Source organism: Rhineura floridana, chromosome 22 (assembly GCF_030035675.1).
Source record: "Rhineura floridana isolate rRhiFlo1 chromosome 22, rRhiFlo1.hap2, whole genome shotgun sequence".
Classification (NCBI taxonomy): Eukaryota; Metazoa; Chordata; class Lepidosauria; order Squamata; family Rhineuridae; genus Rhineura; species Rhineura floridana.
In genome coordinates, this window is record NC_084501.1 from 5,843,130 (window position 1) to 6,988,333 (window position 1,145,204).

The 1,145,204-nt window shown below is 47.7% G+C and overlaps 27 protein-coding genes, 1 long non-coding RNA gene and 2 other non-coding genes across 76 annotated transcripts in view; 12 read left to right on the plus strand and 18 right to left on the minus strand.

Annotated features, from left to right (window-relative positions):
- Positions 1-1,046: 1,046 nt before the first annotated feature.
- On the minus strand, positions 1,047-47,687 carry COPA (COPI coat complex subunit alpha). The gene is made up of 33 exons (XM_061606675.1): positions 47,510-47,687; positions 43,956-44,069; positions 40,669-40,742; positions 39,203-39,283; positions 38,885-38,961; positions 38,012-38,121; positions 34,426-34,535; positions 33,351-33,450; positions 31,675-31,810; positions 29,988-30,070; positions 28,285-28,435; positions 27,279-27,345; positions 25,384-25,459; positions 23,004-23,086; positions 21,987-22,126; positions 20,823-20,908; positions 18,726-18,864; positions 17,716-17,878; positions 15,834-15,980; positions 14,328-14,517; positions 13,652-13,747; positions 13,357-13,445; positions 12,525-12,648; positions 12,206-12,295; positions 11,331-11,440; positions 10,733-10,810; positions 9,963-10,031; positions 9,428-9,564; positions 6,443-6,629; positions 5,883-5,993; positions 4,728-4,889; positions 2,950-3,144; positions 1,047-1,712 (listed from the first exon to the last, which is right to left on the minus strand). The coding sequence occupies exons 1-33, from the start codon at positions 47,547-47,549 to the stop codon at positions 1,653-1,655; spliced, it is 3,675 nt and encodes a 1,224-aa protein (XP_061462659.1). The 5' UTR covers positions 47,550-47,687; the 3' UTR covers positions 1,047-1,652.
- Positions 47,688-47,836: 149 nt separating this feature from the next.
- On the plus strand, positions 47,837-80,650 carry NCSTN (nicastrin). Its single transcript, XM_061606676.1, has 17 exons — positions 47,837-48,043; positions 52,418-52,522; positions 53,406-53,529; positions 55,949-56,067; positions 56,755-56,900; positions 60,568-60,718; positions 61,678-61,784; positions 63,858-64,010; positions 68,622-68,726; positions 69,208-69,279; positions 70,381-70,556; positions 74,654-74,756; positions 75,004-75,099; positions 77,030-77,117; positions 77,873-78,027; positions 78,485-78,700; positions 79,935-80,650. The coding sequence occupies exons 1-17, from the start codon at positions 47,938-47,940 to the stop codon at positions 80,055-80,057; spliced, it is 2,145 nt and encodes a 714-aa protein (XP_061462660.1). The 5' UTR covers positions 47,837-47,937; the 3' UTR covers positions 80,058-80,650.
- Positions 80,651-118,575: 37,925 nt separating this feature from the next.
- On the plus strand, positions 118,576-118,983 carry NHLH1 (nescient helix-loop-helix 1). Its single transcript, XM_061606188.1, has one exon. The coding sequence runs from the start codon at positions 118,576-118,578 to the stop codon at positions 118,981-118,983; it is 408 nt and encodes a 135-aa protein (XP_061462172.1).
- Positions 118,984-171,584: 52,601 nt separating this feature from the next.
- VANGL2 (VANGL planar cell polarity protein 2) lies at positions 171,585-231,980 on the plus strand. 7 transcript variants are annotated; one of them, XM_061606312.1, is made up of 9 exons: positions 171,585-171,721; positions 201,354-201,560; positions 215,885-216,160; positions 218,588-218,708; positions 219,400-220,007; positions 221,513-221,649; positions 223,061-223,196; positions 224,827-225,058; positions 227,923-231,980. In XM_061606312.1, exons 3-9 carry the CDS (start codon positions 216,090-216,092, stop codon positions 228,181-228,183), a joined length of 1,566 nt encoding a protein of 521 aa, XP_061462296.1. In that variant the 5' UTR covers positions 171,585-171,721; positions 201,354-201,560; positions 215,885-216,089; the 3' UTR covers positions 228,184-231,980. The 7 variants fall into 7 exon arrangements, with proteins under 7 accessions (XP_061462296.1, XP_061462300.1, XP_061462297.1 ...); XM_061606313.1 differs by lacking the exon at positions 171,585-171,721 and adding an exon at positions 171,751-171,893; XM_061606311.1 differs by lacking the exon at positions 171,585-171,721 and adding an exon at positions 172,132-172,591.
- Positions 231,981-233,976: 1,996 nt separating this feature from the next.
- On the minus strand, positions 233,977-263,436 carry LOC133374800 (uncharacterized). 2 transcript variants are annotated; one of them, XR_009759983.1, is made up of 8 exons: positions 263,292-263,436; positions 245,987-246,202; positions 244,505-244,765; positions 241,432-241,554; positions 237,053-237,091; positions 236,142-236,194; positions 234,758-234,971; positions 233,977-234,311 (listed from the first exon to the last, which is right to left on the minus strand). XR_009759983.1 is itself a non-coding variant. In XM_061606017.1 (7 exons), the coding sequence occupies exons 1-7, from the start codon at positions 263,341-263,343 to the stop codon at positions 234,870-234,872; spliced, it is 846 nt and encodes a 281-aa protein (XP_061462001.1). In that variant the 5' UTR covers positions 263,344-263,436; the 3' UTR covers positions 233,977-234,869. The 2 variants fall into 2 exon arrangements, 1 of the variants encoding a protein (XP_061462001.1); XM_061606017.1 differs by having other exon boundaries at positions 233,977-234,971.
- Positions 263,437-265,429: 1,993 nt separating this feature from the next.
- On the minus strand, positions 265,430-313,455 carry LOC133374993 (SLAM family member 5-like). Of its 8 annotated transcripts, none has more exons than XM_061606408.1 (12): positions 313,254-313,411; positions 302,802-303,134; positions 299,957-300,223; positions 298,015-298,176; positions 295,211-295,255; positions 288,000-288,110; positions 285,712-285,747; positions 277,924-277,976; positions 275,412-275,504; positions 272,188-272,289; positions 268,506-268,612; positions 265,430-266,307 (listed from the first exon to the last, which is right to left on the minus strand). In XM_061606408.1, the coding sequence occupies exons 1-11, from the start codon at positions 313,300-313,302 to the stop codon at positions 268,526-268,528; spliced, it is 1,338 nt and encodes a 445-aa protein (XP_061462392.1). In that variant the 5' UTR covers positions 313,303-313,411; the 3' UTR covers positions 265,430-266,307; positions 268,506-268,525. The 8 variants fall into 8 exon arrangements, with proteins under 8 accessions (XP_061462392.1, XP_061462391.1, XP_061462394.1 ...); XM_061606407.1 differs by having other exon boundaries at positions 298,015-298,179; XM_061606410.1 differs by lacking the exon at positions 275,412-275,504 and having other exon boundaries at positions 298,015-298,179; positions 313,254-313,447.
- Positions 313,456-320,875: 7,420 nt separating this feature from the next.
- On the minus strand, positions 320,876-335,885 carry MEN1 (menin 1). Of its 2 annotated transcripts, XM_061606338.1 has the most exons (10): positions 335,776-335,885; positions 332,981-333,430; positions 331,819-332,027; positions 330,049-330,177; positions 329,858-329,898; positions 325,978-326,065; positions 324,643-324,779; positions 323,205-323,343; positions 322,847-323,017; positions 320,876-321,894 (listed from the first exon to the last, which is right to left on the minus strand). In XM_061606338.1, exons 2-10 carry the CDS (start codon positions 333,414-333,416, stop codon positions 321,460-321,462), a joined length of 1,785 nt encoding a protein of 594 aa, XP_061462322.1. In that variant the 5' UTR covers positions 333,417-333,430; positions 335,776-335,885; the 3' UTR covers positions 320,876-321,459. The 2 variants fall into 2 exon arrangements, with proteins under 2 accessions (XP_061462322.1, XP_061462323.1); XM_061606339.1 differs by lacking the exon at positions 330,049-330,177.
- Positions 335,886-339,032: 3,147 nt separating this feature from the next.
- Positions 339,033-407,544, minus strand: LTBP3 (latent transforming growth factor beta binding protein 3). 2 transcript variants are annotated; one of them, XM_061605685.1, is made up of 28 exons: positions 406,997-407,544; positions 392,485-392,787; positions 390,165-390,379; positions 388,314-388,419; positions 384,178-384,252; positions 383,531-383,653; positions 380,698-380,856; positions 379,500-379,691; positions 378,222-378,238; positions 375,725-375,803; positions 375,477-375,572; positions 373,599-373,724; positions 371,537-371,668; positions 371,301-371,429; positions 367,623-367,742; positions 365,792-365,914; positions 364,980-365,102; positions 364,281-364,400; positions 362,323-362,451; positions 361,468-361,629; positions 358,870-358,953; positions 352,889-353,017; positions 351,005-351,142; positions 350,417-350,557; positions 346,459-346,620; positions 345,594-345,671; positions 342,479-342,610; positions 339,033-339,563 (listed from the first exon to the last, which is right to left on the minus strand). In XM_061605685.1, exons 1-28 carry the CDS (start codon positions 407,280-407,282, stop codon positions 339,412-339,414), a joined length of 3,831 nt encoding a protein of 1,276 aa, XP_061461669.1. In that variant the 5' UTR covers positions 407,283-407,544; the 3' UTR covers positions 339,033-339,411. The 2 variants fall into 2 exon arrangements, with proteins under 2 accessions (XP_061461669.1, XP_061461670.1); XM_061605686.1 differs by lacking the exons at positions 345,594-345,671; positions 346,459-346,620 and having other exon boundaries at positions 406,997-407,543.
- A 9,722-nt stretch (positions 407,545-417,266) lies between these two features.
- On the plus strand, positions 417,267-419,098 carry LOC133374786 (insulinoma-associated protein 1a-like). The gene has a single exon (XM_061606001.1). The coding sequence runs from the start codon at positions 417,565-417,567 to the stop codon at positions 418,423-418,425; it is 861 nt and encodes a 286-aa protein (XP_061461985.1). The 5' UTR covers positions 417,267-417,564; the 3' UTR covers positions 418,426-419,098.
- Positions 419,099-420,687: 1,589 nt separating this feature from the next.
- SIPA1 (signal-induced proliferation-associated 1) lies at positions 420,688-479,676 on the minus strand. Of its 4 annotated transcripts, XM_061606656.1 has the most exons (17): positions 471,411-472,022; positions 460,438-461,738; positions 455,775-455,899; positions 454,002-454,190; positions 449,977-450,151; positions 449,141-449,244; positions 447,857-448,014; positions 443,648-444,245; positions 438,883-439,157; positions 436,770-436,997; positions 433,418-433,490; positions 432,360-432,528; positions 432,130-432,228; positions 430,272-430,353; positions 428,884-428,965; positions 424,057-424,161; positions 420,689-421,746 (listed from the first exon to the last, which is right to left on the minus strand). In XM_061606656.1, the coding sequence occupies exons 2-17, from the start codon at positions 461,351-461,353 to the stop codon at positions 421,717-421,719; spliced, it is 3,408 nt and encodes a 1,135-aa protein (XP_061462640.1). In that variant the 5' UTR covers positions 461,354-461,738; positions 471,411-472,022; the 3' UTR covers positions 420,689-421,716. The 4 variants fall into 4 exon arrangements, with proteins under 4 accessions (XP_061462638.1, XP_061462639.1, XP_061462637.1 ...); XM_061606654.1 differs by lacking the exon at positions 471,411-472,022 and adding an exon at positions 478,798-479,676 and having other exon boundaries at positions 420,688-424,161; XM_061606655.1 differs by lacking the exon at positions 471,411-472,022 and adding an exon at positions 476,974-477,028 and having other exon boundaries at positions 420,688-424,161.
- Positions 479,677-480,774: 1,098 nt separating this feature from the next.
- PCNX3 (pecanex 3) lies at positions 480,775-556,067 on the minus strand. Of its 4 annotated transcripts, none has more exons than XM_061606648.1 (35): positions 555,009-556,067; positions 548,402-548,595; positions 547,109-547,211; positions 546,563-546,602; positions 545,846-545,941; positions 541,513-542,814; positions 537,671-537,800; positions 537,391-537,560; positions 535,982-536,078; positions 533,091-533,226; positions 529,474-529,634; positions 527,886-528,039; positions 524,348-524,380; positions 523,511-523,682; positions 523,192-523,302; positions 522,069-522,160; positions 521,476-521,585; positions 521,118-521,223; positions 518,369-518,461; positions 517,029-517,179; positions 516,429-516,576; positions 515,084-515,261; positions 511,777-511,885; positions 508,979-509,108; positions 507,873-507,931; positions 504,778-504,993; positions 503,132-503,385; positions 496,730-496,960; positions 495,286-495,389; positions 494,351-494,498; positions 492,557-492,787; positions 490,230-490,504; positions 489,163-489,359; positions 486,705-487,177; positions 480,775-481,719 (listed from the first exon to the last, which is right to left on the minus strand). In XM_061606648.1, exons 1-35 carry the CDS (start codon positions 555,159-555,161, stop codon positions 481,525-481,527), a joined length of 6,552 nt encoding a protein of 2,183 aa, XP_061462632.1. In that variant the 5' UTR covers positions 555,162-556,067; the 3' UTR covers positions 480,775-481,524. The 4 variants fall into 4 exon arrangements, with proteins under 4 accessions (XP_061462632.1, XP_061462633.1, XP_061462636.1 ...); XM_061606649.1 differs by having other exon boundaries at positions 486,705-487,132; positions 555,009-556,066; XM_061606652.1 differs by lacking the exon at positions 480,775-481,719 and having other exon boundaries at positions 487,043-487,132; positions 489,167-489,359.
- Positions 556,068-564,515: 8,448 nt separating this feature from the next.
- MAP3K11 (mitogen-activated protein kinase kinase kinase 11) lies at positions 564,516-629,319 on the plus strand. The gene is made up of 10 exons (XM_061606216.1): positions 564,516-566,375; positions 600,785-600,965; positions 605,127-605,275; positions 608,458-608,633; positions 611,343-611,583; positions 614,050-614,163; positions 616,043-616,169; positions 616,533-616,624; positions 624,012-624,356; positions 627,535-629,319. The coding sequence occupies exons 1-10, from the start codon at positions 565,664-565,666 to the stop codon at positions 627,978-627,980; spliced, it is 2,583 nt and encodes an 860-aa protein (XP_061462200.1). The 5' UTR covers positions 564,516-565,663; the 3' UTR covers positions 627,981-629,319.
- Positions 608,899-609,017, plus strand: LOC133375279 (5S ribosomal RNA). Its single transcript, XR_009760126.1, has one exon. It is a non-coding gene; the product is annotated as a 5S ribosomal RNA (ribosomal RNA).
- Positions 629,320-634,011: 4,692 nt separating the features above from the next.
- On the plus strand, positions 634,012-648,435 carry KCNK7 (potassium two pore domain channel subfamily K member 7). The gene is made up of 3 exons (XM_061606590.1): positions 634,012-634,460; positions 644,563-644,958; positions 647,813-648,435. The coding sequence occupies exons 1-3, from the start codon at positions 634,127-634,129 to the stop codon at positions 648,028-648,030; spliced, it is 948 nt and encodes a 315-aa protein (XP_061462574.1). The 5' UTR covers positions 634,012-634,126; the 3' UTR covers positions 648,031-648,435.
- Positions 648,436-649,637: 1,202 nt separating this feature from the next.
- Positions 649,638-708,835, minus strand: EHBP1L1 (EH domain binding protein 1 like 1). Of its 5 annotated transcripts, none has more exons than XM_061606584.1 (20): positions 708,298-708,832; positions 688,889-688,946; positions 688,600-688,695; positions 687,231-687,284; positions 685,103-685,281; positions 683,901-684,055; positions 681,472-681,507; positions 679,667-679,780; positions 675,956-676,262; positions 669,238-670,948; positions 667,610-667,779; positions 664,899-664,947; positions 663,168-664,424; positions 661,268-661,331; positions 660,960-661,036; positions 658,290-658,410; positions 654,213-654,312; positions 653,975-654,048; positions 652,788-652,902; positions 649,638-650,500 (listed from the first exon to the last, which is right to left on the minus strand). In XM_061606584.1, exons 1-20 carry the CDS (start codon positions 708,399-708,401, stop codon positions 650,413-650,415), a joined length of 4,929 nt encoding a protein of 1,642 aa, XP_061462568.1. In that variant the 5' UTR covers positions 708,402-708,832; the 3' UTR covers positions 649,638-650,412. The 5 variants fall into 5 exon arrangements, with proteins under 5 accessions (XP_061462568.1, XP_061462571.1, XP_061462572.1 ...); XM_061606587.1 differs by having other exon boundaries at positions 670,012-670,948; positions 708,298-708,823; XM_061606588.1 differs by lacking the exon at positions 663,168-664,424 and having other exon boundaries at positions 708,298-708,835.
- A 13,258-nt stretch (positions 708,836-722,093) lies between these two features.
- On the minus strand, positions 722,094-734,630 carry FAM89B (family with sequence similarity 89 member B). Its single transcript, XM_061605985.1, has 2 exons — positions 734,357-734,630; positions 722,094-725,350 (listed from the first exon to the last, which is right to left on the minus strand). Exons 1-2 carry the CDS (start codon positions 734,615-734,617, stop codon positions 725,066-725,068), a joined length of 546 nt encoding a protein of 181 aa, XP_061461969.1. The 5' UTR covers positions 734,618-734,630; the 3' UTR covers positions 722,094-725,065.
- Positions 734,631-743,119: 8,489 nt separating this feature from the next.
- Positions 743,120-747,340, minus strand: ZNRD2 (zinc ribbon domain containing 2). Its single transcript, XM_061606456.1, has 4 exons — positions 747,160-747,340; positions 746,845-746,993; positions 744,140-744,224; positions 743,120-743,650 (listed from the first exon to the last, which is right to left on the minus strand). Exons 1-4 carry the CDS (start codon positions 747,176-747,178, stop codon positions 743,256-743,258), a joined length of 648 nt encoding a protein of 215 aa, XP_061462440.1. The 5' UTR covers positions 747,179-747,340; the 3' UTR covers positions 743,120-743,255.
- Positions 747,341-749,240: 1,900 nt separating this feature from the next.
- Positions 749,241-770,446, minus strand: LOC133375210 (RNA-binding protein 14-like). 9 transcript variants are annotated; one of them, XR_009760090.1, is made up of 5 exons: positions 769,744-770,446; positions 757,939-757,993; positions 753,589-754,639; positions 750,792-750,883; positions 749,241-749,557 (listed from the first exon to the last, which is right to left on the minus strand). XR_009760090.1 is itself a non-coding variant. In XM_061606828.1 (3 exons), the coding sequence occupies exons 1-3, from the start codon at positions 770,090-770,092 to the stop codon at positions 750,859-750,861; spliced, it is 429 nt and encodes a 142-aa protein (XP_061462812.1). In that variant the 5' UTR covers positions 770,093-770,415; the 3' UTR covers positions 749,241-750,858. The 9 variants fall into 9 exon arrangements, 5 of the variants coding, with proteins under 5 accessions (XP_061462812.1, XP_061462810.1, XP_061462809.1 ...); XR_009760089.1 differs by having other exon boundaries at positions 749,241-750,883; XR_009760091.1 differs by lacking the exons at positions 749,241-749,557; positions 750,792-750,883 and adding an exon at positions 752,043-752,081.
- A 962-nt stretch (positions 770,447-771,408) lies between these two features.
- Positions 771,409-782,167, minus strand: CCS (copper chaperone for superoxide dismutase). 2 transcript variants are annotated; one of them, XM_061606402.1, is made up of 9 exons: positions 782,023-782,167; positions 780,296-780,368; positions 779,591-779,728; positions 779,162-779,236; positions 778,182-778,362; positions 778,002-778,062; positions 775,367-775,444; positions 774,392-774,495; positions 771,409-773,070 (listed from the first exon to the last, which is right to left on the minus strand). In XM_061606402.1, the coding sequence occupies exons 1-9, from the start codon at positions 782,065-782,067 to the stop codon at positions 772,917-772,919; spliced, it is 909 nt and encodes a 302-aa protein (XP_061462386.1). In that variant the 5' UTR covers positions 782,068-782,167; the 3' UTR covers positions 771,409-772,916. The 2 variants fall into 2 exon arrangements, with proteins under 2 accessions (XP_061462386.1, XP_061462387.1); XM_061606403.1 differs by lacking the exon at positions 779,162-779,236 and having other exon boundaries at positions 782,023-782,163.
- Positions 782,168-782,329: 162 nt separating this feature from the next.
- Positions 782,330-786,939, plus strand: CCDC87 (coiled-coil domain containing 87). Its single transcript, XM_061605851.1, has one exon. It carries the CDS (start codon positions 782,423-782,425, stop codon positions 785,042-785,044), a length of 2,622 nt encoding a protein of 873 aa, XP_061461835.1. The 5' UTR covers positions 782,330-782,422; the 3' UTR covers positions 785,045-786,939.
- Positions 786,940-789,783: 2,844 nt separating this feature from the next.
- On the minus strand, positions 789,784-806,495 carry LOC133374701 (RNA-binding protein 4B-like). Of its 3 annotated transcripts, none has more exons than XM_061605878.1 (4): positions 806,235-806,495; positions 798,389-798,811; positions 793,151-793,808; positions 790,292-790,380 (listed from the first exon to the last, which is right to left on the minus strand). In XM_061605878.1, the coding sequence occupies exons 2-3, from the start codon at positions 798,798-798,800 to the stop codon at positions 793,159-793,161; spliced, it is 1,062 nt and encodes a 353-aa protein (XP_061461862.1). In that variant the 5' UTR covers positions 798,801-798,811; positions 806,235-806,495; the 3' UTR covers positions 790,292-790,380; positions 793,151-793,158. The 3 variants fall into 3 exon arrangements, with proteins under 3 accessions (XP_061461863.1, XP_061461862.1, XP_061461861.1); XM_061605877.1 differs by having other exon boundaries at positions 806,216-806,495; XM_061605879.1 differs by lacking the exon at positions 793,151-793,808 and having other exon boundaries at positions 789,784-790,380; positions 806,216-806,472.
- A 3,581-nt stretch (positions 806,496-810,076) lies between these two features.
- SPTBN2 (spectrin beta, non-erythrocytic 2) lies at positions 810,077-910,175 on the minus strand. Of its 3 annotated transcripts, XM_061606664.1 has the most exons (37): positions 909,980-910,151; positions 906,606-906,625; positions 899,249-899,342; positions 888,534-888,685; positions 879,522-879,695; positions 878,648-878,739; positions 878,073-878,153; positions 876,726-876,841; positions 874,859-874,971; positions 872,700-872,887; positions 869,780-869,897; positions 868,878-869,036; positions 865,221-865,523; positions 862,044-862,197; positions 860,081-860,951; positions 858,387-858,524; positions 854,756-855,512; positions 853,772-853,974; positions 852,821-852,911; positions 849,311-849,457; positions 847,972-848,235; positions 841,858-842,082; positions 841,193-841,282; positions 839,838-840,110; positions 838,426-838,556; positions 837,660-837,864; positions 836,335-836,709; positions 834,855-835,099; positions 834,522-834,660; positions 832,452-832,536; positions 829,994-830,190; positions 826,609-826,757; positions 823,831-823,906; positions 817,503-817,741; positions 816,029-816,202; positions 815,168-815,210; positions 810,077-813,843 (listed from the first exon to the last, which is right to left on the minus strand). In XM_061606664.1, exons 1-37 carry the CDS (start codon positions 910,134-910,136, stop codon positions 813,610-813,612), a joined length of 7,272 nt encoding a protein of 2,423 aa, XP_061462648.1. In that variant the 5' UTR covers positions 910,137-910,151; the 3' UTR covers positions 810,077-813,609. The 3 variants fall into 3 exon arrangements, with proteins under 3 accessions (XP_061462648.1, XP_061462646.1, XP_061462647.1); XM_061606662.1 differs by lacking the exons at positions 899,249-899,342; positions 906,606-906,625 and having other exon boundaries at positions 909,980-910,175; XM_061606663.1 differs by lacking the exons at positions 906,606-906,625; positions 909,980-910,151 and having other exon boundaries at positions 899,249-899,494.
- Positions 910,176-964,747: 54,572 nt separating this feature from the next.
- Positions 964,748-980,312, minus strand: LOC133374742 (acylphosphatase-2-like). 2 transcript variants are annotated; one of them, XM_061605938.1, is made up of 4 exons: positions 980,181-980,312; positions 972,278-972,294; positions 970,907-971,016; positions 964,748-965,381 (listed from the first exon to the last, which is right to left on the minus strand). In XM_061605938.1, the coding sequence occupies exons 1-4, from the start codon at positions 980,233-980,235 to the stop codon at positions 965,267-965,269; spliced, it is 297 nt and encodes a 98-aa protein (XP_061461922.1). In that variant the 5' UTR covers positions 980,236-980,312; the 3' UTR covers positions 964,748-965,266. The 2 variants fall into 2 exon arrangements, with proteins under 2 accessions (XP_061461922.1, XP_061461923.1); XM_061605939.1 differs by lacking the exon at positions 972,278-972,294 and having other exon boundaries at positions 980,181-980,296.
- Positions 980,313-982,774: 2,462 nt separating this feature from the next.
- On the plus strand, positions 982,775-1,018,858 carry TOP6BL (TOP6B like initiator of meiotic double strand breaks). Its single transcript, XM_061606716.1, has 13 exons — positions 982,775-982,829; positions 991,709-991,870; positions 993,296-993,349; positions 996,040-996,140; positions 997,574-997,657; positions 1,000,007-1,000,062; positions 1,005,369-1,005,440; positions 1,008,319-1,008,505; positions 1,011,735-1,011,888; positions 1,013,038-1,013,175; positions 1,016,979-1,017,100; positions 1,017,658-1,017,768; positions 1,018,742-1,018,858. The coding sequence occupies exons 1-13, from the start codon at positions 982,775-982,777 to the stop codon at positions 1,018,856-1,018,858; spliced, it is 1,413 nt and encodes a 470-aa protein (XP_061462700.1).
- Positions 1,018,859-1,031,245: 12,387 nt separating this feature from the next.
- On the plus strand, positions 1,031,246-1,041,502 carry RCE1 (Ras converting CAAX endopeptidase 1). Of its 2 annotated transcripts, XM_061605795.1 has the most exons (9): positions 1,031,246-1,031,600; positions 1,032,455-1,032,557; positions 1,034,415-1,034,498; positions 1,035,617-1,035,695; positions 1,035,873-1,035,967; positions 1,036,064-1,036,178; positions 1,037,319-1,037,390; positions 1,039,988-1,040,050; positions 1,040,911-1,041,502. In XM_061605795.1, exons 1-9 carry the CDS (start codon positions 1,031,464-1,031,466, stop codon positions 1,041,156-1,041,158), a joined length of 996 nt encoding a protein of 331 aa, XP_061461779.1. In that variant the 5' UTR covers positions 1,031,246-1,031,463; the 3' UTR covers positions 1,041,159-1,041,502. The 2 variants fall into 2 exon arrangements, with proteins under 2 accessions (XP_061461779.1, XP_061461780.1); XM_061605796.1 differs by lacking the exon at positions 1,035,873-1,035,967 and having other exon boundaries at positions 1,031,251-1,031,600; positions 1,036,011-1,036,178.
- A 1,213-nt stretch (positions 1,041,503-1,042,715) lies between these two features.
- On the minus strand, positions 1,042,716-1,097,466 carry ACTN3 (actinin alpha 3). The gene is made up of 21 exons (XM_061605792.1): positions 1,097,107-1,097,466; positions 1,071,167-1,071,281; positions 1,069,606-1,069,725; positions 1,066,320-1,066,406; positions 1,065,067-1,065,154; positions 1,062,134-1,062,212; positions 1,061,198-1,061,279; positions 1,060,807-1,060,892; positions 1,058,096-1,058,188; positions 1,055,743-1,055,973; positions 1,055,273-1,055,420; positions 1,054,446-1,054,596; positions 1,053,496-1,053,604; positions 1,053,226-1,053,366; positions 1,051,929-1,052,111; positions 1,049,407-1,049,541; positions 1,047,927-1,048,106; positions 1,047,652-1,047,798; positions 1,046,261-1,046,326; positions 1,044,819-1,044,977; positions 1,042,716-1,043,458 (listed from the first exon to the last, which is right to left on the minus strand). Exons 1-21 carry the CDS (start codon positions 1,097,254-1,097,256, stop codon positions 1,043,300-1,043,302), a joined length of 2,709 nt encoding a protein of 902 aa, XP_061461776.1. The 5' UTR covers positions 1,097,257-1,097,466; the 3' UTR covers positions 1,042,716-1,043,299.
- A 909-nt stretch (positions 1,097,467-1,098,375) lies between these two features.
- ZDHHC24 (zinc finger DHHC-type containing 24) lies at positions 1,098,376-1,126,155 on the plus strand. Of its 6 annotated transcripts, none has more exons than XM_061605800.1 (6): positions 1,098,376-1,098,527; positions 1,102,745-1,102,828; positions 1,109,501-1,109,618; positions 1,109,962-1,110,039; positions 1,117,070-1,117,347; positions 1,121,429-1,121,867. In XM_061605800.1, the coding sequence occupies exons 3-6, from the start codon at positions 1,109,587-1,109,589 to the stop codon at positions 1,121,737-1,121,739; spliced, it is 699 nt and encodes a 232-aa protein (XP_061461784.1). In that variant the 5' UTR covers positions 1,098,376-1,098,527; positions 1,102,745-1,102,828; positions 1,109,501-1,109,586; the 3' UTR covers positions 1,121,740-1,121,867. The 6 variants fall into 6 exon arrangements, with proteins under 6 accessions (XP_061461784.1, XP_061461785.1, XP_061461783.1 ...); XM_061605801.1 differs by having other exon boundaries at positions 1,098,377-1,098,527; positions 1,109,504-1,109,618; XM_061605799.1 differs by lacking the exons at positions 1,098,376-1,098,527; positions 1,102,745-1,102,828; positions 1,109,501-1,109,618; positions 1,109,962-1,110,039 and adding exons at positions 1,114,597-1,114,934; positions 1,125,237-1,126,155 and having other exon boundaries at positions 1,121,429-1,121,741.
- LOC133375257 (U2 spliceosomal RNA) lies at positions 1,105,673-1,105,863 on the minus strand. Its single transcript, XR_009760115.1, has one exon. It is a non-coding gene; the product is annotated as a U2 spliceosomal RNA (small nuclear RNA).
- Positions 1,107,533-1,112,392, minus strand: LOC133374657 (uncharacterized). The gene is made up of 2 exons (XR_009759933.1): positions 1,112,197-1,112,392; positions 1,107,533-1,107,869 (listed from the first exon to the last, which is right to left on the minus strand). It is a non-coding gene; the product is annotated as an uncharacterized LOC133374657 (long non-coding RNA).
- A 1,393-nt stretch (positions 1,126,156-1,127,548) lies between the features above and the next one.
- Positions 1,127,549-1,145,204, plus strand: part of TSGA10IP (testis specific 10 interacting protein) — a 19,156-nt gene continuing 1,500 nt past the window's right edge. The window contains exons 1-7 of the mRNA XM_061605803.1: positions 1,127,549-1,127,736; positions 1,129,030-1,129,213; positions 1,130,872-1,131,606; positions 1,135,306-1,135,525; positions 1,139,433-1,139,600; positions 1,141,645-1,141,744; positions 1,144,448-1,144,572. Coding sequence (XP_061461787.1) covers positions 1,127,587-1,127,736; positions 1,129,030-1,129,213; positions 1,130,872-1,131,606; positions 1,135,306-1,135,525; positions 1,139,433-1,139,600; positions 1,141,645-1,141,744; positions 1,144,448-1,144,572 — 1,682 coding nt within the window. The 5' untranslated portion in view covers positions 1,127,549-1,127,586. The remainder of the gene's footprint in view (positions 1,127,737-1,129,029; positions 1,129,214-1,130,871; positions 1,131,607-1,135,305; positions 1,135,526-1,139,432; positions 1,139,601-1,141,644; positions 1,141,745-1,144,447; positions 1,144,573-1,145,204) is intronic.

A 1,145,204-nucleotide genomic window follows, 5' to 3' on the forward strand; every position in this document is an offset into this window, starting at 1 on the left:
TGTTGAGATCAGGAATAACAGGCGTACACAGAGGAAGCACGGTTGCACTCAAGTCCTACTTGCAGGCTTCCCCCGTAGGCGTCTGGTGGGCCTCTGTGAGAACAGGATGTAGGATGCTGGACTAGGTGGACCGTTGACCTGATATAGGGGGGCTCTGATGTTCTATGTTTATAGGAAGTACAAATGCACGTTTTTGCCAACTTCCTTTTTTGCTAGTTGGTGGGTGGTTTGATGGAGTTTCATCTTCCCCGCCCACTGATGCTAAAATTCTCACACACATACACCAGTTACCAGATGCCTCTTTGCATCCCCAACAGCACCAGTCCTTCAACCTCCGCCCTCCATGGAGTGCAAAAGTGGTTGCACCAGAGCAAACAGCTCTGTGAACAGCTACCTCATGTGGACTGTCGAGACTGTACCTGTCTCTGGGGGTGGGTCATGCAGGCCTTGATGAGCATCATCACTGCTGCTTGTGTAGGGTCCAGATCTGGAGTGTCTCCTCACTTCCATTCCCCATGACAAACTTGAAGTGGTCTCTCTCTCCCCCTCAATGTGCCAAGGTGGTGGACCATTCCAAAGGAGCATCCATCAACTTCTGATGGATAAAAAACTTTCTAAAACAAGGAGCTAGGGCTTCAGGCTGCCTGGAAGGTACACACTGTCTCTTGGAACTGGTCTCCTTTCCATCACAATACCCTCCCATCTCACATCCTTCCCAACCCTCCCCTTTCCCAAAACAGGCCAGTTTCCACTGTAGAACAATGCAAGGCAAGCCAGAATGACATGAATGCAAGGCAAGCAGATGTCTTTGTGGATTTCCATATGATCAATCCCTCCCTAGACTAAGAATGGCTCAGGAAACCCTCATCCACTGTTGGTGTTAAGCCCCGTTTAGCCCCACAACTCTGGGCCTAATGAAGCACCATCACATGGGATTCATACTGTGCACCTCCTGGGAAGGATTCTTCTGCCACCCCCAATTTCTGTCAACAGCACATGCTGACTCATATCAACAGAATACTTCTGAAATCGCAGTGAATACAACATTCTCTTTTCCATCAGGTGACTTCACTTTATTACGTGTAATAAAGAAAACAAGGACATGGGGGGGGAGTAAGTATTTTTAGGGGGATGTGGAGAATACAAAAAGAAATGGAGTTCTGAGCCCACTCACAACGTTTTGCTCCGACACACAAGATGTAAAACCCCAAAGGCCTCTTTCAGTGAGCAGACTGCCCTGCCCTTACATGCAGTTCCTAAACTTTCCGCTCTCTGGGAACTTCTTCCAATCCAGAGAAGCTGATGGGATTATGGGAGTGGGGGATTCTCCTGGAAGCTACAGGTGGAAAGAGTGGAGGGAGACTCGGAGACCAAGCACTGCCTGCTGGTCATATCACAGGCAAGCTGACTGTGCCTGCGCACTTAAGACTCTCACCTGAACTGCTGCACACAGACAGCATGAGGAGGACAGGTGGAAGGGGGCATATTATTTATTTTATTTTATTTATTGTTTGAGTTATACCCCACCCTTCCTCCCAGTAGGAGCCCAGGGCGGCAATGGTAACAGAAAGGCAGCGGGGTCAGCAGTCAGAAGAAGAACGGGGAAAAGATGAACTGGTGTCTGTCTAAAGCTGCTTGGTCACAGGGCAACCTCAGCGGAATTGCAGAGGACTGATTCTCAAGCCAATGACGTCCTTGCCGATCTCCGTTACCTGGATGACCAAACGGGACATGGTTAATGCCCTCCAAGCGTAAAATCAAGGGCTCCTCCTTTTAATATGGCAAGAGGCACCTGCCCTTGTCAAGAAGAACTCCCACCCCCATTCCCCTGCTCCAGAGGTCATGCTAAACCCCAGAAACATTCAACCAGCGGGGAGATGTCTTGCTCCTCTCTGAGCACTTCCACATCAGGGACAGGCTCCCCAGAGTCATGCTGGCTTTGAGAGGCTGCTCCATGTGTCCCGCAAACCCAGGGTGAGGGCCAAGACAAGGCCAGGTTTGACAACCACATGATCACAACCAGTCAAGGTAGATCTACACAAAGATTCCTGCAAAGTGGAGGAGAGGTCTGGGCACCAAAAGTTCATTGCACAGCCTGGCAAGTGCGGGGATGCAGGGGCTCATGACAATGGGAGGATGCTATGGCCAAATGCTTTGATTTGGATCCCTGCATTGAGCAGGGGGGTGGACTTGATGGCCTCATAGGCCCCTTCCAACTCTACTATTCTATGATTCATTCCAAACCAGCAGTTCAGGCAAATCAAGACGTCTCCACGTTCAGGAGCAACTGCTCTCCAGAAATAGTTCCTCTTTGAAACTCTCCTAGCAGGGCCTTTATTTTCTATAGGCGAGATGGGGAACTTGTGGCCCTCAAGGGGTTCTGTTCGATCCCAGCGCCCATCAGCCCCAGCCAGCATGGCCAAGGGTCACAACATTTGGAGGGCCCAGGTTGGCCACCTCTGGCCTAGAGGATCTCTCCCATCTAGCAACAATTCATATGTAGCAAGAGAAAAAGGGAGACCGACATTCCCACCCAACAGGAGTAGGAATCTGATGCCTGATTTATACATGCAGCAAAATGAAATGGTAGAGTTCCGAGAAGGTAAACAGACTGTGCCATGTCAGGTTGCAGGGGAATGAACCTGGGACCCTCTTCGTGCAAGAGAGATGCTCTTCCATTCAGTGCCTATTCATAGAAGAATATTAAAGAGGTACACCCTCCCACAGTTGAAAGTGGTGCACTCCACCACCTCACTCTGTTGCATGTGCCCGGCTAGGCCTCATCCAGCTTCTGCCAAGCACAGCATCTAGCAACAGCCCTTGTGGTCCAGGGCTCATGGATGCCATGAGAGAGACTGCCAAGGGGCGACGCAAGAGGCTGCTGAAGAGTCCCCAAAGACAAAATTACTCCTAGTAGAGGTGGAGAGTGGGGGAAGAGGAGTTACTTACAGTTGTGACTCTGCAAATTTGACCGCGAAACTCAGGAGAGTAGCAAGCTCCACTGAGCGGACATTTCTCCACTGGCTTCCCCCGGTAGATGGGCCGGTATGAGGCGGCACAGATGTCAAAAGGGTTGTGCATGTCATAATTGAGCTGGTAGGCATCACTGGGGTTCTTCTCGCATGCAGTGAGGATCTTGCGTGTCTGGAACGGGGGGCAGAAGGGATAGAGAGAGGAAAAAACTAAGCAAGTGCAGGGAGAGACAGGATGGGCCTTGAGAAGAGAAGACAGAGGGGAGATATGGCAGCACTCTTCAAGTACAGGAAAGGTTGTCACATAGAGGAGGGCCGGGATCTCTTCTCGATCGTCCCAGAGTGCAGGACACAGAATGATGGGCTCAAGTTGCAGGAAGCCAGATTTCGACTGGACGTCGGGAAAAACGTCCTAACTGTCAGAGCCGTATGATAATGGAACTAATGACCTAGGGAGGTGGTGGGCTCTCCAACACTGGAGGCCTTCAAAAGGCAGCTAGACAGCCACCTGTTGGGGATGCTTCAAGTTGGATTCCTGCATTGAGCAGGGGGTTGGACTCGATGGCCTTATAGGCCCCTTCCAACTCTACCATTCTATGATTCTATGGGCGATAGGTGACCCTGAAATCCAAAGATAGCGTTTTCTGTTTGAACACTGATAGCATGCAATGCCAGCACTGTGCCCCATTCCCCACCAACTCTACAAGGATGCCACCTCTATGCAGAACTCCTTGTTTTCTATCCATGGACCACCACTCTGCCTACCTGCCCAGTCTCCAGTTTTTGGCATGGAGAGCGGGCCCATGACATGCTGCACTAAGGAAGCATTCCTCAGATTTGTGATCATGCCTTATCCTGGAATCTCAATGTGGGTTTACAATACTGCAAAATATAAAAGAATGGGAGCATTTCCAATCTGTTGGAAGTTTGGAAAAAGGACTGTTAAGCTTGGTCTTTCTTGCTGGATCAGGCTCAACGTCCCTCTTTGTCCAGCTGTTTGCAAGAGTATCCAGCCAGATGTTTTGGGGAAATCAGAAGTGGAGCATTAAGGCAACACCCCCACGCTTGTGCCTGGCATCTGCTATGAACAGGGTATAGTGCCCCTCGGTCTCACTGTAATAGTCATTGCCAGGTGTCTCCCTGTATCAATCCGTTGTGTAGTCATGGCCATAAATCCATGAGAGAGTGCTTCACAGTTTTAGCGTCTCCTGTGCGTGTGCTAACACAATATACAGTGTAAGTTGGGGCTGGGCTGAGACTTGCCCAAGGATTTGAACCTGGCTTCCCCAGATCTACGACTACCCCGGTATCCACGATATAGCCCTGAATCTTGTGGTACGCACATCCAAGAGAGCTCTCATAGCTGATATTAAGGATCTGCATCTGCTTTCTAACGAGTCCAACCTGGGTGCTGACTACTCCAGATGGCCCAAGGACAGTGATGTGGGAGCCGTGGCCCTCCAGATCTTGCTGGACTCCAGCTCCCATCACCCCTGACCATTGGCGATGCTGGCTGGGGCTGACTGGAGCTGGAGTCCAACAGCATCGAAGGGCCCCAGGCTGCCCACCGCTGCCCTAGGGTCTTGCACCTGGCTTTCCGCATTTCCCAGACCTCCAGGCCAAAGAACCTTGTATCCTTAGACGGCGGTTCTCCAGGGAACCAGCTTCTCTAGCTCCAATGCCATTTGCGTCTGGAGCCCTTTGGGGCCCATAAGACCACGGCTTTGGAGACGCTCCCCCCTCTGGGAAATCTACCTGCTGCGCCACTTCAGGTTTGGGGCCAAGCTCCAGGAGACGGCGAGCAAAGGTGGCGGCCGTCTTGAAGTTCTTCAGCTTGAAGAAGAGGTTGAGGGCAGTGCGAAGGACGAGGATCATGTGGACGGGCTGCAGGTTGGAGTGGGTGAAGTAGGCGGCCATCTGTTGGGCAGAAGAATGCAGTGCCAGGAAGGAGTTTGCTTTGGCGAAGGGGGTAGCACGGGGGCATTCCTCAGGCCTGTAGCTCAGTGACAGAGCAGCTGTTTTGCACGCAGGAGGCCCCAAGTGCAATCTCTGACGACATCTCCAAACAAAAGATTTCAGGTGCCGGAGCAGCGAACGACCTCTGCCTGAGGTCTTGGAGGGCTGCTCCCAGTTACGATAAGCTAGATAGACTCAGTCAGAGACAGCATCGTGCATAAGGTTGTATCCAACGCTACTCATACCCAGAGGAAATTTAATGGGCATGACTAATTTAGGTCCAGTAATTTCAGTGGGTTTACTCTGAGTAGAATTTAGTTGGATATCCCCCATAATCACACAGTGGCACTATCAGGGCCAGGCTTCAAGGAGGACTGTGCCCTTGCAGCCCATTGTGAGACCCCCTCCCCCCAATTAAACAATCTGGACTGAATTCAAGGGATGCATTTAGTGGCTAACCTTTGCTGGCCCAAGCGCCACATTCAGACCAACCCTCTCGGGGCTGCATGCCGGCGATGGGTATGGCCACCCCACAAACTCACACACGCCTCCTCCGCAGCTGATTCATGCATCTGGTTCAGCTGCGGGGACACGTCATCTCCTCTCTGTCCTTGTGACCCATCAAGATGATCGGGGAAGGAGTGGTTTGCATTCCCATCAGGGCTCTCAGCTCCACCCACTCCAGCACTGTTGCCTATTTTTTGCCACGGCTGCCCAAACTGGGTCTCTGGCCAGTTGCTTGGAGAAGTTGGATCAGGCCCCCGAACTGGGGATTAGCCACCCTTATTGATGGGATTATGTTAACAGGGTTCATTTCACCTCTTAGCCTGCTCTTTGTGCTCTTATTCCCATAGCGTGGCAAAAATCTTGCCTTTTGGAAGGCTGTAAGAGCTTAGGATGGCTTTTGCAACCCAAAATGTGCAGCCTCTGCGTGAGGCAGTGGAGATGGCCCACCTCGCAGATGCGCTTTTGTTCGTCCAGTGTCTCCTTGGGCAGCTTCTTCCTCTCGATCTCCATGGACAGCCCCACAATGTACTCCCGACAGATGGCAATCAGCTGCTGGGCCTGCCAAGGCAAAAGGACAAACTAGCCAGCAAGTTCCTAGTCCTTCGGGGCCACAAAGAGGAAACGTGTAAAAAAAAGGGGGGGGGAGATTTGCTTTGTACAGCTTAAAAAAAAAATTGGAAAGTGGGAGGGAGAGAGCAGGACTTCCGTTTGTTGGGGGTGGGACCTTTAGTATCCATGCAGAGGAGAATCCGGGGGGAGCGGGAGGATGCAATTCTTCTGCCAATGCACTTGATTTGTACATATGATTATTAGAATTGAGTTTGTCCCAGTGCAGAATTGGAGGGCTGGGCTTGATTTAATATAGTAAAGTGTATACAGGCCTGGACATACATCAATTCTGGAAAATGTGCAAGGACTCTCTTTTTACAGTCCTTTACTTGCACAGAGCAAGTGGGTTTAAGTCCACCTTGGACAATGCGAGGAACTGGGAAGGGGGGGGGGCTCACCTCTGCAATCTCCTGCTTGTTGTCCACGACCAGCAGCGGCACGCTCAAGAGAATGGAACGGAACTTCTCCACTGCCTCCTCAAACTTGCCACTTGTGGTGAGCTGGTAGCACAGCTGCAGGCGCTGGATCAGGTCATTCAGCTTCAGGCCAACAGCCGGGAGGGCATTTTTCAGCCCAGCATCCTTCCTGAGGTGGGGAAAACCAGGGGATTGTGCGAGGGCTGTCACACGGTACATGCTTAAACCTCAACCTTTCCCTAGCAGGTTCCAGAGCCACCTGCTAGGAGAATCTCAGCCCTTCTAGGTTCATGACACAAATCTTCCAACCAGCAGCTTCAGATTTTTCAGCTGGGATTCTCAAAACATTCTTGCTAATTCATTTAAAGAGACAGAAAGCCTGTCCAGACTGCATCAGTTTGTGGTGGTGTTGGGAGACATAAAACCTAGGGTCTCTGGCCCTAGTCTGACACTCTACCCTTGAGGTGGGGAACCTGGAGTCTCCAGAAGTTTCTAGACTACATCTCCCATCACCCCTAACTGCTGGTCATGCTGGCTGGGGCTGATGGGAGTCTAACACCATCTAAAGGCCCAAAGGTTAGTCATCTCTGCTCTAACCATTACACCTTACTGATTCCCAACTGGAGGCTGTTTGAGAGTAGACAAAAGGGGCAAACCATATTTTGCATGCAAAAGCATAAAATTAAGAGTCAGTGGGAACTTTTAAAGTGAAAAACAGCCTTGGATGCCTGTGATCTTGAGGATGGGAGTTCTGCTTAATTATTTCCAGGCTAGCTGAAGTTATTTTGCTCAGTCACCCATCCGGCAGAGTTTCAAATGCCAGTTTAGGGAACCTCAACATGGAGTAAAGCAGCTCAGAGCGGAGGGTCAGTGTAAGCAGAAAAGCATCACCTCTGGCCCACCCTCCACTCAATATCACAACATCCCTATGCTGTTCTCCTTGGTTTTTTTAACAATTGGTTCTTCATTACACACATCTGCTAACAACATAGCTTTTGCTCCAAAGATTTAAATGAATATTTCTATATTTATTTATTTAGAAAATTTATGAACTGCTTGCTCAATTCCCTCCCCCCCAAAGTGGTGTATAAGGGCATTTTTATATAAGACATGACTTACATCAATTCAAAACAAATACACCTGTTATTAAACATAGGGATAAAATCAATAAAACATTTAAAATTTATTTAACTTAGTCGTGTGTCTGGAGAGGCTTCCTGAAACAGGCAAGTTTTCAGCAAGCGTCGGAAGCCGCATAGGGAAGTCACCGGTCTAAAGTCAACAGGCACAAGCTGCCTCTTGCTACAGGGATGACTCCTCCCAAATGCAGCAACAAACATTTGCAAAACTGAAGGTTCCACAGACTGAAGTGACAGAATAGGCACATAGAGGGTAAGGTGATTCCTTAAGGAAACTTCAGCAGCCTGAACAGTGTCCCCCTGTTGGCCCAACTGGCCAGATCAGCTGTCCAGCCCACCAAGACCAGTGGAGCGCTCTCCTACCAGCAGAAACTCTCCAGTCTTGGCCACTTGGAACTGCCCAGAGGCAGGCAAAGGCTTTAGCATTTTCCTGAAAATCTGTTGCGCCAGCCTAAGCATCCTGTGACAGGTTTTAAAGATTTATGGGAGATGCTTTTATGGACTAGGGCCCACTCCATCAGACGCATGTGACAAAAAGGTCCAGAGAAAACATCTGCCCTACAGATGTTTTGGACTACAACTCCCATCATCCCAAGCCAGGACAGACACGCTGGCTGGGACAGATGGGAGTTGTGATCCAAAACATTCACAGGACACCAGGCTGGCTGAGGTGGCACAGGATTCTGATGTTTTTTGTTTCAGCAATTGTTTCAGACTGGGTTAGTGGCATTAAACAAAAGCTGTTAATGAGCGTTTTACCTCAGAATTTTCAGTTATCTGATGCATCCCAATACACTTAGCTCTATGTAGACTACCTCAGCAGGACTGAGGAGATTTATAAGTAGGGCCTGAGGGTGGCATTAATTACTCCCCTCCAAGTCCCCAGCTCCAGGTCACCAGAGGGGTGTCACCTTCAAGAACCACTGATGGCTCTTAACAGACCTGTCCCCCACGTTACTCATTCATGCCTCCTCCCACCAACCCCAAATCCTACTCTTTGTTTTCAGTGCAACATGATTACAACAAAATTGATATATATTATTGATAATATATCATTATTACGATTACTACATTTATAGCCCACTTTTCCTCCAAGGAGCTCAAGTTGGTGTAATAAACAGAGTTCTCCCCCTCCTGATTTTATTCTCAGAATGACCCTGTAAGGTAAGTTAGGCTGAGAGGCAGTGACTGGCCCCAGATCACCCAGTGAGCTTCATGGCTGAGTGGGGATTTGAACTCTGGCCTCTCAGGTCCCAGTCCGACACTCTTAACCACGACACCCCACTGGCTCTCCAAGGTAATTCCATCCAGCAATGGAGTGAAGAAAAAATACCCATACAATAGTAATCAGGGTAACAGCTAGATGTGGGCCACTAAAGGGCAGGACTGGTCAGCCATCAAGATAAAACTAGCTAGGCAAGGGAAGACCTTTTGGAAACATTTGCAGGGATGTTCAAAGACTTGTTTAATATTGGGTTGCATCCAGCTAAGTTTTACTCAGAGAAGATTCACTGAAATTAACAGGCCTAAGCTAGACATGGCCATATATTTCAACGGGTCTACTCGGAGTAAGACCAACACTGGATACAACCCATTATTTATTTATGAACTGCTTCTCCGATGAAGTATGGCGAGGCGGATCTTTGTTTTGAGTTCGGCGTCACAACGGGCAGCGCCTGGATTAACGGATGCAGGAGGCAGCCCGGGGCAGGCCCTGGCAAAGCCAATTTCCCGCCTCGCAACCGAGAAAGGCACACGGTAAGAGGCAGCCACTGGTCACAGCAGAAAGAACGCAGGCACCCAGCGCGGAGTCCGGCTTGCCACATACCAATTGCGATGGGGGTATCCATACATGGCAGGAAGGCTGGGCAGAGCCTGGTACGTAGTGCACCCCCGGGCGTAGGTCTGCAGGAATTGCTGCTTGTAGGGGGCAAAAGTGACCACCCCCACCTGGTCGTGGAGAAGCTGGAGAGAAAAGGCGGGAGGGGATGTCAGTGGGCGCAGCAAGACGCTTCCCAGCCAAGCCGTATTCCGCAGACCTCCCCCTTTTGCTCGTTCTTCCCCCCAGCTCTCAAAGTATCACTTGGCGTGCCACGTCCTTTGAGGGCCACAATACGTGTGGCTGCTCTTCTTGTCTGGGGAGAGCTTATCAGGATGAAGCCCCTCCTAGAAGAGCCATTTCCAAACAGAACTGCGTTCAAATTCACACAGGCAAGAGATCCTACACCTCCGGAGGGAAGCCCACGGGCAACTTTTTGTGACAACAAAGATGAGCCTCCGTTTCCCACCCAAGCCCAAGAGCTCAATGCACGGCATAAGGCACACACAGGTCAATGTGGATACATTTCCCACAGGCAACTCACCCTCATAGCTGTCTCAAAAGAGCCAGCCAGGATGTGATCAACAGGGAGCTGGGAATTGTTGCACCAGACCTAAGAGGAAGAGAGAAGTCCCCCGATTAGAACTGCAGAAATCAGGTGCGGGTGGAAGTGGTCTTATCCCACCCACCTCTGCAATGGGGCAGGATCCAGCCCAAGTGTGCTTTGGGAAGGGGCCGCAGCTCAGTGCAGAGCATCTGCTTTGCATGCGCAAGGTCCCAGGTACAGCCCCCAAGGGCATCTCCAGGGAGGGCAGGGAACGCCCCGTGCCTGAAGCCCTGAAGCCCATCCTGGGCTAGATGGGCCAGTGGGTTGAAGCTGGATAACGCAGCTCCCTACGTCCCTAAGCACCTATCGACCTGTTAAAAATAAGAATCTAAAAGTCTGGTGAACTGCTCCAATTGGCCTTCAGAAGTCAGCACCTGTTGTTTTCCTTGGTCTTGTATACTGTTTTAAGGAACAAGGGTGTCTTGTGGCACCCTAAAGACATACACATTTATCTCCCTTTAAGGTACCACAAGATTCTTTGGTTCTTTTTGCTGCTAACGTGACTACCCCGCTGGATTTCCCCCCCTTTAAAATGGAGTTTCAGTTGCATGTTTGTCACCACGGTTGGCTGCCTTGATCGCTTGGGGGATTTGGGGGGCAATGCAGAGAACTGCCAAGCCCCCCCCTCTGCCCTCTGGGCTCGCTACTACCTGCTTCCTCGATGCCCTCCTTGGAGGATCCTGCGCCAGGGAACCTGACCCTCGTACCTGTGCAGGGCTGGTGCCTTTGGTGGGCGGTACAAAGAAGCCATCTTCTGCTTCGCCGGCAGGACCAGCAGGGACATCCTAGCAGAAAGGGGGAGGGAAGGAAGGGGGCCAGTTAGGCAAAGGGACCGGAACAAGCTCCCACCGGTCAATGCTACGAGGCTGGCTTCCTGCCCATTGGGAAAACAAGCCACGCTCCAGTGGCTTTTCCCCATCGGTGGGCTATTCTGGCCTCCACATTCCAGTGCATGAGGCAGGCTGCATTTGCACACAAAGGTTTCAAGGAACTATCGCTGACAAACACAGCGATGGGGCCACAGCTCAGGCATGCAGCACACACTTGGCACCCACGAAGTCCATGGTTCCGTCTCTGGCCCTTCCAGTTAAAAGGATCTTGGGTAGTAGGCAATGGGGACAGGCCGCTCCCAGCCTGGGATCCTGGATAGCTGGTTGCCAGACAGGCCATACTGGGATCAATGGACCAAGTGCTTGAAGGGCAGCTTCATAGATATTTGCTTCTAGACCCTTTTTTTATGACCACTGCCAATCTTGCTGCAATAAATTCCACCAGTGAAGTTAACTCAAAACAATTCATAGTTACCAATTCAGGGGGCAGATCTAGGTCCTCTTCGATTTCCCATCCGCCTCCTTCCTCTTGGCCTTTAGCCAGGGCTTCCTCTCCAAAGCCTTCCCCAGCATCCACAAAGCCATCTGTAAGAAGGAAGTGGGGATAGGCGTGGTATATTAAAAAAAGAAGCAACAGGTACAGCAGTGCGCGCGCAGAGAGGCAGAACGACACAAAAACAGCAGGAAGCTGTGTTGCTTCGCTGGGGGGTTGGGGAGAGCATCCAAATATCAGTAATGGAGAAACGCCTTTTATGAAAACCAAGTAACACAAGGTGGGCAAGCTTTCTGAGTTCCACAGAACTCTTCTTCAGGCTGGATGTTAGGGAAAAACAAGGAGAATCATGTAGACCAGGGAGAGGAAAGGATGTTGTGGAAAAAGCCGGAAGTCGGCAGTTTGTGCTGCTCTGAAAATGAAAGTGCAGGAGGTGCTTTGCAGACTTGGGCCGTGCTGAGAAGCAGCAGTTTTTCAACTTGTGCTGTGGGGAAAATGAGTATCACAGTTGTGCCCCCTTTTTGAAAACATAAACATGAGCAGCCGTTTGAGTCACGCAGGAAAAGCAGTCCCCAAGGGTCTCAATGTTAAAAAGGGGCCATCTGGAGGCAAGAAAAAACACGGCACACGTGAGCACACAAGGCGCTTCTTGCTTCCACATCCCCGGTGTGTGCAGAGCTGCTCAGCGCAGAGAGAAATATACTCTGCACACGCTCAACACGCCGCATGCTCCTCCGCAGTACTTGCACAGAAAAAGAGTGGGGCTCGGACTGGGCCCTAGCTGGGATTTGTTTAGTCAAAGACGGGCCAAGGAAGCCCACGGGGGGCTCCCTGGGACTCGGCTGCTGAGCTCTCACCTGCGTCCAGTTGCAGTTCAGCATCTTCCCCCCAGCCATCGGTGCCTACAGTGTCGATATCGATGTCCGCAGCCAAGGCGCCTCCTTTGCCTGCGGGGAGGGACAAGCTCACTCATTCATCCCGTGCCGGGATTTTGCAAGCCTCAAGACACAGCATCAGGCAGCGAGCGACAGCTGCTGTTTCTGGTCTCCATTGTAGACAGCGGCAGCCACTGGTTAGGAGCTCCCCCACAGTATCTGGGAGCCCCCGCCTCTTCCCTCCCCCACCCCCTGCAAAACCCAAGGAAGATGGTCAGCAACCACAACCAGGTTTCCTTACCTTTGCTGGCAATTGTGCCTTCAAAGAAGCCCTTGGAGACAGTGAGCAGGGGCCAGTTGGTGTCCAGGGGCATGATGGGAGCTGGTGGCTGGAGCAATTGGGCATTGGGGTCAATGTCGGGGATCTGAAAGAAGAAGAGGAAACAAAAAATGTTAGATGCCTCGTAAAACCGTGGGACTCAACCACACTCCACAGGGACAAGAAACGAGATGACTGGGAATGATAAGGACACCCCAGGCGGATGAGGCACGGAGCAGCGATTTCAGCCCAGGGTCGGCCTGCCAGCTTGACTAAGGGGGCAGCACAGAGTTCAGCCTTTACAACGGAGAAAGGAGCTCCACGTTTCAAGGAGGTGAAGCACCACTGAATGCGGTTTTGCCCCCAGGGATTTCGGAGTGGTGACTAATAAGCTCACTTGTTGGACTAATAAGCCCACTGTGCTGCTCATCAGGGTAGGAGAGTTTGGGCAAAAGTCAAAGCTTTCTCAAAATGTTCTGCATCACAAGAAGGCTAGACAGCCATGCTTAGGGGGAGGCCCTTCTCAAGTCATGGAGCCAAGAAGGTGCCCTGATGGTTTTGTCCCAGGGGAGAGAAGACCACAGCAGCTGCAGCAGCATCTAGGACCCAGCTGCTTATGCACTCAAGAGATGGAGCCTGGGGCTCCTAACGGAACCCGAGAGGACTCGGGCCAATGCATCTAGAAAGCCACGGACTAGTCAGCTGCCATTCCCATCCCTTACGCTAAAGTTCTTCCACTCGTGTTAGTCAAAGAGAGGGGGGACGTCGACGAGTGTGCCAACCCAACCTGCCTTGCCCGTAGTCCTGCACTAACCGTTTCCTTCTCCGGGTCAAAGGTCTCTTTCAGGCTCTCGGCTTCCTCCTCCAAGCCGTGGGTTGCTGCGGTGAGATAGGCCAGGGACTCTGACAAGACAAAAGGGGAAGAGAGAGGAAGGGCAGGGTGATGGGAAGCTCTCCGGGACAGTCTTGTCAGGCTAACAGGAGCGACTCAAACAGCTGCTTGCCCAGGTATTCCTGGAACGGACTGGGGGGGGAGAAAAGGGCTGTATCTGTGGAAACCATGCCGAGGTTACTAGGAATCCCAGATCTGACACTGCCAGTTTACTCACTTTGCCCGCAGTTCTTCAGGATCCTCACCCTCTCGGCCACATCCCCAAGGTACAAGGCATTCTGGTAGTGGCCACTCATGTCCTTCCGGATCTCAGCTGCAAGAATGAAAAAGGAGTCACCCCCACACCCAACGCACGTTGAAGAGCAGCCGTTCTACCCCAATCATTAGCCAACTGCCTTTGGGGAAGGGCAGCATTCCTAGTGGCCGCTACACACGTCCCCTCTCTCAATCTGAAGCTGCCTCCCATCACTGTGCACTTCATCCTGCATTTTTTCCCTGCCTCAAGCTGGTGGTCACTTGACAGCTGACAAAGAACCCTCCAGATGTCCCATTCCATGAGGATTGCCTTATGCCACAATGGGAAGGAGGTGCCTGTTGTGAGGCTAATGCCATCTCCCAGTTCTTGACCATCAGAAGTAAACTTTGCTAACAGTCACAGTGTTTTGGGGATTTCCAAGTATCAGCAGCTTGGATAACCCTGCGAGAGTCTCTGTGGCTGCATTTGCACAGAAGTCAGAATTCCTGGCTTATCCTGGGTTCATCTGTGAGCGAGTAGCTTGTTAACTGGATGGTACTTTTTGTTATATAAATAAATAAATATAATTAAAATTCCTGGTCCATCAGACTTTCCGGCTCTGTATGGGCTGGAAGAGCCATTAATCGTAGAGACCAACCTATCTTCATCATCTTCCGCAGCTTCTCCAGATTGCCCGTGATCAGGTACAGGAAGGAGAGTTTGTCGAAGTTCTTGGTGCGCTGGTAGCACATCTCCACAATCTGGTGATTCCCTTGGAGCAAGGCGACTTCTCCCAGTTTCTCCCAGCAGTTCTTGTCATCCAAGGCCTTGGCTGCCTCCAGAGCAATCTACAGGACAAAGAAAATAGGCCTCAGGTGTATATATGTTGCCTGACTCCAAGACAGACCATCTAGACCGGGGATGGGCAACCTGTCGAGGGCCACATTCCTTTGAAGGTACTTTGCAGGGGACCATGTGCCAGTAGTGAGTACAGCCAGAGCTGCTGACAGGTGAAGCCACAGACAAAAGTATTCTGAACTGACTAATCTGGAATAAAGATCACTTGAATTTTCACAGCAGTTACCACAAGGGAGAATTCTATGCAGACTCAGAAGTAATCCCCACCGAGTCTGATGGGGTTAGTCTAAAAATATATATATATTTGCAAATGATAAGCGTAACAGACCAGTATTAAGTACTGTCCTGGAAAGGAAGTACGCAGCAGAAGCCCATCAATTTATTCTCAGACTGCTGGGGGAAAAACTCTTCCCAAGCCACACAAGCACAAAAAAAAGTTTGTTTTTTTTAAATTCATTTTTGTCAAACAAAATACCATCCCACCCAACTGTTCTGAAACGACATAGAACGAAGGGGAGGCACTTTTAAAAGCCAGAGAAAGCAAGTCTGATGGAATGGAAGAAACAGGCCATTTAAGGAAGCATCAGGTGGCGCATAAAATGAGGTCAAGGTCACATACAGCCCCTGATCTGCAGGCTGCCCGCTTGTGATCTAGACCCCAAGGTCTCAGGCCAAGAGGCCCTTCTGGGCCCTGCTTCTTGTGATCATGCAAATAAAGCTACCAAGGACTGAACCTGGGGCCTTTATGGTAAACATATGCTCTGCCACTGAACTATGGAGAGTGGAAGGTTGTGTTGTGGGCTAACAGATGGCAACTCCGTGCTTAAAACATAGTAATTGGACAATGCTGGAATTAAGGAATTGATCTGCCTAACTGAAGAACTGAAGACTGTTGGTGGAAAAACCAACAAGAAGAAATAAATATTTTAAAGATTTTTTGAAGGTGGCCTGTTTTTAAGACGTCTCTAGCATTTTATTGTTTGCTGCCCTGAGCTCCTTTTAGCAGGAAGGGCAGGATATAAATTTAATAATACATATAAATAAATAAATAAATAAGTAGCAGGGACCCTGGAAGCCCCCCGTTCCAATTCTATTATCCTCTTCCAATTTTACTGTTCGATGATTCTATCCACCTGCCGAGAATGCTTTAATTTGGATTCCTGCATTGAGTAGAGGGTTGGGCTCGATGGCCTTAGAGGCCCCCTTCCAACTCTACTATTCTATGATTCTAAGTCCCCTTTGGCTCTTAAACCTGCAGCCAAGTCGTCCTGGAGATGACTGGAGGATAGTAAGCCCATTGCCTCACCTCAATGTTGCCGCATTCGAGAGCCAAGCTGAACCGAGTCTTCTCATCTTTCACAAAATGTAGCGCAACTTCAGGGTAGCCCTTCTTCTGGAGGTAGGCGATGATGGACTGGCCCACAAGCTTGGCATTCCGCACCATGTGGAGTACCTGGAAAGGGAGAAAACAAGGGGCATCACTAAGTTAAGCCTTACTTCTACTTCTAGATTAGTGTAAGAACCATCAGGTGGCAGGCAGTAAAGAAGCCTCACCACCGCAACAGCTTAAGGAGAACAGACTCGTCTCATGGTGGCAGCGAATGAAGAAAACTCCATGTCATGGTTGTTAGAAAAGGGCATGAAAATGAAGGGCAAGTATTGTTATGACTTTTATAGAATCTAGAGTGCAGCCACATTTGAAATACTGTGCACCTCTCTGGACGTACCGTCTCAAAAAAAGGGTATCAGAGAGCAGGAAAAGCTGCAGAAGATGCAGCCCAAAAAGGTCAGGGTGCCGGGGACCCCGTCCCTTGGAGGAAAAGGCAGAAATATTGGGGGCTTTTCACTTTAGGGGAAAAAAAGTAACTAAATTATGTCTGGGACGGAGAAAGCAAATGAGAAACACTAAATCTTGGCGTTGCCCAATGAGGTTGAAGGGCAGCAGACTGAAGACAAAAAAATGACAAATTAAAAGGGGAATCTGACCCAAATAGGAGCAGAGAGAATCAGGAATGGCAATTCCTAAATAAAAGAAGATATACCATATTTCACTGAACGTGACAATAAAGAAAAATTGTTGTCATGGGTGGTATTCAATGATTATCCTACTAAGAGTAGATCATGGAGACAACTAAGTTAGGTTCACTAATTTTAATGAACTGAATTTTAACTCTGAGTAAGATTTAGCTGAATACAAGCCCATGTTATGTATCAAGGGTACTTTGCCCCTTTGAAAACTGACAGACGAGCTGTCTGCTTGAGATGCAAGTCTGAAGAGGCAGACTTTATACATGCTTGGCGAACCTGTAAATAAGATTTGATCGTTTTAGTCGACTGTGGAACAAAGGTTTTTAGGCAAAGGATCATTCTGATATCCAGAACGCCTTTATGAAAAGATATATGAAAATATATGACAGAAGAAAATGTTAAATTGTGTATGAACATTCTTACAGCAGCTAGAATATTAATAGCTAAATATTGGAAGGTGTGCAAAGTTCCATCTATGGAGAAGTGATACCAGTTAGGCTTGGAATAAAATTCCTGTTGTGATTTATTTTCAAATGGGAAACAAACATATAACTGGAATGCATTTATAAGAGAAAAAGAACTGTTTGTAAATGATGGGAAAATTCAATTTTCTTATGATGTTCGCAAACAACCTATGGTATTAATTCTACCCCACCCCTCCAGTTGTAATTAAATTTTAGGACTAAAAACATGCATAAGCAGAATCAAGTGCTGTCAGAAGGTTTAAAGCGTAAGGGAAATGGATAGAGTTATTTTTATAGGCAAATATTGTGTGCATTTGTCCATTTTGTACTATATATTTTATTGTATTTGAAAAAGAATTTAAAAAATGAGTAAGCCCTCCCTTGAGGCTGTGCTTCTGAGACCTCCTGGGAGCATCTGACAGGCTGATGCTGAGAAAATACTGGATCCCCCACTCCATCGAGTCTGGCCCAGCAGGGTTCTCATATTCTTAAGGGCAAGCAGTGACTTCCTCTCTGCTCATATCAAAGACAGGAAGGAGGTGATAGAGCGAGACAGTTGCCCTCAGCCCTCCCAGGTCCCTCTACAGAGATAGGAGATGGAGGCGCTGCAAGAGACAAGCAGTTTGAGAAGAGTCCTCTTCCCTCCACTTGGCACCGCTCTCAATCCCAGCTGGAAGGCAGGCAGGCGACACAGACCTCATCATATTTCCGGTTGATGAGGGCCAGCTTGAACTTGAACTCTGTCGGGTCAATGGTCAGGACACGGGGACGGCACTCGCGATCCAGGCAGTAGACGTTGTTCCCCTTCACCCGCGTCACGTAGATAGGCAAGTCCAGGGTGCGGATGATCCCATGATCGCTAGATGGAGGACGTGGAAATGGTGAATTGCAGGGGGATGGATGGGCAGAAGAGAGACAGTGGTACAATCCTGCTTTCTAAATTTTCAAGATTACAAAGCAGAGGGGAGGCACCTTCTAATGGATAAACTTTGCACCTTCATAGTAAAATGGACGAATGGCGTGACTGTGGTCATTCTGCTTCTACTGGGGCCCAGGGAGGGGCTGGGCACGAGCTCTGCACGGACGGCCTTGCTCCTTGGCAACCCCTTCCAAATCTCACCCTCTCCCATCCCTCCGTTCAGTAAGATGAGCCGTGTCTGTAAGCACCTTCAGCCCAGGGCTGTTATCTTGGCTTATGCGTTAGGGCAGTAGCCCTCAGATTGTTTTCCCCACGGACCACTTGAAAATTGCCCAAGGTCGTGGCAAACCACTTAACGGTTTTTCTGCCCGTTATAGCAATTGTAATGTGCTGCGCTAGATGCTGTATGATCTTTAACTGCATCTTTCTTGCCGCTCTTGTTTTTCATATATAATTAATTGCGTTACAATTTGAATTCTGTTGAATTCAAGCTGCAATGCAAGAAATAAAAGTAGCAATAAAAATGCAATTGAACATCAACGTGAATATTTAGTGCGACGGTTGTGCTGTCGCCTGTCTTCACCCGCATGCCCCGGACCGCTTGAATGAAGCTCGCAGACCACTGGTGGTCCACGGTCCGCAGTTCGGGAACCCCTGCCTTAGAGGGCAACGCACCTTGCTGGCACTGTATAAAGTAAGTGGCACTTTTACTTATAACGGCCCTGGACAACAACATTCTTTGCCAGCCTCTGCCGGATGCTGCAATCCGTTTGTGCTCCTCGCTTACCCTGTGGTGACGGCGTATTTGATATGGTTGCTTGTGGTGTAGATGAAGACCCCGCTCTCGTCCCAGGCGCCACTCTTGACCCGGATGTTCTCATGGATGTTGCAAAGCGACTCCAGCTTCCTGTTGCAGATCATGATGGCTGGAAAGGAGGGCAGAGAGAAGAGATGTAATTCACATGGTGGCTTACTCTTAAGTAGCCACAACGGAAACAACGCCGAAGGACGGTGGGTTGTATCCAACCATGTTATACTCACAGTAGACCCACTGAAATGAATGAACCTAAGTTAGTCATGTCTATGGACTTGAATGGGTCTACTCTGTGTATAAGAAGCACTGGATGCAACCCAATGTATGGGATAGTGTGGTGTAGAACAGCCTTTCCCAACCTTTGGGTGCCCAGATGTTGCTGAACTACAATTCCTGACCGTTGGCCATGCTGGCTGGGGCTGATGGGAGCTGTAGTCCAACAACTTCTGGGACCCTAAAGGTTGGGAAAGGCTGGTGTAGTGCTTAGACTGGTGTTGGGCCAGGACTGAGGAGGTCTAGATTCAAATCCCCACTTGGCCATGAAGCTCAGTGGGTGACCATGGGCCACTCAGTCTCTCTCCCTCTCACCTATCTCCAAAGGTTGCTGAGTGGATAATTCCCATAACTGCAGCACTGAGCTCTTTGGAAGAAAATGGGAATCATACTCTGATTCCTGTTAATGCCTCTCCACTTCCCTTTGTCAAAACGTACATTTGCAAGCTCCTCAGTGCTCCCTCCCACCCCTCAAAGTGACATGGACACTGAGAGCATCAACTAACTTAAGAACAGGAGAACACCACTGTCATTTTCTTCCAAATTTTCATCACAGCCCTTTGGTAGCATTTGCATTGTAGCTTCTGGGGCGGGGGGGGGGGAGGACATTGTTCCTCTTTGCTTCCTCAGAAGAGGTAAGGCAATGCTGCTTTCAAGGAGAACATTCCACCCAACAACGATTTGGGTTTAAGTTGTTTAGAGCTTTAAACACTAATGTGAACACCTTGAACTGGGCTCGGAAACCAGCAACCAATACATCTGTTTTAAATTGGGGTTATATAAGATCTATATGGAATCCCAGCTAGAAATCTGGCCGCTGCCCAGTTGTAGTTTCCAAATAGTCTTCAAGGGCAGCTCCACATAGAGTGCATTGCAGTAATCCAATATGAGATGGTTATAGATGTATTATCATTTCTCTACCTTCCAATAACAACTGATCTTCAACTTGGCAAGCAAGATGACTAACGGGTCAAAACGGCAAGACATATTCTGTAACAGTCTCAATTTTGTGTGCTACTGCAGTCCAAAAATCCCTCTTTTTTTAGGACCAAAATATGTGATAAGTATCTGCATTACTTGCTTTGCACCTCAAACAAAGATGATGAGAGCCAGTGTAGATATGATTAAGCCTTAGATGTCAAGTACCACCAAAAAAAATCGGTTTGTGATTTCCCCCCCTTTTTAAACTAGATCTAATTGTTTGTTGTGAAATATGTGTCCATAACAACTTTCAAGTACCCATTATTATTTCCCTCTGAGATCTCTTGATAACTATTGACTGAATCATTCTTATGGATTTAGATGATTCGCTCAATAATTTTGGGGTATGCTGTGGAAAAATTCTCCTTAAATGTTCCATCCATAAAAGAGTTCTATTAACCCATGAGTTTTCCATGAGCTCAACTAGGTTCATTAATTTCCAGTCTGCCTGCTCCGAATATGACTTTGTTGGCTATGACCCAGATAACGGGGGACAACCAGCTGCAAAAGAGGATGCAGCTCCTTTACTTTTCAACCATGACATGGAAAGGGGAATTCAACAGGGATGTCCCTGTGAGACAAACTTCATGTGCCAGAATGCCCTCCTTTGTATTTGGAGGGAGACAGACGATTAAAACAGGCCCCATGTGATTGCTTTGGTGGATCCCGAGTGTGAAGATTTGCTGATCTAGCAATAAATCCATTTGAAACTACAGTGGTGAAGAGAACAATGGAGCAAACCAGACTATGAAAGCCACTGAACAGAAGTCCGGCCTGGAGCCCGGTTGTCAAGCCACCTGCAAGGTCCCATCTTACCGTGCTTTGCCAAGAGAGCCACATGGGACATGTCGGCTGACCAGATGACGTACTTCACCTTGGAGATCTTTACGGAGGCCAGAGTCCTGCAAGGAGGGAACAACCCCCAGTCCATGAAGGCCTCCCTCAAGCCACTTCAGGGCATGTCACCTTCCCTTCACTCCCCCCCCTTTTGCTCTCTGCTTGGACCCAGGAGAAGCACCATTCAATGGTCTCTTGCTGCAGGTGGGGATAAAGCTGGTATCAGGGACAGAAAAGAAGGCTCTAGTCCACAGGCCTGTGCTAAGCCTCCTCCAGTAGGCCCACCAAAACCACTTCTTCTCCTTCTCCTCCTCTGGCTCCAGGGTACCTCTGCTACTCCCTGGTGGCTGAAAGTACCCAGCCATCACCGAAACCGTTTAACTTGCACATATTGCGGGGAGGGGTGTATCTTAAGAAAACCAGGCAGCTGAGGTTGAAGCGTTGGCCTTCACAGAAAGAACATGTAGCATTGGCTAAGGATCAGCAGCTGGAAGCTTCAGGGCCTAATCTGGCCAGCTGAGCACTGCTTCTCCTCTCCCTACTTGCACCAGCTCAGGGACAAGGAAAGAAGAGGGATAAGAATCATAGAATCATAGAGTTGGAAGGGGCCTTGTAGGCCATCGAGTCCAACCCCCTGCTCACAGCAGGAAATCCACAGCTAGAGCATCTCCCGCAGATAGCTGTCCAGCCTCTGCTTGAAGACATCCATAAGGACATAAGAAGAGCCTGCTGGATCAGGCCAATGGCCCGACTAGTCCAGCATCCTGTTCTCACAGTGGCCAACCAGATGTCCATGGGAAGCCCACAACCAGGACCTGAACGCAAGAGCGCTCTCTCCTCCTGTGGCTTCCAGCAACTGGTTTTCAGAAGCATACTGCCTATGGTGGCAGAGCATAACCATTACGGCTAGTAGCCACTGATAGCCTTATCCTCCATGAATCTGTCTTATCTTCTTTTAAAGCCGTCCAAGTTGCTGGTCATCACTGCCCGGTACCATCGCTGGTTGTAGGATTATAGCCTTGGCCTTCCATCTCAAAGTTACCAAGCTGACAAAACTAGTTGCAACCTGGAATTTAGGAGACTATCTGCATATCCACCCACCTCCAGCAAGGTCAGAGGTCACCTGTTGCTCAAGGCTCTTACCGTTTCTGCTGCACGTCAAAGAGGGTGATGGAGTCAGCATCCCTCAACAGCAGGTTCCCCGTTCCAGCATAGAAAATCTCGTCACAGTTGGGAACCTGAACCTTCTTTGTGATCTCATTTTTCAGGTTCTTGATCAGGATCTGTCATTTCAGCAGGTAGGAAGACCACAAGAGAAAGGAAAAGCAATCAGACGCATGCAAAGACGTGCTTGGCTTCTGCACCGTCAGAATCAAGTCCAGAAGAGTCAGAGTCTTTGGTGCCTCAGGACCTCACCCACAGGACAGAGTGGCTCAGCGCTCAGCTCTGTCTTCGCCTGCTGCTTGCCACTCCTTCTTTTGTTTTAAATCTACACTCTACCACACAACCTGAAAAGGGTTTGCAGAGGGAGCTTACGCACGGTGGCAGGGAGACAGTGAACTCTGGCACGGCAGCTGAGGGACTGACTGCGAAGTGGGATGTCCCCAGTCGGAATTAGCAATAAAAACATCCCTCTTGGCCTCCCTCCCTCCCATCTTATGAAGTGCATTAGTTTAATTGTAGCTGCCCGTATTCCTCTCCTTCACTCTCAGCAGTGGCTGGTGCCCATCGGGAACTGGTGGGGCGGAGGGCCGGGAGCCCAACAGTAGGCGGACTGGGAGCCAATGACAAGGCAGAGCCAACTCGTTCTAGTTTTCTCCGCTGCCGAGTTCTACAAGGGCAACATGGAGGCTAAGGGGGAGGAAGCTGACAGCCGGGGCCGCCCCCTGAGTGCAAGGTAAGCAAGAAAGCAGGCAGGTGGGGGCCGGCTGAGGTTGGTGGGGAGGTGCTCCGTTTGCCCTCATGCACTGTTTAGTCTTCTCGGAAGACTTGCTCAGTTTCCCTTCTCTCTTCCTAAATCAACGTTTCTCTGTGAGGATTTCTCTTGGGAGGTCCATGTTCAGGCAGGATAAGCTGGGACTAACACGAAGGAAAGATGTCGCTGCACCTCAGAAGCAGCTCCTGAGACAGACAGATGGAGCGTTCCTGTCTGGGGCTTACCGAGTGCATCCGGTCCAAGACCGCAAAGCGGTTCCGAGCTACCCACACGGCTGTCAGCCCGGAGGAGCGTTTCCCTTCAGGAGCTAGGAAAAAAAACAGGGGACAAGCATTACGTCAGAGCCCAATGGCTCACCTCCAGCTTTGCTCTTGTGGATCAGCTGCTCTCTTTTTCAACCCTCCCCCCGCAAATGTAACCTGAGGCTACATGCAAGATCCAGGCCCTCATCCTCTCTGTCTCTCACACACACTTTTGGATTCTCAGAGTAGCCCGTTGGAGAAGCCAAGCAGTTGCCTGGGGAACCAGAACCACTACTGGCTGGCACGGGAGGGAGCGGCCATCCCGGATGACATGCCACTATGTCATACTAATGAGCGATGCCTCTGCAGCCAAACTGAGCGAGCGATGAGGGTCCCATATCCAATGCAGGCCCCTCCCTGGCCTGCACTTCCAACAGCTGTTGCCTCGCATTGAAAGACAAAGCCATGAGCCCCACCGGAAAATAACATGCACGGAGGGAGCCGTTCTGGCAGCTTTTAACACACAGGCAAGGCCTCGCAAGTTGCAGGCCTCAGCGCCTCCCGCAGCCAAAGCCAAATGGAAGCAGCAACCAGAGTTATTGCTGGCCAAGGACGGTGCCCTGGAGGGGATCTGAGTCTGCGATGGAAGACCTGCTCCGGGTACCACCAGGTGCCCTGGAGGCCCTCTGCACTCAGTTCCTTAGGTGGATAGCAGGATCTCACCACATCGGGGCAACCTGGAATTTGCTGTGGCTAGTGCCATGGTACAGAGGGTGCTCCTTCCCCTTCCCCTGCTTTTTGGAAGGGGGAAAAAAAAAACCGAAAACTTGCTTATATTCACTACCTGCTTTCAAAAGGACCTAACAGCTTGTCCTCTCTTCCCCTCTGGAATGTTTATTTTTTTAAAGAAAGATTTGAAATGTGTGCACATTCAGTCCCGCACCTCCCTCCCCGGAATTGCCCCAGGCCAACTAGCTGAATAGAGGGTGTAAGGTGCTGCGCCATGTCATTTATCATCAACAGCCTTCCAGATGAGACGCAGGGAACCTCTGATGTTGCTGAACTACAATTCCCATCATCCCTAGCCATTAGGCAGGCTGGCTGAGGCTGATAGGAGTTGTAGAGAACTAAAAAACACCAGGAGCTGCCTCTTAGCATATCAAGTGCCGTGGTTAAGACTGACTGGGATGGCCCAAACCCAAATCTCACTCACGGGGTTACTTTTAGGCCACCCACTCTTAGCCTCAAGCCTTCCTATCCCATCTGGAGTGTGGGGACAAGCGGATCGGTCCACCTTACACGGTCGTCATAAGGATTACTGAGGAAGTGTGTGTGAAGTGCTCTGAATGCTTGATGGGGGTGGTGGTGAAGAGAAGTATCATCCAAACATTGGACATCCAAGTCTGCAAATTATTCGGCAGTTCTCCAGTTGACGATTTTGGTGGCAAATGTGCATCAGTGAAAAAGGAAAACCACTAGAATATAAATAAACCATCTCCACGTTTGGAAAGCACGGCAAGAGTCACATTTACTTCTCTCTGACGTCGCTCGCAAGGAAAAAGGAGAAGCTAGCATCCACCCTGTCTCAGCACTCTTGCCAGAAGCAAAATGGTCAGGAAACGGGTAGCCCAAAGATTTGCTTCACGACGGCCACCGTTCTCACAGGATAAAAGAGTGACTCAGCAGCACCCCTGCCCTGGTACCCGCAGGAGCCCAGCTCACAGCAAGACCAAAATGAAACCAGCAACATCTCTGTGCCCTGGAACAAGGAGATGTTCCACTGCCTTTGTAGCAAATGGCTCCTGGCAGCCATACAGAAACCGTAAATCTGCTAATGGTGGGGGGGCTGGAGACGGGCCTGACTCACGCATCACTAGAGCCCGTCGGGGGAACTTTTACTGCCATGACATCAGAGGCAGGGGAGACCCAGGTGGAACATCAACTCCCAAGTGGAACAAGAAACTAGGAAGGAAGACTCTCCAGCAACACATTTTGATGGGCAGATTCCACGTCCGATCTGGAATTTGCCAAGAGGGAGAGAAAATGAACACTGGGCACTTTTACAGCTACTTTGGAAGCTTCGAGGCCTGCTCAGGATAGAGCTGACTTGCTGGGAGATCCATCACGACCGGCAAGCCAATGAGGTGGCCTGCTGTGGGGAAGAGGCAGGATGGATAGTTTCTAATAACTGATGTATAAAATATATATTCGCAACTGTAAAACTGAGGGACAAACATGAATTTTTCAAGTCAAAAGACCTGCCAATAGCATGCAGGCTCCACAGGATCAGTGGAGGAAGGAACCCGATTGTCATGGAATGGGGGGACGGAGAGGAACAGATGGGCCACATTGCAAAGCTCACCGTCAGGATTCTGGGAGTCAGCATCCTTAGGGATGGTGTACAGGTCGTAGGTGCTGTTTTCCAGATTACTGGCTCTCTGTGGAGAATGGAGGACAAAATCAAGCTCTCTCAGGACTAGGATTTCTTTAAATGGTAGATGCTGGCCCACCCAAAGCCCAGCCACACATATGGAGCCTAAGAGACCCTGGATGGTGCTGAAACTCGTGGTATTTACAAGCTTTGATCACCTTTCTCAAAAGAAGCATCACAAAAAAAGTGGAGAAGGTGCAGAAAATGGAAGCTGGAATTATCAGGGGGCTGAAGCAGCTTTCCTAAGAGAAAGGTTGTATCTGGGGCTTTTTAGTTTGGGGAAGACAAATATGACTTTGGGAGCACAATAGGGAACTCCTGGGCAAATTCCACTCGGTCTACAGTGTCACCTGGACCGTGCAAGGCCTTTCCTGCCTCTCTGGACCACCCCTGCTCACAACATGCAGTTTCCTCTCTATGAGAGAGAGAGAGAGAGTGAGTGTGTGTGTGTGAGAGAGAGGGAGGGGCAATCCCTGAAGGATGGAAAGGTAGCGGTGGCAGAGCTGAAATAGGCCTACTGGAGAAAAAGGGATGCAGGGGTGGTAAAAGCAGGAAAGAATAACAGTGATTAAGTAAGGGGCAGATGTAGGGGTGTAGGGGGGGAGGCCCTCTTCAAGTGACAGGAATCAGGCTCAATGGGGGGAAACACCTCCAGAAGGGGGAGGGGGAGTAAAGAAATGGGATGACCCCTAACACCTTACAGTAAGCTACTGGGCATGGGAGGGGGCAGAAAGAGATATGGTGGCAGGACTCTCTTTGCAAATTTCCAAAGGAGGGAGCCAAAATAAATGAACCCCATTGCATTGCAGTGAGACAGACTGGGGGGTGCGTGAAAAACAGCCTCTGCCCTGTTGACAATGGAAAAAATGTTGTCAGCTAACCAGTACATCCGTTGTCTGTGTTAGATCGGTTGGTCACACTGGCAGACAAGAGGGACTCTGGACTACGTTGGCTCCACCCATCACCTGTTCCGGCCCCTAAGGGGCTCCCTCCCCCCGCGAGGGTCAACAGCCCTTCGGTGAAAAAGGATTTTCCACCCCAGATCCATACAATTATGCAAGGGGCAGAGAAAGCAAAGGGAAAGGTTTTCCTCCACCCTCTCATTACCTCAGAATTTGAAGTCGCCCAATGAATTTGGCAGTGAACCATGTAATGATGAAATGCATTGCCACTGGCTTCGACAGAGTTGGGGAAAAAAGGGTGAGACAAAGTCGTGGAAGAGAATTATCTCTCAATGGGTATTAGCCTTAATGATGATATGGATCCTCCATGTTCAGAGGTAGCATATCTCCTAATACTAGGCAAAAACAAGGGGGGGGAGAGGCTACTGCGTTCCCAGAGGCATCGAATTGGCTACCAATTCCCTGGATTAGATGGCCCCTTTGCTCTGAACCAGCACAGGGCAAGTCTCAGGTCCTCAGAGCAAGTCTCAGGTCCTCAGGGCAACTATTTTGGTCTGCCATTTTCCAAAAAGGTGGACAAGCAGATCAGCCCTGTGAACTGATCCCCACATATGGAAGACTATCAATGGCTACTAGCCACGATGGCTATGCTCTGCCTCCACAGTCAGAGGCAGTAGGCTTAGAATCATAGAATAGTAGAGTTGGAAGGGGCCTGTAAGGCCATCCAGTCCAACTCCCTGCTCAATGCCCCCAGTGTTTCTCAATACCAGCTGCTGGAAACCGCAGGAAGGGAGAATGCTCTTGCACTCAGGTCACTGGGAAGATGCATGACCAGACGGGCCACTGGCTGTTCTCAAAAGGGGCCCCCAAGTCATGGCCACCCAGCTGTTCTTGGAGAGCTCTGGGCGATGAGCTTCAACTGACCGTGCAGAGGAGGACGGCGTTCTCAGCAGGATTATAAGACATGTTGAACACGGGGAACTTGGAGCCGCTGTGGAGGAGAGAACAGGGAGTCACGCATTGGAGCTGCTCTGTGCCACAGCCCTGGTCAGGAGGAAAGACACTCCCAAAGTCCTGGGGAGGCCCGGAGTGCCGTCTGGCTGCAAGGGGCTGGAACTTTAGGCTCCATCCTTAGAGGTTCCACAGCTGGATCTGTCCCCTGCCCCCCCTCCCGGCCTGGAAAAGATCCCCGCGTTGCAGTCTCCACAGGCCATCCTGGAACCTTTTTCGACAGCTGCCTTGAGCTGGCATGAGGAGGCACACAGACCCGAGCACACTGCCCACACCGAGACTGGGAAGCGATGAGCGAGACTCAAGTCCTATGTTATGGAAGCACCGCTCTCCCACTTCCCCGCGGCTTCAGTTCCTGCTGTTCCAGCGAATCAAGAACGTGGATGCAAGAGGGCCAGAGGAGAGTCGCGTTATCGCGCTGCTTCCCACCCCTCACCCGCCTGGTCGGCGCACTCCTCCCAAGCGGCATGGGAGGGAACTACAGGGCGGCATGGCCAGGGTGTTCCAGCAGCGTCAGAATCTCACAGATGCCAAAACAACTCACTTTTTCACTCGGTCCCAGGACATGACGATGGCGCTACTGGCATCCCCTCATTCTAGCTTCACAACCACCCTGTGAGGTAGGTTTGGTTGAGACGGAGACTTGCCCAGAGCCACATCCAAACCCATCACTCTAACCACCACAGGCCACGCTGTCTCGCGAGCGCTGCCTAGAGCAGCACCGAAGGCAACGCTCGGGGCTTAGGATGGAGACGTCAGGGCCATGAGAAGCTCCTGCTCTTGCATCCCCTAAGCTGCAGAGCTTTAGATAAACAGGGCATAACACACAAGCAGCACATGTCTCCATCTCCCTCCCACAAGAAGGAACTGGACGGGGAGCCCAAACGAAACATCTCCAGTGGAAAGAGGACAGCCGCACCTCCTCAGCTGCATCACGGCAACATCTTTGGAGCTGCTGAAGTCCAGCTGGCGCAGGAAACGGTCCTTCACGTAGTAGAGCATGTTGCCGTGCACGGCATAGGCCGGCCGCTCGCGCTCCAGTTTGAAGACGATCATGCCGCCGTCGTGGCCTGGAAACAAGAGGGGCACCCATGTGAAGGCTGCTGCAGCAAACACAAGGAGCCTTGCGACACCTTAAAGGAGCAGCCGACTTCGCGCCCTCCAGGCAAAAGGGCCTGAAGCAAAAGCTTCAGGACCAATCCCTGGCATCTCAAAGTGGGGCTAGGAGATGCCCATGGGGCTGTCACCTCGGTGGTGGCCCCACACCTTTGAACTCCCTCCCATCTGAGGGAGGACTGGCATCTGCTTTGTTCAGCTTTCGGCACCAGCTGAACACCTGGCTATTTGGCCCAGGCCTCTTGTTGGCGTTTAGTACCAGGGTGGATTTTTATGCCTGCATGGCTAAAATTTATCAAGTATTTTTTTTATTTGGGGGAGAGTAGCTACAGAGCCCCAAGCTTCAACACGCTACCAATCCAGATGAGGCCCCTGTGCAGGCTTTCTGCTGAAAAACTGCCTACCTTGCTATTTGCTCCTGAAGGTGGTGTTTGCAGGAAGCAGAGCTTGCACAGCAAAGAGTAGTCAGAAGGGAGAGGGTTTTTTTAGCAGGAAACCAGAGCGGAGTCCCAATCTGGAGCGAGAGCCCTGAGCTGCTTTTTGTCTCCAAAATGAATGCGGCAAGGTTAACCACACTTATTTAAAGATGTGGCTCAGTGGTGGCTGGTGCCCATCGGGATTGGTGGGGCAGAAGGCAGAGGCCAGCCATAAGTGGATCCAGAGCCAATGACAAGCACAGCAAGCTAATTCTGGGTTTGTCCAAATGGTCCCCCCTGCTGAGCTCCACAAGGGGCAACATCAAGACCGAAGAGGAGGAAGCTGACAGCCAGGGCCACCACCGGCAGATCTGGCTAAGGACAGGGTAGCGCTAATGGGCCAGCCTCCACTGATGTGGACTGATGTCAGGAGTCGACTGGCCCAGATTTTGCACCTTGGCATGTTGCCATTTCTTTTGCCGTTTGCTTTGATGACGTTCAAACCGTTTTCGCAGTAGACCACAAGCCTGGGTTCACCACTGGATGGTCATGAGAAGTCACTCCGATTCCACCTACTCTCAGCATCTGTTGTCTGGGGTTAAAACCACTGCTGTGGGCTATTTGGAGGAAGGGCAACCAAGAGCAGAGGGGGAAAAGACCCAAATAAAAGCATCCAAAGAGGAAGCTGTATTAGAGGGTCATGGAAATCAGAAAAGAGGGTCTCGTGGCACTGTTAACATTTAACAGCTTTATTGTGGGACCAGCTTCCTTGGACTAGATAGTTAGATACATGAACTGTTATCTTCAGCACACTCTCGCTCTCTCCACTCCTTGCTGGTAATATCTCTTAAATTTCATGGCCTTTTGCCATGAACCCCCTTCCCCCCCAATTTTCTTTAAAATATACAGTATGTGGGTATATCTACAACTAAAGATCGCTTTGTCCATCTCCAGAAGTGGGCTCTAATTCACAAAAGTCAAAGCCACAATAAACCTGTCGGGTCTTTCAGGTGCCAGAGACATTTTTCGCGTGTGTTTGTAGCAAAACTCATCACTGAATGCACACGTCTCCAAGAACAGATCCCATTACCTGCGGCAAAGAGGTTGAGGTTGAGGTGAGCCGCCAACACCCAAAAGCGGTCGTGATCCCTGCGGAAAGTCTGGACGCCCGTGCTGGGGAGGGGGAGAACGAGAAAGGATGCAGAGGAATTAATACAAACCGCTAACCGGACTTTTTATTTATTTATGGAATCGATAGACCCAAAGGGGCTATTTTCATAATTACAGACAAAATAACAATTCCAACATTGAAACAAGCAGCAACACAAGCTACGATGAAGGTAAAACTCCACAGCAGATTCAAGTACAGCAGATTCTAAAGGCCTAGGTTTCTCAGCAGGCCATCCATGATGCGGCCATCTTTGTTTTCCAAGGAGGCAGCGACACAGCAAGATGAAAAAGGACAACACTTACCGGTGGGACAAGCAGAGCCTCCTCAGCCAATTAAGACCCCATACGACCCACTGTCTTACCTCCTCCTCCTCCTTCTCCTCCGTGAATTTGTCTGATCCCGTTAAAGCTTTGTATGCCAGTAGCCGTATCACCCCTGTCCTGTGGCAGTGGTGATGGCCACCATCCAGAACACAAGATGCAGCACCTTTCCCATGAATTATCAGCCTCGACTGACTCTAAGACAGTGGTTCTTAAACTGGGGTGCACACCCCCCCCGGGGGTGCATTACACTTCTTCCAGGGGTGCGAGGTGTCGTTCAAGAGATTTTAAAAATTCATTTAATCTTAGCTAAATGGAAATGGACTGCCTTCAAGTCGATTCCAACTTATGGTGACCCTATGAAGAGGGTTTTCATGGTAAGCGGTATTCAGAGGGGGGTTCCCATTGCCTCCCTCTGAGAGGCAGTGACTGAGCTTCATGGCTGTGTGGGGATTCGAACCCTGGTCTCCCAGGTCGTAGTCTGATACTCTAACCACTACACCACACTAACTTTAGCTAAGTTAGGCTAAAACACATATTAAAATAATTTTTTTAAAAATGAACGGTATTTTTTCAGGGGGTGCGAGAGCATATTTTGGAAATCTAAGGGGTGCTGGCAGTGGAACATGTTAAGAATCACTGCTCTAAGAGATATACTGGCCTGCATCCAGCATTGCTGAGACTAGACCCAGTGAAATTAATAGACATAACTAACTTCGGGCCACAAATGTCAGTGGGTCTACTTCAAATGGAACTTACTTGGATAGAACCCGTATTCATAGTATTCCATGCTAGCCCTACTCAGAGTAGATCCACTGAAGTTAATAGACATCGCTAACTTAGGCCCATTAATTTCAGTGGGTCTACTCTGAGTAGGGCTAAGCTGAACAGAAGCCACAACCCCTGAAGGAGGAGGTTCCATTTAGCCAGCATAGCAACGACAGGCCCATGAAGAGGGCTGTTCGCAGTGCTCAGATGAGCACTGGTAACAATAACGGTTCTGGTGTCATGTTGTCTCACTCAGTTCTGGAGGGAGTAGAGAAGGTGGAAGTCCGAAACATCCTGAGGGCACCAATTTGGGGGAAGTTGGAGTAAAAACACTGGACCAGCTGGACTTTTAACTGTCCTGACAGTATTTCCCCAATCCCCCCCTCCCCATCCAATCCCAAGATCTGGTGGCCCTCCATTTTGGACTCCATCATTCAGGCCAGGCACTTGGCACTCTTGGGTGTATCTTGGCCTAAGATCCAGAGATCAGGAAGCGCAGGCACTGACGGTGCACTTACCGTTTGGACATATCCCAGACCCGGATGCTCTTGTCCTCAGAGTTGCTGAGGATGAGCTCCTGGCGGGGGTGAAACACTGCGCAGGAGACGTTGTTGTAATGCCCACGGCAGGTGTCCACCTCCCAGGCTTTCGATTCTAAAAAGGAGGATCATAATCACAGACCACTCTCATGGCAAAGAGGTCAAGGAAACAGCAGCCACCCATGACCCCCTATGCTTTGGGGTGCAGGAAACAGAGCCCTCCCATGCCTCCCGGCTCCCAGCGGCTGGGACACAGCTCTGAAAGATCTTGTAGAAGGAATGACTCCCAAGACCTGCCCTCTGACTGCACTAGAGCAGCTCTGGCGCCTGGCCTTTCAAGGTGCTTACACAAGAGACGGCGAAAGTTTTAAGGGCACTGACCACTCCCATCTTCACACATTTCCAACCCTCTGCACAGTACTTCTGTTACCCAGATGAGTGACAGCCACTGGCTAAAGTGCTTTCAAGGGGGGGAAAAAAAGGGGGGGGAAGCCAAATTGAGGAGAAACAGCCATAACAGCTGGCTGTAACCTCCACATGTTTGGGTTGTATATGCAACTCAAAATAGTTCCACCAAAATCAATCACCATGGGACCACTGATTTCAATGGGTTCACTCTGTGTAGGGCTTAGCTGGATAAAAGCAACTGAGTAGCGTATGCTGGAGACAGAGAACAGCCAAAAGTCATCGCTGTCACACCTGCCTCTTTCCTAAGGATGTGGCTGGAAACAGACTCCTCAACCAGGTGGACCTTTGAGCTGAACCAGTTAGGCATTTCTGAGGCTTTTACATTCTTATACCACAGAAGTGAGCCTGCTTCCGATAAGCCTCCAGAAAAGCATTTTCTTCCAGTGCTTGATTCTCTTCTACAATTTCCAGTCCCAGATCAGATTCCCACCCGAATTTGTTCTGCTGTAGCCTCCTCTTAAGCCAGGAGCGGGGAACCTGATGCCACCCCACAAATTGCAGGTCTGCAACTCCCACCATTGGGCACGCTGGCAGTTCGGGCTGATGGGAGCTGGAGTCCAACAAGAACCGGAGGGCCAAAGGTCTGCCACTCCGTCTTGTGCCAATCAATGCATGCTTACAAAAACTAGAAAATAAAAATGCCTTACTTGGACCAATGCAGAAAGCCACACTATTACTGTTAAGACTTCTTACTGGCCCTCCATCATGAGGTCCCAGGGCGGGTTACAACCATTTAAAAATACAATATTAAAAATAGTTAAAACAGATTACAATTAAGAGAACAGGGTGGGTCCTAAAATATATATTCCAGGAGTGAAGGGCCAGGATAAAAAGGTGTGTCTTTAGCATCTGACAAAAACTACGTGATGAAGGTGCCTGGTGCATCTCTGCGGGGAAGGGAATTCAACAGGGGCTTCTACCAAGAAGGCCTGCTCTCAGGCTGAAGCCCTCCTGAACTTTTGAGGATGGTGGGCCTACCAAGAGGGCCCCGTCTTGTCGATCTTAACACCCAAAAGGGTGTGTAGGGGAGGAGGCAGTCCTTCAAACATCTGGAGCTGACCCATGGACTTTACTGAGAGGCAGAGTGGCTGAGCTCCGAATGGCCAGTAGGCCTCCTGGCAAGGGGCACTTGTGCCCATGTCTCATTACTCCTGCCACTCAGCTCCATGGAAAATGGCGCTGCTTACCATTCATTCGCCAAATCTTGACTTGCCGGTCGTCAGCCCCCGACACAATGAGGGGCATGGTGGGGTGGAAAGCGGCCCAGTTCACACCACGATCGTGTCCCTAAGAGGAGAATGGGACAATCTCAGGCCAAGGGAGCTGGAAACACACAGATCTCTATGCTGGCAAATCAGATACGATCAGCAGTTATCGCACCTGCTGCCACGTGCCTCTAATCCACAGGGATCCACTAATCACTACATTAACGTAGCCTTTCCTTTCCTCTTTGATCCCGCAGCAAAAAGATGAATTTAGGTGGCTGAATTCTGGACAAAGAGATGAGGGGGCTGAGGTGCGGCAGCAAGAGACCAGAGAAGAGGTGGTTGCAATAGTTCTCGCTCACCTTTGCTGAGAGCAAACCAGTTTCTCATTGCTGACGCTTTTAATGCCACGCACTGGGCTTTGTGTCTCATCCAGCACAAACACCTCTCCTCCAAAGCTCTCCAAGGGCATCTCTCCATTCTAGCATCTTGCCTCATTCTCACCTGCGGCTTCTGGTTGCCCCTCCCCCACGCAAAGGTCTCTCATCCCCCCAAACAACCCTGCCCTTTCTCCGTTGCTTCCTTTTACGCCTGGAACTCCTTCCAGAGGACCCCTTTGAGGCCACCAAATCCTTCCCTCAACCCCCTCCTTTAGCCTTCTTCTCGAAGCCATGGGCACAACTTCTCCATCTCCAAATCCGCCCTACTGTTAAGTACAAGCAATTGACATACAGGCAAGCTCTTTCCCTGCCTTCTCCCTGCTTCATCTCCCACCCCTTCCTGGATCACTCCCGAGTGTTGAATTTTAAACTGCAAGCTCCTCGTGGCAGGGACCTGTCCTCTACACACTAAACAACAGATTGCAATAGGCTGGATCCCCGAGGCAAGGATTTTTCTTGTAATCCAGCTCTGACAGTTGCAGATTTTGATGCTCCTTGTTGTGGAATTACTTGTGGCAGGTCAAAGGACCCTGTCAAAAGCTATTTGTGTTCTGAACAGTTTAAAAGAGCAGATATGCACGGGTGCTCTTTGCCCTGCCTGCCCAAGCCAGGAGTACCTCGAGGACGTGCTTCACCACCGCATCTGTTGTCCCAAAGAGATCCACTCCAGTGATTCCACGGACGTCCGACTCCACAGCTCCTGGGGAGAGGTTCTTCTTCCTGAGGCCTTCAAAAAGGCGAAAGGAAAAGAGCAAGGGCAGAGAAAGCAAAGATGAGGTTGGTGAGAGGATGCTGCAAAACTCAGGGATCGATCATTTATATAAATGTAGAAGAGACATGCATATGTGAATGACAACAGAGAGAAAAGGGATCACAGATTTGCTACAAACAATGCAGAATATTGCAGTTCACTAGGAAAACTGAGACTCCTTTGCAATCAGAAAGCAAAATTCATCAGGTTGGAAATGTTGCTGTTGAGTCGCTTGGAGCACGAGGCCAGAGGAGAAAGGGGAAAAAATGGGAAAAAAATGAATCAGTACCAATACTGGACCTTAAGCGTTCTGGCGTCTAACCTGTGGTGTTAAGAAAAAATAAACAGAAAGAGGATTTGGCTGTTAAAAGGAGCTATCACATGAGCATAACCAGGCAGACACTTTTAACAAAGAACTTAATGCAATGGACTAAGATCCAGGAAGATCCACGCTCAGGCAGGAACCTCTGCAAGTCCAGAGTGGCGAGAACAATCCGCACGCCGGGTTCAAAGGCTTTCAGGAGGTGGCGAAAGGAACTGAACGACAGATGGAAAATTTCTGGAGTGACCACACAGATCCAGAGGGAAAGGACACGTACAGAATGAACCAGCTTTTTAATGTTGTGGGAGAGAGTAAAGGAGGGGGGTGAGAGAGAAAGACAGATGTACAAGAGTTATGGGAATTAAGGTGCTGTGCAGAGCAGACTGGTCATGCGCAGGCTCTGGCCAACTCCTGGACAATTAGGTGCGGTTAAAGGGGACCCTGAAAGCTCAGGCAAGAACTAATGAATAAGCATCACTCTTGGAGAGTTCGGTCACCCTGGACACATCCCAAGATGCTCCCTACTCATTAGGGAGCCCGACTTGAGTTTGGTCTCCCTTTGTGAGCTGTGTCCATTGTGCTTCTAGAGCTTTTTCCAGAACCTCACCACTCTCAGCCTTTTGCTGCCTGGAACCTCAACAAGACCCCAACATTTTAAGAGCAAAGAGTGCCCCTGGCTAGGAGCTGTTAGGGTTAGTGGTTAACGAGGAAAGTAGTTTATAAGGTGCTGGGTTTTTTTTTTGGCAATATTAAGCCCGTTAATCCCTCCTTTCCACCATCCACATCAAGGAAAGGCTCAGCTTCAACTTGGATTAAAAAAGTGCATAGGAAAGAAAGGGAGTTATTTCATAAATACTCTTCAACAGGACATTGTTAGTTTCAAGAGCAGGGAGGCGTCACAGCTTTGAAGCAGCTTTTTCATGCATTTTAATTCAGCAACCAGAAGCCAGACCCAAACGGTCTCCCTTCGCGCACTCTCTCAGCAGGAACAAGGGGGACCCTGTACTCCGTTGCCCTTGAAATGGAGCAAAGCCCCCATGGGCAGCGAGGGTATCCTTCCATACGTTTGATATGGCTGCTGGCCTTCTGGTCTGGTTTCTCCAAGAAAAGCATCACAAGATTCCAGTAATAATCCCAGGAGGGTTCAGGATGAGATTTCAAATCACGCTGAACCCAGGATGAACTTTCCATTTGAGAAATAAAATAGCCTAAGGAATGAACAAGAGCTAGCTAGCACTGCGCAATGAGGCGATAGATTCCTGCTTCGAATTGCACTTAAGCCAGACACTCGCTAGGTGTACTTAAGGCAAGCTGTGGATTTATCTACAACATGGGGACGACAGGGCTCTATCTTACAGAGGAGTTGTACAGACAACACTTCCCTTATCGCACCCACCACCAGTCTACTCTTCAACTAACCTTTCAACAGTAATGACAACCAGCCATGGGAATTAACTCCAAATTTGTAAAGATGTTGTGAAAATTTAGGGGCCTTGCAAACCAATCTGGGGAGTTGGAATTCTGCTGAGAGAGTCTGTGACGGTAGCAGACAAGGGTGCTGGCGGAAGAGACAAGTTCTCCCTGTCAGTAGCCAGGAAGTAGAGATCCTCTCCCCCCCTCCGCCCCCTCCACAGCTGGGTCACGTCTGAATGTGTGCTACAAAACCCCAGCCGCCCACCCAGCCAAAAACTGCAATTGAGAAAGCGGCGAGCCTAATACATACTCACTGGTCCATGCTCCCACCCCCTCCGGATCCTTATCTTGCAAGCAGCGGCTGCTGAAGTACCTTCGACAGCTCCTTGGAAGTATGGACAGATTCCACTGAGCCAGCCGCCGCCACTGCTTGCAACCAGGACGTGGCTCTTCCTAGCTCAAAGAATTCTGCAAAGATTATGGGTGTTGTAGGTGCAAGAGATAGTGGGCCAGAGGCTCCCCCACACCTACTCTACAGGTTCGATTTCCAGAGGATGTTAACAGTCTTGCTTCCATCACTGATTTGCACCCCACAATCAAACAGCAAGCGTGGAGGTTGATAAGAAGTCAGACTCAAAAGGGGATGGGGCTTAGGAGGCCAGACCCCCCCGGCCAGTAGCACCACTGGACCTGGCTCCTTCCTCCATGAGCCTTTGCTCCTTTGCTTTGGCCCAATAAAAGTGATGGACAGGAGGCTCAGGAACGGCAAAAGAAAGTCCTTCCGAGAACACCCGAATTCACTGATGGAATTCACTGCCAAAAGATTGCTTTAAATAGGGATTCATAGAAGAGTAGAGTTGGAAGGGGCCTATAAGGCCATCAAGTCCAACCCCCTGCTCAATGCAGGAATCCAAATCAAAGCATTCCGACAGATGGCTGTCCAGCTGCCTCTTGAAGGCCTCCAGTGTCGGAGAGCCCACTACCTCTCTAGGTCATTGGTTCCATTGTCGTATGGCTCTAACAGTTAGGACGTTTTTTCCTGACATCCAGTCGATATCTGGCTTCCTGCAACTTGAGCCCATTATTCCACGTCCTGCACTCTGGGATTAGACACTCATGGTGAAAAATGACGGCTCAATCAGCAGCTATTGGCCACAGTAGCTAAACTGAACATCCAGGTTCAGAAGCAGTGAGCATCTGAATACCAGCTGCAAATGGAAGAGGGAAGCATACCCTGTTAGTGAGCTTCCGAGAGGCATCTGGCTGACTTCTGTGAGCAACTGGATGGTGAACTAGTCTGATCCAAGCAGGGCCCTCAGGTTCGTGGCTCCTTCCAGGCTGCAGTAATTGCCAGTTGCACATTTACACCCGACACAGGGGTTTGCTGCACTTCTCAACTGCTGTTAACACCTGAGAAGCCTCACACGGGCAAAGCATGCAAAGGGGCAAGTTTCTACCCAAAATGAAACGGTATCTGCCAAATCAAGAGGCAGCATAGCGCTCTGCTAGAGTTTCACAGCCCCTTCCACCAAACTGGTGCCGTGGGAGTGGGATCCAGGATGGGACGGGGACTGGACTCTTATTACTCCTCTGCCTTGCCCAGATGATCCACTGTTAAACTTTCCCTTCTCCTCCAGCTGTGATCCGCTTTCAACAACTGCAGTTTTGACTGCGGCGCTGCTGCTGCTGGACAGCCCCCTCGACCTGGGCAGCTCACCAGAAATATCCCAAACGCGCACAGTCTGATCCAAGCTGGCCGATACCACCAGGTCCTCCGAAGGGTGGAACTGGGCGCACATCACGTAATGGTTGTGTCCAGTCAGCACGCTGGAAGGAAGGCAGGGGAGAAAATACTCATGAGTACCTTCCTGAGCGATCACAGTCATTTGGCAAGAGTGCAGGGAGCAATTTATTTATTTATTGTAGAGATTTATCAGCAGAAATCTCTTGCAAAGCCTGAGACTTTCTGTACCTCAAACTGTACTCTCAAGAGCCCTGCACTCTTTGCAATAAACTAAGTCAGGAAACTCACAAGCACAAGCAGCAGATGTTAAAGATGATAACTGATACCTGTTGACTCAGATCATCTCCCCACCTCTTACCCACAAACTCTCAGGAGGATCATTCAAGAGAAGAGGCTTGGATGGTCTTAAAACAAGTCATGGTTGTTTAATCATCATCATCACCCATCTATTTGTGCCATTTTGAGCCCACCCTTTCACCAAGGAGCTTGAGGAAGCTGACACAGTCCACCTCCTCCATTTTACTCTTAAAAACCCTGCAATGTAGGTTAACCCAAAAGAGAACATGTTCAAAGGCACCCCACGGGACTTCATGGCCCTAGTCTGACTCTAACCACTGCACCTATCTTACAGGGCTGTTGTATTTCTGAGATGGTGTACCTGAAATCCTCTGAATGCTCAGAAAGCACTACATAAAAATGATGATTGCTATTTCTTTAATCAATTGTCCAATTTCACCTGCTGACTGAATAACGAGAGGGCAAGGGATTGCTTTCAATAAAAATATTTAGGGACCACAACAAAAGATGCATTTTCACATCTGAGTGAAGAAATCTTTTTTTGGTTACCAAACACAAGTTCTGGACTGCCAATTCCAAACCCGAATGGTCTGATCATCAGAAGCACTCAAGATCCAAGGATATTCCTACAAAAAAATTAAAGAAAAGTATAAATAATTTCTGCTTCATCTGACAACAGTTGCTATCTTTCTGTTATGCATAGTTTTCATGCAGACAGGCTGCTAAGGTGCTTTGCAGAGCAGCTGTCCTAGTGCTGTTCTAGAATCTCCAAACAGCAGCCCTGACAGGCTACACAGCTGCAAAAGCTCTGCTCCAAAAGGATCTTGGCAGGGATAAGCAAGACAGGCAGGACTGGGAGTGCCTTACGTGATGGAAAAAGGTGGTACGGATGTAATCCAGGTGCCCCAACAATGTGAAGAGACAGCGACGGAGCTTGTAATTCCAGACCTGACAGACAGACATGACAGGGTGAACATGTGGCAGCTAAACATTCCAGCTTCCCCCACCATCAGCCCACTTAAGAACAATTCTGAATGCTTTAATTATATTCATTCATCTTCGTTAAGGTTATTGTTAGAGAAGACTTCTCCTCACAAGTTCCCAGCTATAGGCCTGTCCTGTTTTTTGCAAGAAACAGAGAAGAATAATACAAACTCTTCAAAGATAACTGCATAATAGCAGCAGCTCTATAAGATCAGGCTAAAGATTCATCTACATCAGCATCCTACATCCAACTACTGCCAGTCAGATCCCTCTGTGAAGTCAACAGGTGGGGAATGAAGGCAACAGCTTGCTCCTGTTTGTCTTCAGCACCTGACAATCACAGCTATACTGCTACCGTCCCTGGAGGCTCCATTTAGTTACCGCACCTAATAGCTTTTGACATATTTCTCCTTCATGAATTTGGTGAAATCTCCAAGATATAGTGGTGAGATGGTATTCAACCAAGTTTTCCGCCAACTAGACCCACTGAAATTAATGAATATGACTACGTTAGGTCCATTAATTTTAATGGGTCTACTCTGAGTAAATCTTAGTTGAATACCACCCATGGCCACCAACTTAGCTGGCTTTAAAAGGGGGTTAAAAACAAAAACTTAGCGCATCGAAGCAAACCCAAGTAAAAAAGTGAAAAATCACAAGATGCTGCCAATGATTTCATTTTTTAAAAAGAAGCCCAATGCCTTTCAGCCTGCAGGTACTCTAGGCCTTCATCAGGGATCAATTCAAAATGAATGTGATAGAAGTAAGGATTGAACACATTGCCAGAGATCTCTGAAGTTTGTTTTCTCATTTTGAATTGACCCCTGATGAGGGCCTAGAATACAAACAGTGCAAAACCTGTTGGGTTTCTTTTTAAAAAATAAAATCATGGCCAGCATCTTGAGATTTAAAAGGGAGTTAGGCAAATCCATGAAGGATAAGGCTATCAGTGGCTACCAATCAGGATGGCCATATACTACTACCAGTGTCAGGCGTCGCATGGTTCTGACTACCAGTGCTGGGGACCACAAGCGGAGATGGCGCTGCTGCGCTCATGTCCCACTTGTTGGCTTCCCAGAGGCCACTGTAGGAAAAAGGATGCTGGAATAGATGGGCCTTTGATCTGATCCAGCAGCCAGGCTCTTCTGATGTTCTTAATTGGTTTAATTCCCTTTAAAAACCATCTAAGTCATTTATCATCACATCATTTGATACAGGAAACTACACGATGCATACCAACTGAAGCCTCCCTCTCCCTCTCTCTCAGATGGCTCCCTTCAGTGCCATTTCTCTTTCTGCCCTATTTCCTGCTAGATTCTTTTGCTAGGGAGCAAAGAGACCCTCATTACCTTAATTTTGTAGTCATCTCCTCCAGACACAAAGAGCGGCTGCTGTTTGTGGAAATCAATACCTCTGACAGGACCTAAAAACACACACACACACACACGAGACTCTGATGAGCCAGAGGGACACCCAATGGCCTTGTCAAATATTTGTGCCTTCCAAGTTTAAGCCCTGTCATCTCGTGTTTCAGAGGAGCGGAGTTAAGGCTTGAATGATTCCTTGAGGAGGACAGGAAACGTGCCTGGCTCATTGGTGTGGCAGGGAGTTCCTTTAGCTGTGATTGTTAATTGTTCTGTGATGCTCGTTGTTGGACCCTCCCCTTTCTTCCTGGTGCTTAAACAGGAGTGCCTAATGAATTTTGTCCATCACAATTGGCTACTCTAGTTTCTTCTCCTGGTCCCTTCCCAGGACCTCCTCCTGTAAGTAAGTAAGGGTTCTGCCCTGGCTCGCCACTGGAATTCAATAGCCCAGAGATGTAGTTTCTCCATCCCACTCTCAATTAATAATAATAATAATAATAATTTAATTTGTGGGTCGCCTATCTGGCCAATGGCCACTCTAGGCGACGTACAATTTAACAACAATACATTACATCATAATAAAATACATCATAAAATACAATATAACAATAAAACAATAAAACAGTTCCAGTACAGAGTAGTAGGCTATTCGTCGTAAAAATTTAACCCTCCCCGTAAGTCCCAAAGGCCTGTCTGAAGAGCCAGGTCTTCAAAGCTTGGCGGAATACATTCAGGGAAGGGGCATGTCGAAGGTCGTACGGGAGGGAGTTCCAGAGAGTGGGGGCCGCCACTGAGAAGGCCCTCTCTCTTGTCCCCGCCAACCTAGCTGTTTTAGTTGGCGGGATTGAGAGAAGGTCCTGTGTGGCTGATCTTGTTGGGCAATTCATTTGGAGGCAACAGCAGCAGCAGCAAGACCCCACAGTGGCTCTCCTCTGCTCCACACACACACCCCTGCCCTGTATCTGAGACCTTGCTGGGGGAGTATGAAGTTGATGGGCTGCCACTGGACCACTTCTAGCTAGAGATGTAAAATTTCCAGAAATTCTGAAGCAATGAAAAAAATTCTTTTCAGAAAAAAAACAGAAATTTTGGGAAAAATTGCAAAAATGCAATATTAGCACTTTTTACAGATTGAAAGTCACTTTGTTACTTCAGGAACATCAAATGTAATTATGTACAAGTTGGTTTGGCATAAAACTATCACATTTGGTATATTAAAAGTACGTTTTATTCAAACAATTACTACAAACTGAATTTACTTTTTTAATATATTTTTTGTAACAAATGGATCTACAAGATCCTGAACTGTAAGGAACCTCTGAACTGTAAGGAACCTCTTTTGTTTTGCCAGTTTATGAAGAGCAGGCAAAAAACCATTTTTAATAACAAAGAAAATTATTTATGTCTCTGCTAGTCCTCCACAGTGTCAAACAGACAAAAAACATCCATTCCCATAAAAAGAACTGAGGGGGGGGGAAGGGGGGAGGAACCAAGATTCACTGAAACATTTTATTCATCATGCTAAAATAAAACATTCCATAATCCATTTTTTCTTCATTTTTTTTCAGAAAAAAAAGGCTTCGGAAAAACCCGTCCCCCCCCCCCGAATTTTTCTGAGTTTTTTCCATGCCTTCACATCTCTACTTCTAGCACAACTTTATTCACTTCCAATTGGGCCAGTTGCTCATGACAAGCTTCAACAGAAAACCCAGTCAACCATACCTTTAAACTACACTAACAGTTCAAAAGCCTTTTACAGTTGAAATGATACAAACTGGGATTATCAAGCATCGGTTTTCTCGTAAAAGCGGCAGCTGGTACCACTACCCTAACAGGAATGAGATGGTGAAGGAGCAAGTCCTTACCATGTCCAGGTCTTCAGTTTGTAGGGGGAGGGGGTGGCTTGTTCTGTTTTCTGATGCTAGTTCTAGGTTTTGATTGCACGGCGCTTTTAGCTCCTATTCTGTATATAAGTTTGGGAGGAGCAGCAGCTAAAAAGAAGTTTATGAATTCGGTCAAGAAAAAATAAATCATGGCTGTTCCTTATAGGAAAGAGGCTGCTGGTGAGAACAGCAAGAAGCTCTTGGAATTCAAAGGGGGGCATGAATGCAGGGGGGGAACTGTGGGGAGGGGCCAAAGAGGAGGAGGAGGGAGAACACACACGAGACTGCCAAGATTATTTAAGATGTAACTCTGAGTGCCTCAGAACATAAATATCTTCCTAGCTCTGCTAAGAAAGCTTAAAGATAAAGATGTCCCCGCACTTGTAGTGCGAGTCGTTTCCGACTTTTAGGGTGACGTCTTCCCCGGCCTTACTTTACCCCCCAGCGTATGCCGGGTACTCACTTTACCGACCAAGGATGGATGGGAGGCTGAGTGGACCTCGACCCCTTTTACCAGAGATTCGACTTCCTCCTTCCGTTGGAATCGAACTCCGGCCGTGAGCAGAGCTTCGGCTGCGTTACCGCCGCTTACCACTCTGCGCCACGGAGGGTCTTATAAGAAAGCTTATGCTTTACTTAATCCTAAAACAATAGACGCTGCTTGTAGAATTTGAAGTATTTTTCTTTTGCAGCTGTGGGAAAGATTTGAGACTAAAAATACCCAATTAAGAACATTTCAGATTCCCAGCCAGCCCCCTGTATTAAAGTTTTTGCACATCTGATGTCCTCTGGCACTTGGCCTTTGTCACTAATAAACATTTAAACTAATATATCATGCCACTAAACATTCATGACTTATTCCAAAGAATCCTGGAAGCTGTAGTTGTTAAGGGTGCTGAGAGTTGTTAGGAGATCTCTGTTCCCCTCACAGAGCAACAATTCTCTGAGTTCCCTGGCAAGAGGGACCGACTGTTAAACCGCTCTGGGGATTGTAGCTCCATGAGAGGAACAGGAGTCTCCTAGAAATTTTCCACACCTTTTACAAACTACAGTACTGTGCATAAAAGGTTTTAAAATAATACTGTTCCTAGCATAGCATGGAGCAGAAGAAAAACCAAAAAAGTTAATTCAGACCATAAGCCTCTCTACCTATACCAAAGTGGTAGTGAAAACCCTCTACAGTTTCAAATTAAGTCTGCTTTGGAGTCTTGCAGCTGAACATGCCAGAAAACTCTCCCCAAACACAGCAACTCCCTTGTCCATTTGAGATTACTGGATCCACTGGCATTTGTGCTTTCAGTGGCATCATCCAACTATGCAATAAGGCACGACATTTTAGTGTCAAAAGACCCTGCATACATGTGCCCAGTGTAAGTGAGCTCCACTCACCATCGTGTTCATCAAATTTGTCAATGAGTGTGCACATCCGATAGTCCCAGAGCTGGATCACTCCATTGTGCAGGCTTGTTAGGATCCAAGGCCGCTTAGGGTGAAAGCTGAGCCCTGGAGAAGAAGGGAGTTTTCCAGTTAACGTGTTTGTTTCTTGCAGAACTACCACTATTTCTGTTCTCTCTGTTGCACACAGCCAACCAGCAAAGCATTTAACACCCTTTTTGTAAAGGGCACAAGCCAACTGCCATCCAAACTAAATTGTGCCCCCCAGAATAATGCCAACCTACCAGAGCCTCCCATTTGCAGCACCAAAACCTGCCTGCATAGGCAACGCAATGAGAGGGAATAGTTTGCCTTCCATTGCATGCATGTATCCATTTCACTGCAGTGAATGTGGTGCATATCAGGGCTGTGGAGTCGGAGTTGTGGAGTCGGAAGCAATTTTGGGTGGAGTCTGAGTCGGTAGAAATGTACCGACTCCAGCTTCAAAATAAATTTTGATTGACAATTTTTTTAAAATATAAATTAAAAATGTCAAAGAAGCTTCCCGTGAAGTCAGCTGTAGTTGAGCATTTCACCATAACTCAAGATGGAAAACATTTTGTGTGTCAGTGTATGACACAGGACCCAGATGAAGACAGATGCTGTGATGCCAAGATCAGCGCATATTCAGGCAGCGATAAAAATGCTCCTACAAGAGCTTCCAATTTAAAAAGACATTTACAGCCCTTTCCAGGGCTGTGGAGTCGGAAGCAATTTTGGGTGGAGTCGGAGTTGGACAGTAGAAAAATAGAGGAGTCGGAGGTTTGGCATACCGACTCCACAGCCCTGGTGCATGTACACTGTGATCACTTGGGTCCCCTATCATCAGGAAAGTGTGCAATTCCCCTTTAAAGCCATTACGACACCTTGGGGCAGCAAATCCTCTAAAGTAATTAGGTATCGTCTGAAGGAGGACTTGCTTGTTTGTCCACAGCTGCCCATCAATTCTACTGGGGAACCCTGGAGTTCTAGCCCTTACTGAGAGAGGAGGAGAAAAAGTTCTAACGTGGAGCCACTATTAGTCAGTTGCGACAGGAGCGTGCCTTATGACTATGCCTCCCAGGCTTTATTTCAGCAAAAAAGGTATGCAATCCTAGGCAAACCTACCTAGGATTAAGCCTCAAAGAATGCAGCGGAACTTACTCCCGAGTAAACATGTTTAGAATGTTTTAAACTGTTTTAGGGATGTTTTTCTTTTTCTCATTAAATAGTTTTGCTGATACGTTTGCCCTCCAGGGCTCCTTCAGGAGAAAAGACAGCATATAATTTCACTAAATGATATTAATAATAATAACTGGTTTCTTAAATATGTTTATTTATAAAGGTAACCCAAGGAGTTCTGGCTTCTAATTGCTGTGACATTCTAAAATAAGTATCACTCTGGACTCTCCAGATGCATATTTTATCATGCTCCCTCCCTCTTGCCCTTAAGCTGTCTTTTAAAAAAAAATAATAATGAAGATCTCCCCACAAGCTAAAGATTACCTCTTCTACATTTATACAGATATCATTGAGTATCTACACATACACAAATGTAAAAGCAAGGTATCTAAGTATCTATTTGTATATCAGGCAATCACTGCCAGTAAAACCGTTGGGCTTAACATTTCCTTTACAAAACCTTGGAATCTCAGCTCCATTTATCCAAATAAATATGATATTTAGTTACCAGATTTAACAAAATGTATATATTGCTTACTAGAACAAAAGATCTTTTGTTCTATCCATTCAGACACATACGGAGCATATAGGGATTTACGTTACCTATCAGTCTATGAAGAAAACAGATGCTCCTCTTTCGCAGCAAGGAACATCACAAATTGCTCTACAGAGTCAGGCCATCGATCCATCTAGCTCTGTACTGTCTCTGCGGACAGGCAGTGCCTCTCAAGAGTTTCAGGCAGGAGTCTCACCCAGCCCTACATGAAGACGCCAGGGATTGAACTTGGGTCTGTCTATATGCAAAGTGGATGCTCCACCACTGAGCTGTGGCTGTTCCCCTATATATTAGTAGATAATTCCTGTTCACGTACAATCCATTTAACATACTCACTATATGCAAATATATACACGTATATGTATGCATTTGTGTTTCTACAACAAAGGCTCTTACCATATATGGAGCAAGACGTGCCAGATGTCCAAGCTGGATTTAGAAAGCGAAGTGGTACCAGAGATCATATCACTAACATACACTAGATAATGAAACGGACCAAGGAATTTCAAAAGGAGATCGCCCTAACTCGAATCCTGTGCTTTATAGACTACAGCAAAGCCTTTGATTGTGTAGATCATGAAAAACTATGGAATGCTTTAAAAGAAATGGGGGTGCCACAGCATCTGATTGTCCTGATGCGCAAGCTATACCCTGGACAGGAGGCTACTGCAAGGACAGAATATGGAGAAACCGATTGGTTCCCCATCGGAAAGGATGTGAGACAGGGGTGTATTTAATTACCCTACTTGTTTAATCTATACACAGAACATATCATACGGAAAGCAGGATTAGACCGAGATGAAGGAGAGTGAAAATTGGAGGGAGAAACATCAATAATTTCAGATATGCAGATGATATCATACTACTAGCAGAAACCAGTAATGATTTGAAACAAATGATGATGAAAGTTAAAGAGGAAAGCACAAAAGCAGGACTACAGCTGAACATCAAAAAGACTAAAGTAATGACAACAGAAGATTTATGCAACTTTACAGTTGACAATGAGGACACTGAACTTGTCAAGGATTATCAATACCTTGGCACAGTTGTTAACCAAAATGGAGACAATAGTCAAGAAATCAGAAGAAAGCTAGGACTGGGGAGGGCAGCTGTGAGAGAACTGGAAAAGATCCTCAAATGCAAAGATGTATCACTGAACACCAAAGTCGGGGTCATTCAGACCATGGTATTCCCAATCTCTATGTATGGATGTGAAAGTTGGACAGTGAAAAAGGCAGATAAGAGAAAAATCGTTTAATGTGCTGGATGCACCATCTCCCGTCTTCGACCACAAATCTGTAGACATGCCACAGACCTCCTGAATGAAGCTCACGGACCACTTTGTGAACCCCCTCATCTATGTTATTGAAGAAGGTGTGCTTGTAACCTTCATAATGTGGTCTTTCTTGCTTGCTGATTCCATGATGTGGAGAAACCCTCCTCTCCACAGCCTAATCCTTAACACATCCTCGTCTTCACCATAGAACTGTAGAGTTGGGAGGGTCCTGTAAGGCCATCGAGTCCAGCCCCCTGTTCCATGCAGGAACCCAAGATCAGCGCTTAACCCACCCATAGCCTAAAATGCTGAACGCAGCAATCCTCTTCAGGTCTACTCAGGAGCAAGTCCCGTTGCGTTCAACGAGGATCAGCTTACATGTAAAAAGAAGGCACGGGGGGAGGCAGTCTCGGGGCTGCAATCCTGCGCACGCTGACCTGACAGCAAGTCCCGCTGAAAGCAGCAGGTCTTACTCCCGAGTAGACCCCCTCTCCTCCCCTCCCCTCCCCAGGGTACCTTTGACACGGGCCGACTTGGTCTCAAACTTGGTGAGCATCCTCGGGCCTGGCAGCCTCAGCACTCCCAAAAGCACCCAGCGGGACCAAAAGCCGCCGCAGCCTCCACGTCACCGCCGCCGGGCCTCCACTCAGCCACCTCAGCACTTCCTCTTCCGGCCAAGAAAACATAGACTACAGGCGGAAGGACAGGAAGAGAGGCAGGCCTCCTTGGAAGGGGCGCCCCCTGGAGGTGGCGGAGGAGCCGTCCACGCCGAACCAGGAAGAGAAAGAAACGAGGGGAGAGAGGCCGCCGCCGCCCTCAGACCATAGAGGTGCAGGCGCCGGCTGGCCGGAGCGCCCCTGTTCCTGCCGCTGGCGGAGGAGCGGGTGGCCAGAGCGTCACCCGGGAGCCTCCACAAGGGCAGGAAGCGGAAGCCGCCGGCAAAGATGGCAGCGGTCGAGGAGGAGGAAGCGGGGAGCAGCTGCGGGCGGAGGATGAGGGGAGCGGGAAGGTGGCTCCTTCGGGGGATCCTTCTTTGCGCCTTGGCGGCGGGTGAGGCAGCATCGCACGGAGCGGCTGGGCCTCCTCTGTTAAAGGGGGCTGCGGGGGTTCTCTCGGGGGGCAGTCAGTCGCCTCTCTGGAGGTTCTCCAAAGCCCGAACCTGACCATAGCGGGTTGGGGAGGGGAGAGTACAGGTCTCGGCTTCTGTGGTAGGCAGAAATCCAACAGGCGCGTATTTTTGGCGGTGTCATTGTGGGTCACTCTCATAATGGGGGGAGGGGAGATCAAAGGCAGCTGATTGGTCCATGGTGGGGCGCGCGCTATAAAATGCTTAGTTCGGTAATCGCTTTATTAGGGCCCATCAAAATGTCCCAAGGACGTAGCAAGCTTTCGAGCAGGGGTAGAGCTTGTGCTTTGCATGCAGAAGGTCGCAGGTTCAATCCCCGGCATCTCCAGGTAGGGCTGGGGAAAGGATCCTCGCCTGGAACCTTGGGGGAGCCCCTGCCGGTCGGTGTCGACAATACTGGGCTAGGGGAGCCAATGGTATGACTCCGTATAAAGTAGTTTACTGTGTTCCTAGAGCAGTCTTCATCAGGCACGAAGTTACACCAAAGGCTTTTTTAAAAAAAAATCAAGCACAAAAATTAGGCTGGATGTTGTAGCTATGAGGTCAGCTTGTGGACTTTGTTCCAAAATGGAGATTATCTCTGAAGAACCTCCTCCCACTTACTACAGATACCAGGATACACACCTGGGATTCTGGGATGAAGATGCAATGGCTTTCCCCCGTCGCTGAAATATTGAAGTCTGGTTTGTAGTGCAGATCAGGTTTCCCATAAATGAGGGTCGGCCATTGCTTCCTCATCCCAGATTTCCTAGGTGTGTAACTTGATATCTCCAACACCTGGGAGGGACTTATTCAGCCTGCAGCCTCCACCTTGGAGCTGAGTCCATAAGTTGATGGCCTCATGGGTACAATGTCCAGCCTAAATTTTTTACTGCTTTGCTTTTCCTCGCTCCCCTGCTCCCTGTTTTTTGTAACCTCTTTGCTAATGAAGACTGCTGGAAGGCTCAAAAGATTGCCATGCTTCATGGTATTTTGTTTGGTATATCCTTTTTTTAACAAATGAAAATATTTATATGCCACCAACTTGTAACACACTACCTACTCATAAAAGAGGTGAAAGATGGAGAAAGTAGGTACAGGCAAGTTCTTCTCCCTCTCTCATAACACTAGAACTCATGGGCATCAAGTGAAGCTGAATGCTGGAAGATTCAGGAGAGACAAAAGAAAGGGCTTCTCCACACATCACACAGTTCAGCTATAGAATTTGCTCCCACAGGAGGCTGTGATGGCCACCAACTTGGATGGTTTTAAAAGAGAATTAGACAAATTCATGAAGGATAAGATTATCAGTGGAGATGATGGTTGTGCTTTGCCTCCATAGTCAGAGGCAGTATGCTTCTGAATACCAGTTGCTTGAAACCACAGAAGAAAGGAATGGTTTTGCCCTGAGGTCCTGCCTGTCTGGAGTCAATTTAAGAGTTAGATATGGGGGTTAACAAGCTGAAACTTAATCCATACCATACCAGATGGGAGTACAAGGGGGGGGACTGGAGAGATGGTTCAACCTGTTCTGGGTGGGGATGCCAACCCCTTGAAAGAGCAGGTACAGTAGGGCCCCGCTTACCAGCGCTTCACTTTCTGGCATTCCACTAATGCGGCGGCGGGAAATTCCCTGTTTTAAAGCTGCTTTTGCGGCATTTTCGTGTGACGCTCCCCATTATACTCAATGGGTTCCGCTTTACGGTGATTTCTGCTTTACGGCGGCAGTCCGGAACGGAACTTGCCGTATAAGCGGGGCCCGCCTGTATATGGCATGGGGTACTCCTTGATCCATTGCTTTTCCTGGATCCTGGTGGTAGCGATTGCTAGGAGTGCCTTTTTATCCGCTGTGGTTGAAACACCAGCTGTGCCCTTTCTTTGAGAAGGCGGACTTGGTTTCAGTCATTTGTGCTTCACCTATCTCTGGATTGGATTTTTGTAATGCACTCTTTGGCTATGAAGACGATAACGGAAAACCATTCAACTATTTGACTTTCTGTGTCATGCAGCTGTTGAAAATAAAAGAGCAGTGTCTGTACACAGAGGTGACAACCCTTAACAGCTTTTCTCTGTCCTGATCATCTTAGGTGAGGAGTCTGTTTCATAGGATGGGGTGAATTTGTGTAAATGTGAATCTAATCTCTGAAGGGAAAGTCAATCCAGTGGAGATTTTTCTAGCCTCAGCCCTCTAGAGAAGCATCAGAAAACTTTTCTGCCTTGATGGGGGAAAGCAAAGAGAGAGAAGTTGGCGAACAAAAGATTTGGCTGAAATTCGACAAGTATAGTTTATTCAATTGGGAGATGCCCTTAATAAATAGGAAGGCAGGGTGTTATAGCAAATGAGTGATTAGAAGATGGATACAGCATCTGTGTGTGTGGATGGGGCGATACTGCTGGTCACGTGCTCTTGATGAATGTGGCATTTGTATGGTGGTTAATGTTAGGCGCGTGTTTCCTTACTGCTTCAATTCTTTTACACGCAGTGATGTGGGGCAGAACATTTTCTTGTTCATAAGTACGTTAGTAGCAATGAATAGATGTTAATTACAAATCCGATATTCAGCAAGCTTGGCAGTTTCAAAGCTTTTACATTTTGTTTGCTATGTATAAGTAAAATAAATATGGTAAATTAGACCATTCTCTAGGCTAGGGCATCAGAACATGTTCTAATGCAAACTGAACTTTTTCTAACACAAATAGGGAAAAAATCCAATTCAGAATTTTCTAGAAAAATCACATCAATGAGGCATGCTTTACAATACTTTGAGAATCTGTTGGTTGTGTGATTAGAAGGATTGTGAAACAGGGCTTCCTGTTTCCATAAATGCAGTCTCTTTGACCACTGGGCCTGAGTCATCATTGAGATGAAGCAAGAAAGCCTCCTGTTGTGCACATTTCTTTGTCCCCCCCCCCCCGCTCAACAACCCTGTTAGGCAGATTACACAAGCTTTCTATTTGACAAACTAACTTGGTTGCCACAGGTGATCAGGAATTCCATACAGGTGGGTAAGGAGACTGGTGGTAGATGGATCTCTGAGTTTTACTTGTGACTTTGCTGGCTCCAAGTCCTGTTGTTCGGCCATCTTCATCTCTAACGCCAAGTTGCGGGTTGAAGGGGAGACTTCTACCCATTCTGTAAGATTTTTAATATTTTCCATTCATTTGGACTTTGAGAGTTCTGGCTCTCAGAATGTTCAGGTAGATTACGTGAAAGTGGCTGGAAGAACTGAGTTATTTTTGGCTGGTTTCCAGCTTCTTTGTTATCAAGAGCTGTAGACTGAGCCTGCAGGGCTTTTTTTTCCTGGCCATTTTGAGCTGCTTGTGTTGCTTTAAATATTAAGCTTGCTTCTTGTATTTTCCGTGCTCTCCTTGTCAGTACCATTTGCTGATTATTTATATTTGTGTGTTTATTGCACCTGTTTTGTACAGGCTGTTATCTCTCTTCCGGGGTAGATCTCTTTTCTTTTCAGAGTGATATTTTGTTCGTTCTGTTATTCCAAGCGTAACGTTGATAACAGCTTAGTCCTTTTCCTGCTTGTTACTGCTCGTTACTATCAGCTCTCCTTTAACTTTTTGTTGCCCCCCCTCAGGAAGCAACTGTTTATTCTAATATTCCTGGCTTGTTATTGTAGGTGAATTTTTAATTGGGTTTGTTATATGGACAGGAGAGGGCTTAGATAAAGAGAAACTGCTCACCCTTCACCGGAACCGGAACCCCTTATACAGTTAAGCGGAAAGCTTTGGTCAGCATTGGTGGGGGAGTTTCCCCCCCAACTTTCTGATTCTGTGGGCACTGCCAAAGGGTCGATGATGCTCCAGTACTTTTGTCCACCTCAGTTAGTCATCCTTCCACCTGTAGGGCTGTTTCACACTTGCATGATGCTACCTTGGGATTGTACCAATGACGGCAGAATTGCAGATGTGGCACAGTCCAAACAAAACAAGATCAAGCACAGAAAATCAGTCTAGGCCCAAACATGAGTCAGAGAGAAAATCACTATCACGGAGTTCAGACAAGGTACAACACAGGAAGGGTTTTACTTGACAACGTCTGGAGGGCACCACCTTCGTTACCCCTGAGCCATAATTTTTCAGCATGCTGGCAAGAGACACCCTTCAGTGGGGGCTCCAGAGAGGTTTCCAATTGGATCGCCTCCAATCAGGGATGCTGTAGCAATGAGTTTCCTGCATCAGCATGGCGTTGGACTAGCTGGCCTCTGACATCCGTTCCAATTCTATGATTAGGCCTGCATAGCCAAGGCCAAAGCTGAACAGTCCTGCCTGGAGCGAGACCTTTAAATCCACCTTTTTCTTTGCAGGCACAGGCTGGTGTAACTCCGTTGAGAGAAAGATCTACATTCCACTGAACAGGACGGCTTCATGTGTGCGCCTCCTGAATGCCACTCACCAAATAGGCTGCCAGTGTGAGTATATCCCGTTGAATGGATTTTTCGCTCAGGGGAGAAAGGAGAGCTGCAGCAGAGGAAAGGCTGAAGGAACTTGGCATGTTCAGTCTGATGAAGAGAAGGCTGAGGGGCAACATGATGGCACTCTTTTAAGTACCTGAAGGGCTGTCACATAGAGGAGGGTACAGATTTGTTCACTGCTGCCCCAGAGGGTAGGACTAGGTCTAATGGTTTTAAGTTGCAGGAGCGTAGATTCAGATTGGACATTAGAAGGAACTTCTTGACAGTAAGGGCAGTTCGGCAATGGAACCGACTGCCTAGGGAGGTGGTGGGATCCCCTTCGCTGGATGTCTGCAAGCAGAGGCTGGACAGCTATCTGCGGGAGATGCTCTAGCTGTGGATTTCCTGCTGTGAGCAGGGGGTTGGACTCGATGGCCTACAAGGCCCCTTCCAACTCTGATTCTATGTGAGGGAGTGAACGCTTCCAAAATTAGCCAAAGAGCAGATGCCATTTTACCTATAAGCCGATTGATGAGTGTGGTGCTTTAAGAGTTTATTTGTTTATTATTTGATGTATATCCCGCCCTTCCAGCAGAAGCCCAGAGCTCAAAAGTTCAAGAGGGCAGTCTCTGCTTTGGGAGGCTTGCAATCTAAAATTCACCTTTGGATGAACAGCAGGGGAAGGCAACACAGGAGTAGGCTGGGGGAAAAGGTTTGGTTATTTCTGAAACATATTCTTGGGAGTTATTTACAGCAGAGCACAGAGGGTGTTTGGGGGGTGGTGACCCCAGTGCCAGTGCCAAGCTGTGGAAAATGGAACATCCAAAGGAACTGGAAGGGGCTACCTCCGGAGAATATTTATATGTTGCATCGGAGACCTCTGTCTTCTCTCTCGTTGCAGCTTCCATGAACGGGGACACTGGAGTCATCCACTTTGTAGAGAAGGAATCTGATCTGAAGTGGGTGCTGACAGATGGGCCTCATTCCCCTTACATGGTGCTGCTAGATGGAGATCTTTTCACCAGGTAACAAATCATTCCCTGCCCCACAAGGGCATAACTTGTTTCTCGGGCACCTATATCTTGTTTCTGTTGGAAGCGCTTAGAGACTCTCCCAAGCCATCCTCCTTCAGGGGCTGAGGCATGTGCTTGGCTTTAGCAGTGCTGTGGTCTTGTGTGCCTCCCACCTCTTAGAAACATAAGAGTGCTGGAAGCGGCCATATACCGAGTCAGACCAATTGGTCCCTCTACCTCAGCATTGTCTACACTGACTGGCAGCGTCTCTCCAGGGTTTCAGACAGAGAGTTGCTCCCGGCTGCCAGGGATTGAACCTGGGACTTTCTACATGCAAAGCAGATGCTCTGCCACTGAGCTGCGGCCCTTCCCGGAACTACCGCCCTGTTCTTGAGTTGACCTTTGATAGCTCGATGTGCCGGCAGAGAGTGAGGCATTTGTCTTGCGTACAAAACGTTTTGCTTATTTATTTATTTATTTATACAAATATTTGTGTACCACTATTTCATTATCAATATCAAAGCAATTTACAACATGTTTAAAACAACCATATGTAAAAACCATTAAAAATAGAATTCAAACAAAGGTCAGTTGTTGCCAAAAAAAAAAAAAGCATGTTCTTAATTGCTTGCATAAGCCTGGCGGAACAGAAACGTTTTCAACTGGCGCTTAAAAGTTAAAAGAGAAGGTGCCTGCTGAATCTCTGTTAGCAGAGCATCCCAGAGAACTGGGCTATTGACACGAAAGGCTTGATTTTGTGTCGATGTCAAATGAGCCTTGCCAGCTCTGGGGACAGCCAGAGCTGCTGCTGCAGAAGATCTCAGGGATCAAGGTGAGATATAAGGGTTCAGGCGGTCCCTAAGATACCCTGGAACTTGAACCTGGCTCAGTAGCAAATAGGCACCCAGTGCAGATGTTTTAAAAGTGGTGTCGCATGTTGTCGGCCATGTGCTTCCATCAGCAATCTGGCCGCCTCATTTCGCACCAGCTGGAGCTTCTGAACGAGGACCAAGGTCAGCCCCACACAGAGTGCGTTGCAGTAATCCAGCCTCAAGGTTACCACTTCTTAGGAAGTTCTCTTCTTCTGTGGCTTCTGCCACTCTGTACTTTTTGTGGCTTAACATCTCCTATTTTCAATTTTCCTTATACTCCATCCGTTACGTGTTGAGTCTATTTTAAACTTGTCCGTGTATGATAAGTGATAGCGGGTCCCAACTGGACCTTATCTCATTGAATAATGAGAGTTTGGGACCACCTGAAAGTTTGGGACCACCTGAATAGGCAGACTGAAGATCACGTTGCTTCTCCGTGGTGAGCCACAAAGCTGTTCAGTCTAAGCTGTAGTTCAGTGGTAGAGCATTCGCTCTGCATGCGAAAGGTCCTCGGTTTCATGGGTTGCCAAATGCATGTTTGTTTTAAAGGTGTGTCCTGGGTCTGAAATGGCTGAAGACAAAAATGGTTGATTAGACAAATATATGGAGGGCAAGGCTAGCAGTCATGATGGCTAGGCTCTTCCTCCATGGTCGGAGGTCGTATGCTTCTGAATACCAGATGCAGGAAACTGTAGGAGGGCAGAATGCTCTTGCACTCAGGTCCTGCTTGTGGGCTTCCCAGAGCCATCTGGTTGGCCACTGGACTAGATGCTGGACTAAATGGGCCGTTGACCTGATCTAGCAGAACCCGTCTTCTTACCGGGCTAGATGGGCTGATGAGACTGACTCAGTATAAAGCAGCTTCCTGTGGTGTTCCTGAGCTCTGCATCGATGATTACGCTTGTGCGACTATCCCGTGAGCTGCTGCATGGTACAGCAAGCAAGCACAGAATATCTTTTTCACAGCATGCTCCCTTTAGACTGGAACAGATCCCGTGGATGTGGGCAAGAGTTTGCACGAGAGAGTGAGGGGTGGCCACACCCACTGCTGGCACGCTGCCCCCAGAGAGTTGGCCCGTGGGCCAAAAGCAATTGGCCACCCCTGCTGTAGAGAAAGCAGAAGAGGGTGGGGTGGCTTGAAGGCTTCATGCTGCTGTGGGTGAAGGGGAGAGCTAATGGTTACACCTTTCTTCATTAGGAGAAAAAGAAATGGTGAAGATGATTAGTCCCGACCTGATGGCATTCAACACCTGAGCATTCCCTTCCTTTGCTATCCTTTTGAAAAGTGAGAGATATATAAGGGGAAAGCGACACTTTCTAGTTCCTCAAAGTTGCTGCTCGACGGAGAAGTGGAAGGAAAAATACAGCATGTGCCTAAATCCTTCCTCTATGATTTATGCCTCCTTTCCATAGGAACAATTGTATTTTTGTTTGAAATCTTCCCGTTTGTCTTTGGCTGTCTAACTGCTGTAGGTGGTTGACAGTGAGCTATAAAAAGTCTAAAAAAGCCCCCAGGAAGGTCTGTTTCTCTTTTGTTTTTGTTGTGGCTCTCTCAACAGGAACATAATGCAGACGCTGAAAGGCAGCTCTCGGGTCTCTGGGCTGGCGGTGGCCATCTCCAAGCCCAGCCCCTCCAAAGGGTTCTCTCCTGGCCTACAGTGCCCCAACGATGGCTTTGGTAAGGACTTTTGGTCACGTTCCTTGATAAGGGTTACTTAATGTGAACGCAGTGGGGCTTTTGTTGTTGTAGACCAGCCTTTGCCAACCCGGTGCCCTCCAGATGTTTTGGACTGAAATTCCCATCAGCCTCAGCCAGAACAGCCATCTGATGCTGAGGCTGATGGGACTTGTAATCCCAAACATCTGGAGGGCAGCGGCATCACAGCAGATGTGAGGAGTGTGAGAGGGGAGTGACTTGCCCCTAAGGCCAGCCAGGGAGTTCACAGCAGTGGTAAGATCCAAGCCAAGGATTTCTTGCTTCAAGGCTGAGCTCCTTACCTGCTATGGTACTTCAGCTGCATCCTCTCTGTCTTTTCTCTCACCCTACATTTCCTCCTTTCCTTTCCTCTCCTCATCTTGTCATTCAGTCCCTCTTTTCCCAAGTTCACTACCTTTCTCTTACCCCTCTCCTAACTCACTGTGCCTTGTTTGAGGAGCAGTCTGGCCAGTGGCAGCCAGGTACCCTTCTGTGACATCAGGGCAGCTTTGCCAATCACTGCAAGAGGCTTACCAACCATTAACCAGAAAACATCCTGGTGCATTGCTGTACAGATGGCCGTTTACTAGAGACCATCGTTTTCCAGGGTGATGGAGATGTCTTTCCTTCTGAGCGAGATGGGCTCATTTCTGCCTCCTTGTTCTTCAGGCATCTACAATGGCAGCTACGGTCCTGAATATGCTCACTGCAACGTGACCTTGTGGAACCCTCTTGGCAGCGGCCTTTCCTACATGGACTTTGGTTTCCCCATCTTCCTTCTACAAGATGAGAATGAAACTGAGGTTATTAAGAAGGTACTGCCAGGTGGATTGTTTGTCAGTTTTATCCCACTCCATGGCGCAGAGTGGCAAGCGGCGGTAACGCAGCCAAAGCTCTGCTCATGGCCAGAGTTCGATTCCAACCGAAGGAGGAAGTCGAATCTCCATTAAAAGGGGTCGAGGTCCACTCAGCCTTCCATCCATCCATGGTCAGTAAAGTGAGTACCCGGCATACGCTGGGGGGTAAAGAAAGGCCAGGGAAGGAACTGGCAATCCCACCCCATATATACGGTCTGCCTAGTAAACGTCGCAAGACATCACCCTAAGAGCCGGAAACAACTCGCACTACAAGTGTGGGGACACCTTTACCTTTTTTATAAAATGGTAGCCAAAGGAGGGTGAGGTGGGGCTTCAAGCATGTCTAAACTTGGCATAAAATGTCACAATCAATGAAATCACAATTTACACAAAAGTATGTTTGTGATTTTAAGTTGTCTTTATGATGTGTTTTAAACTGTAACCCGCCCTGGGACCTCAGGGTGAAAGGTGGATAATCAATTAAAATAATAGTCGTCATCATAAGCAAATACCAAACTGAGACCAGCATTAGCATAAATCAGTTTAACGCTTCAGAAGCAGCAACCGGTGACAATCAAAAGCCTGCTTGAAACAAGCACATCTTATGTGCCTGTGTAAATGTCAGGAGAGGAGGGGCCTGGCAGATTTAACTAATTTATTTATTACCCTTATGTCCCACCTTTTCCCTAAGGACCTCCAGCTGGCATACGTGGTTCTCCCAGTTCCCATGTTATCCTCATAACAACCCTGTGAGGTAGGTTAGGCTAAGAGATGGCGACTGGCCCCAAGGTCACTCAGTGAGCTACATGGCTGAATGGGGAGTTGAGCCCTGGTCTCTCAGGTCCTAGTCCAACACTTGAACTATATACACCATGCTGTCCAGATCTCCCCAAGGAAGATGCGGCACAGTAATAGAAAGGGCCCTGTTTCTTGCGCCCGTCTGCCCTAATGCCAACAGGGCACAGATCAGGGCCTGGAGATGTAGAGAAAGGAGAAGGCAGCTAAGACACTTTAGGCCATGCAAGATACCTTAGGTCATTAAGGGCTTTCATGAGCCAGAAACGAACAAATAGCTAGCAAAGGTGGAATAATATCAGGGATAGATTATCTAGCTTCCACGTCCCGTAAAAAACCTTGGCAGCTGCATACATAGGCCACAAGAATAAGTAAAAGAGCTGTGTAGATAACCGTAGCTTAAAAAGTTATAGATTCTAAACCAACTGTAAGTTCATAAGATAAAAGCCTTTAAGTTAGGGAAATGCAGCCCCAAATAACAGGTTTTTAAAACGTACAGATTTGCAGTGTTGAAGCTACCCACTGTTCCACGCAGTCCTCTTTTGCCACAAGGCTGTTTGTTGGGAAGGGCAACCTGAGCAGCCAGCCTTACAAGGAAAGGCTAAAGTTTTGGGAGGCCTTTTAGGTGCAAAGAAAGGCAGCTAACAGTGGATGTAGTAGAGGTTTGTGAAATGAAACATGGGGCAGAAACGATGGGGGGGAAGTTGTTTTTTCTTCCACTCCTGTAATTGTAGTCTCACTTGGGTTCACACATTGGAATTGACGGGAAGTCAATTCAGAACAGACCGAAGAACAGCATTGTGGCATTAATTTTTGGAGCTTGCAAAGTGGCCATTACCTTGGGTGGCTTTTTTAAAAAGGGAGAGAGAGAGACTTTTAGGGAGGAGAGAGCCTATGAACAACTATTAGCCCAGAATATTAGTAGTAGCAGTATTAATATTATGCTTGTTAGTTGCTTGTTATCCAAAGATATCCAAGTTATTTGAAATGTTAAAAATATAAATACTGTAAAGGTAGAACAGGCATCCCCCCAACAGCCACAGGAAGCTTTGGCAGCATACTACTAATAAAACAGCCTTGTCTCGTTCAAATGACTGGGAGGAGAAGGTAATTCTTGACCTGACTTCGAAAAGATGTCAACGAAGGTGCCTGGTGGACCTGGCTGGAGAGAGCATTCCACAGACGGGGATCCACAACCAAAAAGGCTGTCTCACTTGTCACCAGCCTCTGTCAGAGGCAGGGACCTGGAGAGGGCCTTGGAAAGTACCTTCATGTTCACAGCAGTCTACCTCTGGGGACAAGCAAGGCAGGGGGAGCATTCCTCTTTGGGGGCTTCCTGGGGGCCTCTGGCTGTTGGCCACTGTGGGAAGCTGGATGCTAGCTAGGTGGCCCTTTGATCTGACCCAACAAGAGGCTTACACTTCTGATTGCTCTTTCTGCGACAGGCTGACTCAGCCACCCTTTTTGGACAGGAATAAACTGACCATCTTCAAATGACCCCACGGTTATTCATCACTAAACACACTGGATGATCAGGCAGTAAATACTCATTCAAGGAATTATTCATGTGGCTGTAGGCTGCTGCTCAGATTTCCGTTGCTCAAAAATGGAAGACATTACGTGACTAGCAGTTGTCTTTGGCGTATAATGATGTTTGAAATCTGCCGATATCTGAGAAAATCACACATAATCTAGAAGTCATTGTTTATTTATTTATTGGATTTATATGCCGCCCTTCCTCCCAGTAGGAGCTTGAAATATCCTTACAACCTGGAATATTTCCATGCCATTACAGGGAGGGGGGAATTTATCATTTGTTCCGGCGCAAATGGTCTGCAAAATTCATTGCTCGTACCAGTGTGTGGAATTTGGCCGTCAGGATAGTGATTTATAAAAATTATATTACTCTATTAATCTCATTTAACTGTTAATATTAGATGAGTGGCTCAAAAAAAGAAAAGAAAAGAAAATTATATCTTAAAGCGTGACTGCCTAACCTAGAGATGTGAGTTTTCTTAATCAAAAAATGTTCTGTTGTCCTCAGTTGATGGAGATCTGATTTTAGCATGTTCATTTGACTTGCTTTTAGTAAGCAAAACTAAAAAAAAAAGTTTGCCATGTTAGTTTTAAGTGCTGTGTAATTTGATTATAAAGAAATAGCTTTAGTGTGGTTTTAATACTGTGTTCAGATAAATTCAAACCTTTGAAGTTTTTTTGGGGGGGATATTTGTATGTAAAGATGTGACAACTCAATAGCATTAATCTCCTTTGCGTTCTTTAGATTTTAAGAAACAAAATGGTGGCACTGAAAACTGTTCTACCTTTAACACTCTTGAAGAGCTGTGTGCATAAATGAATATATGTGCTTTCTAGGGAGAGTTGCCTGAAAACGTTATCTACAACTTTGATTTTGACTAGTATTGTGTCTTACCCGAGTTGCCGTTTGACCGGTGCAGTAACATAGGGTTGCATCCAGTTTTGTTCCTTGTCTCACAAAAGGCTCATCTATCCAGCGGAGATTTCCGTAAAGTGATTTTTGCTCGTTTCCCTCTTCCTTCTGTAGTTCACCGTGCTTCCCCCAGGCCAAAGATTGAAGCACTTTGGAACAGCACGGGAGTTAGCACGGAGGCAGGGTGAAGGAGACGTTTACTAAAATCACCTCCCGCTCCCATCCACAGAAGCCTCTGCTGGAGCAAATCATCCCCCATGAGCACAGGGACACCGCTGGATGCAGTTGTAATGAACGCATACAAATGAGTGTTATGAAACGATGCCTGTCTTAACGTGGGCAACTTGCCCACCTTTCCCCTTTCTCCTCCTCCTCCTTCAGTGCTTTGAAGCCTACAACCTCCCTGCCAATGGCTCCGTCCCGCAGTACCCGCTGTGTGCCATGCAGCTGTCCTCCCACATGCACGCCGTGACGAGCACAGTCACCTGCATGCGGCGCAGTGCCATCCAAAGTACCTTCAGCCTCAACCCAGGTGAGACGGCAGGGCTGGTGCCGGGAATTGCCCCCAGATGAGGCAGGAGACTGTCGGGCTAGCCCCAGGGCTTAGAAACCAAGCTGGGCATTGGGATATTCTGGGCCCTGCAGTTTAAGGGGGATATCAGCAGACTGAAAGGCGTCCTGAGGAGGGTGATGAAGACGATGGAGGGCCTGGAGACCAAGGGCAGGTCCACACCATACATTTAAGCACCTCCGACGCACATGTAAAGCGCATGACTTTCCCCAAAGAATAATGGGAACACTAGTTTCTTACGCATGCTGGGAATTTGTAGCTCTGTGAGGGGAAAACTGCAATAGACTGGGAGAGTCCTGAGGCGCTGCAGAGGTGCTGGCCGTTAGGAGACAATATTGGGCATGGTGGGCTAATTCTCCAGAGGACAGCTTCACGCGCTGCCATAGCTCAGTGGTAGAATGCATATTTGGCATGTGGAACAGCCTTGGCCAAGCTGATGCCCTCCAGGTCTTTTGGACTACAGCTCCCATTAACGCCAGCCAACGTAGCTGTGCTGGTTGGGCTGATGGCAGTTAGAGTTCAAAGGATCTGGAGGGATCCATGTTGGAGATGGGAAGGCCTGGAAAAAATTGAGGATTGGGGGAAGCAGGTTTCCCCCCCAAATTTTCTTGTTTTTTTTCCTGGGCCTTCACATCTCTACGCCAGGTTGGAGAGCACTTCTGTAGAAGATTCTAGTTTCAGTCTCTGTTATTTCCAGTTCCCAAAAGGCTTGTGGGTAGCTAGGCTGCGAAGGGCTTTGGTCTCCTTTCTCCCAGCTAGATGCCAAACATAGTTTTAAAAATACCACATTGCTATTTCAAAGCTGCCTTGAGGAGTGGCAAAGGCAAGCAGCCACACGTGGTGGGGTCAGTCATTCTTCCCAGGCCAAGAAATGGCCAGTTGGTCAGTTTTGCCAAGGCTGCCTTTTCTCCCCCCTCCAGAGGTTGTCTGCGACCCTCTCAAAGATCACAACGTGTGGACTTCGGTAAAGCCCATCAATGAGTCTGAAAAGCTGGACCCTGATAGTGTCATTATCGCTTCTGCTCGGGTAGGTCTTCTACTCCTGCCTTTGGGCATGCGACGGTGAGAAATGTTCTTGTGTAGAGCAGAAGCCATCTTTGCACAGCACTGATTGGTTGGCCTTTGTGTCGACTGTGAGTCAAGTCCCCCCTCCCCCTCACTTTCTCAGAACTCACTGATTGGTAGGTGGTAGCAGGATTCTATCACATGACCATAGACTGCAACTGCATGAAAATATAAGTTATATAAAACATATAAAGCAAATCATGTAGATTTGGCTAAGTTTGCAGTTTGTAGTTGTTAAACATTATAGTTTAACAGAAATGTTAAACTAGAGCCAGTGTGGCGTAGTGGTTAGAGTGTTGGACTACGACCTGGGAGACCTGGGTTCGAATCCCCACACAGCCATGAAGCTCGCTGGATGACCTTGGGCCAGTCACTGCCTCTCAGCCTCGGAGGAAGGCAATGGTAAACCACCTCTGAATACCGCTTACCATGAAAACCCTCTTCACGGGGTCGCCATAAGTCGGGATCGACTTGAAGGCCGTCCGTTTCCATTTTTTAAATGTTAAACATTGTTAAACACTATACAAACAATATCTGTTAAAATGATTTAAAGGGACCATCTTGAGTTTAAAATTGGAGGATAAAACTGACATTAATTTTTAAAAATTGCATCACCGTGGCAATCCAGTGTGACCTTTTTAAAAAGGTTTCCTTACAAATTTAAGTGCAGATGTAAAATATCTGCCGCCTTCCATAAAATTGTCATCCGGTTTCAAGTATTTTTAGGCCACCTTTCAGAGCATAATCTTTTTGCATGGTGTGCTTCCGAGTGCCACTTGCTGGCAAGCACAGGAGCGGTGAGTTGGCATGTGCTTCGGTCCAGCTTGTGGGCCTCCAGAATGGGCATCTGGTTGGCCACAGTGAGAACAGGGTGGCGAGCTAGAGGGGCTTCTGTCCTGACCCAGCAGGCTGTTTGTATCTTCTTATGTTCATTTCATTACATTTCCAGCTAAATGCAGACAAAGATTATACTTGATAATAAGACAGCAAATTAATAAACGTTGCATAAAATGTCGATGTACTGCCTTTGATTCCGACTTATGGCGACCCTATGAAGAGGGTTTTCACGAGGCTGAGAGGCAGTGACTGGCGCAAGGTCACCCAGTGGGCTTCATGGCTATGTGGGGATTCGAACCCTGGTCTCCCAGGTCGTAGTCCAGCACCTTAACCACTACGCCACACTGGCTGTAAACATTGCATAGGACATAATTAAAACTGCTCTGAATCGCAGCAACCGGCAGTATAAAACAATGTTGCACGAATGGCTATCTACGCACACAGTGGGGTTTCTTCTAACTCTCTGTGCACCCCCAAAACCTGCTCTGAATCTGAGAAGCTGACTAGTGGGCAGCGAAGAGTGTTGCGTTGGGAGAGCAGGGGTGGTCTGGTCTCCAGAAGCACCTGGAAGGCCACATTTGGCCCCCAGGCCTGAGGTTCCCTACAATGTTAATTACGGGATCCAATCAGGGTCCGCGCACACCATGCTAAATTCTGGCCTATGCATCAGTCTTCATCGGATCCTTCCAATCCTGGCTCAGTTTGCTGAGCAGCAGCCCAGTGGAACGAGGAGCAAAGCGTGACCATGGAAAAACCACAAACTCAAAACTAACTGTAATGAGTACCCCCATTTATTGAGGTACAAAGCTTTTATGGTATTATGAGATAACGAGTTGATAGAAAATAAAGCAAAGGTATTTGAAATGACAGCAACCTAAAGTAACTTAGAAAATATCTTGAAGCAGTGTGATACATATTTGCATAAGCTCATCGATGACCAATGATGATATCAATCAACAGCAGAATAATGAAAATATGAATTAATGGCATTGAAAAGTTGATTATAGATTGCACTGACAAAGCACAGATTCTAGATACAGTACATGATCAACACCCCCTGCTTTTAAAGGTTAATGCCAGCACTTTTGAGTTCTCAGAAACCAAAAACCGACGTGCTTGCAGGCAGGGCGATGTGAGTGCTAGCAGATTCTCAGCACTCCCTGGGCTGCCTTGACTCTTTTTCTCTTGCTCCTGGCAGATGGACAGCCACTCTTTCTTCTGGAATGTGGCCCCCGGGGCAGAGAGTGCTGTTGCGTCTTTTGTAACCCTCTTAGCTGCGGCCGAAGCCATCCACAAAATCCCCGATGTTCATTCATTGCCGAAAAACATCCTGTTTGTTTTCTTCCAGGGGGTAAGGCCTCACTTTTTCATGGGAAGGAGAGGAAGGGCTGTGGCATGCAAGAGCTCCCAGGTCCAGTCTCCAGCATCTCAAGGCAGAGCTGGGAAACGCCTCTCTGTCTAAGACCTTGGAGAGCTGCTGCCACTCAGCGTTGACAATACTGAGCTAGGCATACCAAGGGTCATCTGACTCCAGATAAGATAGCTTCCAATGTACTTTGGGCTGGGAGAGTTGCCAGCTTCTGCACTGGTAACAGGAATTGCATTGGTCGGGTTTGTTATTCTCAGCTGGAAAATGTTGCCATTGAGCCCTAGAATAAGTATGTTTACCCTTAGGGAAATGGAGTTATCAGGAAAGCAGATGTACCCAATCCCAGTCCCTCCAGGGAATTAGCCAGTGACGTGGATTTTATAGAAAATTTTCTGATGCCCTCCATCTGTTGGGATCTGATTTAGCATGTTTGTTTTGACTAATATTTAGTAAGCAAGCATTAAAAAGTATGCCATCTTAATTTTAAGCATGGCATAAATGTCTCCATAAAAGTTTTTTCCAATAGCTAAACTTATTTTAGCTACTTGATTAGGAAAAAAAGTTTCAATAAAGATTGATTGTGGCTTAAATCTTATATTCAGAGGTTGATATTCAGTGTCAGTCATGCTCAGTGGGCCCATTGAAATTGGTGAGTCTGTTAATTTCAATCGGTCTACTCTGAGTTCTATCACCTAAAGAGTTTTACTTGGACGTGATTCTTAATTGGAATCCTCGTTAGTGTTTTAGGGCATTAAAATGGCATTTAAAACTGGGGGCAAACTTAATTTTTGGATTATATATGCAGGCGTGTTTCCTAGAGATTGTTTTCTAGATCCATCCATTTTGTTGAATCCATCCATTTTGTTAATAATTTTATGTATAGTCACAGGAAAATTTCTGTTATGGAATCTTTCCCTCCCCACATCACCAGAAACAGCACGAATACATTCCCCAGAGTTGCACTAATTGCTCTGCTGGATTCATGCAGCATGTTGGGGCTGAAGTTGAGATGCTGATGTTTTCTAAGTCCAGCGCCTTGCGCAACCCAGGAATCTTGCAGGCATGGATAAGCTGGGGGCATTTTGCTCTAATGGACTGAATCAGTTCAGGAGCGATTCTCACAATCAGCTCCTCTCTAGGCTCAGAGCTCACAAAACTCACCTGTGGTTCATCCTGCTTTTACATCTGGTAAACCCTAGAGCAGGAACTTACTGTGCTTTTGTTTATCTGGGTGCACAAACGTACGCCGGAAATAGATATTTTTTCCACACCACCACCACCTTGCCAACTTTAATGTTCTTCAGAACATGTTTCAGGCTGTTGGTCTCCAGGTTTCTGGGAAATAATTAACCCCATTCCCGTTAAAAACCACAAAGCCAGGGTTTTGGCACACCATGGAGCTTTCCCATACTTTACTTATTGTTATGTTTGTCTACCCTACCCTTCCTCTTGTAAGAACCCAGGGTGGTTTGCAATCAGAAAAAAAAGATCAAACACCAAAAGCACAAGTGCTTGCTGTGTCACCTCTGGATCCCTGGTTGAGAACTAGGACGAGAAGTGGAAGGTCAAGGCTCCCTGCTTGCCCATCAGTTCAGCTCCTTGCCCCCCCCCCAAAGGCCTGCTGCCTTGTCCCATCGCTAGAGATGCTGTCTGGCCACACTCCTTGCTCTTTTGATATTGGGGGTGAGGCTGCCAGTTTCTGACCCCTACTCCTGGAGCAGCCTCCCTTCTGCCAAGTTGCATGCAAGTGGTCCCTGTTGCCACCCATGCTCCAGTGACAGGCATCCTATATCTGTATAGGATACAGGGTGCCCTGGGCAGGAGCCCAGGGTGGCAAACAAAAGCACTAAAAACACTTCAAAACATCACAAAAACAGACTTTAAAATATATTAAGACAAAAACATCTTTAAAAACATATTAAAACAAAACATCATCAAAACATTTTTAAAAGCTTTTAAAACATCTTTTAAAAAAAAGATTTTAGAACGTCTTAAAAAGCAATTCCAACACAGACGCGGACTGGGATGTCTCTGCTGAAAAGGCTTGTTGAAAGAGGAAGGTCTTCAGTAGGCGCCAAAAAGATAACGGAGATGGCACCTGTCTAATATGTAAGGGGAGGGGGTTCCAAAGGGTACTAAAGGTCCACTTCCTATGTTGTGCAGAATGAACCCCCTGATAAGATGGTACCTGCAGGTGGCCCTCACCTGCAGAGCACAGTGATTGACTGGGTATATAAGGGGTAAGACAGTCTTCCAGGTATCCTGGTCCCAAGCTGTATAGGGCTTTATACACCAAAATTAGAACCTTGAACTTAGCCCGGTAGCTAATAGGTAGCCAGTGCAATTCTTTCAGCAGTGGAGTAACATATTGGCGATACCCTGCCCCAGTGAGCAATCTCGCCACCACATTTTGCACCAGCTGCAGCTTCCGGACCAACCTCAAGGGCAGCCCCACATAGAGCGCATTACAGTAATCTAGCCTGGAGATTACCAGTGCATGGACAACAGCGGTCAGGCTATCTCGGTCCAAAAACGGCCACAGCTGTCTTACCAGCTGAAGCTGGTAAAAGGCACTCCTAGCCACTGAGGTCACCTCGGCCTCTAGTGACAAAGACGAATCCAGGAGCACCCCATACTACGGACCTGCTCTTTCAGAGGGAGTACAACCCCATCCAAAGCAGGCAACTGACCAGTTATCTGAACTCGGGAACCACCAACCCACAGCGCCTCCGTCTTGCTAGGATTCAGACTCCGTTTATTGGCCCTCATCCAGCCCACCACCTAGTCCAGGCAGAGGTCCAGGGCTTGCACGGCCTCTCCCGATCCAGATGTTATAGAGAAATAGAGCTGGGTATCATCAGCATACTGTTGACACCTTGCCCCAAATCTCCTGATGACCACTCCCAACAGCTTCATATAGATGTTAAACAGCATGGGGGACAAGATGGTACCCTGTGGCACCCCACAGCACAACTGTCAGGGGGCTGAAAGACAATCACCTAATGCTATTCTCTGAATACGACTCTGGAGATAGGATCGGAACCACTGTAAAACAGTGCCTCCGATACCCATCTCACCAAGTCAGCCCCAGAAGGATAGCGTGGTCAGTGGTATCAAAAGCTGCTGAGAGATGAAGTAAAAACAGAGTTGCACTCCCCCTGTCCTTCTTCTGATAAAGGCCATCCATCAGGGTGACCAAGGCCGATTCAGTCCCATGACCAGGCCTGAACCCAGACTGGAATGGGTCAAGATAATCTGTTTCATCTAAAACTACTTGCAATTTTTGCAAGTATTGGGATGTGACACCCAAATAGCAGGGTCTGAGGGAAGGGCTCATCAAGCAGTGGAAGAGGGAAGGGTCTAAACGAGCTACTGATATGGCAGTCTTAGTGGGATACATTTCTGCTGCCTCGGACAGCTCCTTCAAAATTCAGACTAAAACTCGGAGTGGATTCATTGCCCCACTGACATCAGGGCCCACACTCTCCACTGCAATGAAGGCATCCTGACCTGCTGCTTTTCCCAAGTACACTGTTACAGCCTTCTCCTCCCTGTACACTCGAGGAGGGAAGCCTTTTCCCTTTCCCTCGGCTGGGATTTAGCTGGCCAAAAGCAGCGGGTGCTGGTTGGGATAATATGTCGGCGCATGTCAAAAGCGTAAGAGGATGAGCCCCAGTGGGTCTGGCTTGGGGGGTGGGCATTGGGGGAGGTCCATCTACCCCGGCCTATTGTTGCCAGCAGCAGATGCCCCTGGGGAGGAGCAAGAAGGCAGCGGCTCTCAGCAGCTCTTTCCCCTCCCTCCCCCAGCAACTGTTAACGCAAAGGCCCGCTGCCTCTGAAAGTAAATCATTGTGGAGAGGATTAAAAATATATGCGCGCTCTGGAGCAAATGAGTTTTAATTTCTGAGAGCTGGCGGCTGTGTGAAGCCAAGAGGATATTTGGAAGCGGTGGGTGGGTGGGAATGGGAGGGGAGGGAAACGGTGGTTACCAGCTGATGTTCCCCTCCAGGCATCAGCACGGAAGGGCCTCGTTTGCTTAACGCCGTCAACTTTGTGGTGGCCTCCAAAGTCCTGTGATATCGCCATATGATCTCTCCCCCCCTTAGGAAGTGGGGTGGATTGGGGGGGAGGAAGGGGGAGACGCTGCAGTCAGGACCGCCCTTAGAAGGCTGCAGAATTAGCCGCTGGGAAACTGGTGGTCGTAATGCTAGATATGGCACTTTTAGGGCGTTCAAAATGCTTTGTACATCTGTGACCCTGTAAGGTGGGGGGGGGAGCGTTACCTGCTGTGGTTGTATGTGGGGGAGAACTGCAGCCTGCTTCAGACGAGCTGGTGTGAAATTGCGGTTAAGAGACTGAGCTGTGAACTGGCAAACCCTGGTTCAGACCTCTTTTCTGCCATGGAAGCGCTAGCCTCTGGCCTCAGGTAAGCCTCCCCTCCCTCCCCCTTGTCTAACTTTCAGAGTTGTTGTAAGGGTTGCTGCAGTAATTGCACAGGCCAGATATAAATCATTGCAGTTGTGGTTCCTAGCTGAGGCTAGATGGCCAAAGTCTGTCTGCTCACTTTTTCCGTGTTGGCCTTCCCCTCTCAAGGAGGCCTTTGATTACATCGGCAGCTCCCGAATGGTGTACGACATGCAGAACGGCAACTTCCCGTTCAAGGTGGAGAACATCCATTCCTTCCTGGAGCTGAGTCAGGTAGGGAAGGGTCGTTAAGACATGACAAACCAGTGCTAATTGACCCTGCGTGTGTTCTCTTGCTCGGTCCGGTGTGGCTCTTAAGCGCTCCTAGTCCAAAGTTCTTCACAATCGGCGGCTGCTGGGTAGGCTTCTGGAATTGGCCAGTAGCCCCCAGTTTACTTCTCCCGCTCCTGAGTTTAGAAAAACCAAATCTCTTTGCCTGCCCAGACCGCAGATCTCCCTGATCACATTTCCAAGCAGCGCAGTCTCCCAGTAGATGCCGTTCCTGCTCCTGTTGCTCATGTGAGCAGACACCTTGCTTCCTGTTTCTCAAAGTGCCCTCCCTGATTGCATTTCTAACTTTCAGTAGATCTCCGTGGGTCTCTCAGTAGACCCCCTTGCTGCCCCTGTCGCTCTTGCTGCCTGTTTTCCAGAGAGCCTAGATTGCCCCCCCCCATGCTGCCATCAAGCGGGATGACGGGAGCTCCTTCTGTTGCAGGTTGCGTTAAGGAATAGCTCTGATCTCTGGGTGCACACAGATCCCATATCGCGGAAGAACCAGTCTGCCCAGGTAATGAGGAAACGTGCCTTTTTGCTGCTGCTGTTCCAAAGCAGTGCTGAGTGGCAAGGTGGTCGGGAGGGCTGGCTGGTGCTCCAGCTGAGCTGGCAGATGTTTCCCTCAGCGATGGTCCTTACCGGCAAATCTGGCAAACAAAGAAGCCATGCCCACTCTGCTCTTGATATCTGTGTGGGCATGTTGGTTAAAGGGCAAAAACTTGTGCTCTGGTTGTCTCTCCCCTGGACTCCTGAAGTCTTCTTCTTTCTGGTCTTCCATTGCCTCACCGTGACCCTCCTGCCTGGCCCTTCGCCCTCCTGCCCTACCCCTATCTCTCTCGGCCCTTTTCCCCTGGCGTATCCCTGCCTGTGACCTTTGCACCTTCAGCCCTGCCGCCCTTAGCTGTCCACAGGTCCCCTGCTTCCTGAAAAGACTCCCCCTTTTCTTCCTTGCTCCCCCTTGAGCTTGGAGCTGCCTCCCAGGATAGCTGCATGATGCCCTTTCTCTTGTTCCCCCAAATCCCTTTTCCCCGGAAGCCTTAGACGCAACCCGTTAGTCCTCCCCACCTACTGAAACAATCCCGAAATCTCTGCAGCTGAGCTGAATGCCTTTTCTTCACCTCTTGACCCCACCTCCAGCTTCTGCCCCTCTCTCTATTATCTCCCCTGTGTCCAGAGTACAGACTGCAAGCGCTTAGGGGCAGGGACCTTTCCTTTCAGACTCAGTAGACCTCCATGAGTGGACGGTGCTGTGTTAATGACAGTGCCTTGAGGGAGTGGCAGAGATTAGCCCAGGGCTTGAGAGCATTTCTGGATATAGGGGTGTGGTTCGTGGGAGGTGAGGAGCTTGGAGAATATTAGATGATATGGCTGCAGCCTCGCCTAGCGCCGTGTCTGTTTTTAAAGTCAAATGGCCAGCTTGGTGAGTAGAGGCTCTTTTCTCCGAGCACCTGCCGCAAAGGACAGCTTGCGTTCGCCTTGCTAATGTTGTCAAGTCAGGTTTGTTTATCTACCCCTTTCCCTGTAAACACGGCACTTGGAAGTGGGCAGGTGCAAGGTAATAATTAGCCTCATTACACAAATGACAGTCGTTACTGCTGTCGTCCTTGCTTCTTAGGAGAGCATTGAAAACATGGTGGAGGCCTTGAAAAACAGCAGCGCTAATACCAGCGTCACCGTGCAAGAGATCGGCGTCTCCCAGCCCCTCCCACCGTCCTCGTTCCAGCGGTTCCTGAGGGCCAGGCAGATCCCTGGGGTGGTGCTAGCTGACCATCGCTCCGCTTTCCACAATAGGTAAGTGGCCCAATGACCCCTGCCCCTCAGGTTGGCTGGGAAATGCTTCCAAGTGAGGTAACACCTGCTACTGAGTGCCAGAGATGTCCTTTGGAAGGTGCTCCCCCTCCCCACATTCCCAGTGTGTTTGGAGCCCTTCAGTTAGAAATCCAATTGGCTAATTCAGGTTTCCAGCCCTCAAGACACTCCTGCTCTCTTTACAGGCTGCCTTGCCGAGAACCTTAGGCGGTCCGTCAAACCTCCATTTGTGGGGCATTTTCACAGCTTAAGAGGGCTTCTGATCCAGAGGACCCAGTCCTGATGGCTCATGCAGATGCCCCTTTCTTCCCCAGTATGAGCAAGCCACTTCCTGTGAGCTATTTGCTTTTTCCATATGACGGCCTAGTACTAGCCTCTGGTAACCTCACGTTTAGACTACTGCAATGTGCTGTACTTGGAGGTGTCCTTGGAGACAGTCCGGAGGCTGCATCTAGTCCAGGATGCCAGATGGTTGATTGGCTCTGCAAAATGGGATCATGTTACATGGGAAGGGCTGCAGCTCATGCTTTTTGTGCAGAGGATCACAGGTTCAATCCTCAGCATCTCCAGGCTGGGAATATCCCCTGCCTGAAATCCCGGAGAGCGGCTTCCAGTCACCGTCGACAGGACTGAGCTGGATGGACCAGTGATTCAGATAAGGCAGCTAGTCCTGCCTTCCTGCACTCATCCCTGAGAAGAGCTGCGCTGCCTGCCTGTTCACTACCAGACCCAATTTAAGGTGCTGACCCTGGCATGTAAAGCCCTGTGTGGCTTAGGACCAGCCTGGGCTTGAAGATCTATGAGGGAGGCCCAGCTGGTCGTTCCGTTGACAACTCTGGCTCATGAAATGACAGCCCAGAGCGGGGCCTTCTCTGTTAGGGCTACGGAAATGTCCCCCATGCCACCACACTTGAGGGCATGTGGGTTTTCCCCCGTCCCTTCAGGTCTTTGGAGACAAATGAGCTGATGAACTGATCTTTTGCGGCCAGATGGTTATTGGTTTTATGTTACTTTGATACGTAGCGTATTTCCGTCATGTTGAGTACCGCCCTGAGAGCCTTTGGGTTGAAAGGCGAGTTAGAAATACAATTGATGATGATGATGATCCACTCAGTCTGCAGGGAAGGGCAGTTCCAGAATAAAGTCGAAGGCAACAGCTCAGGCAGACCTGGGGCATGTCATGCAAGATCCAAAGGGGTCCTTCCTTCCTTCCTTCCCAGTGAAGCCTGCAGGCTTCTTTACAGTGCCCTGCCCCTCCAAATTCTCATAGGGCCACCATGGGAAATTGGGGCAGGGCCCAGGCTTTCAGGCAGCCCTGTTCTGCGGAAGGCGCTGGTCTCTGACATGGTCTCTGACACTCAGGAACGCCACAGAGCTTCAGCTGAAGAAGCAGCTCCTTGCAGAACCCTTTCTGGCAGTTGACAGCAGGGGGAGTTCTGGCCACCCCTTTGCGCAAAGATGCGAGGGGAGGGGGAGATGCTGGCCAGAGCATTGCAGCTCTGTGTTGTGGGGCAGGGGGGGAGGAAGGCAGAGGGAAGCAGACGTGTGCCATGTAATTAAAGAGGCGCAGCATAATTGTCCTGACAGCCACGAGAAATCCAGTTTTGTTCCAAGAATGTTTTCCCCGCAGCTGGCTAGCAGCCAGAGGTTAGCAAACAGCAATGGAGCGTACAGGGAGGGACTCATCTGTTCTTCAAGGACTGCTTTCAAACGAAAACAAACATGGGAAAAGTGTGTTTGTGGTGGCCCGGGGAAATCCAGGTGTTGGAGCAACAGGGCTCTTCCCTTGGCCCTCCAGCCGCGGCGCCTGTGCTGTGCATGTGCGCACGCACGCAGGCGCACCATATGGACCTTAGGAAGCTTCCTTATACTGGAATCAGACCATTCCATCTAGCTCAGTGTTGCCTTCACTGACTGGCAGCAGCTCTCCCGGACTTCAGACTGGGGAGTCTCTCTGCCACCCTACCTCCAGCTGCCTGGAATTGGACCTGGGGCCTTTAGCGTGCAAAACAGACGCTCGACCACAGCGCTCCCTCCCTCCCCCTCCCCATAAATATGTTCTTTGGCAACCCATAACCAGAGATTCCTGGGCAGCCCCGTTCTCTTGGCTCTGCTGCTGTTCCGACAAGCAGGGGCAGGACACTCAGGTTTGAGCCACACCTGTCTGACATCTGTGCTCTTTGGCTGCCTTGCGTTTCTGGCATTGCCCAGGACTGAGACTCCGGAGGCAAGGCTCTTGTTGCCGCCGGCGTGAAGCGAGACCCAGACTCTGGTGGCGCGTCGCCCTAGTTCAAGAAACAAATGGGATGCGGGAAAGGGCCGGTTTCCTTTTGAAGACCTTCTGCAAAGGTGGCCTGTGTGTGAGGAAATGCTTCGTGGCTGTGCCTTGGGACACAGGCTTCCCAGAGGCCTGCTCAGCTCTCGGGCTCCAGCTGCCCAGTGCAGAGAGCCCCGCGGGCCGTCTGCTGCCTGGCTGCGCGTTGAAACGTTGTGCGATTGCTGCCGCCGCCTTGGCTGTGCTCTCTGACTTGACCACACCCTGGATCCAGCTAGTTTGTCCTGAGAGCCGTGGAAGACTGATAGACACCCCCCCCCATGCCCAGCAGGCCTAGCCAGGAATTTGCTTGTTGGCCTTTGAGCAAGCCACTCTCTCGCAGCCTCTGTCCCCCTTCTGTAAAATGGGGAGGGGGTTTAAGTTATTGATTTGTTTGTTTTTATTTGTTTATATCCTGCCTCTTCCCCAGAACGGGACTCAAGGCAGCTTATAAAAAGGGAAACAAATACAATTAAAAGCATATAAATAGATTGTACAGAAGACAGAATTAAAATGTAATTAAACTATAAAATTAAAACCATTTAAAGCACAGCGATGTTTTTAAAAAAACTACAAATCAGTAAAAACAGCACCCTATTTAATAGCTCTTGCAGTCGGTTCCCAAAAGCCTGTCGGAACAGAAAAGTCTTCACCTGCTGATGGAAACTAGTCTATCTTCCCCAGGAAGGGTCCAGAGCCTGGGGGTAGCCACCGAGGAGGCTCTTTCCTGTGCTCCCACTAGACCAGTATTCTTCAACCGTGGGTCCCCAGATGTTGTTGGACTACAACTCCCATCATCCCCAGCCAGCTTAGCCGATGGTCAGGGACGATGGATGTTGTAGCCCAGCAACATCTGGGGACCCAGGGTTGAAGAACACTGCACTAGACATTTAAAGGTTTGAACAAGAGGATGTGGCCAGGTGTGTTTTTGCAGGACTTCACCTGCTGAGTCCATTCCTGGAGAAGAGGGAGATGTAGCCATTGTGATGCCGATGAGAATTGCCAGCAATCACAGGAGTTTAAAGGAAGTTCTTTGGTTCCCTTGAAGTGCAAATTTCACTTGTTTGTGTGTCCCCCCCCCAATAGCATACTCTTAGCTTCTCTGTTTACCAGTTTCTGTCAAAACTTCGGCAAACTAAACAGCCATTTGATTTCTGTAAAATGGTCGTGGAATCCTTGACCTGGAATCCTGCTATATCTGCCTTATTTCTCTATTACTTTTGCCTTGGCACAGCAGGTGATCCAGCCTGACTTGTGCCAAGGTGGCTCAACTCAGAAAGGGTTGTCCTTCCTGCTAGAATGTCACATCAGTGGCCCCAGCGCCGCTTGTTGCCGGCAGCTGATGCTGCGCCCCGCTAGGTCTGACCTCTTGAAATTGCGTGATTTTGGTGGTGATTGGGGGGGGGGGAACCTCTTGCCCGTGGTGTCTTGGCAATGGCGGGAGCCCTTCACTCATATGGGTTGGGTTGCATTCCAAAACAGATTGGTGGGACTTTCTTCTGCGTACATTTTTGGTGTTAGTGGCGAGGGTTTCGCTTCTCCCTCTGCCTTCCGACGAACGGCCTTGAGGAGAAGCTGCAGAAGGGCCAAGTTAATTATAAAGCCTCATTAAAAGCTTTGAGGTGGAGGGGGGAGAAGGCGGCTGGATTTCCCCCTCCCCCCGTTCCCAGGGGAAGCTTCCCAGCACCTGCTCCAAGCATGGCCTGTTTGCGACTGCCTTGCCACACCCTCACCAGGCCATCCTCTCCTTCTCCTCTTCTTTCAGCTACTACCAGAGCGTCTACGACACGGCGGAGAACATCCTGATGAAATACCCCAAGGGGCTGAGCCCCGAGGAGATGCTGAATTACGAGACGGACACAGCTAAGGTTCCGTGTGCTGTGATATTGGTGGTGGTGGGGGGCTTCCATCTGTCCTTCCCCAAGACTTGTGGGGTGGGGGGGGGAGAGTGGTTCCAACTCAGTATTGTCCTGCGCGCTCAGTTGTCATAGAGACGTGCCGGCAGCCGGCACACAGTCAGGCACGGGAGGGCTGTTGGCGTGCACTCTCTGCGTGTCGCGCAGGCCCTGCCTGTCTCGATTAACGCGGAGCCACCTCTTTCCTTTTCTCCTGCAGTCCCTGGCAGGAGTGGCCACCGTGGTTGCCCGTGCGCTCTACCAGCTTGCAGGGGGAAATGGCAGCACCTTGGCTATTCGGGCAGATCCAGCGACGGTACGAACAGATGGGGTCCAGGGGCCTGGTGCCAGGCCTGAGCTCTTGTGTATTTCCCTTCTGTCTAGATACGTGCGTCTGTCTCTCCCTGTCCGTGTTGTGCCAACATAACACGTCTTGCTTCGTCCCCCTGAACCACCCGCCTTCCCTATCACCATCACCTTTTTCCTTTTCAGCTTGAGGTCCTTTCCCCTCACCCTAACTGAAGCTGAGTTAATGATTCTCTGACCGCCAACCGCTAGCTCGGAGCAGGAAGCCTTTCCCCCTCCTCTGACTTAGATCACACAAATCAAAGTTGTTTCTGATCGGAACTGTGTGTTTGGTGGGATTTATTCTGCTAGTTAGGCAGAGGGGCCAGGGACCTACCTCTCCCCCCGCCCCCGGCATCCCAGTCGCTAGAGCTCCCCTTACTGCGAGGCCATCAGTCAAGCATTGCTTTCCAAGCCACCCTCTATAGCTATCAGAAGGGCTGGAAACTTCCTTTTTGAAAATGTGGAGGGGTGCTAAGTTCTGTGCCCAGTTCCACAATCTCCTCTCCAGGAGTGGAATCCTGTAAAAGTCCTTGGTATCCTACCAGGCTGACTCAGTGGGTGGGTATGGGGGGACACACTATATGTGTGGTTCTGTTCTTACCTTCAGGGCCTTGTTCAGAGGGTAGGACTGGGTGAGCACTCCTCAGCCCCCTGGCATTTGCGCTGTGGGGTTCCACAGGGTACTATCATTTCCCCAGTCATTAACATCTATCTGAAGTCATTGGGGGCGGTCAGTAAGTTTTGGAGCAAGGGGTCATCAATATTTCTCCATAATGCCAGAATCTGTGAAAGCTCTGGATCTATGTGTCTGAATGCAGTGGGCAACTGGACGAGGGCCAATAAACTGTGCTTGAATCCGGGAAAGATGGAGGCACTTTGGGTGGGTGGTTCCCACGTCCAGGAGATAGGCAAGTTACCTGTTCTGCATGGGGTTGCACTCCCTCTGAAGAAGCAGGTCCATAGCTTGGGGGTACTCCTGGATAAATCTCTGTCCTAGAGGCTCAAATGTCCTCTGTGGCTAAGAGTGCCTTTTACCAGCTTTGCCTGGTTCTCCAACTGCAGCAGTTCCTGGACCCAGGATAGCCTAACCACTGTTGTCCGCGTGCTAGTAATCTCAAGGCTGGATTACTGCAGTGCCCTCTGTGTGGGGCTGCCCTTGGGCCTAGTTCAGAAGCTTGCAACTGGTGCGGTAGCCAGACTGCTGATGGGGGCACATGGTCGACAACATGTGACACCATTGTTAAAACGTGTGCAGTGGTTACCCATCTGCTACTAAGCCAGGTTCAAGGTCCTTGTATTGATTTACAAAGCCCTGAACAACTTAGGTTCAGGGTACGTTAGGGACCACCAGTACCCTTATATCCCAGCTCGATCACTGAGATCATCTGCCAGAAGATCAATGGTCATTCCCTAAGTTGGCGAGGCTCATCTGACAACAAGAAATTGAGCCTCCTGTGTCATCGCCCCGGGCTGTGGAATGCTCTGCTAACGGCTCAGCGGGCGCCTTCTATTCTGGTTTTTAAACACCTGCTGAAAACGTTTCTGTATCACCAGGCTTGTGCAGGCAATTGAGAGAATATCGTTCTACAGTAGTTAGTTCCTTGATTTCTGATTTTAAATGTCTCTGTTTTTATTCATTGTTTACGTTGCAATGTAAACCGCTTTGTGCAGTCTACCTGAAAAGTGGTATATAAATGCCTTAAATAAACGACAGAAAAACAATAAAACCGGTGACCCCTGGTTAGGCAAAGAGTGGCTCCCCAGAGACCACGTGGTTGAGCGTGGCGGAGCCCGGGTCTCTCAGTGGGACAGTCCAGCCCTTTCGGCCCGCTGCCAGGTGACCCTCGCTCGACGTTTTGCTCTTGTAGCTCCGACTTGATCCATCACCCTCTTTCCAGGTCTCGCGCATGCTGTATGGCTTCCTGATCCAAGCTGACAATCCCTGGTTCCAGGCCATCATTAAGCCAGAGCTCAAAGTATATCTGGGTAAGGCTTAGTACCGCGAAAGGCATTTTTCTCCCTCATAGTACTAAAACTTGGGGCCATCCTGAGAAGCTGCACGTTGGGGGATTCGGGATGAAAGAAAGTGCTTCTTCACGCGGTACAGAGTTAAGTGCCGAGGGGTTTAGCGATGGCTTTTAAAAGATATAGGCAAATTCATGGAGGATAAAGCTGTCACTGGCTGCTAGCCGTGAGAGTGGTGTGCTTGCTCCAATATTGGAAGTGGTTTGCCTCTGAATACCAGCTGCCGGGAATCACAGGTGGGGAGAGTGCTGTTGCATTTTGGGCCTGTTTGCGGGCTTCCCAGAGGTATCTCTGTATTTATTATTTTACTTATGATTGCATTTATATCCCACTTTTCCTCCAAAGGAGCTCACAGTGCCGTACATGGTTCTCCCCCTCCTAATTTAATCCCCGCAACAACCCTGTGAGGTAGGTTAGGCTGAGAGGCAATGACTGGCTCAAGGTCACCCAGTGTGCTTCGTGGCTGAATTGAGGATTTGAACCTTGGTCTCCCAGGTCCTAGTCCAACACTCTAACCACTACACCACACTGGCTCTTATTTAGCCGTCGTGAAAAAAGGATGCTGGTCTAGATGAGCCTTTGCTCTGATCCGTCAGGGCTCGTATGCCTTGGGGAGTGGGGATGCTGGGCTGGCAAAACTGACTTGTAGAGCCTGGTGTCTCTACCTAACCAGCTGCACTTGGAACCTTTCTCTCCCTCCCTCCTTCCCTGACCAGGAAATGGACCCCTCCAGTACTACATTGCTGTTAATCACCCTGTGAACTCAACTTACGTCGTCCAGTACGTCTTGGCCAACCTCACGGGCACCAGGCTTGATGACAACACTACCAAGGAACAGTGCATGGACCTTAGCAAAGCTTCCAAGGGACAAGTGAGTATGCTCTTCCTACACTTCCCCCCCCAAAAAAAACCCCCGTCTTATTCTGCTGTTTTTTGTGCATTTAATTTTATTGTAAATTTCCTAGATTTATATCCCAGCCTTGTTGCTGAAGTTAACTTTATTGTAATCCACCGCTTTCCTGGAGACATGGGGTATAAATGGTTTTTTAAAAAACACACATCCACATATCCCAAATCAGTGGTTTTTCAGAACTCCTGTAAGCAACGAGCCAAGAGATGAGGCTTCCAGGAAAAGTAATCTTGATAGTTCAAAATCGCCCTCCGTTCGTAGTACAAAAGTTTTCCACAAATGCACAAACAGCAGTACGCAGCTTCCTCGGGAAGCCCCCAGACAAGGATCACATCACTGTCTGTCAGCTTTGGCCAAAACTCGCACCTGGGTCAGGCGAGCCATCTCTGTGTCCATTGCCGCTGTGTTCTCGCTGCAGCTGTATGACTACACGTGGGTGCAGGGTTCGCCGTCCCCAAATGCCACGTCCCCCCGCAAGCCGTACTGTGTCCGGTCAATGGTCCGCCTCAGCCAGGCTTCCTCCCCAGCCTTTGAGCTCCAGCAATGGGGCTCCACTGAGTACTCCACGTGGACAGAGAGCCGCTGGAAGGAGCTCCACGCCCGGATCTTCCTCGTAGCCAGCAAGCAGCTTGAGGTGAGTCCCTGTCCCCATGTGGTACCGGAGTGGTTCTTTGCTGCAGCACAAAAGGCAGAGCTTGGATCCAGGCCCCTCGGTGCAGTTTGAGGGCCAGCTTGAAAGTTTTGGGCCCTATGAGAGTCCCGGCACAGCAGCTGGTTTCAGGCTGAGAGCCCGGGTTGCGTATTTGTACAGAGAAGTGCCATCGCTCACTGGAGTGTTTTGTATGCAGAAGAGTTCCGTCTCTGACTTCCCAAATTAAAGGGATCTCTGGGGCAGGAAAGACCCTCCTCAGCCTGAGATCCCGAAGAGCCGCTGCCAGTTAAGAGTAGGATGGATGAACAATGGGTTGACTCTCTCTAAGGACCGTAGCTCAGCGGTAAAGGATCTGCCTTGCATGCAGAAGGTCCTGGGTGCAACCCCCAGTCGCACCTCCAGGTAGGCTGGGAATGTCCCCGGTTTGGAATTCTGGAGAGCCACTGCCAGCCAGCCAGTGCTGAGCTAGATGTGAACCAAGGATCTGATTCCGTCCAAGTAGCGTCCCACGTTCCTAAGGTAGCTCCATGTGATATTTGGGGAAGGACTATAGCTCAGTGGTAGCACACATGCAGAAGGTCCTGAGGGCAGTCCCTGGCATTTCTAGCGAAACTCACCTGGAGCAACACGGTTGGGTAAGGCTTCAGCCTGAGACTTTGGAGAGCTGGTCAAGACAGCCAGTCCTGGGCTAGATGGACTGGTGTTTATAGACCCTGAATGAGGCAGCTTCGTATGTTATTGGTCCAACTGAGCTTGTGATCTCCAGAGACCGCCTACAGAGTAACTCTGAAGCTGGGGCAACCTGGATTTCTGCAGTCAGAGACAAAATTGTGCCAATATGCATACTTTTCTCTGCTTTTGCATAATTCATTATGGGTTTTGCTGATTGGAATCTTGCCCAGGTGCCCCTCTGGCTTCTGAGATTTCAGCAGGCTTGGCCTCTTTTCAGTCCGTGAGGGCTAGCAACTTAATTTAAAACAAAAACAAATATGAGCCTTTCAGGGAATCAAATCCAGCTATTCTGTGGAATTCTGTGTGTCCCCTCCCAATAGGTTTATCACCTTTGTGTCTAATAGGTGCACCCCCAGTTTCAAAGTTGCTTTTCCTTCAAGACTGCAGGGTTGCTCTGGGCACTTTGGGACTGTTGTAGTCTCCAGCGCTGCGGTCGCCTTCCTTTCTTCTAACAGCTGTTCTTGCGTTTTAATCCTCTCCGCAGATCGTCACGCTGATCGTGGGCATCACTATCCTGATTGTCTCATTTGTTGTTACATACTTCATCAATGCCAAAGCGGACGTGCTTTTCACGACCCCGGGAGACTCTGGAGCTGTGGCATATTGAAGCCGGGCTAGTGAAGTCCTAGTGCTCAGAACTAGGGACGTGTGAGCGAGTGAGCGAGAAATTTGAAATTGCTGGTAGAACAACACTGGACACTCTTCTGTGATTTGATGCGACTGTGGCACTGGAAGGAATCTCTCTTCTCCCCCCCCCCCCAGCCTTTCCGCAAACAATCTTGTACTGCAAGAGGAAACTGGCAACGGAGGGATTGATTTTTGGGGTGGGGGGAAGGGATTCGGCCAGGCCTTTTTTGACCTTCAGAAAAGATGCCTTGTCCGTGGGCCACGTACCTCTGAGAATATGAGGCCAGATAACTAGAGAAATCGTCTCCTGTGTTCTGTGCAGATGGGGGCTTTTTTCCCGTCTCTTTGGTTCTGCTTTTTCCATTTGTTTTTTTTTAAGATCCAGGTTACCTAAAGATATTCTCAAATCCTTTGATCTGTGTGTATCAAGATGCAAATAAAGAAGGACATCAGGAGGCTAGAAAGGGGGAACTGGGTGTAAAATATTCCTTTTTTAAAACAAATTTGGAATTTTTTGTACATATTATATAAATAGCTTTGGTTTAATTAAAAAAAAGTACTAAACAAATTAAATACACTGATCCCATTGACTTTAATATCTTCCTTCCTTGGATGACCAAGGAATCAAGGGGTTTGTGTCTCGGGGCGCAGAGCTGGGAACAGAGCGCTCTTCTCCGTAAGTGCTGTAGATCGAGATCAGTTGAAAGAGCGAGCGACTTGCATGTAGCCACCAACAGGAGCCGAGGGGATATTCCGAGATGACCGCTGTGCCTTGTGAAGGTGAAGGAACAGTTGACTGTATTTGCTATAAACAGGGCTGTGTGTAAACACAGCAAAATGGTGCTTTATGTAGAATTTGGCTTCCTGAAAAATTCTGGTTTGATACTCATTTTGTTTCTTAAAAAAGGGAAGAAAACTAGCCTTCGTAGCTGACGCGCGCAGATGGCACCTGGTAAAATCGCATCGGCACAGAGCAGCAGAGTATAGAGCAGGTCGGGGTCGGGAACCCATATAAGCCCAAGGGCCGCATTCCTTGCTGTGCAGTCTTCCAGGGGGCATATGCGAGTGGTGGACGTGGCGGAGCCACAAATGCCGTTGCACAATAGATTAGTTTCTACACTTAACGCCCGTCTCTATCCTTCATCCGAGCGAGCAAGAGGCGTTATCAGATAGTTCAGCCAGGCAAAACCACTCAAGAAAGGGTGTGAATTGGGCCCAGCAATGGGTGTAGCTGGAAAAAGTCCCAGATAAGAGAGACCTGTTCGGTGCCCCCGGCCTGAACCAGAGAAGAGCTGCAGTAGACCCTGGTGTGATGGAGAGTGAGGCTTAAATCTCCATCCAGGCCCGTCCCTCATCTGGATTTGAGAATTTAGCAAGCATTCTGGGTGCATGTACTAAGGTTGGCTTTGCTACAGCGCAGGACTGAAGCCTTTGCTATGGCACCAGAGTCCAGCTTGTGGCGCCACGAGAAGACAAGCTACTCCTTGGCCTAAAGGGCAAATTCCAGGCCTGACTGAACGTGATGGTGGCAGCCTGTTTTGTTCAAAACCTGGGTCCTCCCCACTCATTTCTCAAGCAGGAATGGGGCAGTCCAACACCTTAGAGCAGCCTTTCCCAACCGGTGTGCCTCCAGATGTTGTTGGACCACAACTCCCATCAGCCTCGCTGGCTGAGGCTGATGGGAGTTGTGGTCCAACAACATCTGGAGGCACACTGGTTGGGAAAGGCTGCCTCAGAGTCCCTCAAGGATCGGTATTGGGACCTGTACTTTTCAACTTGTTCATTAATGACCTAGAATTAGGAGTGAGCAGTGAAGTGGCCAAGTTTGCTGACGACACTAAATTGTTCAGGGTTGTTAAAACAAAAAGGGATTGCGAAGAGCTCCAAAAAGACCTCTCCAAACTGAGTGAATGGGCGGAAAAATGGCAAATGCAATTCAATATAAACAAGTGTAAAATTATGCATATTGGAGCAAAAAATCTGAATTTCACATATACGCTCATGGGGTCTGAACTGGCGGTGACCGACCAGCAGAGAGACCTCGGGGTTGTAGTGGACAGCACAATGAAAATGTCAACCCAGTGTGCGGCAGCTGTGAAAAAGGCAAATTCCATGCTAGCAATAATTAGGAAAGGTATTGAAAATAAAACAGCCGATATAATGCCGTTGTATAAATCTATGGTGCGGCCGCATTTGGAATACTGTGTACAGTTCTGGTCGCCTCATCTCAAAAAGGATATTATAGAGTTGGAAAAGGTTCAGAAGAGGGCAACCAGAATGATCAAGGGGATGGAGCGACTCCCTTACGAGGAAAGGTTGCAGCATTTGGGGCTTTTTAGTTTAGAGAAAAGGCGGGTCAGAGGAGACATGATAGAAGTGTATAAAATTATGCATGGCATTGAGAAAGTGGATAGAGAAAAGTTCTTCTCCCTCTCTCATAATACTAGAACTCGTGGACATTCAAAGAAGCTGAATTTTGGAAGATTCAGGACAGACAAAAGGAAGTACTTCTTTACTCAGCGCATAGTCAAACTATGGAATTTGCTCCCACAAGATGCAGTAATGGCCACCAGCTTGGATGGCTTTAAAAGAAGATTAGACAGTTGCCGGAAGCCTCAGGAGGGGAGAGTGTCCTTGCACTCGGGTCCTGCTTGCGGGCTTCCCCCAGGCACCTGGTTGGCCACTGAGAGAACAGGATGCTGGACTGGATGGGCCACTGGCCTGATCCAGCAGGCTCTTCTTATGTTCTTATGCCTTAGAGCAAAAAGGGGAAGAGCTCTCTGCCTGCCCTCAGCTGCCCTCCCCACCCCCTGCCCTCTGAAGCAGTTTTTATATGCAGCCAAGCGCTGATGTGAGCTTGGCTGGCAGAGGAAAGGCTGCCAGGAGTGGCCAGTTCCTCCTTAGCCTTTATGCTAATCTTGCTCTAAGACTGAACTCCCAACACACACCCATTTTTTGGGCAGACCTGGGTTTTATCACAAGCCTGCTGCTGCCCTGGCATCTACCTTGGTCATTTATGTTGTGATTTATTATATGAAACCCCACTGTGTGGAGAGAGTTTCTTCGCCTTCGTTTGAAAGGAGGCTTGAAGAACATAAGAGGAGTCTTGCTGGTTCAAACCACTATCCTGTTGATCCCCACAGTGGCCACTTGGTTCCCTTCATAATTTGCTGGTGGGCATCCTGGAACTTAAGAAGCTCCGCCATTGGTCCATCTCACTCGGCATAGTCTTCAACTTTGGGTCCCCAGTTGCTGCTGGAGAATTGCTCCCATGATCCCTTGACCACAGTGGCAAAGCTGGCTGGAGATGATGGGAGTTGTAGTCCGACAACTTCTGGGGCCCAAGGTTGGCGCACAGTGCAGGGGCCTTTTGTGTGCAAAGCAGATGTTCGACGGCTGAGCTATAGCCTTTCCTGCAGTCTCTGTTTCTGCTGATGCTGTGCTGAAAATTTCTTCCAACTATCTTCCATCAATTAAGGAAGTGAAAAATGTGTTTGAAAGTTATTAAAGGGGAGAGAAAATGTTGGTGAAATTCTCACAAGTGGGATGTTTTGTTGCATTTACTTAGGTAGCCAAGGGGTGTTCATAAGTCTCCTTTCTTTCATTCTGCAAATCATCTGTCTGTTGGTCTTCACTCTGCAGCCTTCCCAAGTGCTTGTGCTGTCTGAGATGTTCATGAAGTCATTGACTGCGCTTTCCTGCAAGCCAGAGAGGCTGCCTACAGTGCACTGCTGAGGATTTTTTTTTTTGAGTGAATTCTTTACTTTTTAATCCATGTAGAAAGATGCTTTTTTAAAAGGTATGAGGAAAGACGTCTTCCTTTAAAATCAGTGAGAGCTCCAATCACAGGTATTACGTAGCCATCCCAGGGTAAGACATCATGAGGTAACTCCTCCCATGGGGCTTTTTCGATCAAGAAGTAAGGGAATCAAAAGGCTGTAGACATGTTTAAATGGAAAGAAAAACCCTCCATCTTCGACCACCTTACGAATAAGCTCAGCTGTGCAGCTACCAAAATGAGGGAAAAATTCTAAAGTGACCTGCAAATGAGGAAGAAGGAAGCTGCTTTTGCAAGCTTGGAGGGCAGATTTTGGCACGGCACTAGTTTCTTTTTATTTCCTAGAGTCTCGACTATGTCCTGCCTAAAAAGCCTTTAGAACTGATGTGAATCTTCATTAACATAGCTAATTTTTTTTAAATTCAGGTCAGTTTAAGAAGTGCCTGAACGATAGCAGGAGTCCAGCAACCTCTCTCTATGAATCTTGTGTTAACCTTTTAACAATTTGTTTTCTCATCCGGTCCCATATTAATCTTTTGCGGGAAGAGAGGTAACGAAACTGCCTTATGCCACGTCAAGTTCAGCCTTATCTATTTATTTTCTCAATTTCATTTGTGAAAGTTATTAACTTCTTCCAAGGCAGAATGTCTCTTGAACAATAAAATCATTCATATATACTTAACATACAGGAATCCTTTGCACGTTTACATGACCTTGTCAACTGTAATCCATCAAGATAACAAACAGTTCATCATCTGGTAAAACAAATCCATCTGCACCGACTGCGTGCAAGGGTCCGCTCTAGATGCTGACAATTGCTCATAGCCCTTGACTGGGCTTGAGGTTTCTGTGGATTTTGCTGGGGAAATGAGATCTACCAATCAGCCATGGTGATGTGGACCTGCCTGGTCACAGCCCTGGGGTCAGTGCCGTGACATCTGCAGCACGCTATGTTCAGCCTATAGACAGCATCTTGACAAGGGGAACAGGAGACGCAGCTTTGGCAGAGGTAATTACAGGACATTTCCTGGCAGGGGTGCGCGCATCGTGTAAGCGATATGAGGCAGGAGAGTATGAAATGGCGCAACTCAGCCATTCACATGGGTAAAGATTTTTTAAAAGTTGTTCATTCTCAGAGGTCTTTTTCTCCATGGCTTGCTCCGTGTGTTTGTCTAATCCCCTGTTAACACCATTTCAGCGAGTGGCCCTTGTCACATTCTCTGACACCAGATTCCATAGCTGAGTTGTGCAGGATGTGAAGAGATGTTTCCTTTTTGTCTGTCGTGAATCTTCTGTCGGATCAATTTCACTGGACTGGTGAAGTGCTAGTTCAAGTGCGACTGCAGTCCAGTGTGATGAGAGGGGCCAAACCTCGGCACCATCCGTCTTCTTATAAAACCTTCTCACGTTCCCTTCCACTTAGTTGCCTTTCCCCCATAAACTAAAAAGCCTGTTGGAAAGTGCTCTAGCTCCCATCCTCCAATCAATTTTAGTTGCTGGAGATTTTTTTTCCTGCATCTTTTCCAGATCATTGGGGCTGAGGTGACCATCTAAAATATCCAAAATGGGGTCATCGGGTAGATTACATCCAATTTGGATGGGGATTTTTGTCAACCTCCTTTTGTGATTTCTCCCTTTTGAAGAGCTCTCCTCTCCCTTCCCAGCCCTTGGATCTGATGGCTGGCAAAGCTATAAAGCAGCTGCCGCTGAAGTCTATGCCTCCAAACACTCCACTCAACGGGTCTCCCTGTGGATGGCACAGAACACCCTCCCCTCCCCACCCTGACTTTCTGGCTGCTGAAACCCCAGCAACAAAGGGACCAGCGGTAACTCCCGGGCCAGCCAGACCAGGAGCCACCAAGCCTTGAAAAGACCAGCTCTTGTTACTGTGGCTCCCTCGGCACTGCATCTTCTGACCACCTCCGAAAGTGAGGAAGGGTCATAGCTCAGTGGTAGAGCATCTGCTTTACATAAAGAAGGTCCCAGCGTCAGAGCTTGGTGTGTCCCAATAGGCCTGGGAGAGACTCGTGACTTGATCCCTGGACAGCTACTGCTAGTCAGTGTAGACAGTATTAAGCTAGATGGACCAATGGTCTGTGTGATTGTGTTTAACCAGTTTTGATCTTATTTTGCTCCAGATGGATATTACGGGTTTTTGTGATTTTGGGGCATTGTATTTCTTTATAACATTTGCATGTCTTAAACTCTGCACCACCACCCCATTTTTAGTAAATGTCTGTTCATGTTTCAGAAACCTGGGGGGTCTATGAGCTCATCTCACCCCTTGTATACCCACTGGATCACTGTGCTCTCCAGCTGAGGGCCTCTTGCAGGCAGCATCTCATCTGGAGGTCTGTTCTGCATGACATAGGAAGTGGACTTTTAGTGTGGTGGCACCTACCCTTTGGAATTCCCTCCACTACAATCTTAAAGCTGTCTCTGTTGTCTTTTTGGTGCCTGTTGAAGATCTTTGTCTTTCAACAAGCCTTTTAAGTACAGACCTTATCCCAGTCTGTGTCTGTGTTGGAATTGTTTTTTAAGTTTACTTTTTAAGATGTTTTGGCTTGGACAAGAGGCTACTGTAAGGACAGAATATGGAGAAACTGACTGGTTTCCAACTGGAAAGGGTTGAGAGAGGGGTGTATTTTGTCACCCTAGTTGTTTAATCCTACACAGAACATATCATACGGAAAGCAGGATTGGACCAAGATGAAGGAGGTGTGAAAACTGGAGGGAGAAATATCAATCATTTAATATATGCAGATGATACCATACTACTAGCAGAAACCAGTAATGATTTGAAACGAATGCTGATGAAAGTTAAAGAGGAAAGCACAAAAGCAGGAGCACAGCTGAATGTCAAGAAGACTAAAGTAATGACAACAGAAGATTTTAGTAACTTTAAAGTTGACAACAAGGACAATGAACTTGTCAAGGATTATCAATACCTCAGCACAATCATTAACCAAAATGGAGACAATAGTCAAGAAATCAGAAGGCTAGGACTGGGAAGGGCAGTTATGAGAGAACTAGAAAAGGTCCTCAAGTGCAAAGATGTATCACTGAACACCAAAGTCAGGATCATCCAGACCATGGTATTCCCAATCTCTATGTACGGATGTGAAAGTTGGACGGTGAAAAAAGCAGATAAGAGAAAAATCAACTCCTTTGAAATGTGGTGTTGGAGGAGAGCTTTACCTGAGTGCCCTATTGTAAGGTAGCAGGGCAGGATAGAAATATTTTAAATAAATAAATGAATAATAAAGCAACAGTGGGTGAATATTGCTTCCTTAGGATCTGCTTGTTCTGCTTCCGTCTCTGTGTGCTGTTGATAGTGAAGTGGGTTTGATCAGACACACCCACCACATCAAATTAAGAAGATCTGCTGGTGGTGGTGGTGGTGGAGAAGGCCCAGGAGGACCCATCTAGCCCACCATCAGAACTTACTGGATCAGGCCAATGGCCACTGGAGACCAGTGGCCCTGAAGTCAATGGGGTAGTGTATCCTCTCCATAGCACTTTGGACATTTCCTTGAAAGTTTGGACTAAAACCTAGAGCGGATTCACTACCCCACTGACATCAGGGCCACTAGTCTCTACTGCGCATGGCCCGTCTAGTTCCGCATTCTGTTCACACAGTGGCTAACCAGGTGCCTACGGGAAGCCTGCAAGCAGGACCTGAGTGCAAAAGCACTCCTCCCTTCTGTGGTTTCCAGCAACTGGTATTCAAAAGCATGCTGCTTCTGACGGTAGAGGCAGATCATAGCCATCACAGCTAGTAGCCACTGATAGCCATATCCTTCATGAATAATTCTCTTTTAAAGCCATCCAAGTTGGTGGCCATCACTGTCTCCTGTGGGAGCCAATTGCACGGTTCAACTATGCGCTGGGTGAAGAAGTACTTCCTTTTGCCTGAATCTTCCAGCATTTAGCTTTCGATGTCCACCAGTTCTAGTGTTATGAGAGGGGTCAGCTCATTTCTCCACACCATGCAAAACCTTCTGCACCTCTGTTATGTCCTCCCAATCTCTTTGCCTTTTTTTTCTAAATTGAAACATATGGAGGTAACTAGAGCTGTGCACAGCCCCCCCCCCCAAATCTGGGATGGCCCAAGGCCCAGAGACATCCAACTTGGATCCAGGACCAAATCAATTTGTGGGCATAGTGGTTAGAGTGTTGGACTATGACCTGGGAGACCAGGGTTCGAATCCCCACCCAGCCATGAAGCTCACTGGGTGACCTTGGGCCAGTCACTGCCTCTCAGCCTCAGAGGAAGGCAATGGTAAACCCCCTCTGAATACCGCTTACCACGAAAACCCTATTCGTAGGGTCGCCATAAGTCAGAATTGACTTGAAGGCAGTCCATTTCATTTTTTCAGAGTTGAATCTGGGTTTTCCTGTGGGGATGATGCTTGCAAAGCACCTTAGCTCACAGGATTGGATCCTCTTCTGCCTTTCCGTCTTCCGTACTGCTGCCCTGACCCCTGACAGCCCTGGATCGCTCCAGGCATCCTGACCCGAATCACAGAAATCCGAGGCTGTCTCTGCCCAATTCAGCCAAAGTTCAGATTCAGCAGAACGTGTTGCCTATAGGTAACCTGCCTCTGAACACGGAGGTTCTGGATAGATATCATGGATGACAGCTACTAACAGATCTCTTCATTGTCAGTTTATCTGATCTTTTATAGTTAGGCGTGCCAGGGTTCCTTACCTGGCCCAGGAGGCTGTTTTGGTAAAGCCATGCCCACCTGACTACCACTTGCTATCATGCGATTGATGGAGCTGCAACATCAATTCCAATGGAAAAAACAGGGTGAGCACTCTGAAATGCCCTCCTGATTTTACCTTTCCAGCTGCTGCTTGAATCTGATGCATTTAAAAATTGGACTCCTTTTCTGTTGCTGAATTCAAGCTGGAAAAGGAGAAAGGGCAACACCCTTAGAGGAGCGTCAGAGAGAGTCGCCTTGACCCAGCCTGGCCCACTGCAGCTGAAATGAGGCTTCCTCTTCATGGAAGTTTCTTCCTTGAAGTAGAGCATGGGGTGGTGGCCAGTGCCAATGGCCCATGTTTCCTAGTGGCAAGCCAGATGCCCATTATGGGACACCCACAAGCGGGACCTTTCCCCACCTGCAATCCCCAGGAACTGGTATTTAGAGGCACACTACCTCTTGAGAGTGGAGGTAGAACATAGATATTGGGTTGATAGCCATTCATAGCCTCATCCTCCATGAATCTAATCCTGTTTTAAAGCCATCCAAGTTGGTGGCCATCCCTGTCTCTTGCGGGAGCCAATTCTATCGTTTCTCTATGTGCTACTTGAAGAAGTGCACTTTTTTTGTCTGTCCTGAATCTTCCAGCATTCAGCTTCTCTGGATATCCGCCAGTTCTAGTGTCATGAGAGAGGGAGAAAAAGTTTTCTCTGTCCACTTTCTCTGTGCCATGCAGAATTTGATACCCCTTTATCATGTCCCCTCTTATTCGCCTTGCCCATCTAATTACTGATAATTAAATTCATTTGCCACCCTGGGCTCCTTTTGGAGGAAAAGGGGGGGGATACAAATGTAATTGATGATGATGATTGATGATGATGTTCTGTTTTAGCTTTCAATATGCATCAGTTACATTGCCTTGCTGTAATGATCGCAACAGCCATAAGTCCAATAACGTTCCCGTTTCTGGATTTAGGCTTTTGTTGTCGCTGCTGTTGTTCTCTGGGACCTACATAGAATTGTGTGTGTCAGCCGCACCTAGCAAACAACTGCTAAATCCGCCAAGACATGCACCGAGAGCATCACACACACACACACACACACACACACTCCAATTTAGCCTGCTTTCCACACAAAGCTTCGGCTCTCCGTCTCGCCCATCTCTTACAATTCTGTGACCCGGTATTTGGGCTCACGGGAGAATTCCCTTCATCCAAGCTTGCTTTGCTTTGGTAATTAGTGGTGGCAGCAGGGGAAATCACAGAAAACCAGGCAGAAAGTCAACAATTTTCTTTGCGGTGGGGCTGCAGCTTTGGAAGCTGCTCTTGCAGTTTTCAAAATATGCGCCTGCTCTGGCTTAGTGAAAGAAAGAGCCAGCATCTCTTTGAGACAAAGTGTGGGTCGACAGCCTGACTCCCGCCGCCTCTCCTTTTGGCACACTCAGGACCCTCCAGCCTGGCAGTTTTTTGCAGGTCTGTTCTGCAACGTGTTCTTGACACAATAGTGGTGGATTTATACTGGGATGAATGCACATCTTTCCATTTTATCTGTTGTTCTGCGCGCTTCCCCAATGCTACCACATTATTGCTGCCTGGAGGGTTAAGGCAACAAATGCGCAGGGCCAAAACAATCACAAAACGAAAAAGCCAGGACGCTTGTGATATGGAAAGTTTTGGGGTTCCCACAGGCAGTTACAGGATATGCACTGACTGGAAAAGAAGCTGGTTGACGGTCCCAAAACTTTTGCAGGCATGAACAGTATTGAAAGAAGGATTGTGTGGGACCGCCCCAATAGCATCCTGAGCAGAAATAACAAAAAATGCCCAATAAAAAGGATTCCAGAGGGGTGGGGAAGAAAAGGGAGCGCAAGTCACGCTGCCACCACCAAATCGCAGTGGAATGTCAGTGAAAATAGCATACAATTTCCCACAAATTCTAAACTGGGGAAGAGGGCCAAATTATGGAAAAGCAGACCGTCTCGACTGAAATCTAAGCCTTAGTCTATTTTGTTTGGGTTTTAAATTTTGTATATTGTATGCATTTAAATTCGTTTTATATTGTATGTTTATAAAATGTGTTGTATGTCACCTAGAGACCACTGGGTATTAGGTGACTAACATATTAAATAAATTAATAATAAAAAAATTGTAATTATGGAAGATGGACACACATTTTTGTGAATTTTGGAGCAAAAGGATTGAAATGTGTCCCCAGATTTACAGTGTATATGCCAATTGTGTGGGGTTGAAACACCACTTATCCTATATTTGTGTTCATTGTAATTGTGATGTCACAGAAGTAAACTCATGGGAGGAAAACGTGTTCCAGAGTTTCCCAGGGATCGTTTGTTTCCTTCAATTACTTTTTGGGAAATTACAAACATCCCTCACGTCTCAGGAAAAGAACTTAGAGAACGCAGCCTTCCTTTTCGATAAGGAAGTGGCAAATTTGAGTCACGAAAAAATAAATGGGATTGGGTGTAAAGAAAAAAAATTGGTTCTTACACGTTAAAACAACTCAAGATATAAACTGTTTTCAGTTTAACAATTTTATTTTAGACTATAACATTGCAGAAAATATTCTCCTGAACCTTACCGAACTGGAATAGATATTCCATGTAAAATAATCAACACAGTTCATTTTCCTTCACAGTTAAATTAAAACTCTGGATCCCGTTGTTGCTCTTTTGTGGAGTCTTTTCTGTAAGTATCTACCATTTTAAACATCTTGATCAGCTGTGTAATTAGTTGATTTCCACAGTTGGACCAATAGAATCTAAAAGTTTTTAGATAAGTAATCTACAAATGCCATGCTATTTTTTTCAGCGATATAATGAGTAGCTCTGATTTCAGTGTAACACATTATTTGAAAGGTTATTATCTACTTTTGGAGTCCAAGTCAAAAAACAATGAAGTGAAACTAGGCAGGAAATAAATTGGGAAGATGAGATTGGGGGGGGGTTAAACCCCCTGAGGTTATGTCTGCTCAAACCTCCACCGAAGGGCATTTGGCAATGATGCAACGTTTGGCAAGTGTTACATGGCTACCTTTGAAAATAAACAAGGTATGTGCTCACCTGTGGGGTCTAGGGAGAGGAGGAGGGGTTGCCTGGCCCCAGAGGGACTCCAACTACCAGACAGCACCTCCGTCCAACATGTCCTGGACAAAAATAGGGTCATGAATTTATGCTTGTTCTGACAACAAAGATCACTGCCTGAATGCATGGCTTCCCCCTTGGCACATTCCCTGGTGCACATGGCCCTGACCATGATTTGCTGTTTTAGAAGGTTAGAGTGAAGACAGTCTTAGCAGTCTATAAGAGTGGCAGAAATGGGGTGTGAACACGCTTTGACTGCCCTGCAAATACAATACAGAATGTGGATTCACACCACTTCCACTCTCTACCATGTGCACACCCAAACTTTTAACGCTGTCTTCATTCTGAAGAACGCTGATTAGGAGGTTTAGTTTTGCAATGGATCTGGCTGCAATGGATTATAGCAGGAGTTCCCAAACTGTGATCTGTGGCCCACCAGGGGTCCTCCGGCTTCACTCAGGTGGTCTGCAACATGTCAGCGTTAAATATTCGTATTGGTTTTTAATTGTATTTTATTGCTTCTGTTATGATAGGGTTATTTTATTGAATTACCATTGGAATTCCATAGAATTCCAGTGGTAATGCAATGTAATACAATATCAAATGTTCATGCACTTTTAAATTATATTCCTATAGTATGGGGGTGAGCAATAGGACAGCAAATGTGGATTTTGTGAGCCCTTACTTTGCTTTCGCGCCTTGGGCAGAACCTTGAAACTTTGGACAAAATCCCGGAGCGGATTCCACTATCCCACTGACATGGAGATACCAGCCACCACTGCTTTGCACAAGCCACAAAGCAAATACGTGAAAATACACAAAAATCCATAAAACAGCACCATCCTTTAAACTCCCGTAAGAAATCACAGAACAATTACTAATAGAAGCAGCAGCAATCATACCTCTCCTCCTCCACACACTTGCTGCAAAAGATATGTCTTAACTAACTACCTACAACTACAAAGAGGTGAGGCCTGATACACCTCAATAGGGAGACAGTTCTGCGCATGAGGAGCCACCAATAAAAAGGCCTTGTCCCAGGGCCCCACCATGCACCTCATGCTAAGTAGGGGCCACCAGGAGAACCTCATCTGCTGGTTTTAGAACACGGGCAGGTCAATAGGGAAGAAGGCGTTCTTGCAGATATTTGGGTCCCAATCCTTTCAGGGCTTGACGTTCATTAAAGTAAGCAACAACAGCAACACTACCTCCTTCTTGCTGATGATAACAACACTGTGTTTTAATAGATTGTTGAATGCACTCCACCCACTTGAGTGTGAATTTTAAGGAGTATGCCTGCCTTGCTGAGCCCCCAGGCCCAGGGGTGAGATTGTCATGACCCCCAGAATCCAGCAGCAGTCAAGACTCTGAGGCTGTGTGCACACCCTGCCTTTAAACCCCACTGTTTCCTCCTAAGAATCCTGGGAATTGTAGTTTAGCCCACACAGAGCTACAGTTCCCAGCACCCTTAACCATCTACAGCTCCCAGGATTCTTTGGGGGAAGGTGTGCTTTAAATGTGAATGCAACCAAAGTCTGAGTGCAGAAGCTTCATAAGGCTCAGCCTGTGATAGCCTGTGGCCCTGCAGCCTCTGACCGTCCTTGCCTCCTTCTCCACGGGGTTCAGCATCAGACCAGAACATGGTCAGCTGGAGCATTGGGCTGAAAACAACAGAATGAAATTCAACAGGGATAAATGCAAATTTCTACACTTAGGAAGAAGAAACCAAATGCACAGTTATAAGATGGGGGATACTTGGCTCAGCAATATGACATGTGAGAAGGATCTTGGAATTGTCGTTGTTCACAAGCTGAATATGAGCCAACAGTGTGATGTGGCTGCGAAAAAGGCAAATGCTATATTAGGCTGCATTAACAGAAGGATAGTTTCCAAATTGCGTGAAGTATTAGTTCCCTTCTATTCAGCACTGGCTAGGCCTCATCTTGAATACTGCGTCCAGTTCTGGTCTCCGTACTTCAAGAAGGATGCAGACAAACTGGAACAAGTTCAGAGGAGGGCAACAAGGACGATCAGAGGACTGGAAACAAAGCCCTATGAGGAGAGACTGAAAGAACTGGGCATGTTTAGCCTTGACAATAGAAGACTGAGGGGAGATATGATAGCACTCTTCAAGTACATGAAAGCTTGTCACATAGAGGAGGGCCGGGATCTCTTCTCGATCGTCCCAGAGTGCAGGACACGGAATAATGGGCTCAAGTTGCAGGAAGCCAGATTTCGACTGGACATCAGGAAAAACTTACTAACTGTTAGACTGAGCCATACGACAATGGAATGAATTACTTAGAGAGGTAGTGGGCTCTCCGACATTGGAGGCCTTCAAGAGGCAGCTGGACCGCCATCTGTCGGAAATGCTTTGATTTGGATTCCTGCATTGTGCAGGGGGTTGGACTTGATGGCCTTATAGGCCCCTTCCAATTCTACAATTCTATGATTCTATGAAAGTGGGGCGGAGGAGAGCTAGGGAGCCAACAACACTACTGTGCAATTCTCCTCCCCCTTGCCCAGTCCTTACAGTTGGTTGAAGTGGCTCCCCTGACCGGGAGGCAACCTTGCTGGGGAGGAAGGCAAGGGAGCTCCAGAATGGATGTGCCAGGGTAGCCGTGTGTCCAGGTGTGCCCAAAGGAAGCCTCTCCATCCCGCCTGATCTGCAGCAGCTGTCAGTGGCATCAGGCAAAGAAGGGTCTTCCTCATTGCTGGCTCCTCCTAGCAGGTGTGGGCAACCTGCGGCCCTCCGGACACTTTTGAAGTATAACTCCCATCAGCCCCAGCAAGCGATAAGGGCTGTCGTTCAGAAACACCTAGAGGGCCAAAGGTTCCCCACACCTGTTCTAGCAGGAGAAACCAGGGACTGAGGCCTTCTCCATGCAGAGCAAGACCTCGGTCACTGAGCTACACCTCCTCCCAAAGAATTAAGAGGCACCAGACATGACTTCCCGACTCCAGATGGTCAGAGTGGACGGGAGTGAACAAAGGGGCTTCAGTTTCACCCACACCTCACATTAAGCCATCCTTACAACAATCCTGTAAGGGAGGACACTGTTCTTATCCTCCATGATTGCAGGCAGGGGAGGGAAGGGCTGTCCTAGGGACACTTGAGGAGTCTGTTGCAGAATCCAACACTGGGGAAGAGCAGTGGTTGGCTGGGGCTAGGAGCTGTCCAACTTGAAGCTCCCTTGTCTGGTGCACTGCTATCCCAGCTCTCTACACATCTAGGCTGAAGGGCCGTAGCTCCACGGGTTTTCCTCACCTGCTTTGGATGCAGAAGGTTGCGAGTTCAGTCGTTGGCAGCGACTTCAAGTAGGGCTGAGAAAGACCCCTGCCTTAGACCCCAGAAAGTCACTGCTGGTCACTGTAGATCGGAGGGGGGGGCTTTGTTCAGTCCAAGGGCCACATTCTCTTCTGGGCAACTTTCTGGAGGCCACATACCAGTGGTGGGCGAGGTGGGTGAGTATAGCCAGAGGCAAAAGTGGGCAAAGCAACAGATCGCAGTTTTACAGTAAGCTGATTTTTGCACCCGAGGCAAGCGAGGAGCATCCTCAGAGCTCAAGGGTGCCGCCCAGCCAGGCATAAATGCTCAAGGAAGGTGCAAAGCAGAGCCAGGGAGGGGTGTGTCCTGGGGAGAGGTCCCAAGCAGTGGTGGCTGGTGGCTTCATGGCAGCGGGGCAGTGGGATTTGCCCTGGGTTTTGGTCTGAGCTGAAGCACCTTGGGCAGCTCCTTGGAGGTTTGGACTAAAACCCGGAGCAGATTCCACTGCCCCACTGACATGGAGCCATCAGCTGCAGCTGGTCCCAAGGGAGTGGTAGAGAGATCTGGAGGGCCACATTTGTCCCCCAGAGGCTCCCCATCCCTGGCGCAGATAGTACAGAGCTAGATGGATTAGCGTGGTAGAAGGCAGCTTCATATTTAAATCAGGCCTTTATTCAGAACCAAGAGGACTAGAAGCTTACTTTATTTTGAAGGGAAGAACTGTAGTTCAGAGACTGGGCACATGCTTTTGCATGCAATGGATCCCAGGTTCAGTCCCTGGCATCTCCAGGAAGAGTGTCTTAAACACTGGAGAGCCACTTCCAGTCTGTGTAGACAGTGCTGAACTCGATGGACTGCTAGGCTAACTCAGTGTATGGCAGCTTCCTATCCTCCAGTTGAAGATCATAGAATCATAAAATAGTAGAGTTGGAAGGGGCCTATAAGGCCATCAAGTCCAACCCCCTGCTCAATGCAGGAATCCAAATCAAAGCATTCCCGACAGATGGCTGCATGCAGGCAGGAATCCTGTCTTCTATTGCAGGGGTAGACAGAAAGTAGCATGGGCTCTACTGGTAGATTGGTGGGTGATTTGCCATAGTTTGACAAGGATTTTTTTCTGTGAGCTCGCTTCACTTCTGGTACTCAGATCAAATTCCTGGACTCTCTTTAATCCTAAAGGTCCAGTTCAAGGTGTTAGTACAAGTAAGTATATGAAGCCCTAAATGGTTTGGGACCCAAGTACCAAAAAGAGCGCCTTCCCAAGTATCAACCATTTCAGACCCCACGATCGGCAGGCGAGGCCTTGCTGGTAGTGCTGCAAGTGGGGGCTGCCCATGTTGGGCATTGACAGGGCCTTTTCAGTGGTGGCTGCCCATTTGTGGAATGCTTTCCCGAATGAGGTGTGTCTGTCTCCATTATTATTGGCCTTTAGGAGGAATTTGAAAACATTCCTGTTTATCCAGGCATTTGATGGCCAAAGGATCCTGGCAACCCGGAGAGCCCTGGATGAAAGTTTTTTTTTAATCTGTAAATGTTTTTAGAACACTTTTATTTGTAAATGCTTTTGGAATATTCTGAATTGTTTTTAGAATGCTTTTGTTGTTGTTAAATTGATTTGTTGGTGTGTTTGCTGCCCTGGGCTCCTTTGAGAAACAACAACAACAACAACAACAACAACGACACACTTGTGTGTAGGGCAGCAGAGGGACCCTCCAGCCTGCAGGCCTAATTAGGTCCACCTGTCACTCACCTGACATTGTATGACATCAGGCACAGAACAGGTATAGCTGTGGCTCCAAAGGAACAAGGAGTCTACTCTAACCTGACAATTGCTGCTTTCCCATCTCTGGTGTCAGGCGATTGGCACATGGTGGTTCCGCCCACCTGTCAATGTAGCCCATGGAAGGTTGGCCCCATTTAGATCCAGCCCTCCACCCAAAAATGGTTCCCCAACCCTGACATAGGGTATGATTGTGTTGATTCTGGAATGGGACTGGACACTTTAGAACACTCTTAGGCTCTACCTCTACGTGAAGAGGGCTTAAATCCATGTCAATTGCATGACATTTTGGTGTGGGGATCTCAGGGATCTAGTAAAGAAATCAAGTAGATCCTGCAAGCCTGAAGTCTACCCAGCAGAGCTTATTGTTGTTGTTGTTTATTGACCAGCAGGTCCCAGGGCGGGTTACAACTATTTAAAATTCAATACAGGTAAAACAGATTATACTCACTGGAATAGGGTGGGTCCTGAAATCATTCCTCAGGTGTGAAAAGCTAAGGTACAGAGATGCATCTTCAGTGTATGATGGATCCTATTTCATGAAGGTGCCAGACACACCTCTGTGGGGAGTGAATTCCACAACCTAGAAGCCACCACAGAGAGGGCCCTCTCCTGGGCTGCCACTATTCCTGAACCTCTAAGGGCGGTGGAACTATGAAAAGCCCCCCCCCCTCCCCGTCCATGTTAACTCCGGAGAGGATCTGTAAGGAAGGAGGCAGCCTTTTCCGCTATTTGGGACCGATGTCATGTAGCGCTTTAAACAGTAGTATGAACACCTTGAATTAGGCCCAGGGGTTGTACTTCTCCCCTCAGGTTTCACTCCTGTTCCCCACACCCTGAGAGGAACACAGCATGCGCACAGAGTCCTGTACACCATTGTGCTGCATCTCTCCACCTCTGAACTCAGCTGTTTCTCTGGGGGCAGAGGGAAGGTGGAGCTGGACAGAGGGGTGGGGGAGGAACGCAGCTGTTCCCCCCCCCCCCCGGCCCCATTCCCGCTGCCCTGAGGGGAAACATATGGGAGCAAATCGAGAAGGCAGAAATGGGAGCAGTTGATAAAGTGAGCATCTTTGTATCCCGGCCTGGCTTCATCAACTGGGAACTTTCTGGCTTTCGAAGAGAGCTTGGGAAGGGGGGGGAGCCCATTAAGGCCCTGCACAAAGCCAGGACTTTCCTGGCTGCGCCCTCCCTTCGTGGTTGGAAGCGGCAGCTCCTTCCCTCCCTCCTCCGCCCACCCCAGCTGCCCTCCAAAATTCAGCATGCCGTCAAATTTATTATTTGCTTATTAAATTTTAAAAGCCGCTAAGTGGGGGGAGGGACACTCAGCTCCAAGCAGTCAAGGAGGCTGGCGTCAGAGATGGCCATCGCCACCGTTGCCATCCAGCCTGGAGCTGGCTGGCTCGCTTGGCATCCTCGGAGGTGTTCTTGCAACTCTGCAATGGGAAAAACCACAAGGTGGAATTCTCCCTTCCCCCTGCATAACTTTTAAAGATACAGAATACCTCTGGGAGGCCGGGCCTGGCAACCAAGACGACTTCTGTATCTTTAAGAGTTGTACAGGGGGAAGGGAAAATTCCACCTTGTGGTTTTTCCCATTACAGGGTTGCAAGAACACCTGCACTTGGCTGATTTTCTCTTCTCCTAAAGATACAGGACCAGTCTCAGGCCCTGAACCTGGCAACTCTGGTGGGTGATATTATTCCATGCTATGTCATTATATAGGACTAAATTAATGAACCTTAGTTAGTCATGTCTATTAACATCAATGGGTCTACTCTGAGTAGGACTTAGCTGAAAATAACCCTTTGTTCCTATGTCCATGCTAGCTAGGGGCAGCCTGCCTTTTCTGGTCCCTGGTGAATCACTGTCCCTATTTTTGCTGTGATTTTGCTTTGGGGGCTGGGGACAGTGTGTTAAACGTTGGTAAGGTGAGCTGCTGCTATAATCACTCTTCAGGTGTTCATCTCCCTCCTCAGAGTTTCGAGAGCAGCCTTGCCCAACTTGGTGACCTGCAGATGTGGCTGGCCTGCAATCCCTATCAGGCCCAGCCAGCGCAGAGGGCACTGGGTTGGAGAAGGGTGTTCTAGAAGTTAAATCTCTATGCGGCAGGTGGATGCATCTTGCCTCTAGTGCAGCCTTTCCCTGCCTTTGGGTCCCCAGATGTTGCTGACTACAATTCCCATCATTCCTGACCATTGGCCATGCTGGCTGAGGATGATGGGAGTTGTAGTCCAACATCATCTTAGGACCCAAAGGTTGGGAAAGGCTGCTACAGTGCACATGGATGTCGATGCACGCACATGAAACAATACAAGCTAAGGCACCAGTTGACTGTAAAACCAAAGCACCAATGCACACAACTGGAGAATAATTTTATGCACAAATATATAGCTTATGAAATATGGGGGACATAGAACAAATGCTGAATTAATATTTATTTATTTATTACATTTATATACTGCCCCATAACTGAAGCTCTCTGGGCTGTTTACAATACTTAGAAAAAGCTGACAGAAAACACACACATGTTCAAAAATGAAAACTTGCTGTATACAATTGTGCTGAACGCCACATTATTGGTAAATGTGCTCTATCCAGAGATGTAAACGTGGATCTGAATGTGAATGTCGGTCTTTGCATGATCCTGGTATAAGCCTGCTTTGCAACACGTGCGTCTTCAGAAATGAAACATCTTTACTTTCTCAAATAACCGTAAAAATATACAATATTTCAACACAAATATATTTTATAACGCTAACGTAAATACTTGGACAATAGGAATAACTACTGAAACATTTAGAAAACGTTTTGTAAACTCGCCGCCTCAGAGCGACACATGCCGTGGCAGCGAAGGCAAGAACTGAACGGGCTCTTTAATTATACTTTGATGTCTCTCATGACCAAAACATATTTATCATTTCTTCCAGAGAGGACATAGCTGAGAAACAGACAAAAAACTGTCAGGAAGACAATGACAATACTGCACCAGGCAAATGGAAGTCAATGCACAGACATGAACGCCAAGGAGCCATGTAGCTCACACCCTGCCGAGGTATTTGAACTGCTGCTGATGCATTTTAGGGTAATTATGTTTTTCTAGGCTGTCTTTACCCAAATGAATAAACCCCCACTTGGCTTTTGAATCCATGGATGAGAAGCTGACCCTGTCCGCATCTGGCAATTAAGTGCTGCTTCACCCAAGGCCTTTCCATGGGTAACATCGGAGGCGTCAGCCTTCCTGGTTCATCTAGATCAGTACTGTCTTCACCGACTGGTGGCGGCTGGGCAAGGTTTCAGGCACGGGTCTCTCCCAGCCCTCCCTAGAGATGCTGCCAGAGACTGAGCGGAGGCCCTGTCAGGTGCAAGGCGGATGCTCCACCCCTGAGCCACAGCCCTTCCCCGTGTCCTCTGGAGTCTTCTGTGGGACCCACAGAGGCAATGTGGGTCGAGGCGACAGGGGAGAGGTCCTGTGTCGTCAGGGCACACAAATGAAATGGGCTGCCTTCAAGTCGATCCCGACTTATGGTGACCCTATGAATAGGGTGTTCATGGTAAGCGGCATTCAGAGGGGGTTTCCCATGGCCTCCCTCTGAGACTAGTCCTCCCCAGCTAGCCAGGGCCTGCTCAGCTTGCCACAGCTGCACAAGCCCGCCCCTTCCTTGTCTGCAGCAAAAGCAGATTGGCCTGGCATCTTTGCTACCGCCTTTAGGGTCAGGTGACGTCCATCCTGTTCATTTGGGCTTTTAATGGGATTTGAGTCGCCTGTTGTGGCAACTGTCCTCTTCCCCTTCCTTTTTCTTGTCTTTTTCTTTTCCTGGCTACAAGTTTGTTAATGTTATTGCTTTCAGCGTGTCGCCTGTTGCTATATTTTTAATTGTTGTTGTGGTGAGCTGCCTTGAAGCATTTATACAAAGGAAGGATATAAATCCTAAAGTAAAGGAACAGGCTGCTACAGGATAATGGATACTGCAAGAGGAAGCAGAGCCTTCAGCATTGGCGTAAGAGGAAGGGAGGATTCTGATAAGGGAATGGGCTGCAGCTCAGGGCTTTGAACATAGGAGGCCTCCGGTTCAGTCCCCAGCATCTCCAGGTAGGGCTGAGAATGTCTCCTGTGCAGTGGCGGCTCCATGTCAGTGGGGCAGGGGAATCCACTCCGGGTTTTAGTCAGAACTTGACAGTTCCGACTCAAATCCTGAGCGGATTCCCCTGCCCCACTGACATCAGAGCCACCAGTCTCCGCTTCCCCTGTACGAAACCCCAGAGAGCCACTGACGGCCACTGTGGGCAAGAGATGGATGAGCTAGATTATGTGTGGGGAACCTGTGGCCCTCTAGATGTCGCTGAACTACTTTACAAAGGTAAAGACCTTTTTATGCTCCCAGGCATTTTAATTTTCTTAACCATTTTAATCTTTCAATCCGTATTTTTAATTTTTGTCGTATTGTGTTTTTGTAGTGTTTTTTGTTGTTTGTTTGTATATGTTTTTATGATTTTTATTGTGATATATTGTATTTTATCTTGTTTGTTCACCGCCCTGAGAGCTATTCTGCTAAGGGCGGTATATAAATTGAAATAATAAATAAATAAATAAATAAATCCCAGGCTGGGGACGATGGGAGCTGTCGTTCAGCTGGAGAGCCAAAGGTTCTCCACACCTAAGCTAACCAGATGCCAAACAAGTTTCAACCAGCCGTTTATGCAGAACTGTGCTTTCTTCTGGACTAGAGCCTTGCTTTGTTTTGAGAAGGCCGCATCGCTCCGCGGTTGAGCTCCTGCGTTGCATGCCAAAACGACGCTGAATGTTGGAAGATTCAGGACAGGCAAAAGAAAGTCCTCCTGTACGTGGTGCATAGTTAAGAGGAGGCCGTGATGGCCACCATCTTGGATGGCTTTTAGAAAAGGATTAGACACGTTCATGGGAGAAGGTGATCAACGGTTACTCGCCATGATGGCTGTGGCCTCCCTCCACAGTTGCAGGCGGTGTGCTTGTGAATACCAGCTGCTGGGCATGCCAGGACGGGAGAGTGTGCTTGCACGCCAGTCTCGCTTGCGGGCTTCCCGGGGGCATCTGTGAGACCAGGAGGCTGGACTAGATGGGCCACTAGCCTAGCCCAGCCGGCCCTCCTTATGTTCCGAGGGAGGGTGCTCTTATCGGTCATGGGACTGGCGTAGGCTTGCCATGCCGCAGTGACGCAGAGGTGAGAATTCACCCGGGGAATCCAGCGGTTGGGTTTATGGACGCAGGTGAAGAAGGTGAAAAATGACCCATTGCTCCTTGTGCCGCCGGTGACCTCCTCGCCCTCCTTCTTCGCTGGCTGGCACGGCGGCAGCTTGACTTGCGAGCCGCTGGCTCTCATCGAGATGGAGAGAGAGAGAACCGCAACGGAGGCCTCCCCAAGAGGAGAGGGCCAGAAAAAAGAGAGGAGCAGATGGGCAAGGGAGGCGGAGAGCCACCGCTAAGTGGCTTGATGGAGAGGCCTCGACGAGAGGGGGAGAGAGAGGAGAGCTGGCCGGGAAGGGAGCGAAGGTGGCGGCGGCGGCCTGCAGCTGACAGATGGACCGACACAAAGGCTGGGATGGCAGAGGGAGTGTGTGTGTGTGTGCGGGGGGACAGATGGACAGGCAATCGAGCCCGCCAGAGAGAAGGGGTCGGAGCATAATTAGCTTGGATCCGATTATGACAGCCTCGATTAGGGCCATATTATGATCGGCGGCTTCTGCTCCGCGTTGTCTTTCGAGGGAACAAAGCCCTCCGAGGGGCTGGGAGCCGACGGGGACGAGGGACCCCGGGACTGGCTGGCGCGTGTGGATCTGGGTGTGCGGGCGGGCGCGCGCGCTTCCCCCGCAAACCCGACAGCAGGCGCGGCAACAGATTGGGCGCGATGGAGTAGCCGGGCCTTCTATCGGGGGCTGCACGCAACCCCCAGAGAAAGAAAGAAGGGGAGGCAGGCAGAAGCTCTCGCGGGGAGAGCCGAGCAGGCCAGGCGGGGGTCCGAGAGGGCCTTTTGCGCACGCAGCCTGGCGCCGAGCGTGCCAAGGTGTGCCTACGCTGCGCCCCAAGAAACCCTGGCCTGGCTGCGGCAGGCATAGGCGGCAGGCTTCGCGCTCTCGCCCTGCTGCGGTGCGCACCCGCCCCGGCTCCGGGCGTAGAAGCGAGCGCCTCTTGAAGGAGGCATAAACCCCTTTGGAGCCTGACCCGCGGCGAGGTCAGGCCAGGGGCGCACCGAGGCTGGCATCCTGTGCTCACCGCCGCGGGCAGCCAAGCAGGCAGGGAGGACCTGAGCGCCACCGCGCCGGCTCCCCCCCTGCGATTCCCAAACAACTGGTGTGCAGCTGCCTCCGAGAGCGGAGGGGAGAACGGAGGCACATTTTCTCCTTTATTACACTTACATCGCACCTTTTCTCCAATGAGCTCAGGGTGGTGTGCATGCTTCTCCCCTCCCCATTTTGTCCTCACAACAACCCTGCGTGGTAGGTTAAGCTGAGAGCCTGTGACTGGCCTCAGGTCACCCAGCAAGCTTCACCACTGGGGAAATGAACTTTGGTCTTCCGGGTCCAACACTCTCAACCGCTACACCACGCCATCTTATTCTCTATGAACATTTCCTGGCAGTGGGGTCCCACCTGGAGACACTTGGGACAGGTGCAAGCTGTACACACTGTTTCATATTTATTTATTTATTGGATTTGTTAGACGTCCATCTGGCAGGTTGTCCTGCCACTCTGGGTGATGTACAATAAAATACATGGTACATTCAGTATAAAAACATATACACGGAAATTAAAACCACAAACTAATGACTACCAAACCTGAAAAACCTAACCCACCTCCCCAGCCTGGTTGAAGAGGCAGGTCTTCAAGGCCTGGCAGAAACACATCAAGGAGGGGGCCTGGCGGAGGTTGGTTGGGAAGCAATTCCATAGAGAGGGGGCCACAACTGAGAAGACTCTCAACCTAGTCCTCACCGATCGATCTTGTTAAATGGCACCCCTGGTGATAATGGAGGCGTCCCTTTAGGTAGATTGGGCCAGCATCAAATAGGGTCTTAAAAGTTAAAGTCAATACCTTGAATTTGGCCCGAGCAACCACTGGTAACCAGTGCAACTCTTTGAGCACTGGAGTGATATGATCTCGGTGGCGGGTGCCTTTAATCTGGCAAGCCGCCGCATTCTGCACTAATTGCAGTTTTCAAGGGTAGACCCACATATAGTGCGTTACAATAATCTAAGCGAGACGAAACCAAAGCATGCACCACCAAAGGGAACAGATGGCTAGGGAGGTAGGGGCGTATCCTTCGTATGAGATATCCTAGCAAACACTACTTAGTTGAACAGACTAGATTGGTTCATTCGTTACTTATATACAAAGTCGTTCGGCTGTGTATGCCCCATACACTGAAAGCACATTAGGTGCTGGGACTTGTAGCTGTAAGGGGTAAACTACAACTCGAAGGATTCTTGGGCGGGGGGAATAATGTGCTCAGGGTTCGAATCCCCACACAGCCATGAAGCTCACTGGGTGACCTTGGGCCAGTCACTGCCTCTCAGAGGGAGGCAATGGTAAACCCCCTCTGAATACCGCTTACCATGAAAACCCTAGGGTCGCCATAAGTCGGAATCGACTTGAAGGCAGGCCATTTTTTTGGCTGCGTATGCCAGGGCTGTGGAGTCAGTATGTCAAACCGTCAACTCCGACTCCGACTGCTCTATTTTTCTACTGTCCGACTCCGACTCCTTCATAAATGGCAAAATGTATATTAATTTTTCTACTGTTTGCCTCCGACTCTGACTCCTTCATAACTGGCAAATGTATATTAATGTATTAATATTAATAAATTAATATTCGTATTAAAATATTTATTTTATTTTGAAGTCGGAATCAGTGCATTTCTACCGACGCCGACTCCACCCAGAATTGCCTCCGACTCCACGACTCCGACTCCACAGCCCTGGCGTACGCACCATACATTTAAAGCACATTATTCCCCACCCCCAAGAATCCTGGGAACTGTAGTTTGTTAGAGACTGGGACTTGTAGCTCTGTAAGGGGTAAACTACAGTTTCCCAGGATTCTTTGGGAGAAAATGTGCTTTGAATGTATGGTGTGTAGGCAGCCCTCATCTCGCCTGCATTTGAGGAGGCTTATCAATCACTAAAATACAGTGATAATCAAATATATCTTTATCTATATTGATGCACTTTTTCTCTGCCTTTTCCTCCAAGTAATTAGTGAAGAATGGCTATGCTACCCTGAACACGCTCCGTCTCATCTGATATCAGAAGCTAAGTAGAGTCAGGCCTGGTTAGTACTTGGCTGGGAGACCGCCAGGGAACACCGGGTGCCGTAGGCTTAGAGGAAGGCAATGGGAAACCACCTCTGAATACCTCTTACCATGAAAACCCTATGAATATATCCAAAAAAGATTCATAGGGTCGCCATAAGTCATAATCGACTTGAAGGCATATAACAACAACAACAAATTAACGAAGATGTTGGATGGTGCTGGAGCTGGAACAGACCCCTGTCAGAATATTAACTGGAGCACGGCGCAGGGAGCATATCACCCCTGTGCTTCATCGACTCCACTGGCTCCCAATTTGTTTCCAGGCCCAATTCAAAGTGCTGGTTCTGACCTTTAAAGCCCTAAATGGCCTTGGGCCAATGTACCTGAGGGACCGCTTACACCCATATGTACCTGTCTGGGATTTAAGATCATCTGCCTCTGGTCTCCTCTGCGTGCCTGGAGTGAAAGATGTTAGATTGACAGGCACGCGGGAAAGAGCTTTTTCAGCTGTGGCCCCCAAGCTTTGGAATACCCTACCCCAAGACGTCCGCTCTGCTCCCTCCCTGATGGTTTTCCAGAGACTTCTGAAAACGATCTTGTTCCGGAGAGCCTTTGGAAGGGACTGAAGGCCTGACACTGATTTTATGTCTTCTACATTAAATTTTACCTTTGCAGTCCCATTAGTACCAATCCCTGTGTGTGTGTGTGTGTGTGTGTATAGTATTTTATGTATTTTATTTTAATGTTTTTGTGATTTTACTGCTTACAATTTTATTATGTACACGTCTGATTTTATTTTTGTAAGCCACCCTGAGTGCCCGATTATAGGGTAGAAGGGCGGGATAGAAATATTTAAATAAATAATAAATTAAATAAATAAACCCCACAGCAGGACACTGCTTTGTTACTACATTTGGGGTACGGCGTTCCACAGAGGGTGTATTTCTCTCTTGGCCTCCATGGTCTGACTCCGTTGCAGTCCTTTGACCCACCCATTCCAGCTCTTTTGTTGAAGGGGCATGCCTGGGTTTGGTCCCTAGCAAATCCTTCATGGAAGCTAGGGATCACCCCAGTTTCTAAATCCATTCTGTTTTCAAAGAAATTCTCCAGAGTTTAAATTTAAGCCAACAAACCTATCGAGTGTTTTTTTTTACGGGGTGTGTGTGCTCCCTTCCAGTCACTGATGATAGCTATTTTTTTTAATGATAGCAATGATAATTGTGATAATAGCAACTGTAGTTATCAGCGACTGATCTTCCGTCTGCTCCTTGGTTTAAAATAAAGTGTGCAGGGAGTAAAGGATGACACTCCACCAGCCCTTCAAGGGTTAAATCCGTCTGCTCTGCCTGACAAGAACAGGCCAGCCAAGGTCCCCAGCGGGATTGTACAATATGTCACCTTGCCTCTTGCCAAATGTTGCCTCTCTGGTGTTTTCATGGCTCCCTTTTGCTTTCCCAGTCAACCCCCCCCCCCAAATACATACAGCAGCCTCGGTGGTGCCCATAGCAACTCAATCCAGAGTTAGGCCTATGAACAATTTGCCTGTTCAGGGCTTGAATTCTGCAAAAGGAGAAGATATTTTCTTCAGCAATGGAGCATCTTGCCCAAACGCACAAAGGCATGTTCACTAGGTACACCTACAGGAACAATTTACTGATTCCTGCACAGTTCATGCATTTGTTGACGCTGGATGTGCTGGAGAGAATAAAAAAAAAAAACTGAAAGAGAAAAGGTCTCTGCCCTGAGGAGCTTACAACTGAAACTGAATACGAACATCTCAGCAGTAGACTCCAATGCGTCCTGTGCGACTGATTCAGTGGGATTCAAGCAGAAGTGCCAGCGGTAGAGCATCTTGCCTTGCATGCAGAAGGCTGCAAGTTCAATCCGAGGCATCTCCAGGTAGGGCTGGGAGAGACTTCTGCCTGAAACCCTGGAGAGCAGCTGCCAGTCAGTGTAGGCAATATTGAGCTGGATAGAGCAATGGTCTGACCCAGAGTAAGGCAACTTCCTATGTTCCTATTTACTCCTAGGCAGAGGGTGCACCAGTTTCCAGCCTCAGGAATGAAGCGAATTTAACAGGCCCCCTAACATGCCTGTTTCATGCTATGATTCATGGAATCTAAGGCTTCTGCCCCACTTGGACACAGCAGGGTTACTTCTGAGTAAACGCTGTAAAATAATCTATGCCAGACTCATGCATGTGGAACCTGTCTCCTCATCACAACTGATTTGACAATGCCATAAACTCCAAATGCCTTTTGGGATGATTCCACTGCCCAGTCCCTTTCTTGGGGAAACTGGGGTTGCCCACTTTTCAACCAGCTCTCTCTCCTCTGTCTTTGTGCAGACATTCACAGAGGAACACTGCTTTGCCCCATGTTTGCAAAAGCCTTCACCCTCGGGTTTTTGAGATCAGACGGTTGCTGAAAGAGCACAAGTGCAGGCCAGGTTCAGGTTTTTCTGGTCAGCTGGCAACCTTACCAGAGTCTGTCTGTCTGTCTCTCCCTCTCTCCACTGGTCAGCTAACCTACTTTATCCACAGCAAGATCTCCTCCTCCGTTTTCCTTGCCGTTCCTTGCCTCTTTCCCCCTTCGCCAGCCCAGTCATGACATTGCCACAAAAGAGCTCTCTGATAGCACATGTCGATCAACCTGATGCCCTCTAGACATTTTGGACTACAACTCCCATCAGCCCCAGGCAACACGGTTATGGCTGATGGAAGTTGTAGCCCCAAACATCTGGAGGGCACCAGGATAGTGATGGTATAAGCAGAAATACAGGCAGAGGTGCAGCTGGCCATTTGGGTGTGGCCTGCCATTAAGTGGCATGAGAAAGAATATGTGGACAGCAGAAGAGCCTGCAGGATCAGGTCAAAGAGGGCCCATCTGGTCTACCATCCTGTTCCCACAGTGGTCAACCAGATGCCTCCGGGAAGCCCACAAGCAGGACCTGAGTGCAAGAGCACTCCCTCCCCCTCCTGTGGTTTCTGGCCACCAGTTTTGAGAAGCATGCTTCCTGCAATCGCGGAGGCAGACCATTGCCATTATGGCTAGCAGAGAGCCAGTGTGGTGTAAGGGTTAGAGTTTCAGGTTGGGGTCCAGGAGACCAGGGTTCGAATCCCCACTCAGCCATGAAGCTCCCTGGGTGACCTTGGGCCAGCCACTGCCTCTCAGCCCAGCCTACCTCACAGGGTTGTTGTGGAGATTAAATGGGAAGGGGAGAAGCATGTATTCCACCTTGAGCTCCTTAGAGAAAAGGTGGGATATAAAACAAGCAAAGAACCAAACAGAATAGTAGCAATATTTTAACCCAGGATTTTCCCTTTTGTTTAAAATATTTTTTATTATTTTGAAACAAATGCAATTTCAGCAGTGATCCTGGAGGTGGCACATAGTCATTATGACTAGTTGCCAATCCATTGGCAGCCTTACCCTCAACGAAATTGTCTAATCCTCTTTTCAAGCCCTCCAAATTGGTGGCCATCACTGCCTCCTGTGGGAGTGAGTTCCACAGGTTAACTCTGCACTGCGTGAAGGAGGACTTCCCTTTGTCCGTCCTGAATCTTCCAACAGCTGAGGTTTGTTGGCTTTGCAGAGCCCTATACAGGTTACTTTCCCAAACCAAGAGAAGACACTGGGCTTCCTGTGCCTTTATCAGGAAGGAATTTGGACCAGCTTGGCCTTTCTTCACCCTTTCAAGGAAAAGCTGCACTGGTCATGACTTGGGCAGCCTCCTGGTTAAAACAGTCAACTAGAAATCAGGAAGTCTGTTTTTTAAAAAAAGGGAAAGGGAAATCTAATAATTTTTATTTTTATAATTTTTTTAAAACACTCTTTTTTTCTTTCTCCAAACAACGGAGAGGATATAGCTTAAATGAAAATGATACATTGGGTGGTATTCAATGCTTGTTCTACTCAGAGTAGACCCATTGAAGTTAATAGACATGACTAACAGGGTCTTTCACTTCAGTGGGGCTACTTAGAACACAACCCATTGAAAAGAAGCGAAACCCAACATGGGCAACAGGCGAGATAAAATCTGTGCTGTCACGATAAGCTTCTTGTTTCTGGGCCATCAAGGCTTCTGGCATACTCAGACCCAAGTAAGCAGAAAGGCCGCCAGTTGGTTTTGTTCTAACCACACGGACTTGCATTTAACAAGGAAAAAATCCGTATGATTGTTTGACATGCTGGTATCTCCCTAGTAATTTGGTTGGTTTTGTATTTTATGGTTAAATATATTGCATGTTATAACAGTGCACTGGGGACAGCAGTCAAAAGTCTAAATAATAAATTATTATTAACATTAAAATCCATCTTTCCTCTGCTATAAACTCACTCCTATGTTATATATTTTATACCTTTCCCTTCATAAAGTTCCTATTTTCTGAGGTCTTTTGAAGTTGAGAAGTAGAGATTATTACAAAAAAAAAAGATATGAGGAACATTTGTATTAATTTTAATCTGATTTTCATAAATTAGTCTGACTTGTTTGATGGAATTGATGTCGCGTATAAGCCATGACACCACATCACCCTGTGACTGTTCATAAGGTGGCAGGCAGGATATAAATCCATAAAATAAAAATAAATAGATAAGTTCCCAAGACAGCTTACAAATGATTACGATAGGGTAAAAAAAATTTTTTTTGAAAGAAAAATTAACTGACACAGGACTGTATACCAACTAAGGCTGCAATCCAATCCATGTCTACTCAGAGGTAAGCTTCTTTGGGTTCAATGGAACTTTCTCCCAGGTAAGTGTGTATTGGATTGCATCCTAAACCATGACCAACAAGCGCTTTGATTTCAATGGGTCTACCTTGAGTAGAATTTCACCGCATACAACCTGCATGTTTTTAAAAACGTTTTAAAAGCAGTCACCTACCAAATGCAACCTTTAACGGTTTTTATAAGGACAGACAAGAAAATGCACATGAAATGTTTGGAATGCTCGAAAATATATAAATGGGAAGAATTTGCTGCTTTAAAGGGGCAGGATGGAGCCCCCCAACTCTGCTTTGTAGCTGTTCACCCTACAAGCAAGTGCTTACTTCACAGTAGCTGATGTTGCCTTGGGCGCCTTCTGGGAGGAAAGGTGGGATATAAATTTAATAAACAAGCAAACACATCAATATGTACCTGCTGAGGCCTGAACCCCAGACCCTCCCAGTACTGCTGTGGCTTTTTAATTTAAGCAAGTTTCTTATGCACCCTGCTAGTGATGTTTAAGATTATGCATGGTGTGGAGAAAGTGGACAGAGAAAAGTTTTTCTCCCTTGTAGCCCTAGAACTCATGGACATCCAATGAAGCGGAATGCTGGAAGATTCAGGGCAGGCAAACGAAAGTCCTTCTGCACGCAGTGCATAGTTAAAACTGTGGAATTGGCTCCCCCATGATGTAGCTACGGCTACCAACTTGGACGCTGAGACAAATTCACGGAGGACAAGGCTGTCAGTGGCTACTAGCCACGCTGGCTGTGTTCTCCCTCCCCTGTTGGAAGCAGGATGCCTGAGAATACCGGTCGTTTGGGAACCACAAGTGGAGAGAGTTGCTGTTGCGCTCAGGTCCTGCTTGAGGGCTTCCCACAATGGGCATCTGTTTGGCCACTGTGAGAACAGGATGCTGGCCTAGATGGGCCACTGGCCTCATCCAGCCGCCAGGCTCTCCTGATGCTCGAGGTGCCCCCTGCCGCCCTCTCTTCACCTGCCCCCTCTGAGCGAGCAAGCCGCAAGAGGAGTTCAGAGAAGGAACAGTTGCCTCCCCATGCCTCATCCTCTGGGGGTGTGGTCTGGGCCCAGAGATGAGCCAGGGGGTGCTCAGGGAGAGGGCCCCACTCAGAACATCTCAGCCACCAGCTGCTGGCTCTTGCAAGCCCACCTTCGCGCCCATGGGCATCTTTCCACAAGCAGCCTAAGTGGGAAGTCCATTGCACCAACTGTCAGAATTCAGCATGATGCCAAGGCTGGCTTCCACTGAGAGGTGGGGGGGGGCAGATGAATGGCTGGGGGTGGGGGTGAGTCTCTGTTAAATCAGCTTTAATGATTCCCCTTCTGCACAGAGACGACGCGTGCTTGCTCCTGTCTCCCTTTTTCATGCTGCCTTTCCCTTTCCCTTGCTCTCTGTTTCTTCTTTATGAAATATGCATGCTGAACAGATGTCTCCAAGTCCCCGAGGGCCCACACCCCATTCTCCCCTCCCCACCCCATCCCCACCGTCTCCCTCTCCCCTCCCTCCCCTCTCCTCCAGCCCCCCTCCCCTCCTGTCCCAAGGGCTCTCCCTTCTTCTCCCAGCCAATGGCATCCTTGCTCCTGGATTTTAATATTTATGAGGGGGGGGCACTGGAGCGGCCAATGGGAAGCCTGATGATGGACACAGCATGCAGCCAGGCTGGGTATATATAGTGGATGGGGCAGGCATCCCCAGGTGTGCCCATGGTGTCAGTGCGGAGCAGTGCACCTGGGCGTGTGGCAGATCAGGCTTGTGCCCCCCATGTGGCAGGCGTACCCTGGCCAGAGGAAGGCAGGCTCTGGCAGCACAGGATGCAAACTTTCTTGCCTATGGAGGGTGGGAAGAGCGAGTGGGTCAAGGAATGAATGGGGTGACCTCCACGCTTTGCCTGGATTTCCGGTGGGATATTGCCTCTGAAGCAGGAAAAGTGCTCCAGGAAGAACAAGACGGCAAAGTTTGGGCAAAGCAGGGCCTCGTTGCTCCAGGGGTAAGGTTCTTCATGCGTCTCGGGGTGTGATTGACAGGCTTTTAAAAGAAAGGCCTGCTTTGAAGTTGGCTTGGCGCACTTGTGGTACCCGGCCTGATGCTGCTGCCACGCTCAGTAGACTGAGAAGTGTGGGAAGGAAGGAAGGAAGGAAGGAAGGAAGGAAGGAAAACTGAGGCAAGGGGGAAAGTGAAAGCTTTACAGAGAAAGTTGTTTTCTGTTAACTGAAACTAAAAGCAATTACAAAAAAAAGATACCTTTGTTCAACATGACAAAATTTCAACATGTGACAACGGCCTCTTTTTAACAAAACCAGGTGAGGAGGTTCTGTTGCCCCAGGAACAAAATCTGTTCACTGACCCATTTCTACCGTTTCAAGAGCTTGATAAGCCATCGATTTCTAGAAGGAAAGGCAAGAGGAAGGACCGTCGTTACTCCCTGGATTCATGAACCTTTCCCCCTCTACCTTTTGTGCAGTGATGAAAATGAATTATACCATGCCTTTTTTCTTCCTTTCTAGGCTAGGGTTGTCCGCTGAGCAGCCTGGCCTGCTCTTGGACCTTTCAGAGCAACATGATCTGCAGATGCCATGAAGGTGGAAGCTTTTCATGTCATGGGAGATAAAGCTTATTGCCTGCCGGTGTCTGCAGATCAGACTGCTGTCAAAGACACAGGAGCTGAGGCTGGGGGAACAATTGGCAACCCTGCCACAAAGGCAAGGCGACGTTAAGTTCAAGAGCGACCTGTCTTCATATGTCCATTGCATCCGTAAAGAATTGCTAGCCAAGGTTTTCGGGAGGGGCAAATCCAGAGGGGACTTATGCTCTTGGGACAGAGCGTGAGGGGGGGGAAGAGGGATGTGACCCATCCCATGGCAGCAAGAGGATAAAATGCACGCCAACTAAGTTCTGTTTTAAAAGCCTCACCTGTCTGCCAGTTTCATTCTACCTCCAGAGAAGGGAGTCCGGATAGGTAGGTCTTACACTATTTCCAAAAGATGCTCATGCTCAGACTTTGGCTAGCCTTCCATGAGAGGTTGGAGCTTCATAATCAAAGAAGGAAGCACTCCATGAGAATGCGTCTCTTCACTCTCTTGCTGTCTGAGCCCAGCGCATATGCTGCGTATGAATACTGGTGGAGAGGGACCTTTCTTTTTCCCAGCTCTTCCATCTGAGGTCCTTTTAAAAGGGGAGGGGTTGTGGATCAAGCCTGGCATACACGAATGTGTCTTAAGCCGTGGGCTGTTTCCAGGAAGTAAGTTTTGAAGCGTGCAGTGGTGGTTGGAGACTCCATGTCAGTGGAGCAGTGGAATCCACTCCGGGTTTTAGACCAAGATGTCCAAGATGTTGAAGCGCCTTGCACAGCTCCTTGGAAGTTCAGACTAAAACCCGGGACGGATTCCACTGCTCCACTGACATGGAGCCACCAGGCACCACCCACCGTGGCACACGGGATAAAGGCAGCCTGTAATTAAGACAGGTTGGCCCTCTCGAGAGGGATTCCACAAATTCATTTTGGAAGGGGTCGTAGCTCGGCACTTGAGCAGCGGCTCCCAAACTCCCACCCACCCACAGACCGCTTGAAGATGCCCGAGGGTCTTGGTGGACAACTTCGTGGTCGTGCTGCCTGCTGAAGCCATTGTGATGCGCTGCGCTTAGACGCGCGCATGATTTTTAACGGCATCTTTATTGCTACTTTTCTTTCTTATGTCGCATGTTGCTGTATTAAAATAGAATTCAAATTGCGATACGATAGAATAAAATATAAGCAACAAAAGAATCAATTGAAAATCAATGTGAATATTTAATACGGCGGACATGCCGCGGACCACCTGAATAAAGCTCGTGGACCTCTGGTGATCCACAGACCACAGTTTGGGAACCCTGTACTGGAACATCTGCTTTGCTCGCAAAGGGTCCCAGATTCAACCCTCAGCATCCCCAGCTAGGGCTGGGAATGTCCCTTGTGTGAAACCCTGGGAAGCCCCTGCCAGTCATGTAGGCAATATTGAGTTGGACAGACCAAGGGCCTGACTTGGTGTCAGGGAGCTCCTATACTCCTGTTTATTGTCAACCCTTTATTCAGAACCATGAGGACTGGAATCTTGGTTTGTGTTTAGGGGAAGGGCCATAGCCCTTTGGCAGAGCATCTGTTTTGCATACCAAAGAACCCAAGCTCAGTCCCCAGCATCTCCAGGTAGGGCTGGAAAAGACCTTCATCGAAAACCCTGGAGAGCTGCTGCCAGTCAGTGTAGACAGTAATGAGGTAGATGGGCCAAAGGGTCTGACCCAGTGGAAGGCTTCTTCCTGTCTTCCTGTGAGATGGGAATTGTCTGGTGCCCCTCCTAGCTTGGGTCTTGCCCTCCAAATGTGTGAGGATGTGGCACCAGAATTCTCCCACCTGCATCTAACTCTGTGAGAATTTTAGCGAAGCTTGGATTGAGGTCTGCGTTCATGTGCTTTTAGCTTTACAGAATATCACTGTACATTCTGGAGTGTGTTTGCTTAACTGGAGGATCCTTTGTTGATGCTTTTTTTAAAAAAAAAGAATGTTAATCTTACGATCACATGTCTAGAATCCTTAGCAATTAGGTGAGATCAAAACGACCTCTTTAAACCAGCTTGGAGAACTTAGCTCTGTCTTGAATCTTCCGTGTGCAGAGCAAGTGCCCTTCCCCAAAATGCCAGGGCAGATCCCCAGATCTTGCAGCCACATATTTGGATTCCATCGCTGTTGGTCCCAGAAACTTGTTTATACTGCCAGGGCTCAGCCTGAGAGATGGAGAAGTCATAGTAAAGGCATTTAGTGCCTCTGAGCAGACTGGTGGCTGGTGGCTCCATGTCAGTGGGGCAGTGGAATCCACTCCAGGTTTTTGTCTGAACTTTCAAACTTTTGAACTTTCCTTGAAAGTTCAAATGGAAACCTAGAGTGGAACCACCAGCCGCTACTGGCTCCGGCTCTTCTCCAACACGCATCTGGCATCAGGAAGCAAGTATCCCCTCCCACATTTCATCGATGGAAAAGGGGACCTGCTTGCAACACCCCTATTCTCCCCTCCAAGAAAGGACCACTGCCCTCCTCATGTCACACTGCTGAAGGCTCTACTGTCACTTATTGGGTGCTCTCGGTCTGCTGATTTTGCAACAGATTTTGCAACAGGCTCTTGGTTTTAGAAGCCAGGAAAGTATCTTATCAGTAGGTAAAGAGGAGTCTCACCACCAGCACCCTGGTTCACGCCATGGCACTCGCATCCCCAAAGCATGTCTCCACCCATCCACTTGCTCGGAGGCTTCTCTTCTGGAGACCCCAGAGGGGGAGGCGAGCCCTGACCGAGGGTTGTAGCTCAGGGGCAGGGCATCTGCTTTGCATGCAACAGGACCCCGATTCAGTTCCCAAGTAGGACTGGGAATGTTCCCCCAGCTGGAGAGCTGGTGCCAGCCGGTGGCAGGGCTACTGAGCTAGATGGGCCGAGGTCTGCCTCTGTGTCAGGCAAGCTTCCCGCGGGCCTAAGAAGGACAGCTCGAGCAATGTTTTAACACAGCATTCCCAACATGAAAAAATGGGGGCTGGAACCTGCCAGAGATGGGGGTTTATGCTCTCAAATAGGGTCTGACCCCCAGTAAACAGGGACAAGTGGAGCATTTGGGCACCATTCATAAATGCAACCACCGACACCCCTCACCCCCTCCACAAGATACGCCTGCATCCAGTGGAGACGGGTGGCTCCGGTGTCAGTGGGGCAGTGAATCCAGTCTGGGTTTCAGAGCACCTTGGACAGCTCCTTGAAAGTTCAGACTAAAACCTGGACAGGATTCCTTGTCCCACTGACATTGGAACCACCAGCCTCCCCAGCCTGCATCCCTAACTCTTGTAAACAACTCCAGCCACTGAGTATGCCCAGTTCAGGGAGCGGTTCTGTGCCAACAACCTATTAGGAGCTCGGCTGCCTGCCCCCCACCCCACCCCTCCCCACCCCAAGAGTCTACCGGAAGACCCATAGAAGCCATTCCCTTTTCCTTATTTAAACCAATGTATGGTTTTGTACATCAGTTCAGAGCTTTGCTGGAGTTTCTGATAATTGGATGAAGTTTGGGTAACTTGGAGTCACTAGTAAAACAATGGTGTATTGACACTAGGGGGAGGGGAGGGGCAGAACACCATGCCCCTCAAGATGCTGTCCCCTGCCATTGTAAGCTTAAGGGCATCAAGAGTCCTGCAGTGCTGGATCAGTGCAAGGATGAATCCATGCAACAGAGGGCAACCAAAGGCTTCTTCTCGGGAAGCCCACAAACGGGACATGCACACCTTCCCCCAGCTGTTTGTCCCTAGCACCTGGCATTCAGCGGTAGACTGCCTCTGAGCTGGAGGTTCTGCTTACCTATCATGACTCACAGTCACAGATGGGCCCCTTTTCCTCCATCAATGTGTCTAATCCCCTCTTTATAAAGCAGTAAGTCTACTGCTGTCCTCGTGGCAGCAAATGGATCCCATGTTAGTTGCACGTTGTCTGAAGAAGAAGTAGTAATGTTTCAAAGACAGTTTGGCAGTTTCTTTTGCTAGATCCAAAAGATGTGGGTCCTCCCGGTATGGGATGGATTATTGTTTAAAGTCGTGCTTATACCCTTGACCATGTGAAGTGCCATTTGAGCATAGGCAGAGTGCCACATCAGGGCATATGAAGGGCCTGCCTGCTGGATCAGGCCCCAAAGGCCCACCTAGTCCAGCATCCTGACCTCACAGTGGCCAGCCTGATGCCCCCAAAGGGAAGCCTGCAAGCAGGACCTGAGCGCAACAGCCCTCTCCCCATCTGTGATCCCCAGCAACAGGGATTCAGGGGCATGCCGGCTCTGACAGGGGACAGAGAACCTAGACATCGTGGCTGGTAGCCACTGAGATACCCTTCATGCTCCACGAGGGTGCCCTCCCCTCCCCTTTACTGAGGAGGCCTCCAGGGTGTGGCTTCAGGCACGCTCGAGTGCTGTCAGCCCCTCCCATTTTTGAAAGCGAAGTGCTGAGGACTAGTGGATTGACAACCCCCTCCTTCCTTCTTCCCAGCCATTGGGATATGCCCATCTCAGTGCCTGGGCTGGCTTCCGTGTGTCCCAGGCAGCAGATTCTGTGATGAGAGCTCTTTTCATAGGTGGGCAGGCTTTTCTCTTTCCTCCCCCCATACCCTTTGGCCACCTGTCATCCCTCAGGAGGGGGCACAGCAGGCAAGGGCCTTCCAGAGTCTGGCCCCTTGGTCGCCTCCTCCCTCTGGGTCTTGGGATGGGGGGACACCTTGCCCTTCCTTCCCCAACAGACAGCAGCATCTGCCAGAGAATTTCCTCTCTTTTCAGACGGCCTTCTGTCACCCGCAAATATTCCCTCCCCCCCCAGTACATTGTCATTCTCTCCATTTTCCATTCCCCCTCTTTCCCCTCTTGCTTTCTGTAATCCGCCCACCTCTTTCCATTCATTTGCAACCTTTGCCTCCCTGCTAGTTTCATATCCACCTCTTTGATTTCCTTTTTGCAGAGATCTGTTTCTTTTCACCGTCTCCTGCCTCAGTTTCCCTCTAGGTTCCTACCTTCATTTCCTTCATTTCCAAATCATTCTCTTTCCCCACTCTCTTCCACAGTTTTCTCAGGTATCTACTGTTATGGGGGCAGGGGAAGGCCTGCTCCCTCTAGTCCACCTTCTGGAAGCGTCTCTGGCTAGTAGTTTCTGTGGCAACCAGTCACCTGTACTCTTTAGTCATGCGAAGAGATACTGAACAAACTGGGCTAGATCCATTAACTTAACAAACAGAGTGGCTTGACCGCTTGAGCAGTCTCTTTCCCCGCACAATCCCATCTTATGGAGAGAAAAATCACAGGCTTAGAGGGGCTCCCAAAGAGGACATCTAGGTTACCCCCCCTTTCTTTCCCACACATTATCCTCTTTTTTTTGACAGGCATTTTGGAGGAGGAAAGACCTGATTCGACAAATGGACTAGTTGCCGCTGTTGCAATTAGTAAACAGCGGAACACAGGAAACCGCCTTATACCGAGGCAGACCTTCGGTCCATCTAGCCCAGTGTTGTCTACACTGACTGGCAGCGGCTCTCCAGGGTTTCAGACAGGAGGTCTCTTCCAGCCCTACCCGGAGATGCCATTGGGGATTGAACCTGGGATCTTCTGCATGGCAGGCAGGTCCTCTGCCACTGAGCGATGGCTCTTCCCCAGTCACTACGATTTAGTGGTTTGTTATGTGTTGGTATTCTAAGGCCTGTGTTATTTATGGATTTTATGTATTCCTTTTATCTTATTTGTTGCAAACTGCCCTGTGCCTTGTGCAAAGGGTGGTGTACAAATCATCTAAACAAGCAACCAAACAAATATGAAGATCATGAATATCGAACTGCCTGTACAGGTTGCAGCAGTGTAACGTATCTGAAGGTGCTTTGAACCCTCTAGAAGTACGATGAAAATACTTTTTAACATATTCATTTGTTCTGTTTTTCTTCTTTCAACAGGTAAGAGCTGTTCCTCTTGCTCTCACTCTCTCACTCACTCAGCTGTTGGGAAGACTGAAGAAATCCTGTGGTTAGACGGCTGAAGACCAGAGCCCGGCTCTCTCCAGAACTCAGCACTCCCCTGAATCCCATGGAGAGATCAGCATGCTTCATTTGTTTAACGGCATAATCGGGAGTCATTGCACTGGAACACCCATCAAAGGGTGACGTTTTGAAGTGGAATCCTAAGCCACCTATTTGTAGTGTTTGATCAACACCCCTCCTCAACTCTACCCATTTAGTCTCCTTGCCGTACACTGCTTTCCTCCCCTTCCTCCTTCCTTCTGAGCACCTAACCTGTCTCTTCCACCACCACCCAATCCCCGTAAGCCATGATGCTGAATTCGGACCAGATGGAGATAGACCTCCAGCCAACGCATTCGGAGACGGAGTCGGTCTTTAGCGACTGTGGGGGCAGCCGAGGGGGCGGAGTGGAAGACGCCAGTGGTGGCCTTGGCCTCTGCAGCCAGTCCAGAGTGGCAGAGTCTGGAGACACCATGAAAAAAGATCTTCAGCACCTGAGCCGAGAGGAGCGGCGGCGGCGGCGGCGTGCCACGGCTAAGTACCGGACTGCCCACGCCACGCGAGAGCGGATCCGGGTGGAGGCCTTCAACATGGCCTTTGCAGAGCTGCGCAAACTCCTGCCCACACTGCCCCCAGATAAGAAGCTCTCCAAAATTGAGATCCTACGGCTTGCAATCTGCTACATTTCGTACCTGAACCACGTGCTGGACGTCTGAGTCTCTGGGGCCGAAGCCACCTTTCTGGTTGCCACACGCCACCGACGTCTCCCACGTTTTGGAAGTCTGAGCCACTGAGCGACCCCCCCCCGCTCTCTGTGCGTCTTTAGGCTGAACCTCAACTTGAACAACCACCTGGCCACCTGTCTAGTTCATCCCTGCCTTCCTGTTTCATCTCCTCAGTGGAATATATGTGACAGTCACTTGAGTCCGCCATATTGGCCTGCTTCACCTCCTGTCTGGTGGAACTGCAAAGAAATGGATTGCCACAGCTGCATTTCACCGCCCTTCTGCACCGGGAATGACACCCCAGAGCCTCAAAGGATGGGACTGACAGACACAATGGCCAAGTTGCCCTCCAGCTGCAGACAAGGAAAGGGCGTGTCCCCCTCCCAAGATGCTTTGCGGCTGGGCATCTCCCAGCCCAATTCTAAACCAGCCAGGGATATTGTCTCTTTCAGTAGGGCAGTGGAATCTGCTCTGGATGTTACCCCAAACTTTCAAGGAATTGCCGAAGATGCTTCAGGTGACAACTCCTTGAAAGATCGGACTGGAACCCAGAGTAGATTCCACTGCCCCACTGACATGGAGCCGCCGCTGGTCTGCTTAGGGGTAACATTGGACGCAAACCATTCCCCCTATGGACTGGGATTTTATAACTTTGCTTGCTTAGACTTAGTCTCAGTGGGTACGTCTAACACATTAATGTCCATAAATGAAAATTGGCAGGGTTTATCTCTGGAGCGGAGGGAGGAGGCAATCTTCCATTCTGCTCTGGAGCTTCCTTTAACTCCCCCTTCCTCTCCCCCCCCCCCAAGCAGCTTGTCATGGAGGACTCAGCCATGGACACACTGGCTGCAAAACCATCCACCAAGAGTTCAACACAGACAGATGAACAAGAATAGCAAATCGCAGTCAGGTGTGACTGCTCTGCCGTTTTTTCCTTGCAGGCCCTTCAGTGGTGCCCGCTTTATCAATGACATGTCGATAACAGCAGAGGTCTGCAGGGGTTTTTTTTTTTGTCATCTGTACGGTGCCTTTCCCACACATCCCCTGCCCCCAACTCCCTCCAGCACAAAAAAACCCCAAGCGTGTGAAGAGTATTGCTCTTGGGGCAAAGAGTCCCGTGCCCCTGAAAACTGGCATCAAGGCCTTTAGCAGCAATGTGATTTAGCAGCACACCAAAAGCTGCAGGTGCTGGCTGGATTTATTTATCTATGGATTTATTTGCCTTGATACCCCACCTTTCCTCCAAGGAGCTCAAGGAGATGCACGCCGGTCTCCCCGGCCCCATTTTATCCTCACAGCAACCCGGTGCGGTAGGCTGAAAGGCAGGGTGATTGGCCCAAGGTCACCCAGTGAGCTTTATGGCTGAGTTGGGATTTGAGACTGAGTCTCTCTGGTCCTGAGCAGAAGCAAATGGACATTTATTTATGTGCTGAGAAGCCCAGGGCAGCAAACCACAAAACCGCAAAATGCACTGAGCTAAATTTATAGAAGCAGCCACTTTACTCCTCCCCACAGAGTGCAGATCTGGCGGATGGCTTTTGTCTGTATCAGTCTTCCCCAACTTCATTGTTCTCTCACCCACCCACACCCAGATGTTTTGGACAACATCTGTCCTCAGTGCCCTCCAGAGGCTGATGGTCTACACGCTCCATCCGCCCCAGCCAGCACAGCCTACAGCATGGGATGATGAAAGTTGTAGTCAGTGGAGACTAGTGGCTCTGATGTCAGTGGGGCAGTGAATCCACTCCAGGTTTTAGTCCAAATGTTGAAGGAGCTGTCCAAAGTGCTGAGGCCTACTCCCAAACTAGGTTCAGCACCTTGGACAGCTCCTTGGAAGTTCAGACTAAAACCTGGAGTGGATTCACTGCCTCACTGATATCGGAGCCACCAGTCTCTGCAGGCTGTAGTCCAAAAGAACTGAGGGAGGACCATAGCTCGCTGGTAAAGCATCTGCCTTGCATGGTCCCGGGTTCAATCCCCAATGCCATCTCCAGGTAGGGCTGGGAGATACACCCTGCCTGAAACCCTGAAGAGCTGCTGCCAGTCAGTGTGGACCAGTGAGCTAAATGGACCAATGGTCTCATTCAGTGTAAGGCAGTTTCCTCTATCCCTGTTAAATACAGCTGGTCTGTGGTCATCCTGCCAGAGAGCGGGGAGCATTTTGCCACATTTCGGCACAAGATGAGAAAGTTGGTGTGTGGGTGTGAAACCCACAGGGCTGGGCTAGGGGTGACTGTGCAAGGAAGCATACCAGTGCATACGATCTGTCCATCTCTGTTCTCAGGAGAAGGGACCTACTTCTAGATTTTCACCATCTGCGGTCATTCATCTTCTTCTCTCTTTAGGGCGGGCGGCCAAATGCAACAGAGGGTCAGCCTCCCGTATTATTCATATATATTTTTTTAAATGCAGGGATCTCTCTCTCTCTCTCAGGCTTGTCAGGCAAGGCCGAGAAAAGCTGTTGCTGCAAAGGCAACTTCTTCTACATGCCTGTGAATGACAAAAGACCTCCTTTCATCCCTGGTCACTGCCCCATCTCCTTTCCAACGAAGTAACAAACCCAACATAGCTTTCCATTCTGCTCTAAACAAGCCGTCTCCAGCACAGCAGACTTCCAGATGTTTGGGGGATTCTGGCGCCCATCGGGCCCAGCCAGCATGCCAAGCAGTCTCGGAATGATGGGAGCTGGAGTCTTGAGGGTAGTAGGCTGACTCTAGACCAGTGGCGGCTGGCGGCTCCAGGCCAGTGAGGAAACGGAATCCGCTCCAGGTTTTAGTCTGAACTTTCAGGCGGCTGTCTAAGGTGCTTTGCACTAAAACCTGGACTAAAACCTGGAGGGGAGTCCACTGCCCCACTGACATGGAGCCACCACCCGCCACTGGTCTAGACTGGCTAGCAGCAGCTCTGCAGGATTTCAGGCAGGGTCCTTTTCCATCCCTGCCTGAAGATGCCATTGGGGATTGATGCTCAGAATGTGCTTGACCCCCCCCTCCCGAGATATGGCCCTTCCTTTTAGGTCGAGGGTCTCAACCACCAACTGAAGACCAGTGATCCAGACCAGCATTCTGTTTCTAAGAGGGGCAGAGGTCCCCCTGGGAAGCTTAGAAGCTGGGCACAGAGGTGATGGCTTTCCCCTGTCGCTGCTCCCCCTGCATCTGGTATGCCCCAGTATACTGCCTCTGCACATGGGAGGTCCTGCTGAGCTACAGTGCCTCATGGCAGCCCACCCTAATCCCTTTGCACAATTCTCAGACGCCGAGGGGCCTCCCCAGCTCTCCTCGGAATGCAGGATCTGGCTCGTAGGAGACGTCGGCACACGCCAGAGCTGGAACGGCTGGAGCCCATTTCCCGTCTCTTGAACGATGTCTCTGTGCCACAACCATCCTTTCTTTATTATTTATTTATTTATTTGCTGTATTTATTTCTAAGGTGTTATTTATTTGCAGTGTTTATGCACTTTTGAGGGTGGGGGGAACCTTGGAAGGAGGAGGGGGCCGGGAAGCCTTGTTTATGATGTGTTTTTCTCTGTGCGTGTGTGCGTGCGTGTGTATTTATGTGTGCGTCTGTTATTTGGTTAGAACAGACAAGAGATTATTATTATTATTATTATTATTATTATTATTATTATTATTGATTTTGTAAGCAAAAGGGAGGATATTAAACTCTTCCATGCATAATCTGAAAATAATCTGGTGGAAAAAGGAGGGGGAAATCGCAATGTGTTAATTCTTTCTTTTTCAAAAAAATCCTCTCCTCGTGTGGCCTTCGGTGGCAGCTGGGTAATTTCACAAACGGTAATTGATGGTCACGGACTCCGCCTGTTAGGATCAGCCTAATCAAATCTTATGCTCCAAAGCATGAAATGATCACAGTGTGTGTGTGGGGGGGGGGAGTTGGAGGATTATTGTTGAAGGGGCCTCCCCCTCCTCAAGCCCCCACCGAGCCAGGAGGAAGGGAATGTTCGGTTCTCTGCCCCAATGCATTATGGGTATTGATGGGGCCAGTTCTACCATTGGGTGAGTTGTAGCATCCCACTAGCTGTGACAGATGTCTTTTTTTGGGGGGGTGGGAGAGTTGCCATTAAAAGGGCATTATTAGCTTCTTGTTGCCACCATGGAAGGCATCGGTCAGAATTTTTACTCCAGCAGTAAAAAATTAGGCCAAGTGTTTCCCAAACATTTCCCCCCATGGACCACTTGAAAATGGCCAAGGGTCTTGGGCAGCCACTTCATGGCTTTTCTGCCTGTTGCAGCCATTGTCAAGCACTTTGCCCAGTGTGGTATGATTTTTAATTGCATTTTTAATTTTCTTTTATTTCTTATATTGCATTACGTTCAAACTGTAAGATGATAAAATACACTAGAATAATAAAAGAAGCAATAAAAATGCAATTAATATCAATACGAATAGTTAATAGGGACACGCCGTGGACAGTAGTGTAGTAGGAAGATCCAAAGTACAGGGTCCCTTCATGATGCACATGACACACACCCTCCCCCCTTTCCTTCGTCTCCCTTACTCTCTGTGTCCTCTCTGAGTCCACACCCCACAACAGCAGGCATCCCTAGGAGCTAATCAGCGTGAAAGGGGAGGCTGTGTGTTAGCTACTGAGAAGAGTCTTCCCAGTGGCTGACTCACCTTCTCAGAAGGCACAAAAAGAAAAGGGCTCTTTTTAGCGGTTTACACACTCCCCTTTCATACAGATTGGCTCATACATAGGGACCTGCTGGGACCCTGCTCTCAAAAAAGTAACAGGTCTACAACCTCCCCCCCCCGTGACCCCGGAGGACTCCACCCCTGGCCACAGACCACCTGAGTGAAGTTCACAGAACACAGTTTAGGAACCTCTGTGTTAGGCTATCTCAGGGGAGCAATGGCACCTCATTTTGGGGTTGTGCTCCACCTGCCCCAACACGGTGGTGCACAGAAGGAGCAACGGTTGGGTCTCAGCCACAGGCCTGCCACTGGGATCCAAGCTGGCAAGACTGACATTCTCCTTGAAGGCCAAGCCCCTGTCCCACAAAGCTCCCACTAGCTACTCTATGGAGACCTCGCTTCTTCCCTCTCTCCTTCCAGCTCACGGCTGATTCCTATGTCAGCAGAGCAATGGCTGTTGTCTTCCTTGTGTGCCCCTGCTAAGACATTTATTTCGGCACTCCATATCAGGGCAATGCTTTCATTAGGCCAACCAAAGTGTCACAAAATACTCTGGCTGGTTGAATGAAGGTCCTTATGGCTACTAGCCAGGATGGCTCTGCTCTGCCTCCACGGTCAGAGTCAGTATGCTTCTCAATGCCAGTTGGAAAGAATAGTGAAACATTTGTCTCCTTCTTCAGTAAGTCTAGAACTCGTGGACATCCAATGAAGCTGACCGATGGAGGATTCTGGACAGACAAAAGGAAATGCGGCACATAATTAAACTACGGATGGCTTTGAAAGAGGATTATTCATGGGGGATATTAAGGACTACTAGCCACAGTGGCTAGGCTTTCCCTCTCTAGGAATCACAAATGGGGAGAATTGCTGTTGGACTCGGCTTCTGCTTGTGGGCACCCCAGATACATCTGGTTGGCCACTGGGAGGACAGGATGCTGGCCTGATCCAGCAACTTCTTACACCATTGCCTTTATATTTATGGTATTTGTATTCCTCCTTTTAATGACAAATCATCAAGGTGGCTAACAGTAATAATAATAAAAAAATGAATTTAAAAAACCTGAAATCATTAAAATAATCTATACGTGCAAGGCAAAGAGACAGCAGAAGGAAAGTTTATTTAAAAGGAGCATCAAGAAAAAGTCCACTGAAATAAATAGTCTCTGCTGCCCATCTAAGGCAAAGGAGGAATTAGGGCTGGCGTAGGAATGAATGGATAAGTCCATGCCCAGGCACATAGGAAGCTGTCTTATACCAACCCAGATCATGGGGGTCCATCTAGCTCAGTACTGTCCACACTGACTGGCAGCATCTCTCTGGGGTTTCAGATGAGAGTCTTTCCTAGCTAGACCTGGAGAAGGTGAGAACTGAACCCAGACCTTTCACATGCAAAGCAGGTGCTCTGCTACTGAGCAACAATCCTTCCCCTCAAAATAAAGTAAGTTCCTAGTCAACAAAATATTGACTAAAGGGTTGACTTAAGTAGGAAGCTGCCTTATACCAAGTCAGACCATTGCTGTGTCTAAGTTAATGTTGCCTACGCTGACTGGCAGTGGCTCTCCAAGGTTTTGGGCAGGGGCTTCTCCCAACTGCATCTGGAGAAGCTGAGGACTCAACCTGGGACTATCTGCATGCAACGCAGGCGCTCAGCCACAGAGCGACGGCCCTTTCCCGTGTCGTTTTCACATGCCCCCAGTCATAAGCACAACGTGCCCTTTGATTTGCAGTTTTAAGAATATACACATGCACACAAATCATATTTAAATTGTATGCATTTCCCCTTAAAATATGCGTCTTTGATGCATTCTTCTATGAAACACATATTTTTCTACATATTTCCCCTTTAACACACATTTTGGTATACATTTATACGTTTAGCCAAAAACTGCATTGCAAAATCCAGAGAAGGGCACAATCTGAAGGATATCTGTGTTCTGATCCATATATCAGTCCAGTGGGAAGTCCACATGAGCAGACAAAAGCGAATTCTCCAGCACCCCTAGCTGGGCTTACTTTTTTTAGGTAGCTCTTCCAGATTCTAGGTTTGTTGTTGTTACGTGCCTTCAAGTCGATTGTGACTTATGGTGACCCTATGAATCAGCAACCTCCAAGTGGTTGCTAAACCTCCAAGTGGCCTCCAAGTGGCCACTAAAAAAAGGCTCTGCCCATCCATCTGGTACTGGGACTAGAGAAGGACCTCAGGAATGGAGTGAAGTTCTCAGAGGAACTCATACAGGGAGAGGCAATTCTTGAGATAAACTGGCCTCAGGCCCTGTGAGACTTTAAAGGTCAAAGCAACTACTTTGACTTGATCCTGGAAACAATCTGCAACTGACTAAAGTAATATGTTCTGCACTGCATGCTCCAGTTAAAACCGCGGCAGTTGCATTTTAAACCAACTTGAAATGTCTGCACTGTCTTCAAGGGCAGCCCCATGTAAAGTGCATTACAGTAATCAAGCCTCGAACTATAATTAGCATCAGCAACTGAGGCCAGGTCCGAACAGATGAAGAAAGGCCACGGGCAAAGGTTTTCCTTCCCATGTGGAGCACTGGGTCCCCAACATCCCCCAGTTGTGACAACCTATAGATGGGGTTGTCTCACAACCCAGGGATCTGTCAAACAAGAGGAGATTAAGCCCCCTTCAAGGGAAATTTACTAGACTCTGGACCTGGGGCTGGTCGCTCAGAGGAATCTAAATTGCCTCGCCTACCATGGACAGCTCTTCACTCCTCGCTGGTACATAGGAAGCTGCCTTCAACTGAATCAGACCATTGGTCCATCTAGCTCAGTATTGTCTGCACTGACTGGCAACAGCTCTCCAGGGTTTCAGTCAGAGTTCTCTCCCAGCCCTTCCTGGAGATGCCAGAGATTGAACCAGGGGCCTTCTGCATGTGAGGCAGTTACTCTTTCCACTGAGCAATGGCCCTGCCTGTGGAGAAGGCAAAAGAGCCCGGCCCCAGGCCATCATATGCTGTCTAAGCCAAAACAGCACCCCTTCAACCTCTCTGCCACTCTGTCAGGAGCAAGACCCCGGCCGACCCCCTCAGGCCCTGCACTTGGGAGGGGATGGGTGGGTAAGGGGGCTCAGCTGAGGGTTGGAGTTTGCCAAGCAGAAACCTTGTCTTTACTCTGGGACATTCCTGACCTGCAGCTCAGGGGCAGAGCCTTGCTGTCCACATCAAAGGTCCCAGAGTTAGCCCTGAGCAGCTGCAATAGCCAGGCTGACCAAATCCCTCTGCCTGAGGGAGACCCTGGATTGCTGCTGCAAATGGCCCAGCCCTGGGCTCTGTGCGCCAGTGCAAAGCAGGCTGGAGTTCCTGTCTGGGAAACCGTCACCCAGAACCCCAAACTTGTTTCCTGCTTCAGAGATGATCAGCTTCCACGTGGATCACAGCCTGGCTCAGTCCCGGATAAGTACTGCCAGTAGTGGCTGGTGGCTGCATGTCAGTGGGGCAAAGGAGTCCGCTGAAGCACCTTGAAAGTTTGGACGAAAACCCAGAGCAGATTCCACTGCCCCACTGACATGCAGCCACCAACCGCTACTGGGTACCACCAGGCTAGTGTGGGCAGGATCTGCATCCTTAGCTCCTCTCCCCCTTACAATTCCAACTGCGTATGTGGTACATCCAAGACTGCAGTCTTCAAGTCCTCATTAACACCCCTCTTTGCAGGTTATGGGGCAGACTTCATTCGAGGCCGGCTTCCTCCTTTCCATTTCTCTTTCTCCCTTATGTCTTCCTGAGAAAGCAAACAAACAGCCTGGCAGCAATTCTGTTTTTCTTCTGCCTCAGAACACGCAGCGCTCTCCAGGGAGAGGCCGGGAGGCCGGTTGCAGGTGTTCACAAGTTGCTCCAAATTTCTTCGGATAATCGATTGGATTCGGCTGAATCTCTGCCCACTGGGGAGACATTTACAGGGGGAGAACGGACAGGCAGCAACAAAGAGAGGTGCATGGAAGCTCCATCCCTGCTGAGGCCTAATTTGGGGTAGTCTTTCTTCTTCTTCAGGGTGATGGAAATGGGGGGACTGAGCGCCTGCTTGGTGCAGACATCAAATGAGGAGCAAGATGTAAAAGAGAGAAAGAGAGACCTCTGGGGCTCCATTGGTGCCAGGGACGGGTCCCCCAGCACCCATTTCCAACGTCAAAGCGTAACCCTGGTCCAGATGACTGAAGCAGAGACTGAAGTGCTCATAGGGCAACTACAGAGTGCCTTTCCAACCTTAATCCTTAGAGGTTCTCTTTACAATCATATACATTTTGTTAAAGAATATAAATAAATAAAGACTGATGACTATTATAAAGACACCATCAACGTGCATTTATTTCCCACACTTTAATTCCACCCTCCAAAGTGCTCCAAGGGTCTCATAAACCTCTCTCTGTCTCTCTCCCCCCCCCATTTCATTCTCAGAACAACTCTGTGGGTTCGGCCAAGAGAATTCAGCTAGCCCAAGACACCCTTTGTGACTCCCTAATTTTGTGCCCTCCCTGAATTTTTAAGCTGGCTGCAAGCCTGGGGGCTGTGGCATCCGCTCTGGGTTTTAACCCAAGCTTTCATGGAGCTGTCCAAGGTGCTGGTGCCCCACTGACATGGAGCCACCAGCCACCACTGTAGGGTTGCCAGGCTCAGGGCCTGATCCTGTATCTTTAGGAGAAGAGAAAGTCAGCCAAGTGCAGGTGTTCTTGCAAGACTGTAATGGGAAAAACCACAAGGTGGAATTCTCCCCTCTGCACAACTTTGAAAGATACAGAAGACCTCTTGGAGGGGCAATCAATTCCTGCACACCTGTTCCCCACTACACAGAAAGGAATAGCAGGGATTTGGGGCCTTGATGCTGCATTTCCTCTCTCATCTGAGGAACAGAAACATAGCATGAGGGGATTGGGGCCTGGGTGCTACGCTTTTGCCTTCCGAAAAGCAGCGTGAGTCCCAGATCCATGCTTCCCCCCCTCCCATCTGAGGTGCAGAAATGAAGCCGAGGGATTGTAGCCTTCATGCTGCGCTCCTGTTTTCAGAAAGGCAGCACAAAGGCCCTGATCCCTCTGCTTTCCCCACCTGTGCATTCCACCACCACCCCAGTTGCTGGAAACCACAGAAGAGGAGAGCGCTCATGCAGTCGGCTCCTCTCCACAAGCATTTGGCTGGCCACTATGAGGACAAGATGCTGGACTACATAGGCCAGCAGCCAGGCTCTTCCTGTGTCCTTAAGCACCGGTGCTCTCCATGGAGTCGACTCCCAGGAAACTGTGCATGAGAGCAGTTATGCTGGTCCTAATAAATTGGGCATTGTGCTATGGGTACTGCTATGATGAGCCCCCGTTCTTCAAAACTGACTACTATGCTTCTGCATCGGAGCATCTTCACTCTGTCCTTGCACACTTAGAATTAAGGATCCAGGGTTTCCCTTCCAGGCAGATGGGCACTCATTTGGGCCCCAGTGCCTTTTTTTTTTAATGAGGCACTTCCCCCACCAATGCATCATCCCTTGAAAGCATTCAGCTAGCACAACGTGTTTCTTTGAAAACTGTTTTTAAAAGCTTACAGTTTGCGGTGCTCTTCCTGCATCACAATTAAACTCGATGTACCTGCTTCCTTCTGACACTGACGAGATTCCTCTCCCCCCCCCATGGTACCATCTTGTTCCAATCCTCCCCCACCCACTCGCTGGCAGCCCAGACCCAGTTCCTGACTCCTTAGGTTGAAGAGCTGTAAGGCCTTCTGATTCATGGCCATGGAAACAGCTGCTCCCCTGTTTATTATGGATTTGTGCAGTTTTCCCTGGGGAAGCCAGAAAAGGACAGAGCGGGGCTCAAGAGAACATGCCTGGACATGCTTTAATGAAGAGGAGGAAGAAGAAAAAGGCTCATAGTTGTGGGTCACACTCGCAGGCAGGCCACAAAAGGGCGAGTCTTGGACCAGTTGTTGTCATTTTTTCATTTTATTGATTATTTATTTTTGAATAGTACATCCTGCCAGATATTAACTGATCTCAACGCCATCGACGCTCACATAAAAATGCAATATGCAATAAAAGGATCCCCCCACCAAACCCACAATCCAGGATTCAGTCAAAATCAGTCAACATATTTCAAAGGTAGAAAACACACCGGGTGCTAGGAATGGCGGCAGAAATTCACTTTGCCTCACACTTCAGTGTGAATCGACCTAATTTGCACTTCCCGAAACTGAAACGCTGCTATCCGTCCAAATTCGCATGTCTCTGATTCTGGCGATGTGTATAAAAATGCATATATTAGGGGAAACCAAGCATACAAACGCATACATTGGCAAAAATAACATACAAAATTGCATTATATTAGGGGGAATTGTTTGCAAAAATGTGTACATCAGGCAAAACTGCATACAAAAATGTACAAAGAAATGCACACTAAAATACTGACAATTTTAAATATGGACTTCTTTTTTAAAAAAATCTCAAAGTGACATGGAAATGTGATGAACTGAACTTACGAATGGGAAAATTAAAAAACGGAGAGAAACCACAACTGAAAGTGTGCTGCCTCCGCAGGGTTAGAATTGTATATAGAGATACTCCTTCTGTTGTGTTAAATAAGGCATTTATTAGGTTAGAGCAGAGCTTGGAAAAGTTATTTGTTTTGAACTACAACTCCCATCAGCCCCAGCCAGCATGGCCACTGGATTGGGCTGATGGGAGTTGTAGTTCAAAAAAAGTAACTTTTCCAAGCTCTGAGTTAGAGTTATGGGACTCTAATGGGCTGTCTCTATGCTCCCTTAGCCTCACAGTAACTTTCTGTCAGGTGACACCACCCCTCTCTTTAATTGGTTAGTTATTTTTCCCTCCAAAAACCTGCCTCAGTTTGTTCCAGTCGTCAGTGAAGCTACCAGCAGGCCTAGTAGCCCCAGAGGACGACACTCCTTTTTTTTACCTATCTCTCTCTCAGAAGATACTTTACCAGAATTGCCTCTTCCAGAAGCTTCTTTCTCAGAAGGTAACTCTCCTCCATTTAATCTACCTCATCAATAACCCTACAATATAATTTACCTGCTACCAATATTCTTCATCATCATCACCCTCCTCAGTTCACCATCCCCAGAGACTGTGCGCTTTCTTTGAAGTGTCTGTATACCTTTGTGTTTCCTGGTTTAATAAAATGTTGTTGTTGTTGTTGTGTGCCTTCAAGTCGATTATGACTTATGGCGACCCTATGAATCAGCGACCTCCAAGAGCATCTAAACCACGCTGTTCAGATCTCGTAAGTTCAGGTCTGCGGCTTCCTTTATGGAATCAATCCATCTCTTGTTTGGCCTTCCTCTTTTTCTACTCCCTTCTGCTTTTCCCAGCATTATGGTCTTTTCTAGTGAATCCGGTCTTCTCATGATGTGTCCAAAGTATGATAACCTCCATTTCGTCATTTTAGCTTCTAGTGATAGTTCTGGTTTAATTTGTTCTAACACCCAATTATTTGTCTTTTTCGCAGTCCATGGTATGCGCAAAGCTGTGCTCCAGCACCAGATTTCAAATGAGTTGATTTTTCTCTTATCTGCCTTTTTCACTGTCCAACTTTCACATAAAATAGTTCTGACTAAAAGAGAGAGATTGAGTTGACTGTCTGGCAAAGTGGGTTTCAGAACCACGGGTTCAGAATAGAGAGATTCATACATCCCTACAACCTAAACAACAATACGAAGGAAGGCGCCAATTGAGCCTCCCTAGGGACGGTGTTCCAAAAACCATGGCTTGCACACACCACTCTTTAAGAAGGATGCAGACAAACTGGAACAGGTTCAGAGGAGGGGAATGACGATGATCAGGAGACTGGAAACCAAGCCCTATGAGGAGAGACTGAAAGAAGTGGGCATGCTTAGCCTTGAGAAGACTGAGGGGAGATAGGATAGTGCTCTTCAAGAAAGGTTGCTACACAGAGGAAGGCCAAGATCTCTTCTCGATCATCCCACAGTGCAGGACATAGAATAATGGGCAGAAGTTACAGGAAGCCAGATTTTGGCTGAACATCAGGAAACATTTCCTAACTGTTAGAGCGGTACAACAATGGAACCAATGACCTAGGGAGGTGGTGGGCTCTCCAGCACTGGGGGCATTCAAGAGGCAGCTAGACAGCCACCTATCGGAGATGCTTTAATTTGGATTCCTGCACTGAGCAGTGGGTTGGACTCGATGGCCTCATAGGCCCCTTCCAACACTACAGTTCTGTTTCTATGATTCTATTAAAAGTCACTATTACTAAAATATGGATAAAACAGATTCACAAGGTTAAAAAATAAACTCAGAAGTCCAGTTATGCTGTTTTGACATGTCATAATATAACAGAGGAGGGTGGTGCATCATAGTGGCTAAGAGACTGTGCTATGAATCGGGTAGTCCTTGATTCAAATCCTGTCTCGTAAGGTAGCCCAAGGCAAGTGAGTATCTCTCTCAGCCTCAATCCCTTATCTGCAAGATGGGTATAATTAAACTGACCCACCTTACAGGATTTGTTCTAAGGGTGACAAGAAAATCCATGCAAAACATCTTGAGCACTCTAAAGTGATATACTGTATAAATTCTCAGCATTAGTCTGCCATTTGAAAAAATGAGGCTAATGGTATTGTTTCCAAAACCTGCAAAACCTGTTTGAACAGCTCAAAGAAATGTGTTTGAACCCTGTGAAGCCTTCTTTAATACTAAGAAGCTGAAAAAAATGGAAATGGACTGCCTTCAAGTCAATCCTGACTTATGGCGACCCTATGAATAGGGTGTTCATGGTAAGCGGTATTCAGAGGGGGTTTACCATTGCCTCCCTCTGAGGCTAGTCCTCCCCAGATGGCGAGGGCCTGCTCAGCTTGCCACAGCTGCACAAGCCAGCCCTTCCTTGTCCGCAACTGCCAGCTGGGGGGCAACTGGGCTCCTTGGGACTATGCTGCTTGCCCAGGGCTGCACAGGTGGCAGGGCACGTAACCCCTGAGCCACTCACTGTGGGGGGGATCTTTAGCTGGCCCTTGATGCCCAGGAGACACGAGCAGGGATTTGAACTCACAGACTCTGGACTCCCAGCCAGGCTGTCCTCCCCACGTTACCTGAAAGTTATTGTCTTAAATTATCTGTACAACTTGTATCTATGGTAGGTGAGCAATCCACTCCACTAGGAAGTGTATACCGTTCAGGGCGACAGAGAAATCGCATCCCACCAGTCACCCCTATCTTTTCCTGAGGGTCAGGCCACCCCACACCCCAAATCAGCCCATGCCTTTGAGCCGGGTCCCGGGCCTCCGGAAGCCCCAACGTCCAGTACAACTTAATAGCCCAAATGCTAATGTATTTGAGCAACAATCATCATCTTTAACAAATGGTTCAGTCCCGGAGCCCTCAAGAGACTTGATAGAAGGCATGGATGAGGCCTGTCATTGTGGCCTCTCTCTCCCCCCACTCAGGTTCCCAGTGCCCCTTGCCGTCTCTCGCCCCCCTGCCCTGGACAGTGGGGCACATTGTGTGTGTGGATTTGGGGGGTGGAGGGAGGTGAGGCAACCTGATGGGAGCCCAGACAAATTAATCATGTTATGAAAGTGTGAACATTCTGTCGCTTTTCCCAGCCCGTCTGCAGGGCCCATTGTTACGCGCCTGCCAGCCAGTCCCGCGACATATGGGCCTCATTGTTGCCTCACACGAGGCAACAGCCCCCACTGGCCTTGCTGTCCCCCTTGACAGATTGGGCTTCCTCCTCCTCTAATCTCTCGCTCCCGCACTCTTTTGTGTTCTGCTTCAGGTGGACTTAAAGGACCAAGTTGGCTCCTCTAGCTTGCAACGCCTTCTGAGAAACATTCTCTTTGCTTGCCCTTTTATTGCCAAAGTCTTGCCAGGAGTAGGGTTGGAAAGATCTCAGTCTCTCATTTTTTCAGTCTTTTCCCAATCGCTCTGCAGCAATTTGTGAAAAACTCATGAAAATTCTTCAGCAATTTACTGTGAATTTCTCCCATTAAACGTGTGTGCAGTTTTGACTAATGTACACATTTCAGATCCTCCGTGGCACAGAGTGGTAAGCGGCGGTAACGCAGCCGAAGCTCTGCTCATGGCCGGAGTTCGATTCCAACGGAAGGAGGAAGTTGAATCTCCGGTAAAAGGGGTCGAGGTCCACTCAGCCTTCCATCCATCCTTGGTCGGTAAAGTGAGTACCCGGCATACGCTGGGGGGTAAAGAAAGGCCAGGGAAGGAACTGGCAATCCCACCCCATATATACGGTCTGCCTAGTAAACGTCGCAAGACGTCACCCTAAGAGTCGGAAACGACTCGCACTATAAGTGCAGGGACACCTTTACCTTTACCTTTACACATTTCTGCAAGCAGTTTCTCCTAATACAACGCATATCATATTATGTTCACAAATATATTCATTTTTATGCTTATTTCCACCTAATATATGCATTTTTGTCACCACTGTTTGGTTGGCGAACAGCACGTGGCTGTTTCCAGTCTCACATTGTTTCAGAAAGTGAAAATTGGATAAACTTGGCTTTAAATACGAACCAAATTCTCTCCCCTCCTTCCTCAGGAGTGTCCTTCTGACACACTGCAAGTTGCTTCTGGGTAGAAAGTGGCATGCATCGTATGTGATGACCCTGCATGTGTGTGCCTTTTCGGAAGCTATGGTCCTTGGTGGGTTCTCCATGCAGGCATGTACCAAAAATAAATAAAAATCATATGCATGTAGGCTTGAGACAAAGGATGCAGAGGATTTGGACACTTTCCTTTTTCAAAGCACAATATAGAAAGGGACCTTGGGGCCTCTGGAATGCTAACAAACTGTATCATTATCTTTCATCTTCTGCCACAATCAACCTACTAGTCCTTAAGGTGTCACAGGACGCAAATCTATCTTCTTGGAAGTGGGCTCGCTTGCAGGGTTTTTGTAAAGTGTATGGAAACCTTTCACCAATGGGCCTTGCTTAGGAGCATTTCTGGAAGATTGGATCCCCCGGCCTTATCCCGCTCGTGGTAGATTTTGCCCCCTAACTGGTGGCTCCATGTCAGTGGAAAGATCGGTCTAAAACCCAGAGCAGATTCCACTGTCCCACTGACATGGAGCCATTGGTCACCACTGCCCCTAACTGTACCCTAGTTATGATTACATTTCTAGCTCATTCTTTGCCAGTGAGCTCAGAGTCTTCACCCCCCCTTATATCCTCACAACAATCCTGTGATGTAGGTCAGTCTGAGAAAGAGAATGAATCACTTAGCAAACTTGATGGCTTAGTGAGGATTTTTCCGAGACATTGCCCTGTTCCTTTCTCGGCTTCTGAATAGTGAAACTCCCACCCCTTGTGACACGTGGAGTTTACTGTCATGTAGTGTTGGCCACTAATTTGTCTAGGGGTTTAGACACATTCATGGGCTATCACTGTAGGGTTGCCAGGTTCCTGGCCTGAGACTGATCTTGTATCTTTAGGAGAAGAGGAAATCAGCCAAATGCAGGTGTTCTTGCAACTCTGTAATGGGAAAAACCACAAGGTGGAATTCTCCCTTCCCCCTGCACAACTTTTAAAGATACAGAAGTCGTCTTGGTTGCCAGGCCTGGCCTCCCAGAGGTATTCTGTATCTTTAAAAGTTGTGCAGGCGGAAGGGAGAATTCCACCTTGTGGTTTTTCCCATTACAGGGTTGCAAGAACTCCTGCACTTGGCTGACTTCCTCTTCTCCTAAAGATACAGAATCAGTCTCAGGCCCTGAACCTGGCAACCCTATCTACCAGTGCCACTGAGCTGTGGCCCTTTCCCTTGATGCCTCTTCTTATGCTCTTAACTGCTTGCCTCTATATTCTCAAAGGGAAAACCGCCATTTTTTTTCTCCCAGTAGCGAAGTGTTGTCCACCAAACACCACCGGACTCAATTAAGTCTGTGTGGCACCTTGCATATGCATTGGTTTTCCCTCTGTCCACCGACACTTGTCTTTCTTAGGCCTTTGGTAGAGAAGCAACCCTGCTCACTTCAGTGGGACTTACTCCAAAGTCAGATTGCATAAATTTTTAGCCCCAGTGACATTATCCTGAAACGAAAGAGAGGTGTGGCAGACGACACCTTCCGTTTTGACCAAGGTCTGCAATCCTGCACACACTTACTCCTGAGTAAGCATGCATCTGACCAAAGTGCAAGTGTTTGTTTGAGTAAGCATTCTTAAGTTTTAAATAACCTGGCAATGGGCAGTTTGCAAACACCCTCTTGCTTCTGAAGCCAGCAGTGTTGAACAGTCATCTTCAGCATGAGGAGAGGAATGTGAGAAGGAGACCACACTCCTTGTTTTCACCTGTGAAGGAGGATGCAGGACACCGCCTTATCCAGAATTTGTCCATTGGGCCATCTGGCTCAGTATTGTCTACACTGACTGGCAGCAGCCCTCCTGTGTTTCAGACGGCGGTCTCTCATAGCCCTTCCTGGAGATGCTGCTGGGGATTGAACCTGGAGCCTTCTGCATGCAAAGCAGATGCTCTGCCACTGAGCTATGGCCCTTCCCCTAAAAGGGGAGGATCACCCAGTACCTTAGTGGCAAATTCAGAAGTGCAGGGTCCCTTTGTGATAGTAACAGCAACACACCCTTCCCCTTTTTTTTCTTTTGCTGCTGGGCTGAGAATCAGATCCTTGCTAATGCCTTCCCCCACAACAAGAGATGTCCCTAGGAGCCAATCAGCATGAAAGGGGGAAAGTGTTAGCTACTGAGAAGAGTCTTCTCAGTGGCTGACTCACCTCCTTTCACTCTGATTGGCTCCAATCAGCAGGAAAGGTCAAGGAAGCATGTTAGAACACTCGTTTCACTCCCCTTTCACTCTTAGGACACTGGAGACATAGGGACCCTGCTCCCAAAAAAGTAAAGTGTCTAAGACCCCCCGAGACCCTGGGTGACTACACCCCTGGGATCGCCTCCATCTTACGAAATATGGCCTTGCCATCTTCTTGCTAAGCCCAGGAGCAAATATTTTACTGTCCAGCTGTCTTTTCTTTTTTATTTTGCTTAGCATGAAGAAGAGTTCTGGGGAACTCAAAAACTTGCTCATTACTTTGTGGGGTTTGTCGATTCCATCAGCATCCAGCCTATCTCCCACGAAGGCACTCTAGGGGGTCAGTCTCCCGAGCAAGGCCTGCTGCATCTTCTGCCTTCAGGCCAGGCTCTGGCAACAACCTCATAAAGGAAGGCGCTGCCCTGCATTCCAAATAACATGCTCTCCCCCATTCCCAGCCTTGTCTAGAACCATCCCAAAGGACTGCATCTCAGGGGGAATCCGTCACAATTTTCCAAGGTCCCTGCCTAACAGCTGTGGCCAGGGGCAGCTGCTTTTCCTATGCCCTCCCTTCATCTCACTGGCGCCTGCCGAGTTCACACTGCCCTCTGCCCGTCGCTCACCAGACTGCAGCCTCTTGCTGTGGAGATGCAAAGGGGTCTTTGGCAAGCTTTGCAGGCCATGGCACCAGGGCGGGGAGCACTGAGGCCGGACGGTGCTCTAGAGATAACCCAGGCATCTCGGGGGGGGGGAGTCCTAGGTTCAGATTCCTAGGTTCTTCTCATCCAAGCTCAGAGCAGCCATTCCCAGAATATATAAACTCTCCTTGTACAAAAACATTTAGTAGGATTATTGTAATTGGGCTCAGCCCCAGAGCTTGGCATGGCCAGGCATCTGCCCAGGGTCCTGTAGCTCAGAAGGGCCCATTGGCCACTGGTCTAACTCACGCTGCTTCCAATGGGTTTTACTGATAGAAGGTGGTGCTCTTAAATGGGGGCCAAGCAGGGGTTTAGCCGTCCAAGGTCTTGGGGGGACAGATTTAGACCCTTTTGCAGTAGAGGTCTGGAGGTCTTCTAAACCATGAATGACTGAGGCAAAGTCCAATTGGGTGAGGAAAAATCATAAAGCAAAGTATTAAATTCTGCTTGCACTAGCAGCCGAACTGAGCTGGGAAGGGAGCAGTTATATTCTACTACATGCTATTCTTCAGCCTTGGGTCTCCAGATGTGGTTGGACTGTTGTTGGAGGAAGGGGTAGTCTGGAAATGGGGGGGTGGATGTCACCCCATTGTCATGGTCAGGCCACTTCCTGGTGAAGTTTAGACTTATGGCTCCAATCTTCCCCTGCAGGGGTGGTGGACAGATTCAGATCGTCTGCCCCCAGAGACTAATGGAATCTACTGGATTCCTGAATGCCCTGTAGATTCCCAGTAGATAGAGCAGGCGACCCTGTTGAAGCCCTTGTCATGCTGTGTAAAAGTGTAAAAGCATTGGGCTCTTCACATGATTGCCCCTGAGCACCGTCTCCAGAATTGTGGAGCCCAGTTTGCACCTTGGTACACCAGCAATGAAACAGGCTGGACGACAGATAAATGCAAGTGGGAAAAGATGTGCTGTGAGGCTGATCGGGCATGAGTAAAACATTATAACTGTGCCTACTGCGTGGCAGTGAGGGCAGCAAAGATGGCCCACTTTTCTGCCACCATCACATCCTCAAGTAGCCATCCAGTGAAGCTTTTCCATATTGCCAGGGATCTGTTTACATCAGCTCCAGAAAATGGAGTTTTAGACCTTTCGGAGGCCCACTGTGAATTGTTTGCAAGGCACTTTGAGGGTAAAGTTGCTTGCCTCTGTAGCAATCTTGATGCCCCATCCACATCCACTGTAATCCCCAGTGAGGGGTTCAGTGCAATGTCTGCTGCAAGACGATCTTGGGATTGGTTTCAGTTGATGCGCCCTGATGACGTGGACAAGGTGCTTGCGATGATGCGGCCAGCGACGTGTCCTCTCGACCCTCGCCCTTTTTGGCTTATTAAAGCTTGCCGAGGGGGTTTGACCGAGTGGATCCAGAATGTGGTCAATGCATCATTGTGGGAGGGAGTGGTTCCAGCCACCCTGAAAGAGGCAGTGATCCGACTGTTCCTGAAAAAGCCCAAACTACCACCCGGTTGCAAATACCCCCTTTTTAGGGAAGGTGGTTGAGAGGGTTGTGGTGCAGCAATTGCAAGTACTCTTGCATGAAACAGATTATCTTGACCCATTCCAGTCTGGGTTCAGGCCTGGTTATGGGGCTAAATTGGCATTGCTTGCTCTGATGGATGATCTTTATCAGGAGAAAGACAGGGGAATGCGACCCTGTTATTTTTACTTGATCTCTCGGTGGCTTTTGATACCATTGACCATGCTATCCTTCTGGGCCGACTTAGTGAGATGGGTATCAGAGGCACTGTTTTACAGTGGTTCTGATCCTATCTCCAAGGTCGTTTTCAGAGAATAGTATTGGGTGACTGTCTTTTGTCCCCCTGGCAGTTGTGCTGTGGGGTGCTGCAGGGTGCCATCTTGTCCTCCATGCTGTTTAATGTCCATATTCACTAACAGGCAAAAAACCTTGCGGTTTAAGAATGTACCTATAGCCAACAGATATTTCTTTAAAAAGCAGGGAAATTGGGCAGCTATAGTGAATGCACCAGGGAAACAGGAGACCTGACCTCCCCTCTGAGATATTGTACTGCCCTACAACTTTGTCAAAATGCAAACACAATTTGGGTTGGTCTTTCACAGTCCAATCCACTCCCTGTGTAGGTTGGAAGAATTTGGTAACATGTGCCTCTGAGCATATGGTGAGTGGCAATACCTTCCATCTCCAAAGATGGATAATTACATTTTTGTATGTTTGTTGGTGTTCTTATTTTGCTTCATTCCTGTGTTACTATTGTTTCTACAGAGAATTATTTATTTATTTATTGTATTATTTATTTGTTTGTTTATTTTATTATTTGATTTACATCCCGCCATTCCTCCCAGCAGGAGCCCAGGGCAGCAACCTAATCTAGAAAATTTTATTTCTCTTATTATTCATCATAGAAACCTGTGTAAAATTTATTTTTATTAATTTCAAAGCCTTTTTATTTGTCAGTGTCATATGATGGTGAAGGCAACCTTTTGTGTTTCAAACTAGAGGTTATGTTCTATTTCTATTTTGGGTGCATTGACAGTTGAATCTGAAACTGCAGTTTAATGTAAAATCAGACTGATTACGATATGTTGCTACTTAAGCAATGACTCCAGCTGTTGGAAAAAACAAACTTAGCCTGCCTAAGATGCATGTTTTCAGCCTGCTATGTTTAAACCACTTCATTTAAGGCAAGGTGGGCATGGTCAATTAAAAACATAGAGCACACCTAGAATTTTGCTAGAATATATTTCTTGTGCAAACTGAGACACTCATGTCCATTGGAAACTATTCTGCAGGACAGTCAGTGCCATTATTCCACAATTATTTTTGGAGTTTTTTTAGTATAAGGTTTGATAGAAATATCTGTTAGCTATAGGTACATTCTTAAACCGCAAGGTTTTTTGCCTATTAGTGAATTTCTCTGCTTTTTAATCCGGGAGGTAAGAAATGGGATCCTGTGCAAGCTTGCCAAGAATGAATTGTTAATTTGCATGTTTATTGAGTTCAGTGGGATTTACTCCCTTGCAATCATGCTTAGGATAGGTAAAACTGACCATGGGGAGGGGGAGGGGAAGGGGAGTGGGAAGGAGGGGATTGGGCAGGGAGCGGGAGGGAAGTGGCAAGAGGGGGGTTAGGAGGGAGAAGGGAGGGTAGGTTTGATCAGTTGCACACTTTTTGAGTTCAATGGGATTTATTTCCATGCAATCATGTTTGAAAATGGAAATGGACTGCCTTCAAGTTGATCCTGACTTATGGCGACCCTATGAATAGGGTTTTCATTGTAAGCGGTATTCAGTGGTGATTTTACCATTGCCTTCCTTTAAGGCTGAGAGGCAGTGACTGGCCCAAGGTCACCCAGGGAGCTTCATGGCTATGTGGGGATTCGAACCCTGGTCTCCCAGGTCATAGTCCAACACTGACCTTGGGGAGGGGCAGGGAGGGGAGGGGGATGGGGGAGATTGAGTGGGTGGGCACTGGGCAGAGGGGAAGCCCCTTTCCTTTCCAAAAGGAAAACATTGTGAACAGTATCATTCTTTTTCAGGGTTTCCCCCACCTTTTTATTCTACAGCAGGTACATGTAGCTTCCCACCCAAATTTAAACAAAAGCTGTCCCTGGCCACATCCACACCAGGCCTTTATTTCACTTTAGACAGCCATGGCTTCTCCCAAAGAATCCTGGGGGGTGTACTTAGTGAAAGGTGCTGAGAGTTGCTAGGAGATTCCCCGTTCCCCGCACAGAGCTTCAATCAGAGTAGCTGACTGTTAAAGCACTCTGGCCACTGGACCTTTTTCAGGAGAATAGGAGTCTCCTCTCAGCACCCATCACAAACTACACTTCCCAGGATTCTTTGAGAGAAGCCATGACTGTCTCACGTGAAATCAAAGCCTGGTGTGGGTGTGGCCCCCTGATTAGGCAAGCCAAGCAGCCGTGAGTCTGGCTGTTAGAACCCTGACAGTTGGTTCTAACTGAGTATGCCTGACATTATCATTCAGTTCAATGCAAAAATTATTAAATTTATTAAAAATCAGCCAGGCATTTTTTTAACTTTTAAACTGCAGAAGATGAAGGTCAGAGTATGGTTGCCAGGCCCATCCTCCAAGAGGTCTTCTGTATCTTTAAAAGTTGTGGAGGGGGGAAGGAGAATTCCACCTTGTGGTTTTTCCCATTACAGTGTTGCAAGAACACTTGCACTTGGCTGACCTTCTCTTCTCCCAAAGATACAGGATCAGTCTCAGGGATTGAACCTGGCATCCCTACCCCCACACCCACACCTCAGCCACCAGCATTCACAGGTGCACAGCTTCTCAACATGGATATGCCGTGGTTAGTAGGTGCCAATGACTCCATCTTCCATACATGTATATCAGAAGGACATTAGAAGTGCCCTGCGGGATCTGCCCAGGAGTCTGCCCAATACAGCACCATCTTTCCCCCAGTGGCCAATCAGATGGCTCCAGGAAGCCCTAAGGCAAGTGGGCCCTAGGACAACAGCCCCCCTCCGTTATCTCCCCGCCCCCCGCAGCTGGCATTCAGAGGCGCACTGCATCTGCCTGGACATGGAGGTTCCGTTTCACCATCCCATTGCTATTAACGCAACAACAGTGAGTTCCAGCTAGGTGAGCCCAGTCCTGCTCCTGCCGTGCCCAGCCAGATGCCTCTGGGAAGCCTACAGGGTTTTCTAGCCATTGTTTTTATTAAAGTCAGAGATGGTTGGAGAAGAAGGGGCCTCTCCGTCCCTTCTGGGCCTCTTCTGCTGCGCACGCTACTCAGCGCCTCCTCTCTCTGCCTCCCTTCTGGCTTCCTTTGCGGTGCTTTTGGCTGGTGCTGGAGAAAGAACTCATGAGGATAGAGGAGATCTTGCTGGGGCTCTGGCTGGCAGCTGCAGGGGGAAAGAGATATCAAGGGGGTAGGGATGGGTGAGAATTTCGATTCAGTCTGTTTGTTTATTTATTTATCTATTCCACTTATATGCCACCCATTTGCATTTCAAGCAGAATTTATCATGTTTGCAATATGAGAGCCAAAACACAGCCACCCTTTGAAATTCACACGCGTTAGAATTTTGGGATGTAGCTCGCCAACTAAACAACATTTACAAAAATGCATGTATTAGGGCAGTGGTTCTCAAGCCTTTTTTGGTTCACGGCGCACTGTAAAACATATAAACATTTTCTGGCGCACTTCGCGTACAAAATTAAAAATATATTAATATATTTTAAACTATGAATAAAAAAAACTATAGAAAACTATTGCTTACCCTATACAAATGGGTTTCTTCTCATTTTTAAAATATACTTTCATAATATTTGAGGCACACCTAGCCACCTCTTAGGGTGCACCGGTGTGCCTGGGCGCACCGTTTGAGCATCAGTGTATTAGGGGAAAGCGTGCATGAAAATGAATACATGAGAGAAAATAACAAGCAAAAAGACATGAGGTGATGAGCAATGGCTTGCAAAAATGTGTACCTTTGTCAGATCTGCCTACAAAAATGTGTTTGTTGGGAGAAATTCGCACTAAAACGGTGGAGAATTTTCATGAGGATTTAAAAAAAAATATCACAGGTTGCTGCAAAAATATAGAGAACTGAATTTAACATTAGAAAAGTGAGCAACTGAGAGAACCGAAATGGACAGATCTTTCCATCTCTACAAGGGGGTCAGGGTGCACCTGCCCATCCCCACTTCCTGCATGCTTTGCTGTGGGATCCTCACAGGTTTGCGAGCACACCATACATTTAAAACGCAAGACTTTCCCCAAAGAATCCTGGGAACTGTTAAGGGTGCTGGGAATTGTGGCTCTGAGAGAGGTAAACTACTGTTTCCAGGATTCTTTGGGGGAAGCCATGTGTTTTAAATGTGTAACAGAGCTGTCAGTCAGTCAGATTTGTGCCTTTTTATTGTGTGGTGTAGTGGTTAAGGTGTTGGACTATGACCTGGGAGACCAGGATTCGAATCCCCACACAGCCATGAAGCTCCCTGGGTGACCTTGGGCCAGTCACTGCCTCTCAGCTTCAGAGGAAGGCAATGGTAAACCACCTCTGAATACCGCTTACCATGAAAACCCTATTCATAAGGTTGCCATAAGTCGGAATCGACTTGAAGGCAGTCCATTTCCATTTTCATTGTTTAAAACCTACTGCCCTTACAATGTAACTCGCCAAAAAAAAAAAAAAAAAGATTCAAGTTTGCCTCCAGACTGTCGGTCAAGGAAGTCAAGTGTGTACTGGAAATTTAGGTTTGTACAATTAAAGTGGATTAAAACACTGTTGCCCTCCTGCAGCAAATCTGCTTTTAAAAAACCTGGACTTTTTGCGGTTTGTAAATGGACAGGGAAATGCACTGATAAATGTGGGGTGTGTAAATGAGTAATGGGAAGACACATAAACACCCCACAAATAAATCAGAAGAAATGCTCCAAAAAGAGTGGACGTAGTCTAACCTCCATGGTAGCTTGCTGCTGAATACATGGGTCATCTGGATGAGCTCCAAGAGGAAGTGAACCATATATATATTTGGAAATGCAAGAAGTTAAAACTCAACATTGTGCCAGTCCCCAAATAATTCTGATTAACAAAATCCCCTTGGCAGTCAACTCTTGTTTGGATAAAAAAGAAAGGAAAAGCAGCCCTTAACTTTCTCACTGTTTGTGCATATAAATTAAGAACATAAGAACATAAGAAGAGCCTGCTGGATCAGGCCAGTGGCCCATCTAGTCCAGCATCCTGTTCTCACAGTGGCCAACCAGGTGCCTGGGGGAAGCCCTCAAGCAGGACCCGAGTGCAAGAACACTCTCCCCTCCTGAGGCTTCCGGCAACTGGTTTTCAGAAGCATGCTGCCTCTGACTAGGGTGGCAGAGCACAGCCATCATGGCTAGTAGCCATTGATAGCCCTGTCCTCCATGAATTTGTCTAATCTTCTTTTAAAGCCATCCAAGCTGGTGGCCATTACTGCATCTTGTGGGAGCAAATTCCATAGTTTAACTATTTGCTGAGTAAAGAAGTACTTCCTTTTGTCTGTCCTGAATCTTCCAACATTCAGCTTCTTTGAATGTCCACGAGTTCTAGCATTATGAGAGAGGGAGAAGAACTTTTCTCTATCCACTTTCTCAATGCCATGCATAATTTTATACACCTCTATCATGTCTCCTCTGACCCGCCTTTTCTCTAAACTAAAAAGTCCCAAATGCTGCAACCTTTCCTCGTAAGGGAGTCGCTCCATCCCCTTGATCATTCTGGTTGCCCTCTTCTATAATTATAGTTATACAGCCACGTGTAAAACATAGTTAGACTATCTGAACCATATCAACTGTCTTAATATTGTTGCTTCCTCCCTGTTAAAACAAGATCAGCAAAGCACATGTCTTGCTTCTGTTATTTGGGCTGATTGCAGGTGTTGCAACCACTCACCATATGCTCAGAGGCACGTTACCAAATTCTTCCAAGCGACACAAGAAGTGGATTGGACTGCAAAAGACCAACCCAAATTATGTTTGAATTTTGACAAATGTGTAAGGCAGTACAATATCTCAGAGAGGAGGTCAGGTCTCCTGCTCCCCTGGTGCATTCACTAGAGCTGCCCAATTTCCCTGCTTTTTAAAGTTTGATAGAAATATCTGTTGGCTATAGGTATGTTCTTTAACTGCAAGGGTTTTGCCTATTAGTGAATTTACTCTACAGATGACAAACTTGTCAACATCAGTAAGCAACAATTTCATTTTGAAATCATCTGACTGACCTTCTAGAAAGTTCTGAAATGAATAGAAGAATTGATCCCTAGTTGAGTTGTTTAAAGGGCAATACAAGGTATATAGAGTACAATGTGGGATTCCTGCATTGAGCAGGGGGTTGGACTGGATGGCCTTATAGGCCCCTTCCAACTCTACTGGTCTATGATTCTGTCTCTGATCTGACTTGATCCACATACTCAAAGACGGTCATTTTGCTGGCCAATTAAAGATTGTATTGGTCAGATATTCTGTGGGAAATCTCAGCTGAGTAAATGCATGTCTAATGGGGGAAAAAGTTAATTCCCAGAGATAAGCAGCCCTCTGACCGAACTGGGATAGCTGGAGCATTTTTCATGTGCAGCTAAGGGCTGGATAAAGTATTCAGTGTGCAACATCGAGTGCTTGAAAAGCTACGTTTGCAAAAGTGGTATAAAAGTGGTTGTTGTGAATATGGGTCTGGATGCACCTTTGGTTATACAGCTTGCATAAGCTGGCTAGGGCTCAAGATTGTTGGTTTGTTCATTTAGAACAATTTATAAACTGCTTAATTAAAAAAACTCTAAGCAGTATACATAAAACAATATAACACAATCATCAATAAAACAAGTATACAATTGTATATTTGGATAGACTTGATGAAATAAAAGATTTTAGCAACCATTTAAAAGAGTACAGTGAGGGTGCCTGCCTAATATCAATAGGCAGGGAGTTCCAAAGCATAGGTGCTGCCAGTTCCCAGAATTCTTTGCGGAAAATAATGTGCTTTCAATGTATGGTTTGTATGCAGCCATTATCAGAGTTCAAGGACACATATCTGCTGCCCTGGGGTCCTGCTGGGAGGAAGGGCGGGATATAAATCAAATAATAAATAAATAAATATCTGATATAAATATCAGAGTTCGAGGACACATTCCAGCCAGGCAAAAGCACTAAAGAGTGCGAAGCAGGGGCAGTGAGAGGTGTGGCCTGCAGATAGGAGGCATGGTTTGGAAAAAGTCTTGAGGACCTGATGTGGAGGCTTGGAGGGCCACATTTGGCCCCCAGGCCTGAGGTTCCCCACTACTCCTGTCCTATTTGCATATTACAAAAAACTCAGTGTTCTCTTCTTCCAAAATATAGGACTTCACCTGAAACATCTCACCAGTCAAAGGGGGGGGGCATGTCCCTTTTTTTAAAGAATCTCTTTTCAAGTGCTGCAGGTCTCTGAGATGTAGCCACACCCTTTCTCCCTTGGCCACGCCCATGCAGTACTGCCCCTTGCTCTTTTGGCAATGCCAGGGGTAGCCAGGAGAGCTAGTGTGGTGTAGTGGTTAAGGTGCTGGACTACGACCTGGGAGACCAGGGTTCGAATCCCCACACAGCCATGAAGCTCCCTGGGTGACCTTGGGCCAGTCACTGCCTCTTAGCCTCAGAGGAAGGCAATGGTAAACCCCCTTACCATGAACACCCTATTCAAAGGGTCGCCCATAAGTCGGAATCGACTTGAAGGCAATCCATTTTCATTTAGGGGTAGCCAACGTGGTGTCCTCCAGATGTTGATGGACTGCATCTCTCATCATCCCTGGCCATTGGGCTACGCTGGCTGAAGTTGATGGGAACTGGAGTCCAACACCATCTGAAAGGCACCATGTGGGCTGTCCCTGTGTTTAGAGGCATGCTGTAAATGTATTCCCTTATTTTCAGATCCCACAGTGCCGAAACCCCTTTGGTTTTTGAAATGTTGATTTGGCACAGTATTCTGGGATGAACGGGTGGATGGAGATCCACAACCGAGATGCTTTTGGTGGTGCACGTGAGTTCCAGTGCGCTTGAGGAGGGCATCTGAGAAGCCAGCTGGGCCTGCAGTTCTTACCTCTCTTCGGGGAGTGGCTTCTCCGTGATTTGTGGCTTGACTTGCTCCTTGTGTTGCTTTTCCTGAAACAGGAAGAGCTGTAAGAATGGGTGCCATTTCCACGTGAGCCGCCCTCCTTCGTTCGCTACACCTTCCCTGTGCCACTCCCTCCCAGCCACCCACTGCTGGGGACAATCAGAGAAGCGGGGAGGGCGATTGGTGGCTCCGATGTCAGTGGGGCAGTGAAGCCGCTCCAGGTTTTAGTCTGAACTTTCAAGGAGCTGTTCAAGGCACCGACTAAAACCCAGAGTGGATTCACTGCCCTACTGACATCAGAGCCACCGGTCTCCACTGAAGAGGGGGTTTGCCTTTTTTCTTTTCCTCTCCCATTTATAGGCTCTACTTTGCATTTGGGGTAGACGGAAAGGAAATTATATCCTGCTGGGCTTTGCAAAGCGTAGCTTGTGATACCGCAAAGTATTTGGGAGCTGCACAAAGTTACAGTGTGTGTGTGAGAGAGTGTGTAAGCATGGAAATTAAGGGTAGGGTCTCATTACTGGCTTAAAACACAGTCATCCCCATCCATAGAGTCCAGGTACACTGCAGTCCTATTCACAATCCACTGGTTTCTTCTGAAATACTGCATTTTGATGCGGTATAAACAAAACCAGCAACTTTAACACTGTGAACACGCTAGTCGCCTACGGCAAAGCATTTCCATTAGCCACACCTGGAGGGGGAACGGGTTGATCTGCTGATCAGTCGCGAAATCACTTTGAAGCTGCATTTAAAAAAACAGAACGCACTCAAGCTGCTCCCACCAGGTTTTACAGTAAAAAGGGCCAGGTTCACCTAGCGTCGTGTGCCCCCGCTTTCAGAAGAGAGAGGTGGAGACGCACTGGGACCAGCACAACAAGGAGCGTGTGTCTATCCTTTGAGTGATGGATCTGAGGTATACACACTGGAAACATTTCTGGGGGTGGTCCTGCATGCCTGATGTCTGCAGCGTGTGTGTATGTGTATCGCTGAGGAGCATCCCATTTTTTACCCATGCACCCACCCAGCGCGTGCCCCCTGCAGTCCTACCCATATCTACTCAGAAATAAGTCACATTGAATTCAGTGGGGCTTAATCCCTGGTAAATGTGCTAGGATTGCAAGTCTTACACGTTTTACAACAAGAGACAGTGTGGGGGGGGAGGCGGGAGGGAGAGATCCATGCTCATCTCTGCCCATCAGCCTCTGAAATCAAGACGGAGGGGCTGTCTCCTCTCACTCACTTTGACTATTTAACGTGCCAACACCAGGAGAAACAACACAAAGATGATTTCCCAGAGGTGGAGGTGGAGGGATGAAAGCTTCACCAGTAGGAGTGGGGAAACTGGGTACAGACTGTGGGTGGCTGGAAACACCAGGATTTGCAAAGTCAGATTGAAACACACTGAGAAAAAAAACAGCCTTGCTGCGTTTGAAGGCCTGTAATGTGCCCATAGCCTACGTAAAGTAGGCACGTGTACCAGTGGTGGGCTAGTGCCCACCGGGACTGGTGGGGTGGAAGGCAGGGAGGCCCAACAGTAGGTGGAGCCAGAGCCAACGACAGGCACAGCGAGAGCCAATGACAGACAGAGCCAACTAATTCTAGTTTTGTCCCCATCCTTTGCACCGATGACAGGCGGTGCCACCCCTTGGCATGGTGGCAAGTAAGAAGGCAGGCAGGTGGGGGCTGGGTGAGGGCAGGCTGAGGTTGGGGGCCCATTCACCCTAGTAGACGGGCTTGCTTTCAAGTGTGTAATTCTCAAGGATGTGAAATTAGATTTTTTAAAAAAATATAACATCAAAAAGATGTTAACAGATGTAAACGACAGCCAGCCACTGTGAGGACAGAATACAGTAGGGCCCCACTCATACGGCGGGTTACGTTCTGGAACCCTGCTGAAAAGCGAAAACCACTGAAAAGCGGAACTCATTGAATAGAATGGCGCACGACACCCGAAAAATGCCATAAAAGCGGAACAAGCGCCATATGAGTGGGGCTTTAGTCTAATTGTGTCTAATTGAGACTAAAGCGCCGTAAAGCGAAGTGCTGTAAAGTGGGGGCCTACTCTACTGGACTAAAAGTGCCCTCTATTTGGCCCTGGTTAGGCCTCATCGTGATCCTGCATCCAGTTCTGGACACCACACTTTAAGAAGGATGCAGACAAACTGGAACAGATTCAGAGGAGGGCAACAAGGATGATCAGGGGACTGGAAACAAAGCCCTATGAGGAGAGGCTGAAAGAACTGGGCGTGTTTAGCCTTGAGAAGAGAAGACTGAGGGGAGATATGATAGCACTCTTCAAGTACATGAAAGGTTGCCACACAGAGGAGGACCAGGATCTCTTCTCGATCGTCCCAGAGTGCAGGACACAGAATAATGGGCTCAAGTTGCAGGACACCAGATTTTGACTGAAACATCAGGACAAACTTCCTAACTGTTAGAGTGGTACGACAATGGAACCAATGGCCTAAGGAGGTGGTGGGCTCTCCAACACTGGAGGTGTTCAAGAGGCAGCTGGACAGCCACCTGTCAGGGATGCTTTGACCTGGATTCCTGCATTGAGCAGGGGATTGGACTCAGTGGCCTTATAGGTCCCAACTCTACTATTCCATGATTCCATGACTAGATGGGCCTTTGGGCTGACCCAGCAGCCAGACTCTTCTTACGTTCTATACGGTGTGGTGAACTAGTTGTCCAAATGGCCACAGGAGTAGCCAATGTGGTGCCCTCCAGATGTAGTTTGACTACACCTCCCATTGTCCCTGACTGTTGGCCATGTTGATGGGAGTTGGTGTCCAAGAATATCTGGGTGCATTTTGTTTACATACTTCCACCTTGCTTGGCAGAATTTTCAAGTGAAACTTCCTGCCTGTGTATGTTTGCTGAGTGGTGTGGGTTAAACTCTTGCGCTGTCATTCCCAATCCCAGCTCCCCACTCTGGCCCCTAACACAAAATGTCTCTGGCGGTACCTGCTTCGAGATGAGTGGTCCTTAGACCTCCTGTCCTTCTTGCTGTCTTTGGAGGACCTCCGAAGGAGTTCCGTGGAACTCAGACCCTCTGAAGGTGGAGGGCTCTCCGATTCCGTTGGCCCCTCTGGAGTCGGAGATGGGCTGAGGCCTTGCATGTTGTATCGATTCTCCAAGGGTTCGGCTGGGTTCCTCTTGCTCTCCTCTCCCTCTTCTTGCAAAGTGCTTAGAACTTCCGCAAGGGTGCACTCACTGTCCACGGGGCGCTGGGGCATGGCATTCTGGGTGGATGGAGAACAGGGTATTTGAAACAATGGACGAGGACCAAATTTCCAGAAGAACTTTGATAACTGAGGCTGTCAAATCCAGTTTGACTCTTGAGGCCCCCTAACTATCCTATGTACTGTACTAGGAACAATGCTATTTCTGGGTTTCTCTCCCTGGTGAATCACTGCACTTATTTGCCTTTTGGGGAGATGACCCTATTACCAGCTCTGAAATTGTATAGGTAGGGATAGGGGGGGATTTGATGCAATTTGCTTTTAAAGCCAAACCCTATCAAATTTGGACTTTCTGAAACAATTCGAGAACCAAAACACAGTCATCCTTCAAAATTTGCACTTATCTAAATTTTGTGATGCAATTCCCCAACCGACCAACGTTTACAAAATTGCATTATATAGGGGGGGAGGTATGCATCAAAATGAATATATTCATGAAAATAACCTACAAAAATCCATTATGTTCGGAGATCTTGCTTGCAAAAATGTGCTCTTGAGTAAGAACTGCATGCAAAAAATGTGTTTACTAGAAGAAATTTGAATTAAAATACTGAAGAATTTTCGTGAGCATTTTTTTAAAAAAGCACAAATGAACTGAATTAAGATTGGAAAAATCGGAACCGGAGAGAACCTGAATTGTCAAATTCGTCTATTGCAAGGTGGCAGTTATGCAGCCTTCAACTGTCTGTGATAATGGAGAGGGTCAGGGGCTAGGGGAGTGATCTTGGTGAGGGAGCGGGGGTGTTAACAACAGGTGTGCCCCTATTTTTATCGGCGGAGGGGGTCCTTCCTTCCTTCTGTGATTCCAGGTGTCCTACTTGAAGGGCCCCATTTCCATCGCCTCAAAGGAACTCACGTTCGTGAGGACAGGCTCCCCTGGCTTCCATAAGTCTCCAGTCAGCTCCTTCTTCTCCTGGTTAAGTTCCGAGGGGGGTCGCAGCAGGTGGATGACCTTGACCCATGACTCAAAGTTGTCTTCCTGCGTGTCCAGCTGAGGGCAGAGCTGGAGGTAGAAGGTGCGGCCAGTGGCCATTTTGAATCGCAGCTGTTGCTTTTCTAGGTCATGGACGGAGATCTTGACAAAGCATAAAGGAAGGAGCCTGGAAAGTGGGAAGAGGAGAGAAAGAAAGGAAGAAAAAAAAGGAAGGTCTGTATGTGTGTGTGTGTATGTTGAGGGGGTGTCAAATCAGGCCCATGAATTGACTTGCCACAACCTGCCATCCTTTTTACTTATTAAGACATTTTTATCCCATGCACAGTGACTTACAGCAAGATTTGGGAGCAAAGGCCGTAGTTCAGTGGTAGACCATCTGCTTTGCCCGCAGAAGGTCATAGAATCATAGAATAGTTGTGTTGGAAGGGGCCTACAAGGCCATCGAGTCCAACCTCCTGCTCAATGCAGGTCCCAGGTTCAATCCCCAGCATCTCCAGGTGAAGCTGGGAGAGAGAGACCCCAGCCTGGAGAGCCGCTGCCAGTCAGCGTAGACAGTATTGGGCCAGATGGACCAATGGTCTGGACTCAGTATAAGGCAACTTCCTGTGTTCCTATTTTGAAATGTCCCCTGAAATAACCAGTCTTAAAAATGATCACCAAAATGAGCCATAGGATTCAGAATGCCCCCGAATAAGAGCTGTGGCGCTCATGTCCTGCTGTGTGTGTGTGGCCAACCTGTTTGGGCCAGTATGCCCATTGGGAATTTTGAGAAAGTGCCATGGGTGTCATGCACAAAATGGCTCTCGTGGAGTGTATGACATCACAGAAAATGGCTGCTGTGGGGTGTGTGAGATAATACAAAATGGCTGCCACATCTAAAAAATGTAAATGTACTGCCTTCAAGTCGATTCCGACTTATAGCGACCCTATGAACAGGGTTTTCATGAGGCTGAGAGGCAGCGACTGGCCCAAGGTCACCCAGGGAGCTTCATGGCTGGGTGGGGATTCGAACCCTGCTCTCCCAGGTCGTAGCCCAACACCTAAACCACTACACCACACTTGCTCTAAAAAAACAGAAAAAGAAACAGGGCCACAAAATGGTGTGGACATTTTCTTGCCTCAAAGCGGGGGGAAGGCACTTTCATCAGTCCCCCGAGCATTCACTGTTTGCACCTCTCCTCTGGTCAGAGAAGCTGTTTGTACCTCAGAATGGAAGGGAAGGTGAGCTGTAATCCTGGCATCCAATGAGAGCTATCCCCCGACTGGTTGTAAGGGAAGAGGCAAGCCGGTCGGGGACTGGCTGAGAGCCGACAGAGGTTGGTGGGCCAGTGCCGTATTTGCCCTGATGGGCTAGCCTCCGTTGTTAGTGTTTCTGAACAGGGTGAAGCCTTGGGAGGAGGAGTTGGTAAGCGGGTCCTCACCTGGTGAGCTCAAACCTCATTTTCAGTGAGGACCGACATAACCTGGCGGCCTGGAGAGTTTGAGGCTGCTGTTGAGGAGGGAAGACTGGCCGGGCCAGCAACAGGACGTTGGGGACCTGAAGGCCTGGGCTGGTGGCAGAGATGGCAACCCGCACCATCTGGACTTGATTGTGCACGTCCAGGGTGCCTCCTCGCTTGCTTACCTGCAACGCAAAGGAAAGTGACCGTGTGTGTATGTGGGTAGTGTGTCGTAGCATGTCTAGCATCAACATTATATAGCAACATGGTATGATTTTCATATTTAACTGTTGCATATTTTCACAACCACTTTGGACGTTCAACAGGTCGATCGATGTTTGGAACTTACTATACAATATTCCTATTCTGGTATGGATGCAGTGAAAGGTGAAAAACCATGCTAATGCCTGAAAAATCATAATTTATGGGTATGGTCTCGGAAATCCTGGATCGGAAAAAGCGTGTCATTTATTTAATATTCTTTAAACTTTCCTCTTTGTTTCCAAGTACTATTTTGCATGTAGAGATAGACGTGGATCAATAACACTGTCAGTGTTACACTACAGAACAATGTTATGATGTTGTAGCCCTTTTTAGGGGGTGGGCTGCCTCACCACCTTTTAAATCTAGGTACTGTGTTTTAAAAGTTTGTGTTTGTTTTAGGTTTTTAATCTATTCAATTACTTTGGGTTCACTATTGTGACAAAAAATGTCTAATAATAATAATAATAATATCCTAGAAGGCAACTATTTGCAGGTGCATGCCTGGGTGGACACTCTTGAACTTTTAAGAGTTGCACAACAGGGAGAATTCTGCCAGGGGCAACTTTTCCCATCATGGCTCTGCACCAATGGGAGAAATCACATCTGGGTACATTTTGCCTAGCTCTGGAGCAACTCTTTTTTAAAAAAAAAAAACTATTTTATTGGTTTATATTACAGAACAACACAAGTAACTGCATGTCAAGTCAATATTCATTTTCAGTCAACTGACCACAAATACAAACATAGTATTAAGTATTAAAAACAAGACTACTTGAGCTATGGCAGACAAGCAAAGCAGTTCAGTGGAATTAATTGCCATTCACAATCTTACAGGGTGTGGTCAAAGTGGCCAAGTTCAAAAATTTGGCCACTTGCACAGCGATTGCCTTATCAGAACCCTCAAGTAAAACAGTCAGAAGAAACTCAGAAGGGTGGCCTGGGAAAGGCTGCATAATAGGATATATTAGATCTTTTCTGGCCCCTTCATAATACTTACAATTGAACAAAACATGTAAGATAGACTTCACTTCACCGTTATCACAAGGACAGCGTCTATTGTTACTTGGAGACAAGTAACTACATATACAACAACAGTAAGATAGGAGAGAGGAATCAGTATAATTTCAACAAGTATCCAAAGGAGTCATTCGGGAAATGGGCCTGTGCCTGTGGGACCAATAACCCTGTTCAAAAGACTGTATAAAAATACACCAGGTTTCTGAAAGTTTTGTGGTTTTGAGTTTTTCTGACCCTTAGCTGCCATGTGAGCTTCTCCATGAAGGCAAGGTTCTAAACCTGTTCCTGCCAGTCCTTAAATAGGTCCGCATCCAAAGACCTGCAAAATTTGGCTGCAGTCAAACTCTTTAAGAAGCAGTGTCTAGGTTGAGTCATCATATAGAGAGAGCAGGGCCAGTGTAAGATCAGGAAGAATTTTTTGTTTGGTGATTAGTTCAACCTCACTAAAAACCTTTTTTCCGGAATATGTTTGCTTTTGGGCAATACCACCACATGTGAGCGTAGGTACCCAGCGACCCACAATTCTGGTGTGGAGCAACTGTTGATGTGAGTTGCTGAGGGCCCTTAACTTAGTGGCAGAACCTGCCCTTTGCATGCAAAAGCTCCCAAATTCAATCCCCAGCACTTCGGTTTTTTTAATAGTTCTGGGAAGCAAAACTGGGAACGAGTTCTCTTACCTGGACAAAGTCACTTTCAAACATAGTGGCACACTTGAAGAGGTTGTACTCCCCTGAGCGGAGTTGGCGCTGGAGGGGCCCCATAGTGGTATTGAAGAGGCCTTTGGTAGCTGTGTAACTGGGTGGCTTAGGCGTAGGCTGCTCCGTCATCTTCCCTTCTTCTAGGCCTACATTGGGTGTGACAAGTGGTTAGAGCAAAGCTGAAAGGTAAAGGATGCAGCAGATATGCAGCTTCAGCTTTCCCCACCGCACATCATTCAGCTTCCCCTGCTGGATGAGGGTGTCAGGCTATTATTAAAAGCACAGGAGCAGGGCTGGGAGGAAAAGGTAACAACCCTACTGGTTGTCTGGGATTATGAGTTGTTGTTTTTGCAGGGTTGCCAGGTTTTTCACTGACTTTTGTTCCTATGCTTTTAACAGCTGCTTGACCTGCAGACATTAGCAGCTGATAAATATTTCCCTACCATAGAAACCTGCAGCGGTACATCAAGCAGTTGTTAAAGGTCCTGGAGCAGATCAAGCTTTTTCTTTCTTTCTCACTAGTTGGCAGCCCACCTCATGGGACGTTGTAGCTAATTGGTGCCTGAACCCATCGTTTGGCTACAACAACAAGTTTAATGGGCGCTAGTGACTCACCTGTGGTCTTCTCCGGCCTCTTCTGCCTGCCCCGTGAAGTCCCTGTTTTTTCCTGGCTCCTGGCTGCAGCTCTCTATGGGAGCCATTTTATGATGTCATTCCTCTCTCTATGACCTCTTAGCTCCGTTGCCACGGATCTGCCTGCAGAACTCTTAAGCAGAGGCAGCCTCTCCCAAGATTGCCAGCTTTTTTTCCTGACGGGATTCTTGTGCACATAATATGTGGAGAGCAGAAATGCAACAGAGGCAGCTTTCCCCTGACATAGAGGTTGTCACACAACTGCGATAAAGGCGCAAGATATAAAGGCACAGGGTAATAAATGGCATTTATACCCTGCCTCTCCCCCAAGGCGCTCAAGGCGGAGATGACAGGGGAGGATAAAAATGATGTGTGGTGTGGCAAAAGTGGATAGGGAGATGTTTTTCTCCCTTTCCCATAATACTAGAGTCCAGGGGGCTCATCCAGTTAAGCTGAAGGATCGGGGATTCAGGACAGACAAAAGGAAGTCCTTCTTCACCCGGCACATAGTTGATCTCTGGAACTCACTGCCACAGGAGGTAGAGATGGCCACCAAGCTGGACGGCTTTAAAAGGGGTTAGACAAACCCATGGAGGATAAATCTGCCAATGGATTGACAACTAGTCACGATGACTATATGCCACCTCCAGGATCACTGCTGAAGTTGTATTTGTTTAAAATGAATAAAAATATTTTGAAACAGCAAAAGGGAAAATCCTGGGTTAAAATATTGCTCTGCCAAAAACTTAACTCATTGGCAAAGGCAGCTACTCCCAAGATTGCCAGTTTTTTCCTGGCAGGATTCTTGTGTACATAATACACAAGCTGTTGTCTTTTAGCCTCCTCCTCCCATCTGCAATAAAAGTGGGCTACCTCACAGGGCTGTTGTAAAGATTAATAAAATAAAATATCAAGTGCTTTGAACATTGTAAGACACTATATTAATGCCATAATGTCTCTTGATTTAGAGGTGCCAGACTGAACACAGAGTGTCAGGACTGTATCCAACATTAGTCATACTCAGAGTAGACCAACTGAAATTAATAAACTTGGCTCTATTATGAATTTTAGTAGGCCTGTTCTAAGTAGTTGGCTACATCCCTTATCTCTTCCATTCCTGACCTCTTGGATTTCACAACTGTGCCCAAAGTTAAATAACATCCCATTTTTATTTTGGCAACCACATTTTTAATTCATATTTATGAACGAGACCCAGGAAAAGCTTGTAGCTGTGGACACTGGCTCCATCTAGTGGAAGAAACAAAGCCATTTTTTGGAAGTGCAAACCAAACTTGTGACCAGGCCCTAATCTCTCCCTCTCCCTACAATACACGCATTATACAGAGGCTGCTGTTTATAATTACAATTGACAATCAAGCTAAGGGGATTCTAGGGACACTTTGGGGCGTATTCAGTGTAAGTCCTATTCAGAGTAATTAATGAACTTAAGTTAGTCATGTCTAGTCACTTCAGTGGGTATACTCTGAGTAGGACTAGTATTGAATACCACTCTATATTTTGTGCTGAATTGGGACTGCAGAACTAAGATATTTAAAAAAAGATTTATCATATTGAGCTTTTGCTGGCCTTCCCTTCCAGGTGAAATGCCTGCCGAACTGGGAACAAGGTCTTGGGCACGTGCAGCCACTTAGCCCCACCAAGGTCAATGGGACTTAACTCTCTGATTCAGGGTATGGGGAAGCCTCTGGCCTTCCAAATGTCACTGGACTCTTCTCCTCCAGCCAGTGTGGCCAGTGGCCAGGGAGGATGAGAGTTGCAGTCCAATAACATCTGGAGGGCGAAATGTTCCCACTCCCTCCCTAATCAGCAACTGAGGGCTAGGGTTGCAGCAGCCTTAGGCTGAAAGCAGTCTAATAGAGGTAACATCATTGCTGACGATATTGTATAGACTCCAACTCCCATCATCTGGCCACAACGGCTGAAGCTGATGAGAGCGGTAGTGTAGTGGCAAATTCAGAAGTGGAGGGTCTCTTCATGATAGTCACAGCCATACCCCCTCCCCCTTTTTTTTGCTGTGGGGTTGAGAATGAGATCCTTGTTAATGCCTTCTCCCACAACAGATGCCCCCAGGAGCCAATGGACATGAAAGAGAAGAGTTACTAAGAAGAGTCTTCTCAGGTGCTGACTCACCTCCTTTCACTCTGATTGGCTCCAGTCAGCAGGAAAGGACAAGGAAGTATGTTAAAAGACTCTTCTCAGTGGCTAACACTTTCATGCTCATTGGCTTGTAGGATGCTGGAGACATAGGGACACTTTTGGGTCTCTGCTCCCAAAAAAGTAAAGGGTCTAAGACCTCCTGAAAGCCCGGACACCTAGACCAATGGATGAGAGTTGGGTCCTTCAACATCTGGAAGGGCCACTGGTTCCCCATCCTTGCTATACATGCACATTCCTTTTGTCCTGCTGTCATCTCTGGTCACCTTCATGCCCACTTAGTGAGCTCCTCAGCAATGCCTGCCTGGCCAGTTCTGAAAAGAGGGTGCTGAACGACTCCCCCCCCACATCTGGCATTCAGCAAGGCAGTTATGATGTTCTTGCTAGCCATGATAGTTAGGAATGGAGCATTCATGTTCAGAGGGCACATACTTCTGAAAACCAGGTGGAAATGAAATGGAAATGGACTGCCTTCAAGTCGATCCCGACTTATGGCGACCCTATGAATAGGGATTTCATGGTAAGCTGTTTTCAGAGAGGGTTTACCATTGCCTCCCTCTGAGGCTAGTCCTCCCCAGCTGGCTAGGGCCTGCTCAGCTTGCCACAGCTGCACAAGCCAGCCCCTTCCTTGTCTGCAACTGCCAGCTGGGGGGCAACTGGGCTCCTTGGGACTACGCAGCTTGCCCACGGCTGCACAGGTGGCAGGGCACATAATCCCTGAGCCACTCACTGTGGGGGTGATCTTTAGCTGGCCCTTGACAGCCAGGAGGCATGAGTGGAGATAGTTAGGAATGGAGCATTCATGTTCAGAGGGCGCATACTTCTGAAAACCAGGTACTGAATGCAAAAAAAAGGCTTTTGCCACCTTGCCCTGTTTGTGGGAGCATCTGATTGGCCAGTACAGGAACCAGAATGGGCTAGATGGTTGCATCTCGGTTTAATCCATCAGGGTGCTTCTGCTTGCTAGCAAAATGAAGCCTGCTTGCACAGATTCCAGAGGAACGGCTGTGTCGGTCTTTTGAAGCAGTTTTATTTTATTTACATGTTTAACAAAATGTATATACCGCTGGAATGTAAAGACATCTGAGCTGTTTACAAAATATTAAAATTACCAATGAAACAGTTACAAACAAGTAATTAAAAACATATTTAAAACAATGAAAACAGCTTCTAAAAGACTGAAACGGATCAACGTCTATGTTGACAAGGAGTCTTGTGACACCTTAAAGAACAACACATTTATAAAGGCATAAAATGTTGTGGACTACAGTCCACTTCATCAGATGCTCAGACTTCAATTTACCCCAGACAGGGATTTGGGGAGGGGGAAGGTTGGTTGTAAAAAGTGAGGTCAGAGGCAAATGAAATGCAGAAAAATACAGAAAGTCGATAGATAACTGCGAGCTTCACATTGGAAATTCACCAGTTTTTCATGGCGCAGACATCCTGGCCTTGGTAAGCCAATTAACACACATGATAGCATTCCTTTATCTCAGTTCAATCCACAAGGGATAGCTTTGATCTTCTTGATGCATTGCAATCCAGTGGTTTCTGCATTGCCCTCTCCCTTGGAGGTTTCTTGCTCCAGAATGGCCACTTTAAAGAGCACCCGTGAAATGCCCCCTCCACCCCAACTTTTTAATGATGCCAGATATGTGTTCGGATAGAGGCTGGCCTCTTTGATCCTATGAAGAATGCAGAAAGGCATTGGTGGCAGATGACAGCATACAACACATTTGGAAGATGAACAGGCAAATTTATTATTTCTTTCCCTCCAAGGAGATCTAGGTGGCATACATGGTTCGCTCCCTCCCTGTTTTACCCTCACAACAACCCTGTGAGATAGGTTTGGCTGAGAGGCAGTGACTGGCCTTAAGTCACCCAGTGAGCTTCATGGCTGACTAGGGATTTGAATCCTGATTGCCCAGGTCCTAGTCTGACCCTCTTAACCACTACACTACGCTGGCTGAGTACTGAAACCCCAAAATGAAGCAGTGATATTGTGAATCCTGCAATGATGTTCCCAGAGTAGGTATGGGGCAAAGTTGGCATCTGGGTCTGACAGAGGGGCTGGTCCCATTGTCTGTCTCCCTGTTATGTGGCCGATTGTTGCTGGAGAGAAGCTGTTTTTCGGGGGGGGGGAGGAGTCAGAACCACTGTTCAAACAGAGGACTGTCCTCTGTAAAGTAGGAGACGTGGCCACTGTGGACCCACCTTAGGTTGCTCCGGCAAGGTTCTTATGCGGGTCAACCAAAAAAACACAACCCCCCACACCCGTTTGAGAGAGAAGAGGGCACCATGAGCCATGATCCCTCTCCCAAATAGCTTTCAACCCTTTGAAAAAGAAAACAAATGATCCCCAATAAAGATTAAAACTAGGAGCAGCACTTGGGCCAATCCGGCCTCCTTTACTGAAACTCTTTAAAACACCAGATTCCTCTCAAAGCCCAACCTGGTGCCCTCCAGAAGTTTTGGATGGCAACCGCCATCGCCCTCAGCATCATACAGCCATGCGGGCTGGGAATCCAAACATCTGGAGGGTACCCAGTTTGGGTCTCTCAGACTTGGAAGCCTAGGCTAGCAGCAAGGGTGGGAGCAGTTGCTAACCAGGCCCAAGCTAAGGTTGCCAGCTGACTAGACAGAACCTGCTCTTGTGCCTTTAACAGCGCCTCTCAGCAGGGGCAGCACCAAAGGGGGGCAAGGGGGCAAGCGCCCCCCCAAACAAGGAGTTTGCCCCCTACCTATTATATTTTGCCCACCTAGAAACATACTTGGCCCCTTTAGTGTGTCCCCCCCCCAATTTTTTCTGGTGCGGTTGCTGCCTCTCAGAAATCAGCAGGCTTGTCACAGGCAAACAGGGCATGGAGATTCAACTTTACAATTACCTGTTACAGACCCTGGAGGGAGGGTGGTTAATAAAAAGGCAGTTGTAGTTAATAACAGAATCATAGAACCATAGCATTGGAAGGGACCTATAAGGCCATTGAGTCCAACCCCCTGCTCAGTGCAGCAATCCAACTTAAAGCATCCCCGACAAGTGGCTGTCCAGCTGCTTTTCGAAGGCCTCCAGTGTTGGAGAGCCCACCTTGGTAATTGGTTCCATTGTTGTACCCCTCTAACAGGATTTTTTCCCTTATGTTCAGTTGAAATCTGGTTTCCTGCAACCTGAGCCCATTATTCTGTGTCGTGCACTCTGGGACGATCGAGAAGAGATCCTGGCCCACCTCTATGTGACAACCTTTAAGGTACTTGAAGCGTGCTAGCATATCTCCCTTCAGCCTTTTCTTCTCAAGGCTAATCATGCCCAGTTCTTTAAGTCTGTCCTCATGGGGCTTTGTTTCCAGTCCCCTGTTCATCCTCTGAACTTGTTCCATTTTGTCTGCATCTTTTGTAAAGTACAGTGTCTAGAATGGTTAACCCCAGCAGTCAAGGGGAAGGGCCACAGCTCAGGAGTAGAGCATCTGCCTTGCATGCAAAAGGTTCAGTCCTCAGCAGTATCTTCAGGCAGGGCTGGGAGAGACTCCTGCCTGAAACCCTGGAGAGCTGCTGCCAGTCAGTGTGGACAATATTGAGCTAGATGGACCAATGGTCCAACTCAGTCTAAGGCAGCTTCTTATGTCAGGAAGCCTTGGACTTTCCCCTCCAGGCTGACTGCCCCTTCCCTCTCTCACAGGCTCTTTCCATCCTCCCTGTCATCTCTGATGCCTCCTCCTCTTTATCTCATTTTGGGAAATGCCATCAGTGGAGGCTGCGGTGCAGTTGGATTGGCCCGTTTGGAAAGGCTGGCTCCGCCCTCTCCTCTGGGCTGCCTTTTGAATGAGGAGGGCGGAAGGCAGCAGAGATTCACTCTAATTCAGGTGGAAGGATGAATAGGGAAGGGGGGGCTGTTGGGCTCTTTTGTCATGCCGTCTTCCCACTGAGGCTGCAAGCACTAGCCAGGGGGACAAAGCTCTTCTAGCCATTAGCCTCAGCCCCCTGATTCCCCCTCCCCTGGCCCCTTGGATGCAGCACTTCCCCCCCCAGCATAGATCCAGCATCCAATTGTTCCTTTCCCCCCCCCCCCAGTAGTCCTGCCAAGAAAGGTCAGTTCAGAGGAGGGCAACAAGGAGGATCAGGGGACTGGAAACAAAGTCCTATGAGGAGAGACTGAGAGCACTGGGCATATGTAGCCTTGAGAAGAAAAGGCTGAGGGAGATATGCTAGCATGCTTCAAGTAACTTAAAGGTTGTCACACAGAGGAGGGCCAGGATCTCTTCGCAATCATCCCAGAGTGCAGGACACAGAATAATGGGCTCAAGTTGCAGGACACCAGATTTCAACTAAATATCAGGAAAAACTTCCTGATTGTTAGAGCGGTACGACAATAGAACCAATGACCTAGGGAGGTGGTCAGCTCCCTAACATTGGAGGCATTCAAGAGGCAGCTGGACAGTCATCTGTTTGGTATGCTTTAATTTGGATTCCTCCATTGAGCAGGGGGCTGGACTTGATGGCCTTATAGGCCCCTTCCAACTCTACAATTCTATGATGCTATGAAATCAGCCCCGTCACAGATAGATAAAAACAGTTGATAGCTTCTAATGATATCATTTTTTACATTTCTGTTCCTCCTTTCCCCAAAGTGCTCAGTGTGGTTTTTCCAGACCCCTTTTGTACTTTTTTCTGTTAGAGTTCTCATAATCTGTTGAAATTGATTAAAAATCAGCCATGTTCACAGAGTACCTGTAATCCTCTTTCTGACTTTGCCCCATACTCTGACCATCTTCTGCAGTTTAAAAGTTTAAAAATGCCTGGCAGATTTTTAATTAATTTAAGAAGATTAGCATTGAAATCAATGATAAGGCCGGGCATGCTCAGTAAGAACCAATTGTCAGTGCTCTAAAACCCAGACTCCCAGCTACTGAGCTTGCCTAATCAGGGGGCCACACCCACCCCAGACATTTATTTCACTTTAAACAGTCATGACTTCCCCCAAAGAATCCTGGGAAGTGTAGTTTGTGAAGGGTGCTGAGAGGAGACTCCTATTCCCCTGACAGAGCTCCAGTGGTCAGAGTGGTTTAACGGTCAGCCGCTCTGATTGATGTTTTGTAAGGGGAACAGGGTGTCTCCTAGCAACTCTCAGTAACTTTCACTAACTACACTTCCCAGGATTCTTTGAGAGAAGCCATGACTGTCTAAAGTGAAATAACGGCCTGGTGTGGATGTGGCCAGGGACAGCTTTGGTTTAAATTTGGCTGTGAGGCTTCATGTGCCTGCTGTGGAATAAAAAGGTGGGGGAAATGCTGAAAAGCAATGATACTATTCACAACGTTTTCCTTTTGGAAAGGGAAGGGGCTCCCCTCTGCCCAGTGCCCACCCATCCAATCTCCTCCCCTCCCCTCCCTGCCCCCTCCTCCCCCTCCCTGCCCCTCCCCCAGGTCAGTTTCATCTATCCTAAGCATGATTGCACAGGAGTAAATCCCACAAGTCAAAAAGCATTCAAATGATAAAACCTGCCCTCTCCTCCTCCCCCTCCTATCCCTCTTGCCCCTTCCCTCCCCCTTCCTTCACCCCTCCCCCATCCCCTTCCAATCCCCTCCTTCCCCCTCCCCTCCCCCTCCCCCTCCCCATGGTCAGTTTTACCTATCCTAGGTCTGTGACCTGGGAGACCAGGGTTCAAATCCCCACACAGCCATGAAGCCCACTGGGTGACCTTGGGCCAGTCACTGCCTCTCAGCCTCAGAGGGAGGCAATGGTAAACCCCCTCTGAATACCGCTTACCATGAAAACCCTATTCATAGGGTCACCATAAGTCAGAATCTACTTGAAGGCAGCCCATTTCATTTTCAAGCATGATTGCACGGGAATAAATCCCACTGAACTCAATAAGCATGCAAATGATCAAACCTGCCCACCTCTCCTCCTCTCTCCCATCACCTCCCTTTTGCCCCTTCCCTCCCCCTTCCTTCCCCCCTCCCAATCCCCTCTTTCTGCTCCCCTCTCCCCCCCTTCCCCCTTCCTTCTCCTCTCCCCTCCTCCTCCCCCATGGTCAGTTGTTCCTATCCTAACCATGATTGCATGTGAGTAAATCCCATTGAACTCAGTAAGCATGCAAATGATCAGACCTGCCTTTCCCCTCCTTCCCCTCTCCCTTCCCCTCCCTTCTTCTTCTCCTCCCCTCTTCCTTCTTCCTTCTCACCTGCCCACTCCAGCCCTCCATCCCCATGGACAGTTTTACCTATCCTAAGCATTATTGCAAGGGAGCAAATCCCACTGAACTCAATAAGCATGCAAATGGTCAAAACTGCCCTCCTCCTCCTCTCCCCCTCCTCCTCTCCCCCTCCTGCCTGCTCCCCTCCCCTCCTCCCCTCTGCCCTTCCTCCCCTCCCTACTCCTCCCCTATCCCTGCCCTTCCTCCTCCCCCCCTCCCCATCCCCTGTGGTCAGTTTCACCTATCCTAAGCATGATTGCAGGGGAGAAAATTCCACTGAACTCAGTAAGCTTGCACAGGATCCCATTTCTTACCTCCCGAATTAAAAGCAGAGAAATTCACTACTAGGCAAAAAAAATTTGAAGTTTAAGAACGTACCTATAGCCAACAGATATTTCTATTGAACTGTTAAAAAAGCAGGGAAATTGGGCAGCTACAGTGAATGCACCAGGGGAGCAAGAGACCTGACCTCCTCTCTGAGATATAGTACTGCCCTACAAATGTGTCAAAATGCAAACACAATTTGGGTTGGTCTTTCACAGTCCAATCCACTTCCTGTGTAGCTTGGAAGAATTTGGTAACATGTGCCTCTGAACATATGGTGAGTGGTGACAACACCTGCAATCAGCCCAAATAACATAAATAAGACATGTGCTGTGCTGATCTTGTTTGAGCAGGGAGGAAGCAACAATATTAAAACAGTTGATAGTCACTTTAAATATGTCTGATTTACTTTGCCATTTTAGTGAAGTTTCCTATAGTAAATCATTTTCTTTTGCTTCTGTTTCTGTGAATATGTGAAGTACGGCAACATTGTGCAACACTAAAAAAAAGCTCCAAAAACAATTGTGGAATAATAGCACTGACTGTTCTGCAGAATAGTTCCCAATGGACATGAGTGTCTCAGTTTGCACAAGATAAAACAATGGGAGGTGAAATATATTCTAGCAAAATTCTAGGTGTGCTTTATGTTTTTAATTGACCATGCCCACCTTTCCTTAAGTGGAGTAGTTTAAGCATAGCAGGCTGAAAGCATGCATCTTGGGCAGGCCAAGTTTGTTTTTTCCAAGAGCTAGAGTCATTGCTTAAGTAGCAACATATTGTAAGTCTGATTTTACATCAAACTGCAGTTTCAGATTCAACTGCTAACGTGCCCAAAATAGAAACAGAGCATAACCTCCAGTTTGAAACACAAAAGGCTGTCTTCACCATCATATGACATAGACCAATAAAAAGGTTTTGGAATTAATAAAAATAAATATGACACAGATTTCTGGGATACATAATAACAGATATATAATTTTCTAGATTAAATTATCTGTAGAAACAGTTGTAACACATAAAAGAAGTAAAGTAAGAAGAACACCATTCAAAAATGTAATTCTCCATCTTTGGAGATGGCAGGTGTTGCCACCACTCACCAAATGCTCAGAGGCACGTTACCAAAGTCTTCCAAGCTACACAGGAAGTGGATTGGACTGTGAAATACCAACCCAAATGGTGTTTGAATTTTGACAAATTTGTAGGGCAGTCCAATATCTCAGAGAGGAGGTCAGGTCTCCTGCTCCCCTGGTGCATTCACTAGAGCTGCCCAATTTCCCTGCTTTTTAAAGTTTGATAGAAATATCTGTTGGCTATAGGTATGTTTTTAAACCGCAAGGTTTTTTGCGTATTAGTGAATTGAATTTCAGAATTGTAGAGTTGGAAGAAGCCTGTAAGGCCATCTAGTCCAACCCTCTGCTCAGTGCAGGACTCTACAATTATAGGATTTAGCCTGGATGCACAGTGACATGAGACTAAGACCCAGCGAAGTCAGAAGAGGAGCTAAACCTGAACAGCTTAGTGGTAGTATTATATTATTTATTTGTTTCTATAGAGCATTTGGAAGCTATCTCACAGTACAATAAAAACGCATATAGGACAATTGCATTAAGCAAAACAATCCAGAATGATTACACGTATCACAACAGCTAAGACATATATAAAAACAATTTCAATATTGAGTCCGACTGGGTTATATCTGCACAGGATCAGGCTCTACATCGCTACAGATTTCTCAGGATTAAACCACACGTGACATTAGTTGCGTGTTTAAACCAGTGTGCTTGATGTTTTTTAAAAAATTGCTTTTGTTTTGGGGCCACAGTCCTGAATGTGGCCCTGGCCTGAATCAGGACCTCCTTGTCCTTCCCGCCCCAAATCACTGCCGTTTGCCCTTGGAGGTGCCCTTTCCCCAAGATCTGTCCTCACTGCTCTCTCCCCATTCTAAAGTTTAAGATCCCATCCACATGTTTCCTATATGTTCTTCCACTTTTAGCATCCTTTAATATAGCAGGAGGAGGCTTCCAGACCTGGCTTAAGTATTGCAACTGTGCCATTCCGATGCCACAGACAGCTCACTGGCAACAGTTGGTTTGCTGTTGTTTTAACTTACATAATTTCCCTCAGAAAGTATAAATCCAGATGATTTAACAGGACCTGGCATTTTGATGCTGTTGTAAAAATTTGCTTGCATGGCATCTGCCTGAAAGTGACCCTGAGAGGCAGGTCAACATGACCAAAGAGTTGGAGCCCTTTCCAGTGTGTTGTTAGTGTGTGTGTGTGGGCAGTGTGTGTGTACTTGGTGCTTTGCGCTGGTTCCCCCCCCTCCCAATCTCCTGCCACTTCCCCCAAACTTTTTTCTTTTTCTTTCTTATTTGGTAAGGAGCCTTTTGAAAGGAGGCCTAAATTTGCATGTATTATGCAGATTTGTGTCCTGTGCCTGTGCCCTCCCTAACAATGGCCCTCCTGAAGAAGGATTCAAAAAAGGGATTCAAAAAAAGGATTCAAAAAAGGGGTCAAAGACCAAGATGCTGAAAAATAGGAACTTTTTAATTTTTGAGGGTTTTGTCAAAAATTTAAAAGTTCCTATTTTTCAGCATCTTGGTCTTTGACCCCCTTTTTTGAATTCTCCTTTGGATGCTAGCCACCCTCTGCTTATCCTCCTGATGAAGGGAAGTGTTTGGGGCTTCTTAGACTGTTGCTGGTGGGATTCTGTCACACACCGGCACATTCAAGTTACTCAGTTATAGCTGATTGGGAGGTTTTGCGCAACAGACTTGTTTCCCCAAAAAGATCAGTGATGGGGAAGTGATGGAAAGTGAGGGGAAATGCTTGCTTTGATGTGATGTCATCTAAACTCCCTCCAAACAAATCAGCATGTATGCTCAATAAACAGGTTGTCCGGGAGCATCGTTCGTTTAGAATGAAGATGAGTAACGGGAGTAAAATTCTGCATGGTGTAGAAGAGACAGTGGCTCCAAAGTTTTCCCATTCCTTTCTCCCCATGAAAAAACGATAATACTAGAACTCAGGGTCACTGGATAAAATGGATTTGCAGCTGTTTTTGCAGGACAATCCAAAGAAATGCTTCACAGAACATGAACTTATGTAACTCACTGCCATAAGATATGATGCTTGCCACGGTCTTAGATGGCTCTCAAACAGATTAGACAAAATTACAGAGAAGGGGAAGTCTATCAGTGGTGCCCAGCTATGGCGGCTATATGGTCTCTCCAGATCCAGTCATTAGAAAATGGTGACACTATTCCAGGTAGATAGAAGCACCGGTAATATCTGGGTAAGGTCAATCTAGCCTGGTCCAACAGCAACCAGCCAGATATCTTCACAAACCTCCCATCTGATCCATGAAGGCAAGGGCTTTCCCCTGCTGTTTATTTCTTGCAGTAAACTCGGAGATACACTGCCTCTGAAATGGAGGTTCAATTGAGAAATCCTGGCTGCTTTCAGATCTGTCCTACATAAGAACATAAGAAGAGCCTGCTGGCTCAGGCCAATGGCCTATCTAGTCCAACATCCTATTCTCACAGCGGCCATCCGGATGCCCATGGAAAACCTGCAAGCAGAACAAGAGCACTCTCCCCTCCTGTGGTTTCCAGCAACAGGTATTCAGAAGCATATTGCCTTCTCCTCCATGAATTTATCTAATCCTCATGTAAAGCCCTCCAAGTTGATGGGCATCACCGATTTCTCTAGGAGTGAGTTCCATAGCTTAACTAAGTCCTTTCTTTGGTCTGTCTTGAATCTTCCAGCATTCAGCTTCATTGAATGTCCACACATTCTAGTGTTAGGTGAGAAGGAGGAAAAACTTCTCTCTATCCACTTTCTCCATGCTGTGCATAATTTTATAAACGTCTATCACGTCACCCCTTACTCGCTTTTTCTCTAAACCAAAAAGCCTCCAATGCTGCAACCTTTCCTCAGAGGGGGAGTCGCTCCATCCCCTTGATCAACATGGTCCCCCCTTTTTTGAACCTTTCCAAATCTCTCCTTTCTTACTGCCGTCTAAGCCAGCAGCCCACTCTGTTCCCTTACTGACGGCAGGCCTTGTGCCACCATGTGACTCCATCAAGCTTAATGCTGTCCAGCAACCACACATGACGGCTTGCCATGCGCTTGACAACCTCCCTGTTCTTGGCAGCCTAAGGCAGGCAGCCAAACCAAGATGTTTATTGGACTCCTGACCAGAGCTTGGAAGTAATTAGTTACACAAAATGAATAACTTGTGATTTATTACTTCTCTTGAGGAATGAGCGGGTAATTTCTTTACATTTCGATTTGTAATGGAACGAGGAGTAATTTTATTACTTTTGAGGAGTAACTGCAATGTTTCCAGCATTACTTTGGGGCATTACAGGTGGGGAGATCAGGGGAGTGTATGAGAGAGGGATGTACGTGTGGTCTGTACGGGCTTTCACTTTGGCCCCGCCCACTGCTGGCTTGCAGCTCTTGGAGGTCACCCATATTTTAAGGCTATGCTTCTCTGCATGCTTCAAGAAATAGAAAAATGTAATAAGTACAGGTTCCAATGAGCCCAAAAGCACTTAAACAGGAGGTTTCTTGTTGTGTCTCTGCATGAGGTGTGTCCAGATCTCAGAGGGCTTTCCCAGAGCTTCCAGGTTAACCCTTCAGCTCCCTGCCAGGCCCCTGTGAGATCAGCAAAGATGGCTTCCTTTGGGACAGACAGTAGTGTAGGATCTTTTCATGATAGTCACCCCTTGTCCCCTCACAGTCATGCTGCTCCCTTTTTCACTTTCCTTCATCTCCCTTGCTTTCCTGGTCATCTTTGAATCCACACTCCACTATAACAGAGGTCCCTAGGAGCCAATCAGCATGAAAGGAGAGGCTGTGGGTTAGATACTGAGAAGAGTCTTCTCAGCAGCTGACTCACCTCCTTTCACTCTGATTGGCTCCAATCAGCACAAAGGGATTCTCCTCAGTGGCTCATGCACTCCCCTTTCATGATGACTAGCTTGTACATAGGGACTTGGCTGGGACGCTGCTCCACAAAATGTAAGGGGTCTGTGACCCTCCCATGACCCCGGACAACTACATCCCTGCTTGCAGACCTCCTTCTCCTTCCTCAGCTCCTGGTGGCTCCTTTGCTATATTTCACTCAGCCTTTTTCATTTTCTCCCTGACTAATTGCCTCAGATCCTCCCTCCTTCCCTCACCCCTGAAGGCCCCACAGAACAGAGCGCTGGGGGTGAATGATCAGCTTCATGGGAGGAGGGTGGCGGGTAATGAGAGGTGGCAGTTTTAGGCTGCCTGCTTGACCAGGGATGCTGTAATAACCACAGACCTGAACCGAATGATTATCTCATTGGCCTGCTGGGTGGCATCGCAGAGCACCGGGCGGAAATTCAACCTCAATTAGAATAATGGGGCAAATTCTGGAGGCGAGAGGAGGGGGGAAAGGCAAATTCCAAACATAGCTAATGAATCTGCCTTGAAGATAACTTGGGTGGTCCACCACACTAGCGGGACGCTTGTTTTGGGGGGTTCAAAGGAGTTGTGTTGCACTCCGATGTTTCACAGACAGGAACAGGGGCACCCTGACAACATCCCAACTCTCTTACCAAGAACCACTTTGAGAGTCCTGGACTTTCCCCTACTTCCACCTGTTGCTGAGGGCTCCTTGCCACCTGTTGGGATGCTGACACAGCCTGTCCTCCAACTGATTCAAAACTTGAGAGGGCTTTTTGCTCTTTGGGCTAAAGAATGTACTGCGTTGTCCCGTAACCCTGTTGCGGTCAGTTCCAGAGGTACCTCAGCAGCCGCAGTGCTGTGCAAAATGGTGGGCTGCGCACTGCAGGTGCCTCAGCATTCATGTGCGTGCATTGACATGGATGGGCGCAAGAGACAAGATGCATGTCTACTGAACCCTGAGGAATGACGACAGGAGTAACTCATGCTCACATTGTTTTAACAGGCACCCCCAAAAAGCAAATGCAGGAAGTGTTTTATGAGGGAATGAGAAATTTGCAGATGATACAAAATAGGGAGTAACAGCTAATACCCTGGAAGACAGAAACAAAATTCAAAGGGACCTTGATAGGCTGGAGCATTGGGCTGAAAACAACAGAATGAAATTTAACAGGGATAAGTGTAAAGTTCTACACCTAGGAAAAAGAAGCCAAATGCACAGTTATAAGATGGGGGATACTTGGCTCAGCAATACAGGAAGGATTTTGGAATTGTTAATCGCAAACTGAATATGAGCCAATAGTGAGATGTGGCTGCAAAAAAGGCAAATGCTATTTTAGGTTGCATTAACAGAAGGATAGTTTCCAAATCTCATGAAGTATTAATTCCCCTCTATTTGGCCCTGGTTAGGCCTCATCTTGAGTACAGTGTTCAGTTCTGGACACCACACTTTTAAGAAGGATGCAGACACACTGGAACAGGTTCAGAGGAGGGATGTTGCTGAACTACAACTCCCATCATCCCTGGCCATGCTTGCTGGGGCTGATGGGAGTTGTAGTTCAGCAACACCTGGAGGGCCACTGGTTCCCCATGCCTGTCGTAAGGTCATTCATGGATGAACTGAACTCTGAAGAACCCAGGTCTCCCTACCTCAAGATCCAGCAATCTACCATCACAGCACGGCAATGGCAGACTGGGGCCCAGTGCCCAGGAAGGCTTAGAGACATGACGGTTGGGTGGGGGGAAGGAAAAATTTGAAGAATTAAAAAAACCCCAATGTTTTCTCCCTCTTCCCCAAAACCTTTTTTTCCCTGAAAAATTGGGGGAAATCTGGGATTTTTTCTGTGCCTTCACATCTCCAGGAAGGCTGCAGAGTGTTCCATTGCTACACCTAACATTTATAGCTGCTCACCTTTATCTTTCAAAGGGAGAGCCTCTTTAGCAATGTGTAAAGAAGGTTAGGAGGTGATCATTGGCATGGAAATAGAAGTGTGTCCCTGTTTTCAATTGTGACATTTGGAAGGGTCCGTTGCCATTCGTTTTATTTATTTACTTTAATAATTATAACCTGCACTAAAATATATCGAGACCAATATACAACATACAAATAAAATCAAGAAAAGTATCCATAAAAATGTAATTAAAACCATCGATATGTACTGGCTGGTTAACAAGAAATTCATATTGTGAAGGGCTGTCCAAATAATAGCTTTCAGATGATGTCTAAAAGAAGGCAGGGAGGGTTCCTGCTGTGGAACTCCTGTGGCAGGGGGTTCCACAGGGCAGGGTCGACTGCGCTAAAGGCTTGGTCCCTGGTGGAGGCCAACCGAACCCCAGGGATATGGGCAACCACCAGCAGTGCCTGATCAGAGGATCTCAGTGATTGAAGTGGAGCATAAGGGATCAGACGGTCCACAAGGTACTTTGGCACCTAGTTGTTTAGGGCTTTGTGAATTGACACGAGCACTTTGAATCTGGACCGGTAGCCAGTTGGCAACCACTGCAGCTGTCTCAGCAGCAGAGCGAGATGTTGCCAGCAGCCTGCTCCGCTGAGCGGTTTGGCTGCTGCATTCTGTGCTAGTTGCAGCTTCCGGAGCAGATACAAGGGCAGCCCTGCAAAAAGCACGTTGTAGTACACAAAGTCCTTTGGAAGGGCAGGATATAAATTTAATAAATAAATAAATAGAACTCCAAATAGATAACTTCCAAGGCCCCTCTCGCTCCCCTCTTTATCACTAGTGCAGTGGCAAATTCAGAAGAGCAGGGTCCCTTCATGGTTGTCACAGACAGAGCTTGGAAAAGTTACTTTTTTTGAACTACAACTCCCATCAGCCCCAGCTAGCATGGCCACTGGATTGGGCTGATGGGAATTGTAGTTCAAAGAAAGTAACTTTTCCAAGCTCTGGTCACAGCTGCACCACATCCAGTTTTTGGCTGCTGGGTTGAGAACGAACCCCTCACCACCTCCTCCTACAATAACACAACAAGGTCCCTAGGAGCCAATCTGCATGAAAGGGGAGAGTGTTAGCTACTGCAAAGAGTCTTCTCAGTGGCTGACTAACCGCCTTTCCCTCTGATTGGCTCCAAACAGCAGGAAAGGACAAGGAAGCGTTAGAAAACTCATCTCACACCCCTTTTATGCTGAGTGGCTCGTAAGATGCTGGAGACGCGAGGGACCCCGCTCCGAAGAAAGTAAGGAGTCTAAGACCCCCTGGGAGCCTGGACGACCACACCCCTCCTCTTTTTATGGCCCCTTTTCTTTAAACCAGACTTGGCCTGGGCAGCCCCCAAACCGAGGACTGTCCTCCTCTGTAAAGTAGGACACGTGGCCACCCCCTGGAAAATCGAAAGTTGGATTTCTTGGGTGCGTTTCAAGTTTGGCTCCTCCTGGTATATCGTCCTCAGTTTGTTCCCTTAACATCTCTCCCTCTCGATTTTTTAAAAGATTTGGAAAGAGGCAAACGCCTGTATTGTTCAGAGGAGGCGAAGTTTTCTCCCCCGCCCGCCTTGCTTTCCGTCTTCCTTTCCCTTTAACAGTCAACCATAAAACTAATTGGCGGGGGGGGGAGAAGAGCGGAGGCGCTGGGAACTTCGCGGAGGAGACAATGGAAGCGCCGGAGGGAGGCGCGCGCGGGCCTGGGAACAGCCAGTGGTGGGTCCGCAGGTTCGAATCCTCCCCTGTTCACACGCTGGGAGAAGGTGGAGAGGAGCGGATCCGGAGCTGCCAGTGTGGGCGGCGCGGCTGTTTGCAACGAATCCTCGTGCAGAGGCGAGGAACCGCAGGCTTGTTTAACCCTGGTGCTTTCCCCCCCCCTTTTCGAAATTTTGAATTGGATTTCCCCCTCTCTTCATTTTTGCAATTGCATGGAAAACGGAAGGAGCCGCCCGAGAGAGAGAGAAAATTGGGATTTTGCAGGCAGTTCGGTGGCTGGAGATCGGGCCAGGAAGGAACAAAAGCCACAGAAGGGGAGGGCAGAAAGGAAAAGCGAGCTGCTGCGGCTGCCTTTGTAGACGCAAGCCGGAGAACAACAGGATCGGGGCCGCTGCTGGCTGGGTGCAATGGTAATTCGGATGCAAAGAGCGCCCGGCTCTTCCTTTTGTCTCTTCCTTCCACCCCCCCTCCCGAAATCCGGTACTGAGCAGAGTTTTTGCGACGATCGGGAAGGAAGGCGCCGTTTCCTTGTATGTGCCCTGCCGTGGATGTGCGGGAGGTGCATTAAAAGGAGCTCCTTTGCAAGCAGGGGGCACTTTTGGGGGGAGGGGTGTCTCCTAGGGCTGCTGTATTCTCCTCCCTCTCCAAGGGACGGGCCTTTGTAGAGCCCGGGGTTTGCGTGGCTAACCTGGCCAGGGGAAGAGTGGCAGCGGGCGCTTTGCAAAAGGGGGGCGGGAGCCTGGGAAATCTTGCAAGTGGGTGGGGGCGAGAACTGGTCTCGTACCGTGCAGGGCGGCGGCGAGGGGGGGGGCGCGAGAAAGAAGGCGTGGATGGTGGTTGCAATATTGACTTGTCATTGCCCCCCTTCTCGCTCGTCCCCCCCACATCGTTGCCAAAGTGCGACCTCCGCGTATCTTTGCACTATGCAAAAACTGAAGGGGGGGATTTTGCTCTTGGGAGTGGGCTGGGCTGTTGAATTTTTGCTGGGGATCCAGACTGGAACCAGCTCCGATCTGTTGATTTTCATATGTTCCCTTCCTTTCCCCTCCACTTCCTTTTAATGTGAATGCTGCACCCATGGGCGTGGGGAGGGGGAGGCCCTGGTTGCTCCACCAGGGCCATGTTGGCGTGGCCTTGTATTATTTGGCTTGGTGCAAATCGCATGTGTGGATGGTAGAGCTCTGTGTGATCCGGTAGTTGTTCCAAGCGCAGAGAGTTGGTGGAGCCATGGAAATGCAAGCCTGGTTTCTGTGCCTGCCTCCTCAGGTGTCCTGGGCATGGAAGGCGGCTTCCTTGGCCTCTTGCCTGGCTGTGGCCGTTGGATCGGTGGTGGCCCCTAGCTGGGAGTGGGATGGAGCCAAAACTCGAGGGGTTGGAATTTGAGAGTGTGGTCCCTTTTCAAAGGGTGGGAGGACTTTGGTTTCTTTTAGAGAAGCTTCTTTTGTGTGTGTGTATGTGTGTGTGTGTAAAAAAGAGAGAAAATTAAGTCGTTGCCAGAAAAACACCACCACCCCGGCCCAGATGGAGGAATTTCCACACTGGGCTGGACAAAGAGATGCTACGCCCTTGCGGAGGGCATCTTCTGTTCCTCCAGATAGGTGTAACCTCCAAAAGGGAAGGCAGGAAATCTATTCTGGCCTGTTTGGACCCCATTTCAAAAGATGCTCAGAGGGTCTGTTTGGCACAGCCTCTTGGTTGCGTTTTGGCCTCGGTGAGGTTCCCAAACAGGGCACCAGGGCAATCTCCCATTCTTCTTCCCCTGTGTCTGGTGTTTGGAGATTGCATTTGCATTTCTTTTCTGTTGTAGCTAGATGTCATTGGTTGAGCCTCAACCCTCCTGCCCCCACTTATTTGCCAAATCCCCTTAAAATAGCCATTTGCCGCTGATAGTTGTGCCAACATCCTGAGGCAATGAGTTCCAAAGACTGGCAGTGTTTTAGGTCAAGAAATGCCACCTCCTTTTGCATATATAAACTTGTTCTCATGGGAGGCTTGGAGGACAGCCCAGTCAGGAAGCTAGGTGAGAACTTTGCCTGCCTTTCACGGTGGTGTTGGGGGACTTCAATCTCCACGCTGAGGCCGCCTCAAATGGGCCAGCTCAGGATTTCATGGCCTCCGTGACAACCATGGGGCTGTCCAATACATCAGTGGCCCAATGCTTTTGACTGGACATGTCATCTACCTGGTTTTTGCCACAGATGGATGGACCATTCCCTGGTAAGGTTTGGGTTGAATGTAGCTACTCTGTTCTGCAACGGTGGGGGACCCATTGAGATGGTCGCCCTTGGAGACTTATGAAATCTGATGGATTCCTGAATGCTGTGGGGGATTTTCTGGCTGGCGAGGCTGGTGCTCTTGTCTTAAGGCTCTTGTCTTGCTGTGGAAAGGTGAGATGCGTAGAGCCCTCAACACAATTGCTCCTGAGTGCCCCTACCGTCTCTGTGGAGCACGTAGGTCACCTTGGTGTTCCAGTTATCTGCGATGCGTGCAATGAAACAGGTCAGCAGCTGGAGTGCAGGTGGAGCAAATCTCGGTCCTAACCTGACCGAACATGGGTAAGGCTGAACTGTTGTGCCTACCACGTGGCTGTAGTGGTAGTGAAAAAAGCTTACTTCTCTGCCACCGTTGTGTCCACAAGTAGCTGGCCGGCAGAGCTTTTCCGAGTAGTGAATGGGCTTTTGTCATCTGGCCAAGAGAGCACTATTTTGACACCCTCAGAGGCTTGCTGTAGCAATTTTGCAAGGCACTTTACAGACAAAATTGATCAGATTCAGACATAGTTGGATGCCACAGTTAGAGCAAGTCCAATGGAGGTGTCCAGAACGCTGTCTATTTCACCTGCATTGGATCAGTTTCCATTATTGTGGCCTGAAGATGTGGACAAGCCGCTTGAGGAAGTGCGGCCCACCACCTGCCCCCTTGACCCTTGCCCATCTTGGCTGCTGAGAACTAGTGATAGGGGACTGACTGGGTGGGCCCAGGGAGTGATTAATACTCCTCCGGAAGAGGGGGAGGTACCGTCTACTTTGAAGGAGGCGGTGATGGGACCCTCTTTAAGAAAACCTCCCTGGACCCAGAAGTATTAAACATCCATTGCAAACTAGCAAATATCCCCTTTTGGGGCAAGGTGCTTGAGAAGGTGGTGGCGGTCCAGCTTCAAGCATGCTTGGAGGAAGCTGATTATTTGGATCCATTCCAATCTGGCTTCAGGCCTGGCCATGGCACTGAAACTGCCTTGGTCACCCTGGTTGATGACATCTATTGGGAGAGAGATAGGGGAAAGTGACCTGGCTTGCCCTCCTTGATCTCTCAGCGGCTTTTGATACTGTTGACCACAACAGCTCCTTCTGGAGCATCTTAAGGAAATGGGGTGGGGGCAGTGTGCTTCAGTGGTTCTGCTCATGCATCCAGGGCTGCTTCCAAAAAATAGTTATGGGGGGTGATTGTTTGGCACCATGGGAATTACCCTGTGATGTTCCACAGGGTTCCATCTTGTCCCCCATGCTACTTAACATCTATATGAAGCTGTCATCAGGAGATTTGGACTGAGGTGCCATCAGTATGCCGATGACATCCAGCTCTTCCTGTCTATTCCATATGAATTAAGAGAGGCAGTTGAGGTGTTGAACCGGTGCTTGGAGGCAGTGATGGGCTGGATGTGGGCCAATAAACTGAGGCTGAATCCTGAAAAGACAGAGGTGTTGCAAGTCCAGAGTTCTCATGTCCAGAAGGTGGGAAGATGGCCTGTTCTGGATGGGGTTGCTCTTTCCTTGAAGGAGCAGGTTCGCATCCTGGGGGTACTCCGTGATCCAACACTGTCACTGGAGGGTCAGGCGACCTCAGTGGCTAGGAGTGCCTTTTTCCAGCTCTGGCTGATTTGCTGGCTTCGCCTCCTTTTGGACAGAGAATTGGCCACTGTGCTCCATGCTCTGGTAACTTCCAGACTGGATTATTGCAATGCATTTTATGTGGGGCTGCCCTTGAAGACAACTCAGGAACTTGAAACCAAAATACAGCAGCCAGATTACTGGCGGGGATTCCTTTTAGAACTCTATAACCCCTGTTTTAAAACAACTCTGTTGGTTGCCAGTCCGTTACCTGGCCCAGTTTAAGGTGCTTACATTAGTGTTTACACCCCTAAACAACTTAGGTCCCAAACATCTGAAAGGCCACCTCCTCCTTCCCTACAGACCCTCTCGGGTGTTGAGATCAGCAGAGGGGGCCCTTTTGGTAGTTCCGCCACCCTCGGAAGCTCAGGGGGGGGTGGCGGCCCGGGAGAGGGCCTTCTCTGTGGCAGCCCCTAAGCTGTGGAACTCCCTCTCCACTGAGGTGCGTCTAGCAACTTCATTGGAGAATTTTTGGCGAATGCTGAAGATTCCACCTTGGCCTTCGACACCTGAGATGTATATTTTTAGGACCCACCCTGTTTTCTGTGATGTTGCTTAGGTGGTTTTTAACTGTTTAATTATATGTGTTAAAATTGTTGTAACCCGCCCTGGGACCTCTGTGTGAAGGGCAGGTAATAAATTGTAATAATAATGATATTAACCACAGGAAACTCCTAACTCAACCCAAATACAACTAAGTCCAGGGCCACCTAGTGACTAAACTAAATAATGGCACTATCCACACATCTCACTCTTTATTTTTTTGAAAAAAACCACCATGAAATAAATCAGTACTGTTGAAACGTTTGGTAGTTCAGTTTGTTAATCACTTGACATTCTCAGGGCTAGGAAAACATCATCAATTTTTGTTCATGTTTCTGTATTCAGTCTGAACAGACGATGATCTGGGTGTGCCATTTGCTCCTTGCATACAAACCAGAATTGGCCATTATATCAAGCATGACTGGAATTCTGTTGCATTCAGATGCTTTGCGTTGCCTGTCACATGTTCATCTGATAGGCCCAAATGAACAAAAGTGTTATTCAGTTGTGCAACAATTCTATGGCAGGTAATGTCAGGCAAAGGGAGTATCTCAATATACTTAGATTACTGTTCATGGCAACCAAATGGTGTTTGACCTCCCAATTCACCTAGATCAGTTGCAAGCCTTTTTCAAGGCCTTGTCAAGTCAGGGTGATGTGATAAATGGTTCCTTTCATTGTGCTGATGTCTTATGTAATTAGTCACAGGATAAGATCTTTTTTTCTTGATATAATGTCCAGTTCCAGGCCACAATACTGCATGCTTGGGTCTCGTGACCTTTGGTGAGACCTTTAATGTCCTTGCTGTTTAAGGTCTAGGATTTCTTTTCTCATAGACTGTGTTCCCTTATTAAATCTTCCTGTTCTCTCAGTGGTCCACGCTCAACAAAGTATTTAATAGTAATCTCTGAAGCATTATGAAGCTAGTCAGGCCATCCAGATCTGAAATACAGTATAAGATTTCTTGAAGTTCTGGGTTTCCATGAGATCCATTGAAGCCTACCTTTGGATGCTCCTGGAGAAGTGTGTTTGGCACAAACACCCTTTAACGATCTCATTTAACTTGTAACTTGCATTTTGGGGCTATGTGACAAGGTATCAGCTAGGGCCAACCTTTTTTCCTGGAACATACTCAGTTACAGGGTTAAATCTCATTCTTTTGAGAAGACTTCGGTATTGTAGTGGTCCAAATATGTTCCTTTAATCAAGGTCACCAAAGTTTTATATTCTGTGAGAAATCTGAAGGAGTCCTTGCGAAAAGTTTTAAGTGTTCAGACTCTACCTAGTTACTCCTTTTCAGTTTGTCTGTAACATTTTTCTGCTTTGGAAAGAGTTCTGGAGCAGACTGTAATTGGTATCTGCTCTCAACCGTGCAGTATCCCATCTAGTCTGCCGCCGCTTGTATCAGCTCTAACCATGCCGAGCTTGTTGACATCCTAGAACTGTGAGCCTGAGGCACTGGTCATCATACCTTTTGTCTTTGTAAAGGCCCCCAAAACCAAGATGTGGATTTCAGTAATAGGTCTGAAGGTTGTGGCCCTGCGGAGGCGTCTTGCAAACTTCAAGCAAGACAATTCACCTTTCTCAGAAAGCATGTTAATTCTATAGTGTAAAGGTAAAGGTGTCCCCGCACTTATAGTGCGAGTCATTTCCGACTCTTAGGGTGACGTCTTGCAACGTTTACTAGGCAGACCGTATATATGGGGTGGGATTGCCAGTTCCTTCCCTGGCCTTTCTTTACCCCCCAGCATATGCCGGGTACTCATTTTACCAACCACGGATGGATGGAAGGCTGAGTGGACCTCGACCCCTTTTACCAGAGATTCGACTTCCTCCTTCTGTTGGAATCGAACTCCAGCCATGAGCAGAGCTTCGGCTGCGTTACCACTGCTTACCACTCAGAAAGCATGTTAATTCTATAGTGTTACTCACTGCTTTTAATCTTCTGATAGCATTTACATTTTCTGGGCATGCCTTAATTGTTCCAAGAACCTAGCCTTAGTGAAAAATGCACTTCTCCTTCTCTAGCTTGAGTCCAGATTCATGGATCTGATTCAAGACTATGCCAAATGTTTGTTTTTATGATCTTCCATTGATGTGCCAGGTATTCCACTGATGTAATCTGTGAAGACTTCTTTTGTGTCTCAGAGAAGGTCTGTCATCTTTCTTTGAAGAAATCTCAGGAGCACTTGTGATTCCAAATGACATGCATCAAAGACAAAATCTCCCAAAGGGTGTGATGAGCGTTGCTGGTATGTCATTTTGGTGTTTGTCATAGCTGCTTGCCAGAACCTGCTTGAGGCATCCAATTTAGAAATTACTTTGGCTCTGTTGCGTTTGGGAGAAAGTCCTCTAGTATTGATTATACATATTGTTTCTCTGGCTGCAACTTTATTAAGCATCTTTAGATCTATCCTGAAGCCTTTTTTTCCATAGTTTATTTCAGTGACTGGGAGTCTGGGACCATTGGTGCACCCCATGGACCTGAAGTAGCCTGTGTTCCATCATCCTTTCCTGATCCATTTCCACCTTGTGGAAGAGCTGTGGCTCAGTGGTCAAGCATCTGCCTTGCATGCAGAAGGTCCCAGGTTCAATCCTTGCGTCTCCAGGTAGGGTTGGGAGAGAACAGTCTCTAAAACCCTGGAGAATTGTAGACCTGTAGAGTTGGAAGGGGGCTATAAGGCCATCGAGTCCAACCTCCTGCTCAATGCAGGAACGACTGAGAAAAGATCCTAATCCTCTGTATGGCAACCTTTCCAAGTACTTGAATAGTGAGCTGCTGCCAGTCAGTGTAGACCGTGCTGAGCTAGATGGACCAATGTTCTGATTCATTAGGAACTTTCTATGATTCTAAGGGAATGGGGATTTGTGTGCGTTTGCGTGTGTGGTATGGCTTGGTGTCTAAACCAAACAATGGGTGCTTTCACACTGCACTTTATTCCGTTATTCTGACAATTTCTTACCTGGTAATTTGCGCGTTATATTTGAGCTTTCACACGACATACAGTAGGGCCCCGCTCACACGGAGGGTTCCGTTCTGGATCCCCGCCGTAAAGCGGAAATCGCCGTAAAGCGAAACCCATTGACAATAATGGGACGCATCGTGCGAAAATGACGTCAAAATGGCGCGCGATGGAAAAAAACGCTGTAAAAACGGAACAAGCACCTTAATGGGGGGACTTTCCCTAGCTGAAAGCTGCCGCCTTAGCGAATCGCTGTAAAGTGAAGCTCCGTAAAGCGGGGCTCTACTGTACCGGGTAGCTCCGGAATTCTGGTGGAATGTAGTGCAAGTATAGCGTTAATTTCCACAATAAACGATACCAGAAATAATCCGTTAGCAAGGCTGGGAACCTGGAATATTGTGGGAGTTTTTCGCTAGCTGCTGCCGCTCATGTAACAGGCATCCCAGCATGCAGTGTGTTCCCGCCCTTTAGTCACGCTGGATTTTTTTTTTTGCCTGAGGAACATTGTACCGGTATTCTGGCATCAGTGCAGATAGCAGTACAGTAGGGCCCTGCTTTATGGCGTTCTGCTTTAAGGCGTTCCGCTGATGCGGCGGCTTTCATTTTCAATTTTAAAGGTTTTTTTCCTCTTTTGCGCCGTTTTCGCGTCATTTTCATGCAACGCGGCCCATTATAGTGAATGGGGTTCCGCTTTATGGCGATTTCCGCTTTACGGCGGGGGTCCGGAACGGAACCCGCCATATAAGCGGGGCCCGCCTGTACTGTTTCCCACACACATCCCTGTCTTGATACAACTAAAACAATTAAAAAAGTCAGATCCTAATGGGAGAGGGCTTGCATGGTGATGGGACAAGATCTTAGACCTCCTACACAGCGGGGGACAGTGTGCATGAGTGAAGGACGAAAACAAGCTGTGTGAAAGACAGTGGCGTGAAATGCTGCTATATCGGCTGATAAAGTACTGTTCCTTACTGCAAGAGGTACTGCAGTGTGAAAGGGATTTTAGAAATTGGGACAGAAGTGCTGCCTTTTTAATCTGTTAAACTAGCGCTATTAGCCCCATGTGTGAAAGCAGCCAGGGTCTGCAGAATCTTCTCATAGTAGACCAGTTTCTCCAGCTACATCTTCTGTTTTCCGATAGCTGGACAATGACTCATGAGATTATTCAGTTATGACCCCTGTATCACACACACGGCAATCACATAAATGCTCTATTTTGGAGCTTGTTTATGTGATGAAGTGTCCCAAGACAGTGTAGCACTCCTCTGGGCTGTGTAAAAAGGTTTCTGCTTCATCAGGGTCTGCAGAATTCAGGAATCCTTTCTAGATCGCTTCTGAAACAAAATGGTCAGTAGCTGCTGAAATGAATGCTAGTCCCACAAATATTTCAGTACCTTCTACAGCAAGGCTGTGTGTGTTTGGAAAATAGAGAGCCAAAGGGAAAAAATGGGGATCTCCTGCTTGTAGTCACGTCTTGTTCTGTCTGGGCATGACACATGATAGTGAAATGCCCTGTTCATGGACACTTCCTGAACGGTCTGCTTATGAATGGACAGCCCCCTCTTTGAATTATCTTAGATATGTTCTCTGAAAGGATGGGCTGGCTTGCTTGTCTGTCTGCTGCAGGGTACATGTTAGGAATGTACAAAGAGCCCAGCTCTTGGATCAGGCGTATGTAGTCCAGCATCCTGTTCTCCTGGCGGCCAACCAGATGCCTCCATGGGAAGCCCAAGCAGGACCGGCGCGCAATGGCCTCCTCTTGTTAGTGATCCCCAGCAACTGGTATTCAGAGCCGTACTGAGTTTCCTTTTGTGCTGATTTTCTACAGGCGTGGGAAGTGAACTTGCTCTTTTGAAAATGGCCACTGCAGCTGCTGCTGAGTGCCATGTGGAGTAGAGAGCTTGCCCTCTCTTAAGTCGCCCCCTCTTCTGGGTTTTGATCAACTCAGATTGCCTTGCCGTCTCTAGGTCTGTGAAGGGTCAGAGATCCCTCTGCCTAGAATTCAAAGCATCTCGAAGGTGTTCTTTGTCAGCAAATTCACAGTGTTTGACCTGTTTGTACAAGGCCCCAACAAATGTCTCGGGAGTTTCTCCAGGGTTCTGAGCAATTTGAACGAAGCAGGCCCTCTCGTTGACAGCCACTTCCGTCTTGGTGATGAAATGGGTGTCAAACCTGGCGAGAGAACTCTAATTGTTGTGACCCTCTTGAGCAAAGGTAACGGTTTTATGAAGATCGCATAGCATAAAGGAGTGGACTTGCTTGTACTGTTCCTTCTTCCTTGCAGAGCTTTGAGGTCAGGGGAAAGCTGTCAACTTTTTCTTTCCATTGAGGCCCTGTTACAGGGTGGTTAGTAAAGCTGAAGGCTTCTGGACGAGGGGACGGTGCCATTTTCCTTGTCTTTAGAAATGTGTGTGTTTAAAACTTGACTTGTGTCCCTCGTGTCATGGAAGCTCTAAAGGCCAGGGCTGTGGAGTCGGAGTCGGGAGCAATTTTGGGTGGAGTCGGAGTCGGTAGTAATGTTCCGACTCTGATTCCGACTCAGACTCCGACTCCTTCATAAATGGCAAATGTATATTAACTAGTAATAACAAATTTACTGTAGTAAAATGGTAGCACAAGGCATTCCATCACCACCACGTGAACCCAGAGCTTGGAAGAGTAAAAGTTACTTTTTTGAACTACAACTCCCATCAGCCCCAGGGATTGGGCTCGTGGGAGTTGTAGTTCAAAAAAGTAACTTTTCCAAGCTCGGGCTTCACGTGTTGGTGATGGAATGCCTTGTGCTACCATTTTACTACAGTAAATTTGTTATTACTAGTTAATATACATTTGCCATTTATGAAGGAGTCGGAGTCGGACAGTAGAAAAATAACAGAGTCAGAGTCGAAGGTCTGGCGTACCGACTCCACAGCCCTGCTAAAGGCCACACCAGTCAGGAAGCTAGACAAGAATTTTCATTGCCCCTCTTAAACAAGAACAGGACAGGCACAAAAGCTTGACTAAATTCCTTGAAGGAGGGTAGGAAATTTGATCCAGCTGGTGGGCTGGATCCTGATGTCCCCCAGTACTTTCCTTATCCCATGTAGTTTGATTTCAAACTTCACCGGGGTTTGGAGCTGATTGGCACCGTTGGCAAGGCCTGATTTCGTCAGGCAGGGACTCCGCTTGGAAGCTCAGTTTAAGAGCTTGGAGGCCCCCTCTTGAAGCAATCCCAGCGGGACTTATGTTTGGCCCCTACTTTAAAAGGCATTGAATTACAAGCCCCTCCGGCCAATGAGCAATCAGAAGCACACTTTAAGGCTCACAGTTGTTCCTTTGCAATCGCAACTGTACCTGCTCCACACCTGATGTCAGGTATGGGGCACATGGGCATGGCTTGGGGAAAAAGGCCTGGCTGGCCAAATAAAGGCCCCTGCCAGGTCTGATTAGGCCCACTGGCCAGAGCTTCCCTGCTGCTGCTCTGAAGGTGCTATAACCCGCACACCTGCCTTGTGCCCGTCCTGTTGAGGAAGCACGTATGTTTTATTCATTTATTTTGTTGGTTGCTTTTCTTGACAAAAGTGAACCCAAAGCAACTTAACAATCAATAAAAAAAGGTAAAAACGGTATAAAAACTAAAACCAAATTAAAAGTTAAACACATAAATGTAACAATGGTGGAATATTCCACCCCCTAAAGAGGCTACAACATCAAGAGCTCTCCAAAATTCAGAGCCAAATGCCTGGGAGAAATATTTTTGCCTGGTGGCTCCAGGTAATGAGGGTGCCAGGCATGCCTCCCTGGGGTAGAGCATTTCATCAGCAGGGGGCCACCACACAGAAAGCCCTCTTTTGTGTCGCCTTCCTCGGAGGGGGCCCATGAAGGGCCTCAGATGCCAAGTGCATTTGTCGTGAGGAGACAGACCAGGAGCCCAAGTTTGGATGGCTTGCTGAATCAAACCATGGTTTAGCTCACAGCAGGAACCAGAGCAAAGCAGCTGTGACCTTCTGTGTCTGCACTAAACCAGGGGTGAGGAACCTTAGGCCCAGAGGCCAAATGTGGCCCTCTCTGTTTGACCCTCAGAACTCTCCCTGGGCCAAACCCCCTATCCTTAGACACCCCTCCCCCGCTGGACCTGCTTCACACCATGAGTGCTTTTGCCTGGCTGTCAGGTGTCCTTGAGCGCTGGTCATGCCTCTTGCCTGTCTGCATGGAGGATGGAGAGCTGTGTGTGTGTAGAAAATGACCTCTGGTCTTCTGCCTCCTCCCAACGAAATACTGAATTGCCATCGTGGATCCTCCCACCTTGATTGCATCTTTTTGCCCTTCTGGGTTTTTCTCCTTCTCTGTATTCAAAGATCAACCATGGCTCTCTCTGCGATGGGAAATTGTCCTCCCGAGTGCACGTGGGAGCTTTTTATTCCGTTCCCCCTTCAGGCATGAACGTAGTAATTACAGGGAAGGTGGATGGGGAAAACGGCTTAATCGGAGAGCCTTTGCTGATTGTGCTGGGACTCTTTTTTTCCCCCCAGTTCGGGGCAGGGGGGCGATCCTGGCCTTGCCTGACTTGGCACCTGTGTCTGTGTGGAGGGTGCGTGTATGTGCACAGCATCTTGTCCTCTTAATTTTTTAATTAAGGTGTGACTGTCAGACAGGAGACTTGCTTCAAACCCATCAGGTTTGTTTTATTTTGACTGTGACAGGGGAAACAGCACTCTCTCTGCCCATGTTGTCAAGAGCACCTTTACAAAGGGAGAGATGCTGCAGCCCCAGTTTAGAAGTTTGAAGATGGGCTGTGCTTGCTTGGAGGGGATGGATACCAGGGCTGTGGAGTTGGAGTCAGGAGCAATTTTGGGAGGAGTCGGAGTCGGTAGAAATGTACCGACTCCGACTTCCAAATAAATTTTGATTGACAAGAAGCAATTTTGGGTGGAGTCGGAGTCGGACTGTAGAAAAATAGAGGAGTCGGAGTCGGAGGTTTGGTGTACTGACTCCACAGCTCTGATGGATACTTGACACGGGCCCAGCCGAACTCTCACTGATTATTTTACATGCAGTGAGTCTGAATGTTGGAATTCAGAGCCTTGCAGTGATGAGCTCCAGCGAACCCTGATTGGCAACTGAATTTAAACTCCAGGTATATTTGGAGTTCAGAAGTGACCATGCTCATGACTTGGGGCAGATTTTCGTATACATGTACAGCCAGGCCCTGCCCACTTTTGGCCACATCTGGAAGGGGAAGCATTGACAGACTGGAAAGGGCTGGCTCTGACTTCCAGGCATCCGTCTGCTGGTGACATTTGCAAAGGCTAGTGGCAAGGCTTGTGTACTACTTGATTGCTCCGCAACTGAGCGTGCAAGCCGCCTCCGTCGGAGAATGTCATCAGCAAGGTCTTACGTTGTGGGAAGCAGATCTTGCACATGTAAGCCTTTGCTTGATCTTACATTCGTAAAAGCAATGAATATACTGACGTGTGATGAATATACATGTGTGAACTCCAAGTGGCCTTGGAGGCAAGTCCCCTCTTCATAGACTTAGTTTTCCCATTTATGTAATGGAAATAATGAAGACTGTATGCTTTGGTGTTTTTGTTTTAATGTGCTACAAGAACACAGGAATATTAGTCAGGCCAGTGATCCATTTAGCTGAGGATTGTCTACACTGACCGGTAGCAGCTCTCTGCGGTTTTAGACAGGGTTCTCTCCCTGCCGTACCTGGAGATGCCAGAATTGAACCTGGGACATCCCCCACCCCCTCACATGCAAAGCAGGTTCTCTCCCCCTGAGCTGCGGCCCTTCCTTGACTTAATGAATAAGAAATGATACCTGCTAAGGCCTCCCAGAGTGCTGGATGGCAGAGTCCAAGCTGAGGCCCGTTAGTGTGAAGACAAGTCGCAAGGGAACGGCCGTGGCTCAGTGGTGGAACATCTGCTTTGCATGCAGAAGGCCACAGGTGCAATCCCCAGCATCTCCAGGTAGACTCCTGCCTGAAACCCCAGACAGCCGCTGCCAGTCAGTGTAGACAGTACTGAGCTGGATGGACTAACGGTATAAGGCAGCTTCCTGTGTTCTTAAGGCAGATGGCATTTCAGCGTTTTAAAGTTGCGCGGATGGAAGCAGGGGTCCATGTTACGCACGCAAGTGCAGAGGCAGCCAACATTGTTGGATGCTAACTCCCGTCAGCCCCAGCCAGAGGAATGATGGGAGTTGTAGTCCCAATAGTTGGAGAGCACCGTGCTGAACACCTCTATGCAGGAGCAGGTGGGGCGGAGCCACGACAGTAGCCTCCCAGCAGTGGTGTTGCTGCTGCTTCCCAGGAGGGGTGAGGCGGTGGACAAGGTTGGGGTCGCGCAAGCCCATTGGCAAAGTCAGTCTGGCACTCCTGCCGGTGGCCCTGCGCAGCCACAATGTTGCTGTTGCTTCTCTCCTCTCGATAAGTGGCAGCAACACTGCTGCCAAGAGGCTCTTGTTGCATCTTTGCCTCACTGGGCCAGCCACTCCTGAACTGCGACAAGTGGGTCTGTGAGGGAGGGTGGCCCTCGGCGTCCAGTGAGATGGTCTGTAGTCTTCATGTCGCTCTTTTCAGTTTCCTGTGTGATGGGCCGTGCAATGTGGTCAGCAAGTTGCTGCTGACTTAGTGGGTTGCCAGCTGTGCAGGTTTGCTCTCTAGAATACTCCTGGTTGCTTTGTCAGTGGGAGTGACTTTATGAACATCAGAAAAGCCTAGTTGCTAGATCAGGTAATGGCCCATCTAGTCCAGTTTCTAAGCCAACCAGATGCCTCTTATGGGAGGCCTGAATGCAGAACCTGAGCGCAACAGCTCATTAGACATGAGCACTGTAATTTGTGGGGAAATAGCAGAGACTTTGGCCTGGTTCTCATAGAGGTGGCTGGCTTGTGTCTGGGCCGTACCACTAGATGATGAAATGCCCCACTGATGCTTTTTTTTAAAAAAAAAACAACTCCCACCACATGAGAAAGCTTGCATGTTGGGAAGAAAGCTGAGCAAGAACCTTTCTTGCCAGAAAACATGCTAGTTTTTTATGCTCAAAGAGGTTTTTTTTTTTTTTTAAATCATGGAGGTAGATTCTGTGTGCCGGGATTTTTATTTTTTGTTTTATGAAGGAATGTTCTCTCATGCAAGTCCCCCCCTTCAGGCTTGGAGTGGCATGGCCCAGACACGGGTTTTACCGCTTTGGCAGGAGAAATGGTCCTTTGCTTTGTAGATGAACTGCTTCTGTGGCAGGCGTTTTAGGGCGATGATATCGGTGTAAATGCATCTGTTTCGTCCAGTGGGGAGTCTGCCGTGCCAGATTCCAGGCTTTCCATTTTCAGGGCTTGTGTGGGGCTTTTGATTGGGAGTTAATGAGGTGGCTGTCAGCAGTCCCCTCGGTGAAGTGTTGTCGGTTACTAATACAGTCTGTTGGAACGAGGGCAGTTGTGGGGTGGGCTGCGTGGGAGACCGCAGAGCTGCAGATGGCGTGTCACGGTGATCTGCCTGCAAATGACCGTGAGGCAGAGGAGGGGGTCCACTGATCCTCCTCGCCTTGGCAAAGGGCTCTTGCGTTTTCATCTTGGAAATGGAGATAATGGTCGTCGGGGAGTATGGAATTCTGCCTGTGTTTGGGGAGGGGGATGAATCCTCTGATTCCTGTGACTCCGGAACTTCACATTTGTGACTGCAAGATAGTAACTTACTGCTAGCTACGGTGATGTGGAAAAAGTTGAACTGGAAAATATCCCAGGAAAATTTCTGCTGCCCCGGAGAGTGATTTAACTTGCCATGTTTGTTTCTCTTGCATTTAGTAAAAAAAAAAAGATAAACACTTTGAACCTGCCATGCTTGCCGTGTGCGCGCGCGCATATTGCGTCTAATGAACTCACAAAACGGAAAAATAAAATATTGGGGGGGGGAATCTCCACATCATCAGCTAGAATTCACTGCTAGAAGAGTCTTGTGGCACCTGACAGTTTTTTATTGCAGCAGGGGAAAAAACGCACCTAGAACCAGCTTGATCAGAAGCGTCTCCATAAAAGCTGAGCCGCTGCTGAATCTCTTGGGTGTTAACGTTCCATCAGACTCCTCCTTCCACTCCCCTCACTGCAACAGGGCTACTATGATGGGTTATACTGACACAATTGCTGCCAATTTCTCCCTTTTGGTGCACATGTACAGCCCGGGAGGCGGGAGCCTGAGGCCCAGGGGTCATTTGCAACCCTCCAGCCACCTGCGTTTGGCCATCGAGACTTTCCCCAGGCCATACCCCTCACCAGGCCTTCTCTGGGTTCTCTTCCAAGTGCTTTTGCTTGTGCAGAATGCGTCCCTGAGCTGTGATAATGCTTCTTGACTGGATGGAGGGTGAAGAGACGTGGGTGGGTTGGGGGTCTGTTGGAACCTCCTTGGCGTTTGTGTGCCTGCAGACCACCTTACTATACAAAGGTAAGAATTTCATCTGTTGCTCTGGGAGCATTTTTGCCTCTCAGCCCACCCACCGGTGGCCTGTGGCCTCTGAAAGGTTGTCAGAGAGATAATGCGGCTTTCTGGTTGACAAAGGTTCCCTACCTCCTGGTGTAGGACTTGGGAGTCTGTTGCTGTGGAAGGAGAGGTTCTAAGCTCGTAAATACTGTAAGTGTTGGGTGGGATTGCAGGTGTGGATTGCAGATGGACTCTCTTGTGATCCCCAAGACCACCGGAGGCAAGACTTGGCTGGCCCTCCTCATTTCTAAGCTTTCAGCCAGGGATGGGAAAACCTCTGGGCCCCTCAAATGTTCCTGGACTCCAGCGCCTGTTGTCCCTGACTGTTGGCTTTGCTGTCTGGGGTGATGGGAGTTGGAGAGTGTGTTGTAGGGGCTGGAGTATTGCACTAGGACCTAGGAGACCAGGGTTCAAATCCCCACTCAGCCATGAAGCTCACCGGATGACAGTCTCTCAGCCTCACCTAACTCACAGGGTGGTTGTGTGGATAAAATGGAGAGGGAAGAACCAGGTATGCCACTTTGAGCTCCTTGGAGGAAAGGTGGTATACAAACATAACAAATAAATTACATCTGGAGACCACCAAGTTCCTCATCTCTGTCCTAAGCAGAGTCTCCTTTCATACCTTTGGTCATTGAGTCAACAAGAAAATAAAATCTGAGAATCTGAAGGGCCTCAGAGGCCGTGTACGAAACAATTATTTCTTCAGAGGGCTGGGAAGTGATCTTTCTCTTTATCAGTGATCAGATCAGAGCTAGCACCTTCATAACTATACATGCATGAAGAGGCGAGGGGAAAGCCTCAAGGCTGGAAGGGAAATGGCAGCTCTCTATCTCTGGGGGTGGAGAAGGGGTGGTGAAATTGGCTAGGCCTCATGGCAAGCAGTTTCTGGTGTAGTCAATATCACTCCTAATGGACAAGGGACACTTTTTCTCTCTCAAAGGCTCACATGTGAGTAATGCTTGCACAGAGTCATGCTTTGTCACATGGTTTATCCCCAAGCAAAAGAAGCTCTGTTTGTTTTTATAGAGAGTGAGAGAGACATTCATATGCTTTCACATATGTGGTCTCATCTTAAGGAACAGACAAGAAGTAGCCTGTCCTTTGGAATATCTCTGCGTGGTTTGGGAATGTGTTGCGCTAAAGAATGAGAGACTTGCACGCAGAAGCAAAATGGTTTACTACCAGCCTGGGCATCTGTAGGCTTCCTCCTCCTCTTCTCTCCCCCCCCCCAGCCTCTTGCATGCTGCTCGTCTAACAAATATCCTTGCCCCCATGGTCAGTGATGAGGAAGGGGCCAGCCTGGTGTTGCACATGATCTGCAGGTGGTGGAGGTGGCTGTGACGTGATGGATGGGAAGCGAAGGCGGCCCTATTGTACAAATGCAGCTAGGCATGCCCATTTTACTTAAGCCAGAGAAAATCCTGCTTGGAAGCTGTGTTTACCACTCCTGCCTGTTGGCTACAGATGGTGGGGCTCAGAGGCTGGGGGGGGGGGCAGGGTTTGCGAGATACAGCCTTGAAGCCCTCGGTCACGTAGGCAGGCGCTGAGTTCTGGATCATTGCGGTTTTGTATGCCGCTTGGGTTCCTTTCCACACACCCTCCCAACAGCAGGTCTGCAATGGGCTGCTTCTCTATTTAACGCTTTGACAGCCCTTAAAAACAAAAAACTTTGTGCTTATTGAGGAAATAATTTTATCGCCCCATCACTGTAGGACATGCATGACAGGAAGCAAATCCCAGCAAAGTGAACACATGATGAAAAAAATTGGGGATGAAAACTGTGTAACTGCTACAAACTGACGTGGAATCTGGTAACAATTAAAAAATAAACAATAGGTACCTACTTATATCAAGAGCCCCCTGCCCCAAATCCAAACAAACAAAATGCATTTGGGTTCTGTGAATTTTGTGAGTTTACATAATGTACAAAATAGCGGTAAAGTTCTGCCAGCTTTCAGTGGTAGCTGGTGGTTCCACGTCCGTGGAGCAGTGGCATCCGCTCCAGGTTTTCGTCTTCAGCATCTTGGACAGCTCCTTGAAAGTTCAGACTAAAATCCAGAGCGGATTCCACTGCTCTACTGACATGGAGCCCCCAGCCGTCGCTGGTTGAACTGAGCTATGCTTCGTCTTGAGCTGCTTTTGGGCCGTCTTTATCCCCAATCAGGAGAAGTTCCTGTTGCTCTCCTGCAGTCTGTTTGTCTTACACCGTGCAGGCAAAGAAATGCCTTCATTTATTTCACAGGGTTGTAGGAAGAAGCCTGCCAAGCCACACCCACGTTTTCCATCTGGAACACGGGTTCCCAAAATTTGTTCCCCACGGACTACATGGAAATTGCTGAGGGCCGTGGCGGATCACTTAACTATTTTTCTGCCTGCTGTAGCAATTGTAGTGCGCTCTGCTGATGTATGATTTTTTATGGTGTCCTTGTTGCTGTTTTTAGGTCTTGTATCTGTGGTTCCCAACCTTTATGAGTACGGGATCGCTTTTATAAGCTCAAAAGATTTTGTGACACCCTCCCGCCTGCTAATTGTAATATTTAGCCTCTGTTAATTGAAAAGTGGCAAAATCACATCTTCAAATATCCTTTTCCATAAAAAGCTCCCTTCTTAACGCAAAGGTCCGTCGTATTGGTATCCCCCTTCCACACGCACATATAGTCTGAAGATGTACAGTCCTGTCCCTCAACACCAGTGGGTTTCAGCGTTGGACTAAGATCCAGGTTCAAATCCCCACCCAGCCATGAAGCCCACTGGGTGACCTTGGACCAGACACAGTCTCTCAACCTGAGCTGTCTCATACAGTTGCTGTAAGGATGAAATGTGCACCACCTCGAGCAAGTTGGAGGAAAGGTGGGATATAAATGCAATAATTAAATAAATAAATGAATTTCAGCTGTAGGATGCGGACCCCAGCTTCAGTTAACCTGCTGAGCTTTTTAAAAACAATAATAAAGAAGAACGGTGGTCGTGAGGAGGATTATAGATTGTGAAGACGAAAGGGTGGATAGACTGAGTAGGGAGGTTAGTGCTTTTAGGCCTTGGGATGATCATCAGAACTGACGACTTGGTTAGTGTGCACTTGGGGAATGAGAGCGGAGCAGAAGACAGATCAGCGCGCCACACACACACACACACACCCCTGTAGGCATCTACAGGTGTGCATGCATTTGGGCACATGGGAGGGGGGAAGCCCTCAACTGCTGCAGCATCTGGGCGAGAGAGATTGGGGGGACTGAGTGTAGGTAGAAGAAAAGGGGGATGCTCGCACACACACTTAGCCTCTGAGTTGGGGGGCGAGCAAGACCTGAGCTTCGTCGCTGCTCCTTGGCTCCATCTGGGCCAAAGGCGAGATCTGGCCAGCATCACAAATAAGAATAATTTTTCAAAGAGATGGCAGCGAATCAGGAGCCAAGAAAGGCAGGCAGGCTGGCTGCCCGGAAGGAAGGGGGAAAGCAGCCTTTCGTTGCAGCCTTGCTTCTTTTTGCTTCACGAAAAGCCCTCTCCTCTCTTTCTGAGTAAGGGTGTCATTAGCAGTGGCAGTGCGAGGAGATGGGAGTTGGCGATAGTAATCCCCTCTTCTTCCTGGTATATCTTTTGCATGCTGAGTAGCTGCTCAGCCGCAGAGCTAGTGGAGCAGTGGCCAGATGCCTCCAGGAAGTGGTCCATGAGGGCAACCATCCTTCCTCCTTGTTTATCCCAAGTGGCTTGTACTCGGCGGTATACTGCCTCTGAACATGGAGGTCCTATTTATCTTGCATGTCCTCTCCTCAAGCATTTGTCTGCAGTTTTTAAAAGGAGGGACCTGCCAGACTTGTAGCCATCGCCACTGCTTGTGGCAGCGAATGCCGTGGAAATTACGTCCAGTTGTCCACTGTATGTCCGTTTCAATGGCTCTTTTGTTTCTTCAGACAAACCTCTTTCCCCTGTTCCCTGATACCTGGCTTGTTGGCCCGTCTACCCCATTGCTGTCTACTCTCAAAGGCCTTGAGCAGGGAGGAATCTTTCCTGTCACCTGATATCTGAGGTCCTTTTTAATTGGAGAGGCCAGGGATTGAACCTGGGACCTTCAGCATGTAGAGCAAATGTTCTGTCACTGAGCTATGGCCCGTCTCCTTTCTGAGAGGTGCCTCTCATGGTGAAGAAAACCAGCTGTTGGCAGACCTGGTCACCCCCCCCCTTCGCAAGTTTGAATTTGGCTTGCTCAGGTCTCTGAATATGAGAAATTGCTGAGAAGTAGATAAGAGAAAAATCAGCTCATTTGAAATGTGGTGTTGGAGGAGAGCTTTGCGCATACCATGGACCGCAAAAAAGACAAATAATTGGGTGTTAGAACAAATTAAACCAGAACTGTCACTAGATGATGAAGCTGAGGTTATCATACTTTGGACACATCATGAGAAGACCTGATTCACTGGAAAAGACAATAATGCTGGGAAAAGCAGAAGGGAGTAGAAAAAGAGGAAGACCAAACAAGAGATGGATTGATTCCATAAAGGAAGCCACAGACCTGAACTTACAAGATCCGAACAGGGTGGTTTATAACAGATGCTATTGGAGGTCACTGATTCATGGGGTCGCCATAAGTCGTAATTGACTTGAAGGCACATAACAAAGTAATATTATCCTTCCTGGGGCCCACTCTCTCTCTGTTTCTTCTTGCCCTGTGCCCACCTTCAAATGGGGATTCTAGATTGAGTTTCCTACACTAACTCCAAATGTTTCATCCATTGCCCCATGCAGGCTCTGTGAACTAGCTCCATCCCTGTGGGGTTCCAAATGCAGAGGAAAGACCCCCACAGGAGGCGATCTCCTGTGTCACTGTGCATTGCCCATGTAGCCCTATTCATGTAAGAGCCCTGCAGTGTAGAGTATCTGAAGTTGTTCCCAAACACTGCCGGGTGTACGTCCAAGGAAGGCTTGGATTATCCATCCTATTCATGCAGGTTTCCTGATTGCCCCCCCCCCGGAATCTGATATGGGGGAGCAATCATGTTATATGTGGGGCTGCCTTTGAAGGCAGCTTGGAAACTGCAGCTGGTGCAGAATTCAGCAGCCAGATTGCTCACCGGGGCGCAACAGTCTGAGCACATAACGTCAATTCTGGCACAACTGCACTGGCTGCCAGTTAGTCTCCTGGCTCAGCTCAGTGTGCTGCTTTTAACCTTATTTGGGTCAGGACCCCAGTACTCACCTCTCCCCATATGAACCAACATTTGGCATCTGAGGCCCTTCTTTGTGTGCCCCCTCCGAGGGAGGTGCGGAGGGTGGCAACACAACAGCAGGCCTTCTCCGTGGTGCCCCCCCCCCGCTTACAGAATGCCCTCCCCATGGAGGCACACTTGGCACCATCATTATCTATTTTTAGGCACCAGGCAAAAACGTTTCTCCCAGGCATTTGATTCCTAATTTTGGAAGGCTTTTGGGAGCTCCTGATGTTGTAGCCTCCTTGAGGGAGGTGGTTTGTTCCGGTGCTACTATATTTATGCGTTTTTTAAAACTTTTTATTTTGTTTTAGTTTTTATACTGGTTTTAACTTTTTTTAATTGATTGTAATTTGGGTTCACTTTTGTGAAGAAAAGCGATGAACAAATTTAACGACAAATAACTACATAAGCGCTACTTGCCTTTGGTGGCTCAGTGTTGATTCTTGCCTTCCTGGAAGGTTTGTAAGTGGGTTGGAATGGAAGCTGTTCAGAGCTGCTTCATTTCTTATGCGGGGAAGAGCCTGCCTCCTCCTCCGTCTCACAGCCCCCCCACCCCCATATCTGCAATAATTATGTCTCTTTGGGTAACTGTTGCACCAATAACTGTCAGTAACGAGGCTTCTGCTAATTGCACCCACGGATAAAAAAACCTAGTTAGTCTACCATTATGAAACCATGTAATTAAGTTCTAAACTATTGCTTGCAATCAATTATTTACAGCCAGCAGTGTTCTGCAGATGCGAAGACAGAGCAATCAATGTGCCAAGAGACCAGAGGCTTCCTCTGAGTTTTCTTCTTCTGGAACGCCAGAGAAGAGTCCCTGAACAGTGGCAATTTTTGCTTTAAAAGGAGGCAGTAAGTGAGCCCGGTGACTCTTAAAAAAGAAAAGAAAGATGGTTGGTTTTTAAAATGTGTCTGTGGTGCTGTTACCAGAGCGTAGGAAGTTGTTTTATATCAAGATGGGCTGTTTGCCCATCCAGCCTACTCTTGTCTGTTCAGACTGGGAGTGGTTTCCCAGGGTCTCCAACGAAAGAGGCGTTTCTCACCCTCTTTTAACTAGAGATGCTGGGCCCTGAACCTGCGAACCTTTGCATGCTCTGTCACCAAGCAACCGTCCTTTCAAAGAATGTGTCTGTGTGTATTGGCTGGACTCTTATAGAACCAGGGAGCCTTTTGCTTTTAGGTGGCACTGAGATGCAGTTCGAGCATTGGTAGGAGAGGGGCTGTGGCTTGATGGTAGAGCATCTGTTTTGCATGCAGAAGGCCCCGGGTTATTTAAAATTTGCATACAGTGCTCCACCCATTTGCCCCTGGGCCCTCCCACTATGGCCATGTGGCCCTCAGAAGGTTGCCCAGAAGAGAATTATAGCCCTTGGTGTAGACAGGTCTGAGCTAGATAAACTAATGGCCATGATTCGATGCAAGCTAGCTTCCTGGGATCCTTCTGTTCCTTGATGTAATTACTGTGCTGGATCAGGCCAATGGTTCAGCATTCTGTTCTCGATCACGGCTAGTCCAGTTCCTCGGGGATGCTCCCAAACACGGCATGGAGATGACCTTACCTATTTGCTCCCAGTATTGGGTCTCCACTGTGCATGAAGCTTCAGTTTTGGTGGTCTTGAGTAATAGCCATTTGGCCGACAGTCTCCTACATGAGTGTGTCTAATAGTCCTTTATTTCAGCTATCGAAGCCAAGCAGCAATCACTTTGTCTTAATGGCAGGGTTGTGTAACCCCAGCAAGACAAATGCTATCTACCAGCCATGTGTTGTAATCTAATAAGTGACAGTCTCCCTTTATTGTGGCAACACAGAATATCGGGTGTATAAACATATGCTGCCTCTGAGTATGGAGGCTTCACTTGCCTGTCACGGCAATTAGTTGGTCAGTATATCTCCATGAATTAAAGAGGTAGGTTGCCACCTTCTAGAACTGTGGAATATTTGACTGTAGGGCAAATATTGTCAGATACAAGGTAGTCATAGAATAGTAGGCAGCGGTCTACAAGGCCATCAAGTTTTTCTTGGTAATCAGCTGAAATCTGGCTTCCTGCAACTGAGCCCATTATTCCGTATCCTGCACTCTGGGACGATCGAGAAAAGATCCTGGCCCTCCTCTGTGTGACAACCTTTCAAGTGAAGAGTGCTATCCTATCTCCCCTCAGTCTTCTCTTCTCAAGGCTAAACATGCCCAGTTCTTTCAGTCTCTCCTCATAGGGCTTTGTTTCCAGTCCCCTGATCATCCTTGTTGCCCTCCTCTGAACCTGTTCCAGTTCATTTGCATTCTTCTTACAGAGTGGTGTCAAGAACTGGATGCAGCACTCATAGAATCATGAAATAGTAGAATTGGAAGGGGCCTAGAAGGTCATTGAGTCCAACCCCCTGCTCAATGCAGGAATCCAACTTAAAGCATCCCCGACAAGTGGCTGTCCAGCTGCCTCCTGAATGCCTCCAGCGTTGGGGAGCTCACCGCCTCCCTAGGTTGTCAGCTGACAACAACTGGCCTGAGAGCTCTGTTTATCAGTTGAGCAAGAGGAACCATGCAAATGTACTTTTATAAATAGCTTGGTTGCAAAATAGTGCATAACAGAGGACTGCATTGGTTGCCAAAACTTCTTTTAGGTAAACTGTTCATTCCTGATTGATGCAGCAGTGAAGGCTGGTCCATCAGGGCAACGGAGGTGCCGCCACACCAGCCACAGTCCTCTCATCTGCCTGCCAGCTTCTGCCTCCATAGTCTCAGTGTTGTCCTTGTAGAACTTAGCAGGGAGGAGGAGGACAAGGCGAGAATTAGTTGCCTGTGTCTGTCATTGGCTCTGCCTGCTGTTGGGCTCCCCCTGCCTTCCGCCTTGCCAGCTCCCTGTGGGCTGCAACCACCACTGGGTAGCAGAAAGGAGCTAAATTGAATGGGGATGACCTCTGAAGCCAGCCTTCACCAATCCGGTGCCCTCCAGTTGTTTTGGACTACAACTTCTTGTCAGCCCAAGCCTTTGCAGGGTCTGCAGTGCAAAGGGTGCCCTCGTGTTTACAGCTGGACAGGGCTGCATGAGCTGGGGGTGGGTGGGCAAGGGCTGAAGGGCCCCCTCTGCCTTTGATGTACAGGTGACTGAAAGGGCCCAAACACTGTTCCTGGTTGTCTGCATCTGGCACTGTTTGGACACGCCCGATCTTGCAAATAACAAGTCTTCCAGACTACGAAGAGTCTGTGGAGCCAGCAAGCCCACATCTTCCTAGGCTGGTTCTTTTGTTGTTGTGCATTGATGGCCTGGAGGGGTAGCGAAGGAAGGGAGGAGAAAGGTCTCTCTTCCAAGTTCACAGCTATCTCTTTGGCTGGTTGCCTGGAAGCAGTCTTTATGCGCTGTAGGTGACTAGGCAGGTGCCTGTCCTCCAGTGGAGCCTTGTGCACGTTCATGTGATTGGTTGCAGCCTTAGTTTATGTGCTGTGGGTTTTAATGGGTTAAACTTTCTGCTCCTCAAGCACTGGAGGGGAGCCACGCTTTACTTTTTACAAAAGTGCTGGACTGTGCCTAATAGACCTTTTTAAGCTAGCCTTGTGTATAAGCCCACAAGTTATTATTGAATTATTACAAAATTTATGCCGTATTGGTGGGGTTGGGGAACTTCAGGCCCGGGGGCCAAATGCGGCCCTCAGGCCTCTTTGTGTATCCCTTGGAACGCTCACCAGCCCTACTTCACAACATCTTTGAGTGCTTTTGCCTGGCTGGCTTGCGTCCTTGAAATCCTGGTTGCCTGGAGGGAGGATAGAGAAGTGTGTGTGTTGTGTGTGTGTGTGTTGTGTGTAAACTAGCCCTACTGTGCAAAGGTACAGTGTGCCCTTATGGTCTATCCATTTTTGCCTCTGGCTTCACCACCATTGACTAGCGACCCCTGGAAGGTTTCTCTAACGGGGAGCGTGGCCCTTGGTGTGAAAAGTGTTCCCACTGCTGGGGCTTTATACAATAAAAATCCTGACGCAGTTTGTGTAAAAGCAGTAAGAGTCAGTGTGGTGTAGTCGTTAAAGTGTTAGTCTGGGACCAGGTTTCAAATCCCCGCTTGGCCATGAAGCTCACTGGGTGATCTTGGGCCAGTCACCGTCTCTCAGCCCAGCCCAACCTACCTCAGAGGGCTGTTGTGAAGATTAAAATTGGGAGGGGGAGAACTATGTTTGCATGCCACTTTGAGTTCCTTGGAGGAAAGGTGGGGTATAAATGCAATAATAAATAAAATAAAGTAACTTTTTTAAAAAGCACATTAGGAACATAGAAATCTGCCTTATACTGAATGAGGCTCTTGGTCCACATAGCTCAGTGTCATCTACACTGACTGGCAGCAGCTCTCTAGGGCTTTGGACAGGAGTGTGTCCCAGCTCTACCTTTATCGGTTCCAAATAAAACTGAGCCAGTTTGGCATAGTGGTTAGAGTGTTGGACTAGAACCCGGGAGACCAGGGTTCGAATTCCCACACAGCCATGAAGCTCACTGGGTGACCTTGGGCCAGTCACTGCCTCTCAGCCTCAGAGGAAGGCAACGGTAAACCCACTCTGAATACCGCTTACCATGAAAACCCTATTCACGGGGTCACCATAAGTCGGGATACAAGCTAAGCAGTATAGAGTTGGAGTCCATGAAAGCTTGGGTAAACATGTTTTGAAGAGGAGTTGCCTCTTCTTCATGAATTATCCAGGGAGGGCATTCCACAGGGTGGGTGCCAACACTGAGAAGACCCACTTCTGCCTTGCCACCAAGTATCCTTCCTGGGGCTGGCAGTGGGGAGATGGCAAGGGCTTCCCTCCTTCCCACAGCCCACTTGTTTTCTGTGTTGGGGCCAGAGGAGGGACTGAGCTCCTGCATGCAGTCAGTTCCGGCTCCAGGTGTTTACTGATATACCTGTATACACACAAAGTGTCGGCTCTCCGACACTGGAGGCCTTCAAGAGGCAGCTGGACAGCCATCTGTTGGGAATGCTTTGATTTGGATTCCTGCATTGTGCAGGGGGTTGGACTGGATGGCCTTGTAGGCCCTTTCCAACTCTACTATTCTATGATTCTATGAAAGGGGCCACACCCGAGTTTCTGGCTACTAGGCTAGTGCTTAAATACAAGCTAATTGTTTCTTCAAAAGGTGTAGCTACTTTTTTGCATGGTTGCATTTCTTGAGAACTGAACGAGGTTTTATGGATGACTGCGTCCTTCAAGGGCAGCGGCTGTCGTTCCCTGGGAGAGTGCCTGCTTTGCATGCAGAAGGCCTCAGGTTTGACCCCTGAGATAGGAAACACCGACCTGAAGCCCTGGAGAGCCACTGCCAATCAGTACAGACAAGGCCGAGCTACAGTATAGATGGCCTAGTGGTCTGACCCTGTAAGGTAGCTTGCTTCACCCTTTGCTACATCAGTCGTGCGGATGATACCGAGTTGTGCCCAAAATAAAAACGCCCTGAATACCTTCTGTGCTCAACATGGGAAAGTGGAGACATGACGAGCCCGATCGTAATAGGGAGGGGCGTTAAACAAGGCTGCCTCTTAGCCCCCCTTCTCTTCAATCTATTTATTAATAACATCATATCTGACCTCTCCGGTCCACAATACTTTCCACCATCTATCGGCCACAGGAAGGTGTCCGTGTTGTTTTATGCGGACGACGTGGTCCTCCTGTCTTTAGTCCCAATTGGCTTAAGAAAATTAATGAGAAACTTACAGGCACTCTGTACAAAGGAAAAGCTAGAAATCGATTACCAAAAAACGAAAGTTTTAGTTTTTGGTAAGAGATTTGAAGGACGTCGTTGGTCAATGGCAGACCATCAGTTGGAGCAATGTCGGTTATATAAATATCTGGGAATATACTTTGCGGACACTCTTTCTTGGAAAAGACACCAGCAACACATAAAATTAACAGCCATAAAAACTGCAGGAGCAATTCTAAAGTTCTATCGCTCTGTAGGAGGTAACTTAATTCCTCCGGCTCTAAAAATCTTCCAATCTAAAGTAATTCCTCAGGTCTTATACAGCGCATCAATTTGGGGTTGGGACAAGGAAACTGTTTTGTCCTTAGAGACTATTCAAACAAATTTCCTCAGGCGTTTACTATCCCTCCCTCCAGGAACATCAGCAGCCATCTTACGTGCTGAGACTGGCCTTCCTCCCCTGGGAGCGCATATTCATCTTGCCCTTTTGAAGTTCTCAAAACTAGCTGGAAGGTCGCCGGGCAAGGAACTATTGAATTTGTGCCTAAACCACCCCTTCTCCTCTAATCTTTGGGGTCCTAAATTAGAAGAACTATTATCTAGTTATCATATAACTCCTCAGGTTTTTATATCATTACCACCTAATCAAAAATTACGTGAGATTGTTTTCCGCCACTCTGAATATTTGGATAACACTAACTAACTCTAGAGTGGCCCCATGGTATGGGAAGTTTAAGACCGGTCATTATCTCTCCCCATACCTCACGTATCCTTTCCCCAAAAGCCTTAGGCACGCACTCACTGCACTACGCTGCTTCTCCCTCCCTAATGCAGACAGAGAGGGACGAATCCTCGGAATTCCAAAAGATCAAAGACGATGTCCCTGTGGATATAATAAGGAGGAGGACATTCCTCATATACGGCTTCATTGCACAATTTATCAGGACCCCAGAACTAAGTTCCTCAAGAAGCTTTTAGATGAATCTGAATCTCTTACCGAAGCGGGGAAAGTAATTTCCTTAATGTCTGATTCAAATTTGGATGTGACACATAAGGTATCCCTGTTTGTGTTAGCAGCTTTGAAACTACGAGCTAATTTTATTCTGAATCTTAATAACAGCTGCCGTTCAAGTCTGTCTTAGTTTTAAATTTTAGACGCTGTACAATCAGCATAGATTCTCATTGCCTTATGATGTTTTAAATTTTCCTTTATAGAATTTATTTTAAACTCAATTATAATTTTTAACATGGTAAGTTTGTTGTACATGATATATTAATTAATTTTGTGTTGGCCTTTGGCCCTGCAATTTAAATAAACTATGAGAACTATGAGAACTACAACATGGGGAAGTCCAGGGATGGTGCATGCAAGGGTGTCGGAGGTGGGGCTGACGTACATGCTTGTGCCTCCTGTCCACGTAAGAACCTGAGGGGCCCAGCCAGTGGCCCGCCTAGTCCAGCATCCTGTTCTCACAGTGGCCAGCCAGATGCCTCTGGGAAGCCCACAAGCAGGACTTGAGCACAAGAGCACTCTCCCCTTCTGCGGTTCCTCGCAGCTGGCATTCAGAGACATGCTGCCTCTGACTGGGAGGCACAGCGTAGCCATTGTAGCTAGCCACTGATGGCTTCTCCGCCATGGGTCTTCTTGTAAAGCCATCCAAGTTGGTGGCCAGCCCATCACTGCCTCCTGTTGGAGAGAATCTACCACAGTTTAACTATGGGCTGTGTGACGAAGTCCTCCCTATTGTCTATCCTGAATCTTCCAGCATTCAGCTTTGTTCGACGTCCACAAGACTTGCGACAGAGGGAAGAAAAACATGTCTCTGTCCGCTATCTCCCTGCCATGCATAATTTTATACACCTCCATCAAAGTTTACAGCATTCACCTGAACATTTCTAACGCCTTTAGGGCCAGTGGCTAAAACAATGTATGAAGCATAAGAATAACAGATACAGGAATACCCTGCATTAATGTACGCAGTGGGTCCAGAGCGAGTACATAAACCGAAAATGTACTTAAAGTGAAGCACTACCTTTATTCACTTGCACCGCCAATGTGCCACCTTTCCTTCACGCAGAGCCTCAAAGCCCTGCGCTAAAGCCTCTGCTGCTTGCGTTGCAGCACCTCTCAGCTGATCACGATCACGCCTCCCATCTGATTTGCGGTTGTGCGGTTGCGTCTCTTTCCGCCCCCCTACGCACCGAAAAAACAGGCCACAACCAAAGGTTAAGTGTCCATTCTTGCGAAGCAAGCGTACGTAAATGGGAATGGTGCTACTGTGTAAGTATGTCTGTACTCTCGAGTGTCCTTAAAGTGAAGGTCCATATAGGGGGGTATTCCTGTATTCTGTGGGTAATCCTTACAAGTCCCTCCCTATCCTATGCACAGCGAAGACTGCTTCACCTGCGGACCTCACATTTCGGATTTGGTCTTTCCACAGCTTGCTCTCAGAATCTGTGCCTCGCAGCCGTTGTAGATGCTGAAAGCTGGGGCTGGCCCCACTGACTGGGACGGGACTGGGAGTCTGGCCCCAGCTGCTGAGTGCTTCGAAGGCTCCACGATGCACAGCCTCTGGCGGGACTGAGCGGACAACAGGGGAGGGCTCTTCGGCATCGCTGTGACCTCCTCGTGGTGTGCCACCAAGTTGGTGAGTGTCGCGTAATGCAGGGTGGAGGGTTTGCTCGTTTGGAGCACGGACCTTCTGGTCTCTGGGGATGCATCTGTCCTGAATTTGCTTTCAATGCATTCCTGTCTGAGAGAAGGGATCTGGAAGCTTAGAGCTGAGGATGTGTCTGTGTGTCTCAGGCCTGGGGGCCAAATGTGCCTTTCTGGATTCTCTGTCTGGCCCTCTGAGCTCTCCCGGGGCCACATCCCCTCAGTGGCCCTGCTTTTCAGCCCTGGTGTTTGTGCCTGGCTGGGACATGTTCTTCAACACCGATCATGCGTCTTGCGTGTTTCGGTAGAGGATACTGAGCGGTCTGTGAGTGTTTGTACAACCTAGCCTACTGTACAAAGGTAACATTTACATTACTTGCTCTGCTAATTTGTGCCTCTGGCCCCATCCATCGCTGTCATTTGGCCCTCGGAAGTTGCGCAGAAGGCAGTGCGGCCCTCAGACTTAACCCCCCATCCCAGCTTAGAGGATCTAAAAATCCTCATAGTTGGAAGATTTATTTATTGCCAATTGCTCTTTATTGTTAATAGCAATGTTGATGTCTTTCTTTTTTTAATTACTAATTCAAAGAAACAAGAGAAGCAGGGTGTGTGTGTATGTTGAAGGCTTTGTCATGGACCCTTTTGCTGGTTTTGGAAGGGTACAGAGGGACCATGCTCTGGTCTGTTCAAGGCTACCCCCAACCAGCCTCGATCTCTCCAACATGAACGATGTCTTTCTGTGGCTGAGGAAGGCAGTCTGGTGCATGAGACTTGTCTGTCTGTCTGTGGCTAAAAGGGCCAGTGGGAGGGGCCAGACTTGATGTGGGTCCAGTGCGAGGCTTGTGGATTTCATTAAAGTAAACCCAGTGAGGGCCATTGCCCAGTGGTAGAGCACCTGCATGTGGAAGGTCCCACTTTCAGTCCCCAGTGGCTGGGAGGGACTCCTGCCCGAAACCTTAAAGAGCTGCTGCAAGTCGGTGAAGACAATACTGCTGTACAAGGACCAATGTCCTAAAAGGACTCAGTAGAAGGCAGCATCCTGCGTTCCTCTGTAGATACATTATATATCACCTTGTGTGTGTTTGCATGTGTTTGTATCTCTATCTGTTTCCCTCAGCCTAACCTACCTCACAGGGTTGTTGTGAGGATAAAATGGAGAGAGCCATGTACACCACCTTGAGCTCCTTGGAGGAAAGGTGGGATAGAAACATAGCAAGAAAGCAATAAATAAATGAGGGGCAGCTCCCCACGCTTCTAGGTCCCTGAAGTCGACCACTGGCCCAGGGCTTCATGTTGTTGCCCTCATAGGCTGTTCTGGTGTGTTTCCTCGCTTGTGCATAGCGAGTTCACGCATCGGGCAGGGAGTCGAAGGCTGTGGACCGGCCTTCAGTTTTCCAGTCTGAATCCCGTGGCAGTCAGTGCCTACTGGAAAATGGGAAGGTGTCCGTAGGACTGCGTAAATCTGGATTATACATCTCTGCCCCAAATGAGGTCGTGAGCTCATGGTCCTACGATTGCAGGATGTGTTCATACTTCTGCATCCCCAGCTTGGCTATGGCTCTGATCAGGCATTTGCCTTCAGAATGTACAGGGGAGGAGCTGGGCTCCCTAAACCATATCCCCTTCGGCTGAAGCCTCGCACCTTCCCTTCGCATGTTGATTAGTAAGGTCTAAAGGGGGAACCTTTGCACCTTCAACTGAGTGTACTTAGAATAATCCACTAGGTTTTTTTGCCCGCGTGTCTTTGTTCTCAGTCAGTGAGTGGTGACTCCCTGAGCGCAGGCCACATGGCTGTGACTTGACCTCTTTGTAGCAAGTTTCTTTATTATTTCAGCAGCCAGTCTTAACAGACCTGCTGTTGCTGGACTCCGCTGCAATATATCTCTACCAAAAACTCTTAACTCAGGATTCAGTTTGTTGGTACATCCAGCCCATGACTGCCTCCAAACACCTGTCTGCCACCGCAGCCACCTCTCCCGATTCATATTGGTGACACGTCACTCCAAAACTCCTGATGACCACTCCCTGTGGCTTCATATAGATCAGTGATTCTGAAACGGTGCGCCCAGGCACACTGGTGCGCCCGAAGAGGTGGCTAGGTGTGCCTCAAATATTATGAAAGTATATTTTAAAAATGAGAAGAAACCCATTTGTATAGGGTAAGCAATAGTTTTCTATAGTTTATTTTTATTCATAGTTTAAAATACATTAATATGTTTTTAATTTTGTACATGAAGTGCGCCAGAAAATCCTTATATGTTTTACAGTGCGCCGCGAACCAAAAAAGTTTGAGAACCACTGATATAGATGTTAAATAGCAGTTCTGGACACCCCCACCCCCAGTAATTTACTATGAACATCAGCTTTGGGTATGCTCATTTGCTCTTAGCCGTGGCTATGTTGGTGAGCTAGACCAGTTTCGCATGTGCAAAAGCGCATTACGTTAGATTTCTTCTCTGAGGAGACGGGAGTGTTGTGGAGAGAGATGGGGCAGCTGAGCTTTACAGGGAAGGGTAGGGAAGCGGAGATGGCCAAGACTGAGCTGGAATACTGGGTTACTGTGCTGAGGAGGTCAGGAGCCTCCCAGCTTCAGGCAGTTGCTTTCATGAGTTGGGAGGATGACCTGATGTAGGGACATGAGAACAAAGGCAAAACCTGGCTGCTGGATCAGACCAAAGGGCCATCTAGTCCAGCATCCTATTCTCACAGAGACCAACTGCAAACCTCTGGGAAGTCCTCGGGCAGAACAAGAGCGCAACAGCACCGGCCCTAGTTGTGATTCCCAGCAACTGGTATTCAGAAGCATAGCACCCTCCGATCCTGGGGGTAAGTGGACAGCTATCATGACTAATAAATAAAACTATGCGCTGTGCGAAGAGGTCCTTCCATTTGTCTGTTCTGAATTGTCAAACATTCAGCTTCAGTGGATGGCCCCATTGGGTTCTAGTGCTATGTGAGTGGCAGAAAAACATCCCTTCTGTCCACTGGTAGATAGATGGTGCAGAGCCACACCATGCTCACTTTTATCCACCTCTGCCACGTGCCCTCTTGACGTGATGATAATGAGGTCCCCCGTCTCCCCCTCGCATGTTTATTTAATGTGTTTTTTGTGTGCACACCAGTGGAAATGCCTGTTCTATTACAAGTCCTAGCTTAGCGTTTCTTAAACTTCCAAACAGTGATGTGGATTTTCCAAAAAATGTGTATCAGAAAAAATTTCCACTGTCCAAAATCAATGGAGATCTGACTCAGCATGGGGTTTTTTTTGACTGACTTTCATTTTGTTGAGTAACGTGTATGCTGTTAATTTTATGTGTTGTATAAATATTTTGCAAAGTTTTCCTAATCGCCCAAAGTACTTGAAATGAAATATCTGGGGTGCGGTGAGGGTAAATCAAGTTTGCTTACAGCGCAATCCACATGGTGGGGCAGCCGACGTGCTGGCGGAGGAGGAGCTGGCGGGAAGGTCCCCAGGATCCACTTTCCGTTCAGGATCCACCGGTCGAGCTGAATGCTGGCTCCGTCTGGAACTGCACACACAAACAGGAAGGAAGAATTCAGCCTTCCAGGATCCCATGACTCGGCCTCCCAGGGAGTAAGCGCTCCCTGTAGACGCCCATTACAATTTTTTTTACTTTGCCGGCCTTTTGCCCGGCGGAGATTTCGGCCGGATCGGGATCCAGAGGAGGGCTCTGAACGTGAGGAAGATCTTGCATAAGTCCCCCTTCGGCTCCTCTCCCTCCATGCCCCTGGAACACCCCGTCTTTTGGGCTATGGTGGCTTCCACTGCTGCTCAGCCACGGCAGGGGGCTTCTGCCGGCAGTGCCAGGAGCCTGCCAGCTCAGTCGGCGTCCACTGCCCCCAACTCCCCCCAGCCTGGCAGAAATATGGGTTGGATTGCGTCCTTAAGCTACAATCCTATAAACACTTACCTGAGAGTAAGTCCCACTGAACCCAATAGAACTTACTTCTGAGTAGATATGTGTAGGAATGCACAGCATAATGCTGAGAAAAACAGAAGGGAGTAGAAAAAGAGGAAGGCCAAACAAGAGATGGATTGATTCCATAAAGGAAGCCACAGACCTGAACTTACAAGGTCTGAACAGGGTGGTTTATAAAAGATGCTATTGGAGGTCGCTGATTCATAGGGTTGCCATAGGTTGTGATTGACTTGAAGGCGCATAACAACAACAATTCACTCACATTCAAAGATTAACTTATTTATAGGACTACTTGCATATATTTTAAAGTGTGACAATTTAATAGTGTACCCTTTCCTTTTTAAAGGTTTTTTTAAAGTTAAACTGTTTTCAGTGAGGGTTTTTTAACATATTAATTTTAGTATGGCTGAAGAGCTGTGCACATAAATATATGTACTTTCTAGGGAAAGCAGCTGAATTTTCTCTATTAAAAGATTTATTTTTGATTTGGCTACTATTGCATCTATTCAAGTCCACCAGTTTCATTTATATTATGCTACTAATTAACTTTGTATGGAACAGTGTATTTATTTAAAAGTGGGAAGGAGGAACTGATAGAAAAGTACAAGTCATAGACATTTTTTCAGTCTGGATGGTTCTCTGGAAAAATGTTCTCCACCCATCCCAGCCCCCGAATTGTTTCTTCCAGTTACTGAAGCGTGTTTGTTTTTTCTGACTTCAGAGTGGAGGTATGCCAGCGCATGGCTCACAAAGTTGATTTGAAATAATCGTCTATCCTTGAGTAAATGAAACTGCCCTCCTGTCTGCAGTCCCTGTGACTGGAAATGTCAGGGATTGAACAGGCAGCCTTCTGCATGTACATGTAGAGATATGCCCAGATCAGCAGCTTGTGGAAAATCGCATTGTGGGCTTCTCTGAGAGCAGGTAATAACTACTCTGATACATCTGGTAAAATTAAACCACCTGCGGTGAAGAACTGTTGGTTCTTGGAGGAAGCCACTCCCTGGATTGCATTCAACTAAGCCCTAAGACCTGTTTAATGAACCTGAGTTGGTCATGTAAACAGATAAACAGGTGGAGTTTTCAGCCCTTTCTGATATCATCCCAGGAAATTTACGTGTTAGTCAGTTACAATAACAAAATTTTGGAAGCGTCTAGCTCTGGATGACAAGCTAAACTGTAAACGACAGCAGATCCAACAAAAACATTTCTAACTTGAATCATACTATCTAGTGTGGTGTTCTGGGTTTATTAAATAACTGCATGGGAGAATGAGCTGCCTGGTGGTTCGGCCTCATCTTGAGTACTGAGTCCAGTTCTGGACACCACACTTTAAGAAGGATGCAGACAAACTGGAACAGGTTCAGAGGAGGGCAACGAGGATAATGATCAGGGGACTGGAAACAAAGCCCTATGAGGAGAGGCTGAAAGAACTGGGCATGTTTAGCCTGGAGAAGAGTGAGGGAGATATGATAACTCTCTTCAAGTACATGAAAGGTTGTCACACAGAGGAGGGCCGGGATCTCTTCTCGATCATCCCAGAGTGCAGGACATGGAATAATGGGCTCAAGTTGCAGGAAGCCAGATTTTGACTGAACTTCAGGAAAAACATCCTAACTGTTAGAGCCATATGACAATGGCACCAATTACCTGGAGAGGTGGTGAGCTCTCCAACACTGGAGGCATTCAAGAGGCAGCTGGACAGCCACCTGTTGAGTATGCTTTAAGTTGGATTTCTGCATTGAGGAAGGGGTTAGACCTGATGGCCTTATACGCCCTTCGAACTCTATGATTCTGTGTCTGTTAACATCAGTGGATGCTGGTGGCTCTGATTTCACTGGGGCAGTGGATCTGCTATGGGTTTTAGTCTGAACTTTCAAGGAGCTGTCCAAGGTGCTGACTAAAACCCATAGTGGATTCACTGCCCCGCTGACATGGAAGCCACCACTGGGTCTTCCACCTCTGTTTCCATATGGGTTGCTGTTCTGGCCACAAACCTCCTGAGGGCAAATAATCCTGCTATGTTTTTGCACAGGATTAGTAGGTTGTTCCCAGTAGCATGTTGTTGTTGACATCCGATGATATGACCCATGAATTCCCCGCAGCCCCCGTGGAGGCTGGTTGGAAGGAGAGAGGCCAGAGAACAGCACATGAAGAGGCATTCTCCAAGAGAGACTGGGCCATTCAGTCACACCAATACAGGAGAAGCTACCTACTTCCCAGTACAGGTTGAGTGGCAGGAGATGGCGGGGCCAGAACAAAGGATCGTTCAGAGATGCAGTGGACGCCCTCCTCTCATGACAGGTGCCCTAGGAACACAGGAAGTGGCTTTGTGCCCAGTTAGACCACCTACAGTATGAAGAATCAGGCCAGTGCCCATTGAGCCCAGCTTCCTGTTCTCTAAGTGGCCAGCCAATGCCAGTATTGCTAATGCTGACTGCCAGCGGCTCTTCAAGGTTTTACAAAGCGGCCTTTTCACAGTCCTGCCTGGGGATGCCATGGATTCAGCCAGTGGCCTTCTGCAGGCCAAGCAGCTGCTCTGCCGTGGAGCTTTCCCCAAAGCCCTGGGCTCAAAGGAATTAAGGTATTAATGCAGCCTATGTTTCCCAGCACACCCTTTGGGAATGAGCCCTGATTGGAGCCCTGCCCTGCTCCCAGCTGGGTGTTTGCAGCAGAGACGCGAGGAGTTTTTTTGGTGTTGTACTTTGTGTCTCCCTCCCCCCCCCAATTGCCATAAATCTCCCCCAAAGGCACCACAGAACACTGAATAAGATTTGGGAAAGTGCAATCCCCCTTCCCCTGTTCCTTGGCCTTTCCAAAGAGGCCCCTCGTCCTTTGGCCTGTTCCAAATTTTTCATTCTCCTCTCCCCCCACTTCGCCCCCGTCTTCTCCATTGTTTCTTAAGCAACCTTCTCTTTTTTCTCTCTCTACAAACAAACCTCACAAGGGGGGTGGGGAATACTTCCCCCCCCCAATTGCGTTGGTTCGCTCTGGATGCCGGCCTGCAAGCTCCCGGGCCTTGTAGCCATTGCCTAGGCAACCAGGGTGCGCATGTTTGCAGGGTGAGCTTTTGTTTCGTGTTGTGATAAATGTGCGAGAAACCTCTTGCACAAAAGGTCCCTCTCTCTCCTCCCCCTCTGTCCCCTCCCTCCTTTTTGTCCCCTTTCTTTTCCTTCCCCCCCTCCATCTCCAGGTTTTCTCCCTCAAGGCGAAGGAGTTAAAAAAGTGCTGCTGACTGTGCCATAGGCTGTCCCTCGATTGGGGACCCCAGTGTGATAGTGGGGCCTGCATACATGCCCCCTCCCTCCCTGCCTGCCATCTCCCTCGCATGGAGGGAATAATGGGCCTTCCTTGGCTAGGCTTTTCTTTTGCTTCTTGGCCTGGTCCCCATTGGGTTGTCTCTGCTTTGGAGTGGGGAAATGTTTCCAGCCCAAGGGCCGCATTCCCTTTTTGATAACCTTCTGAGGGCCGCATGCCAGTGGTAGAGCCAGAGGCTAAAGTGGGTGGAGCAATGAATGTATTTCACACACACACACACATTTGTACAGTAGGCTATTTTGTTTACACCCCTCTCTCTCCTCCTTCTAGGCAAGCGAGGGGCATTGCCAGAGCTCAAGGACACTAGCCAGCCGGGCAAAAACGCTCGAAAATGCGCAGCAGGGCCAGTGAGAGGCATGGCCTGAGGAGAGTTCTGAGGGCCAGTTAGAGAGCTCCACAGGGTTGGGTTTGGCCCCTGAGCCTAACTTTCCACACATGTATACTGGTAAAAATGTTGTCCAATGGTTTTAACCTGGATGTGGGAAACCTTTAGGCCACAGTCACACTATACATTTGTTCCACTGTTATTCCACTTGAAACAGTCCTGGGAATTGTAGTTTATGAAGCGTATTGAGGCTTGTTAGGAGACCCTTCTTCCCCTCACAGAGCTACAATTCCCAGAGTTCTCTGGGAAGAGGGATTGATTGTTAAATTCTAGCTCTATGAGGAAATTAGGAGTCTCCTGAACGTTCAGCACCCTTCACAAACTACAGTTCCCAGAATTGTTGGGGGGGGGGATGCTGTGACTGTTCAAAATGGAATAATAATGGAAAAAATATATAGCGTGAATGTGGTCAGATTTTTGAGGTGCCTGAAATGCCTGCTTAAAAGTAGGCGTTGAGGGGCCCAGCTTGTACCTTTCTGGGAGAGAGGATATCACAGAGTCTAGGAGTCCCTCCCATCCCATTTCCCACACTGTCAGTGGTGGCCTTGCAAGGAAGGCCTTGGGAGATGGGCAGAGTTCCCAAACGAGTTCATGGAATCATTAAATTGCGAGAACTTCCAAGGTACTTTAGAGGTCATCCAGTCTCACCTGCCTGCTAACTGTGGGAATTGTGTGGGGGAAGGCAATCTCTGGGATGCCTCAGGCCACTGAGGCCCTCCCACTTGGGTGTTTCCATTCCTCCCAATCCAGTTCTGTCATGGGGCGGTTAGGGGAGAATGCTATGTTTTAGTCTTCACAGAAGTGAAAATAAGCATTTCTCCCCCCCCCCCCAATGGCAGTGGAGAGGACTATATCTTCCAAAGGCACCTCTGTCTGATCTTGCAGTCAGTTAGATCATGCTTGCAGGCTGGACATTCACTCCTGTTTCCTTTAAAAAAAATAGTTATTTTGTTTTCCAATTCAAGCCAAACTTACTGTACAGTAATCAACAAACTAAATACAACAAATCAAAACATAGAAAAACCATAAGTATTATTTGGAAGTATCTGTGACTGGGAGCAGCTCTCCAGGATTGCAGACTGGGTACATTGCCAGCCCTACCTGGAGATGCCGCCAGGATTGCACCTGCGACCTTCTGCATGCAAAGCAGATGTTCTCCCACTGAGCTACGGCCCTGCCCCACGGGCTTATTTATTAGCGTTGCAGTTGACTGCACATTGAGGACACTTTGCCTCCTTTCATTCTCCTCTTAGCTTTCCCTCCCCCACCCCCACGGTTCCCCGTTAAAGCGCCGCCAAGGAAGCTTTGTTATTTGGGAAGGGGGTTGGTGGTGATGCAGCAAGGGAGTATCTCGATTCTTCCAGCTGAAGTCTGTTGCAGCCCTGCTGGGACTCAGGCCTCTAGCACTTGGTGTTCGGCTCCCTTTTGCTGAGCCGACTCCGCATGGCGTGCTGTGGTGCTTTTTTGGCATGGTCGGTGCCGGCTAAGGGAATGGAGGACCAAAGTCCGTATTGCAGAGGGGGAAGGTGGATGATACAAGGGGTGGGGAGTAGCTGGGGCTCAGCTGAAGGAATGCATGACTGTTGGTAGGGCTGTCGGTTGAGCAATCAAAGTCGGGTTGAGTTGTTTGGCTAGTTGCATAACTGTGCAGCTAAAGCAATCATTTTTGAAGGAGGGAGGGAAAGCATCTTGTTTTTGGAAGACTTGCACCTGTGGCACAGCACCCCTGTGCTTGAGAGAGTAAATGTTTTTACTCTCTCTCTCTCTCTCCCTCTCTCTCTCTCTCTCTCTCTCTCTCTGATTCATGTTACAGTTTTAAAACTGTAATTATAGTATCAAATACACTAGATGATCAGTGAATAATACGGCTGACCTTGGCGGCTCATCTTTCTTTAAGGTATGTATTTAGCTGCAGCCGGAAAGTTGTTAATGTCAACCCCAACTACACATCTGAGAGGCGGGAGTTCCACAGACGGGGTGCCACTGCCAAAAAGGTCTTGTCTCCCCATGCCATGGGTTTTATTCACCTGCAGGAGACCATGCAGGCCTCCCCTTGAAGATTTTAGTGTATGGGCCAGCTGAGAATAGGGGGAGCTGCTCTGTCACGTATTTGGGCCCTATACTAGCCAGGGCTGATGGGAGTTGGAAGTCCAATGCATCTGGAGGGCACCAGGTTGGCGAAGGGTGCCTTACAGGACCAAGTAGATCCCACCCCTTGGCCACAGGAATGATGCTTTTTGCCCTTTAAACAAATTCTGCCTCTGTACCATTTGTTCTTGTGTTTGTAAATTTGTTTTAAATAGGTCACAAATTTATTTATTTAATCAATTAATTATGTACTATTAAATGTAAATTTAATAGAGGGATGTTAGCAGCTGACGAAGGCGGAAGCTGAAACATTTTGTTAATATAATAAAAACCTCTGGTTAATCACAATTACGTTCATATATATATATGTATATATTTAGTACTCTCTCTAGTTGTGAAAGTAATTTGTTTTAAACTATTTTTAATAATGTATTTTATATTGTTGTGACCCGCCCTGGGATCTCCTGGTGAAGGGCGGGTAATAAATTAAATGTTGTTATTAATAATAATAATTTATTAGACTTGTTAGTTTCTTGTTACCTAAAGGTCTCCAAGTGACTTACAACACGTTAAAAACATAAATATAAATGCATGATACAATAAAACAGAACAAACATTCCCTTCTACTCACATGCACTCTCTAGTTGACGTGGGCTCAGACCTTGCAACTTCGTCTGTGCTGGTGCATTTCCTAGGTGCAGCATACTGGCGTGTCTTCCTACAGCGCCGCATACTGTTGGGCTTTTGTGATGGCCCTTGGCCCACTTCTATTCTGCCTTCCTGTTTATGCTCAAGCCCACATCTGATCCTGCTGCACCTGTGGCTGGAAAGGGATTACAGGATAGCCCACCATAGTAGGTCATGCAATGGAGGCTGTAGATGAGGTGTTAGGCCTAGCCTAAGCAGGTGGGCGGGCAGGATGGGACTCTGCTTGCTGCCGTCTCCCTCCCCTAGCAGTTTGCCTCTGTCTTGCTCCCAGGATTTTGCCACACACACGCACCCCTGGACATTTTGGAAGGCCAGATCTGATACATAGCGGATTGGGTTGCAAGAGCTAATTGAACCCCACCCTTAAAAATGACAGGATTCCTTGGGTGTTGCTATCTCATTGCCTCTTGAAATGCTAGAGGTGAAGCTTCCATTGTTTTCCCTACAGGGCAACCTTTCTAGTAATCTGTTGGGGTTTAGGAAGCTCTGAAGAGCCAACCTAGACTGACTTTGATCCATCTTGCACCCATGCCTGGTTTTGCTTTTCCTTCTGTGGTTTCTTGGAAACAACAAAGTGTCTGTGTGTAAGGTGGGGGTGGGGATGTTGTCGTATCCTTGTGTAAGCCATTGAGAATATTTGGAAATGGGCATCACCAACCTCACAGGGCTGTTGGGAAGATCAACAAGGTGAGAACCATAAAGCAGATGTTTTGTGCAAAATTCTGTACAGAGCCAGCCTCAGACTGAAATTCGATGAGTGCTGCAAATGGTGCAAACTGAGCCTGTCTGGGTGCATTTTTGCAGATTTCATTGCAGGGAGGTACAAGAGCTTATAAAAGGTGCCGAGTTTCCTCCCTCCTTGACTGCTGGAAATCTTACCAGCCACACTCTGGACTTCTGAGACTTTCCTGCGCTCCTTCAAGCATATCTTTGCAGCCATGAGGGCTAGAAACTCATGAAAGCTGTGATTCTCAGGATACATGAATATACTTGCTTCTGCTGCTGCTGCTTCCTGCATTGCGGCTGGGCAATTAATGTGCAGAACAGCTCAACCCAGAATCTAGGAGCGGGTTGGGCCTTTCCTGTACTTGGCCTGCTACTTTTTACTGCCCCTGGGGTCCACAAAGTGGTGGCCTTTCCCAGTGTGGTGCCTGTCAAGGCCTTTGCCTCCTCCCCCTCCTCCCAATTTTTTAAATTCAGGTTTATGTGTGTTTTTGCTTTTTTGGGGGGGGCGGTGTTGCCTGCTTTTTTTTGTCTGCATTTTATTTGCTGGGGGGGGGAGTTCTGAGCATCACCAATTTTTCTTCTATGAAATGGATATTTTGTGGTACCCACCACAGTTCCTTAGACTTCTCAGTGTGCCCCAGAGCCCCAAAGGTTTTTTTGGGGGGGGGCTGCCCTACTCCACCTGGCAGTGGCTGTCCAAGGTCTGGGGCAGAAAACAGGACAGCTGCCTCCTACCAGCTTGGGCATTTTCTTTATTTGACCCAGTGTTACCCATTCTGGCTGGCAGCAAGACTTCATTGAGAGAGGAGTCTCCCCCCCCCCCAGCCCCGCTACCCTAAGAACCATTTGGCTGGAGGTGCCAGAGATTGAACCCAGGATCTTCAGCACCCAAAGCATGGGTGTGCCTCTGCCCTGCACACTGGGAGAGAGGGAAGAACGGGATCTGGCAGTCACGTTGGCAGGGAAGGCCCTTTTGCTGGGAGTCGGCTGGGATTTGTCCCAGGGTGTCTGTGCCAGGCTTGTCCCAACAGAGCCCTGCGGTGGGTGCTGATGGCTTGAATAATGGATTTCTGTGTTGGCTCCGACCCTGGGCTTGCTTCGAGGCAGTTGATATCTGGAGCATAAGATTAACAAAAACATAAATCATTGGAAACGTTTAATTTTGCAGCATTGGTAATAACCAAAGTGTGTGGGAGGGGGAGGGGGAGGGGGGAGGGAGAGTGTGTGAGAGTGAGTGTGAGAGTGAGTGTGAGAGTGTGAGAGTGAGTGTGAGAGTGAGTGTGAGAGTGAGTGTGTGAGTGTGAGAGTGAGTGTGAGAGTGAGTGTGAGAGTGAGTGTGAGAGTGAGTGTGTGAGAGAGAGAGAATGTGTGAGTGAGAGAATGTGTGAGTGAGAGAATGTGTGAGTGAGAGAATGTGTGAGTGAGAGAATGTGTGAGTGAGAGAATGTGTGAGTGAGAGAATGTGTGAGTGAGTGAGAGAATGTGTGAGTGAGTGAGAGAATGTGTGAGTGAGTGAGAGAGTGTGAGAGTGAGTGAGTGTGTGAGTGTGAGAGTGAGTGTGAGAGTGAGTGTGTGAGAGTGAGTGTGTGAGAGTGAGTGTGTGAGAGAGAGAGAATGTGTGAGTGAGAGAATGTGTGAGTGAGAGAATGTGTGAGTGAGAGAATGTGTGAGTGAGAGAATGTGTGAGTGAGAGAATGTGAGAGTGAGTGAGAGAGTGTGAGAGTGAGTGAGAGAGTGTGAGAGTGAGTGAGAGTGTGAGAGTGAGTGAGTGTGTGAGAGTGAGTGAGTGTGTGAGAGTGAGTGAGTGTGTGAGAGTGAGTGAGTGTGTGAGAGAGTGAGAGAATGTGTGTGTGAGAATTTTGGCCCCCTCCCCCTGGCTGATGTTTCTGTTGAAATATAACGAAGCCAGTACAGTAACATCCCTGCTTCTTTGGAGAGAAGGTGCTCTCATTTCCCGAAGAGCCTCCTTTGTCCCCAGACACTCGGGACCGAAAGGCCCAACACCATTTTGATTCTCCCCGTACCCTGCTCTGTCTCGCCATGCGACACTGGCAAGGGACTTTCTGTGTCGAGGAAATCTCCCGCTCCTGAAACTGGGATCCTGCAAGAGTCTGGGGCGCCCTGATGGGTGGCAGACCTTGGGGGGGGTCTCCCTTTTGGAATGGGGGTTTCTGTGCTTGACGTTCGTGTTTATGAGATGAGGGTTTCCAAAGGAAGAGTTGGTGGGGAGCTGCAGTTTTGGCTGCTGGTTTCTAAGATGGGGAGGTGTCCTGAAAAAGCTAACTAGTTGATAGACATGGGAAACTGCAGAAGGGAGCGCAGCTTCCCTATTACTGAGGCAGGTGTGTGTGGCTAACCAGTGACCCCTGCAAGCCCGTTTTTGTCCCCTTCCCCCAACTGATTTTGGTGGCATCGGCAAAAGGGGGGGAAAGTTTGAGCAGACACGGCTCTGGGTTTCAGCCTCTCTGCCCTGCCCAGTGCCCTGATGGGGAAGCAGATCAGCCCCTCCCCAGTGATCAAATTGGTCACTCCCCAGTAAATTCAGAGATGAGCCTTTGCCGTCAGTGGTGGGCAGAAGTATCATGATCCCAGTGTTTGGGGGTGGGGGAAGGAAGGAAGCACCCAGATTTATAGCCAACTTAAAACTGGCGCAGCCATTTATTTATTTATTTATTTATTGCATTTATATCCTACTTTGTCTCCAAGTTAGTATCCAGACATGGTTCTCCCATTCCAGATTTTATCCTCGCAACAACCCTGTGAGGTAGATTGGATTGAGCGGCAGCGACTGGCCCAAGGTCACCCAGTGAACTTCCTGTCTGAGTGGGGATTTGAACCCTGGTCTCCCAGGTTCCAGTCCAGTGGTCTTAACCACTACACCGCACTGGTTTTTGGCCATCGGGTTTCAAGCTGTTCCTCCTCTCCCTTCCACGCATGTGTGTGCAGACACCCAAAAGCTCTGTGAGGATGTAAGAGAGAAGGGTTCTAGCTTAACCATTTGCTTGATGTGCTGCTTTTCTGCATGCGGGGTCTTCAGCCCTTCAGCTACATTCTGCAACAGGAGGTGCTCTCCTCCCGTTTTGGAGACTTATCTCACTGGCTGGGGTGCATCAGGTGTGGCTAAACTCTTCTGCCTCCTTCCTTCCGCAGGTGCCCCCTTTTTTCCTTCTAAGACAAGCCCAGCCAGCCAATCAAAATAGAGTCCCTCAAGGTGAAAGTTGACTTCCTGAAGGTGCCTCTTGGCCTGAAGAAGCCTACCCTGAAAGAGGCAGCGGCTGCCTTGGCGGCCGTCCCGGGGCCCGGGAAACCCAAGTCCATCAACGTGGACCGCTACAAGGCTCGGCGCTCCAACAACATGGACAACGAGTCACAGTATTCGGGATACTCCTACAAGTCTGGGCATTCGCGCAGCTCTCGGAAGCACAGGTGAGCCAGCCGGGGTCCCCCCTTGGGCCTCCTGCTTTGAGCAAGCGTTAAAACTAGCGCAGTGAACTCTACATGGGGCTGCCCTCGAAGACAGTCTGGGGGCTGTAGCTGGTGCAGAATGCAGCAGCCATGTTACTCACTGGTACCACATAGTGGGGTCATGTGTCACCAAACCTGAAAGAGCTGCACTGGCTGCCTGGCTGCTGCTGGACCCAATTTAAGATGTTGACTCTGGTCTGTAAAGCTTCATGCAGCTTGGGATCCAAGTATCTGAAGGCAGTCCTCTCCCATTACCTGTCAACCCCTGCCTTAAGATCTACAGGAAAGGCTCTGCTTGTTGTTCGATCAACAGCTGTAATTTGCTGTGCAAGAACTTGAAGCGGAGCCTTCTCTGTTATGGCACCCCAGATAAAGAACACTCTCCCAGTGAAAGTATGGCTGTCCCCCATGCTGTTTTTAGATGTCTAGTTTTTTTCCCCTTCAGTCCTGTGGCGATTCTGATTTAAGAATTGGTTTCTTTTGCACCTGGATTACTGTTTTGTGATGTTTATTGAGTTCATAGTTTGTATGTGCTGTTGCTCTGTTGGATTTAGTGAATTGTTTGCGTTCCCTGCGAATTTTCTCATTGAAGGGCAGATTATTAATACAGTAAATAATAATGATGGACGTCCCTCCGTCCTACATTGAAATTTGACTTCCAGACATTCATTCTCTTTGTTATATTATTGACCTCATATCTATGCCATTTTTCTCGTGATGCACTCCTGGCATTCCCCATTTGAAACTTTAGTACGAGTTTAAATATCCATGATACAAAAGAGGGGAGGAAACAGGCCATTAAGCAGATTCTGGGACTGTGTCCTCTGCAGGGGGCAGTTCTGGGATGGGAGGGGTCACGTGGCGGATGGTCACAGGTAGGCCGTTGGGCGGGACCTCCCTGTCTCATCTCTCCATCTTCTGCAAACAATGGGGCAACGATTGGTAAAGAGCAATCTCTTTTTTGTGTCTGTTATCAAAAGCCACCTTTCCTGTCGTATACGTAAGTGCTATAGTACATAAGTGAAATATTGGCAGTTAAGGTTAGAGGTGTAACATTTCTGGCAATTTCAAAGCCATGGGGAAAAAGTGCAATGGAAAAAAATGTCCTGTTGTGCGTTGGGTTTTTTGAGGGGTGAAGGAAGGGACCCGGACATTTGGAAGAAAACTGAAATACATGCCATGCTTATTCCTTTATCAAACCTCAACTTATTTTATTGCTTTAACAACATACATTGTATCATTTCAACTTAATGTATACAATTGTACTTCAGCATATTGATGACATTTCCAGAGCAATCCTATGCATGTTCCTTCAAAAATATAAATGGCTTTCATTGCAATCCTATACATATTAACTCAAAAGTAAGCCCCGCTGAGTTTGATGGGACTTGCGTACACGACTGCAGCCTTAGTTTTGTGGAAGCAAAAGCACAACTGATGCAGGATCCTTGCTTCTCCAAACTAGACCAGAGGTCACCAGAGCAATTCACAAGCAATGAAGCTCCTGTGTGCTCCTCTCATGAAGGTGGCAGCACTCTGTAGGTGCAAAAAAATGCATCTAGGAGCAGAATGTTGTATGTGAAGACATATAGAGGAATCATAGGCTTGTATCCAACTAAGTTCAACTCAGAGTCGACCCATTTAAATTAATAAACCTAAGTCAGTCATATCTGTTAACTTCAGTGGGTCTATTCTGAGTAGCTCTAGCTTTGGATACAACTCATAATTCTTAAATGCTGGAGATTTTATTACATATTACATATTTCAAGTGAGTACAACTTTGTCTTAAAAGCATTTTACTCATTCCAAATGAGAAAATAATTCATAGGAGTCCACCCGCCCCATGTTCCCCAAAACTTTCAATTTTTCTGTTGGGAAAAAAAGGCGGGGAATATAGGGAAGGTTTCCCTGTTATTCCCCCCAGGCCTTCCTATCTAGAAGCTGAGCTTATAAAAGGAAAAGGAAGTGTTCTGGAACGCGGCTTACCTTGTGTGACTCTGTTCAAGAGAGGCCCCCTGGCATCTAGACCAGTAGCCTGCCCCAGCCTAGCATCTTCCAGAGCTTGGTGAACTACGGCTTCCATCATCCTTGACCATTGGGTGTATCAGCTGGGGCTGATGGGAGTTGGGGTCTGGAGGGCACTAGGTTGTGGAAGGTTGGCGTAGAGCTCCATGGGCCAAGAGTCTGATTCTGGGCGAAGCAGCTTCCTGTGTTTCCAGCAGCTAACACAACTGTGGGGCAGTGCCCATAGGCAGGCGAGAAGACAGGATGGAGGCTAAGTGGGCTGCAGCTGCCCTGAGGTGTTGACTGCAGAGCAGAGCAGTTGTCCTGCTGCTTTCCACGATTCTCAGTGTGCACCTTTTCCCTTCCTCTACCCGCCGAATGCAGAGATCGACGAGAGCGTCACCGCTCAAAGAGTCGCGATGGGAGTCGAGGGGACAAGTCAGTGACCATCCAGGCTCCTGGGGAGCCCCTGTTAGACAACGAGTCGACACGGGGCGATGAAAGGGTGAGTGGCTTGTTGCGAGTGAAAACAGGAGCCCCGGGAGCCCCAGTGACCAGCATCCCCCCCTTTTCTTGAGTACTTTTCCAGAGCGTGGCACCCACTTAGCAAGTGATTTATACTGAAGTTGGGAGCTGGCGCTGGGTGTGGCGGTTCAGAAGGCTTCCTGTGCAAACGTTACATTTCATTATAAAGTGTGAATGAAGCCTTTAAAACCATCTACTGTGTCCGTTGTCGATAGGGTGCATCAACATCGAGTGTTCATTGGAGCTGGCAATTGTCAACAGTCCCATTGTATAAATCAGTAGCCCCGTTGGGGAAAAGTAACAATGCAGTGAAGCTGAACGATGGAGGATTCAGGACAGACAAAAGAAAGAACTTCACACACACACAGCACATAGTTAAGCGATGGAACTTGCTCCCACAGGGGCCAGTGACAGACCCCCAACTCTGGATGGCTTTAAAAGAGGCCTAGACAAATTCTCGGAGGATAAGGCTGTCCGTGTCCACTAGCCATAATGGCTATGCTCTCCTTCCATAGCCAGAGGCAGTGTGCTTCTGAATGCCAGTTGCTGTCGTGCCCATTGAAGCAGGCATCTAGTTGGCCAGTGGGGGCACAGGATGCTGGACTAGAGGGCCCCCTGTTGGCCTGAGCCGGCACTGCTGGGCTCTTCTGATGTCTTTACCTCTCTTGCAGGATGACACCTGGGGAGAGACCACCACGGTGGTGACGGGCACGTCCGAGCACAGCATCTCCCACGATGACATCACACGCATCACCAAGGACATGGAGGACAGTGCCCACCTGGACTGCTCGCGCCACCTGGGCATCTCGCTGGGCGGGGCCTTGGCCCTCTTCTCCTTCCTCACCCCCTTGGCCTTCATGCTCCTGCCCCAGCTGCTGTGGGGGGAGAGCCTGGAGCCCTGCGGGACGCCTTGCGAGGGGCTCTTCATCTCCGTGGCCTTCAAGCTCCTCCTCCTCCTCCTGGGCAGCTGGGCCCTCTTCTTCCGCCGCCCCAAGGCCTTCTTCCCGCGGATCTTTGTCTTCCGCGCCCTCCTCATGGTGCTCGTCTTCCTCCTGGTGGTCTCCTACTGGCTCTTCTACGGCGTCCGCATTTTGGACTCACGCGACACCAACTACCAGGGCATTGTGCAGTACGCCGTCTCCCTCGTGGACGCCCTGCTCTTTGTCCACTACCTGGCCGTGGTCCTCCTTGAGCTGCGGCAGCTCCAGCCCCACTTCACCCTCAAGGTGGTTCGCTCCACCGACGGAGCCAGCCGGTTTTATAATGTTGGCCACCTCAGGTGAGCGGGAGGGCACGGCTGAAGGGTGGGGTGGCCTGCTGAATGTGGGCCACTGTGGGATATTCTCTTCTTGATCGTGGTAAGCTGCCCCTCCCCTCCTCAGAGTGGGTACACTTTTACAAATAAAACAACAAGCATCAGTATGTAAAACCTGTAACAAAGGAAGACGGTGAGTCTCCTTGCTGGCAGAATTAGGTACATTTTGCGTGCTTTTGAAAACTGCTCGGAAACGGATGAGAAACACAGAGCGAAGGGCAACATGCTAGGTGGTTAACTGGGACCAGCTGTTGGGAGGACATCTTTGCTGCTGCCTAATAAGCTGCTTCAGCTCCTAGTCAGTTTTTCAGAGCATCAGTTGTTCTGGCTGGGGCTTCATTTTAAAGCCTTCCATGGGTTGAGCTTCGGGTACCCCAAAGAGGCATCATTTGACCCGTGTGCTTGGATTCCCTTTGGGGTGTGACCTCTAACTGCCCTCATCCCTCCCCCCCAAATGAGCTGAGACAGGTGGCGACCGGGGTCAGGGCCTGCTCTGTTGTTGCACCCCATTTCTGGACCTCCCCTACCCACCCCGGGAGCCTATTTTAATGTCTCTTCTTTTTGGCATCACACAAAGACCTCTTTCTAGTCATGGGGCTTCTAGTTTGATGAGTTTTTCAGCTGTTAATTTTTTTATTCTGCCCTTCCATTTTGTCGTTGTTGTTTCGTAGTGGGATTGTGTGTGTCTACCACCCTGGAAACACTCAATGAAGGGTGGTACACGCATTGTTTGAAATGAAGAGATGAAATGTTGGTATCCCCCAACATCAAGGCAGAAACCTGAAACATTTGGTAGTTTTGCAATTGATTTCTCGGCTCCAAAGAAAGCTGAGCATCTAACCCTGGGTGGCTGATCCCCAATTTGCCCCAACCCCAGTAATTTTTTCTCCCCACTCCAAGACCCCACCAATTTGGTGACAGTGGCAAAAAGAAAAGACATTTAAAAGTAGGCACAGTGCAGGGGCGGTTAGAGCGCAGCACCCTGATCCCGATGATCACAGTCTGTTGGAATTGCTTTTTAATATGTTTTTTTAAAACCTTTTTTTTTTTCTAAACAATATTTTTTTTAACCATTTTTATTTAAGATGTTTTAAAGCTTTTTTAAAAAATGTTTTTAAAGTTGTTTTGTTTTAATGTATTTTAAGGTCTTTTTTTATGATGTTTTAAAGTGTTTTTGTTTGATGCCCTGGGCTCCTGCTGGGAGGAAGGGTGGGATATAAATCAAATAAGAAATAAAGAAATAACATTTGATGAACAGAAAGATGGCAGTACCTCCCCTCTGCTGATCTGCTTAGATTAGCTATTTTTGGGGTGGGTGGGGTGTGAGTCTTCCTGTGTGCATGTGAGAGTGTGGGCTGGCCACACCCACCACTGGCATGCTGCCCTGAAGGGTTGGCCAAGGGTGGCCAAGAAAGCTTCACCACCCCGATCTAACCAGACCTGGCCCTATACTCTCTCTCCTCCTGCAGCATCCAGCGAGTTGCTGTGTGGGTCCTTGAGAACTACTACCACGACTTCCCGGTCTACAACCCTGCCCTCCTCAACCTGCCCAAGTCTGTTCTCTCCAAGAAAATGTCTGGCTTCAAGGTGTACTCGCTGGGCGAAGGTGAGCATATATGTGAGGAACATGAGAAGCTGCCTTAGACTGAGTCAGACCATTAGTCCATCTATCTCACTGGTGTCCACACTGACTAGCAGCAGCTGTCCAGGATTTCAGGCCGAGAGATTCTCCCAGCCCCACCTGGAGATGCCATTGGGGATTAAACCAGGGATCTTCTGCGTGCAGAGCAGATGCTCTGCCCCTGAACGATGGCCCTGTCCCCCATACAAAGCGGTCTTGGAATAGTCGGGCCATTGGTTCACCTGGACCAGTCTTACCTGCTCTGACTTGTCAGCCTCTCTCCAAGGGCTGGAGCAGAGGCTTGCTCCCGCAGTCTTCTGACTGGAGGTGCCTAGAGGGTTGAGCATGGCTGCTCTTCCATTGAATCATGCCTTCCTCCCCACACACAGCCTGGCCAGGGCGTCCTTGTAGCTGCTGTCTTCTGTCCTCTCGTTGTTAGCATTTCCTCTAACGATGCTTGGGATGACAATCACTGTGCCAAGCAACGCTTGCATTTATGTCGGGTCCCCCTTAAAAGCCAAGGGAGACGCAATGGGGGCAGAGCTGTTTTGTTCAAACTCTTCTCTGCCCCAGCCGCATACAAAGTGAAAAATCAGTCAGTGTACTGCACTACAAACAAAATGTTTAAAATAAATATTAAAGTAGAGAGTGGGGCAATTCCCCCCCCCTTGAGTGCAGGAGGAAGATTTCTAGGCTGACCACACATGGTGCTTTTCTACTCATTTGCACTCCAGGAGTGGAACTGAGCATATCAGTGGGAAAAGAAGCGATTGGGGGAGATAAGGAGCTGATGGGGGAGGGGGTCCCCTTTCCCGAAATCCTCCATTTTATTTTCATACCAGTTGGTCTATCCCTAGTCAGTTTCACGTGGGTTCAGTTTCCTTGCTAATTTGCAACTTGAAAATAATAAAAGGAAATCTGCAGAATAATTTGTATTTAAATATTTAATTTTATCACATAATGCATAGTTAAATATGTATGTTACCTTACTGTATGCATTTATAAATGCATGTATCATCCTAAAAACATCTTTTAAAAAACACACATTTTGGTATGTCTTTGGCGCCATGAGCTGTGTCGCAAAATTGGGAAAAGTGCAAACTCTGAAAGACTGTTGCTTACCAGGGATCAGGTCAGTTCGCATCGTAATTCAAAAAAATTGAATTCTTCAAAGCATCCCTAACACTGACTTGACACACCTTCCTTGCTTTGTATCCAGTTAAAGCACACCTGGATATGGGTTGCTGCTGCTGCATTCTCAAGACCTGTTTGCAGAACTTGGCTTGTGTTTGTGTGTGTGTGTGTGTAGCTTGGGCTGCTGGGCAGAGTCTCGGGAGATGACTCTGAAAGGCATTCTTGACCTCTCCCCCCCCCCCCAACTTTTCCCGTCTTCCAGAAAACACGACCAACAACTCCACAAGCCAGTCGCGGGCCGTCATTGCTGCAGCCGCTCGGAGAAGAGACAACAGCCACAATGAGTATTACTATGAGGAGGCTGAGCATGAACGCAGGGTCCGCAAAAGACGTGCAAGGTATGTCCTCACAGGAACGCTTGTGCCTGGTTGTCCCATAGCAGAGAGAGAGAAACTAAGCTTGGCTTGCCAGCCCTTGCAACAAAGGGATGCATCCAGTGCTAGTCCCACTCAGGGTTGTTGTTGTTATGTGCCTTCAAGCTGATTTCGACTTATGGCGACCCGATGAATCAGCGACCTCCAAAACCATCTGTTATAAACCACCCTGTTCAGATCTTGTAAGTTCAGGTCTGTGGCTTCCTTTATGGAATCAATCCACCTCTGGTTGGCCTTCCTCTTTTTCGACTCCCTTCTGTTTTTCCCAGCATTATTGTCTTTTCTAGTGAATCAGGTCTTCTCATGATGTGTCCAAAGTATGATAACCTCAGTCTCATCATTTTAGCTTCTAGTAACAGTTCTGGTTTAATTTGTTCTAACACCCTGAAATTAACGGACCTCAGTTTTATTTTTTATTTTTTATTTATTTATTTAATTTTATTTAATTACATTTCTAGACCGCCCTATAGCAGAGAGCTCTCAGGGCGGTGTACAACAAATAACTTTATATTAACTTTATATCCCACCCTTCCTCCGAGAAGGAACCTAGGGTGGCAGACAAGCGACAAAATGCTAAACACAAAACATAAAAACAACTTTAAAAACATCTTGAAAACAATTCCAAAACAGATGCATATTGGGAAAAGGTCTCTGTTTAAAAGGCTTCATACTATACATTTCAAATAAGTAAAACTTTGTGTTAAGCACCAGTTTGTTCATTCCAGAAGAGAAAATATTTTATAGGAGTTTGTTTCAGTGTTCCCCAATTTTTTTATTTTTAATTTGAAAAAGTCCAGGGGAACAGGTTTGGGGGGGGGAGCAGCAGCGTTCCCTCAGTTTTTTACCCTCTCCTGATCATCTCTAGGCAGGGATTTGCCATCTTTGCTCTGAAGTACCATGTATGTTGATGGCACTTTGGAAATAGCATTTTGACAGTTGTTATTAATGCTCATAGTAATATGTAGAGATTGTAAGCGAGATCTCTGCCTGATGTGCTGGTGTTCTGTGCAGGGAAGAGGGCTTTTTTTCTGTGTTGAGCTGAGGGAATAGTCATACTCAAATCTTCTCCTCCCCTTCCCTCAGTCTGAAATGTTACAGCCTTAAAAACCTTGTCATGTGACTTTGTTGCAAGCATAGACGGGCTTGTTCTCCCTGTCATAAATTGGAGGCTGGAGTGAGTTAGGGCAACCTTTGGACACTAGAGGACCACAGCCAGAGAAGATTACTTCTCTGTTCAGTACCTATTCCACCCCATTCCTTAAGCACCTTGCCTCCAGGCTCCTGGTCTCTGTCTCCTTAGGAACTCTTCCCAGCTTGGCTAAGGTTTTCACTCCAGCCAAAGGGACAACTTTTCCTTTCTCTCACAAACTGAACTGCAAACATTCTGACAGCTTTTGTTTCCGGAGCAGACAAATTGTTTGTCAGTATTCCATGCAGTCCCGCCCAGCTGGTCATTGTCAGAGCTTTTGCTGCCCTGAGCCGCCTCTTCCTTCCTCCGTTCACTCCTCTCCCCTTGCAGTCGCTTTGGGAGGGGCAGGCAAAGGGGGTTTGCAATCCACTGCTTATTATAGCAGGGCCCCTCTTGTCCCGACAGGCTGGTGGTGGCTGTGGAGGAGGCTTTTACGCATATCAAGAGGCTCCAAGAGGAGGACCAGAAAAACCCGCGGGAGATCATGGACCCGCGAGAGGCGGCCCAGGCCATCTTTGCCTCCATGGCCCGGGCCATGCAGAAGTACCTGCGCACCACCAAGCAGCAGCCGTACCACACGATGGAGAGCATCCTGCAGCATCTGGAGTTCTGCATCACCCACGACATGACTCCTAAGGTAGGCTGGGCAGCGGGGGCTGGTTGCCTTCACAGCTAGCCATGTCATCTTACGTAGAGTTTCTCTACAGAAGGTGGTTTGTAGGTAGCGACATTATTCTCAGAGTAGACCCATTGAAATTAATGGGCCTAAGTTAGTTGTGCCCGCTGTCTTTAATGGTGGTATTCAGTGCTTGTCCTACTCGGAGAACGCCCATTGAAGTTAATGGACGTGGCTAATTTCAAGGCATTAATTTCAGTGGGTTTACTCTGAGCAAGACTTAGTTGAATAACAACACCCAGTGGCTCTACTCTAAGTAGAATAGATACAACCCCGGGTTTTTTGGGAGGGAGTGCCATGGTGTGACACTTTGGCTCACTGTCCTTCCTTGGCTCATTCGGCAGAGCCCTGCTGGGTCCAAAAAGGCTCAGTCTGTTGTGCTGGCCAGGTGGATGCTTCTGAGAAGCCCGGAAATGAGGCTTGAAGTCAGTGAGCCCTCTCCTCGTTGCTTATCTTCATCAGCCTGGCATTCAGGGATAGACTGCTTCTGAACATGGAGGTTCTAATTTAGCTCTTTCTAGACTCCCGCCCTTCACCCTTTCTGGCCATTGGTACAGTGGGCCAACTTTTCCCTTTTAAAGCTGTTTCTGTTGGTTTATTTCACCAGTTTATTTTTTATAAGGCACTCAACAATTTTTCTGTTGTGCTCTACAAGGATGAGAAAACCGACACCCTACCTTCACGGCTTAAAACCCAAGAGCATGGGGGTGGCCCTCCCCAGCCTCGTGCTTGGTCTCCCAACTCGCAGCATCCCACAGCTGCTGCTGATGGGAACTGGGAGTCCAGCAAGCTTCTGGAAGACACCGGGGCGGGAAAAGCTGGTGTCGGGTTTATATTCAGATTTTTATTCTTAATTAATTAATTAATTTGGTAGCCATAATATAAACCTGGCTTTAAGCGTCTGAGTTATGATCGAGCCTGCCTGACAGTGCATCATGAAGTCAAGTTGCAGAGAGGGTTGCAAATAGAGCAGTGATTTTTAACCTTTTTTGGGTCACAGGCCCCTTTGAGGATCTCATGAAAGCTATGGACCCCCCTCCCCAGAAAAATGCAAGTAATATACACACCCAAAACATTGCATACAATTAATTTTATTGCGTTGGAAATTGATTTTTGTGTGTGTGCCTGTCAGGATCCCTCCTGCTGCCACCTCCTGTCAGGTCCCTCCAGTCAGGATCCTGGTTTTTATTTGTTCTCTCACCGTCTCTAGCACAGATCTTGCAAGATCCCACTGCTAGGCAGCACCACCAGCCACTCCCTATTTCACAGTATTACATTGGGACTTTGCCTTAGACCCCTTCTGGCTTATTGTTACTTTGTGTCTGGGTACAGGCCACAACCCCCCTGTATCTTTGTGCCAATAAAGCATACAGGCCTGGGTTGCCCTGGATACTTGATGATACACTATCTCTTCACCGCTGCCACCATTTGATACTGTTTCTCCACCTTGGTAAATACCCTGCCCTCCTTTCTGGTCTGTGTAAACCCCAGCCAAGGATCAGGCTTTTGGTAAACCAATAAAATATTTATTTATAAACACCAGGAAATAACAAGATTACTTAAGGTATATGAAACCATGTCTTTCTTTATGTTTCCAATCATATATAGTCTGTCTTAATACCAGCCAAATATAATCCAACCCACAACCAACTCCATCTCACAACAACCGACCAACCGACTCAACCAACAGAACCCTTTCTCAACTGTCATCCTCTCATTTATACCTTCAGCCACTCAAACGCTCAGCCAATCACAATACATAATTCTTCAGCATTCTAGCCCATGTACTCCCCCCTCTCACTCGCTCTACTTACCACATTTACCCTACAAAACCTGCACTTACCATATTTACTGTAATATCTACATACAGGGACATCACAGTGCCCTGTGCATGGACCCCCTGAAACCCATACACGTCCCCCACCCTGGTAGATGGACCATATTTAAGAACTACTCCACTAAAGCCTGCTAGGTTTTTTAATGAAGGTGCTCCCTAGTGGCTAGAAGCATGATTGCAATTCCTGTTAAGGTTGGCCTATTCTGTTCCCCAACTCCCCTCCCCCGACTCTTGCAACCTGCAAACAAACATTAGATTAAGCTCTTTCAAGCAGGATTTTAGCATTTGGTGTCCTCATGCGGTGCTATTAAATTGGGGGAATAATAGCTAAGGCAACTCGCTATCTCAGAAGGCAAACAAAGTCAAAGCTACTTTATAGATGGATGGATAAATCTGATCTCTTATGAAGAGATGGACGTCGAATAGAGCCGGTGGATTTACAGTGTTTTGGTCAGTTCTGGATGATTTATGGAACCACTGTGGGGAAAACTCTAAAAAGATGAAACTGTGTGACCTATCGGTGTAGAAAACAGTTGTTAGATTTTGCTGTATCAAGATGTATATGATATAGAATACTCTTACTTTGTCATATTAAGTAGCTTTAAGTTTATTGATTACTTTGTGACCAATAATTTCTGTATGAATATTAGAAAAAAATGAATTGGGGGGGATGGGGTTACATATTTCAACTTCAAGTAAAGCTGCATCCATTGGACACTTGCCCAGTGGCCGGTGGAGCCTCCATGCCAGGGGGCAGTGGAATCCATTCTGGGTTTTAGTCCAAACTTTCAAGGAGCTGTCCAAGCAGAGAGCACCTTGGGCAGCTCCTTGCAGCTTTGGACTAAAACCTGGAGCAGATTCTACTGCCCGATTGACATGGATCCACCACCTGCCACTGTCCTGAACCATCCAGTTTCTTGCCCCTGGCTTTGGAGCTGGATGATGGCCGCCCCTGCTGTCATGCCCCTTCTCTCTTCCATCCCTGCAGGCATTCCTTGAACGGTACCTGACCGCTGGGCCCACCATCCAATATCACAAGGACCGCTGGCTGGCTAAGCAGTGGACTTTGGTCAGTGAGGAGCCAGTGACCAATGGCTTGAAAGATGGGGTGGTCTTTGTCCTGAAGCGCCACGACTTCAGCCTGGTGGTGAGCACCAAAAAGATCCCCTTCTTCAAGCTCTCGGAGGAGTTTGTGGACCCCAAATCGCACAAGTTTGTGATGCGGCTTCAGTCGGAGACCTCTGTGTGAACTGGAGCCAGGGCGAGGGGCTTGAATGCCCGAGGAACAGCGATATGCGACAGGGAGCTGCTGGTGTATAGCATCTGTCTCTTTGGGGTTTAGCACAGATGTCCAAGTTTGGGGTTCGGAAGAGGTTTCTCCATGTTTTGGTAGAAATCCTTCCCAGAGTTGTGAGTTTACATCTACGTCTTTACACCTTCTGATGCCGTCACTGACTGATCAGGTCTCCCCTTTCTCCCTTCACAATGCCAGGTGAGGAGTGGGGTGTACATGCACCCTTTTTCCTGTTCCTCCCCAGGTTTTTTTTTTGTAGCAACACTCCCAGGAGCTCAGAAGGCGTGCAGATGGAAAGGATGGTATCTTTCCCCCTTCTTCTCTCCCCAGTGAAATGATTGAAATTTATGGTGCCAAATGTTAAGGGCTAATTCTGTTCACTGTCTTGAGCAGCATCTCCAAAAACAGTTGGGTCTGAGGAACGTCTTTGAATGTTTGCTTGTTTTTAAAATGAAAGAACACAAACCAGCTAACCTCACTGTTCTGGCCTTCGAAATATCACCTGATGCTGTGATTGTTGTCGTATTCTCTCGGTCTCTGAGCTCCGACTCGACTTGCACAAGACTCTGTGGAGCACTATAAAAGAGAGTGCCTGTTGATGGTAGGCTGTGGCTGCTATTTTTTGATCTTCCATCATTCCATGGCACATGCAAAACCACCCAGGTGGCTCTTCCGAGTTCTTGCAAGTCAGGTGCACCAAACACCTGGTTTGAGCCTCCTCTGGTATCTTTCTCCAACTCAAGTTTATAAACAAAAAAAGACACTTTTTTGTGAAGTTTTTTAAATGGTGACTTTTTTTTAAAAAAAAAGCTGATCTCTTTCAAAAGACATCCTGTGTGTTGTAAATAGTTGACTTCCTTATGGTGACCCAGGCTATCTCTTGCTGGGTCTGTCTCTTTCACTTTCCGGTGTTTGACTTGAAAGGAGGTTGTAGCATTCTGTGGGACTTGAGTATAAAATGAGAAACTGCCTCCCCTTCTGGAGCTCAATCCGATGGGCAGCTTCGTCTGCACAAGCCTCCTTGAAATGAATGGCAGCCCCACACGAGGATTGGAGTGCCTGCCCATTTTGGTGAGGCTTCTGCAGGGAAACCGTCCAGCGGATCATGACCTCTCTTGGAAAATCACAGCAAGAAGCCATTCATTACAAGGTTCTGGAGCACCCTCTTCTCCATCTCGAGCCCTGCCATCGGGTTTCCAAAAAGCAGCACACTCGAGATTCTTCTTTTATGGCAGATTCATGGCTTCGTTCTTTCTGTGTGCTGTGGAACCATTGCCTCCTCTCCACCTGTGGGAAGCCAGAGCATCCTAAGTGAAGCTGCAATCTTGTCCTATAAAGGAACCCTCATGTGAGTTGCTGCCCAAAGCCATCCCACATTGCAGCTGGAAGCCTCAAGCCTTCAAGAAATTCCAGAAGCACCCTCCATGCCTTTTGAGAAATCCAAGAACAAAGATGGTCATGGGCTGCCACCATCAACTAATAATGCCACAGTGGGCTGTAACTCTGTGTCCTGTCAGTGTTCTAAATGTGGATTATTCTTCTTTCTTTGGTTGATTATTTTCTGGAAGAACCTTCCTTCCTTCCTTCTTTCCTTCCTTCCTTCGTTTGTTCATTACAGTAACCCTTCAGGTGTTTTTCTGCCAAGGGTCTTTCTTTGGCTGTGCTACGGTTTCAACTTATCTTGCTTTTTAAATAAATAAATTATTATTATTAAAACAAAGTAAGGCAGCAGTTGGGTTGCTCTCAAACTAATTGCTTGGTGAAGGCTATTTTGCAGCCCATCTCGCTTGGTGGGTGGTTCTCTTTAGGGCTTAGTAAGGATATGGGGGGGGGGGGTTAAAGACATCTTAAATGGCACCACACCTGTCCCAGCTGAGGCTGACGGGAGTTGTAGTCCAGAACAACTGGAGGGTACCAGCCTGGCTAAAGCTGTCAACTTGGATCACTGTGACGTTAAAATTGTATTTCACTGTGATTTTTTCCCTAATGTTTTGTGGTTTTTTTAAATACTTGGGGCATGATGCAGCCCAAAGAAGAAACACTTTTAAAATTCCCTGTTAAAATATATATCCAGTTGAAACCTGTGTGCATCACTATGGCTGGATTCTGCAGGAGGCGTCTTTTTATTTTTCTTATTATGATTAAAGGAGGACTTCAAAAAGATGTTTCCTTAAGTTGGATCTGTCCAGTTATTGGGGGCGGGAGGATGGGAGCAGCATTTCCCCCGTGCTACAAAGTCCCACGCGAAGCAGCTGGGCACTCTGGCACATCTGGGTTTCAAGTGCAGACCTAAAAATGTGAAGTGCAAAGGTGATTTATCACGTACATGATAAGCACTCTTAACTGTACAAGCGACCTCTCAGGGGAGCTGGTTGGGACCGGCTGTCGCTCCCTGTCGAGTGTGGGAAGCCCAGCCTGGCTGGCTATGAAATGGCCTTCCGACACCTGCAAATAGGGCTCACCTGCATCAGTGGGAAGGTTTTCCCCCTGCCTTGTCTTGGTGAAACTCTGCCCAGAACTGAACCCCTTTCTCTGCCAGATGTTACCTCCTCTTGTGCCATCTCCTGAGCACCTGGCCCTCTTTTTTTTGGTCTCCATCTTTCCACAAATTGTGTTAGTTTAGTTTCCGCCACAATCCCATTTTAAACTCATAGACGCATCTCTCTCCTCACCCCCACCCCCAAATTCTGGCATAGTTTGAGATCCTCTTGATCTGGCGCTGGTGGGATCAGATGAGACAGATGGCCTGGGAGCTTTGAAGCAGCCCCTTGAAAGGTTATCGCAGCCTTTGTAGTCCCAAACATTTGGAGGGTACTGTATTGGCAAAGTCTGCTTTATGGCTTGGGGAGGCGGGTTCTCCGTAGCCTCGGCTGCTGTGTAAACCCCACTGCTGTTGGGTCTTGCAGCTGTTTTGCCATTCCAGGGGGGCAGCTGTCTGGGTTCGCCCCTAGAGGCAGCAAGAGCTGGTTCTCTCTGCACAAACCTTTGAGCGACAGAAGAGTGAGCCCTCTTCTTAGAAAGAGGCTTCAGGTGAGCCACCAAATGTCCCATTTGTGTAGCAATAATGCGCTTGCCTCGGGTGATGTGTTTTCTCAAGTTGGTTGAGTCATTTCATGGCGAAAGGCTCCCGGTGATGAAATGCTCACGACCCAGGCTTGGATCTTGAATCTCATTGTGGTTTTTTTTCTCTTCTCTGTTGCCAACTTGAGACCATCCATTTAATCCAGGCTTCCCCGACCTGGTTGTCCTTGCAGCTGTGTCGGATTACAACTCCCATCAGCCCCAGCATCATACAGCTGCGCTGGCTGGGGTGAAGGGTAGTTATAATCCAAAACTGTTGGAGGACACCATGCTAGGGAAGGCTGGTTTGACCTGTCCCTGTGCATCTCTGATCTTGGCTTTCCAGGTGTGACTTCACTGCCATCTGACATTGTCACAAACACAACTCACCTGGCTTGATCACAAGTGTGATTTGGCAAGAGAACACAGTTTCAGTGACAGACCCTCGTTTGAACTGAAAGTGTAAAATATAGACTGGCTTTCCCTGCCTCAAACACACACACTGAATTTAGGAAGGTTTTTTGTTTCTTTTTTAAAGACAGAGTTGGAAAAACCGTGTGCATGCATGTAGAAAATTGTAAAGTGTAAAATTGTTTTTTAATATATAAAAGTTTGTTTTTCCCGTTTGCAGTGGTACTAAGCATTATGGCAATGTTAGTAAGTTTTTTTCCCCATAAATATAGGGAGTAAAATTGTACATTTTTTTAAAAAATAAACAAACACCTTTTGGAACATTTGATACTCCTATTTTTTCTTTCAAGTGTGAGGTTGAAATGTCTGTTTATAGTTCAGCTGATTTCCCCATTGAAAGGTAAATGTGAAAATTGTGATTTGACCCCTGATCAGTATCTGAGTGAAATATCAGGATGTATATTTGGTGCCTGGTGTGACTTGAGAGGCACAAGGCAAGAGTCGATAACAGCAGCCCTGCAAATTGACATTTACAGATGGAAAACTGAGGTGGGCAGGTGGTAACTTGTCTAACCCCATCCGAAGAGTTTAGTTGTGGAACTAGTATTTCAGGTTCAACATTCACTGCAGCACAGGGTGGATTCAGGCATCTCAGATTCATTCATAACTAAGGTATTTTGATGACAGGTTGCTGTGATAGAAATAGGATATTTTAAAAAATGGGGTTCAGAGTGGGCCTGCATCTTAGGTAGCAGGCAGTCTCAGGAGATCTTAGACTCCTCACCTTTGGGGGAGCAGGGTACCTATGCCTCCAGCATCTCATGAGCCAAGCAGCATGAAAAGGGAGTGTGTTAGCAACTGAGAAGAGTCTTCTAACATGCGTCCTTGCCCTTTCCTGCTGATTGGAGCCAATCGGAGTGAAAGGAGGCAAGTCAGCCACTGAGAAGACTCTCTTCAGTGGCTAACACTCTTATGCTGATTGGCTCCTAGGGGTGTCTGATGTTGTAAGAGAAGGCATGCACAAGGATCTCCTTTTCAACCCAGCAGCAAAAAAAAAGGGGTGGCAATGGCTGTGACTCATGAATGGACCCTGCACTTCTGAATTTACCACTACGCTACTGGTAGCAGGTGACTGGGAGTGGAGTCAGCATTCTCCATTTTGCCCTTGCCTGGTTTGGTACAGCTGTTCTGAATGCTGCTTATAATCTGTGTTGGAGGCGGTTGCTCCAAATGGCAGACGATGACTCTCTCCCCAAAGCCACTGGCTGTTCTTGATAATTCTGCTGTGACTGCTCCTGTTGCATTTTGCCCTGAGTGGCTGCAACACATTAACTGCTCAATGAAACTCCCATTACAGGCAGAGGGACGTCTCTGGGATGAGGAAGTGGAACAGGAAAGCGGCTGCTAGAGGGGCCGCTCCTCTGAGCCTGGTGCCAGTGCTGCAGGCACTGCTGCTGGGGGGGGGGGAGAGATTGTTCCTCTGTCTGTTTGCTGTCTGATTAAGGGCAGAATGCTGGGTCTTAGAGGGGAATTGCCCTTTTTATGATACAATTTTTATGAATATATTTCATGTAATGAATACACAGGTGCCAACTTGGTTAGTCTTCAGTATGTTCACGTTGAGGCCTCATCTGTACTATACAGTTAAAGCAGTGTCATGCCACTTTAAACAGACATAGGTTCCCCCAAAGAATCCTGGGAACTATAGTTTAAAGGTGCTGAGAGCTGTTAGAACTCTGGTCCCTTCACAGAACTACCGTTCCCAGAGTTCCCTGCGAAGAGAGATTGCTTGTTAAACCACGTGGAAATTGTAGCTCTGTGAGGGGGATCAGAATTCTCCTAACAAATCTCAGCATCCTTCACAAGCTACAGTTCCCAGGACCTTGGGTGGAATCTATGACTGTTAAAGTGGCATCAGAGTGCTTCAAATGTGTGGTGCGGATGGGGCCTTACAAGCTGAGTGCATCCTTCCATAGCTTACTGTGAGTCATTGATGGTTTTGGAATCAAGGTCAATTGATTCACGTAAGAGATGAAAGTCACATCAAAGTTGCATTTGGGCTCCTGTAACGCCTATCACTTGTCATCACTGGTGGCTGGTGGCTCCATGTCACGGTGGCAGTGGAATCTGCTCCAGGTTTTAGTCAGTACTTTCAAGGAGTTGTCCAGGATGCTTCAGAAGCAACAAAACATGAATGCACCCAATACATTTTCAGCTAAATAAACAGCACTTTGGGCAAGCATATCACACAAACGGTTTTAATGTATAATATCCAAAATAAAAGCATTGGGGGTGGGGGAGAACTCTGAGCCATAGGTGCAGATCTATTGAACTAAAGCAAAAAGTAATGCCAGGCTGCCAGCAAAAAATAAAAAACAATAGAGAAAGTTAGTATTGGTCTAAAAAGGCTGTCAGCAAACAAATTTGTGGGTCTTTAAAAATCAGTTGCTTGAAACACAAAAGAATCTGATTGTGTACTGTATGTTTCTCCATAGCACCCTCCGGTGGCCACGCTGGTAAATACCTTGACTGCGGTGCCTGAGCATCCACTCTCGCACGTTGCTGAGCTCTGGTCCTTGTTCCTAAGATTGCTTACTCTGCAACAGCTTGTCCTGTACAGATTTTTAAAATTCAAGAGGGTGTTTGTTCTTATGGCTAAAGCTACGCTTGAAAAACATAATTAGGAATGTAAGAAGAGCCTGCTGGATCCGGCCAATGGCTCTAGTCCAGCATCCTGTTGACACAGATGCCTCTGGGAAGCCAGCAAGCTGAACCTGACCCCAACAGTCCTCTCCCCATTTGTGATTCCTAACAACTGGTATTCAGAGGTGTACTGCACACTGAGGGATGGAAAGGGGTTGGTTCCTGCAGCCTATGGGTGCACCAGCCCTGCATTCGGCAAGTTGGAGAACGCCCTACGTAAGTACTGATGTTGAACCCCACACACAGAGAGAGAATCAGTATCCCCCCCCCTACATTTTGCCTGCATATCTGCGGACTGAATAATTAAGGAGCTGCCTTTATTGTGAGTTGGTCCATTTAGTCTGATATTACCTACATGACTCGTAGCAGCTCTCCAAGGAGTTTGGCCAAAGGGTCTTTGCCAGCCCCATTACCTCAACTCTCTCTTAAGAGATGTAAAGGTCTGGACCAAGAATTTGAAACAGACATCATGCTTGACTTAGGGGTCGGTGGTCTTGCACGCTCAAAGCCTCGTCATCGTTTGATGCTTGTGTCATTTCTGGGGGGCCCTCACCAGTTGGCTTGAAGACCTGCGGTGGAAGAACGAGGAAATGCAAGATCAGAAAGGAGAAAAACCCCTCTCCTAAAAGCATGGGGGCTCTCTGGTGCTGAGATGAGAGCTTTGCAAGCACCAGCCTTATGGCAGAAGAGTCCTCCAGACATTGTTTTTTAACCTAGAAGAACTAACAGATCCAAAGGGCCACCTAAGAGAAAATGCTGAGAGCCAAGGAAGGAAGAGGACTCTCATGGCGACAGGAACTTGAATGGCAGCCATTTTGGAAAGAGAACCAGTTGGGTGCTAGTTTAAAATAATCCTCTCAACAAACTGGGATGGGGGTTAAAAATATGTAGCTGAGTGCCCCTTATGTAAACTTGTGGGGGAACAGGCTTACAGCATGGAACAGGGATTTTTCTGCAGTGGCCTCCTCCTCCACCGCAGCCAGTTATGAAATTCATGTCCAAGCAGTAGTGGCTGGTGGCTCCGTATCAATGGGGCAGTGGAATCCACTCCAGGTTACCAACTTGGACAGCTCCTTAAAAGTATGGGCTAAAACCTGGATCAGATTCCACTACCCCACTGACATGGCGCCACCAGCTGTCACTAATTCCAAGTAATGCTAGGTAGGCCCCATCTTAACTTTTTTAAACAGGACTTAAAGGCACGCTTAAATATTATGGCCTTTGGGAGTTAACTTTTGCCGCTGAGTTAAATGGGTTATTTATTCTATGGTAGTTTTATATTTTACTCTTTTAATTTTTATTTTTTTAATTCCTTTGTGTGTGTGTGGATAGATAGATGGATAGATGGACAGATAGATAGATGGACAGATAGATGGACAGATAGATGGATGGACAGATGGATGGACAGATGGACAGATAGATGGACAGATAGATAGATAGATAGATAGATAGATAGATAGATAGATAGATAGATAGATAGATAGATAGATAGATAGATAGATAGATAGATAGATAGATAGATTTGTAAACCACTTTGTGAGACAGTTTGGCCTGAAAAGCATCACAAAAGGCTGTTAAAAATAACCCAACTTCCCTCTGGGGTTGTACCTTTTTTTCTAAAAGGCTCATATTCACCGGGCGCTATGATTGTTTAGTACCACTTGAAGGGCAGGTTGTATTTTGAAAGGACACAGTGTTTCAGTCCTTCCCTGTCAGAGGGTGCTATGAAACCAAATTACCTCAGAAAGCAAGTTCAGCTGTGCTGCCTGTTCCACAATAAGGTAGTCGGAGTCTGCAAATCAAAAGTTCAAGATAAGCAATTATCTACCATCAACCCTTGCCTCTGAGCATTTCCTATCCGCAATGTGGAAATATAAATTATGGCCTCCCTTATGGGGTGGCTGTTAAGATTCTTCAGACAATGTAGGTGGAGTGCATTTCAAAGCGCTCTGCAGAGGCTTAGTAATATCTCAAAAATTAGAGCCAATCTAGCAAAACCGATGCCATATTCGGAATCAGCGACGCAAAGTTACCCTAAAATCGATCAAACATCATTGGCAATAAAATTAGTGTTGACCAGTGTAATAAATGCAAGGCTCCACTGGACTTTTAAAAAGCTTGCAAATTTAAGAAGAGCCTGCTGGCTCAGGCCAGTGGCCCTTCTAGTCCAGCATCCTGTTCTCACAGTGGCCAGCCAGCTACCCCAATGGGAGGCCCACAAGCAGGACTGAGCACAAGAGCAATTCTCCCCTCTTGTGGTTTGCATCAATTGGTATTTAGAGGCTTACTTCCTCTGATGGTAGAGGCAGAATCTAGCCATCATGGCTAGTAGCCATTGCTAGCCTCATCCTCCATCAATTTGTCTAATCCTCTTTTAAAGCTATCCAAGTTGGTTCTCATCACTGCCTCTTGGGGGAGCGAATTCCACAGTTTAACTCTGCTGCATGAAGGACTTTCATTTGTTTGTCCTGAATCTTCCAACATTCAGCTTTATCACATGCCCACAAGTTCTAGAGTTATATGAGAGGGAAAAAACCTTTTCTCTGTCCGCTTTCTCTGTGTTATGCATCACTTTAAACACTTGTATCATGTCACCTCTTACATATAGCTCTTACATGTTATGATCAGCATCTCATGGATATTTTCATACCTGATGATTCATTGATGGATACTGTCCTGCTGCGGCTTCCTATGTACAAAAAGAAAATAAGAGAGAAAGGGGAGTTATTAATTTAAATTAATACTGAGAATATGTTTCTTTTACGTGTGTGCATTTTCCAGTTACAACAGTATTTCCTTCCCAGGGATCATAGAATCATAGAATAGTAGAGTTGGAAGGGGCCTATAAGGCCATCAAGTCCAACCCCCTGCGCAATGCAGGAATCCAAATCAAAGCATTCCCGATAGATGGTTGTCCAGCTGCCTCTTGAAGGCCTCCAGTGTCGGAGAGCCCCCTACATCTCTAGGTAATTGGTTCCATTGTCGTATGGCTCTAACAGAAAGTTTTTTCTGATGTTCAGTTGAAATCTGGCTTCCTGTGACTTGAGCCCATTATTCAGTGTCCTGCACTCTGGGACAATCAAGAAGAGATCCCGTCCCTCCTCTATGTGACAACCTTTCATGTACTTGAAGAGTGCTATCATATCTCCCCTCAGTCTTCTCCAGGCTAAACATACCCAGTTCTTTCAGTCTCTCCTCATAGGGCTTTGTTCCCAGTCCCCTGATCATCTTTGTTGCCATCCTCTGAACCCATTGCAGTTTGTCTGCATCCTTCTTGAAGTGCAGAAACCAGAACTGGACGCAGTACTCAAGATGAGGCCTAACCAGTGCTGAATACAGGGGAACTAATACTTCACGCAATTTGGAAACTATACTTCTGTTAATGCAGCCCAATATAGCATTTGTCTTTTTTGCAGCCACATCACATTGTTGGCTCATATTCAGCTTGTGATCAATGACAATTCCAAGATCCTTCTCACATGTTGTATTGCTGAGCCAGTATCCCCCATCAACTGTGCATTTGGTTTCTTTTTCCTAAGTGTAGAACTTTGCATTTATCCCTGTTGAATTTCATTCTGTTGTTTTCAGCCCAATGCTCCAGCCTATCAAGGTCCCTTTGAATTTTGTTTCTGTCTTCCACAATATTAGCTATGCCCCCCCAATTTTGTATCATCTGCAGATTTGATAAGCATACTCTGTACCTCCTCATCCAAGTCCTCATCCCACCAAGTTTCAGTTATACCTATCAAGTCGTAATTGCCCTCCTGTATTAAGAGTTCAAGTTTGTCCTGCTTGTTTCCCATGCTCTGTACATTTTTCTGAGGACTGTTACTGGTCCCTATTACAGCCGATCTCTCTGTTCCCATTACTGTGCACAAGCCTTCATCAGACGTTACCACCAAGTTTACATCTCCCTCCCCCTTAGGATTCAGTTTAAAGCCCTCCTGATGAACTTTTCCATGCTGTGGCCAAACACATTCTTCCCAGTCCTTGTGAGATGCAACCCATCACTTGCCAGCAATCCATCTTCCAGGAAGAACAGAACCCTGGTCCCAGAATCCACATCTCTCACATCGGCACCACCTTCGTAGCCATTCATTCACACAGAGTATTTTTATTTCCCTTTCTACTCCTAGGTACTGGAAGAATGGATGAAAAAAAATATCTGGGCCCCAAAGTCCTTGAGTTTCCTTCCCAGAGCTTCAAAGTGTGATGTGATTTCTTCATAGCTTTGTTTGGCTGTATCATTTGTTCCCACATGGATGAGGAGAAAGGGATACCTGTCGGTGGGCTTGATGAATGATGGCAACCCTTCCGTCACATCTCTAATCTGTCCTCCTGGTAGACAGCATACCTGGTGAGTCCACGGATCTTCTCTGCATAGTTGGGTTTTGATCCCACACAGAAGGGAGTCTCCCACTACTAGTACTCTTCTTCTTGTTGTGGGGCGAGGTTTCATTGTTCCTGCTTGATTGAGCTTCAGCGTCTTGCTCGTTGTCGCACGGGGTCTCCTGTAATTCTTCCACCACAGGCTGTCCTCCAGTCTCCTCCTCAAGTGGTTGAAAATGGTTCCATAGTTCCACTGGTGAAGGGTGTCTTCTGGCTCTTCTGCTCCTGTCACCCTTTCCCCACGGAGTTTCCTCCACTTCGTTGCTCCTCTCCAAAGCAGTCTCCTCTTCTGCTACCACTTGCTGTTGCTCTTCCACCTCCACTTGTCTTAGCTGCTGTTGTGACAAAGTGGAACTTCTAAAAATAGTCTTGTCTATTTTTAAGTCCTTGAAGAATTGAAAAGAATCAATTTGGTTATTTGCTTGCCGGAAAGCTTCACAGAGCTGTGGGCACAATTTTCCTTGAGCGATGACACTTGGGGGTTGCGAAGTTGCAGTGGAAACATGCCTAACCACCAGGGGCCTCTGTTACATAAAATGTTTTCTCTCCACCCCACCCTTCAGCCCTCCTAACAGCAGTCATTTTGCACATTATGGATCAGGTGTGAGGAACTCCCCCCACCCCGATGCTAAATTTCAACTCCCCTCATTCTGGCTATTACCCATGCTTGCTGTGGCTGATGTTCAGCAACAGCTGGAGAGCTAAAGTTTCCCCACATGCACCTTAAGCAGTAAAATTTCAATTACACTGAACTCCGGGTGGCAAAGCCTCAACACCAACTGAGGGTAGAGACACACTCCAAATTGCATGAAGTATTAGTTCCCCTCTATTCGGCACTGGTTAGGCCTCATCTCAAGAACTGCGTCCAGTTCTGGACACCGCACTTTAAGAAGGATGCAGACAAACTGGAATGAGTTCACAGGATGATCAGGGGACTGGAAACAAAGCCCTATGGGGAGAGACTGAAAGAACTGGGCATGTTTAGCCTTGAGAAGAGAAATCTGAGGGGAGACATGATAGCAGTCTTCTAGTACTTGGAAGGTTGCCACACAGAGGAGGGCCAGGATCTCTTCTCGATCATCCCAGGGTGCAGGACACAGAATAATGGGCTCAAGTCACAGGAAGCCAGATTTCGACTGAACATCAAGAAAAACTTCCTGTTGGAGGGGTACAACAATGGAACCAATTACCAAGGCAGGTGGTGGGCTCTCCAACACTGGAGGCCTTCAAGAGGCAGCTGGACAGTCACCTGGTGGGTATGCTTTAAGCTGGATTCCTGCATTAAGCAGGGGGTTGGACTCAGTGGCCACATAGGCCCCTTCCAACTTAATGATTCTATGTGACTGGTTCCGGTGCATCTCAACCTCTCTTTTCTGTAAACACGAAGCTAGTCAAACCCTGCTCCTTTTTCCTGTAACACCTGGTGGGAGCCGCTTGAGTGCTTTTGTGTGTGCGTGTGCTTCAAAGAGATTTCACAACTGATTGGCAGATCAACCTGTTCCCCCTCCAGGTGTGGCCAATGGAAACTCTTTGCTGTGGGTGACTCGTGTGCTCACAGCCCAAGTTATTGTGATTCCCTCCTCCATGTTTACAGAGTGACTAGGAAGGCTACAAAATGCAATGCTAGTAAGAACGCCAACCCCCATCTGAATTTGCCCAAAGATCCTTGCATTTGTTTAAATATGTGCCTAAGCACCAGCTCTTGCCGATAAGAGTGTACACATACAGTGCCCTTGGCCCAGAAAACCCTTTAGCACAATGTAGACCTCTGACAGCCAGAGTTTGTTTGTCTGCCTCTCTGACAGTCAGCCTAAATTTCCATCTCTACACAAATAAAACAGCATGCGCAAATTTGAGCCATGGGCCTGTGCCTGGAGGTTTTTAGCACCTTTAAGCGTTGTAGAGAAGGGTGAATTCTGCCAGTGATGGGGCAGTGCCCCATTTGCCCCCAATGGGCGAACCTCCACGGCACTCAAGGTGGTCCATAATTTAAAATGCGCTATAAAAATACAAAGGACAAAATGATAAAACGGGGGGAAATCTCTCTGGTGAGGGCGCTTTTGCCTTCCCAGCAGGGCACACAAGTCTTTAATGTGCTGTCATCTCTGGTTGCAGAATATAAACTGGACATGTGAGTGTTTGTATGAGAGGCAAGGGGCTGTATACTACTACCCCACACTTCCCTTTTGGCTCAATGAGTTTGTCTGTTCTCAAACCAATTGCTCAGGCAGGTGTGGGGAGTCTTTGGCCCTGCAGCTGTTGCTGACCTGCCGTTGCCCTCATCCCTGGCTATTGGTTGCTGGGGCAGACAGGAGCTGTAGTTCAGCAACATCTGGAGGGCCAAAGGCTCCCCACTCCTGAGCTAAGGGACAGGCTGTTTGAAGAGGGTGGGAAAGTTCAGAAATCAAGCAATTGCCTCCTCAAAACCTTTCTTACAACCCTCATTCTCAGAAATGACTGTTGCACTGAGTAAAAAATACATTTCTCCTCTTTTTGGCAGTGATGGGACTTGCCCCTATATCTGGATGCCCTAAAAATCCTGTTTTCGGCTGAGTGAAAAGATACTGCTCCAAAAAAACAAGAGGAGGGCAATTTCTGTGGGGATTCCAAAATACAAGGAAATTAACCGCAAAGACTCACCTCTTCCTCTCTTCCGCCTGTACATGAGGAACAGGATGACCAGCACCACAAGAACGATCAAAAGTGGGATCAGGTATTTCGCATACACGGATGCTAGCGCTCCTCGATCAGCGGACAAAGGGTCTGTGGTGACAGACGTAGTGAAGAGGAGAGAATCTGAGATTACATTTGGTACCTACAATTTGGTACCTCCTCAATTACAGTTGGGAGGCCTTGCTGTCAAACAACAACTCTGAAAGGTGACCTTGGGCCAGTCACTGTATCTCAGCCTAATCCATCTCACAGGGTTGTTGTGAAGATAAAAATGGAGAGGGAGGGAAAATGGGATATAAATGTGAATAATAATTAAAAATAATATATGTTTCAGGAGATAAAGGAAGAGCATGCTGAGGAATAATCCATAAGCATTCTATGATTTCGGAACAATGCTGGGCACAGTACTATAGTTGGCTTATTTTTCAAAATACTATTAGCCTTCTTGCCCAAAAAGCATGTAAGTGTATGGTCTTCTTTAAATAGGAATCCCAATAACTTCCCATTCCTTGATGCCAGGCATCTCTGTGTATTTGTCTGCCTAAATGGGGTTTTGGGGTCCCCTCCAAACCTGTGGTTTTATAGCTGTAATATGGGGTTCAGCAGGAAAGGGGGCTGCTAAAATGGTCACACCAGCCTCTTTGTTAAGCCAGGTTTGTTCAGTGTCTGCAATGTAAGCTATGGCAATGGGCTGCCACAGAAACTAAATAGGTGAAGGGGCTTCTGGAAGGTGAACCAAAGGGGGGCTGCCAGTTTCCTCTCTCCCACCCCCTGCTTCCCTGGCTGGGCGTGATGTCAGCAAAGCAGAGCAAACTCTGGATTTTTCCTTGGCACTGCCTGAGAGTATCCTGCACTTTGCAGACAAATTGCAAAGCCAGATCATTGCAATTAAGAACGTTAGCTCAGTCAGCCAGGCCTTAGCTGCAAGGGAAAAGTGGTCCAGGTAGACCTGTTTGGAGAATAAATCCCCCAGGGAATGGCAAAGAGAGGCACTGAAGGAAAAACCCAGCTCTTCCTTTCTGCCATAGAACTGAGGCTGGGGGAGGGAGAAGCATTCCCTATGCCTGGCTTTGCCAACCTGGTGCCCTCCAGCTGTTTTGGACTACAACTCCCATTAGCCCCTGCCAGCAAGGCTACTGTCTCGTGTTGATGGGCACTGTGGTCCAAAACGGCTGGAGTGCACCAGGTTGGTGAAGGATGCCCTAAGGTATCCTAGCCATTTAAAGAGGTTACTCTGCAAGGGATTTCTCCTGTGCAAGCCCCATGAAAATGAATGCTGATTTGGACTGAGCATTTTGTAAGGGCTCACCTGGGGCAACCACTTAGTTGGTTCTTCTTGGACTCAGAACTCTCGTGCTTGTTTTGGTCATGGGCTGTGGCTCAAACTATGCATTCCATGGCATCCCATGTTTCTTTCCCTTCTTTTTATTTTATTTTAAGCCAAAGAATCCCTGAGCAATCAGGGTTTCAAGGCACTTCCAGACTGTTGCTATTTTGGGGTGGGATTCAATCACATCTGGCTAATTCAGGCTGTACTTGATTATACTTGATCGGGAGGTCTTGCTCTACAATCTCACTTTCCTTTTTCCAGTAAGGAAAGGGATGGTGCAATGCAGGGGAAAATGTGGGATAACGCTTGCTTTGACGCGTCTAACTTCCCTGCAGGATGAATGCTCAGTAAAAAGGTCGTCAGGAAGTGCCCTCGGTGGAGGATGAGAGGGGCTGCTTCACCCTTTCCCTTCTGGCCATTTCCCAGCTCTGAATCGCCCTCACCAAGCTGCTTTTTCACCCACTGTGGAAAGATACATGGAAGCTACAGAGGCAACCCCCAAATCTTCGCCTCCCCACTCCGTTTGGGAGGGTGCCTTTGAGCTGGAAAAGAAGCAGGTCAAAAACAGCTTCTTCCCATGTATACTTTCTGGTAACCTGGACCGGGGTGTGGGGGGTGCGGATCGCACCCAGGTGACATCATGAGGGGGGTGACACCCAGAGCCGCACCCCCCCGCACTCCCGGTAGTGACGCCGCTGCCCCCCGGCACCCGGTCCGGTGCGTGCCAAAGGCAGGCACCCACTCACTGGCAGTGAAGCCTGGACGGGCCTTCCACCGTCAGCCTGGAGCGTGTGGTGAGCGTGCGAGCGTGACAAGCCACCCCTGTCCATGCCCTTGGGAGGGCACGTGCCGGAGGTCCGCACCCCCCCGCACTCCCACTAGTGACGCCGCTGCCTGGACTTGTCTGAAACTATTTTACAAGTTGTTGTTTTTTTAATCATGGAAGTACAGATTCCACAACTCTATAAAACAGAGTGGGAGTCTTTGAATTGAGCCCTTCTCCCTGTTTTTATATAGGCAGAGAGGTCAAATATGGGTTTGTGTATGAGGACAAGTGCGGGTGACGCCACTCAGGTGTGAACCTTCCATGACATTAACTGCTCAATGAAACTCCCATTACAGGCAGAGGGACGTCTCTGGGATGAGGAAGAGGAGCAGGGAAGCGATTACCAGAAGGGGCTGCTCCTCTGAGCCTGATGCCTGGGGGACAGAGATTGTTCTTCTGTCCCTTTGCTGTCTGATTAAGGGCAGAATGTTGGGTCTTAGAGGGGAATTTTCCTTTTTATGATACGATTTTTATGAATGTATTTCATATAATGAATACACAGGTGTCAACTTGGTTAGTCTTTTCAGTATGTTCACGTTAAGTCCGCATCTGCACTCTACAGTTAAAGCAGTTTTATGTCACTTTGAAAAGTCATGCCTTCCCCCGGGGCATCCATGGAGCTGTGGTTTGTTAAGGGTGCTGAGAGTTGTCTAGTGGGACTCGATGGCCCTATAGGCCTCTTCCAAGTCTGCTATGATTCTGTGATCACCACCACTGAGCCAATAGCTGAGATGCAGGGAGGAGTAGCATTTATAGACAGGCAGGATGTAACTAGTAACGGGTGCACTGTAAGTCTCTTACAAAACAGGGGCAAGTCTATCTATAAGACAGTGTTGATGTGGGCTTCTTCACTTCTGAAAATTTAATATGGCAGCTTGCCTCACCATGGCAGTGATCCCTCAGAGAAACTGTGCTGGTGTTTTTGCTGTCCTTGTTCCGTACGGTGCACGTGTAGTCCAAAGAGCCGTCTAGGGGCTTCTGAGTGACACGCAGAGATGGCTCCTCAGAGAGAACCACCCCAATTTCAGAATTTGACCAGGCGTAAGTTACATCCTCTACTCCCCATTCTGTTATGGCACACTCCAAGGTGACATTGCAGGTCCCATTCACGGAGTGGATGGTGATGTCTGGCTTTGGCAGCCTTCCTTCAGGAGAAAAAAAAGGATGAGAGTTGGTCACTTCTGTGTTGGACAGAGCCAACCAAGCTGTATTTGAATAAAGAATCCATTTCATCCTTGGGATATTAGGCTAGTTAGTATAAAGGACATGGGAAGAGTCTTGCTAGATCAGAGCAAAGGTCAATATATTCCAGCATTCTGCTTCCAATGGTGGACAGCCAAAAGCTTCTAGGAAGCCTATAATCAGCCCTTGCCGAACCTGACAGCCAGGGATTTACTGCCTCTGAACATGGAGGTTCTGTTTGCCTGTCATGCCTAATAGCTATTGATTAGCTTATCCTGCATGATCAGATGGCCTACTCACCTTGTGTTTGCCAACGTAAACAGTGTTTTGCAAGGAATTCCAGAATGGCGGCCGGGGCTTTGGCCCAAGCAGTGTTCTCCTCGTGGGACTCTGTTTTAATTGGGAAAGAATCTGGGGAGGCAGCGAGGAGGATGAGTGTTTATGGAAGAGCATAAGGGCAAAGAGAGGCCGGGCCCCAAATCAGGAGACACCCCGCTCTCGGAATCGCATGTAGGTGACTTACAGAAGCTCGTCCTCTCAACCTCACCCTCCTGGAGCCATTAATACTGACCTACCTTAGCTTATTGTAAGGAGTACAACTTAATCATGCATGTAAAGTATTCTACAAAGGCTAAATAGTATTTCTTGGCCTTTATGAATAAAAAACATAGTTTAGTAGAACAGTCAATGGTAGAGCAAGAAGTATTGCCTGCAGACGGTCCCAGGTTCAATCCTCTTGAAGAGAGACCCTTGCCTGAAACCCTGGAGAGCTGCTGCCGGTCAGTGTAGACAACTCTGAGCTAGATGGACCAACTGTCTGACTCGGTAGAAGGCAGCTTCCTATGTTTCTAAGTTTTAAAATGTTTGGGATGCCCAAGAATACAAAATCTATTCATTTTATTTTATTTTATTCAACACCAGCTTCTTAATCATTGAATCAATCTGTGTGTGTGTGTGTGTGTGTGTGTGCGTGCGAGAGAGAGAGAGAGAGAGAGAGAGAGAGAGAGAGAGAATGCTACTTATAAAGGAAATCACATATGACTCTATTTTTGCCACTTTATATTCCATTAACAGTGCTGGAATTACTTTGCTTGAATCACGACATCTTTGAAGTGTGTGTCGGCTGCTTTGTGATTCACAGCTTCCCTTTCTGATTCCCCCCTACACACGCATCTGACACTTACTGGCTTGATACGCAGTGCTGCTCTTTACGGTGGCGTAAGCTGGTGTAGTGATGTTTTCCCAGACTCCCCTTGAGGAATCTGTGACGTTATGAGTTACCCACATCCTGTAAGTCTCGTCATGCTGCAGCGTCTGGTTGACAAACTCATCTTGCATTTCTTGGAGACGTTTCGTTTGGCCAACTTTGGAGGGATATTCTGGTTCCTCTGTTTGCAGGGCTGCAGAGAAATCGCAGGAAGGCAAAAAAGATGGAACGGGGATGGAACGATCTGTCAGTTATCCGTTGCTCATTTTTCCAGTCTTGGGCCAGACTCACAGGGTTGTTAGGATAAATGGAGAGGGAGGAGAACTGTGTACACCACCTTGAGCTCCTTTGGAGGTAGGATATAAATATAATAACAGGGACCCCTGAGGGGCCCCTCCACTCCCTCATGGATCACAGGGCAGGAGCTTCCGCCTGCCTGCCGTTCCCTTGCCCCACTTACCTGTCTCCTGCCTTTTAGCATTGCCCTTAATGAAGATGGCGGCCGAGGTTTCCCTAAGGTGCTGCAGCCCCTGCCGCCATCTTGGCTGATGGCAGAGATGTGCACGCGTGCCATCAACCAATATGGTGGTGGAGGCTTCATTCCCTTAGGGAAACCGTGGCTGCCTTCTTGGTTAATGGCAATGCTAAAAGACAGGAGACAGGTAGGTGGGGGTGGGGTGGGCCGTGCGCACGCACGCACGCACACACACCGGGACCTGGGGCAAGCTGATGCCCAAGGGCCTCGGCATGCCAGGGGCCGGCCCTGATTTCTAGTATTATAAGTGGCCAATAGGTGGCACTGCCACATCAAAGAATACTCTCTACTACACAGTCTCATGGTCTCACCCTGTGTAAACATCACATTCTGAAAAGGCACCAGGTGCCATTTCTCATTTCCTGCCTACTTCAAAGGATGCTTTAGAGATGATTCACCTCCTGCTAGCCTCATGCCAAATGACCTCAAGGAAGGTTTGACCTTCTGTGAGAGAGTTCACAGCCTTTTCTAAGCTGACTCATTCCTCTACACAGAATTAACAAGCCTCCATCCAAGCTCAGGAAGGGCATTGAAAGAGGACTGCTGGATTTCACATACTCTCCAGACAACATAATTCTTTGACAACACACATGGCAGATCTGGATATTACAGCATTTAGACATATTGCTACCTGTTTGGTAATAGATTTATTTGACTTCTCAAGGAATATCCTCAAAAGGTTCTCTCAACCAGGAACTGCCTGAAAAGGGGATAAATTTTGCATTCTCTAACCCATGGGTGGGAAACATCAGGCCCAAGGACCAAATACACCCCTCCCAGCCTCTCTCTCTGGCTCTCAGAGTTCTTCCTAGGCCAGACCCTTCTCTGTACCTTCCTTGCACCCTGAATGTTTTTGCGTCCTTGAACTCAGATAATGCTTCTTGCTTGTCTGGATGCCGGACAAACAGCGATGGGTGCATGTGTGTTTAAGAACATAAGAAGAGCCTGCTGGATCAGGCCAGTGGCCCATCTAGTCCAGCATCCTGTTCTCACAGTGGCCAACCAGGTGCCTGGGGGAAGCCCGCAAGCAGGACCCGAGTGCAAGAACACTCTCCCCTCCTGAGGCTTCCGGCAACTGGTTTTCAGAAGCATGCTGCCTCTGACTAGGGTGGCAGAGCACAGCCATCATGGCTAGTAGCCATTGATAGCCCTGTCCTCCATGAATTTCTCTAATCTTCTTTTAAAGCCATCCAAGCTGGTGGCCATTACTGCGTCTTGTGGGAGCAAATTCCATAGTTTAACTATGCGCTGAGTAAAGAAGTACTGCCTTTTGTCTGTCCTGAATCTTCCAACATTCAGCTTCTTTGAATGTCCACGAGTTCTAGTATTATGAGAGAGGGAGAGAGGTTTGGAGTAGCCTGCTGTACAAAGGTAAAATTCACATTGGTTGCTCCGTCCACTTTTGCCTCTGTGTCAACCCACCGCTGGCATGTGGCCCTCAGGTGGTTGCCTAGGATGGAATGTGGCCCTCAGGCTGGAAAAGGTTCCTCGCTCTCGCTCTAACCCCTGGATCAAACACACGAGAGACTTTTTGAGCTCTTTGTGGTTGCAAGGACAGCACCTATCTTTGACGGGAACTTTGGCAAATCTGCTGTCTAGGATTTTGGAGGATAAACTGTTACAACGTGCCAACAGAACTTCTCTTCCGTACAGAAAATGTAGATTTGGCAGACTTTTGTTGTGGGTAGGCCAAGCCAGGCCCACTGACCATGGTGTAACATGAACAATTAACTGACGCATATAACTCTTGCACATTCATATCGTTGATTCTGTGTTTACCATTTTTTTGCTTGCACTAGGTCCAAAGACAGGAAATAAGGTGGAGATCAACCAGCAGCATGGGGTCCCTTTAGAATGGTGTTTTGTTTTTGCTGGTGCATTCTGCAACATGTAATTGATGGAATAAGAATGAATTAGTAGGGATTTACAGGGGAAAGACTATAGCTCAGTGGCAGAGCATTTGGTGGTTGGCGTTTACTACCAACCACCCAGTCAAGGAGAAGACGAAGACGAGACTTTTGAAAAGCAAATTGCCAACGTTTTGTGGAAGTCATGGGGGATTTCAATTACCCCGATATCTGTTGGGAGACAAATTCTGCCAAACATGGCCCTCCAAGAGATCCTGACTTTTATTGGAGGTAACTTTCTCCTACAGAAAGTGGAGGAAACAACTACAGGATCAGCTATCCTTGACTTGATTCTAACCAATAGAGATGACTTGGTGAATGAAGTGGCAGTTATGGGAGCTAGTGACCATGCTATAATTGAGTACTTGATTTTAAAGGAAGCAAAAACGGAGAGTAGCCACGTGCAGACCCTGGACTTCAGGAAAGCTGATTTTAATAAACTCAGAACAATGATAAATAAGGTTCCGTGGCCAGCGACCCTAATGAGAAAAGCAGTCGGAGTCCAAGATGGATGGGAATTTCGAAAAATGGAAATTCTAAAGGCACAGTTGCAGACAATTCCAACAAGGAAGACAGCAGAAGAAGCCAATGCGGCTTCACAAAAAGCTTCGAGAATGACCCCCCCCCAAAAGGACACATATAAGAAGTGGGAGGAAGGCCAGACCACAAAGGAAATGGTGGTACAGCTACTCAATGAGGATGGGAGAAGGGTGTCACGGGGGCAGGGAAAGGGGAAGCATCAGGCTGGGAAACAACCTGATGGTCAGGTTGACTCTCCTCAGGGATATCTGGAGCTGTGCTGGGATTTTTGCAGTGCAAGTAGAATTAGTAATTTTTATTATTATTATTATTATTATTATTATTATTATTATTATTTTTAGGGACCTCCCCCTTGACCTCCCCTGTTGACCTCCTTTGTCAAACTCCTGTTCGCTCACTCTGTTCGCTCGCTCTCTGAAAGCTGGCTTGCTTGTATCTCCTCTCCTGTGGACCAGCTGAGACAGCTCCCTCTGCCCTGCTCAGCTGGGAGTCAGGAAACGGAATGAAAGTCCCAGCACACACAACTGCTGCTTGTTGCCCTCAGTAGTTCTCAGGCCATGTCCTTCAGCCAATAGCTATCAGGCCAATAAATGTAAGTGCTTTTGTTTTCTTAAAGCTAGAGCCTCCTTGTGATTATATCCAAGGTCAAGTGTGCTTCTTCAATGGAGATCCTGTTGCAGTTGTGCCAAGCATTCAACATCAAATGCTATCAATTAGCCCAGTGCAGGCAACCACTTCTCTACAAATTTGGCCATGCATCTGCATTAGGTGTGCAGTAAAACTCTCCTCACCACATGCAATGGATGGGGCAGGCATCTGAGCTATCCCAGGATGAGAGAGGTGGTTGGCAGTCTGGTCACTTTCATGGGCTCCATATGGGTAGCGAAGGCTGGTCCATTAGGCTGAATGGGCACTGCCCACAAACCTCCGTCTGCCATCAGCAGCCCCCACCTGCCCGCCTGCTTACTTACAGCTAGTGAGGGGTGACTCTTAGGGATGGAAAGATCTGCCAGTTTCGGTTCTCTCACTTTCTCACTCTTCTAACGTTAAATGCAGTTGTCAGCATTTCTGCAACAGTCTCCAATTTTTTTTTTTAAATCCTCATGAAAATTCTCCACCATTTTAGTGCGAATTTCTCCAAATAAACACATTTTTGTAGGCAATTTTGACAAAGGTGCACATTTTTGCAAGCCTTTGCTCCTCACCTCATGCCTTTTTCCATGTTATTTTCACTCATGTCTTCATTGTTTTGCACACTTTCCCCTAATATACGCATTTTTGTAAACGTCGTTTAGTTGGCAAACTGCATCCCAAAATTCTAATAAATGCGAATTTTGAAGGATCTCCCTGTTTTGGTTCTCATATTGTTTCGGAAAGTGCGAATTTGATAAATTCTGCTTGAAATTCAAACTGAGTCGAAATTCTCACCCATCCCTAGTGACTCTGCCTGTCATTGGCTCTGGATTCACCTGCTGTTGGCCTCCTTGCCTTCTCCCTTAGCAGCCACAAGGGGCACCAGCCCCCACAGCTTATGGGCTTTGCCTCCCCCTCTTTTTCAGGCAAGGAAGAGCATCCTGCTCTTGGATCCTGGATGCCCGTCCTTGTACAAGAAGCAATTCAAGTTGATTAAGTGGCCAATTCACGATGACAAAAGGCTCTGCAAAGTGTATGGACAAGAGCAGCTGGCAGATGCCTTGCCTGGGTATCAAAGTGGGCGATACCTCTGTGGCATGAATGTTAAACTAGAGGGGATCCAATCCCAGTGTTTGTAAAAACTCAACTCGGCCGTTTCTGAAAACAATGAACACTGAAGGGCCTTAGGAATATTAGCTGTGAATATTCTCACCTCAGTTAAAAATATCTTCATGCAAGGGAGTGGGGGTTTATTTATTTATTTATTTATTTATTACACTTATATACTGCCCCATAAGCCGAAGCTCTCTGGGGTTGCAGGGATTTGCAGTGCAAAAGCTGGCACCTGTGCCCATTGGTTCATTAACTCCTCTTTTATGTTCTTGCTTTGAGCATCACCCCTGGGATCATGAGGCCACCCTGGGACCCAGCGTTCAGACTGGCAGCGCAAGCCCTGTTCTTTGTAAGGCTTCCCCTCTTCCCTATATGCAAAGCAGAGATAACTCGGCAGCCCTACGATGACTGCACAGAGAGCACGTGGGTTTTGAAAGCTCTTTGCTTTTCAGAATGGCACCTCTTGGCACCCCTCTGAAACCTCACGTGGAAAAGCAGGACATGGGTAGCAGCACGAATACTACAGCATCAGCTGCATTTATGCCCATGACTTCCATCGACCCTATCGTTCTTGAGACGTTTTGGAGAAGTCTGGCTTTTTAAAAAACAAAACAGAAAGCACATTGCTAGCATTTAGGGTTTGACTGAAGATCCGCTTTCATGTTTGTGGGCAGTATCAGCTAAGATAAGCACACAAGATGAGCCTGGCTGCTGGTTCAGGCCAGGGCCCACATAGTCCAGCCTGCTGTTCTCACAGTGGCTGGCCAGAAGCCTCTTCTGGGAAGCCCTCAAGCAGGACCTGAGCCGTTTCCCCATTTGCAGTTCCCAGCAACTGGTATTCTGGTATACTGCCGCTGACAGTGGAAGAACACAGGAATAACTGAATTGATAATATGCAGGCCACAGTAACCCACAAGTATTCTCCATGCATGCAAAAGCTACATGCAATTGGGGGCAAGCACAGCTTGGAGCCTCCTGTCCTTGTGTAGGTGTCCTGCATAATCTAGAACCCTGATAGATGACTGTTAATTCCTAAATCACAAAGGGGGGGGGAGGCTCTACAACTATAGGAGACTCCTCACTTCAGAAGTTTGCCCTCGAACTGAGGGAACAGCAACTCAGTTCATGTTTAGAGGCGAGCTTACCTAATTTGCACTTCCAGACAAAATGCAAACGGAGGCGCAGATGTCCTTCAAACTTTGCACTCCTCCAGATTGTGCTGTGCTCAAATAACATGTGCAGAAATGCATATACTAGTGTAAGGTGTAAATGCATAGATGGTGGGAAATATGAAAAAAAATTGCTTTGAAATTTGAAATTGCTTTGAAAAAAGTGTACGTATGGGGAAAGTGCACACAACAATGTGTCTGTTCAGAGAACCTTGCACTAAATTGCTGATGAACTTTCATGAGCATTTTTTTAAAACACACAGAGAGATGTGAAAAAGCTGAGAAGTGAAATCAGAAAAAGAAGAAACGGAGGGAAACCAAACTTGTCCTTTTTGCCCATCCCTCCTCACGTGATGCTTTTACACATGAGGAAGGCTTTAACGAATTGGTGCCAGATCTTTGTCCTGTCTAGCCCCGCTGTTTTCCCAGCAGCCTTTCCCAACCTGGTGCCCTTCAAGTACAATTCCCACCAACCCCAACCAACACGGCCAACGGTCAAGGATGATGGGAATTGTAATCCAATACCCTGGAGGGCACAAGGATGAGGGAAGCTGCTGTCAGCTCCAGTAACTGGCAAGCAGCTCTTCCCCAGCACTCATTTAAGAGAGTATTTTTAGGTGGAAGTGGCAGCAATGAAACTTGGGAGTTGCATTTCTCCTTGGCCACTGAGCAATGGCGGCTGACGGCTCTGATGTCAGTGGGGCAATGAATCTGCTCCGGGTTTTTGTCTGAACTGTGAAAGTGAAAGAATCTTAAACAGATCCTTGAAAGTTCAGACTAAAACCTGGAGCGGACTCCACTGTCCTTCTGACATGGAGCCACCAGCCGGCACTCACACCAAGCTATGGTCCTTTCCTAAGGCCCTATGGAGCTACTTTATGCAGAGTCAGACTCCCACCCACTGTCCACTCTGACGGGCAGAGGCTCCTGACAGAGTCTCAGGCACAGGGACTTTCCCTGCCCTCTTACTGGAGACCTTTCTGATGGAGATACCAGGGGGGGAAAGCCTTCCCCCTAACACCAAGCAGGAATCAAAAGTGAAACACAACAGAAGGAGATTTTGATAGGAGAACACGGCAGCATCATGGGGAGTGCATGGGGTCATGAGAAGCATCCTGCTGGATGAAGTCAAAGGTCCAGCATCCTGTTCTCACAATAGCCCTTTGGATGCTTCTTCTGGGGAGCCTGAAGGCAGGCCACGAGGACAACAGCACTCTCCCGCACTTGCAATGCCAAGCAGCTGGTATTCAGAGGCATACGTCCTCCAGCGTTGGAGATGGAATATAGTCATCATGGCTAGTAGCCTTTGACAGCCTTATCCTCCATGAAGGAAGCCATTGTTCAGTGAAAGCTCACATGCCTTGCCTACAGAAGGTCTCTGGCATCTCCAGCAAAATTTCAGGTGGCAGGTGATGAGAAAGTCCAGCCTCCACCGGGGATCCTGGAGTGCTGCTGCTGGTCATTGCAGCCCAGGTGATGTTGGACTACACAAACTCCCATCACCCCCTGTGACCTTTGGCCTTGCTGGCTGGGGCTGATGGGAGGTGGAGTCCACAAGCATCCATCTGGTGTAGCCAGCATTGGGCTAGATGGACTGATGGTCTGTCAAAATGGTCCGCAAACCTTTTCCCCCAGGGACTACATGAGAATGGCTGAGGGTCTTGGCTGACCATGCCTGTTGTAGCCATTGTAATGTTGTGCTGGGTGCTATATGGGTTTTTAATGGTATTTGTATTGCTGCTTTTATTTCTTAAATTGCATTACAGTTTGCTTTCCACAAATTTGTTTGTGATACACTAAAATGCAATATGAGAAATAAAACAAGCAATGAAAATGCAATTAAAAATCAATACGGATGTGGACTTCCGGGAAGGGTGACTTCGCTTGTGCCTGCTTTTGAGACGGGCTCCCGCCTCAAAAGAAGCTTATTCAGATATAAATCAGTCAGAACATTTTTTTTTTTGACTGATGAAATTTCTCCCGGGCAGGGAGAAACGTAGAGATCAACCTCAAAGCCTGTTTTTGTTGGGAGGACTGGATTTCATTAATTTATGAGATAAGGTCCAGCCAACAATGCCGGACGGACTTTCTAACAAGCTCTATCTGCTTAAGCGATACGTTTATCTTTTCTTCAAAGAGAGAACGGACTAACAGGCAAGCACCCTTCTTTCTATTATTTTTTTTACTTGGTTTAAATTGTTGCAGCAAAAGGAGATTTGTCAGATTGATCGGCTTTGGACAACTTCTGGGTGAGATATAGCTCTTCTCTGTTATTCACGAAATTAACAGCTTATCTCTGTTTCTGTCGCAAAAAGCTGTCCTGGAAGTGCATTCTAAAGATAATAAACAGAAGAGGGATTTCTATTCCTGATTTCTATTCCGAGGAATATTATATTGTCTGGGACTATTCTCTTTTTGGTCTATTTTATTTTGACGAATCTGCTTCTTCACGACGCCATTAACTGTTTTGATGCTGGGAACTAAATTTGTTTTGCATTCTTGCACAAGAGAGATAAGGCAGGTTGCTCTGTTTATACTGTGATGTCATCAAGCCTGGAATATTAACCCAATTGTTGCTGAAATAAGAAGTGGTTCTTCTTTATTTTTGTTTTGCTTTGTTTTCGTGGTTTTAAAAATGGCAATCAAGAAAGTGGCTGAGAATCTGGAAGTAATTATGTTTCAGAAAATAATGGATGAGATTGAGATAACGAAACAAACCCTGCGACAGGGTAGTAAGGAGCTGAAAATTGAACTGAGCAAAATGACGCAGGAGCTTAAAGAAATAGGGGACCCTGTGAGAGAGGAGAATGAGATCAGAGATGAGAAAAGAAAAAATAAAGGGAAGATACAAGCCCTGGAGATTGGAACAAATGTGGAATTGGAAAAAGATCTGGAGTTTATGGATTTTAGAAATAAAATCTACTGTTTGGAATTTAACGTTATCTCTGAAGAAATTAATGAAGATATTAGAGATAAAGTTATCAATGGCTTGGATAATCTTCTGGACTGGAATGATGTGATGGAGCTTGATATAGAGAAAATCTATGGAATTAACTGCAGCCATGTGACAATGGAAAAACTCTTAAGAGATGAGCCAGTGCATTTTGTAAAAAAGAAGAACACAGATATGACTTTACTACAGTATTTCAGCAACTTATTCAGAATGGATGGCAAGAAAATATTTGGGATAGAGGAAATTCCCATCAGACTCTTATTATATGACTATGGCTACAACAGCAAGATTATTATGGAATACTGATAATGGAAGATTGGACACTGAAATTACTGGACTTAACAGGACTATTGAAGATGGAGGATGGAACTAATAGGGATAATGGAATAATGGCTATTGAAATTATTGGACCTAACAGATTCTGATGAGATGGATTAATCGAAATGTTTATTTGGACTATGGTTATGACAATAAGATTATTATAATTATTAACGAGATGGATTAATTGACATGTTTATTTGGAGAAAAATTGATAGATATATTTCTTAAAGAATTGAAACCTCTCTTTGACTTTTTGTGGAAAGAATAAAGTAATGTTTATGAGATTTGATGATTAATTAAGATAACTACTGGAGGAAAGTGATTTTATAATATGATTTAAGAGACAGGATTGTTATATATTGTAGACCTATAACTGATTTGATATGTGACAAATGGGAAGTCAACATTTTATTTTATTTTATTTTTTTGTTTAATCATTTTTGTTTTGTTTTGTTTTTTGTCTTTGAATGTTTTATGATTTTGTTTTCTATGTTTTATGAAAATTTGAATAAAAATTATTGTAAAAAAAAAAAAAATCAATACGGATGTTTAGTGCAGACCAGGTGTAGACTGCCTGAATGAAACTCATGGACCACCGTTTGGGAACCCAGCAGAAGGCAGCTCCAGAGCACATTTTACCAGCAGCGCAGAACGAATTCTACCCAAAAGGCCCCCATGTTGGCTTTCCCTATGGCTAGCAGAAAGGGAGAAGGATTGCAACTGTCTGGCCAAAATAAATCACCAAAGCCTGGCCCTTTTGCTTTTGTTTTGAACAGGGGCTCGATGTGCCTGAATAAGCAGCCAAAACCTTTTGTTGCATGAGGAGGAACACGATAGTGCCTGTGAATGGCTACAGAACAAAATGGCACAGGGGAGGAAGGCCCACTGCAAAGTTGGGAGCTCAGAGGAGCAGTGGTGATGGGTAACTGTCGTAGGCAGCGGATTCTAGAATCCAGCTCCTTGCTCTCATTCAGCTCCCTTTGCACATCACAGACCAGTGACAGAGGATTGGGGGGGAGCCCTTCAGCTTGCTTGGTTTGCTCTTGCACAGATCTGGTGGGGGCTGCAGGCTCAGGCTTCTTGCAGAGTGCTCCAGTTGCAAAACAACCGCTATCACAAAACCACAAACTGGCAATGTTTTGCTTTTGCTATTTCATTCTGGTTAGGCATGTGGAAAAGGCTGATTAAAGGATATGTTGAAAAAGCTTCATTTTTTGAGGTTTTTCCCTCAGCTCCATCCCATCTACTCTGTAACTGGCAGCCCAGACCACATAAACATTGCCCTGCTGAATGTCGCAACTTGTCTTCCCTTTCCAACCGCCAAGCCCAAAGGCAAAACAGGCAAAGCTGCTGCCAAACTGTCCAGCGTTCTGGGTCCAGGATAGGCACCTTCAGGATGGTGTCAAGCTAAGAGCCCTCCCCTGTCATTATTGCCCAACATTTGGTACTCTGAGGTAAACCGCCTTGGGAATTGGAGGTTCCAATTCGCTGTCAGAGCTAATAGCCACTCCAGAGCTTGGAAAAGTTACTTTTTTGAACTACAACTCCCATCAGCCCCAGCCAGCACATGCTGCCTGGGGCTGATGGGAGTTGTAGTTCAAAAAAGTAACTTTTCCAAGCTCTGCCACTGGCAGCCCACTTCTCTTCTATGAAGGTATCAGATCATCTGCCGTAGCCCTCTAAGTGAGTGGCCATCATCACCATATCTGGAGGCAATGGCCACAATAGGAGCAGGGGCTTGTGTGTGTTTCTTTGTTTAATGGGGAGAGGTTCTTGCACCTCCAGAGAAACTAATTGCTAACCAGTCCTTACATCATCAGGGCTTGCCAACAGGGCCGAGTACAAACGTCTAAAGCAGACATACTATAATCCCATCCCATGAATACAGTCTCATGAGCCACGGAAGAAACTGTTCTCTTTTCATTCAGAAAATACATTTTCTGCATTTCTGAAATCACACCATGGCTCACACTGGCCCAACACCCAAGTCCTTTTGCAATTTTTCTTTACTTTCACGTCCGGCATGGAGAGGAGTAGTACAAAGCTGGCTGACTCTTTTGATGACCTGTTTATTCAGCGTTCATCCCGATTTGCTTGCCCAAAGGTTACACTGAGGGCAGGTTACATCCGGTCTTCACTGAGCGTTCGCTCTCATTTGTTCAAATGTGACAATGAATGTTCATCCTGATTTGCTGGCAGGGTGTGTATACGTCTTCCTATTTATCATTCATTCATCCCACACTTTTCAGTGAATTCCCTCATCACTTGCCAAACGGCAAAAAGTGTAATCCTTTATTTTTTAAGCGGAGGTGCTGCATTGGGCCAGTCTTGGCCTGCTGGGGAGTCAAATTTGGCCTGCCATATTTCAAAAGCCGTGCACAACTGTCAATCAGCTGACGCCACTCTGATGGGAGGTGACATCAGCTGATGGGTGGGGAGTTGGGGTTTGATTCTGTGTCAGCTGCACATCAGTCTCCCTTCTGGGACCTGGCCCGCGTGGCCAAAGCAGCAGGATTTAACCCTCACTCATCAGCTAACTTTTATAGGTAAAATAGTAAGAAGTCAGTATTTTTCCTAATTGCAGAGTAAAAAAGTAAAACCTCCTCTCACTTTCCAGTATTCTGCTGCAACAGCAAAACCACTGAGATAGCTAACAGGGATTGCTTATTTTATTAGTAATAACATAATTGTGTTAACATTATTGATGATTTTAAATCCATCTTTTATAAAGTAATGTTAAACATAGTGCGCTGCCTATATTTAAGATCTATTTATTTTCCACTTCACCTTTCTTCCTCACAAGAAAGTCAAGGGTGCAATTTTGTACCCACTTACCTGGGAGTAAACCCTATGAACACAGAGTTTTACTTTTGAGTAGACACATAGTATTGTAAGTTGACTGCACAGTCTTAATGACTTCTTAATGACTGCCTGGACTTCAGCTACTTATTATGTGGGAGGACTGCAGAAAATAACTTGCACGGAGTACCTGACAAAACCACCGTAGGACCTTGGTTGGGAGGGAGAAAGGGAGGCTAAAGGAAGAATTTAGTGGGTCTTTGCAACTTCGGAGATTCCAAAGACTAGAAAATGAAACCGAAGCAGGAAAAGAATGCACTAAGCGGGAGGGGGGAACGCTACCTCTTTAAGACCCCAGGGATTCCTATTGCTTTGTGTTAGTTAGTTAGTTATTCTTTACTTATATCCCGCCATCCTTCCAATACTGGAACTTGCGGCGGCTTCCAGATAAAAGCACATATAATTAAAACATACAGAATCTACATTAAAATGAAACAAACTACATCCAATATTAAAACCAAGCATACCGCTAGATAAAAAGGAATCAAAACCAATTTAAAAACAGTAAACTTTGGCATTAGTAGTGCAGTTCCCAGCAGTCCCAACTTTAGCAACCGTCGGTACCGAAAGCTTGTTGGAATAGGAAAGTCTTTGCTTGACGCCGGAAGGACTGCAGGGAGGGGGTCATTCTTATATCCCTAGGAAGAGCATTCCACAGCCTAGGGGCCGAGACAGAGAAGGCCCTATCCCGCATCCCCGCCAATCGTACTTGAGAGGAGGTCGGGTACTGAGAGAAGGGCCTCTCCTGAAGATCTCGGGGCCCGGGCAGGTTCATACAGGGAGATATGGTCTGATAAATAGCCTGGACCTAAGCCGTATAGGGCTCTATAGGTCATCACCAGCACTTTGAATTGTGTTTGGAAACAGACTGGCAGCCAGTGGAGCTTTTTTAACAGGGGGGTAGTATGGTCCCTGTAACCCGCCCCAGTTAACAATCTGGCAGCAGCACGTTGAACCAGCTGGAGTTTCCGAACAGTCTTCAGAGGCAGCCCCACATAGAGTGCGTTACAGTAATCAAAGCGGGATGTAACTATGGCATGTGTCACCATGGTCAAGTCCGACGGTTCAAGGAATGGGCACAGTTGGCACACTAGTCTCAACTGTGCAAAAGCGCTCCTGGCCACCGCAGAAACCTGGGAGTCCAGGTTTAAAGCTGAGTCCAGGAGCTCACCCAAACTGCAAACCTGTGTCTTCAGGGGGAGTGTAACCCCATCCAGCAGCGGCTGTATCCCTATTCCCTGATTCGCCCTACGACTGACCAGGAGCACCTCTGACTTATCTGGATTAAGCGTCAATTTGTTCACCCCCATCCAGTCCACCACTGATGCCAGGCACTGGTTTAAAACCGAGACAGCTTCCTTGGAAGTAGGTGGGACGGAGAAATAGAGTTGGGTGTCATCAGTATATTGATGGCACTGAACTCCAAACCCCCGGACAACCGCTCCCAGCGGTTTCATGTAGATGTTAAATAGCATAGGGGACAAAACTGAACCCTGAGGGACCCCCCATGCGAGCGGCCAAGGGGTCGAACAGGAATCCCCCAGCACCACCTTCTGGGTTCGTCCCTCCAGGAAGGAACGGAGCCACTGCAGAACAGTGCCCCCGAGTCCCATCCCCGCAAGGCGACCCAGAAGAGTACCATGGTCGATGGCACTGAAAGCCGCTGAGAGCTCCAGGAGAACCAACAGCTCACATAGCTCACTCATCAGTCAAGGTTCTGCCTTCACTCACTGGCTAAAACACTGAAAGGCGGGAGCAGCCAGGCTAGAGACTTTTAAAAAAAAAGAAAGCTCAAAACTGAGCAGCTTCCTTTCCAGAGAAATCTCTGGCCAAAGAAATGGACAATTGAACCAAAACTGGTTACACTGAACAGCATTTTAAAGCAGGGATGGGGAACATTTTTGGCTGCGTAGGCCTGATCTTTATCAAGAGGATTTGCCCTGCGGACCAAATTTGACAGGTTTGACAAGAATCCCTTGTGCTTCCCTTTTAAATGGAATGGTGCGGGCGACCACGTCTGCTCTGGACCCTTGCCCATCTTGGCTGGTGAAGGCCGGCAGGGCTGTGACCACCGGCTGGGCCAAAGAGGTGATAAACGCCTCCTTGAGAGAGGGAGTAGTCCCTGGTAGTCTCAAGGAGGCAGTAGTGAGACCTCTTTTAAAGAAACCTTCTTTGGACCCAGATGTTTTGAACAACTATAGACCGGTGGCTAATGTCCCTTTTTTGGGCAAGGTCTTGGAGCGGGTGGTCGCTGGCCAGCTCCAGGCGCTTTTGGATGAAACCGATTATCTGGATCCGTTTCAATCTGGTTTTAGGTCCGGTTTTGGCACTGAAACAGCCTTGGTCGCCCTGTATGATGACCTTTGTCGGGAGAGGGACAGGGGGAGTGTGACCCTGTTGATTCTCCTTGATCTCTCAGCGGCGTTTGATACCATCGACCATGGTATCCTTCTGGGGAGGCTCGCGGAGCTGGGAGTTGGGGGTACTGCTTGGCAGTGGCTCTGCTCCTACTTGGCGGATCATCGCCAGAAGGTAGTGCTTGGGGAACACTGCTCGACACCCTGGACTCTCCATTGTGGAGTCCCTCAGGGGTCGGTTCTGTCCCCCATGCTTTTTAACATCTACATGCAGCCTCTGGGTGCGGTCATCAGGAGTTTTGGAGTGCGTTGTCATCAGTACGCTGATGACACGCAGCTCTACTTCTCCTTTTCACCTTCTTCAGGTGAGGCTGTTGATGTGCTGAACCGTTGCTTGACCGCGATAATGGACTGGATGAGAGCTAATAAACTGAAACTCAATCCAGACAAGACCGAGGCACTGTTGGTGAGCCCTTTACCTGCCCAGATGGTGGATGTTCATCCTGTTCTAGATGGGGTTACACTCCCCTTGAAGGAACAGGTTTGTAGTTTGGGGGTCCTTTTTGACCCTTCCTTGTCACTTGAGGCTCAGGTGGCCTCGGTGGCACGGAATGCGTTTTACCATCTTCGTCTAGTAGCCCAACTACGCCCCTATCTGGACAGTGACGATTTCGCCTCAGTTGTTCACGCTCTGGTAACTTCTAGATTGGACTACTGTAATGCGCTCTACGTAGGGCTGCCCTTGAAGACTGTTCGGAAACTTCAGCTAGTGCAAAATGCGGCAGCCAGGCTGTTGACGAGGACCCATCGGTCTGCGCATATAACACCTGTCCTGGCCCGCCTGCACTGGCTACCCATCTGTTTCCGAGCTAGATTCAAGGTGCTGGTTTTGACCTATAAAGCCTTATACGGTGTGGGACCGCAGTACCTTGTGGAACGCCTCTCCCGCTATGAACCTACCCGTCCACTTCGTTCAGTATCTAAGGCCCTCCTCCGGGTACCAACTCATCAGGAAGCCCGGAGGAATGTTGTTAGATCTAGGGCCTTTTCTGTGGTGGCCCCCGAACTCTGGAACAGCTTACCTGAGGAGATACGCCTGGCGCCTACGGTACTTTCTTTTAGGCGCCAGGTTAAGACCTGGCTATACTCCCAGGCATTTTAATGTTTAATGTTTAATGTTTTCATGTTTAATTTGCTGCTATGTGTTACTGATTTTATTATACTATTGTATTTTAATCCTGTTTGTACACCGCCCAGAGAGCTATTAGCTATGGGCGGTCTAACAATGAAACTAAATAAAATAAATAAATAAATAAATAAATAAATCTCTACGATTTGGCCTTAAAGGGAAATGGGGAAACGGTCTCATGAGCCAAATTGGACCTGATGTGGCACCACAACTGGCCCAGAGGCTGGAGGTTCCCCATCAGTTTTAAAGGACAGGTGGGACATATTTGAAATATCAGGTTGTGAAGGTAAGTACTTTTTACACCTTATTTTATTTTTAAAAGCATAAATCTTCTTTAAAAGACAAATAAACAGTTGAATTTGCAAGCATATTGCACCTGCAAAAGTTTGAAGGACTATTCCGCCCCCCCTTAAATTGATTTCAGTGGTTAATTAATCACTCTCATTTGAGCAGCTACCCATAAAGCTCTTTACTCTTTGCACTCTACTAGAGGCTGAATTACTCTGCCTACAAACTCTCACAGTTAACCGCCAGTATTTTATGGGTGGGATTCAGTTGCATACTGAAAATCTAGGTTTGTGCAATTAAATTGGAGTAAAGCACTCGCTTGCAACAAATCTACTTTAAAAATGACATTTTGCACTTGGAAAAAAAATGGGGAAATGCACCAAAAAGGTAAGGATGCATTCAGTTTGCGTTTAAAGCCGAATCTGTTAAATTTACGCATTCATAGCAATATGAGGACTGAAGCACAGCCATTCTTTAAAATTTGCACTTATCTGAATTTTGCAATGCAGGACTCCAACTGAAGTTTACAAAAATGCATATATTAGGAGAAAGTGTGTATAAAAATACAGATATTTATGGAAGTAATGTAGAAAAATGCATTATATTAGGAGAAATTGCTTGCAGAAATGTGCATATTAGTCAAAGCTCCCTACAAAAATGTGCTTATTAAGAGAAATATGCACCCAAATGCTGAAGATTTTTCATTATTTTTTTAAAAAAACAATCAGAAATGTGGAAAACTGAATTTAAGATTGGGAAAATGAGAAACTGAGAGTACCGAAACTGACAGATCCTTCCACCCCTAGTGTGGGAGCAAATTGTTAATTAACAAGAAGACACGTAACCTCTCTTCAAGCAAATCCGGATGGATGCTCACTGATGTATAAACTCCCCATGAACAAATCAGAATGCTCAACCAAGAGCAGGTATTGTCAAACCTCTGCATCACCTTTGTGCAAGTAAATCAGGATGTGTGCTCAATAAACAGGTCATCTGCAGGAATCCACCCTCCTCCCAGGTTGAGGAGCCAGCCTGCACGTCCCATGGTGGTTTTCTGGACCTTCTGATTGGACAGCTGCTCTCCTTTGAGAAGCAGGGAACAGAAACCCAAAGACACATCACTCTCTCAGGCTTCTGTATGACCGTAACCAGCAGCCTCCACTTCCCCTCTGATGGATGGGAAGTGAACCAGTGTGCAGCATTTTATGAGTCCTGCCAAACTGACCAAAAAGTTCCCCTCCATGCTAATCTGAACATTAGCTGATATTCCTCCTGTGAATCAGATGGTCCACCACCATCACCACCTGCTTCTATCCTATCCCATTTTGCAGCTGTTCCTGCCCACAGAGGATTGGGTCAGGCCCTTGCTGGAAGCCACACGTCCTCTGAAATGAGAAGTTTCTGACCTTAGAACTCACCTGGCAAAGGAAAGAGGGCCACGATCCAAAGCCACCCCACAGGGGCCTTCATTTACTCTAGTTTGCTGCTGTGGAGTGTCTAATGCAAAGCCTCATGAACACAATTGAGAAAACAGCCGTTCCGCTTTTTTCACTTCCATTTCCTCTTAACTAGAGGGGAAAAAGAAAATCTGTTGAAATGCTAGAGATGATGAAGGCAGGTCAGGGACTCGCAGGGTGTGTACGTTCCTTTATTTGAAGCTTTCTTTAACCCCCCCCCCAAAAAAAATCAGCCTCCAGGAAGTTTGAGTGGCAATATAAACACATGAAGCTGCTCCCTTAGAATGAACTAGTTCAATCAACGTAGTTCACTGAATCAGTGCAAAAATCTCTGAACTATACCTGGAAGTAGTTCCCATAATTGCCAGGCGAACTGAATGCGAAATAAGTTCATTTGGGGATAAAACTGTGAACAATTTCTAGTTCATCTTCAAGTTCATCGCCTTATATGTTGTTTAACTCTTTAGAACAGAGGTCCGTGAAGACCTTCAGTGCCACCCCTGGCAGATGGCCCTGACTCTGAGCATTATTTTTTTTTTAAAGTAAGTCTGTAGCCCTCCTAGCAAGAACGTTATGGAGCAAAAAGTGCAGGTACTCTTCCAAGCCATTTCTGTGCAACAAGGCAGCCTGGCTGGTCCACACTGTCAATGCTGTAGTCAATGAGTGGAGTCAGAGCTGTGATTAGTTAGTGAGGTTTTTGGACCATGGGCAATAGGAATCCCTGGGGCCTTAAAAAAGCTGTTGTTTCCCCCTTTAGTGTACTTTTCCTGCTTCTGTCTTTTGCCCCCTTGGTATCTCCATGGTTTGCCCTTCCTTTTCCCCTAACAACTAGAGGATGCAGCTTCCCTGTAAGTGGGTTCACCTGAGATCAGGTAGGCCCTAGAACAGCCTTTTCCAGCTAGTGGGCACCAGGTTGCTAGACCACAACTCCCATCAGCCTCAGCCAGCATTGCCAATGGTCAGGAGAGATGGGAATTGTGGTCCAACAACATCTGACGGTCCACTAGTTGGGAAACGCTGCAGTTGGGCAGTTTTAGTCCACACTGGGTTTTAGTCCAAACGTTCAAGGAGCTATCTAGAGTGCTGAAACCACATTGAAAGTTTGGACTAAAACCTGGAGCAGATTCCACTACCCTACTGATGTGGAGCCACAAGTGGCCGCTGCCTGCCTGGACTATGCCACTGCCTCTGACTGAACTGGCCCTCCTCTCTCTCCCACCCCCAGCTTTCCCAGGTTTTTTTTAGAGTCTGCTGTTTCACCCAAAGACAGCTGTGTCGGGATGGTGACTCTGCCCATTTTGGTTTCTCTCTGTTTTTCACTTGTCCATTCTTAAGTTCACTTCCCTGCATTCCCATCTCAGTTTGCAATTTTTTAAAAAAGTCCTCATGAAAATTCTTTAGCATTTTAGTGACACTTTATATTCAATTTGGCCTAATATACACATTTTTAGAGAGCCAGTGTGGTGTCATGGTTAAGGTGTTGGACTACGACCTGGGAGACCAGGGTTCAAATCCCCACAGAGCCATGAAGGTCACTGGGTGACCTTGGGCCAGTCATTGCCTCTCAGCCTCATAAAAACCCTATTCATAAGTCGGAATCGACTTGAAGGCAGTACATTGACACTATTTTACACATTTTTGGCAAAGCAATTTCCCCTAACATAATGCAGTTTTGTATGGTGTTTTTGACAATATATACGTTTTTATGCACTACCCTTTGTCCCAAAATAGGCATTGTTGTACACATTACTTGACCAGAGAGCTGCACTGCAAAATTCGGACATGTGCAAATTGTGAAGGATGGCTGTGTTTTGGCTTATGTATTGTTTGAGAAAGTGCAGATTAGGTAAGTTTGCCTTTAAATGAAAACTGAATCAAATCTCTCCCCCGTCCCTACCTCTGTGTCTGCTGCGCACCTCACAGAGATATTCAGGCCTTCCCTGGCCTCCCAATGACTCTGGATGGCATGGCGGGCCCAATCCACTCACACTGCAGTAATGGAGTGACCAGCAGACATGGAAGAGCAATGGGGCTGAGAAGGATGGACCAGGAAAGGAAAGAATTCACTGTGCAGGAGAATGATGGATGAATGATGGATGGAAAAGGAATACTTATTTATGTTTATTTATGTTATGTTATTTACTTATTTATGTTAAATAGTTGTGTCCTGCTTTTTCACCGTAAGATCTCCAAGACAACTTACAAACCAAAGCATTGCAGACATTCATTTATATTCATACTACACACACACCCAAAATCTAGAATGGCCATAAACTGCCGAGATACAAGAAAATCAATCAAAATCCATCAAAAGACGAACGTGAGCAAAAGCGAGCTAAAAAGAGAGGAGGGCTCGCCCCATCTCCTTGGCCAGAAAAGGCGCGAGCGAGATGTCTCATGGGGTGTGGGTGATCCGCACCGATGCCAGCAGTAGGGGCGCCTCAAAGCCCTCCTCCTCCTCACCGTCTTCTGCCTTTGGGCTGGAATCTGGGTTGCTGGATAGAGGCTATGCGGGCTCTTACTCAGCCATGCTGAAAGTGGCCCAAATGTTATTGCTGCTGATTGGGTTCATCTGCATAAGATCTTCACGGTGGATAGATCACAGTACATACACCTACTTCGAAATTATCTCCATGTATGACTTAGTTATGATTCTAATTTTCTACATTGTCTATGTCTTCAGAATTTACCGAATGCTGGCCTGCATCAACTGGCCACTTGCAGTCCTTTCTTGGGAACTTCTGGATTGGCAGGATTCCCTTGACTCCATACTGTACCAGGGCCTTTGAAATGTGATGGACTCTGCAATCTGCATTTGTAGCTGGAGCGGATGCATGTGTGTTGGCTGAGCTGCTTGACTGCCATGGCGATCCAATTTAGCTGTCAGCTTGTAATATGATTTATTCTATATCAACAAAGAAATGGAGGGGGTATGTCATGTGACTTGATTCCTTGGTCCAAAAGGAGCTGAGGTCCCCTGAGAAAAGTACAGAAACCAATGCAGGTTAAAAACAGATGATGCTCAGTTTTGACTAGGGTTATTTCAAATATCTATGTATTTTCACATCCACTGCATATTCCCTACTGCAAATAAAGGTCCAGAATAGGCAGGAGATTTACCAACAGGATATACATGGGCAGAGAGCATCAGCTGGGTGTGCAAGGGATGCTCCAGTAAGTACGGGCCACCAGCCTGGATGGCTTTAGAAGTGAATAAGACAAATTCATGGAGGACAAGGCTATCAATGGCTACTAGCCATGATGGCTTTGTTCTACCCGCTATGGGAAGCCTGTAGGCACCTTTGCTTTTGGTCACATCCAAGCTACACATTTAAGGCACTCTTGTGTGTGCTTTTTTTATTAAAACATTTATAATCTGCACTTTTCATAAAAGTCTATCAAGGCTGTAACAAAAGTTATAATAAAATCACCAAAAGCATTAAAAACATCAATAAATCATCAATAAATACTGATGGTTAAAAAGTGAAATTCATATTGCCAAGGCCTCTCTAAACAATACTGTTTTCACAAGAAAAATTACACCACCTTAACCGTCATGGCTTACCCCAAAGTATCCTGGGAGCTGTAGTTTACCCCTTATAGAGCTATAATTCCCAGCACTCTTAACAAACTACACTTCCGATCCTTTGGGGGAAATGGAATAAGAGCGCTTTAAACATAAGAAGCTGCCGTATACTGAGTCAGACCATTGGTCCATCTAGCTCAATATTGTCTACACTGACTGGCAGTGGCTCTCCAGGGGTTCAGACGAGGGACATTCCCAGGGCTTCCTGGCAGCGGCGTCTGGGGGCTCATCCGCTCTGGGTTTTAGACTGAACTTTCACAGGACTGTCAAAGAGCTGAACCTATTGTAGGAATAGGTTTCGGCACATTGGACAGCTCCTTGAAAGTTCGTATTAAAACCCAGAGTGGATTCCACTGCCCCACTGACACGGAGCCACTAGATGCCACTGCTTCCTGGCGACGCCAGGGATTGTACCTGGGACCTTCTGCCTGCAAAGGAGGTGCTGTACCCCTCAGCGATGGCCCTTGCACCAAGCTCAGTGGCAGAGCTTTGCTTTAAATGTAGGGTGTGGATGTGACCTCTGCTGGGTTTCCCCCCCCATCTCATTGCATATAAAAAACAAAATTGAAAAATGGTTGTGCATGCCGATCTCCCAAGAAAGCAAAGGCAAAGAGAAGATGCCACCGATGGTGTCCCAAAGCCAGAGTTTGCCCTGAGCCCTTCAAACACGACTTCTCTTCTGTGAGAAGATCAGACATTGGGGAGAGGGGGGCAGGGCAGAATGTTGTCTGAATGATGCAGCCATGGGAGGTGGGATGCTGGCTGGGACGGTGCTGACTGCGTGGGGAAGAGCTATGCCAGGTTTTCCCTATCTTGGCGCCATCTAGATTATTTGGATTACAATTCCCATCCTCCCTGGCCATTGTGATGCCTGGGGCTGATGGAAGCTGCAGTCTAAAATGCCTGGGCAGCCCCAAGCTGAGGAATTCACTATTCAAAGGCAGCTCCCAGCCCCAAGGAACAGCATCATGATGACCAAAGCATCTCCTATGTGGGTATCTCTCAGTGTTGGGAGACTTTCACCCAGTGGATCCAATTAGGCCTCCTAGACCTCTCAATTTGGCTTACGTGGTATTTTGGCCAAAGGGGACTTGCAGGCACCGCTGATCAACAGCACCTGCAAAGCCCCAGGCATGGAGCTTTGCAAGCCCCAACAGTAAGCTGAATGGCAGGATTTGCATAATGTGGTGGTGTCGCGGAGCTTTGCAAGCCTCAACAATGAGCTGATCACCGGGGTTTGCAAAGCGTAGCGCCTTTGTCCCCATGATTTGATTTCAAACTATGCAGACAAAACAGGTCACCTTGCGTCATTGTGAAATCAGGTGGTTGACAGGTGGGGGCCCCCACCAACCTGTCAAACCTGGCAGGGGTCAGGGAGATAAGAATCCAACCCATTGGCCAGATCTGGTTCCCTACCCCTGCTATATCTGAAGAACATCCCTCCCCCCTCTCTGTGGCCACTTCAGTCCAACATGGGCTCAAAGAACACCTGATCTGTTTACTTATCCTCATGACTGAATATGACAGGTCTAAATAGTTGCATTTATTTCCTGCTCTGCTTTCGGAGACAGTGAGCAGATACCAGATACCTTTGCCACCCAGTGGGCCGCTAAAGAATTTTGTTGTATTCCTTGACTTTTGGAGGTTTTGGGTTTTTCACCGTCTCGTAGACTGTCTTGGAGTTTTGGTCCTCGCTCTGCAACAGAAAACAAGGGCATGCCCACAGATGAGACATCGTTGTGCAGAGGCTCCAGATCTATCCTGGGAGAGAAGAAACTGGAGTCTGTTTGCAGAATGGGCACAAATTTAGCAATGCACCTCAGAACGTCAGAAGGGCTCTGATGGTTAAAGCCAAGGTGGGCCTGCCTAGTCCACGCCAGCATCCTCTTTACCACAGCAGTGCCTCCTGGTGGGGTAGCAGCAAATTCAGAAGTGCAGGATCCCTTCATGATATTCACAGCCATGCCCCATTCGGAGACTGTACAACCTTCTAAGATTATAGAATCATCTGGCCAGGCTTGGATGCTGCTTTCTGCTTCTCTGTCACTGTCACCATTTGACTGTTTTTTCTCATCATCAGAGATATTGCCTGAATAACTTAATTCAGCGACTACACATTTGTCTCCTGCTGGTGCCAAACTGCTTGATGATGAACATCGGATGCTCTCATTAGGATTCACTGCCTCTTCTTCTGCAGTTACAGAATTCTCACTCTCTACAACTTGGCTTTTTGAAGAAGGAACTAAAAGGAACTCCTTTCACTCTGACAGGCTCCAATCAGCAGGAAAGGATAAGGAAGCATGTTAGAAGTCTCTTCTTAGTGGCTAACACACTCCCCTTTCATGCTGATTGGCTTATAGGACACTGGAGGTATAGGGAACCTGCTGGGACCTGGCTCCCCAAAAGGTAAGGGGGTCTAAGGCCACCACCCCGAGATCCTGGATGACCACACCATTGCTACCTCCAAAAAGGCTGTCCTAAGGCTGTCTTTTAGATTGTCCTAAGTGGCTACCCACTCCCAGAAACTGGTATTCAAGGGTAGACTGCCTCAGAATATGGGGATTTCACTGAGACATCAAGACTGAGCCACTGATCAACCTCTTCTTCCTCCCTGAAATTTGACTGATCCCCTTTCAAAGGCATCTAAGAACCAAAAAAAAAAAAAAAGAATTCGGTTATTCATTTAGCAATTGTGTGAATGTTTGGGGAAAAAAATGAGAAGATTTAGGGGTGTGGGGTTCAGAACAGTGGCATGGATGACGGGGGCTTTATCTCTTTACCCATGCCATGGTCCTGATCTGAGTTCCCTAGATAGCTGTGATTTGCATGGGGGGGGAACTGGAGTGGCAGAGGCAAAGGGCTCTCCCCCATGTCACAGTCCAGATCAGGAGACCTCATGGCTGCTCTTGGCTTTTGACACTTTCACATCATACATTTAAAGTACATTTAACATACATTTAAAGCACATGGATTTCCCCAAAGAGTTCTGGCAACTGTCGTTTACCCCTCACAGAGCTATAGGTCCCAGCACCTTTAACAAATTACAGTTCCCAGGATTCTTTTGGGGGTAGAGACATGTGCTTTACAAGTATGTTAAAAAGGTAAAGGTGTCCCCGCACTTGTAGTGCGAGTCGTTTCCGACTCTTAGGGCGACGTCTTACGACGTTTACTAGGCAGACCGTATATATGGGGTGGGATTGCCATTTCCTTTCCCGGCCTTTCTTTACCCCCCAGCATATGCCGGGTACTCATTTTACCGACCACGGATGGATGGAAGGCTGAGTGGACCTCGACCCCTTTTACCAGAGATTCGACTTCCTCCTTCCGTTGGAATCGAACTCCGGCCGTGAGCAGAGCTCTGGCTGCGTTACTGCCACTTACCACTCTGCGCCACAGAGGAAGTATGTTAAATGGGGTTTATCATCATCATCATCATCATCATCACGGCCACACTGCCCTGAACACGCCGGATCTCGTCAGGTCTCAGAAGCTAAGCAGGGTCAGGCCTGGTTAGTGTTTGAATGCAAGACCGCCTGGGGATACCAGTTGCCATAGGCTTAGACGAAGGCAATGGGAAACCACCTCTGAATACCTCTTACCATGAAAACACTATGAATATATCCAAAAAAGATTCATAGGGTCGCCATAAGTTGTAATTGACTTCAAGGCATATAACAGCAACAAATTATTATTATTATTAACAACAACAATAATAATGGTATTTCTACACTCTTCAGCAAAAAGGCTCCCAGAGTGGTTTACATAAAACAATTAAGGCTTGCAATATAGAAAACACGACACACAAGGGAAAAGAGGCAGGGACGAAAGAGGAAGCCAGCAAACTCAGGCACCGGCTGTCATAGAAACAGTTCAGGGGCAGGAGGTGCCTGATGGAGGCACTCTGTCGGCAGAGTTGATGGGATGGGCCCTGTTTTCCCACCTCTCGCACTGAGGCAGCCTGATGGGATGGCCACTGCCAGCCAGGTGACACTTGAGGGAGAGGCAGCCTGATGTAGGTGATGTATGATGTGGAAGTGACAGACGTCAAGAGCAGCCATGAGGTATCCTGATCTGGATTGAGACTGTGACATGGGTGAGAGCCCTCTGACTCTGCTGTGACCTTTAAAAAATTGTTTCGGCCCTCAGCAGGTGACCATCACACTTTTATCTTGCAGCAGAAAGTTCCATGAACTAATCTTGTGTCATGTGAAGAAGTCCTTTCTTTTATCTGTTCTAAATCTCCTGCTTGAGGTTTCTGCTTGACCTCCAAATTCTAGTATTGTGGAGAAGGTGCAAAACTCCTTTCTGACCCCTTTCTCTTCATCATGCTTAATTTCATAAACCTTTAACATGTCCCCTCCTTTACTCACCTTTTCTCTAAACTAAGTAGCCCCTTTCCTCATCGGTCAGCCTCTGATCATTTCTCAGAGATGAAATGTAATGTCCTTTTTGAGATGGGGAGACTAGAACTGGATGCACTACCTCAAATGTGGCCACAACATTGATCAGTCTTCCCCAACTTAATGGCCTCCAGATATTTTGGACTACAACTCCCATCAGCTTCAGCAACATATAGCCATCCTGGCTGGGACTGATGAGAGTTGTAGTCCAAAACATCTGGAGGGCACCAGCTTGGGGAAGACTGCCAGAGATGGTGAGCTGAGCCTCACAGATACAGAAAGAGAAGGTTGTGTGGAGATCCAGAGTTTAACACCAGGATAATTAGAAGCTGATGCTGCAAGACTCCCTGTCTGGATATATCCAAAGAGGGTACTGGTAATATAATCTCAAAAAACAGAGAAGCAGAGGGGAAATTATGCAACCCATGCAAAAACGCAAGTTGAGAAGATGTGCATGATTTCTTGTACATTGTGTAAGTTTGTTTTTACCACTTTACACAACCTTGCTAGTCATGGGGAGGGGCAAAGTGATTGTGAATTTCACTCTGACCATGGGGATCTTGCTCAGGATCGTCTCCCAACAACTGAGAGGCATTTTTTCAGCCTTTGGATGTGCAGGAAACCAACACATTCATTTCAATTAAAGAAACCAAGACTGCTAGGAAAGGGAATTTAGCAGCCAAGAGCGCATTCTGTGCTGGGTCTGACTTTTTTCACACCTGCAAGTGCAACTCACACTTTCTGATCCCACCACCTTTGAGTACAACTTTCCACATCATGAGACTTCAGTGGTATCTAACGGATCTTTAATGGGGCCTGCTCTAACCACTAACACCAGCTAAGAAAACTTGCTAAAAAAAATGGCACATGCCTCTTGTGAATTGGTGATCTCCGAGTAAATTGTTTTCTCACTGTTTTCTCTGGCTCCCCGGCCTTCCCTCCGCATCTTCTCATCACCTGTTTGCAAAAGATTCTGGAAAAGAGAAGAGACAAATCCACTATCATCAAATGGGAGAGGACAAGGCATTCTGCAACTGAAACCTTGTTGGAAAACCCAGCTATTAATTGCCATGCATCGGAAATCAGTATCCTGTCAAAGAGGGATCTATCTGGCTTCTTAAGGCAATGTTTATTTAACATTGAGTCCCCAGATGAGTCCGCTCTGAATTCTTCTGAAATAGAGCGGGTTATAAATATATTAAATAAATATTAAATAAATAGATGTTGTTGGACTACAACTCCCATCATCCCTGACCGTTGACAAAGCAGACTGGGAATAATGGGAGTTGTAGTCCAATAACATCTGGGAACCCAAAGTTGAAGAACCCTGCAACTGCAAAGAACTAAATATTATTTTGTAGAGGGGATAGCATTCCAGATGTAGTGGACTACAACTCCCATCAGCCCCAGCCAGCATGGCTAATGATCAGAGATTTATTTATTTATTAATTAAATTTCTATCCCACCCTTCCTCCCAGTAGGACCCCAGGGTGGCAAAATGATGGAAGTTGTAGTCTACAACATCTGGAAGGAATCACATTGGCCATCCCTGCCTTACGGGATTACAAGGAAGTGGGTATGGCCCAATATGCAGCTTATTTTCCCTCTCACATTTTTTTATTAGCATGCTGTTGAATCAAGCTGAAACATTATTACTAATAATCAGTGGTTGCTAATAATGCTTATACTGTTATTAGCCATTACTTCTAATGTCAAGCAGTTACACGCAATTTGCAGAAATAACTTACCTTTCTTGGGAATTCTGCAGCTAGCGAAGAGGCAAGTTTTTTTCCAGGGGAGTTTCATGTAGGACAGGAAGCATGCGGCACTCACGCTTCCTGTCCCTTGCACATCATGGGGAAGGCCCACAGCTCAGTGATAGAGCAGCTGCTTTGCATGCAGAAGGTCCTAGTGTCGATCTACAGCATCTCCAGATAGGGCAGGGAATGTCCCCTGCTTGAAACTCTAGAGAGCCGCTGCCAGTCAGTGTATGCAGTACTGAGCCAAATGTAGCAGCGGTGTGACTTAGAATCATAGCATCATAGAATAGTAGAGTTGGAAGGGGCCTATAAGGCTATCAAGTCCAACCCCCTGCTGAATGCAGGAATCCAAATCAAAGCTGCCTCTTGAATCCCTCCAGAGTTGGAGAGCCCACTACCTCTCTAGGTAATACGTTCCATTGTCGTATGGCTCTAACAGGGGTTTTTCCTGATGTCCAGTCGAAATCTGGCTTCCTGCAACTTGAGCCCAGTATTCTGTGTCCTGCACTCAGGGATGATCGAGCCTGGCCCTCCTCTGTGTGGCAACCTTTCATGTCCTTGAAGAGTGCTGCTATCCTATCTCCCCTCAGTCTTCTCTTCTCAAGGCTAAACATGCCCAGTTCTTTCAGTCTCTCCTCATAGGGCTTTGTTTCCAGTCTCCTGAACATCCTGTCCTCTTTGCTCTCCTCCGAATCTGTTCCAGTTTGTCTGCATCCTTCTTGAAGTGCGGAGACCAGAACTGGACACAGTACTCAAGATGAGGCCTAACCAGTGCTGAACTAATACTTCACGTGATTTGAAAACTATACTTCCATTAATGCAGCCTAATATAGCATTTGCCTTTTTTGCAGCCACATCACACTGTTGGCTCATATTCAGCTTGTGATCAATGACTATTCCAAGATCCTTCTCACATGTCGTACTGCTGAGCCAAGTATCCCCCATCTTATAACTGTGCATTTGGTTTCTTTTTCCTAAGTGTAGAACTTTGCATTTATCCCTGTTGAATTTCATTCTGTTGTTTTCAGCCCAATGCTCCAGCCTATCATTTTTTGATCGGGTAACCTCCCTGGAAGATTGTGGGAGTGCTGAGGACATACTATATTTTGACTTCAGCAACGCTTTTGACAAAGTGCCCCGTGATACTCTGATTAGCAAGCTAGCTAAATGTGGGCTGGATGGAGCAAATATCAGGTGGATCCACAGTTAGCTACAGAATCATACTTAAAGAATGCTTATCAATGGTTCCTTCTCAAACTGGGGGGAGGTAACAAGTGGGGTACTGCAGGGTTCAGTTCTGGGTCCAGTGCTCTTCAACATTTTTATTAATGACTTGGATGAGGAGGTGAAGAGAATGCTTATCGAATTTACAGATGATACATCTGTAACACCTAGGAAGACAGAAACAAAATTCAAAAGGATCTTGCTAGGCTGGAGGATTGGGCTGAAAACAACAGAATGAAATTTAACAGGGATAAGTGCAAAGTTCTACACCTAGGAAAAAGAAACCAACTGCAGTTATAAGATGGGGGATACTTGGCTCAGCAATGCTACATGTGAGAAGGATCTTGGGATTGTTGTGGATCATGCTGAATATGAGCCAACAGTGTGATGTGGCTGCAAAAAAGGCAAATGCTATTTTAGGCTGCATTAACAGAAGTATAGTTTCCAAATCACATGATTTCCCTCTATTCAGCACTAGTTAGGCATCGTCTTGAGTACTGGGTCCAGTTGTGGACACCGCACTTTAAGAAGGATGCAGACCAACTGGAAAGAGTTCAGAGAATGGCAGCAAGGATGATCAGGGGACTGGAAACAAAGCCCTGTAAGGAGACTGAAAGCACTGGACATGTTTAACCTTGAGAAGAGAAGACTGAGGGGAGATATGAGTGCACTCTTCAAGTACTTGAAAGGTTGTCACACAGAGAAGGACCAGGATCTCTTCTTGATCGTCCCAGAGTGCAGGACATGGAATAATAGGCTCAAGTTGCAGGAAGCCAGATTTCGACTGGACATCAGGAAAAACATCCTGTTAGAATGGTATGACAATGGAACCAATGACCTAAGAAGGTGGTGGGCTCTCCAACACTGGAGGCATTCAAGAGGCAGCTGGACAGCCACCTGTCAGGGATGCTTTAATTTGGATTCCTGCATTGAATATGGGGTTGGACTCAATGGCCTTATATGCCCCTTCCAACTCTACTGTTCTATGATTCTAACTTGAACGAGAACTAGTTGCTCTTCAAAATGCTCTGGTTTTCTGTTTCAATATTTTTCCCAGGTCTGAAGCTCCATTTTTCTAATGTAAACCAAACAGAATCTAGCCATTGCCTACCTGTTTAGGGTGTTGAACAGTGGTATAGATTGTTGGGGGCATTTTCTTTTTAGCATTTGGTCCTCTCTGCGGTGGGGTTTTCAATTGAGAATTCTGAGAGCAGGAAAGAAAGCCATAAGATTTACTGGTGCCTGTGACCCTTTCAGTCATTCTGTGTTGGAAGAAGGGAGCAGGATTGAGCAGAGGGGTTTGACTTGATGGTCTCACAGGCCCCTTCCAACTCTACTATTCTGTGCTTCTAGGATGCCAGGGATAGGTACGGCATCTGTCCATTGTTACAATAGTGTTACCACCATTGCAGTACCTTGGGGTAAATCATCCCTAAAATATCTATATGAACTGACATCTGTTGTATTTTTTAAGAGCCCTGTGAATGTTTCCAGGTTTCAAAATACATTAATGGGGTACCCAAAGAGGTCACCATTTCCTGTTTTGTCTCTGTGATCCTTGGGGATCATGCCATGACTTCTGAGATTATAAAGCCGTGAGTGTGACCAGAAACATAAAGAAAAGGTTGTATCTAATGTTAGTCCTACTCAGTGTAGATGCAGTTAATGAACATGACTTACTTAGGTCTATTATTTTCAATAGGTCTACTGTGAGTAGGATTTAGCTGGGTACAATCTATGGCAAGGCCACACATGATAAAAGGACATGGGGATATTTGTTGAGTTTTTGGTGACTGAAATACGGCATTACTGGAAACTCTCGAGTCAAGTGGCTTTGTTGCAAAGGGCACGGGATGTTTAAAAACCTTGTTTCTGGGAGGGGAAAAGTAATATTAGAAAAGAAGCTTTGTACACTTCTGACATTTTAAGATGACAGATTTCATCTTTAGTTGTTTTTTAAAAGCTGTAATTCTTGTGAAATAGAAACTAACACATACCCCCCTTGGGAAAGCAAAAATACTTTTGAGAGACCAGCTGCACCCTGTTTCCACCGTCGCCTCTGCGATCAAATAAGATCAAATAAAAGTGACTTTTTCAACAACTCAATCTGGATGCCAACAAAGATTTGTGTGTGCGTCTCGTCTCATTGACCGCCCTTCATTTATGGCCCTCTCCAGAGACGCACTGAAGTCCACGCTTGAGACCTCCACGTTTGGGCAGGCTTTCAGGCCTCAAGGCTAACCCAACAGAGGGTGTGGGAATGTCACTGGCATTTGACTATGATCACCTTTGACTCAGTTGTGTTTATGACCGATTTGGTTTTGAAATCATGTCTCCAGTGTGAATGTCATCGCAGGCATAATTACTATTCATGGAGATGGGGGATGATGGTGTCTAAACAAGTGATGGGCAGGACCAGGACATGGGTCCCGAGCAGGGCAAGCTCCAGGCATGACTGGGCGCTTGGACTGCCTCAGGCTTGGGTCATCATGCTCCCCAACACCCCCTCCCAATGCAGGCAGCATGGGCTTAAACAGGCCATGTCACCACGTCAGTGCACTAGTGAGCTGTGTGTGTATGCCTGCCATCATCCAAGATGGCGGTTGTGGCATCAACCCCTTAGGGACACTCCTGCCACCATCTTGGCTGATGCAGCAACATGGGAGGTAGGTGGGTTGGGCTGGCCTCTTTAAACACACTCCGCCTGAATGGGGGGTGTTGCCTGGGAGGGTGGAGCTTCCACTCTGCAATCTGTGGCAGCATCAGTTCGCTGGGCATGATTTGCCCAATGACCTGATGTTGGTGTGGTTTGCAGAGTGGGAGTCCACCCTCCCAACCTAAGGAGGGACCCTTCTGGGCCACAGGGTCCCTCGGCCAGTGCCCAACTTGGCCGCCCACCAGCACTGGACCTGCCACTGAGATGCTGTAGGGTAGATCAGCCTTTGGTACCCTGGTGCCACCAGACGTTTGGGACTACAATTCCCATTATATACATCCGGCACATCTGGAAAGCACCACGTTGGGAAAGAATGACATCAATAAGACTGCGCTTAATGAGCCAAGGGTCCGTCTGACTCTGCTTTAGACACCTTCCTCTGAACATTAGACTGCTACTAGTGAAAGTGCTTCTGAGGATGAGGGGGGAATTCAATTCAGCTTGCATTTAAAGGCAAATCTATCAAATTCGCAGTTTTTGAAACAATATGCAAACGGAAACACAGCTAGTCTTCAAAATGTGCACTTCTTTGAGTTTTGCAATGCACTCTCCAGGCAAGTAACGTGTACAGAAATGCATATACTAGTACAAGGTATGCATCTAAATGCATATATTAGTGAAAATAACAAACGTGGATTGTATTAGGGAAAACAGCTTACAAAAATGTATATATTAGTCAAAACTGCACACAAAAATATTAAATATTAAATTTATATTAAATTCACACAAAAATATTAATTTTCATGCACAGTTTTTAATAGCAAATTGCTGCTAAGATGTGGCGAACTGAATTTAAGATTGATTAAATGAAAAACTCAGAGAAAAGAAATGGGTAGGTTTGCCCATCCCTCCTTTTAATGCTATCTTTTTGCGTGGAAGATGCTTCAGTGGACTCATTGGAACTTACCTCGGGAAGATTTTCAACTTGGGCATAAATAGTCTTGCACGATTCTTCGGGCTCTGCAAAGAGAAATCATGTAAATTAACTGAGTGGGCCTCCATCCCATTCAGAGATATTTTCATTAAGGTTATTATAAGGCACGGTTCCTTTCAAAGCAAGGGTGCTTACAAAATCTAGTTACTGCAATAATTGGATTCCTACTTTCTGGCCAGATTTGTTTTCAGTCCTCTGAATGAAAGAGGATAGATCTATCTAAAGAGACAATCCTTTTCTTTTGTTGGACAACCCCCACCAATGAATTCTGGGTTTTCCAAGGACACACTGATTATTGATTAATGTGTTGATTATTCATTGGAAAATGTGTGTTAAAATGTCTCTATTTTAAAAATAGTGTTAAGTGCAGGAAACAGGAGCGCAGGAGAAGCATTAAGAAGCAGATGAGTCTTTGCAAAAATGATTATGTTATGCAAATATAAGTAGAAACAGACAATCAGTAGTTTGTACCTTAATCATATATCTTTTTATTTCATACACAGCACATGCACACAATCACAAAACAGGAAAGGCAGGAATGCAAAATCCTCCATAGGGGAAAATACACATGATTGTTCATACTGTAGATATAAACAGGGGCATAGTTGTCCAGGGTCGCAGGGGGTCGTAGACCCATTACTTTTTTGGGAGCAGGGTCACAGCCAGGTCCCTGTGAATGAGCCAAGCAGCATGAAAAGGAAGCATGTCAATTGTTGATAAGATTTCATGCTGATTGGAGCCAATCAAAGTGAAAAGAGCAGAGTCAGCCACTGAGAAGATGCTTCTCAGTAGCTAACACACAGCCTTCCCTTTCATGCTGCTTGACTCCTAGGGGCATTTGTTGTGGTGGAGTGTGGGCTTGGAAGATGACAGGGAGAGCAAGGGAGATCAGGAAAAGTGGAAAGGGGGTGTAGCTGTGAGGGGGCATGGCTGGGACCATCATGGAAGGACCCTGCACTTCTGAACTTGCCACTACGCTACTGGATATAAACCAGTTTTAAATCCTCTTTAAAGAATTCTGGGAATGGTAGTTCCAGTGAAAGGCCAGACATCTCTGACAAAAGACTCCTCAGCACCCTTCAAAACTACAGGTCCCAACAGAGTTTTATGAAAGAATCCAAAGCAGTTTAAACCAACTTTAAATGCCTTTAAATTTATAGTGGACGTAATAGATATCTTGTTCTAGAACTCACAAGCACATTTGCAGCAGTTAGTTGCTTATTGCCATGAAAAGATAGATAAAAGATTCAACCGTTTCAGACTAGTAGCTTTAGGGTTTAAGCTTCCAGTGCAAAAATTCACAGCTTTCAGCCAAAAAGTCCAGCAGAAATTGACTTTTTTTTCTGCCCCCCAATACAAAACTCATGTTCTTAGTAAAACAGTGTTTTCGATTATTCTTTTTGTACAGATTTGAGAAGCTGGTCTTTTCTTCTTATGAAGTCTCGGTACATTTCACGTTAATTTCTACTTTTGTTCATCAAGCATTTGTTTCAACTTCTGCTTTTGTTCAGAGTCTTCTGAATTCACCCCAGTTTCCATTCCTCCCCCTCCTCCTTCCCAACAGGGCATCCATCTCCACTGGCAGCAGTCACTTGATGGATGTCCAGCCCCACCACCCTCACACCGGGATTCTGTTCCTGGAAAGTAGGTGTTGCCTTTCCATCCCTACCTGTCTTTTATTCAAGCTGTACAGATGACAAAAGGAAATGGCTATGAAAGGGAGCAGGTGTTGGAAGTGCTGGGGTGCAACTCAGCTTGCACTGAAGGCTGATGGGTCTGCATGGGAAAGACAGAGGAGACTCCATGTTTCCTAGACTGTCCTTCCTCTTCTAATCGGTGTTGATCTTCCTTCCAGTGCTAGACTGACACTCTTAGGGTTACTGACCTCACCTCCTACTGCCCCCCCCTCCACTCCTCCCTTGGAGAGGAGAAGTTTTGGGATTTCTCTTCTCTTGAGATGCAGGAGCAAGCAAGCCTTCTTCATCAGTAACTGAAGCCTTCTTGCATCCCCAACCTGGTTAACCAGAACTAGGGATCTTTCCCATTAAACATGTATTTCCTTTAATTAATGTCAATTTATTGTTTTCCTAAAGCCAGGGTCTCATGGTAGAGGCACACTAACTGTTGTGCAGGATCCAGTAACTCTCCACCTCTCTTTTCTGAAAATGGGGGCACACAATGGTAGTCAAATTCTGCCCCCTTTTACTCTAAAACCTAGGCAAATCAGCTCGAGTTTTTTTAAAAATTCAGCTTCAGACAGATTTTGCAGCTAATTGGTAGATCAACCCATTGCCCCTCCAGGTGTGGCCAATGGAAATGCTTTGCTATAGGCTCAGGCAGAGACAGTGATTGGCTCAATGCTTTGGTGTGGGTGGTCCTGAAAGGTCTGAAGTCAGCAGTGGGGAAGGCAGGTGTGTCCAGCTGAGGACAGAGTCACTTCAAGATGCAGCCAGAAAAACCATTCTCCCTGCTTTTGAAGCAACTAGAATGCCCACAGCCTCGGCGCAATCACATCTAGGGTAAAGTGTGCTCCTTCAACAGAAATCCTGTTACAGTTCAGCTTCTGTCATCATTCAACTTCAATGCTAACAAGAGGAAGAAAACATTATTTCAGGTCTCATTGTAAGGTGCTGGAGGAATTCTCACAGGGACCTATTGGACAGCACCAGTAGCATCATGGACAGCAAATCACACTAGGTTGTAACCAATTATAGTCATACTCATAGTAGGCTTAGACTCTCAGTGGGTCTAAGTTAGACCAAATAATAAAGTAAATAATAAAGTGCAACTAAAATAACACTTTTTAAACATCACCAAATTTTGTACAAGCTGGGAGGGAGGGTGATGAGAGGGATGGAAGAGTGGGTGGAGTCTAAGTAAGTTCTATTTAGGGTATACCTATTGAAATGAATGGACCTAAGTTAGGCCCCGTCTGCACTATACATTTAAAGCAGTATTATACCATTTTAGAGTGATGGCTCTCCTCCCACAAGAATTCTGGGAACTGTAGATTATCAAGGTGCTGAGAATTGGGTGTGTTTGGGGGAAGCCATGGCTCCTTAAAGTGGTATGAAACTTCCTCAGATGTATAGTGTAGATGGGCCTTAGGGTTGTCCATTAATTTCTGTGGGTTGCATTGGACATAGCAGATCATTCTGTCATCGCAAAAAGTTCTCCATGCACAATGGAACTATCCCACTCTCTCCTCCCTGCATGTCCCCTTACTCTGTTGTGTTTTCCCCCAACCCTCCAGAGCAGATTTAGGGATAGATTTAAGAGGTAGGAGGGGGAAATCCCCTTGCACCAATGCAAATCCTTTTGCTAACACAAAGATGTAATTGAATACCACCCAATGAGTCTACTCTAAGTAGAACTTAGTTGGCTCCCTCCACCCACCCAGCTTGTGACAAAGACTTATTTGTACTTGATTATTATTTTAATCCTTTCTAAGCTAAGCACTTCTTCACTGTATCATCATCATCATCATCATCTACCCCATCCTCCCTCCCAAACGAGCCCAGGGCAGAAAACAATGAAGTAGCAAAATAATATCAAAATAAATCAACATTAAAATTAAAACATTTTTAAAAAACAATAAGAAAGTTTAATAACATTTAAAAATACCGAGCACTCGTAAAAACATTTAAAAACACATAAGCACTCTTTATTTATTTATTTATTATTTGATTTATATCCCACCCTTCCTCCCAGCAGGAGCCCAGGGTGGCAAACAAAAGCACTAAAAACACATCAAAACATCATAAAAACAGACCTTAAAATACATTAAAACAAAACAACTTTAAAAATATTTTTTTAAAACTTTAAAAACATCTTTTAAAAAAAGGGTTAAAAACATTAAAAAGCAATTCCAACACAGACACAGACTGGGATAGGTCTCAGCTTAAAACGTTTGTTGAAAGAGAAAAGGCTTCAAAAGGTGCCAAAAAGATAACAGAGATGGAGCCTGCCTAATATTCAAGGGGAGGGAATTCCACAGGGTAGGTGCCGCCACACTAAAGGTCCATTTCCTACGTTGTACAGAATGGACCTCTGATAAGATGGTATCTGCAGGAGGCCCTCACCTGCAGAGTGCCATGATCAACTGGGTATATAAGGGATAAGATGGTCTTTCAGATATCCTGGTCCCATACTGTACAGGGCTTTGTACACCAAAACTAGAACCTTGGCCTTGGCCCAGTAGCAAATGGGCAGCCAGTGCAATTCTTTCAGCAGCGGGGTGACATGTTGGCGATACCCTGCCCCAGTGAGCAGTCTCACTGCTGCATTTTGCACCAGCTGCAGCTTCCAGACCAACCTCAAGGGCAGCCCCACTCAGAGCGCATTACAGTAATCCAGCCTGGAGGTTACCAGTGCATGGACAACAGTGGTCAGGCTATCCTGGTCCAGGAACGGCCACAGCTGTCTTACCAGCCGAAGCTGGTAAAAGGCACTCCTAGCCACGGAGGTCACCTGGGCCTCTAGTGAAAAAGAGGGATCCAGGAGCACCCCAGACTACGAACCTGCTCTTTCAGAGGGCATATGATTCCATCCAAAGCAGGCAACTGACCAATTATCCGAATTCGGGAACCACCAACCCACAGTGCCTCCATCTTGCTATGATTCAGACTCAGTTTATTGGCCCTCATCCAGCCCACCACCAAGTCCAGGTAGCGGCCAAGGGCTTGCAGGGCCTCTCCCAATTCAGATGCTACGGAGAAATAGAGCTGCTGACACCTCACCCCAAATCTCTTGATGACTGCTCCCCAGGGCTTCATATAGATGTTAAACAGCATGGGGGACAAGATGGTACCCTGCGGCACCCCACAGCACACCTGCCAGGGGGCCGAAAGACAGTCACCCAATGATATTCTCTGAGAGAGAACCTGGAGATAGGATCAGAACCACTGTAAAACAGTGCCTCCAATACCCAGCTCACCAAGTCGGCCCAGAAGGATACCATAGTCAATGGTATCAAAAGCCGCTGAGAGATCAAATAAGAATAACAGGGTCGCACTCCCCCTGTCCTTCTCCCGATAAAGGCAACCAAGGCCTATTTAGTCCCATAACCAGGCCTGAACCCAGACTGGGATAGGTCAAGATAATCTGTTTCATCCAAGAGTGCTTGCAGTTGCTGCGTCACAACCCTCTCAATCACCTTCCCTAAGAAGGGGGTATTTGCAACCGGTTGGTAGTTGTCACAAACCAATGGGTCCAGGGTGGGCTTGTTCAGGAGTGGTCGGATCACCGCCTCTTTCAAGGTGGCTGGAACCACTCCCTCCCACAATGATGTGTTGATCACATCCTGGATCCACTTGGTCAAACCCCCTCAGCAAGCTTTAATAAGCCAAGAAGGGCAAGGATCGAGAGGACATGTTGCTGGCCACATCATCACAAGCGCCTTGTCTATGTCATCAGGCCGCATCAAATGAAACTCAGCTCTTGTAGCCCTTCTAGGTTTAAAACAAAAAAGAAAAAGCAGGCATTTCCTTAGAAACAAAGCAGGTCAAACTTTTATTTTCCCCTCCCTTTTCCCACCTAAAAGCTTCACATGGCACAAGCCCTCAAGCACTGGAGAGCCATTTTGTGAAATGCATGCAAGAATGAATGATCCCTATAGTGCGTTCTCATGAAAATGGACTGCCTTCAAGTCAATTCTGACTTATGGCGACCCTATGAACAGGGTTTTCATGGTAAGCGGTATTCAGAGGGGGTTTCCCATTGCCTCCCTCTGAGGCTGAGAGGCAGTGACTGGCCCAAGGTCACCCAGTGAGCGTCATGGCTGTGTGAGGATTCGAACCCTGGTCTCCTAGGTCGTAGTCCAACACCTTAACCACTATGCCACACTGGCTTTCTCATAATTTATTATTATTATTATTATTTATTATATTTGTAATAAGCAGCCGAAGCTCTCTGGGTGGTTCACAACAATTAAAAACATTAACAACATATATACAAATTAATACATTTTAAAAAAAACCATTTAAAAACACATGTTGGGTCAACAAAGAAGGAGGTAGGCAGTTCTGTCAGTTCCTAGTTTTTCTGTCAGCTCTGGTGAGAGGCAAAGAGCCAATCTGCCATTTCTGAAGTGTGTGGGGGTCTGGTGCCAAGAGGGCGGTGGGGGGGGGGCAACGGTGGCAGCAGGAAATGCCAAGGGGAGCAACAATTCTTGTATGTTGTTATGTTACAATAATAGTATTTCCATGTCCCCTCTCACAACAACCTCGTGAGGTAGGTAAGCTGAGAGATCATGACTGACCCAGTGTCACCTGATGAACTAACTGAATGGTCCTAGTTCAACTAACTGGTCCTAGTTCAACACGGTGACTGACGAGGCAAACGGGAGCCCAAGCAAGTGCCACTCAACTCCCTGTGGCAGAGCAGCAGAGGGAGAAGGAAGGGGGTGTGGGGTGGGAGAGCAAAGGAGCCGGGGGGGGGAGCAGGGAGAAAGCACGGAGGTGTAAATTGCAGGGAGAGGGCATCCTGTGTCAAACGATGCCCAGCAACTTGCAGTCAGCCCTGGGGTGTGCATGCATGCAGAGTCCCTCTGGCCCCTCTCAGGGATCTGTAGAAGCACCTGCCAAGCAATTAGGAGACACATTTCAACCTGGGATTAAAGGTCTACTCGACTGATCACATCTATTCATCGTTCAAAGCCTGAAGCTGAAAAGCGCCTGATGGCGACTTTAAGAATTGTCCCATGAGACAGATCCAAGCATTACATGAACTGGCGCAAGTGTACAGAGACCAGATGCAAAAGCCTGGACCTTTTTGTAGTTGTGTCACACAAGGAATTTTAACAGGGTGCCGCTTTTCTTGCAGGCTGAATAAAAGGTGCTTCAGTCTTCTCCACAATTATTCAAGGCACCCAAGAAACCGAAGAAGAGCCTTGCTGCTGGATCCGGCCAAAGGGGGCCCATCTAGTCCAGCATCCTGTTCTCACCGGGGCCAACCAGATGCCTCAATGGGAAGCCCGCAAGCAGGACCTGAGCGTGAGAGCACTCTCCCCTCCTGCGGCTTCCAGCAAATGGGATTCAGAAACTGGAAGCATACCACCTCTGATTATGGAGGCACAGAGAGCATAGCCATCATGACTAGTAGCCATGGATAGCCTCATTCTCCATGAATTTGTCTAATCCTGTTTTAAAGCTGTCCAAGTTGGTGGCCATCCCTGACTCTTGCAAAGGCAAATTCCATAGTTTAACTATGTGCTGTGTGAAGGTGCGTTTTTCTCTTGTCTGACCTGAATCTTCCAACATTCAGCTTCACTGGATGTCCCCGAGTCCTGGGGTTATGAGAGAGGGGGAAAATGCTTTTCTCTATCCACTCTCTCCGTGCCACACGTAATTTTATACACTTCTATCCTGTCCCCTCTCGGTCACCTTTTCTCTCAACTAAAAAGCCCCCAAAGCTGCGACCTTTCCTCGTAGGGGAGTCGCTCTGTCTCCTCAATCATTTTTGGTGCCCTTTTCTGAATCTTCTCCTCCATGAATTTGTCTAACCCCCTTTTAAAGGCGAGCTTGGAAAAGTTACTTTTTTTGAACTACAACTCCCATCAGCCCCAGCCAGCATGGCCACTGGATTGGGCTGATGGGAGTTGTAGTTCAAAAAAAGTAACTTTTCCAAGCTCTGGGCATAGTGACCATCAGCACAGTGAAATGTGTAAGTTAATTGTGCATTTTGTTTCAAAGTACATTCTTTTGTCTGTATGATAGCAGAGCGGAGGGGGGGGAGCTGTATAAGCAAGGGGGGAAGGCTTACCTGATTGGCTTGAGGAACCCAGGTGTTTCCTGTGAGCTGTGAAAAGAAGAAACCAACATGAAACAGGAAGTGAGAGGAGCAAAGATAGACAACGATCTCTTAACGCTTATCTGGCCGGGAGGAGAGGGGTTGGTATTTTCTCCAGAGCTTGGAAAAGTTTCTTTATTTGAACTACAACTCCCATCAGCCCCAGCCAGCGCTGGGCTGATGGGAGATGTAGTTCAAAAAAGAAACTTTTCCAAGCTCTGATTTTCTCAGATTCTTTGCTGCCTGTGCATGCACTCTTCTGCACGCGTAAAGAAGATGATGCTTAGGGCTGTTTTTCAGGCAAATAATGGAATTTATTTATTTATTTATTAAATTTCTATACCGCCCCATAGCCGAAGCTCTCTGGGCGGTTCACAACATATGACATCCAATATACAATTTAAAAACATATATTAAACTTAAAATAATTATACCAAAAATACCTAAACATAATTAAACATATAAACAACTACAAAACTCAGTACTAAAATATTAAATGTAAAATGCATTAAATCGATTGAATATCAAGATGTTAAGATGTTAAGTAGTGTTCCTTTTGTAACTGTCATCTTAACATTCCACCTCCTTTGCTCAGGGCTTCAGGGATAGGCTTCTCCTTGTTGACAAACACCGTATCTAGAGATACCACTGACGCAAAGCAGCCCTGGGTTTTGTACAATTGTCCATGTTGGCAGCACTGCCAACTGAGCAGGCCAAAATCCTGCCTGGCTTGTTCACGCCTTGATCTGCAGAAATCAGCCAGTAGAGCTTCTCACAGCAGGACCACCTGCTAATGTTAGCAGAGCAAGCAGCTGCTAGAGGCAGAGGAGCAGAGTCTGGTAAAAAGGCTGGCAACTCTAGCAGTGCCTGGGTGGTCATGCTTGGGCAGGAAAGGAAAGGAAGACCTGCCCTGTCTCACTGGGGGCCGTGCCACCCGCAAACCCAAACATTGGCCATGCCACTCACAGAGACTCCCCCAAGTCAGATGTTTGGCTCAGTGAGGCTAGCATTGGGGTTGTAAATAGCCCCATAGTCAGGGGTGGGGACCCTCAGGGCTGGGGGCTGCCTCCAGACTTCTTTATCTGGCCCTCACACCCTGCACTGGCCCTGCGTCTCACCCCAAGTGTTTTTGCGTGGCTGAAATGTGTCTTTGAACTCCGCAACATCTGTAGCTTGTCTAGATGGAGGCAAGAAAGGGAAGAGTGGTCCTGTGTCGAAACTAGCCTGCTGTACGAAGGTGAAATGTACATTCGGTGTCCCACCCATTTTTGCCGGCCACCCTTGGCGTGTGATCCTTGGAACTTTGCCCAGAAGGGAATGTGGCCCTCGGGCTGAAGAAAAGTTCTCCACACGTGCCAGAGATGGCGGAAAGATGTCAGGTGCTCTGGGACACGATCGAGAGACTGGCCATTCCCAGCGTGCTTGAAGACTCCCCCTCGCTTACATTTGAGGCAGTCTAGGTATATGGTCTGAAAGCCATTTCTCATCACATCGTGCCGTTTTGCATGTTATTTTCACATATTTTTATGCACACTTTCCTCTAATATATGAATTTTTGTAAATATTGTCTAGTTGGCGAACTGCATCCCAAAATTCTAATAAATGTGAATTTCGAAGGATGGCTGTGTTTCAGTTCGCATATTGTTTGGAAAAGTGCAAATTTGATAAATTGTGCTTGAAATACAACCTGAATTGAAATTCTCACCCATCCCTAGTGGCATTACAAAATGGGCAGGTTCACACCATACATCCAATGTACATTTAAATCACATGACTTCCTCCAAAGAATTATGGGACGTTTAAAACACATGGCTTCCCCCAAAGAATCATGGGTACCGTAGTTTGCTAAGGGAACTGGGGATTGTAGCACTGTGAAGGGAAAACCACAGTTCCCAGAATTCTTTGAGGGACGTCATGTGCTTTAAATGTGCGTTGGATGTGCTTTAGGGTGTAGATCTGCCCTAAGGCATGTTTAAATATAAGAAAGAACATAGCTCCGCCCGCTGCCCTGATCCATAGGTCTATGTTTGGGCAATGGAGTCAACCGAGGAAGAGGAAGGAAGAGAGGCAGGCTATAAAGATCATTATACATTAATCTTAAACATATTCTAACTTTAGCATGAAGGCAAAGCTGCCATTCTAGGCAATCCTTTTCTCTTTTGGGATGGGACAGAGGAGAGGGGAATTTCATGGTGTAGGTTGATGCACTTGTTTCAACAAGCATTTGAAAGTGATACATGCAGTTGAGTGAAGTCCTTTACCTCTCCTCTTGAAATAAAAATAAATGCCGACGAAGATTGCGATTATCACCACTACTATAATGATGCAGAACAATGCAATTAAATCCGGCTTTTTGAGACCACTCTTTTCTCCTTGAAGAACAAAACAAAACAAAACCAATAACATATTTTAGTAATTCTAGTAGTACAGATAGAATTGCAAAAATATTACTGAGCCTGGATCATGAGGACTTTGCTCTCTCCAACTATACTGCATCATAGCAGATTCTGCAAGTGCAAAGCTATACATTACATTAAATGTGCAATCGTATTTAATGTAGCATAACAGAGCCTCAGGGCAAATAGCAGATTGAAGGGGGGAGGCAGTTTGTCATGACCAGTGCTTGGAAAGGTCATTTTAAAATGGAACTAGCCCATCATGTCCAAATAGGACTAAGTTCCAGTTCATGCTTGCTGTTTTACAAAATGAATGAGCTCTGTTCGAGTTCATCCAGATGAACTTTTGAGTTCATAAGAAGTTCATTCTTGGCAATCACTTCGGGATGCAATTCATAAATACAATCAACAATAACAATAATAACTTATTTCCAGCATCCAGAATGTTACAAGCTGCTGTGCTGAAGGTAATTCAGGGGGCCACACACAAGTAATAAGGTGTCTGTCAGACAGAATGTCAACAGGTGAAGTTCTCCCCATAATTGTACTTCCATACTAGAAAAGGCCTGTCCTGTTTAATTTGTGACAGCTGCACATATGTAAAAGGCAGAAAGCATCACTTTGTTCCTGTTCCCATAGCAATCTCAGCAGAGAAGATACAGGAAATGCCTCACATTCCTTTCTTCTGATTACTTAGACTAAAGATTAAGTGACTAAGCATCCCTAGCAAGCAACAGCACCTCTGTATCAGCCCAATAAGCCTTAGAACACTGCCCCCACAGTTTGTTTTCTAACTTTCTTCCTAGATGTTAGAGTGATGTACTTTTTCTTTTTTAACAATGAAAGGTAAGAGTCTGGGCCTCCAGCTAGGAGGCAGTGGCGGTGGCTGAAGGGCCCCTTGTTTGGTGGTGGAGTAGCACTCCCCTTCTGCAGCAGAGCCTTCTGCTGATCAGAGGGAGGGAGCTGCCTTCCTGCTTGCCGGCCTGCCCATGCATGCTTGCTCGCTCTCCCACACACACACCCCACACACCCTCTGCCCCGCCTGCTCCCTCCCTCACCCTCTTCCCCTACTCGCTTGCCTTCCCTTGCCCCCCCGCTCACTCGCTCACCAGGTGTCCTGCCCCCGCTCGCTTGCCTGCCATCTTGCCCCTCCCTCCCTCCCTCCCCCTCCACCTGCTTGCCCTCCCCCTGCCCGCTCACCCTACCCCGCCTGCTCGCTCACTTGCCCTCCCCGTCTGCTCGCTCACTTGCCCTCTCCCCCCACTCGCTCACCCTCCCCTCTCCCCTGCTCACTCACTCGCTCACCCACTGTCCCACCTCCCTCGCCCACCCGCCCTCCCGCTCCTCCGCCCGCCTGGTAGGTAGGTGGGGCGTGCATGCATGCTGGTGCCCGGGCCCAGAGCAGGCTGGTGCCCAAGGGCCCTGGCATGCCTGGGTCCAGCCCTGAGAGGAAGAACCAACTCATTCTTGTTTTCTCCCCATCCTCCTCCTCCCCCCTGCTGAGTTCTACCAGGCCAAAACTGAGACTAAGAGGGAGGGAGCTGGCAGGCAGGGCCACCCCCTGGGCTGGAGGTAAAAGGCTGGGAGTTTGGGCCAGCTGAGGGCAGACTGAAGTTGGAGGGGCAGCTCCCCATTGGCCCCAAAGGACCAGCCTCTATTGCTAAGGAGGGAGGAGGAATGAACTGGAACATGAACTAAGAACCATCGAACCTTTACCCCTAAATGAACTTAATTCAACTTTAGCTCACCTGGCAATTATGGGAACTACTTTCAGGTGTACTTCAGAGATGTTTGAACTTTGTTCAACTGAACGAGTTTATTTCAAGGAGAAGCCATGCCTGCGACATGGGGGGAGAGTGGGAAAGAGTTCATGCTCCTTCCCTGTGTGCCACAGGTCTGAGACAGGGGTGTAGTCATCTAGGGTCTCAAGGGGGTCTTAGACCCCTTCCTTTTGGGGGAGCAGGGTCTGATGAAGTTTCCCTATGTCTACAGGATCCTAGGGATGTCTGCTGTTGTGGGAGAGGGCATTAGCAAGGATCTCATTCTCAACCCAGCAGCAGAAAAGGGGGGAGGGCCGTGGCTGTTATTATCGGGAAGGGACCCTGCGTTCTGCATGTGCCACTATACTAGTGCTTCTGAACGGACAGGTTGGGGAGAGGTGCCTTTAAGTACTGGAAGAAACTGTAGTTTGCCTCCAGGCTAGAAGGGTCTTGCATTGCTCGGCCAATGACCATCCTCTTTTTCCTTGCAGTGATGGTGGGGAGAGAGGACCCCAAGGTGGCACAAGTCCCAGAGACTCAAAAGAATTGCATTCGAGGGAAATGCAACCAAGGGCAGAGGGGGCGGACAGGGCTCACCAGCCTCCTTGCTGAGGGCTTCAAGGAGTGGGGCACAGAGTGAACCACCCCAACCAAACCTGGGCGGGGAGGGGGGACAGGGCGGAGGGGAGACAAACAACCCCATGAGAACTCAATAACATCAAAGGCTGACTGACTGAGTGGGGAAAAACTGACAACCGGGTGGGAGGGGTAACGGAATGGGGAGCATCTCAAAAGGGAAGAGAAAGAATGAGACATACAGAAGGGTAGAATGAACCATCTCATTGCCTGGATAGGTCACTTCTTGGTTCACACTTCTATTTTTAACTGTGTCACCAAGGATGGCAGGAAGAAGCTGCCCGTGCAAATCAATGGAGGAATCCCAGAGGAGAGTGGCTTACACAGCACTGCAGTGTAGTTCCTACTTAACAGTGCAAGTCAGACGGTGACCTGCAGAGTATACGACAACCTTGCAGAGTAGTTCACTTTGATACTCTTTTTATCCCCTCGGGCCTTTGAAACAACGAGCGTTTTGAACAAACAAAATCGGGACTCTCGCTATGTAAGCTGTGTTTTATTATTTTGTCAACTGAGCTGCATGATCCCCAGCTCTGTCTCTCCCTGTCATCTGACCAGGTGAGGCCGTGCAGATGCTGGACTGGAGGCAGTAATAGCCTGGCGGATAAATTGAAGCTGAATCCCAACGAGGCAGAGGGGCTAAAGGTTGGGGGTTTGGGGGTCTGGGAACTGGACAGAGAACCTGTTCTGGATGGGGCGGCGCTCCCCCTGTGCAAACCTGGATGCCATTTTGTCACTAGAGTTCCAAGAGGCCTTATTGGCAAAGAGCACCTATTTACGGCCAGGGATGATGGGCACTGTAATTCAGCAACATTTGGAGGGCCAAAGGGTCCCCACACCTGGGACAGAGCAAGGCCTTTTCTATAACCACCCAGAGGCTCCTCAAAAATGCCCACCCATCTCTTGCCTCAGTTGCTCTTTCCTGAGCAGATTAGGACAAGCCCAGGCTGCTGTGTTTGAGAGATAATATTCCCTGCTGCAGCGTTGTCTGGTGTTTTTTTTTTAAAGCCAGCAGTTTATAGAATTTTTAAAAACAAAAATACAGCTTATCTACATACACAAAGCACAAGCTTAACAGACAGACGTAGAGACTCAGAAGATAAACGGAACTATAGTGTTCATTACTCCAGGCAGTTTATCTCATGAAATATAATACCAACTTGCAGTACGCCATTCTGTATCACTCAACAGACTCCGTGTTAAGTAAAAGTTATCTTTTGGAAAGAGGCTATTTTTTCTCAGCCCAAGAGTCAAACTAGATGACACGTGAAATGAGAAAATGCACTTCACACCTCAAAAAGCGGTGGGACTCCCAATGAAAATTGTCCCCTGAAGCGTTGATTCAAGGCTTCCATGGATGCTTCTGGGGAGGGATGCTTTTAATTGGGACCATGGTGTTGGGGTACTGTGGTCTGTATCCTAATTGCACCCCCTCCCTGCAGGGAAGGACCATAGCTTGCTTAGTGCATGCAGAAGGTCCCAGGTTCAGTCCTCTGCATCGCCAGGTAGGGTTCCTGCCTGAAATCCTGCAGAGCTGCTGCCAGTCAGTGTAGACAATACTGAACTAGATGGACCAAGGGTCTGACTCAGTTTCCTACGTTCCTACATATTATGAAAGAGACACACGAACTGTTTTCACAGAACTCACGTATCTAGTTTGCTCCTGTTGCCATTCTTGATATTTGAGACACAAATTGTGTGTTGTGGAACCTTTCTGAGATGGAAGGAGTGCCAGCCATTTTCCACTAGAAGCAATTAAAATCATTGCAACTAATAAGAGGCTGGCTAAACAATAATTCTGTCTGTCTGTTGGAGTCACCTAGTATGAACTGGGTTAACCGTTCGCTGTGGCCTATAATATCTTTTATGTATGGAGAGTATTTGCATTTGCCCAGAGTATTTGTATGCTGGGGCAACTCTACGTGTTTCTGCAGTTCACTCTATCGGTCCTGCAGTGTGTCCTTCCCCTCTATTCCCAACGTTCAGAGTGTGAGTGACGTTGCTTAGGTAGTCAAAATGTCATCATCCTTGTCCAAGAGGGAGGCACTGTAGGCTTGGGGGAACCCTGAGATTGACATTGTTGTTGTTATACGCCTTCAAGTCGATTACAACTTATGGCGACCCTATGAATCTTTTTTGGATGCATTCATAGGGTTTTCATGGTATTAAGAGGTGGTTTCCCATTGCCTTCCTCTAAGCCTATGGCACCCAGTATTCCCAGGCGGTCTCCCATCCAAGTACTAACCAGGCCTGACCCTGCTTAGCTTCTGAGATCAGACAAAACTGAGTGTGTTCAGAGTAGCTGACTGACATAAATACAGAAAATCTTTAGAAGAAAAATGCTAAGGGAGTGGAGAGAGAAAATCTCCCAATGAGGAATTCTGGCTGGTTGTTTCAGGGGTAGCGTGGGGGAGTGGAATGGAGTGGCCAGAACCCTGAACAGGGAGCAGTCCACCTTGCAAATTCGTACTGCCAGCCCCACCTGTTCTCTTTTAAATATTTTTTAAATCCATTTGATTTTAAATTTTGTATTACGTTTTGTACACAGTTTTTCGAGCAACTGTCGACAAGCAGCTTATACATTATTTTTAAAAACACACATGCACTCAAACGCACACCCCTTTGGCTTTTAAATCAGTGGAAGATAAGCTTGGGTGCCTTCCAGATGTTTTGGATTACAACGGCCATGCAGGCTGGACTGATGGGCGCTATACCCTAAAATGTCTGGAAGGCACCAGGCTGGGGAAAGCTACTAGACAAACCTAAGCGTTGTTGCCAACTAAATTCTACTCAGAGTAGACCCACTAAAATGAACAGACTTAAGTTAGTAATGCCCATTCTTTTCAATGGGTCTACTCTGAGTAAGAGTTGGCATTTGATACACCCTTGAGTTATCAGCAAGATGTAATGATGGGGGTTGGTCTCGAGCAGCACTCTTTGAAATAAGATTTGGGGTCTCCTAAGCATGTCCATGTTTTCTTTTGTGAGATACTGGGGGCGGGGCAGCTTGGGACTATTGCTGGCAGAAAGCAACTCACTGGCGGACAGGGGTCACTCCCAGACTGTCACTATTTTGCAGGAGGAGTCAATCTCATAATGGAAATTAAGGTTTGCAGAACTAAAATGGACTAAAGCACTCCGGTGCAACAAATCCACTTAAAAAAAACCCGTCGCTTTTTCCATTTTGGAAACATGTGGGATAATGGTTGGTTGGTTGGTAGGGAGATGCATAACTTCTGCAAACAACAACGATGCAAACACACACACACGCAACCTGCAAACTGATCAGGGTGTATGCTCAATAAAGAGAGGACATTGTCGAACCTCATGTAAGGATGGAAAGATGATCATTTTCAGTTCTCTCAGTTCCTCACACTTCCAACCTTAAATTCAGTTTTCCACATTTCTGCAGCATTTTGCAATTTTTTTAAAGCCCTTATGAGAAACTTTCAACATTTTGGTGCAAATTTCTCCCAATAAGCACATTTCCATATCTGGTTTTGACTAATGCACACATTTTGCAAGCAATTTCTCCTAATATAATGCATTTTGTATGTCGTTTTCATGTATATATTCATATTTCTGCACATTTTTCCTGAATATATGAATTCTTGTAAACATTGTTTGGTTGAAAACCTGCATTGTGCAAAATTCAGCTACGTGCAAACATTGAAAGACGGCTGTGTTTCAGTTCTCACATTGTTTCAGAAAGTGAGAATTTGATAGATTCGGTTTCACATATGAACTGATCACATTTATCCCTATCTCTGTATAAGCTTTGTGCAAGCAAATCGGTGTCTGGAAGTACCCTTAAATAGGTTTGTTTGAGAAGGGTGCATATCTTGTCACCCATTCACCCCCGCCCACTCAGCACTTTTCTGTCTTTCCTTCCTCTGGGCTATCAAAGATTTTGCTGATGTGGAATTGTGGCCAGTTAATTTTTCTTTGTGCAATCACTTGATGGGGAATTTTGCAGCATCTGACTGATTTGGGAAGGGGAAGACAGTTATGTGTAACCACGAGTCACACTCACTACACATTCTAACTCTTGATCATTGATTATACACTCACACACTTTATGTCTCTATCATCATGTGGCCGGATTGACTCACTTGAGTTGGAAGTATTTGCTCTTAGACCTGGACTCTCTTCCCTGCTCAGGGTGTGCACGTGGTGAGAAATTTGATTCAGTTCACATTTAAAGCCAAATTTATCAAAGTTGTACTTTCTGAAGCAATATGAAGACCGAAACACAGCCGTTCGTGAAATGCACACATCCAAATTTTGCGACACTGTTCTCCAACCAAGCAGTGTTTACAAAAATGCATAGATTAGGGGAAAGTGTGCATAAAAATGAACATATTGGTGAAAATATCATGCAAAAATGCAATCTATTAGGATAAAATGTGTGCATTAGTTAAAACTGTACACAAAATGTATTTATCAGGAGATATTCACGCTAAAATGCTGCCCAATTTTCATGATGATTTTTCTTTTTTAAAAGAATCGCAAGTTGCTTCAGAAATAGAGAGAACTGAATTAAGGTTAGAAAAACAGGAAACTGAGACAGCCGAAATGGACAGACCATTCCATCCCTGTCTGGGACTGAAGAAGCCAGGAGACCTTCCAAAAACGTCAACGAAGGGCCACAAACAACAAGGAACAGGGGCTGGAGCTCACCATTCTCTGTGGCGGGCACCGTCCCAGGTGTCTTCAAGGGGTGCTCTGCTTGAGCCGATGGGACAGGTAGCGAGTGTGAGAGAGCAGATCAGAAAGAGAGAGAGAGAGATCAGGCAAAGTTGCACCATTGGAAAAAGAGTTCTGGGCGTGCAACTGAAAACGGACTGTGGAAGGAACGTTACTGCGACTGCATTTGTTAGTTAGGGTGCTGGTCAGCTAGCAGAGCCAAGAAGCTCCCTGGGTTGAAGGAGGGAAGAAAGGAACTCTTGTGATTCCTGATCCTTCCTCGTGCCTCATTGAATGCTTGCGCTCCCCAGATCAAAGCAATGCAAATTTGGCTTTTTAGTTTCTGACTACAACCATGCCTACCCCTGACCAGACAGTGAGTCCTCGGAGGACAAACCAGACACCCCACAGGTCGAGGACTGCAGGAGCAGGCAAAGTCTCCTGGAACCAGTGCTGAGGATCCCTGGAGGGGCCTTCTGGGTTGAGACCCAATGAAAAATCCTTGGAGCTGCTAGAGGAGGAGGTGGAGCCACCCCTCAGTCCTCAAGAACGGCAGTGCCACAAGGTTCAGGTCCAGGCCAAAGATCAACAACCTAGAATGCAGCTATGGACCCAGAGTCACCACACGACTAGTGAGTATGCAATCCCTGGACCTCCTTTACTGCCAGCAGCTGGGGTGTGGTCTGAGAGGCCAGCGCATATGAGGTTTCTAGTTCCTACTGTGTTGTACCTTGCCTGAAGTCCCTGTTGATCTTGGATTATTGCTTGCTCTCGCTCCTGGATCATGTTTTGGACCAAGACTGACTCTGCATGCTTGACTGTGGCTTGTTTGGACTGTGCTGCACCTGCAACCCTGCCCTCCTGTCCTTGGTGAGCATTTTGCTAAGAGGATCACACCTCCTGGGACTGAGACCCTAGTCTGGGAACAGGGAATCTCTGGCCCGCCAGAGGTTGATGGACTGCAACTCCCATCATCTCTCACCATTGACTCTGCTGGCTGGGGCTGATGGGTGCTGAAGTCCAACAACATCTGGAGGGCCACAAGTTTCCCCTTCCTTGCCCTAGCCTTTGAGGGCACCCCTGGTACGTGGCACAGGGATGGGGAACCATTTTCAGCCTGAGGGCCACACTGCCTTCTAAGCAACCTTCCAGGGGCCGCATGCCAGTGGCGGGTGAGGCCCGAGGCAAAAGTGGTCAGAGTAACAAATGTGACTTGTACCTTTGCATAGTAGGGCAGTTTTTTAACACATTCACGAGCGCCTCTCTCTGTCCTTCACCCAGGCAAGGAAGATGTTCAGGGACACATTGCAGCTGAACAAAAATGCTCAAGGCGGGTGCAGAAAAGGGCCAGGGAGGGATGGGGTGTGGCTGGGAAGGGGGTGTGGTGTGGGAAGATTCCTGGGGGCCAGGTAGAGTAGCTTGGAGGGCCTCATTTGTCCCTTGGGCCTGAAGTTTTCCCCATCCTTCCCTAAGGTGGTCAACCTTGGCTGTACTATTTCAGCCGACAGGTGGAGGAGGGTCACAGCGTTCAAAGCTCCTCCGTTACTTGACAAAATATCCCGCCATGTCCCATAAGTATGTCAGGCAGAGCAGCCTTGTTTGTGGAAGGAAGCGTTTGAACAAGGGGGTGCATTAATCATGTCAACTCCCCCTTGCATTCAGGTGTAGTACGGACATATCCGCTCAGAGGAAGGTGTGGAGTTTCTGGCTAGGAGTGAGCTTCCTTGCCCTCATGCTCTCTTGCATGCACACACACATCGGCCACAACACCCACACACTTCCTTCCCCTTTCAGCACAACCCCCTTGCTTGCATTATCTGGGCTTCTGGAGCCTTTCTGAGATGAGCCTGATTCTTGCTTCTAGTGAAGCCACAGGGAAGACTGTGTAGGGTGACCTCTCAGGGGGGAAGTGCTGAACAGATGACCCACACTACCCTCCCCCCCCTCGCACATCTTGCTCGCTCACAAGCCACAGGACACAACTGCTTTCCCTCAGTGCACTTGTGAGGATTTCTTTATTCGGGTATGTTTCAGACGCCCTTTGTTTATGCTTATGGTTTTTCTCATTATTGGGCTGTCGGTTTGCTAGCTTTTATTATAGTGAGGACAAGTGAGGACACATTGCCCTAACTCTCGGTGGATGAGAGTGCCTGTAGCCTGCTGGGCTTTCCTTCTTCACTTTTGCCTTTGGGAGAGGGAGGGAAGCTCTGTGGGCAGGAATTTGATCCCCCCCCCATTTGAGACACCACAAATCATATGCCCACCACTTCCAAGATACTACCCTATATATGAGGGACAGGGAACCTGAGACCTGGGGGTGAATATGGACCTCCAGCCCCCCCCGTGACCCTTGGACCTCTCCCCAGGCCTCACCTGCTCACTGGTCCTACTTCACACACCCCCAGGTGTTTTAGCCTGGCTGAAATTTTTTTTTTATTTTTATTTATTACATTTCTACCCCGCCTTTCTTTTCATGATTGAAACCCAAGGCGGCTTACATATGGTGCCCAGGCGGTCTCCCATCCAGGCACTGACCAGACCTGACCCTGCTTAGCTTCAGCAGGGAGCTGGCCTCATGTGCCTTCAGACCATGTGGCCTTGTACTCCGGTAACACCTCCTGCTTGTCTGGACGGAAGACAGAAAGGGGCGTGTGTAGAAGCCAGCCGACTGTGCAAAAGTGAAACTGACATTTGTTGATCCACCCACTTTTGCTCTGACTCCTCCCACCACTGGCATGTGGCCCTCAGGTGGTTGTCTGGAAGGGAACATGGCCCTCAGGCTGAAAAAGGATCCCCACCTGTTATGCATGATTGCATTGAATCACATCTGGCCAGGTGTTTCTTTTGGGCACAGGGCACTGTCAATATGTCATCTCTATGTCCCCCAAAAGAGGCATTAGGATGGGCACGACTCAGTGCTCTTATACAGGACACTCTCCTGGATTTGCCGCCCTCGGCTCCTGCTGGGAGGAAGGGTAGGATATAAATCAAATAATAAATAAATGATAATAAATTTGTGAATGTGTGACTTGGGCTGGCCTAAAGCTTATTGCGGGGTGCACACCCCCAGCTCCTTATCTGTTGATGTTATCTGGGATCATCATTACGCTCTGACAATTTTGGTTGGATAAAATTATGGTGGATCTTGAAGGGATCCGTTCCTTCGTCATGGAGATATATAATATGGAGTAGACCAAGGCTTATTTTGGGTTCAAGGACAAAAAAGCTTTAGTTCTTTCAGAAGGTTTTCTGGCTGAGCTGCATGTTGAACGCCCATGCAAATGAGGAGCTGGGAAGAACTAGCGACCAGTTTCAGCATCGTCGCCAACAACGGAAAGAGGAAAGGGGTGTGCTTGACGCATGACAACAATGGCGGCTGGTGCCCATTGGGACTGGTAGGGTGGGTGGCCAACAGAAGGGGGCGCCAGAGTCTATGAAAGGCAGAGCCAACAAATTCTAGTTTCACCCCCCCCCCATTGTTTTCCCTGCTCAATTCTACAAGACGGCCACACTGAGACTCAGGAGGAAGAAGTTGACAGGCAGGGCCCCTCCCTGGCCTGGTTGTAAGTAGGAAGGCAGGCAGGTAAGTGGGAGCTGGCTGAGGCCAGATTGAGATTGGTGGGGGGACAGTGTCCCATTGACCCTAAAAGACCATCCATTGCATGATGGAGGGGCTTACAGGAGAGGAAGGTGCAGGCTTTCTGTTTAATTTGGAGGGGGGGTTGGGTAATGTTTTCCTGCTTGCGCTGACCCTTCAGGAGAGGCGCGGGAGTGGGCTGGTGAGTAAAAGCCACCCCGTTCAGCTCAAAAGACTGACACACACACGCATGTGCACACGCGGTCTCCGTGGGTGGTAAGCACTGTGTTTGGGTGCCCCCCCATTGAGGAATGAGAAAAGGAGGAAGATCAGAGGAAGGGCACCTGGAGGGTAGGTCCAGGGAAGTTTCCCCCTGTCCCACCTGCCCCAATGGTAAAGGGGCATGGACCACCAGAAGGGGGAGCAGGAAGGCCTCCCACAAAATACACTGCACGGGTAACCATATACGCATGAGTTTATCTGAAAGGGAAAAAAGATCTGCCCCTGGATCCACTCATGTCATCTAACACCCATCGGATTTCTCACATGCACCTCTGCTCCAAAAATCGATGCGTGTCACAAAATCCCAGAAACATTGCAGAGGAGAGAGCATGATATTCATTGCTCTGTGAACACACAGAGGCAGTTCTGTTTAAAACAAGCAACAGGATGCGATGCCTTCCACTGTGGATGGAGACTTTAGGCAGTCCTCGGCTGGCTTAGGGGATCTTTCATTACTAACTGTCATCAGCGGGGGCCCAGTCCCAGCACATGCAGATATCCATGGTGGAAATCTGCACCACAAACAAGACTTCTCCTAAAACACTCTGCAGAGGAGAGCTGGGATTTTTCAAATGCTTATTGGCGTCTTGGGAAAAAGCGGTTGGTCCAGCCCACTAGAACGCTGGTCCAGCTCACTGTCATATTTCGTACCAGTTGCAGAATTGTTATTACTGTGGGATTTCCGCTTCTAAGTTAAAGTAGCCAAACCCCACCCAAACAGCAACATTTTTTATTCCAAAAAACCACCAAGGATCATTTCTGGGTTCTTTGTCTTCCCAGTCGGGGGTCGCCTTTGAATGGCATCCACAAACAGGACAGTAACCCTATCTTAAAAATACAGGTATGACTCTGCCTAGAAAAAAACGGAAAGAAAATCTTACCACTGCAGATTTCCTTTAAGGACACTGTCTTGGAGGCGTTGCTAACAGGGTTCTCTGCTGTGCAGGTGAAATTCAAATCGTCGTCTTGTAAGTTGTGCTGGATGACGAGGGATTTCCCGGAGGATTCACTTTTGCTGGCTGGGGCCCAGCTGAATGTCACATCCTCTTCCAAGCTCCCTGCAGAGCAGTTCAGCCGCAAAGTCCCATTCCTGCCATCATAACCACTTTTGTCACAGTCGACACCCAGGTCAGATGCAGATAAACGCTCTGGACAGGGGAGGGGAAAAGACAATGATATTCACATGTTCACTAATTAGCAGAAAGGCAAATGAGGCAGATTATAAATAAATGAAAATGGCAGCAGAAGCTTAAGAAAAACTTCTCCTTAGAACAACAGGTATGTCCCTTTTTTATTAAAGAGAAATGTAGGCATTTTTGTTCCATCTCACCCACACTGAAATGTTTGCCTACGTGTAAAATGTCTGGAAGAGTGGGGTTTCTCTGGCAAAAATATCCCTTTTTAAAGACCAGGAACAGACTGCAGTACAGATCATGAACTGATCGTATCGATAATCAGAGTAAAGCTAAAGAAGAACAACAAAGCAATCATAATGCCAAAATATAATTTAAATGACATCCCAGAAGAATATAAAAATAAGGAACAGATTTGAGGCTTTAAACTTAGTTGACAGAGAACCAGAAGAACTATGGACTGAGGTCAGGGACATTATCAGGGAAGAATGCAAAAAGACAATACCTCTAGTTAAAAAGAGAGAAAGACCTCCATGGATGACTGAAGAAACTCTTAACATGGTTAAAGAGAGAAGGAAAGCAAAAGGGTAGGGATGTTGAATAATCAACAGAGGAACACACTGACTGCCCATGATGTAATAAAAGGAAGATGGAAGCAATACACTGAAGACCTCTATAAAAGAGATGCCAGGATGACAGATTCACTCACGGAGGAACCGTATGATGAAGAACCAGAAATTTTAGAATGTAAGGTGAAAGCTGCTCTTCAAATACTTGGAAGAAACAAATCACCAGGAATAGATGGCATACCAATAGAGGCTACATGGTATTGAGACTGAATATGTCCAAATTGTGACAAAAAATTGTCAAGAAATATGGAAAACTAAACAATGGCACACAGACTGGAAGCGTTCCATATACATCCCAATTCCAAAGAAAGGGGATCCCAGGGAATGCAGTAATTATTGAACTATTCCCTTAATATCCCATGCAAGTAAAGTAATGCTCAAGATTCTACAACAAAATATATGGAGCGAGAAATGCCAGACGTCCAAGCTGGATTTAGAAAGGGAAGAGGCACCAGAGATCATATCGCAAACATATGTTGGATAATGGAACGGACCAAGGAATTTCAGAAGAAAATCGCCTGCGCTTTATAGATTACAGCAAAGCCTTTGATTGTGTTTGGTTGTACTGCCTTCAAGTTGATTCTGACTTATGGTGACCCTATGGATAGGGTTTTCATGGTAAACAGTATTCAAAGGGGGGTTACCATTGCCTTCCTCGAAGGCTGAGAGGCAGTGACTGGCCCAAAGTAACCTAGTGAGCTTCATGGCTGTGTGGGAATTCGAACCCTGGTCTCCCAGGTCCTAGTCCAACACCTTAACCACTACACCACACTGGCTCTCCTGATTGTGTAGCTCATGAAAAGCTATGGAATGCTTTAAAAGAAATGGAGGCGCCACAGCATCTGATTCTCCTGATGTGCAGCCTATACTCTGGACAAGAGGCTACTGTAAGTACTGAATATGGAGAAACCGACTGGGTCCACATCGGAAAGGGTGTGAGACAGGGGTGTATTTTATCACCCTATTTGTTTAATCTATATGCAGAACATGTCATATGGAAAGCAAGATTGGACCAAGATAAAGATGTGAAAATTGGAAGGGGAAATATCAATAATTTAAGATATGCAGACGATACCATACTTTTAGCAGAAACAGTAATGATTTGAAATGAATGCTGTTGAAAGTTAAAGAGGAACTCACAAAAGCCGGGCTACAGCTGAACATCAAAAAGACTAAAGTAATGACAACAGAGGATTTGTGGTGTAGTGGTTAAGGTGTTGGACTACGACCTGGGAGACCAGGGTTCAAATCCACACACAGCCATGAAGCTCACTGGGTGACCCTGGGCTAGTCATTGCCTCTTAGCCTCAGATGAAGGCAGTGGTAAACCTCCTCTGAATACCGCTTACCATGAAAACCCTATTCATAGGGTCACCATAAGTCAGAATCAACTTGAAGGCAGTCCATTTCCATTTTTTCAAAGTTGACGAGAACATTGAACTTGTCAAGGATTACCTTGGCACAGTCATTAACTAAACTGGAGACAAAAATCAGAAGAAGGCTAGGACTGGGGAGGGCAGCTATGAGAGAACTAGAAAAAAATCCTCAGATGGAAAGATGTATCACTGAACACCAAAGTCAGGATCATTCAGACTGTGGTATTCCTGATCTCTATGTATGGATGTGAAAGTTGGACAGTGAAAAAGGCAGATAAGAGAAAAATCAACTCATTTGAAATGTGGTGCTGGAGGAGCGCTTTGCTCACACCATGGACTGTGAAAAAGACAAATAATTGGGTGTTAGAACAAGTTAAACCAGAACTACCATTGGAAGCTAAAATGATGAAACTGAGGTTACCATACTTTGGACACATCATGAGAAGACATGATTCACTAGAAAAGACAATAATGCTTGGAAAAATAGAAGGGAGTAGAAGAAGAAGAAGACCAAACAAGAGATGGATTGATTCCATAAAGGAAGCCCCCTGGGGAGGAGAGAGACCCCCAACACCATGAAATACTTACTATACACCTGCAGGGAAAAGCTCTCCTTTGTATTACCATCATTTTGCTTTATTTGTGCCACGTATGTGCCAGAATCTTCTTGATGTAGGGGACTGACTTGGAAGATCTTGCAGTCCTCAGAGGCATTCAGACGCCCTTCAAATGCTTGAGATACTACAAGGAGTTTACAGTTCTCTTTTGGGTCCTTTTTTGTAAGCACAAGGACATCAACACCTTGGATTCTATTAAGTGTCCAGGCTATCTGTGAAAATGGCTCTGAAGTCTTCAGCTGGAAAGTTCCAGATTCTCCCAGAACTCCGTTCACTTTCTCCGGCTCTTCTTCTCCAAAGGATCCTACGTGGTCAGAAAAGGAAGGAATGAATCTTCAAGGAACACGTGAACTCGGACGCTGCCTTATACTGCCAGAGCGGGAGTCCACCTAGCTTAGTACTGCCCATCCTGACTGGCAGCAGCTCTTCAGGCTTTCAGACAGGAGCCTTTCCCAGCCCTACCTGGAGTTGCTGGGGACTGACCCTGGGATCTCCTGCACGCAAAGCAGCTTCTCTGCCACCAGGGATGGGGGAGGAATTAGATTCAGTTCCCATTTGAAGGCGATGCTATCAAATCCACACTTTCTGAAACACGGCCGTCCTTCAAAATTCACACTTCTTTGAATGTTGCGATACAATTCGCCAATGAAGCAATGTTTACAAAAATGCATATATTAGGGGAAGGTGTGCAGAAAAATGAAAATATTAGCAAACCTATAATATAAAAATATATTATATGATGAGAAAAATTATATTGCTTGCAAAAATGTGTACATTAGTCAAAATCACCTATAAAAATTGTGTTTTTAAAGAAGAAAGTGCTGGAGAATTTTCATGAGGATTTAAAAAAAATAATTCACAAATTGCTGCAGATACGTGGAGAACTGAATTTAAGACTGGAAAAATGGGTAACTGGCAGATCTTTCCATCCCTCCTCTACCTACATTCCTTCCCCAATTGCACCACAACCCCAAAGTGACCCATTTTTGAACCAGAAGTTCTAGTCAAAGGGTACAGATCTCCCAGGCCTCTTGACCTAGTGCTGTTCTTCTGTCTGCTCTCCCAAGTCATGTTCACATTTGACATGGAGGCGCTTTCTGGATAAAATTTATAAAAAAAACAACAGGGGAGGGAGATGTAACATTTCTGTTTCTCAGTGCTTGGTTAATGCTAACCACCTTGAAAGATATAATTGTCCCCTGAGGATGGATTTTTGTGTAACTAACCTCAAAAGTCACCTAGTCCAACCCCCTGTCGCTTCAGGAAATCCCTGCAGAAAAGGCTTGCTGCACAGTTCGGAGGATCAGCCTCTTCCCCCATCCTATTCTCTAAGACACAAGCGGGAAAACTGTTGCCTCAAGATGTTGCACTCCAGCAACATCTGCAGGGCCACAGGCTCCCCACGCCTGTGCAACGATGTGATCTCCTGCTCTATCCAGCAGAGCATCTGTGTGGCTGTGTGAGTATACCCCACAGACTCCATGTCATCTGTTTGTTGTTGTTGTTATGTGCCTCCAAGTCGACAACGACTTATGGCGACCCTACATAAATCAGGAAGACATCTCAATGTAACTGAGGAGATTTAGCTTGGCATGCTGCATTCCCCTGTCCCATACTCTTGTCTCACACCCCTGCTCTTTGGTTTGTTTATTACTTTCTCAGACTGTTTGTGTAGTACAGGAGTCTGAGAACCTCTGTTTAGGCCAGCAAGCTCAATTTGCAGGTTTTCTCACTCTGCCTATGTTGAACATAACAGTACAGAAAGCTGGGAAAAGGACTTTATTTAACCAAAACAGACAATGGATGCCAGCGAGCTCATCCAGGACGTTGTTTTCACATATGCTGCCAAGGGCTGGGAACGCAGCCTCAGACCTGTGTTCTCAGGACAGGCTGCAGCAAAGCTCAAGGACATTGCCCAGCACAAGTGATAAACAAAAGACAGAGGCATGAGATCCAAGTAAAGATAAATATCTCACAGGTATAGCCAATTAAAATCACAGGTGCAAACTTAAGTTGCCTCCAGGTCCAGGGGCTCTTTTTGGGTATAAATAGAGCCTCCTAGATCTTGATCAGGGAGCTTCAATACAGACCAGTGGGTGCTGTATAAGAAATTGGCCATAGGGATCTCGCTATTGCTGCTTCCGCGGCTTCCAGCAATTAGAGGCGAACGTAAGACTGTGAGGGGGGCTCATTAGCTGCTTTTATCTCTGCTTTGTTGCTGTAGTGCCTGCCTGCAACTCAGTGTTACACCTTTATCTAAAAAAAAAGTTAATCTTCTTCCGCCAGTGTGGTTCACTGCCTTCTCAAATTCTGAATCTTTCTCACCTGTTGGGAAAACACCATCTGCCTGGCAAAGCCAGCACCCAGTGATGCCTTCCCTGAGCAGCCCCACGACACCCTGAGGCTGGGTTTGCTTGGTCAGGATTGTGCCTGCCCCCTCCCCAAGAGCTTTGTGACACCGGCACTCTCCTTTGCCTTTAAGGCAGCAATCCTATGCATGCAAAGTTGGGAATCAACTACTGAAATCCATTGTCCTGGTCTTTCAGATGGAGATGGAGAACAACTGGGTGTTTGCCTGCGCACGTTTTCACATTGTGAAAAGTTGACTTTTGAACTGGTTCAGGTGTTCCCTAAACACCCCAACTTTTCATATTTTTTTCTCCTGTTTGCAACCCAATCTGTGCCCCCCTCACACACAGTAAAGATGTCACAATGCTCTGAATCCACAACGGGGCCAAGACATTTAAGTGCCTGACGCAAAGGACAAAATGGCAGCCCTCCCCATTCCATGTACAGAAGTCGATGGAACTGGCAATTGAATCTTACTTCAACATTGGTTATGTGATTTTAGAAAAAAATAGTGATGGGATAGTGTCCTTACTGAACCTCAGACAGCAGACTAGTGGGTAGTTGGGGGGGGTCAGGCCTGGCCATGTGCCATGCAGAAGAAAATGGCTGAGGGACTTAGGAAGAGGAGCCACCCCAAGGACCTGCTGCCTGAGGGAGTTGCCTTATGTTGTCCAATGGTAAGGCTGGCCCTCAAGCTGATAACGCATCTGACAATGTGTGCTCTGCACCACATAAAAATCTCCCATCACAACAAATGACTCTTCCCCAGAGCTTGGAAAAGTTACTTTTTTAAACTACAACTCCCATCAGCCCCAGCCAACATGGCCACTGGATTGGGCTGATGGGAATTGTAGTTCAAAAAAGTAACTTTTCCAAGCTCTGCTCTTCCCATCACTTTCCTTATTGTGAAAAGCCTGTCTTTGCTGTGGGGAGAAGCAGGCTTGTTGCACAAGAGCATTGATTAAGTTTAATTGTGCAACCTGAGTTTGCCGGTGTGTGCTTGAACCCGTCCCCAAAATAGCGAGAGTCTGGAAGTACCCTAACTAGGGATGGATGAGAAATTGAAACAGAGGTGCTGCTCAATTGCTCAAGGACCCCTTGACCTTGAACACTTACAACCCAGAAAAATGAATAATCCAGTTTCCTCCATTTTTCTCCAAAGCCTTTTTGTTTGTTTTCCCAAAAACTTGGGGGGGGGGAAGGTGGGAACTTTTTTCCTGAATTTTCCCATTTTTCCCCGCGCCTTCACATGTCTAAGCAGAAATGAGTCATGAGCAGCAGCCTCCGCACCCCTTTATTCTCAGTTCTGGAGTATCCACCACCATCTCCTTCTTTGCAAGCCTCCCCATGCGGCTTCTGTCCACCTTTGATGTTTGAGGTGGAAAGGAGCCATGCAGATGCGTTTGGAGGTCGGAAGGAGTAGCACAGGGCAACTGCAAAGAGCAGTGCTGGGAGGGAGTAGTATGCATATGATTGTCAGGCGTGAGGCAGATGGGCACGTCTTTCCCAAAATGGCTTGGTGAGCCAATGGGAAGGCCTGGCAGGCCACGTTTGGCCTCTAGGCCAGAGGTTGCCCACCCCACCCTAGGTAAATAACACCTTCCTATATTGGGGAAGGGGTAGGTGAGCTGCACTTGCACTGACACAGGGAGTGACATCTCCTCACTCCTGGGAGACTTAATTATGAGCCTCAAATTCCTGGCAGAGAAAGGCAGGGCTCTGTGCTTTGGTGGGCGTTCCCACCCTGCCAGGGCTAAACTGGAGGTTGGTATTCCATGGACCTTGTTCAGCTCGAACATGATGAGGATCACCCATCCCTCAGATTAGCACAGCCAGCTCTCTAATGAACATCCTATGATATTTGCTAATTTATTTATAACATTTCCATCTCTCTTTCCTCCCAAAGGACTCCAAGGCCACTAAAACAATACAAGCTTTTAAAAAACAGTTTAAAATACTGAAAAACAATCAAATATTTTCACAGCTAATAATCTCAAAGTTGCCACAAACAGTATATTTCAGCCTGGTTGAACATAAATGTTTTAAACTTCTTCCAGAATGTAAATCGCGAGGGAGACTGTGATGTCCCTGTGTATAGATATTACTATAAACATGGTAAGTGCAGGTATATTAAAGTATATATGGTAAGTGGACTGAGTGAGAGGGAAGAGTACATGGGCTAGAATGCTGGAGAATGCTGTATGATGATTGGCTGAGCGTTTGAGTGGCTGAAGGTATAAATGAGAGGAAGACAGTTGAGAGGGGGTGGTTGGTTGATGAGAGGCTGTTGGTTGTGGGTTGGATTGTATTAGGCTGGTATTGAGGCAGATTATATATGACTAGAAACATAAAGAGTAACACAAAATATGAAACCATATGCTTGTTAAATATACCTTAAGTAATCTTGTTATTTCCTGGTGTTTATAAATAAATATTTTTCTTGGTTTACCAAAAGTCTGATCCTTGGCTGGGGCTTTCACAGACCAGAAGGGTGGGCAGGGTATTTACCAAGGTGGAGAAACAGTATCAAATGGTGGCAGCGGTGAAGAGATAGTGTATCATCAAGTATCCAGAGCAACCCAGGGCTGTATGCTTTATTGGCACAAAGATACAGGGGGGTTGTGGCCTGCAAGTGCACCCAGACACAAAGTAACAATAAACCAGCAGGAGACTAAGGCAAAGTCTCAAGGCAATATTGTGAAACAGGGAGTGGCTGGTGCTGCTGCCTAGCAGTAGGATCTTGCGAGATCTGTGCTAGTGCTGATGAGAGAACAAATAAAGAACAGGACCCTGAGGTGGGACTGTGACAAAGTGGTGACCACAGGTGGGATCCTAGCAGATGGTGGCCTGAGGTAGGATCCTGACGGAAGGGGGCCCTGACAGAGACAGACTCTCTTCACCAAGGTGTTATAAAGGGCTTCCATTAAATGGGGAGTCACTACCAAAAAGGCCCTGTTGTGGGTCAGTGCCAGTGCTGGCACCAGGAGCAAAGCCTCCCCTGCCGATTAAACAGCCTGAGAAGTTTGACCCAGCTGAAGATGTTTGAATATGTTTTCAACAGTTCTAAAAATTCTAAATGTATCTCAGTAATTGCTTTGTATTCATGGATGGGGGGGGAGAGGAGACAGATGGACAGTGGCAAGCTGTGCCTCTTGCTCACCATGAGTTCATTAAAAGCCAGAAGGGAGCCCTCTGTGCACATGGAGGGCTCTGTTCACACACGTGGGGACCTGACCAGTGGAAGGGTCCCTCCTCACACTCCCACCAAGCTCACAGCAGTATGCAGAAGGACATTGTTCAGGTTTTCAATGAACATGAGGAAGGGGAAGGGTGCAGCCTGCCCCCCCTCGCACTTTATTTATTTTTTTAATAATTTTTATTCAAATTTTTCAAAAAACAAACAAAACAAAATAAAAAAAAATAACAATACAACAAAAAATAAAAATAAAATGGTTGACTTCCGATTTGTCGCAGATCAGCTATAAGTATATAATATACATCAAACCTGTCCCTTAATATATACATACAGAATCCCTTTTCTCCATAGGCTGTCTTAATTAGTCGTCAAATCCCAGTATCATCATTTTATTTTGATCTTTCAACAAAAAGTCTAAGAGAGGCTTCCATTCCTTAAGAAATGTATCTGTCGATTTTTCTCTAAGTAAACATGTCAATTTATCCATTTCTACTGTCCATTAATTTCAATAGCCATTCTTCCATTGTTGGTGTTGATTCCATTTCCCACTTTTGTGCATATAATAATCTTGCTGCCGTAATCATATATAATATTATTCTTCCATATTTCTTTTCTATTTGTTTATCCATAAAACCCAATAAAAAAATTCTGGTTTTGACTGAATATTTATCTTTAGGATTTTTTGCATCGTCCTACCTATCTGTGCCCAAAATGATTTTGCCTTTTTACACAGCCACCACATATGATAAAATGATCCTTCTTGTTGTTTACATTTCCAACAAACATTAGAAACATTACTATACATTTTTGACAACTTTTCTGGAGTCATGTACCAACGGTACATCATTTTATAAAAAATTTCTTTAAGATTATAGCATAGTGTAAATTTCAAGCCTTTTTTCCACATATTTTCCCATTGATCCATTTGTATGTTATAACCAAAATTTTTTGCCCACTTTACCATACACTCTATTACTTGTTCTTCCTCCATATCCATTTTCAGTAAGAGTTTATACATTTTCGCAATTATATTTTCATCATTTGTACACAATCCTATTTCAAAATCAGATTTACTTATTTCAAACCCATACATTTTCTTGTCCGTTTTATACCTTTCTAACAATTGTAAATAGGCAAACCATTGAAAACTATATCCTTCCTTTATCAGTTTTTCTTTCTCTTTCATTATATATTCTCCATGTACATTTTCTAATAGTTCTTGATAAGTTAACCATTTCTCTTTTCCAGCCATTTCTCTTCTATAAAACGCTTCTTGACTTGAAACACATAATGGTATTTTCGAATAAAACCTTGGTTTATATCTATTCCATATTTTCAACAGAGGACGTCTTATAAAATGATTATTAAAGTCTACATTTACTTTTACTTTGTCATACCATAGATATCCATGCCATCCCCACTTCAAATTATGTCCCTCCAAATCCAATAGTCTTTTATTCCTCAGTAAGATCCATTCCTTTATCCAGACTAGACAGCAGGCAGCAAAATAAAGTCTCAAATTTGGTAATCCCAGTCCTCCTCTTTCTTTGGCATCTTGTAGTAGTTTAAATTTAACTCTTGGTTTTTTCCCTTGCCATACAAATTTAGAGATATCTTTTTGCCATTGTTTAAAAGGTAAATCAGAGGATATTACAGGTATTGTTTGAAACAAAAACATCATTCTCGGTAGTACATTCATTTTTATCACAGATATTCTAACCATTAATGACAGTTGTAGTTTATCCCATCTTAGCAAATCTTTCTTAATCTCTGTCCATAATTTTTCATAATTATTATGAAACAACTTTTTTATTTGTCATAATGATACCTAAATATTTCAACTTTTTCTCTATTGTAAAATCTGTCTAAATTCCCCCAACTGGCTTGCCATCCTTACGCACACTTGCCGGCTGAACTCAGTGGGATTTCCATCTGACAAAAAAAGCACGGCATTCTGAAAGTAGTGGGCAATCTCTTTTTGGTCCAGAGCTGTTTTCACTTGGGGAGGGGGAGTGTAATTTGTCAGGGATTAACAGTTCCAAAATAAAGACCACCCCACTGATTTTCACCATAGCTACCTCGGTGAGGATTCCCAATTCCATGCAGGCCTACCCAGAAGAAAATCCCTAGTGGGTTTGGTGGAGTTACTTTCAAGTAAGAACACAGAGGCCCTTTTTTTAGTACAACAAACCAGGACAGCTATTGTCTCAGAAAGCAGGTGAAAGCAATTCCTTTCTGACATTACTGTTCCATACACTCACAGGGCAGAAGCTCACCAAATTGTTCAGGCAGCTGGCGTGGGTGGAGAGGAAACGTCTTTTTCCCCAAGCCGTGAAACCAGGCAGAAACTTTTTTTAAAAAGTTATTTTTATCAAATAAAATACTATCCCCATTTTTCTGAAGCTACACAAAAACAGAGAAAACACCTTTAAAAGACTGGAGAGGGGGGAAACAAGAGGAAATGAACAGAAAGAAAGGGACTCTGATGGGATGGAAGAATGGGGCACCTTTCGGAAGAGTCAGGGGCTGCATAAAAATGGAGCTGTGGTGGGGGCTGCATGATGTTGTCCCAGGGCTGAAAGCAGAGAGGAGGATGGGAGCAAAACTAGAATATCTTCTGACAATGTTAAAAAATACAAAAATATTAGGAAAATATATATGCAATAACTGAATCACATATCATTCTATTAAACTATTTGAAAGACGTAGTTATGGAAACAGATTTTGAAATGATTGCAACATTACTAATATTAGCAAAGATTGAAATTGCAAAAGAATGGAAGCAAGCGAAGGTACCACCAATTCTTGACTGGTTTAACAGAATCTGGGATACTATCAATTTGATAAAAGTATTATCTAGATGCTATTGGAGGTCGCTGATTCATAGGGTCACCATAAGTTGTAATCGACTTGAAGGCACATAACACACACACTGTATTATCTAAGAGGGGAAAAGGGGCAAATAAATAAATATGAAGACAATTGGGCAATGTTTTATTATGTTTGGAATCAAATGTATCAGGAGAACAAGTATCCATACAAACTATTTTCTTTGCTTTGATCTATTTATGTAACTGCATTTATAATTTTGAAAATATGCTATATATGGATATATATTATTAGTAATGCCTTTTTGTTACTCATATTTCCCTAATTGTTTATAAATTGTTCTTTAATAAAGATTATTTTTTTAAAAAACTAGAATGAGTTGGCTCTGCTTTGTTGATGGCTCTGGTCCCTGTGGGGCCCCTGCTTTCTGCCCCAGCTGTCCCAATGGACACCCGCCTGTCACTGGCCTGCACTCCTTCCCAAGCAGCAATTCTGGGGAAACATTTTTTGTATGTGGCGGCAGAGCACAGAACCTTCCTGAGCATTTTGGTGCATGAAACAAAAGCCTTCGCTGCGGTTTGTTTGAGCTTAAACATGTCACTTAGACTTCCTTTCTTGTGGCAGAGCAAACATTTATATTGGCCGTTATTCTTCTATCAAGACATGTGTGCTCTAAAGACACGAGGGGAGCTATTCAGAGACACCCACAGGAAAAGGCAACATTTATCACTTCTAAACGGTGAAGATTAGATATTTCCAACACCTACCCCTCAGTATTTCAGTTTAATACATCCTTTTTCAAAGTTCAAAGTGATAAAATAGAGTCCCAATTGTTTCTTGCAGAGGATGTGTTCTTGTCTATCAAGCTGTGCAGGGCCTATAACAGCTGCCTACCCAGAGATAAGGGGCAGCCACAATGGCTGGGTGCCCTCTACTCTTTTGAAATCTCCAGGCAACGAAATACTGGGTTGTGTGCCATGCAAATATTTTTTCCTGAATGCCATGCCTCCATAACAGAGCTTCTCCCAGAGCTCAAATACAACCTTTTGCAGCAGGGAAAATGCGAATGTCCTCTTGCAGAAGGTGATTCCGTTGCAAAGCTGGGTGATGCTTGGGACCCATTTGATTGCACTTGTGCAGGCCCCTCTTGTGCCATCAAGAGGTAAGACATGCAGTGCCCCCTTTCTCCCCAAAGGCCCACCCTAGTCGTGACCCATTTGAAATGAGTGACGGGGAAGGGCATGACTCAGAAAATGAAGATATTCACTTCACGCCCTGCTCTGGACTGACTGGAGCAAACCTCAAGGAGCAATCGGACTTCTGTCCTTGGTGTAGTGGACTACCATTTATTCCATATCTGGATAACTTGCCAAACTTCAACAGATCAGTTGATGGACCAATCAGGCTGCCAATTATTGATAAATATAAGGATATGGGCACGGTAGTTCTGGGAAAACTGGAATCGGGCTCTATCTGCAAAGGACAGCAGCTTGTGATGATGCCAAACAAGGAAGGCCTCCACTCTCACAGGGGCACTGTCGAACAAGATCGTCTAGGAATGGTTCACTCCTTGTTCCCCCAACAAAAGCAGCTAGACTGGAGAGGACTAGGTCAAGAGCCTTTTCTGTAGTGGCTCCTTCGCTATGGAATGCCTTGCCAACTGACCTCCGCCAGGCACCCTCCTTGCTGTGTTTGCGACGGGCCTTGAAGACTTTGCTCTTTACCCAGGCTGGGGAGGGGACTTAGGTCATTAGTCTGCAGTTCTAGGGGTAGTTTTAATCTTTTGCTTATGTTTTTATGGATTGTATTTGTATTTTATTGTACGTCGCCTGGAGTGGCGGGATAATCCCTACCAGATGGGCGACTAACAAATTTAATACATAAAATAAAATAAAATAAAATGTGCCACCTCAGAGAGCCCCAGCAGCATGGCAGAGAACCAAGCAAGCTTCTTGGAAGCTTATCAGGGGTTCCTTGAGCCTGTGTATCAAGCATGATCTTCATGTGCAATGGTACATCAAAAAAGAAAAGAAAATCAACAGAACTTACCCATTGATGGGGAAATGAGGCACAGAAGCAAAAACGCGCAGCTTGTCATCCTTGTGGTATTACTCGTACTGTGATCTGTATGTCAAAATTGCAGCAAAACACGTAATCTCACAGGAAGCTGCCTTATATGGAGGGATTGTTGGGCTGTCTAGCTCAGTATCAGTAGTGCAACCAGTCTTAAATTTAGTTTTCCATATTTCTACAACAATTTGCATTTTTAAAAAAAATTCACCAGCATTTTAGTGCAAGTTTCTCCTAATAAACATACTTTTGTAAGCAGTTTTGACTGATGTGCACATTTTTGCAAGCAATATCTGGTCATATAATGCATTTGGGTATGTTACTTTCACTCTTATAGTCATTGTTATGCACATCGTCCCCTAACATATGCATTTTGGTAAACATTGCTTGGTTGGAGAACTGCATCATAAAATTCGGATAAGTGCAAATTTCAAAGGATGGCTGTGTTTCAGTTCTCATACTGTTTTGGAAAATGCAAATTTAATTCGCCTTGAAATGCAAAGTGAATCAAATTTCTCCCTCATCCCCAATCAAGTGTAGCTTAAAATCATAATATTAATTTCACACATTAAAAGATATTCTTCATATTTATTTTGTTATTTAAAAAGTCAAAATTACCCATGTGTAATTAATAAAACCATTATAATCAGTGAAAGCAATAGTTTCATTAATCCTAAATGAGTAATTTTGAATTTTTGATAACAAAATAAATATGAAAATCATTTGTAAATGTATGAAATTTGTTCAGTTATAATGATGTTTAGCTGAAATTGCTTTTTAAGATGTTTTTAAAGATGCTTTTAAGATTTTTTTTAATATGTTTTAAAGTCTTTTGTTTTTAAGATGTTTTAAAGTGAATTTATGAATCATTTATTACGGTCACAGGCCAAAATACTAAAATGAGTATAAAAAGCCACCAAGATTAAAATACATATAAAACACAACTGCTGAAAATTACTCCAAACCAGATAAATGCAAATTAAGTAGTTCCTTAGTCAGAAGACTGGCAGCCTTTTTATCCTCATTTGCATTGTGATCATGTTTTTAAATGCAGTTAGTGTTTTCGTTTGCCATCCCGGGCTCCTTCTGGGAGGAAGGGTGGGATAGAAATTCAATAAATAAATAAATAAATAACATTTAACGAGGTTGCATAAATGGAGACCATATTTCTTTGAATTTGCTGTTTTCAATTCCTATCTTATTCATGCTCTTAAATAATATCTTACTGTAGCCATGAGTGCAAATTTGCAGATCTCACAAAGGCACTCTTTACCATATGGTAATACAAAAGCTTTCCATGATTGTGCAAATGGCGGTCTTGCTGCTGAAATCATATAATCACGTAAAAGAAAAGTTCAGTACGTTCCTTTTTTATGACTGGACTTTATAGTATAGAGAGCCAGTGTGGTGTAGTGGTTAGGTGTTGGACTACGACCTGGGAGACCAGGGTTCGAATCCCCACACAGCCATGAAGCTCACTGGGTGACCTTGGGCCAGTCACTGCCTCTCAGCCTCAGAGGAAGGCAATGGTAAATCACCTCTGAATACCGCTTACCATGAAAACCCTATTCACAGGGTCAGCATAAGCTGGAATCAACTTGAAGGCAGTCCATTATTATTATTACTTCATAGTTCAGTAATAAGAATAAGGGATCCAATGGTATCTTCAAATCAGTTTAACAATCATTTCCCACTATTTTTGACCATGCAAGCAAGACCACAACATACAAAAATTATGTTCCAGACTCTCTCTTACATCTACTATAGTGTCAAAAGAATTATTCTAACACTGCTCGTTCTTCTCCTAAAGAAGCAAAGATATAAAAGCAAGCTGCATTTTGGAAAACTTCAAGGAGCTTTTAAAAAGGCTTCAGAGCCCAATAGTCATAATATTTAGCTTTAAAGCCCATTAGGCTCATCCATCATGTCAGAGAAATAAAATGTTTGGTATCGTTATTTTCACTTACTTTACTTCTTTACGTTTTGCATTTTGTGATTCCTAGTAGTGGCAACTGATTATTAATCAATTGTGATTATACTTTGATACACCTTGACTTTATCTTATTTACCTTCCTAATAATTCAGGTTCGGGTTGAAGACAACTGGATAAACTCATCAAGGGCTCAATGAACTTAGAGGTCTGGGAAACTCTGATCTACATTGGCTGGCAGGGACGCTCCAGGGCTTCGGGCAAGAGTCTTTTCCCTGCCCTATGTGGGGATGTCAGAGATTGAACCTGGGACCTTCCACATGTCAAGCTGATACCCTAGCAGGGGGGCGAAGGCTCTTCCTATTCAAATCGTTGCCTACTCTTCATGGCTTTGGGGAGGTGGTCCAAGGGCAGCATTATATTTTATTTTGTTTTTTCCTTTACCTTTTTTAAACAGACACTAGTTGCACAGAGCAGCTGTGAAGCACAGCTCCTGTTCTCCGGGTTGAAAAAGGGGCTGCAAGTGCCACGGGGCAACAGCATGCAATGACGTTTTATGTAAACCATCATAATTAACCAGTATATAATCTTGTTAATAAATAAATAAATAAATAAATAAAACCCAGTCCTTGTGGTGGGTCCAGATTCTGAAGAGGATTATGATCCAACCTGCGTAGGACTCCAGGAGGTGCAGATCAGCTGAGTTTGCATCGGAGCACAGATCCACAGGTTTCCTCACCCCTAGGCGCAAGGAGGGGTGTTTTTGCCATGCCTACCTGTCAGGAAGTTGGTAAGGAAGGCAGGAAACAACAGCTGGCTATGCAGCCAGTGTCAGCGGGAAGGCTTAATTTCCCAACCTGGAAAAGCAGGTGAGAGTTGCAGCAGAAAGCAGGACCATGGACAGCTCTGAGCAGAGCCAAGCTGGAAAAAATGTCTGCCTGGATTCCAACTGTTTATATTTGTTTTTATGGTTATTGGATTTTAAATAGCTTTATTTCTTGTTGTGAGCTGCCTTGGTTTCCAACCCTACCTCACAGGGTTGTTGGAAAGACCACACACACACACTGCGGATGTATAAATACATACAGCCCATATAATAGTTTATTGTCAAACCAGTTGGTCGTTGCAGAAAAATCAGTATTCGTTTTTAAAAAATCAGTATTCGCTTCCTACAGAATAAAAACTGTAATACCTAAGTAAGCCCTGCCTACTTGCTTTAAAATAGGACTGGAGAGGGGGGGGACAGAAAGAGAACACAAACACAATTCTTTTTTACATTCACTCCAAAGTCCCATTGATTTTCAGCACATTCATAACCATGTCTACTCAAAAGTAAATCCTATTGAATTCAATGGGATTTACTCTGGAGATATGGGATTAGCAATGCTTTTACCCCCACAAAAGCAAGTATTGGGAAGGTTTTCAAAACACTGCCCAGGATCTGACTCCTACACACAAGAGGGGAAAAAACTGAAATGTATATACTTACCCAACTGATGAGATTTTCAGATAAACGGGGGGGGGGAACCACCATTTTCTGGCCTTGCAATGAGGTTTACTAGACACTGCCACAGGTCAACCAAACACTTCACTGATTGGCTGCAATCCTGAACGGGCGGAGTTAAAGCTACGAAGTGCTATACAGTAGTTTAAAAAAAATTTAACGGGTGGGCTGACGTTTTTATGTATGTCTCGAGAACCGGACCACCTAGAAACTTATTTTTTTTAAAAATTAAAGCTGAGGATCACCCCCCTCCGCATTCCCTGCACCCCCCTAGTGACGCCACTGGTCGCAATTGACATGACAAGAACAACAACAGACACATTGGCTAATAGCCAACTAAATTATACTCTGAGGAGACCCACTGAAATCAACTGAAGACAATTTATTTCAATGGGCCTACTCTAAGTATGACTTAACATTGGCTCTCATCTTTTAATGGTGGAGGAAGGATTAGTCAATAGCTTTCTTTTTCAAATGTGATTTCCACGCCTTAATCTTGCCATAATTGTATTCTGTAGTTAACAGCCACAAACCCGACAAAGCATTCCCAGGTTAGTGTTGAGGAGAAACTGATGTAGATTAATCTGTCGCCTTCTGCCTCCCATTTATAAGAAGTCTGACCACGCTGTGGTGAATGTTTCTAGGCTGAGGTGGTTTTCTGCATTTCCCCACATTCTCTAGAGCCCAGAATGTTTTTTTTTGTGGGGTAACATTTTCCATTCTTCTTTGAATATGAATGGGAAAATATAATTCAGAAATTCAGTACTTCTGGAAACTGCTGGCCAAGATGTGTGATGGCAATTAAAGGGATTAGACACATTTTCATTGTGTAATAACAGCCATTAACCAAACCACAACATTCTGTTCAGAGGCAGCATGCCTCTGAGTACTAGTTTCTGAGGTGGGCAAACCACATCAAAGAGAGGTTGCATTCTTGACCTGTTTATGGGCTTTCTGAAGGCATCTCGTTGGCTACTGTTGTAGACAGGATACGGAACTGGATCGACTATCAGTCTGATCCAGTTGTGCACTTTTTATAGACTTTAAGTAACTAATGGACAAACCTTTGCTTTTTGGGAAGAGGTTGGAATGCCTTTAAAAAGTGTCATTTATTAATTAATTAATTTATTTATTGCACGTGTATACCGCCCCATAGCCGAAGCTCTCTGGGCAGTTTACAGCAATCAAAAACATTAAAACAAATACACAATTTAAAAAACATATTTTAAAAACAATTTAAAACACCATTTTAAAATTCAAAACAATTTTAAAACACATGCTAAAATGCCTGGGAGAAGAGGAAAGTCTTGACCTGGCACCAAAAAGATAACAGTGTTGGCGCCAGGCGCACCTCATCAGGGAGATCATTCCATAATTTGGGGGCCACCACTGAGAAGGCCCTCTCCCTTGTTGCCACCCTCCGAGCTTCCCTCAGAGTAGGCACCCGGAGGAGGGCCTTTGATCTTGAACGTAGTGTACGGGTGGGTTCATGACAGGAGAGGCGTTCCATCAGGTATTGTGGTCCCAAGCCGTCTAAGGCTTTATAGGTCAAAACCAGCACCTTGAATTGAGGTCGGAAACGTACAGGCAGCCAATGCAAGCGGGCCAGAATCGGTTTTATATGTTCGGCCCGTCTTGTTAAAGCACCTCATTCCTACAGGCTTCATCCATTGCTCCAGAAATCTAGAACAGGGGTGGCTAACCTGTGGACCTTGTTAGCGAGCCTCCTTGGTAGACAGACATTTCACTTACACATGTTCATACATGTATGGCTGCCCAGTTGTCTCCTGAATGCCTCCAGTGTTGGAGAGCACACCATGTCCCTAGGGAATTGGTTCCACTGTTCGAGGAGTACAACAACAGAAGCAATGACATGGGGAGGTGGTGGGCTCTCCAACACTGGAGGCCTTCAAGAGGCATCTGGACAACCACCTGTCAGGTAAGCTTTAAGCTGGATTCCTGCATTGAGCAGACGGTTGGACTCGATGGCCTTATGGGCCCCTTCCAACTCTACTATTCTATGATTCTATTAGGATCTTTAGACAGTGGCAGTCATGTGTCTTGGCAAATTTGTCCAAGTCTATTCCAAATAGGGATAAAGTTTATTACTATTCATTAATAGGCAAAAAATCTTGCCGTTTAAGAACATACCTATAGCCAACAGATATTTCTATCAAACTTTAAAAAGCAGGGAAATTGGGCAGCTATAGTGAATGCACCAGGGGAGCAGGAGACCTGACCTCCTGTCTGAGATATTGGACTGCCCTACAAATTGGTCAAAATGCAAACACAATTTGGGTTGGTCTTTCACAGTCCAATCCGCTTCCTGTGTAGCTTGGAAGGGAGAGGGGGAAGGAGGGGATTGGAGGGGGAGGGACAAAGGCAGGGTGAGGGAGGGCAGGTTTGATCATGTTCATCCTTATTGAGTTCAGTGGTATTTACTCCCATGCAATCATGCTTAAGATAGGTAAAACTGACCATGGGGAGGAGGAGGGGGAGAGGGGGGGAGGAGATTGGGTGGGTGGGCACTGGGCAGAGGGGAAGCCTCTTTCCTTTTCCAAAGGAAAACATTGTGAACAGTATCATTGCTTTTCAGCGTTTCCCCTGCCTTTTTATTCCACAGCAGGCACATGAAGCCTCACAGCCAAATTTAAACCAAAGCTGTCCCTGGCCACATTTGCACCAGACTGTTATTTCATTTTAGGCAGTCATGGCTTCTCCCAAAGAATCCTGGGAAGTGTAGTTAGTGAAGGGTGCTGAGAGTTGCTGGGAGATGCACTGTTCCCCTCACAGAGCTTCAGTCAGAGTGGCTGACTGTTAAACCAGTCTGGCCACTGGAGCTCTGTCAGTGGAATAGGAGTCTGCTGTCAGCACCCTTCACAAACTACACTTCCCGGGATTCTTTGGGGGAAGCCATGACTGTCTCACGTGAAATCAAAGTCAGGTGTGGGTGTGGCCCCCTGATTAGGCAAGCCCAGCAGCTGTGAGTCTGGCTTTTAGAACACGGACAGTTGGTTCTTACTGAGCATGCCCAACATTATCATTCAGTTCAAGCCAAAATTTCTTAAATTAATTAAAAATCAGCCAGGCATTTTTTAAACTTTTAAACTGCAGAAGATGAAGGTCAGAGTATGGGGCAAGGTGAATATCAGGATTACAGGTACTCTGTGAACATTGCTGATTTTTTGTGAATTTCAACAAATTATGAGAACTCTGATAGAAAAAAGTCCAAAAGGGCTCTGGGTTTCCCCCCCCTCATTTTACACTTTGAACTCTCAATTCTCTCTGACTGTTTTGTGTATCACCATGACAATTTACAGGGTTGTTAAGCAAGCATTTCTGAGTTCAGGATTATAAGTTTTGTAAGGTTTTGTTTTGAAATGAGCTTACCGGAAGCATCAGAATGGGAAGGGGGGTATTTTCAATTTAACATTGAGGAATGTGAAAAATCCACGCTGGCTATAGTATACAGCCACTCTTGTGGCTGTATAATACATATTTAATACTGCAATGGGGAACAATGGGGAACTTTTTGTCTTTAATTCCTCTCTTTAGGCACTTTATATGTTTGAATCAATATATACCTTATTCTGAGTGCAGGGAGAACATCTGTTGTGGTTGTTGGGTATGCTACGGAAGTCATTCTGGTGACCTAGCTACCTTTGTACCACGTGGTACTTTGTGCATCTTTGAACCATTAAAAAAAGTTTTGCTTTGGCAACACAGAAATTGTTTCTTGGAGGAAGTCTTGGAGGAGAGTGTCCAATTGAGCTTCTGTCTACCTGAACCATGCTGTGACTTTCTTCCCATTAGTGTCAGAGTGGAAAATGTGTTTAATAGTAGAAAGTTTGGTTAAAATGCTGGAGAATTTCCATGAGGATCTGATCGCAAATTGCTGCAGAGACTAAATTTAAGACTGATAAAAACGGAGAGGACTGAAACGGCCCGATCTTTCCATCCCTAGTCCCAGGTTCAAGTCCCGCATCTGCAGGCCAGGTTGGGAGAGACTCCTGGCTGCAACTCTGCAGAGCAGCTGCCAGTCAATGTAGACAATACTGAGCTAAGTGGATCAATGGCCTGACCTGGGTCTAAGCAGCTGTCTGTGTTGCTTCGTTCCTCAATATGCCAAAATTGACCTTGGAAAAAACAGTCATTACAACAGAGAGCTTTAAAAAAAACCCTGAACATTTATTAAACTGTAATTTTGTTTAACAAGCAAAACACATGTCAATTGGTAGAAATGCTAATTCCCCTCCCCTTGTTACCAGCTGACAGCAGCAGAGGCAAGAGCAACGATCCCCCACCCAAAGCCCCTTGCCTCCCATGTTCAATTTCCCCACACTTCCCTCTCTGCTCAGCCCACAACTTTCAAGGCACCATGAAAACATCTGCCTCTCGTCTCTGGCAGGATTTGAACTCGTGCTTGAGGCCTCCGTTTCTGGCAGAAGGTTGCCACGCAAGCAAAAAGGCTTCCAAGCGCAGCTAAGAGAGGGTGCCACAGGAATCCTGCCTGCAGCGTAAAGACGAAAAGGCTCCTGCCTTTGAGGAACTGAACTGCTGCTGGGGCCAGAGGAGACCGAGTCAACACACGGCCCCGCAGCGTCATTGGAAAGTTATTCAACGGAGCGAAGTGGCCTCTTCTGGTGGCTACTCAGGGCTGCTGGGACAAGAGCTGAGACTCCCGGCAGACACGGGCACCTCTGAGGTATCGCTCAAGAGAAGGGGCAGAGCGCTGCAGGCGCCTGGCAGGCTCAGAGGGACTTACGGGGCCGCTTGAGAAAGGACAGGGTGTAGTCCCGGGGGGCAGAGGCCTTCTGTTTCTTCAGCTGCACCTGGGATTGAGCCGTGAGCTGCAGCTTGATGGCGCTTGAGTTGATCTTGGCCGCCACCAGCAGCTCCTTCATGCCCTTCATCTTTTCGCTCTGGAAGGCAAGGAGGGGCCCTTCGGGAGGCAGACTAGGGCCATTGCTGGGGGCCCCTTCCTCTTTCTCCGGAGGGGGCCTGTCCACTCGCTGGCCGGAACTGGGGCGCCGGCGCTCTGTCGCTTTCTTTGGCAAGGGTGGCTCCTCGGGCTTGGACTCCCGGCGGGGACCTCGGCGGCGCCCCTCCCGTGGATCTTCGCTGCCTTGCTCGTCGTCCTCGTTCGCTTCTACCTCTCGGCTCACCAGGGTCACCTTCTGCCGCACCTGGGGAAAGGCGGGAAGAGAGGACCGGTCAAAAAGCAAGTCCATTAAGCTGAAGGCCTCCCGCGCTTGGCACTCTTAAATTTTTTTGAAAGATTTCTTTTGAAAAAGGTCTTGTTCCCTAAATCTATTCAGCGCATTTAAACATCCATACAGCATTTTATATTTGGCTGCTACTGATTTTATGTATAAATTGCTCTGGGAGCTTTTAGCTTCTTAACTGTCCATTTTCTGCACACCTGTTATGCTGACACCTTAATTCATTCAGATCCTTGCTGCTGCCGAGTTCTCCTGATTTTCCCTTTCCTTCTTAAGCATCACAGTTAGCTCCCAAACTCCCCCCACGGACCACTGGAAAATTTCTGTGGGTCCCGGTGGACCATTTAGTGATTTTTCTGCCTGCAGGAGCAATTGTGATGCGTTGTGCTAGGTGCTGTATGATTTTTAATTGCATTTTTGTTTTGTAAAGTATTTCAAAGTATTACAATTTGCCGTCCATAGAATGCAAATTGTCACACAATAAAATATAGCAAATAAAAGAAGCAACAGAAATACCATTAACAAATCAATATGAATATTTAATGTGGACACGCCGCAGGCCACCTGAATGAAGCCCGTGGACCACTGGGGGTTCACGGACCACCGTTTGGGAACCCCTGCTCTATCCAGTCCATAGAATCCCAGCTACCCAACCCTGGTCTCCCAAAATTCATCTGAATCCTGATAACGATGGTGCTCCTTCTTTTCCAGCTATTATACAGGCAAACACAGACACACAAGATGCCATCTACTCTTGAGTAGATCCAAGCTCCACAAAGTAATGCCAAGTTGTGGCATTATATAGCTTGATACCAGCCATATTCCCCTCTCACTCACACACAAACCACATCCACCATGCCCGTATGCTTTGGACTTCACACCCCCAACCTGCTCTGCGACAAAGGAAAGGGCTCACCGTCCCATCAAAACGGCTCAGGGATTGGACGAGGAAAGTGGCCCAACCCACATGGAGGACAGGCGTGGGGCTACCCTCTTCCCACTTGCAGATTCCGTCATAGAAGCGCAGGAGGTGAGCGAAGCACTCGGGGTCCTGCAGGGCTGAGCCACCTGCTTGGGAGGGCGAAGCCTGGGCGATACAAGGGCAAGACAAGGTCAGGCTGTTCTGCAAATGGACACACACTGAACGTAAGAACATCAGAAGAGCCTATCGAATAGAAAAACCAGCAAGGCCACCAGTATTTCCTCCCTGTTTATGAATGCCAGCAAGGCACAACATCCATCCTTGTCCTCACCTGTCTGCTTGCCCACCTTACCTCTCCCCTCTCACCAGCCCCCTTCTCCTCAGCCGAGTCAGCAAGGCTGGCCACCTCTTTTAGCAAATTGGGGATTACATCGTTGGCCACATCAAAGAATTCCTTGTAGATCTCCTCATCTTCGCGACAGTAGTTATAACTGGCAGGAGAGAAGAAAATGGTGCAAGGCTGTGAGAGGCTGAAGTCCACCCACTCCCTGTCAAAGACTGCAGCTGCTGTTCTTTGAGAGAGAGGGGTTTGGTGCTTTTGACAGTGTAACAACAGGCAGAAATACACAGGGAAAGTTTTCCCCCTCGCATGCATCTCTGTCAAGGAAAAGGCACGTTACTGAGCCGTTAGCCTCTGTCCACAAAGCAATCCTATTCTCCATAACAAACCCTGGAAAATTACAGGCCCAGGTATAGGATCACAAGAACAGGGGTTGGTCTACCCTAAGATTCTTTCCTCTCTCTTCCAACCTCAGCGTTTGGTGAAAAGCAAAACCTGAGGTAGAAGCAAGTCAAGGGACTACACAGGAACACAGGGTTGTATCCAAGTCCTACTCAGAGTAGGCCCACTGAAATTAATGGACCCATGTTAGTCATATCCATTAATTTCAATGGACAGCCCTATACCGAGTCAGATCATAGCTCCATCAAGCTCAATATTGTCTGCACTGACGGGCAGTGGCTCTCCAGGGTTTCAGGCAGAAAGTCTCTCCCAGCCCTACCTGGAGATGCCACGGATTGAACCTGGAACCTTCTGCATGCAAAGCAGATGCTTGAGCACTGACCTATGGCTCTCCTCATATCGCTACCTCAGGTATAAATTTGAGAGACCCGGTTTGCCAATGCTGTTGCGGCACTTCTGCCGAAGGAAAACAGGGCTATGCAGAAACTAAGACCCCATCTGCACTATACATTTACAGCAGTATCATACCACTTCAAACAGTCATGGCTTCCCCCAAGGAATCCTGGGAACTGTCGTTTGTCAAGGGTGCTGAGAGTTGTTAGGGGACCCCCTACCCTCCTCATCGTTCCCAGAGTTCCCTGGGAAGAGGGATGGACTGTTAAGCCACTCCAGGAACTAGTTCTGTGAGGGGAAGAGGCATCTCCTAACAACTCTCAGCATCCTTAACAAACAAGAGTTCCCAAGATCCTTTGGGGGAAGCCACGGCTGTTTAAAGTGGCATCGCAGTGCTTCAAAAGTACACTGCAGATGGGCCCTGAGTTACAAGGCTGCCTTTTTCAGAAACCAGAAGACTGCCCCACCTAGCGCAGGATTGTCTACAACGGGCTCTACACTGACTGGCAGCTGCTGTCCGAGGGCCTCAGAGGCAGGAGACCTGCCAGGAGATGCCAGGGACTGGACTTGGGGACCTTCTGCACTGAAAGCAGGTGCTCTACCACCAAGCTCTGTTTCCCTCTGTGGACAAGGCAGGAGAGGACAGGACACTCACTCTTGGATCACAGTGGCTGAGTCGGCCCAGGCCTCCAGCGCCTCCTTGACGTTTTTGTTGCGGCAGTGGTAGCCGGCCAGGTACATGTACGGATAGATGTGTTCATTGTGGTAGTACTGCTTGGCTGAGTTGATCCCCTAAGGGGGGGAAATGGGGGTGAGGGGTAAGAGAGGGCAAGATCAGGCCCAGGCTGACATTCACATTCAGGCTCGGGTGTTATTGGGACTCATCCTGCCATATCGAGACAAACCCTGGAAAATTACAGGCCCAGGTATAACGTGTTCCACAAACGCTGTAGAAATTCACCATGATCAAGGCACCTCAGGTAGCAGGTAAATACACAGTCACGAAGCTCGTTCAGGGCCAGGTCAACAGGCCAGGCAACCCCCTTGGCCGCTGTGTTCCTAGAGGCTGCAGGAAGCAGTCTGCTTGCAATGCAAGGAGCAGAAACCCAGGACCCCTCACAATGCGGCTTGCAGAAGCAGCGGTGGCACCTCGCCTACCGTGTGCGGCCTGGAGACCTCTCCTTGGGGCTGGAAAAATGCCTCGGACTGGAGACCGTAGCAGGATGCTTCTGAATATTCTCCGCTCCAGAGGGAGAGCTCCTATGATAGGCAACGTTCGGCCCTGCAGATGTTGCAGCTCCCAGCCAGCCAGCATGGCCAAAAGTCAGGGATGATGGGAATTGGGGTCCAGCAACATCTGTAGGGCTAGATCCCCCACTTCTGCTTTAGTCCCAGGGCCCACCCCAACGGATAAAAAGCCCAGGGGTACAAGGGGCATCTGCATGAAATTTTTTTGAGGGGGGGCGGAGAGGGAGGAAGAAAAACACTGTAAGGGACAGCAGACTAGCCTTTCAATAAATTGAGAAGAATAGCACTTGTACATTTTGCCTTATATTTCAGGTTCCACAAATGCTAGAAACGTCATCATTTTTTTTAATGAAAGCTGGGAGTATGGAGATTATGGTTCAGCTGGGAGGGTGGGAACTGCCCCCTTCCCCTACCCAACCCCGGGGAGACCCACAGGTCTAGCTCATGCCTCACCTGCAACAGATCTGCTGCTGCAGCCAGTGAAGTGTAGTGATCAGTGTCAGACTAGAACAAGGGAGAGTGAGGTTCAGATCTCCCTCTTGGCCATGGTACTCACATCTCTCAGACTAACTTGCCTCACAAGCTTGTTGTGAAAATAAATGGGGGAGTGAGGGAAGGACTGTGTTTTCCACCTTGAGCTCTTTGCAGGAAAGGCAGGATGCAAATTAAAAAAAATGTCAAGGGGTTCACCACAATCACAACCTCCACCCCTCCCTCCTCGAAAAGGAACAGAGAGGAATACCTGATGGTAAATGAAGAGGGGGTCTGGGCGCCCAGGGGTGGGTTCAAGGTCCTCCAAGTCAGCCAGATTTCCCAATGCCATCGGGTACCTGCGGGGGAAGCCAAGGTGTCACAGAGGGGAGAGAGAACAAGGCCAAAGAAAAGGCAAAGAGCACTAGAGACTCCAGTGCAGATTATTTAAGAACACAGGACGTTTCAGTAGGGCAACCCACAAGTCCAAATGCACTTGGTATGGTGACCCATCATTTCAATGTTACATGAATTTTCGACCATTGTTCTTTGGGATCTGCCAGTTTCATGCAGTTTAACTGTGTGTTTGCCTATTTTATAACCACTACTTGAGGCAAAAAGGTACTATAAATGTGGAATTTGTCAAAATATTTTTAGTACTTACAGTAAGTGATATGAAAATGTGTAGATGGAGCCTATCTACATTATGAAACTATTCCACAGGGCGAAAAAGTCTATCCCCTCCTCTCCAACCAAAGCTGATGTGTTATTTTTATTTTTGCTGTGATAATCCAGTTCCAGTTTTTATTTGGTCTACAGACCATAACCCTCACATATCGTACAGTAGGGCCCCACTCATATGGCGGGTTACGTTCCAGACCCCTGCCGAAAAGCGAAACCAGCTGAAAAGCGGAACTCCATCAATAAAATGGTGCCCGACGCCTGAAAAATGCCGTAAAAGCGGAACAAGTGCTGTATGAATAGGGGGCCTTACTCTAATTGAAAGCCGCCGTATTAGCGGAACACCGAAAAGCAGGCTGCCAAAAAGAGACTGTATAAGGTTATCAAAACAGTCACAGCCAAGAGAAAATACCAAGGTATGTGAACACAAATTGTGCCTTTTAAATTAAGAGTAGAATCATAGAATAGTAGAGTTGGAAGGGGCTTATAAGGCCATTGAGTCCAACGCCCCGCTCAATGCAGGAATCCAAGTTAAAAGCATCCCTGACAGGTGGCTGTCCAGTATAACACAATCTGTACACAAATCGGATACAGTTTTAAAATGGGCAACTGTGACTCAAAGCTCATCCCTTTAATAACTGAGGCCTAAGCGTGCATAGCTACAGCAGGGACCTTGACTGTATTTTCTATAACCTTAGGGTTCAAGTCTGCCATTGAAATTGAAAGATAGGGATGCATCCAATGCTCATCCTACTCAGAGTAGACCCACTGAAATTAATAGGCATGACCAACTTCAAAACTTGGGAAGCGGCTTCATACTGAGTGAGACTACCGGTCCATCTAGTTCAGTAATGTCTACCCCAGGAGCTCCAAAACGGTGATCCATGGACCACCAGCGATCTGCGAGCTTCATTCAAGTGGTCCGTGATGTTTCCGCATTAATTCCGCTCCTATTATTTCTTATACCGCATTACAGTTTGAATTCTATGGAATGCAAATTATAATAAATAAAATACAATATAAGAATTAGAAAAGCAATAAAAACCCAATTTAAAGCCATACAGCATCTAGCAGAGTGCACTGCAGGCAGAAAAATCATTAAATGGTCTGCCAGTTCTCCCAAGAGGCCCGTGGGGGGGGGGGAAGAGTTTGGGAACCACTAGCGTTTTCAAACAGGGATCTTTCCCAGCCCGACGTGGAGATGTCAGAGACTGAACCTGGAGCCTTCTTCATGCAAAGCAGATAGTCTACCACTAAGTCCTTCCTCTAATTCATTCATTTTAATGGGTCTACTCACAGAACTTAGTTGCAGGCAACCCACAGAATGCATCTGAATTCCCCAAGCGCAGAGAAATTAGTGGGGAGATAAGTCAGGATCTTATAACCCTATATGAATTACAATATAAAAGATCATGAACTATCATTTCAACTAAGCTGCTTTCAGGAGGACAAATTCTCAAACGCCAAGGCAGTCTAGTAACAATATCCCACAATCTGCCACACCATTGCCTCAGAATCTTAAATGCTGTAAGTGAATTTTGACGGAAAACATGGAATTTTTCAGAAAAAATGGATTTGATTTTGTTGTTAATGAAGATGGTGTCTTTCTGCCTAAATAGGATGCAAACAGTAACCTGTTTAATTTAACCTGGTTAATTTCTGGGGTCCAAAGAGCCGCAGAAGTTCCTGTGCCCAAGTGGGGGTTGGACTCATGCTCTCACACATCAAAGAGAAGCAGCGCATAGCATCCCTTGGGAGGTGGTGGGCTCTCCAACACTGGAGACCTTCAAGAGGCAGTTGGACAGCCACCTGTTGGGTATGTTTTAAACTTGGATTCCTGCATTGAGCAGAGGGTTGGACTCGATGGCCTTATAGGCTCCTTCCAACTCTACTATTCTATAATTCTGTGATTTCTCTACAGTAAACAAATCCTAGCTATTTTCCAGTTTCTTATGAATTCTATTCTGGCTGCTACCAACTTAACACCAATCAGATCCTTATTAGCCACCACCTAGTTTGATCTTCCCAGAGTGGCCAATCTCCTGACTGGCTGTCTTAATACTCTCAACCACTATTTCCCCCTGTTTCTGAAGCATTATGCAGCAATCCCAAAGCATATATGCTCTCCTTTCATCACATGCTCTCCATCAGGTGGCAGTGTCTGCACAGTTTAATTGAGCCACTTTTAGAGATGTCTACCACCACAGAATAAGCTTTAAAGAGTTTTTGCTTGGAGCTGTTGAAACTGACTTAAGAGGCTGTTTTGCCCACATCTTCCCCTGTTGGTTGTCAGGCATTAAGGGTTCCCACATCCCCTTCTCAAAATGTCTTTAGAGTATTTGATGAAATAGTGTCTATTTCCACCCAGAGTTTTAGAGACCAAGGGTCATAATTCAACTAGCTTTTACTCGGAGCAGTCCCACTGAAATTAATTACTATGACTAATTTGGGTCAATTAATTTTGACTTATTTTATTAAAGATGATTTCAAAGTAACAGTTACAATATAATACATGATCTCGACACACACCTCAAGAAGAGTGGTTCCCTACATCTTGCAATGCCGGCATAGTTGTATAAAAAAATCGACAAGATGTTGCCAAATACTTTGTCTTTACATATCAATACCCTTCAAAAACCACATGATCACATAGCAGAAGGGACTTCTACTTGAGCTTGCTGGACATAGCCTCTCCACAAGTGAATGCGAGAGGGAGGGAGATCATCTCGATTTACGTACGTACGAAATGGCATCCAAATTCTGTCAAATTTATCCTTTTTGAACTTTCCCCAAATTATTCTGTTCTGACGTGCCAAATGTCCCAACAGTGCCATCAACCATATCTTGTCTGGCCATCCTTTCACAGAAAACCCCACAGTTTTGGTTTGAGAAGCTGCCGGGGTCCATTAATTTCAATAGGTCTACTCTGAATAAAAGTTTAATACAACCCCAAGCCTTTTTTCATCCAACTAAGTCCTGCGCAGAGTAAACCCACTGAAATCAATGAACTTCATCTAGTCATGAACAGAGTCTACTACCATCAGATGCGTGCCACAAGACTGGGTTGTTTTTGCTGCTGCCAACTAAGATTGCCAAGCCCCTCTCGAAAAATGACCTGGAAATAGCTCCTCTAGAAAGGAGAACAGTTTTGGTAAAAGGGCAAACCTTCCTTTCCTGACTGCAGCTTGAGCGAGACTAAGAAAGACACAGAGAACTCTGTAAGCTAACAGTATATTGGGCAGGGTGTGTGTGTGTGTATCTGTTTTCCTCTACCTAGGTTAGCCTTCCTCAACCCAGTACCCTCCAGACGTTTTGGACTCCAACTCCCATCAGCCCCAGCAACTATGGTCAATGGTCAGGGATGATGGGAGTTGGAGTCCAGCAACCTCTGAAGGGGCCACAGGTTCCCCATCCTTGGCCTAATGGTAGGGCCAGGCCCTGTGAGATCAGGCCACCTCCAAAGCACTTACCTTTCCAGATGGCCCAAGTCAGACAGGACCCACAGCAGCTTCTGCAAGAGACGGAAGCAGAGAGGCAAATGTGAGAGACTGAAGGATCCCGAGGCCTCAGGATATGGACTCCAAGTGGACATTCTGCCCCAGTGACAGAACGTCCCGCGAATCCCCACAGCAGGGAATGAGGTAGATATACGTCACTTCACCTGTTGCAGCTGCAGCAGCTCCAGGCTGTCGGAGTGCAGATCAATGGAAGGATTGATGGCGCACACCATGAAGGCCACCTCCATCTGGTGGGTGCAGCCCAGGTAGGAACCCTTCAGGTACAGCCAGCTCTGCAGGAGTGGGGGGGGGATTTTGCAGGCATGAAGTCTAGGCAAGATTAAACTCACATGGGACATTAAGTATTCCAGCCGCAAAACATGGGAATTTTAGACAAAAGGAAATCTAGGAGTTGCCTCATATCTGTCCACACCATTAATCCATCTTGACCAGGATTATTTGCTGCTCCATTAATGTATGGAACTCCTTGCTACAAGAATATACAGATCTGTGCAGATATTTTAAATATGCAGTGGGAGAGGGCCGGGGAAAGGCAGTCGTGCCGGCTGCCCCAGCGACCTCTCCCTTAACTCCCCTCCTGCCTACACAGGCCTTAATTGGGAAATTGCAAAAAGGTCTTGATCACAGGTTTCGATCAATGAGCGTAGGCCTGAGGCAGAAGTAGCCTCCAATGGACAAACAGCAGGTGTGCCACAAGGGGGCAGAGCAAACCTGCCAGCTCAAGCGCAATCCACCCCTCCCTCTGATGTCCAGAGGCTAAGGCGGTTCCGTCCATGATCAGCTGGCATGCAGAAACCCCACATTTTACAGAATTACAAACAAAATAAGGAGCAGCCCAAAAAGCATCCACGGGAAGACGGAACATGCTCAGTTGACAGTTTGGAAAGGGGTGGGTGGGCAGCAAACCATGGAATGGAGTATTCTGGGAGAGGGAATGGCAGGCCGGCCGGCTAGAACCCCGAACAGGAACACTGCACACTGCAACATTATGTTGCAGATCCCACTTGTTTCAGATATTTGGCTAGGGCTGTGAAGCTGAACCTATCGAAGAGACCTTTCGTGGTTTTATTTATTTATTTATTTTAAGTACAGAAAACTGAGTCATGGGGAACAGCTGGTCATGACAGCAAAGAACAAACCCTCCCCATTCAAGGGAGAATAGTGGAACTTATCCAGTGCTGATGATATAACAAGGGAGGCACATCATTTCCCTCTCATGCCTTGCTTGCTAGCTTTCCAGAGGCAGTTTGCCTGGTCCACGCTGGAGACCTTGGCTAGATGGAGCTTTGGGTGATTCCCACACTAGAGATGAGTTATCAGAGGGGGTTGGAGACGTCAACATTTATGGGCTGGCCAGACCTATATGCAACAGTTGTACTGTACCTGCAAGAGTTGTTTTTCACTCTGCACTAAGATGCTCAAATTGGCCACATAAAATTATATATTATTTATAGATAGACAGCTACACGCACAAACACACTAGATGGACATGGGGAACCTCAAGCTCAGGGGCCAAATGCGGCCCTCCAGTCCCCTCCTCCATGCATGTTTCTGCCTGGCAGGAAGGTGTCCTGGCACCCCGATAACGCCTCTTGCTTGCCCAGGAGGATAGAAGCAGGGTGTGTGTGTGTGTGTGGAGAAACAAGCCTACTGTACAAAGGCTCCACCCACTTTTGCCTGAGGTCCCACCCACTGGCTGGCATGTGGCCTCCAGAAGGTTGTCCCAGAAGGGAATTTGGCCCTCCAGCTGGAAAAGATTCCCTACCCCTGGTCCAAAGCTAATTTGCTACGATGGAAGAAGAAGTGGGTGGGCAACAGAAGCCACCTGCTCCAAACCCTTTATCCAGGGTTCACCCCGTCGCCTCCATGAAGACAGAAGCAGTGGCACCCTCCCTTCTTGAGTCGATTATTACCCGTTCTGCCACACCGGAGTTGACGGTCTGCCCACGCCGGTCCTCGTTGCCTTTGCCATGCCAGGTCACCTCCGCTGTCTGCTCGCCGTCCTTGCCAAACACCACCCAAGCATGGTCCTCCGAGAGCGCCAGGTGCACGTCCAGCAGCCCCAGCACCTGGCACGCCCCCACCACCGCAAAGGCCACGCCAGAGCTGTCTAGCTTGGTGCCTGGGGGGGGGGGGGGAGAATGAATGAATGAGCAGGCCTCAGATGGAACATAGGATGCGGCCTTATACAGAGTCAGACCCACCGGCTCATCTAGCTCAGTATTCCCTGCACCAACAGGCAGCGGCTCTCCAGGATTTCAGGCAAGGAAGTCTTTCCCAACCCTACCCGGAGATGCCAAGGATTGAAACTGGGACCTCCTGCGTGCGAAGCAGATTTTCTACCACTGAACTATGGCCAGAAGCAGGTAGCAAGGAGTTCAGGGCAGTTTGAAAAGCAGCTCTGTCTGCCGCTGAAAAACACTATTTTGTCTGGATTAGAATGGGACACATTCAGCCACTCTCACATCTGAAAGGGTTTGTTTTTTACAGTGCGTCAGAGCTACCCACCCTCTGTCTCTCTGCGTGGACTGCTGTTATGAGTCAGTCTGCTGCTTGGAAAGACCCAAACTTGGCGCAGGAACTCCTAAAGAGAAGCCCCAAGCAACTACCTCTGAGGGCAGGTAATTCTGCTGTTTTTTGCATGTGGAGCGATTGATGGCATATGCCACACCCACTGCAGAGGGGGGGGGGTCACAATTAACCTCTGCTGGCTACGGGAGGTTTCCTGGAAAGGAGACAAATTTAGAACAGAAACCGTGCAGAGATGCAGTGGGCAACCTCTTTACTGGATGGGTGCCTTGGGCTTACAGAAGTCTTAATTAATGTGTAATTAATTAAGAGTACTGAGAGTTGTTTAACAATCGATCTCCCTTTTCGGTGAACTCTGGGAACTGTAGCTCTGTGAGGGGAAGAGGGGTCTCCAAAGCACTCTCCATACCCTCTACAAACTAGAGTCCCCAGGATTCTTTGGGGGAAGCCATGCCTGCTTAAAGTGGCATAACAGCACTTTAAATGTATAGCGCAGATGGAGCCTAGGCAACAAACTGGCAGACACACTCCTTTCATGAGCCCCACCTGTGATGAAGCTGAACAATGACTGGATGTGGGCCCGATCCTTGAAGTAGGAGCGGCTGAGGCTGTTCCAGATGACGTCGGAGACTTTCTTGACGAGTTCCCGGGAAGAGTAACCGTCGGGCCGGGGATACAGCGAGAGATCAACAGCCCCGCGGATTTGGGCGGTGAAACGGGCATGCAGGGCGCCGATGATGCTCAGATCGGCCACCGGGAAGTAAGTCAGGCTGTCGGGGCCCTGGGCAGGCTCAAAACTGATGCCCGGCACGTTGGTGGGGAGCACTCGGTTGACGGCCAGGAAATGCTCCACAAAGCCCAGGACAAGCGAAAGGAGCACCAAGTCCGGATGCTCCCGGCGAAGCTCCAGTTCAAAGAGGCGAACAACGTCTGACACCGAGCGCAAGGGGAACAGGGCCTTTTGGGCACCCTTCAGCCCCATGGCCGAGGGTGGCGCTGGAGAGCAAGCAGAGGAGGAAGGGGTCACAAAGCAAGGCACAAGAGGACATTCCACCCAGTTCAAAGATGCTTTTGTCTCACACAGGAAAAAGGGAAGCCGTGGCTCTCTGGCTGTTGTTGGACTCCAATTCCCATCAGCCCCAGCCAGTGGTCCCAGGTGAATGGAACTGTAGTCTAGCAACATCTGGAGAGCTACAGGTTCTCCCTCCCTGGCCTAGCGTACGTTTGCTACCTTTTGAAAATCCAACCACAGGGATCCTTCTCTGCAAGCACAGAGGCCGACTCCCAACCGGCTCATGAATGAAGCAAAGCCAAGAAAACGGGGGTAGAACTGAATATTGCTTCTAACTGAAAAGCCTGTGGTACATCGAAAGGGGCAAGGTTATCATATGCACATAACTAGGCACCATATAACACATTTGAAATAGCCTTTGCTATAAACACCTGGAAGGCTGAAGGTGCATATTGGGGCCCCCTTTGTGTAAAAGAACCGCAGGAAGGCCTTTATACTCCTCTGAGCATTCCCAGTAGCATTTTTTTATTGTGCTCTCCAGGACTACAACCCTGACCATTGGCCATGCTGGCTGAGATGATGGGGCTTGCAGTCCAACAGCGTCTGGGGACCCAAGATTGGTGAAGACTGCTTTCCAAGGTCTCAGACAGGGAAGGGCCTTTCCCGGGAGATGCTGCGGGTTAAGCCTGGCACTTTCTCCATGCAAAACGTCTGCTCCACCGCTGAGTCACAGCCCAAAACTCAGCATGGCTATGAATTCCCAGGGCTGCATTCCACAAACCAATTATTTCCTTTTAGAGTTGGCTCTCCCCATCTTTTTTGCAATGAATAGATATAACAATGGCCTACTCTTGAGGGCCATTTAGATTGCTAGGAGGTGCTCTGAACGCTGAGGCGAAACACTTATCAGCCTTCCCCAACCTGGTGCCCTGAAGATGTGTCACACTCCAACTCCCATCAGTTCCAGCCAGCTGAATTGTAACCCAAAACATCTGCGGGGTACCAGGATGGCAAAGGCTGCCTCATGTAAATGATTTCCAAGGCACAACTCCCAGTGTTTGGGGATACCGTAAGAACAGCCTACTAGATCAGGCCAGTGGGCCTGTCTAGTCCAGCATCCTGTTCTTACAGTCAAGGCTGGCGCCAGAGGGCAGCCACGTTGGGCCCTGGCTGAGGGCCCCTGAAGGGTCCCTCCTTGGCATATGAGGGTGGTGCTCGCGTTCTGTGATATGGCAGCTTCAGGTCCTGCAACCTGACCCTGCCACAGATCATTGAGAGGGAGCTCCCAGGCACCCCTCCAATACAGACAACACAAGCTTCAATAAGCCCACATGCTTGCTCTCTCATCTGTGTGAATGCCATGCGCGCTGTCCGTGCATGCCTGCCATCACCCAAGATGGTGGCAGGGACTGCCCTAATGGGCTGACAGCCCCGCTGCCATCTTGGTTGATGGCAGGCATGTGTGCCATTGCGCACATGTTGTGCCCATGATACAAGAGGTAGGTGGGGTGTGTGGGTGGGCTTCTTAGCCCTGCGCTGACTGTACGAGGGGAGGTTGGGTTTTGGTGCTGCAGGTCCGGGACAGGCTGGTGCCCAAGGGCCCAGCCATCCCTGGGGCTGGCTCTGCTCACAGTGGCCAGCCAGATGCCCCAATGGGAAGCTCACAAGCAGGTCCTAAGCACAAGCACACTCTCCCCTGCTGCGGCTTCCGGCAACCGGTTTCCACAAGCACACTGCCTCTGGCTATGGTGGCAGAGCACAGCCATCGTGGCTACTAGCCACTGATAGCCTTATCCGCCACGAATTTGTCTAACCTGCCTTTCAAGGTGGTGACCATCACCACCAGTATAGATATTGAAGGGACTTTAGCTCAACAGGAGAGCACCTGCTTTGCACGCAGAGAATCCCAGGTCCGGTCCTTGCCATGTCCGGTCAGGAGGATGGGCATCCTTTGCTAGCCAGAACAGACGGCATTGGGTTGGAACAGACCAACCTGGTCTAAGGCAGCTTCCCATAGTTTAATAAATACACCAATATTTGCATAGAGAGAATCGAAATCGCGGGATAAGGACCTGAAACCCAGCGTTTTGATTTCCTCTCTTCTGCATCCCGCCACCTCCATAAAACTAGCACCCAGAGCTGCAAACTACACAGGAGGGCTGGCGGAGGGGGAAATCGAGGCGCACACGCCCCCCTCTACTCCCAGCACCTGAACTTATGTCCCCAACTATGCTGCAATGTGCAATTGCGCCTCTGCTGCAGCATGATTCGTGAGCTGCATGCAACACAATAACGCCCCCCCCAACCAAACACACCCCCTCCATCTCACCTCTCCACTTGTCTAATTCGAATGCACCACAACAGAGCTTTCAGCCATGCCCCGCGCGCGCAAGGCAGCATGGGAGTTGGAGTCTTCCATTTGCAAGGCATGCTGGGACGGCCTGGCGGGTTCTTACCTCTCTGATACATAGACTTATAGTGAATAAAGTGATACACAGGAGGCGACATTCCGGGCTCTTTTGAGCCTCTCCCAACTCTGGCCTTTGTTATTGTTATGTGCCTTTCAGTCGATCGCATGAATCTGTGACCTCCAAGAGCATCTGTCATAAACCACCCTGTTCAAATCTTGTAAGTTCAGGTCTGTGGCTTCCTTTATGGAATCAATCCAGCTCTTGTTTGGCCTTCCTCTTTTTCTACTCCCTGCTGTTTTCCCAGCATTATTGTCTTTTCTAGTGAATCAGGTCTTCTCACGATGTGCCCAAAGTATGATAACCTCAGTTTCATCCTTTTGGCTTCTAGTGATAGTTCTGTTTAATTTGTTCTAACACCTCATTATTTGTCTTTTTTGCAGTCCGTGGTATGCGCAAAACTCTCCTCCAACACCAATCAACTCAGGCCTAGTGTTTGTAATTTAAACATTTAAAAAAGGAGCTGGCTAGATTGCCAGTCGGTGGAAGGGATTTCGGAATGTTGGTTAAGTAGAATTACCTATCCTGCAACCTAAGGTATTTTGCATTTTGCGTTGTTTTGGGTTTTTTGGCTGGAAATGTCAATCACTTTGTGGCTCCATCTCCAGAAATATTAATAGACAATGGACTACATTGCACTGAAGCCTCCCTCTCCCTGCTTCAGCGCCTGGCCCCCTCCTCCCCATCTGCAAGTCGGAAGATAATGGGTTGCATTTTTAATAGGCTGCATTTTTAACGGATTGCATTTTTAAAACGTTTTAAAAGTAGACAAAAATAACTGTTGTTATATTTCATACAAAATAAGATCCGAGTCTCCCTAGCTATGTTTCATAACCAGCTGTTAGCAAGCAAAAAAGAAAGGAGTTGATGTTAACGATCTTGAACTGTTTCATTATTATCATTATTAGATTTATATCCCCCCCCCTTTCCTCCCAGCGGGAGTCCAGGGCGGCAACTGTTGGGCTGGGAGGAAAAATGCTGCTATTAAAAAATGGTTGTTTTATTTAGTTGTTTATTTATTGGATCCAAAGTGGCCTTCTCCAGGCTGGCGAAGGAACCCAGATGTTTCTGTTGCACACATTGGAGCTGCTGCTGTAGTTTTCTTATCTCTACGCTTTAGTTTTTGTTATAAATCCCGCTCCCTTTTTTCAGAGGAACCAGTCTGTATTGGCTTACAATATGCAGAAAACCCCAGTGCATCTTGGGAGGCTAGTATTTGTTTTCACACCCTATGTACTCTGGGACCTGTAGTCTTTTGCTATTGGGGATGGAAATTGCCTGTTTTTCTCCACATGAAAGTTTGCTCCATAAAGCAAAGGGTTGGTGAAGAAAAGAGAGAGAACTGATCTTTTTGGCTGCCTAGTTTTACAAGCTCATCATTTTGACCTTCAAAAGTTTGGGCAATACTTTCATTGAGATCTCAAAAATCCATTCTCCCTCCACAGTTGTAGCCCTTTAATTCCTCCACCGCTCCCGAACACTTGCATCCAAAATGTATATTACAGGTTGTGTGCCACTTTTCTACAGTAGAGGGAAATGGGGGAAAGCTTGCCAATGAATTTGCAAGGACCATCCACTTAAAAATATTCAATTGCTGGCTGATTCACAGTTCTTTAGCACCATGAGGTCAGAAGAGCCTCGCTGCGGATGCCGATAGCTCATCTAGTCCTCGTCTCACGCTAGCCAACCAGATGCCCATTATGGGAAGCCCACCAGCAGGATCTGAGCGCAAGAGTAACTCTTCCCACTTGTGATTCCCGGCAACTGGCATTCAAGAAGAAAACTGCCTCCGTCCGGACTGTGGAGGCAGATCTGCCACAGGCTGAGCATTGTATGTGGAGCAAAATGCTTTTTAAACAGCCAGAGGATTTTCACTGGCTTTATCCTGCTTTCATGCAACAGTCACTCTCCTTGTATCCAGAGAGTCCAGCTGAGAATGGAGCTGCACAGGCTTGCCTAAGGGAGGGTGGTCTTCTGGCCAGTCAATGGCTTTTTAAGGACTGTTATCAGCAGTTGGCCGATGCTGCATCTGGTACTTAAAACAGTCCAGGCTTAAAGCGGAATAGCTGCCTTTGGTAGATAAAAACACCCAGCTTTATTTTTGGGAGGTCGGCGCTAGGAAGGTAGCTTTACACATCACCGGGGGGGGGGGGAAGGAAAAATGCATCACCAAAACATGTCAATCGAGGAGAGTTGCATAAAATCTGCAAGGGCTAGCAGGTGATGGGAGAGCCAGTGTGGTGTAGTGGCTAAGGTGTTGGACTATGACCTGGGAGACCAGGGTTCAAATCCCCACAAAGCCATGAAGCTCACTGGGTGACCTTGGGCCAGTCACTGCCTCTTAGCCTCAGAAGGAGGCAATGGTAAACCAAGCGGACCCCTCTCCCCATGGGTCAACTTTGACAGGTGGGTGGGAGTGCTCCCTTATCAGGAGCCTGACATCAGATAGTTGACAGGTGGGTGGCCCCACCCGCATGTCAAAGTTGGCCCACAGGGTGGGTGGGGAGATAAAAGTCTGATCCGCTGGGCCAAAAAGGTCCCCTCCCGGCGGCGCAGGTTGTGTCACTTTGGCATCAAAAGGATTCACATTTGTAGTGTAGACGGCCAGTGTAGGAGGGTAAGAGTGGTGTAAGGGTTAAAGTGTCAGATTGGGATCTACGAGACCAGGGTTCGAATCCCCATGAAGCCCACTGGGTGACCTTGGGCCAGTCACTGTCTCTCAGCCTCACCTACCTCACAAGGTTGTGCTGGGGATAAAATGGAGAGTGAGGAGAATGCTGTATCTCCACCTTGAGCTCCTTCGAGGAGAGGTGGGATGTGAATGAATGAATGCAAGAAAGAAAGAAAGGAAATTCTTCTTCCAAGGGGTTCAAGAGAGCATACGTGTTACCCCTTTGGAAGCACTGCACATCCTATTCAGTTCACTCGTGACATGAGTGTCTTTCGATAAAAAAAAATCAAGAAGAGTGGGGTTTTTTTGCAAATGGCAACTGAAGCAAATCTTCCTTTTCCTTGTGGTTAACAGAATCAGACGAAGGAAACTTTTATAGGATCTTCCTCCCTTTTCTTTTTAATTAGTTGATTAACTTTGGAGTTTGTTTTCCCCCCCACCCCCCCACCCCCACTGTCTATTATGTACAAAAAGTTTTATTTCCGAAGCCTACAGAAACAAGTGCAAACCAACTGCAGGTTTTCACCCTAACGATAAATATCTGGTAGGTTAGGAAGCATAAAATGGGGACACGTAGCAAATCTATAACAAACATCAGTCAATGCCCCTTCATCATAGCTGGTACAAAACGAGTCCTTAAGAACATAAGCACTGCCTTGCTGGTTCCAAATAAAAAAAATGTCCTCCTAGCCCAGTATTCAGTTTCCGACAGCGGACAGCCATAGAAGGCTACCATGGTCAGGGCAGGAGTGAGGAAGTTGGCCTCTGTATGCCCCCATTCTCCCTTATACCCTCCGCCCACTCATCCAGTGGTGGGTGCTCCAGGCTACCGCTGGCGCTGGGGGATGCAGATTCCATGGGGTCGGGAACGCAAATAGCCCAACTTGCAGGTGCAACGGTAGGAGCCGCTGGTGTTCACGCAGCGTTCGGTCTTACACAGACGCCCTCGGTGGTTCAGCTCTAGGCACTCATCAATATCTAAAAGAAGGAATGAAAAGAAAAGGAGAGAGGAGTCTGGAGGGAGATGCCCAGCGCCAGCACCTGGCATCCTTAGGCAGCTGCCAGGGCCCCAATGTCTTCACAGGGCCTGCTGCTGCCCTCCGCCTTGGGCTCCCTTTAAACTTTGTTTTCTACCTGGGCACTCTGAGCCGCACATGGGCACAACTGGATCTAACTGCCATGTCAATTTCCCCACCATGCCCCCAGATCTGGTATTGCTCTGGGGCATTATTTATTTTTATTTATTAAATTTATATTGCACCCTTCCCCCCAGAAGGAGCCCAGGGAGGCAAACAAAAACACTCTAAAACATCTTAAAAACAAAAGACTTTAAAACATATTAAAACATCTTTAAGAACATATTAAAACAAAACATCTCTTTAAAAGCAATTCCAGCACAGATGCAGACTGGGATAAGGTCTCTACTTAAAAGGCTTGTTGGAAGAGGAAGGTCTTCAGCAGGCATCAAAAAGATAACAGAGATGGCACCTGTCTAATATTTAAGGGGAGGAAATTCCAAAGTGTCAGTGCCACAACACTAAAGATCCACTTCATGTGTTGCGTGGAACAGACCTCCTGATAAGATGGTATCTGCAGGAGGCCCACATCTGCAAAGCGCAGTGATTGACTGGGTGTATAAGGGTCTTTCAGGTATTCTGGTCCCAAGCTGCATAGGGCTCTGTACGCCAAAATCAGAAACTTGAACTTGGCCCAGTAGCTAATAGGCAGCTAGTGCAATTCTTTCAGCAGCAGGGTCACATGTTGGCAATACCCTGCCCCAGTGAGCAGTCTCGCCGCCGCCTTTTGTACCAGCTGCAGCTTCCAGACTCACCTCAAGGGCAGCCCCACACAGAGTGCATTAGAGTAATCCAGCCTGGAGATTATTATGGGAAAATTAAATGGCCACATGGTGCTGCTCAGAGAGCACTGCTGTCCACATGTCACAATGGCCAGGAAAGCCCATCAGGGCTCACCAGGAGAGGGGGCAGCCCAGGGGAGGGCACTTTCCTATGCCACTCCTTGGACTATTTGAAGGCGGGAGATAAAAAAAGGGCTCATCCTTGATAAAGGGGTGGGAAATCCAAACAACGCTTGCCCACCCACTGAACACAACAGCGCATGATCCAACAGGACAAACTGGAACAGGCTCAGAGGAGGGCAACAAGGATGATCAGGGAACTGGAAACAAAGCCCTATGAGAGACTGAAAGAACTGGGCATGTTTAGCCTGGAGAAGAGAAGACTGAGCGGAGATATGATAGCACTCTTCAAGTACATGAAAGGTTCTCGATCGTCCCAGAGTGCAGGACACGGAATAATGGGCTCAAGTTTCAGGAAGCCAGAGTTCAACTGGACATCAGGAAAAACGTCCCAAGTGTTAGAGCCATACAACAATGGAATCAATTACCACAATACCTGATGGAACGCCTCTCCTGATACGAACCCACCCGTACACTACGTTCAAGATCAAAGGCCCTCCTCTGGGTGTCTACTCCAAGGGAAGCTCGGAGGATGGCAACAAGGGAGAGGGCCTTCTCAGTGGTGGCCCCCAAATTATGGAATGATCTTCCTGACGAGGTGCACCTGGCGCCAACACTGTTATCTTTTCGGCGACAGGTCAAGACTTTCCTCTTCTCCCAGGCATTTTAGCATGTGTTTTAAATTGTTTTTATATTGTTTTAAATTTAAAATTGTGTTTTAAATTGTTTTTAAAATATGTTTTTTAAATTGTATATTTGTTTTAATGTTTTTGATTGCTGTAAACTGCCCAGAGAGCTTTGGCTATGGGGCAGTATACAAGTGCAATAAATAAATAAATAAATAATAAATAAAATACCTAAAGAGGTAGTGGGCTCTCCGACACTGGAGGCATTCAAGAGGCAGCTGGACAGCCATCTGTTGGGAATGCTTTGATTTGGATTCCTGCATTGCGCAGGGGGTTGACTTGATGGCCTTATAGGCCCCTTCCAACTCTACTATTCTATGATTCTAGGAGGATCTCCTGCACACCCAGACATAGCTGCTGTGCCCGCCGTTCTTCACACACTCAAAGCTGCTGTGCGTGTGTGTGTAGAATGATGGGCACAGCAGCACCTCTGTTCTTAGAACCTAGCAGTCTCTCCAGAAGGTGAGCAGGACAGACCAGAAGTGATGGGGGAAGAGGCTCTGGAGGAATCAAGCTGCAGCTGGCGGTAAGGCGGGGGACGTCCAACTTCTTGTTTTTAACAGTGGCCAACCAGATGCCCCAAAGGGAAACCCACAAGTGGGGTGTGAAAGGAATAGCCCTCTCCTGTTGTTGCTTCCTAGCAACTCATATTCAGAGATAGACTGCCTCTGAACCTGGAGGTTCCCAAGTGACTAACGGGCACTTATAGACCTGTCTTTGATAAATAATCCAGCACTGCCCAGGGCTGTTGAAGAGAATAGAACACACTCTAGATCAGGAGTGGGAAACCTTTAGCTCTCCAGATACTGCTGAAGTACAACTCCCATCAGCCCCAGCAAGCATGGCCAATGGCCAGGGGTGAAGGCAGTTGTAGCTCAGCAACATCTGGCAGCCCAAAGGTTCCCCACACCTTCTCTAGACAGCCTGGTTTGAATGTAACATTAAGACCGTGCTTTAAAAGGTTAATAAACGAAGGTTCAGCACTGTATGCAAACCCAACCGCTCAGTGTATCAACTACGGTTGACCTATGGTTTGTTAGTGAAAATAAGCCATGGTTTATTGTTGGCTTACTGCCCTTAGCTATGGTTTAGTGTTACGCATGAACCTGGATGGAGCAGGAGGGACAGGTGTGTACATAAGTCACTGAGGGGTTGTACTGTACACTCAAGCGTTTGGTCAACCAAAAGCGCTAGGTCAGTGCATGTTCAGAAGGATCAAGGCCCCTTACCCAGGCAGCGGGTGTGGCTGGCATCAAGCTGGAAGCCCGGGGGACACTCGCAGACCAAGCCCTGCTGGGTGCGGACGCAGTGGCCGTTCACACAGCGGCATTCATCGGAATCTTCTTCCGAGCTGTCAGTGTCTGTGGCAAGAAACAGGAGCAGTAATCAGTAAAAGATTGACGCTACCAACTTAGGAGGTCACAAATGCAGAAAGCACAGCAGCCCTCAACACAGTGGGAGGAGGGGGGGAACGAGAAGGGGGAAAAACCTGTTCATCATTCTCTTTATTATGGCTCCCCTGGTATTCATTTTCCCCCACTCCCTTGGCAGCTGCTGGAGAAGCAGCATAAAACCAAGAGAGAGAGACTTCTAGGGTGGTATTCCATGCTTGTCCTACTTAGAGTAGACCCACTGAAGTTAATGAACACGGCTAACTTAGGTTTATTGTTTCAATAGGTCTACTCTGAGTAGGACTTCTCTGAGGGCAACAAGGATGATCAGGGGACTGGAAACAAAGCCCTGTGAGGAGAGACTGAAAGAACTGGGCATGTTTAGCCTGGAGAAGACTGAGGGGAGATCGGATCGCACTCTTCACGTCATTATTGATTTATTGAATTTATATCCCATCCTTCCTCCCAGAAGGAGCTCAGGGCGGCAAACAAAAACACTAAAAGCACTTTAAAACATCTTAAAAACAAGACTTTCAGACATATTAAAAGAAAACACCTTTTAAAACATGTTAAAGTAAAACATGTTAAAAACAGCTTTAAAGGCTGTCACACAAAGGAGGGTCAGGATCTCTTCTGGATCGTCCCAGAATGCAGGACATGGAATAATGGGCTCAAGTTACAGGAAGCCAGATTTTGGCTGGACATCAGGAAAAACTTCCTGTTAGAGCAATACAACAATGGAACCAATGACCTAGGGAGGTGGTGGGCTCTCCAACACTGGAGGCCTTCAAGAGGCAGCTGGACAGCCACCTGTCAGAGATGCTTTAAGTTGGATTCCTGCATTAAGCAGCGGGTTGGACTTGATGGCCTTATAGACCCCTTCCAACTCTATGGCCACATCCAGACCAGACATTTATTCCACATTAAACAGCCATGGCTTCCCCCAAAGTATTCTGGAAACTGTGAAGGGTTCTGAGAGTTGTTAGGAGACCATTATTCCCCTCACAGAGCTCCAGTCCCAGAATTTTCTGGGAAGAAGGGCTGACTGTTAAACCACTTAATTATTATTATTTGTTACATTTATACCCCACCTTTCTTTCACCCTGGAACCCAAGGCAGCATACATGTGATTCCCAGACAGTCTTCCATCCAGGCACTGACCAGACCCAGACCTGCTTAGCTTCAGCAAGGTGGTGCCTTGTGTGCCTTCAGACCATAGCCTGGGACTTTGGCCATTAGAACTATGTCAGGGGAATAATGGCCTCCTAACAATACTCAGCACCCTTCACAAACTATACTTCCCAGGATGCTTTGAAAGATGCCATGGCCGTTTAACGTGTAATAAATGTTTGGTGTGGATTTAGCCATTATTCTATGATTCTCTGAATATTTAATTCATTTATTACATTTATATCCTACTTTGTCTCCAAGGAGCTCAAGGTGGAGCACAAATATGATTCTTCCCCTCCCAAGTTTTATCTTCACAACAACCCTGTGAGGTAAGTTAGTCTGAGAGTCAGTGACTGGCCCAAGGTCACCCAGTGAGCTTCATGGCTGAGTGCAGATTTGAACCCTTGTCTCCCAGGTCCCAGCCTGTCACTCTCACCTCTACACCACAGTGGCTCTCACATACAACCCATGGTGTCTTTGTAAAAATCTATTTACTTACATATTCATTCACAATATTTTTAATCCCGCCTTTGAATTATTGTTGTTGTTGTTATGTGCCTTCAAGTCAATTACGACTTATGGCGACCTTATGAATCAGTGACCTCCAAGAGCATCTGTCATGAACCACCCTGTTCAGATCTTGTAAGTTCAGGTCTGTGGCTTCCTTTATGGAATCGATCCATCCCTTGTTTGGTCTTTCCCTTTTTCTACTCCTTGCTGTTTTTCCAAGCATGATTGTCTTTTCTAGTGAATCATGTCTTCTCATTAAGTGTCCAAAGTATGATAACCTCAGTTGCATCATTTTAGCTTCTAGTGACAGTTCTGGTTTAATTTGTTCTAACACCCAATTATTAGTCTTTTTCGCAGTCCATGGTATGCGCAAAGCTCTTCTCCAACACCACATTTCAAAGGAGCTGATTTTTCTCTTATCTGCTTTTTTCACTGTCCAACGAATTATATCACTCCCCATAGTTGGGTTCAATTAAAAAATTCAGTACAGATAAGAACATAAAAAGCTAAGAGGGAAACAAGATTTGAAAAAAGCCAAGAGTCAAAATAAAAAGGGCACCAATTGTAAAAAGCCTCTCTGAAAATGAAGGTGTTAACCACCTGCGTAAAAATGGTGTTTGGGTGGGTGGGTTTCTGAACTGGTTGCACTGGGGCCACATTCACACTGTACATTTATTCCACTATTATCCCACGGTAAACAGTTGTGGTTTCCCCCAAAGAATCCTGGGAAGTGTAGTTTGTGAAGGGTGTTGAGAGTTGCTAGAAGACCCCTGTTCTCCTCACACAGCTACAATTCCCCGAGTAGTTTAACAGTCAGTCCTTTTCCCCAGAGAACTCTGGGAATTGCCGGCCTGTAAGGGGATGACGGCTTTCCTAACAACTCTCAGTATCCTTCACAAACTACACTTCCCAGAATTCTTTGGGGGAAACCATGACTGTTTAAAATGGAATCATCGTGGGATAAATATACAGCGTGAACGTGGCCACAGTTGGAAAGCTAATTCTGAAAAGGCTCATTTGGCAGTAGCCACCAGCCCCAAAGACGGCAGGACTCCCACAAGATCCTCAGCTCCAAATCGTTATCCTGGACTCAAAACCTACCGGCTTCAGACAAGAGAAGCACCACTGGGGGAGCGGGAAGAGCAGACACTGCCTGCAGAGCAGGACTTGTGCAGAAGTTCCCAGTCGAGGGGTTTTATTCCATGGGAGTTACGCAGGAGCCCCTCTGCTGCCTCCGGCCCCCTTGGACAGCCCCCCTCTCCCCCCTTCTCACCTTTGTGCACTTTGCCATACAAAGCACTGAAGTCCCAAAATGAGTTGCTCTCGCTTGGAGCCGACTGGCAGTTCAGGCCTGCAGGGGAGACACAAAAGCCACAGCAGCCCTCGTCGCCGTGGGCCACCCCCTCTCCACACACACAATAATGGCCAGGGGGGGGGCACTAGCACGTTAACCTCCAGAGAAAGAGAGGGAGATGCCCGGGCTCAATCGTCCCTAGAAGTCCCTCCACCTCGTCCAACACACGCAAGAGGCTACTCTTCAGTGGGCAGGGGAACAGCATTCTGCACAAGCTCAGAGGCACCTGCAACTTCCGTATCGTTCCACGTGCCCCAATACTGAAAAGAGCTGAATGCTGGGTATACCGGAAATCTCTTCGCTCTCTGCATGCTCAGAGGTACTCGACTTTTGAGGATTCCTTCGTATGGTTTAGGACTGGGCCCAGGTATTGAAAGTGGAAATTGCCTTCAGCCTTGGCACTCTGGACTAGCTAAACAAAAACAGAGAGACAAAAAACCCTCCTCCCCATAAAAGGCCTCCCTCGCCATCCCAGGTGCGTATTGAGGAGTGGCGGCTGGGGGCTCCATGTCAGTGGGGCACTGCATCCACTCCGGGTTTTAGTCTGAACTGTCAAAGAGCTGTCCGACACGATTTCAGCTTTCAGCCCCTTGGAAAGCTCCTTGAAAGGTCAGACTAAAACCCGGAGCAGATTCACTGCCCCACTGACATCGGAGCCACCAGCCTCCACCGGTGATGGGGCAGGAGGAGAAAAGCACTCTGCACATGCTCAGCGGCGCTCTTCCCTTCAGCCAACCACTCTTCTGCCACGTCTCCCTCCCCACTTCCCAGCACTCTTGGTTACCTGGGCCGCGTGGCGGGCAGGCGTGGCACTGGTACCCCCACCCTTTGCCGTAGCGGCAACAGCACTCCTCGAAGCTCAGCTGCTGCCCATTGAAAGGAGAGGAACACATCCCGTCCTCGCCTCGCTGCTGCCAGCAGACGTCACGACGGTCCGTTGCCCTGTCTGTGGAGGGGGGGAGCAGGGAGAAAGGACAGGCCAGCCGGAGGAACAACGTGTCTGCACACGGATACAGGCTCCCTCCCGTAAATCATCTTTTAAGCAATAGTTGCACGTCCAAATGGACACCCAGTCCTAGCTCGTAGACGCCCAGTGGACACATAACATTTAGTCCATGAACCAAGAACACAAATTCATATTGGGAGCCACTGAACTGAACCACTGACTAGAAGTATGAGATTTTGGTGAAACTGAACAGAAACAGTCGAACAGAGTGGCACATTACACAATAACTCTTAGGATTATTACAAACCACCAGTGCTTCTAAAAAACTCAACAAAATCTCTCTCCTTGTCCACTGCGATGTCTGGTTCTCTGTTATCTTCATCCTTTTCTTTTTTGGTAAGAATTCTGCTACAGAAGGGCATGAATTGTAAGCAGCAGTTTTTAATTTTAATTTAATTCATGTATTTTCTGGTGGGTGGGCAGGCTAGTAAGACTTTTTCTAGGCTAGGAACTTGTGTAAATGCATTTCCAAGGCTGTATGTTTCTTTTTAGTCTGAACCACTTTCGCCACCATCCAAATGTCAGGTACATGACAGAGAGGCTTCCACGTAGAAGCTATTTGGATGACAAAATGGACACCCAGGAACAATTCCTTAAAATAATGCCCTGCCCTCCCCTACACACAACCCTTGGAACCTCCCCCCTCCTGCCCACATCCAACCCAGCAGAAGCTAATGGATTATTGCGAAGTGTTATATGTGGGACTGCCATTACAAATGGTCTGGGAAATTCATGTGGTCCGAAATACGGCCGCAAGATGGCCAACCAGGACTAGTAAGAACAAAGAGGAGCCCTCCAGGCCAGTAGCCCATCTAGGCCAGCATCCGATTCTCAGTGGCCAACCAGGTGCCCGTTACAGGAAGCCCACAAGAAGGATCTGAGCGCAAGAGCATTTTCCCCTCCTGCAGTTTCCAGCACTTTAACCTCTGAGAGTGGAGGGAAAAGATAGTCATCATCGATCGCAGCCACTGACACTCTTACCCTCCACGAATGTGTCTCATTAACTATACTTTAGCCGGTGGCCATCACTGCCACGTGTGGGAGTGAATTCCATAATTTAACTTTGCCCTGTGCTTTCTTTTGCCTGTCCTGAATCTTCCCACATTCAGTTTCTTCAGGGGATGGGGGACCTTCAATGGAGGACTCCGAATCTGAAGGGGAATTGCGTGCGGGGCCTGCCCCAGAAGCAGCTCCGCAAGACGAGCCTGTGGAGCAAGTGCTCCACTGGCCCGAGGTTCATAGAATAGAATAGAATAGTAGAGTTGGAAGGGGCCTCTAAGGCCATCCAGTCCAACCCCCTGCGCAATGCAGGAATCCAAATCAAAGCATTCCCGACAGATGGCGGTCCAGCTGCCTCTTGAAGGCCTCCAGTGTCGGAGAGCCCACTACCTCTCTAGGTCATTGGTTCCACTGTCATATGGCTCTAACAGGAAGTTTTTCCTGATGACCAGTCGAAATCTGGCTTCCTGCAACTTGAGTCCATTATTCCGTGTCCTGCACTCTGGGACGATCGAGAAAAGATCCCGGCCCTCCTCTGTGTGACAACCTTTCATGTACTTGAAGAGTGCTATCATATCTCCCCTCAGTCTTCTCTTCTCAATGCTAAACATGCCCAGTTCTTTCAGTCTCATAGGGCTTTGTTTCCAGTCCCCTGATCATCCTTGTTGTCCTCCTCTGAACCTGTTCCAGTTTGTCTGGTCCTTGCACTGCTGCCCACTGTCTTGGAGATCTCCATTGCAGAAGCCCCAGGACAAGCAGACTCTCCCTACAAGACCGCTAGAAGCAGGCTGTGCCCCTTTAACTGAAGAGACCCCTTTCAGCAAAGGAGGGCCAGGCTGTCCCTACCCAAGGCTCAGTCTAAGGCTGGCTGTTGCTAAAACAACATCAGAGCTCTGCTCTCCTTTCGTGTCAGCCTGAGCCCCGCACGAGGACGTCTGGTCTTCCTTCAGAACTACACAGAGATTGTAGGGAGGTTGACGCCTTCCTTACCCAGGAATCACAGCATAGCTCTAATTGCTGTCCCTGTGCTAGCAACAGTGGATAGGGTTGCATCTGGATCGCTGAGGAGGGAATGACCTACTCACTCCCCGCTCCAAGCCCAGTAATTCCACTGCAGCCAAGGAAGAGGAGGAAGAGGCTCAAGAAGTGGGTGAGGTCTTGCTTGCAGGTGGCCAGATCCCAACCCCTGCTCTAAAGCCAGTTGCCAGAAGGATCCCAAACAGGACAGCCCAGACCTTAGAACAGCCTTTCCCAACCACTGGGTCCCCAGATGTTGCTGGACTACAATTCCCATCATTCCTGACTATTGGTCATGCTGGCAGAGGCTGATGGGAAGCCAAATTTTGACTGGACATCAGGAAAAACTTCATAACTGTTAGAGCCATACGACAATGGAACCAATGACCTACAGAGGTAGTGAGCTTTCCGACACTGGAGGCATTCAAGAGGCAGCTGGACAGCCATGTGTCGGGAATGCTTTGATTTGGATTCCTGCATTGCGCAGGGGGTTGGACTGGATGGCCTTATAGGCCCCTTCCAACTCTACTATTCTATGATTCTATGACCCAAAGGTTGGGAAAGGCTGCCCTAAAATCATCTTTGGAGGCGGCTCTTCTTCTCTGGGTGTCCCTGCCAAATAAGGTGATGCAGAAGATGACACTAGAGAGGGGGGCCTTTTCTGGGGTGGCACCCCAGCTGTGGAATGCCCTACCCCAGAGAGGCGCCTACCTTGTGGCCTTTTTGGCACCAGGTGCAGACCCTTTTATTTTCCCAGTATCCCACTTTGCAGATCTATTTTCGCTGTTGCTGGTTTTACTTTGATTTTATTCCAATGCTTTTTGACGGTGGTTTGGGTTTTTACATCTGTGTTGTATTTTATAGGTTGTTTGTTTTTAATTAGCATTTAAAGCACGGTGATACCACTTTAACAGTGATGGAGAATCCTGGGAACCATAGTTTGTTAACTCTGTGAGGTCAGCACCCTTAGCAATTCCCAGGATTCTCAGGGGAAGCCATGGCTGTTTAAAGTGGCATTATTATTATTATTATTATTATCATCATCATCAGTTGCCACTCTGGGTGAAGTACAAAATAAAATGTTTATATACATTAAACATTAAAAATCTGAAAACGATGAAGATAAAATCTAGCCCACCCCAAAAGCCTGCCTGAAGAGCCAGGTCTTCAAGGCCCGGTGGAAACTCATTGGAGAGGGGGCCTGGCGGAGATCATTTGGGAGAGAGTTCCACAGGGTGGGGGCCACAATTGAAAAAGCCCTCTCTCTAGTCCTCACCAGTTTGGCTGTTTTGACTGATGGGATGGAGAGAAGGTCTTTTGAGGCTGATCTTGTAGGGTGACATAGCTGATGATGCTGGAGGAGCTCCTTCAGATAGACTGGGCCGAAACCGTATAGGGTTTTAAAGGTCAAAACCAACACCTTGAATTGGGTCCGGCAAGCAACTGGTAACCAGTGCAACTCTTTTAGCACTGGAGTGATATGATCTCGTCGTCGGCTGCCTTTAATCAGGCGCGCCGCCGCATTCTGTACATTGCAACTTCCGGACCGTTTTCAAGGGTAACCCCACACAGAGAGCATTACAGTAGTCTAGGTGAGAGGAGACCAGGGCATGTACCACCCTTTAAATATATGGGGTGGATGTGACTGAAATCTGCACATTGCCCAGAGGACATTTTGTTGACAGGGGGTATAAAAATGCAGTAAATAAGTAGTTCTTACCTGCCTGGGTCTCTGGAAGCTGGCACTCCTTGCCACTGGGGTCCAAGGTCAAGGGAAGGTGACATTCGCAGGAGAAAGAGCCAACAGTGTTGGTGCAGCGCCCAAGTTTGCAGACCCCGGGATCCTGACATTCATCGATATCTGCATGGGCCAACCAGGGAACAAGCTGCTCATTCGTGTTTGTGCATCCAGAGTTACCCTTGCATCCAAGCCTATTCTGAACTGCACTGGTGGAGAGATACCTTTCCCACCATTAACTCTAACCATTGCACTGCAGTGCCTTGCAGCCCACAAGCCATAGTTGCTTTGTGTTCTCATTATCTTCCACCCTTCTCTTGCTACTGAGGATTACCTTCAGCGTGTGCCCTGCGTGAGGTCTTTGTCCGCTATTCCCTGCTCTTAAGAGCCAACACTTGGCTCAAACTGGTAAGGTCGTAGCAACAAGGACACCTTTGAAATGAATACCTGCCGCAACTGAGGCCTTCCTTAAAGGGCACAATAGTTAGAAACTGGCCTCGGATCTCCCACCCAGAGGGTCAAAGGGCAGCCAAAGCCTGGGCTTCTCCCAGCAGAAGGGACAGGACTCACCAATTTCACTGGCCACTATGCACTTCTTACGGGTGGGGTCATACGAGGTGGAGGCAGGGCAGGTGCAGCGGAAGCTGCCGCGGGTGTTTTCACAACGCCCATTCACACAGTTCGACTCGTCCAGACACTCATCCACGTCTAGGAGGAGAGAGGTGTGATCGGAATTCAGGTCCCCGCACGCACGCACACAGGGCAGAGCTTGGAAAAGTTACTTTTTTTGAACTACAACTCCCATCAGCTCATGCTGGCTGGGGCTGATGGGAGTTGTAGTTCAAAAAAAGTAACTTTTCCAAGCTCTGACCATGTGGTACTACTATCTGCCAATCAAAGGGTCCTTCCACAACAGGTGTTTATTCTGGAATTGCCACCAAGTATTCCCTCTTTTTTTAAAAAGAAAAGAAAATAGGGCATCTGCATGACCTACCAAATTGCTGTTCGCCCGGGCGCATTTTTGGGAGGAAGGAACAGAGCAGCAGCAGTCCTTTCAGGTGTGGATCATCTTACTTAGCCTTCCTATTCTTCCTGTCCTCTTTATGAGGCATAGTATTTATTTATTTATTCATTCATTCATTCATTCAATTTAAGTATTTCTATACCACCACGGCAGAAAATATCAGGGCCGCGTACAATGTTAAAACATAAATCACTATTTAAAAAAATAAAAATACAATCATTTGGCTCATCAAAAATAAAAATTAAACCACTGCAAAGGCCTGCTGGCATAAAAAAAAAGTATGCCAGAGATACCTGAAAGTCAAAAAGCGAGGGTGCCTGACAAATCTCTACTGGAAGGGTGTTCCACAGCACGGGACCAGCAACACTAAATGCCCAACTTCTGGCTGAGGCCAGTCAGGCCTCTGTAACACAAAGGACAACTAACAGTGCTCCTCTGGATGATCTCACTGATCGAGCTGGGATATTAAGGCTCTCAGCTGGTCCTGAAGGTATGCTGGACCCAAGTTGTTTGTGGCGAGCCCTATTTTGATATTTGCATTTTGACACATGCATGACATTTTGGACGAGGCTTTCCATTTCAATACAGCCTTCACAATAACCTTTTCCAATCAGCACTCCTTGAACTGCAGGCTGTTGTTTTCGAACAGGTTTTTCTAAAAGTCGTGCTAAAAACAGTTCTTCACCTACTTTTTTAAACTGTGCAGTAGTCCTTAAACAAAAATGTAGAGTAGCACAAATTTAAATATTAAGTTGTTTTTTTAAAACGCACCGCAAAAGTTGCACCCTCGGCTGCCTTTTTAACTCTCCCTTCCACGAGGCTGCAACATGCGCCCATTTACTGTGGAAGGACAAATAGTGTTTTCCGGGGACAGCTAGTTGGCTGCTGTGGGAAAAAGAGGTTACTGGGCTAGAAAGGCCTTTGGAGTCATCCCGCAGGGCTCTTCTTAAGCAAGAGCTATCTGCCCCACTTCTCCAACCCAGCTTCTCTTAAAGGTTTCTGCCCCATCTGTCTAAAACAGCCACACCTGAACGTGGCCGTTCCCCCCTCACTCTTGAGTTCCGGCACGTTCAATTCACACTGCCCTGCTCTGAAGCAGAAAAGGAGATGCACAGGGATCTTCCCATTTAGAAGCGCTCTCCAGGGCAAAAGGCCTCCATTTACAACTGCATGCCTGAAAGGGTTTGTAGCTCGGTGGCAGGGCCCCTGCCTTGGATGCAGAAGGTCCCAGGTTCAATCTCCAGCGTCACCAGGTAGGGCTGAGAGAGAGAGACTCCTGTGGCAAAGCCTGGAGAGCCGCTGCCAGTCAGACAAACTGAGCGAGATGGACCAATGGTCTGACTCAGTATAATGCACCTTCCTGAGCTCTTTATTGCATAGGCTACCACATTGCCTCCCACAGGATGCATGCACACACTGGGCCTTCCTACCGACACACTCCAAGAGGTTCGCGTCGTAGTAGAAGCCTTGCTTGCAGTAACACTCATAGCCAGGCTGGGTGTTGATGCACTTCCCTTCTTTGCAGATCTCTTCCCCAAATAAGGCACATTCATCGATGTCTGCAGCAGAAAGAGAGAAGAGGGGGTTCATCCAGGGAATCCGCACCCACCCAGCAGCACCAAGATCATAACACACGCTCGTATTCTTGCATTTGTATTTAATGTTTTGACAGTTTTTGATATATCTTTTGTAATTTGATGATTAAGTGGTTTTTATATTGTATGTGAAGTGTTTTTATTGACGTACACCGCCCAGAGAGCTTGCTATGGGCGGTATAAAAGTTGAATTAAATAAATAAATAAATAAATAAAATCATAAAACACACATAGGCAACGAAAAGAAGCAAAAAAAAAAAACCCACAGAAATTCATGCAGTATCTATGTGACAATGGGTGCAACAAACAGGCAGAAAAACCCATTAAGTTGTCTGCCAAGACCCTCAGCAATTTTCATGTGGCCCATGGGATAGGAAGTTTGGGAACCCTTGTGCTACGGGACTGCTCACTGATTAGGGTGACTAGGACCACCACTAGGGGTTTGCCTGGAAGCAACTTGGGTCACAATTTGGGGCATGATCAAAACAGGGATAAATGAACCCTTGAATGACTGGTTGATGCTTCTTAATGCCCAATGGATGCTCTCTTTATTAGAGCTGAGATGGTTATCAAGAAAACTAAGACCCCTTTGGAATGTTTGGGGATTTAAATTTTTAAAAAGGACAGTGATACAGACACAACTTTCTTCAGCCCTGCTATGCAAGTCTGTGAAATGGAACTTAAAAAGTGGCAGTAGTTATACTCACAAACCTGGAGATTAATTTTAGGTGTTGTATTGAAATGGAAATGGACTGCCTTCAAGTCGGTCCTGATTTATGGCGACCCTATAAACAGGGTTTTCATGGTAAGCGGTATTCAGAGGGGTTTACCATTGCCTTCCTCTGAGGCTGAGAGGCAGTGGCTGGCGCAAGGTCACCCAGTGAGCTTCCTGGCTGTGTGGGGATTCGAACCCTGGTCTCCCAGGGTCCTAGTCCAACACTCTAACCACTACGCCACACTGGCTCTCTGTTGTATATAAAAATCAGTTGAGCACTATTACCTAGCAAAATGGTACTCAAACTTTCCCCTCCACAGACCATCTGAAAATTGCTGAAGGTCTTGGCAGTCTGCGGACTTGGCAGATTTTTCTGCCTGTCGCAGCAATCGTAATCCGCTGTCCTAGATGCTGTCTGATTTTAAACAATATTTACTACAGCCATGCCATTGACCACCTAGAATGAAACTCGCAGACCACAGTTTGGGAACCGCTGACCTAGTGGAAGGCTGGCTAACTTTTTTGACTTTGAGGGCCACATTGAGGGTTCACCACCCCGCGAAGGGCCACATGCCAGGGTTGTACACAGACTTGCAGGCACCTGGGCAAGCACAAGTACACAGACACACTCAGCAGGGGGGGGGGAAGGAGACAGGCAGCCTGCACACATCTACAAGTGGGGCGGAGGACCTGGGAACAGTACACACACACACACACAAGAGCACTGTTGTACCCTAGGGTAGTGTTGATGTCGCAGGGACGTGTCCTGCCCCAGCACTGACCTGGAGAGGATGAACAACCCCCCCCCTCCGCTCGGCACCATTGTTAGAAGGTCTGAGAGAGGAAACAGGGAGAAGCGATTTTTTCCTGTCTTTGAACTCGCTCTGAGACCTTCTCTGCGACCACTCCGGGGTGTGTGTGAGCTTTTGGCAAAGGGTAATAGGGGGTGACATCACCCTGTCCCCCATTTATGAAATCCAGGGAGAAGTTGAAAGCTCTCCACTCTCAGCAGCCTCATGGTGGGGCTCCACCATGCCACCTGCTACACAGTTTTCCCCCCAAAGAAGGCTGGAGGGGCGCCAAAAATTGCTTTGGGGGTCAGATGCGGCTCGTGGGCTACTCACCCCTGATCTAGTGCTTGGAGGGAACATTAATCTTCAGTAAGTAACAGGAAGGCAGAGGCAGCCGAGCTGGGACTGGTGGGCCGAAACAACCTCGGGTGCCTCTCTCTGGAGATCTGAGGTGGGCACCAGACCCAGGAGTGCTTGTGTGATACTCTCCAAGTCTCTCCTCATCTTGTTGGACTGTAAATCCAAGGGTCTTAATAATTTGTGGGTGTAGCCAATGTTAGTCCTACTCAGAGTAGACCCACTGAAATTAAAGTCATGTCTAACTCAGGCCCATAAATTCCAATGGATCTACTCTGAGCTGGATACAATAAAAACAAAAAATGGAAATGGACTGCCTTCAAGTCGATCCCGACTTATGGCGACCCTATGAATAGGGTTTTCATGATAAGCGGTATTCAGAGGGGGTTTCCCATTGCCTCCCTCTGAGGCTAGTCCTCCCCAGCTGGCTAGAGCCCACTCAGCTTGCCACAGTTGCACAAGTCAGCCCCTTCCTTGTCTGCAGCTGCCAGCTGGGGGGCAACTGGGCTCCTTGGGACTATGCACCTTGCCCACGGCTGCACAGGTGGCAGGGCACGTCACCCCTGAGCCATTCCCTGTGGGGGTGATCTTTAGCTGGCCCTTGACACCCAGTAGACACGGGCAGGGATTTGAACTCACAGACCCTGGACTCCCAGCCAGGCGCTCCTCCCCACTGGGCTATACCAGCTGTGTATATTATTTATTTATTATTTATTTATTAGACTTTTATACCGCCCGACTAGCAATAGCTCTCTGGGCGGTGAACAACAGAAATACAATAAAATACGCAGTAATACAACAAAGACATATAAAAATAAAACAATCTAAAATCAATTACAACAGATTTAAAATTAAGTTAGCTTAAATTAAAATTAAAATTAAAATGCCTCGGAAAAGAGGAAGGTTTTAACTTGGCGCCGAAAGGATAACAATGTCGGCGCCAAGCGCACCTCCTCGGGGAGACTGTTCCAGAGTTCGGGGGCCACCACTGAGAAGGCCCTAGATCTTGTCACCACCCTCCGGGCCTCTCTATGAGTCGGAACCCGGAGGAGGGCCTTCGTAGTAGAACGTAGTGCACGGGCTGGTTCGTATCGGGAGAGGCGTTCCGACAGGTATCTTGGTCCCGCGCCGTATAAGGCTTTATAGGTTAATACCAACACTTTGAATCTGGCCCAGAAGCATATTGGTAGCCAGTGCAGGTGAGCCAGAACAGGTGTTATGTGCTCGGACCGCTTGGTCCTTGTTAACAATCTGGCCGCCGCATTTTGCACTAGCTGTAGCTTCCGAACTGTCTTCAAAGGCAGCCCTACGTAGAGCGTGTTGCAGTAATCCAAACGCGAGGTTACCAGAGCATGTACAACTGATGTAAGGTCCTCCTTACTCAAACAGGGACGTAGCTGGGCTACCAACCAAAGTTGGTAGAACGCATTTTGTTCCACCGAGGCTACTTGAGCCTCAAGTGAAAGGGAAGAGTCTAAGAGGACTCCCAGACTACGAACCTGCTCCTTTAGGGGGAGTGTAACCCCATCCAGGACAGGGTATATATCCACCATCCGATCAGAGAAACCATCCACCAACAGCATCTCAGTCTTGTCAGGATTGAGCCTCAGTTTGTTAGCTCTCATCCAGTCCATTGTCGCAGCCAGGCAACGGTTCAGCACATCGACAGCCTCACCTGAAGAGGATGAAAAGGAGAAGTAGAGCTGCGTGTCATCAGCATACTGATGACAATGCACTCCAAAACTCCTGATGACCGCACCCAGCGGCTTCATATAGATGTTGAAAAGCATGGGAGACAAAACCGACCCCTGCGGGACCCCACATTGGAGAGCCCACGGTGTCAAACAATGTTCCCCAAGCACTACCTTCTGGAGACGGCCCGCCAAGTAGGAGCGGAACCACTGCCAAGCAGTACCTCCAACTCCCAACTCCGCAAGCCTCTCCAGAAGGATACCATGGTCGATGGTATCAAAAGCCGCTGAGAGATCAAAGAGAATCAACAGAGTTACACTCCCTCTGTCCCTCTCCCGACATAGGTCATCAAACAGGGCGACCAAGGCCGTCTCAGTGCCAAAACTGGGCCTAAAACCCGATTGAAATGGATCAAGATAATCGGTTTCATCCAATAGCGCCTGGAGCTGGCCAGCAACCACTCGTTCCAAGATCTTGCCCAGGAATGGAACATTCGCTACCGGTCTGTAGCTGTTGAAATTTTCTGGGTCCAAGGAAGGTTTTTTCAGAAGTGGTCTCACCACTGCCTCTTTCAGACAGCCAGGGACCACTCCTTCTCGTAAAGAGGCGTTAATCACTTCCTTGGCCCAGCCAACTGTTCCATCCCTGCTAGTTTTTATTAGCCAAGAGGGGCAAGGATCCAGTACTGAAGTGGTTGCACGTACCTGCTGCCAAGTATCTAGTGATCTCACCTCTAAAGAAGATCACAACACAGCACCCTGGGATTCCTCACTGCCGAGGGAATTGTGGGTGTGCGCATAACAGGATCATTAACCATCACAAGACACAATCACAGGGTTTTAGCATTGGAAAGGGCGCTGAAGGTCATCTAGTCTGACCACTGGTTTGTGTTTTTTTTAAAGGATTAAGGCAGGGCTGGGATACAGGTTTGAGCCCAAGGGCCTTATTCCCTCATAAGCAGCCCTCCAGGATCTGCATGCACTGGTGGGAACCAATGAAAGCAACTCTTAACCTTTGTTCACTAGGTTACACTCCTGCCCCCGGTAAAGGCTGACCCATTAAGGCAGATTGGGCACTGCCACACCAAGCTCCGTCTTGATTCCTCCAAGCCCCCCTGTCAGGACAGCCCCTGTTAGCTTCCTCCTCCTTAATCCTTACTCCTTAGAACTCAGCAGGGAGGAGGGTGGAGACAAAACTAGAATTAGCTGGCCCTGCCTGTCATTGGCTCTGGTCCCTCCTCTCAGCGGAGGCTGGCGGCTCCAATGTCACCGGGGCAGTATATCCACTTTGGGTTTTAGTCCGAACTTTCAAGGAGCTCAGCATCTTGGACAGCTCCTTGAAAGTTTGGACTAACACCCGGAGCGGATTCACCGCCCCACTGACATCGGAGCCGCCAACCTCCACTGGCGCCTATCATTGGCTCTGGCTCTACCTACTGTTGGCCTCCTGGTCTTCTGCCCCACCAGTCCTGATGGGCACCAGCCGCCACTGCCTGCCATCCAAAAGTTAGAGGTTTCTGTGCATCTGTACCCTATATCTCTCCAGCCAGACAAAAGCACCCGAGGAGGTGGTTTGGAGGGCATCCTTGAGGGCCAGACGGAGAGGTCTGAAGGGCCACTTGAGCTTCCCCGCCGCTTGATTAAACACATTTGTGGAGGGTAGAGGCAGGTATGGGGGACCTATGGCCCTCCAGACGTTGCTGGACTGCAACTGCAAATGTCCCCAATCATTGGCACACTGGCTGGGGATGATGAGAGCTGGAGTCTAAAAGTAACTGAAGGGCCATGGGGTTCCCCATCTCTGATCTATGGGAAAGGTGGACTACCAACAGCTGTCAAAGATACACACACACCCTGGCTAGGGAAGTGCTAGAATTCCACCCAGTTCAGATTTGGTACTGAATTTCCCATTAATTCCCTTATTCTCAGTCCTTGAGGATTGGATTTTAATGTAGCAAATTTCCGCTGCTATTCTTGAAAATGTACTTTTTAAAAAAAAGAAGCCTCCAAAACAGATTGTAAACGTGATAACCGATATTTCCTTTAAAAATATCAGAATTTCCTTCAAAATTATTGGTTAATGTTTTTTCAGAGTGAAAAAAATGACAGATCAGTAAAAGCAGCAACTAGCCGATAAAAAACAAACTCGAACCGAGAGCAGCCTGTAAGGTCGACGGAATGCTGTCGAACCAGCACTGGCCAACAGATCTCACCCCTACCCCCCCCCGCATATCTCTGGATGCCAAAGGTCAAGAGACTCACCACGATGCGCCGGGATGCCGTAGTTGAGGATGGTGTCATCCAGAATGAAGCCTTTTCCATCAGGGCAGAGAGTTTGGAACTCAACTATGGAGGAGGGCGGAATGGGGGAGGGAGAGACATGAAGAAGTCGATAAATAAATGTATTTATTTATTACATTTATACCCTGCCTTTCTTAGAATCATAGAATAGTAGAATTGGAAGGGGCCTATAAGGCCATCAAGTCCAACCCCCTGCTCTTTTCACGATAGAAACCCAAGGTGGCTTACATATGGTTCCCTGGCGGTCTCCCATCCAGGCCCTGACCAGACCTGACCCTACTTAGCTTCAGCAGGGACCTGGCCTTATGTGCCTTCAGACCACAGCCTGGGAATAAATAAGCAAAAGACTTCAGCCTAAAGCCACAGACTGTAAGGACCACCCATTCGGCAAGTCTATCTGCCTGTTGGGGGATTTATCCAGGGTTGGCAAAGCGGTTTTAAGCTTTTCTGCCATCACACAAAGGTCTACTTTATACCAAGCAAGACTCATTTGTCCTTCTAGCACAATGTTGTCTGCTCTGACCGGCAGCAGCTCTCCAGGGTCTCAGACCGAGACGGGCCTTCCCATCACATTCTATCTGATCCTTTTAATGGGAGATGCCGAGGGTTGAACCTGGACACCTTCTGCATGGAGAGCAGGTGCTCTGCCATTCAGGTGCATAGGTAGGTATCAAGCAGGTAGCCTTATATCAGCTCAGACTTCTCTGTCCAGCTCTTCATTGCCTGTTCTGATGGACAACAGCAACCCAGGATCTCTCACCCCAGGCTATCTGATCCCTTTAAGTGGGGAGTCTGCAGATGCGCCGAATCTGGGACTTTCTGCACGCAAAGCAGGGGCGCTGCCACTGAGCGACTTTCTGCCCCACCACAGACCAATAATTGGGTGTTAGAACAAATTAAACCAGAACTGTCACTAGAAGCTAAAATGATGAAACTGAGGTTATCCTACATCATGAGAAGACAGGATTCACTAGAGAAGACCATAATGCTGGGAAAAACAGAAGGGAGTAGAAAAAGAGGAAGGCCAAACAAGAGATGGATTGATTCCATCAAGGAAGCCACAGTCCTGAACTTACAAGGTCTGAACAGGGTGGTTCACGACAGATGCTCTTGGAGGTCGCTGAGTCATAGGGTCACCTTAAGTCGTAATCGACTTGAAGGCACATAACAACAACAATAATTCACTCAATTATATGTCTGGATAGCCTTGCTGAAATGAAAGTTTTCAGTAGGTTTCTGAAACGATACAGCAACGGTGTCTGCCTAATGTCAATAGACAGGGAGTTCCAAAGCAAGCTCTGACTGACTCCTGACAAATGTGGAATGACCATCAGATGGCTCTTGTAAAAGTGCTGCAGACTGAAGCAGTCACAGAGGCACGTAGGCATGTAACAGCAACAAACCCCTTGAACACAGGAAGCTGCCCTTATGCCACATCAGCCTGTTCACCCACTCAGTATTGCCGACTCTGACTGCCAGCAGTTCACCACGGTCCCGGGGGAGTCTTTCCCAACCCCTGTCACCTGATCCTTATAAATTAAAGATGCTTGATTGAACTTGGGATCTTTTGCAGGTGAAGCAGATATTTGACCACCGAGTCCCTGTCCCCTTACCCCTGCTCCAGGGAGCCCCGCTCGCATCAGCCGGTCTGCTGAAGAATCCCTGAACATTACAGGGAAACACAGGAGCTTACGAAGCCGCCGGAATCTGAGTCAGGTTATTGGTCCATTGAGCTCAGGACTGTCTACCCCAAACTGTGGTCTGCGGACCACCAGTGGTCCACGCGCTTCATTCACGTGGTCCGCGGCTTATCTGTGAACTTGTGTTTGACGATGGGAGCTGACACATCCACCCCATTAGATATTCATATCGATTTTTAATTGTGTTTTCATGGCTTCTTTGATTACAGAATTCAAGCAGTAACACAATAAAATGCCACTGTACAAGAAATCAGAGCAGAAAACGGAATTCAGCATCACAGAGCACTTTACAACCCGCGACAGCCACCCAGCAAGAGAGACCTTGTTCTTGCCTTTTCTTGGCATTGTATTTTGCTCAGCCATTTTGAGGGCCTTTCCAGAGCTTGGAAAAGTTACTTTTTTAAAACTACAACTCCCGTCAGCCCCAGCCAGCATGGCCACTGGATTGGGCTGATGGGAGTTGTAGTTCAAAAAAAGTAACTTTTCCAAGCTCTGCCCGTAGCTGCACTGAAGTTACAAATGTTCTGTGCACGCATCCTTCTGCTGTTACTGAAAAATCAATGAGCATTTTTTAAAAACCACAATTCCTACAACAGGCCAAAAAACCCAAATCATTATGCGGCCTGGGCAAGACCTTCAGGAAGCGTTCTGTTGGGATAAAATAAAGTTTGGGAATCGCTGGTCTGCACTGGTCTTCCCCAGACCTACCAGGAGATGCAAGGCAGGTCCTCTTCCACTGAGCTATGACCCTTCCCCTAAACATCTGAGGGTGACGGCACTCAACAGGAGGTGGCATCGCTATGAAGGTCTCCTGATCCACACATACACACACTCCGTTCGTCTCTCCCCTCATACTTACTAGAATTGAGTACAGGACAAGGATAGATTTCACAGTGGTCCCCCCAGCCTGCCCCAAGGGAGCAACAGCACTCCTGGCGGGTAATATTGGTGGCGAGGACGCTGTCGCAGAAGACAGTGTCATCAAAGTTCAGGTAGCACTCTTTTTTGTTGTGGGGCAGCTCTAGGGAGAGAGAGAGAGGGAGAGAGAAATGTCATCCACTCCCTGCAACAAAGAGCCCCCCTTCCAGGCCTGCCAGCGACTCCTCACTAGGGGGGGGGGGAGAAATCTGATTCAGTTCACATTTAAAGCCGAATCCATCAAATTCACACTTTCCGAAACAATGGGCTTATCTCCGACATACATTTAAAGCACTCTTATACCACTTTAACAGTCATGGAGAATCCTGGGAACTGTCGTTTGTTAAGGGTGTTGAGAATTGTAGCAATCTGGGAACCGAAACACAGCCATCTTTCAAAATGTGCACTGCGCTGAATTTTCTGATGCGGTTCTCCAATCAAACAGGGGTTACAAAAATGCATATATTAGAGAGAAACGGGCATAAAAATGAATGTACTGGTGAAAAGAGCACGCAACTATGCATCATTTTAGGAGAAATTGCTTGCAAAAAGGTGCATGTTAGTCAAAGCGGCATACAAAAATGTTTTCTTAGGAGAAATTGGCTGAAGAGTTTTCATGAGGATTTAAAAACAAATCTGCAAATTGCTGCAGAAATGTGAAGAACTGAATTTAAGATTGGAAAAATGGGAAAGTGAGATCCTTCCATCCCTACCCCTCACCAACCACAACTGCCCCCCCAGGTGGTCTCTCTCCCCCCCCCCACTACTCTCTGTCCCTCACATGCGTCACCCTCACCCTCACAGCTCTGTCGGTCTTCGGAAGGAGTAAATCCTTCATCACAGGTGCACAAAAAGGAGCCATCAGTGTTTTCGCATGTCCCGTGCGGCTGGCAAAGGTCAAGGTCTTTCGCACACTCGTCGATATCTGGGGAGGCAAAGCTGCACTTGTTGGTGCCACAGGCTGAAGGCGACACACTTTGACTGAACCCAAATCTCACCTCTTGGTCTCGGTGCAATTCCATCAATGCCTGGATCTGTTCAGGTCTTTTCTGGGGGTGGCCCCGTCCATACCTCTGGAAGATGTCCCCCTCCCTTTGGCAAGTTTTAAGAAAACCTTTAACACACTTTTATTCTGGTCTGCTTTTTGTTAATTGTTGCAATACTGTAATTGTGACCACTCCGTTTTAAGGGGGCGTCAGGAGGTTTTAATTCAGGGGTGGCTAACCTTTCGGGGGGCAATGGCCACACTGACAATCGGCCACACCTCCAAGGGTCACATGCTTGTGGGGTGGGAGAGTGGCCAATGTTCTACAAATACAGACCACGCTCTGCACATGGAAACCAAACATTTGATTTGGTTACATGTTTTATGGTTTTTAGTTGCTTTAAACAGTTTTTATTTTATTTTTAATTGTATTTTTATTGCAGAAGCGTTTGCTGCCCTGGTCCTTTGGAAGGAAGGGTGGGATATAAATTTAATAAATAAATGAATAAATAAATATAAAACACAAACTTTCCCTCACACACACACACACACATGCACTCACCCACACTTGAAGCCATAATTCCAGTCCTCTCCACGCCAGCAATGGGTGAGGTGGGGGGCTGGAAGCACCGCCTTTTACTCTTACAGAGCAGTCCGGCAGCTTATTGCTGATCTCAGTATTGTGGGGCTGAAATCAGAGGCAAAAGATCCCTCTGCCTGCTCTTTAGAGGGGATCTGCCCCTCCAGAAACAAAGTGGGGGCTGGAGAGGCATTTCCTACAGCATGGCCCCTGGGTTAATTACCCCTGTTTTAATTTGACAAGTTAAATTTGATTATATAATCGGAGCAAAGTAACTGTTTAAAGTGTTGCAACTGATTGGGATGGTTTTGTTTGCCAATATTTTTTAGTACCCCATGCAAAACGCATTCTTGAATGTTGTTAATGATTTGTTTTTGGTCGCATTTAGAACTGGTACAGGACGGCAGTGCGACTTTTTGTCATTTCTATGGGTTATGCAAATTAAAAATGACACGAGATTTTGGGTTATACAAATTAAAAATGACACGAGATTTTGTTTTTCAGTGAATTTTGTAAACTGCGTCTTAAAAAGCAACCGGTGCATGATTTAATACACACACACACACGGGAGGTGGTAGCATTCTGCCCAATTCAGATTTGGTACCAAATTTCCCATTTATTTGCTATTGCTGCTGATTAGATTTTTTATGCAAGGATTCTCCATGGCTATTTTCGGAAACAGTGTTTAAAAAAAAAAAATCCTTGTCCAAAGTATTGATATTTATATTTTATCACTATTTCCTTTAATTTATCAGCATTTCCTTTCAAAATATTGGTATTTTTCAATAACATTGATATTAATATCAGTCTTTTTTCTGAAGGGAGGAAAATGAATCGGTAAAAGCAATGGCTTGCAAAGAACGGACTTGAATCAATACCAGCCTTCTGGGTCAAAGGAATGCTTTTGAACCGGAACTGGCCAACGGATCCCATCCCTAACACCCACACACACACACACACACGCTGTCTTGCAAACTCACATACAGCACAGGGAAGGGAGTGGCTTGTGTGTGGGGAGGGAGATGCTCCTCCCCCATTCAGGGGCAGAGCTTTCATTCAGATAGTGGTGTGGTTTTCCATTCCGGGGCGGAGTCTACATAGGGTAGGCTTGGTTTTGTGATTCATTAGTAGAGCCAGCCTCCCCCAGTCCCGGGTCACAAACCTGCTGCTGGCAAGGGAAACTGCTCACCTTGGCACTTCCGACCACTCTCCAGCTGATAGCCTGCCCGGCACAGGCACTGGTAGGAGCCCACCGTGTTCAGGCACTCGCCCCCCACGCAGGCTGCTGGGAAGTCACACTCATTCACGTCTGCAGGAACAGAGGAGAGAGGAAAGGGGAAGGTCCCCATCTAAAAGCAGAAGGTGGTGGTGGGCAAGTAGCTTGCCTGGAAAACTCGCGCCCTCCAAAACCTAAGAGGTTGGCTGTGGTTCATCAGCGACAAAAGAAAAAGAACTCTAGACATGCTCAATGACATTCTCATCTCCAGTACCACTTTTTGTGCTGTAAGGCTGAGCCATGGCCACCTGAGTCTCTGGCCATTAAGGAAGAATGCCACACACACACACCCCTTGCCCATCGAACCTCTTCCCTATTTCTCAGGGAATACCCTGCCAAAAAACCCCATACCTAACCCAGGGTTCGTTGTGTTTGAAAAAAGGAAGGAGCCGAGGGCCTCAAGCCTGTGATGCGGGCAGAATGGCTTCAGCTCCTCAGGCACTCTGCCCATGCTCAGAGACCCTTGCTCCCCAACTACATCTCCTTCTCGGCATCACATGTGGAATCCAAAACTGGCTTTGGGGCTCAAAGGGTGCCTTGTTAAGGTGCCTTCCAAATCCCCTGCCAATACGAGGTTTGTCAGTTGTTTGAACCATCCCTGTCTGCTCTCACCTTCGCAGCGTGGCCCGTCCTTCACTGCCTGGAAACCGGCTGGGCACTGGCACTTGAAGGACCCCAGGGTGTTCACACACACCCCATGGGCACAGAGAGACCCATTCTCACACTCGTTGACATCTGCAAGGAGAGAAGCAAGTCAGCTGACCTCTGTGGGGGTGTCTGTCTAATGCTGCCTTCCCCAAGCTGGTGCCCTCCAGGTGTTGTGGGACTACAACTCCCATCAGCCCAGTGATGACGGACAATGGAAGTTGTAGCCCAGTAACATCTGGGAGTGCCACTGATTCCTCGTTCCCTGCTCTAGTAAAGCCCCTCCCTGGACATTGTATGTATTTCTTAATTAAATGTTTATGCCACCCTTCCTCCCAGCAGCCAAGGAAGGCACACATGGTTCCCTCCACTACTTTATTCTCACAACAACCCTGTGAGGCAGGTGACTGGCTCAAGGTTACACACCGAGCCTCATGGCTCAGTAGAGATTTGAACTCATGTCTTCCCCAGTGCTCACCATAATACTATCCAGGCCTGAGCCTTATCCCTGAAACGCTGGCCCTGGGACACAGGCAGAGTGAACACAGCATTCCTTGGCTATTCAAAAGCAGTGCTCAATGGATAGATCATCATCGCAGCCGGACCCAAGATATATTCCTAATCACAGGCTGTTGCTTGGTGACCACCTGTGGCCTCCCCCCCTTGCCATTGGCTGTGCTGATATGACATCACAGGCACCAGGCTCCACAGATCACCTTCCATTAGGCGGAGCTCTGCACACCAGGAGGGCAGCGGGGCGGGGGGGGGGAAAAGATTACCAAGACAGCTGTGGGAATCAGGGGCAGGCACAAATCCATCACCACAGGTGCAGCGGAAGGAACCAGCCACGTTCTCGCACCAGCCGTGCTTGCAGACGGCATCCTCGGAGCACTCGTCCACATCTGCAGGGAGAAAAAGCCAGTGAGCTTCGCTCCTCGTACCCTGAGCAACAGATGGAGAGCTCCACTGGATGGCATCGGAAGAGGACAGGACAGGGTTGGAAAAGGACTGCTCATGGCCAGCGAGGATTTATTTCAACCCATTTATTTAATTTAGGTCCATTAATGTCAATGGATCTACTTTAAGTAAAAGTTAGCTGAATGCAACCCATAGAGTCGGCTATAGATACACACACACACACACGCCCATATACAGATAATACTGAAACAATTCTAATTTCAAAACAGCAAGCATGAAGACAGTGCAGAGGCCAGAATCTTTGTAAAAAAAAATCCACAAAAAAAATCCTTATTTCAAACCAGCAGCACCAAAAGGTCGTTTTAAAAAAAATTATCCAAAACAAATAGGTTTTTAAAGCCATTCTGTAGGAAAACACTAGCTCCCTTTCTGCAATAACTGAGTTTGCCATTGGATTAATTATTATTTCTGATATTCTTTATCTTTACGGAGAGAATTTTGAAGTAGCAACTCTCCGCATCTGGTTTCCGATTCATTCTTCCACTTTTTTCCAGATTCTTTTTTTTAATTCACTTTGAAATCATCTATAGTCTGAGTGATCCTTTTATCGATCTACTTTCTATGTGAGCTCTGCAAATGTGTATTTCCTTTCACTAATGTCAATGAAGAGTTGATTGTAAAATGACAGACAGAAATTAGCAGGGGAGAATGAGCAGCAGGGGGGAAGACAGATTATCTGCCTTAATCTGGTCTGCAATGCACTTGAAAAGGAATATAAACAGGCAATAATTACAGAGTTCAGAATAAAGATCGATACCAGTGGAGACTTGTGAATAAATAGTTATTATTACAAGATCTGAACAGGGCGGTTCACGACAGATGCTCTTGGAGGTCACTGATTCATAGGGTCGCCATAAGTCGTAATCGACTTGAAGGCACATAACAACAACATCAATAATTCTCTGCAAAGCAAAAAAATAATCGGAGGAAAAAGGAATCAGATTGTTAATGACCACTAGGGGGCCACACTTAAAAAGAGAATCTAAAAAAGGAGAGGATTCCATCCCTAGCAGGCTCTGATGGGGCCGTTTTGAAGGAATTCCACACTGGTGCCATGACTCTGAAAAGCATGAGCTAGAGCCACAGCATGCTTTTACCACAGAGGCGCATGGCGTCATCAACAGATCTTCATCCAGTGACATCAGCAGGGGCTGGTGGCTCCATGCCACTGGGGCCACCAGCCACCACTGTCTGGAATGTAGGGAGCAAGGTGGTTTCTTTGATACCCTGCTCTAGAACAGTACAGGGATTTATAAAATGGTAATAAAACCTTGAATCTAGCTCGGTAGGAAATTGGCAGCCAGTACAACACAGATGTCACACGCTGTGGATAGGTTACTCCAGAGAACAACTGGTCAGCAGACTTTTGCACTCACTGCAGCTTCATAGAATCATAGAATAGTAGAGTTGGAAGGGGCCTATAAGGCCATCAAGTCCAACCCCCTGCTTCCAGATGAAATTCAAGAGCAGCCCCACATGAAGAACATGACAGTAATGTCAGCAAACTATTAGTATTTCAGAGCTCAGAGGGAAGGATCTTAGCATTAAAAAACACCCTGAAGAAGTTGAGGCCAACGGGAAGTCCAGACTCAAAAGTCAGCCTGAGGGCAGAGTCCAGGCCCTGCATCTTACCATAACACGCGCCATTTTGGCCCCGGAAACCCAGCTGGCAGGGGATGCATTTGTAGCTGCCGGGTCGGTTTTCACACCTCCCATCCAGGCAAGTCCCAGGGTCAAGGCACTCATCAATATCTGGAAAGGAAACAGTCGCTGTAATAAAAAACAAGATTGCAAGAAAAGCAAAGAAAGGCACTGGAGAGAAACAAGTAATGCTAAGAAGCAATTTACAGGGCAGAACGACTCAACAAAACAAACCATTAGCAGTTGCATTAATTCCACAGAGCTTACAAGATGATGTCTACATCCACCTAGAGTGCAAGCTGCATGGTGTAAGCTCTCAAGTCTCACAGGACTCTTTCGCAGACTGGACCTCTACAGCCTGCCTGGAGCGTAGCTGTAACTCCACGGTTGTGGGGCAGCAAGGGAAATGGTCTTCCTCAGCAAGGAAATTTTCCTTCGCCCTTTGAATCTCCGGCTTGAAGAGGAGCTCTGTGTGACTCAAAAGATTGCACCCTACACTTTGAGACCCCTAAGGCAGTTTTATACTTAGAAGCAAGAGGAGAGCTTGGCAAAACTTTGCTGGAAACAGCTTTGTGATCACAGTGTGATGAAGAGTGGACTACAAATATGATAGATAAATAAAATGAGAGCCCTAATTCAAAGTGTGTGTGTGTGTGTACGAGTAGACCAGCTATGGCTCCCGCCTCACTGGCAAAAGAAGAGTACACCAGAAGCAGCCATATATTAGAACAGCCCCTTAGCCCATCTATGCCAGTATTGTCTGCTCTGACTGGCAGCAGCTCTCCATGGAATCAAGTAAAGAAAGTTATTTCCCCAACATACAGCTCCCCGGTTAGAGCATCTGTTTTGTATACAGAAGGTCCCAGGTTTGACTTCCGGGAAGGGTGACTTCGCTTGTGCCTGCTTTTGAGACGGGCTCCCGCCTCAAAAGAAGCTTATTCAGATATAAATCAGTCAGAACATTTTTTTTTTTGACTGATGAAATTTCTCCCGGGCAGGGAGAAACGTAGAGATCAACCTCAAAAGCCTGTTTTTGTTGGGAGGACTGGATTTCATTAATTTATGAGAAAAGGTCCAGCCAGCAATGCCGGACGGACTTCCGAACAAGCTCTATCTGATTAATGCGATACGTTTATCTTTTCTTCAAAGAGAAAACAGACTAACAGGCAAGCACCCTTCTTTCTATTATATTTTTTATTTGGTTTAAATTGTTGCAGCAAAAAGAGATTTGTCAAATGAATCAGCTTTAAAGAACTTCTGGGTGAGCTATAACTCTTCTCTGTTATTCACGAAATTAACAGCTTATCTCTGTTTCTATTGCAAAAAGCTGTCCTGGAAGTGCATTCTAAAGATATAAACAGAAGAGGGATTTCTATTCCGAGGAACATTATATTGTCTGGGACTATTCTCTTTTTGGTCTATTTTATTTTGACGAATCTGCTTCTTCACGACGCCACTAACTGTTTTGATGCTGGGAACTAAATTTGTTTTGTATTCTTGAACATAGAGAGATAAGGCAGGCTGCTCTGTTTATACTGTGATGTCATCAAGCCTGGAATATTAACCCAATTGTTGCTGAAATAAGAAATGGTTCTTCTTTATTTTTGTTTTGTTTTGTTTTCGTGGTTTTAAAAATGGCAATCAAGAAAGTGGCTGAGAATCTGGAAGTAATTATGTTTCAGAAAATAATGGATGAGATTGAGATAACGAAACAAACCCTGCGACAGGGCAGTAAGGAGCTGAAAATTGAACTGAGCAAAATGACGCAGGAGCTTAAAGAAATAGGGGATCCTGTGAGAGAGGAGAATGAGATCAGAGATGAGAAAAGAAAAAATAAAGGGAAGATACAAGCCCTGGAGATTGGAACAAATGTGGAATTGGAAAAAGATCTGGAGTTTATGGATATTAGAAATAAAATCTACTGTTTGGAATTTAACGTTATCTCTGAAGAAATTAATGAAGATATTAGAGATAAAGTTATCAATGGCTTGGATAATCTTCTGGACTGGAATGACGTGATGGAGCTTGATATAGAGAAAATCTATGGAATTAACTGCAGCCATGTGACAATGGAAAAACTCTCAAGAGATGAGCTAGTGCATTTTGTAAAAAAGAAGAACACAGATATGACTTTACAACAATATTTCAGCAACTTATTCAGAATTGATGGCAAGAAAATATTTGGGATAGAGGAAATTCCCATCAGACTCTTATTATATGACTATGGCTATGACAGCAAGATTATTATGGAATACTGATAATGGAAGATTGGACACTGAAATTTATGGACTTAACAGGACTATTGAAGATGGAAGATGGAATTAATAGGGATAATGGAATAATGGCTATTGAAATTATTGGACCTAACAGATTTTGATGAGATGGATTAATCGATATGTTTATTTGGACTATGGTTATGACAAAAGATTATTATTATTATTAACGAGATGGATTAATCGACATGTTTATTTGGAGAAAAATTGATAGATATATTTCTTAAAGAATTGAAACCGCTCTTTGACTTTTTGTGGAAAGAATAAAGTAATGTTTATGAGATTTGATGATTAATTAAGATAACTACTGTAGGAAAGTGATTTTATAATATAATTTAAGAGACAGGATTGTTATATATTGTAGACCTATAACTGATTTGATCTGTGACAAATGGGAAGTCAACATTTTATTTTTTTGTTTAATCATTTTTGTTTTGTTTTGTTTTTTGTCTTTGAATGTTTTATGATTTTGTTTTGTATGTTTTATGAAAATTTGAATAAAAATTATTGTAAAAAAAAAGAAGAAGGTCCCAGGTTTAATTCCCAGCATCTTCAGGTAGGGCTGGGAAAGTCAGAGCAGACAACACTGGGACAGAGCTGCCAGCCAGTGCAGAAACAATACTGACTTAGATAGACCAATGTTCTGATGTGAATTGGTATGAACCAGCTTCCTACATTCCTTCTGTAAATGGAGTTGGCAGGGATCAAACCGGGGACCCTCTCCGTGCAAAGCAGGTGCTCTATCACCACGCTGTAGTCCCTCCCTTGGAACACAAGAAAACCGGCCAGACACTCTGTCTAGCCCAGCACTGCCTTCTCTGACTAGCAGAGGCTGTCCACACAGTGGCGGAAGGATTTTTCAGATCGCCTCCCACCTGAGTCCCTTTCAAACCAGGGATTGGATTGTGGTCCTTTGGCATGCAAAGGAGCTGAGCGATCCTTCCTCCCTAAGCAGATTCCTTCCCAGGACTAAACCGAGTCAAAATTCACCCTTCCTCCTGCATCGCCCCCCCCCAAGTGCCTCACCCTGCCCCCAACTCCTGTACCTGTGAGAGGTTTTGGGTTGATATATATTGCAGCAGAGCGCAGAACTAACCGGTCTGTTAAGACCGGTAGTTGAAAGAATAAAGAAACTCTATGCTTATTACGGCAAAGAGGTAAAGTCATATACGCTGAAGCAGCCCCACAGCCTGCACTCAGGGAGCCATTTCTAACTGAGAGCAAAAGGAAGGAAGAGAAGGGAGGAAGGGGAGCAGGAAAGCCTGCAAAAAATAGAAAACACTTCAGAGGAAGAATCAGCAGAGGGAAGAACAGATTGCCTTTCTGTCTATCCCCCCCCCCCACTGCTGGTTCAGATCACCTGTTACATGCGTTGTTGCTTTATTCCCAACAGTACCTTCACAGAGGGGCTGGCGGGAGGGCTTAAGCCGGTAGCCCACGCGGCAATCACACTTGTAGTGGCCCGGGAAATTAATACAGGAGCCCCCATCCCCGCAGACTTTGGGCTTGGCACATTCGTCAATATCTGAGAAGGGAGAAAAGGGGTTTGGGGGTGGGAGAAACAGTGAATGGGATGGAGGGCGCAGATTTCCCTGGAAACTCAAACTGGCCCCGGACCCATAGATGTCTCACCCATGCAGGACGGCACGCCCTTGTGGACCTTCAGCTGGTAGCCACGGTTGCAGTGGCAGTTGTAGGAGCCACCCGTGTTCATGCAGACCCCTTTGCCACTGCCGCAAGGCTCTGACTCACACTCGTTCACATCTGGGGCGAAGAGGAAGGCAGAGGAAAGACAAGAGAACATAAGAACAGAAGAACATAAGAAGAGCCTGCTGGATCAGGCCAGTGGCCCATCTAGTCCAGCATCCTGTTCTCACAGTGGCCAACCAGGTGCCTGGGGGAAGCCCGCAAGCAGGACCCGAGTGCAAGAGAGAATGCATAGCTTGCCCTCTGACACAACGGAAGAGCTGCAGGGACAAATTCGCCATCCAGCATAGATCTCCAGACCAGCCCCATGCCTCCAATTATTAGGGGCCAGGGACCTACCACAATGTTCTTGAGCACGTTCATATGACAAATGTTTTCATAACTCAGAGTCAAAACCTCGTTTGCCGATGGCCAAAGTGTTTAAGGCACACAGCACACCTCAGTGAGGTTCGACCAATGCCAGTGCAACACAGGAAACCTGCCTTCTCCTGACCCACATCATCAGTCCATCTAGCCCAGTATAGTCGACTCAGACTGACAGCAGCTCTCCAGGGTTTCAAGCAGAGGAAGGCCTTTCCTGCCACTTGCTACCTGGTCCTTTTTTTCACTTTTTTAATGAACTGGAGATGCCAGGGATTGAACCTGGGACTTTCTGCGTGCCCTTCCTTGGTGAGCAAAGGCGGCAAAATCACATGGGCGCACATTTCAAAGAAGTATTTGGCGTACAAAAATGAAGAACAAAAAAACTACACAAGTTATAAAGCAACAGGCTGCAGGGTCCAGCGCTGCCCAGAAGCCTGGCTCTCTAAGTTGTGCTGGGAAGGGCTGTTGTTACTCCAGACTGTGGACAGAGGCTCTGTGCATGTTCAGAGGGCCTCTGAGATCGAGTCAGTCTACAAGTCTAGAGCCAAAAATGTTCATTGAACACAAGGTGGGGGACAAAAGAGTAGTTTGCATATGGCCAGTAATGCAGTGGAAAATTCAGAAGTGCAGGGTCCTTTCATGATAGTCTCAGCCACACTTCCTACCCCCTTTTTTTGCTGCTGGGTTAAGAATAAGATCTTTGATAATGCCTTCTACCGCAATTACAGATGTCCCTAGGAGCCACTGAGCATGAAAAACGAGTGTTAGCTACTGAGAAGAGTCTTCTCGGTGGCTGATTCACCTCCTTTCACTCTGATTGGGTCCAATTAGCAGGAAAGGATAAGGAAGCATGTTAGAAGTGTTATGGATATGAAAAGTAACTCAGCGGTCTGAGCTGTGTGTGCCAGTGTGCGTATTTACCTTAGAAGCCGGCTTTTACCCTGCATTTAAATCGCTGAGACTTAAGACTTGGTGAAATAAGAAAGAAGCTACATTATTTATAGAAATACATAGTAGATAGGAAAGGCATACCTAGTTCTAACTAAGTTGGAGGCGCAACGCCCAGGTTTGGGAGTTGCCCTCGTAGCTCAGAAGAGAGAGCAAAGACAAAGATGTCTCCTCTTTCCTTGGACAGTTGAAGACGACAACAAAGGAAGGAGAGGCAGATAAGCTTCCCTGAGCATATCAGTTTACAATGGAAGGAAGTTAGGCAGAGAAGAGCACAGGTAAAGGTAGGCAAGCCTAGCTAGCTGGAGGACCCTAACTCTACCTTCCTTCTGGAATACAAACAGAAGAACCCAAACAGGATTTGCTCTTGCCCCCCCTTCCAACAAGAAGACTCTTCTCAGTGGCTAACACACTCCCCTTGCGTGCTGATTAGCTTGCAGGACGCTAGAGATGTAGGGACCCTGCTTTCAAGAAAGTAAGGAGTCTAAGACCCCCCAGAGACCCCAGACAACTACATCTCTGCGCACGGCAAAGATGTTTCTGGGGCTCAACCACAGGTCAAAATGAATCCTCGGGTAAAAGGGATATAATGGTCAAAAAACTCGCATGGACCACAGGGAAGACTGACCGAGAGGCAAACCTGTGGGGTGGGGAAAGGGATGCGCATGCCACTTACCTACGCAATACCTGTGCTGAGGATGCCTGCGGTATCCTTGATAACAATGACAGGTGAAGCCGGGAGTTGCAGGGATGCATTCCCCGTGGCCGCAAATGTTGCGGTTCAGTTTGCAAATGTCCGTCTCTGGGGGAATGGGGGGGGGGAGAGACAGAAGGGAAAACAAATGGACTCAAAACATGGGAGACCCTGATCTTGTTATTACCATTGTCATAAAAAATATTATCGTATTTATGTTATTTATACCGTTTGAGGGAGATCAGACCAAAGGCCCATCTAGTCTAACATCCTGTTTCCCACAGTGACCATTAAGATGCCTCTGGGAGAGGGATGGAAAGATCCGTCCTTTTCTCTCACTTTCTCATTTTTGCAATCTTAAATTCACTTCTCCACATTTCTGCAGCAATTTGGGGTTTTTAAAGCCTCATGAAAATTCTTCAACATTTTAGTGCAACTTTATCCTAATGTACAGAATTTTGAATGCAGTTTTGACTAACATGCACATTTTTGCAAGCCGTCTCTCCCAACATAATCCATTTTTGTGTTATTTTCATGAATATATTCATTTTATGCACCCTTTCCCCTAATATAAGAGCCAGTGTGGTGTAGTGGTTAAGGTGCTGGACTACGACCTGGGAGACCAGGGTTCGAATCCCCACGCAGCCATGAAGCTCCCTGGGTGACCTTGGGCCAGTCATTGCCTCTCAGCCTCAGAGGGAGGCAATGGGAAACCCTCTCTGAATACCGCTTACCATGAAAACCCTCTTCATAGGGTCGCCCATAAATCAGAATCGACTTGAAGGCAGTCCATTTCCATTTTCATAGATGGACAAAGAGTCTGACTTGATGGAAGGCTAGTGTGGTATAGTGGTTAAAGTGTTGGACTACGACCTGGGAGACCAGGGTTCGAATCCCCACACAGCCCTGAAGCTCCCTGGGTGACCTTGGGCCAGTCACTGCCTCTCAGCCTCAGAGGAAGGCAATGGTAAACCCCCTCTGAATACCGCTTACCATGAAAACCCTCTTCATAGGGTCGCCCATAAATCAGAATCGACTTGAAGGCAGTCCATTTCCATTTCCCCCCTAATATATGTATTTTATTCAACACTGGTTGGCTGGAGAACCGCATCACAAAACTCAGATAAGTGTGAATTTTGAAGGATGGCTGGGTCTCAGTTCTCATATTTATTTTGGAAAGTGCAAATTTGATAGATTTGGTTTAAATGCAAAAAAAACTGGAGGAACACTGGAGGCTTTCAAGAGGCACAGCCACCTGTCAGGGCTGCTTCAAGCTGCATTAAGCAGAGGGTTCGACTCAATGGCCTCATAGGCTCCTACCAACTCTACTCTTCTATGATTCTGTGAATCAAATTTCTCTCCTGTCCCTGTTCTGGGAAGCTCACAACTAAGGCATGAAAGCACTAGCCTTCTCCAGCTGTTGTTCCTCTATCATGAGCCCCGTGGAAAACTCCTGGCAGAGTGGGTCAGCGGAGGCAGAGGACTAGGATCCAGGGGAGGGGCCCCGAGGTCTGCAGTGGGGTGGGTGGGATGAAACCAGTGAAGATAACAGTAGTCTGCTATGGGACAGCCCTGCCCCGAGGAGCCACTTCCTCCGCGCAGTGCACAATTTTTATCAGCCTTAATCAAAAATCCAGATGAAGTTCCATCTGTGCCAAGCTGTTTATTCCAGCAGCAGCTCTCTCCCACCACACCCCAGACCTTCCCCATTTGCAGACAAACACCCAGGACTGCGTGATGGTCAGGTTATGGCCTGCTCTGTAGTTTACACTCTCAGAAAAAGAGTCTGGGCAGAAACAGAGGTGAGATGATCACAGCGGATTTCTAGCCCTGGAGAAGAGAGAAGCTTCTGGAGCTCACCTGTCACCTGTGTGGGGGGCATGTCAAATTCACTCACATTCTTATCCTCGTCAGGGTACCTCACAATGATTGCGGTTGTGGGCTTGGGGATCACGGCTGTAAGCCAAAAGTGAGAGATGGTTACAGGTGAGGAAAGCAGCACCATGAGGCTCCTGGGCAGTACGGCTCTCGAGCGCAGGTAGGGGGCATTTTTTCAGACAGCCTTCCCGCAACAGGGCTCCGTATCAGGGACATCCCTGCTCACTCACCTGGGTAACGGGGACCCAAGGTGGGGGTGTTGACGTAGAAGACCATCTGTTCCTCTGAGGTCGTCACATAGCTGGGCAACTGCAAATGTTGTTTGGGGTGGGGGGGACAGAAAAGAGGGGAACAAAATGACAGAGCAAGGCAGCTTTGTAAATTGCTAGCCTGTAATCACCTAGGAAGCTGCCTTAGACTAACATTGGTCTATTTGCCATCTAGCCTCGTACTGTCTGCTCTGACTGGCAGCAGCTCTCCTGGGTAACGGGCAGAGAATCCTATCCCGGCAACCTTGGACCTTCTGCATACAAAGCAGGTGCTCCACCGCTGAGCTACATTCCCTCTACATCCCCCTCTTTGTGACCAGGAGAACAATTTCATCACTTCCAGGCTGTCACTAAGTTGCAAGAGGGATTCAGTCACATACCAGAATGCTAAAGGTAAAGGTGTCCCCGCACTTATAGTGCGAGTCGTTTCCGACTCTTAGGGTGCCATCTTGCGACGTTTACTAGGCAGACCGTATATATGGGGTGGGATTGCCAGTTCCTTCCCCGGCCTTTCTTTACCCCCCAGCATATGCTGGGTACTCATTTTACCGACCACAGATGGATGGAAGGCTGAGTGGACCTCGGAGATTTGACTTCCTCCTTCCGTTGGAATCGAACTCCAGCCATGAGCAGAGCTTCGGCTGCGTTACCGCCGCTTACCACTCTGCGCCATGGAAGGTCATTCCAGAATGCTAGGTTTGTGCAATTAAAGTGGAAGAAAGCACCTTGGTGCAACAGATCCAGTTTTTTAAAAAAGCATACTTTCTACAGTTAGGAAAGTGACAAGGAAATCGCTACTAGCCATGATGGCCATGCTCTGCCTCCACAGTCGGGGGCAGTACGCTTCTGAATACCAGTTGCTGGAAACCGCAGGAGGGGAGAGCACTGTTGCGCTCAGTTCCTGCTTGTGGGCTTCCCATTATGGGCATCTGGTTGGCCAGTGTGAGAACAGGGTGGTGGACTAGATGGGCCCCTTTTGGCTGGGTCCAGCAGCCAGGCTCTTCTGAGGTTCTGATGAAATGCACTGAAAAAGTGTGTGATAAACGACCGATTTACGGGAAGGGGTATAACCTCTGCACGAGCAAATCAGGATGGAATCAGGCTTTTCGTCATACAGTCACCCCGCAAAGAAAGCAGAACAAATGCTCGATAAAGAGCGGGCATTGTACAACCTCCATGCATGCTTTCTGCAAGCAAATCAGGATGAATGGGCAACAAAGAACCCTAAAATAAATAAATAAATAAATGACCGGCACAAACAAAATGGGCACCCAAGGCTGAAAAACTAAAAAGACACCTCCCCTTTCCACTAAATAAATAAACAAACGGGGCAATTCAGTGGACAAGCTGGTATCTACGGTTCAGCTCTTGGCAGGCTTCCCATCACTTTAATGGGGTTCGCACAGGAAAACCTCACCAGTTAGAAAGACCCATTGGCTTCCCGGTTAAAGCTCTCCTTGACAACATCTAAAACGTGTCACTGGAAAAGGCTACTATCACCCTGTTTCTGTCCCAGGTTCAATCCCCCAATATTTTCTGTGTTAGGAGTAAAATACCAACGCATGTTACAAGTGACCTGACCCAGTTGGGGTGGGGTGGGGAGGGAGGATAGATAGAAAGGTAATCTATTCTTCCCTCTGCTGATTCCTCCTCTAAAGTGTTTGTTGTTTTTTCAGGCTTTGCTGCTCCCCTTCCTCCCTTCTCTTCCTGCCTTTTGTTCTCAGTTATTTAGAAATCACTGAGTGCAGGCCGCATGATTGCTTCAGCATGTATGACTTTATCTCGTTGTAGTAATAAACCTTAAGGGTCTTTATTCTTTTCACTACCAGTCTTAACCGACCAGTGATTTCTGCCCTCTGCTGCAATATATATGAAAACTCTAACATTCTGGGGAGTTCTGTTGCCAAAACAATGTCCAGATGGACCTCTACCACCATAAGGGTGAACTCTGAAGAAGTGATAGTCTGGTGCCACGTTACCTTTAGAGAGCCAGCATGGTGTAGTGGTTAGAGCAGCCTTTCCCAACCAGTGTGCCTCCAGATGTTGTTGGACCACAACTCCTATCAGCCTCAGCTAGCATTGCCAATGGTCAGGAAGATGGGAGTTGTAGTCCAACAACATCTGGAGGCACACTGGTTGGGAAAGGCTGGGTTAGAGTGTCAGACTAGGACCTGGGAGACCAGGATTCAAATCCCTGCTCAGCCATGAATCTCTTTGGGTGACCTAGGGCCAGTCACAGTCTCTCAGTCTAGCCTACCTTACAGAGTTGTAGTGAGGATAAAGTGAGGAAGGGGAGAGCCATGTACATGACCTTAAGCTCCTTGGAGGAAAGGTGGGATCATCAATGCAATCGAAAGGAAAAAGTTGTTTTTTTAAGAGACCCATAAGCATCTTTTCCACCTCATCCTAATACAGATCAATGGCTCCTCTGTGGTTTGGCAGCGTCCCCGGCACTTACCATAGCTGGAGTTAGGGCTGCAAGATATAAATCAAGACAGAAAGGAAGAAGTTAGAGGTTCTAATGAAAGTCCGTACGGACAGAGGTACACCCCACTGCAGCTGCATTGAGAGGGAGGCAGGACCAGGTAGGGTTTAAAGCTCCCTCCTCGGATAACTTGTCTCCACTCCTGCTCTCAAGAACAGTAACACACACAACCATCCTTTCCTTCCCCAACCTGGTGCCCTCCAGATGTTGTTGGACTCCCAACACCCCTTGCCAGCACGGCCAATCATCAGGGGGCCACTCTTTCTCCCTCTTCCTCCTCCTTTATTCAGGTGTGAGACTGACAGCTTCCACTTTTGCTATAGAACAAGCCACAGTTGCAGGTTACCTACACACTCAGGAAACTGTGGTTTGTTCTAATCAAAGTTGTTTAACAAGACAGGACCTGAAGTCACTGTTTGATCCTAGTTCGTTTTAGCTAGCTTTGGTTAGGACAGGGTCACCAACACCTGTGGCCACTCCAGATGTTGTTGGGACTTGCAACAGCCCCAGCAGCCAGCAAGGCCAATGGTCAGGGATGATGGGAGTTAGAGTCCAGCAACATCTGGAGGGTGCCAGGTTGGGGAAGGCTGCTCTGGGCAATTGGAGAGTCGCGGAGGCCATAGTCTCTGTAACAAACAGGGGCCTGATCCACACCCAATATATAGTTTGAGACTATAGTTCACCAATCATCACATTTCAAAAACAACTGTTCAAAAACAAAAACAAATGCAGGACACGGAATAATGGGCTCAAGTCACAGGAAGCCAGATTTCAACTGAACACCAGGAAAAATGTCCTAACTGTTAGAGCCATACGACAATGGCACCAATGACCTAGGGAGGTGGTGGGCTCTCCAACACTGGAGGCATTCAAGAGGCAGCTGGACCGCCATCTGTCGGGAATGCTTTAAGTTGGATTCCTGCATTGAGCAGGGGGTTGGGGGTTGGGCTTGATGGCCTTATGGGTCCCTTCCAATTCTATAATTCTATGATTCCATATAGCGGGGGGCAGGGTGGAACTAAAACATGCAAGATAAAAAAATATATTTGCTCCACAGCTTCACCACCGTCTGTCCCTTTGTCCTTCCCCATCAGAGGCGGCTGGTGGTTCCACAACAGTCAGGCAGTGGAATCCGTTCCGGCAGCTTGGACAGCTCTTTGAAAGTTCGGACTAAAACCCGGAGCGGATTCCACTGCCCCACTGACATCGGAGCCACCACCCGCCCCTGCCCCCCATATAGAGGGGACTGACCTTCCGGCTCCTGAGAGTCGCTGCCCACGGGTGGCCGGGTGGGCAGTTCCACGTGCTGCTGCTGCTGCAAGTCAGTGGTGCCGTCCGGATGGATCTGGAGTGTGAAGTCACTCTCCCCTTGGATCGTCAGAGTCTGGTGCGAGGTCAGGATATGGTAGCCTTTTCCTGCGGGGCAGATCTCTCTGAAAGAAGCTGTGCCGGGGTGGAGAGTAGTGAGAGGAATCGGTCCCACAAACAGAAGAGAGCACTCTTCAAGTACATGAAAGGCTGTCACACAGAGGAGGGCCGGGATCTCTTCTCGATCGTCCCAGAGTGCAGGACACGGAATAATGGGCTCAAGTTGCAGGAAGCCAGATTTCGACTGGTCATCAGGAAAAACTTCCTAACTGTTAGAGCCATACGACAATGGAACCAATGACCTAGAGAGGTAGTGGGCTCTCCGACACTGGAGGCATTCAAGAGGCAGCTGGACAGCCACCTGTCGGGAATGCTTTGACTTGGATTCCTGCATTGAGCAGGGGGTTGGACTGGATGGCCTTACAGGCCCCTTCCAACTCTACTATTCTATGATTCTAAGACTACAGCTAGTATGTGACAGTTCTCCAGTCCTAGCAGCATAAGAGCTGCTCCACAGGAACAGAGGCACCTCGTGCCAGAGGGCATCAGAAAACAGAGAAGCACAGGCAAGGAGGGAGAGGAGAGCCTGTGCAGCGGAGTTTTCTTCCCTTACCTCCTCCCACCCCCATCTGTCCTAGGGGTTCCCCCTCAACACTCTGGAACAGATTTGGGGAGAATTATTTATTTATTTATTATTTGATTTATATCCCGCCCTTCCTCCCAGCAGGAGAATGCGGGTCATGCATGGGGGGAGGGGAGAAGAGGGGGGAAAGTCCCACCGCACAAGCAGAAATCCATGCGCTGCTATCACGCATGCGTTTAAGATTTTCTTTAAAATTAAGAAAAAATATTTAATTAAAAAACCCACCCAATGTCGACCGGTACAACAACATGCCGTTGGCTTTGCACGTTTCGGACAACAGCAGTACAATAAACGCTTGGGAAATGAAAAACACCATGGCCAAAAACAGAGATGGGAAGCAGCTACTCCGTGCCGGGCAGAACGCAGGCGGCAAAGGGGGCAGGAGGCAGACACGTCTGCTCTGCCCCGCACACCCACTCAGTCCCCTCTCCCACTTACCAGTTCCGTCAGCTGGGCAGCGCTCACAACGGGCCCCCCAAGCCTTGCCCACGCTGCAGCAGCAGGTCTGGCGGGTGAGCTTGGTGGACAGCGGGTGCTGGCACTGGTGTTCGGGGCTCACCAGCCGGAAACACAAACTCTTCTCCCCAGCTTTCTCCGCTGCCGTCATTTCCCCCAGAGAGAGAGAGAGAGAGAGAGAGAGGTTAGGGGGCCACAGAAGCAAGTGACAGCGGGGCCCCAATGGTTCAGATGCAGGACTGGGGTTGGGGAGACCCACCTTCAAAACCCCACTGGTTTCTCAAACTCACTGGATGATTGTGGGCCAGTCTCTCTCTCTCTCTCTCTCTCAGACAAACAGGGTTGTTGTGTGGTTAAAATAGCAAGGAGGGGGGTTCTTGGCCAATCTCTTTCTCACACAGGGTTGCTGCGTGGATAAAATGGGTAGGGGAAAGCTCCTTGGACCGAAGAGTGGGATTACAAATGTTATTCAGAGTAGACCCAATGAAATTAATGATCATGACTAACGTAGGTCTCTCAATTTCATTGGGTCTACTCCGAGCATTCATAGTCAGCAGAAAAAAGTCAGCATCCACACCATATATTTAAAGCACAGGCTTCCCACAGACAATCCTGGGAGATTGAGTGGGTGGGTGCTGGGCAGAGGGGAAGCCCCTTTCCTTTCCAAAAGGAAAACATTGTGAACAGTATCATTGCTTTTCAGCGGTTCCCCCACCTTTTTATTCTACAGCAGGCACATGTCGCCTCCCACCCAAATTTAAACAAAAGCTGTCCCTGGCCACATCCACACCAGGCCGTTATTTCACTTTAGACAGTCATGGCTTCTCTCAAAGAATCCTGGGAAGTGTAGTTAGTGAAGGGTGCTGAGAGTTGCTAGGAGACACCCTGTTCCCCTCCCAGAGTTTCAATCAGAGAGGGTTACTGTTCAACCACTCTGGCCACTGGCGCTCTGTCAGGGGAATAGGAGTCTCCTCTCAGCACCCTTCACTAACTGCACTTTCCATGAGGAAGCCATGACTGTTTAAAGTGAAATAAATGTCCAGGCTGGGTGTGGCCCCCTGATTAGCCAAGCCCAGCAGCTGTGAGTCTGGCTTTTAGAACACTGACAGTTGGTTCTTACTGAGCATGCCCGGACTTATAATTGAGTTCAATGCTGAATTTCTTAAATTAATTAAAAATCAACCAGGCATTTTTTTTAACCTTTAAACTGCAGAAGATGGTCATGGGGCAAGGAAGTATGGGGCAAGGTCAGTAACAGGAATACAGGTACTCTGTGAACATGGCCGATTTTTAATTAAGTTCAACAAATTATGAGAATTCTGACAGAAAAAAGTCCCGAAGGGGTCTGTTTTTTCTCTCCCCCTTTTTACACTTTGAACTCTCGATTCTCTCTGACTGTTTTGTGTTTCACCATGAGAATGTAGAGGGTTGTCAAGCAAGCGTTTCTGAGTTTAGGACTATAGGTTTTGTAAGGTTTTGTTTTGAAATGAGCTTATGGGAAGCATCAGAATGGCATGGGGGGTATTTTCAATTTAACATTGTGGAATGCGAAAAATCCATGCTGGCTGTATAATCCCACCTTTCCTTCAAGGAGCTCAAGGTGGCGCACAAACATGGTTCCCCCCTCCCGATTTCTCCTCACAACAACACTGTGGGGAAGGTTAGGCTAAGAGAGTGTGACTGGCCCAAGGTCACCCAGTGAGCTTCATGGCCAAGCAGGGATTTGAACACTAGTCTCCCAGGTTCCAGTCCGACACTCTGTTCGCTACGCCACCCTGGTTCCAGCTGCCACTCCGCTGCAAAATCTCCCAGGCCCAGAAACAGCTGCCAAAGCAGGCGGACGTTCAAGTCCCTGTGCTGGGCTGCTGCTGCTGCTGCCTGCCCCACCCTCTGGCTCTGGACGCAACAGCAGGAGGCGCTGGGGGAACAAAGATGTCTGAAGCCTCCCCAACACACACACCTGGCATCTCTAAGATGCTCTAAGAGGCAGAAAGCCCAACTCTGCATGCTGCGGGGATGGGGTGGCCTGTGGAGCACCTCCAGAGATTGTGGGACTCCAGCTCCCAGCAACCAGCATGGTCAATGGTCAGGGATGATGGTAAATGGAGTCCAACAACATCTGGAGGGCCACAGGGCCCCCCACCCCACATGGGTGGGATAAGGCCAGCCGGCTCCTCCTTTGTCATTTCTCCCAGGGCGAGAGACTGGCGACGAAGTCATAAGAGCAGTCAACATCACGACTATAAAGAGGCCAAGCCCTGGGTTTTGTCTGAGCCAGGGTTGGGCAGGCTGACGTGACAGCCAGTGTGGTGCAGTGGTTGAAGCGCGTGGCTTGGACAAAGGAGATCTAGGTTCAAACAATCATGAAGCTCACTAGGGCCAATTGCGACTATCTCTCAGCCAGACCTACCTCACAGGATTGTTGGGAGGATAAAATGGGGCTGGGAGGGGGAGATATAAATGTAATAGGTAATAAAGAAAAGAGCAACATTGGCAAAAAAAGACTCTGGCCACATGCAGAGTCAAGTCATGGCACTGACAGACCTCCAAGTACCTGCCCCAACTCAGGCTCCAGCCCCTGGCCCTGGCCCTACTCAGCCCCCAACCACCCACCATCACCGTAACACAGCAACTGCCAGTACTTTGACATTTGCGTGTTGCCGACAACAGGAAAGGCGGCGTGCAGAAGATAACAAGGGCCTGCAATCCATGCTGGAAGGATGAGATTTGGGAGAGAGGGAGAGGAGAGAGATTGGGTTTGGCTAGAACCGGATATGGGAGATTTCTTCCCCCCACCCCCAGACGAGATACATACGCACGCAATGGGTCCGTGAGGGCCCCAAGATGTGCCCTGGCTTGCATGCGCAGCGGAAGCTTCCTTGCGTGTTCAGACACTCGCCCCCCTGGCACACTCCTTGCATGGTGCATTCGTTGATGTCTGCAAGAGGAAGAGAGACGAGGCGGTTTTATTGCAGTGGGGGGAGGCCGGGGAAAGAGCACAGGAGCCAAGCATGAAGGTCCTTCTATGGCCACACAGAGTGATCTCCACAGCTGCCTTCCCTCCGTTCTTGGGAACAGGCAAACATGCACAATCCCAGCTAACAATCTTGGTGCTCTTGCACAGCCCCTCCCCCCCAACTCATTTCAGTGGACTTCCGCGGGAGGACATCCTGGTGGATTGGGCCCTGCGTTCCATCGGTTGACAGGGAAGGTGCCATTTCCCAGCCTCAAGCATCCAGGTATCTTGGGACTGGCCTTGCTGTTATGCCCAGTTTACAGGTGATGGGCGTCGACGCTGGTGACATCCGCGGCTTGAGGTAGGACTTGAACCCAGGGCCAAGCTTTTGGGTCTATCTGCCAGACTTACACTGGCTCACAAACTTCCAGTTGGGAGTGAAGAGTACATTCCCTCTCTCGCTCCCCACCCCCCACCCTCCCTCCAAACACTTCCCTCATGTATACCCTGGCAATGGCTGCTGTTCAGTCGCTTGTATCCTTGCGGGCAGTCGCTCCCCACTGTCTTCTGCACTCCCAAGTCTGAAAGACAGAAAACACATGCATTTAATGAGCATCATGCAAAGGTGTGGCCCCTCCCATCCTCAAGTGGTGGGGAGTTCCAAAGGCAGCCCATGATATCGAAGCAAGAGAATTCTAGTATTACTGTGGTGTTGAGCACCAGGAAGCAGTCAAGCACCCAGATAAGGCTAGCCCGTGCAGCAGCATCACTGAGCCCCCCCCAAGCAAAAAAACTCCCACTCCCTCAACTCAATGCTGTTTATATTTTTTTTTCTCCAGCCTCTCTGCGGGCCATGTAGGATGTGCCCTAGCTCAGTAGCCACCAGCCATCAACGCCCATTAAAAGAAAGCTCTCCTAGAGTCACTGAGCAGGCATCTCCACTTAGTTCTAGAAACAGTAGCCAGCCACAGATAAATTATAAATCATAGAATCATAGAACAGTAGAGTTGGAAGGGGCCTACAAGGTCCTATAAATAAAACAAAAATTAGCAGGCTATCAAGTTCTACCCTAAAAAAGAGGGCCAGTTTTTCATTGGATACATACAACACAATAATTCCTGTTACCATGAGGATTGGATAAATACTGCTTCACTAGATAAATATTGCTTCTACTCACTTTTTTCTTTTTTGACAGACTGCTGTTTTGGGGAAATAGAACAGGCTTTTCTCTCAGAACTAAAATGACCGGAGATTCACCTGGATTGTATTTTCTTGCCTTCTGCAGCAGCATGCAACGGCTCACTTACTTGAGCTACCCGGAGACATTTGACTTGCAGCTACGAGCTATAGATCAGCGAAAGGGCACCCATTTTGCCCATGGGCTCAGCCTCTAATCTTCCCAGCCAGGGTTGGCAAAGACCTTGTCTTGTACCCTGGAAAGGTGCTGCCGGTGAAGTGCAACCAACACTGAACTAGATGGGCCAAGGGTCCAGCTTGGTATATAGCACCTTCCTTTGCTCCTTTTAAAAATTAATCATTTATGCAGAACCATGAGGACTAGTAACCTAATTTATTTTTATAGGAAGGGCCGTAGATCAATGGCAGAGCATCTGCTTTGCAGACAAAAAGTCCCAGGTTCAATCCTCAGCTTCTTCAGGGAAAGGCTGTGCAAGACTCCTGCCTGAAACCCTCAACAGCTGCTGCCAATCAGTGTAGGCAATACCATAGTGGACCAATGATCTGATTCTGTGCTATGATACACACACACACACACTCATCTGCTTCCTGAAAACAGATAGTGGGGGTGAATCCCCCAAGATCACCTCTGGCAAAAGCCCTAGTAAACCAAATGGGGGGGTCATAAGTGCCTATCTGTGCGTTTGTTAAGCCCCCATTCATTTCACAACAGGACTTGAGCTAAAGATCTTACTCTGGGATTATGCCCACTCTTGGTTCACATAGGCTGGGGTGGGCGGGCAGGGGTCTGTCTGGTGCCTGAATGTTTGAAATGACTAGGACTCATAGAAAGCTGTCTTCTATTGACTCAGATCACTGGTCCACAGCAGTGTAGTGGAAAATTCAGAAGTGCAGGATACCTTCATGATAGTCACAGCCACACCCCCTCTCTCCCTTTTTTGCTGCTAGGTTGAGAATGACATCCTTGTTTAGGCCTCCTTCCGCAACAATGGATATCCCTAGCAGCCAATCTGCATGAAAGAGGAGAGTGTCAGCTACTGAGAAGAGTCTTCTCAGAGGACGAATCGCCTTCTTTCACTCTGACTGGCTCCAACCAACAGGAAAGGACAAGGAAGCATCTTAGAAGACTCTTCTCAGTGGCTAACACACTCCCCCTTCGTGCAGATTGGCTCATAGGATGCTGAAGACACAGGGACCCGAAAAAGTAAGGGGTCAGTATTGCCTACATTAACTGGCGTTCAGACAGGGACTCTTTTCCCAGCCCTACTCAGAGATGCCAGGGATTGAACCTGGGCCCTTCTGCATGCAAAACAGGTGTCCTCCCATCAAGCTGTCTCCCGCCTCCCTCCCTGCCATTTTGGACAGCGTCTTTTAAACACTGGCCTTGCAGGGAGGGGTGTCAAGCAGCGGCTGCCAAAGGGGCGACTGCTAAGCCAGCCGCCAGCCAACTGCAAGAAAGCAAGGCAGGGGCTCGTCTGCTGCCGCGGGGCTGGAAGGGAGGGAGGACCCAGAGCCTCAGCACATTCCAGGCCGTGTCCAACACAAACAGATCCGGCCCCTTGCACGGCGATCAGTCTAGAAAATCCACTAAGCCAGGGCACGGGGGAGGGGGCAGGGAGGGGAAGGAGGAGAGCCTGACCCTGCCAAAAGAGTGCCACCCCCCACCCTGCCACAAGCAAGACCCAAGGCATTTGGGGCACCACCTCTCACGTTCCCTCCCTCCCCATTCCATCCCTGCCAGCTGTGAAAATGCAGGCTAAAGCTCTCCTTAAAAAATGACAAACGTTTACCTCCCTAACTGGTATTAACACATTCCCCTCCCCGTCAGTGTGCTTGTGAATTTAGCAACTGCATGACAGGCAGAAATACAGCAGGTGCAGCTTTCCCCCGGATTGGAGATGCAGGAAAGGGGAAATCTTCACTTGTTTTATAGCAGGTCTGGGGAGCCTTTGGCCCTCCGGATGTTGCTGAACTACAACTCCCATCCTCCCTGGTTACTGGCCATGTTTGCTGGGGCTGATGGGAGTTGTAGTTCAGCAACCACTGGAAGGCCAAAAGTTCACCAAGCCTGTTTTGCAGGGACCTTTTGTAGCAGGTCAGACTGTTCTGCCCATGTAGCCCACTAAGGTCTGCTCTGACTGGCAGCAGCTCAGAGAAAGGTCTCAGGCAGAGAAAGGTCTTTCCCATCACTGGCAATGCCAGGGACTGACCTTCAGACCTTGCGCATACTAAGCAGGTCTTTGGTCCCCCCTTTGGGACACAGTCAGCTCAGGGTATTTTTCTACCTAGGCCAGTATTGTCGCCTCGGACAGACAGCGGTTCTGCAGGGTCGCCCTGTTGCCTGCTACCTGATCGGAGGTTTGGGTTTTTTTAACTGTCAAGGATTGAACTAGGAACCTTCTGCATTCAAAGCATGTGACAAATTACTAAGACTGTGCGTGGAGAAACTGAGGAACAGAGATACCGAGATGGCTGTGTAGGAAGTTGACAGGGTGTAAATTTGAAGAATAAAAGGAGCTGGGGAAATGCATGTCATATTTTAAATTATTACATTTACATTCCACCTTTCTTCCCCGGTGCTCAAGATGGTGCACATGCCTGTCTCCTTAACCATTTTATCCTCACAACAACCCTGTGAGGTTGGTTAGGCAGAGACCTGGGCCAAGATCACCCAGTGAGTGTCACAGATGAGTGGAGGTTTGAACTGGTCTCCCAGGGCCCAGTCTAACCACCCACCCACCACAAAGTGGTCTCTAGGTTAAAGGGGAAAGGTGCAGATCTCAGGAGTGGGGGTTGTTGGGAGTAAAGCACTAACGCTTGTAACAAGTAACCTGAACCAGCAGGAGGTGATAGGCAGACAGACAACCTGTTCGTCCCTTGCTGATTCATAGAACCACAGAGTTGGAAGGGCCCTCTAAGGCCATCAAGCCCAACCCCCTGCTCAATGCAAGAATCCAAGTCAAAGCATCCTCGACAGGTGGCCGTCCAGGTTTGGAGAGCCCACCACCTCCTTTTTTAGTAACCACTTGTTGATATGCAGATTGTTTTTCTCAGGCTTTACTCGCCTCCTATTTCTTCTTACAGTACAGTACAGTACTGCCTTCAAGTCGATTCCGACTTACGGCGACCCTATGAACAGGGTTTTCATGAGGCTGAGAGGCAGTGACTGGCCCAAGGTCACCCAGGGAGCTTCATGGCTCTGTGGGGATTCGAACCCTGGTCTCCCAGGTCGTAGCCCAACACCTTAACCACTAGCAATTATTAATGTTACCTTCATGACTCCGTAACGGCCACATGCATGTCTGTACTCAGACTGGCTTCATTTCCCAGGAGTAATAAGCCTAACATTTCTTTATTCTTTCAACCACTGGTCTGGCCAGACAACTTTTTTCTACTATACGTGCCAAACTCCAATATGGGGGAGAGGGGTGCAGGAGACACTTACACTGCAAGTGGGGGCACTTGTGACATTTGTTCTGCCCCCAGGAGGTGCCGATGCTGCCACAACAATCTTCTTGCTTGGTCAGGCCCGGAAGAGGGTTACTTCCGCACTGAATCCCCGAAAGGACCGGAAAGAGAGATGAAAGACAGATTTCATAAATCCAACTTGGAAACCTCACACATACCCAAATCACTCAAAGCTCCCTCGGGCCAGCCTCCACCCTACACGTGGAACACGCAACAGAAACGATAAAGAGACCTGATGATTTAATTGTTGTCTTTTAAGTGTCTCTACAGGTGTCACTGCCTGAAGTGCAGGGATTGAAGTGCCTGCTGCCAGCTTTAGCAAGTTGAGCAGCTGCAGTCATGTCTTTGAAATATTAGTTTAGCTTATTATATTATTATATGTATGGATGTGAAAGTTGGACAGTGAAAAAAGCGGATAAGAGAAAAATCCACTCGCTTGAAATGTGGTGTCAGAGGAGGAGAGCCTTGCAGATTCCATGGAATGCAAACAAATTAAACCACAACTATCACTAGAAGCTAAAAGGATGAAGCTGAGGTTATCATACTTTGGACACATAATGAGAAGACATGATTCGGTAGAAAAGACAGTAATGCTGGGAAAAACAGGAGGGAGTGGAAAAAGAGGACCGCCAAACAAGAGATGGATTGATTCCATCAAGGAAGCCACAGACCTGAACTTACAAGATCTGAACAGGGTGGTTTATAACAGATGCTCTTGGAGGTCACTGATTCATAGGGTTGCCATAAGTCGTAATCGACTTGAAGGCACATAAAAACAACAAATTATATTGTATATTGCTTCAGACATTCAGAGGCATCCCAAGGCTATTTTGAATAATAAAATACAAATTCAAAATGCACCAAAAAAAATTTAAAAATTGAAACATTAAAATATTAAAAGCGTTCATCCAAACGTGCCCAAAACCCAACATGTGCAACTATAGTTTCTGCAACATTATTTTTTTTAAAAAATTACCCTGTTGGGTAGAACATCCAGCCTTGAGCTCTAGTTTCCAGCCAGCCAGATGCACCAGCCAATTGGAGGCACCCATCCCCTCTCATTTAGCCTTAACATCTGGTGCTCAGGTATATAGCTTCTGAATGTGGAAGCTCCATTTGACTATTACATGCATCTCTTCTGCATCTAATTCTCCTTAAAGCCGTCTACAGCCAGACGCTCTCAAACTATGGCCTTTGGACCACGGGTGGTCTGCCAGCACCATTCAGGTGATCTGCGGAAAAGCTGCAGAACTATTTTTTCAGACAACAATAGAGATCGACACTGTTTTGATCAGGGCTGGATTATCAAACAGGCTAAAGTGGCCCTGGCTTAAAGCCCCAGGATTTTCATAAGGTGGGGTTGGTTTTGACAACAATGCCAGAGCTAGAGAAAAATATTGTATGTTGTTTTTCCTCATCCATCGTTAGAAAAGCAAAACTACAGTTATTAAAATATATGTTTTGGGTTTGAGAACCTCCGGTCTAGGCTAATGGGCCCCACCAAATCCTGTGGCAAAGCAAATCCAGTGGCAGCTGATGGTTCCATGTCAGCGGGGCAATGAAATCCGATCTGGGTTTTAGTCCAAACTTTCAGGTGCTGCCACTGGGCAAATCCCATCCGTTCATCACATGCTGAATTCAAAAGCACCTCCTTTTCTCCATCAATGCAGCATGCTAATGCGGTTTAGAAAATGATACCCAAATTTCACTGCTTGTGAGGAAGCAAACCATCTCTATGTTCAGATTCTTGAAAAACAACTTGTAACTGTATCTCTCTGCTTGGCAGCCAATTTAAGCATCAAAATCACCAGGATGCCATCTCACTCACCGACTGTTTTGGCATTGTCTCCTGAAAGCACCGTCCAAGGGGCTTCTGGGTGGGGGGCCTTGTATATGCGGGCTTGGGGGCCGGGTGCTGGATCAGGTGTTGCTGGCTGCCTGGCCCGCCCCCCTCCGAGCTGAGGCTGTCAATCCGGTGGACTTGCACTGAGGCGTCCGGGGGGTGATGCACACGAACGTTGACCAGCGGCTGGTGCACCTGAACTAGGGGGCAAAAAGGTGAGCTAACCTTGGACACTCCCTCTGACCTGCAAGCACTGCCCCCCTCCAAACCCCAACAATGTTGGGAAGGCTGGCAGTAGTACTGAGGCAAATGCACTCTGCCCATGCCCAAAGGCCCTTGTGTTTGTGTACTGCAGCTGTGGGGAACTTTCTGACCCTTCAGATGTTGCTGAACTACAGCTCCCATCATCCTGGTCATGCTTGCTGGGGCTGATGGGAGTTGTAGTTTAGCAACATCTGGAGAGCCAAAGGTTCCACACAGCTGGAACCTTAAGATTCTGTCATCAGGACGGGCAGGTGCAGACGGACAATTAGAAATATAATAATGAACGTTTCTTTTGTCTCGTAAAATTAAAAAAACATTAACATAACCAGTTAATGAGTAATTACAACAATTTATGAACAATTAAGACACCCTATAGTGACCCAGCTTAAACCACTCCTGGTTATTTGGCAACAGTGGATATTTTGAATGAATAAAGAAATCAGCCTCTGGCCACCTAATGCCACCCCACCAAGAGGTTTTGGACTACAACTCCCATCATCCTGGTCATGCTGGCTGGGACTGATGGGAGTTGTAGTCCAAAACCTCTGAAGGGTTCCAGTTTGTCAGAGGCTGAAAGGTCTTTTCAGTCTGTCAGAGCCCACTCTCCTTTCTGCTCTCTCTCATTTCTTCAGCTTCTTCGCCACTCCATTTCCCCCCACCACATTTCCTTTGGCTTGAGCCAGCCCTTCCCAACCTGGCGCCCTCCAGACATTACTGGACTCCCACCTCCCATCATCCCTGACTGTTGGCGATGCTGCCTAGGTCTGATGGGGAGTTGAAGTCTGACAACCTCGGGATAGGCCCCCGGTGGAGGAAGGCTAGGCCTTGAGCCTCAGGTCTGAAAACAAACCATAGGACTGGGTCCTGCCTCACATTAAGCCCCAGAACGGAGAGGCTCGCCTGGTATGCACCACAGGCGACCAGCAATTCCATGCAGGCGAGTGAGACCTCTCAGTCCCTTCTCTGCCAGCACACTTGGTAGAATCAAAACTTTTTTTAAGTAGCTTGCTAAGAGGTTGATATTCTAGGTTTTCTAACTTTTTATAGTGCCCCACTAACCTCAGGCTGCCCTATGGCTCCATCTACTGCTGGGCTCCGTGCCTTCCGCCCTACCAGTACCAATGGGCACCAGCCATTACTTGCCCTCCTCCATGGCTAGTGTGGAAACACAAGCTACTAGTCCTTTAGAAGGCCAGTAAAACTTTTGCAGGCTAGTAGCTCTTGTGGGATTATTTACTAGGCCTAAGGAGAGGCAGCAGCTACAGCGTCCCAGCAGCTGGCATTTTGATAACTCCTAGGCCAAATATATATAACGGGGTGACCCCAGCAGATTCCTCTGAGGTAGTTCTACTCAGAGTAGACCCACTGAAATATTAATACATACAAGCACCTTGACTCCACAGATTTCAATAGGTCTATTCTGAATAGGACTTAGCTGGCTACAACCCTTAGATCTGCCTTTCTTTTCTGAAAAGAGTGATATTGGGCTTTAAGTCTGCTTGGAAATTATGCCAGCTGACCTCAGAGACCTTCCCTCCAGCCACAAGCGCTCTGGGAACTGGAAGTGGTAACTCTTAACACGGTCAGAGGCCCTCCCTTCTTTGTTTTTCTCTTATTTACCATTTTACCATTTCCAGTTTTTGAGCAAGAGGTGACCTGGACTGAGCCATGGAACCTGACGCCATCTAGACAAAAGTGCCTCTGTGTATGTGCAGAACTCTTCTCCATGATTATCGCTAACTTACAACCAATGGAATTTAGAGAAGGGGCTGTGGTGCCAAGCTGGATCACACAGCAGGCTTGAGCCCCAGCAATTCTCCACTGAGAAGCTGAGCACTGATGCCAGGGACTCAGATGCACTCTGCACATGCTCAGGGGTTTGTACTTCATCACACAAGCCCCCAGAGTCATCTTCAAATTAAGCCTCTCAGGTAGGTTTATAGCTCTGTCCTAACCACCCACAATGCCCCCACCACAGCCAGAGCCATCCCCAAAGCTGAAGCCACCCCTACCCCCCCCCCAAATGTCCCTACTTGGGTACCTTCGGATGAATGCTGCCCAGGGCCCAGAGGCACCATGAAGGTGGAGTGGCTGACGGTGCCTTTTGATCCAGGCCCAGAGGGAGCATCGCTGTGGCCATCCGAGATGAGCTGGACCGCATAGATGGCGTGTTTGCTGGAGCCCGTCTCCATGGGGAGGCCCTCAGGGAGGACTCGGACCTGCTGGCCTCGGCTCTGACGGCCGGCAGGTACTTGGCAGAATCGCCCAGTGAACTCGGGAGGGCACAAGCAATGGTTCCCAGATGTACACTGCCCGCCGTTCATGCAGGGAAGAGGGCAAACCACTGTCAGAGAGAAAGAGAGAACATGTGTTTATTTGAGGGACAGCTGATATCTTGGAAGACAGAAACAAAACTCAAAGGGACCTTGATAGGCTGGAGCTTTGGGCTAAAAACAACAGAATGAAATTTAACAGGAGTAAGTGCAAAGTTCAACACTTAGGAAAAAGAAACCAAGTGCAGTTATAAGATGGGGGATACTTGGCTCAGCAATACAGGAAGGATTTTGGAATTGTTGATCACAAGCTGAATATGAGCCAACAGTGCAATGTGGCTGCAAAAAAAGCAAGTGCTATTTTAGGCTGCACTAACAGAACTATAGTTTCCAAATCTCGTGCAGTATTGGTTCCCCTCTATTCAGCACTGGTTAGGCCTCATCTTGAGTACTGTGTCCAGTTCTGGTCTCTGCACTTTAAGTAGACAAACTGGGACAGGTTCAGAGGAGGGCAGCAAGGATGATCAGGGGACTGGAAACAAAGCCCTATGAGGAAAGACTGAAAGAACTGGGCATGTTTAGCCTGGAGAAGAGAAGACTGAGGGGAGATAGGATAGCACTCTTCAAGTACTTGAAAAGTTGTCACACAGAGGAGGGCCGGGATCTTTTCTCGATCGTCCCAAAGTGCAGGACACGGAATAATGGGCTCAAGTTGCAGGAAGCCAGATTTCGAATGGATATCAGGAAAATCCTCTTAATGGTTAGAGCGGTACGAAAATGGTACCAATGACCTAGGGAGGTAGTGGGCTCTCAACCCTGGAGGCATTCAAGAGGCAGCTAGACAGCAGGGGGTTGGAATCACTAGCCTTAAGAGGACCCTTCCAACTCTGAATAACCACCACCACCACCATAATAATAATAATAATAATTCTATGATTCTATGACATTGCCTGACTTGGCATCACGCAACTTCTTACATGCCATATCCACCTGGACCTTTAGTGCCATCTGCTAGCCTAACTCTGTTCAGTGCAGAGCAAGTAGTTCAGTGAAACTGTGAAATCTTCCGCTTTGGGGAGGTATGTCTTTATGCTGTGCAAAAGCCTGCCAGGAACTTAATTTTAAAAACAGGCCTGCAGCTTCTCCAATGAATGATTTCTTCACTCTCCCTTCCCTAGAAAATGAGCTTTTGAATAAAGGGACACAGTTCAGAGGGGGTAGGAAGGATTTTTCCAAAGACAAGGGGGGGGGGGAGAGAGAGAGAGAGAGAGAGAGAGGCAGGCCCCACTTAGAACAACATTTCAGCCTCTCTGAACGCTGAGCCCTGAGTCAGCGGCCGGGAAGCTGGCAAATATACCCCCTCCAAGGCAGGCATGCTTGCCCCTCCTCCCCAGACAACCGTCAGCAGCTGCAGGTTGGTCATGCCCAAACACCTCCTTCCATCCACAAAAAGCAAATAAGAAAAGGGCACCGCGCCCAGCTAAGCAAGGGCCAGCCTGCTGGTGATGGCGAAGCCGGGGTAGGGCATTTTTTATCTCCCTTGGAAAGTGCGTGGAAATTCCTTGGCCGGTTTCAGCCTAACCTGTCACTCACTGTGGCCTCAGATTGCCCTCCTGAAGACACCACCTCTTCAGGATGTGCATTCTGTATGGTGTAGGAATGGGGCCTTTAGTGTGGTGGCACCCACTCTTTGGAACTCTCTCCCGTGACGTATCAGAACAGCAGCTTGATCAGGCTTGTGGCCCATCCATGCCGCCCAGGGCTCCTGCCGGGAGGAAGGGCGGGATATAAATCAAATAAATCAATAAATAAAATAGTCCAGCCTCCTGTTCTCACACTGGCCAACCAGATGCCCATTATGGGAAGCCCGCAAGCACGACACGGGCGCAACAGCAACTCTCCCCACCTGTGCTTCCCAACAACTAGCACCTCTGGCTGTTACCATCTCCGCTGCCTTGGGAGGGTGGGGGCTATTGAAGACCACCTTTTTCCCAACAAGCCTTTAAAATGGAGATCCTTAACCCAGTCTGTATCTGTCCTGGACATGAAATGGTTTTTATTGTTAATCGCTGCAAGACGTTGTATTGCAAGACATTTATAAATGAAAGAAATAAAATTGGCTTGAGGGCACCAAGCATGTTAGAGGAGGTGGGCCTTTTTGAGTCCCTCAACCTTACCTACCTCACAGGGTTGTTGCAAGGATAAAATCAGGAGGGGGAGAACCATGTTTGTACGCCACTTTGAGCTCCTTGGAGGAAAGGTGGGCTATAAATGTAATAAATAAATAAATGACGTTGGCGGGGTGAGCATTGTGAAAGATCTCCAGCCTTTTGAGTTTTCTGGGCCAGTCCCATATCTGTGGAACTCTCTTCCCCGAGAACTTCGCTGGAGTTCCACATGTTCTCTTTCAGGGAGCCTTTAATTTGGTTGCTATTTTAAATCTTTATTGACCGGCTTTCGAAATTTCATTTATGCTGTTTGCAGTTGTTGCTGCGCTCTGTATTTTATGATTGCAAGTAGGTGGATTACTGTTGTTTTTAAACACCTTATTTGTTGGGTTCTGCTCTGAGTGGCTCTGTAAGGAGAGAAGAAGCCAGATAATTTCTTTAAACAGAACATAGGCAGCTGCCTTATACTGAGTCAGACCACTGGTCCATCTAGCTCAGTATTGTCTACACTGACTGGCAGGGGTTCAGCCAGGCAGTTTTTCCCCAACCTACCTGGAGATGCCAGGAATTGCCCCTGGGACCTTCTGCACGCAAAGCAAGTGCTTCACTGAAGTGGGGGATATGATTCAGTTTGCATTTAAGGTGAACCTACCTAATTCACGCTTTCCAAAACAATATACAATCTGAACCACCGACATTTGCACGTCTAATTTTGCAGTGCAGTTCTGCAGACAAATACTGTGTACAAATATGGTTACACTGGGATAAAGTGTGTGTATAAATGCATCTACTAGTAAAGACAACATTAAAATGCATTATACTGGAGAAAACCGCTCTGCAAAATTGTGTACATTTGGCAGCTCTGCCCACAAAGACGTGTCTACAGAGAAATTTGCACTAAAATGCTGATTAATTTCCAGCAGTACTTTTAACAAACAAACAAATTGCAAACTGGTGTGAAGATGTGGACAGCTGAATTTAAATGTAAATGTGCCGCCTTCAAGTCGATTCTGACTTATGGCGACCTATGAACAGGGTTTTCATGAGGCTGAGAGGTAGTGACTGGCCCAAGGTCACCCAGGGAGCATCATGGCTATGTGGGGATTCGAACCCTGGTCTCCCAGGTCGTAGTCCAACACCTTAACCACGACACCACACTGGGGAAAGCGAACTTGCCAGGAACACCAGTTCTTAGCTACCACTGAGCTAAGGCCTTGCTAAAATAAATAAAAAGTGGATCATCCGTTTCCATCAGGACCGTCACAAGACATTTGTTAGAACCCTGTGGCCCTCAAGATTATTGCTGAACTACCAACTCCCATCATCTCCAGCCAGCGTGGCCAACGGTTCAGGGAACGCAAGCCACAAGGAAGTTCTCGAAATGCAAACAAAACCTGCCCTGCACCAGCTCTAGAGGGGAAAACCTCAGGAGAGGCTGAGATACACAAATGTGAGTCACTCCATGACTCAGAAGGTGAATCGTCTGCTGCACGGCATCCCATAAACTCAGGAGAGGCTGCAGATGCCTCCTGGGAAGCAATTTGCAATCTGCTGGCCTGGCAGCCAAACCTGGGCATTCTGACATGTTTTCTACTGAAGTTTTGGAGACAGCCACAAAAGCCAACATTGTATTAAACTGAGTAGGAAACGAGTAGGAGGAACTAGAGGCTTGAACACACCCCAGATCAGGCATACCCAGGCTTTCAGGAAGTTTGATATCAGATGTCAAAACTCCTGCCTCACTCACTGGAAAAAGAAAGGAAGACAGGAAGCTGTCTTGTTCAGAGTCAGACCAGTGGTCCATCTAACTCAGTACTGTCTACACTGACTGGCAGTGACTCTCCAGGATTTCAGGCAGGGAATATTTCCAGCCCTACTTAGAATCATAGAGCTGAAGGGGTCCTATAAGGCCATCAAGTACAACCCCCTGCTCAATGCAGGAAACCGAATACTTCAATATGCCGAGGATTGACCTTCTGCGTGAAGAACTGTATGATGATGGATACCGCAATTATCTGGACTCAACACTTCTAACTGGGGCAGCCTAGAATTGTTTCTCCTGTTAAGCCTCTGCATCACACTTGTGGCTCATATTCTGCTTGCAGTCTACTAAAACACCTAAATCCCTTTCACAGGTACCGTTGTCAAGCCGTGCATCACCCATCTTCCATTTCAGCAAGCACGCACGTTTGTGGGTGTGTTGGATGGAGCTGATAGGAGTTGTAGTCCAAAACACCTGGAGGGCACCAGGTTGGGGAAGGCTGCATTTTAGTGTGTGTCTTCGTGCGTGCATATACCTAATTTCATCAAAGATCATTTTACTTACTTAAATGCAAGTGATCTTGGATGTGACTCTTTCTCACAATGGAATTCAGGCTTTTTTACAGGATGATTGTCCAAATGTTCCTTAGTTCAACAGCATCCTCAGCAGGGAATGCCACAAAAACATCAAATTGGAAGAATATAAATTTGGGCTTGGGCAGTTCATCTAGCTTGGTATTGTCTACACTGACTGACAGCAGCTTCTCCAGGTTTTTGGACTGGGGTCTCCCCCCCCCATGCCCTACCTACTGGGCATTTTGCCCTGAGAAGAAAAGACTGAGGGGAGATAGGATAGCACTCTCCAAGTACATGAAAGGTTGTCACACAGAGGAGGGCCAGGATCTCTTCTCGATCGTCCCAGAGTGCAGGACATGGAATAATGGGCTCAAGTTACAGGAAGCCAGATTTTGGCTGAACATCAGGAAGAACTTGCTAACTGTTAGAGCGGTATGACAATGGAACCAATGACCTAGGGAGGTGGTGGGCTCTCAACCCTGGAGGCATTCAAGAGGCAGCTAGACAGCCACCTGTCGGGGATGCTTTCAGTTGGGTTCCTGCATTGAGCAGAGGGTTGGACTTGATGGCCTTACAGGCCCCTTCCAACTCTACTATTCTATGATAGCTCTCAGCTACAGCTTTTTTCTAATGAATGAGGTGCTTGCATATGCTTTTGATCCACACTGATGGACCTAGAAAATCTGTCCCCAAGACCCACAGGTATTTGGCTTGAACATGGTGAGAAAGACTCTCTGCACATGCCCAGAAGCACAGGATCCAAGAGTGGCTACGAGCAAAGGAGCCTTGGATCCCATGAAGCCCCGTCCGCCACCCAGGCCTCTTTATTCTTCACACCAAGTTTATATTTGCTCACGGCACAGGAGGAAAAGGGGATCAAGCAGCTTTTAAACAACCTAAAATGAAAACAGCCGACAAGGGACTGGGAAGAGGAGGAGGAGGCAGCAGCAACAGGCATCTAGCGATGGTGAAATGCCAAAATTGAGGGAAGCGGCAGCCGCAGGACGGAAGTGGAAAACTGGGAGGTTCCAATTCTCCAAGAGCCTGAGCCTGGCTGTGGAGCAAGTGCCCTTTGCTTGCCCCTGCCTACGCTCTGGGGAAGGTTGCAAGCCCTCCCAGCAAAGGCCAAACTTCCCCATCCATTTCTGGACGGCCAGGAAAGGTGATATGGCAGGTCACGACTGGGGAAAAGGAAAACAGGCCGGCCGGCTGGCTGTACAATAGCAACTCGAAAGCGAAAGGCCCTTGCACAGATTCAGCGTCTGTTTACTGGCAGGAGGAGGCCAACTTTGAAGGAAACGGGCCCTGGGGAAGGCCATAGCTCAGAGAGAATGCCTCCTTTGCCTGCCAAAAGTCCCATTCTGTCCCCAAAGGCATCTCCGGATCGGGCTGGGAGAGACTCCTGCCTGAAACCTTGGAAAGCCACTACCAGTCAGGGTAGGCAATACTGAGCCTGATGGACCCACGGCCTGACTTGGTGTACGGCAGCTTCCTACGCTTCTATCTGAATAACGATATCCATTAGCTAGCGGGCCGGAGTGACAGGTAGATTCACTCCCTGCAAGAATTCATGCATGTTTCTGAAAAAGTCTGGATGGTCTTTAGAAGTCATTCTGATGGGGGAGGCGAGGAAGAATAAACCTGAACAAACCGGGCTTGTGTGCATCCACTGTTCAGCACCTGTGTCAAGCGACAAACCTATTGCATGTCCGCTCAGAAGCAAGGCACTCCCAAGTAAGTTTGCATAGGACTGCAGCCCACTTGCGTGAAAGAAGTGACGCCCAGCACGGCACAGTGGCTAGAGAGATGCATTAGGGCCTGGGGAGACCTGGGTTCGAATCTTCCCGGGGGATGTTCAGCCAGTCACTCTCTCGGCTCAGCCTACCTCACAGGATTGTGGTGAGGATAAAATGGGGTGGGTCGGGGAGAAGGGAAATCACATATCCTGCCCTGAGCAAGGTGGTGGAAGGGTGAAATAGAAATGGGAGGAAAGGTGGGATAGAAATTTAATAAATTAAATAAGAGCTAGTCCAAATTGACACACAAGCACACCCTGCCCAAGATGGAGACTCCACCTTTTCCAATCTCAACTTAGACTTCACATTTTTCACTGGAGACAGTTCATACATCCATCGGTGAGCTTTTGAGTTATACGCATCTAGGTGTGAAACACCCCTGAGAAATGTGGAGCGATTTAATACTCTTAAAACAACCCAGTTAGGAATGCATGACCTATACTGACCACACAGGCAGCTGCCTTAGGCAGAGTCAGGCCATGGGCCCATCTAGCTCAGTCTTGCCTACACTGGCAGGCAGCGTCTCTCCAGTGTTTCAAGACCTTCTGTGTGCAAAGCAGATATTCTATGATGGAGGTGTGGCCCTTCCCCAAGAGCTGGGCTTCTTCTCGTGCTGGCTCCATCGCTTCCATCGCGCTCCACCTTCCCAAGCTGCAAAAAGTCAACAAACGCTGCAGCCTTTGGCTCGTGTTGGGTATCTTGAACGTTTGTTCAAGAAAGCTAAACACGGAAGTGGGGAAGCAGGCAAGAGAGGAGACAGAGTGCTTGGGAGGTAGGGAGGGTGCAGAGGAGAGGAGAGGGTCCCCCTTCTCGCCTAGGAACAGAAGAGGACTTGGATGGATTCCGCATCTTGGCTCTCTCCATGCTCCCAGAGGTCCCACCTCTCCAGTTCTTGGCTCACAAGATGGGCTCTCCAGGCCAGCGTTCCACCTCTGGATTCCATTAGCGGAAGGGACACTCACTTCCACAGCTCCCCTTCCACTCCCAGTACAAAGACCGCGCCTCTCCCAGAGACCCCGCTTTTCGCCCCAAGCCACCAGTCGATTTAAAACGGGGAATTTTTGGCAGTCACATTCCAGCCCAGCTGGTAAAGAAATCTCTGCGATTAAAGAGAGCGGAGGCGACCACGTGCGAAGCAGGCCTGCTTATGTGCTTACACCTCCCTTTCCCTCTCGGCACACTTGTTCACCTCCAGGCACACTACAGCGGATGCGGGAAATCCAAAAGGGGCATTTCAACGTTTCCCAGAATCAGTTCTGGCAGGCCCTTTACTTTAAACCAACACAGACCAGTAGACCTTCCATTTCTCAGACCTGCCTTTACCAGCTCCATGGAGCCTGCTTTTCATTTTTTACAACCGGTGATGGCTGGCGGCTCCATGTCAGTGGGATAGTGGAATCCACTCCGGGTTTTAGCTCAAACTTCAGCACCTCAGACAGCTCCTTAAAAGTTCAGACTAAAATCCGAAATGGATTCCACTGCCACTGACATGGAGCCACCAGTAACAACAACTTAGCATCAATATAGCATGTACAAAGAGCATCTTTGATATTGATTGTTTCAGGAACTCTTGCAGCAATCCTGTAAGTTTGGCAAGTTGTTATTATTTGTTCATTTACTACTTAAATTCATTTCTATAATGCCTTGGTTGCAAAACAGCAGCCTATAAATCCAGCAAATAAAACAACAAGCTCAGTATCTAAAATAGTTAAAGGCAGAGGTGACATTTAAGAAGTGGCATTTCCTTCTGCATGGCTCCTGGCAATTGCTCCCCAGCTCTCTCCAGACTTGTAGTGGTTAGAATGTCAGGCTGGGACCTGGGAGACCCGGGTTCAAATCCCCACTCAACCATGAAGCTCACTGGGTGACTGTGAGCCAGTCACTGTCTCTCAATCTAGCCTACCTTACAGGGTTGTCGTGGGGGGGAAACCAGGAGGGGGGAAAAACATCTTTGTACGCCACTTTGAGCTCCTTGGAGGAAAGGTGGGATATAAATGCAAAAAATAAAATAGAAAGGAAAAGCACAAGCAGGGCGTTATTGGCATTTTGCCTTCAGTTGGAGGTTGGCACAGTGGGAGAGACAAGCGTTAAATGCAGAAGGTCCCAGGTTCAATCCCTGGCTGTCGGGCTGGGAAAGGCATGTCTGAAACCCTGGAGAGCTACATGGACAACAGCCTGATCAGGCATAAGGCCGCTTCCTAGGTTCTGTGCGTGGGAGGACATCACAGCTCAGTGGGTAGAGCACCTGTTTTGTTGGAATATGTGGTTCAACTCCAACTTGTGGGTTGAGGCTGCATGGGGCTAAAAAGGGTAGCTATAGAGGAGACCTCTTGGTTGCTAGGCTATACCTGTCCTTTGATCTCCTGCTGTCTCTTCCTTCCTGCTAGACTGATATGTAAAGGGATGTTGATCCCAGTTCCTTCCCTTCTTCCTTCTACTTTCTCCTGTGAGGGAGAGCAGACATATTTGTCCCTTTGTCTCTCCCTCTCCTCAAGCCTGAGGGCAAACACTAGGCTTAGTGGTTGCATCTCCAACTTAGCCAGTTAGTTAGATATAGGACTCTTTCCTATCAAACATGTACTTCCAGAATAAAGTAGTTATTTCTTATTTTGAAGCTTAAAGTCTCTGTCTGACTAATTTGCAGGGAAGGTATAATCTTTAGCAAAGATTCAAACACACATATAGGCTCACTCAGAAATCTCCGTTCCCAGCGTCGCCACTCTCCAACATGTTTTGCATGCAGATCATAGAATAGTAGAGTTGGAAGGGGCCTATAAGGCCATCAAGTCCAACCCTTGCGCAATGGAGATGACTCCAAATTCAGTGCCTTGCATTTCCAGGTGAAAAGATCAAGTAGCAAGTGATGGAGAAATATCCTTCTCTCCCTGCAAGACAAGACAAGGCTACAACTGGTGTGGGGAACCTTTGGACCTCCAGATGTTGCAGAACTTTAACTCCCACCGTCCCTGGCCTTTGACCATGCTGGCAATTGGAGTCCAACACCATCCGGAGGGACACAGAGGCCTCCCTCTGTTTTGCAATATCCAAGACAGAATGCTGTTGTTTAAAAGCTGGCCCTCGAGACGTGCCCAGCCCCACACTTGCAACAGGTAATCACAGCAGGGTGACGCCGCAACTTTCCCCTTTGTGAGTGCTGAATGGGGACGTGGCTGCGTGGTGAACACACAGATGTGCACAGGAAGCTGCTCAGACCATTGGTCAGTGTTGTCTGCACTCGGTGGCAGTGATCCTCCAAGGTTTCAGTCTGGAGTTCTTCAAGCCCTACCTGGAGATGCCAGGGATTGAGCCTCAGACCTTCTGCATGCAAAGCAGGTGCCCTGCCACTGACACAAAGCTCTTCCCCTTGAACAGGAAACAAGTTGGCTGCTGTCTTATAATTTACAGCTGGAGATATGGTAACACGTGCAGGAGTCACTAGGGTTCCCAAACTGGGGTCGGCGGACCACTAGTGGTCCACAAGCTTCATTCAGGTGGTCCATGGCACGTCCACAAATATTCACACTGATTCATAGCATCATAGAATGGTAGAGTTGGAAGGGGTCTCTAAGGCCATCAAGTCCAACCCCCTGCTCAATGCAGGAATCCAACTTAAAGCATACTTGACAGGTGGCTGTCCAGCTGCCTCTTGAATGCCTCCAGTGTTGGAGAGCCTCTCTAGGTACCTCCAAATTCCCTAGGTCACTGGTTCCATTGTTGTACCGCTCTAACCTTTAGGAAGTTTTTCCTGATGTTCAAATCTAGCTTCCTGTGACTTGAGTCCATTAATCTGTGACCTGCACTCTGGGATGATTGAGAAGAGATCCCGGCCCTCCTCTGTGTGGCAATCTTTCATGTACTTGAAGAGTGATATCATATCTCCCCTCAGTCTTCTCTTCTCCAGGCTAAACATGCCCAGTTCTTTCAGTCTTTCCTCATAGGGCTTTGTTTCCCTGATCGTCCTTGTTGCCCTCCTCTGAACCTGTTCCAGTGTGTCTGCATCCTTCTTAAAATGTGGTGTCCAGAACTGGATGCAGTATCAAGATGAGGCCTAACCAGGGCTGAACAGAGGGGAACTAGTACTTCACGCAATTTGGAAACTATACTTCTGTTAAAAGAGCATTTGCCTTGTTTGCAGACACATCGCACTGTTGGCTCTTATATTGTCTTACAATTTGAATTCTGTAGAATGCAGATTGTAATAAAATAATATGTAAGAAACAAAGCCAGAAAAATACAATTAAAAATCATACAGCATCTAACACAACCCATGACAATTGCTACAACAGAAAAGTCATTAATGGCCTGCAAGCCCATCTGCAATTTTCAAGTCATTTCTGGGGGGGGGGAGTTTGGGAACCACTCAGAAGAGATTAACAGGGCACTCTGCATATATTCAGAGATACATGATTTCTCCTTCCCAGCTTCCAGGGCTAGAAATACATTCTGGTGCTTAAACCCTCAAACTAAGCAAAGTGTAAAATGCCTGCTTTACACCAGCTCAGACTGTTTCATCAGCTCAGTACTGCTTGCTCTGACTGGCAACAGCTCTCCAGGTTCTCAGGCAGAGAAGGGTCTTTCTCAACACTTCATACCTGACCCTTTGAACTGGAGATTCCAGGGAGTGAACCAGGGACCTTCTGTGAGCAAAGCAGGTGCACTACCCACTGAACCACACTCCCTCTCCTGAGCACCAGTCTCTGCCTTTATCATTTCCCCCTTACGCCACTTGGTTGTTGTTTCTATACCCAAATGCCACCAGCTTAGACAGCTTTAAAAGGGGATTAGACAGATTCATAGAGAGTAAGGCTATCAATGGCTAGTAGTCATGATGGTTATGTATGACCTCCTCGACCAAAGGCAGGGGGCTGGGGAACAACAACGGGAGAGAGACTGATGTGCTAGATCCGTTTCAATCCGGTTTCAGGCCCGGTTTTGGCACCGAAACAGCCTTGGTCGCCCTGTATGATGACCTTTGTCGGGAGAGGGACAGAGGGAGTGTGACTCTGTTGATTCTCCTTGATCTCTCAGCGGCATTTGATACCATCGACCATGGTATCCTTCTGGGGAGACTCGCGGAGTTGGGTGTCGGGGGCACTGCTTGGCAGTGGTTCCGCTCCTACTTCGCGGATCGTCACCAGAAGGTAGTGCTTGGGGAACTTCACTCGACACCATGGACTCTCCATTGTGGAGTCCCCCAGGGATCGGTCTTGTCCCCCATGCTTTTCAACATCTACATGCAGCCGCTGGGTGCGGTCATCAGGAGTTTTGGAGTGCGTTGCCATCAGTACGCTGATGACACGCAGCTCTATTTCTCCTTTTCATCTTCCTCAGGTGAGTCTGTTGATGTGCTGAACCGTTGCCTGACCGCGATAATGGACTGGATGAGAGCTAATAAACTGAGACTCAATCCAGACAAGACCGAGACATTGTTGGTGAACGCCTTCCCTGCTCAGATGGTGGATGCTTACCCTGTTCTGGATGGGGTTACACTCCCCCTGAAAGAACAGGTACGTAGTTTGGGGGTTCTTCTCGACTCTTCCTTGTCTCTCGAGGCCCAAGTGGCCTCGGTGGCACGGAATGCGTTTTACCATCTTCGTCTGGTAGCCCAACTACGCCCCTATCTGGACAGGGACGACCTCGCCTCCGTTGTCCACGTTCTGGTAACTTCAAGTTTGGATTACTGTAATGCGCTCTACGTAGGGCTGCCCTTGAAGACAGTTCGGAAGCTTCAGCTGGTGCAGAACGCAGCTGCCAGATTATTGACGAGGACCAGTCGGTCTTCGCATATAACACCTGTCCTGGCGCGTCTGCGCTGGCTCCCTATTTGCTTCCGGGCGAGATTCAAGGTGCTGGTTTTGACCTATAAAGCCTTACATGGCGTGGGACCTCAATACCTTGTGGAACGCCTCTCTCGCTATGAACCTACCCGCTCACTTCGTTCAGAATCTAAGGCCCTCCTCCGGGTACCAACCCATCGGGAAGCCCGGAGGGTGGTTACGAGATCTAGGGCCTTTTCTGTGGTGGCCCCTGAGTTGTGGAACAGCCTCCCCGAAGAGGTACGCCTGGCGCCTACACTTCCATCTTTTCGGCGCCAGGTAAAGACCTTTTTATGCTCCCAGGCATTTTAATCTTCTTAACTTTTTTAATCTTTTAATCTGTATTTTAATTTTTGTAGTATTTATTTTGTTTTTGCTGTGCTTTTCGTTGTTTGTTTGTATATGTTTTTGTATTTTTATTATGATATATTGTATTTTATTTTGTTTGTTCACCGCCCTGAGAGCTATTTCGCTAAGGGCGGTATATAAATTGAAATAATAAAAATAAATAATGTGCTCAGCTTCTGCTTGTGGGCTACCCAGGAGCGTCTGGTTGGCCACTGTGGGAAACAGGGTGATGGACTCGATGGGCTCTTGGCAACTTAGGCCTTTTGGGCAGGCCCTTTAAGGCCACATATGCACCTTACATTTAAAGCAGGATCCCACCACTTTAAGCAATCATGGTTTCCCCCAGAGAATCCTGGGAACTGTGGTTTGTCCAGGGCGCTGAGAGTTGTTAGGAGACCCCTATGACCCCCACAGAGCTACAATTCCCAGAGTGGTTTTTACCATCAATGCTCCTCCCAAGGGAACGCTGAGAATGGTAGTTCTGAGAGAGGCAACAGAGGTCTCCTAACAACTCCAAGAAGCCCTAACAAACTACAGTTCCCAGGATTCCTTGGAAGATGGCACGGTTCTGCTTTGCATGTATAGTGCAGATTGGGTCATGGTTTCAAAATCTGTATTTTAGGTGGTTTTAATTGTTTTATAATGTATCTTAATAGCTGCATTTTTTTTTCTTGTGAGCCACCCAGAAAACTTGTGTTATGGAGCAGCTATATAAATTCATAGTCAGTTAATAAATGAATAAAATCCAGCAGGACTCTTCTTGTGGTCTTTTGCCTTCCCACCTGTAAGCCCGCAGACTTCTGTGAAACTCAGTTGCTGACAGTCCTGCCTCCACAACCAAGCCACCCTGGAAAAAGGGGCTGCAGCCCAAGGATTAAATCCTAAAGAGGCCCACCATTTTAAAGCAGGCCTCCTCCTGGCATGGAAAACAGATTCTGGGAAGGAGCCATTTGTGATCTCCGGCCCCAAACGACACCCTATCTAAGCCCTTGGGGCTCCTGGCTATGCCCTGAAAGCCTTCTTGTAGCCCAAGGCAGCCACGGATCCGTGTGCGCCTTTGCTTGGCTAACGGTTCTGCTCTGTGCTATTGGGGCCCCAGGAGACAGGCCGGGACATGAGGTAAGGTTTTCCACCAGCCAAAAAGCAGTTGAAGGAAGAATAGATGGGGGGGGGAGTTGTGGAGGAAGAGAGAGCGAACAGAGAGGGAGGAGCGCTGGCAGTGTGCGTGTTGTCTGAAAAACAATGTGTGAAGCTACATGCCCTCAAGTGGGCAAGGCCCGTGTCCAAAACAAAAAGAAGTAAAAAGTGCAAGTCTTCGTAAAAACGACATCACCCCTGATAACGCCCCCCGCCTCTCCAGGGTGACCTTCTGCAAAAGTGACCCCCAAGGACTGGCATCCTGAGGCACCGGTGTGGGGGGGGTTATGATGCCCTCCTACTTCCAAGGGAGCATCAGAGTCGAGTGGGGGGGGCGCTCCAGGAAAGGCACCTCTGTCCTGGGAGGGGCTGCCTCATTTGTCTAAGCAACATCTGGGGCAAATGAAGGGGTAGGCAGAAGGTGAGTTAACCCTTTGCTTAGACGGTCCCTCTAAGTTCCTTGGCCTTAGGTGCCAAGGAAGCATCGCTGGGGGGGGGAGAAGGGACGAGGTGGGGTAACTACCCTGGAATAACTCTGCAAGGGGTACCTTTCCTTTGCATAGCTTTCTCCCCCCTCACACACACGTATTGGCTGGTATACAGAAAGGGGGAGGGAGAGAGATGAGCCCGAAAAGAGGCTGCCCTTCCCTTCGTGCCCGCCACCCCCGCCGCGCTCACCCACGCGGAAGCCGGAGCCCGTGAGGGTGTCCATGGAGTGCCCGTTCTCGCCGATGAGGGTCATGTTGCTCCCCGGCTTGCAGCTGTCGCGGCACTGGCCCTTCAGGCACGTCCGCTTGCAGATGAGGGGGGCGAAGACCACCTTGAAGCGCTCCCGCGCCAGCGCCGTCCGCTCCGAGGGGCCCGCCGAGGAGGAGGAGGAAGAGGCGGCGGCACCGGTGCCAGCAGCGGCACCCGGCCACCCCAGCGCCAGCACCCATAGCACGGCCAGCCCCCGCGAGGGCATCTTGGCATCCCGTGCCGCCAAGGCCGAGCCGGGCGCGAAGGAGCGCGGCGCGCCTCTCGCCTGGCCCCGACGGGGCGCACCGGGGAAAGTTGCGCGCAAGGAGGGCGGGCGGGCAGGCGAGGGAGCCGCGGCCGCTGGAGAAGGGGGGGGGAGGCAGGCGAGAGGAGAGGAGAGGAGGGGCGAAGCGAAGCGAAGGAGGCTCGCCTCTGCCAGGCTGGAGAATTGGAGCCCCGCCGGCCCCGCTTTGCTCTCCTCGCAGCCAATCTCCGGCCGGGGGCAGGAATCTGGGAGCGCCGCCAAGAGACGCTGCGCCGCCACTGGCGGCAAGCGGGAGAGGAGCGGCGAGAGGCGGATCCCGGCCGGAGAGAGCAACCGCGACGGGACGGGCCGACAGGGGGCGCGGAGACAGACAGACAGACAGAAAGAGCGAAGCCGATCCTCGGGGGCGGAGGAAAGGTTGCACGAAGAGCCGGGCAGCGGTGCCAGCGCAGGACTTGCGGGCTTTTGCCCGGAGCCTCGTTCAGGAGGGGGAGCAGGAAGGTCCCCAGACGCAGCGGCGGGGTTGGCATTTATTCTATTACATTAATGTATGAATCGCCTTTCACTTGCGTCCCAAGGCGATTTACAGACGCACCAAAAAAGCAGCTGAAATAGTTTTTTTAAAAATAATACCAAAAAAATCCTAGAGAGAGGTTTAAAAAAATACAAAATGAACACTTACGAGAATTTCCCCACCACCCAGTTGGAGAAGCATGTGGAAACAAAGAAATGCCTTCAATTATTTCTGCATTGTTGTTCAGAGAGCAGGCCCCGTCAAAAGATGTTTCACAGAACTCCTTCCTCAGGCTCATTCAAAACAGGGATGTTTTGATTTTTTAATGTAATTTTTCATGACTTTTGAAAACAAAGGGACCCTTCTTTGTGTGTGTGTGTGTGTGTGGGCAGGTGCCTTTGAAGCAAAGGGCAGAAGTCTTATATCACTTCACTTTAACCATGGCTTCCCCCAAAGACTCCTGGAGACCGTAGTTTCAGGGGCTTGCAAATTGTAGCCAGTCTGAGGTCTGGGTGTGTGTGTCTTAGACCCCCTCACTTTTTTTGGGAGCCAGGTTCCAGCAAGGTCCCTCCAGCATCCTACGAACCACTCAGCATGAAAGGGGGAAAGTCACTGAGAAGAGTCCTGTATACCTTCAGGGTTGTTTTGGATTACCAGAGATGAGATGCAGACAAGAGGTTTGCTTACAAAGAGTTAAAATTTATTGAGTAACTTACAGCATTCAGCCAAGTATTCCCAATAAAAGTGGATCAGTCCCACCGCTCTGCAGTAGCGGACGTCAGAGACTGAACACTCATGCTGGGCACAGATCATGCTTATATAGTATAAATCTTGGCACATATCATTGGCATACACATGGAGTTACATACATGATTAATGAGATTATACACTTTGAAGTAACATATGTTGCATATAATTGGCAGTTCTGACCTTTTCACAGAACACCTTCAAAGCAGACTAATTGCTAAAAAACTATAATATCTTTCTTGGAACACCTTGACATCTTCTTTTGGCAAACTATATGGCTACCATCTTTATCTTCATCTTTACTAACAAGCAAAGTTCTCTTTGACCGTTACTTGACTCGTGTCATTGACCGTCCTTCGACCCATCCATTGAATCTATGCCTATCAGGACTCTCTGAAGTCTAACAAGGTGCTTTCCAACACCATACTAGGCAAGCCAACTATAAGCTGCCTACTGATAAACATATACTTAAACATATGCCTAATTAAACTCCTTTGATATTTCTCTAACTAACAAGGTACATTCCCAGCATCATACTGGGCAAGCCATCATATCCTCATTAAAACACCTAGATTAGACTGCAGGTGGCTATGAGGTGATCTGACATACCCAAAGATGCTGGGGCCTGAAAGGGGAATACAAGCCTCCAGGCTTTGCTAACAAATACATGTTGAATATATATTGATTAACTTAAGGCTATAACAGCTTGCTTAAAATCATTAGCTGGCACAGGGTATACAAGTCCTCTAACATGTTTCCTTGTTTTTTCCTGCTGATTGGAGCCAATCAGTCAACAGAGATGAGTCAGCCACTGAGAAGACTCTTCTCAGTAGCTAACACTCCTGTTCCCTGCTTACTGGCTCCTAGGGACATCTGCTGTTGTGGGGGAAGGCATTAACAAGGATTTCATTCTGAAATGAGCAGGGGGGAAAGGAGGTAGGGGACATGGCTGTGACTATCATGAAGGGATCCTGCACTTCTAAATTTGTCACTGCAGTACTGATTGTAGCATACATATAAATTAAAGCGCATGGCTTCTGCTAAAGCAGTGGAGGCTGGTCAGTTAGGGCCAATAGGGCACTGCCCCAACCAAGCTCTGTCTGCCCTCAGCCAGCCCTGGACTGCCCGCCTCCTTACTTGCAATCAGTCCAGAGGGTGGCCCGGGCTGTCAGTGTGAGAATATATGTGGGTCAACTCCAACTTGTGGGTTGGGACTGCATGGGGTTAAAAAGGGTACCTAGAGAGACCTCTTGGTTGCTAGGCTATACCTGTCCTTTGATCTCCTGCTGTCTCTTCCTTCCTGCTAGACTGATATGCAAAGGATGTTGATCACAACTCCATCCCTCCTTCCCAGTCTTCTTCTTTCTCTCGTGAGGGAGAGCAGACATATTCCTTTGTCTCTCCCTCTCCTCCAAGCATGAGGGCAAGCACTGGGCTCAGTGTTTGCATCTCCAACTTAGCTAGTTAGCTAGATATAGGACTCTTTCCTATCAAGCATGTACTTCCAGAATAGTTATTTCTTATTTTAAAGCTTAAAGTCTCTGTCTAATTTGCAGGGAAGGTATGATCTTTAGCAAAGATTCAAACACACACATAGGCTCGCTCAGAACTCTCCGTTCCCAGCATCGCGACTCTCCGACAGTCAGCTCCCTTCTCTTTCACTCCATGGTTGCCCTTTGTAGTACTCAGCAAAGGGGGACAAGGCCAGAATGAGTTGCCTGTGTCTGTCATGGCTTCTGGCTCCACCTACTGTTCAGCTTCCCTGCCTTCCGCCTTGCCAGCACCCTATGGGCTCCAAGCACTACTGCCCCCAATAATCCCAGGAACTGTAGTTTAGTCTTCACAGAGCTACAGTTCCCAGTATTCTCTGGAGGAAGCCATATTCTTTGATGATGCTTCAAAGGATCACCCAAGGCTAGAAAGTTAAGCCATGAGAGTGGGCTAAGGGCCAACTCATAGGCAAGTTCCTCATTCACCATCTCCCAGGTTTATGTCTCCGCTCTTGCAAGCCCAATCCATCCCTGGCCATGAACTTCACTTCCTCAACTCCATCACCGGCTGCCCTCCTAAGGTCTCCAGAAACAACGGAGAGTCTTCTGCAATCTTAAAGACTAATTTATTATGGCATAAGCTTTCATAGACCGGAGTCCACTACTGTCAAATGCATGCCAGAAGACTCTGGGTTGTTTACTGCTTCAGACTAACACGACTGATTCTCCTTGGGAAATGGCTCAGAAATAGCTGGCAGCAGAAGGGGAGATCTTTTTCGGCCTTCCTTTTTGAGGCAGTGATGGCCACCAACTTAGATGCTTTTAAAAAAGGATGAGACAAATTAATGGAGGCTAAGGTTATCAGTGGCTGCTAGCCACAATGGCTATGTTCTGCCCCCACCGTGGGAGGCTGTATGTTGCTGGATACCAGTTGTCCAAAATCACAAGTAGGGAGGGTTGCTGTTGTGCTCAGGTCCTGCTTGGGGGCTTCCCAGGGGCATCTGGTTGGCCACTGTAGGAACTGGACCCTGGACTAGATGGCCCACCGGCCTAATCTAGCAGCTGGGCTCCTCTGATGTTCCTTTCCAGCCTGCAGCTTGAGTGAGGCTAAGAAAGACAGAGAGAGTTGAAGCTGTTTGGGCTCTGTAAGCTACTAGCATCTTGTCTGGTTTCTTCTTCCTAGATCAGCCTTCCTAAACTGGTGCCTTCCAGATGCTTCGGACTACATCTCCCATCAGCCCCAGCCAGTTTGGCCAAAGTTCAGGGATGATGGAAACTACTGCGGAAACTGACTTTATGTCCAAAACGTCTGGAGGCTTCCAGGTCGGAAAAGGTTGCCTTGAGTTGCAGGAGAACAAGTAGGCTTTGGGACGCTGTGTTGGAATATATGTGGTTCAACTCCAACTTGTGGGTTGAGGCTGCATTGGGTTAAAGGTCGCTAGGCTATACCTGTCCTTTGATCTCCTGCTGTCTCTTCCTTCCTGCTAGACTGATATGCAAAGGATGTTGATCCCAGTTCCTTCCCTCCTTCCCAGTCTTCTTCTTTCTCTCGAGAGGGGAGCAGACATATTCCTTTGCCTCTCCCTCTCCTCCAAGCATGAGGGCAGACACTGGGCTCAGTGTTTGTGTCTCCAACTTAGCTAGTTAGCTAGATATAGGACTCTTTCCTACCAAACATGTACTTCCAGAATAAAGTAGTTATTTCTTATTTTAAAGCTTAAAGTCTCTGTATGACTAATTTGCAGGGAAGGTGTAATCTTTAGCAAGGATTCAAACACACACATAAGCTTGCTCAGAACTCTCCGTTCCCAGCATCGCAACTCTCTGACATGCTGTGTGCCTCCACCTACGTGCAGCCTTTTGTGTATATGTGAAAATAAACCCAAATACTACAAAACACCAAAAAAAGGCTCCAGGGACCTCCAAACCTCAGTAAATGCTGTGTCCCTGGAACCCCTCACTATTCATATAATTTGGGTGCAAGTAAAATGATGACTTATGGTGACCCTATGAATAGGGTTTTCATGGTAAGCGGTATTCAGAGGGGGTTTACCATTGCCTTCCTCTGAGGCTGAGAGGCAGTGACTGGCCCGAGGTCACCCAGCGAGCTTCATGGCTGTGTGGGGATTCGAACCCTGGTCTCCCAGGTCGTAGTCCAACACCTTAACCACTACACCACACTGGCTCTCGTTCATTTTTTCCAAATATCACAAGTTTAGATGTAAGGGAGGTAGGCATAGGATAGGCAATAGGATGAACGACAATGATCTACAACGGGGATGACCAACATTTTTTCTCTCAGGGTGAGTGACAGCGGCGAGCAGAGCCAGAACCGATGATGCGGCAAAAGTGCAGGAATTTTCACCATGGTGACCTCAAATTAGAACTCCCAATCCTATGCAGGACTACCCAGAGTAAGCCCTGGTACTGATAAGATTCCTCTTAAATAAGTATACAGATTAATTTTTTTAAAGTACAACATACCAATACAACTACTGTTCTGGAAAGCAATTCCTTTCTGATGTCAGTTTGCTGTACACATACATGTTGCCCTGGGCTCCTACTGGGAAGAAGGGCGGGATATAAATCAAATAAATAAATACGGCAGAAGGCTACCAGCTTGTTCTCAGGCAGCTGAGGAAAAAGCTTCTTATCCCCAAGCCATACCACTAGGGGAAAAAGAAAAACTCATCAATTTATTTTTTATCAAATGAAATAGTTCCCCTTCCAGTTGTTCCGAAACTACAGACAAAGAGGGGGGGGGAAGCATTTTTAAAAGCCAGGAAACCAAGGAGGAAAGAGAGGAAGGAAGAGGCTCTGATAGGATGGAAGGACAAACCGGCTTCAGGAGGCATTGTGGGAGCCCCTAACATGAGGCTGGGGGCTACTTGCTCCCCACCTGTGGTACATAGGGTTGCCAGGTTCAAGGCCGGAGACCGATCCTGTATCTTTAGGAGAAGAGAAAGTCAGCAAAGTGCAGGTGTTCTTGCAACTCTGCAATGGGAAAAACCACAAGGTGGAATTGTCCCTTCCCCATGCACACATTTAAAGACACAGAAGACCTCTTGGAGGCCGGGCCTGGCAACCCTAAAGATACAGGATCAGTCTCAGGCCATGAACCTGGCAACCCTAGCACTGGTGCACTCCAATCAGAAGAACTCCGTACACCTGACATTTGGTGTCAGGAAAAACCGCAAAGGACGTTTCTGCAGAGGGGCAGGCTGTTCAAACCTCTTCCTGGGTGGGAAGAGTAGGCTAGAGCAGTCTGCTCTGCTTTGTCTTCCATAAATCGGGTACAGGCATCCCTCCCCACTTTTATCCGCACCCCTTTGACAGCAATGGCTTTGCTCCCCATCCTCACTGGCCGAACATTTCGAGATCGGGCCCTAAGGGGTTAACCGCAGACAGCTCTGCACAGGGCACTGGGGAAGGTTCTATTGTCTGGCATCTGCAAGGGGGCCTTGCAGCTTTATGGAGATGGGGGTCAGGGCAGGCGCGTGTCTGTGCTTTTCAGACACACTCCCTTGTTTTCCTAGGGGGCAGGGATGTTGCAAATTTCAATGTGCCAGGAGGCCTCCCCACCCCACCCCCAGGGAGCATGGGGCAAGGGTGCAGGGGGTTGTTCCCCGTGTGTGCAAAGATCCGAGACCAACTGCGCTTCTTGCACACAATGAGCAACGGCACAGCTGAAAACCTCAGCAAGGACAACTGAAGAAGCTGGCTGCCTGTTTGTGTGTGTGTGTCTATCCTCTTATGTGGTGATGGGGGGGGGTAGTCAGTGGAAACTTCTTCAGAAAAGAAAACATGCCCCAAAACCAGCTTTGAAAAATCAGGGACTTCCGCGTTTCAAACAGAGCAGCTGCGTTAAGTTAGCAGACAGTAATATTTTTCGGATTATGTGGGAGCACCATCACCCTACCCATTAACACGTGCACCATGCCACCCTGCAGATATGCATTTTTTAAAAGCTAGTGTGCCATGTAATATCACTGGGACCCAACAGAATCTGGGTTAAGCCCTTGGAGCCTTTTAAATGGGAAGAGGGGAGGGGTTGCAGGAGTGCCACTCCGCGCATGCAGCCTACACAACTTTGGGCGCACTGTCGCATGCATACCCAACATTAAACTGAAAGCACTGCTGTGGGTTCCACACCGGAGGAGAGGGTGATGTTCGTGAGATGTTATTTAATTCTGTGGGCCTCTGAAGTTGAGCCTACGCAGGGACGTTTTTCTTATTTGGAGGCCCTTGGACAGAATGAAAGGCAGAGCGACGGACGGATTACAGAAAATACACACAGGCACTAAGGCGGCCGTGTGTCCAACATTACAGAGGCCAGTCCTGAAAGCCTGTCTGGTCCAAATCTGTTTTAAAGATAAAGAACCTCAAGAAAAGACAGCCAGGAACACGGCTTACCTAGTCACAGTCTTCCCCCCCCCTTTACAGTGAGATATATTTCTGTTTAAATTACAGTAACTATTTCTAAATTTGCATCACTGCAATCTGCATCCTCTTCTCGGTTTTTTTTGGCGATTATTTATATTATTATTTATTATTTCAATTTATATACCGCCCTTAGCAGAATAGCTCTCAGGGCGGTGAACAAACAAGATAAAATACAATATATCATAGTAAAAAATCACAAAAACATGTACAAACAAACAACAGAAAGCACAACAAAAATGAAATACAACACAAATTAAGAAGGATACATGTTAAAAGTAGAAAGATTAAGAAAATTAAAAGATGCAGAGAAACCAACTCCTTTGAAATGTGGTGTCGGAGGAAAGGTTTGCGAGTTCCGGGAAAAAGACAAAGAATTGGGTGTTAGAACAAATTAAACCAGAACTATCACTAGAAGCTAAAATGGTGAAACTGAGGTTGTCATACTTTGGACACATCATGAGAAGATATGAGAAGACTAGAAAAGACAATAATGCTGGGGAAAACAGGAGGGAGTGGAAAAAGAGGAAGGCCAAACAAGAGATGGATTGATTCCATAAAGGAAGCCACAGACCTGAACTTACAAGATCTGAACAGGGTAGTTCATGACAGATGCTATTGGAGGTTGCCGATTCATAGGGTCACCATAAGTCAAAATCAACTTGAAGACACGTAACAACAAAGTGGATATCCTAATAGGCACCAATTGAGTGCTCAGGAGGAACAGGAAGGCACAAAGAGGCACCCTCCCATCCTAGAAACAACCCCCTTATCCAGAAGCCAGGGCTGGCTTCTCCCTATGTTTCCAGCATCGTACAAGCCAATCAGCATGAAAGGGGAGCGTGTTTGTCACTGCGGAGAGCTTTCTAGCATGCTGCCTTGTCCTTTTCTGCTGACTCGAGCCAATCAGAATGAAAGCAGATGAGTCAGCCACTGAGAAGACTCTTTTCAGTAGCTAACCTCCCCAAGCTGATTGGCTCCTAGAAACTTCCATAGTTGTGGGAGAAGGCACTAACAAGGATCTCATTCTCAACTCAGCAGCAAAAGGGGGTGTGTGTGGCTGTGACTATTGTGAAGAGACCCTGCAGTTCTGGATTTGCCACTACACTACAGGGGAAGATAGTGAGCCTCTGTTTTGTAGCCTCCTGCTCTGCATTGGGTCAAGTGTTCAATCCCTCCTCACTGCCATGGATTTCCATGCTCAACGACATGCAACCTAGTGACCAGAGGTTCCAGGTAAAGAGCTTCCCCCCCCCGCCCCACGTGCTGAAAGCCACCACCATTTGTTTAGCAGACAAATGCGCGGCAAATCTTGGCGTGAATCCGCAAAGAATATGATGCACCTCCTGCAGCCCTTAGCAGACCAGCCCTGGCCAGATGACTGTGGCGGATAGGAGGCCTGGACTGGGTTGTTTGATCAGGGTGGGCGGAGAAGACGGAGGGTTGGATGGAGAGCCTTGCGTGTGCCTTTCCCTTCAGGATGTCAGAGGACTGGCAACAGAGGGGAACCGACAGAGGTGATGGGCCTTTCCCATGAGCGTCTCAAACAAACCTTAAAATATCACATCAAAGCCACCTCCTGGAAGCACGGCTCTTAAGGGGGGAGGGGGGGGTCATCTACAGTCACTGAATGTACAACATGCTATGGCTCCTCCTGCATCACCAGTGCTATCCACAGACAAATATTGCTTTATTTCAGCCTGTCCCAACCTCTGGGACTCCAGACATTGCTGGACTACAGTTCCCATAATTCCTGACCATTGACCATGCCGGCTGGGTCTGATGGGAGTTGTAGTCCATCAGCATCCGGGGGGGGCAAAGGTTGGGAAAGGCTGCTTTATTTATTCATAGCTCCTCAGGTGCTTTGCTTGCAGGTTCAACCCCTGCCATCTCCAGCTGAAAGGATCCAGCTGATGATGGAACAGGCGCTTCCCTGTCAGACTCAAGAGAGCGGATGCTGCCTGTCAGAGCAGGGACAGCTTCTGTCTTCACCCTTTCCTACTCCAGAGACTGGATTTTGCCAGAGAACTTGTTTTCAGTGACCTGTGAAACACGTCCATATAGGCAGCGGATTCTGGAGCGGAAGGTGCTTCACACAGTGGAGGAAGTTAAGTCATGCTAAACCACATGTTTTTGATACATGCATGTGTGTAAGAGAGAGAGGGGGGCCTGGGGAGGGAGAGAGGGAATAAAATAATGCAGACAGATAAAATGCCCCTAGACTATCATGGCTTCTTAAAGGGCTAGCTGTGCCAAGATGCAGTTGTAGGGCTGGTCCTAACCTGGGCCAAGCCACTGAGATGAGGCAGGCCAGCTAATGCAGCACAACCAATTAATACTCCCTTAAGCAAACCGATTCGCCTTCTACAAGCGGATAAAAAGCAGGGACCGCCAGCTTCACTGAGGCTTGCCCACTTTTTTCTTCTTCCTTTCCTTGCAAAGGGTTAACTCTCCCCAAAGCCCCCCTCCTCACCCCGTGCCCTGCCCGCCTGGCCCGTTGATGCCGTCAGCCTCCCTGGGGGATCAGCTCTCAGCCCACCCCCCGCTTTTGTGGCGGCCCGGCGTGTGCCACCCCTTGCCCCCAATCTGCATAATGGCAGGGCCCACGCGCCGGGGCTAGAGCTCCCATCTGCTGCTCGCCCCCACGGGACCCTCAGCCCCGCAGCCAGCCCCACGCCCATTGGCTGCCCCACACCAGCCATCTGCAGCCTCCAGCCCGCACAATAGGCGCCCAGGCCTTTATATAGGGGGGCAGCCGCCGGGCTCACAGAGGCCAGCTGGCTCTGCGCTGAAGCCAGGACGGGGCGGGCGCACGGGCAAGAGCCACCGCCGCCAGCAGCAGCAGCCGCCAACAAAAGTCTCAGCGCAAGAGAGCGCTCCCCGGAGCCAAGTTGGGAAGAATCTGCGGCAGGAGCTGGTGCAGGGAGGGAGAGCAGTGCCAGCGTCGTCGACGTCCGCCAAGCCAGTGCCAAGCCCTTGGTGCCCACCGTCCAAGACCCCAACCCCCCTCTTCTCCCACCTTGGGTGTACCCCAAGACCTCCCATCCTCGAGATGCCCCGCGGGTTCCTGGTGAAGAGGACGCGCCGAGAGGGACCCATCTCCTATCGGATCCGACCCCCGCAGGAGGACAGCGTCCTCTCAGCCCTGCTGCTCCCCCCCAGCGGGCTGCTGGCCTTGCCGTCGGCCCAAAGGAAACCGCCCAGGGCCGGAGGGCTGCCCGAATCTCAGGCCCCGGGCCACGGCCCACTGCGCCTGGCGGGCAGCGCCACGCCGCTGGTCAGCTGCCTCGACTGGGGTCTCCATTCGGGCTCGCCGGCACCGGGCGAGTCCGTCCCAGCGTGCGCCTCCCAGGCTCCCGGGTTGGGTTCGGCCTGCGCGACGGCGGCAACCAAGCAAGCGAACGCCCTGCCAAAGAGGGCTAGCAGCAGCGCGGGCCCCACCAGGAAGGCCCCTGGCCCCGAGGCGGCGGAAGCCTTGCTGGGCGCCTTCGTCTGCCAGCTGTGCCAGGAGTCCTACCCGGGCCCGCTGGCCCTGGCCCAGCACGGCTGCTCCCGCATCGCTCGCGTAGAGTACCGCTGTCACGAGTGCAGCAAGGCCTTCAGCTGCCCGGCCAACCTGGCTTCCCATCGCCGCTGGCACAAGCCCCGAGGGGGCAGCGGCGGGCACGTCGGAGGCACCAAGGAGAACGAGAGCCCCGAGGGGGCGGGCAACGCTCCCCGGGGGGCGCTGCCCCACCCCGGCGCCGCGGAGGGCAGCTACTGCTGCGCCCACTGCCCCAAGCGGTTTCGACGCCGGGCCTACCTTTGCAAGCACTTGGCCCTGCACGGCGCCAGCGGGCCGGTGCTGTCCGAAAGCCTCCAAGGCAATCTCGCCCCGCACTGCAGGGCTCCCTGGCCTAAGAAGCCGTTCTAAAAAAACCAAACCTCGCCAGCGCCGGGATCCATCGCCTTGCTCAGCCGGCAGACAGGAGGCGCACTCCAGGGAGCGCTGAGAAGGGCACCATCGCCACGTAGGCCCAGGGCTAGGCTTCCCAGGCCCCCTTCCTCTTCATTGGGGAGGCAGGCCGGGCAACCCAGGCGCCCCAGTTCACCCACCTGCCTTTCTCCATCATCACCCCGTCTGCAGGACAGCTAAAAATGAATCTGTGCGATTCCAAAGCCGGCACCATTGTCTCGCCAATTCTTCTGTAGGACTCAAAAGCTGGCATGCTCTCTCACTGACTTAACTGGGCCTATTTGTACTCTTTTATTTTGTGGAGCCCAAAACAACGAAACATTCATCCATTTCAGAATGGATTATTGCACAGATGCCGGAATGACTGCAAGGGCAGACCGGGATCGGTGTCACCAGACTACAGAGACAATCGTGACCTTCTAATTCGTCACTTCCAACTGAACCTGTGCCGTCAGAATGGTGGTTCCAGACACGCAAACCTCCCCGCACCGTGCTGCACACTGAGACCTGAGATGCAAGAGGCTGGTGGCCATTGGAAAAGCAGGCCTTGCAGCTGCTCAAGTGACATTTCCAGGGTGGGAGGAGCACGAAGGGGGGTGACAGTTGAAACTGTGATCGTGCGATTAGTAAAGGGAGTATTTTAAAAAAGGAAACCAGTCTTGTGTCTTTTGTGGGTGAGAGTTCTGCATTACTGGACACATGTAGTATCTCATTGCTTGAGGTGGGAAGGCACGTTCACGAAATTATGTGTTCCAACTGCATTTGGAATACTGGGAAAAAACAAAAGCTGGTATTTCAATTTTAATTCATTAACCCATCCAGAATGTCACAAAATCAATTACCATGGATACAAATGTGTACTTGACCCTTTTGAGCAGTGGTTACCAAACTCCCCCCCCCCTTGAAAACTGCAGAAGGCTGTGGTGGACTTAATGGTTTTCCTGCCTGCTGTAGCAGCTGTGCTTGTGCTATGCTTGATTGCAGTAAGATTTTAAATTGTATTTATATTGCGTTTTTTCCCCCCTATATTGTATTTTGTGGTATCACAATTTGCATTCTCTAGAAGTCAGATTGTGATACAATAAAATACCATTTAAAAATAAAAGCAAGAAAAGTGTTACAAATCAATATGAATATTTAGCGTGGACAGGCCATGGACCGCCTGAATGAAGCTCATGGCTCATTGGTGGTCCTCGGACCAGTTTGGAAACCTCTGCTTTAGAGCACTTAATGAAAATGGACAGTATTCCTTCAGTTTGGCTGCAGATTGGGGAAAGGGGGGGGTTCTACTTGTTTAAAAAAAGCTTTTCTGCAACTAAGAAACAAGTCACTGGGAAGATGCATCCCTACCTATGCCAGTTGCTGATGCACTACTTTTCTGCTTGCAAGGAAGCTTTTGTTTACATGGAAGATTGTTAAAACATGACACATACACCCATTTGCAGTCTTGGAAGTGGTACAGTTTACATCTTCAGGACTCTACCATCCCATAGTGTGTGTGTGTAAGCTGGGCTTGAGTTATGAGAAATATGAACTCATCCATAAACTTCTAGCTCAGCAGTCAGAGCACCCGCTTTGCACGCAGAAGGTCCCAGGTTCAATCCCCAATGACGTCTCCAAGTTGGGCTGGGAGGGAACCCTGCCTAAAACCATGGAGAGCGGCTGCCAGTCAGTGTAGCCAATACTGAGCTAGATGGACCAATGGCAGCTTCCCTATCTTCCTATATTTAGACCAGCACTTTCACAACCCTGGAAAACCCATTCAAATGTTTCCACCCCAGTCGGCACAGAGGGTCTTTGCCATGACTAGCCCAGGAAGGTTCCTCAGAGCACTTTTTGACGTGTTCCATGCAGGGTGGCAGCAGAACGCGGCTGGTTCTCTCTCCCGTCGGTCAACCTTGCTGTGGGGGTACAACCGTGGCTTTTAAAGAGTCATCAAGCCGCGTTAAGCTGCCTTGTGAAAGGTCTCCTTGAACAATGGTGTGCGCACTTTTCTCGCTGCTGTTTAATGCGCTCTCGTTGGGATGCCTCTCTGTGTCCCAACCCATCTCCAGCCTCGCCTCCTTCCCTCCCACTCCCCTGAAAAGCTGGATTGTGTCTTGAGAAGAGCAAAAAAAAAAGTTAAAAAGGGAGGTAAGCCTCTCCCTTCTTTGCCTAATTTGAAATGCTCAAATGTGTGTTTGTTCATTATTTATTTATTTATTTATTTATTAAATTTATATACCGCCCGACTAGCAATAGCTCTCTGGGCGGTGAACATAAAACAGCATAAAAATACAATGAATAACAAAATAATACTAAAATACAATCATCAATCCAATACAATAAACATTTTAAAAAGTAAATCAGTGTAACTTAAGGGGAGAGAGGTGGAAAGGCGCTCTCCATAGGCTCAGAGTTGCTCATGATTGCACACAGTAAAGTTCTGGGGCTTCTTTATTACTTGCAAAGGATACCCCTGACCTCCCCTCCGCTCCGGAAAGAAAGAGCACAGACCTTATTTTAGCCCTCCCCCTCCTTTTAACGTCAAATGGTGTGTGTTTCCCTGGGTGTGGTATGTGCCATCTGCACATGCTCAGGAGCACCCTCTTTGTTATTGCTTCACATAGCCCAGGGCTAAGCCCTGCCAGTATGAGAAGGTTCTCGAGGATGAGCTGGGATTGGGCTTGCAGGTTCAGGCTGCTCCAGAAAATGGATTCTGCAGACACACTCATCAGCTCAGGAACAAGTCGAGAAAAGGGGCTTGACGGTCACCACTCTCCTTCTCACTCACCCCACTCCCCATCACCAAAGCAGTGCTCTTTTCCCACAAGCATATTTTACCAATGACAGCATCCCATAACAGGAGAATACCAACCATGATTATAGTGTGTGCCGTAAACAGACGGCAGCCACTCACTCCAGGTGAGCCGTCCTCAGGAGTGGCCCTTTGTGGGCACAAATGGCACTTTGTCTAAGCAAACCCTGAGGTTCCGAGAAAGCTGACCACATCCCATGCTTAAACGGGCAGGGATCCTCACCCCCGGAAGCAGCAGCCTCCTCTTTGATGTGTGCTGAATCCCTCCCTTTCATTCATGCTACAGTCTGAGGCAGTGTGCTAAGCCACATCTTTTCAAGTCAGTCCAATTTTTTTCTTGGCAAGCCTTTGGCAGTCACTGAGCTCTTCCAACCGGCACAGCAAAGAGCTCTGTGCGGGCCCAGGCCCTTCGGCCTACAAAAGACGAAATGTAGAAAAGGCCCTGCTGTGCATCACAAGTAGCATCGCCTCCGTGCACCGACCTGATTAAAAAAAGATACAACAGCAGTCCTTAGAAGAAAAAGTGCCTGATGCCTAGACACACAGACTGTTGTGCTGACATGAAATATGCACCGACGAGTGTTCAAAGGAAGCTGTTGGCAACTGAAAGCTGACAGACAGCACAGCCTCTGAGGGGAAAGGCTCCTTCTGTACTAGGGGGGGCAAGAAAGGGCCTGACGATAGGCGTAAGGGTTGTTGGCAAAGAGGTAGCAGTGCTCTGGGCAGGCAGGGTGCCTTGAGGACTAGGAAGCTGAGCAGACAGAGGGCCCAGGGAAGATGGCAAACTGGAGGCAGAGGGGCTGAACAAAAAGGAAGAGAGCAGCCTGTGGGCTGAGAAGCCCAGAAGGGGAGGGTGAATTGGTGGAGGGGGAAAGAAGGGGTCAGGGAGAACAGGAGGGTGGGGACTCCCCCAGGGGCCACTGATTAAAAAATGTCCTCAGCCAAACCTACGATTTAGCCCATCTAATTATATAGCCAGAAAGGAAGAAACAAAATCGCTAAGTACAAGCCTTCCAAAAAGAGCAAGTCCGGACAAGCGAGGAAGTGGCTTCCGGATGGAAAACGGAAGCAAACCGCCCAGAATTATACAGAGCATTAAGCAGGGAGGGGAGGAGAACCCGGAGACTGAAAAGGAGGAAGAGGAGGGGGCCTGGCGAGTTGGTGGCTCTTCCAGACGGAAGCCATGCCTGAGGGGCTCCCTCCCCTTCCCTCAGCTTCATCTGCAGTATGCGCCACCCTCTCTTCACCAGGCCTTGGATTCCCCGCAGAGAAGGGTGTCAGCAGAGATGACAAAAGAGCCCACGACATGGCTGCAGACCAAAGACTTTATTGCACAAAGGAGGGCCACTGCTAGTCTGTACATTCAGTCCAAATGCAGGCAGAGGGCTGGGGCGGAGGAGGAGTGGGATGGACAGACGGGCTGCCAGATTCCCCACCTTCCCGCCCCTCTCTTTACCAAAGGCAGGAGAAAATATGTACAGAGCACCCAGCCACAGAACGGCACAGGGGAAAAGGATGCCGCCCCTCCCCCCACAGCAACATTCTCTCCCTTCCAGATGTGTGGGGCAGGCCCAGATCAGAGTAGCCAACGTGGTGCTCTCCGGATTTCGACAGGACTCCCAGCACCCATCGGCCCCCATCAGCATGGCCAAGGGTCATGGATGATGGCAGTTGGAAATCCACAGTGACTGGAGAGCGCCACGTTGGCTACTCCTGGCAGAAGAGCAATGGCGACGAAAGGGCGAGCCGGACGGTCTTGCCCCCACCTAGGAAGAGTCTACGATGGGCCACAAGGAGAGGTGGGAATGAGGACCACACAGGGGAGGGAGGAAGCAGGGTTGCGTCACAGCTTTTAAATAAAATAACGTTCACAGTTAATGGGTGTGCGGGAGGAGGCCTGCATCAGGCCAGAAGCCTCCTGCGCAACCCCAGACCAGTGCTGGAAATACCAGTAGGAGGGAGGGGAGGAGGGAACGGAATGGGTGCAAGGAGGGACTCTCAAGGCTGGGCCAGCCCTCTGTCCTCCAGCATCACCCCCACGCCCCTCTGCCTGGGGCAAACCACCAACACAGGGCACGTTGCACTCTGCCCTCCCTCAGAGGCGATCTGCAGTTATTGCCTGGTGAATTCATCTTTGCTTGGTTGTGTCTCCGATGGAACCACAAGTGTGGCGTTTCCACAGGGGCTGGTGGCAAGAGTCCAGGAAAGTCCCAGGTCCAAAAATCACAATTCGGTTATAGAAGAAAAAGGCCAAGAAGGTAACCCCCATCCAGAAAAACCCCATGCCCCGCCGTGGGCTGGAGGGTTGTACGGCTCCAAACTACGGTTGCAGGCTGGCGCGCAAATTGGTAGGGGAAGGGGAGGCGGGGGGCCTTCAAGGAAGTGGGTGGCAAGCCTTAATAGATGGGCGCACCCTGAGCACAACCAGGGATCAGAAGAGATCATCTCACCAAAAGGTGGCTAGATGAACCCTGTGCCCCTTTGGACCCCAAACCTCAGCTTCCCCCCTCCCCATTGTGGAAATATCAACATTGCCCCCCCCCGCCAACCAGTGGTAAGAACTGCACCGCTAGCCAAATCACAGGCTGCTGGGGGGGGGGTATGGGGGAGGTTGTAACAACACAGCCTGTCAAAAGTCTCTGTTGTGCCCCAAATAATTTTGGAGAGAGAGAGAGAGAGAGAGAGAGAGAGCTATCCCTCCTATGGCCAAAAAGGCATGAGTGAGATTTTTTTTGGGGGGAGCCTCAAGGGCAGTGGGGGGGCATCGGGGGACTGCCCAACATCTGCGTGACCTGGCTGAGCTGAGCTGCGGCCGTCTCTGATGCCTCCTTCAGGCGCTGCGTGTTCTCTTGGAGGGTCTGCACTTCAGCCTGCAATGCCGCCTTCTCGGCCTTCTCCTGCAGGAGGACAAGGAAGGAAGCTCAGAACCGCAACAGGGGCCCCATCCACACCTCGGGCCCCATTACTTTAGCTCAGGAGTGGGGAGCCTTTGGCCCTCTAGATGCTGCTGAACTACAGCGCCCATCAGCCCCGGCAAGCACGGCCAAAAGGTCAGGGATGATGGGAGATACAGGTCAGCAATATCTGGAGGGCCAAAGGTTCCCCACATCTGCTTTAGCTAGAGGACTGGCTGGGTCCTAATCCATTTGTGATGCTGAGCCCAGGTCCCCCTCCTTTCGCTCTCTTGAGATGCAGTTGCCCCAACTGGCAGAATACCTCGGCCCAGGCTCGGCTGGACCACAGTTCCAAGCAGCAGAATTAATACAGCTCAAAGTTGTGTCCCACCAGACGAACCCACCCGCTTGCTGAGGTCCTGAAGGGAGGCCCCGCAGCATGACTCAGCAACAGGCCCTGTTGTTTTACTTGTTGTTGTTGGCGCTGGGTGGCTGCCTGGTTGGCAGAGACCAGTGACGGGGCCTTCTTAGTGGTTGTTCCCCATTTGTGGAACAGCCTCCCTGGTGAGGTGCACCTCGTCTCCCTCATGATTGCAACGTTCAGGAGGAATTTTTAAAACATTCCTGCTCACTCAGGCATTGATGGCTGAATTTTGTATTGTATTGTTTTGCTCCTCTGTGGTTTGCTACCCTGGGCTCCTGTGGGAGAAAGGGCAGGATAGATATGTAATAAATAAATACTATCTGAGAGGGTGGGGATGCATAGATGGGGGGGTCCTTCCCCATTTGCCTGCATCCCACCTGCGGAATATCCAGCCCCAGGAGTTCCATTAGGCTTCTCCTCTTGCATTCTGTTCCAGGCAGAAAGCAACAGGGCCCTGTTGAGCTGGGGGATGTTTGATCGCATACTTTCGGCTCTCACATGGGCTCATGTGCTTTTTGAAATCCAATTGTGAGGGGTTTTCCTGCTTTCTGTTTTCTTTTTTCAGCTTTGTTTCCATTTTGACCATTTTATATTCTTTGGGATTCTGCACGTGTGGGTCACCCGTTAGCCATCCCAAGGGCTCTATATTGAGGCGGAAGGGCAAGATGCCACAACGCCTTTCTCAAACGCGTAAGAGCAGGAGGAAGATCAAAAACCATGCAACCAGTTGGCACGCAAGACACACAGCTACTTCCCCGAGGGAGCTCAGTGGTCGAGCGTACCCTTGGCACGCAGAAGGTCTTGGGTTCAAGTCCTGTGACATCACCAATGAAGTATCAGGTGATAAAAAAAAGACCTTTCTCTGCCTGAGGCCCCAGAGAGCCAGCAGCCGGTCTTATGGGGAACCTGTGGAGCCCTCCAGATATTGTGAGACTCCAGCTCTCAGCAGTCCCAGCCAGGGTGGCCAGCGGTCATGGATGATGGGAGTTGTAGTTCGGCAACATCTCGATGGCCTGATGGGTTACCCACCCCTGAAGCAGGCAATGCCAGGCTTCATGGATTAATAGTCCAATCTGGTATAGAAAGGCAGCGTCCTACGTCCCATGTGGGCACAGAAGCCTTTGAACAGGGGTGTGGCACCTTAGGCCCGAGAGCCGAATGTGGCCCTCCAGGTCTACCTGGCCCTTGGAACTCTCCCCAGGCCACCCCCCCCACCAGCCCTGCTTCAAACCCTGAGTGTTTCTGTCTGGTCGGAACACATCCAAATGAGATCCTAGCTAAGGTGGGCTGAACCTGATCCATGTCAAGTTTAAGCCCAACTGTGACTGCCTTTGACTCCCTGATGTCCCTGTCTGTCTGCCTGTTTTAATTACAACTAATAATTAAGGCCCCATCCACAGTATACATTTAAAGCGCTATTACACCACTTCCACAGTCATGGCTTCCCCAGAGAATCCCGGTGGGAACGGTAGTTTATACAAGGTTCTGAGACTTGTTAGGAGACCCCAGTTTCCCTCACAGAGCTACAATCCCCAAGTTTCCTGGGCAGAGGGATCAATTGTTAAATCACTCTGGAAACCGTAACTCTGTGAGGGAGTCTCCTAACAATTCTCAGCACCCTAAACCAGCTACAGTTCCCAGAATCCTTTGGGGGGAAAGCCATGACGGTTTAAAGCGATATCATAAAGTGCTTTAAATGTATAGTGCAGATGGGGCCCAAGACTTCCTTTGGCACCTTGAAGATTATTCATAAACATATTTGTGGCTGGAGGTATTGTAGGCAGCACCCCACGGGTTGTCCTAGTGGGGCCTGATTAATTCATACGCAGCGGAGGAGAAAGTTCTACATGGTATGACTAAAAGATAAACAAAAAAGCACATCTCTATTAAGAGAGAAAACCCAGACAGTGTGCAATGTCTGAGTTTGGGTAGCAAGTCCTAATAATGACACATACCGCGGGGTGGCGGTGATAGGTGCAGGCCAAGTTATTTTAGGAGGAAACCTCCTTTTAAATGGATTTTTAAAGGAAACCATGAAAGGAAGAATTCATAGTTCTTTTCACAGGGCTCGAAAAGGGAAAAAAAGATTGTGGGCAGTTTCCTCACTGCAAAGTTATCTGGACTTACTGTATATATACAGATAATCTGGGGGCGAAGAGACTGCAGGCTTGTGGGACCCATTCGCTCATCTTCCTGGAAGCCTGAGGCCTACAAACTAGACGCAAGTGCGAAATCGCAGCTCAGGAGGGCAGACGCACAAGAAGACTTAAGGAACAAGGTTATACTCAGCCCAAGAACCAAGTTCACAAGTTATTTCACACAAAAACGAAGCCCTGTGTTTTCTCTAAATATTCTTTTCCACAACCTAATTTGGGGGGGAGGGGAGACCTTTTTTAAACTGTTGCTATTGTCAGCCAGTTGGAAATCAGAAACCGTTGCCGATCTACTGCAAATCCCCTCAGAGATCTACCTGTAGATCCTGATCTACCTTCAGCTCACCCCTGCGATCTAACTGGCTGTGGCCAGATGGGCCTTTGCCCAATAGAGGCTGATGCAGCGGTTACACCTCGAGACTGCAAAACCGGCCACAGTGGCCCATGCCTTACTTACATCACATTTGGACTACTGCAATGTGCTTTATGCGGGGCTGCCTCTGAAACTGATCAAAAAATCCAGCTGATTGTGAACTTAGCTACTTATTGGGTGTACCTGACTCCCCAGCAGGGATGGAGGATTTTGGTTCTCTCAATTTCTCGTTTTTTACAACCTTAAATTCAGTTCTCCACATTTCTCCAGCAATTTGGTATTGTTTTTTTCTTTTTAAATACTCATGAAAATTCATCAACACTGTGTCTAATAAACACATTTTTGCATGCAGTTTTGACTGATGTAGACATTTTGCAAGCGATTTCCCCCAATATAATGCATTTTTGTATTTTTCCCCCACTGTGAATTGTAATGCACATTTCCTGGTTTACTTAGATCAAGGGAGGAGACTCTCTCTGTAGTGTGGCCACTCTTCCTATGAAATCCCCAACCAAAAGATATACGGAAGGCTCCTTCAGTTCTGGTTTTTTAAAGAACTCATCTGTTTTCCTTTATTTGAAAGATTTCAGCGCACAGGCAGGTGCTGGGAGTTTCGTTGGTGTTTGCTGGGGCTTATTTAAACTGGCTGTTTTATTGTGATTTGAATGGTATGTTTTAATATTTGCTTTCCTGACACTGAATATTCATTATTAACATAAATCACCTTGGAAAGGCTAGAAACACCTGAAACCAACAAACTAATAAATAGTGGTGCCTAGGCTGAGAGACTCCTGTTTGCATTTGCTCCCTCCGGTCTTTTTAGCAGGGTCTTTGGATAACTTGTGAGTGGGTTTAAAAAAACACAAAAAACTCTACTGGTAGCTATTTATGGATAATACTGTCCTGCTGTCACTTTGTTTAATGATGCTGCTGGTATATTTACAGTCTCCGTTTTATGATGCTCCTCTTCCTCTGGCTTGTATTTATTTATTTAAGGCATTTATACCCCGTCCACCATCATAATTTATTACCCGCCCTTCACCCAAAGATCCCAGGGTGGGTTACAACAATTTTAAAACACAACACTAAAACAATTTAAAAACAACCTAAAATCCCAAAATAGGGTGGGTCCTAAAAGTACATGTCTTGGGTTTCAAAAGGGCAGGGTAAAGAGGCATGTCTCACAGCACCTTACAGAAATCAGTATTAAGGCAGTCCCTTCCTTCAGGCTCAGAATTTAAATCAGGGATAGGGAACTGCAGGCCAGAGGGCCAGATGCGGCCCTCCAAGACTTGGTATCTGGCCCTCAGGACCTTCTCCAAGTGCCATACGTGGTTCTTCCTCTCCCCATTTTATCCTCACAACAACCTTGCAAAGCAGGTTAGGCTGAGAGACAGTGACTGATCCAAGATCACCCAATGAGCTTCATGGCTAGGTGGGGAAGTTGAACCCTGGTGTGCCCCCAAGGCCTAATCCAACATGTTAGCCGATAAACACACCAGCTTTCACCCCCTTCAGAACTGCAGCATGGTAGGAAAAGGGGAAACTCCCCTTCCGAGCCTTCAGAGATCCTGATCATTATTAACCCTGCTCCCACCCCAGGCAGCGGCTGGGCTTAGCATTTTTTAAAAAGTGTGTGTTAAATGAAAAGACACATTTAATGTCACATCTACTTTGGCCCTTATTTTGGGAAATGCCGTGGTAGTCTGCAGCAGCACAGTGCTGATCACCCGTGCCTCTAAACCCCTGTCCCCTGTCTCCGTCCCCCATCTTACCTTCTGAAGATCTTCCTGCAGTTTCTTGAGGGTCGATTCCAACTGCAAGACCTTGTCAGCAAGGCTGAGAGGATGCTGGCACCTGGAGAGAGTTGGCAGGGGGGCAGGCAGAGCAGCATCGACAGCCAGTTAACTTGTTGCATGTATATATACACACACACACGCGCGCGCCTGGGAAATGAGCTTCCACCCTTCTCTCTGCACACCCAGTTACTCACTGCCATTACTTCCATTCCCTTGTACGTCATTTATATCCCACCTTCCCTCCAAGGAGCTCAAGGTAGCTTACAAGCATGGTTCTCCTCCTCCCAATTCTATCCTCACAACAACCCTGTGAGGTAGGTGAGGCTAAGAGAGATGGTGACTGGCCCCAAGGTCACCCAGCGAGCTTCATGGCTGAGTGGGGACTTGACCCCTGGTCTCCCGGGTCCTAGTCCGACACTCTAACCACTTTGCCACACTGGCTTTAACCTCTCCACAAATCCTCACTGGGATGAAAAGGAAACCTACACTGGCTTCCTATGCCCTCCCGGATCCAGCTCAAGCTCCTTGTCCTTATCTGCAAAGCATTCCATGGTTTGGCCACCCCACCTCAGTTTCTCCCCTATGATATCCCACTACACCCTCAGCCTTCCAGAGGCCCCCTCCCCTCAATAAGGTTAGGCCCCGCTGCCGTATGCGTGGAACTGCCTCCTAGAACACCAACGTGGCACCACTACTCTCCCTTCAATTTCCTCCTCAAAACTCATCTTTTCCGGGAAGGCACAATCCCCTCGTCCACATGCCCTAGGGCAGCCTTTCCCAACCAGTGTGCCTCCAGATGTTGTTGGACCACAATTCTCATCTTTCCTGACCATTGGCAATGCTGGCTGAGGCTGATGGGAGTTGTAATCCAACAACATCTGGTTGGGAAAGGCTGCCCTAGGGCCTCTCTAGATGCCTCAGACTACAACTCCCAGCAGCCCCAGCCAGTCCATGCATTCCAGCCCCCCCCACGCCATTAGCCGTGCTGGCTGGGGATGATGGGAGCTGTAGTCCAACCACACCAGGAGAACCCCAGGCTGGCAAAGCCTGCACAACGTAGCCATTTATTTCTGAGCATGCGTGCAAGGGTGGGACGCAGAGGTGCCTGCGCACCTTTTTGCAATGATCGACAATGTCCCTATGAATACGCAGGGTGATATTTGGCCATGAGATGTCGCCATGCAACGCTCTTTTGTAGATTAGGGGTGGAGGGGCAGCCTTTTAAAAAAAGTTTATCATCGTTATTTGCTGCTGCACCTTATGGCATGGAGAGAAGGAATTCTGAGGGCAGAGGCATGGATCTCTCTCCCTGCCCGCCCCTTTCCCTTTTGCACGTACAAACACACACACAGTCTACTTCTTACTCCTCAATGGGTTGCTGCTGACTCGTCATGCCCCTCTGGACAGTGCTGCACAGGGATTCCCTACTCTCCAGCACGTGCTGCCCTGGAGATGGGAAAAGAGAGACGGGGAAAGATTCAGCCCTAGATTTTTTTTTTGGGGGGGGGGGGAGGAGGAAAGTCATAGCTGAGTAGCAGAGCCCTGGCTTTGCATCCAGAAGATTCAATCCCCGGCACCTCCGGTTACAAGGATCAGGAAGGAGATGACGGGCAAGGTCCTTCTCTGGCAGCGATACTGGCGATACCAATGCCAGTTACAACAGAGGAATCCGGGGCTAGGTGGGCAACGTAGGCATTCCCCCACCCCCGACATTTAAAGCACTCTTCTGCCACTTCCACAGACATGGCTTCCTCCAAAGAATCCTGGGAACTGTACTTTGTTAGGGGTGCTGATCTTATAGCCCTTTAGTTCCCAACCCCCTTAACAAGCTACAGTGCCCAGGATTTTCCATTGCTCTTAAAATGGCACAACAGTGCTTTAAAAGTGTTATTTTTCTTTTTAAAAAAGCCACAAAGTATACATAGTTTGCTTTAGGAATGAGAGGAAACAACTGTCTGTAAATTTTAAAACAGTAAAATACAGCATGGGCATAAAATCAGAAACCAAAGTCAAACGGCATCAGAATTCCACTTTCGTTCCCAGCTTCCTTCCTTGCCTGTTCCATTTGCAACTGCAAGGATTCTCTCTTTGCAGCCGTGGCTTGACTTCAGAACAGGGTGCTCTGTGATCTACCGCAACACACACACAATCCATGCACACCATGGAGGGACCGCAGCTCAGTAGCAGCACACCTGTCTTGCCTGCTGAAGGTCCCAGGTTCAAACCTTGGCGTCTCCAGGAAAGACCCACCAAAGACCCCAGACAGCCACTGCCAATCAACGTAGGTAATACTGAGCTAGAAGACTCAGTATAAGGGCACCGCGGCGCATGCTTGCACGCCTGTCGCTTGATGACTGCACCGGGTACAGAGTCCTAAACGGCGGGTGAGCCGTTTGCCCAGCCCAGCCTGCACGCTGTTGCTTTCCTGGAACCCTCCCTCACTGCCTGATCACACGGGTCTTTACGCCAAGGGAGGAGAAAAACCATTTTACTTCAGGCTTGAAGAAATCTGCTTGCTGTGTGCAGTGTTGGGCGTTTTTGAAGAACTGGCTGCCGCTTATATTTTTGTTTCCCGTGTCTGATTCTGGTTCATATGCCTTGACAACTTATATTATAATGTATTTTAAATTATAACATTGCATGTTCTCCAAATGAATTCTTGATTTGGATTTTTATATTGTGGTTGAGTGGACATTGGATTGCTGTTACAACGTATTGGTAAGAATTTTGCCAGTTATGAGCCGCAGAAAAGCGGCATACAAATTGAATAAAAGTAAAAAGTTTTTTAAAAAAAAGTATACAAGCAACTTCCTATGTTCCCCTTCTTGCACGGCGAGGCCAACCCTGATATTAGCCACAAGGAAGCAGGGAGTACTTTTCCCTGGGGGGCTTCCAGAGGAAAGGAACTGTCGCTCAGTGGAAGAGCACAGGCTTTACATGCTGAAGGTCCCAGGTTCAATCCCAGGTAGGTCCAGTTAAAAGGTAAGTTAACAGGTGACAGAGAAGATCCTTCTCTGCCAGAGAACCTAAAGAGCTTCTGCCAGTCAGGGTAAACAATACTGGGCTAAAAAGACAAATAAGTCTGACCCGGTGTAAGGCAGTCTCCTACATTCCTAGGATGCCGACTGCAAGTTCCATGCACTGGTAACCCTTTGACTGGTTCCAAGATTTCCGCCACTGTTGGACCCAGCCTGTGGGTTTGGCTCCCAACACTCCACTCACCTTCCCTGGACAGGGCTTCCAAGATGCTGTTGCAAGCAGAAGCCAAGTTGGCAATGGACTCCCACTCATCCTCCAGGGATTCTCCAGCTTCAGAGAGGACTGAGGGACAGAGGAGAGGGCAACGTCTTCAGTCCGCAAACAAACACTATGTCCGCCCAGGGGGAGCCACATCTGCACCTCTGCACCCGGGAGAACGAGGGAGTGCCGAGGGTGGGAAGAGGCTCTCTTACTTTTGGTGATGGAGTTCCGCAGGGAAAGGGTCCGTGGCAGGAACTTGTCCATGTCTCTGGACTCTGAGGGGGACGAGGCCTTCTCCGCGGGGGGCAGGGCTTGGGGGCCTTTGCCCTCTTGGCCCCCGATAAGATCTTGCTTGTTCACGACAGGACCGCCAGGACAGTCCTAGGAGAAACACAGCGGTCAAAGCAGGGTTCTGCCTTTTCTGCCACGCGAGACAAGCTATCACATCGGTTTAGCAACTGAGAGTTTTGTTTAAATATAAGCAGCATATAAAGTGTCCTAAAGAGAAATGCAATGCACAGTGCAAACTTCAGCTTCCTGAGAAACGTAGCTTTCATTTTTAATTTAAGAATAAAGTTTCTAACCCAACTACACCAACAGAGAATTCTTATAAACGAGCAAGAGGGTGCATCATCGCTATAATGAGCGGGGGTGGAAAGAGGACCCAAATGAGGGAAAGACCCAGAGGAAGGGCGGGCCATACAGGGCCCCTTTCAGTCGATGCCATTGGGACGCTGCCCTCCAGGCCTTCCACTTGCACGGAGGACACACCAAAAGGCTGCCTCATTCAGATGAGACTTGGAGAGGGATGCCTGCCGGGATGCATTGAGAAGCGGACAACCCTCCGCTGTGCGATTGTCTAGCACTGTGGCGTTGCCAAGACAGCCTCATGGGCCAAGTGGGGGGGCCTAATCAGGCAGGCGGGTTGGAGGTTCCCCACCACTGGGCTAAAGCTAAAGGTCCCAGGTTCAATCTTGGCCTCTCCCGTTGTAAGGATCAGGGAGGAGGTAGTGGGAAAGACCTTGCCTGAGACGTCCCTCTCTCCCCCATTCCTCAGTGTGCCTCCCCTGCATCCGTTCTTGGATTGTAAGCCCCTTGAGGCAGGGACCTGTCGAACCTGTCCTTTGTAAAGCACAATGTATATCGACGCGGCTGCATTCTTTGCTGTTGTTATTAACGTTAAAATCAAAAGACACGCAGGTAACACAGACTTAAAAATCATACCCCCAGCGTGTAAATATGGGTGCAAAGAGGACAGACACACACTTACCGTATCCCAGTCTGGAGGGGCCTTGGGCGTGGCAGCCAAGATGAGATCTGGAGGGACATTTTGAGATGGCATCCTGTGGAGAACGAGATCCCAGAGGGTGAGACACAGGAGCAGGAATGCAGAATGTATGCTAAAGGGATGAGGTATGGCAGGTCTGCTTCACAGGGATGACCGGGGCTGCATACATTTGAAGCACATTCAAAGCGCATGGCTTCCCCCTGAGAATCCTGGGAACTGTAGTTTATCCCCCACACACACACACACAGAATGACCATTCCCAGCACCCTTAACATACTGAAGTTCCCAGGATTCTTTGGGGGAAGCCATGTGCTTTAAATGTATGATGTGTGCCAGCCTGGGAGTGGGGTGTGGAACCTGGTAATCATGACAAGCCTGTCTCGTGAACCTGAGCTGGCATAACAATAATAATGAGCCTGTATAATTAGGGCATATCTCTTGTATAAGTGCTGCCCTTAACTGCATTTATATATGGTTGGTATCTGTATTGGATCTGAACTGATTTTATGAATGTGCTGTTGTTGCTTTAAACTTTTTATATATTGTGGAGTTGTTCTGTTTTGTTTTTTTAAAAAATTGATATATGCAATTGTTTTTACTGTTTTTATATACATTTTTATATTGTAAATTGCTTCAGGATTCCTCTGAGGAACCAATTCATAAATGAAACATATAAATAATTTGCAGCAGTAAAAGCATCTATCACCCTGTGGTGGCTTTTCCCTGTTATTCTCTTGTCTGCATCATTCCTGTCCACATCACCAGGCTGCATTGACTGGAAATGATCCCATAAGACCGGGCTGAGCATAGCACTGGAAGCCTCAACAGGATGTGCTGCGAGCGCTGAATGTAAGTAACTATGAAGTCGAGCCACTTTGTCCTTGAAGTGTCTTGCAAACCACTCGCAGCTAATTACTGTAACACTACAGTGGTCCATCCCCCAAATCCTGGATAATGAATCTCCAGATCACACAGAACAACTCTGCTGGCCAACTCCTCGAGGACACAATGGATGCAGTGAGGTATGACTTCTTCACTGCTGCGTGGTAGGCACGATTATGTGTCCTAACACGTGTTTGGTTGGTTTTAGAGCGAGATTTCTGCCACTTGCACTTCAGTCCTTGTCCAGCTCACTTCATTAACCACAGCTTTTCAGAATGCCGGGGAGCGACAGAATCTCCACGCCGCCGGAGAGGACCCTTGGGAGCGATCGTGTCGATGGCCCTAGTAGTTTTGCTGTTCCACAGTGAAACAAGAGCCTCAGTAGCATCACTATATCCTATGGGAAATCCCCCAGAGCCATCAGGAATCATATCAGAGTCCATCAGCTTCCCGCCAGTTTAGACGGTCTGGCCTTGGAGGCAGGGCCACGTTATGGCCTTCGTGGGCCCCTCCCACCATAATAATATCAACATTACAAATTACTTTTGATATAACTTTAAACACTTCAACATTTTATTTTTTTATGTTTTAGGCAAAATTTAATAGATTTTCGTGGGCCCTAAATATTTCATTTTTTTCCTGATGTGAGAAAAAAATTAAAAGATTTTCTTCGACCCTAAAAGTATTGTGGGCCCTAGGCACTGTGCCTACTGTGCCTAATGGATAAGTCGGCCCTGTTTGGAGGCTGAGGCAGGAGCGGCTGCTGCAAGACCAAACTTCACCAGGAAGTAGTCTGATAATGAGCTCAGGGTAATATTCACCCCACCTACTTGCAGACCACCACCCTCCCCACCTGGAGCAAAGGCCAGGTCCAGGGTATGCCCTGTTCTCTGTGTTGGGCCAATGATCATTTGAGGCAATCCAACAGTCGCCATGGAGGCCATGAAATCCCAAGCCAGACTGAAGGCACCCTCAGCATGGACGTTGAAGCCACCCAAGACTCCCGTCCTGGGTTCCTCCAGCACCTCACCGGAGATCATCCCGGATAGCCTGGCAAGCAAAGCTATTGGACTGCAGTGTGGTCCACCACCAACAGCATCCCTAACCTGTCTCTTTGGCCCAGCACCAGATGAAGGCCCACTAGTCCTTTTAGCATGTGTTTTTTTAAAAAAAATTTAAAGTGTTTTAAATTTGTATATTTGTTTTTAATGTTTTTAATTGTTGTAAACCACCCAGAGAGCTTCAGCTATGGGGAGGTATACAAATGTAATAAATAACAACAGCAGCAGTAATAATTTATTTATTATTTATTTATTTATTAAACGTTTATACCGCCCGACTAGCAGAAGCTCTCTGGGCGGTGAACAATAACAGTCCCACTCTAAGGAAAACGGGTTTGCTGGTGATGGAGAAAGCATGCCAGTCTATGCAAGGTCCTGAATCTGATCATAGAAAAGGGATGATAGAAACTCCCGTTCGCTGAGGACTGTGCATCATTGGGATAGTTAGGCCACATTCACACCATACATTTATTCCACTGTTATTCCACTTTAAACAGTCATGGTGTCCCCACAGAATCCTGGGAAGTGTAGTTTCTGAAGGGTGCCGAGAGTTGCTAGGAGACCCCTATTCCCCTCACAGAGCAACATTTCACAGCGTTCCTGGGGGAGAGGGACTGGTAAACCACTCTGGGAATTGTACCTCTGTGAGGGGAATAGGGTCTCTTAACACCTCTCAGCACCCTTCACAAACTACACTTCCCAGGATTCTTTTGGGGAAACAGTGCCTGTTTAAAGTGGAGTAATAGTGGAATAAATGTATGGTGTGAGTGTGGCCTGTGTCATGTCCACTGACTTTAACGGGTCTAGTCTAAGTGGGACTAGCGCTGAAGACCACCCTTTTTTTCCTTGTATCGTTATTTATTTATGAGATTTATATAAGACTTTTCCTCCAAGGATGGTGTACACACTTCTGCCCGTTCATTTTATCTCCAAAATGGGTAATTCCCCAGATAATTCGGGCAGCAAAGAGTGGAAGAGTGGCACAATAGTGGAACCTTCCAGAGTGGGCTCCCCCCACCCCCTGCAAAAAAACCCAGCTGCAGATTAAGGCAGATTAAGGTGAGACTGGAGGTGGAGTGCTTCACCTTTGCCGAGAAGGCCAGCCTCCAGCTCAGTGGCAGAAGACCTGCTTTGCATGCAGAAGGTCCCAGGTTCAATCCCCAGGGGCATCTCCAGTTAAAATGATGAGGCAGACCCCCTCTGGAGCTGCCAGTCAGAGCACAGCAGACACTGAACAAGAAAAAGACAGCCTGGCCTGGGATCAAGCCATTTCCTGCGTCCCTAAGATCTGTGAAATGAGTCATAGAGGAGTTGGCTGGATGTGCCAGGGAAGAAGGGTGAGCAGGCGGGCACGAACCCTGGAAGAGGCTGTGGGCACTAGTGCTACTCACGAGTCTGGAGGCCTGGGTGTTTCCCCACTGTGGCTCCGCAGAAACTCTGTTCTCTCCTCGGCCAAGCTGTGAGGGGGCCCGTCCTGCAGGGATAGCGAGTGGAGGAGCTGCAGGGTGGAGGGTTTGAACCCAGCTTCGCTGCCCGGCCTGGTCAGTTCCGCCTCCCCGGCTGGCGGCTCACTCCTCCTCTTCTCTTGTAAGGACTTTTGGTACAGCTCTGAGAAGCTTCTGCCCAAAGGAAAAGAACCGGAAAAGAAGACATCAGAGCATTGTCCGGCTGGTTGGTGGGAGCGGATATTCAAGGAGTGACATCTTAAACCAGAATCACAGAATCGTAGAGTTGAACGAGTCCAACTCCCTGCTCAATGCAGAAAATTCTTAACTGTCCTCTAGCAACACCTATTCCATCAGGAGTAGAGAATTAGGCTGACAGGCAACAAATCGATGTATGTGTATATATGTATGCATGTATGTAAGTAAGTAAATAAATCAGGGTGCAGAGCAGAGGGGAAAAAGGGAAGCAGGGCTATTCCATCGGCTTTGCTGAGAGATCAGCTGCCTTGCAGGTGGGTGGAGGCTCAACTCTTGCACAGCAGCAGCCATTCCATCAGGCTACCTGAACTGTTTTCCATCCAGCTGGTCATCGCAAGAACTTTGTCATTTTAAGAACTGGTGTCTGATGTTTACTTGCACCCCCCCCATCCTTTTGTGTCATGTCTTTTAACTTGTAAACCCAGGGAGAGGGCAGGAACCATCTTGGTTTTCTATTGACCTGGAAGCTGCTCCGGGACACCTTCTGCCCACGAAAAGGCTAAAAACCCTTCAAATAAAGAAAGAATCCTTGGGGCTCAATCTTGCATGCAACACACACACACTGCGACCCAGACATCTGTGAGCAAGCTGCGCTTTCTGACTGCTGAAGGTCGGGATGCTCTGACACAGGCCCAGGGGGAGGCTCTCCTTTTTCTTCACGTGGCCCAGCCCTGTAATCGCTGCTTCCATGGCTAAAATCCTCTCCCAGGCCAGAACCGCTTGTGCCCTCAGCACCTGCCCCATCTCCTTTCGAAGTGGAACATAAGAACGTAAGATCAGGCCAGTGGCCCACCTGGTCCAGCGTCCTGTTCTCACAGTGGCCAACCAGATGCCCTCACGGGAAGTCCACAAGCAGAGCCTGAGCGCAAGGGCAATCTTCCCTCCTGTGGCTTTGAGCAACTGGTACTCAAGAGGCATACTCTCTCTGACCGTGGAGGGACACCACAGCCATCGTGGCCAGTAGGTACTGATAGCCTTTCTCCTCCATGAATTGCTCTGATCCTCGTTTCAAGCCTTCCGAATTGGTGGCCTTTACTGCTTCCTGTGGGAGCCAATTCTGTCATTTGCCTCTGCGCTGTGTGAAGGAGTTTGTTTTCTTCGCCCTGAATCCTAAAGCCAAAATCCCTTTCTTCCTACCCATCCCAGTATTCTCAATATAAGCTGCACATCCCTGGGGTTTCCTGTGCAAAGCACACAAATCTCTGATACAAAAAAAAAAAAAGGGGGGGGCACTATTCTCAGTTTCCATTTTGGGGGAAAACTGGGTCGGCCAGCTGGCCAAGTGGCGAGAGTTCAGCCCATGCTTAAGTGAGGAGTCGGGGAAGGCTGAAAACAGGCAGGCCCATGCTAGCAGCTGGACATACGCCCCTCTGGCCATGTGCGAAAGTGATGCGAGGCATTCGAGAGCAGGCCAGCAAGCCCTCCTCTGGCAAAGCAACAGCGACAGAGCACCAAGCACCTACTCTGTGTGCAAGGGGCTCCAGGTTCAGTCCCCGGCATTTCCAGTCAACAGGATCAAGGTAGCAGATGAGGGGAAAGACATTTCTCTGTCCAATAGTCTCTGCCAGTCAGTGTGAGCCAAACAGGCTCAAATGGGGAGTTTTGTACAGCACAGAGAGCAAGGTCCTAGGGCCCCACGGCTAGCGCTCTCCAGGTCAAGACCTCTGGCACAGCATGCAAAGTGGGTGCAGAGCCAGGACAAAGCTCTGAGTAAAACACCAAAGAAATTAAAATGAGAGACACAGTCTGGTCTGTCCCTTCCTCCCCTCCTGACCAGACGCCCCCCACAAAAACTGCTCACCTCCTGGGCTTCCCGTTCTCATCGGGGGGGACAACCGTGATGGTGACCTTCTTGGCAGTGCGCAGGAGCTCGCCGGTCTGGGCATGGCTGAGGCTGGGCAAGGGCCTCTCGCAGACACGGACCAGGCGGGCGCCGGGCTGGAGGCCGGCCTTCTCGGCAAAGGTGAAGCGCTCCACCTCCGTCACAAAGCCCTCGGGGTCCATCTGGAAGCCCAGCTGCCCGACCCCGTTCCTTAACAGCGTCAGCTCCCGTGTCTCGCAGCCTCGAGTCACCAGCTGCCAAGTGCCGGGGGAAGAGAGGCAACCAGGGGGTCAGCAAAGGCTGCAAAATTGGGCAGCGGGAGGACGCGCTGCCAGGTATTCTTATTTCTGTTTGTGCATCGGGAGGGGGCTTTTCTGCCTAGAGGACCTTAAACCAGCTTACAGGCTTGGAACACATCACGACAGGGAAGGGGGGACCCCTTTTTTCTGTAGAGGGGTCTCTTGGGGGTAATTCATCAGGGGGCTGCGTCCCAGGGGTGGGCAGGCAGGACCCAAAATGGGCAGGTGCACCTCCTTCTCCCTCTCTGTCTGCCCCTTCCCCACTCTCTGATCTGCAGCATGCCGTGGGCTGCCAAAGAATGGACAGGCTGCTCTTTATTTTATACAGCACTTGACTGTAAACAGAAACTCTACATGGGTTTACAAAATATAAAATAATAATTAAAATGGTCAATAAAGGACAGAGGATTTTCTTTTTTAAAAATCGAAGAATAATTTAAATCTACAATAAGCTAAAAACAGCTTAAACTTCTACATGTCTCTGGATAGACTTGCCTAAACAAAAATATTTTTAGCAGGCTGTACCAAAGAGAGTACAGGGAAGGGGGCTGCCTGATGTCAATGGGGGTCTGAACCAATTACTCGCAGAGGGGGACTGCCCATCCACCCACCCTTCCCATCATCCTTCTCTCCTTGCATGAAATTAGGCTGAGGGGTCTTATGTGGGCTCCCCACCCCAAAATACAAGATCCAACCAGCAAGGCGGGATAAATATCACAATAGCAAAGGCTACGCGGCAGCAAGATGTGAACCTTCCAACTACAGAAATACAAACAGAGCAAACGAAAAGTCATTCAAAGACCAAAAGTCAGTGGAAATACAACAGTTTGTATGGATTGTCGAAAATTCTGTCATGCGAAGGACCGTATGAGTCTCGGGGGGGGGGGGGGAGATACCTCCCCAAAGGCATTGGGCCGTGTCAACCCCAACCACAGGTCTGATGGTTGCGCAAGGCGAGAGAATGTCTCCGCTGAAGGTCTCAAGCGGTGGGAGGTTTGAAGGGGAGATGACAGTCCTTAAGATGTTCTGGGCCCAAAACATGTCGGGAAGGTGTGGGGAACTTTTGGCCCTCCCGATGCTGCTGAACTACAACTCCCATCAGCCCCAACATGCATGGCCAACAGCAACATCGAGAGGGCCAAAGGTTCCCCATAACCAATCTAGGGCTTTAAGACCACAGGCCCTAGTACTGGAGTTCATTTACTTACTACCTTTCCATCCCACCTCTCCTTCAAGGAACTCAGGCCGTAAATTAACATCATGGCCTCTCTCTATTTTATTATCCCTGTTGGGTTTTTCTTTTTCATTTTACTGTTTTGAAAGTGTTTGGATATCGTAAGCCACCCGGAGCTGAGGAAAGGCAGGATGCAATGTTTTAAAAGCAGGGAAAGGGGAACCTTTTCCAGCTGAAGGGCTGCATTTCCCAATTTAGCAACCTTCCGGGGGCCACATACCAGCGGCGGTGGGCAGGGCCAGAGGCAAAAGTGAGAGGGACAGCAGGTGAGATCTACCTTTCTGCAGTGAAATCAGAGGTTTCCACACACACCTGCACCCCACACCTATCTCTCCATCAAGGCAAGCGGCATCACAATTCAAGGACACATTGCAGCCAGGCAAAAGCACTCAGGGAGGGCGCACAGCAAGGCAGTTGAGGGGTGTGGCCTGGGGATAGGGGGCGTGGCCTGGGAAGAGCCCTGAGTGACAGACAGAGCAGCCCAGAGAGCTGCGTTTGGCCCCCAGGTCTGAGGTTCCCCACCTTGTCTTAAAGCAAATAAATAAATCTTATTAAGAACGTAACATGACCTAGCGGCAACCATTCCATCAGGCTGCAGTGCAGAGGGAGAGAAGGGAAGCAGGGTCACTCCAGCAGCTCTACTGAGATAACAGCTGCCTTTGGCCCTCCCTCAACTGCCACCTAGCTACTGCCGCCCCGTCAGGCTGCAGAGTGGAGGAGAAAAGCAGGGCTACTCCATGGGCTTTGCTGAGAGAGCTGCTGCCTTTGGCTCTTCTTCTCCCTCATCTGCCGCCTAGCAATGGCTGTTCCATCCGGCTGACTGAACTGTTTCCATCTCAGCTGGTCTTTGTAACGTTAAGAACTAGTATCTTGCTTTCCCCTCTCTCCTCCTCCTCCGCCCCTTTTTTCTTTACTGTCATGTCTTTTAAAGTGTACTCCTGAGGGTGTGTATCTGTAAGCTGCCCTGGGAGGCTTTTGGCTAAAAAGTGGGGTAAAAGCGATTTAAATAAATAAGAGCCCCGCTGGATAAGATCAAAGCCGGACACCCTGTTTCCCACCGTGGCCAACCAGATACACAAGAAGGGCATGAGGGAAACAGCCCCTTCTCCAACTCTTGCTCCCCATCAACTGGCATTCCAGATGTAGAGTGCCCCTGAACCTGGAGGCTCCATACAGCCATCCTGACTAGTAGCCATCAATAGCCACTCAGCCTCCATGAATTTGCCCAGCCCCCCCCTTTTTAAAACTATGTAAGCCATTCCCAGATCCCAGGGTGGGGGATTCCATAAGTTAATTATACACTGTGTAGGATTGTGCTAGAATTAATTCCGCCCAATTCAGATATGGTACCGAATTTCCCACTAATTCACTTATTCTCAAGCACTGAGGATCGGATTTTAATGTGGCGATTTTCTGATATGAATATCGACATCTTATTATTTTCTTCAGCATATCACTATTTCCCTTCAATATATTGACATCAATATTTTTTACGAGGGGGGAACATGGATCAGTAAAAGCAGTGGCTTGTGGACAGAAAAAAAGAACTCGAATTGATACCGGCCTGTTAGGTCGACAGGATGGTTTCAAACTGGTACCGGCCAATGGATCCCATCCCTAACTCTGTGCGAAGGAGTCTGTCCTTCCACACCAGCTTCATTGGACGACCCGGAATTCTACCATTTTGGGTGACGGAGGAAAAATGTATCTCTGTCCACTTCCACCATATCATGCATCATTTTACAAATTTCCATCATGCCTTCCATCATTACTCTTTTTTTAAAGGAAAAAAACACCTAAAAAGCCACAAACTTTATAGCCTTTCCTTGCAGCGGACTCGCTTCGGAGCCTTTCCAATGGAGACAATAGTCCAGAAATCAGGAGAAGGCTAGGACTGGGGAGGACAGCTGTGAGAGAACTAGAAAAGGTCCTCAAATGCAAAGATGCATCACTGAACACTAAAGTCAGGATCATACAGACCATGGTATTCCCGATCTCTATGGATGGATGGATGTGAAAGTTGGACAGTGAAACAAGTGGGTAAGACTTATTTGAAATGTGGTGTTGAAGGACAGCTTTGCACATACCGTGGACTGTGAAAAAGACAAATAATTGGGTGTTAGAACAAATTAAACCAGAACTGTCACTAGAAACGAAAATGATGAAACTGAGGTTATCATACTTTGGACACATCATGAGAAGACATGATTCATTAGAAAAGATAATAATGCTTGGAAAAACAGAAGGGAGTAGAAAAAGAGGAAGGCCAAACAAGAGATGGATTGATTCCATCAAGGAAGCCACAGACCTGAACTTACAAGATCTGAACAGGGTGGTTCATGACAGATGCTGTTGGAGGTCACAGATTCTTAGGGTCACCATAAGTCGTAGTCGACTTGGAGGCACATAACAACAACAACGTTGCAGAGGATGTTGTGACTGTGGGAGATTCGAGATTGCACCCAGGATTCCTCTATGATGGGGTGAGGATCCTCACACATGGGTGCTGAATGCGGCCCTTCAGGCATCTCTACCTGGCCCTCAGGATCCTCTGCAAGCCTCACTCGTCATCGGCCCTGCTTTGCAACTGCCTTGAGCACTGAACTCTGATAATGCTCCTTGCTTGTCTTGTTGGAGGACAGAGAGAGGTGTGCATGGAAACCAGGCTACTGTGCAAAGGTAAACTTTACATTGGTTGTTCTGTCCACTTTTACTTTTGGTCCTGCCCACGATGCGGCTCCCAGAAGGTTGCCCAGAATGGAATGTGGCCCTCAAGCTAAAAAGCTGCTCCTGCTCTATGACATTGCTCAGTTTGTACGGGTCCTCAAAAATCTTGCTGCCGCATGCAAGCCCTCGGTTCCTTTCTGCATCTGAGCTGGCCCTGCGCAAAATTGCATGGAAATCCACAGTTCCCACCTGGGATTGGAAACAATATCGCCCCCTAATCATTCAGCTAGTGACTTTAGATTTTGGCTTTAGAGTCTGTTTTTATAGACAGCATCTAGTCCTGAGACCCACAGAGTAATAACAAACACCTGAGCATGCGGCGGGGGCATTTCACCACAACCAAGCAACAGCCCCCAGCACCCCCCCACATCTACAGATTCAGGAAGTGAAGAACCCCAGGATCCAAACTTAGCACCACAGCACTTCAGATCCAAATGCCACAGTGCGCACCTGCCTCTCCAAAGGGGTGAAAAGGAATTCCTACCTGCAGCCGGTGCACAATGTCCCGGATATCGGACGCCTGCCCCTCATCCACACGCATGCAAATGTAGTCCCCTGTCTCATAGTAGAGGTCCAAAGTGCAGGTTTCAGAGAAGGTCCAAGCCAGGATGTCCCGGCATGAACAATTAAAGACCACCCTCTTCTCCCGGGCATCAATGAGGACTAGAAATTCAGCCGAGATGCCCAGCAGGCACCGGAGCTCAGGAGTCTTGCTCTCAGGTCCTCTGCTGCCATCCCGTGCCCACACGCCCCACACCAAAGCCCCCGCGCTGTGCGCCTCTGCCCCCTTGGGCACCTTGGACTTCTCGCGTTTTTTCGCAGCCAACGCTATGAGCGCCAGGCGGGACGAGGAGGCCTCTAATGTGCTAGTGGTGGCGTGGTTGAGGGCCAGGTCACGCAAGTATTCCTGGCGGGTGCGTGTCGCCATGGCGTGGAACTTCCCTGAGCGCTCGGCTGCGTTTTCCGCGTTGATTGCCTTGGCGAGCAGGAAGTCTCGGAAAGCTGGGCCCTTGACGAAGGAGTTCTCCGCCGGGACGAAGGGGCCAAAGGGGGGGATGTCCTTGGTGCAGCTGACAGCCACGCTGGATGGAGCGACCACGGGCAGGAGAAAGAGGAAAGGGAGAAGGTCACTCACTCGCACAGATTGAAAAAAAGCCGTGGAATCCCTTTCCGGACGATTGTTTCATTTCTCTTCCAAACCAACTATTGGGACGTGAGCTAAGGCTGGGGCGTCAACTGCGTCCGTCTCCTGACAAGGTCAGACCTGGTTGCCGTGACGCATTTTATTATTAATGCAAAATGTTTCCAGGCCATCTTTAAGGGTAAAGGTGTACAAAATAAAAACAGCCACCAAAGTGCAAAAAAAAAAAAAGTCACTGGACAGTAACTGAGCCAGAAAGCAGCTGGCCCAAAGCCCACCCCCACACCAAGGTCAATCTGTGAGGGGATTTATTCTTTTAATAGAGAAAACCTAGAAAAACCTTTGTGGCTGCACTTCCGCTTCAGAGGAAACTAAGGGTCAAACAACAGAAGTTTTTTCCCATTCAAAAAATAAATCCCTTAAAAACGTGACTGTGTCGCTGTTTCGCCACAAGGGGGGACATTTCTAAGACAAAGGAGTACAGGAATTTCAAGTCTCAGCCTTCTGAGTTTCCTGTACAAAAATAAAACCTAATGTGTAAAATCCCCTATCAAAATGCAGCACCGCATGCCACGGGTGGTTGGACCTGTGAGGACAGCTTGCAAATTCAAGTTTGCTTGCTCTTGTGAACATTTTTGCAGGCCGTTGCTTCAATGCTCCAGACGAGGGCCTGATTTTCTTATGCTTGTTGCGCCCTGGAAGAATTTACTTTTTGAATCAAGTAAGGATGCAGGAATAAGAGACTGAGAAGAAACTTCAGTGTAATATTTTGGAAATGAATCCAAGTTTCACCACAATCAAGCAACAGCCCCCCCATCTATAAATTCAGGAAGTGAAGAGCCCCAGGACTCAAACTTAGGTCCTAAGTTTGGACCAATCTTTAGCCTACTCAGAGCAGATCCACTGAAATTAATGGGCATGACTAACATACGCCCATTATTTCTAGCGGGTCTACTCTGAGTAGAACATATATAAGAATTTGGGACAAATGGAGAAAATGGTACATGAGATGCCGTTATCCAGAAGACTAGTTAAACTAGATCCTTCCTTCCTTCCTTCCTTGAATGGGATTGGTTCACTGCCAAAAGGGAAGTGTGGTTTGGTGCAGTGGTTAGAAAGTTGGACTGGCACTCAGGCGCAGCACCAGCAGGCAGCCAGGTTGGGCACTGGCTGAGGGCCCCTGTGGCTGAGAGGAGCCCCTGATGCTAGGACTGGGCAGGTGGAACTCCTGCTGTAGGCTAGCATTGGTCATGGAGCTTGAACCCCACAATGTAGAGGTGCGGATTGTGGAGTAGTAGCCACCCTCCCAGCCAACACCCCCCCTCCAGCACTTCCTGCAAACATGCATGCGCACGTTTGCCATCTTGGGTGGTGACAGGTGTATGCGCACAGCACTCTAACATGCTGATGTGGCCAGGTCTGTTTAGGCCCCCGGTGGCAGCGGGAGTGCTGCTACTTTGCCACCGCTTTTGAGCACCCACTGCACTCTGGTGCTGGCCTTGTTGGCACTAGGGGGGCCTGCTTTGAATCCCCCTCATCCATGAAGCTCAGAGGGTGACTTGCCGCCCCCCCCTCAGCTGAACCTACCTCACAAGTTTGTGATGAGGATAAAAGTGCAACTCTGAGCAACTTGGAGGAATGAAAAAAGGACTGAACGAATGACGTGCCTGTCCCTCCACAGCTCAACTCCCACTTCAAAACACAGTTATTTTCGGTCTCATTAGATTTATAAATTAAAAAACTGAAAATGATGGCTACATTTGCACATAATACTAAATCATGGATTGTTTTAACCATGGTTTGTTCAATAAACCATGAACTGTCCCAGAGAAAAACAAGTAACCTTGTGTCTTGTTTTGCAGCTGCTGTTGCCTTGTCCCTTTGTCCCTTAGTGGCCAAACAAACCATGGTTAAGCACAACGGTTAGATTTGGACATAAACACTGAAACATAGTTAAAACAAGCCATGGTTGCTAAACCAACAACAAACTATGGCTTCACATCACGGTTTGTTAGCAGAAAACAAACCATGGTTAGTCAGCTGGGCTCCTGTGTTCCAACAAGCCAGTTAGGCTAAAAAAAACCCATCACTTAGTGTTATGTGCAAACCAGGCCACCGACGAGATCAGGAGTAAGGATGTTCTGACCCATGAGTTAAACTTGGCTCACCAGGGGGTCCAATTTGGCCCTCAAATCTATTTCCCCAAACCACACCCACCTGTCAATCAACTACTGCTGCCCTGGGCTTCTACTGGGAGAAAGGGTGGGATATAAATCTAATAAATTAACTAACTAACATTACTGGGTGATGTCAGCTGATGGGGAGGGGGCAGGGTTCAATCCTGCACTGGCTGCACCCGTTTAACCATCACTCACTGGCTGGTGAGTGGGGGTTATTATTATTATTGTTATTATTATTAGTTAATTGATACCTCGCCTTTTGGCCAAAGGCTTGGCTGCACATGCCATTTCCCCTACTGGGAACTGATGCACGGGGGGATTACATCAAACGATGGGTGCTAGATGGTAAGACCCAGTGCACCCGACAAAGTTGGCCCACAGAGTTGGGGAGATAAAGATGAGGCCCACAGACAAGAGAAGGGAAAGAAGAGTCAGCGGTGGCTGTGAAAGCAGGACTTTAGGGCAGACATTCAAGGCCCAACTCAGCAGAGAGGGAAGGAGCCCCCACCCCTCCTTCACAAGCGCAGCACGGCCGGCTGGCTTCATTTTTAAGAGAGCGAAGTGTTATTACATGGTGCATATAAAAAGCACCCCCCGTACAACCATTACTGCCAATAAGTGGGCCAAGTTCAAGGCGCTGGTTTTGGTGTTCAAAGCCCTAGGCCGCTTGGGACCGGGATACCTGAAAGACCGTCTTACCCCTTATATACCCAGCAGATCGCTGCGCTCTGCCGGTGAGGGCCTCCTGCAGATACCATCTCATTGGGAGGTCTGGTCTGCACATCATAGCAATCGGGCCTTTAATGTGATGGCACCAATCCTTTGGAATTCAGTATTAGACAGGCCCCGTCTCTTGTGTCTTTTCGTCCCCTACTGAAGACCTTCCACTTTCAACGAGGCTTTTATGTAAAGATCTTTCCCAATCTGCGTCTATACTGGTATTGTTTGAAGATGCTTTTAAGATGTTTTGCTTAAGATGCTTTTATTGTATTTTTTCCTTGCTGTTTGCCGTCCAGGGCTCTTTGAGGAGGAAGGGCAGTAAATAAATTGAATAAATAATAATAATAATTAATTCCAGAGTTTAAAACTGCCTGGGGAAATGCACCACTAGGAAGAATGGAGAGGGAGGGAGGTTTCCAAGGCCGGCTCCCAATATGGAAAAATACCCTTGCACTTGGCAGGGAGCCGGCGTAATAGTGGCACCAGGCCTAAAAGATTCACAACCAAATAAAAAGGAACGGTCCTCGAAATCTCTCACCTCCAGCCCATTCAGAAAAACAAGTTCAAAATGGGTGTTACATTCAGGGGGAAGTAAAGGAAGGTCGGGGTGTCTTCACCCCCATTTTTGCCCGGCCCCACCCCTCCTTCTCACCTGTAGACGGTGTCGTCTGTGCAAGATTCATGCGCCCTCACCACAATAAAGACGTGCTGGAAGTGTGAGCGGAATACCTTCGGCGTGAAAGGAAGGGCCCCAGGCTCCTGGAAGACGATGGTCACAATGTCGTTTCCAATGTGCCTCTTCCTCAGAAGCTGCAAACGTGGGACAGAAGGGGGTTACCGGAAAAATGGGGTATGTGTGTGGAGTGTCAGACTGTCAGCTGGAGACTTGGGACAGAGTCTCTGCTCAGACTCTGGATGGCCTAGCAGCATTAGTGGACATGATGTTTTGCCTGATTCCTCTCTAATGGCCCTCACCCCTGACTCAGATAAAAAAATAAAAGATTTTTTGGGGGGGGGAATGTGGCCCTCAACGCCTCTCTATCAGGCCTACAGGCCCAGGCCACACCTTCAGTGGCCCTGCCCCACACCCTCCTCATGTGCTTTTGCCTGGCTGGGAGCATCCTTGAACTGTGACAGTGCCTCCCTTCCGGCCTGGATGGAAAAAAGTATTAGTTCCCCTCTATTCAGCACTGGTTAGGCCTCATCTTGAATACTGCGTCCAGTTCTGGACACCGCAATTTAAGAAGGATGCAGACAAACTGGAACAGGTTCAGAGGAGGGCAACAAGGATGATCAGGGGACTGGAAACAAAGTCCTATGAGGAGAGACTGAAAGAACTGGGCATGTTTAGCCTTGAAAATAGGAGAGGAGATATGACAGCACTCTTCAGGTACATGAAAGGTTGTCACATAGGGGACGGCCGGGATCTCTTCTCGATCGTCCCAGAGTGCAGGACCCGGAATAATGGGCTCAAGTTGCAGGAAGCCAGATTTCGACTGGACATCAGGAAAAACTTCCTAACTGTTAGAGCCATACGACAATGGAACCGATTACCTAAAGAGGCTCTTCTGCCTCTCCGACACTGGAGGCCTCCAAGAGGCAGCTGGACAGGCACCTGTTGGGAATGCTTTGATTTGGATTCCTGCATTGAGCAAGGGATTGGACTCGATGGCCTTATAGGCCCCTTCCAACTCTACTATTCTATGATTCCATGATTCTAAGTGTGTGGGCTGAAACCACCGCCTTTTGCGTGGCTGGGATGCCATCTACTGTAGAAAGGTATGAGTCGCGTCTCCGGGGCGCCACCCACTTGTGCCTCTGGCCCTTCCCACAACTAGCATGTGGCTCCTGGAGGCTTGCCTATGAGACCACACGGCCCTCAGGCTAAAAAAAAAGGTTCCCCACCCCTGATCTCAGCTTAAAAGGCCACGCTCACCTGCTGGCGGTTGTTTGGGGTGTAGGGCAGCATGGTTGAAACGTGGAACATGATCTCGTAGTCCTGATACGTGGTGTAGAGTGAGTGGGTCCCTGTGGAATCATCTGCAAAGAGAAGAGGCAGAGAAAAAGATTAACAACACTTTCAGTATTGCTGCTGCCATCATCCACCCAATTACTGGATTTTTCAATAAGGTCAGACTGTGTAAAGTAGCTTTTCTCTTACTTAAATTAAAATTTAAAAAACAGCCCGTAGGTTATACAGGAGATGGAAGAAAGCTAGAACCTGACAGGAAGGAGGACAGCCCTAGAATTACTTGCCTCTGTCTCTCTCATTGGCTTGGGCTGTGCCTGCCATTGGCTCTGGCTCCACCTACTGTGGGCCTCCTTGCTTTACGCCCTCCCAATCCCAATGGCCACCAGCCACCACTGCCTGTCACCTAGTAAATCAAGTAGGGCCACACTTGCTAGGGAGAGGGTTGCCATCAAGGGCACTGTGCCCAGGATAAACTCTCCCCCCCCCCAAAAAAAGCACTTGTTTGAAACCCTGCACATCTGTGCACATTCAAGAGCAGCGCACAGGTCCATACACAAATGTGCACAACATCAGGAAATGCTAAAATGATACGTATTGATGCCTCTGCGAAATGAAGGCGAGCGGGCATTGCGCTTAACTGCCTTACGAGCAAAGTTTGCATTGAAAAAAAAAATTAAAAAGAGAAAAGGGGAAGGAGCAGGTCATCCAGGGTCTTCCTCAAAAGAGCCCCACGGGGCACCCCTCTAACAACGCCCCTGCAAGACGAAGACACAGTCTAAGCACGTGTCCTTTATACTTACTCCTGTTGTCTAGCTGGGCGCGGTACTTGTCAAAGCCAAGCAGGCGGATGTGCTCTCCGAGTAGGTGCAGGAACTCCTGGAAGGTTGGCCCCGCCTCTTCGTTGTTGTACATGTCCTCCTCGGAGCCCTGCCCCGCCCGGCAGTACAGCACCCCGACTTTCCGCTGGAAGCTCAGCTGTGGGGGAGGGGAGAATCAAGGACGGGCGGATTGGAGGGCAAGGCCAAACCAGATCAACGAGAACCCATCAGAGGCTCTTTGCATGCTTTCATCTTACCAAGTAGCCAACTGGGTTTTGTCTAGTCCAGTATCCCATTTCCACTCGGATTCCTCTTGGGAAGCCACCAATAGGCCACGGAAGCGCCAGCCCTGCCCTGCTGTTCTTCCCGAGCAATTAGTGTTCAGAGTCACCCTGGAGGTATCATATTGCCATCAAACCCAGCTGCCACTGGCCACTCCCTGGTTGGCCTCGCCTGGTTTCCAACCAGGGCTGTGGAGTTGGTACGCCAGACCTTCGACTCCGACTCCTCTATTTTTCTACTGTCCGACTCCGACTCCTTCATAAATGGCAAATGTATATTAACTAGTAATAACACATTTACTGTAGTAAAATGGTAGCACAAGGCATTCCATCACCACCACGTGAATCCAGAGCTTGGAAAAGTAAAAGTTACTTTTTAAAACTACAACTCCCATCAGCCCCAGGGATTGGGCTCGTGGGAGTTGTAGTTCAAAAAAGTAACTTTTCCAAGCTCTGGATTCACGTGGTGGTGATGGAATGCCTTGTGCTACCATTTTACTACAGTAAATGTGTTATTACTAGTTAATATACATTTGCCATTTATGAAGGAGTCGGACTCGGAGTCGGTACATTTCTACCAACTCCGACTCCGACTCCACCCAAAATTGCTCCCGACGCCGACTCCACAGCTCTGTTTCCAACTGTAGAGGTACCTGGAGCAACGATCTTAACATCCAGGCAGATTGATGTGGGACTAGGTGTTGGAAGGGGGGTAAGAGCAACTCCTGTTTGGGTTCTTTTGTTTGTATTCCAGAAGGAAGATAGAGTTAGGGTCCTCCAGCTGGCTAGGATTGCCTACCTTTACCTGTGCTCTTCTCTACCGAACTTCCTTCCGTTGTAAACTGATATGCTCAGGGAAACTTATCTGCCTCTCCTTCCTTTGTCGTCTTCTTCGACTGTCCAAGGAAAGAGTAGACATCTCTGTTTTTGTTCTCTCTCCTGAGCCATGACGGCAAGACCCACGTCTGGGCATTGTGCCTCCAACTTAGAACTAGGTATGCCTTTCTATCGATTATGTATTTCAATAAATAAAGTAGCTTTTCTTATTTTACTAAGTCTTAAGTCTCAGTCATCTAAGTGCAGGGTAAAAGTCTGCTACAACACACACAATGGCACACACGCAGCTCAGACCGCTAAGAATCTCTGCATGTTTCCATGACACTAGGCACTCCTTAAGATACTGGGTCCCAAGCTGTGCAGGGCTTTAAACACCAAAGCCAGCACCTTGAAGTGGGCTTGGAAATGAACTGGTAACCAGTGGAGAATTTTCAAAACCTCCAAGATACCTTCTGAGCAAGCTGTTAAAATCCTGGCAACTTTTATTTTGAAGCAGCTGCAACTTTTGCACTGTGTTTTGAGGGCGCTCACATGTGCAATGCATTTCAGACCTGATTTGTTACCTGTCCCCCCTCCTCTTTTGGCAATAAAACGCAGTTGCAGCACCAGCCTGATCACTGTGGATAAGCTAAGTGCTACTGGGGCTTTTCAGGGCTTATGTGCCTTTAATTAACAGGTTCCTATTTGCAGGTTCTGCCCACTTTATTCCCTCCTGATGACTGCACCAGGGGAATTAGTGATGAATAGCCTCTTTTAATTACCCCACTGCCAGTTACTGTTCCCAGAGCAAGAAGGAGGAGGTTTAAATTACTGGTGCCTCATTGTTTTGCTTCCCCTTTTCATCTTCCTATAGTGAACTCGAACTATTTTGCTGTAGTAACAACAATGTAAGGGAACCAGTAACTGAAGTTAGATGGGAGGGGGGGCTACTAGATAGAGAGGGGGTCTTCTCGGTGGTGACGCCCCAGTTGTGGAATGCCCTCCCGAGACAGCCTCACCCGATGCTTATGTTGCATTCTTTTCAAACATTAAAACATTTTAAATGATTTTCATTCTGTGGTGGTGGCTGTTAACATGTTATAAACTGCTTTCATTTTTTAAACGAAATAGCGGTATACAGATATTTTTTATAAATATTTCTTTATTTCATAAATAAAACCAGATGAAGACATTTTTATTCTCCTAGGTCTTTTAATTTTAATATGTTGTCGATCTCAACATAAACTGCTGCTTTTTAAAAAAAGGCTGGGCTTTTAAAAAAATATTTCTATGCTGGTCTGTTCTGGGGGTTTTGTTAGTAGTATCTATGCTTTACTGTGCTTTTTTAATTTTCAGATTTATATCTGCCCAGAAAGTAATTCATGGATTGCACTGCATTTGTATATTTTATTAATTTTTGTAAACTGCCCAGAGAATATTGGTTGATGGGCAATCTAGACATTGTACAATAAAGTAAATCAATCCAAATCCAAGTAACTTGGGCAATTAAGAGAATGGAGTACAGTAGGGCCCCGCTTTACGGCGCTTTGCAAATGCAGCGGTCTCAATTAGACGCAATTAGACTAAAGCCCCACTCATACGGGCACTTGTTCCGCTTTGACGGTGGTTTTCGGGCATTGCGCGCCATTTCATTCAATGGGTTCCGCTTTACAGCGGGGGTCCGGAACGTAACCCGCCGTATGAGTGGGGCCCTACTGTATTTGCAGAGCTATTCATGCTCCCCACCCCAAAGCCACGATTACCAGTAAGAAATGATACAGGCAGGATCCACAAGCAGGACACTTTCAATTAACACTGCAAAGGACCTTTCTTGGGACTTATGAGTAAGTACTATAGCCAGAGGTGGCTGGCGGCTCCATGTCAGTGGGGCAGTGGAATCCGTTCTGGGTTTTAGTCTGAACTTTCTTGGCCATGGGAAAAGGCACTGCTGATAATACAGTGCTGTATTAATGGCATAGTCTCTGTTTATTCCTGCCCCCGCTTCTCTCTTCCTCTGTAGTCTGTCAAATTTTAAGACAGTAAGCACCTCCGATGCCACACACACAGATCTGCTTTACCAAGGGTGGAGGAACCAGATCTGGCCAGTGGTCCAACTTTGACAGGTGGGCAGGATCACCCACCTGTTGATCACTTGACATCAGGTGCCTGGCAGATGTCAAAGTTGAAAGGTGGTTGCTGTAACTGCTGGTGAGTGGTTCAAGCAACCTCCTTTGAAAACAAGCCTTCAGTGGCAATCGGCTAATTGGCACTGGCAGTCCGTTGATTGTTGGTCACAGGGAACTCCTCTGAAGTCTCTGCAGAGGGAAAATGCTCCTTAAAGTGGAGGATTTTCCTTTCTGCAGAGAAAGCAGTTTGTATTCAAAGCACTGGAGGAATCACTTGGAATCCAACCTGCTTCCCTGGTAAGAAAAAAATCTTCCATTTTTAAATGGCTATTTTTTCCCCTCCAGCACACTGAGTACAAATTGCTTTCTAAGGGAAAAGTCCTCTATTTTTAAAAAATGGAGCATTTTTGCCTCTCTCTCTCTGATTTAAAATGCTGCAGCTTTAGGCAGCAAGTCCAGACATGGTCATATCAGGGGACATTGGGACTGCAAAGGAGAAGCTACCTTTATGGTGAGGATGGGCCTTCTAGATATTGCTGGACTACCACAATTCCCATAATTCCTGGCTATTGGCCATGCTGGCTGGAGATGATGGGAGTCCAACAACATCCAAAGGGCTGCAGGTTCCCCATCCTTGCCTTATAGCTCACTTAATTTTCTTTGGATGGCTGCCTTCTGCTTGTGATTTATTAAATAAAAATTACATCTTTTATTGCTTTTGTGGGTATATTAACTACTTTGTGGGCAGCTGAAGACAGAACGGCGTGGGGCATAGGCAACTTACCCCTTGTTCATCCAACTTGAGTAAGGTCTCTGGTACCTTCGGGGAACTAGAGGCCAAGCGGAGACACTGCAAGTTGAGCTCCGGCATGACGTGTTCCAGCAACTTCTTGGGAGGGATGCCTCGAGGAGCGGCGTGGCGGGCCGAGAGGGGAAGGACATCCTCCAGGATGGATCCCCGCAGAGTCCGGAGCTGGGAGGTGGAGGAAGAGACATAAGGCAAGGACAGCGGTCAAGGGGACTGGAAGAGAATTACGCTGGGAAGACTCCTCCCCTCTAGGGATACGCTAGAAATCTGCCCTATTCAGATTTGGTACGAAATTTTCCATGAATTCGCTTATTCTCTATTGCTGTGGATCAGAGTGTTAAGTAATGATATTCCATGGGTATTTTTTTAATACAGATATTTTTTTTTTAAAAAAATCTGCCTCTACAATATCAATAACGATAATTTTATCAGTATTTCCTTTCACAACAGCGATATTAATATCAATATGTTTTGAGAGGAAAAAGCTGATCAGTAAATACAGCAGATAGTGGACAAAGAATGAACTCGAATTGATACTGGCCTCTTAGGTTGGCAGAATGCTTTTGAACTGGCACCAGCCAACAGATCCCAGCCCTGCTCTGCACCATGGCCACACCACCCAGCGTAGCACAGCGGCACAAAGATGGAGGGAAAGGGGGAGGGAACGGCCTGATTGCAGGCGGGAGAGAACCCATAAAAAGGATCCTCACATCCTTGATACTTTCAGCCATGCACTCACCACTGGTGGGAAGCACACACTGCTGTCTCATGGAGGGAGTGTGTGCCCTCCTGGCCCAGACAACATCCCCTGCTGTGCTAGGTGATCTGGGGTGGGGAGTGCTTCTGGGAGGGGTTGTTCTCCAAGACACAAAAACTACATTATATAAACTATGGGGGCAGTAACTAAGTAGATCTGCTAGGGAAAGGACTTTTGGCTGCGCAAAAGAATTTCGCCACCCTTTGTGGCCCCCTAAATCTGTTCTGGGTTTCCCCCCAAACATCTGGAGCAGATTCGAGGATAGGCCAGGGAGAACAGAGGGAGGGGACGTTCCATTGCACAAGCAGAATTTTTTGCGCTACCGCAAATGTGGGCAAACCTTTGGCCCTTCAGATGTTGACAGAATCGTAGAGCTGGAAGGGGCCTATAACACCATCCAGTCTGACCACCTGGTCAGAGCAGGAATCCAACTTAAAGCTACCCGACAGGTGGCTGTCCAGCTGCCTCTTGAATGCCTCCAGTGTTGGAGAGCTCACCACATCCCTGGGTCATGGGTTCCACTGTTCTACTTGTTGAACCACAGCTCCCATCTTCCCTGGTCCATCTCCACGGTTGCTGGGGTCACAGAATCATCGAATCGTAGAGTTGGAAGGGGCCTATAAGGCCATCGAGTCCAACCCCCTGCTCAATGCAGGAATCCAAATCAAAGCATTCCTCGATGGGGAGCTGTAGCGCAGCAACATCAGGAGGGCGAAAGGTTCCCCCCCCCCGTGCTAGCGGATCCATTTAGTTGGATACTGCCCTATAACTTTATGAATGGGTGACTGAGGGTTTTTCCCCCTCCTCCCTTCCCAGCCCATTTTCTTCACGTGTTGCACCGTTTAGATTGTAAGCCTAAGGGCAGAGACAGTCTTCCTGCCGATTTTGGTAAGCCACTCTAGCAAATATTTTTGGATAAAGCGCACAGCATAAACGCCCCCAAAACAAGCAAAACACACAGGTAGCCATGGCAGCAAACTGTGGGAACCCACCTGACTTGTGCGCATTATAAGACGGTAGTTGTACTGAGGGCCAGCGCTGCCCTCCTTCTCCTCACGCCGCAGAGACACAGCCACGGAGCCCAGCTTATCGTCCACCCCAAAGAAATTCTGGTGCTCTGTGGGGAGAGAAGGAAGGAGCCTGCTTTAACAACAGATTGGATCCCCCCCTGCCCCGCAAAACCAACCAACTCCCCTGAAAAAGTGAAACGTTGCAGCAAAGGTGGCCAGCTAAAGATGCACAGTTACCCCACTTTTGCCCCTCGGCTGCCCCGAAAACCATGGGTGGTCAGAAGGTCCCTCAAGATCTAGTGGAAGATCTCTGGCTGATTTGCAGAACATCAGCACAGTTTTCCAATTCCCAATCGTTTAACAATAGCAAGAGCAAAAACAACTTATATACCCAGTCGATTGCTGCGCTCTGCAGGTGAAGGCCTCCTGCAGATACAGTCTCATCAGGAAATCCATTACGTACAACATAGGAAGCAGACCTTTAGTGTAGTGGCACCTACCCTTTGGAATTCCCTCCCCTTAAATATTAGACAGGTGCTATCTCTGTTATCTTTTTGGCACCTGCTGAAGATTTTCCTCTTTCAACAAGCCTTTTAAGTAGAGACCTTATTCCGGTCTACATCTGTGTTGGAATTGCTTTTAAGATCTTTTTAAAGTGTGATAGCACTCTTCAAGTACATGAAAGGTTGCCACATGACAGAGGAGGGTCAGGATCTCTTCCGATCGTCCCAGAGTGCAGGACACGGAATAATGGGCTCAAGTTGCAGGAAGCCAGATTTCAACTGAACATCAGGAAAAACGTCCTAACTGATAGAGCCATACGACAATGGAACCTATGACCTAGAGAGGTAGTGGGCTCTCCGACACTGGAGGCATTCAAGAGGCAGCTGGACCGCCATCTGTCGGGAATGCTTTGATTTGGATTCCTGCATTGAGCAGGGGACTTGATGGCCTTATAGGCCCCTTCCAACCCTACTATTCTATGATTCTATTTTTTTTAAAGATGTTTTTAATATGTTGTAAAAGATGTTTTGTTTTAATATATTTTAATATCTGTTTTTATGATGTTGTATAGTGTTTTAATGTTTTTGTTTGCCTTCCTGGGCTCCTACCGGAAGGAAGGGTGAATTATAAATTTTATTAATAACAACAACAACAACCCACCCCCTGAAACAAGGCTGCTGGGATGAAGAAAGCTAGCCAGGAGTGTACTTTTGGATGAAAGGACTATGAGCTCAGTTTTCTAGTATGAAAAAATACAATCCTGGGTTTGGAATGTCCTCAGACACACCCTCTTCTTTAATGCCTACCGCTGCCTGACCGCGATAATGGACTGGATGACAGCTAATAAACTGAAACTCAATCCAGACAAGACTGAAACACTGTTGGTGAGCTCTTTCCCTGCCCGGATGGTGGATGTTCATCCTGTTCTAGATGGGGTTACACTCCCCTTGAAAGAACAGGTTCGTAGTTTGGGGGTCCTTTTTGACCCTTCCTTGTTGCTTGAGGCTCAAGTGGCCTCGGTGGCTCGGAATGCATTTTACCATCTTCATTTAGTAGCCCAACTACGCCCCTATCTGGACAGTGACGATCTCGCTTCAGTTGTTCACGCCCTGGTAACTTCTAGACTGGATTACTGTAATGCGCTCTACGTAGGGCTGCCCTTGAAGACAGTTCGGAAACTTCAGCTGGTGCAAAACACGGCAGCCAGGCTATTGACGAGGACCAATCGGTCTGCGCATATAACACCTGTCCTGGCTCGCTTGCACTGGCTACCTATTTGTTTCCGAGCCAGATTCAAGGTGCTGGTTTTGACCTATAAAGCCTTACACGGTGTGGGACCACAGTACCTTGTGGAACGCCTCTCCCGCTATGAACCTACCCGTTCACTTCGTTCAGTATCTAAGGCCCTCCTCCGGGTACCATCTCACCAGGATGCCCGGAGGATTGTTACCAGATCTAGGGCCTTTTCTGTAGTGGCCCCCGAATTGTGGAACAGCTTACCTGAAGAGATACGCCTGGCGCCTACGGTGCTTTCTTTTAGGCGCCAGGTTAAGACCTGGCTGTACTCCCAGGCTTTTTAATGTTTTTAATGTTAATGTTTATGTCTACGCTTTATTTTAATATTGTTGTTGATATATGTGATTGATTTTATTATAATATTGTATTTTTAATCTGTTTTGTACACCGCCCAGAGAGCTACTAGCTATGGGCGGTCTAAAAATGAAACAAATAAATAAAAATAAATAAATAAATAAATGCCAACTACATAATTCTAACTGTAATCTTTTCCACCTGGCTCTGACTGGTAGATCTTGGGGTTCTAGTAGATCCAAGAGAGTTGGAGTCTGTCCATCCTTGCTGTAAGCCAGCCTTTGCCAACCTGGTGCACCCCCCCCACGCTTTGGATTTCAACTCCCATCAGCACCAGGCTGGCAAAAGCTGTTGGGCACATGGCAGAGTGGGGTATGAAAGCACAAACAATTATGTCTTCTGATGGACTCTAATTTGCACTCAAGTATAACTCCTATTCACTACTGGGGTCACCAAATCCCAGGAAGGACTGGAAAGTTAAAATCTACCTTAACAAAAAACCACAATGCTCAAAAAGGAGTTAAGGTGCACATATAACACAAATATCAAGTATAATAAACAGTTAATGCACATATATTATAGAACCAACTTAAAATCACTACTAAAATTTTGCATGAAGTATTGAATCAATGCTCATATGAAATACAAAACAACAGAATACAACCATAAAATTCTGCAGATTGTAATAATTGATTTATGTTGGTTCTACATGTGCATAAACAAGACCCTCCGTGGCGCAGAGTGGTAAGCGGCGGTAACGCAGCCGAAGCTCTGCTCACGGCCGGAGTTCGATTCCAACGGAAGGAGGAAGTCGAATCTCTGGTAAAAGGGGTCGAGGTCCACTCTGCCTTCCATCCATCCTTGGTCGGTAAAGTGAGTACCCGGCATATGCTGGGGGGTAAAGAAAGGCCGGGGAAGGAACTGGCAATCCCACCCCATATATACGGCCTGCCTAGTAAATGTCGCAAGACGTCACCCTAAAAGTCAGAAACGACTCGCACTACAAGTGCGGGGACACCTTTACCTTTATATGTGCATAATATATGTGCATTAAATGTTTTTTATACTTTATTTTGTGTTTTACATGTGCACCTTAACTTCTTTTTGAGCACCAAATCCCCCGAACATGCCTGTGAAATGCTTCCGCCTTTGGGGACAGCCACTAAGTTCCCAAAATTTCCCATCTTCCAGATGCCTTCACCGACACTGCAATCCTCTCAGTTTCAGAGTTAGCAGAGCAACTACACCAGCCATTGTCAATTAAAAAAAAGATACAGAAATGGATTTCAACGTGCCTCAGAGCTGCTCAATTAATTCTAATGCACAGGGTTGATGTTGGAATGCTTCTAAATGGGACTGAACGGTTAGCATCAATGGCTTCTTCAATAAAGCTATCCATCATGCCAGAAGGAAGCAAGGAGAGAGAAAATAATGATCCTGGAACGGGAACGGGCATTCCACCAAGGATCTCTACATTCAACATTAAAAGGACCCCATGCGATCTCCTTGGAAGGCCACAGCAAGTGGCAAACCATTTCCCCCAGTGCCCACAACAAGCCTGGCACTGGGCCAGGTGGGTGGGGCACTGGCTAAGGCCCCACCAGTTCAGAGAGACCCCTCACTGGCCCCAATCCAACTTATGGATGTTGCTATAATATCAAATATTATTTGCTTTTACATAAATATTACTTTTTATTTTTGAAAAATGGAAGTGTGCAATGAGATTGGAGACACCCAAGCCAAGGGTTAACTTCAGAAGTGTGGGCGTGGGGTATCCATCCAATGAGGAAGAAATGGCACTCATCATCCTTTCAAAAGTTCAAAATGTTGCATGGGCTTTCTCTGGCAATACGGGGTTGCCACACTGGTCGAGATTTGTTTTACTTTAAAGGGAGGGGGCCAAGAGGGAGAAGGAAAGCAAGGGGACAAAGGGCCCAGTCTGTGCTCAAGGCCCCCCAGAAACTTGGAGCCATCCTGCCCGCAACCCAGGACCATCGCTGAGCCCTTTGCTCCCCTTCACAAGAGCGTAAGAACCTTGCTAGATCAAGCCAGTGGCCCATTTAGGCCAGCATCCAGCTCTCACAGTGGCCAGCCAGACACCCCAATGGGAAGCCCGCAAGCAGGACCTGAACGCAGAGGGCTCTCTGCATTTCTGATTTCCAACAAACGGTATCCAGAGGTATCCTGCCTCTGACCATGGAGGGAGAGCACAGCCATCATGGCTAGTAGCCGCTGATGGCCTTATCCTCCAGGAATGGGTCTAATCTCTCCCTTTTAAAGGCATCCAAGCTGATGGCCATCACTGCCTTTGGTGGGAGTGAATTCCATTGTTTTAACTACTCCCTGCATGAAGAAAGACTTCATGAAGTCTGCCCTAAATCGACGACCCCGAATTCTAGTATTAAGTCCCCACTATCCTATCTCTCCTTGCTCACTTGTTTTTCCGCTTCCTCCTTGCTTGGGCAACCCGAGTCGAATCCCCCGGTCTGTCCAGCACCCCCTCTCCTCTGACCCCCCCCAGCTCCATCTCATACACCCCACAGCCGCTCACCTTTGCCATAGAAATGCTTCCGATAGTAGCAGGCTCCGAGGTCAGCGTATTCGATGGCGTGGCCAGCCCGGCTGGTCCTCTGCCCGTAGCTTTCCCGGGGCTCCTCCAGCACTGAGACTGCCATGTTGGGACAGTGAAACCCCGCCAGGGACCCCCGGTGTTGGCCAAGTCCACACTCAGCCTCGCCCCCTGCTTCCACGCGGAAATTGGGGCAGCTGAGCACCAGCAGCCTGTCCTTGTCTTCGCCCACCTCCAGTTCAAAGGCGGGCATCAGGTCCACCTGGCTGCGCTCCGAGGCAGCCGATGCCCCGGACGCCCCCGTGGTGACGTTGCCCGGCTTCTCGGGCTCTCGGGGGACCTCGCCTGGCTCAAAGAGGATGCTCTGGACGTCGTAGTGGGCCAGGTGGCGACCCCAGACCGTTGTGGGCACGTCAGGGGGTTCAGGGTGGGAGCCACCCCCATCTCCAGCCAGCGCACCATCCGCCTCTGTCTCCCAGACTTCGTTGGCTGCCAGTCCCAGAAGAAGCAGAGGGTCGCGGAAGCGCCGTGCGGTGGGGCTGCCAGCCCGTGGCTCCTCGTGGCTGTGTGCCCGGGCCCGAGGAGGCGCGGGGCACTTGGTGAATGTGTTGGGGCTGCTGCTGTTGCGATGAAGACCAGCTCCGGCAGCGGGTGCAGAGGGCAAGGGAGAGCTGGGGGTGGCGGCCAGCTCTCCTTCGCTGAGCGTCACGTCACTATTGCTACGATGCATGAGATAGCTGCGCCTCGGGGACCTGAGTGGTGGGCCGCACTGCCCCGCCAGTGGGCCCTCACCCACCTGGGGCTTGGGTGCCCGGAAGGTGTCAAAAGAGAGGGAGGCGAGAGGCGGGCGGTTTGAGTGGCGTCGGATCTTCCGGATGAAGAGGTCGTCTGACTGCATCGCCTCCAGGCGCCCACGGACCTCTCACATCGCACCAGCCCAGCCACCCAAAGGACCACGGCAGGAATCCGGATCCTACCCAATTGGAGGAAAAGAGCCCCGCCTCCGGGGCTTTCCAGCAAATCAAGCCGTCAGCACAGAATGACCTGCAGTCTCTTTGGTGGGAGAGGTCGGTGCCCCACCCATGAGGAGGGGCTTCCAACCCCCTTTAAATAGCAGCTAGTCCTGCTGGGCAGATTCAAGCGGAGTCTTCAGTACCGCAGCACGCCGGCAGGCACATCCATGCAAAAGTGATGGGCGGTCAGCACGCACCAGCCAGACAGCTGGGGGCACCAGAGGTCACGCAGAAGGAGCAAAGCTGTCTAGCCATTTCGAAGGCAGTTTTCTGCAATGGAAAAAGAAAACAGGGAGGAAGAGAGGGGGTGAAGAAGATCTGTTTGGAGCCAAACTTGGAGGGTTTACAGAGGTGGAATTCAAGTCTGCCGTGAAATGCAGCCTTGCCAGATTTCCTCAAGTGGAGCACAAGCATTATGTGGTCACAGCTCTACTGGAGAGGGGGGCAGGTGGAAGCTGTGCATATATGCACCTGGAGAAGACTGAGGGGAGATATGAAAGCCCTCTTCAAGCACATGAAAGGTTGTCACATAGAGGAGGGCCGGGATCTCTTCTCGATCGTCTCAGAGTGCAGGACACGGAATAACAGGCTCAAGCCGCAGGAAGCCAGATTTCGACTGGACATCAGGAAAAACTTCCTAACTGTTAGAGCCATACAACAATGGAACCAATGACCTAAGAAGGTGGTGGGCTCTCCAACGCTGGAGGCATTCAAGAGGCAGCTGGTCAGCCACCTGTAGGGAATGCTTTGATTTGGATTCCTGCACTGAGCAGGGGGTTGGACTGGATGGCCTTATAGGCCCCTTCCAACTGTACTATTCTATGATTCTATGTCATAGGAACCTCGGAAGTCGCCTCAGACTGAGTCAGACCACGGGTCCATCTAGCTCAGTATTGCCTACACTGACTGGGAGCAACTCTGCAGGATTTCAGGCAAGGAGTCCTTCCCAGCCCTCCCTGCAGATGCCCTTGGGGATTGAACCTGGGGCCATCTGCACGTAAGGCAGGCGCTCTGCTGCTGAGCCCCGGGCCTAGTAAACAGTGCACATGTTTGTATTGCCAATGGGACCGCAGGGAGCTGCTCTGGATGGGGACAGGTGCTCTGTCTGGTCTCCTCTGACTGGCAGCAGCTTCCTACGGTCTGTGGCAATACAAGGCATTTCCCAGCACCGGCTACCTGAGCCTTTTAACTGGTGATGCCGGGGACTGAGCCTGGGACCTTCATCAGGGAGAGCAGGGGCTCTACCCACTGAGCTATGGGTCTTTCCCAGGGAACACAGGAAAGCGCCTCATGCCGGAACAGACTATTTTGTCGCTCAGCCCAGTACTGCCCACTCTGACTGGCAGCTGCTCTCCAGGGTCTCAGGCTGAAACAGGCCAGATCCTGTTAAACTGGGGAGGCCACTGGGGCCTGAACCTGAGGCCTTCCACGTGCAAGGCAGGGGGGTCTGCCACTGAGCGACGTCCTTCTTTCTCCCGTCAGTTGCACCAAGGCCGGGTTTTTTAAAGGAACAAACAGAAAACGCCATTCACAAACACGTCCTTGCTTGCCGTTCCCCACTCCACCAGCCCCTGGTTTGAACACGGCACATGCTCCTCACCCCCCGAGAAGAAGGGGGTCATGTGCATCTTTGGGGGTGGGGAGCGTTCTCAAGGACCTGTCTCTTTCTCCTTTGACTGAGGGTGGGAAGAAGCCAGACCGGGAACCCAAGCCAGGAATTTAATTCAAATGCCATCTTCATTCTTGACTCTTTTTGGGGATGGTCTGGAACAGAGTGAAAGAACTGAAGATCACTGGGAGGAAGAGAGCTCCCAGTATCCATGTGCTCCAAAGGTCGGCTGCCCCCAGAACCTAGTCTAAATGTCCTGGGCCAGCTACAGAAATCTCAAGTAAAAAAGAGAGAGTGCCCCAAGCACATGCAGAGTGCATTTTCCGACCACCGTGCACAAATAAACCCTACTTGGGACACTGTTAGGGGGTGCCCAGGGAGTCTTTCACACTGGCCCCAAGATCTACTGCTCTTTCCCCCTATCATTAAACATTTTTGGAAAAAACGTTCTTTACAGGGTGGCTGGGTGCAATGCAAAGCACTGTTCCAATGGGACCCTCACCCGCCATCTTAGTTTGCAGAGGGACCAGTCCACATGCAGAGTGATGGACCCAGAAAATCCTGTTGAGACCTCATCGCTTAGGGTAAACTCAGGCAGCAACAGCTGCAAAGTCATCACCCCCCCCAAAAAAATCAGCACAAATTTTCACCTGAATGTAACTTAGCATATGATTTTTATGCAAATTTGTGACACAGACCTGTGCCCCCCCCCCAGTCTTTCAAGTATTAGCAATGCCTCTGCACCCTACTGGCCATAACATCTGGGATTCCTGGGGAGGGGAGGGGCTTTATTTAAGGCAGGAGGTGGCTTCAAGTTGGCCTCCCCTCCATCTAACCTCTCCACAGCTGCCAAAATAAAGCAGCTGGATCCAGGATCTCTTCTCGATCGTCCCAGAGTGCAGGACATGGAACAATGGGCTTAAGTTGCAGGAAGCCAGATTTCGGCTGAACATCAGGAAAAACTTCCTCTTAGAGCAGTACGACAATGGAACCAATGACCTAAGGAGGTGGTGGGCTCTCCATCATTGGAGGCCTTCAAGAGGCATCTGTCAGGTATGCTTTAAGTCGGATCCCTGCAGGGGGTTGGACTTGATGGCCTTATAAGCCTCTTCCAACTCTATGATTCTATGAGCTCCCTCTGCACAGAATTCATTTTCACAGCCCAGCCTCAAAAAGAGCCCTTCACTCTGCACGCATCCAGAAACACTCTTGCTTTACCACCCCATCCCCCACACTTTGTTAAGCCCCAGCTTGAAGACAAAAACGGCTCCGTTCACACACCCCATGGGAGAAAATCCCTGCCGATGCCAAGAGCCGATTAGCCTAGTTGTTCAACAAAGCATTATCTCCACCTGCCCCCCAGGCCTGTCATTCCCAATCGCTATAAGAGGAACTGGCACTCAGTTGCCCTCCCCTTGCACAGATGACGCGGGCCAGCAAGGTCCCCCCACACCCAGCCACAGACCTCTTCCTGGGAGGGGAGGGGGAAGATTTGGTGGGAGAAAATGGGAGGCTTCCTCCAAAATCCACCCATGGAAGGAGGGCAGGTACAGTGGAGAGTCTGTAACTGACAAGGATCCTGACTTCTAATGCTGGATTAGCAAACCTGGAACAACTAACGTGCCTAAGAATCATAGAATGGTAGAGTTGGAAGGGGCCTATAAGGCCATTGAGTCCAACCCCCTGCTCAATGCAGGAATCCAAATCAAAGCATTCCTGACAGGTGGTTGTCCAGCTGCCTCTTGAAGGCCTCCAGGGTTGAGAGCCCACCACTCTCTAGGTCATTGGTTCCATAGTTGTACTTCTCTAACAGAAAGATTTTCCTGATGTCCAGTCGAAATCTGGCTTCCTGAAACTTGAGCCCATTATTCCGTGTCCTGCACTCTGGGACAATCGAGAAGAAATCCTGGTCCTCCTCTATGTGACAACCTTTCATGCACTTGAAGAGTGCTATCGTATCTCCCCTCAGTCTTCTCTTCTCCAGGCTAAACATGCCCAGTCCTTTCAGTCTCTCCCCATAGGGCTTTGTTTCCAGTCCCCTGGTCATGCTCGTTGCCCTCCTCTGAACCTGTCTGCATCCTTCTCAAAGTGCGGTGTACAGAACTGGACGCAGCTCTCGAGATGAGGCCTAAACAGGGCCAAATAGAGGAGAATTAATACTTCATGTGATTTGGAAACTATCCTTCTGTTAATGCAGCCTGAAATAGCATTTGCCTTTTTTGCAGCCTTGGGTTCGACAGAGTAAGGCTGGAAGTAGCTCAGATGCCATTCCCTGGCCTTCAAAGAAAAACCCCCGAATCCCAGCATGGACCAACCTGAATCACTTTCTCAGCGCCTTATAGGGGCTTAGAAGCTGCCTTAGACCAGCACAGGCTCTTTCTCCATCTAGCTCAGTATTGTCTGCTCTGACTGGCAGCGGCTCTATAGGCACAGGAAGCTCTTTCCCATGACCCGGCCCTTCTTTAACCAGAGATCGAGTCTGGGACCTTCAGCATACAAAGCAGATGCTCCGTTGCTGAGCCACAGCCCCTCTCCTTGGGAATGCAGTTCAGAATATTTCTCCCGCTAGGCCAGTATTGTATACTCTGACTGGCAGCGGCTCTCCATGGACTGAGGTAGAGAAGAGCCTCTCTCATCACTCGAACCTGAAGTGGAGACCCTGGGGCTGATCGTGGGTGCCACAAAGCAGTTGTTGAGCTATGCACGGTCCCTGATGCAGGCTGCAAGGAAAGAAGAACACTGCCAGCCTTGCTCCTGCCATTATTTTTACACGATCCCTAACCCTGCTTAAGTAGCTTCCCTTCATCCCAAGAAAAGCCCTGCACTGATAGGAAGTGGGGCCTGGGGAGGAATCGCGTCCCCCCTCGCTCCCAGCTGCAAGGACAAAGTCACGCTGCGGTGACATGACAGGAGCGCTGAGTGAGCCGCCCGGGGCCTGGAGGCACACGCCACTGTACACAGCAGGAAGTGCACGATCAGACCACTGCGAGCGCTCAAAGCGCAGGCACACACGGCTTCTTGTCACCAAGGCACAAGCAGGAAGAGGAGAAACTTGGCTGGCTGACAGAGAAAGAGAGAAGCAGCGTTCACCTTGGGACAAACACTTCATTTGGCAGCACGCAGCCAAGTTAAAGAGTTTTTTCCAGGCACGGAAACAAGCGGGTCACACAACCCATTCCGGGCAGGTTCAAGACAGCTGTGCTTTCAGCCCTTGCACTTACAGTAGCGCCAAACTCTGTCCTGCTGCTACTCTCCTCCAGGCAGCATGTTTTTTGCACATCGTCTCCCTCTCCTCCTTCCCCCCCCCCGCATCCCTTCACACCCTTTCTCTCTCTGTACACACAAACAAACTGTTACAGAGGCATGTGTTCACACCACACCGTGCCTGGGTGGCGCTGCTCACTTCAAGGTGCAAGGTGCGATCTAGCGGTTAGAAAGTGTTAGACAAGGACTGGGCAGACCCAGATTCAAATCCCTACTCGAGCATGAGGTCCGCTGGGCGACCTTGGGGAAGTCACTCTCCATCTAACCCTATCCTACCTCATGGGGTTGTTGCAATGGTAAAGTCGGGACTGGGGGAACAGCTGCCGTGTACCACCCCGGGCAACAACAGCAAGGGAGGGGGGTTGTCAGCAATTAGAGAGTCAGTGTAGTGTAGTGGTTAGAGTGTCTGACTAGGACCTGGGAGACCAGGGTTCAAATCCCCTCTTCGCCATGAAGCTCACTGGGTGACCTTGGGTCACTGTCATTGCCTCTCAGCCAAGCATTCCTCACAGGGTTGTTGTGAAGACAAAATTAGGAGAGGGGGGAGAACCGTGTATGCCACCTTGAGCTCACTGGAATAAAATGTGGTATATAAATGTAAGAATACATAAATAAACAAACAGCTTTTGAAAGCAACACCATGGCCACATTCACACCAGACATTTTATTCCGCTGTTATTCCACTTTAAACAGTCATGCCTTCCCCCAAAGAATCATGGGAAATATAGTTTGTGAAGGGTGCTGAGAGTTGTTAGGAGACCCCTATTCTCCTCACAGAGCTACAATTTGCCATAGTGGTTTAACAGTCATTTTCTCTTTCCAGAAAACTCTTGAGACTGTAGCTCCGTGAGGGGTACAGGAGTCCTGTAACAGCTTTCAGCACCTTTTATAAACAACACTTCCCAGGATTCTTTGAGGGAAGCCATGACTGTTTAAAGTGGAATAAATGTCTGGTGTGAATGTGGCCCATGTGTGAGATAATGTATTAAAGGGGTGGGGAGAGCCGTGTTCAAATCCTCCCACAGCCATGAAGCTCCCACTGGGTGCCCTTCGACCAGATGCTCTCTCTCAGACTAACCTACCACACAGGGTGGTCTGCATGTACACACCACATATTTCAAGCACATTTAACGTGCATGTCTTCCCCTCCCCTCCGCCAATAGAATCCTGGGAACTGTTGCTTGTTAAGGGTGCTGGGAACTCTAGCTCTGTGAGGCTAAACTATAGTTCCTAAGATCCTTTGGGGCGTCACGTGCTTTAAATGTAGATTGTGTACACAACCCGGGGTTGCGTTGAGGATTAGAAAAGGGAGGAGGGAGAACCAGACAAGCTGTCTTCAGTTCCTCATTTATAAATCTCTCTATATTAAGGCATTACGCCATCACAGCAGCAAAGAGTCTTACAAAAAAAGCTTGGGCCCGGAGCTTGGTGGTGATGACAGTGGGAGGCCTGGAGGTTGGCGGGCCTGCACTAGAAAGCTTGGCCTCACCAGATGGGTGAGAGGCTGGCCTTGACGACCCCTGGGGTGGTAAGAAGAGGGGAAAAGGGGAAGGGAGCTCTGGGGATGTCTGGGGCAGGACTGGGGGGGGGGAACTACTGTGAACTGTGGGGAGAGGGGAGATTTGGTGACAGTAGACGGGGTTGGTGAGTGAAGCGAGTGAGGGCACAGCCCCTAGTAAAGATAATATATTTGAAATATGAGGAACATTTCTAGTAGGAGAGTAAGCAGGAGGACTGAATTAAGAACATAAGGACCTGGTTGCTGGGATCAGGCTAGTGGCCCACCCAGGCCTGTTCTCCTAGTGGCTAACCAGATGCCCATCATGGGAAGCCTGGAAGCAGGACCTAAGTGCAACAGCACTCTCCCCTCCTGCGGTTTCCAGCAACTGATAGTCAAAAGCACACTGCCTTCGGCAGTGGTGGTGGAACATAGCCAGCATTGCTGGCCAGAAGATGATGATGATGATGACTTCCCCATTGTGCATGCACAACAGCTTCTAGTTATTTCCAGTACCGATGAAAAATGTTCTAAAATGGAAATTCTTATGCATGGGGAAATTTCTCAGCAGGGAGAGCGGTTGGGGGGAACCGCAGACACAGAGAGCAAACAAGCGTGCAGAACAGGCTTCGCACCTCCGCGTGGGTGCAAAGCAGAGAACTGTCATCATGCCGGCAAGCACTTTTCACAAGTGATGTCGGTTTTTGCATTCTCACACCTATAAACCAAATAAAAATGCTACTTTGCCTCAAGTGCACATTTAATTTGTATAATGGTGTTCTTTTGCATCTTATTCCACATTAACGTCATGCAGCAATAAATCTAGATCACATCCACACCATACCATGTTTAGAACTGGGCGTGTTTAGCCTGGAGAAAAGAAGACTGAGGGGAGATATGACACCACTCTTCAAGTACATGAAAGGTTGTCACACAGAGGAGGGCCGGGATCTCTTCTCGATCGTCCCAGAGTGCAGGACACGGAATAATGGGCTCAAGTTGCAGGAAGCCAGATTTCGACTGGACATCAGGAAAAACTTCCTGACTGTTAGAGCCATACGACAATGGAACCAATGACCTAGAGAGGCACCTAGAGAGGCTCTCCAACACTGGAGGCATTCAGGAGGCAGCTGGACAGCCACCTGTCAGGAATGCTTTGATTTGGATTCCTGCATTGAGCAGGGGGTTGGACTTGATGGCCTTGTAGGCCCCTTCCAACTCTATGATTCTATGATTCATACATTTAAAGCACAGTTACAACAGTTCAACAGTCATTGCTTCCTCTAAAGGATCTTGGGAATTGTGGTTTACCCTTCATAAAGCTACAACTCCCAGCACCCTTAAACTACAGTCCCCAGGATTCTTTGTAGGAAGCCATGTGCTTTTATGGTGTGGATTTGTTAAAAACTCCCTCTAATAGTGAACCAGAGTGCCCATCAGGTTGGAAGCAAACTGGAGCTGCCACTACCCTAAAAAAGATGGTTGCTTCTGCCTGTTTGGGAGATTCTCGAAGTACACTGAAGTATATACATTCGTAAACTTTTTTTTTTTTTCCAAAAAAGAAACCAAAAATGGCATGATAAAGAGCGGGAAGCTTCCAGGATGCTCAGAATGTTCTGGTGTCAGTTGAGAAAATAAACATGAAACTGAAGTCCCTTATAGTAAGAGACATTTGAGGTGGGGGGGGATTGTGTGCCATGATGTTTTTTTAAAAAAAACAACACTCCCCTGCTAGCACTACACATGGGTACTTCCAGAGGAAAAAGAAAGGGACAAGGGCAACATTTTCCTTTCCCGCTCTCCAGAAATGCAGCCTCCTCCTCTTCCTCCACACAGCGATTAAACGCTCAGGTTCAGGGCTGGTAACATCAAGCCTGAATCCTCTAGCACAGCCTTTCCCAACCAGTGTGCCTCCAAATGTTGTTGGACCACAACTCCCATCAGCCTCAGCCAGGATTGAGGCACACTGGTTAGGAAAGGCTGCTCTTGCACTATAGGGACATAGGAAATTGCTGGACACCATCTAGCCCAGTAGACAATCCTGGCGGTGGCAGTCTCAGGCAGAGAAGGGCTTCACCTTCCCATCACCTGCCACCTGGTCCAAACTGGAGACCACAAGGACTGAACCGGGGACCTTCCGCATCCACCGCAGGAGCTCTCCCACCAAGCAACAGAGGCCCTCCCTTGAAAGAAAGGAAGCTGCTTTCTACAGCATCAGACGATTTGCCTGATCTAGCCAAATAGTGTCTACTCTGACTGGCAGCATCTCTCTAGCCACTCAGGCAGACGTCTCACTTGCTTCATCAGCTACCTGCACCAATGACTGCACATACTGGCTGTGGCTGAACAACATCTTGGGGGGGGGCTGGGGATACACGGCAACACTTTGTTGAGGGTCCCACTTGCTCCTGACCAAGAGGCAAGCCTAACACTGGGAAAACAAGGCCCACCAACTCAGGAGGGATGTCCAGCACAGGCCCCTGCCCAAAGACAAGACGCTCTTGTACGGGACGCAAAGCTAGCAGGGGCCCCAGACGTTGACCTTTTCTTTTTTTCAAAACAAACAAGAAGTATTTAGCCCTCCTAGGGAAAAACAACCATGAAGCAAAATGTGCAAGTACCCTTCTAAGTGATTTCAGTGAAATGAGCCAGGCGGCTCCTGCCTGCCTGTTTTTAGCCAATGAGTAAAGTCAGAGCTGTGACTGATAACTGAGTTGTTTGGACACCAGACAATAGGAATCCCTGGGGTCCTAAAGAGCAGCTATTTCCCCCTCCCTTTTAGTACACGTTGCCTGCTTCATAGTCCTTTGAATCTCTAGTTCGCCATATCTTTTTTCCTAGCAACCAGGATACATCTTTCCTGTGGTGGTTTGTCTGAGATCAGGTGCTCCTTAGGAGTTATTTTTTGCAAATACCACTACACAATAAGCGTAGGTGGGTGTTAAAGCCCTACCCCCCCTCAATTGGAAATGCAAATTGTGAAAACTTTACAAAGAGGCTTAGGCACGTCTCCCGTTGTGAAGGAGCCGATGTCCGGACACTCATTAAGAAAGCACTGGAGAATTAACTCGAGTACCATGTTAATAGTCTACTTCAGAAGTTAGTCTGTTTGTCTAATGGGGTTTTGTCCCAGTTAAACAGGTACAGGATTGCAGCCTAGGCTTTGATTTAGGGTTTGCATTTGGGGAAAGCAGGGCTCTTGTCCCTTTGACAGCTGTGTGACAACCAGAAATTAAACAGATTAAGTTTTTTTCTAAAATAGAAATACATTAATGGGGAAAACGTCACCTGTTCACATCTGCCAGGCAATTTATTATGTGGGTGGCCAGAGAAGGGGCCCTCCTGCAAAAGTGGAGACAATTTTGCTTATGACACACAGCGTATGCAAACTTCGTCCAAATCTGTGCCCGCTTTTGTGAGTGGGTGTGTGTGATGCAATCCAGTTACTATCCCAATCCCCAAACAGAACAATGCAGGTGGCCTTTGCAGAACAGGATCTGACCAGCAAACAGCTCTGGACTCATTAAGTAAGCAAACTGCAACCCTCCCTGATGATGAGGATCAGACCTACCTGCAGGAAATGATTCGGAGGCAAACTGCACTGGGTAAAAATAATCTTAAAAAAGAAGACACGGAGATCTTGCTACGCTCCCGACGCATCTCGGGCTCCTGGTGGTCGACCCATGAACAAAAGGAAGACAAGTTGCCATTTTAGGTGTGCGAGGGAAGGAAAGCGTTGTTTTTCGAGGAAGGAAGCAGCCATTAGGCGCAACGTTCATTCAGCAGCGGCTGGTCCGGAAAAGAGGGCCGGAGAGGAAGTGAAGATGGGGGTCTTGGTGACAACAGAAAATAGGCGACATGTGATAATAAAGAGTTTGGAAGGAAGGTCCCTAGGTCCACAGATCCAGCCGGGATCCTCTCGCAGTATACATGGGAGAGATCTCCACAAGGCCTTGACAAGGTCAAACGCACGGAAGTGCCCTTTCTTACCTCTCCCTCCGCCCATTCTAAAGCAGCCGCCACCCCACCCACCCCACTTCCCAAATCATGGTCCCCCTCACCCTGCCAGAGAATCGGTATCTTTTTTGGGGGGGGGGGCAGAGGCAGCGGTCCAGACTGGCCTGTCGGGGCTGACGCAGTGACTCGCTTCCTGTGGCGCAGGAAGTGTGCCGCAAGCTGGAGACCAGGCTCTTCCCCCGGCGTGCACACACACACAACCACTTGGCTGCATTGGCCTTCCTCTTCTCTCACCCCCCCCCAAAACACAACACACACAAAAACCCTCGCACGTAACTTCCTCAGGAAAGAGCTGGGCCTTAGCTGAAGCCTTCCCACCCTCCCCCGCTGCTCCGGGCCAAAAACATACAAAGTGGTGAGCACGACTCCTGTCCACCACCAACGTCAGCCCCGGGCCTCGCGCCACACTGCAGGCCAGGGGTCTGAGTCCTGTTCCCCCCAAATATGACAAGATTCTGGAGGCGCTTCCCCCCTCACCATCACCACCAAGAAAGATTAATGCCAGGGGCCCAGCCATGGCCTGAGTTCTGACCAGACCCATCTTGGCTCACTCTCTCTCTCTGTGCGTGTCAGTCTGTCTGCTATGGCAATGCAAGTGCGTCCCTTTGCAGCTGGATTTCCAGGAGCAATGAATAGGGGGCTTTCTCCTTCTGCCTGGCTGGAGGTGGCGGGGGCAGGGAAAGGCCACCGAGTGCCATTTGGGCTGCGTCAACCCCCCAGCTGGCCTTGCGATGCGGACAGGGAGGCATTGAGAAAGAGCTGGCAAGGCGAACGGAGCAGCCTGCCATTCAGGAGGCCCGTTTGCAGCGCAGGGGAAAGATCCCAAGGGTCCATCCTCACTTCCCATGTCTCTCCCAATTTGTCCATCTAGCTCAGGGGCAAGGAACCATTTTGGCTCCATGGGCCAGGGCCAGATCAGATCCTATCCTTGCGGGCCGGTTGTGACAAGTGGGAGGGGCTGCCCACCTGCCAAGTGCCTGATGTCACAGTGACATCAGGCAATTAGGCAATTTGAAGCCAGGACTTCAAAGCGCCACATGGGGCTTCCAAAGAGCCCTGCATGCTGCTTTAAAGCACCCGAGGCTTTGGTTCTACTGCCCAACAGTGGTCGGGTGCTAGCGAGATCCATGCTAGGAATTAACTCATGCAGCCAATCCGGCTTCGGCTTTCCCGATGCACAACTGAGAGAATACTTTAAAGCTCCCGGTTTTGAATCGGGAGTTGCATCTCTACCTGCCCCACATGTAGGGCGTGTAGGTGTGGTTTGTGGAAAACAGCCCTGCGGGCCAAAGTTAAACCCCTGGCAGGCCAAGCTGGGTCCATGGGCCGGGAGTTCTCCATCAACTGACCAAGCCCAGGATTGTGTTCTCTGACAGAGTGGGTCTCAGGCAGAGGAAGGCCTTCTCTATTGCATGCTACTACATTCCTCAGCTAGAGATGCCAGCGACAACCTTGCTCATGCAAAGCAGGCGCTCTGCTACTGAGCTACGGAGCCTGTGGTTGCCCTGTTGGTTCCAAGGGGAGACGCCATCCAAGTAACAGGGCTGCCTCTCCTAGCGGAGACTGGTGTGGGAACACACAACTTGCTCGAGGTTGGAGCAAGCGGGCTTTCAAAGGGCTCGCGTCTGTGGAATGTGGTTCTCTGAACCCGGGAAGCCTCTTCCGCTTGACAGACGCATTACCTTTCCGGCAACCTTTCCAGGGGACGCATGCCAGTGGTGGGTAGGGCCACAAGTTGGCGGAGCAACAAATGCAAAATTTACCTTTGTCCAGGAAGCTAATTTCTACACACACTCACCCGTCCCTCCATCCAGACAAGCAAGAAGCATTTTCAGAGATGAAGGACGCCAGGCAGAAGGGTGCAAGGAGGGTGCAAAGCAGAGCCAGTGAGGGGTGTGGCCTAGGGAGGAGGGGTGTGGCCTGAGGGCCAGACAGAGAAGCCTGGCTACATTTGGGCCCTGGGCCTGAGGTTTTAGACAGAGCAGCACTGATCATAATCCAGGTTTAGAGTGGTGGTTGAGATTATGGTATTAGGAGAGTCAATTAGGAGGGAATCTTAGGGAAGGGCCACAGCTCAGGGGCAGAGCATCTGCTTGGCACATAGAAGGTTCCAGGTTCAATCCCTGGCATCTCCAGGAAGGGCCGGGAGACAGCCCTGACTGGAATCCTGGAAAGCCAGTCGGCGTAGACAGTCACTGAGCTGGAAGGACCACCAGTCTGACTCAGTCCACGGCAGCGTCCTCCGTTTCTTGGGCTCTTTCCCCTGGGCTGCCAGTGGGCCTCTTGAACAACAGGCCGCTTCCACAGTGTTGCCCCTGATTAGGGGGCCACCTGCTCCCAACACCGGGCAAGCCCACCAGGGCTCAACCCACACAGGATGGGAACCTACGGAACAGCCCGTTGGTGAGGATGCCCTCAGTCCCAGAGCCAGCCCTGGTTCAGTTACTGCAATTCATCAGGAACGAAAGGCGACATGCTGCAAAAAGCCAATTGTTGATCTCTGCAGGGCTCAGGGTGAGGCCATTCCCGCACTAGGCCTCCCCCTGGCCTGCCTGGTGCTTTTCCATCTGCCGTACCTTAGCAGCACCTCATTTGTTTGAAAGCCAAACAAAACAATACCTTAAGGCAGAGATGGGGACTGTGTGGCCCTCCAGATGCCATTGGACTACAGCTCCCATAATTCCCGGCTATCGGCCAATGCTGGTTGGGGCTGATGGCAGCTGGAGTCCACAACATCCGGGAGGCCACAGGCTTTCCTCCCCTGTATTAACAGGGGCGCAAAAAACTCTGTTATTCCACGGCGCCGAATGCTCCAGGATGCCCGGGGTTGAAGGGAAACACGCAAATTGTTAAAATAAGAGCCAGAGATCTGTACACAGCCTCGAGAGTGTGAGGGAGGAACCACAGCTCGGTGGGAGAACACACACTTTGCCTACAGAAGGTCCAATCCCAAGATGGGCAAATCGGTGCCCTCCAGTTCTTTTAGACTACACGAACCATCATCTCTGACCATTGGGCCATATTGCCCGGGGCTGACGGGAGTTGTAGTCTAAAACATCAGTACAAGGCCAGACCTGATATGAGGCAGCTTCCTATGGACCTAACACAGCGGCTCAGAATGATGCTGCTTAACAGACGGAGCTACAGACGTGGCAGTCCCTGAGGCATCTCATGAATTGACTTGGGGGCCTTAAGCAGCTGCTGTCGCCTCCGTCTTAGTCCCAGTATCTGCAATATGGGGACAACACCGGCCTACTTCACAAGGTCGTTGTAAAGAGAATACAGGTGAAGTTGTTTGAATGCTCTGAGGCGCTGCTAAATGTTATGGAGAACATGCCCCCACCCAGCCCTTCCTTCCCCCAGATGCCATCAAGGGGGCTTCTGAAGAACCATTTGCCCTGAAGAGAAAAGCAGAAACAGAGCTTTCAAAAAAGGGATTTGTTTTGTGGTTACTGCGTTAACTGCTTTTTTTAAACGAATTTGATGGAAACTGCTTCATATATACTGAGAACAACTCACAGAAGAGGAACCGCGCAAGCGCTTTCCTCGGAACTTGCTTTGAACACCAGGAAGCCAGCCCTGGAACAAGCCGGTCAACAGCAAAGATGGGTGACTCTGACCATTCTCTCCCATCATCTGAGATAAAAGGGGCAGAAGCTTTGACTAACGGGAAGTCTTGAACCCCAGTAGTGAGCAAAGCCACTCCGCAAATTCTCAGTAGCTGCCTTCATGAGTACGTGGGGGAGAATGGACAAGGAACCAGCCAAAACCACATCCTTCTACGCTAGACTAATTGATTTTGAACTAAAAACAGGCACGCAGATGCCAGCCCAACTGTTGGATTCAGTCACGTCTCATTATGCTCGAGGTGCCTATTCTGCACAGACACGAAGGAGCGCTTGCGGTTGTCAGCCCTTCCCAACTTTGTAGAGCCTTTGCTTAAGCAGGGGTCAATATCTGCGCTAGCAGGACCGCACCTAGAATTCCTGGGTCCAGCTCTAGGTGCCGCGCTTTAGGAAGGGCAGGGGCAAACTGGAACAGGTGATGGAAATGGAAAAGACCATCAACATGGAAAAACAAATCCTATGTGGAAAGGGTAAAGGAACTGGGTGGGTTTAGCCTGGAGAAGAGGAGATGGGAGGGGGGACTCTTAAAATACCCAAAGGGCAAAATACTCAAGAGGGCAAAGATTCGTTCTCTGCTGCCCAAGAAAGCAGGCCTCGATCTAATGGCCTTCAACAACAGGAGGGTAGATTGTGGTTGAACATTAGGAGAAAGGGCTGAATGGTAAGAGTTCAACCATCGTTCCCTGATGACCTAACCTTCCAGGGGCCACATGCCAGTGGTGGGCAGGGCCAGATGCCAAAGTAGGCAGAGCAATGGAGGTGATTCCCACCCACCTGTTTTGTTGACCATCTCGCAGAGGGGTGGCGGGGGCTTTTTCAGACCAACGGCCACGTGCCATTGTGGGAAACCTTCAGGAGGGCCACATTCCAGCAACGAGGGCGGATGGGTCACTGTCTCAAACATCAGCCAGTTTTTTCCTCTCCAGCCCAACCAGGCTTTGTTTTCCATCTATCCTGACAAAGAGTTCTGAAGAACTCAAAAGCTTGCGCACAATTCTGTTAACATTTTGGCTGGCCTAATAAAGGCCTTGGCCTAAGTAGATGTACAGGAGGGGACATTCCGGTAAGACAAGAGTCAGAGGTTTCTCCTCTCCACCAGGCAAGCAAGGTGGAGAATGATCAGAATTCCAGGACGTGCCCCAGCCAGGCCAAAGCACTCAAGGAGAGCGTGAAACAGGGCTGGGGCGTGGCCTGTGGAGAGGGGGCGTGGCCTGTGGAGAGGGGGCGTGGCAAGTCCCAAGGGCCAGATAAAGACGCCTGGGAGGCTGCAATCGGCCTAAAGGCCAAAGACTTGCTCTCCCCTGACTGGGGGTGGGGTGACTCCAGTTCACTAGAGGTCTTTAAGCAGAGTCTCCCCAGCCATCTGTGGGGGATCCTCCAATTCCACGTTCTCTATTCTGAGCAGGAGATTCTTCTATTTTTGAGATGGCACATTCCTCTTACTCATTCAAGGTACAATTCATGGGATTGTTGTTTACAAGCTACCTGTACCTTTCATCCAGATTAATGAATCCTGCAGAGAAGATCCCAGTGCCGCTCACTAACATGGATTTAGTGCCATTATTACACCATCCTTTAAATGGTTTTTGGGAATGTGGAAGGCGTGCACTTTTTCACCAACACAACTGCGAGCACCATCCAAGACAAGTCCCATTAAAAAGTGCTCCGATTTGAAAACCGCTCTTGCTTCAACAGGGTATCCACACAGGAGGACTGCCGCAAGGATTCTGCCCTATGCATATCAAAAAAAGGTTTGCACCTTGGACAACTCTTTGACAGTTCAGACTAAAACCCGGAGCGGATTCCAGTGCCCCACTGACATGGAGCCTCTAGTCGCCACTGCTCGGAATGTCCGTGTAGCAACAAAGGTATTTAATTTTTAAAAAATGAACAGAAAAGATTAAATTAAAACTTCCCATCCCTTCAACTCTTTTTGCTTAATCCCAGCCAACAAGGGTCACTATCCCCATTCTCTGCTCTCTGCCTCCAGGGAAGGAAAAAGTTGCATGAACAAGAAACAAGTACAGGTATAAACAACCTCTACAACTCTTTTACCTCCCTTGTTCAACTGTAACCTGTCCTCTGACATCCACAAACATCTGCAGGGCTGAGGCCTTTGTGCGCATAACTGTACCTGCACCAGCTTCCCTGAGATCTGGAGCCCTCGTCCTGGGGAGCCTTTGTGCATGCAACTAGATGTACAAAGGCCCCTCCCCAGAGATTTTCATACTGTCTGGACACAATGCAGATCTATTTTTCTGTGCATGATTACTGGTTATTCATTAGTTCAAAGCTGGGAGTGTTTTACTGAAATGAGAATTGACTGGATGGAGTGATGAAGTGGATGTAACAAGATAGCTGAGGGAATGCACTGGAGGAAAGTTTTGTGTTGCAATTAGTCCTGTGTAGTGTGAATGTGTAGGTGAATACTTTCTGTGGCTGTATAACGCTTTTTTGTAGTATTTATGAGGTTTTTTAAATTATATATTACGTTACATTTTGATGAATCTTGATATATTTTAATGTTTTCATGGTTCTCTGTTGCTGTTTGATTTATTACCTGCCCTTCACCAGAAGGTCCCAGGGCAGGTCACAACAATGTGACATATAACATTAAGAACAGGTCAAAACAAATTAAAATTGCAACTAGAGAAGGTAGTAATTTTACTTAAGTACATTACTTAGAGATATTTAATTATGTTACTTAAAATGCAGTAACAGTATTAGTATTGCCTGGTTTTGGATGTGGAATTTATGTTGCATTTCTTATAAAAATGTAAATATACTGCCTTCAAGTCGATTCCAACTTATGGCGACCCTATGAATAGAGAGGCAGTGACTGGCCCAAGGTCACCCATGGCTGTGTAGGGATTCGAACCCTGGTCTCCCAGGTCCTAGTCCAGCGCTCTAACCACTATGCCACACTGGCTCTCAATACTGGGCTAGAGGGTCAAATAATCTGCCCTGTTATATGGCAGCTTCCTAAATTCTGAAGCGTTATCAAACGTGGAAGGGTGCGATGGAGTGATCTGTGTTAGCCAAGCCTCTGGATTTAAACAGCAGCCAGCATTTTAGCACAGGATGTCACCCTAGGGCCGAATCCACTTACTCTCCTTCCAAAACAACAGTACCTCCTCTACCCAGCCTCCCTACTGTGCCTCTCACCATTAAGCCATACTTCCTAGAAGGGCCATTTCCACCCACAGTTTACATCCGCAGCCTGGTGAACTACCGCTGGAGAGAGGCAGGTTCAAACCCTCCATGAAGCTCTCTGGGTGACCTTGGGCTATTAGCTACCTCTCAAGTCTAACCCACCTGGCAAGGTTGTTGCAAGAATAAGGGGTGGGAAAACTCATTGAGGGAATCAAACACAAAGGGGGATACCGGGGCGCAATCCTGCCTGAAAGTCGCAAGCAAACCAATGGCGGCTAAGAACAGCGGGAAGGGCACTCTGTGCATGCTCCAACATCTCTTTCCAAATTTCTTGACGTATGTCAGGAGAAAGTCCCCGCCCCGCCAGCACTGAAGCTCAGGCCTGGGAAAGCTGGGTCTTTTGTCACACAATAGCGGCGGGGAGCCGGGCGCCTTTTCTGCGGGCGGGCGCCTGCGCTGCGCGTGTGCGCGCCCGTCCGCCGAGCTCCTAGCGAAGGTTGTGTCCGTCTCCGCGGGCGCGCCTGCGTTGCAATGCCCTCTTGCCGGTCCTGCGGGCTGGAACGGGGGAAGGGGCGCGCGGCGGGGCTGCTGTCACGTCGCAACGTGCTCCGTATTGTGTGAAAACGCCCGATGCGCGCTTTACCAGCGGGGGGATAGTTTTTTGCCTCGCTTGCTTTTGCAGGAACCAGAGGCGGGATGGGGGTTGGCGGCGCAGAGGACGGGAAGGATGTCCTCAAACCGCTTCAATGGAGGCGATCTCTTTCCAGGCAATGAATGGAAGACCAGCACCCAAACGGCCCTCCCTCTTCCCTGATATAATGTGCACGCCCCGATTTGGAGACAGACGCTGCCGCCGCCCGGCGTCTCTCCGTCGCAGCCCGTCTCCACCGGCCACTGCTTCCCCTAGGCTCAGTTAGGGCTGGCGGGGGGAGGGCTGCAAGTCTTCTCCTTTCTAACCGCCCCTCCGGGAGCCCCGATCCACGTGCCGGACCGCATAACGGGCGGCCAGGGTGCACGGGACCAAGCCGGCCCGTCCGCCGCCTGCCTACCTCTCCACGCCCGTCCGCGCTCCAGCTCGGCCACCAGACCGGACGCCGACGCTCACCCCGCGTGTCCTCTCCCGGCCGGGCGCCCGCCCCCGCTCTGCTCCCTGCGGTCCTGGCGCCGCCCTCGCCCTCCTCCTTCCTCCTTTCGATCGGGGGGCGGAGAGACCCAGATTGGGGGGAGGGGGCGCTTTGCGGCGTCAGACGCCGCCGGGGAGGGCTCACAAAAGGGGGGGGCGAAAAGAGAGGGAGGGCAGAGGAGAGAGCGGCTAAGAGAAAAGCTTGGCTTCTTTCGGTTCCAGACAGACCAGCGAGCTGCTGAACATGTGCAGAGTACTTTGGGCAACAAAAAAACCCCACCGCCCGCTCCTATCCCTGGCTGAGACGATTCCACGAGTTGCGTGAGCGCACTTCTCTAGTTTGAAAGAAAATTAAGAACAGAGAAGGGGTGCAAAGCCCCTAAACTATCACCCTAAGAGTCACGGGCGAGTGAAAGGGTAGCCCCTCCTCCCTCCAATAGTTTATAATGAATCTCCCCATATTTAATCCATCCCGTCACCTCTTGTGAGGCACACACAGGCCGATTTCCCGCAGGAGGCGAGGGCTTTAAGGCAGCCCACCCTGAGCCCCCCCCCACTACTCGTGAAAAGGGCACAGGAGATGATCAGCAGCATTGCGCATCAAGGGGAAGACAGCCCACGTGCAAGCCAGCCCAGGGAGGCGCAGGGAAGGGAAGTTGCCCCCCTGTCAATTACCGCCAAGAACAGGGGTCGGCCACCTTCCCAAGCACCCACACGAAGCTGGGGGAGGGGGAGTCCTCTTTGCACAGGCACCTCCTCCCTCTCGCCTCCTTTACTCTGCCAAGGCAGAGGGATCCAGGGCCAGCCCTCCTCTCCCTCCCGCAAGCTCAGCCCAATTAGGGAAAAGGGCCCAGAACCTTGCACCTCGGCTGGAACTTGGCCCAAAATTTGCCTTTCTCCTTTCTGCCTTGCTTCCCCATCCTAAACGGTACAAAGCAGAGATTTTAACATCGTAGGTGGGCGCCTAACATCTGCCCATGAGAAGGGATGGAGAAAGAAGGCAAACAAATCCGGAATCAGCTTGAAAGGGGCGGCGGGGGGGGGGCAGAAGGCGATAATCTCTACCATGGAGGAGGAAGGTCAGCTGCCCCGTTAAGTAAATGGGGGGGGGGGAAGGAGGGCAAGCCTAGCACCCAGATCTTTTTCACACACCCTCTTTTTATCCTTCCCCTCCTCCAGCCTCACACTTCATCACACAAATACCTGACCCTTCCCCAGGTTTCAAAACATCATAATGCACAGGTGAAGGACAGTCATACCTTTTTCCCCCCCTGCCTTTTTAATTTTTATACCAATCAAAAATCCAGGATCCGGAGATGGGAAGGTAACAAAGAAACAAACTAAAAATGAACCCCGAGGAACGACCACAGCCGCTGAAAAGAAAACCACCTTCGAGTGTCACCGGTACAAAGCTGGTGTCCAGGGTGGGTCCTTGTGGAGTGGGGGGGGGGAGAGAGAAAGGGAAAGGGGGCAGTGCATGGGGTTCTTGCCCCCCCTCCCCTCCGTGTCCCAAAAGACTGAGCCAGCCCGGGCAGGCACATTAGGAAGGGGGAGGGAGAAATGGGGGCACGGAAAGCTGCAGCGGGCCTGATAGGAGCAGCCCCCCCCAGACCGCGTTATTGCTGTCCATGGTTCTGAAGGAGGGGAAGGCTGACTCGGAGCACGTTCTCCCCCCTTCCGTCCCCCCCAAAAAGGGACGGGAGAAGAAGAGTCACAACGGGGCCAGCCCGTGATTCCGTAGGACACAAAACACACGCCTCCCCCCTTCAGTACTGGTGTTCTAGGAGCGGCTGCGCGGCCGCGGGGCTCTCCTCTTCCTCCCGCTGTCGCTCCCACTCGGCCACCGCAGGCTGGGCAGCCTCTGTGGGGCTGCAGTTCCCTCGGGGGGCTGCTGGCGGTTCCAGAGGCAAGGGCGGCGTCGGATCGCTGGCGGCCTCAGGGACTGGTCCTGGGTTGGGGGGCTGCAGGAGGAAGGGGGAAAAGGTTTGAAAAGGAGGATTAGACCAACTCAGGAAGGATAAGGCTGCCCATGGCTACTAAACCCTGATCTACCTCTTCTGCCTCCGCTTCTGAGTACTCGTTGCTGTTGCACTCAGCTCCTCCTTATGGGCTTCCCCTAATGGGCATCTGGTTGGCCACTGTGAGAGCAGGCTGGCCTGGTCCTGCGGGGCTCTCCCCCATGTGAGCGCATCAAATGCACGTGTGGCATTGGACTGTATAGTACCCATACATTTAGACTGCGACCCTACACGTTTGACTAGGATGGAGTAAGCCCCATTGAACTCGGTGGGGCTGACTTCTGAGTAGACGTGCATAAGATTGTGCTGTTAATCTTAAACATCCTCCGGCATAAACATTATTAATTACAGCAGAAGAGAAGAATGCTAGGCTTTAGAAAAAGCATTACTTTTTTGGTTAAATTAAAACGGTGCTTTTAGTACCTTGCACTGTAAACCAAAATGATTATAATGTCTGAATTCCCACAACAGTTACGCGGCTGAATGACAGACAAACCTTTAAATGAAAAGAAAGCTAGACTTCTAATTGGCATTAGAAGGGGCCTGAGCTCCAAAGAGGGGGGGGGGGGCGATGCAATTGTGGTTGGACCATGGGGGAGGGGGAGAAGGGTTAGGACAGAAGGGGTTCATCCAGACACCACAATGAGAAGAGTCTGCAAATGGCTTGCAAACCTCCCCCTGACCCTCAAAAAACACCCCCTTCTTGTTGCTTATGGAGGAGGGGGAGTCAGCTTAATAGCTTCCCATTAGCTGCAACTGGATTGCAGAGCCAAGGATGGCACCATGCTAGGATCAGTGACCTGGTTGGGGGTATGGCTGCTGAGAGAGAGATAAGGCTCGGGACAAAGCACAATCTTTGACCATGTGCAGAATGGCAGACCCTACCTCTCTCCCTCTCCCCCCCCCGCTCTCATTAGCAGTAGACGGCATATCTGAGAATAGATCCTCCTGAATCCTCATATTGGAGACCCTCACAAATTTAATGCCCACTCAAGCTAAAACAGAGTGATGCACAAAAGCACAAGTTCTAAAAACAAAATCATTTCTAGAGTTTCTTAACACAATAAAGCCATCTTTACAAAGTCTACAAAACAATTTCGCTAATATACCACTGATATTCCATAAATGACTGGGTCACAACTCAGGGAAAGCTTCCTTACACAAAAATGTCTTCTGTCGGAAGTCCTGTTCTGTCGTTGGAACTCAAACACCCATCATCCCCCAGCTAACACGGCCCAAGGTCATGGATGACGGGACGGGTACTTACAGGGGGAGCACAAGTTTCCCACTCCCGGTCTGAAGGACCTGCCTGCTCTGACATGGCCCGCCCACTAGTTAAGACTGGGACCAGAGGCACTGCTCACAGATGAGATGGTCGGCAACTAGGGAGAGGAACTTTCCTTGTCTTGGCATCTCTGGCTTCAGCATGCTGACTTTGACATTTTATCACTTGTATTATTTATTTTATTTATTTACTGAACCATTTTTAAACCACCCTTCATCAATTGGGTACTAGAAATATTATAATCATTATTATTATGTTTTGAATTGTTTTTATTGTATTATTTTGTTCTTGCTATAGAAGCCGCTTTGAGGTCACCTGGTGATGAAAAGCGGCATACAAATATACCAAATAAATAAATAATAAAAACAGCCATGATTTAAAAAACAAAACACCGCCCCCACAGTCAAAAGGACAGGCCACATAAATACCTGGGCCAAGAATAAAAAATGTTTTGACATGACACCAAAAAAAGGTAAAAAGACAATGGCAGTCCTGCTCCTGGAAGGTAGAGTTCAACAGCAGGATCCTAAATGAGGAAGAAGGGTTTATACCACCTGAACATGGGTCTTTGTTCTCTGAAGGAACAGGCCCTTCAACTGCTAGGTCAGTGGTTCCCAAATATCCCCCCCCCCCTCAGACCACTTGAAAATTGCTGAGGGTCTTGGTGGACCACTTCGATTTTTTGGTCTGTTGCAGCAATTGTAATACGCTGAGCTAGATGCTGTACGATTTTTAATTGTATTTTATTTCTCACATACTGTATTTTATCGTATTACAGTTTGAATCCTACAATAAAATACAATATAAAAAGTAAAAGAAGCAATAAAAGCACAATTAAAAATCAATATGAATACTTAACGTCTTCAATCAGATCTAAAGACATGCAGCGGATCACCTAAATGACGCTCATAGACCACCAGAAAGAAGCCTGTGGACCACTGCTGCTCTGTGGGCCACAGTCTGGGAACCCCTGCACTAGGTAAAGCAACCCAATTTAGCTTACATTGATGCCCCCCCCTTTTCTTTTTACCTGATACAACACCTAACGTTAATTGTTATTATGTGCCTTCAAGTCAATTGCGACTTACGGCGACCCTATGAATCAGTGACCTTCAATAGCATCTGTTATAAACCACCCTGTTCAGATCTTGTAAATTCAGGTCTGTGGCTTCCTTTATGGAATCAATCCATCTCTTGTTTGGCCTTCCTCTTTTTCTACTCCCTTCTGCTTTTCCCAGCATTATGGTCTTTTCTAATGAATCCTGTCTTCTCATGATGTGTCCAAAGTATGGTAACCTCAGTTTCATCATTTTAGCTTCTAGTGACAGTTCTGGTTTAATTTGTTCTAACACCCAATCATTTGTCTTTTTGGCAGTCCATGGTATGCGCAAAGCTCTCCTCCAACACCCCATTTCAAAGGAGTTGATTTTTCTCTTATCAGCTTTTTTCACTGTCCAACTTTCACATCCATCCATAGAGATGGGGAATACCACGGTCTGAATGATCCTGACTTTAGTGCTCAGTGATGCATCTTTGCATTTGAGGACCTTTAGCTCTAGTTCTGTTTATATAAAGACTACCTAGACTATCTCTTTATTCCCGCTCTCTGCCCATCAAAGGAACCTGTATGTTTTGCGCAAGGTTAGAGACAGAGCTGAGTAAGAGCGGGTGACTGTATCTGCAGTGGTGGGGGTTCAGCCATTCATCCTGTGTTCCCAGGAGGCCACAGAGGCTGCAAGCACCTCTGAAACCACCTAATCTGAAAGTCTCCTGTCTCATCCCATGCTTCGTCCTGAAACCATGCTACCAGATGTAGTCATGGATGGCTTGACTAACAGCAGCCCTTTTCCCCTCCTTAACCCACCCCCAGGTTTTTTTAAACATCTAGCCTGATGAACAGTATTAGGGAACTTGACAGCCTGCACACTATTTCGTGACATTTTAGTTGGCCTAACAGAAGTATTACCCTACTGTGGATAACACAGAAGGTGTTGGCATGTAGCACATATAAGAGAAATGGGGGCCCTGGCCGCACTTCCAGATGTTGTTGGACTCCCATGCCCTTCAGCCCCCTCCCCCCAGGCAGCATGGCCAATGGTAGAGCCCAGCAATATCTGGAGGGCCACAGGTCCTTCCATCCCCTGGTGTACCAGGGACTTTAAGAAGAGTTTCCCAAGCAGATCTGGTGAGTCACATGGGTGCCAGGCTAAGACTTGATGCTGCTGTTTGAGGTCTTGTTTAGTATTCTAAGAGAGCCAGTGTGGTGTAGTGGTTAAGGTGCTGGACTATGGCCTGGGAGCCCAGGGTTCGAATCCCCACATAGCCATGAAGCTCACTGGGTGACCTTGGGCCAGTCACTGCCTCTCAGCCTCAAGAAAACCCTATTCATAGGGTCGCCATAAGTCGGAATCGAAGGCAGTACATTTACATTTTCTTTTAGTATTCTTAATATTTTAACTGCTTTCTTTTCATGTCATCTGTTGTTTAAACTACTGATGATTTATATACCAGGGTAGAAAATAAACAGACAGAAGGGTTGATGGCTGAAGAACAATGCATTATATTTTAGGAACTCAGAGGAACCGACTGCCCCACATAGGGACCAGGCCAGCTATTTCCCACTATGTTATTTATCATTTACCATCTGTTATTATTTAACAGGTCAAGGTATGTAAAGCCCTTAACAGCTTGGGACCAGTTTATTTGCAGGACCGCCTTGCCCCATATGTGCCCACTCAAACCCCTTTGATCTGCACACAATACTTGTTCCGCACTTGTAAGAACTCAATTTTTTAGGGTGGCAGCACCTACACTTTGGAACACTCTGCCGATTGATCTCAGGCAGGCGCCTTCGCTGTACTCCTTCTGGTGCCTGCTTAAAACATTTTTGTTTAGGTAAGGCTATCCAGACACATAGATCCTGATGTGTTTTAATCTCTTTTTAGTGTACTTACCTTTTAAATGTTTTCGATTACTTGTTTTTAATGATTCTTTTTCGAGGTTTTATTACAATCAAGCGGTATATACATTTTGAATTTAAATTTATATCCTGCCTCTCCATGCAATGGTACCCAAGGTGATCAACAACAACAAAATAAAGCACAAAATAAAACATTTGCCCTTTTGAGGCATTTGTTGTTGTTATGTACCTTCAAGTCGATTACGACTTATGGCGACCCTATGAATTGGCGACCTCCAATAGCATGTTATAAACCACACTGTTCAGATCTTGTAAGTTCAGGTCTGTGGCTTCCTTGATGGAATCAATCCATCTCTTGTTTGGCCTTCCTCTTTTTCTACTCCCTTCTGTTTTTCCCAGCATGATTGTCTTTTCTAGTGAATCCTGTCTTCTCATGATGTGTCCAAAGTATGATAACCTCAGTTTCATCATTTTAGCTTCTAGTGACAGTTCTAGTTTAATTTTAATTTGTTCTAACACCCAATCATTTGTCTTTTTCGCAGCCCATGGTATGCGCAAAGCTCTCCTCCAACACCATATTTCAAACGACTTGATTTGAACGAGGGGACAGAGAGTACTCAAATTTGGGTGGCCGGCAAAGCTGTTGTGCTACCTCTGGAGGAGCTGGAAGGAGAAGGCAAGTATGTTGAACATGGACGGGAGGGTGGGAGAAGAGTTACGCACCTGAGGTTTGGGGCCCCCGCTAACACTGGAAGTCTCCAACGCAGCCACAGCAGAAGATGATAAAGCGGTATTGTCCTTCGTGCGGGGCGGAGGGGTCCCGGGGGGGACGTCGCTCTCGCTCCCCCCAAGCCCATTTAGTCCCTTGCGAGTGGGCAGGCTCCATTTGCCACAGAGGCCCTCGTAGGCGAAGGCGGAGTGGGCCCCAAGTCCCGAGCGGAGAGGCAGAGGGGCACGTCCCATCCCCTCAGCCACAGAAGCCAAGGAGCTGGCGCAGGAAAGCTGGGTTCCCAAGAAATGCGGTCCGGGGGGCCAAGATGCAGCCGGGGTAGGTGGGGGCCGTCCTTCACCCTGGCTCAGCAAGGGGGCCTGCTGGGGCTGGACCAGCCAGCTTTGACTTGAAGGAGGAAGAGGAAGGCCGGGCTCTAGTTCTGCAGATATGACAACAGCAGCAGCAACGTGACCATCACAGCGATCTGACAGTACAAGCGCTAAGAGTCAAGTATCACTGCGCACATGCAAAACGTTTCCCCCAGTTTTGTCACTGCCGCTGACGCAAGTGGGATGAGGAGGAGGGAGGATCCCAGATCAAACGGGACCCTTCCAGAGAAGCTGGAGCCCCAGTGCTGCTCCATTCAAAAAGAGCCCCAGGAAGACCTCTTCTCCAATATCTGGATTGGGTTGGGAATTCTCCTCCCCGAAAACTATCACAGACCAGGGAGTCTGAGCCTCAGTGATGGTCTGGGGAAGGAAGGAAGCTGAAAGGCACTTCAGTAATTACCATTATAATCAATAAAACGATAGCAATATACCTCACGTCTGAATGTAGCCTAAGTCTGGGTCAATTTTTCTTGCAATGCAAGAGTCCCAATTTCATTCCACCATCTAGCAATAATAAAAACCTGACTGTGATCCCAGTGCTAAGCTGGCATGGTAGCAATTCACTTTGAGGTACAGCAGGTACCCAACTTGAGGACTGTTAGATGGATGCCTGCCGTTTGTGAGCAAGGAGCGCACCAACATCAAGTATACAGAGCTTGTTTTCTAAGGTGACACTAATGGTGCATATTTCCTGTCTCTGAGACAAGCTGAGCCAGACACGCCTTTCGGCAGCCATTGGTGGGACGGTCATGATGCCCTCAAGATTTTAACATGGTGAGAGGCAGCGTCAGACATGCAGGCTGCCCATTCTCTAAGGGAAATGAAAGAGATCAGTGTGTCTGGACAGCAGCACATGCTAGAACATACAAAGCATAGTGAAGACTATTGGGCCCTCTTTGTGAGTACTGTCTGCTCTAACAAGCTGTCAAGCCGGAACAGGTTCAGAGGAGGGCAACAAGGATGATCAGGGGACTGGAAACTAAGCCCTATGAGGAGAGACTGCAAGAACTGGGCATGTTTAGCCTGGAGAAGAGAAGACTGAGGGGAGATATGATAGCACTCTTCAAGTACATGAAAGGTTGTCACATAGAGGAGGGCTGGGATCTCTTCTTGATTGTCCCAGAGTGCAGGACACGGAATAATGGGCTCAAGTTGCAGGAAGCCAGATTTCGACTGAACATCAGGAAAAACTTCCTAACTGTTAGAGCCATACGACAATGGAACCAATGACCTAGAGAGGTAGTGGGCTCTCTGACACTGGAGGCCTTCAAGAGGCAGCTGGACAGCCATCTGTCGGGAATGCTTTGATTTGGATTCCTGCATTGAGCAGGGGGTTGGACTTGATGGCCTTATAGGCCCCTTCAAACTCTACTATTCTATCATTCTATGATTCCTCAGCGCCTGTCCCTTGAGTCTTTTAACTGGAGATTCCAGAGACTGGACCGTCTACACGCAAAGCATGTGCTGTACCATCGAACGATGGCTGAGCACCAGGAAGGGCGCAGAGGGTTACAGGAGCTGGAGAGGGCCAAAATACATGTGGGTGAGGGCAGCTGGCTGGATTCCATTTTGATCTGAGCTCACCTGCGGAACCTCCGCTTAAACTATACTTGGAAAAATCCAGTCTGGGTTTTCCTATATCCTGAAAAGTTACATAGTCTTAAAAACGGGTCATATGACCATCCTGCCTCCTAATCAAAGGAGGATTAGACAAAATTCACGGGCGATCAGGTTATAAATGGCTTACAGCCATGATGGTGATGTTCTCCCTCTATTGTTGGAGGCAGTATAAATACCATTTGCTGGGAATCACAAGCATGGAGAGTGTTTTCACACTCGGGTCCTGTTTGTGGGCTTCCCAGAGGCTTCTGGATGGCCACAGCGGGAACAGGATGCCAGACTTGGTGGCTCTGATCCAGCAGCCAGGCTCTTCTCACATTCTTATGCAGCAATCCCAGCCCTATTCCTGCTTCCAAAGCAGCGTCCTCAATCCCAGCCCACCCCGGCGTCCATCAATGTCGTGCCCCGTCCTTCCCCTCAAAGCCGCACAGCATCTGATGGGGGGGGGAGCCCTCCTTACCTGCCTGAGGCTGGGCCGTGGCGACCGCAGGATCTGTGGGATTTGCAGCTGCTGGTCCCACGCTGTGAGCGGTGCTCCCAGGAGCCTGAGACCCGTGCACTGTGGGATTATTGCTGAGGGAGGAAGACCCGCCACCGCAGTCCGAATCCTCAATGTTCCCTCCACTATTGCAACCGGCCCCGCAGCCCTTCTGCAACCTGCAAAACAGAGGGGAAAACTGGGATGAACACTGAGAGGGGTGGGAGATGCAAGGAAAATAAAATAAAAAATAGCCATACTGCTCACTGCCGCTCCTCCACCACTTCCCGCTCCTCTGACCGGTTGCCCTACCCCTGACCCACAGGATCCACAGGGCAGGGATGAGGAACCTGCCGGCCTCTAACCCGCTGCACTCCAGCTCCCCATCAGCCCTCGCCATGCTGGCTGGGGCTGATGGGAGCTGGAAGTCCTAACATCAGGCAGGCACAGTCCCTGCATGCTTTTTGGTGCCTGCTCAGGACGTTTTTGTTTAGGCAAGCCTATCCAGATGCAGACATGTTGACAGGTTGTAATCTCTTTCTAATCCGTTGCTGTTTTAATTGTTTTTAAAAGGTTTTTAATCATTTGCTTTTAACTGTTTTTACTGATAACGTTAAATGTATTTTGCAACCGCTTGGAGGTTTTCTACAATCAAGCTGTATATAAATTTTGTTAAATAAATAAAAATAAGAACATCAGAAGAGCCTGGCTGCTGGATCAGGCCAGTGGCCCATTTGGTCCACCATCCTGTCCTCACAGTGGCCAACCAGGTGCCTCTGGGAAGCCTGCAAGCAGGTCCTGAGTGCAACAGCAACTCTCCCCTCTTGCAGATTCCAGTAACTGGTATCTGGAAGCATACTGCCCCCGCCTATGGAGGCAGAGCACAGCCATCATGGCTAGTAGCCACTGACAGCGTTACCCTCTGTGAATCTGTCGAATCCTCTTCCAAAGCCATCCAAGTTGGTGGCCGCCACTGCCTCTTGTGGGAGGGCCAGGGTTTGCCATCCCGGCTGGAAGCCTCCTGCCTTCTCGCAACGCAAGACCCTCACCTCTCCCAGCTTCGAATGAACCAAGCAGAGATATTGTGTAAGCTGACGGGCCCTCCCCACAGCAAGCGGAGCTGGGGGTGGCTGCCGGCGTACGAAGTGGTCAGGGGCGAGACGTAGATGGGGTATCCGATGGGCTGGTCGCAGGAGGAGTTGATCATGTTGCGGAGGGCCTGCTTGGCATTCTGGATGCTGCCACGCTCTGGGTTCCGGTTCCGGAGAAACACCAGTTCCTGCTGCTGCCCGGCCCAAAGACCCCGCACACACTCCCGGTTCACCTAGAACGGAGGGAGGGAGGGTGGGAAGAGGAACAGAATCACTCCACAATGGACACACAGCAGGCAAGCTTCCACCCTTGGGAGTTGGAGAAGAGTCGTGGAGGGAGTTGAAGGAGCATCTTTCCAAAGCTCAAAAATTAGGTCCTTCGTAAATGTTTTCTTGAACCTTTGATATGCAATGACTTGGTTATATACTTGTAACTATGAAAAACTGATAAATAAACATTAAATATTAGGCCGTGGTCATTCTGTTCTTTCTGCAGTCTGACTTTTCTAGACCAGGAATCGCTGCCTGAGTCCTAGGAGAATATGCTGATGATCAAGGACAAGAGCCACTCTGCCAGTACTACAAGTTCTGGATGATGCCTGGGCACCGGATGTGGGTGCGACTGCCTGGCCTTGTTGGCTCTGCTGAACCAGTGAGTGACGCATCCAGCTGCTCTCCTGCCCGGCCTGCCTCCTCCAGGCATGCCTCTTCCTGCAGAAGTCACCTCTGGGCATGCCTCGGATAAAAGCAGAAGTGGAGGCCTAAAAAGCTTTGCTGATAACTCAAGAGAGGGGTTCAAAGGCTGGAGACGGGATGAGCAGCACAAGACTCTCTTGGGCTGTTTACAAGCTCTCTTGCTTACAAGCCTCTTCATCCAGCCCAAAGCGTTGTGGGTGAAACAACCTTTACAGTCATTAGCTATTTTAACAGTCATCAGCTAGTGTTGGTCACAAGCAGTGTGTGTGTGTGTGAGTGTGTGCGTGCGTGCGTGCGTGCGTGCGCATGCGTGGAGAGGCAGTACAACGGGAGATGTTAGCACAAACTACAGTGTTCTTGTGTAAAAGGTGCAAGACAGGTTGACAATGGGGAATTGGTACAGCAGACTCTGGCAAATTGCTACAGCAGAAAATTTAACACGTAACCTGAAGGTGGCCAGGGGCAAGGGTCACGTACTCTGTTTCTACTCGGAATGGTTCTGCTTTATCTAGTACATCAGAAAAGATGACTTGGATATGATGCTTCCACCCGCCTTTCAAAGGCTTTGGGCGAGAGGGTGAAGGTGGAAATAGGGCCTTCTCAGTGGTGGCCCCCAAATTATGGAATGATCAGTTTGACAAGGTGTGCCTGGCGCCAACACTATTATCTTTTTGGCGCCAGGTCAAGACTTTCCTCTTCTCCCAGGCATTTTAGCATGTCTTTAAATTGTTTTAAATTTTTTAAAAAATGTGTTTTCAAATTGTTTTGTTTTAAAATTTGTATATTTGTCTTTATTGTTTTTAATTGCTGTAAACAGCCCAGAGAGCTTTGGCTATGGGACGGTATATAAATGTAATAAATAAATAAATAGTTCTGTTTGCACTTACATTGAGCACAGGACTTTAAAAGACCTGAAAATGTGGTCAAGAGTGGTAAACTGTTTTATACTGGACTTTCGTGGTTTTCTCTGTACTTATAACAGCCTTACAGGAAGGTCAACGAATGGGTGTTCAAATTTGAAATCATTCCAAGATATTGTTTCTTTGTTATGTCTTATTCCGTTGATGTACATTGTTGGGTTTGTACACACTGAAAACAATTAAAAGCTTTTAAAAAAAAGTCTAGGACGGACAGGGTAACTGTTGCCAGCCAAACAAATTGAAATACCAGATGGGAGACTCAGCAAAGCCCTGCTGGTGAAAAAGATGTGCAGTGTAAGGACCGCCTTCCCCAACCTGATGTTGTTGGACTCCAGCTCCCATCATCCTCAGCCAGCATGGCCCAACAGGCAGGGATGAAGGGCCCAACAGCATCTGGAGGGCACCAGGTTGTGGTAGGCTGCTATAAAGAGGTTTCTTTTTGGGAACTGGGAAAACCAGAAGAGGCAGCTGCATGGATCCAAGCCAATGGTCCTTCCTGGTTTCCCAGCATGGAAGCTGCAGACTCTGCTTGCCCTGAATGATACTGACAAGGCTAATTGACGTTCTGCACAGCAGGGCTTATCTTCACCACCACCTGCTTACAACTGCTACCCCAACCGCATGCAAGGGGGTTTCAGCGCTCTCCTAGGACCTCGACGTTGCACCCACCTTGATGACCCGGAATCCGAGGTAGCGCTTATTGAGCATGATAATCTTGTACTCGTCGCTGGCATCGTCCATCACGTGGCGCAGGGCCAGCAGGGCGGGCGTGTTGGTGAGGATGGCACTGCGCCAAGCGGGGTCGCCCTCGTGCGAGATCACCATCTTCTCCTCGTTCGACCTTACGGCATCATACAGCACAGCTGGGTCGTCGTACTCGTCCGGGGAGGTGAAATGGTCCTTGGGAAAGGAGGAGAGGCCACGTTATGTCACAAGGGCTGGGGAAGGGAAGGAAGACTCCTTTTTGCTGGAAAGAAGTGTCAACAGACACTGGGACCCCCTTCCAGGTCCCACCCTGCCTAACCACTTCTACTCTGGGATGACACAGGGAAACGTATACTGTTTTACCACGATTGCCAAGGGGCACTCCGCTTCCAACCGTTCTAGGCCTTGGCAGAAAGGGGCTATAGCTCAGTCATACGGCATCTGCTTGCATGCAGAAAGTTTCAGGTACAAACCCTGGAGAGCCAGTCAGTGTAGGCCAGTGGGTTTCAGGGGTTTTTTTTCCCCCCCCATGGACCAATTGCTAATGGACTTGGCCGACCATTTAATGGTTTTCCTGCCTGTTGCAGCAATTGTAATGTGCTGTGCCAAGTGCTGCATTAATTGCATTTTAATTGCTTCTTTTATTTCTTAATATTGTTTTTTATTGTATTACAATTTGCATTCCATAAAATTCAAACCGTAATGCAATAAAATACGAAAAATAAAACAAACAGTAAAAAATACAATTAAAAATTAATATGAATATTTAATGCAAACATGCCACCTGCTATAGACCATGCTGAGCTAAATGGATCCATGGTCTACTTGGCGTTAGGCAGCTTAATCATAGAATCGTAGAGTTGGAAGGGGCCTGTAAGGCCATCCAGTCCAACCCCCTGCTCAATGCAGGAATCCAAATCAAAGCATTCCCGACAGATGGCTGTCCAGCTGCCTCTTGAAGGCCTCCAGTGTCGGGGAGCCCACTACCTCTCTAGGTCATTGGTTCCATTGTCGTACGGCTCTAACAGTTCCTTCCTTCCTTCCTTCCTTCCATCCATCCATCCATCGAATCATAGAGTTGGAAGGGGCCTATAAGGTCATCGAGTCCAACCCCCTGCTCAATGCAGGAATCCAAATCAAATCATTCCCGACAGATGGCTCTCCAGCTGCCTCTTGAAGGCCTCCAGTGTCGGAGAGCCCACTACCTCTCTAGGTCATTGGTTCCATTGTCGTATGGCTCTAACAGTTAGGAAGTTTTTCCTGATGACCAGTCGAAATCTGGCTTCCTGCAACTGGAGCCCATTATTCCATGTCCTGCACTCTGGGACGATCGAGAAGAGATCCCGGCCCTCCTCTATGTGACAACCTTTCATGTACTTGAAGAGTGGTGTCATATCTCCCCTCAGTCTTCTCTTCTCCAGGCGAAACACGCCCAGTTCTTGCAGTCTCTCCTCAGTCCCCTGATCATCCTTGTTGCCCTCCTCTGAACCTGAAACATGTTCCTGTTTGTTGCAGAGCCTCTGCTTTGCATGCAAAAGGTCCCTGGCCCTGGTTCAATCCCCAGCATCTCTAGGTAAGCCTGGAAAAGACCCCCATCAGAAACCTTGGAGAGGTGCTGCCAGTCAGTGTCAACAATACTGAGTTAGTTGGGCCAACGGTCTGATTCCGCATAAGGCAGCTTCTTAACATTCCTACTTAATGATATTAATTACTATTAATTCCTACTGAATTATAAGGAGTGGCGGGGGAAGGGCACACCTGATGTAGCTTCAGGGACATACGCACTCCGGGCGCCACCACATGATGTAGCAGATCCATGTCGGCAAAGACCCATTCATCGCGGGGTGATGTGATTCGGAAGTCTCCTTTGAACAGCGCGTGCAGGCCATACAGGAAGGGCTCCAGGCTGCAGAGCGGGAGAAGCCACACGGGCGACAGGGTTTAGCACTTGGTCCCGATGATGATTTTTACGATTTTATAAACTGATAGCCCACCTTTTAGAAAATGTCTCACAAGGTGGCATACAAGAACGTTATCAAGGATGCAACAAAACAGAAAACATTCTAAACACACAGGAAAACGGTGCAAGAATATCAGGCCTCCTCTCCCTCAATTGTCACCCGGCTGCTGCCATTCCATCAGGCCGCCCCAGTGGGGGAGATGAGAAGCAGGGTTCATCCCATCCGCTTTGCTGGAAGACCAGCTCCATCAGACACCTCCTGCCCCTGAACTGTTTCTACCACAGCTGGTCATTATGAGAACTTCTGTTCAAGAATTAGTGCCTGAGTTGGCTTTTTTCCTCTTCCCTCCCTGCACCTTTCCCCTTGCGTGTTGTGTTTTTTGGATTGTAAACCTGCAGGCAGAGACTGCCTTGTTTTAATTCAGTGTACATAAGCCACTCTGGGAGCCTTTTTGGCTAAACAGCGGGGTACAAATGCCCTAAATAAAATAAATAATAAATGAATAAGAATACAATACTGGAGAATTTTTGGCTGCCCATGAGCTAAAAGGATACATTTCACATTTTCTTTTCAAGTCTCGCCTTTACCAAGCCAGTGTCCTCCAGATGCGTTAAGACTACAACTCCCATTAGCCTCAGCTATTACTAAAAAAACAGCTGTACTGGCTGGGGCTGATGGGAGTTGTAGTGCAATACATCTGGAGTGTATCAGACTGTTATAAGGCAATCTCACCTGGCTGACATGCTGTGGGAGGCAGTGCCCAAGGCCCGGCGCCCCAGGATGCAGAGCCCAAAGCACAAGGTGACCAGAGGGGAGTTCCACTCCCGGTCCACTGGCTGCAGGGTAGGAAACAAAAGAAAAAGAAGACAAGAGGCATGAGAAGGATAATTGGGGCCCAACCACAGAATATGCAGCGAGTTTGCAGGGCCTCCATGGATGATCTAATGTAGCTGCCCTTGCCTTGCAGGGAAAGGGGTGTAGCTCACATTCTTTTTGGGGCAGCCTTCCAGGGGCCACATGCCAGGGATGAGTGGAGAACAAAGGGAGCAGAGGAATAAATGCACATTTTACCTTGGTATCGTACAGCCTTTCCCAACTAGTGGGCCACCAGGTGTTGCTGGACCACAACTCCCATCAGCCTCAGCCAGCATTGCCAATGGTCAGGAATGATGGGAATTGTGGTCCAACAACCAGAGCTTGGAAAAGTTACTTTTTTGAACTACAACTCCCATCAGCCCAATCCAGTGGCCATGCTTGCTGGGGCTGATGGGAGTTGTAGTTTAAAAAAGTAACTTTTCCAAGCTCTGCCAACAACATCTGGTGGTCCACTAGTTGGGAAAGGCTGGTATAGTAGGTTAGTTTCTTCACACGCTCATCCCCCATCCATCCAAGCAAGAAGCATTATCAGAGTTCAAAGGCACATTCCAGCCAGGCAAAAGCACTTGAGAGTGCAAAGCAGGGCTGCTGAGGGGTGGTCGGGGAGATAGAGAGGCTTGGAGGGCAGCATTTGGCCCCCAAGCCTGAGGTTTCCCACCCTTGTTACCCAAGAAGCCACCCACTCCCCTATGGATCTGCCCAATGGTTAAGATCAGCCTCAGAGGCCCAGCTCTCTGTTCTATACATATGGGAGATCAAGCAGACAGGGCCGAGAGACAGGGACTTCATGGTAGCAGCGCCATGACTCACTCTTGGTGGAGATTCACCAGCCTGCCTTTTTTCCATCTTCTGAGAGATGTTCATTTCTAATCCAGCTAGCTTTTAATCATTTGACCTGATGTTGTTATTTTAATGACGTTTGTACTAGAACTGTTGCCTCTTGACGTTTAAACTACTGCTGTTTTTATTTTCTCATGATGACATTCTATTGTCTGGTTCTATTGAGTCATTTTTTAAAATCTCTTTATGATGTTGAGTGACTGGCATATAGGTGGCCCTGACCCACCTCTCAAGTGTGGTCCATGGGGGCCGGCCAAAATTGGATCTGGCCAAAAGTAGTTTCCCACCCTGGGGATGGGGTCGGGAGACGCTAAGCAGCCCCCACATATCTGGGATTTTTAGGGGGTGGGGAAAGCTTCCAGGAGAAGCAATTGGAGCCCCAGCAGGACACCTCTTCTTTTGACGGGCACCAATTTCTCCCATATGGTACTGTGCCCACCCTCAACCGCCGGTGACCCACCTTCTCCTTGCGGCTAGCACAGTACTGGATCCAGTCGAGGTAGATGTTGCAGAAGGAAGCCAGGGTGATCCCTGCCATGCGATGATCATAGTCCTCATCTATGTTGAGGTTGAAGGTGGGGTCGCTGTCGGCGTAGTGGAGAGAGGTGCAGGGACGCAGGGCCTCCTGGATCCCCTCGTTTCCCAGCCACTCCTCCAGCTTTGGGGAGCAAGTCACGTAGTAGATGATGCTCTGCCAAGGGGAAGGTGGAGGTGGTGAGAGAGGCGTCAGCATGCTGCAAGATTTCCCATGACAGGCTCTCTAAACTTCTGTATTTATTTTATGAATGCATCACTTCCAATGAAACATCCCCAAACGATTAACAATCAAAACAGTATCAAGTCCAATTCTATCCCAAAAGGCTGGGATAAAAATCTCCACTTTGAAAGGTGTGTTGGAAAAGGAAAGTCTTCAAGAGGCCCTGAAAAGGCAGTAGAGGTGGTGCCTGTCTGACATATTAGCGGGAGCGAGTTCCAAAGGGGGGGTGCTGCCACACGAAAGGCCTGATTCCGACATCTTGTGGAAAGGACCTCCTGATGAGATGGTATCTGCAGGGCACCCTCTCCTGCAGAGAACAGGGATTGGTTGGATACATGGGTGAGACCAGGTATCCCGGCCCCAAGCTGTGTACAGCTTGGCATGCCACCAGCACCTTGAATGTAACCCAGCAGCTGATTGGCAGCTAGTGCTTGACAGACACAAGCTTTCACCTCGGCTGCTGTAGAGCAGGGCTGTGGAACCTCAGACACGGGTCCAAATCTGGCCCTCCAGGTTTCTATCTGGCCCTCCAGGTTTCTATCTGGCCCTCCAGGTTTCTATCTGGCCCTTGGGGATTCTCTCGAAGCCATGCCTCCTCCCCAGGTTGCACCCACGCGCTACTCTGGCTCCACACCCGTGCCTCAACTGCTTTTGCCTGTCTTTAGTGTGTCCTTGGAACTGTGATAATGGCTCTTGCTTGCTTACCAGGATGGGAGATAGAGAGACGTGTGCGTGTGTTGTGTAGAAACCTCTTGCTTTGTGTGAGGCTTGCACGCAACCTATTGCAAGGGTCATGCCATGATGCTCCACCCACTTTTTGTCTCTGGCCCCGCCCGCCACTGGCATGTGGGTCTCAGAAGGCAGCCTATGAAGGAGGTTGAGAAAGGTTTTCCACCCCAACTGCGGAGGGTCTGAACAGCTCCCAGGCATTTTCAGGCTGCGCTCCTAAACTCACATACCTGAGAGCGAGTCCTAACTGAGAATTAACGTCTGAGTAGCCACGTACAGGATTGCAGTTCGTTTTTATTTCCCAAGACAACACTAGAACATGGACAAAGTGTGGCTTCTCGCGAGGGAAGGGAGGGAAACGTTTGTTGGAAGCTGAAAGAGGAAGTAATATATATATATAATGTTCGACATTCGAAAGACAAGATAATGAATCTAGCCGGAATTCTCCTTCTCCAATTCCTTGCAAATCATCAACTATATATTTTAAATGGTTCACACGGAGATGACTGGGGAGAATACACTTTCCACTCCTCTCACAGATCAAGTGTAGTGGACTATATAATTATTCCACATAAAAAGGACTGTTCAGGGCATTATTTTATGGTTGCTGACCGAATGGATAGTGACCACTTACCCCTTGAATATTCTTTTAATATAGGAGGGAATGTTCACTTATCAATTCAACCCGAGTTACGCGTAATTCCATCAGCGTCAGCTATATACAAAAGGGCTAATTGGTCCCCACAGTTATTTCAAAAATTCGAACACCTTGTAAAATCTCCACAGATTACTAACCTGACTTCTTTGCTCGACTCTTCAGGATTCTCCCCAGATGGTTTAGTTATTTATGACCAACTAGTTAGTCTGATTACTTTAGAGTTATATGCGTATAGCCCATCTAGACCTTCTTCTCACAGGATCCCAAAGAATAATTGGTTTGATAAGGAATGTAAATTGCGTAAAAAGGAGCTTAAGCTAGTCTACTGTAATTATAGACGGAATAATGAAAGAACCTTACCATCTAATTTTTACAAATTACGGAAAGAGTACAAGAAACTTATAAATAAAAAAAAGCAGGAGGAAATAAGAAAATCCTGGCAAATGCTTGAAGTAGCGCTTGGTACTCGCAATTCCAAACTATTTTGGCAGATTGTTTCTGGTACTTTTTCCAACCAAATTGCTAGCAATAACAACGCTATCACTGCAGAAATATGGGAATCACACTACAGTAAGTTGTTTAATACTACAGAAATGATAAATACTCCATCTATCTTAATAGACCCTAGTGAAACACCAGAATGGGTCTTAGTTGAATCTGAAACGGTTGTCGAAATAGTTGCGAAGCTAAGAAATGGAAAAGCAGCTGGGCCAGACAGGATTGCTCCAGATCTTCTTAAAAGCGGCATTTCCTGGTGGGCACCCAGGCTTGCTACTCTTTTCACAATAATTAACAGTACCGGAAGAATTCCTACCTCTTGGCTTAAGGCTTACATAATTCCAATACATAAGAAAGGACCTAGAGACGATCTAACAACCATCAGTCTACTGTCTGTGGTGGGAAAGGTTTATGCTACCTTTCTGAGCACAATCTTGAAAACATGGGTCAAATCTAATAACACTTTAAACCAAGCACAGATAGGTTTTATATCGGGTCAGTCTGCGGTAGATCATTGTCTACTGCTGTCACAACTAGTAGCCAAATATACTAAACCAAATCGTGGCAAATTGTATGTCGCGTTTATAGACCTAAAAGCAGCATTCGATTCTATTTCTCGCGAACGTCTGTGGAATAAATTAGAATCATATCATATCGAAAAGAGATTACTTCAATTGATAGTAACATTATATCAAAATACCACAATTCAGATTCGATGCTCCCATCAGGGACATCTTACTAGTGAAATTCCATCTACACAGGGCGTGCGACAAGGATGTGTTCTAGCCCCAATGCTGTTTAACCTATATTTGGCGGATCTTCCCACCATTCTGGAGGATACCCAATTTCATGCCCCCAAAATAGGCACTGCAAAGGCCCCAATTTTACTATATGCCGATGACACAGTATTAATATCTCAAACTCGCCTTGGACTCAACAGATTACTTGAGAGATTTAAAATCTATTGTGACGAAAATACTCTAGAGATAAACTACGCAAAGACCAAGGTTATGATATTTTCAAGGAGGAAACATAGACATAACTGGAAGTTGGGTCACACAAAAATCGAACAGGTAAATTCATACAAATACTTGGGAATCTGGTTCCAGGAGTCGGGTCTGTGGAATACGCATATACTTTATTTAAAAGCCAAGGCAAATAAAAAATTAGGAGCTATAATACGATTCTTCTGTACCAACGGAGGAAATGATATCCCGGCTGCTATAAGGCTTATTAAATTTAAAATGATTCCAATGCTGACTTATGGGGCTCCCCTCTGGTTCCCATACTATAAAGGGAAACTGGATGGAACAATACATTCCGCCCTGAGATCTTTATTTGGAGTCCCTGGCTGTTTATCAGGAGCGTCTTTATTGTTGGAAGCCGGGATGAATTCCTTGTCTTGCATATTATGGACACATACTATCTATTTCTGGATCCGCTGTTGTAAAGAGGCCCGGAGATCAACAACTAGATCTAGGGCCTTCTCGGTGGTGGCCCCCGAACTATGGAATGCCCTCCCAGACGAGATACGCCTGGCGCCTTCTCTGTTATCTTTTCGGCGCCAGGTAAAAACTTACCTTTTCGCCCAGGCTTTTTAAATTTTGTAAATTTTTAAATATTTTAATTTAACATTTTAAACTTAATATGATCTTAATTTAAATCTCAATGGCAATTTTATTAATGTTTTATAATTGTACTATATATATATATATTTTTTCCACACTTGCTCATATTTTAATTGTGATTTTATTTGTTGTACACCGCCCTGAGAGCTTTCTGCTATAGGGCGGTCTAGAAATGTAATTAAATAAATAAATAAATAAATAAATAAAGTATTATCTCCTGAATCTTACCTGTCCTGCTTTTTAAAAGACCCTTTCTCAAAAGAAACATGGACAGGGAAGGTAATGGAAAAGTTATCACAGACGGGCCTCCACCCCCCCGAACTTTTAGCGATGGATTTCAATAAGGCCAGGGCGACGGTTAAACTTAGACTTACCGATATTGATAACCAGATCCTACTCAGTTTGACAAAAGGCCCTTGTTGCCCGAGGGCTCTGGGTATTAATATTGTTCCAAATTCAGAAGGGATGAAATACCAATATTGGTTAACGGTCCCCAAATATAGACGGGCTTTCACATTAGCCCGTTTTAATGTGCTACCATCCAATTTTTTATCTGGCAGGTTTAAAAAAATTCCGAGTATGAATAGGTACTGTCTTTGTAATGACTCAGAAATTGAGACTATTTCTCATGTTTTATTTTCCTGTAAACTATATAACAAAATCAGAAAAGATCTTCTCCGCCCAATTCTGTCAAAATCTCCTGGAAGATCCAATGACGCATTATTAATAACCCTTTTACAGGGTTACAATGAAAACATCACCCTAACTGTGGCCAAATTTATAAACTTGGCCATTCAGCAAAGGAAGAAATTAGGCTGTCTTTAATACAGAGGACCAAATATGAACACAGATGTTCTGGAGTTGGGCCTATAGAGACAAACAGACTAACCTAGTTCCGTTATTGTATTGTTATTGTCATCCTTACACTATATACAAGTAAGTTTTATATTCCTTGATATATTGTATTTTAATATTTTAATATTTTATGTTCGCATCCATGTATATATGTTATTCATTGGCTTAAAGGTCTGTTGACTTCAGAATAAACAATCAATCAAGTAACTTTCCCAAGGAAAGGAAAGTTGCGGTGCCGTTTTCAGGAAAGATCTGGAGGCAGAAGCTCCGGGAAGCTGCATGAAAAAAGAGGGGCCCGTGGAATGTAGAAGTTAAAAAGGGGGGAAAGGTAAGCCATACACAGAGGCGAGGTTTGGGATGATCGGATCTCGGCTTAAGCCGAGATAGGCACAAGGTTCATTCCCGAGACCCTTGGACAGTCGTCCAAAGGCAGCCTAGAGCCCCATCTCTGCGATGGCTTGTCTGGCCCCTCCAAGAATGCCTCCAACCACATATCGAGCTCTACCTTGATCCCCCATTCTCCCCCAGTCCTTGGGAGTGAAGGCAAGAGGACCCAACGGGAGCCCCAGAGTGGCTGGAGGAATTCCTGTTTGGCTGCCAGAAGGCTCTCATCGCTCGGGACGAGGGAAACGGCTGACCCAGCAGAGACGCAGGAAGAGGAGCGGCTGCAGGGAGCGTACAGATCTTTCCCTCTCCTCTGGACCCTTCATGGGTTAACGCCACCTTTTGGAGCTCCTTTGCCCCCTGCATCTCTCTGGCTCCAGTTCCACACCAGGTGCTGGTCGCGAGGCGGATGGTTAACTGAGGCTTCATTCCCGGCTTCTTGGCAAAAAGCAAAGCGGCTGCATGAAGCTCAGGCCTGCCTTGGCTTGCTGAGCTGAGCTTGACCGTCCAAAGGCAACCAGAGAAGAGGACTCCTAACATCAACCTCGCCTACCCTTTGGAATTACGCACCCTTTTCAGCGCCTACTGAAGTCCTTCCTTTTTTCCAACAAGCTTTTTAAACGGAGACCTTTTCCCAGTCTGATTTGTATTGGAACTGTTTTTAGATGTTTTCATTGTTTTACCGATGGTGCGTTTGCCGCTCTGGGCTCCTTCCTTTGGGAGGAAGGAGGCGATATAAATTAAACAAACTACTATCATTTTACATCCTGCATCCGCCTACAAGTCAGGACATGAATTCAAATACATTTGTTTGATATGTCAGTTGAGTTCAATCTCCACTTAACCTTCCTCACAGAGTTATTATGAAGAGAAAAGGGGGGGGATATACTCTGCCCTGAGCGTACCCTACCTCACAGGGTTGTTGTGAGGAGAAAGAGAAGGGAACCATACACTCCACCCTGAACGTAACCTACCTCATAGGGTTGTTGTGAGGAGAAAGAGAAGGGAACCATACACTCCACCCTGAACGTAACCTACCTCATAGGGTTGTTGTGAGGAGAAAGAGAAGGGAACCATACACTCCACCCTGAACGTAACCTACCTCATAGGGTTGTTGTGAGGAGAAAGAGAAGGGAACCATACACTCCACCCTGAATGTAACCTACCTCATAGGGTTGTTGTGAGGAGAAAGAGAAGGGAACCATACACTCCACCCTGAACGTACCCTACCTCATAGGGTTGTTGTGAGGAGAAAGGGGAGAAACCACACACCCCACCCTGAGCATCTCTGGGAAGAGGACGGATACAAATGGAATAAAAACCAGACACCACCACCCCAGCAACGAGGCTCACCTTGACATAGTAAGTGATGAGAATCTTGCGCAGATCGAAAACCTGGAGCATGGAAGCGGCGTTGTTGTCGCTGATGCTGTAGCCCTCCAGGATGTACTTGGTGGCAGCCACTTCCCAAGCCAGCCAGCGCTGCCCAAAGGCGGCGTTGAAGCTGAGCATGCGAGGCAGGTGGCCTGGCTCACAGCAGCAGCAACCCTCATCCTCCTCCACCCCCTCCGTGATGGCTTCCACCTCTCGTTGCTGGCAGTAGGTACCTGGAAGAGGGCAGCCCGTTCGTCAAGAGAGGATGGGGGGGGGAAGAGGAGGAGCTAGCTTTTTTCTTTCGGCCCGAGGGCCACATTCGTCTGCCAGGGGCCGCATGCCAGCGGGGGATCTGACCTCACAACGCATTCACTTGTGTGTGCACACACAGGCATCGGTCCGTGCGGATCGGCTGGGGGTGGAGTAAGTGCCCCCCTCCCTGCTCATCAACGATAAATCTGATGGCCAGGGAGGGGCAACCTGCTGGGCAGAGAGATTTAAGCCTCCCTGCCCACACGAGCACTGTCTCCATTTTATTTTTATTTTTCTCACCAACGCCAAAACTGATGGCGGTCTTGGGAAGCCGGATTCCATCCCTGTGCTGAGGTGTTAGTCACCCTCAGGCCTGCAGGCTGGATTCAATGTCACAGTTCAGTGACTTTGCATAGAGAAGTTCCCAGGTTCGATCTCTGACCCCTCCAGTTAAAAAGAACTGGGAAGGGATGATGGAGAAGACCCTTCTCTGCTGGTGACCCGGTAGCCAGTTACAGTAAGCGACGCCTGAAGGTGAACTGGGTAAGTAGCCTGACTCTGTATAAAGAAGCTTCCTATGTGCCTATCATGTCCTATGACCAGAAGAATATACTGCTTATGGTAATGGGGTCATAAAGCATAGGCTTTGCATGCAGAAAGTCCCAGGCAGAGCTAGGGAAAACCATTATCAAAGACCTTGGAGGGTCAGCGTAGACCATAGAATCACAGAACAGAAGCGTTAGAAGGGGCCTATATAGCCATTGAGTCCAACCCCCAGCTCAATGCAGGAATCCAAGTTAAAGCATACTCGCCAGGTGGCTGTCCAGCTGCCTCTTGAAGGCCTCCAGTGTTGGAGAGCCCACCACCTCCCTAGGACGCTGGCTTCATGGTTATACCACTCTAACAGTTAGGAAGTTTTTCCTGATGCTGAGCTGAAATCTGGCTTCCTGCAACTTGAGCCCATTATTCTGTGTCCTGCACTCTGGGACAACCGAGAAGAGATCCTGGACCTCCTCTATGTGACAACCTTTCATGTACTTGAAGAGTGCTGTCATGTCTCCCTCTCAGTCTTCTCTTTCTCAAGACCAGGGGCAACCAGCAGGGCACCCTCCAGATGGTCTTGGGATTCCAACTCCCATCAGCCCCAGCCAGCGCAGCCAACAGTCAGGGATAAACCAACAGCATCTGCTGTAGGCCACACTGAGCTAGATGGTCCAACAGTCTGTTCAGGCATAAGGTGGCTTCCTATGCCTATGCGCATTCATAAGGCCAGGAGCAATCGGTGGCCCAGGAAGTTGCAGCCGTGCCCCCCTTTCGCTACCTTGGCCTTCCCCCATAACTGTAGCCTCCTTGCTGACACCCTCCCAACTCACCGCGGAACTCGAGGCCCCGCAGCTGGAAGGTCACCAAGCCGTTGCCGATCTCGATGAGGTGCACCAAGGCATTCAGGTAGTCCGAGGCCAGGATGAAACAATCCCCTGTGGTGTAGTTGCCCCACCGCCCCAGCAGCAGGTCCCCGCAGAGGGTGTGCTGCAGGGAGCGCGTCAGGTGCTCATAGAAGATGGAGTTCAGGTTGTTGTCGTCAGCGCCTGCAAACGAGGGACCGTGCACACAAATGAAACATTGGGGGAGAGAGGAGTGGCAGCATCTCGGGCAGGGAAAGGGAACCTGGTGCCCTTTGGGTGACGTTGGACTCCAACTCCCATCAGGCCCAGCCACTGACATCCGGAGGGCCACAGGTCCTCCAGCCCGGTCTAAGGCTCTCTCTGTGAGAATACAGCTCAGCTTCTGCTGCCGTTCAGGCTGTATCCTGGCTCACCATCCCGAAGCATGATGACAAAGGCTCTTACTTTCAAGTGCCTTCCATCAGCTTCAGCTGGTGGCCAAGCCGTGATCCTATCTGGACAGGGATAACCTGGTTTCTGTTGTCTACGCTCTGGTAACCTCTAAGTTAGACTACTGCAATGTGTTATACATGGGGCTGCCTTTGAAGACAGTTCGGGAACTGCAGCTGGTGCTGAATTCAGCAGCCAGAATGTTCACTGGGACAAGACCGTTTGAGTATATAACACCAATTCTGGCACAACTGCACTGGCTGCCAATCAGTTTCTAGGCTCAATTCAAAGTGCTGGTTTTGACCTATAAAGCCTTATACGGCTGAGGACCACCTCTCCCTACATGTACCAACCCAGACCCTTCACTTGGCATTGGAGGCCCTTTTTCATGTGCCCCCTCTGAAGGGGGTGCGGAGAGTGGCAACACGAGAACAGGCCTTCCCAATGGTGGCCCCTCCCCAAGGAGATATATCCAACAGGCTGTCTTAAAACAAATTCCAGATTTTAAAACAAGGTTGAATGGCGCCATCATTATTTTTAGGCACCAGGCATAAACATTCCTCTTCTCCCAGGCATTTGGTTCTTAACTTTGGAAGGCTTTTGGAGGGCTTCTGTTGTGTAGCCTTCCTAAGAAGGGTTGCTCCACTGCCTTATATACCTTTTTTAAAAAAAAACTATATATATTACTTTTACTTTTTATTAACTGTAAGTTGCTTTGAGTGCACATATTTGTGTAGAAAAGCAACAAATTTAATAAATAATAAAAAATAATAATAAGTAAGAGAGCTTTATTCAAGAGCGCTCAGTACAGGTTCAGGGGCAGGCTCGAGTTACAGGGGTCACAATACAAGAGTCTATGGCTGTGCGCACACCACACATTTAAAGCATGTTATTTGCCCCAAAGAATCCTGGGAACTGTAGTTTACCCCTAATGCAGCTACAATTACCAGCACCTTTAACAACCTCCCGTCGTTAAGCTCACTCGCACAGCTTTCAGCCCATACAAGAAGACTATTGCTTGCAGGCAGGCAGGCACTTCTGTGAGGGGGCTGCAACTGCTTGCGTCTAATTAACTGCACTGCAGGTTTGTTGAAAGGACTGCAACAAGACAATGGGTCTAAAAGGCCCCGGAACACTCTTAAAGCACTAGATAAGAGTAAGCATTATCATCACCATCATTTGGGATTCAGAAGGGCTTCCCCCCAGACAGGCAGGCTAGTGATTATGGTTGCAGGAGGGGGAAGAGAGGTCTGCCTTTGCCTGTGATGCAGGATTACTGCTTGCTTCCACGCAGCGCATTGTTTAACTGTGGGATTCGCTCCCATGAGAGGCAGTGATGGCCACCAACTTGCATGGCTTTTAGAGGAGGAGAAGGCTATCAATGGCTACTAGCCATGATGGCTATGCTCTGACTCCCTGGTCAGAGGCAGTATGCTTCCGAATATCAGTTGCTAGAAACCGCAGGAGTGGAGAGTGCTGGTGGCCTTCCCATGGGCATGTGGTTGGCCACTGTGAGAACAGGACGCTAGACTGGATGGACCACTGGCCTGATCCAGCAGGCTGTTGTTTTTTTTGCTCAAGGGATTTATTTATGAAATTTATATTCCACCCTTCCTCCCCAAATGGAGCCTAGGGTGGCAAACAACAGGACAAGTGATGTAAAAACATCTTAAACACAATCTTAAAACAAAAAAAATAGCTCCTGCTTTGCACACAGGTGGTCCCAGAAAGAATCCTTTGCATCCCCATGTAAAAGAATCAGCTCACGGGAATGATATTTCTCTGTTCAAGTCCATGAAGAGCCGCGGCCGGTCAGTGTGATCAGGCTGATGGACAACCAGACTGACCCGGTGCAGGACAGGATCTTACGTTGCTTGGGACTATAGCTCGGAGGTAAAGCACCCGTTTTGCGTGCAAAGGACCCCACGTTCAGTCGCTGGAAGCTCCATTTGGAATGATCTCACGCAGTGGGAGTGGGCAAGGCCCCTCCAAGACCCTGAAGAGCCGCTGCCAGCCAGTCAACAATACTGGCCTAGATGGACAATTAGCCTCACCTGATATATGGCAGCTTCCTACCTAGCATGGGTGGTATTCAGTGCTAGTTCTACTCAGAGTAGGCCCAGTGAAGTTAACAGGCAAGACTAACTTTCTCTTCTCTGAGGCATTTTAATCTTAGTTAAATGTTTGTAACTTGGTTTTAGATTGTGTAGTTTTTATATGCTTGTTGTATCAGATTCTGTAATTTTACTGTATTTTATGTTAACCGCCCAGAGAGCTATTGCTAGTCGGGCGGTATATAAGTTTAAGAAATAAATATAAATAAATAACTTAAGTCCATTATTTTCAATGGGCCTACTCTAAGTAAGATTTAGTTGAATATAACCCCTTACGATGATCTTGAAGCATCCATACTCCAAGGCCATTTAAGCAGTGGACTGGCTCCTCCCTTGACTGCGGCACTCTCTGGCCGAGGTGGCATATGTTTGTAAGCGGAGGCACAGAGAGCTGGCATGTAGGGCGGGTTCTGCTCTTGGGGAAAGAAGTTGGAGCAAATGGCCTATGCCCATGTCCCTCCCCCCCCCCGGTTGCCAAACACAAACTCTCTCGTGTGGGGGCACCACCTGGAAACGTACCTGGGTTGCGGTCAAGCTGTGTGGCCAGCCGGGTGTTGGAATGGTCCACCCTCTTGGTGCTGAGAAGGAAAGAGACAGATAAGAAGGATGCAGTCAAACTGGAACAGGTTCAGAGGAGGGCAACAAGGATGATCAGGGGACTGGAAACAAAGTCCTGTGAGGAGAGACTGAAAGAACTGGGCATGTTCAGCCTGGAGAAGACTGAGGGGGGATATGATAGCACTCTTCAAGTACATGAAAGGTTGCCACACAGAGGAGGACCAGGATCGCTTCTCGATCGTCCCAGAGTGCAAGACATGGAATAATGGGCTCAAGTTGCAGGAAGCCAGATTTCAACTGGACATCAGGAAAAACTCCCTAACTGTTAGAGCCATACGACAATGGAACAAATTACCTAGAGGGGTAGTAGGCTCTCTGACACTGGAGGCATTCAAGAGGCAGCTGGACAGCCACCTGTCAGGGATGCTTTAAGCTGGATTCCTGCACTGAGCAGGGGGCTGGACTTGATGGCCTTATAGGCCCTTTCCAACTCTACTCTTCTATGATTCTATGAAGACGAGGGGTGAGCAACCTGTGGCCCTCGGTCTAATTTTGTTCAGCCCTCGGACTGGCTTCAAAAGCCCTTGGTAGCCAATCAGTTCAGACCCCTGTTGAGAGAGATCTATCCTCCCCACGGCAACCCCCTGGGCAGGCAAGGAGAGGATGAGAGAAAAAGAAGGGGGTGGCAGATCCAGTCCCACCCACCACCAGCATGCGGCCCCAACAGATTGCCCACTCTTGGATGAGACCTCCTGACACATGGAGGGAGGGGAAGAGGAAACACCCTGCGACCACATGAGGAAGGGCCGCGGCATCCGCTTTGCATGCAAATGGCTCCAGGTTCAGTCCCCAGGGGCATCTTCAGGTGGGCTGGGAGCGTCTCCTGCCTGAAATGCTGGGCAGCCGCTGCCTGTCAGTGCAGACAGTGCTGGGCTAGACAGGCCAATGGTCTGACTCCGTCTAAGGCAGCCGACACGTTCCTGTTGGAGAACGATCCCTCCAGGCCAGAAGCAGCCTCTGAGGGCAAGGGAGGCTTGGCTCCTCCCTGTAAGAGACTCCTCACTCACTTGTAGTCGCGCTCCCAAAACTTGACAGGGCGAGCGTAGGACATGATGAAGACGGCACTGCCCAGCAGCGGGTTGAGAGGAGTGGAGAAGAGAGCAGAAAGAACTGCCTGGACAAACAGCATGGCTGAGTCTGGGCAAGCAGGCAAGCTTTGGTCAAGGAAACACCAGCATCAAGTTTAAAAAGGCCAACCAAACACACGTCAGACAGGGAAGAACGGCCAGGCTGGGCTGCTGCCACTGCAGGTCAAATGTATTACATCGGCCCTGCACCCTGAGCGTTGTAAATTAGTTCATCCACCCGCTCCATCGCCATCGTCCACCAAATAGGTGTGCTGCAGTGGTTAGAATGTTTGACGGTGACGTGGGAGACCAAGATTCAAACTGCCACTCAGCCATGAAGCTCAGTGGGTGACCTTGGGCTAGTCACCATCTCTCCACCTAACCTACCTCACAGGGTTGCTGTGAGGATAAAACGGGCAGGGGGAGAACCATGCATGCCACCTTGAGCGCCAAGGTGGGATACAAAAGGTAATAAATATTTATTTTATTTCATTATTTTATAACCCACCTTTCCTCTCAGGAACTCAAGGTGGCGTACAAACATGGTTTCCCCCCTCCTGATTTTATCCTCACAACAACCCTGTGAGGTAGGTCAGGCTGAGAGACAGCATCTGGCCCCAAGGTCATCCAGCAATTACTCCAGCATGAACTGAATCCTCCTTGAAACAACTTAGACCACATTCACACCATTACACAGTAGGGCCCCGCTTTACGGCGTTCCGTTTTCCCACGTTCCGCTGATGTGGCGGCCTTCAATTAGGGGAAATTCCCCGTTTGAAAGCTGATTTTGTGATTTTGCGGCATTTTGGCATCATTTTTGTGCGACACGACCCATTATAGTCAATGGGTTCCGCTTTACGGCGGGGGCCTCGTCCCTAACCCGCCGAATAAGCGGGGCCCTACTGTATAATCCACTGTTATTTCACTTTAAACAGTCATGACTTTTCCCCAAAGAATCCTGGGAAATGTCGCTTGTGAAGGGTGCTGAGAGTTGTTAGGAGACCCCTGTTCCCCTCACAGAGCTACAATTCCCAGAGTTCTTTGGGAAGAGCGACTGTTAAACCACTCTGGGAATTCATCGTGCAGGCCAAAAAGCCTGTCCATGGACTGACAATGGTTCACAAGCTTCATTCAAATGGTCTGCATCATGTCCGCATTCAATATTTATATTGATTTTAATTGCATTTTATTACTTATTTTGTTTCTTGTATTGCATTTTATTGTATTAACAATTTTTCATTTAAATTTTTTAGTCACTTTCCTCGCAACCCAAAGTCAGTTGTAACCACAATAAAACACTAAACCCAATTGTAACAAACCAATTTAAAAAACCCTAAACAGACGTCAGCACAGATAAAAGACAGGACTTACAAAACCTGCCATGCTAGACGAAGCCTTAGACACCCGAAGCCCTTTAAATTAAGAGCCGTATTATTATAATTATAGTAATTACCTAAATTGTAATGCAATAAAATGCAATGTAACAAATAACAAGAAGGAATAAAAATACAATTAAAAATCATACATGCAACTAAGAGAGAATGTCCCAGAGAAAATAGTGGGAAAAGTGGCAGGGGATATCGAGGGTCTGTTGGCCAAGAAAGTCCAGGCGTTAAAGAGACTGGCTGAAGGAGCAGAAAAGTTTCAGAAAGCCCATCGTTGGCAAGACAACATCAAGGAAGCAATGTCCATTATGAAGCAACCAATCACTCTCGTCAGCTTCAAGTTTCTAAAGGAAAGTTCTGGAAGACCTAAGGGCTGGAGTCAGGGATCGGCGACGTTGGGCACATGCTAAGATCTACAACCCAGCTGCCAATTCTTGATGTCTCCTGATGTTGTTCCTCCTCCTTCCTGTCTCTGCATCTTCATTGGACACCCCCACCACCAGAATGGACCCCTCCCTGTAAGCGGTTTAAAATTTAAATGTACTGCCTTTAAGTCGATTCCGACTTATGGTGACCCTACGAACAGGGTTTTCATGAGGCTGAGAGGCAGTGACTGGCCCAAGGTGAACCAGTGAGCTTTGTGGCTGTGTGGGGATTCGAACCCTGGTCTCCCAGATCATAACCACTACACCACACTGGCTCTTCGTAAGTGGTTTACAGTCATTTAAAAATACAATGCAAGACAGCTAGCAGGATATATATACATATATTGAATTCCTGATCTGCATTATTAGATGTGATAATGCTTTTTATGTAATAGTCATGTGAATTTTTAGATACATTTTATAATTGTTAGTTTTGTTTTGGTTTCTATATCATTCGCTTTGTTTTCATTTTATGCACATTGCTTAGAGATTATCGCTCAATTATGTTGCTTAAAATGTGGATTATTGCTTTGCTTATTATTACCAGCTGTATTGGTAGAATTTACATATGGATTTTTGTTGAAATGTAAAACACTTTGAGATTTTTTTGAAATATAGTGGTACACCAGTTAAATAAATAAATAAATAAAATCTAGCACAGCGCATTACAATTGCTACAGTGCATTACAATTGCTACAACAGGCAGGGGGGGAAATCACAAAATGGTCCACCAAGACCATCAGCAATTTTCAGGTGGTCCATGAGGAAAGAAAGCTTGGGAACTGCTGCTCAGCGCCATTCATTATTTGTAAGCCACTTAGAAGTATTCTGACAAGTAAACTTCGTTAAACACGTGAAATAAAACCTCTTTGGGAGAAACTCTTGCCGTGTTGTCCTCCCCACGGTTGCTGCAACGGTAAAAGGATACGAGGCACAGCAAATGGCTGGGCGAAGGCATGGAAAGCCGAGCCCCACGTAATCTGCCAGGGGGCGATGTAGGTGAGCACGAACCGGAGCTTGTATAAGAGGTCCCACAGCTGGAGGAAGGAATGGGGTGCAGGAGAGGAAGAAGGAGGAAAGAAGAGACAGAGAAGTCACACTCAGACCTTCCAGTCCAGCCGCACAGACCTGCAGACTGGAGGGAGCAAAGCTGCCCCACTCCGGAGACCTGGATGGCCAAGGGGCAGAACCCTGCAGTCACCCCTGAATTTGAGAAAGGAAAAACTGCCAGGCACGGGGGTCCTGGGTCACCTTTCCTGTTCTACGTGGGCTGGCTCACAATCCAGGGGGCTTGTTAGGCCCCACCTCTCCTGACAAACATCTGACTTCTTCCCCTCCCCTTTGACCAGCATCAGACATTAGCTCACCAAAGACAGCATTGTACACCGCTGTCAAAACTTATTTATTTTATTTATTCATTATTTGATTTATACCCCGCCCTTCCTTCCAGCAGGAGCCCAGGGCGGCAAACAGAAACCCTAAAAACACTTTAAAACATCATAAAAAGACCTTAAAATACATTAAAACAAAACGACGTTAAAAACATTTTAAAAAAACCTTTAAAAACGTCTTTTTAAAAAAGGGTTAAAAATATTAAAAGACATATTAAGAGCAATTTTCTTCCTGCCTTCTTCCTTCGGTGGTTTGTTTAAACGGCTCGTTATGCAACCCGGGGATTGGCTCTTTACTGTCTCAGAAGCCCTTCCAGATTGGAGGTTGCAATTATTATGTAGTTCTCTTGGTAGGGTATCCAGGACTTGTAGGGTCCGTCCTCAATCCTTCTGAAAAGTAGCGTTTCATTCATTCATTCACTTAATGCACTCTCATTTTTTTCCTGATACTGTTATTATGCTGTTTATATATATGCTGTATCTATGTATCTGCAAATAAACAGTCCAATGTTTTTTAAAACAGCAGCAGTAGCCTTCTACTCTTCTGTGGAGGGGGGTTGGTTAAGGACCCCCACAGTGAATGCTAAACGGGAACAGAAACGCCCCGCTTTTAGAATCCATGCTGCTGCCACCAACACTTGCTTCAGCTAGACTGGGCACTGCCAGGACAGGGGTGCTGGTGGTGGTATCAACAGCCCCACAAGACCAACAACAACGAGGTGAGAGGCCAGAAGGAGGTTGACGTCATTCCAATGCATGGCTATTCCCATTTCAGCTGGACTGCCATTTTTGGGTTGGTTTGCTTTTGTTTAAATTGTTAAGGATATTTATTGTTGTTATATGCCTTCAAGTAGATTACGACTTATGGCGACCCTATGAATCAGTGACCTCCAAGAGCATCTGTCGTGAGCCACCCTGTTCAGAGCTTGTAAGTTCAGGTCTGTGGCTTCCTTGATGGAATCAATCCAGCTCTTGTTTGGCCTTCCTCTTTTTCTACTCCCTGCTGTTTTTCCCAGCATCACTGTCTTTCCTAGTGAATCATGTCTTCTCATGATGTGTCCAAAGTAGGATAACCTCAGTTTCATCATTTTAGCTTCTAGTGTTAGTTCTGGTTTAATTTGTTCTAACACCCAATTATTTGTCTTGTTCAGTCCGTGGTATGTGCAAAGCTATGGATTTATTACATTGTACATATGTTGTGAACTGCCTTGGGAATGCCAGTTGAAAAGCGGGATGCAAGCCTACTTTTTAAAAAATATATAGATAAACAGGCAAGAGCGCAGGAACCCAAGACGGCATACATGTGGTTGCCAGGTGGCCTTCCATCCAGGCAGTGGCCAGACCTACACCTGCTTAGCTTCAGGAAGGTGGTAGCTTCGTGCCTTCAGACCATACCCTGGGTCCCAAATGGAGCCATTCACCCAATTCAAATAGGACCTGCAACAAAATGTTGCAGTGCAAAGTGTACCACTTCACACCTCCAGCTGGTCAGCTATACCACCTTCCAGGATACTCCATTTGATTCCCCCACCCCATCTCTTTTCCCTCCCCCAATAATCAGCCAGCACTCCACAGCCACTGAGCATGCTCAGTCCTTATTGGGCTGTTTTGGGGATTCCCCCCTTCTTATGTTTCCCCCCTATTTTTAATGCTCTTGCAAGCCTTGGGGTTCCCCTGAGCCTAGTGATACCTCCCTGATGCAAGTGGATGCAGCAATTATGGCTGTCAAGAATAGCTAACTTTGGTCAAGCTGAAATGGGCCACCAGAGAGGATTCTGGGAACCCATGATTACCTAGGACTCCCCCCCCCCCCGGGGGGAGATATGCAGCTCAGGGTCAGGCAGGCAATTTGCAACCTGGGCAGGGGGATGTAACTGATCCCTAGCTATTATTCCTTATCAGCTTCCTGGGATTAGAAGTCAGGAAGAAGGGGTGTGTAGATCAGAACCCCTGGGTGAGGCCGGCTGGTTCCCTTATCTTCAAAGGCTTCAAAGGAGTAGACCCCTGCAGAGGTGGGAGATGACTGTTTGCTTTCCCCCCTCTTTGGTGACTGTTAAACTCCATAAAAAAGGAAGGATAAACTTCCAAAGGGAGTTCCCTATTTTCCAGCTACTTGACCTGCCTGAAATGCAACAGAGAAAGCCTTTTGCAGGAACCGGGCTGATCTATGTAAGTATAGGACCTAGCTAGAAAGTCCTTTGTTTTATTCTGTTGTCTGAATTGAACCTCTCCCCTTTTGTCATGCCAATGTGCCTCGTGTAACCCATCTGTGGGGGATTATCTTCAAGGAAACAAACCCTGCTCTCTTTTGTAAATCCCAACTCATTTACGTTTAAATAAATTCTCTTTTATAAGTGTTGCGCGTTGGCTTGAAACTGAGGATTCTAAATCTAGTCCTTTGACTGCTGAATGCTACTGTTACTGTTAGTTAATGAGGGTTAATCCCTTGGAATTCACACTGGGCTCTGAGGTCCCTTCCCTCAGAGAAGGAAACCTAGCCAGAAGGGTGGTGGCAGTTACTACGGAAGTAATTACTCCTGAAAGAGGGAGAGTTTGCCTGGGAAGCAGTGGCGCAGAGGGGTGGGACTGTTCCTAGAAGCAAAGACACCTCCCCTTGGAGAACTAAGGACAAGGAACCCCAGGGGGACAAGTCTTTGACAATGGCGACACAAGAATCCACTCTCAAAGACGGAATCTGCTATTAACATATAGGATCTGCTATCAATTTCTAGATAAATGCAGCACGTTATCCTAGTCCCTCGGACCCCAAGCAAAGCTGCATGCTCTGCCACCGCTTTTGGACTCCCCTCCTGCTAGGAAAGGCAGGTCCAGGTCGGCACTCACCTTGCTGAAGAGGATAGACATGACGAAGTAATCCGTGAGGAAGCCCTCGGAGTACTGCTTGTAGTCGAACTGGAAGAAGAGGATGGTGAAGCCCAGCGTGACGTACTGCTGGGGGGCACAGCAAAATGAGCAGCGCAGAAGCTTCATGCCTGCTACGGTGATGAGGAGGGCCCGGCAGCTGGGATCAGAGGGGAGTCGAGGGAAAGAGAGAAAGAAGGGGAGAGCAGGAAAGTGATATACGCGTACGTGCCCTCCCCACACCAGCAACAAGAAGGGGTGGGGGAAAGATCCAAGTGCCTGAAAGTTTCTCGCAGGCAAATCTGAATGCACTTGCTAGTCAAATACATTGGGAGGACAGGGGGCAGTTTTCATGAGTTTTCTGCAGAGTATACACACTGCCACTCATGGGAAGAACCAAGAAGCCAAATGCAGACACCAAACCTTCCCCCACACCAGCCCTAAGATTCTGAGATTCCACCCATCATGGCTCAACACTCCCAGAGCACACTTTCTCAACCCTAACCGCTAGAAACACACACACACACTCTTTCAGTTCAGCACTAAATTCTCTGCAGAGCCGTTCATGGAAACACACACAAAAATCTAGTCCTGAGCTCACAGTCCTTCCCCCCCATAGCCGGGATTGTGTGCTGTATTCGATTATTCTGTGCAACTGAAGAAAAAGCTGAAAGGTTTTAGCATGACAAATTCAGCACTGCTTTCTCAAGCTGCTGTTTAGCTACCCTTGGCTTGAAGCTATGAGGACATCTCAGAAGTCAAAAAATGGGGGGGGGGAAGGCATGGAGTGGAGTTTCTCAGTGCTCACAGCCCAAGTAACCCCCTCTCAAGACCAGCCAGTGCAGAACGAATTATGAGCGCCATGCAGAGTTATGCAAGGTTACTTCGGCTGCCGTAATTTAGAGCGCAGCTTTCCCCAACCTGCATTCCCTGGCGCTAAAAATATTTGCACCAGGAAAAGGTGAACTCTAACGTCTCTCTAAATCAGCCTTCTCCAATCTGGTGCCCTGCAGAGATCTTTGACGACAGCTCCCATCAACCCCAACTCCCAACTGATGGGAGCTGTGGTCCAAAACCTCTGCAGGGCACCAGGTTGGAGAAGGCTGGCTTAGAGAGACGGGAGAGTTCACCTTTTCCTGGTGCAAATATTTTTAGCGCCAGGGAATGCAGGACCCCGTGCACACCCTTAAGACACCTTTCCATCCTGCAATGCAAATATGAGAGAGAGAGAGAGAGAGAGAGAGAAGTCCACCACAGTGCCCCCTCCTGCCACACAATGGAGCTGCAGCCCCTAGCAAGGATATGGGGAGGGGGGAGCGGCACCTACTAGATGCAGAACTTGTCCTGCCGTGGGCTGCTGACCAAGTGGGCATCGATGGTGAGGGCGTTGAGCACCACAGCCGGGTAAATGAAGTATTTCTCCATGCACTGCAGCCAGGCATAGAGCTTTTCAAACCACATCAGTTGGGCAGCACCTGGGAATGTTGTGTGACAGAAGAGACACAGCAACATGAGAAGCTGCTGATACAGACCACTCGTCCATCTAACTCAGCACTGTCTTCACTGACTGGCAGCTCTCCAGGGTTTTGGTCACAAGAGACATCCCCAGCCTGACTTGGAGATGCCGGAGACTGAACCTGGGACCTTCTATGTGCAAGGCAGATGCTCTCCCGCTGAGCTATGCCCCCCCCCCTGCAGTTCAACCCTTGCTGTGCCTCGAGCCTACCTAGAAGTTTCTATTTCCTGCTCTGGAAGTCCAGATGCACAAGGCATCACCCCACACTTGCGGGGAGCAAACGTTCTTTCTCCACAATCCCAGGGCTGAGCTGAGAGCAATGGACCCTCCAAAGGTGGCCTGCTCCTGCCCCCCCGCCCCCCTCCAAGAGCACCAAAGGACTGGTGTTTTTCAAGACGTGTGCACACTTACTGCGCACTTCAAACTGGCTGTACTCCCGCGGCTTCAGCACAGGCTGAGAGAGGCAGAACCAGGGCAGCTGTTTTCGGAGCTGCGGCAGCAGATAGTGAGTGACAAAGCCCACCAGGCCCGCCAAAGCATAGAGCACGTAACCTAGAACAGACTGTGAAGGGCAGAATAAGAGGCGGGCCGCACAAGGAAGCCCATGGAGGCACGCAACCTGCCCAGGAGGAGGCCTCCCCACGCCCATCGTGACCCGGCCCACTTAGTCCGAGGCACGCTAAGATGGGCGTAAGGACTGCCGGCGGACAGGGTTCAAGCCTCAGAAGAGGGATAAGGGGAGTGGGACCGTCCAACCCACACTGCCGGCGACCGTGAGGAGCCATTAGCTTGCAATGTCTAATAAATGGCCAGATTTCAGCCCCCTCTCCCTCTTCTTTGGCAAGTCAGGCCGGAGCTTCAGAACAACCACCAAGCGCACAGCTAGCGGCCCGCTAGGCTACCAAGGGAGGGGGGGCACATTGGAACACCCACCCGATCAGGGCCAGGAAGGGGTACAGCCTCCAGCTCCTACCAAAACTCTCAGTCTGGGCTGCTTCACTGCTGATGCAACACCTCTCTTAACCCAGCACCATCCCTTCTGGCCAGGGAGAAATGGACACCAGCCCACAGGCCACGGGGATCATCCTCACAGTGGCAAGTTCAGGCTCAGGGCCATTGGTTAGTCCAACACAGCTGCTTAGCCAATGTTTTTCTTTTGAGTGCGCATGTGTGGTAGACTAGCTGACGCACACCTGCCCCTCATAACTATGACACACCCAGCTCAAAGGACTAGTGTAGGTATGGGGAACCTTTGGCCCTCAAGATGTTGCTGGACTCTTAACTCCCATCGTCCCTGGCCATTAGCCATGCTTGCTGGAGCTGATGCGAGGTGTAGTTCAGCAATATCTGGAGAGCCAGAGATCCCCGGACCCACACTGGTGCTGACGTGCTGGGCGGAGAAGCAGGTGGGGATGGCAATAAATAAATAAATAACACATCAATCATAATTTCCTCCAAAAAGATAGAAAATCTGTGGGGAGTTTCCACCTGATCCCGTACCCAACCCCTTTTTCTGGGCATTCACACTTCCTAGTTCCACCCTAGAGTTTCAGCTCCTAGGCCCAATCCACACACATCAAGCATTTTTTGGCCTTCAATAGTCGGCAACCCTGTGACATCACCAGTCCCCAGAGATCCGTAGTCTCCGGCTTTGGGATACTGGGCACCTACTTGCCAACCCTCCATACTCCCGCTGAGCCCCAGTGCCACCTCCCGTGCCTGCCAACTTCACCCCCTTCTTCCCTGGGTACCTCAAGAGCAATGAAGACTGTGCTGGCGCTGATGGCAAATGTCAGGACAGCGATGACCAAACACATGACGAGGTCTGAGTGAAGGATCTCCCGCTAGATTGGGGTGAGGAAGAGAGAGGAGGAAGTGAGAGGCTGGAATTTTTTTCTACGCATGTTGCTCTTCCTCTAGAGCAGCATTTCCTGTGGGAGTTGTAACCCAGCAATATCTGGGGACCCAAAAGCTGGGAAGGTCTGCTCTAGAGATGACCCACTGGCTTGCATCTGGGACAGACACACTCCAGTTCCTTCTGCAGGGAGCTCCTTTTCTTCAAAGCTTCCTTCTCAACTTTCTCTCCTCGAGGATCACTCTTAACAACAATATTTTAAGCCTACAGCCCACTTTGGGCTTCATTCCCACCACCACTGGGAAACCATTTATCGGTGTACAGGCCAAATCGTTGTGCTCAGGGTGGTCTCCTCTCTTCCCTAGCCCCCCTCCAGGCTTCTCCACCCTTTCACCAGCAGGGAGGGATCAGTCTAAATGCAGACCAGGTCAATTTTGCACATGACCAACAGACAGTCAGTCTGTACCAATGTGACGATCTTTTTAACACACATGAAAAGTAGCGTGCGGGCTGCATTTTAACATTCCCCTGTTATGTGCCTTCAAGTCGATTACGACATGGCGACCCTATGAATCAGTGACCTCCAAGAGCATCTGTTGTAAACCACCCTGTTCAGATCTTGTAAGTTCAGGTCTGTGGCTTCCTTTATGGACTCAATCCATCTCTTGTTTGGCCTTCCTCTTTTTCTACTCCCTTCCGTTTTCCCCAGCATTATTGTCTTTTCCAGTGAATCATGTCTTTTCATATGTCCAAAGTATGATAACCTCAGTTTCATCATTTTAGCTTCTAGTGATAGTTCTGGTTTAATTTGTTCTAACACCCAATTATTTGTCTTTTTTGCGATCCATGGTATCTGCAAAGCTCTCCTCCAACACCACATTTCAAAGCAGTTGATTTTTCTCTTATCTGCCTTTTTTACTGTCCAACTTTCACATCCATACATAGAGATCAGGAATACCACAGTCTGAATGATCCTGACTTTAGTTTTCAGTGACACATCATCTGTGTCAAGATATCCTGTTTTCTGGCCCCAGAATATGGCACTGACATTTTGAACTGGGGGTAAAAAATCCTCTTTCTGGGCAGAGGTTTGACCTCATTAGCTGAGTGCTGAACCATGCTGAAGTCAGTGGTGTTATCTTTTTCAGCTGCGCTGAAGGCCATAGCTGAAGTCTGTTAACTAGGAAGTTTAGCTAGCTGTAGCTTTGGACATAGGCCATAGTCACAAACACCTGGAAAGTTCCATCCCAGGAGTCCTCTGACTGGCCTTTTCCAAAATGCTTTTTTTATGTAAAAAGTTAGCCCTCTTGGTCTCACATTGTCTCAGAACATCCCTGATGTTACATCTTGAAGGAGGTGTTATGTGTTCCTGTGAAAGTCCATTTTCCTAAGCTATAGAATCAGAGAATAGTAGAGTTGCAAGGGCCCTATAAGGCCACTGAGTCCAACCCCCTGCTCAATGCAGGAATCCAAATCAAAGCATTCTCGACAGATGGCTGTCCAGCTGCCTCTTGAAGGCCTCCAGTGTTGGAGAGCCCACTACCTCTCTAGGTCATTGGTTCCGTTGTCATATGACTCTAACAGTTAGGAAGTTTTTCCTGATGTTCAGACGAAATCCGGCTTCCTATAAGTTCAGCCCATTATTTCATATCCTGCATTCGAGGATGATTGAGAAGATTATAGCAAGACTTAGTGAGTTTTGTTATTTTGATCTTGCCTTTGCAGTTCTCAGGGTTAGTGTTTTACCTCCGTAATTGTTCTGGGTATTCTGGGATCTTTTAAAACTGTTAATTTTTATGTTTTGCCCCTTTTAATAAAGCTGCCTTACATTTATTGCTGCACATGTTTCTCAGGGAAGCATGGCACTGACTCCAGCACCAATAGTTCAGTTTGGCTTCAGGCTCCAGGAGCAGATAGCATGACTCTTTGCCCCTTGGAATCCCAGGCAGGTCCTTTTCATTTTTTCAGCTTGGGCGTCCCCTTGGCGCAACTGGTGGACAGAAAAGGGGTGGTGGCAGCGATTTTATCCCACAGGGTTGGGGTTGGGTGTTTTCCAGCCCTGGTGAAGTTGACAACTGCAGGGTTCCTGGGAGGAGCTGTTAGTTGCAACAGTGTCCTACCTTGCAGGTTGGTTTTAGCTCTGTTCCAGCCCTGGCAAGTCAGTAAGTCAGTTAGTTAGTTAGTTACATTTGTATACCGCCCCATAGCCAAAGCTCTCTGGGCAGTTTACAACAATTAAAACATTAAAAACATATATACAAATTTAAAAACACATTTTTAAAAAACAATTTTAATTCACATGCTAAAATGCCTGGGAGAAGAGGAAAGTCTTGACCTAGCGCCAAAAAGATAACACCACTGAGAAGTTGGCAACTGCAGGTTGCTTTACAAGATCCATGGTTCCAAGGGGTTGGGACCTGGGGTTCTCGATACACTGAAAATGACCCTGGCCATGCTGGCATGTGATGACATGCCATCCTTGTACAGGAAAAGAAAAAAAGGAGGGGAAATGACTGCCCCGCTGGTTCAGTGCAAACCCTGTCCAATCTGCAAATAAATTCAGGGGCTGCGCATCAGGCAAGTTAGCGTCAGGATGCAGACACATACACACACGGTCCACACCTTCCTCAAGTCCTCCTACTCACCAGTGAGCTGCGCAGTTTCTCAGGAAGTGGATCCTTAATTCCAAGCGGGGGGATCTCCACATTGCGATTTTCAAATTCGGGAAAAAGCTTGCTTCGGATCAAAGACCTGTCGGGAATGGGGGAAATAAGAGGAACCAGCTTAGGGAAACCCCAGCAGCTTGGGGAGTCCCCAACAATCCCACCCACCCATACAGGTATAGATGGCGTACTCTCCTCTGACCAGCCCTAATTCAGGCAAACCCTGCCCCCACACACACCCATCCACCTCTGGTCTCCCTGAAACCAAGGAGTTGCAACCTCCTTCCCAGCTCTCCGCTGCTACAAGCAGAGCTTCCCCCATCCGGGGTGGGATACAGACCAGAGCACGGTTGGGTCGCTGCTCTGGCGGCTCAGGTGGTACGAGAGCGCCACGAGGAGGCCACAGAAGACGGAGAAGAGGACAGGCACATGCTGGTCACCCCACGGAGCCTGGAAGGCAAGGAAGAGAGTGGGGGGCGGGGGAAAGAATGAGTCGGGCCCAGACCCTGCTACACCCTCAGAGCGGCACCCAACGCCCAAAACCAGGCACACGCAGCCACAGCAGGGTGTCAAACAGCATGCCCCAATCCAGTCACACTTGGATGCCAGTGCTGGATCAGGCCAAAAGGTCTGTTCCAAGAGTGGGCAACCTTCTGTCTAACTGAGGGCAGGATTCTCCCCTTGTGGCTAATCTGTTAGGAGCTGCTGGCAAAGTGAAAAGAGAGCAGGCTGGCCCCCTTTCCCCCCCCCCCTCTGCCAACCGCTTTTTCTCTCCATCCCCCTGCCCCAACTCTTTCTTCTTGCCCAGCAGGCCGCCTGGGTAGGGACAGATTGCTCGTGCCAGCCCTTTGAAGAGTAAGGGCCACATGCCCAGTCTGCAAGCAAGTCCCAACTCCCCAGCCTGGCTGATTGCCTCCATGAAGGGTCAGGTACCTTGATGGCTCCGAGGCAGAACCCGTACAGAAGGGCAGCCACTAGGATGCTGCGTAGGAGAGCAAAGAGGGCGGTGAGGGGGCTGGTGGCAGCTGGGAAGGAACGAGAGAGAGAGACGGCAACACCATCAATAACCCCCTTTTCCACTGCCCAATAACACTCCTGCATAGAGCTTGGAAAAGTTACTTGTTTGAACTACAACTCCCATCAGCCCCAGTCAGCATGGCCACTGGATTGGGCTGATGGGAGTTGTAGTTCAAAAGAAGTAACTTTTCCAAGCTCTGCTTCTGGCTACACAAGTCTTGGTGGGGGTATAGAAATGTGTGTGTGGGAGAAATGCAGCCCACATTGCGGCGTACCTCTGACCCCATACTTTCCCCCACCCTCTTTGTCAACAGATCACAGAAACACAATGGGACAGCCTTAGAACATATTAAAAGAAGCAGGTGCGGGTGAAGCGACTGGACTGGGACTGCAGAGACCCAGGTTCAAATCCCCATGCGTGAAGCTGACGGGGTGACCTCATTTATTTATTTACAACCCACCTATTCTCCAAGGAGCTCAAGTTGGGTCGAAGAGAGAACCACGTGCACCATTTTATCCTCACAACAACCTGGTGAGGTAGGCTACGCTGAGTGATTGCGACTGGCCCAGCCCCCAGTGAGTTTCATAGCCGAGCGGGGATTTGAACCCTGGTCTCCTGGGTCTTCGTCCAACACTCTCATAGGACTCACAGTCCAGAAGGAAAGTGACAGGAGGTGGGTGGCAGAGGGTGGAAAGAAACGCCAGGGACAGCTCTGAAACATTTCAGAGGGTTGTCCGTGGGCCATTAAACTGGAGGCGGGGTGGAGACACAGGTACGGATGCGGGAACCGACGGACTCCGAGTTCGAATCCTCTGCAATACCTCCAGTGACGCATCACAGTCTGCACTGTGTGAGCGGATGGCCGGTTCTACCTTCGACCCAGAGCAGAACCACTATGGTCCAACCCCAACCCTACTGCGGATGTTCACCTCAACCATGTCCTTTTTTTTTTTTGGTGAATTGGGGAGAAATCCAGTGGCACGCTCTCTTTGCCTCCAAAGGGAACCTCAACCCCACCTGGCCCCCTTCCCGTCGCACCTGTTCCGCCAAAGATGTTCATGTCCACCTGCTCCAGAAGGTACATGAAGCAAGTGTTGACTTGGGGGAGGAGTCCGAAGAGGAAGATGGCCGGGAAGCAGAGGGTGAAAACTGGGTAAGAAAAAGAAAAGAAAATGCAACTGAGGATTGTTTCATATGTTGCTTCTGTTGTTTGAAAACCCCAAAATAAATGTTTTTTTAAAAGAAAAGAAAATGGAATTCAGCCCAACGAGCTGCCTGGGAATTCCTGCCTTGATGGAATTCCATCCCCCTCCCGCAGCCCACCACCCCCGCCCCTGCCACCCCACAAGCCACTCACCAACAGCCACATCGCGGGCGCAGTAGAAGAAGTCGGCAGAGAAGAGGGTGAGGTCGTAGAAGGCCACGGCTGGAAGGGGCTCAGCACGGGCACAGAGGTCCAGCAGCCAAATCAGCAGACACGCCACGCAGAAGTAAACGGGCCGGCTGTAGGCGATGATCCAGTTGTGCCCCTGCCAACAGACGGGAAAGCTGAAACACCCTCTTGAGAGCAGGGGCCATGGCTGCTCTCTCTAGCACAGAGGCGGGGAACCTCGGGCCTGGGGGCCAGAGGCGGCCCTCCAGGCCTCTCTATTTGGCCCTCGTGATTCTCTCCACGCCACACCCCTCAGTGGCCCACTTGGCACCCTTGTTGAGCATTTTGGCCTGGCGAGAATGCATCCCTGAGCTCTGACCGTGCCTCTTGCTCGTCCGGATGGAGGGCAGAGAGGGGTGTGTAGAAATGAGGCTGCTGTACAAAGGCAACATTCACATTTCATTGGTCTACCCACTTTTGCCACCGGCCACCAGAAGTTCGACCAGAAGGGAATCCAGCCCTTGGGCTGAAAAAGGTTGCCCACCCCAGACCTAGCACAGACTGCGAGATCTCTGGGCAGGAACTATTTCCTGCCTGTCTCCTGAGGCTGCTGAAGGCAGTTTAAAGCAAACATCGCCCGCTCTTAGGAACGCTCCACAATGAATGGAAATCCCTCCCAGCTCCCAGGTGCGTGACTGAGGCAGTGTGCCCTAAAGTTCATCGGAAAGCAGCAGACCCAACTAAGGGAAGCCATATTCACTATTCTCCCCCGCCGACATCGTTTCCTAAGCTGGCTCAAATTCCTAGCGGATGGATACTCACATGCATAGGCGAAGCAGCATCAGGTTGGACGCTCTGAAAAAAGAAGGGGGGAAGAAGATAGGTCAGGTCTCCTGCCCCCTTGCACAGAAAACACACCTGCTGCGCTGTGGGGGGGCAGTATTGACAGTACACTTATCCAATGGCAGAATCACTACTTTCCCTCACTTGAACGGCAATTATATCTAGGACACCCCTGACTGGGGGCGGGGGGTCCCCAAAGGAAACACAGAGGAAGGGGTAAAGGCTACAGCAGCTCCCAGTCAACCTACCCCTTGCAAAACGGCCTGCCTCTGCCCTCGGCATTCTTTCTCAAGGTGGCTTTTATTTCCTTCTACAATAACGACAGAGTAACAGAGAAGTTCTGTTCTGCCACACGGAACAGCACAGGCTCCAAAATCAAGAAGAGAGTCACAAGGAGGACTGTTGCAGAGCACGGCAGCCGGAGTGCAGAACAAGGTGGATTTGCAACACGGTGATTTCACCGTCCCCACTTGAACGCTGGTGACAGACGTAGGGTTGGAGATTCCTTCCAGCTGGCTACCAAACACACAGTTCTACCCAAAAATCTAGTTCTGTCCAGAAATCTATACTCCCAAGTTCGGGTTCAAAATGGCAATTCCTGCCTACGCCTTTCTTTCCCCCCATATGGGATGGGAAGTGTCACCGTTCCTATTTATCACACCTATATCCCAAGTTCCCTCCAAAGATCTCAAGGTGTGATTTTATGAAGAGTATTACCACCCCCACCCGCTTCTTCCAACAGTCCTCTGCTGCAAGCACAAGTTACTCTGCATCAGTGGAAAAAACCCAGCTGGCTTAATTTTTTAATAAATACTTTGTAAATCCGTAAATAAAGCTAACACGCAAAAGTACTTCATTATCAGTAAAAGTCATTATGAAATGGACAGATGTGGTATTGTTTTGGGAACAGCAATTCAATCTCTTGGGTAAACAGATCATTTTTAAATTCTAAAAAAAAATTATCTATGGATCTGTATCTATTGCTAGTCATTTATCTTGAAACCCTTAAAGAGAGTTTGATAGAGAGATCTATCAAAATAGATGTTTTTGTCAGAAATAATACCGTGCAACAGAGTTTACATTTCTTCATTTAAATACTTCTCAAATTATTTTATATTTGAAATTGCCTGCAGTGCAATCCGGAACATGTTTATTCAGAATCAAGCCCCAGGGTACTGAAAGGGGCCTGCTCCCTTCTAGGGGAATGCGTGCGCCCCTCCCGATGCTGCCAGACTACAACTCCCGTCAACCCTTACCATTGACCACGCTGGCTGAGGCTGATGAGAGCTGAAGTCCAACAACATCTGGAGGGCCTCACAGATGTTCCCCAGCCCTCGTGTACTTCCTCTCGCAAAAGCAGAGAAGTAAACCGTGGTCTGCTTCACGCATCACACTAAGCCAAACCATGGCTTAGAAGGAACGCATGTGCGTGCAGGCTCCTCGGGAGAAGATGGCGGCTGCTTGGCTGCTGTGTCACGATGAGCTGAATCATGGCTTGGCTTAGGGTGCCACCCGAATCCAAGTGCATGGTTTAGCTCTCTCCAGACCAGCCATGAGCTCTAAACCAAGAACAAACCTTGGTTATGGATCGTGGTTAGCCTGCAGCCCTTCCCAACCTTTGGGTCCCCAAGATGCTGTTGGACTACAACTCCAGTCATCCAGCCAGCATGGCCAATGGTCAGGAGTGATGAGAATTGAAGCCCAGCAACATTTGGGGACCCAAAGGCTGGGAAAGGCTGGCCTAGAGAGAGCGAAACAACGAATCGAGGTTTGCACATCATGCTAAGCCAGGGCGTGGCTTAGCTCAGGGATGGGGAATCTCTGGGCCACAGGCCAATCTTGGTCCGCCAGGGGGTTTCATTTCAGCCCACAAGGCCATTTTTCCTCAAACCATAATCAGCTGACATTACCAAAGCAAGCAGCCCCGGGGGGGTTTTTTGCACAAGTCGGCTGAGAGAAATACATCTCCCGCTTGCACAGCCAACGCTTACGAAATGCAGGTGTCCTCCTCCCCTTTCCGTCACCTGATGCGGACTCTTGGGAACCCCACACAAGGGGTTGTTTATTTATTTTTATTTACTGAATTTATTAGTCACCCATCTGGCTGGTTATCCAGCCACTCTGGGCGACCTACAAAATAGACTTACAAATACATTAGACACGAAAAATCTGAAAACGATGATAATAAAACCCGTTACGACAGACGTGTGGGACACCTGCATGTCAGTCATGTGATACCATACAGTAGGGCCCCGCTTTACGGCGTTCCGTTTTCTGCGTTCCGCTGATGCGGCGGCTTTCAATTAGGGGAAATTCCCTGTTTTAAAGCCGATTTTGCGCTTTTGCAGCATTTTCACGCGATGCGACCCATCATAGTCAATGGGTTCCACTTTATGGCTATTTCTGCTTTACGGCGGGGGCCTGGTCCCTAACCCGCCATATAAGCGAGGCCCTACTGTACTGACATCGTGTGACTGGCATGTGGGTTGCCCCACCCACCGGTCAAAGTTGTCCCCCTCCGGCAGATCTTTACCTGGCCCCCAGAGCCAAAGAGGCTCTGTGTCCCTGGCTTAGCTGAATGCCAAGCAGCAGCAAAGAGGCCAGGAAGGAGCAAAACAGCCTCAGTCTCCTCCCCAGAAGCCTCATGCCCTGGCATGTCTGTGGTAAGCCATGGTTTGGCTCACATGACGTGTGAACCAGGCCGATGCGAGAGCCCCCGGTGAGCTCGCCAAACGTAACCCTCTGGGGCACGTGTGGGGGAAGGAAGTACCACTACCCCCATGAAGAGGACAGAAGTTCCAACCCTCCTCAATCACCCCTACAGCTGGGGCAACGTGAACCCTTGGGAGGCTAAAGCCCAGGAGAGCCCTAAGGGAGTCACTCTATCCCCTTGATCATTTCAGAAAAGGGCTGCCAAAATCGTCAAGCAACTCCCCTATACAGAAAGGTTGCAGCATTTGGGGCTTTTTAATTTAGAGAAACGGGGAGGAAGAAGCAGCATGGTAGAAGTGTACAGAATTATGCATGGCATGGAGAAAGTGGACAGAGAAAAGCTTTTCTCCCTCTCTCATAACACTAAAGCTCTTGGACGTCCGGTGACGCGGAATGCTGGAAGATTCAGGACAGACAAGAGAACTCCTTCATGCAGCGCACAGCTCAGCTACGGAATTTGCTCCCGCAGGAGACAATGATGGCCACCAACTTGGATGGCTCTAAAAGAGGATTCGACAAATCCGCGGAGGATAAGGCTATCAGTGGCTACTAGCCATGATGGCTCTGCTCTGCCTCCGCAGTCAGAGGCAGGATGCTTCCGAATACCAGTGGCTGGAAACCGTGGTAGGGAAGAGTGTTCTCACACTGAGGTCCTGCTTGCAGGCTTCCTCTGATGGGCATCTGGTTGCCCACTGTGAGAACAGGATGCTGGACTAGATGGGCCCCCTTTGGCCGGATCCAGCAGCCAGCCTCTTCTTCTGTTCTTATGTATGCATGAGAGGGATGCTGAGGAAGAAGGCCTCACCTTCAGCAGAGAGTACTGGCAGCTGGCAATGACCACACAGAACTGGAACACCCAAATGTCCCGGAAGAAGCCCTGGAGGAGGAGGAGGTAGCCAAGGAAAGCTACCAGGCTCACCAGCAGCACCACAAACACATTCTCTGCCACCTGCCGGTTCCTAGAGGGGGAGAAGGACGAGAGCAGAGATAGCCATCAACTGCCACCTGGCAGCAGACAGGACGCCAGGGTGTAGCAGAGGAGGGAGGAAAAGGGATGCAGCGGCCACTCTGTCGTGAGTTACCAGAGCTCTCTCACGTGGTGGTCGGCTCTCTGACACTGGAGGCCTTGAAGAGGCAGCTGGACAGTCACCTGTCGGGTATGGTTTAACTTGGATTGCTGCATCAAGCAAGGGTTGGACTCAATGGCCTTATAGGCCCCTTTCAACTCTATGATTCTGTCCTCCTCTTCTTGAACTTTACTATCCCAGGTCATCATTAGGAGAACAAGTAACTAAGAATTGGTACCAGAGTTTGCTGACTTCCTCCTCCCTCCCAATCTCTTTTCCTTTTGTGCCTTTGCCTTTTTAGAATGTAAGCTGAGGGCAAGGGCTATCTTGCTTTTATTGACCTGTGAGCCTTTTTTTCTGGCTGGAGAAAGATAAAAAATATCTAAATAAATAAAAATAATAATGGCTTAAACTAGATAGCACAACAAATATCCAGTATGGTAAGCCTACAGTCCATAGCCTTTAGTTTGATCCATGCAGCCTGGACTGTACATTCAATTACAGAACAGAGCAGTGGAAGTAAGTGTCTCTGAACATGGGAAGAGTACCTTTCCTTGTGGCTGAACACCTAGAGCATCTCAATACAGAGCCCAACTTCCATTCATATGTGAAAACCCACCATGGGGGAGGGGGGTGTCCATGTGCTGAATAAGGAAGTCCAGTTCACCTATTTCGACTGGACATCAGATTTTGACTGGACATCAGGAAAAACGTCCTAACTGTTAGAGCGGTACGACAATGGAACCAATTACCTAGAGAGGTAGTGGGCTCTCCGACACTGGAGGCCTTCAAGAGGCAGCTGGACAGCCATCTGTCGGGAATGCTTAGATTTGGATTCCTGCATCGAGCAGGGGGTTGGACTTGATGGCCTTAGAGGCCCCTTCCAACTCTACTGTTCTATGATTAGCACCCTTAACTGACATTGCAGGGATAGGCTGGGGGTCAAAATCAAAGCAGGCAGCGTAGCTTTGCCCTTGAACCGGTTTTGCCATTTTTCTCAAAAAGTCTGTCTAAACCCACTTAAGAGCATACACACAAACCCACAGCTTGGAGCACTGGCAAGCCTTGTCTGGCTGGCGGAACCATTCGGGTTCCAGCTCTTCAAAAGCTTTGGGCTGCAAAGAGGCTTCTGAAACCCAAAGTAGGGGCTGGTCACCCATTCACCAGCCTCACTTTGAGTTACTAGTGAGTCTCTGCAGGCCTCTGCTTGTGCTTTTTATACATGGCATGCCCAGAGGGGCCTTTTGCAGGAAGAGGCATCTCTGGGGGGGGGGGGGCGGACCAGCCCGAATCCTGGCCAGGAGAGCAGCCAGATACGTCACTCACCGATCCAGCAGAGCCAGCAAGGCCAGGCGGTCGTAGCGTACCCGCATCCAGCGCCCGGGCAGCACCCAGAACTTGTAGTACTGACGGGGGTGGCACTTGTCCTCGATCATCAGTGTGTTCTCCTGGGACTCGTGCAGTGATTCCTGGTCCAGAAGGTCAAACTGTAGAAAAGAGAAAATGAATCAGGTATATTTGGCCCCTCCCCATAGCAACTGCTCCATCACCCCCGAAACCAGGGGTGGGCAGGCACACCAGAGCATCCTCTGATTTAAGGTTAAAGGATAAGAGAGAGGCAGGGACAGAGACACAGCCTCCTCTTCATGGTCAGAGAAACTAAAAGCTTGTAACAAGTAAGCTGAGCCAGCAGGAGGCAATATACAGAAGGCAACCGATTCATCCTTTGCTGATTCTTTCCTCAGCAACAACTTGTTGATTGTTTTTATCGAGTTTTACTTCCTTCCTCCTTCATCTTGTTAGACAGTGAGTACAGGAATACCCCGCTATATGGACCTTCACTTTAAGGACACTCGCGAGTACAGACATACTTACACAGTAGCACCATTCCTGTTTACGTACGCTCGCTTCGCAAGAACGGACACTTAACTTATGGTTGTGGCCTGTTCTTTCGGTGCGTGGGGGGTGGTGGAAAGAGATGCGATTGCGCGACCGCGAATCAGCTGGAAGGCGCAATTGCGATCAGCTGGGAGGTGCGGCGGCGTAGCAGCAGAAGCGTCGCAGCGCAGCAGCAGAGGCTTTAGCGTGGGGCTTTGAGGTTCCGCGTGAAAGAGAGGTGCCACAGTGGCGGCGCAAGTGAAAAAAGGTAGTGCTTCACTTTAAATACATTTTCGGTTTACGTACTCGCTCTGGACCCACTGCGTACGTTAATGCGGGGTATTCCTGTATGTGAGAGTGATGACTCTACACCGGTACTTACAATGGCTTTTCTATTCTTTCAACCACCAGTCTTACTATCAGTCCTTTCTGCATTCTACTGTGATAGATACCAAGCTCCAATTACAAAGGACACCCCCTTCCCCGATTTTTTTTTATATCTTAATCTCTCCATTCCTGTCCCCCCAGTTTTTGTTGGAGAAAGATCAAATTCCGCTGAGCCCCCGTTTTTTCACATTTGCAATTTGTAATAAGAATCATAGCTTTACCTACATATCACACATGCACACCCTATTGCCAACTGGTGCCCAAGGAGTTTTAGATAAAACAGAATAAGCTAACAAAGTCACATTAAAAGTGGGGGGTGAAATTTATTTTAAAGGAAAGAGAAAAGAGAGAAAAGGCCAAAAATACGCTTCGGTGCCCCAATGGCGCACGGAAAATAAAGCGGTTTTGCCGTGCTTGATAAAAGGTGAGGGAAGAGACTCAATGGCCAGAATCCCTAAAGAGCCATTGCTAACACCAGAGAGTGTCCAAGGGCTGGTGACATTTGAGTACATGCAGACGATTCAGGCCAAGCAAGCTTAGTGTGACCGTTCTAGCATCTCACTTCAAAACAGCAAATGCCAATGCTCTGGGCGTAAAGGAAAAGGCCTGCTGTTCTTTTCCAATCAGCGCTGAAAACTTTATCATTCCTTCTGATACCAGCTCAGATCTTCCTGGGCTTGTTCTTACATAGCCCAAATCATACCTATCAGTGCAGGCTGGCCATTATGGAGAATGGGGTGCTGCCTCACCAACCTCACTGATTTTATGCCTCTATGTTAAATTTTACCCTTGTAGTCCCCTTTAGTACCACTGTCTCTATATATGTATGTGTGTGTGTGTGTGTGTGTGTACACACACACACATATACATACATATATATAAACATAATTGTGATTAACCAAACAGAGGTTTTTATTATATTAACAAAACGTTTCAGCTTCCGGCTTCATCAGCTGCTAACATCCAAATGCTGTTGCGAAGGTGGCAGTTACAGAGCTTTGAGGATGGAATGCTCAGAGGGGCTTCATTTGCAGAAGCATCCTTGTCACTCCAAACGCTGTATCACCTGTGTGTACCTCAGGAAGACAGCCACTTTTACAAGCACTAGGACAGGCAGCACATATTACGTCAAACAGAACATCACCTGCAGGTCCTGCAATATAGTTTACATCATCGAATGCAAAAGACCAGGATGTCATATCCAATACGTAGGAAAGACCACAACTGACCTACGCACGCGCTTCAGGAACCACAAGTCGGCAATTTTGACCAAAAAAAGGGAAGCAACCAGTTGCAAAGCATTTTAACATCGAGGGTCACAGCCTGTTGGACTTTTCCATTACAGCGATAGAGATGCCAGCAGATCCAGCAGCATTGACCGAAAGGGAGAACTTTTGGATTTACTTTCTGGACACATTGGCACCACATGGCCTGAACCTGGAGGACGGTACCGCCACTACTTAGCTTCTGTCAATGAAGCCCCTCTGAGCATTCCATCCTCAAAGCTCTATAACTGCCACCTTCGCAACAGCATTTGGATGTTAGCAGCTGATGAAGGCGGAAGCTGAAATGTTTTGTTAATATAATAAAAACCTCTGTTTGGTCAATCACAATTACGTTCATATATATATAATTTTATGTATTTTAATTTATTTTAATGTTTTTGTGATTTTATCGTTTACAATTTTATTATGCACATGTTTGATTTTATTTTTGTAATCCGCCCTGAGTGCCCTATTAGAGGGTAGAAGGGCGGGATAGAAATATTTTAAATAAATAAATAATAAATAAACCTCAGTCTGCCTTCATCCAGCCCCCAGTCCCCCCCCGCTTGCCTTCTTATTTACATCCAGCCCAGAGGGGCAGCCCTGCCTGTCAGCTTCTCCGTCTCAGTGCTGCCCTTTGTAGAACTCAGCAGGGAGGAGGAGGAGGAGGAGGGGAAGAAAACTATGACGAGTTGGCTCTGCCAGTTACGGGTTTTGGCTACACCTGCTGCTGGCCTCCCTGCCTTTCATTCTACCAGTCCCAACGGGCACCAGCTCCCACTGCATACCATTCATACACAAGAGGGAGGTATCAGCAGAGCTGGAATGTTGACAAAGGGGAAGAAAACTGAAAACCGCATGGGAGGGGGCACGGAATGGAGCAGCTCGAACAGGAGGGAGGGGAGAGACGCATTACGGTGAGAAAGAACCACCACAGTGTCCAGACAAGCCATTCCCTGGTTCACACTGAGAAGGCGCTTTTAGATATCGCCAGGAATGGGATCCAGAGCTGCCCAAAGAAAACCAACAGAGAAATCAAAGGTCCAAATATACCTGGGACTGGGTATAAGCGTGTCCACGCACACGGACCCCCCCCCCCAAAAAAAACCAGAGCAAAGTAGAGGAAGAAACTCTAAAGGAGCCCAATGGGAATTGCTCTCAGTAGTCATAGAATGTTAACGGAATGTGGGGGAACAGCAAAGCAGGAGGGAATGGAAAGGAGTGACTAGACCCCTGGAGAGAAGCACTTCACACTGCAACAACTTTGTTGCAGCGCCCCAGTGGCGCTTTTGCTGTTGTCAGGTTTCTACCCCGACCGTTTCGCACTTTCCACTTTCAAGTGCCTTACAAAATTACAAATCAAGGAGACCCAAAGCAGCCTCGATGTTGCCGCCCCAATTCCCAGAGCCTCACCTCAGGGATCTCCAGCGGCACCCGGCGCACTTGCATGCCCTGGAGAACCACGGGCCGTGGCTGCAGCAGAGTGAGGGCAGGAGTCCCCTCAGGCACCTCTGTGGAGTTGAAGCTGGAGGAATGCGAGTGCCTGTCCCTGCCAAGGCAAACAGAGAGCAGCAATGAGGCAGTGACTAGCTGGGAGATGCACATGGGAGCCACATACTCCCCTCCAGGGCAGCATGACAAAGTGACCCCCCCATGATCAGAATTTCCCATAACTGTGGGATTTGCTTACATCCATAACAAGGAGCGTGCAGCCCTCCAGAAGTTGCTGGACTCCATCTCCCATCATCCCTGACCAATGTGCATGCTGACTAGGACTGATGGGAATTGCAGTCCAACAACATCTGGAGGGCCACATATTCCTTGTACCTGGCTCTCACCATCAGTTATTTGGGGAGAATCAGTCCCTAAAGTCACTTCAACCTAGTCATTTATTAAGTCCATAATCCATCAAGTAGGCTCCAGGCCGCGCACCTGGTTACTCCCACCACCTACTGTATCCTCACAACCACCCCGCGAGGGAGAGCGGACGAAGAGATGGCGACTGGCCGAAGGTCCCCCACGGAGCTCCACAAGTCTCAATCTGACACTTTAACACAGGAAGAAGCTGCCTCCTACAGATTCAGGTCATTTATCCACCTGACCCAGTATTGTCTACACTGGCTGGCAGCGGCTCTCCAGGGTTTCAGACAGGGGACATTCCCAGCCCTACCTGGAGATGCCATCAGGACTGAACCAGGGACATTCCTTCTGCATGCAAAGCAGATGCTCTCCCATTGAGCTATGGCCCGTTCCCATACTACACTGGCTCCGATTCATTTAAGTACTCAAAGGACGAATTAGAGGCTAAAGTAAGCTGAAAGAATGGAAGAGGGTTTATGATAAAACAAGGGGTTTCCGTTAACAAACCCACATGTTCACCGTCCTGTACTGAGAAAAATTCACGGGGGGAGAGAGCCAAGAAGACAGATTTCCCCCTTTAAACTCCTGAACTGCTTTGCTCATATCAATGCCCACTCAAGCAAGGTCTGCCCCATTCCCCCCATTCCCAGAAATCTCTCTGTTCCCTCCAGAGGGGAGGGCCAATTTTGTTTACATGGAGATGGAGAGCCTGCCCTGTCCCAAAGGCTGTGCCTGGGAAACCTCAGGGGCAACCTCCAGGGAGTTTGCTGAATGTGGCCTTCCTTGTGGTGTAAACCCTCCACTGTGAATGGCACAGGAGCAAGGCACACCTCTTGCAACAACCTAGCTCTGCTGCCTTTGGCTGCGCAAACACAGCTTTGCACAGTGAAGAATTTGGCCGGAGGGATGCAGAAAAGGCAGGTTGTGAGAGGCAGAGCAAGGCCTGCAAGCTCAGCCCCATCTAAAAAACTCTGTGCAACCCATCTCTTGCCCTCATTAAGACAGGAGCGGGGCAGAAGACAGCCTCTCCTGCCTTCTGCCCAGAGCTTCTCAGCTCAAGGACTGAGAAATTACCAACATGTTAACCATGACTGTGATGAAACTCTGCATTTCTATAAAATGCCACCCTGGGCTCCTTTAGAGAGAGATGCAGGATATAAATTTAAACAATAACAATACTGGTGATGGAGCACAGTGCAGTGATGTGGGTTGAACATTTCCCACTGCTATTTTTTCCAAAAAAAACAATCCTCTACTTTTTATTATTATTTAAATAAATGCACATATATCCCACTCTTTCTCCCAAAGGAGCCCAGGGCAGCATTTATGGAAATGCAGAGTTTCATAATACTTACTAACATATAACGAATGCCAGTCAAATTAGGCGACTTGAATGGACACACTGGGTTGAGTCAATGTATGTCCTACTCAAGAGTAGATCCACTACATTAATGGACACAACCTAACTTAAGCCCATTCGTTCCAATGGGCCTAGTCCAAGTATAAGACTTAGCTGGGTACAACCCAATACCTGGCAAATCTAAAAATCAAAGTTCCAGGTACGTTTTTTCAGGCGCCCCTCCCAGGAAGCACATATCCTAACGCATACAGCTTTTGCATGTAAATCTTTAACATGCTAAAAATCAGTCTTTTCTGTGCCTTCATTTACCCCCCTTCAAATCTAAATAATGGGCGACATCCAACATTAGTCATACTCAGAGTAGACCCACTGAAATCAATGGACTTAAGCCACTTATGGCTCGGTATGATATCGGAGCTGTTCTGTCTTAAAAGATTTACAAGTATTTCAATTTTTTAAAAAAAGTGTTCCAGGACAGCCTTGAATATAACATTTAAACCACACCAACAGTGCAATCCTACATATGTCTACTCAAATGTAAATTCCACTGAGTTCAGGGGGACTTCTCATAGGTAAGTGGATAAAGGATTGCAGCCTTACAGAGCACTTTCCTGAATGGTGTCCCTCCCCCTCGCCCGCCAACTGATTGGGAAAATTTAATTGCTTTTGGCTAATGGAAAACCATATGAGGTACAGGCTCTGTGCCAGCATGCAACCAGGTTAGGGCCTGGCCAAGGGCCCCTCCTTAGGCTGGGCGGATGGAGCTTCCGCTCCATGCTGGCATTGGGCTGTGGGGAAAATCACGGCCAGCAGCCCAATGCTGCCACGGATCAGGAGCTCCACCCTCCCAAGCCACACACCCCTCATGCAGGCGGCATGGGCTGAAATGGGCCCACCTGCTCCACCTACCTCCCACATTGCCATGTTGGCACAAATCAAGTAAAGATGCTAAATCAGATCTCCATCAGTTTAGGGTAACGGAAAAATTTCCAGAATTTTTTTTCTCCAAATCTCCAAGCTTTCCAGAAAACCCACTCCAGCATTTCTGGTCAGCTGGTCAAGGTTGGGACAAAGGAGGCCTCACCAGCCACTGGTGGTCGCATGGTCCGCGCTGACTTGCTGCCCCACGGGGTTCTCGTAGCCGCCGCCAGCTAGCCCAAAAGTGTAGGACCGTCGGACCCCTGGGAGAGAAGGAAGGAAAAGGGTAGGAATATGGGACACAGGAGATTCCCAACGCTAGCGCATCCTGCCAGAGAAAAACCCTGCACGAAAACGGATCCTGGATACTTTCAGAGAGAACACGACTTCATCTCAAAACCGGGTTGCTGCTGCTAGCGTGTAGTGCAAGAAACAGCCTCTTTTACAAGGACTACGGCTAATGTAAAGCAAACGAAATTCAAGGTCACCATTACGGCTTTCTCCCACACACAGCCTTGGGCTAAAAACCCTCTGAGATTACAGAGACCTTGCCCCAAAGGAAAAAAAGAAAAACCATGGGGAGGGAAGGCCGTGGGGCAATGGCAGTCAGTAAAGACCCCTAAAAATCTGGGCAGGATAGCTATTGCTGAGACCCGTTTTGTCTGGAACATAGGAGGCTGCCTTTTACTGAGTCAGACCACTAGTCCATCTAATTCATCACTGCCTACACTGGCTGGCAGTGGCTCTCCAGGATTTGGGGGGGACATCCCCAGCTCTGCCTGGAGATGCCATCGGGGATCGAAGCTGAGACTTCTGCATGCAAAGCAGGTGTTCTGCCACCACCGAGCTATGGTGCTCTCCAGGGGACATTTAGACAGGGGACATTCACAGTCCTACATGGAGATGCCACAGGGATTGAACATGGGACTTGCGACATGCAAAGGAAATGCGCTGCCACTGAGCTCTTCCTTTAAAGCTATGCCTGTGCACATGGCTATTTCAGTCTCTCTATTTCCAGTTACATAAAAACACATAACATGACAAGTATGAAGAAATACATGCATGCATACGTACTTTCCCCCAACTTCACTGAGCACGATCTTCATGAGGGGATCTAGTCCTGTCCACAAAGCACATGTGAACCCAGAAGCAAGGCCTGCTCTCCTGAATTACTATAATCGTTTAATTTATATACAGTAGGGCCCTGCGGCGGTCTCAATTAGACGCAATGAGACTAAAAGCGGCGCTTCTTCCGCTTTTACGGCGGTTTTCGGGCATCGCGCACCGTTCTATTCAATGAGTTCTGCTTTTCAGCGGGGGTCCGGAACGTAAGCCGCCGTATGAGTGGGGCCCTATTGTACCACTTAATGCCAAAATAACAAGGCTTCTAAGCAGTTTCCAAAGTATAAAACTCAGTGACATGAACCGAAAATATAAACACCCACTATGAAAAACACACCATCAAGCAACCCCATGAAAAAAACACACAATTAAAACGGGAGGCTCTGCTTGAGAGGTCAAGGGCCCACGGCTTTGCCTCATTTACACGGGGTGTCCCACCCTCCCCTCGCTCACCGCTCTCATCGTAGAAGTAGTGCACGGCACCTTCAGAAGTGTCGTCGAAGTTGCAGGCCTCGTGGACGGCGCCGCGTGGCAGGAGGAGGGAGCTGGCAAACTGCAGGGCCGAGGGGAGGGTGAGGGCACGGGAGTGCGACAAGGCCCGGCCTCGCTGCAGATCCTGCAAACTGCAGAGAAAGGCCCAGTGGCTGAGCAGAGGGGTGACGGAAGCAGCAGCGGCAGCAGCTGGGCAAAGCCCAAACCAATTGAAAACGGAAACATGGGAGGGGGGGCTTACCTGGGTGGGGACCCCATCACCGAGGATGGAGGGGTGGGGTTGCTGCCCGCGTTATGCCGCCGCCTCATGGCCTGCATCCGCTTGATGTTGCTTGACCGGTCTGCCTTCACACCCTCCTCTCCAGTGGAAGCTGCAAGAGAAGAGCCCGGGGACCCTCTCTGATGAAGATTTATATATATTTTTCCCCACTCTAAATGGAAATGGACTGCCTTCAAGTCAATTTCGACTTATGGCGACCCTATGAATAGGGTTTTCATGGTAAGCAGTATTCAGAGGGGGTTTACCATTGCCTTCCTCTGAGGCTGAGAGGCAGTGACTGGCCCGAGGTCACCCAGGGAGCTTCATGGCTGTGTGGGGATTCGAACCCTGGTCTCCCAGGTCGTAGTCCAACACTCTAACCACTACACCACACTGGCTCCCACTCTAGGCTCTGACTATTATAATGTGGGGTCAAAGAAGAGGTTTTTGTCTGCTGGCTGGTAGGTTGTGGTGGTGCAAACGAAGTGGCTTCTGCCCCAGGGCGAGAGCCTGTTGGTGGAACCTGCCCCACCCCCAGGGGAGAGGGAGGGAGTGTGTACACCAGCCTGGGGCTGATGGGCATTGGAGCCCAACATCATCCGGAGGGCACCAGGCTGGAGAAGGCTGGTGGATACCCTAGGGACAGGCTTGATTGATGGGGCTTGTCTGTTTGCCACAGAGTTAGGGACTGGCATTCCTAGCACATATTTAGTGTGACTGACGAATCTCCAATTTAAGACTTTATCTCTGATTTGCTATTTTGTATGGTTTCGACTGAGTTCTTGCATTTACTGGACTTTATATGTCGCTTGTATTCATATGGCATTTGTTTTTGTTTTTGGGGGGGGGCTTTGGGCCCCAAACCAGCATATAAACAATCCCTAATGTAACCAGCCTCTCTGGCTTCCCACTAGCCTGAGGGGCTGTGAAGCTGCTCAGGAAAAGAAATGAGGCCTTGGTCACGGCTGCGATTTGTGGGTAGAGGGTGCAAGCAAAAGGGAACTAGGTCAAGGGAATCCAAGTGGATGGAAAGCTGACAGGTTTAGTTTTTCATAAGGATTCACACTGAAGGGCCTCGAAGGATAAGACACGCAATGCCCAAAATGGGCGCGTGAAAGGAAGGGGTGACCTCCTGGGTAGCTCGGTGGTTTGAGTCCCTGCTTTGCATGCAAGAGGTTTCAGGTTCAATCTCCTAGCAACTCCAGGTAGGGCAAGGAAAGACCACCACGTACGTGAAATCCTGAAGAGCCAATGTCAGTCACGTGTAGGCAATACCGAGCTGGATGGACCAATGGTCTGACTAGCTATGAGGCAGCTCCCCACGTTCTGAAGGGTTCTACCAGGGCCCCACGTACCCTTTCCCCCTCTCTTGCCACTCTGAACATGCGACACGCACCCCCTTAAATCCCTACACTGGGGGTTGTATCTAACCAAGCTCTCCATAGAGTAGACCCATTGAAATTACTGGACCTAAGACAGCCATGGTCATTAATTTCAATGGGTCTACTCTGAGTAGGGCTAACACTGACTACAACCCTGGGATTTCAGCACCAACTCAAGGCATCCCTGTTAATTCAGGATTGTTTTAGGTTTTGAAGGACGTGACCGTTTTAGTCCTATCAACTGTTTGTCTTGTTTTCTCTGCTTTAAGAACAGTCTTTTTCTTGGGTTTGGTTTTACTAATGTTGTTTATCATTTATTTTAAACCCAACCCTGGCATTAGTACTTACCTAATGAAGGGTGGGCTATAAATCTTTCCATACAAAGGTAAAACTAAGCCTGGAACTAATCCTAAACACTGAAACAACCACACGAAATCCTGTACCAGCATTTTGATTATAAGCTCCTCAGAGCAGGGACCTGTCCTGATGCACTCTAGAAAGCACCTCTTGGTGCACTGATGGCACTATATAAATACACACGTGTTTGGAGCCATCGTTCAGACATTCCAGCCACTTTACAATAATGGCAGATGGCCACCTAAGCTTTCCCTGAAAGGAGAGCCTGCAGCCCCCCAAAGATTCCACCAGGGCTGTGGAGTCGGAGTCGTGGAGTCGGAAGCAATTTTGGGTGGAGTCGGTAGAAATGTACCGACTCCGGCTTCAAAATAAATTTTGATGGACACATTTTTTAAAATAGAAATTCAAAATGTCAAAGAAGCTTCCCATGAAGTCAGCTGTAGTTGAGCATTTCACCGTAACTCAGGATGGAAAACATTTTGTGTGTCAGTGTATGACACAGGACCCAGATGAAGACAGATGCTGTGATGCCAAGATCAGCGCGTATTCAGGCCGCGATAAAAATGCTCCCACAAGAGCTTCCAATTTAAAAAGACATTTACAGCCCTTTCCAGGGCTGTGGAGTCGGAAGCAATTTTGGGTGGAGTCGGAGTCGGACAGTAGAAAAATAGAGGAGTCGGAGTCGAAGGTTTGGCGTACGGGCTCCACAGCCCTGGATTCCACAGCTGCATTCCTTACTCCAGGCCTGGGGGACCAACACGGTCCTCCAGGCCTCTCTATTTGGCCCTCAGAACCGTCTCCAGGCTACACCCATCAGTTTTGCATCTCAAGTGTTTTTGCCTGGCTGGATTGTGTCCTTGAACTCTTGCTCATCTCGACAGAGGATAGAGAAGGGTGTGTAGAATGTACCGTACATTCACATTTGTTGCTCCACCCACTTCTGCCCCTGGCCCCGCCCACCACTGGCATCCAGCCCTGTAAGGTCAACCAAAAGAGGCTGGGCCCTCAGAGTGAAGAAGGCTCCCCATCCCTGCCTTAAAACACACACACAGGAGGCTGCCCTCCTAACACACTGTCCATCTGTCATTTAGCCCCATGGATTCTGTTCCCTACCCTTGGAAGAGGAGGAATACGAACTGTACTACGCAGTCCCTCCAGACTTCAGGGGAAAGGGAATCCCAGCCCCTGTCCATGTCACACGTGTGTATTTCTATTTATTTATAGTAAAATCTATTGAGTTGCATCCAACCAAGTCGTACCCAAAGCAGACCCATCAAAACTAATGCATCTAAGCTCATCACTTTGGCTCCTCCATGCCAACTCAAAAGTTGTCCTTTGTCTACAACTTATCTTTGTATTATTTAACTTACTAATATACCTTAACTATCTTTCATTCACAACCTGGATTCTATATTTTAAATTGTTTTTAAAAACGTGGTTTTTAAATTTGCATCTTTGTTTTTAATGTTTTAATTGTCGTAAATAGCCCAGAGAGCTTTGGCTACAGGGCGGTATACAAATGTAATAAAATAAAGAAATAAAATAAAATCTAAGCAGTCACGCCCATTCATCTCTATAGGTCCACTCTCAGAAGAACTAACATTGCATACAACCCCATCTCCTGCCTTTCTCGGCAACGTGGACCCAATCAAAATAAACCAAATGGCCTCAGGAGAGGTAGGATCCCCAATTTGGGGGATCATTTCAGCCTAAGGGCTGCACTCCCTTCTGGGCCGACATCCTAGCGGCAGGCAGGGCCAGAGGCAAATGTCTGTGGAACAATTAATGTATTTTTTACCTTTGTACAGTGGGCTAGTTTCTACGCACGCTCATTCACTCCTCTCCATCCTCCATCCAGGCAAACGAGAGTCATTATGTGTTCAAGGACACATTCCAGCCAAGCAAAAACACGACTGGAAGGGAAAGGGGGTGGGGCCTGGGGAGAGTCCCAATGGCCAAAGAAAGAGGCATGGAGGGTTGCCTTTGGCCCCTGGGCCCCAGGTTCCCCCACTCCTGAGCTTGGGGGCGGGAATCAAGAGCTACCCCTTGGGAGCCAAGCCATATCCAGGAATAGCTGGCACCCACCTCCACCAAAGGCCCCTTCAGCCTGCAGTTCCCCCCTCCAGCCCGAGTGATTGGCTGACTGGCTGCGCACGGTGCTGCCTGATTCCTGCTCCGCCGTCAGCTTTCCCGCGTGGGACTCCAGATCCGACTTGGAGACGGTGAGGCAGCCCGTGGGCTTTGTGTCGACGTGGCTCCCGTCCATGCTGAGCACGCGGGCGTGGGTCTTGGCGCTGGCCGTGCTCCCAGAGCGCTGGGCGTAGTGGGACAGCTGGGGCGGGCCGTTGGGGGGCGGAGACGGCGGGGGCTTGGCCTCGGCGGCGGGGAGGCCCTGCTGGTCGTGCTGGGCAGGGCCGTGGCGTTCAGGAGAGTAGCAGGAGGTGCTGGAGGAGCTGTCGGAGCTGTAGTGGTGCTGGGAGTGCAGGCTGGAGGCCCGGCTCAGGTCGCTGCAGTCACTCGAGTCCTCGTCGGCAAAGAAGCCCTCTGTGTACACCTTGCTGTCCAGGAGCGTGCGCATGGGCAAGTAGGAGCTGCCATGCTTGCGGGAGAGGCGCCGGCGGCCCTTGAAGCCCAGCTCCTTGGGCCGGACCACTTGCTCCGATTCAGGGCTGTCCCACAGCTCAGTGTCACCCTTGACCGTTTCCAGGGAGTTGAGAGTGTTTTGTGTGTCAAAGCTCAGCTCCCCGATGAGGCCCAGCTCAGGGGAACGCAGCAGCTCGCTGTCCGAGAGGGCGTCCGTGTCGCTGCCACCACCGCCGCCGCCATCGGGCGTTGGGGACGTGCCAGGCAGCCCCTCCTCTCCTGGCACCCTGTCTCCAGTGCCGGGCCCAAGCGAGGGGCTGTCCAAGTGGGTGGAGTTGGTCTTCTCACTGCGGTAACTGCTCAAGGTGCTGGGTGTCTCCTTGTCGGTGCCGCTGAAACAGCTGTCTGAAGAACCAGCTTTTCGGGGGCGTTCCGGCCGGGGCTCCAGGGGCTGATAGTCGGCTCCAGAGCAGCGCTTCTCACGCCGGCCGTGCCTGCTGGCCTCGGGCAACGCCAGGCTCAGAAAGCTCTGGCTGAGCTCCTCGCTTAAGCTGCTCTTGATGAGGGGGCTCAGGGGCGTGTCGCCCATGCTCTCCGACTCGCTGGCGGTCCAGCGTGGGGGTGCCCGGGATCCCGCCCCACCCGGGAGAGACTGTTCTGAGGAGTCCGTGCTCTGGGTTGATGTCTGCACCGGAAGAGAGGGCAGCTGCTTCCTTCCAGCTGATGGAGGCTCTGGCTTGGGAAGGGGCAGCAGGCTGCTATTTGCACCTTCCGCATCGAGAGACACCATCGTCACGTCACCAACTATGGAGAGGGCAAGACGAACAGGAGAACGTTATGCACGCACACAAACTGCATCAGGACAATGACATTTATTCAAAGGCAGGCTTAGCTGGTGGGGATCTTGGCCAGATACAAGGAAAACATATGAAATGGGTGCATGCAAGGTAACAGTCTGAACTTAAGAGCAACATCTGAGTTGCTAGGGCTGAACGGTGGTAGAGAGATGATTTTATGATGAAATACATTAAGGAAATTGTGAGTCTTTTAAGGCCATTTCTAATACAATGGATTTCCTACCAAGGTGGCATTTCTGGGTTGCATCCAGTGTCAGTCCCATTCAGAGTAAACCCATTGAAAACAATGGATGTGAATAACTGAGGTCCATTCATTTCATTAGGTATAACTTAGTTGGATATAACCTTCTGTGCCCAGAAAAAAACCCCACACATTAGCCTCCATGCACGCGGATTACATACACTCCTATTTTTGAGAAGCTACAATATGGGTATCAGAAGGTGCCTTATACCATCAGGCCACTGATCTATCAAGCAATGCTTTGCTAAGTGGCTGAAGGTAGCAAATCTCACCCAGTACCTGGAAGTCATTAACAGTAGCAGGAGTTGTCAAGAGGAAATCTCATTGCAACAACGTCATTTTAAAACCCATGCCTTTATCAGTGACATAAACTGAAATCCATCTATTCAGTGTTTACTGCCCGAGATGTGGAGATCTGCCTGCTTATGTCAGGAATTCCCAAAATGGGGTCCCCGTGGACTGCCAGTGGTCCACGACCTTCATGTTGGTGGTCTGCGACATGCCTGCATTACTTGTTCATATTGGCTTTCAACTGTATTTTTAATGCTTCCTTTATTTTTTGTATTGTATTTGTTGTATTACAAACTGAAGTCCATGGAATACAGACTGTAATACAATTTAAGAAATAAAAGAGGCAATAAAAATGCTATTAAAAATCCATACGGCACCTAGCACACGACATTACAGTTGCTACAACTGGCAGAAAAATCATTAAACAGTCCACCAAGACCCTCAGCAATTTTCAAGTGGGGTGAAAAAGTTTTGAGACCTCTTATTTATGTATCTTCTAGAAGTTTTACTGGGGGGCAGGGAGTTGCGTTATAGAGAGAAGACTGCAGAGCGTAAAGTTCCAGTGACACCTTTGAACAGATGCTTAAAATATCTGAAGGGATACATTGATCATGAAAACACAGAAATTGTTCCCAGTCTGCTGCCAGGATATCAGTATCCCCTTACAGATCCTCCACTGTTGAACTGTACTTTGGATATGGTGACTATGTCAAAACATGTGAATGGTACGCGGGCTCAAGAGACCACCACCTGTAGCAATCCGTTTACGAAGGAGCGGTTAACTTTAAAAACACTTCAGAATGATAAATGTAGAGAAAGGTTGCAGCATTTGGGGCTTTTTAGTTTAGAGAAAAGGCGGGTCAGAGGAGACATTATAGAAGTGTATAAAATTATGCATGGCATTGAGAAAGTGGATCGAGGAAAGTTCTTCTCCCTCTCTCATAATACTAGAACTCGTGGACATTCAAAGAAGCTGAATGTTGGAAGATTCAGGACAGACAAAAGGAAGTACTTCTTCACTCAGCGCATAGTTAAACTATGGAATTTGCTCCCACAAGATGCAGTAATGGCCACCAGCTTGGATGGCTTTAAAAGAAGATTAGACAAATTCATGGAGGACAGGGCTATCAATGGCTACTAGCCGTGATGGCTGTGCTCTGCCACCCTAGTCAGAGGCAGCATGCTTCTGAAAACCAGTTGCCGGAAGCCTCAGGAGGGGAGAGTGTTCTTGCACTCGGGTCCTGCTTGCAGGCTTCCCCCAGGCACCTGGTTGGCCACTGTGAGAACAGGATGCTGGACTAGATGGGCCACTGGCCTGATCCAGCAGGCTCTTCTTATGTTCTTATATTGGGACTATGTGCATTATGCTCAATAATTTAATTAGCCGGCAGCATTACTGTTGAGATAAAGGCAGACAGAATTTCTTCTCCACGCCCTTTTTTGTTTGTTGCAGCCCCTCCTCTGCGACTTGCATGGAGACACAGGCTGGTAATAGAAGAAAATGACTCCTACCAAGTGGATGACCAGAGGAGGGATGGATAACTCGGTCCCCCTCTGCTGCCGCATTTCTGTGCTGATTGTGGAGGAAGAGATTTTTCCTCCCATTGTGGCTAGCATGGAAACCTGGCAGGCTGGTGGAGGAGGGATAGAGTGATCTGCCCCTCTTCTGCCAGCCCACTCAGTCGCCTGCATGGAATCTCTGGTCACCTATGGTGAGTTGTTAATACCAGTCTAGTTCACTGTTTCTCTTTTTCTAACATTGAGGGCTTCAACCTTTTTTTGTATATTTTATATGTTTATATATAAAGGAAGAAAGAAAAAAAAAGACTCCCAAATTCACTGGGCTGGGAAAGATCTTGACAAACTCCAACGCATCCAGAGGAGGGTAGCCAAGATGGAGAAGAGCCTGGAGACCAAGTCCTATGAGGAAAATAGAAGGATTCGGGCATGGAGAAGATGCGGTTAAGAGGCAATATGACAGCCATCTCTAAATACATCAAAGGACTGTCACACAGATGGTGGAGCAAATTTGTTTTATGTCGCTCCAGAGGGCAGGACACAAAACAATAGGGCCAAGTTACAAGAAAGGAGATTTTGACAAAACATTAGGAAGAACTTCCTAACAGTACAAGGTGTATGCTGGTGGAACAGGCTGCACAGAAGGTAGTAGGCTTCCCTTTCTTAGAGGCTTTTAAGTGAAGGCTGGATGGCCACCTTGCAGGGATGTCATAATGGCGGATTTGTGTATCGGTAACGGATCAGACCAATGACTGTCGAGATCCCTTCCGACCCTCCAACCTGAGACCTTGCAACCAACTGCCGACCAGAGCAGAAACACTGGGACAGACAGAAAAACAGCCGGACTAGAAAGCAGTTTCGTGTGCTTATACAATAGCTTTCTCCCTCCCCTGCCTCCTCCCCCCGCCAACCACGACCAGGGACCTACCACAATTTTCAGGGGAACAGCGCTGAAGCATGTCCCGATCAGCTGCCGTGACAATGACATTGTTGCTGCCCTGCACTCGCACGAGTTCTTTGATGTCTGTGGGATGACGTGACAGGAGCGTGAGAGGTTTCTCCCGCCCCATACAATCCTCACTCTCCCCATCTCTCACCTCAGCTATAGGGCCAGCCCTCTTTGCGATAAGGCAGAGGCAGTAATTTTTATTCTACTGAGGGCCACTTTCCTGGGGGCAGGGGATCTGCTGGGAGATGCATACAGGTAGTGAGTAGTGTCAGAGCTCTTTCCTCTCTTTTACAACCCCCCCCTCTCCCTCTCCCTCTCTGCTACCAGCTTATATGAAATCAGCCCTAGGAAATTAGGGCTGCAAGTTCCCCCACCCCCTGCTCCGGGGCACAGACCTGGAGAAATCCACCCCCTCCCACCCACCTCAGGAATGTGAGACCATAGGACCACCTTCTATCATTCCCATTCCCTGCCCCTATTTAGGGAAACTTGCATAGGAAAGCAACCAGAAAATGGCAGAGAGGTGTGCACCATTGCGAGGATCAGGTGCAAAGGGGGCCTTGCGCAGAAATATCCAGTGGGTTCCTCGCCAACCTCCCCCGCCCCAGTGTTTCCAACTGAAATCAAGTCAAGGTGTCATGGCTCACAACAGAATCGGCAGAGGGGAGAGCGCCCCTTGATCTGAACACTGCTCACCTCTTACAGTCCCCCCGTCCTCCAAGTGGGGCAGCAGATCCTAGAAGGCAAAAAAAAAAGAGGAAGGAAGAAAACGTCACATTACTCTTTCACAATGGGATAATTGGGGGAACCCCATGGGAAGAGGGCTGCTGCGCTCATGCCCTGCTTCGGGCTCTCTTAAGGCGTCGGCTTGCCCACTGAGAAAAGCAGGACGGGCCCCTGGTCTGATCCAGCAGAGCTCATCCTAGGCTCTACAGCGCACGATCCAGGTAGGTGAGAGCCCGGCACCTGACCTTCTGGACACAGTGAATAAATCCCGGAATAGACGAGAAGAGAGCTGATAGCACAGCTCAGTCAGATGCCTTGCTGGCAGCTCCTACTCCGGTTTCTCCTTGGAAGCTTTCAAGGAAAGCGACAGCTCTCTGCAGCTCCAAATTAAGCACTGTCCCCTTGATCCTTCCTTTTGCAAAGTCCCAGGAAAGGGGTGACTGGAGCCCCAGCACCACCACCGCCCCCCGCATTCCACACCAGAGAAGCAGCCCAAGACAGCTTCCTCGTTCTTACCATGACTTGGTTGAAGCCGAAGACCGAATGCTGGGAACTGCACCTCACGGGAGGTGTGGAACTAACCTTCCGAAACACCGTCATCTCCACCCCACCTGGGTCTCTGCAAGGAGAGCGGGAGAGGAATGAAGCCAGGGCCAAATTTAAAGAAATAAACAATATTGATAGCTCAGTGGTACAGCACGTTTTGCATACAGAAGGTCCCAGATAAAATCCGCGGCATCTCCAAGTAGGGCTGGGGACGTCCCCTGCCTGAAACCCTCAAGAGCTGCTGCCTGTCAGTGTAGACAGTACTGCGCTAGATGGGCCAATGGCTCCTGAACTGAGATTTATTGGTTCTACCTCCACTGTCGGAGGCAGCATGTCTCTGAATACCAGTTTCTGGGAATCACAGGTGGTGAGAGTTGCTGTTGCGTTCAGATCCTGCTTTTGGGCTTCCCATGATGGGCATCTGGTTGCCCACTGTGAGAACAGGATACTGGGACTAACGGGCTATTGGCTGATCCAGCAGGACTCCTCTTACGTCCTTGTGTTCTTAAGCAACACTGTCACTTCTAGCGGCACACACGGCTGGGCAAAACAGAAGCACATATACACAGAGAGCCACCCTCGTCCAGCCCTGCCCATAATTTCTTCTGCAGTTGAGGGAACGTTCTGCTTCTCTTACTGAATCAGATCTGGTAACTTATTTGTGCATTTGTACTCCAAAAAATTCCACCCTGCTTTTCAGCAAAAGTGTGCAAAGCCGCTCATCGAAGTGTAGCAACGAGCCACATCGTTAAACCCATGGAATAAATTCACACAAGGCTAAACAAACAACATCCCCGATTGCTGGCCAAGCGGGCCGGGGCTGACGGAAACTGAAACCACCCAATATCTGGAGGGCCCCTACAGGTTCATCACCCCTGACTGAAGGTAACAGGTAATCTCCACCAGGCTACGACAGAGAGAGGGCCGGGACTGCAGGGCCTCTCCATCGGCTCATCTGAGAAACCAGCAACTTTGGCTACTCCTCTGCTTGAACAACTCCCACTACAGCTAGTCAGGTAGTCAGCTAGTCAGGGCAAGAACTCTGCAGACGAAGACCCTGGTGCCTGAGTTTGCTTCCTGCCCCCTTCCAACCCCTTTTCCTGTTGTGCTGTGTCTTTGCTACGACAAAGACAAGACCTTTCTTGCCACAGCCCAGAAGGCAGCGCTACAGGACAGAGAAAGAGTAAATGTGGTCGGTGCAAGTGGACAAAGACACCCAACCCAAACAGGCCCCGATGCACCCCAGCCCCCCCACACACACACCTGGCCAAGTTCCCCCCGTCAGCTGCAGCTCCATCTTCGCCCTTGGCACCCTCCGCCAGCGCCGAGTTCTTCTCCACGATCTCACCCTGGTCGAACATGGTGTGCAGGCGGTAGTTGACGGTCTTGACGGCGGTGAAGAAGGTGGCAACGACCACGCAGTACACACCTGCCACCACGATGCTGGGAGGCATCACCTACCAAAGAAGAATGAGGAGGCTGCATATTTAAAAAAGCATTGAATTAAGAGTATTTCCAAGCCGCTTTTCGGTACGGTGCCATCACGAAGCAAACCCCACAAGAAGGGGTGGACAGAACAGTTGAGTCAATAAATCATTCTGAGCACGCTGCAGCTTTTTATCATCTCAGATTAAAGGGAGCAGTGAAGAAAAAGATCTTCAAAGCTTGCCTGAATGAAGGGACAAGGCACAAGCCAATCAGGAGAGTGTTCCACAGCTTTTGAGCTATGACTGAGGAGGCCCTGTCTCTTGCACACACCAACTTAATTGATCTGAAGAGCAAACACTCAAGAATCAGATGTTTAGCATACAAACAATTAGATTAGCTGGTCCCAAGCCATTTAGGATTTGAATGGTTAAGACCAGCACTTTGAATTGAGCCCAGAAGCTTATTGGTAGTCAATGCAATGGCACAAAGATCAGAGCCATGCATTCAGATTTTCTGGCCCCCACTAGCATATAGCTGGGCACCTTTTGCTGCAACCTTTGGACTATCTTCAGAGGCAGCCACACATGAAGTGCACTGCAGTAGTCCAATCTTCTGAGAGCCTCAAGTCCAGCACAGGTTGTATAAAACACACACACGCGGCACCTGCTCTTTCCACAACAGAAAATGAATCACAAGCACACCTGAAGATCTGCACCTTGTAACTACCAGACTAATACCGATTAGTTGATGCAGTTCCTCTCTGAAACCAATTCACCTTCAGAATGGTGGAAGCAGGCTTCAGACTTACACAGAACTCTTTTTCAGGCACAGGTATTCAAAGCAAAACAATCTTTTAACTGTGAGAAAGTATCGCACAATTATCTTTTTCAAAGGCCTGAGAGTACGAGGAGAGACCCACCCCAGAGACTGCATCTGAGAGAGATCTATAAGGTTAATAGGAAGGGAGGATCTGGGAGAGAGGAATGGTCCAGAGAGAGGGAATCACAGCTCAGCCAGAGAGCAAGAAGCACCCACTTTCAGTTCCCAGCATCTCCAGTTCAAAGGATCAGGTAGAAGGAGATGAGAAAGATCTGAGAACGGGACAGGCGCTGCCAGTCAGAGCTGACAACACTGAACCAGACACCTAGATTCCATTTCTCTTCTCTTAACCCCCAGTTTAGTGCAAAGACTCTTCTGAACAGATTGAGGGTTTTGCTTTGCAGACTTGCAGTGTCAACACCCAAACAGGACCCCGATGAGCAATTTGCTTTCAGCAGCAGCACTTTGCTAACGGGCCTATTTTAGTCCCAGAGCTGGAAAGAATGAACAGAAATGCATCATCGGCCACATTCTTGATTGGGCCGTTGAAATCCCACACCTGAGTAACCCCATTACACCTCGCCCCAAACATGCTTCGCAACAGTGACTCGAGAGAAACCTAGCCATCGTTAAGTGGCGCTCTTATGGATGAATGCCAGAAGCCCAGGGGTGGAGACTTCCCTCTGTTTCTAATGGAGCACAGAGTTGGCCTCAGTCTTTGGAGCCATTGTTGCTCCTTCCCTAGAGAGCCTCTAGGAGGAAGGGCTGAAGTAAGGCAAGTGCCACAACACAAAGAAGAGCCGCTAGCAGAGCACATGCATTCCAGCTCACCTGGCTGCGGCCATGTAAGCCCACATACCCAAGTCCCAGGACTTTTAACCACCCAATTGCAAGCAGGGAGGAGGCTTCCTTTTCTTTTTAGGAACCCAGAAAGCTGCCTTACACCGAGTCAGACCACTGGCCCATCTAGTTCAGTACTGTCTAGACTACACCAGGGATTCCCAAACTGTGGTCCGCGGACCACCAGTGGTCCGTGAGCTTCATTCAGATGGTCCACCGAATGTCTGTAAAAATACAGTTAATAATCACACAGCACAGTGCATGACAATGGCTACAACAGGCAGAAAAATCAGTTTGCCAAGATTGTCAGCAATTTTCAAGTGGTCTGTATGGGGGAAAAGGTTGCTGTACACTCACTAGCGGGGACTCTGTGGGGCTGCAGATGAGGTTCTCTCCCAGCCCTTCCTGATGATACTAGGAAGGAACCTGGGACCTTCCTTCTGCCTGCAAAGTGGATGATCTTTTGCTGAATTACAGCCCTACCCCATAGCAAGAGGAACATAGAAAGCTGCCCTGTACTGAGTCAAGCCACTGGTCCATCTAGCTCAGGACTGCCTACACTGACTGGCAGCACTGAAAAAGCAAGTTCAGAAGTAGCATAGACTTTCCAAACTTTATCAAAAATATTGCTGGGAGAATATATTTCAACCTCCTAAGCAGCACAAACAATCCTTCAGGATTCACCCTTGTGCAGAGATTGGGAGTGGGGGAATCAAAGCTGCTGGGCACCAGCCAGCACTAGCCATTTACAGATGCCCAAACAATTAGGATTCCCCCACCCCAAGCACCAGCTCTCTGGCTCCATTTACAGTCCCAGTTTCAAGTGGCATCTTCCCCGCAATGACTCTCAGACCCTTGGCAAGGAGCAGCTGCGAACTGTGTGCCTGACACAGTAAACAAGGTTCCCAGGAGTTTTGGCCACTTTTTATTATGATTTATGCACAACATTTTTATACTGCTCATCAACAAAGTCCTCTTGACAGTTTGCAAAAATAAGGAATTGACAAAATACAAACATAAAATCAAACTATTAAAAATAGTATCAAACTAACCAGCATCAAACAAAAAACAGAATAAAGATCAATCTAGGGGGAAAACAGCATACAGGAAAAATCATTTATTGTCAAGGATCTAAAAACACACTTAAATAAACATGCAACTAAAAAGCCTGGGAGAATCAAAAGATGACAACGCAGGCACCAGGCAAGCCTCTCCAGGGAGAGCATCCCCAAAATGGGGCACCACTGTCGAAAAGATCCTCTCCCTTAATAAGTACCCATCTCACCTCATTTGGCAGGGCACCTGGGCAAAATGTTCTGGGTTGTACCCAATGTTAGTCCTACTCGAGTAGACCCATTGAAGTGACTGAGTCTGGCAGTTCTGCAGTCTCCTTGGTACTACAGAAATTGCTTACAGAAACATGGGAATTCTAGGGGGGTGGTTAGCGGGAGGTGAGGATTAGAGATGACTATTCTTACAGAGCGTCCATGAAGTATTATACAAAGGTAAAATTTACATCTGGCAAGTGGCCCCTGGGAGCTTTCCCAGAAGGGAATGTTGCCCTGGAGCCGAAAAAGGTTCCTCACCCCTGCATTAGATTTTACTTTGGAACAGGACGCTGGCCTGGATGGGCCACTGGCGTGAGATCTTCTGCTTTCTCTTTCTGCTTTGCCCTTCTCTCCTCAGGGCTAAACGTGATAATACAGTAAACACCCAAGGAAGTGGGGACATGAGAGAGGTTTATAAAATTGCGCATGGGGTGGAGAAAGTGGGTAATTCTAGAGTCCAATAAAGCTGGATGTGGGAAGAGTCAGGGCAGACAAAACAACGTCCTTCTACACACAGTGCATGGAATCACTCCCACAAGGGGCAGCGATGGCCACCAACTTGGATGGCTTTAAAAGAGGATTAGACAATTACATGGAGGAGAAGGTCATCAATGGCTACCAGCCACGACGGCTATATTCTCCCTCCGTTGTTGGAGGCAGTTTGCCTCTGAATCTCAGTTGCTAGGAATCACAAGTGGGGAGCGTGCAGATATGCTCAGGTCCCACTTACAGACTTCTGTCTGGTTGGTCATTATGATAACAGGATCCTGCTGTACTTTTTTTTGTCTGTCCTGAATCTTCCAACATTCAACTTCATCAGATGCCCAAGAGTTCTAGTGTTATGAGAGGAGAACACTTCTCTCTGTCCACTTTCTACACACCATGCACAATTTTATACACCGCTATAATGTCTCCTCTTACTCACCTATTCTGTGAACCAGAAAGCCACAAATGCGGTAATCTTTCCTCATAGGGGAGTTGCTCCACCCCGTTGATATTTTGATTACATTTTCTGAATCTTTTCCAACTCTACAACATCCTTTTTGAGCTGAGGCAACCAGAAGTATGGTTGCAGCATAGAACTGTATGTTATCAGCAGTTTTGTTTCAGTTCCTTTCCTAATGATTGTCACATGGATTTGCCTTTTTCGCAGCTGCTGCACACTGGTTTGACATCTTCATCAAGGTACCCACTGCAATCCCAAGGTCTCCTTCCTGATCAGTCACCGCCAGTTCAGACCCCATGAGCATATACATAAAATTAAGATTTTTTTGCCCCAACATGCATCGTTTTACACTTGTTTACACTGAATTGCATTTGCCATTTTACTACCCATTCACTCAATTTTGGAGCTCTTCACAATCCCTTTTTGTTTTAACAACCCTGAACAATTTAGTATCTTCAGTAAACTTGGCCACCCACTCAACCCTAACTGTAGATTATTTATGAGCAAGTTAAGAGCACAGGTCCCAATTCCGATCCTTGAGGGAGTTCACTTTCTACATCACTCCAGTTGGGAGAACCGTCCATTTATTCCTGCTTTCTGCTTCTGTTTGTTAACCATGTGGCTGGGGCTGATGGGAGTTGGAAAGGCCATAGATTCATCCCACACCTCATCTAAAGCTTTTTTACCTCAGTCTTCAAAAAGGCTCCCAGAACAGCTCAATAAAAACATTCAATAAAAAACAAATCCAAAAGGAAAAGGGAGGAAGAGGAAAACAAATAAACTCAGGTACCAACTGTGTAATAACTGAGAGCCAGTGCAGTCCAGTGGTTAGACCCAGGAGGCCAGGGTTCAAATCCCTCACTCAGCCATGAAGCTCACTGCGTGTCACCGTGGGCCAATTACGGTCTCTCAACCTAACCTACCTCACTGGGTTGTTGTGAGGATAAAGTGGGGGAGAAGCACATACACCACCCTGAGCTCCTTGGAGGAAAGGTGGGAGATAAAAAACAATCAGCTGGAATGGAAGCAGTTCAGGGAGGGGAGAGGGCAAATGGAGTCAGTCTTTTCAGGAGAGCTGGTGGAACAGACCTGGCTTTCCATCACTCCCTCTGCTGGATCCTGACGGAATGGCTGGGCAAGAGTGGCAGGGTGTCGCTGAATCAGGATGCTGGTCTGATCCAGCAGGGCTCTTACGTGAACGGTCCCAGGAACCACCACCACCACAGCTATTTCACCAATGGCAACTTCCCTGCCCAAGTGCATAACAGATGGGGTGCTTTTCGCTAGAACCATGCAGTTGGGGGCAGAGGTAAACAAGCAAGCACTTCCCCATACTTTGTAGTGCCTATCACCCCCACCCTATATCTCATTTCAGCCCTCAGAGCGTCTGTTCATTTCCACAGCAGTATTTCTTATCTGCTGGAACCACCAAGAGCAAAGTCTGGCTTTTGCTTGTAAAACTTGTGACAGGCCAACGAGGGGTTTGGATGGAAACCAACCCAACGACAAACTACTGAAAAAGCTGAATGTGTTTGGTGCCAAGAAGAGAAAATTGAGGGGAGGCATGGCAGCATTTTAAAAATATCTGAAGAGACATCAAGCAAAAGGAGATGGGGACAGACTTGTCCTCTCTGTTACTCCAGAGAGTGGAACTAATAAAAATGGGTGGAAATTAGAGGGAAACAGATTTTGGCTAAACATTAGGAAGAACTCTCGAACAGCAAGAGCTGTTTCACAGCAGGAATGACCACCTCAGGAGCTGGTGGGCTGTGCTTTATGGGTGATATTTAAGCAGAAGTTGGGCAACCATCTGTCAGGGGGGCCATAGTCGCATCCTGGAGTGCAGATCCTGTACTGAGCAGGCGATTTGACTAAATGACCTCCAAGTCTATGATACTATGAGAGTTAACAGACCAGCTTCTTCCCTGGATGACTCTTGAGAGACAAGTACTCAGATTTCCTTAAGCAAGCATTTGGAAGGCATTGCTTGAAAGCCATAAGAGTGAGAAACTAGTCCAAATAGAGAAAAGCTGGATAGTGGGGAATGTTCCACCTCGTGTTCTCAGGAAGTCAAGTTACCCATTCAGTCAGGCATTCAATTCTCTCACCTCAGACCTTGTCTGCCTGCTTGCCTTGAAATTCAACCTGCAATTATTATCTCTGTTCCAGCTTCTCATTTGACATCTCACTTTGCAAAGACAACACAATCTTAATGGAGAGACTCAGGCTATGAGGGAAAATGGGAAGCTGCCACTGAGATTAATTTAGGCGAGAAGCTGAAATTTTAAGAGCTTCCAACATTCTCATTGACGTAATACACTTTTTTTGTGCATCTTGAAGGAGGATGAAGAAATGGGTGAATAAATGAGAAGGATAAGCTTTTCCACTGCAAGCAGCAGCAGCAAGGAAGATGGCACATGCTATACAGCCCTTTGCGCACTGAACACTACTACCAAATTTGACACCAACATACACACACTTCCCCCCAGCCCACTGGTCCCAGACTCACCATGTACAGCAGGAAAGGGAAGGTGAGCAGGAAGATCCAGGTATAGAGGTGGAAGCAATTGGAGAAGGTACTCTGGTGTGGGTCAAAGAACCAGCCACCGGTCAGCGAGGCCCAGACGCCCTGGCGTAGGATCTGCAGGACCTGCGACCCCATGTCCACGGTGGGGCCGCCTCTTCCTCTTCCTCGTCGTCCTCCTCCTCAGGGAACACCACTGCCCAGCTGGCACTCACAAGTTCCTTCATCAAGGCAGCTTCAGGCCCATGATCCACAAGGCCTGGGGAATCCTGAACCCTCTTCTCCCCTTGATGGGTCCTAGCTGTAGCTGCCCACAAAACCCTTTTCTATAGGAATGGAGGAGGGAGGGGAGATTAACTACAGGACTATGTTCCCCATTCAGCAAAGTAGATTTGCCACACAGCTATTGACCTTCCCACTCTGAGCAACCACCCCCTCCTCTTTGTCCACTAGGTCTCCCTCCGCTCATGCCATTTTGGCTTCAAGAGATGGGGTACCACCATACTCAGGGTCTGGATACCCGGGTGGATCTGCAGAGGGGCTGGAGTGGGACTAATGCCACAAGGTATGGCAGCAGCACCCCCAAAACACTAACCAGCAATGCGGGAGGGGACCTCAAAACCAAGCTAGCCAATGGGAGTCCTGCACCAGAAGTGTTCCTGGGGGTGCTAACTGGAGGTGCAGGCACAGGTAAGAGATGAGTGGGAGAGGCAGCCCCAAATTACTGGGGGACGCTTGAGGAAGTTTGGAGCAAAATTAAACTGGGAAACGACCCCCCCCCAAAAAAGGTCAAGGGACTTAAGAGTCTTGTTCACTTCCGGGGTCAAAGGTCAGCCCTAGTTGGCCTGAGCAGAGAGGGGCTCCTGGCGCCTCAGCCTAGTCGGGGACTGGAGAGGCCGGAAGAGCAGCCCGAGAAGCAGCAGGAGCAGCCACGGCACCGCGCATGCGCCATCATCTCCTGTTCCTCCTTGCGCACAGGAAGTAAATGTGAAGGGTCAAGCGAAAGTGCGTGTGTTCCTCCTGACGGGATCGCAGAGATAGGAAGAGTGGAGAGGGATATATTCCTGTCCTTCCCTGGGCAGCTGTTGAGACCTGTCCATACACTGCAATACAAAAAACCCACCAGATTTTGCTGCAAAAGTCTTCTTCCAAAAGCAAAGATAGGGGTGCCTTGCGTGTGAGTCATCCAAACCAACCTCAACCCTACCTGTGACCTTCAGTATAAACCAAACCACGTCGCTGGGCTTTCTTAAAAGGCCTGTCTTAGTTCATCTCCCTCAGTCTGCAACTAATAGTACGATCTGTTACATGTCTACTCTAAAGTAAGTTCCACTAGGTTCAACTGGGCTTACTCCCAAGTAAGTGGCAATAGGACTGCAGTCATAATTCTCAAAGCTAATTTTAAAAATACCAACACTGGAATGGACTATACAGCAAGGTGGTTGTACATTACTATTTCAGACTAAAGCTCGATCTGCTGCGTGAGGATTGCAGCACTGGATAGTGTGGTCACTGACCCGTCACCAAACACAGGGATGGGGAGCCTGTGGCCGGCCAGATGTCGCGGACTCCAACTGCCATCAAGCCCAGCCACGTGGGGCAGTGATCAGAGATAATGGGGGTTGGAATCTGGCAACATCTGGCAGGACACAAGGTCTCCAGTCTTAACCAAACATGAGGACACAGACACAAATGCATTATTAATTTATAGATGCAAATTTAGAAATGATTGCTGTAATGTTTAATAGAAGCATAATACATTTCACCCTAGTGGGGAAGGAGACTGTGACCAGGCGACCTGTGTGCCTGCTCACTCGCCTGCCCAAGTGTTAACTGTGGAGGGGCAACCTCAAGGCCCTTCCTGCTCCCCCTTCTTTCAGTTCTGTATCTTTAAACCAGACTTGAACTGGACAGTCCTTCAAATAAAGGACTCTCCTCCGTATAGTAGGACACGTGGCATGTAGCACAGGTCAACACTACAGGGCTATTGGAAAATACTCTCCCTGACTCAGCCCAATCCCCAACTGCAGCATGTGTATAATACCACTGCACTACATTACAGGGATGTTGTGTAAACCACTGTCTCAACCTGGAACACCCCCCCTCCATCCTACAATATTCAGAATGAACTACTCTGCAGGTGAAAATAATTTGAAAAGCCTTTTCAAGGGGAACCTGGAAGTGACCTATCCAGAAACGAGATCGTCCCTTCTAAATTTTTTATATCTCTATCAGTGAGATAAGCTTGTGCCTTAGGCGCAAACGCTTAATATTTTCAACGGCGGAGATGGAAAGCGGCAAATACGCATGCGTGCTGGCAACACGGGCGAGTGGGATCGGGGGAGAGGGCGGACATTCAGCCGAAGGGGAAACACTTGAGGACCAATGCGCACGCGCCCATTTCCGGGTTGCTGTTTTGTTGTTGTTGTTTTAAGGCGGAACTGTAGGTGACCATCTTCTTTCCGATTGGCCTACTCAAGATGAGAAACAGTCCTGTCTCCCACTGAGAATTAAACCTCTATCTACGCCTATCCCAATTCCTCCTTTTTGAATGTTTCAAAGCGTATCAGAGAAGCGTGGGAGCAGGTTGTGTGCGCATGCATAGCCTGTTGCCGATTATATTGATATGCATTATCACGCCACTTTTCTTTATCAAATAAACCCAAAGCAATTTAAAATCAGTAGCGCAGAATACACTAAATTACAAAATAGTCACTGTCACCCAGTGTCACCATTGCAAGAATTTTATTTCCCGCATATTGGCCTTGGCTATCCCAGAGGCATAAGGCCTCCCACCCTCCCCAGTCCCCATCAGTCCAGCCAAGAAGAATCAGGAAAGGTCAGAGTTTATTTTATTTATTTGCTCCGTTTATATCCCACCTTTCCTCCAGGTGGCCTTTAAACATGGCTCTCCACCTCCTGATTTTATCGTCACAACTCTGTGAGGTAGGTTAGGCTGAAAGACAGGGACTCTAGGTCCAAGGTCACCCAGTGAGGCTCATGGCCAAACGGGGATTTGAATCCTGGTCTCCCAGGTCCAAGTCCATCACTCTGACCACTACACCCCACTATTGGTAGTCCCAACAATATCTGAAGAGCCACAGGTTAGCTACCCCTGACATTATTGATATATATTGTTTTTTCCGTTCTGTGTTATAAACCACCCTGGGGTCTCTTGACGAAGGGTGGTATGTAAGTGGAATAAAATAAAAATAAATAAATAAGGTATAAAATACAATAAGTACTGTAAATCCCCTAAAGTGATGATAACAAATTGCAGCCACCACAGATGATAAATCCAACACACAACACAAAAGGCAAAGTCAACATAAAAGAAGTGATCAAATAAAGACAGATTTCACCTGGTGCTGAAAAAAGAATAAAAAGACTGTCTTGTGAATCTCTCTGGGAAGGGAGTTGCACAAAAGAGGGGCCAGAAGCTATTGTTTTTTGCCACTAGCCCTAATTTCAAGACGGGGTGTGTGTGCAGGGCTGTGGAGTCGGTATGCCAAACCTTCGACTCCGACTCCTCTATTTTTCTACTGTCCGACTCCGACTCCACCCAAAATTGCTTCCAACTCCACAGCCCTGGAAAGCGCTGTAAATGTCTTTTTAAATTGGAAGCTCTCGTAGGAGCATTTTTATCGCGGCCTGAATACGCGCTGATCTTGGCATCACAGCATTTGTCTTCATCTGGGTCCTGTGTCATACACTGACACACAAAATGTTTTCCATCCTGAGTTATGGTGAAATGCTCAACTACAGCTGACTTCATGGGAAGCTTCTTTGACATTTTGAATTTATATTTTAAAAAATTTGTCAATCAAAATTTATTTTGAAGCTGGAGTCGGTACATTTCTACCGACTCCGACTCCACCCAAAATTGCTTCTGACTCCACAGCTCTGACTCCACAGCCATGTGTGTGTGTGTCTTCAAGGACCATTTTAATGGCTAAACAGGTTCACGCCAGAGCTACCCAAGTCTTCAGCCTTTCAGAGCTTTATAGTTTAAAACTAACAATTTCAATTATGCCCAGAAGCAGACCAGTAGCCAATGCAGGCCGGGTTGGCATCTTTATTCAATTCTATGGCCTCTTTCTTTGAGGAAAGCCAGGATATAAATTTAATAAATAAGTAAATACTATGAATCAGTATTAGAAAAAATAATAACTTTGTAAAATTGTCAGTAATCTCAGATTGCAATCCTGCAGTCATTTACTAGGGAGTATGTCCTACTGAACACAATGGGACTTACTTTTGAGAAGACATGCACGGTCAGCCATCCTTATAACAACCCTGTAAAATAGACCGGTCTTATTCGCTCCATATTTGTAGGAGGGAGAGGAGGCAGGGAAAGTGGCCGAGAGTCAGTGGTTTGCTTACAGCCTCCTAGACAGAAAGTTCATGACTAAACCCAGATTTGAACAGCAACTTCCTGTTTCATATCTTAAGGCTATTAGCCATTATGCTACACCAGCTCTGAAAAACAATGGGTCTCTGCCTGCAAGTGGCTTACAAAGTAAGTCTGACAGTGGCAAAAGAAGTGGGGGAGGGCTGAGGAAAGCCGCAGTAGCAAGTCTACTAGCCACAATGGCCATATTCTACTTCCCACCTTTGCTAAGAATCACATGTGGAGTGCCTGCTGTTGCAGGCAAGTCCTGCTTGTGGGCTTCCCATAGGCATCCGGTTGACCACCATGAAAACAGGATGTTGGACTAGATGGACCTTTGCTCTAATCCAGCAGAGCTATTTTTATGCTTTTGTGAGGTCAATGTGAGGAAATGTACAGGCGCTAATTTCAAGATGGACCTGTGTAATGTTAAGAAATGTATCCTTAAAGCAGTCTAGTATTGAAAGCTGTAAAGATCATGAGTGAGGCATTCCTGGCTCAAATCTCTGCTCGAGCATGAACTGCCCAAGTGGCATTAAGCAAGCCACTTCTGTCTCACCTGGAGCCTCTGATCCCTGCAACACTGACATTTAAAGCACATTACTTCCCCCAAAACATCATGGGAACGGTAGTTTGTAAAGGAAGCTGGGAATTTAAGAACATAAGAAGAGCCTGCTGGATCAGGCCAGTGGCCCATCTAGTCCAGCATCCTGTTCTCACAGTGGCCAACCAGGTGCCTGGGGGAAGCCCGCAAGCAGGACCCGAGTGCAAGAACACTCTCCCCTCCTGAGGCTTCCAGCAACTGGTTTTCAGAAGCATGCTGCCTCTGACTAGGGTGGCAGAGCACAGCCATCACGGCTAGTAGCCATTGATAACCCTGTCCTCCATGAATTTGTCTAATCTTCTTTTAAAGCCATCCAAACTGGTGGTCATTACTGCATCTTGTGGGAGCAAATTCCATAGTTTAACTATGCGCTGAGTAAAGAAGTACTTCCTTTTGTCTGTCCTGAATCTTCCAACATTCAGCTTCTTTGAATGTCCACGAGTTCTAGTATTATGAGAGGGAGAAAAACTTTTCTCTATCCTCTGTCTCAATGCCATGCATAATTTTATACACTTCTATCATGTCTCCTCTGACCCGCCTTTTCTCTAAACTAAAAAGCCCCAAATGCTGCAACCTTTCCTCATAAGGGAGTCGCTCCATCCCCTTGATCATTCTGGTTGCCCTCTTCTGAGCCTTTTCCAACCTTATAATTTGAAGCTCTGGGAAGGGAAAACCAGTTCTCAGAAGTCGTGTGCTTTATAGGTATAGTGTGGATCTGCCCACTAGAGATATATGTTCACCTTCCAAGGGAGTTGTTGTGGGGCTTGCTTACTAACCACTTGAGTTGTAGTCTAGCCCTGATCTACACTGATAGGCAGTGGCTCCCCAGGACCTCAGACAGGGAGGCTTTCCCAGCCATACCTGGCGGTGTTGTGAATTAAACCTGGGACCTTTTTCATGCAAAGCGTTGTGCTCTACCACTGACCACTGTTCTTCCCCTTAAGGCAGGTGTGGGGAACCTTTGGCCTGTCAGAGCTTGGAAATGTTACTTTTTTGAACTACAACTCCCATCAGCCCCAGCCAACATAGCCACTGGATTGGGCTGATGGGAGTTGTAGTTCAAAAAAGTAACTTTCCAAGCTCTATGTCAGATGTTGCTGAAATACAACTCCCATCATCCCTGGCCATCAGCTATGTTTGCTATGGCTGATGGGAGATATACTTCAGCAACATCTTAAGGGCCAATATTCCCCACGCCTGGCTTAAGGTGAAGTCACTTTTCCCCCACAGTGCATGGGCTTGTCTGGGAATTGAACTCAGGACCTTTCACACCCAAAGCAAGAATCCAGAGTTCACGCGTGATGTGCTGCTGCTTGTGCATGTTTGCGCATGTCTTGTTGCTGCATGATAATTTTAAAAAATATTTTTTGCAAACCACTTACATTTCATTACAATAATAAAGACATATGTTGTCAAATAAATAGGTGATAGTGTACGTTATGTTTGTGTCTGTGGGGTTTGGCTATGGCATATTACTCATACTCATGTTGTTTTGATTGATTGTGTACATTATTCTTTTATTGTATATTTCTTTTGCACTGATATGTATGTTGTTCACCCCTTTGGGGGCGTTTGGACCAAAAAGTGGTGTATAAATAAACCATGACAATATCATATATGTTGCCTTGTGTTTGCATGTGACATGATGCTATATCTTGCTGTGCATGTTAGGACATGGTGTTTCTGTGAATACTGAATGCATTTATGTACATGTGTGTTAGAGAGACTGAGAGGGAAAGAGAAGCTACCATGACTTTAACTGACTGGCAGTACCTGGAAGACAATCTTACTCAGCCACGAGTGATCGTCAATGAATGAATGAATCTGGCTTGGGTCGCTTTGTTCCCTCAACCTTCAGGAGATTGTTTAGGGCTGAAGGTTGAGGAGGAAGACACTTGGAGGCTAAGTTGTAAGGGAGCACAATATATGAGGTTTTGTCCACAGCTGGAAGTAGTACGCTTCTGAATACCAATTGCTGGAAACAGCGGGATGGGAGAGTGCTCTTGTGCTCAGGTCCTGCTTGAGGGCTTCCCATAATGGGCATCTGGTCGTCCACTATCAGGACTGGATGCTGGACTAGATGGGCCACTGGCCTGATCCAACAGGCTCTTCTTATATTTGTATGAATGTTTTCTGCTTCCATCGTGTGGAAGTTAAGCCCAGACACCTAAAGTCACAATTTCCATGCTTTTTGTTGCATGCATAAAATATGTGTCTTAACTCGTCACTTAAATTGAAGGTTTTATTGATCCTGGAATAACTGGTTCCTAATGATGTATGTTTAGTAAACTTCAGTGTCTTTTTCCCCCTTTAATGTGTCTGCATTGTATTCATAAAAAAAACATGTACCTGTCTGCTGAATCTCAAAGAGATAGTAATAAATCACAATAACATACCAGACTATTTCCTTCTACCTTGAAAACATGGGCTGTGTGACACACCTTATTCACTTGTCTGTGTGTCATATTTCATGAGATATGGGATTATAAAAATGGCACTGTATGATCTCCTTGCAATTCCAGTAGATTGTGGGAATTTGGAGAGGAAGAGGTTGCCTTCTCAATGAGGACAATTTACCTTGCCAAAGATAATCCCAACACAAAAACATTTATTTGCCACAAATGGCTGGCCAGCTATCAGACTTACTAGGCTGGAAAGAATTTCCTCAGCTAAAACTGGACCTCAAGGATGAGATTCCCTCTTTGCACTATGAAGATGCCTGCATATTAAAAAACTTAAATATTAAATAGCAAGAGCCAGCATGGTGTAGCGGTTAGAGTGTTAGACTAGGACCTGGAAGACCAGGGTTCAAATCCCCACTCAGCCATGAAGCACACTAGGATAGTCACTGTCTCTCAGCCTAACCTACCTCATAGGGCTGTTGTGAGGATAAAATGGAGAGGGAGGGAACTTCAGAATGCCACCTTCCGCTGCCCCCAATTCCATGCTGGTGGAGGCTGGCATCAGCTTGGAGATATCAAGGATCAGCCAGCAGTTACAAATAAAAATGTGCAAATACCTTCCCTCCTTCCCAGAAATGTGGGGCTGAATCACACTGGGATCTTGTAAAAGTCTTGGCTTGGTCTGAGGAGGGGGGGGGAGCAATGTAAAGAGGGGCAAAGCTTAACCCTGAATTTGCCAAAGAACAATTCCCGGCCCAGGCATTTACATGCAGGAAATCAGTCACATGACCTGCTTCCTTCTTTCCTGTGTGTGGATGAAACCGGAAGAGCAGAGATAGCTCATCTTCCCATAAGTCCCTCCTTCATGAATATCCCCACGGATGCTCCCAAGGCCATAGGTCCAAGACCCACTGGGAGCTCTGTGCTATTTCCCAAAAGCTATCAGAAAAACGTGGGCCAAGGAAACATAATCCTGCTGGAAACTTTGACCCAGATGCTTTGCCCCCAAACGCCTGGGAGCCCAGATAGTTCTCTACAAACAGAGAAGGGGACAGGGAAAAGTTACTGCTGGCTTGGTTTCAGAGAATGAGAAATAGCAAATGCACAGGCTTCCCTGTTACACAGGACTCTTTGTTCTCTAGAATCATTACCAAGGCAAAATAGTTTGTGTCTGTGAGGAGCAGATCTTCACTACATAGGCACATAGGAAGTCAGACCATTCATCCATCTAGCTAAGTACTGTCTACACTGACTGGCAGCGGCTCTCAAGGGTTTCAGGCAGGGAGCCTTTCTCAGCCCTACTTGGAGATGCTGTTGGGGATTGAACCTGTTGGAGCAGATGCTCTGCCACTGAGCTATGGCCCTTCCCCCAAGCTACTCTGCATTATACTCTGCAGCCTTAGAGGTTCACAAATATTATTTCTCCCACCCTGAGTAATCATCAATTATTATTTTAAATAAGTTCCAGGCCTAGATACACAGATTACCCCTATGCCAGGCATGGGGAACCTTTGGCTTCCAGATATTGCTGAACTACAACTCCCATCGTCCCTGACCATTGAGCATGCTTGCTGGGGCTGATGGTAGTTGTCATTCTGCAACATCCGGAGGGCCAAAAGGGCTCCTGCTGGGAGAAAGGGAGGGATATAAAGCAAATAATAAACAAATAAAGGTTCCCCCACACCTGCCTTATGCCTTTCAGTGCACTGGATTGTAAGCTTGCAGGTCTGAATCTGTCTGTAAATTATTTGCACCTTCACAAACAAAGTATTTAGAAACTATTTAGAGATATATCCAATTATTTAGAAATCTTATTTATTTATTTGAAGCCTGTTGGGAAGCCGCAACCTGGTAGCCCTAAACAAGGGATGAGTAACCTCTGGCTTTCCGTATATTGATGGAGGACTCCAACTCCTATCAGCCCCAACCAGTGACGATGGGAACTGTAGTCCAATAACATCCGGAGGCCCACAGGTTGCCCATTCTAATCCTTCATCCCTTGTGGTTCCTCAGCGTTCCCTTCACCCCCCCACCCCCCCAAAAAACCCTAGCGCGCACGCTCCCACAATGCCCTTCCTTTTCTATATTTCCTTCGGGAGCCGGTAGTTGTTGACCTGGTCCCAAAGGAGGTTCCGCGTCGTTAGAATCTTCCCTTTGACCGGCGCGAGCTGTTGGAGGACGCGGAGTTTCGACTTCCACAGAACTCTTTGCCGAGAGCGGAGTGCTGTGGGACTCCAAAGCTTCCATGCGTCCCCTTTTACAACCACGTAAAACTGTTCGCCTGCAGCGGGAAGACAATGGGTTTGTATCGCCTCGCCTGGCTTCTGAAACTATGAGTCCCCCGCAAGGAAAATACGTCCAGTGGCTGACCCTTGGCTGGAAAGCACCCTTGCCTTTTGTTCCTCCCAGGCGAGAGAGGGAGAGAGAGAGAGCCGCCTCCCACGGGGCAGGCAGAGGAATTCAAACCCCTCCCCTGCCCTGCCAACCCCTCCCCTGCCCTGCCAACCCCTCCCCTGCCCTGCCTTCCCCGCCTCGCTCCGTCCGGCACTTCTGGGACGGAGCGAAAGTACAAAGCCGGGGCAGGCGCACCATCGGGGCTCCCTTCTCGACTCGACGGGTTCCTTCCTAGACCGGGGTCCTGCCTGCCTGCCGTCTGTCCGTCCATCCCGGCGCCGGAGTTTGAACTGGGCGAGCGAGCGCTTTCCACGAAGCCGGACGCTGCTTCGCCAGGAAACTTCGAGGGGAGGGACCGGACGGGACTGGACTGGATAAGGAAGCTGGTCGCGGGCGCAGATCCGCTCTTGGAGCCCCTCGGGCTGGTTTTGGAGAAGAACAGGCAAGACTCCAGAGGGATCGCTTGGGGGCTGGGGAGCAGGATTCCGTCCTTCAGATCGCCTTGGCGGGTTCGAGGGGGCCACCATCGTTAGTTCCCCTCCCGCTTGGGAGGAAATCAGCTGTAGGGAGCGGCCCCTTGTTCTCTGTGGGAGAGACTAGACGGGGCGGACTGCCTTCCTCTGCTGGTGGAGGCCATGGAGAGTCCTTGTTCCCCTGACTGGTAAAAGGAGTGGATCCTGACAGGAAGGGGCTTTGGGAGACAGAAGTGCTGGCCCCACTTCCCTGCCAAACGTCCCTCGGGGTCCCTGGATGGTCACCATCCTATCAGACGGAACCCAAAGTTGCAAGGAAGGCGATGCTAGTGACTTAGATGTGTTGGGTCCTGCACCAATGAGGCCCAGAGGACCCCATGGAGCCCCTGAAAAGCGTGTTCCGGAAGGGGCCGCTCATGGCCTGGGGGTCAGGGTCACGGGGTGGGGGCACCACCGCCTACGCCAACGCGGTCTGGACGGCCTTGTTTGACTATGAGGCTGCCAGCAGCGATGAACTCACCCTGCGCAAAGGCGACTTGGTGGAGGTACTTTCGTGGGACGCAGCTATCTCCGGGGATGAAGGCTGGTGGGCTGGCAAGGTGAATGACCAAGTGGGCATCTTCCCTTCCAATTACGTATTGCCCAAGACGGGGGGCTACTCAGGCCCTGACGGCCCTCCTGAGGCTGACTTCCGCGACCTGAGGCTACAGGAAGTGATTGGGGTCGGCGGCTTTGGAAAGGTCTACCGTGGCAGCTGGAGGGGGGAGTTGGTGGCTGTCAAGGCAGCCCGTCAGGATCCAGATGAGGACATCAGCACCACGGCGGAGCGGGTGCAGCAAGAGGCGCGCCTCTTTGCCATGCTGCGGCACCCCAACATCATCGTCCTCAAGGCCGTCTGTCTGCGGGAGCCCAATTTGTGTTTGGTGATGGAATATGCCGCTGGGGGCCCACTCAGCCGGATGCTAGCAGGACGCAGGATCCCACCTCACATCCTCATCAACTGGGCCGTGCAAATCGCTCAGGGGATGCAGTACCTGCACTGTGAAGCCATTGTGCCCGTCATCCATCGTGACCTGAAATCCAACAACAGTGAGTAGCAGTGGAATTTCACATAATTGCATATATTTTGCCATAACATATTCTACATTTTATAGACCAATGGTTCATTTGTGCCGAAAATGTGTATCCTGTCTTTCAAACAAAAATGCCCACTTGAGATGGCTTAAGATCAAACAGTGGGAACATAAAACGAGACGTAATGTAATCGAATTATAAACTGACAGCAATCACAATGAACCACAGAATTGCAAAAATAAGAATAAAACAGGAAAATTAATTTGGAAGATCCTGCTGAAATCATACTGTTTTGTTTTTGTGTTTTAAATGCCTGCTGTGAAACAGGCATTGAGGAGCCAGACATCTCTGGGACCACCTTCACGCCATACATTTATTCCATTATTATTCCACTTTAAACAGTCATGCTTTCCCCCAAGGAATCCTGGGAAGGGTCGTTTGTGAAAAGTTCTGAGAGTTGTTAGGAGACCCCTATTTCCCCTCATAGAGCTACAATTCCCAGAGTTCCCTGGGAAGAGGGAGTGACTGTTAAACTACTCTGAAATTTATGGCGCAGTGATAGGAATTAGGGTCTTCTAACCACTCTGAGCACCCTTCACAAACTACACTTCCCAGGATTCTTTGGGGGAAGCTATGACTGTTTAAAGTGGAATAATAGTGGGATAAATGTATAATGTGAATGTAGCTTGGGAGAGTATTTTGCCATCTGGGTGCCACAATGGAAAAGGCCCTGTCTCTTCTCCCGGCCAACCAAACTTCTTCCAGGGAGTTTGGTGGTGGGAGGAGACCACAAGAAGGAGAGCTTCAGCAGCTGATCAAAGGTCATATGGGAGGAGGCAATTCCTGAGATGCTTTGGTCCCAGGTTTTAGTGGGATGCTTAAGAAAACTATGCTACCTCAAGCCAGGGACAGGGAGCATCGAGTTCCGGGGACAACTACTCTTTCTCTGGCCCTTCAGTCTCACCCAAGGCCATACTCCTCACTGGCCATGCTCTGCACCCTATTTGAGAGCTTTTGTGTGGTTTGACTGTCCTCAAGCTGTGATGATGCCTATCGCTTGCCTGGGTGGAGGACAGGGCTATGTGTGTGTGTGGGATTTGTAGCAACCTCTGTCTTTTATGTGGCTAGAATGTAGAAGAATCATGTGCATTTCTCTGTCCACGTTTGCCTCTGGCCCCGCCCACCACTAACACATCACCCCCTCCAGAATATTGCCCATGAAGGAATGCGGCCCTCAGGAGGGAAAAAAGTTCCCTGTCCCTGCCTGAAGCCTTGCTAATAGATGTCTCAAGTAACAGTATGAACCAGTAGGGAGTTTTCTCCTGTGTTTTCTCCTCTGAAATGAATGTTTCACAAGAGAAATTGGTGGTGCTCTTGTGCCGCTCACGCTCATGTCAATGGGAGGAGAACTCCCCAGTAGGGATTCTGTCCCCAGAGGACAGTGACCCACACAGAGCCTTCCTTTCACCAACAGGACCGATCCCTGTCTGTCTGGGGTTACAGGGAAAGACCCTGGTGCAGAAAGTGTGACTTCTGGAACAGGCTTACAGGGTTCAAGCAGCGCCCTCAAGGCAACCAGCAGCAAAGAAGCCGTTCATAAAGAACATAGGAAGCTGTCATCTATCGAGTGAGACCATTGGTCCAACAAACTCAGGGGTTCCCAAACTGAGGTCCGTGGACCACCGCTGGTCCGCAAGCTTCATTTAGGTGGTCTGCAGCATGTCTGTATTCAGTATTCATATTGATTTGTAATTGTGTTATCATCGCTTTTTTTATTTCTTATATCGTATTTTATTGGGTTACAATTTGCATTCTATGGTATTCAATTAAAATACAATTAAAAATCATACAGCTTCTAGCACAGTGCGTTACAATGGCTGCAACAGCCAGAGAAAATCATTAAGTGGTCCACCAAGACCCTGAGCAGGTTTCAAGAGGTCCGTGGGTCAAAAAAAAGTTTGGGAACCACTGACTTAACTCAGCATTGTCGACGCTGACTGGCAGTGTCTCTCCAGGGTTTCAGCAGGGGATATTCCCAGCCCTACCTGGAGATGCCACTGGGGATTGAACGGGGCACCTTCTGCTCTGCCGCTGAGCTATTGCCCTTCCAGATATGCTGTCTGGTGGTGAGAAAGCCACTGGATAGGAGGCTTCTTTTATTTTATTTATTTATTTATTATTTGATTTATATCCTGCCCTTCCTCCCAGCAGGCAGCAAACAAAAGCACTAAAAACTTTAAAACATCATCAAAACAAACCTTAAAACACATTAAAGCAAAACATCTTTAAAAACATTTTTTAAAAGCGTTCGAAACATCATCTAAGATTAAAAACATTTTTTTAAAAAAGATTTAAGAACATATTAAAAAGCAATTCCAACACAGATGCAGATTTTAAGCTGGGAGGAGGCCTGAAACCTCTCTTTGGTTCTGGAACATGAGAAGCAATGTGTTTCTGAGCATATCCAGAGCGCTGTCCCTTCCCCACTGAGGAAACACAGTCTTTTTTTCCTTCCCACTATCACTATTTGGGATTGCTTTGAAAGGGCTCCTAAGGCGGAGGCCGGCCTGAGAGCCAGAATGTCCTGTTTTGGAAATGGAACTCTACCTGCCACCCCCTCTGTTATTCTGCTCCAGGAGGGTTGCCACTAGACGGCAAGTGAGGGTGACCTTAGTGACCCAGGGCCAGAAGGAAGTGACGCCTTCTCTCTCTCTCTCAGACCAGAAACTTGCTCTATGTGCTGTTTCCTCTTGCGAGGGCGAGATAAATGTTTTTCTTTCCATGCAAACAAGGGCTTGAAGATCTGGAGCCTTTTCCTCTTGCCTGCCAGCCACAGATTTGGGAAGGGGAAACCAGCTCCTGTTGGGGGGAGGGGAGCTATACCATACCATTACATTCCTTGCCCTAAGTAATGCTTGCTTTGATCCGTTGGAGAGCAAGTCTTTCTGGGATAGAAACCCAGGCCTCCTTATCCCAGATAGGCAGGTGGCTAGCGTCTCTCTTGTGGCGATTGAAGGGCATTCTGCACATGTTCAGAAGGACATCCTCCTTCCCTGCTAGATGTCACATCTTTTCAGGCAGAGGGCTGGTGGGAGGGTTCCTGTTTCAAAGTGGTTTAACAGTCCATCCCTCTTCCCAGGGAAATCTGTGAGGGAATCAATAGACTAACACAGCTTTTCCCAACTTTTGGGTCCCCAGATGTTGTTGGACTACAACTCCCATCAGCCCCAGCCAGCATGGCCAATGGTCAGGGATGATGGGAATTGTAGTCCAGCAACATCTGGGGACCCAACACCTCCTAACGTCTTTCAGCACCCTCAACAAACTACAGTTCCCAGGATTGTTTGGGAGGAAGTCATGACTGTTTAAAATGGCACCATCATGCTTTATGGTGTGGATGTGGCTGTTGTCACCAGGGCTGTGGAGTCGGTACGCCAGACCTTCGACTCCGACTCCTCTATTTTTCTACTGTCCGACTCCGACTCCTTCATAAATGGCAATTGTATATTAACTAGTAATAACAAATTTACTGTAGTAAAATGGTAGCACAAGGCATTCCATCACCACCACGTGAATCCAGAGCTTGGAAAAGTTACTTTTTTGAACTACAACTCCCACGAGCCCAATCCCTGGGGCTGATGGGAGTTGTAGTTTAAAAAAGTAACTTTTACTTTTCCAAGCTCTGGATTCACGTGGTGGTGATGGAATGCCTTGTGCTACCATTTTACTACAGTAAATTTGTTATTACTAGTTAATATACATTTGCCATTTATGAAGGAGTCGGAGTTGCTACATTTCTACTGACTCCGATTCCACCCAAAATTGCTCCCGACTCCGACTCCACAGCCCTGGTTGTCACACACTAACCAGTACACCACTCTGGGACCAATTCACACCAAATGTTTATTCCTTTATTATTCCACTTTAAACAGTCATGGCATCTCCCAAAGAGTCTTGGGAATCCTGTAGTTTGTGAAGGGTGCTGAGACTTGTTAGGAGTCCCCAATTCCCCTCACACAGCTACAATTCCCAGAGTTCCCTGGGAAGAGGGATTGATTGCTAAACCACTCCAGAAATTGTAGCTCTGTGAAGGGAATTGGAGTCTCCTTACAACTCTCTGCACTCTTAATGAACCACATTTCCCAGGATTCTTTGGGGAAAGCTGTGACTGTTAACAATGTGGAACTGTGGAATTCCCTCCCCTTGAATATTAGGCAGGCGCCATCTCTGCTATCTTTTTAGTGCCTTTTAAAGACTTTCCTCTTTCAACAAACCTTTTAAGTTGAGACCTTATCCCAGTCTACGTCTGTGTCAGAATTGCTTTTAATATGTTTTCTTTAATAATATGGTTTTAACCCTTTTCTTGTTTTTAAAGATGTTTTCAAAGCTTTTTAAAAATGTTTTTAACGTTGTTTTGTTTTAATTTATTTTAAGGTCTTTTTACGATGATTTAAAGTGTTTTTAGCATTTCTGTTTGTCGCCCTGGGCTCCTGCTGGGAGGAAGGGCGGGATATCAATCAATCAATCAATCAAATAAATAAATAAATAAAAACGTGGAGTGGTGTGGGTGTGGCCTCAATTCCACCATCAGCCAGATTGGGATCCCACTTCGCAGGGTTGTTTTAAGTTAGGATCAGTGAGAGACTCCTTATGAGAGGAGTGCGCTCTTGCCTCCCCGTCCTGCCTGCGGGCTCCCCCTTGGGGCATCTGGTTGGCCTCTGTGGGAAACAGGAAGCTGGATTTGATGGGCCTGTGGCCTGATCCCGCAGAGCTGTTCCTTATGCTTTGGGCCCAGTACCTAGCAATTTGTTACCTAAATTGTAGTCATTATGCTTAGCAAAATACCCACCATTATGCCAGGCAGGGTGTGTGAGGAGGACAAACATAGCCTGCAGGGACTGCTCACTGCAGCAGACTCCTCAAGTCAAGGAGTGAACGGAAGTTGTTCAAGGGGTGCCCTCAGACACAAGTTGGGAAGGCAACCTGTGCCCTTTGTTTCTTGGTCACCCCTGAGCGTGACGGAATGCTGCAAAGTGGCATACATACATAAATATCTTTTACACCTGCCTTGATGAATCCTCTTGGCTCAGGTAGGGCAGGAGGGCGGGCTCACCCACCTGCCCACCCACCTAATCCTGTGTGAGGTTACTTCTCATTAAGGCAGTGGCTGGGGACCATTTAAAGCCCGAGGGTCACATTATTCCCTTCTGGGCAACTTTCTGGGGTTCATGTGCGAGTGGTGGGTGGGGCCAGAGGCAAAAGTGGGCAGAGCAAGGAATGCACATTACCTTTGTACAGTAAGCTAGTTTCTATTTATTTATTTTATTTATTTATTACATTTATACCCTGCCTTTCTTTTCACGATAGAAACGGAAGGTGGCTTACATATGCTTCCCAGGCTGTCTCCCATCCAGGCACTGACCAGATCTGACCCTGCTTAGTGCTGGCCTCATGTGCCTTCAGACCATAGCCTAGGTCTACACACAGTCTATCACACACCTCTCTTTATCCCCCATCCAGACAAGCAAAAGGCATTATTAGAGTTGGAGGACACGTTCCAGCCAGGTAGACTCATAGAATCATGGAATAGTAGAGCTGGAAGGGGCCTATAAGGCCATCAAGTCCAACCCCTGCTCAATGCAGGAATCCAAACTAAAGCATCTCTGCTAGACGACTGTCCAGCTGCCTCCTAAATGCCTCCAGTATTGGAGGGTTTTGGAGAAACACTCGAGGATGCAAAGCGGGCCGGTGAGAGATGTGACCAGGGGGGTAGCCTGGAGGAGTGGCTGTGGCCTGGGGAAAGTACCAAGGGCCAGGCAGAGCGGCCTGCAGGGCCACATTCACCCCCTGGGCCTCCACCTCTGCATTAAGGCCTTTGCTGGATTGGTGCGTGGGCTGGGCAAATCTGTCTCTTTCTTGTCCTTGCCACTTTCATACGTGTTCACCTGTTTTGCATCATTTCCACATTAATCTGCTATTTTATTTTATTTTTAAAACCAACATGAAAAATTGGCATTTAAAATATGTATTTATAAACAGATTTTGATAATGTTTAAAGTTGAGGACTGTGTCCAGAACGTTTGCAGAAGGCAAAGGCCTTTGGATGACTTAAGTTCCGGTCTACATGTGTATCTGAGGGGTGCAGAGCGGGTCAGTTCATATCGGAATTGGCAAAGATCTAATTCTTCAAGTATCCTTATTTGCGGCCTTGTTACTCTGAGACTGGAGAAGGTTTCTGTTCTTTAGCTGGTGTTTTTGGAGTTTACCAAGCAAAGCATTGTTATGCCTCAGTTACTAGGGCTGCTGTGTTCCTAAAGTCTGGTCACGTTTCTCAGTCTTGGTTTCTCCAGTCTGTAAAATGGGACTCTTAGTGGCCTACTTCACAGGATTTATGTAAGAATGAATGACAAAAGAAAGGCAGCTATTATATTTTATATTCTTGTTATTTGTGATGCTTTTAATTTGCCCTGGAAATTAAAGTTGCTGAGGATGGCTGTACAAAGTTCTTCCCTGACTTTGATCTTCATACCAACCCTGTGAGGTAGGCTAGGCTGAGAGCTTCATGACCCAGCAGGAATTTGATCCTGGGGTGTTCCAACCTCACTAAATCTCATATAGAGTGGTTAACTGGTTAGTGCGCAGGGTGGGTGTGTTCTTGTCCAGAGACATTAGCCCTCCCTAACATGCTACAGAGGGACAGTCTCTGTGACTGGGGCTTAATCTGAGTCAGTGCTCAACCCCTAAACCACTTTTCCATGACAGTGCTCAGCTATGGCAGTAGTGAAGCAAAGTACCTCTGAGGGTGTGCAGAGTGCATTTCTTTTGCTGCTAAGTGATTATAGCCACCCTCAGCCATACATTAAGAACTAGGCCGAAGGGCATCCTGGTCAGAGGGTATAAGCTTTCCAACATGCTCAAAACCTTGGCGCCTCTCGTTATAGAAATAAAACCCACTGTGCCTGAAGATAAACAGTCCTTTTTAAAACAGGAGGTGGCTTGAGAGAGAGATTTCGCTTGCCGTGGTGTGGGCACACACATGCACACTTCTTTCTTCCTACTGCCACTTCTGATCAAACAGGTTTTGCAGGGTTTGGAGGGAGGTTTACAAAAACCTGCCAAACCTGTTTATCAGCGGCAAAAATGGGATGATGAGTAGACATATAGAGATATATCTTCCCCAAGTAGCAATCCCTCTTTCAAACTGCATTCAACTCCTCTGAAAAACAACTATTTGCTTGTTTCTGGCCTGTTTTATACCAGCTCGTGTGAGTGTGTGTGTGTGTGTATGGACTGCCTTCAAGTCGATTCCGACTTATGGCGACCCTATGAATAGGGATTTCATGGTAAGCTGTTTTCAGAGAGGCTTTACCATTGCCTCCCTCTGAGGCTAGTCCTCCCCAGCTGGCTAGGGCCTACTCAGCTTGCCACAGCTGCACAAGCCAGCCCTTCCTTGTCTGCAACGGCCAGCTGGGGGGCAACTGGGCTCCTTGGGACTAGGCAGCTTGCCCACGGCTGCCTGGGTGGCAGGGCACATAACTCCTGAGCCACTCTGTTTAGGGGGTGATCTTTAGCTGGCTACACCCAGGAGACACGAGCGGGGATTTGAACTCACAGACTCTGGACTCCCAGCCAGGCTCTCCTCCCCACTGTGCTATACCAGCTGTTAGTGTTAGACCTTTTCGCACCATTTGAAAACCTCAGGATCACAGCCTTCAAATAGCCTGGAGGGCTGTTGCACAGAAACCAGAGCAGGCTTGTTCTCTTGTTGCTCCAGTGGGCAGGACTAGAGCCAACAGGTGGGAACTGCAGGGAAGCAGATTTTGGCTAAACATTATCAGTTGTTCAACAGTGGAACAGTCACCCTCAGAAAGTGGTGGGCTCTCCTTTGCCGACGCTATTTAAGCCCAGGGGCCGGGTGGCTGCCTTTTAGGGATGCTGTCATTGCAAGATCCTTCACTGAGCAGCGGGTTGGACTAGATGACCTCTGAGATAACTTCCAGTTTTATGATTCTATGCATATGTTAGAATACACAGAAACACCACTTTGTTCTGGGTTACTGAGCCCCCTGGATCTGATTGGGGCTGGGGGTGAGTTTGAGCCAAGGGTTGACCCCAGGTCCCATTGACACTGATCCAGTTTCCTCTAGAACATATGCAAGGACTGACGGAGAAGAGAGTTCCTTTATGCATGTGAAGGCTGCCTTTGCACACCAAGGTGGCAGCTGCAGCCTTACACCACGATATAATGGGGGTCAGATGGCAATACTTCAGATACTATTTTTCATTCTTATTATAGGGCTTCCAACACATACACTTTAATGAATGTCCAGAGTGTCTTGCAGAGTCAAAATTACAATAAATGCTATTAAAAAATTATTTAAAAAAGACACCGTTGAATACAGCAGCAGAAAAGCAAGCCCCAGAGATAAAACAACTCAGATTTAAACACCTGGGATTTTTTCTTTTGAAAGCACACACACATCTTCACCCAGGGCAGGGGCAAAAGCAGAGTAGGCTTCAGGCGTGCCTGCCTTCGGAGAGCATTCCACAATTGGGGTGCTGCCATTTCCCCAGTAAACCACCCTCTGCCCTTCAGATGGCAAGGGGACCTGGAGAACGGCCTCTGATAGAATTGTAAAATCTTTATTACGGTCCAAGACCAGTGGTGGCCTCTGATAGAGCAGGCATGGGGACCCTGCAGCCTTCAGCCTGGTTTCATGTGCCCCTCAGTCTAATTCCTAGTGGGAGGAAGGGCAGGATATAAATCTGATAAATAAACAGATAACTAAACTTCATGCAAGTGGTAGAAGCCTGGAGGGAGGAGACTGGGAGGAAGAAAATGTGTGTGTGTGCAAGAGCCAAAAGAGATGGAGTGATGGAAGGCCCTATGCAAGTGATCAGATCAGACCTCTGGCAAGAACGATCTGCCCCTTCTCTGACAGCCTGCTGGGAAGAGAGAGAAAGAGAGAAGGGGTTGGCAGAGTGTGAGAGACAAAAGGTTGGTGGCAGAGGAGAAAGGGGGGGGGCTCCCCACTTTTGCCTCTGGCCCTGAGCACCACTGGCATGCGGCCCCAGCAGATTACTCTGGAGGAAATGTGGCCCTCGACGGAAACAAAGTTCCCCATCTGTGTCACAGAGAATGGACAGTCAAATTTAGAGAGAGAAGGTACATCAGGTGCCCTGGTCCTAAACCGTGATGGGCCTTTAAAAGTCAGAACCAGCGTTTTGAATTGCGCCCATAAACAAACTGGAAGCCAGTCCAGTTGGCAAATCTCTGGTGCAATATGATGCTAACGCTCAGTCCCAGTTAGTAATGTAGGAGCTATTTTTTGGACTAATGACAGTTTCTGAACTGTCTTCAAGGGCAGCCCCACATATACTGCGTCACAGTAGTCAAGCCTGAAATTTATCCGCCCATGGATAGCACAGGCTAGACTATTTCTGTCCAGGTATGCGCATCAGCCTAAGTTGGGAAAAGATGCTGTGCACCATGGAGGCAACCTCCATCTCCAGTGGCAAAAAGAGGGATCAAGGAGCATCCTCAGAGTGTGAATGTGTTCCTTTAGGGGGAATGTAACCCTGAAGGGTATGGGAAGGTTTGGGGACTTGCCATCCATCTCCTCTAACACTATTAATGAAAGGCTGCAATTGCCCCATTGTACATTTGGACTCTCTTCTAGCAAATTAACACAAGAACATAAGAAAGGCTGTACAGCTGGATCAGGTCAATGGCCCATCTAATTCAGCATCCTGTTCTCACAGGGGCCAGCCAGATGCCCATATAGGAACCCCACAAGCAGGACCTGAGCACAACAACAACTCTCCCCACTTGTGATTCAGCACTGGTTCAGCCTCATCTTGAATACTGCGTCCAGTTTTGGTCTCCGCACTTCAAGAAGGATGCAGACAAACTGGAACGGGTTCAGATGAGGGCAACAAGGATGACCAGGGGACTGGAAACAAAGCCCTATGAGGAGAGGCTGAAAGAACTGGGCATGTTTAGCCTGGAGAAGAGAAGACTGAGGGGAGATATGATAGCACTCTTCAAGTACATGAAACGTTGTCACATATTGGAGGGCCGAGATCTCTTCTCGATCGTCCCAGAGTGCAGAACACGGAATAATGGGCTCAAGTTGCAGGAAGCCAGATTTCGACTGAACATCAGGAAAAACTTCCTAACTGTTAGAGCCATACGACAATGGAACCAATGACCTAGAGAGGTAGTGGGCTCTCCGACACTGGAGGCCTTCAAGAGGCAGCTGGACTGCCATCTGTCGGGAATGCTTTGATTTGGATTCCTGCATTGAGCAGGGGGTTGGACTTGATGGCCTTATAGGTCCCTTCCAACTCTACTATTCTATGATTCTCTATGATTCCCAGCAACTAGTATTCAATGACAAGCTGCCTCCGACTTTGGTGGTAGAACATACCTATGATGGCTACTAACTTTTCAACTTCTCCTCCATGAATTTTCTAACCTTCTTTTAAAGGATTTTTTAACATCTGTATGACGCCATTATTGAGCATCTGTATGACTCTGCTGGGAGCTGTTATCAGGAGATTTGGAGTGAAGTGTCATCAGTATACAGATCCATCTGAATTGGGAGAGACAGTTGAGGTGCTGGACCAGTGCTTGGAGGTGGTGATGGGCTGAATGTGGGCCAATAAATTGAGGCTGAAAAGATAGAGGTGTTATGTGTCCAGAGTTGGAGACCGCCTGTTCTGAATGGGGTTGCTCTTGCTGGAAGGAGGAGGTCTGTTCCTTGGGGGTACTCCTGGATCCAACATTGTCACTGGAAGCTCAGGTGTCCTCAGTGGCTAGGAGTGCCTTTTTCCAGCTCTGGCTGTTTTGCCAGCTTCAGCCCCTTTTGGACAGAGATGACGTGGCCACAATACTCCATGGTCTGGTAACTTCCATACTGGATTATTGCAATGTGCTCTACATGGGGCTGCTCTTGAAGACAACTCGGAAACTTCAACTGGTCCAAACTGCGGCAGCCAGATTACTGGCTGTGGTTTCTTTTAGATCTCATATAACCTTGTTTTAAAACAGCTCTATTGGTTGCCAGTTCATTTCCCGGCCCAATTTAAGGTACTTACATTAGTGTTTAAAGCCCAAATATCCGAAAGGTCGTCTCCTTCCCTACAGACCCTCTTGGGTGTTGAGATCAACCGAGGGGGCCCTTTTGGTAGTTCCACCGCCCTCAGAAGCTCAAGGGGAGGTGGCCCAGGAGAGGACATTATCTGTGGTGGCCCTGAAGTTGTGGAACTCCTTACCCACCAAGATGCATCTGGCAACTTCTCTGTATGGTTTTAGATGAATGCTGGAGACACACACCTTTTCCTTGGCTTTTGACACCTGAGACGTATATTTTTTAGGACAATATTTTGTGATTTTAGGTTGTTTCTAATTGTATTTTAGAATTGTTGTAACTAGCTCTTGGAGCTTTGGGTGAGCAGTGGGTAATAAATGATGATGATGCCATCCAAAGTCATGGCCATCACTGCATCTTCTAGGAGGGAGTTCCATAGTTTTGACTATGCACGGTGTGAAGTCCTTTCTTTTGTCTGTCCTGAATCTCCCAACATTCAGTTTCATGGGATTTCCCTGAGTTCTGGTGTTATGAGAGAGGCTACTTTGATGAAAAAGCAGGCTTGCAGCTGCCTAAAAGATAAATCCAGCAGTTTGCTCTTGGTAAAGCAGTCGAGGGATAAAACGCAACAGACAAACAATCTCAGATATATGCAACAAGGAATGGGCATAACCAAAGCACATAGATCTGACTAGAAATAGATGGACCTATTTCTGGTCTATATCGGTTTCACCTGTGTTGATTCATAACTCTGTTCAGTTTCCACATCATGAAAATCTGCATTATTTTTCTATCCATCTTGCAGTTTTATCCTAAAGTACACAAATTTGTACATAATTTTATACCTATATATATAAAACTGCATTGCACATTTCGTGCATCCCCTAAAGCGATGGCTGTCCAGCCTCTATCTGAACTCCAGCCAGGGAGTGCCTAACCACCCCCCTTGGTAACTGGTTCCAGTTCCTCCTGTGGTGTGCGTTTTTTCCTTCCCCGGACTCAAGTGATGCTTCAGTGCAGTTTCATTCTGCTGCAGAAATTTATGCAGACACACACCTCATTCCCCACCGCCAGGGACATGTTTTCGAAAAGAGAGGAGATCCTGGTAACAAACATGTTTTCTCTCCCTTCTTACTCTGCAAATGGGCTGTCACTTTAAAGTTAAACTAAACTATGGTTTAAAAGGCAAACACACAGCGTGACGGTGCGCACTACTGAAACTGCAGCCACTTTGCTCCCCTCCTTCTGCTGCCGCGCTGCGAGGAGCTAATGATTCCAGCGGTTCTCAAACTTTTTTGGTTCGCGGTGCACTGTAAAACATAAAAAATTTCTGGCGCACTTTGTGTACAAGATTAAAAAAATATTAATATATTTTAAACTATGAATAAAAATAACGTAATAATAATATACTTTCATAATATTCACGGCACACCTAGCCACCTCTTGCGGTGCACCAGTGTGCCCCGGCACACCGTTTGAGAATCGCTGAGCTAAGCCATGGTCTGGCGTAGAGTTACGTCTGAAACTGGGCTCATGGTTTGTTTCCCCAGAACAAACCACACAGGGTAAGCCAAGAACAAATCTTGGTTACAGCTTGTGGTTTGTTTGGAGAGAAAGAAACCATGAGCCTGGGTGAAGCCAGACCATGGCTTAGCTCTGGAGTAGGAAACGTCAGATCCGGGTGGTTGAATGTCAGCCTCCAAGCCTCTCTTTCTGGCTCCACGCATACCCCCTGCTTTGCGCCCTTGAGTGTTTTCATCTGCGCATGAACTCCCTGGATGGAGAATAGAGAGGGGTGTGTGAGCATGCATAGAAACTAGCCTATTGTTGTACAGAGGTGAAATTTACATACATTGTTTCAGCTACCTTTGCCTCTGGCCCTGCCCAGCACTGGAATGTGGCCCTCAGAAGGTTGCCCAAAAGGAAATGCACTCCTCAGGAGGAAAAATGGTTCCCTGACCTGGCTTAGCTCCTGGCAGTGCAGCAGAAGCAGGGAAGGAGCAAGTTGCCCATGATTTTAGAGGCATGCATATATATACTGCATATTCACCTTTAAACCATGGTTTAGTTTAGCCATGGTTTAAAGGGACAGGCAAACCAGTCCACAGGAGGGGCCTTGGCTCAAAAAGATGGGATAAAAATATTTTAATTAAAAAATGAATAAATGCCCTGAGATGCTGACTCAGCGTGGCAAGAGGTGTGCCCCACAATCAACGTGGCGGTGTGCGATCTGAGATTTGCACACACCAATATTGTCAAAGAATTGTCCTGCTGGGGTCCCTTGCCCTCAGCACCCCAAGGGGGGTTCTTTGCTTCTGAGAACAGTCCCAACTCCTTTGGGTCTCTGTTTCCCAGGCAAAACCCTCCCTCCTTCAGGAGTAATTACTCAGTAGTACTGTACTCTTCCTGGTTCCTTTCTCCGAGAGAAGGGATCTTAGAGACCTAATAAAGGGATTAACGTTCAGCAATCAAGGACTAGATTTAGAATCCTTAGTTTCAAGCCAACACACACCATTTATAAAAGGATAGTTTATTTAAAAGTAAATATAATGGTATATACAAAAGAGAGAGCAGCTGTTTGTTTCCTTAAAGCGAATCACCCTCAGACGGGTTACACGAGGTACATTGGCATAACAAAGGTGAGAGGTTCAGTACAGAGCATGAAAAATAACAAAGGACTTTCTAAACTAAGATCCTATACTCACAGTAGAATAGATCCTGTTAGAATAGCCTGGTTCCCAAATGGCTTTTCTCTGTCAAACTTCAGGCAAGTCGAGGTAGATGGAAATAGGGAACAAAGAATGAAGGAACATCCTTCATTTTTATGGAGTTTATTGGTCAACAAAGAGCGGGGAGACAAATAGCCATATTCCGCCCCTGCCGGGATCCACTCCTTTGAAGCCTTTGAAGATAAGGGGTCTAGACAGCCCCACCCAGGGGTCCTGATCTACAACCCCTCCCCTTCCTGACTTTTGATCTCAGGAAGCCGATAAGGGATAACAGCTAAGGTTCAGTGGCATCTTCTTGCAAGGTTGCAAGTTGCCTGTCTGACACTGAGCTGCGGATCTCCCCCAGTAGGGAGTCCTAGGGAACCACAGGCTCCCAGAATGCTCTCTGGTTGACCCATTTCAGCTTGACCACAGTTAGCTATTCTTGACAAATATGGTCCGGAACACTGCTGAACAATCTGAGTGAAGGGGATGTCACCTTCTGGACTGGATGTGGCTACTTTTTCACTGGCGCGCCCTTAAAAAATATCACCACCCATCTTGCGTTGCTGGTACGGTCAGACTGTTGCCCAGTGCCAAGGTGAGGATCTTAGTTCTGCCTGCCATCTTGCTTGTCTCTTGTCCTGGAATTGTGAGCTGAAACTCCCAGACAATTGGGGAGGTCACGGAATTGTGAAATCACAAGCGGAAAGTCCCAACGTGCTAATTGTGCAATTGTCACCATGGAAACTGTCCAGTACATTCAGCAGCCGACCTTGGCAGTGGAATTACAAGTAGGGACTCTGACGTTGCATGTGCATGTGATTGAAAGTGCGTGTGGGAAGATCTTTTCTGTGTATAAGTTCTCTCACGTTCCATGGTATCCCCCAAGTTCTGGGGCTGAGTCTTGCCACAAACTTTATTGACAGCTGAACACACCACTCAGCTAAAACGTGTGTGTGTGTGTAATTAACTCTGTAGCTCCCCTGAGAATTTGGGTTTTGGTGTTTTGTATCTTCTCATGAGTATTAGTATTATCATTATTATAATCATCATAATTCCTTATCTGCCCTTCACATGAGGTCCGATGGTAGGTTACAACAATTTTAAAAATACACAATCAGTTAAAACTGATATTTCTGATCCCTGAGAATCTCACCTTTTTTGAATGGAAAAGAGGCACGTTTCTAGTCCTTGCTGTCGCCAAGTAAAAAGCAGCCGGCCATCCACAAACACAAAGTGGTACATCCAATGCAAGGTGGGATTCTGTCTGTTTGAAATCCTGACTCTCTTCCATAGCCCTCACAGCCACTTAGAGCACGGGAACTGGCTCCTGGGTTCAATAATAGAGCATAATGATTAACAGCATTTATAGGGTACCATATATAGTGCAAGTTAGGTTGACAGTAATAATTAATAATAATTTAAAAAATGTAATGTTGCATATGGTGGAGTGGGCAGTACCTGCTTGTGTAAGTCTGCCCGGGTGAGCCTTCCCTAACCTGGGGCCCTCCAGATGTTTTGGACCACTACTGACTGGGGCCAGATTTTTTTATTTGTTTTTTCAAAAAATAATTTTAAGATGGGGATTTTTTTATTTTATTATTTTAACAAAATTTATATATTGCTTAAATGTAAGAAAACCTCTAAGTGATTTACAATAAACATTAAGATGATCAATAAAACGCCCTGGGCTCCTATTGGAAGGGCTGGATATAAATATAAATAGGAGAAGGAGGAGGAGGAGAAAAGTTTTCAAGCAGGCGCTAAAAAGAATGCAGTGAAGACACTTGCCTGGTGTCAGTAGGCAGGGAATTGCAGCACAAAACATCTGGAGAGCTCCAGGTTGTGGAAGGCTGGCCTGGTATGGATTATATGATTATATTTCCATTTATAGACCACTCACTATCTGAAAGGTCTCAAAGCGGTTTACAAAACAATACACAAAGCACAATAAAAACTGTATCAAATTAATTTACAAAGCAAAAATCATGAACAATATCCGTCTACATAAATACGATATAAAAGTCAAAGAGTACTACAAGGCAGTGTAATTCAAACATAGCCATACAACCACTCGCCATCCATTCCATACAGCCACTACCATCATTCGCTACCTCAAGCATATCAACCAGTTGCTCATACGTCAACAACTCGCACTCGGCAGTGTTGCAACAAGCCACATACAAAGAATCCCTATAAGTGACTCTCCCCATCTGAAGCACTAAAGGACTCGTGCCCCATACCCATAGAATACTCCTCTCACATGACAGGGGCCCACTTCCATACCAGAGCAGGCTCTCACCCTGGAGGGTATAAAACCACTTCGAACCACTCACTCCCAACTACACTTATTTATTTATTTACTTAAAATATTTCTATCCTGCCCTTCTACCCTACAACAGGGGACTTCGGGCGGCTCACAATAAGATAAACAATAAACATTAAAATAGATAAAAATACTTAAAATACAGTTCAGAAATATATGAGAGTAATATTAAAAGGGAACTAACAAGGTAAAACTAGAAAGGGGGTGGAATAAAATCAGTTCCAGACTTTGCTTTCAGTCTTTCCCAAAGGCTCCCTGGAGCCAGATGGTTTCCAGAAGTCTCTGGAAAACAATTAGGGAGGGAGCAGAGCGAGCTTCTTGGGGTAGGGTATTCCAGAGCTTGGGGGCCATGACTGAAAAGGCCCTCTGGCATCTTTCATTCCAGGCACGCAGAGGAGACCAGAGGCAGCTGATCTTAAATCACGGGCAGGTGCATATGGGCATAAGCAGTCCCTGAGGTACATTGGTCCAAGGCCGTTTAGGGCTTTAAAGGTCAGAACCAGCACTTTGAATTGGGCCCGGAAACAAATTGGGAGCCAGTGGACTCGATAACGCACGGGTGATACTGTGCCACAATCCAGTTAACATTCTGGCTGCCGCATTTGGAACCAATTGCAATTTCTGAACCTTTTTCAAAGGCAGCCCCACACAGTGTATGTTACAGTAATCAAGCCTCAGTGTCACCACTGCCTGTGTCACTGTGGCCAAGTCATAACTTACATGGTATTACACAACTTCAACTCCTGATAAATAACTATTCAGCACTGGTAACAAGCAAAACCCCACACTCGAGGTGGCCATGAAGGTCACCATAAACTCAAGTTGTTACAGCCAACCAGCGGATTGATATTGCAAAATGTTGCTTAGAAATATCACGTTTGGCATGCAGTCCATCGCAAAGTGCGCTGGCTGCCACTACTGCTGTTATTTTGGAGGGGAGTGCCACCACCACTGTCTCTCAGGCTGTTGTTGGCCCCTTCCTGCTCCCAGAGGGGCTGCCGAACCCACGGGTGGCGATGGTTGGGGAGTGAGGGGGTCTCTTTCTCTCTTTTCCCTCCTCTGATGGACAAGACGCGGATGAAGGGGGTGCTCAGTGGTTCACCCCTCAGCCCTATCTCCACCTCCCATTTAAACAATCATGGCTTCCCCCAGAGAATTCTGGGAACTGTAGTCTGTTAAGGGTGCTGAGAATTGTTAGGAGACCCCAGTTCCCCACACAGAGGTACACTTTCCAGAGTGGTTTCACAATCAACCCCTCTTCCTAGGGAACTCTGGGAATTTTAGCTGTAGGTTGGGAAATAGGGGGCCTCCTAACAGCCCTCAGCACCCTTCACAAACTACATTTCCCAGGAGAAGCCATGACGGTTTAAAGTGGAATGATACTGCTTTGAATGTCCAGTGTGGATGAGGCCTCATCAATCTTTTAGCCACAACGCTACACTATAGTGCTAGATTCCGTTTGGGGCTTCTTCTGCCTCCCCTGCCCCTTGCCACCCCCAAGCCCTCACTGCCCTCCCCCTCCTCCACACTGTGCCAACACACAAACACCCTTGGGCCCAGTTTATTTCACGCAACTGGAAGCCATAACATGCTTCCTCTTTGCTTTTCTGCCTGGGCTGGTGAACACAGGAAGATGGTGCTTATCAGAGAAGCCAGTGTTAGGGGAAGGCAGAAGCCGAGAGTGGTAGCTGGGCCCCTTGCCTTGCCAGGCGTCCTCTCTCCTGCCCTTCTCCTTTCCTCTCTCTCACTCTGCCGGCCGCAAGCCTTGGGTTCCAGTTCTACCCCTTGCTTCCTTATCATGCTTGGCTATGCAGTTCCGGCATCAGCCCTCCACCCTTCTGCAGGCCGGTCTCTCCAAACACTGTCACTCACAGACGGCGACGTGAGCCAAGGTTACCGGAGGGAACGGCGGTTAAGCATTGCTTTGCCGTACTTGTTTTGTTTCACAGCAGGGATGGGGGCCCTCAAGATGTTGTCGGACTCCATCTCCCGTCTTCCCTGACCACTAGCCATGCTGGTTGCTGGGAGTCGTCCAATGACCTCTGGAGGGTCCCACAGTTCTCCTGGCCCAGCTTTACATTAAAGCTGAGGCCCACCTCGGCAACTACCATGGGCTGCCAGAGCAGCTCAGTTCACTCTGAATGTGCTTAGAGGTACTACGAACATTTAGGGTTGTATCCAGTGATGGTCCTACTCAAAGAAGACCCACTGAAGTTAACAGACATGGGTAACAGGTCCACTAGTTTAAATGGGTCTACTCTGAGTACAAGTTAGCTGGATCCATCTCTTATTTATTGAACAGATTTATAGCCCTTTAATTAAAATAGGGGGGCAGGTGTGGGGAACCTTTGGCCCTCCAGAATCATAGAATAATAGAATTGGAAGGGACCATAAGGCCATCGAGTCCAACCCCCTGCTCAATGCAGAAATGTTGTTGAAATATATACAATAACATCATCCTTGGTCATTGGCCATGCTTGCAGGGACTGATGGGAGTTGTAGTTCAGTGACAACTGGAGGGCCAAAAATTCCCCACACCTGGACTAAGGGTTATAACCAAAACTAGTCCTACTCAGAGTAGACCCATTAAAGTTAATAGTTATGGCGAACTTAGGCCCATTAATTTCAATGGCTTTACTCTGAGTAGAATAGTTGGACACAACCTTTATTTATTTAATAGATTTATAGCCCTTTAGTAATAATAAAAAGACAAAGGGTTGTATCCAATCCTAGTCCGACTTCATGCAAGACCCACTTAAATAAATGAACATGACTAATTTAAGTCTGTTAATTCCAATGGGTGGTATCCCATGTTAAGCCAGCTCAGAGTAGACTAGAGATGGAATGATCTGTCAATTTCATATCATAAATTTGGTTCTCCACATTTCTGCAGCAATTTTTTTTAAATAATCCTCATGAAAATTCTTCAGCATGTCAGTCGTAATTTCTCCCGATAAATACATTTTCGCAAGCAGCTTTGACTGATATACCCATTTTTTGCAAGCAATTTACTCAAAACTAATGCATTTTTGTATGCTATTTTTGCCAATGCAGTAGGGCCCCACTCATGCGGCGGGTTATGTTCCAGACCCCCACTGTAAAGCAAAAACTGCTGTAAAGTGGAACTCATTGAATAGAATGGCGCGCGATGCCCGAAAACCGCTGTAAAAGTGGAACAAGCGCCATATGAGTGGGGCTTTAGTCTAATTGCATCTAATTGAGACCGCTGTATTGGCAAATCGCTGTAAAGCAAAGCGCCGTAAAGCGGGGCCCTACTGTATATGCATTCTGTGAACATTTCCCCCTAATATATGCATGTTTGTAAACACAGCTTGGTTGGAGAACTGCAACACAAAATCTGGATAAGTGTGTTTCGGTTCTGATATTGTTTCAGAAAGTGCGAATTTGATAAATTCGGCTTTAAATGCAAACTGAATCAAATTTCTCTGCCACCCCTAGAGAAGACCCATTGAAGTTAATAGACATGACTAACCTAAGGTTCATTAATTTTAGTGGGTCTACTCTGAGTAGCATTTAGCTGAATACAGCCCATTCATCACAAAATAACTTACCAAATACGCATTAAAACATGACCAATAAAATAGAATTCAGAAACATTTATCATAATACTATTCAAAGCCAGCACAAAAAACAGCCCAGGGTGGATAACTTAAACCGACCTTCACCAGCTTGGGACTCTCCAGATGTGCGGACTACAACTCCTGTCACCGGTGAGCGTTCAAAACATCTGGAGAGCCCCAGGTTGGGGAAGGCTGTTTAAATAGAGAAAAATGAGACCACACAATTTCTACAGTTCACTTTACAATTCGCCACCAACATCCATGATGGAAAGGTAGGTCTTCAAGGCCCATTTAAAAGTTCCAAAAGATGCAGTTTACCTAATCTCATGCGGGATTAAATTCTGCAACTGCAGGGCCACCACCACAAAGGCCTTGTTCTGTGTACACCCACTCCTTGGCTATTGCTTTGAGTCAGTCATTCTAGGGATCTGGTGTTGCAAATGGGTTCTGGGGGTGCATCATAGGGAGCCCTGGCTCTGCTTTAAGCAGCCTAGATGTCACAAACCCCTCTCCCTGATCTTTCAGTGAGTGGGGGGGCTCCTCACTGCTCACGTTAGTGTTTAAAGACCTAAATGACTTAGGTCCCAAATATCCGAAAGGCCGCCTCCTTCCCTACAGACCCTCTCAGGTGTTGAGATCAGCAGAGGGGGCCCTTTTGGTAGTTCCACCACCCTCGGAAGCTCAGGGGTGGTGGTGGCCCGGGAGAGGGCCTTCTCTGTGGCAGCCCCTAAGCTATGGAACTCCCTCCCCACTGACAACTTCATTGTATAACTTTCCGTGAATGCTGAAGATGCACCTCTTTACCTTAGCCTTCAGCACCTCAGAAGTGGTGGGCAGGGCCAGAGGCAAAAGTGGGCGGAGCAACAGACGTGACTCTTACCTTTGCACCATAGGTGCCATTCCAGCCACACACAAATCAGGGGATTCTGCCCGGGCAAGTAAGAGGCATTATCACACCTTCCAGACAGGCAAAAGCACTTGACAAGAGTGTGGAGCAAAGGCACGGGGAGGGGGTGCAGTTTAGGGAGAGTTCCAAGAGCCTGATAGAGAGTCCTCGAGGGCCATGTCTTGCCCCTGGGCCTGAGCCCCACCCCCCACCCCTGGACCGTTATATGACCCAACCACGCAAGTGCTTTTTATGCAGAGAGATCACACATTGTGGGGCAAGGCACTCTGTTCCTGCCCCAATGCAATGTAAATTAGGATTGTACGGCGCTGGTGAACCTCCAGGCCCAGTTTAAGCCCTGGCTCTGGGAAGGGAGTTACTAAGGATGAGGGGTGTGTTTGCAGAAGGGTGCTGGTAAGCAGGGCCTCTCCTGTGATCTTTAGGAATGCTGTGGATGTCAATGGAGGGTGCGGTGTTATTCTAAAGAGGGCTTTCCTTGTGTAGGGTGTTCTTCCAAGGCTGTGGGGGAGAGAGAGAGTTGTCCACCAGGCTCTCCTAAACAATGAGCGGGGGGGGGGGGGGAGAGAGAACTGGTCCCTTCACTTCCTCCCCAGTTGCTTCCTGCTAGCTGTTGCTCAGGGCTTCCTCCCTGCTCGGCCCTGGCGGGGAAGGGAAAAGGTCCAGGCTTCTGAGCAGCAGCTGTTGGGGGCGGGGAGGGTGCCTCCTTGGGGTTCTTCTGCCGGGGGAGCCCCTTCCCTGCGTGGGCCACCCTCCCCACGACCCATTGGAACAATGGAACAATTCTCTTGCCAGCACTGCACACAATGGGGCGCTCAGTGACGCAGTGTCCCGGGGAAATGTTTGAGTCGCCTACGGGTCATGGGGCCAAAGCCAAGCCAGAACGCCGGGGCGGGGATGATTGTGCAGCAGCCAGGACCACAAAACGGCTTTCGGGCCTTAGAGATGCTAGGTTGCCAAGCGTCGGAAGTGGCCGGCAGGGCTTGGAGGAATTGGGGTTGATATTCCCAACTGGCCCTTAAAAAAGGAAGAAAGAAAAAATGTGCATATGGGCGTCTTTTTGGTATCTCAGAGGGGGACGTCAAAACCAGTTCGCAGTATTCAGAACTAAAATGGACCTAAGTCTAGCTGGGCATTTTGCCTTGTCTGTATCTGCAAGGAAGAGGGATGGGAAGGGGCGGTAGCTCAGTGGTAGAGCATCTGCTTTGCATAAAGAAGGTCCCAGGTTCAATCCCTGGAAAACAAGGCTGGGAATATCCTGGAGAGCTGCTGCCAGTCAGTGTAGACAATACTGATCTGGATGCACCAATAGTCCGACTCAAGGCAGCTTCCTATGGATCTCAATAGGAAGCATCATTCTAGAAAATAATACCTAAGTGACAGCAGTCTTGGTTTGAGACAAATCCCGCTCCACTCTTAAGATTTCCCATGCCTTTTTGAGAACATCCTTTCACTGTTAAGAGGTTTTCTTCATCTCTGCCGGGCATCCACTCAAAATGTAGCTGCTGTGGCGAGCACAGGCAACTCTTTTCTAGCGGACAAGCTACACGTTGTTAAATGCATGATTGCATTTAACATGTCTTTTAAAAGGAGAGCTGGGGAAACAGGTGCAGGGAAGCCCCAACAGAACCAGGACCAGAGAGCTCAGGGAGTGGGGTTAACCCTCCTCTCCTGCTGTGGTTTTCGCTTTACAGCGGGGGTCCGGAATGTAACCTGCCATATGAGTGGGGCCCTATTGTACTTCTGATATAGACATGTATACAGTTGTACTGTAAGTTACCTATACAATGAATTCTGAATGAGTGCCTGGCTTTAGGTCCTGCACAGCAGGAGAGATGTCTAACCCTCTTCTCATAGTTTTCACATTTTGCATTTGCCATTGTGGGGGGAAGGGATGCTTTAACATCCATCCACACATATTAGGCAATAATATTTGCAGAAAATAACTTACAAGAAGTATGTGATCTCAGACAAACCCACCACAGGAAAGATACATCCTGACTGCTAGGAAAAAAGGAAGGGCAAAGTATGGAGATTTCAAGGACTTACTAGAAATTAAAGGGGAGGGGATAACAGAAGCTCTTTAGGGCTTCCTATTGCCCGGTGTCCAAACAACTCACTTATCAATCACTGCTCAGATTTCACTCATTGGCTAATTGCTGCCCTGGGCTCCTGCTGGGAGGAAGGGCGGGATATAAATCAAATAATAAACAAACAAACAGATAAAATAATTGACAGGTGGGAGCAGCCAGGCTGGCTCATTTCACTGAAACCGTTTAGAAGGGTACCTGCACATAGCTTCTTTCTATGAGGGCTAGAGACTTACTGTAAAAGAAGAAAGAAAGAAAGAAAGAAAGAAAGAAAGAAAGAAAGAAAGAAAGAAAGAAAGAAAGAAAGAAAGAAAGAAAGAAAGAAAGAAAGAAAGAAAGAAAGAAAGCTCAGAGTCTGGGGGCCCTGCCTGGGGGTGCAGGTACACTTCTGTGCCATGGCATCCATGGTTACCAGGTTGGCAATCCCCAGTCTAAACTGATTTGGCAGTGGTTCTCCAAGGATTCAGGCTGGGGACATTTCCAGCCCTATTTGGAGATGCGGAGGATTGAACCTGGGACTTTCTGCATGCAAAGCAGATGCTCTGCCACTGAGCCACTTGTTGTTGTTATGTGCCTTCAAGTCAATTACGACTTATGGCGACCCTATGAATCAGTGACCTCCAAAAGCATCTGTCATGAACCACCCTGTTCAGATCTTGTAAATTCAGGTCTGTGGCTTCCTTGATGGAATCAATCCATCTCTTGTTTGGTCTTCCTCTTTTTCTACTCCCTTCTGTTTTTCCCAGCGTTATTGTCTTTTCTAGTGAATCCTGTCTTCTTATGATGTGTCCAAAATATAACCTCAGTTTCATCATTTTAGCTTCTAGTGACAGTTCTGATTTAATTTGTTCTTTGTTGTTGTTATGTGCCTTCAAGTCTATTACGACTTATGGTGACCCTATGAATCAGTGTCTTCCAAGAGCATCTGTCAAGAACCACCCTGTTCAGATCTTGTAAGTTCAGGTCTGTGGCTTCCTTTATAAAATCAATCCATCTCTTGTTTGGTCTTCCGATTTTTCTACTCCCTTCTGTTTTTCCCAGCGTTATTGTCTTTTCTAGTGAATCCTGTCTTCTCATGATGTGTCCAAAGTAGGATAACCTCAGTTTCATCATTTTAGCTTCTAGTGATAGTTCTGGTTTAATTTGTTCTAACTCCCCATTATTTGTCTTTTTCGTGGTCCACGGTATGTGCAAAGCTCTCCTCCAACACCACATTTCAAAGGAGTTGATTTTTCTCTTATCCACTTTTTTCACCATCCAACTTTCACATCCATACATAGAGATGGGGAATACCATGGTCTGAATGATCCTGACTTTAGTGTTCAGTGATACATCTTTGCATTTGAGGACCTTTTCTAGTTCTCTCACAGCTGCCCTCCCCAGTCGTAGCCTTTTTCTGATTTCTTGACTATTGTCTCCCTTTTGGTTAATGACTGCTGAGGTGTAGGCAATGGTGTAGGCAATACTAGACTAGATGAATTAAGGGTCCGATTCACTTGAAGGCAGCTTTCTATGATGTGGGAGACCATTTCTGCCTGGGATTGAGCCCTGGCTCAACTGAAGACCCGGAGCATACCTCGCAGCACTGTGAGGTAGAAGCCATCTCTCTGTCTGTCTGTCTGTCTCTCTCTTTGTTGTTGTTTCTGGGGAATTTTGGAGTATACCTTAAAGAGGTGACTTTGATTCTAGGATGGGATCCTAGACACACAACCCTGAAAGGGCAAACTAACAGGGTTGCATTGAGATCAGGGCTCAAGTCTGGAAAAGGTGACGGCACCTCTGGGTTTAGGCGAAGTACCTTTCCATAGTCACCGATTAGCTCTAACCTGTCCTAGGTGGCCTGATACTGAGGCAGTGTTCTTCTTATTTTTTTAAGACATACTGAAGAAGGAGATCCATATTGCAGCTCCCATCCTTATCCTAAGCCCCTTGTGCACGAGTTCCATTTCCGCTGGGGTTGTGTAAGTGTTAGTGGAGGAGTGAGCAATAGCTTCCTTTCCCTGCCTCCAAACAGGATGTGAGGGGAGCCCCAAGGCCATCCAGAGGGAGAGGCCTAGGCAGGGTTTATTGCATACCTGACTTCCAGGTATGGGCGTATCTCGCCTGCTGTGTACACATAAATATTCCTTGGTGTCGGTTTGGCCGGACATTCCCCTTTACATGGGAGGTTGCTTTCAGAGCAATTTCCTATGAAGGTGCCTACATAAGACTGTGACACTGGAATGAAAAACTCACTTGAATATTTCTCACTAGACTTTCCTTTTGTACACACACATGCAGACACAGTACCTGCAACAAAATGTTGCAGTGCAGAGTGCTCCCTGTTCAGGAGTCTAGCCCCTCCAGTGCATTCCCTCTTCTGTTCAGGTTTTCATCCCCCACCTGCACCCAAATAATCAGTCAGCATTGGCTCCTAGTGGGAGGAAGGGCAGGATATAAATCAAATAATAAATAAATAACACATTCTGTGGCCCCTCAGCATGCTCAAATCTTCACTGGGTTAGTTTTTTTTACAGATTTTTGCTTCTACAAGCCTCAAGGTTCCCCAGAGCTTGCTGCTGTGTGTGTGGTACCAATTTTGGCTATGTAAGCAGCGGCACTCCCTTTCTGAACATTGGAAATAGCAGGATATCTATTCATTTTCCGTGTACATCTAAAAAGGACAAACGGAAACTATAAAGCCACATGAGCATCACATGTGACAGCATCCAATGCTTGCAGAACAATGCAGAGAAGAATAAAAACCAAGTGAACAAACCCTTACAGTAGGTACGGGAGACCTTTGGCCCTTCAGATGTTGATGAACTACAACTCCCATCAGCCCCAGTAAGCATGGTCAATGGCCAGGGATGATGGGAGCTGTAGTTCAGCAACTTTGGAAGGCCAAAGGTTCCCCACACCTCTCGTAGAGGCTTTGCAGAGCAGTACTGGCTAACATTGTAGTTTGAGGGACACCCTTCCAGGGGCTGCATAGGAACATTGAAAGCTGCCTTATACTGAGTCAGACCAGGGGTCCATCTTCTAGCTCAGTGATTCTCAAACGGTGCGCTGGGGCACACTGGTGCGCCGCAAGAGGTGGCTAGGTGTGCCGTGAATATTATGAAAGTATATTATTATTAAGTTATATTTATTCATAGTTTAAAATGTGTTGATATATTTTTAATTTTGTACACGAAGTGCACCAGAAAATTTTTATGTTTTACAGTGCGCCGCGAACCAAAAAAGTTTGAGAACCACTGTTCTAGCTCAACGTTGTCTGCCAAAGTGCGCTTTTTAACGTTAGACACAAAATGAGGAGCTGGGAAAAACACTTGTGTGTTTGGAAAATTGATAAAGCGCTGTTTGAAAAACGGGCAAGGAGGATTAAGCACTCTGGGTACACATGCTTGTTAACCACTTAAACGTCAGGGGCAGCGTGCACACAAACTATATACGAGCAGAATGTGCTCAGTGCCATACTTAAAACAAACAGCCCAACCCTATGAAAACCAGAGCTTGGAAAAGTTACTTTTTTGAACTACAACTCCCATCAGCCCCAACCATCTTAGCCACTGGATTGGGCTGGTGGGAGTTGTAGTTCAAAAAAGTTACTTTTCCAAGCTCTGATTTTAAAATACCTTCTTCTTTTTGGCCGGAACTTCTTCACCTTCACCTGTACCTTTGGGCACGTAACACTTGGTTGCATCCTTGTAAATACCCCTAAAGTACTCCTGGGCAGGGCCGACTTATCCATTAGGCACAGTAGGCACAGTGCCTAGGGCCCACAATACTTTTAGGTTCCCATGAAAATGTTTTAATTTCTTTTAAAAACAGAAGGGGAAAAATGAACTTTTAGGGTCGAAGAAAATATTTTAATTTTTTTCTCACATCAGAACAAATGCAATTTTTAGGGCCCACAAAAATCTATTACATTTTGCCTAAAACAGAAAATAAAATTAAATTTTGAATTAGAGTTATATCAAAAATAATTTTTAATATTGATATTATTATGGAGGAAGGGGCCCATGAAGGCAAAAGTGCCTGGGGCCCACGAAAGTCATAATGCGGCCCTGCTCCTGGGGTTTACGCCCGCTCTTTACTGAGCTGAGACAGATTCGTAAATGAATCGTCACTGCGTAGGAGATAAGAACTACTGACGTCTGTGGTGAAGCCACCACTGGCCCAGGGTGGAAACAGGGAGCAACGGCATGCTTTGCATTTGTTTGGCTCCTCCCTTCCCCTCAGTGTAGGGTGCAGTTGGAAAATCTGCTTTAAAAAAACTGTTGTCTACACAGTGGCTCTCCAGAGCAGAGCTTGGAAAAGTTACTTTTTTTGAACTACAACTCCCATCAGCCCCACCCAGCAAGGCCACTGGATTGGGCTGATGGGAGTTGTAGTTCAAAAAAAGTAACTTTTCCAAGCTCTGCTCCAGAATTTCAGCCCAGGGTCTCTCCCAACCCTACCATGCCCATAGTGGGTGTGTCCACCTCAAACATCTTGCACCCATACACGCAAGACACACACACAGCCCCCCCCCCCCGTCTTATCATCTCCTCCCTGCTTGTGAGATGATGATCAAGGAGGGAGCAGTTTGCATCCCCATTAGGGCACTAAGTGGAAAGGTTAAACCTTTCCAGAACCACCAATCCAGCACTGTAGATACTTTAAAATTAGTAGGTCCAGAAAATTAGTAGGTCCCTGGGGGAGAGACAAGATCAGGCCCCCAGGCCGTGGCTTAACCACGCCTGTTGTACTGCAACCATTGCTAAAATGACTCGACTCAGAAACACCCCACTACAGTCAAGAAAGCCAAGGAGACCTGGCACATCAAAACTGTCCCAAAGCACAACTTTTTCACACAAGAGGAGACATCATCCTGCCTTGCAACTGGGTGTCAGTGTGGTGTGCAGTGGTTAGTGTCGGACTGGAGACCAGGGTTCAAATCCCCACTCAGCCACGCAGCTCGCTGGGTGAGCTTGGGCCATTGTCACTGTCTCTCAGCCTAACCTACTTCACAGGGTTGTTGAGGGGATAAAATGTTTGCAGTATTAAATGATTCTGCTTACAGAGGCATTGTGGTAAGAGAGTCGGACTGGAACCTGGGAGACCAGGGTTCAAATACCCACTCAGCCACAAAGCTCACTGGGTGACCTTGGGCCATTGTCACTGTCTGTCAGCCTAACCTACCTCACAAGGTTGTTGTGGGGATAAAATGGAGAAGGGGGAGAACCATGTTCATATGCTGCCTTGCGCTCCTTGAAGGTGGGATATAAATGTAATAATAAATAAATAAAACCAAAGGGTCTGAGAGGCATCTTTGGGCACTAGAAGCTGCTGTTTACCCGAGTCAGACCATTGGTTAGCCCAGTAATGTCTGCACTGATGGGCAGTATCTGTCCATGGTCTCAGGTCAGGCTCCTTCCCACTGCCTGCTGGAGAGGCCACAAATTGAACTTTGGCTCTTCTGCATGCAAAGCAAAGCAAAGCATATGCTCTGTGGCAGGAGACTGAGGTGAGCCACAAAGGAGCCAGGAATCAGGCAGGAAAGGAATACCCCGAGCATGTTGCTCAAGCAAGGCTTAACAGCCACAGGAAGCCCTTTTATAGTACTTCCTCTCCAGAACGGTCCCATGCCTTACTTGGGTGAGTGGAGTCTGGCCAGCACCACATGCAGTTCAGTGATTCACCACATGGGGAAGTTTACTTGTTAAGTAAACTACCTGGAGGTTTTTTTACAATCAAATGGTATATAAATTTTGTTAAATAAAATAAAGTGTAGCTGAGGGGAGATATGATAGCCCTCTTCAAGTCCTTGGAAAGTTGCTACACAGAGGAGGGCCAGGATCTCTTCTCGATGGTCCCAGAGTGCAGGACACAAAATAATGGGCTCAAGCATCAGGAAAAACGTCCTAACTGTTAGAGCGGTATGACAATGGAACCAATGACCTTCGGAGGTAGTGGGCTCTCCAACACTGGAGGGATTCAAGAGGCAGCTGGACAGCCACCTGTCAGAGATGCTTTGACTTGATGAGCAGGGGGTTGAACTTGATGGCCTTATAGGCCCCTTCCAACGCTATTTTTCTATGTAGTTGTAGAGACCTATATGATGGAATACTCTTCTGGTTGGGGGGGAGGGGATATTATCTGCACATAGAAAACTAGCAGATCACGGACAAGGCTAGGCTAGAAATTAGTTGCTAGTTCATTTCTGGGTCCAATTTAAGGTGTTCACGTCAGTGTTTAAAGCTGTAAACCAGGGGTGTAGTTGTCTGGGGTCTCAAGGGGTCTTAGACCCTTTACTGTTTTGGGAGAAGGGTCCCTATGTCTCTAGCATCCTGTGAGGCAATCAGTACAAAAAGGGAGCATGTTAGCCTCTGAGAAGAATCTTCTAACATGCTTCTTTGTCCTTTCCTGGTGACTGGAACCAATTAGAGTGAAAGAAGATGAGTCAGCCACTGAGATCTACTCTCCCCTTTTGTGCTGATTGGCTCCTAGGAACCATTAACATTAACAAGGATCTCATACTCAACACAGAAGCAAAAGGGGGGGGGAGCTGTGACTAACATGAAGGGACCCAGCACTTCTGAATTTGCCATTAGGGTACTGCTCTAAACGAATTAGACCTGTTGTGGAACCCCACAGAGATGCTTCTGGCACCTTCATCATACAGTAGGGCCCCGCTTATATGGCGGGCTAGGGACCAGGCCCCCGCCGTAAAGCGGAAATCACCGTAAAGCGGAACCCATTGACTATAATGGGTTGCATCGTGCAAAAATGACGCAAAATGATGCAAAAGTGCAAAATCAGCTTTAATACAGGGAACTTCCCCTAACTGAAAGCCACCGCATCAGTGGAACGCCGGAAAACGGAACGCCGTAAAGCGGGGCCCTACTGCATAGTTTCTGCTGAACCCTGAAGACATACCTCTTTACCTTGGCCTTTGACACCTGAGATATGTGTTTTCATGATGCACCCTGTTCCAGTGACTGTAATTTGTTCTAGCAGTTTGCAATATTGAAGTTTAACTTGTCATAACCTGGGCTGGGACCTGATGGTAATTAGTAGTAGCAGTAGCAGTAGAACCCTTCTCCCTGACACACTAGATTTTTTTTTTTTTTTTTGTAAGGACGATCATTCAGCCTCGCAAATCTGTACCTGCAGTTTGAAGAGGCACAATCCAGGCAGGATTTACAAACCTCGCCTGCTGTTTTAAGGGGACGCTGGCATTTGTTTCAAGGAGGGATGGAACAAGTGGGAAGGACAGAGTGGATCTCTGTGAAGACTCCCAAAGGCCAATTGCATGCAGGCATCAGCCAAAAAAGCTGTCTATTAAGAACATAAGAAGAGCCTGCTGGATCAGGCCAGTGGCCCATCTAGTCCAGCATCCTGTTCTCACAGTGGCCAACCAGGTGCCTGGGGGAAGCCCGCAAGCAGGACCCGAGTGCAAGAACACTCTCCCCTCCTGAGGCTTCCAGCAACTGGTTTTCAGAAGCATGCTGCCTCTGACTAGGGTGGCACAGCACAGCCATCACGGCTAGTAGCCATTGATAGCCCTGTCCTCCATGAATTTGTCTAATCTTCTTTTAAAGCCATCCAAGCTGGTGGCCATTACCGCATCTTGTGGGAGCAAATTCCATAGTTTAACTATGCGCTGAGTAAAGAAGTACTTCCTTTTGTCTGTCCTGAATCTTCCAACATTCAGCTTCTTTGAATGTCCACGAGTTCTAGTATTATGAGAGAGGGAGAAGAACTTTTCTCTATCCACTTTCTCAATGCCATGCATAATTTTATACACTTCTATCATGTCTCCTCTGACCCGCCTTTCCTCTAAACTAAAAAGCCCCTTTCCTCGTAAGGGAGTCGCTCCATCCCCTTGATCATTCTGGTTGCCCTCTTCTGAACCTTTTCCAACTCTATAATATCCTTTTTGAGATGAGGCGACCAGAACTGTACTGAACTATTCTAGTGCACAGTGTGGGACCTACGAACCCTCTAGATGGTGCTGGACTCCAGCTCCCACTGTCCCTGACCATTGGCCATGCTGGCTGTGGCTGATGGGAGTTGGAGTCCAATGGCATCTGCAGAAATAAAGGTTTCCTCTTCCCTGAGCTAATAAGAGGAATTCCCCTCTCTCAGAAGAGAATGCCTCTTCTAAAGTCTTCCATTGTTTGCATGCAGTAAGGAATGCTATTTTTTATTTTTATTTTTAAGATCAGAGCTGCAGGTCCTGTGACCCTCCGGACGTTGCTGGATTACAACCCCCATCATCCCTGATTCATTAGTCATGCTGGCTTGGGCTGATGGGAGCTCAAGTCAACAACTTCTGGAGGGTACCGGTAACCAGGATAGGGAAGGCTTCCTAGCAGTTGAACGGACAAAAAACGACAGCTCATCATAATCAGAAAGAATGGCCATCTTTAACATATTCTGTTCTTTTCACCATTCTTTGTTGTGATATTGTGCCAGAACGCAAAAATAAGTGTACCCTTAACTGCCTGCCCCACTGATGGGGGACCAATGTTTTAGCTATGGGGAAGAGCCGGAGCTCAGTGACAGAGCACCTGCTTTGCATGCTGGAGGTTCCCAGCATCTCCAGTTGTGCCTGGGAAGGATTCCTTGTCCGAAACTCCAGAGAGCTGCTGCCAATCAGTGCAGACAATACTGAGCTGGATGGATCAATGGTCTGACTCAGTATCAGGCAGCTTCCTATGGAAGGACCATATCTCGGTGGCAGAGCACATACTTAGCATTATTATTATTATTATTAGAATCATAGAATAGTAGAGTTGGAAGGGGCCTATAAGGCCATCAAGTCCAACCCCCTGCGCAATGCAGGAATCCAAATTAAAGCATTCCTGACAGATGGCTGTCCAGCTGCCTCTTGAAGGCCTTGTTGTTGTTGTTATACCACTTTTTGGCCAAAAGGGCCCCAAAGTTATATTATAAAACATACTGCAAAAGAAATTGCATAAGAAATATTGTAAAAATGCAATGCACACAATTAACAAATCAAAACCATATTTTAAAAATAGCATGAAAACTCAATCAACAATACCAATTATGTAAAAAGATCTAGTACTCGATAGGCATGGCCCATCAGAGGTAGAAGAAATCTGCTATTTATGTTAAGCTGTCCAAAGGCTATCCCAAATCATCCGGCACCCCTTCCTGCATCCCATGGTGGCACACCAAGTGTTGACCTTTGAGGGATGCAGATGTATGCACAGAGTGGCTGCCTCTGGCTGCCCTGCCCTAAATGCCATTCCAGAAGGCAAATGTTTAAAAAGGAGGTAACCCTCCTCTCCCCTCTCAAGTGGCCGGGGGGGGGGGGAGAGGCCTTCTCCCTCATGACCCTCCCAAAGGGGCAATCCCCTTTGGTGTCATGCCCTTCAGCAGGTACCCTGATGGCATGCACTCATGCAAAAAAAGGAAGAGAAAAGAAGCTCCAGGTTCAATCTGGTATCTCCAGGTAGAGCTGACAAAGGTCCTTCTGGACCTGAAACTCTCCAAGAGCTGCTGCCACTTAGGATGAACGATATGAAGTAGATGGGCCAGGGGTCTGACACAACTGATAAATGCAACCCAGTCAAAGCCAGAGGTGACGCTGATGGTATCTCTTGGATGTCTGGAGGACATCAATGTGATCAACAAGGGTATTGTGTCCCCATTGGGATGGGTGTGGAGCCTGGGAGTTTTGCCTGACGCGACCCTGGCTCTTGATGAGTAGGTTGTGCTTCCTGACTATTCTGCAGACCCCACTCCTCCTTGGATAGAGGAGATCTTGCAATGCTGATCCATGCTTTCATAACCATCCATCCTTGAATACCAAAAAGTGTTCTGTGGGGTGAGGTGGGGACTGCTCTTGAAGCTGGTGCTGATGGGAGCTGGAATCCAACAACATCCTGAGGGCCACAGGTTCCCCATCCCAGCTATAATCCCTTTCATGGCCTGGGCACTGCATATTTCAGAGTCGGCCCCTCCTCATATTGTCCTCCACACAAGCTTATGGCTCTTGGAGCATCCTACAGATTCACTGAAAAATGTGCAAAGTAATTTTGTTTGCCCTTGTTTATGTATTTAAAGTGTCCTGTTGAAGTTAAAATGTGCTTTGCAGCTGAGGATTTAGGGATTGTTCTTCTATTTGTATTTTAATCTATTTTAATTTTTTGTGATTTTACTGTTTACAGTTTTATTATGTACATGTTTGATTTTATTTTTGTAAGCCGCCTTGAATGCCCGATTATAGGGTAGAAGGGCGGGACAGAAATATTTTAAAGAAAGAAGGAAAAAGAAAGAACAGCTTCAGACAGCAATTATTAAACTTTTTTTAAGGGGGTAACCACTCGATTTATGTAACTTCAAAGTTGATAACGAGGACATTGAACTTGTCAAGGACTATCAATACCTCGGCACAGTCATTAACCAAAATGGAGGCAACAGTCAAGAAATCAGAAGAAGGCTAGGACTGGGGAGGGCAGCGGTGAGAAAACGAGAAAAGGTCCCCAAATGCAAAGACATATCACTGAACACTAAAATCAGGATCATTCAGATCATGGTGTTCCTGATCTCTATGTATGGATGTGAAAGTTAGATTGTTGCCACCCTGGGCTCCTGCTGGGAGGGAGGGAGGGAGGGATATAAATCAAATAATAAATAAATAGTGAAAAAAGTGGATAAGAGAAAAACCAGCTCATTTGAAATGTGGTGTCGGAGGAGAGCTTTGCAGATACCATGGACTGCGTAAAAGACAAATAATTAGGTGTTAGAACAGATTAAACCAGAACTATCACTAGAAGCTACAGTGATGAAACTGAGGTTATCATACATTGAACACATAAGGAGAAGACCTGATTCACTAGAAAAGACAATAATGCTGAGAAAAACAGAAGGGGGTAGAAAAAGAGGAAGGCCAAACAAGAGATGGATTGATTCCATAAAGGAAGCCACAGACCTGAACTTACAAGATCTGAACAGGGTGGTTCACGACAGAAGCTATTGGGGTCGCCATAAGTCATAATCGACTTGAAGGCACATGACATACATACAACCACTCAAAAGTTGCTGGGTGTCTTGGCAGATCAGCTGATAACCATTTTTCCCGCATTAACGACATCATCAAACCCAGTGCTGTATTATGAAAATCACAGGCTGTAGTCCAAGCCTCTGAGAAGGGCCCCTTTCACTGGCAGATTTTAAATAAAAACTTGGTAGACCGTGACAGTGCTATATTGTGAGAGTTACAGGCCCTAAGCCGGGGCCCTTGATTACTGATCCGATAAATCTGTCCCTGAACAAAACAGCCTTAGATCTCCGTTGCAAAAAAAACCCCACCTAGCGCAGAGCCAAATACTGATAGTCTTGACTGTTCCACAGCTTTTCCATGCACCACCTCAATGAAGCTCACTCACCAGTGTTCCACAGTTCCGCAGACTTCTGGCTTAGGACAAAATAATTGCCTACAAGGGTGGGAAGAATGGTACATGTCTGTGCTACTAGAGAAAAAGCAGTTTGCTGTACTTGTGACAAAGATGAGGGACTCTGAGAATGTGAAGAGTGCTACTCACCCGAGCAACTTCTTAGACATGCCTTGGGAATGATAGGGCAAGGCTTCGAGGCTGTAGGGAATGAGGAGCAGGCAAGCTTGGGCCTGAAGGGCTCTCTTCTTTCCTGGATGGAGGCCTCCAAGCCTCTTTCTTTGGCTGTACTCAAAATCCCACAACTGTGTCTTGTCTTCCCGCAGTTCTGCTGGCTGAATATGTGGGCGACGGAGACGTGAGCGGGAAGACGCTGAAGATCACAGACTTTGGGCTGGCCCGTGAGTGGCACAAGACGACGAAGATGAGCACAGCGGGCACCTACGCCTGGATGGCACCAGAAGTCATCAAAAGCTCCACCTTCTCCCGGGGCAGCGACGTCTGGAGGTGAGAGGATGGGGTGGGGCCCGTCTAAACTTTGCTTTGAGGGTCGGAATCCAAGTTTGCAGGCAAAGGGAGGGATCTCTTGCCCTGGGACACCTCCCTTGCCAAAACGGCGCCCCCAGTTTAAAAATGAGCACCCTGTGTGGAAGTCCCAGGTAGCTTACGGCTTCTTCATGCTGCTGTTCAAAGCGCAAAATGCGGCGGTGAGACTGCTCACTGGGGCAGGGTATCGCCAACATGCCACCCCACTGCTAAACGAATTGCACTGGCTGCCCATTAGCTACTGGGTCATGTTCAAGGTTTTGGGTTTGGTGTACAAAGCCCTATACAGCTCAGGACCAGGATACCTGAAAGAACGTCTTACCCCTTATACACCCAGTCGATCACTGCGCTCTGCAGGTGAGGGCCTCCTGCAGATACCATCTTATTAGGAGGTCCGTTCCGCACAACATAGGAAATGGACCTTTAGTGTGGCGGCACCTACCCTGTGGAATTCCCTCCCCTTAAATATTAGGCAGGCGCCATCTCTGTTATCTTTTCAGCGCCTATTGAAGACCTTCCTGTTTCGACAAGTCTTTTAAGTTGAGACCTTATCCCAGTCTGCGTCTGTGTTGGAATTACTTTTAAGACCTTTTTAAAGTGTTTTTTAAGATATGTTTTTAATATGGTTTAAAAGATGTTTTGTTTTAATATTTTTAAAGTCTGTTTTTAAGATGTTTTAGAGTGTTTTTGGTGTTTTTGTTTGCTGCCCTGGGCCCCTGCTGGGAGGAAGGGCGGGATATTATTATTATTATTATTATTATTATTATTATTATTATTATTATTATTATTATCCATCATCTGCGGAACTCCCCAGTAGGTACATAGGAACCTAGGACCTGCCTTACACCAAATCAGAGCATTGGACCATCTGGCTCAGTGTTGTCCACACTGACTGGCAGGGGCTCTTCAGGGTGTCAGAGAGGGGTCCCTCCCTGCCTTCCCTGGAGATGCCAGAGACTGAACCTGCATGCAAAGCAGATGTTCTACCGCTGAGCTGTGGCCCTTCCTCGAGGCAGGTAAATGTGTGTGCACGCAAGGGAGAGGGTCCCTCCTTTTCCAGAAGGCTGGGCTAAAGTTGTAGCTTCAGTAGCGATGTAGCTCCGAGCGAGAGGTTCCACCCCTTCCTGGCTCTTAGCCAGGCCCTGATCCAGGTAGGTGCTCACATGCACTTCCCCTCCCTTCCCACGTAGCCTCATGTGCATCTAGCTGGGCACTCTGCCAGCAGCCCCAAGACTCCTGCCTTTCTCGCCATCTCCTTTGCTCCTGTGGCCCTGCAGGAGATTTGGAGGGGGGAAGGTCTGCGAGCTGATCAGGAAACCAGCAGTGGTGGCTGGTGGCTCCATGTCAGTGGGGCACTGCAATCCACTCCGGATTTTACTTCAGACTTTCAAGGAGCTGGCCAAGGTGCGAAAGCTGAACTCTGGCAGAGTGTGTGGGAGGCAGGTCCACACCATACATTTAAAGCACATCCAATGGACATTTAAAGCACATCACTTCCTCCAAAGGATGCTGGGAATTGTAGTTTGTTAAAGGTGCTCTGTGAAGGGAAGAACACAGTTCCCAGAATTCTTTGGGGGGAAGTCATGTGCTTTAAATGTGTGTTCGATGTGATTTAAATGTATGGTGTGAATCTGCCTTCTAGAGACAAGGGGGTATGCACAAGATAGCTGGGTTACAAGTGACTGAAACCATTTTGCATTGTTTTCAGGACCCATCCTATTCCTGTGAATGCAATGTATTGTAATGGTTTGTAATGCTGTGTTTTATATTTCTGTAACCTGCCCTGGGACCCTACCAGTGAAGAGTGGGCAATAAATATAATCATAATAATAAAAGAATAGGTATTGTGCAAAACCTTTTCAAGTAGGTGAGCTTGTCGTGAACCCCTCAGTCTGCACTCACTCGTGATCTCAACCATCAGTCTCAAGCGTGTGTATAAAAAAGAGATGGCTTTTAATTTCTAGATTTCCTAGTATTTCCTTGTGAATCCCTATTCAGGCATTTTTAAATTCTATCCACGGAGAAGCACACTTCCCCCACCCGTCCTTGAGTGGGTAAGTCCGAAGGGGGATTGCAGCTGGTTTGGCTGAATACACTTACAGTCCTCCCCACAATCAGGAGTCCTGCACCATCGAGGTTTCCGAACACGGGGAGATTTGTAACCACATTCAGCTAATCGTGCTTACAATTTATTTAAAGCATTGTTTATCCTGCTCATCAGCCAGGGAGGCTCCCTGGATGGCTTACAAATACCTGTACTAAGACAGTCCCTGCTTTCGGGCTTACTATCTAAAAGTCTGGCACAAAAGGAACATGAATTATTGTTATTATTACATTTATATCTCACCTTCCCTCCAAGGAGTTCCAGGTGGCGTACAAACATAGCTCTCCCCCTCCTGATTTTATCCTCACAACAACCCTGTGAGGTAGGTTAGGCTGAGAGACAGTGACTGCCCCAAGGTCACCCAGTGAGCTTCATGGCAGAGCAAGGATTTGAACCCTGGTCTGCCAGGCCCCAGTCCAACACTCTGACCAGCGTTAGAGGAGGAGGGGGGGAAAGTAACTTCAGTTCTAGAGTTCTTGTAATGACCAGTTGGAGTGATAAGAGTTCGAGGAGAAGAGGAGCACTTAGTTACAGAATTCTTGTAATGACCAGATGGAATAGATGATCAACAGGGAGGAGAAAGGGACAGAGTGGGGCACGGATACAGTTTCAGGATGTCTGAATTAGGGAGGGAAAGATCTGTCCATTTCAGTCCTCTCCGTTTATCATTTTTCCAATCTTCATTTCAGTTCTCCACGTTTCTGCAGTACTTTGCGAATTTACATATTAAAATTTCCTCATGAGAATTCTCCAGCACTTTAGCGCAAATTTCTCCTAATAAACACATTTTTGTAGGCAGTTTTGACACAGGTACACATTTTTGTGTACACATTTCAATTACATCTGATACAGAGGCTGCGACCCTATCTTCCGGTTCATCTGCTCCCGCGGGTAGTGCCTGCCCTGGTCTCCTCTTGCCTAGACTACTGTAATGCGCTCTACGTGGGACTACCCTTGAAGACGGTCCGGAAATTACAGCTGGTGCAAAATGCGGCGGCACGGTTGATTAAGAATAGCCGCCGGCGGGATCACATCACCCCAGTGCTTGAAGATCTGCATTGGTTACCAGTTGTTTACCGAGCCCAATTCAAGGTGTTGGTGTTAACCTTTAAAGCCCTACACGGTTTCGGTCCAGGGTATCTGAAGGAGCGCCTCCAGCATCACCAAGTATGGCGCCTGACAAAATCAGCCTCTCAAGACCTTCTCTCGGTCCCACCAGTTAGAACAGCTAGACTGGTGCGGACCAGAGAGAGGGCATTTTCGGTTGTGGCCCCCGCCCTCTGGAACTCTCTGCCATACGACCTACGCCATGTCCCCTCCTTGGCAGGTTTCCGCCAAGGACTAAAAACATGGCTGTTTCAGTGGGCATATAGAATCCCTAGTTAATTCTAATTCTACAGTGTATAGATGTGGGTAAATTGAACATGTTATGATTGTATTTATATGTGTATTTTAAATTTTAATTATGTACGCCGCCTAGAGTGGCTGTTTATTCAGCCAGACAGGCAGCCTAAAAATAAAATTTTATTTTTATTATTATTATTATTTTGCAAGCCATTTCTCACCATATAATGCATTTTCATATGTTATTTTCACTCATATATTCAATTTTATGCACGCTTTCCCCTAATAGATGCATTTTTGTCGTAAACATTGTTTGGTTGGCAAACTGTATTGCAAAATTCAAATAAGTGCACGTTTTGAAGGAGGGCTGCATTTTGGTCCTCATATTGTTTTGGAAATGGCGAATTTGATAGATTCGGCTTCCAATACGAACTGAATTGAAATTCTCACCCAACCCAAGGATTCATGAGGAGGGCCTTTATAACCTTCCCCCACCGCCCCGCCCCAAGAAAAGATCAGGCTTCAGATTCCGTACAACCTTAGGAGAAGAGAAGAGCCCAGATCGCCATCTGGACTGCTGTTCTGAAAGGATAGCAAAATGCCACCTCGCAAGAAGGTGGGGTCCCAGCTGGCTCTAGAATTTAGTCCTCCCTCTCATGTCCTTTTCTCTCCAGCTATGGCGTACTTCTTTGGGAGCTTCTCACTGGCGAGGTTCCATACCGGGGCATCGATGGCCTCGCCGTGGCCTATGGCGTTGCTGTAAACAAGCTGACGCTTCCTATCCCGTCTACGTGTCCGGAACCCTTTGCGCGTCTCATGGCAGGTAAGCGGGGAAAATAAAGGAGGCAGGACTTCTTTGGGATCCTCTCCAAAGCCCTGCAAAAGAGGTGGGGAGGGTGTGGGGAAGCAAAAGGTCCCCCACCCCAGCTGACCATTTTTAGCCACCTTCGTCAACTTGATGCTTTCCAGCTGTTTTGGACTCAGACCCGGCCTTGGTGGCTGGGGCAGATGGGAACTGTAGTCCAAAATATCTGGAGGGCACCAGGTTAGCGAAGGCTGAGTCTGCGTTCGGTGCTGGGGCTGATGTTGATGGGGATTGGGCACAAAGAAACATTCCAGCGTGCTAGAAAATGTGTGAAAATGTTCAGTATTTACATTTTGAGTTTATCCATATTGAAAGTTGTATATATCTGCATGCTTTGTGTTTATTAGAATTATTTTCAGTTTTTAAAGAAATGTTTTAAAACCCCTTTAATGTCATATTTTCATTTTTACACATTTCAAATATGTATGCTTTAATGAAGTTTAAATTTAAATTTGATGCTAAAAATTCATATATTACAAGATAGTATCTGTGGCCAGTGTTTTCGCAGGTGATTTCGCTCCCTCCTGGCCATAAAATCTCTCATCTCTCCCTGACAGTCTTCCACACACATTCAATTCATATCCTTGTTCTTCCTTCACTAGGGGCCTTCTCCCTGCCTCACCCCTTTGCCTAGAGCAGAGCAACTCAGCCAATAGCTAGGGACGTTTCTGCCTGCCCTTCGCCATTCGCTGGGACCAGAGCAGCTCAAACAAAAGCCACTAAGGATTTTTCTGCCTGCCTCACCCTTCTGTCCACATCAGAGCAGCTCAACCAATAGCAGCCAGGGATGCTGCCTGCCTGCCCCACACCGTATTCATGATCAAAGCAGTTCAATCAGTAGCCATCAGGAATTTTCCTGTCTGCCCACCCCTCTGTCTAGATCGGAGTAGTTCCAGTACTGCCTCAAAGCCTCCGTTCAGATTGCTCCTTAAAACACAGCCTCAAGCCTCTGTGTCCACTGGGGGTGGGGGCCACATCCACACCATATCACACTCTTCCTCACCTCTCCTTCCTGACCCAGGCCAGCCTCAATTAGCACCTGATTCTCCCCCCAATGCCTCCCTGCTTCTTCAGCCCTTGAAGCCCTCACCAGTCGATACTGCTAAATGCTGTTCATCTTGTAGACCGCATTGAAGGCCACCCTTTCCAATCTATGGCCGTGTTCCTCCTTTAACAGTCAACCCATCAAAAAACCCAGATATGAACTCATATAATGAATAAGAGTACCTCTGAGCATGTATTGGCTACTTTTCTCTCACCACTGAGCAGCTGCAGCTTTGGACTGCGGAAGCTGCTTTAAACCCACCTGGTCAAGCGATCTGCCTATCCGGCCCAGTGTTGTTTGCTCTGATATATTTATTTATTTATTGCATTTATATCCCACCTTTCACCCAAGGAGCTCAAGATGGTGAACAAACATGGTTCTCCCGGCTGGGGATTTGAACTCTTCCAGGTCCCAGTCTGACACTCTAACCCAGAGGCTCCCAAACCTGCTCTAACCACTACAGCACGCTGCTGTATCAGCAGTGGCTCTCCAGGGTCTCTGGTAGAGAAGGATCTTCCCAATCAGCTGCTGCCTGATCCTTTTCCCTGGAGATGCCAGGGATTAAACCTGGGACCCTCTGCTTGCAGAGCACGAGCTGTAACACCGAGCTATGAGAAACAGTGTACAAGGGAGTATTGGGTGTCCTGAGTTCAGATCCCTGCCGAACTCTACAACTGCTGAGCATCTTTTGGGGCTAGTCTACCACCTTGATGGTAGCATTAGCAGTAGCACATTTTTAGCCTGCCTTGCGATGCTAGGTGAAACCCTCCCGTGCAAAAATAGCACCATTTATTTGTTCTGTACAGGGGCTAGCACAGGGGTTCCCAAACTGTGGTCTGTGGACCAGCGGCGGCTGGGGGCTTCATGTCAGTGGGCACTGAACTGAGGAGAGGGGAATAAAACCCTCCAGGTGCCAAGGTCAAACTGAAAACGACATGCAGCGTGGATATAAACCGTTCAAATGTTTATTCAGGCCCAGTGCACTTCTCTTCTTGGAAAATGGAAATGGACTGCCTTCAAGTCGATCCCGACTTATGGCGACCCTATGAATAGGGATTTCATGGTAAGCGGTGTTCAGAGGGGGTTTCCTATTGCCTCCCTCTGAGGCTCGTCCTCCCCAGCTGGCTAGGGCCTGATCAGCTTGCCACAGCTGCACAAGCCAGCCCCTTCCTTGTCCGCAACTGCCAGCTGGGGGGCAACTGGGCTCCTTGGGACTACGCAGCTTGCCCACAGCTGCACAGGTGGCAGGGCATGTAACCCCTGAGCCACTCACTGTGGGGGGGATCCTTAGCTAGCCCTTGACACCCAGAAGACATGAGCAGGGATTAGTTTGTCTGTGTTCTTCCTTGATATCTAAAAGGAATAACTGTCAAGGTGTTTGAGATTGCCCGTGAGGAAGAACTTTGATAACCCAAAATGTGTCAGGCCTGAATAAACATTTGAATGGTTTTATGTCCACACGGCTTATCGTTTTCTGTTTGACCTTGACGCCTTGAGGGTTTTTTTTCCTCTCCTGCGTTCTGTGGGTTTCCCTGTTGTTTCTGCCTTCCAGATCAGTGGGGCAGTGGAAACCGCTCCAGGTTTTACTCCGAACTCTCAGGGAGCTGTCCAAGGCGCTCCACCAATGGTCTGCAAGCAGCGTCATTCAGGTGGTCTATAACGTGTCTGCTTTAAATACTCATATTGATTTTAATGGCGTTTCTGCTGCTTTATTGTATTTTACTGTATTATAATTCGAATCCTGTAATACGATAAAATGCCGTATAAGAAACAAAAGAAGCAATGAAAAGACAATTAAAAACCACACAGCGTCTTGCACAGCCCATCACAATTGCTACAACAGGCAGAAAAATCATTAAGTGGTCTGGGAAAACCACCAAGTAGTCTGCGTGGGGAAATGCTGGGAAACCACTGGTATAGCATATCATGGGGTCCCACATAAATAGTGAACAGATCTAACGGCTAGTCATCTAAAGAAGAAAGGCTTCTACAATGCAAAAGGAGAGACCTCTGTGAGGCTGGCCGCTTCCAGCACAGGTTTGACACCTCTGTACATTTTGTCTCCCTCCTCCCGCTTCTCCGTTGGTCCTACCAGAGTGCTGGGAGCAAGATCCCCATCGGCGTCCTAGCTTTGCATCCATCCTGTCCCAGCTGACGGTGCTGGAGGCTCAGGTTCTGCACGACATGCCCCAGGAGTCCTTCCACTCCATGCAGGATGACTGGAAAGTCGAGATCCAGGACATGTTTGATGAGCTGCGGGCAAAGGAGAAGGTAAGGAGTAGAGTAAAGGAGCTGGAACATTAAAGTTCCAAGCTGGGCTCAGATCTAGGACTTATTTGCTGTTGAATTACTATTGTTGTTGTTAATAAATAAATAAATAAAATTTTATTTATTAGTCGCCCATCTGTCCGAGTCAACGGACACTCTGGGCGACGTACAACAATACAATACAACAATTCAAATACAGTATAAAATAATATATAAATATTAATATTAATATTAATATCAATACTGTTGATGTTATTAATAATAATAATAATATGGCCATACTACCCTGAACACGCCTGATCTCGTCCGTACTCAGAAGCTAAGCAGGGTCAGGCCTGGTTAGTACTTGGATGGGCGACCGCCTGGGAATACCGGGTGCTGTAGGCTTAGAGGAAGGCAATGGGAAACCACCTCAGAATACCTCTTACCATGAAAACCCTATGAATATATATATATATAAAAGATTCATAGGGTCGCCATAAGTTGTAATCAACTTGAAGGCATTTAACAAAATAATAATAATAGAATTTATATCCCATTGAGAGGCAGTGTGGTGTAGTGGTTAAGGTGTTGGACTACGACCTGGGAGACCAGGGTTCGAATCCCCACACAGCCATGAAGCTCACTGGGTGACCTTGGGCCTCTCAGCCTCACAGGAAGGCAATGGTAACCCCCCCCCGAATACCCCTTACCATGAAAACCCTATTCTTAGGGTCGCCATAAGTCAGAATCTACTTGAAGGCAGTCCATTTCCATATCCCATTATATTGCAGGGTGGCAAACACGTAAACAAAACTTTTTTTAAAGCATTCTAAACAAAGTTAAAAACATTCTTTCGTCCAGTGATCTCTGGGTTGCTGGGATCGGTCTTCCTTCAGCCATCAAATGCCTGGGTAAACGGAAATGTTTTCAAATTCCTTCTAAAAGTCAATAATGATGGAGAAAGATGCATCTCACTGGGGGGGAGGGCATTCCACAAACAGAGAGCAACCGCTGAAAAGGCCCTGTCACAGCTCAGCGCCGACCAGGCAACCCCCCAGTTGCGACATCACCACCAAGGCCTCATCTGGCGATCACAGGATCTAATATGGTTGATACTGGGGAAGGCGTTCTTTTAGGGACTTGGTTCCCAAGCTATATATGCACCAACCCCTTGAATTGGGTCTAGTAGCTCACTGGCAACCAGTGCAAGTGCGTTCAGGATGGAGACACATGGACCCACTAAGCTGCCCCACTTACCAGCCTACCGGCCGCATTCTACACTGACCTTCCCCAGCCTGGTGCCCTCCAGATGGCTGGGACTACAACTCCCATCAGCCAGTGCTGGCCGGCGCTGATGGGAGCTGTAGTCCGAAATATATATGGAGAGCAACTGGTTTTGGAACTAGACGTGACTGGGATGTGTCCTCGAACTCAAATAATGCGTCTTTTGCTTGTCTGGATAAAGAGGGGAGTGTGAGCGTGTGTAGAAAGGGAAGGTTGCTCAGAAGTGAATGTACCCCCCGGCCTGAAAGACGTTATTTATTTTATTTATTTATTTTTATTTATTTTGTTGCATTTATATACCGCCCATAGCAAGTAGCTCTCAGGTTCCCCAACTCTGCCTCACCCAGGGGTTAAATATGGGGGCTGGATACTGTATGCTGTTGACAGGCCCTCTAGGGATGCATGTGAATCCGGGATGAGGTTAAGTGCATCCGCACAGAGAGAGGCATTCATTACGGACCAGGTGAAAAACTGAACTGAACCGGGCTCACTTGGTTTAATTTTCATAGGAGAAAACAATCCTTGACCAACGACCAAATCAAGAAAAGCAAAGAAAGTAAGGGTTTAATCAGACATGATATGATTCTAAAACTTACAGAAATGAATAGTCTATAATATGCCAATATGCCCAAATATAATATAAATAGTATAAATATTATTTGAGGTTGGTTGTGCGTTTTATCTTTGCATTTATATTTCTGAATTTGTACACCTCTGCACTTTGTATATTTGGTCTACAGAGCTAACCATTCACATCACACCCTCTGTAGTAAAGTGCACGTGCATTTGAAACTGGGCGTTATTGTGTGTTCTGTTGGCTAGCAGCCAAGACTATATTTTCCACTATTCATTTCCATATATATATATTTTTAGAATCATATCATGTCTGATTAGACCTTGACTTCCTTTGCTTTTCTTAATTTTCATAGGAACAGAGCAAGCTGCCCTAACCTGAGTCAGACCACTGGTGCTCCTAGCTCAGATTGTCCCCGCCAGGGCTGAGGAGTCCTCCAGATATGGATGGGTTCTGGGTCCTATCAGCCCCGAGTAAATATGCACCAAGATCAAGGCCTCAGATTGTGCGCCCTCCTGTGTGTGCTTACCTAGCAGTAAGCTCCACCAAATACAGCAGATGGGAAAGGCTGTAGTTCAACGGTACAGCACCTCTTTGCACACAGAACGTCCCAGGTTCGATCTCTAGTGGCATCTACAGGTAGGGCCGGGATAGAACCCTGTCTGAAATCCTGGAGGAGCCACTAACAGCCAGTGTGGACAGCAATGAGCTAGAAGGACCAGCGGTCTGACTCAGGCAGATTCCTATGTGACCCCTCCCCAGGCCCCGACACCTCTCATTTGAGGACGGTGGCCACATCCAGCCCTCTGAAAGCCAGGGCTCTCTCTTTCCATCTTTGCCCGGGCCCACCAGTGCCCCCCTCTTCTCCACAGGAGCTGCTGAGCCGTGAGGAGGAGCTGAAGCAGGCGGCCCTGAAGCAGAAGTCTCAGGAGGAATTCCTGAGGCAGAGAGAGCACGAGTTGGCCCAGTGGGAGCAGGAGGTCTTTGAGCGGGAGCTGAGCCTCCTCATCCAGCAGATGAACCGGGAGCGCCCCCACGTCAAGAAGCGGAAGGGGACCTTCAAGAGGAACAAGCTGAAAGGAAGGGACAGCGAGCACATCAGCATGCCCCTCGGTACGGCCCACCAGGAGGAAAGAGGGCGGGGGGGCACGGAGCGCACCCGGGGTGCTCTCTTGACAACAGGCCTTCAAGGAAGATAGGGTTGTAGCCAATGTCAGTCCTACCCAGAGTAGACCCACTGAAGGGAACAGACATGACTAAGGTCACTGTCACACCAGGTGGCTTCCCCCAAGGAATTCTGGGAAGCGTTGTTTGTGAAGGGTGCTGAGAGTTGTTAGGAGACCCCTTTTTCCCTCACAGAGCTACAATTCCCTGAGTGGTTTACTAGAAAAATCCCTCTTCTCAGGGACCTCTGGGAACTGTGGTTCTGTGAAGGGAACAGGGGTCTCTTAACTCTCAGCACCCTTCACAAACGACACTTCCCTGGATTCTTTGGGGGACGCCATGACTGTTTACAGTGGAATAATACTGGAATAAATGCATGGTGTGAATGTGGCCTAAGTTAGGTCCATTGGGTTGTAGCCAACAGAGTCCTACTCAGAGGAGACCCGTTGAAATTAATGAAACTAAATTAGGGTAGGAGTAGTAGGAGTAGTGCTAGTATTATTGTTTGAATTTGAATGCTACTTTTCCATGTAAATATGCTCAAAGCAGCTTACAACCACAACAAAAATGGAAGTCACTACATCAATAATAAAATAATAAATTCAGAGCATAACAATCCAACAAATAAGTCAGTTTGATTACATGAACATTATTATTAATTATTATTATTTATTTCATTTGTTGGTCACCTCATACTACTTACAACAGATTTCAAAACATACAATATGCCACAAATTTAATAACATACAATATAAAAACTTAAAACCCAAACAAAAGAAACTAAGACAACATACCTCAAGGGCCAAAGGCCTGAGTAAAAAGGTGTTGCCTCCCTTGGGAGAGCATTCCACAGCCGGGGGGCCACCACTGAAAAGGCCCGTTCTCATGTTGCTAGCCTCCAAGCCTTCTGTGGAGGGGAACAGGAAGAAGGGCCTCTGATGGTGAGCACAGGGTCCGGGTCAGTTCATAACACTTAAAATAATCCTAAAATAAACAATCAATCAATTAAAACATATCAATGAATGAGAAAAATAATAAACATTCCGATACAAAAATACAAGAAAACAGTCTGTCACCCCAGCTCTGCTGTTAATCTAGCTGCTGCTAAGAATTTGATGCTAGTCCTACTCAGAGTAGGACCATTGACATTCATAGACATGACTGACTTAGGTTCATTAATGTCAGTAAGTCTGCTCTGAGTGGGACTTAGATAAATACAAACCCATTCTTCACGAAGCAGTTTATAAAACACACATGAAATATAACCATTAATTTCAGGGGGTCTACTCTGAGTAGAATTTAGCTCAGTATGACCCATAGGAAGCTGGTTTATACCACCTCAGCTGTTGGCGTACCTGATGTGGTCCTGTCTACCCCAGGAATGTGGAAGCTGATGATGCCAAACAACAACTCCCATCATCCCTGAGCATTTATGCTGGCTGCTGGGGATGCTGGGAGATGGAGTCCATCGACCTCTGGAGGGCCACCGGTTCCTGATCCCTGGTTTACACTGACTGGCAGCAGCCCTCCTGGGTTTCAGGCATGGTCTTTCCCAGTCCACACACACACACCCATGCCAGGCACTTTGGGCTTTCTAGCAGGGCTGTGGAGTCGGAGTCGTGGAGTCGGAAGCAATTTTGGGTGGAGTCGGAGTTGGAGTCGGTAGAAATGTACCGACTCTGACTCCAGCTTAAAATATTAAATGCATAGTTTGTTGCATTTACTTTCATAGGAACTTAGGAAAGTTTTCTTGTTCAGAAATTTTAATCAAAGAAATATATTTTATGTTCTATCAATCTAGCCTGATGATTCACGTGGTGGTGATGAAATGCCTTGTGCTACCATTTTACTACAGTAAATTTGTTATTACTAGTTAATATACATTTGCCATTTATGAAGGAGTCGGAGTCGGACAGTAGAAAAATAGAGGAGTCGGAGTCGAAGGTCTGGCGTACCGACTCCACAGCCCTGCTTTCTTGGCAGCAGCAGTGCTCCAACAGAGCTGAATTTTTGTTTTCCCACAAAGACATAGGCATCCTGGGAAACTAAAATGATGCTCCCTTCCTCACTGGGAGCAGTGGAGCATTGTGGGAAATTTAAAATGGCAGCTCCCGAACTCAGCTGCCCACCGCAGATCAGATCAGAATACCAGTAAAAGGCAGCAGCCCAGGGTAGAAGTAGGCAGCAGCCCCTGCTGAGGCTTTGGGACACTGCCGGCTGCCCAAGGACCCCAGGTGCTGGTGCCAATCCTAAGTTCACTGATGGGGATGGCAAACTGTGAGTCAAAACTTTGGGGAATTGACACAGCCTGGACTTCTGAGCTGGCCTTTTCTAGATTCATCTTGTTTTCACTCTGTACAGACTTACTGGATAATTCATTTTGCCTCTCTCTCTCTCTCCCCTTCCCTCTTTCAGATTTTAAGCACCGCATCACAGTCCAAGCTTCTCCTGGGCTGGACAAAAGGAAGGACTTCTTTGAGGTTGGGGCAGGTGGCTCTCCTACCTTCCCACGATTCCGAGCTATCCAGTGTGAGTAACGTTTATTGCTATGGGAGTGTAACGGGGAGAGGTTGAGCAATGGAATGAGGAGCATTCAGATTTCTTCCAGACACCCCCAGCCCCCCTATTGCCAGGGATTTGGAGTGAAGTCCCACCAGAATGCTGATGACACCCAGATCTCCTTCTCAGATGAGGCAGAGAAGGGCAGCCACAATGATCAAGGGGTTGGAGCAACTTCCCTGTGAGAAAAGATTACGACTTTTACAGCTTTTAATTTAGACCACTAGTTCCCAAACGTTTTTCCCCACCGACGGCTTGAAAATTGCTGATGTTCTTGGCAGACCCTTAAATTGTTTTTCTGCCTGTTGTAGCCAAAGTGCTGCACTGTGCTGGGTGATCTTCAATGGGATTTTCATTGCTTCCTTTATTTCTCCTGTTGTGTTTTACTGTATTACAATTTACATTTCATAGGATTCAAACTGTAAATACAACAAAATAGAACGTGAGAAAGAAGCAGTAAAAATCAATATGAATATTTAAAGCAGGCATGTCTGTACTGGTGGTCCATGGGCCACAGTTTGGCAACCCCTGGTTGAGAGAAAAGGCAAGTAAAGGGAGGCATGACAAGAGGTGGGTAAAATTATGCATGGTGTGGAGAATAGATAGGGAGAAATGTTTCTCCTTCTCATAATGCTAGAATTGGGGTCATCAAATGAAGTTGAATGTTGGCAAATGCAGAACAGACAAAAGTCTTCACGCAGCACGTAGTTAAACTATGGAATTCACTCCCATGAAAGACTGTGCCGGCCACCAACTTGGATGGCTTTCGAAGAGGATTATTAGGGCAGATCCACACCATACATTTAAAGCACATCCAATGCACACTTAAAGCACATTTCCTCCAAGGAATCCTGGGAACTGTGGTTTCGCCCCCACAGAGCTACAAATTCATAGCACCCTTCACAAACTAGTTCCCAGGATTCTTTAGGGGAAGTCAGATGTTTGGCGCGAATCTACCCTTAAGACAAATTCATAGAGATTAATGCCACCATGGCTGTGTACAGCTGCCAGGATTAAAGGCACCGTGCCTCTGGATACCAGCCACTGGGAATCACTAGTAGGGAGAGTGCTTTTGCACACAGGTCCGGCTTGCTGGCTTCCCAAGGGCATCAGGTTGGCCACTGAACAAGCAGAATCCCACGGTAGATGGGCCTTTAGTCTGATGCAGCAAGACTCTGGTTATTTTCATATGTAAGTGCCAAGTTGGTGCCTGGATTCTGTGAAGGGCTGGATGAGGGCCAATAAACTGAAGCTTAGGCCACATACTCACCATATATTTATTCTACTTTAAGCAGTCATGGCTTCCCCAAAAGGATCCTGGGAAGTGTAGATTGTGAAGGGGGTGAGAGTTGTTAGGAGAGCCCTCTTCCCCTCGCAGAGCTACAATTGCCAGAGTGGTTTAACAATTCCCAGGGGACTCTGGGAGTTGTACCTCTGTGAGAGGAATAGGGGTCTCTCCTAACACCACTCAGCTGTCTTCACAAACTACACTTCCCAGGATCCTTTGGGGGAAACCATGGCTGTTTAAATAATAGCGGAATAAATGTGTGGTGTGAATGTGGTCTTCGTCATGCCAATGCCGAGGTGCTGTGGATTGACAGATCTCTAGTTCAGGGAGATGGTATTCAACCAGTTCTGGATGGAGTTTTCCTCCCCTGAGGGAGTGGCTTTCCCCCAAGGAACTCTGGAAGCTGTAGTTTTTGCCTGTTTCTTTGTTTAGCCTTGCCGGGGGGGGGGCTTCTAGCTATTCCTAAGGGGAGGAAGCCATTTTGGTTTAAACCATTTTAAGATTTGTGTGCACAAACACGCCATCTGATGCCTGTACCGCTTTCTTTCCTCCCCATCGAAGTGGAGCCGAGTGAGAATAATCAGAACTGGGGGCGCCAGTCACCACGTCGAGGGGACGAGACTTGGAATGGCCGTACAAAGAGCCCCAGTTCCCCCAAACCGTGGGAGAACAGTACCCAGAATGGCCGGTAGGGGGCAGCCTTTCCCTCCCTATTATACCCCTCCTTGCTTGCCCTGCCTGGCCTATTGTAGAGAATACACTTTGGGGACTCCTGGGCTAAAGGAAAGGGCTGTAGCTCAGTGGCAGGGCAGCCACTTAGCGTGCGGAAGCTCCTAGGTTCAATCCCCGGCAGTTAAAAGGGCCAAGTGATGGGAAAGACCATCTCTGCCCACGACCCTGGAGAGCCACTGCCAGTCAGAGCAGACAGTACTGGGCTAGAGGGACAAACAGGCTGACTCAGTATCAAGCATCATCATAAGACCCTGTGACTGGAGGAGGGTGCACGCAAGCCCTGAACAGGCGGCAAACCCTTTTCTTGTCCCCCTAACAGGAGGAGGTCACGGCTGGAAGAAACCACGTGGTACATGGAGCCAGAGGTCCTGCCCGTTCCTGCACAGACACAGCCCCAGCCCAGCCCAAACGGTGAGCCCTTTGGCCCCTGCCCAATTTCAGTGCTTTTGCGCAGGTCTGCGTCTTTTGCAGTGTTTTCCCTGACAGGCTGTAGCTCAGTGGTGAAGTGCATCCTTTTACATCATATGTGGGTGGGTGGGGGGTCTCCAGCCCGCTGGCCTCACTGGGCCCCACTGGCATCCCCATTTGGCCCAGTAGGCCATTTTGGCCAAGCCACAACCACCTGCCCTATCCCTGACATCGCGTCTACGACATCAGGTGTGGGGCAGGTAAAGACAGGGCTGGGCCAAAGGGGGATTTGCAGGCATCACCTCTCAGCTGATCAGTGCAGGCCCTGTGTGCACAGCACTTTGCAACCGCTGACAATCAGCTGATTGCCATCATGGTGACCTCAGCTGATTAACAGGTGGGTGGCCCCACCCAACTATCAAACGTGGTCCACGGATGTGGGCGAGGTCCCTGTGAGGCGTCCTTCCCTGGCTCTCCCTGTCAGGTTCCTACCTGCTCGTGGTTACTGCCTGTCACTAGGCACCACCAGGGACTCCACCAGTCCGGACCGCTCTCTCTTATGGTTTCTCTCCCCGCTCTAGCACAGATCTCAACAGATCCCCCTGCTAGGCAACCACCAGTAACGTCCCAATACTAGTATTCCCAGAGACTCTGAATATTGGTATTGTTATTCTCTTCACCGCTGCCACCATTTGTTGCAGTTCCCCTTCAGCCTTGGTCATTACCTTACCCTCCCTTCTGGTCTGTGAAACCCCAGCCAAGGATCAGGCCTTTGGTAAACCAAATTAAGTATTTATTAAAGATAACAAAGCTAACAAGATTAACAAGATTTCTTCTTAAGGCACATAAGCATATGGTTTTACTCAATACTAATCCGAACTCCACCTCCCTCCTTCTTCACGCTCTCCTGGCAAACAACTCTCTCAAACCCCACCAAGCAATCCACTCTTTCTCTTCTCCCCCCAGATTCCACTCTCACTCTTCCTTTTATACATTCAGCCATTTTAAACACTCAGCCAATCATCTCGCATTCTACTGCCCATTCACTCCCCCTCTTTCACTCCACTTACCATGTATCTTCTAAACAACCAACACTTACCATATATACATTAATATAGGAACATCACATTTCCCCCCCTTTAAACAACAGCAGAGTATTATTCCTGTTCCAGGATTTATATGTCGCGTTAACAAATAAAAGTCTCTATGGGGAAAATGTCTTTCTTTGTTCCTCTGTCTGGTCACGTCACTGCAGTCCCAGCCACTTGCCTGGAAAGTCCATCGGCCAGTACATTGTCCTTGCCTTTGATGAACTGGAAGTCCACTTGATAGTCCTGTAGGGCCCAGGACCACCTCTGCAGCATAGTGTTATGGTTTTTCATAGTCTGCAACCATAACAAGGCCCGATGATCCGTAGTCACTGTGAATCTTCGTCCCCACACGTATGGGCGCAACTTGTTCAGTCTCCACACGACCGCTAGGCACTCCTTCTGGACCGACGAATAGTTTTTCTCCCTCGGCGTCAGCTTGCGACTCAGGTACGCCACTGGATGTCTGGTGCCTTCTCTCTCCTGTAGCAAGACGACTCCCAGCGCGAGGTCCGACGCATCTGTAGCCACGATGAATGGTTTCTCATAGTCTGGTGCTATTAATATGGGTCCTTGGCACAAGGCTTGCTTCAGTAGATCAAAAGCCTTCTGACATTCATCCGTCCATACCACACGCTCAGAACACTTCTTCTTTGTTAATTCATGCAAGGGGGTTGCTATTTCCCCAAAATTTCTCACAAACTTCCTATAAAATCCAGCCACACCCAGAAATGCCCTTACTTGTTTTTTGGTTAAGGGGATCGGCCACGCTTGTATTGCCTCCACCTTGCTCCATAAGGGGGTGATTTTCCCACTCCCCACCTTATGTCCTAAATAGATTACTTCCTTTAGTCCAAACTGGCATTTCTTAGCTTTTATTGTGAGGCCTGCTTTTCTTAAGGCCTCCAATACTGTTGTCAGGTGTTGGACATGCTCAGGCACCGACTTGCTAAAAATGGCCACGTCATCCATATAGGCCACTGCAAAATCTGACATGCCTCGCAACACAGTATTGATTAGCCTCTGAAATGAACTTGGTGAGTTCCTTAGTCCCATGGGTAAGGTCACAAACTCATATAACCCATCTGGTATACTGAAGGCAGTTTTGGCTCTGGATTGCTCGTCTAGTTCCACTTGCCAAAATCCTTTACAGAGATCTAGTGTAGAGATAATGGTTGCTGCCCCCAATAACTCTAACATTGCGTCTACCCTAGGCATAGGATACGCATCTGGGACAGTAATTTTATTGATTAGCCGATAATCAATGCAAAATCTTGTCGTTCCATCTTTTTTCGGAACCAGGACAATACTTGAGGCCCAGGGACTGATGGATTCCCTGATCACTCCTAATTCCAGCATATCTTCCACCTCCTTTTTGATCTCATTCAAAACTTTCCCATTCACATGGTACGGAACAGATCTGATTGGGGCATGATCTCCAGTATCAATGGAATGTATAACTATACTGGTTCGGCCAGGTTTGTTGCTAAAGAGATTCCTATAGGTTTTCAAAACTCTCAGAATCTCCTCTTTTACTTCCTCCTTCACCTCCTCTGACCATTCCACTTGATCTACCCCTCCTTTGTCTTTGCTTTCCTGTACCAAATCCGGAAGTTCAGGCCTACTTCCCTCAGGGAATAAGGTAACTTGCAACACCTTTGCATCCCTGGTATGGTAAGGCTTCAACATATTTACATGAACCACTTTGCTTTTGTTTAATTGGTCTGTGGTAATTACATACGTCACTGTGTCAAGCCTTTCTCTGATGGTATATGGTCCTTCCCAGTTAGCCTGTAATTTGTCATGTTTCCTGGGTATGAACGCCATAACCATATCTCCCACATCATACACACGTTCCCTGGCTGTTCTGTCATACCAGTAACGTTGCTTCTCCTGTGCTTGACTCAAATTCTTTTTCACCACCTCCATCATTGATGTTAATTTATTGCGGAATTCCAATACAAAATCTACTACAGATGTTTTGTACTCTCCCAGGGTTCCTTCCCATGATTTTTTTAATAGTTCCAAAGGTCCCCTCACTTTTCTAGTGAACATGAGTTCAAAGGGTGAGAAGCCTGTTGACTCTTGAGGGACTTCTCTATATGCAAATAAGAAGCATCCCAAACGTTCATCCCAGTCTTGTGGGTGATCTTGAACATAGCTTCTGATCATGCCCTTCAAAACGCCACTGAATCTCTCTGTTAACCCATTAGTGGCGGGATGGTAAGTAGTGGTCTTTAGATGTTTTAGACCACAACATTTCCACATACATTGCATCACTTCTCCCATGAATACACTGCCTTGATCCGTCAGCACTTCATGAGGGAAACCCAGCCTCATAAAGATTTTTAATAAAGCCTCTGCCACTACAAGGGCTTCCACGGATCTTAGTGCTTCTGCGTCTGGGTACCTGGTGGCAAAATCCACCACCACCAATAGATATTTCTTGCCATCCCTTGTGGGTTTGGAAAAAGGGCCCACCAAATCTATTCCCACTCTATAAAAGGGTTGTCCAATTATAGGAAGGGGCTTTAAGGGTGCCTTAGTATTTACTCCACTTTTTCCCACCTTTTGGCATATTCCACAAGATAGACAATGTTGTTTTACATCTTTGGAGATGTTTGACCAATAATAGTGTGCTGCCAATCTCCTCTTGGTCTTTTTTATTCCCAGATGTCCTGCACATGGGACATCGTGGGCTACCTCTAGCAATCTGGTTCTGTATTTGCTAGGTACTATCAATTGCTTCACTGGTTCACATTCATCCTTTCTCTCAGCAGGCATCCACAGTCTATATAAAATCCCATTCTCACACACAACTTGATTCCTCAGTTTGTCAGTGAAAGGAATCTGTTGGGTCAGGGCTTGTTCCTTTATCTGCTTCAAACTTATATCTTTATGCAGCTCTTCCCTGAATTGATCTGCTTCTTCCCCAGAGACCACTTGATACAGTCTGTCTCCTTCAGCAGGCCTGCTAGTGGTTGCTATGGTGACCTGAGGCTGGTTAACAGATTCCACCCTGTTTGTTTCAGCCCCCCTTAATATGGCTTCTTTTTCTCTGCCAATTTGCTGTCTGGTCACTACATAGATCTTTCCTTGTGCTCCCATTACATCTCTTCCCAGTATTACTGGTTCTTGTTGCTGGGCATTAATGCCTACTTTATATCGGCCCTCTCGGCCTCTCCAAGTCATATCCACCAGGGCCATAGGCAAACTTTCTGGTTGACCCCTCACTCCTTGGATAGTCACAGTTTCCTGAGGTAATATTACCTCAGATTTTATTAAATCTGGCCTCAGTAATGTCTGAACGGCACCAGTATCAAGCAATGCCCAATAATTTGCCCCTTGTACACTCACTTCCTCTCTCAGACTTGAATCAAGGTCTGTTACTTCTGTTCAGTTTATCTGGCAGAACTGAACCTTTTTCGCTGTTTCTAAAGCCTTGGGCTCTGTTTTCACTGTCCTTGTCTGAGAAGGATTACTAATGGGGTTGGCAACCTCACATTGAAAACGTAGGTGCCCCGGTCTACCACATTTGTAGCATAATTTCTCCTCACTTTTAGGGTACACAGATCCACTCTGGGGTGTCCTGTGCCCTTCAGATTTTAATGGAGGACTCACTCGCTGTGGTACCACATCCCTTCTGCCAGCGTTATATGGTCTGGGTTTAAAATCTCTTGTTTTCCCCACCCAGCCAGTTCTGTTGGAGGCGAAGTGATCCGCCATCTCTGCGGCCTCCTGCACCGATGTAGGGGAACGGTCATTGACCAGGAGCCTTATTTCTGGTGGTAACTGATGGTATAATTGATCCAATATCATGAGGTTTTTCACCTCCTCCACAGACTGAGCTTTTGCACTTGTCAGCCATTTCCCAAATATGTCCATCAGTTTTGCCCCCAGCTCCACGAAAGACCTCCCTGTCTGTATCTGGCAGTTTCTGAAAAGCTTTCTAAAATAATCAGGCCCCAGTCTGAATCTTTTAAACACTGCTTCTTTGAATTCAGCATAGGTGACAGGCCTGTCTGAGGGGAAATATTGGTATACCTCAGCCAATTCCCCTTTAATCAGGTTTGATAAATACTGCATGTATTTATCTTCAGGTAGCCCCCACAACTGAGCTGCTTTTTCAAAGGTGCTGAGGTAAATTTGAGGATCTTGACCAGGCTCATAGACAGCAAAGTCCTTTGGAGTAATTTTTATTTTTGCTCCATCTCTGTCTTTCCTTGTCTCCTCAGAGTGAAATTTCTCTCTATCAAATTTTAACTTTTCTACTTGTAATTCAGCATCCAATGCTCGTTGCTTCTCCCTCTCCTCAAACCCCATTCTCAACTTCTCAGTTTCCAACTCCCTCTGTTTGTCTTTTTCCTCAGCCTCAAAGACCCGCTGTTTGTCTTTTTCTTCCATTTCAAAGACTCTCTGCTTGTCTTTTTCCTCAGCCTCCCATCTTAACTTCTCTCTCAAGTACTCTATATAAGCGGGATTGCTTGAGTATCCTTCTGGGGTCTCTTCTCTGACAGGTTGTTTTTGCTGGGCAGTTGCAAATCCTATAAGTGCTACCCTCAATTCATCTACCCCTTTACCCTCGTGAGGTAAATTGAATGTTACGCACTTCTCCACCAGCTCCTCTCTTTTCATTTTTATATATTCAGCCATGGTGTTTGAGTTCACTCACTCTTTGCCACACACTCTTTGCCAGTCACTCTCACAAGAAATCTTGTTTTGTTATTTCTGTTTGCCACACCACTGTTCTGGATTCTCTAGTATTCGTATCTGGATTCTCTGTTGTTCGTATCCCACCGCTACTGCCACCACATGTGACAGCCTTTCCTGGCTCTCCCTGTCAGGTTCCTACCTGCGCATGGCTACTGCCTGTCACTAGGCACCACCAGGGACTCCACCAGTCCAGACTGCTCTCTCTTATGGTTTCTCTCCCCGCTCTAGCACAGATCTCAACAGATCCCCCTGCTAGGCAACCACCAGTAACGTCCCAATACTAGTATTCCCAGAGACTCTGAATACTGGTATTGTTATTCTCTTCACCGCTGCCACCCTTTGTTACAGTTCCCCTTCAGCCTTGGTCATTACCTTACCCTCCCTTCTGGTCTGTGAAACCCCAGCCAAGGATCAGGCCTTTGGTAAACCAAATTAAGTATTTATTAAAGATAACAAAGCTAACAAGATTAACAAGATTTCTTCTTAAGGCACATAAGCATATGGTTTTACTCAATACGAATCTGAACTCCACCTCCCTCCTGGCAAACAACTCTCTAAACCCCACCAAGCAACCCACTCAGTTCTCTTCTCCCCCCCAGATTCCACTCTCACTCTTCCTTTTATACATTCAGCCATTTTAAACACTCAGCCAATCATCTCGCATTCTACTGCCCATTCACTCCCCCTCTTTCACTCCACTTACCATGTATCTTCTAAACAACCAACACTTACCATATATACATTAATATAGGAACATCACAGTCCCCAGCTCCGCTTTTCGTGCATGCCCCATTTTCTCTTTATGTGGCTCGTATATTTGTACCGTCCTCCACCCCGCTCTGGATTGTTCTTTTCCTGAAATGCTTCAGGCCTGGAAATTCCTAGGATGTGGATCCTACACCTTGTTGCTGTTGAGCTGAATTTGACGCATAGGAGCTTCCATGCATCTCATTCCCCTCCCCCCAGTTGTTGCGTGCTATATATTGTCTCTCTGGGTCCTTTAGAAACAAGTGGGAACAGAGGTGGGATGCAGAGAAGGGAACTGAGACTGGACTCCAGTTCCCAGCAGCCCGGGATGGAAGGGCCCTTGGGAAATGCACAGCTACCGCCTTCCCATACCGTCATGGAGACAAAGGGGCCACACATGGGCTTGGGGCCCTGTAGCCCTCCAGATGCTGTTGGACGCCAACTCCCGCCATCCCCGAGCATTGGTCAGGCTAGCTGATGGGAGGTGGGCTCCACCAACGTCTGGATAGCCAATGGATTCCCCCCCGCCTCAACCTTTCAGCCTTCTTAACGCAGCTTGCATTTGCTGGTAGGGACGCCGCCTCCGTTTCAGCCTCCAAGACATTTACAGCACATTGAAAGCACGTGGCTTTCCCATAAACACACACACACACACACACACACACACACAAGGAATCCTGGGAACTGTAATTTAAGGGTGCTAGCAATTGTAGCTCTGTGCGCGATAAACTACAGTTCCCAAGATTCTTTGGGGGAAAGCAATGTATGATATGGGTGTGACCTTAGTCTTGTAATGCCATGTCAGGTTGCAGTTTGACTTTTTGGCTTTCTCGCCTCGACAGGCAACATCCCAGTCAACTCCCTGGAAACCGAGGACCCAGCCCCGGAACGTCCCAGCGCTCCCCGACTCATCCAGCGGGCCCTGCTCCGGGGAACAGCCTTGCTTGCTTCTCTCGGCTTGGGTCGAGAGCTGCCATCCGCCCTTCAGGAGCCCCCGCCAACCTCGCCGCCCCAAGAGTCCACCCCCAGCGTCCAGGTGGAGCTGTGCAAGGAGGACCCTCCCACCGATCTTCTCGTCGATTTGGCCTTGGGGGGCGACAGAGGGGCCTTGCCTCCTCTCTGGGCCCAGATGTCACCCAAGATCCCAAGGCTGGTGGAAGGGCGTGGCAACAAAACCCAGAAATGGGGTAAGTTATGGCTGAGGAATTTAGGGGGGGGCAGAGGGGCAGGTTTGAGTTGGCGCGAACGAGGGCCGTAGCTCAGTGGCAGAACAGCTGTTTGGCATGCAGAAGGTCCCAGGTTCAGTCCCCGGCATCTCCAGCTAGAATTGCCCCCCAGAGAGCCACTGCCGGTCAGTGTAGGCAATACTGAGCTAGATGGATTTGGTCTGATTTGGTATAAGGCAGTAAGAACAGCAGAAGAGCCTGGTTGCTGGATCAGGCCAGTGGCCCATCTAGTCAATCACCATCATCATCACTGTTTATTTGTATGCCACCTTTCCATAGCAATTTATGCACAAGGCGGCTCACAACATGAACAGAAAAAAGTCACACAGTTCAATGTAAGAAATAAATTCAAACGGTCAATAAGTTAACAAAAACATCTTAAAAAACATACAATAAATTGATACATCCTTACAATTCCTAAGACAGCCAGTGTGGTGTAACGGTTAAGGTGCTGGACTACGACCTAGGAGACCAGGGTTCGAATCCCCACACAGCCATGAAGCTCACTGGGTGACCTTGAGCCGGTCACTGCCTCTCAGCCTCAGAGGGAGGCAATGGGAAACCCCCTCTGAATACCGCTTACCATGAAAGCCCTATTCGTAGGGTTGCCATAAGTCGGAAACAACTTGAAGGCAGTCCATTTTCCATTTATAATTCCTAATAAAATCCAACAATAAAATACAGGAGCATAATCCCAATAACAGCAAAACAAAAAGCTGACATCCTATCCAACATCCTGTCCTCACAGATGCCCACTATGCGAAGCCCACAGACAGGACCTGAATGCAAGAACGGTTTTCCATGCTCCCGCTTTCGTAGACAGATACCAAACAGTCTGTGCGAATGACATTTTTTTATCCCAAATCTTGACATTTGGGAACAGAGGAAGCCCAGTAGTCAGACCAGTTGGGTCCATCTAACTCATTATTGTCTGCACTGACTGGCAGCAGCTGTCCAGGAATCTTTCCCAGCCCTACCTGGAGATGCTGCCGGGGTTTGAACCCGGGGCCTTCTGCACGCAAAGCAGGTGCTCTGCTGCTGAGCTATGGCCTTTTCTTTTTGCAACGATCAACTTTGAAAGACTTGTTGAAAAACAAGAAAACCATCCAAACCGTGATCCGCACATGCGCAGAGGGAGGGATCTGCACAGCGTATTTTCAAAAGCTTCCTCTAGGTGCCTTTTTGAGGTACCAAAAGAAGTGAGAGAGAATGTTACAATGTAATGTTTTTTTCAAACACTTCTAACAAATAAAAATAACAAAAAGGCCCCAAAGCAGAATATTTTCTACTAAAAGAGAAAATGGCTGCACTTAACTGTCAATCCCACCAGTTAAAACGGTCTGCCCGCTATTTGATGTCGGGGCGGGTTGCAGGATTGACTTTAAGGAGAAGGGTCACACCTGCCTTGTACGCGGAAGGTCCCAGATTCAATCCCCAGCATCTCCAGGGAGGGCTGGAAAAGACTCCTGCCCGAAAACCAAGAAAGCTGCTGCCAGTCAGTGTGTACAATACTGAGTTTGATAAGGCAGCTCCCTATGCGACCTGACCCTTGTACCTGGAGGTGCTGGGAACTGAGCCTGGGCCTTTCTGAATGAAAGCAGGTGTTCTGCCCACTGAGCTATGGCCACACGTGCAAAAAGTCCCAGGTAGATCCCTTGGCCTTCCAGATAGGGCTGAGGAAAACTGTCTGTCTGAAACCTCGAGAACTGCTGCCAGTCAGTGTAGAGCCTTCTGTGCTAGATTGGCCAGTCTTCTGATGGTATAAAGCGGCTTCCTGTCTTTCTATGACTGAGGCCTTAGTGGGCCTCTCGGTTTCAAACCAATGCAGAAGCTGGCAGTGTTGTTGAAAAATTTTTTCCCCAGTTTTGCAATAGATTTCATAGAATCAGAGAATAGTAGAGTTGGAAGGGGCCTACAAGGCCATCAAGTCCAACCCCCTGCTCAATGCAGGAATCCAAATAAATGCATTCCCGACAGATGGCTGTCCAGCTGCCTCTTGAATGTCTCCAGTGTCGGAGAGCCCACTACCTCTCTAGGTAATTGGTTCCATTGTCGTATGGCTCTGCTCTAACACAGCCTTTCCCAACCAGTGTGCCTCCAGATGTTGTTGGACCACAACTCCCATCTTCCTGACCATTGGCAATGCTGGCTGAGGCTGATGGGAGTTGTGGTCCAACAATATCTGGAGGCACACTAGTTTGGAAAGGCTGCTCTAACAGTTAGGAAGTTTTTCCTGATGTCCAGTTGAAATCTGGCTTCCTGCAACTTGAGCCCATTATTCCGTGTCCTGCACTCTGGGACGATCGAGAAGAGATCCTGACCCTCCTCTGTGTGACAATCTTTCATGTACTTGAAGAGTGCTATCCTATCTCCTCTCAGTCTTCTCTTCTCCAGTTAGGACAACCTGCATGACAGAGTTCCCACTCCCCTGGTCTTGCTTTCAGCTTCACTTCAGGATGCAATTGGCTGCTGTGTGTTTCACTTTGAGTTCACCTTTCTGAAAAAAAGCTACTCATAAATATGGGGTGCAGGTTGGGGCTGGAGCTCCTTGGCAGATCATCTGCCTGGCAAGCAGAAGGTCCCAGCAGCATCTCCAGGTAGGCGTGGCAATGTTGCCCGCCTGAAACCCCAGAGAGCCGCTGCCAGTCAGTGTAGACAATACTGTGCTAGACGGACCACTGGTCTGACTCAGAATAAGGCCGCTTCCTATGCTCAGCGCTAGTCTTACTCACGAGTAGACCCACTGAAGTTAATGGGCATGGCTAACTTTGGGTCATTGATCTCAGTGAGTCTGCGCTGAGTAGGGATTAGCTGAATACAACCCATAGTAAATAATACTAGCACGTAATAGTAATAATAGAGAGCCAGTGTGGTGTAGTGGTTAGGGTGTCAGACTGGGACCTGGGAGACCAGAAGTTCAAATCTCCGTTCAGCCATTAAACTCACTGGGTGATCTTGGGCCACTGTCGCCTCCTGTCAGGCCGAACCTACCTCACAGGGTTGTTGTGAGGATAAAATGGAGAAGGAGGAGAACCGTGTTTGTACACCACCTCGAGCTCCTTGGAGGAAAGGTGAGATATAAATGTAATGATGATGATTATAGTAATAATACTAAATTTGTGCTCTCTGTTCCCTACAGACGGTGCTCTCCCATCTCCCTCCTCCCCGCGCAGCCCCCGGTCCCCACGCCCCTCCCCGCATGCCAGCCTCATCTCCCGGCCCCGCCCTTCTCCTGTCCGCAGCCGCATCGACCCCTGGAGCTTTGTCTCGTCTGGAGCCCGCTGCTCCCCGCTCCAGTCCCCCCGCCTGGGGCCGCGCCAGTTTAAGCCACCGGGTCCTGAGAGCACCAATCCTTTTGTGACGCCCAGTCCCGATCCGTTTGCCTGTGGGGACTTCTCAGCCCTGAGGGAGCCGACGGCGCCTAAGGCCCCGGACCCCTTTCTCGTCGCATCCAGACTGGCAGCCCCAAGGCAGCTCAGCCCTTCTTCGTCGCCATCCCGGACCGGCAGGCGGCTCCCACCCAAAGAGGACCCTCCGTGGTGGACAGCAGCTGCATCCCCTCAAGGACGGGCAGCCCCAAAATGACAGGGCACCTTTTTGTTCAGGAAGTTGGCTCCTTGAACTCTGAACCCCCATGCCCAACGCTGATTGGACATGAGGCTGCAAGCGTGCTTGAAGACGGGGAGCGTGGACTGCTGTCAAAGGGAAAGAGGGGGCCATTTCCACATTTTAGCGTGGAAGGCCAGGGTGGGGGGGTCAACACACACACAAACACCCACCCCCGCCTCCTTCCCTTCCTCCTCGCCTTTCACTCACTGAGCTCCTCGACCCCCAACCCTGTTAGAAAGACGTCTCCCTTTCTCAGCCACTTCCTTCACAGATGCCAAGCCACTTTGTGATAGCACTGAGTGCCCCGTGAACGTGATGAGGGGTTGTGGATATGGGCGTGGGGTGGGGGAGAGCGCTTTCTTGTGTCCCCCCCCTCGCGGAACAAACTCCTAACCGGTGAGGCCCACACCGCCGAGTGGCCCTTCTGTCCTCTGTCTTTGCCAGAGCAGGTTGTGGGGGGATGTTCCCGGCCCAAGCATTGACCAAGCACACTCACTGGCCACTGTTGCCTTCATTGCTGACCAGTTCTCCATCAGCCACCTGCTTTGCCGGCTCCATCCTGCCTTTGGTGTGCCTTGGCAGCTCTCTCGGTTGAATGCAGGGGAGAGGGGTGGAGCAGCCTTGGCTAAGCTGGAGCCCTCCAGGTGATTTGGACTGCAGCTGGGGGCGGATGGGAGTTGCGGCCCAAAGCACCTAGAGGGCTCCAGGTTGGCCAAGGCTGGCGCAGAGGACCAGCAAAGCACCCAAGACTCCCTCTCCTCCATGCCCAAGGCGAGCACCCCTTCAGGAAAGGCGGACCCTCCCGGTTTGCACAAGAGGTGCGGAGGCTGCCACAGCTGTCTTGGCACAAGCAAAGCCGGGGGTGCTCAAGAGCAAGCCGCGTTGCGCAGACGTGGGAAGGGGGCAGGCCGCAGGGGGCGCACATGAGGGACCCATGGGGAGAGGGTACCAGGAGACGTTGCCCCGCCTGCGCCGTGTGCCGGCCTTGTGATGTGGGCATGCAAGAGAAAAGCAAAGAATGTTCTACACTGTCTTGCTCTTCATTAAAAAAAAAACCACAAACCAACCAAGACAGGTCTTCCGCCGGCTGGATCCTGACAGCCACTAGCACTTTGTACGTGCAGTTCTACTGTGTCCGCCTCTTTCCCTCCACCCCTGGCTGCCCTACTTGAAATTCAGATGTGTGTGCCAGGCACCCTCGTGCCCTTCCTTCCACTACTACTCCACGGGCACGGGGTGCCACTTGTGTCAGGCCCAAGCCAACCTTGGGATGGGCCAAGCCTGTGAAATGAGACCAAATAAACCTCTGATTGCTGCCTCCGTGTCATGCGTCTCCCATGGCCCATAAAGGGGGCCCATAAACATCTCCTGTGTTTCAGGTATGGGTTTGGGGGACGGAGACAGAGAAAGCAAACATCTCCATCAGTGAGCCGTGAGGCTGGGATCCACAGGGCTTGAAAGCGCAGCTTGACCTTAATCCACAGCTGCATTTGTGCTAACTTGCATAACCTACCAGGCCGATGGCCCATCAAGTCCAGCATCCTGTTCTTGTAGGATGGCCAATCAAAGGGAAGTAAATTGGGGCTTCCTCAGCACACTCAGGAGAAAAGATCCCAAAATAACAAGGATAGTGTCCAAATTGCATGAAGTATTGTTTCCCCTCTATTTGGCCCTGGTTAGGCCTCATCTTGAGAACTGCGTCCAGTTCTGGACACCACAGTTTAAGAAGGATGCAGAACAGGTTCAGAGGAGGGCAACAAGGATGATCCAGAGACTGGAAACAAAGCCCTGTGAGGAGAGGCTGAAAGAACTGGGCATGTTTAGCCTGAGAAGAGAAGACTGAGGGGAGATATGATAGCACTCTTCAAATACTTGGAACGGTTGCCACACAGAGGATGGCCAGGATCTCTTCTCAATCATCCCAGAGTGCAGGACATGGAATAATGGGCTCAAGTTGTAGGAAGCCAGATTTCGGTTGAACATCAGGAAAAACTTCCTAACTGTTAGAGCAGTACAACTATGGAACCAATGACCTAGGGAAGTGGTGGGCTCTCCAACACTGGAGGCCTTCAAGATGCAGCTGGACAGCCACCTGTCGGGTATGCTTTAAGTTGGATTCCTGCATTGAGAAGTGGGTTGGACTCAATGGCCTTATAGGCCCCTCTCATTTCTACGATTCTATGAAGTAATACCCCTGCAGACACATAACAGGAACCCTTGCACATTTCAGCCACGCACCCCTTGCTGTTGTTATAGGGGAAGGGCCATAGCTCAGTGGCACAGCACCTGCTTTGCTTGCCCAAGATCCTAGGTTCAACCCCTGGCATCTCCAGCTAGAGTTGGAAGTGAGGGACCCCTGTCTGAAACCCTGAGAGCTGCTGCCTGTAGACCAGGGATGGGGAACCTGCTGTCCCCCAGATGTTGTAGGACTCAAATTCATCAGCATGACCAATGCTCAGGGATGATGGGAGTTGTAGTCCAGTTTCCTGTCTCTGACGTGGACATTAGTGAGCCAAATGGCCCAGTTGGCTGACTATATAAGGCAGCTTCCTGTTAACCTCCTGGGCCACTCACACTATCATCTCTGGTTAACGGTTCTTGGCTAAGCCAAACATACCTCAAAGAGCTGCTATCAGATTTTTCTGCAGGGAGGGCAAGTCATTCCTGGTCTGCAGTCCAGGCCCTGTCAGTTTTCCTTCTGGGCAACAGGATCAATCTGAGCAATCGAGGATCCTTCTGGATAGTCAAGGATGGGAAAATTCCTCTGCCTTGGTCATTGGAGAGCGGCTGCCTGCCAGGGTAAGACTGCCAAAGGCTCTGTGGACTGTTGATCTGGCTCAACAGACCTGTCGACCTTTATGGGCCATCATTAGACTAAAGCAGCTCCTTATGTCTTGGCTACTGCTAATAGTGAACTTGGGTGGTTGAGTGCCGATCAGTTTGGAAGCGAAACAATTTGGGACTACTGGAGGGGGGGGCAATAGAGGGAGTGTTTTTTACATATCAAAGGGATTCCCTACGTACACAGAAATGTAGGAGTTTGCAGATTAAAAGGAAAACGATGTTGCTTTTAAAAATCAAAATGGTCCAGCGAGCGGCTGTGAGGTCCAAGGACTTCCAGAACGCTTTGATGGCTGTTGCAGCTGGAGTTTCCCCCCCCCCCTTCTCCATCCTACATCCAGGCAAGCAGGAAATATGACCACAACTCAAAGACACATTCCAGCCAGGTAAGATCGCTAGAGGAGGGTGCACAGCAGTGCCAGAGAGGGGGGTGGCTGGGGAGCAGCCAGAGGGAGTGGCCTGGAGGACCACATTTAGCCCGGAGGTCCCCCACCCCTATCACACACTGACACACACCCCTGCAAGAAGAGCAGGGGAAAGTCCTGTGCTCCAGGGGCTCTGGCTATGCAGCTGTAAAAGATTCCAGTTCTGGGCTGGAAGTCCTCTAGCACTATGTAGCATGGCATTGGGGGGGGTGTCCCCCTTCTTCCGCTCCTGAAACGACCCCATCCCACATGAGGCCGGTACAGCACTACAAGGCTCCTTGTCACACATTTCCTCTGATTGTTACTGCATTTCTATCTCACTTTTCCATCATGGAGCTCAAGGTGTCATACAAGCACAGTTCTCCTCCCCATTTTATCCGGACAACAAGCCTGTGAGGTAGGTTAGGCTGAGAGACCCAAAGTCACCCAGTGAGCTTAACAGCTGCGTGGGGATTTGAACACTGGTCTCCTAGGCGTTCAACAGAAGATTTATGCAACAAGTTGACAATGAGGACACTGAACTTGTGAAGGATTATCAATACCTTGGCACAGTCATTAACCAAAATGGGGATAACAGTCAAGAAATCAGAAGAAGGCTAGGACTGGGGAGGGCCGCTGTGAGAGAACTAGAAAAGGTCCTCAAATGCAAAGATGCATCACTGAACACTAAAGTCAGGATCATTCAGACTGTGGTATTCCCGATCTCTGTGCATGGATGTGAAAGTTGGACAGTGAAAAAAATGGATAAGAGAAAAATCAACTCCTTTGAAATGTGGTGCTGGAGGAGAGCTTTGCGCATACCATGGACCGCAAAAAAGACAAATAATTGGGTTTTACAACAAATTAAACCAGAACTACCATTAGAAGCTCAAATGATGAAACTGAGGTTATCATACTTTGGACACATCATGAGAAGACATGATTCATTAGAAAAGATAATAATGCTTGGAAAAACGGGAGTAGAAAAAATAGGAAGTCCAAACAAGAGATGGATTGATTCTATAAAGGAAGCTACAGACCTGAATTTACAAGATCTGAACAGGGTGGTTCACGACAGATGCTATTGCAGATCGCCGATTCACAGGGTCGCCATAAGTCGTAGTCAACTTGAAGGCACATAACAAAAACTCCCAGGTCTCAGTCTGACACTCTTAAAAGTGAACTGCTACTCCACACTGTCTCTGTAAGCAGAATAATTTAATGCTGCAAACAGTCATGCTATCCCCACAACAGCCCTGTGAGGTAGGTTAGACTGAGAGACTGTGATTGTTCCAAGGTCATCCAGTGGGGTTTGTGGCTGAATTAGGATTTTAACCCTGGTCTCTCAGGTCCCAATTTGACACTTTAACCACTACACCATACTGGGTCTGTAAAAAGAGTCATTTATCTGGGAGAAGAGCCTATATAGGAGGTGCCCTGGCTCGTTGACGCTTTCTGCTTTTCCTCCTCCATGCTTCAACCTCCGAAAGGACTTTCAGGCAGGGGCATTACAAGGTCCGCGCAAAACTGTGTCATAGGTCTTTGGCGCAAATTTGCAAAAAAGAAAATTGCATATGCTAGTTTAATTATCTAATTACAAATTTAGACTGACTTTTTTCAGCAGGGAAAACACAAACCCTGGCTGTGGAGGTTTTCTCGGAGCTATGAGGTACCAACAGGATTTTCTGAGCCCGGTACAACCGCAACCATATTCTATTGGCAAGTAAATAAACTAAAATAAACTTAATTTGCCTCTGGGCACATGAAGATGGCAGGTGGCTTGGGGGCAGCGGCCTTTGCAGAGATGCACCTAGGGGTTCTGTAAGCCAAGATTATGATGATGATGATGATGATGAAGTCCAAAAATAAGGGAAGGGGCAAGAGGGGACCAGAGCCAACTCTGATAACTATGTTCTGCCTCCTCTGTCGGAGGCAGCGTGCCCTACTGGGGATCACAAGTTTGGAGAGTCGCTGTTGCACCCAGGCCTTGCTTTTTGGCTTCCCATAGACACTGGAAGGGCAGTTGTTGGGCATCACAAATGGAAAGGGTTGCTTTTGCGCTCTGGTTGCGCTTGTGGGCTTCCCATAATGGGCACCTGGTTGGCCACTTTGAGAAGAGGCCGCTGGCCTGATCTAGCAGCCAGGCTCTCCTTAGTGTCTGAAACGGGACCGTGAACACAGCCCAACTCTTCCTTTACCTCTGTTTATGTCTGAGCATCCCTGTCCAGGTCCAGCAGCCAAGCTCCTCTTGGGTGCAGGATCCTGTAGCCTTTGGCCAGTGTCAGGTAAAGGGCCGGCCATGGACCACTGGCCTGACCCAGCAGGGCTATCTTAAGAGCTCTGAGCCCAGCACTTGCTCATCCTGGGCTGCCCGCTAGCCACGCGGCTGCGTTTTGGGGTTCTTGTCTCCAGGATACCTGGTCTCCCGCCTAGGCCCTCCCGCTTGGAGTTCTCACAGCGCCGCCACAAACATGATGGGATGCCGGCGGCCGAAGGGGGATGGTCGAAGGTGCAACGAAGGCCTTGCTGCGGTACTGCACCGGGTTGGCGTCGCGCCCAGTCCGTCCGGCCTGCGCCGTTTCATCGCGGGCGCTCCCTTCCTCAGGCGGCGGCGGCGGCGGCGGCTGCACCACAATTGGACCACAGCGCTCGGCAGGGCGGGATGGCGGCCGTGAGCTGCGCAAACTTCGACGGTGAGGCTGAAACAGCCGAGCTGGGAGGGTTAAATAGCTGTGCGTCATTGGCAGCAGAAGGAACCGGTTGCCTCGCCCTGGGCTGAAGCCAGCTCACCTGGGCCAGGTGAGGCTGCCGCGACGGCGGTCCCGCCCATGCAGGCGAGGCGGCTGCTGGCGAGGCGTCGGGGCTGGCCGTCGAGGGATGGCTCTGCCGCGGCTGCCGGCCTTGCCGCGGGGCTGGCGCTACGGGCTGCTGCTGGGCGCCTACGGGCTGTTCCTGCTGCTGGGCGCCGCCGTCTTCGCGGGCCTGGAGGGGCCGCCCGAGCGAGCCCTGCTGGCCGCCTTGCACGACGCCCGCGCCCGCCTGCTGGCCGAGCACCGGGCCTGCCTGTCGGAGGAGCGGCTGGCCGGCCTCCTGGAGCGCCTCCTCGACGCCGGTAGCTACGGCGTCTCCGGCCTGGGCAACGTCTCCGGCGACGAGAACTGGGAGTTCACCTCGGCCCTTTTCTTCGCCGCCAGCGTCCTCACCACCACAGGTAGAGAGCAGCACCACCGGGGAGCCGTCCTGGTTGTTCTTTTGGGGCGCAGGCGGAAAACCAACAGGTGCAGAGGGAGGACCGCTCTATTGCGGTAGGCCGATCACTGTGCAAGGGCACCCAGCGCCTATAGCCAGTCTCAGGCTGCTGACAGCAGGGCTGAGGAACCTGTGGTAGCCCTCCCGATCTTGTCGTTTTGGAGGGCAGACAGAAAACCAGCCGGTGGAGAGTGAGCACTGCTCTGCTGCAGATGGCTGATGAGGAACCTGCGGTGGCCCTCCAGATGTTGTTGGCCTCTGGCCTTGCTAGCTGTCAGGGGTGCTTGGAGTTCTAGTCCAGCAACACGTGGAGGGCCACAGGTTCCCCATCTTTGGTCACTCTACACCAATGGGCAGCGGCTTGCCAGAATCCCCTGCAGACAAAGGTCTTTTGCCCTCCCTGGCTGCCTGATTCCTTTGAAGTGGCAACACCAGGGATTGCACTTGGGACCTTTTGCGTGCAAAGCAAGTGCTCTGCCCACTGAGCCAGGGTTCCTTCTCCATGGCATGCAGAGCAGCCCTTTTATTTATGTAGTTACTTATGGCACTCATAGCCCACCCTTTATGAGGCAGGTTGGCAGAGAGGTAGTGACTGATCCAAGATTACCAGGTGAGTTTTGTGATTTAGTGGGGATTTGAACCCAAGTCCCACTGGGACAATGCGCTAACCGTTATACCGCACTGCCCCTCTTAGCAGAGGAAAGAAGTCTGATTTCCAGTGTGAACAACAACAACAAAAACATCCCCTGGGGATGTTTTATGTCACTCTCTGCCAGCTGACGGAAGCTGCCAAATTTGTTTTTAACTTACATGACTTACTTACCATGGTACACACCACGGTTGCATACTTTGAGACAGGAGGTGAGACGACTAGAGCGCCGGTGGCGGAAGTCGCGCTCCGAAGATGCTCGGACACAGGTTAGAGCAGCAATAGCTGCCTACCAAGTGGCGGTAAGGGCAGCAAAGAGGGAATTCTTTGCTGCCTCTATTGCATCAGCTGAGTGCTGTCCCAGGAGGTTGTTCCAGGTGGTCCGAAGCCTGGTCGGTCCAGTTGCTCTGGAACCCTTGGAACAGTCTAAGGCCTCCTGTGACAAATTGGCAAAGCACTTTGCTGATAAAATCGAACACCTGAGGAGCTCGATTCCGTGCGCCGTGGATACAGTGAGTGAGCTAGAGTTAACCAGTTGCAAACCGGTCAAATGGGATCGATTTCGGCCTCTTCCTGCTGAGGATGTGGACAAGGTGCTCTCATCTGTAAGGCCTACCACCTGTCTAAATGATCCTTGCCCATCGTGGCTCCTTATGAGCTGCAAAGAGAGATTGGGTGAGGGGATCAAGGCAATGGTTAATGCATCCTTGCAAGAGGGTGTTATGCCACTAGCCCTCAAGGAGGCTATTATTAAACCCATCTTAAAGAAGTCCTCCTTGGATCCTCAGATCTTAAACAACTTCCGCCCAATTTCGAACTTACCATTCTTGGGCAAGGTCATTGAGAGAGTGGTGGCTAATCAGTTGCAGGCACACTTGGATGAAACGGATTATCTAGATCCATACCAATCGGGTTTCAGGACAGGACATGGAACTGAAACAGCCTTGGTCGCTCTGGTTGATGATATGAGGAGGGCACTGGATAGGGGAGAATTCACCTTCCTTGTCCTCCTGGATCTCTCAGCGGCTTTTGATACCGTCGACCACGGTATCCTTTTAGATCGCCTGGAGAGTTTGGGATTGCGAGGCACGGTTTTACGGTGGTTCCAATCCTTTCTCTCTGATAGGCGCCAACAGGCAAAAGGTCTGTGGCTTCCTTTATTGGGTGATGAGGTTTCAGACCCTTGGCCTCTCAATTGTGGTGTGCCACAGGGTTCTATCCTCTCTCCCATGCTATTTAACATCTATGTAAAGCCGCTGGGAGAGATCATCAGGAGATTTGGGCTGCAGTGTCACCAATATGCGGATGACACTCAGCTCTATCTCTCATTTAAATCTTCACCGGAGAGGGCTGTGGAGACCATGTCCAAGTGCCTGGAATCCGTGAGTGGATGGATGGGCAGGAACAGGCTGAAGTTGAACCCTGATAAGACCGAGGTACTACTTGTGGGAGACAAGGGAGGGTTAGGAGATGTTGACCTGGTGTTTGGTGGGGTGATGTTCCCCTACAGGACCAGGTCCGCAGCCTCAGGGTTGTTCTTGATTCCAAGCTGTCCATGGAGGCTCAGATTTCGGCTGTGAGCCGGGCAGCTTGGTATCAATTACACCTTATACGTAGGCTGCAACCCTACCTCCCTGTTCAACAGCTCCCGCTCGTGGTGCATGCCCTGGTCACCTCTCGATTGGACTACTGTAATGCGCTCTACGTGGGGTTACCCTTGAAAACGACCCGGAAATTACAACTTATACAGAATGCGGCGGCACGCTTACTTACCAACAGCCGCCGACGGGACCACATCACGCCAGTATTATCTGATCTACACTGGCTGCCGGTTGTTTTCCGGGCCCGATTCAAGGTGTTGGTTTTAACCTTTAAAACGCTGTACGGTTTCGGCCCAGCTTACCTGAAAGAGCGCCTCCACCGCCACCAATTATGCCGCCCAACTAGATCAGCCACACAAGGCCTTCTCTCAATCCCGCCAACCAAAACAGCTAGGTTGGTGGGTACTAGGGAGAAGGCCTTTTCTGTGGTGGCCCCCACTCTCTGGAACTCCCTCCCATGTGATCTTCGACATGCCCCTTCCCTAGATGTATTCCGCAAGGGCCTGAAGACGTGGCTATTCCAGCAAGCCTTTGAGGTCCTTGGGATGGGTAAATCGTCATGAGTCTGTCATCTATCGTATGTTGTTAATTTAATTGCTTTTATATGTATTGATGACTGTCCAGTATTTCTATTTATTGTTTTAATGTGATTGCATCTGAAATTACTGTATTTTATCTTTTTTTAATGTACGTCGCCTAGAGTGGCTAATTGCCAGATAGGCAACAAACAAATTAAATATTATTATTATTATTATTATTATTATTATTATTATTATTCTGCACTCTTCAACAAAGCACAAGAATATAGGAAGCTCCTTTATAGTCAGATCATCTAGCTCAGTATTGTCGACACTAATTGGCAGCAGCAGTAGCTGTCCAGGATTTCGATCAGGAGCCGTTCCCAGCCCTACCGATTTCGACTTATGGCGACCCCATGAATCAGTGACCTCCAAGAGCATCTGTCATGAACCACCCTGTTCAGTTCTTGTAAGTTCAGGTCTGTGGCTTCCTTGATGGATCCATCTCTTGTTGGGCCTTCCTCTTTTTCTACTCCCTTCTGTTTTTCCCAGCATTATTGTCTTTTCTAGTGAATCATGTCTTCTCATGATGTGTCCAAAGTAGGATAGCCTCAGTTTCATCATTTTAGCTTCTAATGACAGTTCTGGTTTAATTTGTTCTAAATGTACATGTACTGCCTTCAAGTCAATTCTGACTTAGAGCGACCCTATGAATAAGGTTTTCATGAGGCTGAGAGGCCATGTGAGCTTCACCCAGTGAGCTTCATGGCTATGTGGGGACTCCAACCCTGGTCTCCCAGGTCGTAGTCCAACACCTTAACCACTGCAACGCAGTGCCTCTCACTAATTTGTTCTAACACCCAATTATTTGCCTTTTTTGCAGTCCATGGTATCCGCAGAGCTCTCCTCCAACACCACATTTCAAATGAGTTTTTTCTCTTATCCACTTTTTTCACGGTCCAACTTTCACATCCGTACACAGAGATCGAGAATACCATGGTCCGTATGATCCTGAGTTTGGTGTTCAGTGAGACATCTTTGCATTTGAGGGCCTTTTCTAGTTCTCTCATCGCTGCCCTCCCCAGTCCTAGCCTTCTTCTGATTTCTTGACTATTGTCTCCATTTTGGTTAATGACTGTGCCAAGGAATTGATAATCCTTGACAAGTTCAATGCCCTCATTGTCAACTTTAAAGTTACATAAATCTTCTGTTATTACTTTGGTCTTCTTGACATTTGGCTCAGACATAAATATGAAAAAATGGACTACCCTCAAGTTGTTTCTGACTTATGGCCACCCTATGAATAGGGTTTTCGTGGTAAGCGGTATTCAGAGGGGGTTTACCATTGCCTCCCTCTGAGGCTGAGAGGCAGCCAGTGACTGGCCCATGGTCACCCAGGGAGCTTCATGGCTGTGTGAGGATTCGAATCCTGGTCTCCCAGGTCGTAGTCCAACACTCTAACCACTGCACCACACTGACTCTCCCAAATAAATATAAAAAACCACAAATGCAGATTTTATGGACTTATGGCCTCACTCTGCAACTTGCCAGATCCTTTTGAGAGGAGAGAGAGACAGGGTGAGGGTCATCAGCTGGGAAACAGAGCGAGACCTCTCTTCCTTTTAGGTGTCAGGCTGAAAAGGGGAATTTTCCTTCTCCTGCATCACTGCAAAAGGATCCGCTGTGCCTGCCAAGGACTCATCCCCCCCTCCCCAAACACACTGTTGCTGGCTCTAGGAGACCCAGCCACTGCCCTCTTCATGCCATCTGGTCACTCCCAATATTCCCCCCCCCCAACACACTCAGTATAACCATTTTTAAAAAAGAAATTTGTGTTATCATTCCTTTACGTCCTGTCAGGATATTTCCAGTCAATATAAAACAGACCATCGATCTAAAATGTGCAAGCATTAAAACTGAACAACAAATACATATGCTGATAAAGACGCAAGGCTGTAAAATAGGGGTGTGGAACCTTTTTTGACTCCACTCCACAACTCAGCTGTGACAGGTGGCAGGGCCATCATTATGATACCACATGATTGACAGGTGGCTTGTCCCGCCCACCTGTCAAAAACCCTTGCCCTTTGTGAGTCTCCTCACGCTTCTTTCCATCCTTGATGTCTCAGGAAGAAGAGTGTCCTCCGTTTGACCTCACAAAAGGGGGCCACTCCTGCCAGTCTCCGCTTTAGGGAGACAAAATTCATGCTCCATCGAGAGGGTTCTCCCAGTTCATAACATCAAAGGGTCCCATGTTAGTCATCCTCAGAGTAGACCCATTGAAATGAATGGACCTAATTGAGTAATGGACCTAATTGAGGATTTCAGTGGGTCTCCTCCAAGTATAACAAACATTACAACCCAGCGAGTTTTTAAAATGGGAAGAGATCCTGGAGGTCATCTAGCCCAACCCCTTGCTCAGGGCGTGGTTCTTGCAATGACAGCATCTCTGACAGCCTCAGTGAAGGAGAGCCCATTTCCCCCTGAGGCAGATTGTGTTGCTGTTAAACAGTTCATACCATCAGGAGATCCTCCTAATGTTTAGCCAAAACTGATTCCCTGCAACTGCCACCTGTTGGTTCTAAATTCTGCCCTCTGGAGCAACAGAGAATGAGTCTGCTCCCCCTTCTGCATAGCAGCCCTTCAGGTATTTGAAGGCAGCTATCATGTCCTTGCTTTGTCTTCTCTTCACCTGGCTAAACATAACCAGCTCTCTCAGCTATGGCCCCATCTGCACTATAAAGCAGTCTCATACCACTTTAAACTGTCATGGCTTCCCCCAAAGAATCCTGGGAACTGTTGATTGGTCCTGAGACTTGTTAGGCATCCCTGTTCCCCTCACAGAGCTACCATTCCCAGAATTCCCTGGGAAGAGGGATTGATGGTTAAACCACATGGGGAATTGTAGCTCTGTGAGGGGAATAAGGGTCTCCTAACAACTCTAAAAGACCCACCGTGGCACAGAGTGGTAAGCGGCGGTAACGCAGCCGAAGCTCTGTTCACGGCTGGAGTTCGATTCCAACGGAAGGAGAAAGGAAGTTGAATCTCCGGTAAAAGGGGTCGAGGTCCACTCAGCCTTCCATCCATCCGTGGTTGGTAAAATGAGTACCCGGCACATGTTGGGGGGTAAAGAAAGGCCGGGGAAGGAACTGGCAATCCCACCCCATATATATGGTCTGCCTAGTAAATGTCGCAAGATGTCACCCTAAGAGTTGGAAACGACTCGCACTATAAGTGCGGGGACACCTTTACCTTGTTAACAACTCTCAGCACCCTTCTCAAACTGCACTTCCCAGGATTCTTTGGGGGGGAAGCCACAACTGTTTAAAGTGGCATGAGACTGCTTTAAGTGTGTAGTGCAGATGGGGCCTGTTCCACACAAGCCCCCTCACCAGCCTGGTAGCCCTCCTCTGGACACGCTCCAGTTTGTCAGTGTCCTTCTGACAATGCAGCGCCCAGAACTGGGCACAGCACTCTAGATGCAGCCTGACCCAGGACAGAATAGAGTGGCACTATGACTTCTTATGATCCCGTCTCACCATGCGTATCTAGGAACATTGCCTGATTCTAATTCTTAAATGCAGAGTTAACAATCAGGTCACCATGGGCTGATAGTCACTATAGGCCTTTATTATGCCAAGACGGCAAGTTTCAGAAAAGTTTCCAGTGTCAGAAAAACATACTACATTATCTTTCTACAAAGCAACATCCTTATTACTAGGACTACTCTTTTTTTTAAACTCTATAATTGTGGCTGATCTTTCCTGGCTGCCACGCCTCCTTTCTTTCACAACCATATATTGTTCGAACGGGGAGGCATCCATGATTAAGCTTTGCTCAGGCATGCAATTCCCCCTTCCCAGAAAGCATGAACTCTAATAAGCTCTCTACATGTTATGAGCAGATTTCCTGAAATAGTAACAGTCCATACAAATGGTGGACTGGGGCGCAGCAGCCTGGTTGCACGGGGTGATGTGGAATAGTATTTTTCCTATATAATAGTGAACTCGTTCTGCAAGTGCCCGATATAGCAAAAAATGGCACCACAGACATAACAAGAGGGAGGTATGGGCAGGTTTGGGAAAACCAGACAACTGATGAGAGTTGTAGTCCAAAACAGCCCAGGTTGGAGAAGGCTGCTTTAATCAAAGGCAAGCAAATTGGTGCCGGAGGCATTATGCTTCTGAATACCAGTTGTTGGGAATCACAGGTGGGGATAGTTGCCGTTGTTCTCAGGTCCTGCTTGGGGCTTCCCATAATAGGCATCTGGTTGGCCACTGTGAGAACAGGAGGCTGGACTAGATGGGCCACCGGCCACCTATCCTACACCTGACCGCAGGTAAAGACACTGCACGCTGCTGAAAGCGGGGTTTGTAAGCACCCCCTGATAGGTGCCTGCAACCCTCCTCTGCCTTTGCCCATGCAGATCGGTTTCATGGTGATGTTGGGCGATGGACAGGTGGGCAGTTCCACCCACCCGACAAAATGGCCTACGGAGGTTGGAGGGAGTCAGGATCCAGCCTGGCAACCAGATCCTGTTCCCCACCTGTGAAGTACAGAGGGGAGAGTGTATGGCAGTGGGGGCGTTCAATGCCTAGGATCTAATGCCTTGTACCAGATTTTGTGTGTGTATGTCAGATACATTTTGGCTGACAAATTATCCACCATGGGGATTGCCAGCTGCCCTGAGCAATTGCAAATGCAGGGGGGTGAGAAAAAGCAAAGTTAAGGGAGAGGTCGAGGAAGCTGCCTTAGACTTGGGTCAAGCTGTTTATCTATCTGACCCAGTATTGTCTACTGTGACTGGCAGCAGCTCAAAAGAGAAGGGTCTTTCTCAATGTGTATTTCCTGATCCTTTTCAAACAACTGACCCTTCTGCATGCAAAGCGGGCGCTCTTGCCACTTGCGCTTTGGCCTTTCCCAGTGACACTAAATGTCAGAAGCTGGTGTTTGTTTGTTTGATAACAAATTAATGCCACTTGTTCCTCTGTATTTTATACCTGCAACTGAGGAATACCTGTGCAAAGCCAAAAGCAACAAAGGTCCCACGCCCTCCTGAGGCTGCATGTGCAAAGATAACATGACGTGAATCAGTTGCCCTTTAGCATACTGAATATATTTCTGCGCACACAGAACATGACCATGGTGATTAAAGAGGAGGAGATTCCCCCAGGGTTTCAAGGCACATGTGTACACAGGTCCGTAGCCTGTCAGTATGTGCGTGGACAGACTGAGCGGTTATTATCCCACCTCATTATTCCAAAATAAAAAAAGGAAGACGGCATTCACATGCTGGAGTTATTCCAGATCACCATATCTGGAAAAGTCACTGCACAGGCACATCTAGACTAGTGTTCAGAGGAGGCCGGAGGGGCCCATCACAGTTACTAACTGGTTACAGAAAGCGGCCGGGAGGCTGAGTCGACTAAACTCAGGGAAATTTGAGGGTGGTGGGGCTAGTGGGTTTTCTTAAATCCCTGCAAGTTTAGACTCCATAATCTGAGCAAAGATGCAGACTCAACAACAGGGCTGGCTGGCCTGGGCTGGCATTTGCTGTGGGCCCACACAAAAGCAAAAGCCTTTGGGACTTGCTGCAGCAAGGAGGTGGGCTCACTGAGGGAGTAGGCAGGGCCCACGGAGGGGGTCTTGCTCAAGAGCCCTCCAAACTGTGGAGCTGGCACTGCTTAAGAAAAGCTCTGTGTGGTCACATCCACTCCATATGTCAGTCTAAAGCCCTCTTATACCGCTCTTAACAGTCATGGAGGATCCTGGGAACAGTAGTTTGTGGAGGGTGCTGGGAACTGTAGCTCTGTGAAGTCAGCACTTATAACCAACTACAGTTCCCAGGATTCTGTGGGGGAAGCCATGACTGTTAAAGTGCTTTAAGACACTAACTGGGCCAAAACTGGGCTCCTCACACAAGAAGCCCCTTGATTTTCTCTGCCTTCCTTGCTTTCTGGCAGGCGTGAAGAACCTTTTTTGGTCCAAGGGCCGTATTCTCTTCTGGGCAGCCTTCCAAGGGCCGTATGCTAGTGGTGGCAAAAGTGGGAGAAGCAACGACTGTCAATGTTACCGTTGCACAGTAATCTAGCTCAGAAGTTCCCAGCGGTCAGCAAGCTTCATTCAGGTGGTCTGCAGCGTGCCCACATTAAATGTTCATTTGTAACTATATTTTTAATTGTTTCTTTTCTTATATTGCATGTTATTCTTTTATGGTTTGAACTGTGACAAAACGTAACAAAGCAAGCAGTAGACAGGCAATTAAAAAGCACAGGGCCCCCCGACACAGCCCATTACAACTGCTACACCTGGCAGAAAAATAATTAAGTGGTCCGCTAAGACCAGTGCTTTTTTTGGTACTGGAACTCACATCTTGATAAGAGTACCACGGGGGCCAGCGCAAAACGGCTGGCACGGGCAGCAAGAAAATAGGTGCTGGTGAGGGCTGTCACACACACAAACCCGGGCTAAGATCATCCGTGATTTTCAAGTTGGTTATGGGAGGAAAGGTTTGGGAACCACTAATGTAGCTGCTGATACTCCTACCGTATGCGCACACACAGTAGGGATGGAAAGATCTGTCCGTTTCGGTTCTCTCAGTTTCTCATTTTTCCAGTGTTAAATGCAGTTCTCCACATCTCTGCCGCAATCTGCGGATATTTTTCTTTAATCCTCATGAAAATTCTCCACCATTTTAGTGCGAGTTTCTCCAAATAAACACATTTCTGCAGGCAGTTTTGACAAAGGTACACATTTTTGCAAGCCGTTGCTCATCACATCGTGCCTTTTTGCATGTTCTTTTCACTCATGTACTCCTTTTTATGCACACTTTCCCCTAATATATGCAATTGTGTAAATATTGTTTAGCTGGCGAACTGCATCCCAAAATGCTAACAGATGCGATTTTCAAAGGGTGGCTGTGGTTCGGTCCTCATCTTGTTTCGGAAAGAGCAAATTTGATAAATTCTGCTTGAAACGCGAACTGGATCGAAATTCTCACCGCTCCCTAACACACACACATGCCTGCAGTTGCACCGCTCTCTATCCTCCATCCAAACGAGCCAGAGGCATTATCAGACTTCAAGGGCGCATTTCAGCCGGGGGAAACCACCCAAGGAGCGTGCAAAACAGGGCCAGTGAGGGTGGGTGACCGGGGGAGAATCCCAAGGGCCAGATACAGGGGCCTGGAGGGCCACATTAGGCCCCCAGGTCTGCGCTTCTTCACCCCTGGTTTGTGGGGCCACAGTTTTACAGCAGAGAGAGCCTCACCCGGTGGCCTGTCCCTCTCACCCACAGGTTACGGGCACACGGTCCCCCTCTCGGCTTGGGGCAAAGTATTCTGCATCTTGTACTCCTGCGTGGGCATCCCCTTGACCTTGGTGCTCCTGGCCTGCCTGCTCCAGCACCTGCTGCCCATCCTGAGCCACCGCCCCATCCGCTACATCCACACCCGCTGGGGCTTCCCGCTGGCCCAAGTAGCACTGGCCCACGCCACGGGGCTGGGGCTGGCCACCCTCGGACTCTTCATCCTCATCCCCGCCATCTGCTTCTGGGCGCTCGAACACAACTGGAACTTCCTGGAGTCTGTGTATTTCTGCTTCATCTCCCTCAGCACCATCGGCCTGGGAGACTATGTGCCGCGAGGCAGCTCTCAGCCACCTCTGCACGAGCTGTATGAGCTCAGCATCACCTGTAAGTCACCAGAGGGCGCTGTTGCACAGGGGGAGGAGGGCTGGGTACTCACTGCCAGCTTGTTTGTGGTGGGTGGCTGGGTGGAATACCGCCATGGGAATTGGGGGAGAGCAGATGGCCTTCCCCACACCCCCAGGCAGGGCTCCTGTCTCTTTAAACAGACACAGAAATGAAACAGATGCAACTTTTGCCAAAGATCAGGCCTGGCCTTAGGGGTCAGCACCGTTGGGGCCCTGTCAAGACTCACCCATGAGCAGAGGGCCCACTGCTGACCTCTCGGCCACGGGCGTCCTCAGGAAGTTTTTGTTCTGGGGGGGAAGTCAATATTCAATCAAACAAACGTAAGTAACTAGCATCAGAACAGGCCTACCATTTCTGGCTCGTGGAGACTGAGCAGTAGCGAGGCAGGGTGCATGCGGCCTGAGAAGCTTGTATTCCAGGTTTAACCCCTCTGTTGGTTATCCATGGGTAGACCTGTCCACCTACCAGTGGGCCCCGACACCCAGGCAACATCTTTCCACTCCCTGCTGAAACTCTCAATGCATTCACTGCCTCCTTTCATGTCTTCCTGCCCTTAATCAATTGCACCGCTGCTTCATAGTCCCCTCCCCACTGCATTTCCCAAATTTCACCCCCCCATCCCTGTTTGAGTCAGGCTGGCCTGGTGCCAGGCAGTAGCCACAGCAACGAAAACGAACTGCTCCAGAACCTGTTTTAATTGCCGCAGGGCTCAGCCCTGAAATGGTGAGATTAGAACACAAGAACGGATCCGTTGTGTTGATGGGATTAAGGTTTTAAGGTTGAAGGCTCAGGCTTCTCCAAGGAAAACTTCAGTCCAAGCCCCTCTCAGGTTAGAAGTTGAAACTGGCCAGCACAGCTGCACCTGGTGGCTCCACGTCAGTGGGGCAGTGGAATCCGCTCCGGTTTTTAGTCCAAACTTTCAGTGCGCTTGGACACCTTGGGCACCTCCTTGAAAGTCTGGACTAAAACCGAGAGCAGATTTCATGGCCCAACTGACAAGCCACTAGCCGCCACTGGGCCAGCATCTGTTTGAACTCTCACTTAGCTAATGGCAGAGCTTGGAAGTAATTTGTTACAAGTAACGAATTACTTGTAATTCACTACTTTTTTGAGGAATGAGTGGGTAATTCCTTTACATTTTGATTGTAATAGAACTAGGAGTAATTTTATTACAGTAGGGCCCCGCTTATTCTGGACCCCTGCCATAAAGCGGAAAACGCCGTAAAGCAGAACCCCATTGATTTTAATGGGCCACATCACGCGAAAACGGCGCAAAATGTTGCAAAAGGGAAAAAACCCTTTAAAATTGAAAATGACAGGCGCCGCATCAGCGGAACGCCGTAAAGCGGGGCCCTACTGTACTTTTGTGGAGTAATTGTAATGTTTCCAGCATTACTTTGGGGCATGACAAGGGGGGGGGAAGCAGGGGAAGTCTTCTGCTCCTCTGATTTGTGGATGAAAATCATGTGCCTCAAACTGGGCTTCTGTGCAGCGTCGCTCTTCCCTCATGCTCTGTGGGTGGGTAGGAGGCAACAAGGGAGGAGGTGGAGAGTGAGATGGGGTGGAGTGGAAAAAACAATTGTTTAAAAGAATGGATGGTGGTGGTGAAGAATGGAGTGGAGGGGAAAAGGAGCCGGAGGGCAAGAACATGGATAAAGGAGGAGGAGGCAGCAGCAGAATGGAGATAAAGAACTGTGGAGGTGAAAGATGACAATGTGTGTGTGAATACTGTGTTTGCACTTGGCACACAAAGTGGCCTCCACCACCCTCTGTGGCTACTTTGCTGCATTTGCAGTATTTTAACTTCTTTGCATCTCACGGGAAAATGTTTGCTTGGGTGAGTGTCCCTTAGTTGGTGGCAGGGCAGGGTCCGGGAGGTGCATAAGTGAAAGAAATTATGCTTGCTGGCTGGGTGGTGGCGGCACTTGGTTTGACATGCAAAGATCTGAGTAGTGGCCTCTCCCTCCCTCCCTCCCTCCCTTACCAGCAGAGAGACCACCATTGCTATCTTATGGATAAAACGAATTCCTACCTCTGTATGTATGTGTTTATTTTTAATGTTTTAGGCTAGTTTTAAAGTTTATTTTTAACGTTTTAGGCTAGTTTTAATGTTTTAGGCTAGTTAGATGTGCAGCAGCCAAAGCCAGCACCTTGTAGGCGTTTTTTTAAAGCAACTGAAATGTAATTGTAGTGATTACTTTTGAGAAAAAATAATCAGTTACTTACAGAGCAATTGTAATTGTAACAGCAATTACTACTTTTTTGGGCCATGTAACTGTAATTTATTACTTTTTAAAAGTACTCTTCCAAGCTCTGGCTAATGGACTCAACTGGGTAGCCTTTCGGGAGCCACAAGACCCTGTAAAATGCTGCTATTGACTTCAGCAGTGCTTGAAATGAATTGGAAACACCTATTGCCATGTGCTTTCTTGTCGGCAGAGGTGACTGCTGCACGGTAACAGAGACGCAATGCAGTCTCTTTTAGTCAAAGGGTTTGTAGTCTGCATTAAGGCAGCGATGAAAAACATGGAGTGAGAAGCCAGGGGTCAAGGTCAAAACTGGAATGGGGAGAAGTACACAAAAAGGGCGGGTGGGTGGGAGGGAGCAACGAACGGGGAGACAAAGTATGAAATATTGTCAGCTGGGGCTCTGAAACGGTGAGGACTAGTACTTTGATCAAAGAATGCTAGGACCAAGCCAAATCAATAAAATGTTTCTGGGACACCACTCTGGTAATACTGCCTCTTTCCAGATCTGGTGGGGGGATTTTAAAAAAAGAAAGCTGCCCCTTCCTCACTGATCTTTATTTTTCACCCCCGGACACATGTACCAGGCTACCTACTTGTTGGCTTATTGGCCATGCTCGTGACTCTTGAGACGGCATACCAGCTACGGGAAGTCCGTGTTTTAGTCAGTTTTTTCGCTTCTGCTCGTCACCCACCCCCTGAGGATGACGACCGCCTGGAAATCTTGGCTAGGGACCAGCTTGCCTTGACTACTGTGTCTGGCTCCACTTTCCAAGATGGGCCTATTGAAACGGGTGCAACTTGATGTCTCCCAAATTGATGCTGACTGGTGCTTTTGTTGATTGTATTGATGCTTTACCTGTCTTGTCTTTGTATTATTGCTATTTTATTGTATTAGATTTGTATTATTGTTAACCGCCCTGAGCACCTTTTGATGGAAAGGCAGAATATACATTTTATTGATGGTGATGATGATGTACTTATGGCGACCCGATAAACAGGGTTTTCATGGTAAGCGGTATTCAGAGGGGGCTTACCATTGCTTTCCTCTGAGGCTGAGAGGCAGTGACTGGCCCAAGGTCACCCAGTGACCTTCATGGCTGTGTGGGGATTCGAACCCTGGTCTCCCAGGTCGCAGTCCAACACCTTAACCACTACACCACACTGGCTCTCACACATTTTATTAATAAATATAAAATAAGAAACTCCACCTTCAACTCCCCTCTGGATTATTTTGGCAGAGGGAAACTGAGGCCTTGCAGTGCAAAAAGAAGTAACGGGGGTGAAAGCTTTATGGGTACGACGGGAAGACCCCAAGGGTGTCACACATGTTGGCAGCCCCTGGACTCACAATACTGACTGTTGCGCTGCAGCCAACTCAGAAGGGACAGGAAGGGGGGAGGCATGAGTTTCAGGCGCCTCCGCAGCCAGAAGAAGCAGAGTTGGGGATTGTTGTGTCTGAGCAGGATCGTGCGGGAGGGGGGCAGCCTGCTCTCCAGCCAGTTCCCACGAGTAACGCCCTTTCCGAGGAGCCGAGCGCACCGCCCCCAGTTGATGCAGAGGACTTGTGGGGGGAAGCTTCAGAGTCAGTGCCAGCCCCTCCTTTACCAAGCAGTTCCCAGGAGGATTCCAGTGTGGCACCGCCCCCTGACCTCGAGCCCGTTGCTCCGGAGCAGGTGTCTTCAGATGAGCTGTTGGATGCGCGTCCCCTGTCTCCTCGTTCCCGTCGCCGCGAGAAACGGACAGGGCAAAGACAGGAATTACGAAGGAGTCAGAGATTACGTTCGAAAACATTTCCTATATAAGCCTGCCGCTCCCAGTGGGGGGTCGTTGAGTCAACTTCCTTCACACGCTGCAGAGCATGTCTAGAGTATAGTTAGGGACTCTAGTGAGTTAGCGTAGGGTTTCCTATGAAGTGCAGTGCCTTTGATGTATCCATTACTCTAATAAAACGAGATTTACTTGCACACACACTCCAGCCTCATTCTTTCGGCTCTGGACGGGACACTGACTGGCACAAGGTTATCCAGTGAGCTTCACAGCTAAGTAGGGATTTAAACCAGGGTTCTCCAATCTTAGTTCAATGGTCTAACCATTCCACCACATTACCAGCTCTGTCTCCCCTCCCTTTAGTTCCCTCCCACACACCTTTAGGCCTTCATTTTTGCCTCCCCACCTCCTTTATCCTAACAGCTTGCAGCATCTCCTGTTTTCCTCCTGCTCACACTAAACTCTGTTCCACACAGAAGTGCGACTGTTTATCCACATTCTATAGCTGGCACTTCCCCAACCACAGTTAAGAGTGTGTCTGTAAGCTTTCCATGACAGAAGAGTAGCTCAGCCAATGCCCACGAAGGGGCTCACAAACAACAGGTGCAGTGTGCATTTGCCACAAACTAAATTTCTCACGCCTTGTGTCTTTTGATATATTTATTTCAAACTCTGGTACAAATTTAGTGCAAATAACCAGGGAAGGGACTGAGGACTGAGGGGAGGTGCAAAACTGGGAATAAATGTCACGTCCGGCTGTAGGAGTGTTCAAGGCACTTTGTGGCTTTTGTACCATCAACAACAAACAATGATTATTAAAAAACAGAGAGCCAAAGAAGCTTTGGAAGAAGAAAAAAGGCATCCTGACCAGTGGGGGGAGAGGAGGAGGAAGGGGAGGCACCCGTTTTCAAACCCAAAAGAGCAGCTCACATGCGCGCACACACAACACACATACACACAAAATAAATAGTCCCTAAAATTTGGAGAGAGTGATTTAAAAAGGCTGCTTTCCGCCCTCTCCAGATCAGGTGGGGTTCATGGGCACTGCCCTTTAAAAATGGCATCCAAAATCATCTCTGGGGAGGGCAAGGAAATGGGGTAACAGAAAGAGACAAGTACTGGATTCTCTCTCCTGCCCCACTTGGGGAAAAAAACGACACACGCAGACGCCTCTCTTTGGCGCGAGCAGACAATCAGCCATGACCCGAGAGGACTGTGGGTAACGATGTGCGCCAGCAGCAGAGCAACACAGCAGGATGGCAGGGAAGACCCTCCCCAAGGCTGGTGGGCATTTGGGGCTGGGACTGCCATGGGGAGGGGGCAGAAGTGCTCTCACGTGCGGTCCCTCCTGCCATCACATGTACAGAGGGCGTAGGGTGCAGAGAGTAGAAGGGGCAAGCTGCACCGTTGGCCCATCTCAGCTGACGCGACACTTTTCCTTGCGGCTGAGCTTGCGACGTCTCTGTTGCAATCCCCGTTCTAGCCGGGCATCCTCTTCCAAAGCTCTGAGAGGTTGGGGAGGGAGGAAGAGAAAGGAGGAGGGAACGGAGAGCAAGTGAAAGCAGCATTAGTTGTTAGAAAGCAGAGTCATAGCACTGAAAATAAACAATCGGTGGCTGAACCTCATTACTGTATTCCCCCCCCCCATTCCATAAACACATAAGAGCAACACTGCTGGATCAGGCCAACGGGGACCCATCACCATCATCATCACTGCTTATTTGTATGCCGCCTTTCCATAACAATTCATGCACAAGGCGGCTCACAACATGAACAGGAAAAAAAAGTCACACAACTCACTGTAAGAAATAAATTCAAACGGTCAATAAGTTAACAAAAACATCATAAAAAACATACAATAAATTGATACATCCTTACAATTCCTAATAAAATCCAACAGTAAAATACAGAAGCATAATCCCAGTAACAGCAAAACAAAAAACCGACCATCGGAGATTAAACTTTTACCCAAACAGAAGCCCCTAAACAACAACCCCCCAGTCAAGGTGGTTTCTGGCATCTTCAGGTAGTGATACCTTCTACAGCTGCAGTCAGTCAAGGCCCCGCCCTTCCAGGCCAGGTGGAAAGAGGCCAGCGAGCAGGGAGAGGGACTTACAGCCAAGATGGGCTCTCAGCATATTCCAGCATCCTGTTCCCACCATGGCCAACCAGATGACCATGATGGGAAGCCTACAAGCAGGGCCTGAGCACAACAGGAACGTTCCCCCACTTGCAATTCCCAGCCACTGGCATTCAGAGGAACACCACCTCTGACAATGGAAGCAGAACATGGCCATCATGCCTAGTGGCCACCGATAGGCTGACCCTCCGTGAATTCCAATCCCTTATGAAATGTTTGCCCCGTTCTCAGTGAGATAATCTGTTGGTTAATAACCTGCCAGTGTCTGCACAGACTGCCAGCAGCTCACCGGGGTTTCAGACGGAGGATCCTTACCTGGCAATGCCAGGGACTGCACCTGGGACCTTCAACATGCAAAGCGTCTGCACGACCCACTGAGGAAAGGCTGGCCGTGGATGTCAAGAATAGCTACCGTTGGTCAAGCTGAAATGGGTCAACCAGAGGGAATTCTGGGAGCCTGTGGTTCCCTAGGACTCCCTACTGGGGGAGAGCCGCAGCTCCGTGTCAGACAGGCAGCTTGCAACCTTGCAAAAAGATGCCACTGAACCTTAGCTGTTATCCCTTATCGGCTTCCTGAGATTAAAAGTCAGGAAGGGGAGGGGTTGTAGATCAGGACCCCTGGGTGATGCTGTCTAGCTCCCTTATCTTCAAAGGAGTGGATCCCGGCAGGGGCGGAATATGGTTATTTGTCTCCCCCCTCCTTGTTGACCGATAAACTCCATAAAAATGAAGGATGCTCCTTCATTCTTTGTTCCCTATTTCTATCTACCTCGACTCGCCTGATGTTTGACAGAGAAAAGCCGTTTGGGAACCAGGCTATTCTACTGGGAGAACAGGATCTATTCTACTGTGAGTATAGGATCTTAGTTTAGAAAGTCCTTTGTTATTTTTCATGCTCTGTACTGAACCTCTCCCCTTTGTTATGCCAATGTACCTCGTGTAACCCGTCTGAGGGTGATTAGCTTTAAGGACTGCTTAAACTACTGCTCTCTCTTTTGTATATACCATCTTATTTACTTTTAAATAAACTATCCTTTTATAAATGGTGTGTGCTGGCTTGGAACTAAGGATTCTAAATCTAGTCCTTGATTGCTGAACGCTACTGATTGCCGTTGATTAATGAGGGTTCATCCCTTTAGAATTCAAATCGGTCTCCGAGATCCCTTCTCTCAGAGAAAGGAATCAGGAAGAGGGGGGGTGGCAGTACTACTGAGTAATTACTCCTGAAGGAGGAGGGTTTGCCTGGGAAGCAGAGACCCAAAGGAGTTGGGACTGTTCTCGGAAGCAAAGAACCCCCCTTGGGGTGCTGAGGGCAAGAGACCCCAGGGGGACAATTCTTTGACAGTGGTTGCAGAGGTAAAGTGTATTCTGCACATGTGCAGAGGCACTAATGCCTTCACAGTCGCTTTTGCATGCTCTGGAAATCCAAAGTCCCCAAAGTCCAGAAAGTCTTAACAAAGTAGACGATTTGGTTTCAAACAGAACAATTAACATGAGCCAGGGAAAGCCCTGCACTGGAGGACCCCCAGCTACAGAAACCTTCAGTCTCCCAATTCCAGGGGTGGGAAGGAAGGGTAACGGTCCCCCGGCACCCTAACTCCTGGCATCCCTCCTCAAATGGACTCCGAGAAAGAGAGGGAGGCAGCACTTACATCCTCTCTTTGATGTCCAGGTCTCTCACCAGCTCGTCCCGCTGGTTCACCAGGGACACCAGCTCTTCCAGCAGGAGCTGCTCCCGTTGCTGCTGAGCTTCCGTTTTGAGCCAGTCTGGGTCGGGGAGAGAGGGGAAGAGTGAGAAAAGGCTGATCCTTGCTGTTGATGGACTCCACCATTCCTCCACTTCCCCAGACTGTACGGGCGATCTGATGGGCACATTTTCATCCCGCTTCCCAGACCACGGATACACAAAGTGGCTTACGGATATATATTTTTTAAAAAAACAGTAAGGCAATTAACACATCCAAAGACAGAAACATCATGAAAATGAAAACAATCTGAAAGCAGCAGAGAACACCAAAACTTTGGAGTAAAAGCGACGCACAGCATAAATGGCAGGAAAAACTAAACGAAAACCCCAAAGTAGGGGGGAAAAACCTGAAAGGAAAAGCTGGAACGGAAGAGTTTTTAGAAAATGTCTAAATCAGGGAAGGGAAACTTTTTGCAGTTCAAGGGCCACATTTCTTTCTGGGCAACCTACCGGGGGGCCACGTGTCCGTGGTGGGCAAAAATGGGCGGAGCAACAGATGTGGATTTTATCTTGCCACAGTGGCCTTGTTTCTAGACGCACCCCCTTCTCTGTCCTCCCACCAGATAAGGAAGAGGCATGATTAGAGTCCAAGGGCCCATTCCAGCTAGGCAAAAACACGCAGGGAGGGGGTGTAGCCTGGGGAGAACCGCAAAGGCCAGGCAGAAATGTTAAAAGAGAAGGAAGAGTCCTTAAAGACCTCAAAGGGAAGGGGATTCCACAATCTTGGTGCAATCACCAAAAAGGCCCCATCACAAGCACTTGCCTGCCTGATCTCACATAAGGGCCGGACAATGTTAACTCGAATGCAGGCTCCTATGGGAGCAGATGGGCCCTGCACCGCTTTCATATTGCTGCTACCCGTTCCCCCCCCCCACTTGCTAGTTCCCTGCATACCCCCCTTCTTCATCCTCCCCAGTCAGGAAAACTCTAGCGGGTGGGCTAAGGAGGCACAACAGCCCTGCAAAGTGGGCACGCGAGAGAGGCATGGGTACAGCCTTCAAGGCCCTCTTTCCTCCAACCAGCTACCAGCGAACTGCAGCCACCCTGTTCCCTTTTCCAGTCCTCCCCCTCCCTGGCTTTTAAAGTCCTCACCTTCGATAGCCATCATGGCTCTCAGCTCACGGCTCAGGAGTTCGAATCGCCTCTCCAGGTCTTGTTCCTCCATCCTGCAAGAGGAGAAAGAAAAAGCTGCGGTCAGGCACCAAAAAAAAGCAAAGAGTGCCCGATGCTCTCCTTGTCTTCTGTTGAAAGGAGCATGGGCAGCAGCTTGGGCACCCTCCCCAACACAGGGATGAGAAGAGAAGACCCCTCCTGCCCCTTCGGCACTCACAGCAATTGCAGCTGGTCCTGCCGCCGGATCAGGGCGTTCTTCTTATTCACCAGAGTGAACCATTCCTGGATCAGCTCCTCTTCCCTCAGCTTGTCAGCGCCTAAAATAGACCAGGGAAGGGAACGAGAGTGAGGATCTCTGACAACCTTCCCCTTTGCCCCATCTGGATACTTCCTGCTCCTGGGAATTTTCCATATGTGGGCAACCAATGTTCTACCTTTTTTTTAAAAAAAAAATGCTGTTTTTAAAAGCATGCTGATTCTTTGGTTTTTTTTAATTAGGGCAGGCCTTGGGAATCTCTGGTCTGCGGGCCAAATTTGGCCTGCAAGGCTGTTTCCCCCAAACCGCGCCCACCTACCCCACCCTTGACATCATATGCGACATCAGGTATGGGGGCACGTAAAGACATGGCTATACAGGAACACTCAGCGCACTTCTAGCTGTTCCTTGGTGAGCACGGCTTGATGGTAGTATTGCTGAGCTTATTGGTGCTGACAGCAAGCCCTGCTAACACAGTCAAGGGGGCTTCCTGTTAGTGTCAATCAGCACTGAAAGCGAGTCCCTTTGAAGGTGCGCTTTCACCACCAATAAGCTGATTGCTGCTGTGACCCCTGCTTTGTCCATTTGCAGGTGCAGTTTGGATTCACTCCCCTTCATTCTCTAGGGATGTGTTAGAATTCCACCCAATTCAAATTTGGTACCAAATTCTCCATGAATTCACTTACCCTTTGTCATTGTGGATTGGATTTTTATGTAGTGATTTCCCGCAGCTATTTTCGAAAATGTATTTTCTTTTTTTTTTAAACCCGCCTCTAAAACATTGATATTAGGAACGATAATTTTATTTATTTCCTTCAAAATTATTGATATTTCGATATTAATCGATATTGATATCAGTATTTTTTGCGAACGGAAAAAAAAAGGTAAAGGTGTCCCTGCACTTGTAGCGCGAGTCGTTTCCGACTTTCAGGGTGACGTCTTGCGACGTTTACTAGGCAGACCGTATATATGGGGTGGGATTGCCAGTTCCTTCCCCGGCCTTTCTTTACCCCCCAGCGTATGCCAGGTACTCATTTTACCGACCACGGATGGATGGAAGGCTGAGTGGACCTCGACCCCTTTTACCGGAGATTCGACTTCCTCCTTCCGTTGGAATCGAACTCCAGCCGTGAGCAGAGCTTCGGCTGCGTTACCGCCGCTTACCACTCTGCGCCACGGAGGATCTTTTGAACAGAAAAAAAGAAGGTCAGTAAAAGCAGCAGTTACTGAACAAGAAACAAACTCGAATCGATACTAGCCTGTTAGGTTGACGGAATGCTGTCAAATGGATCCCATCCCTACTCACAATATTAAAACTCAATGGGGTCATCCAATGAAGCCGAATGATGGGAGATTCAGGATAGACAAAATTAAATCTATTTTTCCACACACACACCAAGACAGAATGGCTTTAAAAAGGGATTAGACCAGTTAATGGAGGACAAGGCTAGCAGCCATGGATGCTATCATTTACCAAGAAAACCAGAGAGAGTCTCTCTTTGAAAGCCAGTGGCTGGCTTTCACGGGCGGGAGAGTATTCTTGCCCTCATGTCTTGCATCTGCTTGGCCACAGGATATTGTACTAGATGGGCCTTTGGTGTGATCCAGCAGGACTCTGCAGATGTCTGCCGGGGGACGCATACGCTCTAAATAAGCTGCTCGCTACGCCAGGTCGCTTGGCAAAGGATTATATAAACCAGGATCTGCCATGGTGCCTTGCTTCCTTTTCATTATTGTGCATCCCTCCTGCCTACTTTCTTCTTGTTATGCTTTTTAAAAAATACACTTTACTTTGTTGGATTCTTGGCCTGGCTCAAATTCTAAGAAACACCCAAGGGTTGGGTTTCCTTCCGCCCCGTCAAGACTGGTTACGTTACCAGTTAACAGGGGTTAAGGAGGGAGGATTAGCTCAAGGTGACCGTCAAGAGGACTGAAAGCTTGGCTGGCAGTAAATAAGACATAAGTTATTAGGAGTCCTGACCTGTCCCAGGCTATGGTCTGAAGGCACATGAGGCCACCACCTTGCTGAAGTTAAGCAGGTTTGGGTCTGGTCAGTGCCTGGATGGGAGACCGCATGGGAACCACATGTATGGCACCTTCGGTTCCAGGGTGAAAGAAAGGCGGAGTATAAATGCAACAAATAAATAATAATAATAATAAATAATCTTTGATGAAGGAGCCAGTGGTGTCAAAAAGAGAAGAAAGAGGTGGAGGGCATATTGTCAGCAGGCTACCCTACAGAGTTGGTGCTAGAATAATGGTCCTCTGGCAGTGACAACTCCCCATGCCATTCCTCCCCTTTTCCAGTTTGTTTTTCTGTCAACAGTTAAGTCCGCATTCCGTGCCTACTGAGCATGCTCAGTCTTCAGTTAAGTCCGCATTCCGTGCCTACTGAGCATGCTCAGTCTTCAGTGAAGTCCGCATTCCGTGCCTACTGAGCATGCTCAGTCTTCAGTTAAGTCCGCATTCCGTGCCTACTGAGCATGCTCAGTCTTCATTGGGCTGTTTGGTTTGAAAGGATTATGAAGCCTCAAGTAAGTTTCACGTTCAGACAGCAGGTAGAACTGGACAGTTGCACACCACAGGAAAACTGAGCTGGGCTAGAGAGGATGTCTGCCCTGGGTCACCACTACAGCAATCCTCTGCCCCATGTCACTATCCTTTTCCAGCTTGGCCTGTTCTAGGGGACCCTCTTCCACAAACTCCTATCTTTAACCCCCAGAGTCCTTTAAGTACCCAGCAACACCCTAATATTGCCTGCTCTGATGGGCAGCGGCTCCCAGGCACAGAAAGATCTTTCCCATCACTGGTTGCTACCCGGTCCTTTGAACTGGAGATGCTGGGGATTGTACCTGGCGCCTTCTGCATGCAAAGCAGGTGCTCTGCCACTGGGCGATGGCCTCTCCCTGCTGGAACATCAGGAGCTGCCTTTTATGAAGGCCAGATTCATCAGAACATAAGAAGAGCCAGTGGCTCGTCTAGGCCAGCATCCTGTTCGCTCAGTGGCCAGCCAGATGCCCATTACAGGAAGCTCACAAGCAGGTCCTGAACACAAGAGCACTCTCCCCTCCTGTGGTTTACAGCAACTGGTGTTCAGAAGCACGCTGCCTCTGACTATGGGGGCAGAGCACAGCCATCATGGCTGGTAGCCACCGGTAGCCTTCTCCTCCATGAATTTGTCTAAGCCTCTTTTAAGACCATCCAAGTTGGTGGCCATCACTGCCTCTTGTGGAAGCAAATTCCACAGTTTAACTGTGAGCTGCTTGAAGAAGCACTTCTTTTCATCTGTCCTGAATCTTCCAACATTCAGCTTCACTGGATGTCCACAAGTTCTAGTTTTATGAGAGAGGGAGAAAAGCTTTTTCTCTGTCCAGTTTCTCCATGCCACGCATAATTTTAAACACTTCTATCATGTCGCCTGTGACTCGCCTTTTCTCTAACCTAAAAAGCCCCAAATGCTGCCACCTTTCCTCCATCCCCTTGATCACCCTGGCTGCCCTTTCTCAGCTCTACAATATCCTCTCCATCTAACTCAAAACTGTCTACACCAAAGGTGGTCAAAACCCTTGCCCTCCCTCGAGGGCCACGTGCGACGATGGGCGAGTGGTCGGCAGTGAGTGTGGATAGACACATCAGCGGGCAAGGCCTGGGGATGAGAGAGGCCATTCACACACGCTAGCAGACTTGTGGGAAATACAATACTGGGAACGGGAGACTTTACCCTTCTTTTCCACCTTCCTCCCCCCATCACAAACGCGCACCTAACATGGACAGAAATGGTGCACTCAGCACAGAGGCAGCAAAATGCCATGCGGGGGGGGGGGGAGAGGTAGCATCTTGGGCACCCACGCAAGCTGCACCAAAGGTCTCCGAGAGCTCCACATGTGGCACGCGGGGTTGTCTGCTTTCCAGAGTTTCAGGCAGGGCTCGTTCCCACCTCCGCGTGGAGATGCCATTGGGGGCTGCACCTGGGACCTTTGGCGGGCAAAGCAAATGCTCTGCGCCACTGAACGATGGCTCCCATGCTCAGATTCCTACCTGATTCCATGAGGCCCCGTAGGTCCTTTTCCACCACGGCTGCCCGCCCATCGATTTGCCTCTGCTCATTCTCCAAAGCCCGGAGTTCAGCCACCACATACTGGCTGGTGTCCTGGAACCTCTAGGATGAAGCCACAACAGGAATTAGAGCTGGCGTCTGTGACATCATATTGTAAATTTTATTTGGAAAAGCAATAAGACATTATATATACAAAAAAAAGGGGGGGAAAGAGCCCTCCTGGGCTGGAGGGCGTTAACGTCACCATGGGGCATTTGTGGGTGGAGGAAGAGCTAGACAGCTGCCTACAGAAAAGATCTCCCAGAAATCCGAAACCCCTTGGATGAGACGGAAACAAAGCCCTTCATACAAGACGGCATTCAAACTTCATTTTCCTCCAGATTCTCCCAGCTCGCTTCCTAGTGGCTAGAGTGCAACATTCCGATCCGGGAGACCGGGGTTTAGAAGTCCCACTTCTGCTGACGTGGGAACAACAGTGGCCTACACAGCAGGGTAGTTGTGAGGGGGGGAAAAACACACATACGCACACACAAAGGCTGCTCAGTGTTTTGCCATTTTAAAAGGGCTGCAGAAACAAGGAGCAGGAACAATTTGGTCTCACTGCAAAATTAAACTTTGTGTGTGTGTGCAGGGGGGGAGAGAGAGGGAAAGAGAGAGAGAGAGAGGAGAGGATTTGCAGGACTAGGGCTTCTTCATAAGAAGCATCAGCGGAATACATTATGAACAGCAGATACTGCTGCCATAAAGCAACCCATCGATCCATTTTGAGCTCGGTGGATCCATGGCTTGCTTTAGTACGAGTCAGTTTCATCCGCTGTTTGCAATGTATCTCACTAGCCCTTTCAACTGACAGCGACTCTTCTCACCCCACAATCTGAGATCCTTCAAACGTTAAGGATTAAATCTGTGACCTGCATGCAAAGCTCCCAGCTGTGTACAGGCACACAGAAAGAGGCAGAAGAGAAGACTATGACTGGGGGAGGAGATGGGGGAGAGAGAGAGAAAAGAGACTGGGACCTGCCCCCCAAACAAAGTCCCCTCCCATGGTTACTTGAACGTGCCACCCAGAGCTCTATTTGCGTGCTTTCCGGCACAGCTATGGAGCGACATAACTAAAATGACCATTTCGCGCAAGCCCAGTTCCTGTGGGCTGCAGTTGCTTCCCCCCCCCCCCTCAACCCCATCTAGGATCAACCATAAGAACCTAACAGGAGCCATCCTGGATCAGGCCAGAAAGGGGCCCATCAAGTCCAGCATCCTGTTCAGTGGCCAACCAAATGCCCCTTATGAGAAGTCCCCAAGCAGGACTGGAGCGCAAGAGCAACTCTCCCCTCTTGCGAGTCCCAGCATACTGCCTCCGACAGTGGAGGGAGAATCTAGCCATCACGGCTAGTAGCCATGGATAGCCTTACCCTCCACAAATTTGTTTAGTCCTCTTTTAAAGCCGTTCACAACTGTGCTTATGAGGATCCATTCCCCGTGAGCAGCAGTGAGGGGCAGAGAAGGCATGATGTGTGGCAGTGGAATCCACTCCGGGTTTTAGCCCAAACTTTCAAGGAGTTTGGACTAAAACCTGGCGTGGATTCCACCGCCCCACTGACATGGAGCCGGTGAGCTGCCACTGGTTGGTGCAGTCCTCAGCTGTTCCTACCATCAATCAGCTGGGTAGCAGTGAAGGGAAGGATGTGGAATGGACTGAAGTTGGCCAAAAGCCATATGCCACCTTCAGGCTGCCCGTATGTGCCATGAGGTCACAATGTGCTGCCAGCCATGTCAAGGCCTCTGCCTAAATCCCTCCTCAAAAAAAGGTGCCACCAGCACCGTCTGGGGCACACTGAGGTTTCTGTTTCCAACGAAAGAGCTGGATGACTCACCCGCGCCACAAGCACGCTTGGTCTAGGCAGGAACTGAAACAGCCTCCTGGGGAGCAGAGCAGTCATGTGATTTCCCCCAAGTCATGTGACTTCCCCTAGGGGCTTGAGCTCTTGGACATATTCCTTCAGAGCTAGAAATTTGCCAAGTTGCTTAGGATTCTAAATAAGCCGCAAGATCCCACACTGTCCAACACAATTGCAGCCAAAAAGGACCTAGTCTAATGTATGTTTCTGGCCTCCAGTTGCTGGAAGATCACCCTGGTGGGTTAGACCAAAGTTTTATCTAACCCAGAACTCTTAACCTCAGCAGTAGCCAGCCAGATGCTTCTAAGAAGCTCACAAACATGACACGAGGGGTTGAATTTCCGGTATTGTCTGTCCCCTTAATCTGGTAGACCACCCTGGAATGTGGAGGTTCCATTTAGTTATCATGCTTCATAACAGCTGCCAGTACCCTCCAATTATTTGTGTTTTATCATGCAGCTGTTAAAGAGCACCCTGCCAGGAAAAAAGGGTGGGGGTGCGGAAGGAATCAGATCTCAGAACTCGTGCTTCCTCACCCCGCCGCTTTTTATTTTGAAATATGCATTTTATACAAGATCTGGATTACCAACTTCTTTTCTAGATGCGCCTTTTTACCAGCTTAAAACAGCTTCCAAATCAGAGGTAGGCTGCTTTTAAATGAGGAGGCTCCATTTTAAACCCCCGCAGCAAGCAGATCTTGCTCCCAAAGGGATCCCAAACCTGTAAGCTGCCCTTGCCCTGTCCGCATCTTACCAGAATCTCTTCTTCATTGGTGCAGATCTTGAGGCTGGCGCCCTGTGGTGGTTCTTGGGAAGTAGCCGTTGGCAAGGCTGTGATGGAGACAGAGCCAGAGAAGATCAGGCCGAGCTGATTACAGGAATTTGGGGGTGGGGAGATAGAAGACGCATAGGCTGACCCCTAGAATTAGAAGGGGGTTCTGACTAGAGCATCCCCATATGCAGGTGACCCTTAAGAGACGGCTGAGATACAGGAAAAAAGAGGACTGGACTGCCCACCCCTCCAAGTTCCAGCCTATCAACCCTGCAAGGATCCAAACTGACCTGGGTGCTGCTGCACTTTTGCGGTGATTTGCTGGGATCTCAAGCCCTCATCGCAAACATCCCCCTGGGGAAGGGAAAGAAAGTGGGTCAACTCTGACAAAGAAAACCCAGCCACAGAACTTAATAAAATCTCAGACTATGGACCAGATGCTGTTGTGGGGGTCCAGCTCCCATCCTCCCTGACAGGTGGCCATGCTGGGTGGGCTGATGAGATATGGAGTCCTAACAACATCTGGAGGGCACCGGGTTCCCCCCATCCTCCCCCTGATATACAGCAGCCTTCCCCAACCTGCTGCCCTCCAGATATTTCAGACAAACTCCCAAACCAACAAGGCCATCCTGACAACAGGGGTTCTGTCCAAAATACATGGAGGCCACCACGCTGGGGAAGGCTGCTGCTGCGCAAACTACTGCAATTACACAGTTAAAGAACTGAAGTTTTGCTCTAAGGTGAGCAGTGGCCAGTGGCGACTCCATGTCAGTGGGGCAGTGGAATCCGCTCTGGGTTTTAGTCCAAGCTTTCAAGAAGCTGTCCAATATGAACTCCTTGAAAGTTTGGACTAAAACCCGGAGCAGATTCCACTGCCCTACTGACATGGAGCCACCAGCCGCCGCTGGAAGTGGTATGCTCTCATTCAACGTTTTCAAGCAAGCAGATCTATGGTCTTCGCCCTCTTTGAACCATGCGACGGTGCATTCGTAACAGAGCATGAAAGATTTGGACAAGCAAAAGATGGCTGACAGGCGAGTGATTCCTGAGCAGAAAACAACAAGCTTTGGGGGTTTACCAGCTGCCCCGATCAATTGTAAACGGAGAGAGGCGAGAAAGGCACAGGTAAGGGCGAGGCACAGGAAACTGCCTTAACCCAGGTTGAACTGTTTATCCATCTGGCCCGGCACTGACTACTCTGATTGGCAGCTGCTCCCCTGGGTGTCAGGCAGAAAAGGACATTTCCCATCACCTCCTCCCCGATTCTCTGAACTGGAGATGCCAGAAGCAAGTACATAGAAACAGGATTCATTTATTTTAATAAAAGGAGGGCAGTTAGTAGTTGAGTAGGACAACTGAAAGTGAGAGGCACACAAAAGCAAATCATTTAAGCCACTTGGTTTTCAGTCCAAACGCCATTATCCGTTCATCTGTCGATGGAGCAGAAGGCCCATCTGAAAATGCATGGAGGGGAAAATTCACAAAAGCTCAGGGAGACTGACAAGAGACACACCAGCCTGGTGGCCAAAGGAGAAATGGAACAGAAAACCTGGGGAGAAAGGTTAGCACAGATGGGGAGCCTGTGGCTCACTCCAGGTGATGCTGGACCCAAGCGCCCCTCTGCCCCAGCCAGCACGGCTAATGGCCAGGGAGCTATAGTCCAGCAACAGCAGAAGGGCCGCAGTTTCCCTAATCTGGGGTTACAAGGAATGAAAGGCTGTGCAAGTAAACTCCAGAGAGGAGGGCGGATGACCCCATCTACACCCCCAGCTTGAACCATGCAACCCAGCCTCCCTCAAGCACTGCCCCAAGTGGAGACCAGCTGTCCCACAGACACGCAAGAGATGCCCAGCTCTCAAACGTGCCAGCCAAACCCAGCAGGTAAAATTTCAAAAGCATGAGAGATGTGCCAGAGTTCAATTGTGCCTAGAAGCCCACCCCACCCTCCCCACCCCCTGAACCCAAATGTGCAGGGTTATGTGTGCCGATGGAAATGCAACTCTGCACGTGCTCGGCGACACTCTCTTCGCAACATCACATTTTCAAAGTCAAAAGCTTGGAACTTAAGAGGTTGTGGGTTAGCAAAGGCAGAAGTGCTACAATTATAACAACAAGCAGCCATGCAACATCCACCCAGCGGCAGCGCATCCAAGCAAGCTCGTCCGGCACCTCCCTTGGAGCTCCACTCACCGCAGCCAGCCGCCTGGCAGAGTCCTCCACAGGGCTACCCGGGTCCGATTCGTCCATCGACAGGGACTCGCTTTTGAGCCGGGAGCGGCGCTTCTTCACCAGGTCTGCGTCGCGCACGTGAGCGAAGGTGGACTTGGCTGCATGGGAGCGTGGGGGGGCTACCGGGCCCTGGCTCCCTGTGGAGAGAGAGCGCTGCATGGGCCGTTCGACACTGCCCCGGGACACAATCCGCTTCAGCCGCGGCGGGGGAACCAGCTTCTCTCCATTGCTGGTCGACAGCTTCCCCTCAGGCCTTGTGGCTTCTGACTCGCGGTTCCTCGAAGCCTCTGGCTCTGTGCTCTGAGTGGCCGTGGCCCCATTGACCAGCGCCTTCCCATTGGGCCTTAGGGCACTACTCCCAGAGTCCCTTGGGGCAGAGAGCAATTCCTCCTGGTCAGTGCTTTGGTTGGTCCTGGTGCCACCACCAGGCCTTGAGTCCTCAGTCTTAGAATCCACGTGGGCCACAAAACCTGTCCCATTTTCCATGGGTGGGTTGGCCCCGGTGCCATTAACAAGTGTGTTCCCATCCAACTTGGAGGCAGCCTCCATCCTTGCAGAGCCCTTGGGGAAAGGCTGCATGCTTGGGGTACTTTCAGCTGCAGCCTCTGCACTCTCTGCTTTACAGTCCACAGATCTGACGGGCTCTGACGTGGGCTGTTCAGTTGGCCTGGCAGCGGCACCATTGACAATCTCCTTCCCTTCAGCATCTGCTACCTCAGGTGCCTGATCTAGCTCCACAGCCTGTAGAGGCTCAGTATTGTCGACTTTCACCGTCCTGTCCTCTGTTACAGCTTCCTTCCCAGAATCCTTTGCAGCGCCTGCCTCTTCCTCGCTCCCAGAATGCTTTTGGGTAGCATCCTCCACCTTCGGCCTTTGGTCTTCCTCCATCAGAGTGCTGGAGGCCCTTGCTATCTCAGAGTCTTCTGCATCCAGCCCCCTGGGCTGCTCTGCCTGGGAGGCGGTGGTTTGGAGATGTTGGGAGTAGAAGACAGAGGGATCAACGGAGCCAGAGGAGTCCGTGTCGAATTTGCCCACCTTGTAGGTGGTCTGGTTGCTGTGAGTAGCGAGCTGGACCACGTTCAGCTCTTGCCCGGTGAAAAAAGCCCGGATTTGGCACAGATACGTCATGACAATCAGCCGATCAGGCACAGCCAGGAAAACCATGTCGGCAGGATCCATCACCCGGGAGATTCCCAGTGAGGCAAAACCGTCAAACGCCTGGTTGCAGAAGGAGAGAAAGAGGAACTCAAGAGCCTGTTAAGCATTTTCCCAGCTGAAGAGTTTTAGTGATGATGATAATCTCCTCTTCCTCCTCCACTTTTCAAGGGTGCAAACATAACAAAAAGCTTTTTCTGCAATTACAGAACTCATCTTGACACTATTATCCACTGTACGGGTGGAAGGACTGAGGCCGACACAGAAAGAAACAAAGAGGTCTCCCATGCTCAGGTCCTGCCCTCAACTCCTGGACCACCCTTGCGGCTGCATTTCTTATCTGAATTAATTATCCCCAGAACGGCCCTGGGTGGTAGTTCAGGCTGAGAGATGTAAGGCCACCCAGAAAACCCATGGATGAGCAAACCTCTCACCCAGCAAGGCCTTGAGATCTCCCAATAGGGGCGTCCCAATCAAGCATGTCCAAAAAGCAAGCCGGCCCGCTTTCTTCCGGCCTGAAGGAAACTACGGACTCACCAGTTTATTGTTCTGTTTGATATCAAGCGGGTCCAGGGCTTCGTAATTGCTGAAGATGGGAGAGGCAAGGGGGAGAGAAGCATAAAATCTGTGAGCAGGCTTTGACCCAGACCACCCTGGGCCCCAAAGCCCTCTGCCACCACCACCACCCCATACTTGGCCCCACTGCCACAGCCCCCACCCCCCCAAGACCTTTTCTCACTCCTTCTGCTCAAAATCACATACACCAGTGGTTCCCAAACCGTCCTCCCATGGACCACAGAACAATTGCTGCTGGTCTTGGCAGACCACTTAATGATCTTTCTGCCTGCTGTAGTAATTGTACTGCACTCTTTAGATGCTGTATGATTTTTAATTGAATAAATTAATTAATTTGGAACTTCCTCCCCTTAAATATTTGACAGGCACCATCTCTGTTCTCTTATCAGCACCTACTGAAGACCTTCCTCTTTCAACAAGCCTTTTAAGTAGAGACCTTATCCCAGTCTGCGTCTGTGCTGGAATTGCTTTTTTAGATATTTTTAAAGCTTTTCCTTTTAAATATGTTTTTAAGGACATTTGGTTTTAGTGTTTTTTAAAGTCTTTTGTTTTTAAGATGTTTTAGTTTTCCGCCCTGGGCTCCTTCAGGGAGAAAGGGTGGGATATAAATTAATCAATTGATTAAACATCTGAATTAACTCCCATTAACTTTGCTGCTATTCCTCTCTACTCCTTTCAAGTGCCCCTCCCGGTCACTTCTGGCCCATTCTGCTCGCCTTCTGGGTTCTAAAAATGAGAGCACCAGCTGCACCCACAGTTCACACCTGCTGTTCCCATCGCTCTATGCCACTGGCCACCTGACTGAAGCTCGTGGACCACTAGTGGTCCACACACCATCGTTTGGGAACCCCTGATCTGCACCCAGGCCACTTGATCTCTTCCCTGCCTCTATGTCATTCCCTGGCCCTGGAGTCTCCTCCTCCACTCTCCATTTGCAGGGGGCTCCCCTCCCTCCAGCAAAACTTTTTGCAGACTGCTCTCATCTCAATGCGCCTGCACCCCATCAGCTGACAAATTAAAATTTTCCCCTTGTTGCTCACCCTACAAGGGACATGCATACAAGGGCTGCAGGCTTTTGACTGTTTCATTCTGTGAAATCCAATCAATTGCTGCAAGCGTTGGTTGATTAATCTGCAGTATAATTACACAACCAAGCCTTGCCTTGATTAACTGGTGGAGGGAGTGTCCATGGACCAGCAGTGCAAGGTGATCTACATGGGGCTGCCTTTAAAACACACACACGGAGACTTCAATTTGTTCAAAACGCAGCGGCCAGGATGTCAACTGAGCCATGCATCAGGAGTAAGTTGCTTCCACTTGTTTTCACCCCAAACGTAAAGCACCGGTTACAAGCTTTAAAGCCCTGTACCAGAGACAGCCAAAGTGGTAGTCCAGATTAGACTACAATTCCCATCAGCCCCAGCCAACATGGCCAATGGCCAGGAACGATGGGAGTTATAGTCACACACACAAAAATATTTATTAATCCATTGACCATTACGTGGGAGTTGTAGTCCAATATCATCTGGACTATACTGGCTACCCCTGCACTACTTACAGGCTTCAACTGGGATACGTGCAGGATCACTCTTCCCCCACAGGAGCACGCCCGTGCATTAAGATGATTAACAAAGGCTCTCTTCTGAATCCCAAATCTGTGCCTGGCTGAGAGGAGGGAGAACAGGGCCTTTGGCAGAACTCCACACTGCCAGTGACCCCCGAGGGGCTGTGGGGTACAAACAGCTCTGCTCCAGGACTACAGGTCCCGAGACCAGCTGCTTGGCAGGCTCCCAGACCCCTCTGACCTCCTGCAGGGCTACAGGAGCAGAGGAGGGAGTGAGCCAGGCAGAAGCTTCAGGGCCTCTGGCCAAGTGCAGGTAGCTGCATGTCAGGCTACTTGGGGGGAGGAGGGAAGTGCATGTAAGCACCTGCCTGGATCAGGGCCTGGCTGGGAGGCAAGCAGGGCCCGAGCCTCCCAGTCTGGGCTGCTTTAACGCTGAAGCAACATCTCCCTTCCTAGCTTCTGATCAGGGAAATGGACACCTGATCAGACCTAGGCTCTGAACGACAGTCTGACTTCTCAGCAGAGAGCCGATGAGGAAGACCCTTCTCTGCCTCCGACCCCAGAAAGCTGCTGCCAGTCAGTGTAGATAATACTGGTCGAGATGAACACAGAGCCTGACCAGCTATTAGGCAGATGCCCATTCGTCCCCACATTTCCTGTAGCGTCCCATTTTAGAAAAGGCAGCTTCACTGAGCTGTCTGAAAAACGCAAATGCATATAAATTCAACGGGGGAAGAGGTGGAGGCGTGTGGCATGGTTGGCATGCAGAAGGTCCCAAGTTCAATCCCAGCATGTGCAGCCAGGTAGGAATGGAGAAGACTCCTGCCGGAAATTTCCGTAGAGCCACAGCCAGCCAGTGTAGGCCACACTGAGCCCAGTATAAGGCAGGCAGCATCCGAGGGACCCACCTATTCATTACAGAGGAGATCATAAATCAAGCCAACGTTCTTCAACTAGTTTAAGAAGCACGGACAGCATGATGGCCCTTTGGGTCTGCCTTCAGTACAGCCCCCTTCCCTGTCACAGTTAAGCAGCCGCCGCCACCACAGGCTCCCCTCGGAACAGGGAGCTCCTCTGCAACAGGAGTGCTGCACAGACCCCAACTCACATCTTCTCTGGGTGGAAGTGATGCAGGATGGCGCAGAAAGCCAGCCCGTTGCGCCAAGACGTGGTGAAGTTGGTGATGCGGACGCCCCGGTAGCCTGCCGTCACTTCCTGACACCACTCCAGCAAGGACTGGCTGCAACTCACGAGGGCCGGGCTGCTGGGGGAGTCAACCTGGGCAGGGGGTAGAAGCTGGTCATGGGTCTGGCCGAGGGGACGCGCGCAGGTGTGTCCCTGCCGAGCCCCCCCCCCCCACTGCAGAACTCTCTAGATCGGCTGTGGGGAATCTGCGGCCCTCTGGATGTCGCTGGGCGACAGCTCGCAGTGTCACCTGGGACCGTTGGCCACGGTGACTGGGGCTGATGCGAGCTGCAGCCTAAGAACGACTGGAGGGCACCAGGCCACGGAAGGCAGCAGTGAAGTCTGAATACCTCTTCACTGCCAGGCCCAGCCTCCAAGAGGTCTTCTGTATCTTTAAAAGCTGTGAAGGGGGAAGGGAGAATTCCACCTTGTGGTTTTTCCCATTACAGCGTTGCAAGAACACCTGCACTTGGCCGACTTTCTCGTCTCCTAAAGATACAGGATCAGTCTCTGGCCAGGAACCTGGCAACCCTACTTCCCACACATGAGCTAAGACTATTACTGGACTGTTATGGTCTGCCAGGGATGCCCTGATTGTTGGCCCGGCTTTAGCTTCTGCTGAGTCGGCACTGATGCCAAAAAAACCCTCATGCAACTCCATTCCACATAACATCTGGGTGTTCCCACATTGATGTGCCAGGTAAAACCTGTTTGCCCCAGCCTTTGGGCGTGCTGGGCATTTTAAAAAAAGAATTCTATGGTTTTTGCTGCCTCTCATCATTCCTGTTGCTCTTTTCTGCTCTCATATCCGTTTATGACATGATGTTAACAATGCTTTATCGTTATACACTGCTACGTGTGCATCACTGCGCTGATAGCGGCTCTGCGCTTTTGGAACATGCAAATATATACGGGGAAGGGCCGTCGCTCAGTGGCAGAACATCTGCTTTGCATGCAGAAGGTCCAACGTTCAATCCCCAGTGGCATCTTCAGGTAGGGCTGGGAGAAACTCCTGCCTGAAACCCTGAAGAGCCGCTGCCAGTCAGTGTAGGCAATACTAAGCTAGATGCACCAAAGCTCTGACTAACAAAGAAAGATCCCCAAACCTGCCCCACAGTGAGCGTGAAAGCTACTCCTTTACCTGCCTCTCCAGCATGCTATGATGGCTTGGAGGGGGAGGGCCCTCCGCTCTGCACTGAATTTTCTCCCCCAGGGTGAAAAAGAGAAGCCCTCAACTGTGCCTCTTTCCTCTGTCTCAACATGACCCTTCCCGGCTCTAAATCCCATGCCCAAGTTCACTGAAAAAGTTCAGAGCTCACCACTCCTGAACCAAACACACTGAAAAGGAATGAGCCTCTGGAGCCCCCAAGTTTCTTGAGAAACGTTGCCCACTAGTTCCAAACTCGACCCTCCCGCCATTGCCACCACGACCCTGGCGCTCATGCGCACAACAGGGAGGACCTGCCAACCCGGGCACATTTAGCCGTACATGGAGAAGCAGGGAGGGGGTTGTCGACGTTGAGGAGGACGGAGTGGGGCTGCCTCCTGTACCTGGGCTTCGCCTTGAGCACCAAAATCTGGGCCTGTGGGCACCAGCGCTTCCTGGCTGGGCCTGGCTTTCTTCGCCTTGAGGGTGTGGGGAGCTGGGAGAGGAAGGTCAGGATCCTGAGGCGATGAGGGGCTGGGGGGGTAGGGAGTTGCCGCCGAGACTGGCACTCGCTCCCTGTTCCTCGGGAGTAAGTGACCCCTGGCAACAGGGCCCCCCTCTGTGCTGGATGCCTCTTCTCCTCCGGCACCTCCACTGTCTGATGGACTGTGGATCTCCGGCTCCTCTTGGCCCAACCTTGCCCCTTCTACGCTGGGGACACTGCTCCCAGGAGAAACCAGGCCCAAAGCCTCACTCTTCCTGTCCTCAGCCTGCTTGTGTGACTTTGCCACTGCAGCCTCCAGAACACTTTCCAGAAGTTCCTCTCTGCCGCCTTCCTCTCCCTCCCCTGCCGCGACATCTTCCACTTGAGGAGCTTCCTCCTCTGGGGTGGCCCCTGCCGAAGCTCTCCTCTCGTTCACATCCCTTCTGCCGCCTGTCTCTCCTTCCTCCGGTTCCCACCGGGCGGCTACCGGTGGACTTTGCTGGCTGCTCCCAGCGGCTGCTGTTTCGTCCTCCCTCTCATGGCTGGGCAGGGCAGCGAGGAGAGGGGCGGGCCCCTCTGCCATGCCCACCCCTGGCACCTCTTCCCTGCCCTCCCTTGCAGGAGATGGTGATGGCTCTGGTGGGGTTTGAAGGCCGCTGCCACCCTCAATGCCCTTCTCCACAAGTAGCTGTACCTGCTGCAGGGGGGATTCCGGGGAAAGGCCTGTTGGTGGGATGGGGCCTTCAGGCACCTCCGATCCTTGGCAACTGTCCACCTCGGTCCCGCTCCCTGTGCAACTTTCCTCCTGTTGAGGAGGGGTTTCTAGAGGAGCCCCCTCCATGGAAGCAGCTGCAGAAGCCTCCCAGCTGCCTTCAGCCTCCATCCGCTCAATCTCCGGTTCAACTGTCAGCTCCGGAGGGAGGGTTTCTCCTGTCGCACAGCCCAGCTTGGCGTCAGAAACCCACCCCTTGACCGCGATCTGCTCCTCCTCCTCCTCCACTCCATCCCCTGCTAGGTCAACCAGAGGAAGCTCGGGCCCCGGGCCCTCTCCAAGAGGCCACACCACCCCTCCCCAAGCTGCCCCACGTTCAGTCTCTGCAGGGTCCACCACAGCGCTGCCGCCACTAAGCAACTCAGGAGCAACTTCTGCCGTTGCTCGACCTCCTGCTACGCCAGTGGCTGGTCCTGCAAACTCCCTTGCCCCGGAGGATGGCCCCACAACCGGAGACAAAGCCAGGAAGGCCGCGTGTGAAGATGGCCCTGAGGAACGGCCTTCACTGGCGATTAGGACGGGTTCGTGTTCGATGAGGGCTGGGTCTTCAACAAAATACATCGCCACAGAACCACAGCCTGATCTTTCCCTGGCTGGGCTCTCCGGGGCAACAGGCCCAGCAGGGGGACGACCAGAGCCGTCCTCCGCAGGCAAGGCCACCTCTGCCATGGGACTCGGGGGCTCTGGGGACGGCAGCGCCTTCTCCAGCCTGCGCTTCCGGACAGGGGGGGCCTCAGGTGCAAAGGGAGGCAAGAGGGGGATATCTGTGAGCCCAGGAGGTCCCTCGAGGGGTCTCTTCTTCTCGCTCTGCGGCACAGGGAAAGGGCTCTCCTCTCGGGGTCTCCAGACGTCGGCGGGCCTGGAAGCAGGAGAGAAGGAGAAGCCCTGAGAACTGGACCCCCAAAGAACAGCCCGCCTTCTCCAGCCAACGAAAAGTGCAAACAGCTTCCTGGGAGGGCTTTGGGACAGAGCCGTAACCCAGGCACAGCCTGCTCTATTCTGTTTTCCTGCCGGAGTTTCACCCTGGGATCCTTGCTCTCCATCTCTGCTCCAGTCCGCTCGACCCCATGTTTGCATGCCAAGAGACAAACAAAAACCCCAAACTACCATGCTGCCTTGGGGGATAGCACAACCCTGCTCCATTTGTGCAGGCTGGCGGAAGCAAGCAATGGCGAAGGGGCAGCCACAGAGCAAAGATCTAGAGAGAAGCGGGTGGGACAGGAGTGGAGTCGAGAAACCTTCCTCTCGATTGCAGGGACGGGGAACCTGTGGCCCTCTAGTTGTTGCTGGACTACAACTGCCATCAACCCTTGGGCAGTGGCCACACCTGTTTTGTTCTGGATGGAATTAATTATTGCCAAGACAGGGAACCTGCAACCCTCCAGATCTTGCCCAACGCCTGTTTCCTTCAGCCCCAGTCTGCATGGCAAATGGTTTGGGGGGGAGGGGAGTTAGAGTCCTCCTTGGACACCTGAAGGGCCAGAGGTTTCCCATCCATGATTCCAAACACATTCCTTATTCTGCAGAACAGACCCCATAAAGCCACTGTTCTTCAACCGTGGGTCCCCAGATGTTGCTGGACTACAACTCTCATCAACCCTAGCCAGCTTAGCCAATGGCCGAGGACGATGGGAGTTGTAGTCCAACAACACCACCTGAGGACCCACAGTTGAAGAACAGTGCAGTGTAAGCTCTACCTACTAGGAATGGCAGGTTCTTTCACCGATGACCCCAGGCCCCATAGCAAGACTTGGACCACCTCCTGGCAGTGCTTGATTTATGGAAGGAACTTTCCCCCTCTTCCATTAGCTTTCAAAAAATGACGAGGGAGGGGCATGATTTCACTAAAATTGGGGTTAGTCAGGGGGACTTGTGGACGTCATTATGGAGCCCACCCCTCCTCCCTCAACCATACTTTGAGCACTGATCCATGCAAAGCTGTGAGACCTTTGCTAACGTCAAAACACCAGAAGGTGCCTTAGATCAACACAGGCCGGTGGTCCCATTTGGCTCAGTAGTGTTTACACTGACTGGCCGTGGCTCTCCAGGATTTCAGGCAAGGGTCTCTCCCCGCCCTCCCTGGACATGCCAGAAACGGACCGTGGTACCTTTCCGCACGCAAAGCAGATGCTCTGCTACTGAGCTATGGCCCGTTCCCTTCCATGGCAAGACATTCTGGCACACGTCAGAATTTATATAATTTGCATGCAGAAGGTCCCAGGTTCAATCCCCGGTAGCATCTCCAGGTAGGGCTGTGCATGTCCCCTGTTTGAACTCTTCAAGTACATGTAAGGTTGTCACACAGAGGAAGGCCAGGATCCCTTCTCGATCGTCCCAGAGTGCAGGACACGGAATAATGGACTCAAGTTGCAGGAAGCCAGATTTTGATTGGACATCAGGAAAAACTTTCTGTTAGAGAAGTACAACTATGGAACCAATGACCTAGAGAGGTGGTGGGCTCTCTAACACTGGAAGCGTTCAAGAGGCAGCACGTCAGCTTTGATTTGGATTCCTGCATTCAGCAGGGTTTCACCCTTCTGGACAGCAAAGCCAGGCAAGTAGCAACAGCACCCCAAAGCGCTCATGCCTGCCCCACAGGACAATGACCAGGCTTTGCAAATTTTACAGGTGCAAGAGGGCATCCCGACTTTCAAGTACATGAAAGGTTGTCACATAGAGGAGGGCCAGGATCTCTTCTCGATCGTCCCAGAGTGCAGGACACGGAATAATGGACTCAAGTTGCAGGAAGCCAGATTTCAACTGGACATCAGGAAAAACCTCCTAACTGTTAGAGCCATACAACAATGGAACCAATGACCTAGAGAGGTAGTGGGCTCTCCGACACTGGAGGCCTTCAAGAGGCAGCTGGACAGCCATCTGTCGGGAATGCTTTGATTTGGATTCCTGCATTGAGCAGGGGGTTGGACTTGATGGCCTTAAAAGGCCCCTTCCAATTCTACTATTCGATAGATTCTATGAAAACCTGGAGAGCCGCTGCCAGTCAGTGTAGACTATACTGAGCTAGATGGGTCTGACTCAGTATCAGACGGCTTCCTGTGCTCCTGTCATTAAACACAGGTTTTTTACATATTTATTTTATATATTTATCAACGGCTACTAGCCACAATGGCTATCTACTCCCTCCAGTATCAACGGCAGTACGTCTCTGAACACCAGTCGCTGGGAGACAACAGTCAGAGAGGGGCCACTGCGCTCACGCCCTGCTCGTGGGCTCCCCCATTGGCACATCCGATTGGGAGCCGTGAGAAACCGGACGCTGGCACCAGACAGCCCCTTGGTCCAATCCAGCAGGGCCATTGACACGTTCGCTATAGGCACGCCTATAGAACTTCCTGCCTCAAAGGGAGCCAAAGCAACTTACTGCCCTCTTGCACAACAATCCAGAAGTCTTCGGACTTTCTTGCTGACGTTTCAAAGCAGGCAGCCTTCACTGTAAGAAGGGGTCGAAGGAAAGGACAACTTCCCCACTGCAACTCACCCCCCAAATAGAGATGTGAAGGCCCATAAACAAACGGGGGGGGGTGGAATTGGGAAATCCCCCCCCAACTTTTCCCACCGACTCCCTGTTTTTTTCCAATTTTACAGTGGGAAAAAAAACACAGAAAATTTCAGGAAAAAACTAGGGGAAAGAAAGGGTCCCCCCCCATTTTCCCAGGTTTATTTCCAGGTCTTCACATCTCTTCCCCCGCAACCTACCTCTCTGCTGCTACAAGAAGGGGAAGCAGCCCTTTGCCAAGTTCTTGCCAACAGAACAAAGCAAACAATTCAGATTTTCCCTTGTAAGGCCATGCGCAGGGGGCACCTGGGTAAAGATACCCGTGGTGGAAGTGGTTTGAGCAAACGGGCGAAGCCGTGCACTGGGTGTGTGTGTTGCAGGATATCACTGCAGCATACTGGCCAACTGAAACATAAAAAGATCCCTGCTGGCAGGGCCGGCACCAGGCATGCCGGGGCCCTTAGGCACCAGTCTGCCCGGGGCCCCAGCGCGCACACGCATGCCCCATCTACCTGTCTTTTGCGTCTGCGTGAGCAGGGCTGCCATTAACCAAGATGGCGGCTGAGGTTTCCCTAAGGGGCTGAAGCCTCTGCCGCCATCTTGGTTGATGGCACGCACGTGGGCTACGTGCACGCATCCCTGCCGTCAACCAAGATGGCGGCAGGGGCATCAGCCCCTTAGGGAAACCTCAGCCGCCATCTTGGTTAATGGGAGCCCTGCACAAAGACAGGAGAGACAGGCAGGTGGAGCCAGCAAACAGGCAGGTGTCACGGAAGCTTCCTCCCTGCACAGATTGCGGAAGGGGAGCGCTACTCCTCCGCCACCCTATCGAGGGGCCCCACAGGGGCCTCTGTCACCCCAGGGGCCCTCGACCAGGGCCCGACCTGGCTGCCCTTTCACGCCAGCCCTGCCTGCTGAATCAGGCCAGTGGTCCAACTAGTCCAGCATCCCGTTCTCCACAGCAGCCAAGCAGATGCTCATGGGAATGCTTATACAATTATTACTATTAATTATTAGATGTATTAATTGCTTGATACCCGAAGGTTCCCAAGCAATGTACACAGTATTAAAACAAAAAAAACCCTCTAAAAAACCCTAACAATAAACAACACAATAGCAACAGCACCCGCCTGCAGCCACAAAAGCAGGACGTGAGCCCAGCAGCATCTCCCTGGCTCAGGAACCCCTGGCCGTTGCAGATCCATCGTGATCAGCGGCCATCGACAGCCTTACCCTCCGCAAATTTGTCCAGCTAGAAGCCTCTGCAAAGCCTGCAAGCAGGACCTGAACACAAGAGCACTATCCTCCTTTGCGATTCCCAGCAACTGGAAAGGAAATTGCTTTCCTGACATCCCCTCTCAACCTGGGCAAAGGAATTTAGATGAGCCAGGCTCATTTTAAAAAAGGCCAGTGTGTGGGAGGGGGGGAGGGGGAATATGCACTTGCTATGGGGCAGGAAAGCGTCCCCACCCCCACCCTTCTGAACAGCTTCACCAGTTCCCCTCTAGGCCTCTCACTTCCCATTCCTCCTGTGAGCAAACTTCTCTTTTCTCCTCTGCGGGTGGAACAGCCTTGGAGGATGAGGTAGGAAGGAGAGAAGCTCTATCTGGCCAGCCCCCTCTTTCTCCCCTGCCCCCCCACATCCCTTCTCCTACCCCCAAAGAAAGGAGAAGCAACACCTGTAGCTGTCTGTCTGGCTTTGCTGTGTTGCCGCCACCAGCATTCAAGCCCACCCCAAATAAACAGAGGCGCCGTCCTCAGAGGACAAAGCGGAGGGGGAGAGGGAAAGAGATCCTGCTCTCCCCACTTGGGGGGGGGCAGGGAGGGGAGAGAGAAAAGGAGAGAGGAGCCCAGGGCCAAAACAGACGTGATGTCAAATGAAGTGGGTTGTATCCAGCTAGGTTCTGATCAAGTGTCAGCCCGCTGAAATGAATAAACCTAAGTTAGTCGTGCCTATTAACTTCAGTAGGTCTACTCTGAGCAGGAGTAGCACTGGATGCAACCCAGCTTTTCACAGAAGTTGCAGCAGGAAGTAGAGGAGCAGGGTTGGGGCACAGTGCATAAGGGTGGGGATGCGGAAGGAGGATTTAAGCCTACCCTCCATTCTGCAGTCCCATCGAAAATCACCCTACCCCACCCCAGCCCCTCAAAGGAAGTTTCCATGAGTGACCGCTGTGCGAAGAGAGAGAAAAACAAAGCAAGCAGGGATCCTAAATGCAATCCTGCATTTAACGGCAAGCCCTTTTGACCCCTTTGCTCAGACCCAGCCAGATCCTCCTCCTTTCCAGTTCAGGAATGGGACCCAGGGGTCCAGGCTTCCCCCAACTCCCCAGACAAAGCAGCACTCACCGAACTTCCACGTCGTTCAGCGGCGCCGTCCGTCCCTGTGGCAGTTCGGCTTGTTTCTCTTCCTTCTCCTTTTCCGCCCCGGCTTGTGCCAACTCCGCAAAAGTCCCTGCAGCTGGGTTCCAGGTGCCCGGGCCTCCTCCTGGCAATACAGCACTTGCCCCTCCGTGCCCCACACGCCCAGCACACTCTGCGCCACTTACTGCAAAGGGGGCCGCCCCGGAGATGGCCGCAGAAAGAAGGGTGTCCGGGGCCACAGTGCTGCCCCTGTTAACGGCATCCGCTGTTCGCTTGGGAACGTCAGCAACAACTACGGGGCAACAGAGAAAAGTTCAGGTGGTGGCAGGGTTCGGCGAGTCTGTCGGTTCTGGTTTCTCATTGTCCCCATCTGCATCCGCTTGTGTTTTGTTTTTTAAAAAAACTCATGAGTCTTTTAGTGCTAATTTTGCCAAACATACCTATCTTTGTACACGATATTGCCCAACAGGGGCGTCACTAGCGGGGTGGGAGGGTGCGGGCCGCACCCGGGTGACACCCTGAGGGGGGTGACACCCAGAGCTGCCCCGCCCCGCCCCACGCCGTTGCCCAGCAAAGGACCTGAGAAGCGCTCCAGGTCGGCGCAGCTAGCTCCTCCTCGGAGGCGGGCAGGCGAGACGGAAAGCAGGCGCCCGCTTGCCGGCGGTGAAGCCGGGACGGGCCTTCCACCGCCAGCCTGGAGTGCGGGAGGGCGCGCGTGCCGGAGGTCTGCACCCCCCCGCACTCCCGCTAGTGACGCCGCTGTTGCCCAATGCAGGGGTTCCTAAGCTGTGGTCTGCGGAGCACCAGTGGTCCGCAAGCTTCATTCTAGGGGTCCACACCATGGCTGCATTATTCATGCAATTGTGTTTTTGTTGCTTCTTTCACTTCTCATATTGCATTTTATTGTATTACAACTAGAATTCTATGGAATGCAAATTGTAATACGTTGAAATATAAGAAATAAAAGAAGCAACACAAACAATTAAAACGTCATACAGCACCTAGCACAGTTCCCTAAAACTGCTGCATCAGGAAGAAAAATAATTAAGTGGCCCACCAACACCATCAGCAATGACAGTTTGGGAACTATTGGTCTAATATACACATTTTTTGCAAAGCCATTTCCCCCAATATGATGCATGTTTGTTATGTTATTTTCACTAATGCATAATCATACACAAGCGTCACCCTAGCTTATGCATTTCTGTACACATCGCTTGACTGGAGAACTACGCTGCAGAATTCAGCGAAGTGCAAATTTCGAAGGATGGCTGAGATTCAGTTCGTATATTGTTTCGGAAAGTGTGCATTAGGTAGATTTGCCCTTAAACGCAAACTGAATTGAATTTCTCCTCCATCCCCGGCTAAAAGAAGACAAGGATATATGAAGAAGCAAGTACAGCCCGCAAAGGGCCGGCTGTACTGATTTCATGGATGTTAATGGGTGACCACAGAAAGTGGCACGGGAGAGGAAGTGGAGAAAGTTGCTGGGAATCGAGAACAGGAGAGTGATCTTGCACTCAGGTCTTGCCAGTGGCCTTCCCACGGGGGCATCTGGCTGGCCACTGTGAGAAAAGGATGCCGGACTTGGTGGCCACAGCCTGATGCACCAGCTCGGCTCATCTTGTGTTCTTAACAGTATTCCACATCTCGTGCGTTTCTGCTTTCATGTTTACAAAGGCACTTGAAAAAGTACGCCTTGCACTGCCTGGGCAAAGTTTGGTGACATCTCAGAAACCACAAGAGATTCTGAGTTGGATTCTCAGAAACCATTGGATATTTTTTTAAAGCAACATATGAGGTCCCCACTGTCTTCAATTTTTGCAAAATTGAAATTAATTCTGTGATACGCACGCAGATTTGCTTAATTTGCACGAACTGGAAATGGCTAAAATGCACAGCTACCCATCCATCTACCCTACCCATCTTGGTCTGAATTTCCTGTTCCCCAAACATGCTAACTATTTGGAGAATCTGTCTATTCCTAAGTATCGGGATGTATTCTCCAGAGCCAGGCTTAATTGTCTCCCTTCCACTCTCTTGGAAGGGTGATACCAAGGTACCCCTTATGCGGACCGACTGTGTCTTTGTGATGACTAAGTTGAAACACTGACTCACATCTTTTTTGTATGTAATTTTTATAGGGAGGATCACAATAGACTACTCGGCTCAATTATGAGGAACTTTCCTGGCAGGCCATCGGTCTGGTTTTTGAAATATTTCCTAGCTGATTTTAATAAGTCAGTGGCTAAGTTCCTCTTCTCTGCCCAAAGGAGTCGTAAGAGGATTCTTCTCTTTTAACTGCTATTTCTTTTATTTATTTATTTATTAAATTTATTAGTTGCCCATCTGGCTGGCAATCCAGCCACTCTGGGCGACGTACAAAATTAAAAACATATAGTTACATTAAAATATTAAAATCTCAACCAATAATAATAAAACCTAACCCTTTCCCAAGGACACTTTTATGTTGTACTTTTATATTTCTGTATCTTAACTATTCTGACGTTTTATAGACTATTTTATTTGAATGGGTCTGTGACCGTATATTAATAAATAAGCACAGCTTTCTTCATGAAGCCTTTGCGTTACTCTAGTGCGGGAGAATGCTGTTCCAGGAGGAGCCACTGCTTTGCACGTGGAAGGTCCCAGGTTCAACCCCCACCGTCACCGCTTCAGAGCAGTCCGTTTCCAGCAGGGCCAGTAACCAACGCTAGGTCAGATGGGCAAACAGCCTGACCTGGTCTAAGGCAGCTTCCTATGACCACCGGACCAGACATCACTCCTGCAGAGGGGCCAAGGCTCACTGGCGGAGCAGACACTTTGCAGGCTTTCCGTTCTGGCCTTCCCACACCTCGCTTGATGAAGGACTCTGGTGATCGCTCCCTTTCCTACAAATGAATCACCTATTTCACCCTCCTCCCAAGTCCGTAAGCAGGTTATCGATGATGTACCCTGACTCAACCTCACATTAGTTTCCAGAAAGCAGAGAGAGAGAGGAGGAAAGGGTTCGGAAGAGGGCAACAAGGATGATCAGGAGACTTGAAACAAAGCCCTGTGAGGAGAGACTGAAAGAACTGGGCACTTGAGAAGACTGAGGGGAAATAGTATAGTCCAGCCCTCTTCAAGTCCTTGAAACGTCATCACACAGAGGAGGGCCGGGATCGCTTCTCAATCATCCCAGAGCGCAGGACACGGAATCAGATTTCGACTGAAATCAGGAAAAACTTCCTAACTGTTCAAGTGGTACAACAATGGAACCAATGCCTTGGGAGGTGGTGGGCTCTCTGACACTGGAGGCCTTCAAGAGGCAGCTGGACAGCCACCTGTCGGGAATGTTTTAACTTGGATTCCTGCATTGAGCAGGGGGGGACTTGATGGCCTTAGAGGCCCCTTCCAACTCCACGATTCTATGATTCTATGAATTCCCAGAACCTCCAGCTGTAAGGTTCTCAGAGAGCAAGACAAGGAACGCATTAAGAATAGTGGAGGCCTTTTGCTCACCTAGTCCAATTCTGGCTGCACTGACCACCAGCAGCTCTCTAGGGTCTCAGGCAAAGAAAGGCCTCTCCTATGACCTGCTACCAGGCCCTTTTCCAACTGGGATGTGACCTACTCCTCTCCTCTGCCCAGCTGCCCCCCCCGGTAGAACTGGGTATTCCAACCCTTGGCACCAGTCGCCAACCTTCAACTCACCTTCCTTCCTGAAGGTCCTGGGAGGAGCAGAGGTCCCCGATGCACCTTGGCTTGTGCTCTGAGCAGACGCATCCTCCTCTTCCTCCGCCAGAGTGTTGAGATCCCGCGAAGTGTCTGGATTAAGAAGGAAGAAAGTCCACGGAGAAAAGGAGAACAGAAGAGGAAGAGGAAGGAAGAGAGGGTGAGTTTTGATGCTGGAACCTACAGTCATCACACGAATCTGAGCGGTGGGAGATTCAGGGCAGGCAAAAGGACATCTTCCTCCACACAGCAGCACATACTTTGACTGTGGAATTTGCTGCCAGAAGATGTGGCGGCGGCAGCAGCAGCCAACACAGACAGATTTAAAAGGGGATTAGACCCAATTCATGGAGGATAAAGGCATCAACGGCTACCGGCCACCATGGCAATGTTCTACCTCCGGGATGCCAGTTGCTGGGAAGAGACTTGCAGTGGAGCTCATGCCCTCCTTGTGGGCTTCCCACGGGGGCATCTGGTCAGCCACTGTGGGAAACAGGGTGCTGTGGACTACGTGGGCCTCTGACCTGATCCACCATCTTCCTTCTCATTCTTAATTTGCTGCCTGTGCGGAATGCCAAATGCTACCAGAGTGGCCCCAAAGCCTCTTGATCCCTTTGTAGAATCGCCAGAGTTCATAATGACGTTGGCAGCCATTTAGTCTCTCCACGCACAGACACCCCCGTGCGCAGGAAATCCAGAACTAGAGGGTAACTATACTTATCCTGTGAAGCCAGTGGCTGAACTCTTTCGTGCCCCTTCCCAACTGAAAGGAAGTCACAGTACATGCACTATCCCCAGAACTGCTCCTTACCATCTACCTCTCCTCTCCCATTTTCTCCCCTTCCTCTCCCACTGACATCACTTGGACCAGGGGTCGCCAGCCATTTTAGGCCCATGAGCGCATTTGGATTTCGGTGTGCGTGCTGTGTGCACGCGTCCCTCTGCTCACTCCTCTTCAGCTTACCTGGATCAGCCCCACCCCCCTCGCCCTGAGGCTGAGACTTTGCTTTTCCAAAGGATCTGGGTACAAGTCAGATTCTGCAGAGCTAGCCTGAGCCCTGAAAAGCCCATAGAGCTGAAAAAGGAAGTGGAAGAGAGCGTCACACTTCCAACTTCAGCTCTATGTCCTTTTCAAGGGAGAAAAAGGCAACCACCCTCGCCAATCTCATGACCATAGGGGCAGTGAATGGGAATGCTAAGAGGCTTCATCGGCACCACAGAATCATAGAATAGTAGAGTTGGAAGGGGCCTATAAGGCCATCAAGTCCAACCCCCTGCTCAATGCAGGAATCCAAATCAAAGCATTCCCAACCGATGGCTGTCCAGCTGCCTCTTGAAGACAAGTGTGCCATGTCACCCATGTGCATTATGTTTGGCAATCCCCAATTTAGACAGCAAGCACACACACACACACAGACACACACACACACAATATACAGGACCTCCCCTATTGCAACAATACATTACACCAGCCTCCCCCAACCTGGTGCATTTTTAGACGTCTTGGACCACAACTCCCAGTAGCTGTTGGGAATTGTAGTCCAAGACATCTAAAAGGACATCAGGTTGGGGAAGACAGTATGACACAATCACATCCCTCCTGCGCTAATCAACCCAGAATTAGCAGCCACAGCCATGAACACAAGTCTGAATTCCCACTGGACCCACAAATATGCATTGGGGAATGGTGGTGGTTTAGTCGCAGAGGCTGGGCTCCAGCCAGAGTGCGGAAATGGGGTTTCAAAGGTGCTAAGCAAACCTTGGGCACGTGCCTCTATGCCTACCTGTGAAATAGTCCACCAAGACGTTTTGGAGGAATCCTGAACAGATGGGACAGACAGACAGAGAAAAGAGAAAGTAACTAAAGACAGGAACAAATATGAAATCGCTGGCGGAGGTGTTGGGGGAGGCAGGGGGAGGGAGTGATGATTCGGCAGATACTGGGAGGGGGAACAAGGCAAAAATGAATGAATGAATGAATGAATGAATAAATACGGGTATGCTTAGTCAATGGTGCTTCCAGCCACACAGGGAAGATGCTAGGCCTCTAGAGAAAAAGCAAAGAGAATTCAGAAAGCCAAGGGATCTTTGATGGGGACAGGTTTGGAAATGCTATAAATTGTGCTGCACGAGAGTAGGAACAGATACAAAGCACAGGGGATCAGGACTCAGAGAATGTCACCGGAAGACAGGAAGCTGCCTTATACCAAGTCAGACAGCTTGTCCCTCTAGCTCAGTATGATCTACTCTGACTGACAGTGGATCTCTGGAGAAGGATCTCTCTCTCTCCCCCCCCCTCCATCACTACCTGCTCCCAGATCCTTTTTTAAACTGGAAGTGCTGGGGTCTGAATGCGAGACCTTCTGCATATGCTCCACCGCTGAACAGTCCCCTGCCCACTACAGTGCTCTTTTAAAACAAAACAAAACCAGCATGTTTCTAGCCCTTTTGGCTTCGAAAGTTTGAAACTTGTGAGCAATGTCTGACAAAACTTCAGGAGCAAGGAGGAAGACCAAGTAAGATTTTCAGGGAGGGGCTTCAGTAATCCCATGTTTAGCTTCTTTGACCGCCCCCCCCGCCTCCAAATACAAACAGCGGAATAATCAATTATGCAAACTGCAGCTTTTGGGGCTGCAGATTCCTGACCTGCTGAGGGAAGAGGAAGGAAAAGCATCCCCAGCACAACCACCACAGAAAGCAGAGGAAATTGAGACTGCTCATCCCTCCTCTGCTAGTCCACTTGGAAAAAAAGATTTTCCCCCAACTGAGTTTACATGTTTTCTCTCCTTCACAGCCAGCATGGAAATGCAAGCAACTAAACTCTTAGCGGGCTAGTAAAAAAAAATTGCGGGCTAGTAACTTTTATGAGATTTTTTAGTAGGGTGCGCTAAACAACAATTTAATGTTCCATGAATGAGCCCCAGATTTATGCACTTCCCACCTTCCTTCCCTCCCTCCTCCTCTGGCATGGCCATGAGGAGATCAGAAGCTTCCTCTTCTCCTTTTAAACTAACCAAAATTCCCTGTTACATAGGTCTGAAGTTGGAGAAACTGTGGTTAGTTTAAACTCTGGTTAGTGAACAAGCCAGGATCATAAACCACAGGTTTGATCCCGACATTTGAACTAATCATAAAGTTCCCCCAAGTACAGATGTGATGGGGCAGTGATTAGTTCAACGAAGAAAAATATTCCAATCTCTCCCGCATGATTACGAGAGAGGAGGGGAGGGGGAAGGGGAACATATAAGCCCAAGGCTCGTGTATGTAACACTAAACCAGGGATGGGAAACCCATTGCCCTCCAGATTTCAAAGAATCATAGCGTTGGAAGGAGCCTATAAGGCCATCAAGCCCAACCCCCTGCTCAACGCAAGAATCCAAGTTAAAGCATCCTCAACAGGTGGCTGTCCAGCAGCCTCTTGAAGGCCTCCAGTGTTGGAGAGCCCACCACCTCCCTAGGGAATTGGTACTATTGTTGTACCGCTCTAACAGTTAGGAAGTGTTTAGCCGAAACCTGACTTCCTGTCGCTGGACTCCAGTTTCCATCAGCCCCAGCCAACAAGGACAATAGCCAGAGAGGTCGGCGATAAACCATTGGTTCAACGGTACGGCCATCTCCCACATTTATTTGTTTATATGTTGCCTTTCTACCCAACAACAGGAGCAGTTAACACAACAACATACAACCAGAATGAAAAGAGTAAAACCTAAACCAGAGCGGGGGTGGGCGGGCGTCCAGGCTTCCAGATGGTGCTAGATGGCAACTCCCATCATCCCTGCCCATTGGCCATGCCGGCTGGGGCCGATAGGAGTTGGCGTCCAGCGATTCAAACTATGCTCCACAAGAGCCAACTAAAAACACACTGCAAGACCTCCGTGGATCTGCAAGCTAATTATTTACAAGTCAGCCTTGGGAAAACCGGCGCTGGTAGACCAAAACAAAGCTCCCCTCATGGCCTCAGCTCACCTGCAAGCTAACTGAAATGCATTCTGACAAAACCCAAGAAGCCAGATGGCTCCGATTCAAGCTCTTGCAAGAAACGGCTAATCTCTGGTTTCACCACAGGTGAAAGCAATCAGGACTGGGATGAGGGTGGAGGTGGCAACTCTGAAGATCAAAGTTCTAATCTCCCTTTTCTGTTGACCGGAAGGGGTCTGTTGGGCTAGGCCCCCGACATTTGAGGCTTCTGGCAAGGAAGAGTCCCCCCCCACACCTTTAGGAGGCACCCCCTGGCTGGCACCATCCTCTTGGCGGCTCTGTTTTGGGGCGTCCTCAGACTCCTCCTCACTATCAGCGAAGTCATCCAGGTTGCCAATGTCAGAGGGCTTGACGCTCATCAGGCTGGCCAGACTCTGCATGTCTTCATCCCTGGGAGGGGGAAAGGGTCAGGGGAATGTCACAAGCAGGCAGCTGCCTTCTAATCCTCTCACATCCACCCATGACAGAACATTTTTGGTCGAAAGCGATTCCCTGCTCCCTTAGCGATGGATGCCTATCCAATTATTGTCAATCCTACTACAGGAATGGAGGAAGCGGCTTCCAGCTGAGTCAGACTGCTTGTTCATCTAGCTGAGCATAGTCTACTCTGACTGGCAGCAGCCCTCCACAGTTCCTAAGTGCCTTTCCCATCACCTATGACCCACTCCTTTTTTCCCCTCCACCTCGAGGTGCTCGGGATTGAATCCGGGACCAGTGGCATAGTGGCAAATTCAGAAGTGCAGGGTCCCTTTATGATAGTCACAACCATGCTCCCTCAAAGCCAGGCCCCCTTTTCCACTTTCCCTCTTCTCCCTGTCGCCTTGCAAGTCCACACTCCGCTACAACAGCATGAAAGAGGGGGAGCAGTGTTAGCTACTGAGAAGAGTCTTCTCGATGGCTGACTCACTACCTTTCACTCCGATTGGCTCCAATCAGCATGGAAGGACAAGGAAGTATGTTGTTAGCCAAGTGAGAAGACTCTTTGCAGAGGCTAACACATTCCCTTTTCATGCTGATTGGCTCATACAAAAGGGACCTGGATGGGACCCTGCTCCCAGAAAAGTAACAGGTCTACGACCCTCCTGCAGCCCCAGACTACGCCCCTGCCTGGGACCATCGCCATTCAAAGCAGGCACTCCACCACTTAGCAATGGCTCCTAACAGGACGCCAAGTCCATCCAACCCAATATTGCCTGCTCTGGCTGGTGGCAACTCTCCAGGGTCTGTGGAAGAGTCTCTCCTATGTCCTTTTAATCTGTTCCTTTCAACTGGAGATGCCACTGGGGACTGCAGCTGGGACCTTCTATGTGCTCTGCCAGCAGTCTGTGCGGTCCTTTCCCCAAAGGATGCGGGGGATTCCAGGCTAGTCTCTTTTTTAAAAGGGGGGGAGGTTCTCCCATCGTGACACCCCCTCCCCCCCAAAAGGGCAGCACTCACGTGGCTTTCCCTTCACGCAGGAACACGCAAGAAAGCGTCAGCTGGAGCGTGGCCGCCACCACCTTCACTGACCGTGGCTTCAGCTTCAGCTTCAGGTCCACCTGGGTGGGCGTGGGGCTGGCAAAGCGCTTGAGGTTCACGTCCACCGAAGCCAGGACCTTCCGCTGCCCCTTCGATTCCTGGAGGGAGGGTCAACCGTATGGTTATGCTGGCTGGTTTTTATTTGTATTTTTGATCGCTTCTTGCATTTCTTTTGCATTTTATTGTATTACAACTTGAATTCCATAGAATAAAATAGAAGGGACAAAAAGGCAATTAGAAATCAGTATGAATATTGAATGAATGAACTGTTTTATTACGGTCACAGACCAGATATTAAAAAGAAAACAGCAACAAAGATTAAAACATTTAAAAAACAATACCACCGAAATTCCTACAATCCATGAATAATTCTTTAAAAAGCAGACTGACAGCATTTTTTCCTAATTTGCATAGTAGTGAGGAGAAACTTTGCAACATTAGTGGTGACATGAGATGACACAGCGCTTAAACAAAACGACACCAGGTTGGCAGGATTACTCCTAGGCAAAGCAGTTAGCAGGGGAAAAATTAACTGAATTCTAAATTCATTGTACAACACAGGATAAAAGGACATGTTCTACGGATTCCGTTACACCAGCTCCGCAGCGACATGTACGTTCACTAACTGGAATCTTATTAAAGCGGCCTTTTAACTATGCTGAAGGCAGCACGTTAAATCGGGCGAGAGTAAATGCTCTCCTATATTTTGGAATGGTCAATAAGAGCATTGCTGTTGATTAGTAGGGAGCAGAATTTGTGTGCTGCAAGTCTATATCTATTAATATGAATATTTAATACGGGCACACTGTGGACCACCTGGACGAAGCTCACGGGCCACCGTTTGGGAACCCCTGGTCTAGTTTCTCCACACACATACTTGCACACCCCTCCGTCCTGGCAAGCCAGAGCCGTGATCAGAGTTCAAGGACACGTTTCAGCCAGTCAGAGCTTCTTGGGGTGCCAAGCAGGGTCACTATGGGAGGGGGAAGAGTGCCACAGGCCACATACAGAGGCCTGGAGGGCTGAATTTGACCCCCGGGTCTGACGTTCCCCAAACCCTGCTTTAAAGCATCTTCTCTGGCTTTCTCAGCTCAAACGCCAGAGGGGGCGTAGAAACATAAAACTGTAGAGATTCAGAGGCCCCTGGAGATCATCATCACCATCATCATTAATAATAATAATAATAAAAAAATATTTATTTATTTATTATTTTATTTGTACCCCGCCCTTTCTCCCAGCAGGAGCCCAGGGCGTCAAACAAAGTGCTAAAAACACTTTAAAACATCATAGAAACAGATCTTAAAATACATTAAAAAACAGCGTTAAAAACATTTTAAAAAAAACAACTTTAAAAAAGGGTTAAAAACATTATTAAAAAACATATTAAGCAATTCTAACACAGACGCAGACTGGGATAGGTCTCAACCTAAAAGGCTTGTTGAAATTATTATTATTATTATTATTATTATTATTATTATTATTATTATTATTATTATTATTATTATTGTTGTTGTTGTTGTTGTTGTTGTTGTTGTTGTTGTTGTTGTTGTTGTTGTTATTGTTATTATTGTTATTGTTATTATTATTATCTGTAAACTGCTTAGAGGTTTTGTTACAAACAAGCAGTATATAAATCTTGTTAAATAAATCTAGTCCAATCCCGTTTACTGCAGGAATCTTGCATTTAACTTGCAAGATTCATGGACGCCTCGGCTCATAAGCCACTGCAGGGGCTGAGGCTGGCATGGCAGCAAGGTAACAATCTCAGAGCCACAAATCTGTGAAACTATCGAGACCCTGCTTTGCAGCCGGGGCCGAGGGCATCACTCCCAAGATTAAAAGCACAGAGAAGCGATGCTCTCCGTCTTTTCCTTTTTCAGGACTTGGCCGATACAGGCCTGTCAGGCCAGGCCAGGGGCGTATCTGCCAAGAACCGATGCTCATGGCTTTAGGCAAAGGCCTGGATCCCCCGTCTCCTCCCCGTCCTTTGCCTCAGCCCGCCAAGATCTAGTTTGAGCCTCGTGGAAACCAGTTCGCTTCTACATACATTTTCAATCACGAAGGTCCAGTCTTTGTCTTCATATTCCTCTATGTGGGGGTCCTGGAAAAGCAAGAAGAAACAGGTCAGCCGGTGGGTCTGAACGTGCCACGCGCAGGGCTCCAATCTGATCACCGGCACCCTCCAGTTTGGGAGACAGGACTTTGCAAACTGTCTTACAGGAGATGAGGCTCTTTTTGTCCTCCTAGCCCAGTATTGCTTGCTCTGATTGGCAGCAGCTCTGCAGGCAGAGAAGGGCCTTCCCCATCCCCTGCTACTTCAGGGGAAGTTTTTTCTTTCAAACCAGAGGACCACATTCCCTCCTGGGCAACCTTGGGGGATGGGGGAACATGCCAGTGGTGGGCAGGGCCCAGAGGGAAGAATGGAAGGAACAGGACAAAAATTGACGTTTTACCTTTGCACAGTAAGCTAGTTTCACTCTCTCTCCCACACACACCCCTCTAGCCTCCTTGCAGACCAGCAAAAGGCATTATGAAAGACCCCTTCAACCCAGGCAGTGATGGGTATGTCCTGGGAAGGAGCAGCGTGGCTGAGAAGGAGGAACATACATAAATGCATGCATGTATTTGTGTACATACATAAATAAACAATGAAGAAATGCATTGAATAATAATGAATGGTGCTTTTTTTTGTAAAAACTGAGGTGCTGGTACTCATATTTTTATAAATATGGGTGTCAGCAAAAAGTGGCTGCCACAGGCAATAAATAAAAAAGAGGTTTCCATATGAGATCTGCAAGTCTGTCCAAATATAGACTCAGGACTACATATAGCACAGCTAGATATTCAGGGGTGCAGTCATCCAGGGCCACAGAGCATTGCAGACACATTACTTTATTTATGTATGAGCCAATCAGCATGAAAAGGGAGAGCGTTAGCCACTGAAAAGAGTCCTTGTCCTTTTGTGCTGACTGGAGCCAACCAGAGTGAAAGGAGATGAGTCAGTCGCTGAGAAGACTCTTCTCAGTAACTAACATACAGCCTTCCTTTTCATGCTGATTGGCTCCAAGGGACGTCGGACGTCTGCTGTAGCAGAGTGTGGAGTCGCGAGATGAGAGAGAGAGCAAGGGAGATGGAAAGTGGAATGGGGGGGGGAATGGCTGTGAGAGGGTGGGGCAAGACCATCATGAAGGGACCCTGCACTTCTGAATTTGCCCACTGTATACATTTACTGTGTGCGTGCATGCATGCATGGAAGCTGGACAGACCCTAAGATTTCCTTGAAGGGCATCTTGCCCCAGCCCCTCATTCTAGCCAAGGACTGGCCAACAGATTGTGGCATGGGTCCTCCTCCTATTAAGGCCCTGTTTGTGTGCAACAGGGCCCACAACAGTCTCCGAGCCCCACGGCTGCCATACCCGGTAGAGGGTCACCATAATGTCCACATTCTCAGGTACCATCCAGACCACGGTGCCCCGGTAGGGGTTCTTGATCCCTGGCTGCCAGCCGTGAGCCTGCAGACGGAACAGCATAGAAATACTTGCTAAAGCATCAGTTGGTGGCATGCAGAGATGTGGCTTCTGCCTGGGCTCGGACCCAACAGCGCAGCCTTCCCCAACCCAGTGCCCTCTGGATGTTCTGGGCTACAATAGGCTCCCTGAATGGAGATCAGCCGCTGATCCCTTGGGAGTTGAGAAACTTACACACCTTGGAGCAGATTCGGCGGTTCCTTCGGGTCCAGACCACAACCAGCTTGTCCGGCTGCCTGGTGTGGGGAAGAGAAAATGAATTCAGAAACAAGGAAATCAAAGCAAAGCAAAACGAAGAGGCAAACTTCAGCTCAGGAAATGGAAGTCGCCGAGCAACTCTCTGCACCGTTAACACAGTGCAGGTCCCAAGATTCTTGGGGGAAGCCATGGCCACTGAGAGCGTATGATGGTGCTTTAAATGTGGAGTGCAGACAGGGCTGTAAGGAGAACAGGCGGCGAAGCACCAAATCGTCCCCAGCCATCACCAGCATCCTCCTGGTTGGCACAGCTTTCTCCTGAAACCCAAGTTACACAGAAGCCAGACATGCCGGGGGGGGGGGGCTGTCAAGAAATGAAGCATTGGGTGGCATTCAACGCCAGTCCTACTCAGAGTAGACCCAATGGAATTAATAAACCTAAGTTAGCCATGACTATTATTATGATTGTCTTTATTTATACCCCGCCCTTTTTCCAAACTGGAACTCAAGGCGGCTTCCAGATAAAAATAAGTACACATCATATAAAACATATAAACATATAAAATCAGCATTAAAACAGGATTAAACTATTATGATGTTAAAACCAATTAGATATACACTTAAAATACTGCAACCCAGTTTAGGAGCATACAGGCAAAACAATAACATACAGCACCCTCTTCAATCACTACCCTTAAAGCCTTCAGTTCCAAAGGCCCGCCGGAAGAAAAAAGTCTTCAGCTGTCGGCGGAAGGATTGCACAGAGGAATTAACTTCAGTAGATGTGTAGGGCTAGCATGGAATACCACCCAATATTTTTTTTGGAGGGGGGGAGGAGGGGTTAGTACTCACAGCACAGTCCCTTGCGTGCCTATGCAGAAATAAGTTCCGCTACGTTCAATGGGACTTATTCATAAGGACTGCAGCCTTAACAATAATTTTATATCCTAATATTTATTAACGCAAGACATTTCTGTGCCACGTCCCATGTCAAGTGTCGAGGCGATGTACAATAATATTAAGGCACAGGAAGAAAACACAACTGAAAAAACAGGGAAGAGCTTAAAATTATAATACACTGAGTGCCAGCGAAGGCTTGCGAGCTCTATCCACCCTAAGATCTTCACGTTCCCAGAGGCTTCATCCCTTGCAGCAAAAGCATCATCTTATAAAAGCCTAACCAATTTAGTATGGTGTAAGCTTGCGTGGACTCAAGCCCACGCTCCCAGATGCACGATCTTCAAAGCGTCATAGCTCAGAGAGCTTCTGCTTTGCATGCTGACTGTCCCAGCTTCAATCCCCATAGGCACCTCCAGATAGGGTTGGTAACGCCCCCTATCTGAAATCCTGGATTGCTGCTGCCAGACAATGTAGATAGACCAAGGGTCTGGCTTAGCATAAGGCCGCTGCCTGTGTTCCCAAGAAGCTCCAAGGAGCAGATCATCTTCACACGCTTGTTGTGAGGACAGAACGACCTCTTTGCGGGTGCGGAAGTGGATCCTGACAGTTGGGTGGGGCGGGACATGTGGACAGGTAGCAGCAGCCATAATATTCTGGGGCAGCAGAGAGGACAAAAAGGAGCACTTCCTCATTTCCCTTTCCGGAGAGGGCTTTCAAATTTGAGAAGTTCTGGGGCCATACTGTAACGTCAACTCCCGTGCAGCGCAGGGGTTATTTCAGGGAGCAACTTTATCTTCCCCTTCCCAGGCTCCCTGGGCGCGGCTCTGATCCTCCTCGGAGCGGGGCCAGGTCGCACCCAGCAGCACACCCGCATGTGTCAAAAGAGGCCGGCCCCTGATGCCCTCCAGGCTTCATCGAGGTGTCCTATCTGCTTCTCCAGCCCAACCTCCATTGCCCTTTCACATCCTGATCCTCTGGAGAAGACCCAGGAGTCCTGACTCTCACCCTCTCCACTCTCCCCCCCCAATCTCCAACAAAGCTATCCCCACCTGAAGTTCTGGATCAAAGCCGGCTTAACCCAAGAGTCTCCCTCCATCCCTGACTCGGAATAGGACCCAGGAGTCCTGGCTTCCTCTTTGCCAGGGAGAACGTGCGAAGATCCCAACGCGTGTTCTAAGGGCACATTGATGCGGTGCCCTGCTAAGGATGGACCTGGGCAGTGCCTGGATGGGAAGAGTGACGGGGGGGGGTAATTAAACCCACAAGCCCCACCTCTAGGCTCACACCAAACTTAGTCGAAACAAGACCTCCCATCTAAAAGGGCCTTCACAAAATGTTCAAGGGGCTGGTGCCCCTCTGCTCCCCCCCCCCGTAATTCGAGCAGGAGATGAGACTACCTGAGAGAGCCTCATGCAAAGCACCTTTGAACTCCACAGAAGGGAGGTGGGATGTCAAGGTGAATATGTAAGACTGCAGGGCTGGCACAGAACAACCCTGGCTCTGCCCGCCGCCTGCCCTAATTACTCGACAGTGCTTTGTTTAAGGTGGCTCCATGTTAGTGGGGCAGTGGAATCCGCTCGGGGGGGTTTCGTTTCAGTGCTGAGCACCTTGAACTGCTCCTTGAAAGTTCAGGCTGGAACCTGGACCGGATTCCACCACCCCACTGACATAGAGCCACCAGCCACCACCGGTTTAGCAGAAAGCAAGAGGTGCCGGTTCTCAAGCCTGCCTGAAAAGAACAAATGGGTGACGCTACAGCCTTGCACACCAATCCCAGGTGTCTCAGGTGGACTGCAGCCACTCTGTGCCAAAGGACGTGTACTCTGTACATGCTCAGAGACGCATCCCACAGAGCCCCCTGCTGCTACTGGTACCCCCCCACCACAATCAGCAATTCAGAAGTCATGGTGACTCAGATCCTGAAGGCAATATACAGCCATCGTGACTAGTGGCACTGACAGCCTTTATCTTCCATGAATTGGCTTTATCCACCTTCAAAGCCATTCAAGCTAGCAGACATCACCTTATCTTAGAGCAGTGAATTCCACAGAGTAATTATAAATAGCATGAAAAATACTTGGTCTGCCCTGAATCTACTGCAAATCTGGGTAACCCAAAATTCTAAACATAAATGTAAATGTACTGCCTTCAAGTCGATTCCGACTTATGGCGACCCTATGAATAGGATTTTCATGAGGCTGAGAGGCAGTGACTGGCCCAAGGTCGCCCAGTGAGCTTCATGGCTACGTGGGGATTTGAACACCTTAACCACGACACCACACTGGCTTTACCCAAAATTCTAGTTGTTGGTTGTCTTTTTATTTTGTTCCCTACCCTGCGATAATTCTTTCTCAAATGGGGTGAACAAATCTGTACACACGATTCCAACTGAGGCTGCACCACAGACTTGTATGGCAGCACTATGATAAGGGGAGTTTTGCTTTCAAACCCTTTCCTAGTGATCCCCAACATGGAATTCGCCTTTTCCCCATAGCTGCCATACTCTGGATAGATATTTCCATCAAAGGGTGTAGCTCAGGGGTAGGGCTCCTGCCTTGCATGTAGAAGGTCCTAGGTTCAATCCCTGCCCTCTCCAAATAGGGCCTGAAACCTTGGAGAGCCGCTGCCCATCAGAGCAGGCAACACTGAGCGGATGGGCTAGTGGGTCTGACTCAGTATACGGCAGCTTCTGATGTTCATTTTTTCCTGGCCAGTCATCTCCAGCTCAGACCTCATCATCGTTTCTGGAGATGTTTTGCCCTGATTTTATTTATTTATTTATTTAATTTGTATCCCGCCCTTCCTCCCAGCAGGAGCCCAGGGCGGCAAACAAAGCACTAAAACACTTTAAAACATCATAAAAACAGATCTTAAAATACATTAAAACAAAACAGCATTAAAAACATTTAAAAAAACACCTTAAAAAGGGTTAAAAACATTATTAAAAAACATATTAAACAATTCTAACACAGACGCAGACTGGGATAGGTCTCAACTTAAAAGGCCTTGTTGAAAGAGGAAAGTCTTCAAAAGGCGCCAAAAAGATAACAGAGATGGCGCCTGCCTAATGTTCAAGGGGAGGGAATTCCACAGGGTAGGTGCCGCCACACTAAAGGTCCGTTTCCTATATTGTGCAGAGCGAACCTCTTGATAAGATGGTATCTGCAGGAGGCCCTCACCTGCAGAGCGCAGTGGTCAACTGGGCATATTGTGATGAGAACCACTTCACATTTGGCATTTCCCATTTTGTTACCTGTTGGCCCAGTTGGGAGAGATCCTTCTAGAACAGGGGAACCTCAGGCCTGGCTCTCTATTTGGCCCTTAGAACGCATGCGTGCGTGCATGCGTGTAAACTAACCTACGCTTACTGTGGCCCTCAGAAGGTTGCTCAGAAGGGAATGTGGCCCTTGGGCTGAAACAAGGTCCATCAAGTCCTACCCCCTACTCAATGCAGGAATCAAAGCATCCCCAAGAGGTGGCTGTCCAGCTGCCTCTTGAAGGCCTCCAGTGTTGGAGAGCCCACCACCTCCCTAGGTCATTGGATCCATTGCTATACCACTCTAACAATCAGCAAGTTTTTCCTGATGTTCAACCGAAATCTGGCTTTCTGTAACTTGAGCCAATTATTCTGGGATGATCAAGAAGAGATCCTGGCCTTCCTCTGTGTGATAGAGTGATGCATTTTCAACATCCTGAATAATTTGGTGTTATCTGCAAACTTGATCACCTCACTGCTCATCCCAATTTCTTTAAAAATGTAAATGGACTGCCTTCAAGTCGATCCCGACTTATGGCAACCCTATGAATAAGGTTTTCATGGTAAGCGGTATTCGGAGGTGGTTTACCATTGCCTCCCTCTGAGGCTGAGAGGCAGTGACTAGCCCAAGGTCACCCAATGAGCTTCATGGCTGTGTGAGGATTCGAACCCTGGTCTCCCAGGTCCAACACTCTATCCACTACGCTACCTAATTTATCAACAAGTTAAAAAGCACCAGCCCCAATACAGATGCTGGGGGGGGGGCACTTAAATCTCTTCATTGTTAGAAGGGTCCATTTGTTCCTACGCTCTGCTTCCTGTACTTTAACCAGTGATTGATCCATAAAAAGACTTATCCTTTCATCCCACGACAGCAGAGCTTACTCGAGGGTTGTTAGTGAGAGTCTGTATCAAAAGTCTACAACGTCTAATGGGATCACTCCTACCGACATGCTTACTGTTGATCTGAAAGAACTCCAAAGATTAGAGAGGCCGAGTTTCCCGTTGCGGAGGCCGTGCTGACTCTTCCTCAGCAAGGTTTTTTCTCTCTCTCTCTATTCTTAATGCTTTGACCTTTAATAATACACCCAATGGGTGTGATGTTAACTACTTTCAAATGCTCTGGTTAGAGCAGCCTTTCCCAACCAGTGTGCCTCCAGATGTTGTTGGACCACAACTCCCATCAGCCTCAGCCAGCATTGCGCATGGTCAGGAAAGATGGGAATTGTAGTCCAGCTAGTTAGAGGCTAGTTTTAGTGACAAGACACACATTTTTATCAGGAGATCAGCAGCTTCACAGAGTTGTTTAAGAACTTTTTGGTGGATTTGACCTGGTGATCTGTTATTTGCAATCAGACCCTGGAACTTCATATCTTGTCACCTCGACTTTAGCCACCTCTTCAGACACCGTCCCTGGAGCAATCAGTAAAGGCAAAGATATCCATCCTACATTTTCCCCAGCAAACACAGATGCAAATAATTCATGAAGCTTCTCGGGATTTTCCTGCCCCCTTTCAACTGTGCTTACATTTTAAAGCTTCCAGGCACCGTTCGTTGCATTTTATTGCCAGTGACCTCCATCATGTACAATCTCCACGGCCCCCCCATACACACGTACCCATCCTTCACACTAACAGTGAAGTCATCTTTGAGTGCATATTGTTATGTAGCCAAAAACAGCAACATCCTCGCACAAGAGGGGGATATCAGTAGGTTATGGAGTACCCCAGGCATGCAGACATACAAAAACAAAACACTTCAGGAAAAAAGCCCTAAAGGGGGAAAGAACCCCCAAACAGCCCAGAACTGTACATGCTCAGTGGTCGCGGAATGAGACTATTGGGTGGGGGGATGGAAAGGAGTGTCCTGGAAGAGGGCATGGCAGGAACCCTGAATTCACTGCTCTAAGATAAAGTGATGTCTGCTAGCTTGAATGGCTTTGAAGGTGGATAAAGCCAATTCATGGAAGATAAAGGCTGTCAGTGCCACTAGTCGCGATGGCTGTATATTGCCTTCAGGATCTGAGTCACCATGACTTCTGAATTGCTGGTTGCAGGGGGGGGGTACCAGTAGCAGCAGGGGGCTCTGTGGGATGCGTCTCTGAGCATGTACAGAGTGCACGTCCTTTGGCACAGAGTGGCTGCAGTCCACCCGAGACACCGGGGATTGGTGTGCAACCAAGGTAACACTCCGGCTGTGTACAATGCTACTCATTGAAAGTGTATGACTTCCCCAAACAATCCCGGGAACTGCAGCTTGTTAAGGGTGTTGGGAATTCTAGGGAATGTTTTTTGGTGTATTTCTTGCACTCAGCGTTGTATGCAGTGTTTATACTATATGTTGTTAATAAAAAGGATGTTTTGTTCAGTTATTATTTGTATTTTATCGATTGCGGGTTTTTTTATATCTGCTGTTTTAAGGTCCTTTAACTTAGGTCGTGCACCGCTTCCAGTTTTATTTAAATATAAACGGTATATAAATGGTCTAAATAAATAAATAAAAAGTCTAGCTCTGTGAGGGGTAAACTACAGTTCCCAGGATTCTCTGGGAGCGAATCATGTGCTTTAAATGTATGCTGTGTATGCAGACGAAATGGATTCTAGTCCAGGAAAGGCTTGGACTATAATAAATGTATTAAGTCTTTAAGGTGCTACAAGGCTCTTCACATCTGCCCTCCCTAGCCAGTTTCCTGCTATTATAGGATTAGGGGGGTTGGTTTGGATGATGTCTGTGAGTACCCTCCAAGCCTGTCATTCTGAGACAGAGTTTGCAGTAAAGGACCTGGCTGAACTGGTCAAGCCAGTTTCTTTATTAAGCTAATGGGTCTGGCCAAGTCTGTCAAGTACCTGAGCTGCATGTCAAAAGACTTGGTCAACACCAAATCTGTTGCCACAGGAACAACTGGGGTAGGCTTCCCCCCTCCCCCAAATCGCAGGGCCAGGAGGTAGACTGTGTGTGAGTGAGTCTGATGTGAAGCTGGAAGATGGAAAGACACGAGAGAGGCTTGCTGTCTGTGCTGAATCCAAGGCTCCGGCTTTAGGGACTCCTCTAGAAACCAAACGGGGAAGCAAGATATGCTGGAGTGTTCATGCTGTGAGCCACTCTATGCTCAGGTTGTATATCTGTGTAAATAAAACCATATATACTAAAGACATCATTGTCTCCAGTGACCATCATTCCAAAGAAACAGAACACTGGGTAAGCGCTGGAACCCATGGAAGTCTCTTGCCGCTGGGAAACTGGGGTACGTTCAACACTGCTTTCAATGCATATAAAGACCTCCTGGAGCATCCACGATGCCACCTTATTCCCCAACACCCCCTCGTTCCACAGCCTTCACCAAGAACAAAGGGTCACTTTTACAAAGAGCGGTACAGCAAGACAATGAATAAATCGCCCAGCTTGGAGCAGGGAACAGCAAGCATCTTGTCCAACATCCCGAAAAGCATCCAGTTCAGTCTGCCTCTGCAGCCACACTGTCACAAGATCCCACACTGTCCCTGTCACAAGCATTTCATTTCTAATGAGACGGGTGCTGGGGCTTAAAGCCTGCCTGGCAGTCCAGATGCACAGAGCAGGCGTGGGGGAGGGGATCTCTTTCAGCCCAAGGGCCATATTCCTTTCTGTGGAACCTTCCAAAAACCACATGCCAGTGGTAGGCAGTTCCAGAGGCAATAATGGGTGGAGCAAGCAAGCAAGAGGCATTATAAGAGTTCAAGGATGTGTTCCTCAACAGGGCAGGTGAGGGGTGTGAATGAGGAGTAGGTATGGCCTGGGGAAGAGTTCCAAGGGCCATGTAGAAAGGCTTGAGGGCCACATTCAGCCCCCAAGCCTGAGGCGCCCCACCTCTAATGTAGGGGATGGAGGGCAGGTGAGAGAGCAAAGGTTGCTCTCGAGGAAGCAGAAAGACATGCTGCACATGCTCAGAGACCCTACTGCTGCTGCTGCTGCTGGACTGACTTCAAGTCGATTCCAACTTATGGCGACCCTACCAATGGGGTTTTCATGGTGAATGATATTCAGAGGGGGTTTACCATTGCCTTCCTCTGAGGCTGAGAGGCAATGACAGGCCCAAGGTCACCCAGGGAGCTTCATGGCTGTGTGGGGATTCGAACCCTGGTCTCCCAGGTCATAGTCCAGCACCTTAACCACTACACCACACTGACCCTACTGCTATGCCTTTAAATTTCCCAGAACTGTGTCCAGGCTAAACCACCAAGGTTATTCCTATGAATTATGCAGTCACCAAACTTGGCTTGCAACACTTGTACAGACAGGCAGCTGCGTAAGCAAAGCCTCAGGGCTCTCGACATTTTTGATGATGGCGTAAGCCTTCACAGCCCACAGCCCGCTTTGTTAGCCTTGATACCTCGGTGAGGTTGTGGGTTTTGTTTAAATGCCTTTGAAGGCAGCGGGACAGGCAGCTCTCACCCACAGGCCAAATCCAACAGGAAGTTCTCCGTCTCAAATCCTGCCGAAATTAAGAAGCCAAAACGGCACAGGCCAAAATAACCAAGCTGGTTCCGAGAGGTTACTCTCAGTTAATGGACCCTTTTTGTGTGTGTCTGGAAATCTAGAGAAATGGGGAGAGACGTGGGCTGTGTGGGACCCATGCGCCCACATGGTATGTGTGGGTCAGACACTATGGATAATCACCTCCCAACATGGCTAGAAGCTCCATCAGTGGGGCGTGTTTTCCAAAAAAACATTCAACTGGAAACGTTTTCTGCTGGCCTTAAATTGATTGGGATCTGATTATGTTTATTTGACTTTTACTTAGTATAGGAGGGGGGGAAAGTATGCCATATTGATTTTATGTGCCGTATCAACAGCTCAGAAGTTTTTCCTAATAGCCAAAAGTAGTTGAACTGGATTGTTTGGGATTCCATAATGTGCTCCTGTAGCAGATTAAAAAAAATAAAAATAAAACATTTTATTGTTGTTCAAAACAAATGCAAAATGGAAAAATACAATCCAGGCAATCAGGAGTATAAAGAACAGTATAAGTTCAGTAAGACCCTCCGTGGCGCAGAGAGGCAAGCGGCGGTAACGCAGCCGAAGCTCTGCTCACGGCCGGAGTTCGATTCCAACGGAAGGAGGAAGTCAAATCTCCGAGGTCCACTCAGCCTTCCATCCATCCGTGGTCGGTAAAATGAGTACCCGGCATACGCTGGGGGGTAAAGAAAGGCCGGGGACGGAACTGGCAATCCCACCCCATATATACGGCCTGCCTAGTAAACGTCGCAAGACGTCACCCTAAGAGTCGGAAACGACTCGCACTACAAGTGCGGGGACACCTTTACCTTTACAAGTTCAGTAAAAGAATGACTCACTGCAGCAGATTTACTCAGCAGCAAGCCCTACTATATTTAATGGAAATTCCTCCCCAGAAAATCAGTGTAAGATTGCAGCGCTATACATGTCTACTCAGAAGTAAGTGTCATTGAGTTCAGTGGGACTTAACCCCGGGTTAGCAAGTGGAGGACTGCAGTCTAGTATGGTTTCAACGTTGTATTCAAACAAATTAAAACCTTTACTTGGAAATTATTGGAAATGGAATACTCAAGGTATCTTAAAGATATGACACAAGACTAGCACAAGTCTCCCGTGTGTAATTTAGATTGGGGGGGGCAATGAAGACTATTAACATATTAATTTTAACATGCTTGAAGGTCTGTATGTATGCTTCCTGGGGACAGACACCTGAAAAAATTAATGTTAACTTTGATTTTAGATTCAGCTGCTAACACATCCAATTCTAGCCCCCCCACGCTGACTCGTACTGTATTCACTCACTCACCCATAGCTTAGTGCAAACTAAGGGAGGAGATCCTCTTGTGCCGCTGCACTACTCGGGTTAAGCCATGGCTTGGCTAAGTTTGTCATCCGAACATGGCCTTGTGGCTAGTCTCAGTCCAAGAAAATTGCGAGCTGTAGCCAAGGTTTGTTCTATGGCTTACCACTCATCATTTGTTTGGGGGGAACAAGCCAGGAGCCCAGGTTCGGATGATTGCTAAGTCAAACCATGGCTTAGCTCACAACAGGACCGGAGGAGATGTGAAGACCTAGGAAAAAAACTGGGGAAATTGAGAAAAAAACAGGGGGAAAATATTTTTCCTATTTTTTCAGGTTTCCCCCCTAGGCCTTCACATCTCTAAAGAAGCAAACCAGCTGCATCTCCCGCGCACTCAGACGAAGCCATGGTTTGGTTATAGTGTTTTGTCCAAACCATGCCATAACCTTACAAACCATTATTGCTTTTGAAACAAAGCTTCTCTAAAAAGGAAATATTTCTGCAGAAACAGAGGTCCCACCCCATATTACTGGGCATCACACTGTAAGCTTAGACTGAACGTACTATAGCACGGGTAGGGGAGCCTTTGGCCCTCCAGATGTTGCTGGATTTCAACTCCCGTCATTCTTTATCATTGGCCAGGTCTGATGAGAGTTGAAGTTCAACAACATTGGGACGTTGAATTGATTTGTATCTTTATTTGAAAAAGCACTGTATATTGCCATTATTTTATGTTAACCTTATAATAAGAAACAACATCTGGAGGGCCACAAGTTTCCCTGTATTACAGCACGGGCTCCTGCGTTCCCCAACCCCAAAAAAAGCCCTATCCACTGTATGCATATTTTTAATCCTGTTGATGAGACTGACGCTCTGATCTCCAGCTTCATCTTAATAGCTTCTTTCACTCTTCTGGGCTAATGGCCAAAGGCTAATTTTAGCCCGTGGGGGCTAGTAGTGGTAAATCTGCTGCAGGTGCTGGGTTAAATCTGGGCACTGTACAGAAACCCAATATACCCATCAGCCATCCTTCTGTTCGTCACAGAACAGCCTGGCAGCACTTTCACCCCAGGAACAGAACTCAGAGCAAGAGGATAAAGATTAGCCATGGGGGAGGACTTAGACAGAGGTTCCTCTTGAAAATGAGGGGTCAGATGTCAAGCCATTGTGGAACTTGACCCCTAAGTTCAGGGCTGGCACCAGACTACAGTGGGCCGCCAGGAGCTTAAATAGGCCAGGCCACATCAGCCCACTGTGCACACCTGCCTGCCGTCACCCAAGACTGAGGAAGCATGTCATGCTGGGTGATGGCAAGCATGTGCGCGCATCACACTGACTCAGCGACACAGAAAGTGGCAAGGCTAACCTGCACCAACAGCAGAGTGTGTACGATCTGCGCCAGCATCAGGTTGCAGGGCACACTGACAGTGCAGATCGCATCGTGGGAGTTACACCTGGCCAGTCCCACCCACAGGGGCCCTGAGCCAGAGCCCAACCAGGCCACCTACTGGCGCTGGGCCTGCCTAAGTTCCAGTGTATAGGGACCCAATTGAAGCTACATGGGAGGAGAAGGAAATAGGGCAAAGCAGCACTCTGGACATGCCCACAAGCACTCTTGTTCATTAACACTCCTTTTTGCATTTCATAGCTGTAATATTATTATTTATTTAACAAAATGTATATACTCCTTGATTGTAAGAAAATCCTGAAGCGGTTTGTTGAACTCTGGCACTAGGAAACAGGACCTCAACCAAACCTTCCCCACCGGTAGCCGATAATCAGGGATGATGGGAGTTGTCCTCTGGATGCTTTGGACTAGAACTCCCACCATCCCCAGCCAGCACAGCTATTTTGGACTACAACATCCATCAGACTCAGCTTTGTACTGTCAACTTTAGATAATTAAGTTCATATTTAGATCATTTCTGTAGTGGATCAGGATGTCACGTGGATCACAGAATCATAGAGTTGGAAGGGGCCTCTAAGGCCATCAAGTCCAACCCCCTGCTCAATGCAGGAATCCAAATCAAAGCATTCCCGACAGATGGGGGTCCAGCTGCCTCTTGAATGCCTCCAGTGTCGGACAGCCCACCACCTTCCTCGGTCACTGGTTCCATTGTCATATGGCTCTAACAGCTAGGAAGTTTTCCCTCATGTTCAGCTGAAATCTGGCTTCCTGCAACTTGAGCCCATTATTCCGTGTCCTGCGCTCTGGGACGATCGAGAAGAGATCCCAGCCCTCCTCTATGTGACAACCTTTCATGTACTTGAAGAGTGCTATCATATCTCCCCTCAGTCTTCTCTTTTCAAGACTGAACATGCCCAGTTCTTTCAGTCTCTCCTCACAGGGCTTTGTTTCCAGTCCCCTGGTCATCGGATGTTTTGTCTAATTTCTCCCCACCCCAGGTCTGCCAATAACCAGGGACTAAACTCTACTTAGCCTTCCCCAACCTGGTGTAGTCCAACAACATCTGGAGAACAACCGCCATCATCCCCGATGATCGGCCACGACGCCTGGCCCCGATGGGAGTTGGAGCCCCAACAACATCTGTAGGGCTGCCAGTTTCCTGTCCCTGTTCTAAAAGGAGGGCACTGTTAAGAGCTGGGGGTTCCTTTAGAACCCCAGAACTTATTTCGGTGCAACCCCATCAGGCGTGGAGAAATAATCAGGGCTGTGGAGTCGGAGTCGGGAGCAATTTTGGGTGCAGTCAGAGTCGGTAGAAATGTACCGACTCTGACTTCCAAATAAATTTTGATTGACAAGAAGCAATTTTGGGTGGAGTCTGAGTCGGACAGTGGAAAATAGAGGAGTCAGAGCCGGAGTTGAAGGTTTGGCATACTGACTTCACAGCCCTGGAAATAATGGGTGCTCCTGAACATGTGCAGACTTCCTGGTTCTTCACCACTCAACTGTAAGACGCTCCCTCACAAGTGGAATTGAAGGAAACACTCTCAGCCTGGCTGAAGAAAATTTAAGCCCAATACAGTGCAGCCGCCTGTTCCCCCCCTTTTCTCCCTGCCCCCACCCTTTGCACTGTCTGGGAAGGATAGGCCACATCTTGCCAAGTCATAGCAACAAGGGTGGGGCTGAGGACCAGCAAAAACCCTGGAAAAAACTTGAGCTCTGAGCAGAGCTTGGAAAAGTTACTTTTTAAAACTACAACTCCCATCAGCCCTAGCCAGCATGACCACTGGATTGGGCTGATGGGAGTTGTAGTTCAAAAAAGTAACTTTTCCAAGCTCTGGCTCTGAGGAAGGAGAGAGCTTAGAGGTCAGGAGGGGAGACCCGATGACCCCACAGGGCGGCCAGCATTGGCTCCCACTGGGCCCAGGTTCCCCTTCCCCACTCCCACCCTAGAGACACCACAGCCTCACCCCCTTCCTATTTTTCACAGTACTCCAGCTCCTAGCTGCTCCCCCCCCAGGTTCCACCCTGCCTCTTCCATTTTTAGCTCTGCAATGACTAAATATTTATCATTTTCCGAGGCCCTTATAAGGCCTCTGCCATGTCACAATGGGGGGAGAGAAGACGGAGAGAGACTCCGCTGTGTCCTTATTTGCCCGCTTCTCCACAAAAGCACTCGGACTGCAGTTCCCAAAGTCTAGGAAATTGGCTTTTCAACCAGTGGAGGGTTTTTTTTTGGGGGGGGGATATATCTCCCCAAGGTATTTTGGTCCCCCACAACACCCACACCTGTTGCAGCTTCTGCAGTTCTGCAAAGGAACTGGGGTGGGGGAGGCACCCCGTTCCGCTGCATGCTACAGCACTTGTCCCAGAAGAAAATGCTTGGATTGCTTGTGTTACCAGGTCAATTCCCTGTTCCCCCCCAAAAAAAATCAAATTCCCCATTCCCACCCACTCTGCTCCTTTCCTGCTGAACAGTTCACCTCAGTACTAGAAAGACAGAGAGAAGGGAAGGTGTGTCCTGTCCCCTCCCAAAACCCCACAGGGACTCCTCTCTGCCCCATGACTTCCCATCTACAGGGGCTCTACTTTTTTCAAGTGCCAGGGCTCCACCTGAAAGCAGGAGCAGAGTCACAGTGAGCCTCACTGGGCCATGTACAGAGTGCATTTCTTAGGTTACTTAGAAATGAGTGGTCTCAGGCCAATCCCTCCTTACGTATCTGAGATTAAAGGGCAGAGCTGCTGACCTCTAGCATCTTAACCCCCCGTTTAAAATAAAAAAAGAACATATATTAAGCCAGCCTTCCTCAACCTGGTGCCCTCCAGATGTTTTGGACTATAACTCTCATCAGCCCCAGTCAGCATGTCCATTTTGGACTACAATTCCCATCAGCCCCAGCCAGGACATGCTAGCACATTTCAACAGAGAACATCAGAAATTGCCCCTTCATCTCTAATGCTCTCCTCTTCCCTCTATTACTCCAAAAGCAGGCTTCAAGTCCACTGTATGCCGGGACTCAACCTGCGAACATGCCAAGCGATAGAGAAGAAAGTGACCCACAGCATGTGCAGAGTGCACTCCCATCTGAGATCAACACAGCAAGGTTTCCAGGTGGGCTTGAGGCATCCAGTGTGTTTCTTACGAGGTCCCTGCAGCTTGAAAATATGACACCAGCACTTCCCCTCCACCTCCAACGGAACCCCAGAGTCAGACACCGCAGGGCAGGATGGCAAAAGCAGCTGACTTTTCCTGTCCTCATGGTTCTGAACAAAGCACCAGTGTAAATAAGAACCTTTTTCAAAAATGAAATAAAATTACAGCATCCCAAAGAGGTGTTGAAGATCAGGAATAGGACAGACGCTTTCCTGAAGCTTACAATCAAAAAGACACAACACAAAAGTAAAATAAAGGACAGCCAGTGTGGTGTAGTGGTTAGAGTGTTGGACTACGACCTGGGAGACCGGGGTTCGAATCCCCACAGAGCCACGAAGCTCACTGGGTGACCTTGGGCCAGTCACTGCCTGTCAGCCTCAGAGGGAGGCAATGGGAACCCCCCTCTGAATACCCCTTACCATGAAAACCCTATTCATAGGGTCACCATAAGTCAGAATCGACTTGAAGGCAGTCCATTTCCAAAAATAAAAAGCAAACTCAGCCACTAGTTCTTCATGGTTCATCATCCAGGAAGCTGCCTTATCCCAAGTCAGACCCTTGGTCTGTGTAGCTCAGAATTATCCACACTGACTGGGGTCTCAGACAGGAATCATTAAACAGTTCTATCGGGAACAACAGATGGAGGATGGAGGGCCCAGGCTGGCCCAGAAAGCGTCATTCCTAATCGCCTGTGGACAGAAAAAAATCAACCCTAGGCGTCTAAGTGAGGAAGTCAGGCCCAGTTCTGTTACCCCTTCCATTTGGGCTACGAATTGACCAATGCAAAGATACTTGCAGGCTAGCAATATTTTGTTTCGATGGCTGACTCATTCACCAGGCACCCACCTGGTGACCTTAGCACAGCACAGCAATCTGCTCCTCAAACAGGACCCTCACCAGGTCCCCCCCAAAGCGTCTGAAATGACATATTCCAACAGAAGAGGCCATTTCTCCACCAGACATAACCTATCCTAGGCTGGCAAAGCCAAAACCAAAAGAGACGACTGGCTAGCTAGAAAGACTGCAGCAGTTTATTCCTAGGTTTGCCCAGAGTGCAAGAAAGACAAGCTTCCATCCTCTCCTGTGTGGGAGTTATAGGAGCAGGAACTCCTCCAGAGACATCATCTGTACTCTGTCCCCTTGCATTTGGACCAAGGGCTCCCCTGCCCTTTACATACCCCCTTGTAAAGTAAACAACAGGAGCGGGGGACCTTTCTCGGCTCAAGGGCCGCATTCCTTACTAGGCAACCTTCCGAGGGCCACATGCCAGTGGTGGGTGGGGCCAGGGGCAAAAGTGGGCGGAGAAACAAATTTCCTCCTTATCTTTGTGCAGCAGGCTAATTTCTACACACATCCCTCTCTGTCCTCTATCCAGGGAAACAACAGGCATTTTAAGAGTTGAAAGACACATTCCAGCCAGGCAAAAGCACTCAGAAGGGGTGGCCTGAGGAGAGTCCCAAGGGCCAGACAGAGAGGCCTGGAGGGCCACCTTTGTCCCCTGGCGTGCAAGGTTCTCTCTCTTTCATTTTCCCAGTTCACCAGTCCTAACACAACGGCTGGCGGCTATCCTAATTTTTTCCTGACGTGCCACGATAGAGCAAACCATGCTTCTGCAGCTCCCAGGCTGGAGTACTGCAACTCATTCTCTGCATGGGTCTGCCCTTGAAGACAGGGCGGCAGCATCAACAGGCGCAGAATGCAGTTCCCCACCTTCCCGTCAGAGCTACTAGGAGACAAGAGCACACGTCCATCTGTTCTGCGCCGCACCATTCATTTTGCTTCCGAGTTCAGTTCAAGGTGCCTGCATGGACCCTGGAAGCTTTATATAATTCATAAAAATATTTGTCTACTGCTATTCAGAAAAACAATTCAAAACAGTTTCCAGCAATCGCGTACACATATATCTACACACACAAGAAAACCGTGCAGAAATGTAAAATCAGATATCATTCACTACTGCAGAAAGATATCTTCTCCATTGCCTGCCTAAGCCGGGCTTGCATAGGGTAAGACCTTCATACCTTATAGCAGAAACCCACCCTAAATGAGCCTGGTCGGAAACAGAGGCCTACCCGTCAAGCATTCTATTTATTTACTTCCTTTATTACATTTATACTCCAACTTTCCACCAAACGGTGCTCAAGGCAGCTAACAAAGTAAAACTCAAAACACGCAACACCCAGGCTCAGGTTCTACAAGTAGGCTTTTTAAAAAAGCTTCTCCAGGTGCAAATAGAAGCTTATTTTTTTCTTTTAAGCCTAACTGCTGCCGGGGAGGCGGGGGAGGTGAGAAGGGAAGATTCCCATGAGTCACATCTGCCCCACAGGTTCCCTGCCCCATTACAGTCCCAGCTCTAAAATTATAATAGACTTTCCTGCAGATGTTAGAAAATCTGCTTTTTCACTTGAATTTTTTCAGATGGGTTTCAACATCTTTCACTTCTGACAGGCGTTTGGCCAATCTGGATCCGTCTCCGGTTATTTTTAATATGTAGTTTGTTTTTAAATGTGACATTTTTTCCCTCTCCTGTCATTTTTAGGAGTGTATTTTTCCCCCAGCGTTGGAAACCACTCTGAACTACTTGGAAAACACAGCCTGGCAACATTTCAAATAGGTTAAATAAATAAAAACATTATTCCCCTTCGCCTCCATTTGCCACTTCCGGGTGCACAAGCCCTGCCTGCAATCCATGATTATCTTAGTGCCCAATAACAACAAAAGCCCCCCCAACGTTCACCTCATTACACTGCGGAAATGCAAAGTGGTTAAGGGCCTGCTCAGGACCAGTAAGCCCCTGGTGAAAATCTCCCTCTGCCATGAAAAGCCATGATAGCCTTAGGCATGCACTGGAACACAGGAAGGACAGTAGCTCACGGGCAGAGCATCTGCTTTGCACGCAGGCCCCAGGTTCAACTCCTGGCAGCATCTCCAGGTGAGGCTGGGAGAGAGTCCTGTCTGAAGCCCCTGAGAGTCAGTGCAGATAATCTGTGTCTGTGTTGGAATTGCTTTTTAAGATGTTTTAAACTTTTTTCTAAAGAAATTTTTTATATGTTTGAAAGATGTTTTGTTTTAATATATTTTAAAGTCTGGGTTTTTTAATACTTTTTATTCAGTTTTGAAATTTTACATATCTTTTCCATGAAATCAACGTTCAGGTACATTCCACATGCAAGAGTTTTTATCACTTCAATATAAAAACCAAGAAAAAATAAGATACATCATTTCAATTATACCTTAAGAACCTATATCATATTAAATTAACTATTATCTAAATCTTAGTAACTAACACGGCTTGGGACCACAATACCTGATGGAACGCCTTTCCCGACACGAACCCACCCATACACTACGCTCAACATCAAAGGCTCTCCCCTCCAGGTGCCTACTCTGAGGGAAGCTAGGAGAATGGCAACCAAGGGAGAGGGCCTTCTCACTGGTGGCCCCCAAATTATGGAATGACTGTTATGACGAGGTGCGCCTGGCGCCAACACTGTTACCTTTTCGGCGCCAGGTCAAGACTTTCCTCTTCTCCCAGGCGTTTTAGCATGTGTTTTTAAATTGCTTTTTAAAAATGTGTTTTTAAATTTGTATATTTGTTTTTAATGTTTTAACTGTTGTAAACCGCCCAGAGAGCTTCGGCTATGGGAACGTATACAAATGCAATAAATAAATAAACAACTACTAACTTATACTTATTAAATCACTATCTAAACTTTAAAGCCTGTTTTTTTTTAAAAAAATGTTCTAGAGTGTTTTTAGCGTTTCTGTTTGCCACCCTGGGCTCCTAATGGGAGGAAGGGTGGGATATAAATTTAATAATTATTATTATTAATAATAGTAACAACAGCACTGAGCATTAGTCTGACTCAGTATTAGGCAGCTTTCTATGTTCCCAGGAAGTTGCTTTAACAATGAGTCAGACCCACCCCAGGAATGGAGAACATCTGTACACCCCCATCACCGCCACAGGCTCCTGTTGGGCTCTAACTCCCATCAAACCCAACCAGCACGGCTAATGATCAGGGATGATGGGAGTTGTAGTCTAACAGAGTCAGGAGGGCCAGAGTTCCCTTACGGCCGGCCTACCCTGTCTTGGTCTCAAGACAGGCTGTTTCCCAGCTTGGAAATCGCGGCTATCAGCTCTAGGATCTTATTTATTTAAAACTGGATTCCAGGGCTGTGTATGACAGTAAAAGTACAATGCGATAACAGAATATCTGTAACCCAAACAACGTGAGTGGGAAGCAACAAGACACAAGACTATTCAGCAAGATAAGAGGCCGTAAGCATTACTAGACTGAGCTACACTGTCCTTCCCATAAAAACCAACTACGATTCTAGTCCACATGGTTCTGAATAAAGGGCAGATTTAAACAGGGACGTGGGAGGACGTCTTATACAGAAACAGACCATTGGTCCATGTAGCTCAGTGTTGTCCACACTGACTGGCAGCAGCTCTCCAGCGTTGCAGACAACTCTTGTCCAGCCCTACCTGGAGAAGCCTGCGATTGAACATGGGCCTTTTTTTTAAATGCAAAGCATCTCTCTCCTATTCGCCTAAAGCCCTTCCCCTCTCTCTCAACCCCCACAGCTACAACATGGGTTTATTAACAACACTGGCCTACCTTACAAGGTAGTTGTGAAGTTACCGAGCTAGACACGAACTTCGAACGCTTTAGCGTGTTCTGTACATACGAAGCGGGGCTCCGATGCTGCTTTTCCCGGTGCCCCTCTCTCCAACCCCCCACCCCACCCATTCCCCGTGCCTTCCCCGCCCCTATTTCTCCACTTCCCGGTTGCTCCCCGCTTGTGCATTCACACGACCCCGCATCCCCGTCGCTCTCCCCCTAACGTACCCCGCTGCCCCACCCCGCTAGTCACCATTTCTTGGTGCACTCCACCACCAGCTCCTGGTAACAGGCCACGAAATGGAATTTGGCCGCCCGCTTTCCGACGCGCTGGAGCCGCTTCCACACCGAACTCATGGCGGTCCCGTCGGCGTCGGCTGCGGCAGAGGGAGAGTGGCGCGGCGCTTCGCCTTCTTCACAATCACAGCCCCGCGGCGCCCCGCGGCTCTGCCCCCATCCCTCCTTCGCCTTCTTCCCGGACCCCGACGGGGCGAGCAGAGCGGGGCGAGCCTCCTCTTTCTCCTCCGCCCGTCAGTCGCCGAGCCTGGCTCGCAGCCCGCGGAAGCCTCGCCAGGAGGAAGTTGGTGCAAAGCGAGAAAGTTACAGAAGTTGAGCGGGGAGAGGAAGAGAAGGGCGGGGGGGGGAGCTGTGTCTCGGTCCGCTAACGGCAAAGGGCTGCTGTGGGTGTGAGCTCCAGACGGAGGGGGCGGAGCGGGGCAGGCAGAGAAGCAAGCGAGCAACAGCTGACTGCAGCTACCATGAACATCCGTGGTGTGCGCTTGCAAAATAGCTTATCAGGCTCGGTATCTTAGGCTTGCCCCGTTGTTTTTTGCAATTCAAGCAACAACCCCGGCGGAGTGTTTCTGACCATGCACAGAGTGCCTGCTCCCTTCCTCCTCCGCTCCCCGCCAAAGTTTACAAAGGGCTTAAGGATGCTTTCCTATTCTGCCAAGGAAGAAATCCTGACTTAGGAATTAGTGCCTCTGAGCATATGCAGAGAGTGTCTGCCCCTCAGATGGGTCCCTCCTCTCTTTTTTTAAAAGCACCATCTTATATGAACAGAAAAAAATATATAATTAAAACACTCTATACTTTTCTTGCTGGATTCTTTTTCTTCTTCTCTCTGTCTCTCTCTTCCTCTGCTCCCCATTGTCCCCAGACTATATTCTCCTGCCTTGGCCATTAGCCAGGAGGAGGAAATCCTGGCCAGCTGGCTACCTTGCTCTGCTTCCCCCTGGTCTCAGCAACTGGGTAGTCAGTCAATAACAAAGCCAGCCGGAAGGGCTCAGCCCCAGGAACATGTGGAGGAGTAAATAATGAAGGGATGGGTGCCTCTGAACATGTACAAGGTGTGTGTCTTTTGCTTGCCACTAAAGGATCCCTTCCATCAAGGGTTAGGGGGCTCCGTGCAGAAGGGGTTGACCTCCAGCCAGGGGCTGGCTGCTTCCGAATATTTATTTATTTATTTATTTATTTATTATTACAACATTTATTTCCCATCTGTCCCCCAAGGTGACATACAGATTTCTCTTTTTCCATTTTGTCTTCATAACAACCCTGAGAGGTAGGCTAAGCTGAGAGATAGGCTGCCCAGCGAGCTTCATGGCTGAGAGAGGATTTGAAGCCCGACCAACGTTCAAACCACTACACCACACTGCCACATGCACCCATTTTTCTCCTCACTGCTGGGGCTGCTGTTCTACAGGCTTCCAGTTCCACCAGACTTATTGAGGCAATGAAAAATATGCCTTTTTGCCATCGGTGACCTTTGTTTTCACTGTATTTTAATGCTTTTTACTGTACGGTGGTTTTGCTTTGTTTTTGCTTGTTTTTAAATGAAATAGCGGTATATAAATAAATAAATGTGACCTTGGGCTAGTCACTTTCTCCCTCCCACCCTTCTTTCTCTCACAACCTAACCTACCTCACAGGGTTGTGTTGTGGATGAGAGGGAACCATGTACGCTCCCCTTGAGCTCTTTGTGTGTGTGTTTGGGGGGATATAAACAGCATTCCTTAATAAGTAATAAATGGATCGACACCCTCTTTTCTCAGGACTTCCCACTTTCCCTGCTGCTCTGATTTTAAAAATCCCTACCCACTCTGCACGTGTTCTCTGGAAATTTTGGAGAGGGAGGCGGCTAGTAAAATCCACCCCTTCCTCACCATGGGACCAGATTGCATGACAGGGTGGCATTAAAAAGAATTCAGGGTGACGGGTCTGTGTTACGGGATCCTCCTGAGCACATGTCACATCTGCCCTTCACCTGCCAAATACTTGTCACCAGCCTCAGCCCCCAAATTTTGGATCCCTCAAACTGTCACCCCAAATGCTGAACCTTCACACCCCTCACCTCTTCCTCCCTCGCCTGCCCTCTTCCCCTCTGTCCCTTCCCTCTCCCTCCCCCCCCCGTTTTTATTTTTTATTTTGCCTGTTCACATACTTGCCCTCTGGCTCAGAGGGTATAAATAAATAGACCCCGTAAACTGATCCCAAACCGATTCCAGCAGCATCCTGTGTGGGACGGGTTGGTCATGGAAATTCACCACCCCAAATTTAGCAGCCAAGTGACAGAATCTTCCCCAGAGGCTCCCAAAGGGCGAAAGGGTTTGGGAGAGGCGAGAGATGCACGTCACAGGGTGCATAAACGTGACATCCTTGACAAGAATGAGCGATTTAAAGTGAGGGTGCTCTGAGGCTGGCAATTCCTAGCGCCACCCAGGGGGTTGCTGTACCCCTGTAAGCAACATGTGGCACTGCAAGTGACTTTCCCCATGGGGGGGCAAGGCACTTGTGTGGGTGGGTGGGTGTGGGTCCTGGTATGTTCTGGCCACGCTAGTTGGCTAGGCATAATCACAAAGGGAGGGGGAGTTGCAACGCACCTGAGCAAGCCGTTTGTAAAAACCACATTTTTCAGTATGTAAACACAAATGTATTGTGCTAAAATGCCTTTTTATTTCAGTGCTGTTGGGCAATGCCTAACCTAAAATAAAAAGTAAGGTAAAAACTGAGTGGTCGGCAACCTTAGGCCTGGGGCCAAATGCAGGTCCTACAGGCCTCTCTGTCTGGCTTGCTCCCCAAGCTGTACCCCCTCACGGCCCCAAAGAGAAAGGCACATAGCTGGTAGGTGTCCTTGAACTCTGATCACGCCTCTCTCTTCCCCGGATGGAGAATATAGAGGGGGGCGTGGGAGTGTGTGTAGAAAACTATCCTACTGTACAAAGACAAAATTCACATTCATTGCTCCGCCCACTTTTGTCTCTGGCCCCACCCACCACTGGCATGTGGCCCCTGAAAGCTTGCCCAGAAGGGAATGTGGCCCTCACCAGAGCTTGGAAAAGTTACTTTTTTGAACTACAACTCCCATCAGCCCCAGCCAGCACGGCCACTGGAATGGGCTGATGGGAGTTGTAGTTCAAAAAAGTAACCGTTCCAAGCTCTGCCTCAGGCTGTAAAAGGCTCTCCATCCTTGTTGTAAACTTTACAAGACGGGAGGCTTGGTCCAAATGCAAGAGGGCAGATTAGAGATGGTGTCGCTGGAGGAGTGCCTGTGTAGGAGAATTTTGTTTTTCTCCTGTGGGTCCTTTTGCTGGGGGTCCTTGAATAAAATTTTTGAAGACACAGGCTTGCAGCAAAAAGGTAGGCCTTTATTGGATGACAAGTGTGCACTTGGTCAGTCTCCCTCATAGTGAGTGGAGAACTGCAACTTGGCACTGTTTGCCTGGGGTTTTTATACATTTCAGGACAAAGACTTTAGCATCTACCAATCAGGATTTAACACATCAGAATGACATAGACATGACAGTATTACGCAGGTATTACACGGGCATTTGCATAGGCATTGCATAGGTACTGTACTTCTCTGCATCATGTTCTAGTGAATTTGGCAATGTTCAGTACTTCACATGAAAGTACATTTTCACAGTGAGCTAAGCACTCCAGCTAGTGAGCAAGCCATTTAGTTACGCCTTTTATTACTGCAATTCTTTCTTTCTACATCTCAGGGATACTGAGGTGTTCTGCACAGTGTTATCTATTATTTTGAGTACAAATAGTGCCAAACAAACCAGTACAGTAAAGGGAGATAGCTCCAAAGAGAAAAGGATCTGGCTTCCTACTACACTATTAAAATGTTATGAACCTTTATAGCTTTATGAAAGAATATATTTTGCTTATTGTTTATGTATATTGAATTCCCCATTAGCCATGTATGTATATATAAAATTCCCCATCACCTGTCCCCCACCCCAACACCCAAGTTGGAGAGGATGGACGCGTGTCTTTCTTGAGCTCTGAAAAAGGTTCCCCGCTCCTGCTGTAACTGAAAGATTGGGAGGAGGGAATTAAAGCAATGCTAAGATTTTACCTATGTTTTTTCCCCCCACGGACTACTTGAAAATTGCTGATGGTCTTGGGCAATTGTATAGCTCTGTGCTAGATGCTATATGATTTTTCATTGTATTTGTATTGCTTCTTTTACCCATATATTGTTTCATATAATCATAGGATAGTAGAGCTGGAAGGGGCCTGTAAGGCCATCAAGTCCAACCCCCTGCTCAATGCAGGAATCCAAGTCAAAGCATTCCCGACGGATGGCTGTCCAGCTGCCCCTTGAATGCCTCCAGTGTCAGAGAGCCCACTACCTCTCTAGGTCATTGGTTCCATTGTCGTATGGCTCTAACAGTTAGGAAGTTTTTCCTGAGGTTCAGCCGTACTTGAAGGGTACCATCATATCTCCCCCCAGTCTTCTCTTCTCCAGGCTAAACATGCCCAGTTCTTTCAGTCTTTCCTCATAGGGCTTTGTTTCCAGTCCCCTGATCATCCTTGTTGCCCATTTATTGTGTTACAGTTTGCATTCCACAGGATTCAAATTGTAATATAAGAAAATACAATTTAAGAAATAAAAAATGAAAATGCAATTAAAAGTCAGTATGTCTATTTTATGCGGACATGCTGCAGATCACTTGAATGAAACTTGTGGACCACTGGCGGTCCACTGACTACAGTTTGGGAACCCCTGCAATAGGGCTCACCCACCTGCTACATCACTGTTATATGGTGATCAAAAACCTAATCTCTTTAAAAAGAAGGGTGAGTAGGACTAAGGTGATTGACACCTGCTCCATTCTTTCCAAATAAAATGTTCTCTGATCTGAAAAAAAAAGTGTCAAAAAGCACCCAGAAAACACAGGGGAACAACAATCTGACAACGGTGCTGTGGAGATGCCCTGTAAAAAAATGAGTAGCCAAAGAGGGGTGTCAGTTCTAGAGTAAATCCTTGGTGTGGAGGCATCGTTGGGTGAGGCTGCACTCCTTCCTTCCAGGCCTAAGATCTGAAAATGTGAGTGTGGCCACATTCACACCATACAATTATTCCACTTTAAACAGTTACAGCTTCCCCCCAAAAATCCTGGGAAGTGTAGTCTGTGAAGGGTGCTGAGAGTTGTTAGGAGATCCTTATTTGCCTTATAGAGCTACAGTTCTCAGAGTTGTCTGGGAAGAGGGACTGACAGTTAAACGACTAGGGGGATTGTTGCTCTGAGAACAAGAGTCTCCTAACAACTCTCAGAACCCTTCACAAACTACCCTTCCCAGGATTGTTTGGGGGAAGCCGTGACTGTTTAAAGTGGAATAATAGTGGAATAAATTAATGGTGTGAATGTGGCCTGTATCTCTGAGCACATGGAGAGTGCTATCATCACTGAATTAATCCCCACACACGTCAAGAGTACTTCAGATCATAAGAAGAGCCCAGCCGGATCAGAGCAAAGGCCTCCCTAGTCCGGCATCTGGTTTGCCACGAGCAGAGTTATGAGGACACTCCCCCCCCCCCCGGGAGGCTTGAACCCTCAACATATGGAACGATATGTATGACGAGGTGCGCCTGGCGCCAACCTTCTTATCTTTTCGGCGCCAGGTTAATACTTTCCTCCCAGGCATTTTAGCATGTGTTTTTAAATTGTGTTTTCAATTGTTTTTAAAATATGTGTTTTAAATTTGTATATTTGTTTTTAATGTTTTTAGTTACTGTAAACTGCCCAGAGAGCTTCAGCTATGGGGCGGCTTATAAATACAATACATAAATAAATAATTTATCTCAGTTTTGAAGCTACATCTGCATATCTCCCATGCGGTTGTGGTTGTTTTTTAAGCAGTGAGTGGAACTCCCTTCCCCGCGAGGCTTGCCAAAGGTGGAGCCTGAGCATTTTCTGGAGATGTCTTTATGACCTTTCTTGGGGTCTTATAACACTAGAACTCATGCACATCCAATAAAGCAGAATGTTGGAAGATTCAGGACAGAGAAAATAAAGTCCTTCACACAGCACATAGTTAAACTATGGAATTGGCTCCCACAAGTTATTGTGAGGGTCACTAACTTGGATGGCTCTGAAAAAGGATGAGACAAATTCATGGAGGATAAGGCTACTATTCACAATGACTATGTTCCGCTCCCACCGTCGGAGGCAACATGGCTTGGAATGCCAGTTTCTGGGAATCACAAGTGGGAAGGGCACTTTTGTGCATAGGTCTTATGGGGGAGCTGTTAACAGGAAGGCAAGTATTATTTACTACCGCTCTTAGCATTTATCATATCTGCACCCCACCTTTCCTCCAGAGAGGTCACATATGGGATAATCCCATTGCTTTCTGTGAGCGAGGCTATGCTGAGATATGGTGGCTTGCGCAAGGCCACGCAGTGAACTTGAAAGCTAAGGAGGGATTTGTTTGAATCCAGGCCGCCCTGGTCCTTCGTCAAATACTGTCCGTTGCACCACACCGGCATGTTGAACAAAAATAACATCATGTGCTCTTTGAGTGTGTTCTGGGTTTAGCGTGGTTACCCACTCGGAGGCCTTTGGAGGGTTGGAAATTGGAATTAATGAAGAATCCTCAATGTACATTTGGAATCTGTCGCTACCTGCTCCAAGGCAAGCGTTTAATTAAATGCTCAGAGCTCAGCTCTCTGGTGCAGGACACAAGCTTCCAGTCAAGAATGCTGTGTAAGCCAAAAGCTTTCATCACCCTTTATGCCAATGGCAGCTGATCCAGCCAAAGGAATCATCTGACCCATTTGGCATCACTTCCTCCGAACCCCCAGGGACCAGCCCCACCCTTGTATACGCCCGCGCTTGCACGAGTGTAGCAACAAGAGTGCAAGTATGCTCTGCAAGTCACACTGTTGCACACGTGTGGGTCTTAGGGTGCCAGCACAAATACAGGCTCCTGGTGGCTGGGAATGTGCATTTGTGACTTTTCTCAGAGTTTACAAGCACTTTGGAGGTAGGGAGGTGTTCTTTTTGGGGAATAGCCCTCTCTGGGCCCCACCCTGCGCAAACAGAGCCTCCCTGTGACTCAGCCTGGCAAGAGCCAGCCGCTCACACTGACTCAGCAGGAGAGTGTGGCTGTCCCTGGGGCAGCACTTTCAGATGGCTTTTGCCCAAGGCCTAAGCAGCAAAAAACGGGATCTGGAGACGCCTCGATTTCTGCTGAAGTCAGTCAAGAAAGGAGCCGAGACAGGGAGGGCCGATTTGGGCAAAGAGGCAGGAGGCAGAGCTCAGCTGCAGGAAGAGGCAGCCTGGAAATGCCCGACTCCTCCTCTCTTTGTACGCGTGCCAGAAATGAACGCAGGGATAGAAGAAACTGCCCTCTAGCGTGTCCGACCCCTTGGCCCATCCAGCACAGGAAACGAAAACGAAAAAGACAAAAAAATGGGGAGGGGGAAAAGCAGGGGGTTTTTTTCTGTTAGGTTGCTTAACTCCCCCCCCCAACTTTTTATAGTGTTTTTTTTCTGGGCCTTCACATTTCTAGTCCTGTGCCTGGAGAACTGGGGTCAAGACCTCGGTTTCAAGCGCCACCTGTGCCAGGGACTCTTCACACGGGTTTGGGCAAGCTGCTCGCTCCGAGCTGCAGTTGCCTTTTTGCAGAGTAATTCCAGAGGTTGTATACTATGAGAAGAAGGGTATGCTGGACTAGGTGGGTCTTTGGCACGATCTAGTCAGGCTCTTCCTCCGACGAGCTCACGTTTCTGATCTTATGCCTTTTCTCCATGCATTTTGTGTCTCCAGCCATCTCTCATCCATGCTCAAAAGCCTGAGCACGTGCAGGCTTTTGAGTTAACAGAGAAGATTGTATTGTAGCCTAAACACTAGATCAAGCCAGATAACCGAAATCTAGAGAACTCTTCAGAACTTCCCCGCTGCATCTTTGAGTAAGCCTCCCCCCCCCTTTTTTTTTTACACTGCGCAATGGCTGGAACTCTGAGAGGCCCACGACATGTCTAGTCGCTTCTGAGAGCTCTCTCAGTTGCGGCACCAGCAGCTGCCTGTTTCACAACACCTAGCCCAAAGGAATATTCCAGTCCTCTGATTTAAACAAAGCATATCAGTCCTAGGAAGAAGGAAGCGGATGGAAATAAGCAAGCTGGACGCTCTAATGGGGCGCATGTTGTGTAGGGCTGGAAAAATATTTCAGACGTCTGGGAGCCAGCATCTAAATGTTTAGACATCTGTCACCCATCCTCAAAATCCTGAGCGCATGCAGGCTTTTGAAGCAACACAGAGCCCTGTGTTTGTTTGTTCCAACAAAATGTTCTGCGTAACTCCCTGAGTCGCTCCCTGGCTGAGATGCTCTTCTCGTGACATTGCTAAAGGACTAACCTTCCTTCCTAGCTACCTTCCATGTTATATGATAAAAGCAACTCAGCTCTGCGAAGGACTTGGGTACAGAACTGGTGGAAGGGGGCCTGGCCATCCCTCAGCGTTAAGAATGGGAGGAAACCGGAAGCTGGGGACACCCACCCCAGACAGTCTGAAACCCCGACACATTCTCGCAGCAGCCTCACAAACAGGAAGCTGGGAACAATGGCCACCTCAGCTTGCAAAGGATAAAGAGTGTGTGTGTGTGTGGGAGAGAGGCAGGGCTTCCTCTGAGCAAAGGCTCCTTAAGACTTAGTCCTAGAGCCTGTTTCGATTGCTGATTGAGGCAGTGATGGTGCCTCTGAGCGTGTATAGAGTAACTGCACAACCCAGGAGAGTGGTGAACCTGTGGCCCTTCAGATGCTATTGGAATCCTACCCCTGGCCTAATCCACGGAACCCCCCCCACACACACACACACACCTACAAAAAGATTTGATTAAGGAGCCGGACTATCAGAAGGAGCCGGACTATTGAATCTAGCTTAATTTATTTCACAAAAGTGCCAGGCTGCATTTGGGGGGCGCCTTGCAGCTTGGAGCCCTAGACTTCTGCCAAAAAAGTCCACCCTTGATGATACTTTTAAATCATACATTAAGCTATTAAATGTGAGGTGGGGAGTAAGACTATCACATCCAGAGTCTAAAATTTACCTACCAGAAGTCTTTGATCGCCTAGGGCTGAGCCATGCAGTGTATGAAATCATAACAAAAGGAGAGAGTACCTCTGCCCATCAGCAGAGTACGTTCTTCCATTTTCCAGTTAAGCTGCCATAGCCAGCCTGCACAACCACCTGGGACTGTTTTATTTATTTTTAAAATAGTATGAGTCACTTTTCCGGTTTCAGCTGGGAGAGGGGGAAATCAACAAATCTCCACTCTAGGCAGGCTCCAAGCAGATGTGTTTGGCTTTTAGGTGATGCTGGGGCTGTTGCCATCTCGGGGTCATTCTGAGGACATCTTTGCTGCCAGGCTCTCCATCTACAGCAGAGCTGAAGGGCCCCTTTTCCAGCCTGAGGGCCACATTTCCTTCTCGGCAACCTTCCAAGGGCCACAGGCAGAGTCAGGTGCAAAAGTAGGCAGAGCAATGGATGTAAAGTTGACCTTTGTATGATAGGCTTGTTTCTATACACACGCGCCCCTCTCTTAGTTCAGATAAAAGGCTAACAAGAGGCAACATGACAGAAGTGTATAAAATGATGCACGGCACAGAGAAAGTGGACAGAGAAACGTTTTTCTCCCTCTCCCATAACACTAGAACTTGTGGACATCCAATGAAGCTGAACGTTGGAGGATTCAGGACAGGCAAAAGAAAGTGCTTCGTAAGGCAGCGCAGAGTTAAACTATGGAATTGGCTCCCAGAGGAGGCAGCGATGGCCACCAACTCGGTTGGCTTTAAGAGAGAATTACACAAATTCCTGGAGGATAAGGCTATCAGTGGCTACTAGCCATGATGGCCAGTGGCTACCCTCCACGGTCAGAGGCAGGGAGCTTCTGAATACCAGTTGCCGGGAATCATAATTGGGGAGAGTTGCTGGTTGCGCTCAGGTCCCGCTTGTGGGCTTCCCATAATGGGCATCTGGTTAGCCATTGCAAGAACTGGATCCTGGAGTAGATGGGCTACTGGCCTGACCCGGCAGGGCTTTTCTTACGTTCTCCTTACTGGCTTCCGTCCAGGCAATCAATAACACAATTATTAACAGGAAGACATGTGAACACCCTGTATGCAAACCAGGATGACTGTGCAGTAAACAGCTTATTTGGAGAAGGTGTGGATGGGTCTGTCAGTTTGGATTGTCTCACTTTTTACTTTTTTCCAGTCTTCAGTTCGGTTCTCCACATTTATGCAGCAATGAACATCCATCAGGATTTCAGTGTGAATTTATTCTAATTGGTTTGGAAAGTGCAAATTAGGTAGATTTGTTTTTCAATGCAAACCGAATGGAATTTCTCCTACCTCCCTTAGCCTGGAGGAGCCCTTATGCCAAGTAGCCTTTGGTCATTTCACCCAAGGTTGTCTACTCTGACTGGCAGCAATTCTTAGCCTTTCCCAACCTTTGGGTTCCCCAGATGTTGCTGAACTACAACTCCCATCAGCCTTAGCCAGCATGGCCAATGGTCAGGAATGATGGGAACGGTAGTCCAGCAGTGTCTGGGGACTTAAAGGTTGGGAAAGGCTGTTTGGTCTCTTACAAAATCAATCAATCAATCAAATTTAAAAAAATGGTTTGCCTATACCCGATACCTGCCACCCAGTCCTTCAAACTGAAGATGCCCGGGATCAAACCTGGGACCTTCTGCATGCAAAGGAGGTGTTCTACCCCTTGAACTACAACCCATCTCCTTTCCCAATGTGCTGCTACGTATGAAAGCTGGTTAGAATCCCAGCAGCACACTCATTCAGATCTCTGTGCTCAAACAGGAGAGCCTGGACATTCAGCCTTCGCTCTCACTGAGGTAGTCACCCTGTGTCTGGTGACCTTCTGGGATTCAACTAGGAAGGGAGGGGGCTCCAAAAAGTACCCTTCACCCAGAAAAATGGATGTCAGAGAGAAGGATCCTAGCCTTCCTGGCTTTCTACACGTGGGTTTTTAAAAAATTCTGGATAGGGGAGCATTTCAGTGCATGAGACCCCATCACCACCTACACACCACGTGGGGGAATTTTTGATCCTCCAGATGTTGCTAGACTACAACTCCCAGCGGCCCCAGAAAGCAGGGTCGACAGCCAGGGATGATGGGAATTGTAATTCAGCAACATCTGGAGGGCCACGGGTTCCCCACACCTGAGGGACAGTCTCAAGAGGCACAGAACCAGTGTGATGTAGTGGTTAGAGCACCAGGCAAGGACACCGTGTCAAAGGTTAAACCTCAGTCACTTTCAGGAAGAGACCTATCCATTTTCTCTCCTCCCCTCCTTTATTGGTATATAAATAATAAGTGAGAAGCAGCATTGTTTAGTGGTTAATGCAGGTGCAGGGAACCTTTGGCTTTCCATCATCTCTGGCCATTGGCCATGGATATCTGGAGGGTCAAAGGGAGACCCCAGTTCACATCCCCACTCCATAAAAGCTTGCTGAGCGACCTTAGGCCACTCACACTCTCAGCCTGACCTACCTCACAGGGTTGTTGGGAGCATAAAATGGGAGGGTGGAGGAGAAAGAACCATGTATAAAGGCTTGAGCTTCCTGGAGAAAAAGCAGGATTTAAAGTGAAATAAAATAAATTACAGGCCAGAGACAGTAAAAAATACATGTTTGACCTTTGAGTGTCTCCGAGAGCCCTTTGGATAATTGTTTTCTCTCAGCCTCACGTTCCCTCCGTCCCCAGGGTCAAGGGAGAGGGTAGGAGAACTGTGAACCGCCCGCCACCAAAAGGGACCACTCAGAGAAGAGGGCCCTCCTGACTTTAGTGCGGCCTTCCCCAACCTGACGCCCTCCAGCTGTCTTGCACTACAACTCCCTTCAGCCCCGTCTGCACACAGAGGTCTGGACTCAGGCCTCCAAATCCACACCTCATGACATTGTTTGAGCTACAGCTGCAGCTTCCCCCCCCTCTGGAAAAATCGCAGGTCATCACCACCCCTCTCCACAATGCCAGGACCTCACCCAACCTCCCCACCCCACCCCACCCCACCTTGTCACCCCAGCTGCACCCACTGGGCCCTGCAACAGATGCCCAGCCCATAGGGTTGCCATATTCCAGTTCCACAAATCCGGGCAGGTTAATTTGCATATTATGCAAATTATTTGCATATTATTTGCATATTATGCAAATATTTGCATATTAATATTTGGATTGTCCAGTTGTTTTGTTTTTGTGCCTAGGAATTACCACCAAAAACTGGGGAAAGATGTGAGATATCTTTTTTTTTTAAGCAACATTTTCAGCCTTAAATGCCTAGTTTCCAACACTATGGAGTATTTATTGATTGATTAAGAGAATTTATATCCTGCCCTTTTGCTGTTAAAAACAGAGCTCAGCACAGCTTACAAATATAATAAAAACAATAAAAATACACAATCAATATAAAAACATAATAAAAACACAAAATAGCAACAAACAAAGTAAGTCAGGGCAGCAGCACAGTTAACCATAACATATACAATATATTTCAGAGATGTGGTGAGTGGAGAAAAACAAGCCAAAATGTTAGGAAAAGGAGTCTTTCACACCACATGCTCAGTTCTAAATACTGTTGCAGCAAGTTTTACAAGTTCCTCCAGTATTCCACTGGTGCAGGCACTCAGACATTCAAAGTATCTGTATGTTTCTTAGGTTTTATAAAAGCAGAGCTTTGCTTAACTCAAAATTTCTCAACCACATCTACACAGGTTCCACCTCCATACTCAAAATGAAACTGGGCCTGGAAGTGTGCAACAACCCCACACATACCTTGCTAATTAGATTACCAATGCCAGGATGTCTGTCTTATCGACTACTCTCCTGCTCCCCCACACACACCGGGCATCATGAAAGACCCAGTCCTGGACTCAGAAAGAAAATAAATATCTGGTCCTCTTCAAAGTATTGATAAGCCTCTTGTTTTAATTGAAATAATAATTATAAATTCTTGTTCTTATCACTAATGGGAGTTAATTATCTTGCATATGCTGCTGTTGCTTCTATGGCTGTAACGGAGTGAGGTTAAAGATAAGTGAAATGCAAATAGGAAAAAAAAACACAGAAGGCAGTAACACTTTCCTAAATGTAATACCATACCAACCACAACAAGATTCCTATGAGTAAGGCAAAAAACTAAGCATCTCACAACCAGTCAGGATTCCTAACCAAAAACCAAAAATATGATAAATGAAGAAATATGTATATAAGCATGACTATCAAATATATTTATTATTTACACAAACTGTAAAGATATTTATAGTGCAATCCTAAGTTTATTTATTCAGAAGCAAGTCCCAGCATATTCAGTGGGGCTTACTCAAACAGGGACAGAACTGCAACCTCAAGTGATAAGCAACTTCATTCACACAACCCAAAATTCCGAATCATGCCACTTTACGCTGTTTTGCAACTGTTTATACTTGTTTTATGGTCATTGGATTTTAAATGGCTTTATTTCTTGTTGTGAGCTGCATTGGTTTCCAACCCTACCTCACAGGGGTGTTGGAAAGACTCCATACATGCACATGCACACACAGCAGATGTATAAATACATACAGCCCATATAATAGTTTATTGTCAAACCAGTTGGTCATTGCAGAAAAATCAGTATTAGTTTAAAAAAAAATCAGTATTACTTTCCTACAGAATAAAAACTGTAATACCTAAGTAAGCCCTGCCTACTTGCTTTAAAATTGGACTGGAGACAGAAAGAGTTAGAACACAAACATAATTCTTTTTTACATTCACTCCAAAGTCCCATTGATTTTCAGCACATTCATAACATGTCTACTCAAAGTAAGTCCTATTGAATTAAATGGGATTTACTCTGGGCATATGGGATTAGCATTGCTTTTACAAAAAGCAAGTATTGGGAAGGTTTTCAAAACATTGCCCAAGGTCTGACTCCTGCACACAAGAGGAAACAAAACTGAAATGTATATACTTACCCAATTTATGAGATTTTCAGATAAACGGGGTGTGTGTGTGTGAAACCACCATTTTGTTTTCTAGACACTGCCTGAGGTCAATGAAACTGAAACACAATCCCTGATTGGCTGCAATGCTGAACGGGCGGGGTTAAAGCTACAAAGTGCTATAGTACAGTACTGTTTAAAGAAAGGTTTAACAGTCGAGGGGGGTGGCTGACGTTTGTATGTATATCTCGAGAACCGGACCACCTAGAAACTTAATTTTTTAAATTAAAGCTGAGAATCCGGGCCACGTAAAGGGCTAGCCGGGCGCCGGGTGGCATGCATAGAATCCGGGTAAAACCCGGCTATCCGGGCAATATGGCAACCCTACCAGCCCAGGATCTTTCATGGAGAAGGAGCAGATGGTGGTGTTTTCCAAAGGGCCCCACGCTATTCTTCTGACTGTCAATTGTTCTAATGGATTTTAACCTTCTGTTTTTATACTGCTGTATACTGTCCTGGGTTCTTATGGTGAAGGGCGCATAAAATATCTGTTATTATCATTTTCATGATAGCAAGGACGCACAGTTCTGAAAAAGATAGGGAGGTACTAAGTCGTTAAAAATGTTTCCTTGTACTGATCCAACTGAGTGGTGATCCTGGTGCAAAAGTACGCAGGGTTTCAGATATCACATTTTCTGCCCAGTGAAGAGTTCTGTAACACCTAAAAGCTTGCCTACTCTTATGCAACTTAGGTCCAGCACAAATCATGGTTTCCTTTGCTTTTTTACCTCTTTAGAAAACTTTGGCCAAGTCAGCATTGGAATCAGCTTGGAATGAAACGCAGACAGGCCCTGATTTGGGATGCCATTTTATTCCCTGGATTCACCCCGCCGTGGCGACGGATCCAGTTGCAAAATGCCCCATTACAAAAACCAATATATTAAATTAGCAATCCAACATTTGTACCCAGGTATAGAAGGGGGGGAGGGGGAGAGGAAGAAGCAGGGACACTCCCTCCGCCCCAAAACCCTTGTATTTCAAGGCCTGAAAAATAATTAAACAAAGAAAACAATCATATATCATTAAATATTTTAAAGAGGCCGATTTTAGGTAACACAGCCGAGGCACTAATAATTAATCCAGCAAATGCAACTCTGCCTAGAAAAAAAATCTATCGAATAAGCTTTTTCGTGCACACAGCAGGCTCCTATCTAGCTACACCATTCCTGGATACTTCCGGGGGGCGGGGAAGAAGGGGGGAAGCAGTGACGGCTAGTGGCTCCGTGTCTGGAGAAGTGGGATCCACTCCAGGTTTTAGTCCAAACTTTCAAGGAGCTGTTCAAGGTGCTTCAGTATGGACTAAAACCTGGAGCGGATTCTACTGCCCCTACTGACATGGAGCCGTCAGCTGCCACTGGGGGGCAGTGAGCTCAGCCTCTAGACGCACAGGAAGCTGCCTTATAGCAAGTGTTGGACCCTTGCTCCATGCAGCTCAGAAGTGCCTACCCTGCCTCCCTGCAGCCCTTCAGGGTTTCAGGCAGGAGTCTTTGCCGACAGCCTGACCTGGAGATGCTGGGGACTGAAGCTGGGGCCTTCTCATGCAAGGCAGGAGCATAACCACTGAGCTACCACCACCACCCCACTAACAAATCAGCCTAAGAAGTAGCCTTATGCTAAGTTAGGCCACTAGCCCATCTAGCTCTGTCCACAGATGGGCAGTGGTGCTTCAGGTTAACAGGCTGGGAAGCTTTTCCTGCCTGGCGGTGCTGCTGGGGATTGAAGCTGGGACCTTCTGCATGCACAGCTGGAGTTCTGCCACTGAGCTATGGGCCTCCCTCTCCCAAGGAGACGGATGAGGTCGGAGTGAGTCGTGGGCAGGAAGCCAGAGAGGCGGGAGAGGGAAATCCCGATATCCTCTGCCCACGTTTTTTGGCTGGAGGACCTGAGGCAGCGCAGGAGAAGACAGTGCCTAGTGATGTGTGATCCATTCCCCAGAAATGATCAGTGAGGTAGCCACCGGCATGGCCTCTGTTATTCCTCAAACACTTCATAGGCGCATATCCGCAGGTCCAGAACAACAGCTGCTGGGCGACAGCAGCGGAGGACAGCTAGGCTTTGCCAAGGTCAGGACTGGGGAAACCCGGGCACCTTCAGCTGTTGCTGGACTCCACCTCCCATCAGCCCCAGCCAGCATGGCCAATGGTCAGAGATGGTGGCAGCAGCTGTCCAACATACCTGGAGGGCCACAGGTCTATCTGTTCTGGGCACCTGGTTGGCCACTGTGGACAACAGGATGTCGGACTAGACAGGCTTACTTTCTTATGATTGAACTGCAGCTGCTCATCTTTGCTTTGCCACCACCTGTCCTATAAGCCCCTTTTTTCCCCAAGCGAGGGAGGATGGAGGCCGCTGCCTTTGGAAGAAGAGAAAAAAGGACACTCTAGCCCCTTATCTATGCCCTGGAGGAATAGAAGGAATTACGCAAATAAACTTTCCTCGTTCTCTCTTTCTGGAAAGGTTGCTCAGTGAAATCCTGCTGGATCCCCTGGCGGTAAGTTAATACTAAGCCACCACTGGTTAAGTGCAAAGTGGAAGGTGATCCTCAAGGGGTAGTTCCAATATTGTGAAACCAGCGGCAAACTGTCAGTGCGAACGCACCTCATCTCCCTCCCACCAGTCACCAATCCCTGAAAAACAAAAAACAAACCCACCCAAAATCTTTTCCAAAGAAGTGGTCAAGTTCTCCAGCTGCCCAGGCGGAAAGGCAACTCTGGAGCACAGGCCCACTTCAGATGGTGATGTGGAATGAGTCTTGGAGCCACTGGTCCCGGGAGTTCTGCGGCTGGAGCAGACGGAGCCGCTGGCCCAGGGGGTTCTCCTTGTGCCCGTCGGGGCTCATCGGATCCACTTCAAAGTCCTCGTCCTCATCGGAGAAGCCGTTTTCGGCAGCAAGGCTCCCTTCCGAGTGTAGGGAGGAAGACATGTCCTGAAAGAGGCCTTTGTATTCCTGAATGGACTCGTACAGGGACCAGAGCTGGCAGAGGAGGGACATGTCGAGTTGCCGAAGCCCCACCTGCAACAAGCAAACAGTGTCAGCTGGAGCAGTGCCGCCACTTCCCCAACCACCCGGCCTGGTCCACCACCGGTGCTACTTTATTCCCACACCCAGTGGCGGCTGGTGGCTTCATGTCAGTGGGGCAGTAAACCCGCTCCGTGAAAGCTCAGTCTAAAACCTGGGGCAGATCCCACTGCCCCACTGACATGGAGCTGCCACTGCCCACACCGTAGAAATAGATGGCATCCATGCCAACCTGCCCCTGGCAAGGTAGGTCCCAAACGCTGCCTGGGCCCAAAGCCTGATGCCAATGGGACAATGGTTGTCCTGCATTCAGGGAGTGACCACTGCTCACTGGCAGAGCTCAGGCTTTGTATGCAAAAGGTTCCAGGTTCCATCCCTGACATTTCCATTTTAGCTGGGAAAGATTCCTGTCTGAAACCTTGGGGAACCTCTTCCAGTCAGGTCACATCCACACCCTACATTTAAAGCACATGGCTTCCCCCCTAAGAATCCTGCGAACTGTAGTTTGTGAAGGAAATAGTTGGAAACTGTAGTTCTGCAAGGGATAAACTACAGTTCCCAGGATTCTTTGAGGGCAGCCATGTGCTATAGATGCGATTTAAATGTATGAGGTGAATGTAGCATCTGTGTAGGTCAGAGACTGCCAGTATGGCACCTGTGGGCACAATAGCATCCTTGAGGTCTTCCCCTGGTGCTCAAAGTCTCTGAGCCACCGCCCACCTGCCTCCTTTAGTCACGAGGCAATTCAAGGGATTTTTCCTCCTTTGAGTAGTACACAGAGCTGGAGAAGGAAGTTAGACGAGTGATGCTCTTTCCCACATCCGCTTTCAGCTCTATGGTATTATGGTATTGTCAGATTAATTCTAATAGATCCAACTTTTACCCAGATGTGTGCATGAACACTTTCTCTCTTTCTCTCTTCCTTGGGGGAGGGGGGACTGATGAGGGGGAGGGGAGTTACCAGAGGGGGTGGTGCCTACGGCAGTCGCTCACAATTCAAAAACGGGCCGGTGGGCCTAAAAAGATTGGCGAGCCCTTGTGTAGGTGACTCCAAACTAGAGAGACTGATGATCAACCTCAGCAGAACACAGGGACCTTCCAGATCCCACGCTTGGCCACAAGACTGTACTAGAACAGGTCAAAAGGTCTGGTGCCCTCTCAGACAGTTCCACACCGAAAGGATGATAATAAGGAAGCAAATGCGATGCCAGCTTACAAGTAAGAGACAGCATTCCGGTTGGGGAGGGGCCATCGTTCAGTGGCAAAGCACACATTTTGCATACAAAAAGTGCCCACATGTCAGTGCCTGGCATCTCCTTGTTGTTGTTGTTATGTGCCTTCGAGTCGATTACGACTTATGGCGACCCTATGAATCAGCGACCTTCAAGAGCATCTGTCGTGAACCACCCTGTTCAGATCTTGTAAGTTCAGGTCTGTGGCTTCCTTTATGGACTCAATCCATCTCTTGTTTGGCCTTCCTCTTTTTCTACTCCCTTCTGTTTTTCCCAGCATTATTGTCTTTTCTAGGGAATCCTGTCTTCTCATGTGTCCAAAGTATGATAACCTGTTTCATCATGTGAGCCTTTCCCAGTCAGACAATGCTGAGCTAGATGGGCGAACAGTCTGACTCCATTTAAGGTAATCTTTGTTCCTATTTAAATCAGCCCTTAATTCAGAACCGTGAGGGCTGGAATCTGAGGGGGGTATTCAGTGCTAGTCCTACTTAGAGTAGACCCACTGAAGTTAATAGACAGCTAATTTAGGTTCCTCAGTTTTAATGTATCCACCCTGATTTAGGGCCCATCCATACCAAACCGCAAAATCCACATTTTCCGTATTGGTTCGTGGCCTTGAGATCCTTACATGTCCTGTTTGTGGTCGGATTATTGTGAGAACCCGATTATCAAGCATCCATACGTGTGGGATTTTTTGGGGGGGTCTAAATTGCTTTAGCATTGGCTACTCCCCTAAGCCCACCCCTTTTCAGTGAACGGTCATTTGCTTTTCGCGCACTTTTTTGGAACAGCGCAAAAACTTGCATCTTTGTTTAAATTCCCATGCATTGCCAGGTTTGTGGATGTGCTGTTGGGTGGGAAGGAGACAGGGGGCTTGGCATATGACGGAAGAACCCTCATGGACCGCCTATTGCAAGAAAGTTTGCAGTATTGCTTCCGAACGCAGAGACGTTAATCTGATTGATTATCGACACAGAAAAGCATATCAGTTTTTCAGTGGTATTTCTAATGCAGATTTGTGAACACGAAAATCCATACTAGCCTGCAATATCACATGGACAACTGTGAATTAATGAGAACACAAAGCAATAACACTGCAGATTATACGGCCGTATGGATGGGCCCTTAGTTGAATACAACCCTTCTTTTTTTTAGGAGAACCGCCATAGCTTGGTGGAAGAACATCTATTTGCCTTCCATGCAGAAGGTACCAGGTATCTCGAGACAGGGCTCAGGAACACCCCTGTCTAAAACCCGGAGGAAGTGATGATCGGGGTACCGCGAGGCTTGGTCCTGGGTCCAGTGCTCTTCATCATTTTTATTAATACTTGGATGAGGAGGTGCAGGGAATGCTTATCAACTTTGCAGATGATACAAAATTGGGAGGGTTAGCTAACACCCTGGAGGACAGAAACAAAATTCAAAGTGATCTTGATAGGCTGGACCTGAGCTAAAAACAACAGAATGAAATTTAACAGGGCACAAGTGTAAGGTTCTATACCTAAGAAAAAGAAACCTAGTGCACAGTTATAAGATGGGCGATACTTGGCTCAGAAATACAACATGCAAGAAGGAGCGTGGGATTGTTGTTGATCACAAGATGAATATGAGCCAACAGTGGGGGGAAATGAGACAAAACATCTGATGATCAAGGGACTGGAAACAAAGCCCCATGAGGAGAGACTGAAAGAACTGGGCATGTTTAGCCTTGAGAAGAGAAGACTGAGGGGAGATATCATAGCATTCTTCAAGTACTTGAAAGGTTGCCACACAGAGGAGGGCCAGGACCTCTTCTAGATTGCCCCAGAGTGCAGGGCACAGAATAATGGGCTCAAGTCACAGGAAGACAGATTTCAACTGAACATCAGGAAAACCTTCCTGTTAGAGGGGTACAACAATGGAACCAATGACCTAGGGAGGTAGTGGGCTCTCCAACACTGGAGGCATTCAAGAGGCAGCCGGACAGGAACCTGTCAGGGGTGCTTTAAGTTGAAGGGAGTTGGACTTGATGGCCTTAAAGCTCCTTCCAACTCTTCTTTGATTCTTTTCTATGAGAGCTGCTGAAAGTCAATGCAGGCAGTGCAGAACTAAACAGACCAGGTCAGACTCTGCACAAGGCAGTTTCCTTAAGATCCAAACATTCTCTGAAGCGAATTGTCTGCCGTGGAACCCCAAATGCATCGCAGAAGATTCTGGGTACATGTTCTAGAGGAGAGATGAACAGAAGGCCACATGCGATCCACCGGCAACACTGATCGTGGCATCATCTGCAGTAGCTGAACAAGGCTTTCCACCTCCCAGTTGTTTAACAATAAGTATATTTCAATTACTCTTATTTAGGGATTTTTAAAAACCCCGCTGTGTTTAACATGGGCTTGTTTTCACAGGCTGCATTCTCTGCCTTCACTGGTGGAGGTGGAACGCCTCTGAATTGCAGGTGCTTTCAGGGTTCCCATTGGGGTATTAGGTTGGCCACTGTCAGAAGAGGGTGCTGGGCTTGTTGGGCCTTTGGCCAGCTCCAGGGCTCTTCTTGTGTTCTTATACAGTTGGGCCCAGATGTGAGCCCTAAAAGCCACAGGGGAGGAGCTGGAGGCCCACTGGATTTGTTTATTTCCAATTATTTATTATTTGATTTATATCCTGCCCTTCCTCCCAGTCGGAGCCCAGGGTGACAGCTGTGGCCAGGGAGCTTAGACTTCTCTTCATCAGACAGAGCCACAAAAGCACAGTGAAGTTTGTAGCCTTGAAAAAGAAAAGAAAAAAGGTGCCACATGACCATTGCTGCAAACTTAAGACGGGTTTGTTGCAAGGTTCCCTTCCCTGCCAGGGAAGTTGGTGCATCTTGAAAACACTCACATGTGTCTCTGCTGTCCCCTGCTGGATGAATACATTGCATGTGCTTTGAAGCTAAACTGCTGCCCAGTCACACTCTTATTTGTTACATATAGAAGCTACTATTTACACACATTGGCAATTGGTATAGCACAGTGGGGAGGAGAGCCTGGCTGGGAGTCCAGAATCTGTGAGTTCAAATCCCCGCTCGAGTCTCCTGCGTGTCAAGGGCCAGCTAAAGATCACCCCCACAGGAAGTGGCTCAGGGGTTACGTGCCCTGCCACCTGTGCAGCAGTGGGCAAGGTGCATAGTCCCAAGGAGCCCAGTTGCCCCCCAGCTGGCAGGAAGGGGCTGACTTGTGCAGCTGTGGCAAGCTGAGCAGGCCCTAGCCAGCTGGGGAGGACTAGCCTCAGAGGCAGGCAATGGGAAACCCCCTCTGAATGCCGCTTACCATGAAAACCCTATCGTAGGGTCGCCATAAGTCAGGATCGACTTGAAGGCAGCCCATTTCCATACATTAGTTTGCAAAGTGGGTTGCTGTGTTTGTTCTCACAGAGGAAAAGCTGAAGGTCGCACCCAGCCATACAACGTAACAAACCCCTGGTGGATCAGGCCCAAGACCCATCTAGTCCAGCATCCTGTTCTCACAGTGGCCAAACAGATGTCCATCTCCCCTCCTGCGGTTTCCAGCAACTGGTGTTCTGAAGCATACAGCCTCTGACTATGGAGGCAGAAAGAGCACAGCCATCATGGCTAGTAGCCACTGCTAGCCTCACCCTCCATGAATTTGTCTAATCCTCTTCTAAAGCCATCCAAGTTGGAAGCCAGCACTGCCTCCTGAGAGAGTGAATGCCAAAGTTTAACTGTGCACTGCATGAAGAAATATGTTCTTTTGTCTGTTCTGAATCTCCCAACATGTAGCTTCATTGGACGTCCCTTCCGTTTTATTTGGAGAGCCAGTGTGGCGTACCAGGATTCGAATCCCCACCCAGCCATGAAGCTCACTGGGTGACCTTGGGCCACTCACTGCCTCTCAGCCTCAGAGGATGGCAATGGTAAGCCACCTCTGAATACCCCTTACCACGAAAACCCTATTCATAGGGTCGCCATAAGTCGGAATCGACTTGAAGGCTGTCCATTTCCATTTTCCATTTTATTTTGTTGACTTAAAAAATCTGTCAGTCATTACAAAACGGCACAAGATTAATCAGAGCGGCAAGAAATGGTTTTACGTTTTACATCTGCCTGCTTTAAAGTCAGTTAATACAAAATGCCATGCGTTTCATAGCCAGACGTTTGACTGAGTGCACATAACTGCTTCTAATTTCCTGTAAGTAACGAGGTTGTTCTGATCAGACAGCAGATAGTACACAGTCTAAAGATGCGTAAATCCAGAGTGACTGTTTTAAAGAGGCAAAGAACTCTGATCCTGGGTGTATTTAACAGGAGATGGGGTACATATTTAATACTGTATTTTTGACCAGCCCATGCATGCATGCTGATCCCTCAGCATTTTAGCTTATTTACCATCTAGCTAAGCTGATGAGATAAACTGAAGGGAAAAAATCAGTTACGCTTCTCTCCGGAAGAAAAATCCAATGCATAATGTAAAAGATATATTTAAAAAACAAAACACAGACCATTGACATGCACCGAATATTAAGGTTTCTATAATAAAGCCCAAATGATTATCTGTAAGGAAAAACAAGCCAGTAGGGTGTCGTGGTTAAAGTTTTAGAGTAAGAAACAGGAACAGTCAAATTCAAAACCGAGGTGGAGGGGGAGATTAGTCCAACATCCAGTTTGATGCAAGAAAGCCAGAGCCTCTCTAACATATGACTGTCCATCTGAAGCTTACTAGGTGATCTTGGGCCAGTCTCTACCTCTCAGTCTAACCTACCCCACAGGGTTGTTGTGAGAATAAAAGAGGGAGAAACAGTGTGCATTTAGAGGACAGATGGAAGGTAAATGAAACTCACACACACACACACACACACACAGAAACAAACCAAATCAGGGCTGTGTATATGCCATAGAGCAATTGTATACTGAGAAAGGCTGAATTTGGCACTCTCTAGTTGCACAATGCATCTTAATTTGTATAATTGGGCACTTTTTGCTGCATGCATTATTCATCCCAGTCTTGCTGGGGAACAGCATAGAGCAATGCAAGCCGTGACTAGCTGGAAATCTTATTCAACCACTTTTCTGGCTTCCTGTGGACAGGTGTTCAGGCATATCTTTACAGTCAATGAGGGCTAGAAACATGACGACCAATACCACTACCCCTGCCAGGGATGGCTGCAGATTTCAAGGGTACCTGGGCAGCATGTACTTTAGTGGGACTCAGGGCCTGACCAAATCAGTTTGTTGCCTGAAGGGAAACTGTAAGTCTCCCTCCTTGCCACCGCCACCCATGTCACAGGCACCCAAAGGTGGCCTAGTTATTTTGGCCCATGAGCTAGAAAATCCCACAAGCACTTCTCCCTGGGGGCATGCACACAATAATAATAATTTAAATAACTTAGCAATTTTCATGACACCCCAAATCAGCCACTTGAGGCAGCCAGCTCACTTTGGCCAAATGGTAGGCAGCAGCACTCCAACGGTAGCTGGAAGCTGCCATTTTGATTTCCCACAAGGCCCTAGAATACCCCAAATAATGTCACTCCAGGACATTGTGGGAAATCAAAAGGGAGGCTCACAAAGCCAGCTGCACATAGGAACCCCTACACCAGGGGTGGGGAACCTCAGGTCTGGGCCCCAAATGCGGCCCTCGAAGCCTCTCTCTCTGGCCCTCAGGACTCTCCCCAGCCACACCCCCTCTCCCCAGGCCACGCCCCTCAGCAACCCAGCTTCACACCCTTCTGAAGGGTGTCTTTGCTTGGCTGGAATGCGTCCCTGAATTCTGATAATCCTGCATAGAGAGGGGGTGTGTATGTGTAAAAACTAGCCTACTACAAAAAGATAAAATTTAGTTATTGCTGCACCTACTTTGGTTCCACCCTCCACTGGGATGTGGCCCCCAGACAGTTGTCCAGAAGAGAATGTGGCCCTCGGACTGAAAAAAGGCTCCCCACCTCTGCCCCCCGATACCTGCCCCCTTCAATTAGTGATTAATGTATGGCTAGCACATGCATGTTTGACAGGGCTAGCCTTGTATGTTATCACTGCCCCCTTCAGCAATTAGGGACCCACAGGTAATGAAGATGGCTTCCCGTTCCAAGGAATCCAGGCTGGCTCCAAGTTTGAGGGGACCCCAGTCAAAGTGTCCTCTGGTGAGCCCTCAGTGGGTTCCGACAGGCTTATGAGGACGTGGTGGCCGCCTTTAAATTTCCCACCATGTCCCAGGACCATGCTACATCCCAGGTACTTGGAGAAATTTAAAAAGTGGCTAGATCTGGTCACCTGGTGGTGTTTCGAATGCTAGCTCAGGACAAAAAATCAAGGTTGGGGGAGCAGGCACCAATAGCCTTGCTGGTGCTGACCCTGCAAGATATTCTATAGGGATGAAAGTGCCTGTTGTGTATGCTGTACAAAAGAAACAAAAAAGAGTATCAATATTTTACACCAGGGTGCATTCTAAGGGCCTATTGCCAGTCTTAAGGACTGGAAACTTTTTGCAATAACAACTTATCAGGATGCTGACTTCTGATCCAAAAAACAAATTCTATGCTTGTGAAAAATGGGTGCAGACGTGCGGATACCTACGGTCTTGGATCAGAACAGTGTCCAGAATAGGGACAGGGAGAAAATTCGATTTGGTTCACATTTATAGGCAAACCTACCTAATTCGCATTCTCCAAAACAAGATGCAAACTGCAATGCAGCCCTAGCCTTCCTTGTTGTCAACTGTAAAGTTACATAAATCTTCTGTTGTCATTACTTTAGTCTTCTTGACATTCAGCTGTAGTCCGCTTTTGTGCTTTCCTCTTTAACTTTCGTCAGCGTTCGTTTCAGATCATTACTGGTTTCTGCTAGTAGTATGGTATCGTCTGCATATCTTAAATTATTGCTGTTTCTCCCTCCAATTTTCACACCTCCTTCATCTTGGTCCAATCCTGCTTTCCATATGATATGTTCTGCGTATAGATTAAATAGATAGGGTGATAAAATACACCCCTGTCTCACACCCTTTCCGATGGGGAACCAATTGGTTTCTCCATATTCTGTCCTTTGTCCAGAGTATAGGTTGCGCATCAGGACAATCAGATGCTGTGGCACCCTTTTAAGGTATCCTTACCCTGTCCACTCTCATCTTATGACCAGCTTCACTTGCCCCAAAGTTTAAAGTGCCAGGTCATGGGCACGCCTGGGTTTTTCCTGTTTACATAGACAACAAAAGACAGACAGTATGGTGTAGCAGTCAGAGTGCTGGACTAGGATTGTGCAGACCCGGGTTCAAATCCCTGCTCAGACAAAAAGTTCATCACGAGGTCTTGGGGCGGGGGTGCATGCACGCACGTGCGCACACACACACACACGATCTACCTCATAGTTTTGTTGTGAACATAAAAATGGGGGAAAGAAAAAACCTTGTGCTCCTCGGAGGAAGGAATAAAAATTAAAACCAGATGTAAACAAGCAAACAAACATTTTCCTCCAGTGAACACCACAGTGTTTAATACTATTGTTGTTGTTGTTATTGTTATTTTATTATTATTTATTAGCCTGCGGTGGGAAAGCAGATGCCTGCCCTCTCTTGCATCTGCCCCTGATTAATAATAATAATAATAACAATAACAATAATAATAATAGACAGGGCAGATGCAAGAGAGGGCAGGCATCTGCTTTCCTGCCGGCGGCTAACAACAACAACAACAATAATAATATGCCCCAGGCGGATGGCCAGGCAGAGGGAGAGAGGGATCTGCTTTTCCCGGCGCCGGCAGTGACGGCGCGGGGTCCTCCTTCCTGCGCGCAGCAACTTACCATCTCCTTGCGCAGCACGGCCAGGGCCGAGTCGAGGTTGGCCGGCTTGCTGCGGAGGAGCAGCTTCTCGGAGGCGGCCTGGGACTTGCTCAGGTCGTCCTGGATCCGCGTCTTCTTGCTGTAGACTTTCTCGATCTCGCGCCAGGAGCCCCCGCTGGAGTTGAGGATCCCGCTGAGGCCCTTGGGCAGCGGCGGGAGCCCCTCGATGGCGCAGACGTTCCCCGCCAGGCTGTCCTGGGAGGAGGACTGCAGGCAGGTCATGGCGGCGGGGCAGAGAGGCGCAGCCGAGGGCGGCGGAGGAGCCCCTCGCCCGGGATGCGCCTTACGGGGACGGAGAGGGGAGGCCGGGGGCGGCAGCCGGCGCGGCCCAGAGGGAGCCCCGACGGGACGGGAGAGCCAGCCGGTCCCCAGCCATAGAGGGAGGCGGAAAGGAGGCGAACAGAGGCCCGCGGAGGGGGCGACGCTTCACAGAGGAGAGGGTCTGTCTGGGGCCCAGGCCGGGCTAGAGCCCTCCCCTCTCTTCCCCGGACTCCACGCAGATCCGGCTGCAAAGAGAACAGAAAGGCACTCTGCCTATGCTCAGAGATACTCCGGAGGCTGCTGATCCTATCCAGCTCAGGGAAAACAGGCCCGGCGTTCCTCTCTCTCGTCTCGCTAGGGCCGGCTAACCTTCCCTTTTGGCCGGCTAGCCTGCCGAGGCCGGCGCTAGCACGGTGGTGGTGGTCGCGGAGGCGGTCCAGCTGGCTCCCGGCATCCCTCGGCCTTGCTCCGCCGGCCCGGGATGCCCGATCGCGGTCCCCTATTGGCCGCCGTGCGCCCTGCTCGCTGCCTCCTTTGGCGGAGGAGAAGGAGAAGAAGCGGCCCGGCTCGGCCCGGCCCGCGACGAGCACAGCCGCTGGCACCCCTCGCCTTTGTTCGCTCGCTCGCTGCCGTCGCGGCGGCCACACCCGCAGCGCCCCTGCCCGCCTGCCGGGGCGGCGCGCGCAAGGACGCAGCTTAAAGGGGCGACAGCCGCAGCGGGAGGGGACGGAGGGCGACCCGCACACACCGGCCTCTTCCTCCGCTGGAGCCCGGTTTCAGGGCCGGGAAATGGCTGTCAGCCGCGGGGCGCGTGAAGAATCAACAGCAGAGTTACCGATCGACGGGAGGGCGCCTGTTTTGCACCCCAAAGGCCCCGGGCTCAGTCCTCGGCATCTCCGGGTGGGGTTGGGAAAGAAAGTCCGCCCCCCCCTCGTTTCAAATCCTCGATTGCTGTTGCCAGTCAGCGTAGACGCTACTGCGCTGAATGAACCAATTCATCTAGATTTGCTGTAAGGAGGCTTCCTATGTAGCTGTTAAAAATGGCTTTATTAAGGACTGGGAACTTGGTTTCGTTTTAGGGGAGGGGCCACAGTACAGCAACAGCCGTGCATGCAAAAGGTTCTACCATCAATCATTGGCATGGGGGGGGCAGGGGGACCCCCTTCTGAAACCCTGGAGAACTGTTCTCTGTCAGTATTGCTCACCTTGATGAACAAATAACCTGACCTGTGATAAAGCAGCCTCCCCTGTTCCTGTGAAGCCACTAAGGGATGAACAGAGTGCCATGCCTCTACCACTGGTGAGAGTGCCACTGAGCGCAGGCAGAGCTCCTTTTCTTCACTGCTGAGAATCAGACCCTCAGAGGAGGTGTTGAGGAGTGGCGCGTGCTGGAATGGAAGGCATGCTGGAAATCCACCTGGAATGTTACTTAAAAGCAGGGAAGTCTCCTCCTCCCCCCCACACACAAAAAGACTGACGCCTGAAAATGAAGGGGGTCAGCATGGTCAGAGAATGTAGTCTTTGCCCTGGGACTGGCCTGACCGGGAATCCACCCAGCTCTAAAACAAGCTGTTGGAGGTGGCCTGGAAGTGCAAGGTCTCCTTGGCCTGATCTCCATCACTGGGTCGTTGTGAAGGTTCTGGTGAGGGGAGGACATGTAGCAACTCTCCCTAAGGAAGTGGGAAAGTGATGGGCTGGCTGGGGGTGGTGGTGAACTGCCCACTTTGCTCTTTTCCTGCTGCCTGCATGATGACAAGGTGGCACAATGGGCGAGGGCGAAGCAGTGTTGGCCTGAAATCTTGCTGAGCTTCCTTCCTGAACAGGCCCACCATCTTCCCTTGATCCAGTGTGGATGTGCCAGCATGGTGCAGTGCTTAAGAGTGTCAGATTGGGACCCAGGAGACCAGGGTTCAAATCCCCACTCAGCCATGAAGCTCGCTGAGTGACCTTGAGGCCTTTGTTAATGCCTTCCCCCACAACAACAGACGACTCTAGGAGCCAATATGCATGAAATAAGAGTGAGTTAGCTATTGAGGAGTCTTCTCAGTGGCTGATTCATCTCCTTTCACTCCCCGGATGATTACAACCCTGCTCTCAACCTAGCCTGCCTATCTCACAGGGCTGTTGTGAGGTTGGAGTGGGGGAAGACATGTATATGTTCTAAAAGAACACCAACCATTAATCTGGTGGCTCCGTGAAATTTCTGAATCGTCTTCAAGGGCAGCCCCACATAGAGCACATAGCAGTAGTGCACTCTGGAGGTTACCAGAGCATGGAGGCATCTCTGGGCAAGGCCTGGGAACAGGCACCTCTAGCCACTGGGCCTTTGTGAAACTTCAGCGATGGCTCTAGATCCAGGAGCACCCCCAAACTACGGATCTCCTCCTTCAATAGGAGTGCAGGCTGTTTCCCCACATCCTGGACTCGAGAACTTGGCACGCGTAAGACCTCTGTCTTTTCAGGATTCAGCTTTAGTTTATTCGCCCCGATCCAGCACCTCCAAGCTCCAGTCTAGCACTTCACCCTCCTCTCCGAATTGAGAGGGAACAGAGAGCTAGAGCGGTCGTGTCGCCCTCATATTGCCGTCACCTCACTCCATATCTCCTGATGACAGCTCTCACCTGTTTCAGATAGTATGGGGGACAAGATGGAACCCTGTGAGACGTCACAGGACAACTCCCACAGCGCGGAACAATGCCCTTCCCCCATAACTAATTTCTGGAAACAGCCCTGGAGGTAGAGCCAGAACCACCAAAATACATTGCTCCCAACCCAACCCCACTGCAGAATGATACCACAGTTCCAGAAACTGCTGACAGGAGTTGAACCCCATATGTTCCAACACCCACCCACCCCACAAATCCTTCACCAGAGAAATGTCATCAACCAGGGCAACCAAGGCAGTTGTAGTGGTGTGACAGGGACTGAAACCAGACTGAAATGGATCTGGGTAACCATTTATCAGTTGCATCTGAATCAGGAGAGGCTATGACTACTTTAAATCGGTGCTTGGATGCAGTGGTGGGCTGGATGAAGGCCAATAAACTAAGAATGAATCCTAGTAAGAGGGGGACTCTGTGGGTGAGCAGGTCCTAGGCCCAGGAATTGGGCAGTTCACCAGTTCTGGATGGAATTACACTCCCTCTGAAGGGACAGGTGTGTAGCTTGAGGATGCTCCTAGACCCATCTTTGTGAATAGAGGCTCAGGCAATGTCATAGAATAGAATACTAGAGTTGGAAGGGGCCTATAAGGCCATCGAGTCCAACCCCCCTGCTCAATGCAGGAATCCAAATCAAAGCATTCCCGACAGATGGCTGTCCAGCTGCCTCTTGAAGGCCTCCAGGGTCGGAGAACCCACTACCTCTCTAGGTAATTGGTTCCATTGTCGTATGGCTCTAACAGGAAGTTTTTCCTGATGTCCAGTCGAAATCTGGCTTCTTGCAACTTGAGCCCATCATTCCATGTCCTGCACTCTGGGATGATTGAGAAGAGATCCCGGCCCTCCTCTGTGTGGCAACCTTTCCTGTACTTGAAGAGTGCTATCAAATCTCCCCTCAGTCTTCTCTTCTAAGATTAGTTTGGCAGGGTTTGTTCTTCATAAATCCATGTTGGCTCCTAGTAATCACTGCATTGTTTTCAAGGTGCTTACAGACTGCTTTATAATCTGCTCCAGAGTTTTTCCAGGGATTGATGTTAGGCTGACTGGTCTGTAGTTCCCCAGTTCCTCCTTTTTGAAGATAGGGACAACATTAGTTCTCCTCAAATCATCCGGCACTTCACCAGTCCTCCATGATTTTGCAAAGATAATAGATGGCAGTTCTGAGAGGTCTTCAGCCAGTTCCTTCAATGTCTGCGGCGAGGAGCAGCTATTATCGGCTTCGGTTGGTACGCCAACTGCACCCTTTCCTGGACAGGGATGGCTTAGTCACGGATTCCTGCATTGGCAACCATATGACAAGACTACTGTAACCCATGCTATGTGGCGCTTCCCTTGGGGTTGGTCCAGAAGCTGCAGCTGAGGCAGAATGCTGCAGGCAGGTTGTTTAACGGAGCACTCGGACACTCAGATATTACATTTGTGCTGAGGGAACTGGCTGCGAATTGGCTGCCATGTCACATTCAAGGTCTCACTCAGGGCTTTACAGGTTAACATCTCAGGCTCAGGTTACCTGAAACACCGCCTGCCCCTGTATAGACTCTATAGAGAGTTGAGGATCCTGCTGAGCCCATTGGCAGGCGAGTCCCTCGAGGGTGCAAACATTCCACGTCAGGCTGTCCCAGAAGGACCGCAGGAAAGTCATGATGACTGAGGAGGGGAAAAAAAGAACAGTCAAAGAAACACCCCGGGAGAAATTCTGCTTGTCACCACACCCTGCAGATCATAGGGTGGTGGCCTGAAAATGGGCCTTTTCTGCTTTTGCCTGTTCTCTGAAATGCTCTTCCCTCTGCCACACGTGAAGCAGCAACTATCACTTGCTTCAGATGGCTTGCAAAGATGTACCCGTAAGATTGCACCCTGATTTATGTCTATGAATCCCCTCAATCTCTGTTTTACGTGCTTTAATATTGTTTTAGGTTGTATTTTGTTTTGATGGATATTGTTTTTAGGGTGCACACACTGTCCATCACTTAGAGGTTTTTAAAATATTAGGCAGTTTAAAAATGCTTCTAAATACATACATACATAGCTGGCCTCATTGTGTGTCTTCCCTCTGAGCATCCATCCAAAGCATTTTAGTTTTTCAGCCAAAACTCTTCCCGCGCACCTTTCAGAACCTGGATTCCATCAGCAACTTAGCAGCATGTTTCATTTTTCAGTCCTTCAAATGTAGCGAGAACATTTTTTTTTATTAGGGAAATAATCCCATCACATCAGGTCACCTTTATAATGTGAAATGGTACAGCCCAAAAAACATAGGTTAACCACCTCCGTGCAAGTTAGCCAGTAATGCTGTGCATTTTCCCGCACCTGTGTTTATGGCAGCTTGTGCCATTAACAGCTTTCTTGTAAAAGAAAGGAAGAATGGAATTTTATATATGACGTTTTGACACAAGGCAGAAAACCTGAATGGCGCTCCTCTCCCGATGAAAAATATAGTTAAATACTTCCCATTTGCTAAGGCAAGACATTCCAGGGGCACCATTGCCACCTATATTAGGGTTGCGAGGTTCTTGGCCTGATCCTGATCCTGTATCTTTAGGAGACGAGAAAGTCGGCCAAGTGCAGATGTTCTTGCAATGCTGTAATGGGAAAAACCACAAGGTGGAATTCTCCCTCCCGCCTGCACAACTTTTAAAGATACAGAAGACCCCTTGGTTGCCAGGCCCGGCCTCCAAGAGGTCTTCTGTATCTTTAGAAGTTGTATAGGGGGGAGAATTCCACCTTGTGGTTTTTCCCATTACAGCGTTGCAAGAACACCTGCACTTGGCTGAGTTTCTCTTCTCCTAAAGATACAGGATCAGGATCAGGCCAAGAACCTGGCAACCCAAACCTATACACACAACCCTATACAGGTGTACTCGGAAGTTTTATTGAGTTCAATTAAATTTACTCCCAGGCAAGTGTGCATACACAAGGGTGAGGAACCTGCGACTCTCCAGATATTACTGGACTTTAGCTTCTGTCAGCCTCGGCCAGCATGGAGGATGGTTAGGGACGATGGGAACTGGAGTCCGGCAACATCTTAAGGGCCACAGATTCCCTATCCTTGGTGTGTAAGATTACTGTGTTAGTTTCCTTTGGATGAGAGGGCACTGTGGTCTCCTTTTATCTTTTTTAATAAAACCAGTATTAGAAAGATGCTGGTTTTATTAAAAAAAAGATAAAAGGAGACCACGGTGGGCTCAAACAGTCTCTCTTACAGCGGGAAGCACAACTGCTAGTCCTGCTTTGGGTTTCCCACAGAAACAATATGGCCCTTTGGAGTCCTCAGGCTGTTTCTAGCACAGCTAAACTGTGCTTCCTCTTTCAACAAGCCTTTTGAGACCTATCCCAGTCTGCGTCTGTGTTGGAATTGCTTTTGAATATGTTCTTAAACCTTTTTTAAAATGGGTTTAATCTTAGATGTTTTGTTTTAATGTGTTTTAAAGTTTGTTTTTATGATGTTTTAAAGTTTTTAGTGATTTTGTTTGCCACCCTGGGCTCCTGCTGGGGGGAAGGGCGGGTCATAAATCAAATAATAAGAAACTCATAGCTCTCTCTGCCTCTGCATGACCCCTAACTACTGGGACCCCTAACTACTGGTCTTAAACTCCATCCCTGCAGGGCTCTCATAGAGGAAATATCAACTCATCTCCTACGAGCAAGAAATTAGCTTAATGGAGATGGTCAGCTGTAACAAACAATTAACTGAGAATTTGCCACCCATTAATCATACCACACAATCTACCATCTGGGACAGGCTGCTTCTGGTAGCCAATGATGGTGTCCACCCTGCCTTTGGGGCATGGCTAGAGAGCTAAAAACCAAGCCACACAACTATTCCTTTTCTCCAGCCCTGCTGTATCGCGTACAGAAGTCTGAGCTCTAATGAGAAATCTGCCAGAGGTTAAATTTTCCAGCCATTAAGTACAAGCTTTCCCTAGTTGTACAGTAGCTCTTCCAAATGACATCAGCACTTTTTTTTTTACCATTGTGGGGTTTTTTTTTACATCCCCATCCGGTGTAGAATACCTCAGCCTGCCATTTTGAAAGGCTTAGGTATCCCTCACTCTGCACAGGCCAAACTAGAGTTTGTGATCATTGGTGACGATAGAAGCTTGGCATACTTCCATCCCCAGACTGCAGCTCTGGAAAGCTGCCTACTGACTGACGTTTCTCTGCGCAATCCTTTTATTTTCAAAGGTGAATTGACATCTACTTCCCAACAGGAATCATGACAGGGGGATAGAATGCAGTAATACTCTTTACGGAATTTTTTTCTGGCCGATGAAAAGCACCCAAGTATTATGCCAGATCTGGGCTCAGTGTGGCATTGGTCAGGAGGGAGCAATACCTCTGTAGTTCAGCACAGTCCAAGATAAAATGAACAGGAAGAAAGGTGCCTGACATCCTAAGAAAGCTGCTATTGGCCAATACAGGCCTACCTGGCATCCTCCCATTGTTTTTATTTATTTACTATTTGATTTATATCTCACCCTCCGAGCAGGAGCCCAAACATGCTTTAAGCCATAGAGAGCCACACAGAGGTTTGGATTTAGTCAAATTCATGTAGGATAACGCTAGTCACTAGTCATGATGGCTATGTTCTAGTGCTGTCAGAGGCCAGTGGCTGGGAACTGTAGACAGGGAGAATTGCTATTGCCTCAGGTTCTGCTTGCGAGCATCCTAGAAGTATCCAGTTGGCCACTGTGGGAACAGAATGCTGGGCTAGATAGGCCACTGGCCTGATCTAGCAGCCAGGCTCTTCTCATGTGTATAAGGGAGATGCCCGTGTTCCTACTGTATTTGCCCGTTGCCATGAGAGCCCAACTTGAAGGCAAAATGAAAACATAGGTACATTTCAAATCCAGTCAGCCCTAGATTCATCATAGGCCAAACGCAAAGAGTTCTTTGGCTTAATTCTGTATTTCTCACACTTGGACTCCCTTCTAAATATACGCAAATTTCCCAAGTGCTGGATCACCCCAGCAGCTATCTTGGTGGCAGGTGAGAACCCAGAATTCTTGCACAAAGCTGAATACATGTTCATGTTTCTCTGCTGCATGTAGGGAGCCAACTCTGCCAGCAGAAGACTAGAACAACCTATTTCCAACTCTCATAAAACCACCAGTCGGAGAAGCTGCTAAAATATCCCCTACCTGTCTACAGCTTCTCTACGCATAGCTTTTTGAGTAGCCAGAATACTAAACCTCTAATGCTCAAAGGAAACCTTCTGGCTTTGTCACATGCTCTTCTGCCACCCTGGAATTTTGTACCCCGGCAAGTGCCTTGCATACCCCCCCAAGGGGGCCTGACCCATAGCTTGAGAGCTATTGGTTTAATCTGACCATTCATCAAAGAGAGAGCAACACCTATGAGAATCCACATGAACAAAATCCTCCATGTCAGGAAAAGGGAATTTGTGACCCTCCAGATGTTGCCAGACTACAAATTCCATCGTCCTGACCAATGAACGTGCCAATGTGGGCTGATGCGAGTTGTCCAACAGCACCTGAAGGGCCACAGATGCCCCATCCTGGCTCTGCATTAACACCTGTATAGCTTGTTGCGAGCCCCTAAGGTATACCCAGACCCTTGACATTCCTCAATGCACAACTGCAGATAGACAACAAAACCGTGAAGTTTATTAAGCTCCTAGCAGGCTACCATGCATGGCAGGTGGGTCCATAGTTCTGTAGGATGATCCTATCGTCAGGAGCATAGGTCTTCCTCACAACCCATCTCCTTTTTACTCTAGATGAGATCCATCAATTCAACAAATATCCCTGGTAACCTTCCCCAAACTTCAGGACAACTAGAATGAGACAAAAAGCAACACTTTTTAATCAGAAGCAAGAACAGTCTTGTTTGAACGGCTCAGACCCTGATCTAGCCTCTAAGGGGAACATCCTTTGGTGCTACATGCACGGCTGTACTCCCATGGCCTGGCGATACCCCTACACATCAGGGCCGCCTCCCTGCAACAGTTCCTTAATTCCCTTGAGGGATTCTGTGCAGGAACGGATAAGTGAGCAGAGCTGTATGCTGGTTTCAATGCACGTGGTCTGCTGGAGCTCGTGGCCAGCCCAGCTGATCTTCTGCAGTATGGCTTCCTCTGCTACAGCTAGGGCGCCAACGGGCAGCGGACAGGAAGAAACCGTGACAGGTACGGGGAGCGCTGGAGCGGCAGCAGAAGCTCGGAGTCCTGCGGCTGCCCCTTCACAGTGTTCCGGGCGTGGCACGTGGCGAGGAGTTGGCAGAGAGGAGAGGTACTCAAGTGAAGTGGCGTCCTCCGAAGTGGCAGCTAACTGTCGTTCGCGCACTTGGGACAGAGCAGCTTGAGCATTCAGGGCTAGAGAGAGAAGCACACGGGCATGAGCACATATTTCTCCTAGTGCCCCCACTCCAGTCCTGTTTGCACAAGCCTCTTGCAATCATCCCAATGGAAAATGACAGGCAAGACCTAGCAGTAACTTAACACTGAACTCTCTCGTCAAATGAAACGTAAAAAGGTTCTCTTTCCCAGCACACCCAGAAACTCACTACCAGTACAAACCATGAATACAGGGATCATCCAAGCTGCCAGAGCATACGAGTGTAAATGTCAAAAAGTGCTGCAGCACCAGTTACGTTTTATAACATACGCTTTTAAATTCCCAGAATCAGAGTCAGACTAGTGAATGGATTCCAGTGTTGCAGCTAATTAAGACATTAAATCCCCATCCGCTTACGCCATGGGAGGAAAGCCCCACACCTTATCCCCTAATCCAGGATTTCTGCCCCTCCCAATCCATTGCTGTGCTGGCTGTGAGGCAATCTTCCCTGACTGCCCCAAATATACCTGGATTGTCCTTGTCAACATCAGAATTAAGTTCTTGGCAGGCGACACAGTACAATTTCTTCTGCTTGTCTTGCAGCAAAATAGTCTGGAAGGACAAGGTTGCAACACGGGGGTGGGGTGGGAGAAAAGTGTCAGAGCTTGCAAAGTGAATGTGATGTGTGTGAAATAAAGAACCGGGTGGGGTGTATGAGATCATACCAATGAAAGAAACAAACATCTGGGACTAGCCAGCAAAATTGTAACCAATAGTAACTGTGAGCTAATGCTGATAGAGAAAAGATGATTGTCACAAGGTGTCAAGTACTGAGGAAAGAAGCAGGAACTTCCTCTGCTTTAAAAACATAAGAGATGTAAAATCCTTCGACGCCAACCTGAGCACAATTTACCCCATTATATTGCAATTAACTACAGGGTCATACAAAACAGCATTCTGCACACCCCTTCCTGAAAAAAGACTCCATTCCCGTTAACTTCATCTCTCTCCAAGGAAAAGGTAAGTGCAAATCCACTGTCGGGAGAAAAAATAATCACAAATGACACGCAGGCACTTTATTGCCTCAAGAGTTCTGCCCTCTCAGTCTGATGCTCTCTGAACTCCCAACCTTCCACTGACACAATAATTTCATCTTGAAACGGGGGCTCAAATTACTGGGAAGCAGGGAGCTCCCTTGGCTACCCATTTTTAGAAGACTACTGGAGAGCATGATTTGGCTGAAATTGGGGGGGGGGAGTGAGAACTCAAGAGCTTGGGAATTTCATTAATCTCTCTCACACACACTTTCTCCTCATAATTTGAGAATTCTTACCAGGTGTTGAAACTGTTTGTTGTCTCTTTTAAGGGGAATGGTTTGAGTGTAACACATAGAGAGGCCTAAAGGGATATCTTTTTATGTAACCCCTATTAAATATTATGAGAAGTGAAAGCAACTAGTTTTCCCGCCTTTTTTCTCTATTATTCCCTTTCTTTTCCTCACAGTTTGTAGAAGCAGAGTTTAATTTTGTTGTAAGCGTTGTGTGTCAATTAATAAATATAATCAGAGTTAAAGAAGTCAAGCTTGCAAGAACCATTATTCCTGTTAAGAAGACCTTAGCTGTTGCAACACCAGGCTCCTTAAAAACCAGGCTTCAGACCTATTTTCTTCTATAGTTTGGGCATAACTGCTGTTTCCCACAGTCGTTGCAGACTGCTGAGCCTGTATGTGGCCCCTCCTACAGCCTTGCAAATAAGGCCCCAAAATTACTAGCCTGGTTGGCAGCTGGCTGAGGAGAAGCTCTTTCTTTGCTGGGCATGGAACACGAACATTTCCTCTCCTGGCAGCCCAGCAGCTTTCTGTTCCTCTTCCATGAGCCTGTTTACTTGCCTGCCCACAACTCCTTGTTGCCTCTGGCTACTAGGCGATTGCTGCAAGATGCTACCTGGTGAATGCTACAGACCACTGATTGGTGTAAAAAAAAACACCCCATAAAAATGTCATAATAATACTCAAGACTGGCATAGCATTTTCAAGTGTTCCAAAGTGCTTCATATACATTATCTTGCTGTAATCAACAACTCTGAAAAAATTGGTCAGGATGATTATCCCCCATGTTGCAGATGGCGAAGGGAGTGAGGCAGAGAGTGTGGTTTACCTAAGGCCACCGAGGGAGTTCAGGGCAGAAGCGAGACCACTTGAAAATTGCAGACGGCAGACCACCTAGCTATTTTTCTGCCTGCTACAGCAATTATAATGTGTAGTGTAGTGGTTAGAGTGCTGGACTACGATCTGGGAGACCAGGGTTCGAATCCTCACACAGCCATGAAGCTCACTGGGTGACCTTGGGCCAGTCACTGCCTCAGAGGAAGGCAATGGTAAACCCCCTCTGAATACCGCTTACCATGAAAACCCTATTCGTAGGGTCGCCATGTTGTCTCCCAAATAAAAGTTAGCTTGAAGGCAGTCCATAAGCTGATAAGTGCTGTACCAATTTTACTGGTTCATTTGTTTCTTACAATGTATTTATTGTATTACAATTTGCATTTCATAGAATTCAAACTGTGATACAATACAAGAAATAAGAGAAGCAATAAAAATGTAAGTAATATGAACATTTAATGTGGACATGCCAAGGACTGCTGAATGAAGCTCACAGGCCAGAGTTTGGGATCCCCTTGGCCTAAAGACTTACTGATTCAGAGAGTGACTTCTTAGTCCAGCCTTCACCAACCTAGTGCCCTCTAGATATTTTCAACTTCCACTTTCAACAAGCTTTTTAAGTAGAGACCCTATCCCAGTTTGCATCTGTGCTGGAACTGCTTTATAAGATGTTTTTAAAGATTTTAAAAAAGATTTTTGGTTTATGAGATGTTTAAGGTGTTTTTAAGTGTTTTCTTTGTTTGCTGCCCTGGGCTCCTTCTGGGAGGAAGTTTTAATAATAATAATAATAATAATTTATAGAAGGCACCAGGTTGGCAACAGCCATCTTAACCAGTCACTCCACCAGCTCTTCTATTATGTCTCAAAGATGTCCGATTGCTATTCTTGATTACTATTGGTATTTGCTATTAAGTTGCTTTCACTCTCTCTCTCATAAGCCCCGGGGCTCCAACCTGCCCAGAAGTCCTTCCTCAAGACGGGGCACTCTGAACATGCTCAGAGGTCCCCTCGCTCTCCCACCGCAGTCTCATGCTCTGCAATCGCCACAGGGCGCCTGGGCCCCCCTCTTACCCCGCACTCCTCGCAGCAGTCGCCTAGCATGCGGTAGCCCTTGAGGAGGTAGTCGCTCATCAGCTTGCTGATCTTGTCCTGCCGCTCGCGCCGGGCCTGGATCACCTTCAGCTCCGCCTCCGACGGCGGCTCCCACTCCGCGTCGTCGCCTGCACGGCACGAGGGGGAAAGACAGCAGCGGGAGCGGGTGGGGTCGAGGCGGGAAAATGAAGCTTCCTCACTCCCCCTGCCGCTAACAGCGCGCCAGGCGAGGCTCACCTCTCGCCAAGCCCAACAGGCCCGGTTGCCATGGTTACCCCCTCCACCCTCACTTACCTGCCGGGTTAAGCGCCATGATGTTCCCTGACCGCCGCAGCTTTCGGCTTTGGCCACGCCTCGTCCCTCGCGAAGCCCCACCCACCACCCGAAAAGAGTTTAACGGGCGGGGGAACCCCACCACTTTTCCTGTCTTTCTTTCTTTTACCCCCTCCCGACACTGTGGCTCCAAAACAAAGGTTCCGGGGGAATGTTTGCGCGCGCGCTCTTTCTTCCTCCACATACACACAGACCATGCTTCCGTTTTGTTAATCACAATTACGTGCATATATTTTTAAGTGATTAACAGAATCCTTATAGGGATCTAGAGCAAGCTTGGGTGAAGTTCTCTTTGTTCCTTTCAAAATTGTCTATATATACACACACGTAATTGTGATTAACAAAACGTTTCGGCTTCCGCTTCATGCTGTTACCAAGGTGGCAGTTATAGAGCTTTGAGGATGGAATGCTCAGAGGGGCTTCATTGGCAGAAGCTAAGTAGTGGTGGTACCGTCCTCCAGGTTCAGGCCATGTGGTGCCAATGTGTCCAGAGTATATCCAAAAGTTCTCCCTTTTAGTCAATGCTGCTGGATCTGTTGGCATCTCTATATCTGTTATAGAAAAGTCCAACAGGCTGTAACCCTCAATGCTGAAATGTTTCCAACTGGTTGATCCACTTTTTTTTGTTAAGATTGCCAATTTGTGAAGCGTGTGCGTAGGTCAGTTGTAGTTTTTCCTATGTATTGGATATGACACCCTGGTCTTTTGCATTTGATGACATAAATTATATTGCAGGACCTGCAGGTGATGTTCTGTTTGATGTAGTATGTCCTGCCTGTCCTAGTGCTTGTAAAAGTAGCTGTCTCCCTGAGGTACACACAGGTGATACAGCGTTTGGAGTGACAAGGATGAGACCCAGGATTGGTGATAGGTGGCTTAAGCACAGCTCTCACCAACAGTCTGCGCAAATTAGGAGGCTGGTGAAATGCTACAACAGGAGGCCTGCTGATGGCTCTAGCAAGATGTTCAGTTTGCCAGCAATATATACACACATACATACACATGGCATACCAAAGATTCTGGCATGCAAAAGCCTGCCTCCCATAAACCCACATGTGTCTGTGGGAGAGGCAGTTTGTGGTTTCTCCATAGGCAGGGGAATGCACTCCGCACATGCAAAGGTATTGGGAGAGCATATGCTTTCTAGAAAGAGGCCTTTTCAAGGCATTTGAATGGTATATTGGAAAGCTACTGTTAGGTAGAAAACACAGTACTGGCCTAAGTGGGTTATGGGGTATTCTATACTCAGTATAGAAGGGGCCACAGCTCGCATCCTTTGCATGCAGAAGGCCCCAGGTTCAGTTCCTTGCACCCCATTTAATCACTGTCAGGCAGCAGGTGTTGAAGAACTGTGCCCAAGACCATGGAGAGCTGCTGTCAATCTAAGTGGATAATACTGACCTAGATACTTGTTTCATTTTTGTATGACTGGGTTTCTGCTCCCCCCTCCAATATCTGTCTGACGATCTAAGCAAGAAACACACATCAAACATCCTTCATTACAACTCTATGCATGTCTACTCAAAAGTAAGTTCCACTGAATTTAATGAGAGCTACTTCCAAGTAAGTGTGTATTAAGATTGCAGTGCAACACTGACAATTCCTTTACCTGCAGGCTTTACAGGTTCCTTTGGGACACCCTATTTTGTGCTAGTTAAAGTGAAAGCTATTCGTAAGAAACACTGGAAAACCCAGTCTGTTGTTGCAGTTGGCAGCAGCATGGGCATGCATAAAGAGTTCATGCTCTTTCAAATTTGTCTTTTTACTTGCGGCAAGTATGCCAGAGGTGTATTATTATTACTGAGTTGCAAATGCAAATATAGGGCATAGATTTATTTTCTTAAAGGTAATGGTGGGGTGTGAGGGAGAGAGGTTTATGACAATCCACCAATGTTAATCCACTGGAATTACTCTCATTCTGCAGGCTGGGGCAGAAGTCATACCCAGCCTGTATCATGATGATACCTTGCAGAAGAGGGCTGAGCTTGATAAAATAATTGGCTGAAAACAATACTCTAATAAAGACTTGAACTTGATGACTGTTTGCTCTTTATTGATGAAATACAGCATTACAGATTGAGGTCTCAATATGCAGACAGACAGAACAATGATTTAACAGGACATATAAACATTTGGCCAACACCTTTGAACACACCGGAGACAAACAACAGAATGGCCTAAAACTCTGCTTGTGGGCTTCATGTTGCAGTGTTTTAATTGTAGGAAGCACAAAGCTGGACAAGGTGATCCTTTTGTACGATCCAGAAAAGCTGCTCTTAAAGGGATTGCAACCCCCCTTTAAAGAAAAGATTGTTTCTTTCTGGTTTGTTGTGTCCAGTTTATTTTTATTCTTGCTAACCTGTGAACAAAATACATTACTTCAAGAACAATGAGAATCCTCAGTCCTGAAGCATGCATATTTTATTTTGCATACTACACAACTGACAGAAACATATAAGCGTGTTACCCCATTCTTCAGCCTAAGTTTCCAGAGTTGCTTGCAAAGATCAGTAATAAGACTACATAGTAAACAGTAATAAAACGTTTTAAGTGTTAAAATCAAGCATCTCTTTTCAACACACTTTCACCACTGTCATTTTGCACAGAAGTCAATGCAAACCTTAACATGGAAAATCTAACCCTGTTCTGATTATATTTAGCCAAATTAGTCTCTTCAGTTTGTTTCCACAGAACACTGTAAATCATTTTCTATCCCTAAACTTACAAACTTTCCCTCATTATATATATATGTATGTATTATGTGCGTGATACACAAAACACGAGGGGTAATTTTCTCCTTCAAACAAATGTATTGAGAGGACCAGAAACCTCTCCGGGGGATTCAAAATGAAATCTGAAGCAGGTAATTTGCACTTGTTCAGAAATTGAAAAAAGCTAAACGAGAACAGGCATTAAAAAGCTGGTTTTGCCATGCTTTTCTTCAATCAGAGATGGTATTTAGATACACTGCATGTGTTAGATGTCTTAGGTGCACAGGGCCCAGGTGCATCAGTCTGCTGTTACTTTCCTTGCACTAATGGCCTACATTCCCGGTTTACCTGCACTAGTTCAAAAGTAACTGTTTTCTAAAGAACGCGTTCTGCCTAATTTGTATGTTATGGAAAGTCTGTGTGGCAACTATCTTGTTTGAAAGTCTTTTTCCTTACACATGCTATATACATGTTGACAGGTAATTGAGAAGGTATCTTTCCACAATACTGTTTGATTTCTGATTTTAATTTTTTTACATGGTTTTAAAAAATGTAAATGTACTGCCTTCAAGTCGATTCCGACTTATGGCGACCCTATGAATAGGGTTTTCATGAGGCTGAGAGGCAGTGACTGGCCCTAGATCACCCAGTAAGCTTCATGGTTGTGTGGGGATTCGAACCCTGGTCTCCCAGGTCGTAGTCCAACACCTTAACTATACGATGGTTGCAAATCACTTTGATTTCTTTATGAATAGCAGTATATATATTTTTATAAAAATATATTAATCAGAAAAAATGTTTAGGATGGCAGTTTTAGTGTGAAATATAGCATTATTTTGTTCTCACAGATCTTAACATGTAGGGCACAACTTGCCAACCTACAAATATACTTTGCTCCTTCTGTACACCATTTTTTTCTGGTGCCACCACTGCAACACAGTCCGTATGTTTACATCTTCTGAAAGAACACAGTCCTGTTGAAATGAGGCAGGGAAGCAAACACAACAAATAAATAAAACGACACAACCATCAGTGGCAGCAAGAGTTCAATTGCTTAGAAGTTTTCTTTCAGTACCTCCCCCCCATCATGATGATGATGATAAAATCCTGGATTTCTTCGTAGTTGTTGCTGCTGCTGTTTTTGTAATGGGGAGTTGTCACATGCAGGGCTGTGGAGTCAGAGTCGGAGTCCAAAGCAATTCTGGGTGGAGTCGGTAGAAATGTTCCGACTCCTTCATAAATGGCAAATGTATATTAAGTAGTAATAACAAATTTACTGTAGTAAAATGGTAGCACAAGGCATTCCATCACCACCACGTGAATCCAGAGCTTGGAAAAGTTACTTTTTTGAACTACAACTCCCACGAGCCCAATCCCTGGGGCTGATGGGAGTTGTAGTTTTAAAAAGTAACTTTTACTTTTCCAAGCTCTGGATTCACGTGGTGGTGATGGAATGCCTTGTGCTACCATTTTACTACAGTAAATGTGTTATTACTACTTAATATACATTTGCCATTTATGAAGGAGTCGGAGTTTATTTATTTATTTATTATTTCAATTTATATACCGCCCTTAGCAGAGTTGGAGTCAGACAGTAGAAAAATAGAGGAGTCGGAGTCAAAGGTCTGGCGTACTGACTCCACAGCCCTGGTCACATGCCTGGGAGATGCTCAAAAAGTTTACAAAGCCATTCCAGAAGGTGAGTACTGCATGTATCTCTATCACAAAACTCCAGGGGCCAGCACTGATTCAGGCCACTTCAGGCCAGCTGCAGTCAGAAAGTAGTCTCTCCCTCACTCAGGTCAGAAGTGAAACTGCCCATAGAAATAAATGGAAACATTCAGACCAGTTATGGCTGGTCAAAGATTGCAGCAAAGACATGTTTTTGGTCCATTCCAAGTCTACTTTGTGATTTTTTTTCTTTTACAAAAATGTGAGACTGTAACTCTTCTGTGCATGAAGCAATGGAGCATGAGATATTGGCATGCAACTTGAATGCTGGATTTGAGTCAGTAGAAGATTTGAGGAGCAATCTGAGGAGATTCACTTTAAAAGCAACCTTGTGCATTGTAAGTGGGATTTTTGGCTTACAACCCAAACCAACCTCAGTCCCTATACTTCAGACCTGGAATATCAACAGTAGATTATATTGTCTCAGCAACAGCTTCGAACCTAGAAATAGTGGAATGATGTTATTGACACTTGCATTGACAGGGCTAACTTTTTATGATTTTGCATGCTTTTAAACATTTCCCCTACACAAAGAGTTAGAAAGAGTAATTACATCTGCAGTAAAACCTTGGATTTCTCAACTGATTTCTATAAAGAATTTCTATTGATTTCTATCTTAGGTACTTCTGCTACAGTGGTAGATTTTTAAAAAGGCTGCTTAAAAAAGGCCATCCTCTGATGGCAAGGTTAGTGCACCTTACTGTGTCCCTTATTTGGGGATTTAAAAGGGTTTTTGGCTATCTAATTGGGTTTCAATATTTATGGCAGGGTTGGTGGCCATTCTTTTGGCTCTTGAGTGGATTAAGGATGTTAGACCAGAGAATGTTCTGCTTTTATCGAACTCTCTTTCAGGGTTGCAGGCTATTCAGTCTGGTGTTATAGCCTGCAAAAATGATGTGATTAATGAAATATGGACTTTAAATACAGAACTTCATTCTATGGGAATCTTCCTTGAGTTTTGCTGGATACCTGCCCATGTAGGGATACTGTGGAATGAAGTGGCTGACTTAACTGCAAAGGCTGCTTTGCAGCATTCAGCTGTTGATGTATGCTTGTCTTTGGTAGAGAGTGAAGTTAAATGCTATCTTAAGAGGGAAATGGTTATGGAATGGCAACATCAGTGGGAGACTGGTACTACAGGACATAGAGTGCTTTCCTTTTGCCCTGCTTTGCGTGATTTCCAAATATTGAATCAACCTGGTCGAGTCTGACAAGTTTGTTTACTGCACATTTTGACAGGAGATTGTGCAGCTTGTTAAATCTTTTTAAGATAGGGTGAGTGAGTTCGGATATCTGTGATGTTTGTGGGGTGTGTGAGATATTGTATGGGATTGCCTGGGATATAGAGACAAGAGGCAAGTTTTTATTGGTCTGTTAGTTGAAAGGGAAGCTTCTGTGGGAGATGTGGGAGTCCCCAGGAATCGTACTTTGAGGCCTTTTGTGGTCTCTGCCATTTGGCAATTTTTACGAGAATGTGCTTTGGTTGGTCTATTCTGAGTAGTCTGTGTGTGTGAGACAGAGTTTTCCCTCCGTCATCAGTAGGTGGTGGTAATAGGGCCTATTTGGCCTTGCTTCACCATGAAACTCCATTCGAAGAAGGTTAAGCGCCTCCTGCAAGGGACACCGGCCTGATGGCGGGGTTAAAGCCAGGGCTATGGAGTCATGTGGAGTCGGAAGCAATTTTGGGTGGAGTCGGAAGAAATGTACTGACTCCGACTTCAAAATAAAATTAATATTTTAATATTAATATCATTAATTTATTAATATTAATACATTAATATACATTTGCCATTTATGAAGGACTCAGAGTCTGAGTCAGACGGTAGAAAAATTAATATACATTTGCAATTTATGAAGGAGTTGGAATTGGAGTTGGACAGTAGAAAAATAGAGGAGTCGGAGGTTTGACATACTGACTCCACAGCCCTCGTTAAAGCGCAAGACGCACCCTTGCTAGGTCTTTGAAGGCCCGACGGATGCAGCCGCATAAATGCCAGGCGTGGTGGTGTAGCCAGGCTGCCCAGAAGCCGGGTCCAGTGCTACAGCCATGACCTTCCGGAAACTTCTCTTGCCCAGCGACCCGACTGGAACTGAAGATCCAAGAAAGGAAGGCAGCACAGGGGCCGAAATAGACCTGGCAGCCCTGCCTCCTTCACGGCTGCGTCAGCGTGCCTCGCCCAAAATGGTGGCGGGGCATCAAAAGGTCATCACGTGGAACGGGACCCCCGCGGCTGAGTGAGGGGCTGAGGCGCTGCTGTGCAGTGGGCTGGGCTTGGACCTGGGGAGCCTCACTGGGCACAGACGGTGCCCTCTTGGGGGCCGTGAAAGGCTGCACTCCAGCACATGCCTACTCAGAAGTAAGCTCCATTGGGTTCAATGGAGCTTGCTCCCAGGCAAGTGTGTGCTGAACTGCGGCCCAAGCCACATCAGGGCTGACCTCGGGCTTCCAAGCAACCATGTGGGACTCTACCGGCCACCACGTCCCAGCTGCCTGGCCCAGTTTCTGGAGGCCACACCACGCCACCTCCCGCTGGATTGCTTCCCGGGCTCCTGGTACTAGTCCTTCCCCGGCGGCATGTTGGGGCTGCATATACGTAGCACCGCGGGGGCTCCCCGGGAATGGCCTGGCTTCTTGCAAGGCCCACAGCTTCCATTCCGTGGTCAAGTACCCGGGTTCCTGCACTGGCGCCGCCGCCACCCTCGAGAGCTCAGCGCTGGCTTGTCTCCTCGACGGTACCCGAGTCTAACACCTCCGGTTGCTGGGCGAGTCGAGGTGCTCGCTTGGAGACCTGAGCGGACCGCGACACAAGCTTAAAAAAATCCGTGTAAACTCTGTCCAACAATGGGGCCCAAACTAGTTTTATGCTGAAGGATTTCCCATCGGGACTATTGTCAGACGGAGTACAAATCTGAAGCCGCAATCGTGTTAACACTTGGACCGGCGGAGACCTGGGTTCAAGTCCTCCCGGCCACAGCTGTAAAGCTCACTCGTCGGGGTTCTGCAAGGATCAGAGGAGGAAGAGTGAGCTATAGAAGGTTACAGTGACACCCCAGGAACTAACCTTGAGAGTGTGGATGACTAAGCCGACTGGGGTACAGTATACATTGCTCATCTCACCTGAGAGATGTTGAAGGAAGTATGCGCTTACGAGTAATGTCTCTTCAGCCTTGTCAATAATGTGCATCCAGCACTGTAGATCTATTCATGCTACAGGAAGAAACAAAAGCCCCTTCCCAGACCAGTTTTACAAGACACAGCAGTAGCCCCTCAAAGCGACAATTCTCAATTTTCTTTAGGAATTAGCCAATGAAACCCAAACCAGATTGGGCCTGAGGCTAGGATCCAACCCAGCAAAAGGCACACACGCAGCATTCAGAAAGATGGGAAGCTGTAAGGTATACTGCAAGGCAAAAGCTCCCAAACCTGGTGTGTATTTAATTGAGGGCATTGAAGTGCTTATGGCTAGAAACCAGACTACAGAGCAGGCAGAAGGGAAGTGCAGTTGCAGTTGTGTTCTGAAAGCTGAACTGAGAATCCTTTTGGTTCAGCCAGGCTTGGATACCGGTCTTCTCAAATCCACTTTTCACTCACGCAGCTCACATTTCTTTTTCTGTCCATGGGGGACCTGAATTACTCCTTGAAAACATGGCTTATGAACCTAATTCTGTAGTCTGTTGAAGAAAAATACGTCTACATCAGAAAGATCTGTCCATCCTCCACCTGACCTGTGCCCACTTGAAGATGCATTCCCAATACCTCGACAAGGCCAGCAGATGTTTGCAGTATGCTCTCCAGAAACTGCCAGATCTTCCTTGCACGCTGCATTCTGCACAACATAGCCACCAGTCGTACAGCCCATTGGAACTGGTGGAAGGGAAAGAGCTGGCACAGGAAGCAGAAGTCAAACTTGACCTTCTTGCCAATTCAGTTTGTTCAGCTCTCCAGCAAAGCATGGGCTGTCAGGGCACAGAATTGCCCAGTGTTTTAGGGACAGCCTTATGTAGACAGTTTTATGCACTCCATCTATGGCTTTAAGTCATTCACTTGATGCCGATATGTCTACTATTTTAGCTCTTGATAGTAGAGAATGAGCTGCTCTTGAGGAAATTAGGTTTTATAAAATTGGTGGTATCCTGAATAGCTTTGGTGGGTCCTAATGCTGTCAAGAGCGGGTGAACTTGGGAAGGGCGCTTTCAAAGATGTGTTTTTACATGCCAATTTAGCACAGCTGCTGGGGTGACTTTTATTGGTTAAGAGAGCATCCCTTACCACAAGCTGCCTTTAAGCACAGGGCTTTCCTGCGGTTATGATTTGAGATATGCATAAATTACTGACGAGAGCACATGGCTGACAACATGTGACACCACTTTTAAAACAACCGCACTGGCTGCCCATCCACTACTGAGCCAGGTTCAAGGTCCTTGTATTAATTTACAAAGCCCTAAACAGCTTAGATCCAAGATATCTTAGGGACCACCTGAACCCTTACATCCCAGCTCAATTACATCTGCAGGAGCAGCTTTGGTAGTCTCCCGAGCTGGCGAGGCTCATTTAACATCAACACAAAATCAAGTCTTCAGTGTCATGATCTGCCAACAGATTCAGCAGGCACCTTCTGTTTTAACTTTTAAGCACCTGCTGAAAAACTTTGTTCCGCCAGGCTTATGCTGGCAAGTAGATGCCTTTTTTTGCCAGCAGTTGACCTTAGTTTTTACTGTATTTTTAATGTTTTCATTCTATGGTGATGGTTATTTTTAACGTGTTGTAAGCGGCTTTAATGTTTTTAACAAAATAGCAGTATACAACTATTTTTTATAAATAAATAAGGAGCCGCATTTGAGCACAAAAAGTTAAGCTGTAGATCTTTCTTTGGACTGGAAGGATACGCTAACTTGTTATATAATTTTTTTAATCATTTTTTCCATTATGGAAAATGAGGCGGTGTGGATGTGACTCCCAGATAGTATCTCATGCAGGTGTTGATCAGAACCAGAGCCAGACTTACCCATCCTCAGGAAGGTGGCTATATCCAATTTTTGAGAGGTTGATAGAAAGTCATTCCATTTACTAGGATACAGCCCCATTCACTAGTGTTCACTGCTGGGGCTATTACAGCATTAGCAAAGCTGAAAGAAAACATCTTGGCCATGCAGAGGCCAGGAGTCCGTCTGCAGAGGGTTACACTAAAAGTCTAGGCTTTGGTTTGGGATTGGCACTGGGGAAAAATAGGGTTCTTGTGCCTTTCACAGCTATATGGCAGGCAGAAATTCAACATGTCAGGCCTTTTTTGTATGGAAATATAGGAAAAGCTTCACCATGACTACTCTCTAATTTTATGCTCTGCCACACCCCCATGGCAGCCATTTTGTGAATTAGCACCCCAGCACTCCCTCAAAATTTGAAATGTGTCCTCTGGTCCACAAAGGTCGGTAACCCCTGGCTTAAGCTAATCTTCAACATGGTTGGAACTCTGGGATGGGGCTCAACTGTATTAAGCCCACTGACCCTAACTGGCTACAAGTCAACTGGAGAATTATGCAAGTATATGCCCAAACATAGAGTCAAAAAGTTGGCAAAGTTTTGATTATGTTAACATGCAGTTGCTCCATCATCCCTAATCCAAAGCTGGTTCTTACATAGCTTATTTACTCCTTTTTTGCTGACACCAACCATGCAGCTTTTCTGGTCCCTGAAAACCTATTGCCGACAGCCTGTCCCTGAACATTTAGAAAACTCTAGAGATATCACCAAAGCTTAGCCAATGTTAGGAGGGGAACATCATACCTGACTTCCAACAACCCATGCCCTATTTTCTTGCAGCAGACTTATGCTGCCTTTAACTGCGTATGTGTGGCGGTAGGGGTCATGTTAGATCATGTTCTAGATCAGTATTTTTTTAGGCCAAACTATATTGGTTAGTGTGTTGACTACGACCTGGGAGACCAGGGTTCGAATCATCACACAGCCATAAAGCACACTGGGTGACCTTGGGCCAGTCACTGCCTCTCGGCCTCAGAGGAAGGCAATGGTAAAACCACCTCTGAATAGCATCTACCATGAAAACCCTATTCATAGGGTTGCCATAAGTCAGAATCGACTTGAAGGCAGTCCATTTCATTTTTCATACTTTTAAATAGAGAGGGTACATGTTACAGATAGGAGTGAACTCTTGGGCAGAAACTGTACAGATACCAGGACTACAACTGCCTTCTTCTACTACAGTAGAATCAGAGCTCTCTTTCCTTTCTACTTGTACACACCTTCATCCGCCCATCAACTCTCAGGAACTAGAATTACCTTGTCTCCAAGGAACATGGAAGCCAGATGGTTGCATCCTCGAAGTTTTCCATAACTACAAGTAAAAGAAGACTCTTATTCCTATTTATGGTCTCTTTGAGGAAGTGAGGTTTCTTTTTGGGAGGGAGGGAGTTCTTTTTTTAAATTGCAGCTTTATTTTAAAAAAAACCCACCAGCTCATTTTAACAGTATATTTAAACATCTATACATCCATTTAGTTTACATGTATAGATCAATAAATGCCATCCAAATATGCATCCAGTTAAAGTTGGTGTTTATAGAAGGTACGCTGAAATGAAGCACAGATGTATAGGTCATCAAACCACTGCATAGTAGCTGGTGGGCAATCTCTTTGGGGAAGTTCAGTGTTGGTTCTGCTAACTGTAGGGAAAGGTGGATTATATGCAAGACTTGTACACTTTAGTTTTAAGGAGCAATCCACTATATAGATTGGAAATGTGACTTATCTGACACAAAAGGGACCAAGTGAGATGTTATTTTGACCTCGTGGAGGTGTTCTTGGGTGATTCTCTCTGGGTCACAAGGAAATTACTCAGAACCTTAAAAACATGGAACAGATTCAGGCCAGGAATACAGCAAGTTTGCATATTTTAATCAGTTGCCGAGGAAGCATAATCCTATAAAAACAATACAATTACTAATTAACTAGCTACTTGGAAAAACACAGATAAAATATTGGTTTCACTCCAAGCATTTCTGTTAACTTATTACTATAGACGGAGCTGGCGTTCAGCCAAAATTTGCCAGTGGACAGCGCTGCTTTTTTGCTTTTGTGTAGCCACACCCATTCTAGAACTCTGATTAGATTCCAATTACTACTGCTGTTTTATAAACAGCTCATTCTTGAATTGAAAAAAAAAAGGGGGGGAAAGCATCCCTCTGTAATTGCATGGTGAGTTGTCAGTAGTAACAAAGGCATTCATTAAAAAACCCAGCTATGCCGCCAAGAGATGAAAACAAATTTCCTACGACAAATGCAGCAGCACTAGAGTACAGCCACCTGCTAATAATATTGTTCTGGAAGATACTCAGCTGACCCCACCCCTCAGCATTTTTGCTCCCAGGTTTTTGTGCAAAGATTATACCATGTCCTACTACTATGTAACATATATAGTAGACGACAGCAAGCTGAACCCCACGCTTGCTCCTGACAGACCAGTCACTGCAGCCCCCCAGTTTCATAAACCCATCTCTGTTTCTCCTACAGCTTGGGAGTGTGGAGTTCTCATCTGTCCTATGGGATTCCCCTATCAGAGCTCACTGTGAGAGAAGCTTCACTACCCCTCCTGTCTGAAGAACTTAATGACATGAAGGGCGGGCAGGATAGACAGATGTGGGGGACAAACAACTCCCAATAAGACTGTGAGGGATGAGGAGTGCCAGGAATAAGAGACACCTGGAGACAGAGACCTCCTAGTCCTTGGCCTGAAGGGCAGCACCAAGCCAGTAAATTTCCCTATGCAAGCAAAAGCGGGCCTGGGGAATTCAAAATATTTTGAGCGCACTGATCATCCATCACCACCACTGTGTGCTTATCACCCACCAGCAGAGATGGTCCTGAGTTTTGCTGTTTATACCCACTCGGATATGGAAGGAAGAATGGCAACACACGCACACACACCCATCCACCCCACCATCACCAAACAGCTGGATTTTCTAAACTGTCAGTCTGCCCACATTTTATTTACAGTTAATACAAAAAATAATAATCTAAACTCACTTCTAACATCCAGTTTACTTGTGCACTCTATATTAGCATAAATCAATGGATGCCGTTACATAAAAGCAACAGAGCTGACTCAGAAAGGATACTTAGCGATCCTTTCAACAAGCACATTAAATGAGGATTTCAAAGCAGGAACAGTTTTATTACTCACTGCGGGGACATGGCAAAAGGCAGGACCAAGGAACCAGAAGCAAACGTCCACCATGTGGCCACCCTCACCCGGGGACTTTGGTTTTAAATGACTATGCAGCGATATACAGCGGTCCTGAGGCTGAGCACAGAGCCCTAACGTTGAGATTAAGATAGCAACCCAGAAGACTCTCCTAGAAAACTGTTGATCATGGATGGCCACATATGGCTCACTAAAGTAAATAACACCCTTTTACTTGGGTGTAAGGAAGGACAACAACAAAAGATACAAGAGCTGGAATGACAAGCTGCAAAGTGACGAAAGGGTTGAGAGAAACGTAGCGACTAAAAGGACATTCTGAAATCAATGGCAAAGACTGTTCATCACGGACGCAGCAGCCAGGGGTTTATGCTAGATGTGTTACAACGGCGGGCGCCAGAACAATGACGCAGTCCCACCCCAGGAAAAGACGGGGGAAATCCTTTACAGGCGGCGCTGGTAACTAGCATGCAGCTGCAGTTGTGCACTACGCATGTAATCGCCATAGGCACCTGCATACCGGGCATAATCAGATTGCGTTTCTGGGAGACGGCGATAATCCAGTTGAGCTTTTGTCGGCGAAGGGCGGTACGCGTGGGGGGAGTCTGCTAAATGGCGGAAATCTGAGAGGTCAGATAAACGGCGGTCATCTGAGAGGTCAGAACTGTACCTGGTTAAGAGAAGAGACATTAGATAAATAAAAAAAGCTCATGGCCGATGCCCCACATATACAAACTATGACGGAGAAAGCCTCCCTCCCTCCCCCCGCACAGAAGATGATTGCCAAGGCACAAGCACAGAAAAGAGCCTATTAGAGGAATCCAAGCGATAATCTCTCCGCCACTGTCCTGTCTGCAGGTGAGGATATTTTAACCTCTCTCTCAGATGCCCCTGGGTGTCTCTTAATGGTTTAGCTGTCGTGTAATAGCAGTTGTCAACTGTCTAAGCAGAATGATGAACTGCCCATCAGAACAGTGATCAAGCACGGTACTATGTGATGAGGCCCAGGCCTCACAAAACTACAACCAGTAGTTTCTAAGATGGATATAGGAGCTAAGACATACTCTAAAGTCAAACGCTAAAGCCCAGAATACTAAGCCCCTAGAACCTAGGTGAATGAAGTTCCCTGATTAATTGGCAAGAAAAATAAATCCAGACATATGCTTGAGGGCTCACTTGTTACTTCGTGTGTTCCACATCTGAACACTGGCTCAAATTCAACCCTGACTCCATTACAGGCTCAAAGACTCCTGGTGTTGGAGGTGATTGAAACTTAAAGCTGCTACATGCAGGATGAGCTCCCTGGAATTTGACTGGATCCCTAGTTATACTCGCATCTTGGAATCATAACAATGACCTGCCTCTAACGATCCTGTCACTACCAGGAATTAAGCCAGAGCAACCGTTATTTGCAATCTCAGGCAAGTCTAGTTTCCCTTTTGTGTGGCAGGATACACACCCTCTGCTGACCAGGAATTTCCCATGCCCAGGGCCTCCAATTTATCACTCTTCTTGCAAACATGTACTCACAATTATCCACAGAAATGTGGAGACGGGGAAAACTGTAGAGTGCAGCTCATATTTGCTCCCCTCCCCGCAAAGAATAAAGCACAGAAAAGGTTTGAAAGCTCAGCTGGACTGATAGAGAGAAACTAACGGCACAGTCAATGAAGCAAAGGGGAAGCAAGCCCCACTCCCAACCCATCTTTGCTTTCAAACAAATGCCAATTTAAAGTCTTAGCAGGAACTCTGCTACCTCCCAGGGAACCGCAGAACGAAGGCTCCTTCAAGCCTTTCTGAAAGTGCAGAGAAATTCTTGGACAGAAGGTGCGACTGCTGTGAAAAGCATTACCACTGGTTTAGCTGCATACCTCTTGTTCATTGCAGCTGCTTTTCTGTAGAGATCCTCACGGTTGCCACGGGGTGGAGAGAGGCGAGTGCGTTCATACGGCGGATGGAGAGCAGCAGCTTCTGTCTGGGACATTGCCGAATACGGGGTCACCTGTTGTGCAGACTGAGCCAGCCCATTGTATGATTGCTGAGCTCGGTAACCTGCAGCTAAGGGAACAGAAGAGGACTGCTGTGCTGCATAAGCTGCCTCTGCTGGGTTTGAGACTTGTGCCCTATAGGCTGTTGACAGTGAGGCGGAGAGCTGTGTTTTATAGGAAGCAGCTGCTGCTGCTGCATCCTGCATACTATATGCAGCTGCCAAGTTTGCTGCAGACTGTGTCCCATATGCTGCTGGCAGAGCAGACGCAGCCTGGGCCCCATAAGAAGCTGCATGGCCAACAGCTGATTGGACTCCATATGAAACTGACGGTGTCGAGACAGCATGGGCACTGTACAAGGCTGACTGGCTGGCTGCAGGTTGGGCCCCATAAGTTGCTGAGAGGGCAGCGGCAGCAGCAGCTGCTTGAGCACCGTAGGAAGCTGCTGCATAAGTTGCAGCAGCCTGGGCTCCATAAGTGGCAGCATAGGTTGTTGCAGCCTGGGCCTCATAGGCTTGGGAAGCAGCTGCCTGGGCCCCATAGGCTGCCGCCTGGGCACTGTAGGATGTTAGTGCTGAGGCTGTTGGCTGGGCGCCAGCACTTCCCAGGGGAACAGAGGCCTGGGCTCTATATGCATTTCCGAGCAAGGCTGAGGACTGGGCTCTGTACATTGCTGCCTGCCCAGTTGTAGGCTGGGGTCTATAGGCCATCCCAAGCGATGCTGAAGGCTGGTCTCTGTAGGATGCTCCAAGGGAAGCAGAAGCCTGGTCTCTGTAGGCGGCTTGTTGGGCTGTCATGGGAAGCATGTAACCAGCTCTTGTTGGCGAGCGTCTAATGGGGCTTCTGTCCCTTCCAAAATAGGAGGGGGATATTTGCCTAGCCTGACTGTCATTGTTCCCCAGGCGCTGCTGATAGTCATACTCCAGCGAAGAATAAGCTGATGCTCCCACCGGGAAACCAAGACTACCCGATCTCAAAGTGTCACTCCTGGCCTGGAGTTTGTCCAGTGTTGGTATTTTGTTCTTTTCGGCTCTGTTGCCCAGCTGGCCACCATGCCCAGCTGGCCCCCTTTTATGAGCCTTATTAGAGAGTTCCACATTAATTCTTTTGCCTTTGACTTCCCTTCCATTAAGATGTTCAATGGCCGCTCTAGCATCCTCATCCTTCTCCATGTGAACGAACGCATAGTCTGATAAAGCAGCAGACAGAAGGTTATCAATAAGGAACACATGACATTTTATTTCTGGAACCCACTCTTACTTGGATACGCCCCAGAAAGGCTTCAACCTGAAACACTGCATTTGGCAACAGGACAATGCAGACTCAAACAGCTCATGCGGCTTGCTCTGCAACAGCCACAAAGAAGGAACAGGCCATTTGCACCTAGTAAGGTACAATGAACTGACAATCTGTCTTAAAAGTTTAAAGGCTAAGCATCAGACTCCCCACCCCACAGCTCACTCCACCTCTGCTGCACAACTGATTTGCACATAATTCCCAGAGACAAAGTATACCAAACTCCCTCTGTGCTGCTTGATCTCTCGTATTCAACATGTTAATCTGGAGCAAAGGATTTGGTTGCTCTGCCCCCTGCCCCCCATCCAATCCTGAGAACATACCCATTCCACATTCAAACGTTACTTCTTCACCTATACCTGAACATCCTGCAAAAAGATACTACACTGTACAGCTATCAGGATTCCCCTCACCCCTCAGAAGCACTGGCACTCTGCTTCCAGAAACAGCTTGAAATAAGTGTGACTTTAGGATGGTGGCTTGAAGCTGACCTATCAATATTTATGGAAAAGATAATCTCTATAAAGTCAGAGGCTAAATTTGGGATAGCCTGTGACCCAGACTTACATTTTATATGATTCTAAACAGCAGAATTGCACAATACTTCAAGGAAGGTGAATTTTATATGACAGCACAAACTATACAAGGACCGAGGTCACCCTTTTAGTTTGAATGGTTCTCCTCCACCCACCTGTCGGATTCCAGAAGTCTGAATAGCATACAGAACGTGCCAGCAGCTTTCTCAGGCTGTGTTCCCTATTGCATCCTATACGACACCAGCCTTACATGTCATAGCAGGCACAGGACAAGTACTTCTGTTGCCAAGGTTGTTACCTACTGCATTCAGATACGGAACCTGAAGGACTCAAGGTTACCGGAACTGTTGGAACTGCCAAAACTCCTGAAGGCATTTAAGACTTCCTGATTTTTCAACCGAGTACATATTATAAACAAACATGGCTGGATCCAGCTGAAGGTAAAAAGCAATTTAAATCCACGTGACTGAAGATGAAATGCCCAGTTGGATAAATCTGAGGTTCAATGCTCTAAAGTTGCATGCTGTCTTATGGTTGGAATGTTAAGGTTTTAATGTGAATTGTATGTTTTTATGTTGTACGTCACCCAGAGTGGCTGGTAAACCAGCCAGATGGGCAACTAATAAATTTAATAAATAATAATAAAATAATAACATGGAAACTTGTGCCAATTTTATGAAACACTAGCTTTTATTTCACAATGGATCCAGACAATGAAAACGGGTATCAGCACGCTGCTGTGCGCACATCCCCTCATAGACCTGGAAAGGGAGATCTGTATCTACTGGTAGATTTTTGGGTGATTTGTAGTAGATTTCTGACTACCCACTGTTTAACTACAGAAACAACAAAATGACTCTCCCCCCCCTTCCCCAAAATGGGGTAAACAGGAGTGGATTTTTGTGTGGAAGAACTGTGAGCTTCATTTCATTGTGGTACTCAAAATAAACTCAAGTGATCAGAATTCTGTTTTTAAGTTCATTTCTTTTGCATCAGGCTCCCCATGGTAGATCTCAGGGATCTAGCAACAAAGAAACAAAACAGATCCTGCGAGCCTGCCCTGCCCACCCCTGCTCTATCAAATAGCTAGAACAAGTAAAACAGAAGTATTAGACGACTGTTTATTTAACGACATGCTCTACGAGGAGTTCAGGGAAGCATTATCCATTACCATCAAGGGATTTCAGCTTTCGGCAGAAAGAAGAAAACTGACGCACTCATTGGTGACAAGGACTGTGGGAGGACTGATGAAACAGCTATTTCGACACATTTGGTTGCAAAAGTCATGGCAATTTCCCTGATATTCACTGCCTGTCAGTCGTAAGTAAGAGAGGTATTTCATAGAAACATGGGGGGGGGGGGAGAGAGAGAATTCTTCTGGTGTGATACATTGCTGCACTGCCCAAACACAAAACAAAATTTCATTTTGGTTCCTACCATTTTCAGCCAGATTACATTTTTTAATTAAAAAACTGATCTGGAAGGGGAAATGGTTAACAGGGCTTTCAGAGACATTACCATCTCCTCGACTCATGCTCCACACAATAGGTTAAAGTCGAACAAAATAACACATCTAGAAAAAATTTTAAAAAGAAAAGGAACCGCTCCCAGAGATGAGAAATCTACACCTCTGACCAGTCTCTGAGGATGGCACCAGGCCAGGACCTATAAGGCTGGACTACCCTCCAGACAACTCAATGGAATCTCTTGAGGCGCAGTGTGCTCCAATACAGCCCCACCCAAACAGGAAGTTAATGGAGAAATATCACAGTTCAGAATGGGTTTAGCTGTCCTAATGCAAATGAGATGCTGCATTTGATTACATGCTGCAAACAAAGACTTGCAAGTGGCATTCAGAAGGATGTGCATGAACAGACTCAGTCTAAGGCACTGTCCTACTGCTTACCGGAAAGACAGGAGCGTAACAAAACATAAAACCTCCCTCCTGGCCCACTTGAATCAAAGTTGGGGCTGAAGAGGCAGTTGCCTCTGACTGACTGCTCTGTATAGCATGTTGCACCGCCGGGTCCTTCAACTTTATGGCAGATTCAGGAAAGCTCTAAAAAGGAGTGCTTGACCATCACAGTCTGGGGCACCCAACTGATACAGTTTTATTCAGTGACAGAAGAGCGCACAAGCCTTTCAAGCAAGTGCCTACCAAAAAACCACCGGAAGACACAAGGGCATTTGGCAACTGCATGGGGCAGTAGTAGTGGGGGTTGTAAAGGAGAGAAAAATGGGCCTGCACCTCAGCAGCAATAGCTTCAGATTGCTTTAAATGACTTGGTAGGGGGAAAAGTACATCTCAAGATGTACCATTAAAATGAAAAAAGCTCTGAACAGCATGTGCTACTAATGCAGTTACAGAATGTCTGAAAACACACACACACACACAAAACTTCAGCTACGACTGTGGGAGAACCTCATGCCCTCCCTCTTGAGGGATGCGTTTGCCCGACTGCAGCACTGGTTGAACTCACAGAATTTGTTGGTAGTCAGCTTTCTTTTAGTTCTCACCACTGTACCTATACAGATGTGGAGGTGTAAGCAAAGTTGCTGTGAGATCCATAAGGGATCACAGAATCACAGATCCGTTACACAACAGTATACACTCTGCCACTGTGTGGTATTACTGAAAAACTCTTGTATTTATAGGTGCTTAAATATAAATCCTTAAAAGGGGGAGGGAGGAAAAGAGACAATGGCTCATTAGAGGCTGCATATGGACTCACAGCCTGACCTCATGAGGTGGGAATGCCTTAGCACATATAATTGAGCTCATAAACAATAAGCATTACAGGGATGTTGATATACCCACTAAAAAGCATAAGAAAAATGAAGAGGGGTCATTTGATGGAAGGGGCATTATAAATAAACACTGTTATTTTTAAATTTATTTTATGTATTTATCTTCCCTGCCAAGCAGAGAGTATAAACACCCTTCCCTTCTATGTGGCAACACATTCTATGTAGCAGTGTTTTGGGAGCACTGAAAGGTCCTGCTGATGGACACTTGGGCAAACAGATACCCGTGACCACACCACACACAGTCTCAGCAGTATTGCATCTTGTGATTTTTTACCTTTCACTTAAATAAAATGAGTTCTCCCTTTCTTACAGCAGGAAAGAAGAGGGGTGTCTGTAGCAAGGGGACATATCCTATATGGCATTTATTAAGCAGTGCTTCCCAAACCATGGGGGTACTCAAAGTAAAAACCATCCACAATTACTTAAAAGGAAGTCTTAGTGAACACAGCAAGACTTACTTCCAAGTAAACTGGTTTATGATATGGCTGCTACTGCCAAACATAAACTACGGTGCACCCAAATTTAAAATCTCAACAATTCTGAACATCAGACCTGAAAAACATATTCATGTGGTACAGGAAAGTATTCATGGAGAAAAAAAATATCTGTGGCTAATAGTCATAACAAGTGGGATTTGAAACAAAATGCTGCAGTGAGTACAGGATTCCAGACACCCCATTTCATCTACCCCACCGCATTTTCCATCCACCATAGCCATCAGTCAGCATTGCGTGCCAACTAAGCTGTTCTGAGGGGTTTTTTTTGGGGGGGGGGCAGGGGACATATTGGTGCCCAATCCCAGCTGCATTAATATTTTGGATTTCTCCACTGTTTTTTATGGGCACCCTTTCACTTCTGTCTGAGTAAATTTAAAAATCGCTTCTCAGTTTGAACCACAAGGGAGCTATTCAAAGAAGATTGTTTGCTCTACACTTCTTACATCTATGTCTCTCCTGCCTTCCTTCTTTTCCAGCCTCTCCATTAAATCCTTCCTCCCAGCCACTTTCCTCCCCTCAACAGTCTGTCAGTATTCCATGGGCACTAGGCATGCCCATGCAGTTCTTAATGGGCTGTTTGGGGATGTGTCCCCCCACCCAGCCTTTTTTTCTCTGAAGGATTTCCCCCCCACTCCTGAAAGGGTTATCCTCCCTCTTGTGTGTGGCTGTTGCTATTTTGGCTACACGAGTAGTAGTAATTGAAGAATTGAGTCAAAATTAGAACACAGAATGATATTTAAGAAGGGAACACCCATGTTCAGAGACAATGTTTTTCAGGCACTAAGTCCTAGTGATAAATGGGGGATGGCCACCTCCATTTTACGTTGCTTGTGAGCTTCCCAGGAGCTGAGAGACTCTGCTTTAAGGAGAAAGACCACTGGTCTGATTGATCAAGGAAAGCTCTTTACTAACATAGTAACCAACATAGGGCACAATCCAACTATTTACACTGGGCTGAGGGGAGTTAGTGATGGACCCTCTGCTGAGCTGTTTGGATCCCTGCTCAGTCAAGTTATGTTGGCAGAAGCCCCTCATCCTGGCTCAGCTGCAGTGGAGCTGGGACCCAGCCAGAGATCCGCTGGGAAAGCCCAGTCTGTGGAAGGCCTGAAAAAGGGGCATCTGGGGGAGGGGTGTCAGAGGAGTCAGAGGAGTGGCCAAGGGAGAGACTTAAGCCACATCCAACTCGTGTTCCTGCAAGTCCTGATCCAGGAAAAAGTTATGCTGGGGGAAAAGTGGATCTAAGAAAATAATTGCAATGGAAGTCAATGGAGAGCATACCCAGTAGGGCATTTGTGAGAGGCAGCTTTTACTTTCCAGTCCCTGTGTGCAGGTCCCAGGTGAGCTGGCATTCAGCCGGCCTGGAGGCTTCTGAATGGCAGTTGGATGCACTTGACCTTCCTGCAGGCTCCTCTTGTGCTCATTTCCCCTGAGCTGGATTGCTCTGCCAGGGATGTGTTGCATGAGAATCAATAAACTGAAGCTCAGTCCCAACATGATGGCAGTAATGTGGGAAAACTGAGTTCAACCTATTCAAAGTAGGGTTGAATTTGCTTTGAAGAAGCAGGTTCAGAATTTGGGAGTACTGTACACCTTGAAGCAGCTTGGTTACTAAAGGCCCAGGTATCCTCAGTGGTGTTTTTTACTACAAAAGCCTGATACACCAACTGTGACCCGTCTTGGACAAGAATAGTTTAGCTACAACGATCCATGGTCTGGTAACCTCCTGTCTGGATTACTGTCAAATATGGTGCATGGGTTTACTCTTGAAAATCAGTTTGGAAACTGCAGCTAGTTCAAAACACAGCTGCCGGGATTCTAACTAGGGCAGTCCATTGGACACATATGCTATCAGTTCTGAAAGAGATTCACTGGCTACATTTCTGAGCACCAGCCAGGGCCTTTAAACTCCTACAGAGCAACTTGGAATTGATACAGTTTTTTGGGGGGTGAATATCCCACCTTTCCTCCAAAGGAGTTCAAGGTGGCGTACATGGTTCTCCCTCTCCCAGTTTTATCCTCACAAGCCTGTACCCACATCAGCCTATCCAGGCGGTACTATGTTCTACTGCGACCCTTTGCCAGATAGCCCCTTTCCCATCAAGGGACAAGGCGGGTGGCAACTGGGGAAACAGCATTCCCCCCCCCCCAGCTGCAGTACCCCAGTTACAGAATTCTTTTCCCAAAGCAGCACATTTTTCATTTAGGCGCCAGGGAAAAAAGAATCTATTCTCCCAGACTTTTAAGCTTCTGTTAAGCGCAGCGAGTCAGTCCTTGGGAATCGATAAACCGGAACGGCGCACTCCGCACACGTGTACAGACCCTCTTTATCTTCTCGCTCAAATCAGAACAGGCCTAACAGTAAGTATGCGCCAGGAGTGAAGCCTCCATAGTCGGAGGCAATCTACCATCCAAGTACCGGATGGCAGGGAAAAGGGAGAGATACAACGTAAGAGGAAGCGGATTCTTGTTGCTTTCAACGCCTGGCTGGCCACTTTTCCAGGAGCAGAGAATCTGCCCCGGATCTGCACGGTACGGGGCAAGGGCCTCCTGGTGGTCAATGGGGGAAGGCGCACTCTGCACATGCCTCGAGGGGCGCACTCTGCACATGCCTCGAGGGGCGCACTCTGCACATGCCTCGAGGGGCGCACTCTGCACATGCCTCATCCCCCTCCCTCCCCTTTCCTCCCTGGTGGTGCGTGGTTGCTGCTGCTGCTGCTGCTGCTGCTGCTGCTGCCGCCGCCGCCACGGCAACCACCTCCGGTACCTTTGACGACGTCGCACTCGACCACGGACCCATACTCCTGGAAGAGGAGCCGGAGCTCGCCGCTGGTGCAGGCGGCCGGGACGTTGCCTACGAAGATCTTGACGGTGTGGGTGGGCCTGGGGCGGGAGGGCTCGACGACGACGCGGTGCCCGTGGAGGAGCTGCCCGTTAAGCTTCAGGATGGCGCGCTCGGCCGACGCCTCGTCGCGCATGTGGACGAAGGCGAACTGCTTCATGAGGGCCACCCGCAGCACCTCGCCCGGCTCAGCCGCCTCGAACAGCTCGCGCAGCTCGACCTGCGAGGTCTCCTCGGGCAGGTTGCCCACGAACACCTTCACGCCCGGGTGCATCAGCTCGCCGCCCTCCTGACCGAGCGGAGCCAGGGAGGGAGAAGGAGGAGGACAAGGAGGGAAGGAAGGAAAGGCGCGCAAAATGGCGGCGGCTGTGGCGACGCTGAGCCTGAGGGAAGGCGGAGGGAAAGCGCCGCGCGTGCGCACTGCTTCTCCTCGCGTTACGTCACTCCACCCGCGCGCGGCCCAGCCATTCTGAACATGCCCGCTACCACTGACCTCCCAGCATGGGGGCGTCTCTGAACATGCGTACTGGCACAGCCACCGCCCGCATGAAACCCATCGTCTCTGAACATGCGCACTGGCATTCCCCTCTCACGCGCAGGAGGCCCGGCGTCTTGGAGCATGCGCACTGGCACTCCCCACCCTCCGAAGCGCATGAGGCACGTTTCCGAACGTGCGCACTTGCAACTGTCCCCTTGAGGCCCAATGTCTCTGCACATGCGCACTGGCGCCTCTGAGGCGCTATAGCGCTTAAGGCGGGACTTTTCTTGCTGTTGACAGGAAGTTGCGTAGAGGCATCTACGCGGCTTCAGCTCTTTCCGCGCAGCTTGGCGCTTTCTCCCTTGAACTATACAAAGAACTTAAAAAAGGAAGAGTTTTGTGGCACCTTCCATTTGTCTTGAGAAAGAACGTGCTGGTTCTTTGTTATAGGACTTTGGTCCAAAGGGGTCTTTGTGTTGATCAATTGTAGCCCCCCTCCCTCAAAAAAAGTCTTGTGGTACCTTAACGACCAACAAAAGTTGTTTGCAGATCAGAGTACAGTGGAACCAGTTCCTACTGTAGCTGTAACTGGGCAACAGCCTGCCCCCCCCCCAAAAAAGAGTTGTTTGATGCACAACTTACTAGCAGGATCTGCAACAGAATGTTGCAGTGTACCCTCCTCCTAACAGTTCTGGTGCTACCAGATATTCCGTTCAATTCCCCACTCCAGTTTCTTTTTCCGACACCCAACATTCTGTGGCTGTGATCAGTCCTCGCTGGCTTTTTTTTTTTAAGCTGCAGGATGATGTGTTTCTGCATACATAAGTGTTCCTCAGGCCATGACAACACCTGTCTTTTTTCTCAGTAATTAAATGGCCTCCTCAGCCTCCTTCCCCTCCCAGCGCATACCCATGCTCAATTGCAGTCTACACAAGCTCAGATGACTTGCATGTGATGCAGCCATGCTGTGCTTTTGCCCCGCCAAGCATGGAATGAAAAACCTTGCATCAAATCAGACCTTCAGGAATCCTAGGATTACCCCACAAAATATTCCTCTCATGCCAGACATAGACACACTAACGAGCACATCAAACCAGAAGAGCCTGCATAGCTGTTAATAAGAATTTGTTTTAATGGATATGTTGAGCATAATGCGACAGGGTCTAGACTAGTATGCACATTTCAGAAGTCATGTATTTCTCCTCCATGCATCCAAAACATGTGTTGCAGCACATAAGCCATCCACAAACCCAAAAGGATCACTGCTTTGCATTAATTAATTCACAATAAGCCACCCCTCCACTGCTTCCATACTATTGTTATAAATTTCAATAAAAACCTAACTTCACACTCATAACTATTAACCCAGATTAGTATCACTGTTTTGCCCGTTAAGCATGAAGTGAAAGAGAGCATATCCATTCGTTACCTTCCCCAGTTTGTGGCCTATGCCCTCCGCCTCAAGATGTTGTTGGACTACACCTCTCAGCAGACCCAGCCAGCCTTGGCCGATGGGTCAGGGATGACAGGAATTGAACAACACCTGGAGCTAAGAGTTGCGTTAAGAGAGGGTGTATTGGATGCAGCAACACCTCCAAAGCGCCATTGAAATCCTCTCTGTGGCAACTTGCCACACTAGGGAAGGTTAAGACCAGTGGTGGCTAGGCCAGCTCCTTGAAAGTTCAGACTAAAACCCAGAGCGGATTCCACTGCCCCACTGACATAGAGCCACCAGCCGCCACTAATTAAGACAACAGGCTATAGCCAACTATGTATAAATGGGCATGACTAACTGAAGTCACTGATTTCAAATGGATCTATCCTGAGTAGGACGTGGGAGTTTCTTAGAATCAAAGCAAGTGTGTCTGAAATTAAGGCACTTAGAAAACACCCTAGCATGGTGCTAGCAGCAGTATTTAGGGACGGCACCAAGAACATCGTAAGGGCAACAACAATTTTCGATAAAGCAACAGGCTCTCTGTCCACAAAGGATTTTCTAATTCAGACAAGGGATTAAATGGATATGACACACGCCTAATGAGGATGAGTGACACTTTGCCAGATCACTGCTTGGTAGGTTGCTACCTTTCCCCCTCCTGCCTTTTAAGAACTGCACATTTAGACATTCAACAGGTTAAGCTTCCACCATTACTGTATTGCCACAAACAGCCCCTGTTGAATTTCTGCCAAACACACAGCTCTTAGGAGGGACAGAAAGTAGCTTTAGGAAAATGGAATCAACCCTCTTAAACAAGCCGTGACAGGAGGGCAAAAGGCATATGTATGAGAAGTGGTAAGAAGTGTGTACACTGGGGAGGCGGAGGTATGTGTGTACGACAGGGAAAACTTTCACAGATCACTGCCGGAACAATTGTGCATGTGCCATTCAACGGGCAAACGTGTGTGCACATGTGGAACGTTTCTAAGAAGCACAGTCTGCACAACAGTCATGCTCCCTTCTGTTCCACAAGAACAGCTGGTGTATATTTATAAAAAATATGCCTGCCCTGTCTGTGCCATCTCAGTGGGCCACTATGGTTAGCCTCATTCAACTCCCTCTGGACTGTGGGAATCCTCAGGAAGTCCGAGCCCAGACAGAGGTCAGGCAGAACGGCAAAGCCTAGAGATGAGGGGTTGGCTGCCCGGCGGCCTTCTTGTTTGCTCCGGCCGCAGGCCGCTCCCGTTCTTCCCAAAGCGTCACTCCATCACAGGTGCATATTTTCTTGGGGTTCTGGAAGAGGCCAGCGGAGCGTGCGATGATTCCACAGGCCACTCTGGGAAAGGAAAGACAAGAAAGGTGGGCAAAGTCCTTTGCTGCAAAATGGCCACGAGGATGGGGCTTGGCATTCTGTTATTGACTTACAACCATTCCAGAGCTGCCTTTCCCCAAGGGGGCTTTCGCAACAATCAAGATTCAGGGACCATTTTTAAAAAGCAGGATAAGAGGGCAGCAAAAAAATCCAACAGACTAGCCAGTCAAACCGAAATCCAGAGATGTGTTGTACAACTGGGGGGGGGATACCTCTGGCTGGCTCGTGGGCTTCCCAGTTTGCCTCTTCGCTTCACCTCCTTTCCCACCAAACCCCACGGAGGCACACAGAGCTGGACCAAGCCTTCCAGCTCTGGAAAGTTGTATGATTGCTCTCTCACCATCACTTTGTATTACTGATCATTGCTATTGTACAAGAACAAATCAACAATCTCGATATTGGGCGGCATGCACGTACTGCAAAAAATGAATAGATAAACTGGTGGCAAAGGGCACGCTTTGCATAAAGAAGGTCCCAGATTCAACCCCTGGCATCTCCCCACCCTCACCCCTGGGTAAGGTTGGGAGAGACTCCGTGTCTAAAACCCTGGGGAGCCACAGTCAGTCTTTGTAAGTTACACCATAGGAACCTGCCTTACATTCAGTCAGACCACTGACCTATCTAGCTCAGTATTGGCTACACTGACAGACAGCGGCTCTCCAGGGTTTCAGGCAGGAATCTCTCCCAGCCTTACCTGGAGATGCCCAGGATTGAACTTGGGACATTGTGCATCCACAGCAGGTACCCTACCACTGAGCTATGACCCCCTTGATATATGAGCTATGACTCCCTTCGCATGCAGAAGGTCCCAGGTCCAATCCCCAGCATCTCTGGTTTAAAAAGCAGTAAAGTTTAGGGAGCAGGGAGGAGGAAAGACTTTTCTCTGCTCAAGACTCTGAGAAGCTGCCGTGAGCCACAGTTATCAATGTTCAGTTAGATGGATAAAGAGTCCGATCTGGGCTTCCCATGTTTTTGTCAGATGGTTTATTTATTTATTACATTTGTATACCGCCCCATAGCCAAAGCTCTCTGGGCAGTTTATAACAATTAAAAACATGAAAAACAAATATACAAATTTAAAAACACATTTTTTAAAAAACATGCTAAAATGCCTGGGAGAAGAGGAAAGTCTTAACCTGGCGCCGAAAAGATAACAGTGTTGGCGCCAGGTGCACCTCGTCAGGGAGATCATTCCATAATTTAGGGGACTTCCCAAATTTAGCAACTGCCAAGTGCCAACAGACAAGGAGAGCCCTCAACCAATCTTAGTCCTTATTCTTCTTACCTCCCGCCTGAATTTCCAGTGAGTTTTGAGAGTGGGTGGCTTCCGTGGCCCAAATCGTCCTCCCCTGCGTCTACCACCAAGGAGCGGCCTATGATGTCGTGAACCTAAGATGGAGGAGAGCAATGCATGTGCCACTGATCCTCGTTACTCAAGTGACTCTGGAAGGGGGGCTGCTGTACTTAACAGAAGCTAAAAAAAGCAATTAACCAAAACTATTAGGTCATAACACAACAGCTTTGCCACTGGCTGAGCTGATGGGACACGTTATGTTCATGAACATTCCAACTGTTCCAAGAGAAGCAAAAACAGAAAACTGACAAGTAGTGTGACTTTTGTGAGCAATACCACAGAAAAGTCCTTTTGACTGGAAACAACCTCACACAGGACCTTGGGACAGGAGAGGCCGTGCGCTGGGTGGCAGGAAGGGAGTCAGAAAAGGTCTAATACAGTGCAAAGGTAAGTATGAGGAATAGACAGAGATGAACAATTAAGCTTAAAAATTAATACTAGATTCAAAATCTAATTTTCCTGCAGCGGAGGAGTGGATCCATGGTTGCTAAAGGAGCGGGGAGAAAGGGATCAGCTGATGAAGACACATACCATGTGCCTTGTTGTTCCCATAAATCCAATGGAGGCTGGTCGATTAAGGCAAATGGGGCACTGCCCCACTAACAGTTTGCTCTCAGCCAGCCCCAATTATTTGCCTTCTTTATTTACAACAGTTTTTTGGCGGGGGTTGATGCTGTCCATCATCTTCTTCTCCTTAATCTCAGTGTTGCCCTTGTAGATTTCAGCCAGGAGGAAGATGGGGACAAAATTGAAACGAGATGGCTCTGCCTGTCATTGGCTCTGGCTCCACCTACTGTTGGGCTCCCGGCCTTCCACCCCACCACTCCCAACGGGCACCAGCCACCGCTGCATAAGCCCTTTGAGCCACCATCCGCCGTGCTACTCGCTTACTCTGGGAAGCCTCACCTTTAGCTGGTTATCTTCCATCCGGAAGGAAGCCCTCCCGTCAGCACCTGCCAAGATATTTCCAAGATCCCCAGCATGCTGCAAACAGACCCACACAGGCGGCACCATTAGATTCCGAATTGTTCAGCCCAAAGTTGCTATTCTCTCTCTCTCCCTCTCCCTCTCACACACACACAAAATAATGAGTTAACCTGTTGCCTCCCAACACACCTTCCTCCTCTTCACAATCAAGCTTCCCTTAGTCCATCAAGCAGCTGTTTGGTGGCCGGGAAGAGTGTGATTTACATGGGGATGACCATGCATGGGCTCAGGAATCTCCCTATGAATTTGGCAGGGAAGCAGCATTTGGCAGGGAAGCAGCAAAATTTGGTGGTGGCAGGCAATTCGATGGCCGGGGATGGTGGTGCCGGAGGAACCTGTGTGGGCCACACTGAAAGCATCCAAGCCTAAAGAGCAGCCACCAAAGTTTGCCCTTCCCTGAACAAGATAAAAGGTGCCTGTCTCACTTTTCCACCCTCCCTGCCACCTTTCTTGGCTTTGAAAGAAAAGCTGAACTGCTCAGGCAGAAAAGTTCACGCCACCAGCGCCTGTGCTCAGGTGGAAGAATGACAATACATCTGGATGTTTAGCCTGCCCTGAGCCTCAAAACTCAAGTGGGTCACAAATCAGGGCTGCAAGCTTTTCATCGACAGATCAGTCAGTTACCTTTTAAAAATTTTATTGGTGGGGATTCAATTTTAAATCACCAATGGCAAGTTTAATTGGAGGGGATGAGAGTTCAGGGCATGCTTATTATTTTTTTTAGCTTATTTTGGATCAGGCAAGTTGTCTGCCAAGACTCTCCGCAATTTTCAAGTGGTCCATGGGTTAAAAAGTATGGGAACTAGGGATGTAAAATTTCCAGAAATTTTGAAGCCATGGAGGGAAAATGTTTTTTTCTGGTTTTTTTTTAGAAAAAAGGAACTTCTGGAAAAATTGAAAAAATGCAGTATTAGCACTTTTTACAGATTGAAAGTCACTTTGTTACTTCAGGAACATCACATGTAATTATGTACAAGTTGATTTGGCATAAAATTATCATACTATTTTTATTCTTGTAAACAGAATTAAAAAACAGAGTTAAAAATACAGAATAAAAATGAGGCGTGTCTGACAAACCCTGACAATTTAATAATAATAATACATTTAATTTCTGTGTCGCCTATCTGCCCAAAGGCCACTCTAGGCGACGTACAAAACAGTTAAAACACAATGAGATAAAATACAATAATACAATAAAAAACAGCATGAGAATAATACAGCAGCAACAATATTAAAACAGGGTAGGAGGCATTTCAGTCACAGTAATTAACCCTCCCCGGAGATCCCAAAGGCCTGTTGAAAGAGCTAGGTCTTTAAGGCTTTACGGAATACATTTAGGGAAGAGGCGTGCCGGAGATCTTGTGGGAGGGAGTTCCAGAGAGTGGGGGCCGCCACTGAGAATGCCCTCTCTCTTGTACCCGCCAATCTAGCTGTTTTTGTCGGCGGCATTGAGAGAAGGCCTTGAGTGGCTGATCTTGTCGGGCAGCATAATTGGTGGCGTTGAAGGCGCTCCGTAAGATAAACTGGGCCGAGACCGTATAGGGATTTAAAGGTTAATACCAACACCTTGAATTGGGCCCGGAAAACAACTGGAAGCCAGTGTAGATCGAACAACACTGGTGTGATGTGATCCTGGCGGCGACTATTCGTAAGTAGTCGAGCCGCCGCATTTTGTATCAGTTGTAATTTCCGGACCGTTTTCAAGGGTAATCCCACGTAGAGCGCATTACAGTAGTCCAAACGAGAGGTGACCAGGGCGTGTACTACCAGGGGGAGCTGATGAGCAGGAAGGTAGGGTTGCAGCCTTCGTATGAGGTGTAGTTGATACCAGGCTGCCCGGCTCACCGCCGAAATCTGAGCCTCCATGGACAGCCTGGAGTCAAGTACAACCCCAAGGCTGCGGACCTGGTCCTTCAGGGGTAAACTCACCCCATTGAACTTCAGGTCAACATCTCCCAACCTTCTTTTGTCCCCCACAAGTAGCACCTCGGTCTTATCGGGGTTCAGCTTCAGCTTGTTCAGCTATAGAATTTAAATTCTATAGAATTCAGACTGGAATACTATAAAATACAATATAATCAAACACCAATAAAAATACAATAAAAAATACAGTAGGGCCCCACTTATACGGCGGGTTCTGTTTCAGACCCCCGCCGTAAAGCAGAACCCCATTGACTTTAATGGGGCGCGTTGCGAGAAAATGATGCGAAAATGCCGCAAAAGTGGCTTTAAAAGAGGGGAGGAAAGCCACCGCATTAGCTGAACGCCGGTAAGCAGAGCACCGGTAAGCGGGTCCCTTACATTACAATTGCTACCACAGGCAGAAAAAAATATGGCTATGTGCCAAAAAGATGCATGTTTGAGGTTATTAACAGAAGACATGGCTGGGGGACCCGATGGCCCTCCAGATGTGGTTGGACTACAACTCCAAGGATAGCTGGGTCTGATGGGAGGTGGAACCCAGAAACATCTGGAGGGCTGGAGGGTCCGCAGCAGTGTCTTCTGCTAATAACCTGCCTGAAGAGATCAAACATGTGGAGATATCACAACTCACCCTATGCACATCCTGAGGGCCCCCATGACATTCCCCATAAGGATTGAAGTGGTCCCCGCAGCTGTTTGAGACAGAAGAAAAGTTTGGGACCGACAGCCAGTAAAAGCAAAGGTCCCATTCACAGCCATCTCCGCTTAAAGCTGAAGAGACTCCCCAAAGGTGCCTGCCCACACCTCTCACCTGTCACAGGAACCAGTGACATCCCCAAACTCATGAACGTGCAGGCCGTGCAGGCCGGGCTCCAGACCATCAATGGTGCCATCAATGAGGCAGCTCTGTGGGGAGACTTGCAAGAACCTCACCACACCTTGGACCAAGACCAAGCCAGACATCATGGCCACCGCTGCGCCACCAAAAGATTCTGTAAAGGGAAGAGGCACAAGAGCAGGTCATTTTCTTCATGGAGTTCTCTTACACACAGAGAGAAAGAAAGAAAGAGAGACAGACAGACAGCCTCTTGCAGCAGAAGAGAATAATTATCATTTTACAGATGAGAAGGGCGGGAAAGAGAATTGACAGCAGAGACAGGACTTGAACTCACAACTCACACTAAACTCTCTAGTGCAGGGTGGGCAACCTGTGGCCCTAGGGCAGGGGTGGGGAGCCTCTGGCCAAATGGGGGGGAGGAATGTTGGCCCACCACGGTTCCAGTTTGGCCATTTTTGTTAAACACTGCCCACCTGTCAATCAGGTGGCATCATTTTGATGGGCAGACAATGTGACCTTAATGGGTGGGTTTTATGGGCACAGCTGACCTCTGCAGAAAGCAGGATTGAATCCTCTGCTTATTGGTTGATGGACAGGATGTTCAATCCTGCTGGGTTTGGCTGGGCAGAAAGCAGGACTGAATCCTCCTGAGTAGGACTGAAGTGGCACATGCAGTCGATCCCTGCACCTAGGAGGGCTGAACCATCAGCTGATGGCTGGGGAATTTGATCCCTGTTGGTTCAGCTGCACGCATGGGGAAGTGATGCACACAGTCCATCTGTGCAGAAAGCAGGATTAGACCACCTCACCCATCAGCTGATGTTCAACCTGCTTGGTCACTATCTTCCTCCACCCTTACTGGCCAACTCTGACAATTACTGGCCAGTGCCAACCGCAGGGTTTAGAGATGGGGAGATGAAGATCTAGCTCACCAAGCCAAAAAGGTTCCCCACCTCTGCCTCTTGGCCTGATGTCAAAAGCCCTCTGCAAGTCATCAGTCCAGATCTGCCCCTTCCCCACGTAGCATGCTGGGCAGAGAAAGAGAGAAGGGAGGTGGCTCCACCTGCCCAAGTCTTCTGCACCACCCCAAATTGGCATACACCCTCTGACAGGTTGCCCATAAGGGGATGCAGCCCCCAACAGGAAAAAAAAGAGCTGATGCCTCCTGTTTTGTCACATTTTTCTCTGTACCAACATATTTTCTGAAAAAAATCATTACCCCCCTCCCCCCGGTTAACAACAATTCCCAGGATTCATTTGGAAGGAGTCAAAGAAAAGGTCATCACACTTAGCTTGTATTTAAAAACTAATGTTACAATTTGTTGTGGAAATATTCTTGGGCAGAAAGTAAGCCAGAAGGGGATGAGACGGAAGCAGCTTACCAGGCACAGCACCTCCCATTCCTTTCAACACAGCCTTACGCCCGGTGCTCTCCAAAAGGCTTTGGGCCTTCTCAGTGCTGAGACTAGTCTCCACCAGCACGATCTGTGAATCCAGCTGGATGTGAAGCACCTGGAGGCCTGGAGGAGGGGAAGAGAGAGAGAGAGAGAGAGGTGAGGAGGGGAGTTGTAATCCAGCAATGTCGGGAGGGCCAAAGGTCCCCCACACCTGTCCTACCGGATGTAAACAGTGGCACCTGGCAAAGGGCTTTTGATGCTGAATGGTACCCGTAGACGAGATGAAGAGCTAGATCGGCTATTTATTTATGTATTAAAAAACACTACATCCCACTTTTCACCACCTAGGTCTCAGAGTGGATAATTAATTGATCTGATATTGTAACACATTCTTTAGTACCTCTGCACTTTCTGAGGAGCATCAACATGAGCATTGGGGGAAAAATAGTATCTCGCTACCCATGAAGGAGAGGGGAAAAAACTGGTATGCCCACTTCACGGACAGGGTTTCCCGTGGTGGGAGGGGAACATGTGACCCTCAAGATGTTGCTCACCTTCAGCGACCATCATATTAAACGATTGGCGATACTGGTTAGGGCTAGCAGGCATTTCAACAGCATCTGGAGGGCCAGAGGATCCCCATCCCTGAGCTACGGTTTAAAAGGTCACAACCCTTACTGCTCCTGTCACCTGGTATTCCCCGAAGAGAAGACTGAATAGCATCCACACAGTTCTGACAGGTCATCTGGACAGCAAATTCTAGCTGGAAAAAAGAAAGAAAGAGAGTGACGCTCTCATGAATCCAAAACTTCTGGCTAAAAAAAGGAAGTATAAACGGTCGTTTTATATAGAATGTAAAATATTTCTTATCAACCTACAGCTGGAACATGATTTCAGATTGCCAGACACCATTCAAGAACAGCAGATCTATCAATGCCTACTAGTCATGATGGCCAAAATGGAGCTCCATATTCAGAGGATCACCAGCTGCTGGAGACAAACAATACTGCATAGCTGTCACTCTCTTGTTCTGCTTATATGATGTCCCTCTGGCCACAGCTGGAGATAGTGCTGAACATGGTGGACTGCTGGTCCTTCCTGGCAGGTTAACAGTTATGTTTGTAGGGTAAGGAGTCTCTTCGAATTTGTACAGAGTTCACTGACTAGCAGCACCTCTCCAAGGTTTTACACAGGTGTCTTTGCCAGCCCTACATGGAGATAAGGTGTCACCTTTGAGGAATATGGTCCGCCACACACCCTCTCACTCCTGTATTCTAAGCCTGCATGAGAGTTAGTACATCTTGTTCTTCTGCAAAGCATGAAGTGAAAGGATCAGGGAAAATCCATCTTTCCACAACAAATAATTGGATATTACAACAAAATAAACCAGAACTATCACTAGAAGCTGAAATGATGAAACTGAGGTTATCATACTTTGGACACATAATGAGAAGACCTGATTCACTAGGAAAGACAATCATGCTGGGGAAAACAGAAGGGAGTAGAAAAAGAGGAAGGCCAAACAAGAGATGGATTGATTCTATAAAGGAAGCCACAGACCTGAACTTACAAGATCTGAACAGGGTGGTTCATGACAGATGCTCTTGGAGGTCACTGATTCATAGGGTCGCCATAAGTCGAAATCGACTTGGAGGCACATAACAACAACAACAACAAGGATATTTCCGCATTTCTGCAGCAATTTGTGGCGTTTTTTTTTAAAAAATAAAAATTCTTCAGCATTTTAGTGCAAATTTATCCTACTAAATACAACTTTATATACATACGTATCTGTATGTAGCTTTGACTAACATACACATTTTTGCAAGCAATTTCTCCTAATATAATGCATTTTTGAATGTTATTTACACTAATATATGCATTTTTGTAAACATTCTTTGGTTGGAGAACTACATTGCAAGATTTGGATAAATGCGAATTTCAAAGGATGGCTGTGTTTCAGTTCTCATGGTTTTTGAAAGAGTAAATTTGATAATATGGCTTTACATGAGAACCAAATCGAACTTCTCCCCTACCTAACTTTAGTGCCAACAATCAAGGGACCCCAGTGGTTATCAGTTAGAATTTTATAAAGTTTGGACACTTTTTTTAAAAAAATCTTTCAACATGTTAAGCAATAATGATTCAGGGACTTTGCACATTTGAAAGCATTCAAACATGTGTTTTACCACTGAACTATTACCCATCCCCATTTCCCTACCCAACAAAACATAACCATTCCATTCTCTTCCTACATGTCTGCACAACAGACAGAAATACAGCAGGTGCAGACGTCCCCCATACCAAGAAAAGCTTCACCTGCTGGATTTGTGCCTGTTGGGCATCTGTAGAAAACCCAAGAGCCAGAGCCACGCAAAATAATTAGCAATCCCTGGGGACGAGAGTATTTCTCCCACCCTGCAGCTGGTGCCTCCTCCACCGTCTCCTGGAGGTGCTTCCATCGTAGCCACCGCCTCCTTTCTTAACGGGGAAATATTGCGGACCTGATCGCACAAGACGCACAACAGGATACCGGAAGAGACTTGCCTGCCACTCTAGCCCACCGCCACCTCTATGGTCGAAGACTAACTCTTCCAGTCCAATCCAGCCTAGTGCCGAGACGATGACGTCAGTTCCCCCCCCAACCGAAGATTCCTCTCTCTCGATATCACAGCCGGAACTAAAGTCGCGCGTGTAGCGTTCGGGCGGGAAGTAGATTTTTGCAGGACCCGCTCCAGCGTGCAGTAACCATGACGACCACTTAATTACTCAGGCGCTGCTGGTGCTGCCGCCGCCGCCATCACCGGCCTCTCCACGATGATTTCGTTTTTCTCCCTTCCCAAGCGCGAGCTTTACGCTCTTGAGAACGCGGAAAAGGCCACCCAGCAGCTGCATGACCAGTACCAGCACATCCTTGCGCCCCTGTCCCTGTTCCCCGCCAGTCTCTCCAGGTTGAGGACCTCGATCGAGGAAGCGTCCCCCTCTGCCCTCCGGTCCCGGCAGAAAGTGGTGCCTGTGCCCATCTCCCTGACCGCCCTCATGCAGCTGGTAAAAGGGAGGCTGGAGGTGGGGCCTCAGTGGGCGCACATCCCCCACCGGCAGCAGTGGGCCTTCCGGCAGATCATCCTAACTGAGGTCAAGCACATTTTCAAGGATGTCCAACATTCGCTGTACGACCCGGCCTTCAGCCCTCAGACAAACCGGGATCTCTACCAGCACCTGGTGACCTACATTGGCTTGGTATGCCAGCATCTCTTCCTTCACTACCTGTATCTCATGGAGCACCGCCGTACGCTGGCCATCTTCACCGACTACGCCAACCTCACGCGCTTCTCTGCCCAACTCTCCCTGGACTGCTCTAGGTTCCTCAACGTGGCAGCCGTCCGCCACCGCCTAGTAATAGAGATGAAAACCCTGCAAAGCCGCCAGACGGAGGCATCCAAGAAGCGGCTTAGCACAATGGGTGGAAAGTTGCCACAGAGCCAGAGCTGCCGCTTGGGTTTCACCATCGATCACTTCATCAGGCTCACCAGACCTCACGTGCCAACCATGAAACAGAAGATAGCGAAAGATATCAAAGAACTTGAGGAATTGCCATTGTTGGACATGAACAAAATAAAGCAATTAAACCTACCAACACTGAGCTCGAATATCCACTTGAGACAAATGCCATGTGCTGCAGTCCCAATGCCTTGCCCATGTACGGCTACTTTGGGCGACTGGGCTAAACCACAACAGGCTAGGCAGGCTTTTTCTACCAGTCTTAGGAAGAGCCAGTCACTGCCCAATATGAGAATTGGGCAGCTCCTAGTGGATGAACTTGGAATCCGTTTAACTCTGCGCCGTCTCAGCCCTGATCTGCCTTGCCACTTCACTGAGACCACTGAGGATGATGACATCAAGGGACCGGCACGGCTGGCTGAGGACCTCCGATGGCTAGCACAGAGATCAGTCCTGAAAAGCAGCCTGCCGAAAGGAGAGCATGATGATGGTGATGATTCAGAGCTCCCCCCTCTCATTAAAGCCTTGACACGGCGGAAGGCTAATGAAGCCCGTCTGGAGCACCTTCAGAGAATGCTTTCTTCTCTACAACAAGAGGAGTCTTTTGAGATGTCACGGAGAAACACCATCATAGCTGCTCCAGCCTCTCATCCTCAGGCTGCAACAGTGAACTTTAAAGTCAATGATAGGATGGTTGTGAAGGCGGCTGATATGCAAGTGTCAGAAAGAACCTACTTGGAGGCTTTGGCTTTGGAGAGATGCCCAGCAATTTACAACCACCTCCTTGGGGAGATAGATAATGCTACACTGAAGTCTCTGGATGCAAATCTTTCCACGGGGCAAGAGGTCAGGGATATGTACAAGGAACTGATGAATACCATCCCAAAAGACCACTTGAAGGTGGACCTAGGGCCCTTGACAGAATCACCTGCAACCAACATGCAACTGGCTGGGTGCTTTGCTTCCTCAACACTGACTAGGAAGAAAAGCGAGCAGATCATTAATGAAGAACTGAGTAAAATCCTGCCGGCTGGACCATACTACCCTGATGTAGTGATAGACACACCCATGACCCCAAATCTACCTTTCAAAAGGAATGTGGGTAAAAAACAATATGCCTCTTGGCTGAAATGGTGGAAGGCAACTTTTAACACCGATGATTATCTGAAGTATATTGGCATCAAGGAATCCGATTATTTGCCAGTGATATTTCATTTGTACAGTGATAAGGACACAGAGGAGGAGGAGCCTTTATTAAGCAAGGAGGAAATCAAGAAACAAGAGAAGGTGAAGAAAGAAGCAATAAAGAAAGCTGCCGAGCTTCAAATGAAGCAGGAAGAATTTGAACCTGGGAAGTGGAATTCCAATAGCATCAACGTGGGGGGATTGGGAACTTTTGTTTGCTATAACCACAAGCCTGAAGATCTCAAGGTCTTCCAGAGAAGGCTGGAAAGACTCTGGACAGTTCTTCATTTCACTGAACGGGAAAGACTGGATATGGCAATTAAGTACAGCTCTAACCAATATTACTTGCTGCTCCCAGAAATGCTCCAGGCCTGGGAGGCAGCAGCACGGGCTATCCAGGACCGGGAGCTCATGCTGGCTGAACTGGAAAAGTTTGAAGAAACTGCTTCGGATCCAAACCGCTTGTTCAGCAGGGCCCCCCAGTCCTTTGCAATGCGAATGAAGGAATCTAGAACCAGGAGCCGCTTGCACTCTGAGCTGGCTCGCTATGACTCAGAGATCTCTTTCATTCTGAACCACATCAAAGCAACTTTCAATGACACAGTGACCTTCAAGGGGCGCCCATATGTGCAGAAGATGGCATGGGACACAGTGGAGATGCTTTATTGGTTGCAACAGGAGCGCCGTGCTAATACACTGAGGAAAGCAGTCCAAAGAAGGAGCCAAATTAGGAGACTCCCCTCTGTTATTTAAAGACTGGCACCAGTGTCCAGATAACAGGTCAACACACGAAGACAGCAGTTGAGGACATCTCTGCACAGGCACCAGATCCATTTGCATATTTTCTAGTCGAGTTCCCCTTCAAACAAGCCAAAGGTCAAGGAACATGGAGTCAGCCCCAGCAATCTAGATGTAATTTTGTGCCATGGTCTAGGAGGCAGGCAATGGATTCATGCAAACAGCAACAGCCACAAAGGTGTATATGTGGACGGGTACCAAATTCCAAGACGCAGTGTGCCTTCACCTAGCTCATTTCACATTTCAGAGGATCTGCAGGAATTTGTGAGATGTGCCTTATCCACCAATGAATGCAATCCCATGAAGAATGTAAGGTTCCTGATATCCTCTAAAAATGTTTCTTATCCTCATGGTTTAAAGTATTGGCAGGATCTTTGAAAGGCTCTAGTATTTAAATTTGTTATAGCTTACAGACTGCAATAGGCTTGCTGAGCTTCTTCTGCTAGCCTTACCTTCCCATCCTCATTGCCTTGTCACTTTTCTCTGCTGCCATATTTCTGGGATGCTGACGCTCATTCATAATTGCCTTGGATCAATCTTCTCCAGATATGTTTCCAACAGCTTGCACCTCCCAAGAGGGACACCATTCCCCTTGCCTGCACGATGTGCAAAGATTCATGATACACCCACCGCATTCTGCCATGCACCACTCCCTCAATCCCCCTAGGGTTTCTGGTACTGGCTGCACCCAACAGCTCCCCCCCCCACCTGCACTCTGTTCCATTGTGGATGACAGCAGCTGGCTGAGGTGGCTGTGCCAGTCTCCCTGGGAGAGTGAGGAAGTGGAGCAAGGCAGTTTGGCGTATGAATACAGAGGTTCCATTCAACTGCAGACAGGCAGTACAGGTTGCCCTCAAGATGATGGAAGCTGGGGCAGATGCGTTTTGTCCTGTCCCACAGTTGAATAGTACTGGGGCCTGAGTGGCTTACCCATCAATCCCAGAAGGCAGCTGGAGAGTATACGCAAAACAAAACAAAACGTGTGGTGGCAGTGGGGAGGCCAGCAACTAGTTTTCTTACAGGGCCACTTTTGACAAGAGGGTGTGGGTGGAAGTCAAGACTACAATCCTCATCCTGCTGGATGGCTGAGTTATTCTTGTTATTACATCAAATTCCCTTCACATCTCTTATACCTGCGGGTAACCAGACAAGACAGCTAACATCTTTTGGGAGCTGGGTTTTATGCAGAGCCACCAGTTGCTGCTCCCTGTGCTAGACAGACACCTGACTCTTCCCCCACCCAGATCTCGTCTTCTCTGTCTAATGCAGATGGCCATCCTGGCACTTATCACTGTATATTAGCTCCATGCTCTAGATCAGGGATGAGGAACCCGTGGCATTCTAGATGTTGTTGGACTCCAATTCCCACCAGTTCCAGGCAGCAGAGCCAAGAGCCAGGAATGATAGGAGCTGTTGTAGTCCAACTTCCGGAAGGAGAGATGCCTCGTCCCTGCTCAAACGTGCAGCACCTAGAACCAGAGCTTGGAAAAGTTACTTTTTTTGAGCTACAACTCCCATCAGCCCCAGCCAGCATGGCCACTGGATTGGGCTGATGGGAGTTGCAGTTTAAAATAACTTTTCCAAGCTCTGCCTAGAACACTACGTGACAATAAATTGTAATCATTGGTGGCTATGTTGGTCCTGTAGAATAGACAGGAAGATCCCAAAAGAAGTTTTAGTGGTGCCATTGGAATAAGCTTGTTTCACAGGATTCTTCCTGCCTGATTAAGAGTGCTGCACCACCAAAGGCTTTAAACACTGGCTCTGTTAATAAAATATATCTCACAGATCCCCCACCTCTACAGTTGTGCCACTAGTGTTAATGTTATCAATTAACCCTGGCAGCTTTTCTTTTAGGGGAGTTGCGGGAGCAAAAATATGTCATTGAGCTGAAGACACAGATAATTGGCTTTATCCCAGTGCCTCAACATGGCCCATTTTTATTTATATTTCACTTCGCAAAGGACAGGTCCCTGCAATTTAAATTTCAAGAGGATAAATGGGGGGGGGATGAGATTTGTTACCCATGCTTAGGCTTGGTTATAGGCTTACCACACAATCCTAACCATGTTTACTCAGAAGCAAGCCCTACTGAATACAGAATTGCAGCCTGCATTGAGGTAGGGCATGAGAACGGGAGTGGGGATTGAGTCAAATGCATAATGCAAAATAACTGAGTTTTGAGGAGGGATGAGGCAGAGGTTTTGGAAGGCAGTTCCAAGCAATAAGGAGCAGAAAAGGCTGAGTCATTTGAGGCCTACTGGATCAGAATCTGCCCTCAACTCCTAAAGGATGTGATGTGTCTCACCTTATGCTAGGACATCAAAAGCTGCCATGAACAGACATCAAGGGTACAAGTGCCATATTTGGACCCAGAAAGCAACTTTCCTTGAAGTCAGACTGTCTTGCTCCCCCAATAAAATCTAACTTGGCTTACTTGTTTGAGTCACCTACCAAAGAGGTTTATTCTGGTGGCATCCCAATTGTTCTCTCTAGTACATGGACTGACCTGTGTAGGAGGCAGTGCAAAGTGACCCTGACCAGTTGTGGGGGTGGTATGAATGCCATTTTGGTCCCATTCTTCCCTAGAACTCTTGGAATCCAGAGAATCATTTTTATACATACCAGTCTGCTTATGACAGGTCCGTTCTTCCTCTTCCAGCCAGAAACCTTGGCCTGCTCTGCCTGTGTCCTACTTATTTGCAGCATTTATATAGAAGCTGATAAAATGATGGGCAGGGATTTCTTCACCTGAGATTAAAACTGGCCACCAAGATGGACTATTTATGCCTTAAGGCGTTTCTATACTGCAGTCTTCCCATGCTGGCTGAGGCTGACGGGGAGTAGTAGTCCAAAACGTCTGGAGAGGTCCTCTGCTGCTTTTCAGGCAAACCTCACAAAGCAATTTATATAAAATGGTTAAACCAATCATAAAAATTATGCAAACTGCTTTAGCCTCGTGGGAAATGAAATAAGTAGTAAATCAGAAAAGACAAGTAACTGTCTTGAAGAAGCAATTTCCTCTCCTATCAGAGGGACAAGAATGTCCTGCCCAGTCCCTCCTGGTGGCAGGACTGAGGGGCCATCCCTGGAAGATGCCTGGCACAGCTCACCAAGCTGGCTGATTCTTCTTCCCTCAGTCAAGCTGGTTCTTCTGAAGGCAGCCCTCCTGTGCCACAACATAATTTGCTTGAGGCAGCGCATTCTGTGTCCTCAGCAGTCCTGATCCATGGGACACAAGTCATCAGCAATTTCTCCTGCATGAACCCCACTGAAATGAAGGGGAATGGTAAAAGAGCACAGCCGTGTTATTGTGCATTGCCCATACATTCCAGTGGGAGTCAACTGAACCTCCTGGGGAACTGTAGCTCCTGCACATGCATAAAGTATTTTCTGCCTCAAGCACCAAAGCATCTCTATGGTTAGATGCTAGGCACACCCCAAGGATCAGAAATACCGATTACACAAAGCAGGTAGAACCGCACACTTTTTTTAGCTGTACACTCTGGACAGGTTTCTTTCCCAACACAGAAAAGTGGAAGGCAGAAAGGGTGGTGGAACATGCGTGCGGAGATCACCTTGGGGTTGCTATTTGAAACTACAGCAATGTCTCTCCCAAGTGAAGGAGTGGCAGATATAAACGGAGATGGGTGATCCCAATAAGGAATAAGCAAATCCTCCCACACGTTTCCAATTTTAGGCTGAAATGGAAATAGCTAACTCAAGACAGAGGACCACTCTTTATTAACTCAAGAGGCTGTACCCCATTACAAAGCAACATTTTGGGCATATGCTAAACTACACTTAGTATGCAATCCTATGGCCCTAAATAAAAGGGAGCTCCCTGCTTCGTTACATTTCTGCCCTACCTTTTCCTCCAAGGAGCTCAAAGAGGCATGGGCTGTAATGTTAGGCAAATCTGGGCTTTAAAAAAGAGGCAGAGAGGAGAGCGAGGCAGAGGTGTTTCAATACGATACTCAGCCTCAGCCAGCATTGCCAATGGTCAGGAAAGATGGGAATTGTGGTCCAACAACATCTGGAGGCACACTGGTTGGGAAAGGCTGCTCTAGACTCTTCAGATCTGTCAGGAAAGAACAGCAGGTGGCTTCAAATCTCCTTGGGCTAAAATATCAAGAAGGGGCACACCCATGCCAGAGACCTGTTAGGAGTTGCTCTTTAGAAATCCAGCTCTCCTTCCCTTGGCCTCGAGAAGAGGCTGAAATCATGGGTTCTGCGCCTGATACCCAAAAATAAAATACCCCCCCCCCCATGCCATCACTGAATCTGTCTAGGTTTAATTCACATTTTTGGCCCTTACAGAAAGGATCATAGAATCATCGAACAGTAGAGTTGGAAGGGGCCTACAAGGCCATCAAGTCCAACCGCCTGCTCAATGCAGGGATCCAAATCAAAGCATTAGGTTTTGGATGTTAATTGTTTTTGTGCAACTCAAAATTGAAAAAATAATTAAGATATTTAGTAACCAAGTGAAAGAGCAACTCAGGAAAGGAAAAAGAAAGCAACCTCCAGCTTTGCAAGGGACTGAACTATACAGCTGGCTGAGAGCAGAGGAGGTGCTTGCTCAGAAGGTGTCTTAAGATATGCTCTTCGCTTGAACACATAGCAAAGGGGTTTCACAACTAGTTTCAGTTCTTGTTTTAGCCCACAGCACAGCAGACAAAAGTTTCCAGGAATCTGTTACAAATATTTTATTTTACTGGAGGAAAAATGTTTCGTCAAACTTCAGAAAACAAAAGCCACAGGTTAATTATCAAGATAAGGAGGACTCCACAGGAGAGGATAAACTCAGGAAAATACCAAGTATGACAATGACTTCTCATAGTTTATTTTTTTAAAAGTACTGATTATTCACTTCCAAAATTAAGCCACAAGAAGAGAAACACAAACTCAGCTGGGACAGAAGGTTGTGGCTTGGACCAGGCTCTAGAAGGAAGAGAATTTGTCTCCTGTTCCTCCTAGTGCCACCCTATGCTTGAAACCCAGGTCTAGACAGATGTTACCTCGCCAGAGAGGAGGGTACAATGCCAGCTGTTGGTCAAACTTCCCCAACACCTCCTCCCCCCCAAATATTCCCCCTCCCCAAAAGTCCTTGGGAAAGTGCTTTGTTTTTGTTTGTAAAAAGGGAAGTTAGTTGTCACTAAACTTTGAAGAGACACAAGATGTCCATCAGTGAGACCATGTTAAACACAAATCGACACATTGTGAAGCCTGGCACAGATCTGTCACGGACGTACCACAGGAACCCGACGTCCAGCCCTCAAATAGCCTACCTGAAAAATAAAAGACACAATTCATTTGAAGGCTAGGATGGATCTCTGCTTAGAGGAAACCCAGAAACAGGCTGCACAGGATTCCAGCACAAAGATCTTCACTTCTAAGGATGGTGTGTGTATGCCCACCCAACACATCTGAATGGCAGCAAAGGTGTGTATGAGGCTGGTGGGAGGAACAGGCGTCAGGCGTAGGAAGAGAAGGGAAAACTGTCAGAACTATATTTCACAAATAGCTCTGGAAAGATAATCATTACCATGGTTCTCAGTGGTTAACAGAGACTCTCACCTTGGCTGGCAGCCAAAAGGAGGGGGGGGAGACAGCTATGGGGAAGACCTTTCCAGATTTGTATGAAAATATTCTATTTCAAAAAGCAAAAGAACCTCCCCATTTATAGGCAATTCTCAGGTTGCTAATTTTAGTTCCGGTATCAGATGATTGCGACATATAAGCCTGAAAGGCAGGCACAACTGGTTAAAAAGCCAAACACTGCACCCTGGGGCAACCAATGCACTTTTCTGCCCATGCTACATTAGTTCACAATCCATGCCTGAAGCAGAACTAAGGCTGCCTTCTCTCAACGCCGACCGGCAACTGGCACTGCCTCCCAAGCCAGAGGTCCTTTTAACAGGAGATGTCAGGGACTGAAGCTGGGACCTTCTGCATGCAAGCTCCATGCTCCACTAGCGAGCGATGCTCTCTTGCCAGAACAAGCTGCCTTATCTGAGGGCAGACTGCTTGTCTATCTAGCACCCCGTTGTCTAGTCTGACCGTCAGGAAGTCTCCAGGGTCTCACACAGAGAAGGGGTTTCCCCATCACGAGTTACCTAATCCTTTTTGCTGGAGATTGCGCTTTGGACCTCCTGCACTCAAAGCATGTGTTCTACCAGTGACCTGTGCCAGCAGTGGGGGACTCTGGCTCGCGTGAGGACTGCCCAGGCCAAACCCATTCTGGCAGCCTACCGAGGAGCCTCAGGCAATCATGCTGTGCATACCTGACAAAGAGTAAAAGATGGCATTTGCTGTCGTTACAGGTGGTTGCAGGCAAAACACACCTGTGAGACTTCTCAACTGCAAGACTTCTCAGCTACAGACAATTCAACCTAACCTTCAGATGACTATATGTATATTTTATATATATTTTTTAAAAATCTGCATGCTGCTGGGATCTGGCTGTGACTACCCACAAGGAGAGTTGGGTATGTGTGTGGCAGAAAGCTCAATTAAAATGTTACAGTGAGAAAGAGGGGGGTGAGCAGGAAACAACTCTAATTACAAGTGTCTTATTATGCATCTATGGCATGGTCACAATGCTGTATATCAGCGGATCTCAAACTTTTCCCCCCACTGACCACTTGAAAATGGCCGAGGGCCTTGGTGGACTGCTTCATGATTTTTCTGCCTGCTCTAGCAACTGTAGCGCACGGTGCGAGATGCTGTATGGGTTTTAACTGTGTTTTTACAGACACGCTGTGGACCACCTGAATGAAGATCACAGATCACAGTTTGGGCACCTCTGGTGTATATTGTTCTGGCCATCCTATCCCTCAAAAGGTATTGCAGAGCTGGAGGAAATAAAGAAAATGGGCAATTAAGGGGTTGGAGCACTTTCATTATGATAGAAAGCCTTTGGATACTGTTTTAGGAAGAAGACAAGGGGAATAGATGGGAGGGAGAGGGGTTTATAAAATTACAAACCGCGTGGGAAAAAGCGGAGAGAAAATTCTCATAATACTAGAATTCAGGGTTACCCACTGAAACCAATTAGCAGTGGGTTCATGACACAGTGAAATCAGAGTTGTTCCTCCCAAAACGCTTAATTAACTGAAGGAATTTACTGTCAGAAGATGTGCTGATGGCCACTAGCTTATACAGCTTTTAAAAAGTATTAGATCAAATTCATGGAGAAGGATGCCTTCTCACTGCCCATCTCCATGAACCAAGGCCGGACAACTCGGAATGCTGGGCAGACATAGAAAGCCCAACATCACCTTCATGCCCTGCTTGGGACGCACCTGTGTAGCCATTGATGTAAGGAGCAGGCTGGCGTAAACGGATCTTGGCCTGAATCAGCATGGCTGTTCTTAATGTAAAGAGGTGTTGAAGCTGCACCTTCAACAGACTATCTTTGAAAATTCATAGGCCCTTTGTGAATGAACCCCCCCCCCAACAGGTTGCTCAAACAAGGCTGGGGCATCTTCCGTATGCTTAAAGTGTTGTGGCCCATCTCCGAGCAGTGTTACCTGGAGGCCGTGTCTCCTATAAGTCAGGGTGGCTGCTGCACTTCAGCCTGTATGGTACACACCAAGGTAATATGCGGGGGGGGGGGAAATGGGATGGTGGCAGCCCTGTGAGCATCTGCAGGCCAATGGCAACAGCAGGAAAGCAACTGAAGCACCTGGATTGGGGGAGAAACTGACAGGCCAGGGCAGATTTTAAAAGAAGCAGAGTGGAGCCTATTCTTCTCATGAGAAAGTATCCCTGAGTCCAACTCTGCAGCAAATCCCTAAAGAACAGCAGCCTCTCCCTCTCTTCCCTGGCTGGTGACAGTGGTCCGAACTACACCTCCCACACCCAGCAGCATCGCTTGCTCCGGACATCCTAAGTGCTAGGCCTATGCTGCTGCTAACCGCTATGAGACCCACAGCACAGCAGATACCAGAAGGTATCCCTCAAGACACACCCAGCAGGCCACTTTCCCAAGTCTCACCAGCCACACCAAGGCGCCATCCCCCTCCTCCAAGCGACTCAGGAAAAAAACGCTCTCACCTCCAGACTTAATACGCGGAGTATCGCAACCTGTCCGCGCCTGCATCCCGCCCGAACCGCTGGACATCGTAGAGGGAGGATCGCGGGACGGGAGACAGCTGAACACGCTCATATCCGTACACATCTCCGACGGTGGAAGCCGCAGCTGCAGAGCGACGCAGAGGGCTTCTATCCCGGGTGTAAAAGGAGGAAGTCGCGGCCACAGCAGCGGCAGCTACCGCTGCTGCAGTTCCCGAGGCAGGCAGCAAGGCCCTCTCGTAGGGCTCTAAGGCAGTAGAGAGGCGATTGGCCATGGCTGTGGTTTGTGAGTACTGGGCGTACTGGGAATACTGGGCCATGGTGTGCTCCGCATAAGCGTCGTATGCAGAAGCCCCATACGCCGCGGCGGACCTCGCGCGATACCGTTTATAGTAGTCCACCATTCCATAAGGGTCATCGTAATACACGGGTTCCCCATAGCCCGTAGGGTAGGGGGTGCGCACCATTCCGTATTGCTCGCTATAAGTTTCGGTCAACTCGGGCACTTGCCCCGTGCGATCTACCGGGCACTCTTTAGACCAGTGACCCTCCTTCCCACACCGGTAGCAGCCACTCTTGTCTCCCATCCCGGGTGCGGTCCTGAGCCGGCTGGTGGACAACTGCACGCGCATTCGTTTGCCTTGAAGAAACAGACGCAAGAAGGGCAGCTATAAAGATTTGTTAAAAACAGTTCAAAGCAAAAGCACAGCAGGTCAGATGTTTTTTAAAAAGCTCAGGGCAACGAGCTGGCCCAACCTGCCACAGCTAACAGTACAAGAGGCAAACCAAGCACCGTGTCTGGGACCAGTTGCCCCCTGCAGCAGGAAAGGTGGGATCCTGCGTCTTCTGACTTGGAACAGCTAGCCAAGTCACCTGACAAACAAAGCATACAACAGGAGAGTTGTTCCAGCCTGCTTAGGAATATGAAATATTTCATTCAATCCTTAAATAGGCTGCTGGCTGCAAAAACACAGAAATATTTCTGCAGGCCTGGAGAATACTATGGCAAAGCAGAAATGAGCAAGCAGATCCCAGGAATCTTTGGTTCAAAAACTTGGCACTAGGTTACAGTATGGCTGCATCTGGTAACATATGACTTTCCAGTGTGTTATCCAAAACAGCTGCCGTTATTGTGCTGAAAATATAACATTTGCAATCCTTACAGTGAAATAATGCTTACAGAGGCTGGGCAACGTATGCTAAAGGTTCTGAAAAGCTCTGGAGAATTTTTTCAGATCTGGTCTCACACTGAATTCAGTTCTGACACTCCTGACCCATTCTTCCTTGCCTCTCCCTTTTTCCACAGTCAACAGCACCGTCCCAAACCTGTCACTGATGCCAAGCAGAACTTGCACAGAACTAGGTCACTGAAATCCATTTATTCTGCTCAGAGGGATATTGCAGGATAAAGCTTCCCTAGACTTTCAAGACAATTGCGATTCCTGACTATGGCCTCGTCTCTACTCCAGGCAGCATTTTTTATGCTCAGAGAAACTACCAGCTCAGCAGCTAAATGGAAGAAGCCATAGAGGCTGTTGGACATCAGGAAGGGGGGAGCAGAAGAGAGAAGACGGACAACAACCCCTTATGGAAGTCATAAAGAAGACCACCCATTTCCTCAGGCCTGACCAGAACTACACATGCACCACATATGAATGTTCTACACTTAGCCAACAGGTAGCCAAACACAGCATGGAATAAGACTCGCAAGGACAGCTGAGTCGTCTTCTTTCTGCTGCCACCGGCCTTATGCTCTTACTCTTCACAGGGGCTGACAGCATCCCACCACGCTATGAAGGACAGGTGCTGCTCATCAGGCTAGCCTAGCCCACCGTTTCATTGAGAAAAATGTTTAGGGTCTGTGCCATCGTGTTGGAAGGCGCCTCGTATTTCAGCAGAGGAAAGGGTCGAAGTTCAACCCCCGCCAACTTGCACCACATGCATCAATACGGCTATCAACGGCTACTAGTAACTATGGCAGTGTGCTACCTCCAGGATCAGCAGCAGCAGGCCTCTGAATACAAGTCGCTGGGAAGCACGAGCAGGGGAAGGCTCCGGGCCTGCCCAAGGATTTCCCGCAGGCAGCTGGTTGGCCACAAGGGGACACAGCATGTGGGTCTGATACAGCAGGGATGTTCTTCTGCATGAAGCCCCTGCACACCTGCCCCAAGACCTTTGTCCTTTCAACCCCCATTTATGCCAGCCCTTCCCTGGGTGCAGGGAAAGCTCAAGCAACCCCAGCATTCTCATCATGAGAGGAGAAGGCCTGTCTTGCCCCGGGGGGTTTCAAGCACAACTCAGCAGCTCCTTCTGCTCCTAGACAGCAAGGGGGCAGGTGATCCTGGGAGTGTATGTGGTCAGCTCCCCAAGTTCTCTTCCCAACCTCACCCACTTTTATCAACGGAGAAGGTTGCATAACAGCAGGTGATTTGATTCCAAGGAGATGCTGGCACTGTTCAAATTACTCCTTCCCACACCTCCCATTTGGTGCTCCAGAAACTGTTTAGGCAACAGTAAATGAGTTCGTGTTCTGCACCTTGGCTACTGGGGAAGTTTCTGCATTCCTGATCTCACTTTGTGAGGTTTCTCCTCCACTGTACTTTGCCTCCCACCTCCAAACAGGGCCAACCAACTACAGAGGCAGACGGGATCCTTTGCCTTTAAAAGCTGTGTGAACAGGACAGGCACTGCTCACCCGACTGGCCTACCCCACTTTTAATTGAGTAACACCACTGAAGAAGGAATTTCAGCAGAAGCTTCTCTCATCTCTTGCATCATCACTTGTGCCTGCCAAAATCACCTCTTGGTCAGGCAATATGTACCTTTTCTTCGCTACTACCCAGTTACTCTCTTGGAATTCATCAATAATCAGTATTTGTTACTAGCCGGACAGTCTTCAGTGATTGTGAGCAAAGTACCATTGGTACAGAGAAACGCACCTCACCGGTATGGTAGCTACAGTGGCCGAATTTTGTTGCATGGAGTCTTCAGCACAGAGTCCAAGACCATATATACAATTGCTCTATTGTGCAGCAGGGAACTCTGTGGAGCCAAAAGGAACGCAAGTGGCAATTCCTTGCCCCAAAGTGCTGGCCACAAACTGGGAGATGAAAACAAGCAAACACACAATGGGTGTTGGTCTGCACCTTCTAAGATGTTCAAACAACAGTTGGATTGGAAAGGTAGAGACTTTCTTGATCTGTATGGGTGCTTAATAGGTAATGAATATTATGGCCCACTTTAGCATATATTTATTTCTCTTAACTCTACTTGGGTTCTCCCCACCATGAATACAGTTCTGCCAAACCATTTCAAATTAACCATTTCAAACTAACCAGGCCTTTGCCCACCTGACTTACAGTCCTACCAATGACCATTCCCTAGAAATATCTCCCTTTATATACAGAGCTGCATTTTACCTACCCATCTTGATATAGCTAGATTCTAACCATCTTCCAGACAAGCTAAAAGGAGAAAGAAAAAAAAAACTGTGCATTGTTAATCATAAACCTTGGGTGTTTTGTTTTGGAAGGGGGAGAACTTCAACGGATTGCCACTGTAATTCTCACTTGGAAGGTATTCAACTTCAGTGAGGAATATTTTAGATTTTCCCCAGGATGAAGCTCAAGTTTGGGAAAGTTAGTTTTGTTAACCCATTTTTACAAACATCTGCACTGAAGAATTTTAGTAATTGACTAAAGAACTGCTCAGATGTTCAACTTCCTCAACATTAGGTTTACATCTCTCTCCAACCTCCCCAAATGTAAACAATTTTAAAAATAAATTATTGGAATAGGAAAAATAAATTACTATAATATATAACAAATGAAAAAAATTGGTTTCGACTTCCTGCATCTTCCCACTAGCTACTGTCACATTTGCTGTAATGCCTTGGATCTAACATTCCAGCAGTTCAGCTTCCTAGTTATTAACATCAGAATGTTGACAAACACTGCAGCTTGAAAGAGAGAAGTAAAATGTCAGTTTAGCTAAAAGAAATCTCATGCAGGGCTTGGGAAGGAGAAACCACATGCTATCAGCAATAGAGAGAGGGGATGGAGAGGGGGGAAATCACAGTAAGAAGGTTGGGAAGTAGAAAATACAGGGAGCACAGGAGTAAATTGGACAAAGGAATCAAGATCAAGAGGGAAGGACAAGCACTGGGCTGAGAAAGAAGGACAACTGATGGCTAGATGGCAGAGGCATTGGTGGGGGGGAGAAAGACAAGAGGGACAAGAGTTTTATTTTTTGAAAGCAGGGGTGAGGAACCTTTGACCCCTAGATGTTGCTAAACTACAGTTCCCATTAACTCCAGCATGACCAACACCCAGGGATGATGGGAGTTGTAGTTCAGCAACATCCAGAGATCCAGCCTGTTTTAAAGGATCTTCTTGCTGACAGAGAAGTGACAGGCAGGTAATAGAGCTGGGGGGTTACAATTGTGTCCTATATTATGTAAGGCCAAAAGACTGAGTAGGTTGGTCAAATCAGTATCACACTGATTTGAGCCAATCTTTGGCTGCCAGTGCTGCATGCTTATATCAATTTAATCAATAACCATTTAACGAACATGTTAAATACATACTGAACACCCACAAACACTATTTGGCTAACAGGGCTAAGGACACAGAAATGACACACAAATACTTCCTTCTTCCTTGCTGTTCTGAACTTGATGCAAAAGAAGCTTAAAAGTCTTTTTCATAGTTTGGCTGCAAAGTTAGAAAATGATTTTTTTGGGAGGGAGAAGGATACTTTTGGAAGTTTTTCTTTTAATACACTGGCAGTGCTCAGTTGAAATCAATTTTTTTTAAAGACAACTTTCTGGAATTTTATCAAATCCATGGCTCTTAGTCTTATATCTGAAGGTATTTTGGTTCCAGTGTATTTCCACAATGGCCTATGCTCCCAAATTTGGATGAAAACACATTTTTTTAACAAGCAGTGTTAAAGCTCTGACATGAAAAGAAGCGCCCCCTTTCGGGATTCTCAAACAAGGCATTTTGTTGAAACGCTGAAACGTGTAAATGTACTGAAATTGTATCTTTTAACTAGCAAAATAATTGGTTAGAAGCCAGGATAACCAAAAATTAAGAACTAGCCTGCAGACAGCCCTACTAGCTGCTGAACACAGCTGAAGAAGTTTGGCCCCCTTATTGAAGCCAACCCCCCAGAAGAGGCAAAGCAGCGGAGGGGCTCACACAGCTCCCCCTTTCCCACCTTGGAATTCTGTGTTGTCGAGGCCCCTGATGGCCTCCACAGCGTCTTCTGCTCTCTCCATGTGCACAAACGCATAATCCTTAACAATGTCGCACTCGAGCACGGAGCCGTATTCCTCAAACTTGGTCCGCAGCTCTAGGTTGGTGCAGCCGGGGCTGATGTTGCCCACGTGCAGCTTGGTGGAAGCCTTGCTCTTGTTCTTACTGGCCTCCACGTTGATGCAGACGCCGTGCAGCTTGTAATGGTGCAGGTTGCGGATGGCGTCCTCAGCCGCGGTCTTGTCCTCGATGTGCACAAACCCATAGTTCTTGATGATGTCGCATTCCAGAACCCTCCCATACTGCTCAAAAAGGGAGCGGATCTCCTGCTCTGTGGCCTCCCGGGGAAGGTTGCCAATAAAAAGCTTCACCATGGTGGACAGAGCTGAGCGTGGGGACAAAGGAAAAGGCTGTGTTTGAGCAAACGAAGGCAAATAGTATTAAGACACTTCGGTGAAGGAACAAAACTAAACTAGGATTCACCAATCCAAGAACAAGTCCCCACATCAAGATCACTGCATGAATTTCACAGAAGACAGGCACAGCTTCACTCTCCTCCACATGACACAGTGACTGCCTAAATGTTCTCAGATGTGTTGCTTTGTTTTTACTGTATTGTGTTAAGGCTGACGTGTTTGCCACCTTGGGCTTCTCTGGGAGAGAGGATGGGATATAAAGTTAAATAATAATAAAAACAGTTTATATGATTAAGTCAGGATCAATGGAATACTTTTGTTGTTAATGTCAGCTGATGTTTCTTTCCAGTTACCAGGGCTGTGGAGTCGGGAGCAATTTTGGGTGGAGTCGGAGTCAGTAGAAATGTACCGACTCAGACTCCAACTCCTTCATAAATGGCAAATGTATATTAACTAGTAATAACAAATTTACTGTAGTAAAATGGTAGCACGAGGCATTTCATCACCACCATGTGAATCCAGAGCTTGGAAAAGTAAACGTTACTTTTTTAAACTACAACTCCCATCAGCCCCAGGGATTGGGCTCGTGGGAGTTGTAGTTCAAAAAAGTAACTTTTCCAAGCTCTGGATTCACGTGGTGGTGATGAAATGCCTTGTGCTACCATTTTACTACAGTAAATGTGTTATTACTACTTAATATACATTTGCCATTTATGAAGGAGTTGGAGTCGGACAGTAGAAAAATAGAGGAGTCAGAGTCGAAGGTCTCGCGTACCAACTCCACAGCCCTGCCAGTCACATTTGCAACAACAATAAATGATTGAGCAGAGGATAACACCTAAAGGGATCTGAACCTGGATTTCCTACATCCAAAACCCAGTAATCCATTTCATACACCACCAACTGTTTTTCTTGGAAGATTTACCTATTAAATAGATCTACATCCAGCTCTCCAGCACTTAGATCTTCAAAGCAGCTCACAATCATGTTTGAATTAAGTTTATAGTCTCAGTAGAAGCAAGATCCAAAGTTGCATTACCCTCTCACTCAGCAACATAGGAAAGTAAAGGCCTGAGGCTCTGGCTATCATAAGGGCTGCCACCACCACTCCCTTTTTTGAGGTTCTATATCTGTGCCTTTAGCAAGCAGCATGGCGTGGGGAAATAGTCACTTCCTAAATTTCTCTATCTCATATCTCTAGGCCAAGAAAAGCTTCCCCTACAGATCTGCTGAACAGAAGCAGAAGATCAAAAAACCTTTTGAGACGTACAGGTTCTGTCCCCAAGGTTATGGAATTATATTAGACAGAGAGATAGCCATCTCTCCTAACCTTTGTGGGAGAAACCCTCAAAGAAAGGTCTTTGGAGATTAAGGTTGGTCTGGTTTATTGAACTGCTACTGTTACTGAAATGGAGCTTTTTATGTTGGTGCTGCTCTGGGGTTTTTTGTTTTTACATTTCTAGAGCAGATGGCACTACCTTTCTCTACATTCAAATTCCTTTAAAAAAAATCTGTTCCCCATGGCCTTTGGCTTAACTCCCCTCACCCTTAACACCCCAAATGTAACCAAGCTTGATACTGCTTCTTATCTCCTGTCGTTTAACTTGAAAAAAAAATTGGGGCAAATATTTTTATATTGCAAGCCACTTCAAGTTTTCTATTGATGGTGTGAAAAGGCAGGATATAAACTTCTACTAATAAAATAAAATAAATAAAATGTAAGCACAGGAATACCCCGCTATATGGACCTTCACTTAAAGTATACTCGCTTTTACGGACATACTCCATACTCCACCATGCCCGTTTACATATGCTTGCTTCATGCTTACGGACACTTAACGGTGCATGGGGGTGGAAATAGACGCGATGGTGCTACCGCAAATCAGCTGGGAGGCGCGATTGCGATCAGCTGAGAGGCGCGGCAGCACAGCAGCAGAGGCTTTAGCGCGGGGCTTTGAGGCTCCGCATGAAAGAGAGGTAAAAAAGGTTTAAAAAGGTTTTAAAAGGTAGTGCTTCACTTTAAGGACATTTTTGGTTTACGTACTCGCTCTGGTCCCATTGAGTACGTTAATGCGAGGTATTCCTGTACATGCATTTAATGGCATTTGCTACCTGCTTACCCCCACCTTCCCACCCCCATGTTCTCCTCACTCTCAAATTTAGGTTGTAAACGAACAGTGCAGTCCTATGTAGATCTACTCAGAAGAAAGCCCATTAAGTTCAATGAGCCTGCAGCATAAATGTAGTTTAACTTTAAGGCCAATCCAGATGTGACATAATTTTGGCATTACACAGACATCTTTAATGAAATAGTCAACATCAGTGATGGGGGCTGGATCATGACTGTAGTGTGGTGGGAGAGGGGCCTTATTATTGAGATTTATATGCTGCCCTTCACTCTAAGGTTGCAGGATGGGTTACATCAAAAGAAATATAACATATCTAAACCTAACATACAAATTTCTGATCTGATAAATACAATTTCAGGAGCAGTTTTATATACTTCAAGGGCAACACCCCCATTAATCTCCACACTGTAGCATTTTGACCCAAAGGCTGTCTCTGAACCATCAAGGTTAGCCCCACATAGTGTGCTTACCAGTAGTCAATCTGGGAAGTTACCAGGACATGGGTTACAGTAGCCAGGCGATCCCTGTCCAGGAAAGGCCATAGCTGGCTAATTAGGTCTCAATGGCAATAGGCACTCTGTGACACTGTGGTTACTTGAGCCTCCAGCATAAGGTGGAATCCAGGAGTACCCCCAGACTACATACTTGATCTTTTAAGGAGAGTGCAATCTCCTCCAAAGCAAGGTGTGAACTTTCTTCCTAGATACAAAAAGCCAGCAAGCCACAGAACCTTGTCTTATCAGGATTCAGTCTCAGCTCAGTGGCCCCCATTCAGCCCACCACCATCACCCCCTCCTCCAGAAATCAGTTCACCATCCAAACACATTCTCCTAATTCTAAAGCAAGGAGACATACAGTTCAGTATCATCAGTGTATTGATGACTTCACCATAAATCCCTTGATAATGGTACTTAACAGCTTCATATGGACGTTAAACAGCATGGGAGACAGAATGAATCCCGACAGAACCCACAGCACGATCACCATAGGGCCAACCCCACAAGAAGGGGAGGTGCCACTGCACAACAGTGCCTCTAACTCCCAACTCACAGAGCTGGCCCAGGAGGATACCGTGGTCGATGGTATCAAAAGCTGTTAAGTGATCAAAGAGACTCAACAGGGGCACCCTCCCTCCAAATCCCTCTCCCAATACAAATAATCAGGGTGACCAAAACTGTCTCTATGCCCAAACTAGGCCTAAAGATGGACTGAGATTAGAGTTCTGCTGGTTCCAGTGCATCTCCATCTCTCCATTCTGAAAATGGGGGTACACAACACTAGCTAAAACCCACTTCTTTTACTGTAAAGCCTGGTGGGATCAGCTCGAGTGCATTTTTTTCAAATTAAGCTTTACATCGATTTCACAACTGATCAGCAAATCAAACTGTTGCCCCTCCAGACTCAGCCAATGGAAACACTTTGCTCACAGCTTAAGTCTTGATAATCAGCTTCCTCCAAACACACCTGAAGATGAATAGCTACCACCTCCTAGAACACCTTGCCCCAAAAGGGGATATTTGTGAATGGGTGACAGCTGTCACACATTTCTGAGCCTAAAGAGAGCTTCTTGAGGAGTGGGAGTACCAATGCCTCTCTCAAGCCAGCTAGCACAGCACAACCTTCTCTCTCATTTAAGTACTCACCACAGCCTGGACTCAGTTGAAGTCAACCCCCTTCAACTAGATTGTATAAGCCAGGATGGGCAAGGATCAAGATTACAGGTGGTAGGTCAAACTCCTTCAAATATCTTGCCCATGTCATTGGGCCACAACAGCTGAAATTGATCCCATCTATCCAGCTTGGGCCAAGCCAGGACAAATGCAAGTGATTTTGTATTTAAAATGCCACAACAGACCTCCAATGGAACCTATTTCCCCCTCATGGGAGGTGGGGGCTTGCCAGATCTCGAGCCACCCAAAACAGCTCTGCCAGATGTCTATTTTGAGAGTGCAATGGTGGGGAATTAGTGAGCTTTCTTCGCTGACATCACCACCAAATGGTAGGGGTGAGCATGCACTCTTACCAGTGTTTGCTCATGTTCACTGAGGGACTTGCAGCACTTACGTTCTAGCCATCATCCAGCCCCTTTCATTGATCGCAGGTCCTTTGAGAATTAGTGGACCCTATGCAGCAACTCAGCCGAGAACCCTCTCCGTCTCACTATTCTGCAGTGCAACCAGGGCCTCCACCTTTAATCTTTTCCCCCTACCACAGTCCCAATTAGAACTGGATCCTCACTCCCACGTGCTCTTTGCAATAGGAGGAACACAATACACAACATTTACATCAGGTGTGGGGAACTTTTGGCCCTCCAGGCATTGCTCAGTTACAACTCCCATCATCCCTGGCCACTGGCCATGCTTGCTGGGGTTGATGGGCACTGTAGTCCAGCAACATCCAGAGGGCAAAAGGCTCCCCAACTTTTAAAGGATAAAAGTCGTGAGCATACCTTGAACTTTGCCATACAAACCTTCAGAAAGGAACGTGGACTGCACTTAGAAGATTACGCTAAAATACAGTGCTTAGGTTTAGCAAGATCCTTTAAGCAGTTCACATCTAAATTAGGAATCATACAGCAGAAGGCAAATCAAATTCTCATTACCAATATTTATTTTTAATTGTCAGGTAATAACTTGCTTGCTTTCTTCTTCCTCACAACTTTGTCAAGCTAGCTAAAGTTTCATATGTAAAATCTGAAGGGGGTGATTTCAAGCCCCTTAAATTTATAGCTTGTAAAGATTTTATACCATGTCCTGTTAATTTAATTGAAATATAGGGTATAACCCATAATAATACACTTCTTGGGGACAAGGAACCTCCCGAGGCCCTTGCTTTACACTTAGACTTTGTAAATTGGTGTGTACCAAGGATGGGTGAAAAATTCGATTCACTTTGCATTTGAAGCTGAATCTATCACATTCTCACTTTCTGAAACAATACGAGACCCAATGCACAGCCGTCCTTTGAAATTCACACTTATTAGAATTCTGCAATGCAGTTTGCCAACCAGCCAATGTTTACAAAAATGCATGTGTTAGGGGAAAATGGGCATAAAAATGCATGAGAGAAAATAACATACAGTAATGCATTATATGACCAAAAAATGCTTGCAAAAATGTGTACATTAGTCAAAACTGCCTACAAAAATGTGTTTATTAGGAGATACTTGCACAAAAATACTGTTTTTTTAAAAAATGGCATATTGCTGCACAAATGAATGAGAAACTGAGAACCAAAACTGACAGACGTTTCCATTCCTAGCATGTACAGAGTGGCAGTGATGCAAATAGTAGAAGCTATGATAAATCACAACAATGATAATATAAAAAAAATTGAAACGGACTGCCTTCAAGTCAATTCCGACTTATGGCGACTCTATGAATAGGGTTTTCATGGTAAGCTGAGAGGCAGCGAGCTTCATGGCTGTGTGGGGATTCGAATCCCTGGTTTCCCAGGTCGTAGTCCAACACCTTAACCTCTACACCACACTGGCTCTCAGCATATGATAAATCACAACAATGATAATTATGAACAAAACCATTATTTTGCAAGCTGTCTCAAGCACTTCCTGTGGTTCATGCGTCTGGCACCAGCTCTTTACCATCAACTGCTGAAGACACACTTCTTTTACCATGGCCATTGAAAATCGCTAGGGATGTCAGGGGGGCAGGGTTTAATCCTGCCTTGGCTGAGTGAACCTGTTCCCATCAGGGAACAAGATCATGCAGTCAAGGCAGAAGGAATTCATCCCCGTTCACCAGCCCTTTGAAGCAGCTTGCACATGCAAGCAAGCTACAGGCTTTTGCAAAGGCTTTAAGACGGCCCCTGCATGGGAGCACAGGGACTGTCTTAAAGCCTCTTCCAAGTCTTTCCTTTCCCCGTGCTTTCCTTGCAATTCTCCAACTTGGAAGAGGCGTTTGCAAGTCTCTTCCCACTCCCCCTTTAAGTCCCAAATCACAGAGACTTAAAAATGAAGCACAAGAGATTTTGACAGGTGGGCAGGGACACCCACTTATCAAACACATGACATCATTATGACATCACCTGAGTGAGTGGTGAGCGAGACTGCCCACCTATGGAATTTGGAATGCAAGGCACAGCCTGATAAGGATCTGGCCCATGGAGCCAAAAGGCTTCCCCACCCATGCTGTAATGTGTTGCATGGAATTACTTGGGCTATGAATGATGGAAGTTATTTTCATTGTATTTTGCTTTTATAGGCTGTAATCTCATTCTGGGACCTTCTGGGCAGAAATACATCAATACCACTATTAATAAACTACTAATACAAATGCTGGTAAAGTAATATATTTCTAGTTACTCTGCGATATATTAATTCTAACAGAGCATACCAGTACTTCATGAACGACACATATGCTTATTATTATTAGGATATTATGCCAACAATATATAGCATATTATGTAAGGGTCAGGCCTGGTTAGTACTTGGATGGGAGATCACCTGGGAATACTGGGTGCTGTAGGCTTAGAGGAAGGCAATGGGAAACCACCTCTGAATACCTCTTACCATGAAAACCCTATGAATGCATCCAAAAAAGATTCATAGGGAGCCCCATAAGTCGTAATCAAGTTGAAGACTTATAACAACTGGATAATATTGACAGGATTTTTGTTATTAGAACTAATAGTATATTAATATCAATTTTCATAAAATTGAAAAGATGATACTGATGATACATTTCTCAATATTACTGCTGGGCTTATATTTTTTAGATTCTACTTTTTTAGTATAAGCCACCCAGACAACTTTGTTATTGGGTGGCATATGCAGTTAATAAATAACACATATCAACATATAACAGAATTATAATAATATATTCGTCCCAATATATTACTATTGTTAAAATAACATTTGAACTTCAATGTTTGATATCTTGTAACGCTTCATTTAATGCTTTATTTAAATTTAACATTACAATCGTAACGTTTCATTTTGATATTTTGTAATGCTTTAATACTTTTCAGTTGTACGCTGCTCTTAGATTTTTTTAAAAAAAGGTAAAGTGTCAGAATTATTTTAACATAAAAGAATTATTAATGATAATTATCAGTATTATCTTGCAATATATAATATAGACTTGTAACACGCACAATATTATCAACATTATTTAAAAACACAGGATCAATAATGTGAACAAGGAGGGGACAACAACCGCCCCCCGCCCACAAACAAGCCCACCTAAACGCGCCCCCTTTACACCTCAGCCCAGAAGCGCATCTTACCCCTTTCCCCGCCACGCACCTCAGCAGCAGCCCACAGCACAAAATGGCGGCAGGAACAACGGAAAAAAAATATCTCCACCTCCTCCTAACGATTGTCTCCTAACTGGTCCCGTGAGGAGCCGCCGCGCGCGATGAATGGGCAGGGGTGACAGTCGCTCAAGGAAACCTAGCCAATAGAAACTCGCTTTGACGACAAAAAAAAAAAAGCAGAGCGGGGTGTCTCCCAGCTTCTTGAGGAAGGCAACACCCAATATTTTCCCCGCCCACGTCGGCTCATCCAGGCTCTCTCTTCCGATCGAGAGTAGGGTCGTACCATTTGCAGGGGTGGACAGAGCTTGGAAAAGTTACTTTTTTTGAACTACAACCCCCATCAGCCCAATCCAGTGGCTATGCTAGCTGGGGCTGATGGGAGTTGTAGTTTAAAAAAGTAACTTTTCCAAGCTCTGTCCAGGGAGGACGAAGACAATGGCCCGTTCCGTTTGGTGTGAGGCGGGGCTGAGTGTGCTTTGTTCAACGGTCGGCGCGTGAGTGTGGGAGAGGAGCGTTTCTGGGCGATGCCATGAAAAGGCGGGGGGAGAGAAGTGAATATGGTTCGGTAGTCTAAGGAAAGGGAGGTGAGGACTATACCATGGGGGCTCAGAAACGGGGGAGGGAACTAGGTTGTTCCAAGGAGGTTGGTAAGGGAGGAATGGAGTGTTCCAAAAAGAGATAGGGAGAGCGTTCCTGGAGGGGGTCAGGAGAGAGGAGTCTCTCTCAGCGTCTTTATTAGTATTTTTCTATCCATCCATCCAATCAGTAATTAACACTATATATAACTTGTTTTATTTTCTCCCAGACCCATCACCTCCATTTTATTCTCACAACAACCCTGCGAGGTACGGGAGGCCAAGCGAGAACGACTGGCCCAAAGTCACCCAGCGGGAACGTCATGCCTCAGTGTGACTTGAACCCTGGCCTCGCCAGCCTTACGTCCTGACACTTAACCACTACACCGCATGGCTACTTTGATGGTCAGAATTAGGTGGGAGCTCAATAAGTACCCTGAAGTAACACAGCAACTTTTCTTTACTTTTCAGCTGATTCTTTTTTTAACAGCTAGAGTGTGGGCAGAAATCCAGCAGGTAAAGCTTTTTCCAGTGGGCAGATGCAGTATGTCAAAGGCAACAGAGCTTGCCACACAAGACATGTCCAAAGGGGGCTGTACCTTTTTCTTTCAGACCCATCACAGAGGCCTACTGAAGGCTATGAACTATGATAGTCAAGTGGAACCTCCATTGATAAATGCCGTCTATCAATTAACAGACAGATAAGATGAAGGGAGACGGTTGCCTTCCAACCCTGCTTGTGAGTCTCCCTGGCTGCTGTTAAGAACATCAGAAAAGCCTTGCTAGATCAGGCCAAAGGCCCCTCTAGTCCAGCCTCCTGTTTCTCACAGCCGCCAACCAGATGCCTCCATGGGAGGCCCCCAAGCAGGACCCGAGCACACAGTGGAGGCTGGCCCATTAGGTCAAGTGGGACACTGCTCCACCAGCCTCAACCAGCTCCCCACCAGTCTACCTTTTTACTTACAACCAGTCCAGGCAGCATTAGCACTACCTGTCAGCATCTTCCTCCTGAATCTCAGTATTGCCCTTGTAGAACTCAACAGGGAGGTGGATGGGGTCCAAACATATAAAACCGATTCTCACCCGCTTGCATTGGCTGCCTGTATGTTTCCCAGCTCGATTCAAGGTGCTGGTTTTAACCTATAAAGCCTTACACAGCTTGGGACCACAATACCTGATGGAACGCCTCTCCCGATATGAACCCACCCGTGCACTACGTTCAACATCTAAGGCCCTCCTCCAGGTGCCTACTCCGAGGGAAGCTGGGAGGGTGGCAACAAGGGAGAGGGCCTTCTCAGTGGTGGCCCCCAATTATGGAATGATCTTTCTGACAAGGTGCGCCTGGCACCATCACTGTTATCTTTTCGGCGCCAGGTCAAGACTTTCCTCTTCTCCCGGGCATTTTAGCATGTGTTTTTAAATTGTTTAAAATGTTTAAATTGCGTTTTAAATTGTTTTTAAAAGATGTATTTTAAATTTGAATATTTGTTTTTAATGTTTTTAGGTACTGTAAACTGCCCAGAGAGCTTCGGCTATGGGGCGATATACAAATACAATAGATAAATAAGAACTAGAGTTAGTTGGCTCCGCCTTCTTTTGGGGCTCCCTGCATTCTGCCCCACCAGTCTCAATGCACACAAGCCACCACTGTGAGCACAACAGCAACCTGCGATTCCCCACATCTGATATTCAGAGCCAGAACATAAGAGCCTTCGTGGCTAGAAGCCATTGATAGGGCAAAGGATACCAGAAGAGATGGGCTCTTGGCCTCTCGCTTAGGAGGGCTCCTCTTCTGCGAAACATGCTACAGCTATTGAAAGACACAAAAGCCCTGCCAGGTTAAAAAAAAAAAGGATGCCGGCCTTTAAGGAAGCTATTGCAGGAGCCAGGGGTGTGACCTTTGCCTTTGGACTACCGGCCTAGAGGAAGGCTGGGTGTTTTGGGATGTCTCTTTTTGTGTTCACACGCGTCCCCTTCTTTCTGCACATATATAAACAACCCAAATGATGGCTCTAAATTTGCACACTTCCAGCAGAGGGTTTTCAACGTGGGCAGCAGCCTTACACCATTGGCTCCTCCCATCCAGCTCAGTATTGTGAACACTGACTGGCAGCAATTTTCCAGGGAGCCTCCTGGAGAGGAAGCCCTCAGTGTGTATCCTCCCTGCACTCTCTCCCTCTGGACTCAGTCATCGCTGCTCCACAGGGTGAAAGGGCAGACGAAGGAGCCCTCGAGGTCTATAGATGGCAACAGTAAGAACAGCAGCAACAGGGCCAACAGGCTTGTGACAATGCCAGTTTCAGCCGCAGGCCCTGCACAGTGCCTTTTTGTGAAGAGTTCGCTTTTCCCAACATGGAATCTGTGCTGAGGAAAGCTTTACCCAGCTATATTTTGGCTCAACAGGCAGCTGCATGCCTTTTAAAAGGCAACTTACCAAGCTGAAGGCCCCGTGCAGCCTATTTGTCTTTTAGTGCAGAGAGAAAAGCTCAGATTTTGCTGCCATTGCAACAGGCAGGGTGTGATGTTCCTATATATTAGTGTATATATGGTAAGTGCTGGTTGTTTAGAGTATACATGGTAAGTGGTGAAAGAGGAGGGGGAGTGAATGGGCAGTAGAATGCTTGATGATTGGCTGAATGTTTAAGATGGCTGACAGTATAAATGAAAGGATGACAGGTAAATCTGGGGAATGCGAGGTGGTGAATTGTGGAATCTGGGGGGGGAAGAGAAAGAGTGGATTGCTTGGTGGGGTTTGAGAGAGTTGTTTGCCAGGAGAGAGTGATGAAGGAGGGGGGTGGAGTTCAATTAGTATTGAGTAAAACCATATGCTTATGTGCCTTAAGAAGAAACCTTGTTAATCTTGTTAGCTTTGTTATCTGTAATAAATACTTAATTTGGTTTACCAAAGGCCTGATCCTTGGCTGGGGTTTCACAGACCAGAAGGGAGGGTAAGGTAATGACCAAGGCTGAAGGGGAACTGTAACAAATGGTGGCAGCGGGGAAGAGAATAACAATACCAGTATTCAGAGTCTCTGGGAATACTAGTATTGGGACGTTACTGGTGGTTGCCTAGCAGGGGGATCTGTTGAGATCTGTGCTAGAGCGGATAGGTAAACCATAAGAGAGTGCGGTCCGGACTGGTGGAGTCCCTGGTGGTGCCTAGAGACAGGCAGTAACCACGCGCAGGTAGGAACCTGACAGGGAGACCCAGGGAAGGACGCATCACACAGGGGCAGGAACAAAACAGGCCGGCTACTCTCTACACAGATTTTTTATTTGTCCAAAAAGATGGGAATAGATGCCACTGCAAACACGTGAATAACGATCTCCCACAAGCACAGAAACACCACCGTGACGCTTGCTGGGGAGCAGGGGCCCTTGCCGGGGGTGCTGGGAGGGCACAGAGTGCCTTGCTTTTAAAAGAGGCCCCCTCCCTTGGAAACAGAACCCCCTTCCTGAGTTGCCTCCTGCAATCCAATGTCAGGACTCCCTGCTGTCGGGCGGTGAGCAGCAGGCGACAGGTCTTCAGGGTCTTGTGTGCACCTGGTCATGGAGCCGGCCCCATGGCTGCCTCTGCATCCTTTATGACGGAGGGTGAAGGAGAGGCACCGTCTTCACATGGCAGTGGTGGGGATGGAAGTGTGGCTGACCGGTTGGCAGGGCAGCATATGATTATGAAAAGGAAGGCACGCACAGGTCAAAAACCAGAGCTAGAAAAAAGGGAATGGAACAAGGACACAGTTGGGTGAGACGTGAAGATCAGCGGCAGCGGAATTCCACGCCTGCGGAGACCAGGCAAGCCAGTGAGCAGCTGATGGACGGTGAGCCCTGGCAGACCCAAAAGAACAACCTCAGTTCCTGCAACCAGGCAAAACTATGCAATTGTTGCAATACCCGAGACACACACATTCCAGCCCTGAAAACACCAGCTCCTTCCAATATGGCCTTCAGGTGCAAACTTTCCTGCATTGTTTTCCTTAAAAGAAAAGGCTTTGCAAAAAAAAAAACCCCAACAACCTAATAGAAGAACACAACCACTGCCCAAAATACAATGCATTTGCTCCCTTTTGATTTCTAAGGCTCTCCTTTAGGTCAGGGAACTGTGCGACTCCGTGCCACAGAATGGCTGATTGGACCTGGCTTCTGTGGCCAGCAGGCAGGTCTAGCAGCTGCTATGAGCCGTGGAAGTGGAGAAAGGATTGTCCCTGTTCAGAGCCAGGATACTTCCATGCACCACACATGAAGCCTCCAGATGTTTTGGACTATTAACTCCCATTAACCCCAAGCAGCACAGACATGTTGGCTGATGGGAGTTGTAGTCCAAAATATCTGCAGTGTGTCAGGTTGGGGAAGGCTGGTGTACTAGATGCTGGGACATAGCAAGGGGGCGAAGGTGCCTTCTTTTCTATCAGGTGGTGCTTGTGAGTTTTCCACATGCTAGACCAGATGAGACTTTTGGGGGGTCTTACCCATCATCATAATTCCCACCCCATTAAACATTTTTGCGCCTCAGGAATTCAAAGGCAGACAAAAATGTGCATGCGCATGTGGTCTCTTGGAGACTCCAGAGCCACAAATAAACATGCCAGCAGCAGATGTGTTAGGACACAGCCCTGCTCCATAGCTCTAACGCAACGTTCTCCAGCCTGGTACCCTCGACGTTTGGGACTACAACTCCCATCAGCCCTAGCCAGAAAAGCACACATGCGTTGTGTGTGTGTGTGAGGGGCAAGGAACTAAAGTGGAGGAGCGGCGGCTGCATGGCTGGCATCATCATCCTCAAGCAAAGCTGCCCACCAGCACCAAAGCCTGCCTTGGCCCCACTGGGGCAGACATCTGGTTCAGGACCCCAACCTATAGGTTTATCTGGTGACAGCTGCTGGGAAGCTGCCCAACATTTAAAAAAATTCCCACAATGCCCCAGGATGCAGCATTGCTCCAGAGCATTGTGGGAAAATAAAAGTGGCAGATAGTTTGCAAGAACCAAATGCCACATAAGCCTGGGCACCTTGCCAGCCCCACCCCCACCCCATTAACCTGAAACCGGCCCTTGGTAGCCTGAACGCTGCTAAACCCATATCTTATAAAATACTTTTGACCCTCTCCTGTAACCTTGTTATCTCCTAGCTGTGTTTCCACTCTGGAAACATGCACGGTTGCAAGAACCATGGCAGGAGGTCGGTCCAGAGACAAAAGAGATGGGTGGGAGATGGGCTTGCACTCCCCCCCACTTGCCTACCCACAATGTCTCCATTCATTCTTCCATCATAATCCGTCTTCCAAGCCAAGAATGGGTGAACTGCAGGTTTGAGGGATCAACTTTCATTTTTTTCACCACAACCCTGAGGTCCACTAAACAGAACCAGATGCAAAGTAAAAAATGGCTCGGCCAAAATGGCGTAGGCAGACATACGCAAAAAAATAAGGTAGAGGGTGTGCCCCTCTGAGCACACGCTGACTCCAGGAAACAGTGATCAGTACCAGCATGAAGCTCACGAGTCCTTTCACAGATACAACCACTCTTGGTTCACCCTCCCCCACCCCTAAAAAAGACCCTTCCATCTAATTCAGAGGGAGATAAGTTGTGGCTATTGTTAGACCATCAGGAGTCAAAACTCTTAGCTGGTTTACCATAAAACAGCCAGAGATCTACAAGTAGATTCCAATCTACCTTCTACCTACCCCTGTTGTAAGTCATGGGTCTATTCGTACTTGAATTACAAGGGACCTGACCCCCTGACAAGGTCCCTTAGCAACTCTTTTTAGAAGGCTACTGGGGTGATGTTTTACCTAAAATTTGGGAGGAACAGAGAGCGAGGCTTGTGGGTTTCATTTAAGGGTCCCTTTACCTTTTCCTACCATAGTTTCAGCATGGCAAATTAGGAAAAGAGGCTGTTCCTCAAAACCGCTGGCTAATGTTGTGCCCCCAAACAGATCTTGTTTCTTCCAGTCGGTGACAGGGCCCATTTCAGGATGGGCTGCAAAACTGATGGGTCTTGGACCACACCAGGGATCGGAGGGATAAAAAATGTGCGTGGGGTGCTAACAGGTGGACAAAGTATTTCCTGGCTAGGGATGCAGTCCTAAGAGAAAATTCTCCACAAAACCCCAAACAGTCCGTTCCACACCTGACAGAGTTCTGATGACACCTGGAAACAGAAGGCCTTTCCGCAGAGCCCATGCCACTGCAGCCCCAAAAGGTCAGCACCTCTCGGCTCGTATCAAAGTAAAATGAAGGGGGCCCAGCACCCACAATTTGGTGACCCAGATGCACACAGCCTCCCACCCAGAGCTTGGAAAAGTTACTTTTTTTGAACTACAACTCCCATCAGCACACTCCAGTGGCCATGCTGGCTGGGGCTGATGGGAGTTGTAGTTCAAAAAAGTAACTTTTCCAAGCTCTGTTCCCACCCCTCTCCATCAAGCCCAGCGTTCGGCAATCCCCGCTTCAAGGCGGCTCCTCCCAAATGCAGCATCTCTGCCAGGACCTCTTGCAGATGTGTGTTGATAGAGGCAGAGCAGCATGGCTTTTTTTTTTCTGTTTCTTTTGCGGGAGGGTGGGGGAGGCAGGAGGAGAGGCATTCCTCGTAAAGTTTGGAGATGCTTCATGCAATCTGCGGTACTGAAAAAGAACAACCGTGGTCTCCATCAGCGGTGTTTTGCCCCAGCCCCTCCCTCCCTCCCTCCCCCCACTCCAAAGCGCCCCGCCATGCCCGTGCTGATGTTCAGTTCTGTACAGATTCGGCAGCTGCAGCCCCCACCCCATCCCTCCTCCTCGGGGCGTGGCCCCTATTTGTTCTTCTTGAAAAAGCTAAAGCGTTTCTCGCGGTCCTTCTCCTTGGTCTCTTTGCTACGCAGAGTGACGGTCCCTTCTGGGGCACTGTTGGGGGACACGGGAGGCAGGCTCAAGGCCCGCGTCATTCCTTTGCTGATCAGCGGCAGCGGCTCCTCTGCAGGGCCTTGCGGCGTTGGGGCACGGGCAGTGGCGGCACTGATGACTCGCATCCAGCTGCTCATCTCGGCCTGGGGAGAAGGAGGAGAACAAGCATGAAAGGACAGTCCCTCTGAGCATGCGCAGAGTGCTTCCTCCACCCCCCAGCCAACATGCCCCTGAAAAATGATACTCTTACTCCCCTAAGGAGAGGTGGTGACGGTGGGTCTTAAGGGCATTGACAGACCAGCTCTGGCTCCTTTATTTTTACACCAGAGGTGCCCTCCAGATGTTTTAGCCTACAACTCCCACCGTCCCTGGCCATTGGCTGTGCTGATGGCAGCTAGGAGCTCACAACCTTTCATTTTGCCCCAGAGGTAGCCAGCGTTCAAAACATCTGGAGGGCAACCATGTTGGCTACCCCTGTTTTAGAAATTACAAGTGGACTAAATGCAACTAAATGTTGCAGAGTTGAGTGCCCCTGTTTAGTGTCCTAGCCAACTGGCCCCACTCTTCCAGGATGCTCCCTTCCACGCACTCCCCCAGGTTTCCTGTCAGCGTTCTATGGCCACAGGGCAAGCTTAATCCTCACTGGACTGCCATAGGGCTCCCCCCCCTACATTTATGACACTCCTAAAAACCTTGGGGTCCCCCTCTGCAAGCCTGCTAATGCTAATACATCAAAAGTGGCCTGCTGGAACAGGCCAATGGCCCATCTAGTCCAACATCCTGTCCTCACAGTGGCCAGACAGATGCCCCAATGGGAACCTCTCCCTTCGTGTACGTGGATGGCACTGTTTTAGCTGCAAATAACCAACAGCACTTGTCTCTGAACACTGGAAATGGAGGGAATGATTTTCCATATATTTCCAGGCATGAGTTAAAAAGAGTACTTCTGAGCATGGGGAGAGGGCCATACGTGTTTGGAGCCTGCCCCAATCCTGAGATTGGAGGGAGGGGCTCCTAGGTCAAAGGGTGTGGCTTTTTCAGAAGTAGGAGTCACACAACCATGATCACATCCACACCACAGATTTAAAGCACATTCAACACACATTTAAAGCACATTGCTTCCCCTAAAGAATCCTGGGAACTATAATTTACTCATAGCAGAGCCACCACTCCCAGCACCCTTTACAAACTACAGTTCCTAGGCTTCTTGGAGGGAAGCCATGTGCCTGAAATGTTATGTTGTGGATGCAACCCGCATTTCCCTACAGACTTTCAGAACATCCCAAGTTCAATCCCCGCCATGACTCAGCAGCTCCCAAATTCCGCAGTTCCCAATGCTAGTGGAGGAGACAATATCTGAGCTGAAATGAGTGCCCCAATGTGCTTTGGGGGTAGAGTAGGGGGTTGGAGGCCTTAGAGCGGTCTGTCCTCTAGAAATAGGATTTGCAAAACTAGAAAACTACTCACCTCATCCTTGGCCTGGAATAAATATTCTTTGCCGTCTGTTAACCTGCAAGGAGAGAGAGAGGAAAGAAAATTAAGAATCACCTCTGGTGCCTGTATGCAGATCATCTCCAAACCCGAGTCCCTCCACTAACAGGAGCGAGGTGTCATAACGACATGGCTTAAAAAACAGGCACATTACTTTGTGCAAAACACAAACTTTAGGCTGCAATTCTTGACATGCTTACCTGAAAGGAAGGCCCACTGAACTAGGGTTGCCAGGTTCTTGGCTCGAAACTGATCCTGTATCTTTAGGAGATGAGAAAGTCGGCCAAGTGCAGGTGTTCTTGCAACGCTGTAATGGGAAAAACCACAAGGTGGAATTCTCCCTTCCCCCTGCACAACTTTTAAAGATACAGAAGAGCTCTTGGTTGCCAGGCCCAGCCTTCAAGAGGTCTTCTGTATTTTTAAAAGTTGTGCAGGGGGAAAGGAGAATTCCACCTTGTGGTTTTTCCCATTAGAGTCTTGCAAGAACACCTGCACTTGGCTGACTTTCTCTTCTCCTAAAGATAAAGGATCAGTCTCAGGCCAGGAACCTGGCAACCCTACACTGACCTCATGCATAGGACTGTAGTGTTATAATGGTACTTCTGTATGGTGATGAGTGCTGGAAATTCTGTTGAGATCTGCACCCCAATTTGCTACAGTTCCAAAGATTCCCAGGGCCACAGCTCCCATGACTGCCAGAGCTTTGAGCCATGGCAGTTAAGCTGGCATGGGACCTGCCTGGAATGGGTAGTGTTCAGTGGTGCATTCAGAAACCAGGAGAACCTAAATTAGAAATCGTGGTCAACACTGCCTGGCCAAAGGGCCCTGCTGACTTACCCAAGCTTAAAGACATGCTTGCGCTTCTTGTAGTCCAGAGCAACGCTGCATTGTGCCTCTTGCAAGCTGACGGGCGCTTCCCCGTGGTAAGGGATGCCATGGCCGGCGCTCTTGTTGTCCTTGTAGAAGCCCAGGGTGCCTTTCCGTACAATGCAGTAGATGTTCTGCCAGGACCTGGCAAGGTGGGTTAAGAAGGGGAGCTGTGTGAGCATGTCCCAAGGATCCCTTTCTTTCCCTAGCAACTCAAAGCTGCACTGCCTCCCCCCACCCTGAAGCAGCCAAAGATGTGTCTGTTGAAGTCCAAATGGATATGTAAAATTCATTCCTGGATGTGTGTTTTGCTAATTTTTATTTTAGAGGTTTATACCCCACCCTTCAATGAAGTTACCAGGGCAACTTATAAAAAAATTGCCCTTTACTTATCCTAGTCAAATCTGCAACATACTGTACATTAACAGAGCAATCCTATGCATATCTACTCAAAAGTAAGCCCCACTGAGTTCAATGGGGCTTACTCCCAAGGATTTCTGCCTTTAAAAATTGAATTTAAAATTTTTTAAATCTACATTTTTATAGGAGGAGGAGAATCTTCCACGGTCCCTTTCAGAGAGTATTTCAGATCTGGTGCATTCCAGTTACCAGGAGTTGGTAAATAGTTAATGATTTTTGCATGAATTGAAGACATAAGAGAATGGGTGGGGATTAGGAGCAAAATATTGGTTACTGGCTCAAAAATAAATCCTTTTTTTACAAAAATAAAATTGGCACACTTGCTTAGATTCTGAAAGGGAAGGAATGTGACCAGGAAGATCAAAACCTAAGTTGAATGTTGGAATGAGCTGGTGAAGGAACCATCATTATTGTGAAAATATTTCAGTAGAAATATTGAATTTTTAAAATGCATGTTGAAGATATGCATGGGGTAGTAACGGATACTGATTTGAGTGTTGTCACTTGTCAACGTTAATTGTGGTACTTCATTGGATGCAAAGATATTTATTTTATTTCAGCAGGCCTTTTAAGTACGTTTTCTAATTTGATAGGTTTCATATCTTTATTGTACCTTTTTTGACCTCACTGTACACCACTGAGAGACTAAGGTGTTAAGTGATACATAAATTGTCAAAATAAATAAATAAAGTAGTGAAATGGTAGTGTTCTACACTGGCAGTGATTAGATAGGAAGCTGCTTTATACTGAGTCATTGATGCATCTAGCTCAGTATCGTCTACACTGACTGGCAGCAGCTCTCCAGGTTTCAGGCAGGGAATCTCTCCCAGCCCCACCCGGAGGTGCTACTGGCGATTGAGCCTGCGACCTTCTGCAAGCAAAGCAGATGCTCTGCCACCGAGCTATGCCCTTTCCCCAGATAGATAGATATTTTCTCCAGCTTTGGAGACCCTTCTCATGAGCCCACAAGTAAAATCGTCCTCCGACACACACACACACCCATTTACACACATGCAGAGGTCACCTGTTAGCTGCCTTTTTGCCGTGCGACTCCATCTCCTGCTTCCGACACAACATTCCTTCTATCTGTTCTGAGGCCGAGGGGTCTGGCATGCGTGGGGGCAGTGTGGCTGACTGGATGGGATCAATGCTGAGGGGAGGCAGTTTGGAACGGAGCTTGGGCGATGGGGTTGGGCTGGGCTCCTTCCCCTTGGACAAGGAATCCATCCGTGACCCATTGACCGTACCTGAGGTCTCCGAAATCTGCAAAAGGATGGGGCTTATTACTATGTGTTAAATTTATATCCCACCCTTCCTCCCAAAGGGTTAGGAGTTAGGAGGTTCTCAAATACTTTTTTTGCTTGTTGCATCTCTGCTACTGACCACTCTTCAAGAGAGATCTGAGCAAAGTTCAGAATACAGCCACTGCACTTCTTCCTTTGCACAAGCAGGGGATCAAGCCAGGAAGCCAGTTAGCCATAGCTTGACACTGCATTCGAAATGGGAAACTATGGTTAAGTCAGAATATGAAGCCGCAGTTTTAAATTGGTTTCTGGATCCTAGCTTGTTTGGAAGCCATTAACTTCCATTTGTTCCATTTTCATTTTATTTGTGTCCATTCCATTCGTTTCCCTTTTTGGATAAAGTTCATTCATATCTTGTCTAATTAAGCGGAGGTTTGATCTTCTGAACGTGGCTATTATCCTATTCAGTTGTGGTCCACAGGAGGAAAGGACAGGGAGTCCGAAAGGATGTCATTTCCCCCCTCATCTGTTTCTATTACACTGTCACGGTATATGGTACTTTGCAGAGCAACGTAAGCTAAATAAATACAAGACAAGTCTCTACCCCAAGGAGCTTAGAATCTAAATGTTGACAGTGGGAGAAAACAACTGAGGAAGAGTAGTTAGACGCAAAGGGAATGAGCAAATGCAGCCGCACAGATTACATGAGTTCCTGAATGGAAGGCAGGTGGGATATGAATGCAACACATTTTTATTATTAATATACATTTATACAGAGCTTGGAAAAGTTACTTTTTTTGAACTACAATTCCCATCAGCCCAATCCAGTGGCCATGCTGGCTGGGGCTGATGGGAGTTGTAGTTTTAAAAAGTAACTTTTCCATGCTCTGCATTTATACCACCCATTCACAAAAAGTATAGTTTATTTTTTTTTAAAAAAACATAAAAATAAGTAAATCAGCCTTGTATCATGCAGTACTACAGTAAACTACTGCTGGAAACCTCAGGAGGGGAGAGTGCTGTTGTGCTCAGGTCTTGCTTGTGGGCTCACCGGAAGAGGCCTCTGGATTGGCCTGATCCAGCAGGCTCTTATTTACTTCCTGGTTGCCAGAGGTGACCAGGAATGCCACGCAGGTGAAGACAAGGAATTCCATCCATCCCTCTTCTGCCAGCCTATTGCACTTCTGTGCCTGACGTGCAGGAGGCAAAGCAACTTCCTGTGCATCCAGCAAAGAAACCAAGCAGGCTGGCGGTAAGGGTCACGGATGGCAACAACCAATCACGGCTGCTCTCCCGTGCTTGTCTGCTGAATGAACCAGGGCACTCAACATGGAAACTGAGCAGGCTAGTGGAGGAAAGACAGAGTGTTCCATGACTCTTCCTCCTCTTCTTCCACTGCCAGCCTGCTGCTTCTTTCGTATGCAAAAAATATATACATTTTACTCGCCTGCTTCTTGCCTATAAGAGGGGCTGACAAAGGAGTGGCCTGTTGCTCCATCCATTCGCCCATGAGTAAAAAAACAGGTGAGTAAAAAGTTCTGGCCAGCTATTAACTTTTGGGGGCTAATTTACAAGGTTGACATCAATATTTAAGTTTGGTGATACCTGGGGAAGAGTGAAGCCAAAGACTTCTCAGAAAGCTGGATTTTGAGGAGGGATTTGAAGGAAGAAGCACCTGCATCACATAGGTGCTTTTGCAGGGGGCAGGCGGTAAGACTACAGGGAAGCACGGGAGGAACTGGCTAATTTATTGGTATTTATTTAGTACATTTATATCCCGCCTTTCCTCCACAAAGGCCAAGGCAGCATACGTGGCACCTTGCAGGACCAGGCCCCAGGTACTCAGCCAGCTGTGGCTGATACTGTTCCATCTGTCCCTTCTTTGGAGGGGATATATAAGCCGGCTGGCTGAGGGGGCTTGGGAGACCCACTGCCTGCAAGGGGAAGAGGACCATCGCTGCCCAGGGAGGGAGAGCCATCTGCCTGCCTGTGCTGCTGCTGCCGCTTCATCGCTTCTGAGCCCCTGACGTTACAGCTGCCACTGTTGCGATTTGTGGCTATTGGGACCCTGCTGTTGTTGCTGTGCAATTTGGGTGTATGAATGGTTGTATGAATGAGTGTGTGATTGTGTATGGAGTATGAGTTTTTTTATTTATTTTATTTTTATTATGTGCCTGGGGGACAGGATAGGGTGTTGGGAGAGAGGACCAGAGGGGGCCCCAATCAGCGCAGTGACGGGTAATGGGAGGTATGGCGCTGTGAGGAGGACACGCCAGTTAAGGGGAACTCGGCCCAGACAACTGGTGGCTGTGCCGTGTTCCGGTCCTCCTCACATCCACAGGATTGCTGGTAGTTCTACCAGCCAACTCTCGGATCTCCAGTTGCTGCTCTTTAATGCCAGATCGGTAAATAATAAAACCTCCCTCATCTATGATTTAATCGTGGATGAGGCGGCCGATCTGGCATGCATTACCGAAACCTGGGTGAGCGATCTGGGAGGTATTAATCTCTCCCAGTTGTGCCCACCTGGGTATTCGGTTCAGCATCTGGGTAGATCCGAGAGTCGGGGAGGGGGAATTGCTGTGGTCTATAGAAGTTCCATCTCTCTTGTTAGGCACCCCATCCAAGTGGCTAATGGCCTGGAGTGTCTGCACATTACGTTGGGCCAGCGAGACAGACTGGGAATACTGTTGGTGTACCGTCCACCCTGCTGCCCAACAGCTTCCCTAACTGAGCTGACAGAGGTGGTCTCGGACTTGGTGTTGCGATCTCCCAAACTTTTGGTATTGGGGGATCTCAACATTCATGCCGAGGCCGCCTCTGGAGCGGCTCAGGACTTCATGACCTCCATGACAGCCATGGGGCTGTCTCAATTTGTTGCTGGCCCGACGCATGTGTCAGGACATACTCTAGACTTGATTTTTGCCACTGGAATGGGGGAAGGTGATCTGGGAGTGAGGAATCTTACATCTATTCCTTTGTCATGGACAGATCATCGCATCTTGAGATTTAGACTCACATCGTCTTCTCCCCTCTGCAAGGGTGGAGGACCAATTAAGATGGTCCGTCCCCAGAGACTAATGAATCCTGAAGGATTTCAGAGGGCTCTAGGGGATTTCCCGGCTGATAAAACTGACGATCCTGTCGAAACCCTGGTCACTCTGTGGAATACGGAAATGACCCGGGCAGTTGACACAATCGCCCCGGTGCGCCCTCTCCATTGCAGAGCTCAACTGGCCCCTTGGTTTACCGAGGAGCTAAGAGTGATGAAGCAAGAAAGGAGACGGTTGGAGGGTAAATGGAGACGAACTCCCGACGGCTGTAATTATGCACTTGTGAAGGCCTCCACGAAACGCTATGTGAAGGCGGTGAGGATGGCGAAGAAGCAATACTTCGCTACCTCCATTCAGTCATCTTGTAACCGCCCAGCAGAACTTTATAAGGTTGTCCGGAGACTTTTACACTCTGGTTCTCCGGACGCAATATTACCATCAATGGCCCGCTGTAATGAGTTTGCGAGGCACTTCCAAGACAAGATCATAAACATCCGTTGGGACCTTGACTCCAATATTGTAACAGTTGAATCTAATGAGGTGTCCAGAACACAGTCTTGTCCTGTTTTATTGGATGAGTTTCAGTTGGTACAGCTCGAGGATGTGGACAAGGTGCTTGGACAGATACGGGCGACTACTTCCGCTCTGGACCCTTGCCCCTCGTGGCTAATAAAAGCTAGCAGAAATGGAACGGCCGGCTGGGCCAAGGAGGTGATTAATGCCTCATTACGAGAGGGAGTGGTCCCACCTTGCCTGAAACAGGCGATAGTGAGACCGCTCCTAAAAAAGCCCTCCTTGGACCCTGATAACTTTAACAACTATAGGCCGGTAGCAAATGTTCCATTTCTGGGCAAGGTTCTAGAGTGCGTGGTCACTCGCCAACTCCAGGCCCTCTTGGATGAAACTGATTATCTGGATCCATTTCAATCCGGCTTTCGGCCGGGGTTTGGTACAGAAACAGCCTTGGTCGCCCTGTATGATGACCTCTGTCGGGAGAAAGACAGAGGGAGTGTAACTCTGTTGGTTCTCCTTGATCTCTCGGCGGCTTTTGATACCATCGACCATGGTATCCTTCTGGGGCGACTCGCGGAGTTAGGAGTTGGAGGCACTGCTTGGCGGTGGCTGTGCTCCTATCTTGAGAATCGTCTCCAGAAGGTGATGCTTGGGGAACACTACTCGAGTCCCTGGGTGCTCCAGTATGGGGTCCCGCAGGGCTCAGTTCTGTCCCCCATGCTTTTTAATATCTATATGAAGCTGCTGGGTGAGGTCATCAGGAGTTATGGAGTGCGTTTCCAGCAATATGCTGATGATACGCAGCTCTATTTCTCCTTTTCATCTTCTTCAGGTGAGGCTGTTGCTGTACTGAACCGCTGCCTGGCCGCGATAATGGACTGGATGAGAGCAAACAAACTGAAGCTCAATCCTGACAAGACTGAGATGCTGCTAGTTGGGGGGCCCTCTGCTCAGATGGTTGATGTCAGACCTGTCCTAGATGGGGTTACACTCCCCCTAAAGGAACAGGTCCGTAGTTTGGGGATCTTATTAGATCCGCTTCTGTCACTTGAGGCCCAGGTAGCCTCGGTGGCACGAAATGCGTTCTACCAGCTTCGGCTGGTAGCCCAACTACGACCCTATCTGGACAGGGAGAACCTAGCCTCAGTTATTCACGCTCTGGTAACCTCTAGATTGGATTACTGTAATGCTCTCTACGTAGGGTTACCTTTGAAAACGATTCGGAAACTTCAGCTAGTGCAGAATGCTGCGGCCAGAGTTCTTACTGGGACGAAGAAATTCGACCACATAACACCTATTCTGGCCCAACTGCACTGGCTTCCAATATGTTTCCGGGCCAGATTCAAAGTGTTGGTCCTTACCTATAAAGCCCTTAACGGCACTGGACCGCAATATCTGATGGAACGCCTCTCCCGCTATGTTCCTACCCGTTCACTCCGCTCGACGTCTAAGGCCCTTCTCCGGGTCCCAACCCATACAGAGGCCCGGAGAACAGTAACAAGATCTAGGGCCTTTTCGGTGGTGGCCCCCGAATTATGGAATGCCCTCCCAGATGAGATACGCCTGGCGCCTTCTCTGTCATCTTTTCGGCGCCAGGTAAAAACCCACCTCTACACCCAGGCATTTTAAAGTATTTAAGCTTTTAATCTTATTTTTTTAGTTTTCTTTCACTTTGTTTATATAATGTTTATATTGACTGCGCAATACACGCTGTATTTTAAATATTGTGGTTTTATCATGTTGTACACCGCCCTGGGAGCTGCTAGCTATAGGGCGGTTTAGAAATGCAACTAAATAAAATAAATACGTCCCTGCTGAAATACGAGAGGCTCCATTTGTATTGGCAATCCACTTGCTCCTGAAGATGGATCTGTTTAGACAACCGTTCCCCTGCACTTGAATTTCCAGTTTTATTATTTTTGTTTTAATTGGCTTTGTTGTCATGTTTTTAACTGGTTTGTTTTATTGTATATTTTAATTAAAGAAGTTTTAATATTTTAATTGTCTTTTGGTATTTCAATTATGTTTTATAATTGATTTAATTTTGTAAACCACTTAGAAGCTGTTTTGGCCTTTAAGTGGTAATACATTATACTTCTCTCCCCCCGCCCCATATTTTATCTTCACAACAACCCTATGAAGTAGGTTAGATTAAACAATGATGACTGGCTCAATTCGCCTGTTAAGCTTCTTGGCTTTGCACCTGTTTCTCCCAACACCTAGTCTGACACTCTAACCACTACACCACACTGATAAGAGTTAGGAGATCCTTGTCTTCTCTTTCTCCTTCCTCCGAGTCAGTGGCAACTTCCAAAACTAGAGCAAGGTTGTTGGATGGTTTACAGCTGTGCCTGAATGCAGGCCTTTCTCTTGGGTTGACCAAGTGGAATTTGTTTAAATTTAGGGTTGACTAGGCATCCCTTGCCACTCTATGGTTCAGGGTCCTACCTCAGGCCTTGCTAGCCAACCAATCAGCTCTGTGTTTCCCAATTGTCCCCACCCCCCAGTCACTCCTCATCCCTCCTCAGAGCTCATGCCTCACCTGGGGAGACTCAGAATCAGGATCAATACCATTCAGAGATGGCAGCTCCAGTGACAAACCTTGCTCTCCGGGGCTCCTGGGAAAGACAGAAGGGGGTGTGAGTCCATGCTGACGTTAAAGCAGACCTGGTTCTACAGACCCTCAACTCTCTGCAACGGCATCTCTTTCCCACGTTGCAAGGAGTCCCCTCCTGTAGCTACACCACCGTGGCTTGCCACTGACATTTTGCAAAGGCTAGTCTTTTTTAGGGAGAGGCAGGTGGTGGTGTCTCTAAGGCACAACAGTCTGACAGCCTTTCATTGCTGATGCCTGCTCTACCATATTGTCATCGTCCTTTTATATTGTGTGAATTTTATTCAACATTTTGGATGCTGACCTAGAATCTCTTGACGAAAAGTAGTTAAATAAATAGATCTCTCCCTCCCCCCTCCCCCACCAATTTATCTTTCCATGAAATTATCAGGTAATCTACCCTTCCTTTCAACCCCTTTCTTCTCTCTCACCAGCTCCTGCAGAAGCAATTCTCACAATACGCGCACACACTTTCCCTCTTAATTCTTAAATTCTTAAGACCAGTTTGGGATGGGCAGGGAATTCTCAAGCAAGGTCTCCCATCTCCAAAATGATTGTGAAAACCTGGAACATGATACTACCCTACTTTGATTTAGGGTTTTTATTTTGGAGGGGGAGTACAGTATCTCTACTCATGGGTAAACAGCTGGATTGGAATTTTTTTTGGGGGGAGTGTATTTCTTTTTAAACTGGCAAGTTAATAATTAGCATAATTGCTTTCAAACATAGCCATCTCTCCCATGCAAAAATATTTGGGTCACCCTTGAGACACGCTAAATCAGTAAACTGACTCAACGACAAGTAAGTGTCTGTTCCAGGTTTGGTGGTGGGTTGGGGGCTGGGGTAAGATGCTCCTAGGGGCCCCCTCCTCTCTGAGCGCCTCTCTCCTCCTACATTGCCATTGCCCATTCACTTGCCACACTCCCTCAGGGCCCAGCCGCACCCCTGCCCAGAGAAAGACAACAGGATGTGTGGAGGTCACTGTTCTTTCCTCACTGCTGGCTCACTCAAGAGACACCAGAAAAACAGAGAGGAACCAGGAAAAAGTGAAGCAGGGCCAAGAGGCTCTAAGGAGATGGCCCTGGGCTCTGTCGTTAGCCAGGGGTAACCAACGTTGGACTACAACTCCCATCAGCCTCAGCCATCATAGCCAACAGTCAGGGATGATGGGAGTTGTGGTCCAGCAACATTTAGAGGGCGCCATATTGTCTACCTCGGCATTAGGCAGTGAAGCTGCCTCATCAGGCAGCAGAAGTTGAGGGGGAGACGAAGCTGACAGGGCTCTGTCAGTACGTCACGTGGCTTGGCCTGTGCCTTGAAACAAGCCCGCTACGCTTGGGCACATCACCAGTGATGAAGTAACAATTATTTAACTGCCAGACCCCTTGGTTCTTGCTCAAGGAATGGAGGCACCATCTTGTCCTTTGCCTCAGGAATCAGAATGTTTGGGGCCAGCCCTGGTAGTGGTCCCCAGACAGGAATCTGTCACCCACAGGAGTTAACATTTAGTTGCTGAGGACTAAAGTTCCAAAATGTCAGAACCAGATTTTGTTAATATTATGCCAAATTTCAAAATATTGGAAATCTCATCTCTCAGCCTTTCAGAGTCACCTCGTCTCTGTTGGACTCTTTTGTCGAAGTGTGAGAATTGCATATATGAAGCACCTCTGCTACTGGAACCAGGGTAGCCAACATGGTGCCCTCCAGATGTTGCTGGCCTCCAACCCCCATCATCCCTGACTGTTGGCCGTGCCTGCTGGGGCTGATGGGAGCTGGGCGTCCAGAAACATCTGAAGGTCACCATGTTGGCTACCCTGGCATTTGAACAAAGTTTTGGAAACTCATTCCCTGGGATGAACACATACACACCATACATGTTCCCCACTATTATTCCACTTTAAACAGTCATGGCTTCCCTCAAAGCATCCTCGGAAGTGTTGTTTGTGAAGGGTGCTCAGAAGAGACCCCTTTTGCCCTCACAGAGCTACAGTTTCCAGAGTTCTCTGGATAGAGAGACAGACCGCTAAACCACCCTGGAAACTGTAGCTCTGTGAAGGGAAGAGGGGTCTCCTTACAACTCTCAGCCCCCTTCGCAAACTACCCCTCCCAGGATTCCTTGGAGGAAGTCACGACTGTTTAAAGTGGAAAAATAACGGAGAAAATGTATGGTGTGAATGTGGCCTAACTTTGGAATGGAGTGGATTTAATTGCGCCTTTCGCTTCTCTTTCACACTGAATCTATTCTGTCAGTTCCAGACCCTGGTACTCGCCCAGCCTGCCGATCAGTAGTGTAGTGGCAAATACAGAAGTGTAGATTCATATAAATTCATGATAATCACACCACAGCCACCCACCCCCCTTTTCCACTTTCCCTTGTCTCCCTTGCTCTCTGTGCTATCTCCAACTCCACCACAACAGACAGTCCTAGGAACCAATCAACATAAAAGGGGAGGCAGTGTGTTAGCTACTGAGAAGAGTCTTCTCAGTGGCTGACATACCTCCTTTCACTCTGATTGGCTCCAATCAGCACAAAAGGACAAGGACTCTTCCTTAGTGGCTAATGCACTCCCTTTTCATACTGATTGGCTCATACACCTGGCTGGGACCCTGCTCCCAAAAAAGTACAGGATCTAAGACCCTGGACAACTATACCGCTGCTGCCAAACATTTGCCTCCCCCCAACATGGCTGGGTCCCCGGCTCTCACTGGGTGTCATGGCTGGCACTGGGAGTCTCCTGCATTTCCGGATCTTGGCTCTGTGGCACCGTCGCCGAGGGTTCTGGCGGAGGCGGAGTTGGAGGCCTCCTTTTCCTTGCCTCCTCCTGCTCACATCGGCGACTTTCATTCTCTTCCAGCTGGTGGGAAGGAAGAAAAACTGATGGAACTCACTGCCAAATAAAACGCTAAACCAAGGTTAGATAAGAAGACTATTGTTATTATTATGGCTTAGATAATGCAACAGTTCCCAAACTTTTGTTCTCACCGACGACCTGAAAATTGCTGAGGGTCTCGGCGGACCACCTAACGACTTTTCTGCCCATTGCAGCAATTGCGATGCGCTGTGGGAGATGCTGGATGGTTTTTAATTGCATTATTATCACTTCTTTTATTTCTTATACTGCATTTTATTCTATTGCAATTTGCATTACATACAATTCAAACTGTAACACAAGGGAAGAAATACAATAAGCAATAAAAATACTATTAAAAATCAAGACGAATATTTAATGCGGACATGCCGTGGCCCACCTGAACGAAGCTCACGGACCACAGTTTGGGAACTGTACGACGCTAAAACAATGTACGACACAAAATATATCTAAAGTGCTCATCCAATAACAGAATGATGACAAGTCCACCCCGCTAAAAGATGCACCACCAAAGAGGCCAGTGTAGTTTACCAAAGGCCTGAATAAAAAAGGCACCTGGTACCTAAAACCTGACAATTTTTCATCATTAGCATGTTTCCCTGGAAAGAGCATTCCACAGAGCGGGGGGGGGGCACTACTTAAAAGGCCTGTTAAGGTGAAGCTGAAAGGGGCAGTGACTGGCTCAAGGGCATCCAGTGAGCTTTCAGGATATGTGGGGATTTGAACTTGGATCTCCCTGGGCCTAGAACAGTCCTCCCACTACTACACCACACTGGTTATATGTATATGAATGTTTTTTACTATTTTTGTGCAAAGTTCGGAAGCTGCAACTGGTTCAGAACACGGCGGCGCGCCTGATTAAAGGCAGCCGCTGGTGAGATCATATCACTCCAGTGCTCAGAGAGTTGCACTGGCTACCAGTTGCTTGCCGGGCCCAATTCAAGGTGTTGGTTTTGACCTTTAAATCCCTACACGGTTTTAGCCCAGTCTATCTGAAGGAGTGCGCCGGCATCATCAGCTATGCTGCCTAACAAGATCGGCCTCAAAGGACCTTCTCTCTATTCCACCAGTTAAAACAGATAGACTGGTGAGGACTAGAGAGAGGGCTTTTTCAATTGTGGCCCCCACCCTGTGGAACTCTCTCCCAAATGATCTCCGCCAGGCCCCCTCTCCAATGAGTTTCCGCCGGGCCGTGAAGACCTGGCTCTTCAGGCAGGCCTTTGGGGTGGGTTAGATTTTATCATTATCACTTTTCGATTTTAATGTTATTGTATTGGTGTGTCATTTTGTGTCATTTTGTTCATTTTGTACGTGGCTGGATGGCCAGCCAGATGGGCGACTAAGAAATCCAATAAATTCAAATTAAATAAATACAAAGAAGTACTTTTTAATTTTCTTTTTTCTTAAGCTGTGTTTGCATGTACATATAGAGCTTATTTTGGTAAAAAATGAGGTGTCAACACTTATACTTTGATGAAAGTGCTCGGGATGCCAGTGCAAAATGGCTGGCATGGGCAGCAAAAGAAAGAGATGATGGTACTCTGTACCAGGGAGTACTATCACAAACAAGCTTTCTGTGTGTGTGTTTGTAGGTATGTGTGTGTGTGTGATTAACAGAGATTTTCATTTATATGGCAAAACATTTCAGCTTCCACCTTTGTCAGCTGCTCTGATAAAATGGAAAGGATGTTGTTGCCCAGGTGGCGGTAACAGATATATTATTTTAGCGATTAACCAAATCCCAAAAGTGATCCAGAGCAGGCTCGTGTGAAGTACTGTTTGATGCTTTTATATCCATACATGCATACATGCATGTATGTATGCAAAAACAGAATTTGCTACCATAAGCTGTATGAGGAGGGCTGCTACCTTGGAAAGACTATGCAAGTCCAAGGAGGAGAAGGCCTATCTGCAGCTATCAGCCATGGCAGCTAAATGTAATTAAATTTATATGTCTGAAAGCAGTTTATAGCAATGAAAACCAGTCATGAATCTAAAAGGTAAGTTATTGCGGAAGCAAGGCAATTTCTTCTAGCAGCTGATGATACAGTTAGGACTGGCCCAAGACAAGTCAACCTGCAGAGGACTCGTGTGTTTTGGCCCTTGAAGCAGGAAAGCTCAAACACACCTCTCCCCGAGAGCAAAGCTACAATATTAAACTAAACAGCTAAGAACTGCTGCGGTTTCATGACACACCAAATCAGGTACCCAAGGAAATCAACTAACTGTGTCTAACCGCCCAGGCTCAAGGTGCTTTCCTTGAAGAGGGAGATGCCTGAAGGAGTGAGCGGCAGACTCAGAGGGTGCCTGATGGGAAAGAGGTCAATGCACAGTAGCTGCCCCTTAGGTTGGCCTCATCAGGACGGGGAACCTTTTCAGCCCAAGGGCCACATTCCTTTCTGGGCAACTTTCCAAGGGCCATATGCTGGTGGTAGGCAAAGCAACAAATGTAAATTTAACTATGTACAGAACAGCAGTTTCTACAAACACTCAGACACCTCTCTCTGACCTTCATCCAGACAAGCAAGGGGCATTATCACAATCCAAGTACATTTTCTAGCCAGGCAATGCATTCAGGGTGCGAGGCAGAGGCAGAGAGGGGGGTATGGCCTGGAAAGAGTTCTGAGGGCCAGACAGAGAGGGTTTGAGGGCCACACACACACACACACACACAGAGTCCTCTTGTTGTGTAAATTTGTGTATTTGTTAGCAGAGTAACTCAGCGGTCTGAAATGCATGTGTGCCAGTGTGTGTGTTTACCTAAGAAAGCAGGCTTTCACCTTGCATTGGGATCACTGAGACTTAAGACTTAGTAAAATAAGAAAAGCTACTTTATTTATGAAATACATAGTAGATAGAAAGGCATACCTAGTTCTAACTAACTAACTAAGTTGGAGGCACAACGCCCAGGCTTGGGAGTTGCCCTCATGGCTCAGGAGAGAGCGAGAGCAGAGACTAAAGGTGTCTCCTCCCTCTCAGACAGTCGAAGAAGAGAAGAGAGGAAAAGGCAGAAGGAGGGACAGAGAAGCTTCCCTAAGACGTATCAGTCTAGCGACAGAAGGAAGTCAGCAGCAGCATCACAGGTAAAGGTCATCAAGCCTATCCATCTGGAGAACCCTAGCTCTATCTCCCTTCTGGAACATAAACAAAAGAACAAAACAGGAGCTGCTCTTGCTCCACTTCCAACAAGTCCCCAGTCTCACTTGATCTCCCCCACTCACCGTTGTGAGCTTCTCCAGTGCCAGGAAGCGCTCCTCCCATGCGACAGCCAATTTCTGGAAGCCTTCATGGCGCTTGATGAGGTTCTCCACTTCATCCACATTGCTACCCAGCTCTGCTGAGCGCACGATTGGCTCCTGGCTGGACAGCCAGGCCTCTGCCATGCTGGCGTCACGCCCGAACATCAGCACCTCCATGACTATGGGGAGTGGGGGGGGGGAGAGAGAAGTCAGTGAGGGAAGACTCACTCTAAACCCAATGATCCCTCTTCCCCCCCCCCCCAAAAAAACCAAATCCTGGGTCTCAGGTTCTTGCTGACAGACAGGGAGTGGGAGAACCTTTTCGAGCCTGAGGGCCACATTGTCTCATGGATAAGCTTCTGAGGGCCACAAGCCAGTGGGACTAGAAGCAAAAAAATAGGCTGGGCAACGATGTGACTCTTATAGTAGGTTACATTCCAGCCAAGCAGACGCCAGAGTTTTACACGCACACACGCATGCCCCTCTCTGTTGTCCATCTAGGCAAGCAAGGAGCCCCATCACAGTTCAAGGGCACATGCCAGCCAAATAAAAGCACTCAAGAAAGTCACAGGGCAGGGCCGGGGTGGCCTGGGGAGAGCTGGACAGAGAGGCCTGAGGTTCGCCAGCCGTGTGCCAGACCAACCTCACCGTTTCTTAACTGAACTCCATTTCAGAACCAGGACCTGCCTTCAGTGCAAGAGCTCAGTCCTAGAATAAGCAACTCTGAATATTCAAAGGGTCTCCCTGATGTTCTCAGTAACCCTTACAACAGCCCTGCAGGACAATCCCGTTGAACATACTTCTGTTAGGGGGCTGAGGCTGAGAGATAGTGGCAAGCCAAAGGCCACCCAGGGGACTCACGGCTCTGCTAAGATTCGAACCACAATCTTAGCCACTATCCCACAAAAAGCAAACCCAGAGCAGCAGCTTAAGAGCCACTGCAACGGAACCTCGCAGAGGCCTGGGCTTACCCAGGAATTACTGTGGATGGTCTTGGTTTAGAATCATAAAATAGTAGAGTTGGAAGGGGCCTATAAGGCCATCGAGTTCAACCCCTTGCTCAGTGCAAGAATCCAAATTAAAGCATCCCTGACAGGTGGCTGTCCAGCCACCTCTTGAATGCCTCCAGTGTCAGAGAGCCCACCACCTCTCTAAGTCATTGGTTCCATTGTCGTATGGCTCTAACAGTTAGGAAGTTTTTCCTGATGTTCAGCCAAAATCTGGCTTCCTGTAACTTGAGCTCCTTATTCCATGTCCTGCGCTCTGGGACGATCGAGAAGAGGTCCTGGCCCTCCTCTGTGTGGCAACCTTTCAAGTACTTGAAGAGTACTATCATGTCTCCCCTCAGTCTTCTCTTCTCAAGGCTAAACATGCCCAGTTCTTTCGGTCTCTCATCACAGGGCTTTGCTTCCAGTCCCCTGATCATCTTTGTTGCCCTCCTCTGAACTTGTTCCACTTTGTCTGCATCCTTCTTAAAGTGCAGTGTCCAGAACTGGACGCAGTACTCAAAATGAGGCCTAACTAGTGCCAAATAGAGAGGAACCAATACTTCACATGATTTGGAAACTATATTTCTGTTAATGCAGCCTAAAATAGCATTTGCCTTTTTTGCAGCCACACTGCACTGTTGGCTCATATTCAGCTTGTGATCAGAAACAATACCAAGATCCTTCTCATATGTAGCATTGCTGAGCCAAGTATTCCCCATCTTATGTGCATTTGGTTACTTTTTCCTAGGTGTAGAACTTTGCACTTATCCCTGTTAAATTTCATTCTGTTCTTTTCAGCCCAATGCTCCAGCCTATCAAGATCACTTTGACTTTTGTTTCTGTCTTCCAAGGTATTAGCTATCCCTCCCAATTTTGTATCATCTGCAAATCTGATATGCATTCCCTGCACCACCTCCTCCAAGTCATTAACGAAAACGTTGAATGGGCCCAGGACTGAGCCCAGTGCCATCTCCCAGCGCAATCTACCTTCAAACATTGTTATGAGGATAACATGAGCCACATCCATGTACGCCACACCTGAGCTTCTTGGACAAAGGATGGAGGTACAAACTAACCTAAAATTATGGGTTGTCACTAACTAAGTTCTGCTCAGAGTAGACCACTGAAATTAATAAACCTAAATTAGTCATGCTTAGTCCTCCTTTTGGGAGGGATATAAATTTAGGCTGCAATCCAATATACACTTATTTGGGAGTAAGTCCCATTGAACCCAATGGCGCTTACTTCTGAGTAGACATGTATTGGATTGTAGCCTTAATAAATAAATAATAATTAACTTCAATGGATCTACTCTGAGTAGGACTAGCATTGGGTACAACCCTGTATCTTGCAGTTATTCCTACATGCTGGATACTTTCCAGTCTTGGCCACTTGCCCCAAAAGGAACTCCAGCCCTCTGCAGTGCCCATAAACCCTCACACACCCCTTACCAATTTGTAACCAGTCCATTTTCTCCTGCCATTTGTCATTGATCTCCTTGCGCCGGTCCTGCAACTGGGTCAATTTCTCTGCAATCTGAGCACCAAAAGGAGAGAAGGATGCGGAGGGAGGGAAGGAGGGAGGGAGCTCAGTTGACTACATCATAAACCAGAACCTTTTGATTAATCTGAACAGTGGGAGATTCAGGACAGACTACTTCACACTGTGTGACTGTGGAAATCTCTACCTAAAATACAGCGACAGGCACCAATTTGGGTGGCTTTCAAAGGGGATTAGACAAATTCATGGAGGAGAAGGCTATCAAGTTTATTAAATTAGGCATGGCACGGAGAAAGTGGATAGAGAAATGGTTTTCTCCCTCTCCCACAACACAGGCATCCAATGAAGGTGAATGCTGGGAGATTCAGGACAGGCTAAAGGGCATCTTGGTGCAGCGCATAATTAAAACTATGGAATTTTCTCCCACAAGAGGCAGTGACGGCCCCCGACATCAATGTCTTTAAATGAGGATTAGACGCATTCATGGCGGGTGAGGCTATCAATGGCTACTAGCCCTGATGGCTGTGCTCTGCCTCCACAGTTGGAGGCGGTGTGCTTCCGAATACCAGTTGCTGGAAACCGCAGGAGGGGAGATTCACTGCTGCTCTCAGATCCTGCTTGCGGGTTTCCCCTGGACAGCTGGTTGGCCACTGTGAGAACCGGATGCTGAATGAGATGGGCTTTTGGCCTGATCCAGCAGGCTCGTCTTATGTTCTTCATGGCTAATGACCATAATGGCTACATGCTATCTCCAAGATCACAGGCACCATGCCTCTGGATTCCTGTCACTGAGCAACAATGGCAGCAAGTGGCTATTGTGTTCACGTTTTGCTTGTGGGCTTCCTGGAGGTGTCTGGTTGGCCACTGTAGAGAACAGGATGCTGGACAGGCCTTTGGTCCGACCCAGCAGGGCTCTTCTTGGCTTCCTATGATTATGTTATTTCACTGGGGATCAGGGCGAGCATCTCAATGTTGGAAGCTGCACTGCACTGCAGCCAAACAGGAAAGGGGCGTGCTTAGTAGCAGAGCGTTGCATATAGGAGGTCTCCGGTTCAACCCCTGGCATCTCTAGGGAGGGCTGGACAGATTTCTTGTCTCCTGAAACCATGGAAAGTCCCTGCCAGTCAGAGTGGGCAATACTGAGCCAAGAAGACCAATGGCCTGATTTGGTATAAGACCGTTTCCCTACACTCCTATTTAAATCAGCCCCTTATTCATAACCACAAGGACTAGAATCTTACTTTATTTCCAGAGGAGGGTCTATAGTTCAATGACAGAGCACCTGTTCTGCACACAAGAGATCTCGGGTTCAGTTCCTGACAGTGCTATGCTAGAAGGGCAAATAGCCTGACTTGGCATAATGGCAGCTTCCTTGTGTTCCCTGACAGAGGAAAAACTTCCCTGACCTTTAACATTTGCATGGATGCAGAACATTTTAGGAGGGTAAGCTTGTCATCTGGCTGCGATGCAAAGGTGAGGAACTGCCAAAATTGAGCCATAGGCCTCATCTGCACCTTACATTTAAAGCAGGATCATACCATTTCAAGCAGTCATGGCTTCCCCGAAAGAATCCTGGGAACCCCTCACAGATAATTTTATTTATTTATTAAATTTATATCCCGCTCTTCCTCCTAGAAGGAGCCAGAGTGGTTTAACCATCTGTCCCTCTTCCCAGAGAACTCTGGGAATTGTAGCTTTGTGAGGGGAATAAGGGTCTTCTAACAACTCTCAGCACCGGTTCTTTTTAGGGAAGCCATGACTGTTAAAGCGGTATGATTCTTCTTTAAATATAAGGTACAGATGTAGCTCTGGTCTCTTGCTGCATATCTTCAGGCTACCTCAGAGGGCTTCTTTGGTTTAACTGAAGGGCAGGAGGGGCTGCTCTTCACCTCTTCCTATCTGAAACTGAATGAAACATACCTGAGCTTTAAAAAGTGCCTAATTCTAAAATCGGGAGCCCTCACCCCCCCTTTCCCGCAGAACGAGCAACAGCCGTATCAGTTCAGAGGAGGCCTCCTCACCTTGTCGGAGGCATAGTGTCCCATGGCCAACAAGTCGTTGCCCATGGCAACACAGGCATTGAAGCTGTCAGTCCGGGCCTCAACCTCAGCCTTGATCCCTTGGTGGTTCTTGATGACCAAATCCGCAGCTGATACGTCCCTGTGGGGCAAAGGAGGGCATGCAGGAGACGTTGGCAGGCAGGCTCTCCCCTACAATCGAATTTGAGGGCAGGAGGTGGAGATTTGGATGGGAGAGCAGGGCAGGCCGAGACACCAGAGGGCCCAGTCCGGCTTCCGTGCAACTTTCCGCATAGACACATCTGAGTAGGACGACTCATGCCCATCTCCCCTTACCTGGGCTTCTCCTGGGCATCTATCTGGAGGTTGACACCATCCATCCAGAGCAGGAGGTCGCGGACCATGCGGAAGAAGCGGAACTTGTCGACGGTGTCGAGAAGGAGGTGCCGGCGGCTGCTGCTGCTGCTCAGTAAGTCGGACCAGGCCTCGCTCACAGACTGCTCGTGCCTCCGGATGTCGTCTGCCTTCTCCCCCGCGTAGGCCTTCTGCAGCCGTGCTGCGTCGTCCTGCACCTGCTTCACCTGCCGAATCAAACAAGCCACAGGTGGGTCACGGCCGCTCAGCGGCAGGAGTGTCTTAGGTGCTCCCGCCTTTGAGCTAGGCAGGGGCGAAGGACGTTTGCTGTTTGAGCACTCCGGGTGGGAGAGACTTCTTTGTGGAAAGAAGGGTAAAAGGGGTTATAGTATAGGACAGCCTTTCCCAACTAGTGGGCCACCATATGTTGTTGGACAGCAATGTCCATCTTTCCTGACCGTTGGCCATGCTGGCTGAGGCTGATGGGAGTTGTGGTCCAATAACATCTGAAGGCACACTAGTTGGGAAAGGCTGGTATAGGATGATCAGTAGCTCTCTCAGCTAAAAACGATAATTGCCTAATTGACAGGTATTCATGGAACACTTCTGTGCATGGTTGCTAAATATAGTAAAACTGGCTATTTTGGTTCTGGTATGTTATTGTAATAGGAAATAAAAACAAAGGGTTCTAATTCCCTCCCCTTACAATTAGACAGGCTCCATCTCTGTTACCTTTTCGGCACCCACTGAAGACCTTCCTCTTTCAACAAGCCTTTTAAGTAGAGACCTTATCCCAGTCCGCGTCTGTGTTGGAAATGCTTTTTAAGGTGTTTTTAAAGCTTTTTTTAAAAATATATTTTGAAATACGTTTTAATACGTTTTTTTAAATGTTTTGTTTTATTATATCTTAAAGTCTGTTTTTAAGATGTTTTAGAGTGTTTTTAGTGTTTTTGTTTGCTGCCCTGGGCTCCTATTGGGAGGAAGAGCGGATATAAATAAATAAATAAATAAATATTCAACTAACTTTTACTCAGAATAGACCCATTGAAATTAATGACCATAACTTAGACCGATTACATTCAATGGGTCTACTCTGAGTAAAGGTTAGTTGAATATGACCCAAAATAATAAGAAATATATATATATATTCAATGAATTAAAACTCCTACTCATTGTTGGGAGGAATATTCCTCCCAACAATGAATAGGAGCTTTAATTCATGAAACTGAAACCTTGTGGACTAGTCACTTTTGCAGGCATCATCATAGTATTTATTTATATATTGCTTAATGCCAAAATAAGCCTCTAAGCAGCTTACAAGTATTAAAAACAGTTGCACAATCATTAAAATATAAACATCCCATTAAAAACTGCTTCACCCTTTTCCTGGTGCTCATCTACTTTGCCTCTGCCCAAGACAAGACCCTGGTTTTAATCACCCTCCCCAGTCCCCAAAACGCACCTGGGTGCTAAGCGCCTGGATGTCATGTTCATAAGTGCTGTGCATCCTCTGCATGGCCTCGGCGGTGTTGAGGTCCCGCCCAACTTCATCGGGCAGCTGCTTCTGCTTGTTCTGGACCTGGCTGAGGGTTTCGCGGGCGTCATGGTAGAAGCGGTGCAACTCATAGGAGGCTGCCAACATCTGGCTCCGGGTGTCAATGAGCTCCAGGAGGTCTGCCCAGGCCTCATTCAGACTGTCCTTCCACTCGGCAATGGTGGCGTTCTCAGAGTGACCGGCAGAGATCATCTCGTCTGCCAGCCGGTTGACACTGTCCACCCGCTCCTGGCCGATGGTGCTGGTGTCACGGGAGAACTCCCGGAACTTGTCCCGTAGCATCTATAGGGAAGAACAGAGCACTGCAAGGGTCATAACGGCTGGAAACAAACCAGAGTACGAGCGGCCAAGGCCCTTCCGTTATCCAGGGGCAAAAAAGGCAAAGCGACCATAGCTGAAGAGATATAGCGACTGCTTTGCACGCAGAAGATCCCAGGTTTGATCCCCGATATCTCCAGTTGAAAGGATCTCAGGTAGTAGGGGATGACAGAGACCTTTCTCTACCTGAGACCTTGGGGAGCTGCTACCAGTCAGAGTAGACAATAGTGGCTAGATGGGCAAATAGTCTGACTCTGGAGCAGGCAGCTACCTATGTTCTTATTTAAATCAGACTTCTATTCGGAAGCACGAGGACTGGAATCTCACTGAGAAGGGCTGTAGCTCAGGGGCAGAGAACCTGCTAGGCACGGCAAAAGGTTGCAGGTTCAATTTCCAACATCGATAGGATTAGGAAAGACCCGTCTGAAACACTGGAGAGCCGCTGTCAGCCAGTGTAGACAATACTGCAGTTTCCTGTGTTCCTTTTTTTCTTAACGCAGAACGCAGCTACCTTGAGAATCTCAGTTTTCATTAAAAAAAAAGATCTGGCCGTTATTAAAGAAACCACAATAGCAAGAGAGGTGGCTAACAAGTATTTCTAGGAGCTGTGAGCGAGGAGACCACCGAGTTCCTCGCTTTTTCTCTGTGTCTAGCAGAACCAGAGTGAATTATGCAAAACAATAAAGAACTACCTGTATAGCAAATCCTGCAAAATAAGAGAATAGTACAAGTACAGTAATGCACCATTCATACAGTATCGTAAATGGTGCATTATTTGCACAATTGGTGCAGAACTAGAATCGCTGGGATGCCCTGCTCACTCTCCAGCCATCCAATAAGGGAAAAGATGAGATCTGAAGGGGTCTTTCCTGCCTCTGGAGATGTTAGGGGTCACTCAGGAGCGGGAGACCCACCGTGACATGTTCGTAGTCCTGGCCAAGCTCATGAGAAGCAGCCACCACCTCCCGTTCCGAGATCCAGTGCTCCAGGTCATCCACCTCTCTCTTCAGCTGGCAGAGGCGGAGATGTTCCTGCAGCTTGGCACGTCGCTCCTCAGCCAAGTCCTTCAGGCTGGCATAGAGCTTGTCCACTTGGCCCTGCCGGAGATTGATCCGCTCACTGCCAGAAAGGGGAAAGCAAGAGGAAGAGCCATAATCCGTGGATGCAAGGAAAGCCACTAGGTTGGGAGCCAGTTGATTAGCCCACCAATTTTTCTCATTTTGCATGGCATTCCAGGCTCCCTGATTGGCTTCCAGCCCCACACTTTAATTGGTTGTGAGCCACATATAACCAAAGCAGGGTCAACCTGTTTCTAAATTGCTGTAGCTCCCAATTAACTACCAGGCTGGGTTCAAGGTGCTGGTACTAGTATACAAGCCCCATACAGCTTGTGACCATGATCCCCTCCCCAAATCGCCTCATTTCCTACATACCGAACCAATCACTGCATCTTGTAGGAGAGGGCGTCCTACAGATACCATCCAATCAAGGAGGTCCATTCGGCACAATGTTGGAATCTGGTCTTTAGTGGACAGCACCTACCCTTTGGAACTCCCTCCATTGCATATGGGAACACCCAGATAGGCCTTGGGGGCCCAGCAGGGAGCCTCATGGCGCATGTGGGAAGGGGCTCCACATCTGTCTGGGTAAGGGGTATGACAAGGTAGGGGTCTTCCTTACCTCTCCGGATGCCCGTTGTTTACCATATCGCGGCTCTGGATAGAGAGCTGGTGGATGGTCTGGGCATAGTCTTCCAGAGCTTGCTCCATCACTAGATGCTTCTTCACCATGGCCTGAGCAATCAGTTCATCCTGGGGAAGAGAAGGAAAAAAATCGTTTAATTTTAATAAGAATTGCAATTTCATTAAGGAGGAAAGGAAGGAAAGGAAGAAAAAAAAGTTCTCTCACATTAACAGAGCACTTGAACATCTATACATCCATTTAGTTTACACATATAGATCAATTTATGCCATCCAAATGTTGAAATATGCATCCAGACAATATTGGTGCTTCTAGAAGGTACACTCAAATGTAGCAAGGGTGTTTAGGTCATCAAGCCATTGCATAATAGTTGGTGGGTATTTGTCCGTCCAGGCTCAAAGTATGAGAGTCTAGGTGACCATTAAGGCATGTAAAGTCTATTCTTGTTGCCCTGAATTTTTAAAAATTCTGTCCCCTCCAGAAACTAGGGTGTGGCAGAGGCAAAACAGTAGCAGGGATAAAAAGGAGGAAACAGGCAACATTAACATTAGAACCAGAGTTGAGCCCTCTTATTCCACATCAGGATTCAATCCTGAAACATTTATGTGAAAAGAAGAGTTCATCTGGGCAAGAGCAGAATGCCTTTGCCCCTCACTGTCATGTAATTGCAACCAGCCTATGTACATCTGGGGTTGGATGGTGAATCACACAGACTTGACTTCTAGGCATTCCCAAGTCCTGGAATGACTTTTAATAATCACAAAGGACAATCCCAGAGGGGATTTGCTTCCGGTGGGAGACAGGGGCTTAAGCACAGCTCTTTGGCTTTACCCTCACCCCTGTTTTCAGTGCTCAGGCCTGGAATGTGTGACGCAATAAAGACAGAAGAGATTCTGCAGATGTGAAAACTACCTTTGTTTCCTGTCACAATCAACTCCCACACATCTAGAACTAGCAAAAAGGGCTTCAGGGTGCAGCTTCCAGGCAGCCCTTGAAACGTATGGCCCAGGTAAGGATGCTGGAGGAATTCAGTCTTTGTGAATTCCAATACAAACTAACGTGCAAATCAGAAAATAGCTATTGTTTGGATTTCACACCTCTCCAAATGTTGCAATACAGTGAATCAAATGCATTTTAAAAGTTTATACTTTTGTTAAAATACATTCAGAAACACTCATTTAAAAGAATTGTCACAGGTGGTTTTTTAAATGCAGAATTGAAACAGAATAGGTTTATGAATGAACACATGCAAAAACATGGCACAGACCAGAAATAGACTGATCTGTCCCTCCCTAGACCCAGGTGTATATCCCCCCCTCACTCTCTCTCTCTCACACACACACACTCACTCACACACACACACACACACACGCATGCACGCTCGCACACACCTTGGCCTTCTCCTCCGATATCATATGCAGCTCCTGTTCCCCCATCCAGGCCTCTGCCTCGGCAGCATCGAAGTAGAACTGCTGGGCCATCTGCGCTTGCTCCAGGCGCCCGTGCCGTTGCTCCACCTGGCTCTGCAACTCCTGCCACATCTCCTGCAAGGCCTCCACACGCCCCTGCAGCTCCGCTTCCAGGCCGCTGCATGCCAGCCCCTGCCACCTCCCCTGGATGTCGTTGATTCGCGGCTGGTGGCCTTGGATCTCCTTCTGCAGGGTCTGCAGAGTATTGGAAAGCAGGAAGAAGAGCACAGAGTCAAAAATCACAGCCACATACTGCGGTTTTTAAAAATATATATTTTTATTAAGTTTACAATTACGGAAGTCAGTATTACAAATAAATAAACCGTCATAATCCACACTGTCATCCACAGAGTAGGGAGAAATAATATACACCAATATCAAAAACAAAGGTCTGTATAGGAAGAAAAAGGTCTATCACAATTCATTATTTATTATACTTGTTCAGTTTTTAGTAACAACACATTCCATTTTCTCCCCCCCCCTTTTTTTCTCTCTTTTAACTGCCACAAAATATTGTGAGGACTGGTAACTTGGTGCCAAAATGGTCTTAATAGAGGCAGCAGGTGAGCCTCACCAGGGAGGCCATTCTATATCTGGGATGTCACCACCCAAAGGTCCCTTTTCCCTATCGGCCACCCAACTTATCTCTGTAGGTAGGGGAACCTTCATACAATCCAGCTCACAAGTCATTTAGGGCTTTAAAGGGTAATACCAGCACTTTAGACTTGGACCCAGAAATGGACTGGAAGCTGCTTACACACAGGCTGATAACCAGAGCTTGGAAAAGTTACTTTTTTTAAACTACAACTCCCATCAGCCCCAGCCAGCATGGCCATTGCATTGGGCTGATGGGAGTTGTAGTTCAAAAAAAGTAACTTTTCCAAGCTCTGCTAATAACTTTTGCAGGCTTGTTTGCAAGACTGTTTGGATTAGTCACATGGTCACCTAGCTTCATGATTGCTTGAGGATTTGCCAGCCTGGTGCCTTCCAGGAGTTTTGGACTACACCTCCCAGCCAATCTGGAGGAGCTGTAATCCAAATCAGCTGTGCTTACTGGTGCTAATGAGAATTTTAGTCCGAAACAGCTGTGCTGGGCGGGGCTGATGGGAGTTTGTAGTGTAAAACACATGGAGGGCATCTGCTTGGTGAAATCTGGTTTAACGAATCAAAATTTTAAGCCTGGCTGCCCGATCTTGTTATGTATTGTCACAAAACACATCCTGACAACTGGTTGCTCTTCCTGACCTTAGACCCTCTTAGACCTACATCCGACCTACCTGGTTTTTCTTGATCAGCAGCTGGACGGTGGGAAGATCTTTGCCGTGGTCAGTGGACACTGCCATGGGCATCCGTTCCTTCACCCACAACTGCAGGACATGAAGGGAGATGAAGGCTAAGAAAAGCGAGGAACTTCCATAGCAGGCACATTCAGGAGGACAACCCTCACTTTCTTACAGTTCATTCATTTTTCTTGCTACTTCTTATTATTTTAAATATTCCACCAGTTAAAAAAAGGGGGGGAATCTGGGGTTGCATGCAATATATGAAGATAAAATACACAACAACATTAAATATGTGTGTGTGTGTGTTTATCTCTCACACACAAAACATAAAATCAGCATAAACTTAGCCCCCACTAAGACCAATCCTTTAAAAAGTCTGTTTGCACTATTCAAGTACCGGATTCCTGCCTTCATCTATCCCAGGTGTGGGGAACCTTTGGCCCTCCAGATGCTACTGAACTACAACTCCCATCATCCCTGACCATTGGCCATGCTTACTGGGGCTGATGGGAGTTGTAGTTCAGCAACATCTGGAGGGCCGATAGTGCTATCTGAAACAGGTTGCTTCTCCTTGGTCAGTGGCTAACGTTTGCATGAAACACCCATATCCTCTCTGGCTCCACCTGTTCCCCACTCCTCTGATTCCCCCCACGACTCACAATTTCATCCTCCAGGTCACGGTTGAACTGGTGCTCTTCCTTCGAGGCAAAGAGCTTCTCGCAGCGTTCCCGGAGCGGCGCCCGCAGCTCTGTAAACCTGTCCTCCACGGCCCACAGCTTGCTGTCCACCTCAACGACGTTGGAGTCCTCCTGGCTGAGGGCTAGTGCCTGGGCTTTGAGGCCCTCCACCTCCTTCTCCCGCACATCCATCTGGTTCTCTAGCATCTGGGAGCAAAGGAGGAAAAGGAAAGTGGTGGGAATGCTGAAAGATCATGGGGTGTTGCAGCTTCCCAAACTGCATCCAGGAAAACAGGTCACTTGATGTCACGGTGACATCTGGTGATTGACAGGTGGGTGGCCCTGGAGATTAGGCCCACAAGGTCTCCCCATTTGGTCCGCAAAGCTGGTTTGGCCAAGCCATGCTCACCTGCCTTATCCCCAATGTCAGATGATCATCCACGTGGCAAAAACAAGCCACCTGACATAAGAACATAAGAACATAAGAACATAAGAAGAGCCTGCTGGATCAGGCCAGTGGCCCATCTAGTCCAGCATCCTGTTCTCACAGTGGCCAACCAGGTGCCTGGGGGAAGCCCGCAAGCAGGACCCGAGTGCAAGAACACTCTCCCCTCCTGAGGCTTCCGGCAACTGGTTTTCAGAAGCATGCTGCCTCTGACTAGGGTGGCAGAGCACAGCCATCATGGCTAGTAGCCATTGATAGCCCTGTCCTCCATGAATTTGTCTAATCTTCTTTTAAAGCCATCCAAGCTGGTGGCCATTACTGCATCTTGTGGGAGCAAATTCCATAGTTTAACTATGCGCTGAGTAAAGAAGTACTTCCTTTTGTCTGTCCTGAATCTTCCAACATTCAGCTTCTTTGAATGTCCACGAGTTCTAGTATTAGGAGAGAGGGAGAAGAACTTTTCTCTATCCACTTTCTCAATGCCATGCATAATTTTATACACTTCTATCATGTCTCCTCTGACCCGCCTTTTCTCTAAACTAAAAAGCCCCAAATGCTGCAACCTTTCCTCATAAGGGAGTCGCTCCATCCCCTTGATCATTCTGGTTGCCCTCTTCTGAACCTTTTCCAACTCTATAATGTCCTTTTTGAGATGAGGCGACCAGAACTGTACACAGTATTCCAAATGCGGCCGCACCATAGATTTATACAATGGCATTATGATATCGGCTGTTTGATTTTCAATACCTTTCCTAATTATCGCTAGCATGGAATTTGCCTTTTTCACAGCTGCCGCACACTGGGTCGACATTTTCATCGTGCTGTCCACTACAACCCCGAGGTCTCTCTCCTGGTCGGTCACCGCCAGTTCAGACCCCATGAGCGTATATGTGAAATTCAGATTTTTTGCTCCAATATGCATAATTTTACACTTGTTTATATTGAATTGCATTTGCCATTTTTCTGCCCATTCACTCAGTTTGGAGAGGTCTTTTTGGAGCTCTTCGCAATCCCTTTTTGTTTTAACAACCCTGAACAATTTAGTGTCATCAGCAAACTTGGCCACTTCACTGCTCACTCCTAATTCTAGGTCATTAATGAACAAGTTGAAAAGTACAGGTCCCAATACCGATCCTTGAGGGACTCCACTTTCTACAGCCCTCCATTGGGAGAACTGTCCGTTTATTCCTACTCTCTGCTTTCTGCTTCTTAACCAATTTCTTATCCACAAGAGGACCTCTCCTCTTATTCCATGACTGCTAAGCTTCCTCAGAAGCCTTTGGTGAGGTACCTTGTCAAATGCTTTTTGAAAGTCTAAGTACACTATGTCCACTGGATCACCTCTATCTGTATGCTTGTTGACACTCTCAAAGAATTCTAATAGGTTACTGAGACAGGACTTTCCCTTGCAGAAGCCATGCTGGCTCTGCTTCAGCAAGGCTTGTTCTTCTTTGTGCTTAGTTAATCTAGCTTTAATAATACTTTCTACCAGTTTTCCAGGGACAGAAGTTAAGCTAACTGGCCTGTAATTTCCGGGCTCCCCTCTGGATCCCTTTTTGAAGATTGGCGTTACATTTGCCACTTTCCAGTCCTCAGGCACGGAGGAGGACCCAAGGGACAAGTTACATATTTTAGTTAGCAGATCAGCAATTTCACATTTGAGTTCTTTGAGAACTCTTGGGTGGATGCCATCCGGGCCCGGTGATTTGTCAGTTTTTATATTGTCCATTAAGCTTAGAACTTCCTCTCTCGTTACCACTATTTGTCTCAGTTCCTCAGAATCCCTTCCTGCAAATGTTAGTTCAGGTTCAGGGATCTGCCCTATATCTTCCACTGTGAAGACAGATGCAAAGAATTCATTTAGCTTCTCTGCAATCTCCTTATCGTTCTTTAGTACACCTTTGACTCCCTTATCATCCAAGGGTCCAATTGTCTCCCTAGATGGTCTCCTGCTTTGAATGTATTTATAGAATTTTTTGTTGTTGGTTTTTATGTTCTTAGCAATGTGCTCCTCAAATTCTTTTTTAGCATCCCTTATTGTCTTCTTGCATTTCTTTTGCCAGAGTTTGTGTTCTTTTTTATTTTCTTCATTCGGACAAGACTTCCATTTTCTGAAGGAAGACTTTTTGCCTCTAAGAGCTTCCTTGACTTTGCTCGTTAACCATGCTGGCATCTTCTTGGCCCTGGCGGTACCTTTTCTGGTCTGCGGTATGCACTCCAGTTGAGCTTCTAATATAGTGTTTTTAAACAACTTCCAAGCATTTTCGAGTGATGTGACCCTCTGGACTTTGTTTTTCAGCTTTCTTTTTACCAATCCCCTCATTTTTGTGAAGTTTCCTCTTTTGAAGTCAAATGTGACCGTGTTGGATTTTCTTGGCAATTGGCCAGTTACATGTATGTTTAATTTAATAGCACTGTGGTCACTGCTCCCAATCGGTTCAACAACACTTACATCTCGCACCAGGTCCCGGTCCCCTCTGAGGATTAAGTCCAGGGTTGCCGTCCCTCTGATCGGTTCCATGACCAACTGGTCTAGGGAATAGTCATTTAGAATATCTAGAAACTTTGCTTCTTTGTCATGACTGGAACACATATGCAGCCAGTCTATGTCCGGGTAGTTGAAGTCACCCATTACTACCACATTTCCTAGTTTGGATGCTTCCTCAATTTCATATCTCATCTCCAGGTCTCCCTGAGCATTTTGATCAGGGGGACAATAGATCGTTCCCAGTATTAAGTCCCTCCTGGGGCATGGTATCACCACCCACAACGATTCTGTGGAGGAGTCTGCCTCTTTTGGGGTTTCGAGCTTGCTGGATTCAATGCCTTCTTTCACGTATAGAGCGACTCCGCCACCAATACGTCCTTCCCTGTCCTTCCGATATAGTTTATATCCAGAGATAACCGTATCCCACTGGTTTTCTCCATTCCACCAGGTCTCCGTTATGCTCACTATATCAATGCTCTCCTCTAAGACCAAGCACTCCAGTTCTCCCATCTTGGTTCGCAGGCTCCTAGCATTAGCGTACAGGCACTTGTAAGCAGTGTCTCTCTTCAAGTGTCTTTGGCACTTGTGGTTAGGCCTGTGGTAATTTTGCTCTTCTGAATTTATATCCTGTGCCCCTGCTCTCACAGTGCCTACTTCTGGGCCTACCCTTTTTAAAATTTCATCATTTCTTTGGTTTTTATCCCAGGGGGGAGGTTTATTCCGAACCGGACCTTTCTCAGCTCCTGTCGGACATCACTGTGACATCAAGTGATTGACAGGTAGGCAGCCCTACCCATCTGATAAATTTGGCCCGTGGGGGAGATAAGGATTCTGCTGGCTGGCTGAATCCAGTTCCTCACCCCTGCTGTAGGACTTTGGAAGGAGAGCTGGGGCAGCCACCTTCCCCCAACCCTATTAGAGCAGGCTCAAATCATTAAAATATTTCCTGACCTTTGAGTCCCCTGAAGTTGCTGGACTACAACTCCCATCAGTCCCAGCCAGTATGGCCATTGGTCTGGAATTATGGGAACTGTAGTCCAGCAACATCTGGGGACCCAAAGGTTGGGAAAGACTGATTTACCAGAAGAGGCTCCTTACATATCCTGTCAGTAACCCCTGCCCTGTCATCATGGTGCACTTAGAAGGGGAAGCCAATGTGGTCCAGATGCTGCTGGGTGCCAGTTCCCATCAGACCCAGCCAGCATGGCCGAAGTTCAAGGATGATGGGATTTGTAGTCCAGAAACTGCTGGAGAGGATAACAATAGTTACCCCTGGACTAGAGGTGTGCTGGTTATCTAACCAACAGATCCTCACTTAAAAGGGGCCAGTTTACTTGAGGGATTGCCTGCCCCGCCCCAGAACTCCCTGCCCACTGGCATCAGCTAGGCGCCTTTGCTGTACTATTTGTGGTGCCTGCTGAAAACTTTTCTTTGTTTGTTTAAGCAATCCTATCCAGACATGGAAGAACTGACATGTGTCATTTATAATTTTAATTGGTGCGTTTAATTGGTGTGTTTTGTTTTTTTAAAACTTGCTGATAATTTTGACTGTTATTGATGATTATAACGTATATTTTATGGGGTTTTTTTTGTAAATTGTATAGAGGTTTTATTTATGGTTAAACAGTGTGCACATTTTGTTAAGGGTGGAAGCAACTAAGCTCCGCTTAGAGTAGACCCATTAAAGTTAATGGGCCTACGTTAGCCGTGCTGATTAATTTCAGCGTGTCAGCTCTGGACTGACATTTGAAACAACCCTAAATAAATAAATTTATGAATTGCCTTTCACATAAGTCTCTAGACCAGGGGTTCCCAAACTGTGGTCCATGGACCACCAATGGTCTGCGACCTTCATTCACGCGGTCCGCAGTGTCTATCTGTGGATTTGTGGTTGAAGACGGGAGACGACACATCCATCGCACTAAATATTCATATGGATTCTTAAATTGCATTTTTATTGCTTCTTCTCTTTCTTACATTGTGTTTATTCTACAACATGTAAGAAAGCACAGAAGCAATTAACATTCCACTACAAATCATACAGCATCTAACCCAGTGCATTGCAATTGCCCCAAAATCATGAAGCAGTCCACCAAGACCCTCAGCAATTTTCAAGTAATCCGTGAGAAAACAAAGTCTGGGAAACTCCGCTCTGGGCAATTTACAATCGTACAATACAAACAACTCACAATAGGTCACAACTCACAAAAGAGCCAGTGTGGTGTAGTGGTTAGAGTGTTGGACTATGACCTGGGAAACCAGGGTTCAAATCCCCCCCCCCCCAGCCATGAAACTCACAGGGTAACCTTGGGTCAGTCACAGCCTCCCAGCCTAATCTTCCTCGCAGGGTTGTTGTGAGGAGAAAATTAGGAGGGGGAGAACTATGTTTGTATTTCCTACTTCCAGTTGTTTTCCGAGCCCAATTCAAGGTGTTGGTATTGACCTTTAAATCCCTACACGGTTTCGGCCCAGTTTATCTCACGGAGCCCCTTCAACGCCACCAATTATGCCGCCCGACAAGATCGGCCACACAGGGCCTTCTCTCAATCCCGCCAACAAAAACAGCCAGATTGGCGGGTACAAGAGAGAGGGCATTCTCAGTGGCGGCCCCCACTCTTTGGAACTCCCTCCCACAAGATCTCCGGCACGCCTCTTCCCTAAATGTATTTCGGAAAGCCTTAAAGACCTGGCTCTTCCAACAGGCCTTCGGGGTATCCGGGGAGGGTTAATTGTTATAACTGTAATGCCTCCTGCCCAGTTTTAATATTGTTGCTGCAGATGTATTGTTTTTATATTGTATTACTGTATTTTATTAATTGTATTTTAATGATTTTGTAAGTCGCCTAGAGTGGCCATCGGCCAGATAGGCGACAAAGAAATTAAATTTATTATTATTATTATTATTATTAATAATAATAAATAAATAAAATCTATGCAGATGCCTTTCATTCTCTTACTGCTGAACTGGATCCCCGGTCTTTGGACCCGCTCCCCAACCCATGGCATCATTCCCGCTTCATTCCCATAGCCTTGCTCTGCTACCGCCAGTGCAGATTTTGACACTCCCACTCCAAAGGTGAGTTTGGTACAGCATGAAAATTTAAAAGTGCGCCAAAGAGGGCTGCTCTCCCCCTCCACAGCTGCACAGCACCTGCTCGCTTACCTGCTGTTTCTTGAGCAAAATATTGACGCTGGTCAGGTCCTTGCCATAGTCGTCGGAGTGCAGCTGGGCCTGCAGGCCGTTCAGCCAGGCCTCCAGGGCAGAGCAGCTCTGGGTGAAGAGCTCAGCCCGGTTGGCGTCAAAGAGGCACTGAGCTTTGCTCTGAGTGCTGGATTCCAACTCCTCCCAGAGCCTCTGCAGGCCATCCAGCTTGGCCCTGACCACCGGTTCCAGCTCTGGCTTCTCTGCCACCAGCTGCTCCCCTTCCTGACAACAGGGAGACACAGGGGAAGAGTTGGGGGAAGATGTGGCAAGTCCGTCTCAACAACCTGTAACCACACTAGTTTCCGAGCGCAATTCAAAGGGCTGGGATTTGACCCTATATGGCTTGGAACCAGGTTATCCAAAGAACTTAAGGCCTTAAGAATAGCCTGGCTGCTCGATCAGGCCAGTGGCCCATCTAGTCCGGACATTTTGAACGACAACTCCCATCAGCCCCAACCAGAACTAACAGCAAACTCGTTCCTCTGAGTGTGGATCCCTCATGTAGCCAAACTCACAAGAGGGAGGTATCAGCAGCCTTGGGGGAATCCCAAAATTCACAGAAGTAGGGAAAAAACATTTAGGGGAAAAAAACCCTAAAGGGGTGAGGGTGGGACCAGGACCTGGGAGACCAGGGTTCAAACCCCTACTCAGCCATGAAACTCACTGAGTTGACCTTCAGTGAGTCATAGTTTCTCAGCCTCAACTACCCCACAGGGTTGTTGTGAGGATAAAATGGGGAGTGCGAAAACCATGTACGCCATGTTGAGTTTCCTTTGGAGGAAAGGCAGGATATAAATGTAATAAATAAATTCAATAAGAACTGAGTATGTTCACTGGGCACAGAACGGTGACTGAAATGTTGCTGAGGGGGTAGAAAAATGGGAGTGGAGATGGAATGGAGTATCCTGGAATGGGATATGGCTAAATCCCTGAACAGCAGGAACACTCTACACTGCAACATTTTGTTGCAGGTTCCACTTCTCGTTATCATCATCATGTGCTGCAATTCAGCCCAATTACATGGAATAGTAGTGAAGAAAGGAGTGCCTTTGAGCATGTGCAGTGTTCCTTTGTCTTACCACTGAAGAAACCACAGCCACCCCCTCCCCTGGGGTTGAGATAGCTCAAGCTCCCAGCACCTCTCTTATGAAAAAAACAACGAATGAAAACAAAGAGCTCCCCTGAGCGTGTACAAAGTGTGCATTTCTGCATAGCCAGTGGGCAGGACTTTCAGGGGCTGATGACATGGCTGGAAGGAGGCTTAAGCACCAGCGCGGGGATCTGTAAGACGACCCACCTTCTGTATCTTTTCCAGCCAGCCCTTGTTGGAGGCCAGCTCTGCCATGAAGGCCTGGTGCTTCTGCCACTTGGTGTGGAGGTTTCGGGCTTCATCGTACGACATGTCCTGAGCTGACAGCATCTTCTCATTGATCCAGAGGGTAAGCTGGGGGAAAGGCAGGGGGAGAACACAATCAGGCGAGGGCTTCTTAAGGAGACACAGCCCAAACATTACAGACACCCATCAGCCCCAGCCAGAACTAGCAGCAAACTCATTCGTCGGAGCATGGATCCCTTCCGTAGCCAAAACGGTGCAATCAGCTCCCAAGAGCAGAGGTATCAGCAGCCTCGGGGGAACCTCAATACTTGCAGAAGTAGGGGAAAAAATCTTTAGGGGGGAAAAAACCCTAAAAGAGTGGGGTATGAGAATGGGAGACCATGGACAGACCTGGGAGACCAGGGTTCAAATCCCCACTAGTCATGAAACTCAATGCAGTGGCCTTGGGCCAGGTACTAATACCCAACGCAGAATTTTCTCCTAAAGGGACCCCAGTTGTGGGTGTAGTTGGGAGGTGGGGCATGCATCTGTCAGAAGATCCGATTGAAGGCTCGTCCAGCTCAGCATACCGCTTCCCACACTGACCAACCAGATGCCCCAAAGGGAAGCCCGCAAGCAGGACACGGACATCAGTCTCCCTCCCCACTCTCATGCTCCCCAGCAGCTGGGAACCAGGGGCTTGCGGCCTCTAACCCAAGAAAAAGGACGCAGCCTGTGATGCATCCTTCCCTGGCTCTCCCTGTCAGGTTCCTACCTGCGCGTGGTTACTGCCTGTCTCTAGGCACCACCAGGGACTCCACCAGTCCGGACCGCACTCTCTTATGGTTTACCTATCCGCTCTAGCACAGATCTCAACAGATCCCCCTGCTAGGCAACCACCAGTAACGTCCCAATACTAGTATTCCCAGAGACTCTGAATACTGGTATTGTTATTCTCTTCACCGCTGCCACCATTTGTTACAGTTCCCCTTCAGCCTTGGTCATTACCTTACCCTCCCTTCTGGTCTGTGAAACCCCAGCCAAGGATCAGGCCTTTGGTAAACCAAATTAAGTATTTATTACAGATAACAAAGCTAACAAGATTAACAAGGTTTCTTCTTAAGGCACATAAGCATATGGTTTTACTCAATACTAATCTGAACTCCACCCCCCTCCTTCTTCACTCTCTCCTGGCAAACAACTCTCTCAAACCCCACCAAGCAATCCACTCTTTCTCTTCTTCCTTTTATACATTCAGCCATTTTAAACACTCAGCCAATCATCTCGCATTCTACTGCCCATTCACTCCCCCTCTTTCACTCCACTTACCATGTATCTTCTAAAACAACAACACTTACCATATATACATTAATATAGGAACATCACACAGCCCCCATGAGCAATGCCTTTTAAAAAGGGGGTGCGGTGGGGTGGAGGGAACAGGATTCCCTTGTGGAGGGCCCACGCTCACAAAATTTATTTATTTATTTTATTAATTTGTATCCTGCCCTTCCTCCCAGCGGAAGCCCAGGGCAGCAAACAAAGCGCTAAAAACATCATAAAAACAGATCCCAAAATACACTAAAACAAGACAGCATTAAAAACATTTTTAAAAAACCCACAACTTTAAAAAAGGGTTAAAAACATTATTAAAAAACATATCAAGCAATTCTAACACAGACGCAGACTGGGATAGGTCTCAGCCTAAAAGGCTTGCTGAAAGAGGAAAATTTATATAGCGACTGAGGGCAAATTGATTTGAGGAAAGGCCATCTTGATGCTTCTGAGCTTTCCGTCACTCAGTGCTGGGGAGCACAGCAAGTAAGGCAAGTCCAGAAATATCCAGATTTATTCTTTCTTTGCGTTTGATTTTCCTTTGAGCGATGCTTCCCACTGCTTCTTCATGTACAGTCTCATTGCTGCCTGTGCATCTTGAACCGAACTGTGTCAGAGTCTTCAACTGAGCTCCCTGATGGTAACTCTGAAACTCTTTTATATCATTGGTTGCAACAACAATTTGTTCTCTGTATACTTTTACATAGCTCTGTATGTTTTTATTTTTTAATGTATTTGTCATGGCCTTTGGCTAGTACAATAAATTGAATTGATTGATTGATAAATTTATAAAGGGAAGGCAGCAGTCTGCCTCCACCTGCTTTTCCCGTCTTAAAAATATGTGTGCTGGGCGGCTGGGATGCGAGGAAGTGTCGATGACAACCACCACCTATGCCTGGCTCTGGTGAATGAGAACGAACAATGAATCGGTCATATCTGTGAATCGGTCATGCTCCCCAGCAAAGTCCGTCTGGTGCTTTCATTGGTATATTTTCGGCCCCAGGTAAAGACATCTTTTTTCCTAGATATCTGATAGACTGATGTGTTGTCCATTATTAGTATGCTGCCAAAGTTTCCTGCGGCTGCATGGGGCCATTGCTATTGTTTTATTGTTGTGTTTTTATAGTACAATGTTTTTAACGTTGTAAGTCACTTGGAGACCTTCGGGTAACAAATGACAAACTTATTTATTTATTTATTTATTTATACATTTCACTCTTGAATGTACAGTGAAACAAAAAGCTTACGGGGGTTTCTGTGAGTGACCATAGAGCTTCTGATTGAAGAGTTATGTGGTCTTAACGTCAGGGCCAGGAGCCCCCTCTCCCCACAAGATGCTGCCCATCTAGACAAACCTTGGTCCCAATGAATTCTGTACAGCAGGGATACCAAACTGGATCTGGACAGTGGGCCAGATCCTTATCTTCTCCCCACCCCCTGCAGGCTAACTTTGACAGGTGGGAGAGGGCACCCACTTGCCAATGACCTGATGACATTTTGATGCCAGGTGACAGCTTCAAAAGGGCTTACAGTAACCCTTGATCAGCTGAAAGCAATCCATTTGCAGCTGAAAGCGAGCCCTCCCTCTTGGCTGCACCAATGGGGACCTCCCTAGTGCAGGGGCTCGCTGTCAGGTCATTGATCTCCACTTGCAAAGCAACGATCAGCAGCTCACACTAAGCTCCTGATTGCTTCTTTGGAGACACGTCCTTACCTGTCCCACACTTGTCATCACATAGGACGTTGGGTGTGGGGCGGGTGGGCATGGTTCTGGAAAAACATCCCCGTGGGCCAAACTGGAACTTGGGCTGGGTCCAGGTCCCAATTATCAAAGACTATATGACTTGCCAAGAGATCTCTGAGTTTTATATTCCTTATTTGAATTGACCCCTGATGAAGGATTGGAGTTTATGCAGCCCTAATGACTTTTTCACGCTTTCTTCTGGGCCTTATTAAGCCTGCGGGCTGGAGGTACCCCACCCCAGCTATATAGGAACACAACCCTTTCACAATTCCCCAAGAATCGCTCTCTACTGCCAGGGGCGTGTATATTTGTGTGCACTCGATACCATCAACTCCACCTACTGAACTGTCTTTGGGGAGCCAGCCCCAACCCGTTGGCTCCACCCACCCTGCAGGTGACCTGACCCTGCTCACCTCCTGGCAGTCTTGTAGAAAGTGCTGCAGCTCCCGATTGTCACGCAGCCGGGCCAGAAGATCCTGGGCTGCCTGCTGGTTCTTCCTGTGCCTGGAAAGGGAGAAGGAAGACAGGGCTTGAGGTATCCAGAAGGAGCGGCTTGGCAGTATTTTATTTATTTATTTATTACATTTATATTGCACCTTTCCTCCAAGAAATACTCAAGGTGGTATACGTGGTTCTCCTCTCTCTCCATTTTGGACAACAACCCTGTGAAGTAGGTTAAGCTGACAGACTGTGATTGGCCCAAGGTCACCCAATAAACTTCATGGCTGAGTTGGGATTTGAACCCTGGTCTCCCAGGCCCTAGTCTGACTCCCTAACCGCTACTCCACACTGGTTCTCAGAGCCATTTTCCTGACTGAGGAAGCAAGAGGGGGCCATCATTATTGTACATACCCAGCCCTTCAAAGCAAGGGTTACCAGAACATCTTACAATGTAAACCGTAAAACAACAGCAATAATAAAATGGAATAATGTAGACTAAAACACTAGGATTGCAGCATTGGGATTGTTTGAACAGAAATTATATAATCAAAGTGGGGGAGGATGGAAAGGGTGGGGAAGGGGAATGGGAGTATCCTAGAAAAGGCCACAGCTGGTGGGCTGGAACTCTGAACATTGCAATATTTTGCTGCAGGTCCCACTTGCCTGCAATTTTGAGAAACAGCAAGTGGCGTCAGTCCCTTTTTACGGCTAATGGTCACTGAGGTTTGCCCATGGATAGGACTGCAGCCTCTCTGTTGGGAATGAGAATCTCTTGCCGCATCTACCGCAAATCCCCCAAAGATCTTCTAGTAGATCCTGATCGACCTTTTCCCCATGACCTGCTCTAAACTTCTAGACCTTGCTCCATTCCCAAGCCAGATAACCACCCCACAGCATTCCTGCACAGAATGATTCCTCCTCACCTGCTGTCAATGGAATTGACCTTTTCCTGGATCTTGTCGGAGTGGAGGCCATCCTCCATGATAAGCTTCCGCCCAGAGTCCACCAGGCCCTTGATCTTCTCCCCGTTGGCCTCCATGGTGGTCATGAAATCCTCATGTTTCTTAATGGCAGCCTCGGCGGCTTGGAGCGAGCTGGGCATGCTTGTATGAGTCAGCACGTATTCCTGCAACAACAACGACAGCAAAAATGCTGAGAGTTGTTTGGAAGCTCCTATTCCCCTTGCAATGCTACCATATTAAGATTAGGCAATCTATTGGGGTAAGAAGCTGGGAGATATTAGCTGGGGGGGGGGAACAATGAGCTGGGGTGGGGGACGTCAAAGAAAATGACACACACATCCTCCAAACCTTCTCTCTTCGATAACGCAAACCAGGATCCTCAAGGTGAAGGATGCTTACATAGGCACATAAAAAGCTGCCTTATACTAGGTCAGCCTATAATTCCATCTAGCCTAGTATTGTCTACCCTGACTGGCAGTGACTTCTCGGGGGTCTGAAGCCGAGGGAGGCCTTTCCCATCATCTGCTACCTGCTCCTTTTAATTGGATCTGCCGAGGGTTGAACCTGTAGTCTTTTCCATAAGAGCGTGTGTGCTCTACCCACTGACCTACACTCCTTCCCCAGTCCCCCTTTTACCTGCTTTGCAGGAGCTTGTCCAGCATTCAAGCCCAGATCTGAGAGAGACTGATAAGTAGAACAAGTGTGGGGGAACTGACGGCCCGCCTGATGTCACTGGACTCCAGCTCCCATCAGCCCCAGCCAGCTTAGCCAGCAGCTAAGGATGATGGGAGTTGGAGTTCAACAACATATGGGGACCCAAGGTTGAAGCACAGCGATCTAGAGGGCCAGGTGTGTGGCCTGGGGGCAGTCCTGACAGTCTGATAGAGAGGCCAAGAGGGCCGCATTTTGGGACCACAGGGCCTGAGGTTCTCAACCATGCTTTACCTGGTTGCTGAGCACCCCTTCCACCTGCTTGGTGTCCCTCAGGAAGATCTGGAAGCTGTAGGCCCGCGAAAGCAGCTGGTGGCGGTTCTCCCACATCTGGCCAAGCTCATTCCAGCCCGTGTCGAGGGCCTGGAGGCGCTGCTGCAGGAACATGTGCTGGGCATCAGTGTGGCCTTGCGTCACCTCCTCCCCCATGGCCCGCAGGCGCCGGTAGTCACCCTTGTAGTGCTCGACTTCGTTCCGGATGGTCTCATGCTGGCTCAGCAAGCACTCCGCCTCTTGCAAAGTGGCCGGCACGTCTTCTGATGCAATGGCCGTCTGGGTGCGCAAGAGCCATGCCTGGAAGTCATCCAGGTCGCGCAAGAAGCCCTGCAGCTTGCTGGCTTCCCCTAGGGACTCCTCGCGGCGGCGCATGGTTCCCCGCAGCTCGTCCCAGGTCCCGTCGATTTCAGACAAGCGATCAGAAATGGCAGCGGCCTGCTCCGGGTGCTGGCCTGCCAGATGGGACGCCTCCTCGCGCAGGTCCCGCACTTTGCCCTGGATGGCCTCCAGGTCCCGCTCCATGCCCGCCAGCTTGCGCTGCAGGGCCATGACCCCAGCCAGGTCGTTACCAAAGCCTTGGGTGGACTCGATCACTTTGGTTTTCTCCCGCATCCAAGCCTTGGTCTCGTTGCACTCCAAGAAGTAATTCTGGATGCTGAGTGCCGAGGTCAAGGCGTCCTTCTTACGGCTGGCCAGGGCCTGGAACTGCTGCCACCTGCAAGGCGGGAGAGATGGCGGGGTGAGATCCAGTTTGACATTGTCACGGCTGCCTCCCTCCATTTTTAAAACAGGTTAATGTAAAATGTGCATTGTTAAAGATAAGCTTTTATATACTTTTCATATAATAACAACAACATGTAAAAATAAATTCAGTACACAGAAATTGTATTTGCTTTGTCCGGTATGCAATGCTACCATATATGTCACATTTCTTATTTTCATACTATATAACAGGGAGAACGTGAAGAGCAATACAGGCATACCCCGCTTTAACATACGCAATGGGACCGGATCGAGCATGTAATAAAGTGAAAATGTACTTAAAGTGAAGCAATTATCTATGCATGTACTGCACCGCAATCGCCACTAGATGGCAGCGGCGTCATGCCATTAAGTGTCCGTTATTGCGAGGCATGCGTACGTTAAGCGGGGTATGGTGGCGTATGGAGCATGTAAGTTATAGGGAGGCAACGTTAAGTGAAGCGACGTTAAGCGGGGTATGCCTGTACAGCGTCCCATCTCAACCTATCAAGTCTCTCCAGTGAAAGTTTTTGTGAAGTTGGCACTGAGGTCTCACTTTCACTAGTCCTTGACAAAGGAATAAATCCGTACCACTGACCTACGAAATCATCTTCCACGCTTGTTTGTCTCGTTGCCTAAAGATAATCTTTCACCCTCATTTGAGATCTTCCAAAGAAGGGGTTACACCCTCTCCTACTCAAGTCCAGGGCCGGCCTTGCCATTAGGCCAGCCGTGGGGAACTTCTGTACCCAGGGCTCAGGAGGCCCAGTAGGGCTCCCTATTTGGCCCATGAGGCCATGCCTGCCTATGTCATATAGGGCATCAGGTGTGGGGCAGGTAAAGATGCGGCAAAGGCCTGTCCCTTTGTCAGGTAACTGAGAGATGGGTGACCTCATTGGCTCATGGGGGGAGGTAAGGATCTGTCCTGTTTGCCATATCTAGTTCCCGGCCCCTGCGTTAATCAGAATGAAGCCATATCTGGTGTCATGAGAAGGCAGCAAGTCTTAGATCCTAAGAGAACTTAAGGAAGTTTGGGGAAGGAAGGTTTCCTGCCCCCTCTTCCCCCTGCAGCCAGCCTGACCCAAGAAGCCTCTCTCTCTCTCTCTCTCTCTGTCAGGGGACCTTCCTGAACAACATGACACGAGAGAGCGTGGCGGGGAGGGGGGAAAAGAGAAAACTTTCCCCCCAAAACTTCCTTTAGTTAACTTATCTGACAATCAGTAGTGTAGTGGCAAATTCAGGGTCCCTTCATGATAGCCACACCATGCCCCCTCACAGCCATGTCCCCATGATTCATGGTCTCTTCTGCAGCTACAGGATTATAGAACCAGAATAAAACTATCGTGTGCATAGGCTTCTCCTCCCGTTCTCAAACTGTCTCTCTCTCTGGGGGTTTTGATTGTAAGAATTCTGAAATGGAGGCAAGTGTGGGACTAGTATTTGAGAGACCAAAGTACTTGGCCATGAAGCTCGCTTTTCACTTACGCTAGGAGCCAATCAGCATGAAAGGTGACTCACCGCCTTTCATTCCGATTGGCTCCAGTCAGCCGAAAAGGACAAGGAAACCCGTTGTTAGCCAAGTGAGAAAACTCTTCGCAGTGGCTAACACGCTCCCCTTTCATGCCAATTGTTTAGTATATAGGGACCCTGCTGGGACCTTGCTCCCAAAAAAGTAAGGGGTTTATGACCCCTCCCATGACCCCAGATAACTACATCCCTGCTTACAATCCAAGGCTGAGGTGGAGTGTTCCCCCCTTCCCCCAAGCAGTCCCCATGTCCCATTCCACATTGTTCAGATGCCCCCCCCATCCACTACGAGAGGCGTTGGGGGGTGCAGGGGACTGTGGGGGGGGAAAGGAAATTTTTATTCTGTGAACGTCCTTAAGTTAACTCAACTTCGGATGCCTACTCCAATGTATTACTACTGCCAGGGAGTGGGGAGAGGCACCCGTGGGATTTTCCACCTCAGGTGTGTCAAAAATAACTTGGCCAGCCTTTAGTACTAGCCCACTTTGCCTTGTTAGAAGATCATGATGATGATTTATAGGTCTTACACACACACCCTTCAGCAGGCAGGTTACAACAATATAAAAATATTGGCTCTTCAGGCAGGCTTTTGGGGTGGGTTAGGTTTTACTTACTGTTGATTTTAATGTTCTAATGTAATTATACGTTTTTATTATGTACATCGCCCAAAGTGGCTGGACAACCAGCCAGATGGGCGACCAATAAATTTAATAAATAAATAAAAATACAATATTGAAACCATTTAAAACATTTTGCAATTAAAAGGATAGGGCGGGTCTTAAAAATCTCTCTCTCAGGTATCAAAGGCCAAGGCAAAGAGGCGCCCCTGCAGCAGGGGATGAAAGCCATACATGGAAAGTGCCAGATGCATCTCTCTGGGGAGACCGTAAAAAGAAGAGTCTGGGTGCTGGGTCAGGCCCAAGGCTCATCTAGTCCAACGTTCTGTCCTCAGAGCAGCCAACCAGATGCTCCAAAGGAAACCTCAAAAGCAGGACCCAAGTGCAACGGCAACCCTCCTCACTTGTGGCTCCCGGCAACTAGTATTCGGAGGCAGGACATAACCAGAGTGGCTACAGCAGCCGCTGACAGAATTCCACAGCTTAGAGGGTGCCACGCTGAATGACCTCTCCCAGGCCGCTACCCTGCCCAAGCTTCCAAGGGTGACAGGGCCCCCTCTGCTGTTCTTGACGCCCAAGAGGATCTGCAGGGAAGGAGGTGGTCTTTCTGACGTCTTGGGCCAGGTTTTGTCAATCATTCAAACCACCTCTCTCTCTTTCTCACACACACACACAGACACACACACAGACTTTTGGACACCCACTTGGTATTGAGCTCTTCCTGAGTGGCCTGGATGCTGTCCTTGTTCCTGTGGTCAGTACCCAGAAGCCGGCTTGCGATCTCATTCACCGCCGCAATGCGAGAGGCCAGATTATTCATCTCTGGCTCCAGCGTCTCAAACCTGAGATGACGAGGACCAAATGAGAAGAGGAAGAGAGATGTGGTTAATTAATTAATTACATTTACACCCCACCTTTCCTCTAAGGAGATCAAGGCAGAGTACATGCTTGACCACGCCCAATTTATCCTCACAACAGCCCTGTTAGGTAGGTTAGGGTGAGAGATAAGAGCAACTGGTACAAGGTCACCCCGTGAACTCCAACGCCAAGCAGCGATTTGAACCTGAGTCTCCACACTCCCTACGTCACATCCACACCATACATTTGAAGCACCATACATTTATGCCACTCTAACAGTCATGGAGTATCCTGGGAATTATAGTCTGTTAAGGGTGCTAGGAATTGCAGATTTGTGAGAACAGCATCCTTCACAAACTATAATTCCCAGGATTCTCCACGTCTATTAAAATGGTGTCATAGTGCTTTAAATATATGGTGTGGATGTGACTCTAGTCTGACATTCTATCCAATACACATGCTGGCTCTTAGCTTTTAAAAATAGCCGAATCTTAAAGTCAGGAGCAAAGTCCTGTTTGCTGAGCCACTACGGTGCACTGGCTACATAAGAACCCTGCTAGATCAGGCCAATGGCCCATCTAGTCCAGCATCCTGTTCACACAGTGGCCAACCAGATGCCCCACTGGAAGCCCGCAAGCAGGACCTGAGTGCAAGAACACTCTCCCCTCCTGTGGTTTCCAGCATCTGGTATTCAGAAGGATAGCCATCCTCCATGAATGTGTCTAATCCACTTTTAAAGCCATCCAAGCTGGTGGCCATCGCTCTTGCAGGAGTTCCATAGTTTAACTATGCGCTGCCATAAGATTATGGTGATGGTGGTTGTGTGTCCCATTTAGGGGGCTCTGGAGGGCCCTTTGTCCAGGACCCCCTCAGATCTGGAACCTGTCCTGCTTGTCAGCCTTCCTGAGGCACTGGATTGGCCAATGTTGGACTGTGAAAGCTGAGTTGATCCAGAGGGGAAATTCTTATGCATCTGGACTCATAAATTAACAACATGGCACTGTTCCCCTCCTCAAGATAAGCAGTGGCCCAAACAAAGTCTGTAACTAGAAACCCATTAAGAAGATCTCTGCCAGATCAGGCCAAAGGCCCATCTGGTCTTGCATCTTGATGTCACAGTGGCCAGCCGGATGCCTAAGAAAAGCCACAAGCAGGGCATGAGTTTTCTGCTGGGATCAGCTGCACTATGGAGTTCCCCATGAGAACGTCCGAGGCACAGCCTATCCCAGCTGGACTGCTCTCACCACAAGTCAGCTGACCAGCCTAGAAGGAAGCCTCTCTTGCCAATGCACTAAGTGCTCTTTAAGGCTCCCAACTGCACACTGGCAGCCACGTCTCCACCTGCTCCTCACCCGACGTCAGGGAGGGAACTGACCTCGTGGGCCACATTGAGACATGATTAGGCCCATGGGTCAGAGGTCCCCCCATGCCTGCCACAGCTTAATTATGTGCTGTGTGAGGAAGTACTTTCTTTCAAGAACACGCCCACTGGCTTTCCACTTCTGGGCTGGAGAAGTTGCTGCTGGGTCGACCCACTCACCTTTGTTGAACCACTTCCAGGTCTTCCAGCTTCTCGGGGACGTCCATCGTCTCGATCCAGTACTCCCTCTCGCCAATCCAGAGCCCGCAAGCGTCTGCCTCGCTGAACATCTTATAGAGGTTGAGGGCATCCTGCAGGGCTCGCTTGCGATGCTCGGCCAACGCAACCAGTTCCTCGTAGCGCTGCTCCAGTGCCGGCAAGCGCCCGTCCACCTCAGGGGAATGGGCGAAGGCCGGAGGCAGGCTCCGGGCCTGTTCGTGCAAGGCGTCCAGGGCAGGGCGGTGGTTGTGGATCTCCTCTTCCACATCCTTGTGCTTCTTCACCAGGCTTTGGGTGGAGTATTCATCATGGCCCACGTCAGAGCCAGAGACTAAGCGGAGGGCATCCAGTAACCAGGCCTCCATGTCGTTGGCGTCCGCCTGGAACTGGTAGAGGTTGGAGGCCTGGAGGAGGCGCTGCTGCCGTTGGCTGGACAGCGCCTCAAGCTGCTCCCACTGCTCCTCGATTTCCCGGATCCGTTCGGCCACCTCGGTGGCTCCAAAGTGGCCCTCGGCGACCAGCTGGCGGCCTTCGGCTATGCTCTGCTGCAGTGTGCCGGCGCGGCCACTCATCTCATCACGGAAGGCGTTGTGTTTACTGGTAAGACGCAGTGCGCTCGTCAAGTCCTTGCCAAAGTCATCTGACGAGAGGATCTGGCTCTGCTCCCGGATCCAGGCTTCCTCTTCACCCATGTCCCAGAAGAATTTCCAAAGGCGACGTGACTCTTCCAATTTGGCACGCCTTTGTGCTGCCAATGCCACCAGTTCACGGTAACACCGGTCCAGCGTTGCCACACGCTCTTGGACAAGGTGAGGGTCACAGGGTTTGTAAGCTGTAGGCAGGAAAACCAATATTAGGAGCCACAGAACCTGCCAACTTTTGAAAAACCCACAGAGTTGACCAAAACTCCCCACACTGACCGTGTCCTGCTCCCTATATCTGCCATTTGACCCATGATAAAGGAAGAATAACCAAGGCATGTAGATCATTACACTCTTTGTATTAATTCCAGTGGCTCACAATTTGAACATAATGCGAAACTATTGTTTGAGCTAACTGTAGTTTCAAATCCAAATCATGGTTTGAGCTTTCAAAACTGTACAGGCAAACCATGGTTTAGAGTGCTTCGCTGCTTTAATTTCCCATGCTCTCAAGTCTCAACCACATAAATCCATTAGTTCACTCCAAACTCCATGCAGCAGTCTTTGGAGGAGACGCAATGCTCATAACGACAATTTATCAATCCAGACATTCCATTAAAAATAATTACAACAAACCATAAGTATGTAAACCCATTTAAAACCCTGGGTATACCACTCTGGTTTGTCATAGTCAAGTTTCCTCAACGATGGCTTGGCATGATGCATGAATACAGCCAGTAACTTCCTAAATGCATCTAAAAGGTGAAAACAAGTATAAACTGTGAGCTAAGGTCAAACTAAATTTAAGTGTTGTTCTGCTCCCATTTGTAAATTCTGGTCTGTGATCAAATCTTGTTCATCTTGCTGGCAAAATATGAAAAAAAAGTTTAGTAAGAGACTTTGCTATACAAGGAGCTGCCTGATCGCTCAGAACTTGGATATCCAGCAGTTACAGTTTAGCAAAAGTTATCAACTCGCCAAACAGCGTGGGCCTTTTAAGGAGCTCTGCGTTCATCTGGTAACTTCTTCAAACAGATTTGCAGAGGAGAGGTGTTGCAAAGTGCTTTGACCAATCTGTCAAACTCTCATATTGCATGGAGCATCCTATAACTATGCTCAGGAAGTCTCAGGGGAAGGCAAGACTGTTAGGAACAAAGGCAAAGTTGGGAGACCAGACTTCGAAGGAAGGGAACCAAGGGCACTCCATCATATGACTCGTGGGATTGATAAAACTCTCCCCCCCACCCCCAAAGTCTCATGTTTCCTCCTCCTGAGGCTCCTACCTTCGCCAGGGGTGGCAAAGCGCTGGGCAGCAGCACTGATGGCTTTCACCCGTTCAGCCTGGACGGCGATGTCGGCCTCCACCAGAGTGTGGATCTGCAGCAAGTCCTCCACGCCGTGCAAATGTTTCCCAAAGTCCTGAGACTGAAGGCGGCCCTGCAAGGAAACACAGCAGAGGATGGGAGAGACATCGCCTGGTCACCAGAGGATGGGAGAGACATCGCCTGGTCGCCAGAGGATGGGACAGACATCACCTGGTCGCCAGAGGATGGGAGAGACATCGCCTGGTCGCCGGCTCTCATCTCAATTACCCTCCTTAGGAACACAGGAAAAAAAGGCAAGGAGGGTTCCTAGGCAAGGCCACCCTTGAGAAAGGGTCTTCCACGACAGTTGAGTCCCTAAACACAGTGCCCCCTTATCTCTCCCCCCCCCAAATATATATCATATATATAATTTGCAAATTCATAGAAGCATAGAGTTGGAAGGGGCCTTGGTGGTCATTTACTCCATACCGGGGGTCACCAACCAGGCATCTGCAAAGGCCTTCATTGGAGCCCACAGGCAGGGGACCCAAACTCTGAGCTTTTTTAAAGTAAGGCTGCAATCCAATACACAATTACCTGGGAGCAAGTCCCACTGAACCTAATGGACCTTACTTCTGAGTAGACATGTCTTGGATTGCAGCCTAAGTCTCCAGCCCTCTTAGAAAGTAAGTTATGAAGTAACATATGCAGGTATGTTTCTATGCGATTTCTGTGAAATGAGTCATCCGGGCTGCTTGTGCCTGTGAGTGTTTTTAGCCAACAAGTGAAGTCAGAGCTGTGATAGATAAGTTATTTGATGGGAGCCCAGGCAACAGGGCCCCTAGGGTCCTAAAAAGCTTCTTCCCTCCATTCCTCTTTAGCGTACTTTTGTTGCTTCTGTCTTATTTTTGTAATCTCCATAGTTTTCCCTTCCATTTTTCCTAGCAAAGAAGATGCATCTTTCCTATGGTGGAGTTGCCTGAGATTAGGCACCCCCTTGGAAGTTATTTTCTGCAAATATTACTACACAGTAGGTGTGGGTGGATGTTAAAGAATCCCCTTCCCAAACAGCACATGCAAAATGTGAAAACTTTGCAAAGAGATTTAGGCATGTCTCCTGACGTGCAGGACCTAAAGCCAGGCACTCGTTAAGCATTCACTGTATAGTTAACTTACAGTACAATGGTATACGTGTTTACTCAGAAGAAAGCATATTTTTTGTTTGATGTGGCTTACTCCCAGGTAGATGGGTACAGGATGGCAGCCTAGGCTTTGGTTTAGGATTGGAATTGGGGAAAAATCTGAAGGCACACAAGGCACCACCTTGCTGAAGCTAAGCAGGTCTGGGTCTGGTCAGTGCCTAGGTGGGAGACTATCTGGGAATCACATGTAAGCCACCTTGGGTTCGATGAGGACAGCAAGGTGGGATATAAATGTAAGAACTAATAAATAGACAACAAATTGATGATGATGATGATGATGATAATAATAATAATAAACAGGGTTCTTGTGCCTTTAACAACTGTATCTGCACAAGTCAGGACCAGCAAGACATAGCTGACATCCCATGGTACGCATGAGGTTGTCTGGGGTGGGGGTGGGGAGAGAGAAGCAGCAACGAGTGTTTTCTCTCAAATTTTGTGGGATGCCATGCCGCCTTTAGCAGCCATTTTGTGACTGGCACTTACAGCACTCTCTCAATGTCTGAAGCATATTCACTGATTCAAAAAGGTTGGCAAGCCTTGCGCCAGCACTGTATTTTCTATGCTGAATGCTGCCATAGACAGGATCCAAATCCAATGCTCCGTCTGCGTCAGTGGTTTCTACACCTGGTACTAACACAGGGAGGGAGCTGCCTTATACCAAGTCAGACCATTTGGGTCCATGTAGCTCAGTGTTGTCTACACTGACTGGCAGCAGCTCTCCAGGGTTTGAGACAGGGAGACTCTCCCAGCCCTACCTGGAGATGCCATTGGGGATTGAACCCGGGACCTTCTGCGAGATCCTCTGCCACTGAGCAGCAGCCCTTCCCTCATACTGATGTAATTCATAGCACTTTCCATTCACTTTCCTCTTTCAAGAAGACTTTTGAGACCTATCCCAGTCTGCATCTGTGTTAGAATTGTTTTTATATGTTTTCTTTAATAATATGTTTTTAACCCTTTTTTTTTTTAAAAAAAGAAGTTTTTAAAGCTTTTTAAAAAAAATGTTCTTCACGTTGTTTTGTTTTAATGTGTTTTAAGGTCTTTTTATGATGTTTTAAAGCGTTTTTAGCATTTCTGTTTGCCGCCCTGGGCTCCTGCTGGGAGGAAGGGCAGGATACAAATCAAATAATAAATAAATAAATAAAAATAGCACTGGACGCGACCTCAAAGTTCGTCTAGTCCAACCCTCTTGCAAGGCTGCAAACCTGCTGATGGTGATGATGACGATGATAATAATAGTGATGTACTTTGCAATAATAATAATAATTGCAATTGTAATAGACTTTATTACCTGCCCTTCACCCTGACGTCCTAGAGCGAGTTACAACAATTTAAAATACATGCTTGAAAACAATTTAAAACAACTTAAAATCACAAACAGCACAAAAATAGGGTGAGTCCTGAAAATATACATCTCAGGTGTCAACGGCCAGGGTAAAGAGATTCGTTTTCAGCATTTGCTGAAAACTGTACAGTGAAGCTGCCAGAAACACCTCTACAAGGAGTTCCACAACTCAGGGGCTGCTACAGAGGAGACTCTTCCTCCCAGCATGACGGAGCTACTGAAAGGGCCTCCTCTGCTGATCTCAACACCCAAGAGGGTCTGTAGGGGAGGAGGCAGTCTTTCAGATATTTAGGGCCTAAGGCTGCAATCCAATACATGTCTACTCAGAAGTAAGCTCCACTGGGTTCAATGGGACTTACTCCCAGGCAAGTGTGTACTGGATTGCAGCCTACGTCATGTAGGACTTTAAAACACAAATGTGAGCACCTTGAATTGGGTCCAGAAACGAACTGGCAACCCGCAACTAACTGGTTACAGTATCCCTGAGAGATGGTCCTTCGACCTTTGCTTAAAATGCATCCTTGTCTAGGGTGGGCTCCCCCCCATCATGCAAGGCCCTCTTGCATACCACAGCCCCGCCACAGCGACCCCAGCCTGGCCCACTACCTTCATCTCTTCCAGCCAATCCATGAGGTAAGCCAAGTCCTGGAACATCTTCTGCAGCTCGAAATGGAGCATCAGGCGTTCGCGGCGGGCAGCCACCAGCTCGCGCAAGTAGTCCCAGAGCCTGGCCACGTTGTTCTTGCGTGCCAGCACTCGCTTGATGTCATGGTAGCCCTCCGCCTCGAGCTCTGCTGCCACCGCGGTCACGGCTGCCACGCGCTCACTGTACGCCACAATGTCCGTCTCGATGGCTTCGTGTTTCCGCACCGCTGCCTCCACTGCCGAAAAGTCCAAGCCGAAGTTATCCTGCCGGTTGCAGAGGAAGAGAGAGTGTATATCATTCTTCAGGGGTATTTCTGTTTGGGGGGGGGGGTCTCCCAGATAAGGCGGAAGCAAGGAAGTGGGGTGTGTGGTTGGGATACTCCATGGGCAGTGAACCACAGGCACATTGAGTTGGTTAGTAGCAAAATCGCTGCATGTTTTTCTGTGACAGGCGTGGGTAACCTCAGGCCCAGGGGCCAAATACGCCCTCCCCCAGGCCTTTCTATATCTGGCTCTCAGGACTCTACCCAGGCCATGCCCCTTCCCTGAGCCACTCTCCTCACCAGCCCTACTCCATTCTCTCACAAGAACATCAGAAGAGCCCGGCTGCTGGATCAGGCCAGTAGCCCATCCAGTCCAGCATCCTGTTCTCACAGTGGCCAACCAGATGTCTGTGGGAAGCCCACAAGCAGGACCTGAGCGCAAGAGCACTGCTAGTAAATGCAAATAGTAAAAACAGCATGTGATAATTCTGCATGCACACTGTACTCTGACGACTTCCAGATTAGACTACTGCAATGTGTTCGATGTGGGCCTGCCCTTGAAGACAAGAACATAAGAAGACCCCTGCTGGATCAGGCCAGTGGCCCATCCAGTCCAGCATCCTGTTCTCACAGTGGCCAACCAGATGTCTGTGGGAAGCCCACAAGCAGGACCTGAGCGCAAGAGCACTGCTAGTAAATGCAAATAGTAAAAACAGCATGTGATAATTCTGCATGCACACTGTACTCTGACGACTTCCAGATTAGACTACTGCAATGTGTTCGATGTGGGCCTGCCCTTGAAGACAAGAACATAAGAAGACCCCTGCTGGAACAGGCCAGTGGCCCATCCAGTCCAGCATCCTGTTCTCACAGTGGCCAACCAGATGCCCATGATGGGAAGCCCGAAAGCAGGACCGGAGCGCAACAGCTTTCTCCCCTCCTGCGTTTCCCAGCAACTGGTATCCAGAAGTATATTGCCTCTGACTGTGGAGGAAGAGCAGAGCCACCATGGCTAGTAGCCACTGATAGCCTTAATCTTTTAAAGTTGCTAGCCGTCACTGCATCTTATGGGAGCGAATTCCATAGTTTAACCACGCATTGCGTGAAGAAGGACGTTCTTTTGTCTGTCCTGAATCATCCAAGATTCAGCTTCATTGGATGTCTGCTAGAGTTACGAGAGAGGAAGAAAAACTTCTCCCAACTACTTTCTCCATGCCATGCATAGTTTTATTCACTTCTCTCATGTCACCTCCTTCTTGCCTTTTCTCTAAACTAAAAAGCATCAAATGCTGCAACATGTCCTCATAGGGGAGTTGTGATTGCCTGGTTGGAACGTGTCCTTAAGCTGTAAAATGCTTTGCTTGCCTGGATGAAAGATGGCGAGATGACGATGGGGCGCAGAAACCTCTGGCTCTTGGGTGTCTGCAGAGTGCAGCTTACTGGGAAAAGGGAAAGCACGGCGGGTTGTATATTAATTAAGTTTTAATAACTTATGGGCATGGCTAATTTTGGTCAATTAATTTTAGTGGATCTACTCTAAGACAGACTTAGCTGGATACAACCTTGCATCTGTCGCTCCGGCTCTTGTCCACCACTGGCATTTGGCCTCTAGAAGGTTGCCCTGTAAAGAATGTGGCCCTCAGGCTAAAAAAGGTTCCCATTTTCTATGGGATTGCTGGGTTCAGACAAGACCCCGGGTCTCAAAGCAAGAGTGTTGTTCTGGTAAGGACACTCTGGTGACTGATTGGTTTTTATAGCCCACCCTTCATCAGTGATGTTCCAGGATGGGTTACATACAGATCAATACACTTAAACCATATTGAAATCTTCATCCTCAAAGGTCTTTGCAACAAGGCGTGTCTTCTTGACCCGACATCAAAAGATGTAGAACAGGTGTTGGGAACCTTTGGCCCTCCAGGTGTTGCTGGACTACAACTTCCTACCAACTGCAGCAAGCACGGCCAGTGCCTAGGGATGACAGGAGTTGTAGTTCAGCAACATCCATAGGGCCAAAGGTTCTCCACAATGCATGTAGAGTGACAAGGGCAGATGCACCTTGGGGGGGGGATTTCACAATTGTGGAGCCACCACAGAAAAGGCCCTCTCATGCACTACCTCATGAACCTCACATGGCGGCAGAACAATCCCTCCAGAGAGACGTTGGGATATTTTTGGCACCAGGAGAAGACCCTGTTCATCCTCCCAAGCCTTTCAATGCACTTTAATTCTTGAGCTCTTTTGTTTTCCTCCTCACTGGGTTTTGGTGCTCATTTTTACAGATCTTTATGCTGCTTCGTAAGGTTTTATGCTGTTTTCCTCCTAATTTTTCTGCTGGTGCAGCTTTTGTATCAATAGTTTTAGTTCATGGCTGACTGTGATTGCATCAAATCATTTTAAATTTGTGAACTGCCCAGAGGACATGGGAAATTGGGTGGGGTGTAAATGCTGGCAACCAAAGGAAACAAATGAACAGGCTGGAGCTGCTTTTCATTTCTGGCAGGAAAGGATAAAGAAGCTTAGTTTCGCTAAGTGGTGGTTAGTGTAGTGGTTAGAGTGTTGGTCTACGACCTGGGGGACCCGGGTTCGAATCCCCACACAGCCCTGAAGCTCACTGGGTGACCTTGGGCCAGTCGCTGCCTCTCAGCCCCAGAGGGAGGCAATGGGAAACCCCCTCTGAACACCGCTTACCGTGAAAACCCTGTTTATAGGGTAGCCATAAGTCGGGACGGACGTGAAGGCAGTCCATTGCATTGCATTTCGCTTGAGATAAGTCCAGGTGACAACCTGGTGCACGTGCTGCTTGCAATCCAGAATGTGAGAGATTTCACAGCATGCCCATACACTTCTGGATGTCCATAGGAATCCTTTGCTGGGGGAGGGGGCGGTTCCAGGGCAAAAACTGTGATCTCTACAGGGAATTGAAACTCCAAAAGTTTTTCACACTGTGTGGTGGAATCTGATTATTTATGCCACCAGTGCGAACCCTCTTCAACAGCTGCCTGCAGTATGCTTGGAAATTTGGAATGTACTAATGGAATAGAACTGTATACTGTACATATATATGGTTGATGTCCCTCCCTCTCTCTTTTGTATTTGTTCCCCCTTTGCTTATGCATAAAACCCAACAAAATACTTTAAAAAAAAAAAATTAAAGGATATCATTTGTGCATTTTGTCTCGTATCTCAGCTTCCACAAACGCTAGGAACGTGCTCTTTTTTCAATGGAAGGGGGGAATTTGGGGGACTGTGGTTCATCAGGGAGGGGGGAGAGCAATTCCCTGTGGGCACCCCACATGCACTGTTTCTAGACACCATCGGCACACCCCTCCTGCTTCTGTCTCTCTATCGGGCTGACCTGGGAGACGAGGCGCTGGTTCTCACTCAGCCAGGTCTCGCGCATGGCCGCCTTGCGGTCAAAGCGTGCCGCCAGCTGCTCCAGCTTCTCTTGCCGAATCAGCTCGTTGCGCAGGGCCAGCTCTCGCTCGTGCTCCGCTTTCTCCAGCCGTTCCCAGCCCTGGGGACAGTTTGGGGAGGGGGGGGGAAAGGAGAAAGAAAATCATGGAGTTGCCCATTTCCTAAAACAAGGATTGACATTTCTAAAAGTGTGTGAAGGGATTCAGCATGCTTTGAAGGGCTGGGCAAATATGGCTGCAGAATGCCGGAAGGCGCTCTGTACATGCTCGGAAGCCCCGCCTCCCCTACCCCCAATATTATAATTATTATTTTTTATTACAGTGCTCAACTCCAGCATTGGAGGAATTCTTGAGCTGTTCTTTGATTCAAATTAAACCCAGATTCCAGGAAAGTGCCCAAATGCATGGACTGGCCTATTAATCATTAAATGTTATTAGCCGATGGCTTTGATTTAGAATCAGCAAATACTAGCTGAATTTGGGCACAACTATTTTTGCCAGGCCATTTATCCATTGTTTATGATTGTTTTGTTGTTTAATGCACCTCTATTGTACTTTTCTTTAAGATTACACACACACACACAAAGATACCAGAAGACATCACACATATTTAGCACCTACAATTGGCAAGTGCTGGCTTACCCGCCACCCCAACACCAACAAAAAAATGTCCCCTCTGCTTTTTTGGGCAGTTGGACTGGTCCCAATGAACACTGAGCCCCATCCCCAAGTTTTGCAGAGGCAGTGGAGGACCACAGCTCAGTGGCAGAGCTCAGAGTCAACAGTGTTGGGCTCTGTGAACAAATAGCCTGGCTCCTCTGCCCACCGTCTTCCACAGCCTCACCTTGTTGATGTCAGAGATGAGCCTCCCCTCGCGCGGCGTGTAAACCTTCTGGTTATTGGCTCTCATCTTACTCTGGATGGTGAACAGCAGGACTTCAAGGTTTCCTTTCTCCGTGAACCTAGGAGTAAGGATCAAGCACGAGGAGGGGGCAGGCAGAAGGAGGAAAGAGAGTAAGAGAGCCAGCCAGGTTAAGGAACAAGAGTGCACATGTCATAACTCCCCAGCCTAAGGCCCCATTCTCACTGTGTGAGCATGCAGGAACTTCCAAAAGGCAAGACATGCACATGCAGAGTACCAGCATACGCTCTGCCAGCAGTGGTGGCTCCATGTCCGTGGGGCAGTGGAATCCGTTCCGGGTTTTAGTCTGGGCTTTCCTTGAGCGTCCAGACTAAAACCCACAGCGGATTCCACTGCACCATGGACACCAGAGCCAACAGCTGCCACTGTCTGCCAGTGACGTAGCGGAAGAGGGAAACCGCAGCTCCGAGACGTTCTTCAGAGAAGGGGTGGGAAAACTTTCTGGCCAAGGGTAGGGCCACATCTTTATCTCCATCCACCCTCATGAGGCTACTTTGACAGGTGGGCACCCTCCTGTCTATCACTGGATGTCTTGATGATATCAGGCGACTGATAGGTGGACGATCCTGCCTACCTGTCAAAGTTGGCCCATGGGGTTGGGGGGGAGGGTCTGCTTCACCAGCACATTCCCTGCAGCACCCAGCAGGACAAACTCTCAGCTCATCAGCTGATGAACAAGGACTTCAAACCTGCTGTTTGCAGAGATCTGAGCAGGATTTAACCCCCCTGCTCATCAGCTGAGTGGGGGTTAAATCCCACTGCTTTGGCTGCACGTGTCAGCTCCATGTGGGGAACTTACAAGTGCAACCAATGCAGAATTGACCCCAACCCCGCCCATCAGTTGCCATCACCCACCCATTGGAGTAACATCTGACTGATAGATGCATGTGGATTAGGAGAATGGCCTCATGGGCTAAACTAAACCCTCTAGCAGGCCAAGATTGGCCAGCAGGCCAGAGGTTTACAGCTAGAGTGTTGACAATAATCATGTACCAGAGCACCAGGGTGACTGACGGACCCCTCCTTCCTCAGGGAAGTGAATGAGGTGATAATCCAGCAACGGTTGGATGCTCTTTTCTTTTTCTTGGATAGGGTTCCTACTTCAGGCTAGCATTTCAAAAGGTGGTAACATTTCTTTGCACGAGTGCTTGCATTACTAATTGAAAGCTAAAGGTAGCATTTCAGCTGGCTGAAGATCCTTTGTTAAAGCTCAATTATTTTCAGCAAGTTGAATTGATTCTGTTAATTCTATGAATGTCAGCTGATCCTAACAAACTGGGCATTGTGCTATGAACCAGTGCTTCTGGGGGAAAATGGTGGTGGTGGAGGGGGAAGGTATATATATAAATCAAAACAGCTGCCTACAGATTTGGACTCTCCTGGCAGAAGAGCTGCCATGATGAGTTGCTGTGTGTAAAACATTTACCACGGGAGGGGGGGCAACCTTGTTCAGACACAGGGCCACCTTCTCTCATGAATGACCTCCCAGGCCCAGTGGAGGCCAAGGGGCAAAAGTGGGTGGGCCTGGAAGCAAGAGCGATTATCACAGAATCATAGAATAGTAGAGTTTGAAGGGGCCTATAAGGCCATCGAGTCCAACCCCCTGTGCAATGCAGGAATCCAAATCAAAGCATTCCCGACAGATGGTTGTCCAGCTGCCTCTTGAAGGCCTCCAGTGTCGGAGAGCCCACTACCTCTCTAGGTCATTGGTTCCATTCCATTGTCGTATGGCTCTAACAATTAGGAAGTTTTTCCTGATGTCCAGTCGAAATCTGGCTTCCTGCAACTTGAGCCCATTATTCTGTGTCCTGCACTCTGGGACGATCAAGAAGAGATCCCAGCCCTCCTCTATGTGACAACCTTTCATGTACTTGAAGAGTGCTATCATATCTTCCCTCAGTCTTCTCTTCTCCAGGCTAAACATGCCCAGTTCTTTCAGTCTCTCCTCATAGGGCTTAGTTTCCAGTCCCCTGATCATCCTTGTTGCCCTCCTCTGAACCTGTTCCAGTTTGTCTGCATCCTTCTTGCAGTGCGGAGACCAGAACTGGACGCAGTATTCAAGATGAGGCCTAACCAGCGCTGAATAGAGGGGAACCAATACTTTACGCGATTTGGAAACTATACTTCTGTTAATGCACCCTAATATAGCATTTGCCTTTTTTGCACCCACATCACACTGTTGGCTCATATTCAGCTTGTGATCAACGACAATTCCAAGATCCTTCTCACATGTCGTACTGCTGAGCCAAGTATCCCCCATCTTATAAATTGAGAATACACACAGCATGCCATTCTTTGTTTTGATCTTTGATTTTGTTATACTTATTGTATTTATATATTGTGCTTGTTTTATCTCTTATGTACACCGCCCAGAGAGCCTTTTTGGCTTAGGGCGGTATATAAATTAAATAAAATAAATAAATAAATAATAATAACTGTGCATTTGGTTTCTTTTTCCTAAGAGTAGAACTTTGCATTTATCCCTGTTGAATTTCATTCTGTTGTTTTCAGCCCAATGCTCCAGCCTATCAAGGTCCCTTTGAATTTTGTTTCTGTCTTCCAGGGTATTAGCTGTGCCCCCCAATTTTGTATCATCACAGTTCCAGGACACATTTCCAGCCAGGGAAAAGCACTCCAGGAGGATGCACAACCCATCAGGTGAAGGGTGTAGCCTAGGGAATTGGGCGTGTTCTGGGGAGAGTCCTGAGGGCTGGATAGAGGGAGTCCTGCAGGGCTGTATCTGACCCCGCCCCCAGGCCTGAGGTCCCCTGCCCACGATTCATCCCTACACCACTGGCTATCTCCCCCCTCAGCGCCAGGCTCAGAAAGGGCCAAAACTTACTTGGGGGGCTTCTCCACAGTGCGATAGGTGTTGAAGGCCTGCAACTGGTTCTGCACCCCGCTGAGGCAGTTGGCCAGCTTCCGGTCGTTCAGTGTCAAGATGGTCTGCTCAATCCACTGCAGCAGGTCAGAGGCCAGCGTCTCGTACTTCTCTATCAGCTTGTCTGCCTCGATGGCGTAGTCCAGGACCTGTCGTGAGAACCTGCAATCACTCGGGAACCCCGGGAGGGAGCTGACACTCACTGAGGGAGACACACATAATGCTCTCCTTCCTCAAAGCAGGCTGGTCTGGAATTGCATCAGCTGCCTCATTTGTTTCTGGGCTCAATTTAAAGTGCCGGGTATTCAGTCTCAAAAGCACAAAGGGCTTTGGGCCAGGTTACCTCTGGGGGTTCCCATCACTTTTAGGCAGCAGCCAGTGATGGCTGATGCCCGTTGAGACTGGTGGGGCGGAATTCAGAATGCCCAACAGCAGGTGGAGCCAGAGCCAATGACAAGGCAGAGCCAACTCATTCTGGTTTTGTCCCCATCCTCCTCTCTGCTGAGTTCTACAAGGGCAACACGGAGACTAAGGAAGAGGAAGCTAACAGCCAGCCCCCTCACCCCCCCCCCCAGGCTGGATGTAAATAAGAAGGCAGGCAGGCAGCCCAGGCAAAAGACTGGCAGATGAGGGGCTGGCCAAGGGCAGATGACTGAGGTTGGTGAGGCAGTGCCCTGCTTTCCCAAATGGAGCAGCCTCCACTGGCAGCAGCGACTGAGACTCTATCCTCCTCCCCAGCCTTTCATCGGGGAAAATGCAAGCAGGGGCGAGTGGGAGGGCACGCCCAAACATAGTGTGGTTTGGCTTTACTATCTGTTTCAGTCTTTTCAATTTTGTAAGCCATGCTGGGTGTCCTCAGGGCAGAGAAGCGGGATGAAATAATCTGATCTGATCTAAAACATGCCCCTTTACAGCTCAGCTGCTCCAAACAGTCCTAAACTGGATAAATTAATCTAATCTAATCTATGACATGAGAGCCAGAGTGGTGGTGTGGTTAGAGTCTTGGACTGGGGACTGGGAGACCAGGGTTCGAATCCCCACTCAGCCATGAAGCTCACTGGGTGACCTTGGGCCAATCACCCTCTCTCAGCCTAACCTACCTCACAGGGTTGTTGTGAGGATCATATGGGAAGGGTGAAGAGCCATGTTTGTACACCACCTTGAGCTCTTTGGATGAAAGGTGGGATATACATGTAACAGTAAATAAATAAAATAAAACAAAATGTGGCCTCTTAAAGCTCAGCTGCTTTCTACTACTGCCCTGGATAGACAGCAGAATGGAGTTTTGAGATGGAGCAAAATACATGGAAGGGGTAGGAATGAGGACCAGGCTGCTTAAAACAGGCATGGGGAACATTTGTGGCCCTCCAGATGTTGTTGGACTACAATTCCCATCATCCTTCACCACTGGGTCAGGCTGGCTGGGAGGCTGGTGGGAGATGAAGTCCCAACAACATCCGGATTAGCCAACCGTGGTACAAAATCTGTTGTTCTAGCGTAGGTGTTCCCAGACGACGGATGGTCTGTGAGCTTCATTCAGGCAGGCCGCAGCATGTCCACATTAAACAGTCATATTTATTTTTAATTGTAGTGCAATTGCCTCTTTTGTTTCTTATATTGTATTTTATTGCATTACAGTTTGAATTTGATGGAATGCAAATTGTAAATCAATGAAGTACAATGTAAGAGAAATGAAAGAAACACTAAAACTCAATGAAAAATCATACAGCATCTAGCACAGCGCATTACAATTGCTCCAACAGGCAGAAAAACCATCAAAACGACCCTCAGCAAATTTCAAGTAGTCGGGGGGGGGGAGAGAAGGGGGAAGCTTTGGAACCAACTGCTCTACAGCAGCTAATGCTGGTGATGTGCAGAAAGCCACTTTTTAAAAGTCCTTAAAAATCTCCTTTTAATGCTCTACATTGTTTTCCCCTCCACCCTGAGGAAGAGTTTAGTGGACACCGATTGCTTGCACACACGCTGGTTCCTTGGGTGAAATATATCAACTGCCCGCCACTCTTCCCGCACCCTCAACGTTGCCAGGGGCATTGGGATCCAAGGGCATTCATCTCCCAGCTCTCCAGGACCCTCCTCCCCTGCAGTCCCCCTCGTGGTACCTTCCCAATCCGTTTCCCTTCCACGGCTAAGGCTTTCATCTTGGAGAAGTAGTGGTAGTAGGTGGCCACGTAGGTAATGATGGACTTCTCATCAGGCTGGTCCACGTTCACATCTAGGGAGAGGCGGAAGAATAAGGAGCCAGAGACACAGGACAAAGAATGCCTGGCTTGCTAGACGGACATTATTATTTTTACTACCACTACTATTTCAGTGTATTGAGTGCCATTTGCAGGTTCAGGGAGCCTCAAAGGCTAGAAGCACCTTTTGCCAGCTTTGGCTGGTACAACCAGAGCTTGGAAAAGTTACTTTTTTAAAGTACAACTCCCATCAGCCCCAGCCAGCATAGCCACTGGAGTAGGCTGATGGGAGTTGCAGGCAAAAAAGAGTAATTTTTCCAAGCTCTGGGCACAACTGCTGCAGCCACTCCTGGACCAAGAGCTCTTGACTACAGTAGTGCAGGCACTAGCGACTTCAGGATTGGATTTCTGCAACGAGCTCTGTGTGGGGCTTCCCTTGTGCTTGGTCTGGAAACTGCTGTTACTGGCTGGTGAGACTCTGTCAGCGTATAACATGTCTGCTCAAAGATCTGCTACCGGAACAAGTTCAAGGGATTATTGTTAGTATAAAAAAGGTAAAGGTGTCCCCGGACTTGTAGTGCGAGTCGTTTCCGACTCTTAGGGTGACGTCTTGCGACGTTTACTAGGCAGACCGTATATATGGGGTGGGATTGCCAGTTCCTTCCCCGGCCTTTCTTTACCCCCCAGCGTATGCCGGGTACTCATTTTACTGACCACGGATGGATGGAAGGCTGAGTGGACCTCGGAGATTCGACTCCCTCCTTCCGTTGGAATCGAACTCCGGCCGTGAGCAGAGCTTCGGCTGCGTTACTGCCGCTTACCACTCTGCGCCACGGAGGGCCATACTGTTAGTATATAAAACCCTTAACTACCTTGGGACCAGTTTACTTGAAGGATCACCTTGCCCCATATATGTCCATTTGAGCACTTTGACCTGCAGAACGGGCACTTTTACATAAAGTTCATCCTACCCTTGTAAGGAATTGATGTTTGGCAGCTCCTACACACTGGAACTCCCTGCCCCTGGACATCAGCCAGGCACTGTACTCTTCATTGTGCTCTTGTCAGCGGCTGTTGCCATTTTTTTTTGTTTAGGCAGAACTACGTTTAGCTTACCCAGAAATTTAAAATGCATTTTAACCTGTAATTTTAACAGCTGATTTTAAGGACATTGTGAATTTTTTAAAAACTTGCTTTTAACTTTGACTTTTATTGATAATTATATTTTCTGTTCTTTGTAAACCGTTCAGAGCAGCAGCGTCCAGCAGATTTTTCATACTTGCCAAAATTGTGGCAAATGCATTTTTACCAAATGACAAAAATAAAAATAAAACACATGTATTTTTGAGGGTAGAAAAAATGTTTTCAATTACTTATTGATAGAATTAGTCAGAAACGTGACATATTTTTTCATTATGCAATGCAGGGAAATCAGGCATAAGACCAGTTAGACTCCAATGCAACCTTTGAAAACAACGGCTGGGTGTGGACTCCCCCCACAGCGCAAATGCATTTTGCAGCATAAAGGACTGGGAAATTGTTACGGGCTTGGGTAGACACGTCATTTTTGGAATTGGTACATGTATAAAAGAATTTTATTTTAAAACTTATTTTTTTAAAAAATAGGTGGTAGAAGTCAAGCATCAATTTGCCACAGGCCAGTAGCCATTTCGCCACATGTGGCAATAGTGATGTACCCCAGGGGGTTAGAGTTAACAAATGTTGTTAAATAAATAAATGTGTGACCAAGCCTAGAGCTGCAAGCAGGCCTGTTCTCCACTGAACGCACCTTCGGGGTCTAAGAGCTTGGTGAGGCCCAGTTCCTTTTCAGCAACGTTGAAGGCATTCTGGAGATTGTAGTGTGCGTTGCATTTCTTCAGGTTGTCGATGTCTATCAGGTCTGGCCTGTAGAGGATACCAAAGTAAACACAGACCCAGATGTAAGGACTGCCTTGCTGGGTTGCACCACAAATCGATCTCGCCTAGTGCTCTGGCAGTGGCCAGCCTGATACGTCCAGAATCTGGCAAGCGGAGTATTTCATTTATGGCTAACATCTCTTCTGGCCACTGACAGACCAAATATTTATGGCACAGAATTGTGATTTTAAAGCATGGCAGACAACCAGAAACAAAAGGGGGATGCTGAAAGCTTATATGGAGAAGAATGAGTGAGGTGGTGCAAGGTAAAAGTCAGGAGGCAAAGTGATGACTAGAAACTTGATACTGATGTAGAGAGCTAGGTATGGTGCCTAAGCTGCCAAAGAGTCTCAGCTTTTAAAAATAAATAAATAAACAAAGTAAGACAGTAGACACACACGCCCTGCCCCGCAGGTCAAGGAAGATGGTGCCAAAATCTCCATCAGCATCTTGTGCTCTGTCAGTTGTGCACCCACCCTCAGCCCTGCCACATACAGAGAAGAATTCAAATATTTAAAAGGGAAGGGCTCTGCTAAAGCTTCCCAGTGCAATTCATGCCAGACATAAAGGGGTTAAAGAGTTTCTCAACTCAGTGGGAGAGGGAACTAGTGGGCAGAGCCCTTCAGCCCTGGTCAGTTTGAAAAGATGGACCTCCTCTCTGCAGTATGGGGGGAGGAGTCGACCATGGTCAGGTATTTACATGTTCCAATGTAAGCAAAGCCACTTCCGATCCCGGTTAAGTTCCGGCAACCTCAACCTTGTAAATAAGCTCACAAAGGTCAGTAGCCTGCACAAAAAAAATGACTAGCCCACTGGGGGCTCAAAAAGGGTGGGGTGGAGGGTTCTGTCCCTCCTTCATTTGGTTCCTATGCTGGGCGAAGGGGGCCCAGGGGGCCCCACTCCCTCCTCTGCCAAGCTTCCGCAAACCCCAACTCACCTAGACAGAATTCCACTCACTCGTCCACATGCCATTCCTTGTTGCCAACCAGGCTAGTGATTAAATCAGAATGTAAGAGGAGCTATGCTGGATCAGGCCAATGGCTCATCTAGTCTGTCCTCACAGTGGCCAATCAGATGCCTCTTTCTGGGAAGCCCGCGAGCAGGACCTCTCCCCTCCCGTGGTTTCCAGCAACGGGTATGGAGAGGCATATTGCCTCCTGACACCGGAGGTGGAACATAGCCATTGTGGCAAGTAGCCATTGATGGAGCCCCCACTGACCTGTGTTTGTGGACTATCGCATTGAAAGCCAGGCCGTCCCTCCAACTGGTGGTGAAGTTGTGGACATTCACGTTTGGGTACCTGTAAACACACAGCAGTGGCAGGGAAAGAACAGGGGAAGAGATAAAGAGAGAGAGATGCCCCTGCTTATTTGTTTTGCTTGTTTTAAGTTTTTAAAACTGACTCATCCCTGAAATTTCAAGACAGTTCACAGCAACTGAAATGCAGTTTTGAAAGAACCCAGCAAAAGCTAATACTAATTTGTGCTTTATAGATACAGAACTGACAGCCCTTATGCAATCTCTTAAAAAAAAAAAAACTAGCCCAAACAGGGAGATATCTACTATACTCCCAGAGAAAACAATCCGGCTTCTGAGCATGTTCTGAGCATGGCTTCTGAGTGCCTTTCATAGCCACCTCTTCCTTCCCCCACCCCACCCTTTTGGCTTATTGAAACATCCAACAGTAGTAACGTTAAACCTTGGTTGTGGCCCTGGGGGAAGCTAGTTACTGACCTCTAGCCCAAACAAGGAGGCGGAAGTCCCTGGCTCACAGCCCCTCCATGATTCCCTTACCCAGCAGTTTTCATCTGACACCAAAGCAGCAAGGCATCCTTGGCAGATTTCTTCTCCTTGTTGTCTTCTGTCTCCACGCTGATATCCTGGATCTGAGGAAGAAGACAGAAGACAAACATTTTGGTTCTACCTCCGCTGTCGAAGGCAGCATGCCTCGGAATGCTGGCTGCCGGGAATTGCAAGTGGGGAGAGTTTCCGTTGTACTCGGGTCCTGCTTGTTGGCTTCTCATTGGGAGCATGTGGTTGCCCATGGCGAGAACACCATGCTGGACTACACTGAGCAGGGGATTGGACTCGATGGCCTTACAGGCCCTTTCCAGTTCTATGGTTCTATAACTACAGGGGCCTTGGGACTTATCCAAGCAGGGCTCATCCAGCAGAGTGGAGGATGATCAGAGCATATTTTGTGTGTGTGTGTGTGTGTTTTAAATTAAAAAAAACTGTGCCAAACCTATCCAAATTCGGTGCCAAACAAAGGGAATTCTGCAACCTGCATGACTTAGGCAATTTGTATAATTTATTTGGCTTTTTTGCTAGTTGTTGCAGGCTAGTGGCAAGCCTGAATGTCCCTGCTGTTGCCTGCCAATTGCTGAAAATATTCAGCTGTTCCTCTGCCCACATGTTTCTACAAGTATCTTTGCAGCCATGAGGGCTAGAAACCGGCTGCCTATCATCATCCTTTTGAGATGAAAGCAGAGGCGCTTAGGAAGTGGGGTTCTTGCACCTATACTGCCCCATTCCACTCTTCCTCTGCCCTTCCGTGGAAATTCAGTATGTATGCTGCTCTGGTTGCAGGGAGCGGGGGGCAGGAGGGAGGGGTCCTCCCTGAGGCCGTTGAGGGAGGGCGAAGAGAAAAGCGGGGCTCAGATTGTACCTGGAAGCGGAGGATGATGGTCCAGATGAGGCCCAGAGTCAGGCGGTGGTTGCCGTCGACAATGTCATGGGAGCCCATGTTCTCCAGGTGGACACGCTGCTCCTTCAAGAACTGCAGGGCCTTGTCCACGTTCTCCAGGCAGTGTATGCGCATCCGGCCCTTGGTCGGCTTTGGCTAAGAGGAGAGAAGAGAGAGGCAGGCCTTAATTTTTATTTATTTATTTATTTAAAATATTTCTATCCCGCCCTTCTACCCTGTAATCGGGCACTCAGGGCGGCTTACAAAAATAAAATCAAACACGTACATAATGAAATTGTAAGCAGTAAAATCACAAAAACATTAAAATAAATTAAAATACAATTAAAATATATAAAATATATACACACACACACATATATGTAGGAATTGGTACTAAAGGGAACTACAAGGGTAAAATTTAACGTAGAAGACATAAAATCAGTGTCAGGCCTTCAGTCCCTTCCAAAGGCTCTCCGGAACAAGATCGTTTTCAGAAGTCTCCGGAAAACCATCAGGGAGGGAGCAGAGCGGACTTCTTGGGGTAGGGTATTCCAAAGCTTGGGGGCCACAGCTGAAAAAGCTCTCTCCCGCGTGCCTGTCAATCTAACGTCTTTCATTCCAGGCACGCAGAGGAGACCAGAGGCAGATGATCTTAAATCCCAGGCAGGTACATATGGGCGTAAGCGGTCCCTCAGGTACATTGGTCCAAGGCCGTTTAGGGCTTTAAAGGTCAGAACCAGCACTTTGAATTGGGCCCGGAAACAAACTGGGAGCCAATGGAGTCGATAAAGCACAGGGGTGATATGCTCCCTGCACCATGCTCCAGTTAACATTCTGGCTGCTGCATTTTGAACCAGTAACCCAGCTAAGGCCTGGGTGCAGGACCTTTCAGCAGGTGCACAATGCCTTCCCCATGCCACCAAGCATATCTACTCTTACGGGAAGTAAGATTGCGAGTCTCATCATCTCTTCCGTGAGGGTTGTAGCCCTCACAGAGCTACCCAGAGTTCCCTGGGAAGAGGGGATGACTCTTAAACCACTCTGGGGATTCTGTAAGGAGAAGTGGGGTCTCCTTATAACTCTCAGCACCCTGAGCAGACAACAGTTCTCAGGGTTCTTTGGGAACTCATTTGAAATGTGGTGTTAGAGGAGAGTTTTGTGGATACCATGGACAGCGAAAAAGACAAATAGCTGGGTATTAGAACAAATTAAACCAGAACTATCGCTAGAAGCTAAAATGATGAAGACATGATTCACTAGGAAAGACAATAATGCTGGGGAAAACAGAAGGGAGTAGAAAAAGAGGAAAACCAAACAAGAGATGGATTGATTCCATAAGGAAGCCACAGACCTGAACTTGCAAGATCAGAACAGGGTGGTTCATGACAGATGCTCTTGGAGGTTGCTGATTCATAGGGTCGCCATAAGTCGAAATGGACTTGAAGGCGCATAACAACAGCAACAACAAATGACTCTTTAAAGTGGTATCACACTGCTTTAAATTTATCATGCAGATGGGGCCCTAGAGACACCAGGGATTGAGCCAGGGACCTTCTGCAAGCAGAGCAGGTGTTCAGCCAATGAACTACAGCTCTTCCACAAGGCAAAAGCCGCCCACGCAGTCAGTGGAAGGGATCTGTTTTCCTTTCAGGCTCATCTAGTGTCGACTTTATGGTGTTTTGGGTGCCAGGTAAAAACAATCTTGCTTTCACAACCTTGTTTTTGAAAACCAGCTTTTAGTGGCTCTCTTGTGGTTTGATCTGTCGCTTTTATATATTTAACTGCTTGTACTCTTGTTTACTTTTGTATTGTTCTCTTGTGCACGTGTCGCAAGCCGCCTTGAACGCACTTGCAATGGAAGGCGGGATACGTGATATATTTTTAAATAATTAACAAACAAACCTCTCTGCCACAGAAGGTGCACCTCCCTTAGCCAGGAGGTTGCTGCACCTTGTTCCCTGCAACCCCGTCAGATGATTCCACCGCCCTTCTTTGCACCCTGCCCAGTTGCCTGCCTCTGACTACGCCTGGTGTGGTGATGATCCGGAAAGATGCTGAGCCACAGCCACACCAGGCTGCGCCAGTCGGGGAGCCGGTTGGACTAGCATCGGAGCCACCTTCCCACGCAACGTTCCCAGACACAATCGCTGGAAGAGTAACGGAGGTTCAAAAGCCCCAGGGAGGGGCAGAGAAGGTGCCCTGCCCACGAGAAGAATTTTCTTTCCATTTGCAAAGCAAATCTTTGTGTCCTCAAACACATAGTGTTGAATGGAAGGGTGGAGAGTAGGGGAGATGGCAGCAGAGGCCCGGAGGCTGGCAGTTCCCAGGCTGAGAAGTGTAGGTTGGGAAGTGAAAGCAAGGCTCTTAATTGCCTGCTGCAGTAATTTAGGAACCTCACTTTTCATACTGTTCCTTTAATTTTCCCTTCCCCTAAGATTCATTTATGCATGTAATGCACTCTTGATTTCTCTTGGATAATATCATGCATTTGTTGGTCTTCTGCTGATATATTTCAAATGAATTCTTCCCAAGCAGATTGCTGATCAGGGATGGGGAACCAGTCAGGCCCTCTGGAGTTTGCTGGGCTTGAGCCAGGGCTGGTGGGAACTGAAGTCCCAACAACATCTGGAGGGCTGCAGATGTTTCCCAGCTCTGTTGTAGCCTCTCAGGCCAGGTTTGACCACCGTCCTCTCTTGCCCATTTGGACAACTGGAGGACCTTCCTTTCAGGGCTGCATGAGGGCTACCCACTGTCCTTGCAACATCTCTATCCCAGCTTGGATCTGTGCTGGATTTTAATTGATTTTATGGATGCACTTCGTTGTTTTCAACGGTATATATTGCATGTACAATTTTTTTTAACAAAAAGGTTTTCTATATATGTAGCTGTTTTACATACTGTATGCTTTTATTATATTCTATATTGCTTCCAGAGGCCTCATGGGAAGCGATAAATAGATTACATAAATAAATAAACAGACCGAGTTTGCATCAAAAACACAGGGTAGGGAATTGTATAGACGCTTTGTCCTTCCTAAGTCCTCTGGAAGGGGAGGGGACCAATTTTTTAAAAAAATGTATATTTTATTTATCATCACCTTTATATTTATTACTAGATCGATACCGCTGCCCACATGCTTTTCTCTGGGTGGCTTCCACGGCAAAGGGGGGGCAGGGAAACTATTAAAATAGCAAAGTAATGATTAAAAGTTATGGGGAAAAGACAAGTAAGGCCAAACTTGCCGTGAGGCTAAAATCAGCACTTGAAATGGCATGTGTGGGTTTTATAGTGTTTCATTTTGGGGGGGGGGGAGTTACAGCAGCACTTGAGGGAAAGGGTTTTCAAGAAGCTTGCCGTGGATAAGGGGTAAGAGTTTATCGCAGGGGTGGTGAACCTGAGGCCTAGGGACAAATGCGCCCCTCCAGGCCTCTCTGTCGGTCCCTTGGGACTCTCCCCAGACCACACACCCTCCCAGGCCACACCTCTCCTTGGCCCTGCTTTGCACCCTCCTCCAGGGCCTTTGCCTGGCTGGGATGCGTTCTTGAACGGTGATAATGCTTCTTTGCTTGCCGTGATGGAGGATAGAGAGAAGGGGGTGCGTGAGCATGGATAGAAACTAGCCTGTGGGAGAAAGGTAGAATTTACACTCATCATTTTACTCAGTTTTGCCTCTGGCCATGCCCAGCACTGGAGTGAGGCCCCTGGAAGATTGCCCAGTAGGAAATGTGGCCCTCGGGCTGAGAAAAGGGCAGGCCTGCCCCTGGGTTTAACTCTTTCCTTTCCAAACAAAATTGCCCCTCTCTATGTCTGCTCTCTCATGGGTGCCCAATTAGAGCAACTTGTGTGTGTGTGTGTGTGTGTGTGTGTGTGAGAGAGAGAGAGAGAGAGAGAGAGAGAGAGAATTTCTCTCTGCCACCACTGTCCCAACAAAAGGGTTTCTAAAAAGCCTCTCTGTGCTCCACAGTGCTGACTAAAACAAGTTCTACTCCCTCAATTATAAATTATTATCTTTAAAAAAATTAAAGACAACCTTAAGTGAAGCATTTATCATCACATCTACTTTGGTCCTTCAGGGGATATGGCAGACATTTATTATTATTTATTATAATTTATATCCCGCCCTTCCTCCCAGCAGGAGCCCAGGGCAGCAAACAAAAGCACTAAAAACACTTTAAAACATCATAAAAACAGACCTTAAAATACATTAAAATAAAACATTTTTTAAACATTTTTTAAAAAAGCTTTAAAAACATCTTTAAGAAAAAGAAAAGCTTTAAAAACATATTAGAAAGCAATTCCAACACAGGCACAGACAGGTCTCAACTCAAAAGGCTTGTTGAAAGAGGAAAGTCTTCAGCAGGCACTGAAAAGATAACGGAGATGACGCCTGTCTAATATTTCATATTTTTAAAATATGCACGGTGTGGAGAAAGTGAATAGGCCTCTCTCATAATACCAGAACCCAGAATGTTGGAAGATTCAAGACAGGCAAAAGAAATGTATTTATTCATTGCAGAATTTGCTCCCACAGGAGGCAGCGATGGCCACTAACATGAACAGCTTTAAAAGAGGATTAGACAGAACTGCATGTTAGGAAGGCAACCCCATTTCCCAAAGGTCTTTCTGCTGATTAATGCAAGTGCAGAGAAGATTGTCCGGTGAAGGAAGGGTTGGGCCAGCCTTTATATATAAGCCCCCACAAAAGTTACTAGCCTGAAAAAAAATACTAGCCTGATAAGCGGCTAGTAGCCTAGGTTTCACCACTGACTGTACCGGAAGGGAAGTCCTCTCCTCTGAGACCCACGTGGAAATGCAGCCTACTAGATTCTTAACAGGCTAGGAAAACCAAACCAAACCAAAACCTCCTACCACTCAGACTGGACGAGGGGGAGGGAATAGGGTTGCCAGGTTCAATCCCTGAGACTGATCCTGTATCTTTAGGAGAAGAGAAAGTCAGCCAAGTGCAGGTGTTCCTGCAACACCGTAATGAGAAAAACCACAAAGTGGAATTCTCCCTCCCACCTGCACAACTTTTAAAGACCTCTTGGTTGCCAGGCCTGGTCTCCAAGAGCTCTTCTGTATTTTTAAAAGTTGTGCGGGGTGGGTGGGAGAATTCCACCTTGTAGTTTTTCCCATTACAGCATTGCAAGAACACCTGCACTTGGCCGACGTTCTCTTCTCCTAAAGATACAGGATCAGTCTCAGGGATTGAACCTTAGAATGGAATGACTCTGCATTTTTGTCCTTCCTTCACAACAAGCACAGAAAACAAGTGGGCTAAAGGAAGGATGGAGCAATTAACCTTTCCTTCACCAGCCCACCATTCGCCTCCATGGAATCCCAGTTCACCCCTGGCTACTCGTCGAGTTGGGCACCACTGGAAAGCAAGATGGCAGACTGCACCTTTCAAAACTGCACTGATTTTTTGGATTCTCATAATTCCTGAGCAGCAAGGCTGCTTGTACTACATATTTTTAAAACAAGTGAACTGAAACAGTAGAAAAGACAGAAGAATGGGGGGGGGGAAATCAGGGAGTTAGAAAAAAAAACAAAATGGCGCAACATAAAACGTAACAGGAATTTAAAATCCGGAGAAGATAAGGTGGCATCTGGTGAACATCCTTGGGGAGAACATTCTGAAGACAGGGTGCCACCGCCAAGAAGGCTTGCCCCCAGCCTCATGTCTGAAAGCAAAGGAAGCCAGAGGAGAGCTTCTGCATACAATCGAACTTTACAGGTAAACTAAAGTGGAAGGAGGCGTATCTTCAAAATGCCAAAATCCTTTTCAAGTGCTAGAACTGATGTTGTTGGGTTACAGCCCCCATCATCCCTAACCATTGGCCCTCTTGTCTTGGCTGGGGGATGACGGGAGCTGGAGTCCAACAACATCTGCAAGGCACCCCTGTAGTTATTGGCTACCCCTGGTCTACCCCGGCAGCAGCTCTCCAGGATTTCAGACAGGGGTCTTTCCCAGCCCTACCTGGAGATACCAGGATTTGAACCAAGGTCCATTTGCAGGTAAAGCAGATCCTCTACCATTGCGCTATGGCCTTCTAGGGCTGTGGTTAGACCTGCTTGGTTCCCATAATCCCTCAAGCCGCTAACATCTTCTAGCATACTCCAGCACCTCCCTCTCTCTCTCTCTCTCTGTCTCCTAACGCAGCCAGAAAATTCAGCAGCCATAGCAGAAGCACCTGCCAAGCTGCCAAGCAGGAACAATCCTAGCTGCCAGGCTACTTGGGAACCGGAAAAACTGCCTCATTTGGGCTGGGAATGAGCCGTTCCCCTCTCAGCTGTGAGGGAGGTGAAGCGTGGGATTATGGGAGCAGGTGCTTGGCTCTCTATCCAGGGGCGGGGGGGCTGGGCTGAGGTTGGCCTAACCTAGAGAGGCCTAAGAGACGTGGCACAGACATGGAAAGCAGTTATTGCCAGGCTTTACGCCAATAGTTTCTGGCTAAATTCCTTCCCATACTACTAGTAAAGAATTCAAAGGGTCTCCAATCCACAGCATAAGACATTTTTCTGAAATAGCACAGCAGGAATAGTTTGCCACACCTATGGCATGCACAGTCACAACTCCTGGGTGATGCTGTTGTAATTCACCAATTAGTGTGGGCATAGTATGCACATGGTTTAAGATCCTCATCAGAAATGAACAAAGCCTTCCAAAGCTTATAAGGAACAGACATTGGGGGGGCTATGGACCTGTGTAATACACCCGAACTGCGTTTTCTGAGTATTAACTGCGTAGCTGAAGAAACACCAAGGCATTCTGTGAAATTATTTATCCTGTTTTGCTTTGGGCCACATTCACATCATAAATTTCTTCCACTGTTATTCTTCCCCCAAAGAATCCTGAGAAGGGCAGTTGGTGAAGAGAGAGCTTTGGCTATGGGGCGGTATACAAGTATAATAAATAAATAAATAATAAATAAGAGTGCTCAGAGTTGTTAGGACCGCCCTTATGATCCTCAGAGTGACAATTCTCTGAGTGGTTTAACAGTCAGTCCCTCTTCCCAGGGAACTCTGGGAATTGTAGCTCTGTGAAGGGAATAGGTGGTCTCCTAACAACTCTCAGCCCCCTTCACAAACTACACTTCCCAGGATTCTTTGGGGGAAGCCGTGACTGTCTAAAGTAGAATAATAGTGGAACAAATGTATGGTGTGAACGTGGTCTTATTGTATACCAGTCAAGGAAGCACAGTGGAAGTCTGCCACATATTAATCTCCATTAAATAAAAACAAATCTTCTCTCTGTATGCTGAGCGCAACAGCAACTCTCCCGCTTGTGATTCCCAGCAACTGGTATTCAAAGACATACTGCCTCTGACAGTGGAGGGAGAACATCGTCATTACAAATAGCAGCCACGGACAGTTCTTTCCTCCATGAATTTTATTTATTTATTTATTCATTCATTCATTTGTTGCATTTACATACCGCCCCAGAGCCAAAGCTCTCTGGGCGGTTTACAACAATTAAAAACATTAAAAACAAATATATAAATTTAAAAACAATTTTTTAAAAAAAGCAATTTAAAAACACATGCTAAAATGCCTGGGAGAAGAGGAAAGTCTTGACCTGGCGCCGAAAAGATAACAGTGTTGGCGCCAGGTGCATCTCGTCAGGAAGATCATTCCATAATTTGGGGGCCACCACTGAGAAGGCCCTCTCCTTTGTTGCCAGCCTCCCAGCTTCCCTCGGAGTAGGTACCCGGAGGAGGGCCTTGGATGTTGAGCGTAGTGTACAGGTGGGTTCGTGTCAGGAGAGGTGTTCCATCAGGTATTGTGGTCCTAAGCCGTGTAAGGCTTTATAAGTTAAAACCAGCACCTTGAATCAATTTGTCTAAATCTCTTTTAAGCCTTCTTAATCCAGCCTTGGACTGAACAATGCTCCTGTGGCAGTAAAATGGCTGTCACAGCAACAATTGCAGGTGAGGACAGCAAGAACACTTTGCACTCCTCCCCTACAGAATTGCTTTCAGTGAGGAGCAGGGAATACCCTGGGGGCAATAACTCATTTTCAAGCAAATTGTTCTAACTCAAATCGTGCTTGCAAAAATGTTGGTATTCTCTTAGTCCGATTATTAATTCTGTCAGTTTTGTTACGCATTTTGTGAGGAAGTCCTTCCTTTTTTTTACCAAACCTGAATAGTTGGATGGCCAAAGTTTAGAAAGGGGGAGGGGAATGAAACAGGTGCAAAGCTTTGGTAAGTTGACAGTTTCTACCGCTGCTTAATTTCTTTTTTAAAAAGAGTATCAACAACCCCTTGAGACTGACCATCTTTAAAAGGGGCCTCAAAACAAAAGTTTAAACAATAGATAAATACATTTGCATTTTAAATTTCTAATCTGCACTAACGTAAGAACAGCCTGCTGGACCAGGCCAGTGGCCCATCTAGTCCAGCATCCTGTTCTCACAGTGGCCAATCAGATGCCTGTTATGGGAAGCCCACAAGCCAGAGCACTCTCCTCCTCCAGCACTTTCCAGCAATTGGAAAGACAGCTGGGAAAGCAACTGGCATAGCCAACACGGCTAGCAGCCTTTGATGCCTTTATCCTCCTTGAATTTGTCTAATCTTCTTTTAAAGCCATCCAAGTTGGTGGCCATTGCTGCATCTTATGGGAGTGAATTCCATGGTTTAACTATGCGCTGAGTAAAGAAGTACTTTCTTTTCTCTGTCCTGAACCTTCAGCTTCATTGGATGTCTCCGGGTTCTAGCGTTATGACAGAGGGAGAAAAATGTCTCTCTATCCACTCTCTCCATGCCACGCATAATTTCATACACTTCTATCATGTCACCTCTTACTTGCCTTTCCTTTAAACTAAAAAGCCCCAAATGCTGCGACCTTTCCTAATTGGGGGGGGGGGTCTCTCCATTCCCTTGATCACCTTGGTTGCCCTTTTTTTGAACCAGGTGGCTTCAGTTCTTGGAAGATGACCCCTGCCTCCACCGGTCCTTCCTGACCTGTGAGGATCCTGCTTTGAGCACTCACCAACTGCTCCCCCGAGAGCACCTCCAGCAGCCGCAGCAACATCCGCCCATCTCGCAAGTCGCTGTACAAATCACTGATACGGCAGGTGACCCGGGCCAGGTGAGAGTTGACCCACTTGGTGAAGGTTTTCTTCTGCACGGCCTCTCGCTCATCTGCAAGACAAAGCAGGTGGTGCTCAGTGAGACTGGGGAGCTCCCTGCAGCCTTCATCAGAACCAGCTGCATCAGGGTTCATCGCTGCAGACTGCTGTAACCATCATCCTTCTCTACAATATTATTATTATTATTGTTGTTGTTGTTGTTGTTGTTGTTGTTGTTGTTGTTGTCTTTATTTATACCCCGCCATTTTTCCAAAACTGGAACTCATGGCGGCTTCCAGATAAAAAATACATATAATTAAAAACATACAAAGTTGCCATTAAAATGATTAAACTATTTCCAATATTAAAACCATACACACATATAGCTAAAAGAGTTCAAACTAGTTTAAAAATAATATAATAGACATTAGCAATGCAGCACCCTTCATGTCCTATCCTTAGCCTTCAATTCCAAAGGCTTGTTGGAATAAGAAGGTCTTTGCTTGTCGGCAGAAGGACTGCAAAGAGGGGGTCATTCTTACCTCCCTAGAAAGGGAATTCCAAAGCCTAGGGGCAGCCACCGAGAAGGCCCTCTCACGCGTCCCCACTAGTCGTACTTGAGAAGATGTGGGTATTGAGAGAAGGGCCTCTCCTGAGGATCTCAGGGCCCGGGCAGGCTCATACAGGGAGATACGGTCTGATAAATAGCCTGGACCTAAGCCGTATAGGGCTTTATAGGTCAACACCAGCACTTTGAATTGTGTCCGGAAACAGACTGGCAACCAGTGGAGCTTTTTTAACAGGGGGGTAGTACGGTCCCTGTAACCAGCCCCAGTTAGCATTCTGGCTGCAGCACGTTGTACCAACTGAAGTTTCCGAACAGTCTTCAGAGGCAGCCCCACGTAGAGCGCATTACAGTAATCTAAACGGATGTAACTAAGGCATGTGTCACCGTGGCCAGATCAGACAGCTCAAGGAATACACACTCAATACAATACACACTCTGTTCCCTCTAAGGTAGCTCGTAACTTCTGTGGACCCTACCTTTTGCCTGCAAGCCCTCAACAGCCGTTACCTGAGCTGCTGTGATGTCACAGAATGCCTGCGAAACATCCCATCTGCCTGAGAGGACGCTCTCAGCAACAGAATTGCTGAAAAGCGGTATCAAAAGGGCAACTCGAATGGAAGAACATCACGCTGGAGATACGCAGGTGAGGGTTCCTGGCATACCTGTTAAGACTATGTTTAACAACAATGTTGTGTTGAAACTCCCCCAGAAGTTCCTAATTCTATTTGGGGAGGGGACTGCAGCATCGCTTTGAATGGGGAAGGTCCCAGCCTCAATCAAACAGTCAGGTCAGAGGTGAAGAGAAAGACCTTTCTCAGTCCAAAACCCTGGGGAGGTTCTGCCAGTCCGAGTAGACAGCACTAAGCAAATAACTGGACCTGGCAAATGGCAGCTTCCTGCATGTTCTCTTGGCTGATGTCAGGGGTGGGGAACCTGCAGCCCTCCAGCTGCAGCAAGCTCCATTGAGGTTGATGCAGCTGACACCCAGGTGACGTGTCCATGTATTTTTATTTAGAAAGAGTAATAAGCCACTTGACCTCCAAACTCTCTTAAGGGTTGTATCCAATGCTAGTCCTATTCGGAGCAGACCCATCGAAGTTAATAGACATGACTAACTCAGGCTTACTTATTTCAGTGGGTCTAAGTAGAACTTATTTATTTATTTATTTAAAGTATTTCTATCCCGCCCTTCTACCCTATAATAGGGCACTCAGGGCAGCTTACAAAAATAAAATCAAACACGTACATAATGAAATTATAAACAATAAAATCACAAAAACATTAAAATAAATTAAAATACTTAAAATACATAAAATACTATATATATATATATATATATATATATATACACACACATACACACACACACACACACACATATATATAGGGAGTGGCACTAAAGGGTAAAATTTAACATAGAAGGCATAAAATCAACTTAGCTGAACACAACTCTTAGAGGCACACATAATAAACCTATCAATAAAACAAGCTAAAATGCACAAAACTGTTAAAAAACAAAACATACATACAATAAATGTCAATGAAGCACAGATAAAACGACTAAAACAGTCAAAAACCAATAAAGATAACTGAGGCAAGAGGCAGCTGGACAGGGAATGCTTTGACGTGGATTCCTGCATTGAACTCAATGGCCTTGTAGGCCCCTTCCAACCCTACTATTCTATGATTCTATGAATTATATGTCTGGGCAGGCTTGCTGAAATTAAAAAAAACCCCAGTAAGCATGGGAAACCTATGGATGTCCCATCAGCCCCAGCCAGCAAGGCCCCTGGGAGATGTGGTCCAGCAACATCTGGAAGGCTGCAGGTTCTCCGTCCTTCCTAGGTCACGTTCACCAGCCTGAGACCGCGGTCATCCTTTCGCAGTACACACCCAGGAAAGCGGTGGAGCAATCCCTCAAGGTGTATTGCTGGATTTCGGTGTTGGCTGCTCCTTTGATGGTCACATCCTGGCAGCGTTCACGTGCGCCAAGTTCAAGAGCAGCAGCGTCTCCTCCATCTTTTAAAAAGAGCTTCGTACTGCAGCTCACTTTTAACTTCTCCCTCAGCCCCTGTTTGCACTGAACTGCTAGCAGTCTCATGGCCGTTTCCACAGGGCAAACTCCCAGGAACACCTCCAAGGCCCCACCTGCGCAATACATTTAAAACCAGCATGACAGCACTGTAAACAGCCATGGTTCCCCCCAAAGAATCCTGGGTACTGTCATTTGAAAAGGGTGCTGAGAGTAGCTAGGAGACCCCCTATTCCCCTCACACAGCTACCATTCCCAGAGTTCCCTGGGAAGAGGGATGGACTGTTAAACCACCCTGGGGACTGTAGTTCTGTGAGGGGAAGAGGGGTCTCCTAACAACTCTCAGCGCCCTTAACAAACTACCATTCCCAGGATCCTTTGGGGGAAGCCATGGCTGTCGACAGTGGTAGGTTGCTGCTTCAAACACATCGTGCCCAAGGGGCCTAAATAAAAGAGCTGGGGCCTTCCCACCTCATCACTGTCATCGCCAGGAGTACAAACAGGTGAGGAAGAGCCACCCCATCGGGTCCACTCACCTAGTGCCTGTATCCAGACACTCCCCACAGTGACATTTGATCCTGACAAGGGGAAGGGCCATGGCTCAGTAGCAGAGCACTTGCTTTGTAGAATCATAGTATCGTAGAGTTGGAAGGGGCCTTTAAGGCCATCAAGTCCAACCCCTTGCTCAATGCACAAATCCAGCTTGAAGCATCCCAGACAGGTGGCTGTCCAGCTCCCTCTTGAAGGCCTCCAGGGTCCGAGAGCCCACTACCTCTCTAGGTCATTGGTTCCACTGTCGTACCCCACTAACAGGAAGATTTTCCTGATGTCCAGTCGAAATCTGGCTTACTGCGACTAGAGCCCATTATTCCGTGTCCTGTACTCTGGGACGATTGAGAAGAGATCCCGGCCCTCCTCTGTGTGGCAACCTTTCATGTACTTGAAGAGTGCTATTGTATGCAGGAGGGTTCAACCCCTGGCATCTCCAGGTAAAGCTGGAAGAGACCTACGCATCTGAAACCCTGGAGAGCTGTTGCCAGTCAGTGTAGACAAAACTGAGGTACCTGGATCAGTGACCTGACTCCGTATAAGGCAGCTTCCTAGGTTCCTGTGTTCTAGGACTGATGTCAAGAGGCCGACACTGTCAGGTGGGTGCCAAGGACCGCACATCTGCAGGGGGTCCCACTGCCAATTCCTGGAGGGTCTTGTCCCTGCTGTTCCTCCCCCTCACTGTTGCTGCCTGCTCACCTGACTGTGGTATCCAACGCAGCGCCCTCCAGAAGTTGCTGGACTACAGCACTCATCATCCCTGAGCACTGCCTGTACTGGATGAGGCTGATGTGAGTCGCAGTCTTGGCTACCTAGTCCTTATCCTATCCTCTCTGAGCATGCAAGCGGTTGGGGCATCATCGTTCAAATGCCTTCTGCTGTCCCTTTGGCTGGTTGTATGGATCAGGCTCAGAGGGGGAAGGCATATAAATGGGCAGTAGCAACTGTGACAAGGAGAGCCCCTCCCAATATCTTGCCCAAAGCCCCCCCCCCAATAAAAACACCTGGGGTTGGTACTGGTGACTCCCACACTGTTAGCTGACTTTCTGAAAGAGGCCTTAGCACGAGACAAAACAAGAGATGACGTACAGTCAGGATTCCTTGCACTGAACCAGCCCCACGTGACTGTCGCTGGGTATATTTTAAAATGCCCTCACCTGCATGGTAACGTCAGACCAGCCTGCATTGTGGAAAGGCTTCTGCAGAAAGGCCATATCCACCATCTTCTATCTTGCCGAGCAGAGACGCCTCCTCCTCCTCCAAAGCAGAGAAGGGGAACCAAGTGCCCTGCAGAGGTTGTTAGACTATCATTCCCATCGGACCCCCCCCCCCCATCCAGCACAGCCAACGGTCAGGGATGATGCAAGATGTAGACCAGCAACATCTGGTGGACACCTGATTCCCCATCCCTTCCCTGGCGGAAAGCCCCAATGTAGTAAAGGCTAATGATGGGGGGGGGGAGGGAGAATACAAGACTCGAATAGGCAATAAGACGTAAGACAGCATCTGTTCAAGGGACCAGCTCTCGTTTGAATTAAAAAGCTGTATTTCGTTCTCTGAATTAAAAATTATCACTTTCTTGAATAATCATGACATTCATGGTGCATTTTTTAAAGGGAATAAAAGACACACACACACACATGCACGCACAAACACAAGAATTTAAGAAAAGGAACGAAATGTGATCCTATACAGTAGGACCCCACTCATACAGCGGGTTACGTTCCGGACCCCCGCTGTAAAGCGGAACACAATGACTAACATTGACCAAAATGGTGCCAACGGCCAAAAAACGCCATAAAAGTGGAACAAGCGCCATAGGAGTGGGGCCTTTCTGCAACTGACAACCGCTGTATTAACGGAACGCTGTAAAGCAAAGCGCTGTAAAGCGGGGCCCGACTGTACACATTACTCGGTTGCAAGCTGCACTGAAAATAGGGCTTATTTCTGAGACTGTACAAGATTGCACCACAAAAAAACCAAAAGTAGAGCTGCAGGCTTTTTAACCGGTCCATCTTGCAGATTACCAATAAACCCTTTTTTCATTAAGGGGGAGTTTAATCATACGAGTAAATTTTAATCAGTGTGTGTCAAAAAGGGCGCACTTCTTGAAGATGCTTTGATTCTGGTGTGCTACTGTCACAGGCCATAGAAAAGAGAAAAGTTAAAGGTACCCTTTCTAGCAGCATGTGATCCATTTTGCTTGCTACACCAATTCATCCTCACACGTTTCCTTCAATATCTCAAAAAGGTACCCATGCTGACGGTTTCGTGATACGCAGATTTACTTAGACAATGAATTGGTTAAAAGGCAGACAACCATATCAACTTCAAAAAAAGAAAAATTAATTGGCTGACGGCCCCAGTTGTCAGCATTGCTTGGCTTGTGACCTCAACATTCCCAGTAGATTGTTAGCTACCTTTTTATCTGGAAGGGCTTCAGTGCTGACTTTTAGGCACGCTAAAGGATATACTCTGCAAGTCTTTTAGGCGCCAGGCAAAACGGAGGAGACAAGAGCTACAAATCACAAAACTCCGTTAAAAATCTCGCCTCCTGCCTTAAACTAAGGCAGCCTGAGGCCAAAACACTTTCTCCATACCCTTCCCCCCCCCCCATAATACCGATTTCCTTTACAGCAGCCTTCCCCAACCTGGTGCCTTCCAGCTGTTTGAGACTATAACTCCCATCATGTAAGTCCTGCTACCAAAAAGCACGAGTAAGTCAAGCCCGCCCACCCACGTTTGTCTGTGTTATCTCCCCCCGTCACTTTAAAGCCTTGGAAAAAGCCAGCAGCAATTATATTTGGGCGGGGAAGCAAACTGGAATTTAGAGTGCCTGCGCTTTGAGAGGTGAGTGACCCTAGTGTGTAACACGGAGTTAATTGGCAGCCAGGACACGTGGGTCCTCTTTAGAGTTCAAGCACAAGAGAGGTCTAGCAACCAGGGGTTAGAAACATCACACTTTTTTTAACCCTAGAAAAGGTAGGAAAGAAGTCACCTCTGGCTCACAACACCCTCCTTAAACCGAGAGGCGCCGGGAGCCCTGCCTCAATCTCCCCCTTCCCTGTCCAACTGTATGCAAAACAATAATACTCCAGGAAACGTTTGGCTCCAGGGTAGGAAAAAGGAAGCCGAAAGGGCAACAGGTAGACTCCAGTCACTCCCCACACACACTCCTTGGCTCATCCGTTAATTTAGAGGCAAGGGCACTCTGTACGTGCTCATCAGCACTCTCCTCTCACATCCTCCAGGGCCAAACCCCCACCAGCCACTACAAAAGGAGGTCCTCAGTACCTATAAAGCCTTACATGGCTTGGGACCACAATACCTGATGGAACGCCTCTCCCGATACGAACCCTCCTCCAGGTGCCTACTCCGAGGGAAGCTGGGAGGCTGGCAACAAGGGAGAGGGCCTTCTCAGTGGTGGCCCCCAAATTATGGCATGATCTGTTTGACGAGGTGCGCCTGGCACCAACACTGTTATCTTTTCGGCGCCAGGTCAAGACTTTCCTCTTCTACCAGGCATTTCAGCATGTGTTTTAAATTGTTTTTAATTTTTAAATTGTGTTTTAAATTGTTTTTAAAAGATGTGTTTTTAAATTTGTATATTTGTTTTAATGTTTTTAGTTACTGTAAACCGCCCAGACAGCTTCAGCTATGGGGCGGTATATAAGTACAATAAATAAATAAATAAGAACTAAATAAGAAGGCTAGAGCTACCCCAGCCTTTTCCAATAATGTTTTATTTCATTTCTGGCGTACGAATAGTCGTTTGGTATAAAACCGTACCTAACAAAGAAACAGAGAAAAGAGCATCGGTCATGTAGTAGTACCGAAAGAAGTCCATTCTGTGTTGATTGACCTTGTTTAGCCATTGTTCCCTTTTTCCTTTAGGGCTCCCTTATACAGTCCTTAAAGAGAGGAGGACACCAGCCTTCACCAACCTGGTGCCCTCCAGATGTTTGGGACTTAATGTTCCATCCACCCCAGCCAGCATAGGATGATGGGAGTTGTAGTCCAAAACATCTGGAGAGCAGCAGGCTGGCACAGACCCGGCGCTCGGGGTTTGCTGCTGGTGTGGGGGGGCTTTTTATTCATGCTCTTCCCTGCAGCTGACATGTGCCTGGGAGCCCAGGCAGGTGCTGCTCCTGTGCCTCATCAGGCACACGCATGCACGCACAGCGCATGCAGAGACAGCTGAGGGCTCAGCCTGCTCTTCAGCCTGAGTCACCAGGACATGTCAGAGCAGGGCTTATTTGCTAACCCCAAGTGTGAATGCAGCTACCGCTGGGTTCACAGAGCTGTTCCAAGAAGTCCCAGCTGTCTGCAAGCTGCTCTGTGCTCCCCTCCTTGGGACCTAATAATCACCTTGACCCCAAAGGCTGACCAAGGACACCCCACCGCCAAATCCTGTTCCCAGATGTTGAATCAGGGGGATGTTTGTGTAAGCGAGGGCAGGACTGCCCCCAAAGATGTAAGAGAGAAGTATCTTCTTCAGCAATCCTGGACAATGATCCTTCTCTCTCAAATGTCAGGAACGGGGAAGGGAAACAGAGACATGCCTTAAGTTGAGACAGTGAGACCACTGGTCCATCTAGCTCAGTAATGCCTACACTGACTGGCAGCGGCTCTCTGGGATTTCAGACAGGGGTCTCTCCCAGCCCTACCTGGAGATGCCAAAGATTGAACCCTGGGCTTCCACCATGTGAAGGTAAGGCTCTTCCCTTAAAACAAAACGAAAGCAAGATTCCAGTCCTCAAAGTTCTGAAAAAAGGAGCTGATTTAAATAGGAAGCTGCTGTATACACAGTCAGACTTTTGGTCCACCTAACGCAGTATTGTCTACACTGACTGGCAGCAGCTCTCCAGGGATTCAAGCAGAGACCCCTACCTGGAGATGCTGGGGACTGAACCTGAGATTGCCAGCATGCAAAGCAGATGATCTGCCCCTGAGCTCCACCCCTTCCACAGGGGGTGGGGGCAGGGTTAGACTTCACTTGCCTTACAGAAAGCCCCTTAATCTAAAACACCTTCTTACCAGCAACTGCAGTGACCAGATCCTGCAGAAGTCCTAGATGCCAATTCTGGGTGGTATTCAACCCCAGTCCTACTCAGAGTGACTAACTTAGATCCATTAACTTCAATGGGTATACTCTGAGTAGGATCTAGTTGAATACAACCTGATGGCTGATACAAGCCCTCACTTGCCAACAATGTACATATGCAACAGGGTAGGGCAGCCTCTACATGGACCTATGTCAGACATCGGAAATGACAATATTCAGAAGCCAGTGGGAGAATCCTGTCCTGGGACACTTTGCTGATGACCTCAATCAATCACCAGGCTTCAGCATAAAAGATTTCAAAAGGGGAGGGGGGTTGCCAGTGAAAAAGTGCTGAGTGGTGATCAGCAAATGTGATTCTATTCAATGAGTTCGGAATCAGAACTCTGGATTTCTTTCCTGCTGCCACTGTTAAACGGGCACAGCCTCGCTGGTAATATAGTAACAGCATCAATGAAAGCTGCTGTGAACGTGACCCTCATTTTGTGCAATTTTGGGATCTGCATACAAATCTCCTTTAAGAGCAGGGGGAGGGGGACACGAGCTGTTGTTGTTGTTGTTATGTGCCTTCAAGTCGATTACGACTTATGGCGACCTTATGAATCAGTGACTCCCAAAGCATCTGTCATGAACCACCCTGTTCAGATCTTGTAAGTTCAGGTCTGTGGCTTCCTTGATGGAATCAACCCATCTCTTGTTTGGCCTTCCTCTTTTCTACTCCCTGCTGTTTTTCCCAGCGTTATTGTCTTTTCTAGTGAATCATGTCTTCTCATCATATGCCCGAAGTATGATAACCTCAGTTTCATCATTTTAGCTTCTAGTGACAGTTCTGGTTTGATTTGTTCTAACACCCAATTATTGGTCTTTTTCACAGTTCATGGTATGCTCAAAGCTCTCCTCCAACACCACATTTCAAATGAGTTGATTTTTCTCTCATCTGCTTTTTTCACTGCCCAACTTTCAGAACCATACATAGAAATTGGGAATACCACGGTCTGGATGATCCTGACTTTATGCAGAAAAAAGATAAGTTTTTTGAGGGGGCAGCAGTGATGCCTTTGGGATTCTGGCACAGACAAAATAGTACAAGGCCCCTTTCCTTTAATATGTTTAGGGTGACAAAGGCTCGTAAGATCACATCTCTGTTCTCCGCGATAACAAAACCGGGAAGAAAAAATGACAGCGGCCGGTTTGCTCACAATGGGACACAGAACAAGAAGGGTGGACGTTAGTCCAGGGGTATTAACACCAAAAAGAGGATGGGTGGAGTCAGATGCTGCTCCAGACATGTGGGGGTGAAACCTTGGCAGGATAAGTAGGCAGCGGGAGGAGGAGGAAACTGCATGATGTGGGGAAGGGCCATAGTTCAGTGGTAGAGCACCAGCTGGGTGTGCAGAAGTTCCCACATGAAATCCCCTCCATCGCCAGGAGAGACCCCCATGTCTGAAACCCTGGAGAGCTGCTGCCGGTCAGTGTAGGCAATACTGAGATGGCCCAGTGGGTCTGACTCAGCATAGGGCAGCTACCTACACCCGTTCCTCCCAAACAGCCCTGTCCTGGGTGCTAGCGCCATCTTCAGAGGAGAGGTGGGCACAATCTTTTCGGTGGTAGCCCCCCAGCTGTGGAATGCTGTCCCCAGAAACACACGGCTGGGGCCTACTTTGTTAGCTTTCGGGCGCCAAGAGAAGGTCATTTTATGCTTCCTGGAGCTTTTAAAGGCAGATTTGTTTTACTCTCTTTATTTTAATTGTTTTTGCTGCTGTTTCAACGTTCAGTATTTTTTTTTAAAAAAAGCATTCTAATTCAATGTTAATTTTGAATTATTCTTTTTGTAAAAAAAAAATTGGCAACCAACTTGACACCTTTGGCTGAAAGGCGGGATATTAATCTATTTTTTTTTAAATTAACAAATGAAACAGCAAACATGGCAGGCCGGGGGGGGGGAAGAGTTGGGGGTCAAGGTGAGCATTCCCTCAATGGTGCTTTCTGCCAAACAGGGGCGGGGTATAGGACAGACCAGTCCTGGAGGCACAGAGGCCGCGGGTACACGTCTTACCCTTCCTTCCGTGTAGTGTGGAAGACTGCCTGTCTAGGCTCCTGCCTCTCTTTCTCTCTCAACAAGGTCTCCTGTCCCGCACCCCAAGCCTACCTCCAGGACAAAAGGGCGGGAGGGTGCCTGGGGCAGGGGACACTTGGGCACTGCCCCAAAGAATCTTAACCACGCAGCTGCATTTGCCCCATGCAAATCCAGCGTCTACTGAGCTAATTCCTGGCATCACCATGCGGATTAGGGTCCCTGCGCTTAAGACAGACCAGAGAGACCTTGTGTGGTGGTGGCAGTGGAGGGGGCCAGGAGAACCCCAGCTAGGATTTCCCCCCTCCAAATCCCAACAATCTCCCCCCTCCAACTCTCCCCGCTGCCTACCTTGAAGTTGCTTGAACCTGCCCTCCAGCACATTGGCATACTGCACCGTGTTGATAAAAGCGGCCGGGGAGAGCTCAGGGGACAGGGAAGGGGCCTGGAACACCTCCAGCAATTCTGGCTCAGGCTGGTACATCCTCGTGGCCAGGGATACCTCCGCTCGGACCGTCCCCCGCCCCACACCCCCAAAGAGAAACCCCACCAGAGCTGGGCCCAGGTAGCAGGAAGGAAAGCTTCAGCACCTTGGTGCAGAGTTGACGGTTTCAAGGGAGTTTGGCTGCCCCCTCCCAGGCGAGGGGGGGAGGGAGGGAGGGCGGCACCCCCTGGGAAATTTACATAAAAACAGATTGGGCTGCTCTGAATGGCAGAGGTAGGTGTGTGTGTGTGTGTGTGTGTGCACACTCCCTGAGCCCAGGCAGACATGAAAGGGGGGGGAGGAGGGAAAAGGGCTGGGCAGCTTGCCCACACACACACACACACAGTGCAGACAGTTTGAAAAACTAGCAAATCTCAGCACCAGGGGTAAGCCAAAGCTCTTACTGAATAGGGCTCAGGGTCCTGTCCTCGGCTCCAGGCCAGGGTGGGCCAGAGCAAAGGAGACTGGGTGACAGGACCCCCGGGTCTGAGGGGTCTGATCTTTCTGGGGCTCACACAGCGATTACTTTCTAGACAGACAGAGCCAATTACATGTTATTATGCGAAGACCCACCAAAATGAATGGGCCACATTTAGTCACATCCCTTCTTTTCAGTGGGTCTGCTCAGAAAAGACTCGTGTTGGCATCGGCCTGGTGAGAGAGAAGGGTGCTGAGGCCTCTTCCTCTCCCCCTTTACCAGCAGACTCAGATGTGAAATTTTTGGTTAATCAAAGGATGCATTTATTTTTTGTCACTGCATTTGCATCCTGCCTTTCCTCCGAGAAGCTCAAGCTTCTCCCCTCTCCTTACAGTATCCTCACAATGTCCCTGCGAGGTAGATTAGGCTGAGAAACAGTGACTGGCCCAAGGTTATCCAGCGAGTTTTGCAGCTGAGTGGGGATCTGAACCCAGGTCTGCCAGAGCCTAGTCCAGGACTCTAACCACTACACTGGCTCTCGTGCGGTTACTTTGCATCGGAGAAAGAAACTGGATGAGCTCAGAGACACCCTGTTTGAGAGTAGTCCCTGCATACAAAACTGGTTCCAGGGCTGAACTTTGGTTCAATTTATAATCTCTGGTCCTGTTTTGGCCTCCCTGTATGTTAGAGGGCTGGATTCAACGACCCACAGAGCTATCCCATGACCTTAGAGAAGTTAGCCTCTCTCTTTTTTCTCTCTACCTTAGTTTCATTCCCCAAATCTGTAAAATGAGCACAAAAAAGCTGGCTGTCATAGCTTGGACCACCAGAACCAATTTATTTGCAGAGTCCATACGCAACCCTGAAACATGTGAAATAATAATGATAATGATAATATTCTGAGCATGTACAAAGTGTCTTTTTCTGAGATGTCCAGGTGGTGGGGGACTTCTAAATTCAGATTTACAGGCCGGCTTAATCAGTGGCATTTTTCTTTTGAGAAACTAGTCATTTCCTGGAATTTTGATCAGCCTGGTAACTCCCCCCAACTCCCCCCTCCCATTTCTCCCACCAAGGGAACCCAGGACTCTGGGTTTCTGGTTCCTCCTTCTCCCCAACCACAGCCAGAAGCAGATGCCCCTTTGGACACACAAGATGGAGTTGCATTTGCTCTGGGCAAGTGCAGGAGGGGGAACGTAAGACCTGCTGATTTTCCAGCTTTCACAAAAAGAGAGGTTTGGGGGGACAGACGACTGATGAGCTCACCCAGCCACCAGCAGCATCAAACAATGCAGGATTTGCATCCCATTGTCTGCTTTTGTGTGGCCATCAGGCTGGCCGTGAATTCTCTTCCAGGCCTGCCTTACCCGCAGCAGGGTGGCAAAGCTTCCCTGTTTTGCCCTGCAGAGAGCTCTAATCCACTTTCTGGGATCCTGCATGTGACCAGGGTGGGGGTGGAAATTCTTCTCCTAACGATCCAGAGTCAGTTGATGAGGTCCCACCATCAAGATTCACAATTTTGTTGTGCACGCTTTTGGAAGTACACAGGACTCTTCTTCAGGCCAGAAAAGAGAAACATGCCATTCAGAAGAAGCTCACAGTTTGTCTCAGTCACGGGTTTATTCATCTGAAGCAACCCTGAGCCCATGAACTTGCTTTCTGAATGCCAGGGCTCAGCCTCTGAGGCCTTGACACAATCAACAAAAGGAGAGTGCCTCTGAACAGGTGCAGAGTGTCTCCTCTTGTCATCAAGCAAGCACAGCCAGCTCTCACACGCTTGGGATTTAAGGGGATTTAAGGGGACGTAGATTCCAGGCCAGACAAGGGTTCGGTTGCCAGTTAAAGCGCGCTAATCCCCCTTGATTATGTTCCCCAAACTCTCCATAACAAGCCTGCTTCATCTGTTTATATTTTCTTGCACACTGGTTCACCCCACCCCCTTGAACATCTACGCTTGCAAAAGAGCTCTGTGGAACTCAAAACCACCAGTACAGTGTAGTGGTTAGACAAGCATGGGATACCTTGGACCCTCCAGACGATGCTAAACAACTCCCATCAGCCCCACCAAGCACAGCCAATGGCCCGGAAGGATGGGAGTTGTCATTCAGCAACATCCAGAGGGCCAAAGGTGCCCCAAACCTGGGTTAGAATGTCGGACTGGGAACTGGGGGGAGGGCAGGGTTCAATTCTCCGCTCAGCCATGAAGCTAATCAGGTGACCCTGAGCCACTTGCTGCCTCCCAGCCTAACCTACCTCACAGGGTTGTTGTGACAGAAAATGTATGCCACCTTGAGCTTCTTGGAGGAAAGGCGGGATATAATCAGCCAATAAACCAGAACAGTAAAGGTTCCCTCCTCCAGCACTCTCAAGGAATTCAAAAGAGGAACAATCGCCTCGTTCTTCGTAATGACTCCCCACACACATAAATGCACACCGAGACTGTCCCCTGCACTTCCAGTATTTCCTGCCCGCCCACCTGCTCACTCCACCCTGTTTCGTATCATCTCAAACTGTCATGAAGTGACTGTTACTGCCTCTCCCAGTGTGCTCTGTGCTTGCAATCCTCCCCCAGCCATTACAGGGCTGGAGACACTGAAGTCAAGGGGGCGGGGGGGGGGGTTAGGAACAAAGGAAGTTGCCTTACACTGAGGTCCATTCACACTATACATTTATTCCACTATTATTCCACATTAAACAGTCATGGCTTCCCCCAGAGAATCCTGGGAAGGGTAGTTTGGGAAAGGGTGCTCAAAGCTGTTAGGAGACCCCTCTTCGCCTCACAGGGCTACCAACGGAGTGGTTTAATAGTCAGTCCATCTTCTTCCCAGGGATCTCTGGGAAATGCAGCTCTGGGAGGGGAAGAGGGGGTGTCCTCACAACTCTGAGCACTCTTCACAATTGACCTTTCCCAGGATTCTTTGGGGGGAAAGCCATGGAGGTTTAAAGGGGAATAAATGTATGGTGTGAAATGTGGTACGAGTCAGACCATCAATCCATCTAAGTCAGTATTATCTGCACTGACCGGCAGCGTCTCTCTAAGGGGCTTCAGGCAAGGCAAAACTCCAAGCCCTGACTGGAGATGGTGGGGAATGAACCTGGGCAAGGCAAACGCTCTACCACAGAGCTAGTTTGGGCCTGGGCCGACTCAGGCTGCTTGATTACTCAAGACCACGCTTGCTCATGCCTCTGGGCGCCTGTCCCAAGGCTGGCCTTCGCTGGCCTTGGCTTCTGGCCCAGCGATCTCGTGTTTGCTGGCACTTTCCTCTTGGGGTGGGGGTGGGATGGGTAAGGATCCAAGTCCCTCATTAAGCCAATCCACCCGTTATTTTTTTAAGAAATCCCCAATAAATGGCAAAACCAGCCTTGACAGAGTCTGAAAGTCTGAGGATTGAACAGGCAGCATCAAAAGGGGGGTGGGAAGCACCCCAATCCCAGGCAAGTGCTGTGATTCCTTTTAAAAGGTAAGGCACTTTTCACATAATATATAGGGGTGTAGGCGTCCAGGGTCTCAAGGGGTCTTAGACCACTTACTTTTTTGGGACCAGGGTCTCAGGAGGGTCCCTATGTCTCCAGCATCCTATGAACCAATCAGCATGACTGGGGAGTGCATTAGCCACTAAGAAGAATCTTCTAAGATGTTTCTTTGTCTTCTCCTGCTGATTGTAGCCAATCAGAGTGAAAGGAGGTGAGTCAGCCACTGAGAAGACTCTTCTCAGCAGCTAACACTCTCCTCTTTCTTGTTGATTGGCTCCTAGGGATGCCTTTGTTGTGGGAGAGGGCCTTAACAAGCATCTCATTCTCAGCTCAGCAGCAAGAGAAGGGAAGGGGCGTGGCTATGACTAACATGACAGGACCCTGCACTTCCGAATTTCCCGCTACAATACTGAAAATATAATTTGCAAAATATAATTTGTATCCTAACCTGGAAATTAAAATGAGACTGCAATGCTATTATTTATTTATTACTACTACTACTACTACTACTACTACTACTACTACTACTACTACTAGGGTTGCCAGGTTCTTGGCCTGATACTGATCCTGTATGAGGAAATCAGCCAAGTGCAGGTGTTCTTGCAACTCTGTAATGGGAAAAACCACAAGGTGGAATTCTCTCTCCCCCCTCCACAACTTTGAAAGATACAGAAGACCTCTTGGAGGCCAGGCCTGGCAACCAAGAGGTCTTTAAAAGTTGTGCAGAGGGGAGGGAGAATTCCACCTTGTGGTTTTTCCCATTACAGCTTTGCAAGAACACCTGCACTTGGCTGACTTCTCTCCTCCCAAAGATACAGGATCAGTCTCAGGCCCTGAACTTGGCAACCCTAGCCCTTACCAAGGATGTAGTGTTACAGCCAGAGCCTCCCGATCATCCTCTGATGAGGACTCCCCCGGCTGAGACACGACAGCTCATAACAAATTATCCAATCGGCAAATATGCCTGTTGGCCCCCAAAACGGTTGCTGACCCCTGCGTTATGTGGTATCCTATGGTATACATTATGTTGTCTTTTCTATGGGTTGTAAACAGTCTCGGAGCACAGCAACCTAAGAAATCAGTATACAGATGAAATGGCAGACAGATCTGGCTCTTGTGTAGCTTCTGTACATTTCAGCAGGGCTTGCGCAGCGGTGGGGTGGGGTGGGGTGGGAACACCCTGTGGCATTCTGCCTTTAGGGAAGGGCTTTAGTTCAACAGCAGAGCACACGCCAACTCACGGAAAAGACAAATATAACCAAGCGGATCAGCTAACAAGATATCAGAAAAGGATTAAGCACAGCCACTCCCAACCACTACAATAAATTCATTTAATTCATTATAAGCAGCCAAAGCATTAATGGCAAAGACACGACATATAAAGTGTTCTCGTCCCAAGTCAGAAAGAAAAAATAGGAAGGAGGTACAGGGAGGGGGCAAAGGACACATGTTAGATTTCCAAAAGAGGGTCAGCACCGTGTTGGCAGTGGGGAAGAGAGAGGAGTGCTAAAATAATTTGGTTTAACAAGGGGGGCCTGCAACAGAATGTTGCAGCGGGGAGTGCTCCTGTTTAGGGTTTCCACCTGTGTGGCTGGCGTGGTTTTTATCATCATCAGTAGTAGTAGTAGTATTAATTGGCTTTATATCCCACCCTTCCTCCAAAAGGATCCCAGGGCGGCAAACATTAACAAACGGTTAAAAACATTCTGAAAACACCATTACAGAAACATTCTAAAACACAGTTTTGGCTACATAAGGATCGGCATGCATCCTTGAATATCGCCAACAGAGGGAACGATATGCTGATATTCCTGGAGTCTGTGGTCCCAGAAGCTGCAGCCCATAGTGCAGCTCCCCACAACCCACACAAAAAAGTCTCCCTCTAGGAACGTGCTCACAAACGGAGACCTTCACTGGATGCATGCGTGCAGGACAAGCTCTGTCTTTGGGGCTGGTCTAGGCACAGCAGGAAACAGCCTTTTCTCCCCACCACCACCAGCATGCTATCCAAACGGGGGAGGCAGGTAGGTAAATACAAAAGCAAGGCCATTTGCACTGGGAGCAAAGTGCAGCAGGCAACAGATTGATAGACAAGAAAGGGGGGAAAGGGAACGCTGCTTTTGCCTCTTGCAGCCAGGGCTCATCTGGGTTGAGCCGCTGCATATAGGCCAGTCTTCCATGCCTCACTTTCCCCGAGGACAGAACCTAAAGAAAGAGCATTGGGACTGGATCTGGTGAACCTTCATTCCGTATTTCCCGCAGACTTCAGTACAAAAGCTGCCAGAGACTCTCGGTGTAAAAGCTGGGCAAGTCAGCCTCCTTTTCCCCGTTTGAGAAATGGGAATAAGAGAAATGTGCCTCATGGGTGCCGAGAGAGAGAGAGAGCCAAAGCTGTTAGTCCTCTACATACATGAATGATTAAAAGCATTTTAAGGGTGCCAAAGAAGCTGCATGCAATATATGAGCCACGATCCATCTCACTGTGCCCTGGAGCATGCACAGAGCACAGTTCCTTCATATTATAAGCCCAGGAAGACTCTACACCTAAGTATCCGTTTGCAAGCCATTGCAAAGCTGCAGAATATAAACCTGGCCCTGGCTAAGGGCTGCCTTCCCAGAAACACCTGGCAGACAGGAAACATTCAAAACAGCCCATCGTAGCTATACAGTGGTGTCACCCAGCCCCTCCAAAGGCTGCCTGAGCACTACAACTCCCATCATGCATTGGTGCTTCACTAACAAGGCTTCCCCTTGAAGCTGCTGCCACGACTATTCTGTTCCTGTGTTGCAGCCACTAAAAAGAGCGTGTTGGATCAGGCCCGTGGCCCATCTAGTCCAGCATCCAGCTCTCACAGTGGCCAACCAGTTGCCCATGGGAAACCCACAAGCAGGACCTGAGTGCAAAGAGCCCTCTCCCTTCCTGCGGTATTTGGAAGCATCCACTAAAATCCAGTACTGTAACCCAAAAGGTTTAGTTGTGTGTTTCTGGGACAATCGAAGCTGGTCTATTAGGGCAAATGGGGCACTCTTTTTCTCCCTCCCCCTTTTAAGGATTTATATTTATATTTAAGCACCTCGCTGGATCGTCACCTTGTAGTGGTGAGTGGGCTTGCGTGTTCCATTGAACCCTGTGAGCGATGCCGTCGGGAGTCATGTACTCCCAGAAGGGTCACCCATGGCGGTCAGGTCAAGGGAGAGGAATCAAAGAACGATCCAAGAAAGCCCTCAAAGGCAGAACAGGCGGAGGATAACAATGTGTACGTTACAACGGCTGTGAAGGCGGATGAAGGCTGCAGTAGATAAAGGACTTCCAATCGTCATGGTACCCATGCCATTGGATCAAAGCCTTTTTCTGTCAAGATTGTGTGTTGATCATCGTGCGCCGATCTCCCCACATAAAACAAATTCACACACAGGCGTCTTCCAACCTTATCTTGGAAGACAATCTTACTCGGCCACGAGTGATCGCCAATGAATGAATGCCCCACCAACCAAGGTCTGTCCTCAGCCAGTTCCCACTTGATGGTCTTACAACCAATCAGTGGGCGACTCTGCTTGTCATTGGCTGCGGCTTCACCTACTGTTGGTCTCCCTGCCTTCCGCCCCACCAGACCTATCAGGCACCAGCTACCACTGTTCTGGGAGAAGCGGGGTGGGGGGAATGGTTGAGTGGACAATTGAGAGCATACAGTATTTTACTCCTTGAAGACTTTTTAGATAAGGACATAAATATCTCCCCTCATCTCTTCCCTTTTCGGTGTCCCTGTCAGAGACATTCCCAATTTATTTTTAACCTTGTCTTTTTCAGTTGCCCCACAAGACCCTTAAGAATTCCCCGTTGTTCCTGGTTAGCCTGCAGCCTCGACTCAGGTGCAAAATCCAGTCTGACCCTGCTTCTGCCCTGATCCACATTCCAGCCCTCAAAAGAGCGAACACAGTTAGGTTGTGAGTTCCTGAGTTTGCTGCTTTTCTTCTCCGTAAGAACGCAAGAAAAGCCCGGCTGCTGGATCCAACCAAAGGCCCATCTAGTGCAACACCCTTTTCCCCACAGAAGGTAACCAGGTGCCTCTAGGAAGCCTGCAAGCAGGACACGAGCACAAGAGGACCCTCCTGCTTGAGTTTCCCAGTGACTGAACAGGAGAACATCAGAAGAACCCTGACGTATCTGACCAAAGGCCCAATTAGTCCAGCATCCTGTTGCCACAGTGACCAACCAGATGCCCCAAAGGGAAGCCCACAAGCGAGACTTAAGCGCAAAAGCACTCTCCCCTTCTGCGGCTGCTAGCAGCTGGCACTCAGAAGCATACTGCCTCCCACTGTGGAGACACATCATTGCCATCGTGGCTAGTAGCCGCTGATAGCCTCCCCGTCCATGAATTTCTCTAATTCTCTTTTAAAGCCATCCAAGTTGGTGGCCATCACTGTCTCTTGGGGGAGGGAATTCCATAGTTTAACTGCGCTGTGTAGGGTTGCCAGGTTCAGGGCCTGAGACTGATCCTGTATCTTTAGGAGAAGAGAAAGTCAGCCAAGTGCAGGTGTTCTTGCAACCCTGTAATGGGAAAAACCACAAGGTGGAATTCTCCCTTCCCCCTGGCACAACTTTTAAAGATACAGAAGACCTCTTGGTTGCCAGGCCCAGCCTCCAAGAGGTCTTCTGTATCTTTAGAAGTTGTGTAGGGGGAAAGGAGAATTCCATCTTGTGGTTTTTCCCATTACAGCGTTGCAAGAACACCTCCACTTGGTTGACTTTCTCTTCTCCTAAAGATACAGGATCAGTCTCAGGCGAGGAACCTGGCAACCCTAGCACTGTGTGAAGAAGGACTTTCTTTTGCCTGCCTTCATCTTCAGCTTCAGGGGATGTCCACGGGTTCTGGTGTTATGCGAGAGGGAGAAAAATGTCTCTCTATCCGCTTTCTCCATGCCACACATAATTTTATACACTTCTATCATGTCACCTCTTACTCGCCTTTTCCCTGAACTAAAATGCTCCAAATGTTTCACTGTTTCCTCATAGAGGAGTCACTCCATCCCCTTGATCATCCTGGCTGGGTAGGCCACTTTGACAGGTGGGCAGGGCAGGGCTGGGCATTTGTCAGTCGCCGGACATCATCATGACTCCAGGTGACTCCTTCTTCCTTTGCAGCACAGCTTGAATTCAAGCTGTGCTGCCCAGGAAGATCTAATGGAAGCAGGGCTTGAAGCCACCACCAGTCAGCTGGCAGGTAATGACAGCAACCCCTTGTAGAAGGGCACTTTAAGGCCCCTGATTTTGCATCAACAGGCACATCTCTACTTGCCCAACCCCTGACTTCACACATGACATTAGATATGGTGCAGGTATTATTATTATTATTTATTGCATTTATATACCGCCCCATAGCTGAAGCTCTCTGGGTGGTTTACAACAATTAAAACATTAAAAACAAATATACAAATTTAAAAAATGTATTTTTAAAAAAGCAATTTAAAAACACATGCTAAAATGCCTGGAAGAAGAGGAAAGTCTTGGCCTGGCGCCGAAAAGATAACAGTGTTGGCGCCAGGTGCATCTCGTCAGGGAGATCATGCCATAATTTGGGGGCCACCACTGAGAAGGCCCTTTCCCTTGCTGCCATCCTCTGAGCTTCCCTCCCACTAGGCACCTGGAGGAGGACCTTTGATGTTGAGCACAGTGTACGGGGAGACCCAGTGGGTAGCCATGAGGTAGCCATGATTTGGGGAAAAGGGCCTTGCTGTCCTGGCTCCCCTCCCCGGGCATATTCAGATCCAGCACTCTCAGCTCGGTTGTTGCCAATGGCTTTAATCCACAGGTTAGCACAGGTTTGGGACATAGATCAGGTTAGAGATCAAACAACATTAAGGTCAATACAAGGGACTACTCGGCATGGCTTCTCAAGCCACAAATCCCTGTAATAAACGACGGGGCAGGCACGACTACTTGCGTGGGACTTTTCTCTCAGCTTGGGACCGGGTAAGCAAGTGGGCACTCCCACAGGGAAGCTGGTTAACGGGACCAGTTTGTTCACGCCTGCGCAGCCGACTACATGTCTGTGGCAACAGAAGCAGGGAGGACTCTGCCAGGTGCTCCCCTAGCCCCCCTTCTGGCTTTTTCTCCCAGGCTGAGGGTGGGTCAGCCACAGAAGGCTGGCTTGGCAGCAGTGGACTGACTGCTGAAGACGGCACTGTTGGAGGGACTGATGGCTCAACCCCTTGATCCACATCAGCCGACACCTGGGGGATCACTGAGCCTCTCTGAAACATCCTCATCCCCAGCTCCCAGACCTCCTCCTCCTCAGACGAGTCCTGCCAAGAATTCTCCAGGGGGCTCATGACACTAGCATGCCAAACTGGGATCTATGTGAGGCCTACTTCCGCCTGGGGACTAGAGATTCCCCACACACCGCCCTAAGGGGTCTGGCCTTTAAACGCATTCCAAAATACCAGGCGTGCATTTATGGACAGGGGTTGTATATTTTCCACTTGTCTCCTGGCTTTCCTCCAAGGAATCCACATGATTCTCCAAACCCACCCGCCTCCCTTTCATCTTCACAGCCACCCCCGTGAGGCAGTTTAGGTGAGGGAAAGTCACACTCTGCCCATGCTCGAAGGCACGATGGCTTCCCACGCCTCAAGGCGGCAACGAAAACGCCGCTGGGGGAGCTCAGCCTTGGCTGGGAGACACGCCCTCGGGCACCCCCCTTCTTACCTGCCAGCGCCTTGATGCGGGAGCGCTCGAAAAGCCGGGCCGAACTGTTCTCATTGTCCCACTCTTCGTCGGCCGCTTCCCAGCGGTTGTTGATGTCGTTGTACTGCTGCTGGATCTCCAGGCTGTCATAGTCGGTAGGGGAGAGGGTGCTGCTCATGGTGATGTCGGCACGGGGTCAGCGTCTGCCTTTGAGGGCAAGAGGGGCAGGGAGCGCCTTCAGACACCAGGCCGAGACAGGCCTTCGACAATGTTAATGCAAGCAACTAAACCCTTTTCTTTTAAATTCATTCAACTCGTCTTTAATATGCATATGCCTTGTTTCCCAGCCCTTTAGGGGGGCGCAGGTTCTTAACTTCCTTAGGCCCATCGGACACTGCCTTCCACCAAGTCAGACCACTGGTCCATCTAGCTGAGTACCAGTGCCGGCTGGTGGCTCCATGTTAGTGGGGCAGTGGAATCCAGTCCGGGTTTTCGTCTGAACTTTCAAGGAGCTGTCCAAGGTCTAGTTGCCACTATATAGACAAACACACATGCACAAAACAAAACCTTTGGCAGTACTTTAACAACAAAACAACATCAGCTCAGTCCAACAAAAGCCTGGGAGGAAAGTCAGTCTTTACCTGTCAGCGAAATGTCAGCAAAGGTGCCAGGTAGACCTCACTATTTGAGTCTCTCTCTCTCTCTCTTGCAATTTTTAGGAAAAACTGACAAAAGACTCCTAAAGCACCTTAACAATTAACCGATTCATTCATTAGAAGTTTCAGATGAACAGGACTCTATTCCACAAAAACTTATTATAGCATAACAAATTTGCTCATCTTGAAGACGCTTCAGGATCCTTGGCTGGTTTTGCTGCAACAGAGAAACACAGCTAGCCCTCTGGAAGCTTTTTTAGAAAGTGCAACCTTAAAGAATAAAAGTTGTAAAATCAGCTTTTGGTGAAAAGAGAGAGAGAAGAGAGATTGCAGCGATGTGGAAAATGTTTAAATCCTGCTCATGGTGGCCACAGCTAGATGTGCCAGGATTTTGGTGGCGCCATCACAAGCAGGGCCGGCATCAGGCATGCCAGGGCCCTAGGGCCTCAGCTTGCTCCGGGCCCCAGCGTGTGCACACGCATGCATGCAGCCCACCCACCCATCTCTCCTGTATTTTGCGGTTGTGCGTGCTGGGCTGCCACTAACGAAGATGGCGGCCAAGGTTTCCCTAAAGGGCTGAAGCCTCTGCCGCCATCTTGGTTGATGGCACATATGTATGCTACACGAGCGCATCCCTGCAATCAACCCAGATGGCAACAGTGGCATCAGTACATTAGGGAAACCTCGGCCACCATCTTGGTTAAAGTAGCCCTGCACACACAGCCCACACAGGAGAGACAGGTAGGTGGGGCCAGCGCACGGGCAGGCAGCTCCGCAGCAGAACTCTGCTGCGGATCGTGGAAGGGGAGCGCTACTCCTCCCCCACCCTATCGAGGGGCCCCTTACAAGGCCCAAAAGGTGGATTATTCTCACATGCGCAGACACACGTGCACAGAATACTCAGTGAAACCTCAGGGAAAGCTTCTCTTTCTGGCCCGTGGGGCTCTTCTCAGGCCACACACCCCTCAGATGCACACGCCCCTGTCTCCGAGCCACACCCCTCATCACCCCTACTTTGCCTGGCTGAAATATGTCCCTGAATTTCTTAGGGTTCCAGCATGGAGGACAGAGAGGAGTGTGCATAGAAACTAGACTAGAAATACTAAGGCCAGGGAAACAAATGGAAATATTCAGGGGGGGTCCCTAAAAAATGAGGGGTGTAGTAATTGCAAGATTATAAATGAACCACCAAGGCTGGATTAGAAGGAACAAATTTAACAATGTGTTGCTGCAGAACTATATACAAAACCACACGTGAAACAGATACCTCTTAGCTTCCTTGCCTTGCTGGTCTCACCCAGAACTGATTCCCCCATACAACTATTTCTAAATCACTGGAGTTCCTACTCATATTACTGGGTGGGGGGATGGGGGGAGGGAGAGATTTTTTCCCCAAAATTTTTTTCCTGGGCCTTCACATCTCTAGATTACTGTAGAAAGGTAACATTCACATTCATTGCTTCTAGCCCTGCCCACCACAGGCATGCGACCCCCCCAGAAGGTTGCCCAGATGTGAATGCGGTCATAGGTATGAAAGAGGTTTCCCACCGCAGCCTCAAGCAAACCTATAGCAGGTATGGATGGATCCTTTGGCCCTGCAGAGGTTGCTGGACTGTAACTCCTATCATGCTGCCTGGGGCTGATGGGCATTGTAGTTCGGCAACATCTGGAAGGCCAAAGGTTCCCCCCTACACACCTGACCTAAAGGAAACCGGGCGCTTCTTTGTGACTTTCTGCTGTAGCTCTTAACTACCGTGCTATATTCTTTTAATGCTGATTAGCCAATCGCACATGGTAAGACTGCACACAAATATTTTCTGCCCTGCAGGAGGCTTTTCAGTTGCAGTTGGTGCCAGAGGTAGATTCAAATGGTAGCTGCTTTCTTAAATGTATTCGCCATCCCAGCACACCCAAACACGTTCTGCATAAACCACAGGGCTAATCTCTTTTGCTTGCAAAGAGCTTCTTCTGTTGCCATTTTATGACCAAGACAAATTGCAGGTGGTTCTTAATAAACAGACACAGACCCTCTATACATCTTTTTTCTCTTGTTTGATATCGGGCCTGAAGAACAGCTCTGTGCTGCTCAAAAGCTTGCACAATGAACTGTGAATCTCCATTGGTCCTAATAAGCTGCCCCTATTTGGATTACTTGGGGGAAAGGCTGCAGCAACCTCTTTGTATGCAGGAGGTCCCAGGTTCAGTCCCTGGATTGGGAAAGACTCCTGCCTGAAACCCTGGAGAGCTGCTTCCAGTCAGTGTAGATAATACTGGGCTAGATGGATTAATGGTACGACTCAGTATGAGGCAGTTTTCTATGCTCTGAACCCCGTAGATCAATGGGAGTAAGTAGGCCAAAGGGCTGCCACGTTTTTCCATGGATGGTACATTTTTCCACGGATGGTACAGCACGGAAACATAGAGACTGGACACGTTCGTTTATTTCCCACTCTTCTTCCACGCTGGAACTCAAGGTTTGCAAAAGGCTCTCAATCCAAGCACCGACCAGACCTGGAAGTTCTTCAGCTTCGGCACAGCTGCTGCTGGTTTGTTTCGCCTTTCAGGTGCCCCGGAACGTTTTGCTACAATAGAAGTAAGATCATGCTGGCGCATGGGAAGTTGCCACCTTCTACACCAGATCCGTCTGTGGGCATGGGAGTACAGGAAGCTGCCATTCACTGAGTCAGAGCATGGGTCCATCTAGCTCAGTACTATCTATACCGCTGTTCTTCAACTTTGGGTCCCCAGATGTCGTTGGGAATACAACTCCCATCATCCCTGGACAGCATGGTCAATTGTTAGGGATGGTGGGAGTCGTAGTCCATCAACATCTGGGGACCCAAGGTTGAAGAACACTGACAGGCAGAGTCTCTAGGATCTCAGGCAGGATCCTCTCCTAGCCCTACCCAGAGATGCCATTGGGGATTGAACTTGGGTCCTTCTGCATCCAAGGCAGATGCTCTGCCAGTGAGCTACGGCCCTTCTCCATCTATCAAAGCATGGTCTACTTTCAACATCCACACCATACATGTAAAGCACTCAGGTACCACTCTAACAGTTGTGGCTCTTCCTCAAAGAACCCCAGGAACTGTAGTTTGTTAAGGGTGCTGACCTCACAGATCGACAATTCGCAGCACCCTCAAAAAAACTACACTTGCCAGGATTCTCCGTGACTGTGAAAAAGTGGTATGAGAGTGCTTTGAATGGACAGCGCGGATGTACTTGCCGCATCTCAGGCAGAGAAAGGACTTTCCAAGCACCAGCTACCTGATCCTTTTACCTGGAAATGCCAGGCTATAGGGAAAGGGAGGACGGAGCCATTAGTAGCCTGACCAGCAATCATCCCAGACAGACTGTGGCTGAGCTGGCAAGATGCTAGCTTCCAAACTCCCCGCAGTGGCTTATAAGCCTCAGAGAGAGAAAGACAGAGAGAGAGACAGAAGGGAGAGGAGAGGCAGCAGCAGGTGAGGAAGAAAACCTTGCACTGATGGGGGTGGTAAATCTAGGCTCCCTTCTCCCATCTCCCCTCCCATGAGGTTAGTCGCTTCCATCAACAGTAAGATGGCAGAGCTGCCTAACTGTCCTTTCTTACATTGAGGGGGGTTGTGACCCCAGAAATGGCAACACAGGGATTTATCCTGGGACCTTCTGCAGGCAAAAGGGAATGGCCATAGCCCAGGGGCGTAAAGCATCTACCTTTGCATGCAGAAGGTCCTAAGTGCAATCCCCGGCCAGCCAGCCTTCCTGTGTATTGAGATCTCCAGGACCAGCCCTTCCTCTTGTCCTGCCATCGGGTGAAGCCCATTGCGGGGCGACACAAGTTAGGGCATTCTGTGTGGTGGCTCCCTGTCTATGGAAAGGGGAAAGGGCCACGGAGCAGTGGTAGAGCATCTGCTTTGCATGCAGAAGGCCGCAGGTTCAATCCCTAGCCATCTCCACGAAGGGCTGGGAAAGACTCCTGTCCAAAACCCTGGACAGCCGCTGCCAGTCAGTGTCGACAATACTAAGCTAGATGGACCAAGGGCCAAACTCACTAGAAAGGTACATTCCTACTAAGCTATGGTGCATCCCCTCTCTTTTCAGCTTGCAGCTAAGAGGTTGATGTGCCATGCCACTGGCACAGGAGAAAGGTTCTGTGTGCACTGTGATGTTCCTATATTAATGTATATATGGTAAGTGTTGTTGTTTTAGAAGATACATGGTAAGTGGAGTGAAAGAGGAGGGGGAGTGAATGGGCAGTAGAATGCGAGATGATTGGCTGAGTGTTTAAAATGGCTGAATGTATAAAAGGAAGAAGAGAAAGAGTGGATTGCTTGGTGGGGTTTAGAGAGTTGTTTGCCAGGAGGGAGGTGGAGTTCGGATTAGTATTGAGTGCTTATGTGCCTTAAGAAGAAATCTTGTTAATCTTGTTAGCTTTGTTATCTTTAATAAATACTTAATTTGGTTTACCAAAGGCCTGATCCTTGGCTGGAGTTTCACAGACCAGAAGGGAGGGTAAGGTAATGACCAAGGCTGAAGGGGAACTGTAACAAATGGTGGCAGCGGTGAAGAGAATAACAATACCAGTATTCAGAGTCTCTGGGAGTACTAGTATTGGGACGTTACTGGTGGTTGCCTAGCAGGGGGATCTGTTGAGATCTGTGCTAGAGCGGATAGGTAAACCATAAGAGAGTGCGGTCCGGACTGGTGGAGTCCCTGGTGGTGCCTAGAGACAGGCAGTAACCACGCGCAGGTAGGAACCTGACAGGGAGAGCCAGGGAAGGATGCATCACATGCACCCCATTCCCCACCCATTTCCAGGGACAGCCCCTGGCAAAACACCTTATGGCAGGGGTGGGGGACATCAGGCCCCGAGTGGCCAAATGCAGCCCTCCAGGCGTCTCTCTCTGACTAGCCTGTCTGAATAGAAACCAAACAAAAAATAAAAAAATAAAAGCAGTAATTCTATGGAGAATTTGGGGTGGGGTGGAATCAGGAGGCTGCAGTATAGCAACACGCTCCATCATCTTGAAGAAGACCACCTTGGACAGCTCCTTGAAAGTTCAGACCAAAACCCGGAGTGGATTCCACTGCTCCACTGACATGGAGCCACCCACGGCCACTGCGTGGGACTCTCCCCAGGCAACGCGCCTCTCCAGCCCTGCCCTGCACCCTCTGCAGGTGCTTTAGCCTGGCCAGAATGCGTCCTTGAACGTTGCTTGCCTGGATGGAGGGCAGAGGCGCCTGCGAGGCTCCCCTCTCTGCAGGCCCCGATTCACATCTTCTTTGCCTGACTGGGATGCGCCCTTGAGCTCTGATCATGCCTCTTGCTGGTCAGGATGGAGGACAGAGAGGGGTGGTCAAGTGCATGCAGAAACTACCCAACTCTTGTTGTTGTTACGTGCCTTCAAGTCGATTTCGACTTATGGTGACCCTATGAATCAGTGACCTCCAAGAGCATCTGCCGTGAACCACCCCGTTCAGATCTTGTACGTTCAGGTCTGTGGCTTCCTTTATGGAATCAATCCATCTCTTGTTTGGCCTTCCTCTTTTTGTACTCCCTTCTGATTTTCCCAGCATGGTTGTCTTTTCTAGTGAAGCCAATTGTACAAAGGTACAACTGACATTTCTCGCTCCGCCCACTTCTGCCTCTCACCCCGCCCACCCTGGGTTTTGCCCCCCCCCGAAGGTTGCCCAGAAGAGAATGCAGCCCTCAGGCTGAAAATGGTTCCCTGCCCCTACCCTGGAGTTTCTGCCTGGTTGCAGGCAACACAAACTCTCCCAACACCCCTCCAGCTCCACTTTGCTTCTGTGGCTCTCATTTGCTCTCTTCAGACAGGTGTTATTTGTCATGATTCCCTGCAGAAACGGGCAGTCTTTCTGTTTACACTGGGAGGGGGGGCAGGAAGAGCACGCAAGAGCATTGCAGGCATCTGGTCTCCTGTCCGTCTGGTCTTCTTCAAGATGATGGAGCGTGTTGCTATACTGCAGCCTCCTGATTCCACCCCACCCCAAATTCTCCATAGAATGATTTTTTATTTCTTTATTCTTTGCTTTGCTTCTATTCAAACAGGCTAGTCTACTCAAGATTTCTGTGTTAAGGAAGAAGGATCCAGGGGCAGTGTAGCACTCTGACTTTTTTTTAAAAAGAATAAAATATATCAGTTCAGAAACAGAATTTTGCCATTCTCATCCAGCAAACGTTGGCTGTAAAATGGAAGGTTCAATTACAAATCTTGCAAGAAAGACAGTAATTTGGCCCAGAACCAAATCAAACCTTCAAAGCAACCTGGAAACTATGTTTCTTTAAGGCAGCCTTTGGCAAACTGGTGCCCTCCAGATGCTGTGCTGGCAGGGACTGATGGGAGTTATGATCCACCAACTTCTGGGGGGCACCAAGTTGGCAAACAGTGATTTAAGGGATTGGCAGGCCCAAATTATGTTAACAACTCCTTATCTTCCCATATCTTCAGATGCTTAAGCGAGAAAAATGTGTTAGTTGGGCAGCCCATCAAATAGGGTAAGAGTAAGGCCCCACCTGCACATTTACAGGAGCATCATACCACTTTCAACTGCCATGGCTTCCCCCAAAGAAGCCTGGGAACTGTCATTTCTCAAGGGTGCTGAAAGTTGTTAGGAGACCTCCATTTCCCTTACAGAGCTATCCAGCGGCTGCTAGTAGCTCCATGTCAGTGGGGCAGCGCAATCTGCTCCAGGTTTTAGTCCAAACATTCAAAGAGCTGTCCAAGGTGCTAAAGTCACCAGCCACCACTGGAGCTATCAGTTCCCAGGGTTGACCGGTCTGACCCTGGAACAGGCTTGTCCTCAGGAGGTGGCAGGCTCTCTTTCGGTGGAGGTATTTAAGCAGAGATTGGACAGTCAATCAGTCAGTGATGCTGTAGCTGAATTCTGCTACACTGAGCAAATGGTTGGACTAGATTACCTCCGATGGTCTCTTCCAACTGTTAGTATCCTTCTGCCAAGCTGTGTAAAAGAGCGGTACAGGTATGACCCCCGCTATGGAAATGTTTGCGTGCATATGTGCAAGCTTGACCTGCTGAATTTCTATCTGCATTTCAGCTGTTAAAAGTCATGGTAACTCAGGCAAGGTGGGGGGGGGAGGGAGAGAGAGGCAACTCTAGAGACCAGCCTCATCTAGATGGACTTCAGCAGGTTTGGGAAACCTGTGGCCCTCCAGATGTTCCTGACTTACAACTCCCACCATTCCTTACCATTGGCCAGGCTGAGGCTGATGACAGTTGTAGTATTTATTTATTTTAGTTATCTCCCAGCCTTCCCCCTAGTAGGAGCCCAGGGCAGCAACACCTGGAGGGCCAAAGGCTCCCTGCACCTGCGCTACAGAATCACTGGGCAGGAGGGAAAGCTCTGCAACCCACACTCATCCCATGCTCAAAAGATAGGACCAGCAACCCCCTGGAGCCATTTGCCTACCGCACAAGCTGGGCAGTTCACACAATTTGTTCCCCAGGGGCCTCTCCCATTACGTCATGAGTGGCGGACCTTTTACATCCCAGGGGCTGCATTCCCTTTTGGGCAACCTTCAAGTACATGAAAGGTTGCCACATAGAAGAGGGCCAGGATCTCTTCTCGATCGTCCCAGAGTGCAGGACACAGAAGTGTGGGCTCAAGTTGCAGGAAGCCAGATTTCGACTGAACATCAGGAAAAACTTCCTAACTGTTACAGCCATACAACAATGGAACCAATGACCTAGAGAGGTAGTGGGCTCCACTGGAGGCATTCAAGCCGCAGCTGGACAGCCATCTGTCGGGAATGCTTTGATTTGGATTCCTGCATTGAGCAGGGGGTTGGACTTGATGGCCTTATAGGCCCCTTCCAACTCTACTATTCTATGATTCTGGGGGCACACACCAGTGGTAGGAAGGGCCAGATCCGAAAGCAACTGGAGCAACAGGCAAGACTTTTACCCTTTGTACAGTGGCCTACATTTCACCCATGGAAACTCAGAGATTTTCTCTTTCTCCCTCTCTCATGCACACACACACACACACACACACACACACACACACACACACACACACACACACACACACACACACACACACACACACACACACACACACACACACACACACACACACACACACACACACACACACACACACACACACACACACACACACACACACACACACACACACACACACACACACACACACACACACACACACACACACACACACACACACACACACACACACACACACACACACACACACACACACACACACACACACACACACACACCGCCATTCTCTTTGCAGGCCCGCCTCAAGGGCCAAACAGAGAGGCCTGGAGAGCTGCGTTTGGCCCATGGTTGCCCACTCCTTCTTTGTGGGTATTTTCCTACAGACATGTACTGCTGTTTCCCTTGAGCAGTTATTTATTTATTTATTGGGGGGGGGTGGATGGAAAGGCAGGACATATCGCACATTGAGTCTTTGGGCCATTGTTTTGCTTGCCAAGATGCAGCAGTGGGACGGTGCCCTCATGTCTGCAACCCTGCGCTGAGGAGATGCATCCATCAAGGGCAGCACTTTCCCAAGACAGGTAGCCCGTTGCGGTTGGCACCAAGAGCAAGCAGGCAGATCCCAGGCTGATGCGGTATGTTGGCAGACAGCCTTTGGCATGGAAAGCCGCTCGTCTGGGGGGGGGGGGATGACTTCTCTTTGTCGTGCTGAGCCGATTTCTGAACAGAGCAGGAAGTCCAAAAGTCGTCCTTCAGTTTCCCAAGGAAAACAAAGAACCCTCACTCAAACAAATTCATGTGGACCGCGACCCCGCCACCTCCGCGCACCAAAAATATGAACCATACAACTGACCCTTTAAAAGCACCTCCGAATCTGTGCCATTTGCTCTCCAAGCCAGGGATAGGCAACCGGGGGGCCCTTCCAGGCCAGATGTGGCTCTCAAAGCACATTTAAATAGACTGTGCTGGGCCTACCATACTTTGTTTGTTGTTGATTTTATCCAGGGAGCCGTCACAAGCTGCACAGAGTTGTATTTGCAAGCAACACACCAAATCACACCATTGGTCCACTTAGCTTATCATCACCTACAGCAGGGATGGGGAAACCTCTGGCCCGGGGGCCAAATGCAGCCCTCCAGACCTCTCCATCTGGCCCTTGTGACTCTCTCCAGGCCACAGCCCCTCTTCACTGCATCAGGCCACGCCTCTGATTGGCCCTGCTTCACATCCTCTTTGAGTGTTTTTGCCTGGCTGAAAGGAACCCTTCTTTGCTTGCATGGAGGACAGGCAGGGGTTCGTGTGCGCCAGTATAAACTGGTGTACTGCACAAAAGGTACACTCACATCTGCTTCTCTTCCCATTTCTGTCTCTGTCTCTGCCCATTGCTGCCAAGTGGCCCCCAGAAGGTTGCGCAAAAGGGAATGTGGTCCACCAGCTGAAAAAGGTCTACACCGATCAGCGGTGTTTCTCCAGGATTTCAGACAGGAGTCTTTCCCAGCCCTGCCTAGAGACTCCAGGGACTGAACCTCCGGGTTAGATTACTGCAGTGTGTTATACGTGGGGCTGTCTTTGGAGACGGTTCGGGTACTACAGCCAGTGCAGAATTTGGAGGCCAGATTGGGGCTATAAGGTCCAAGCATGTTACACCGATACTGGCCCTTCCCTCTGCCTGAAACCCTCCCCACAAAAAAACTGGCAGCAGCACTGTCCGTTTAGCTCTACATTGACAAGCAGCAGCTCTCCAGAGCTTCAGGCAGAGGTCTTTCTGAGCCCTGTGCCACGGATCAAACCTTTCTGAATGCAGACGATACAAAGCAGCTCCTCCTATGAGTTTCAGGCAGAGGGGAGGGGGGTGAGATCTTGAATTAGACCCTAATTTGGTAACTTTGTCTGCCAGCCGTCCCTGGAGATGTCAGAGGCTGGACCTAGGACCTTCTGCATGCAAAACATGTACTCTGTCACTGCACAATGTCCCTTCCCAGCCATTTAGCTCACGCTGCAACAATGAGTAAGCCACTCTCATTCCTGGCCTGTCTGATCTCCAGTGGCGGCTAGTGGCTCCATGTCAGTGGGGCAGTGGAATCCGCTTCAGCACCTTGGACAGCTCCTTGAAAGTTCAGGCTTAAACCCAGAGCTGATTCCACTGCCCCATTGACATGGAGCCACCAGCCTCCTCTGCCCACCTCACAGGGATGTTGTGAGGGATAAAAAAAAAACCCACCAGGGAAGAATTATATTGTATCCCCCTCATCCAAATTTCAGGCACAACTGCCGGGCCCCACTTACACGGAAAGTCAATCTGATTCTGCCAATCTGAATGCCACCCCGTCAGGGTATCCAATTCCCCCCTGCTGGGCGTCTGCTTGAGAGCTTGTTCTTCATACAAGGACCTGGAAGACACAAACACAAAAAAGATACATGTTTACTCTCTTTATTTGATGATTTAATACACTCCATTCCCAAAACCCTGTGGGAGGCAAAAACACATTTTACAAATATTATAAACAAAGCCAAAATCCAGCAGTTTTGCAACTCTAGTAGTCTGCAAGCCCTTTCTTTCCCTTGCTCAACTGTGATGTCACAGAACATCCACAAACATTCTAAGACTTCACGGGGAAGATGTCAGCAACTGAACACTGACAAACAGTGCTGCTTCTGTGTGGTCAAGTGAAAGGTCAGCTTGGTTGGAGAAAGGGTGAAAGCCACCCAGTGGGCCTAGGAACAGAAGGTTGTTGTTTGGGAGCAGGAAAAGAGAGATCAGCCAAGGAAGCTTTACCACATAATCTTTTACATGTCTACTCAGAAGTAAGTCCTAATAAGTTCAATGGAACTTCTTCCCACAAAACAATGTATAGGATTGCAACCCTACAGGCTTAAGAGAACGGAGGTCAAGAAACCAAGGAGGTGATGATGTTCTGGAAAGAAGTAAATGTCAGATGGGTTTAGAGTTCTGGACAGCACATTTAAAGAAGGACATCAACAAACTAGAGTGTGTCCAGGGGGTGATGACCAGGATGGCACGGAGTCTAGAAATCAAGTCCTAAGAGCAGGGTTGGAGAATCTCCAGCTCACGGGCCACTCTTGGCTTACCAGGTGGTCGAATTTGGCCCATTTTCCCCAAACCATAACCATCTTGTGATTTCAGCTGATGAGCAGGGTTCCGTTCTACACTGTTGCAGGTGCCTATTCCCAGAAGGGAAAAGGTACCCACAGTCAAAGCAGCAGGATTTAACCCCCACTTGACTGCTGACAAGCAGGGGTTAAATCCTGCTCAATTGGGCTGTACGCATCTGTTCCCATAGCCAAAGGATATATAAGGGGAAAAAAACAGGTCAGAAAACCAGCATTAAAAGAAAAAAACCCACACTCACCCCCTGTCTAAGAGGAATGGTTGAAAGGTCTTGGTATGTTCAGCCTAGAGAAGAGAAAATTAGGCTGGCTGGGGGTGGAGGGTATGATAGCTGCACTCATCAAATATCTGAAGGGTTGTCACACAGATGATGGAGCAGACATGCTTTAGATAGGAGCCTTCCAACTCTACAATTCACCACTTCTAAAATGACCCGATGAAATAGAACATATGGATTATATACATATAATTTTCTGTTTTCTGTAAATCGCATGAAGGAGTGGTTCCCAAACTTTTCCCCCATGGACTATTTGAAAATTATGGAGGGTTTCGAGAGACCACTTGTAGCAACCGTAACGTGCTGTGCTAGAGGCTGTAAGATTTTAAATTGTATTCTTATTGGTTCTTTTATTTCTTATTTTGAATTTTATTGTATTAGAATTTGAATTCCATAGAAATCTAAAGAATCAGATTGTGAGTGTTCATCACAGACAGGCCACAGACCATCTGAATGAAGCTTTTAGACCACCGTTTGGGAACCCCTGACTGAGAGACACTTTTATATTTTAAGCGGTATACTAATAGTCTAAATAAATGCATACATAGACACATACAAGGAAGACACGTATTATGTTGCTCCCACAGGACGCAGTAACGGCCACCAGCTTGGACGGCTTTAAAAGAAGATTAGACAAATTCATGGAGGACAGGGCTATCAATGGCTACTAGCCATGATGGCTGTGCTCTGCCACCCTAGTCAGAGGCAGCATGCTTCTGAAAACCAGTTGCCGGAAGCCTCAGGAGGGGAGAGTGTTCTTGCACTCGGGTCCTGCTTGCGGGCTTCCCCCAGGCACCTGGTTGGCCACTGTGGGAACAGGATGCTGGACTAGATGGGCCACTGGCCTGATCCAGCAGGCTCTCTTTATGTTCTTATATGCATATAAAAAAATAGTCATTGAAATATTACGAGCGGATCAGTGGCATCATATCAACTGGTGATTGTGAGCGATGCTGCAAGCTGATTAAACCAGGCAGGGGGTGGGCTGACTCCTTCCTTATCAGATGTACTTTGTTTTTCTGCTTGCGTCCCAAGGACAACAAAGGACATGCACTTAGAACTAAAGAGCAAGCGGCCTCTGGGCACAGATGAGCCTAGGAATTTGTTTACCATTCTATAAGTGAACTGAGCTCACAGGCTGCATACAAACCGTACATTCAAATTGTGTGGCTTGCCCCAAAAGAATTCTGGGAACTGTAGTTTGTTAAGGGTGCTGGAAATTGTAGCTCTGTGAGGGGTAAGCAACAGTTCCCAGAATTCTTTGAATTGAATTGAAACTTTATTTTTACCCTGCCCTTTTTCCAAACTGGAACTCAGGGTGGCTTACAAATAAAACTACATGTAGTTAAAAACATAGAAAAACATACAATTAAAATACAATTAAACTATGCACAACCTTAAAACTGTAAAAGGCACTTAAAAATCTAAAAACAATTTAAAATAATACAGATAATATAAAACAATAAAACAAGCCTTGTAAAGCCCAATCCTAAACACCTTCTATCCCAAAAGCCCGTTGGAATAAAAAAGTCTTTACTTGCCGACGGAAGGATGGCAAGGAGGGGGCCATTCGTGCCTCCCTAGGAAGGGAGTTCCAGAACCTAGGAGCAGCCACCGAGAAGGCCCTATCTCGCGTCCCCACCAATCGCACTTGCAAGGGTGTTGGGACTGAGAGAAGGGCCTCTCCTGAAGATCTCAGGGCCCGGGCAGGCTTGTATAGGGAGATACTTTGGGGAAAGCCATGTGCTTTAGACATATGGTTTGTATGCAGACACAATCTTTTCACTTCTTCATTTCAGCAGCCTAACTAAAGTGAAAAATGTCATACTGTAATGGACACTGTTGAACAACTGGGAGTCAGACATAGTTGCTGATCTACTGCTGATCACCCACAAATCTGTCAATAGATCTGGATCGACCTTCTCCCATCATTGAGAAAAGAGACACCCCCCCCCCAAAAAAACCACTTTTATTTATTTACTGAATTTCTATCCCACCCTTCCTCCCAGAAGGAGCCCAGGGCAGCAAACTGGCAATTAGAAACATCTTTTAAAAAATCTTACAAACAAAACATCATAAAAACATTTAAAACATCCTAAAAATATCTTCAAACAATTCCAGTACAGATGAAGACTGGGAAAGATCTCCACTTAAAAAGGCTTGTTGGAAGAGGAAGGTCTTCAGGAGGCACCGAAGAGACAGCAGAGACAGTGCCTGTCTAACATTTAAGGGGAGGGAATTCCAAAGGGCCGGTGCCACCACACTAAAGGCCCAATTCCTGTTTTATTTATTTATTTATTATTTGATTTCTATCCTGCCCTTCCTCCCAGCAGGAGCCCAGGAGGCAAACAAAAGCACTAAAACACTTTAAAACATCATAAAAACAGACTTTAAAATACCTTAAAACAAAACATCTTTAAAAGCATTTTTTAAAAAGCTTTCAAGACTTTTTTTTTAAAAAGGTTAAAAACATCTTGTTTAAAAAAGAAGGTTTAAAAACATATTAAAAAGCAATTCCAACATAGATGCAGACTGGGAAAAGGTCTCAACTTAAAAGGTTTGCTGAAAGAGGAAGGTCTTCAGTAGGCGCTGAAAAGATAACAGAGATGGCGCCTGCCTAATATTTAAGGGGAGGGAATTCCACAGGGAAGATGCCTCCACAGTAAAGGTCAGTTTCCTATGTTGTGTGGAATGGACCACCTGATAAGATGGTATCTGCAGGAGGCCCTCACCTGCAGAGCGCAGTGACTGATCTATGGGGTATATAAGGGATAAGACAGTCTTTCAGGTATCCTGGTCCCAAGCTATATTGGGGTTTGTACACCAAACCTAGAACCTTGAACTTGGCCCGGTAGCTAATGGGCAGCCAGTGCAATTCTTTCAGCAGCGGGGTGACATGTTGGCGATACCCTGCCCCAGTGAGCAGTCTCACCGCCGCATTTTGCACCAGCTGCAGCTTCCGGACCAACCTCAAGGGCAGCCCCACATAGAGCGCATTACAGTAATCCAGCCTAGAGGTTACCAGTGCGTTGGCAACAGTGGTCAGGTTATCCCGGTCCAGAAACGGCTGCAGCTGTTTTACCACCTGAATTCAAATCCTCGCTCGTGTCTCCTGGGTGTCATGGGCCAGCTAAAGATCACCCCATAGTGAGTGGCTCAGGGGTTACGTGCCCTGCCACCTGTGCAGCCGTGGGCAAGCTGCATAGTCCCAAGGAGCCCTGTTGCCCCCCAGCTGGCAGTTGCGGACAAGGAAGGAGCTGGCTTGTGCAGCTGTGGCAAGCTGAGCAGGCCCTAGCCAGCTGGGGAGGATTAGTCTCAGAGGGAGGCAATGGGAAACCCCCTCTGAATACCGCTTACCGCTTACCATGAAATCCCAATCGAGCCTAGAGGTTACCAGTGCATGGACAACAGTAGTCAGGCTGTCCCAGTCCAGAAACGGCTGCAACTGTCTTACCAGCCAAAGCTGGTAAAAGGCACTCCTAAGTCACTGAGGTCACCTGGGCCTCTAGCGACAAAGATGGATCCAGGAGCACCCCCAGACTATGAACCTGCTCTTTCAGAGGGAGTATGACCCCATCCAAAGCAGGCAACTGACCAATTATCTGAACTCGGGAACCACCAACCCACAGCGTCTCCATCTTGCTAGGATTCAGACTCACTTTATTGGCCCTCATCTAGCCCACCATCGAGTCCAGGCAGTGGTCCAGGGCTTGCATGGCCTTTCCCAATTCAGATGTTACAGAGAAATAGAGCTGGGTATCATCAGCGTACTGCTGACACCTCGCCCCAAATCTCCTGATGAGTGCTTCCAAGGGCTTCATATAGACGTTAAACAGCATGGGGGACAAGATGGTACCCTGCAGCACCCCACAGCACAACTGCCAGGGGGCCGAAAGACAATCACCCAATGCTATTCTCTGAAAGCGACCCTGGACATAGGATCGGAACCACTGTAAAACAGTGCCTCCGATACCCAGCTCACCAAGTCGGCCCAGAAGGATACCATGGTCAATGGTACCAAAAGCCACTGAGAGATCAAGTAAAAGTAACAGGGTCGCAAGTCCCCCTGATAAAGGTCATCCATCAGGGCGACCAAGGCCAATGTTGTGAGGAGCAGATAATGAGGAGCAGATAAGACGGTATCTGCCGGAGGCCCTCACCTACAGAGTGCAGTTGTCCTCTGGGTGTATAAGGGGGTGAGACGACCTTCCAGGTATTACACAGTATAGTATTGTGCAGGATGAAAGGATGTAATCATCAGGGGATTATTGGAAAGTGTCATCTGGGACCAGAAGGGGAAAAAGTCAATTTTATTTATTTCCTTCATTTATTATCTTTATTATTTTAAATTTGTTTCCTGCCTTTCCTCCAAGGAGCTCAGAGCAGGAGAATGACTCCCTACCCACCCTTTCTTTTTCTCTCCACGACATCCATGTGAGGTAGGTTAGGCTGAGAGAGAGTGACAGACTTAAGGTCACCCAGTGAGATTCACGGCTAAGCAAGAGGATTTGAGCTCTGACCTCCCTGGCCAAAAGTCCACAACTTAGCCACTACACCACATTTTGATTCTGGCTAAAATCAACAAATCAAACACAGGGATGACTGGATATGTCCACTCAACAACAAAATGTAAATTTTACCTTTGTACGGTAGGCTAGCTTCTAAAGACACCCCCCTCTCTGTTCCCCATCCAGACAAGCGAGAGGCATCATCTGCATTCAGGGGCACATTGCAGCCTGGCAAAAACGTTTGGGGAGCGAAAGAGGGCCAGTGAAGGGTGGTGGCCCAGGGAGAATTCAGCGGGTCAAACTGAAAGACCATTGAGGACCGCATTTGGCCCCCGGGCCTGACCCAGTCATGTTATGGGGTATTAATTGCCCAATGGTAGAAATGAGTTTTAAGTTTAGGGAGCCTGCAAATCTTTTATATTTTATCTTACTGTACACTCGCTTCGGGAGCTTTTGGTTCTGAAGTAGTTTGTAAAATCTGCAAATATTTTTTTTTTAAAAATGTGGCTCTTGTTCCAATTTCATGAGGCCCTTGGTCTGATTTCATGCAAGTATCAGGGGAAAAGTGGGGGAGAGGAGGTAGCAAAGAGAGAGAGAGAGAACTGACACCAAGTGAAAAGGCAGGGGGTATCCACCTGTTTCCATGCTTGCCCACTATTAGTATGCCCCCCAAAGAAAAAAGACTACCCACCCATGCCTTAAATAAAAGAATATCTAATCATGTACAAAGTGGGGGGGAAGGGGGGAGGACCACACCCTCCAACCACTAGGTAATCTTTCCCATATTGGTACCTTTTGACTCTTGACCCAGCTTTGCACACTAAGGGCCGGGGGTCCACCAAAGTCGGCAACAGTTATTTGGCAATCGCCACAGGTCCCTCTGCCCTGCCTCTTCCGGCACACACAGAGGGTGTGGGAGGGAGGCAAGGTCTTTCCTCAATTGTGCAGAGTATGTAGAACAGTAGATTATTCTGCTGCTTGAAAAACGAACATAGAAAGCTGCCTTCTGCCGCGTCAGACCATTAACCCATCTAGCTCAGTAATGTCTACATCTGTGTACTGCTGAGCAACCTGCTCACCACGGCTCTGAAGGACATCCAATGAAGCCGAAAGTTGGACAATTCAGGACAGACAAAAGGAAGTTCTCCTTCACGGAGCGAGTCAAGTACGGAATTTCCTCCCACAGGATGGCTCTAAAAGAGAATTAGAGAAATTCATGTAGGAGACGGCTAGCAAAGGCCTCCTAGCCATGATGGCTATGCTCTGCCTCCATGGCTGCCTGGAAACAAAGTCCTATGAGGAGAGACTGAAAGAACTGGGCATGTTTAGCCTTGAAAATAGGAGAGGAGATATGACAGCACTCTTCAGGTACACGAAAGGGTGTCACATAGAGGAGGGCCGGGATCTCTTCTCGATCGTCCCAGAGTGCAGGACACGGAGTAATGGGCTCAAGTTGCAAGAAGCCAGATTTCGACTGGACATCAGGAAAAACTTCCTGTTAGAGCCATATGACAATGGAACCAATGACCTAGAGAGGTAGTGGGCTCTCCGACTCTGGAGGCATTCAAGAGGGAGCTGGACAGCCATCTGTCAGAAATGCTTTGATTTGGATTCCTGCATTGAGCACGGGGTTGGACTCGATGGCCTTATAGGCCCCTTCCAACTCTACTATTCTACTCTATTCTATATGCTTCTGAATATCAGTTGCTGGAAACCCCAAGAGGTGAGAGCGCTCTTGAAATCAGGTCCTGATTGCAGGCTTCCCATAACGGGTACATGGTTGGCCACTATGAGAACAGGATGTTGGACTAGATGGGCCATTAGCCTGATCCAGCAGCCAGACTTCTGATGTTCTTAAGCTACTCGCTTCCGATGAGCAGATTTGCTGATGTCTGCTAGGGTCAGATCCAACAACTGCTGGCTTTTCCCTGTTTTTGCAGGAAGAGCAGTTGTCTCTCCTTTGTCCCAGGCTGCCTTGCTGCAGCCAGATTTTTTTTATTATTTGCATCCAGCACAGCATAACCAAATTAAGTCTGCAAAACAACCCCTCTCCTTCCTGCCTTAAGGCCATTGCAAACTGCAGACCGAGACATCCATCACATCCAACTATTTTTCTATTTATTTATTTATTTAATTACATTTCTAGACCGCCCTATAGCAGAAAGCTCTCACGTCTAGGCTGGTTTTGATTTTCTTGTTTAACCACCAGTCAGAAGAGTTCCGACAAACTCAAGAGCTCACCGTGTAGCCTTTGCAATTACCTAATAGAAGTACTGTGTTGCCTAAAAAAAGAATATTGCCATCCCAGCAGAGTCAGTGCTCTCCCTCCACAATAGGCATGGGGAATTTGACTCAGTTCACATTAAAAGCTGAATCTATCAAATCTGAGAACTGAAACACAGCCATCCTTCGAAATTCACACGTCTTGAATTTTGTGATGGAGTTCTCTAACCAATGTTCACAAAAAAGAAAAGCATAATAGTAGGGGGAAACCACACATAAGGATGACTATATTAGTGAGAAATCGCTTGCAAAAATGCACACAAGTCAAAACTGCATACAAAAAAAAAGTGTTTATTAGAATATGGAAATGGAAATGGACTGCCTTGGTCTTAGAGGAGGGCATTGATATAGCGAGCATAACGGAGACCTGGTGGAATGGAGAAAACCAGTGGGATACGGTTATCTCTGGATATCAACTATATCGGAAGGACGTATCGGTGGCGGAGTCGCTCTATACGTGAAAGAAGGCATAGAATCCAGCAAGCTCGAAACCCCAAAAGAGGCAGACTCCTCCACAGAATCGTTGTGGGTAGCGATACCATGCCCCAGGAGGGACTTAATACTGGGAACGATCTATCGTCCCCCTGATCAAAATGCTCAGGGAGACCTTGAGATGAGATATGAAATTGAGGAAGCATCCAAACTAGGAAATATGGTAGTAATGGGTGACTTCAACTACCCGGACATAGACTGGCCGCATATGTGTTCCAGTCATGACAAAAAAGCAACATTTCTAGATATTCTAAATGACTATGCCCTAGACCAGTTGGTCATGGAACCGACCAGAGGGACGGCAACCCTGGACTTAATCCTCAGAGGGGACTGGGACCTGGTGCGAGATGTAAGTGTTGTTGAACAGACTGGGAGCAGTGACCATAGTGCTATTAAATTAAACATACATGTAAATGGCTAATTGCCAAGAAAATCCAACATGGTCACATTTGACTTCAAAAGAGGAAACTTCACAAAAATGAGGGGATTGGTAAAAAGAAAGCTGAAAAACAAAGTCCAGAGGGTCACATCACTCGAAAATGCTTGGAAGTTGTTTAAAAACACTATATTAGAAGCTCAACTGGAGTGCATACCGCAGATCAGAAAAGGTACCGCCAGGGCCAAGAAGATGCCAGCATGGTTAACGAGCAAAGTCAAGGAAGCTGTTAGAGGCAAAATGTCTTCCTTCAGAAAATGGAAGTCTTGTCCGAATGAAGAAAATAAAAAGGAACACAAACTCTGACAAATGAAATGCAAGAAGACAATAAGGGATGCTAAAAAAGAATTTGAGGAGCACATTGCTAAGAACATAAAAACCAACAACAAAAAATTCTATAAATACATTCAAAGCAGGAGACCATCTAGGGAGGCGATTGGACCCTTGGATGATAAGGGAGTCAAAGATGTACTAAAGAACGATAAGGAGATTGCAGAGAAGCTAAATGAATTCTTTGCATCTGTTGAAGGAAAACTGTCCAGACCAAAGATTACGCTCCAAAAGACACAGGTTTATTGATCAATAACAAATTTTACCAGTATGCATAATGGGAGAGGGAGTTCTTTTGAACCTCACACTCTGCCAATCAATAGGAATACATTGCTTTTATAGTGATTGATGCATCATACATACATTGTACCTTATGACCCCCTTGGGCTAATCCCTACCTGGGTATCCTCCCCTGAGGGCAGGTACCTGGTCCCAGTATCTCAAACTGTTTATGTCCATTTAGAAAAAGAGGAAGGGCCTTTTGCCCATGTTTTGACATCTCACAAGGTACAAAACAAGACACCCAAAAACATCTAAAAAAGAGTTATAGTTCTAAACTTTACGCAATACATTTTCAGCATATGTGGCTTCTCCTAAGGAAACATTCTTGCATCAGTTCCTCTTTTTAACACTGAGTTGCCTTGATTGTGGCTCCGGAAACTTGCTAACCACAAACCACAATCTTTTCTGACAAGTTGTTAGGAGAACATCCCAACAAATATGCTTCCCCATTATAATGAACACTGCAAACAATACATTTTAGCCACAGCAATTTAAACAGAGTAAATATTTTAGGCCTGAAGGAATAAAATCGGAATTCCTCTCACACATCTGTCTTCACAGTGGAAGATATAGGGCAGATCCCTGAACCTGAACTAACATTTGCAGGAAGGGATTCTGAGGAACTGAGACAAATAGTGGTAACGAGAGAGGAAGTTCTAAGCTTAATGGACAATATAAAAACTGACAAATCACCGGGCCCGGATGGCATCCACCCAAGAGTTCTCAAAGAACTCAAATGTGAAATTGCTGATCTGCTAACTAAAATATGTAACTTGTCCCTCGGGTCCTCCTCCGTGCCTGAGGACTGGAAAGTGGCAAATGTAACGCCAATCTTCAAAAACGGATCCAGGGTGGATCCTGGCAATTACAGGCCAGTTAGCTTAACTTCTGTCCCTGGAAAACTGGTAGAAAGTATTATTAAAGCTAGATTAACTAAGCACAAAGAAGAACAAGCCTTGCTGAAGCAGAGCCAGCATGGCTTCTGCAAGGGAAAGTCCTGTCTCAGTAACCTATTAGAATTCTTTGAGAGTGTCAACAAGCGAATAGATAGAGGTGATCCAGTGGACATAGTGTACTTAGACTTTCAAAAAGCGTTTGACAAGGTACCTCACCAAAGACTTCTGAGGAAGCTTAGCAGTCATGGAATAAGAGGAGAGGTCCTCTTGTGGATAAGGAACTGGTTAAGAAGCAGAAAGCAGAGAGTAGGAATAAATGGACAGTTCTCCCAATGGAGGGCTGTAGAAAGTGGAGTCCCTCAAGGATCGGTATTGGGACCTGTACTTTTCAACTTGTTCATTAATGACCTAGAATTAGGAGTGAACAGTGAAGTGGCCAAGTTTGCTGACGACACTAAATTGTTCAGGGTTGTTAAAACAAAAAGGGATTGCGAAGAGCTCCAGAAAGACCTCTCCAAACTGAGTGAATGGGCGGAAAAATGGCAAATGCAATTCAATATAAACAAGTGTAAAATTATGCATATTGGAGCAAAAAATCTGAAGTTCACATATACGCTCATGGGGTCTAAACTGGCGGTGACCGACCAGGAGAGAGACCTCGGGGTTGTAGTGGACAGCACGATGAAAATGTCGACCCAGTGTGCGGCAGCTCTGAAAAAGGCAAATTCCATGCTAGCGATAATTAGTAAAGGTATTGAAAATCAAACAGCCAATATCATAATGCCGTTGCATAAATCTATGGCGTGGCCGCATTTGGAATACTGTGTACAGTTCTGGTCGCCTCATCTCAAAAAGGACATTATAGAGTTGGAAAAGGTTCAGAAGAGGGCAACCAGAATGATCAAGGGGATGGAGCGACTCCCTTATGAAGAAAGGTTGCAGCATTTGGGGCTTTTTAGTTTAGAGAAAAGGCAGGTCAGAGGAGACATGATAGAAGTGTATAAAATTATGCATGGCATTGAGAAAGTGGATAGAGAGAAGTTTTTCTCCCTCTCTCATAATACTAGAACTCGTGGACATTCAAAGAAGCTGAATGTTGGAAGATTCAGGACAGACAAAAGGAAGTACTTCTTTACTCAGCGCATAGTTAAACTATGGAATTTGCTCCCACAAGACGCAGTAATGGCCACCAGCTTGGATGGCTTTAAAAGAAGATTAGACAAATTCATGGAGGACAGGGCTATCAATGGCTACTAGCCATGATGGCTGTGCTCTGCCACCCTAGTCAGAGGCAGCATGCTTCTGAAAACCAGTTGCCGGAAGCCTCGGGAGGGGAGAGTGTTCTTGCACTCAGGTCCTGCTTGCGGGCTTCCCCCAGGCACCTGGTTGGCCACTGTGAGAACAGGATGCTGGACTAGATGGGCCACTGACCTGATCCAGCAGGCTCTTCTTATGTTCTTATGTTCTTAAGTCGATCCCGACTTATGGCAACCCTATGAATAGGATTTTCATGGTAAGCGGTATTCAGAGGTGGTTTACCATTGCCTTCCTCTTTATTAGAATAAATTCACCCTAAAAAGCTGAAGAATTTTCATGAGGATTTTTTTTAAAAAATGTGAATAACTGCAGAAATGTGGGAAACTGAATATATAAGAATGGAAAAGTAAGCAACTGAGAGAAGCAAAACGGGCAGATCCTTCCCTCGTACTCCCCCATAATATCCGATACGCAGAAGGTCTGGCTGCGAGGGATACGCCAGGGCGGTCTATCAATCGCTAAGCAGAGCCCCCTTCACAAAGGGAGATCTGGGTCACAGCCCCAGTGCCTCAGACTCCGTGACACTTGCAGGGCCAAATCCAGGTCAAGCAGCCAAAGCAGGTCATTCGGCCTGCCCAGTGGCTCTTGCCTTCTGGGCCTCAGGATGATGATGTGCCCTCAGACTCTGCGCCAGGGAAGCGAGAAATCAGAGCAGACAGCAGATGCTGCCGCCTTTCGGAAAAGTGACAGGCAGCCGAGGCCACAGGCCACCGCTGGGGAATTCAGAGGAGGCAACCGCTGAAAGTTTTAAGCTGCAATAAAAAATCTGGCCTTGCACAAAAGGGCATTTACAAAGTCATTCGCTGTCTTCGCGTGTTGCATGCAGACCCCTGCCCCCTTGCAGATAACGTTTCTAACACTAAATCATAATACTAGAAGCCAGGGCCTTCCAACGAAGTTGGATGTTGGAAGATTCAGGGCAGACAAAGGAACATACTTCTGAGTGCAGCACATAGCTTAAACTATAAAAGATGCAGTGATGGGCACTGACTTGGGGGGCTTTAAAAGAGGGTTGGATTTTATATATATCTATACCTATATCTATATAGATATAGATAGATATATAGAAATAGATATGAATGTAATTCTGATTAACAAAACAGAGGTTTTTATTGTATTAACAAAACGTTTCAGCTTCCGCCTTCTAAATATATATATATATATACTGCCTTCTCACAAAACATCAGGGCAGTGTATAATAATATAAAAAAAATTAAAAGCCAGGCAAAACAATCATTAAAATGAAAGACTGCTCAAGAGACATTTTAAATACTATAGCTGCATAGGCTGCCTGTTGACACAAAAGCCTTCAAGGGATGCCTGAAAGTCAAATGTAAGGATAGAGGGATATCAGTGGCTACTAACCATAATGGCTTTCTTCTCCCTCCTCTGTCGAGGCCGTGTCTCTGAATAACCATTGATGGGAGTCACAAGGGCGGAGTTGCTGTTGTATCTGGGTCCTGCTTGCGAACTCCCCATAATGGGCATCTGATTAGCCACTGTGAGAATGGACTAGGTGGGCCATTGGTCTGATCCAGCAGGCTCTTCTGAAGTTCTTATTTTGGGGTTTTGTTGTTGCTGTTATGTGCCTTCGAGTCGATTACGACTTATGGCGACCCTGTGAATCGGCGACCTCCAAGAGCATCTGTCATGAACCACGCTGTTCAGATCTTGTAAGTTCAGGTCTGTGGCTTCCTTGATGGAATCAATCCAGCTCTTGTTTGGTCTTCCTCTTTTTCCACCCCCTTCTGTTTTCCCCAGCATTGTTGTCTTTTCTAATGAATCATGTCTTCTCATGATGTGTCCAAAGTATGATAACCTCAGTTTCGTCGTTTTAGCTGCTAGTGACAGTTCTGGTTTAATTTGTTCTAACACCCAATTACTTGTCTTTTTCGCGGTCCATGGTGTGCGCAAAGCTCTCCTCCAACACCACATTTCAAATGAGTTGATCTTTCTCTTATCTGCTTTTTTCACTGCAAGGGTGCCTAAAAAGCGCTTCTGTGGTGTTCACTGTGATGAAGGCGCAGAAGAAACACGTTTGAAGAGCATGTGCCCATAGCTTTGGGAGGGGCAGAAGATCCGTCGTAGAGCTTTGCTTGCAGAAGACCCAACATCTCCAAGTAGGACAGGGGGAACCTTGGATTGTGTCCAACTGAGCTCTCCTCAGAGTAGACCCACTGAAGTTAGACATGACTTAAGTTTCATTTATCCCAGTGGGTCTACCCTGAGTAGAACTTAATTGGAAACAACCCAATGGACCTAAATTAGTCGCGCCTGTTAATTTCAATGAGTTTACCCTGAGTAGGACCAACCCTGTGTACAACCCCTTGTCTTAAACCCTGGAGAGGTGCTGCCAGCCTGTGTGGGCAGTACTGAGGCAGGGAGACCAACGGCCTGAGTCGCGATAAGGCAGCTCCTTATGCTTTCTCCCGATCCTGAACTCCTGGTTCATGAAACTGTTGCTACCAGAACCAGACTTTGCCCATCCCTCTCCCAGGATGCCTCTGTCCACCAGAGAGAGCAGCACTGCATGGCCTCAGAATAGGGATGGGATCCGTTGGCCGGTGCTGGTTCAAAAGCATCCCGTCAAAAAAGAACATGAGTGCAACCTTCCGCACGCTCCTGCATCAGTTCTCTTAACCCAAGCATTAATAAAGAAAATTGGCAACAAGAAATTAGACCAACCATGTGCTCTGATGCCTGCTGCAATTGTGTCCTGGTCATCAGCAGGCGCCCAGCACCAACCCAAGAGCATCAGGGTAGTTAATCCACAGCTTACATGGGCAATTTGGCGAGTTTATTCTTAGCTTTGGAGTGCCAGAGGTAGCTTATGCTCTGAAGGACTTAGGCTAAGGAGGCAAACACTGCCCGTCTTGTTCAACAACAATAAAAAGTATTTCTCCCACACCACCATATGGACTAGAATCGTTTTATATATTTTTTAAAAAGCAACTCATATGCACAGGGATTTGACTTCACAGAAAGCCAGATTCTATACACAATGGATAAACCAGTACTTATTTAGTGCCCAAAACGGAGCTGCCTTTTAAACCTTGAGAGTTCCTCTCTCAGCAACACCTGCCCTCAAAAGTTACTTTTTTAAAAAGTTTGGGGGGGGCATGATCCTGAGCACCAGGACCATAGCCCAGAGTCCTTTTTCAGTGTCAGGGTTCAGGCCTGGAACAAGCGAAACAGTAGTAGAGGGTGCCTCTGAACATGAACAAAGTGTCCACCATTAGGAAACTTTTTCCTAATTACCGCCACCACCTCCATATCTCTAGGAGTAGAGGAGCAGGATTAAACAGCATGGCTTTCAGGTAGGGTTAAGCCCCAGGACTTCTCATTGCAGACATTATGCACTGCTTAAAGCCTCATTTGACATTTTGCATAAAGGCAGCAAAATGGAAATGGGCTGCCTTCAAGTCGATCCTGACTTATGGCGACCCTATGGATAGGGTGTTCATGGTAAGCGGTATTCAGAGAGGTTTACCATTGCCTCCTTCTGAGGCTAGTCCTCCCCAGCTGGCCAAGGCCTGCTCAGCTTGCCACAGCTGCACAAGCCTGCCCCTTCCTTGTCCGCAACTGCCAGCTGGGGGCCAACAGGGCTCCTTGGGACTATGCAGCTTGCCCACGGCTGCACAGGTGGCAGGGTACGTGACCCCTGAGCCACCCACTGTGGGGGTGATCTTTAGCTGGCCCTTGACACCCAGAAGACACAAGCGGGGATTTGAACTCGGCTGGTAAGACAGCTGCTGCCATTTCTGGACAGGGATAACCTGACCACTGTTGTCCACGGACTGGTAACCTCCAGGCTGGATTACTGTAATGCGCTCTATGTGGGGCTGCCCTTGAGGTTGGTCCGGAAACTGCAGCTGGTGCAAAATGCGGCGGTGAGACTGCTCACTGGGGCAGGGTATCGCCAACATGTCACCCCGCTGCTGGAAGAACTGCACTGGCTGCCCATTTGCTACTGGGCCAAGTTCAGGGTTCTAGTTTTGGTGTACAAAGCCCTATACAGCTCAGGACCAGGATACCTGAAAGAACATCTTATCCCTTATATACCCAGCCGATCACTGCACTCTGCAGGTGAGGGCCTCCTGCAGATACCATCTTATTAGGAGGTTCGTTCTGCACAATATAGGAAATGGACCTTTAGTGTGACGGCACCTACCCTGTGGAATTCCCTCCCCTTGAATATTAGGCAGGCGCCATCTCTGTTATCTTTTCAGCGCCTTTTGAAGACTTTCCTCTTTCAACAAGCCTTTTAAATTGAGAGCTATCCCAGTCCACGTCTGTGTTAGAATTGCTTGTTAATATGTTTTCTTTAAATAATGTTTTTAACCCTTTAAAAATATTTTAAAGCTTTTTTAAAAAAATGTTTTTAACGTTGTTTTAATGTATTTTAAGGTCTGTTTTTATGATGTTTTAAAGTGTTTTTAGCGCTTCTGTTTGCCACTCTGGGCTCCTGCTGGGAGGAAGGGCAGGATGTAAATCAAATAATAATAATAATAAAAATTTAAAATCTCACAGACTCTGGACTCCCAGCCAGGTTCTCCTCCCCACTGTGCTATACCAGCACTATTATAAAGGCATCAAAAAGCTCATATATTCTTAGCTGAGCTGGATGCAGTGGTAACATTCAAACAAATACTGGGATTTCTGCCAATGTATTTCATTGTCCCCCCCCCCTAAAAAAACCCCTCTTCCTTTCACTGCTAATACCATGAAGTCTTAATCCTGACACTGATTGGATTGAGGGCCAACAACAGACGGAGGCTAAACGGAAGCATGAGCCAAAAAAGCAGGACATGTTCACCCCACAAGTGTGAACTCTGCAAACATTTGCTTGCCCCCTAAAACCCAACATGAACCTTGTTGCTGGCATATGCGAAAGCAAAACCCTTTTCGTTTGTGTGTGCGCGTTTTAAAGGTTTTGGATGAAAGCTTTGTCAGGATCCTAGGAAGCGGCCTTATACTGAGTCCAGCTCAGTATGCTCTGCACTGACTTGGCAGCAGCTCTCTGGGGTTTCAGGAAGGGGATTTTTCCCATTGGAGATGCCATTGGGGATTAAACCTGGGGCCTCCTGCATGCCACTGAATTAAAACATATTAATGGAAAATATTATCAACATTCCAATACAAAAATACAAAGAAAACCGTCTGACGCCCCAGCTCACATGTGACCACCTCGGCTGGTTGCTGTTAATGTTGGTTCTGCTGCGGTGAGGAATTCAATGCTAGCCCTGCTCAGAGTACGCCCATTGAAGTTAATTAGCGTGACTAACTGGAATGAATAAATGAATGGACTGCCTTCAAGTCAATCCCAACTTATGGCTACCCTATGAATAGCGTTTTCATAATTTAGGTTCAGTTATTTCAGTGGGTCTGCTCTGAGCAGGACTTAGTTGGATACCACCCTTTGGTTCCGGGCCCAATTCAAAAGGCTGGTGCTCCCCATTAAAAGTCCTACATGGCTTGGGACCCAAGTAACAAACTGTACCTATGCCAAACTGCGTACACACAAAGGTCATCAACCACCGGAGGTGAGGCTCATGACAACAAAGTAACAACAGAGCAAGATAAGAGACTGCCTTATATGGAGTCAGACCATTGATCCATCTAGCTCAGTACTGTCTACACTGACTGGCAGCGGCTCTGCAGGATTTCAGGCAAGGAGTCCTTCCCAGCCCTCCCTGGCGATGCCATTGCGGATTGAACTTGGGGCAGTCTGCACGCAAGGCAGGCGCTCTGCCACTGAGCTACGGCCCTTTCCCCAGGAGTCCACACAATCAAGTGTTGCCACTCCGGTGCAGTGATCGCTCTTGTGAATACAGAGTGGGGGTTGCCTGTTCCCAAGCTACAAAGGAGTGCATCTGCCAACTGTCTTCCTTCTTATAATATGGCACCAGGGCCAGCTCCAGGGCTGCGAGGGGGGGATTAATATGTGCTATCGGTTAGAGCCTCCTCTTATACAGGTGACCCCTGACCCTGGGGTTTGTAGGGACCCTGGGACTTATCTTGTTGGACTGTGGTTGAACTGGTCCAAAGCACCATGGTGGGGAAAAGAATGGCTGCCACCCTAAAAAACATGGCGGCCTCCACTGGTGACTGCCATGTTTTAGTGGCAGCAGCCATCTTTTTTTTTAACCCGCAATGCCATGAATTAACTCAACTGTAGGGTTGTAAGGGGCGTGGGAGGAAGCAAAGGGGCCAGAGTTCTTTCTGGGTCCAGGGCAGGCATCATCAGTAGACCCCCTGGGGCCTCATCTGCCCAAGAAGGCTGTATTGGCAGCCTTTGCCAACCTGGTGCCCTCCAGATGTTTGGACTAGAGCTCCCATCAACCCCAGCACAGCACAGGTTGGCAAAGGCTGCTGTATGGCACGCCCCACAGAAAGAGGCATCCCAACCAGGAGGCTAGGTGAGGTGGCCACCTCAGCTGGTGAACTAGTGGGCGGGCGGCTATAAAGGGTGACAGACAGATCTGACTTTGGGCACACTTTGGAGGAGTTCTCCCGCACATGTCTCATGCACGTGAACGCAACCCACGCAGCAAGTCTGCACATTAAAGAAGTCCGGCACATGCAGCTGGCACACACTGACACTCCAAAGATCAGCATGCACAGAACACATGCTTCCTTCACCCACCACTACCATCACCTCCAACAGAGATCCCAGAAATGCAAAGTCAGATAATACACACAAAAGACCAGTTACAGGTGCATTAAGGCCAGCAACAAGTTCGGCATCATTGGGCACCTGCCATGGCCCACACCCCAGCAAGGGGCCCAGTGCTGCTGACAGCTCCTCCTCAACTGTTGCTGCCTGTTCACCTGCCATCTCCAGGCACGGGACCAGCAATGACAGCAAGCAGTAGAAGCACCTTTTACTTGTTTTGCCCTCCCAGACTGGCGAGGGCAGTCGCTCAGTGGTACAGCGCCTGCTTTGCGTGCAGGAGGCCCCGGGTTCAATCCCCCAAAGGCATCTCCAGGTAGGTCTGGGAAAAGATTCCCTGTCTGAAACCCCGGAGAACCACTGCCAGTCAGTAGAGACAATACTGAGCTAGCATCTGTCACAGTAGAGGACAGCTTTTTACGTCCCTATTTAAATCAGGCCTTCATTCAGAATCATGAGGACCGGAACCTTGCTTCTTTTTTAGTGGAAGGGCTGTAGCTCAGTGGTAGAGCATCTGATTTGCACACAGGAGGTCCCGTATTCAGTTTGTGGCAGCATCTCCAGGCAGGGCTGGGAAAGAATGCTCGCTGAAATCCTGGAGAGCTGCTTGCCAGTCAGTGTCATAGGAATGCAGGATGCGGCCATCTAGCTCATTATTGTCTACACGGACCGGCAGCAGCTCTCCAGGATTTCGGACAGAGGATTGTTAGAATTGCTTTTAATATGTCTTTTAATATCATTAATCCTTTTTTAAAAAAGATGTTTTTAAAGTTTTTTCTTTTTTAATGTTTTTAACGTTATTTTGATGTATTTTAAGGTCTTTTCATGATGTTTTTAGTGTTTATGTTTACCGCCCTGGGCTTCTGCTGGAAGGAAGGGCGGGGTATAAATAAATAAATAAATAAATAAATAAATATTCCCAGCCCTACTTGAGTTTAGGGTGCTATTGTGTTTATGTATTTTGCTTTGTAAATTAATTTGATTTTTTTTTATTGTACCTTGTCTATTCTATTGTAAACCGCTTTGAGATCTTTTAGATAGTAAACGGTCTATAAATAATAATAATAATAATAATGTGTACAACACTGCAATATATGTAGGATTCTGTGTGGACCATACTGCTGATTTCTTATTTACTGGTATTTAGCAATGTTTTATGAGCAGAGTTCTCTGTTTCACTGATGTATTTCTTTGTATTTGGGGCTATACCCTTTTTTACAACACTAGACGACTGTAATGCGCTCTACGTGGGGTTACCCTTGAAAACGGTCCGGAAGCTGCAACTGGTACAGAACGCGGCGGCTCGTCTGATTAAAGGCAGCCGCCGGCAAGATCACATCACTCCAGTGCTGAAGGAGTTGCACCGGCTACCGGTTGTTTACCGGGCCCAATTCAAGCTGTTGGTTTTGACCTTTAAAACCCTATACGGTTTTAGCCCAGTCTATCTGAAGGAGCGCCTCCAGCATCGTCAGGGATGCCACTCAACAAGATCAGCCTCAGAAGACCTTCTCTCGATCCCACCGGTTAAAACAGCTAGACTGGTGAGGACTAGAGAGAGGGCTTTCTCAATAGTGGCCCCCACCCTGTGGAATTTTCTCCCAAATGATCTCTGCCAGGCCCTTTCTATGATAAGCTTCCGCCGGGCCTTGAAGACCTGGCTCTTCAGGCAGGCTTTTGGGGTGGGTTAGGTTTTTTACTGTTATGGTTTTAAATTTTAATGTTTTAATGTATTATTTTATCTTGTACGTCGCCCAGAGTGGCTGGACAACCAGTCAGATGGGCGACTAATACATTTAATAAATAATAAATAATAATAATAATATTGCGTTTTATGTAAACCGCTTAGGCATTTTGCATATCCAGCAATATATAAATATTATTATTAATGATACTTACGTGGTGTTGGAGGAGAGCTTTGCGGATACCATGGACCGCAAAAAAGACACATAATTGGGTGTTAGAACAAATTAAGCAAGAACTATCGCCAGACGCTAAAATGATGAAACTAAGGTTATCATACTTTGGACACATAATAAGAAGTCTTATTCCAACCTGCTTCTGGGTTGGAATTGCTTTTTAATATGTTTTTTAACCTTTTTTTAAAAAAAAAAAGTCTTCAAAGCTTTTTAAAAAGTTTTTAAAGTTGTTTTGTTTTAATTTAATGTCTGTTTTTATGATGTTTTAAAGTGTTTTTAGTGCTTTTGTTTGCCACCCTGTACTCCTGCTGGGAGCAAGGGCGGGATAGAAATCAAATAATAAATAAATAAATAAGACCTGATTCACTAGAAAAGACAATAATGCTGGGGAAAACAGAAGGGAGTAGAAAAAGAGGAAGGCCAAAAAAGAGATGGATTGATTCCATAAAGGAAGCCACAGACCTAAACGTACAAGATCTGAACCGGTGGTTTATGACAGATGCTGTTGGAGGTCGCTGATTCATAGGGTCGCCATAAGTCATAATTGACATGAAGGCACATAGTAACAACAACAAATTAATGATACTTGGGTGATACCAGGGATTGAACTGGAAACCTGCATGCAAGCCATGTGCTCAACCGATGAGCCACAGCCCTTTCCCAACACTGAGCAAGACGCAGTAACTGCCTGACTCAAAGCAGTCACCTTCCTATGTTCCCCAAGGGACCCCCAAAATCTAGAGCCGGTAAGGATTGACATATATTCAACACGCATAGCATCCAAGAGGTAAGGTTTGATCCATGCCCAGGGGCTTACACGTGGGGCACTAACTTACCCACATATCTAGCAGCCAGCAACTGCATGCCGGGATGCACAGCAGAGGCAGAGACTAAAGTGGCGCAAGAAGGCACAGATGCATGAACAGACTCTCAGCCCCCATCGGCACAATACATTTAAAGCAGCATCGCACCCCTTTAAACAGCCATAGCTTCCCCCAGAGAATCCTGGGAAGTGTAGTTTGCGAAGGGTGCCGAGAGGAGATGCCCCATTCCCCCCACAGAGCTACAATTCCTAGAGTGGTTTAACAATCAACTCCTCTTTCCAAGGAACTCTGGGAACTGTTGTTCTGTGAGGGGAAGAGGGGTCCCCTAGCAACTCTCAGCGCCCTCCCCAAACTACAATTCCCAGGATTCTCGGGGGGGGGACCCATTCCAGCTTAAAGTCGTATTACACTACTTTAAATGTATGGGGCAGATGTGGCCTCACAGAAGAGAAAGGGGAGCACTAAGCGCTATTCCCAGAGCCAGGCGCAGCAGCTGATGCCTAGGCGCCTTCCGCACGCCATCCCTGATCTATTCACCACAATACCACCAATGGCAACCAATCCTCTCCTTCTACATGCAATGGGGGAAGGGGAGAAGGAAGAAGAAAGAACTCTTCCTTCTGCCTGCATTACAAGCAATCTCCCCCAGCTCCCTCCAGCTGGCTACAAACAGCGGGACGAGGACTGGGGGGAGGGGGGGGGACTAGCTAATTTAAACCGAGCACACAAGCAGTGAAGAGGCAGGCAGGTTGCAAAGGCTGGGGGAACAAGACAATGGCATCCCAAGGCACCCTTAGGGGCATCCACCACAAAGAGCCAGCTGGAGTGGGGGTGGGTGAGAAGAGGCATGGGGGGGAGGGGAGGGTTGGAAAGAAAAGGTTCCTTCTAGGACACACAATGACAGATGGAGACAGGAGTGTCCTCAAGGAACAGGAACTCTCTCATCTTGGTTTCCCCTCCCCCCATATCATTGCTGGGGTGCAGCCAGTCTTGGGTGGATTTCTTTTTTTGGAGGGGGGTAACCTGTCAGTACTGAATGTGGAAAGCGGGGGGGGGGCAAGTGGCCTAGGGGAGTGTTTGAAGGGACAGTAATTTATATTTAGATTTATATTTAAATTATATTTAAATATAATTTAAACAGAGCAGGCAAATTCATTTAAATTTAAATGTATATCCCGCCCTGGGCTCCTACTGGGAGGAAGGGCAGGATATAAATCAAATAAGTAAGTAATTAAGTAACTAAGTAATATAAGCCACTGTTCTTCAGCTTTGGGTCCCCAGATGTTGTCAGACTACAGCTCCCATCAACCCCAGCCAGCTTAGCCAATGGCTATGGATGATGGGAGTTGCAGGCCAACATCATCTGGGGAGCCAAGGTTGAAGAACAGTCGTATAAGCCACCCTGGAGACAAGCACCACCTCCCCGCCACAGAGACAATGGATGGCTTAGCTCAAGGCACATGCACATTAACCATGTACACGAACTCCCTACAAACATCAGAAGAGCCTGGCTGCTGGATCAGGCCAGTGGCTCATCTAGTCCGGCATCCTGTTCTTCCAGTGGCCAACCAGGTACCTCTGGGAAGCCCACAAGCAGGACCTGAGTGCAAGAGCGACTCTCCCCTCCTGCACTTTCCAGCAACTGGTGTTCAGAAGCATTCTGCCTCCGACTGTGGAGGCAGAGCACAGCCATCGTGGTTAGTAGCCATTGATTTATCACCATAAATTTGTCTAATCCGCTCTAAAACCCTTCGAGTTGGTAGTCATCACTGCCTCCTCTGGGAGCACGGTCCATACCTTAACTGTGTCTCTGCATGAAGAAATCCTTTCTTTTATCTGTCCTGACTCTTCCAAAGCTTTGTCCAGCAGATGGGATAGTTAAAAATATAGTATATGTATATAATATCCTCCTTATGCACCCAACTGATGGCTGTGCTCCGCAGATGAGGGTCTCCTGCAGGTATTATCTCATCAGGAGGTCCGTTCCACACAACATAAGAATCAGGTCTTTAGTGTTGTGGCACCGTCCCTTTGGAATTCCCTCCCCTTAATAATTAGACTGTCTCTATTCGTCTTTTCGGTGCCTACTCAAGACCTTCCTTTTCCAGCAAGCCTTTTAAAGAGAGGCCTTATCTCAGTCTGCATCTGTATTGGAGCTTTTCTATTATTATTTTATCACATGTGGTTTGATGGACTAGCAACTTTGCAATAGTGTAGTGGCAAATTCAGAAGTGCAGTCATCATAGTCACAGCCACACACACACACCCCTTTTTTGCTGCTGGGTTGAGAATGAGATCCTTATTAATGCCTTCTCCCACAACGACAGACATCCCTAGGAGCCAATAAGCACAAAAGAGGAGTTTCAGCTACTGAAAAGAGTCTTCTCAGTGACTGACTCACCTTCTTTCACTCTGCTCCAATCAGCAGGAAAGGACAAGGAAGCACCTTAGAAGACTCTTCTCAGTGGCTAACACACTCCTCTTTCATGCTGATGGGCTCATAGGGTGCTGGAGACATAGGGACCCTACTCCCAAAAAAGGATGGGGTCTAAGACCTTCTGAGACCCTGGACGACTACACCACTGCAACTTTGTGAAGCTCTTGTGCTTGTTGCTGCCTCAGCTTGTCCATTTACCTTGAGCTCCCAACATTGCTAGCATATGCTATGCAACTTGACAATTTTTACCATTTCAAAAAAGTCACATTTAAATTCCTACATGTTTTCGGGGGCCATCTACGTCCGCCTTTGCCAACCTGGCACCATCCAGAAGCTTTGGCCTACAACACCCAACAACCCCAGCCAGTCTTAGCTGGGTCGGATGGGAATTGTAGTCCAAAATTTCTGGAGGGCATCTGGATAGCAAAGGCTTACCTGTGGGCTGACATCATCAATACTGACTCATTCGTTTGGCTTAGCTATGGGTTTAAGCTTTTTAGCCAAGAGCTGCCAGAGCTGAGTTCCAGGACATATGACGTAATGGGAAAGAAAAGTGGTTTTGAACATGTGCAAAATGAATCACAGAATCATAGAATAGTAGAGTTGGAAGGAGCCTACAAGGCCATCAAGTCCAACCCCCTGCACAATGCAGGAATCCAAATCAACGCATTCCTGACAGATGGCTGTCCAGCTGCCTCTTGAAGGCCTCCAGTGTCAGAGAGCCTACTACCTCTCCAGGTCATTGGTTCCATTGTCGTATGGCTCTAACAATTAGGAAGTTTTTCCTGATGTCCAGTCGAAATCTGGCTTCCTGCAACTTGAGCCCATTATTCTGTGACCTGCACTCTGGGACAATCGAGAAGAAATCCTGGCCCTCCTCTGTGTGACAACCTTTCATATACTCGAAGAGTGCTGTCATATCTCCCCTCAGTCTTCTCTTCTCCAGGCTAAACATGCCCAGTTCTTTCAGTGTCTCCCGATAGGGCTTTGTTTCTAGTCCCTTGATCATCCTTGTTGCCCTCCTCTGAACCTGTTCCAGTTTGTCTGCATCCTTCTTGAAGTGCGGAGACCAAACCTGGACGTAGTATTCAAGATGAGGCCTAACCAGTGCTGAATAGAGGGGAACTAATACTTCACATAATTTGGAAACTATACTTCTGTTAATGCAGCCTAATATAGTGTTTGCTTTTTTTGCAGCCACATCACACTGTTGGCTCATATTCAGCTTGTGATCAACGACAATTCCAAGATCCTTCTCACATGTCGTATGGCTGAGCCAAGTATCCCCCATCTTATAACTGTGCATTTGGTGGCATCTCTCATTTTATCAATTAAGCACTGCCGTACATAAGAACTGCCTTGCTGGCCCAGCCCATCTAGCCCAGCATCCTGTTCTTTTAGCGACCAATCAGATGCTCCAATGGGAAACCCAAAAGAAAGATCTGAGCGCAACAGCAATTCTTCCTGTGGTTTGTTCACCACTGTTAGCATTAACCCCTTGTTTGCATACCTATTTTTCTCAAACAAATGCTGAAGAAGTCACATTTTGCAACAGAATACCCCGAATCTGAGGGGGTAGGGTCTTCTATTTTCCTTTCCTTTCCCTGCCACCGCCTCTAAACCAAAAGCTGCCACAGAGTTAACATGTTGAGTCCCATTGTCTCTTAGCCTGGTACAATCCTCTTTTATCAAGTGTATAATTTTACAAGACTCTAGGACTGTTTCCCTTCCCATCCCCCGCCCTACAAACACATACATATCCCTAAGAGCAAGTTCACACCTGACGATTGTAACATCATCGGGTGCCACTGACGTGCCTAAGAGCACCACCGCTGATCAGACACCACAGACTGAGCTTCTGCATCGTCTTGTATGATCTCAACACACAAGATTTCTCAGTGGAGGTAGTTCACACATTCAGCAGCCAGGGGCTACATGTGCAATGGTGGATCAGCTTTAAAATCCACTGCAAGCATGTTTTAGGGAAAAGGGAGGCACATGTTCCAGAGATGTCTCCCTCGACCTCCTCCAAGTGCAGAAGGAAACAGAAACGGGACAACCAGGTTTTGAAGGGCCCTTTCTGTGTTGGATCCAATTGATAGAGTAGGAAGGAAACTGTTTCCATGCCACATACAGGTTTGCTGCTATGTTTGCACACCAGAATAAGCCAAGGTTTCTGCCTTATTATGGTTACCCAGAAAAACACACACATAGATATATATACTGGCTGAGTTTGCAGATCATTATAAGTCAAAATTACCGACTTACTGTGGTTACCCAGACATGCACACACATATATACCAGCTATGCTTGCACACCAGAATAAGACAAGGTTTCTGCCTTATTGTGGTTACCCAGAAAAACACACACATACATATATATACTGGCTGAGTTTGCAGAACATTATAAGTCAAAGTTATTTATTTATTTATATTTATTATTTATTTATTATTTCAATTTATATACCGCCCTTAGCAGAATAGCTCTCAGGGCAGTGAACAAACAAGATAAAATACAATATATCATAGTAAAAAATCACAAAAACATGTACAGACAAACAACAGAAAGCACAACAAAAACGAAATACAACACAAATTAAGAAGGATACATGTTAAAAGTAGAAAGATTAAGAAAGTTAAGAAGATTAAAATGCCTGGGAGCATAAAAAGGTCTTTACCTGGCGCCGAAAAGATGGAAGTGTAGGCGCCAGGCGTACCTCTTCGGGGAGGCTGTTCCACAACTCAGGGGCCACCACAGAAAAGGCCCTAGATCTCGTAACCACCCTCCGGGCTTCCCGATGGGTTGGTACCCGGAGGAGGACCTTAGATTCTGAACGAAGTGAGCGGGTAGGTTCATAGCGAGAGAGGCGTTCCACAAGGTATTGAGGTCCCACGCCATGTAAGGCTTTATAGGTCAAAACCAGCACCTTGAATCTCGCCCGGAAGCAAATAGGGAGCCAGTGCAGACGCGCCAGGACAGGTGTTATATGCGAAGACCGACTGGTCCTCGTCAATAGTCTGGCAGCCGCGTTCTGCACCAGCTGAAGCTTCCGAACTGTCTTCAAGGGCAGCCCTACGTAGAGCGCATTACAGTAATCCAATCTTGAAGTTACCAGAGCATGAACAACGGAGGGGAAGTCGTCCCTGTCCAGATAGGGGCGTAGTTGGGCTACCAGACGAAGATGGTAAAATGCATTCCGTGCCACCGAGGCCACTTGGGCCTCGAGAGACAAGGAAGAATCGAAAAGAACCCCCAAACTACGTACCTGTTCTTTCAGGGGGAGTGTAACCCCATCCAGAACAGGGTGAACATCCACCATCTGAGCAGGGAAAGCGTTCACCAGCAGTGTCTCGGTCTTGTCTGGATTGAGTCTCAGTTTATTAGCTCTCATCCAGTCCATTATCGCGGTCAGGCAACGGTTCAGCACGTCAACAGACTCACCTGAAGAAGATGAAAAGGAGAAATAGAGCTGCGTGTCATCAGCATATTGATGGCAACGCACTCCAAAACTCCTGATGACCGCACCCAGCGGCTGCATGTAGATGTTGAAAAGCATGGGGGACAAGACCGACCCCTGAGGGACTCCACAATGGAGAGTCCATGGTGTCGAGTGATGTTCCCCAAGCACTACCTTCTGGTGACGGTCCACGAAGTAGGAGCAGAGCCACTGCCAAGCAGTGCCCCCGACACCCAACTCCGCGAGTCTCCCCAGAAGGATACCATGGTCGATGGTATCAAACGCCGCTGAGAGATCAAGGAGAATCAACAGAGTCACACTCCCCCTGTCCCTCTCCCGACAAAGGTCATCATACAGGGCGACCAAGGCTGTTTCGGTGCCAAAATCGGGCCTAAAACCAGATTGAAACGGATCTAGATAATCGGTTTCATCCAAGAGCGCCTGGAGCTGGCCGGCAACCACCCGTTCCAAAACCTTGCCCAAAAACGGGACATTCGCCACCGGTCTATAGTTGTTCAAGTTATCTGGGTCCAAGGAGGGTTTCTTTAAAAGAGGTCTCACTACTGCCTCCTTGAGGCTACCAGGGACTACTCCCTCCCTCAAGGAGGCATTAACCACTTCCTTGGCCCAACCGGTGGTCCCAGCCCTGCTAGCTTTCACTAGCCAAGATGGGCAAGGATCCAGAACAGACGTGGTTGCCCGAACCATTCCAAGCACCTTGTCCACTTCCTTGAGCTGCACCAACTGAAACTCATCCAATAATAAAGGACAAGGCCGTGCTCCAGACACTTCAATGGATTCATCTGTCGCAACATCGGAGTCAAGATCCCTGCGGATACATGCGATCTTATCTTGAAAGTGTCCAGCAATTTCGTTGCAGCGGGCTTCCGATGTTTCCTTAGTATCGTGGGGGCCGGAGTGTAAAGTTACTGGCTTACTGTGGTTACCCAGACATGCACACACATATATACCAGCTATGCTTGCACATCAGAATAAGACAAGGTTTCTGGCTTATTGTGGTTACCCAGACACACACACACACATATATTGTATATACCAGCTGCGTTTGCATATCAGAATAAGCAACATTTCTGGCTTATTGTGGTGAACCACAAATGTGCATGATGCTAATGGATGATGCCCAACGGCTGCTCCTCCCTTGGCACAAGCAGGAATTAACAAACCAAGAAGGCCTGGCTTTCTGTTACATCCAAACCAGGGATTGTGGCTGGTTGCTTCCAAACAAGCGATGATCAGCCAGCTAACAACAAACAAACAATGACTTCAGGTTGGTTACCAGTCATGGCTCGTTACGGAGCAATAACCCATTCTCCTCAGATCGAACGCAATGGGAAAACAAGGCCAGGAAAGGAGCGAAGCAGGAGTGATCAAGCAGCCTGCACCACCAGCAAGCTGACACTGCACAGTAATCCACAATGAGCAAGAAACCAGTGGCTCAAACAAAGCAAACATGGCCAAACAGAGAAAGGGAGACAGACACACACAGACCACACCAGTTTATATCAGATTTATACTAGTTTAACTGTCCCAGAGATTCCTGGAAATAAGAGTTTGGCGAGTAGGGGGCCCAGGTGGAAAAAAAAAGGACAGGATTTCTGCAGTTTTAATTGGTGTGCTACACCCTGCTGAAATTCCCTCTTCCGCACAACTATTTCTGCTGCAGAAGCCCTGTCCGCTTTTGCACCTGGGCACCCTACTGACAAGGGTGCTGACAGGTTCCTCCCATCCACAGGAGGTCTAACAGTGCAATCTTAGACATGCCTGCTAAGTAGTAAGGTCCTATTGAATTCAATGGGGCTCCTCCCAGGTAAGTGGGGCTAGACCTGCAGCATAAGACTGCAATCCAATACACACTTACCTGAGAGCAGTAGAGTCGTGGCAAATTCAGAAGTGCAGGGTCCCTTCATGATAGTCACAGCCACACCACCTCTCAGCTACACCCCTTCTAAGATTATAGAACCTTCTAGGATTAGGACCTGGGCTCCTGCTGGGAGGAAGGGCGGGATATAAATCAAATGGTAAAATAATAATCTGGCCAGGTCTACATGCTGGTTTCTGCTTCTCTCTCCTCTTTAATGCCTTCTCTCACCACAGCAACTATCCCTAGAAGCTAATCAGCATGAAAGGGGAGCATGTTGGCTACTGAGAAGAGTCTTCTTAGTGGCGGACTCACCTCCCTTCACTCTGATTAGTTCCAATCAGCAGGAAAGGACAAGGAAGTATATTAGAATTTTTAGTGGCCAGCATGCTCCCCTTTCATGCTGAATGGCTCATAGGATTTTGGAAACGTAGGGACCCTGCTGGGACCTGGCTCCCAAAAAAGTAAGGGGTCTAAGACCCCACGAGAACCCTGGGCAACTGCACCCCTGCCTGAGAGTAAGTCCCACTGAACCCAGTGGAGCTTACTTTTGAGTAGACATGTACTGGACTGCAGCCTAAGCCACTAAACCAGTTGAAACCTGTACTGTAGATATGGCCACACTGTAATGTTCAGACGAGCATATCTTGGCTTTTTATGCTGCAATTAGCACTAGATTTTTGCCTGCACCCTCAGCCGCCTCACTCCTGTCTTTGCACAATCCGTGATTACCTCAGGATGTTTCTAATTAACTATAGATTTCTCTTTTGTTCAAACAGAGAAACTATGGTTAACAAGTTTGAAACAGGCCAGGATATTAAATGACAGATAGATGGCAGTTTAATATCGTGGCTTGTTCCAAACCTGGTAACCATAGTTTCCCAGTTTGGACAAAATGGGAAACTGTGGTTAGATGCCTCCTAGTTGAATTGCAGCTCTTGCAAAGGAGGAGAGAAGAGGTTCCATGTGAGAACAAAAGACTTGCATGTATCATTGCTTAGTGTGATAATCCAAACCAGCTCATGGTCTTGAGTCAGCTCTACTTTGGAGTGCCAAGAGGATGGCAATGGCAAGCTGGTCCTTCTTGGAAAGGCCAGCGACGCATTTTTCCTGGCTTAGGTGCTGATGGCACCCTTTAGGAAATGGGGGCTCCGTGAAGGCCATGCCAGCAGGCCTCCATCAATCTAGCATGGTGGGGAAACCCTAGTTCAAATCCCCATATTCCGCCAAGAAACTTTCTGGATGGCTCTGGGCAAGTTAATGTTTCTTACACCAATCCACTTCACAAGGCACATCCAGCCCAAACGTACATCAACTAAGGGGGGAATTTAAGTAGAGACAAAACAATCTCACTGGGGGGAAAAATCAATGAAACATCATACCCTGCAATCTGACCTGTATTTGAAATGAAATGTATTTACTAGCGACTTGAGTGCGTTTAGGGTTGCTGTGCTGGGCCCCAGTGAATAGAATACGAAGGCCTGATGTTGCAGCTAAACAGGTGGCAATTTGATCAGTCCCCTTCAAAGAGAGACTTGTGTAAAAGTAGAATCATGCAAAAGTATCATTGCTCCCGCTACTTTCAATGTCCAGATGTGAAAGCTGTTGCTCATTCAGCCAAAAGAGCACCATCCACACACAAGAGGAAGGTATCAAGAGTCCTAGAGCGGGGCATGTGTGTGTCTCCAAAGGTCTGCATAAGTACAAAAAACACCTTTATTATTAGCAACAGAATACTGACTGCTGAAAGAAAAAGGAAAGAAAACCTGTTGGGAGGGGGAATAGAATGGAATATCCTGGAAAAGGGCACAGATGACTGGCACACTGAACAGGAGCACTCCACTGCAACATTTTGTTGCAACCTATGTGTTAATAGCTTTTATAAAGGATTGCAACCCTGTAGCCTAATCCCATGTACGCTTACGAAAAAGTAAGGCACAGAGTTTGATGGGATTTACTCCCAAGTACGTATGCATGGGATGCAGCCTTAAACATCTTCAACTCTGACTGGATAGTGCCCTAAATAAAAATCCTAAAGGACCAGTACACTGAAAGGGTCTTTAAAGCAGTGGGTTCCCAAGCTTTGTTTACCCACAGACCACTTGAAAATTGCTGATGGTCTTGATAGACCACTTAATGATTTTTCTGCCTGCTGTAGCAAATGTAATGCACTGTGCTAGATGCTGCTTGATTTTTTAATTGTATTTTATTGCTTCTTTTCAGTCCTATATTGTATTTTACTGTACTTCAATTTGCATTTCATAGAACTGTTACACAAACTGTAACACAATAAAATACAATATCAGAAATAAAAGCAATCAAAACACAATTAAAAGTCAATATGAACATTTAACGTGGACATGCGGTGGACCTCATGAATGAAGCTCACGGACCGCTCGTGTTCTACAGACCCTAGTTTGGGAACCTCTCCTACAGAAAATAATAACAACGATGTTTATGATAGACAGATAGAATGAACTACTTCTACCTTCCCGTATTGCTCTGAAATAATTAATAGTGAGCTCAGGTGGTTGAGTGCAGAGAAGCCAAATGGGGTCACCCGAAAATGGGGTAGTGGTTTCTACATACTTGGGGGGCTGCCTAGGTATGTACTGACAACAATTTAAGTTTAAAAATTATAAATTATTGAAAACCTCCAAAAAGATCAGCCTGACAAAGATGAGGTGGCACTTAAGGGTGGGGGGTAGGAAATCCTCCACTTCACTTTGAAAGGCCAGAAAAGGACAAACAGGGCTCCTGGTTCTGGCTGGTTGAAGCCCTTAACAGGAACATGCCTCTTTGGGGCTGCGGGTAACATTTTGCTGAAAGTCCTACTTGTTCTATAATAATACTAAATAAACAAATGCTTCTTGTTCACATGCAACAATGTAATCCCAAATCTTCATCCTTTTCCAAATAAACCAGGAAGGCAACACATGGGACACTGAACTAAACCCCAAACCCCCAGATTTAAAATTCCGTCGGGGGCATACAGCCCCACTATCACAAACTTTTTTTTAATGAATTTTCACCAGTTTTCCACCTTTCTGGGCACAATCCTAAACACATTTACCTGGGAGTAAACCCCCACTGAACACAAAGGGACTTTCTTCCAAGTAAACATACATAAGGATTGGTCTGTAAGTAGCAACGAAAATATTTTTTCCAGGGTGTGGGAGGAAATTCCATAAATCGCAGCACCCTTCCCACCAAATGATGGGAAATGGTTTTAAAAGATACCACCCGAAGTGGACTGGTATTGAAAAATCCCACCCTATCCAATTTCTGTGGTGGGGGGAGGGGGTATCCTTCCAAAAGATCTCACGCTCCTTGGGGTGGGGGTGGAACCCTTCAAAGAAACAGGACAAGACTGAGCATAAGAACAATGTCAAGATGACCACCAGCTAGATAGACTTCTTATGAGGCGAGGCGGGAACAGATCACCTCAAGTGGCAAATTTGGGGCGCCCCAAAGTGAAATCAGACCAGAAAGGCGACAAACCTGACCCACGGCATTCGCCTCAGGAAGAGCCTGGGGGGAGGGGAGACAACACCCGTGTTGATTTTCCACCTCAGCCACGAAAACCAAACGTGGATTTTCACAGCATGGCTACACAAAGTACTGACAGACCAACTGTTTCCGTTCTAAATCAAACACCTCCCGGGCCCGCCTATCAAAGCTTTGCCTTATATCTAAAACGCCACACTAATCCCTCAACCACGCGGCCCTGGGGCTGGAATGAAGGGATGAGGGATTTTTTTTAAGAAAAGAAGCAAAAACGCCTTTGTAGGCCAGGGAAGCTTCTCTTTGATCCTCCTTCAGCCGCAGCCGCTTTGAATAATCCACCACGTTCCCCTCCCTCCTCTGATCGTAAAGTGGGAGTGGGAGTGGGAGTGGGGGTGGGGCTCCTTTGCAAAAACAAAATTTCTAAATATGAGGAACCCACACAGAGTCAGGAAGATAGACCCCCTGCCCCCGAGGCTGGAATCGAGACGGGAGGAGGTGACACGGCAGGCACAGGCCGAGCACAAGGAGGGTATCAGCCTCCCCGCCCCCCAGCTCCTGCAAATGGGAGCGTGAAGCCACGATGGGATTGTCAGCCAGGCCTCTGTACGCTACGCACACACAAAACCACCCCATACTCGATTGAACGCCGTGGTGGTGATGGTCATCTGTCACGTGATAAAAGCAGCTCCCTGAGCAAGTGCAGAGCGCTCCACCACCGACCGGGGTTTACACCGCAGCACAGGATGCAATGCGGTGAGATGGAGAGGAGGCTTCCAGCAGCAGGCTCAAAGCTCCTCGACCCCCCCCCCCATCTCCTGGAAAAGCAGACCTGTTAGCGGCAGGATTCCCAAGGAGATCTCCTTTTCATCGGAATCGACGAGACCAGACCACGGACCTGTTTCATGCTGAGCCGCCCCCCCCCGGTCTGTCCACGTGCAGAGAATGCCGCGGGTCAGGGTCTGTCGCCCTCCCGGCCTGGCTTGTGCCTCCGAAGTGATCTGATCTAAGAAGGGAGGGGAAGAGACCCTGAAATGGGGGGCGGCCTTTTCTCTCCCCACCCCACCCCCACCAGCTTCTTGTTCTTCTCGCTGTCTTGTTTTTTAAACTAAGGGCCATCTGGCAATGCGAGGGAGAGACCGAAGCGCGCGGGGGAGGGGAGGCTGCGAGAGGCTGGAGCCGTTCCTCCGGGCGCCGCCGGGCCGGGACTCCTCTCCATCCTGGAGCGCACAAGCTCTCCGCGCCCGGGAGGAGAGCGCGCGGGCTGAGCTCCCGGGTAACAAAACGGCCCCCGGCGCGCCATCACCGCCAGCATCTTCTCGCTCTCTCCAGCGATGGCTGGATCCTCGCCGGCGCCTGGCGGTGAGGGCCACCCCCTCCTCGCTTCTCCTCTCCCGGTGCAGGCGAGGGTCCAGTCAGCAGCTCCAAAGCCTCGGTCCCCGGCCTCGCCACAGGTCTCTTAAGGCAAATCCTTGGGCTGGCCTCGGCGCTCCTCTCCAGGTGCCGCATTGGAGAGCTTCCTTGGATCGCGCCTCCCGCCAGGGCCCCGGCTGTCCGAACAGCCCGGAATCCCACCCGCGACTCGAGATGCAGAGACAATAAACAGCCCCTCCGGATCACCTACCTCCTCCACTGCCGCCGCCTCCGACAGGCGCCCGGCGTCTCCCTCGGCTCAAGGCGCGCCCAGTGCGCGCATCGCCGTCTCCTCCCCGCTTCTCCAGCGTCTGCATCACAGGTGGCGCCGGGGCGAACCCAAGCGTGCGAGCAGAGTGCAGCCTCTCCCCCCCCGATAGAGCAGCACTGCCGGCCCTGTCTGCGGAATAGGCTGCCCAGCCCCGGCAAGCCTCGGCTGCAAGCCCCCGCCTTCAGCCACGAGGCCGGATCAGCCATTGGGCGCCTTCCCCGCCATTCACAGGCAGCCACTGGGAGAGCCAGACCTACACGCGAGGTCTCCGCTGTTGGGGGGTGGGGGGTCGAAGAGGGGAGGCCAGAGACGTAGGCTAGAGCGATCCTGGGCTCACCCCTAAAGGGGGAGGTGCTTTTCCCAAAGGAAGACCCTTTCGTCAGTGGGTGCCACCCTAAAAGCCAACAGTATAGATGTGGGGGCTTCACGCACACGTATTTAGCTTCATTATCTGGATCGGCCAATTGATAAAAGATGTGAAAGGTTTGTGAGTGGACATCAGAGAGGCTAAAGTGTGGGTAAAAGAGAGGTATCCCCTCCAGCAACGCTCTTATGCTCAGGTCCTGCTTGGGAGTTTCCCATAATGGGCATCTGGTTAACTACTGTGAGAACAGGACGCTAGACTAATGGGCCATTGCCTGATCTAGCAGGGCTGTTGTTATGTTCTTAAAGGGAGCGTGTACCCAGCCTTACTCTTCCTTGAACTCTAAAGTCCAGGTCCAGCAGCCAGGCTCTTGTGTTCTTCATCTGATAAAAGTCCACAAAAGCTTGTGCTGTCATAAAGGTGTTAAGGTGCTGCAGGACCCTTTTCATAATTTTGCCTTTACTCTTTCTCTTCCGCTTCCAGTCTTGTGCTGGCAACATTCATGCGTGATACAAAAGCATGAGAAAGGCACAAACCTGCTTTTTAGTGTCAAGTATGAAAAGCTCTTTGCTGAATTGACAAAGGATATGTCAGATGGGGAGTACCAGCCACAACAGTGCAATCTTCATGTTTCTAGACAGGTGACATCAACAGCTGACAATTGCCTTAGTAGCTTGTTTATGAGCATCCCTAGAGCTAGCTGCTCTGGAGGATAAAATGTGGAGCTGGGTGGTCCGTTCATTTTATCCAGCAGGAGGACAATACTTCCCTTGTTTTGTAAGGAATACATCCTTCAAGGTTTCAAGAGGTGTAAGGAACAGTTTGTTCTTACCCTAAAGGGTGTTTCTTCATGGATGACAAGAGGTCTCCAAGTGGGTAGTGTAGCTCCCCCTACAGCTCAGGGACAGGAAACGCTTCAGCGAATATTTTTGCTCCTCCCCTCTTGCTGAGGCTCAGTTTCATTCTTGCCAAGCTCCTGAAATCAGCCTCAGTTTGAAACCCAAACATGAGAACATAACACATGCAAACATAACTTCCATCAACATGATAGGAATAAACGTGTTAGAAACAAGTCAACAGGACAATAACCCCAAGTAGACGAGTAGCCATGGAACTCAGTGACATGGTCCCAGCCTCCAAAACAATATAGCAAGGATGGAGCTTCGAAACCTCTTGTCACCCATGAAGAAACACCGTTTACAGTAAGAACAAACTGTTCCTTCTCTCATGGATGAGAGGTCTCCAAGTGGGAAGTACTAAAGCTACAAAACCTATGGTGGGTCAGATGGAGGCAGGACCTGCTGCAGAACCCTGCAACCAAATGAAGCCTCTGCTGAGGCATACAGATCAATTTTGTAGTGTTGCGTGAAGGTAGTAGGAGAGGACCAAATGGCCGCTTTACATATATCTGCTATTGGGGCATTGGTGGAGAAAGCCGCCAAAGTAGCAGCCATTCTAGTGGAATGGGCCATAAGATGCAACGGTGAAGGCAAGTGTAGGACTTCATATGCTAATGAAATGCAAGCTCTAATCCACCGAGCTAAGGTAGTGCGTGACACCTTCTTTCCCAAAGTAGCAGGATGGAAGGACACAAACAGAGAATTAGATTTCCGAAATGACTTAGTTCTACTAAGATAAATTTTCAGTGCACGTCTGATGTCTAGCAAGTGCCACGCCTCCTCTCTGGGGTGGGGTTAGGACAGAAAGAAGGTAGGATTATTTCCTGCTGTCTATGAAAAGCTGAATTTACTTTGGACACAAAGGCTGGGTCAGTTTGCAGCACCACCCTATCTCTGTGGAAAATACACAGATGTTTCTTGACTGAAAGAGTCTACAGATACCCTGCATGCCATTGTAATAGCCACCAGAAAGACAGATTTGAAAGAGAGAATTCTCAAAGGAACGGATCCCAACAGCTCAAATGCAGGCTTTTTAAGAGCAGAAAGGACAGTGTGTATGCTCCAGGATGGAAAACTATGGAGAACTGGGGAGCTGAGGGGAGTGGCTCCATGAAGAAATCTTTTGATTAGAGGATGGGAAGCCAGGGATACAGCACTAGAGGCATTCAAGAGGCAGCTGGACAGCCATCCGTCGGGAATGCTTTGATTTGGATTCCTGAATTGAGCAGGCCCCTTCCAACTCTACTGTTCTATGATTCTATGATTCATCCTTCACTGGTAAAATAGATAAGGCTGACGCTTGTCTCTTTAATGTGTTAGGACGCATGCCCATCTGAAGACTGCCTTGCAAGAACAGTAGTACTTTGGCAGCCACTGCTGCTTCTAGACTGATGCTGCGCTTGTTGCACCAGATCAAGAAAGCTTTCCACGTAGACTGGTAGCTGCGAATGGTGAAAGGACGTCTTTCCAACAAGATGGTATTCGCTACTGCCAAGGAGATTCCTAATCTTAGCAGTCTATTGCACTCAATTTCCATGCGGTTAACCAAAGCCACTGAGGATCTGGGTGTAGAAGAGGGCCCTGATGGAGCAAGTCCGGATGCACCGTAGGTGAAACAGTGGCGTCTGCGCCAGCTGTATAATGTCCGAGAACCAGGGACACCTTGGCCAATAAGGTGCTATCAGCACCACCTGAGCTCCCTCTGCTCTAATCTTTTTCAGGATCCTTGACAACAGAGGAGTCAGAGGAAGCGAGTAGAGTAGGCCTTTTGGCCAAGGAACTGCCAGGGCATCCTGCTGGTCGGCTCCGCAACTCTGGAAGTGAGAAAAGAAGCTCTGCTTCTGATGATTGTCCTCGGAGGTGAATAGGTCTACTCTGAAGTTGCCGAACTTCACTTGAAGAGAATGGAACACTTCCACGTTGAGGGCCCAGTCCTCTGGAAAGAGCAGCTGTCGGCTCAGCTAATCCGCCGTGACATTCAAGTGGCCCTGAATATATTCCGACATGACCGACGACATGTGCTGCTCTGCCCACGACAGCAATGCAATCGACTCATAATTCAGAGCCCTTGAGCAGGTGCCTCTTTGCTTGTTCAAGTGGGCCCGTTTTCATGTTACCAGTGTGTATCAGAACGTCTGGCAAGCTGATGGTGGCCACAAAGTGTTGGAGGGGCAGATGTGCTGCCCGTAGTTCCAGCCAGTGGATGCTTCTGTGCACCTTTATTGGCGACCACTGACACTGGACGTAGTCACCCTGGCAATGAGGTCCCCAGCCCTTGAGACTTGTGTCAGTAGTAATGAATGAGCAAGGTGGATCCTGAAGAGGTACTCCCCTTTCCAGGTTTCTTGCAGCCATCCACCAATAAAGGGACTGTTTGACCTGCCGTGTCCTGCCCAGAGGTGGCAGATTCAGAGTGAGGCGAGGTGATGTCTTTTTCTTTTTATTAAAGTTATAGATACATCCAGAGCAGTGCGCTTCATATACCTGTCTACTCTGACTCATTACTTTCCCTAACTATTCTAGCTAAGCAGTCTCGGCAGCGTTGGAGGGCACTGACTCAGCACTTGTGCCTTCGGAGACACTGGCTTTAGGGAAGGTTTTGGCTCATAAACAGTGGCTCCGCCCAAGTTCTACCCTCTGAAAGTGTCTCTTCTCATGCCTCCTTGTGCAGGGTGAGGGGGGGGCGAGTCTCAGATGACCCATCTGACGACAGGGCTTCGCTAGGTGACAGTGCGGTCTCTGGAAGCGGGATGCTGATTGGCTGGGAAGGGTTTGAAGTGCCTGGCAGGGATTCCTGCCCGGGAATAGATGGCATGGGTGGAGAGTCACTTCCCAACTGCTCGGGCGTTGGACTCGCAGGCAGGAGCTTTCTTGGTGGAAGTGCGAGCAGGGGAGTTTGGGGGCTGCCAGAACCCTCCCCACTCGTCTCCCTTCCTTCAGCTCCCCAAGGAGCCTCATCCTCATCTGACACCCATTCCTGATATAACTCTCCCTTCGCCTGGGACACGTGCTGGGAGAGAAGAATGTAACGTGGTTGCAGTGTGCAATGTCGTCTTGGTAACGGAGAAGCAGCCATTGAAGTGACCAAGAGTGCAAGCGGGCCCAGGGAGTAATCCCTATTGCCGATGCCATCATGCCTAGTAGCTTCGTGAGCATCATTACATCTGCTGACTGAACTTGTGTCAAAGGAAAGGCCAAGGCAGTGATTTTCTGAATTCTCTCTGGTGATAGGGAGATGAACTGTCACACTGTGTCCAGTCTCGCTCCCAAGTGTATCAGCTGCTGAGATGGATTGAGGTGACTTTTTTGAGAATTCACCAAGAAGCCGTGATCCTTCAGGGGTGCTAGCATTATCTGGACATCTTCCCAAGTCCGATTAATGGAACTGGAGCGAATCAGAAGATCATCTAGGAAGGGATATATGTGCAGACCTTGCAGTCGGAGACCCGCCACCAACATCACCATCACCTTGGTGAAGACCCTTGGCACTGAGGCGAGGCCAAATGTTAATGCTTTGAATTGAAAATGGCCTCTGTTGTAGTAGAAACATAACAGTCATTGGTGCGTTGGGAACATACAGATGTGCAGGTAGGCTTCCTTCAAGTCTACTGATGCAAGAAAGTCCTGGGGCTGGAGTGCTTCCCATATGGATGTAAGAGTTTCCATCCTGAACTTCTACTGGATGACGAATTGATTTAGAAATTTGAGATCGAGTACCGTGTGCCAGGATCTGTCCCTTCTTCCCAAGCAAGAAGAAGACTGAGTAAAGCCCTAAGAAAAACTCTCCTGAAGGCACATCCTCTCTTGTAGAGATGTCTAACAGGTGACGAATCTTGTTCGAGACCACTTGCTGCTTCTCCACAGATTTGGCCATGGGTAAAGAAGAAACCTGGCGGGCGGGTGGGTACTCCATCAACTCTATCTTGTATTCCTCTTTGATAATTTTCAAAACCCACTTGTCCTGGGTATTGCCATCGATGGAAGAACTGGCTCAGACGTCACCCCACCGGCGGCAGCACTGCTGAGTCAGAAACGCTATTGGTTCTGATGCCCTAGCTGTGATTGGAAGAAGATCTGGAGAAAGGAGCCTCTTGTGGCTTCAGTTGGAATCTCTGTCTGTTTCAAGAGGGACGTCCACTTTTGAAGTTGCGACTTCATCCCAAAAACCTGGAGCTGCGAAAGGGGCGAAGGGGCGCCTGTACATACATTTGTCATCCCGCTTTTGGGACGGCATCATCTTCTTTTTGTCGTTGGACTCTACTAGAACATCCTTCAGCGCCATGTCACTGAATAACTTCGAGCCTGAAAAGGGAACTGAAGCTAAGTTAGCACGCAAAGAGACATCCACATCCCAGTGGTTAAGCCACAGGTGCCTTTGTGCAACCACAGCTGCCGCCATGGTCCTGCAAGAGAATTGGGTGGAGTCCATAGTCACATCGGCTATGAATATTAGTGATCTGGACACCTTCAGCACAGACTTTCTAACTCTAGCAGGGTCTTGATTAACATCATCTAGCAGGTCCTCCACCCACAGCAATGCTGCTCTGGCAAAGATCAAAGCTGAAACAGAAGCACGTATTGAAAGCGCATTCGCCTAATGAGAGCATTTAAGGGCCACATCTGACTTACACTCATTGGGATCCTTCAGTTGCACATCTCCATCCTGGGGCAAGAGAGCACAGGAAAGTAGAGCAGAAACTGGCCCATCCACTGCCGAGATCCTAAGTTGGTCCATGACATCAGCATCTAGGACATAAAACTTATTTGCCTAATTAGTACCCTTTTTGCATTGAAGAGGTGAATCCCACTCTAACTTCATTGTTGCCTTAAATGAGGCTGGAAATGGCATGCACCTAGCGGAGGTTTTTGGAACAGGGAGAACCAATGCGCTTTTGGATAGTGGTTCTTGCTGCTGTGCTACATTTAGTTCCAGGGCAGCCACTACCCTGCAAAACAGAGGGAAATGTACATCTAAATACAGCCTTGCTGATCCCATTTCCTCTAGATCCGATCTGTCACTTCATTCCCCTCCCTCCAACACCTCTTTCCCTTCGTCATCAGGCTGCCTGTCATTAGCTGCAAGCCCCTGCTGCTTGCCACGTCCCCTAGCAATTGAGAGTGGACTGGGGGGTGAAGGTCTGTCGTGCTGTTGCTGCCTCCTTAAGTGTCTTTTTGAACCAGGAGGATGTATGTCCCCATCCCCCTGTGGGGAAGAGGTCTTTTTGATGCCCCACCCCTTGCCAACTCAGCTGCCAAATCGCATATCGTGGCATCCCTAAGCTGTTGTAGCACAGCAGGTGAAAAAAGGTCCAACAGCATAATCTGTGATGGCTGTTGCTGTAGCGGTTATTGTATGAATGATGGGGGGGGGGGTATTGCGCTGCAACAGAACTGGAGATTCATGCTGCGTGACCGCTGGAATGCATTGACCTCGTGCCCTGATCGGGTCCTCTTCCTCTGAGGACAGATGCTCTAGTTCCCTAGGCACATTAGGGAGAAGGCATGGGTGGTCTGGAGAGCACAGTTGCCGTGTCGCTGGCAGGGCATAGGCGGTGACTTCAGGCGATGCCAAAGGTGCCACCTCGCAACAATTCTTAATGGTGGGGGCTGCTGCCCCTCTATATGTTGATCCTGCAGGTGATGCCATTTCAGCCCTCTCTAAAATGACGGGCATTACTGCTGTGCCGCAATCCAAAATGGCAGGTGCTACTGCGCCACCACAACCGCGCGCCGCCTCTTCTCTTAACCCTGCCAAAAATATATCCCTCTCCGTGGATTCACTGCCGTGGAGGCCTTGGTAATTGTGTGCAGTCTTATGAGGGCTGCAAAAGCTAAGCCCTGAAGACGTCCCTTCCATCAGGTCATTGCTGCCAATAAGCAGCCCTTGCTGAAAAGTGGCGGGAAGCAGGAGCAGGCGGGAACCAACTGCGGCCGCTGCCGAGTGCTGCCCAGCCTTTTTAGAATATTTCCTTTTCCTTGTTGAATGACCTTTCGTTTTGTCCATGTCTCGCAGGGAGAAAGATGAGAAAGACAGCTAACAGAAGGCGAGGAAAACTGACAGAGGGAAGGAGACGGAGAATGTGACAGAATTTTTTTTTAAGTAAGAACGACGAACAGAGGGGAAACAAGCGTAAGAAACAAATAAAGATATAAAACACGGCAAGGGAGAAGAAACTATTGTCCTTCAGAGAGGAAAGACACTCAGTAGGATGTGCTCCGAGCTGAGACAGACCCACAGGAAGAGGAGCAAAAATATTCGCTGAAGCGTTTCCTGTCTCTGAGCTGTAGGGGGAGCTACACTACCCACTTGGAGACCTCTGTCATCCATCAGAGAAAGGTTCTATCTAAAAATGTTACTTTAAATCCCTGTTTTAATCCCATGCTTACTTTGTTTGTCATTATTAGCAATCCATATTGGGACCATGAGTTTAACCCTCCCCCCCCAAGCTGAAATTTACTACAAAAGGGATTAGGCTAAAATAGGGGTCCCCAAACGGTGGTCCATGGAGCATCATTCAGGTGGTCCATGGCATGTTCACATTAAATTTTCATACTGATTTTTAATTGTATTTTATTGCTTCTTTCTTATCTTGTATTTTATTGTATTACAATTTAAATTCTATGGAATGCAAATTGAAATACAATAAAATACAATATAAGAAATCAGCAATTAAAACACAATTAAAAACCATATAGCATCTAGGACAATGATTTACAATTGTTACAGCAAGCAGAACAATAGTTAAGCGATCCACCAAAACCATCAGCAATATGCAAGTGGTTGTAGGGAAAAAGTTTGGGAACCACTGAACTAAAAGAGTATCAGTTTTTGTCCCTATTCCATCCTTTAGTTCTGTTCTGCATCTTCTTTATTTGTGGCTGGACAAATATGCTACCTCAAAAAAACAACAACCAAGTACTAAAATTATGTGTTCAAAATTTATATAAACCAGGCTTTTGCCCCATGTTCTGCTCAATCCTAGGACTATCTGCTCCAGGAAAAAGCAACCCAACAAAAATCTGGTGAAGGAATATTTCAGCATAAACAATCCTGTAGAGCAGGCAGTGCCCCATTTCAGATGGGACATCTGTGCTTGGCAGAAACCCTGTGACAAAGTGTGGATCTTTGCTGAAAACACGCCACACCAGTTTAAAACCCTCCACACCCATGTAAAGTAAAGGTGTCCCCGAACTTGTAGTGCAAGTCGTTTCCGACTCTTAGGGTGACATCTTGCAACATTTACTAGGCAGGCCGTATATATGGGGTGGGATTGCCAGTTCCTTCCCCGGCCTTTCTTTACCCCCCAGCGTATGCCGGGTACTCATTTTACTGACCACGAATGGATGGAGGGCTGAGTGGACCTCGACCCCTTTTACCGGAGATTCGACTTCCTCCTTCCGTTGGAATCGAACTCCGGCCGTGAGCAGAGCTTTTGGCTGCGTTACCGCCGCTTACCATGTAACTGAGAGTTATTCAAACACATTAAACTCTACCTGCTCAAAAAGCCTAAACAAGCACTACACCCACAGCCCACATCAACAGATTTCAAATAATGTTTGGCATTCTTTTTACCTTTTATTCTTGCAGTCTTAGCAGCTTGAAAGCTTTTCTCTCCAACCATCAAGTCTAGTACTCGCTCGCTGTTATTTCAGGCTTAATAAAGAAGACCCCAAAACCACAAGACTCAGGTAAGAGGACATCTGCAATCAATGAGCGAACATCTGCTCTACTGTTGCAGGGAGTTCATACATAACTTTTCTCTGTAGCAATCCTGTGATGGGTGTGCCAGGTTTTCCGTATCTTCATAATGCTATGTCTGGTATCAGGGAAAACGCAGTGTAAGCAGCTGTCAACACTGGGAAGCACTTTGCTGGCTGGATTTTTCTACTACTAAATCAAAGGGTGGTGAGCAGAATCTGTTGCCCTATTCTCCCCACCACCAGCACCATCCCATTCTCCACATTTGTATTAACTACTTGGCACAGGTGCACTGCAGTATTTTTATTTTTATTTTCTACCTTGTAGTGAATAATTTTAGTTCTCCACCAGCCATCCAGTAGTTGCTGAGTACAATTATTTTATTTATTTATTATTATAAAGGTATGTTTCATACCTTTATAATATAATTATAAAGGTATGTTTCATTAAGGTGAGCAGGGAGGCACACAGACAACTGTGCACTATCACACAGACATTCTTAGATATAGAAGAGGAAAACCCTCTTTTATATCAGAGGCATGGATAGGATTATAAAAGTAGGGACAGCTCTTTCACAAAGCATGCAGGTTCTGCATTTCAGTAGTAGCACGGAGGAAAGAGTAAATTAATTATTTAAAATATATATATCATGCGGAGTTGGAAAGGAGGCCATGCCTTAATAGGAAGAAGGCCTGCATACTGCCAACATTACATCATTGCATCCCTCAATCACCTTCTCCTGCCTAACTCCAAGATTTCCAAGATATAAAAATTATTTTCCTCATCCAAAAATGTCCTGGGCGCACCCAACCTTGCCCAACTCCCAAAAAGAGGCCATTCGTTTCCTTTCTTGTAAAGATAATATTTAATGGGCTAACATTTTTCTGAGTAGGACACTGACATTAGAGGGGACAGCCTGTCTCGGTAAGCAAGTGTTGAATCTGTTATTCAAAACCCTTTTACCACTATGCTTGTCCAAAAGAAGGTTCCAAGATTGCCCAAATGTGCTCATTAGCATGTTGTGGAAGAGAGGAGGCTTTAGGGGTCTCATGGAGAGAGGGGATTTAGCTAGTTCCCTTCAAGCAACCTTATTTTCAACACACACGTACTGGCACAATTGATGGAAAGCGGCAAAAAGACCAGTGGACGTAACTTATGACCTCTTCATAATACTAGTGGTCAACTGGTACTTTCCACGGAGATAGCAGCTTGGAGGATCCAAAAGGGTACTTGAAGTGCCATGGGCCTAGAACACAGCCTAATTTGGTCAGCAGCAGCAGAGCCCGGCCCAGAAAGGGAGAGCAGTGCCACCTCCTGAGTGGAAACTCCCTTGTTGTTCTTAGTGATGGCCATCCCATCCTGACCAGACAACTGCCCCTAATATTTGGTGGTGAAGGACTGGAACTCCAGGATGGTGATCTCCTTCTCATTGGAGAACACAGCCTGGTCAATACGTGACATGGGACTTCCCACACTGCGTAGCCAGTTCTTCCTGAGGAAGAAAGAAGCACAAATTAACAACGTGCACGGGCTGCCCTCCTCTCCCTTTCAGCCCCACCTGCACTCTTTGCATACTCATAGCAGGAACATGGCTGTTCGTAGAACCAAAAGGCAATCAGGTCTAGGACATGCACATTGCTGGAAGGGAGGACAATAATTTTCTAGACCCTCCAACCTCTGCTCAAGCAATCAAGACCAACAGGTGCATTAAAAAGAAAGGAGGCAAACAAAATGAAGAGTGCTACTGTGCTCATGACCTGCTTGTGGGCCTTCCCATGGACATCTGGTTGGCTGCTATGAGAACTGAAGGCCTTTGGTCTGATACTGCAGGGCTCTTCTTATGTTTTTACATTAGGTGCATTGCAGAAAGAGGCCACTGCAGAAAACGGCTCCAGGCGACTAAAAAAGGGGGAAGCCAAGCTACAGAAGAAAGGTTTGGCAGGGTAAGGGTCGGGGAGACTTCACAGAAAATCTGGGCAGAATAAATTCTGTTCTAATTCCAAATTTAGGGATCAGTTAGGCACATACCATCAGCAGTTAAAGCAGAGACTTTTTGATCATTATCCCTAAGCAGTGGAGCCCCCAACCGCTTGAGGTCAGGTTAGCACATTTATCTCCCTTTCAGAGGGGAATAAAGACCTTTCTATTTTGCTGTGCCTTCTCTGTTTGGAGCATTGACATTTCATAATTGTGTTCATCTGCTATTGCTATTTTGCTTTCTTTAGTTAGGTTAATGCTGGTGATGGTTTTAATTTGTTTTAGTTAATATTTTAAATTACTCTACTACTGTTACAATATTATCTCAAAATACTTTAAGGGACCCACAAATAACTTTATTTGTGCCCCCAGCCAGGGGCCCCAGACTCTGAGCTTTCATTTTAAAACAAAGAGTAAGCCTCTAGCCCTCCTAGAAAGAAAGTTATGAGGTACCCTTCTAACTGAAATGAGCCAAATGAGTGTAGTCAGAGCTGTGATTGATAAGAGAGCTGTTTGAGGTCTTAAAGGAATCCCTGGGGTCCTAAAGAGCTGCTGTCTCCCCACTTCCCCTGTATACACTTTTCCTGCTCTGTCTTATTTTCTAGTAGTCCCTGGAATCTCCATAGTTTTCCTTTCCTTTTTTTCCTAGCAAACAAAATGCATATTTCCTGTAGTGGGTTTGTTGAGATTAGGCACTCCCTATAAGTTATTTTCTGCAAATATCTACACAGTAAATGTGGATGGATGTTAAAGAATCCCCTAACCAAATGGCAAATGCAAAATGTGAAAACCTTAGGCTTAGGCATGTCTCCTGTTGTTCAGGACCTAAAACCGGGCATTCATTAAGAATTCACTGTATAGTTTACAGTACAATGTTATATGTGTTTATTTCAGAAGTATATTTTTGTTTAATGGGGCTTACTCTCAGGTAAGTGGGTATAGGATGGCTGCCTAGGCTTTGGTTTAGGATTGTTCTTGTGCCTTAAACAGCTGTATCTTCACAATCAGGACCAGCAGGACATAGCTGACTTCCTATGGTAAACATGAAGCTGGGAGGGGGGAAGCAGCAATGACTATACTATCACTAATTTTGCATTATGTCCTGCCCCCCATGGTAGCAATTTTCAGCACTCTCTGAAAATTTGAAGTGTGCCCACTGGTCCAAAAGGGTTGGTGAATGGCAACCCCAGTGCTAGAATATATTATTTACACAGTGTCTCTGAAGTATGTGGCACTTTGCAGATTGCTAAAAAAAAAAAAACAGGTCCCTGACTCAATGAGCATTCAGTTTGAAGTAAGTGCTTCCAGAGGTATAGCTGTGTAGGTCTGTTCCAGCAAGAACAAGAAAGGGTGCTTCCAGATCAAGGACAGTAATACTGCAAATGAGTTTTCAGATATCACAAACAGGTTGCTGGTTTTTTCAGGAAACTGTAATTTCAGATTAAAGGGGGGTGTTACAGGCTGGCATTTTAATGCCAACAATGTCATATGGACACTACCAAAAAAAAATCACCCTGCATGCATTCTGAGCACCCATTTCACAATAAACACCTATCTGGAAGCACTCAAAAAAGTCTTCTGGTACTTTTAACAATTTTATTATGGGATAAGCTTTCTTGGACTATAGTCATCTGATAAATTGAACTGTAATTCATAAAAGCTTAAAATCCAAATGCCGCCCTGGGCTCCTGCTGGGAGGAAGGACGGGATATAAATCAAATAAATAAATAAATAAAAGCTTAAGCCAAAATAAAACTGTTAGTCTTTGAGGCACAATAAGACTCTTGTTTCAATTTAAAATGTAAGCTGTCAGTTACCAAGCCTGAAACAGGAAATAGCTGTCAGCAGTCACTTCAACATCAGCCATTTTTTAAAAAGGTAATTATTTAATCAGGAAGAAAAAAGGACCTTCCTGATGGCAGTGGTCCATATCTGAGGAACTGAAGGAAAATGTATATATCTTCAAAAAGTCAAATGAACCCATGAACAAAGTTCTCCCATAACATAAGAAAATTACTTTTCATAAACTTGCCCTCACACAAACTTGCCCAGCTGTTCTTCCATTTCAAAAAGTGAAGGGCCAAAGCTCACTAATGGTACAGCACCTGCCTTGCATGCAGAAGGTCCCAAGTTCAATCGCTAGCATCTCCAGGTATGGCTGGGAAAGACTCCCTGCCTGAAACCCTGGAGAGCAGCTGCTGCCAGTCAGTGTTGACAATACTGAAGTAGATGGATTAGTGGTCTGACTCAGTGTAAGGCAGCTTCCTATGAAGTGTGTGTGTGCATGCGCTGTGCAGGATATGTGTTACAGATTCCCACCTCAACCCTAATTGAAGCGGGGGAGGGCTAAATTGATGGTAGTACACTTTTGCTTTTTTATTCCCTGCTAGGATCTGAAAAAAGAGGGGAGGAGGGAGAAGAGAGTAAAAGGAGGAAATCCATGTTGCTATGGATTATCTCACTCCTACTTATCTCCTGCTCCTAAAGGCAAAGGATGGAGTAGCATGGTTGCTATGGAAGCAGCCTCAATTTCCCCCTCCCCCCCTCAAAGACATGAAGGTAGAAAAAAATGGAGAAGCTGGTTGCTATGGAAACCGTCCCAGTTTCCTTGCATGTTCCCTCTTTCCATGCAACTTGAAGGTGATGGGGGAAGATTCGTCGCTATAGAAACTGCCTCTGGTTGTCATTTCTCTGAAGGTGACAGAGCCTGCTGATAGAGAAGCTGTCTCACCATCGCAACATCACAAACCCCCAAGGTCGCCCTGGGACCACATCCCCCCTCTCTCCCCACTCCCCCACCCACTGCTGCTGCTCACAAATCCATAAAGCAATTTTCTTCATCTCCTCCTGGATCAGCTTCCAAATTGCAAGCTGACCCAAGTTCCAAATTTATAGGGTGTCAATTCACTGTTGAGGAAGCGTCTGGGGAGGTGCCCTATTTAGACACTTCAAGTGGAGGGGGGAAGAGGGCTATGCAAATTGCTAATGCTGGGCTCTCTTCAGATAATTATCATGGAAACCATTACATCAGGCCATTTCTTTGACTTCCTTCCACCAGTTTTCCTCCAGATAAAAACCAGGGATTGCCATCTGGAAGGACAATGGGGCAGCCGCTCCCCTTCCCCTGTTTCAGACCACATGTTTGATTATCCATCCAGAGCACCAACATCTCTGGTTATTAGGAAGAATATAAACATGACAAATGTTTTCAACATGCAATTCTCTCTTTTTTTGCAATTTAACTTTGAACATAACCAAGAGCAGGGGTTTGAACTTTGCTGTAAATCTAGCCCTCTCTTTCGGTAGGGAGGGCAAGATTCACCTGAAATAGTATATTAGCCCCATCTCCAGATAAGGGGCCAGATTTTTTAATGAAAGGAGAGACTGTTAAAGAGAGACTGTGGTTGAGGGAGGAGCACATGTAACTTCTATACTCTGTCCAGCACCTCCTGTATCACTCTTGCTATGTAGCTGTTATTTATTATTCAATTTAATACCTGCCTTTCACCAGCAGGTCCCAGGGTGGGTCACAACAGTTTAACATTTAATATTAAAACAATTAAAACAAATTACAATCACAAGAATAGGGTAGGTCTTGAAAACATACATGTCAGGTATCAAAGACCAAGGTAAAAAAGTAGTATTAGTAGCAGGAATAATGTAGCTGCTGGGACTCACATCACAGATGTATTCAGTGCTGAGAGACGGGTACTCTGTCCACGATCAAGTCCAACTATAATCCTGTTGGACTTCTACTAGATTTTATGGGACACTCATATTCCAAGGTCTGCCTCTACTTTTGTTAATGACCTTATAGTATAATCTCTTATGCTTCACCTTAATCACTGAGATCCTCTGATGGGGCACTTCTGGTGGTTCCCCACATGGCCCATGAGGTTCAGTTGGCCTCCACCAGGGACTGAGGCTTTAGTGTGGTGGGCCTTGCCCTGTGGAACGCCCTACCAGTAGAGGTTCAGCAGGAACCCTCTCTGTCTTTCGAAAACTGTATTGTTTGGACAGGTTTTCACAATATGAATTTTTTTAACCAGCCAGTATATACTGATGTTTTACTGATCCTTTTAATTATGTTTTTAATTTATGGACACTTTTACTGATTTTATTTGCACATTGATATATTTTGGGAAAGTACAGGTTATAAATATTTCAATAAATAAATAAACTAACAGAACAGTGGTGAAATCTGTGTGTGATGCATGGAATCATGCCTCCTTCCTCCCCATCTCCACCCTGACCTTTTATAGATAGGTAAGCAATGCAAGTGGTTCTCCCTTACCTCTTTATGCTTTGCACTTAGCCACTGCTCCTAACCATCTCAAACCCTACGACTGGCAGACCAGGCCTTGTTGGTGGTGCTGCCACTGAGCGCTGCATGATTGGCGCTTACCCATGACAGGGCCTTTTCAGTGGTAGCCATGTGGAATGCTCTCCTCAATGAGGAACATCTGTCTCCATCACTATTGACTTCAGGAGGACTTTGAAAACATTCCTCTTTACCCAAGCATTTGATGGTTGAAGGGGACTGTTCCTGGTAACCCAAAGATCACTGATGAAAGAATGTTTTTGTCTGTGTTTTAGAATATTTTTAACTGTGTTTTAGAATATTTTTATTTGTAATTGTGTTTTGGAATGCTTTTAATTGTTTTTAGCATACTTTTCTTTTTTCTTGTTAAAATGTGTTGTTTATGTTTGCCACCACCCTGGGCTCCTTCGGGAAGAAGGGTGGGATAAATTCAATAAATAAATAAAATACCACCCCACTCATTCCCCAAAATGCTGGCCCCAGTTCTTTTGCTGCCTGAGGTAGAACAGCAACACCCCTCCCTACAAGTCAAGGTGCATTTTGGCACCTGATACAAAAAATCCCAAAAGTGCCTCTCCCAGGCCATAAAAATGCAATAATAATAAATGAAACAGCTAACAATTCACTGCCCCAAACACCCAAGGCAGCCGTCTCACACTGCCTAATCGTAGGGCTGGCCCTGCCAGCAACGGCAGAAAGAGCCCCGTTCCTATACTTACATGACTTCCACTTTCTCCTTCGGCCCCTGCACCTGTCCGGTCACTGTCCCATGGGCAGTGTTCTTCACCCAGCCAACCACTCCCAACTTCTTCCCCTGCTCTTCTGTGTACTAGGGAAAAAAGCCAGAAAGGTAGGGGTCAGGAAAGCTTGCAGGAGATTTTAAGGTTCGATTTGCAGTTGCATATACCTTGCTTGATGTCTCCTCACTGGATGACTGGCAGCTGAATATATGAATTAAGAAATTATGTATTTTGTGGTTATGCAAGGTGACAGGGAAGCGGCTGCATACACTCCACACATTTCCCCCCTCCCCCAAAGAATTCTAGGAAGTGTAGTTTAGCCCTCACAGAGCTACAATTCCCAGCACCCTTAACAAACTACAGTTCCCAGGATTTTTGGGTAAAGGGGGAATGTGCTTTAAATGTACAGTGTGCATGCAGCCTGTGATGTCTCTCTTGGGTATGCAAATGTTTTAGTTCCTTGAGGTGTTGAGAGAGGGAAGCGAACAAAGAAGTATTATTAGGGTTTTTTAAATTTCCATTCATATCCCACCGCTGCTCTAAGGAGTGCAAGGTTGCATCCAAACATGGGTCTCCTTTTCCTGATTTTATCCTCACAACCCTGTGTGGTAAGTTAGGCTGAGAAACAGTGACTGTCCCATGGTCACCCAGTGAACTTCATGGCCATGTGGGGATTTAAACCCTGGTCTCCTGGTTTGACACTCTAACCACTACACCACACTGGGTCTCAGAGTTCTGCTTCATTCATAGTAAATGTATATATTACATCTGGAAATAACCGCCCTGCCTGTTTGTACCCTTCTGGAAACAAACCCATGTACTCTAAGGTCCATGACAAACCAAAGAGCCCTCAAAATCGACAGCAATGAAATCTTTCTCTCTTACTACAGAGATTTCTAAGCCCCCCATTGACTCCCAGTCTTGTCTTCTCATTGGCTGAGAGAGCTGTTCCTAGGTTCACATTGACCCAGTATTGAACGTTATTCTGCCCACAGTTCACCACTTGTAAACCACAACTGCCTTGTTCATTTTAGTCTCCTTTGCTTGGTTTTGCTTCCAAACATCATCCTCTCCTGCCTGCTGGTATAGGCAGGTTCTCTGGGCATCCATAACCCCACACTAGACCTAGATCTATGTTCAGGAAGGGTAGCAGGCTTCTGATGTTGGTCTGAGTAGTGTAAATTAAAAGCAATGCTTTCTATTTGAATAAGTTCATTACGAGATATTAGGAGCTCTTGCCAGGTATTTCAGTAATGTACTATCCAAGTGTCAGCCTCTGCAGCCTTGGTTTGTAAATCACTACAGTTAGGCTATGTGCTGTGGAACATCCCACATGGAGATACATCTTACCTTTCTAAAGAAAACACCTAGGAGAAGAAAGAGAGACAAGTCAGTCAGTGATCATACCCACACAATCGTAACAAGTTTCAGTGACCAAAGTCTTAAAGCCACAGGTTTGGTGGTTTTATAGCCCAGCCTTCTTTTCCCTCCAAACAGTTATTGTGAGCTGGAGGGGCACACTCCAGAAGGTGCCAAACCACAAACAAACTCACCCAAGATGGACAGATTGACAGACTTGGAGCCAAAGGACAGGTGATTCAAACATTTCGAGCAAGGACTCTGATACCTCTATTATACTGAACCATCAACCACACAAGGCTGCCTAGAGGTCCCCGGCTCAAGAGGATCCAACAGCATCCTAGTGAACAGCTCTGGTACTGGAATATTGTCAGTTGACCACCTATCATTTGCTGGTGATAAAATATTGCCAAGGATTTCAGGTAGTAAAGAATGCCCTTGTGTAAGTGGAATCACGGAGTCATGAGACGAGGGCTCCTTGTCCCAAAACTCTGCAGGATTCAAGATCATAGCACACTTCATTTATGAGTCGGCTGTGCTTCTCTCTCCCTTTCCAGTCCAGCCACGTGGCTTCAAGTACTGGCAAAATGTTGTGATTTTAGGGATTTTGGAAAGGAAACTCCTAGGACACACAGTCATTACAACACAGGTACATATTTGCTAGCTAGGCACATTTTTACTAACATATGCTTCCATGTGAACTAGTGACGCTTCTGTGAGGGTCTTTCCACTCTGTCAGAAAGCAGATATTATTATTATTACACTTATGAATTGCTTCCCATAAGGCATCCTGAAGTGATTTAGAATATAACAACATATATAACAAACTCTTGCTGGAGGGTCAAAAGGATAGGACAGACCCTTGTGAGGCTTGCATAGAACAAAAAGGACATTTTTTCCTCAATAATGTTATTTGTTATTTAGTTTAATTTTTGTAAATTGTATTGCTTCTATTGATGTATTTTTATACTTGTGTTTATTTTTCTTTGTAAGCTGCCTTGAGGGCCTTTGGCCAAAAGGCGGGGTATATATTATAATAATAATACTAACAACAACAACAACATGTAATTTATATAAAAACAGCTAAAACAATGGCATATATAAAAACAAATTTTTAAAAACAATTATAAATATAAAAACAGTTTAAAACAACAACAGCACATACATAAAACCTATTCAAATCCAGATACCAAGAAGGCTTATTGAAAAAGGAAGGTCTTTAGCAGATGCCGAAAAGAAAATAGAGAAAGCACCTGTCTGATATGCAGTTAGAGAGAGTTCCAAAGGGTAGGTGCCACCACACTACAGGTTGAATTTTGACATTGTGCAGAACAGGCCTCTTGACAGGATGGTATCTGCAGCAGGCCCTCACTTGCAGAATGCAGTGATTGGTTGGACAGAGCAGCGGCGTCACTAGCGGGAGTGCGGGGTTGGGGGTGCGGACCTCTGGTGCGCGCCCTCCCAGGGGCATGGACGAGGTGGCTGGGCTTGTGTGCGTGCGTGCGCCCCCGCGCGCACTCGAAGCCAGCCACCCCGTCCATGCCCCTGGGAGGGCGCGCGCCGGAGGGGCACCCAGCCGGAGAAGGCCTGGGAACGCCGGCACGCCTCACTCGCCCGCCCGCCCGCCTCCGAGGAGAAGTTGGAGCAGCCTTGCCAGGCAACGGCGCAGGGCGGGACGGCTCTGGGTGTCACCCCCCTCATGGTGACACCCGGGTGCGGACCACACCCTCCTCACCCCAGTAGTGACACCCCTGGGACAGAGGAACCTAGGGAGACCATTTCGCCATCTAGCTCAGCATTGTCCACACTGACTGGCATTCATGTGGTCTGCTTTGTATCTGGATTTGTGGTTGAAGATGGGAGATCCATTGTATTAAATATTCATATTGATTTTAAATTTTTTATTGCTTCTTTTATTTGTTATATTGTATTTCAATTTGAATTCTATGGAATGGAAACTGTAAATCAGTGAAATACAATAGAAGAAATAAAAGAAGCAATAAAAATACATAAGAACATAAGAAGAGCCCTGCAGGATCAGGCCAGTGGCCTATCTAGTCCAGCATCCTGTCCTCATAGTGGCCAACCAGATGCCCATTATGGGAAGCACACAAGCAGGACCTGAGTACAACAGTGCTCTCCACACTTGTAATTTCCAACAAATAGTATCCCAAAGGCATACTGCCTCTGACCGTGGAGGGTGAGCACAGCCATCATGGCTTCCAGCTACTCATTTAGCAGCTATGGAGGCAGAGCATAGCCATAATGGCTAGTAGCCATTGATATCTTTTCCTCAGTTAAATTAAAGCAAAGCTTCTCCTACAATTAATAATCATACAGCATGGAAACAAAGCCCTGTGAGGAGAGACTGAAAGAACAGGGCATGTTTAGCCTGGAGAAGAGAAGACTGAGGGGAGGTACGATAGCACTCTTCAAGTACATGAAAGGTTGCCACACAGAAGAGGGCAGGGATCTCTTCTCGATCGTACCAGAATGCAGGACACGGAATAAGGGGCTCAAGTTGCAGGAAGCCAGATTTCAACTCGACATCAGGAAAAACTTCCTGTTAGAGCCATACGACAATGGAACCAATTACCTAAGAAGGTGGTGGGCTCTCCAACGCTGGAGGCATTCAAGAGGCAGCTGGACAGCCATCTGTCGGGAATGCTTTGATTTGGATTCCTGCATTGAGCAGGGGGTTGGACTTGATGGCCTTATAGGCCCCTTCCAACTCTATGATTCTATGATCTATCACAGTGCATTACAATTGCAACAACAGACAGAAAAACATTTAAGTGGTCTGCCAAGACCCTCAGTGATTTTCAAGTGGTCCATGGGGGAGTGGGAGTCTGGGAACCACTGGGATAGAGAAAAGTTTTTCTCCCTCTCTGGAGGGATAACACTAGAACTCATGGACATTAAATGAAGTTGAATGTTGGAAGATTCAGACAGACAAGAGAAAGTACTTCTTCACCCAGCACATAGAAACTATGGAATTCACTCCCACAAGAGGTAGTGATGGCCACCAACTTGGATGGGTTTAAAAGAGGATTAGACAAAGGCTACATGCACACTAGTTCCTTAAAAAGCAGCCAGATGGTTTTGTTCGGGTGCAGTTTGAAATGAATATGCACGAGCTGTACACATCTTTACTGTTTAATTCATTTTTCATCATATTGATGCTGTGTACACACCAGTGGACAGAGCAGGGCAGTGATGTCTTGATCACCAGGTTGATTGACCAAACAGTGTTGAAGTTGGTGTGAAGCTGTCTTGAAGGGAAAACGCATCCAATTTCAAAAATCCCAGGGTATGGAGTAAAAAGGGGGCAGAGTTTAACTGACATCTTGCATACCCAGATTCACAAACAGAGGTGCAGACACACTGAAACCAGTATAATTGCAAGTTGTCCATAGCCAAATTTATGGCAGAGAAGGCTATCAATGGCTACTAGCCATGATGGCTATTCTCTGGCTCCACAGTCAGAGACAGTGTGCTCCTGAATACTCGTTGCTGGAAACCACAGGAGGTTGCTCTTGCACTCAGGTCCTGCTTGTGGGCTTCCCATTGGGGCAGTTGGTTGGCCACTGTAAGAACAGGACCACTAGATAGGCCAGTGGCCTGATCCAGTAGGCTCTTCTTGTGTTCTTATGATTTCAGCAAACTATGTTCCTGTCTTTATGCCTGAGTTCTCCAGTTTTTCCTCCCAATATTTGTGTGTTAGTTTATTCTTTATTCCATTTAAGGGTAGAAACACATTCACTGTTCTGCCGGTTCCAGTGCTTCTCCATCTCTCTCTTCTGAAAACCAGGGAACACAACGCTAGTTAAACCCCACCCCTTTTACTGTAAAACCTGGTGGGAGCAGCTCAAGTGCATTTTTTTTTAAATTCAGCTTCAAAGAGATTTTGTAACTGATGGGCAAATCAACCCATTCCCCCTCCAAGTGTGGCTTACAGAAACACTTTGATCTGGCAACTAGTGTGTTTACAGCCTATATCCCATCTTTCCTCCAGACAGCACATGGCTCTCCCTCCATCACCTATTTATCCTCACAACCCTGTGAAAGCTAAGAGCCCATGATGGGCCCAAGGTCATCCAATGAGCTTCATGGCTGAGGAGGACTTAGAACATCAGCCTCCCAGATTCTTGCCCAATAACCTAACCACACATTCCGGCTCTCATAGTTTCTATGCTTTATTTCTTTTGGTGGCTGGTTGTCCATTATTATTACTGAAAGCGACATTGTTTTTATAATCAAAATACACTGGATTTCCCCCCAATTAAAGAGGGTTTTTCTTAATGCCAGTCCTACACAGTTCAAGGCAGTATACAGTACTCCCCTTTAAAGTCTACACACCTTCTGTTAGAAGTGGAGCAGTGTGACAGACATCAGGCCTGCTCAAGGTGCTGAAAGGCTAAGTTGAGATCTAGTTTTTGCTGAAGCCCAGGCACTCCTTAGATTTCTAGTACTAGCTAACCTGCCACTTGGATACAGTAGGGCCCCGCTCATACAGCGGGTTACGTTCTGGACCCCCGCTGTAAAGCGAAAACCGCTATAAAGCGGATCCCATTGACTTACATTGACCAAAATGGCGCCTGGCGGCAAAAAACCACTGTAAAAGCAGAACAAGCGCTGTAAAGCGGGGCCTTTCTACAATTCACAACCGCTGTATTAGTGGAACGCTGTAAAGCGAAGCGCTGTAAAGCGGGGCCCTACTGTATCTTGTTGTGTCAATCCAGCATATCCTAATCTGCATCTTCTTGTTCCTAACAGTTGTACCTGCCACCTGGATCTACCACTAAAAATCCTGTCATCTTCCATGGAATCAACTGGTGGTTAACAGACTGCTTAGTTAACATCAATCTGAAACTTTGCTTCCATCACCTCTGCAGTTTTACTGCCCCCTTATTTCCCTGACCTATAGTCTTCCAGCCTCCCAAACATATTTGCTTGCCCACTTCCTTTCTCTCAATAGCACACATTTACTCCTTTTGCTGTGTCCCATGTGATGTTCTTCCATCTAAAATGATCTTAACTTGTGGAATCCTTATGGGGGAAAATAATTTTTCATTACAGACATATTTGAGAAGTTAGATCCTGTAAGAATATAGTTGAACATTCGGGACTTCCGGGAAGGGTGACTTCGCTTGTGCCTGCTTTTGGGACGGGCTCCCGCCTCAAAAGAAGCTTATTCAGATATAAATCAGTCAGAACATTTTTTTTTTTGACTGATGAAATTTCTCCCGGGCAGGGAGAAACGTAGAGATCAACCTCAAAAGCCTGTTTTTGTTGGGAGGACTGGATTTCATTAATTTATGAGATAAGGTCCAGCCAACAATGCCGGACGGACTTTCGAACAAGCTCTATCTGCTTAAGCGATACGTTTATTTTTTCTTTAAAGAGAGAACGGACTAACAGGCAAGCACCCTTCTTTCTATTATTTTTTTTACTTGGTTTAAATTGTTGCAGCAAAAGGAGATTTGTCAGATTGATCGGCTTTGGACAGCTTCTGGGTGAGCTATAACTCTTCTCTGTTATCCACGAAATTAACAGCTTATCTCTGTTTCTGTCGCAAAAAGCTGTCCTGGAAGTGCATTCTAAAGATATACACAGAAGAGGGATTTCTATTCCTGATTTCTATTCCAAGGAATATTATATTGTCTGGGACTATTCTCTTTTTGGTCTATTTTATTTTGACGAATCTGCTTCTTCACGACGCCACTAACTGTTTTTATGCTGGGAACTAAATTTGTTTTGCATTCTTGAACATAGAGAGATAAGGCAGGTTGCTCTGTTTATACTGTGATGTCATCAAGCCTGGAATATTAACCCAATTGTTGCTGAAATAAGAAGTGGTTTTTCTTTATTTTTGTTTTGCTTTGTTTTCGTGGTTTTAAAAATGGCAATCAAGAAAGTGGCTGAGAATCTGGAAGTAACTATGTTTCAGAAAATAATGGATGAGATTGAGATAACGAAACAAACCCTGCGACAGGGTAGTAAGGAGCTGAAAATTGAACTGAGCAAAATGACGCAGGAGTTTAAAGAAATAGGGGATCCTGTGAGAGAGGAGAATGAGATCAGAGATGAGAAAACAAAAAATAAAGGGAAGATACAAGCCCTGGAGATTGGAACAAATGTGGAATTGGAAAAAGATCTGGAGTTTATGGATTTTAGAAATAAAATCTACTGTTTGGAATTTAACGTTATCTCTGAAGAAATTAATGAAGATATTAGAGATAAAGTTATCAATGGCTTGGATAATCTTCTGGACTGGAATGATGTGATGGAGCTTGATATAGAGAAAATCCATGGAATTAACTGCAGCCATGTGACAATGGAAAAACTCTTAAGAGATGAGCCAGTGCATTTTGTAAAAAAGAAGAACACAGATATGACTTTACAACAGTATTTCAGCAACTTATTCAGAATGGATGGCAAGAAAATATTTGGGATAGAGGAAATTCCCATCAGACTCTTATTATATGACTATGGCTACAACAGCAAGATTATTATGGAATACTGATAATGGAAGATTGGACACTGAAATTACTGGACTTAACAGGACTATTGAAGATGGAAGATGGAACTAATAGGGATAATGGAATAATGGCTATTGAAATTATTGGACCTAACAGATTCTGATGAGATGGATTAATCGAAATGTTTATTTGGACTATGGTTATGACAATAAGATTATTATAATTATTAACGAGATGGATTAATTGACATGTTTATTTGGAGAAAAATTGATAGATATATTTCTTAAAGAATTGAAACCTCTCTTTGACTTTTTGTGGAAAGAATAAAGTAATGTTTATGAGATTTGATGATTAATTAAGATAACTACTGGAGGAAAGTGATTTTATAATATGATTTAAGAGACAGGATTGTTATATACAGTAGACCTATAACTGATTTGATATGTGACAAATGGGAAGTCAACATTTTATTTTTTTTTGTTTAATCATTTTTGTTTTGTTTTGTTTTTTGTCTTTGAATGTTTTATGATTTTGTTTTCTATGTTTTATGAAAATTTGAATAAAAATTATTGTAAAAAAAAAAAAAGAATATAGTTGAACATTCCATTACATCACAGTAGCTCAGGTAATAGCTAGGGCTTGCAGATACCAGGGTTTTTTTGCCCATTATATGAGAGCTAATGCAAAATTAGCGCTAGCCTGCACTTCAAGGGGCAGGCAGGAACTCTTTAAAGGGCAAGCATATGACATCTTGTCACTAAGTCCTAAGTGAAAAAATGAACGCAATACAAGTCCCACACAATCCCCAGATTTTTTTCCTTTTTTGCTATAGAAGCAGCTCTGTGAGTTCCCATTTCTGTGCTTCAGTGGCTTGGCTGTGCTCCTTCTTGAATGTCACAGATCATGTTACAAAGTTATTATCTTTTAAACAGATTGTGTGCGTTGGGGGGGGAGAGGTATTAGATCAAGTAAATGCAGTTGAATCAAGGATGCTAAGCCTACCTCCCTGTAATGGCCCAGATCTCAGCACTAGAGAGGAACAACACTTCCCTGGTCTGCCCTAGGATATGCAGATTCAACACCAAATTACGTTAGTGTTCCAATTAGTCTCCTCCATACATACCCCATGTGTATTAGCTTCAATTAAGCTCCTCTGGAGTACTTGCAGGCCACCTTTTGTGGTGGCACAGCTACGCCAGCCAGCCTTACCGGAGTTAGAACCAAGCAAGATTCTGCAGCTTGAATAACAGGCTGCTGCTGCTGATGGCATCTTGTTTCAAGGACTATACTATTTGCAGCATAAGCCACAGGGGAACTCAGCAGCCATCTCCATAGCCTTCCCCCCCTCCCCCGATCCCACTGAGAGCAGCACAAGAACATTAGAAGAGCTGGGCAAAAATGAACAGACTCACCCTGGACGTCCCCATAAACCTCATAATCGATTGCCCAGAAAACAGAAGCAGCCATGGTCCAGCATAGGCCACCAGTAGCTGGCAGAGAGCTTCCACAGAGACCGAGAGGGGTGTGTGCGCTATCTGATCTGTTTCACGCTGCAGTCAGTTTGGCCAGCCTGCGTGTTGCTAAATCCAGCCGTAGGGATGCAGGCAGCGTGGCTTACCTGGAAAGAGGAAAAAAGGGTATCTGTTGTCACTTGGCCAGAAGTACACACAGAAGCCCATAACTGAACAGTTGTAGGGAGTGAAAGGGTTAAAAGCTAAAGCATAAATCAGGTCCTGAACTCTCCCCTCCAAGGTGTGATCTAATGGGAAGGAACCTGATCTCTGGTTATAATTGGCTGCTGTACCTACAGGTAACAGCAGCATTTACTGTGCAAGTAGATGGGAAGACCTCAAGTGCCTAACATTTTAAGCAAACACCTAGGATTTGGGGTTTTTTTTCCAGCCCTGCCTGCAAGGCTAGCCTTTCTCTAAGCTGTATCTAGAAGTAATCTGCTAGAAGCAAATGAGGATGTGAAGAAGGCAAAAGGACAGCAATTTCTGACTCATTGTCTAGGGATGGACAAATCTACCCACTTCAGTTTCTCCTTTTTCCAGTCTTAAGGTTAGTTCTCCCCATTTCTTCATCAGTTTGCAATTTTTTAAAAATGAAAATTCATCATCATATACATTTTTGCCAGCAAAATATATGCATTTTTAACGCACACTTTCCCTTAATATATGTGTTTTTGTATGCATTGAGAACTGCATCACAAAATTCGGAGAACTGTTTCACTTTGCATATTGTTTTGGAAAGTGCACGTTAGGTAGGTTCCCAATGGAACTCAAATTGAACCACATTTCTCCCCCATCCCTAATTTGTAGTCCATGGTACATTCATCAAAAACATAATGTGCACAAGCAATTCTTCAAAAAGCCCTGCCAATCTCAACCCCCATGGAAACGTGTGGGCCTTGCAGGGAGGGTTGCCAAATCAAAATGCCAAACGGAAGAGATTCAGGATCTATTTGTACGGATTCTGAAATAAGCAGTGGCCCTTCTGCTCTGTGGGGCAGCGATAGTCTGCAAGAAAGAATAAAGACAGTAGGCTTCTGAATAACAGTTGCTGGAAACCAGAGGAGGGGAGAGTTGCTCTTGCACTTAGGTCCTGCTTGCAGGCTTCCCAGAGGCATCTCTTTGCCCACTGTGAGTATAGGATGTGGACTACATCAGCCATTGGCCTCATCTAGCAGGATTCTTTTTAATGTTCTTAGTGTTCTTTAGGCCAGGTTTTCCCCTTCCTTGTTTTCCTGCTGCCCTGACATAACAGAAAGTAACCATTTTGAGATTCTTTATATCTTAAGAATAAATGACGAGACACAGTAAAACCCCAAGGGGAAATGCTGCTTGTGCAACCTCATATCCTTATGTTGCACACAAACACAGCTTCTGCCCACATCCCCACCACTCAGCGACCCCCAATATCCACAGCTGCAAGATGATATAAGCCATGAGGTGTGAGCATCAAGAATTAAACAATTTAATTTTAAAAGTATATTTATCTGTGTGTTTATACACCATAGATGGGAAACCTATGGACTTCCAGATAGTGCAACTCCCATCAGCTCCAGTTCAGCATGGGCAGTGGTCAGGGATCACAGGAACTGGAGTCCAGCAACACCTGGAGGGTCACAGGTTCCCTGCCCCTGCTATAGAATCATAGTAGAGTTGGAAGGGGCCTATAAGGCCATCAAGTCAACCCCCTGCGCAATGCAGGAATCCAAATCAAAGCATTCCCGACACATGGCTGTCCAGCTGCCTCTTGAATGCCTCCAGTGCTATACACACTTGTATGTTATCCCATGGCAGTGACACCCCCAAGAACAAAATGGGTGGGAGGAGTACAGTGGGGACAAACAGCATTTTAGGGGGCAGGCAAACTTTTGTCATATTTTGATTTCTGAAAGGGAAAGTCTTATTCACATGAGCACACCCATCTTAAACATATTTCATCAGAAGTAAGTCCTATTGGTTTTTTTTTAATGGAGTTAACTTTCAAGTAATAAAACTGCTTATGATTGCAGTCTTATTTTTATTTCCAGTTTATGATTCTATTATAATTTGTATGTCAAAAGTGCCTTTCCTCCAAGTAACCATAGGGGTCCAGCAATATGGGATGGCAACCTGGGGGGGCTTGCCCCACTCAGCCCCTTCATGTACCATGAGTTGGTTCACAGGTAGCGTTTAATTTTGGTTGGCAGAACAAGAATAAGCTATGAAGGAGTCTGAGACACTCAGTTTTCTCCCAATGCACAGTGATTCCCTCTTGTTGCTTTGACGTGATTTGAGGCAAGCCATAATTTTTTCATTTCATCCTAACTAGCAAATGTATGGTTTGCATTTGCCCTTGAAAGATGATTGAAATCAAAACTCAGTCTTGGTTTCCAGCCCTGGCTACAGGGCGAGCACAGGCCAGTTTGCCAGTCCAGTTGAAAGGGCAAACTATGGTTGTTGTACCAGGAACAGAGAGAGGCAAACTATGGTTGTGCCTCAGACCGGAACTGCTGAACATGAAGGTGGAGAGGGAGGAAGCAGGTTTGTGCATGTGCTTGGGACTTCTTGAAGGTGAGGAGGGACCTTGGTTCACCAGTACAGCACATGCTTTGCAAGGAGAAAGTCCTAGGTCCAGTCCTTGACAGTTAAAAAGGATCGGGTAACAGGTGATAAGAAGACTTTCTCTACCAGAACCCCTGGCGAGCTGCTGTCAATGTAAACAACACTGTGCTAGGCAGACAAATAATGTTCTGTGTTCCTATTTAGGATTTATATGGCAGATGACAAAGACTGCTTCATTACTGCTTGTGTCAGCCTTGGCAATAAAATGTTATCAAGATAGTATTCTTGATTTTTCCCCCCCAACGAGGAATCCCCAATGCCCTAGTTATAGATAGAAGCTATTTATATTTGGGATTCCCTCTCAGTGGTGTAGTGGTTAATCTTGAAGTACAGGAGCTCATAATGAAAGCCCCAAAACCCATGTCCCCAAAAAGAGCTAAAAAATGCAGGCAGCTGTGTGATCACAAATGCATACATACATACTGACCAAGGAGCAGCAGGACATAGCAGAATACACAGTTTAATAAATCTATATGACTCTGATCCTGTGCGTAGTTTCTTGGCGGTAAGCACCACTGAACTTAGCATTGCTTACTGCTTGACTGCAGAGTTTCAACTTGTAAAAACACACTGAGCTTCAACAACAGACCTCCAGCCAGCTGAATTGCAGCCTTTAGCTGTTAATTATAAATACAAATTACATTGCAAGGAACTGCTACCATTAAACTACTAATTTGAAGTAGGAACCCCATCTAAGAAAAGGAAAGACGTATCCAGCCTCTGCTTGATCATTTTTTCCTCATTCTCTGATTTTGGCTGCATGCACACCATACATTTAAAGCACATGGCTTCTCCCAAATAATACTGGGAACTGTAGTTAACCCCTCACAGAGAGCTACAATTCCCAACACCCTTACAGTTCCCAGGATTCTTTAGGGGAAGTCGTGCTTATGTACAAAGAAACTTGAAAGCTTCATTATCACCACATTCACTTGCCAGAGCAAAGACCATCAATTACCCTTGTGCTCTGGCAGATGCCATCATTACTCCAGCTCTGAAAAAAGCAGGAACAGACATTTCTTACCGTCTCATCAGCTAGGTCCACACCATACATTTAAAGTCCATCCAATGCACTGACTTCCCTCAAAGAACTGTCATTTGTTAAGGGTGCTGGGAATTTGTAACTCTGTGGAGGGGAAACTACAGTTCCCAGGATACTTTGGGGGAAACCATGTGTTTTAAATGTGCATTGGATGTGCTTTCAATATACGGGGTGGATCAGGAAAAAAAGTCCCAGAGTTCCACTCCCCTGCCTTCCTTTTAGCAGGCCGCTCTCAACAACCCTCACTGCCCCATTTTGCTTTCCCCCACAAGTGGGAGGGCAAAAATACCTATTTTCTTCTTCCATATTAGGAACACTTTCTTTCAATCTGTGCCACTTTGACCTAAAATTCCTTACCTTGCCATTTGGGGGGGAGGATAGATTGGCAGCGGACACAAGTGCCTGTTAAATTTGGTAGCAGAAAAAAAAGAGATCAAACAAGGTGGCAAATTACACCCAGTAATTTGAATTATGGGATTGTGATAGGGATGTGCGTGTGGGTGTTTTGGAAGGAACTGAAAGAGTGAAAATGGGGATAGACTGCCTTCAAGAAGTCAGTAGTAACAAAAGAGGTTAGGTTAGATCAGTATGGGAGGAGTGGGCTGCTGGACCCAGAAATCTGGAAACTGTTTATAAGAGAGGGTTGTTGTTGCAGAAATTGCTGTATCTGAGTCTGGAGGGGGCAATTCTTGTCGAGGGAGAAAGCTTCAAACTGAGGGAACAATAGCAGAGATTGATTGGGGGAGACCTGTTGAAATATAAGCCTAGAGATAGGATTTAAAAGTATGTTTGGGGAAGGGGAGAACTGTCCCTGAGACAGACAGACTCAATTATGACTGAGGGGGGTTGTCACCAAAATTTAGCAATATCGAACGATTGATGGATCGATAGCGATGAAGGGGGCTGAATCTGAAGCCTCAGGAATAGACCTACATCACGAATATCGCCATTATATACCTTTGGGGAGGGACAAAAGGGGATTGAAAAGGGGGGGTGTCAGTAGGTGAGCACGAGGCTGAAATAAGTGTATGTAGCGGGGGAGGCGCCTTCCTTTCAATGGCGTGATGCGGCACGAGGAGGGTGGGAAGAGGCAACGATCTCCAGTTTTGCGCGGGAAAAGAAACCGTCGCGCGCTTTAGCCATGAAGGGGGAGGGAGCGTTGGCGACTCGCACGGTGCGCGCGCCCTCTCAGTCGGGGGCGGGGAGAGGTTTTTTGGGGGGGCGCCTCACAAGCACATTTCGAGATTTAAAGGGAACAAGGACTTTTTTAAAAAAAAAAATAGTGAACTGTGAGGGGGATTGAGTTTAAGAATGCGTAGGCCCTCAGGGTGAACTGGGGGGGCGGAGTGATGATGATGTGGAGCTGTTGAGGGTGCTAAGGGCCGTGGGTGGAGCAGGTGGGCTTTTGGGGGGCATAGGGAGCCTGGGGTATGAAGAAAAGGTGCTGAGGTGATAATGAAATTGGGAGCAACAAGTCGGCCTAATTTTTTTTTTTTCTGAAGGCAGGGAAGGCCGAGCAAAGGACTGGGGGAAGAGGGAGTAGAAGTTTGGGTGCAGGGCTTTTTCTTTCTTTAAACTTATATAACCCCCCTTTCTACATATCCATAAGGAAGACTGAGTACAAAAAAAGGAACATTGCATCATTTCAAGAATATATAAACACCCAGAGTTAAAAAGTCCCAAACTATTATTATTATTATCCTGCCCTTATCCTATAGGTCCCAAAACAGGTTACAAAATCTAAAATACAATACTAAAAAGAATTAAGACACATTTCAATCACAAGAATAGGAAACGTACGTCTCAGGGCAAAAAAAGAGATTAATCTCTAATAACTGCTCAGAAGCTGTTTTGGCTTAAATGCAGTGTATATAAACCTAGTAATAAAAACGTGCAATAAAAGCTATCCAGTTCCCTCCCATTCCCTGAAATTTATAACTGGCAGAACTGATTAAAGTATGACCTGGCATCCACACATAAAGCACAAGGCTTCCCCCACAGAATCCTGGGAACTGTAGCGTACCCCTTAACAGAGAGCTACAATTCCCAGCACTCTTCACAAACTACGCTTCTCAGGATTCTTTGGGGAAAGCGACACACTTTCAATGTGCGGTGTGGATGTGACCAGATGGGTTTGTGGTGAAGTTTTGCCTCATCCCAAAACTGCTAGTCAAAGGCAGTGCTGGGGATGTAATGAGAGTGGGGCTATTCTAATAAGTGGATTTGGGGAAGAACTAAAGCCACAGGATATGGTTTCCCATGGTTTTATTTATATGTTTGTTTGTTTTTTTAATTGTCTATGGCCCAGGGCAGTTTACGTCAAATTCAAAACATAAAATACATTTTGTTAGAAAGGAGGTAACAAACCAGCAGCAAAACACTAGACATAATTGTGTTGAGGATTTTGGAGTAATGTGGGACTTAAGAAGGCTGGAGAGCAAATTAATATGAGCTTAGGCTGTGTATATATTACCAGCATAAAACACAGCTAAGTCATTCTTTTCATAATTTGGACTGAAGAAGCTGGTTTGGGGAAAAACACATCAAAATCAGAGCTTGGAAGATTACTTTTAAAAAGTAATAAATTAGAGTTACAGTTACATGGGCCAAAAAGTAGTAATTACTGTTACAATTGCAATTGCTCTGAAAGTAACTGATTACTTTACTTTTCCTCCAAAGTAATCACTACAATTACATTTCAGTTACTTTAAAAAAAACCGCCTACAAGGTGCTGGCCTTGGCTGCTGCACATCTAAGTAGCCTAAAACAACATTAAAAATAAACAAACACATACAGAGGTAGTAGAATAATTATTTTTATTCATAAGATAGCAATGGTAGTCTCTCCGCTGGTAAGGGTGGTGGGGAGGGAGGCTGAGGCCACTACTCAGATCTTTGCATGTCAAACCAAGTGCAAAGTCCCCCCTACTCAGACAGAGCATAATCTCTCTCACTTAACCACCTCCCGGACCCTGCCCTGCCACCAACTAAGGGACACTCACTCAAGCAAACATTTTCCCCTGAGATGCAAAAAAGTTAAAATACTGCAAATGCAGCACAGTAGCCAGAGAGGGTGGTGGAGGCCACTTTGTGTGCCAAGTGCAAACAAAGTATATTCTCTCTCTCTCTCTCTCTCGTGTCATCTTTCACCTCCACAGTTCTTTATCTCCATTCTGCTGCTGCCTCCGTCTCCTCCTTTATCCATGTTCTTGACCTCCGGATCCTTTCCCCCTCCACTCCATTCTTCACCACCACTATCTGTTTTTTTTAAATAATTGTTTTCTCCACTCCACCCCGTCTCACTCTCCGCCTTCTCCCTCATCGCCTCCTGCCCATCCACAGAGCATGAGGAAAGAGCGACACTGCACAGAAGCCCAGTTTGAGGCACATGATTTTCATCCACAAATCAGAGGAGCAGAAGACTTCCCCTGGTCCCCCCCCAAAGTAATGCCCAAAAGTAATTCTGGAAACGTTACAATTACTCCAAAAAAGTAGTAAAATTACTCCTAGTTCTATTACAATCAAAATGTAAAGGAATTACCCACTCGTTACTCAAAAAAGTAATGAATTACAAGTAATTCGTTGCTTGTGACTAGTTACTTCCAAGCTCTGATCAAAATGCAGTATTTTATAAGAAATAACAGCATAGATATGGATTGCGGGTGTGCCTAAGTTGTGTACACTGCTTTCCAAACCAACCGTGGGAGCGCATTGGATGTGGAGTAAGGCCTTCGGTGGCTACAAGCTATAATGGCTGAGCTCTGCCACCATAGTCAGAGGCAGTATGCTTCTGAAAACCATTTGCCCGAACCCTCAGGAGAGGAGAGTGCTCTTGCACTCAGGTCTTGCTTGCGAGCTTCTCATGGGCATCTGGTTTGCCACTGTGAGAACAGAATGCTGGACTAGATGGGCCGTTAGCCTGATCCAGCAAGCTCTTATGTTCTTAAACAGGAGTGTGTACACAGCCTTATTTTGCCTTTAACTCTATTTATGTCTCAGCATCTCTCTGTAAAGTCCAGGTAGTACAAACTATGGTCTGAGTGTTCTGCTGCTGAAGGCCAAAACATGTCATCTGATCGGCATCTTTTAGGGGACAGAGTACAATTCTCATATGAGAAGCAGCATGGCCCAGAGTCAGCATTATAGCTTGTCTGCTTAATTGATGTACATGTTCTTATTCTACCCTCTAGTGGCCGCTGAGAACGCTTACTGTTTTGCTCAGAGCATTTTGGCTTTGAAGTTGAGAGAGACCTTTCTGTTGAGCAAAATCTTCAATGGACAAAGCAAAGCTAGGGTACTTGGAGATTTTGTGGGGGAAATATTAGGCACATAGAATATGTCATTTGAAAGATCTGAGCCTTTAGCAGTAGGGAAATAGGAAATAATTTCCGTTAATTTCTTTATTAAAGCTTTCACGAGCTTTAGGCCTGCACACTCCTTCATCCCATTCTCACTTGTCTGTTCACTTTGGCAGGGAGATCCTGGCATGTTTTATATCCAAAGTGGAGAACTCTGCTTTAATGAACTTACTAGGATATTAAGCCAAGATCTGACCAGTTTATGTCCAAATCAGATCAGTGCTTGTTCTAAGGTAACCCTTTTGCCAACTGTTGTATAAATATTCTGAATGGATCCCTGACCCTTGTCTATCCCATTTTCAAGTGGTGGCAAAAATGTGTTGCCACTATGCATACACTCATTCAGGAGTTAAGTTCAGCCCTGGCTCTGTGATGTATGTATACCAAAGTTTAGTCTAAAGGCCCTTATGGGCAACCTTCCAGGGGCCACATGCCCAAAATGGTGGGTGGGACCAGAGACAAAAGTGGGTGGAGCAACTTATATAAATTTTACTTTTGTACAGTAGACATTCACACACCCCTCACTGTCCTCCACCCAGCAAGCAACAGGCATTATCAAAGTTCAAGGACACATTCTAGGCAGGACCAGCGAGGGGCATAGCCTGGGGTGAAGGCATGTAGCATGGGAAGAGTTCTAAGGGCCAGATGGAGAGGCCTGGAGGGCCACATTTGACCCCTGAGCCTGAGGTTCTCCACCTTGATGTATACACGTTCATTCAGAATTGTGTTCCCTGCTTGCTCATGTTACAGTTCCATAGGTACTAGGGTTGTCAGGTTCAATCCCTGAGACTGTATCTTTAGGAGAAGAGAAAGTCAGCCATGTGCAGGTGTTCTTGCAATCGTGTAATAGGAAAAACCACAAGGTGGAATTCTCCCTTCCCCCTGCACAACTTTTAAAGATACAAAAGACCTCTTGGTTGGCAGGCCCAGCCTCCAAGAGGTCTTTTGTATCTTTAAAAGTTGTGCGGGAGGGAGGGAGAATTCCACCTTGTGGTTTTTCCCATTACAGCATTGCAAGAACACCTGCACATGGCTGACTTTCTTTTCTTGTAAAGTTTCAGGATCAGTCTCAGGGATTGAACCTGGCAACCCTAATAGGTACACATGAAATGTTTTGAATATGACATGAAAAAACACAGCATGAAGCAGCCCATAGTAGTTGCCATCCTAAGTGATGAGTTCTGCCAGGAGTACCATAGCTAGGAGTACTGTCAAAGAGAGAGAGAAAGAAGTAGCTCATCCTCCCTTCTGTGAGAGGCCATGGCCCTTGTGTAAACAGGAGGCTGGCAAGAAGCAAATTAAGAGCTTCCTAATATCTCTTGATTAATTCTATTACTGGGAAGCAAAGCAGCAAAGAATAATAGGTCCTGGGTTGTAGTGAAGGTGCTTTTTCCCCTGGCAGTGGGAAAGCCAACTGCGCCAGCTGCATAACCACTGATAAATACTTCCTTTTGGTCATGCAAGAAGGCTGCCTGAAACACAAGCACAGGGCCTCCATCTGTTATGTTTCATTTAATCTGAGCCTGCATCAAATGCCTTCTATATCTTTCAAAACATTTTCTTAGACATGGAAGACTCTGCCGCATCAGTCTTGCTATTTGTTTTCACAAACTCTCAGTTTCCATGTAACAAAGTGTCAACCCTTTTGCCTTTGTTACTGGGATAGAGGAATTGATGCGGAGATTGAGTGAAAAAGGTCCTTTTTAAAAAAAAAAATGGAATGTGTACTCCAGCTTCTGGGATGTTTGTTGGTGTGAATTTGACCAGACTAAGGCCTGCTCTAGTATTTTTTTTAGACGCCCAGATCACCATAAAGAGAATGATTTCTTGCTCTCTTGAAAGCACAGCAGAAGAAAACAACTCTCCTTGCACATGAGGTCTTAGGTACAATTCCAGTTATCTCCTGCTAAAAAGAGATCAAGTTGCAGGAGTAGGAAGGACCTTTGCTGCGATCTTCAAGAACAACTGCCAGGGTGAACAATCCTGGCCTTGAGGGACTAACGGTCCAACTCTATATAAGGCAGTTTTTGTATACTTAAAAGTGTATGTGTGCAAACAGTACAGAAGTTAGACATGCTCCTCTGAATAACCTTTACAAGAATGCCACACAGGTTGCCTTAATTTTTTTTTTAAAGTGCATATTTTCCCGCCAGTTGGAGCAAATAGCAGTGGGGGGGCTGTTGGGGGAAACCAGAGGGGAAAGGGTTAAACCTCCCACTGTGTCACTCCCATCCCCCATGCCTGCTACTTGTTTGGTCCCAGGGTATGGTTTGCAGGCACATGAGGCCACCACCTTGTTGAAGCTAAGCAGGTCTGGGTCTGGTCATTGCCTGAATGGTAGACCACCTGGGAACCACATGTATGGCACCTTGGGTTCCTTGATGAAAGAAAAGGGGGGGAGTATAAATGTAAATAAATAAATAATAAAAATGTAAAGATGGCAGAGATGCATTCCTAGATTGCCATTGTTATATCTGATTTAGCCTATAGTCTTAACTCTACAGCCTGGTGATCCTGAAACCTCTTCCAAGCAGAGATTTTTTGGTCTTCACCTAGTTTGCCTGTCCCTTTATCCATGAATCCCAAACCTCCTTTATTTCCTCAGACAAGCACAAAGGTTTAACTATTGGGGGACTATCCAATCAATGTGGGCATTTTGGAAATCTCCCACCTGAGGTAGAATCCTTGTGAAAAGAGAGAGAGAGATGCTGGCAGTGGCAACTGTCTGGATATATTTTAATCCACTTTTTACCTTGCTGCCAGGGATTATACAGAGTCTAGGGCTATGGGAGGAGAAAGGCTTTGCTCTTCAATGTGCTCTGTGGTGTTTTTCCCAAATGCTTTTTTTCTAGGACAGACATTTGATGTTGCAGGCTGTTTTTTCCCCTAAGGCCTTTCTCCCTTTAGCTTTGCTGTGATTCCCCAGGCAAGATTTCAGAATTTACTCCTGGATTAAGAGCGCCTGAGTATTCAGCCATTTTAGGAAGCAAAAGAAGAAAAAAGAAGTAACATCTTTCTTTCTAAGACTGATAACCTTTATATAGAACAAGTCTGCACAAGACCCCAGTCTTCAAACAAACAAACCACCCCTTTTATCTATTTCTGATTTTCAAACCTTTTAAAAGAAGGAACCCTGTTTGGAAATCTAAGGTAGACACAGTAAAAAAGATACCATAATTATTATGGCAAAAAAACCACCTTGAATTAAAGTCAGCTTTTGGGAATTGTGTGGTAGTGGTAAGAGAAACTGACCAGCCTTGGGGCCAGGAATGCCTGTAATCCTATTGAGCTTTAAGGGCATGTCACCAGACCATTTCCAAGGCCAGCTGGTGGTTTCAGTTTAACAGGTCAGCGGTGCCATCTTTCCACAAACTTTTGAAAGCCAGAATTTGTGTAAATAGTTTCATACTTTACTGCCTGTTTCACAAGGCTCTTTACCATTTCAGATTTTAGAATATTTAATCATTCACATTTCGTATGAAACAGAAGAACAGTCAGAAGGATTTTCTACATTGGGAGGGATACTTGTGATTTGTGTGGACATTGAAGATTCTCTCCAGCATGTGAATCAGTCCCACTGTACAACAACTAGTGAGTATAGTTCAAATTGCTCCTTCAGAAGGACCAATATACTGTATGTCCCCATATATCAGTATATCAACACTCAAGTTTCCAGACCCTCTTCTGAAAGGCTGTGAAAAATAAATTTAAATAAAGGTCTGTAGAAACACTAATTGAGGGGAGAGGAGTTTGAAAACACACCCACTTGTGTGTGCAGACAACATGGATAGGAACTGTAGCTTTAGATGATGTTATTGTGCAAAGAAATGTACAACTACAAACCACTATGTACAAAAGTGCACTGTTTATGACTCCTGTGTATTTCAAAGGCTACATGTATACATCCTAGTTTGGAGGAATGTGCAGAGCTCTCATTGTACTGATATTTTGCTGAGCAATGTTAAGATTACATTTTCACTACAATTCCAGCCCAAGCCATTTTGCTGCTTGGGACAAAGGACAACAAGGCACACATGCACACACACCCATGCACACACACACCTATTCTATGCACAAAAGCTGACTGGACTAGCATTTGGACCTTACTCAAACACTGGCTGCATCCTTCACTGTACTTGCAGGCAGGAAGCATGCTTAGGAGGAGCAGAGTGGGGCACGGCATATACAGCGTGTCCACCAACACCTTGCCACTGCTACCTCCCCTTAACATCTGGCATCTGAGCCACACACTTGAATCTTGAAATATTGCTGCTGTGAAGGCTAATTTCATATACATGAAGGACCACCTTCTTCTCTACAGCACCTCTTGGGTGTCAGCAGAGGGAACCCTCTTGGTAGCTCCACCGCCTTCAAATTCAAGGGTGGTGGTGGTCTGGGAAACAGCATTCTTTGTGGCAGGTCAAGTTCCCTCCTCACAGACGTGCACCTGGCACCTTATGTAGTTTCTTTCCTGTGCTGAAGACACACCTCTTTACCCTAGTCTCTGACACCTGAGATATGTGTTTTCAGGACCCCCTCTTGTTCCTGTGGCTGTGATTTATTTTAAATTGCTTTTAATCCTGAAATTTAAATTGTTGTACCCCATCCTGGGACCTTGAAGTAAAGGGCAGGTAAGAAAGCAAAAAAAAAATAGCATTAATAATAGTTATAATACACGTAAGCTCAAATTGAATTGGCACAGATTCTACTGTTTGCATTCCATTGCCATTTAACTTTATATATCTTTATTTTTTCCCCTTTATAGCTGACAACTGAGAATCACACTCAATACATCTGACAAAGAGGGCTCTATCCACAAAAGCTTACATGCCATAATAAAAACGTGTTACTTTAAAAATGCCACAAGACCATGTGGTGGTGTGTGCGCGCGTTTATTTTGCTGCAACAGCCTACCCCTCTGGAAATCGTTATTTTATGTGCCATGTTTCATAAAGTTTAACAGAAATCTGAAATAAAATAAATAAATAAAAGCTGCGCCTTATTTGTTCTCTGCAGTTTCAGCAAAAGGTGATTTCTGCTACAAACTTCTCAGTGGTCAGATGTGCAGAGGTAAGTATTTTATTATTTACCAAGGTCTGAAGGTTCCAATTTCTAGTTGTAAGTTTTCTCATCTTGGAGACAGCTCAGGTCTAGGGCTTGTATCCAGTAATGATGTCCAAGTAACTTCCTTCCTTCCGTCGTCAGGCAAAGACTTTATTATTCCAACAGGCTTTTATGTTAAAAGGTGGTTAGGACAGTTCGTTAAGAGGTTGCTGCATTGTCTATTGCTTAATTGCACTATTTTAATTTGTTTTATTTATTTTAAGTGGATGTTAAATGTTTTAATCTTGCTAATGGTTTAATCTTATTTTAATGTAGAATTTTGAACGTTTTAATCATATGTATTTATGTTTGTTGTAAGCCTTCCTGAGTTCCACTTGGAAAAAGGGCGGGGTATAAATAAAGATAATAAGTAAGTAAGTAACAGGAAGTTTCAGAAGGCCCACGCCATGTTTGCACGTATGGAGGTGGAGGGCAGCCCCCTTACTTTTTTTATCACTGCTGTTTTTGGAAGGTTGTGAGGGCATGAATTGGCCTGGGGGTGGGCAGGGAGAGTCAGGCTGAGTCTTGTGGAATGAATTAAGGGCTCCCCCATCTCCTTCTGCTCATAATTCAACCACTGGCTGTAGGTAGCAAATTGTCACATTCATCCTGTGCTAACACCAGTGTGGGTGTGTTTTAATGCCTAGTTGTTTTTCTTCCCCTTATGAGCAGTTCCTTAATGCCAGGTGATTTCACAGTTCCTGCACAGCAAGGACAACAGTGTTCCCTTGCCGTTTATCTGTGCCTCCTGAAAAAATGAAATTGCTTCCTTGAGAGATACTGTTGAAACCTAGTGAAGCTGCCCTGAATATAAACCTTGCTGGTTTCACCTTAGAGCCAGAGTTGAAAGGGACTAAAAAGGCATTTAGTTCATTCCCCATGTCCTCAGAGGCAGGACCACCCCCACTACCCCTCCATCACATCATACAATCCTGATCACCACCTACAGAACAATAACTTTAAACAGACAAGTGAGTCCAAGCCACAGATTGCTACAAGTGAACAGTCTGCCAAGGGGGTTCCCTCCTGCAACCACTAATATTGTAATTAGACCTTGGATGCAAAATTCACCCAGTGCAACCACCACAGTTAAGAGACAGGGAGCCAACTGTTTGCTTCAGCCTTCCGCCCCCTACTCTCTTATTAGGGTGGCCATGTGTTCTACTTTACAGAGAACAACACTCTAGCTGTGAGCACGCTAGTCACCAACAGCAAAGTGTTTCCATTGGACATACCTGGAGAGGGAATGGGTTGATCCGCCTATCAGTTATGAAATCTCTTTGAGGCGATTTAAAAGAAAAAACACTCGAGCTGATCCCACCAGGTTTTACAGTAAAAAGGGCTGGGGTTTGACTAATGTCATGTGCCCCTGTTTTCAGAAAAGAGAGGTGTAGACCCACTGGAACTGGCAGAACAGTGAGTGTGTCTTTACCCTCTATTTGTTGTCAAAGGGCAGTCCTTGGTTTGAAGGATCATGTAGTCCAAGGTTAAAGATAAAGAGACATAAAAAGGAAGGGGGACTTTGAAATTGCCTGTGATCAGTTAACATCTGGACGGCAGATTGACTCATTGGTCATCAAGTCTTCCCCAGTATGGTGGCCTTATGCACCATTAAATGAAAAGCCAATACCAGTGCTAATGCTAACAAGGGTTCCTGTGTAACCACCACCTGGAACCAACATTAGAGGGTCTGCACCATTACTAAGTCATACGAACATAATGGCCCATGTAGGGCAACATCCTGTTCTCACAGCAGTCAACCAGATACCCCAATAGGAAGCTCACAAGCAGGGCCTGAGCACAACAGCACTCTCTCCTCCTGCAGTTTCTAGAAACTAGTATTCAGAAGCATGCTGCCTCTGGCTGTGGAGGTAGAGCATTGCCATCATGGCTAGTAGCCATTGCGAGCCTCCATGAATTTGTCTCGCCCTCTTTTAAAGCTATCAAAGTTGGTGGCCATTACTGCCTCCTGTGAAGTCATCCTAAGGAAGACTAAGTACTACAGACAGCTATATACCATCCTCCATTCCGTGTCTTGTAGCCATGGTTTGATTTGCTTCCTCATGGTGTAGTACTATCTACCATCCTCAAACAATTGTTGCAAGAGCAGTGCCGTATTAAAGTCACTGGCACTACTCTGGAGCAAGTGGGCTGAAGGGCTACTGCTCATAAGGTTTATTTATTTTTTTGATCCCCCTGCTCATTTTGTGAAAATATGTGTACAGCCTTGGCCAGGAAGTGGCCATAGACACGTTGCCATTGTAATCTGGGTATGGTCAATGTGAAGAGAGGCATGAGAACAGTCCCCAGGCTGTCCTGCCATGTGGGTTTCAGACATTTCTAGTGACACAAAGATGAATGTCAGTGGCTTTTCTATGTACATTTTTATAATGCAAATTGAAAAATGCAGTGTCAGAGGTGGTCCTTTTTTAAAAAACAGTACATGTGACCTGCTGGTTTCTGTTTACTGCCTCTCTCAGAGGAGGAGGAAGGGTAACATCATCCATTAGTCTCTGGAGGCAGGGCTTAGCCAAATGTCCTGTCCCACCAGTATGGGGGAGTTCCTTCCAGTTTTTGATCTGCCTTCATCTGGAAAGCAGGGTTTATTTGCTTGCCTTACAATGTTTGTCTCACTTTAGTAATTTTCCTTCCTGCAGAAATGGAAGGTTTGCTGCCTGTATGTCACAGCAAGAACCAGAGTGGAAAGGGATGTCCCCATGAATGTATACACACCATGCCTTTTCAGATCTCCTTTGAGGTGAGCCTGTCATGTGGACTTGTACCTCAGTTTTCAAACTTGGCGCAAATTATCCTGCAGGGGCCTGGCAATATCTTAGGCTCAGTGTGGTCACATCATGTGGAAGCCTAAACCACACCAATGAATAGTTATGAAAACATGTATCTGAAGTTTTACTAGCCATGAATCTCTCTGAAACCACTGCTGCTTCTTTTCCTCAAACATCAGTAAGATCTGACCTTCAAGATTTCCTGTGAAGCATCTGGTTAGGAATTTAGTCTAGCTGCATCTCACAACAAGGTGTGAAGGGCCTGTAGCTCAGAGATGGAGCATCTGTTTTGCACACAGAAAGTCCCAAGTTCAACCCCCACCAAATCTCCAGGTCAGGTTTGAAATATCCCTAGTCTGCAACCCTTTAGAGCTGTTGCCAGTCAGTGTAGACTATATTAAGCTAGACGGACCAGTGGTCTGACAGTGTATGGCAGCTTCCTATGTTCCTATATTGTTGCATCTTTCCATATAACATTGAAAGCTTCCTAGCTCTCCACAATGGGAGACTACAGGATTAAGCCCTTTGACAGTTCGCTACTTTGAGGGCTTTTGTGTGTGTGTGTGTGTGTGTGTGTGTGTGTAAATACCTCCAGTTTTTTTAACACTAGCTGGTTACAGATAAATGTGTTGCCTCTGTTTATGTTCCTGTATCTGCCCTGCAGAGGACTGAGGACCAAACTAGAGGTGATGTTAAATGTATTTTTAAAAAATGTTTAAAATAAAACATGCAAGTTTCCCTCAATGCAAATGCAAGCTTCAAAAGAGTTAGTTTTGTTAGGACAGTAGCAGTGAAGGTTTAACTGTGATGCCAGACACACTATACATTTAAAGCATGTCCTGTCCCCCCAAAAGAATCCTGGGAACTGTAATTTGTTAAGGGTGCTGGGAACTGTATGTCTCTGAGGGGTAAACTACTCTCTCTGGGGGAGGCGTGCTTTAAATGTGCTTTAAATCAAATGTACGGTGTGTACACAGCTGCAGCATTCCCGATAATTATCAGGTATTTGCATTTTTAAAACCTGAATGTTAAATGAATAAACAGATTTCCTATGTTTTTATGTAAGAGTGAGGGGTGTGCCGTGTGCAACCAGATGAGTTTAAAAAATCATCAGTTCCCACATACTCTGCAAAACACGAACAAGTAAACCTTGTTTCTTTGAAGTATACATTGCTGTACTTCACAGGGCCTGGTTGGCTTAAAGTGTTTGCTAGAAACAAAGAAAGAATTGCATGCCACTCTTGTTTTCAGTCTCTAAATTAAAACTTTGGGGGATTTGCTGGCCATGCAGGGTGTGGGGGAAGAAATAAATGGAGAGCTTTAATAGATTTGGGGATAAAATATAGTTTTAAGTCAACGATTTTGGAAAGGAGGTCTTATCAAGGTGCATATTGTGGCTTTTCAGGTCGATGAGAAAGCTGGAATTATCAAGGAGGATTGTTTATCACTGAAGCAGTTCATCCACCGGATCAGCCTTCTGCACACCACAGTAAGACTCTTGCTTCTGCACTATGGTTTGCTGAATGTTATTCCATCTGTAGCCTCTCAGGTTCTTTGGGCTGAAAACAGAAAACTTAAGGGAGAGACGTCACAGAGATTTTCAAGGAGCTGAATAAGAGCATAGTTCTGATTCTTGACTAGAGATGTGAAGGCCTGGGGGAAAAAACTGGAAAAATTACAGGAAAAAACTGGGGAAAATTGTTTTCTCCTCCCCAGTTATTCTGGATTTTTCTGGTCCTTCACATCTCTATTCTCGATGACCAAAGCATTCCAGGTGCCAGACCCGCTTTTCTTTTTAGATGCCATTAGCCTGATTTTTATTATTTTGTTTTTATGTACATGGTTCTTATACAACATGAAGCATGCAGCCATGCGGCTAGGTACTACACCCATCATGTCTAATGTTTAAAGATATTTAAAAGGGAAAGAGATTGAATGGGCTTAGTGCCTGTCACATTTGCTGTGTTTCATTGGATGCCAGCAGAGCTAGGCTGTGAAGTGGGCAGAATGAAGCATACACCCAGCCATTGTCTGCATGTATACCTAATATGTTTACTCTGGATTTTTCAAGGAGCTGCTGCCTAATGGCAACATGCCAGCAAACAAAGGTGCAAAATTAACTGGGATTTAAGAGGAGTCTTCTGTGGGCTGATTGAACAGGCAGGAAGGGGTGTGACATGACGAGCACTTCAGTATTAGCCTGCAGCCAGCACACAACCTGGACACTGAAAGCACAGGTGTAATTTGCACCAGCCAAAGTCTAGTCTGTCCTTAAAATGTAATGGCAGAGATGGTTGGGATGGAAGCCATATCTCCAGCTCAGAAGCCCTGGCTCCCAACCCCAGGATTGAGGACTGGAACTCAGAATATTCTCAGAGGTACTCTTCTTCCCCCCACCCTCCTACCAGCCATGCTGCTGGACAGGAGGGGAAACAATTTTGCTAACATTTGCACATTACATTTTGGTGGCATTGCAGGATGTAGAATTGCTTTGCCTTGTATATGGCTCACTTATACTCAATTATAGCTGCAAATATATTGTGGAAATCTCACCTTTTTTTACCCAGTCTTACAGAGAAAGGGTGTAGCTCAGTGTGGCTTTGCACCTATATCTGACATCTTCAGGTGGAGCTGGGAGCCATTCATGTCTTGACTCCTGTCTGAGATTTTGGAGAGCCACTGCCAGACAGTGTGGACCTGGGATAGCAAACCTTTTTCAGGTTATAGCAAACCCTCCGGGGCCACATGTCAAATAGGGCAGGGCTGAAGGGCAAAAGTAGGTGTTGCCAAAGGGTAAAAGTTGGGTAGGGTAGACCCCAGAATGTATTGTCATTACTAATTATCTTTATTCATTTTTACCCCTTATTTCATGTTCATTTCCCCTGATTCGTTACTAACTTCCATCCCCAGCCCGCATCTTCCTTATTAATTTCTTCCACCCCTTCACTTTTTGCCCAACTTATAATGAGCATTCCAGACTCTCCATATTCCTCCTCCCTCCCTCTCTCTCTCCTGTACACATATTGCACATCTCCATCCCAGCACAGATGGGGATGCAGATCCTGCCTCCCTACCCACACCAGATGACACTACTAGGGATGTGCTAAAATTCCGCCCAATTTGGATTTGGTACTGAATTTTCTATTAGTTTGCATATTCTCTGTTGTTGCAGATCGGATTTTTATGTAGTGATTTTCTGTGGCTTTTTTGAAAACACATTTTTTTAAAAAAACCTCCATCTTTAAAATATCAATATTAAGAACAATAATGTCAATATTTCCTTTCTTTTGTCAATATTTCCTTTAAAAGAATTGATATTTCCTTTAAAAATGTTGATATTAATATCAATTTTTTTTTGAAAGGGGAAAAAATGATTGGTAAAAGCAGCAACTCCAGACTAAGGGAGTGAACATGCTAGTCGCCAAAGCAAAGCCACACCTGGAGGGAGAACAGGTTGATCTGCCGTTCAGTTGTGAAATCTCTTTGAAGCTGAATTTTTTAAAAAATGCATTCTAGTTGCTCCAACCAGGTTTTACAATAAAAAAAGGCAGGGTTTGGCTAGTGTCAAGTGTTCCTATTTTCAGAAGAGAGAGGTGGAGACACACTGTAACCAGCAGAACAGTGAGTGTGTTTCTACCCAAAGAACGAACTCAAGTCAATAGCAGCTTGTTAGGTCTACAGAATGCTTTCGAACTGGCACTGACCAATGGATCCCATCCCTAGACTACAGACACTGCTAAGCTAGATAGACCAATGGTCTGACTTGGTAGAAAGCAGCTTCCTATGCTCCCTTGCTGTTTTGAGTCTAACTCAGATTCTCTACTGCTCTGCTTTGTAGATCAAATTTCATTACTGTGTAAAAGTGAATGGCTCCACTTCTGCTGAGACCTATAAGTGAGTAAACCCTTCACCCACAAAGCAATAATGACAGCTGCAGAAGATTTATAAGGTTCAGTTGCTCTGCCAGTTGACATGAAACAATAGTCATCATGGCCTGTTTAAGAAAAAAGAAAGAACCTCATCCCTGGTCTGGGGAAAAGAGAGCTGAGGCAAGCCTTTTCTCCATAGTTTTGACACAGATACCTGAAACACCTGCTATCCATGACTCAACAGAGCATAATCACTATTTGGTACAAAAAGTTACCTGCAACACACATACACACACGTTTTATTGTATCCTTTGCTCCCTAACGGGAGTGCTCCTGTTCAGGGATCCAGCTAGCCATGTCCTCTGGGATACTAGGGGCTGTAGCGGGGTATTCCCCATCCCCAGATTTCTACTTTTCCTTTTCCAATTGATGCTCAGCATTCCGTAGCTACTGTGGATGTGCTCAGTCCTCATGATGGTGGTCTTTGAGGAGGTTGCTCCTCTACTTTTGTACTTCTGCAAACCTCAAGATCTCACCAAGCTTGCCAATCGTTGTTGCTCAGTAGGCCCCATTTTGGCTTCATTTCTGAGGGCAGGTCACCAGCTTAAAGGGAGTGACTGAAAGGCCCAGCAATAACTAAAGGATGTTCTACACAGTGCTCACATTAACAGTTACTTTGGTTTATTAAATGATTGAATCACTCCTGCATTCTCCTGAGGAAAAGAATCTAAGTAACTAAAGATTAGGAGTATTAACTCCTCTTTAAAGAGCACCTACCTGCCCCTACTCTGGAGCTGTGTGTGATCATTCCAGGAGTAGGGCACCCAATTTTCTTTCACTCCCATTCACAACAGAGAGTAGTGTTGTTTCTAGTGTAGGAAGTGGAGTCAAGAAAAACAGACATCCCCAATATTCTTCATTGCATGTGCTCTTTGTAAAGACATGTTACTTACTCCTGTTGTAAAGAATAATACACTGTGAAAGGCGGGGTAAGGAAAGGCTTTCTGAATAGCAACCTGTATGATCTTCTGTTCACTTACGGGCATGTAAAAGCTGTCTTGGTTCGTATCTAAGCTCAGAATCTACCATTAATTACAGCACTTCCTTATTTCATATTTATTTCCAGCTGCCCTGATACTTCAGAGGCCTGTACTTTCTTTCATCAGCATGTCCAAAGTGCTAAGCGCAGATCTCTTTATCATCTTTTGTTGTCACTTCAAAAACCTACAAGTTCAGTTCCATTTCACATTTACATGGTTTGCATATTATGCTAAACATTTCAGGACCAGTATACTTAACAGGTTTTCCTTCAGAATATGAGAGATTGTGGGAGTTTCTATCAATTTAATTAGGCCTGTTGAATTGTCTGTGTTGAATTCTGCAGGGCAGGCAGGCAGGTCTGTCCTGGTGGCATCCAAGAGTTTTGCTGTCAGTTCCTACTAAGGGCTCATTCACATGGGAGCTAAACTTCATATTAAAGATGCAGCTTTTGCCATCACAACAGATTTGCAAGGTTTACACTTCCTACCTTCCAATCGGCTGTTTTCCATTCACACTAGTCGGCATTCCTCTGGAAAGGTTTAGTATGGCTGTTTCCTAACCTCATATAGTTTCATGTCAATTGCATCCCAACAGCTCTCCTGCTTCAGCTGGGAGAGGAAAGCAATTGACAAGAAACAATGAAACTGACAAAAGTGGGAGTGAGTGAAAGCTAAAATAGGCAGTGGTTGCTGCAGCTTTTGCTGGAGGCAGAGAGACAGGGAGCCAGCGATGGCGCATAAAAGAGCCCGCTCAGTAAAAAAAAATTGAAGCAAAGTGCCTACATGGAGGAGTGCAGCGAAGCTGATACGGTGTTTCTGTTTTGCATTATAATTGGATTTCGTTGATACGGATTTAAAGGGGGAAAACTAGCTTCTGCTTGCCTGCAACATCATGTGAACCATGCAAATTACAAAAGGATGCAAGTAGCACCAGACACACACTACATTGCTATGTGGATGAGCCCTCAGAGTGTGTGCCAAGAACAAAGGATGTCCTGTTCTCCTTTCACTGGTTTCAGAAAAGGTCTGAGATCTAACTGTTCTGAATGAGTTAGCAAGGAATTGGCAATGTGGTATGAGTTAGGCTTCCCCATTGAACAGGCTGTTTTTAATACACAACAGTCTTGTAGTTCTAAAGCCCAATCTCACATTGGTGATTGGAGGGGTGGGGTTTGATGCTGCAGCCCAGCCTTCCTTTCTGTTAAATTATTCATGTCAGCAATTATGTTTCTAATCTCAAAGTATAGTCTTAATTTCCCTTTTCCTTGTACCAACACCTTTAAAATATCGTAAGAGCCTGTTAGATCAGGCCAGTGGCCCATCATAGTCCAGCATCCTGTCCTCACAGTGGCCATCCAGATGCCCATGGGAAGCCCATAAGCAGGACCTGAGTGCAAGAGCACTCTCCCCTCTTACAGCTTCCAGCAACTGTTATTTGGAAGCATGCTGCCTCTGTCTACAGCAGCCTTTCCCAACCTTTGGGTCCCCAGATGTTGCTGAACTACAGCTCCCATCAGCCCCAGCTAGCATGGCCAATGGTCAGAAATCATGGGAATTGTAGTCCAGCAACATCTGGGGACCCAAGGTTGGGAAAAGCTGGTCTACAGAGTAAGAGCACAGCCATCATTGCTAGAAGTCACTGATAGCTTTATCCTCCACGAATTTGTCTAATCCTCATTTAAAGCCATCCAAGTTGGTGGCCATCTCTGCCTCCTGTGGGAGCAAATTCCACAGTTTTAACTATGTGTGAAGAAATACTTTCATTTGTCTGTCCTGAGTCACGAGCTGATAGGGGTATGCAAGAGGGAGAAAAGCTTTTCTCTTTCTACTTTCTCCATACCATGCATAATTTATACACTTCTGTCATGTCATCTCTTACTCGCCTTTTCTTTAAACTCATATGTGGAAAACTGTTGAATACCCTTCAGCATAGCCTTGTTGAATACAAAGCACAACTCCCTGAAGAGCAGTTTTCAATCTTCTGTTTTATCTTAAAAAGCAATGGAAGCTGTGTTGGTGGTCCATTAAAAAAACCCTTCAAAATCCATAGTGTCCACTTGCTTACAGGCACTTCTGGATTTTTCCTGTCTTGCCTGCAGGACACACAGTGTTTTTAGCAGCGTATTTAGCAAGCTGTTTTCCTGAAAGGAATTATCTATAACTGAAAACTATTTCCCCCTCTGCTCTGTAGTCTGCTTCTGCAGTCTCCTATGTGAACACTAATTATGCAACTCAAGCAGGTCTGCATAGCTTTCATTGTTTTTCTATAATAAGCAGCTTGAGGGGTGGTTTCAAAACATTCATCTTGGTTGGAAGACCCCTAGTGAAGGCTTTAAAAGCACCATAAATTCCCCTGTGTGTGATCTGGGAGGTGGAGTAGAGATCCATCAGAACACCGTCTTAAATATGGAACATGAAATGTGGCAGGTCTTTAGATTGGTATACTGTACTTTTTCTGCTGGTTGGTCCCCTCATTGTACAATGCTTTGTTTCATTATATCCATGAACAGGCTGGTTGCTTGAAAATTATGCCAACTCAAGCTTGACATTGTATCTGTCTATGCTTGGATTCTTGGGAGATTTGCTTTATTGTATTTTGGTTTTATTTTGTCTATGATGATTTGTGAGCAAGGTTGTATTAAGATATAATAAACGCTGAAGGGGGGGAACATCATCTTAGAAGGTGTGGCCTTTTCAGTGGAGCTGTGCCCCTCCATTGGAATTTAGGTTACTGGAGCTCCTGTCCTGGGTCGGCTGAGAGGGGATCTGGAAAGCCTGACAATAAATGAATGTTTAGATTTATATGACTTCATATAAAACTGGACATTTTGCATTATTGACAAGAAGTTGTTTGCTAGCAACATGTAGCTTAGCTTTTTAGTTTTATAATGTGTACCTGAGGATAAGCTAGCCTTCCATTCTACCTGTTGAAGAGATATGTGAACTTAGAGCAAAACAGTCGGACTTCCCTAAGAATATAAGAGCCTTCTAGATGAGCCCTGTGGCCCATCTAGTCCAGCATCCTATCCTCACAGTGGCCAACCAGATATCTCTGGGAAGCCTATAAGCAGGACATGAGCTCAAGAGCACTCTCCCCTCTTGTGGTTTCCAGCATTCAGTGGCATTCTGCCTCCAGCAATGGAGGTAGAACATAGCCATTGTGGCTAGTAGCCATTGATAGCCTTATGCTCCCTGAATTGTCTAATCTTTTAAAGCCATCCAAGTTAGTAGCCAATCCATCACTGCCTCCTGTGGGAGCAAAATATGAACATAACCATTCATAGGATTGTGCTGTCAGTCTCTCAACTACTGTCCACTTGTCTAGGGAAAAGCTGGAGTACCTGGTCTAGTATCTGCCTTTTTAGCCTGTGAATAGTAATAATATTGGACGTTGGCATATGATAATATTTTTTACCCATAGTGTGATTTGTTGCCTTGGCTATCATGTGATAAGTGTTGCAATGTGAATATATCCCTAGCATTTACACTGTATGGAGATGGGCTAGTGTGGTGTTAGGGTCCACAGATAACATTACTGTATATCCTCACCTTTGACAACATATCTGACATCAGGGGCCTTCAACCCTTTTCAGACTCAGGAACTACCTGCAATATGGGCACCATATTTTGTAAATCTTATATATGGTCCTATATATTAACAGCAAATTCAGTCTCTGATTCTTATATAGCCCAAATGGCAAAGCAAGTTTGGGGAACATTGTGGTTTGCAGCAGAAACTACAAAAAAAGCTTAAGTGGGAAAGAAACCTCTCTTAGCAGGCAAACCCCCAAACAATCCAATGAAGAAACATGCTCTCTTGTCACAGAATGCTGGCTGACTGTTGGGGGGATGGGATGGGGGAAACCAGAACACTGGAGTGGTGGAATGAAGTATCCTGGGAAAGGGCATGACTGGCTAGAACTCTGAACAGCAACACTCCACTCAGTGACATTTTGTTGTGGATCCCACTTGTTTATATTCTCTCTGTCCCTTTGCCTTTCTCTTTCCCCCTTCAAAAGATGGATACGGTATCCAGGTGCAAGCTATTATCAGTGATGTAACGTTCTGGACATTGACTGGTCCATTCTACAACATAAACCTGGTCATACTATGGACATATTTTGTGTTGTACCTTTTAGAACGTGTAGCAGCAGTAATTGAAAACTAAATGAGAATAGCCAAGGGTGTAGAGAGGGATCTTGTACATTTTTGTTAGTGATCTCTTTTATGAGAGGGGGAAAAAGACCAAATGCCAAAACTGTTCAAAACCTTTCTTCCTTCTGCCCTATAGCACAGAGAGGGGAGCCATCACATGTTTGCCAAGTGAGATAAGACTACTGAGTGACAGGAATCATTTTGTGAGGTGAGGAGGAGTTGGGGGAAGGGGTTTGTGCTGCAGTGCCAATTAAGCCATTATGGATATATGTTGACCTTTAATAAATGGAAATGAGTTTTAGGGACACCAGCAAGATATTTGGGATCTTAAGATTTGGATGGTGTGGTGGCTTTGTTGTCCCTTGTGCAGGAAATACATGATGAAAAGATTAAAAGAGGCAGATGTGAAGAACCATTAGCCTTTCTGCTTTGTAAAACTGGAGCCACAATATACTGGGAGGTAGTTCTGTACAAACACTGTGTCAATGAATAGGAACTATGCTGGAGCACTACTGTGGGTGGCTGAGTGTGGGTGACCTTAGTAAGTTTCTACTCAGGACAAGTTTGAATTTAAGATGAATGCCAGACATTGAGAGGGTTAAGCAACCATGCAGGGTGAAGGAGTCTGGGCGCCAGAACATTTCCTTCATCTCCTTAATCTTCTGGCCACAAAGCCCTGCTTCAGGCACTTAGATTATTTGCTTGCAAAAAATACCAGTTGAGGTGATTTTAAAAAGAAGTAGCAGGGAGCACCTTATTTCAGAAGCAGTCTGTGTTGCCCTCTGGTAGATATGGGAGGTGAGCGCTGTGTGCGTCCATGTGTAGTGGGGTGACTGTGGGTCACTTGCTTGGTCAGTCAGACAAGCTCTTTGGAAAAACCAAAGCTAACTTTCCAAAGCTGGACCAGGACAGTTACCATACATATATGTGCATTTTTGATGTCCCTGTCCTAGGCACCTATATTGGACATAATATGCGTGGTAAACTACACATACAACTGTCCAGTGCAGTTCTGGAGTTGTGTATGAAAGGGCTTTTTTTTAAATGTGAAAGGATAGCTGCATATCCCATGAGCCTGACCACTGCTTTCATTAAGATCCGGGGGGGGGAGCTGTTCTTTGTATCCTCCCCCCCAATAGCTTGGGTGGGACTCAGGAGAGAATCTTTTCTATGGTTGCACCAAGGCTCTGGAATTCATTGCTTGCCTTTGTTGGCCTTCCACTGCTTGTCAAGGACCTTCCTATTTCAGAAGGCTTTTGGTCTGCTGAGTTGAGAATATACTCTGAACAGTATAAAAATGTTTTGATGTTATTGTTGCATTATTTATTATTGACATGTTTTGGTTGTTTTTATTGTATGTTGTTAGCCACCCTGAGCATTTTTAAATGGAATGGTGGGATACAAATTAGTAATGTTAATAATAATTAATCCACATGTGCACTGAAATAAAATGCAAGGCTACCTCTCCCTCTCAGCAGAACCAGACTATTTTAAGAGGGTTTTTTTCTTCATTCCCATAGGAATTGAACTTGACTAGAGCAGAAGCAGCTTGCAATCTACTCTCACCAAGTTCACCAGTTATTTGTGATGAGAAGTGACTTCCTCCATAGAGTGCATTCTGGCTTGGCTTGGGGCAGGCACCACCCTCCTTGCTCTCCATTACAGGCTTCCTCTGGTCTCTGAGAAACAAGAGGGAGGAATCAGCATGATTGGGGCAACTCTGAGGACTGCCAAGCACAAACAGTATTTGTTTAAAACCTGAAGGAGGCAACCTCTCCCCCCCCCCCAAAAAAAAAACTAGCCTAACAAGGACTAAGCATGCTCAGCAGCCATGGAAAACTGAGTGTCAGAAAAAGAAAACAGGAAATGGGGAGTCAGAGTGGAGAGAGTATCTGGGAGCAGGAAGGCAGGATGGAGGACTGCTTGAACCCTGAGCAGGAGCACTCCTATTAAAAAACAAGGATACACTCGTCTCAGGGCCCATCCATACAACTGTATAATCTGCAGTGTTATAGCTTTGTGTCCTCATTAATTCACCATCGTTCATATGATGTTGCAGGCTAGTATGGATTTTCACATTCACAAATCTGCATTAGGAATACTACTGAAAAACCAATATACTTTCCTAAACCATGTGCTTGGACTCAGTGCCGTGGACTTTCCTGCAATAGGCGGTCCATGGGCGTTCTTCCGTCATATGCCAAGCCCCTTGTCTCCTTCCCACCCAATAGCATATCCACAAACCTGGCAATGCATGGGAATTTAAAAAAAAGATGTACATCTCTGCGCTCTTCCAAAAAAGCATGTGAACAGCTAACAACCATTATGGACCAATCACTGAAAAGGGGTGGACTTAGGGGGATGGCCAATGCTAAAGCAATTTAGACAAAAAAGAAAAAAGGCCACACTTACGGATGCTTAAAAACCGGGTTTTCACAATAATCTGACCACAAATAGGACATGTATGGATCTCAAGGCCACCAACCGAATATAGAAAACACGGATTTTACGTTTAGGTATGGATGGGCCCTCACTAACTGTACAGCTTGGAAGAGACCTTTACTATGTTTTGCTGTCCCAAGTGGTCTGTGTACAGATTAGCCTGTAACAGCAAGTAGAAAGAAGATGCTGTGGCACTTACCTTATAGTGCAATCCCATGTATGTTTACTCTGAAATAAGTCTCACTGTTCTAATGAAATATATGTAAATCTGCATAACTTGAGCAAACTACAACCAGTCACATAACATGTTTTTTTCTGGTTGCAGAATTTTGAATTTGTTAGCACACAGGACTGAAAAACCCAACGGTGTGCTGATAGATACACAAATATCTGAGCTTCCAAATCAGTACAGTTCCTGCAATTGTTAACTGCAGGTGAATCGCAAATGTGGCCTGAAAATGGGCTAGTTTAGCCCTGCCTTACCCACCCAGGTAGCCTCCATGCTATCTGGGACTGATTAGAGTTAGAGTAAAAACAAACAAACCTGGAGGACACCAGGTTGGGGAAGCCTGGCCAAATTTGTCTTCCTCTTGCTGTTTCCTTGATTCTGCTTCCAACCCCCCAACCCTCATTGGTTTGGCCAGGTCCGTAGCCAGGGAAGTGATCTTGTCTTGTGACAAAATCCACCCCAAGACAGGTGAGCCAGTTGGCCTCTTAATCCCAGATGAAGTAGCTGAAAGAGACTTCAGTGGAGAGCTGAAGCTCATGCCTGTCGTATCCCTGTGTCCCTGCCAGAAACCATTCCCTAACAAGCCAGCACAGATTGCTGCTGTCTCTGTATCCTTTGCTGTGATCAGTGAAAGAACCCAGATGGGATGTGGATGATGAAACAGAATCTAGATAGAGTGAGGCTCACTGTTTATCTGAGGACTGGAGAACTAGAATAAAGTTCACAACACATCCGTCCATTAACAAGAATATTGGCCTATTTATGGCATGATGTTGTTGTTTAGTCTAATCTCTTCAGCTTTTGCTGTGCTTCAAAATGATTATTGTGTTTATTTATTTGTGTGAGACTCAGAGCTTGGAAAAGTTACTTTTTTGAACTACAACTCCCATCAGCCCAATCCAGTGGCCATGCTGGCTGGGGCTGATGGGAGTTGTAGTTCAAAAAAGTAACTTTTCCAAGCTCTGGAGACACTTAATGTAGTTTGTATTGTTGTGAGTTTGGGGGTTGGAATGGATGATCCCCGTGAGTCCCCTTCCAGCCTCTGATTTGGAATCCTGTGCCTTGGGGTGAGGGGCTGGCTCTGCTGGAGTTTCTTTTGTTAAGCTAATAGGGTGGCCAGTTTGCAAATGGGCCTATTAGGTGCCCAGCAACTGGTGAATGGGCCAGGAAGATGCTTCTGTCATTGAAACTCTTCAGGAGAGCCTCCCCCCCCCCCCGGCGGCTAGCAGAGGGTTGTGCTTTTGAGTGTGTTTTAGAGTGTCTAGAGCAGCCTTTCCCAATCAGTGTGCCTCCAGATGTTGTTGGACCACAATTCCCATCTTTCCTGACCATTGACAATGCTGGCTGAGGCTGATGGGAGTTGTGGTCCAACAACATCTGGAGGCACACTGGTTGGGAAAGGCTGGTCTAGAGGAAGGCTGGGAACTGGAGGCAGGCAGAGAGGCTATCTCTCTGCATGATGGCTTTAGGATGCCTCCTGTAACACTGATGGAAAAGCTGGATATTGTACTGGTGATGCCTTGAACCCCTCCATCCTAAGCTCAGGTTGGAATATGTGTAAATAAATAAACCATATTTCATAAAGACACCACAGTCTCCGCTGACCTTCCCAAAGGAAACCAAACCCTGGACAAGTGCAGGGACCCCTGAAATCTCACCGCTCAGAGATTGGGGAGGCGCGCAACAGTATAGTTTTATTGTTCATGCTTGGAAAACTTAATAAAAAATATTTAAAAGAGAGAGGGGGAGACCTTTCCAAATCCAGTGTAAAGATAAAAGAACCCTAAGAAGAGAGAGCAGGAGGGGCCTTGAAACAGCCCATCAACAGTGAGCACCAGGACAGCAGATTGAGCAGGCATACAGGTCACCTGATCACAGTCTTCCCCCTCTGATGAAGCGTATTGTATTTCTGTTCAAATTAGAGTAATTTCTAAATTTGCATATAACAGCGTAGGCAGCTGTATGTCATCTCTTTTCCTTTTTGCTGATACATATTGCTAAAACTGAGGGAATGTAAGTGGCCATCTTAATGCTTTGGAGATTTGAGGGGGTAGGTGGGAAGAGAGGTTGGAGGAAAATTTCATTTGGTTTGCATTTTTAAGCAAATTGACTTAACTTTTACCTCCTGAAACAGCTGGTATAGCACAGTGGGGAGGAGAGCCTGGATGGGAGTCCAGAGTCTGTGAGTTCAAATCCGCGCTCGTTCGTGTCTCCTGGGTGTCAAGGGCCAGCTAAAGATTACCCCCACAGTGAGTGGCTCAGGGGTTACGTGCCCTGCCACCTGTGCAGCCCTGGGCAAGCAGCATAGTCCCAAGGAGCCCAGTTGCCCCCAGCTGGCAGTTGCGGACAAGCTAACAAACTGAAGCTCAATCCTGACAAGACTGAGACGCTGTTGGTGGGCGCCTACTCGACCCGGGTGGTGGATGTTCAACCTGTTCTGGATGGGGTTACACTCCCCCTGAAGGAACAGGTTCGTAGCTTGGGGGTCCTTTTCGATCCATTCCTGTCGCTTGAGGCTCAGGTGGCCTCGGTGGCACAGAATGCGTTCTACCATCTTCGGTTGGTAGCCCAGCTACGCCCCTATCTGGATAGTGATGACCTCGCCTCAGTCGTCCATGCTCTGGTAACCTCGAGATTGGACTACTGCAATGCACTCTACGTGGGGCTGCCTTTGAAGACAATTCGGAAACTACAGCTAGTGCAAAACACAGCAGCCAGACTGCTGACGAGGACCAGACGGTCCGCACACATAACACCTGTTCTGGCGCGTTTGCACTGGCTACCTATTTGTTTCCGGGCTAGATTCAAAGTGCTAGTTTTGACTTATAAAGCCTTACACGGTGCGGGACCAAAATACCTTGCGGAACGCCTCTCCCGCTATGAACCTACCTGCTCACTACGTTCAACATCTAAGGCCCTCCTCCGAGTTCCGTCCCATAGGGAAGCTCGGAGGGCAGTTACTAGATCCAGGGCCTTTTCAGTGGTGGCCCCCGAATTATGGAACAGTCTCCCCGATGAGGTGCGCCTGGTGCCTACTCTTCTATCTTTTCGGCGCCAGGTGAAAACCTTTTTATTCTCCCAGGCATTTTAATGTTTACTGTTTATTGTTAAGTTATTCTATATTAAGCTGTTAAATGCTCAATGTTGTATGTTTTTAGTGATTTTATCTGATTTTTATTTTACTGTATTGTATTTTATTCCTTGCTGTGAACCGCCCAGAGAGCCATTGGCTAAGGGCGGTATAGAAATGGAATGAAATAAATAATAAATAATAAGGAAGGGGCTAGCTTGTGCAACTGTGGCAAGCTGAGCAGGCCCTCGCCAGCTGGGGAGGAGCTTCAGAGTAAGGCAATGGGAAACCCCATCTGAATACCGCATACCATTAAATCACTATTCATAGGGTCACCATAAGTCGGTATCAACTTGAAGGTAGCCCATTTCCATTTCCATTTTATCTCCTGAACTAATCCATGGACTGGAATGAAATTATCTTTTTGAGTTTGCACTCCCCCAAATTTTGCAATACAGTTTTCAATTCAAAAAGTGTACCAAAATTCATAAACAAATGTGTATTTTTGGATAAATATATATTTATAATAAAATACATATTTAAGTATGTATTTAAATATGATTTTTATGCAGTTTTAAATTTAAAAATTGCAGATTAATACAGAAAGAGGATGGAATGGGCTCATGATAAAACACATGCAACTTAACAACCTGTACTCCTCCCTACTGACTGTAGCTGCATTTAAATATGCTTTGTAGTAATGTCATCACCACATCAGTGCCACCATTCATTTGCCTCCCAATGACATTTTCCTTAGCTAGCAATATATCTTTGTTTATGACCCAGCAGGCCTGCCTGTATTGTTCCCCACAAAGGGGGCATCATGTTCTTTCTTTAAAGATCCATCATGCCTAGCAGCGTGGGAGAGATATGGCTACCGGGCAACACTGAATTCAGATCCCCATTGGGAGGAAGGTAATGAGAATATATTTGTCACTTGCATAATTACTTGTTGTGCACAAAATGGATTTACTGTTGACCCTCACAAGAACTTTATAAGGTAGGTTTAGGGTTACCAGCAGCACATGAATATAAGTAGCAAATAAGAAAAAAAAAATACATGTCATGGTAGTATCTGGTGAATAGAAGCAGCCAATGCAAGATTTTTTTCATTAAATGCAAGAGAGAAGGAGGGATTATTTGCTAGACTAAAGGAAACTAAGGAAAAAGGATGATGAGATATTATCCAGGGTTTAGGAGGAACATATGGGTGTTGGCGCAAAGTGCCATTGGATAGTATTCAGGAAACGGAGGAAAATCACCTATATGACTGAACAAGCATGCATCCTTAGTGGAAACTCATGCAACAACACATTTGGGAGAAAATTAAGGAGCACACAAGTAAGCATGCTACTAATGGAACATGTAATTAGACCTTTAGGTATAAGTGAGAAATGAGTGGCTCTCATAAGGACACCCACTGAGCTTCACAGCTGTCAGGATTTGAACCCAGAACTCCTGCATCCAAACAGAACACATTGCACTTGCTGCATCACACTGGCTTATTGTCCAGAAACTACACCATATACCAGATCTTTAAGCCTGATTTAAACATGATGGTGGGCATTTAGTGTATTTGCCCTGTTGCTGGTGTTTAAACCCACAGATCTCTATCCTAACATGCTAACAATGTGCAGATAGTGTGGTGACCTAAAAGAGATGCTGGTTGTATTTTTTTTTCTTATATGCCTAGCATTACATTTAAATCAAAATCTGGAATGTTCTGGCATTGCAACTGTTTTTTTTATAGATTTACAATACAGATCTAAGTAAATAAATTCAGTTCTTGCACAACCCTTGCATGCAGCTCCAAATGAGTATGAAGATGGAACTCAAGGTGCCTTCTTATCTGCCATCTTGAATAGCAGGGGCATAAACTAAATAGCTTCAAAACAAAAAGTTCTATGTTTTTAAAAACTGGGGGTGGGGCATGAGGTGGAAAATTAGTTCTCTCCCAGATAATTTACTTAGTTTAAAAAACCATATTTGTTATCACCCACTTACTTTAATACAGTCATTCATCCTTGTCTCTGTTATTTACATGTGATATATTCTGTCTCTTAGATACTGCAAAACCTGATGTCAGATACAAGCTGCGTGCCAGCCACAAACAGGACCCAGATACTCAGGAACAAACACTGCTGCTCTTCCTCTTTCTCGCTTACTCAGATCAGTTTAATGACAAGACAGTCTACAGTTTCTGTACACACAGTTATTTATATCTCTGTATTATTCTGAGGGAGGGGATAGGGGATAGAGTAATGTGCCGGATAAGTTTTGGAATGGTCTACCACTTGAAGGCTGGGCAGAGGAGCTGTAGAATGACATGTATAGTGTGGCGCCACAGTTAATCAAGCATGCATTTAAGTGGGGTGTGGTTTTTTTTTCTTTGGTTGTTTTTGGTTCCCTCACCCCTAATGCGATGGGGTTGTGGTGAGAAAGCTTTCTAATCTCTAAACCGTAAAGCAGAGGGGATGAATTATTAAAACTGAGCTTTAAGGTTATGTTTATCCCACACTAAAAATACAAATGCCATGAAGATGTTGATTTTCAAATATTTTAGTGGTGCCTCACAGCTGTTATCTGCAAAAACATGCAGATTGCTAGAAAAATAATAGTTTAGAAACCATTTTCCCCATATAGCTGCCTGGTTAAAGAACAGTTTGCAACAGTAGCTCTCTTGGATGAAACCAATTTTCTAGATCCATTTCAATAGGGGGTTTTCAGTGGAGCTGTGGCCCTCCATTGGAATTTAGGTTACTGGAGTTCCTGGGCTGGCTGAGACGGGATCTGGAAAGCCTGACAATAAATAAATGTTTAGATTTATATCACTTCCAATGGAGGGGTTATAGCCTGCTCTTGATGGGGTTACCCTCCCTCTGAAGGAGCAGGTACATAGCTTGGTATCCTTCTGGGGAGGCTTGCGGAGTTGGGAGTTGGGGGCACAGCTTGGCAGTGACTCTGCTCCTGCTTAGCGGATCGTCGCCAGAAGGTAGTGCTTGGGGAACATTGCTCGATACCCTGGACTCTCCATTGTGGAGTCCCTCAGGGATCAGTTCTGTCCCCCATGCTTTTTAACATCTACATGCAGCCTCTGGGTGCGGTCATCAGGAGTTTTTGGAGTGCGCTGCCATCAGTACGCTGATGACACGCAGCTCTACTTCTCCTTTTCACCTTCTTCAGGTGAGGCTGTCGATGTGCTAAACCGTTGCCTGACCGCAATAATGGACTGGATGAGAGCTAATAAACTGAAACTCAATCCAGACAAGACCGAGACACTGTTGGTGAACTCTTTCTCTGCCCAGATGGTGGATGTTCGTCCTGTTCTAGATGGGGTTACGCTCCCCTTGAAGGAACAGGTTCGTAGTTTGGGTGTCCTTTTTGACCCTTCCTTGTCACTGGAGGCTCAAGTGGCCTCGGTGGCACGGAATGCGTTTTACCATCTTCACTTAGTCGCCCAACTACGCCCCTATCTGGACAGCGACGATTTCGCCTCAGTTGTTCACGCTCTGGTAACCTCTAGACTGGATTACTGTAATGCGCTCTACGTAGGGCTGCCCTTGAAGACAGTTCGGAAACTACAGCTAGTGCAAAACGCGGCAGCCAGGCTGTTGACAAGGACCAATCGGTCCGTGCATATAACACCTGTCCTGGCCCGTTTGCACTGGATCCCTATTTGTTTCCGAGCCAGATTCAAGGTGCTGGTTTTGACCTATAAAGCCTTACACGGTGTGGGACCGCAGTACCTTGTGGAACGCCTCTCCTGCTATGAACCTACCCGTCCACTTCGTTCAGTATCTAAGGCCCTCCTCCGGGTACCAACTCATCAAGATGCCCGGAGGATTACTACTAGATCTAGGGCCTTTTCTGTGGTGGCCCCTGAATTGTGGAACAGCTTACCAGAGGAAATACGCCTGGCGCCTACGGTATTTTCTTTTAGGCGCCAGGTTAAGACCTGGCTATACTCCCAGGCATTTTAATGTTTTAATGTTTAATGTTAATTGTTCATCTTAATGTTTTAAATTTTCCTGTTATTTGAATCGGATTTTATTGTGACATGGTATTTTAACTCTGTTTTGTACACCGCCCAGAGAGCTACTAGCTATGGGCGGTTTAAAAATGAAATGAAATAAATAAATAAAGAAATTCTGGATCCACTTCTGTCGCTTGAGGCTCAAGTGGCCTCAGTGGCAAGGAGTGCCTTTTATCCGCTTTGGCTGGAGGCCCAGCTGCAACCCTATCTAGACAGGGATAGCCTGGCTTCTGTTGTCTGTGCTCCAGTAACTTCTAAGTTGGATTACTGCAATGCATTATATGTGGGGTTGCCTTTGAAGACAGTTCAGAAATTGCAGCTGGTGCAGAATTCAGCAGCCAGACCCGTTCATTGGGACAAGAGAGTTTGAGCACATAACACCAATTCTGATGCAACTGCACTGGCTACCAATTAGTTTCTGGTCTCAGTTCAAAGTGCTGGTTTTGACCTATAAAGCCTTATATGGCTCAAGATCCCAATACCTCAAGGACCACCTCTCTCTACCAACCCAGAACCTGCACACAGCACTGGAGATCCTTCTTCATGTGCCCCCTCCAAAGGTGCGGAGAGTGGCAACACGAGAACGGGCCTTCTCGGTGGCAGCCCCCCCATGTGGAATATTCTCCCCAGGAAGGTATGCCTGGCACCATTATTATCCATGTTTAAGTGCCAGGCAAAAACATTTCTCCCTTCCCAGGTTTATAACTTTGGAAGGCTTTTGGCAGGCTTTTGTTGTGTAGCCTTCCTAAGAAGGGTTGCTCCACTGCTTTATATAATGAGTTTTAAAAAACTTGATAGATAATCTTTTAACTGTTTCAAGTGCACATGCTTGTGTAGAAAAGTGACTAACAAATTTAATAAATAAGTACCTGCCATGGAGCAGAAGCATGTGCACACACATCCAGAGTCCAGAATGCTGGAGAACCAATAAGTGCCTAAACCAGTGTGTGTACTCTTCTGCTTTTGGCTCTGAACATGCTCTGAATCTAGAATAGATATCCACCTGTCAATTCTTGTAGATTCTTTATGCATCATTATATAGTTCAAAACATGTAATCCTCCCCTCCCCCAGTTTTCTTGTTTAAAAATGGTCTCAAAAAGCAGTCCTATATATTTGAAGAGAAGGACACTGTCTTCTCCTTGAACGTTTCTCCTTTTGGGGGATTCACTGTACTAAGAGAGGAACAAGTACTGCTAGGTAAAGCTACCTCATTTGGCTTCTATTGACCTTTTCTTTAAACAAGCACACCTCCTAAAATTTATATAAAAACTGAATAGTTAACATTTTTTTATTTGTGTTTTAACAATGTTGTAAGTTGCTTGGAGACCTTTTTCCACCTATGAAGAAACCCATGCATTCTACCTAACCTGGGTAGCAGCTGGTTTTTGTATTTTCAGAGATGGGAGATCAACCATTGTGTTAGTCCTTCTTCTCAAAAGGCCTTGGTGCAACCTGAAACCTGCATAGCACCCACACAGCCTTGTTTGAATGTCTGCTACCTCTTCCTACGTTCCATCAGAAGGCTCTTACAAGATGGAGGCTTTACCACCAGTTAGTTCCTCCCCCCACCTCCACTCTGCTTACCATAACCTGATGAAGAGTTTTGGAGAACTTTAAAACTTGCACACTATTTTATGATATTTTGATTGCCCTAACAGAATATTGCCCTAATATGGATTTTGGAAATCCATCCCTTTCATTTCTTCCCACTTTCAGATACATAACACTCATGAGTAAAAGGTTGGTCCCAATCTGATATCCCCTTATCGGTTTTCTCTCTGGAGCGGTAAAGTTGGGCAAATACAATACCAAAAAGTGTCCCATTTTATTAAAGTATATCCTGCTGTGAGGTTTTGACACATACCTCTTGTACTAATTCTTGTATTTAATATTTGCAGCTTGATCATTTGGGATCCACTGTCCTTCATCCAGATTTAATCTTTTCTCATTTTCACTCTTTGTGTGTCACAGGGGACCGGCGAGTAATCCTGTCACATCTCTCTCCTATTCTCTTGTGCAGCGAGCAAGCTGTGAAAGGCGCCATCCAAGGAGTAGTCAGTGGGATCCTGGAGCAGCACCACAAAGTGACCCAAGTGAGAGTTCAGTACAGAACACCAGGACCATTGAGGTCAAGGGTTGGGGGGGCATGGCAGGAAAGAGTCTGGGAATAAGAACATAAGAAGAGCCTGCTGGATCAGGCCATCTGGTCCAGCATCCTGTCCTCACAATGGCCAACTTGATGCCCATTATGGGAAGCCCACAAGCACAACATGAGCACAACAGCACTCTCTCCTCTTGCAGTTTCCAGCAGCTGCTATTCAGAAGCATCCTGCCTCTGGCCATGGATGCAGAGTATAGCCATCATGGCTAGTAGCCATTGATAGCCTTATCCTCCATGTGTATTTGTCTAATCCTCTTTTAAAGCCATTCAAGTTGATGGCCATCACTGCCTCCTGTGGGAGCAAATTACATAGTTTAACTATGTGCTGCATGAAGTTCCTGCCAAACTTTTGCATACTTCTGCTCACACATCTGGAGAAGTGGCATCTACAAAAAGCAATCCCAGCTGAGGGTAGAGATATTTTGCTCTATGATTTGGTATGGTCTGTAAGGCATCCAAATGCCATGCCATGCTCTTGGGTCTTCACAGGAACAGCAGAAACTGGCACAGTCTTTGCCCATCATGACAGATGCCATTTCCAGTATAGTTTCCAGCAGCACTGACAGCGAATTCAGAAGGAAGTGCCTTCAAACTTTGCAGGTACAGCGATTTATGTTACAGATATTGTTACAATGCACCAATTCTACCAAGCTCTTGGAGGTCAGTGGGATGGTTTGGATGAATTTGATGAGTTTCCCTATTGAACTGTTATTATGATCTTGCTTTTTTATGTTATTGTAATTTTAATTTGGTGTTGTTTTTACTAAGTTTGTCTTTGTTTTATTTTGAATGTATAAAATAAATTAATTAAATGGCATTGAGCCATTGGGTTGGTTGCATAAAAACCTGTGTAAATAAGTGTAGGATAAGGAAGTGAGATTTTCAGGGTTTGATCCTTGAACTTGCTTGAGGAGGCATATGTAGAAGAAGGGGGAAGTGAGCTAATGAATTCAACAAAAACATGTTCAAGGTAAACTGTTCAGAGTGAAAATACAAACTTGTGAAAGGAGAGGAAGACTCCTAGATCGAAGTGGTTAGTGCGTCAAAGGCAGTAAGAAACTAGTTGGTGTAGTGGTTTCAGTGTTGGGCTAGAACTGAGGAGGCAAATCTCCCATTTAGCCATGAAGCTCTCTGAGGGAGCTTGGGCCAGTCACTATGCTCTCTCTCTCAGCCTAACACTTCCCAGGGTTGTTAAGATAAAAAAGTGTTGTGGGGGGGGGAGGAGGAAATCATGTATGCTGCCTTGCCTTGGACGAAAGGCAGGAAATAAATAAATGCATCAATGAATAAAGTTAAATTAAACAAGCTTCCAGGCTACTCAATTTAAGTGCTACCTCACATGCTCACTTTTTCCCTACAGGAGAGTGAAAGCTGCAGCTCAGGGGGGTGAGAGAGAGAGAATACCTACATATATGTCCATAATAATAATAACAATATGATTATTAATTACCTACCCTTCACCCCAAGGTCCCATGGCAGGTGACAACAATTTAAAATATAGTATTAAAAACAGTGTAAAACAAATAACAATCACAAGAATAAATGTATACATACAGATGTATATCACCTGTAGGTTGCAGATACCCAGGCGCTCCAGGTAACCATCAAAGAGGCCTTCAACAAAGTCATTCTTCAACAACAGAAACCCAGCAGCACATGTGACATCAGAAAGGCAAGTTTCTCTGCTTAAGTGTGCTTCCTGCCCATCCTTGGACCCTTGTGTTTTCTCCATTCATCTTCTGCTGAGCTTGGGCCTAATTCCAACTACTGTATTGGCAACAAAGAGCGCATCTCACACCAAAATTATTTATTCTGAAATTCAGCTCAGATCACAGTTTAGCCAATTCTTTAGTGAAATGTCTTTTATCTTTATTGATGTGTGGTCTGCTGATGGACTTGGGGCCCAGGAGACCAGATTCAACTCTCAGCTCAGCCTTGGGCTCATGGAGTGGACTTGGTAAATCAGTGTGCTGAGCCTCATTGTTCCTTTCTGTAAAAGGGATATAATAATGGGGCTTAATAATACAGTGATCAGCTTCATGAGATTGTTGTGTGTGGATAGATCTTCTCAAATCAGGCCTTCACAGTGACTTTGCTGGACCTATAGAGTTCTAGCACAATTGTTGATCTAATTTGTATGCCTTAATGTTTTTGCAGCTGTGGCCTAAAAATGATGAGGCAGGGGTGGGGCAGCTGAGTACAGACCTTCCTTTACCCTCCATTAAGCAGACTTTGTTGTGTTCCAACATCACAGAGGTGGCACAAGGAGGAAAAGACAATTATGGAAGGGAAGGTAAGTTGGAACATGTATGTGTGAAGAGGAGACAGAGATCCTGGAGTTTAGATGGTGCAAGATCCTGCCCCTTCCTATTCTGCTACAAGCTTCCTGACAGGCCATTGACAAGAACCTCCGTAGTGCCTCTTGAACATCTTGGTGGTGGGCCCTAGCAATCTGCAGCTCATTTAGTGAGTTATGAATTATCAACAGTAATTTCATTTATATAAGGCTCAAAATACAGTCCTGGCACCAGCTGGTGCTTGTGATGTTGAAAATAAAATGTCTCTGGGTCCTTTTTAAATAAACATTTGGGGGTGGGGAGCAAAGCCAAATATCTGGAACAGTAGAGAACCTTTTGCCTCCTCGCCTTTCTGAATGCTATGGTGTTCTATTATATGGGACATTTGGACTTCTCCTTAAACCTCTGAGAAATACCCCATCAGCTAGCCACTCGCCCTTACTGTGCATTAAGGGACCCAGATGAGACAGCCAAAGGCCAGGGTTGAAACTGATGATCTTACGAATAGACTATGCTAGGTGGATGCCAGGGAGTAGTTATAATTTGGGTGCACCTCAGGTCCCAGAGATTTTTCATTCCCAACCCCACCCCAGGGACCGTGCAGCTTTTTCTTCAGCTTTCAGCAGGTGAAGCTATTGGGTTACAATATAGCCCATATATATTAGAAATTATCCAGGTAAAGAAAGGGCAATGTTAATGGGTGGCCCCTATTTATTAATTATATCTTAGGCCACCTTTTGGCTTACCAGGAACCTTCAAAGCAGCAAAACAATCACCACTGTAAGAGAATGCACAAATACCACAGAAACAGTGAGACAAATGCAAAGTAATGCTAACAATTCTAAAACAAATAGAAACAGCAGCAGAGAAGAATTCATTCTCAAACTTCAAATTAGCCTGATGGAACAGAAGCATCTTAACCTGTTTCCCAAATGACTGCCACATGGAGCAGGAGCAGGAGCAGGGGAGCCTTTTTCAGCCTGAGGGCTACATTTCCTTGTAGGCAACCTTCTGAGGGCTGCATGCAAAAATGGGTGGAGCAAGAGATGTGATACTTACATTTGTACTATAGACTGCATTCTAACAATGCGAAAGTCAGGTTTCTACACACATGCCACACACCTCTCTCCATCCTCCCTACAAGCAAGCAACAGGTATCACAATTCCAGGACACATTCCAGCCAAGCAAACACATTCAAGGAGGGCATGGAGAGGACCAGTGAGAGGTGCAGCCTGGGAAGGAACTTGAAGAGGTCTGGAGGGCCACATTTGGCTTCCGGTCCTGACATTCCCACCCATGACATAGGTGGGTCTCAAAGGATAAAAAATTCTAAGGCAAAGGGGTTACAACAGAAAAGGCCTTGTTTCTTGAGCAGGGCTGGGGAGCCTGTGGCCTTCCAGATGCAAGGCACCTGCTTGGGGCAGGCTCTTTTAGAAGATACCAGTCTGGTCTCAGAAGGAAAAGAGATCCAGAGCAGGACCTATAAGATGTGCTAAGTTCCCAAACATTTCCCCCCCATAGACCACTTGAAAATTGCTAAAGTGTTGGTGGTCCACTTAATGATTTTTTTGCCTGTTGTAGCAATTGTAATGCACTGTGTAAGATGATGTATGATTTTATTGAATTAAGATTAGATTTCTTAATTATAGCCTTTCATTAACGTTGCTAATCCTCTCTACTCTTTTCAAGTCCCTTCGTCATTTCCAGTCTGTCCCAGTCACCTTCTGGGTGGACCGCTGGGTTCTAAAACCATGGTGCAGCTGCTCTGCCCACTGCTCTTCCAGGATCTGCCATCGACCACCTGAATGAAGCCAGTGGTCTCCGGACCACAGTTGGGGAACCCTTCTCTGAGGCAATGGTCCCCAAATGTTTTCCCCCATGGATCACTTGAAAATTGCTGAGAGTCTTGGCAGACCACTTAATATATATTGAGCTTGGAAAAGTTACTTTTTTGAACGACAGCTCCCATCAGCCCAATCCAGTAGCCATGCTGGCTGGGGCTGATGGAAGTTGTAGTTCAAAAAAGTAACTTTTCCAAGCTCTGTTCTGGGCCCATTGAAGCAATGGTAATGCTCTGTGCTAGATGCTATATAATTTTTAATTGTATTTTTACTGCTTCTTTTATTTTTTATTTGCATTTTATTATATTACAATTTAAATTCCATAGAATTCAGATTACAAGTGTTCTTCACAAGACACATTGTGGACACCTTAATTAAACTTGCAGACCACCGGTGGTCTGCGAACCAGTTTGGGAACCCCTGCTGTAAGTGAAAGTTGCATGTGTTGATATGGGATTGATGAAAGAATGATAGAAGCATATTGCCAACCTTGCCCTGGTTTTATGTTCTGCAGGACTTCTGTTTGACTCTTCAGACTTCAGTGGAAGGAGGCAAACAAAGGAGAGGAGGCCAACAAGCAGGGAGGTCTCTGTGGAGGATTCAGAAGACCAAAATCCCTCTGGGGAGGCTATGACCAAGGAAAAGAGAGAGGGTCTGTTAGCAGAACCAGGCACCTCTTTGAGCTCTTCCTTCTCAAGTCCTACTAAAATTGGTTGTGGTGCTTTCCATGATAGAAGCCAGGAGAGGTTTGCAGGTCCTTCAGTGAAGAGAATCAGGAGCAATGAAAATTTGTGGCAGGTTTGTCAAGAAACATTCCACCATGAAATGAGCAGCAGAATGAAAAGGTCCATCCCAGCTCCAGTTAATAACCAAGAGAAATCAGTGTAGGAAGTAGGTGGCGGTAGTAATGTGGTTAACCACCCAAGATCCCTGATATGTTGCTTGAAGAGCACCACTGAGTTCCATCAACCCATTTGTGTCAGATATCTCATCTGCAAACCAAGAGTGGAGGAGCTCCATTCTCTCCTGGATGACAAGAGGTCTCCAAGTGGGTATTGTAGCTCCTCCTACAGCTCAGAGACAGAAAATGCTTCAACAGACATTTGTGCTCTTCCCCTCTTGCTGAGGCTCAGTTTCCTATCAGCTCGGAGAACATACTATGTGGTTCCTCTATTCTTCTCCTCACTGAGATTGATTCCTTTTCTCACGTTTTCCTATACTTCGTTTGTCATTCTTGTGGTCTTCTGTCCTCCCCTTGTATTTCTCTCATGGATGACAGAGGTCTCCAAGTGGGTATTGTAGCTCCCCCTACACCTCAGAGACAGGAAACGCTTCAGCAAATACTTTTGCTCCTCCCCTCTTGTACGTCCCACTTGGAGACCTCTGTCATGCATGAGAGAAGGAACAGTTTGTTCTTACCATAAACGGTGTTTCTTCATGGATGACAAGAGGACTTTAAGGCCCACCCTTACAGTATTTGTGAATCTCTGTATTGATTGAGTGATTCATCGATTGATTGATTGATGTTCCAGTGGCTGGGACTGAATTGGAGTGCCATGACTCCTTTCTACTCTATTTGTCGATGGTCAGTTGACCTTATTCCTAACACGCTTGTTATACGGATGAGTGTTCTTTTTTTTATGTACTATGTTTGATCCTTGAGTTTTCTGTTGAGGCTGATCTCTAAAGCTTTTCCAAGAAATGAAACTGTGCCTCAACAAGAGGCGAGGAGCAAAAGTATCTGCTGAAGCGTTTCCTGTCTCTGAGCTGTAGGGGGAGCTACAATACCCACTTGGAGACCTCTTGTCATCCATGAAAAGCAACACTGTTTACGGTAAGAACAAACTGTTCCTTCTGGTTGCTATTTTTTTAAAAAACTTTCCCCTTTTCAAGTCTTTTGCTGTTGAGGGTCTTACCTTTCTCTGACAAGGCTTTGTCTTCCCTTTGCTTTCTTCCATTTCCTTCCTAAAAACAAAAACAGCCTCTTAGACTTCTTTGTAGATCGTTCCCACCTGTCAGATCTGTCTTTATTTCTTAATGCCTGTCAGATCTGTCTTTATTTCTTAACACCTGTCAGTCTGTCAGATTGGCAGTGGAGAAACTCAGCATTAAAGGAGAACATTCAAAGAAAAAGCAGGCAAAAAAATCTGGGCAGCACTCGGCCGTAGCCATGTTCAGTTCCCAGTCCCCGCATCTTCCCGCCATTTTACAGAGAAAGCCGTCTGCGCTTACTAATGATCCTGATGAGAGAACTTCTTCAGGCTCTTGCTTTAGGGGCTGTTCTACACTGGAAGCGTTCCCAGGGAATCCACAGAGCCTGCAGGGTTAAGGGAAGCAGCGGTGGCGGCAGCAAGCAGATATAGCGACTGCCATTATGAGGCTGACAGTGGCAACGCGCTATTTTGGATAGTGGGATGATGATGCCCACCATTTTGGATAGGGGAACCAGGGTGCCCACCATTTTGGATCAAAGCAGGCCACCAATGCCTGCAATAGCACCGCAGAGGGGAGCAGTAGCCCCCGTTGATTTAGGCAGCACACCGGCACTGCCCGTCTCTAAACAGCCCTTGCCTCCCGCTGCCTCATGCGTTGCCACCCTGCCAGAGGCATGGTGAATGCAATATACAGACCCATTTTATCTGTCCCCTAATGGTGTCAGATACAGCCCTTAAAGTAATGTTCTCATGATGCTAATGCACTGTCAATTCGGGCTTCTGTGGCAGCTTCAGTTTTTGCTAGGGCGGCACTACTGTGGGTCGAAGACCTGTTAGATAACACTGATCAACGCAACTAGGGTAAGGAAAACTCTACTGAAGGTTTCCAGATCCTAGACATTTATAGCGGATGTGACCATGGACTCCACCCAATTCTCATGCAGGGCTATAGCAGCAGCAACGGTCGCTCACAGACACCTATGGCTGAACCACTGGGAGGTTGATGCTTCATCACGTGCAAATCTGGCTTCGGTACCTTTTTCTGGCTCAAAGTTGTTTGGCAAGACAGCACTGAAAGACATTCTGGTGGAGACAAAGGACAAAAAGAAGGTGATGGCATCACAAAAATGGGAAGATAGACACTCATTCAGGTGCCCTTTCACCTCTTTTCAGTCCTTTTGTGGCTCCAGGCTTGCGGGTTGCAGTAGGGACTTCAAAAGTGGCCGTCCCTCTTGGAACAGATCACAGTTCCAGGAAAAGCATCAATAAGCTGCTTTCCCCAGGAATTCTTATGGCCAAGGGAGACAAGGACGCCAGAACCAGCAGCGTTTATGACTCGGTACAGGTCCCGCCAGTAGGGGGAAGACTCAGCCAGTTCTCCCATCGCTGGCAGGGTACCACTCAGGACAAGTGAGTGCTCAAGATCATCAATGAAGGATATAGGATAGAGCTGTTGGAGTATCCGCCTGCCAGGTTCCTTCCTTCGCCCATTTCCAGTTCCATAGTGAAGCAACAAGCAGTCTCAAACAAGATTTGTCATTAGACATCTCTGCAATCAAGGAAGTTCCTTCCAGTGAATGTTTCCCAGGGCTCTACTCAGTCTTCTTCTTGGTGGGGAAGAAGGATGGAACTTGGCACACAGTACTCGACCTCAAATTCCTCAATCGCTTTGTTACTCAGCAGAAGTTCAAGATGGAGACCCTAATGTCTATCAAGGAGGCCCTTCAGCCTCATGATTTCCTGGCATCAGTGGACTTGAAAGAAACATACCTACATATTCCAGTTTTTCCAGTGAATCGATGACTACTGTGTTTTTATTATGACGGAGACCATTACCAATTCAGAGCCTTGCCTTTCGGTCTGGCATCTGCTCCAAGAGTCTTCACCAAAGTGATGGCAACATTAGTGGTCTTCGGATGCAAGGTTTGCATATATATCCTTATCTGCACAATCTTCTGATTCAATCAAAGTCTCTTCATCAGGTGCGGGAGGACATCCAGATCACGTTGGTGCACCTAAAGGACCATGGCTTCTTAGTGAACATTCTAAAGAGCCAGCTCGATCCATCACAGCAGCTGCAGCACTTGGGGGCATGGTTGGACACTGTTCACCAGTCCATCTCTCTCTCACCAGAAAGGGTCCACAAAATCACAACCATGGCGACTGCGTTGGCTTGGGCAACATGAGCAGACATGATGAAGCTGGCAAAATTGTTGGGCATGATGGCCTCCACGATATGAATCACTCCATGGGCTAGTTTGTATTCTCACCTGCTGCAATGGCTGCTCCTCCAGTACCAGGGCGACATTGCTCACTGCAGGCACCAGTATGTCCTTATTCCCCAACACGTCAAGAATTCCCTGCTATGGTGGGCGTCGACAACATCTCTCCAGAGGGGTGTCCCTCTGCAGGATCCACCTTTTTCCTTCATCACTACCGATGTGAGTCTCAAAGGTCCCAGGCTATGGTCTGAAGGCACATAAGGCCAGCTCCCTGCTGAAGCTAAGCAGGATCAGGTCTGGTCAGTGCCTGGATGGGAGACCGCCTGGGAACCATATGTAAGCCGCCTTGGGTTTCTATCATGAAAAGAAAGGCGGGGTATAGATAAATAAAGGATGGCTCATTGTCAGGGCCAGTATGTACAGGGTGCATGGTCGCCAATAGAGTCGCACAAAAGTATCAACTGGCTGGAGCTTCGAGCGGCACATCTAGCTCTCTGCCACTTCTACTCTCTCAAGTTCCCAGATGTGCTGATTCGCACCGACAACACGGGCCCACTTGAACAAACAAGGGGGCACTCAGTCGCTGGCTGTCCACACAGAAGTGATGGCCATGCTTTCATGGGTAGAGTGGCACCTCTCAATCAGAGCGGAATACATCCAGGGTCACTTGAATGTAACAGCAGACTGGTTGAGTCAACAGCAACTATTTCCAGGGGAGTGGGCTCTCAACAACGAGATGTTCAATTCTCTTCAGGCAAGATTCGGCACATTCAGGATAGACCTTTGCTTCCGAGGAAAACCATCAGGAGCAACATTTCTTCTCTTGCTACCTGAGTTGGAGGGCAGAACAACTGGATCTCTAGAAGTCCCTTGGCCAAAGGGCCTGCATTATGCATTTCCTCCAACACCACTTTTGTCCAGGGTGCTCAAGAAGATTCAATTCAAGAGGGCCCGAGTGGTGCTGATAGCTCCCTACTGGCCACGACACCCATGGTTTTCGGACATCATCCAGCTGACCACTTCACCACCATTCCATCTACCACCACGCCCAGACCTGCTTCATCAGGGCCTTTGCTCCATCCAGACCCCAGTGGCTTCAGCTGACTGCTTGGAAATTGAGCACCAGCAACCGTTGAACTGTGGAATTCCTTCAGAGATAATTATGACCATCTTAGCATCCAGACGTCCATTGGCCATTCAAAGCTACTAGGCGACGTGGGCTGTTTTTTGCTCATGGTACAATAAAAAAAGGGGTCAACCTGGTATTGGCTAGGGTGTCTGAAGTGCTGTTATTCCTTCAAGATGGTCTTCAGAAGGGCATACATCCTAACACTTTGAAAAGACAAGTGTCAGCCTTGTCATCTGTTTTGCAAGGGCAGGCATCTGATTTTCTCGCTGCACATCCGTTGCTGAAGCGATTCCTCCGGTGAGCTACAGTTATCAGTCCGCCAGTTCTTCATCGCTTTCCCACCTGGAGTTTGCATTCAGTTCTATCTGCTCTACAGAAGCCTCCCTTCGAGCCACTGAATACCGTTCCTTTAAGGATATCGTTTAAAACAGCTTTCTTGGTGGCCATTACATCTGCACGGAGGGTGTCAGATTTAACAAGCTTTATCAGTAGAAAAACACCTATGTACCTTTTATAAAGACAGAGTAGTGCTACGTACAAATCCAACCTTTGTTCCTAAGGTGAACACGATTTTTCATAGACAGCAGGAGTTAATCTTGCCTTCTTTCTGTCCTCACCCTTCTCATCCCAGGGAGAAGGCATGCCACTTCTTAGACGTCAGGCGTGCGCTAAAGGTGTACATTTACAGAAGCAAGCCTTTTTGGCGATCTGACTCACTATTTGTGTCTTTCCATCCAGCTGCTATGGGAAAACAAGTGTCTTCCACAACGTTGGCTCATTGGATTAAGGCTTGCATCTCACTATCATAGGCCCTTCATCTGCCTTCATCTTTACATATTACAGCACACTCTACCAGGTCTGCTGCCTCATCGGTAGCTTTTCCTACAAATACTCCACTAGTAGATATCTGTAGAGCAGCGACCTGGTCCACTTGTAACACGTTCACAAGACACTATAAAATTGACCTGTATGCCTCAGCAGATGCTTCATTTGGCCTCAGGGTTTTACAAGTCCTGCCTGCCTCTGACCCACCCTAGGTCTGCAGCTTTACTACGTCCCACTTGGAGACCTCTGTCATCCATGAGAGAAGGAACAGTTTGTTCTGATCGTAAACGGTGTTTCTTCATGGATGACAAGAGGTCTCCAAGGCCCACCCTTGCCATTTTTCTGGTGGAAGGGACAAAGTCAGTGAGTGCCATGACTTTTCTGTTTGGTTCGTGGTTGGCCATGTTACTAACACTGTTTGTTACTATCAAGTTTGTATGTTCTATGTTTTCATCTTTTATTCTGAGGCTGGATTCTGGAGCTTTCCAAGACATTAAACTGAGCCTCAGCATGAGGGGAGGAGCACAAATGTCTGTTGAAGCATTTCCTGTCTCTGAGCTGTAGGAGGAGCTACAATACCCACTTAGAGACCTCTTGTCAACCATGAAGAAACACCATTTAGGATAAGAACAAACTGTTCCTTCACCACTGTTTTGCACGGCATTTTGAGAGGCCCTTTCCATTTCTCAAAACTGGGCAAATGCAGGTCTTAACTGGAATCAGGTCCAACAGCTTGCAGCCTTAGAAGTTCTTTTCAAGAACAGAGTTCAGCCTTAGCACATGTAATGTAAAAAAATGTATCAAATATTCTAGAAAGCCTGTGAAAATAAAAATGTTTTCACATGATGCTGAAAGGGTATCATACCCAGCACTTGGCAAGGCTGTCTGGGGAGTACCAAGAACACTTTTGCCCCGGTCACTACCCACCTAACTTCAAAAGGGGTGGGGACTTGGAGGAGGGTCTCAAAGATGAATGAAGTTAGGACAGGCTTGTGTGGTAGAAGGCAGTCCTTCAGATCCCAAGCTGTTCAAGACTTTAGAGGTGATCACTAATACTTTGAACCGTACCTAAAAACAAACATACAGGTCATTGTTTAAACATTGGCAAGATATGCTCCCTGTGGGCGATCCCAGTTAGATACCCTTACCTGCATTTTGTAGTAACTGAAGTTTCTGAGAATGGTTACTAGCCACGATGGCTATGCTCTACCTCTACTGTATGCCTGTTCAGCATGCCTCTGGATATGAGCTACGGGATACTGCAAATGTGTAGAGCATTGTTGCACTCAAGTCCTACTTCTGGGCTTCCCACAAGCATCTGGTTGGCCACTGCAAGAGCAGGATGCAGGACCAGGTGGGCCTTTGGCCTCATCTCGCGGGGCTCTTCTTACCTTCTTAAGTTTTCAAAGGCAGCCCTATGTACAATGCATTTCAGTAGTCTAATATTGAGATTACCAGGGGATGGGTACCCGTCACCAGTTAACTCTGACGGGAGGGAGTGCAGCTGGTGTACCAGCCATAATTGGTGAAACTTTGTGTCTTGGAAGCTACTTGAGCCTCCAGTGACAAAGCTGGATCTATCTGCATCCCTGGGCTGCAAACCTGTGATTTTAGAGGGAATGTAGCCTCATCCAGAACACCTCCCCAGCTAGACAAACTACCCACCATCAGTACCTCCACCTCTTTAGGACTGAATTTCAGTTTATTGGGTCTCATCCAGTCCATTAGTAACCTGATACCAATTCTGCACTTCTACTGCCGCACTTGAATTTGCTTTTTAAAGCTTTTTTAAAAAATGTTTTTAACGTTGTTTTGTTTCAGTGTATTTTAAGATCTGTTTTTATGATGTTTTAAAGTGTTTTTAGCGCTTCTGTTTGCCGCCCTGGGCTCCTGCTGAGAGGAAGGGCGGGATATAAATCAAATAATAAATAAATTTAAAGAGAAAGAGAGCTGGGGGTTTCTAGTGTGCTGGTAGCATCTGACTTCAAATGACCAAATGGGATTAAGGGAAGGACTACCAGCTAGTCAGTTCTTGAGCCACCTCTTCCTACATTTTAGAAACAGCCTTGAGAGGGTGACCTCTTTTTCCACATCCCTGATCCTGTTGCTTTTAACAGCAGCTGAATCCACAGAAATGTAGTGTGTATCAGGCTGTTTGTTGAAGGTAACAGAGCTGGGCAAGGAAAAGGTGGCACTGAGCTAGACTTAAAAGTGGCATAATGTGGATAGGGAACATCCACACTTGAGTTTTTATAGGCAAGTATTTTACTGGGTAACAAAATGATGTATTTCACAATAGCATCTCACCTACAAGAGCATTCACTCCAAGGGCCTATGGCATCATTTTGTGTGTGTCTGTGAGAGAGAGAGTGTATGTGCGAGAGTGAGAGACAATACTGGTCAAACATTTGGGGGATGGGGGAGGAGAGAGGCAGAGAGGAACCAGGACATCTGGGTTCTGTCCCCACCTTGGGAGAGAAAGGCCCAGTACTGCGTGTCACTTCCCTAATTGTTGTTAATAATGTTACCCCAGTAAAGTTTGTTATTTATATCCAGTGTGGATAAAAATGAACACAGAGCCAGTGTGGTGCAGTGATTTGAGTGTTGGACTGGGACCTGGGAGACCAGGGTTCAAATTTCCACTTGTCCAGGAAGTTCACTGGGTGACCTTTGGCCGGTCACTGTATCTCAGGAGGGGGGCAAGTCTGTGGGATATAACCACAAAAAGAACAATAAACCCCACCTTTTTTCTGTTGTGGAACTCAAGGTTCCCTAGCGCTGACCAAAGCCAGACCAGCTTTAGCTTCAGCAAAGTGGTGGCTTCATGTGCCAAGTTTAGACCATACCCTGCTGGGACCCAGGAGTTATGAGGGAGATTCTGTGAGGGTTGAGGAAGGCGTCTTGGTTCCTGGCTGCAAATCTAAAAATGGACTTCTGATGTCTCTGTTGATTTTGTTTTGTGTTGCAGGATGATCATTTTTGGAATCAGGAGGTCTTAAACTTGGTCAAGTGGACATCCGGAAAGGGTGCCAGCCTGCTTACCAAATAAGAATGTTGTGTGTATGTTCTGCAATGTCAATAAAAGGGGGGAACTCCTTGATGACCCCATGTTCCTTCTGTTACAAAGATAAACTGGAGAGCAAATATTTAGCAAGTATCCCATAAACAAATCCCCTCACCACTGCAAGCCCCAAGATAAGTGAAATCGCCCAGCTGTCTCATTTAGGAGACCACTAGAATGCAGAATCCTGAAAAGAAACATTATTGACAGGCATGTCCACTGGCAAAGTCTTGGAAAGGAGCATGCAGACAAGAGCATATGACCACCAGAAGAGCAGGGGAGGAATGTGCTTTGCAAAGGCAGGCCCAGTTCTTGCCAGAAATGCCATGGGGAAAAGGGAGATGTGGAAGAAGTTGCAATGACACTCAGGGCAGGGAAGCTCTGAGAGAAAAATGTGGAGGGGGGGCAGATCAAAGAGGGTTTGGAGCTGTGGCCCCCTCCAAAGAGATAAGAGTATAGGAAGAAACTTTAAAAAGATTACATCTAGAAAATTATGGGGCATCTACATTTTTCCCCCTTGAAAAAACCTTTTGCAGCTGGAGGGCAGACAGAATTTCAATAGGTGAAGCTTCCAGTCCTGTAAAGCTTAGCCGCACAAGAGCTTTATTTTTTAAAATAAAAGTCTCCTGTCTTCTCAGGAAGCGAAGTTGGGTTAATGAAGCCAAGGCAACCTTTCCGCTTGTCGACCCGAGTGGAGGCATGGGGGGGAGAGGAGTGCAGCCGCGGCGAGGTGGGCAGAGGGTGGAGCTTGCCCTGGGAAATGATTGCAAGCCTGGAAGGGGGTGGTGGGTGGAGCCCCGGCCTCGCCGGGGCTGGGGTCTCGCCGTTGCAGCGGCTTGGCGGGCTCGGCCCGTTTCCCTTCCCTCTGCACCGCCTCCGCTGCGCCGCCCGCTCGGCTGGCTTCCTGTTCCGCGGCTTGGAGGCTTAGGCTCCTCCACGCGGCCCAGCCTGCCTCGCCTGGGCAGCCGCGCTGTCCTGAGCTTCTATGTCAGAGCAGGCGGCGGGGGGCGCCGGGCCGGGGGGCGCCGGCTCGGGTCTTTGCTGGGCCTCGCTGTTCTTCTGCCTCAGCCTGGCCTGTTCCTATGTGGGCAGTCTCTACGTCTGGAAAAGCCACCTGCCCAGGTGAGTGAAGGGGAGGCGGGAGGGAACGCGCTGCTCCGCCGCCGCTCGCTCCAGCCTGGGGGTCTTTGCTCCTTGCGGGTTCGCTCGGAGCCGACCATGGCCCCCGTGACCCGCTCTCGGGGAGGGAGGCGAGTTGCGGGAAAGCGCCCCTCCCGGAAGAAACTGAGGGGCGAGTGCCCGCTGTCCAGGTGAGGCAGGAGTTGCTCCGGGTTGCGGTTGCCGCATTAATCCACGGGCAAAGGAATGGCGAATGAATGCCCGCTCCAAGCGAGGGTCCTCAAGGGCGCTGGGCTGCTTTGGAGGCATCCAGCGAGCGACCGAGTCGCGGGGCGCAGCGCTGAAGCCCTGGTCAGGACGAAGAGAAAGAAGCGTGGAGCGTCGGCAAGTAGGCGCCTCGGTTGGCGTCGGCTTTGCCTCCCCCGTGCGACAGAGACAACTTTGCTTATATAATCCCTCTTGACTGACCAATATCTCCTTCTGAGGGAAGAGGCTGTGGCACCAAATTCCAATTCAGCCTTGAATAGGGCAGGCGTGGGGAAGCTTTGGCCCGCCAGATGTTGCTAAACTACTATTCCCATCATCCCTGGCCATTGGGCATGCCTACTGGGGCTGATGGGAGTTGTAGTTCCACAGCATCTGGATGGCCAAAGCATCCCCATGCATACACTAGGGGGATCCTATCCCATGGTAAAAATACTGTTTGGGGTGGCGGGGTGAGGATAAATTTTGTGAGCAGCCACTACTGCAGCAGCAATCCTGGCTTGATAGGTCTTGCACCTGTGCAGAGCTGCAGGCCCGGGGCCTCTTGCCATCAAGATCTTTCAGCTTCTCCCACTGGCCCTTTCTCCTTGCAGGGACCACTCGGCGGTCATCAAGCGCCGCTTCACCAGCGTGCTCATTGTCTCCAGCCTCTCGCCGTTCTTCATCTGGGCCTGGAAAGAGGTGACAGGCCTTAAGGTGAGACAGTCACCCTGCCAGCGCTGGAAACGTCTGGCCAAAATCATCTACAGAGACCTTGTGTCTCAAGCGCCTTTAGTTGGTTGAGTCTCAGGGTTCAGCAATAAACCCTCTTTTATCCAAGATTTCAAAGTGGATTACAAAAGTTAAAAGAACAATAATACATACAAAACAACCAGCATGGAAAAGTGTAGTTAAAGGCCAGAGAGTTTAAGATCCTTAAGATAGTAAAATGTTTTTAAACGCCTAGGTAGTTTTTTTAAAGGTTTTGCCGGGTGCCTGAAGGGATGGTAAAATGCTATCAAACAAGCACTCTGGGCCGTAGCTCAGCGGCAGAGCGCCTGCCTTGCGTGCAGACGGCCCCAGGTTCAATCCCCAGTGGCATCTCCAGGGAGGGCTGGGAAGGACTCCTTGCCTGAAATCCTGCAGAGCCGCTGCCAGTCAGTGTAGACAGTACTGAGCTAGGTGGATCAATGGTCTGACTCCGTATAAAGTAGTCTCTTATCTTGCTCTGTTGTTTCTTTGTTGTAATGAGCCTCACCTCCGGTGGTTGATGACCTTTGTGTGTACACAGTTTGGCATAGGTACAATTTGTTACTTGGGTCCCAAGCCATGTAGGACTTTTAATGGGGAGCACCAGCCTTTTGAATTGGGCCTTGATACAGAGGGTTGTATCCAACTAAGTCCTGCGCAGAGAACCTAAGTTAGTCATGTTAATTAACTTCAATGGGCGTACTCTGAGTAGGACCAGCATTGCATGCCACCCAAGTAGACGGACAGTGATGTTCTTGGTGCCATTCAAATCTCTGGCTGCTGCCTTGTACCTTCATAGTTAAAGCAAACTGTCTGTCTGTTCAGATGCCCCTGTTGTCTCCTCTTACATTTTGGAAGGACGGTTTGCATAAGATCATGGGAGTTTTCCTACCACCACCATTTCTTGGCCATCTGGGGCTGCCAAGACAATTTAGGATGTTATTGGGATGGTCTGACAAGTGTTTCCAGCAAGATTTCTTATACCACACATGCAAGCAAAACCACCTGCTGTCACCATATTGGGAAAAGAATTATCCTGGGGGACAGATTGGCCAGTCGCATAAGTGTGTCCGGATGCGTGTGCAGTATCTGCTTTTAGCTCAGTGGCAGAGCATCTGCTTTGCATCCAGAAGGGCCCAGGTTCAATCCCATCTCCAGGTAGGCTTGGGAAAGGCTCTCATCCGAAACCCTGGAGAGCCGCTGACAGCCAGTAAACCATTCTGGTCTAGATGGACCAATGATCTAACTTCCTGTGTTCCTATTTAAGTTACCCGTTTATTCAGAACCATGAGGACCAGAATCTTAACTTTATGTTTAAGGGAAGGATCATAGCTTGGCGGTAGAGCACCTGCTTTGCGTGCAGAAGGTCCCGGGGTTCAGTCCCCCACATCTCCACATAGGTCTGGGAAAGACCTCTGCTTGAGACCTTGGAGAACGGCTGCCAGTCGGTGTAGGTGATCGTGATCTAGATGGACCTGACTTGACATTGGGTTGCTTTGTACATTCCTGTGCCTTCTCTCGTGGCTTGGCTTGCTTGCTGGAGTCATCATGAGCTATTTGTAAATGCCAGGACAGGCCCCCACAAGCTTAGCCAGTGTAAAGGGTCCCCCGTTCAGTCTCTGGCATCTCCAGTTCAGTGAAGGCAGCCCTCAGTTGGATGGCCAATGGGCTGACACGGTGTTGGGCGGTTTTCTATATGCATTGCCTTTCTGTGATGCCCCTGCTCTCTTCCTGATGCATGCTGTGAGTGAGATGCGGTGGGGTGGCTAGGGTGGCTGGCTTGTGCTTTCCAGGGATCACAAAGGCGTCTCCTTTTCTGCTCAGCCAGGTACATCTCTTCTCGCCCTGATGGGCTTCCGACTTGAGGGCATCATACCAGCGACTGTGCTGCCTTTGCTACTAACCATGGTAAGTGTGGCCCTCAACGTTGGCCTTGAGCTGCCATGCTTTTTGATCAGTCCTGTCTCTGCTAGGACTCAGCAGGGCTTGCCTCCACAGATCCACACCATAGATTTAAAGCGCATCTAATGCACATTTAAAGCACATGACTTCCCCCAGAGAATCCCGGGAACTGTGGTTTTACTCTCACAGAGCTACAGATTCCCAGCACCCTTAGGAAACTACAGATTCCATGATGTTTTGGCGGAAGCTATGTGTTTTAAATGTGCGTTGGATGTGCTTTAAATGTATAGTACAGACCTCGCAATATGCCATTAAGACACATTCCTTTCTGGGCAACCTTCTGGGGGCCACATACCAGTGCTGGGTGGGGCCAGAAGCAAAAGTGGGCGGAGCAACAAATATACATTTTATCTTTGTACGGTATGTTCCTATCTTCATGCCAGTTTCTCCATCCCAGGCAAGCGAGAAGCATGATCCGAGTTCAAGGGCACATTCAAGGCTGGGGAGGGGGTGTGGCTGAGGAGAGTCCCAGGGGCCAGGTGGAGAGAGGGTTGGAGGGCCGCTACCTCACCCTGTCCTAGGATCAAAGCCCTAAGAATCCAGCTGTGTTAACTTTGACAGCGTTCCAAAGAATCACAGTGTTGACTAAAAGGTGTTTGATGCTTATATGCTCCCAAACACTTCTGATATTCTTAGGCTGTGGTTTGGTTTTGGTTTTCATTGTAAAAACAAAACAAAAATAGAGCTTACCCACTTCACTTGATTTCAGGAAAGGAAGAGGAAAAGTAGAAAGCCTTAAGAATAATTGTGAAGATGGGACTCTTGTTTGTTCTGGAGCAGCATACTAATTGAAACGTTTTGCCAGGAAAATTGTTATTCTGAGCATTTATATCTACTTTTAGTTTATACTTTTTCACAGTTTATACTTCTATATGATTTGAAATTTTGAATAATGATGTCGATGCACAGAACATTCCAATGGATAAAAACTTTGAAATGAAAGCTTTTTTAAAAAGGCAACCCTAGATGTCCACCTCTTCCAGATTTATGAACCAGACGCAGGAAATGCAAATGCTGTTGGCAATGTGCTTGTGAAAATGTGCTTTGCTCCTCCCCCTCCCCAGGTCCTCTTCCTTGGCCCTCTTATCCAGCTATCGATGGACTGTCCTTGGGACCTGGTAGATGGATTAAAAGTGGCATTTGGTAAGACTACATACTTTGGCATCTTATGGCCAGATTCACAGAGCTGTGCTAGCTGGGGCTGATGGGAGCTGGAGTCCAAAACAGCTGGAGGGCACCAGGTTGGCAAAGGCTGGTTTGTGGGATGCAGCTGATTTTCACCCCAGTGTCCGCTTCTCCATGCCTTTGTGGAGTGTATAGTTTCAGGCGGTTACAATTCTGACTTCACCCAACTTGGATGCCCGCTGAGGGGCTGGCCCTTTGTCCCTACTACGGTGCCTGCTGAAGCAACCCAGGTGGGTGGGGTGTCAGTAACGCTGCTCCTGCTCGCCCCCCCAGACCCCAGCTTTTGGGTTCTCTGTTTGACCGACATGCGCTGGCTCCGCAACCAGGTCATCGCACCATTCACGGAGGAGCTGGTGTTCCGCGCCTGCATGCTGCCCATGCTCGTCCCCTGCACAGGATTGGGGCCTGCCGTCTTCACCTGCCCGCTCTTCTTTGGAGTCGGTGAGTGCCCCACAAGAGGTTTCCTAGTCCTTTTCTAGCACAGGGCCAAGCACATTCTGATGGGCCTTAAACCAGGGGTGGGGAGACCTGTCGGGCCCTCCAGATGTTACTGGGCTTTGACCATGCTGGCTGGGGCTGATGGGAGTCCAACAACATCTGGAGGGGAGCATTTGTTTGTTCTAGAGCAGCGGTTCCCAAATGTTTTTCCCCACAGACCACTTGAAAACTACTGAGGGTCTTGGCAGACCACTTAATGATTTTTCTGTAGCAATTGCAATGTTCTGTGCAAGACCCTTCATGATCTTTTGTTGTTGTTATATGCCTTCAAGTCGATTATGACTTACGGCAACCCTGTGAATCTTTTTTGGATATACTGGTAGGGTTTTCATGATAAGAGGTATTCAGAGGTGGTTTACCACTGCCTTCCTCTAAGCCTACGGCACCCGGTATTCCCAGGTGGTCTCCCATCCAAGTACAGGCATACCCCACTTAACGTCACTTCACTTAATGTCGCCTCGCTATAACGTACTTGCTCCATACGCCACCATACCCCACTTAACGTATGCGCGTTTCGCAATTACGGACACTTAATGGCATGACGCCGCTGCCATCTAGTGGCGATTGCCGTGCAGTACATGCATGGATAATTGCTTCACTTTAAGTACGTTTTCACTTTACACACACGCTCCGGTCCCATTGCGTATGTTAAAGTGGGGTATGCCTGTACTAATCAGGCCTGACCCTGCTTAGCTTCTGAGTACAGACGAGGTCAGGCGTGTTCAGGGTAGTATGGCCATAGCATGATTTTTTTTTAATTGTGTTTGATTGTTTCTCTTCTCTCCTGTGTTGTATGTTATTGTATTACAGTTTGCATTCCGTAACATTCAAACTGTAACACAAGAAATAAAAGAAGAAGTAAAAATACAATTAAAAATCAACATATGTCATGCAGGCGTGCTTCGGACCGCTTGAATGAAGTTCACGGGCTGCTGGTCGGACTGCCGTGTTCTGAAAACCACGGAGCAGCCGCTGTGCCTTGGCATTTTGGCCAGGAGATGATGTGGGACGGCAGGGAGAAGGGGGCAGGGAGGAGCCAGTCTGCTGCATGCTCTGAAGTGCATTTTTGTTCCTCCTCTTTAGCTCACTTTCACCATGTCATTGAGCAGCTGCGGTTTCGCCAAGGAAGCACTGCCAGCATCTTCCTCTCGGCAGGTAATGGGGTGGTCCTTGGTTTCGCCACCAGCAAAGAGCAGACAGGGTGGCCAGGAAGTTGGCTATAGACTCTTTAGATCAGGGGTCGGGAACCGTTTTCGGCCAGAGGGCCGTATTGTCTACTGAGCAACCTTCCAAGGGCCACATGCCGGTGGTGGGTGGGGCCTGAGGCAAAAGCGGGGTGGGCAACAAATGTGAATATTACCTCTGTACAGTAGGCTCGTTTCTACACACACGCACACCCTCCTCTCTACCCTCCATCCAAACAAGCAAGAGGCATGATCAGAGCTGAAGGACACATCCCAGCCTGACAAAAACACTCATGGGGTAAAGCCGAGACACCAAGGACTGTGGCCTGGGGAGAGTTCTGGGAGTCGGATGGAGAGTGCTAGAGGATGCATCTCGCCCCTGAGGTTGCCCACCCCTGCCTTAGGCAGATGGCAATATTATCATCTTGGATAGGGACCTAAGCCAAGCGGTAGAGCACACGCTTTGCATCCGGCAAGATTCCATTCTCAAGGCCAATCCTTGGTATGTTCATCTGGAAGGATCAGGTAGAGCCTTCTCTGCTTGAGACCCAGGGGAACTGCTGCCTGTCAGAGTAGACAGTACTGGGCTAGAGGGGCAAAGAGTCTGACCTGGTCAAAGCAGCTTCCCATGGTAAGATTTTTGCTCCATCATCTAGCCCAGTTTTGCAGCCTCTGCCTGAGACCTTGGAGAACCATTTCCAGGGTCAAGTCCAGGATCATTCTGTTTCAACTAGACTCCACAGTGTTCTTCAACCATGGCTCCCCAGATGATGTTGGATGACCACTCCCAATCAGCCCCAGCCAGCTTAGCCAATGGCGAGGGGTGATGGGAGCTGTAGTCCCAAGAACATCTGGGGACCCAAAGTTGAAGGCTTATAGTGAGTCAGAGCCACGGGTCCCTCTAGCTCCGTACTGTCTGCGCTGACTGGCAGCAACTCTCTAGGATTTCAGACAGGGAGTCTCTACCTGGAGATGCCGTTGGGGGTGGAACCCTGGACCTTCTGCAAGCAAGGCAGGTGCTATTCGCCTGAGCTACGGCCCTTCCCCAAGAAAGCTAAGCCAGAGTTTCCCTGCCTTGCCTGTGTTCCATCTTCCCCTGGCCTCCTCCTGTTCCGTTGCTTCACTACAGAAATAATTCCTGGGACACCAGGGCGGGACCGTAGCTCAGCGGCAAGGCGCTTGCTTTTTCCTCAGAAAGTGCCAGGTTCGATCCCCAGCATCGCTGCTTGGGGGGGGGGAAGAGAAAAGAACCAGGAAGCAGCTCAAGGGAAAGACCCCCCTCTTCTCAGACCCCGTCAATCAGAGCAGATAGTTCTTCTGAAGGACACAGAGTCGAACCTCCGAGAATCTATATATTTATTTATTGCACTTCTCTCCCCCTGCCTTTCCTCCATGGAGCTCAAGGTGGCACACCACATGGGTCTCCCCCTCTCCATTTTATCCTCACAACAACCCTGTGAGGTAAGTTAGGCTGAGAGAGACTGGCCCAAGGTCACCCAGTGAGCTTCATGGCCGAACGGGGATTTGAACCCTGGTCTCCCAAGTCGTAGTCCGGCTCTCTCACCACTTCTCCATCCCCAGGCAACTTCTCATGCTGCAGAATAGGACGTGGGACCCGCTTCCATAGAGACAGAAGAAGGCTATAGAGAGGCCTGATCTTCAGCTAAAAGTAGAAACCAGGGCAGGCAGTGTATGCCACCTTGAGCTCCTTGGAGAAAAGATGGGATGTAAATAATAATAAGTAACTGTTATGTCTGCGCAACCCTTTTTCTCAAATTCCTTGGCAGGGTTTGCATTTCCTACACCTGTAATTTTGAATGCCGGATCTGAGCTCTGCTGCTTTCTGTCCGGCACCCCCAGTACTAAGCACTGAACAAGGGCTGTAGCTCAGGGGCAGAGCATCTGCTTTGCGTGCAGAAGGTCCCAGGTCCAATCCGCAGCATCTTCCGGTAGTGCTGGGAGAGATTCCTTGCCTGAAACCCTAGAGAGCCGCTTCCTGTCAGTGTAGGCAAAACTGAGCTAGATAGACAATGTTGTGGCTCTGTGGAGGGCAGTGTCCTGTGTTCCATGACGCAGAACAAAGTGGTCCAGTCCAGCAGAATCCCTTTCGCCTGCCAACTCAGAGGGGGGCTATTAATTTATGTTTTTCTTACATACACACACACACAAAACAACTTTGTATGTAAAAAACTATCAGACTAAGATACTGTACAGTCCCTCATCTGCTAGGTTATGAAATACAGGGAACTTTTTACATAGGGGAGCATTCAAAAAAATGACCCCTTTCCATGTCCATGTGCATACACATGAAGTGGTGTGTAGACAGGAATGTTGATGCTTGTTCTGCATAAATGTAGTAGATTGGCTTTTAGCTCAGACTGACGGGTTCATAGCATCGCTTGTGAGAAGGCCCAGACAACTGAACTGGCGTTGTGGTGTGCCATTGTGCGCAGGCGCGAGTTGCCCATCGGAGGATGCTGGGTGAAGAAGTATCCTCTTCCGCTCCCCTGTTCTCTTCTAACCGCCACCACCACCCAGCTTCTGACTGGCTACTTCCTCCCCTCACAGTGTTCCAGTTTTCATACACAGCTGTCTTTGGAGCGTACACGGCTTTCATCTTCATCCGGACAGGTTGGTGAGGGAGATGAGGGGTTGCATCGACTGGGGAGAAAGTGAGCAATGAGGGTGTGCTTGCTTCCTTGGGATTCCCCTTTTCCTCTCCTGCTCAGTTGCGCCTCAGCGTCGTAGCTGGCAATTGTATGGCTCTGTGTTCCACTGTCCTCATTCCCTTTAATAGTGAAACTAGCACGAGGGGAGATGTTCTGCCCCCCCAGTGTTTGGCAGTACATTTTTCTTTCACAAGGAAAAGGGCAAAAAAACCCCACCCCCTGTGAGCACATTCAGGGTGGTTTACCAGAGCTATGAAATTTCGAGGGTCAGCTGGGTTGGGTGCAGAGAGAAGAGAGGGAATCAGTGCCTGCTGTGACCCATATCCTCTACCTGGCGCTGTGGAGAGTGTGTCCGAGAGGGACTGGGGAAGACCCAGCTCCAAACCCCGCTTAGGCCTGAATTGCTGTGGGTCGCCTTGAGCCAGTTGCCATCTCAGCCTGTCCTACCTTACAGGGTTGTCATAAGGATGAAGCAGAAGGGGCAGGAGGACAGGGCGGGATTAATCCATAACAGGCTGAAATCAGTGTGTGCGCTTTTAAAAACCTTTAGAACAGGTTTTTTCCTGATATGCAGATATAAGTTGATACCATCAATTAAGAATTCATTATAATTTCTTTAATTAGCCTTATTATTTAGGGTAACTGAATATACTATGTGTTTGCATGTTTGGTAGTAGTGAAAATTTTTATTGGGACTTCAGAGGGAACTCTTGTCCTAAATCACCTATTTTAATCCATGTGAGCCATAAGGACTAGGGCCTTAGGATTTTAAACTGTCTCTGGTACAGACTCCTTGCTCAGCCCTCCTCCCTTTCCTTGCAGGGCACCTCATTGGGCCTGTACTCTGCCACTCCTTCTGCAACTACGTTGGGTTCCCTGCTGTTGGCGCAGCCTTGGAGCACCCACAGCGCTGCCTGGTGGTCTTCTTCTACCTGCTGGGCGTGGTTCTCTTCCTCCTCCTCCTCCACCCCATGACGGATCCAGCTTTCTTCGGCCGCCTGCCCATCTGCTCCCTCTCCAGACAGACCCTGCATGCCTCCAGCCTCAGCAGCTTCTCTCTCTGCTCTTGACACCCATTGGAGATCCCCACCCACCCAATGCACCCGCAGTTGGCACATGGGGCTACGCTGCTCTCGTGTTGGGTTTGAAATGATGGTCTCGTTGTGGCCCCTGCCCCCTTGCCCTCTTCTGCAGCTGTCACTGGGTGGGTTGAAGGGGGAGAGCTAATCTCTGTGGTTCTTGGGAGAAGCCCTTCTTGAAAGCCCGTCTGCGTTTTGAAGAAGCGCTCTGCCTGCGTTCTTGCACACTCTGCCTGAGCCAACCAGCCAGCCCTTTTTATAGATCCGGGGGGGGGGCATATTTTCCTCCAGGCCCCAGAGAGTTCTATTTTTTATTATTAAAAGAATTTAATGAGGCCTTTTTCTGATGTTTTAATGGGTCTGTGAGAGGCAGGAAGGTTTCTCTGCGGCCAGGGTTTGAAGGGTGCCTGACCTTCCGCTATGCTGCTTGGTTCAAGGCTTCCCAGTTGTGTTCAAATCGTGGCTGGGAGCACCAGGTGCTTGTCATTGGGGCAGTGGGTGGTGCTTGCCGAGTCTCTATAGATTCTGGTAGAAGATGTGACACGAGCGCTTACCAGACCATGTGCACAAGTTCAGCTGATGGCAAGTGTGGTGCTCCTGGTGCCACCTTTTTTGTCCTGAAACTGACCTTCCAGATATTGTTAAAACTCCAGCTCACATCCTCCTTGGCTGGGCTGGATGGCGCTGATGGTTGTGGGAGTCCAGCAGCTGGAGGGCCACAGCTCTGCTTCACGTTCTACCCCAGAGGCACTTCTCTGGGGTGAGTGTTTTGCTTTGGGCGTGGGGTGTGTTCCCTCTTCCATTTACCCCCGTCTTTGTCAGAAGGCAACTGGAGCCGATGAGATCACAAACAGTCATTTCAGCATCATTCCTGCATTGAGCAGGGGGTTGGACTTGATGGCCTTATAGGCCCCTTCCAACTCTACTATTCTATGATTTTGCCCCTGCTGGGTTGTTCACCCGCCCCACTGCAGCCTAGAACAGGCGCTACGGAAACGGAGGTTTCCAGCAGGGACTGTTGGGTGTGCAGTGTGAGGATCTCGCTCGCCTCCAGTACAGGCTTTGCACCAGAGGACATTCTGTCGCATCCGGCCCTAGGGAAGAGTAAGGAAGCGCTGCCACCCTGGGCCACAAATGTATAGACCTGAGGTGGGGATCTTGTGGGCCTCCAGCCGGGTGCTGGACTGGACTGCACCTCCAAAGCTGCTAGTTGTACGGGGGATGAAATAATAGCGATGCCAAAGGGGCTGAGCTCCCAACTTTGGGCCCCTATGATGGGTAGAAAACCTCTGGCCCTCCAGACGTTGCCGAGCTCCAGTTCCCATCAGCCCCGGCAAGCACGGCCAACACGTAGGGATGGTGGGAGCTGGAGTTCAGACACAGCTGGAAGGCCAAAGGTTCTCCCACACCTGGGCACGGGTGAGGGCACTCCAAAGGCAACCAAGGACCAATCCTTCCCCTGGCTCGTCCACACATTGCGTATATCTTGCTGAAGTGCATGTAATGGGGTGGGAGATGTGAACAAAACAAAAACACTTCTGCGCTGGGTGGGCCTCCAGTGTGTGTGGTTTTATTGGTACAGCATTCCTTCCAAGCCAGCTCCCTCTGGTGCCCTCCTCCTTTGTTCCCCACCACCAGCATCAATTTGGGGAGATGCACATTGCAAAGAGCCTCCTGGTCACACAGTGGCCTTTTGTCTCTAGGTCAGTGATGGTTGGTGAGCGAGTGAGCAAGGGCTGCCTCTCCCGCTGGGTGGGGTCCTGGGGCAGCCAGGGGGAAAAAGGAGAGGGTTGTGGGGTAGAGGGAAGGTAGCCATAGGCTGGGGGGGGGCACAGGGGAAGGAATGTGCAACTAGCTCAGCAGCAAAGAACAGGCACAACAGCTTCTGCGAAGGGCGGGGGGGGGAATCTGAGAGAGTTTCCTAACCAAGGCCACCCTGGACCCAGCGTGTGGGTGGAAGTGGGGGGATCTAGCAGCCTCCTGCCCAGCAATGGGGGAGATAGTCGGGGGGCGCCACTCCTCCATGGTGGGCACAAGGCTCTTGATTTGGCATCGGGTCCCCATGTGTGGGTGTGGGTATGAATTCTCCCACACGCTGCTTTTTCAGGTCGGGTGGGGTGGGGGAAAGGAAATCACAGGTCACTCTCTCCGTACAGGGCGCTGGAGAAGGAGACATAGTCCAAAGCGCCTGCAACAGCATCGGTTCCCGTGTATTTCACCATCCTCTTGATGCAGTATTCGGCCTGCTCCTGTGGCAGCTCCCGACGCAGCTCTTCTATCGTGATGTAGTTCTGTGCGGGGGGGGGGGGGGGGAGGACAGCAGATTACTCAGTGGCCGAGGGATGGGGAACCTCAGACTCGGGGGCCAAATGTGGCCGCCAAGACTTCCACAGGCTACTGCTTCTCAGCCACAATCTCCCCCCCCCGACATTGTCTCCCTCACTTTGCACCCTCCTTGAGAGTTTTTGCCTGGCTGGAAATGTGCCCTTGAACTCCAATCATGACTCTTGCTTGCCAGCTGGAGGACGGAGGGGTGAGCAAGTGTGTGTAGAAGCTAGCTAGCCCACTGGACAAAGGGAAAATTGACATCCATTGCCCTGCCCACATTTGCCTCTGGCCCTGCCCACCACTGGCATGTGGCCCCCAGCAGGTTGCCCAGAATGGAATGCAGCCCTTCGTCTGAAAAAGTTTCCCCACCCGTGCAATAGGCCAAGGAAAGCCCAGTTTGGGGATCTGGGTGTATTATGCAAACTTGTGAACAATATTTCCTTTCCTGATGAAAATCAAGGGGCACTGCCAGGCTTTGAAGGTCTGCTAAGCCCTTTCAGTGAGGCCTGCACAATTTGCTGTGTGTGGGTTGGGGGGGAGAGACAGCTGGGGCTCCATATGCCGCCTCTTTCTGCTGCCAGATTGCCCAAATGTGTGTGTGGGCTGTCATCGCCCACCTGCCATTGTGATGCAGAGCTGCTGCATCACAAACTCTGCAGGAGTGTTTTAGCTGCAAGATTTCCCTGAGGAGTCCAAGAACCATTTTTCTGTCTACCGCCACATCACCTTGTAGTAGATGGGGGGGGGGGAATCTTCTGGTCCGCCAGCTGTTGCTGAACTACAACTCCCATCATCCCTGGCCACTGGCCATGCTTGCTGAGGCTGATGGGAGCTGTAGTTCAGCAACAGCTAGAGGGCCAAAGGCTCCCCCAACCAACTGCTTTAGGGGCAATCTGTCAAGGGCTGCAAGAATGCCAGTGGAGGGCACCCCCTTTCTCTTTGTCATTCCCTTCTATCTGTCTGTCTCTCTCAGTCCCTCATGCCACCCCATCTCATCTCCTCTCCACCTCAATGAAACTAAGCCAAGGGCTGCATGTTCCCTGCCCCCGGCCTTTCTAGCCCTGTGAAGACAGGCTTGAAATATACCCAGAAGGAGGGGGGGCGAGGGATATGGGGAGAGAGAAAGAAAGAAAAGGAAAAGCACAGAGCTTTGCAAATTCTACTTTCATGCCTAGATTCTAATTTTAATTGCAGGATAGAGATCAGCCTGGGCAAATTTTGCAGGGCCTCATACGTAAAAACAGAGACACCAGTTTTGCTTCTGTGGACAAAAGCTCTTCCACCACCACCACCACCTTTTCTCTCTTGTGGGGCAACCCTTACCTTGTCTGAAGCCAGGATCTTGAAGGAGGCCACGACTTGTTCAGCAGTGTCTGTCTCGGCCGTCTCGCGGGTCATGAAGTCAATGAAGGCCTGGAAGGTGACTACGCCTGTGTTGTTGGGGTCCACCAGGGTCATGATGCGCGCAAACTCCACCTCACCCTGGGAGGGAACAGGGACCATTGTCAAGCAGGGAGGGATCCCCCCAGAGGTATTCAGAGCCACCCTGGGGTACCTAGAATGGGGTTCAAAATTGCCCCATAGAAGTCCTAACCCCTCTGCTCCGGGTCTATGGCTAGGGGTGGTTGAGGATTTTGTTTCAGTCCCCGTTTTAAAGCAAAACAACCTGTATGGATCCAAAATGGTTCTTGGCTCAAAAATATACCAAAATGCATATTTCAGTATAAATAAGTATTTCGGGATAAATTGCATGCAAACAACAATCTTGGGGGGGGGGGAAGGAACACAGATTTTTGAGCAACAGATGTATGGATAAAGATGTGCAAAACCAACATGGAGTGGAGACAGACAGATCCTTCCATCACTTTTGCAATAATGTAGACCGGGGTAGTCCAATGCCAAACTGGACCAAGGCTCCTGGCAGACAAAAGGCCCCTTTCAGTCCTTGCCAGCCTCTCTTCACAGCTCTTTGCCTACGAGGGATCTGTCAGGCTGCCCTCAGAAACCCCCGTTGGCATCTACCAAAGCCCTCCCAATTTGTTACTTTAACTATTGATATATATTTTTTGCTTTTTCTTTGGTTATTTTTTTATGGAGGTGGTGGCCTGGTTTTTATTGTTATTTTGAGAGGCGTGGGTAGATGTTTTGCATGTTAGAGGGTGTTTTGGGCATCACCAGTTTTTCATTCTGTGAAATGGGTATTTTGCATTACCAACCACCATTTCACAGATTTCCAAATGTGTCCCAGGCCCAAGTAGGAGTGGGTGGGGCACTTGGCGCTTTCAGCTGTGAGAATCTTGGGAAATGGGAGGGGGTTACAAGAACAAACCGGGACCAACAGGGCAGAGACTAGAGGCAGGAGGCGATCAGCCAATTGAGTTTCTAATTGCTGATGTAGGAGGTGATACCTTCAGCAATCACACAGTTGCAGGCCAATTCTGGTCTATGCTTGGCTCAGAACCAAAGGACACCTGATGCCCATCTTGTCCCCCAGTGCTTTGGACAGGTGATTTTCTTTGGGACTGCAGCCAGGGAGGAAAGGGTTAAGCAAGCCCTCGGCATCCACAACGGTCCAGAGCCTGATTGCTTCCACCTCCCACAATTGCTATTTGCTGGTGTTTGGGTTTTAAAAAGAAGTTATGGGTGACATTAAACCGTGAGGAATTTGGTCCTCCAATACATAGATGGTGGAAGGTAGAGTGGCAGTTTCTTGAGAGTGAGAGGAAAGCTATCCCTCTCAGCTCCAGTAGGGGGCAGCCTCCTACCAGGTCATATCCCATGGAGATCAGGCAGGCACGGAAGTCGTCTGGATCCATCATGCCATTTCTCTTCTGCAAAGAGCCAAAAGAGGAAAGCAGCTGTTGAGTGGGAAGGAACCACCCCAGCCCCACACGCCAGAAGAGAGGTGCTCCGTACGCTGGTGGCACAGGCTGCCCACAGTACTGTGGGGGTGCCTCATAGAAATGACACAGGATGCTGCCTTGTACTGAGTCAGCCTGTCCACCCTGACTGGGGGGTCACTCCCAGCCCCACCTGCGCATGCCACTGGGGGCTGAACCTGGGACCTTCTGCACGCAAAGCAGATGTTCTGCCGCTGAGCTACGGCCCTCCCTTCCTCCACTCACCATGCTCAGCAAAGCCTGCCTTTCGGATGGCTTGTTCGGAGCTGGCCTGAAAGAGGGATGCAAATGGTGGCTGGGAGAGAGCAGAGCCGTGTGTGGCAAGTGGGCAGACTGGGAGTCCCCCTGCCTTGCAGAGCATCACCAGGCCACCTGCCTGCCATCCATCCAAGCCTTTCCGCCGGCTATGCTGGAGTCTTAGCCCAGCCTCCCTCTTTGGTCCTGACGCTAACATCTGCCTGGGGTGGCCATTGTGGCAAGCGAGCGCCTGCCTGGGACAGGGTGGGAAACCTCAGGCCCAGGGGCCGGATGCAGCCCTCTAGACCTCTCTGTCTGGCCCTCAGGACTCTGCCCAGGCCACGCCTCCCTCCCTCTGGGCCACCCCCTTCACTGGCCTGCTCCTTGCCCTGGCCTGTGCTAATGCTTCTTGCCTGCATGGATCTCTGACTTTTATCGGGCTGGAACATAGCCTGCCTGGCGAGGATTGTGCCTGCTCCACTGCCCTATTTTGGTTCGCCTCTGGCCCCGCCCACTGCTAGCAAGCAGCCCTCAGGAAGGTCACCTCCAAAGGAATGTGGCCGTCACGCTCGAAAAGCTTCCCCGCTCCTGGGCTAGGATAAGGGACCCGAATCCTGGCCACATCCTCTGCTCAGCAATAGATTGGCCTATCTGGCGAAAAACTGATGAACGAAGCAGGGATCAGGTGCAAGGACTGCATGTGCTGAAGGAGGGGGTGGGATTTTTCATAGAATAGAGTTGGAAGGGGCCTATAAGGCCATCGAGTCCAACCCCCTGCTCGATGCAGGAATCCAAGTCAAAGCATTCCCAACAGATGGCTGTCCAGCTGCCTCTTGAAGGCCTCCAGTGTCGGAGAACCCACTACCTCTCTAGGTAATTGGCTCCATTTGGCAGTAGACTGACTGTTGCAGTGGAAGCGGCTGGGTTAAACTCAAACTGGGAGAAGTGAGCGACTGAGATGTGGAAGCGGCGGTGTGTGTACAAGGGACCCGGGCTGGGCTACACAAGGGCCATCTTACCCGGTCGAAATGGTTGAAGGAGGCCCGGAACTCATTCATCTGTTCCTGGCTGATTCCCTTTGCGTCGCGGGTCAGGATCTGGTTCTCCACTTCGTTGATTGTGCGGGCGATGGTGGTCAGCAGCTGCTCCCAGCCCACCCGGATGTGCTGCAATCAAAGCGAGTGCGGGTTGCAGAATGAGATCACGCCCGCCCGCACACACACACCCCCTTTGCTTCCTGGAATTACTTTTGACAGTGTCCTTCTCCCACCCTGACACGCGCACAAGCACCCACCTCCATGGTGTAGCTGGTGTGCTTGTTGTCAAAGACGAGGGCCTCTTGGATGAGCTGGTGGTCGCCCTCCAGCTTGTCGATGTTCATCTTGTAGTTGATGATGTTCTGCTCATTCTGCTTCAGGTGGTTCATCTGGTCCTCAAGGGAGCCGCTGATGTCCACAGAGATATGGCCGATCTCCTGCCAAGGGAGGGGAGAAAGGAGCCCGGGGGGGGGCAGTCTTAATATCCTGGCACCTGGCTGTGATCCCATGGGATGCCCTTCCCCTACACCAAGGGTGGGGGACCCTGTAGGTGTTGGATGCCAATTCCCATCAGCCTCAGAGAGCACAGCCAACAGTCCGGAGTGGTGGGAATTGCTGTCCAACAGCATCTGGATGGTCACAGGTGATGGGATGTCACTTGTAAAGACAGATTCATCATAAATTGGCCTGAAGGAACTGCCCCGTTTGGAGCAATAACCTATTGCCTAGAGGGCCATTTCACCAAGAGCCTTTTCAAAGCTGCCTGCTGGATCAGCCCAGAGCTTGGAAAGTGTGTTTTTAAAAGGAACTAGTTCTAGTTCAAGTTCTATACGTCCAAAAAGGAACTAATTCCAGTTCACGTTTGTCCCTTTACAAAACAAACTATTTTGGTTCACATTTAGTTCACTGTTCAATTCAAGTTCATCCAAATGATCCTCAGCAATTCTTATTCCAGCATCAGAACATTACAAAGCTGCTGTAAGAAGCTGAAGTATAAAATATACTTAAGAAGACTAAGGCCCCATCTCACTCTACGTTGAAGCAGTATTGTACCACTTTAGCGCAGGTGGGACTTAAGAAAATATCAAAACACACACACAAAGAGTGGAATATGAATTGTTTATTTTGCCCAACAATTATGAGCTTTAAACTTAAAGGCCCAAAAAATCTAAAGAACAAAAAAAATGGGAATGAACTTGAAGATGAACTAGAAATCATTCAGAGGTCTACCCCAAAATGAACTGAATTCACATTCAGTTGTAGTCCAGAGATGTTTGAATTCAGAGAACTCTGTTAAACCGAACTAGTTTGTTCCAGACACTGGATCAGCCACATGGATGGTGCGGAGAGAGTTGCAAGGTGGGAGAATCCAGAGATACCAGTAAGATTCTGCTTCTTGGAAACTGCCTAAGAAAAGCAGCCCAATCATTCTGGAGTCTCAAGCCTACCCAGTGGCGGCTGGGGGCTCTCTGTCAGTGGGGCAGTGGAATCTGCTCCGGGTTTCAGTCTGAACTTTCATGGGGCTGTCCAAGGTGCTTAAGGCAGATCGCATGGGAAGCTGCCTTATACTGCACTAAAGTCTTGGTCCATCCCACTCAGTATTGTCTACGCTGACTGGGGGTTGCAAAGCTGGGACCTCCATGCAAAAGCAGATGCTCCATCACTGAGAGCTATGCCCCTTGAGGGCAATGCTGCCAGCACTTTGCATCTGGTGGGCGGGTCAGGAGAGGGCCTTACCTCCATCTTTGTCTGGATCCAGGGACCAATGATGTTTGCCTGGGCGGCAAACTGGCGTCTCAGGCGCTCATTAGCTTGCTGACGCGCCAGCTCTTCTTGCAGGGTTTGATCACGGTGTGGGACCAGCTGCTTCACCTAGAGGGGCACAAGAGAACTAGGGTTTAGGCATCCTACTGGTGGGCGACGGGGGCTGGCATGGAGGAGGGCACAGTCCTGGGAGGACAGGAGGAGCTCGGTCCCCTCACTTAGCTCCTTTCCTGGCTGGGATCAAAGAGGGACTTTGGAACATAGGAACCAATCTCTTACCAAGTCAGACCACCGGTCGATCGAGCTCATTGACTGGCAGCAGCTCCCCAGGGCTTCAGCCAGGAGACATCAGGGATTGAATGTGGGCCTTCCTGCATTCCAAGCCAATGCTCTACTCCTTAGTAATGGCCCATCCCCCCATGACCCCTCCCTCTAAATGGCCAAAGTAATCAAGGCAGCCTTTTCTCAAGAGGATCCGAGGAACCTATTTACACCTTCAGATGCTGCTCAACTCACCAGCTCTTTTAGAGCAGGGATGGAAACGTGTGACACACAGGTAAGGTTGCTAGACTCCAACTCCCATCATCTCTGCCCGTTGGCCATGCTGCCCAGGGGACTGATAGGAGTTGGGGTTCCACAACATCTGGAAGCCCACAGGTTCCCTGTCTCTGGTTTAGAGGCTCAAGGCATGAATCAGCCGCTCCTGGCAGGGAGAGCTCTTGACTTGCCACTTCCTGCCATCAGGGACGAAGGACCACGTCTTCGTTCAGTCCCTTTGTGGGTCAAGGCCTTTTGGCATAGCCACCCTCGTTGTTGGAAACGCAGTTCCTCTCGAAATCAGACAGACAGCTACAATACTCCATCCCCTGCCAAAAATGTTTTTGTTTTGCCAAGCACTTTTTGAGAATTAATTTCATTCAGCGTTGGGCATTTGTTCTGCGTTCTATGGTATTTTAATGACTTTGTTGTAAACGGACATTATATTTTCTTTCATGAGTTTGCAGCTTATAAACATTCTTCTAAACAACCAAACAACAGCGCCGGATCTTTTAATGCAATTTCCAGCACTGGCTTCCCAGAATGGAACTTTGAGCTGTTTAAAATGTTTTCAGCGGTTTAAATCCATCCCCCCCCCGATTTACATTGCTGTTTGTTTCTTTCTCTGTATAATGTTGATATGTTTTTAGAGACCCAGTGTGGTGTAGTAGTTAAGATGTTGGACTATGACCTGGGAGCCAAAGGTTCGAATCCCCACACAGCTATGAAGCTCCCTGGGTGATCTTGGGCCAGTCGCTGCCTCTCAGCCTCAGAGGAAGGCAATGGGAACCCCCCTCTGAATACCCCTTACCATGAAAACCCTATTCGTAGGGTCGCCATAAGTCAGAAACGACTTGAAGGCAGGCCACCTCCATTTCATGTTTTTATAGTTTTTAAATATTTTATAATGCTGGTCTTTGACCGTAATAAATGATTGATTGATTGAACAAACAAGAGCAGGGGGTGAATGCCTGGGAGTAGACTTTACCTTCCTCGCTAGAGAACAGGTGCCTGCTATGAGCACCTAAGAAGAGCTCTCCTGGATCAGGCCAGTAGCCCATCCTAGTCCAGCATGCTGTTCTCACAGCGGCCAACCGGATGACTACACCAACCCTTGCGAGCAGGACCTGAGTGCAGTAGCAACTCTCCCACTGTTGTTCCTCAGCATCTGGTATTCAGAGTTAGGGATGGGGGAGGGATTCAGTTAAGTTTGTACATAATTTGCACTTTGCAAAACAATACATGAACCAAAACAGATACCCTTTGAAGTCTGCACATCTCCAAATGTTGCAGTGCTGTTCCGACCAAGTGATGTGTGCAAAAATATGCATTCTAGGGCAGGGGTTCCCAAACTGTGGCCCGTGGACCACCAGTGGCCGCAAGCTTCACCCAAGTGGTCCGTGGCATATCTGTGGATTTGTGGTTGAAGGTGGGAAACGACACGTCTATCACGTTGTATATTCATATTGATTTTTAATTTTGTTTTCATTGCTTCCTTTTTGGGTGCATTGCATTTTATTATCTTACAATTCTGTCGGATTACAATTGTTCTGACAGGCAGAAAAACCATTAAGTGGTCTGCCAAGACCCTCAGCAGTTTTCAAGTGGTCCACGGGGGGAGAGAAGTTTGGAACCCACTGCCCTAGGGTGAAGTGTGTGTATAAATGCATAAATTAGTGAAAATAACAACCAAAAATGCATTCTATTTGGGAAAATTGCCTTGCAAAAATGTCTATGTAAGGCTTAGCTAGGTTCCCATCAGGTTGCCTGCCTTGTCCTTTCAGAGGGGAGCACAAGCATGTGGGGGAAGACTGTGCCCCTAGGAGGGTGGGAGGAGCCTAGCTCCTTGTGGGTGACCCAAATCTGCATCAGCCTTTGCCCGGACGCTCCCCAGAGATCCTCATGCAGCTCCTGCAGACCCACACCGCTGTGCAGGTTTTTCAAAGAGCGGCTCTCACCTTGTCCCACTTGTGGGCGATGTCATGGTGTGAGAGGTTGGTGTAGGGGTTCACGCCCGACAGCTTGATGCCGTAGGTCTGCGCAATCTTCTGGATCTCGTTCTGAATGCCCAGGATGGCCATGCGCTCCTTGTCTGCCTCAGGCAGCGTGGCTTTGAACTGCTCGTGGGCTGTGATCAGGCTCTACCGGGTGGGGAAAGCAGTTAAAGTTAGCTGCCGCCTGGGTGGGCAGGGAAGGTTGAGAAAAATGAGATCTCTGCCTCCTGGTATTCTCCAGACCCTTTTGTTTGTGTTTGATTCTCCCTTTGCCTAAATCTATCTTGGGGGGGTTTAAATGTTTAAGCTTTTAATTTCTAGGATTTTGATTATGTCTATATGGAATGTACTCGTGTTTGGTTGTAAGTCGCAAAGAATGGCAGATTAATCTCTGCCAAATGGGCATCTAACAAATCTCATAAATAAATAAATATCGCTAATCCATTCACATTCTCCCCACAAGATTCACAGTATTATAAACCTGTATCATGTTTCCCCTTCGTCTTAGCTAAAAACCTTTATATGCACTCTTGGGTGTAACGCGGTATTACAGTAATAGAGTATGATACCACCTGCTGGCGGTAGATGGGGCCAGAGCCAGGAATGAGTGGGTCCTCAGCCAAAATCAGGCTCAAAGCCCTCTTCCTCTCTCAACCCTTAGCCCCCCCCCATTTCCCCCCACTCTTTGCCGTCCGTGTGAAATGACTCTGAGGGCTGCAGATTCCCTGCTCTTGCACTGATTCCCTTCTTGGTCTCTGAGCTATGGATAAGCATCATATAAAAGGTGATGGATAATTCTACCAGTCCAGAATGCATTAGGCCAGGGGCTGCCAACATTTTTAGGTCTGTGGGCACATTCGGATTTTTGAACAGGTGTCATAGGTGCCTTCTTTCCCCCTTCCCCCTGGATCAGCCCTTCTTCTGGACACAAAAGAGAAAGTGTACACACTCTGCTTTTCCATGGGATCAGATCCGGCAAACTGAGCACATAGAGCCAAAAGAGGAAGTGGGAAAGAGTGTCACTCTTCCTACTTCCTGCTTCAGCTCTATGTACTTTTCAAGAGAGAGAGAAAAGTAACCGCCTTCACCACTTCATGACCAGGAGGATGGAGGGGGCAGGAGGCTCAGAGGCTTCATGGGCACCAGAGGAAGACCTCAAGGATGCCACTGTGCCCACGTGAGCCACGTTGGCAACCTCTGCACTAGGCACTGCTGGTTCCCCTGGTAGAGAGTGAAGAGCAGAAGAGCCCAGCCAGCTCACCTGGATCTCTTCGATGCTGTGCACAATGAACATGTCCTGAAGGTCCTCAATGGCTCCATCCATCCAGTTGTTGAAGGGAGCAGCTCTCTTGGCAAACTCAAGGTACAGCTGGTCAATGGTCTCCAGCAACTTCTCCACACGCTGGGGTGGTGGTGGTGAAGAGAGAAAGCAGGGTGAGGATCACAGCAGGAGGTTTGTGAGGCGGCTTTCTCTACCCACCGGCTCCCATGCCCAAGAAGGGATCAACACCCCCAGGGTCACTTTCCTCACCTCCAGAGCATCTCTTCTCTTCTGAGTGAGTGTCCCCAGGGTGTCCCACTGGTCACAGATGGCCTGGCAGCGGGAATTCACAGAGGCTGCATCATGGTAGTCCAACTCACTGCAGAGATGGGTCACAAGGATTAGGGATAGATAAGCAGGACTATGGACCTCAGGATTGTCCCCCACTTCCCACTACCCAGGGATGGGGAACCTTAGGCCCTGAGCCAATCTTGGCCTGCAAGGAGGTTTAAGCTGGCCCGCAAGGTTTAAGCTGGCCCCAAACCACGTCTGCCTCCCCTTCGGGGCAGGGTCCAGTTCTGCTTGGTGATGCTTCACCAGCACATTCCCTGCACCATGCCTGTGTTCTCCCTCCGCTGTCGGAGGCAGTATGCCCCTGAATCCCACTTGCTGGGAATCAAGAGAGTTGCTGCCACACTTGGGTCCTGCTTGTGGGCTTCCCCTAATTGGCCACTGTGAGAACAGGATGCTGGACTAGATGGGCCACTAGCCTGATCCAGCAGCCAGGCTCTTCTGATATTCTTAGTTCAGACTGGGATATTTCCTCTCTTCTGACATTCTTTGCATTCCGACAGACATGCACTAAAGACTGCTCTACCAATCCCATACGAGAACGGTGCCATTAATAATCCCCAGTTTCAGGAAGTCAGAGGTTTGTGGGGGACAGAAATGCCCTCAAGGGTTGAACTACCTAGGGAGGTGGTGGGCTCTCCAACACTGGAGGCCCTCAAGGCAGCTGGACAGCCACTTGTCGGGGATGTTTTAATTTGGATTCCTGCATTGAGCAGGGGGTTGGACTTGATGGCCTTACAGGCCCCTTCCAACTCTACAATTCTGTGATTCTAACTGGGGAGCAGCCGGGCCTTTCAGCCAGCGCCCAAGTTTCATCTGAAGCTGAAAAGGGGTTGTGCTCCCTCTCTCTCTCTCTCCTTGGCACCCACTTGAGCTCCTGTGCGATGGCTGCAATCTGCTCCACACGGTCCTGGTGAGCGGCCAAGTCGCTCTCAAAGGCCTCGTGTTTGCGCATTAGCGCCCGGACCTCATAAAGGGTCGATGACTCGTACTCCTTCTGTAGGAGCATTTCTTCCTTTCCTGTGAGGAAGGAAGCAGAGGGGGAACTAAGAAGCTGAGCAGGGGGGGATGGGGCGGCCATGAGCACAGCAAGACAATGATATGGAGAATGCAGGGGAGGGGGAGGGGCAACCTCCACCTCTGGGTCTGCCCGTGGCCTCTCCTTCTCACCCCAGTCCTGCCATGCATGCAGCAATTACGCTGACCAAGACCAAAAAGGTTCTATTCGCTCTTCAGAAGGGGTAGATTCATCCTACCACCTCCAATCAAGTGTGTGGCAATTGGATTTGGGGGGGGAACTGTCATCGGGAGTCTTAGTTGTAACCCACGCAGAGTAAACCTATTGCAGACAATGGGCCTTAGTTAGTCATGTTTATTCATTTCAACGGGTTTACTCTGAATAGGATTAACAGGGGGATACAACCCTATTTTTCTAAGCTGAATTGCTTAGGGAAAGGGAGGATGGGGAAGTAGAGAAAGGGAGACAGAGAAGGGGTGGCAGAGAGAGAGGAGGGATGAGAAAGGAAATAGGTGACCCACTGCTAGCTTTGGCTCCACCCACTGCTGACTCTGGCCCCGCCCACCCTTGGCATGCAGCTTCAAAGAGTTTCCCCCTAAGGGCCTGCGTCCCTTGATATAAAAAAAGTTCCCCATTCCTGGCATAGAGGGAGGGGCTCAGTTGGGGGAGGGGGGTTACCTCTGGTCCAGTTCTCGTGCATGGTTGCTTTCTGCTTGAACTTCTCAGCCAGGTGGTCCAGGCGCTCCAGGCGCCGGATCTCGGTCAGCAGCCATTCTTCATAGCCTTTCTCCACCTGTTCTAGCCCCTTCCAGGCGTTGGCGATATCCTGCAGGCACACACACGGCACACCCTCAGCCCGGGCTCCCCGCAAACTGGCCGCGCCCCTGACTACGGGGGGCCTCCGGCAGGCAGAAACCAGGAAAAGGGCTCCTGCCCAGCACTTCAGTACACAACCTGCAGTTGTGCAAGCAACCTCTAAAAAAGGTCCCGGTCAGCCATACAAAGCGGAGCCGATCCTGGGGCCTGTGGAGCTGCTTATGCCCACTCTGCCCGCGCTTCCCTATTCCCACTCTGCCCGCGCTTCCCTATTCCCACTCTGCCCGCGCTTCCCTATTCCCACTCTGCCCACGCTTCCCCCGGTGACTTACGGAGACCATCTTGCCCTCGGAGGGCATGAAGGCCGGCCGGTTGCTGAGGCGCAGCTTTGTCTGCAGGGTGTTGAAGTTGATCTCTAGCTGGCATTTCTCCTGGATGCGGGGAGGCTTGTGCACACGCCTATAGTCCCGGAAGTCCTCCAGCTTGCGCTGCATGGCACTCATGCTCTTCTCTGGCACCCGGTTCTCCAGCCAGGGGATGGTGCGGCGAATCCATTCCAGGAGCTGCCCAGAAAGCAATAGAAGGTGGCTTAAGCTGCATTCAGACGTGGGATTTATTGCGTTATTTTTTTCCTGGATACAATGGTTAGTACTTCTGTCCTGATCTCTAATGTTGCTTTCACAGTGCAGAACCTGCTATGTTATGGAACTGTGGGTTTTTTCTCCTCAAAAAATCAGTATACCGCCATGCCGTGCTAAATTTCATGCACACCAGTGGGTGTGGTGCGACCCGACAACAGTGGACGTGATTGGTCACGTTGCCATCCCCCCGTTATGAACATGTGAGCTTCTGTCCGCACCCCAAACTGGTAACGATCCCAAGAAAACGGCGGGGAAAACAAAACACCACACTCCCACAGTTTTCCGGGTTAACAGGGCTGCAACCGGATTTTCTTCTGGAAGGAATTAAGGTGGAAATGAGCATCAAACTTCCACTGGATTCCCCCAGATTTTCAGAAGTGGCTTTTACATCTTGTGAACGATCACATGAAACTCAAAAGTTAACAGGTAAGGAAACGGCAGGAAAATGGCATAAAGTGCTGTCTGAATGCAGCCTCGGTTAGCCTATCCGGGCTGTGGAACCAGGGCCCCTCGTCCCCAAAACCAGCATTTCCAAACTTTTGAGACCCAGGTGACCCATCTTTAGACCAAACAAGCATTTGGCGAGCCATATCTTTTTTAAAAAAAAACAAATATGTGGGTGGTTGGTGAGAGCCACCTTCGGTCACACTGCTGCACAGCAGTGCATGGGGTAGGATCCTGGATCCTGATGGCAGGGCGGGTCCTTCTCTCCCCCATGCCTCTGTAGGCCAAGTTTGACAGGTGAGTGGTGATGCCACAGCAATGCTAGGTGATCCATTTTTGCAAAGCGCCATGTGCAGCACTTTGCAAGCCCTGACAATCGGCTATAAGTCAGCACTGGTTTTGCACAGGGCTTTACAGACTCCTTTTCGGCCTATCTGCATCTTTACCTGCCCCACGCCGTACATGACATCAGGTGTAGGGCAGATGGGCGTGGCTTGGCCAAAACAGCATCGTGGGCCAAATAGGGCGGCCTGGTGGGACTAACTAGGCTTGCAGGTCGGAAGTTCCCCACCAATGCAGAAATGGGTTGTGACAAACTAGCTGGAGACGAATGCCAGGTGCGATGGCCAAGACAGAGATGAAAGGGCGGTGGAAAGGAGTTTCTGCCTGCTTCCAGCAACTTCAGCACGGGCATCAGAGTCTGGCTTGGTCTCTGGGGAGTGGGCCACCTCACTGCAAAGCTGTTCAAGCCCTACAGAGCGCAACCACCCATTGTCAGGGTTCAGCTCTGCCTGGACTGGAAACCTGGGATCTCCTTGGAGGAGGAGAAGCAGGATCCCCCAGCAGATCTCTGCACCACTGGTGACCCTGAAGAGCTATCAGATCCAGACACACAAGCTCCGGCGTTGGAGATGTCCACACCAGTTGCCTGGGCTCCTCATCCCTACCAGACCAGAGGAGCCAGGCAGGACCTTCAGGGCTGCAGGCAGAGACAGCTGCTCTGTGAAGCTACTCAGGAGGAAGGGGACAGCGTGTGGAAGCACTTGCAAGATCAGCTCCTACATAAGCTCTGTCTGAGCTTTTTCGTGCTGAAACGGAAGAGAGAATCTGTCTACTCTCTAGTTCTCATACTCCCATAAATCCATTCTTTAGGCCAGGATGCTAACTATGTTCATATGATTGATGTGGGATATTTCCCTGTAACAATCACACTGATCCATTAGCACCCTCATCTCAGATTAGAATTTTGCATGGTATGAGATCCATGATCTTTGCAATGCAATCTGCTGTCTCCTGGCACAGTGGTGCAAGTGGTCAATTACACGGTGGGCTACAGGTACTTCCATGGGAAAAAAATCACGAGAATCCATATTGTGGGCCTCTGATGTTGCAGCATTCTGGTGCCACAGAATGGTGGATCTCTGGTTTTGGTTTTTGTAATACACACTAGGATTAAATGCTGCATCAGATCCTGCACTCCATTCCTGTTCTCCCATTAACTGGACCCAGGAGTTCTGCTCCTGAGCTCAGTGCTCTATTTGCTGGTAGGAAGCAATCAGCCTAGAGATCAAAAAGAGCGTTGCTTGTAGTTTCAAGATACCTCACTGGCCAGCTTCTCATACTCCTGCATCAGCTTTTCATTCTCCTGATTGACGGCAAGCACCTTGCAGATTCTGTTGGCAGCTGTCTCAGCCTGGCAGCAAGCAGAGAGAAAAACAATTGCTGGTTAGATTATCATTATCATTATTATTATTATTACCCATCCTTCACTCTGAGGACCCAGGGTGGGTTACAACAATCTAAAAGTTTAAAACACATCCTTAAAACAATTTAAAACTTACAGTCACAACAACTTATCATAAGAGAGCAGTCAGGGGAGGCATAAGGAGACAATCTAGTTCCCTTATATGGGCACCTTAATTCATACCAGTCATAAGAACATAAGAATATCTAGTCCAGCATCCTGTTCTCACAGTGGCCAACCAGGTGCCTGGGGGAAGCCCGCAAGCAGGACCCGAGTGCAAGAACACTCTCCCCTCCTGGGGCTTCCAGTAACTGGTTTTCAGAAGCATGCTGCCTCTGACTAGGGTGGCAGAGCACAGCCATCACGGCTAGTAGCCATTGATAGCCCTGTCCTCCATGAATTTGTCTAATCTTCTTTTAAAGCCATCCAAGCTGGTGGCCATTACTGCATCTTGTGGGAGCAAATTCCATAGTTTAACTATGCGCTGAGTAAAGAAGTACTTCCTTTTGTCTGTCCTGAATCTTCCAACATTCAGCTTCTTTGAATGTCCCCGAGTTCTAGTATTATGAGAGAGGGAGAAGAACTTTTCTCTATCCACTTTCTCAATGCCATGCATAATTTTATACACTTCTATCATGTCTCCTCTGACCCGCCTTTTCTCTAAACTAAAAAGCCCCAAATGCTGCAACCTTTCCTCATAAGGGAGTCGCTGCATCCCCTTGATCATTCTGGTTGCCCTCTTCTGAACCTTTTCCAACTCTATAATATCCTTTTTGAGATGAGGCGACCAGAACTGTACACAGTATTCCAAATGCGGCTGCACCATAGATTTATACAACGGCATTATGATATCGGCTGTCAGTAGAGGCTGGTCCATTAGGACAAATTGGGCACTGCCCCACTATCCTCTGTGCACCCTCAGCCAATCACCGCCTGCCTGCCTTCTTACTTTCAACCAGTTCAGAGGGGTACCACCGGCTGTCATGTTCCTCCTCAAGTCTCCATGTTGCCCCTTGTAGATCTCAGCTGGGAGGAGGATGGGGACAAAACTAGAATTGGTTAGCTCTGCCTATCATTGGCTCAGATTCCATCAATCATTGGCTCAGGCTCCACCTACTGTTGGGCCTCCCCGCCTTCCGCCCCACCAGTCCCCAATGAGCACCAGCCACCGCTGATACCAGTCCCTAAAAAGGTTAGCCCAAATGGTTCTTCAGACAAAAGACATCAAGCCAGGGCACTTTAAAAGCCCCTATTATGCAACTTCAAACTCTGGAACAAATTATGTGCATTTATCAAACCTGCATTCCTAGGGCTCCATATCTACACTTCACACTGAGCACACAACTGGGCCAAACGAGCTTATGGGGGAAGGGGTGGGGGCAGAATGTTGCAACAACAAGAAATCCCAGGGGAAAAATTGAGGAAAATGAAGTACATGTATTAAAATATATCAAGTGGGCATATGTTCCTGTGCCCTAACCAAGGCAAAGCACTTGCAACTGAAACAACCAATTCCTCCTCCCTCCAGTTCCTTCCCTTCCACTGAAGGTGGCAGATTTCAGAGTGCAAACTTGTTACCCTTCTCTTGTACCCTGTCGAGTGCCATACACATTGATGGCACTATTTTCATCATCGCCGTAGCTGTCAAAACTGGGACACAACTGTTAAAGAGAAGATGGGTTCCGAGTCAAAACTGTCTGTATTTTTTAAACTGTTCACGATTGTGGATTTTATTATACTCTTATTTTAAAAGGCACAGTCTGCGTGCAGGTATATTGTGGTTTTTCTCTCTGCTTCGGTTAGAAGACAGAACATAGCCTTGTACCATTGGTCCATCTAGCTCAGTATTGCCTACACTGACTGGCAGTTGCTCTCCAGACTTTCAGGCAGGAGAGTGCCATCCCAGCCATATGTGGAGATGTTGGGGATTGAACCTGGGACCTTTGGCATGCAAAGCTGATGATGTACCAGAGCTATGGCCTTTCCCCAAGGGCCATAGCTGTGTTGACAAACCTGTATTGTGTCTGATGTTTATGGTCTGTAGACCAAATCAGCCAAACTGATACTGCGACTACCGCCATATCCATCATCATCATCATCATCATCGGCTCCAGAGGGCAGGACTAGAACCAAATGGATGAAAATTCTGGCGAAGTAGATTTTGGACAGACATTAGGAGAATTTTCCTAACAGGAAGAGCTACTCAACAGTGGCAAAAGCTGCCTTTGCTGGAGGCATTTAAATAGAGTCTGGATGGCCGCCACTTAGAGACACTGTAATTGCACCCTGAACCACAGATCCTGCTTTTAAGCAGGGGGGAGTGGAACAGATAATCCCCAAGCTCCCTTCCAAGTCTGTTGCCGCCCTGGGCTCCTGCTGGGAGGAAGGGCGGGATATAAATCAAATAACAGATAAATAAAATAAACTCTATGATTAAGTAGCTGTGGGCCACCTGGTGAGAAAAGCAACCAAAGAAGAAGAAACTGGTCTTGCACACAGTTCTCAGATACATAAAGATGCAGAAATATAAACTCAGAAGAAAAGCTGGTTTCTAACATTCTTTATACCTGCTCTGCACCAGCAAAGGCATGATAGAAACAGGAGACGTACGTCATGATGGCTTTCTCGTCCGGTTTGGGGGTGTTGACAATATCTGCAGGGAGAGATCAGGAGCTGAAGCGGAAGGCGGGCAAGGACAGCTTGATAGAGCGGGCGCTCCGGAGTGAGGCGGCCCAGCAAATGCATCGCAAGGGTGACCGGCCGGAGCCAGAGAAGTCTTTGGTACAGCAGGTGGATTCGGGGGGGTCTTGCCCTTTTCCAATGGACAATTTGGGAGGTTGATTCGCCTCCCCCACCAAAGAAACCAGAGGCTTCTCCCGCTCCAGACCTGCCTCATCATCCTCATCCCTGAATCTCAGTCTCTCTCACAGACACACCCGTGTGTGCCTGGCTCCTCACCTTCTGCATCCAGCATCTTGGGGATATCCAGGTACTTCTCGGCCACCTCAAAGGCCGTGTTGAGGTTCCCAATGGGGTCATCCTGCAGACAAATGAGACGCAGTTGCTCTAAGTGAGTCCCTACACTGTAGGAGGGAGGGGCTGGCAAGGTTACAGGTGGGGATCAGTCAGAAGGTGGGCAGCTCCTGACCCAGAGGCCGTGTTTTGCTGCTCATTGCCAACCTGGGCTCCTGCTGGAGGAAGGGTGGCATATAAATCAAATAATAAATAAATAAAATGAAGCTGCCTTATGTGAGGTCAGCCTCTTTGGTCATCAAGGCCAGACATGATCTACTTTAACCGGCAGCAGCTCTCCAAGGTCTCGGGCAGAAAAGAGTCTTTCCCATTACTTTCTGGCTGCTGGACACCCAAAGTGACAAGTGGGGACAGGGCCGGCACCAGGCATGGCTGGGCCCTTGGGCACCAGACTGCCCCAGGCCCGTGTGACCATGCTCGCCAACATCCCTTCCCAACGCAGGAAGAATGGGCTTAAATAAACCTACCCGCCCCACCTACTCCTATGTCACTGTGCGCACTTGCCTACTATCACCCAAGATGGTGGCGGCAGCATCAACCCCTTAGGAACACCCCCACTGCCATCTTTGATGATGGCAAGCATGTGCATGCAGCATGCTAGAAGAGGAAGTGGGGTGGGTGGGCCTGTTTAAGCCTGGGAGGGTGGAGCTTCCCCTCCATGATTAGCAGCAACAACCTGATGCTGGCACAGATCGTGGAGCAGGAGCTCCACCCTCCAAACCTAAGGAGAGGCCCGTCAGGGGCCCTTCTGGGCCGTAGGGACCCTCGGCCATTCCCCAACCTGGCTGCCCGCTGGCGCCAGGCCTGAGTGAAGAGCTTGAAGGGAATGGCCGCAGCCAGGACGCGAGAGGAAGGGAGCACCTTTCTGAGCTTGGCGTAGTCAATGAGGTCAGGGCGGTGCCGGTGGATCAGGGCGCAGAGGGCCAGGCCATCCTTCCAGCTGGTAGGCAGGACATGAACATGGGGAGAAAAGAGAGAAAAGGTGAAAGAGTGAGCTCTGGGTCTCTTCAGCTGGGCCCAGGTAGCGCCCGTCAGCCTCAGTCCAGCACCCTAGTCAGAGAAACGGCAGCTGCCCTGTCCGGGTATGGAAAGACAGAACATGCACAAGGAAAAAGGAAGCGACAGAAGCAGACATTGCAGATGGGACAAATCTAATCCATCGCCCATGCCAGAAGTGAGGAAGCTCAGGCCCAGGGGCTGCATGTGGCCCTCCAGACCTCTAAGTGGCCCTGGGAACTCTCCCCAGGCCACACCCCTCACCGGCCCTCCTTGACAACATTTGCCAGGGCGGAATGTGCCCCTGAACTCTGATCAGGCCTCTGGCTTGCCTGGTTGGAGGACAGAGAGGAGAGGATGAGGGTTCGTAGAAACTAGCCCATTGCACAAAGGTCCAATTTAAACCCAGTGCTCCACCCACTGTTGCCTCTGGCCCTGCCCAGCACTGGCATGTGGCCCTCAGGCCGCAGAGGGAGTTGTTCCAGCCAGAGCTGGCTTCCTTCTTCCTGCAGGAACTCTGGCCCTGTTGCCAGCTGAGCGGAGGATCCTGGTGTCTCCTTGCCAGAAACTAGCCTAGGAGGAGCTGTGCCCCTTTCCGCATCTAGGGCTGGTTCACCAGTGTAGTGCAGTGGTTAGAGCAGGGGTGGGCCACCTGCAGGCTGCAGCCCCAGGACTACATGTGGCCCTCAGCCTAATGCCATGCAGCCCTCTGCAAGCTACGAGTTCAGATCCCTGGTGAGGACGATCTGCCCAGCCCCAGGGAAGAGAGTGACAGTGCGAAAAGAGAGGGGGATTGGGTGATGGAGAGGTAGAGAAGGGGGTCACATAAAGAGAGAGGTTTCTGCACTGGCCAGCACGCCACACACTTGCTCAGGCAGATACACAGTTGTATGCAAACACAGGGCCACGCTGTGAGGTGCGAGGGGGTATGGCCTATGGAGAGATGCCAGGGCCACATGGAGAGGCCTGGAGGGCCACATTCACTTAGGCATCATTTAGCTATTGGCCTAAGTTGAAGGTGTACAAATCTTGGTGTACAAATGGAAATGGACTGCCTTCAAGTCGATCCCGACTTATGGCGACCCTATGAATAGGGATTTCATGGTAAGTGGCATTGAGGGGGTTCCCCATTGCCTCCCTCTGAGGCTAGTCCTCCCCAGCTGGCTACAGCCTGCTCAGCTTGCCACAACTGCACAAGCCAGCCCTTTCCTTGTCCACAACTGCTAGCTGGGGGACAACTGGGCTCCTTGAGACTACACAGCTTGCCCACGGCTGCACAGGTGGCAGGGCACGTCACCCCTGAGCCACTCACTGTGGGGATGATCTTTAGCTGGCCCTTGACCCCCAGGAGACACGAGTGGGCAGTTGACTCCCAGACTCTGGACTCCCAGACAGGCTCTCCTCCCCACTGTGCAAATTGATAGGGTGTACAAATACCCTATCAATTACTGTGTTCAGCAGTCGAGGGCCTCCTGCAGATACCATCTTATCAGGTGGTCCATTCTGTACAATACAGGAATCAGGCCTTGAGTGTGGCGGAACTGACCCTTTGGAACTCCCTGCCATATCATATTAGACAGGCGCCATCTCTGTTGTCGTTTTGGCACCTGCTAAAGGCACTCTTCTTTCGAGAAGACTTTTAAGTGGAGATCTTTATTCCAGTCTGCATCTGTACTGGAACCACAGTACTTTTAAACTATACATACATACATACAGAACTGTTTTCAAATGTTTGAATTGTTTTTAAAAATAGGGAACTGGTTTTGTTTTTACACTTTGTCTTGTTTTATGCTTTATGCAATGGTTTCATTTGGGTTGCTACTCAGAGTAGACCTGCTGAAATTAATGAACCTAAGTTAGTCATGTCTATTAGCTTCAACAGGTCAACTCTGGGTAGGACTAGCATTGAATACCACCCTTTCGTTTCAATGCGTCTACTCTGCGTAGAACTTAGCTGGATACAACCTTTTGTTTCATTATTTATTTATGTATTACGTTTATATTCCACCTTTCCCCAAAGAGCTCAGGGTGGCATACACAGTCCTCCCCCTCTCCATTTCATCCTCACAGCAACCCTGTGAGGTGGGTCAGGCTGAGAGGCAGTGACTAGCCCAAGGTCACCCAGCAGGCTTCATGGCTGAGTGGGGATTTGCTCTCTGCTCTCACAGGTCCCAGCCTGACACTGCTACACCACACTGGCCCTCTGTACGTCTTATTGTTGTAACCTGGGCCTGGGAGATCATGGGTAAGGGCGGATAAGAAATCTAAACTAATTAAATCAAATCGTTTTGTTTGTTTCAGCTGCTCAGATATCTTGGGCCAGCCCTGTTACGGCCCCTAACCCTGGTTTGCATTTGTGCATTTGTAAGCATGTGGCGGACAATTCATAGAACCATAGAGTTGGAAGGGGCCTCTAAGGCCATCCAGTCCAACCCCCTGCTCAATGCAGGGATCCAAATCAAAGCATTCCTGAGAGGTGGCTGTCCAGCTGCCTCTTGAAGGCCTCCAGTGTTGGAGAGCCCACCACCTCCCTCGGTAATTGGTTCCATTGTCATACCACTCTCACAGTTAAGAGTTTTTTTCCTGATGTTCAGTCCAAATCTGGCTTCCAGTAACTTGAGCCCATTATTTTAGATGTTCACACTCAGGAGGAGTGGCTGTTTCTACATACCTAGGTTGGTTATTCAATGATGTGCCAAGACCAATGGTCCTTAGCAAACAATTCATGCGGCTGGCCTCAAATCACATGCACACACCCCAATCCCTGGGCAGTGCTAGGACCACGGCTTACACTCTACCTAATATGGAAGTTCTGCACGTTGACATTCCGGTAGGGAGCAGTCTTCCTCTGGCACCAGAGCAGCAGCCCCTCCTTAGCTGAGGTTTCTGGGAAGGAGGAAAGGAACAAGAGCAGCCTCAGGCAACAGACGCTCTATGCTGGCCAAGATCCAGGATAACCCTCCGCCCCCACATACACACACAGAAGCTACTTTAAGTACATGGGAAGCATCTCTATACCGAGTCTGACTACTGGTCCATCTGGCTCAGTGGTGGCTCCATGTCAGTGGGGCGGTGGAATCCGTTCTGGGTTTTAGCCTGAGGGGGCCCACTGCCGACCTCTGGCCTGGCTGCCGATCTGCCTGGCTGTCCCTCCCTGTTCAATGCCTTTTCTGAGCAGACGCAAAAGCGAGAGGAGGAGCAATAGCTGAAGACTCCACTTTATCTGCCCTCTCACTCTGGGCAGTGATGCACATTGTGAACGGAAAGGGGAGGAGTCAAGGGAATGGGCAGTGATGACAATGGCAAGAAGGAGGGGGACCCACTGCAGGCATCTTATCTAAGGGACTTTGAACCGGTCCTGTTCTGCATGCAAAACAGATGCTCTATCACTGAGCTATGGCTCTGTCTAGCTGAGACCTGGGAACTGAGAAAGCTGCCTCATACTGAGTCACACCACTAGCCCATCTGCCTCAGTATTGTCAACACTGGCTGGCAGCAGCAGCAGCTCTCCAGGGTTTCAGGCAGGAGTCTTTCCCAGGCCTACCTGGAAATGCCGAGGATTGAACCTGGGACTGTCTTTCTGCATGCAACGCATGTGTTCTACGACTGAGCTACAGCCCTTCCACAAAAAACGAAAGTAAGATTCCAGTCCTCATGATTCTGAAAAAAAGGGCTAATTTAAATACGGACATAGGGAGCTATCTTCTACCAAGTCAGACTATCAGATCACCTGGCTTAGCAATGTTGACAATGACTGGCAGCAGCAGCTCTCCAGGGTTTCAGACGGGGATCTCTCTCCCAACCCTACTTGGAGATGCCGGGTACTGAACCTGGAACTCTACAAGCATAGCAGATGCTCCAATACTGAGCTATGGCCCTTTTCCTTAAGAAAAGGAAATTGGATTCCTACACTGAGCAGGGGGTTGGACTCGATGACCTTATAGGCCCCTTCCAAATCTAGAACTCTGTGACTCTATGAAAAAAAACCCCAGCAGACTGGGATTACGCGAGAGACAAAAGTCTCGCCCTTGCACAGGCCCTCGTAGCTCACCTTCCACCGAGATGTCCTGGATGGCAAATCGAAGGATGATTGTCCAGATCATACCCAGAGTCATCTTCAGGTTCCCATCCACGATTTCTGGAACAGCAGGAGGGGGGGGGAGGAGCTTACAGAACAGCAGAGGATGGGGAAAGGCCAGGTTAAGAGCAGCCAGGGGCATCTGCTGCTGATGCACCTCCAGATTTTGGGGGGCAAAATCACAGGAACGAAAGAAACAGATTCTCAAAAAGCACCTCAGTTCACTGAAGCCCAGCACATTTCTGGAAATACAGTCTCCTCCTTCAGGGGCAACCTGCGGAAGGATCCTTATCTTGACTTGGGGGCATTTCCAAATCATCCTGATTAGACCAGCCTTCCCCAACCTGGTGCCCATGATGGGAGTTGTAGTCTAATACATTCAGAGGACACCTGGTTGGGGAAATCAAGGCTGGATGCGTCCATTCGTTGATGGTTTGTTGAGATACTGCTTTTTGGCAGCCCAAAGCCCAAACGGATGAAGCACATTTCAGGAGGAGGAAAAGCCTGTCTGTGGCTGTGTTCAACACAATGATAGCTAAACGGAGCCTCGAAGTTCAAAGACAGTAAATCTCTGAGCATCAGTTGTTGGGAGGCAAACAACTTGCAGGGGGGAGTGTATTTGGCCAGTTCAGACCCCATCCATGTAAATGACAAGGTGAATTTTCTGATCCCGCATTTTGTTTGGGCCCTTTTGTGGTCCATTTTCCTGCATCCAGGAGCTCTTGGCAGGCTGCTGGGGTTTTTACCAGCCTGAATTTGGTCTTATCCACTCATTTAGCCACCTCATTGCTGGCTCTGAATTCCAGATAAATAGCTCCAATTCTGGGGTCCCTGATGGCTCAATTTCCAGTTTCTAGCATTGGGATCCTTGGAGGATCTTTCCAGGATGCTTGTGGGCACCTCACTACAGTAATACCTCAGTTAAGGAATCATCCAGGAATGAAGATCCTTTTAAGGAAGGCTTTTTAAAAGGTGAAACTGATCAGCTTTGCTTTGCTATGGATAAACTTTCAAGCCTGTGCCTTTGCTTTCAGGTGAAACTGACTCGTTTGTGTATTTGCTTTGCATTAAAGAGATCTCTTGCTTTCTGCCAGGGCTGGGGAGGGAAGGATCCAATTTAGTCAGAGGAGGGGGAAGGTGGAGGAGCGGGTGGGTGCCAGGTAGGCACTTTTTAAAGCCCCTGTTGAAACTGCCCCCACCACCTATGAGCAGGTATAGAAACCTATCTCTATTATTTCCATGTTATTTCTGCCTCTGGTACCAAAGTTTCTGTTACAGAAGTAATGTCCAGGAACACATCTGCTTTGTTCACTGAGGTATCATGGTATTTACTTTCATCTACAAAAGCAGCAGCGAGGCTGCTGGACATCCCATTAGCAACCATATCACACCTCTGCTAAGCGAGCTGGATTAGCTGCCAATATGCACGTCAAGGTTTGCTTTCAGGATTAAAAGCCCCAGGTTACCTGAGGGATGACCTCACCTTGTCCAGAAACTGCGCTCCTCCTAGAGCAGGGTCAGCCAACGTGGGGCCCTCCGGATGTCACTTAACTCTGAATCCCATCACCCCTGACTATTGGCCATGCTGGCTGGGGATAATAGGAATTGGAGTCCAACAGCGTCAGGAGGCCACTGTGCTGGCTACCCCTGGCTTTCAGCACTGTATGCCCCAGAGGTGTGGTTAGTATGCACTAGAAACTGGAGTTTTAGTGTTGCAGCTCCAGCCCTCTGGAATCAGTTACCAACTGAAATTAGTCCTAGTGTCTTGAGTATCTTCAACTGAAGACATTTTTTTTTAAAAAAAGGCTTTCCCTGAAGTGCAACCTAGTTATGTTATGGAATAATAATATTCCAGTTGTAGAAATGGTTTTATTGCTTTTTGTTTACCGAACCTTTTTATGTTTTGTTTTATTTTCTACTGCTTCAGTAATTTTTTGGTTGTGAAGCAATATATAAATCTGCAAATAAATAAATAATTCCTTTGGGAGGAAAATAATAACAATAATATGCTATCCATTTATTCTTCCCTTTCCCTTGTGTCTTGCTTGTGGGCGACTAGAAATGATCTAGCTGGCCTGTGTGAGAAAGGAGATGCTGAACTAGACAGGCCCTTGGCCTAATCCAGTTGGGCCGTTTTTAGATTCTCAGCCCCTGGGCTCAAATTTAAAGACAAGCCACCATCTCCCAAGCTCAGGCACAACGTCACCTTCCGTCTGCCAAATGAAGATAACCTGCTTTACACGGCTGCTGGAAGAATTACAGAAAGAACCGATATGAAATGCTTTGAAAAAGCACATGATTATGAGAGTCCTTGCTGAAAACTTTGTGCTCTTCTGTTCCAGAGACTGCTCAGCTCCAACAAGCCACCTATGTTATCCTGACTGCCTGAATTTTCTAAGGGTCGTTCAAAATGCTGCTGCCGGCGTGTTCAGCGTGAGGGAACCCAAAAGAGGAGCTTGCACTGGAATGTTTATGGCGTGTTTTAAATTGTTGTTATGTTCATGTAATCAAACTGAGTTACTCATGGATTGTTGTGTTATGTTTTGAAATTATTTAGTTTTCATTGTAATGATGTATTCATTTGTCTTTTTGTTGTTCTGCTGTGAGGCACTTTGAACATATCAGTGAGAAAAGCGGCATATTAACGTGAACAGCAATGGTTTTTTCCTCATTCTTTGTATCTTCTTCTGTGGAATGTTCTGAAGACTCTCAACTGCTGGGTTCTGGCTCGTCCCCGTGCCACCCCAGAAACTGCAGTGTTGCTTTTTCGGGTGGTGGGAGAGGGGGATCCTGTGTGGTACCATGGTGAGGAATTCCTTTTCCACTGCTCAAGAAGGATAAGGAGTCATAAAGCAGGGTGCCATCCTCCTTTTCTGCTGACTTGGGAAAGCAACCTACATTGTCAAAAACACTGTGAGCTGGTTGCCTTGGTCTAGAATGACGGAAAAGTGGACTGTCTCTGACATTTTGCTATGCGTATAAAATCCCATAGAGTAGGGGAGAGCGAGTGAGCCAAGAGCTATCAGGTCACCCTTGTCCTAGACTAGGGTCGGGGAACCTACAAGCATCCCCAGACCTACCTGAAGATGCCAAGGATTGGATGTGGAATGTTGTGCATGCAAAGCAAGTGCTCTACAAGTAGGCTATGTATGGCCCTTCCCCCAGAGATTCCCCACCCGACCTAGACAGAAGAGAGAAGAGTCAGAGCAGGGCCCAGCAAGGCCCACTCCCAGCTTCTCTCGCCACTTCCAACACTCACCCTCAGCCCCGATGGAGACCAGCTTGACCCCCTTGCTGGCGATGAAGTCTAGCGCCTTGTTGACATTGGCGATCTTGTGGAAGCGCATCTTCCCTTTATCCGGCTTTGGCAACCGTTCACCTTGGAGGAGCAACGGAGGAAAAAGAGTCAAAGGCCATGACTCCCGCCTTTGCGGTCTCTCTCTCTCTCTCTCTCTCTCACACACACACACACACACACACACTCAGACCTGCACACCTGTTCACATGCATCAACATCCATTCGTTGCTAACATGGCTAGTAGTAGATACTGCAGGGCAGAAGGAAGATCTGTCATACTGGTAAGATCTCTGGGCGATTTGCAGTAGGTCAGGAAGGATTTTTGACTCCTAATTGTTTAACAATAGCAGCAACAAAAGGACTCCTCCCTGCCTCAGTTGTACTGCTGAAATGGATGGGCTAACCAAGAGCGAATTTTTGTGTAAGGACACTGAGCTCTGTCCTGCAATACTTAGTAATACAAATGGTGAAATGGTATATCAATGATTTAAGCAAACAGATAAAAGAAATCCCTGAGCGTAGAGTTCTAGAATTCTAAGGGCTCCTCCTGGAAACCTGCTTATCTGCTCGCTGGGGTCTTCTGCATCACCTGCTACCAACCTGTTTTTTTTTTTTTTAAACTGGATATGCTGGGAACTTCTGTGTGCAAAGCAAGTACTGCGTCCCAGTCCTTCTCAATCCCTCACCACTGAAATCTCTTAGAATCACAGAATAGTAGAGTTGGAAGGGGCCTGTAAGGCCATCCAGTCCAACCCCCTGCTCAATGCAGGAATCCAAATAAACGCATTCCTGACAGATGGCTGTCCAGCTGCCTCTTGAAGGCCTCCAGTGTTGGAGAGCCCACTACCTCTCCAGGTCATTGGTTCCACTGTCATATGGCTCTAACAGTTAAGAAGTTTTTCCTGATGTCCAGACGAAATCTGGCTTCCTGCAACTTGAGCCCATTATTCCGTGTCCTGCACTCTCGGATGACTGAGAAGAGATCCCGGCCCTCCTCTGTGTGGCAACCTTTCATGTACTTGAAGAGTGCTATCATATCTGCCCTCAGTCTTCTCTTCTCCAGGCTAAACATGCCCAGTTCTTTCAGTCTCTCCTCATAGGGCTTGGTTTCTAGTCCCCTGATCATCCTTGTTGCCCTCCTCTGAACCTGTTCCAGTTTGTCTACATCCTTCTTGAAGTGCGGAGACCAGAACTGGGCACAGTATTCAAGATGAGGCCTAACCAGTGCTGAATAGAGGGGAACTAATACTTCACGCGATTTGGAAACTATACTTCTGTTAATGCAGCCTAATATAGCATTTGCCTTTTTTGCAGCCACATCACACTGTTGGCTCATATTCAGCTTGTGATCAACGACAATTCCAAGATCCTTCTCACATGTTGTATGGCTGAGCCAAGTATCCCCCATCTTGTCTGTGGCTTACTGATTTTGCCTCAACCTCCCCACTCCTGTCCATAATTGACTCTTGTCCCTGGATGGATCTACAGACCATAGCCCTCCCAGAAGCGTGTTTTTTTTTACCTGAAATCACCTCCAGCAAGAGCATGAGCTTAAGGCCATTCCGGAAATCCTCCTCAATGTTCTCAATCTGCGTGCCTGCCTTCCGCAAGTGAGAGTTGCACCAGGCTGTGAATGTCTGTGGAGACAGGTCAGTTCAGTCACTGAATATATACATAACACACTAATTACTGAGGGTTGTATCCAACTTTCGTCATACTCAGAACCATTGAAAATCAAAATGGACTTCAGTTAATCATGTCTGTTGATCTGAATAATTTTACTGTGAAGATGACTTAGTTGAGTGGGATGCAATCTTGTTAAGTTATATTCACTAATAGGCAAAAAAACCTTGCGGGTTAAGATCGTACCTATAGCCCACAGACATTTCTATCAAACTTTAAAAGGCAGGGAAATTGGGCAGCTATAGTGAATGCACCAGGGGAGCATGAGATCTGACCTCCTCTCTGAGTTGTTATACTGCCCTACAAATTTGTCAAAATGCAAACACAATTTGGGTTGGTCTTTCACAGTATACGAGAGCCAGTGCGGTGTAGTGATTAAGGTGTTGGACTACAACCTGGGAGACCAGGGTTCAAATCCCCACATAGCCATGCTCATAGGGTCACCATAAGTCAGAATTGACTTGAAAGCAGTACATTCACAGTACAATCCACTTCCGGTGTAGCTTGGAAGAATTTGGTAACCTGTGCTTCTGAGCATATGGTGAGTGGTGACAACACCTGCAATCAGCCCAAATAATAGAAACAAGACATGTGCAGTGCTGATCTTGTTTTAGCTCTGACTGTTTCTCTCTGACTGTTTTGTGCATCGCCATGAAAATTGACAGGGTTGTTAAGCAAGCATTTCTGAGTTCAGGGCTATAGGTTTTGTAAGGTTTTGTTTTGAAATGAGCTTATGGGAAGCATCAGAATGGCATGGGGGGTATTTTCAATTTAACATTGCGGAATGCGAAAAATCCATGCTGGCCATAGTGTACTGTACAGCCACTCTTCTGGCTGTATAATACAGCTTAATGCCAAAATAGGCTTCTATGCAGTTCACAAAATACCATTGCCTTCCTCTGAGGCTGAGGGGCAGTGACTGGCCCAAGGTCACCCAGGGAGCTTCATGGCTATGTGAGGATTCGAACCCTGGTCTCCCAGGTCGTAGTCCAACACCTTAACCACTTAACCACTATACCACACTGGCATCCATCATTAAAATATGCAATAATACAATCCCATTAAAACAACACAGCAATTAACTCAGGTTGAGAGAGCAAGGAAATGCCCGTATAAACAGGTATGTCTTCAACAGCTGGTGGAATGACAATACAATATATATAAACTGCTTTTCTATTGGGGGGGCCATGGTATGAAGACCTCCAAATCAAGATGGACATATTATTAGGCACACACCCAAATTCCCCAAGCTTTGAGAGGTTTTTTGGGTTCCATCAATTATCTGGGACCAGCTTCCTTTGGAAGGAGGTCATTTGAGGCTTATGGTCATTTTGTAACATTTCTGCTTATTTACAAATACACAGCTTGAGCATAGGTGGTGGTACAGCATTAAACACCCTAACAGACCCCCAAAGTTTGCCTGATCCCACATCAGAACTTCAGACTGAGAGGCAGACAGCACCTTAAGATTCTTGAAGAGAGCAACTCAACACCTCCACTGAGCGTTCCTCTGAATATCAGCCACGGAGGATCACCAGTGGAGAGGAGAGAGCTGTTGCACTCAAGTCCTGCTTGCAGGCTTCCCATGGGCATCTGGCTGGCCACTGTGAGAACAGGATGCTGGACTGTGATGGCCCTTCTTATGCTCTCTGTGTTTTCTTCCAGCCTCATTCAAATTGCCAATCTACTGTCGTTTACACGTCTCCAGCTAGGGGAGGGGGAGAGAGATGGGGGAAGAAAGACACACACCCTTCTCCAAAATGGCTCTCCCCTTCCAGAAGGAGTCTCTGGCCATTTCCTGATCATTCAAAGGAAGATACTCTACACTACAATTAGACCTGATCACCTTAATTTACCTAATAATAGAACAAGCCCAGCCAAACTGACCTGGCAGGTTTCAGACCCAGCAATCCTCTCTCTTTGAATCAAGAACCACAGAATTGGAAGGGACCCTGAGAGATCATCCAGGCCCATCCCCAAAACTCGCAACAATATACCTGTGGGAACCACTTGTCTGAAATTCGGCGTTTTAGCTGTCACCAGGAATGGAGAAAACGACAACATCCTTAATGCAGCTTTCAGGTTTTGAGGCACCCGGCTGACCGAGTGCTTTGGTATTTTTCCAGCCTGTCCTCCTGCTTTACAGGCAATGTTGTTTCAAGCTTTCTGCTTCCACTCAATCAAAAGCCTCCCCCTCGCTAATATTCCAAAACAGCCTTCCCCCACCTGGTGACCTCCAGATGCTTGCACCACAACTCCCACCAGCTTCAGCTAGCAATGCCTTCCTCTTCTAACAGCATTGGCTTGTGGCTATACCTAAGGCATTTTCAGATGATGCAAAAGGTCCCAGTCCTATCCCTAGTCCGGTGCCAACAATGCTGTAACCTCCAACACTAAAGTGCATGTATATATGTAGATGGCAGAGGCTGGTCTATTAGGGCGAAGGGGATGCTGCCCTACCAACCTCAGCTTGCCCACAGCCAGTCCCACTGCCTGTCTTCTTACTTACCATCAGTCATTGGTTCTGGCTCCATCTACTGTTAGCTTCCCTGCCTTCCGCCCTACCATTCCCAGGCCTGGTGCCAAAGGGCGGCCAGATTGGGCACTGGACAAGGGCCTCTGCAGCTGACCAAGGACCTCTATGGCTGGGGCTGGGCTGGTGGAGCTCTCTGCCAGCATTGGGGCGAGGGACATGATGGCAAATTGTGACTGGATCGTGGAACAGGAGCTCTGCTCTCCCAGGCAAAACCGCCCCTGCACGCTCACGCAGCCGGTGCATGCTTAAATACGCCTAGTCACACCACCTCTTGCATCACTGGATCAGCATGCTGCACATGCATGTCCACCATCACCCAAGATCTTGGGTGATGGCAAGCATGCCTGCTGAAGCAGCAACACAAGAGGTGCCGTGACCAGGAGTATTTAAGCAAGCATGTGCGAGGGAGGTTCAGGTGCACAGACAAGATCTGGTGCTATCCCTGACCATTTCCAGTGGGCACCAGCCACCAGTGTATGTCAGATCCACATCCCCCATACATTGAGATCACATCCAACACACACTTAAAGCACATGACTCTCCTCTATATTACAGTGTGTGTGTGTGTGCGCGGGCTGCAGCATGTATCACTTTACCTCTTTGTAATAAAAAACCTTTCTTTATTCTTCTAACAGACCACACCAGAGTGCAGAAATAATTGGTCTGTTAAAATTTTTCAAATTCAAATTTTATTTAATTACAGTCATAGACCCAGTCAGCTAAAAAACAAGGATTTGTATACATATTGTGCGTACAAATACAAATACATGAAGATATCATTTAAAATAAGATATGAAGATATCATTTAAAAATAAGAGTATCAACAGCATTAAACGCATTGCACATGTCTTTTCCGCAGCACCTGCGCTATATAAAGGAATTTAGCAACTGCTTCAGTTGTGGATTTATTTTTGTCAGACAAAAGATGGAAAAGTATCTGTTCTGGATGTTTATTAGAGAGTCCAGAAGTAAGTGGAGAGATAATTTTAGTTTTTAAATCCTTATATAGCTCACTCTAAAAGAATGTGATCTAGGGTTTTGGGGGTATTAGCATTGCAAATTCAATAGCGTTTAACATAAGGGATACCTTGAAAACGGCCTGTAAGCAGAGCAGAGGGTAGGCAGTTGAATCTTGCTCTGGAGAACAGGAACCTATATTGCGAAAAGTTTAGCTGTTCTAAATAAGGCATATGAGATGGGAAGCTAAAATTCAAACCAAGTTGAAGGGGGGAACAATATGTTAATGCCTTAGAAAATAAATACTGCTGGGGTCTGTTAAAAAAATAAAGAAACTTAAGGTTTATTACAACAAAGAGGTAAAATGATATATGCTGCAGCAGCCATGCAGCTTCTACTCAGGAAGCCATTGCTAACTGACTGAGAACAAAGACAGAAAGAGAAAGGAGGAAGGGGAGGAGCAAAGCCTGCAAAAACAACAAACACTTTAGCATCAGCAGAGGGAAGAATAGATTGCCTTTCTATCTATCATCCTTACTGGGTCAGGTAGCTTCTTATATACATTGGCGCTTTACTCCCAACGTATATAAGGTTGGAGTTCCCTGTGCCTGGAGAAGGGGGTGAATGTAAAATATCGATTAAATAGGTCCAGTTGGAGCATACAGGGTCATACACTGACAGATGCCCTCAGCCTGTTCCATAGCAACCTGCTCTCCCTCCCCAAGCCATGCCTGGCCAAATTTAGAGCTGGCCCTAAAGTGCCTGCAATGAAGCAAGTTTCATGTAATGCCCTGAGTCTGCAGGAGATCTTTATGGTCAGCCACCTGGCACCAACAGGAGGGAGGGGCAGAGGAACAGTGGTGTTTGCTGACCATCCCAGGGTGGTGAGCTCAAATGATGTACTGCAAAAGTATACGGTGGAGGACGGGGCCGGAGGACGGGGGGACACGATGGGCTGACACAACCGCCAGCTCCAGCTGGCGAGCTCCCCCACCCCCTTGCCATTCCCCCAGTGGCATCTTGGCTCTGGGGCAGGAATGGGATTGTGCATTCCTAAAGGTTTGGGCCCTGAACTTGCCATAGCTTCAGAATACATAAATAAATAAAAATCAGTCTCTGTAAACGATCCTCGATTAGAGTTGTGGCAGACAAAAATTAAACAGGGCATTTTCTTTCAGGGAGGTTACATGATGACGAGCATTCATCCAGAATTCATCTTGATTTGCTTAATTATTCATTCATCTCACACTTTTCAGTGCTTTCCTAACTGCAGAAAGTCTGGGTTGTTGTTTTTGAGAGAGGAAAAAAACAGTGGACTTTTGACAACAGAGGTCTAATCCACTTTAATTGCACAAATCTAATTATCCAGTATGTGCTTGAATTCCTCTTACAAAATAGTCTAGAGGTGACCTTACTCTTTACAAACTTACAGCTAGTACACACATACATCGTCTAGTTTAAAAGTTAAACCACAGAAAGTACCTTTAAAAAGAAACATACACTATAAGCATACTATGACTTCCAAGTCTGTTTGCATATCTGTCTGTCTGATTATTAGAAATCATGCACTTGATCATTTGGTGAGACATTTGAAGGTGTATTCAGTTAGTTCCTACTCAGAGCAGACCCACTGAAATTAATGGACCTAGTTTTGTCCTAACTGCAATGGGTCTACTCTGAGTAGGAGGACTAGTACTGAATACCACCTATTATTATATAAGCATCATTAAAATTCTTGGGAATAAGGAGTCTCTCCATCCCTGCTAAGAAGTTTGGGTTGTCTCCAATGTTAGTCCACTCAGAGTAGACCCATTGAAAATGATGGGCATGGCTAACTTAGGGCCATTCATGCCAAGGGGTCTATTCTGAGTAGGGCTACAATTAGCAACAACCCTTTATTTTGCTGCAATACACACATAATACAGAGGCCACCATGATCTTCTAAGCAGGCTACCATGATCTTCTCTATTGTTGTTGTTGTTAACCTCCCCTTCACCTTCAGATCCCAGAGCAGGTTACAACAGTTTAAAATGTATCATTAAAATAATTAAAAGCAACTTAAAATCACAGACATCACAGAAAATAGGGTGAATCCTAAAATATCTCTCTCTTGGCTGTCAAAGACCGGGTTAAAGAGGTGCATTGTCAGCATTCACCATAGTGAAGTTGCCAAACGCACCTCTGTGGGGAGCGAGTTCCACAACTTAGGGGCCACCCCAGAGAAGACCCTCTCCCAGGCCTCCGCCCTCCGAACTTCTGAGGGCGGTGGAATTACCAAGAAGAATTGACCCTCTCTCCAGCCACACCCTTCACTAGCTCTGCTTTGCACCCTTCCTGAGTGTTGTCGCCTGGCAGTCCCTGGAGCGTGCCCTTGAGCTCGGATAATGCGTCTTGCTCGCCAGGATGGAGCACAGAGACAGGGGCGTATGTAGAAGTTAGCCTACTGTACAAAGGCAAAACTAATATTCTTTGTTCCACCCACGTTTTCCTCTGACCCCATGAAATATGGCCCTCAGAAGGTTGTTCGGAACAGAATGTAGCCCTCGGGCTGAAGGAAGCTTCTCTATCCCTGTTCCAGGAAGTGGGAGTCAGGGCAACCTTTTTGTCAACTCCAGGGTTTTGACCTTGCAGATGTTTTCAAGGTGATACAAGAATCCAGGAAAATAAGTTGAGAAGGGACTTGCTCCTTCCCCAACCCTCAGCCTTCTGTTGGTGGTGATCTATATTGCAGAGGACTTCCAAAGACAAGCCACTTGCCATATGAAAATATGGGGGACTTATGGAATCATAGAATAGTAGAGTTGGAAGGGGCCTATAAGGCCATCCAGTCCAACCCCTTAGCAATGCAGGGATCCAAATCAAAGCATTCCCGACAGATGGCTGTCCAGCTCCCTCTTGAATGCCTCCAGTGTCGGAAAGCCCACTACCTCGCTAGGTAACTGATTCCATTGTTGACTTAGGAGGACTCTGCCCTGTTTTTACATCTTCCTTGACATTCACAACACTCTTGTTGGTTAATTTGGCAACTGGTTAAGACCAACCCACAGAAGAGAGGAAATGAATGTTAACGATCAGTTCAGTAGATGAAGGTTGTTGTCATGTGGCCTCAAAGGAAAAGAGCGCCACGGTTTGGTCAAGAGCAGTGGCTCCCAAACTTTTCCCCCCATGGAAACGCTTTGTTATTTCTCCCTTCTGTTTTAGCCGTTGCACTGTGCTACGCGTTATCATTTGAATTTTAAATTGTATTTTTATTACTTCTTTTATTTCTTACATACTGTGTTTTGTTGCATGACAGTTTGAATTCTGTGGAACTCTGGAGTTCAAATTGCAGTACAATTAAATGCAGTCTGAGAAAAAAGCAATACAGATAGAATTAAAATTCAATATGAATGTACTGTCTCCTGCCTTCATCCTCAGGTCCACAGACACACTGTGGACCAGCTGAATGAAACTTGCAGACCATTAGTGGTCCATAGACCACAGGGTGGGAACCTCTGATCCAGACTATCAGTGCAATCCTGCACGTCTACTCAAAAGCTGGGGATTAGTGATGAATTGTCCTTTAACCTTTAGCTTTCGTTGTCTCTCATTGTAAAATAAATGTCCCAAAATGGGAGAAAAATATGGGAGGGCAACTCATAAAACACTGGAATGCAGTGATCTGACCAGGGTGTTGCCTGGATTCTCCATAAAACGTTAAGGGTCTACAGGAAGATAATTTCAGGAAAAAGGACTTGTGTGCCAGCAACCTTGGAATGATCCCTACAATCTGCAGTCATGCTTTTCTTTAAAGGAAATGCAGAAAGCACAGCTCTTTGCAAGAGAGCAGGCAAACACCAGACGATGGATGTATGGCTAGATAGTAAAATGGGTTAAGTCTTGACTCCCCTGCAAATGATAATAATTGATAATAATAATAATAAATAATAAATGCTAATAATTTGGAGGTGGACACCATCCCCAAATGATAATTGGTCATGCAATGGAATTTGGGATTCATTTTACTGAGAATTCAGTTACTTGGTAGAAACAGCAATGTGAGAGGTTAGAAGTTGGTCTGTTTAGTGGTGACCCTCCAAGGTTTCAGAGTGTTTTCTGGCCCTACCTGGAAATGCCAGGGACTGAACCGGGGACCGTTTGCTTGCCAATCCCATGCTCAGAGCTACGGTCCTTCCCCTGAAGGGCTGCTAGGAGTGGGGCAGAGTAACCTGAGCATGGAAAGGGAGCAATCTGACTATTTGAGTCACATGACAGAGCTAAGATCTCAGTCATGCCTTTCTGGATGTATTCATCTGCTGAATAGGTATTATTAACCTATTCTTCAATGACAGAATAGATAGAGCAACATTTGCTCCTTGCACCCCTCCAAACTCCTGCCCCCAGGCACTTTGTCCATTCCACAGATTCTTATTGAATCCCCTGATTCCTCCTCCCTCCTGAACCCTTTTCCTTTTGTGTCACATCTCTTAGATAGTGAGCCTAAAGGCAAAGACTATCTTGATATCTATAAGGTGGTCTGGGAGCCTTTCCCCCCCCAAAGGGCTAATGAATGCTAATAGTGATGCTAACTACAATAATATTAGCATTATAATTATTTTCAAAAAGGAGAGACGTGCATTATAAGCAGGAAATGAAATGGAAGGAACTCCTAAAAATAAGCAAAGGTTTTACAGAAACATAGGCCTGTTTCCTATTTTAAAAACATGTTGAGCTGTGTCTGCACTTTAGTCTATTTCAAGGGGCTCCTTGGAGGCGAGTATTTTAGGACAGGAATGTCACAGGAAGCTTCTCAGTGACCTGAATTAGATGGCTTTTGGACCAAAAATAAATGAACAGGGATTCTTCCAGGCCGAGAACTTGTCCTGAGCCTCTAGGTGCACCACAAATTGATTGAATCCTGTTTGATTTTTAAACCCAAATCTAAATATTTTTAAAGAGTTGCTTAAGCCTAGAAACAACTGCCCTAAATTCTTGCAGTTTTATGTCTTTTGACACCCCAGTCACATCTACAGCATACATTTAAAGCACACAAATTCACCCAAAGAATTCTGGGAACTGTAGCTTAAGGGAAGCTGGGAATTGTGAGGAGATGAACTACAGTTCCCAGGATTCTTTGGGAAAAGCCATGTGCTTTAAATATGCTTTACCCATTACATCCCAATGACGTCAGTGGGAGAGAGCTAAGGACATACTCAACACGCCCTTCCAGTTGAATGCAACAGGAAGTCTCCAGCTTCTTGGAGGATATGGCTGCGTACACACACACAAACCATGCATTTGAAGCACATGGCTTCCCCCCAAGGAATCCTGGGAACTGTCATTTGTTAAGGGTGTTAGGAGTTATAGCTTTGTAGGAGGTGAACTACAGTTCCCAGGATTCTTTGCAAGGAAGCCATGTGCTTTAAATGTGTTTTAAATGTACAGTGTGCATGCACTGCAGCCACTATGTGTAACACATTAATAAATAATGATAATGCCTGCTTTCTGTAGCCCAGGTATGGGGAACCTGTGGCCCTGCAGATGTTGAACTCCAGCCCCATCAGTCCTAGCTAGGGTTGCCAGGTTCTTGGCCTGAGACTGATCCTGTATCTTTAGGAGAAGAGAAAGTCAGCCAAGTGCAGGTGTTCTGGCAACCCTGTAATGGAAAAACCACAAGGTGGAATTCTCCCTTCCCCCTGCCCAACTTTTAAAGACCTCTTGGTTGCCAGGCCCGGCCTCCAAGAGCTCTTCTGTATCTTTAAAAGTTGTGCAGGGGGAAGGGAGAATTCCACCTTGTGGTTTTTCCCATTACAGCATTGCAAGAACACCAGCACTTGGCTGACTTTCTCTTCTCCTAAAGATAAAGGATCAGTCACAGGCCAAGAACCTGGCAACCCTAGTCCTAGCCCGCATGGCCAAGGATCAGGGATGAGGGATGATGGGAACTGGAGTCCAGCAACATCCAGAGGGCCACAGGTTCCCCCATCTCTGCCATAGACCCTGAGGGGGTCCTACAGGCAGATGCTCTCGCTTCCACCTCCACAAAATACCAAAAGCTGTCATGACACCTGAAGCTGCAATCCCAAGCCCATTTACCTGGGAGTAAACCCCACTGAAGTCAGTAGGACTAACTTCTAAGTAGACATGGTTAGGAGTGTATGTTACACAGCAGCTTCTTATTCATAGGAAACTGCTTTACACCTAGTCAGACCACTGGTCCATCTAGCTCAATATCATCCACACTAACTGGCAGCAGCTCTCCAGGATTTCAGACTAGATTCTCTCCTCGCCCTACCTGGAGATGCCAGGGATTGAACCTGGGACCTTCTGCATGCAAGGCAGATCCTCTGCCATCGAGCTATTTACTTGAAGCATTTATATACTGCTGAATCATTTGCAGTTCTAAGCGATGTACATAAAAACAAGCCACGCATGAAATAAACAACAGAAAAATAAAGTCATCATAAAACCAAACATCACCTGAAAATGCCTGCTGGAACAAGAATGGCTTAAGCATGTGCTTGAAGTTCAACAAGGAGTTGGGAGGGAGTTCCACAGGGCTGGGTCCATTACACAGAACACACGTCTTCTAGTCATTACAAGCCATGCATCTGAGCCATGGGGGATCACCAACAAAGATTCCCCCAAGGATTTCAGTGATCGGGCTCGGATATAAAGGATCAGGTGGTCCTTAACACTACAGCCCTTCCCCTGCTCTTTCAGCTCGGCCCTGGACCGAGGCTGCGTACACACCATACCTTTCAAGCACATTCCCACTGCCCCCCTCCAAAAGAATCATGGGAACTGTAGTTTACCCCTCACAGGGGCAGTGGCGGGGGAGGGCATGCTTTGAATGTGCTTTGAAGGTATATGCAGCCTGGAAGCTGGAGCAGGAGGGAAATGTTCCCCCACTCTGGTCTAGATGATGTACAGTGCCATCCTATGCATGCCTACTCAGAAGGAAATCCCACTGAATTCAATGGCACTTTCTCCCAGGTAAGTGGGTAGAGAATTGCTGCTTTAGGGGGAAGATGGAGATCACATCGTGCCTGTCAGTCATGGGCATGGGCCAGCCTCTCCTTTCTTCACAGTTGGATTGACTGCTGTATACACCATAAAATTGTAACAAATAAAATAAAAAAATAATTTAAAAAATTGAATACTGCCTCAGCTGTGCGTCTTGCTTGCCCATCTATGCTTATTGTTTTAATTGCCTGATTCATGTCTATCCATATCCATTTATGGGCTCCTTTGGTGTTGGGAGTAAAGCACCAACGCACATTACAAGTGATCTGAACTGGGGGGAGGGGGGGATCTATTCTTCCCTCTGCGGATTCCTCCTCTAAAGTGTTTGTTATTTTTGCAGGCTTTTCTTCTCCCCTTCTCTTCCTGTCTGTTCTCAATTAGTAAGGGCTCTCTAAGTACAAGCTGCATGGCTTCTTCAGCATGGGATTTATTTATTTATTTATTTATTTATTTATTATTAAATTTGTTAGTCGCCCATCTGGCTGGTTGTCCAGCCACTCTGGGCGACGTACAAGATAAAAGAGGATATTTTTCCTCTTTAAACTTTACATTTCTTTATTCTTTCAGCTACCAGTCTTAACAAACCAGTTATTTCTGCACTCCACTGCAATGTATATAATATACAAAAACTCTTAACATTTGGGAGGAATTTATAAATTTAATAAATACATAAACAATTCATACCCTTCGTACATTTTAATTTTTTAGTACAAAACTGTTCCAGGATGGGGGGGGGTTCTTGGTGACAGCATGGATACTAGCCAGTCCATGCTTACCCAGTCAGCATTTGCTGCAAACGTGCAGAATTTAAGTGGTGCTGTTTTTTAACACTCAACCCTGGAAGAAGAGTTCACAGGACTGAACACATCCAAACTAGGCCTCCTCCTCTAAAAATGTTCTGCCTGCCTTTGCCCTGAAGAAAAAAAAGATGCATGTCTCTACACAGGAGAAACGGAAAAAGCTGCAAAAGCAGATGAAGACCCAACAAATGGAGCCTGAAATATGTTTCAAATGCCAGAGCAAATGGGACCGTTTTCAGGTATGGGGAAGCTGTGGCCCTCCAGAGGTTGTACGACGCCCATCAGGCCCAGGCTCCCACCCCCCAGCCAGCATGGCCAATCATCAGTTTCTCACCTATGCTCTGTGCTGTTCGTGAGGGGGAAACAGTGGCTAGTGTTCAACACTTCCTGAAGACCCATCTATTTAATCAGGATTTTATCATACTGTATTTTTAAAAATTGATTTATATTTTATTTAATGTTTTACCGATGGATTCTAAGAACGTAAAAAGAGCCCTACTAGATCAGGGCAAAGGCAGCCCTTCTAGTCCAGCATCCTGTTCACAGACTGGCCAACCAGATGACCCTATGGGAAGCACACAAGCAGGACCTGAGTGCAAGAGCAACTCTCCCCAACTGTGATTCCTACCAGCTGGCATTCAGAGATACCTTGTTTTTATTGATGCATTTAGTTGTAGTTTTGGTTATACTGTTGAAGATTTTTTTTTTAAAAAAGGACATGATCTGATTGTGTTTCATGTACACCACTTAGGGACTCCACATATTAATCTATTGTTGATGTTGTTCTTGTTGCTCAGCAAAAGCCAGATGCAAAGTGGTTCAGATGCTTAGCGTTTGTCATCCTTTGTCTAACCACTATTTTGGCTTTTACCCAGTTTGTAGGTTCGCCAAACTGTACACCCGTTTATCTCATGACTGTATGATGTGTGTCTTTGGCACCCACAATGGGAAGCTATTTCCAGCCTCGCTAGATGAGGCTAGCCAACTTGAGCATCTCCTCACAGGTGCTTTTGTCATGCCTGGAATGGCCCAGCCTGATATCATCACCACCACCACCGCTTACTAGGCTTGAGAGATCTGGTGGCAGCCGCAGAGTACTGCAGAAGGGGCAACCCCATCCAGTGTGTCCTGCTTAGGGAAGCCAAGAGATGCTCAAACGCAAAGTGGAAGAGGGTTGGGGGCACTGAGGGGAGGGGTGGACATTGTTGCTGACCCTGCCTGCCTTCAGTCCTCTAAAGTGTCTGTGTGGACTAGTGTTGAATTAACTTAGCAGAGTTAGCACACACAGCTTTGAAGGCGGCTGTATGTTGACCGCTGTATGAGCAGCCTTCCCTTAGGTTCCAGATACCACACAGAAACTTTTGCTATGGAAAAAAAAATGCTTGGTTTATTATAAGAAATGTACACTTGGACAGAAAAGAGTTCCTAGTTCTAGCTAGGGATGGGTGAGAATTTCGATTCAGTTTGAATTTCAAGCAGAATTTATCAAATTCGCTCTTTCCGAATCAGTATGAGAGCCAAAGCGCAGCCATCCTTCGAAATTCACATTTATTAGAATTTTGGGATGCAGTTCGCCAACTACACAACATTTACAAAAATGCATATATTAGGGAAAAGTGTGCGTAACAATGAATATTAGTGAAAATAGCATGCAAGAAGACACGATGTGGTGAGAAATGGCTTGCAGACATGTGTACCTTTGTCAAAATTGCCTACAAAAATGTGTTTATTTGGAGAAATTCGCACTAGAACGATGGAGAATTTTCATGAGGATTTTTTTAAAAAAATTGCAGATTACTGCAGAAATGCAGAGAACTGAATTTAATATTAGGAAAGTGAGAAAGGGAGAGAACCGAAATTGACAGATCTTTCCATTCCTAGTTGTAACTCACTGAGTCACCTACTGCAAAGCATTTCCATTGGCTACACCTGGAGGGGCAATGGATTGATCTGTCAATCCGTTGCGAAATCTGTTTGAAGCTGAATTTTAAAAAAACAACACACTCGAGCTGATACCACCAAAAAGGGATGGGGTTTGACTAGTGTTGTATGCTCTCATTTTCAGAAAAGAGAGGTGGAGTGGAGATGCACTGAAACCAGCAGAACAGTGTGTCCTCATCCTAAGTTGGAGATGCAAAGAGCCATGCTTGGTCTTTCATCTTTACAGAGAGATAAAAAGATCTCTTTCTCTTGTGGTCTGTCAAAGAAGAAAGGAGGAGTCAGGGAGGTCAGCATCCCTAAGAGTCTCAGTCTATTAATAGAAGGAAGTTCAGCACAGAATGGTCCGCCCCCAGAGACTAATGAATCCTGAAGGTTTTCAAAGGGCTCTGGGGGATTTTCCGGCTGATAAGACTGGCGCTCCTGTCGAAGCCCTGGTTGAACTGTGGAATGCGGAGATGACTCGGGCTGTTGATACGATCGCTCCTGCGCGCCCTCTTCTGTGTAGAGCTCATACAGCCCCATGGTACACTCCAGAGCTGAGAGCGATGGAACAAGATAGGAGGCGGCTTGAGCGGAAGTGGAGACGAACTCCCGATGGATGCAATCATGCGCTGGTAAGTGTGTCCACTAAGCAGTATTTAGAAGCGGTGAGGGTGGCGAAAAAACAATATTTTGCTGCCACTATTAGGTCATCTCTTTCCCGCCCAGTGGAGCTGTTCAGAGTTGTCCGAGGGTTACTCTATACTAGCACTCAGGACATGGTAGGGTCATCGATGGTCCGCTGCAATGAGTTCGCTGGACACTTCCAGAATAAGATCTTATGCATCCGCCAGGACTTAGACTCCCAGTTTATAGCAGATGATTCGAATGAGGCGTCCGGAGCGCAGTCTTGTCATGTTTTATTGGATGAGTTTCAGTTGGTTCAGCTCGAGGATGTGGACAAGGTGCTTGGACAGGTACGTGCAACCACTTCGGTACTAGATCCTTGCCCCTCTTGGCTAATAAAAGCTAGCAGGGATGGAACATCTGGCTGGGCCAGGGAAGTGATAAATGCCTCTTTACGAGAGGGAGTGGTCCCTGGCTGTCTGAAGGAGGCGGCAGTAAGACCACTCCTGAAAAAACCTTCCTTGGACCCGGAAAATTTCAACAGCTACAGACCAGTAACAAATGTTCCATTCCTGGGCAAGATCTTGGAACGAGTGGTTGCTGGCCAGCTCCAGGCGCTATTGGATGAAACTGATTATCTAGATCCGTTTCAATCGGGGTTTAGGCCCGGTTTCGGCACTGAGACAGCCTTGGTCGCCCTGTATGATGACCTATGTCTATATGAAGCCGTTGAGTGCAGTCATCAGGAGCTGTGGAGTGCGTTGCCACCAGTACGCTGATGACATGGAGCTCTATTTCTCCTTTTCATCCTCTTCAGGTGAGGCTGTCAATGTGCTGAACCGTTGCCTGGCTGCAATAATGGACTGGATGAGAGCTAACAAACTGAAGCTCAATCCAGACAAGACTGAGATGCTGTTGGTGGATGGTTTCTCTGATCGGATGGTGGATATATACCCTGTCCTGGATGGGGTTACACTCCCCCTAAAGGACCGGGTTCGTAGTCTGGGAGTCTTTTTAGATCCTTCCCTGTCACTTGAGGCCCAAGTGGCATCGGTGGCACGGAATGCTTTCTACCAGCTTCGGCTGGTAGCCCACCTACGTCCCTATCTGAGCAGGGAGGACCTAACATCAGTCGTACATGCTCTGGTAACCTCGCGACTGGATTACTGCAATGCGCTCTACGTAGGGCTGCCTTTGAAGACAATTCGGAAGCTACAGCTTGTCCAAAATGCGGCGGCCAGATTAATAACGGGGACCAGGCGGTCGGAACACATAACACCTGTTCTGGCTCGCTTGCACTGGCTGCCAATATGCTTCCGGGCTAGATTCAAAGTGTTGGTTTTAACCTATAAAGCCCTATACGGCGTGGGACCACAATACTTGTCGGAACGCCTCTCCCAATATGAACCTGCCCGTACACTACGCTCTACATCGAAGGCCCTCCTCCGAGTTCCGTCTCATAGGGAGGCTCAGAGGATGGTGACAAGATCTAGGGCCTTCTCAGTGGTGGCCCCCGAATTGTGGAACAGTCTCCCCGAAGAGGTCCGTATGGCGCCGACATTGTTGTCCTTTCGGCGCCAGGTTAAGACCTTCCTCTTTGCTATGGTGTTTTAATATGTAACTTGTTTTAGTTTCAAATTTTGTTGTAATTGTTTCTGATTCCTTGTTTTTACATATGTTTATGTTGTATTTATTATGAGATTTTGAGATGTTTTTGTATTTTTATATTTTGTTGTACACCGCCCAGAGAGCTAATGCTAGTCGGGCGGTATAAAAATCTAATTAAATAAATAAATAAATAAATCAAAGGATATTGAGACAGCTTAGAAGCCTTGGAGGTTCCCCTCCTTGTCTATGTTTTCCCCATGCAAACCCCCAGCAAACTAAATTGCATCCCAACACCTCCAGCATGGAATGGATTTGCTAGTTTTGTACATTGCGAGTGGACCGTTACATGTACCGATGTGTGAGACATTTGATCTTTGCAAATTCCTATACAAAATGTCCTCCTCTGCACCTCTCAGGCTAACATGCAGATCTGTACTAATCTGTCAAGCAGATTTTTCACTTCTCCAAATGTTGCAGGCTCCTCTAGACAACCCATTTTATGGAACATTCACTCTTATCTGCTGGTGCAAAGCTCGCACAGAGGTTAGATTACAGCCAGCATATTGTTGAACATTTGTTCCGATTTGTTTGCAGGGCAACAAATCCACATTTAAAAAAAGGATCTGACTTTTGGCGGTTTGAAAAGTGACAGGAAAACGCAGGGAACAGTGTGAGATGAATGAATGATTACTGGGAAGACGTGTCAACACTCTGCGAGCGAGTCAGGATGAATGCTCCATAAAACTGCCCATAAACAAATCAGAATGAATGCTCAGTAAAGACCAGATATATAAACTAACCTCCGCATAAGCTTCATGCAAGCTAATCAGAATGCATGTTGAATGAAGAGGTCATCTGGAAGATCTCATAGTGAGCTACAATCTTCACATACATTCAGATAACCACAAAACCAACTCCTGGGATGCACGGATCAGTGTATTCTGGTCCAGGAGAATTTCACAAGCATTCATTAATGAGTCTTTATGTTCTGTTTCCATATTAATATGCCTTTAAAAAAATTAATCTACACATTTTTTTCAATTTAAATATTTGTATTTTCTAACATATTACACATTTAGAAATGTATTTTATCATAAAATATACATTTTAAAATGCATTTTGGCATGTATTTTGAGCTGAAATTGCAAAATTCAAAGGGTAATTACAATTACAACCCACACATTAGTTTGGAAAGTGTTAATGGGGTCAATTTGCATCAGAATTCAGAAAGCTCAGATTCCTCAGGCATCTAAATTCTCACTCTCTGCACCAAAATATCTTGTCAACGTGAACAACATCCAAAATGGCTGTATAATGGATGCCACAGGTGGTGTTCCGTAGAACGAACCTCTGTGGCAGCCTCTTCCCTTTTCTTGCCTGAATGGGCAGCAGCTGAGAGGGAAAATAGGCCTGAAGAAGACAACAGTCACGTCAAGGCTGCACGGCTTGACAAGAAGAGGTCCCAGATCGCTAAGACTCACTCAGTTAATATAAGATTCTGGCCAGGAGATCGCCTTGTCCCTTTTTTCTTTATCTTCACAACAACCCTGTGAGGCAAGATGCCATTTTATGGATGAGGAAAAGTATAGCTGACAGACAGTGCCTAAAACACCCTCCCAGGAGAATATACATCAGGGATGGGCTACCTGAGGCTCAGGGTCCAAGTGTGGCCCTCCAGACCTCTCTATTTGGCCCTTGGAATTCTCCCCAGACTATCCCTAGGATTTTGCACTCACTGACTAGAAGTCACTGGAAGCTGGGACCAGATCTCCATCTTTCTGAGCAATTGGAAGAATGCTGCCCATATGTTTCCCTGTAACTTTCTGCAAGAAAAATGACTGTTTTTTGTTAAATGAAAGCTGAAAATTCATGGTAGGGATCTGACGTATCCCCAAGGAGTGGACAGGCCCTCACAGTGCTCCCACCTCCCCCCCAAATCATGTGTTTATGGCTTGCTGGGCCTTGTTCTGCCTATGTTGAGGGTCGTCAACCTGGTGCCCATGGGTTGCCATGGCACCCACAAATGCCTGAACTGGTGCCCCAGGCAGGGGCCTTAGACTCTGACCTATCATTAAAAAAAGAAAGTTATGAAGCAAAATGTGCAGATATCTTTCTAAGCAATTTCTATGAAATGAACCAGCCTAGCTGCTCCAGCCCGTCACTGTTTTCAGCCAGTGAATGAGCACAGAGGTACAGGTTGGCAGACTAGGCTTTAGTTGAGGACTGGCACTGGGGAAAACAGGACTCTTGTTCCTCTAACAGCTGTATCTCCACCAGCAGGACATAGCGGACATCCCATGGTAAACATGAGGTTGTCCATGATGGGGTGGGGGAGAGGGAGAAGCAGCCATGTCATGCAGCCTTTCCCAGCCAGTGTGCCTCCAGATGTTGTTGGACCACAACTCCCATCAGCCTCAGCCAGCATTGCCAATGACTGAGGCTGATGGGAGTTGTGGTCCAACAACATCTGGAGGCACACCGGTTGGGAAAGGCTAGCTGTAATCCCTCAAATTTTGTGTTATGCCACACCCCCATGGCAGCCATTTTGTGACTGGTGCCCTCTCTCTCTCTCAACATTCAAAATGTGCCCATTGGTCCAAAAAGGTTGGCAACTCCTGGCTTATGGCATCCTATAAAAGTGCCAACACATAGTGAGGTTAGTGAAGATACTGAGTCCACAGCTAAGCAAGGATTCAACCCCAGGCCTTGCCACTAAATAGACAACATGGCATCCATCAGAAAGCTCTGGCTTTGCAAACAGTCTTCTACCAGGAGCAATGGATCTGGCCCATTTTGCTTCTCTCAGTTTCCTGTTTTTCCAATCTTAAATTCAGTTCTCCAGGCTCCTCCAGCAATTTCTGATATACATTTTTGAATCCTCATGAAAATTATTCAGCACTTTAGTGCGAATTTCTCCTAATAAGCACAGACTTGTCTGCAATTTTGACTAATGTACTCATTTTTGCAAGCAATTTATCCTAAAACAATGCATTTTTGTAAGTTATTTTCATTAATATATAAATAAATGTCTTTAAATACAAACTGCATCGAATTTCGCCCCCCCGTCCCTGCCTGCCATTGCAATAGTTGCCATTCCACTATTGGAGGAAAAATTAATACTGGTGGGAAACTGCAAGCGGGGAATTGTTCTGTTGCACACAGCTCCTGCTTGGGGGCTTCCCATTGGGGCATCTGGTTGGCCACTGGGAGATGGTCCCTCTTTGGCCTGATCCTGCAGCCAGGCTCTTCTTATGTTCTTACTCTACATGCCACCCCACCAACACCATTTTTTTTTTCTTCTTGTAAAGAGAAATGCAGGAGGATGGCCTCCCCTCCCCACAAACTGAACCGCTCCCTTCAGGCAATTCATAGCCCAGCCATGCAAAGCCTCCTTAAATAGCTCCTTCGTTCTTGAGGAGGCTTGGCCTTGCCCAACCATCTCTTATGGAGGGGGGGGGAAGGAAGACCCTTCTTGTACCCTAAATAAGCTCTGCCCTCTTCCAAAATACAGCCATTAGCTCATCCCCTGCCTCCTTGCAGGACAGCACAGGCGAAGGGCAATTTTTAGAAACTGCCTTACATGGGCAAGGCATCTGGAACAGCATCAGCCACCCGATACCCCCTGTTGCTACCAAAACCACCACCCCCCACAGATCTCCCGCATCAGCAGGAAATGCTGTCCCTCCCTGGCCGAGCCGCAGGAGCCCGTTCAGCAAAGGAACAATCCCATATCAGCAAAGTAGAGTGGGAAGGGAAGGGCAAAGCAAGGAGAGGAAGGGAGTCCTAGAAAAGGAGAAGGTTGATGTTCTCAGGGGTTTGCATTTGCAAAAAATGGGTCTCTCTGTGTTCTTGTTCACACCAGGGCCTCCTCGCCACATTTAATCAGAATTCAACAGGTGGCAGGGAGTTGGTGCCTTCCTAAATTGGTGGATGCCCATATTAAACCTCAACCAGCGTGGTGCATGGGCAGCTAGGGTGGTTGTTTTTGTTACAAGAGATCTGGGTTTTTACCCAAAAAAACCCTCTTTGGACATGCTGTGTAAAACACATTTTCCTCTCATGTTTTACCATGACTGACTGGATGACTGTTTATAAAAATATAGAAGTGGAATGTTCCCCACCAAGGGACGGGGAAACTCTAGCCTTGTGGGATGAACGTTGTATTTCACTATTCAGGAAGGCGGACATAAGATTGCAGAAGATGGTGCCCTTGAACACACCATGGCCAAGGAATTTGTTTCTAGGACCAGAACTGGTGCTCACACATAAATCCATTCCTGTTTTCCTTAAAGCTTTCTTGATTTCAGAAGTCTAAGTTAGGAGCAGGGGGGAAAAGACTTTTTGTTGATGGTATTTTAAAACCAGGGGTAGTCAACAAGGCGCCCTCCAAGTGTTGTGGAAAACAACAGAGGGCTCAGCCAGAATGATGGGAGTTGTAGTTTACAATATCTTGGGGGGGGGGGAATCACACTGGCTACCCCCGTGTTAAACCAGTTGGAAACTCTTGCTGATCTATTGCAATTCACCTGGAGATCTACCAGTAGATTTTGATCTACTTTTGGCTCACCCTTGGTATAACCTACCCTCAGAACCTGGGGCATGAGGAGAAATATATTTTTTCTGCTTCTGATGAATTAGCCTAAATAATTCTGTATGTGTTTATATAATAAACTATATATTCTTTAGGAATATTGAAGTTATAATAACTCAGTATGTGAATAAAAGTTGAAAATCTCTTCTTCTCTGTAATTTTGTTTCTCTGATGTCACTTGCAAGGTCTCTTCTTGGAATGTTCAGTGTGCTAGGACAGGAAGACCCTGGAGATCAGATTTTGATGTGTAAGACTTCGCTCAAGCAGACTCAGTGTCTCCATCAGGTCAGAAAGGAGCAACTTTGGAATGTATTATGTCAGAGAAGTGATGGGCTGGTATTAGGGATTCTGACTATTATCTGGTTGGCTAGCTTTAACGTAGGCAGCATCATAACTATGCACTGATGATGTATAATTTTTGGATTGGAAGATGCTAAGTTATTTGTCTTGGAGGGTATAAAATTGTGAACATCAGTGCCATGTGACAGAGCTCCATCAAACATCATGGGAAACTGACCACCTGTAAGTTTCCTTACTAAATAAAGGCCCACCTTTCTGCTGCAAGCCTGTGTCCTCAATTTCTTCAGGACCCCCGGTCCATCAGACCCCTAAATTCCCCGTCATATGTCTCCCTTGCAAACATCCCTTCCTGTACTCATCCAGTTTAGGAGAAGTCCATTTTCCAGCAATGGAGTGAAAAGTTGCTTGAAAAAGGAGTACAAGTGAGAGATTGGGACCATTTAATGATGTGGGGAGAGACTGGTTACTCTAGAGCAGCCTTTCCCAACCTTTGGGTCCCCAGATGTTGCTGGACTACAGTTCCCATCATTCTTGCCCATTGGCCACACTGGCTGGGGATGATGGTGCTGTAGTGTAGGGGACCCAAAGGTTGGGAAAGGCTGCTCTAGACAGAGCTTGGGAAAGTTACTTTTTTTGAACTACAACTCCCATCAGCCCCAGCCAGCATGGCCACTGGATTGGGCTGGTGGGAGTTGTAGTTCAAAAAAAGTAACTTTTCCAAGCTCTGCTCTAGCACAGGATCAGAGGAAGCTGCCTTGTACTGAGTCAGACCATTGGTCCATCAGAATTGTCCACACTGACTGGCAGCAGCTCTGCTAGGTTTCAGGCAGGGAACTCCCTCAGACCTACCTCAGATTTGCCAGGGATTGAACCTGCCACCTTCTGTATGCAAGGCAAAGTGCTCTAGCACGACCTGCAGCCCTGTCCCAAAACATCAGCCGTCCACTGGGAAATGTTACAGGGGGTGCTGCAAAAATAGGAAAACAAGACCCTCAACCCAAAGATGGGCTAGCAGCTTAGTTTTGATCCCAAAACTTGATCTATCTGGAAGCCTCGCCGATGTTACCCGTTTCAAAGCTTACCATAATCTCATTAACGTCTAAACTCTGGGAATGAACGGAAAGAAGGACCAATTTGAAGGAACAAGATTATCCTATTTGAGGAAAGAGAGTGTGGGAAGGTCACAAGGGCCTTCTCTGAAATCAAGGAGAACATCAGAAGAGCCTGGCTCCTGCATCAGGCCAATGGTTCATCTAGTCCAGCATCCTATTCTCAAAGTGGCCAATCGGATGCCTCTTCTGGGAAGCTGGCAAGCAGGACTCTCCCCACTTGCAATTCCTAGCAACTGGTTTTCAGAAGTACACTTGCATTCGACAGAGGAGGACACAGAATCAACAGCCCATCCCCAGGAACATGGGGTCCCTCTTATCTAATGTGATGCTTAAAATCCCATTGGCAATCCCGTTCTACTCTTAAGGGATGGCTGGTGCCAAAGAATTGCATGCAACTTTGCCATGCAGCCTCCCGCTCTCTTCCGGCTCTGCCCCACTGTGGTGGGCCACAGGATCAGCCATGCCATTGGGCCCAAAAGAACAGGTGGAGAAATGCTTTCGGCAATGAGATCAGTGGGAATAGCACCCAGGCCTCGAAGTGCAGGGCCAGTCGGAATCATTCAGGGAGGCCATGGCTCATGTTTTAGGCAAGGGAGATGTTCAGCTGCCATTTGCCTGCTGAGAGGTTACAGGCCCTCTCAATCTTACCTGGCCCTGAAGGTGAGTTGGATCTGACAGTCCACTCTCAAAGCCAAGGGCTATCAGACAGGAGGAGCCATATCGTGAATCTTGATTCACCCCCCTAGGTCAAATTCCGCCTTGCCAATGAGAGTCATGGCAGGAGCCTGGTCATAAATCTAGTGGAAACAGGAGGTTTCTGGTCACTTAGGTTTGAACTGCCAACATAGCCAGAGAGGCTTTGTCCTTAACTCTTAGCACGAGGACTCCCAATAAAACACTGTGTAAAAGAACTCACACTGCCTATCTGTGTGTGGCTTCATGGGAATATAGAAAACTGCAAGTCAAACCCTTGGTCCATCTAGCTAAGGATTATCTATCACTAACTGCCAGCAGCTCTCCAGGATTTCAGACAGGAGTCTCTCCGAGCTGTCTCCGGAGATGCTCTAGTGCTGAGCGATGGCCCTTCCCCTAAACTAGAAGAAAACTAGATAATGATCCTTTGGCTTGTTGATGCCATGATGGGCATTTGACATAGATTATGACCAGAAAGGCAGGGGTATCCTTGTGATACACCCCCAGTCTACTTGCTAAGTGCCCAGACAGGCAGTGGTGCCAATGATAAAAAGACTTTGAAGCAGTCTCCTCCAACGGCAGAAAAATGAGCGGGATGTTCCCTAAACACAGCAGGTCTGGCTTACCAAATTGCGAAGCAATTTGCAAAGCTACTATCTAAAGAAAGGGACGGATCTCCCCTCCCTACCCTCGTAAGAGAACTAAGTCCAGAATGTAAAATGATCTGTGCCCAGATAGGCATTTATCTACCCTCTACATCCAACCAAAGAGCCGACATCACAATTCACTGTTCCCCCTCACTACTCCTGAGACGGACAGCTCCATGTTCTGGAGACCTGCAGCCACCTGCTCTTGTTTCAAAGTCCAGTCTCAAAAATAAATAAATGCAAACATCAGCAAGTGAATAAAATAAAACAGGTGTGGAAGAGGAAGGTTCATTGCATGCCTGCTATTTTCTCAGTATAGCCATTCATGCAGTATGTTTAAGATATCGCTTGGTTTGATCTGACTGACTTGCGTAACAATTATATGGGGGGGGCAGGCTGCTGTTCTGGTTGTTTTAAAAACTGGGGAATTGAGGACTAAACACAGAGATGTTTGATGGTCAAAGCCACCACAGGCAGCAAGGCAGGAATTTCAAACCAGAATCCATAACTAGCACCTTTTTCTCCGGATCTGGCTTTCTTCCTTTGGCCTGCTTTCTTACCAAAGGTGCTGTGTACCCTTGTTTGTGTCTATATAAGGCGCGTAATACAGGAAGAATATGTACGTGCAAAGCCTGTGAGAATGTATCCAAGGCCCCATCCGCACTATGCATTTAAAGCAGTTTTATACCACTTTAAACATCCATAGCTTCCCCAAAAGAATCATGTGCACTGTAGCTGTTAAAGGGGCTGAGAGTTGTTAGGGGGGGGGGGCAATTCCTCTCACAGAGCTATAATTTCCTGGGAAGAGGAGACTGATTGTTAAGCCACTCTGGAAACTGTAGCTCTGTGATGGGAATAGGGCTTTCCTAACAAATACCAGGCCCCCTTCATAAACTACATTTCCCAGAATTCATTAAAGGAAGCCATCGCTGTTTCAAGTGGTATGGTACTGCTTTAAATGTCTAGTACACTGCATATGGGGCCTGTGTGCAAGTCAGCGCACTTGGAAGAAAAGAGTGGGAGAGCCTGCAAAGGGTTGTTTTGCATTAATGCCTTGGTGGAGAGACTGCCTTGAGGGGGTGTCTCTTAGCGCATGAACGAGGCGGTGTGTTGACACTTGTGATCAGGAGGTTAAGGGGGGAAATGTATGGGTGATCTGTTGTTGAACAAGTGTCCCAGCTTCCTTGCAGAAAGCTCGTGCGGAAGTTATGCAATGTCCGCTCTTTAATGAGCATTTCTTCGGATTTGTTTGTGCAGAGGTTATGCGTCTTGTCAATCGGTTGTTATGCCACACTTTTAAAGTGCATTTCCCTGTCACTCTCCTAACTGCAAAAAGTCCGTTTTAAAAAGAAAAAGTAGATTTGTGGTACTAGGGTGCTTTAATTCCACAATGTGATTAAATCCTTCCCGCAACATAGCGGCAGTCTGGAGGTGACCTTTGTGAGCATGGGTGTCACAGGGCCTGGACAAATTGTTGGCCTGCCAAATAGCCCTGCAGAGCAGTTCCTGTACATTTAAAAGTTGCAGAGAAGGGGAGAAGCAAAGGTTGTATCCCTTTAGGTGGGGCTTGTGAATTTTATAATGCCCAGCACTGAACAGAATTGCCATATGTGGATTTTTCTGTCACTGGAGCATTGTACTGAGATAAACCCCTCTTGGTGAACTTCAACCTCCAACGCAACTCTTCAAGAAGAGCTCTCTGGGTAGGGCCTCGTTAACCCTAAGCACATGCTTTTATTTTGATACTGCAGTGGTTCTCTCATTGTAGTGAACAAGTTTGCTTGTCTTCTTTTTTTGCACCAGGAGACCCAGCACTTTGGTCCACTCTTGGGGTCAACACACCAAGGGCATTGCAGTAGAATGCAAGCCTGTGTTATGTTGATACACTGCGGGTGGGAGGCTGACTCTGAACACTTGCAGTTAGGACATCCCCCATATGTGATTTATTTCAAAGCTTTGCTTAGGACATGTTCCCCACTGCCACACACAGATATATTTAGCTGATTTCTCTCTCCTCTCTCCTGGGTCTCCATCATTCCAGGCATAGCTCAGACACAGCTCTGGCCCTTGCTGGATTCCACTCCAGTGACATATGCTCTCTCTCCTCCTTGCTTTGTACACCCACCCCTGGCACTGATGTGAGTCTCTTCTGACGTACACTGTCCAAAATGTCACTTGTGGTTCCATATAGGATAAGGATTGGGCTGATTGGAAGAGACAGCTGCAGGCAAGGGTATCGGATGTGCAGGGATGGCAGCTGGCTCTGAGATGCTGCCCTCTCCCCCTGCAATGTGCTGTGTGCTGTCTGCAAATAAAAGGGCCTGGGCTCTCTAGACCTGAATGCGGTGCAGAATTTGATGGCTAGCATGGAAGAAAATGCATTATGGGGGGGAGGTGACCTTCTCAGACCCTTGGATCACATTCCTCTACAGAGTACTATGCTTGCCCCAGCAACCTGTCTCTGAGACCCATGCTGCATTGCCAAATGCTACCGTGGATCACAGACGTGCCCTCCGCTGAGCAGAGCATCTCTTCGTTTTGGAAACACTGGTCCCAATTTTTCAACTTTCCCATCAAGGCCCATCCAAAGCCCTTGGCCACCCCACAAGGGAAAGGTGTGTCCCAGAATCCCTTGCACCATTTTATTGGTGCCTCTCTGGAAATAAATGGTCAGACAGTCCAGCTGACCCTGCTCCCGCCTATCTGGATGGACACATGCGCTGAGGGTTCCCTTCTGCTTCTCTAGATTTGGAGCAGAAAAGGGACAACCCTCTAGCCGGTGCTGATATTCACACGTTAGTTTGTTTAAATCTATGCAAATATAGCATTACCCCCCTTTTTAAAACAAAACATGGAAACCAAACAAAAACAAAGACTTGACAAAGCAACACTCTTCAAAGTCAGCAACTCCTCTCCCAGCTACAGAAGGCCAGTGGGGCCTGGAACCCGGTCCGAGCCTGGCCTGCCTTTGCTGATCCCCTACCTTTCGCTGTTGCTTCTCCCAGGCCGGGTCGAGGAGCAGGTCACGGTCCCAGTCTTCCTCTTGTGCCATGTAGTCTTCAGTCGTCATGTACGAGGAGTGATTGTAGTGGATGTGGGTCTCCATCTGGTGCGTTGTCGTCGTCGTCGTCATGTTGCCTTCGGTCTTGGAAGCCCCCTTCTCTCTCTCTTTCTTTCTGTGCCTGCACTGCTCTCCGCTAGCCACACAGGTTGACCCCCCCCTTCGCTCTCCCTCACACTCCACAGCCCCCTTCTCTTCCTTTTGCTCCCCTCAGCTCTTCTTGGAGGTCAAGATCCCCCCAAGTCCGCCCAGGCTGTGCGTCCGCCTGCTTTGCAGCTGCACCTGTCAAAACCAGCCCACGTGACCAGTCCTCAATAAGTATGATCAGCCCTGGGAAGGGGGATCAGGTTCCATCTTAAAAAAGGCCAAGGGGAGGGGACAGCACAAATGTCCCTACCAACCAGATGGGGGTGAAGACAGCTGCTGGCAAGCCAAGGATTCCCCCCCCTCTTGAAAACAAGGCCAGTTAGCTCTTAAAGGAGAAATGGACCCATTGGGGAGGGAAGGGGTGAATGCCAGGCCCAAAACAATTCACCTTGGACACAGAGGAAGAATTGAGGGCAATGGAGGGACAGTACCTCTTTGGGCCAAATGCATTGGAGGTGCAGGGAGTGGGGGCTTTTTTAGATCACCAAAATCAACTTCCCACTGAGATACAAGGGAAGATTCCTTAGATTTAGCCTGTCAGCTTCAGGAATAAATGAATGTCCAATACAGGGAAGGGCTGTGAGGCTACCTGCTGGAAAGGAGGCAAGGTCAAACCATGTGGTGTAGTGGTTAGCGTGTCGGATTGTGACCTGAGAGACTAGGGTGCAAATCCCCACTCAGACAAGAAGCTCCGCTGGGTGACTCTGGATCAGTCGCTGTCTCTCAACCCAACCTACCTCCAGGAGTGTAGTCGTCCACAGTCTTGGTGGGAGCCTTAGACCCTTTACTTTTTTGAGAGCAGGGTCCCTGTTTCCAGCAGCCTACAAGCCAATCAGCATGAAAGGGGAGTGTATTAGCCACTGAGAAGAGTCTTCTAACATGCTTCCTTTCCTGCTTACTGGAGCCATTCAGAGTGAAAGGAGATGAGTCAGCCACTGAGAAGACTGTTTTCAGTAGCTAACACCCCCCTTTCATGCTGATTGGTTCCTAGCAACTTACATTGTTGTCAGAGAAGGCATTAACAAGGATCTCATTCTCAACCCAGCAGCGAAAAAGGGTGTGTGTGGCTGTGACTATGGTGAAGAGACCCTGCAGTTCTGGATTTGCCACTACCCTACTGCCTACCTCACAGGGCTATTGTTGTGAAGATAGAAAAAGGAGGGGAGAACCGTGTACACCACCTTGTCTCCTTGGAAGTAAGTTTATTGATGTAATAAATGCAATGAAATAAAACATTTCTAGGTGTTCTCCTGTGACCTTGGGCTGTGCCTCAGTTTCCCAAGCACACACTGAAGCTGCACAGCAAAGCTGTTTTCTAAAACAGCGGTTCCCAAACGTTCTCCCCCATGGACGCCTTGAAAACTGCTGAGGGTCTTGGCAGACCACTTAATGATTTTTCTGCCTGTTGTCACAACTGTACTGCACTGTGTTAGATGCATGTGCAATTTTTAATTGTACTTTATTTCTACTTTTATTTCGTATATATTGTATTTTATTGTATTACAATTTGAATTCCGTAGAATTCAAATTGTAGCTGTTCTTCACAGCCATACTGCAGACCTCCTGAATGAAGCAGTGATCCGCAGACCACACTTTTGGGAACCCCCGTTCTAAAAGAAAAGGCAGTGGACTCAAGGTGTTCAGTAGTGGAGCAGAGGCACTCTGCACGTGTTCAGATGCAATATCCTCTTCATGACTGCTTCACACATTCCCAGACTGGAGTCCTGGTATCGAAAAGAAGCGACACTGATTCTTTTCCCAGAATGTTTGGGATTTGAGTAGCGGCCCTGAAAGGCGACTGCATTGCCCTTATTAGTATGTTTTTATTTACTAATTGGTTCAATTTCTAAACTACCCTCCATCAGTTACACTTTTAGCATAGTCCAAACATTAATACATTAAAGCAATAAAACTTCAGTTATAACCATCAGTAATAACAATTTAAAACTAATATTAAAATACGACCATGGTTAACAGAGCAGGAGAAAATCATATATTCATAGTTGGTCTCATCTTTGTTAATAATCCTAATTATCTTAATGTTTCTGTTTATTATGTATTAGGGTTCTTTCTGTCTTATTTTTGTAAACTACCCTGCGACCATTTTTGGTGAAAGGCAGTATAGAAATCTCTCAATGAACAAACAACAAAACAAATTCCCCTCCAAAGGCCTGGTTAAAGAGGTATCCCAACTGGTGCCAGGAACTGAATAAGGGAGCTGTACCTACAAAGGAAGGAAGTCCATAGGAAGGTGCTTGATACCAATTGGCCAATTTAGCTCAGTATTGACTACACTGACTGGCAGCAGTGCTTCAGGGGTTTAGGCAAAGAATCTTTCCCATCCCTACCTGGAGATGCCTGGGATTGAAACTGCAGCCTTCTGCATGCAAAGCAGGTGCTCTACCACTGCGCCACGGCCCTTTCCATAGACAGGGAGCCACCACAAAGGAGGCCCTAATTGGGCTTCAGCCAACAGCAGGACAACAGGAAGGGCAGCCCTTGCAGGTCTCAATACATGGCTAGGCTGGTATAAAAGATAGGCTCTCCTTTGAGGATTTGGGTATCCCAAAGGCATTCAAGAGGCAGCTGGACAGCCATCTGTTGGAAATGCTTTGATTTGATTCCTGCATCGCGCAGGGGGTTGGACTTGATGGCCTTATAGGCCCCTTCCAACTCTACTATTCTAAAATTCTATGATTCTAAGTCATGTAGGGTCTTCTAAGCTAATATATTGGGTTTCAGTAGCATGCAGGTCAGAGGTTCCCAAACCGTGGCCTGTGGCCCACCAGTGGTCTGCAAGCTTCATTCAGGTCTGCGGATTTGTCACTGAAGGTAGGAGATGGCACATCTGTTGCATTAAATACTGATACTGATTTTTAATTGTATTTTAATGATTTCTTTTATTTCTTGTATTTTACTGTACTACAATTTGAATTCTACGGAATTGCAATTGGTACAACAGGCAGAAAAATCGTTAAGGGGGTCCACCAAGACCCTCTGCAATTTTCACGCGGTCCACGGGGAGAAAAAGTTTGGAAAACACTGAGATAGGCTTCTGACTGAAGGAGGCTTCTGACTGAAGGAGGATAAATCCTTTCCATCACTGAGGGAACTGCAGCTCCTGCAGAAAACCAGAATGAAGAAGCCTGCCCCGACCTTGAAAAGTGGAAAGATTTTCACCTTTCTTGGAACAGCATATGTTCATTTGTACGCAGTAAGGTTCACACACATTAGCCTGAATGAAATCATCCTGTGTCTAGCACAGAGCTGGAAAACCAACCCAATCATAACAGGGGCATGGGTAGGGATGGAAAGATCTGTCCATTTCGGACACTTCCCCCTAATATATGTATCTTTATAAACATTGTTTAGTTGGCAAACTTCATCCCAAAATTCTAATAAATGCAAATTTCAAAGGATGGCTGTGTTTCCGTTCTCATGCTGTTTCAGAAAGTGCAAATCTGATAAATTCTGCTTGAAATACGAACAGAATCACGATTCTTACCCATTCCTAGCCATGGGTGGCTTGTCTTTATGACACTTCTAGGGGCCAGGGAAAGGCCTGCAAAAGACTCATTTTATCTTATTCTATCTGGGATTTGTTGAAGCCATATTTGGGACAGATTCCAAAGAGGTTTAACCTCTTTATACTTTGCCAATAATTGCATAACCCAGTGAAGCCTCAGTACTCGGGGGGGGGATATGTGTGGTGCTCTTGTTACACTGGGACTATTCTTAGGAACAGAGGGAAAGAGCTTTAGAGAAGGCCAAGAGGCCAAGAAAATATCTCAGGTTCAGGTGCCTGAAAGCAAAATGACTTCAATCAAACTGCCTTGAAAATCCAGATCCTGGCCCACCCACATATGAACCGATCTGGACCCTGCCATTGTCATCTAAGGCCCTTCTTCATGTGCCCCCTCCATGGGAAGCTCGGAGAGTGGCAGTATGGGAACGGACCTTTGCAGTGGTGGCCCTGGCTGTGGAATGCTTTCTCCAGGGAGGCAATGCCTGTTGCCACCTTTATCTATTTTTAGGCACCAAAGACCACCTCCTGTCAAACTTCTATGCCCCGCTCCTTTTGAGTTTGATTGGTGACATCACCGGATATCGCACTCCGGAAATCCCGCCCATTGCATTGAGTAATAATCCATTTGGAGAGTCAATCATAGAGCCCACTTGACGTATTCTAAATTGGTTTCTGGAATTCTAAAGTGCAAGTTCAGGCTTTATATAACTTTGAGAACCAGTCAGAGTATGATGGTCCTGCTGCAGAATTAATGAGTTGCACTTCCTGAATATTACTACCAACAAAGAACTTTGCTGGAACAATACCTTAAGAGATAGGGATATCGCCTGATTTAAAAAACCTTGATTAGTGCTATGTGTTGGTTTCTACTAAAAAACAAGCCCGAACCCAAATAATGAACACATTAGACCTATTTTTATCTCATTCACATTCTTAAAATGTGCATAGCAAAGAAATAAGCAAATTAAGGTTTTCTTTGAATCCATTGTAAATTTGCAAATCATGCATTTAATGGAAATGCCCATAGAAAATGTACAGCTAGTCATGTCCACTATAAATGGTGGCTGTTCTGTCTGAGAATATACGCTTAAATTATGTCCAGTCCACTTATTATGGGATCCTTCTGTTCTTGCAGTATGATCTTTTTAAGCAATTCCTTGACTAGTGTACACTTTCCGCTTTTTCAGAATTAAACTAATACAAGCTCACAGTTTATATTTGCAGCTTTTATCTTTCAATAAAAAAGTTAATTTAAAAGCTACCACTAGAAACATTTTACTTCCCTGTATGTTAAGCCTAGGAAGTCTTTTAAAAGTTTGTTTTTACTGGCTTAGATGGAAAGATATCTAGGAGAAGCGGAAAGGCACATTCATTTGCTTAAGAAAGGTCACAGTCCTTGCTGACTCCCCCCGTCCTTCTGTAGCCTACACAAGGTACTTTGCACCATTTCTAATGACACTCCTCCACCCACCATTCAAGCTTGGGTTTTCATGGGCAGAGTGGGAAACAGGGAAAATGAAAGGCCCATTCTATGAGAGTTGTGTTATGCTCACCAGTCTAAGGATCCAAGGTACTAAGTGGGACATATCAGTACTGAAACATGCAGTTCTATGCCTTTTTAGCAATAACATCTTATTGACTACAAGTTGCCGTGACATTTACTAGAAGCTTGTTTCTTACAACAAAGCTTTCTATATCTCCATGTTGAAAATTTCTTTTATGTCGGTGGCCCTGTGTTGGAGAATACAAGGTGCTTTCAATCTCTTACTTTAGCTAACAAATAGCAGTTTAAAAAGTGAGAAAACCCATGGGTTTATAACCCCACAACTGTGTTACTTTAGTTTAATCTCTGAATTTCTCATTAATTTTACTTTTGTATTGCTACAGGTTTACAAAGTTTCGGTCTCTGTTGGCAATAATGAATGGTCCGTCTTCAGACGATATGCTGAGTTCGATAAACTTTATAATACAGTAAGTAAAGGGAATCAAGATAAAATTGGATCAGGGAATGCCCCTGGGCTGCCCTCCGCCAACACAACTGTGTTGGTAATGCATCGCGAACAGGAAGTTACCTATACTCCAAAGTTAAACTACCTATGTGTTTTTCAACCAATGTACATCAATTACACTATGCTTGTAATTTACCTGGATCAAAATTACCTCCAAATGTGCTTTTAGCAGGAATCTTCAAATTCATTGTGGGAAATTGTTTCCTTAGCTGAAATATATGAAACACATAGGTAAGAAGAGTCACATGCCCAAAGGACCAATCCAGAACCGTAGAGTAAAAAATGTGCTCTTTGGGCCAGTGGGGGGCCACATGCTCACAGGGGCTCACATGGCTTCCGTTTCTAGGGTAGGACATCCGGGGTTGGGGCAGGATATCTGGTGAAGTCTTCGGGGGACCGGAAGTTCTGGGGTGGGATTTCCGGGGCAGGATTTCCAGGGTGGGATATCCAGTGATGCCATCAATCAAACTCAAAAAGGGCGTGGCGTAGCAGTTTGACAGGAGGTGGTCTTTTTGTCCTACTACCAGGCAGACTTTACTCTTTACCCAAGCTTTTGGCCAGTAAGGTTTAGGGTTTCAGCCACTGGTGGCCTCTTTTAGTGGGGTGGGCCTTGTAGGCCTCTCCTTTATTTTGTACTGATGTACAAAATTTTGATGTGCACAATTTTAGCTTTTTATGGTTATGTTTGCTTTAACTGGTTTTAATGTAAGTTACTTTGGGTCACATCTATGAGGAAATGACTAATCATCATCCTCATCAGCGCTTTTTTTGGTTAAAAATGAGGTGCTGGTACTTATATTGATAAAAGTGCTGTGGGTGCCAGCACAAAATGGTTGCCACAGGCAGCTAAAATAGATGTATTGGTGCTCCATACCGGTCAGTACCATCACAAAAAGCATCATAATAACGATGATCATACCAATGATAATAATAACCTTTCCTCCAAGGAGCTCAGAGTGGCACACAAAGTCTCCAAACCTCCATTTTTTACTCTGCCGTTGTCTCCATGGTGCCTGTTCTTAGACTGTAAGCTCAGAGAGGGCACCAATTGGGGAAGGGCCATATTAGGAGAAACTGCTTGCAAAAATGCGTACATTTGTTAAAACTGCATACAGAAATATGTTTATTAGGAGAAAATTACACTAAAATGCTGGAGATTTTTTTAAAAATCCACACTGTTGCAGAAATATGGAGAATGGGATTTAATACTAGAAAAATTAGAAACTGAGAGGACTGAAATTGACAGATCCTCCCATCCCTAGTCGAGAAATTTGATTCAGTTCGCATTTCTAGCCAAATGTACCAAATTTGCACTTTCTAAAAGAATGTAAGAACTGGAATGCAGTTGTTCTCCAAGCAAACACTGTTTACAAAAAAAGGCATATATTAGGGGGAAATGTGAAAAATGAAAACACCATACAAAAATGCATTATGTGATGAGAAATTACTTGCAAGCGTGTGTACATTAGTCAAAACGGCATATAAAATATGTTTATTAGGAGAACGTCAACACTAATACGTTGAAGAATTTTCACAACAGTCAAAAAGAGAAATAGCTAATTGCTGCAAAAAGAATGGAGGACCGAATTTAAGATTGGAAGAATGAGAGAACAGAAATGGACAGATCTCTCCATCCCTCCTGCTGAGTTGACATGGTTAACTGACACGACCGTAGTACCAGTGTAGAGCCTTATTATTGCTATAATATCCAAATGAGGCTACAGACAGCATTGACTTTACATTTTGCCAAATATTCGGGGGGAGGGGTTAGAGGTGAACTTCCCTAACACCTGGACTCCATTGTTGGCTTATATTAGTGGGTGAAGGAAGCAATAGGTGAAAAGAAAAGGACTTAACTTCTCCATCAGGTCAAGAGAAACTCAAAGGAATTTTTGTGTGTGCCAGAAAATGTTTTTGGAAAAAGTTCAGATCAGCTTTCATGGGTTTCTTCAGGTGTGCCCCTAGCAAACTCATTCGCCGTGTAGAACCTTGCTTAGCCCAAACAGACCTGTTCGCACACACACAGGCACCCTTGGGGGAGCCTCCTCACGCCCTGAGGAAGTGCAAGAAGAGTAAGAAAAAACAGCTTGACAAAGTATGATCCATAGACACCAAACGGAGACTGTTTCTTTCTTTGCGGCATTTATACTCCACCCTTTAGCCAAAAAGGTTCCCAGAGCAGTTCACACAAAAAATGATCTTAGGCTCGCAATGTCAAGAGGCAAAAGGACTGGGCAGGAACAGGAGGAGAAAACAAGCTGAAGCACAAGTCCTTAAAGGCACAGTTCTTACAGCACAGTTCAGCACAGTAGGGGCCTGCCCACCTGGGCTGCGGAGTCGATATGCCAAACCTTCGACTCCAACTCCTCTATTTTTCTACTGTCCAACTCCGACTCCACCCAAAATTGCTTCCAACTCCACAGCCCTGGAAAGCGCTGTAAATGTCTTTTTAAATTGGAAGCTCTCGTAGGAGCATTTTTATCGCTGCGTGAATATGCGCTGATCTTGGCATCACAGAGTTTGTCTTCATCTGGGTCCTGTGTCATACACTGACACACAAAATGTTTTCCATCTTGAGTTACAGCTTTTGAATTGATATTTTTTTAAAAATTGTCAATCAAGCCGGAGTTGGAGTCGGTACACAACTCCGACTCCACCCAGAATTGCTGCTGACTCCAACTCCACGACTCTGCCTCCACAGCCCTGCTGCCCACTGCCCCCACATCAGATCCTGGAGCAGAGATGGAAGCAAAACCAATGCTGCTGGTTTCATGTGTTTTTTGTACCATCAATATTCTCTCCAGTGGAGAGGTGCACTATTCCTGGAAATACTGCAATACCAGGTCAATGCATGGAGTGGGCAGAGCAAGCCCCTATTCCATCTCCCATTTCCAAAAATCCATTTAATATATAGTTCTCAAATAGAGAACATATCAGATATTAAACTGATAAGAACAGATACTACACTTGATCTTAGCCAATAAGCCAAGAAGCGATACTGGATTGCACAACACACACCCAGGACAACGTTTCCGATGGGTTTTGGGCTGAACGAGGGGGCATGCATGCTCCAAAGACCTCAACACACCGTCAGAATCAATACTGTTTCTAATACCACAAAAATACTCCAACAATGTCCCTGTTTCCATAGTCTAGCTAAGCAGCCTCTTAATGGAGACTCTAATCTCAAAAATGCTGTATTTTCTTGAGCTCGTCAATTTCTTGACCGTCATCCTCCTTCTCCTTCTGCCCATTGGCCTGATATTTGCATAAACCGTCCTATTTCACTATCATGCCCTAAGCAAGTGCAGACTCTCAGCCTGCCACCAGAGGTTCCGGAAGTTCTGCTCCTGTCGCTTCTCACTGGTCAAAGTGCATGCTGTGAAAACGCAGCTCTGAAAGTACTTTTGCGACAGACAGGACGTGTGGCCAAGAAAACCGTCACATATTACAAAAAATCCCTAAAAATGCTGTAGATGAATTTTCAGCACAAAACAACTGCAGTAAAGTTTTCTGGCTTCGCGGAATCCTCAAAACCATTTGCTACTAAAACTTGATATTTGAGAAGCTTTGCTTGAACCTTTCATTTATATTCATTTTACACAATATATAAAGGTGGCATCTGGGGTTTCTATGTTGGTGTGTGTGTGTGTTTGTATGAATATTAGGGATGGAAAGATCTGTCAATTTCGATTTCCCTTGTTTCTACTTTTTCCAGTCTTAAATTCAGTTCTCCACATTTCTGCTGCAATTTGCAATTAAAAACAAAACAAAACTCATGAAACTTCCCCAGCATTTTAGTGCAAATTTCTTCTACTTTTTGCAGGCCATTTTGACCAAGGTACAAATTTTCTATTTCTCATCATATAATGCATTTCTGGTATGTAATTTTCACTCATATGTTCATTTTTATGCATTTTCCCCTAATATATACATTTTGGTAAACCTTGGTTGGTGAGTTGAATTGCAAAACTCAAGTAAGTGCAAATTCCAAAAGATGGTTGGGTTTTGGTTCTCCTATTGTTTTGGAAAGTGCGAATTGGATCGAATCAGCATGAAATGTAAAATGAATCGAATTTCTCTCCCATCCCTAATGGATATTAATTAGATGAAAGAGAGAGGTCCGTCATACTCAAGATTCGGGCAGATCTGAGAAAGCAGGGTGGATAACTGCTGGGTTAGTTTGGATCTGATAGGCCCCATCAGACCAGGGGTGTAGTCGTCCAGAGTCTCAGGGGAACTTATATCCCTTACTTTTTTGAGATCAAGGTCCCAGCAGGGTCCCCATGTCTCCAGCATCCTACAAGCCAATCAGCATGAAAGGGGAGTGTGTTAATCACTGAGAAGAGTCATCTTAACATGCTTCCTTGTCCTTTCCTGCTGATTGGACCCATTCAGAGTGAAAGGAGGTGAGTCTGCCACCGAGAAGACTGTTTTCAGTAGCTAATGCTCCCTCTTTCATGCTGATTGGCTCCTAGAGATGTCTGTTGTTGTGGGAGGAGGCATTAATAAGGATCTCATTCTCAACCCAGCAACAAAAAAAGGTGGCTGTGACTATCACGAAGGGACCCTGCACTTCTGAATTTGACACTACACTACTGCATCAGACAGACGAATGGCTTACACAAGACCTAGCACACACAAAAATGTCAGTGAAACTCGGTAGTGACAAAAATGCAATGAATTAAAATGTCAGAGTAATAAGTACAATGGTAAAATCACAGTTCACTGAAAACTTTCAATGCAGAAAGCTTCATCTTAACATTTTCTCCAAGTCTTTCCATATCAGTGATCATAACACTGTCTGATTGCAATGGCTGTGGATAGTAAGAGTACATCAACAGAGTATCAGCTATGGGTGCTATAATTTGGAGATTTTCAATGTCAGGAAGAAAATGAAGGTACCCATTTGATGTTTTCTTGGGTGAGCCACTGCTTCATAAATCTGCTGCTGGAAGCTGAGTTAAGGCTTGAGGGCAGTTGATTTTTCTTCATCTCACTTTCTGAAATAAAAAGGATTCAGGATTAGCATGCGTGGTTGGACTGCGGAAAAATTAAGTACTATAATTATCTTATTAATTAATAAAAGAGAGAGAGAAATTATTTAAATGCATCATTTTTCTTGGTGTTTCAATAGAACCTCCCATATGAAGGCTGGACTGGAGTACTGCACACAAGCCTATTGTCAAGGAGGGAATATCTGAAACTAAATTGTAGTACACTATACTTATCTAGGTTGGCGTGCTCTAAGTAGACTTGCCAGGCCTACCCGAACACGCTGCAAGAGATTGAACTTGGGAACTTCTACATGCAAAGCAGGGGCTCTGCCACTGAGCAAACGTATTTCCCTCATATATATGCATCCACTGGTGTTAGACCAGATCTTACGAGATTTGCTGGAGGAAAGGGTCTCTCGATGTCAACAGAGTTCATTTCTAATAACCAGAACCTACTCCTCCCCTGTCCAGGGATTTTTTCTACCGTTATCAACAGTAGCTGGTAATCCAGGTATTTTCCTGGAAACAAGAGAATGTTTTCCCTTTAGTTCCCAGGCGCATACCACACATGTAAAACACACCCCAAACACATTTAAAGCACATGACTATCCCCAAGAACCATGGGAGTTGTAGTTCGTTAAGGGTGCTGGGAAGTTGTAGCTCTGTGAGGAGGAAACTACAGTTCCAAAAATTCTTGTGGGGGACTCAATATGCATTGGATGAGATTCCAAGGTATGGTATGGATAAAGTTGTGCTATGCTTTATCCTTCCCACTCACACATCTATCCAATTAGCAGAGCCATGCATTCAGGCAATGTTCGTAGATGCATGAAAAGCTCCCAGAGAGGTCCTATCCTACTGCCCCAAAAGTCCATTCTGGGCCTCTCAAAAGACCCCTCCCTGCCTTAGGTTTAGGCGTCTTTTCAAGTTGCCTGTTCCGGCCCACTTGCTTTGAGCCAGGCTTACCAGAGGCAGGAAAAACATGTTAAAATGCCTTTTTTAATTTTTGTTGCTGGACTACAGTTCCCATAATTCCTGACCATTGGCCATGCTGGCTGGGGCTGATGGGAGTTGTAGTCCAGCAATAAAAAAATAAAAAGAGGTTGGGGAAACACTGTGTTAAATCAACAGAGTGAGTAAAACTCTGGAATATGCAGCTGAAGGTAAGGCTATAGTTGACTTCCTGGTTGTTCCAGGATCTGATGTAGTCTGTGTGTCTACTAAGAAGGATGTGAACTGAGTCTTTGTGTAGTTTTTTCCTCGTTCTTAGCGTGTGTGTTTGAAACATCCCTCACTCAAAATAAAGTTTTGTTTGAAATTTATAATGCCCCTTGTGTGATGCTTGACTATAGCAATCAGATTCCTATATCTAAGAATTTTCTCCCACTCTGTGTAGGTTTCTAAGGGCTCTACCACCAGCCCCAGCGCTAGCACATGGCCAGGTTGGGCACTGATCTGAGGGCCCAAGATCTCACACAGGGCCCCAGGGGGCCCTCTGGGGATCAGAACAAGCCAGCAGTGGGCAGCCACAAAGTCTGTCCTGCTCAGCTGCAAAGATAAGCAACGGGCCATATTCTGAGCCCACGGTTCTGAAACCCACTTTGCCGGACAGTCAACTTAATCTCTCTCTTTTAAAGCAGAACTATTTTATCAAACCAGAAAAAACAAGGTGTACAGAAACTTCAAAGAAAACATACAGTCTCTGGGGGATGGTGAACTGAAGATGGTGAGGATGATGAAGGCAGCTGATGGCAGGTAATTATATTGTAGAATTGTTGAAGAGGTAGATTCAACCGAGGAGAGGTAACTTCTGAGAGAGAGAGAGAGCTTTTGGAAGAGGCAAGTCTGGCAGAAGAATAACTTCCAAGAGACAAAGATAGGTTAAAAAAAAAAAGGAGTGTTGTCCTCTGGGGCTGCTAGGCCTGCTGCTAAGCTTCATGACTGAAACAAACTGAGGCAGGTTTTGGTGGGAAAAACTAATTAACCAATTAAAGAAAGGGGTGATGTCACTGACAGGAAGTTACTGTCAGGCTAAGGGAGTATAGAGACAGACCTTTAGAGTCCCATAACTCTCTAACCTAATAAATACCTTCTTTAGGACAACAGAAGGAGTCTCCCTGCGGAGACAGCCCAGGCCGGTCGCGAAGGAGCTGACCCGGTCAGTCCTAAATTTCAGGTACGGAGGAGGGATGGAGTTTACTGGCCTGTAGCAGCAGAAGGGAGGCAACGCCGAGGGAGGAAGGGGCTGGGAAAAACCATCTCCATTCTAATGGCTGCTCAGAAGTAATCCCAGCTGAATTCAGCAGGGCTTCCTCTCAGGTGACTGTAGTTCGAATTGCAGCCTAAGGCTGCAATCCAACACATGTCTACTCAGAAGTGATCTTCATTGGGTTCAATGGGGCTTACTCCCAGGAAAGTGTGTACTATATTGGATTGCAGCCTAAGAGATGCAGAGCTTGGAAGCAAGGTAAGAACGCTTAGCTGGTGTTCTTAGGCTGCAGTCCAATAATGGCTACGCAGAAGTGAGCTCCACAGGATTCAGTGGGGCTTGCTCTGAGGTAACTGTGCATTGGACTGCTGCCTTAATTGCAAAATTATTGCCTCCCCACCCCCTCATTCCCTTTGCCCCACTTATAGGATTGTGGCTGTGTGTGTGCATGTGCACGTGTCATGGAAAAGAGGGCCACGAAATGATTTTAGAACAAGTCAGCCAGAGGCACCTTTATTGTTGCAACAAAAAAACAAGCCCCGAGACAGAGCGCCCGGCAGCAGGGCCGCCCTCTGTTCCAAGTGGCTCTGCCAAACAGCAAGGTCACTAAGATTATATAGGCTTGAAGCTGAAGCAAGGCAAAGCTTATTACTTTCCCTTTTCTTAGACAATTGGGATTTCACAGCATAAAGAACATGTCCACTAGTTTGAACAGGATTCTAGCAGTGTCAGCAGCTACATTTCTCAGAAATTCTTTGCCCAATCATTCCCCCGCCCCAACCGTCTGTCTTTCTGCTACGTACTGTACACATTTTGCTGGACTAAGTTAAGGGGCTGGGTGGGTCTGCCTCCTCAATGCCCCTTTTGTGCCTACTTGGCACAATTAACTGCCCTAAACATGCAATCTCATAAGGCTTTCTATCTCCTCCCAATACCTTTTTAACTCTGATTTCAACATGCATATTTAAAATTTCCTTCCATTGTTCTGGGTTCAAAGTTTTTGATATTTGTTTCATTGTACAGCTTAAGCAACAGCTGACAAGCATTATGACAGCATAAACTCCTATTAATATAGCAACCAATATCAATAAGCCATGTATTATGGTAGAGCCAAGGGATTAAACATAGAACTGAACCATCACCATGAATTCCAATTCTCAGTCACATATACAATGCCTTGCAAAAGCAATCGGAGCCCTGACCAATGCTGTCATATTACTGAATTACAAATGGTGCATTGTAATTTGGTTCCAAATGATATTCTATTTTGAAACGCTGAAACTCAAAATCAATTATTGTAAGGTGATATTGGTTTTATGTTGGGAAATGTTTGTAAGAAACACCATATGAAGAGCCATCCTCACACCAAATCAGCATTTTCATCCATGATCAAATCATGGATGAGTGTGGCCTTATTGTGTACCAAGCTGGCATTAAACAGTAGCACACACAGGCCAGTAGGCGCAGCAGATGAACGAGGAACCAGCCCATGAGAGGAGTGGGAGTGAGGAACAAGGCAAAGATAGCCTTGCCCTCATCTTCTATGGTAGTTCACCACCTCCCCATGGCTATACCTTCCTCTACCCATTATCAATGAAATTGGGTGGCATCACCCATGTCCCCCTTTCGAAAACTCCTCCTAAACACCTGATATGGACCCAACAAGAGCCCACCAACAAAACCTACCAGAACCAGTTATCCCAGTAGGCCTGGGAACAGTCAGACCCACTCAACAGCTTTCACACAGAGCACATCTACTCCCCATCTCACACCCAGGGAGGACCAGCCATCTGCCAGTTGCAGACACTCACTCTGAAGGCATCTGGCAACTTTCTCCTATCATTCAGTTCACTACACAGGCTCTCACCCTGCCCAGGAACTACACATGCACCATACAACCTCCCCACTACCAATCTCCTCTAAATTGGTTTAAACAAATAAAAAACAGAAGGGGTAGTACCCTTGTGACTTCCCAAAGGACAACCCCACTAGCAGCAAACCCTCCACCCAAGGATAGCCAGGCTTTTATACCCCCTGGCCCAGCCAGGAGCTGACGCAAGATTGTCTGCAGCCTGTCTCTGGAGTCAGGGTCAGGCAGGGGGTCCTAGTCCTTGCAGCACTTACCCAGAACCTCAGCCGTCTCAAGAGAGCCCAGCCAATACGCAGGTACTCACTCCCAGGACAGGTCTTCTCCAGTCCCCCAGTGCTGTAGCTGTTCCCAACATCCCAAAGGGCAGCTGGGCTTTTATACCCCCTGGCCCAGCCAGGAGTTGATGCAAGATTGGGTGTAGCCTCTCTGTGGAGTCAGGGCCAGGCAAGGGGTCCCAGTCCTTGCAGCACTTACCTGGGACCTGAGCAGTCTCAAGAGACTGCAACCCAGGGGAGCAAGGAAGCGAGCATCCAGATGCTCAGGTATTCACTCCCAGGGCGGGTCTTTTCTAGTCCCCTAGTGTTGCAACTGTTCTTTTTCCTTGTGTGTTACATCTTCTTAGATTGTCAGACTGAGGGCAGGGCCTACCTTAGAACCAAGTTTTGTAAGCTGCTTTGAGAGCCATTTTGACTAAAGGGCAAGGTGTAAATGAATACCTGTATAGTGTTATAGGACTGATGGGGTTGGATTACAAGCTGTAATTTTGTATCTAAAGCTGGGGTCTGTAGTGGAAGGAACCTGCTGAACTGGCCAAACCAATCCTTTCTTAAATTATTTTGTTGTATTTTAAAATGTATTTAAAATTGTTGTAACCCACCCTGGGAGCTTTGAGTGAAAGGTGAGTAATAAATGTATTTATTTATTTGTTAAATGTATATCCTGCCCTTCCTCTTACAAAAAGCCCACTTAAATGCTGTAAAACATCTTAAAAACAAAAGACTTTAAAACATAGTAAAACAAAACACTTTAAATAATGATGATAATGGTGGCTCTGGCCAAGTCTGTCAAGCATCCCATCTGCATGGCAAAACAGGTGGCCATGTTGCCATAGAAACAACTGGCTGGTGGTGCTCCTTCAGGAGTGGTAGGTCTCCCCTCCACCACCTCATCCTAGGGCCAGGAGATACCTTTTTGTTTTGAGCCTGCTCTGGAAATGGAAAGAGCCTGAAGTCTAACTTGGTCTCTGTGCTGAATCCAAAGCTATGGATCCAGAAACTCCCATAGAAACCTAATGGGGAAGTAAGGTCTGTTGGAGTGTTCATGCCGTGAGCACCTTCCATCTTATGCTCAGGTTGTATAAAACCATACATCCTGAAGACACTACCGTCTCCAGTGACCATCATTCCAAGGAAATTGAACCCTGGATAAGCGCTGGAACCCATGGAGTCTCTCACTGCTCAGAGACATAGGTGTGCACAACATTATAAACAGGAGCTTATCTCCCCAAATGAATCTACCCAGACCCTTGCATCTTCTTCTGAGGCCATTCTCCAGGTCCCTGCTCTGAGGGAGGCTTGGAGGATGGTGACAAAGGAGAGAGTCTTTTCAGTTGTGGCTCCCCGTCAGTAGGTCTGCCTGGCACCTTTACTGACATCTTTTATTGCGTCAGGTAAAGACTTCTCTTTTTTTCCTCCAGGCATGACATGATGTTGTCTGTATTAGTGTGCTTCCAAAGCTTTCTGTCATGATTTTATTATTTTTGTTTTACTGTATCGTATATTTATGTTTTTTTTAAACAGTGCTATAAGTCACTTGGAGACCTTTTGGTAAAAATCCCCAGAAGTGTTGCCTGTTTCCACTTACATCTGCCAATGGTATGCCTGGAATGTGGAGAGTGGCTACTGTAAAAGGGCCTTCTCAGTGGTGGTGCCCAAATTATGGAATATTCTCCCAGGGAGGCCTGCCTGGCACCTTTGTTGATGTCATTTCTGCACAAGGCAAACATCCCCTCCCCCCAAGACTTTTTTATTTTCCTTGTTTTATTTCTGCTAATTGCTTTTTATGCTGCCTTCATTCATTTTATTTCTGCTGTCTTCTTTTCTGGTGCTTTTACCAGAATAAAAAATCACACAGCTACCAGAATAAAAATCACAGCTATTTTTTTAAAGCTTTAAAAAAATTGTTTTAATGTATTTTAAAGTCTGTTTTTAAGACATTTTAGAGCATTTTTAGTTTTGTTTGCTGCCCTGGGCTCCTTCTGGGAGGAAGGGCAGGATATACATTTAATCAATAATAATAATAATAATAATAATAATAATAATAATAATAATTTTAATGGATTAACTTATATCTTGCATTGTGAACACATTTGGAAACTTAACAGGTAGCAGTGCAAAGTAACCCCACTGAGTTAAATGGGATTTACTCCCAGGTAAGAGAGTACAGAATTACAGCATCAGACAGCAGCAACACAAGCCACCTTCCTTCCCCCCCTCCGTAAAAAAAAAAAAACCCAACATAACTCGAGGGCCTCCTCATGCATTCAAGGATTGGCTAGACAACCTGCCAATCCCATTCTAAGGGCGGCGCTAAGAGGGCGCGCTGCCGCTTTTGATTGGCCGCGGAAGTTGCCTCGGTGATTAAGCGTCGGAGGAGCTGGCTGAGACGAAGCGGCGGCACGTGCAGCACAACTCCGCGCATGCGCCGCCATGGCCGGCAACGGTTGGGAGCGGCGTGTGCTGCCCGTGTGCGTGGGAGCGGCGCTGGGGGGCGCGCTCGCTCTGGAGGTCCTCGCGTTGCTGGTGGTTCGGCGGCAGCGCGGAAGCGGCGACGGGCACGAAAGCGAGGCCCGTAGTCCGGAGTCGCTCCCGTTTCTACCGCTGGCGTCACTGCTGTTCCTGCTCGGGAACGTGCTCGAGAACGCGCGCCGTTTTGTCACCGCCTCACCCAGCACGCGTGGCGTCATGCTGGCGGGGGCGGGGCAAGGATGGGAGTGAGTTGGGCGGGGCTTTAGGGTCGGGAACCAATCGGGAAAGGGACACAGCAGTAGTGGAGGAGGTGCTTAAGGAAGTGGCGGGAAAAAGGGCCGGGGCGAGGTTCATGACGTAGTATTGAAAAGACAGGCAAAGGCGAGCGTTGCTAACGGCAGACTTGAGCATCTTGGCCCAGCCCTTTGCACATGCTCAGAGGCAACCTACGCCTGCACTGGGTTCATTTTTCTAACGCTTTTTTCAGAGGGGAACAATTCTGGGTAAAGCAACGGTGTTAGTCTGACCCAGCTAAAAGTTTGTGGTGCCTTACTTGGGCTGCAACCCCTACATGTCTACTCAGCTCCATTGGGTTCAATGGAACTTGCTCCTAAGTAAGTGTGTATTGGATTGCAGCCTTAGAATGTTCAGTTGAGGAGGGATCATAGCTTTGCAGGCAGAAGGTCCCAGGTTCAAACTCTGAGGGATATTAAAAAGGGAAATGTGGTGTTGGAGGAGAGCTTTGCGGATACCATGGACTGCAAAAAAGACAAATAATTGGGTGTTAGAACAAATTAAACCAAAACTGTCACTAGAAGCTAAAATGATGAAATTGAGGTTATACAGCCACAGACCTTACCTACAAGTTCTGAACAGGGTGGTTTACATCCTATTGGAGATTGTTGATTCATAGATAATTGACTTGAAGGCACATAACAACAAAAAGTGATTAGAGAGCAAATAATAGGAAAGGCCCTTTTCTGTCTCAAACCTCTTGAGAGTTTTTGAGTAGACTGTTAACACTGCCCTCAATGGACAAATATTTCCTGGCAGGTGCTGATGTTCCCAAATGTATTGTGGATGGCACAAGCAATATCCCATTTCATGAAAATGAGAATGAGTGTATAGAGAAATGGATCTAGAGCCTGAGATAAAAATATAAATCAGTATATGCAAAAAAGAGGTATATGTGAATTCCTTGGCAGCCAGAAGGAATGGAGCATTTAGTATAGCTCTGCTGATATTGTGGAATTCATTGCATTTACATGGCAGATAGGTATCTTATGTACTTAGTTTTAGATACCAGATTGAAGTGTTTTTGTTTATGCAAGCTTACCTTGACATGTGACCTGGTTCTGTGTTCTGATTTTCGCCTCCTTTATGTTTTTATCTTTGATTTTATTCTGTTATGTTCATTTTATTAAATGCACTGCCTTGAGAAGATTTTTTTTCTTGATGTAGCAGTATAGAAATTAACATATACTATAAACAAATAAAATCACCATTAGGTTGAAGTAAATGAGACTTGCGCTGCAATCCTAACCCCATTTACCTGGGAGTAAGCCCCATTAAATTCAATAGGACTTACTTCTGAGTAGATATGGTATGGGGGGAAAGAGTTCTGCATGTGCCCACAGGCCCTTTGCCTTTAAAAACAAAGTTGCCCTAGTTTTACACCCAAGCTGTTAATCAAGTGTTTTTTGGGGTAACTTGTAACTCATTGAAGCAATACAATCTCGCATATCTGCACACACAACCTAATAACCCTTAATCCTCTGGCTGATGCACAGTGCAAGGGCAACTAGCAGTTGGAAGAGAGGTTTCTTTCGGGCAGGAAGCAGGGAAGCAACATCTCTGCCGTTGCTGCTCCTCCTCTAGCTGATGATTGGGGCCAGGATCGTCTCCCTCTTGCCGCGATTTTTTTTCCTGGGAGGCAGGAATGGGAAAGAGACGTTTAGCCAGAGTTTCCAAAAGTAAAAAGAAACATTGAAAGCTGCCTTATGCTGAGTCAAACCATTAGTCCAGCCTGTCCCAACCTTTGAGTCCCCAGATGTTCCTGGATCACAGTTCCCATAATTCCTGACCACTGGCCATGCTGGCTGGGATCAATAGGAGTTGTGGTCCAGCAACTTCTGGAAGCCCAAAGGTTGGGAAAAGCTGCACTAGTCTGTCTTGCTCAGTGTGGTGTACACTGATGGGCAGGGTTTTAGACAACATTCTTTCTCATCCCTACCTCTAGGTGCCAGGGATTGAACCTAGGACCTTTTGCATGCAAAGCATGTGCTCTGCCAGTGAGGGAGAGCGGCAGCGCTCTGAGGGAGTGAGATAAGCTGTGCCCTGTGCACACCACCACGGCTCACCCCCCTCTCCTCTCTTTCAGCTACTGCTATTCCTGCCAGTCTCACGTGCCTCCCCGCTGCGGGCACTGCTTCTCCTGCAACGTCTGTGTCCTGCGGCGTGACCACCATTGCACGCTGCTCGGCCAGTGCTTGGGATACCAGAACTACCGCTACTTCCTCTGCCTGCTGCTTCATGGCTCTGTTGCCCTGCTGTACGGCTGCCTGCTCAATGCCGAGGTGGTCCTGTCGCTGCTCCAGGAGGGCACCGCCATCCAGGCGGTCCTCCTCCTCGTTCTGCCCTGGCTTATGCTACTGATGGGTAAGGCTCCTCGGGGCTACACGAACTCCCCCACAGGCCTCAAAGCTGTTGGGATAGTGCTCTGCTCTACAAAAATAGCGTCAGAGGGTTTCTTTACACAAGGGGTTAATTCAAGCCCCGGCTGACCTGCCTCCTAAGGCCTTTTTTCAGTCTGCCATGCCAGCATCAACAGAGGTACTGATAACATAAGGTTCGAATTACAGATGTGGATCATTAAGAGAGAGGGCGTCTCTGAGAACGTGCAAGATGCCGATCACACTTGTCAGATCTAGGGAGATGAGTACCCAGCATTGATTTTATTAAGTACAGTGCGCAAGATGTTTTGCACTGTTAAAGCACCTAAAATTTTCTACGTCTGTACAAATATTAAACGGGTGGAGAGCTTCAGGCGCAGGGGTTGAATGTGGCCTGTCTGTCTGTCCCGCAAGACTGTCCTGAGGCTACACTTCTGGCCGGCCTTGCTCTGTGGCCTCCTCAAGTGCTTTGGCTTTTCTGGAACGTGTCCTTGAACTGTGATGATGCCTGTTGCTTGCTTGTATAGAGAGACGTGGGTGGGTGTAGAAACCTCTGACATTTGCATGGCTGGAATGTAGCCTACCCTCTGTAGGTAAGAGTCTCAGCCATTGTGTTTCCCAGGGTTGGTCCTGCCCGCTTCTGCCTCTGGCCTTGCCCTCCACTTGGTGTGCGGCCTCCAGAAGGTTTCCCTTGAGGGAAAGCGAGCTGTGGGCTGGATTTCCCCCCACCCACCCCCTGTATCAAAAAAAATAAGACATTCTGGGTAGGCAGGCTTACTATTTACTAAACAAGATGCAGAAGGAGGGAGAAGGAAGACGAGCATTGGAGCAGCGGCACTTTCACTGGCTGTTTTGGGGGTATTTTGGTCTGCCTCTTGCAATGGCAGGTAGTGCAGAGCCCGCCCCGCCCCCCGGTAGCCATTAGTCTCCTAGCCGGCGGCAAAGGCCACAGCATGCCTCGCTTTAGCTCTGCAGTCCAAGGGAAATATATTTGACAATATGTGCCTTCTCCTAATAAGAGTGTTCATAGGTGATTTTTGTTGCATCCTGTTTATGCTTACATGGGAGTAAATTCCATTTATAATCTCAGGAAGATTTACTTTTGGGTAAACATGCCTAGGATTGTACTGTTCCATGGCTAAACGGTCACTTTGTATGTATGCTGGGGGGGTTTTAATGCTTCATTTATTGTTTTTTCAAAATTTTCTGTAACAATACGAGCATGAACAATAAAAGGGGGGGCATAGTAGCAAAACATGTCAAGTCATAATACCATTAAGAAAATTAGAGATATGTTTTTAAAAAGAGAGAGAGAAGAAAGAAAGAAAGAAAGAAAGAAAGAAAGAAAGAAAGAAATTGGGGAGAAGGGGTTGGAGGGGATAGGCTCTGGCAGAGCCCCACATGGCATACTGATCATGCAAACAGCTCCCAGCAGGAGTCCCAGATCTCAGAGTGTTTATGCTCTGTGCATATTCTTTAGATGAGTGGGGGCAGCCAGCATGCTCAAGCTGGGAAGCCACAAGGAATGTCTTTCCCTGGTAGGAAGTTGGGAAACTTTTCTCAGCCTGAGGGACACATTCCTTAATGGGCAACCTTTGGGGGGGGGGAGGCAAATGCCAGATGAGGCCTGACTAATATCTGGAATACTGCGTTCAGTTCTGGGCGCCTCATTTTAAGAAGGATATAGACAAGTTAGAGCGGGTTCAGAAGAGGGCGACAAGGATGATAGCCGGTATGGAGAACAAGTCTTATGAGGAAAGGTTGAAGGAACTTGGCATGTTCAGTCTGGTGAAGAGAAGGCTGAGGGGTGACATGATTGCACTCTTAAGTACCTGAAGGGCTGTCACATAGAGAAGGGTACAGATTTGTTCTCTGCTGCCCCAGAGGGTAGGACTAGGTCTAATGGTTTTAAGTTGCAGGAGCGTAGATTCAAATTGGACATTAGAAGGAACTTCTTGACAGTAAGGGCAGTTCGGCAATGGAACCGACTGCCTAGGGAGGTGGTGGGATCCCCTTCGCTGGTTGTCTTCAAGCAGAGGCTGGACAGCTATCTGCGGGAGATGCTCTAGCTGTGGATTTCCTGCTGTGAGCAGGGGGTTGGACTCGATGGCCTACAAGGCCCCTTCCAACTCTATGATTCTATGATTCTACCACTTATCATGAAAGCCCTGTTCATAGGGTCGCCATAAGTCGGGACCTACTTGAAGGCAGTCCTTCCATTTTACGGCACAGTAGGGCCCCACTGATACGGCACTCATATACTGATTAAGAGTATTTGAAACACTTTGGGCTGAATTAATGGTATTTTGGGGTACCATAGACACTCCCTGCATTGGTTTCTTCTTTTATTATGGTTGTCTGTATGTAGTTCTTAAAAAGTATCATCTTTTTATACTGCCCTTCAGTCATATTCCCAGAATGGCTTACAATTCAACACACACACCCCCAACAATTAAAATGAATAAATGCAAAAAGAAAAGATAGGAAAATGAGCTAAAAACCACAGAATTATAAAAGAGGCATAGAACAGTCAGCAGGATTAAAATTGCATCTAAAGAACTCAGCAATATTAAAAAGGTATTGTCCTGGTATCAACAGAACAAAGCAGGAGGGCCGGGCAGACCTCTCTGGGGAGAGTGTTCGACAACTTGGGTTGCCATGAAGGTCCTCCCTGTGGTAGCCCACTCCTCTTACCTCAGATCTCCGGGGCATCCACAGGAACCCAAAGACACTATAATATGTGTTTCTTGCTTTTGCAAATAATTCATTTCGCTTTGCAGTCCACAGTAATTGCCCATCAGTTTTCCAGGTACTGTTATTTTCTCGTCCTCATAATGTTGTCTGGATGAGTTATTTATTTCAAGTATTTTTTACCCCATTGTGTAGAAAAGAACAAAAAATACTCCCAGAATGACTTGTAGATGTCCGTGATCAGAGCAAAGGATGACCTAGTCCAGTATCTTGTTTAAAAAGGAAGCTGCCTTAGATCGCTGGTCCATCCAGCTCATCTGTACTAACTGGCAGCAGTTTCTCCAGGGCTTCAGGCAGGGGAAATTCCCAGTCCTACCCGGAGATACCAGGAATGAAGCTGGGACCTTCTGCATGCAACACAGATGCTCTGCCACTGAGCTGCGGCCCTTCTGAAGATAAAGTAGTCCCTGCCCTCAGGCTTAGAATGTACAAGACACAACACAAAAGGAAAAGGATTCCTTCATTGAGCAGGGGGTTAAAATAATAATGAATAATAATTAATAATTTAATTTATGTGTCGTCTATCTGGCCGATGGCCACTCTAGGCGACGTACAATTCAAATGCAATAATACATCACAATAAAATACACATAAACTACAAAATGACAGTGAAATAGTAACAGTTCAGAGTAATAGGCAATTAGTCCTAAAAATTAACCCTCCCCGGAAGTCCCAAAGGCCTGTCTGAAGAGCCAGGTCTTCAAGGCTTTGCGGAATACGTTCAGGGAAGGGGCATGCCGAAGATCGTATGGGAGGGAGTTCCAGAGAGTGGGGGCCGCCACTGAAAATGCCCTCTCTCTCGTCCCCACCAACCTAGCTGTTGTAGTTGGTGGGAATGAGAGAAGGTCCTGAGTGGCTGATCTTGTTGGGCGGCATAATTGGTGGCGCTGGAGGCGCTCCATCAGGTAAACTGGGCCGAAACTGTGTAGGGATTTAAAGGTTAATACCAACACCTTGAATTGAGCCCGGAAAATAACTGGGAGCCAGTGCAGATCGAACAACACTGGGGTGATGTGTTCCCGGCGGCGACAATTTGTGAGTAGTCGAGCCGCAGCTTGGTGGCCTTATAGGCCCCTTCCAACTCTCATATTCTGTGATTCTATAAGAGGAGGGAAAAGCAAACACAGGCACTCTTTCTTGGCTGCAGAGTTTTTCTAATGTCCAGCTGCAATGGAAAGGTTTCAAAGAGAGGGGGAGCCAAAATTTGCTGGTGTTCCAGCAGAGCGGATGGAGAAGTTCTGCGATCCCGGCTTTCTCCCTATCCTTACAGCCATTAGTTATTAGTAACTAACTTGCCGCTTGAATCTCTCTTCTAGGGCAAGTGAACATCTCACTCTTCATATACGCCTTTGTGACTGATGTCTGTGTTGTGGGATTCCTCTTCTGCACTGGCTTCCTGCTCTTTCACGGCCTGCTGGCCCTTCGTGGACAGACGACCAAAGAATGGTTTGAAGAAGATCGCCAGTATGACTTGGGCTGGCAGGGCAATCTTCGGGACGTGCTGGGGGAGCGATGGCTCTTTGTGTGGCTCGTGCCTTTCATTGCTTCCCCTTTGCCAGGGGACGGGATCACCTTCCAAACTAAGTGCCCCAGAACTGAGCCTCTCCCCAAATCCCGTGACCTCTAAAGGTGGGTTCCCGGATGCAGGCTGAGATTGCTTATAACATGTATTTGTTGTACAAGAGTGGCCAGATAATAAGCAATTAGATGATGGAATAATTTCTTGTAACAAAATAATACTGATGATAATTTTAAGATTGGTTGAGTGCTTTTAGGTGTTCAAACAGCTTCACGTACAAAGTCTAGTTGTAATCCTTACAATGGAAACTTCTTGGCCAGGCGGGCCAAATCTTTATCTCCCCACTGTGGGCCATCTTTGGTCACCTGATGTCATGGTGACATCAGGTGACTGATAGGTGGGCGGGATTGTCCACCTGTCAGAGTTGACCTGTGGTGGTGGTGGGAAGCGGTCTGCTTCGTCAGCACATTCCACAAAGGCAACGCACTGGTGAAGCAATTCCCAGCAGGATTGAATCCTCCGCCCAACAGCTGACCCTGACCCCACCATCACTGACATGGAGAATGGGTGAAATGCCAGATAACTGGAGGAGGGCTAATGTCCCTATCTTCAAAAAGGGCAAAAGGAAGGAACCTGGGGACTACAGACATCGATCCCTGGGAAAATTCTCGAGCAGATCATAAAGCTGTCAGTCTGTAAGCACCTTGGAAACAATGCAGTGATTACTAGAAGCCAACATAGACTTAGCAAGAACAAATCCTGCCAGACTGATCTTATCTCGTTTTTTGATGGGGTATCCTCCCTGGTAGACTGTGGGAATACTGTGGACATAGTATATCTTGACTTCAGCAAAGCTTTTGACAAAGTGCTCCATGATATTCTGATTAGCAAGCTAGCTAAATGTGGGCTGGATGGAACAATTATCAGGTGGATCCACAGTTGGCTCCAGAATTGTACTCAAAGAGTGCTCATCAATGGTTTCTTCTCAAACTGGGGAGGGGGTAACAAGTGGGGTACTGCAGGGCTCGCTCTTCAACATTTTTATTAGTGACTTGAATGAGGAGATGCAGTGAATGCTTATCAAATTTGCAGATGATACAAAATTGGGAGGGATAGCTAATACCCTGGAGGACAGAAACAAAATTCAAAGTAATCTTGGCAGACTGGAGCATTGGACTAAAAACAACAGAACGGATAAGGTCAAAGATGTACGCCTAGGAAAAAAGAAACCAAATGCACAGTTATAAGATGGGGGATACTTGGCTCAACGTGAGAAGGATCTTGTGCAATTTAAAGGAGCAGCAGAAATGTAATAATAATAATAATAAATTTTATTTGTTGGTCGCCTATCTGTCCAGGTTAGTGGACACTCAGGCGACTTACACTAATAAAAGCAGTACATAATATATAGCATAACATAATAAACCAGCAAACATAATCATAATCAATTTAAAAACAATTCCAGTTAAAACCTCATAAAAATTAATCCTCCCCAATTCCATAGGCCCGCCTGAATAGCCAGGTTTTTAAGGCTTGGCGAAAACCCATCAGGGAGGGAGCATGTCGGAGACCGAAAGAAAGAGAATTCCAGAGGGTGGGGGCCACAATCGAAAATGCCCTCTCTCTGGTCCGCACCAGCCTAGCTGTTTTAACCGGTGGGACTGAGAGAAGGTCTTGTGAGGCTGATCTTGTCAGGCGGCATAACTGGTGATTCTGGAGGCGCTCCTTCAGATAGACTGGGCCGCAACCGTATAGGGTTTTAAAGGTCAACACCAACACCTTGAATTGGGCCCGGTAAACAACTGGTAACCAGTGGAGATCTATTAATACTGGCGTGATATGATCACGGCGGCGGCTATGCTTAATCAAGCGTGCCGCCGCAATTTGTACCAGCTGTAGCTTCTGGACCGTGTTCAGGGGTAACCCCACGTAGAGCGCATTACAGTAGTCTAAGCGAGAGGAGACCAGGGCATGTATCACCCGTGGGAGCAGATGAACAGGAAGGTAGGGTCGCAGCCTTCGTATCAGATGTAGCTGATACCAAACTGCCCGACTCACCGCCGAAACCTGAGCCTCCATGGACAGCTTGGAGTCAAGAATGACCCCAAGGCTGCGGACCTGGTCCTTCAGGGGTAATCTCACCCTGTTAGGCATCAGGTCCGTAATACCCAACCTTCCTCTGTCTCCCACAAGCAGCACCTCGGTCTTGTCGGGATTCAGCTTCAGCCTGTTCTCTCCCATCCATCCACTTACGGATTCCAGGCACTTGTATCCACAGCCAACTCTGGTGAGGACTTAAATGAGAGATAGAGCTGAGTGTCATCCGCATATTGGTGACACTTCAGCCCAAAACTCCTGATGATGGCCCCCAGCGGTTTAACATAGATGTTAAACAGCATGGGAGAGAGGATAGAACCCTGTGGCACCCCACAATTAAGAGGCCAAGGGTCTGATACCTCATCTCCCAAAGCTACCCGTTGGTGCCTGTCTGAGAGATAGGAATGGAACCACTGTAAAACAGTGCCCCCTATTCCTAATCCCTCTAGGCGATCCAACAAAGCAAAAAGTTCTTGTGTTCACAGAAATGGCGACTTAACGATTATTTTGAAGGACTGCCTAGAGGTCTTGTCCTGAGAAGTTAATACTCCGCGTGGAAGATGGACCCATAACACTACTTATTAAATCTGGTTCTAAATAAGACTGCCCCAGCCCTCAGGCTTAAAATACAATCGAAAAGACATTGGGGGGGGGGGACGGGACACTCTTGTTATTTTGTTTTCATTTACAAAGTTCTTATAATGACCAGCTGAAATGGAAAGAGTTCAAGGAGAGGAGGAGCCAAGAGTTGCATCTTTCAGCAGAATTGATGGCAGCCCTCTTTCCCCTCCCTCTTCAGCAGCCTGATGGAATGACTGCTGCTGGGTGACAGGTCATGACAGTCTCTCTCTCTCTCTCCCTCCCAGGTTTCCATTCTGTATTGTAACGGGGTCAAGTCCCTGTGTGGGGAGAGTGGTCAGCTGTTCCTCTGCTCAAAAGCAGATGACCTGGGAGACAACTTCTCAGTGTTTTGCTTCTCTGTCATCAAGAGTTTTTTGCTTTTGGGATGCTGATGACATACACTCCCACACAATTTGTTGGCTTTTTGCACAGCGGGGATGCTCCCTCCCCCCCCCCCGAAATGATTCACTTCAGTGGTCTGGAAGAAGGAAGCTGACATGGGGTTTGGCCACTCTGCTGGGCTAAGCCAGTCAGCATCTGATGGCTGATGTTGTTGGAACTAAATGTCTCTGCTGTCTTTTGGATCTCTGGTGCTTTTCTACCAGCTCACTTCACTCCACCACTGTGAAATGTCACACCCTCTTATTCTTAGGCTGGAAGGTACAGGCAGAAGCTAAGAAAAACTGGCCAGAAATTGCAGTGGAGACACCAACTTTTTAGTGGGCACAGGAGCTTTGCTTGTCCTTCCTTTTCCTTGCCCCCTCCACGGCATTTGTGAGCTTGATCTCATGGGCATAGAGAAAATGCTTCATGGAAAAGCAAACAAGAGGTGAGATTCTGTGGAACATGATGAAGGAATTCTGGCAATATTTATCCTTTTCCTTTAGAATCCTGCCAGCTGCCTCACAATACCCAGGATCCTTCCGCATGTGGCCTCTAAGCAATCCCTTTGTGCTTTGGCCATGTTGCCCATTGAACCCTTACAAAAATGTTGTCTGTTCCTGCTGCCTGGAGACAAGGTCTGCACTGCTAAGATGAGGTGGGTGGATCAGGGAAGCAGGAGTCCTGGCCTAGTGTCTTGCTCTCTGGGATACATTTCTGATAACATAGTACGTATGAAATTGCTTGATTCAGAGTCAGATTGTTTGCTTATCTGGCCTACTGTGACGGGCAGTGGCTCTTACCAGCCCAGCTCCATGGATCCTTCAACTATAGGTGCCAGGGATGGAACTTGGGCCCTTATACATGCACAGCAGGAGCTCTGTAGCACTGAGTTGCTGTATCTCTGGTGAGGCAAAGTGAGATGTCGGCATCCTTTTTAGGAGGGTGGTTGGAGACTTATGGTACCTCCAACTATTTAGAAGTGTCTGTGTTGATAAGGTATTACAGACAGACACAGTGCTAGCCGTCCTGTGGATCCATTCAGCTTCCCCGACTAGTAAGAGGGACAGCAAAGTAAACGTTTCCAGAAAAATCTCTTGGCAGCTCCCCAAGACAAGTCCAGAGAATGTTGTTAGCCCACACTCCTTGTGGTTGCTTTTGACTTCTAGGCGCATCAGCTGCCAGTGGCAACAAACCCACAAACTGGGAGGCGAGAGGCTTGGCAACAGTTCTGGGCTCTTGCGACATCTATTTTCCTCGTGGCCATGACTAACATTGGTCCCGGAGAAGTCAGTTTTAATTCCTCTTTAGCCTTGAACACCAGGGGTTAGTTTTGGGCAAGCTGCTGTCCTTTTCTGTTTCAGCTTTTCATCTGACATCTTGATCTGCCTTTAGATGTACATTAAAAATGCTATTTTAAAATGACAGCGCAATCCTCTTGTGACTTTTTATTTATTTTTAGAAGGTTCACCCAGCTCAGAGAAGGGAACCTGTCGCCTTCCAGATGTTGCTGGACTCCCATCACCCATGGCTAATGATCGGGGATTATGGGAGTTGTAATCTGGCAACAGCTGGAGGGCCACAGGCTCCCCACACCTGATCTAGCCCCGCATTCCATTTCCAGAAGTGGCCAGCTACATGACTCTGCAAGCTATCAAGCAAGGCTTGAAGGTAATGTCCAGCCCATCCCTTGTCATTTTCCCTGCTGCATTTGCTGCTCAAAGGTATACTGCCCCTGTACACAAAGTTCATGGAGCATAGAAATACTGAGTGACGGGATGTGCTCATCTTAGTTCAATTTCTCTGCCTAAGGTGACAACTTGCAAATTTACAGATGCTGCAAATACTTACTTTTTTTAAATTGGCCCAGGTTAGTTGCCTCTGTAAAGAGGATCTCTAAATCAGGCAGTCTTCCGATTCCTTGTCAAATATCTAAGGCTAAAATCCAGTATATGCTTACCTGGGAGTATGTCCCACTGAACCCAATGGAGTTTATTTCTGAGTAGACATTTATTGGATTGCACTGTAAGGTGCTACGTGTGAGTGTCCACATGGAATTCCCAGGGAGGGGGGTTGGACAAACTCAAAACACTGAAAAGGGGGAGAAGGTTACTCTCTCACAAAACAAATTAGAATAGTGCCTGTACGTTTTCAGTCATAGCGCAGGTTCTACAAATGCTAAAACTATTTTTTCATGAAAGCTGGGAATTGAAGGATTTTGGATTTGGGAAGGGGTTGCCCCCTTGTCTTGCCCTCCTGCAGTGAGGAGAGCTTCATGGATGGCCCTGCTGTGCCCGAGCAGAGGGAGCGCCACATAATCCTGTGGCCCCCTGAGATGCCCTCCCAGGAACCATAGGCCTGCACTCTATATTTTGTTGCATGTGTTCATTTTGCTTCATGTATTAGGTAAATGGACAAGGTAGTAAGAAACAGGAGTACAGTATTATTATTAACAATATTTACATTGTACTTTTGGTTCTTACTATTTTTTTTTAGCTACCCTGGGAACATAACGTTTATGTTGAAGGTGTGAGGTATAAATTATGGAAGCAAGCAAATAGACTTAATGACGGTAACTGCTCTCAGAGTTTGCACCAAACCTAAGAACCCCAATCCGTTACGTCCAACACATTATGCTGGCCAAGGGCTGAGCCCAACCATTGCAAACAGGCTCTGGGGCTGAAGCCAAGCTTCAAATTAAGGCCTGCCACTGTGGTTGCCTTGGCAACCTGCTGACCGGAGGGAAGAGCCATGTTTTATTCCGGAAGCTTACTGCTCAGGCTTGTTCTGGAAGTGGGCCTGTTGCCGTGGTAAGCTGAGAGCCACTGGGCCCCATTCCATGTTGTCGTGGGCACCATGTTGAACCCTCACCGCCAGTCAGTGTTGACCAACGCTTGTGTCAAGGTCTCTGTGGACCCCATTACCCAGGCATCCGGCACCATCTATGAGCCAAAGGGGCAGGTCCGGCTCTTGGGCCTGCTGTCGGAGAGCTCCCCTTCACAACAGGTACCTTGGAGTGGGCAACTTGCTCCCATAAGTGGAGGCCGTGCCTCACATACACACCAACAATATTAGTGTTATTTTCATTGCTGCAGCATGCTGGTTATTCAATGCAACAAAAGTGACATCATCTCTGGTCCATCCAGCGTGTAGTGTACACTTCCACAGTGCTTTCCTCTCACTCCTTAGAGAGCCTGGAGTGGGTGGATGAGAGAGAGTGTGAATGTGGCCACCCGCTCTGGCCACGGGCTGGCATTTGGCCCCTGGACGTCCACCTATTGCTGCATGTGGCTCTCAGGAGCCAAAGCTTTGCCCTCTCCTAGCCAGAGGATGATGGGGCCCAAAGGAGTGATGGGAAATTCTCAGTAGGACTGCATGAGAATCGTTTCTCTTGGGCTGGATTTTGTTACACATGCCAGAAGTAGGTGAACATGCATAAGTCTAATTTCATTTATTTATTATTTGATTTATATCCCGCCTGTCCTCACAGCAGGAGCCCAGGGCTGCAAACAAAAGCACTAAAACCACTTTAAAACATCATAAAAACAGACTTTAAAATACATTAAAACAAAACATATTTTAAAACATTTTTTAAAGCCTTCAAGACACCTTTAAAAAAAAAGTTAGTTCCCAGCACCTTTAAAAACTATAGTTCCTAGGATTCTTGAGAGGAAGCCATGACTGTGAAAGTGCTTTTAAGAGTGCTTTAGATGTATAGTGTCAACGTGACCATGTAGGAAACTTAACTTTTAACAAACCAATGCCAATATTTTGGGGTTGTACCCAATACGAGTCCTACTCAGAGTAAATCCATAGACATTAACAGCCACGACTAACTTAGATTTGTTCATTTCATTCGGTCTACTGAGTAGAACTTTGATATAATCCCCTATTTTTTTTGCCATCTGGAAACTTTGAAGCCTCCAATATATATGTTTGTTTTTATACTGGAGAAAAGGTACCCAGCACATGCTCTGTGTCACATGAAATTAAGTTCCAGGGCTTTACTAGGGCTTAACTTTAGAGCCAGTGAAAAAAGCAGATAAGAGAAATATCAACTCATTTGAAATGTGGTATTGGAGGACAGCTTTGCAGATACCATGGACTGCGAAAAAGACAAATAATTGGGTGTTAGAACAAATTAAACCAGAACTCTCACTAGAAGCTAAAATGATGAAACTGAGGTTATCATACCTTGGACAGATAACGAGAAGACATGATTCATTAGAAAAGATAATGCTGGGAAAAACAGAAGGGAGTAGAAAAAGAGGAACCGTAATTTGCCCCTGTGTGTCTCAGGAGGACTATCTGGATGCCGGTGATGGAATGCTGATCTGCATGAAGCGGGCAAAGAAGAGAAGTCCTCACTCCATAAGGAAGGGCTGCTGGGAGCCTGAGGAAACAGGCCCACATGTCAGCGAAGCCTCAGACACAGAGCCAGAGCCAGAAGCAAACAGGCAAGTTGTTGCGGTGGGCTGGGCGAGTCCAGGGCTGCATGTAATTTTATCGTGAAAGAGCAATGACTAGAGGTATGGGGAACCTCTGGCTTTCCTGATATTGCTAAACTACAACTCCCATCATCCCTGGCCATTGGCCATGCTTGCTGGTGGGACTTGTAGTTCAACCCTCCTCCCCAAGGTAATGGAAAAAGTACATTCTGTCTGTGTTGTTTTTGCATGCATTCAGGTGAGCGAACAGGGACGGCCAATGAAAACAGTACAGCCTTTGAATCATGTCCAATTTAACAAAAAATGTTAAAGATTAGAACATTCAAACTTTTTAAGGTAGAAAGATGGGGATATTAATCATGTTTACATATCCCACCTTTTCTCTGAAGAGTTCAAAGGCAGCATATCTGCATTTCTCCCACATTTTATCCACACCAGCGACCTTGTGAGGTAGGTCAGTTTGAGAGAGAATGAAACGGCCAAGTTCATCCAAGGAACTTCATGCCTGAGCAGGGATTTTATGCTAGAATGGTTTTGGCTACTCCCCATGTATTTAAAGCACATGGCTTCCCTCAAATAATCCTGGGGTCTGTGGCTTGTTAAGGGTGCTGGGAATTATCAACCCGTGAAGGGTAACCTACAATTCCCAGGATTCTTTGGGAGAAGTCATGTGCTTTAAATGTGCTTTACCGGTTACATCCCAACAACTTCCATGGGAGAGAGCTAAGCACATACTTTGAGATGGTCGCCTCATGTCAAAAAGGACATTATAGAGTTGGAAAAGGTTCAGAAGAGGGCAACCAGAATGATCAAGGGGATGGAGCGACTCCCTTACGAGGAAAGGTTGCAGCATTTGGGGCTTCTTAGTTTAGAGAAAAGGGGGGTCAGAGGAGACATGATAGAAGTGTATAAAATTATGCATGGCATTGAGAAAGTGGATAGAGAAAAGTTCTTCTCCCTCTCTCATAATGCTAGAACTCGTGGACATTCAAAGAAGCTGAATGTTGGAAGATTCAGGACAGACAAAAGGAAGTACTTCTTTACTCAGCGCATAGTCAAACTATGGAATTTGCTCCCACAAGACGCAGTAATGGCCACCAGCTTGGATGGCTTTAAAAGAAGATTAGACAAATTCATGGAGGACAGGGCTATCAATGGCTACTAGCCGTGATGGCTGTGCTCTGCCACCCTAGTCAGAGGCAGCATGCTTCTGAAAACCAGTTGCCGGAAGCCTCAGGAGGGGAGAGTGTTCTTGCACTCGGGTCCTGCTTGCGGGCTTCCCCCAGGCACCTGGTTGGCCACTGTGAGAACAGGATGCTGGACTAGATGGGCCACTGGCCTGATCCAGCAGGCTCTTCTTATGTTCTTATGTTCTTAACACCCCCTTCCCGTCGAAAGCAATTCAAGTCATGCAAAAGTTGTACCTTGTCAGGCCAAACGTGGGGAACCTTTAGCCCTCCAGATGTTGCTGAATTGCAACTCCCATCATCCCTGGCCATTGGCCATGTTTCCTGGGAGCTGGAGGGGACGGGCGGGCTGCAGTTCAGCAGCATCCGGAGGGCCGAAGGTTCCTGGGCAGCCTGGAAGCGCTTGGATCAGAGCAAAGGCAAAGTTGGGAAGCTGGCTTTCAAAGCCGGAGGGAGGAAATCAGGTTCATTTCTGATCCCAGCACTGCTTTCCCCTAGGCTGCCAGCACCTCCCGCTCCAGGTGCCAACAACACCTCGCCAAGCCTTTCCCTGGCGCTGGAGCCCGCCAAGGAGTCTCGTCCTGGTTCCTTTCCCTTCCACTGGATATGGGAATCCTTCTCCGTCAATGGCCAGGCGGTGTACCAAGACCGTTCCCTGGAGAAACCCAAGAAGAAGAGGTCCCCTCAGGCTTCGACTGTCTCCATCCACGAGCCCCCCTGCACGCCGGAGCCAGGGAGCCCTGGTCCCACTCCCTGTAGCCCTAAAGAGGGCCGTTGCGTGGAAGTGCCCAAGGCAGCCGCAGACGATGGCCCCGAGGATCATCCCTGGTCCAGGCGCCAGAAGCACCACCAACCTCCGGGCCTGGCTCCCGGGAGCTCCCTCTTGCCCCTCTACTGGAAGATGGAGGCCCGATCCGAGGCCCGGAAGCGGCAGTTGCGCCAGGAGCGCCAGCGCTGGCTCCAGCTCACCCAGCAGCTCCTGAGCCTGGAGGACCAGTTCCCCAGGCGGGAGAAGCACCTCTCCCTCAAGCAGCTGGAAGAGAAGCTCCGAGCTGAGCTCCTCTGCCTGGCCACGGAGCCGGAAGAGCCTGGGCCCCAGAAGGAGAAGGGGAAAGCCAAGAGCCGGGCCCGGGCCTCCAAGGAGGAGCCGACCTTCCAGCCTGTCATCAACCGCAAGGTCCCCAACTTCAGGAGCCTGCAGAGGCGCTTCCAAGAGCAACTGGAACAAAAGAAAGATCAGGGTGGGGAGCAGTCCTTCAGGGGTAAAGGAGAGAAGGTTGTGGGGGGGGGGACAGCATCTTCATTATGGGTTGTATCCAGCTCAGTCCTGCTCCAATAGGACAGGTTAATCGTAGCCATTGACTGAGTTGCGCACACCCCAATCTCCAGGCAGGGCAAGACATGCAGGGGTTCAGGGGCTTACCCGGGGCTTGGTTGCCTTGGAATGACAGTCTGTGGTGTCTTTAGGATATATGGCTTTATTTACACGTAGAATCGTAGTTGCTGCTTTTTAGGCGTCATGTTTGTCATTGTCAGTCAGTCCCAGGTTCATAGCCTCCTGAGCTGTTTTTGAGATTTCCTGTAACTGTCATGAAAGCTTTTCTATTTTGCCTTGCGTACGTTGCAGCACTATTGCCCAATCTTCATCGAGTGCCCTTCTTATTTTAGTGAAATATTCATCCAATTATCATAGAATTACAGAGTTGGAAGGGGCCTCTAAAGCCATTGAGTCCAACCTCCTGCTCTGTGCAGGAACCCAACTGAAAGCATCCCTGACAGGTGCCTGTCCCGCTGCCTCTTGAAGGCCTCCAGTGTTGGAGAGCCCACCACCTCCCTAGGTCATTGGTTCCATTGTCATACCCCTCTAATAGTTAGGAAGTTTTTCCTGATGTTCAGCCGTAATCTGGCTTCCTGCAACTTGAGCCCATTATTCCATGTCCTGCACTCTGGGACGATTGAGAAGAGATCCTGGCCCTCCTCTGAGTGGCAGCCTTTCAAGTCCTTGAAGAGTGCTATCCTACCTCCCCTCAGTCTTCTCTTCTCAAGGCTAAACATGCCCAGTATTTTCAGTCTCTCCTCATAGAGCTTTGTTTCCAGTCCCCTGGCCATCCTGGTTGCCCTCCTCTGAACGCATTCCAGTTTGTCTGCATCCTTCTTAAAGCATACAACCTGAGCATAAATTGGAAGGGGCTCACATCATGAACATTCCAATAGATCTTGCTTCCCCATTAGGCTTCCTTCTAATGGAGGCTTCCATTAGAAGCTAGGCAAGCCTCTCTGTGTCTTCACAGCTGCCAGCTTCACATCAAACTAACACAAACACAAAAACTACTTCGGGGGGGGGGAAAAATCACTCTCCTGCAAGAGTTCCTATAGAAACAGGGCGGCTCTGGACCAAATCTTTAGATGTGTAATTCATCAACCAGACAAAGCAAATGGCTTGACCAGAACTATTAACTTATGAAAGGAACTGGTTTGACTAGTTCCCCAGGTCTCTGTAATACAAACTGCATCTCTACAGATTCAAAATCACAGGCTGGATTTTGAATCACATCATAAAGACCAGTCCTCCAATCGTATAACACTTTCAATGAGTCTCCACCGAGTAGGGCATAGTTGAATTTGATTTGGATTCCTGCATTGAGCAGGGGGTTGGACTTGATGGCCTTACAGGCCCCTTCCAACTCTACTATTCTATGATTCTATGAATAATAATAGCAACAGCGTCCCAGCTATGTACAAGGCTAATTCAGGGGAAATTAAATAGTTCTGCACGTTTTCTTTTTTAAAACATATTTTTATTGGGAAAATATTTTTTTAGAGAAACTTACAAACATACAAAAGTGGTGCCAACAACAGACTGTAAAGAGGGTGCACGTAGTCACATTACATAAGCAAGCATACAGTAACACTACAGGCACTATCTCCTATTAGATCAGGGCTGGAGGAACCTTTTCTGGCTCCTGTGCCAGATCCTTGTCTCCTAGAGGGACAAAATTTGATAGGCAGATCCGGTCACCTACCTGTCAATCACCTGATGTCAGCTGATGCTGTGCTTTGAAGCCCCATCTTCCAAGACTACAAAGTGCAGCGTGGGGCGGTTTGAAAGCCCTTCTGCAAGCAGCCTTCCCGTTTTCAGTGGTTCAGAGAGCAGCGGGGGCTGTTTGCGGCCTCACACTGAGGTCTGGCTGCATGTGCTTGTTGGCAGCAGAGGAATAGGCACATGCAGCCAAACTGAGCAGGATTTAACCCCCACTCATCAGCCAATTCAGAATCAAACCCCATCCCCCATCAGTTCACATCCCTCTCCATCCGAGTGACACCAGCTGATTGGCAGTTTTTAAAATATGGTCTTTCGGGCCAAATATGACCCCCTGGTGGGCCAAGATTGGCCTGCAGACCGGAGGTTTCCCACCCCAGCTTTAGGCAGATCCAGCTTAAGATCTTGTAAGACCTTGAGAGCTTTTGTGAAGTCGTAAAAACAAACATGGCTACACTTGAGGTTGTTACAATGATTTGTTCACTTAAAGCATTTTTTTCAACCATGCTCTTCAGCTAACAAGCCTCCCAGAACTGTGTACAGATTCTTTTTCTCTTTGTTTGAAGCAAGGCAAGCTTACCATCAAAAAGACATGAAGGAAAAGGGATGGGGAGGGAAGGGGGTGGGAAGCAAGCTTAGGCACCGGTTCTTAAAGGTTCCTTTCTCACAATAGCCAGCTGCGAAGGAAACAATTCAGGTGGCCCAATGGAATGGCCATTGCCGGGTGATAACTGAGGAAGATTAAAAGACAGCTGATCTCTCAGCAGAGCCGATGGAGCTGCCCTGCTTCCCTTCTCTCCCTCTGCTCTGCAGCCTGATGGAATGGCTGCTGCTAGGTGACAATTGAGGGAGAGGCATAGGCAGCTTGTTACATATGTCAGATGGAAGGTCTTGCAAGCAAACTTTGTAGGACTTTAGACCAGCGATAGAGCTCTTGCTTTGCATGCAGAAGGTCCCAGGTTGGTTCATCCCTTGGTGTCTTGGGTTTCAGAGCATGTGCAGAGTTCCATGCAGAAGAGAAATTCTGAGAGAGAGCATCCTTGGGCTCCTCATTCAACAGCTCCAGGAAGACAAAGACTAAGGCTCCAATCCAATACATGTCTATTCAGAACTAAGCTTCATTGGGATCAATGGGACTTACTCCCAGATAAGTATGCATTGGATTGCAGTCTAAAGCATCAGTTTTTTTTTTACTGAGATAAGTAAATGCCAGCACCTTCATGGAGATGGATTGTTGTAAGGGCCGGTTCTGACAACACCCCATCTCTGATGTCAGTGAAATAGAAGGCTAATCAGAATTGTACTTTGAAATTGCTTTCACCTCTTTAAGGTCTCCTAATTTACATTAGGTTGCCTAATGTCATCGTATATATAAAAAAGGATTAACCCCAGAATGTATATTGGGGAATAAAACACAGGATAGCTATCTGTTGCAGGCTTCCATAGGAGAGGTCTGATTGCAGGGGTACTGCTAGGGTTGTATTCAGCTAGGTTCTACTCAGAGTAAACCCACTGAAAATAAAGAGCCTAAGTTAGTCATGTCTATTAACTTCAGTTGGTCTTCACTGAATTGTGTAAGTTATATTCCATTATGTTACTACATCACATTCAGTGCAAAGGAAATGCAGTGCACATGGGGGGGGAACATAATCATTTATTTATTTATTAGATTTATATCCCGCCCTTCCTCTTAGTAGGAGCCAAGGCGGCAAATTACATATCATTAATTTGTAAGTAACAAATTAACAGCAAATACCTATATTTGCTGGATTGATTTCCGTCCCACAACTGGGTTGAATAGGTGAACAGTGGCAACTACCACTCCCATTTCTGTTATCGTCAGGATCCTACTACATCCCTTGCCACATTAATGCCTTTTCCTCTTCTCTGTCCTGCCCAGCAAAGCTGACTATCTGTAAGCCTTTCCGACTTCACACCGCCAGCAGCTCCCAGCAGCTCTCTGGGGAAGAGGAGAAGCAAGAGCAGGAAGACTCGTTTTCTGAGGTCCAGCGGCTCTGGGGGCTTCATTGGAGGGCCCCGTCTTGCCCAGACTTTGGCCCACCCATGGTTCCTCCTGTGATGCACACCAAGGCCTCTGACAAGCGGCAAGAGGCGAACAGGTAAGCAGGCGATGCTTCAAGGTCAGAGTGCAGGAAAGAGACACCTAAATCTTTGTGCTATTATTTCCCACAGAGGTTTGCGGGGGGCTGGCTGCAGTGGAGGCTGTGGCTCCGTGTCAGCAGGGCAGGGGAATCCGCTCTGGATTTTAGCCTGAGCTTTCAAGGAGCTGTTCAAGGTGCTTCAGCATAATCCACTACATATCGCTTCAGCACCTTGGACAGCCCCTTGCCGTTTGGCCTGAAACCCGCTGGTTGGTTGTGAAACTTTTGACTCCGCTTTAAAACACAGAATGTGAAAAGCTGCCTTTTGTTAAGTCACAGCTAGGGGTGGAAGAGAAATTTAGTTCAGTTTGCACTTAAAGGCAAACCGAATCTGCACGTTCTGAAACAATAGACAAGCCAAAACACAGGAGCCCTTCGGAAGGTCTCTGAATTTTGCAAAGCAGTTCTCCAGCCATGGAATGAGTACAAAAATACATAAACTGGGGGAAAGTTTGCAAAAGCATGCTTATTTAAGTGAAAATAAGGTACGACAGAGGTGTTATGTTAGGATAAATTGCTTTGCAAAAAAGGTGAAAATTAGGCAGAATTGCACATTGCATACTAGGAGATTTTTGCATTAAAACGCTGATGACTTTTCTTGAAGACTTTTTTAAAAATTGCATACTGATGTGGAAATGTAGAGAACTGAAGAATAGAAAAATGATAAACCAAGAGAAGCCAACATTGTTAGATTCACCCATCCCTAGTCAAGGCTTCTCCAGGCAAGGTTAGACCACGTCTGATCTTTACTGAGCATTCATTCTGATTTGATTGCTGGAAGGCTACACGGCGACCAGCCTTCATCTTGCATTCATCCTAATTTTTTTTAAACAGTCATGGCTTCCCCAAAGAATCCTGGGAACTGTAGTTTGTGAAGGGAGACCATAATTCTTCCAGAATCTTATGTTTTGTTGCCCCTCTTCAATAAGGGGATGGATAATTTGGGATGGTTTGGGAGATACCTGAAAATGGCCTTTGTTTGAAGAGCCCCACTGAGTGATTTGAACACCCAACAACTATGCTGGGAGGGCAAAGGAGGCAGCCCACCAGCAGCTTTCCTCACAGTGAGCCCTCCAGAAAGCAAAAGGAAGCTTACACAACAACTTCATTCATTAATGCAGAAGCCCAGGAGATAGCTGTGGGGGTACTGCAGATAAGCACCTTGCATCATTAGCTTCTTCTTGTACTAAGCTATTTCAGTGCAGCCGGAAGCCTCAACTAAATATTTGGTCCCCGCACTGGATACAAGTTATGCTTTTCCTGCTAATATGCCAACTGCTGACATCAGTTGAGAGAATAATTTCAAATGAAGTTTTAAAAATTCAAAAATGAGAAGGGTTTAGCGGTGATAATGCAAGGTCTTCTCTTATAAATCAAATGCAAATAAAAATGACTTTACATGTTCTAGTCCTTAACTATTGTTTCTCTCATAATAATATTTTGAAGCAATACAGTAGGGCCCCGCTCATACAGCGGGTTACGTTCCAGACCCCCGCTGTAAAGCGAAAACCGCTGTAAAGCGGATCCCATTGACTTACATTGACCAAAGTGGCGCCTGGCGGCAAAAAACCGCCGTAAAAGCGGAACAAGCGCTGTAAAGCGGGGCCTTTCTACAATTTACAATCACTATTAGCGGAACGCTGTAAAGCAAAGCGCTGTAAAGCGGGGCCCTACTGTATCTGTTTTTATTTGGTGCCCTGTTTCATTGCTTCTACCTTCCTCCCCTCTTCATGGTTTCTGGTAAACTAAGCATCAGTTGATATAACAGGGTGATATTGTAAGCAGTAACTCCATACAGGGATGCATTACACAGCCATTGCCTTCCGCAGAGTTTACCGGATTTAAACTATTTTGTCTGGATTCTTGAAACCTTTGAACAGCAACACAGATACTAAGCAAACTGAAGAGTATATAAATAGTTGAAATGTTTTGAGTTTTATTTACACAACCGTTGCAATATATTGGAGTTTTTTCCCAGCAGTGATTTGAGAAATCTTCCTTCTCTCTCCCTGCAGTTTGAATAGCTGCAGCTTGTTTATCTGCATCAAAGTTGTAGGATTAAGAGCCCAGTTTAAGTAATTTGAACATACTTGATAAATATTGACCTGTCCTGTAAATGTCAAGGAATGTCTTGACAATGAAGTCTGGTAGTGAAATACTAAATCTGAGATGAGGCAATATTATAGTTAAGGTACTAGCATTCTTTAGTCTCGTTTGAACCCTATTGAGAGAAAAAAAATAGAGTTTAAAGCTCCAGGTTCCCACATTTGCCATGGGGTTACTGGACATTAATGTTAGGTTTGCACTTTAATGCAAGACTTCAAAACTGAAGACTGTCCCCAAAGTATATTTGTATTGTGTTGCCAAGGGAACAGAGGATTAAAATAGTCTAATTTCCTAAAATGGTAGACACCTAGTTTCTGAAGGGTGCTGAGAATTGTCTGGAGACCCGTTCCCTTCACAGAGCGACAATTCCCAGAGTTCCCTGGGAAGAGGGATTGATTGTTAACAGAGCTTGGAAAAGTTACTTTTTAAAACTACAGCTCCCATCAGCCCCAGCCAGCATGGCCACTGGATTGGGCTGATGGGAGTTGTAGTTCAAAAAAAGTAACTTTTCCAAACTCTGATTGTTAAGCAACATTGGTAAGTGTTGCTTTGTGAGAGGAACAGGAATCTCCTAACAACTCTCAGCACCCTTAATCTTGCCACCCTGGGCTCCTTCTGGGAGGAAAGGTGGGATATAATTTGGTTAATCAGTTATATTTAAATAAATTTACATATCCCCACAAGCCTTAATATGAAGTGTCTGAGATATAGCAAGAAGTTAAGATTAACTTACACTTTTAAAAGCTAAGCTACCTCTCCTTGGTAGAAAGAAATGTCATATTTAATATTTCTTCTTCAGTGGTGGCAAAAGTTATTGAGGGATTTGTCAATGCTAGAGTGAAAAAAATGCTTTTGTATTGGAATGTTATGTTATTAATATCAAAATATTATGTTATTAATTTGATTTGTTTTAATTGATAGTTTGTTTTATGATGTTTTATGATGACTTTAAATGTGATAATGTTTAGGTAATCAGTTGTAGTTATTGTTGGATTGTTATGTTTTGAAATGATTTTAAACTATTGTTTTTGAATTGATTGCTATTGATTTTTATTTATTTATTTATTTATTTATTTTATTCAATTTTTATACCGGCCATAGCAAGGCTGTCTGGGCGGTGTACATCAAATAGAAAATATATATTTACATTCAAATTTAAAAAACCACCTAATCATCAAATCAACATTTAAACAAACAGATGAAACATATAACTATCTTTACAAACATTAAATGCAAATACTAAAACTTGATGTCATCATTTATTATTTATTTATTTTATTTTATTCAATTTCTATACCGCCCAAAGCCAGAGGCTCTCTGGGCGGTGCACAGCATAGCATAAATACGATACAATAAAAATACATTAAAATGACAATAATAACACTGAGCATATATGTTAAACAATTAACAATTAACAGCCTGGTCTATATAACAACAAAAATTTGCATTTTTGTAAGCCACTTTGAGCATATTTGTATGGAAAAGTGGCATATAAATTCAAGTAATATAAATAAATATAACTTTAATAATAAATAAATAAAATAAAATAACCAGCAACAGTTCCCGAGCCTGTTTAAGGTGGCATGACACTGTTTGAAATGCATCGTGCAGATGTGGCCCGACCCCTTGAATCCACCCCAGTTGTGCAGACCTGAATTCCTGGCTTGAATCCCTCTTGCAAAACAGTGCCAGTCTGGAGGGGCCCTCCATCCCCTCTCTGGAGGCTCCCTGATGCCCAAGTCTGACCTCTTTTTGATAGACTGCTGTTGCTCGAATGGGAACGGCGGGAGCGACAGGAGAAGCGGCGAGCTGAGCTGCGCAGGGCCAAGGAGCATGAAGTGCAGCAGGAAGTGGCCAAGTGCCTGGCGACGTACCAGACCCCCAGCCACTCCATGGGGTCAGTCCAGAGAAAGCGGGAAATGCTCAGGTAACCGACCACCATGATTAGATTCATAACCCGCTCCAGTCCAGTATTTGTATTCTCCAGGGGCAGGGAAGGTTTTCCAGTCTGAGAGCCGCATTCCGTCATGGCAAGCCTTCTGAGGACTTGTATGCCCCGGCCATGAGCTTCCAGGTTTTAGGGATACCAAGGAAACGATAAGCCACATCCAGGTTTGCTTACAAGGAGAGTTTTATTGAATAACGTACAGCGCACAGGCATACCGAATAAGTGGATCAGGCTGCAAGGCCCTGCACAAACCGTTGACCAGTCTGAACCCCCGAACTGGGCAACAAGAATGGGTTATATAGTATACTTGTTTACAGGCACAGCGGTGATCTTATGTAAGTAATTAATTGCTACAAAATGTTAAGTCATAGCACTTGATTAATTCTCTTATTAATAAGGCACTTTCTCAGAATGATACAGCATAGCAATAACTGATACTGCTAATGAGCAAAGCATCCTGGCATCCTGGAGCTAGTTTCCTGGCAGAGCGTCAGACTGCTCCTTAGAAGCTTGTTAGCCCCTCACGTAAGGTACCAGGTGCGCTATGAGCTAACGGTTTACATTGACCATCAGGGCCAGCTCCAGGCATGCCAGGGCCCTTGGGCATCAGCTTGCCCTGGGCCCTGGCGTGTCTGTGTGTGTGTGCATATGTTCACACACACACGTGCCCACCCACCCCTCCACCTACCTGTCTCCTGTCTTTTACCATTGCCCTTATTGAAGATGGCAGCTGCGTTTCCCTAAGGAGATGATGCCTCTGCCGCCATCTTTGTTGATCAGCTAAGATGGCGGCAGGGGCTTCAGTACCTTAGGGAAACCGCGGCCGCCATCTTCGTTAAGGGCAATGGTAAAAGACAGCAGACAGGTAGGTGGGGGGGCGTAGGGGGGGCATGGATCGCAGAAGGGGAGTGGAGGGGCGGCTGAGGGGCCCCCTGTAGCTCCAGGGGCCATCAGGCCACTGACCCACCGGGCCGCCCATTAGAACCGGCCCTGTTGACCATTCTTTGACATATCTGCCAAGAAGATGCTAAAGAATGCCAAAGCTCTGGAGGAAATACAGGCCTCCATGCCTAAAAGCGGCTACAATAGGGCCCTGCTTTACGGCGTTCCGTTTTCCAGCGTTCCACTGATGCGGCGGCTTTCAATTAGGGGAAATTCCCTGTTTTAAAGCCACTTTTGCGGCATTTTGCAGCATTTTCGCACGACGCAACCCATTATAGTCAATGGGTTCTGCTTTACGGCGATTTCCGCTTTACAATGGGGACCTGGTCCCTAACCCGCCGTATAAGCCGGGCCCTACTGTACACATTTGTCTACCGGCCTGCTACAAGACTGTACACCAGTGGTGGGCGTGGTCTGAGGGAAATGTGGGTGGAGCAATGGATGTGACTCATACCTCTCTAAGGCAGGCTACATTCCAGCCGTGCAAAAACTAGACATTTCTAAATCCACGTGTCGCAGAGCTTGGAAAAGTTACTTTTTTGAACTACAACTCCCATCAGCCCCATCCAGTGGCCGTGCTGGCAGGGGCTGGTGGGAGTTGTAGTTCAAAAAAAGTAACTTTTCCAAGCTCTGCGCGCACCCCTCTCCATCCCACCGTCCTGACAAGCCAGAGGCAGTTCAAGGGCACATCTCCCAGAGGCAGTTCAAGGGCGAAAGTACTGAATGAGGGTATGGAGCAGAGCTGGTGAGGGACGTGTGGCTTGGGAAGAGTCCAGAGGGCCAGGCAGAAAGGACTGGAGGGCCACACGACCCCCCTGGGACTAAGATCCCCCTATTCCTGGATTCTTCGTGGCAGTGGCACTCATTCACCCGCTGCTAGCTGATCCTTGTTAACGGGAGATGCCAAAAAATGCACCTGGCCCCTTTCGCATGCATGCAAACCCGGTGCTCTACCAGTGTGTCTATCTAACTACCTACTGTTGAAGCAGGCCTTTCTTTTTCTTTTGTTTTTGGAGGGGAGGGATCGGAAGGGAGAGAAATAATGAAGGTCTGCCATGTCTCACTTCCATTTCGTGTGCAGGAGGCAGGAGAAGCAGCGCATGGAGGAGTACACATTGCAGCTGCAGGAGATGCAAGACCGCGTGGAGAGCCGGCCTTTCCTCTTTGAGAGAGTCATGCAGGTGAAGGGGGCAGTTGTGCAGCGGCGGCAGGGGGGGGGGAAGAAGCAGATTCTGTCTCACCACCACCCCAAGAAGCCAGCCCGGAGGAGCCTATCTGCGTCCTGAGAATTCCCACCACTGGTTCTAATGCTCTTGCCCGCTGGAGGGAGGGAGAACAAATCTATTCAGAGGAGGACAAGGAGGATGATCAGAGGACTGGAAACAAAGCCCTATGCGGAGAGACTGAAAGCACTGGGCATGCTGAGCCTTGCAAAGAGAAGACTGTGGGGAGATAGGAGAGCCCTCTTCAAGTCCTTGAAAAGTTGTCACCCAGGGGACAGCCAGGATCTCTTCTCGACTGTCCCAGAGTGCAGGACACGGAATAACGGGCTCAAGTTACAGGAAACCAGATTTCGGCTGAACATCAGGAAAAACATCCTAACTGTTAGAACAAAACAACAATGGAACTAATGACCTAGGGAGGTGGTGGCCTCCCAAAACTGGAGGCCTTCAAGAGGCAGCTGGACAGGCACCTGTTGGGTATGTTTTAAGTTGGATTCCTGCATTGATCAGAGTGTTGGACTCGATGACCTTATAGGACCCTTCCCACTCTGTGATTCTATGCTTCTACTATTTCTCTTTGCACAATGGGACATTCTCCCCTTCTCTCCCTGTGTGCCCCCTAAATTCCTTCAGGGGCTGCTCCCCCAACTCTCCAGAGCAGATTTGGGAATGGCAGGGGAAGGAGAGGGGGTAAGTCCCATTGCTCTTGTGATAATCCTTGTGCTGGCACTATTTCTTATTTGAATTCCACCTGTTATTTTTTCTGTTTAACAAGCTTTATATATTGGTTTATCAGCCAAAACCTCTAAGCAGTTTACATAAACATTATCAAATATATATAAGGAAATACCAATAAAATCAAACTTTAAAAACAAGGAAACAATAAAAAGTATCAAAATATAGATAAAATGAGCAGGTTTACAAAAATTGTAAAGGAAATGTAAGAAAATTGCATGTCTGGGTTTATATAAAACTTACACAAGAAAATACCAATCAAGTCAAACTTTAAGAACAGGGAAATTGTTTTTAAAAAAGAGACATAATAAGACGATCAAAACACAGATAAAACCAGCTGTTTTACAGTAAATATGCATACTAACATTACCTGGCAGGGGAGGCTTGCCTAAGCAGAAAGGTTTTTGGCAGGCATAGAAAACAATCCAGCAAAGACACCTGCCGAATGTCGCTGGGCAGGGAGTTCCAGAGAGTAAGTGCTGCCACACTAAAAGACTGATTCCTTGTACGGCAAAATCAGAGTTGACACACGGCATTTAAATCTAAAGGAAAAGACTCTCCACATTTGTTCTGGCACAGTTAGCAAAGCGGCAGCTGACAGCATAGAATCATGGAATCATACAGTTGGAAGGAGCCTATAAGCTCCTCATAGGGCTTTTTTTCCAATCCCCTGATCATCCTTGTTGCTCTCCTCTGAACCTATTCCAGTTTGTCTGCATTCCACATACAATCATAGAATCATAGAATAGTAGAGCTGGAAGGTGCCTATAAGGCCATCAAGTCCAACCCCCTGCTCAATGCAGGATCCTTCTTAAAGTGCGGTGTCCAGAACTGGACACAGTACTCCAGATGAGGCCTAACCAGTGCCAAATAGAGGGGAACCAATACTTCATGCGATTTGGAAACTATACTTCTGTTAATGCAGCGTAAAATAGCATTTGCCTTTTTTGCAGCCACATCACACTGTTGGCTCATGTTCAGCTGGTGATCAACTACAATCCCAAGGTCCTTTTTGCATGTAGTATTGCTGAACCAAGTATCCCTCATCTTATACCTGTGCATTTGGTTTCTTTTTCCTCGGTTTAGAACTTTGCTCTTATCCCTGTTAAATTTCATTCTGTTGTTTTTAGTTCAGTGCTCCAGCCAGTCAAGATCCCTTTGAATTTTGTTTCTGTCCTCCAGGGTACTAGCTATACCTCCCAATTTTGTATCATCTGCAAATTTGATAAGCATTCCCTGCACCTCCTCGTCCAAGTCATTAATAAAAATTTTGAAGAGCACTGGACCCAGGACCGAGCCCTGCAGTACCCCACTTGTTACCTCCCCCCAGTTTGAGAACCATTGATGAGCACTCTTTGAGTATGATTCTGTAGCCAACTGTGGATCCACTTGATAGTTGTTCCATCTAGCCCACATCTAGCTAGCTTGCTAATCAGAATATCATGGGGCATTTTGTCAAAAGTTTTGCTGAACTCAAGATATATTATGTGCACAGCATTCCCACAGTCTACCAGGGAGGTTACCCAATCAAAAAACGAGATAAGATTACTCTGGCAGGATTTGTTCTTGATAAATCCATGTTGGCTTCTAGTGATCACTGCATTGTTTTCAAGGTGCTAACAGACTGACCGCTTTATAATCTGCTCCAGAATTTTCCCAGGGATTGATGCCAGGCTGACTGGTCTGTAGTTCCCAGGTTCCTCCTTTCTGCCCTTTTTGAACATAGGGACAACATTAGCCCTCCTCCAGTCATCCGGCATTTCACCCATCCTCCACGATTTTGCAAAAACAATAGCGGTTCCGAGAGTTCTTCCGCTAGTTCCTGCAATACTCTACAACAGGTTTTGACGGGGCCATTCAGGTTGAGGTTTGTGCTGCCTTGGGCTCGTCTGCATCATTCCTCACTCCAGCCTCTCTCCTCCGCAGGCCAATGCCCGCCAAGCTGTGGAGCGGCGTTTCTCCCAGGTCCTGGCTGCGCTGGGCATCGACGAAGAAGTGCTCTGGAAGCATGCCGTGCGGCAGTCTGCTGGCAAGTCCTCAGCCAAGTACATGTAAGGATGAGAAGAAGGGAGTGGATGGGGGAAAGCCGCCTTTTTCCCCCTATGGGAAAGAGAGATTTCTCTTTTCTGTTTGGAAAGCATTTTGGACCGGGGTCTTTCTCAGCCCTACCTGGAGACGCTGGGGATTGGGCCTGGGATGTGCTGTATGGGCAACAGGTGCACTACCACTGAGCCACAGCCCTTCCCTAAAGAAGGTGAGCATGCACCCTCTTTGGCCTGCTGGGGCACCAACAGAGGATTCTCTAGTGCAGACAATCCCAGCGGGACTCACTGTCGGTGAGCCCTGCTTGCAAAGGAATAATTGGGAGCTCACTTTAAGCTCCCGATTGTTCCATTGGCACCAGGTCCTTACCTGATCTGGGGGAAACAACCTCACAGGCTAACAGGGCTCCTGTTGGGAGGAAGGGCGGGATATAAATCAAATAATAAATAAAATAGAGACCGGTGCCAGGCCTAATTAGGCCTGCGGATTGGAGTTTCCCCATCCTTGACCTACAGGCAGGCTTGACATCAGCACCTAATAGGATCAGGTCAGTACCAGAGTGCCCACTGGGACTGATGTCAATTGCAGGCATCCCTTCTTGTTTTTTATTTTGCATGGTGTGTGTGCTACAAAGGCCCAG

Bases quoted from the DNA above. Each gene is read 5' to 3' on its own strand.
- LOC133374800 (XM_061606017.1), bottom strand. From the start codon at position 263,343: ATGAAGGCCCCTGTGGGGTGGCTTTGGATCGTGGCCCTCTTTCCTTTG. The intron at 237,092-241,431 runs GTGAGTCTTTGC...TTTTGTACATAG, and splicing joins CAGGCGGAAGAGAGGAAGAG to GAAGCCGCAGCAGGACAGTA. The intron at 234,972-236,141 runs GTAATTTGGTTT...CTTCCACCGCAG, and splicing joins AGCTGAACTTGCTTTCTGAG to GTCTTCAAGCCAACTGGTGA.
- EHBP1L1 (XM_061606584.1), bottom strand. From the start codon at position 708,401: ATGAGTTCGGTGTGGAAGCGGCTCCAGCGCGTCGGAAAGCGGGCGGCC. The intron at 687,285-688,599 runs GTATGGCAGCCG...TTGCTTTTCCAG, and splicing joins TTATGGTGACCCTCTACCGG to GACCCCCACATAGAGGAATA. The intron at 664,948-667,609 runs GTGAGTTGGGGT...TCCCATCTTCAG, and splicing joins CACTTCCACCCAGAGAAGAT to CAATTACGAAGCCCTGGACC.
- ZNRD2 (XM_061606456.1), bottom strand. The intron at 744,225-746,844 runs GTAAGAGGGGGG...TTGTCCTTCCAG, and splicing joins ACTGCTGCGAGGAGTGCGGG to ACTATTTTGCTGCAAGACAA. The intron at 743,651-744,139 runs GTATATTTGGGG...TTCTCTCTCTAG, and splicing joins TGTTGACAAGGACAATCCAG to CCCTGAATGCTCAAGCTGCT.
- MAP3K11 (XM_061606216.1), top strand. From the start codon at position 565,664: ATGGAGCCCCTGAAAAGCGTGTTCCGGAAGGGGCCGCTCATGGCCTGG. The intron at 608,634-611,342 runs GTAAGGAGTAGA...TCTTCTCCACAG, and splicing joins AGCTGCGGGCAAAGGAGAAG to GAGCTGCTGAGCCGTGAGGA. The intron at 616,625-624,011 runs GTGAGCCCTTTG...TCGCCTCGACAG, and splicing joins GCCCCAGCCCAGCCCAAACG to GCAACATCCCAGTCAACTCC.
- NCSTN (XM_061606676.1), top strand. From the start codon at position 47,938: ATGGCAGCGGTCGAGGAGGAGGAAGCGGGGAGCAGCTGCGGGCGGAGG. The intron at 52,523-53,405 runs GTGAGTATATCC...CTCTCGTTGCAG, and splicing joins TCACCAAATAGGCTGCCAGT to CTTCCATGAACGGGGACACT. The intron at 61,785-63,857 runs GTAGGTCTTCTA...TGCTCCTGGCAG, and splicing joins TCATTATCGCTTCTGCTCGG to ATGGACAGCCACTCTTTCTT.
- KCNK7 (XM_061606590.1), top strand. From the start codon at position 634,127: ATGGCTCTGCCGCGGCTGCCGGCCTTGCCGCGGGGCTGGCGCTACGGG. The intron at 634,461-644,562 runs GTAGAGAGCAGC...TCTCACCCACAG, and splicing joins CAGCGTCCTCACCACCACAG to GTTACGGGCACACGGTCCCC. The intron at 644,959-647,812 runs GTAAGTCACCAG...CACATGTACCAG, and splicing joins GTATGAGCTCAGCATCACCT to GCTACCTACTTGTTGGCTTA.
- LOC133374742 (XM_061605938.1), bottom strand. From the start codon at position 980,235: ATGGCTGCTTCTGTTTTCTGGGCAATCGATTATGAGGTTTATGGGGAC. The intron at 965,382-970,906 runs GTAAGTATAGGA...TTTCTTCCTCAG, and splicing joins AAGGAGAAAGTGGAAGTCAT to GAAGAACTGGCTACGCAGTG.
- COPA (XM_061606675.1), bottom strand. From the start codon at position 47,549: ATGCTCACCAAGTTTGAGACCAAGTCGGCCCGTGTCAAAG. The intron at 38,962-39,202 runs GTAAGGCACTCC...ATTTTTTTGTAG, and splicing joins GTACCACCTTTTTCCATCAC to GAATATCCTTGGATCTTGAG. The intron at 23,087-25,383 runs GTGAGCTTTGCA...TTTTTTTCCTAG, and splicing joins TGACTCCCAGAATCCTGACG to CTCCTGAAGGGAAACGCTCC.
- TOP6BL (XM_061606716.1), top strand. From the start codon at position 982,775: ATGAAGGTGGAGAGGGAGGAAGCAGGTTTGTGCATGTGCTTGGGACTT. The intron at 997,658-1,000,006 runs GTAAGACTCTTG...TCTGCTTTGTAG, and splicing joins TCAGCCTTCTGCACACCACA to ATCAAATTTCATTACTGTGT. The intron at 1,000,063-1,005,368 runs GTGAGTAAACCC...TCTGCCCTATAG, and splicing joins ACTTCTGCTGAGACCTATAA to CACAGAGAGGGGAGCCATCA.
- ZDHHC24 (XM_061605799.1), top strand. From the start codon at position 1,114,651: ATGGCCGGCAACGGTTGGGAGCGGCGTGTGCTGCCCGTGTGCGTGGGA. The intron at 1,114,935-1,117,069 runs GTGAGTTGGGCG...CCTCTCTTTCAG, and splicing joins GGGGCGGGGCAAGGATGGGA to CTACTGCTATTCCTGCCAGT. The intron at 1,117,348-1,121,428 runs GTAAGGCTCCTC...TCTCTCTTCTAG, and splicing joins CTGGCTTATGCTACTGATGG to GGCAAGTGAACATCTCACTC.
- MEN1 (XM_061606338.1), bottom strand. From the start codon at position 333,416: ATGGGGCTGAAGGGTGCCCAAAAGGCCCTGTTCCCCTTGCGCTCGGTG. The intron at 329,899-330,048 runs GTGAAGTGACGT...CGTCTCTTGCAG, and splicing joins AGCTGCTGCAGCTGCAACAG to AAGCTGCTGTGGGTCCTGTC. The intron at 326,066-329,857 runs GTAAGTGCTTTG...CTTCCCCCGCAG, and splicing joins GACTTGGGCCATCTGGAAAG to GTACCCGATGGCATTGGGAA.
- LTBP3 (XM_061605685.1), bottom strand. From the start codon at position 407,282: ATGCCCTCGCGGGGGCTGGCCGTGCTATGGGTGCTGGCGCTGGGGTGG. The intron at 388,420-390,164 runs GTGAGTGAGATG...TCGGGGATTCAG, and splicing joins AGACAATGCCAAAACAGTCG to TGCGGAAGTAACCCTCTTCC. The intron at 380,857-383,530 runs GTATGTATCTCG...AAATGACGGCAG, and splicing joins CTCACGGACCCATTGCGTGC to CGGAGAAAGCTGGGGAGAAG.
- ACTN3 (XM_061605792.1), bottom strand. From the start codon at position 1,097,256: ATGACGACGACGACGACAACGCACCAGATGGAGACCCACATCCACTAC. The intron at 1,049,542-1,051,928 runs GTGAGAGCCGCT...GTGCCCCTCTAG, and splicing joins TCGCCCACAAGTGGGACAAG to GTGAAGCAGCTGGTCCCACA. The intron at 1,044,978-1,046,260 runs GTAGGAGGCTGC...GTTCCCTCCCAG, and splicing joins TCTCCATGGGATATGACCTG to GGTGAGGTGGAGTTTGCGCG.
- LOC133374993 (XM_061606407.1), bottom strand. From the start codon at position 313,302: ATGACAAGCTGCGCGTTTTTGCTTCTGTGCCTCATTTCCCCATCAATG. The intron at 303,135-313,253 runs GTAAGTTCTGTT...CTGACCACGTAG, and splicing joins CCTCATTTCCCCATCAATGG to GATCCTTTGGAGAAGAAGAG. The intron at 268,613-272,187 runs GCATGTGCCATT...TTTCTGTTGCAG, and splicing joins AGATCACCAATTCACAAGAG to AGCGAGGACCAAAACTCCAA.
- CCS (XM_061606402.1), bottom strand. From the start codon at position 782,067: ATGGAAGCACCTCCAGGAGACGGTGGAGGAGGCACCAGCTGCAGG. The intron at 779,237-779,590 runs GTAAGCTGCTTC...TTCTCTGCCCAG, and splicing joins AATGGGAGGTGCTGTGCCTG to CATGCTACGTGGGGAAGGGG. The intron at 773,071-774,391 runs GTAAGAAGAATA...TTCCTTTCCCAG, and splicing joins ACTGGAAATTCAGGCGGGAG to AGTGGCCTGTGGAATCATCG.
- LOC133374701 (XM_061605878.1), bottom strand. From the start codon at position 798,800: ATGGTGAAGCTTTTTATTGGCAACCTTCCCCGGGAGGCCACAGAGCAG. The intron at 793,809-798,388 runs GTGGGAAAGGGG...TGTTTCTTCAAG, and splicing joins CGACAACACAGAATTCCAAG to GCAAACGAATGCGCGTGCAG.
- LOC133375210 (XM_061606824.1), bottom strand. From the start codon at position 770,092: ATGCACCCGGGCGTGAAGGTGTTCGTGGGCAACCTGCCCGAGGAGACC. The intron at 763,032-769,743 runs GTACCGGAGGTG...CTGCTTTATCAG, and splicing joins CGAGTGCGACGTCGTCAAAG to ACTATGCGTTCGTTCACATG. The intron at 760,525-761,725 runs GTATGCAGCTAA...TCTCTTAACCAG, and splicing joins GCAGCTGCAATGAACAAGAG to GTACAGTTCTGACCTCTCAG.
- VANGL2 (XM_061606312.1), top strand. From the start codon at position 216,090: ATGGACAACGAGTCACAGTATTCGGGATACTCCTACAAGTCTGGGCAT. The intron at 220,008-221,512 runs GTGAGCGGGAGG...CTCCTCCTGCAG, and splicing joins TATAATGTTGGCCACCTCAG to CATCCAGCGAGTTGCTGTGT. The intron at 223,197-224,826 runs GTATGTCCTCAC...TTGTCCCGACAG, and splicing joins GTCCGCAAAAGACGTGCAAG to GCTGGTGGTGGCTGTGGAGG.
- NHLH1 (XM_061606188.1), top strand. From the start codon at position 118,576: ATGATGCTGAATTCGGACCAGATGGAGATAGACCTCCAGCCAACGCAT.
- PCNX3 (XM_061606648.1), bottom strand. From the start codon at position 555,161: ATGGGGTCGCAGGTCCTGCAGATCCTACGCCAGGGCGTCTGGGCCTCG. The intron at 528,040-529,473 runs GTGAGTGACGTA...CTCCCCCTCTAG, and splicing joins TTGCTGGCTCTGCTGGATCG to GAACCGGCAGGTGGCAGAGA. The intron at 496,961-503,131 runs GTGAGCCTCGTT...TCCCCTTGGCAG, and splicing joins TCATCACTTACTATGTCAAG to AGCATCATCTACTACGTGAC.
- SIPA1 (XM_061606654.1), bottom strand. From the start codon at position 461,353: ATGCAGTCAGACGACCTCTTCATCCGGAAGATCCGACGCCACTCAAAC. The intron at 455,900-460,437 runs GTGAGCGGCTGT...CTCTCCCCACAG, and splicing joins GAAGCATTTCTATGGCAAAG to AGCACCAGAATTTCTTTGGG. The intron at 450,152-454,001 runs GTAAGTTGCCTA...CCTCCCCCACAG, and splicing joins TCAAGTTGGATGAACAAGGG to CTGAGCTTCCAGCGGAAAGT.
- CCDC87 (XM_061605851.1), top strand. From the start codon at position 782,423: ATGATTTCGTTTTTCTCCCTTCCCAAGCGCGAGCTTTACGCTCTTGAG.
- FAM89B (XM_061605985.1), bottom strand. From the start codon at position 734,617: ATGACCTGCCTGCAGTCCTCCTCCCAGGACAGCCTGGCGGGGAACGTC. The intron at 725,351-734,356 runs GTAAGTTGCTGC...TGCTTGTTGCAG, and splicing joins CCGTGCTGCGCAAGGAGATG to GTGGGGCTTCGGCAACTCGA.
- LOC133374786 (XM_061606001.1), top strand. From the start codon at position 417,565: ATGCCCCGCGGGTTCCTGGTGAAGAGGACGCGCCGAGAGGGACCCATC.
- SPTBN2 (XM_061606664.1), bottom strand. From the start codon at position 910,136: ATGAGCAGCACCCTCTCCCCTACCGACTATGACAGCCTGGAGATCCAG. The intron at 879,696-888,533 runs GTGAGTGCTCAA...CTCTCCTCTTAG, and splicing joins TGCTCTCGGGGGAGCAGTTG to CCAAAGCCGACCAAGGGCCG. The intron at 836,710-837,659 runs GTGGGTCTCCCG...TCTTCCCTATAG, and splicing joins AGGACTACGAACATGTCACG to ATGCTACGGGACAAGTTCCG.
- RCE1 (XM_061605795.1), top strand. From the start codon at position 1,031,464: ATGTCAGAGCAGGCGGCGGGGGGCGCCGGGCCGGGGGGCGCCGGCTCG. The intron at 1,031,601-1,032,454 runs GTGAGTGAAGGG...TTCTCCTTGCAG, and splicing joins TGGAAAAGCCACCTGCCCAG to GGACCACTCGGCGGTCATCA. The intron at 1,036,179-1,037,318 runs GTGAGTGCCCCA...CCTCCTCTTTAG, and splicing joins CCCGCTCTTCTTTGGAGTCG to CTCACTTTCACCATGTCATT.